Source organism: Mesocricetus auratus, unplaced genomic scaffold (genome assembly GCF_017639785.1).
Source record: "Mesocricetus auratus isolate SY011 unplaced genomic scaffold, BCM_Maur_2.0 Super-Scaffold_100676, whole genome shotgun sequence".
Classification (NCBI taxonomy): domain Eukaryota; kingdom Metazoa; phylum Chordata; class Mammalia; order Rodentia; family Cricetidae; genus Mesocricetus; species Mesocricetus auratus.
In genome coordinates, this window is record NW_024429266.1 from 97741024 (window position 1) to 98844019 (window position 1102996).

Here is a 1102996-nt window from a genome sequence, read left to right on the forward strand (position 1 = left end):
GGATTAAAGGCGTGCGCCACCAACGCCCGGCTCAGCCTGCTTTCTTATAGACCCCAGGACCAGCAACCCAGGGATGGCACCACCCACCATGGCTGGGCCCTCCCCCATCAGTCACTAATTGAGGAAATACTTTATAGTCCAATCTGGTTGAGGCCGTCTCTCAATCGAGTCTCTTCTCAAGTCACTCTAGCCTGTGACAAGTTGATGTTGAAATCCAGCCAGGACACCTAGGAAACCATTTGGGGGAAGGCACTCCGAATCCCATTTAGGGCTTTGTGACTTTCACTTTCTCCTTCCTGTCTGACACTAATTACACATGTGTACTTTGACTCACGCCCAGTATCGGCACAGTGTCTGTCTGGTAGAGGGCCTCTCCTGGGTCTCCACTGAGCACAGCAGTATCTACTGGACACAGGTCACAGGGGAGCCACACAGACATAAGCCAGTGTGCCCAAGTGTTCTAGGGACACCTGCTCATGGACACGTTGGTATAGTTAGCCTCCTAGAATAAAACATCGGAGGGCCAGGCATGCTAACCCCACACCTTTAATCCTAGCAGAGGCAGGCAGAGGCAGGCAGATCTCTCCGAGTATGAGGCTACCCTGGTCTACGGAGTTCCAAGACAGCCTTGGCTATACAGAGAAACCCTGCCTCAAAAACAAAAAATACATTTAGAAAAAGTGTCAGGGCTGAGGAGATGGTTCATCAGTTGAGACCACTGACTGTTCTTCCAGTGGACCTGGGTTCAATTCCCAGCACCCACACGGCAGCTCGCAACTGTCTGGAACTCCAGTTCCAGGGGATCCGACCTCCTCACACAGACATGCGTCCTCACACAGGCAAAACACCAATGTACATAAAACAAGTTAATTTTAAAAAGCAGGATGATCCTGCAATTCAGCAAGATCATCTGCATTTTTAGAAAGCATCAAACCAACACACTATCATGGTCAACTGGTCATGGAGTCACTGTGGAAACTCAGCTCTGACTTTTTATTTTTCTTTCAAGACAGGGTTCCTCTGTGTACCCCCTGGCTGTCCTAGAACTCCCTCTGCAGACCAGGCTGGCCGAGAACTCAGAGATCCACCTTCATCTGCCTCCCAAGTGCTGGGATTAGAGGTGTGCGCCACCACCCAGCTAAGACTTTTTGTTTTGAATCCCTCTCTCATACAAAACATCCTGACTGCAGTTTCAGCTCCCTCCGATCCTCCTCCATCTCCCTTCAGAATCTGACTTTTTAAACATTATATTAATTTCTATTTACATGTCTGCGTGTCTAGGAAGCAAAACCCTTCCTGAGCGCAGGTGGCATCATTTCCTGGGCTGGGATTCTGGACAAAGTGCCAGAACTCTCCCTTTCCATTTCCTGACCACAGATGTGAGCTACCAGCCGCCTCTGGCTCCTGCCACCATGTCCCACCCCGCCATGATGGACTGTAGCCTCTAGGTCTCAGCCTGAATAAGCTCTGCCACTGTCATTAGCTAACTACAAGATGGAGCTTGGCTTTACACCCGGTCCTGAGACCTCCGACCAATTAGAAATAAATACTGTTTTCAGAGCACACAAACATTGGCCATCCTTGTCCAGAACTCTAACACACTCAACTGGGAATCCACAAGGTCCAGTCTGGAGAACCATGGACGTTGTGGGGTGTTACTTACAGATGCTGGGTGAGGGGTGATGACAGGAGAAAGTGACCAGCATGGATAAAGTCTCCCACTGCTGCATAGACGAGGTCTGTGCCCCCCATGCACTGTCTCCCTGCCTCAGAGTACTGGCTGAACCCAGTAAGGGCAGAGTCACACATAGCTGGAGGTGCAGCTGGCGTCTCAGGGGCGTCCAGGGTGCTTCTGGGCCCTCTCCTATGAGGGAACATCAGCAAGCCCCCTCGAGCGCCTCTTGTAAGGTAACGGTTCATCTTACTCTCCCTTCTGGATTTTGTATGTGGGCTGAGGAGAGTCAGGGATACCAAGGGCTTTTGTTCCAGTCTCTGTTGGAGCCGCAGGGGAGCTGGGACAGCCCACAGCTCTCCCGTACTTACCAGTGACACAGACCTACTCTGAGGCAGTCAGTGGAGGTGAAGGCTGCCTCTCCTGCTCAGCATAATTTTGAATTGTATGTGGGGGGAGGCCAACATGTGAGCGCTGTACCTACAGAGGACAGAAAAGGGCATCAAATGCCCTGGAGCTGGAGTTCCTGAGAGCTGTGAGCGCCAGGTGGGTGCTGGGAGGAAGGTTCCCCTCTGCAGGGGAGCATCCGGTGTTCTTAACCACTGAGCCGTCCCACCTCCACCCCAGCCCCAATCTTGTTCCTTTAGGAATTTGCCCTGTCCACGGCCTAGAATTACGCCTGGGGCACTAGATTTGGGGCACAACACATGGAGGGTATTTTTTTTTCTTTCGGTTCCCAATGCATGCATGCTTCCTGCTTCCTAAACGAAACTGCTGAAAAACTACGTGTTAATATTTTTACTACCGGGTTTGCTTGCTTCTGTGTGTGTGAGCGCTGGCCTTCCTGTCTGTCTGTGTAGCCTTTGTGCACCTGCTGCCCGTGGTGGTCACAGGAGGGCGTTAAGTCCTCTGGAACCACAGTAATGGACGGTTGTGAGCCTCCATGTGGGTGCTGGGAATCCAAGCGGGGTCCTCTACAGGAGCAGCGGTCTCTCCAGTGCTATCAGCAGCTTTCTGACAGGGTTTTGTACAATCCAGGCCGGTCTTGAATTCACGATCCCCCTTCTAAATGCTGGAATTAGAGGCCTGAGCCATCACACCTGGTTCCCAATTTTTCTTTTAAAGTGGCTTTGGGGGAGCTGGGGAGATGACCCAGAAGCGAAGAGAGTGAACTGCTCTTGCAGAGGACCGGAGTTAGGTTCCCAGCATCCGTGTCATGTGACTCACACCCATGGCTAACTCCAGCTAGCAGCTGGCGCTGCGCTCCCACGAGTACATGCTCATACAGTACACATAAACAAAAGAAAAATAAGCCCTAAAACAATATGGCCTGAGCCGGGTGGTGGTCCTTTCTCTGAACATTTTATTACGCTGATTTATGTGCATATGTGTATGTAGCAGTCAGAGGACATCTTGTGGGCATCCATTCCATACTTCCATCGTGTGGGTGCTGGGTTGGAGCTCGGGTCCTTGGGGACTCCCTGTAAGCACCTTTACCCACTGAACCTTCCTGCCAGCCTTTTTCATCGCTACGACAACAATTGACTCTGATGATCATTCAAATTTTACAGTTCCGTTGTGGTTTGTCTTTGGGGCTTGTAGGAACAGGTTCTTCAAGTTTTTACAGGCTGTGGAAACAACTTCCCCATAAATTATGGATGATATTGGGTCAGTAAATATAACGACAGGGAAGGGATTCAGGACCCCCACGGCCTCCCTGCTGCTTCACTCATTTGATATTAGCCCAAATTCCTCTCGGTTTATAATATCTGGACTATATATATATTTTTTTTTTTTGAGATGGGGTCACATGTAGCCTAAACTGGCTTCAAACTCACTATGTAGCCAAGGATGACCTTGAACTCCCGATCCTCCTGCTGCGTGCTGAGATGACAGGCTTGCATCACCATGCCTGGCTACAGAGCTCATTCCTTGGGGAGACACAGGTTCAGTTTTGTCTCTTTTGCCCAGGGGTGGCTGGTCATCCATCCAGCTATACTGAGGCCAAGCCAGTTTTGGTGAGGCAGCAAGGCTTTAAGAAAAGCTGTTGAGTCTGAGGAAGGAATGGAGTCCAAGCAGAAAAGGAGGCAGGATCACAAAAAGAACTCTGCCAGAGGGAGGGTTAGGAAGCTAGGAGACAGAGACAAGGAGGAATCATCAGGAACTCCCCTCTGTTAGTTAGTATCCAGACATCTGTGCTGGCCTGCCCTTGGGGTTCTGGCAGGACACTCCCTCAGCTGCAGCCGCTAAGAGCACTTCCTGTGCACATGCTCCCTTTTAAAGGGGCCCTGCCCACTTCCCATCCTTCTCTCTCTTTCTCTCCCTCTCTGTCTGTTCCCCTCTCTTTCTCCCCTTTCTCTCTGTTCCCCTCTCTCCTGTTGCTCCTGTCCCTGGAGGTCAGTCTCCTCCCTTCCCTTTCCCCTTTTTATGATCCCTTTCCCTAATAAAGCCCCTCTGCTTGAACTCAGTTGTATGGCATCTCAACACCCTCCCCAAAGGAGGGTTCCAACAGCACAGAAGCCACCAAGGCACAGAGAAGCTGCAGGACTTAGCAAGCAGCTCATAGCTATGGGGAGGTAAGGAAACTGGAAAGGTATGGGCCAGGAGGCAGAAAGAGAGACAGAGCAGGCAGCTCCAGGGAAAGGGAGCAAGGGGAGGTCACAGAACCTGGATCTCACAGGCAGCTCTTAGGGAGAGGTGAGGAAGTTCCTGTCGGGTGCTGAGAGGAGCCATGAGGGAGCAGACAGGGAGGTGGGTATCATGGTGACAAGAATCTCTATCCAGGGAATCCCCAAGTGGACTGAGAGACTTGTAAGAGGGAAATGTCCCAGATCACAGAGAGGCATCCCTTTCCGCACGATGCAGAGCCCCACAGAGTGAGACGAAGCTGCCTGGCACCCGGGGTGACTTTTGTAGTAAAAGTAGACACAGCAGGGAGCTCTGTTGTGACATTCACCCAGTAGAAGGGGAGAGGCAGGGGGTTAGAGCAGGAAGGGGGGGAACAGAGAGGCACAAATATCTCAGTTTTTGTCCATTGGTGCCTCCCCACCCCCGAAAGGTGTTATAAGGGGTTTGCCTCCTGTGGTGGGGCCCCAAAAGGGGCACAGAAGGGACATGGTGGGTGACCAAAGGGGGCATAGCAGGAAGGGGACACTCGCTGAATAGGGAGACGCGGATGATTGCGTAAGGTGGTGGGGAGAAGCGGCTGAATGGCCAACTCCAGAGTCAAATTTGGTGTGTGGCAGAGGGCAGCAGAAGCAAATGACCCGTGCATACCTCATGTCCCCATCTACAACTTAACACAGGACCATGAGTTCCCGGGCAGCTGGGCAGCTGCCCCAGAAGTTAGATCTGGGGACGAGGAGATGGCTCAGTGGCAAAGAGTAACTGCTCCACAGCAATGAGGCCATGTGTTCGAATCCTCAGCATACGTCTAAAAGGCGTGGCTGCATGCGCCTGTAACCCCAGCATTGCTGGAGACAGGTGATCATGGAGGCATACTGCCACCAGCCCAGCTGCGGGGTCAGTGTCTCAAGGAAACAAGGGCGTGAGTGCTGGCGCAGTCGTCTTCTGGACTCCCTGTGTGTACAGACACACGGTCACGCGCACACATGCACTGCACGAAACAGTCACGCCCACCATTCAAAAGTAGGACCTTCGCCCTGCACACCGTGGAGAACAAGCATTTCTGGGTTTCTCATCTCTGACAAAACGCCTAACAAAAACAAGAGTTCGTTCTGCTCACAGCTGATAAAGGGACACGGAGGTGGTGGACAGAGGGCAGGGACAGGCTCAGGGGACGGGATTGGAGTCAGAGAGAGATCTGACTGAATCAGAAGTCAGGAAGTAGCTAACGAACAGGAAGAGGAAATAGGGTCCGGCTATCAAATACCGAGCCACACCCCCCAGCGGCGCACTTCCTCCAGCGAGGCTCCACCTCTTCAAGCTGTACAGCATCTCCTTCTGCGGACAAAGCGTCAAGCAGCCGTCTGGGAGGGCATTTCACATTCAAAGCGCCACAGGAAGGAATCCCAGGACGTAAAACTAAGAAAACCAGCACCGAGCACTAAGGGGGCAACAAATCAGATGGCTCAGAGGGAAAGGCGCCAAGCCTGAAGACCTGTGCTCCCTTCTCAGAAATCACAAGGTAGAAGGGGACGGCTGAGACCTGCAAGCCGCCCTCTGACCTCCACGTGCACAGCTGTGGACGAACGTGCACGCGCACACACAAATAATACATAGATAAGTTAATAAAAGACAGAAACACCAGGTGTTCCCCCTGAATCCATAAAGCCCGTTGGCTATTCATTTCTCTCCTCCTCAAGGGGAAAACCCACCACATGAAGGATGCAATTGTGCCTCTACAAGTATACTGGCGACTAATGTGTGCCGCGGGAAAAAAACCCTTAAACCACAATAAATGTGTTTCTAAAAGCCGCCTTCAGGCTGGGGAGCTCCATCTGTTACTGCAGAGGACCTGCGTTTGATTCCCAGCACCTGCACCGTGGCTGGCGTTCAGCTGGGGTGGCTTGCATTCAATTGAAAGCCCAGTCCCAGGGGCTCACATCCATCTGAAACTCCAGTGCCAGGGGATCAGACACCTGCTACTGGCCTCTGTAGCCACCAGGAATGCACACAGTGAATAGACATTGTCAGCAAAACACACATATGCATAAAACTACAATACATTTTTAATTTAAAAAGAACTCAGTCAAATGTCTGTATTAGTGTCTGACCACAGCCTGAATTCTTCAAGACCAGGGCTGACCCATGATCCTCAAACTCCTTTCTTTCCCACTTAAGAGTTGCCTGGGAGCTTTAGAGAGGGTGAGAGAATGCTTGATCAGTGCATACAAAGTCCTGCGTCTCATCCTCGGCACTAAGAAAGAAAATAATGAATATAAATGAACCATTTCTGGCCGGGCGTTGGTGGCGCACGCCACTGTGCCTAGTCATGCTCAGAACAGTTGGCCTCTGTTTGCTCATGATGCCAAGGCAGAATCGCTTTGCTCTCATTAAGGAAGACTTGGGAAGCAGGTGTCTGAGGCCATAGCTTTTTCAGTCACATGACCTTAGAGACTTCCTCTCTGTAGTGTTCTGAGTGAAAATGCCCCCACCCTCCACCCCCCAAGCCTCCCACCCCCACCCCCTCACTCCCCACCCCCACCCCCTTCTCAGGCATTGGCACACTTGGTCCTGAGTTGGTGGCACTGTTTGGGAAGGATTAGGAGGCGCAGCCTTGATGGAGGAAGTGTGTCACTGGAGTAGGCACTGAGTGTCAAAGTCATGCACAATTCCAGGTTTCCTGTCGCTGCTTTGAGCCCTCAACTTCCTGCTCATGCCTTCACTCCACCATGGAAGAACCAGAAGGCCAAGTAAACCTTTCTTTATCTACGTTGCCTGGGTCACGGCATTTTATCGCAGTAACTAACACAGCCTCATGGGGAACAGAGATGTGCACGTATGTAGCCATTCAAAATTATTATTTGAAGCCAGGCATTGGTGGCGCAGACCTCTAGTCCTAGCGGAGGTAGGTGGATCTCTGTGAGTTCTAGGACAGTCGGGGTGACGTAGCGAGACCCTGTCTCAAAGAAACAAAACAACAACAAAATATACTCTTTGTGTATCTGCAAGATGCTAGGAATTGGCAGTGCCCAAGACAGACCAGGGCTTTGCATCTGTGGAATGCAGAGGAGACCAGCAGCAGTGAAGACAGGCTGACAGGGAAACGGGAAAGATCCTCCATCCCTAGCAGCCTCCCAAAATCCCTGATGCAGCTATAACCCACAACCACAACCACAGCCAGGCAGAGCCAGGAGGACGCAGCACCCACAACCACAGCCAGGCAGAGCCAGGAGGATGGGGTCAGCCTAACAAGTGAGCTTCAGAGTGAGTGACACCTGACTGCAACTATGCATGGGAAAAGTGAAAGGGACATTGAGCGGTGGGGGAGGGGAGGGGGAGGGGAGGCCTGTGCCCCTTAGGAAGCCAGCGGAACACTATGACAAACAATATTGGGCAATCCAAGTTAGCTGGACGGTTGTTAAAAAAGGACTTTTGAGGAAGTAATATTTTCTCATGAAACCTGAGAATGAGTCCATTGCATCAAGAGCCAAGATACAGGATGGGGGAACCACGATGCAAAGGCCCTGCTACAGGCAGTAGCTGGAGATGTGCTCCAGCCCTGCATGGCTTAATGGTTACAGATGAGGGGGAGGTGTAGGAGAGGAGGAGGGGGAGAAGGGGAGGGAGGAGGGGGAGAAGGGGAGGGAGGAGGGAAGAGGAGAGGGAGAATGGGGAAGAGAAGGAGAGGACAGAGAAGGAGAAATGGGGGCAAGAAGAGGAGACAGAGAAGAAAGAGATGAGGAAGGAGAAGACAGAGGAGGAGGTGGGGGAGGGGATGGGGAGGAAAGACAAACGAAGAGGAGGAGGCTGGTCTGCAGCTGTGCCCTCACCACGGTATCTCTCCATATGGTGGGCTGGCAGCAAAACGGTGACTGACGTTCCCTAGAATGAGCCTAGATCGGCCCCCTCTCCTGTGTGTGCATTCGTGGCTGTGGCGGGGGAGGGTCACAGTCTCATCTCGAAAGTGGCATCACTGGGCCCTAAAGCAGTTCCCCAGCTGTTAGAAATGAGTCACTGAGCCAGCTACATCAAAAGGAGGAAGTTGACCTCACCTGCCAAAAGAAGAAGCACTATCAGTTTCTGGACTTTGTCGAATCGGCAGAGACATTACCTTGAGGTGCCGATAACAACACACACACACACACACAGCTGATCCAGAAGAGATGAACCAGAGGCAGAGTGACAGGCAGGATGCAGAAGATACATGTGTGGCCAGGGAACAGGGTTGGGGATGAGGCCTCAAGATTGACATATGAGAGCCTGGGGAGATGGCTCAGTGGCTAAGAACACTTGCTATGCAAGCAGGAAGCCCCAAGTTCAAATCCCCAGCACCCATACAAAAAACTAAGGAGGCAGTGTGTGTCTGCAGTCCCAGAACTGAAAATGGAGGCAGCTGACTGGTGAGCTTCAGGCTCAGGAGAGACCCAGACTCAGAAGCAACGAGGAGAGGGATCAAGGAAAATATCTGACATGGACCCCAGGTGTCTGCACAAGGCCTGCATGGACACACACACAAGGTTGAGAAGCCTGGGAATTTACTAAAAGACCCTCACACTCAACACTGAATCTGGGATACCCAGGGAGTTAGTTCACCTTCTGGCTGTTGTGAAGAAATTCCTTCTGAATTGAAACATTCCACCCTGGAAGGAGGCTATAAAGACTTGGAAAGTGGTCTCGCAGAGGTGGTACAGGCCTTTAATCCCAGCACTCAGGAGGCAGAGTTTAAGGCTAACCTGGTCTACAGAGTGAGTTCCAGGACAGCCAGAGCTACACAGGGAAACACTTTCTCAAAAAAAAAAAAAAAAAAAAAAAGACTCAAGATATAAACAATAAACAACTCACAAGTCTCAGGGAGTCCCTGAAATTTACAGCATTCATAACCCCACCACCCTGAGTTATATAAGCAGTGAGATGGAGAATCTCGAAAAGTCCTGTAGGGAGTTCCAGGGATGCAGCTCTTGAAAGTCATTGTGCTGATGACATGGGCTTGCTAATGCTGCAGCCATTGAGTCATCTATTGTCCTAAAAGTAACCTAATAGACTGGATCCTTAGATGGGTGAGCAGAGGTTTTCCCAGGAAAAGTTACCCAGGAGCCCCTCAATGTTCCTAGTGACCACTTGCTAGGCACACTCCTAATGCCCCAATTTGTTTGATTTTCATACCCACCTCCCTTCATCCCGCAGGCAACACAATCCCCCAGCATAGGAGGCATAGAGGTCCTGTGCTCATAGTTAGTAGTGCTGTTAACACACAAGGCTGCACCTTCAAAGAAAGGCTTGCATAACCTGCTATCTGCCCAGAAGTCTGGGAACAGACATGGTTAATAGCCCAGCAACCTTCGCCCCTTCTGTGTGGCCAAGACGACATCTGGTCCCCATGCAGAATCTTCTTGTGAGCTTTCCTTAGTCAGTCCACAGAACCCATCTTTATGGAAGGTGTCACATATACTTTAAGTCACGTCTGATCTTTGCTGACTTTGTGCTGTATTCTGCATAGGAGGCTGAGTTAATCATCACCCGCAATGTTTTCACCAAACTGTGCTGTGCTTAAATATGCCTGAAATAAACCACTTGGGGTCAGACTCCCAGAGTTTGAACCAACACCAGCTACTTAGTCTTTTTGAACCAACCTGCCTTTTTGCCCTCTGTGAATTGTTACTGGGCAGGCCTTGGAGGTTGCAGAGATCCCTGCACCCCCAGGGGTGTGGAGACAATTCCTCAAGTAACAGGCATCCCCTTGACCTTGAGAGGGAAAAGAAATGTTTTCCCTTTTAAACTGAATTGTAATTAAAAAAAAAAAATAGAAAGCCCTTCATGCAAGCAAGCCTCTTCAGTGACCCTGAGAAGGAATCAGTTTATTCCTGGTTTGCTGATGTTCCGTTTGTTTTGTTTAGAGTCTTAGAAGAGAGATGTTACTGAGGTAAAAAGCAACCTCGGAGTCCGAGGAGACAGCTTCAACCGTTAACGGGTGGGCTGCTCTTGCAGAGGATCTGAGTTGGGGTTCCAGTGCCTCCTCAACTCCAGTCCTCTTCTGGCTGCACTCCATGGCTAACTCTCAGGACAGCTTGTAGGACTACGTTTCCATGCGGATCCCGGGAATCAAACTCAGGTCATCAAGTGAGGCAGCAAGCTCCTTCTCCCTCTGCGCCCTCTCGCCAGCCTCGAATTGTTTTTCACGTGTAAAGAAGCGGATTCTGTTTTTCCCCTCTGCTGTAGGGGAAGAGACCAGAGGGAGAGTAGGGAAGTCATGGGAACTTTTAAATGTATTGAGGCTTGTTATATGAGGGAGAGAAAGGGCGGAGGGGCCGGGAGAGGCCATCCTCAGAAGGAGCAGGACAGTCACACTCTTTGAACTTCCTTCCTCCCAAACTATAGGGCATCAACTTTAGCTGCTTCTCTTCCCCAGTTTGAAGTTCCAGTCAACCTGGGCAGTGACTAATGTGTAGCAACTTCCCAAACAAGGCTTGAACAGCTCTTCTCCAAAACAGTGCAAAACTGTCACAGAGCCCCTCCCTCAGAAACACTGGCGTAGCCCCTCCCCCAGAAACTGCCGCCTAGCCCCTCCCTCAGCACCCCACTGGATGTGGGGGCAGGAGGCCGCAGTTCAAGGGCACCCTGGGATACACAGGGACTTAGAGGGTCAGCCTGGGCTACACAGGGACTTAGAGGGTCAGCCTGGGCCACTAGAGACCTCCTCTGAGAAGGGAGGGGGTGTTGTAATGTTTTTAAAAAGCAGCTCAAGAAAGGCATACCATGTGACACAGTTCAGGTGGAGGGGTTTTTATCAGGGGAAAGGGAATGTTAAAGAGAGGAAAGGGGATGGGGGAGAGGGGCCTCTGGGGACAGGAGCAGCAGAAAAGGAGAGGCAGAGAGAGAGAAGGGGGAAGGGACAAGCAGGCAGGCAGGCAGGCAGGCAGGCAGGCAGACAGACAGACAGACAGACAGACAGACAGACAGACAGACAGAGAAGGATGGGAGGTGGGCAGAGCCCTTTTAAAATCAAGCATAGTGAATATGATACTCTTAGTGGCTGCAGCTGAGGGCGTGTCCTGTCAGAACCCCAAGGGCCGGCCAGCACAGACGCCTGGATACTAACAGGTGTTCTCATTTGTTTTCTGCTACTGCCATCAACACCATAACAAAAAGCAACCAAAGCAGGAAAGGACATTCTTATTCTACACTCCCAAGTCATAGTCCACCACTTCAGGGCAGGAACCTGAAGTGGGGCCACACAAAAGGGCTGCTAAGTGGCTCACCTCTGACTCTGTGAGGCCAACTGTTGGTTAGGGGTTTCTGTTCGAGACAGGGTTTCTCTGTGTAGCCCAGGTTCTCCTGCCACTCGCTCTGTCGATCAGGCTGACCCTGAACTCACAGAGACCCTCCTGCCTCTGCCTCCCGAGTGCTGGGATTAAAGGCGTGCACCACTATCACCCCACAAAGGATTTTGTTCTATTTTTGAGACAGGGTCTCTCTAGGTAGCCCTGGCCTGGAACTTGCTACGTAGATCAGGCCAGCCTAGAACTCAAAGAGATCTGTCTGCCTCACCTCCTGAGTTCGCTTAGCTTTTTTCATACAGCCAGCCGAGGCCGACCTACCTGGGGGTGGAGCTGCCCACCAGGGTCTGAGCCCTCCCTCCTGCCGCAACCATCAGTGAAGACAATCCCCACGGAATGGCCACCCAGGCAGCTCCTCCCCTAAGGTTCTCTCAAATGACTCTGGCCGTAGCCACCTGGGACAGAAGGGAAGGGGAGCCAGAGCAAGGCGACCAGGCAGCAAAGGAAGCCAGAGAGAAAAACAGAAAGGGGAGAGTCCTGCACACCCACAGCTACTTGGGAACCCGCAGAACTGATGTCACCGATCTCCCGCCTTTGAGCTGGGTGAGAAGCAAGCTCACAGAGGCTGAGCCATTTTCCTCCCGCCACACAGCCCTGGAGGGGCTCAGGGCTGGAGCCCAGAGGTGGGAGGGGTCAGAGGCACCGCATGAGAAACCACCCCACTCATCCTGAGCCTCAGAGCACCCGGGCCAGTCCTCCGTGCTGCTCAGAAAAAACCGTCAACCACAGGGCATTTCTCTGGGCTGTCTACACAGTTGGTCTTCACACACACACACACACACACACACACACACACACACACACACACACACACACACACACGCCACTCGTCAAAGTTCACAGAGTCTGGGAGAAAAAAAAATTGTTCCTGGAGCTGAGGACCCCAAATCCTGAATATCACAGTGTATCATGGAGGAATGCTGTGGTTTTTTTTTATTTGATTTGGTTTTAATGTTTTATTTATTTTTATGCATATGGTGCTTGTATGAGGGCTAATCCTACAGAAGCCAGGAGGCATCAGGATTTTTGGAGTTTTATTTATTTTTACAATCTCACTTGTATACAGTTTTATTTAGAGTTTGGTTTGTTGGGTCTGGGGTCTCATGTAGCCCAGGCTGGCCTCCAACTCACTTGGTAGCCTCAAAGGACCTTAAATTCCTGATGGTCCAGCTTCCACCTCCCAAGTGACAAATGGCAGGTGTGTAACATGTCTGATCCAGTTTGTGTGGGGTTTTGTTGTTGTTGTTTGGTTGGTTGGTTTTATTTTTTAAAAACAGGTTTTACTTAGGGTATGGTGGTGCAAACCTTTAATCCCAGCACTAGAAAGTCAGAGGCCGGTGGATCTCTGTGAGTTCAAGGCCAGCCTGGTCTACAGATCCAGTTCCAGGACAGAAGGAAAGAAGAAAGGAGGAGGCAGGGAGGCAGGGAGAGAGAAGTTCTCAAATGCTATCCTCCTGCAATGATGGACTTCACCCTCAAACTAAATCAAAGCAAGCCCCCCTTTCCACTGATTTTGGGAAGGTGTTTTGGCACCGATTTACTTCAACCAAGCACCTCCAGAGTCCCAGCTTTTGGATTTTTTGTTTGTTTTTGTTTTTTTCGAGACAGGGTTTCTCTTTATAGCTTTGGAGGCTGTCCTGGAACTCGCTCTGTAGACCAGGCTGACCTCGAACTCACAGAGATCCGCCTGCCCTCTGTCTCCCGAGTGTTGGACTTAAAGGCGTTTGCCACCAACGCCTGGCCGCTTTGGAATTTTTTTTAAGGGTATCCTTCAGATGAAGAACTCGGGGCCAAGCTTTCCCCTTCCTCCAGCGGAATCAATTCAGTAAAAGAATGCTAAGGCACAGAAGCTGAGGTGGGGTGGGGCAGAGTTCGAGCCACATTCAGGGTGTAGTGAACTGAAGTCTTGCCTGGACTAATAAGTTAGATGGTGGCGGTAAAATTGGGAAAGGAACGAATAGAAAGACAGCTCCGGGCAGGAGAGGGGGAAAGAAGGGAAGGGAGGAGGGAGGAGGAGGGAGGACAGAGTTGCTGAGGGCCTCAGAGAGAACAGCATGCAGGCAGGGACCATTCCAGAAGCAGAGCAGGTGCGATGGCGCCCGCCCACCCTCCCCGGGGGAACTTAGCAAAAGCCCAGCAGAAATTCTTAGTAAAACCTCTCCCAAAGCCTCCCGAGAATCTTCACCCTCAGCCTGCACTGCCTTCCCTCATACCTTCCAGTTCTTATCACGCTGCAACGCGTGTGCCTGCTCTCTTTTCGCCGCTAAACTGGGACGGAGAGGTATGGCAACCTGCCCGAGGTCACACAGCAAGCAGGGAGGCAGGGTGGGATTTAGACTCAGGTGCCTGGCTCAGGGGTAACAATGACCCCGGTGGCTCTAGCACTGTTATTTCCCCGCCCCCCCAGTTTTCCATATAAGGAGACCAACGCTCCAAGAAGGTTAAAGACTCATCCACAGTCACCAGCAGCTCTAAGACATCAATGCCAGGATTTGAACGCGGATTACTGGGACCCGGGTATGACGATTTTAGCATTCCCTGCATGGTGAATAATCATTCATTCGTGCTTGTGCCGGTTCATTTGGAGCTGAGTCTAGAGCCTAACACTGCATACCAAGTGAGCTCTGTGTCTCCGAGCTGCCCCTTCCGCCTGAAGAAGGACTGGGGATGCGGCTCCGTGGACAGAGCTTGCCTGATGCGCATAAGGTCTTGGGTTCCAGCCGCAGCACCACATAAACCAGGGGTGACGGCAGATGCCCATCATCCCAGCACTGGGGAGGCCGAGGCAGGCAGCTAAGGGGTTTAGGGTCATCCTCAGCTACATAGTGAGTCTGAGGCCAGCCTGGGCTATGTGAGACCCTGCTTCAAAGAAATTTTTTTTGCCGGGCTGTGGTGGCGCACGCCTTTAATCCCAGCACTCGGCAGGCAGAGGCAGGCGGATCTCTGTGAGTTCAAGGCCGGGCTGGACCAATAGCCTCCAAAACAATACAGAGAAACCCTGTCTCATAAAAACCAAACCAAACCAAAACAAAACAAAACAAAAATTTTTTAGGAGAATTAGGAGTGACTCTCCTTAGCAGAACACATGCTTAGTATGCAAAAGCTCCTGGGTGAAATGCCCACACCAACACACACGATATCTTGGGGAGAAGGGGCTTTTTTTTTTTTTTTTTTTTTTTTGGTTTTTCGAGACAGGGTTTCTCTGTGGCTTTGGAGGCTGTCCTGGAACTAGCTCTTGTAGACCAGGCTGGCCTTGAACTCACAGAGATCTGCCTGCCTCTGCCTCCCAAGTGCTAGGATTAAAGGCATGCGCCACCAACGCCCGGCTTGGAGGGGCTGTTTCTAAGACAGAGTCTCATGTAGCCCAGGCTGGCCTCAGACTCACTATGTAGCTGAGGGTAGCCTTGAACTCCTCAAGCTTCTGACTCTGCTTCCTCAGCACAACTTTTTTTTAAATTCTTCTCATACATCACAGCCCCACCAGAGTTTCTAGGAAGCAACCCCGTGGGGTGTGTCTGTCTGACTTTCTAGACTGTGTTAGTTGACACTAAATGAGGGCAGTGCTATTCCTGGGCTGATGTCTGGATGGAGTGAGGGGGCTGGGAGCTAAGCTCTCTGATAGCACAGACAACCAGCTCACATTCCTGTGAATTCAAGGCCAGCCTGGTCTACACAGGGAGTCCTAGCTTAGCCAGGACTACACAGAGAAACCCTGTCTTGGGTTCCTACCACCCCAAAATACATCAAAACTTTCCTTCCTCAAGTCTCTTGCTTCAGGGCTGTATCCCAGTACTGGTGGGGGGGGGGGGAATGAGACACTAGTTTGTCTTCTCTGTCCGTTTCCTGTCATTCTCCAGGTTTTAATTGGCATGTTGCCCTGGGCAGCATAGCCTGGGGGGAATCCCCAGATGTGGGAGACCTGCCTTCACGTCTTAAAGCCTGCCCTCCACCCCAGGGTGTTACGATTCCTATGTGTGTTGGCTGAGAACCATGCCTGGAGAGGGGACTGTCCCCCAGGCCCCATACAACACATCTCACTTTGTCGCATGACCAAGCTGACGCAGCCCACTGCCTGGCGGAGGCCGGCCTCTTAATCCTGGTTTGGCTGCTGTTTGCTTGAAATATTTTCTGTTTTGACTTCCAGTTGTGTGTCTGTGCACACCTGTGAGCGTAGGTGCTGGAGTTGGCCACCTGAGCAGGTGCTCGAACCACACCCAGGTCCTCAGCAAGAGCCACCAATGCTCTACCCACTGAGCTGTCTCTCCAGCCACTCAGTGACAGGGCCAGCTGATACCTGCAGGTTAGGATCCCCACCAAAGGGCCTGGAGGAGGTGCTTCCCCTCCCCCAGCTTCCAGAAGGCCTCGAACACCACGAGCACCGCTAGGGAATTTACTGTCGTTATGCAAATGAGCCCTGGCAGGCTGGGTCTAGCTGGGCCCCAAACATCTGGTCTCAGAGACAGTGGAAACACACCGACCCGTTAGAGAATGTCCAGATCCGGCCGCCCGCTCTCAAGACGCCGATTAAAACAACCAAACTAAGAGTAAAGGGCTGCGCTGGCGGTGGTGGCCCACACCTCTGATTCCAGCACTGTGGGGGCAGAGGCCGGCAGATCTTTGAGTTCAAGGCCAGCCTGGTGCACAGGAAGAGGTCCATAACAGCCAGGGCTACACAGAAAAGGGACAGAGAGAGCCAGGGGACTCCCTCCCCGAGTTCATCTAAGGGCTTCTGAAGTGGGGTAATAGAAAAACAGAGTAAGGGGTGCACATCTAAGCAATCCGTGTCAAGGTGAGGCCAACCATCACCCACCAGCCAGTCTTTGTAGAGCTGTAAGCCCCTTTCCTGGAAAGAGAGGACATATACACCCTACCCCCACGCCCGCCCATCCCCCCTCTACCACACTCCCCTCCCCCAACAGCCACACCCACCCCATTCCTGCTCACTGGTCCACCCAGGCTTTCCTGGGGAAATTCTAATGTTCTGGGGCCTATAAGGATGTAACGTGATCGTTTCTGCTGGCAGTCTCTCAGAGTTCCCACAAACTCCTAGTGGGGCCCCTGAGTCCCAGGTGCCACGGTCCCTCACCTTCCCACCCTTCCCTCTGCGGCCCTCCTCAGTGAGGAGAGGCTCCCTCCTCTGTCGTGAACCCCTGCCTAACTGTCCGTCCCAATGAGAGGGACTGAACCCCCTCAGAAGCCCTGCCATTGCTATTGTTGATACTTCTAATAACTCTTCATCCCCAGGAACCGGCCCCAGGGTCCTCTTGAGGGGAACCCATCCAAAGTCTAACAGGGTTCGTTGTTTTCACAGACTCTTTGGCGCCTAGTTCTGCTGGACCAGTTATCCACCCACACTGCGAGATGCTAGAGCATAGCCAGCTGTTTTGTGACAGCCACACACCTCAAATGCACCCCCCCGTCTGTCTCTCTGTCTCTCTCTCCCTGTCTCTGTCTCTGTCTCTCTCTGTCTCTGTCTCCCTGCCTCTGTCTCTGTCTCCCTGCCTCTGTCTCTGTCTCTGACTCCAGCACCCAGTCCTCTGAGTTTACCTCCTGCTTGTGACTTTCACTATGAATAAAGGCTGGTTTTGCTTGAATTTCACATTCTCCACTCTCTCTTGTCCGTTAATTCTTTTTTCCGCCTTAATTCTTTCTTTCATTTTTTTTTTGTTTTGTTTTTTGTTTTGGTTTTCAAGATAGGATTACTCTGTGTAACAGTCCTGTCTATCCTGGAACTTGCTCTGTAGACCAGGCTGGTCTCGAACTCACAGAGATCCGCCTGCCTCTGCCTCCCGAGTGCAGGGATTAAAGGCGTGCACCACCACCCCCCACTGCTCTCCCCCACCCCACTTCTGTTACTTCTTGGTAGGTAAAAGCAACCTCTCCTGCACCCACTGCTGACCGTGGTACCCAACCCAGCACTGGGAAGGTGGATGCTGGAACACAAAGGGACACTCACCTCACTGACTGAAGCCTCTGCCAGCTAAGGAAGGAGAATTTCAGCCCAGGGCCTTCCAGATAGCATATGCTTTTAAATAAAAATCCCAGCACTAGTTGTAGGACACGGTTGTTTTTCATTAAATACATTAAATAAGTTGCCCCTTAAGCAACTGTTGTCCTACTCGGCAATTGTAACTGCAGCTACCAGCAGAGTTTCAGCCTCACTGGCCGCAGCCAGGAGCTATGCTGTTCCCTCAGGCACAGGCTCTATTGTGACTGCTGAAGGAAACTTTATCTAGATCCCTCTGTGCAACTCATGATTCAAAGGTTGAGGTGAAACTCTGCTGGCTCAGAGAGGCTGAATAGCAAATAGTTAACCTTCTCTCCTGGCCCATCCTTCTGTTCAGCCCCACCCCCATCCCCATCCCCACCCCCACCCCCACCCCCGCCCCTGCCCAAAGAACACTCACTATACTTAGTTCCTCCCGACCACTTCTTGTTAGCTAGTTACTGACTCAACCTCCTGACCCCAGGTTGATTTTATTTAATCAACAAATGTAACTTTGAAGGGACCAGGTCCTCACCCAGCCCCCTGCTTTGGCAGCCGTGACAGACTACAGAAAAGACCCAGCAAGATGTAGGCCCCTGACTCAGTCACATGTGCTGAGCTTCCTGACCTTGCCCAACCTCCTGGTCACTAGGAAGCCAGATGCCTCCATGTGGCAAGGAACCAATCAGAAGTTAGCTGGCGGGCTCTGAATGTGCTTTACAGTAACAGTGATGTGCAGAGCATAGCAACTGCCCTGAGAGGGCCTATAGATCATAGCAATCAGTTGACCAATCAACACAGGACAGGTCACCCAAGCCCGGAAGAGCACCAGTCCTGAGACTGTTGTGGACCCCAGACACTCCCCTTGCTCTGCCCCAATAAAATCCCTGCCCCTCGGTCCCTCTGGATCCTTCTCATTCCAACCACTATGTCAGATTGACGGAGGAACCGAGTTAATACAGTTAATTCATTAAATTATTAAAGACTCTTTGCTTTTGCATGGGATCAGGTCTCTTGGTGATTTGGGGGTTCGGAATTTGGGTATAGCAGCGTGTGTCTGCATCATTAACAAAAGCAGCAGGGAAAAATGTAACACATTTTTACACAGTTAAAATAATATTCCACAAGACAATACCTCCCTATGAGTTGTTGGCCTCCAAGGCCCCAGAGGCCCCCAAAATAAGCCAGTAATCTCAGTTGCCCACCAGAGGTAAATAGCTAAGACTTTATTGCTGAAGACAGCTCACATTTTGGATAAGACATCAATGGTCTTACCCAGCTGTGGACCCTGCGAGGCATGACTGCTGTGGGGATAACCAAGTGTTTTATGACTGAATTTCGGGCCTGCTCCCTGGGAGACAGCACCTACCTGTTATTGTGAATGTATCCAAACCCTAGGATGCTAGGGAAATCACAGACCCTTGAGGAAAACTATAGCCTCAGTTTACAAAAATGTCATGTGTTGTGATATTTTGTTTGTGTTCTGACAACTAAAGCTTGCCTGGAAACCAGAGGGTAGAGCTAGCCACCAGCCAACCGTAGAGGCTGGAAGGTCTGTACAGAGAGGAGACAGGAAGTGACCACATGGGGTGTAGGCAGGAAGTGATAAGGCAGGGCCTAGACAGGGTCTCAGGATTCGAGAGGTAAGAAGTGACTGTGTCTGCTCCTTCGCTTCTCTGATCTTTCAGCATTTACCTCGATATCTGACCCCAGGTTTTTATTGATAAGATTAATTAGCCTCATGTTTCACCTGGCGTCCAACTCTTGGGACACAAATTCATGAAAAAGCCATTTGCCTGTGACTCTGCAGCCACTGGCACAGGCCGGAGCTACAAGCAGCTGGAGTCACTACCCATGCCTGCTAGGTTTTCCTCCACCCCCCAACCCCCCCACCCCCCCCCCCCAGACTCTGAGCAAGCCTGGAATTTTTCTGTTGCAGCCTGTCTCCAGCCTACTCCACAGTTACTTGGGTTATAAATGCTGCCAGAGTCAGCCCCTCACCCCTGGCCGGTCCTACCTGCATGCAGCTCCGCTGCATGTGCTTTTCAGACACTGGGCTCCCTCTCCCGGTGGGCTGTGGGCTTTCCCTGGATCCCCTCCTTAGGCTGCTGCCACACTAGGTAGCAGCAGTCATGACACTCACTACTGTTCTATGCAGCAGCAGTCAGCCTCACCGTCATTGTCAGCAGATTTGGTGAGACAATTGGAAATTCTTAAAGGGGAGAATTAGTTAAAAAGAGAGAGAGAGTTTTTTCCCCCATATTAAAAAAAATGGGAAACACTATTATGATGGAAAGAGTTAGGTCTCTGTATGATTACACAATGGATGGTTTAAAATGGAATAATTAAATGAAGGGATAATCAACCGGGATTGACAAAATGTTAATTATCATTTTGATAATTCTTATTTTATCCCTAAAAATGTTGGTTGATATGAGTGCCAAGATACAAGCCTTAGAAAAACTTATTAAAACAGATCATAGGAATATTCAGACCTGGATAGAGAAATTTAAAGGAAAACCATTGTCAGCATTGCATTGTAAGAGGAAGAGCCCAAGGTTTTCAAACAACCAACCTTAATTCAACCTGTCATTTTACAGGAACTGCCAAATGACAGATATCCCCAAGTCTATGCAAGAACTGACTGACTCTTATGGAAATGTTAGATCTGAGGAGATTTAAAGAAGCAATAGTCTCATATGGTATGCATTCACCTTTCGTGAAGCGGATGTTAAATCCATGATCAACTCATAACAGGATTATCCCACATGACTGGAGAGACTTGATTACAGAAGTATTGGAGCCTGGTCCTCAGTTGCAGTGGAGGACCTGGTGGAAAGATGAGGCTAGGACCATCGAGCAACAAAGTAGAGCTAGCAGTATTGATATCTCCCAAGACCAACTTCTTGGAGAGGGCAATTATGCTGATGTGCAAAAGTCTATATATGATGACCACACATTGGCTCTATGCCATGCAGGAGCTTTGAACGCTTGGGAAAGAATTGAAGATGTCAGAAAGATAATTGAGTCATTTACTAAAGTTATACAGAGCCCAAAAGAAACCTTCACTGATTTCTTACAAAGATTGATTTCAGCAGTAAATAGAATGGTACCAAATTTAGAAGCTAGACAAATAATAATTGGATCTCTGGCTTTCGAAAATGCTAACCCACACTGCAAAAGGGTAATTAGGCCATTAAAGGCAAGATCAGCACCCATAGAGAAATGGATCTGAGATACATTGAATCTTGAATCTCAGGAGCATAACGATGCTTGGATAGGAGAGGTGATTTCCAGGGACTTGAAGAAAAATCAAAATGTCAGCTATTTTAATTGTGGTAAACACAGTCACCTAAAAAGGGGTTGTAGGCAGGGTGTTCCTAGAAACAATGTTTTTTCTAAGAATAATCCAAACAGAATGCCCCTCCCTTCTGGACTATGTAAAAGGTATGGCAAAGGTGAACATTTGACCAATGAATGCAGATCAACAAGGGACAGACAAGGTAACTCTTTGCCCTTAAAAAATCCTTGGGGGACATCTCATAGACCCCCACATCAAATTTGATTCAGTCATTCCCTGTCACTGTGGGGGAAACTTCTCCCCAGAACAATTAAGGGACATGATGCCTACTGTAAAAAACCATACTGCTCTGGATGATAGAACAGCTTTAGAAGATAAAACAAACATTTTAGGAGAAACCATAAAGCAAATATTATAAAGATCAGATTTGAACAACTGTCGTGTATTAGTTGGAAGATATGATAGTTTATCAAACAGCATGACCATTCAACCTAAACTAACTTATATGACTAACAAATCAGATATGACTAAGATCAGATAAACTTGCCAAAGGGAACCTCCCTGAAGTTAGGTTTGGGGCAAGATTTTGTTTTTGTCTTTTCAGGAGAGTGAAGGCATCCAGCTAAGGAATCTGAAGACTACTGGACAAATGAGACATCTGAAGGAAAAGGACAAATCATCCAGAAAAAAAATGTCCCAAGAAAAAAAGCAAATTGGCCAAACAGCATATCACATTTCCAACAAGATATAATTTCATACATCTCCCCAAATGTTTGCTTCTGCTTTTCTCTACAGACATATAATACAAATGGTCTTTTTGTTGTCCCAGTCCAGTTAAAAATTAAAGCTAGCTTTGGAGTTGGAGCATGGCTCTCTCCTTCTCTAGACCCAAGCTTGCTTGTTAAAGAAAAATAAGAAATCTCTATCTCATGTCAGAAGAGCCACCCGATATGGGACAGAAGAAAAACCAAAATTAGGGACTAATCTATTGCTATTAATCTCATAATCCTTTGGTTTTATTTTGACTCTTTAAAGCTTTTCTTTTTTATTATTTATTTACATGTCATGTATGAGTGCTCTGCATGTGTCCCTGTAGGCCAGAAGAAGGCACCAGATCTCATTACAGATGGTTGTGAATCTCCATGTGGTTGCTGGGAATTGAACTCAGGACCTCTGCAAGAGGTCAGAGGTCTTAACCTCTGAGCCATCTCTCCAGACCCTCTTTAAAGCTTTTCTTTTTTCTTTTTTCTTTTTTTTTTTTTTTGGTTTTTCGAGACAGGGTTTCTCTGTGGCTTTGGAGGCTGTCCTGGAACTTGCTTGGTAGTCCAGGCTGGCCCCAAACTCACAGAGATCCACCTGCCTCTGCCTCCCAAGTGCTGGGATTAAAGGTGTGCGCCACCAACGCCCGGCTTAAAGCTTTTCTTAAAGTATAAATATTATCTCAAATTTTATAAGATTAAGATATATACACATATATACATATATATTTTTTAAGCTTTTTGTCATGATATTAATGGTCATATAGAATACTAACTAGGCCGGGCATTGGTGGTACACACCTTTAATCCCAGCACTTGGGAAGCAGAGGCACTCTGTGAGTTCGGGGCCAGCTTAGTCTACAGAGCAAGTTCCAGGACAGCCTCCAAAGCTACAGAGAAACCCTGTCAAAAAAAAAAAAAAACAGAATACTAACTAATTCTAGAAAAGGCTTAATCTAGCTTCCTGCACATGATTTCAGGTTTGAGTCTCTATAAGGTAAGTAGGAATTACAATTTTGTACTCTGGATCTACAAATATTGATCCTTTAACCTCTTCAAGATTGCTGCAAATGACATTTAAAATTCTTACATATTCTGCAGTGAACCATAACCATGCTTAGCAGTGACAAGGAAAAATCTCCAAAAGGAGGATGGGGCCTCTCAATGATGATTTCACCGGGACTATGATAACACCACTAAGCTGAGAACTACCACCTCAAGATCTCAGCTTTGGACTGCAAACTGCTCAGGATAATTTTAAGGTGGTTAGAGCTGAGATGATCCAGCCTCACAGACTGCTCTAGCCAGGACTTGAGATAAGGCCTAGATTTTTCCCATTATGCGGAGACTGGATAACAAATGATATAGCTACCCCTCGCAGGACTTAATAACTATCCCCATTTTTTTCAGTGTCCCCTAAAGAGGCCATCACCCCAGACAGCAGAAAGTAATTTTTAAAAACATGACACCACATTCCCAGAAGGTAGGGTGGATAGTTTTTGGTCATTCAACAGGTTATGGATATTTGTCATTATTTAGAGGGGTTGGTTACAAGTTGTTATGTGTAATGTTCAGGAAAAAGACTGAACACAGAAGATTAGATTAAGGGATCTCATTCTAAAAAGAAAAAGGGGCCGGGCGTTGGTGGTGCACGCCTTTAATCCCAGCACTTGGGAGGCAGAGGCAGGCGGATCTCTGTGAGTTCGAGGCCAGCCTGGTCTACAAGAGCTAGTTCCAGGACAGCCTCCAAAGCCACAGAGAAACCCTGTCTCGAAAAACCAAAAATAAATAAATAAATAAATAAACAAATAAATAAAAAGAAAAAGGGGGAATATAGAAATAGGATATAGGAAGGGTTGATTATTGAATCTACTTTTAAACCAAAAAAGCAACTACTAGATTTAAATATTTTAGATTGGCTTGGATTTTGTATATTGGTACAAATTTAAGGCTATTTTTGTTAGACCATACTATACATACATTTCTAATCTTGTTCAAGGTATTGTACCTATACAGCCCATTTAACAATGTAATGCAAAATTTTAGTCCTTGAAAGTTATTATTACAAACTACCTAAGACAACATAGAAATGCAGGTTAGTAGTTAGTAATCTATTACAATCAAACTTATCATGTTAGGTATGTTTTCAAGGTCAAAAGGATATATTTTAAATAGACAGGTGGTCTTCAAACATTTCAGAGATCTACAGAATATGACATGTAAGATTTTTTAATAACAAAGTTCCTTTTTATGACATTGAGATATGTCTGCTCCTGGAAACATCAATCTACTTCAGAGAAAATGATAGGCATTGAAGAAACTCCACATGGAAGTTACTTTCTTTGTGGCAAAAGTTAGCCACTGGGCAAGAAAGTGCCCTTGCCTCGACTGCTGACAGCACTCTGCCCAAATTGGACAAACAGGACACAAGAAAAAGTGACTGCTAAACTTTGCCAAGACAAGGTAGTACAGTCCTTCAGAATAATCCTGTTTCACAGAAAAGTCTGTCAGACATGCTAGGCCTGTAGGCCAAAGATGGATGCCCCAATATTACAGAGGAACCTTGAGTGACTGTCCCAGCAGCCTGCTGTTTCTATCATTTCTCACATTTTTTTGGAAGTCACCTATTTGTACTTCCTGTTTACTCAGTTAACATTATTTCCTTCTTGGGTCTCTGATGGAGTTGAAGACTAGATAGTTATAGTTATCGTTTTCCTTGTTAATAAGGTCAGAAAAGAAACTCACTAAAGAGGTGTAAAGTGTATAAGGTTAAGAGACATGAAAAAATAGTTTTGGATTGGTAATGCAAGTTAAGATAGAAAGTGAACTAGGTACTACTCTTTGGACTCACCAAGATATGATAGATAATGGAGTATTTTCTCTAAGTTTATCAAATGCAAATGGACTAGACATTGTTAATATAATTACTACCTGTATATATTTTATATAGTTATTGTATTTATTGTACATATGTTAGTTAAAACTTTTGCTTTTTATTTAGACAAAAAAGGGGAAAGTGTTGTGATTTTTTGTTTGTGTTCTGACAAATAAAGCTTGCCTGGAGGTCAGAGGGTAGAGCTAGCCACTAGTTAGCCATAAAGGTCTGGAGGTCTGTACAGAGAGGAGACAGGAAGTGACAACATGGGGCAGAGACAGGAAGTGATAAGGCAGGGCATAGACAGGATCTCAACCCCTTTCAGTTTGAGGATTCAGAGAGGATGAAAGTGACTGTGGCTGCTCTTTGTTTCTCTGACCCTTCAGCATTTACCTCAATATCTGACTCTGGGTTTTTATTGATAAGATTAATTAGGCTCACACATCAGTCATGTACATACTTTCTAGGTGTTTATATTCATCCCCATAGACTGCTGCTGCTCTCCGCCTGTCACAAATGTTTCTTTTCACAGTGGGCAACTGCTGATGCAGAGACTCACAGCTGGTCAAAGAGCTGAGAAAAGGGAATTGTGGGTAGTCAGCCTTAGACTGCATCCTGGTCCAAGGCTCAGGAGACATCGTAGAAGGAGGAAGAGAAAGAATGTAAGAGCTGGAGGATGTGAGGGCCTGTGAGACGCTGTCTCCTGGGCAGACACAACCATTGATTGCACAATGAACATGCAGCAGCTTCAGATACCCCCACACAGGAGCTGCACAGAAACTTAAGACCACGTGGAAAGAAGACATGAGTGGGCAGGGACAAGAGAAGGCACTGACAGGGGGACATGACCTCAGACAGCGCTGTGAATACAAGCATGGGATTAAGGAGAGGCTAAGGGGAGGATGGAGAGAGACCTCAACGCCCAACAACACTGGCTACTCTCACAGAGGACCCAAGTTCAATTCCCAGAACCCACATGGTAGCTCACAACCATCCGTAACTCCAGCTCCAGAGGATTTGATGCCCTCTTCTGACCTCAATTGGGGACTGCACATGCATGCCCATGCGTCTTAAACTTTAATACAATTTTTTTGTTGTTGTTTTTTTGAGGCAGGGTTTCTCTATTGTTTTGGAGCCTGTCCTGGAACTCGCTCGGTAGACCAGGCTGATCTCGAACTCACAGGGATTCACCTGCCTCTGCCTCCCGAGTGCTGGGATTAAAGGCGTGCGCCACCAATGCCCGGCTCATTTTAATACAATTTGAGCTAAAATATAATTTCATCCTTTGCTCCTTTCATCCCCCCATATGTTTCCCTCCCATCTCTCCCTCTCAACTTGACAACTTCTTTTTTCTTTCATTACCATTACATACATGTATCGTAGCTACACGAGTCTAGCTATGAAAGACCCCCTACCCTTTCCACTAGGCCAAGCCGTTGCCTAGTGGAAAAACCCAGATTAGGTGCCTCACTCTCAAACAGAATGTCAAACAAGATGTCTGTGATCACCAGAGCAGTCATGGGACCCGGATACTAATTGCTGAAGCGTACCAAGGTCTTTTATGTGGCAATACCAGGAAACCTAGTCCTTGGCAACTACCCCGGCCCCCAGTTGTGTCTGTGATCACTATAGCAGTCATGGGACCCGGATACTAATTGCTGAAGCGTGCTGGGGACTTTCATGTGGTAATACCAGGACACCTAGTCCTTGGCAACTACCCTGGCCCCCAATTGTGTCTGTGATAACTATAGCAGTCATGGGACCCGGATACTAATTGCTGAAGCGTGCTGGGGTCTTTCATGTAGGAAACCTAGTCCTTGGCAACTACCCCTGCCCCCAAGATGATCTCAGCCCACGCTTAAGTAGCCAATGAAATACCTGTTGCTATGCTGATACTTATGTAACCATTAAAACTCTATAAATATTGTGCTCCCTGCAAGCCCGGTATGCTCTGCGCCCGGGTTGCAGTAGCATCCGCAGGCGCCTGTGTACCCAATAAATCACCTCTTGCATTTGCATCCAGTGGTCTGGCCCCGTCCTTGGGCAGAGGGTTCAGTTTGGTGCCCGGCGCTTTGTTGCCGAGGTCTTTCAGCTACAGCCTGCTCTGTTTGTGCTGTTCGTGTGTATATAACTTCAGAGTTGACCACTGTGTGTTGGGTAACCAGTTAGGGGGCTCACCCCTGAGAGAAGCTAATTCTCCTTCTCTCAGCTGTCATTATTTGCCTGTTTGACTAGGAGTCCCACCCCCTTGAGATTTTCCACCTTCTGTGTTAGCCTGTCCGTTGGTATTGTCATTGTTCGGGTCTTGCTTATGCAGCTGTTTCTAGGAGACAAGTCACAGCAGACTTCCTGATCCTCTGGCTCTTAGTGTCTTCCCGCCTACTCTCCGGCCGGGTCCCCTGAGTCACAGATGCAGGAGCTACGCTGTGGATTATCCCAGGCCTGGCTCCCCACAGTCTGATGTCTGCGTTGTGTCTACTTCCGGTTTTCTGTGATGATCTCCGCATATTGGGAACAGGAGCTTCTTTGATGAGGGGTGGCCACCACATTACATCTGAAGGTTTAGAGCTAGGAACAGCACATGAAGAGGAACATTCGACGTTTGTCTTTCTCTGTCTGGGTTACCTCGCACAACGTGAATCTTTTCTAGTTCCATCCACACAACGTTCATCATGTCATTTTTCTTTGCAGTACTCCATAGTGTGTGTGCCACACACACCGTTGCCCATTTGTCACTCATTCAGCTTGTTCCCCTTGCCTGGCTGTCAACAAACACAGTAGCCACGCACATGGCTGAGCAAGCGTCTACAGAGTAGGATGTCAAGTCCTTGGAGTGCATGCCAAGGGGCGGTGTAGCAGGGTCATGTTGTTGACTTACTTTTAGCTTTTCAGGAATTCTCCTTTTTGACTTCCAGAGCGGCTGCACCGGGTTTCGATCCCACCAGCAAAGGACGAGGGTTCCCTTTCCCGGCATCCTCTCCAGCACTTGCTGTCTGCTGTTCTGTTGTCTTTGCCATTCTGGCTGAGCTAACAAGTCTCCAAGTTGTTTTGATCTGCATTTCCCAAAGTCGTTGCTCATGAAAACTTCTTGAGGTACTTCTTGGCCAGTTTCACTGCTTCTGTGAGAGTGTTCCGTTTATTCTGGGTGTTAATCTTCTGTCGGATGTGGAGCTGGTGAAGACTCTGTGTGCCCTCCTCACCCGGTCCATTGTTTCTTCAGCTGTGCAGAAAGCTAGTTCCTGAGCTCTCTCCCGTCAGTTTTGGCCTTAACGTGGACAAATGGACTCCTGTTCAGGACTCCTCTCCTACACCTGTACCCTGTAGGGTGTCGCCTATGCTTTCTCCGAGGAGTTTCAGTGCTTCAGGTCTCAGGCTTTAATCCACTCGGGGTTAATGTTTTGTGCAAGCTGATGGGCAAGGGTCTAATTTCATTCTCCTGTGTGCAGGTGCAGCTTTCCCAGAACAATTTGTTGAAGATGCTCCTTTGTTCCAGTGTATTTTTTTGGCATCTTTGTCAAATATCAGATGACTGTAGTTACACAAATGCATGCTTTTTTTTTTAAAGCCACACTGGCAGCTCTGTCTTGTCCCCCAGCCAAACCCTCCATTTTGTCTATGCTCTCTAAAAAATGACTCTTACAAGATTTTCTTCCACATGTCTGATTTGTTGACATCAAAAACTCATTCCTCCCTCCCTAAGCAAGGCCTTCCCTCCACTCCTGCAATCTCTCCCTTCCAGAATCATGATGAGTTGGCAGAATCAGCCCTCAAGTAATTCTTTCACGATGTGTGTTCTCAAAAAATGGTTCTTTCCCACATAGCTTCCCCAAGAATCAGGGTGTTGCCATGTTTGCCCTGCGCAAAATTTGACCCAGATCTCCCAATTCCCTAATTTTATCTCAAAACACACAAATGAACTGCATATCTCTCTCCCTCCCTCCCTCCCTCACCCCCCCCCCACACCCACACACACACACACAAAGCTTACCAACCATGTACACGAGTTAACATTTCCCAGAATCCTACACACTGGGACATCTCACTGTTAGAATGGGCTGACATATGCCATCAAGATAAAATATCCTGGGCTGGGCACTGGTGGCGCACGCCTTTAATCCCAACGCTCCGGAGGCAGAGGCAGGTGGATCTCTGTGAGTTCGAGGCCAGCCTGGTCAACAGAGCGAGTTCCAGGACAGCCTCCAAAACAATACAGAGAAACCCTGTCTCAAAAAACCAAAAAATAAAATAAAATAAAATAAAATAAAATACCCTGACATTGGCCGGCTACCACACTGCCTGACCCTTCCTTGTAACCAGCTCCTCTGTGCCTTCCTACTCTCCATAAAAGAAAAAATTTGAAATTTTGCCTGTAATGCTTACAGACTTTTATTTGTGTTTTGTTTGGTTGGTTGATTTTTTTCCTAGAGAAAGAACCCAGAGCTTCCCACATTCTGGGCAAATGTTCCTCACCCTGACCATGTTCTGGCCCCTCCCTGGGGGATTCTAGGCAGGGGTGGTACCTCTAATGAGCAGCCTTCTCCATCGAAGCAGGAGATGCTAACACCTGATGCCACATGCATCATTATACTCAAGAAGCGACAGTAAAGACAGCAGGCCACATAGCATCTAAACCCTTTATAAAAAGTATCTGAGCAGGCAGCTCTCTAGGGACATGCAGCTGATTCACAGTCACCAGGAGAGAATGGGGAAGACGTCAAGAATGTTGTCCTGGCTACTTTTGTGTCAACTTGATACAAGCTACAGTCAATTAAGAGGAGGGAGCTTAAGTTAAGAAAATGCTTCCACAAAATCAGGCTGCAGGCAAACCCGTGGGGCATTTTCTCAATTAGTGACTGTGAGTGTGGCCACCCCAGGGCTACTGGTCCTGGGCTCTGTAAGAAAGCAGCTGAGCGAGCCATGGGGAGCAGGCCAGTGAGCAGCGCCCTCCATGGCCTCTGAATCAGCTCCTCCAAGTTCCTGCCCTGTGTGAGTTCCTGTCCCAGCTCCCTTCAGTGAAAGCGTAAGCCAAATAAACCCTTTCCTCCCCACATTGCTTTGGTCATGCTGTTTCATCACAGCAATAGGAACCCTGACTAAGTCAGATTTGAAATCATTCCAAAAGCCATCATGGTGATGGATGCTCAACCCCATAGGGGGGAAAAAACATACTGACATGATTTTATTTTTGATATGAAGTCACATTTGTAGCCCAGGCTTGTTTTCCCTGAGTTAATGATCCTTCTGTCTCAGCTTCCTGAGTGCTAGGGTCACAGGCCTGTGCCACCATGGCCAGCTTTCTGGAAGGTTCTTACAAGTTGCTGGATTTCGGTATAAATAGCATGTAAATGTAAATTGGACGGAGGGAAGAGAGTGAGAGGGACAGAGAGAGAGAGAGCACCCCAGAGCAGTGGTTCTCAGCCCTCCCCATACTGAGACCCTTTAATACAATTCCTCATGTTGTGGTTACCCTCAACCAGAAAACTATTTTCATTGCTACTTCATAACTGTAATTTTGCTACTGTTATGAATCATAGTGTATATATCTGATATGCAGGATATCTGCCGCTGTGAAAAGGTCATTTGGTTCCTGGGATCACGACCCATGGGTTGAGAACCACTAATTTAGCAGGTAGAAAGCTCCAGCCAGTGTCTTCTGTCTCTTCCAGAGGACTCTACATGTTCAAACGTGATTTGGCAATGTTGAAACTCCCACAAAACACTACGGAACATATTGCACGTCCAGGGGTATTTTGCATTTATCTCCCATTAGAAAAAATTAAAGCTAACCCATACTAGTGCCATGGTGGTGTCCAGCTTTAATCCCAGGACCCAAGAAACTGAGACAGGAGGATCTCTGTGAGTTCGAGGCCAGCCTGGTCTACATATAGGGTTCCAGGCCAGCCAGGGACATACAGTGAGACTGCCACAATAATAAACACACAAATAAATAAGTTAGAGCCCTATCTGTGGCAGGGCAGCTCAGGCCAAGGCATGGGAGCTGTGTGTGTAGACCATGGGGAATACTCAAAGGACTGGAGGTTGGGAGGCTCGGCGGAGCGTGGTTGCTGTCCCAGCACTCAGGAGGCTGAGGCAGGAGGATCATGAATTTGAGGCCAGCCTAGGCTACGTAAGGAGACCATGGTTGGAAGAAAGAGAGTGGGGGAATATACTTTCCTGAGAGAGAGAGAGAATACTTTCCTGAGAGAGAGTTGTGAGTACTTTCCTGAGAGAGAGAGAGAGAGAGAGAGAGAGAGAGAGATAGTGTGTGTATATACTTTTCTGAGAGAGTGTGTGTGTGTGTGCACTTTCCCGAGAGAGAGAGAGAGAGAGAGAGAGAGAGAGAGAGAGATAGTATGTGTGTGTATGTGTGTATACTTTCCTGAGAGAGAGATAGTGTGTATGTATGTGTGTGTGTACTTTTCTGAGAGAGAGAGATAATGTGTATGTGTGTGTATGTGTGTATACTTTCCTGAGAGAGAGATAGTGTGTATGTATGTGTGTGTGTGTACTTTTCTGAGAGAGAGATAGTGTATGTGTGTGTACAGATGGGTGTGCACCTGTGTGAGTGTGTGTGAATGAGTGTGTGTGTGTACTTTCCTGAGAGAGAGTGTGTGTGTGTGTATACTTTCCTGAGAGAGAGAGATAGTGTGTGTGTGTGTAAAGATGGGTGTGCACCTGTGTGTGTGAGTGAGTGTGTGTGTGTGTACAGATGGGTATGAACATGTGTGAGGAGTGAGTGTGTGTGAGTGTGTATGAGTGAGTGTGTGAGTGTGTGTATGCGTATGTACACAGATGGGTATGCATGTGTGTGTCTGTCTGTGGACCCGAGTCAACATCCGGCATCTTTTCTCAATTGATTCTCCACCTTACTTTTTATTTCTCATTTCTTTTTGTGTGTTCAGTGCTGCAAGCTGAACTGAGGGCCCCACACGTGCTAAGCCAGCACTATGTCCCAGCCCACGTCAGCTTTTGAGACAGTCTTTCTGAACCCTGAGGTCACAGAGTCTTCTAGGCTGGCAAGCTAGGTCTCTGTCCCCCAACACAGGGATTGCAGACGCAGGGCGCCACACCCAGCTTTTAAAACTTCCCTGTTTTATTACCTGTATTATTTACTCAGGAGTGGCTGTGGTTACGCATGTGCATCCATGGCACTCGTATGGAATTAAAGGACAACCTCTCAGAGCTGGTTCTCTCCTTTCACCCACGGGGTCCCTGGGATGGAACGGGAGTGGTCTGACTTGGCAGCAAGCTCCTTTGCCCACTAAGCCCTCTCACTGGTCCTTTGACAAACTATGTTTTGTTTTTCTGTTTGTTTGTTTTGTTTTTTGATTTTTTATTTTTGTTTTTGGTCTTCTGAGACAGGCTTTCTCTGTGTAGCCCTGGCTGTCCTGGAACTCTGTAGACCAGACTGGCCTTCAACTCACAGAGATCCAGCTGCCTGTGCCTCCAGAGTGTTGGGATTAAAGGCTTGTGACACCAGCACCCAGTGCCAAACTATGTTCTAATTAAACTATTTCTTCCTTACACTGCCCTTGTCAGATCTGCTGTCACAGCAAGTGGGCAAGTAAATTACACAATGGCCCGGCTTCAGAATGCAGAATGGGGGCTCCAGTCTGTCTCCTCATGGGCAGGAAATTCAGTCATGACTCACAATTAGACCCTGATGTTTGCACGGCTGCAGTCTAGGAACCCAGCCTTAGCCAGCTTCCTCCCTACCAAGGTATGTGAGTCACTAGTGACCCTCCAAGCACTTCACTGAAGTACCTCTGTTTCTGTGGCTCTGTAAGAAACAGTGCAAGAGCATTCACAGTTGCCAAGTGTCCAAGTCTGAGAGAATCCGGGATGGTTTTATTCATTTATTTATACATGGATTTCATACACATACACAATGTATTTATTTCAGACAAGATCTCACTGTGTAGCCCTGACTATCCTAGAACTCGCTCTGTAGACAAGGCTGGCCTCGAACTCACAGAGATCCGCCTGCCTCTGCCTCCCTAGTGTTGGGCTTAAAGGTGTGCACCACCACCACCCAATGTGGAGTCTCCCGTTGAGTAGGACATTGACAGCGCATGCCCAGTCTGGAACCTGATGCCTAGAAGCCTTCTGAGGAACCTGGGGAACCAGCCCACAGTCAGAGGCTGAAGACCCTGGACTCAAAAATACACAGCCAAGTGCAAAAAATACACATTCTCTGGCTTGGGAGATGGCTCGGTTGGGTTGGTAGAGCGCCTGCGGTGCAGCCTGCCGGATCAGAGTTCAGAGTCCCCGCAGACACACAGCCTGAGCTTGTCTCAGTCCTCCTGCGGCAACTAGGGAATCCCAGGGTGCTCTGGGCCAACAAAACAACAAAACAGAGACCCTGACTCAAATAATGTGCAAAGTGAGGGTTAAGACCTGAGGCTCTCCTAACCACCACAGAATGAAGCACACCTGAACACTCACACACACACACACACACACACACACACACACACACACGCACATGCACATGCACGCGCGCACACACACACAGAGGCACTCACATGTTACACATACTCAGACACATGAACTCACACACGTAAGCACTCACATGCCCTCACACACAGACTCACACATGAACTCGCATACTCACACACACCCACATACTCACCGACTCACACACTCAGACGAACGCACCCGCACACGCAAGCACTCACACGCTCACATACATGCATTCACACATGGGGTGCTCACACACTCGCATGCATTCACACGCTCGCACACACTTTCACTCACATGCACTCACACGCAAGTTCAACGGAGCTTGGGCGTGTGCATCTTTGAACTTTCCCTTTCTTCCTCTTTTCCCTCCCTGGGCGTCTTCCCCAATTCAGAAAGCTGAGCACACATTCCAACCTTCTCCAGAACTTCTTGCAAGCAGTTTCCTAAGGGCCCTCTGTCAAAGTAAAGATAACAGTCAAAATCCACCATGGGAACGGCCCGTATTGTGCTCGGAGCAGCCTCGCTGTGACTCTCCTTTGAGGCAGGTGTTGGGAAGCTCCACCCAGCCCGGCTCCTCCCATTCCCGCCCCCTGAGAAAGCCCACCCTCAGCGGCTCCACCCCCGGAGGGCATTTAAAAGCCCCCTTCCTCGTGGTTCTCCCTTGTGGTTTCTCTTCTTCCTCTGGACCACCAGGGAATGCTTTGCTTGGATTAAACGTGGGCTTTATTAATTCGACCTGATCTGATGCATTGCATTGGTGGAGAAACTTAATATCGGGATACAGACTTTCAGCAGGGTCTCTACTGAACCTGGGGCTCTTGTCTTCTCGGCAGCCTCGGAGCTGGCGTTGCTGGTGTTTGTAGGGTACCCAGCTTGTTACATGCGGCTGGATCTGGACTCCGCTGCTTTTAACTACTGCACCATCGTCCCAGCCCCCTGCCTCCATTCAAACTCCTGACAGCTCACTTTACTTCTGAGTGTGTGTGTGTGTGTGTGTATGAATGTGCGTTATGTATGTGAGTCTGTATGTGCGTAAGTGTATGTGAGTGTGCGCACATGGTGCATTATGTGTATGAGTGTGAATATATGTGAATGTGCATGTGAGTGTGCTCATGAGTGTCTATATGTGAATGTGAGTATATGTGAGTCTGTGTGTGCATGTGTGTAAGTGTGTCTATGTGGTGCATCCGTGTGTGTGAGTGTCTGTGTGTATGTGAGTGTGTTTATGTATGTGTACATGAGTGTGTGCATCCATGCGGCTGTGGGTGTGCCCGTGCACCCTCACATGGAAATGGGAGGCATCTTCCTCTTCTGCTTTCTGTCTTGTTGCCGCGCTTGAGGACACACACACACACACACACACACACACACACACACACACACACACACGGTCTCTCCAAGAACCAGGAGCTGCTGAGCCAGCTCTGCTGGCCACAGTGAGCTCTCAGCACCCTGTCTTGGTCTCTTCAGTGCTGGGTTGCAGGACCCACAGTCATACCCAGATTTTTAGATGGGTGCTGGGGATTTGAACTGAGGTCCTTGTGCTTCCCCCCTCAAATTGGTCCCCCAAGTGATGTCAGAGCAAGAAGTTCTCCAGACCACATCTCAGAACAAGACAACAACAACCAGAGCCCTCTTTGACCACAGAGTGGGATTACAGAGTGAAGATGGAGGCTTCTTTCCCGCTTGGTCCCAAGGCCACTTTGCCCCAAATAATCACACAAAGACTTGTATTAATTTATAAACTGTTGGCCGATGGCTAGGGCTTCTTATTGGCCGTCTCTCTCTTAATTACTAACCCATTACTACTAACCTATGTATTTCTGCATGGCTTTCTCTTACCAGTGAATGCCTGGCGCGTCTTATCTTCCCAGTCTCTACATGGTGTCCTCTCTTGGCTTCCCTCTCTCTCTTTGCTCCTTCCTCTCGTAACCCCACCTATTCTTCCCGCCTGGCTACTGGCCAATCAGTGTTTTATTCATCAACCAATTAGAGAAACACATATACACAGGACATCCCCTGTCAACGAAGACCTCTCCGTTCTATTGCAGCTAACGCTTGGATTGGGGGCAGGGGAGAGAGCAACAAGACATGAGGAGCAGAGAGCCTTCTATCACAAATGAGTCTTAGACCTTCATGGTCCCTAAGACGCCCTCCAAAAATGCAGCTCAGAAGAGTAAGTGCCAACTGGGACGGCACAGGGCAGAAGGGGTCTGTTTCACTGTTTTGGTTTTTGAGGCAGGGTCCCATATAGTCCAGGCAGGCCTCAAACTCACTCTTGAGCCAAAGATGACCTTGAGCTCCTGATCCTCTGTCCTCCATCTCCCCAGCGTTGGAATGACAGGCGTGCATCCCCAAACACAGCACTGTCACAGCTTCTAAAGACAGGTGGTAGAGGTGGCAGGCATGGCGCAGGACTGCAGTGTCACTGAATGAAGCTGGACGCTATAAAAAATATCGATGTGAGCCGGGCGTTGGTGGCGCACGCCTTTAATCCCAGCACTCGGGAGGCAGAGGCAGGCGGATCTCTGTGAGTTCGAGACCAGCCTGGACTACCAAGCGAGTTCCAGGACAGCCTCCAAAGCCACAGAGAAACCCTGTCTCGAAAAACCAAAAAAAAAAAAAAAAATCGATGTGGGGCCAGTGACAGGGCTTATCCGGGAAAGGCTCTTGCTGCCAAGGCTGACGACCCGAGTTTGATCCCTGGGAACACGTGGTAGGAGGGGAGCAGCTGGTGAGAGCTGACCTCTGACCTCTGTAGTAGGAGATTTTTCTCCATCTGTCTCAGGTCCCACTGGACCAGTTTTCTCTCCACCCACCGGGCCCACAGCCACTTAGCGAAATAACCACTCTGAGACTTAGTATCAGTTGCAAGTGTTTAGCCAATGGGTTAGGCTCCTTGCTGACTAACTGTCTCTTATTTGTTAACCTGTTTCTATTAATCCATGTATCTCCACACGGCCCTGGGTGACCTGGGATGCCTGGGCCTCTTGACTCCCTAGCTGCTACATGGCGTCTGTCCCTGCTCTGCCTCCTTGTTTGGAAGTCCCTCCTAGCTAAAGTCTACCTGTCCATTGGCCAAAGCAGCTTTATTCATCAACCAATAAGAGAAACACATAGTCACAGAAGGACCTCCCCCACCAGACCTCCACGTGAACACCATGGGAGCGTGTGTTCATGTGAACACACACACAATAAATAAACATGTAACTTAAAATCTGTAAGTGATTCAGGTAGCACTGGGGACGCCGAGGCAGAAGGATGGAGGGTTAGAGACTGACTAGCCTGGCAAGCATGAGCCCCTGTCTCAAACACTCAAACAAAAATATGACTGTGATGGGAAGTGTGGAAGCCAGGAGTAGCAGCAGGTGACTGTTGTTCCAGCAAAGAGGAGGTGGAGGGAAGAGGGTTAGAAGTTCAAACTCACCTTTGGCTCCACAGTCAGTTCAAGACCAGCCTGGAAAACATGAAGCCGGGTTTCAAAATTCAAACCAAAAAACAAACAAACAAACAAACAAAAAACAGAAAACATGAGGAATGTTATGTTACATGAATTTCATCGCAATAAAAATTTTAATAACATAATATACAGGTTCACTGTATCATTCAAAAATGGTGACAGTTGGTGCCATGTGATTCACAGATTTGTATACTTGTACTTTAGCTTCTGACTAAAAATTACTTTTATTAATGTGTATATGTTTATGTGGTGTATGTGCTCTTGTGGGTACAGTACTCATGGGGGCCAGAGGAGGGCACTGGATACCCTGGAGCTGGAGTTACAGGCTGCAGTGAGCCAATGCCTAGGAGCTGAGACTGAAACTTGGGTCCTCAGCCAGAGTAGCCAATGATTTAACCACTGAGTCATCTCTCCAGTCCCAATGTCTTCTTAAAAAGAAAACTACTGGGGCTGGAGAGATGGCTCAGTGGTTAAGAACACTGACTGTTCTTCCAGAGGAGCCGGGTTCAATTCCCAGCAACCACATGGTGGCTCACAACCGCTTTGAATGGAATCTTGTGCCCTCCGCTGGCATGCAGGCAGAAGACTGTATACACCATAAACAAATAAAATATTTAAAAAAAAAGAAAACTACTGTTAGTAGGAGATAGGTTTTGCATTTTTTCTGTTTTTCAAATAAGGTATCTGTGTATCCCTGGATGTCCTCGAACTCACTCTGTAGACCAGGCTGGCCTCAAACAAACAGAGATCCTCCTGCCTCTGCCTCCCGAGTGCTGGGATTAAAAGTGTGTGCCACTATGCCTGGTTTAGGAGACAGATTTTATCAAGTTATTTCATATTCATGTATAAAATTCTCATTCAGTAAGTAAATATTTTAATTAAGAAAAACAAATTTAAGCAACCTTAAAAATCACAGTTTATAAAAACAAAAAGGAAAAACTTCATTGTTTTAATCTTAGAAAATTAAACGTGTACCAATATTGAGCCAAGGATTTCACTTGCCCAGTATTTGGGAGGCTAAGGCAGAAGGATTGCTTCAAGCTTGAGGCCAGCCTGAGCTACAAAAAAAAAAAAAAAAAAGATCTTATGTCAAAAGGCAAAGGCAGGCGGATCTCTGTGAGTTCAAGGCCAGCCTGGTCTACAGAGCGAGTTCTGGGATAGCTAGAGCTGTTACACAATCAAAGTAATCCCAAAACTTCCTATCTTGGGAGAAACGGGCATGTTTAGGGAGACACTTGCGAGAGATGTGACAAATGGCTGTCATCTAGAGCTCCAGCCGCATGCAGTGGTAGCCCCTCCCCTTTTCCTGGTCAAATGATGCTGCGCTGTGCAGACGGGCAAGGGCTCACCGTCCCTTCTCCAGAGGAGGGACACGGGGCTGGTCCCAGGTCTTGCCTGTGAATGAATGCTAAGGCCCTGGGTTTCATCCCCAACACCCCATAAACCAGGCATGACGGTGCACCCCTGTCATCCCAGATGGTGGCAGGAGGATCAGAAGTTACTTCCAGACCAGTCTGCATGAGACTCTGTCTCTAAACATCCCCGGGGGAACGGATCACATGAGACCAAAGCTTGTCAAGGTAAATCTCATAAAGTCTGTTGTTTCAGTTTTATTGTTTTGTTGCATTCTGTTATTATTTGTTTTTGCTGAAACAAGGTTTCACTGTGCAACCCAGGCTGTCTCCAAATTCACATCCATCCTCCTGCCTCAGACTCTTGCGTGTGTGCCTGCATGCATGCACTATTGTCACTGCACACGTGTGGGAGCCAGAGGACAGCTCACTGAGGTCAGTCATCTCTTGTTCCAAGTAGGTCCAATGAATCGAACTCAGATCATCGGACTTGGCTGATAGGGCCCTTACCTGCTGAGCCCTTTCATGCCTCATGCCTCTCTCTCTCTTTCTCTCTCTCTCTCTCTCTCTCTCTCTCTCTCTCTCTCTCTCTCTCTCTCTCTCTCTCTCTGTCTGTCTGTCTCTGTCTCTGTCTCTCTCTCTCACACACACACACACACACGTACACACACACACAGAGCCTTAGCCTTTTGAGTCTTAGGATGACATATGTGTGTCACCACTGGAATGTTCCATTAAATCTCTCTCTCTCCCTTTCCCCCTCCTCTATGTGTGTGTGTGTGTGAGAGAGAGAGAGACATAGAGAGACAGAGACACAGAGAGACAGAGAGACAGAGATCAAGCCCAGCTGTGGTTAATCCAGCTTGATTGTGGAGACAGAGCCTCCCTCACAGAACCTGGAGCTCAGATTCTAACAGGCAAGCCCCAGGGATCCTCTTGTCTCCTATTCCCCAAGGCTGAGATTACCAGCCTGTGCCACCATGCCTGGCTTCCCCGTGTCACCTCTGAGAATGGTCCCCACTCTTGCACAAGCAAGTGCTTCACCTGCTGAGCAATCTTCCCAGGCCATGATTCTGGGGAAGCAATCTCTGCTCGGTGTTCTGCCTCCAGCCACTCTCTGGTGGCCCTACTCTAGCAGTTACGGGGCTGCCTGGGCCTTGAGACTTGGGAAGGGAGCAGCCTGTGGGTTTGTGGGTCAGGAGGCTAGTCTGAGGGTACAATGGCGTCTCAGCACTTCTCTGTTCTTGAATGACAGCATGGCCCAATGTCCCTGTCAACTGTGGCTTAATGGAATTCCGGAAGCCTGAATAAGTCTCAGTCACATGCCTCTGGTTTCTCTACTACAAACTCCTGTCGGCCTGGCTGAGAAGGCTTATTAGAAACCGGCTTGACATCTCTTTATGAAATGGCTGTTTAGGGACCAGTGCTATATATGGCCTTGTATGCAGGAGGCTCTGCCCCAAATAAACCAGCTTGGTGGGGCTCAGGAGATCTAGGAGTTTGGTGTCATCCTCAACAAGGTAGCAAGATAGAGGTCCAATGAGCTATGCAAGACCCTGCCTGAAAATAAATAAAAGAATGATTGTTGACACGTTTTCAGAATATGGTCTTTTGGCTGGGGACAAGACTCATTGGAGAAAGTTTCCTAGCAAGCATGAGGGCCTGGATTCCAGTCCCCCATTGAAACTGTGTGTGTGTGTGTGTGTGTGTGTGTCTGTCTGTCTGTCTGTCTGTATATCTGTCTGTGTGTGTGTCTGTCTGTCTGTGTATCTGTGTGTGTGTGTGTGTGTGATGTCTGTGGGGTGTATGTGTGTATGTAATGTCTGGGGGGTGTATGTGTGTGTAATGTTTGCAGTGTATGTGTGTAATTTCTGGGGTGTGTGTGTATGTGTGTGCAATGTTTGGAGTGTATATGTGTGAGTGTGTGTGTGTGTATTGTGTGTCTGTCTGTCTGTGTATCTGTGTGTGTATGTGTATGTCTGTCTGTCTGTGTATGTAATGTCTGGGGGGGTATATGTGTGTATGTAATGTTTGGAGAGTGTGTGTGTAATTTCTGGGGTGTGTGTGTATGTGTGTATGTTTGGGGTGTGTATATGTGAGTGTGTATGTCTGTGTGTATCTGTGTGTGTATGCGTGTGTATGTGTGTGTATATATATACATAAATATATATATATATATAATGTTTAATATGTCTGTGGTGTGTACATGTAAATGTACAGGTGTGCTCACCTGTGCAGATAAATGCAGAGGTCAGAGGTCCACACGTCTGCCTTTGTCACTCTCTACCTTAGTTTCGTGTTGGTTTTTTGTTTTGTTTTGCTTTTGATACGGGATGTCACTATGCAGCCTTGACTGGCCTGGAACTCTCTGTTGAACAAAAGATCTGCCTGCCTCTGCCTCCCGAGGGCTGGGATTAAGGGCTTGGCAGCCTGCCTGGTTTTCTATTTTGAGACTGGGCCTGAGTGAACCAGGAGCCTGACTTTTGCTAGCCTGGTCCACATCCAGGCCTTCAGGCTGTGCGGTCCTGACCTCTCCTCTGGCAGTAGACCCCATAGTGTTAAGTCCAAAATATGACCCACAGAAAATTGAGCACAAGTCCCAAGGACCCCTATGTCCCAGGAGGCACCTCTTGCTTCCTGTCCCAGTGTCCTTGGGCTCTGCTGGCCTCTTAGGTCACCGGTGGAACATGTAAACAACACAAACACTTCGATGATTCCCACAAAGCTGAAGTCAGAGCCTGTTCAAACTCACGGGTTTGAGTCCAGAGGTAAGGGAGGAACTCATACTTGGGGCCCTTGGCGTTACTGTTGACTGACACCACCAGCAACTGGACTGGTCCTCACTGAAACGACGAGGTCTCTCCACAAAAAAGACCTTTTAGGGTGCCTCTAGACGAGCCAGGTCCTGCGGCACCTGCCAATCATCCCAGCTACCCAGGAGGATAAAGCAGAAGGTGACAAGTTCAAGGCTAGTCTGGGCAACTTCGTAAGACACGATCTCAAAATAAAAATAAATTTAAAAAAACACTGATGACACGGACTAGCAGTACAGCACCCCCACCCAGAGTACCCTGGTGAGGGGTTGGGGGCGTGGTCAGGGTGGAGGCCCACCTGGAATCCCCCAGTGAAGGGGCGTGGTCCAGCGGCCAGCCCTCCAGCACTTATCTATCACGTGGGAGGCCCTGGGTCCAACCCTTACCACCACAAAAGATAAATAAAACCAAGAAGCTGTGTGCAGGATCTCGCAAGTTCCTTTCTTGACACTAGCGTTTGGAGCTGCTGTGATGCAATCAGTCATCCATTCATGCCGGAGAGAACTCTCAGGAAACCACCAGGGGCCTTGTGATTCAAAATCTGGTCGGCATTCTCGTTTCTCCTTGTACCGGACACCCCAGCCCACCACTTCTCGTTTTCTTCTCGAAGCGAATTCCCTGGTGTCCTCACTCATTGCCAGCAAAGGGGATGGAATCAGCCTTGGACACGCTAGGCAAGCACTCTGCCGTTGGGCTTTTGAGACAAGGTCTCCCTATATAGCCCTGGCTGGGCCAGCAAGGGTCTACGGAGAGAGTTCTAGAACGACCAGGGCTACACAAAGAAACACTGTCTTGGGTGGAAAACAAAAAACTCTCTCATTGTCCAATCATTGCCTCTACATCATCACCAGACAATCCATCCATCCGTCCGTCCAACTGTCACTCTTCTAGAGCATTCCTCTTCTAGGAGCCTCTGTCTCTGTCTCTGTTCCTGTTCATCCCTTCCAAGCTGGCCCTGTAGCCCGACCCGCCCTCCAACAAGCTAACCAGACTTCTGTCTGCTTGGCACACGGTCACTCTGTATGTGCACACGCGTGTGAAGGGTCACAGGTGCACATGGAGATGCCACCCCCCCTTCGTTTCTGAAACAGGGTCTCCTACGGTCCTGGAGCTCATTACTTAGGCTTACCTAGCCTGCCAGAGCCCCTCCTGTCTCTGCCTCCCCAGTACTGGTTTACAACTGGTCTTAGGGACCACAACCTGTGCCCCAATAACTCAGGTTCAGTCACTCACTTTAATAAGTGTATTAAAACAACCAAATTAGCCAAACAGTAAGGGTGCCAACCTTTAATCCCAGCACTAGGGAGGCAAAGGCAGGCAGATCTCTGTGAGTTCTGGGTCAGCCTGCTCTAAAAATTGAGGTCCAGGCAGCTCAGGCTACATAGTAAGACCCTGTCTCAAATGGACAACTTAGTAGTGAAAAGAAGAAAAAGAATTCTATGAGGCCACACTGGGAAAAGGGACAAAGACACCTGTTGTGGAATATTCCTTTACACTGTGTGAAGATGTGTCACTGTGGCTGGTTTCCTCAACAGCCTAGTGGCCATTAGCTAGGCAGGATCTGGGGGGCAGAGAGAATGCTGGGAGATGCAGAGGAAGCGTGACATGTAGGAGATGAGGTAACAAGTCACAAGCCACATGGCATCATGTAAATTAACAGAAATGGGTCAAGTTATAAGAGCTAGTTAGAAACAAGCCTAAGCTATCAGCTGAGCTTTCATAATTAATAATAAATCTCCATGTGGTTATTTGGGAGCTGGCTGGCCGGACAGAAAAACACCTACAGACACCCATGGCCTCCCACCTCCTCTAGGTTCATCTTGGGCGGGCCCAATACAGCAGCAAGGTTAAAACAGAAGGCACGAGACACATATGAGGGGTGCTGGAGATGCAGCTCAGAGGCTAGAGCAATTGCAGAAGACTGGGGTTCAGTCCCCAGCACCCACACAGCGGCTCGCGGCCACCAATAACTCCAGTTCTGGGGGACCTGACATTCTCTCCTGGCCTCTATGGACCTCCAGCGCAAACAGGGTACATAGACACACAGAGACGACACTCGTTCACATAAAATGAAATGCATTCTTTTGAAGCATGAGAAACGCTAAGGAAGCAGTCGGCCACCAGGTGGCCCTGCCCATCGTCGGCTCAGGTCCAAGTCTCTCGGGCAAGGCAATCCGACAAGGTGTCAGTCTTTCTCCAGGAGGAGAGCTCCGCCCCTGGAGATTCCTGGGGAGATCCTAACTTTCCTGGGTACCCTTCTCTCAGCACTCTGGTAGCCAGCAGGGAGAGTCCCTGTGTATTTAGAATTACCCATTCGGACAGGCCAGCCACCTGTGTGCACCTCCACACCCAGTGTTCTTTAAGAAATAGACACATTTTAAATTATGTGTGCATGGAGTGGGGAATGTGTAGGTACACGTGTGCGCGATGCCAGCAGAAGCCAGAAGGGGAGGCGGGGTTACCGGCCTTTGTGAGCCGCCCGGAATGGGTGCTGGGAACTGATCTGGGGCCCTCTGTCACAGGTGCCATGAACCTCGGACGGTCTCTCCAGTTCCATACTCAGCATTTTTAAACAGGTTCTGCGGGTCCAAGCTCAGGTCCTCCCGCTTTCAAGGAACACTTTACTGGCTGACCGGCCTCCCTCCCCAGGTCCTCTATTGCTGTTATGAAAAGATTTGGGGCCAACACCCACAAACTAGCATGGCTCTCTACCTGGTCTTTCAGCCCATCCCCCTCCTGCCTCTGGACCTTGGCACGTGGTTGTAGAATCTCTGAAGCCATCTCTCTCTGATCTTGTTGGTACAGTAAGAACCTCCAAGTTTTCATGTCGTGTCAAACACCGTGCTGGGAAAACCTATTATCTCATTTAATATCCCCAAGAGTCCTTGAGATGAACTCGGCTTCCATGCTCATTGTTGTAAACGGTGGGCCCAGAGAAGTCAAGACACTTGCCTAAGCATGCACAGCTTAGCTGGTTCTAGCTGAAGCAGAGTTTGAATCTGTACCGCCTGCATCTTCACGGTAAGCTCCCGGAGAGCCCAGAGCAGGTGAATCTGTGCCGCCTGCATCTTCACGGTAAGCTCCCGGAGAGCCCAGAGCAGGTGAATCTGTACCGCCTGCATCTTCACGGTAAGCTCCCGGAGAGCCCAGAGCAGGTGACAGCCACAGCGGGAGCACTAGTGAGGCTCAGCACAACGACCTGAGTCCGAATCCTCTGTGCCCATGGAAATGGCCAGGTGCAGTGGTGTGGAGTCAGCTCCAGATTCAACAGGAGACCCTGCCTCCGAGTCCCATGGCCAGACATTATGCAGAGAGTGTAAATGGGAGGTCTCCATCAATCCCTTCCCTCAGAACTCAGGGAACCCCACGAAAGAAGAGGGAAAGTAAAAGAGTGTATGAGAGAGAGAGAGAGAGAGAGAGAGAGAGAGAGAGAGAGAGAGAGAGAGAATCTTCCCAGCACTCGGGAAGCAGAGGCAGGTGGATCTCTGAGGTTGGAGCCAGCCTGGTCTACAGAGCGAGTTCCAGGAAAGCCAGAGTTACACAGAGAAACCTTGTCTCAGAAAACCAAGATGGGGGGGGCGGTAGACAGACAGACAGACAAACAACAGACAGACAGACAAGAGGAGATGGAGGACACCAGGAGAACGAGGCCCTCTGAATCAACTATGCAGGCACATAGGAGCGGGCCAGCAGGGGTCTGCACCAGGTCCCTCTGTTAGCTGTTTTTTATGGGATCCTGACTGACAACTCTGACTCTCTTGCCTGCTCTTGGGACTGTTTTCCTCAGTCGGGTTGCTGTGACCAGCTCCAGTATGTAGGCTTTTACTTCGTCTCACTGATTTTGTCCTGTTTGGTTGTTCTCTCTAGGAAGCCTGTTTGTGACTGAGAGAAAAGAAGTGATCGGGAGGGAAGGTGAGGAGGGAGGGAGGAGGACAGGGAGGAGAAACTGCAATGGGGATATATGTATGAGAAAAAAATCTATGCTCAATAAAAAGGAAAGAAGAGATTAAAGGCGTGTGCCACCAACGCCCAGCACTCGGGAGGCAGAGGCAGGCAGATCTCTGTGAGTTCGAGGCCAGGCTGGACCGACAGCCTCCAAAACAGAGAAACCCTGTCTCGTAAAACCAAAAAAAAAAAAAAAAAAAAAAAAAAAAGGAAAGAAGAGAAATCCTGACTCAATCAAATGGAAGGGATTAAGGAAGGTGCCTGACCCTGGCCTCTGATCCACACCCACCAAGAACGCTGGGGGAGACATGGACCCTGTTTGCCTCCTCCCTTCCTGACTTAAGCAAATCTCGGCTTATCTATACATGTATATGTTAATTTTCCCAGTAATTGCTGTGGTGCTGGGCTGGAAGCCAGGGTCTCCAGTGCACCCCACCTCTCTCTCAGAGTGCAACAACGGGCAGCCCCTGTGCTGCGGGGTCAGTGAGCAACTGCTTTGCTGAATAGGGCTTCCCAGACTGTTCCCCGTCACTCTCGTCACTCTCGTCAGCCTCAGAAAACAGATCAAAAGCCAACTTCAGCACTACTGTTTCCTCCGGCTAAATCCCCAACAGGCAATAAACCACACCCAGTGCACAGCCGGAGGTCACATTGTGATGTCTCTAAGCACAGAAGCCAGGTTGGGTGGGGGTGACTAAGGGATTTCCACTACCACCCCCCCCCCATAGGCAAGGTAAGTCACCTGAAGTCACAGCTAGGAAATACTGAAATGGAAATTTTTAAAAAATCTGTTGAGACACAGAGTGGCTGTGGGTTTCGAGTTTGGGTGACTCACACCGAGTGAGGAAATGCTTAACATATCAGTTGAGTTTACAAATATGCTGCCGCCAGCCCGAATTACATCACCCCTAGGCTTCCGTTGGCAGCCTTCAGTGTGACTCCACACCCCCGGGAACCCAGTTTACAGACACAAACACAGAGTTCCCATCCTTGCCTTTACCTGGAGACCCGGGGGAGGGGGGTACTGCAGCTGAAGGATTTGTCAGTCTGCATGGGGGGAGGGGGGTGACTTCCTTAACAAATTCTCCTTCATTGTCCAAATCTGTAATTATATTGCTACAACAGGTTCTGTCTCTATGATGTGATTGCATTGGACTAGCATACAGAGTCCAACACTATCACCTATAAATCATGCACTGTCACACCACAGACTATATATATATATATATATATATATATATATATATATATGCCTTTGCCTCTGCCAAACCTGGATGATTGGGGTTTTTTTTTCCTTTGTTCTTGTTTTTTGCATATTCACAGCCTGATTCCCAGAAATAGACTGCTCTGAGGTAGAGGGCAGGCCCATGGGCACAAGACTCTGGTTCCATCCCCAGCAAATATGGACTTTCAGAACAGCTTGGGCTACATGACACTCTTGGTGCAGGCTGTAAGGATTCAGGCATTATGCGGGCCCGCCCCGTCACCTGGCAGAATGCACTCAGGCCGTGCCCTGGTCAGCCCAGGGTTCCATGGTTGTATAGTCTGCAGGAAGGTGCAAAGGACCCTTTAAAAGACAGACCCCAGCCCACTTAGGCTCTTTCTGCTCTTTTCTGGCGCTTCCCGCTCTCTCTTCCTGCTGTTTCCCTGGGCAGACAGAACTTTTCCCGTCTCCCTCTTCTCCTCTGTCCTCTCTCTGTCTCTCTCTCTTTACCTCTTTTCTCTTTCCTTCCCCCTCCCTCCCCTTTCTAATAAAACTTCTCACTCAAGCTCTGGCTGCCTGGTGTGTTTGTGTCCCACCCCCATCCCCCAACCCCTCACCCCCTCATCCTCCAACCCCCCACCCTCCCACCCTACACCCACCCCTGCCTTGGTCACCTTCATTTGCCATGGAATCCACCCACCATGGTCCCCCACAAAAGGTCCCCTCAAGCTTTATCCTAACACAGGCCAATTCAGCCAATTATTTTATGGACCTGACTCTAGGTGCTCAGCACCCACATAAAAGCCACAGGTATAGTAGCACCCCTAATACCAAGGGAGTGGAAGGCAATGCCCCTGGATGGAGACAGGATTCCTGGGGCTTGGTTGCCAGATTGCCTTGCAGAAACAGTGAGTTCCAGGTTCAGTGAGAGACTCTCTCAAAATCCAAGGCAGAGAGTGACTAAGGGAAACCCTGTGTCAGCCTCCGTGCACACCCGTGTACACCACACATACACAAACAAATTCATGAATGAGCGCCACATGTTGTTTAAGCTAAACAACAAAAAGGATTTTATTTTATTTTACTTTTTTTTTTTGGTTTTTTTTCGAGACAGGGTTTCTCTGTGGCTTTGGAGGCTGTCCTGGAACTCACTTTGTAGACCAGGCTGGCCTCGAACTCACAGAGATCCGCCTGCCTCTGCCTCCCAAGTGCTGGGATTAAAGGGGTGCACCACCAACGCCCGGCCAAAAAGGATTTTTAAAGACTTATTTACAAATACATTTATTTCCCACATATTAACATAAATAAATAGTTTCCTTTGGGAAACTTTGATGGCTGGTTTCTCGATAGCACCTGCCCAGCAGTTTGCTAATGCTGCAGGACGAGTTATATAAAGAGTTATGTGAGCTATGCTCACAATAAATACTGAGTCCAGTCAGGGACAGGGTGTGGGGAGAATACTGGAAGGGGGACCCCGTGCTCAGGCCCCATGAGATATAGCAGCTTGGGGTCCCAGTGCCCAGGGGTCATAAGGAGGGTAGCACGTGCCATTACCCTGTGGCTGACAGTCCCTGTGGGGTGTCAGGTTGCACAAGGAAGAGTGCAAAGCTAGTGATATCAGTCTGAGACAGCTGCCAGTCTCTGTACGCCTCCTGGGCTCCGTCCATGTAGGCACTGAGTTTCACACTGAGGCAGTGGCCAGCCTGCAGGGGGATCAGGTGACTCCAAGAACCTTCCACTAAGTTGGCCTCCATTGACCAGGGGAACAGGTGCACAGTGAGGCCCGAGTTGTCAAGGCCCTCTATCGGGGGAGCCAGCTGCAGAGCGAGAGAGACCCGGCCCTGCACCTTGTGGTCCGTGTTTTTTAGCACAGGACTGAGCTTCAACTGCAAGGTCACGTAGTACAGACCAGCGGTCTTCACTGTCAACTTTTTTTGGGACCTGTTGAACTTCAGACCCTGGTAGGGATTCGAGCTCCCAGCTCCTTCTTGGCTATGCCAGTGCAGGGTCCTATTGGGCTGCAGCGATGCTTCTAGAAAAAGAACAGTGAGTTGCTGAGAGTAGTGTGGCATGGAGACGTGGGGCCAGGAGGGTCGGGGGAGGACAGAAGGAAATTGAAGGAGGGAGGGAAGGAGGCCACCTAGAAGGGATATAATCCAAGAAAGCGGGTGTGGAATAAGAAAGGGAATGGGGTCTAGGATGAAGATGCAGGCGAGCTCCAGGAAGGAGGTGAGCAAGGAGAGCCACTGGGGAAAGGGGCGGGAGTACAGCGTAGGGGAGGGTTGGGAGAGAGTAGAGAAGGTGAGAGGAGAAAATGAGAGAGTGAGAGATCAGCGGAGGACGGCAAGGGATGCGCAAAACTGGGAAGGGAGGACTCCAGGAGGGCGAACGGAGAGTGAAGACCGGGAGCTTAGCGCCTAGAGCTGGGGCTCAAGAGGAAGAATGCTCCCCTGAAGCCCCGGGTTCTTCTGGGTAGGAGGATGGCCAGCCTCCGCTACAAAAGGAAAGCCTCGGCTATGTGCAAGGAGGGAAGGGAGGGAGATCTCCCAGAGCCAGGCTGGGGTGAGAAGTCCCAATTCCCCGAGGACCCAGATGAGGTCACAAGGGTGACAAATGGTGGCCCTTGTTCAATCTCTCTGAAGGGCTCGCGCACTTACCGTTTTTAGCCTGTAGATTAGCGAACACGAGAGACCCCTAGGAAGAAAGAAGAATAAAAGTAAAAGCTCCCCTACATCCTAGAAGGGCAAGCACGCTGGGGTGCCCTTCAACTTTGACTGGAGGAAAGACCGGAGGACCTAGCAGGACTGTGGGGAAATGCCGTGCACCGTCGTCGGCCATCCCGCGGGCCGGATATCTACTTAGGACGTTCATGGGGTTAAGATGCAAAGGAGTCTTCTCTGAGTGCGAGATGGAGAAGGGGCGCTTCAAGCGTGGTAGCGCGCAGCGCGCGGTAGGGTAGGGTGCCGTCAGTGCAGAGGGATACTTTCAGAAGGTACGAAAGGGTCCCCCAGGCATGGGACGTGCCTCACCTTGGGGTAGTCATTTAGAGCAACGGGAGTGACCGTCCGGTTTGAAGTCTCTGTGAGATCCCGCAGGGTCAGGATGCCAGTGAAGAAGGCGATCGGGACACAGACAACCCCAAGCAGCAACACCAAGACGCCTACCCAGTAGAGCAGCCGACAACGGGAACGCGAGTGCCGAGCGGGCAGCCACACTGCCTCGGGGTCCCGAAGATTAACCCTGGGGTACGCAGCATCCTCGGGGTTCTCAGCATCCGCGGGACGCACTGTTTCTGCGAGGAGCGTAGCAACCGCCGGAAGCGCAGTACCTGACGGATGCCCAGCATCCGCGGCGTCCTCCGCATTCGGTGTGCTCTGGTCCATGGCCATGGTCAGGCAGTGCTCGTCTCCCGCCTGTGCCCGCGCTTTAAAGGGGAGCGCTCTTCGGAGGAGGAGCGTGGAGGACAGCCGTGGGGTTCCCGGGCTCCTAGCTCCGCCCTGCGACTCCGGGAACTTTCTCCCCTCCTCCTCTCTAGTCCCTCCCCGGTGTCCAAGCCTGGTGTCTGCTCTCTTCTTCTTCTTCTTCTCTTCCTTCTCCTCCTCCCTTCTTTTCAGGGTGTGTGTGTGGGTGGATGTGTGCGCGCGTTTCCTTTTTATTAACACTGACACATTAAACAGTTGTTCATATGATGGGGACCATGTGATGTCGGGGTCCACTCCCTCCCTGGCCTCTGCTGGATCTACAGTCTTTTTTCCTCCTTCTCTGCTATGAGGTTTGAGTGCCGGCCGGGGGCTACCCTGCCCTTCCTGAAGATCCTTGATTCTCTCGGTCTCTGGCTCTTCAGTTCCGTTTTTCTGTCTCTGACTCTCAAACCTATGTCTCTCTCCCTGTCTTTCTTGGCCCCCTCTCTTCCAACCCATAGCTCTCCATCCCTGGGACGCCCCCAGGGTGCTCCTAAATTTAGGGCTTTTGCAAAGGACTCTAGGGACTCATCAACTCCCCACCACCCCAGAGAGACCGAAGAGCCCTGCTGAGCACCCCCACACAGCCTCTTCTTTCCCAGGACCCCCGGGCCTTTCCTGGACTGTCCCCACCCACCTTCTTGGGGCTTCCTGTCAGGAACCTCCTAGGACCCCAGAAGCAGAAGGCTGGAGAGTCCAGATCTAGAAATTCCCCCTCCACCACGGAGGTTTTCGATTTCCCATTCTTTTATTGCTATTGCCTGAGGTGGAGGCGGAGGGAGGCGGGAACAGCAGAAAAGGCCCCCAAAAGAGGAAATGAGAGGTGATCGGCCTGGGCAAGCCCTGGGGACAAGCTCCTCAAGGCCTTGACCTAGTGAGAAGACAAGCCCGTAATGGTGTAACCACCTAGCCTGGTGACCTGAGTTCCGTGCCCTGGAACCACTCAGTGGAATGAGAGCTGACACCCACAAAACTGTCCTGCAAATGTCCTTTGAACCCTACATACCAGGAGGTGGTGGTGGCACATGCCTTTAATTCCAGCCTGGTCTACAGAGCGGTATTCCAGGACAGCCAGGGCCACACAGAGAAACCCAGTGGGGGGGGGGCCTTTAATCCTAACACTCAGGGGACAGAGGCAGGTGGATCTCTGTGAGTTCCAGGCCAACCTGGTCTACAAATCGAGTTCCAGGACTGGCTCCAACGGTACACAGAGGGAAAACCCTGTCTCAAAAAAAATGTTAAGCCCTGATATGCCCAAATCAACAGGGGCCAGACTGTTTACCTTGGCCCCAACCTGTAAGAAACAACTATGAAATGGGGAGTTTTTGTTTTGACATAGGGTCTGGTGTACCACAGAGCGTCCTCAAACTCACTAGCCAGCCTAGGATGACCGAACTTCTGACCTCCTGAGGGTTGGGATGCAGCATGCACCCTCATACCATTTCCTTGGTGCTGGGGAAGGAATTCAGAGCCACACTGAGGCTCTACCAAGGGAGCCGCAGCCCCAGGTCAGCTGTTTTTCATACTAGGGAGGGAACTCACTGGGTTCCCTGCCCCAGCATGGGAGAAGCTGAAGGCCCAAGAAGCCCTCTCTGGAAGCACCAACCACTCCCTTCTTCCTTCCTTTTGACCCTGCATCAGCTTCACTGGGGAATTACAAAAAAAACTCAACTGATGGGGGGGGGGGTAACAAGATGCAAAAGGCTTTCATGATCAAGAAATTGGAGGCTCCACCCAAGGGATGGACCATGACTGCTGGGTACCCGCTGTGATTCAGCCGTGGAAGCTCTGACCCTCATACACAATCGCCTGACCACCTCCCTCCTCTGCTGCGTAGTGAGGACATTGTCTCAGCCTCATCTATACCTCAGCTGTCATCGCCCTGAATAAAAATGACGGATGGAGACTTTCCCCGTCGCTGACTATAACGTCTCCCAAACCACTGTGTGAAGGCTTCTACCCCACAGATTCTTCAGCCTCGTCACCAAGGAATTGGAATTGCGACCTTAACTAAGCTAAAACTAACTCCCCTGGCTCATCTTTCCTGCAGAGCCAGAAAGTGTCTTTATTCTCCCAGGGAGGCTAGATAATTGATGGAGTTTCTGAACATCACACACACATGCATGCGCACGCGCACACGCGCGCACACACACACACACACACACACACACGGCACCTGCCCCACACCTGTCCTACCATGCAGGATCCAAATACCAAAAGACTGCTCCAGAGAGCCTGGTTTTGAAGAGGAAAGATTTAACATCCCAGCAACTCCTGGTCAGCATCTGCCAAGCTCCCAGGCTGTGGGCCAATCTGTTAACAATTAAAACCACAGCCCACAGCCAAGTATTGCCTAAGCTATTGTCCAGAAGAAGTGGGAAGAGAGCATCTAGACCTCCAATAACGTAGACAACAGAACCCCGCCCTCGAGGCCTACGTTAACCACTCCAACGAGCCCTTTATTTTTGACACAGGCTTGCCCTGTTGCCCTGACGGTCCATCCTCAGCCTCCCAAGTGTGTATGCGGGATGACAAGTGTGTGGTGCCACTCCCAGCTCCATGGGAACTCACCATGGCTGCCTCTGTTTACTGCTTTGCTTACTTAGCACTGCCTCCTACCCCTGCTGATGTGTGGCATCCTCAGCAGCATCTGGACCCACTGTATTCTCAGGTACCCACAGCATACAGCCGAGGAGGGTCTCCGATACTTATGGGAGTAAGGAATGAAAGAAAGGTGGGAAAGAGGAAAGGAAGGAAGGAGCAGGGTAAGTGAATGTGCGGATGGATGGGTGGATGTGTGGATGTGTGGGTGGATGGATGGGTGTGTGGATGTGTGTGTGTGTGGATGTGTGTGTGGGGGGGGTGGATGTGTGGGTGGTTGTGTGGGTGGATGGATGGGTGTGTGGGTGGATGGATGGATGTGTGGGTGGATGGATGGGTGTATGGATGTGTGTGTGTGTGTGTGTGGATGTGTGTGGGGGGTGGGTGGATGTGTGGGTGGATATGTGGGTTGATGGATGGATGTGTGGGTAGATGGATGGATGGATAGATGTGTGGATGTGTGGACGTGTGGGTGGGTGGGTGGGTGGATGGATAGGTGGATGGGTGGATGGGTGGGTGGATGGGTGGGTGGGTGGATGGGTGTGTGGATGTGTGTGCGGATGGATGGGTGGATGTGTGGATGTGTGGGTGGATGGGTGGGTGGGTGGATGTGTGGGTGGATGGATGGATGGGTGTGTGGATGGGTGGATGGGTGTGTGGATGTGTGTGTGTGTGGATGTGTGTGTGGGTGGATGTGTGTGTGGGTGGATGGGTGGATGGATGGATGGATAAAAGGGAAAGAAGAAGGTATATGCAGGAGGCCTGGTGCTGATGCTGCAGGACTATGGGTGACGCAGGCGCAGCAGCAGAGCCTCCTGCAGCAAACAGCATGGACCTTGCGATGCTAGACAGGCTGTAGGGCCTGTCAGCTCGAGCACACTACACTCAGGTCCGCCACGCAATTGCAGGGCCTGAGAGTTCGCAAGACTCCTGTGGACCCATCCCAGCAACACAAGCATGTGGTAGACAACGGGAAATGACTCGGGATGCTAAGTGTGGTGCTGAGCACAATACATGCTTAGCAACGGAGAGCTGTCTGTTGTTTTTCATATTTTATGAATACATATTTGCTATATGTAACAATAGTGAGTCCCACTAGGACATTCTCATTCCTGTATATAACTTTTTTTCACATTCATCCATTACCCGCTCACGTTTTTAATTTGAAGGTTTCTGTTTCAATGTTTTTATAGTATGCATTTTATTTTTAAGTGTGTGAATGTTTGGCCTGCGTGTGTGCACATGCCCATGGAAAGATGGGTCACATCCCTTGGAACTGCAGTTAAAGATGTTTGTGAACCACCATGTGGGTGCAAAGAACAGAACCCAGGTCCCCTAAAAAACAAAAAGCACTGTCTGGGGCCATTTCTCTACCCACACCCCATGATCTCCTCCTGTCCCTCTCTCACTATCTTTGGTCCCCTTCCTCTTCCCAAATAATTTTTAAGACAGGGTCTCATGTAGCCCAGGTTGGCCAACTCACTCACTAACCAAGGATAACTTTGAACTCCTTCCTCCTGCCTCCACCTCCCAAGTGCTGGAAAGACAGACTTGGGTCACCATCAACTTAAGTGAAAATGACTCTCTGCTTCCTACCTAATCGAACATCAACACACGCACCAGGCAGGTCCAGAAATCCACTCTAAAGTATGAAGCAAGTTGCCCGATAGACCCAGGGACTGTTCGGAGCTGTGAGCCTACACAGAGCGCTGGACCTCCCCTCCCGGGAAAGGAGACAAAGTGCATAGCCTCGGGGGAAACCAAGCCTGCAGCCCAGCTGGCAATCCTGAAGCGCTGTGCTTGGGGAATCCGAGGCAGGAAGCTCCGCCCACTGTGCGGATCTGAGAGTTACCCTCTGGCAGTGCAGTCACACCTCCGCTGTCCTCACCTATGGGGGAGGGCAGGCCCTGGGAGGGCAGCCCCCCCCCATCCTACCCACACCACCGCACATCCTGGGAGAGCTCAGAGGAGAAAAGCAGCTAGACCGACGTGCACAACCTCGTCCCCCCAGAGGCCCGTCTCCCAACTCTGCAGTCTGCTGACTAGGCTAGTCCCCCTTGGTATTTTCTAGGGAGAAAAACAAAAGTTTCCTATTGGGAGGTTTTTAATGCAGGATCCCATTTTCTCGCACTGTCACCCAGAGTCACCTTGCACATACTAGGTCCACCCCCTGACCATGCCCCAAGCCACTCACTGGGGGATTCTGGACAGATTCTAAACATATCTCTACCAAACTTTGCAATCTTCATGTCTCAGCCGCTAAGAACCTGGGATAAGTACGCGCTAACATACACAACTTAGCATCAATTTTTTTTTTTGATACAGGGTCTCCTTAAGTTGCTCAGGCTGGCTTCCAAGTCCTAGGTTCATGCCATCCCCCTCCCTCAGCCTCCCAAATGGCCAGGATAACAGGTACCAGCTGCCACCATGGTCAGTGAGAGTCAACTTCTTCCTGTTGGGTTTTACCTTGTTGAGTCCAGGGATTATCTCAGCCCAGGGCAGCCTCAGACAGCTCCATGCTGCTGTACAGCTTGGTGAACACTCGGAAACTACATAGCATAGGTTCAAATTCCAGCCCCACTTCCTAATCACATTCCTTCAGTTCTTGGTGCCTCAGTTTCCCCACTTATGAAGTGAAATTAACACCATGGCTATCTCAAAAAGCAAGATGGCCACAGTGAGGGAACCTTGCCACTGACAACCTAGCGCGTGTGCGTGCTTGTGTGTGTGTGTGTGACTACACATGGAGTGTGAACCATTGAAATCCAGTACACACCTGTGTTTGGAGTGAACTACACACAGCCAGCACTCTGGAGGTGGAGGCAGGAGGATCAGGACTTCAAGGTCATCCTTGGTTACAAGTCCAGTTAAAGGCCAGTCTGGGTGACAGGAGACCCCTCAACCAACCAAAGGGGAAAAAATCTCAGAAGTAGCAAAAAGTGCATAGAATGGAAACGATCTCTCCAGCCTTCAGAAGGGAACTGGTCAAATTAATGCTGGCGAGATGAGTTCAGTGGCCATGTGCTGGCAAAGACAGTGGCACGGATCTCTCAGGGCTGACCAAACAAAAGGCTTCGCAAGACACTGTGTGGGGCCAGAGTTGTTAAAATGTCTAGGTTTACCCAGTCACGAGACACGAACTGTGAATCAACGGTCCCACGCGGAGTTCTATTGGTAGGCAGGGAAGGAAAAGGGGGGTAAGGGATAACCAACCCGTGCAGAGCTGAGAGAGAGACGAGAGTAAAAGAAAGAAAGGTAAGAGAGACAGAAAGATGAGAGAGCGTAAGTGGGCAGGAATCTGTCCCTTAAAAGGGTCCTTTGCACCTGCTGCGCAGACTAGGTCTCATGGAACTCTGGGCTTGCCACAGAACTGCCTGAGTGCATTCTGCCAGGTAACAGGGCACGTCTGCATAATGCCTGAACCTTTCAGCCAGGCGTTGGTGGCGCACACCTTTAATCCCAGCACTCAGAAGCCAGAGGCAGGCAGATCTCTATGAGTTTGAGGCCAGGCTGGTCTTCAAAGCGAGTTCCAGAAAAAAAAAAAAAAAACAAAGACACTGTGTTCCCGGAGGAGTCTGCAATGCCATCTCATACTCCCTGAGCTTGCATTTCCGTGTGTACAAAGTTATATTTGGGTTCCTCCTCCTCCTCTTACCCTCCCCCTTTCTTCCTCCCCTCCTCCTCTTCCTTTTAACAACCTGTGGTCAACTAGGTACCCACTAAGAAAGAAAAAGTGGCCACGGCTGTCTGGAAGAAGGGAAAATTCAGTTGTCAGCAATAGGTTTTTCCCTAAGAAAGATGGGGGTGGGTGCTGGGCAGGCTGGAGACCCCTCAGAGAGACAGGAGCTAGCTCAGTGATGGGAAATCAGCCAAGCGGGGTAGGAAGGGAATCCCAGCCTGGTCACCACCTGGAAGGGACTCTCCAGTGTTGTCAAAGGAAACAGCCATTGGACAGCCACAGTTAGACACAGGAACACAAATGACACCCACGGACAGGACATAGAAGAGACACACCAACCACAAATACCTCACAGCCACACACAAGCACACGGAGATAGTGAAAGAGTATTGTCAAACACTAAGGATAGCATAGATGAGATGCTAAGGCTCATTCCTGTCATCTGAGCACTTGGGAAACTGTGGTAGGATATTGCCCCAAGGTTGAGGCCAGCCTGAGCTACATGGTTTCAGGCTAGCATAGGCTACAAAGACAGACCCTGTCTCACAAGAAGAGACACAGAGACAGACGGGGGAGGGGGATGTCTTGATTGATGGCTCAGTGGCTAAGAGCACACCCACTCCCTACTCTCTCAGAAGACCAGGGTTAAGGCCCCATCACCCACTTGGTGGTTCACTACCTCCTGTAACTCCAGATCCAAGGGGGACTTGACATATCACAAGCACTCACCCTCAGAGACACACACACATACACATAACTACAAATAAATTTGAAAGTGTTTTAAACGCTGGGGATACAGTTCAGCCACATAATCATGAGGACCTGAGTTTGATGTACAGCCCCCCTGTTTTCTTTTCATTTTTCTTTTTCTAGACAGGGTTTCTCTGTATTGTTTTGGAGGCTGTCGGTCCAGCCCGGCCTCAAACTCACAGAGATCCGCCTGCCTCTGCCTCCCGAGTGTTGGGATTAAAAGCGTGGGCCACCACCGCCCGGCTTCATTTTGCTTTTTTTTTTTTTTTTTTTTTTTTTTTTTGGTTTTTCGAGACAGGGTTTCTCTGTGGCTTTGGAAGCTGTCCTGGAACTCGCTTGGTAGTCCAGGCTGGTCTCGAACTCACAGAGATCCGCCTGCCTCTGCCTCCTGAGTGCTGGAATTAAAGGCGTGCGCCACCAAAGCCCGGCTCATTTTGCTTTTTAATAAAGGCAAATACCCGTAACCTCAGCTCTGGGAAGGTGCGCACTGGAGGATTCCTGGAACTCACTGGCAATCCATTCTAGACAAGTAGCTGAAGCCCCAGACCAGTGAGAGATCCTACCTTTTAAAAAAATAAAAACAAACAAAACACCAGTATTCTATTAAGACCGACGAGAACCCCCTCCTAGCTCAGCCTTGGCTCCCAGAGAGGGGCGCGCGCGCCCCCTGGTGGACGGCAGCCTCACCCCAGGGTTGCACTGGGTGCAGGAATGAAGGATGCTTGTTCATGGTCCACTCAGGATCCTTACGGGAGTGGGGAGCCTTGGAATGATGTGACACCAAAACCTGGAAGCCAGGAGGACCCCAGACTGAGAACCGGACCTCGGAGAAGCCTGGATGATCCCAGGATGCGGTCAGTTAGGATATCGTAGGAGGAGAGGCCGGTCCCTGTCGCTCCCTCAGAGCCAGCTTCGCAATTCGAGAGTGGCCAGAGCCCATGGGTGCCACTTTAGAGTGGACTCAGGTTTTCAAGGCCGGACACTTCCCCGCCATTCTCAATGGCCACGCCCACTTCCGCAGCTGTCAAAGTCCCTTGACCCCTAAGGCCCCTCCCACTACCTTTCAGCCTCAATCAACCAGGCTACACCTGTTAGCTCCTCCCACCTGCTCTGTCATTCTCCCTAAACCCCGCCCACCCACCCCCAGTTGTCACTCTCTCTATGCCCCGCTCACTGGCCCGCTGTGTGCTGCCCAGGTTCAGCTCAATTCTCTGGCCCCTCCCACTTCTCTGTCAATCGCTATAGGCTCCGCCCACTTTCCACCATCATCCTCTGTGGCCATGCCTGCCCACTTTCTCAGTCCCTCCCAGGGGCTCTGTCATTCTCCCCAGTCGTCCTAAGGCTCGGTGTTTCGGATTCCCTCTCTCCTAGCCCCACCCCTATTTTCCCCTGTTTAACTACTCCCCCGCCCCCGTCCCGCCCACTTCCCTGCCCATCTCCAAAAGCGGGCTTCTTCCGGCCATTCCCTGCATCCTAGGCCCCATCAGCATCCTAGGCCCCGCCCTCGTCCTTCCCACATCCCCATTATTCTTCCTACTCCACCTGCCCTTCTTCCAGGCCCATCCACAGCCACGTATCCGGTGGAGCTGCGTGGTAACACCCGTCTCTAACGACCTAGGGGAGAAAGGCCTGTTTCCCTGCCGGCCTTTCCTCAGAGAAGTCTCACTCTTAAATGCTCCTGGAATTGAGCGCTGGGAACTGGATTCCGGTCCCCTGCAAGTTCAGCAAGCTCTCGCTGCAGGCCAGCCTGTAAGACATTTTCTTAATTAGTGATTGATGGGGAGGGCCCAGCCATTGTGGGTGGGGCCATCCCTGGGCTGTTACTGAGCAAGCCATGGGGAGCAAGCCAGTAAGCAGCGCCCTCCATGGCCCCTGCATCAGCGCCTGCCTCCAGAATCCTGCCTTGTGTGAGTTCCTGTCCTGACTTCAATGATGGAGCATGATCTGGAGGTGTGAGCCGAACAAACCCCTTCCTCCTAACCTGCTTTGATCATGGTGTTTCATCCCAGCAATAAAAACCCTAACTAGGACACCCAGAAACCCTAATCAGCTCATTGTCTCACCAAACTGGGACTGGGTGTAATTGTTTCTGTTTCTCTTTCTTTTTTGAGTTGTCATTTTTAGCTATTTATTTACTTGTGTTTTGCCTGCTGTATGTCTGTGTATGATTTGTGTGCAGTACCCATGGAGCCCAGGAGAGGGCAACAGATCCCATAAAACTGGTGTTACAGATAGCTGTGAGCCACCATGTGGATTCAGTAAACAGAACCCTGGTCCTCTACAAGGACAAGAGCTCTTAACTGCTAAGCTATCTATCTCTCCAGGCCCTTTGATTGTTCTGAGACAGGGTCTCACTATGTAACCCTGGCTGTCCTGGAACTTGCTTTGTAGATCAGGTTAGTCCCAGACTCACAGGGATCCACCTCTGCCTCCCAGAAGCTGAGACTAAAGGTGTGCATCACCACAGCTGGCTAGGATTGTTTTGTTTTCATTGTTTTTGTTTGGCCTGTTGATGCCCTCTCTATCTGGCTACCTTACTGAAAAGGCCACCAGGCATATGTGGTCCAGGACTAACTAAGAAGCCGGACAGCAGTGACACACGCCTTTGATCAGGAGGCAGAGGCAGGAGGATCTCTGTGAGTTCGAGGCCAGCCTGGTCTACAGGGCGAGTTCCAGGTTAACCAAGGCTACACAGAGAGACCCTGTCTCAGAACAACCACAAAGATGCTCTAGAATGTGAGCCGAAATAAACCTTCTCTCCTTAAATTGCTCTGTCAGGTGTTTTAATACAGTGTCTACTACAGTGGCCATCACCCCCTCCCTCCACACATACGCACAGGGAGCACCCTTCCTGAGGAGCACGAGCTAGACTGGGAAAGTATCTTTGTGTGTGCCCTTATCCCCAAGGCCAGGAAGGGAGTCAGGACTGGATGCTGAGTTCATGCTGCTGGGCTCTGCCAGACTTCAGTGAGTGGCGCACTGAGGAGACCCAAGGGGCTGGGGACATGGCTCAGATGGCAGAGAGCTTATATGAAGCCCAAAGTTCCATCCCCAGCACAGCGCAAACTGAGTGTAGCCCCTCTGTCATCCCAGAACACGGATCAGGAGTTCAAGGCCATCCTGGGATATACTAAAGGAGAGGGGAGGGGAGGGGAGGGAGGAAGGGAGGGAGGGAGGGAGGGAGGGAGGGAGGGAGGGAGGGGAAGGATGGGGAGGGAGCAGACAAGTTGGCTCAAGAGAGGAATGGGTGACCTAGGGAGGCATTTTCTGTGAGCTACCCTAACAGAGCCGGTAACTCCCTGCCCGAACTTATTTGGTGATGTCAGGAGGTGAGAGATCCCACACCCTGCACACATACAACTTTCACAATAATACAAAACAGTTGGACACAGATCCGCAAGCATGTACCAGAACAATCCATAAACACACATGCATAACCTTTCCGGGGCTGTGAGATAGGGCCTCAGTATGTAGCCTTGGCTAGCCTGGAAATCTCTGAGTAGACCAAGCTGGCCTTGAACTCAGAGATCTGCCTGCCTCTGACTCCTACATTCTTGGATTAAAGGCATGCACCACCATGCCCAAGAAACTTTTTCCTTTTTTAAAGGACCAGGTCTGTAGCCCAGACTGGCCTCAAACACGTCATGTAGCTGAGGTTGACCTTGAACCCCTGGCTCTCCTGCTTCTACACCCTGAGTGCTGACTGAGAAGACATTTTGTTTGGCTGAAAAGTCTACTCCTTTCCCATATGACGGGAGGGGCAAGTTGGAAGATGTGACCCACTTTCCATGCCCGCAGCTCTGTGCACTGGCCATCATAAAGATCTGTGAACTCCCGGTCTGCCCTGGTCTATGAAAAGCAACACCGTCATCTTTATTGACATGTCCGGCCCTTCCTTGGCCACAAGCCACTTTAGGCCACATGCCCACTAGAGCTACCTCCTCCCGTGGCGAGAGCAGGGGAAGCTTTAAGTCCAGTCTGCCAGAAAAGACTGTGAAGGCAGACATAGCTCAGCACCGGCTCCCTCCTCATCTCTGGGAATCCCACTCCACATACCCCTGTGCCAGGCCAGACAATACACAGTGTCCTTTCCGGTTCTGGGTCTGTGAAGATTAGCACTCAGTGTCAACTTGACAACACAACCTAAAATCACCTGGGAAGACAGTCTCAGGGCACTATCTATTTTGGGTTGGTCAGGGGGCCTGCCTGTGGGGGGGTTGTCTCAGTTACATTAACTGCTGTGAGAAGACCCAGCCCACAGTGGGCAGCTCCATTCCCTGTGCAAGGTGCTGACCTGTGTAAGATTGGAGAATGAGCAAGCAGGCACTCTTTTCTCTGCTCCTGACTGTGGGTGTCACATGACCAGCTCCTATCTTGATTTCTCCATAACTGTTGAACTATGACCTGGAATCGTGAGCCAAAATAAGCCCCTTTCTCCCATATGTTGTTTTTAGTCAGGGTGTTTTTCTTGCAGCAGCAGACATAAAACCAGAACAGAGTTTGAGGGTGGGCGGTTCTTTCTGGGTGAGAGAGTCATGAAGAGTCATTAACTCCACAGACAGACAAGACAGCAGGGCTCTGAGGTGAGACCAGGGGCATGCAGCAGGGTCCAAGCCCTCCTTAGGAGCTGGAGGGGAGCTGGAGGGGAGCTGGAGGGGAGCTGGAGGGGAGCTGGAGGGGAGCTGGAGGGGAAGGTTCTTAGTCAGAGGACTGAAGAGCAGCCATGGTTTCTGCTGGATCTGGCCTTCCCGATGGCTGAATCAGCTGAGGGTGAAAAGGGTAGGAATCTGAAAGCAAGTCACTTGAACTGGGAAACCAAATTACTCTGTCTAGGGATTGTTACGATTTAGCAAAAAGGGAGTGAGCCTGGCTACCACCTGCCCTGTACAGACCCATGTGCACGCGCGCGCGCACACACACACACACACACACACACACACACACACACACACTCCATAGTGTCACACATGGCTTGGGTTGAACTTAGTATCCCTGCCCCATGCAACAGTCATTTCCAGAACCCTCCATCTCCCATCCCCACAGCTGCAGAGGACTGGAGCCAAGCCAGGGCCACACACTAGACTGGGTGCCACTAGGACTCAGAAAAACAAGACCTAACTATGTCGTAGCCTGAGATCAAGGTGAGGAACTAGCCAAAAGCTCCCAGAGGAGGCCATTGAAAGGGATAAACTACACTCAAAGGCTTCACTTCTAGTAGTTTAGAAATGAAGGGACCAGACCCTCACTCAGCCCCTGCTTTAGCAGCCATGACAGGCTACAGAAAAGACACGTAGGTCTCTGACACAAAGAAACTCCAGATCCCCTGGCCTCCCGGAGTCTAGGGCCAAAACTGAACACAAAGCAACTCCAGATCCCCCCCCACCTAGATACTGGTTCTTGAGAACTGTTTGGCCAAAAAAAAAAAAAACCAACAACAAAAAACTCCAGGGAGACCAAAACCTTCCCTGTAGTTTCCAGGATATAGTTCTGAAAACTATTGGTATGTATGTACAACAGGCCACCTGCAAGTAACAAGACAATTACATAGAAACCACAGAATGTTCCCTCTCAGCCCTGACCAATGAAAATAATTAATACACAGGTATTTCATGCCAAAATATGACTTTAAGAAATGCTCCTAATTGTCCCCAAATGTCAACCAATCAGAAACCAACAAGTATCTATGGATGAAATCCTTTAACTTTTGTCTTTTGTTTGTTTGGTTTTTTGAGACAGGGTTTCTCCTCTGTGGCTTTGGAGGCTGTCCTGGAATTCACTCTGTAGACCAGACTGGCCTCGAACTCAGAGATCCACCTGCCTCTGCCTCCCGAGTGCTGGGATTGAAAGTGTGCACCACCAACGCCCAGCGAATTTTTGTCTTTAAAAACTAGCAGTAGATAGGGAACTTCCCTCTCTCTGGAGGCTGCTGCATCAGCTTGCTAGACAGGGTCCCTAACATGGTTGGATGAACAATCAATAGAACCTTGCTTTTGCAGTTTGGTGGGTCTGTCTTCCTGGTGGTCTCTGTGGATCTTTGTAACTTGGGCACAACAGCCTTGAGTGGGATGTGGGGAGCCGCAGTGATGCAGTTACCCCCTTAGATCCATGCCCCTGATAAAGACAGCACAGACCCAGGGTTGAGTCAACAGCACCCAGCCAGCACACGGGGTGAGGTCAGACATGTGACATGCATCAGCAGAAGCTGGGCAGCAGGTTGTGTGATGACCTTGGACCCCAGGAACATTGTATCCTTGAGAGACAAGCAAGTTGGCCACCTGCTAGCTGTTTTATCTGAAACCAAGCAACAAAGTAGCTGGAGTCGGGCAGTGATAAGAGCCTGGGCTTGGGATCTTCAGGTTCATGACCTTTTCCCAGCACCAACAATGTCTCCACAAGATAGTGAGGCGCCCCGCCCTCCTTGAGCCTCCATTTCCTATCTCCAAGATTGGCATGTGCCAGCACCTCCAACCACCCCATTAAAATCTAAACAGATACCCATAATGCACTTCAAAAAGGATGTGGCTGTTGAATTTAGCCTAAATAGCTCCTTTTGTTTTTTTTTTTATTGTTGTTGTTGTTGGGTTTTTGTTTGGTTTGTTGGTTGGTTGGTTTGGTTTTGGTTTTGGTTTTGAGACAAGGTTTCTCTGTGTAGCCCTGGCTGTCCTGGAACTCTGTCTGTAGAGTAGAACTGGCCTCCAACTCAGAGATCCACCTGTCTCTGCCTCAGAATGCTGGGATTGTTACTTACTTTTGTATGCAATACTGTAGATGGAACTAGGCAGGGCTCTACCCCAGAACCATACCCTAGTCCCTCACTGGAGTATTCGAGGTGTGTCTCCACCCCCAATCATGCCCCAGCCCCTCACTGGGGATTCTAGGCAGGGCTCCACCCTAACCACGCCCCCAGCCCCTCAATGCTGCCCCGCTTCTGAGGATAGGTAATCATAGTCTCCAGAGTTTCTCTGGTTGATGCACACCAGGATCCAGTAGCTAAATCCAAAGGTCACACAGATAAACTGGTTAATCTCACTGGGTGGCAAGACAAAAAGCCGTGAATGTAGGAGAGAGAAATGTAGAAAAGAAGAAGGTATTGATTGACAGGAGTGGGAAGGAGAAAAGAGAGGATGGGGTGAGGGATAAACAGTCAAGGAACGAAGTTAATTTAAAAAATCTGGGGGAAGGGGTGGCTGTGGAGATGGTTTAGTGATTAAAGGCACTAACTGCCAAAGGACCCAGGTTTGATTCCCAGTGCCCACATGGCAGCTCACAACTGTCTATAACTCCAGGCCCAAGGGATCTAGAGTTACATACATGCAATGTACAGACATACATGCAGGCAAAACACCCATACACATAAATAAATGAATAACAAAACAGGAAGACTTGAAGATGGGGGGAATGGGGAGGTGAGGGTGCATGGGGGAATGTAAGAAAGGGAGTAAGGGAGGGAAAGAGAGAGGGAGGGAGGGAGGGAAGAAGCTTCTTCCTTGGTCAGCTGACAGTGTCACAATTGAGTCTGCAGTGAGCAAGAAACAGCATGGCAGAGCCAGAACCAGTGTGCATGAGGCCCTAAATCCCATCCCCAACACCATATAAACCCAGGACATGATGCACACCTGACATTGCAGAACTTGGGAAGTAGAGGCAGAAGGATCAGGGGTTCAAGGTCACCGTTGGCTGCTTATCAAGTGAGAGACCAGACGGGCCTCCATGAAACCTTATCTCAGATGGGTGTGGGGGTGTGGAAATGGCTAGGTGGGTGAAATCACCTGCTTATGAGGACCTGAGTTCAAATCCCTCAAAACCACATCAAAGCCCAGAACCCAGCAAGGAGTATGTGTGACCCCAGAGACCCACAGAGGGTGGGAGTTGAAAGCGGAAGACCCCTAGAGTCTGGCAGTCTGTGGCCAGAAAGAGAAAAGACGCTGTCTGGATCAAGTTGGAAGATAAAGACTAACATGCATGTCTGCTCTCTGGCTTCCAAATGTGCTCAGGCAAACTCATGCACTCCCAAAGATACTTAGATGCCAGGGATGTTGTTGATTACCGGTAATCCCAGCATTCCAGAGGCTGAAGGCAGGAAGTTCATGAGTTCAAGGCCAGCCTGAGCAACACAGTGAGTTCCAGGCTAGCCTGAGCTATATAGGAAGCCCGCTAATTAAATAAATACTTATCAACACGGAAGCAAAGACATGTTGGTGTAGGGGAGCACCCCGCTGTTTGCGGGGTCCAGCTCTGAGACTTAGCCCTCTTGTGTTAGTCTCCAAGTCCTCCTGGGAATGATATCCATCTTTCAAGAGACCCAAAGGAGTTCTAGGGCCTTCCAGGGCTCCTCAGAACAGTTCCCAGCCTGTGCAAATGTGAAAGAAAAACTGTAGAAGATACCAAGAGACATCCCCCAACCCCATGCCCACATCTGACACCCTGAAACCAAATCTCGACTCCAGAGATCCTGGGGCTCAGAACCACCACCCTTCTGTGCCTCTAAAAAGGTTCTGAGTAAGTAGGGAGATCTCGCCTGAACTGGAGAAGAGACAGAAGACAGAGACACTGAGGCAGGGACTAGGGCTGGGGTTGGGGGGTGCTGTCCTAGATGGTGTTTACAAAACCCATGGCACCTCTCCATGCCGTCTCTATGAAACCCGAGTGCAGAGGGACGAGTTACTGATGGCATCTGGAAGCTGGAGTCGGGATAAGCCGGGACCATGAGGTCTCGGAAAAGGTGCTTGCCCTGGGAGAGTCCGACATCTCCAGACCCCTCCTTCCATCCTCCCTCCATCCCTCCATCCCTCCCATCGAGCATCCTAGGCGAGCCCAGGAGGCGGAGCTCGCGGGTGACCCGGCCGTGACGCGAGTACGGCTCCGCTGATATAGAAGCGCCCGGGGACGCAGAGACAGCTCCGCAGCCACCTCATCCGGTCTCCAGAGCCAGAGCCACAGAGGCCCGTCAACACCGGCCCATCTGCGGGTACCAGCAGCGCCACCACCATGCGGGAAATCGTGCACCTGCAAGCCGGGCAATGCGGCAACCAGATCGGGGCCAAGGTGCGCCGGGCTGGAGAGGGCGTGGAGACGGGAGGGTCGCAGAGAGGGGTCTTTGGATCTCCTAAGACTCACCCAAGAATTCTGCATACCAGGGTGGTGGGGGAGGGGAGACAGGGCAGAGCCGGGCCGGGAACAAAGAGGCCGGTGATGGGGGCAGGGCCTGGCCTGTGTCCCTTGGTCACAGCTGTCCTCACAGCTGGGCTACTGTCACCCTCAGCTGCCTGGCACAAAGAGGCACGGCCCCTCCTCCCAGGGCTGCCGACGGGGTGGGCTGGCACCGAGTGGCTCCGATGGGGCCCAGCCTGTCCCTACCCCCTCTTCTCTTGCTTCTTGCTGGCTCATGCTTAGCTGTGGCTCTGGGTTCCCCAGTCACCTCTCAGGAGGACAGTCAGCAATTGGAGAAGTGGCTGGAAGGGTGTTCCAGACACAGCATCTCTCAGCCCTTCCCGAGTGTCATTGTGACCCAGTCTTAGCACTTGGGAGGTAGAGGCAGGAGCCCAAAAAACAGTCTCGCATACACAGTAAGTCGGAGGCCAACCTGGGCTATATGAAACCCTGTGTCGATACATACATACATACATACATACATGCATGCATGCATGCATGCATACATACATACATACATGCATTTGTCCAGGTGTTGTGCTTCACACCTGTCACCCCAGCCACCAGGAGGATGGAGACAGGAGTTCAGTATCACCCTAGGCTATCTAGTGAATTTCAAGCTAGCCTGGTCTATAGGAGACACTGCCTAAAAAATTAAAAATTTAAATTTTTTTTCATTTTTATTTAAGTCAAAAACAAGCTTGCATCACATGTCAATCCCAGCTCCCTCTCCCTCCCCTTCTCCCCCACCCTCCTCACCAGGTCCCACAGTCCCCCACCCAATCTCCACTCTGATCCCCAGGGAGGGTGATGCCCTCCATGGTGGATCTCCAGAGTCTGTCATTTCATCCAGGGCAGGGCCTAGGCCCTCCCACAAGAGTCCAGGCTGAGAGAGCCTCCCTCATTGTGGGATGGACACCCAAAGTCCTTTTGTATGCCAGGGATTGTAGATGGACGTCAGCCACCATGTGGTTGCTGGGAACCGAACTCAAGACCTCTGGAAGAGCAGTCAGTGCTCCCAACCTCTGAGCCACCTCTCCAGCCCCCTGTATGCCAGGGATTAATACTACCCAAGGCCCCATAGATTACCTCGCCGACACCCACATTCAGGGGGTCTGGGTCAGTCCCATGCTGTCTACCCAGTCATCAGTGGGGTCCAAGAGCTCCCCCTTGTTCAGGTCAGCTGTCTCTGTGGGTTAAACCAGTCCAGTCTTAACCCCTTTGCTCATCAGTTCTCTCTAAAAAAAAATTTTAAAACAGCAAATAAAAAAAAAAGCTACTCAACCCTTCCGATCACCCACCCCAACATCAAACAAACAAACAATAGGGCAGGCAACATGGCTCCTCTGATGCTTATGGCCAAGCCCAACGACCCAAGTTTGACGCCAGGACACACAGGCCGGAAGGAAGTGCCTCGGGCAAGTTGTCCTCTGGCCTCCACTCAAGCATTCGGTGATGCACGCCCACATAAAACAAACTGTTCTTAAACAACAATGACAAAAGGACAATCTATTCAACTGTGCCATCACACACCTCCATCTAGTTCTGGGAAGTTATCAGTGATGAACACGGCATCGACCCCACCGGGACCTATCACGGGGATAGTGACCTCCAGTTGGAAAGAATCAATGTCTACTACAATGAGGCCACAGGTAAGGTAATCAGCGGGGTGGACACCTTCTGGTGTGGGGGTGTAGGCTGGCAAAAAGGGACAGGATGTGCCCAGGAGCCTGCTGGGCCTGCTGCTCACCCCAGTCACCCTCCATCTGCCATCCCCACAGGTGGAAATTATGTTCCCAGAGCCGTGCTGGTTGACCTGGAACCTGGCACCATGGACTCCGTCCGCTCCGGCCCTTTTGGCCAGATCTTCAGGCCAGACAACTTTGTGTTCGGTAAGTCCCTCTCCGGTGTGGGCATACAACATGTTTGTTTTCGTTTGTAACTAGCACCAAAGAGCCTACGATGATTGCTGCAGACTCAGAGGGGACGGGGCAGTTGGGGATTTGATTAGGGACACCAGCCTAGCCTAGGCTAGCCTCCAACTCTCCACATAGCTGAGGTTGGCCTTGAACTAACTGAGGCAGCTTAAAATGACCCTGAATTTCTGACTCTCCTGGTGCCACCTTCCCAGTTCTGGGATGCCACGGGGATTTCTGCGGTGCTGGGAGTGGAGCCCAGGGTTCTGTGCATGCCAGAGGAGCGTGGTAGCCCCTGAGCTCCACCCTCTGGAGATGGAGGATGTAGGAAGGAGGTAAGGAGGTTCTGTGTAGACACCACACTGTCCTCTGGAAGGGCTCTGAGCTCATCTTCCGATTAGGAGAGGAGTCAGTCCATGACCACAGGGCTGGTGTTTAGCAATCCATCTACAGTCCATCCTGAGAATGTCAGCTCTACGGGGATGGTAGCAGGTCAAGCAGGGAGCAAGCAGGCAGCTGCTTCTTCCCTACTGTAGCCCCAGCCAGGGACCTGGGGCAAGTGAGTTTCCGCTTTCCGATGGATACAAAGTCTGTGGAAGGTAACAGTGTGCCTGTGTGGGTATGACACACACAAGGGCCTCCGGAAATGGCTGAGGAGAGAAAGATACAAAAAAGTAAGTGAGCCAAAGAGCAAGAAAACAAAGTGTGTGTCCCAGAGACAGACTGAGAGGAGGAGATAAGAAAGGAAGGCAGAGAGAAAAGAGAGGGGGGAGAGAGGGAGTGAGAAAGGGAGACAGAGAGAAAGGAAAAGATTGAGAGGAGGCTTGGGGGAGTTGACTCAGTTGGTAAAGTGCTCCCTGAGCAAGCATAAAGATGTGAGTTCAAATCCCAAGCACCCATTTAAAACTACAAGCACAGGGACTCATGTCTGTATCCCTATCTCCGGGAAGAATAGTGACAGGCGAAACCCTGGAGCTTGCTGGCCAGCCAGTCTAGCCATGAGAGGATCCTGTCTCAATAATAAATAAAGTGGAGAGAGAGGAAGACACCAGACATTGACCCCCATACACGTGTGCATTCACGGGCACGCCCACACGCGCACTCACACATACCCACGCGCCCGCAGGCACACACTCTCACAGAGGTGACAAGGAGCTGGAGGTGAGCTAGGGGCCGTGAGAATACCGGTGGGGAAGGAATTCCAGGCAGCCAGACTGGCTGGTGCACAGGTCCCAGAGCTGATGGAGGAGCAGCCAGGAGGGCCGCGTGACTCGAGCAGAGGGATAAGAGGAGAGATGGAGGAGGCGGGAGGGAACAGGGCAGGGCGAGCGGGGCTTGTGGGGAGGAAGCGGTGCGGGGGAGGGGCGGGGTGTAATGTAGGGATAGCAGGGACGGACTCGGCTCACGGGCGCCCTCTGGCTGCTGCAGGGAGCACAGACGTGAGAAGCCGGAACCAGGTCAAGGCACTGGGAGGAGGCAGAGATTTTCAAACTTACGGAGTATGGTTTTATTTAGCTTTTTGTAGGAGTCTTCTAGCTTCTGGATGAAGGTGTGTCAAAGTTGAAACACTATTAACTATAATAATTATTATAACATAATAATCGGCGCTGGAGAGATGGCTTAACAGTTAACAGCACTTTGCCCTAGCAGGGGATCCCGTGTGACTCCCAGGACCCTGATGGTCCTTCAACTATCTTCATCTCTGGCCTCTAAGGGCACTGCATTCGTGGTGCACAGACAAACACGCGGGCAAAACACTCACACACTTAAAAAAGTATGCATGAGACTGGGCAGTGGTTGTGTACGCCTTTAATCCCGGCACCCAGGAGGCACAGGCAGGCGGATCTCTGTGAATTCAAGGCCAGCCTGGTCTACAGAATGAGTTCAAGGACAGCCAAGGCTACACAGAGAAACCCTGTCTCGAAAAAAAAAGAATAAAATAAACTGGGCATGGTAGCACATACCTTTAATCCCAGCACTCTGGAGGCAGAGACTGGAGGATCTGAGTTTGAAGCCAGCCTGATCTACAGAAGAGTTCCTGAACAGTCAGGGATACATAGTGAGACCCTGTCTCAGAAAAAAATTAAATGAATAAAACAATAAAATAAAATTTGGAAAATAGCTATGTAATTAAATTAGTCACATTTTAATAATGATAATTGTTTGGTAATAAAGAATCAATTACTATTTATGCCTATTACGGTACTAACTGAGTGTTGTTAGCAATAATAGCTGTGCTGTATTATTACACACTGCAGACAGTGACAGTATGCAGGATATCAAGCAGCTGGTGGGAAGATTTTAAATGTTTTTAGGACAAATAAAACAGTGATATGCATTTGGGGAAGTCTTTATCTTTATTCTAATTCAAACACTGAACAGTATAGCCCTGTATCAAAATACAGTGTGGCCCTCTGCCAATGTGTATGATTTTTATGTCTTGGCTGACAAATAGCCCTGGTGTAATGGAGGAGGCACCAGGACGCCTGTGTGACTGGGGCGGAGACCATGAGGGGAATAGACGGAGGCAGAGGCAGGAGGGAATAGGTCTGGCGAGCACCAGCACCACAGAAACTGGATTTCCTGATGTCAGCATTCATCGGAGCTGGAGGCTCGGGAGTTCAGGGTTATCCTTGGCTACACATGGGGTTTGAGACCAGCCTGGGCTATTTAAGACCCTGTGTCGAAATAAACAAATAATTCAAGCCGGGCATGCTGCCTACCCCAGCCACCACAGCACTCAGCAGGCAGACAGCAGAGTTCATGAGCAGCCAGGGCTCCACACTGAGAACCTGTAGGAAAAATAAAATAGCCGGGCGGTGGTGGCGCACGCCTTTAGTCCCAGCACTCGGGAGGCAGAGGCAGGCGGATATCTGAGTTCCAGGCCAGCCTGACCTACAGAGTGAGTTCCGGGACAGCCAAGGCTGCACAAAGAAACTCTGTCTCAAAAAACCAAAAATAAGTAAATAAAATATAACCACCTAAGAAAAACAACTGGGGGAGGGGGCTGGAGAGATGGCTCAGTGACTAACAGCACTGGCTGCTCTTCCAGAGGACTCTAGTATTCCCAGCAACCACACGGTGGCTCACAGCCACCTGCATCTCCAGCTCCAGGCATGGAAACATGTACTCACGTGCACATGCATAAGAATAGAGCTTTGTTTGTTTAAAAAGTTTCACTGTGTAGCCCTGGCTGTCCTGGATCTCGGTATGTAGACCAGGCTGGACTCACAGAGCTCTGCCTGCTCTGCCTCCCCAGTGCTGAGATAAAGGTGCACACCACCACACGCAGCTAAAATAAAATAAATAAGTAAAATAAAACTAACCACCACAGTCCCCAAAAGTAAATTCAGTCATTAAAATAATACTAACGCTAACATTCTCACAACCTTTTCATTATTTATTAGTTACTGAGACAGGGTAGCCCAGGCACGCCTGATCCTCCTGCCGCCACCTCCTGAGTGCTGGAATGACAGGTGAGACCAGCACACCTAGCTTCTGCCCTGGCGAGATGGAACCCAGGGCCTCATTCGTGCAAGGCAGGGCTCTACCCTCCGAGCCTGGTCGGGCACTCTTGTCAATTCCTGGTCTAATGATTCAGGTTGAAGGGTCCCCCCGGCCCCTACTCTTCCCCATGCCTGCGAATCCAAGCCCGTCCCTTCCCCAGGTCAATCCGGAGCCGGCAACAACTGGGCCAAGGGTCACTACACGGAGGGCGCGGAGTTAGTGGACGCGGTCCTGGACGTGGTGCGGAAGGAGGCGGAAAGCTGTGACTGTCTGCAGGGCTTCCAGCTCACACACTCGCTGGGCGGCGGCACCGGCTCCGGCATGGGGACCCTGCTCATCAGCAAGATCCGGGAGGAGTTCCCGGACAGGATCATGAACACCTTCAGCGTGGTGCCGTCGCCCAAGGTGTCCGACACGGTGGTGGAGCCCTACAACGCCACGCTGTCGGTGCACCAGCTGGTGGAGAACACCGACGAGACCTACTGCATCGACAACGAGGCCCTGTACGACATCTGCTTCCGCACGCTCAAGCTCACCACGCCCACCTACGGGGACCTCAACCACCTGGTGTCAGCCACCATGAGCGGGGTGACCACCTGCCTGCGCTTCCCAGGCCAGCTCAACGCGGATCTTCGGAAGCTGGCGGTGAACATGGTGCCCTTCCCTCGCCTGCATTTCTTCATGCCGGGATTCGCGCCCCTGACCAGCCGGGGCAGCCAGCAGTACCGGGCCCTCACCGTGCCCGAGCTCACCCAGCAGATGTTCGACGCCAAGAACATGATGGCCGCGTGCGACCCGAGGCACGGCCGCTACCTGACGGTGGCTGCCGTCTTCCGGGGGCGCATGTCCATGAAGGAGGTGGACGAGCAGATGCTGAGCGTGCAGAGTAAGAACAGCAGCTACTTCGTGGAGTGGATCCCCAACAACGTCAAGACGGCCGTGTGTGACATCCCCCCTCGGGGCCTGAAGATGGCAGCCACCTTCATCGGCAACAGCACCGCCATCCAGGAGCTCTTCAAGCGCATCTCGGAGCAGTTCACCGCCATGTTCCGGCGCAAGGCCTTCCTGCACTGGTACACGGGCGAGGGCATGGACGAGATGGAGTTTACGGAAGCAGAGAGCAACATGAACGACCTGGTGTCCGAGTACCAGCAGTACCAGGATGCCACGGCCGAGGAGGGCGAGTTCGAGGAGGAGGCCGAAGAGGAGGTGGCCTAAGCCTCCTGCTGCCGTCGCTCTGCCCCTGCGGCCCACCAGCGAAGCTTTGACCCCAAGCGGCCCCACCCCCTCGGATCCCGGGAGGGTCTTCCTTGTGCCCCACTAACACTGTCCACGCCTAGAACCCTGTTGCTTAACTTGCTTCACCCCGCTTTCTCTCCAACCCTGCCTGGAAGGGTTCTCCTAATTCCCATGACTCCCGCCCCCCACACCCACACTTCACCTCCGACGGCGCTTCCCCGTACTCTGAACCGTTCCCCACCTCTGACATCCTCAGATACCTCTCTAGATCTTGAGTTACGTTTCCCCATGCCCCGAGCGCCCTCCCTGGTGCTCAGTTGCTACCAGCTTGGCTTTACCAGGGAAGAGCAGGAAGGAGAGGAAAGAGAGGCCTGTGGCCTGGGGTGACAGAGCTCCTCCCCGCTGCCTACCCCACCCTGCTCTCTGATGATCAATAAATGAGTCATTGCTTTGATGTGGTCCTCTGTTCAATTTATTTTCTTCTCTGAGGGCAGCCAGGGAGGGGGGTGGCCCTACAGGGTGGAGGGGAGTCACTGAAAACTGAATGAATAAAAGATATAAAAAAGAGAGGAAAGGCCGGGCGGTGGTGGCGCACGCCTTTAGTCCCAGCACTCCGGAGGCAGAGGCAGGCAGATCTCTGTGAGTTCAAGGCCAGGCTGGACCAACAGCCTCCAAAACAATACAGAGAAACCCTGTCTCGAAAAACCAAAAAAAAAAAAAAAAAATTGGCTTCTCGAGGCTGGGTGCCACACTTGACTTTTCTTTAATCAGTTTTTATATGTGGGTGCGGGGACTCGTGTGGGCGCGGGGACTCGTGTGGGTGCGGGGACTGAGCTTGTGAGAGAGCAGTCCTTGCTCTTAGCTGCTGAGCCACACCTCAGTACCCTAAACTTAACTTCTTGGGGTACAGACAGGGACCCTAAGTTCAATAACACCCGGGCCTGTCTTCAGTCGGTTCTGTGACCTCTCTCAGTGAGGTGTGTGTGTATGTGAGGGATGTGTATGAGGTGTGTGTGTGTGGTGTGTGTGTGAGGGGTGTGTATGGGGATGTAAATGAGATGTGGGTGTGTATATGAGGTGCGTGGGGTGTGTGTGTGAGATGTATATGAGGTGTGTGTGTGTAAGGGATGTATATGAGGGGTGTGTGTGTAAGGGATGTATATGAGGTGTGTGTGTGTAAGGGATGTATATGAGGGGTGTGTGTGTAAGGGATGTATATGAGGGGTGTGTGTGTAAGGGATGTATATGAGGTGTGTGTGTGTAAGGGATGTATATGAGGGGTGTGTGTGTAAGGGATGTATATGAGGGGTGTGTGTGTAAGGGATGTATATGAGGGGTGTGTGTGTGTAAGGGATGTATATGAGGGGTGTGTGTGTGTGAGATGTATATGAGGGGGGTGTGTGTAAGGGATGTATATGAGGGGTGTGTGTGTGTAAGGGATGTATATGAGGGGTGTGTGTGTGTAAGGGATGTATATGAGGTGTGTGTGTGTAAGGGATGTATATGAGGGGTGTGTGTGTGTAAGGGATGTATATGAGGTGTGTGTGTGTAAGGGATGTATATGAGGGGTGTGTGTGTGTGAGATGTATATGAGGTGTGTGTGTGTGTAAGGGATGTATATGAGGGGTGTGTGTGTGTGAGATGTATATGAGGTGTGTGTGTGTGTAAGGGATGTATATGAGGGGTGTGTGTGTAAGGGATGTATATGAGGTGTGTGTGTAATGGATGTATATGAGGGTGCTGTGTGTGTGTGTGTGATGTATACGAGGGGTGTGTGTGTGTATGAGGTGTGTGTATGTGCACATACCCACATACCACCTTACCTGGATTCTGAGCCTCTCTGTGTCTCCATCAGGAACTCCTGCAGGACCCCAACAGTCACCCTTTGTCACCCTCTTTTGCCCTTCAGTGTAGCTGCTCCTGTAAATGAAACAGAAACAACGGGCAGTTACCTGAGTGGTCTTCACAGACATTCAGTACTCAGAGGGCCCAGAAAGAAAGGACCTGGGTGTCACCATGGAGGCCATAAGGTGAAGCTGGGCCTCCCAGCCTGCCCTGCTTCTTACCAACCCTGTCTCCACCTAGGCTAGGAAACCAGGACGCCTGAGTTGCTTACAGCAGTGGGGGCAGGGGCCTCCTTCGTCTGGAGCGTCACCCTGTTATACTTCCTCTCTCAGCCACACAGGAAGCTGAGCAGATCAGGGGCCTTGCCCCAAGCAAGGACAGGCTCCCCAGGCCTGGGAGCCCCGGAGCCCCGGGAAAGGGCCCAGCTGGGCCAGCCCTGCCCTGCGGAGACCATGGGATCCACAGAGAAGTAAGAGCTCACTTCCCTCCATCCTGTGCTGCAAGATTGCCAGGCCTGAGACAGGAAAAAAAAAGCAAAAAGCAAAATACATGGTAGCTGGGGCTTGGGCGAGGGAGGGCCCAGGAGGCACAGGCACCCACCCACAGGAGTGGACCTCCAGGGACCTGCTCAGGCCATGGGTGGTTCCTCTTCAATTTTCCTGGATCCGGATCAGGGATTTTAGGAGTGTGATGCCCCAGTAAGGGCGGTGTGCTTTAGGAAGGGGATTTCCGGGAGGGGATGGGTGTGAGAGGGGATGGTGGGAGACCGGGTGTCAACCTTAGTGGGGGGCTCCTGGGTGCCTTGTGTCCACATGCCGATGAGATGCTGGAGGCGCCCATGTCAGGGTGTAACCGGATGAGAAAGGGTATTGGCCTCTGAAAGCAGAGGCCCCAGAATCTTCTAGATGCCACAGTCAGCAGGGAAGGGGATGCTGTGGGGCTTTCAGCTCAGTGCTGGGGCACCTTGCGCTTCTTTCTCTGCTGTGGAATGTGGACCCCACAAAAACTCTCTCAGAAACACAAGGACAAACCCTAAAGGCGCTCAAAGGCACAGGAAGAAAAGAAACAGGACACCGGGTACTCACCTGAGACACTGCAGCTCTGCCCCACAGGTTTAAGGGACAGACACCAGACAGAATCTCTCTCTCTCACACACACACACACACACACACTCACACATACACACATGCACACTCACTCACCCACACACACACTTTTTAGACCCAGAATCAAAGGCACAGGAGTACCTCACCTGTCCCTACTCTCTGTCTCTCTGTCTCTGTCTGTCTCTCTGTCTGTCTCTCTCTCTCTTATCCTCGGTCTCTCTCCCTCTCCTTTCTCTCACCCTGCTCTCTCTCTCTCTTCTCTGTCTCTATCTCTCTCTTTGGAGACAGGGTCTCAGTATATAGTCCTGATTGACCTGGAACTCACATGTAGACAAGGCAGGCCTTGAACCCCCAGAGATCTACCTGGGATTGAAGGTATGGCCACCATGCTGGTTTCCTTTCTTTTTTCTTCTCTTCTCTGCCTACCCCCATCTTTCAGCAGCATTCACACCCAGCTCCACCCCTCAGGGCGCCCACACCAACACACACATGCAAAACAGAGAACACACACACACACACACACACACACACACACACACACGCACATACCCACTAAAGACCCCTCATGCCCACAGAAGACAGCCCCCTGCTGTGTTTGACTGGTTCTTCGAAGCAGGCTGCCCCCACTCCCTGGAGGAGGGTAAGCTGGGAGGGCTGGGCCTGGAAGGATGGGAGGGAGGGAGGGAGGGAGGGAGGGAGGGAGGGAGGGAGGGAGGGAGGGAGGATGGGGGCTCAGCTGGCCTGCTCTTCCCACAGATCCCCCGATCCTGCGGCAATTCCCTCCAGACTTTCGGGAACAGGTATTCAGGAAGCACCCTTGTCACTCCAGGGCTGGCTTGGGGCAGGTGTGGGGGCTTGAACCCTGAATGGAGGTGCGGCCTACAAAAGCCATGCATTAATGCCTCTTTCCCCTCCAGGAGGCTATGCAGATGGTGCCCAAGTTTTGTTTCCCTTTTGACATACAGAGGTATGGAGGGGACAGAGAGGTGGGGACTCCAAGGCTCTTAGGGACCCCAAGAAGGACCCTGACAACTAAGGAACTGTAGACACAGGGACCCAGAGATCCAAGAACCTAAGGACTCTGGAAACCAGGGGCCCTCTAGGGGAACTCAGTGTCAGAGTGAGTGTGTGTTCATGGGTGAGCACCTCATGTGGAGGTGAGAGGAAGATCTCTTGTCATTTTCCAGAAGCCAACCATCTTCTTTCCTTCCTTCCTCCCTTCCTTCCTTCCTTCTTTCTTTCTATTTTATTTATTTATTTTCATTCTGGGGACTTTTGAGACAGGGTCTCTCCACATAGCCCTGGCTGTTCTGGAACTCACCATGTAGACCAGGCTGCCGGCCTCAGCCTCCGGAATTGAAGGCGTATGCCACCACCACATGGCCACTTCTCTCGTGTGTTATGTAAACCGATCTCACCAGCAACCACCTTGGTTCGGCTTGGTTTTCTGTTTTAGATTTCTTTCCTGTGTACGGGTGCTTTGGCCTGCATGTGTGTGTGCACCACATGTGAGCTGCTGCCTGGAGAGGTCAAAAGAGGGCATCAGATCCCCTGGAGCTGGAATTACAGACATTGGGAGCCGCCATGTGCTCTAACCACTGGGCCGTCTCTCCAGTCCCTATGCACACATTCACCTTGATTTTAGAGACAGGGACTCTCACTGGCTTGGAAGTCTTCAAGGAAGCTTTATAGGCTGGCCATGGGGCCCGAGGGCCTCCATAATTTCACCTCTCTGGCTCTGGATTATAAGAGCTCACCAGTACACCATACTTAATTTTATTCTGTTCTATTTATTGTTACTGCTGGCGAATGGCGGAGCAGGGTGCCTGTGCCACAGGAGTCCGAGGTCAGAGGATAACTCCGTGGAGTTGGTTCTCTCCTTCCACCACGTGGGTCTCTAGAGACCAAATGCTCACTGTCAGGCCTGCATGGAAGGCATCTTCCCTTGATAAGCCACCACCCCCCGCCGGCCTCCAGGTTTTCTTTCTTTTCAGTGGTGGGTACAGGAGCTAGGACCCAGGTCCTCAGTCTTACAGGGCACACAGCTTAGTGATGGAGCTATGAGATCGGCCTCCAGGATTCAGAGTCCCTGACTCAAGGAGACCCACAAAATACTGAGCTCAGACACCAAGTGAACAAAGAAGCCATGAATTTACCAGCCATCCGTGGGGCGTGGGGGGGGCAAGAATGCCCAGTCTCCACCATCGCCCTTCCCCCTCCAGGGAGCCGCCCAGTCCTGCGGTCCAGCATTTCACCTTCGCCCTCACGGACCTGGTGGGCAACCGCAGATTCGGCTTCTGCCGCCTTCGAGCTGGCGCGTGTAGTTGCCTCTGCATCCTCAGGTGGGTGACGCTGTGGACCGGAAACCAAGCAGGGCCAGATGGGAACCAAACACCAGGCCTCATGGTGAACACAGAAACCCGTGACTGGTAAAAGTGTAGGAGCTGCAGAGTGTCCAGCCCCAAACAGGACAATCAATCCCCGCCCTCCACACAAGGCCGAGGGAATGCAGAGACCGGAAGAGCCAAAGGCCGGAAGGACCAGAGGGAAACTGTCATGCTCACAGTGCACAGAGACACAAGACCTGCCTGCCACCAGTCAGCCCAAGTCCCAGCATGGTTGGGGGCAGCCCATGAGGTTGCCATTTGGTAGGGAGCATCTGATCTCTTGGGAGGCTCCATGGCCCTACACCCATGCACTTACAGATAACACTAAGTGGATTCAGTGGAGGGGGGGTTGGTGGGGGATTCCTAGGTTTGAGATGGTCTCACTATGTAGCCCTGGCTGGCCTGGAACTCATTATGTAGAGCAGGCTGGCCTCGATCTCCCAGAGATCTGCCTGCCTCTGCCTCCTGAGAGCTGGCAGGTTCAATAGGTTTAAAAAAAATTTTTGCTTGAAATTGAAAGAGGAAAATAAGGGGAGTGAAGAGGAGGGTATGAGGGTGGATTTGGTCAAGATACATAGTATGCATACTTGAAATTCTCAAACAATACATTTGTAAAATTACCAAGTCTCTTGGGAACACTTTCTAAACCCGACCCCTCCCCGCCTTCTCTCTCCAGCCACCTGCCCTGGTTTGAAGTGTTCTACAAGATCCTCAATATTGTGGGGGACCTCCTAGCCCAGAACCAAGTGAGAGCAGCTTACCCTCAGTCCCCACCCCAGTCCTTCCGTCAATCACCTTACCCTAGCTGAGGCCTTCTCAGGATCCCACAGCCCGAGCCGAGACCCTCAGAGTCCCAAATGGACCCTCCAGGGCAAACCCCTCCTGCATCCCTCAGGTCTCAGAGGCTGAAGAACTCCTACGGAACTTGCAGCAACACCCTCTCCCTGGACGAGGGTTTCCAGGGGAACCAGAGACGGTGAGTAGCTCAGGTCTTTGGTGCTGGCTTGTTGGCCTCCTGGGAGCCTGCAAGCCGGGGACCACCCCACAGTTATGCCTTCCCCCAGGGCAGCAGCTTGGCCTTGTGGAGCGAGTGTGGGATCCTGCCTCCTACCCTAGGGAATAGCAAGCTGGTGAGTGGGGCACCCACACACACACACCCCCCCGGAGGTGAGGCCTCCATCACCAGTGCAGGCCGACTGAATCTTCTCCCGATGTCCCCACCTAGCTTTCTTGTTTTGTGGCCCCGGATTCTGCCGGCCTGCCGTCTATCCCTGAGAACGTGAGTAAGGAGGACGTAGTGTGGAGGACGGAAGGTGAGGTGGGGAATCTTGGCTCTTCCCCCCACGCCCAGCCGCTGTGCCTCTCTGTCCCCCAGAGGAATCTCACGGAGCTGGTGGTCGCTGTGACGGATGAGAACATCGTGGGGCTCTTCGCGGCGCTGTTGGCTGAGAGGAGGGTTTTGCTCACAGCCAGCAAGCTCAGCACGGTGAGGCGAGACCTCCTCCCCTGTGGGACCCTAGGGCTGTGGGGACAATCTGAGGAGAATGCACAGTGGCGCCTCCTCTTTGGTGGCACACGTAACCCGATGACGGGGTCATAGCTCAGTGGATAGAGAGCTCTCGCCTAGCAAGGATGAGGTCCTGGGTTCCATTCCCAGGTCTGGTCGGCATGGCATTAATGCACCTGTAATCCCAGCTCCCAGAGCCTGAGGTGGGAAGATCAGAAGGTCAAGATTGCCTGTAATCCCAGCACTCGGGAGGCAGAGGCAGGCAGATCTCTGTGAGTTCGAGACCAGCCTGGTCTACAAGAGCTAGTTCCAGGACAGCCTCCAAAGCTACACAGAGAAACCCTGTCTCGAAAAACAAAACAAAACAAACAACAACAAAAAAAAAAAACCAGAAGGTCGAGATCACCCTGAAATACCTAGTTTGAGGCTAACCTGATGAGACCCAGATAGATAGATAGATAGATAGATAGATAGATAGATAGATAGATGACAGCTAGACAGACAGACAGATAGAGGGAATTTTTTTTTAATTCTAGGACCAGTGATATGGCTCAGAGAGCAGAGGTGCCTACAGCCAAGTCTTGAGGACCTGAGTTCAATACCCAGGGACACATGGTGGAAAGACCCGACCCGACTCCTACAAATTGTCCTCCGATGTCCACGAGTGTGTGTCTCTCACAAATAAACACAATTTTGTTTTTATGTCCTTGTTCTGATTTATGTTTTCAGTATTTTTAAGGATTTTTTTCAAATGTGTATGTCAGCTTGTGGCAAGGGAAGAGGCGGGAAGAAGATCCCAGGACCTGGCGTTAGAGGCGGTAGCGAGCAACCTCGAGGTGGTGGAGAACGGGCTCCTGGGCAGAGTAGCCGGTGCCTTATCCTGCACTGAGCCGCCTCTCCTGCCCCTTGAGTGTGTTTCTGTGTGTTCAACTTTTTTGTTTTGGTTTTTGCTTTGTTTTATTTGTTTTGTTTTTGTTTTTTTTTCAAGAGAGGGTCTCACTGTGTAGCTGTCCTGGAACTCACTCTGTAGACCAGGCTATCCTAGAACTCACAGAGATCCATCTGCCTCTGCCTCCTGAGCGCTGGGATTAAAGGCATGTGCCACCACTGCCTAGCTGGGTGCCAACTTTATGGTTTTTATGGGTTTTTGTTTATTTGGGTTTTTTGGTTCTTCAGTTGAGACCCAGAGCTTTGTCCAGACTAGGCAACTTCTAATTACAGTGCCATATCTTCAATTCTGGGTTTGTTTCTGTGGACTTGTTTATTTTGTTGTTGGCTTTGTTTTTTTTTGTTTGTTTGTTTGTTTTTTGTTTGTTTGGGTTTTTTTTTTTTTTTTGGTTTTTCGAGACAGGGTTTTTCTGTATTGTTTTGGAGGCTGTCCTGGAACTAGCTCTGTAGGCCAGGCTGGTCTCGAACTCACAGAGATCCACCTGCCTCTGCCTCCCAAGTGCTGGGATTAAAGGTGTGTGCCACCAACGCTTGGCCCTTGTTGTTGGCTTTGTAAAATAATTACATCTTACGGATTTTGCTTGTGAGGGGCCTGTGTCACACATCCTGAGTGTGAAGGTCAGAGAACAATTTGTAGGAGTTGGCTCTTTCTTTCCACCATATGCGGCCCTGGGAATTAAACTAAGTCCTCAGACTCGGACACAGGATCCTTTATTCTCTGAGCCATCATGTCCACCTGTTTTGTTGGGGAGTTTGTTTGTTTGTTTGTTTGTTTTGTTTTTGAGACAGTCCCTCTCCAGTCCACACTGACCTGGAGCTCGCTCCATAGCTGAGCCTGGTCTCAAACTTACAGCAATCCCCCTGTCTCTACCTCCTAAGTGAGTGTCGGGATTACAGAACCACTGCGTGAAACTCAAGGTATTTTTTAATCTGAGCACATGGAGCTGTAACTGGCCAAAATCTTCATAAGGGGGTCCGAGTTCCACCCAACTCCCCAGCAACGGATGGAGGAGACAGGACAGATCGGGGAGGCCTAAGCACCGGCTTCAGTGACCCGGGTCCCTGAAGTGGGGAGTCTAAGACCCGATTCCAACAGCTCCGTCCTTCTCACCCCCAGATGACAGCCTGCGTCCACGCCTCCTGCGCTCTGCTCTACCCCATGCGCTGGGAGCACGTCTTGATCCCCACGCTGCCCCCCCACCTGCTGGACTACTGCTGGTGAGGAAAGATCCGGTGAGGGATGAGGAAGGGTGCGCAGAGGGAGAGCCTGCAGCGTTGCTAACCTTTACTCTTAGCACCTGGGAGACGGAGGCAGGAGGATCTCTGTGTTCCAGGCCACGCTGGTCTACAGTGAGGTCCTATCACAAAAAAAAATTAAAAAAGAAAATAAAGAGTTCCAGGCTAGCCTGGGCCACATAAGGCAAACACAGGTGAAAGGCTTGGGGGTTTAAGGCGCGCACCGCCCTCTCTCGTCCTCTCCACAGCGCGCCCATGCCCTACCTCATCGGAGTCCACGCCAGTCTAGCCGAGGTGAACATTCCAACGTCCAAGGCTGGGGCTGGGGAGGGATTCCCTCGTCTCCCTCCATTCCCTCAGAGCCCCTGCCCTATGTGGGGCTCTGAATGACAGCCTGCGTTTGTCTCCTATAGAGAGTTCGAGAGAAAGCCCTGGAAGATGTTGTGGTGTTGAACGCCGACTCTAACACGCTGGAGACGCCCTTTGACGACGTGCAAGCGCTGCCCCCAGACATAGTCAGTGCCACCGCCTCCTGCCCCTGCTCCTCAAGATGGAGCCCCGCCCCTGCGGGTCTCAGGGTCTCTCCTGTGTTGCCAGGTATCCCTGCTGAGGCTCCGGCTAAGGAAGGTGGCGCTCAGTCCAGGGGAAGGAGTGTCCCGGCTCTTCCTCAAAGCCCAGGCCCTGCTCTTTGGAGGGTACCGTGACGCTCTTGTCTGCATCCCGGTGAGTAAGTGGGGAGGGGAGATGCCAGGGGACAGGCCTCTTGAGGGTCCCTGGAAAAGTCGCAACACTAAGAGGTTTACCATCTCAGGTAGCATAGACTGGCCTCGAACCTTCAACTCCTGAACACCCTGATTTTTTTATTTTTCTTGAGACGGGGTCTCTTGTAGCCCAGGCTGCCCTGGAAGTCCAATATGCAACCCGGCAGCAGTCCTCTTGCCTACACGTTATTTAACGCTGATAGCCACATTACAGATGAGGATGAGGTGTCCCACGAGGCTCCTGCACGGGGCTCAGGCACACAGTAGGCGCCCAGTCAGTGCTCGCTAGGTATGCGATGAGGTTGGAAACGAGATGGTGAGAGACAGAGAACCACAGGGAGCTCTGGAAGGAATCCTTCTTCCAGGGTCAGCCGGTGACCTTCAGTGAGGAAGCTTTCTTGGCTCAGAAGCCGGGGTCCCCGCTGCAGACCTTCCACAAGAGGGCGGTGCACCTGCAGCTGTTCAAGCAGGTGAGCGCTGGACCGGGGAGGGGGCGGCTGGAGCGGGGCCTGGAGGCGGGGCCTAGGGGGAGGGGCAAGGATGGGCAGCTTCTCCCTGAGGGCGGGGCTTAGGGGGAAAGGGCGGACTGCTGATCCATGGGGGACGGGGCCTAGGGGGCCGGTGAGGACAGGCAAGCGGTCCCTGGAGGCGGGGCCTAAGGTGAGGATAAGGATGGGCTGCGGGTCCCCGAAGGCGAGGCCTAGGGAGAGATCCAGGATGGGCTTCTGGTCCCTGAGAGACCCCGGCCTAAGGTGAGGAATAAGGATGGGTGGCGGGAAGAGGCGGGGCCTAGGGGACAGGGCGAGAATGGACTCGGGCACAGATCTTGGCTTCAGGGGTCAAGTTGCATGCCTAGCTTCTGGGTTTCCCGATGCCTGGGACCTTGGAAGGAACCTGGCAGGGCTGGCTGCCTCCTACATCTTCAGGGGACCACAGGCGCTTTCTGGTGCTTGCCCCTGAATCTCTCTCCCTACCCCAAGTTCATCGAAACCCGGCTGGAGAAACTCAATGCTGGGGAAGGCTTCTCAGACCAATTCGAGCAAGAGATCGCTGCCTGCTGCGGGGCCTCCTCAGGTGAGCCCCGGGGCTCCCACCCCATCAGTTCCCCAAGCTTAGGCCTGCCTTAGTAATCACAACCTTCTCCCTTTCTCCAGGCGCCCTTCGATCCTACCAGCTCTGGGTAGATGGTCTAAAGGTAATCAAAGCGATCCCTGCTCCTGCCCACAACTCCATGACCCCATCGCTCCCCACAGGCCCCAGAAAGGGGCTTGGTTAAGCTCCCGGGTGGAGGCAAGGGGGCCGGGGGTGGGGCCTGCCCAGCAGAAGCCAACCTGAGGCGGGAGTGGACTGTGGGGTCCAGACCTGGTGACCCGGGGGCCCGAGTTCCTCTCTCCCCTTTGGTGTTTTCTCTCCCACCCACCCCCCACAGAAAGGTGGCGATGCCCTCCTGCATACAATGAAAGCCAAAACCCGACCAGCTGTCAGGAACATGTACCGATCGGTGAGGCTGGGCTGGCTTATGTTGGCTGGGGTGGCCTCGGGGAAGGGACGGATGGAGTCTCTGTGTTGTATGTGTATGTGTGCACATGTGTGCCTGTGCATGTGGAAGCCAGAGGTTGGCATTCTTATGTACTATCTACTTTGGGGTTTGTTTTTGAGAGAGAGTCTCACTAAGTGGCCCTGACTGGCTTTGAACTTACAGCGATTCACCGCCTCTGCCTCCTGAATACTGGAATTTGGTGTGCCCCACCACACCCAGTAACTTGGGTTTTTTTGGGGGGGTTACATTTATTTATTTGGGGTATTTGCTTGTGCCACGGTGCATGTGTGGAGATCAGAAGTTGGTTGTGTTAGCCCAGCTGGAGTGGCGCACGCCTTTAATCGCAGCACTGAGGTGGCAGAGGCAGGCGGACCTCTGTGGGTTCGAGGCCAGCCTGGTCTACCAAGTGAGTTCCAGGACAGCCACGGCTACACCTGTCATCCAAGCACTAGGGTGGTAGAGATGGGAGGGTTCAAAGGTTACTTAGGGAGTTTAAGACAAGCCAGGGTTACATGAGAAAGACAAAGAAGAAAGCTGGGCATGGCAGTGCATGCCTTTAGCCCTAGGACTTGGGGGGGGCAGAAGCAGGTAGATCTCTGAAAGTTGGAGGCTAGCCTGGTCTACATAGCAAGCTCCAGGGCAGCCAGGACTATATATAGTAAGAATCTGTCTCAAAAACAGGCAGGTGATGGTGGCGCACGTCTTTAATCCCAGCATCTGGGAGACAGAGGCAGGCGGATCTCTGAGTGAGTTCCAGGACAGTCAGGGCTACACAGAGAAACCCTGTCTCAAAATAAATAAATAGAAATGTTCTTATAATAAAATTTAGGAGGGCTGACGAGATGACTCAGAGCTTAAGAGCGCCGACTGCTCTTCCTCTTCCAGAGGGTCCTGAGTTCAATTCCTAGCAACCACAGGGTGGCTCACAACCATCTGTAATGAGATCTGATGCCCTCTTCTGGCATGCAAGCATACATAGAGGCAGGATGTTGTATTCATAATAAATAAATAAATCTTTAAAAAAATTTAGGGCTGGCAAGATGACTCCTGCTATCAAATTTGACAACCTCCATTTGATCCCTAGAATCCATACAACAGGAGAGAGCTGACACCCAAGTTTACTCTGCCCTCCATTCTTGTGCCATGACTCATGTTCCCTCTCTCCCAAATAACATACATGAATAGAAGTAGACACACACGCTGGGCGTTGGTGGCACACGCCTTTAATCCCAGAACTTGGGAGGCAGAGGCAGGAGGATCTCTGTGAGTTCAAGGCCAGCCTGGTCTACAGAGCGAGTTCCAGGACAGCCTCCAAAACAATACAGAGAAACCCTGTCTCGAAAAAAAAAAAAAAAAAGTAGACACACCACACACACACTGACAGTCAAGGTCATTTGACTACCTTTGTTACTTAGCTTCCATCTTTTTTAGTGGGGGCATGTCTGGAGCTCAAAATTTCCCTCAGATCCTTCATTTGATTTTAACCCTGACACACGAGGCCAAACCTTTGGTTTATGACAGGTGACTCCCTCCAGAAATATTGTGCATTAGTCAAAGGCACAGACATAGCTTGGAAGATACAGAGAGGGGTGGGTGGCAGAAAACAGCCATCCCGGGAACCCAGGTGTGTCCCTGTGCCGGGTCTAACAGTGCTGGCTTGTCATCCTAGGCGAAGAGTGGCTTGAAGGGTGTGCAGAGTCTGCTTATGGTTAAGGTAAGATGACCCAGGCTGAGTTCCCCACCCGTGGGCAATTCAGAGGAGTGGGAATGGTTCCCCAGCCCACACGTGCATCCTGCCACAGGACGGAGACTCCGGCCTGCAGAGAGGGGGCTCCCTGAGAACCCCAAGCCTCGCCAGCCGCTCAGATCGCCTGCAACAGCGCCTGCCTATCAGCCAACACTTTGGGCAGGTGAGGATAGCTGCCTCCTACCACCACCCTCACACACACAGAGGGAGCACGCCCCCCTCCCCACCCTACCCCAGACCAGCATGCGTGCAGGCATGTACACAACACACACGTTAACACACATACACAATGGATTCTCCCCAGGCCCCCCACTCATTCCCAGTGTTCGGCAAACTATTTCCCTTTGTTGAGGCCCCAATGTAGCTCAGGCTATCCTCAAACTCACTCCACAGCCAAGTATGACTTTGAACTCCTGGTCCGTCACACTGTCTAAAGGGTGCTGGAGATCAAATCCAGGACCCTGTGCATGACAGGCAAGCCCTCTAAAAATCCGAGTTCCATTGTCTCAGCTCCGGTGGTTTGGGGGATTTGGGTGTTTTTGTTTGCTTTTAGACCAAACTCATCTCAAACTCAGAGATTCACCCCAGCCTTTGTTTTGCTTTTAGAGGAGTTCCACTATGTAGCCAGCCAGGGCTCAAACTTGCAATGATCCTCCTGCCTCAGGCTGCAGAGCGCTAAGAGGACAGACCCGCAGCAACATGCCTAGCTCTGTCTTTCCAATTCAAGCTGGAAGCCCCAGCCCCGATTCCGCAGCTCCTGGGCCTCTCCCCATTCTCCCTACCTTATCTTTTTCAGAACAGGCCCCTCCGCCCTAGCAGGAGACTCAGGCGGGAAGGGGGACCTTCTGAACCCCCTGGGGAGAGGTAAGAATTGAAGCAGCTCAAAGACGGAGGAGCAAGGGTCATGATTGGTGAGGAGGGATGCCGCCATAGCCTGGAGCAGCCCAAGCCCAGGATGTCCATCCTCAATCCAGGAGCCCTGCCTTGAGCCCCGAGGACACCCAGAGTCCCTGGGCAGAGGAAACTCTAGATGGCAGCTTTCTGGGGTCTGGAGAAGAACTGGATCTGTTGAGCGAGATCCTGGACAGTCTGAGCATGGAAACCAAGAGTGGCGGTCGGCTGAGGGCCAGCCAGAGCTTGGACTGCTGTCAGCAGGGGGCGTCCGAGAGCTGCTTCAGCCTGGTAGGACCCCCTCCCCACTGCGCCCTCCCAACCCCAACCTGTCAGTCCCTTCCCCACCTGACCTCAACCACACCCTTGTTCCCCCACCCCACCCCGCTCTGCTCAGCCTGACATCCCAGCGAGGTCACCATGGCAACTAGAAGAGGATGAACAATCCCTGGACTTGCAGCCCTGGTCCCTGCCCGGGAACCTGCCTTCTCTGCAGGACGCCCCATCTTTAGAGGCTGCATGCTACTCCAAGGGCTCTTCTCAGCCGCTCTCAGACATCTCTTCGCCGGCATCTCCAGCCACTTCGGCAGACCCCAGCAGTCAAGGGGACCCCGAGCCCTCTGCTCCCCCCCGAGCTGGACCCTAGGACCCCAGAAAGCCCTCGCTCCAGGCTCCTCACGGTGCCCACTCAGGCCGGCCCCCCCAGACAGCCCCCAACCTCTTGCCCCCACAGAGCTCAACTCTGACACTGTTGGGACATTACAATCCATTCGGTCTCCCTCACGCCCCAATTCTCCAGAGAGCCGCAGAAACCAGCCTTCCCAGGTCCCGCGGAATCAGACGCGGGTCCAGCCCAAGGAGCCGGGAGTAAGCACCTGGTACAGGGCCCCAGCCAGACAGCCTCGCGTTGCTGATCTCAAAAAGTGTTTTGAAAACTAAGAGCAGGGGTGTGAAGGGGACCCCAGCTCTCAATAAAGCTGATTATTTTTTTCCCTTGGTACATTTCTCTGGGGCCTTGTGTCAGCTCAGACACCTACCTACTTCACCCACCACCAGAAGCGACATCTAACCATCTTTAATGTTCATCTGAAGGCCCTTCCCCCACCCGTTTCCGCTCTGCTAGGATCCCCAAAACTCCTACAATTCAAAACAAATTCATCTAAGCTGATGTTCCCACAATCTAAGAAAAAAAACACTTTATTATTATACCTTACTATCAATTTCATATAAATATATAAAAAGTGAGCAGCCCCCATCTTCCCTTGCCCTGAAAGCCAAGGTCTTTGAAGAACTTTCTTCCCTTCTATCCTTAAGCATTGGGCGAGTCTGATCGCCCAGAGAGGGCGCTTCCTTTTCCCAGGGTAGGAAGATGGATGACAGGGAAATGGGGGAGGAGCTAGATGGGCAGGCAGCCCCGCACTGGCTCCTTCGAGTCCTGGGGGGCCCGGGCCTCAGCTGCTGCGTGGGAAAACTGAAAGAAAGGACAGGAGGTTTGTTGGGCCTGTAGTTACGGTAGGAGACACGCAGAGGCAAGGTCTTAGGAGGTATACGGTAAGAAGGCGAGGTCCCCGGCCCTGGCACCCCCAGCTTCATGCAGAGCCAAGCAGAGGCAGCATGCCGCATAGCCCACCAGCCGGGTGCCCCCGAGGTCACCATCCCAAGTCCTCCTCAGCCATCAGAGGCTGGCGCGACTCCGAGGTGGCTGCTGTGGGCCGGGGTATGCCAAGGCAGTCCTGGGTGGCGGTGGTGGCCGCGGCCTATGGCTGACACCCCAGCGTTCAGATGAGCCGCTCCTCCGGGGGCAGCTTGAGGTTGGGGGGTGGTGGAGCTCGGGCACCCACCTGCTCCTCACTGCTGGGCCGGTAGGTGCCCTCTGTCTGGCGCTTTTCTCGAAGTTTCCGAATCAGCAGGAACAGCAGCACTGCTAGGATGATGACCCCCAGGATGGAGAAGACCACACTGATGGCTACAACGGCCTCTGAAGACTGCGGAGAGCAGGAGAGGGACAGGCGTGACCAGCTGCACGCGAGCCCCGCTCTCACCCCGGCTAGGTCACCTGGCAGGGTCCAGTCGGCTTTCCAGGCCATCCCCATACCTAGAAACTCCTCCCCAGGACCTCTCACACGGGGACCTCTGTCCTCGCCCTCTTCACACCTGCCCACTCTGGGCGACATATGAGTGTTTGGGGCTCTGTCCAGATACCATTCTCTCCTCCGCCTTCTTCTTCCTGTCTTTGGTGTTCTCTGTTTGTTTGTTCAGAGTCTCAGGTAGCCCAGGCTGGCCTTGAATTTACTATATAGCTAAGAATAACTGAGTTTCCGGTCTCCTCCTCCACAATGCCAGCACTGGGACAACAGGCTTGTGTCACCACACCCAGCCCTTTTATGGTCTCTGGATATGATCTCATCTATACCCCAGGCTGGCCTTGAATTGTGGCAATCCTCCTGCCTCAGCCTCCTAAGTGTTGGGGTGACAAGTGTGTATCACCAGGTCCACCAGGCAAGAAACGGTATTTATTTTAAAGACAGGAACTCACTGTAGCCATGCCTAGCCTGGAATTCACTATGTAAATCAGGCTGGCCTTGAACTCAGAGCTCCTCCTGCCCCTCCAGAGTGTGTGGGCCACCACACCCAGCAAGACGAAATAGCAATATTCTTGTCCACCCTGGGACTCCTTTTGTTTGTTTGTTTTGAAGACAGAGTTTCTCTGTGTAACAGCTCTGGAATTTGCTCTGTAGACCAGGCTGGCCTTGAACTCAGAAAGATACACCTGCCTCTGCCTCCTCAGCACTGAGATTAAAGGTGTGCACCACCACCACCCAGCACTCTGAGACTCTAAACGGTCCCATTGGTGTGGCTTTGTGGGCAGAGTGCTTGCCTGGCATGGTTAAGATCCTGGGTTTGACCCCCAGCACCCCATAGACCCAGCACGAGGGTGTGCATGTCAACTCAGCAATGAGGTGAAGGCAGGACAAGGAATTCAAGATCGTCCGCCTACAGAGGAAGTTGGAGGCCAGTTTGAGCTAAACGAGACCCCATTTAAAAAGAGAGCGGTGAGGGCAGGGAAATCCAGGGCTGGGACTGGGTGTAAGCTGGTTGCAGCAATGCCCAGAGTGTGTAAGCCTTAATAATAATAATGTCTGTCTATGTTGCCAGTCAGTGTTACAGTCGCTCACACACCTGCTCCTTCTGTTTGCACCCTCCCAACTCACCAGGCCCCCACTGGAACCAGAGTCTGGGGGTAGAGTCACGTTACTTGGGAAAGAGTCCAATGCTGTGGAATAGAAAGAGAAAAACTCCATGCCAGGCTGTTCACTAGGCATAGACAGACAGACAGACACACACACACACACACACACACACACACACACCCCACTCAGTCAGGCCTAGTATAACTCCTTCCAAGTTTCCAGTTGGAATAGAGACTGCAGGTACGGCAGCCAAGCCACCCACTCCACCCTCAGGTGTGGTATTGGTTCCTCTGGCCACCGTCAGTCCAGTGGGGAATAATCTGGCCAAGGTCACCACTGACAGCCAGACCATTAGAATGGAGGGCTTCCAGAACAGTGCCCCACCACCACCACTCTGGCCCAGGGCTCTTAAGGACCTGGGCGGGACTCAACCTTTCCCTGGAGTGTGTGACTCACAAGCCCCCCCCACCCCCAGGCTCCCGAAACTGGAACCCGAGAGACACTGGGAAGGTCTGGCTAGGTCCACACCTACGAGGCCAGCCCTGTCAGCTGGGCTTTCAGGCCTCCCCCAGGTCCCCTGGCTGCTTAAGACTCTCAGCTATGCACACTCAGGTGCCCTGGCTCCCCTCCCCTCCTCCACCTCCCGGCTCTGCCCAACAACCCCCAGCTCCCAAATTCCACAAGACTTAAGGACTCAGGAATCCTGGGCTGCGGGTGCGGGGTCTGCTTGATGGTAGAGCACTTGCCTAGCGTGCAGGAGAACGTGGGTTCGAGCCCCAGCAACGCAAAAAAAAGAAAAGGAAAGTTCGGAGGTGGGCTAGACTAACTTGTAGTTCAGCCCTGACGCTTTTGGAACCGGTCCCCAAACACATTCCAAGCCCATTCCTCAGATCTTTTACCCTCTCTGGGTCGCAAACGCCCGACCCTTCTGAGCTCTACCCGGGAACCCTCCTCTGACCCCAGTGCTGCCGGGGACGGTACCTACTTGTTTGGCTCCAGCCGGCTGGCAGCATCGGTAGACCAAATGCCAAGAGCAGCCGCCGCAGGCCTGGGGTCGCCATGAGCTTGGGCGACGATTGGTGGCGCCAAGGGCAGGACTTCTCCGGGGCTTCAATTTCTACCGCATCTTGGGGCCGAAGACGGCACCTGCGACCCTGCGACCAGGGACCTGGGGACCAGACCAAAGGAAAGGCCGCAGCTTGGGGTTGGGGGTGACCCAGCTGGTCTCAGGCCCCAGCGACAGGCGACCAAGCTTGGAGTGCGCTCCCCGCCCTCGGCGCCAAGGGTCAGAGATTAAAGATTAACTCTCGGGCGGCGTTCCTGGGCCAGGGAAAGGGAAGCAGGAGGTAGGGACAAGGCAGGCTATGCGCCCTGCCTCCCTACCTGGCCAGGCGTCTAAGAGGGACTTCGCGCAGGTTCCCAATCCCAGGTCCCGGGCTGGAACCCCGAGTCGCTGTCCTTCACCCCGTCGCTCCGGATCCCACCCGCCCCGCCCGCTCACGTGACCCGGAAAGTTTAGTCACCCACCTAGGCAGGGAGCGCACTTCCGGCTTGTGCACCTGAGCCTGGCTGAGAGGGGCGGGGCCGAGGGGCGGGGCCGAGCCGCCAGAGCACCTGTAACGGGAACCCCATTGCGACAGGGAGCAACGCGAAAGGCGGAAGCCAGCAGGTGTAAGGACCACACACTGGGGTTCCTCGGTAGCATTGGTGTGCAGACGCGGGGAAGGGGGGTGGCGACACGCCAGAAAGATACACACCTGTAAGGGGCGGGCTCTGTGCGTAACACTGGAAATTTCACATCTGAAGTCAGGCCTGGGGATGCTAACCTGCATCCTAGGTATTCCGGAGGCTGAGGCAGTAGGATCCCAAGTTCAAGGCCAGCCTGAGCAACTCTGTGAGACCCTATTTCAAAATAAAAAGGTAAGAGAGGGCTGGGCCGTGGCTCAGGGCCAGAACACATGCCTGGAACCACCTAACGAAGGTCAGAGGACGTGCCTCCGGGGTGGAGTCCCTACCTAAAAAAGCCACAGTGACGTGACAGGATCGCACCTGACTCAGTCATGAATTCCTCCCTAGCATGCATGAGACCCTGGGTTCCACCACAATCAATCAGTCAACCGACCTGTATGGGACCAGTTCTATAGAAAGATACACATGCGGGCCTGTATGTATATTGTGTGTATAATGTATAAACGCCTGCTTCGAGGCCCGCCTGTGCGGTAAAAAGACACCCGGACAGAGAGCACCTGTGCAGAATTTCGCTCTTGAAGGCCTTACATCCACACAGAAAGACCTCTGCAGAGGGGGCCCCACAAACTGGCTTATTGTGTGTGAGGTCCACCTGTCAGGGAAGTGTCCGAGAAAGTACCTATGTCCCCAAGACACGCGCGAAGAAGCACCTGTGCATGGAAACATCTGGTAGCTGTAGAGGTGAGGTTGTGTGGGTGTGGGGCTCTCAGCTGCTCACCACACACGTATGGGCACAGCCTGGGCGGGGACCCCATAACCCCTGTTGTGTTTTTGGGTAAAAGGTAGTCATGAACCGGATACGATTACATGCCAGCAATTTGGAATCTGCAGCAGGAGAACTGCTGCGCGCTCGAGGCCAAACTAGACCCTGGCTAAAACAACCTCAGCCAGCGGTCATAGGGCTGAAGCTGGCGTCCACTGGCTAGGGTGCTCCTCTCGGGCGGGCGGACAAAGCCCTGCGACAGCCACTGAGAAGGCTCCGTTCCAGATCAGCCTGGTCTACATAGTGACTTCCAGGGCTGCATAGCGAGACCGTGTCTGGAAAACAAAAACAAAAGCAAAAGCAAAAGCCCCTAAGAATAAGTAAAAGAGGCTTGCTCTGGCCCTAAGTGGGAATCCCGGCTGGGAATTTTAGCCTCTCGCTTCCTCCTCTGTAGCGTGGGAAGAACTAGTGCCACCTACCCACCGCACAGGGTTTGGGCAGGAGCGGCGCTGAACAGAGAGTGGCTGGCATGCGCAGCGCACTCAGCGTGAGCATTCATTAAGCGCGGTTTAGCGGGCGCCCTTCCCCCTGACGGTGAGACGAGAAATTGCACCCGAAACTTGTGGGAGGGACTTCAGCAGGTGCAACCACTCTCCCCAGCTGAGGCCCCGCCTCCAGAGCCCGGCCACCTCCTGATCTTTATCCTCAGTGGCGTCGGAGACTCCGGCCCCGGACTCCCTTCCCAGGCAGATCGGCCAAGAGCAGCCTTCTGAGCCTGGATGTGGGCTAGGCCCCTTTAAGATCGCCTGGCAGGCAGCGGGCGGCAGGGTTGGAGGCCGCGGCGGGTCAACCGGGAAGCCCCGCCTACGCGGAGCAGCCGGGCGCAGCGCAGGCGTCTCTGGCCAATAGGGATTTGACTTTGCAGCGGCGCCGCGCGTTGACCTTGCGTTTCTCTTTTTGAGTGTCACCGAGAAAAGGAGGCGCGCGGGCGGGATGAAGTGTTGGGAAGGGAGCTCTCCCCCCCCCCCCACCCCGCCCCCAGTTGATCTTCTGTTTCTGTTATTGATAGGGGAATCTGACAAGAACGGGCGGGCAAAAGAAGCGCTTAAGCTGGTTCCGAGTTCTTGCGTAGACCTGGGAGAAGCAAAGACTTGAATTCCTGATGAGGGTCCGTAGGAGAGGGAGGGCGAAAGGAGCGAGATTACAAAATCCAATCCCTGACAATTCCCTGCCAAAACCATTTAAGGAAAAGGGGTAAACTGAGGCAAGCAGAGTACCGAGACGACTGCTTTTCCTACAGTCCCAGGAATGCGGGCACTGTCAGATATGCAATACCCGAGCCTCCTAGAATCCTTCCCACGCCCCCTGCTCCGCCCCCGGCCCCCTCCCCCCCAGTAATGCGGGTCGGAGGAGGAGACGCAAGTTCTGGCGCGGGCGGGGACGACTAGCATTTATCACTTCCAGCAAGTGCCGTTGCTTGGCCCCGCAGCGCGGAGGCTGCGGTGCGTGTGGTCGCGGGAGCTGGCCCTGCGGGGACCCCGGGGGGGGAGGGGGAGCGGTAAAGCCCCCGCCGAGGCCGTCGCTGCGGGGCCTCCCCTCCCCCCCGGGCGAGCGCCATGCGGGGGGGCTCCGGCGACGCGGAGCGGCGGCAGCGCTGGGGTCGCCTGTTCGAGGAGCTGGACAGCAACAAGGACGGCCGCGTGGACGTGCACGAGTTGCGCCAGGGGCTGGCCAGGCTGGGAGGGGGCGACCCCGACCGTGCACAGCAGGTACCACGGGCAGCGACCACCGCTGCAGGGCCCGCCCGCGCCGTAACCCAGGCCCCTGAATGCGGCGGCTGCAGCAGCCCCACGCTACCTGTTGGCTGGCTGGACCCACCACCTCTGTCTCCTCCCTTCCCCCTGCCTACACGCATCTGGCCTAACGGCGTCGGGAGACAAAACTGCCAAGGCCCCAGGCCTGCAGCGCCTGTGACTGCCAGGATCCAGTGACAGCCCCCACCCCCCCGGGCTGTGGGGTGCCTGCTGCTGGTGGAGAATGGACCGGGAGGCTTCCCCGTCCGCTGCCCGGAGACACACCCTCAACTGCTCTCGGCACGATCCGAGGAGTGACCCGCTCCCACCTTCAGTGAATACAACTTCCCCCACCTTGCTGGGGCACCCACTGAGCGCCCAGCCAGCTACCCCAGTCTCTTATTTACTGTCCCTGCCGGCGCTTTCCCGGACCTGGCTGGTGGCCCCAGGTTGTTCCAGCCAGAGTTTCGGTCCCTCTGCCTCCACTGGGGTCCGACCTATCTAGGAAGGAACTTGAGTGCAGCTCAGTGGTAAAGCGCTTTCCTAGCGTGTGCAAAGGTCCTGGGTTCCAGCCTAGGTATGGGAGGTGGCGGAGAGGCAGGAACTGGCCCTTCCCCCGTGTGTCACAGGTGCCCCTCACACCTAAGCCCCTGGATGTCCTGAAACAGACCTGTTGCATGCATTCTTGTTGACCTTGATTCTAAGGGCTCACTTTTCCAGTGGGAATACAGAGAGGCTCAGCTATTGGCTTTGATCTGTTGGGCCCTGTGTGAACCAGGCCTGTTTCTAACACCCCACCCCCACACCAAGACTGCCAAGGAGACGGGTGTTATAAGAAAAAGCTCTGTGGGCACATCTGGGAGAATCAGAGTTCAAGGTCATTCTCCAGTACAGAGAGAATGAGGCTAGCCTGGGCTATGTGAGGGAGACCCTGTCTGGAAACAAAAGTGTGCCCAAGGTTGCCACCTCACAGTTCTATGACCTTGAACCACTTCTGTGACTTGGGAGCGTCTCAGTCTGCCTGTCCGGAAAACTGGGCAGCAACCAACCGCTTACTGTGGCTTGGGGTATCTTGCTGAAAAGTGGGCTGATTGAGGGGCAGGGGTGATGGCCCCTGTCTCTCTTCCTTGAGGTCCCGGGGCTTTGGGTTCCTGAGGCATGAGGCATATTGTAACACAGGCGCCCACGGGCACACACACACACTGTGGGGTGCAGTCTGCTAAGTTCCTGTGCCCCCCCTTTTCTCTTCCAGGACATCTCCTCTGAGAGGGACCCTGATCCAGATGGTGGCCTCAGCCTGGAGGAATTCACCCGCTACCTGCAGGAGCGAGAGCAGCGCCTCCTGCTCATGTTTCACAGTCTGGACCGGAACCAGGATGGTGAGACGGGCCCCAGACCGGGGGATGGGCAGTTGGGTTAGAACCGGCAGCGCTGGGGAGAAGGGGAGGGCTGCTTCTGACTCATGGGCTATTTCGGGAGTTCTCAGCCCCAACTAGGTGATCTGAGCCCAAACCGGCCCATCCTACCTCCTGTTCCCTGTCTCTGCCCTCAGATGTTTCTTTTTGGACAGTATCCTAGCTCCAGGGACTCTTGGATCCAGGGACAGCCCCTTGACCAAGTGTCACCCAGGATCCTTAAGGTTGGAGAGATGGCTCAGGGGTAAAGTGCTTGCCACAAAGCCTGAGTTCAAGCCTTAGCGCCTGTACGGGGGAGGGGAGCTGAAAAATAAGTAAATAAGCACACGTTGCTTTCATCTCTTCCAGCATAGGGACCTCTGCAATCACCCCTGAACTCATTCACTACTGATAATGGAAGACTCCCAACACTGCCCAGTTCCAACCCTGAGCAGCCCACACAACCTGTGTAAAAGCCTTTCCCCCATGGCTGAGGGGCTGATTCAGTCAATAAAGGGCCTACTGTGCAAACACAGGGACTTTGGTTCGATCCCCAGCACCCGAGTTAAGCTGGGTGGGGTGATGCCCACCTGTGACCCCAGCACTGGTGAGGTAGAGACAGGAGGATCTTGGGGCTCACTGTCAAGTTGGCCTAGCTGAGTCAGTGAACTCCAGATTCAGCGAGAGAGACACCTTGTCTCAAAAGGAATATGAAGAGAGACAGAGGAAGACACGACCATTGACCTCTGACCTACACACACACACACACACACACACACACACACACACACACACACACACAAGGGCTTCTGGACCCCCTGGTCCAGTCTTTGGGGCACCCCTTTCCAGGTCACATCGATGTCTCCGAGATTCAGCAGAGCTTCCGAGCGCTGGGCATCTCCATCTCGCTGGAGCAGGCAGAGAAAATCCTACACAGGTGAGTTACTGGGGTTTCAGGTTCTTGGAGACCCATACCCACCCCCATTTCCGCCCCTCCCCTGCTGGACAGTTCTGTCCTCTGAACCCCAGACCTGGTTGCAGGGCAGAGATGAGAAGTTGGACTTTGGAGTCAAACAGGTCTTAGGCCACTGGACTCAAATCCCTGTCTGGTCCTGAAAAGGGCTGGTAGGTACTACGGCTACCCACACAGGGTTGGCCTGAAGGATTTACACAGGCCAGACAATGCGACTAGATCATACGTGGGACCTGAACCTGTCTAGCGCTTAAGAGGCCAAAGCAGGAGGATTGCCATGAGTTTGAGCCAACTTAGACTTCAGAATGAGACTTCCCTTAAAGATAACTCCCAGCCGGGCGTTGGTGGCGCACGCCTTTAATCCCAGCACTCGGGAGGCAGAGGCAGGCGGATCTCTGTGAGTTCGAGGCCAGGCTGGACCGACAGCCTCCAAAACAGAGAAACCCTGTCTCGTAAAACCAAAAAAAAAAAAAAAAAGATAACTCCCAAAAGTCATGCATGTGAAGCTGGCAAGATGACTCAGTAGGCAAGGGAGCTTGGCCCTCAGGCTTGATAAGAACAGTTGGACCCCCAATACTCACTGGGGGAAGGAGAGAATCAGCCCAGCAAGACACACACACACACCATGTACGCATGCACACACATAATAAATGTGTTTTTAAAAGTTACACAAGGGGCCAGACGGTGGTGGCACATGCCTTTAATCCCAGCACTCAGGAGGCAGAGGCAGGCGGATCTCTGAGTTCGAGACCAAGCCTGGTCTACCGAGCGAGTTCCAGGACAGACTCCAAAACAATATAGAGAAACCCTGTCTCGAAAAACCAAAAATAATAATAATAATAATAAATTTTTAGGTCAGACACAAAAGTATAACCCTACCATCCATCACGAAGGAGACTGAGGCAGGAGGATTGCTATGAGATCCAAGCCAGCCTAGTCTTGTGGAAAAGCCCGACTCAATGAAACAGGCTGGGCAGATGGATGGCTCAGTAGAAACCCCGTCTCAATCCCCCACCCCAAAAAAGCTTTGAAACTCATAGCCAGGCGGTGGTGGCGCACGCCTTTAATCCCAGCACTCGGGAGGCAGAGGCAGGCGGATCTCTGTGAGTTCGAGGCCGGGCTGGACCGACAGCCTCCAAAACAATACAGAGAAACCCTGTCTCGTAAAACCAAAATAAATAAATAAATAAATAAATTCTTTAGCCAGGTGGCACATGGCTGTCATAGCAGCACTCAAAAAGCTAAGGCAGGGGGATTTCCATGAGTTTGAGGCCAGCCTGCTAAGACCCTGTCTAAAAAAAAAAATGTAAGCATGGAGTATTGTCCTAGCCTCAGGTACTCAGGCAGGAGGATTGCTGTAAAGTCCAAGCCAGCCTGGTCTATAGAGTGAGACCCCATTTCAAACAAGTAAACCAATACTGCAGAGAGGCAATGCGCTCAGGCCTCCCCAGATCCATGAAGATTAGCAGCACCCACACTCGGCAGCCCAGACACCGAGCCTGTGCCCACCCCATTTCCAGCATGGACCGCGATGGCACCATGACCATTGACTGGCAGGAATGGCGAGACCACTTTCTGCTGCACTCTCTGGAGAATGTGGAGGATGTCCTGTATTTCTGGAAGCATTCTACGGTAAGTTAGGGGCCACCTACAGAGGTGGAGGCTGGCTCCAGCTTCCCTGGGACTCCTAAGGAGTGGCCCAGGACTCTAGAAGTGTCGTCAGCATCTGGGGGCTCATGACCCTAATCTGGAGCCTGATGACCATAATGGACACCTCTGTTATCTGCTCAGAGCCCTTTGGTCTTGCTCAGACTCCAGGGGCAGTTGGTAGGAATTGGGACTTGGGGGAAGAAAAATACACCCAGTGGTGTTCCCACGCCCGATCCCCACGACTGCCAGTTGCCGATGCTCGTCGCCAGCTCCGAGGCGCACACTGCAGCTGAGGGAAAGACGTAGTGGCAGACACTGTATTAGGAGGTCCAGAGGAGGCCACTGGGGGGGGGGGAGGAATCCTCTTGCACCAAGATGGGGATCACTAAGGATCTGCTGGTGTCGGATGCATCTGAGGGATCTAACAGGATCCTCATCGCATTGGCTTGTCCCTGGGAGATGTAGACAAGCATCTATTCACCCCAGACAGGGTGACCACAGACCAAAGGAAGAATGCAACCAAGGTCTGACTTGGTAGACCCAGGGGTTCTTAGCTTCATTGCAGAGCACAGTAAAGGGTCACACCCAGGACCTGGGTGACTCCCGAACAGCTGCACCACGGCTGAGTCCCATCCCATCGTGGATGGCGACTCTGTGGACACTGCATCATGGAGTCTTTCAATTAGCCTTCTGCTTCCTATATAGTTAGTGTTTCCCAGGATTCCTTGCAGCTGGGGTGGGACAGTGAGTGGACTTCCTGGGAGGTCCTGTGACGGCGCCCTCCATACTAGGGGGTGCAATAGTTCCATTGCCAGAGACCCAGTTATCACCAGATTGTTCTGCTCGGTTCGTTGCCATGGAGATCCAGGGATGTCCACCCCCAAAGATCCACAGTTGGGAAGTCTATGGCTGGACTCTAGGAGGGGGAGCACTCCTCCGGGAGGACTCCTCGGAAAGGACTTCTAGGGGAAATTTTTTGGTAAAGACTCTTGGGGGAGGCATCCTGGGGGGAAGACTCTTGGAGGAGGACTTCTAGGGGGAGGACTCCCAGGGGAAGGAGGGGCTTATGGGAACACTTCTAGGAGAGGCCTCCCCAGGGAGGAGATGACTGTGAGAGCAGATCCTTTGACAGGATCCAGTGGGTCTTTTGGTGGAATCAGTGGATCCTATGGTAGGATCTGGTAGATTCATCAGTAGGATTCAGTAGATTCTTTGGTGGAACTCACTGGATCTTTTGGTAAGAATCAGTAGCTCTTTTGGTGAGATCAGGGGATCCCCTGGTAAATTTCAGGGGCCCTTTTCTTTTTCTTGTCTTGTTTTGTTTTGTTTTGTTTTTCAAGACAGAGTTTCTCTGTGTACCCATGGCTGTCCTGGAATTCACTCTGTAGACCAGGCTGGCCTTGAACTCACAGATATCTGCCTGCCTCTGCCTCCCAAGTGCTGGGGTTAAAGCCGTGTGCCACCACTGCCTGGCTAGTGACCCCTTTCCTGAGAGTCAATGGATTCTTTTTTTTTTTTTTTTTTTTTTTGGTTTTTCGAGACAGGGTTTCTCTGTATTGTCTTGGAAGCTGTCCTGGAACTCGCTTTGTAGACCAGGCTGGCCTCGAATTCACAGAGATCCACCCGTCTCTGCCTCCCAAGTGCTTGAACTCAAGTCTTCAGACTTGGCCACAAATACCTTGATCTAATAAGCCCTTTCATAGGCCCCTGGGTGGACTCCTTTGTGGGGTTCGTTCAGTGGACTGAATTATTATTTGGGGTACTTAATGGATCCTTTAATGCAGTGGTTCCCCACTCGTGGGCCACATCCCTTTGGGATCAATCAACCCTTTCACAGGGTAGCTTAAGGCCTATGTCGCAATTCATAGCAGTAACAGAATTACAGTTAGAAAGTAGCAGCGAAAAGAACTTTATAGTTGGGGGGTCAAAAAGCTTGCAGTGTTAAGAAGGTTGAGAACCACGGCTTTAGTGAAGCTCTGTAGATCTCCCAGAGGAATTCTAGGGTGTCACAGAGGAATCACTGGTGGGATGTTTTAATGGCGCATGGCGGGATCCAAAAGTGGGCTCTCCAAGCAAGGTCCTTTGGTGGACTCGGGGGTGTCCTGGATTTCATAGAGTAGCCTTCCCCACTAAGGACCCAGGTACATCCCCCCACCTTCACTGGGACATGACACCTGCAGCCCCCATCCTCAGGTCCTGGACATTGGCGAATGCCTGACGGTGCCGGATGAGTTCTCCAGGCAGGAGAAACTTACAGGCATGTGGTGGAAGCAGCTGGTGGCTGGCGCAGTGGCAGGGGCTGTGTCGCGGACAGGCACAGCTCCTCTGGACCGCCTCAAGGTCTTCATGCAGGTAAGAGGACCTGAAGGGACTCAGCACATTATCCAGGTGCCAGACCTAGGAGGGCATCGCAAGACCAACTTCTCTCCCCACTCAGGTCCACGCCTCCAAGTCCAACCGGCTCAACATCCTAGGGGGCCTGCGGAACATGGTTCAAGAAGGGGGCGTCTTGTCCCTCTGGCGGGGCAACGGCATCAATGTGCTTAAGATCGCCCCTGAGTCGGCCATCAAGTTCATGGCTTACGAACAGGTAGGTCCAGAAGAGAGTATATTCAGCCCTGGGAAGCAGAAACTAAACACAAGGGCTCAAGGGCTTGGCTTGCGCCGCGCCCCCTACTGGCCAGTTCCGTGCCAGCTGAAGAACAGTGGTACGCATGGACAGCTGAATAATCCCCAAGGTTCCTATGCACCCCACACCACCCCATGTTCTACCCTCAGATCAAGCGGGCCATCCGGGGGCAGCAAGAAACACTGCACGTTCAGGAGCGCTTCGTGGCGGGCTCCCTGGCTGGGGCCACCGCTCAAACCATCATATACCCCATGGAGGTGAGGAGGGACCAAGGAAGACCCTGCGTGGGAGGGCGGGGCCTGCCTTACTGCTTCATCCCCACTCTGCACTGTGTGTGGAGCTAACTGTCACCCTAACTGCCTGACTTGGGGCCAGGAGCCATTTCCTGTCTAGGCTGTCTGGGTATCTCAATTTGAGATACAACTTCTAGGGACTTGGTAGTCATAGTGACCGGCCATTTATGCATAGGCCTGCTAGGTGCGAGGATGGCAGAGATGAGCCACCACACCTGGATTCTGTGGTGCTGGGGGTGGAAACCTGGGCTTTGGGCACACTAAGTGGGCAGTCTACCTACTCAGCCCCAGCTAGGTCTTCAGGACATCTGCTCAGGAGTAGCCACTTCGAGGGGACGCCACTCCTGGGGATGATGATTTTTGGAAGCAGGTTTTCAAGGGCTTGACAGAGTTCTCACCCAGGTACTGAAGACAAGGCTGACTCTGCGCAGAACCGGCCAGTACAAGGGGCTCCTGGACTGTGCAAGGCGGATCCTGGAACGCGAAGGGCCCCGCGCCTTCTACCGTGGCTACCTGCCTAACGTGCTGGGCATCATCCCCTATGCTGGAATTGACCTAGCCGTCTACGAGGTCTGTGGGTAACTACCGGCCGGCCCTCCCTCCCTCCCTCCTCATTCTGGGATCTGGCCTAGGGCACTCCTTGCTAATCTAGTAGACTAAGAAGGGCAATCGTGGACTTGGAACCCTGGAGAGTCCATCCAGGCATCGTATCTACCTTTTTCTATCTCTCAGGGATGTAAAGGCCTTGTTTCCAGTTCCACATGGTGGCCAACACTTGCCGTCCTGCGACTTAGGGGGCTGATGTAGGAGGGTCTGGGGTTCAAAGCTGGCCTGCACCAGATAGTCAGTTTCAAGACAGCCTAGTTATGTGAAAAGACCCTGTCTTATGCCAGACATGATGGTGCACACCTTTAATCCCAGCACTCATGAGGCAGAGGCAGGCAGATCTCTGTGAGTTCGAGGCCAGCCTGGTCTACAGAACATGAGTTCCAGGACAGCCTTCAAAGCCAGAGGAACCCTGTCTCAAAAACCCAAAAAGAAAAAAAAAACCTGTCTTGAAAATCAAAATTTAAGCCAGGCGGTGGTGGCGCTCGCCTGTAATCCCAGCACTCGGGAGGCAGAGGCAGGCGGATCTCTGTGAGTTCAAGACCAGCCTGGTCTACCGAGCGAGTTCCAGGACATGGTCCAAAAACCAATACAGAGAAACCCTGTCTCGAAAAACCAAAAAAAAAAAAAAGAAAGAAAAGAAAAGAAAATCAAAATTTAAACTGAGCCTGGTGGTTTACACCTTTAATCCCAGCACTTGGGAGGCAGAAGAAGGCAGATCTCTGCGAGTTCAAGGCCAGCCTTATTGACAGAGTGAGTTCCAGAACAGCCAGGGCTACACAGAGAAACCTTGTCTTGGAAAAAAAAAAAAAGAGGGGGCTGGAGTGATGGCTCAGTGGTTAAGAGTATCAGCTACTCTTCCAGAGGACCAGGGTTCAATCCCAGCACTCATATGGCAGCTCACAACCGTCTGTAACTCCAAATCATACGTGCAAACAAAACACCAATACACATACAATAGAAATAAATAAATTATTAAAAAGGAAAGAAAAGAAAAAATGAAAAGAAGAATTAAAAGAAACCAATGACAACCAAATAGGAAAACAGGGCTAAAGAGATAGCTCAGCCATTAAGAGTGCTTGCTGAGCTGGGCATTGGCGCACCTTTAATCCCAGCGCTCAAGAGGCAGAGGCAAGTGGATCTCTGTGAGTTCGAGGCCAGCCTGGTCTACAGAGTGAGTTCCAGGACAGCCATGGCAGTCACACAGAGAAACTCTGTCTTGTAAAACTTTAAAAAAGAGTGCTTGCCGCTTTGGTAGAGGACCTGAGTTCAGTTCCCAACACCAACAGGTCTAACAGTGCTCTATAAATCCAGCTGCAGGAAATTCAGGAAATCCTGGCCTCCAGAAGCACTGTACTCTCATGGTGCACACACACTCATATAGGCACACGCACTCGCACATAAAAAATTAAATACTTTCAAAATTTTAAAAAGACCACTTTTAGCCAGGCATGGGGGCTGTTACCTGCCCTCCAACACTCAGAAGGCTGATGCAGGAGGATTACCACAACAACTAGGCATGGTGGTGCACACCTTTAATCCCATGCCTTGGGAGGCAGCAGCAGGAGGATCTCTGTGAGCACGAGGCCAGCCTGGGTCACAAAGTGAGACCCTTTCTCAAAACAAGAATAATAGTAGAACCATTTCCCCCCTAGGGTGCTGCAGATGAAACCTGGGGGTTCACATTTGCCATCTTCGAGTTATGGATGGTTTAGCTTTGTAGAAATTGGGGCCCCAGCTGGGCGGTGGTGGCGCACGCCTTTAATCCCAGCACTCGGGAGGCAGAGGTAGGCGGATCTCTGTGAGTTCGAGGCCGGGCTGGACCGACAGCCTCCAAAACAATACAGAGAAACCTTGTCTCGTAAAAAACAAAAAGAAAGAAATTGGGGCCCCTCCAGCTATTAAGAGCATGAACACGGTATAAAAATAGCCTCAGATGCCCATCATCCCCAAAGTATGTGTGAGTTCTGGCCTGGCCTACAGAACAGCACATTCTCTTCCTTCCTGCCTGCCTCCTTCCTTTATTTTTCAATGATTTGTTATTTTCAAATTGTATTATGTATGGGAGTTTGCCTGCCTGCACACTGCATGTGGTACCCATGGAAGCCAGAAGGGGGCAACAGATCACCTGTAACTAGAGTTACAGATGGTTGTGAGCTGCCACATGTGTGCCGGATATTAAAACTGGATCCAAACCGGGCACTAGTGGCGCACGCCTTTAATCCCAGCACTCAGGAAGCAGAGGCAGGCGGATCTCTGTGAGTCTGAGGCCAGCCGGGTCTACAGAGTGAGTTCCAGGACAGCCTCCAAAGCTACACAGAGAAACCCTTTCTGGAAAAAACAAACGAGCAAACAAACAAAACTGAACCCTCTGCAAGGATAGCAGTGCTCTTCACCACTGAACTATCTCTCCAGCCCCGCCCCTTTTCTTTCCCTTTTTCCTAAAGACAGGCAGGATTTTACATAGCCTTGGTTGGCATCAAATTTTCTAGGTAGCCGAGGATGACCTTGAACTTCTGACCTCCTGACTCTACTCCTGAATGCAAGGATGACAGGTCTACACTACCAGGTCAAGCTAATGTGGTGCTGGGTAGAACCCGGGGCTTTGTGTGTGTTAGGCAATTTTTGTTGTTCTTATTGTTGTTTTTTTGTTTTTCGAGACACGGTTTCTCTGTGGCTTTGGAGGCTGTCTTGGAACTGGCTCTTGTGGACCAGGCTGGGCTCAGACTCACAGAGATCCGCCTGCCTCTGCCTCCCGAGTGCTGGGATTAAAGGTGTGCGCCACCACTGCCTTGCTAGGCAAATTTTCTAGGGACTGAAATGCAGCTCTCTTGGTTTTAAAGATGGGGGCTCACTATGCATCCCATGATGTCCTGAACTCTTGGCAATCCCCCAGCCTCAGCTTCCTGAGTACTAACATTACAGGCATGTACCACAATCCCTGGTAATAGAACATAGTGTGTGTGTGTGTGTGTGTGTGTGTGTGTGTGTGTGTGTGTAGTGTAGTGTGTGAAGGTCAGAAGACAACCTCTGATGTCATTTTTCTGGTACTGCTCACCATATTTTTTGACATGGGATTTCTCACTGGGATCTGGGGATCTTCCAGGAAGCTAGTGGGGTTCATCAGTGAGCCCAGATATCTCTGCCTCCCCCAACAGTATGGTTACAGGCATACACAGCCGTGCCTGGCCCTTGACATGGGTACTAGGGATCAAACTCAGACCGCCAGGCCTTCATGGCGAGAAGCTTGCCATCTGAGCCAGCTCCAGAACAGTTCTTTATTTCATGTTTCCATCTCCGTGTGTGTCCATGTGCCACAACGTGCAGGTCAGAGGGTGCCTGTAGGAGCTGGCCCCCTCTTTTCACCATGTGGGTTCCAGTGATGAAACCTAGTCATCAGCAGATTTGGTTGCAAGCCCCTTTATCCACTGAGCCATCTTTCCAGCCTGTAACGGCTCTTAATAACTCATTGAACACACATTCTCAGCTCCCACACAGTGGTTCTCAACCACCTGTAACTCAGTCCCAGGGCATCAGACATCCTCTTCTAGCCCCCACATGGGAGCCGACACCCTCACCCAGACATGAAGGCAAAACATCAATGCATATAAAAATAAAATGTAAAGAACCAAAAATGAAGCTGGGCAGTGGTGGCACACACCTTTAATCCCAGCACTCAGGAGGTAGAGTCAGGGGATTCTCCGGGGTTCTCCAAACTCAAGTCCAGTCTGGTTTATAGAGTGAGTTCTAGGACAGCCAGGACTACACAGGGAAAACCTGTCTCAAAAAAAAAAAACTGAAATGGGTGGTGGTGGTGCACACCTTTGATCCCAACACACAGAAGACAGACACAGGTGGATCTTTGTGAGTTCTAGGCCAGCCTGGTCTACAGAGAGAGTTCCTGGACAGCCAGGAATGTTACACAGAGAAACCCTGTCTCGAAAGAAAGAAAGAAGGAAGGAAGGAAGGGAGGAAAGAGAACACCAGACAGCCAAAGCTGTCCTAACCCTGGATGCACAGTCCTTCCCACTGTGGACAGTCACTGTGGTGAGGTCCCAGGCGTGCTTGGGGTGTGCACAGTGTAGGTGGCAATTGGGGAGGGTTACAGGGAAACTGGTCACAGAAGCCAGGCTGGGTAGCCCAAGCCTGCCATCCAGGCCTGAGGTGGCCAACAAGACGACAGCTTCAAAGTCAGTATGGACTAGATGAAGCCCCTGTCCCAAATGAAAAAGCTCAAGTAGTGACCATTCGAATCCCCCAGCAATGGTTAAGAGCCCTGCTGCTCTTCCCGAAGATCCCGGTTCAATTCCCAGCATCCACACGGCAGCTCACAACTGTCTGTAACTCCTGTTCCAGGGGATCCGACACCTTCATACAGACATTCGTGCAGGCAAAAATACCAGTGCACATAAAATAAAAATAAATACATCGTCTTTAAAAAGAATGCCCCAGCGAGGGATTGGGGTCGTGGTCAGGGGTGGAACCCTGCCTAGAATGTCCCAGTCTGAGCCTGGCACTGACCCAGTGGGGAAGACAAACCGTATCACCTTGTTCAGTATCAGCAACCATGGTACACACAACTGGAAACAAGGTCTTTGACACCCAGCGCCTTCCCCTCTGCACCCGGAACCCACCCGCTCCTTTCTCTCCCAGACCCTGAAGAATCACTGGCTTCAGCAGTACAGCCACGAATCGGCAAACCCGGGCATTCTTGTGCTCCTGGCCTGCGGCACCATCTCCAGCACCTGTGGCCAGATTGCCAGTTACCCCCTGGCACTGGTCCGGACCCGAATGCAGGCCCAAGGTGAGAGGCCTGGGCAGGGGCTGGGGTAGGAAGGCCTGCCACTGGGGTCCCACCTGCTGTCACCTGAATTCGTGTAGGTAGAGTCTGGGCTGGGCTCCTGTGGGCTTGGGTGGCCTCCGTAAGTCTTTCTTCTTGTCTGGGCTTCGGTTTACCCAGTAGTGATTCTGAAGAGGGACTATTTCACCTGAGAATTCAGTGGCACCAAGTTCAGGGAAGTACTGCAGACAACATTGTGGCATTTCTGGGCCTGACAGAAACCTGAGCTGTTACTCTTCAAAGCTAGGGGAAAAAGGGAGTGGGGCATGCTGGGAATAGAATTAGCCAAAGTCAAGGAGGACCGTGTCATTATCCTTCCTTCCTTCCTTCCTTTCTTCCTTCCTTTCTTGTTATTATGTAATGGGACAGGGTCTAACTGTGTATCCCTGGCTTGCCTGGAACTCACAGAAATCTGCCACTGGCCTCTCTGCCTCTTAAGGGTATGCACCCCTGCGCCCAGCCTTAAGGAGAGACTAGTTAATGTGCTTAATTTTTTTTTTCTGAGACACAGTTTCTCTGTGGCTTTGGAGGCTGCCCAGGAACTAGTTCTTGTAGACCAGGCTGGTCTCGAACTCAGAGAGATCTGCCTGCCTCTGCCTCCCGAGTGCTGGGATTAAAGGCATGCACCACCACTGCCCGGCATGTGTTTCATTTTTATTTCAAGGCGTTTTATTTTGGGGGGGGGGTTTCGAGACAGGGTTTATCTGTATTGCTTTAGAGGCTGTCCTGGAACTTGTTCTGTAGACCAGCCTGGCTTCAAACTCACAGAAATCTGCCTGCCTCTGCCTCCCGAGTGCTGGGATTAAAGGCATGTACCATCAATGCCCGGCAAGGTGTTTTATTTTTTTAAGACTTATTTTTCGCACGCCTTTAATCCCAGCATTCGGGAGGCAGAGGCAGGCGGATCTCTGTGAGTTCGAGGCCGGGCTGGACCGACAGCCTCCAAAACAATTCAGAGAAACCCTGTCTCATAAAACCAAAAAAAAATTATTTTTATTTCCGCGAATGTGTATGGGTGACTGAGACATCCACAAAGACTCATCAAACTCCCTGGAGCTAGGAGGTCACTTGCGTGGGTGCCAGAAACTGAACTCTGGTCCTCTGGAAGAGCAGGAAACTCTTTCCTGCTGAGTCCATTGTGTTTAGTTTAAAGCAGAGGATTGCTGTGTCCCAGGCTGGGCTGGAACTCAGGACAATCCTCCTGCCTCAGATTTCCCACTGTTGTTTTTCTTCTGTATTTTCTCTTATCAGTTTGGTTATTCCTGTTCTGCTTTCCCTGAATCTGTTTTTGTGAATCTTGGTATTTGTGTTCCTTGATTTTTGCTGGAGAAATCGTCCAAGGATGAGACAAATGCTGTCTGCTTGCATGAGCCTCATTCCCTGAGGAGGAGGAGGAAGGTTAATAAATCATTCCCTGAGGAGGAGGAAGGTTAATAAATCATCCCACCATCGAGGGGTGATTTAGGGTTGAGGAGAGGAGAGGTAGGAACTCAACTTAGGCTGGGGTACCACAGACAGCTCCCCCAAACAGCTGGCTTTGGGATGGAGGAGGAGGAGATGAGCAGAAATTAGCCCCAAAGAGAAGGAGAGAATGAACATTAGGGGAAGGGGCTCTTTGTCCTCATCACACGCAGACACACATAGGCACTCCTACACACCTAGCTGTATACATACACACTCCTACACACAGATGTACGTACACACATGCACACATGAAACATCCATTCACCCCCAAATGTGGTCCCTAAGATTAACAGTTCCTAGGCCCTCAAACATCCAGAGTCTTGCGGTAGGTAGGACCCACTGTTCATCTTGCCACCTAGCCCAACCCTGGGGGTGGGGCCAGAGAGGGGGAAACTCTGGTCTTACCTGGCTCCCAACCCCCCCCACAGCCTCCATCGAGGGTGGCCCACAGGTCTCCATGGTGGGTCTGCTTCGACACATCTTATCCCAGGAGGGTGTATGGGGCCTCTACCGGGGCATTGCCCCCAACTTCATGAAGGTCATTCCAGCCGTGAGCATCTCCTACGTGGTCTACGAGAACATGAAGCAGGCTCTGGGGGTCACATCCAGGTGAGGGACTAGGAACCTATCGCCACAAGATTCCTTCGTCTCCACCACGGCATCCCCCAGGCTGATGTCCTCAACCACCGGTGACTAATGGCCTGACCAGTGGATCCTAATCCCCCACCCAAGCCGCTGGATCCCAGTACCAAGTCCCAGGCCCTTGACCTTGTGTCCTGACCATTGAACCCCTGGACCCCACTCACTCTTCAGCCACTGGATCCCAGTACTGGATCCTCAACTTCACAGCCAGACCCCCAGACTCCAACTGCTGCACCTCACACATCAGCAGTCTGACACTTGAAATGCAGAACTGCCGGGCGTTGGTGGCGCACGCCTTTAATCCCAGCACTCGGGAGGCAGAGGCAGGCGGATCTCTGTGAGTTCGAGGCCAGCCTGGTCTACAGAGCGAGTTCCAGGACAGCCTCCAAAACAATACAGAGAAACCCTGTCTCGAAAAAACCAAAAAAAAAAAAAAAAAAAGAAAGAAAGAAAAAAAAAAAAAGAAAAGAAATGCAGAACTAACTATCCACACACCCTGGCCCTGAACCCTTATCCCAAAGCTCCTTGACCCTGCTCATCCACACCCCAGAGCTGGATCCTGCTTTTCCCTGCCCCACCACTGTGTGCTGAGCCTCCCTATGCAGCAAGAGATGGCCCCAGTGCTCCAAGCATGGGGGCACACACCCACGGACCCCATAGCCCAGACCTCAGATCCTGCAGGCACCAAACCCTCCTGCCACACTGGACCTGAGATTCCCAAACCTGCCTCATAGTCCGGCCACTGGATTCTAGAAGCCAAGAACTCTCAGCCACAGGGTCCTGACAGAGTAATGCCAAGATCCTGGGGCTCTGTCCCTGGATCACAGGATCCCAGATCCCTCACCCCAAACAATTCAATTACCTTGACATGGAGTTCCACACCCTTCTGCCTTGACTGCCAGGTCTACATTTTAAATACTCTCCCTCAATCTCATACCACTGGATCCCAGAGTCCCAAGTCCCATCCCACTGGATTCTGGTTCCTGGAACCACAGGTGTGTGAGCTCCAGGGTGGATCCCAGATGCCACCACTGTTAAATTCCAGATTTCTTCAACCCCTTCTATGGATATCATCCGAACTCTCCCAGATACTGCCAAGCTCCAAACTCTTTGCTCCTGTACCCCAAATTCTCATACCACTCCCTAAGTCTGGATCCCAACAGCCCAGTGGCAGCGTCTCAGATCCCACGGGCATCCCAGACACCCTGGAGCTGTTTCCCACTGCATGAAACCACACTATCAGGGATCCTTCTGGAATCTCAGACCCCAGACCAGTGGCTCCCCACCAGACAGCAAGGGGTGGGATGTCCCACACCACCCCCCATCTGAATGCTGGATCACCCCTTAGCTAGGACACACCTCCCCTACCCTATCCGGGGAGAGTCACTCCCCCAAATCACCTCCCTCCCCATCTCCCACTCTGCAATGTCTTCCACGCCCCTGCCCACCTTCCAGGCTGGTAACTTCCTGGTTTGCTCGTTCAGGGGACACAGCCAAGGGGACCTTCTGCATCCCAGCACAGCCAGCCCTGCTCAGGCCTCAGAAAGTCACAATTAAGGACCAAGACACAACACAGCATCCTTCCTGAAACCCAGCATCCAATATGCAAAATTAAACATCCCCAGACTGACTCTGGGTCTATTTTTCTACCAGACAGAACAAAGTTCCCTGGCTCCCCACCACATTCCCATACCCTCCAAACTTCAATGTTGGGTTCTGAGCTTAGGAAAATTGGGGTGCCCCTCTTGACTCCCCAGTCTTTGGGGACCCCACCAAAGGACTGTGAAAAGGGAGCGAGGGTCAGGAGGACCCTACCATGGCTTCCACCTCTCCCTCCAGCCCACGCCAAGTCCCACCTCCCTGCCTGTGTGTGTCATTTCAAGGGAAAAGAGAATAAATTTTCTAAGCTCTTTCGTTGTTGCTTTTTAATTGTTTGATTAATTGTATTTGTTTGAGGGAGGGACATACGAAGTCAGAGGAGAACTTGTGGGAAACTGCCCTCTCCTTCCACCGTGGGTCCTGCGGTCAGACTCAGTGGTCAGGCTTGGGGCAAGCGCCTTTGCAGAGCCCACTGCAGCCTTTGTGAAGTTATAGAGACGGGTGTGTGGCACAGCATTGACAAACTCCCAAGGAGGGGAGATGAGACACTCTCTCTCTCTCCTCTTTTTTTTTTAATAAATCTTTTTTTAAAGCATTTTATTTATTACATATACAGTGTTCTGACTGCATATACACCAGCATGCCAGAAGAGGGCACCAGATCTCATAACAGATGGTTGTGAGCCACCATGTGGTTGCTGGGAATTGAACTTAGGACCTCTGGAAGAACAGTCAGTGCTCTTAACCCCTGAGCCATCTCTCCAGCCCCTATCCCTCCTTCCTCTTTCCCCTACTTTCTTGCTTCCCTTCTATCGCCCCCCCACCTTTTCCTTCATTCCCCGGTCCTCTGACCCCCCACTGTCCCTTCTGCCCCTCCTCCTCTCTCCTCTTCTCCAAGAGATTGGAGCCTCAGTTTCCACTCCATTATATAAACAGCAAGCAGGCTGGAGAGATGACTCACGGTCAGGAGCTCACACGACTCCTGGGGAGGACCTCAGAGGTGCAGTCTCGACACCCACATGGCCACTCACAATCACCAGGATCCGTCGCCCCCTCCTGGCCTCTGAGGACACTGCACCACACTGCATGTGGTGCACACCTTTAGTGTCAGCACTCGGGAGGCAGAGGCAAGCAGATCTGAGTTTGAAGCCAGCCTGGTCTACAAAGCAAGTTCCAGAATAGCCAGGGCTACACAGAGAAACACTGTCTTATAAAAAAAAAAAAAGATTTGTCTGCAAATGTGGGAGCACAGAACTCGTTCACTGGGCTGCACAGCTATGTCCAGCATTCATCTCCAAAGCTCTCCACCTGCCTACACCAAAGCTGTCTCCCTTCCCCACTAACTCCATTCTGCTTTCTGCCTTGGGAGATAGAGGCAAGAGGATCGGGAGTTCAACGTCATCCTCAGCTACTTGGTGAGTCTGAGACAAGCCTGGGCTTCCTGCTGCCCTGTCTTAAAACAAAACAAATGAATAATAAATATTAGGCACCATTGAGAGGACCACACTGGCTCTTCCTGGGCTGCGGGATTAGGGTGTGGGCACCGTGGGTCAACTGCACTACCTACCCATCAGGCCCATGAGCTCACAAGCACTCTTGTGACCTCACCCTCCCTTGTCCCTAAATTCACAAGCCAGGTAATCAGCCACTCTCAGCTGGGAGCCAGATAGACGCCCCAGGGACACTGAGACCAAGACCCTAACCCTTCAGCAGCTATGGGAGTCCATCCCGAGGTAACACAGGAGCCTTGCTCGAGGGTCAGGGCCTTATTTAGAAAAGCTCCACCCCGGTCCCCCCAACCGGTCCCCACACCCACACCTACACCCGCCTGCATCCTGGAGCCCAGGGTGCACACACGTGTATGAGTGTGTGTTTGGACACGTGGGTGAAAAGCACCCTGAAGCACTTCCTTTGTAGCAGGTAAGTGTGGGAAACTGGGTGGCACACGGCTTCACGCTGGACCGGAGGGAAGCAAGGCTGTGCTGCCCATATGGCGAGGAGCTTCTTCTCCCTCCAAGCCGAGAAGAACCCACGCTGAGGTCACAGGTGAGACCATCAGTGGTTCACACCCGTTATCCCAGCACTCAGAGGCTGCAGGCAGGACATCAGAAGTTCAAAGTCATCCTGGGCTGTTTAGTGAGTTAGAGGCCAGTCTGGACCAGATGAGATCCTGTCTCAAAACAAAATAAACAAACAAACAAACAAACAAAAAAACAAACGGTGGGGTGCTGAGGAGGTAGCTCCGGGGATGAAGGGCTTGGAGCTCAGGCAAGCAGAAGGTCCCTAATGCTGGGCAGGCCTGACTGCCACCTGTAACCCCAAAAGCCCAGACCTGGAGATGGAGATGGGGGCAAGTTGCTGGCTAGGCCAGGCAAACTGGTGAGCTCTGGGTTTGCGAGAGACTTACCTCAGCGTAGAACAGTGGTGGAGGAAGACGCTGAACGTCAACCTCTGGCCTGTATACATTCATATAGATGCATCAGTGCACGCAGTCACACACACAGTCATACATGCTTCTACGCACACACTCATGCACAACACATCACACACATACTCTCATGCACACCACTACACGCGCTCACACGCACACACTCACACTCACACAAAGGTGCAAAAACAGACTGCAGCAGTTAAGGGCAGATGAGAACTCAGGCCCAGCACCCACATGGTGGCCCACGACCATCTGTAATTCCAGTTCCAGTGAGACCAGCGTCTGGCCCCTTTGTCACCTTCATTCACGTGCATGCACGCACAAACACACACAAATAAAAAATAAGTAAACCATTAAGAAAGAAAGAAATCAGTCAAGCATGGCGGTACACACCTTTAATCCCAGCGCTCAGGAGGCTGAGGCAGGTGGATCTCTGAATTCGAGGTCAGTCTGGTCTACAGAGTGAGTTTCAGGACAAGTCAAAGTTACACAGAGACCCTGTCACAAAACAAACAAAGCCAACAAATCGCCCTCTCCAAAGACATCAAGGCAGCAAAGGAAAGCAGGGGCCTCCATGGGGAGCAAGCTCCTTCCTTCAGGGCTGAGTGTGGCCAAGCAGTGAATGTTCTTGCAGGTTCTAGACACAGGAGAGCAGCTGGTGGTCCCTGTGGACGTCTTGGAAGAAGAGAACAAGGGTGCCCTGTGGAAGTTTCTGCTCTCAGGAGCCATGGCTGGGGCAGTGTCTCGCACAGGGACAGCCCCTCTGGAAAGAGCCAGGGTACACATGCAGGTCCGTCCACGGAACTGGAGCCCTTTGTGGGGACAGTGTGGGTGGAGAGGGGTGGAGATGGAGCTGGTGGAGCTCAGGATGGACTGGGAGTAGACATAGAGGTCTCAGAGAGAGCAACACAGACCAAGGTAAAAGGTTTGGAGGTCTGCAGGTTGTGGGCGATGTCTTTGAGGTGTTTGAGGGGGACGTGGAGGGGTGGAAGGAACTGAGGATGGACCCCAAGCCTTCACACATGCCAGAGAAGCTCTCGCTGCCCCAGCCCTCCTTTCTTTCTTTTTGAAAACAGATTTATCTTTATGTGTGTGTGAGTTTGAATCCATGTCTGCACCACATGCATGCAGTGCCTGGGGAGGCCAGCAGGGGGCATTGGATCCCCTAGAACTGGAGTTACAGGCGGCTGTGAGCCTCCAAGTGGGTGCTGGGAACCAAACCAGTCTCCTCTGCAAAAGCAGCAGGTGCCCTTGACCCCTGAGCCATCCCTCCAGCCTCCAGCCCAGTGCTCTAACCCTGGACCGTCCCTCCCGGTGCCTTCCTGTCATTTTTTTTTCAGACATCTCAGTAAATAGCCCACTTTGGCACTGAATTTGCTCTGTAGCCCAGAAAGGACTTGAACTACAGTGTTTCTGACCCAGGTCCCAAATAGTTGGGATCACAGACTATAGACCAGGCTCGCCAGACCTGGCCCCAATGGGTTTTTAGATAAATGTAGATCTACCTGGTGACACAGGCCTATGATCCCAGCTGTTCCGGAGGCTGAAGAGGGAGGATCTCCACTTCAAGCCTAGCTCAGACAATTTTAGTAAGAAGACAATGTGTCAAAATATAAAGTAAAAAGAGGGCTAGGCGCCGCCGTTGGTGGCACACGCCTTTAATCCCAGCATTTGGGAGGCAGAGGCAGGTGGAGCTCTGTGAGCTTGAGACCAGCCTGGTCTACAAGAGCTAGTTCCAGGACAGCCTCCAAAGCCACAGAGAAACCTTGTCTCGAAACCCCCCCCAAAAAAGAGGGCTAGGGACACAGCTCATGGATGGAGCCCCTGCCTAGAATCTCCCTAGTGAGGGGTGGGGGCGTGGTTCAGTGGCCGAGTCCCACTTAGAATTCCCTAGAGAGGCCGGCCGGGTGTTGGTGGTGCACGCCTTTAATCCCAGCACTCGGGAGGCAGAGGCAGGCGGATCTCTGTGAGTTCGAGGCCAGCCTGGTCTACAAAGTGAGTTCCAGGACAGAGAAACCCTGTCTCGAAAAACCAAAAAAAAAAAAAAAAAAAAAAGAGAAACCCTGTCTCGAAAAACCAAAAAAAAAAAAAAAAAAAAAAAAAAAAAGAATTCCCCAGCGAGGGGCTGGGACGTGGTCGGAGGTGGGGCTGGGAATACCTGGTGCGGGCTCCGGGCTGCACACCCCTCCTGTTCCCCAGGTGTACTCCTCCAAGAGTAACTTCAGGCACCTGCTGAGTGGCCTGCGGAGCCTGGTCCAGGAGGGAGGCGTCCGCTCGCTCTGGCGGGGCAATGGCATCAACGTGCTCAAGATCGCCCCCGAATATGCCATCAAGTTCTCTGTGTTTGAGCAGGTGAACCTGGGGGGACTTACCACAGATCAAGTCTCCACAGTGCAAGGCAGCCCTCCGCCCTCCAGACACACAGTGCTGGCGGTTTCTCTCTCACACGCCCTCCCCTTGCAGTGTAAGACTTTCCTCTGCGGTGCGCAGGACGACCCTCGCTTCCAGGAACGGCTGATGGCAGGTTCCCTGGCTGTGGCCATCTCCCAGACTTTAATCAACCCCATGGAGGTAAGACCGGAGGACCCGAGTGGCCAGAGCTGGTTCTGGGGCAGCCCACACTACTTTTCTCCCTTTCTCTCTTCTCCTTCCTCGCCCTCCTCGCGTTCTGGCTCCACCCTCTGTGTCTCCGTGTGTATCCCTCTTTTTTTCTTTTTTGTTTTTTTTTGTTTTTTGTTTTTTGTTTTGTTTTACAAGACAGGGTTTCCCTGTATTGTTTTGGAGGCTGTCGGTTCAGCCTGGCCTCGAACTCACAGAGATCCGCCTGCCTCTGCCTCCCGAGTGCTGGGATTAAAGGCGTGCGCCACCAACGCCCGGCCGTGTGTATCTCTCTGTCTCTGACATGTTTGTTCTGGCTTTTGAGACAGGGTTTCTAGAACTCGCCCTGTAGACCAGACTAAAGACGTGCGCCACCACTGCCTGACTTTATTTTGCTTGACACAGATTTTCAAACTGTAGCACAGGACAGTGGTGGTGCACGCCTTTAATCCCAGCACTTGGGAGGAGGATCTCTGTGAGTTGAGGGCCAGCCTGGTCTACAGAATGAGTTCCAGGACAGACAGACCTATAGAGTGAAACTGAGTGCAAAAAAAAAAAAAAAATTGGGAGAGACGTTTTTGAATTTCAGGAATTAATTAAGTTTATGTTTCTGGTTTAAGTGTATGTGTATGTATGTATATGTGCATGCCTGGTGTGTATGTTCATGTGTGTGTGTGTGTGTGTGTGTGTGTGAGAGAGAGAGAGAGAGAGAGAGAGAGAGATCTGAGAGAGAGAGAGAGAGAGAGAGAGAGAGAGAGAGAGAGAGAGAGAAAGGGTCTTGCTATGTAACCCAGGATAGCCTGACGTTTGCAGATCTCCTACTTCAGCTTCCCCGGTGCTGGGATAATGGGTGTGTTAACCACATCTGATTTTAAACTTCTTTGCTTGAGAAAGCTCAGCAGCCTCAGGTATTATGTTACAGTGAGAACAACCAGGCTCCCTCTTTCCACATAGGTGGCCTATCTAATGCTATATACACAGGACTGAACCCTGGAACCCTTGACATTATCCACCTACCAATGCCATGCTGGGGTGATGGGCATGCCTGAAAGTATTTAACCAAATGGACCTCCTCCTCCTCTCCAGGTACTCAAGACTCGACTGACCCTTCGCCTTACTGGCCAATATAAAGGACTTCTGGACTGTGCCATGCAGATCTTAGAACGGGAGGGCACCCAAGCCTTGTACCGAGGCTATCTGCCCAACATGCTGGGCATCATTCCCTATGCTTGCACCGACCTGGCTGTCTATGAGGTGTGTGTCCCCAGAGGGGAGAGCATTAGCTTCACATCAGCCCACAGCTTTCTCCCTGCCCCCTTCTCTCGAGTTTTGTGTTTTAGATATATTTAAATCAGCATTTGGGAGCTAGGAACTGAACTTGAATCTTCAGCAAGTACAACAAATGCTCTTTACTGCTGAGCCATCTTTCTAGTCCATTGTTTGGGTTTTTTCTTGTTGTTCTTTTCTTTTTCTTTTTGTTTTTTGTTTTCCAAGACAGGGTTTCTCTATGTAGCCCTAGCTTTCCTGGAACTAGCTCTGTAGACCAGGCTGGCCTCAAATTCACAGAGATCTGCCTGCCTCTGCCTCCCAAGGACTGAGATTAAAGGCGTGCACCACCAACACTCAGATTTTGGGTGTTTTGAGAGCCCTGGCCACCTGGAACTCACTCTGTAGACTACGCTGGCCTCCACCTCAGAGATCCAAAGACTGTTGTTGGTTTTGTGTGTGGGGGGGGGTTTGTTGGTTTGTTTGTTTGTTGGAAGCTGTCTTGGAACTCACTCTTGTAGACCAGGCTGGTATCAAACTCACAGAGATCCGCCTGCCTCTGCCTCCCGAGTGCTGGGATTAAAGGTGTGCGCCACCACCGCCCAGCTACTGTTGTTTTTTTTAAGACAGGGTCTCACTATGTAGCCACAGCTGACCTGAAAAACAACAATGAGTCTAGCCTCAATTTAAAGAGATTCTCTGCGGGCACTGGTGGCACACGCCTTTAATCCCAGCTCTTGGGCGGCAGAGGCAGAGGCAGGCGGATCTCTGTGAGTTCGAGGCCAGACTGGTCTACAGAGTTCCAGGACAGCCTCCAAAACAATACAGAGAAACCCTGTCTCAAAAACACCCCAAAATAGCCGGGCGTTGGTGGTGCATGCCTTTATTCCCAGCACTTGGGAGGCAGAGGCAGGTGGATCTCTGTGAGTTCGAAGCCAGCCTAGTCTACAGAGCTAAGGCTGGTCTACAGAGCTAGTTCCAGGACAGTCTCCAAAGCTACACAGAGAAACCCTGTCTCGAAAAAAACAAAAAAAAAAAACCACCCCAAAATAATAACAATAATAATTAATTAAAAAAATAAAGAGATTCTCCAGCCTCTGCCTCCCAGTGCTGGGATTAAAGGTGAGCACTATGGTGCCCATCTTGACTCTGAGTTGTTATTAATGGCACTATTACCTCCTTCTGCAGCTACTCCGGTTTTTGTGGCAGAAGTCAGGCTGGGACATGACAGACCCCAGTGGCCTGGTCAACTTGTTATCTGTAACACTGTCCTCCACCAGTGGCCAGATGGCCAGTTACCCGCTGACTTTGGTGCGCACACGGATGCAGGCACAAGGTCAGTCTGGCCCCTTCTCTACCTCCTCCTGGCTTCTGAATTTTCTTATCCTTCCCCTCTAACCCCCAGCCCCTCCATAAACCCATCTGCAACACCTTTGCTGAGTAATGAACCCATCAAAACATATGCTTACTCCCCAATCTAATCCCAGCCCTCAAATTAACAGTCGTCCCCTCACTTGGGAGGCAAGGCAGGAAGAGCAGGAATTCAAGATCATCTTTGGGGCCAGGACTTGGTGGCGCACGCCTCTAATCCCATCACTCGGGAGGCAGAGGCAGGTGGATCTCTGTGAGTCGAGGCCAGCCTGGTCTACAGAGCGAGTTCCAGGACAGCCTCCAAAACAATACAGAGAAACCCTGTCACGAAAAAGAAACAAAAAGATCATCTTTGGTGACATTGAGTTTGAGGCTAATCTCAGCCCTTGAGGGTAGGGCTACAGCTCAACCTGGTACAGTGTGTAGTGTGCCTATGCATGAAGCCAGGGCTCAGTCCCCAGCAACTCATAAACTGGGTGTGGTAATGCTGTAATTCCAGCAAGAGGTAGAATCATGAGGATCGGGAATTCAAAGCTAGCCTCAGGTGCATATGGAATTCTATGCCAGCCTGCACTGCATAAGACCATCTCAAAACACATATATGGCAATAACTCTACATATATGGAATGATCTCTACAAAATCCCCCATAATGACCATAGTGGCATCTCACAAGAGACCCACTGCTGAATCTGTCTTTGTCTATCCCCAGACACCTTGGTGGGCTCTAACCCCACTATGCTGGGAGTCTTCGGCCAGATACTGAGTCAACAGGGCTGGCCTGGGCTATACAGAGGCATGACGCCCACATTACTGAAGGTGGTGCCAGCAGGAGGTATCAGCTATCTGGTGTACGATGTCATGAAGAAAACCCTGGGTGTACAAGTCCTGAGCAGATGACATGCTCTGAACAGGAAGAGAATGGATGTCCCAGTGTCCCTGGGTCTCAGAAAGCCCACCACGGCTTAGGCTTCAGAGCCATTTTGGTTTGCAAAACCCATCCAGGACTAGGGTTGGAAGTGCTGGAATTTCCTCCTGCAGGATACAGTCTGAGTTGAGATTCCAGCTTGGTTTTTGCAGGCTCGTCCAACAGAAGGTGTGGACAAGAATAAAGATAGTTTTGGCTGTCTCTGCCTGAGATTAGCTGGTTCAGGGTGGAGAACATGAGTATGGGGGCGTATCTCAGTGGTGGGGAGCATGCCCAGCAGGGTCCTAAATTTCAGTCCCCACCCTGAGGACCTGGGGAGCAAAGGGCTTAAGTTCCTGTAGGGACCTGAGGTTTTTGGATCCAGGTTTTAGATCCCTGTAAGGATCTTGGGACTCCTAGGTCCCGGGTGGTGACTGGGATTCCTTCTGGGTCCTGGTTGGGAGCTGGGAGTTTGGACTTCTGTGAGGACCTGGGTCCAGGCTGGAAATAGGCTTGCATTACAGTAAGTTTGAGGAGTTGGTTGCCATGAAGAAATGCAGGCTCTAGGTCCTCGGGATGAGACGGAAGACTCCGGAAACCCCCGAGTACTTCACCCAATCTCGGGCCACCCACATCCCCACAAACTCAGGTCCCCAAGGCTTGGAGCAGGCCACGCGCAAAGCCCTCCCAGGGCCTGGCCGCTAGCGCGCTGACCTAGAGGTCAGGCCGTAGTTCCGGCAGCTGGGCACCACCGCCCACGTCCGCTGCCATTCACTTTGCCTCCCGCTAATCCGCTCTCGCCGTTTGGTAGCGGGTTCCACCCAAACGCAGGTGCGCGCCCATCAAAACAGAGCACTATTACTTCCGTTGCCGCTGTTTGTCCAGGGAGGTGTCAATCATCCAACGCTTGCCCCTGTCGCTCAGCCATTGGCTCAGAAGCCGAGGGACATGGACTCTGAGAAAAGCCGTCAAGTCCAAATGCAAGCACATCACCAACCCAAAGGCTTCAGTGGCTGGGCTAAATGGCTGCCAGTCTTGACAAGCCCCGCCTCCCGCGTGTAGTTATTGGCTGGCGTTCACAACTCCCTCGCCGGAGCGCCCGCCCGCTCATCCAGGAGCTCTTTCGCCGAGCCCCGCCCCCAGACCCACGTGACTGGCCAGAGCCGTCACTCTCATTCCAGGAGCCGCCCCGCGAATCTGGGACTCACGCTCCATTGGGCCTCCTGTCTTCTCGCGTGACTTCCCATTGCCCGCCCAGCTCCAGCAGCCCACGGTTTATTGAGTCCCAGGGTCGTCAGTCACTCCGCGCCTCACGCCCCCTGGGTCCTGCGAGACTCTGACTGGCCGCCCGGGCCCACGGCCCACGATTGGTCGGCGCCGAACGGCAGCCGCATTCAACTGGCTGGTCCGCGCCGTCCGTCACGCCGGCGGCGGGAGGAGGCGCCCCTCTTCCCCCCTCGTCGTCTTCCCAGCCGCTGGTTCCCATCGTGCTCTGCGGCCGTGTGGAGCGAGGCCTTGTTCCCGCGTTGAGCCGCCGCCGCCGCCGCCTCCTCAGCTTGAAGCCTCCGCGCCAGGCCCGTCCGCGCCGCTCCATGTCGGACTACAGCACCGGAGGCCCCCCGCCAGGCCCGCCGCCGCCCGCCGGCGGAGGAGCAGGGGCCGCGGGTGCGGGAGGAGGCCCTCCGCCGGGCCCGCCGGGCGCGGGAGACCGAGGCGGCGGAGGCCCTGGCGGCGGCGGCCCGGGTGGAGGAGGCGCGTCCGGCGGCCCCTCGCAGCCCCCGGGCGGCGGCGGCCCGGGGATCCGCAAAGACGCCTTCGCCGACGCCGTGCAGCGGGCCCGCCAGGTGAGGAGGCCGCGAAGGCGCGTGCGCGCGCGGGGAAGGGGGCGGCGGCGCGCGCGGGGTCGCGGGAGGGTCACGTGGGCGGCGGGCTCGGGGCGGGGAGTCCGGGGCTGCCTCGGTAGGAGGGTGACCCTCGGCGTGCTTCGAGTTAGGGGTGCGCTCAAAGGGGGCCCCCGAGGACCAGACTCTGTGCACTGAACAACCCCTCTCATACGGCGGTTTGGAGACTTGGGGGGTCCCCGACACCCACTCCTGAGCTCTCAGAATAGGGAGGTCGCTGCCTTGGGGTTCCCAGAAGCCGTTCCTGAGTGCACTGGAGGATTCCTCTAGGACCCGCAAAGGTTGCGGGCTGGGACAGTGTCCCCAAGAGCCACCCTCGAGTTTGTTGTACTCTGCGTTTCTATTCGGGAAACAAGGGCTTGTATTCTGGGGGACCACTCCAGAATCCAGGAGGGTTTGTGGTTTGAAGAGGTCCTCCTATACGTCAAAGGCCTGTGGTTTGGCGTGGTGAGGGTGTCCCCAAGAGCCCAGTCCTGGGTTTGCAGCCGAGGACCCCTCCTAAGGAGTCATGTTAGGGAACTTGTCTTAGGACTCGTGATGGCTTGGAATCTGAGGCCGGGGAGCCATTCCTTAGTTCAGAAAGGATGAGGTCGGAGATGCTGGGAGACCCCTCTTGGAACCCATGAGAGGTTGTAATCTTAGGGTCCCCAAGAGCCACCTCAGGTTTTGCAAAAGTAGCATCCAAAGATGCTAGGGGACCACTGTTCAGGCACATGAGAGCTCAGAATCTGAGGGGGTTCCCAAGAGTGAGCACGAACTTAGAAGGTGGGGACCCATCTTAGCACATACTTGGACCCTCCCAGAAGTTCAGCACCTACCTTATAGGTAGGTGTTGCTTTACACATGTCTACCCCGTTTCCAATCAGGACAGGTCCCCCAAACCACCCATTTCCATTTCCGTCCCTTCCCTAGGAAGGGACTTGGTGAGGGGTGGGGCAAAGTCCTTCCTCCTGAGTCTGTTGGAGAGCCTGGGCCTTGGAGTGAGGTGGGGAAGGCAGACATGAGAACTTGCTTTTTACTGTCTGAATTAGTTCAGAAGAGTTGTGTCTCTTGTTTTGATGACAGCACATAGACGTGTCGTGTGCTGTTGTGGCCCCGCTCAGCTTTGCTTACAGCCCCAATCTGGTCACCTCTAAAAGTTAAGTGGCCTGGGCTCACAATGGCTGGTGGTGCCCAGGGCTTGTCCCCAGGCCTTTGGGCTAAGGACTGGCTTCTCCCAGGGTGGGAGGAACCGTTGGGTACTGCCTTGTGTTTGCCTTCCTCACTCCAAGGTGGGGTGGCTTCTAGCATGCCCCTTTTCTGGTCATCCCCTAGAGTGCCTCAATTAAGATGCAGCTTACCCTGGGGGTGGGCGCTGTCAGTTGGGGGTGACAATCCCTGTCAAGGATAAGCACACTTTTGGTTTTTACAGTGGAGTGGTCCAGATGAGTTCAGGATTTGGGGTGTGTTTGCTGGTTTGGGGGAGGGATGATGTGAAGATGCTCCCTGTGCACTTGGAACTCTGCAAAGGGGGCATTTGTTCTGGTCATATGGGGATGTCAGGTGCCTTGAAGACAGAAGCTTGGCTGAGATGTCTCAGGATGCTTTTGTAAAGATTGACAGCTGTGAGAGACAGGAGAGTTGGAAGGACCACACTGGAATCCTGTCCCCCTTGAGTTGCTGTTTCGTTTGCAGTTAGAGTAGTTTGTGAGTACATGTGCTGTCAGTAAGGAAGAACATGGAGTCTGCAGTTCTTAGGAAACTTGGGAGACTCCTAAAAACTTCCAGCGTGTCTATACCTAAACTCCTCTCAAAATCAGGTCAGCCACTCCAGGCCAAGACTGGGGTCAGACTTGAGGGTTGCTTGGTGTGGTGACTCGTCTGTACTTCTAACCCTAGATTGCAGCCAAAATCGGAGGTGATGCTGCTACTACCGTGAATAACAACACTCCTGATTTCGGTTTTGGGGGCCAAAAGAGACAGCTGGAAGATGGAGGTAACTCCTGGTGGTAGTGGTGGCTGGCTTTCACCCTGGAGGGCAGCCTGGGACTGAGAGGAGTACTTTGTCCCACTGGGGCTCGAAGACAGGGGAGTTGCCCAGTTTTTTGTTCCATCTGCCACCCTGAGGTATCAGGTAGCTGAGAGAAGGGCAGGTTAATTGTGACCAGGGAAAACTATAAGTTTTCAAGATTGCTCCTTTCCTGTGGGAGGCTGACACAGGACACAATATCGCCAAGGTTGTTCCTAAGCAGGACACTCGTCCCCTGAGTAGGTCCAGTTCTAATCTGGAAGGACCCTGTGATGTTACTAATGTTCACATGTTAAAAGTGAACTTTGGCCGGGTGGTGGTGGTGCACGCCTTTAATCCCAGCACTCGGGAGGCAGAGGCAGGCAGATCTCTGTGAGTTCGAGGCCGGGCTGGTCCGACAGCTTCTAAAACAGTACAGAGAAACCCTGTCTGGTAAAACAAAAAAAAGTGAAGTTCGTTGGGCTGGAGAGATGGCTAAGAGCACTGGCTGCTCTTCCAAAGGTCCTGAGTTCAATTCCCAGCAACCACATGGTGGCTCACAACCATCTATGAGATCTGGTGCCCTCTTCTGTCCTGCAGGCAAACACATAGGCAGAACACTGCATATTTAATAAATAAATCTTTTTAAAAAAGTGAACTTACTCTGGGGTGGTGAGTGACTTGGGAATGTTGCCCCTTTCTGGGCCAACACCTCTAACCCTCTATCTTGGCTGTCATGCGGTATGGTGGTGACTATGCCTGGAACATGCTGCACCAGCTTTGGGGTTGAGGCGGTGCGGGTGGGTGGTGTCGCATCTGACAGTCTCTCTCATCCACAGACCAGCCAGACAGCAAGAAACTGGCTTCCCAGGGAGACTGTAAGTCCAATGGTGTATGCGTGGGGGGGCATTGGGAGCATTGGGTGTCCAGCACCTGTGTGCTGAGTACCTGTGTGCAGTGGCTCAGAAGGGTTAAGGGTCCTCACGCCTAGAGAAATAGAAACAAAAGCCCTAGAGGTGGGCTTTCATGGGGAAGAGGGCACAGTGCCCTCAGGATGAGATCTAGGCACAGAGCCATGTCGTGGGTACCATCCCCCCCCAATATAAACAGGGCATCGTGGGTTGGGGTTGTGGGGCCTAGATAGGTGCTAAACCAGGCTCTGCTTTAAATTTCTCTCCCCAGCAATTGGTTCTCAACTGGGACCCATCCATCCTCCCCCCAGGTAAGCTGTTCCCTGGCCTTCTGCTGTCTCTGGTTTGGGGGCTGGCATGGAGGCACCTGTGGAGCCAGGGGGTGATGGCAGGCTGGGGATGGAGGGAGGTGTTGTGGCCATGGGAGCAATGTGGCTCCTCATTTCCTCACTGCCCTGCCTGTTTCCCCATTCCCCCACCCTCAGGCACTCAAGAAGCACTGGCCAGGATCAGTTAGATGGTCCCAGGGTGGTTAGAGGCTGTGGGTCTCTGCTGCTGTCTGGTTGCCTCAGATGGCCTGGGCTGAATCTGACCAGGTTGTTGGGATAGGCCATCGATTTTCTTTGAACAAGCCTGTAGTTTCTTGAAATACAATAGACATTGACTGGAGAATGAGATGAACTGTGTATGATGAGTCCCCTTTTTACTGATTACTGATGTCTGGACTGTCAGTGCAGTATGAAAATGTCCAAGCTAGGGAACTCAGCCAATAGAGTTGGGCTGGAGAGATGGCTCAGCAGTTAGCAACACTGACTACTCTTCGGACCTGGGTTCAATTCCCAATACCCGTGTGGCAGTTCACAACTGTCCTTAATTCTATTTCCAGGGTATCTGACACCCAATGGCAAAACACCTATCCACATAAAATATAAAAAGAAGAAAGGAAATTGTTTAGGCCTGGCATTGGTGGTGCACACCTTTAATCCTAGCACTTTGGAGACAGGGGCAGGCAGATAGATCTCTGTGAGTTTTAGGACAGCTACACAAAGAAACCTTGTCTCAAAAAACAACAAATAGATCACAGGCAAGGTGACATACAGCTCTCATCCTGGCTCTTGAGAGGTGGAAGCAGGGGATTAGTTCAAAGCTAGCCTGAGCTACATTGGAATACTGTCTTCAAAAACAAGGGATTGAGTGCTTGTTCCTGTCTGAGGAAATGGGACAGCCCGTGCTGCCTGTAGACTGATGTCCTCAGTCTTCACCCTGGCCCTGAAGCCATTGCCCTTGGGTTGTTAGAGCTTGCAGCAGAAGTGCTTCGGCTGCAAAGGCCAGGCCTTCATTCATCTCCAGGAGAGCTGGGGTCTCTTTCAGCTGCAGGCTGATGTTCAGTGTTTCTTCCACAGGACCTCAATGACAGAAGAGTATAGGGTCCCAGACGGCATGGTGGGCTTGAGTGAGTGTGGGTCCCTGTTAGGAGGGTGGGGGCCGCGGGCTGCTGGTGGGGAGCCTTGATCTGGGTACCCTTGCCGGGCGTTCACCATTCTTCTTTCCTCCCAACCCAGTCATTGGCAGAGGTGGTGAGCAAATTAACAAAATCCAACAGGACTCAGGCTGCAAGGTTCAGATCTCACCAGGTATGGCTCTCCACCTGAAGTTGCCTGGGGTTCGTGCAGAGCTGACTCTGCTGGGTGGGTGCTTCCTGCGTATGCACACAGCACTGCCACTAACGATGACAGGTGCCACAGTAACTGGTGTCCGCCCTCCTCTACGCTCGTAGAGGTCAGGGGTCAGCCGCTTCCAGGGTGATCAGAGCCTGTGGTCTGTGCTGCTATCTGGCTCCCTCGATCAGATGGGATCCAGAGATTGAACTCAGGTCATTGGGGTTCGTGATGAGCATCTTTGCTTCCTGAGTCATGTCCCTGCCCCTTGTTTTTCTTCTTTACATGGTGGGGACCTAGGGAATATGGATTTAGGGTTAGAGGCAGAGTGGCCGGGTCAACCTGGCTCTGAGGCTGTAGGGCCTTGCTCAGGATTCTCTGTTCAGACTTGAGCCATGGTCCTGGATGCTGCTAGGGGATCCCTGAACTGTTTGCTGGAGTCTCCTCTTCCCCTCACCATCCTCTTGCCTTGGCCTCATGTTGCTAGGGTGATGGGGGCATGGCGCTCTACATGCCTACCTCCTGAGTTCTTGAAAAGCAGCCTTCCAGGTGTCTGTTGGCAGGGAGAGTTGCAGACTGTTCTGGAAGTGTCCTGTTCCTCACAGCAGCCCTCTGAGCACTGAGCCTCTCTTTTTCTGCAGATAGTGGTGGCCTCCCTGAGCGCAGTGTGTCCTTGACTGGAGCCCCCGAGTCAGTCCAGTAAGTTCCCAGTTGGGTCTCCTACAGGGGTTAGTGACACCCATGTGTGTCTCCCATCTGACCTGTGCCTAGAGTTGTGTGGATGTGTTGACACCCCCTCTCAATCCAGAGCAGCTCCAGGTCCTTGACCCTACCAAATAGCTCACCTGAGTTGGGGGTGCACTGGATTCACACTCTGAGTGGTCACCCTGTTCTCTCCCCCAGAAAGGCGAAGATGATGCTGGATGACATCGTGTCGCGGGGCCGTGGGGGACCCCCAGGACAGTTCCATGATAACGCTAATGGTGGTCAGAATGGCACGGTGCAGGAGATCATGATCCCCGCTGGCAAGGCTGGCCTGGTCATTGGCAAGGGTGGGGAGACCATCAAGCAGCTACAGGTGCGGAGCGGCATAGGCCAGAACACTAGTCCTCAGCAGGCCCCTGCCAGAGCATACTTCTTACAGGCATTTATCACTGCAGGAACGTGCCGGAGTGAAGATGATTTTAATTCAGGATGGCTCCCAGAATACAAATGTGGACAAGCCACTGAGGATCATCGGGGACCCATACAAAGTACAGGTAAGTGCCCAAGCAGCATGGTCTCCAGTAGGCTCCAGTGTCAGCCCTGACCTGAGGTCTCGCCTGACTGCTGTCAGCAGTAGCCTCTCCTTAGCCCTTCAGCCTCTTTCCTGGGGTGAGCAGCTCTCTAAGGGAGGTGGGTGCTGGGCAGTACACTTGGCCTGTGCCCACTGTCCAGTGTGCTGTGTTCACAGCAAGCTTGTGAGATGGTGATGGACATCCTTCGAGAACGTGACCAGGGCGGCTTTGGGGACCGCAATGAGTATGGATCTCGAGTTGGTGGAGGCATCGATGTGAGTGGAGCGCTGCCGAGGGGTGGGCAGTGGGTGCGGGCAGAGCTAAGGGCACGGTGGACATCCTGTGCCTCCTGGTCTCCCAGGTGCCTGTGCCCCGGCACTCGGTTGGTGTGGTCATTGGCCGGAGTGGAGAGATGATCAAGAAGATCCAGAATGACGCTGGTGTGCGCATCCAGTTCAAACAAGGTCAGGGGTGGACACCACCTTGGCCCAGGCAGTGGCATTGCCCCTGCCACTGCCCCCATTGCGCCAAGGGCCTACAGAAAGCTGATGTTCAGTTCCTGTCAGTTGCTATTCAGAAACCATTGTTTCCCCAAGCTTAGCTAATTTTATGGGCCTCCAAGGTGGGAGGACACTCGTGCTGCCTCTGAGAGGTGGGGGCTTGTTCTGGGAAACGGGCTTCCATGCTAGCCCAGCTGCATGGCAGTGTCAGGTCATGGGAACTGGTCTCTAACAGAGGTGTAGTCAAGGAGCTTGGCCTTACTTTAAGTGAGTAACCATTTCTCGGTGTGGATGTCAGATGACGGGACAGGCCCTGAGAAGATTGCTCACATCATGGGGCCTCCGGATCGGTGTGAGCACGCAGCCCGGATCATCAATGACCTCCTCCAGAGCCTTCGGAGTGGACCCCCAGGTCCTCCAGGGGCCCCTGGCATGCCTCCTGGGGGCAGGGGCCGGGGCCGAGGCCAAGGGAACTGGGGCCCTCCTGGAGGGGAGATGACCTTCTCCATTCCTACCCACAAGTGTGGACTGGTCATTGGCCGAGGTGAGTCCCTGAGGCTCTGCCCTTCCCCTGCCTGGCTCTGCACTCGCCGGCCCTTCACTAGCTGTCATCCCACAGGTGGTGAGAACGTGAAGGCCATTAATCAGCAGACGGGCGCCTTTGTGGAGATATCTCGGCAACTGCCGCCCAATGGGGACCCCAACTTCAAGTTGTTTGTCATCCGGGGCTCTCCCCAGCAGATTGACCATGCAAAGCAGCTCATTGAGGAGAAGATTGAGGTGGGTTCCATGGGGTGCTGGTGAAGGTGCTCCCTCCCCTTTGGTCGGCTAACCACAGCTGCCACTTCTCTCCCCAGGGTCCTCTCTGCCCAGTTGGACCAGGCCCTGGAGGACCAGGCCCTGCTGGACCCATGGGGCCTTTCAACCCTGGACCCTTCAACCAGGGGCCTCCAGGAGCACCCCCACAGTGAGTATTCCTTGGCTTATTGGGTTGTGTGTGGGGTTATGGGGCCTGGCACAGGAGGGTCAGGTTTGTTCAGCCTGTGTGATAGGCGCTGTAAGAGACTCTGCTGCCTTTACCCTGCTCTCCATCCTGTGTGTGTCAGCCCCAGCTTTTGGGGTTGGTAGGGGCTTCTGTTTCCACTCTCATTGACCACCTCTCCCCCCTGCAGTGCCGGTGGTCCCCCTCCTCACCAGTACCCGCCTCAGGGCTGGGGCAATACCTACCCCCAGTGGCAACCGCCTGCCCCTCACGACCCAAGTAAGTATCAGCACCTCATAGGGAATTGGAGGGGTGCCGCGCCAACTGCTCTGCCTCCCTCAATTGATACGTCTTCCTATAGACAAAGCTGCCGCAGCAGCTGCAGACCCCAATGCTGCCTGGGCCGCCTACTACTCCCATTACTACCAGCAACCCCCAGGTCCTGTGCCAGGCCCTGCCCCAGCTCCTGCAGCTCCTCCTGCGCAGGGGGAGCCCCCCCAGCCTCCACCCACGGGCCAGTCGGACTACACCAAGGCTTGGGAAGAGTATTACAAGAAAATAGGTAAGTTTGGTGCCAGGGAGCAGTGGGGGGTATCCCACAGAGTCCAGCTGCCCTGACACCCTGTTCCTCAGGCCAGCAGCCCCAGCAGCCTGGAGCACCCCCACAGCAGGACTACACCAAGGCCTGGGAGGAATACTACAAGAAGCAAGGTGAGCTTTTGGGTGCGGTCAGAGGTGGGGCTACAGGTGGGAGTGGGTTCTTCTGCCAACCACTCATGTCCTCTCTGCCCACAGCGCAAGTGGCCACTGGTGGCGGTCCTGGAGCACCCCCTGGCTCCCAGCCTGATTACAGTGCTGCCTGGGCTGAGTATTACAGACAGCAGGCCGCTTACTACGGACAGACCCCAGGCCCTGGTGGCCCGCAGCCACCTCCCACCCAGCAGGGACAGCAGCAGGCAAGTGGGAACTGCCACCCTCCTCCTCCTCCTTTCTCCTTCCAACCCCCGGCCACCGTCCATCCTGCCTTAGTGGGTAGCGCCGGAAACCCTTTCCCCTGCGGGGTGTGCCCTTGATGCAAGCCAGCCTCGGGCGCGTGGCCAGAGTCTCCCGGAGCCCGCAGCCCCACCGCTGGGAAGCGCCCGCTGGGTGCAGAGGCTCACGGAAGAGGCTCCTCCGGCAGCCGCTGTTGGTGCAACGTTGTCGGGTGCTGGGGGCACCAGCCGAAAAGGTGGAACTCTGAACTGCTGGGGTGTCCCGGGTGGGGCAGGAAGAGGGGACTGCGCTGGGCGCCATGCCAGTTGCTGAACCTGCTCGCTCAAAATCTGGCCACTTGGGAAGAAAATGTGTATTTTTCCCCCCTTCTCAGCATCACTATTTGGGTTTTATTCTTTTTTATTGTTTTATTTTTTTAAAACCACCATCTTTATCCCCCATGTCCAAGTAACTGCGTGTTGCAGGCGGCCCTGGCTCTGCTGGGATGGAGGAGCCCACTGAGGGGACTGGGCCCTCCCTGCCTGGCGAGGCCACCTCTTGTGCACTTGCCTCTGTGTCCCGGTCTTGTCTGTGAAGTGGGCATGACGATCGTTGCCACCTTCCAACCTACCTCACAGGGGTGTTGTGGGGACACCATGATCTGAATGTTGTGACGCCGAGCCGCCGCCTCCCTCCTCCGTCCCCCTCCCCACCCTGGCACTTCGCCCCTGTGTGCCCCTTCTGTGCCTCTTGGCTTCTTCTGCTGCAGACCCCTCCTCCTCTTCCTTCTGCTTCTCCTCCACCAAGGAGCAGTCTGACTTCCCTGGAGTCCCCAAGACAGACAGTCACAGCCCCCTGCCTGGCCTGTGCAGGCTTGGGCCCTGGCCTCCTGGCCCGCTGCCTGGAGTCGCAGCCTCTGGCACCCCAGCCGCCCTCCTGCCGTGACCATTCCTGTCTCTCCCTCTCCGCAGGCAATTGAAGCAAATGGATATGAACTTCATCTGTGAAAATGTTTTTTTCCTCCATTTTTGTTCCATTTGGGGGCTTTATTGGTTTCTATATTTGATTGGTTTGGTGAGAGAGCAACGGCCGCCCGGAGTGCAGGGCCCCCCTCATGCTGAGGCGTTCCCTCTCTCGTTCTGTGTCTCACATCTTTTTCCTTCCAAAATCGGGATCCTTCATGTTGAGCCAGCCTTAGAAAATAGCGAGAATTTAACCTCTGCCAAAAAAGTTTAAAAATTAAATCACAAAGAGCAGAACAAAACCTATAAAATGATATATATATAGAAATATATAAATCTCTATCCCCCAGCCTCCGAGCCTACCCCTCTGAGGGAAGCGGTTCACTTTCTCCCTACTGCCCGGGGCCCTATTCTTGTTTTTAATAAACTTTTTAAAGGAAAGAAAGTCACTCTTGCTATCTCTTTTTTTCGTTTTTTTTTAGTTAGAGTTGGAACATTCCTTGGACCAGGTGTGGGTGTCGCAGGCCCCTCCTGCCCTGCCCATCTATCTGTCTCTCCCCCTCTCCCCACTCTCTCCCCCCTGCTCTTTCCTGGCTCCACCCTGTACCCGCCCCAACCCCCAGGACTGGCCTGGTACGTTGTCATCTGTTGAAGATGAGATAAACTGAGAAAAAAAAAATGAGAACAAAAAAAATTGTATGGCAGTTTTTACTTTTTATCGCTCGTTTTTAACTTCACAAATAAATGGTAACAAAACCTCCCCGTGTCTTGCTGGCTGCCATCTGTCTCCCACCCTTCAAGTACACTTCTGAAACATCATCTTTGTAGATGTTGTGAACATAACCCTGGTAATGGTGACTGGAGGTGAGCAGCTTCGTGTTTGGGGGGTTTTGTCTTGGTTTCTAGGGCACGGTTGGCAGGTGCCAGTTTTCCTAACTTCCTTCCCGTGCACACGGCTGTGCTTGTGGAGGAAGCGGATGAGTGGGTAGAGGAGATAGAGTGTAGCCCCTTCCTTTTGGGGAGCCTGCCCAGCCATCTGCACTCTAGCCCCCTGGGACCCAGGGAACTAGGCACTGAGGAGGGTCCCAGGGGCTCATGTTCCCATGGATGTGGCCACACTTGTCACTAAGGCTGCCTTGTGGAAGCATCCCGCTGGGGCACAGGTCTAACTCTGTGTGTGTCTAACATGGAGTGGGAAGTAGAGGTCAACCTGGGTCAGTCAGTCAAGGCCAGGGAGACGGCACTGCTGGTCTCAAAGTCAGGTGCAGTGCCTCCTCTGTACCCCAACCAGATGCAAGGGGAACGTAGGGGCCACAGCATCAGGGTCAAAAGAACCTAATCCTCAAAGCTGTCCACAGACTACCTGCAAACCATGGCACTCTACAAAAATGACCAGGCAGCTACCACCTCTAGGTGAAGTTTCCTTCTGGCTGTACTAGGTGCCACAAGGGTCCTGTTATCACCAGGGTCTCACCTCACAGGCCTGGGTCCTGTGTGCTGTGGGGAATGGGGTAGGCCAGACGTCAGCCCCTCCCTGTCTCACTGCAGACTCTCAATGACGAAGCAGCACTTGGCAAAAATGCTCTCAGGGGCTTCTTCAGCCAAGATCTAGGGGAGAGGAAGCCATGGGGCCAAGGGTGCAGCCCGTGGCAAGAGCTATGAACCCATAACCCCTTGGAGGCAAGCCCCTGGTGTGCAGCCTCGGTGGCAGCAATGGGTGGGAGGGGGCGGGGAATAGACACCCTATGGGTGCAGGGAGCAGGAGAGGGCAATTTCCGGTGCTTGTTTCTCCCAGGCATGAGGACACCACCAAAGTCCCTTATCTAACTCCCTTGTGCTGACACTAACTGCCCCCCAGCAGGTGCTGAGCCAGACAAGTGGGCGCCCCAGGGCTTCATGGCTACACTGGTGGCAGTAGCGGCCTCACTAGCTTTCAGGAGCTGCAAGCACATCAGTTGCTACACCTGTCAGTGCTCTCGAGACTGATGGAGGGGTTATATGAGTTCTAGGCCAGCCTGGGCTACATGAGGCCTCAGCCTGTGCTGCTCTATGGAAATGGAACCCCCTCACTACAAACCGGGGAAAATGGCAGACCCAGGCTGATAAAGTGGGGCTCCCCTTCTGGGTACCCACATTTCGCAGAAGGTTCTTTTGCTGGTAGAAGGTCAGGACAGGCTCACAGAGGGTGTAGTGGGTCTCCAGGCGCTTGTGGATGGCCGGCTCTGAATCGTCTGCTCGGTGCTCCACCTGTCCACGTTGCAACACTCTCCGCACCATGGTCTCCATGGAGCAGTCAAACACCATGACTATGTTGGGGGCCCTGCCCACCTAGGCAGTAACCCAACAGGAAAGGGTGAGGTGAGGAGAGGGTCTCACACAGGTTCCCAAGAGACCAAGAGCCTGGGGAGATACCAGGCTACTGAGAACAAAAGGCTGGGTGGGGTGTGTGTGTGATATAAATTCAATGTTTGTGGATGTAACGAGTCACCTATACAGAAGCTAAAAACTGAACTCCAGTCCTCTGCAGACAGCAATATACACTCTTGGGTTTTTTTTTGTTTTTTGGTTTTGGTTTTGGTTTTTGGTTTTTTCGAGACAGGGTTTCTCTGTGGCTTTGGAGGCTGTCCTGGAACTCACTTTGTAGACCAGGCTGGCCTCGAACTCACAGAGATCCACCTGCCTCTGCCTCCCAAGTGCTGGGATTAAAGGCGTGCGCCACCAACGCCTGACCTGGCTCTCTTTTTTTCTTTGTTTGTTTTTCCCTCTTCTTTTGGACGGGGTCTCATGAAGTCCAGGATGAACCTGAACCCCAATTGTCCTGTTCCACTTCCCCAGTCCAGTGCTGGGGTGACAGGTGTGCACCACCATGCCTGGTTTCTTGCTTTCTGTGAGGACAGAGACACCACCAAAGTCCCTTATCTTCCACACATCCTTAGCTGACACTAATAGAGTTTCACTTCTACACAGGGCCTGGGGACGGAGCCCAGGGCTTCGAATATGGGAAGCCAGTGCTCTGTGTAAAAGGGTGAAGGTCACCTGCTGCCCAGACCATGCCCCCAGCTCCTCACGGGGAGGGGGGTGGATTATAGGCAGGGGTTCCACCCCTTAACTACACCTCCAACCTCTCACTGGGGACTCTAGGCAGGCGCTCCATCCCTGAGCCATATCTCAGCCCCTTGGGGATTTTATGGGTGTTAGAGAACCACCAGGCTTCATTCTTCAAGTCTTTAAGACAAAGGTCTATTCTGTGTGCGTACCATAGCGTGCACCCATAGTTAGAGCGCAGTGAAAGAGTACTTGTAGAGCCGGGCGGTGGTGGCGCACGCCTTTAATCCCAGCACTCAGGAGGCAGAGGAAGGCGGATCTCTGTGAGTTAGAGGCCGGGCTGGACTGATAGCCTCCAAAACAATACAGAGAAACCCTGTCTCGTAAAAAAAAAAAAAAAAAAAAAAAAAAAGAATGAGTACTTGTACTTGGGGAGGACCCAGTTTGATTCCCAGCTTCCACATGATGGCTCACAACTGCTCTAAGTCCAGTTCCAGGGGATCCAATGCAATCTTCATACCTAGACCTCAAAAGCAGACCAGTCAGGCTTATCTGTGGTGGGTATACATGCATGCAAGCAAAACACTCATATATGCATAAATTTAAATATCCTTTTTTTTTTCCGAGACAAGGTTTCTCTGTGGCTTTGGAGGCTGTCCTGGAACTAGCTCTTGTAGACCAGGCTGGTCTCGAACTCACAGAGATCTGCCTGCCTCTGCTTCCCGAGTGCTGGGATTAAAGGCATGCGCCATCAACGCCCGGCTTAAATATCTTTTTAAAAGGAATTAACTATTACCTGTCCAGCCAACAGCTTGCTGTGATGATGCATGCCTGTGTCCTAGTGTTTAGTGGGCCTAGGCAGGAGGATTGCAGGGGCTTCCTGGCTATAGAGAGACACTGTCGCAAGAAACAGCCAAAAACAAATACAAGCCAGCCAGCCAATGCTGCCTCACTGTCATCCTAGTGCTGGGGAGGTGGAGGCAGGAGCATCAACATCAAGGCCATCCTTGCGTACTTAAAGAGTTAGAGGCCAGCCTGGGCTACATGAGACACTGAAGACTGAGGCTGCTCCACCCTGACTCCCAGCCCACAGTTCCCTTTGGGTTACAGTTTCACAGTTTAAAAATCTGTGACTGATATTTAAACAAGGTGGGGGGATTGCTAATTCTGCATCCCAGCTCCCAGCCTCTCATAAAACCACTGGCTTGGTAACGTGGGGCCTGCACATCCCCATGGCAACAGCAGTGGGAATGCTTCCTGAGCCCATTGGCAACACAATGCATGAATAAATTCACCCTCTGGAATCTTCCATCAGCTCGCACCATCAGCATCTACGTGTGCTTGTGAATATGGAGGCCAACAGTACTTCCCAGTGGTGTTCCTCCACCTTAGTTTCTTTTTGGTTTTGTTTTGTTAGGTTAAATCTTTTTTTTTTTTTTAATGTGTGTATGAACCATCCCAGAACTCAGGAGGCAGAGGCAGGCGGATCTCTAAGATAGAGTCCAGTCTGGTGTACAAATCCAGTTTCAGGACAGCCAGGGCTACACAGAGAAACCCTGTGTCGAAAAACAAAACAAATGTATGCGTGTTTTGCCTGGGTGAGTTTATGTGCACCGTATACACACAGAAGCCTGTAGGGCCAGAAGAGGGCGTCAGATCCCCTGAAACGAGTTACAGGTGGTTGTGAACCATGTAGGTGCTGGGAACTGAACTAAAGAGGAGTCAGTGCTCTTAACAGCTGAGTCCTCCTCAGGCCTAAAGTTTTGCTTTTTTGGTATTTTTATTTATATTTCATGTATGAATGCAAGTATACCTGCAGGCCAGAAAAGGGCATCCCATCCTATGACAGATGGCTGGGAGCCACCATGTGGTTGCTGGGAATTGAACTCGATCTCTGGAAGAGCAATCGGTGTTCTTAACCACTGAGCCATCTCTACAGTCCATGTTTTTGTTTGTTTGTTTGTTTGTTTGTTTGTTTGAGACAGCTGAACTCTACATGTAGCTTGGGCTGGCCTGGAAATCATAATCTTCCTACCTTACAGGCTCCCAGTGCTGAGGTCACAGGCCTGTGCCTCTGTGCGGCCTTCTAACCCTTTCTGCACATATGCGGGCTGGGGGAGCGGGGCAGAGGGCTCGCCCAGCTGCTGCCCTGGGTTCCACCCTCTGCACATAAACCAGGTGTGGTAGCACAGGCCTGCCATTCCATACTGACACCCCAAAGGCAGAGGCAGGAAGGTTAGGACTTCAAGGTCAGCCTGTCCTACTTAAGAGTTTGAGACTAGCCTAGGCTATGAGAGCAGAAGGAAGGAAGGAAGGAAGGAAGGAAGGAAGGAAGGAAGGAAGGAAGGAAGGAAGGAAGGAAGGAAGCCAGGCCTGCCTCCCAGCCTCAGGTCCCACCTCATCATCCGCTAGGGCTTTTAAGGGGAGTGGAGCCGGGCGTTGGTGGCGCACACCTTTAATCCCAGCACTCAGGAGGCAGAGGCAGGCGGATCTCTGTGAGTTCGAGATCAGCCTGGACTACCAAGGGAGTTCCAGGACAGCCTCCAAAGCCACAGAGAAACCCTGTCTTGAAAAACCAAAAAAAAAAAAAAAAAAAAAAGAGTGGAGGAGGGTAGCGTAGAACCCCCAAGCAGGCATACACACCCAAGGACACGGGTTGAGGCACTCACAATCCGCTCAAACTCTTTGGCCTGTTCCAACTCTCTGGGGAAGCCATCGATGAGGAAGCCTCGACTCTTTGGACGAGCCAACAGGTTGTCGCAGACCATGTCCAGAATGAGTCCCTGAGAACAAAAGTGCACGGACTCAAGACCCAGTGCTCAGGACCTGTCATCCTGGAGAGGCCAGGGGACCTGTCACCCTGGAGAGGCCAGGTGCTGCAAAGGTCATTCAGTCTGGAGTTCACATGAGGCAGAAACAAAACCTCAATCACTGGCTTCCTCTAGGAGACTGGGTCTCTCTGTGCAGCCCTGGCTGTCTTAGAACTCATAGACCAGGCTGGCCTCGAACTCCCAGAGATATGACTGCTCTGCCTTCCAAATACTGGGATTAAAGGAGTGCAACACCACCTCTTAGAAATTTATTTACTCTTAGGCCGGGCAGTGGCGGCGCACGCCTTTAATCCCAGCACTCGGGAGGCAGAGGCAGGCGGATCTCTGTGAGTTCGAGGCTGGGCTGGACCGACAGCCTCCAAAACAATACAGAGAAACCCTGTCTCGTAAAAACCAAAAAAAAAAAAAAAAAAAAAAAGAAATTTGTTTTTGGCCAGCTAGTGGTGGTGCAGGACAGGCTCAAAAGCTACAGAGAAGCCTTGTCTCAAAAATGATTTTTTTTTAAAAAGTTAATTTTGTTGGGTAGTGGTGGCACATGCCTTTAATCCCAGCACTCTGGAGGGAAGTGGATCTCTGTGAGTTCCAAGCCAGCCTGGTCTACAGACTGAGTTCCAGGACAGCCAGGGCTACACAGAGAAACCCTGTCTTGAGGAAACAAACAAACAAAAGTTTCTTAGAGCTCTTTATTATTTTTCTAGTTCTGGGGTTGTACATGCGCCACACACGGCATGTGGCGGCAGAAGACAACATATGTTGGTTCTCTCCTATCACAAAGGCTGGGCATTCAGAAGGGCTTTCACCCATGGTGCCATCTCTCTGACCCGTGGCATGAACTCTCTGTGTGGTCACAGACACCACCATACTCATCTTCCTGAGTGCTGGGTGCCCAGTGTGTACCCGGTTTCTATGGTGCTGGGATGGCACCCAGGACTTGGTGCATTCTAGGTGAGCGCTCTACCAACGGACCTCCCCCGCAGGCTTCAGCAGGGCTTCTTTTGATAAGAGTTTTATTTGTATGAATGTTTGCCTACATGGATGTCTGTGCACGTATGCAAAGCCCTCAGAGCATAGAAGAGGGCATCAGGTCCCTTGGATGTGAGCCGCCATGTGGGTGCTGGGAACCAAACCCAGGCCCTGGGCCAAAGCAGCAGGTGCGGTTAACGGGCCCACTTCAGTCTTCTCTGGGAAGTGTCTGCTGACACTTCCCAGAGACACCCTGGCTTCCTGGGGACTCTGTGCTGCCTTGCCCCGCCCCCCTTCACTCTCACCGTGGGCACCAGGAGTCCCTGCTGCATGATGTCCCGGATCTTCCGGCCCCGCTGGGTGCTGCTCTGAGCCTCCTCCCGCAGCAGCTGGCCCAGCCCCACGTGGCAGAAGCCGTACTTGGTGGCCATGTTTCTGCACTGTGTCCCTTTCCCGCTGCCGGGGCCGCCCACCACGAAGATGATCAGGGGGGACTTCAGGACATCTGCGGTGTTCAGGGAAGACAGTGGGTACTAGTGCGTGTCTTTAGGGTGCCCTGGTCTCGAATCGAAGGATCCCAGTGCTGGGATTCTCTTGAGTCATTTGCACAGGCCTCCTTGGAGCACTCCAGTAATTCCATCAGCCCATTTCACAGACAATGAAAGGAGAGACCCTCAAGGTCCCCCAGCCGCACCCTGCTCAGCCCAGCATGCGGTGGTCCTGACTATCCTGCCTGCTTACGTCTATAGCTGTATCACTCCTGCCCCGCCTCAGACCCCCATGTCTTCCACAGTCAGCCATGGTTCTTTGTCCCTTTGCACTCGCTTTGGTCCCCCTAGCCAGCCTCAGTAACCCAGGGCGCATGGCCCTTGAGGGTGAAGAAATGAATGTCTCAGAGTCAGTAGTTTACGGTTCAAGGCTTGTGCCTCCCTCGTGCCTCTGCTTAACCAACTCCTGTGCATCCCTCAGGCCCCTTTCTCTGAAACCTTCCTCTGGGGTTGTTAATTGCCGTTTTCGGAGACTGGCCCCACCACGCGTCACCTCCCAAGGGGTGGGGAGAGGGCGCGCGCGCGCAGCTGCGTTCCTGCCGGGTTAGTAGTGTGCGCACCCCCGCAGGGTGGGGGACCTGCTCCCACGCCCCGTCCGTGACCCCTGTAAGCCAGCCACCCCACGACGTTACCCTTCTCCTGGGGCCTCAAATCTCTGCCCACCTGGGGCAGCGTGGACTCGCACAGACCCATCTCGCCCGCATGCCGGGGTACGCGGGGACCCGCTCCCCACCCGTCCCGACCCCTCGGCTCCGCTCTACGTCACAAGGGGCCCATTTTGCAAGATGCCGGGGACCCCGCAGGCCCGGGGACACAGAAAACGGAGTCCCAGGCTCGCCCCGAGAGTTCTCCCGCGGAGCCCGCCGCGGTTGCTGTGGCAACGCGGCCTCCGCGCCCGCTTCTTGAGCACGTTAGCGCATGCGCAAGAGTGCCGAGGACGCTCCGGCCAGAAGACGCCCTTCCCACCCTACCCAGGATGCACCGCGGCGCCGTGACGTCCCGAGGGGCGTGGCCACGCGCCGTGACTAAATCACTGGTGCTGGAGACGGACGGGAACTCGGGCTGGCGGTGGCGTGTCGTTCGGAGGCTGGAGACGACCCAAGCTGGTGCTGGGGCAGCTCCCATCCCGAGGTGGCAGTCCTAGGTCCGGGCCCGGCTGTGACGCACGCTCAGAGAGTCCGGTTTTCTGAGAACTAAGGGCTTGTGGATCCAAAACTCGGGATCGCACTAACGTGACACCCGGGCTAGCTGCCTTTCCCCGGACCGAGGGATACCCCGGAGAGCATCCGAGTCACGCCGACCCGGAACTGCTTGAGCAACGGCCATGGCGGCTCTAGTAAGTATGAATGAGGCGAGGATGGGGACTGGGGGTCGCAGGACAGACCCGCGGCCTCTCCTCGCCTCACACACCCGTGCTTCCTCTGCAGGGCCCCGGCAGCCAGAACGTCACCGAATATGTCGTCCGAGTCCCCAAGTAAGTCACGCACGCCACACTCTCCTCGGCCCTGTGGTCGTTCCCCCGCCAGACTGCTCCCCGTACAAGTCTCAGTGACAGCCACACCTCAGTTCATGTCAGGGTCGGTGACTTTGCCCAGACCTGGTAGCCGCCTTTAATCCCAGCACTCGGGAGGCAGAGGCAGGAGGATCTCTTGAGCTCGAGGCTAGCCTGGTCTACAGAGCGAGTGCCAGGACAGTCAAAGATACACTGAGAAACCCTGTCTCGAAAGAGAAAAAATTCCCCAAACTTAGATAAGTGCCAGGCAGGTGCTCCACCATTAAGCCATACCCAGCCCTGCTTTACTTTGAAGACAAGTCTCACTGTGTAGTGTAGTCCTAGCTGGCCTGACCAGGCTGGCCTTGACCCTACCAAGACCCACACATTCTTACCTGCTTGCTCTCCGCTTTTTCCCGAGACAGGCTCTCTCTGTGTAGCTTTGCAGCCTGTCCTGGAACTCACACTGTAGACCAGGCTGGTGCTGGGATTAAAGGCGCGCGCCACCACCGCCCAGCCGCCCACTTTTCCTTGCTTTTATTGTCTTTGTGTGTGTGAATGTTGTGTCGCATGTATGTGTATGCACTGTGAGCATGTCTGGTGCCTGTGGGCCTGGCTAGCTTCTGATAGGGTTGGAGCAGATGGATCCAGCTTCTTAAACAAACTGGGAAACTCTGGAGCAGTGCTTCTCATCCTGTGGCTGGCAACCACTTAGGTTCAACTGACCCTTTTACAGGAGTCGCCTAAGACCATTGGAAAACACAGATATTTACATTATGATTCATAACAGTAGCAAAATCAGAGTTATGAAGTAGCAATGAAAATAATTGTATAGTTGGGAATCACCCCAACATGAGGGACTGTTTTGAAGGGTGCAGCTTTAGGAAGGTTGAGAACCACTGCTCTGGAGCCTTTTATGAGTTAACTTACAGCCAGGGGTGTAATGGTGGGTTTGTTGAATAAAAAACCAATAGACTGAATTGAATTGTCTCTTGCCCATTCTAGGAACACAACCAAAAAGTACAACATAATGGCTTTTAATGCAGCTGATAAAGTCAACTTTGCTACCTGGAACCAGGTAAGTCTGTAATTCTGGGTGGCTGGGGCAGAGGCCTAACTGGGCTGGTGGTTGAAGTCATCACTTTCCTGAAATGATGGTGGCTATACCTACAACCCCAGCAGATGTGTGCTTCCGACAGTTTGGAGGCTGAGGTAGAAAGACAGAACGTTAGATTGGCCTGGCTACATAAATCCTGTCTCAAAAATTTTTTTTAAAAGCAAGCCTGGGTTGTAGCTGCTTGATAGAGTATCAGCTAGCATTTAGACCACGTAGGACCACCAGCAGCATGTATGCTGGGCTCGGTAGCACATGTCTATCATCCCAGCCCTGGAATGCAGTATAGGTTTTTTTTTGTTTGTTTGTTTTTCGAAACAGGGTTTCTCTGTATTTTGGAGGCTGCCCTGGAACTCACTCTGTAGACCAGGCTGGTCTCAAACTCACAGAGATCCGCCTGCCTCTGCCTCCCAAGTGCTGGGATTAAAGGTGTGCGCCACCAACGCCCAGCCGCAGTATAGGTTCTTAAATTGAAGACCATCCTTGGCTAAGCTAAATAGTGAGTTCAAGTTCAGACTAGTATACATGGACCACGCCTTAAAAAAGCCGGGTGGTGGTGGCGGCGGCGCACGCCTTTAATCCCAGCACTCGGGAGGCAGAGGCAGGCGGATCTCTGAGTTCGAGCCCAGCCTGGTCTACAGAGCGAGTTCCAGGACAGCTTCCAAAACCACAGAGAAACTCTGTCTTGAAAAAACAAAAACAAACAAGAAAATAAATAAGGAAATATTAAAGGCCAAAGTTTAGAACTGTCCAGCATTCTGAGTGCCATGTTAAAATGCTACTGTCTCCATATTGTCTGGGTTGTATCTGAGCTTTCTCCAGGTGGACACTGTCCGCCTTTAGTCTCTGTGGTCTTTCTAAGTTCCCTATTCCCTGGAGTCCTTTCTTTTTTTTTTTTTTTGGTTTTTCGAGACAGGGTTTCTCTGTGGCTTTGGAGGCTGTCGTCTTGGAACTCACTTTGTAGACCAGGCTGGCCTCGAACTCACAGAGATCCGCCTGCCTCTGCCTCCCAAGTGCTGGGATTAAAGGTGGGTGCCACCAACGCCCGGCTGGAGTCTTTTCTTTTCTTGTGTGACGTTTTGTGTATGCACATGCACTGTGCATGTCAAGGCCAGAGGTTGACAACAGGTGTCTTTAGTTACTTTGCACATTATTATTTCGATGACATATGCTGGGGCACAGATGAGTGTGTGACACAGCTTGGAGACCAGAGAACAGCTTTCAGGAGTCAGTTTTCACCTGCCTGGGTCTTGAACTCAAGTCTCAGGCTTGGCAGGCAGCACATCTCACTTCCCACAGCGTTTCTGAGTCAGGACATCTCTCTGATCCTGGGGCTTGCTGACCAGTGAGTTCCAGGGACCCTCCTGTCTGTCCCTCCCTCCCTGCTGGGGTCTCAGATGCATGTGGCCTTGCCCAGCTTTGTTCGTGGGCACTGGGGATCTAAACTCCCGTTCCTCATGCTGGGAGCATATGGAATCCAGCAGAGGAAGACAAGGGTGTTCCTGTGGGGTCTGAGAGGCCATGCCTGCTGCTCCCCCAGGCCCGGCTAGAGCGAGATCTGAGCAACAAGAAGATCTACCAGGAAGAGGAGATGCCAGAGTCCGGAGCAGGCAGTGAATTCAACCGAAAGCTCCGGGAGGAGGCCAGACGAAAGAAGTACGGCATCGTCCTGAAGGAGTTCCGGCCCGAGGACCAGCCCTGGCTACTCCGGGTCAACGGCAAATCGGGCAGGAAGTGAGTGATGCTGATGGTGGGGAGGGGCCTGCCTGCGTCCCTCACACATGCACACTTTGGGGGCATCTTCTCTGAATCTGTCCTAGCATGGGGAGGGTCCCAGTACCCCTTCCCTTACGGACGTGTGGTCTGAAGGAGAACCGGGTGTTGTTGACCAGTAGCCTGAGTATGGCCTTGAGGTGAGGTCCTAACACTTGGGACGACCCCTTGCGAGAGAGTAATCCATGGCAAAGGAGGTAGAGTCTGATGAAGCCAGTGACAAGTGTTCTGTGCACAGTGCCGTGGTGGCAGCCTTGTGGGTCATAGGTTGGGAGCAAGGCTCACGGGGCAGCATGGCCCGGATTCTGAAAGCAGCCTTGAGGATGGTGGCCACAGGTCACATGGTGACTGCGCGATGATTTGAGCTAAGGAGATGGTGGCCTGTGCCCTTCTGTCCTAGGCGTTCCTAGGAGAGCCCAAGTGGGTGCTGAGGAGGGGCGAGGCCCTGTGGGAAGGGTTGTGACCTGACGTAGGCTTTCCACAGGTTCAAGGGCATAAAGAAGGGCGGAGTGACAGAGAACACGGCCTACTACATCTTCACGCAGTGTGCCGATGGTGCCTTTGAGGCCTTCCCTGTGCAGAACTGGTACAATTTCACACCGCTGGCCCGACATCGCACACTCACTGCTGAGGAGGCCGAGGAGGAGTGGGAGAGGTGAGCCACGGGTCACGCTGCACACAGCCCTGCAGCAAGTCCGCCTGGTGCAGGCAGCTGGCTAGCCTGGGAGCCCAGAGAGGGCTGGCACCGCTATGGGCCCAGCCTCCTGACGCCGGCAGCTGCTTCAGTTCTTACCCGGGAGGTAGAGTCACGGTGGGGACTTGCTGGGACAGGGCACTAGGGAGGCCCAGCATAAGTGTCCAGAGAAGGCCGCTGGCCTTCATGTGATGTGTGTGCGTGTTCTGTACCTGCCTGGAAGCCTGGCCCAGTTATCAGAGGGCCAGGACCTCAGAGTCAAAAGCAGCCCCTCCCCCACAGTCTTACTCCAGACATGCATAGATGTGTCCACAACAGCTCCCTGTCCAGGGAGACCCCTGCTCTAAGTGACCCATGTGATGAATTAGTTGTTGGGGATGTGGTATGGGATAGTACTCTGCACACTGGCTACTCTAGCACCCAGAAGGCAGAACAAGAGGATCGGGAGTCGAAGTCCATTCTCTGCTGTACTAAATTTGAGTCCGCCGGGGTTATGAGAGATCTAGTCTCAAAACAACACAAAACTTTAATCCCAGCACTCGGGAGGCAGAGGCAGGAGGATCTCTGTGAGTTCAAGGCCAGTCTGGTCTACAGAGCAAATTCCAAGACATGCAGGACTACATAGAGAGACCCTGTTTCAAAAAACGAAATAAAAACACATAAAGGAATTTTAATTAGCTAACTAATGTGGACAGGTGGATTTACCTGGACCAGACCCTGAGCCTGGAGGAGCTAAGATGTGGGGCTCCCTAGATGCTGGGTTACACATGGACCGGGCATCTCAGGGCTCACCCTGTATGGTTTCAAGATTCCGGGATCTGAAATGGCCCAGGTGGCCTGGTCTGGCCCTTTCTTTTTTGTTATTGCTTGGTTGGCTGGCCGGCAGGACACGGGGCTGCCTAGAGCATGTGTGGGGTTCACTTTAATGACCCTGGGGGTCTTCCTGCCTTAGCCTCCCCACAGAGGTCATCCTGTCATGCCCACTTGAGTGGCCTGGTCACTGCCTTCCACCATCCTTACCCAAGCAGCTCCTTCGCTGTCCCCGTGCGCCCTGCCCTGCCCTGCTCCGCCCCTCCGTGCTTAGTCGCTGTCCCCTTGCGTGCACAGGAGGAACAAGGTCCTGAACCACTTCAGCATCATGCAGCAGCGGAGGCTCAAGGACCAGGACCAGGACGAAGACGAGGAGGGGAAGGAGAAGCGGAGCCGCAAGAAGCCCAGCGAGCTGCGCATCCATGACCTGGAGGACGACCTGGAAATGTCCTCCGATGCCAGTGATGCCAGTGGCGAGGAGGGTGAGCAGGGCAGGGCCACCAGAGAAGCTCAGGATACCTGGTCCCTCTAGAAATGAATGGCAGCTTAACGGAGTTTGAGTTTCCATGGGATGTTCCAAGTGTGCTGTGCTGCAGCATAGGCCTGGGTGACTGGTTGCCTTGCACAGGAGGGATAAGTGCCTAGGCTAGACCTCTGCTTTCTCTACAAATTGGCCTAACCTGGGGTGCAGTCTCCTTGTCAGGGTATAACATATGAAGACATACCGCAAATAGTGCATTGGCTGTGATCCCAGACCCCAGGCCTGAGGATCCAGAGTTCACACGTAGTCCTGCCTGGCTATATGGACTCCACTTTAAACAAAGAGCATGCCTTTTAATCCTAGCACTGGGAGGCAGAGGCAGGTGGATCTGAGTTCAAAGCTAGCCTGGCCTACAGGACAGCCAGGGCTATACAAAGAAACCCCCCAAAAAAGGGGGTTAGTCGGCTGGCTTAGGGGTAGAGAGCCCTTATGAAACCCTACACGGGCTGGAGAGATGGCTCAGAGGTTAAGAGCACTGGCTGCTCTTCCAGAGGTCCTGAGTTCAATTCCCAGCAACCACATGGTGGCTCACAACCATCTGTAATGAGATCTGGTGTCCTCTTCTGGCCTGCAGGGATACATGCAGACAGAACACTGTATACATAATAAATAAATCTTAATAAAATTAAAAAAAAGAAAAGAAACCCTACACAACACCGATACAAGGGTAGGGGCTGGCGGCATGGCTTGGGCCGAGCCCTACTGTCTGTGAGCAGTGCTCTGGGCTCATCAGCCTACCTTCCCTCCTATATCTTCTCTCGCTTCACAGAAGGCAGCAGAGCCTCTAAGACTAAAAAAAAGGCCCCACTGACCAAGGCGGGCAGGAAGAAGAAAAAGAAGAAGGGCTCAGATGATGAGGCCTTTGAGGACAGCGATGACGGGGACTTTGAGGGCCAGGAGGTGGACTACATGTCAGACGGCTCCAGGTGAGGCAGGCAGCCCGAGGCAGGCCTGGGGCAGGCCTGTGGTCATCCGTCTTCATGTTTGTCTTCTCTGCCCCACAGCAGCTCCCCAGATGAATCAGAGGGCAAACCCAAAGTGCCGAAGCAGGAGGCTGGCCCCAAGGGTAGGTGTCAGTTAGGACCAGCTGGGGGGGGTGGGAGTCCACTTGGCAGCCTTCCTGCTCATCCCTGCGTCCCCAGGTGTGGATGAGCACAGTGAGAGCAGTGAAGAGAGCGAGGAGGAGAAGCCCCCTGAGGAAGACAAGGAGGAGGAGGAGGAGAAGAAGGCCCCCACCCCACAGGAGAAGAAGCGCAGGAAAGGTGCGTGGGTGCTCGAGGCTGGGTGATGATGCCGCCGTGGCCTGCTCTCCTGGGCCTGCTCTCCTGGGCTGCTGCTGGTGGGGTGGACTCTGATTATGATGCCCCTCTGGCCCATGCAGACAGCAGCGATGAGTCAGACAGCTCAGAGGAGAGCGACATTGACAGTGAGACCTCCTCTGCACTCTTCATGGCGGTAAGGCAGATCCCCGGGCTGGGCTGGGGTGGAGTGGCAGTCTGAGTCTTCAGACTCACACCCTAGTCTTTGCAGAAGAAGAAGACACCCCCCAAGAGGGAGCGGAAACCATCAGGGGGTAGTTCTAAGGGTACCAGTCGACCAGGGACTCCTAGTACAGAAGCAGCAAGCACCTCTTCTACCCTGCGGGCTGCAGCCAGCAAGCTGGAGCAGGGTGAGCGCCTGGAGAGCCTGGCCAGGGCGGGGGAAATGAGACGCCATCTGCCCCCACCTCACCCCCAACATTACTCTTTCCACCAGGGAAGCGGACAGGTGAGACTCCAGCAGCCAAGCGCCTGCGGATGGACACGGCACCTCAGAGCCTGTCTGGGAAGTCCACACCCAGTGGCGGGTAGGTTCAGACCCAAGGAGGGGCCACAGGCAGGACTCAGCCACAAGGGACTCTGTGACCAGAGCTTCTTCCTCCCACAGTGACGTCCAGGTGACAGAGGACGCTGTACGCCGCTACCTGACTCGTAAGCCCATGACCACAAAGGACCTGCTGAAAAAGTTCCAGACCAAAAAGACGGGGCTGAGCAGCGAGCAGACCGTGAATGTGCTGGCGCAGATCCTCAAGCGCCTCAACCCCGAGCGCAAGATGATTGGGGACAAGATGCACTTCTCCCTCAAAGAGTAGTGCTAATAAAGAGAGTAAACCCAGAGTGTGAGCGAGTTCTCATTGTCACCGCGGCCCTCCTCCTGGGGCCCTGAGGCTCCGTTTTTATAGGACACAGCCTTCCTGCCCACTGAGCTTGTCCCCTGTGCAATCTTCATGAGTTCAGTTTCACTTGTAGAGGCTCTGCCCTGACCAGTCCCCGAGCCCCTTCCTTGTGTCATGTGTCCTATGGGTTTATGGTGGCCTTTGTCTGGGAATGCTCAGCTTCCAGCAGTCCTTCAGGAGTGCAGGCTTGGGATTCACTGCAGCAGCAATGAAATGGTGGGACTCAGACTTCTACTCCAGCACTCTTCAGTGAGCTACACACCCAGTCCTCTTACTGTTGTAGCTAAGGCTGGCCTGGAACTCCTGATCCTCCCACCTCTACTTCTGGAGTGCTGGGATCACTGGCAGGCATGCCTCTTGTCTTTTGAGAAACAGTCTTGCTGTGTAGCCCAGGCTTCCTGGGAACTCAATTTCCCAAATGCTAAGATGACAGTCATGTCCTCTGCACACAGCCCAGGCCACTTAGTTGGCTCAGGTACTTCCCTTCATGGCTACTGGAATCCAACTCTATTCCTGGTGTTGGCACCTGGATGCTGTTTTCCACTTCCAAGTGACATTCCTGGGGTCCCCCTTATCTCCTGACAGGCCCAGTGATATATCTTCTGCAGACTAGCCAAGCGGGCGTTGCTCGGGGAGACTGCTTTACATTCCTGGGTGGTGACATGGTTGCTTGGTCCTTGGCCTCAGCTGCTACCTTGAAAGCTGGGTTCTGAGCAGCCTGGGTACAGGGAGGGCTTCCCCTCACTGGCAGCTGGACACCAGTGGAAACCCACTCCTACTTCTGCCGCCCCTAGCTCGTGGTTGGAATGGCTGCTTTAAAAAAGGGGGTTAATCACCGGGCGGTGGTGGCGCACACCTTTAATCCCAGCACTTGGGAGGTGAAGGCAGGCAGGCCTCTGAGTTTGAGACCAGCCTGATCCTGGTCTACAAGAGCTAGTTCCAGGACAGCCTCCAAAGTTACAGAGAAACCCTGTCTCAACAATAACAACAAAAAAGGGGGGGGGGTTAATCCCTAGGAATGTCCCTGCTCACTGAACCTCCCTGTCCCACTATCTGCTGGCCCTTTGGAAACCTGGGCCTAAAGTGATATCCACCCTTGGGCAGGCAGAGTATGCATAGCCTTGTGGTTAGGGGCAGAGCTTTGTGTTCAGGGGACCTATTTCAAATTTAATTCTGCATGATAACAAGTGACTTGGTTTTTGAAAACCATTGTTTGCCGGGCATTGGTGGCGCACGCCTTTAATCCCAGCACTCGGGAGGCAGAGGCAGGCGGATCTCTGTGAGTTCGAGGCCAGCCTGGTCTACAGAGCGAGTTCCAGGACAGCCTCCAAAACAATACAGAGAAACCCTGTCTCAAAAACCAAAAAAATAAATAAATAAATAAATAAATAAATAAATAAATAAATAAAATCATTGTTTTTGTTTCTTTTCCTTTTGAGATGGTGTCATGTAGTCCAGGCTGGCCTTGAACTAGTGATCCTCCTGCCTCAGCCTCCCCAGTGCTGGCTGACATCACAGGCACACACCATCATGTCATTTTATGCTGTGCTTTGGATGGAACCAGGACTTTGTACATGTTCAGCAAGCATTCTACAAACTCAGCTCTAGCTGTGTGTGTGTGTGTTTCTGTGTGCACCTGTGCGCAAGTGTGTGTTGGACCTGTGTGGCATGTGCATGCCAACACACGCATGTAATGATCAGAGAACAACTCTAGTCACTTCTACCATGTGGATTCTGCAACTCACTCAGGCCACCTGGGGGTGGCAAGGGCTTTACCCTGCCGAGTTCTCACCACTGCTTACTGTTTTGAGATGGTCTCACTCTAGCTTATGCTGGCCACAACCTGCAGCCCTGGCATCCTGAACACCAGGGTGACCAGGAATGAGCAGTGTGCATCAATTTTATTCCTTTGCCTCCCAAGTCCTTGGTCTTCTTATGGGTTCAGAAGCTGGCAGAACATGGTCCTTGGGAATTGATGGGATCCAGCAAACTCCAGCCTCCCTTTGGGTTCTGATGCTCCAAAGCCCAGGTTGGCTATAGCTGTGACTTTTCAAGTTGGCCTTCCAAGAACGGGAGTCCCAGCCCTTGGCTATTGCCTAGACTCCCGTTTCCTGTTTTGATCCTGGCTCAGCCAAGCCCGGAGACAGGGGTAGGATGTCTTAATCCTGGCTGAAGGCGAGATGGACGCATGCCCACTGACTCTTCCATCAAGGGACCCTTCCCAGTCTCTACTGGCCCTCTATACACTCTGGTATAAGACCTACAATAGGCCCCTCTCAGTCTATGAACTTCCCACCAAAAGCAGGTGGGGTGGGGCCAGCTCTGGGCTTGCTTCTGGCTGACAGTAGGACACTCATAAATCAGGGGCATCAGCAATGGGTCTATGGAATGTCTGGGTGGGTGAGCCATCAATTCTTAGGGGTGAGGACGTGGGGACAAGGCGGGTGGAACCCCAGTGGCTTCCCCGGGCCATGATGCTGGCAGTGAATTTAATCCCCAGGACAGGCAGAGGATAAATTGAGGACACCAGGGTCGCTCAGCATCCTGGGACCTCCCTGTCACGATGGCTGCAGGAAGACTAGCACGCATGTTTCTGCTGCTCCTGTCCCTGCACCTGGGCCTCGGCTGGGACCGTGATCCTCACGGGGATCCAGTGGCAGAAAATGAGATGTCATCTGAGGAGATGGCAGACCTCGGAGGGACCCGGAAGCCCCATCAGGGTAAGAATTCCTGGCGGCACCTCATGCCTCCCCAGTTCCTTTTCTTAAAGCCCTCATCTCGCCTCATATTTCTGTTCTACCCTGCACTAGGTAACAACCATGTCCGCCTTCCAAGAGCCCTGGCTGGTCCGTGCCAGCTGTGGAGTCTGACCCTGCCGGTGGCCGAGCTGGGCCTGGGCTACACCTCAGAGGAGAAGGTCATCTTCCGATACTGTGCTGGCAGCTGTCCCCGAGAGGCCCACACCCAGCACAGCCTGGTGCTGGCCCGGCTGCGCGGGCTGGGGCGAGCCCGGGGACGACCCTGCTGCCAGCCCACCAGCTATGCTGATGTGACCTTCCTCGATGATCGTCACCGTTGGCAGCAGCTGCCTCAGCTCTCGGCTGCTGCCTGTGGCTGTGGTGGCTGAAGGCGGCCAGCTCTGTGTCTCAGAATCACAAGCATGAGGCAACCTAACCTGGGCTTTGACGGGTTGGGGTGACCTTTACTAGAACTTGGCACAGGTGAAGATGAGAAGGAAGAGGACCTGGAATTGGGCATCAGTAATCAATGCAATAAATGTTCTAATGGCCTTAGGAGTGTGTGTGATGGGGTACACCCTGGCAGCCACCAGGCTATGTGGGATCTGAAACCTGTCTCTTGAGGGTCCTAGACCTGGCAGATAGTAATTTGAAGATGCCCAGAACATTCTTTTTCCAACTTTATTCACAAGTCCAGAGGATAGGTGTAGAGGTCAGCAGGCTGGAGGTGGCTCTCCCGGCCTTCCTGGCCCCATGCTCTCAGGGAGGGAGCGGCAAATCACTGAGATGCGCCGGCCCCGGGGGACCCGGCGCTCCCCAAAAAACGATTCTTCATCTCGAAGGATCTCGTGGGAGAAGTCATATCGGGCTGAACCCCTGCAAAGAGACAGGCTGAGTGGGGCGGGTGGAGGGAAATCTGGTCCCTTTGGCGTGTTTACTTTTTCTGAGTGGTGGTGGCAGCTTCCTCTGTTGTGAGAGCACAAACAAGTGTTTGAAGCTCTTGGCCTCATCTGGGGGCTTCCCAGCAAGGCATTACCTTAAAATATAGAGGGAGCCCGGCTCCAGCAACAGCTCCAGCCACTGCTCAGGCTCCTGGGTGTGCACCAGCTTCATAACACTTGGGGACAACAAGGAAAGGCCAGCGATGGTAGATCCACAGAACTGGAAGAGGGGTACAGTGTTCGTGTGGGGGGGGATGCCAGGCTCAGATCTGCCCTCCTGCCCACTCTGAGGGACTTCCTTCTGCCCACCTTGACACTGTCAACATGGGGCTTGATGTAGCCCCGAGGTTCCAGGTCTAACACGTGGACCAAGGACAGCAGGGTCTGGTCAGGGCCAAAGGCAGCAGCCTGGACGCGCTGCAGGATGGCCTGGCTTGCATCAGACCAGCGGGATTTCTCCGTCTCCCTGAAGCCATGGATAGCCTACACGGAGAGCTCAGGTCATGACTGGGAACTTCCAGGACAGGGAAATGAGGCACCGAGGGCAGTCCAGGGGCAGGCAGTTTTCCAGTTTTGTTTTGTTTTTTGGTTTTTCGAGACAGGGTTTCTCTGTGGCTTTGGAGGCTGTCCTGGAACTCGCTTGGTAGTCCAGGCTGGTCTCGAACTCACAGAGATCCGCCTGCCTCTGCCTCCCCAGTGCTGGGATTAAAGGCGTGCTCCACCAACGCCCGGCCCAGTTTTCCAGTTTTAACTCACAATCCCGCCTTTAAGTTGGCTCAATGAGGTCTTAAAACCCCGCATGTGGCCTCCAGGTTCTGATTTCCAGTCCCTGGTGCTGGTCACCATAGTATTCAGTGTCTCAGTCTTCGGGCTCAACTCAACCCCTCTCGAGACCCTATTGAGACCCCAACTGCTGGCACACCCTCATTCGAGTCTTTCTACCTTGTCAACGCCCCTCGGCTGCACGTCAAGTGATCGTGACCTTGCCTCCATTCCTTGGTGCCCACCAAGGTCCTCCCTTCTGATTGCAAGCCTACGAGTGAATACTACACTGCTCTAGCCCCTTGAGCTCAACCCTCCGGGTTCACCTTCCCCGGCACTAACTAGGTCCCACCCACAGCTCCCCAGCTGCAGGCCTTTCCCTGTTCTCAGCTCTGGCATCAAGATCAGCTCTCGGGACGTCCCTCCCGAGCCACCCAGCACCCACCGCGTCCCACACCACAGCAGCTGGTCGCCTGCTGCCGCTGGAGCCGGGTGCCCAATCCCACCCGAACCAGACTATCTCAGCTCAAAACACACCGCCTCCAGGCTGGCCGAGCCCCGCCCCGGCCCCGCCCACTCACCGCGTCCCAGTGGTCGTACTCGTACCGCCGGCGCCGCAGCTGGGGCTCCAGTTCGCGTGTCAGCGTGTCCTCCTCCGCCTGGCTCAGAAAGCCCGGCCGCACCACGGCCTCATCGCGCAGGCGACTCAGCACGGCGGGGTCAGAGCCGCGAATGCAGCCGCACTTAGCAAGCGTCCGCACCGCCAGCCGCCCGCCGCCCGCCATCTTCCGGCGACCGCTTAAGGCCAGGCCACGGCCCCGCCCGCCATTGGCCGGAGCCCTGCTCTGAGCCCGCCTTCTACCGCGCGCCATTGGACACGAGCACGCACTCATCCTATTAGCTGTGCCCCAAGCCCGTCTAGTGTTGGTCCCGCCTCTGGGCCCTGATTTGATCTCTCAGGTGCTCAATCTGGGCTAACCCAGGTTCGGGGTCATGTGGGGTAAGATCAAGGTTAGAGGTTCGACCAGTGTGACAGCGCAGGCCCGTTGCCTGCCAACCAGCACAACATGGTGGAGCGAGGGGTTGACAGCTTCAAGGTCAGCCTTGGCTATACCCTTGAGTTTGAGGCCAGCCTGAGCTACAGGAGATACTGTCCCAAAATAAAAGATGTCTAAACAGATAAGACCCATTAATACAAACCACACCTCAAGTGTTCTGAATTAAAAAGCCAAAAAGCTGTCTACTGCCACACTACCCTAATAACAACATCTGGGCCCACGAAGACGGCTCAACAGGTAAACGCACGTGCCACCGAGCCTGGTAGCTTTGGTTTGATCCCTGGGACCCACAAACACAGTGGAAACAGGGAAGCCACTCTTGCAAGTCACCCACTGGCTTCAGGGACACTGGCACCTGCCACCTCTCCCACAAATAAACTGGGCCCATTTCCCTTTTTAGCTACATCTCCATTTTTAGTTAAAAAATATCCACAAGTTTCCCCTACCATTCTTTCTGGCTCCAGCCTGCTTTTGGACCCTACAGCAAAATGCCAGGTCTCCTGGGTCTAACCGTCAACCCAAAGCTGCTGGTGGACCTCCAGCCAGTGACACTGCCTAACCCTCCAGGGTGCCAACACCCTCTTCCATCACCGGGGAAAACCCACATCATCAAAAGGAAATGCATAAAACCATAGTTCTATCTGCTGGCTTTGGGCTAGCATATGGCTTAAAAGTTTGCTAATAGCCAGACATAGTGGAACACACCTTTAATCCCAGCACTCCAGAGGCAGAGGCAGGGGGATCTCTGAGTTTGTGATCAGCCTGATCTACAGAGTGAGTTCCAGGTCAGCCATGGCTACACAGAGAAACCCTGTCTCAAAACAAACAAAACAGAAAGAAGTGGTTTGTCAAGGAGTAGAGTGAGAGGGGCTTGGTAAGGATGTAACCGATGTAACCGCAGGTGCCTCAGACATGGGACAAGGACCACAAAGGTTTAATTTAAAGTCACAGTGTCTCAGGCAGGAGGGCAGCCTCAATCCACATCTTCTCCAGGGATACCTCTGGGCTCAGCAGAGGAAGTGTGGGCAGTCCTGGGTCTCCACACTTCTGGAGATGAGGTCAGACCCTAGGTGCTCGCTGGGGCAGGAGGATCGGCAGACGCTGGGGGAGTCTCCTTCTGTACCAGTTCCGGCTCATCCTCGCCGTCCTGAGGTGGGTGGACCAGGACCTTGTCCAAGATGCCAAATTCCTGGGCCTCCATGGGGCTCATGTAGCGGTCCCTCTCCATGGCTGACTCTGGAGGCCGAGGGAGCAGTACACAGGTAAGAACAGAGACCTGGGATGCTTTCCCCCATTCCTAAATTAGCAGCAGGATGGCTTACGGAGTTGTGAGGATGGGACCCTGACCATGGGATCTGTGCCCTAATTAAGAGAAAACCATTTGACAGGCTGGAGCAGACGGATCTAAAGTTCAAGGTCAGCCAGGGCTACATACCAAGATCAAGTATAAAACAAAACAAAGCCGGGCATTGGTGGTTGCACGCCTTTACCAGCACTCGGGAAGCAGAGGCAGGCGGATCTCTTTGAGTTTGAGACCAGCCTGGTCTACAGAGGGAGTTCCAGGACAGCCTCCAAGGCTACAGAGAAACCCTGTCTTGGAAAAAAAAAAGAAAGAGTTCAATTGTTCAATTGGTAGTCACTGGCCTAGCCTGCACTGCGCCGTGGTTCCAATCCCAGAACCACCTGTCATTCTGGCAAAGCAAAGGTGCAGCCGTTAGGCTCAGGAGCTGAAGGTCAAAGGTCACCTTCCAGGCACCAGGTATTCCTGACCTTCCCAGCATTTTTGCTTCCAGCCCATGATTCATTCCAGCTCCCCGAGTTACACAAGACGCAAGCTCATTCTATTCTTTTCTTTGTTTTGTTTTTTCAACACAGGGTTTCTCTGTATTGTTTTAGAGGCTGTTCTGGAACTCAATCTGTAGACCAGGCTGGCCTAGAACTCACAGAGATCCAAGTGCTGGGATTAAAGGTGTGGGCCACCAATGCCCAGGCGACACAAGCTCATTTTGACACTTCTTCCCTGTGGGGCTTGGAACTCTGTGTCTCAGTTTCCCCAGCAGTAAGAAATACATTTCTTGCCTGCTGGTGGTAGAGGCGGCAGCGGCGGCACACACCTTTAATCCCAGCACCAGGGAGGCAGAAGCAGGTGGACCTCTGTGAATTGCAGGTCAGCCTGGTCTACACAGTAAGTTCCAGGACAGCCAGGGCTGTTTCATAGAGAAACCCTGAATTAAAAAAAAAAAGGCATTTCTTTTTTTCAAGCAGGCTCCCACATAGCCCAGGCTGGCCACAAAGGGATGACTCCTGATTCTTCTGCCTGCACCTGCCAAGTGCTGGGAAGACAGGTGTGCACCACCATGCCACACTGACTTAGTTTTTACCGACTACTCAAATACAGTGAGGTCCCAGGATCCACACGGCAAAGAAAGTCATCTCCTGAATGTTATCCTCTGACCTCTACATGTCCTAGTACACACATGTTCACACACACCAATAAAATACTCCCAGGTGGCCGGGCGTTGGTGGCGCACGCCTTTAATCAGCATTGGAAGGGGCCACAGTCACAGAGCATTTGTAGGTTAGTGATCCCACTGAACACCCAAAGTGTCTAGGTGACCCCACTACAGTAATGTGGCGCTGAGTGTCCAGACGGGGAAGCCTGGTTTAGGACAATGCTGATGCACTCACCAATCACCTGCAGGGTCTGCTTGGTGTGTTTGGCATAGATGTTGTACAGCTGCCTTTTCAGCTTCATGATCTCCTCTGCCTGGATGGCGATGTCTGTGGCTTGGCCCTGAGGAGCAAGCAGTAAATTGAGGAGGAAGATGAAGTCTAGAACTGGAGGAGCTCCCCACCGGATGCTAGGGTGAGAGGTTCATCCCTATGCTCAGCCCTGCAGTTCCCGAGTCCATTTCCTTCCCGTTGAGCTACTTTTATTATACTTTTGTTTTGTGACAGGTTCTCTCTACACAGCTCTGGCTCTCCTGAAACTGGCTCTGTAGACCAGGCTGGCCTCAAACTCAAGCGATCCGCCTGCCTCTGCCTCCCAGGTGCTGGGATTAAAGACGTTTGCCTACCATGCCCGGCACTGATTTTGTTTTTATTGTTTCCTCTGGTGCCGGAGATGGAACCCAGGGTTTGGCCTGTGCTTGGCAAGCACGCTACCCCCGAGGAGCACCTCCCCAGTCATGGAAACACCGATCTCAAAACAGTGGCGGTCAGGAGGCAGAGGCAGGCAGATCTCAGTGAGCTAGAGGCCAGCCTGGTCTACAGAGCAAGATTCAGGAGAGCTAAGGCTACAGGGTGAGACCCTGTCTCCAACAAAGAAAGAACAGCAGCCTAGCCTTCTTCCCGCATCCCTGCAGAACTTGCACTCACCCTGGCTCCTCCAGAGGGCTGGTGGATCATGATCCTGGAGTTAGGCAGTGAGTGGCGCATGCCTGGGCTGCCAGCCGCAAGCAGCAGGGAGCCCATGCTGGCGGCCTGTCCAACACACCACGTGCAGATGGGGTTTAGAATGTACTGCATTGTGTCGTAGATGGCCAGGCCCGCAGTCACCACGCCACCTGCAGGCAGTGGAGTAAGCCAACAGCTGTGGTCACACATGTGCATGGGACAACACACACACACACACACACACACACACACACACACACACACACACACACACACACACACACGCAGACTCACACACGCAGGAGTCAAAATGCTCTGCCAGCCACCTCCTGACTATGAACCCTGGTCAGGCCATATGTCATCACCTGGGCTGTTGATGTACATGTGAATGGGTTTCTTGTTGCTTTCAGACTGTAAGAACAGCAGCTGGGCGATGACCAGGCTGGCGACAGTGTCATCAATCTGTAGGTGGGGAGGGCAGAGTTGTCCCCAGGTTGAAAGTGGGCTGGATGGAGGCTTAAAGAGCCAGGAACCAGGAATTTGAGCATAGGGAGGGGATGGTCAGGGAGCCCCGGACACTGGAAGACAATAAGCTGAGGACAGGACAGTTTAGTGAGTAGCGGACTCTCCTAGCATGCCCCAGGCCCTGGGTTCAAGCACTGCCTAAACCTGGCGTGGCAGTGCATACCAGCCATCCCAGCACTTGGGAGTAGGAGGCAAGAAGATGTGGGTTCAAAGCCAGCCTGGGGGGGTGGGCTGGAGAGACGGCTCAGCGGTTAAGAGCACTAACTGCTCTTCCAGAGGACCGGGGTTCAATTCCCAGCACTCACATGACAGCTCACAACGGTCTGTAACTCCAACATCTGACACCCTCACGCAGACATACATGCAAAACACTAATGCACATAAAATTTAAAAAAGAAAAAAAAAGCCAGCCTGAGCTACGTAAGACCCTGTCTCAAAAAACGCCACCTGACTAGGGGCTCAGTGGGTAGGATGCTGGTTCTGGGTTCCATGCTCACCCAGCACTACATGAACCTGGTGTGGAGGTACACCTTCATCCCAGCCCTAAATGTCATCAGCTGGCTACGCGGGGACTTCAAGGTCAGCCTGAGACCCTGTCTCAGAAGACCACAAACAAAATAGCTGGCAACCCCAGACTACGGTGATGACGCGATGCACCGTTTGGGAAGTTGAGGCAGGTGGACAGCAAGGCTAGCCTGGACTACACAGCAAGAGTTTAGCTCAAAAGAAAAAGAATGCTTAAGGTCAGGGAAGGGGAAAAGGAGGGTGAAGCACATAGTTTGACAAGAGGAGAAATGTCAGCGAGACAGCTGGGTGTCCCCAGAGTGCCCCGGGGTCGCTCACCGGGCCCATGACGCACACGATGCGTTCCCTCAGGAGCCTCGAGTATATGTCATAAGCACGCTCGCCTCGACCCTGGTGGGAAAAGAACCGAGGTGAAAGGTCAGCGACCCGTGCACGCCTCCCGCCCCCCTCAAGCCTCCAGGCCATGTCCCCATCAGGCCCCCGTACAGTCTGTTCCACCACTATGGGGATGAGCGGGAAAGCTCGCGTAGCAGTTCCATGCAGGCTCCTCGGTAGGGGTGAGCCGCTCCCCGCAGTCCATAGCGGGGAGACACCCTCTGCGAAGCGAGACAAGACAGCACCGTATCCGCCCGCAGCCCCTCGGGCCGCCCCCAGCAGCACTCGGGGCCACATGTCGCTGCGTGCCCCGACTTGCCTTCCGGGACTACAACTCCCGGTGTGCTTTGCGGGAGTCGCTCGCTGGCCCACTTCCGGGAATGGCGTGGGCGGGGCCGCAGAAGGCGGGGGGGGAGGTAAGTCTGTGGGCGGAGTCTTCGTCGGAAGTAGGCGTTCCTACACGGGGCCTCGCCGTTCCCCGGTGTCCACGCGGGAATCAGCGCACGGACGGCGCACGGACGGCGGGGTGAGGCGAGGCCCGATGTGAGACACCTACCAGCGACCGTTGCTCCTGCAGCAACCCTCGGGTGCATGTGCTGGCCTGCAGCCCGTCCATCTTCTGGAACTACAATTCCCAGGAGCTTTGCATCCATGACTCCTAGGTTTAGGCTCTCGGAACAAAGGGGCGGAACCTAGACCGGAAGTAGAGCCCAGGGTTCGCTAAGGAATGTATTGAACAAAGCAGCTCAGGGGATTGGGGAGGCTGAGGGAAGGCTCCTGGAGAGCTCGGAGGGCCCCAGAGCAGGAGGCCTGGGTTTTGCCGGAGGCACCGGACGTTCGCTGCACCTGTATTCCTTCTCAGAGGGTGTCCAGCTTTCTAGAAACGTTACTTTACTGTCCCAGTCCAAGTGGGACTTGGGAGGTAGGCGGGCAGTTTCTGCTGTGCTCAGATGTACCGTCCTCCACCTCCTCCACCTCGAGCTGCCGCCATCAGACACAGACTCCAAAACTCCATCCACGGCCACACCTGCTTCTCCGTTGTCCTCCAGCCTAACCTGTACCCACCCAAGATAAATAAGTAAAGGTTAAAATTCTTTAAAAAAAGTTTCCATGGTCATGGTATCTCTTCACAGCAATAGAACCCCAAACTAAGACATGTATAAATATGTGTACACATAGGCATACAGTGCATATGTATATACATACACATCTCTATATGCCTGTGTGTATAACATGTACACACATACACATAAATACACACATGCACACATATTCAGATACATATATAGATACATACATATGCATAACATGCATATGTACCGGTTGGTACATCTCCATTCCCAGTGCCAAGCCTTGCTCCGGAGCCCCTCACTGGGGGATTCTAGGCAGGGCTCCACCCCGACCATGGCCCCAGACCCTCACTGGAGAATTCTCAGTGGGATCTCTACCTCTGAGCCATGCCCCAGCCTCATATTATCTTGTTTAATATCCTCAGCACCAAGAAACAAGATCTACTTCATCTCCAAGTTACTAAGAGGAAACTAAAGCCCCAGGGTGTTAAGCAATTTATTCTAGGTCAAACAGCTGGCAAATAATAGACAGAGGAGAGCTGCTGACTTCCTGAGACCCAGTTTCCTGTAAAATGGCAATCTCTGGTGTGTCCCAGGGTTCCTGAAAGGTCTCCTAGGCAGCCACTGTGTTCCTCAGGAAGATACATTTTTGGTAACTGGGGACCTGCATTTAAATTTGCAGAGGCCATCCAAGGCTATAAATGTTTCTCCCCGGAGCTCTCCAAACAGCACAGCCCTCCTTAATCAGGAGACAAGACCGAAGCCACCAGTCACTTTGGTTGCAGGACATGAAGTCCAGCTGGTACTGAGCTAGGGCCTTCCTCCTACTGGCTCGATTTCATAGTGCCAGAGGTGACATTCAGTCTGTTGGGGAGAAGACATACATGGTCTCATCCAGTTGTGGATGCTCACTACTGCCACTCCGACCAGGGGCAGGACGGTGACACAGGCCACTAGTGGCATGGGAGCTGCAGGGGCAACCAGCAGCCGTCGGGTTGAATTCAAGGCTGCTCTCTAGGAGCGAGCCGCACTCAACAATGTAAACTGACCAGAGCTCACGCTCGGCAGTCGCGGGCCGAGGACAGAGACTTAGCTCTCTTCGCTTGCTGAACTGCCGTCTGGATATTCATGTCTGTCTGCAGACACTCACAAGTCAGAACGCAGAGGAGTGCTCAGCCCCGAGCGGATGTTTGCCACACCACTGTCCCTCAAGGCTTGGGGAATATCCGGAAGAGCGGGCAGAAAGAATGTGAAAGCTGGAGGTTGGGACCACATTCCTGACCTCACAACATCTGTGACTGCCTGGACAAGATCAGGCCAGCGGTATTCCAGTACAGTAGCAACAGTTACTGGACTCGGGCTTGCAGAAGAGGACATGAAGTTGGAGGAGGCTGTGTTGGGTGGAACAGGAATGGAGCTGAGAAAAATACTTTTTCTTCAAATAAAAAGTGGAATTTTTTGTTGTTGTTTTCAAGACAGGGTTTCTCTGTGGCTTTGGAGGCTGTCCTGGAAGTCTAGACCCGGTTGGTCTCAAACTCACAGAGATCCTCCTGCCTCAGCCTCTCGAGTGCTGGGATTAAAGGCATGTGCCACCAACACCCGCAGAGAATCTCTTTAAATTGAGGCTAGACTCATTGTTGTTTGAAATTGTTAAGGAATAATCAATTAAATAAAAAGCAGGCCAGGCAGTCAGGCGTTGGCACACGCATTTAATCCCAGCACTTGGGAGGCAGAAGCAGGCGGATCTCTGTGAGTTCCAGACCAGCCTGGTCTACAGAGTGAGTTCCAGGACAGCTTCCACCACAATACAGAGAAACCCTGTCTCAAAAAACCAAACAAAAAAATCAGCAATAAGAAAACAGATGGTTAAAAAAAGGGGGGGCTGGAGAGATGGCTCAGCCGTTAAAGGCTAGGCTCACAACCAAAAATATATATATATATAAAAAAAAAAAGAAAACAGATGGTTATGAGCCACCTGACATCGGTGCTGAGAACGGAGCCCAGGCCTAATCGAGAACAGCAAGTGCACTGCTTTCAGCCTCTGTGTCACCTCTGCAGTCCCAGAGTGTCACTGTTCAGACCTTACAGCTGTTAGGGATAGTATGTATTGCTTTTGATTGTCTGAGACAAGGTCTCGCTCTGTAGCCCAGGCTGGCCGGAGCTCATGGCGATCCACCTGCCTCAGCCTCAGGACTACTGAGATGGCAGACATGCAGCAGCAAGCCAGGCTCACTGCTCACAGGTCTTACTCCTTTCCACGTGTGAGCTGTTTACTACAAAAAAGCCTCTGTTGGGCCCTTGGATCTTTCTGTGCAGCTGAAGTGTTGAGGGGTGTGGAGGAGTTGGTGCTGTAACCCAGGCAAACCTGGCCCTGCCCCTTGGGAAACTGGCATGTGCGTCACCCCTGTGTGCATGGCAAGCAGTACCCTGGCTCTGTATGCAGGGGCAAAGGTCCCTGTAAGAGGAAATGCCAAGCCGGGCGTTGGTGGTGCACGCCTGTAATCCCAGCACTCGGAGGCAGAGGCAGGCAGATCTCTGTGAGTTCGAGGCCAGCCTGGTCTACAGAGTGAGTTCCAGGACAGGATCCAAAACCATACAGAGAAACCTTGTCTCGAAAAACCAGAAAGAGATAGAGGGTGGGAGGGTGGGAGAAGAGAGAGAATATCTCTGCCCACTCCTCTCTTCACCATATCTCTGAGGAGGCAGACAGTCTCTGTGTCTCCATCTCTGTCTCTCTTCTCTCTCCCTCTCCCTCCCCCACTCCCTTCCGTAATAAAACTTCCTTCCCATGTAAGTTCTGCTGACGGTGTGTTTGTGCCCCCCCCCCTTATTTGGCGATTTTTGTCTGAGACGAGTCTCCTGTAGTCCAGGCTGGCTGGGATTTACTATGTTGCCATGGCAGGCTTCCAATTGCAGGATAAAACCACCCCACCCCAGTCTTGCTTGGTGAGCATGGAGTGTGTTGGGTCACCAGGGGCGTGGCAGATGGAGCCCTGCACACCCGGATGTCCCGCCTCCCGTGCCCCTTGCCCTGAGACTGCATTTGCCTGTTTAGAGTGATGCAGCTGTGGCAAGTGCAGGAGCCGCGAGGCCACAGCAACCCCACATGGCTTATTGGTTGTTGTTTGGTTGATTTGGTTTTTTTTCAAGATAGGATTTCTCTGTATAGACCAGGCTGGCCTGGAACTCACAGAGATCCACCTGCCTCTGCCTCCCGAGTGCTGGGATTACAGGTTTGCCCCCTCTTATTAAAAGTCTCTCTTTGTTTGGCTTTTTTGCCTTTGCAAGCTTGGGTTTTATGTAGCTCAGGCTGGCCTGCCCTTGGCTACATAGCCAAGGATGACCTCAAAGTGCTGGACGGCGGGTGCCCGCCATTGCAGTGTGCCCCATTTCATTGCCTTCTAAGGTGTCAAGTTTGTGAGTGTGTGGAGAAGACGGGAGCAGGAAAGAGGGAGGGCCTGTGCTCATCCTTGGGACCTCGATGAAAAGTCCAAAGGTCAGGAAAGGACATGATGGCTCCTAGGTATGGTGGAGGAGAAAGCTCACGTAGATCTGTGGGAGAGCGTACCTGGAGGCAGACACATGCAGAGTGTACAGGGCCCTGAGCCATGCCAGGAGTGGGGAGGGGGAAGGAGAGGGGAACCGGGTGCAGAAGCCATGCGGCCAAGGGTGGGTAGCCAAAATGTCTGAACCATATATGGGAAAGCCTCCGGGGAAAGGGCTGCCCAGGGGCTGGAGAGTTCGGGGCATAGGGCGGGGTGTGCCAGGCATACCCTGTTACAGGTAGGGACTGAGGGATGCTGGGAGAACCTGAAGGCCAGGTCCTAGAGACCTCGGCCGTCAGTCCCAGGTTTGAGACATTAGCACCATCCATAACATGGAAGGGACAGGACCAATAACTTCGGTTGACTTTGGACTGCCACACATTCACACATAATGAATGAATGACAGGAAAGGAAAGAATAGAGTCAAACCACCTTGGACACAGTGGGGTCCCCTCACTCAGCATGGCTAAGGGCGGCTTTGAATTCCTGGCCCTCCTGCCTCCACCACAGGCTTAGAACAGGTGTGAGCCGCCACACCTGATACCAGCTAGGATTTCTGGCTGATGTTCAAGTTCAAAGGTTCTGGGCGTGTTGGGCTGATTGCAGCCAACTGCCTTTTGCACAGGGAAGGAATGGTTGAGCAGTGTTCCCTCCCTCCTCTCTTCGCTGATGTTCAGGTCTCAAGAGGATACCTGCCTGTCAGCTCAGCACCCAGGAGGATGAGGCAGGGGAATCCCTGCAAATTCCAGGCCAGCCTGGGCTACACAGTAAGAACGCTTTTTAAAAAAGATTTTTAAATTTACTTTTTGCACATTCGTGTCTTGCTTGCATGTATGTCTATGTGAGGATGCCAGGTCCCACGAACTGGAGTTACAGACAGTTATGAGCTGCCACATGGGTGCTGGGAATTGAACCTGGTCCTCTGGAAGAGCAGCCAGTGCTCCTAACTGTTGGGGAAGTCTTATGTCAATAAAGCACTGCTGGCCAATAGGAATCTAGATAGGTGGGACTAGGAGTCCAGGAGGACTCTGGGAAGGAGAAACACAAGAGAGTTGAGAAGTAACACCATGGGGTAGGAAACCCAGAAACGTCTCCGGTAAGAGAAATACATAGATTAACAATTATGGGGTAATTACTTAAGTCAGAGCTAGCCAGTAAGAAACAAGCAAGGCCAACAGCTTCATAACTAATATAGCCTCCTGTGTGTTTATTTGGGACTGATGCGGCACTAGAACCAGGCTGGCGGGAAGGCTTCTCTCAAAGGAAAAAGCTTCTTTTTACACCTAACTGCTAAGCCATCTCTCCCTGCATAAAAACAAACTAAGGGTTGGAGAGATGGCTCAGTGGTTAAGATCACTGGCTGCTCTTGCAGGGGACCTGGAAACTGAACCCACATCCAGCATCTCTGCTGCCTGTAACTCCAGGTGCGGGCATATGTGGGGGTGGAGAAATCAAACACCCCCTTCTGGCCTCTGAGGGCACTGCACTCATGTAAACATACACAGACACACACACATCCTTAATAGTTTTGTTTTGTTTTGTTTTTTGGTTTTTGGAGACAGGGTTTCTCTGTGGCTTTGGATCCTGTCCTGGAACTCGCTCTGTAGACCAGGCTGGCTTCGAACTCACAGAGATCCACCTGCCTCTGCCTCCCGAGTGCTGGGATTAAAGGTCTGCACCATCAACACCCGGCCATCCATAATATTTTTTTCTCTAGTTTATTTATTTTTTTGGAGGGGGGTTTGAGACAGGGTTTCTCTGTGGTTTTGGAGGCTGTCTTAGAACTAGCTCTTGTAGACCAGCCTGGTCTTGAACTCACAGAGACTTGTCTGCCTCTGCCTCCCGAGTGCTGGGGTTACAGGCGTGTGCCTGACCCAGCCATAATATTTCTAAGAATCTTTTTTTTTTTTAGAGAAAATTAAGTTTTTAAAAAGAGGAGGGCTTGTTGGGCCTGCTGGCACATGCCTGTCACCCCAGCACTTGGGATGCAGAGGATGGGGAGTTCAGGGGCATCTGCCCTGAGGGGTCTGTTTTCTGCTCTGGCATGCATGTGAATGCAGGTCATGGTGCCTGTACCCCCTGCACTGGAGAGACACGGACACGAGGAGGATCCTAGGCTCACTAGCCAGCCAGCCAGTCTGCTGCAGGGTTCAGTGACAGCCCCTGCCTCAAAAAAGCAAGGTGGAGGGCTGGAGAGATGGCTCCTGGCTAAGAGCCCGCAAGGTGTCATCCTGAGAACTAAGTTCAGATCCTAGTTACTCATAACACAAGCCAGGGGCATCCGCAGGCGCCACTCTCCCCAGCTCTGAATGGGAAGAGACAGGGCCACTGGGGATTGCTTGCTTGCTGTGTGGGTGACGCACTGGCCCCGGGTTCTAGAAGGGAGGGATGGGAGAAGAATGATGGAAGAAGTTACTGACACTCCCTTCTGACCTGCATACACACAGAGTAATAAATAATATAACTTTTAAAACAAAAGAGGGCAGAGTATATGTCTCATGGCATGAAAGCACTTGTTGGCTGGGCAGTGGTGGCGGATTTCAAGGCCAGCCTGGTCTACAGAGCCAGGACAGGCTCCAAAGCTACCCAGAGAAACCCTGTCTCGAAACACAAACTTAACAACCAAGTGCTGGTTGCTCAAGTCTGACTTCCTGGTCCAAACCCTGAAAGCCATGTAAAGGTGGGAGGGGAGGACTCACCGCAACAGCTGCCCTCTGACCTCCAGCTAAGGCCTGCAGACCCCCACAGGCACATCACAGAAACACACACACACACACACACACACACACACACACACACACACACGTTTAGAGATGAGGAAGACGCCTTTAATCCCAGCACTTGGGAGGCAGAGGCAGGTGGATCTCTGATTCAAAAAGACAGAGGGGGCAGTGACAGGCCCAGAGGGGCAAGAGGCAATGAGCATCGTACATGCATGCATGTGCACACACAAACACACATACATAGGTGGGACTTTGTAACTGGACCCCATAAGCTCATAGGGAGTGGCACTATTAGAAGGGGCCGTCTTGTTGGAGGACGGTGAGCTTTGAGGTTTCCTATGGTCAAGATGGCACCCAGGGTCTCAGTCCACTTCCTGTTACCTTCTGATCAGGATGGAGCCAGCACCACGTCTGCCTGCACGCCACCATGCTCCCTGATGTCATGATAGTGGACTGAACCTCTGAACTGTAAGTGAGCCAACCCAGTTAAGTGTTTTCCTTATAAGAGTTGCCATGGGGCTGGAGAGATGGCTAAGAGGTTAAGAGCACTGACTGCTCTTCCAGAGGTCCTGAGTTCAATTCCCAGCAACCACGTGGTGGCTCACAATCATCTGTAATGAGATCTGGTGCCCTCTTCTGACCTACAGGCATGCATGTAGGAAGAACACTGCATACATAATAAAAAAATAAATCTTCAAGATAAGCAAATAAAGGTTAAAATTCTTAAAAAAAAGAGTTACATGGTCATGGTGTCTCTTCACAGCAACAGAATCCCAAACTAAGACAACGTGTATACATATGTATACACATAGGCATACAGTGCATATGTATATACATACACATCTCTATATGCATGTGTGTATATGCATGTACACACATACACATAAATACACACATGTATTCATAGATACATATATAGATACATACCTATGCATAATATGTGCATATGTACCGGTTAGTTTTGTATCAACTTTACAAGCTAGAGTCATTAAAAAAGCAGGAGCCTCATTTTAGGAAAGGCCCCCAAGAGATCCAACTCAATTAGTGATCAGTGTAGGAGGGCCCAGCCCACTGTGGGTGGAGCCATCCCTGGGCTGCTGGTCCTGGGTTCTATAAGAAAGCAGCTGAGCAAAAAAAAAAAAAAAAAAGGTAAAAAAAGCCGGGCGGTGGTGGCGCACGCCTTTAATCCCAGCACTCGGGAGGCAGAGGCAGGTGGATCTCTGTGAGTTCGAGGCCGGGCTGGACCGATAGCCTCCAAAACAATACAGAGAAACCCTGTCTCGTAAAAACCAAAAAAAAAAAAAAAAAAAAAAAAAAAAGCAGCTGAGCAAGCCATGAGGAACAAACCAGTGAGCAGCTCCTCCATGGCCTCTGCATCAGCTCCTGCCTCCAGGGTCCTGCTGTGTGAGTCCCTGTCCTGACTTCCTCAGTGATGAACATGCATGCATATACATATACATATATACACATATGTATATACATGCATACATACATATATACACTTTTTTGGGATGGAACACAGGGCTTTTGCAGATTCTAGGCACGGACTTGCTACTGAGCTGCATTCCAGCTCTATTTTTGTTTTTATGGATTTATTTATGTATTTTTTGTTTTTTTTTTTTTTGAGACAGGGTTTCTCTGTGGCTTTTAAGGCTGTCCCGGAACTTGCTCTGTAGACTAGGCTGGCCTTGAACTCACAGAGATCTGCCTGTCTCTGCCTCCCGAGTGCTGGGATTAAAGGTGTGCACCACCAACGCCCAGCTGGATTTATTTTTTGAGACAGGGTCTCATTATGTAGCCCAACCTGGAGCTCTCTATGTAGCTCAGGCTGGTTTTAAACTCACAGAGATTCCCCTGCCTCTGCCACCAGAGTCGCATGTGCCACCATGCCAGGCTAAGATTTTACTTTATGTTTTTGTATCTCATTTATTTATTTTCATTTGAATTTATCTTTATTTTACTTGTGTTTTGTTTGTTTTGTTTTGTTTTCCGAGACAGGGTTTCTCTGCATAGCCCTGGATGTCCTGGAACTTGCCTTGTAGACCAGGTTAGTCCACCTGCCTCTGCCTCCGGAGTGCTGGGATTAAAAGCATTCACTATGATTGCCCCGCCACTTAATTTTTTTTTTTCGAGACAGGGTTTCTCTGTAGCTTTGGAGCATGTCCTGGAACTCGCTCAGTAGACCAGGCTGGTCTCAAACTCACAGAGATCCGCCTGCCTCTGCCTCCCGAGTGCTGGGATTAAAGGCGTGCGCCACCAACGCCCGGCTGTTTTTTTTTTTTAATTTATTTTTCAAATGGCATTTCATTATGTGGTCTAGAGAATTCATCTCCTCCTCCCTCAGCATTTTTCTTTTTAACATAGTCATATTTTGTTTTACCTGAGTGGGAAAGACGGAACCAAAGTCCTCAGGGATGTGTGGCAGGCCTTGACCACTGAACCACACCTCCACCCCTAATGAATATTTACTGAGTGCTAAGTACTGTTCCTTCTGCTGAATCGTGCTGTAAATAAAGTGCAGAAATACTGACGGTTTTCTGGGCTGGGGCATGCTTCAGCCATAAAGTATCTGCATAGAGTACCCCGGTGAGGGGTTGGGGCATGGTCAGGGGTGGAGCCCCATCTAGAATCTCCTGGTGAGACACTCATCCCCATCACTAACACCTCAGAGACACACACAGAGAATTCTTATATCCCAGTACTTGGAAGCCTGAGGCAGGGGGATGGTATGTTGGAGTCCTTCCTATGTTACATAGTGAGGTAGGGGGACAAGCAAGGCCAGCCGGGCGGTGGTGGTGCACGCCTTTAATCCCAGCACTCGGGAGGCAGAGGCAGGCGGATCTCTGTGAGTTCGAGGCCAGCCTGGTCTACAGAGAGAGTACCAGGACAGCCTCCAAAACAATACAGAGAAACCCTGTCTGGAAAAACCAAAAAAAAAAAAAAGTAATAAATACAAAAAGGATTACTGCTGTAGGGTATGGAGGCAAAGCCGTGTTTGTGCTCAGAACAACTGGTTATCAACCTCCTTAAACCACAGGAGACCAGATAGGTGAATTCATAGGCCCAAGGTCACACAGTTTAGGAAACCGACAGAGTTCAAATCAGGTGGCTTGGAGTTTCTCCCTCAGTCCTGAGAACCCCACGTGTGGATGCCCCCAGTTTCCCTCACTCCTAGGTGACCTCTGCAGGAAGACAACTCACTCCTCATGGAACATTCCACAGGGCAAGGCCTCCAAGGGGGCAGAGCTGAGCCCCACGGAGATAGCCTCTGCTGGCTGCCTCGGATCCAGGGAGACATGCCCCAGGCGCTCTATGGGGACCAGGTGATTAGGTGTATTGGGTCAAGAGTTGAATCTGAAGCCAGTATGGGAACTCACTTCAGTATTAAGAAGGCTGAGACAGGAGGATTGCTGGTTTCAGGCCAGCCTGAGCTACATACACCATGACTGTCTCAAAGCACCATTTTTTAAAAACAAGGCAACCAGACTTTTGCCACCATTTATCTGTCTGAGAAATGGGAACTGTTAACCCTCTGCAAACTTATTATTTGGGGGGTTTTGTGGATGTGTTTAGTTGGTTCTTTTGTTTTTTGAGACAGGGTTTCTCTGTGTATGCCAGGCTGTCCGGGAACTCACTTTGTACCCCAGGCTGGCCTGGAACTCACAGAGACACCCCTCACATACACACCCCACCCCGGCTCCCAGTTTATTTGCCTTTGATGTCATTAACTTAGACCAGCCTCAGATTTACTATAGCCTTGGACTCTGGATCCTCCTGCCCCCACCTCCTAAATTCTGGGGTGACAGTTATGTGCCATCATCAACTGTGATGCCAGGCGTGGGACCCAGGGCTTCCTGCCTGCCAGGCCAGCCAGCGCCTTTTCAACGGAGTCCAGCCCTGGCCCTTTGGAGGTTGTCCTGGAGCTCACTCTGTAGGCCTGCCTCTGCCTCCCGAGTGCTGGGATTAAAGGCGTGCGCTCCCAACACACCAATTTTTAAAGTGCTATTTTATCTTACATGCATGAACATTAGCCTCGGAGCCAGAAGGGGGAGTCCGGTTCCTAAAACCAGAGTTGTGGATGGCTGTGAGCCACCATGTGGGTGCTGGGAACTGAATCCATGACCTCTGGAGGAGCAGTGGTTTTTTTTTTTTTTTTTTACCTTGTCTTTGGAGACCAGATATCACTATGTAGCCCAGTCCAGCCTTAAACTCTGCATCTCCCTGCCTCTGCCTCTGAGATTTGGGGTGACAAGTGCCTCCACCACAGCTGGCTCTGTGGGTGCTGGGGCGGACCTCAGAGCTTTGTGTGGGTGTTAGAGGAGCACGCTATACGGCTCTAACCAGCCCTGATTGCCACAGTATTAAAGTAGTCACTCTCCTCCTGTCTTGCTCCTCAAGGGCCGGCTTGGGTGGCCTCCTCCCTGCTCACTGTCGCCCAGCCCGAACAGCACCGCCCCCCTCAGCCTCTGCCCAGGGCGGCCTCGGTGCCCTGCCACTGTGCACATCTGCCAGGCTCCTTGGTGCAACAGGGGAGCCGCCCAGCAGGTTTTTCCTCTCGGCTTGCTCAGGGGCCTTGAGCTGTTCTGTCCCCACCTAGCCTGGGCTGGGCATTGCGAGTCTCGCTCACTCAGCTGGCGCGCGTGCACCGGCACCGGAGCAAGGATGCCCAGCATCTTTGCCTACCAGAGCTCCGAGGTGGACTGGTGCGAGAGCAATTTCCAGCACTCGGAGTTGGTGGCTGAGTTCTACAACACGGTGAGGGCCTGCCTGGCCAGGGGCTCTGGGAAGGGTGAGATGCGGCAGGCTTACCGAATGTTGGATTAAGACACAGCTCCTCCACAGGGAGTCTTGTTGGAGCGGTTGGCTGTCTGCGTGTGTGTGGCCACTCAGATCAGCTTGTGTCCATTCATCTGTCTTCATGTAGAACTGTGATCAATGGTAGATTTTCAGACTCACTTCTGAGGAATGGTGCTGTGAGGGTGGGTGCACTGGCAGCCTTTGGGACTCCCAGAGGAGGCTCTTTGAGTTGGTGAGGTTGGACCCAGGCAGGCTTTCTGAGGGAAGTAAGGATGCCTGTCCTCTAGTCTGCAATCCCCCAGCCAAAGATGATTAATGTACCCCACTTTTCCCTTTCATTATCCTATTTGAACAACTCCAAATTTTACCTTCCTGTATCTGATGATGCACTACACCGGGAGTACTCAAGTCTCAGTACTTCATACACAGCGAGGGTGTCAGAGAAACTTGAAAGATGCAGGCAGGTAGAGGAGGCTGCTCCAGCTTGCTGTCACTGCCCGGAACACAGACACTTAGCCCGGTGAAGCATCTCCACATCCTTTTTCTGGAGACAGGTTCTGGAACATGCAGCCCAGGCTAGCTGCCATGCATGCCCTCCGGTGTTTGGACCCAGCGTGGAGCTGGGAGCCAGTACCCACCACACCCAACGCTAGCTTTTACTCAGTGCTTGCTGTGTGCACTTTGGACAGACCTTTCACCTCCTCAGTCTCGTGCGACCCACACAGGCTAATGGGGAGATGGGGAGAGGCCAATGGGAGGCGTCTCCCTGTGCGGCAGGTGCTCCCGGAGACCAAGAGAGGCTGAGAACTAGCCTCATACTTAAAGCTAGGTTTAAACTTCAGCTTGACAGATTCAAGATACACTTGTGTGTGTGTGTGTGTGTGTGTGCATGTGTGTCTGCGTGCATATGTGTGTCTCTGTGCATGTGTGTGTGCATGTGTGTCTGCGTGTCTGTGTGTGTATGTGTGCATATGTGTGTGTGTGTGTGTGTGTGTGTGTGTGTGTGTTTCCTTGCAACAAAAATGCAGGAAGGGTTGGTGAGATGACTGGGGGAAAGACGGTTTCAATCCCTGGGCTGACAAGCTGAAAGGAGAGAATCAACTCCTCAAAGTTGTCCTCAGACTTCTGTCCCACCTAGAATTCCCCAGTGAGGGCCTGGGGGCGTGGTCAAGGTGAAGCCCCACCTAGAATCTCCCAATGAGGGTCTGGGGGTGTGATCAGGGGTGGAGCCCCATCTAGAATCCCCAGTGCCAGACTGGGGGTGTGATCAGGGGTGGAGCCCCACCTAGAATCCCCAGTGCCGGACTGAGGGTGTGATCATGGGTGGAGCCCTACCTAGACTCTCCAGTGAGGGGCTGGGGGTGTGATCAGGGGTGGAGCCCCACCTAGACTCTTCAGTGATGGGCTGGGGGTGTGGTCAGGGGTGGAGCCCCACCTAGACTCCCCAGTGATGGCCCTATTTCTGTGTGGTCAGTCCGTGGTCCTCAGTTTCCATCTAGTTACTGGACCAGTTTGAAACTACCATGTGGCAGAGGCGGGAGAGGATTCGGTTTCTACAGTTACTCTTTCTGGTCCAGAAAACTCTGGTGGTCTCAGTCCGCTATGATGGGTCCTTATGAAAGGTCCCTAGAGTGTACTAAGTCAGGTTTGCTGGGCCTCCGCCTCTCATCCCCAAATGTCTATCGTGCGCCCTCTCAGCTGCCCGGAGTCAGGAGCAGAGCCTATCACACTGAAGGGTCACCACATAGCCCAGGAGAGAGAGACTGCACACCCTCAGCCACCGGGACATTTCTTTTTTTTTTTTTTGGTTTTTCGAGGCAGGGTTTCTCTGTGGCTTTGGAGGCTGTCCTGGAACTCGCTCTTGTAGACCAGGCTGGTCTCGAACTCACAGAGATCTGCCTGCCTCTGCCTCCCGAGTGCTGGGATTAAAGGTGTGCGCCACCAACGCCCGGCCCACCGGGACATTTCTATACGCTGTCCAGGTGCGTCACAGAATGAGCGTGAACCCATTCAGCTTTTGTTCTTGCATTTTGTTTGGGGCTCACTCTGTAGTCCAGGCTATCCTGAAGCTCGAGATCCACCCCACCCCACCCCACCTCCCAGATGCTATTGGAGGCACCTGCAGTCACACCTGATACATTGTTTTTACCCATGCATTGGTTCTCTGTGTGCAAACTCGCCTGTGCGGAGGTGGGAGGACCCGACCCGTACAGACCTAGCTGAGGAGAGTTTCTGGCTGTGTGAACCGGGTCTTTTTCCAGGGTTAATGTCCACTGCACTAGGGCAGAGAGCCTTGAGAGATATGTAAATCAGCCTGGATAAGGTTGTAAACCAAAAAAAAAACTTTATTTACAGAAGCCAGGTGTGGTGGTGGCCCAGGCCTGCCAACCTCAGGAAGGTGAGAGGCAGGAAGAGTTGGGCCACCCTGGCCGGGTGGTGACTTCGAAACTAGCCTGGGCTACAGTATGAGGCTGTCGGAAACACAGGGTGGAAGTTGAAAGAAAGGAAAGAGAACCAATCGTGTGCACACCTGTCTTCCCAGCACCCCAGAGACTGAGGCAGGGGGATTATCCTTAAGGTCATCTACACACCTGTCTTCCCAGCACCCCAGAGACTGAGGCAGGGGGATTATCTCTAAGGTGGTCTGCATACCCATCTTCCCAGCACCCCAGAGACTGGGGCAGGGGGATTATCCCTAAGGTCATCTGCACACCCATCTTCCCAGCACCCCAGAGACTGAGGCAGGGGGATTATCCCTAAGGTCATCTACATACCCATCTTCCCAGCACCCCAGAGACTGAGGCAGGGGGATTATCCCTAAGGTCGTCTCAGCTACATGGCGAGTTGGGGGCCAACCTGGGCTACAGAAGACCCTGTCAAAAAAGGGAGTGATGAATTTGCCCCCAACCCCACCTGTGACAGGGTTTCTCTCTGTACCCCTGGCTGTCCCACCCACAAGTTCTTTTTTTTTTTTTTTGGTTTTTCGAGACAGGGTTTCTCTGTGGCTTTGGAGGCTGTCCTGGAACTCACTTTGTAGACCAGGCTGGCCTCGAACTCACAGAGATCTGCCTGCCTCTGCCTCCCGAGTGCTGGGATTAAAGGCGTGTGCCACCAACACCCGGCTACAAGTTCTTTCTTAGCGGGCTGTCCCCTTCCTGTTGCTTCATGGTGGCAGTTGGCCAGCTCCAGAATAAATAGACTGTGGGAACTGTGGTCCAGCCTTGGTTAGTCAGTGCACCACAGCCATTATTTTTACCTAAGAGATCCCTGCAACAGACAGGATTTATAAACCAAGTCAGCCTGGGACGCACGGATGGATACAGGCTCTGGAAGCGGCGACAGTGCTCATGGCATGTATGCCACTGGTATATTCTGGAGCCACGCTGTGCATTTGAGTGTGCATTCCAGCGTTGGGTTTATCACGACCCGAAGGCCCTCCCTCCTTTGCTATGGAGAGCTTGAAACCTGACCGACACGAGGCCGGTAAGAGACCCTGCCTCAAACAAGAGAGAGAGCCAGCGAGGAATGACACTTGAGGTTGTCCACTTGTCTTAGTTAGGGTTTTCGTTTCTGTGAATGGATACCATGACCACAGCAGCTCTTATAAAGGAAAGCATTTAATTGGGGCTGGCTTATAGCTTCAGAGATCCAGTCCATTGTCATCATGATGGGAGACATGGCGGCAGACAGGGTGCTGGAGAAGGAGCTGAGAGGTCCACATCTTGGTCAGCAGGCAGCAGAAGGACACTGAGGCTCACTAGGCCCAGCTTGAGCACGTGAGACCTCAAAGCCCACCTCCAGAGGACACATTTCCTCCAACAAGGCCACACCTCCTAATAGAGCCACTCCCTAAGCCACTCCATTTAAACCTTCTCTGATCCCCACACATAGACACACAGGCACAAAAATGAACCAAGCGACTGCTTTTGCCTTAGTTTATCACCAGCAGGCTACCCAGGAAAAAGCCTAATATTTTTACAGTGATTTCATGAACCATAGCTTGCAGTTGGAGAAGATGGCTTTGAGGATGAAACATCTGATTTGCCACAGGGTCTGGCTCATAGCCCAAGCTAGCGTCTAACTCAAGATCCTCCTGCCTCAGTTTCCCAATTGCTAGAATAGCAGGTGATGCCACTGTACTGGTCTTCTATTTTTTATTTTCTTTTTTTGTAGGGAGGTTTCCAGACAGGATTTCTCTGTATAGCTCTGGCTGTCCTAGAACTCACTCTGTAGACTGGCCTGGTCTACATAGCCAGTTTCAGGACAGCCAAGGCTCTGTAAAGAGACCCTATCTCAAAGAAATAAAAAATTAAAAAATAAATATTTTAAATTGTGTGTGTGTGCGCGCACGTGCGTGCGTGCGTGTGTGCGTGTGTGTGTGCGCGTGTGTGTGCCTGTGTGTGTGTATGCTTGCATGTGAGCATGGGTGCTCCGTAAGCCAGAAGTGTCTGAACCTCCGGAGCTGGATGTAAGGATGGCCATCGGTTGCCTGACTTCCGTGCTGGCAGCAGAACTCAGGTCCTTCGCAGAGAGCACTGAAATGGTCTGAGACCATGGTGCCTAGGAGGAGGGTGACTTGCAAAGACCGTGAGGCGAGAAAGCATCGCCTGTTGGGAAATGGCTGGTAATGTGGAAGGAGCCAGAACCCAGGCCATGTAAGGATGGAGCCAGGGCCAAATCAGAAGCAACTGCTTTATCGGAGAGCACGGGGCCGGTGGACCCTGCTTGAGTGGTGGTGTCACAGCATGACATCAGCCGTCAGCTGGGGCACCTGGCTAATGTATGGACAGCCAAGGGCCAAGCAGAAAGCAGAGATAAGGGTGGGGAAGAGCTGGCTTCAGTGGGATGCAGGGTGACCTTGGGAGTCATACTACTAGTTTGCACCTGTTTGCACTGGCCTGCTGGCTTTGAGTTCTCTCAGTGCTTAGGGCTCCAGGCTCATAGGGACTCTACTTCTTTACTTACCTGCACGTGTGTGCTTGTGTGCCTGTGTGAGTGTGTGCGATATGTGTTCAGCAGCCTTGAGGAAAAGGTGTTGGCTGCCTGGTGCTGGACTTACGGGAACTTGTGAACTGTCTGATGTGGGAACCGGGTTTGGACCCTACAAGCGTAGCAAGTGCCCCTAATTGAGGCATCGTCTCCCCAGCTCCAAGGGGCAGGGAGGTAGGAGTAGGCCGGAGCTGGGGACCAGGGCAGGGCACATGTGGAAGGGACCATGGGCCGCCATCCACCATACCCTCCCCATGTCCCCCTCTGAGCCAGCTCACTGCGGGCCACCTCTGGCTCTCCCTTGCATGCTCTATTCCAAGGCTGGAGGTCTAGCTCTTTCTGGTCTACTGTCTACAGCCTCTGCATTTCTGTTTATCCACTGGTAGAGCAAGAGCAATTGGATCCAGGTTAGTTCAGACAAATAGACAGGTGTGGAAATGGGTACACCCACACTGGCAGATAAGAGGCCAGGAACACATAATTACTGGTGAAGGGTGTGTGTCCCAACCCATGGAGACAGCCTTCTTTGGGTTCCTTGTGTGTAAGTCAGAAGTCAATGTCAGGTGGGGTTCACCTGGCTATCTATCTATCTATCTATCTATCTATCTGTGTTATAGGTAGGGACTCATTATGTAGTTCTAGCTGTCCTGGAATTAGATATGTTGACCACGCTGGCCTTGAACTCATAGAGAGCTGCCTGGGGACCAAAGGTGTATACCACCATTACTTGATCACCTTGTGCTGGGTCCTCTGGGAGAAAAGCCAGGGCTCTAACTCCTCAGCCTCTCTCCAGCCCCTACCTGACTTTTAAGTTGGTTATTAGAATCTGAACCCAAGCAGGGTGGTGGTGGCACACACCTTTTATCCCAGCTCTCGGGAGGCAGAAGCAGGCAGATCTTTGAGTTTGAGGCCAGCCTGGTCTACAATGAGAGGTCCAGGACAGCTAGGGCTACAAAGGGCTTCAAAACAAAGCAAAACAACAACAAAAAGAAAGAAAATAGAATTTTAGTCCAGTCCTTACACTCACAAAGCAAGGACTTGCTGACTGAGCAGTCTCCCCAGCCTCCCTGTCTCTCTGAGTTGGTGGCTTCTGTCCTGCTGGGCTCCTGGGATGGATGGAGACATCCAAGTTGATGGGACAATAGTCTCTTCATTTCCTTTACCAGCCAAGGGAGGAAGAAGCAGCTGGTGTGTTCTGGGCTCTGGGACACAGAGGGGATCAAAATAGACAGAAAACATTACCCAGGTGGGTCTGGCGTTTTGGAGGGGGAGACAGGCATTGCTGGTGTCAAGAGGTGTCAGAAGTCAGGCAAGGATCCTGGGTGGCAGGGTTGAAGTTTCTCATTCTCTGTCAAGGGATGGATGAATGGATGGATGGATGGGTGGATGGATGGATGGATGGATGAACTTTTGTTTTGAGATAGGTTTTATGTATCTGAGGCTAGCCTCAAACTGTGTAGGCAGGGATGACCTTGAACTTCTGATCCTCTCCCTGTACTACCACACCCAGGTTAAAACCAGTGGCTCCAGCCAGGCAGTGGTGGAGCACGCCATTAGTCCCAGCACTTGGAAGCAGAGGTAGACAGATCTCTGTGAGTTCAAGGCCAGCCTGGTCTACAAAGCAAGTTTTAGGACAGCCAGGGTTACACGGAGGAAACCCTGTCTCCACAAAACAAAAACAAAGTACAGACAGGACTGAACAAGCCTTTATGGTCTGTGGTGTGTCCTAAGCACCGGATAACACCTGCAGCTGGGCAGAGAGGGCTTCAGGGGAGAGGCTTGTAGCTAAGCATGAGGATGCTGCAGGATACTCCTTCTGTACTCTGTGAATACGTATTCCTCTCATCGGCCAATGAGAAAGCTGAATTGGCCCATAGCTAGGCAGAATAAGGCTAGGTGGGAAAGCCAATGGACACAGAGGGAGAAAGAAGGGTGGAGTCTGGAGAGATCCCAGCCAGCCACCCGAGGAGCTAGACGTGCTACAGCAAAATGTAGGCCAATGGAAATGGGTTAATTTAGCTGTAAATGCTAATTAGTAGCAAGTCAAACATTTCATAATTAATATAAGCTTTTGTGTGATTATTTGGGACTGGGAGGCTGGGACAAAAGAAAAGCTCTGCCTCTGATTACATGATGACTTGATTCTTGGGACCCACACGATGGAAGAGACCTCCACAGGCATATGACAACCTCCACAGGCATATGACAACCTCTTGCCCCCAGTAAGTAAATGAATGGGAAAAAAAAGTTGAAGTTGTTCCCACAACACAGGGAGCATGATTGTAATTACCGTTGACATTTATTAATCCCATCTAATACAATATATTTAACTGAAACCCTCATAAAATCCTTTTGAAGTAGCTACTCTCTCCTACCCAGCTTAGGTCTCCCAATTTTACTATGTATCCCAGGCTGACCTGGAACTGGTAATCCTACAGCCTCAGGCTCTGAATCCTAAAACAAGAGACTCTTACCACATTCTAACAAGAGGGAAATAAAGGCTCAGAGAGGGGGCTGGAGAGATGGCTCAGCCGTTAAGAGCACTGGCTGCTCTTCTAAAGGACATGGTTCAGCTCCCAGCACCCACATGGCAGCTCACAACTGTCTGTAACTCCTGTGCCAGGGGATCTAACACCCTCACACAGACGTACGCAAACAAAACATCAATGTACATAAAATACAAATAAGCAAAAAAAAAAAAAAAAGGCCCAGAGAGAATTAGTTACTTTCCCAGGGTCACACACAGACTGTGCAGGAGCCTGGCTCTCAGCCTTTCTTACTTAACCCCTGGGACGTGAGATTGCCTAATCACTGTTTAACCACCATGTGGATGGTAATTCCTACTGGTAAGTCTCGTCCTGCGCTGCCTCCAGGTACTCCGCCCTGAACCGGCAATCCCGGGTAAGTGTGAGCAAGTGATCCCGGGACAGGTGCTGGATGTGGGAACAAGACAAAGGATGTTAAGGTGACTCCTGGAGACAGTCCCTGAGTCAGTAAGCCCAACAGGTTCTCCCCTCCTCTCCCTGCCTCCTCCACAAGCACAGTGATACGTAAGTGCGGTTTGTCACAGCGCGGTGACTGGGTTACAGTACAGGGCATGAGACCTGTGACTCTTGGGGTTCTGGCCTGAGCAACACAATCCTCACTGGGGAATTCTAGGGGGGGACTCCACTCTGATCATGCCCCCAGCCCCTCACTGAAGGATTCTAGGCTGGAGCTCCACCCCTGACCACGCCCCTAACTCTCATTGGGGGATTCTAGACAGGGCTCCAATTCCGAGACATGCCCTGAAGTCCGCTTTCCAACTTCCGTTTTGAGATCCGGGTCTTGTTACATAGCCCAAGCTGCTTTTATTTTTCTGGGGTAGTTTTGTTTCCTATTCTTTCTTTCTTTCTTTTTTTTTATGACAAAGTCATTGCAGCTGAACTTGTTAGCTTGCCAGTTTAACACAAGCTATATTGGTCATCGGTGAAGACGGAACTTCAATTGAACAAATTCCTCCCTCAGATTAGTCTGTGAGCAAGCTGTGGGTTTGTGTCCTGTGGGTGGTGCCTTTCCTTGACTGGTGGTCCAGGGCTCTGTAAGAAAGCAGGCTGAGCAAGCCATGAGGACCAAGCCAGCAAGCAGCGCCCTCCATGGCCTCTGCAACAGCTCCTGCCTCCGGGTTCCTGTCTCGATGTCCTGCCCCCATGTCCCGTCAAGAAGGTCTGGGATGATGAAATAAGCCATCCAGGCTGCTGTTGGTCACAGTGTTCATCACAACGGAGAAAGCAGACTGCCAAGAAACCGGTCTGCAATCCTGGTTGCCTCACAGGGATATGCGAGCTTCTGCCTCTCAGGCTGGGGCTAAACTGTGCTCTGCCACACCCAGTCTTGACTTTTTATTTTAATTGTTACTTAAAAGATTTTTTTTACCCTAGACTGATAGCTGGGAAACCAGCATGGGACTGATCCAGGCCCCCTGAACGTGGGTGTCAGTTAGGAGGCCTGAGTAATCTATGGGGCCTCTGGTAGTGGATCAGTATTTATCCCTAGTATACAATGGACTTTGGGAGCCCGTTCCACATAGAGGAATACTCTCTCAGCCTGGACACACGGGGGAGGGCCTAGGCCCTGCTCTAAATGATGTGACAGACTTTGAAGATCCCCCACGGAAGACCTCACCCTCCCTGGGGAGCAGAAAGGGAATAGGATAGGGGGAGAGTGCTAGGCAGGAGAGTTGGGGGCATGGGAGGAGGGGAGGGAGAGGGAGCTGGGATTGACATGTAAAAAAAGCTTGTTTCTAATTTAAATTAAAAAAAGAAAAAAGTTAAAGCATAGAAAAAACAATTTTTAAATTTAGCCGGGCAGTGGTGGCACACGCCTTTAATCCTAGCACTCGGGAGGCAGAGGCAGGCGGATCTCTGAGTTCGAGGCCGGGCTGGACCGATAGCCTCCAAAACAATACAGAGAAACCCTGTCTCGTAAAAACCAAAAAAAAAAAAAATTAAATATATTTTGATCATAATCTTCCCCTCCGCCTCTTCCAGATCCTCTCCACCTCCCTATTCAGCCAACTTTAAGTTCTTTCTCAAAAAAAACTATTAAAAAACAAACAAGCAAACCACCCAAGGTGGTGGCATACACCTTTGATCCCAGCACTTGGGAGGCAGAGTCAGGCGGATCTCTGAGTTTGAGGCCAGCCTGGTCTACAGAGTGAGTTCCAGGACAGTCTGGAACTTTGTCTTGAAAAAATAAAACAAACAAAAGATAAAACAAAAACTGTCACAAGAACTTGGATAAGACAAAGCAACAGAAGGGAAAGAGCCCAAGAGCAGCCCAAACTCAGAAGCCCGCGCATTCACACACGCAGAAGTCCTGTAAAAACACTAAGGCAGTAGCCGTAGCGCATGCGGAGGACCTGGGCACCACCCAGGTCCTGCGAGTCCATGCTAGCCTTGCTTCCTTGATTCAGAGAGCTTGGCTCTCCTGGTGCCCTCCATCACCCCTGGCTCCCACCCTCTCCGCCTCCCCTTTTGTGAGCTTCCCTGAGCTCTGAAGGGAAAGGATTTGATGGAGACATCCCATTTAGAGCTGTGTGTTCCAAGGCCTCCTCTCTCCTCTCTCTCTGCTCTCTCTCTCTCTCTCTCTCTCTCTCTCTCTCTCTCTCTCTCTCTCTCTCTCTCTCTCTGCTCTCTCTCTCTCTCTCTCTCTCTCTCTCTCTCTCTGCATGATGTCTCAGCCTTGTTGTTGTTGGTTTTGTTTTTTTTTTGTAGCAGCTGTAAACTGTCTATGGCAATGGGTTCCACTCTAACACTTTCATACATGGCACAGCACATTCTGACCACAGCCCCCCTCATCCTCTCTTGTCCCTCCCCCACTCCGATGGGTCCCCTTTCTCTTTCCAACCAGTCCCCTTCATCTTCAGATCATTTTTCTCTTACCTTGTGACCCACTTGCTTAAATGAGCATGGGTGTTTTTTGTTGTTGTTGTTGTTGTTTTGAGACAGGGTTTCTCTGTATTGTTTTGGAGGCTGTCCTGGAACTCACTCTGTAGACCAGGCTGGCCTCAAACTCACAGAGATCTGCCTGCCTCTGCCTCCTGAGTGCTGGGATTAAAGATGTGTGTGCCATCAGCGCCCAGCCTGTATTTTTAAAATTATTCCTATTTATTTATTTGTGTGTGTGTGTGTGTGTGTGTGTATGTACACGCATGCACATGCCAAGGGGTGCATGTAGCCATGGGAGTTGCTTCTCTCCTTCTACCATGTGGGCTCCAGGAATCAAACTCAGGTCATCAGACTTGGTAGCAAGTACCTTTACCTGCTTAGCCATTGCACTGACCCAACGCCTGTATTACACGTCACATATAGATACTGGAGACCATACATACATACATACATACATACATACATACGTGCATTATATATGTGGATGTGTGTGTGCAGCTGTGGACATGTGTGGATGTGGGTCACACACGCCATGGCACATGTGTACACATCAGGGCACAACCCCTGTGTCAATCCTTGCCGTCCTCCCCGTAGAGGTGCCTCTCTTTGTCGTTTGCCACTGAGCCGAGTACGCCGGGCTGGCACGCTTCTGGCAATTCTCCAGTCTCTGATTCTTGCCGCTCCAAAAGAGACCAGGATCCCACCTGCACACTGTCCAGGCTAGGTTTGCATGGGTTCTGGGGGTTTGAACTCGCATCTTCATGCACAAGTACTTCATCCATTAAACTCTCTGGGGCTCCCAAAGCCGTCACCCTTCATCTTGGTTTCTTCTGCCTCAGCCTCTGGAGTAGCTGGGATTACAGGTCATCTCCACAGCTGCCAGGTTCTCTTTTTTAAACATTTATTCTATTTTTCTGTTTTATGTGCATTGGCGTTTTGCCCACATGTGTGTTTGTGTGAGGGGGTGGGTGTTAGATACCCTAGAACTGGAGTTACAGACAGTTGTGAGCTGCCATGTGGGTGCCAGGAATTGAACCTGGGTCCTCTGGGAGAGCAGCAGCCAGTGCTCTGATAAGACAAATAAAAATAAGCGTGCTTGAATATCTTTTTTTTTTTTTTTTTTTTTTTTTGTTTTTCGAGACAGGGTTTCTCTGTGGCTTTGGAGGCTGTCCTGGAACTAGCTCTTGTAGACCAGGCTGGCCTCAAACTCACAGAAATCCACCTGCCTCTGCCTCCCAAGTGCTGGGATAAAAGGCGTGCGCCACCAACGCCCGGCCTGCGTGCTTGAATATCTTGACTGTTTCTGGTGCAGAAGGCAGGGCCCACCTGGTCCCAGCTTTTCTGTAAGTGTCTGTGTGTCTGTCTTTTTTTCTTGCTTTCCTTATGACTCCAGTCAAGTTGCCAGCACTAGGATGTGCAGGACCTGGCACCCACACATATTAATTATGACTCAATTAAAACTCCAGGGGGGCCGGGCAGTGGTGGCGCAGCCTTTAATCCCAGCACTCAGGAGGCAGAGGCAGGCGGATCTCTGTGAGTTCGAGGCCGGGCTGGACCGGCAGCCTCAAAAACAATACAGAGAAACCCCGTCTCATAAAAAACAAACAAAAACAAACAAACAAACAAAAAAAAAAAAACAAAACTCCAGGGGATACAGAGATGGTTCAGGAGGTAAGCATTCTCTTCAAGTGTATGATGTTGCTACAACGATAAACGACACACTTACTGAAAGTAAAACTAAGTATTTATTGTAGAAATTACTCACAAGAGACCAAACAAGTAACCCAGATGAGCCGAGTAGCCCCCCCACTGCGGAACCGGAAGCTGAAAGCCGGAAAAAGGGGCCAAGACTTCCGTTGTTCAGTCTTTTATACCTTCCCCACTCTGTAACACCCCTAGCCATGCCCAAAAGTGGGCCTGGCTAGTGACGTAGTTCACTGCCTACGTCCGTATACGTCTTTAGTCATGCCTAAAGTGGGGTGGTTAGCGATGTGGTAAACCGCTCTTTTATTACCTCATCTGTATGTGCCTCTAGTAAGTCACATGGCTAATGGTGGCACACGGCTTCCTCCTACAGTATGAGCCTGAATTCGAATCCCCAACACCTGTCTAAAAATCTGGGCATAGCTGAGCATGCATGACCCCAGCACCGGAGATAGGAGACTAATGGATCCTGAGATTTTTCAGGCAGGCAGTCTAGCAGACATGGAGAGGCTCAGTGAGAGACCCTGGCTTACCAGAGGAAAGCAGAGAGGCAAGGAGGAAGGTATGGAAGTGGTCTGGAAGTAGATGGTTCTTTATTTTGTAGATTTATTTATTTTGGTTTATGGGTATGAGTGTTTTGCCTGCATGTATGCTATGTGCACTCTGTGCATGCAGTACCAGCAGAGGCCAGCAGAGGGCATCAGATCCCCTCGAACTGGAGTCACAGCTGGTTGCTAGCCGCCATGTGAGTGCTGGGACCAAACCTCTTCAGAAAATGATCTCAATTGATGAGCCGTTTTCCAGCCTCAAGTAGGTGGTTCTAAAACTGAAGGTCCTTTGTGACTCAAAAACACCTCCAAATTGCTAGGTTCAGCCAGGCACAGTGGTGCCACCTGCTGTCCTTTCGAGGTCATCCTGGGCTGTCTCATAGCACTAAGGAAAATAAAACAAAAACACTGCTTGATTCCTTCCTTAGTAGTTTGTATGTGTACGCACACATCCATGTGCACCACAGCATGAAACGTGGAGGCCAGAGGAGTGCTTTCGTGCGTCGATTTTCTTTTTCTACCTGGGCATGGAACTTAGGGACACGGCCTAGGCGGCAAGCACCTTTACCTGCTCAGCCCTCCTGCCAGTCCGTCTCTACCCTTCTGCTCTGCCGTCCCAACTCCCAAGGCAGCACACGTCTGTAACATCTGCACTCAGAAGACTGAGTTGGAAGTCTTGTTTACCCAAAGGCCAGATTGGGCTGTAGAGTGAGACCCCCATCCCACAAAGGAAGGAAGGAAGGAAGGAAGGAAGGAAGGAAGGAAGGAAGGAAGGAAGGAAGAAGAGATGGGAAAAAGGGGGAAGAGGAGGGGAGTGACAAGACGTGGAGAGTGACGACCTGGGAGCTATGGTTATGCTTGCGTCTCGCTGGCCAGAACTAAGTCACATGGCCGTGTGTAGCTGCAAGGGAGCCTGACAAATACTTTGGCTACAATAGAAGAAAGTAGAGACTCAGATGAGTGTGCCTAAGGTGTTGTTAGTCTCTAGGATTTACCTTGTACATGCCGGGGCCACATCATTGTTTAGCGGAGGGGGAAGAAGGGAGGATGGTGGCAGGGAACTTGCGTGGTTAAAACTTGTGCGGTTACTTGTCGTGTTGCTGGGACAAAATGCTTGACAAAAGCAATTTTACTTATTTATTTTTTATTTATTGTTTTTTTTTTTGAGACAGGGTTTTTCTGTGTAACTTTAGAACCCGTCCTGGCACTTGCTCTGCAGACCAGGGTGGCCTGGAACTCACAGAGATCTGCCTGCCTCTGCCACCAGAGTGCTGGGATTAAAGGTGTGCGCCACCACTGCCCAGCTGGCAAAAGCAAGTTAATAAAGAGTTTATTTTGGCTCTCAGTTGGAGGCACTGTAGTAGGGAGTGCTGGCAGGAGCATCAGACAACGATCTGTAGAAGTCCGCTCTCCTTTCACTGTGTGGGTTCTAGGGTTCTAATTCAGGTCCTCAGGCTTAGCAGCAAGCACCTTCACCTGCCAAGCCCTCACGTAGGCCCTCAGGTCCCTTTTATACAATGCTGCAAATTCAGCTTAGAGCCGGTGCAATCCTCCCGTAGTTTTAAATATCCTTTCCACAGCCTTCTCCTAGGATGACATGAGTGCGTAGGTGCTGCTGCATTTTGCTTGTCTCTCTGTTGGAGACAGGGTCTTACACCGGACAGGGTCTTTCACTGTATCCCAGGATGGCTTGGAACTCGTAGCAGTCCTCCTGCCTCAGCCTCCTGATCTGTGAGATTACAGGCATGCAGCACCACAGTGAAAATTTCCGAAATACATGTATATATACTTGCTTGGTTTATAAAACAGGGTCTCACTGTATAGCCCTGGCACATCTGGAACTCACTATATAGAACAGGCTGGCCTCAAACTTGGAGAACTACCTACCTCTGCCTCCTGAGTGCTGGGATTAAAGGCCTGCACCACTATGCCTGTCTTGAATGTTTTTAATGTGCAGTTACTGAACCCACAGATTTAGACTTTCTCCGTGAGGGGAAAATGGAGAAGAGCATTTGTGAAAGATTTAGTGAGTGCTCAGTGCTCCCCTCACTGGGTAAATGAAAGAACAAACGGGATGATGGGTAGAATGAAGGATCTATTGGTGACCCAGGAATGGCCAGGATCAATGGTGGGGGGCAAGGAATTGGCTCAGAGGTAGAGCCCCCGCCTAGAACGCCCAAGTGAGGGGCTGGGGGCATGGTCTTTCCTAGTGGGCTGTCAAAGGTTCAGGGTTCCATTAGTAACAATGATGATTTTGTGTGTGTGTTTGTTGAGACAGAGTCTCACTGTGTAGCCCTGGCAGCCTGGAATTCTCTATGCAGATGAAACTGGCTTGAATTCAGAGAGATCAACCTGCTTCTGTCTCCTGAATACTAGGATTAAAGGCCAGTAATGCTAATGAATAACATTTTTTTTAAATGAAGGGAGGGCTGGACATTGGCAGCACACACCTTTAATCCCAGCACTCTGTTATAGGCAGAGGCAGGTGGATCTCTATGAGTTGGAGGCCAGCCTGGTCTACATAGTGACCTCCAGGACAGCCAGAATCATATAGTGAGACTCTGAGTCAAAAATCAAGAAGATGTTCTGGGAAGTTAACATTTGAGTGATGAACAAATCCCGGGTCGTTCCTGGACAGCCTAATAATAGAGCAGCTACGGGTTAGCCCTAAGTGAGCTCCTGCCCCGTTCCCATCTAACCAGCCGGGTTCTTGCTTCACTCGCAGTTCAGCAATGTGTCCTTCTTCATCTTCGGGCCTCTCATAATGTTTCTCATGCATCCTTACGCCCAGAAGCGCAGCCGGGCCATCTACGGAATCTCAGCCCTCTTCATGGTCATAGGTGCGCGCGGGCGTGGGAAGCTGTGGGGCCCTTCTGGGAATGGCGCCCCCTCTTGACAGCCTCTGCTTGTCTCCGCCTACCCACAGGTCTGTTCTCCATGTATTTCCACATGACGCTCAGCTTCCTGGGCCAGCTGCTAGATGAGATCTCCATCCTGTGGTTGCTGGCCAGTGGCTACAGCGTGTGGTTGCCCCGATGCTACTTCCCCAAGTTCATCCAGGGGAGCAGGTACAGCAGCTGCACCCTCTGTGGACCCCATATGGCCTTCCCCTATCCCTGCTCAACTTGGGACCATCTGAGAGAGCTTCGAGTCCCTTCCTGAGAAGTTTCGCAGATCTTTCATAGCCTACCTGGGCTTCCACAGACCTGTCCTGTTACCACCTGGAAATTGAGGAACTTTTTCCTAATTCTAATCTACCTGGGAGGAGAGGAATTCTAAGAACCTATGCCAAATGTCCTCTGCACCCAAAAAAACCCCTCACGATCCTTACGCTGATGTCTTTTCCCTGTCTTCTGAGCTCTGCAAGCTTCCCGGAAGCCCTCACCTGACCTTTCCAGGCCTCTTGAATCCTCTGACTCCCTTTTCACCCTCCCAGTCCACCTCAGACTCTTTTTAGCTCTTGTCTGGTTCCTCTGGGTTCTCTGTCCTTCCTCAGCGGACCTGGGGAAACCCAGAGACTCTTCCTGAGTCCAGCTGAACTCCCCAGAGTTCCCGGTTTGTCAAATTCATTTTGACTGCCCAAAGTGACCTCGCTGAATCCTCCAGCACCTCTGCGACACCTGCCCATCCTACTCCTCCCTCAGGTACTACTTCAGCTGCCTCGTAATTACGACCACTATGATCAGCACCTTCTTGACGTTTGTGAAGCCCACGGTCAACGCCTACGCTCTTAACAGCATCGCCATACACATTCTCTACATTGTGCACAAAGAATACAAGAAGTGAGTGCTGGCTGGCGGGGGGCGGGGGCATGGTCAGGAGTGGAGCCTTCACCTAGAGAGGGACTGGGGGCGTGGCCAGGGGTGGGGCCACTGCCTAGAATCCCCCAGTGAGGGACTGGGTGTTTAAGTATAAAGCCCCCGCTTAACGTGTAGTTGTATATGGGTTCTATTCCCAGCACCGTAAAAAAGTAATTGTTAATGCTTTTCAGAAAGTGAGTGGTGGTTATAGCTACCTAGGAGAAAGGCAACTGTTCTGCCTTGGAGCCCTGCACAATGTTGTTCTCGGTGTTCTGTGCTCTGAGCGTTCCCTGACTGCAGTCTCCTGCAGGGGGCGCCCATTCCCCATGTGACCCGCTAACAGAAAGGGCTTCAGAGCACTCTGCCTGCAAACGTTGTCTGCATGCTTTATATTAATTTATTCATTTTTATTTTCGTGCATCACGGCGATGTGTGGAGGTCAGAGGTCAACCAGTTCTCTTCTTCCAAGGCGTGGGTCCTGCCCATTGAACTGGGGTTGTCAGGCTAGTGGCAAGCGCCTTTACCTGCTGAGCCATCTTTTTTTAATTTTTAGTTTTGGGGTTTCATGCCCCCCCTGCATCAGAATTGGCTGTGAAGCAGAGAAGGACCTTGAATCCCTGTTCCTCCTCCCCCCTGGCCGTACAAACAGGTGTGCCCCACCATATCCAGCTCACAGACCCCTCCCTCCTTTCCCTTTTCCTTCACCCTTACACACGTTAGTTTAGTTCCGTGTTTTGACACAGGGTCTCACTGTGGAGCCCTGGCTGCCCTGGAACTCTCTATATAGACTAGGCTTGCCTAGAACTCCCAGAACTCCTCCTGTCTCTGCCTGCCCCTATATTAAAGCGGAATTTAACTTTTTTTGATAATTATAGTTCCCTTCACCCTGCCCCAAGTGCTGGTGACTGAACCTAGGGCCTCATGAACACTGAACTAGAGCCATGATAGAGTTTTGTATTTGTAACTCATGCTGGGCCTCAGTGATTCAGGGCTACTCAATAGAGCCAACTGAGAGAGAGAGAGAGAGAGAGAGAGAGAGAGAGAGAGAGAGAGAGAGAGAGAGAGAGGGAGAGATTCTTTACAAAAAGAGAGGGCAGAGTGGTGAAAATTCCCGAGAGCGGGACTGGATCCTTGTGGTAAGTGGGTGGGATTCTCTGAGTATTGGGAGACCTGAGCCAAGGGTACTAGGGATCAGGGCAAGAGGGAGGGACTGCAAAATAGAAAAGAAAGCAGGGGAGTGCAGGATCCTGAGGCAGGAGGATCATGAGTTTCAGCCCAGCCTGGGCTACATGGTAAATTCGAGGGCAGCCCACCTAAACTCAGCTAAACTGACTTGAATTGGATCGAGTAATCCTCAGGGCCAGCACCTCCTTGGCAGAATCTTTGCCTCTAGCTGCTGGGACACCTGGCTTGAGAAGCCATAGGTGGTGAAGGAGAATGTCCTTCTACAGGTCCCTGTTCCGATCCTTCCAGCTCCTGCTGGGACTCCACATTGGCCAAGCCAACTGGAAATCAATGGCCAGTCCCAGCAGAAAGCACTGGCTCACCATACTGGAAACTATAGTCAAACCAAATGGAAACCATTGGTGAACCACAGGCCAAGCCAACAGGGAACCCTCAGTCAACAGCGACCCCCAGGCCAAGCCAACAGGGAACCCTAAGTTAAGTCAACAGTGAACTATATATAGCTCAAGCTGACTGGAATCCACAGGTTTAGTCAACTGTGTCCCAGAGATCAAGCCAACTGCATAAAATGGGTCGAATTGACTGTGTATCATAGGTCAAGCCATCCGGAACTCCAAAGTGAAATTCCTAGCAAGCATAGGTCACATACACTGTAAACTACAGGCCAACCCAATTAGAAAGCCATTGTTCATGCCAAGAAACCATAGAGCACACAAACGAAAACTGTTAGGCAAGCCACCTGGAATCCATTGCCCAAACTGATGCAGAAGGCATTGCTCAAACCAAATGGAAGCCACCAGTCAGAGAGTCAAGTGAATGACTTCACCATGGGGTGAGCAGGCAGAGCCTGTGTGTCTGTTGATAAAGGATGGATCTCTCATTCAACTCCAGAACATGCTTGTCCTGGGGACTAGGATTTGACTCTGATGACCAGGGACCCAGATTCTGGTCTTGTGTTGTCTCAAGGCGAGGCCACCGGAAAGTGTGCTGCACCCCATTCTCTCTCACACACATCTTAGTGAGTTTTAGCTGTTAGCACACAATAGGCACCACTGCTAGCTTCCTGCTGGTGTCGTAGCACAGCTGAGACAGCATGAAGAGTTAAGATTAGCACCACAAGATCCCACAGGACACAGGCCTGCACTGACCCAGGTACCTGGGAGGCTGAACGAAAGGATTAGTTTAGCCTAGGAGTTTGAAGCAAGCATGGAACATACAGGCAGATGTGGTGTGTGTGTGTGTGTGTGTGTGTGTGTGTGTGTGAGAGAGAGAGAGAGAGAGAGAGAGAGAGATACATAGACACAGACAATTAGATGCAGAAGGAGATAGAGACAGAGATGCAAAGAGAGGCAGAGAGAGAAAAAGAGACAGACAGCAAGAATCACTGTAATTTCTCTCTCTCTCTCTCTCTCTCTCTCTCTCTCTCTCTCTCTCTCTCTCTCTCTTTTTGGTTTCTCTGTATTGTTTTGGAGGCTGTCCTGGAACTGGCTCTGTAGACCAGGCTGGCCTCGAACTCACAGAGATCTGCCTGGCTCTGCCTCCCAAGTGCTGGGATTAAAGGCATGGACCACCAACACCCGGCTCTTTCTTTCTTTCTTTCTTTCTTTTTTTTTAAAGAAAGGACTTCACTATGTAGCCCAGGCTGGCCTCCAAAATCTCAGTCATCCTGCCTCAGTCTCCCAGGTTCTGGGATGACAAATGAGTCTTTCTGAACCTGATTTAGGCAATTGTTTTTGTCTGTCTGTTTGCTGTTTGGACTGACTGTTTTAGAGGTTTGGGTACTGATTGGTTGACCCTATTGACTTGGGTCACTCACAATCCCCTTCAAGAACACATTATAGGGCAATAGTGGCACACACCTTTAAACCCAGCACTTGGGAGGCAGAGGTAGGCAGATATCTGTGAGTTCTAGGCCAGCCTGGTCTACAAAGCTACACAGAGAAACCCTATCTCAAAAAACAAACAAACAAAAAGAACACATTATAAGTGACCTAAAGACTTCATCTAGGCCCCAACTCTGAAAGGTTCCATCAGCTTCGTACAGAGTAGAGGTGAAGGCAGATCTTTTAACACACAGGCCATTGGAGGACACCTCAGAGCCAACCTACAGCAATCCAGGTCCCTAGAAAATACCACTTCTGCTCCCTCCCTCTCTCGACTTATGAGATGCATCTCTCTGAAGAAGCATTTCCCATCAGCCTCTTAAGACAATGCCTTAGGACACTGTGTTAGTGCAGATGCACCTATTAACCCTCTCTTCCATCTACCATCCATCCATCCACCTATCCATTTGCATGCCCACCCACTCATCCACATACTCACCCACTCATCCACATACTCACCCACCCATCCACCCATCCACCCACCCACCCATCCACCCACCCACCCATCCACCCACCCACCCACCCACCCACCCATCCATCCATCCACCCATCCAGGCACACACCTATTCATTCATCTATCTGTCCATCTGTCTGTCCATCCATCTGCCCACACACCCCAACCCAGCCATTCTCTTTGTCCCAGGACCAGGAATGGGGACCTCCGGCATCTGATTGAGGTGTCTGTGATCTTATGGGCCACCGCACTAACCAGCTGGATCAGCGACCGAGTACTTTGCAGTTTCTGGCAGCGGATTCACTTCTCCTACCTGCATAGCATTTGGTAAACACCTCTTTTGGATCCTAAGACCCCCAAGTCAGAGATCAGATGCCAGAGCTTGGAGTGGAGGTCTGGGGTGTAGGAGGGGAAGCAGATCCAGATACTGGGACGCAGAGGTGGTGGGCAGAGGGCAGGGCCAGCAGTCTGGAACTATAGGTACCACTCAGCATCCTCAGGGGATGCACGAAGACTGGGCGGGGCCATCTGCCGATTTTTTTTTTTTTTGGGTTTTTCGAGACAGGGTTTCTCTGTGGCTTTTGAGGCTGTCCTGGAACTCACTTTGTAGACCAGGCTGGCCTCAAACTCACAGAGATCCGCCTGCCTCTGCCTCCCAAGTGCTGGGATTAAAGGTGTGTACCACCAACGCCCGGCTTTCTGCCGATTTCTTACCACCCTTCTCTTACTCACAGGCACGTCCTCATAAGCATCACCTTCCCTTACGGTATGGCGACTATGGCCCTGATGGATGCCAACTACGAGATGCCAGGTCAAACCCTCAAAGTTCACTACTGGCCCCGGGATAGCTGGTTCATTGGGCTACCCTATGTGGAGATCCAGGACAATGACAAGAGCTGCTGAGCCCTGCTGGAGTCTCTGCTCTCCAAACAGCCACCCAGTCTGCTGTGCTCTGAGGACAGAGGACCAGGACATCGTCTGGGACACTTGCGGTCACTTCTCCCTTCCCTCTTCCACGCTCCATGCCCCGTTGCCACAAGACGGACTTTCTTGTGGCTCTGAGCACTACTTTGATGACTGAGGGCTGGGGGCTGCCTGGCATGCTGTGTGACTGGCCTGTGCCCTCCTCCTGCCTACGGGACCACAGCTTCTCCACACCAGTGATATGGTGGTGGGTAGATGGGTGGGACGGTGGTTATGTGGCTGATGCGACACCGGCTTGAAGCGTGATGCTTGAAGCGTGATGCTTGCTCTCTGGTATCTTGCACGTCTGGGACTATTCATGAGTGTTGTAGAGTCAAGTTGGGTCAGGACTGTGTTCTGGGAAAGTAAGGAGTATCATAGAGAGCACTGTGGGCCCCACCCTTAGGTGGTAGGTGTAGGTGTAGGGGTAGGGGTAGGTGTAGAGGTAGGGGTAGTGTAGGTGTAGGGGTAGGGGTAGGGGTAGGGGTAGGGGTATGTATAGGTATAGGCATAGGTATAGCCACCTTTGAACCACATATACACTCAGTGCACGGTGACAAACATGACAGTCATGAGGGAGGAAAACAAAGGGCCAACCTGGGTGACATCATGGAACAGGGTGTGTGAGAGGGGAACATGGTGGCCATTCTAGGCACTTAGTGGGAAGGCTACTGTGTTGCCGGACTTTCCTTTCAGCCTGGTCCACAGCCTCATCAGCCCCAAATGAGCATACAAAGACTTATGTTAATTATAAAACTGTTGGCTGATGGCTTCTTGCTGGCTAGCTCTCTCTTAATTATTAACTCATTTCTATTAATCTAAGGATTTCCACGTGGTCTTATCTAAGCAGAGAAGGGTCTGGATCTGTTACTCCTTCTTCTGCTACATGGCATCTCTTCTTTGTTTTTTGTTTTTTTTTGTTTTTTACGAGACAGGGTTTCTCTGTATTGTTTTGGAGGCTATCGGTCCAGCCCGGCCTGGAACTCAGAGATCCGCCTGCCTCTGCCTCCCGAGTGCTGGGATTAAAGGCGTGCGCCACCACCGCCCGGTGGCATCTCTTCTTGTGGTCTCTCTCTGCCTACATTTCCCAGAATTCTCCTCGTCTCCTAATCCTGCCTATCTTCCTGCCTCTATTGGCCAAAACAGTGTTTTATTCGTCAACCAGAAAGATAAACATATATACAAAAGGACATCCTCCCTCACTATGGAGCAAAGGTGTTTCCACAATGGCTCAGGGTATGGAGATAGACACGCCTAAGTCTGATTTTCTGCTCCACAGGATTCAACTTGGATAGTCCTGAGGGTGTGACATTTTCTGGTGCAGATGTTCAAACACTGTAAATAAAATTTCCGTTAATCCCAGGGTTTCTGTTGATTAAAATTAGCTCTTGTGTGTGAAGTCTTTGGTATAACCTTGAAAATATCCATCCACACACCTATCATTCAGCCACCCATCTACCCTTCCAACAACCCACCCACTCACCCCCTCACTCGCCCCCTCACCCACCCACCCCTCCTTCCCTCCATTCCTCCCTCCCTTAATCCACCTGCATAAATTAAAGCTGCAAATGTGGTTGGCGAGATGCCTCAGATGGCTTGCCGTCCAATCCCATGACCTAAATTTGATCCCTGGAATTTGCATGGGGAAAGAAGTAGAGCATTGACTCCTACGAACTGTGTTCTGGCCTTCACACACGCATCTGTGGCACACACAGCACCACTGAAGTGTGCACAGACAAAAAAAAATGAGGTTGCCAAAGATGCAGATAGGGAGCACTGGCTCAGCAACCGAGAGCGCTGGTGCCCTTGCAGAGGACCCAGATGGACTCTCAGACCCGTGCAACAGCTCACGACTGTGTGTAACTCCAGTCCCAGGAGATCCAACCCCTCTCCCGGCCTCTAGGAGCACTGCACAGATATGACACACAGACACCCACCCATTCAGGCGAATGTTTGCATACATAAAATTTAAAGGTCACAAATGAACTCTCCTGATTTTATTTGCAGTTCGCCCTTCCCTATAGGATGCCTTCCTCTCTGTCAGACACCAGACATACAGGGTCTCCTACCCCTGCTGTGGTAGAGGTGACAGATGGTAACTGCCATGGTGCTCACGGGCATTGATGTGGTGTTAAAAACAGAGTGATTGAAAATGCTGCTTAGGGGTCACACGCTGGGGGAGAGGCTTCCCTTGTGGGTGGTAAGGTGGGGATGCCCTCCAGTCCCCTGGCTGCGCAGGACAACCTGGGAAGAGAGGCAGGCTGGCCGTTGCTGCCTGGGGCGGCGTCTGAAGCAGCAAGGCAAGTTTTCACAGCTCCTCTGGAAGGAGGACTTGTGGTATCAGGTGCCTGTGTTCTGGGTTGCAGACAAGGCTGTTCTGTTTATCCCAGGCTGTCCCAGACCTCTCAGACTTCTCCCCTCAGCTGTCTGGATACTGAGGTGGCAGGTGTGCTTAACTACGCCTGGATACTCACAGTGCATGGGATTTCTGCATCTTCGGGTCTTTTTTTTTTTTTTTTTTTTTTTTTTACGAGACAGGGTTTCTCTGTATTGTTTTGGAGGCTGTCGGTCCAGCCTGGCCTCGAGCTCACAGAGATCCACCTGCTTCTGCCTCCCGAGTGCTGGGATTAAAGGTGTGCGCCACCACCGCCCGGCCATCTGCGGGTCTTTTGACATCTGCCACAAATGAGAGTTTGGACATGTTACCCAACCCCTGCCAGACAGCACTTCAGACACAGGAGGACACTTCCCTATTATAGATAATGGTCAGAGAAGGCAAATGCCTTGTCCAAGAACACACAGCCTGGACTTGATGTTAGAGATCTATCCTTCCTGAAGGCTCTTTGGACTGCTTGAGTGGAACAGAACTGGGGTCCCTGCTTCTAGGTCCCCTCTGTTTGTTTTCAAACCCAGGTATTCTCCATGTGTGTCCTCAGGATGAATTCCAGTCTCGAGACATGGAGGCAGTCCTGTGAACCTGTGACTTCCCTCCCTCCCCCTCCCCTCTCCCTCTCTCTTTTAGTTTTTTGTTTTGTTTTGTTTTTTGAGACAGGGTTTCTCTGGAGCCTGTCCTGGCATTCACTCTGTAGACCAGGCTGGCCTCAAACTCGCATAGATCCACCTGCCTCTGCTTCCCAAGTGCTGGGATTAAAGGCGTGCGCCACCACCGCCCCCGGCTCTTTTGGTTTTTTTCAGAACAGGGTTTCCGTGTTTAGTCCGGGCTGGTCTCACATTCACAGAGATCTGCCTGCCTCTGCCTCCCAAGTGCTGGGGTTATCTACTGGTGTGAACTTGTGATTTTATCAGCAAAATTGCCTGAGGGGAAGGAAGACGAGTGTTTGATCCCCCAAAGCTAAGATTCTCACTCAAAGAGCTTCTGAGGCAGGGGGATGAGCAGGACACCTCTGCTGAAGGTTCTAAATATTTCTTCCCTTCTTTGTGTCTCCGCTGTGAAATCAATTGTCGTCCTAGGTCTTGGGAGGTGTCATGATGACATTCCTTTTTGTTTTCTTGTTTGTTCTTTGAGACAGGGTTTCTCTGCATTGCTTTGGACCCTGTCCTGGAACTCACTCTGTATACCAGGCTGGCCTTGAACTCACAGAGTCACCTACTTCTGTCTCCCAAGTGCTGGGATTAAAGGCATGTGCTTGAGGACCTCCACCCTGCTGGTTTCCTTTTTTTTTAATTTTTTGAGAGTCAGGATCATGTAGTCCAGGCTGCCCTAGAACTCACCATGTAGCCCAGGATGGCCTCAGATTTACAGCAATCCTCCTGCCTTCACCTCTAGGGTTTGGATAAAAAGGCACTATTCACTAAACCTAGCTTTTTTGTTTTGTTTTGTTTTTTTGAGACAGGGTTTCTCTGTATTGTTTTGGAGGCTGTCCTGGAACTCGCTCTGTAGACCTTGAACTCACAGAGATCCGCCTGCCTCAGCCTCCGGAGTGCTAGGATTAAAGGCTTGAGCCACCAATGCCCGGCTAATCCTAGTTTTTTAAAAATTAAATATCTTTGTTTTTTCGCATAGCCATTGCAGGGGCACGTTCCCAGCGGGCTTGGCATCGGGGCTAATCTGGGCCAGGTCTTTCATGGTGGGTCACTGGCCTCTACTCTAGCTTGCTCACCTCTCTCTGAGCATCAAAGGGGCCAGGTGGACATTTGTGAGAGTCTGAAAAACCGAGAGGCACAAAAACGTACTTGAGACCAGCGAGTGGGGTTTCAAAAACTCTCTGGAAGACTGGGCCATCTGCAAGGTCAAATAACAAAAATAAATGTAGTTAAGTGTGGGGTCAGGCTGTGGGGTGCAAACCAAGGCCACCAGTAGAGGGCAGTAGCCGCAGGCTCAAAGCAGGAGTCAGCACATCCTGCCGACGGTTAGTGTCCAGGAGTAGACCAGGCGTCCAGTTTCCCCATTTGGAGATCGTGGATCACATGGCAAGAAGACGACAGAGATTTCTGGCAGGATTAGTTACATGTGCTTCAAATCTCCAAACTGCCATGCTCTCTTCCTCCTTATTTTCCTTCCTCTCCTCCCCCCTCTTCCTTTTTTTCTTGCCTTCATCCCTTCTGCTTGAGACAGGGCTTCATTAGCCCAGGCTGGACCTAAACTATGTAGCTAAGGATGGCCTTGAACTCCTGATCTCAGACATCCTCTTGCCTCTGCCTCCTGAGTGCTTGGGTCAAAGTTACGTGCCACCACCCAGCCCAAATCTTAGTTTTAATAGAGGAGGTCTGTTTTCTTGGCCTTGGTATGGTTATGGGCTCCTTTAGTTGCAACACCTGGGAGGCCGAGGCAGGTAGATTTCTATGATTTCAAGGCCAGCCAGTTCTACAGAGTAAGTTCCAGGACAACCAGGGCTACACAGAGAAACCCTGTCTTGAAAAAAGCAAAAACAAACAAACAAACAAAGCGATTTACTTACTTTTTTTGTTTGGTTTTGTTTTTGTGTCTTGGAACTCTGTCTATAGACCAGGCTGCCCTTGAACTCAGAGATCTACCTAGTGCTGAGATCATTATGTACCACCATGCCTGGCTTATTTATCTGGTACACATGTGTACCCCACACTCGAGTGTAAGTGTCTGTGGAAACCAGAGGGGACATCAGATCCCGTGGTGTTTGACTGAGAACAACGGGCTCATCAGTTTGAATACTTGGTCCCCACTCGTTTGGTAAAGATTAGGGGGTGTGGTCTTCTTGGAAGAAGTTTGACACTCAGGATTGAACTTTGAGGGTTCAAAAGACTCATACAATTCAAATTTTGTTCTCTGTTTCCTACCTGTGGATCCAGACATGAGTTTTCATCTGCTCTTGCCTCCATGTCTTAGCTCTGCTATGATGAATTCTGACCCTCTGAAACTGCAAACCCAATTAAACATTTCTTTTAAGTTGTCCTGGTCCTGGTGTTTTATCACAGCAGTAGAAGAGTACCCAATATAGATCCCTTGGAGCTGGAGTTAAATGTGGATGTGAGGTACTTGAAGCAGGGCTGGGAACTAAACCCTGGTCCTTTGTGAGAATAGACATGTTGTTAATGACTGAAACATTTTCCTAGGTCCTGCCTGGTTCTTTATTTTGATCAGTAGATTATGTTATATAGCATTTCTCTACTGTCCATGTACATTCCCATAATGCAATTACGCATGATGCATAGGCCCACAATGGTAAAAATGCAATAGAGGCTTCTCCCAGAGGTCTGCTAGAGAACACAATATTCCTCACTGTGCATGTGCCCCAACCCTGTTCAGGGCAGATCGGCCCTTCTAGTCTTTATTCCTGGACACACTGGGAATGCACTGGAATAGAAACTCTCCCAATTCAATTGTCACCAGAGATGGGAGGCTTCTGCTCTTGTCCAGGGATGCAAAGGTGTGCACCCTGATGCAGATATAGGTTGTCATGTGTATTATTTGGAAAGAGGTATGTTTGCAAAGTGCATTCAGAGATCTGGCCACCAAGTGAACTATTACAAGAAGAGGGTGGACATAACCCTAACCCAGCGGGAATCCCAGGGCGCTAAACTGTCTCCTGTGTTTGCCTGCCATCCAGAGAGTGACTTTAGCACCCAGCAATAACTGCCGCACTACTGAGTTACCCGGGGGCTGGAGGGACAGCTCGGCTGTTAAGAATGTTGGCTCTTGCAGAAGACTCACATTCAGATCCCAGCACCCCCACCGGGTCCTCACAATCACATGAAACTCCATTTCTAGGGGACCCAACACTCTTCTGGCCTCCATGGACACCATGTGCAGAACAATTTGCCAGTACTCACTATAAAATGTAAGTAGGTTCAGAGCCAGGCACGATGGCTGTCTTCTCAGCACCTTTGAAGCAGAGACAAGAGGATAACTATGAATTTGAGGTCAGGGTTGGGTACAGAGTGAGACTCTGAGTCCAAACCCAAAAATAACACAGGTGTGACAGTGCATGCCCTTAATCATAGCCCTTAAGAGGCAGAGGCAGGTGAATCTCTGTGAGTTTAAGGCCAGTCTTGTCTACAGAGTGAGTTCTAGACCAGCCAGGGCTACATGGTGAAACCCTGTCTCAAAACACAACAACAACAACAACAAAATAACTAGATAGGTAAATAAACGAACAACATAGCTACTCATTAGAGCTTTCAGAATGATGATTCCCCCCACGACTTTTCTGTTTCTATGGCTTAGGTTGGGTTTTCTCTGAAGAGCTCATTCACCAAAACTGATTCTGTGCCTTGAAGTAGTGTAAGGACTTAAGACAGGCATCGCTTCAGAAGTTGATGTTTTGTTGCGGTTATTGAGGTTTGGTCTCACTTTGTAGCTCAGGCTAGATCTGAGACTGCCCTGCCTCAGCCTCCCAAGGGCTGATTGCACGAGTGTTTCTGGCTCTGCCCCCATTCCACACCAACTCTGTCTCTCCCCAGCTGCATCTTACCACCAATTTCCTGTCTTTGGACCTGAGGTCCCCACTCCAGGGACCTCCAGGGAGCGGGATCCTGCAGTGTGTACCCACGTCTGGTTCACACCACGGAGCCTAGTGTCGTTGGAGCGGGTGTCGGGGCATCCGACTGTTAGCCTGCAGATAGCACAGTACGCGGTTTCCTTTTACGCCACACTACACACTTACATATTTTGTTTATCCATTCACCATCAACACTGGGGCTACACATGTGGGAGCCAGAGGATAGCTTTGGGGAGTCTGTTTCTCTCCACTTTCATGTGGGTTCCGGAGGGCCAGATCCGGGTCCTTGGCTCATCTCTCCAAGACAGTATGCAGAAGCCATTCCCGCCAGCTCCTGTGGGCACTAGAGCGTGGCTGTCCCTCCTCAGCTGCGTCCCTTTCCCCGAGTCTCTGAAATGTGAGCCTTTGTCGTCTTCAGGGCTAGTTAAGCCACTGGTGGCTTAGCACGCTGACGCCATAAACCAGGGATGGCAGGCAGCCCCCTCACCACCATCTTTGCTCAAATCTTACTGTCTCCACCTCCCAAGTGTTAGGATGAGAGACATGTGCCGCTGCACCTGGTTTATGGGGTGTGAGGGTGGGACCCAGGGCTTTGGCATTCTAGGCTGACAAGTAAGCCCCAGCCCCAGCCTCCAAATAAAAGTGAAAACAGGACTGTGGGTGTAGCTTGAAGGTGGGGGCCCTAGGTTCAGTCCTCAGTATGTCAGTGTTGTTCTTTGCTGAAGCTCCAGGCGATGAAACACAATACACCAAACTCAACAAACCCACACGGAGTTTATTGGGAACGGGAGCAAAGGGAGGGGAGCAGAAATGGAAAGGAGAGAGAAAACAGGCAGGAGGCGCTGCTTATATGGGGAGTGGAATGGTTTAAAACGAGTCTCGGCAGTCGGGGCCGTTGAAACAGGAGTCATGGAGCCCGCCCAGTTCCACATGGCCTCTGAATGCAGAGTTCTTTTTCTTTTTTCTTTTCTTTTCTTTTCTTTCTTTCTTTTTTTTTTTTTTTTTTTTTTGGTTTTACGAGACAGGGTTTCTCTGTATTGTTTCGGAGGCTGTCGGTCCAGCCCGGCCTCGAACTCACAGCGATCCGCCTGCCTCTGGGATTAAAGGCGTGCTCCAACAACGCCCGGCTGAATGCAGAGTTCTTATGCAGTCATCTAACGCGAGCACGATGCAGCCACGCAACCTTGGACAGACTTTGACAGCTGTCAGTGAGGAGTGATCAGCTGTCAAAGATGGATCCCAGGGTGAGGGAAGGTAGCGCCGAGAAGAGTGATCCTGGGGCCGGGAGAGTGCCCGAGGATTAGAGAGATCCCACGACCAGGAAAGCTTCCCCAAGGAAAAGGCCCAGGCCCAGGAGAGGGCTGGTGCAGGGTGACTGGTGGGTACTGAGGGGAACCCACGGGGCAGGGGAAGGAGAAGGAGTTGGGAGCAGGAACAGGGCAAGGTTGCCCAGGACCGGGGAGAGGAAGAAGCCAGGATATCAACAGTGAGGATATTCAAACAGCCACAGTCGCCGGTGCTGGTGGTGCACACCTTTAGTCCCAGCACTCAGGAGGCAGAGACAGGAGGATCTCTGTGAGCTCCAGGTCAGCCCATTACACAGAGCGAGTTCCAGGCCAGTCAAGGCCGCACAATGACACCTTGTCTGGAAAAAAAAACAAAAACAAACCAACCAACCAACCAAACCCAAGCAGCTGTGGTCTACACTAGACCACTGACTCGTTCCTTTCCCGGTGTTGAGACTGCTCATCATTTAGAATGGCACCACTTCAAATGTGCACGGTTACAACCACAGCAAGAAGAACCACCTCGGACAATTCCTCTGTTTTTTTTTTTCTTTTGAAGACGTACATTATTTTAAATCCTGCATGTGTCTGCGTGACAGCCCCTGCACCTGTGTGCAGTGCCCGAGGAGGCCATAAGAGGGCGCTGAAATTATACGCCTCGGCTAGGGGGAACCGGCATCGACGCCGACCGTCGCGATTTTACAGATGCGCAAACCGAGGCTTTGGGAGGGAGAGACGGGCTGGAGCCACCAGCTTTACACGATCCGGATCGGTGAACTAACCGCCCGCTGCGTCACACAGCAGCGACAAACGTCGCCAGCGCTCGCTCCCTCCCTCCCGAAGGCTCGAACCCGAAGCCCTAGTGCCATTTTGGGGGCGCGCTTGGGGCCCCAGCGCGCAGGCGTCACACCGCGGCCTGGCCCGCCCCCTCCACGTGCGGCGCACACCTCGCGCCGTTCGGCCGGGCTCGCCTCGCGCCTCCCTCCCTCCCTCCGCCCGCCCCCTACGGCGCCTGCTTTCCTATTGGCTGACGGCTTCGTCGCTCGGACCGCGGCCCGGCGGGCCCCCACCAGCCCGGAAGTCCCGCCCCCCGCGCGACTCTTCAGCCTTCCGATAGGTTTGGCGGCTTGTCTGTTGACGAGGCCGGGCCCGAGTCGGCGGCTGGGGGCCCGCGGTCGCTGAGCTGCCCGGGCTGGCGGCGGTTTCCGGTTCAGCGCGGCTGGCGGGCGGGCGGGCGGCCCGGAGCGGCGGCGGCGGTGGCGCCGGACAGACAATGAAGGCGGCGGGGCGGCGCTGAGTGGCGGCGGCGGGAGCGACGCGGGCCCGGGGGCGGGGCTGGTGCCAGCCATGGACAATCAGGTGAGAAGCCGCCGCCCGGGACCGGCCTCCCGCTGCCCTGCGCGGCGCTGCGGCCGGCCCCGCGCGCACACGGCCCCGCGCGCGCCCGATGGGCGCGCACGCGGCAGGATGCCCCCCCTCCCGCCACCGCGACCCCGGGGCGCCCCTCCCCCATCGCCGTATCGGGGTACCCCTCCCCCACCGCGACCCCACGCGCCCCTCCCCCACCGCGACCCCAGGTCTGGTGCAGCAACCCCTGGGGTGCATCCCAGCACGCCAGTGACACCCACTCCACCCTGGAGAGCCCTTTTCCAGTGTAGTGCATCTACACCACCCTGGAGTCGCCACGGCATCCTGGGGGATGCAGCCTGTCCCAGAGCCCCCTGAGACACCCCTTAGAACCCCAGCGAACCCCAGGGTTTCAGCACCCCGGGAGCTATCTCGTTTCGGAGGCTCCCGGAGGCACCCATTAGAACCCCGGTGTCCACACAGATTCCTGAGGTGCGTCTTAGGATCGCAGGGCTTTAGCATCCTGGGCATCCCTCCCGGTTCCAGAACCCTTTGGGATTCCCCCCCCCTTGGGAGCTTGAGTGCTACCATAGCACCCTGGGGATTCCCCGCCGGGTCCACAGCTCTCCAGGAAGACGTGGAACCCCACAGCCTCCCACAGCACCGTGGGGATCCTGTCCTGACTCAGAATCCCCTGGGGAATCCTTTGGAATCCCAGTACACGAGTGGAACTCCAGGCTATCCATCGGAATTCCAGGGCCACCCAGCCTATGGTAACCCCAGGGTACTCACAGTCCCTGTGGATCCAAATCTAGGCAGACTCCCCTCAGAACTGCAGTACATCCCACAGCCCCGGCCTGGCCCAGAACCCTTGGAAACAGGTCTCAGAACTTGAGCTGGACTCCCAGCCTCTGTGGCCGCAGCATGGCTCTGAATCTGTAGAGACCCTTAGGTGTCCCCATAGACAGCTTCAGGAACCCCAGGTCCTCCCAAATCCCCGTTCATATCCTCTTACGTGCCACGCACTGCCCCAAATCTGGCCCCCCCCTCTGGAGGGAGTCCTTCCTGGATCTGTAGCTCCGAGTCTCCCCAAACTCCATGAACCCCCAACCAGATACTCATGTACTGGCTGGCCTCATCTGTTTTCAATGTCCCTTGCCCCAGTTACACCCTCTTCCATCCAAGACACTAACTACTTGGCTTCACTTCCCAGCCTCCTGCCTAGCCTGCCTCACTCCTCACCCCTTCCTCACGGGAGCACGAGCCCCTGGCCCCCTGGACTGCCGCCAGGGACTTAACTCTGAGGTGGGCCCTTGAGCTGGGGCCAGTGTCAACCCCTGGGCCCCTGGGCCCAAGGGTGACACCTGCCTTCAGACTCTGCTGTGACCCGGCACCCACAAGCCCTGCAGACCCCTGCTGCTTCTGTTACGTCCCTGTGCACCTGGGACCTGGTTTTATGACTGTCCACTATTCTCAGTGCATCCCTCTCGCTGGTCTGACCCCGACCTCAGCTGGCTTGCCACAACCACAGCCCCCAGAATCATCCTCTCTTCCCCCTGCCCCGCCCCTCTCCTCACCTAGCCACAGGTGGCTCCCCCAGGCTCCCGTTGGTAGCCCCCTCCCCGTTGGTAACCAGTCCTGTTGGTTCTTGGAAACCTGAGCTCCCAGCTCCACCATGTGAGCGCCTCCCCATCCTCAAGTTACCCCAACCCAGGGCCATATCCTTTCCCTCTCCTTCCCAAGCTCAAGTCTGCAGGGGCGCCAGCCTTGGGACTGTGGGGGCCGTGGGGGTGGCCGCTGATGGCTTCCTCTGCTGTTAGCAAGGGCAGGTTGGGACATTGCTGGCTGCTGGCGCCATGGAGGCTGCTTTGTCTGGTTTGGCCATTTGGCCGTGTGGTTTCAGGCACATGGGTCAGGGACCTTCCTGTATGTCCCACTATCCATGGGCTAGGGCCACTGGGGGCAGGTGGCAGGTGGCATTGCTAGTGAACAGGCTGGCTTGCAAGCCTGCTTGCTACCTGGACTCTTCCTTCTTTGAAGCACTCAGAAAGTCCCTGTCCCTTCAGCACCCTCTGTACTCCAGAGGGCAAGGCATGGCCTCGTCCTCAGGGATTGGAGGCCGTTCCCTCTGTGGTGTGCAGCTGTCACTTGGTGACTGGGATGCTCAGTAAATGTGGCAGCCTCAGTCAGGGACAGTGGGGAGAAGGGCCCTCTCCGCCTGAGCTCAGCCATGACGCTGCTTTCAGCCAAGGAGCATGAAAAGTTGAGTCCTTAGGCCACAGACAGCCACCGTGACTGAACACCTGGCCACCCAGGAGGTTACACAGACAGGACCACCAGAAGTGCACTGGTGACCCTGGGTCTGTCTGTGCCCTCTGCCCCTCCTCCCCTGTCAGCTCCAGAGAACCCCAACAACTGCCCTTATTGCAACTGTGAGGCCCCTGTGGAGACCTGGCACTCACAGATGTGATCGGCCTGAGGAACTGTAGGTGCGCACCCGGTAGAGTCCCAGCCTCCCCCACCCCATGTGTGCCTTGTGGGGAAGCGGTGGACTGGACCATGGGTGCTGGCTCGGCACGCCTTTCTTGTCTGGCCGCTGTCCTGGTCTAGTCTTCCCTTGTGATTCTGAGGCTGCTGCAGAGGCCAGCACAGAAGTGTCAGTTTGCTTTTTGCTCTGGGCTTCTTGCTTTCCCTGTGGATAGGAAGGCAGGGAAAACTGTCTCAGGTGTCCCCTCCACACCCCACCACTCTGGTGCTGTTTGTTATATTGGATTTCCATGCTGAGCAGGGGCATGGCCAGGATTTTGGAGGGATGGAATGGAGTTGGTTTGTCCAGGTACAATGCTGAAAGTTGAGAAGGGTCTGAGAGCCCAGTGGGGTTCCCCAGCAAACCACTAGAGAGAGTGTCAGCATCCAGTGGTCCTGACTGCCAAAGGGAGTCCCCTTGCCAGAGTTGCAGGCCTGGCCTCAGAAGGGTGCCCGTGTGGCCGCAGGTGACACACAGGCCCACAGCCTGTCTGTGCTGCACTCCAGGAGCAGAGATTTGGCTTGGGAATGGGCAGCTGAAGCCAGCATGGAGTCTTATTCTGATGTCCTGAGTGTTCTACCTCCCCACAGGAGTTCTGGCAGGGACGTTGTAGGCAAGGTGCTGGAGCTGACACGGAACCCTTGGTCCTCTGCAGCTAGTCTCAGACCTTCTGCTGGCCTGCTTTTATAGGGGCCAGGACCTGGACAGTCGAAGTACCCTGTCCCAGGGCTGTTGTCCACCTTCCTAGGAGACTCATGGTGGCTGTCTTTGTGTTGTGGACTCTCTCATAGTCTTGTCTTCAGTACCTGGCATATGCATGTGGACAGCACACCTGTCCCTTCCCAGTCCCTTCTCGTCCCTGAGTCTTGTGCCCTGTCAGACGGAAGAAGGTAGCTGGGTCCAGAAAAGGGGTGACAGTGATTGGAGGCCGGGGCTGGGGCTGAAGGCTTAGTTTTATTTTTTACTGGTTGTCCTCCAGACTTGCTTTGCCTTTTGAGCAGTGTCTTCGTTTCAGTGGCTGTCTTAGGGCACCTGCTTCCCCAGGAACTCTGTCTGGGACTAGAGGGACAAGGTTCTAGAGAGCTCAGTTGACTTGGTAGGGTCCTGGGTCTGGGACCTAGCACCTTCCCCATCAGTGTGTGTTGGCCTTGCTGCGTGATGGACCCAGTGTTTTTTCTTGCTAAAGGGGAGGACCAGGTTCATGCCACCGCATTGGCTGCAAGAGCCAGATGATAGATGTAATTATGCTATAGGGTGATGTATGAATTCCCAGAGGAAAGGGCATTTGCTAGAAAGAATTTCCACCAGAAAATCAGGTGAAAGCCTATAGGAAAATTAACAGTTAATGACTGCCTCCTGGGCCCAAGCTTGGGCTGGGTGTTTAGGGGTGTGGTAGGAGAAGTGGATGATAGATGGTGGATGGGATGGTTTGATAGGTGCGTAGGTGCAGGGATGGATGCGTGGATGGGTGGATGCGTGGATGCAGGGATGGATGCGTGGATGGGTGGATGGATGGATGTGTGGATGGATGGATGGATGGGTGTGTGGATGGATGGGTGTGTGGATGGGTGGATGGATGGATGGATGGATGGATGGGTGTGTGGATGGATGGATGGATGCGTGGATGGATGTGTGCATGGATGCATGGATGGATGGATGTGTGCATGGATGGATGGATGTGTGCATGGATGGATGGGTGTGTGGATGGATGGATGGATGTGTGGATGGATGGGTGGGTGGATGTGTGGATGGATGGATGGGTGGGTGTGTGGATGGATGGATGGGTGTGTGGATGTGTGGGTGGATGTGTGGATGGATGGATGGATGGGTGGATGGATGGATGGATGTGTGGATGGGTGGGTGGATGGATGGGTGTGTGGATGGGTGGATGTGTGGATGGATGGATGGGTGTGTGGATGGGTGGATGGGTGGGTGGATGGATGGGTGGATGGATGGATGGATGGGTGTGTGGATGGGTGTGTGGATGGATGGATGGATGTGTGGATGGATGGATGGGTGGATGGATGGATGTGTGGATGGATGGATGGGTGGATGGATGGATGTGTGGATGGATGGATGGGTGTGTGGATGGGTGGATGGGTGGGTGGATGGATGGATGGATGGATGGGTGGGTAGATGGATTGATTAGGTGGCAGGGTGGATAAGGGTGGATGTGTAGATTTGGAGTCATACAGAGCTGTGGGATGGGATGTTTTGGCCCTTTGCTGGTCCATACGTAGAGAGAATGGACTCCCTCAAGAAGGGCCTGTGAGATGCCCAATGTGCTCTTTGCCTGGCCTGCTGGATTGGGATTCTGGGTCTGAGTGCCCTCTGCCAGTTGGCCTGGCAGTGTGTGTCCTCCAGTGTGAGCTTAACTGTCCCCAGATGGCACTCTGAGCCTTTGGACCCTGCACCCCTTGGCTTCTGATCTCCAGGAGCAGGATGGGTGACACTTCTAGGCAGGCCCTGGCTGCTGTCCTCTGCACCAGGGCTTGCTGGGGTCAGGCAGCGAGGTCACTGTAGTTCCCAGTTGTGGTTGTGCAGAGGTATCCATGCAACAGTGGTCTAAGTGCTGGGAGGACCTGGTTGTGCATGGCAGCCGTGCTGGAAATGGAGTGCCGCTTGGCATCAGCACCAATCCCGGAGAACCAGCTGGCCGGTTGCTCAAGTGTACCCCTGGCTCTGGAGGGCACAGGGATCCAGGTAGAGGAGAGCAAGGAGAGGCCTGTGAGATAATAGTCCCTGGGTGGCTGGGGCTCAGCCACGGCCTTGAACTGCTGCTACTTCAGGTTCCTTTCTCGTGTTGGTGGCACAGGCCCTGTGCTGTCCCACTACCACTATTTCTAGAAAGTTCTGGCCTCTCAGGGTGTGACTCTTTCTTCGGGGTCCAGCTCAAGAAGGACAAAGATGGTCAGGTATGGGGGACTGGGCACTTTTGGTCCAGTCCAGACTGTGGTGCCCTCAGATGGGTGTGTTGTGGCCTCAGTTGGCGCCGGCCCCTTGGGCATCCGTGTTGCCAGCCAGTGCTTTGGGCGCAGACTGCCACTGCCTTGGAACCTCCTGTTTACTTTGGCTTGTGCCTCGAAGTTTGGGCGGTTGTGTCCTCAGCTCAATGGAGCTTTGGTCATTTGTTCTTTTGCAATGGCCACTGTGCTGCCTGCTGTGACCTGACTGGGAACCTCGTGTCATCAGCACTGTCAGGCGGGCCGCCTAAGGCCCACAGCAGATGGGAATTCCAAAAGAAGTGGCTCAGGTCACCAGTGTTTAGGAGTCCAGAGAGCCTCCAGCCAGCAGTGGCCCCTGGGGTGCTGGTGGTACTGCTCCAGAATCATGTTGGACATTCTCCATCCTGTGCTCAGTCTGTCCACAAAGGCATCCTGGGGGCTGGCCATGTCCCAGGCTGGCCCTCTGCAGGTCACTGACAGGCACCAAACCCAGCTGTGTCTAAGGGTTCATGTGTATCTCCCCTCCCGACTGCCCCTGCAGAGTTGCAGCCCTGCCCCCTTGTCCCAGAGATGGGCCTCTAGACTCAGGTCCAGCTGGTTTCTCCCATCAGCCCCCACTCATCACCATTTGTGCTTGAGCACGTCTTTCAGATTTCCTGCCTTTTCTCCAGACCGTCACCACTAAGTGCTACCACACCGGTGTGCACGTCCGTCTCCCATCTGGCTGCCCCTCTTGCTAATCCTCTGGCAGACCTAGAGCCATGGAGCTTTTCCTAGGAAACCAAAGGATGCTTGTCCTGGCAGAGTTCTTAGTATACAGATACTACAGGAGTTACGTGGTCAGGTGTGGAGAGAGGGGTTGGGGGCTGGGTGAGATCTCTAGGGTCTGGGCTCCTGGTCAGTGACTCCACTGGGGAGAGCTAGTAGGAGCCGGCGGGGGAGCTCCTGGAGGGCGGCTTGTGCCTCTTGCCCAATGTCTTGCTTGTCTGGGCAGAGCCCTTAACAGACCAGCTTGGCCTCTGCTGCGGCCATGCTAAGTGTAAGGTAGGCCCTTTCTGTCAGACCCGAGGGAGACCCCAGCACTCAGGATGCAGAGGGGTGGAGAGGTCAAGGCCAGCCTGGGCTGCGCAGTGAGACCTTGTCTTTAAAAAAGGCTAGGGAAAAGATGGGTGCTGTGGCGCACGCCTTTAATCCCAGCACTCTAGAGGCAGTGGCAGGCAGATCTCTGTGAGTTCGAGACCAGCCTGGTGTACAGAATGGGTAGACCAGGATAGCCAGGACTAACTACACAGAGAAACCCTGTTTCCAAAAACCAAAAATAACAAATTTATAAATAAATAGAAGGCTAGGATAGCTGGTGGTGGCACATGATTATAATCCCAGCACTCAAGAAACAGGAGAAGCTCTGAGTTAGAGGCCAGCCTGGTTTACAGAGTGAGTTCCAGGACAGTTCGGGCTACACAGAGAAGCCCTGTCTCGGGTGTGTGTGGTGGAAGGCTAGTGTGGAGCATGGTGACACATACCTTAAGTCTCAGCTCCCCGAGTTCAAGGGCAGTCTGGTTTACATAGCAAGAGGTAAATGTCTAGGCAGCAGCTGGTGGTGTAGCCCAGTAATACAGTGCTTGCCTGTCATGCATTAAGGCCCTCCGTTCAATATCCAGTACCACAACTCTGCTCCCCCCCAAAAAAGAGTTCTTTTTGTGTTGAAGGGGTGGCTCAGTGAGGTGCTGCTTGCAGACACGAGGACCCGAATTGAATCCATGTGGGAAAGCTGGGAGTGGAGACGAGGGGATCCCTGGGGCTGGAGAAACGCCGCAGTAACTGAGAGCACTTGCTCCTGCTGCAGAGGGTGACTCACAGACACCTGTAACAGCAGTTCTAGGGGATCTGGTTCCCTCTTTTGACCCCCTCCCACTCCCGGCCCCACACGCAGCAGATACACAGACAGACACGTAAATAAAACTAAGACTTCCAAGATGTTGCACTCAGAGCTGCTGTCCTCTAGTGCACACGTCCTCCCGTGCACGCACGCACGCTGCATTGAAAGTACGCAGAAGGCCGAGAAGACCGCTCACTGGCTGCAGACTTGGTGTGCAAGGGAAGCTGGAGCGGAGCTCCTCGGCACCCATGTGAAGGCCGGCCCTGCGGGGACACGGGTCTACTGGCCGCTTCAGCTTTCTGTGGCCGGGGTAGACCATGGCCACAGACAGCTGGGAAAAGAAGGTCACAGCCATCTCAGAAGGAAGTTGGGCCTTGCCCCCTGGCTTCCCTAGTTCTGCTTGGTACATCCCAGGACCACCTGCCCATGGTGGGCTGGGCTCTCTCCTGTCAATCATTAACCAAGAAAAACACCACAGACCAATCTGATGGAAGCCTTTTCTCCATTGACGCTCCCTGTTGAGATGATTGGCTTACTCATGTCAAAAACTAAGGAACATCAGAGCAAGTTAGCGGCCTGGGCTAGCCAGACCAGCATGCTGTGGGTTCAGATGAGAGGCCCTTTGTCCATGTGTAAGGTAGAGAGAGGGTGGGGAAGAACCCAGTGTCAGCATTAAGCCTGCACACCCCCCCCCCACATACAATATGTCTAGAGAGGGTTTTGCAGGTTGCAGACATTCTGGTTCCCTATCTGAGGTGGGCCTGCCCTTGTGCTGGGAAGGCCTGGAGTTTAGAGGCTTTGCATTTACTTTGGGACTGGCTTGAGCCTCCTGGGGTTTCAGGCTACAGTGTACACCTGCTGGAGGGAGGAGGGTAGGAGAATGGGAGCGCTCCCTCAAGGAGCTGCTGTGACTGGCGGGGCTGGCACCCCGGGCCCTTCAGGAGAGGGCTGCCTAGTCCTGCTGTGTGAGATCTCAGGCTCCATATCCAGGTGGACAGCAGGGACCACAGAGACTGTGGGGAGAGGAAAACCACTCTGTGAAGGGAACCATTGGGTCCTCCCAGTGATGCGTCAGCTGGGATGTCCAGGGGACAGCATTGAGTTGAAGGGGCCACAGATGGCTGCCGCCAGTGGGGGGAAGGAGAGAGAGAGAGAGAGAGAGAGAGAGAGAGAGAGAGAGAGAGAGAGAGAGAGAGAGAGAGAGAGAGAATGTGTGATGTGTATTTGCTTCCTGGAAGCATGCAGAGGCACCCATAGCTAGCATTGACAGTGTCCTGGAGACCAGGATGCAGGATAGCATTGTGTGGCTCTGCCTCCATGCTGACCTGGCCCCGCCTCTCTCTCTTCCCCCTCAGTGCACTGTCCAGGTGAAGTTAGAGCTGGGGCACCGTGCCCAGCTACGCAAGAAGCCCACCACTGAGGGCTTCACCCATGACTGGATGGTCTTCGTGCGTGGGCCTGAGCAGTGTGACATCCAGCACTTCGTGGAGAAAGTCATCTTCCGACTACACGACAGCTTCCCCAAACCCAAGCGTGGTGAGTGCCCTTTCCCTGATCCTCCCCACCAGTGCTCCTCCACCCCCAGCCTGACCTTGTGTCTAGTGACTGCCCCGCCCACTCATGGGAACTGGAGTAGCCGAGAGACATCTCAGGCCAGAAGCAATCAGGGCGATGGCTTAAGAATTCTCTGATGAGTCTCACATGGTATACAAACCACTCTTAGGGGCCATCCTATTCCCAACCAACACAAAACGAACTCAGTGGTATGTTGGGAGGGTTTTTTTTTTTTTTTTTTTTTTTTGTCTCACAGTGCTTTGTTTGGGCTTTTTCTTCCCTTCAGATCTTTTGCTTATGTTAGTTGTGGAATTTCTCTGTGTGTGAATGTGTGTGTCTCAGCATCTGTATGTATTTTTGGGGCTTTCTCTTTGCCTTTTTTTTCCTGTTTTGTCCTATTTTGGTTTGTTTGTTCTTGTTTTACTTTGTATTATTGTTGCTTTTAGATGCTTATTTGTATTTTAATGAGAGAGGGGGAAAAGGATATGGATTTGGATGGGTGGAGAAGTGGGGAGGATCTGAGAAGAGTTAGGGGAGGGAAAATGAATCAGAATATAATGGTGTTGCATTGGTGTTGCACGCCTTTAATCCCAGCACTCAGGAGGCAGAGGCAGGCGGATCTTTGTGAGTTCAAGGCCAGCCTGGTCTACAGAGTGAGTTCCAGGACAGCTTCCAAAACAATACAGAGAAACCCTGTCTCAAAAAACAAAACAAAAGAATATCATGTATGAAAGAATCTATTTTCAATAAAAAATCATACTCTTTAGGGTGGAAAAGTTACAGGTACTCCTATCACTGCTGTCCTTGCGTACATGTCTCTTACCGTGTCACCAAGGCTGCAGCATGTGCGTCCCATCACTGTTCCCACATTTCCCGCTTGCCTCAGGAGCAGCTTCCCCAGAGGACAGTGTGGGCTTGTGATCAGAAGTGACTTCCTGAGGAAGGCCCTCGGGGCGGGCTTTGGCAGGTGGTGTAGGTGTAGAGTGGGCTCCTCACTGTGAGTGTGCTCTGCAGTGCGTACCAACTTTCTTTTTGTGCTGTGCGCATGGAGGAGCACGGTTTTACATGTAAGGTGGGTACTTACAGCTGGCTCAGCTTGGAGGATGTTGTCTTCTGGGCAGGGGCTCCACCCCAACCACACCTCCAGCCCCTCACTGGGGGTTCTAAGTGGGAACTGTACCCCTGACTATGCCCCTCAACCCCCTCACTGGGGGATCAGCTACCTATAAATACTATCTTCTTTTCTTTTTTGTTTTTTTTCTAGGCAGGGATTCTCTGTAGTTTTGGAGACTGTCCTGAAACTAGCTCTTGTACACCAGGCTGGTCTCGAACTCACAGAGATCTGCCTGCCTCTGCCTCCCGAGTGCTGGGATTAAAGGCGTGCGCCACCAACCGCCCCGGCTTACAATGTTATTTTCTTTGGTGTATTAGTACTGGACAGAATGCTTTTATGTAGGGAAGCACTTCAGGTGGAGACAGCTGTTTACCTTCTACGTTGCTATGTGGACTGTAGCTCATGGATATTGACAACAGGCCTGCAGTGGGTAGCAGATGGCACGTAGAAAGTTTTGTTTGGGCCAAGCACTTTTAAGGCATCAGTTTTCTTTTTCCTCTGTTTTACTATTTTTTCTTTTTTCCTGACTTTGTGCTTTCCATCCTAATTTTTCCCCTAAGTGCTCAGTTTCTACCAGCCTCCTTCCTTCCTTCTCTTCACTCGCTTGTCTGTCTGTCTATCATCTCTCTCTCTGATCTCCCACCCACGCATCCTCGCATCCACCACTACTCTTCCCTTCCCACCCACCCATCCTTCCAGCCATCTATTCACTCAGCCACCCACACAGCCATCCACCTGTCCACTCCCTTCATCTTCCCCATCTTAGAGCATGGCAGGCGTGGCTGCCTCGCACAGCAGGTACCTGTGGAAGTGACAGGCCTCTGCCTGTCTCCTGATGGTCCTCACAGGTGAGCACAGGCTCAGCAGTGCAGGGTGCCTGTCTGCCAACACTTAAAGTGAGATCAGCTGGCTGCAGTCCGTACTCCAGAGCATCATGCATTGATGAACAGCCTGGACTATGTGGTGAGGCACTGTAGAGCCATCTGGGCTGGTCCTGCTGGCACTGAGTGCTGGGCTCACACAGGCTTGCTCTGTCTGCGTGGTGCTGGTGCCCGTAGAGACCCGAGTCCTCCCCATCAGAGACCCGAGTCCTCCCCAGTGTTTGCTGAGTGCGGATGGCCTTTTCCTCCCTGTCAGCTTTGGGCAGTGGCTGAGGACCTAGGATAGAGACTTGTCTTTCCAGAAGCCTCCACAGCACTTTTGTGGGGGCTGCCCCTCACCCCACCATAGCTCTGGGCTGATGCACCTCCCCCCTTCAGGGTGCTGACTGTGCAGATTGCATTTCAGGGTGGGCTCAACTGGTTGCTCTCTGGACTCCACCTCAGAGTTATGTCTGGAGAGCACTTAGGGTCATTGCAAGGTCAGATAACAGTTCTTTTCATCATTTGTGGTTACCCGAGCCTCCTGAGTGCTGGAGTCACAGTTGCCCCACCCTGCTCCACAGTGACATCTGTGGCCTAGGCTGTTCTTTTCTCTGGGTGTATTTGCTGTCCTCCCCTTCATCCTGTTGAGTTGTGGTGTACTGCAACTACCCCCAGGCCTGCCTTACAAACTGCTCCTCCGTGCCCCTCCCTCTTTGGGTCCCTTCCCTTCTGGGATCTTGGGGGTGTTAATGAGGAGGTGGTTCCTAATCAACCCTGTGCTTTCATGTCCCCAAGCCCTGGCTCACTGGAAAGGCCGTTGCTCCTCAACCATGCTGCTGGTGAGGTTGTTAGTTTCTTCCTTGAGCCTTGCAGGCCTTGAACTAGACATGCAGCTGAAGTCGGCCTCGAACCCTTGACTCTCCTGCCTTGCCTCCTGTGTCTGGAATGCAGTGATGACAGGTGCAGACATGCCTGACACACACTGCCTCACCCAGCGGTGGAGCCCAGGGCTTTGTGCTCCTTGGGTAAAGACTACAAGGGTCATGGCCCAGCCTGTTTGTTGAGACAAGGTGTTACTCTGTTGCCCAGCTTGACTTCAAACTTGTGGCAATCAGCATGAGCCGCCACTGCCTGGCTCAAGATTTTTTAAGTTTTCTTGAGTCAGGGTCTCATAGTCCAGGATAAGCTTACTTCCAGTTTGAGAATGACTTTGGACATGAACTCCTGACCCTCCTCTGCCTTGGGATGCTGGGGTGCCATGCACAGGTGCATGCTGTGATAACTTCTGTGGTGTGTTTGTGTGAATTCAGGCCCTCCTGTGTGCTAGGCAGTTGGTCTACTTGGTGACATTCCTCCTGTCCTGTGACGGACGGAGATGCCATGCGGCTCTCTCCTCACCCTCTCTTATGACACAGACACCATCTGCAGTGCAGCCCAGCATTCTCCTTCACCAGTGAGCTCTCGGGGCCTCCTCTCACCCCAGGGTGTCTTAGCCACGCCCACTTTTCCTGGCAGTCCCACCTGCTTCCTTCCGGTTCCCCTCATGGCACACTGGAGTCTGGCCCCTGCTCCTGTTCTCTGGTCTTCGTGCCCTGGAGCCTGGCATGCACTTACCACAGCTGTCAGTCACCTGGGCTTTGCTGCTCCTGCTCACCTTGTACCCAGGCTGCTTTCATTGAATGTACTTACCCTTAACATTGTATTCTTTAGACATTGTTAATTTCACATTTCATTCTGTGTGCACACGGGCGTGCGCAGGAGTGCAGGTGCCCCATGAAGCCAGAAGAGGTATTGGATCCCTGGAGTAGGAATTAAAGGTAGTTGTGAGGGCTGCTGGGAACTGAACTGGGGTTCCCTGCAAGACTGTTAACTTTCCAGTTCCTAAAAAGTTTAGTTACATTGATTTTATGTGTATTGGGGGAGGGGTACGCCATGGTGCCTGCCTGTGTGGGGGTTGGAAGCCAACTTTTGGGAATGCTTTCTCCCTCTACCATGTAGGTTCCAGGTCGCTGTGGTAGCAGGCTTCTTTACCTTCTGAGCTATCTTGCTACACCAGATTTCAGTTTCCTATTTGCTCTCTGAGTCTCTGGCACTGGGAGTCCCCAGAGAAGCCTGTCTGTCCCTGCTGGACAGTGGAGTAGATGTCAGGTCTTTTTGGAGCCTTAGATACACAGGAGGGCTTCTTCCTTGACATGGGTGGGCTGAGGAGATGACAAACTTGCTGAGATACCCTGTGAGCACCTAGTGACCTGGAGGTCAAAGACCCCGAGAAGCCAGAGCTGTCCTGCTGGGACGTGGGCTTATGTGGGCCTTTGCTGCTAGGTGAGACCTCTAAGGGCGTGCTGAGAGGCGATGGGGTTGGCGTGTGTTAGCATTGGTGGACATTCCTATCTGCCCGCCCCCCTCCTGTGACACAGACCCATCGAGAAGCACTCTGCAGCCTTAAGACTGTCAGTGGTGGCAGTGGAGAGTCTGTGTTCTTCCTAGGAAGATGTGGAGGGACTGGGTGGCATCAGGCAGCAGCATGTGTGGCTGCTTTCTGAAGTGCTGTCTGTGGACAGTCCTGGAGACAGAGCCAAAGCAGCTTGTGGCCTGGAGGGACGGGGCAAGGTGCACCCCAGTGTGTAAGGGGCACAGAGCTGGGCTCTTCAGGGGGCAGGGGTGGGGGTGTGTGTGACTTTTGGCCAGGGCTCAGTGGGACTGGGATCTAGGAACCCCTGCTGGGTCTTTGGGGAGAGTCCAAGAGTGGTGAAGTACTTTGCAGGTGTGTGGAGCTGGGGGGAGGCCCCTGGGGTGGTGGAGAGCCACAGTGGGGCTTCATGGGAGTCAGGTGGAGGAGTCATGTGATGGGTTGATTGGCTGAGCGGAAGCGGCCCAGCAGGACCTGCTGCCAGACAGTGTGGGTGGGTGGGGAGTGGGACTCATCTGTAGTACCCAGTGGGCAGTGGGCCTATCCTGAGCTGTTGGCAGGTTTGGAAGCTGACCAGAGAACAGCCAGGTAGCCTTGACTCCCTGGGGGGCAGAGTGAGGAGCCAGAACTGGGGACTTTTGGAGAAACAGTGGGGTACCTCAAGACTGGATGTTAGCATCCAGGCACACCTTGACCCTGCACCTGGGGGCTCATGTCAAGCAGTACCCTCACTCTGTAAGCAGGCAAAAAGGTCTCTTTAAGAGACAAGCTCCACCCACCCCCGTTATCCCTGCTCTTCATCTGAAGAGGCAGGCAGGTTCTTTGTCCCCCCCCCCCGCCTCCTTCTCCTTCTCCCTTTCCCTTCTCTCTCTCCCTTTCCTTTCCCTAATAAAACTTTCCACATAAGCTAAGCTGGTTTGTCCGTCATCTGCTGTTGGGCTTCCCACCAAGTCCCTCTCACATTGTATTATGACACTGAGGACACCAGGAGAAACAGTCCAGGCACCAGGAGGCCAGGTATCTCCAGCAGGAGACCTGTATGGGGAGTAGAAACCAGACTAGTGGGAACCAGGCATCAGGCCACACTGTCCACCTGCATCAGGAAAAAGCAGGGGTGGTGGGTGCTGCAGTGGCCTGTCTGGCATTGCCCCAGGGACACTGCCGTGAATGGAGAATGAGTGAGCAAGCATGGGCATTGCTTTGTGGCTGTAGTGACTACCTGCAGACCCTGATATCCCTAGGAAGTGCTGGTGCAGGCTAGGGTGGGCAGGGCGGGCGGGGAGTCCTGGGAGAAGCCGTGCACTGCACAGTGTAGCCGTGGCACAGGAGGCACAAGGAAGTCTAGAGCTTGCCTGTCTCATGCCTGCCTTGGCACCAGGCCTGGGGAGCCTCAGGTTGGTCTGGCCCTTGCAGTTGCCTGCCTGGTCCCATGTAAAGCTCTCACCTTCAGTGGCCCCTAGGCCCTGCAGGCCACCTGCTTGCTAAGCTTGTCTCCACAGGCATACAGCATGTACAAGGTCATCGTCGCCTCCCTCTGACCTCTGCTGGCTCCCTCTCCCCTTCTGTCCTCCTTTCTCCTTTCTCTTGCCACCGTGACTTGAGCAGCCTCACACAGGCAGGGCGTTGGAAGGTAGACAGTGGGACAGGGTTTGCAGGCTGTTGTGTTGGAGTATCCTGGGGACGCTCTCCTGAGCCACTTGCCTGACATCCCTGGTGCCAAGGTGCTTGTCACTGGGCGTGCCCTGCCCTCTGCTGACCACGCAGGGACCCTCCCTTGCCTTCTTCCTCCGCCCTGTTACTTCCCACAAGTTCTGGCCTGGAACTCCATTGTCCCTGGGGCCAGGCCTTCTGCAGAGTAGCCTACAGGCCTGCCTGGAGAGCTGTTGTGGGCAGGGGCTGACAGAAGATTTTCACTCTCTCTGCAGTGTGCAAGGAGCCCCCCTACAAAGTGGAAGAGTCTGGCTATGCAGGCTTCATCATGCTCATCGAAGTGTACTTCAAAAACAAGGTGAGAGACTGGGTGGGTGGGGGGTGGGAAGTAACTGCCCAGGGGACCCTGACAGGAAGAAAAGCAGAAACTGGAGGTGAGCCAGCTGCAGTCCCCATTGGCCGAGAGGAGCAAGTGAGTATAGGTTGTTTGACCTAACCGGAGCAAAGAGGGAATGAAGAAAGATCCGGAAATCTCCAATCCGGTGGTCTGGCTGGACTCAGAGAAAGAAAGTGCAGCTGCCTGGCAGCTGGGCAGGGAAGCGGGGTCGTGCTGAACAAGGAGGTGGGGTTCGTGCACACAGCTGGGCAGGGAAGCGGGGTCGTGCTGAACAAGGAGGTGGGGTTCGTGCACACAGCTGGGCAGGGAGAAAGCTGCGGCGCCCACCGTGCACACTGTCAGCATTTGTAGTCGCTGTGTATGGTGCGTCCCCCTCTGAGCCTGAGGCTGTGGAGTTAGAAGGGACCTCAGTCTCCCACGCAGACCCACAGACACTTGACAGGCAAGTGGGGAGGCTGGGGAAGGGTGGCTAGTGTCCCTGAGCGAGTGGAGCACACTCAGAGAGGACTTTTCACAGCCTGCTCCAGAGTTCACTTCTACGAGCTGGGAACCTGCACTATGCAGTTGTTTCTCTCTCTCTCTCTCTCTCTCTCTCTCTCTCTCTCTCTCTCTCTCTCTCTCTCTCTCTCTCTCTCTTTCTCTCTCTCTCTGTCTCTGTATACATGTTTTATAGTTATTTACTCTGTGTGTGTGTGCACTTGAGAGTGAGGCACACACATGCTCACATGTACACACATGTATACACATGCTTGCACACACATGCACACACTTGGAGGCCAAAGGACAACTCGTGGGAATTGGGTTCTCTCCTTTTACCAGGGGGTTTTGGGGCTTGAACTCAGGTCTTCAGGGTTAGCAATAAGCATTTTATCCAGTGAGTCCTCTTACAGGCCCTCTTTCAGTTGTTTTGAAGTCTGTGATGCCTCGTAGGGCCCCTGAATGGTGACACAGTGTTTTCCTGAGGTGTGCATGTGGGTATGTTTACACGTGTGTGCGTGGAGGCCTGAGAGCATCTTCAGAGACTCTGGCTCCCCGCCTGCTTTATGAGAGCGCGGCCTCTCACTAACTTGACTCAGTGAGCTCTAGGCATTGCCTGTATATCTCCCAGTTCTGGGATTACAGATCACACTCAGCAGCAAACTCAGCCTCATGCTTGTGAATAAAAACTTCAACAGTGAAGCCGCCTTCCCAGGTCCTGATGTGCATTCTGGAAGTGTCACATTTTGCTCTGTTGGAAAAGGCCTCTGCTGCTTGGGGTCCTTGTTCCCCTGAGGCTGACTCTTAGGTCTTGTGTGTGCCGAGCCTGCAGGAGATTGAGAGTGGCAACAAGCCACCTCGTTGGCAGGGAGACAGGCTCAGGTGTGCTGCCTCATGGCAGCCAGTGCCGTTTCAGTGGATCGCAGGCATACGGAGTCTCAACCATGGCATCAGGGATGGAGCCAAGACCATGAGCTCCTCCCAAGATCGAGCAGCAGGATTCACACAGCTGTCCTTCCTGCTGTGTTTCAGGCATGGGCCAGGAGACTGTCACCTGCCCTGGGGCAGCTAAACCACTTCTAGGCTGGCAGGCTCCCATATCCTAGTCTCAAGAGCTGTTTGTAGTCCCCTGTGCTCAGAGACCTTGTGTCCCTGACACCTGTGAGCCTCTCCCTGCCTGATTACGCATGTGGGCTAGCCGTTCTGGTTCTAAAGACACAGCTCCTAATCCCAGCTCCCCACAGCCCTCTGAGGTTTGCATTGGAGCCTCTTGTGCTAATGGCCGGGAGGTTGTGCGGTGAGCACATCATGCCATGGGAAGCACCTCTGAGCATAGGCATGGCCTTGGTTACTACAAGGCCACCACCCCAGCTTTGTGGCGATAAATCCCCTCTGCTCCCCTAGGACCCAGAAGCAGATGGCTGTCTGAGGATGGAGTAGTCTGACTCTCTGGTTGCAAGGCTGTAGTCAGATGTGATCCCCCGGCCCCCCGTCCTTACATGCTGTTGGGGTTCCCAGTTCCCAGGGGTGGACAACACGGAGTCCCTGGACTGGGGCGCTCATGCAGTGGCCTGGGTGAAGACGTTTCCCCCTGTTCTGTTCTGCAGTTTGTCTGAGGCACATCCTAGGGTGGGGCTGTCCTCCAGGTCCTTGTGTATTGAGCAGACCCCATGCTGAGGGTGGCAAGGCACTGTTTAAAGGGAAAGTCACACTCCTGGTGTTTCTTAGTTACTGTTTAAAGGGAGAGTCACACTCCTGGTGTTTCTTAGTTACTGTTTAAAGGGAGAGTCACACTCCTGGTGTTTCTTAGTTACTTTGGCCATGGTGGGATGAACCAGGGCCACTGGCGGGGCTGCACCCACCACCTGCTTGGCCTTCAAAAGCAGAGCTGTGCCCTGCCTGCGCGGTCAGACGTGTCAGTAGGATGGGATGGCGGGCTGCGCCAGGAGCTTGGTCTCTGCTGCTCGTGCTCCTCGGGGAGGGGCTGTGGAGCTTCCTGCAGCCCTCAGGTGTGATGAAACACAGGCTGAGCTGGCTGCTCATGTACCCTCTGGGCCCAGAGCCCACGGTGACTGCCGTGTAGCCTGCTTCACCCCACAGCCACATCAGGTGCCCGGGCGTCTCTGCCCAAGGTCCTGAGATGCTGCGCTTCATCTGAGCTGCAAGTCAGGCGCTGTCACGAACCCCTTGTTTTCTCTGGACTGCTGACCATGCTCACAGTCTCATGTCCCCACGTGTCCTGGGGCAGTTCTTGGCTGACTGACTCATGATGGGTTCTCAAGTGAGGCTCTCTTGGCATCTGTAAGCACAGTGGCTTCCTGCCTGCACACGCGCTCCCGGGACAAAGGCTGGCCCAGGGAATCGTGTCTTGCCAGGAGTGAGCCCTGGAGGAAGCAGTCCAGTTGTGGGCACACCAGCCGTGTCTGTGCCAAGCATGGTCTTTCCTCCTTATCACCCAGGCTGCAGATACTGCCGTGCTGAGGGATGGGGCGTGGCCACGGCAGCGCTGAGTCTGCAGTGAGTGACAGCTGTGTGGTCTGCAGGTCGTGTTCCCACGTTGCCTTGTGTGTGTCTCCTGGGGAGGTTTGCTGAGGATTCAATGTCGGAAAAGCTCCAAACATGACCTAGTGCCATCAGGAGCTTCCTGACTGTAGGCCTGCATCGTTCCCTGCCATCTCCAGCCTCGGGGGTGGAGCCAGCAGTCACATGACTGTGGGTGCTACAAGTGCTAGGTGGCATACCCGAGGCGCTCACATCTACCTGCCGCTGTACCCCTAACTGCGTGTGCCGTGTGCAGATGTGCATGGCACTCAGGCGGGGGCACAGGACCCAGTGTTCTTGGAGGCAGCAGGAATCGGAGGCCAGACAGGGCTACAGGGTGCCCCTGCCTCAGCAACAGCAGAAAGAGCACAGGCTCTGGGTGGCATTCCATGTGCAGATTTCAGGACTGCTGCTGTCGCAGTGGACAGGTGACCTCTCAGGGTCTCAGGCTGTGAGCTTGGAAGGTTCTGAGGGGGCAGAGGGCAAGGGCCTCTTGCTTTGTGATGTGTTCTATGGACATATGTCCATGTGTGTCTGGGCCTTTCAAGGACAGCTCTGGCTTAGAGACTGAATGGTCACCCCCAGGGCAAGTCAGGAGCTGCTTCCTTCTGGTTTTTCATGTCAGCCTTTTTGTGCCTGGTCGGTGGGTGACCTTGTGTGTGCCTCTTTAAAGATCCCTGGTTTAATGACCTCAGCTGGTTGTGGGCATCATTGAGGTGGCTGAACTGTCAACCCTGTCGGCCCTGAACCATGATGAACCTAATGGTATTTGTCAGGGTGTAGTTGGCACCTCGGCTGTTTACTTGTTTGGTTGTGCTCTGCTGCAGAGCAATGACAAGCCACACCCAAGGCCATCCTGTCTCCTGCACTCAGCACATTCTCGAGGACCACTTTAAATACCGTGGTCAGAAAGTACATTAGATTAAGTTCAAGAGGCATAAGCAGCAGACAGCATGGTTTGTTGTACGTCAGGCTGTCCCTCGGAAGTTACAGACATGGAGCCCACAGGCGGGATCGCCACTGCAGCTTTTTTTTTTTTTTTTTTTTTTTTTTTTTTTGGTTTTTCGAGACAGGGTTTCTCTGTAGCTTTGGAGGCTGTCCTGGAACTCACTTTGTAGACCAGGCTGGCCTCAAACTCACAGAGATCTGCCTGTCTCTGCCTCCCAAGTGCTGGGATTAAAGGCGTGCGCCACCAACGCCCAGCCGCCACTGCAGCTTTTAACTGCTGCTGGGAATGGAGAGGCTATGATGGCCATGGTTGCATCTCTGCACTGGCAGATGCTGGTGGAAGGCCTGGGAGGAGTGGGAAGGGGAGGGGGGTCTGGGAGGAGGGCCTAGGGGGTGTGGGGAGGAGATGGAGCCTAAGAGGAGGGGGTCCTGGGGGGAGGGGGGCCTAGCTTCACCTTCATGTTCCATGATGGCTGCGCCGTTTTGACTTTTCACTGTTGATGAGATGTCCTGTGTCAGTGTGGCCTCAGCCATGGCCACTGTCTGTGTGAACCGTGGCCATCCCCTTGGACGGATGGGTGGAGTCTCTTGTTGATTCTTGCACTCCCTGTTGGCTCCCAGTGGTCACTGGTCACTGGTGACTTCTCTTCAGGAGCACGCCACACTCTCAGATCTGCTGCTGTGTTGTAGAAGCTCCTTGTGTACCCGGCCATTGCAGCTGCCAGATATGACATGACATGACATGATATGATATGACATGATATGACATGATATGACATGACATGATATGACATGACATGATATGGTGTCTGCCTTCCATCTGTAGCTGTTTTCTTATTTGTGTCCTATGTACAAAGACCTCACTTTTTTTATGAAATTTGATTATCTGGTTTTTCATTCTGTTTGTTTTTTGAAACAGTTTCTTTTCTGAGTTCAAGACCACACTGGCCTTGAACCCAGAGATCCGCCTGCCTCTGCCTTTCGGGTGCTGGGATTAAAGGTGGGTGCCACCAACGCCCGGCATGGTTTTCCTTTTTTGTACATGACTGCATTATCAAGTCTGTGACTCAGTTGCTGTCTGAGGACATAGAGGCTGTTTTAGTTAGGGTTTCTATTGCTGTGACGAAACCCAAAAAAGCAAGTTGGAGAGGAAAGGGCTTATTATTTATTAGGCTTATGACTCAGCATTGCTGTTCATCATCTAAGGAAGTCAGGAACTTAACCCTGGAGGCAGGAGCTCTGATGCAGAGGCCAGGGAGGAGCTGCTCACTGGCTTGCTCTCCATGACTTTCTTGAGCCCAGGCATGGTACCACCCACCATGGGCTGGTCCCTCCCTCATTGATCACTAAATGAGAAAATGCCATACAGTTGGATCTCAAGGAGTCATTTCCTCATCTGAGGCTCCTTCCTCTGATGACTCTAGCTTGTGACAGGTTGACACACAAAACCACCTAGACCCTGGGCTCTATACAAGTTTTTTGTTTTTCAAGACAGGGTTTCTCTGTGTAGCTTTGTAGACCAAACTGGCCTCGAACTCACAGATATCTGCCTACCTCTGCCTCCCTAGTGCTGGAGTTAAAGGTGTGTGCCACCACCGCCAGGCTGTGTTGTTTGCTTTTTGAGATAGGGTATCACTGTGTAGCCCTGACTGGTCTGGAGTCTGTCTCTGGAGCGCTGGGATCAGTGGCTTGTGCCATCATGTCCAGCTTCTTTTTTATGTGTGTACATTTATTATGTTTACTTATTTTGTGTGTATGCTCATCAGGAGACCAGAGCTCAGTGCATGAAAATCTATTCTCATCTTCCACCATGCATGTCCTGGGGATCAAACTTAGCAGTAAGCACCTTTACCTGGTTGACCATCTTGCTGAACCTTTCATTTTAATACAGCCCAGGGTCTCGGCAGGGGAATGATGTCTCCCACAGTGGGCAGGTCTTCTCACTTCAGTTAACCTAATCAAGGTAGTCTGCATGTCAGAGTCTGACCCCCACACAGACAACACCTCATCAAGGTGACAGGTGACATCACAGCCTCACATCTGCAGCTTCAGTGGATTCATTAGTACTGTAGCTTGTGTGCATGTGTAGGGCTTCCCGTGAGTCCCTCACATAATCTGCAGTCAGTCCATTGTTGCTCTGGTGAGTACTTCAGCATTGGTAAAGCGGGCATCCTCACCTTGCTCCTGGATTTAGGGGACGTTTCCATTGTTAATGTTGGGTGGGACATCTGTTATAGATCTGTTGTAAATAGCCACTATGGGTTAAGGAAGACTAGTTCTAAAACTAAAAAACAAACAAAACTTTTCCTCCCCCAGCATAGCTCAGGGTTCGCACACATCACAGGATCTTGTTCAGTGTCTGCGCACAGCACCCAGCAGCTTCTGTGCCACCACTGAGGAGGTGGCAGGGACTGACAGAGCTTCCCATGTCACACCTGCCCCTACCTTCCTGTGCCATTCGCTTTCATGATGAAGAGGCACTAAATTTTGTCAAGGGCCCTTTTTCTGCCACTATGAAGAAAACCATGAGGCCACTCCCTTCCTGTCACCCGCGTGCCACTGAAGGGAGCTTTGTGTGCTCTGCTTTGCACCCTGGGTGTGTGATGACCCTGACTTCACAGCTTGAGTCCTGTGTTCAGGCAGTGTGGGTCAGTAACTTCCTGTGGTGTCCTTGCCTTCTGTACGGGTTGATGCCAGCCACACAGACTGTCTTCAGGAGCGGCCCGACCGCCCCTCTTCTCACCGCTGAGCTCAGCAGGATGGGCTGTTGTCTTTGCATGTTCAGTAGGGTGCACCAGGAAGGCTTTGTGGTCCTAGGGCCATCTGTCTGTGGCAGGATATGTTTATAGTCGCAAGCTGGTTCCTCTGCCTGCCCAGTGCTGAGATACAAGTGTCACCCCTGGTCTGTCATTTCCAGGGAGTTCCTGACAGCTGCCTGGATCTCTTGTGTGTGGTGGACCTTTTGAGAATCTCTTTGTGTGTGTATGGAAAGTTATTTTGTTGGAAAGATATATTTTATGTGTTTGAGTGTTTGCTTGCATGTACCACATGTGTGTCTGGTGCCCAGAGGGGCCAGAAGAGGGCGTTGGATCCCCTGGGCCTGGAGGCTGACAGGTGCTGGGAGGCAAACCTGGACCCTCTGAAGGAGTAGCCAGCTCTCTTCTGGGCTGTCGCTTTGCTACAGGAAGAGGCCTGTTTTCCCCAGATGACTAATCTGTCTATGCCCTTAAGAGTTCCACTTTACTGTGTGCGCTGTGTGTGGTGTGTAGAGGCCAGAGGTCAGCGTAAGTGTCTTCCTCTATCTTGCCCCATACTTGGAAAGATTATTTTACCCTATCTTTTTAAAGTAGGATTTTGTTTTCTTTAAAAAAAAGTCTTTATTTTTACGTGTGTGGGTGTTTGCCTGCATGTATGTCCATGTGTAGGCCTTGTGCCTGCAGAGGCCAGCAGAGGGCATCAGATCCCTAGAACTAGAGTTGCAGATGTTGTGAGCCACCATGTGGGTGCTGGGAATTGAACCCGGTCCTCTGGAAGAACAGTTGGTGCTCATAACCACAGAGCCACCTCTCCAGCTCCTCTGTACCTTGTTTTGTGACCCAGAGTCTCTGGCTCACTGCAGCTGGAACCCGGTAGTGGCTGGGCAGGCTGATGGACTAGAGGGCCCTCCTGCCTGCCTTCTCCATGGCTGGGTTACAGGCGTGTGCTGCTGTGCCTGGCTCACACAGGGGCTAGAGGTCTGCACTCGGGTCTTTGCGCTTGTGACGTGAGCACTTTACCCTCCTCATGCTGGCATTGCATTTGTATGTTCTGTTTTTTCTTTTATGTGCGCGTATGTGTGTACCATGTTTACAGAACCCGCAGGGATCAGACGCTGGTGCTGGGTCATACGAGTGCTCTTAGCTGCCTGCCATGTTGTCTGCCACAGGCATGTCATCAGACAGGCCATTTGTCTGCCACAGGCGTGTCATCAGACAGGCCATTTGGAACTGATTACTTCCCCTGTCATCTTTACCCTCAATGTATTGTTTTCTTTTTATTCCAAGTCAAGGTCTCACTCTGCCCAGGCTAGCCTGGTCTTGGCGTCCTCCCCCTCAGCCTCCTACACACTGTGATGACAGGCACTACCCTGTGCCAGCTCCCGGGTGACTCTTGTCTGTGTCTCTGCTTGCTCAGGGGTGTGTCATATGGTTCAGCCTGGCGTGAGGTTCCCCAGCCTCTCTCCTGTGAGCTGGCAGTCCTCCCCCCAGGTCAGTCCTCCCCCGACGTCAGTCCTCCCCCCCCCGACGTCAGTCCTCCCCCCCGAAGTCAGTCCTCCTCCCTGAGGTCAGTCCTCCCCCCGAGGTCAGTCCTCCCCCCAGGTCAGTCTTCCCCCCCAAGTCAGTCCTCCCCCTGAGGTCAGTCCTCCCCCTCCCCCCGAGGTCGGTCCTCCCCCTGAGGTCAGTCCTCCCCCTGAGGTCAGTCCTCCCCCTGAGGTCGGTCCTCCCCTGAGGTCGGTCCTCCCCCTGAGGTCGGTCCTCCCCCCTGAGGTCAGTCCTCCCCCTGAGGTCGGTCCTCCCCCCTGAGGTCGGTCCTCCCCCTGAGGTCGGTCCTCCCCCTGAGGTCGGTCCTCCCCCTGAGGTCGGTCCTCCCCCTGAGGTCGGTCCTCCCCCCTGAGGTCGGTCCTCCCCCTGAGGTCGGTCCTCCCCCTGATGTCAGTCCTCCCCCCTGAGGTCAGTCCTCCCCCTGAGGTCAGTCCTCCCCCCTGAGGTCAGTCCTCCCCCTGAGGTCGGCCCCACTGCGTCTCGCTGTACTGTTGCTGACCTCTGCTGTCACTGGGAGCTGCTGCTTGTGTGGCTCAGGGTGCAGCCCCATGTTCTGTCTGCACTTCACAGTGTCCCTGCATCTGCCCCAGGGGACCTCAGGGCCTTACACTGGAGGGCACGAGGTTGGGTTCAGAGTTGTGCCCGATGTCCCTGTGAGTGCTCCTCTTGAGGACTGAACTGGGAAAGCCTCTCTCACAGTCACATTGATGTCTGGCTGGTTCTGAGACAGTTGTCCCTTGCTGCTAGCCTCGTGCCGGCCCAGTGAGTCCCCTCTTGGTTTAGGGCTGTGCACCTGGAAGACTGGTTGATCTGATTGTTGGGATGGACAGTGTCGTCCCATCTGTGCTCAGGTCTCCTGGGTCCAGTGAGGACATGTCCACAGGCCTGCAGTGCCCCACCACAGCCCCACCGTGGAGTCACATCCTAAGGCAGTGGCACACTATATAGGGCCCACATATTGGGTCCATAATGGCTCTGATCCCCAGCCCCCCAAACACAGCCGATTGCAGGAACCCTGGCAACCTCTCCTTTGCTCCCGTCTCCAGCTCTGCCTCCTCTGGGTTGTTAGGCAGCAGTGTGAGGAACCTTGGCTCTAGCTCTGCCATAGTGGGTTTGGTGCTGGCTTGGCAGTGGATGTTACCGTAAACACTTGCCACTGGGCTCCAGTTTCTCGGGGTAAGACTGGTGTGAGGTGTGCTCTGGTTCTGCTTTGTTGAGGGCATTTCCAGCATGTAATTCCTCACCTGAACCATGCACAGCCTGTGGCTGTCTCCACTGCCCTGTGTCACCGTGTCCCTCAGTCCTTCCTCCTCTGTCTGTTGGCTTTATTTTGGGTCAGGGCTTTGCTCCCTGGCTTTCTTCAAGTTCTGCGTGGCCAAGGATGACGGAGCTGTCCTCATGAATGTACCTGTGCTCAGGTTTGTTGGATCCTTTTCTCTTCTCTAAAAGATGGACTGATTTTTGTTTCATTGTATGAGTGTTTACGGTGTGTGTGTCTGTGTACCATGTGTGCCTCTGCCTGCACAGACCAGAAGAAGGTGTTTGGTCCCCTGGAGGTGGGGTTTCCAGCAGTTGTGAGTCATGATGTGGGTGCTGCGAGCAAGTGATTTTTTTTTTTTTTTTTTTTTTTTGGTTTTTTCCAGACAGGGTTTCTCTGTATTGTTTTGGAGGCTGTCCTGGAACTCCCTCTGTAGACCAGGCTGGCCTTGAACTCACAGAGATCCACCTGTCTCTGCCTCCCGAGTGCTGGGATTAAAGGCGTGTGCCACCAATGCTCTTAATCCAAGCCATCTGCAGGCCAGGTGGCGTGTCCCTAAGCTGTCTCAGGATGCTCCCACCGTCACAGAACCTTCTGCCTTTTACAGTGTCTGCTGCTGTTATTCCGCTGGCCCACACAGCCAGTGGTTCTCCGCCCTCGGGTCTCTTGTCCTGTCTTCTTCAGGGTGCATGACACCTCTCTCTGTAGTGCAGGTGCATGCTGCGGGCCTTAGAGGGGGAGCTTTGTCACCAGGTCTCTGGAAGGCCTTGTGGACGTGGTCTGTGAGGTGCAGCTGTAGCTACGTATGGCCTGGCTTTCTGACCAGATTGCCACTGGGACTTAACTGTCGTGGTGTTGCAGAAACCTGGACACATAGCAGAGCCTGGTGGCACAGGTGATCCCAGGAGAGGTCAGGATAAGGGCCCAGAGGACACAGAGGGTGCCAAACAGCTCTGAGGAGAGCACGGCAGAACTGTGTGTGTGCAGAGAGCAGTTTGTAGCGTGCAGACATTTGGAATATGAGCAGCCTACCAGCTTCGGGCTCCCTGCAGCGCCGTCTCTCTGCTCACGGAATGCTTGGACATGAGCCCTGGCGACTCACCAGGCGGCTCAGTGTGTGACCTGTAAACAGTCCACTGCGTGTCTGTAGGAGATAAGACTTTGTGACACCTCATCAGAGCGTCTGCAGACCTGCACTGCAGCAGCCTTAGTGTCTCATACACGCGCTTCCTGGTGCCTCATAGATGGCCAGCGTGTCTGGTGTGGGGGCTGAGGGTGGAACCTAGGGCCTCTCATATGCCAAGTACATGCCCTGTTGTTGGGCCACACCCATCCCAGGTGTGTGTGTGTGTGTGTGTCTGACTCTCTGTGTGCTTGTGTTTGTCTGTGTTTTGTGTGTCTGTGTGTGTGTATCTATGTGTCTCTGTCTCTCTGTGTTTGTGTCTGTCTCTTTCTCTGTGTGTCGGTCTGATTGTATATATATGTTTTGCTAGTCTATTTTGCTCAGAGTTTAAATTGGCTATCAGGATAGGCCTTGGCTCTTTGAGTCTTCCCCTCTCTCCCCCTCCCCCCTTGTTCTCTCTCCCTCTCAGCACTCACTGATGTGCTTGTCTCCTAAGAGCATGACCTGAGGATGACCCCTTTGCAGCATCTCTTACAAACTGGGTCCTCAGTCATATTCAGGCCACACTCAAATTTAGCTGACTACCGCTGCGAGTCTGTGAACCCCAAGCTCACAGCACACTGGGGTCCTCACGTTGGCTGCTGTTCTCACACACCCAGGGTGGGGAATGGGTCCAGGTGCTCAGCCAGCCTGCCCTGAAGCCCTCCCTTCCTCCTGAGCTGTGGGCTCCAGGCCCCTTGGCACCAGCACTGGTTTAGCCAGTTGGGTGGCATAGCAGTTGACTAAGGCTACACAGATGCTGGCTGACTGCCCACTGTGGGACTTTGTCTGGCGACTACAGTGCACCCATGAGGGGCCTGTGATGAAGCTGCTTGGAGTTGAGACAACTTGGGGATTAGCTGAAGTGACTGTGGACCTTAAACTTGGGGGGGGGCTGGTTAGCACACTGCTGGCGTCCTGGAGTGTAGGCACATCTCCACCTCTCAGATGCTGCATCCCTGGCGAGGTCCCGTCTTCCTCTGTCCTCCCTCACCTGTCCTGAGTCAGCATGGGGACTAAAGTGGTGGTAGTATATCCCAGACTGTTCTCCCTGTCACTCCATGGGGAACAGGATCAGCTGGTGATAAACTTGAGGACTGAAGCACCTCAAGAAAAACTGTGTGTGGCATGTGTCTGTAATCCCTGTGCTAAGGATGGAGGCCAAGGGATCCCTGGGACTCTAACCAGCCAGCCGATAATTGGTAAGTGCAGATCCAGTGAACCCTACAACTGAGGAAGACGTTAACTCTACCTGCTCTGCCCTGTGTGGAGAGTAAGTGCACACATGTGTGCCCAAGAACTTTGTCTTTCTCCTTAGGGTCCTTGCTTGCCCTTTTGGGCCAGCCCTCTCTGCACAGCCCTCCCAGGCACTCTGTACAGTGGCGGCCAGCGACAGTGGCGTGCAGTTGGTCTGGCCCTCCTGTTAGTGACTAGACTGGTGGTTAGTCCTCTTTCCTCTTCCGTCACCAAGTCTGAGCCCAGCCGAGCCATTCCAGACCCTCCTCCACTTATCCCTCCCCTCCCCGCCCCCTTCATTTCTCGGACCATTTGCTGAGCACCCAAGGTGTCTATTTGGTGCTGTCCAGTTTCTCTCTCAGTTGGGACACTGGGTCCTGAGGCTTGGTGGTCCCAAGGGCACTGTCTGAGCTCACATTTGTGCTGTTGGCCAGCAGGCTGGGCCCAGATCCAGTATTGCACAGTAGCAAGGCCCCCTCTGTCGCCTCTCCTTGGCCTACTTGTTTCCCTGGCTGTGCTCATTTTGTAGGGAATGCAGCGTCAATGTCCAGTTATCTCCACAGCTAAGATAGGCCCTCTGTGAGCATGGTGATGCTTGGGGTGCAGGTAGGGGCGGCAGGTGAGGGAGCCTGTGTGGACGCTGACTTCTTGGAAGGTGGTCAGCCCACTTGTGCACCTGTGCTGGTGTGCTCCCCCTCTTCTGCTTCGTATTGTGGCTGGAACCCGAGGGGCCACAGCCCCCATTCGTCCAGGCCAACTTCTGTCTGTTCCCCAGGCTGCGCAGAAACCCATGTCTAAGTATGGGGTCCCCACCCTCAAGGTTGGCCTCACACTCTATTGCCCTTCCCTCACGGTTCTTAGAGGCCTGTCGAGTGTCAGGTTTGCCATTAAAAGAACAAGGACACCCAGGGGCCACTCTGCTGCCATGTTGGGATGACACATAACTGACTGAGCCCCTGCTGTGAGTCACCCTGGGTCTCGGGAGCTTACACAGCCACCATTGAGTAAACTGTGACCTACACACCCCTGGGAAGCCAGGGCGACTCTGTCCCCTTCCCTCACCTACTGGAGGAGCACTTGGCAGACTCGGGGCATGGCTGTCAGAACAGGGTCACATAGGACTGGGGCCTGTCCTGCTGCCAGCAGGGTTCCTGACCAGTGCCCTGGCTTTCTGTGTAGTGGTTGTTTGTTGTGTTTGTTTGGAAGGATTGCTTTTGTTTTCTTGGGAATTGAGTTTGTTGGTTAGCTGACGTGACTCTCACTGCATTTTAGGAGGTTTAAAGGTCAGGCTGCTGTCAGTCATTGGGCTGGGCCCATCTCCATGGAGTAGGGAGTGGACCCAAAGGTCTCTTATTCTTCAGGGAGGGACTGGTCCTCCATCGAGGATGTTGTATAGGGGATGTATCGTGAGATGGGGATGGGGATGGCAATTCTCTCCTCATCCCAGCACTGAGGAGGTGGAAGCAGGAACATTGGGAGTTCAAGGCCAGCCTGAACTGTACTTGGTTTACACAACATCACCTGGCAGAGGGGACTTGAGTCACCCTGAGAATGGTTCCTTGTGGCTTCCATACCACTGCACACAAAGCCTCCCGAGAACCTATGGTAAAAGCCCACTCCTGCTCTGCTCACAGGATGGCCTGGAATGGGACCCAATGTCTTTACCTGGGGGGACTCCATAAGGAAAGAGCAGGGTGCCTTGCTATGTGAGGTTGAGGAAGGGCAGCCTCTAGTGCTCTGCAAGTTAATGGGGATCCCAGAGCTCTGAACCCTTTCGGAAGTGAAGGGCTCTATTCCATGTGTGAGTGCTCTCTCTGCATGCAGGCCAGAAGAGGGCATCAGATCCTATCACAGATGGTTATGAGCCACCATGTGGATCTCTGGAAGAGCAGCCAGTGCTCTTAACCGTTGAGCCATCTCTCCAGCCCCCCCCCCCCCAGGGCCCTATTGTTCATGACTATCAAGTCCTTTGGATGGCAGAAGACATGGGAGGTATGGACAGGCAGGGGAAGACCCTGTCCTGTCTGTCCAGTGTGCTGGCTTCCTGCTCACTGCTGATGGACTTCCATGCTCTGTTCTAGGAGGAGCCGAGGAAGGTCTGCTTCACCTATGACCTGTTCCTCAACCTGGAGGGCAACCCTCCTGTCAACCATCTGCGCTGCGAGAAGCTCACCTTCAACAACCCTACCACTGAGTTTCGCTGCAAGCTGCTCATGGCTGGCGGGGTGAGTGTGCCTGCCCACCACCTCTGCTCTGCTGGCTGCTGGCGTGCCTGGGCCTGGGTAGTCACAGAGCATGCCCAGGTGCTATCTACCCTACGCCTCTGATGGGCTGGCAAGAGGTGTGAAGATATGGGGTGGGGGAGCAGTGGATGTAGTGTGGGGAGCACTGTAGGGGTAGTTTGTATGGCTGTCCATGGTACATGTGTGTCTGCATATGTGTGCATGCAGGTGTATAAGCATGGTAATGGTTGATGGTATAGGTATGTGATTATGCATGGAGTGTGTTGTCTCGTGTACTATTTGAAGTCTGTGCATGTATGTGACATGTGTGGTTGTAGTGTGGAAGGTATATGCCTGGTGCTCAGAGTATGTTTAATGTAGGGTGTGTGTATTCTTTGCAGGTTATATGTGGTACCTGCTTAGGAGAGCATGGTGTTCTAAGGTGTGTGTGCATCATGTATGGTATATCAGGGGCATAGGGAAAAGGTATATGGGCTGTGTGGTGTCGTTTGAGATGTGTGTGAAGGGATGTGCCTAAATATAAGACAGAGTATGTGGTAATGTCTGAGATGGTGTGTGTATGTGTGTTTGAGTTTGTATGTGTGTGAGAGAGAAGGGGTGATATGGTCTGTGGGGTGTGCGCGCGTGTGTGTGTGTGTGTGTGTGTGTGTGTGCGTGCGCGTGCGTGCTAGAGAGAGATGTGAGGGGTGATGTGGTCTGTGGGGTGTGTGCGTGTGTGTGTGTGTGTGTGTGTGTGTGTGTGTGTGCGTGCGCGCGTGCTAGAGAGAGATGTGAGGGGTGATGTGGTCTGTGGGGGGTGTGTGTGTGTGCGTGCTAGAGAGATGTGAGGGGGTGGTGTGGTACGGGAGGCCTGTGGGCTCTCTGGTGGTATTGGTGGCCAGTCCTCCTCCCTGGGTCCATGGCAGCTAGGGTGTGTTTTTGGAATCAGGCACCCCTTTCTCTTGGTTCTACGTAGCCAGAACTGCCTTCCTCGGAATGGATGTGGTTGTTCCCAGGCAAGGGTTTGAGTGGGTTTGGAGCCCTGCATGCTGCCAACAAAGCTCCCTGACTGGCTGTGGTGTAGGGCAGTGGCAGCCTGGGATGAGCGCACAGACGGGTGATGCGGCTCAGCCCTCGAGTCCTGGAATGGCTGAGGGTGTGGTCATGTGCAGAGGCTGCTCCGCCCCTGCTGCCCTACGCTAGGAGCCTCATATCCACAGCGCGTGTGTGTGTGGGCGTCTTCAGGGCCCCAGGTCAGCTTCTTGGGAGCGTCGGCGTCTCAGGCCTCTCCAAGCCTCTCAGGTGCCGGGGGAGGGATTACCCAAGCTGTGGAGGTTTCCAGGGCGTCACCTGCACACAGCATAGGAGGAACAGGGAGGGAAGCTGTGTCCAGCCGGCCTCGAAGACAGACTGCAGTGAGGTCCCAGAGTGCTTGCTCTCAGGGAGCCAGACAGACAGACAGACTCTGCAGTCTCAGTTGGCCTGGCTATGAGACAGTGGCTCTCAGGTGACTCCCGGGACCAGGTAACTGTGGCCCTGTGTTGTTGACCTTCTGGGTCATAAGTATTTGTGGGGGTAGCGCTTGTTGTCCAGGAGCTGTGGGTATTAGGGTCCCATGTCCCTGTAGTGGCTCCAGGTTCTGTACTTGACTGTCCCTAGGAATGACCAGATGGCTTCTTCACTGCCCTAGCCAGGCAGCCTGCGGTGCCCAGCTTGGTCTCATTTGCTTGTGACCTGGGGTGGTTTGTACCAGGTAACCTGGCCCATGTGGCAGCTGGTCTGTGTGCTGTCCCCACCTGGCCTCGGGCATCTTGGCAGGGAACAGAAACTGCTGGCCCTGGTGGTTAGGCTGGCTGGGCAGTGGAGACGAATACAGTCCATGCAGGGACCGTCGAAGTCCAGCTGCCTGGAGCTGCGTGCTCCTGTAGTAAGCCCCTGCACTGTCCTGAAAGCCACTTACTCCCAGGACCGCTGTTCTGGGGCTCAGGCCTCACAGGTGCTTCTAGGAACTGGTGTTCCTGAGGCCCGCTCAGCTGGGGGACACACAGCCTCTCTGGGAGCCTCCCCTCTGAGGAGCAAGCTCCAGTGTCAAGTCACAGCGGGGCAGGTCAAGTCACTGCCGTCTTCAGTCAGTGTCCTGTGGCTGTGGGACATCAGCAGCCCAGAGGAAAGGTGTGGCTAGTTGCAGAGCCCAGGTGCTCAGAGCTGAGCACCGCCCCTCGGCGAGCCTGACCCCTTTTCTTGAAGCCCTCCTCCTGCCTCTCTCTGCTGCACTCTGCATGGTGTCGTGTCCTCAGTGGCTGGCTTCCATCTTTATGTGAACTTGCAGTTTGGAGGCCAGTCCCAAACTGTTGCCGGTGTCTTGGGAGCTGCTGAAGCAGAGTGGTACTTCCTGGGCCTCAGGCCGGTCCTCATTCCAGCCTGGGGCCCTGAGCTGGCCAGTGCTCTCCGTGGCCCCAGTGCTCTCGGTGGCCCCAGTGCTCTCCGTGGCCCCAGCTCTAGCCATTTCAGCTCTTCTCTTGCCCCCCCTTTACCCTTGGCCCTGGTCTTGGCCTCTGCCTTGCTGCTCGGGCTCTGTGTGGCCAGCTGCGTAACCCTGAAGTGAGGAAGGCTTGTCCCCAGCCGCGCCTGTGCTGATCCCTCAGAAGCACCTGTGCTTCGGCCTCTCCTGCTGTGCCTCCCTCCAGCCTCCTCAGCTCAGCACGGTCTGTGGCCCCAGCTGCATCTCTTGCTTTGCCACAGGCTGTGAATCTTCTTGGCCAGGGCTGCAGTCTGCTGGCCAGGACCCATCCTGGAGGCCTTGAGGCCGTCTTGGTTCCCTGCCGCTCTCCATCACAAGGACAGACCTGTGACTCCTCTGGGCAGCTGGCCTCCAGCTCCCTTCTCCTTCTCCAGGAGGCCAACTCCACGGCCGCCAGCCCATCGCCTGGTGCCTGTGGATAACCTCTGTCTCTTCTTTGTCACTAGGTGATGGTACTGCCCGAAGGAGCAGACACGGTGTCCAGGCCCAGTCCCGACTACCCCATGTTACCCACAATTCCACTCTCTGCCTTCTCTGACCCCAAGAAGAACAAACCGTCCCACGGCTCCAAGGTTAGTGAGGTGGAAGGAAGGCCAGCGTTGCAGAGCGTGGGCCTGACAGTCGCAGGCCATGGCTACCATGTGCTGAGCCCGGCCCTGCACACCTGCCGCCCACATCCCGAGCCTCTGCTCCTGCTCCTTGTCGCTTCGCTAGCTAGTGTGGCAAGGAGAAGTGCTTGTGACCTGACTGCTCATCCTGCGCCCTGCTCCTCTTGAGTCAGGCCTCCTGGCCTCTTTCCTGCCCAGCGGTGATTGGCCTCTGGCCACTGGGCAGGACATCTCCATCAGTCCCTTGGCTACCTTCTTGGTTTCAGCAAGGCCAGGCCAAACCTGTAGTCACTTCCAGGCTGCTGGTCAGCAATGCTGGCATGGGGCCAATTTGGGGGATGCTGGGAGTGGCATGTGTGGGACTGAGCTGAGTCTCAAGGACACATGGTCATCCTGTCACTCAGCCCTCTGGAAGGTTCTCTGTGGGCTTCCCGGAGTAGCCACCCCAGCCACAAGCTGGCCAGTGCTGTCAGCACCACCATGATATCGGAACCCAGAACCCTGGCCCAGGCCCGTCTCTCATGACATGGGGACTTGACCTTCGTGGGACCCTCTCGGGGTGACTGCTGACTCTGTATGTCTGTCTTTATTTCACCTTCTTCTTGCTTCATTTGCCTATAGGGCACTGTCAGTGAGGCTTCCTTGTGAGACTCGGCACCCTTGGGCCCCACAGGAAAGAAACAAGCACCAGGGTAGGCGCCTTCCAGCTCTTTCCACAAGGCTAGCAGGCCTGTGGCATCCTCAAGCTGGTTAGCATCTTAGAGTCCTAGCCAAGCCCTGATGTCACGTTTCACTGACCTTTGGAGGTTGGATGAGAGGCCAGACTTTGCTAGCAACCTGGAGCTTTCCACACACACAGCCTCTGTTCCTTGGGATCCAGGAAGGCTAACGGTGCTCTGTGTAGGGGCCTGCCTGGTGCTAGCCCTGCTGTGGGGCACTGCCTAGGGCCCCACAGATTTCTAGGCAGCACAATTCCTTCTTTTTGGATGACTCTCCCAGAAGCCCCAACCTTAGAGCATGGTCCAGACCTGAGTGGAGCCCCTGTACTACCCTGGCTGAGTAGTTTCTGACGGCCCGTGGTAGGAGCCAGGCCCACCTAGACCTGTCCCCTGGAGGTACAGATTGTGTCACCTAATGGGCACCGGGCCATGAGCCTTGGCAGCCTCTCTGAAGTGCACTTCTTGACTGCTGTGGAGAGAGGGCAGCACTGAGCCCGTGACAGCTCCATCCTCTCTGACTGCTTTCACAGTTTGAGGTTGGGGCTCACTGTGGAGCATTGATTGGCCTCCGGAAAGTGGGCCCTGTCATCTCCTCACAACTGTGTGCACGTTCTCATCAGCCAGTCTTGCCCCGCACTCCTGCAGTCTTGTCCTCTGCAAGAGAAGGTGAGGGCCACACTCATCCCGTTTCTTGCCTCCCTCCTGGCTTGCTGGGGCACAACTCCCCCACCCCCAGTCTCTGTGGTACACTTGTCACCAGGCCTCATGCCAGCTGCAGCGTTCCTTGTCAGGTTTGCAGGGACATGGCAGCAGGGCATAGGTCACAGTCCTGAGGCAGCTTTATTTGTCCCTAGACACCTGAGTGGTCCAAGTGAATTGCAGAGTCCTTGCCAGGTGCTTGTCAACCAGCTTGGTGTCCTCTGTGGTACTTTGAGCTGTGTCTGTGTCCTGGGGTCTGGCCTGCATGGGACGAGCTGTCGCTTGTCGAGCTCTGAGCTATTTGGCTGGCCATTACCACGCCTGCTGAAGAAAAGGGTGGAACTGGTGGAGGCAGGAGTTGAGCACTCCAGAATGGTCTGCCTGACTGGGGTGGAGAGGGGATACGAGAGTACTGCCTGGTGGGCCGCGGCCCTGCTGACAGTCATCATGGGCCCTGGCTTCTTTTCTGAGCCCTTTCTCTGTGAGGTAGGCACTCCTTCCCCCATTCACGGGAACATGGGTGCAGAAAGCTGGGCATCCCTCACTGGTCCCCATGACTAAGCAGGACTGCTCTAGGGTGGCACGTCTGTCTCCCTGGGATGCCCATGCCTGAGCCCTCTGGACCCCTGGGTCTAGCTTGAGAAGAGCCGCCTAGGCCGTCTGCCCTGTGCTGTGCCCGCCCTGGCAGCTTGCAGGTGCTGGCTGTCCAGCTCGGCTCCAGGATGGGTTGCAGGCACCGAAGATATGCACTAGGGCCTCGAGGAGAGAGGCCAACCACATCCTCCAGTCGGTGCAGCCTTGGGTCTTCCAGACTCGGGTAGCTGCAGGCACTGGGGACTGTAGTGGCCCACAAGGTTGTGGGCGTGGCTCTGCTGTGTCTGTTGGCTGCACCCTTTCACTCTGTAATTCTCTTTACACATTTCAGACAGGCACATCAGCCTGTGCCCAGGCCAGGGTGACAAAGTCCAGCAGCCCCAAGGTGCTGCTAACACGGCTCCCTCACCTTCCTGCCCTTGGCCTTGCAGGACGCCAACAAGGAGAGTGGCAAGGCGTCCAAGCCGCACAAGGCGGCCAGGGAGCACCGCGAGCGGCCGCGCAAGGACTCAGAGAGCAGGAGCTGCTCCAAGGAGCCGGAGCGCGAGCCCAAGAGTGCCAAGGAGCCTGTGCGCAAGCTGCCCAAGGAGGAGAAGGCCCCCGCACCCAAGGCTGCCTTCAAGGAACCCAAAATGGCCCTAAAGGAAACGAAGCTGGAAAGCCTGTCCCCCAAGGGGGCACCCCAGCCCCCTTCCCTGCCCAAGGCCTCCAGCAAGCGGCCCGCTGCCACGGACTCACCGAAGCCCAGTGCCAAAAAGCCTAAGAAGAGTGGGTCAAAGGGAGCACGGCGTGCCCCCGGCACTTCCCCCCGCACCTCCTCCTCCTTTCCTGACAAGAAGGTGGCCAGGGACAAGAGCAGCAGCAAAGGTGATAAGGGGAAGGCAGATAGTGAGTCTCGGGAGGCTAAGCGGACCCAGCAGGCTGAAGACTCGAACTCGGAGGATGAGGCCTCCTTCCGGTCAGAGGTGAGCAGGTGTGCTGGTTGCGCCTTGCCAGGCTGCCGTCTCCCCTACAGCAGCTCTCCCTTGCCCGTGCAGTATTAGCTGAGCTCCCTGGGGGCTATGGGCCATGTAGTACTGTGCCTCAGAGCCCCAGTCCTGGGTCACCCACTGAACAGGCTGTGGGTGTGGTGGCTAGGCAGGTGACTTTAACATCAACCCAACAGTTCACCCTCTGAGGTCCTGCTTTCCCAACAGGAGGGCAAGTGATGGCCACAGAGTCATCCAGAGCTCTTTCTCTGGGAACCTCCTGTGTCCCTCGCCTGCTCTGCATAGTAAGGTACAGGTACAGTCTACCCTCTCCCAAGGGACTGCCTGCCTGTGTAAGAGCTGTGGGCTCTGTCCTCTGGAGTTCTGGCACTGGGCGTGCTGAGTAGTAACCTTCCACAGTCCTCAGGGAAGCATCTCAGCTCTGCAGAGCCAGAGCAAGCAGCCTGTCAGGGCTTCCAGGGCTCATCACTGGAGGTGTCCCTGAACTCAGGGACTGGACTATGTCGACCACCTCAGCAGCCAGGGCTCTGCCTCTGCCATATGAAACTGTGGCTCTGGGTGATGAAACACCCTCCTCCAGGTGCCAGGACAGGGCACTTAGGGCAGCTGTGGTCCCAGGCTCACAGGGAGCTCACAGGAGACTCTGGGCACTCGCTGGGGCCTCAGCCAAGTGTAGTCTGCTGGGGGAAGAGATGGCAGCTCCGAGGAGCAAGTGCTGTCGTAAACTCAGTGGCCTGGCCTCTGTGCGCAGTCCTGCTGCCCACACCCATGCCCTCGTGGTTCTGAACCACTTAGTCCTGGTCTGAGGGCCTTATGATGTGGGGGGTATGGCTGCAGTAGGGCTGTGGTGAGCCCACTGGGCTCTTCATGGGCCTCGCCAGCAAGAAGTCTCCAGATTCTGGTAGGCTCTGCTCCTGGGGTCTCTGTGGTAAGAAAGATGCCGGGAGGTCTGTGGACCACCACAGTCCTACTGAGGCCTCGGAGCGGCACCTGTCCCCACCAGCCCCTGACCTGTGCCCAAGTCTAATAGGTAGGACATCCATCAGGGGCCTGCAGGGCGGCTCCCTTATAGTGGGGAAGTTGAGGCTCTACACTAGAGCCTGCTCTGTCCTGGAGCAGTGCCAGGAGGCAGCCATCCTTCTTATCTTGCTGCCCAGGGAAAAGAAATGGGTTGGTTGTGCACACGAGAGGATGCCCTGACTCCAGGCCCGGGCTGAGGGCGGGCGCCCACCTGAGAGCCTCACAGTGGGCAGTCGTGGGTGGCTAGGGCAGGTTCCCTAGGACTCCACTGGCCAATGGAAGGTGGGTGAGGAGAGGCCAGGCTGCAGTGGGCCCTGAGTGGGAGATTCTGCTGTTAGCCTGGAGTGAGCTCTCGGGGTAGAGCTCTGGGGTCTACCCTGACAGGAGTGTCCTGTTCGCACACTCTACCTTTGGCGGAGGGCCCGTAGCCACTTGGTCCCATGTGAGTGACATGCTTAGCAGGGCTTGGGCCCTAAAGATCTGCTGTGCCTGCTGCTTTTTCTGCTTCCCCCCATGGCTAGCCTCCAGCTGGTGTCTGCAATAACTGGTCTGTTCCTACCCATGATCTTGATACCTCTCAAGATGACATCCCCACACCACACACAGCACACCCACACTGTGTACCGCAACCCACACACCTCACCACACACCACACATGACATTGCACGCTACAGACCTCACGCCACAGATCACACCTTACATACAGCACACACCACACACACACACCCCTCCCAGCACTCACCGAAGGACTCACACAGTGGTATCCTGCCTTGTCTTCTTGTCTTGTCCTGGCTGTCACTGCCCCCTGGTGGCCTAGTCCATCCCTGTGCAGCCACAGGAAGACCAGGCAAGGTGTGCCCTGCTCCAAGGTGTTTGTGGCACACAACTCTGCCATCACTCCTGTTCACTTGGTTGGTGGCAGTGAGGCTTGGGTAGTGTCTGGACATTTGGTCACTGTCCCTACGCCCCAGAGAAGATTGTGCTTCCTGCCCTGGCACCTAGGGGCCATGTGACTGCTTCACTGCCCCTCCAGCTTGTAAGGTGACAGTCTCTTCTCTTCCTCTGTGTTGCCCTGGCATGGACTGAAGTCGGCCCAGTCAAGCCCAGCCAACGCTAGCTCCAGCTCCGACTCCAGCTCCGACTCAGACTTTGAGCCATCTCAGAACCACAGCCAAGGTGGGTCCCAAGGGGAGGAGGAGCTGGTAGAAGGGGGTGGAGGTGGGGCAGTAGAGGGGTGTGGAGGCGGGGCAGTAGGCACAGCCTAGGAGGAGCACAGGCCTGGCTGGAAGTGGCATGACGGGGCGGAGCTGCTTGTTTCTTCAGAAGGACTGATTCTGGGCTTGCACTCTTGGGCCAGACCTTCCTTTGAGCTGTCCTCCCTTCCCCCTGGGCGGAACTCTGCCCACGAGGCAGGGGAGGCTCATGCTATCAACCAGGACACCTACCAGAGTTCCTAGTGGTGTGGGGATTGGTAAAGACAAGGAGCTGTGCTCACTGGGAGCCAGGTCACTCCCTGGAACCCACGGGCCCATAGCCAGAGAGGTGTTCCTCCGGAGGGACAGCCACTCTGCATTGAAGGTCCAGCCTGTTCTGGAACATCAGGATGATCTCTGTTCCAGTGAGCCTTCCCAGGGAGGGGCACTTAGGCTAGCTTCTGTATCCTGCCTCCCAGGGTGGCAGCCTCCTTTGGGGGGCAGGAGCTTGGCTGGGGGGATGGGATCCTTGAAGCCCATCTCTTCCAAGGTTCTTACCCCTGCTTACAGAGAGAACCAGCTGAGTCGGCATCATGTGACCAAGGTAATTGAGGGCTTTGTGTCCCTCGGTTGCCTTGGCAACAGGAATATAAACCAAAGATGCCGTCTGTAGGGGACTGGAACTGGGTGCCTCTGGAGAAAAGGGAGGACGGTGGACCCAGGGCATCCTACAGGGTTTCTGAGGCACAGAGTATCCCCACAGAGGGGTGCAGGCTAGGTGGGGACTGTGGTCCCAGGCAGAGCAGGGGGCCAGCTGGGACTCTGAGCTTTGGCTGCTGTCATGGAGAGGTCTTGCAGGCTAGTCGCAGATCAGGAACCTGAGGCCTGTGAGGAAGGCCAGGAAGGTAGGGGACCCTGCTGCAAGCCACAGGAGCCCAAAGATGGTGATGAGTCTGGGGTGGCCCTGGGGGAGTCAGCCGAAGGCTCAGCTCCCCCCTGTTTGCCCCAGGACCCCTGCGCTCCATGGTGGAGGACCTGCAGTCTGAGGAGTCGGATGAGGATGACTCATCATCGGGAGAGGAGACCACCGTCAAGGCCAACCCAGGCCGAGAGTCCAGGTGAGTGGGCAGTGCAGTCCCGCTGGGCCTGGTGGTACAGACGCAGCCCAAGGTGTTAGGCCTTCACTGCTAGGGCCGGGCTGGGGAACTGACGCTGACCAGGCTGTTCTTTTCATCATGGCCTTAGGTGACTTAATGTTGACTGCCAATGGGAGAGCTGGGCACAGCAGAGGTGTGTTGGAGGGTGGGAGGCATCGGTTCCCAGGTGAGCCAGGGTTAGCGCAGCCTTCCCCCGTGATGCTTCTCCTTACCCTGGGCCACTGGAATGGGAGATGTACCTGGAGTCTTTTCCGGGCCTCCAATAGGCTGAACACCAGGTTGTGGCAGCTGGGGATGGCACAGCTAGCTAGGGCTCCAGTAGCTCTGCTTTAGGGTAGTGTAGCCAAGAGTTCACTGTAGAGACGTCCCACAAGGGTTGACACGGGATGGTGATAGTCCCTTCCCGTCATCCAGGGCTGCAGCCTTTTCCTATCCACAGTGAGGCAGTGCCCACCACACAGCACCATACACCTAAGAGCCACAAGATTCAGGCTTAGCTCCCACAGCATCTGGCCTCTGCTCACAGAGACCACTTGACCCTGGGAGAACAGGGGCAAGCAGGTTCGTGACACTCACAGTCGATCCCATCCACAGGGGTCACAGCTATGCGGGTTGTCCTGTGGGGACACCATCATCTTCAGGGTGTTTGTGAAGGGCCCTGGGTGGAAGCAGGGCTAGAATTGTTCGTTGTAGGGAAGGATCACACACAAGGTGCCTGCCGGAAGGCCCCATGTCTTGCCTTGCTCCCTAAGGAGGTCCAGGGTCCAGCATCCTCAGGCGCCACCTATTGAGCAGCACAGGAGGAGGCAGAAGTAAGAGAAGCCTGAGGCTGTGGTTGCCTGGTAACAGCCTGGCCTGGAGTCCTGCCTGTGGCCTCAGAGCAGGAGCCCTGGCAGAACCAGCTGACTGGGAACTAAAGAAGGAAGTTCTGTCCTGGGGAATGGTTCAGTGGATAAAGTCACTTGCTCAGGCCTGAGGACCTGGGTTTGACCCCAGAACCCACATGGTGCAAAAAGAACTTATTCTGGGGCCTGTTGGAGCCAAAGCATGCTATTGAGTATGCCAGGAGATTGCTGTGGCTACCATCAAGGAGCTTCCTGCTTACCCTGTTACTGATAGGACAGAACCAGGAGGGGGTTGGGAAGCGTTGTCCAGTTAGTGAGACCTGCTGGTACCATGTGATTCAGTACTACTGCCCACCGTGGACTAAGGGTGTCTGTCACTTGGGTACTCCAGTTAGACATCATTCTGTGACCTTTACAGCAGGACGGCCACTGACTAGAGTGTTCAAGGTCACATGGGGTCTCCTGCAGCAGCTCGGGATGGGTCAGACAGCCCTGGAGCTCAGCCCTGGGCAGCTCCTCCCAGGGGTGAAGGCGGGGCACCCCATGTCTCCACTGTAGTGTACAGCATGAGTCAACTGGAATCCTTTACCCTGCCTTTTTGTTTTTAGGCTAAGCTTCAGTGACAGCGAAAGCGACAATAGTGCTGACTCCTGCCTGCCTGGCCGTGAGCCCCCGCCCCCCCAGAAGCCACTCCCTCCCAGCAGCAAGGTGAGAGAGTGGGGTCAGGCTCTGAGCTGGGCTCTGGGGCTGTCTTGGGAGTGTTAGGTAGGGCATGCTGGAGCTTACAGGTCTGGGGTCCCCACAGGTGTCTGGCCGGAGGAGCCCCGAGCCCTGCAGCAAACCTGAGAAGATTCTGAAGAAGGCTACCTATGACAAGGTGGAGGTGTTGGGCCCCTGAGGATGTGGGTGGGTTGGGTCTTGAACTGCTGCACCTGAGTTCCCCGAGTTCATTGACGCACTTCTCCCCAGGCTTACACGGACGAGCTGGTGGAGTTGCACCGGAGGCTGATGGCTCTGCGTGAGCGCAATGTACTGCAGCAGGTACTGAGCCCTCCCGCCCGTACTCTTCCCTCCCCTCCCTCCCCTCCCCTCCCTGGCATGGGCACCCGGCTCTGTTCCCTGAGTCCACCAAACCCACCTTACAGATTGTAAACCTGATCGAGGAGACCGGCCACTTCAATGTCACCAACACCACCTTCGACTTTGACCTTTTCTCCTTGGACGAGAGCACCGTTCGCAAGCTGCAGAGCTGCCTGGAGGCCGTGGCCACATGACCCCGGCCGCCACTGTAGAGCCACGGTGGGCATGGGCATGGGAGGGGCTGGGCATGAGGGCTGGCCCACCATGGCTCCCGCTCCCGGTACCACCCCCAGCTCACCATGGTGCCCTGGTGCCCCTCAGTGGTTGGTGTTGAAGGGGCTGTGGGCCACACTTCCACAGGAGGGGGTGACACAGGACACGTGTGGCCTGCAGCCCCTCATCCATTCTGCCAGTTGTCCACTGTGGGTGGGGCTGAGTGGCAGATCCCTGCCTGGGCCTCTCTGGGTGGCCAGGATGACCACAGTCTTCCATGCAGTTCACAGGCCTTCCTCTGCTGGCCTGCCTCCTAGACTCAAGGGTCTGTCAGCATGGCCAGGGCTAGCCTGCCTCTGGCACCCTGCCATACAGCCTTGTGTATTGTGTACTCTGGGTGTGTCCAGCAGCTGGGGAGGCTCATGCCACCCCCTGCCGGAGCACAGAGGATCTCCTCTCTAGATCCCAGGGTGCCACTGCTTCTCGTGGCCCCAGGCCAGTGAACACTACGATGGGCACGAGTCTTGGGTCCACAAGGGCCACCTCTGTAGCCGCGTGCCAGCCAAGCACCCATGGTTCTGAGGCTGGCCATGCCGGCACTCCTGGGCCACCATTCCCCATGGGCCGCCGCCTCTGCTCTCTTGCTGATCAAGTCTTTGAACTTTGAAAACATGAGCTTTTGCCAAATATGATAGGACGGTGTGTGCGAGGCGGGCCCAGCCCCAGACTGCCTCTGTCCCCAGCCACATGGCCTCTGCCTCCACAGTGGGCCTTGAGAGGCTTTGGACCTTTGCCCTATAAACTGCCAAGGGCCAAGCCAGCCCCTTCCCATGCCCAAGCCTGGAGTACACCCCAACCCCAACTCCAGTTGTTGTCAGTGTTTGTGCCCCAACCAAGGTGTTTGAAAGAGGCCCGAGCCCAAGCTGGCTCACAGTTGCCTCTGATGTTGCTTCCTTCCCAGTGTGGGTCCACTCCTGGAGGCCTGGCCTCCCAGCTCCCTCTCCCTGTCAGAAAGACCCCAGCCTCTAAGGCTTCCCTAACCCCCAGGGAAAGGAGAGGCCTCCCCTGCAGCCCCCTCCCCACTCCCTCAGCTGGGAGGAAGCAGGGTTTGGGCTTCACACCTCTTCCCAGACAGGCCGACAATACTCTCCACCAGCGCTCTGCAGCCTCAGCCTTTGGTCGGAAGGCCCTGGCATCGTGGCAGCCATTGGCATCCACATGGAGTGCGCCAGGGCCCCAAACAGCCTCAGCCCAGGGTGCCATTCTTCCTCTTGCAGTCGCCAGGGGCCCAGCCCTCCTGCTGCCCTGGGCCTTGGTGTCCAGCCCTTCCAGATGCTTCCAAGGCCCTCCTGGAAGCACCAACCCATCTCAGTTACCTCCTCTGGCCGGAAGGTCACACCACTGTCCTCCAGAGCCACTCTGGGGCCCATGCTGGCTGTTCGGAAGCCTAAAAAAGCAGCTTGCAGACAGAGCCCTGAGGGCTCTAGGGACTAGTCCATAGGAAGGGGTGGCCCCAGGACTGCCCCCCAGTGTGTCCCTGTGCTGCAGCCTCCTGAACCAGCTCATGACACTGGGTGCAAAAGGTATTGGATACCTGTCCCTCCCCAGGGCTTCACAAGATGTGTCTCCAGGAATAGACACGTCACCGGCCCAGACGAGCCCTGGACAGAGGGACAAAGAGCCGTGTTTGTAATGAGCTGCAGGGCTGTTTGTCCCGCATTTTAAACTTTTTGTTAACTTGTGAAATTTGGAGGAGTTTTATAGAAAATAAAGTGAGATGGGAGCGGTGAGTGTCCCACCTGTGATTCAATCAGGAGAGGAGAGGAGAGAGTACCAGGAGCCTGGGCTGGGGCTCCGAAGAGGAGGGGGTGGGCCAGCAGGGGGAGCGAGTGGGGGTAAAGTGGATGGAGGGCGCCCTTTTCAGGGATTCCCAAGTGCTGGTCTCCCACAGGTCTCTGGTGTCACCCTTACCCGGTCCATTTTCACAGACTTGAGCTCCACCCAGGAGCATGCATGAGTGGCATACAGAAGCCCACATCCTCAGCCCCTGTGCCCACGTGGCAGCCCCCTCTTGAGTCCTGTTAGCAGGTGATAGCTGGGAGCTGGTGCTCAGCGGTGAAAATGAACTCCTCTAGGGCTCCTGGGCCGACACCGCCAGCCCAGCCCACTTTGCTCATCCGGGTACTGCTGCCAGAGATGGTTCCAGAAAGCTGTTGCTGGCCACTCTCAGGTGGCAGGAGGCCTGGAGCAGAACCCTGCAGAGACACACTCAGAAATTTGAGGGCTAGACCTTCAGAAAATCTGCTGTGTGAGCCGTGGGGGCCTGGGTTCCATTCTAGACCCACATAAAGTGGGGCGTGTAACGTGCATGTGTGTCTCTGGTATGTTGGGAGGGGCTAGTGGGGCCAGAGGGCAGTGTTGGGTTCCCTGGGGCTAGAGTTGAAGGCTATTGTGAGCAGTGCAGTGTTAGGAACCCAGCAGCAAGCACTCACATCTGCTCCCCACCCCCATCTGCTGCAAGCAAGGCAGCCCACAGTAGTGTTGGCTAATCTGGGGTCCCCGGTGACGTCATTGTCGAGGGGGCAGTGACATTCTCATGCAAACATGATTACTTCCCAAGGGACCACCCCCTCCCCTGCTCTCACCATACTCTTCCCCTCGTGTGTTCCTGCCAATGTCACCTACCTTATGATACAGCTACAGAACCATGCTGTTGGAACTGTCTTAACCTCCCCTTGACATCTGAGCAGCCTCTAGTGTTTTCTCCCAGCAGTGTGAACCACTGCAGTCTGTCTGGCACGCGGCTTCCCCGCCTGATGCTGGTCTGGACAGCTGGAATTGTCTGTCCACCGTCATCCCCACCTCCAGACACATGCAAGAACTATGCATGCTCAGCCTTTTTTCTCTTGAGAATGGAGACGGCTTCCAACTTAACTCACAAGTCAGACTGGGAGCCAGAAACCTGAGCCGTGCACTTCGTTGGTTATAACTTCCTGGGTAACTGAGAATGTGTGTTCACCCCAGATAGGATACCCATGGTAGACCAAAGGTCAGGTAGCTTGTAGCTTAGAGAGTCAGGCAGATCCCTGGGGTACTTGGACTGTGTCACCATTGAGCCCACCCCAGCATGGGTGTCTATTCCTAAACTGTCCCTGGAGGCCCATGCTTGACTCTCCCCCCCCCGTAATCTCCCCTGCCAGCAATCCTGACAATACATAATGTGTGTGAATGGGCCTCAGGAAACTTGTTTCTTCCAGAACCTCTGAGTGTTGTTTCTTCCTCCATTTTAATGAATCCTATAGGACATCAGGGGATATGTTCCATTTCCTCTGTTGTAAATTCTGTTTACTGGCTGCCCCAGCTGATGGGACATTCCATGTAGTTCCCCATCAGAGCTTGCCCAGCCATGTGTCCCCAGGGCTACTCCAGCACAAGCTGTCTTGAGGCAGAGGCAGGCAGATCTGTGAGTTCAAGATCAGCCTGGTCTGGTCTACAGAGCGAGTTCCAGGGCAGCCTTGGCTACAGAGAAACCCTGTCTTGGAGAAAAAAAAAAAAGAACAACAAAGAGTTCAAGATTGTTACTATAGTTTGAGGTGTTGAGAGCCTGGGTGGGGGTGGGGTCCCAGCTGGTTCTTATGAAAACAGCATGAGATCCCGAGTGTACCCCCAAACTCCATACCCATGGGCTGCTCTCGGGTTCCGGTGTTTGCCTCTATTGCACCCACTGGGAGCGTTTGCACTGTTTCCAAGGAAAACCAGGTCTCAGCGATTCCTTTAGTACAGTGTGCAAGAGGGTTGAGAGGTGGCTCAGTGGTTAAGAGATCTTGCTGCTCTTGCAGAGGACCCTCGTTCAGTTCCCAGCTCCCACATGGCAACCCACATCCCTCTATAGCTCCAACCCCTGCCTAGAATCCCCTAGTGAGGCTGGGGCATGCAGCTGGAGCTCTGCCTAGAATCTCCTGGGGAGGGGCTGCAGGTGTGGCTGAGAACTATCCTAGTGTAAGGGCCTGGGCTCCAGACCAACGATGACAAAAAGCAAGTGTAGTTTTCAATGTGAGAATAAAGTCTGTAGGGGCTGGAGAGATGGCTCAGTGGTTAAGAGCACTGGCTGCTCTTCCAAAGGTCCTGAGCTCAATTCTCAGCAACCACATGGTGGCTCACAACCATCTGTAATGAGATCTGGTGCCCTCTTCTGGCCTGCAGGCATACATGCCGGCAGAATACTGCATACATAAGTAAATCTTATAAAATGAAGTCTGAGGTGGGAGCCATTTCAGTTTGGGAGTCTCGCTTGAGGTGTCAGCATGAAGCCTGGGTCAGGAGTGGCTTCAATTCAGGGTCTTACCCTGGTGTCTGTGGCCTCTGGGCCCTGCTGCGTGCTGTGCAGTGTCCTGGACCTGCTGCACACCAGTCACGACAGCCAGGTGTCACCCAGTGTCCCTTGACAAAATCACCTCTGGGTGAGAGCCACCACTTTAGTGAACACATTTAATTATTCTCTTAACAATTCAGATCCCAACACTAGAGGGCAGGCTATGCCCTCCACCCACACACAGAGCACCCCGCCTCATGGAAATCGTCCCTTCACAGGCAGGATGGAAAAACAGGAACTTCCAGAAGATTGGGGTGCACAGGCCGGCTAGGAGCTTGGACTCGCTTCATAGAATTTCTGGATGTCCTCCTGGTATATCTTGGTCACAATGGTCCTGTTCAACTTGGACATGGGCCCTGCGATGGAAGCAAGGCTGTGGTGAGCCCCTTGCAGAAGCCTGAGCCTCCAGAGAGCTGTGTGCATGGGAGCTGGGGCAGGAGAGAGACAGAACCCACTCCAAGGCACCCCATGAGTTCTCTCCTGCAACGGTTAAACGTAGGCATGGAGATGCCACCCCAGGGACCTTGGAATAGGCCGATCTTCAGCTAAGAGGAGAGTGTTAGGGCTGGGTTCAACGGTCCACATTTTATACAAGCAGGACTTGGATGCGGGTGATGTTTTTGAAGATTTATTTTAAATATAAGGTGTGTGTGTGTGTGTGTCTGTCTGTCTGTCTGTCTGTCTGTGTTTGCAGTGCCCTTAGAGGTCACAAGTAGACGCCAGATCCTCAGAGTTGGAGTTAACAGGAGGTTGTGAGCTGCAGTGTGTGTGTGTGTAGGCACTGGGAACTGAACTTGGGTTTGGGTCTTCTGCAAGAGCAGTTAAGTGCTTTTAACCTCTGCACCTCTGTCTGGCTCCAGATGTGGGACTGTGCTCATCTGTCCCGAGGAGGGTGTCAGATGCCATGCTCCATCACTCTCACACAGGGTCTCTCACTCAACTTTGAACTAAGCTGGTTGGCAGCAAGCCTCAGAAATCCTCCCCGTTTCTGCCCCCACAGCATGGGGTCACAGACCTGCTCCACTACACCCAGATTTTTAGAGGAGTCCCCGTGGCCCTCATGCACAAGCTCCCATAGCCACCAATCATTTCCTGAGCTCCCGATGTGTTTTGGTTTTCTTCCCAAGGTAGGGTCTCACTATGTAGCCCTGGCTATCCTGGAACTCCCTCTAGCCCAGCCTGCCTCTGCCTCCTGAGTGCTGGGATAAAGATGTGCATCACTACTTCTGGTCCCTCCTCCTCCTCCTCCTCCTCCAGACTCATTCATTGGCCTGGTGCTGGCCAAGTAGTCCAGACTGATGGTCCAGGGAGGACCAGGGAGTCTCTGGTCTCAGTCTCCCAAGCATTGGGGGATAGCTCAGTGGTTAGAGCACCTGCTGCTCTTGTGGAGGGCTTGGGTTCAGTTCCCAGCACCCATATGGTAGCTCACAACTACTTTTGACTGCAGTTGCAGGGGGTCTGGTGCCTTTGTCTGGCCTCTGTGGGCACAGGACAAACACGGCAAACATACATTCAGACAGTCATACACATAAAAATAAAATCATTTAAAAGGCAAACAGCATGCTTGCGTCGGTTTGTTTGTAACATGAGTCTGGGGAATCAAACTCAAGTCTTCATGACTGTGCAGCTCATCTTCACAGACTGAGTCGTCTCCTCAGCCCCAGGTTTGATTCTGAGACAGGATCTCTCTCACTTGGTTCCCTGGGCAGCCCTTGAACTCATGAGTCTCCTGCCTGACTCCCAAGTTCTCGGCTGACAAATGTGTCAGCCACACCTGTTTTAAGTGTGTTTTGTTGCAAAAATCAGCCAAGGCCATGTGACTACAAACCCTTCCGGTACTCGGTGGAAGCCTGGGGCTAGGAGGCCCCGAGGGTCCATGGCGCATGCCTGCCACTCACTCACCAAGCTCCCCGCCGCTAACAGAGAAATCGTTGTCTAGAATGACCCACTTAATGATTTTGGCGCCTTCCGAGGGTGCCTCCGCATTCACGTCCTGGATACCCTGGCTGATGAACTCTGTGACCAAGGGGTCACGGTCGTATAGGACGTCTGTCAGCCAGGTGGACTGGCTCCGAATCTTCCGGCAGCAGGCCACAGCCTCGCTGGTCAGGGCACTACGAGCTTCTCCAGTTTCCGGATTGATCTGACACTGTGGAGACAGTGTTCTGTGAGCATCCTTCAGGGGCCACGCCCACGGTACGTGGGTCCTCCAGGCTACAAGTGCCAGATCCCACTAGGGAGGGGCAGAGCATGCTGCTCAAAGGTCATGCAAGCCTGCAGAGCAGGCTGCTGGGAGTTGGTTCTCTCCTTCCACCATGTGGGTCCTGGGATCGAACTCAAGTTGTCAGCCTTGGCAGCAAGCACCCTTACCCACTGAGATAGTTCTCAAGCCCCGCCCATCTTCCCCTCAACCGGGCTGTGGTTGGGATCCTCAATTTGATACCTTGATGACAGTGGCCCTGTGTCCATGCTTTGAGGGACACTGGTCAACAGGGGAAGTTCTAGATCCTTCTACACTCCCAGGCACTCTGTATTCCTCCCCAGAACCAACAACCGGAGGAGTTGGGGTGTAACTCCAGGTGAAGGCTGCGTCAGGGTACATCTTCAGTGTGAGTGGACCAGGATCTAGTCACCATGAGAACCCACCCCTAGGGTGCATCTGGGTTTCCAGAGGCTTAACTGAGATGAGAGGCCCATCCTGAATGTGGGCAGGGGTCCCTGGAGCAAGCAGGGCTGTGAGGTGACTCGGGGTAAAGGCCTTGAGAGGCTGAGGACATGAGTTTCGTCTCTGGAACTGTGTACAGGTGGGAGGCTTCTGTCCCCTCTCCCACAGCCGCTCTGCCCCAAATAAACACACACAGACTTACATAAGTATAAAACATTTGGCCAGCGGCTCATTCTTATTGGCTAGCTTTGTCTTAATTATTAAGTCATTTCTATTAGTCTGTGTATTGCCACGAGGCTGTGGTTTACCCGTAATCTGGCATGTTACTCCTTGGGCAGCATGGTGTCTCTCAATGACCTCCCTCTGCCTTCCCTCCCCAGTCTTCTCCTGGTCTGGAAGCCCCGCCTATGCTTCCTGTCTGGCTACTGGCCAATAAGTGTTTCATTCATCAACCAGTAAGAGAAACATATACAGAATGCTGTCCTTTTTTTTCTTTTTTTAAAGGACTTTCATTTGTATATCAGGAAAGAACGCACTCCACAAAACAGACATCCTCACAGGTGTTGTGGTACATGGACACAGATACCCATAATAAGAAGAAAGTAAAAAAAAAAGCTGGGCGTTGGTGGCGCACCCCTTTAATCCCAGCACTCGGGAGGCAGAGGCAGGCGGATCTCTGTGAGCTTGAGACCAGCCTGGTCTACAGAGGGAGTTCCAGGACAGCCTCCAAAGCCACAGAGAAACCCTGTCTCGAAGAAATAAAAAAGAAAAAGACAAAAGACAAAAGCAAAGTGTTGTGTGTAAGTGTTTGTATGCATGTGTGCGTGGTGCGTGCAGGTCAGAGGTCAGCATCAGGGGGTGTTCCTCTGGCACTGTTTGCCTCTTAAATTTGAGGTATGGTCTCTCACTGGCCCGGAGGTTCGCTGGGATAATACAGTGTGCTCCATCGTGCTCAGCTCCACACACGTGCTCTGGAACCCAAACTCGGGTGTTCGTCGTTGCATAGCAAGCACGTTATCCATGAAACATCTCCCTTGGCCCTTAAATTGCTGCTGGTTAGGGATTCAGTCACAGTGACAAAAGCCACTAAAATGGTGACTAAGTGACTCCCATCTAGCCCATCCTCATCCCATACTGTCAGGGTCTTGCTCCGTGGGAGCCTCCCGGTACCTTCAGTGTAAGAAGGGCGCACAGGTATGGGGCATTCTGGCCCACCACCATCACGTAGCGCACAATGGGGATACGCGTCTTCACTCGCTCCTCGATGGGACTGGGGTTGATTACTTCTCCTGAGCTCAGCGTGATCAGATCTGTGGCAGGAATGAAAAGCATTTGTCTCTGAGAAGGGACATCAAGTGGCTTATCGGCCCGAGTGGGGGCAGTCCCTGGCTTCCCCTCCTGGACAGGGTGGGGCCAGCTGTGCCTGGACGGGGCGGGGCCGGCTGTGCCTTCCCTGTACAGCGTGCAGCCTGCACCTCTGTCCTCACCGCTGGTATTCCCCAAGACATAGAGGAACTTGTCGACGTCCAGGAAGCCCAGGTCATTTGTGTGCAGCCAGCCCTGGCTGTCCACCTTCTTCTTCGTGCCTTCTTTGTCATTGAGGTACCCCATGAAGATGTGGCGGCCCCACAAACACAAGTTCCCGATGTTTTCCTGGTTCTCCTTTTCCACCTTTGTGTGGGAGCTGGGAAGTGCCTTCCCAGAGCTGTGGGCATGGAGGGGACAGCAGGGCTGGCATACTCCCGCACGAGGATGGGTACCCTTGGGGCCTCCCCATCTAGTCCTCTCCTCCCACCCTTCACCAAGTCAGAACATAGCAGAGCAGAAAAACATGAATCACACTGCATTCTCGGGGTCAGACAGGCCAGCGAGGCTGGCCATCTGGGTTTGCGGTTTTAGGATTCAGCCCCAAACTGGGTGTGATGGCACATGCTTGTCATCACGGTGTTTGGGAAGCTAAAGCGATGCATTTGCTGTAAGTTTGAGGTCAACCATAGCCGTGCAGGGAGACCCCATCTCATAAACCAAATGCAACAAAGTGGGGAGGGGGCTGGGGTGCACACCTTTTATCTCAGGACTTTGGAGGCAGAGGCAGGCGGATCTCTGTGAGTTCGAGGCCAGCCCGGTCTACAGAGCGAGTTCCAGGACAGGCAGGGCTAGAGAGAGAAACCCTTCAAAACTGCTATGCCTCGCCTCATGCACAGCCCGAAGCAATATCCACAGAGGCCTGGTTTCCCAGTCTGTCTCCAGGCCGCCCGCTATGTACCGCATCTGCTTGGTACTCAGAGGGGCCTGGATCCCACCTTCCTTCACCCCCACCCCACAGAGAAATGTGATCCCAGGGACCCCTGACCTGCCGCTGTCCCCGGGGAAGACCGACCCACCCCCCGACCCACCTCAGGAGTCGGAAGGCCTGGTGACTGGACAGAGTGTGCAGTCCGCTGCACTCGGTCAAGCCGTACATATCAAAGATGGGGATGTCCAGGCTGAGGAAGAAGTCCATCGTGGTCCTCGGCAGCCCCAAGCCCAGGTTCAGGAACTGCTGGCAATGCTTGAGACCCAGGAACTTCCTGGCAGGGTCGAAGGTCAGCTTTTTGGCCAAGCCAAAGCACAGCGGCTGGTGGATCTGTCTTTAGAAGCGGAGCGATGGCCAAGTGTGACCGTTGCCACGCCCCTGGGTCGCCTTCTGCCGGGTCTCCACCGCCCCGCCCGGCTCCCAGCGCCCCTGCCCCGTCTGCCCCGTCCCCGCCCCCCCCACCCCGGGGTCCCCAGCGCCCGCCGTACCCGAGCAGCCGCCTCCTGTTGGTGTTGAGCCCTAAGCTCATAGCCCAGCGGTCAATCCTCCTGCGGAAGGCGGTGGAGTCCAGCTGTTTGGTCTTCAGGCTGTCCAGCATGCGGTCCCACACCCAGGGGACGCCGCAGAACGTGGTGGGCTGGACCTCGCGGAGCATCTCCGTCAGGAAGCCCTGCATGGGGCGGGATGGGGCGCAGGGGGACCTCCATGCACTCCGAGTACATGAGGCGGGAAACTTCAGCTTGGGTCCGAGGACAACGCGAGTAACAGACAGAGCCACGCCACAGAGGCGCCTGCCCTCCAGTGGGGGAGCAAAGAAGAGAGGGCCAGAAAAGGGCGAGCCGAGACTGGCGGGCAGGGGGAGCGCTCTAGCCGCCCGCCCCCCTACCATCGTCACTTCGCCCCTAGCTCACATCTGCCACAGCTGGCACAGAGTCAGTGAAGGATCCCGGCCCCCTGTCCTTTGCTGACCACATCTGGCCACAGTCGCTCTCACCCCCAGAGCTCACCGTGCCAGGGGCTCGTGCTGGCCCGTTCCACTTCGCTGCCTCTGGCGAGGGGAAGTAGACTGTTCCAGCCACGGAGATGGCCACCCAGACATCCAAGATCTGGGCCCCGGCGAAACAGAGCGGCAGGTAGCTCACGAGGACCTCCTGGCCATTGGGTGGACACTTGTACCCCAGGCTCTGAACAGCGGCCGCTGTGGTCCACGTGATCTGCAAGACACCTCACGAAGTCAGGCCTAGGTTCTTAGTTCCAGCATCCTCCGCACTGGGCCAGTCCCTGCGGGAGCGCCACTCACGTTGTCGTGGCTGAGCATTGTGGCCTTTGGGACCTCGGAGGTACCCTGGTTGTATACCAAAGCACAGCACTGGTTAGGCTTCTGTGAGTCGATGACTTGGTCCAGTTTTTCATCTGAGATGCCGTCTGCGAGGTCCAAGAAGCCTTTCCACTGCAGAAAGGCTGGCCACTGAATGGGCTTTGGAGGAGTCGAGGCTGCCCCAGAGACCCTCCCAGCCCAGCCACCTGAGCTCCACCCGTGCACCGGAATGTTAGTCATGAAAAGGAAAGCCGTTTGATACATGCTCCAGAATGAACTTCGGGAACGCAATGCCAGGCACATAAGGACACACACTAAAGAACTCCCGTGTCACCCAGCACCAGGCTCGGCCTCCGGGTCTGGCTGGTTTTCCATCTCTGACCCCCCTGTCCGGGCATACCGAGTATAGATTTGGCTGTACTTCCTGGATGTCTTCTCTGTATTGTATGATGGCCTTGAGATGCTTCAGGTAGCCCTGGATCTGCAGAACACCGTGGGGTCAGCACCAGCAAATGGGGAGGGGGAGGGGCTCCTGTAGCTCAGGCTGAACTCAAACTCACTATGTAGTGGAAAGTGGCCTTGAAATCCTGACTGGCCTTACTACCACAGACAGTTTCTGTGGTGCCAGGGATGGAACCCAGGGCCTCATCCATGCCAGGCAAGCTCTGTGCCCACTGAGCTCAGCCCTAGTGTTCTTTTCGTTTATTTTGAAATTTTATCTTAGGTGCATTGGCGCATTGGTATGTTGCCTGCATGTATGTCTGTGTGATGGTGTCAGATCCCCTGGAACTGGAGTTGCAGCTGCTCCTGAACCACTGTGTGGGTGCTGAGAACCGAACCTGGCCCTCTGCAAGAGCAGCCAGCAGAATGCCGCAAGTGCTCTAAGTGCTGGGCCTGGCCTTCAGCCCTGCCCCAGGGTTTGTATGAGTGTTGTACACATGTGTGCCACAAGAGGGCACCAGATCTCATTACAGATGGCTGTGAGCTACCATGTGGTTGCTGGGAATTGAACTCAGGACCTCTGGAAGAGCAGCCAGTGCTCTTAATCAGTGAGCCATCTCTCCAGCCCTCCGCCTCCCCCAGTGTTCTTAACATGTGAAAATACAGGATTATTCCATTTTAAACCATTCAATTTTCTATTTCATGGCATGGAGCCTCATGTACACCAGAGGTGCTCCACAGCTGAGACTCACCCTCCCTCATTTTTACCATTCATTTTTGATGCATGTATGCGTGTGTGTGTGCATGAATGTACATGTTCACACATGCATGGAACTGCTGTTCTCCTCTGCTGCTCCCCACCGTTAGAAGTTTTTTAATTTAGTGCTCTTACTGTGTATGTGAAGCAGGCATGTGCGTCCCAGACCCCACAGACCGAAGAAAGTCCCACTAGCCCACTCAAGCTTGTGGCTCTGGTAGCCCTTGCCCTTCCCCCGACCCTCTGCCTTGAAAAAAAAAAAGCCAAACATTAGATTGTATTCCTAAAGCTACACACCAAGGTCTATTCCTTTATTTGGCCACTTCCTCTTCCTGTGGCTGACTGCCAAGGCTCAACTTTCAAAGTATTGAAGTCCAGCAACCAGAAACCCACTGTGGCTCACCTAATAACATGCCCATTTGAAATTAAACATTTCATCCTAACACAGGGCTTCCCATTTGTACCTTTACGAACGGCCATTTCCCTTTAAGGCATGCCTGTCTCCTTGCTTTGTCCTCCAGGACAAATACCCCTGCCCCCTCTCCCTCGTTCCTTCCCTTCCCCTTCTCCCCCGTCCTCTCTCTCCTGTCTTTGTCTCTTATTCCCTGCCGTCTGTCCCTCTGCGCAAACAAATACCCTTTGTGTGAGAACCTGGTCCTGCGGTGTCTGGTGCAGACACCGGCCCTTTCACTGGGAGCACCCCAGGCCCCACACACCCAGAGACTCACCTGGTTAACCTTCTGCAGCTGTCTGTCGTTATCCACCACAAAGATGTCCATCTCTGCGGCCTCGGCAATGACCTGGCAGGCTTTGGGTGAGATACTGCACAGGATGCCCACGGAGATGCCCCTGGAAGCAGAATACAGGAGCTGACGTCCTAGTGAGGGAGGGCTTTGGGGAACTTGGGGGTCTTCACACCCTCTTAGAAGGTGGGACTCAGGGGAACCCCTTTCAAAGCTCCCACAAATGTTCCATGTGAGTATAGGGAGGGCATTGAAAGAAACACGTCTGTCTAGAGGAGGGGGCATCAATGTTGGGCTCCAAGGGATGTGTCTGAGTTTTATGGGGGAGTGATGGAAGGGAAAAATGAGCATGCTAGACTGTTGTTGACAAACCCTGTCAACACTGAACTCTAGCCCATGTGCGCTCCCTGAACTGAAAGAACCCAGCTGGTTTCCACAGAGGCAAGGCCTCAAGAAACTCCAAGGACAGGCTGGGGCCCTTACCCTGCCATGATGGCTCCAATGTTGGCAATCACCCACTCTGTGGAGTTGAAGCCCATGATACCCACACCATGGAAGCGCTCCAGACCCACCTGAGGGAGGAGAGACCTTTGAGATTCGATGTCATCACCCTAACTTCACAGAAATCTTTGTTTGCTTGCTTGTTTTTTCCAGACAGGGTTTCTCTGTGTATCTTTGGAGCCTGATCTGGAACTCTCTCTGTAGACCAGGCTGGCCTTGAACTTTGTAGACCAGTCTGGCCTCAAAGTCACAGAGATCCTCCTGCCTCTGCCTCTGCCTCCCAAGTGCTGGGATTAAAGGCATGTGTCACCATCATCCGGCTCACGGGAACCTTTAGATGAGAATCTCAGTCTCCTTCTCTGGACCATTTGGACCAGCTCCAGGTGCCACATGGTAGTGATGCTAAGCAGAATGTCTCCACCACACTCTTGTTACCCATCCGCCCACCTGCCTGTCATCCAATACATGCTGTCAATCTACCACCCACTCACCCACCCACCCACCCATCCACCCAGCCACCCGCTCATCCACCTGCTCACCCACCCATCCATTCACCCACCCACTCCCCCACCTATCTGTTCATCCACCCCTCCACCCACCCACCCACCTGCCTACCCATCAACCCACCCCACCCACCTGTCCACCCACCCGCCCATCTGTTCATCCACCCACCCGTCCACCCACCCACCCACCTGTCCACCCACCCGCCCATCTGTTCATCCACCCACCCGTCCACCCATCCATCTGTGATGCCTCCCCACCACACCGGGCTGCATCTTTTGCACAGAATGTGCCCCCTGGCCCAGAGCCTTTGCATGCGCTGTGCCTTCGGCTTGGTGTACTCCTCCCTAAACTTCCCGGTAACTCCTCCCCACTTGGCTGAATTTCACTGCTGTGAAGCACTCCTTGGCTACCAGTATAAGTCTCCACCCCCGCCTCCTGCTCTTTCTTCCTCCCTTTCTTCAGCAGGCTTTCTTTTATGCCCTTCCCTAATCTAAAGGATAGACATTTACAACTTTTTTATTGTTTTATGTATGTGGGTGCTTTGCCTACATTTGGGCCTGGGCACCACCGCGTGCACATGCAGAGCCAGAAGCCGAATCGGGTCCCCTGGAGCTGGAGTGACAAGACAGTTGTGAACCACCATGTGGGTGCTAGGATCCGATGCGAGGGCAGCCGGCGCTCTAACAGCTCGCTCTGCCACATCCCCAGCTCCTGTTTCAATATGTTGTATGTAGGAAAGCATACAGTATTCACACCACGCATATGCCCTGTGTGAAAGCGTTCCGGTTTGTGAATATGCACACTCTAGATTTCAATATTTACACGAATGTATTTAACTGTGTGGTATGACGCAGTACACTTGGGATACACTCGAAAAAGCTCTGCATTTGCAGGCACGTGCGAGATTAAAAGACACAAAATACGTATTTACACAGAAACTGTCCTCAAGGTCTAAGCACACACACAAAATGCACGGTTGACATGCAGGATGAATCTCGTGCGTGGGGAAACTGAGGCACAGAGCCGCAAGCGGGTCACGTGGCCAACGGCGGCACAAATGAGCTCCAGGAATCGCCTGGTCCCGCACCGCCCAGGGCGCGGGCAGGGTGCGCGTGCGCGGGCGGGGCAGCGCAGTTGCGCACGCGCGGGCACGCTACCTTGAGGAAGGCCTTGGCGGCCCGCCGGCAGGCCTCGTAGTACTCGATGTAGGTGAGCAGTTGCCAGCTCTTCTTGTACTTGGAGCCTATCGCCAGGTAGTGCGAGTACTTGGTGGCCGCGCTCATGATCATGTCGGGCACTGTGACCGGAGGCTCGTTCTCTGAGTTCTTGCCCAGGCGCAGCTTCACTTCCCCGTCGCGCTCCGAGGTCCAGTAGCAGCTCTCGGCTGCAGGGTCAGGGCTCACTCCGTCGGATGGGTCCCCTGGGAGGACAGCGGTCAGTGTCCCCGGCGCAGGAGGACGTGGGGTCGGAGGCCATCTCCCCCAGGAGGATAGAGGTCAGAGGTCACTGCCCCCGAGAGGACGGGACAAAGGACGGGGGTGATGGCGACAGTCTCCTGACCCACGGGAGGGAGGAAATCGAGTCGTGGTGACCGCAGCCATCGGTCGATGAGGCTTGGGTGCTGGGCCACATGGCCACAGCTACCACCCTTCCCCTGGAACACCTGCTCCTCCACGAGGTCCTCACCGGCACTGGACCGGTGCCCCTCCACTACCTGTCCCAGGAAGTGTGCGGGAGTGCCACCCTCTCCCAGCACCCGGGGTGGGGGTCCCCCACCTGGGGCCTTTGTCTCTGCGACCGGAGGTCTTTGTGTGGTTGTCTTCTTCAAGATTGTGCTGTAAATACCGGTTGTCAGGATGTTTTTTGGTGCCAGGATGGGCTGGGTACGTTCAGGGCCACCTTGTTCCTTGGGGTCAGACATCCCCTTGACAGAGACAATGCACACAGGTGTTCACCCAGGGGTCAGCAGTACCCGGTAGGATGCCTGACCTCTCGGAGCGGAGTGGACAGCGGTGGGGTTGGCTGAGCAGAGAAGAGGACCTACAGAGCAGCTGCGGGTGCTGGCACAGGGAGCTAACCCAAGCGGGTGTCAGGGAGAATGTTCCCGTGTGTGCATGTGAGAATGTTCCTATGTGTGTGGTGTCAGGGAGAATGTTCCCGTGTGTGCATGTGAGAATGTTCCTGTGTGTGTGGTGTCAGGGAGAATGTTCCCGTGTGTGCATGTGAGAATGTTCCTGTGTGTGTGGTGTCAGGGAGAATGTTCCCGTGTGTGCGGTGTCAGGGAGAATGTTCCCGTGTGTGCATGTGAGAATGTTCCTGTGTGTGTGGTGTCAGGGAGAATGTTCCCGTGTGTGCGGTGTCAGGGAGAATGTTCCCGTGTGTGCGGTATCAGGGAGAATGTTCCCGTGTGTGCGGTGTCAGGGAGAATGTTCCCGTGTGTGCGGTGTCAGGGAGAATGTTCCCGTGTGTGCGGTGTCAGGGAGAATGTTCCCGTGTGTGCGGTGTCAGGGAGAATGTTCCCCGTGTGTGCGGTGTCAGGGAGAATGTTCCTGTGTGTGCGGTGTCAGGGAGAATGTTCCCGTGTGTGCATGTGAGAATGTTCCCGTGTGTGCGGTGTCAGGGAGAATGTTCCCTGTGTGTGCGGTGTCAGGGAGAATGTTCCCGTGTGTGTGGTGTCAGGGAGAATGTTCCTGTGTGTGCGGTGTCAGGGAGAATGTTCCTGTGTGTGCGGTGTCAGGGAGAATGTTCCCTGTGTGTGTGGTGTCAGGGAGAATGTTCCCGTGTGTGCGGTGTCAGGGAGAATGTTCCCGTGTGTGCATGTGAGAATGTTCCCGTGTGTGCGGTGTCAGGGAGAATGTTCCCGTGTGTGAGGTGTACAGGCGTGTGGAGCCCAGAGGCTGTCTTCCTCAGCTGCATAGTCCACCGCCCCCCTCCCCACACGAACCTGCTGCCAGTGAGAACCTGGGACCCTTCTTGCAAGTGTGTGCTGCCACACCCAGCCTTTAGGGGGTGGGAACTGAGCTCAGATCCCCTGTGTGTGTGTGTGTGTGTGTGTGTGTGTGTGTGTGTGTGTGTGTGTGTGTGTGAATTAGTTCAAGGGTAACCTGGGCTACAAGAGACCCTGGGGAGGAGAGCAGCAGGGAGGGGAGAGGCATTAAGGAGGCAAGATTATGGTGTTTCAGTACCTTCCGTGCCTAGCTGCCAGGAGCTTCTGGAGAGAGGCTGGGGTGCATCCAGCCCTCAGCACTCCCTCTCCTCCACAGGCTCTCACTGCTTTGTCATTGGGGGGGGGCAGTGGTGATTCCTGTCCAGCTCTGTCACCACCTCCCTCTCTAGTCACAGGGACAAGAGCACCCAGACTGGCTCCAGGCATGCCCTTCTATACTCCAGCCCTTGTGACATCACTGTATTCCGTGAGCCAGGGCCACAATGGCAATGTGACCCAATGCCCCTCTAAAAGAGGGTGGCTCTGGGAGACAGGGACAGGTGCAACAGAGGAGACTTTGCTAATGGCCGCCAGCCAGGGTGCTCCCAGGGTGCTGGTCCCCAAAGAGCTGGAGGTCCGGTAGCCTGAGGGACTCCAGTGTCCCAAGGGCAGATTGGCTTACAGAAGACCCTGTGTCAAAATACTAAAAATAGAATGACCTTGTGATCTGGATTCCCCCTTCTGGGCATTTGCTAGAAACCATTGGAAGAAGGAATTGGAGTTGTCACACATCCATATCCACATTTCAGTGGTTCCTGCCCCGTGCTCAGGATGAGAGAGGGAGGTGTGGGCTCTCCGGTCTGCAAGAGGACTCTAACGGACACCCACCCCAGGAGGAACCACGACGATACAGTGAAATGTGCCAGATGAGGACACATGCCCCAGGGGCCACTTGTAGGCCCTGAGAGCAAGTTGCAGGATGGGCTTGGTGGGGACCTGGGAGGGTATGGGGGTTGGGACAGTGCTGAGCTGGGCAGAGCTTCCGTATGGGGAGAGGGAAGCTTCTGGCACTGGACGGTGGAGAGGTTACACAGTGTGAATGCATGTTTTGTTTGCGTGAGGCAGGACCTCACATAGCCCGAACTACCTTTGAACGCCCTGTTGTCCAAGGATAACCTTCAACTCCTGATCCTCATGACAAGACATATGCCACCACGCCCAATTCATGTGACTCTTGGGATGGAACCCAGGTCTTGTGCATGCTGTGTGCAAGCCCTAACCATTGGCCTACAGTCTCAGACACGATGGTGGGTGTTTTGTTTGTGTGTCTATGTGTGGTGTTTGTGTGTCTGTGTATATGTGTCTGTGTGTCTGTGTGTGTGTCTGTGTGTGGTGTTTGTGTGTGTGTGTGTCCTGTGTGGTGTTTGTGTCTGTGTGTGGTGTTTGTGTGTCTGTGTGTCTGTGTGTGGTGTGTGTGTGTGGTGTTTGTGTGTGTGTCTGTGTGTGTGTGTGTCTGTGTGTGTGTGTGTGGTGTGTGTGTGTGTGTCTGTGTGTGTGTGTCTCTGTGGTGTTTGTATGTGTGTGTGTCTGTCTGTGTGTGTGTGTCTGTCTGTCTCTGTGTCTGTGTGTGTGTGTCTGTCTGTGTGTGTGTGTGTGTGTGTCTGTCTGTGTGTGTGTGTGTGTGTGTGTGTGTGTGTGTGTGTGTGTGTTAGGGCTCCCAGCAGGTACTGGAGTGGGCCTGCCCCATGTCACTCATATTTCTATCCAGTGTGATGCACAATGCCCGGCACTGGAGCTGCATAACAAACAAACCAGAAACAGAAACCTCACAAAAGCATGCAAATGTATGAATGAGTGTTGCAATCTTTTTTTTTTTTTTTTTTTTGGTTTTTACGAGACAGGGTTTCTCTGTATTGTTTTGGAGACTGTCAGTCCAGCCCGGCCTCGAACTCACAGAGATCCGCCTGCCTCTGCCTCCCGAGTGCTGGGATTAAAGGCATGCGCCGCCGCCGCCGCCCGGCAAGTGTTGCAGTCTTAAAAACTCCACGAAGAGAAGTATCACCATACAACAGGACTCACATCGGGGTTTATTGGAAGAGGGGAGAGAAGGGGCAGAGAGGGGGCCAGAGACTGGTCCTCGGGGGCAAGAGGAAGAGAGATGGGGAGAAAGAGAAAGGAATGACGGGAGGTGGGCAGGGCCTTTGAAAGGGAACTTGAAAGTGTACAGGCAAGGCTCTTAGTGGCTGCAGCTGAGGGTGTATCCCGTCAGAACCCCAAAGGCAGGCCAGTGCAGTGCCTGAATACTAACAAGGAGTGGGTGGATGAATGAATGAACGAATGAATGAATGAATGAATGGGTGAATAGATGAGTAAGTACATTGGTAAGCGAATGAATGGCTGAATGATGGGTGAAGGGAGCCCATGTTCCCGCTTCCCTGGAAGCGCTTTCCTCATGAGGCTGGGTGCAGGGGAGGATGGCCAGTGATGTCACAAGGGTGGTCTGAGTAGAAGGTTCCAGAAGCTTGATGGGGCAGAAGCCCTGTGGGACAGGAAAAACCCCATCTACCTCCGTCCCTCCCTCCACCATCCCTGTCACCCTGGCTAGACTGAGGGGGTGACCAGTGCTTCTGGGACGACCCCCCCTGCTGACCAGCTCTGTGCAAGAAGAAATACCTTGGAGACCAGATGTGTCCACTTGTGACACCCGGCCCCCTGGGCCAGAGCCGCACTTTGTGAAGGGTGATGTTTGGTAAGGTTCCCGAGGCCATCTCTGTGTGGAGCCCATGACCCTTTCAAAACTGAGCCCACACTTAGGGACGACAGAGGTTTAGTTTCTCCCCATGGAGAGAAGATGGCCTTGAACTCCTGATCCTCTGGTACTTGCTGCACGGATGTGAGTTCAGGTTCCTAGACCCACGTAAAAGCTGAACCTGGTAGGGCTCTTCTGAACCCCCAGCGCCTGGTGTCAAACGGGGTGGCAGATGCTGTGACAGTGTGCATTTTCACAGTGTCTGAGGGAGCACACAGTCCACTTTGTGTATGTGTGTGGAAGCCAGAGGTCAACTTTGGGTGCAGTCCCTCAGGCCCTGTTGATCCTGAGTTTTGAGAGCATCTCTCACAGAAACAGAAGCTTGCTGAGTGGGTCGGATGGCTGCCGGGGAGCCCCAGCAATGCTCCTGTACCAGCCTCTCCAGAGCTGGGTTACAGGTGCACACGCCACACCGCCACCTGGATGCTGCTGTGTCAAACTCAGGTCCTTGTGCTTGTACAGCACACATTTGCCCACAGAAACATCTCAGGTCTTGCTTTTGAACTATATTTTCTTTTGTTTCTAGACAGGGTTTCTCTATGTAGCCCTGGTATCATGAAACTAACTCTGTAGACCAGGCTGGCCTCGAACTCAGAAGTTTGCCGCCTCTACCTCCTGAGTGCTGGGATTAAAAGTGTGCGTCACCACTGCCCAGCAGTTTTCTATGTTCTTAACCTTGTGGAAAATTAGAATGCTTTGATTATTGTAAATTTTAAAGAGCAGGTCCGACTACATGGCTCAGCTGTCCCCCTGTGGCCACAGCATGCACCTACGCCTAGCTGCAGAGGCTTACATTTGTTTTATTGTTGTGTGTGTGTGCTTTCGTGTGCACGTGTGCCACTGCACACATGAAGAGGTCATAGGACAACTTGGGGCAGTTGATTCTCTCCTATCACGTGGGTCCAAAGGATTGAACTCAGGTCACCAGTCTTGACTTCTTGTTTCCTGATGAGCTGTCTGCATGGCCCAATGATAAAAGGATGGATAGAAGGAACGGGGAGAGGAGGGAGGGGAGATGTCTGTGAAGACCTCACCATTGAACACCCCCTAACTTAGAAGTCAGGCCTGACTCAAGCAATCCCCAGCACAGGTCAGGCAGACATCACCAGGGATGGAGGTCTACCCCTCTGCTGTTCCTGACAAACCTAATCTGTTTCCCTCATTGATTCGTCACCTGTGGCCCTACAGCATTTTGACGGATGCTTCTTGGGATCCAGAGAGGCTGAACCACCAATGGCTCAAGAAAAGAAGGTGGAGGAGCCTGACAGAAGCACGGACATCACCCCAGGTCTGTGGTGGCCAGGGAGCACCAGGGAGTGGGGGGACACTTGCCCCACAGTGCCACCTGGCCATCTTGGCCAAGTGTGCCTGGCCTGCCTGGCTGTTGTGTTCTTCCTGGTGGGCAGTTTGGAGTTCAGTCACTTAGATTACAGGTGACAACTAGGGGTCGTTTGTCCTTTGGGAAACTCACGTACATATTATCTACTTTCTGGTGTTACAATAAGACATCCAGGCAAAAGAGACCTAACGGGGGATTAAGTCAGGTGGGTAACACCACACCCTAGTCATGCTCAGGACCCTCGACCTAGAGAGTTCCTCACTGAGCCTCTTCCAGGCAATTTGAAATAATGGCAGTTAACAAAACTAATCACATAGGTACATTTTTAAAAGTCTTTTTGTTTTTTTGAGACGGGGTTTCTCTGTGGCTTTGGAATCTGTCCTGGAACTCACTCTGTAGACCAGGCTGGCCTTGAACTCACAGAGATCCACCTGCCTGTGCTTCCCTAGTGCTGGGATTTAAAGGTGTGCCACCAAAGCCCAGCCTCATAGGTACTTTTATGTTTTCTTTTGCTTTTTCTTTCATTTTTTTTTGGGAGGGTGGTTTTTTGAGACAGGGTTTCTCTGTGTGTCCCTGGCTGTCCTGGAACTCACTCTGTAGACCAGGCTGACCTCAAACTCACAGAGATCCTCCTGTCTCTGCCTCCCGAGTGCTGGGATTAAAGGCGTGCCACCAATACCCGGCTCACAAATACTTTTTTAAAAAAGATTACATGGGGTGGAAAGATGGTCTGGTGGGTAAGATCACTAACTGCTCTTCCAGAGGGCTTTGGTTCCATTCTCAGAACCATGTGATGGTCCAGGATGGTCTCTAACTACAACAGATTCCCCTGGTCTGAGGCTCTTGCTCACCTCCATGGGCACCAACCACACGCTGGTTCACAGACACAACGTGCAAACAAAACATCCTTGCACATAAAACTTGAAAAAAGATTGTATGTGTGTGTGCATGCATGCATGCATGTTCATGCATTTCCATGTATGATCACACACACCCACACCATGGAGAGTTGGCAGCACCTCTGTGCTAAGATGGTGCTCATGTGGGTGACATCCCAGGAGCCACTCCTGTAGATGACACGGATAAGTGTTAGTGACTTGTGGTCACTATGCAGGGACCTGAGCAGACCTGAAGGTGAACTGAACATCTTTGCTCAGAGGAGAGCGTGTGAGAGTGGCAGCTTGGGTGACCCCTTCTCCAGCAGTCTCGACCTTGTGAAAACATGTCTTGGGGCTTTGGAGATGATTTCTCAAGAATGGGTACCTGAGTTTGACCCCCGAGCCCATGGGAAGGCTAGATGTGGTGGCTCTGGATTTTGGGAAGCAGAGACAGGAGGATCCCTGGGAATCCCTGGCTCCAGCCCAGCCAGTCAGGGAGTTTGGGTTCAATGAGAGACCCTGCCTCAAAACACAAGGTGGAGAGCAACTGAGGAAGACACGGATGTTGACCTCTGGCCTCCATGTGCGCCTGTGTATATACACACATCCATACACACTGGTTCCTACAGATGTATGTACACACACACAAGTATACACACATAAGCACATAAACATAACGTACATTCACATAACATACACACTGGTTCCTACAGATGTATGTACACACACACAAGTAGACACACATAAGCACATAAACATAATGTACATTCACATAAACACACTCATGAGCATCAACAAGCACAGATACAAACTTACACCTGCACAGATACGCATACACATACTGTTGGTTGTGTGTCACCCCGCATTGTGTGACAACAAAGACTTTCCCCAAGGAGACATGACATACACATCCACTCACCCCAGTAGGGAGCCCACAGCAGAACAAAGTATGGACACCACCAAAGTCCCACTTGGTGAACCGTGAGCTTTACTGGAGTCACTGACAGGCACATGGATGAGGGGAGACAACTGTGTCACCAAGGCTCACCCCAGCACGGGTGACAGCTCATGGAGCTGGGAATCTGGAGGCACTGAACAGCCTTCAGGCCACACAACAGGCTGGAGAGCTCCCTTCCAGGTCCCTCAGCTGGTCTGAGCCTCTTCCAGGCAGCTCAGTAACTCTGAAAGCATGCCTCAGCAGTTGTTAGCAATTATATACATCTGTGGAGTGCGTTAGCTAGAGTCTGGGTTGTTGGGATAAACACCATCTAAAAGCAAGTTGGGGAGGAAAGAGTTTGTTTAATCTTGTAGCTCATAGTCTGTCATGAGGGAAAGCAGGGCCGGAGCTGAAACAGAGGCCATGGAGGCTCTGCTTATTGGCTCACCCCGGCTTGCTCAACGTGTTTCCTGCACCACCCAGGAAAGCCTGCCCAGGGTGGTGTCACACCCCATTGGCTGGTCCTCCCTCACCATTTGTCAGTCTAGGAAGTGCACCTCAGGCTTGTCTACACTCTAATCTGATGGGGGCTTTTTCTCAGTCCAGGCTCCTCTCCTAGACAAAAACCAACCAGCACGCAGAGGGAGGAGCTGGTGAACCAGCCAGTTTCAGGGACTTCCTGAAGGTTCTGAATTGTTCTGAGCATTCTTGGCATGGTGGAGTGTTTTGATCTGGGGGGAGGGGAACTTCTACTACAGGACACTTGCAGCCCCCCTCCAGCTTGCAGTTCATGTCCATGGCTGTTGCTGATGCTCTGTGGCTGAGGCCTCCCCTCTGACCTTCTCTGATCCTTGGTGCATTGGTTACTTTCAGTGGTGCGATGACACCCTGACCAAAGGCAACTAAGGAAGAGGCTTTATCTGGGGTGTGGCTCGGAGGACAGAGTCCTTGATGGTGGGAGGGACAGCAGCAAGCAGCAGGCATGACAGCAGGAACCAGAGCTGAAAGCTTGCATCTGGAACCACTGGCAGGAAGCAGAGAGCAAAGTAGAATTAGCATGGGGCTTAAAAAAAGATTTATTTGTTATGTGTGCAGTGATGCATGCCTGCAGGACAGAAAGGACACCAGATCTCAGTACAGATGGCTGTGAGCCACCAAGTGGTTGCTGGGAACTGAACTCAGGACCTCTGGAATAGCAGCCAATGCTTCCAACCTCTGAGCCATCTCTCCAGCCCAGTATGGGGCTTTTTAATCTCAAAGCCCGCCCCCCTGTGACATGCTTCCTGCAGCAAGGCCATGTCTAACCACACACACACACACACACACACACACACACACACACACACACACACACACACACACAACAGCTCTAGAAATAGGGACCAAGTATTCAAATGTAAGTGCCTATGGGGACCATTCTCATTCAAACCACCCAAGAAATCAAACAGGAACTCAAGCAGGGCAGGAACTTTGGAGGCAGCAGCATCTCTCAAGCCACAGAGCAAGAATCTACAGTTCATTCACCCTTGCATCCCTTGTCCATTCAAAGCCAGCACCATGTAAACTGTGCTACCAGCTTGGGATGGGCTCCGGCCCCTTGGACCACAGGGCCTGCATTTTTTTTCCAGTTGCTTCCCAGGAGCATAGATGCCCTCAGGAGTTGGAGGTTAGCTGGGTGGGGTTTGCCCTGAGGGCCCTCCCCTACATTCCAGTGCATGGCCAGCCCCTCTCCCCTGCACTCCAGTTCAGGGCCAGCCCCTCTCCCCTGCATTCCAGTGCAGGGCCAGCTGCTCTCCCCTGCATTGCAGTGCAGGGCCAGCTGCTCTCCCCTGCATTGCAGTGGAGGGCCAGCCTCTCTCCCCTGCACTCCAGTGGAGGGCCAGCCCCTCTCCCCTGCATTCCAGTGCAGGGCCAGTCCTCTCCCCTACATTCCAGTGGAGGGCCAGCCCCTCTCCCCTGCATTCCAATGCAGAGTCAGCCCTCTCCCCTGCATTCCAGTGGAGGGCCAGCCCCTCTCCCCTGCATTCCAATGCAGAGTCAGCCCTCTCCCCTGCATTCCAGTGCAGAGTCAGCCCTCTCCCCTGCATTCCAGTGCAAGGCCAGCCCTCTCCCCTGCATCCCAGTGCAGGGCCAGCCTCTCCTCCAGCACCATCAACTCCCTGTGCTCTTTTTCTCTGCACACTCTATGTTTTGAAATTCTTGCTACCCCGTTGCTCTTCTTCACTGTAGACCTTCATAAGAGCGGCCTCTCTAAGAAGACAGAGCCAACGCTATGCTTAAAGCCCCCTGCAACAAAGAAAGGAGCTCATTACTTTAAAATTGTTTTTCATTTTCTTTTATGTTGTGGGTGTTTTGTTTGCATGCACACCACTTGTTACAGTGTAGGCAGAGGAACCTCCCAGTCTGGGCATTTGCCCTCCCATCTCCAGCTGGTGATGCAGAAGTGAGTCACATGGTCAGGGTTTGAGACAGAAAAGCCCCGTGCTACCCCAGGATGCCCCTGCTTCTTTACACAAAAGGTCCCAACACACGGATCAGTCTTGCTTCAAGACCTCATGCGTGAGATCTAACTGGCCGTGAATCCCTCTTTATTCTTATTTTTAATGTTTTATGTGCATTGGTGTGAGGATGTCAGATCCCCTGGAACTGGAATTACAGACAGTTGTTGGCTGCCACGTGGATGCTGGGAATAGAACCTGGGTCCTCTGGAAGAGCAGCCAGTGCTCTTACTGTTGAGCCATCTCTCCGACCCTGTGAATACCTCTTTAATTAAAAAAAATCATTCCTTAAAACTCCCCCCACACCACAATTAATGTTTCAAGATGATTAGCAGTGGTTCTCAGCCTGTGGTTCACGACCCCTTTGGGATTCAAATGACCCTTTCACAGAGGTCACCTAAGACCATGGGAAAACGCAGATATTTTACATTATGATTCATAACAGTAGCAAAATTACAGTTATGAAGTAGCAAGGAAAATAACTCCATGGTTGGGGGTCACCGCAACATGAGAGTCTGTATTAAAGGGTCTCACTCAGCATTAGGATGGTTGGGAACCACTGGGAACTCATTGTATCTAAACCACAGTGCACAGATGTCCCATGATCCTCTTGTCTGATAGTCTTTGTCAGTTCCTGTGTGTGTGTGCACGCACGCGCGTGCGCGCATCCTAGTGTACCCACAAGCATGTGGAGGTCAAGAGGCAATGCTAGGTGTCTTCCTCAGCCACTCTCCTATGCATGCATGTATGCATGTATGTATGTATGCATGCATGTATGCATGTATGCATGTATGCATGTATGTATGTATGTATGTATGTATCTATCTATGTATCCATCTGTCATCTGTGTCTACATCCATCCATCCGTCTATATCCATCAATTTACCTGTCTGTCTGTCTACATCCACATCTGTTTGTCTGTCTGTTTGTCTGAACCAGTGGTTACAGGCCCACCATGCTGCTCTTGGGATTTTGTTTTGTTTGTGTGCTTGTTTTAACCTGGGCACACAGGACCTGCGTTCATGTCCTCATGCATGCACAGCAGGCTCTCGCTGACCAAGCCTGCTCGTACCGCCTGAGACCTGAGCTGATAAACAGGAGGCAATGTGTCTGGCTCCTTAAAAAAAATTGTATTTATTTGTCTGGTTTTGATGGTAGGGCATACCACTGTGTACATGTGAAGGTCAGAGGGCAACTTGCAGGAGCCAGCGCTCTCCTTGTCCCGCGGGCTTCCAGGGGCTTGGACTCAGGTCCGCTTGGTGACAGCACCTCTAGCCATTGAGCCTCCAACATTTGGATGGAAATCCCGCTGGGGGCTGGAGATGCTGTTCGGTGGTTAAAAGTGCTCGCTGTGCCCTCCTCTGGCCTTAGTAGGCACTGCAGGTGCACACGGCACAGGCATGCATTCAGGCGAAACACACACATCAATAAGTCAATGTAAAAATGTCCTGAAGGCCAGGTAGTAGTATAATTTCAGCACTCAGGAGCCAGAGGTAGGCAGATCTCTGTGAGTTCAAGGCCAGCATGGTCTTCAGAGCGAGTTCCAGGGCAGCCAAGGCTACACAGAGAAACCCTGTCTCAAAAAGAAACCAAAGCAGAAAAAGCGAAAACTGTTTTGAAAACGCGCATGAGGGTTGAGGCTGTGGCTCGGCTATAGAGCTTTGGCCTAGTATATAAGAGCCGGAAGTCCACCTCAGCACCACCCACACCCGCCTGTGACTCTTACAGCTCCTCCCAAGCTGTGGAGCACTCATTGTGATGAAGAGGTGCTCCTGAGGCTCTCCAGACATGGGCCTGGCCACGAGACCCCGATGACAATTCCCGAGCTCTTTCAGGAGTCTGTCGAGCGATTTGGTGCTTACCCAGCTCTGGCCTCGAAGAACGGCAAAAAGTGGGACACGCTGACATTTAGTCAGTACTACGAAGCGTGCCGCAAGGCAGCCAAATCTCTCATCAAGGTGAGCAGCTCCCTGCTTCAGTCATTCAGAAGTGGGGTGGCAGACTCTGGGGCACGAAGTTCTGAGCCAGCCTAGGATACTGAAACCCTGTCTCAGAAGACAAGAAAAAGTTGGGTGGAGACTCAGTGACCAGAGTGGCCTCTTGGCATGTGCAGAGCCCTGGGCTCCATCCTCATTACCACATAAATCAGGCTTGGTGGTGCATACTTGTCACCCTCACTCAGGAAAAGCTGGAGGGCTGGGAGTTCAAGGTGTCATCCGTGACAACAGAGTGAGCCAGGGTCTAGCCTGAGCTACATGAGAAGGCACCATGACCAAGGCAACTTACAAAAGGAAGCATTTAATTGGGGCTGGCTTACAGTCTCAGGGTGAGTCCATGTCGTCATGGTACGGAGCATGCAGAATGCATGGTGATGGGGCAGTAGGTGAGAGCTTACATGCGGGCAAGGTGAGACAGTACATGAGTTGGCCTAGGGTGTAATTTGAACCCTCCAAGTCCACCCCCAGTGACACCCCTCCTCCGACATGACCACACCTCCTAATCCTTCCCAAACAGTTCCACCAACTGGGAACCAGGCATTCAGACATAGGAGCCTGCAGAGGCCGTCCTCATTCACACACCACATTCCACTGCCCGGCTCCATGGGCTTGTGGCCATATCATAATGCAGAAATGCACTCAGTCCAACTTCAGAAGTCCCCATAGCCTATCCCATCTAACACCCAAAAGCACTCTCTTAACTGTAAAATCGAAACAGGGATTGCATACTTCCAGCTTGCAATAGCTCAGAGCATACGTCATCATTCCAAAAGGGTGGCAAGAGGGGGGCACAGTGAGGGACTGCAACAAGAAGGACTGAAATCCAGCGGGGCTCCATGTCCTGTCACTCTGGTGTCACAGAGCTTGGATGGCTCTTTGGGTCTCTGTTCTTTCCAGCTTCGATGACAGCGGCACTCTCTCCCTGGGACTGGGTCCCTGCCTGGTCTGCAGCTCTCCATGGCAGGTGTCCATGGTTCTAGCATCTCCGCCATCTTGGGTTCTCTAATACAATCCAGGCGTCACATCCACAGCCTCCATGCAGAGACTCTCCTGGCCTCAGCGCTTCCGTGACCATGGAGGGAGAGTCCACAGCCACTTTACTCCTGTTCCCTTTGTGACCAGAACCACATGGCTGGTGCTGCCAGGTCCTGCTGCCTCTTGTGGTGGAGCCTGGACCCCGACCTTTGTGTGCACGTGATTTGGCTCATTGCTGCTTTCCTCTGCTGCGTAAGCCTTAATTTCTTGCATGGGCTGCAGGATTAGCTGGGTGGCTTTTCTCTAAGCGTCTGTACCCTTGAGCACAGGACTTGGTTCCAATGTGACATTTCTTTCCTTGTAGGCCTGCTTAGCTCACTGACAGCCATATGACACAGCCCTTATTAGGCCATCTCGAGATCCCATTTGCCCACATTGGCCCAAATCTCTTCACGTAAGCCACAGGCAGAGAGCAGCCGCATTCTTCACCACAGCACCCTGAGAACAGTCTCCGGCCCTGTTGCTAGTATTGTTCTCTTCTGAAACCCCTTGAGCTGGGCCTCCATCGCCTACAGTCTCCCAGCATCACTCTCTTCCAAGATCCTCCTAGGATGGCCCACTCAAAGCATCCAGCCATTGTCTTAATCCAAAATCCCAAAGTCCACAATCCACCAGCAAGTGGCATGGTCTGGTCTGTCACAGTTGTACCCTGCTAATTGTTACCAACCTCTGTCTTAGTCAGTGTTCTGTTGCTGTGAAGAGACATGACCAAGGCAGCTCTTACATAAAAAAGCATTTCACTGAGGGGCTGGCTTACAGTCAGAAGCTTAGTCCACAAGCATGGCGGGGAGCAGACAGGCACCGCGCTGGAGCAGCAGCCGAGAGCCACACCCTGATCCACAGGCAGGGGGAGAAGGAGTGAGGTTGGGCCTGCCGTGGACTTTTGAAACCTCCAAGCCCACCCCAGTGACACACCTCCTCCAACAGGGCCACACCTCCTAATCCTTCCCAAACAGTTCCACTACCTGGGCCCAAGCATTCAGACATACAGGCCTCTGGCGGCTGTTCTCATTCAAACACCACAGTAGATACATGCAATTTTTAAAAGCTTGGGGCGAGACTGGTGGCTCAACAGTCACTCCTCCTGCTCTTCCAGAGGGCGAGTTTGATTCTCAGCAGTGGCTCACAGGGGAGAACTGCAGCTTCAGGGGACGCAACACCTCTGGTTTCTGTGGGCAGCTGTATGCAAATGCACACATTTGCATAGACACATCCTCATAATTAAAACTTAGGAGTTGAAGAAGGGTGGATCCTGGGTATGGTGAGTTCCAGGGAGAAGCACAAGACGGTGTCTGAAAAGATGTAAAGGCATGGGCTGGGGCCACGCTCCCCAGAGGGCCTATGCTCCCTGAGCCTTTTCAGCAAGAACGGCGACCTGAGTTTGAGTCCCCAGAACTGACACCAGAAGCCAGGTGTGGCTTTGTGTTCTTGCATCCCCTAGCCAGTGGGTGAGCAGAGGCTCGTCCCAAAGGCTCACTGGCCTGGTCCAGTGGGACAGGGACAGAGGGAAGCATGACGTCCTGCATACCCCCACACCCAGATGGAGGACATGTGAGCAATGATACCTGAGGATACCCTTTATGTACACAGGCATGCACACCATTCATACGTGTTTCCTATGAATAAGACAACTAGCAGGCCACCCAGAACGTTCTCGTCTAAGTATGTGCTTGGAGGACTCAAGATCAGGGTCTTAAAGGAATATCTGTACATCTGTAGCTAGCCACCGCAGCACACCAGTCAAGGGGCCAGTGCCGTGTGATGTGTCTATACAGTGGGATACTATACAGCCTTGAAAACGGAAGCCTGGTACATGGTTGCTACATGAAGGGCCCCCAGGGACAAGATGCGCGATGACATGAATCTTACAGAGGACACACACTGCGAGATCTCATCCGGAGAGGTTCCTAGAGCCATCAGTCCCACAGTGTCAGGAAGCGGGACATGGAAGGGACAGATTGATGAATGTGGGGAAAATGGAAGGTTCTTGAGGCCGATGGCTGTACAGCCAAGTGGATGTGCTTTCTAGGCCTGGCCCCCAGCGACTTAATCCGGGGATGCACAGAGGGAAGTGAGCGAGCTCGTGGCCCTGGGGTGCAGGCAGCACAGCAGCGCCCCCTCGGTGCTGCCCCTTGCACGATCAGAGTAGAAGTGGGCATGCTCAGGAGCTGATGCAGCTTCCTTCTGGTTTCGTCCCCTCCAGCTGGGCCTGCAGCGCTTCCAAGGAGTCGGCCTCCTGGGCTCCAACTCCCCTGAGTGGGTCATCGGCGCCATTAGTGCCATCTTTGCTGGGTATGTTCCTCCGTTGGGGGCATGATGATGGACCGCTGCCACGGGCCGGGCTGCTCAGGGGTGGGTCCGGGAGTTGCACAAATACCGAGGCCAGCAAAGTTAGATGAGCAGAGGCCACTTAATTCCGTCACCACAGGGCCCAGAACTAGTTAGGGCCACGGGCAGGTCAGGTTCAGACACTGACCCGGAACAGAGTGAGTAGCCTCTTTTTAAAGCAAGAGCCACACGTAGGAGGTCAGGGGTAATATAAGAATTTTACAGTTTGAGGTTGTCTTGGGTACATTCTGGGAATTTACAGTTTGTGATAACAAGGTGTTTGTACAAGCTTAACGGGGTTTGCTTACACAAGTCTGCGGTTATAACACAGCTCTTGACACGTCTGGGGTCTTAATATTTAATTGCTCTTCTCGTAACTGCAGAGGATATGGGACAAGGGTCATGCAGGAGAAGCTGGGTAGGAGGTGGCCAATGTTTTCAAATTATTGTGGACTCCGCACTCAGCACAAACCCAGATTCAGAGTGGGAGGTTAAGAGTAACACCCCTTCCACCTGCGGCCTTGGCCTCATCTTTCTTTTAAAAATAGTTTCTTAACATTTAAGACTTGTGCACTGTCGGGTGTTGGTGGTGCATGCCTTTAATCCCAGCACTTGGGAGGCAGAGGCAGGCGGATCTCTGTGAGTTCCAGGCCGGGCTGGTCCAACAGTCTCCAAAACAATACAGAGAAACCCTGTCTCGTAAAACCAAAAAGAAAAAAGAAAAAAAAAAGGTGTGCACATGTGCATATTTGTGTGTGTGCACATGTGTGTAGACATCCACAGAGCCAGGAGAGGGGGTAAAGGGGTCAGATCCCCTGCACCTGCAGTTACAGGCTACTGTGAACCAAGGGGGTGCTGGAACTGAACTGGGGTCTCCTGCAGGAGTGGCCGTCCCAGCCTGGGCTGAGTTCTCAGATGGAGACCTCTATGGAAACCTGGTAGTTTGGGGGTCCTGTGGCAAAGTGATCCTTCTAAAACCTCACAGCCCTGGCAGGGGAGCTGCCTGGGTGGTCAAAGGCCTCATGGTACCAGTGTGAGGACCTGAGTTCAATTCTGGGAAGCCACGGGAAGCACGAGCCCTGGCTGAGGAGATGGTGGCTCAGCGGACAAAGGCACTTGTCACCAAACCTGCTGGCCTCAGTCCCATGCCTTGGGTCCACGGGGTCCCCTCTGGCTCCTCTCTGACCTCCACGTGCTCACTGTGGGATGAGCCACCACATCCACACAAATGCATGTTACTCTAAAGAATAAATTGTGGTAAGAGCACTGGCTACTGTTGCAGAGGACCCAGGTTCAATTGCCAGCACTCACAATGCAGCTCACAAGCATCTTTAACTCCAGTTCCAGGAGATCTGACTCCCTCTTCTGGTCCCTGTGTGCCCTTTATACATGTGAGATACACAGACATACAGACAAAACACCCACATTAGCAAATAAAACAAGAAAACCTGCTCAGAAAGAACCAACTCTTTCAAAAGCACCCAGTCCACCCATGACTGAGCGTGTCTTGTGTCCCCAGGGGCCTCTGCGTTGGTATTTACGCCACCAACTCGGCGGACGCCTGCCAGTATGTCATCGAGCATGCCAGGCTGAACATCCTGCTGGTGGAGAATGACCAACAGCTGCAGAAGATCCTGTCGGTGAGTGGGACCGGGGTGGGTGCTGGGTGCAGTCTGAGGCATGTCCACGAAGATGTCCAGACGAAACTGCCTTTGGTGGGAGCAGGGTGAGTGTGGGGAGGTTGGTTCCTGTCAATTAAATCCACTTCCCAACCACCTTCTGATAAGTGCACGCCCAGGAGGCAAGCACAGCGAGCATCTGTGACCCTGGCGCTGTTCTTTAGCAGATATATATATATATATATATATACATATATATATATATATATATATATATATATATATACTTTTTTTTGGTTTTTCCAGACAGGGTTTCTCTATCTTTGGAAACTGTCCTGGAACTCGTTCTGTAGACCAGGCCGGCCTCAAACTCACAGAGATCCGCCTGCCTCTGCCTCCCGAGTGCTGGGATTAAAGGTGTGTAAAGGTGTGCGCCATCAATACCCTTCATTTGTATTTTTTTTTTTTTGGTTTTTCAAGACAGGGTTTCTCTGTATTGTCTTGGAGGCTGTCCTGGAACTCGCTTGGTAGACCAGGCTGGCCTCGAACTCACAGTGATCTGCCTGCCTCTGCCTCCCAAGTGCTGGGATTAAAGGCGTGCGCCACCAACGCCCGGCTCACTTGTATTTTTATAGATGTTACAGAAACACCTTCCACTCCTCACATGTACACAAATGCCCAGAACTTGCCTGGGTTTGGCAGGAAGATCTGGAACCCAGGGGGGCAGATGGACGCGTGTTCAGCTTAGGGCTGGCCATCAGGGGCTGGGAGGTGGCTCAGTGGGGACCTGAGCCCAGATCCCTCGTGTCTGTGCCGGGAGCCAGGGCCAGTGACACAGGTCTGTTATCACAGTGCGAGGATGGCAGGGACAGGGCTCTGGCCAAACAGTCAGAGAGAGACTGCCTCAAAAGACAAGCAGAGAGTTATGGAGGAAGATGTCCAACACTGTCCGCCCCCTGACGCTGTCCTCTGTCCTCTACACAAGAAGACAGACACACGTACACAGACACAAAGTTAAAATACAAGAGCTACCCCGACAGTTGGGTCTATGTTGCCAGTCTTGGGTCAGACATTATCTAGAAACGTCTTGAGCAGGGATGACATGTCTGTCCACCTGTGGTCTATTTGTGGGTCACGTGTCCCCAGTGAATTTCTCCTTCGAGTAACTGAAGTCTATGGCCTTGTCAAGGAGAGCAGCCCTCCCTTTGACTCCTGGTTGCCAGACACATGTCTGTTAGTTTTGAGCTGAGTCTCATGTAGCCCAGGCTGGCCTCCAGCCCACTGTGTAGCTGAAGATAATCTTGAACTCCTGATCCTCCTGCCTCCGCCTCCTGAGGCCTGGGGTGACAGGTGCCGTCACACCTGATTGATGTGGTTCGAGTACAGGTCACAGGGCTTTGTGAATGCTCTGCCCATGGAGCACAGCCCCAGCCTTGATTTTAAAACTACTCTCTTGTAAAGAGTTACATTTGGCCGGGCGTTGGTGGCGCACGCCTTTAATCCCAGCACTCGGGAGGCATAGGCAGGCGGATCTCTGTGAGTTCGAGGCCGGGCTGGACTGACAGCCTCCAAAACAATACAGAGAAACCCTGTTCTTGAAAAAAAAACAATTACATTTGTTTGCGTATTGTGTGCGTATTGTGTGCATACGTGTGTGTGGTGGACAGAGGACAGCTCTGTGGGGTCGCCGCTCCTCTCCCACCGTGTGCAGGAGCCTGTATGAGCAGGTCCGCGCAGATCCTGCGCCCCGGTACCCTGAGCCCACTGGGAACTCTTTCAGATTCCACCAGACCAGAGGGAGTCTGTGAAAGCCATCGTGCAGTACAAGACGCCCTTGGAGGACAGCTTCAGGAACCTGTACTCCGTGAGTGCCGGAGGGGGGGGCTTGAGTCTGGCCGAGATAGTAGGTGGGGCTGCAGAGGTAATGTACACAGCAAGCAGGCAGGGACTCTGTGAGGAATTGTGCAAGGTGGGGCCTGACAGGAGTGGACGAGGCCTCTCTAGGGAAGGAAGTGGACAAGCCCACACAAGTGGGTGGGTGGGGCCCCATGAGGAAAGTGGGCGTGGCAGTGTCATGGGTGATCAGTGCAAGTGTTTGCTATTCTTGTTGCGATCCCTCAGCCCAAAACCAGCAGATGAAGTCAGGAACTCATTATTTTATGCCTGTCAGAAAAATCAAAGTAGTTGGAAAAAAAACCCAAATTGAAAACTAAGTTGATTAAAACATGTTATTTAAAACCTTATTTTCGATGGGCAGTGGTGGTGCACACCTTTAATCCCTGTGCTCAGGAGGCAGAGGCAGAGGCAGGCGGATCTCTGTGAGTTCAAGACCAGCCTGGTCTACAGAGCGAGTTCCAGGACAGCCTCCAAAGCCACAGAGAAACCCTGCTCAAAAAAAAAAAAAAAAAAAAAAAAAACCCTTATTTTCAACTTTCAAGGGGAAAATTTTCATATATGTATTTGCATGCTTTTATCTTTTTGAGACAGGGGCCTATATTCTATATCAAACTTACAGCCTTACAGCTTTTTCTCTTTTTTCTTACAAATCTGACTGTATTTGCTTGTATTAGGAGTGTGAGTATGTGGGTAGGGCATGCGAGAGGTCAGAAAGGTGGCCTCTCTCCACCATGTGGGTCCTGGGATTGAACTCAGGTCGTCAGGCTTGGCTGGGCTGGCTCCTCAGCCCTGCTTCCTAATATTGTAACATCTGTGTGCATCGTGGAATGACTACATGAGACAGTTAACACACACGGCTTCAAATATTTACCTTTTAAAATGCCCATCGGGCTGGAGAGATGGCTCAGCGGTTAAGAGCACTGACTGTTCTTCCAGAGGTCCTGAGTTCAATTCCCAGCAACCACATGGTGGCTCACAACCACCTTGAATGAGCTCTAATGCCCGCTGCTGGCATGCAGGCAGAAGACTGTATACATAATAAATAAATAAAATATTTTTTAAAAATTTAAAAAATGCCTATCACCAGACATGGTAACCACACACACCCAGCACCTGGCAGCCAGAGGCAGGAGGATCTCTGTGAGGTCAAGGCAGGCCGACTTGGCATACACTGAGAGTTCCAGGACAAGTGGTGGCGTGCGCCTTTAATCCCGGCTCTCAGAAGGCAGAGGCAGGTGGATCTCTGAGTTTGAAGCCAGCCTGGTCTACAGAGCTGGTTCCAGCATAGCCAGAGTTACACAGAGAAACCCTGTCTCGAAAATACCAACAAAACAAAATGTATCTTTGAAGCAAGATGGGGACACAGGCCTGCCATCCTAACTACTAGGAAGGTTCAGATAGGAGGATTGTGAGTTTAAGTCTAGCAGAAGCAACAACTAAGGCCCTCTATTAAAATAAAGAGGCTGGGGACTTGGCTCAGAAGTAGAAAGGCTTCCTAGACTCACCAGTGAGGGACTGGGGCGTGGCCAAGGGTGGAGCCCCTTCCTGCAACATCCCAGCGAGGGGCTAGGGGCATGGTAAGGGGTGAAATCACTGCCTAGAATTCTCCAGTGAGGGGCTGGGGCTGTGGTCAGGTGGAGCCCTGCCTAGAATTCCCAGTAAGGGGCTTGGGGGTGTAGCTGTCTGTCTTCTTGTCTGGTATGTGATCAGGGATCTTGGATTCAACTTTTAATGATAATTTTTTTTTTTTTTGGTTTTTCGAGACAGGGTTTCTCTGTATTATTTTGGAGGCTGTCCTGAAACTCCCTCGGTAGACCAGGCTTGGTCTCGAACTCACAGAGATCCGCCTACCTCTGCCTCCCGAGTGCTGGGATTAAAGGCGTGCGCCACGAATGCCCGGCTTAATGATGAGTTTTAAGAGGAAAGAAAAAGCGAAAGTAAGCCTCCTTACTTAGAAGTTTACCTGACCACACTCTTCAGGCTTGGCATTCTTGAACTTGGGGCAGAAGACCCTTGGCAGGGTTAGTCCTGGAGCAGTGGGATGCTGAACCTTGCCTCTGGCCTTTGGCCTCTAGGTGACAGCAGCGTCCTCACCATAGGAACAAGTCAGTACTTTATGCCTGTTCCTCTGAACAGCAGTGCCCCTCAGTGCGACTCTTACAGGGATGGTTCTGTTACACAGCAAGGTATCTATGTACTCTGCAGTGAACGAGAGACCCTATAAGGTTGGAATGGAGATAGAGCTGGATATGTAGCCCAGGCTGGCCTAAAACTTGACATCTTCCTGCCTCAGCCTCCTGTGTGCTGGGACTTAAAGTCTTGCCACCATGACAGGGGTTCAAGCCTACAGTTTAAGATTCAGTTTAAAAGTACACTTTTTTAAGGACCAGTGCCTCGGTCTGCTTAGCTGCCCTGGAAAGATCATCTGAACCTAAAGGATGCCATTGCCTTTAGTCCCAGCAGAGACAGGTGGATCTCTAAGTTAGAGGCCAGCCTGGTCCACAGAGTGAGTTCCAGGACAGCCAGGACTACACAGAGAAACCCTGTCTCGAAAAGCAAAACCATACAACAAAGGCAAACCCCAAATGGCATGAGCAAGGGAGGACGTTTGTCGCCGCTTTGACTGCAGCTCAGAAAGGCTTTATGTCGCCAGTCTCCTGGCTTTTGGTCCCCACCACTGCAGGACCCTGTAGTCCCGTCTGTGCTGTCGGCAAATCCCTCCCCCTTCACAAAGTCTGTCCAGTCAGCCCTGGATTGATGAGAAGATACTCTGGCTTCATGCAATCAGGGGTGACTTCTGGTGGGGGAACCTTGACAATGTGAGCTCAGGAACGCCTAGGATGGGAACTCCTCCAGGGGGTCACCTGCTCCTGGGGGTGGGGCCAGTGAGAGGGCTCAGCAGGTGAAGGGCTTGATCCTGGGAACTCACGTGGTGCAGAGGGACTGCCTTCTATAGGTGCACCGAGGCATCTGTTCTCCTAGACAGGCACCCCAATAAGTAATTAAATGTAAAAATCTCTCGTTTAAGCTACTTGAGGGTCAGTCTTGTTATTTACAGCCCATGCTGTCCTTTGGGATAGCATGCATACCAGGAGACTGACAGATGCTTGTCCAAGGCCACAGCACAGCCAACCAGTCAGTGACTTCTTGGAACAGCCCAAATTGAGGGGCTGGCATTCCTGCGCTGCAGATGAGGCCTGTCGCCCTGGGCATTTTTGAGAGCTCTCCCAGCCCTTGACCTTTCCTCCGTGTCAGCTGGGGTTAGCCGGTGTGGCGGGTTCTGAGCCTGAGCCAGCGAGTTCCCCACCTTCCCGTCCGCAGTGGCATGACTTCATGGAGCTGGGTAGCGACATCACCAACGTGCAGCTGGACCGCATCATCTTGAGCCAAAAGGCCAACCAGTGTGCAGTCCTCATCTACACCTCGGGCACCACAGGGAACCCCAAAGGGGTGATGCTGAGCCATGACAATGTAAGCCAGGGCCCCCACCCCACAGCCGGCATGCTCGCCCCGGGCCTTCCCTCATGGGCAACTGGACAGTTGGTAGAACTGGAGGTTTGGATGTAGACATGGGTCCAAAGCCAGGCTGGTGACCTTAGGCAAGAAAACTGATGGTGCCATGCCTCAGTTTCCCTGTCTGTGAAATGGGAGTTGGTGTCACAGTTTCTATCTGGTAGGTGGTTTGTTTTTTTTTTAATTCACGTGTGTATCTCTGGGAGTGTGTCTCTGTTCTGTGTGTCTGAGTATGAGACTGTGGGGGCTGGGGACTGGAACCTGACCTCAGCTGTGGTCTCTCATGAGTGTCCATCTTGGATACTTTGAGGCAGGGTCTGTCAGTGGTCAGGCCGGGCAGGATGGACGTGGCCCCTCCTGCCCGCCTCTCTGAGTACCACCACGTTGGCCTGGGTCTTCATGCAGGCAGACAGGCAGGCACTTCACCCACCAACACATTTCCCTGGCCTGATTGGTTTATTTTATTTTGTTTTTATTTTTTGAGATAGGTTGTCATGTAGCCCAGGCTGGCCTCAAACTTGCTGTCTAGCTGAGGCTGCCCTTGAACTCCTGATCCTTCTGCCTCCATCTCCCGAGTGCGGGGATGATGACATGCTTGTGAGAACGCTTGTGTGTGAGCGTCTGTGGACGCCAGCGCTTGTCACTGGTGTCTTCCTCAATGGCTCTCCGCCCCACACATTGAGTCAGGCCTCCCATAGGGACCTAGGAACAGAGGTTCAGGTCGTTCTGGGGACCTTTGTCTCCATCTTCCACTTGACAGAGACCACAGGTGATGCATGTGCACTGAGCTGCTGGTTTTATGTTAACCTGACAGGCTCAGAGCATCTAAGAGGAGGGAGCGTCTGTAAGACCAAGCAAGCCCGTGGGCCATTATCTTACTCAGTGATCTCTATCCCTGTGGGGCCACCAACCAGCTCCCAAATCACAACACGGAGACTTAATATTAGTTATGAATGGTGGGCCCTAGCTCAGGCCTTTTCTGGCTCGCTCTTTTAAATTAACCTGTGTCCCTTTATCGACCTTTGCCTCAGGGCTTCTTACCTTCTTTCTGTCTTACTCTGCATCTGCTGGATGGGGGCTCCCTCATTGTCTCATGCTCCTTCTCTTCGTTCTTCCTGTTCTCCAGCCTAGATCTCTCCTCCTGTTTGTTCTCTCTGCCTGCCAGCCCCACCTATCCTTTCTCTGCCTGGCTATTGGCCATTCAGCTCTTTATTAGACCAATCAGGTGCCTTAGGCAGGCGAGGCGGAACATGCAACATATCTTTACATAATAAAACACACATCCTTACATTGTTAAATAAATGCAGCATAAACAAAGGTAACCCACCTCTACACAGTTAAAGTCATACTCTGCAGCATAAACAACTGTAACACATCTTTGCCCGGTTCAAATGATATTCCAAAACAGTGATCAATGAGGAGGGACCACCATTGTGAGTAGTGCCATCCCTGAGCTGGTGGTCCTGGGATGAGCTGGCTCAGCGAGCCATGGGGAGCAAGCCAGTCAGCAGCACCTCCACGGCCTCTGCATCAGCTCCTGCCTCCAGGCTCCTGAGCTGTGTGAGCTCCCTCCCTGACTTCCTCCAAAGAAACCCTTTCCTCCCCACATTGCCTTGGTCATGGTCTTCATCCCAGCACTGGTGACCCTGACTAGGACAGCACTCATGTGGTGTCTGGGTTCTGGAGATCTGAACTCCAGTCTCTACTCTGTGTGAAAAGAGCTTAGTATGGCCATCCCCAGGCCCTGCAGGTTGATATTCCAGATTGACCGTCACAAAGCAACACCCCCAGCTTCCTCCTCCTGCTTGCTGGGGTGGTTCTACACACCTGGGGTTCTGTTTGTATGCATTGCACCGTGTCTTCCCAAGTCACTCTCCACCTTCTTTTGGGGACAGGGCCTCTCTCTGAACCTGCTGCTCACCGGTTGCCAGGCTGCCCAGCCACCTTCTGTCCCCACTAGCATGATGACAGTAGTGTGTCGCAGGTGGGAAAGACTGGGCAGCAGTCTGGGAGTGGCCTTAGTGCAGTGCTCTCCATACGTGCATGGGATCCTGAGTTCAATCTGCAGCACCCATTTAAAAATCCCGGCCAGGTGGGAATCCTTTGAAATCCCAGTGAGGTGGGGTGGGGGGACAGGAAGATCCTGTTAACTGACCAGGCAGCCTACTCAAACTGTCCAGCCCCAGATCTGGCAAGAGACCCTGAATCAAAACACAAGGCAAGAGGGGGCTGGAGAGATGGTGCAGTGGTTAGGGGTGGAGTTTGGATCCCAGTACCCACATAGCCATCTGGGCATCAGATGACCCTGTCACTCCAGCTGTGCGTGTGGCAGGCACACCGGAGTTTCCAGCTTGCCGCTGCTTTTCTAGCCTGGCTACAAAGCATGAGCACCCGGTTCAAGAAGAGAGCTTGCCCCAAAGGGGGTGCACACACACTACAGGGAAGTACACATCCTAAGAAAATGTGTGTGTGTGTGTGTGTGTGTGTGTGTGAGAGAGAGAGAGAGAGAGAGAGAGAGAGAGACGGACAGACAGACAGCAGGTGTCTGTGGGTGCCCTCAGAGGTGATCCCCTGGAGCTGGAGCATCTGGGCCACCATGGGGCTGAGAGGGCTGAGAGGGCCCTCCCTCTGCAGAGCAGCGATCCCCTGAGCCACCCTCCAGCCCCAGTAGGTAAAATCTCAAAGAAATGAGGTGGGGGCGTGAGGAAGAAAACTGACCTCTGTCTCAGGCCCCTCACGCACGCACATGTACTCAGGTAGGCGCCACAGCTCCGGTCACTCTTGTTTTCTAGATCACGTGGACCGCAGGGGCCATGAGCCGGGAGCTGGAGCTGAGCCACCACATCTTGGGGCAGCAGAACACGATAGTCAGCTACCTGCCCCTCAGCCACATCTCGGCCCAGATGCTGGACATCTGGGTCCCCATCAAGGTCGGGGGGCTCACTTTCTTCGCCCAACCGGATGCACTCAGGGTAAGGCTGGGCGAGGGCCCCACCAAGCGTCAGTGGCCTTCAGGGGGTGTAGACACCATCCGTCCCCTGGACTGGCCGGAAGTCCAAGACTCTTCCTCCGTCTTCATTTCCTGTCCCGTTCCACAGCATTGAAAACAGTTGAGTAAATTCTCTCAGTTTCATCTTGATGTGCAGACTGCACCCTTCATGAGTTCAGTAGAGACCTGAGTGGCATTGGAAGTGTGTATTGTCTTCATTTATTTATGTATTGGGGCATGCACTGTGGTGGGCACATGCTGATCAGAGGACATTTTAGGATCCGTGGTCCGTCCTCGCTTCCACCTGTGATTCTGGGGACAAACTCAGGTCGTCAGGCTTGGTGGCGAGTGCCTTTACCTACTCAGCCATCTTGTTCATTTCCCCCTTTAAAAAAAACACTGTGTGCACACACAGGCTCGTGTGAGTTCCCATTCTGGCCTGAGACGCACCAGCTGCTCCTGCAGAGGACCAGGGTTCAATTCCCAGCACCCAATGGCAGCTCACACCACCTGTAACTCCAGTTCCAGGGGGTCCAGTGCCTTCCACGGGGCCAGGTGTGTACATGGGGCACATACACACATACAGGCAAAACCCTCACACACACAAAATAAATCTAAAACTTAAGTGAGGCTTAGTGCAGATACTGAGCTGATTTCTTTTTATCCAATTCTAGTGTTTTGGAGTATATAATGTTACTGTTTCTTGATTCACAATCTATTGTTTTCCTGTGTGTTAGAGGAGGATTCGGCGCCTCCACTGTCTCCGCCCTCTTCCCCTTCTCCGTCTTCTCTGGTGACTGCACCAGAGGGCTGACTGCCGGGGCCCGGCCCTGTCCGCCAGGACTTGGTTTTTCTCTGAGTTATCAGTAGCCTTTGTTTTCCAGTCAGGTGACCTTTTTGCCTGTCAGATTTCTTCCTGTCAGTGTTCTGCCGTAAACGGGGCTGCTGATCATTTCGTTTGTCCTAGGGTGGGATAACTGGATGGAAGGGAGGCCAGCAGGGGGCAGCAGAGAGCACTGAGCTGAGAAGGTTGAGGGGTGCAGATGGACTCCTGGGGAGCTCTGAGAGTGCCTCGGGCCACAGACCCTGCACAAGGGCCTGGGGCCTTGGTGTCCACGTGCAAGGTGGACACTGGCCACAAGCTCAGCACTTCTGTGTGCCTGCCAAGCCCAGAGGCTCGGTATTGCGGTTCTATGGGAAAGAAGATGCTGTGGCCCAGGAGGGACCAGGGTCAGACGGGAGCAGTGCCCTGAGCACGCTGCTCCTCAGGCCCTTCTTGGCTTCCAGCTTGGGCCCTGTTTTCTGGGGTCTTTGCTGTCTTTTTTTTTTTTTTTTTTTTTGTCACCATGCCCTTCCTTTATAAAGCTGGAGGTGACCCTTTGGTGGTTTTTTTTTTTTTTAAGAATAGCTATGGATAAGCCGGGCGTTGGTGGCGCACGCCTTTAATCCCAGCACTGGGGAGGCAGAGGCAGGCGGATCTCTGTGAGTTCGAGACCAGCCTGGACTACCAAGCGAGTTCCAGGACAGCCTCCAAAGCCACAGAGAAACCCTGTCTCGAAAAACCATAAAAAAAAAAAAAAAAAGAGTAGCTATGGAAAAGGGATGCCCGTTTCCTTCATGTACAGACTTTGCAAACTTCACCAAACCACATGGGAAGTCCGAGTCCCCATCATTTCTAGCTGCTAGGCGCACTGGGCTAGCGGCTCAAACTGGGCTGTCACGTGGCGAACGTGGGGGTGTCACGAGGACTGGGTTGTCATTTGAGGAGACTGCTTTTCCTGCCTTTCCCAGCTTCTAGAAGGAATGCTGCCTGTATTCCTAGGCTTGTGGCCTCTTCCTCCATCTTCTAAAACATATTATTGTGTATGTGCTTGTGAGTGTTAACTGCATGCATGTATGTACCCCACTGCGTCCTGGGTCCCCTGGAGCTGAAGTCCCAGGCAGTTAAGAGTCTCCATGTGGGTGCTGGGAACCACACCTGTGTGCCCTACAGGAGCATCAAGAGCTCTAACCAGTGAGCCGGCCTCCAACCCCCTCTTCTGTCTCTATAACCAGTAGCTCAGTATCTGCAGTCTCACCCCTAACACAAAGCATATAAATACAAACATCAATGGATATATACACATGTGTGTGAACACAGAAAAATACACAGGAACACAGTTCACACATTCAAACAGACACCGTAAACACAGTCACATACATAGACACATATATATGTAAATACACTGTCTCAGGTAAGATTTCCATATAAAATACTGTGAGTTGAGGGCCCGGTGTTGGTGGCACACATCTTTAATCCCAGCACTCAGGAGGCAATGGCAGGCCAGTCTCTTGTGAGTTCAAGGCCAACCTGTTCTACAGAGCAAGTTCCAGGACAGACTCCAAAGCCACAGACAAACCCTGTCTTGAAAAAAAAAAACAAAAAACAAAACAAAACAGAAACAAACAAAACAATTGTTGGGAGGAAAGGGTTTCTGTGGCTTATACTTCCACATTGTAGTCTATCACTGAAGGAAGTCAGGCCAGGAACTCACACAGGGCAGGGTCCTGGAGGCAGGAGCTGATACAGAGGCCAGGGAGGAGCTGCTCACTGGCCTGCTCCTCATGGCTTGCTCAGTCTGATTTCTTATAGAAGTCAGGACCAGTAGTCCAGGAATGGCCACACTCACAGTGGGCTGGGCCCTCCCCCATTGATCACTTAAGGAAATGCCCCAGAGGCCAATCTGGTGGGGATGTTTTCTAAACTGGGAGTCCTCTTCCCAAAAGACTCTAGTTTGTGTTAAGTTGGCCAAACACTGGCCAAAAATGCAAACAGACATAAGCATAGACATGCAAACATACAAATAAAGACAGAAATGTACACTTACACACACAGTGGCAAACACATAAATGTAAGCATAGAACACTAACTTATGAACACATGAACACCTGCAGTCACACAGCATACATGCAGGCCCCAGTCCCCTGCTGGTGTACCTGTCTGCCTCCCATATGGACCCTGGTCGGAACACTGAGCCACCTGACCACCCAGAAAATCTGGCTTCTCAAGAGTCTTAATTTATTGTTACTTTTTGAATTTGTTTTAGAGTTTAAATTTGCAGTAAGCACTGGCGAAAGAAAGTTATCAGGGTCAGGTTAAAAGGGAAATTCAATGGAAACAGAGAACTGTGTAGATTCCACACACAGACTCAGACACAGAGCCACACGCAGACACAGACACATGAGACACAGACACAGAGATACACACAGACTCAGACACAGTTACATGAGACAGACACAGAGCCACACGCAGACACAGACACATGAAACACACAGAGCCACACGCAGACTCAGACACAGACACATGAGACACAGACACAGCCACAGAGCCACACTGACACCGAGCCTGAAGACCTGAGTCTGATCCTCAGTCCCTACAAGATGGAAGAGAGAAACTATTCCTTCCAGTTGTCCTCTGACCTCACCAAGAATGCCGTAAAGAAAGTGAAAGAAAAAGAAGTCATTCGTGGCCAGGGGTAATCCAGATAACCAGGGCTCTGAGGTTTTCAATATGATGGATGCTTTCTGGTGGGACCTGCTCCCTCCTGTAGGCCCCAGGGGCTTTGCATACCACAAATATTAGAGCTGATGCTGCTGGGACAGCTCAGCTGGTAAGACCCCTTGCTGCACAACCATTAGGACCTGATTCAAATCCCCAGCACTAATGTAAGAAGCCGGGCGTGGCTACCTGCATATGCCCATACCCCAATGTTGTGGGGCGGAGCAGGAGGTCTCTGGGAATTGCTTGGCAACCTAGCTTCAGGTGCTGTCGATGGTCCCCGTTCAAAGTGGCCTCAGGTTTTTATCAAGGGTGGGGTCCCCACTTTGCCTTCCAATGCAAGTCATATATTCATTTTTTAAAGTGTCGTCCTCACTCAGTCTCCAGGGTGTGAAGTGAAGTGGCAAGTCACCATCCGCAGTGACATTTCCTTCATTAGGAACGATGCAGGAACATCGGGACATCGTCTCATGGGCTCACTGGCTGCTTGGATTTCATGTCTTTTCTTTCTTTCTTCAGATGTTTGTGACTTTTTTCTTTTTTATTCATTTTTTAATTGAGCTGTATGTTTTCCCCCACTTCCTTTTTCCCTGTTCCGTATTCCTCTCTCGTACACTCACCCCGGTCACAGTCTCCCGTCTGCACCGATATGTCGAGTTTCACTGGGAGGCCTGCTCCCTTGTGAAGGGACATTGAGGACTATTTGGATGTAATTTCTGTCCAAATCCTTTGCATTTAAGGTTTTCTTGGTAAAGCTAAGCATGCTGATTTTCAAGGGCTCTTTATGTATTCAGGTAATGAAGCCTTACATACACCATGATTTGCAAGGGCTGTCTTCTGTTTTTCCCTTCGTGGTCTCTTGGGGTGTGGAGGAAGTTTGGCTTCGATGAGCCTCAGCTTACTGCTTTCCCCCGTGCTCTGCTCCCACAAAGCCTTCCGGTTTCCTCTGTCCGCTTTTACTGCTGACTCTTGGTTTCCAGTTGATTTTCATGTTGTCTGAGAAGTCAGATTGTAAGCCAAGCGTGGCTGCTTGCTTTCGTACACGAACATCGTTTCCTAGATGCAGGGAATTCCTGAGGAGACACGTGCGGAAAACGAATGACCATAAATGTAAAATGTTGTCTGTGGACCAATCTGTGTGCTCTTGCACACGCACACACATACACACACTTGCACACATGCACACACACATGCACACACGCACACACACACATATAGGCACACACACATATAGGCACACACATACATATACATGCACACGTGCACACATGTGCACGCTCATATACTTGCGCATGTGCAAACATGCTTACATGGAGGTGGGGGCGGATGAGCCTGAATCTGATTGGCCGCTGTGAAGCCAGGGTTGTTCTCTATGCCTGATCCAAAGGCTGCCCTGGGGGAAGGGGGAGGGAATGTGGCTCCTGCAGGTGCTGCAGCGCCTCACCCGATCCGTCCCGCACAGGGCACCTTGGTGTACACCCTTCAGGAGGTGAGGCCTACTGTTTTCTTGGGGGTGCCTCGTGTCTGGGAAAAGATGCAGGAGAACATCAAGGAAAATGTATCCAAGTCCTCCAGTCTGAGGAAGAAGGCCTTCGCATGGGCAAAGATGCTTGGCTTGAAGGTCAACACCAAGCGGATGCTGGGGTAGGCACAGTGTCCCTAGTGTGTGAGGGAGCACGGGGAGGCACAGTGTCCCTAGTGTGTGTGAGGGAGCATGGGGAGGCACAGTGTCCCTAGTGTGTGTGAGGGAGCACGGGGAGGCACAGTGTCCCTAGTGTGTGTGAGGGAGCACGGGGAGGCACAGTGTCCCTAGTGTGTGAGGGAGCACGGGGAGGCACAGTGTCCCTAGTGTGTGTGAGGGAGCACGGGGAGGCACAGTGTCCCTGGTGGCTGTGAGGAGCACCGGAGGCTCTGGCATCTGAAGCCGGGTCTCTTTGACGATGGCGTTCCCAGGAAGCAAGACATCCCCATGAACTACCGCATGGCCAAGGCGCTTGTGTTCACGAAGGTCAGGACCTCCCTGGGGCTGGACAATTGCCACTCCTTCTTCAGTGGGGCTGCGCCCCTCTCCCAGGATGTTGCGGAGTTCTTCCTCAGTCTGGACATCCCCATTGGCGAGATGTACGGGATGAGCGAGAGCTCTGGACCCCACTCAGTCTCCAACAAGAACTGCTACAAGGTTTTGAGGTACCAGTTTGCTGGGCCCCAGGGCCCCCAGGGTCACGGCATGAAGCATGAAGGGGTGGCGACTGCTGGCTAAGGCACATCCTGAGCCTGAGGTCCCATTCTCCAGCCTCCCAGCCCAGGGCCTCTGGGAGGGGCACTTGTTCTAGAACCATCTATCATATTGTGAGACTTTTCCTAGGGAGACCTGAAAGAATGTGTATTTACCCCAGGCAGCGCATCAAAAACGCCAAAGAAACTCTTCCTCTCCAGTGTACGTTGACACGCTTATGGGGGAGATTTATAGACTGTGGGTCAGAGGTCACTGACAGGAGTGTGTGTAGACTCAAAGGGAGCACATGGCCTACAAATGCATGGCAGCCTGGGCCACCCCTCAGAAGAGCCACATCCAAAGGCCCTGCACATTTGACAGGCCGCTCCAAGTGTCTTCCCTGAACTGTTACTGTTCAGAGAACCTGGGGCTGGGCTCTGAGGCGTTATAAGTTTCAGGAACTTCTCGAGACTTGTGAGTTTCCATTACTTCCTGCATTTTAAGAAGCCTCTTTCCGCCGGGCGTTGGTGGCGCACGCCTTTAATCCCAGCACTCAGGAGGCAGAGGCAAGCGGATCTCTGTGAGTTTGAGGCCAGCCTGGTCTACAAAACTACACAGAGAAACCTGGTCTTGAAAAACCAAAAATAAATACATAAATAAAATAAAAGAAGCCTCCTTCCAGACGGCGGTGCTCCAGTCCTGAGGAAGAGACTGCTGCCTGATACACAGTTTCCCTCCCAGTGTCCTGTGACCTCAGGACCCCGTTGTCCTCCAGCTCAGGCCTCTCTGTTGTTCTTCTGTGGCTTCTGCGCAGCTCAGCTCACCAGGTCACAGGGTCGAGCCACAGTGGCCCTAACACCTGCACACCCAGGGGCGCCTCTACTGTGGAGGCTGACCTCTCCCAGAATCCCGCCACCAAAGTGTGTGCCCGGATTTCCGCTTTTGCGTGAGGTTTGTCAGTACACAGCCTGCAGCTGAGGGACCAAATAACAATAGCGATAGAAGCAACGGTGGAGGAGGAGGAGGAGGAGGAGGAGGAGGAGGAGGAGGAGGAGGAGGAGGAACAGCTGGAGGCCGGCGGTGTCCTTGGACTGCAGACACTCCCTCGGGTGCACCTCAGTCCTCCCATGACCACGTCCCGCCATATTACAGGACACTGCCGTGGCCTCATATGTCCACTCCCTGCACTAGGATGGCAGTGAGCATGTGGCCCCGTTAGTGCACACAGAGCGTTTCTACAAGCCAGTGGGTGCAAAATCTGCCCGTTTCCCTTCCGTGCCTCTTCTCGTGAGGCTGAAAGCAGCCCCCCCCCCAACATTCCCTCTCTGATGCCAACGTTCTGGCCGTCACGTGACTGTTGCCCCCACGGCTCTCTGGGGAAAGTGGCTCATTGCCATCCTAGGGTCCTTAGGGGTTTCTTTGCTTCACACAAGCGGATGTAGAAACAACCCCCGGTCCTGTGGGGCTTCCAGATGCTCTGAATGTGGAGACGGATGCCCACTGAGTCTCAGGGGCCTGAGTTCAGCGGGGACAGCCGAGGAACATCAGAGCTCTGGGCGGCTGGCACAGGAGGACCCCGGGGCTCACGCCACCCTGTCTCTGACGGCGCTTTTCCCAATCACGTCCCCCGCAGCTGTGGCAGGATCTTGAATGGATGCCAGAACATGCTATACCAGCAGAACAAGGACGGCGTGGGTGAGGTATGCATGTGGGGCCGGCACGTCTTCATGGGCTACCTGGACATGGAGGATGCTACCCTGGAAGTTCTCGACGACGATGGCTGGCTGCACTCTGGGGACTTGGGCCGTATGGACAGCCAAGATTTCCTTTACATCACCGGCCGAATCAAAGGTGCCAGGCGCATTTAAGGCAAAGACTACCGGGCGTATTAGGGGAACCGGCAGGAATTTGGGGGTGTCCAGGCTGCCAGGGGTACATGCGGTGGTATGGGGGGTGTTAGGATGCCAGGTACTAGGGGCACGAGAGAAAGCAGCATTCCCGGGTCACCAGGATCCTGCCCTGTCCTACTGGGAGCAGGTTGCTCTAGACCTGGCACCTGTGCCTCTGCAGTGAGACCGCCTCTGATAGAGTCAGTCAGGAGAGGCCAGGAAGTGTCAGGGAGGCTCCAGAGAGAGTGTGGGGCAACCCTGTCATCATAGCCCTCGGGAGGCTGAGAGAGAACCCAGCCTGGCTACACGGTGATGGTCAAAACATCCTTACAAAAAACTGCAATGAGCTCTGCCCCCATGATGAACACCACAATCAGAAACTGCTTAAGGAGGGAAGGGTTTCCTCAGTTCACAATTCAGACCATGCTCCATCCTCCATGCTCCATCCTCCATGCTCCATCCTCCATGCTCCATGCTCCATCCTCCCAGGAGTCAGGACAGGAACCCAGAGGCAGGAGCTGGTGCAGAGGCCATGGAGGAGCTGCTCACTGGCTTGAGCCCCAAGGCTTGCTCAGCTGCTTTCTTCTAGAGCCCAGGACCAGCAGCCCAGGGATGGCCACACCCACCATGGGCTGGGCCCTCCCTCATTGATCACTATTTGAGAAAATGCCCACCAATCAGGAAGAGACCTATTCTGGTTCAGGTCCATCTTCCCAGGAGACCCTGGCTTGACAAGTTGACGAAAACAAACAGGACAGATTCTGCCCATGTGGGGTCCTGAGGACTTAGATGTTGGGAGGGAAGCAGGAGTGGAGGGGACTTGCAGCGCCCGAAAGGAAGCTGCAGTAACCTCTGCTCTGGTCCCAGGTGGGTGGGGCCCTGTACCAAGCTGGGCTCTCATTCCAGAGATCCTGATCACTGCTGGTGGTGAAAATGTGTCCCCTACCCCCATCGAGACCCTGGTGAAGGAGAAGATCCCCATCGTCAGCAACGCCGTGTTGGTGGGTGACAAGGCCAGGTTCCTGAGCATGCTGCTGACACTGAAGGTGATCCAGAGCCGCCCCGCCCGGCTGCCGGCCCTGCCTTTCGGTCTGGGGTGGGGTGGGGATGGCTGGGGGGCATGCATGGTGACAAGTTGTCCTGGGGCAGTGTGAGACAGACCAGATGAGTGGAGAGCCCCTGGACAAGCTGAGCTCGGAAGCCATCAACTTCTGCCAGGCGCTGGGCAGCACGGCAACCACGGTGTCAGCCGTGGTGAAGCTTCGGGACCCGCTGATCTACACAGCCATCCAGTGTGGCATAGACATCGTGAATCAGGAAGCGCAATCTGACGCGCAGAGAGTTCGGAAGTGGACTGTCTTAGAGAAAGACTTTTCCATCCAAGGTGGAGAGCTGGGTGAGTAGCCCAGCCTGGACCTCTGGAGGCTGACTCTGGGCCATACCCTTCTCTGTGGACTAGGTCTGTGGGACAAGCAGGGACATGGGACATTGCAGCCTTTACCAACTGCATCAAGCTCCCGACACGCCTCCACGTGCTGCCTCTTCCCTAGGACAGACACATTTGTGCTCTGGAACTAACATCAGACTCCTCACTGGGCTGGAGAGGTTGCTCAATGGTTAGAGCGCTTTCTCCCTCTCCCAACTCAGGACAGAATTCAGATCCCAGCTAAGTTGGGAAGCTCACAGCCATCTGTAACTCCATCTGCAGGCCTCTTCACACAACGCACTCCAATGCATACATACGCCCATGCACACACATGCCCCACAAGTAGACACATCATTAAATCTTGAAGAAAAGAAAACATTATGGGCAGAGCCCTCACTACATGAGTCCGTGTGGAGTTGTCATAATCCCTCTCGCCCACAGCAGGAGCAGACACCAGGCCAGCCTGGGACCCTGTCCCTGGTTGCCCTTGATAAGTGTTGCCCTTCCCTCCACAACGCGACTGCCCTCTCCTCTCTCCACAGGGCCGACGTCAAAACTCCGGAGACGTATCATAACCCAGAAATACAGAACCCAAATCGATTCCATGTACCTGTGACCTCTGTGGCAGGAGCCTCCTCGATGTCCTCGTGGTGAGACTGGAAGGCCTGGCTTTGCCGGGCTGGGTAGTGGTGGGTGACAGCAGTGTGTCTTGTCCTTCTGTCCTTACGATGCAGTCTTTCCAGCCAGGAGCAGCGCTCCTCACGGGTCCCCACCTGATCGCGGTACAATGTGTATGCCGGTGCTGTGGTCAGTGGGCAATCTTGGGCACCAAGTCCTCCAGCCTGGATGCCCCCCCCCTCTGGGCTCTCCTGGCTCCACTCCATCCCCCATCTCAGGGAGCACTGCTGGGCCGAAAGGTCTGAACTCAGGGCCTCGCATCCATGTGGTGCCCACTGAGCCATCTCCTTCGGTCCCTCCTTTCCATGGCTTCTGCTCAGAGGTCTGGGCTGTAGAAATTCTGACTCACCACACCTGCTATCCACTCTCCTCTCCATCCTCGGGAGCACGTGGAGGAGGGGGAGCTGAGCACAGGCATGTCACTCTCAGTCAGCCGTCACCCTGCCTGTGAAACTGGTGTCTCTAGCCTGCCCACCTGTGTGGCCTGAGGAGCAGGCCTCCCAGGAAGGGACACCACAGCTGGCCCCCAGCCCCATGCATGGCAGGGCTGTGTGCATGACTGTATTTTGAGATAGGCTCTCTCACTGGCCTGGAATTTTCCAAGTAGGCTAGGCTAATCAGAGAGCCAATGTGCTGGGATGTAAGTGGGCACCACAGGTAGCTAGATCCTCTGCTTACCCTTCCCTCCCGCCCCTCCCCCTCCTCCCAGCTCCCTCCTTTCTGTACACAGTGGCTGGGATTTGAACTCAGGCCCTCAGGTTTGTTGAGCCAGCATTGTACCCTCCGAGTCACCTCATCTCCTCAGCCCGTTCACCTTTTCTCAGGACTCTGCTCAGATGCAGTAGAACTCACCCCATGCGCTGCATTTCAGTGCCCGAACAGCCCCAGTTTCCAAATGAGCCCGGCACGAGGCGTGGGGCTCAGGCTTCACGGTTGGCCCACAGCTCGCTTCCGTTCTCTCAGTCCGACCACAGCACCTCCAGGCAGCACAGGGTGCAGCTCTAGCTGTGTGGTGGACTTGTGCCCGCCAGAGAACCAGGGCTGCACAGCCCAGCACTGGACACGGGCGGCCTGTCCCCACCCACACGCAGGCCCGAGTCTCCTCACTTTCCAAGTTCAGCCAACAAGTCTAACTGATGTCAGTACTGGTAAAAGTGAGAGAGACACGCGGGAGTCAGGTGCCCTGCTCCTTCTCTGAGACTGAACTAGGCTGCTGGCCCCCACGGCTGGGCACAGGCAGGAGCGGCCACTCCCAGTCCTCCATGTGGGCTCTGGGGGTTCGAACGAACTTAGGTCCTGATGCCTGCGTCGTATTCTTACCCACTGAACCCAACACTAAATTTTAACTGCATGCGTGGTCACGGTGTCCCTGTAACTCGCAGGGACTCCTGGTTGATGTATACTCCCTCCAAGGCATTCACTGTCCTACCAGGAACCTCACAGACTAACCCAGGTCCCTGCTCTCCAACTTCCCACAGGTAGACCTCATCTCAGTGGTTGACTCCTCCGCCCAGGGAGACCCCTCCCAAGCAGAAGAAGCTAGACCACCCGCTGCTGTTGGTCTGGCCTCAGTTTCCACAGCAGGAGGCCCAGGACAGAGACACTGGAACTGACAGACTTTCCGGCCTTGAGAGGAGTGGCAGTGTGGCCAGGCTGCAGCAGAGTCCTCCCCCCTAGGACTTTGCATTAGAAAGAAAATGCTTCAGAGGGGTGAAGAACTGGACCCCAAAACACCTTCCCGGGAGCAACTTGGAAACTTCTCAAACAAGTTGTAGTCAGGCACAGCACAGCCTTGGGGCCTCATTCTTTCCAGGTGCAAATACCACCGCCCCCCCACCCCCCGCCGCAGCCATGATGGTGAGAGCTGGGTGCTGAACACAGCTGTGGGTTCAAATATTCTGATGGCCATGTGCGTGCGCCCATCCCCCTGAGAACTGACATAGTGGTTGCCTTGACTCCTTGTGTGGTGATTGGAGAGAGAGAGAGAGAGAGACAGACAGACAGACAGACAGACAGAGAGAGACAGAGAGGGGAGAGAGAGGAGAGAAAGAGAGTATGTGTGTGTGTGAATGTGTATGGTGTATGTGTGTGTGAGTGTGTGTGTGTCTGTGTGTGTGAGTGTGTGTGTATGGTGTGTGTGAGTATGTGTGTATGGTGTGTGTGTCTGTGTCTGTGTGAGTGTCTGTGTATGTGTGTGTGTGTCTGTGTGAGTGTCTGTGTATGTGTCTGTGTATGGTGTGTGTGTGTGTATTGTGTGTGTGTGTGTGTGTGGTATGTGTCTGTGTATGGTGTCTGTGTGTGTGAGTGTGTATGGTGTGTGTGTGAGTGTGTGTGTATGGTGTGTGTGCGTGTGTGTGTATGGTGTGTGTGAGTGTGTGTGTATGGTGTAGGGTGTATGTGTGTGTCTGTGTCTGTGTGAGTGTATGTGTATGTGTGTGTGTGTCTGTGTGAGTGTCTGTGTATGTGTGTGTGTATGGTGTGTGTGTGTATTGTGTGTGTGTGTGGTATGTGTCTGTGTGAGTGTCTGTGTATGTGAGTGTGTATGGTGTGTGTGTGAGTGTGTGTGTGTCTGTGTTAGTGTGTGTGTGTGAGTTTGTGTGTGTGTGTGTGTAGGCCAGAAGTCAGGTGCCTTGTCCTGGGGCTCTCCACTGCAGTGTCTGAGACAGAGTTCCCATTCCCCATTCAACTAGGCGGCCGGCCACCAAGCCCGAGTATACCCCCACTGGTTGGATCAGAGACCACATCTCCAGGCCTACCTTTTTACAGGGCTGCCAGGGATTTAAACTCAAGGCCCTCAAAGCACCTCGCTCATGGAGTCATGTTCCTGGCCCCTGCAGGTTTGACTCCTGACACTCCCTCCTCAGGGGTGAGTCTGTGGTAACGAGCTTGAGCGCAGCAGCGTACACAAGACAGACAGATGTTCATCCCTCGACCGTCCAAAACTGCAGGGTACCAGAGCCCATGCACTGTGACAGCCCTCCCTTTCTGTGACAAAATGCCCGAGACAAACAGCTTAGAAAGACAGAGGGGGCTGAGAGAATGGCTGTTGGGAAGTGCAGGATACTAGCATGAGCGTCTGAGCTAGACTCTTTGGAGCCTCCTTAGGGACCCTTGCAGCCCAGCGCTGGGGAAGGTAACAGCAGGCCTAATGGAGACTTAGTGACAGACAGCTCTAAAATACAGTGGCCCTAAGAGGTGGCGCACGCCTTTAATCCCAGCACTTGGGACACAGAGACAGGCGGATCTCTGAATTCAAGGCCAGCCTGGCCTACATAGGGAAACCCTGTCTTGAAAAACCAAAAAAAAAAAAAGAAGGGAAGGAAAGGAGAGGAGAGGAAAAGACAGACAGAAGCCTGCTCTAGATTAACCCTGATGCCACCACTGGGCTCGGGCCCTGGACAATGGGCTTTGAAGGGACAGAAGTCTAGCCACAGTGGCTACTGTCTCAGCCACCGTAGTACTGGGGTCACAGAGATCTGCCATAAGTATGGATTCAGTTAGACTTTTATTTTTTCAAGACAGGGTCTCATGTACCTCGGGCTGGCCTCCAGATCTCTATGTAGCAGGGGATGGCCTTGAACTGGCCTTTCTGCCTCTTCTGAGCTCAGAGGAGGCTAGGATGACTTCTGGGGCCAGACTCAGTTCATAGGGTGCTGGGGACCGAGGCAGTTTCATGAATGGATCCACACACCCCAGGTATCTCTGGAACTCGCTCTGTAGACCAGGCTGAACTCGAACTCACAGAGATCCGCCTGCCTCTGCCTCCCGAGTGCTGGGATTAAAGGCGTGGGCCACCACCGCCCGGCCCTGTTTTTCTCTTTTCTTGAGACAGTGTCTTGCTATGTAACCTAGGCTGGCCTTCACCTAGTTACCCTCCCGAGAGAGCCTTCCTAGCACTGGGATGACAGATGTGGACCTCCGCCCTGGCTTGAGTGTCCATTACAAGTTACCTGGTCTCTGGTAATTTTGTTTTCATTTGCTTGAGACATAGTCTCAGGTAGCCCAGGCTGACCTAGAACTTGGTATGTAGCCTCCATGGCTGGGAGGGGCTTTGTCTCTGGTGTGTTCGAAACATACCCACCTGCCGCTGTCACCACAGCCGCCTGTGTCAATGAGTCAAGTCACAGGGAAATGTGGGGACTGATGGAGACAAAGCCACAGCCACCAAGGGAGAGGACATGCCCGGCCTCCCAGGTGCTGGACGTCCATTTGTCCACACAAAGCTCACTCCGGGAGCTCTATCCTCATTGTGTTTTCTTGGCAGGGAGTCACGGGCTCCCCTTTGTGTGTGTGTGGAGGAAGAATGTTCGTGAACCTCTGCTTTGGGGTCTTTTTTTTTTTTTGGTGCTTTGAGACAGGGTTTCTCTGCAGCTTTGAAGGCTGTCCTGGAACTGCTCTTGTAGACCAGGATGGTCTCAAATTTACAGAGATCCGCCTGCCTCTGCCTCCAGAGTGCTGGGATTAAAGGCGTGCACCACCACCATCGCCCGGCTGCTTTGGGGTCTTGTGTCCTGTAAGGTCTGACCCTGCACAGGCAGCGAGGACAAAGCCTGTTCTGGGAAGTTGTGTGGGCATGGGCTTCACCCGAGACATTGTGTGGGCACGGGCTTCACCCGAGACATTGTGTGGGCACGGGCTTCACCCGAGACATTGTGTGGGCACGGGCTTCACCCGAGACATTGTGTGGGCACGGGCTTCACCCGAGACATTGTGTGGGCACGGGCTTCACCCGAGACATTGCTTTCCGGGGTCTCTGGCCTCACCAGCTCTCCCTTTCTAAGTGCGCCTTTAACTTGGTTTCTGGTTTGAATTATTTAGTTACTTATTTGTGGGGTGAGGCTCACCCCACAGTGCATGTGGGGGTCAGATGTCAACTTCAGCTCCCCACAGTGTGGGCCCTGGGGGTCGAAGGCAGTTCATCAGGCTAAGCCATCCCCTAGCCCTCAGGGAGCCTGAGTTGACTCAAACTTGCTATGCAGCTCAGGCTACCTTTGACCTCATCATGTAGCCCAGGTTGGTCTTGAAGACTGTCAGCAGTGCTCCTGCCTAAGCTTGTTCCCACTTTGATGGCACCCTCCGACACCTGAGTTTTTAGCGTTGGAGACATCCGGTTCACCTTAGTCTTGGATTTGCTGTGGTGTGTTCACGTGTATGCAACTGCAGGGCCTGTGGCGGTCAGAAGCAGGTATAGGGTCCCCTCAGCTGGAGTCTCAGACAGCTCTGATTAGCCAGATGTGCATGCTGGTGACGGAACCCTCGCCCTAGGAAGAGCTACCAGCACTGGAACTGCGGCCACCTCCCTGGCCCGGGAGTCAAGCCCACACGCCAGGGAAAACCTGCACCATCCAGGCAGCATCTCGGGACCCACAGATGGCAGATTTGAGCCAGCTAAGAATGGTGCAGCCTGTTAGCGGCACACGCCTTTAATCCCAGCACTTGGGAGGCAGAGGCAGAAGGATCTGTGTGAGTTCAAGGCCAGCCTGGTCTACAGAGTGAGTTCCAGGACAGCCAAGGCTACACAGTGAGATTCTGTCTCAAGAAAACCAACCAAACCAACCAACAAATAAAATTGGTGGGCACCAAGGGATGGTTATTGCAAAGCAAATAAACTTCAGACCAGCCGGGCGGTGGTGGCACACGCCTTTAATCCCAGCACTCGGGAGGCAGAGGCAGGTGGATCTCTGTGAGTTCGAGGCCAGGCTGGACCGACAGCCTCCAAAACAATACAGAGAAACCCTGTCTCGAAAAACCAAAAAAAACAAAAAAACAAAAACAAAAACAAAAAAACTTCAGACCAGACTTCCTCACATTCAAAACGGCAAGAAGCCACCCCTTAGGTGTGGGCATCAATGTAGCCCCTCACCCCGGGCATCTAATGAGGATGAAGTAGAAAGACAGCCGAGTGCAATGATCCTATCATTGTCTGTTGCTTAACAAAACCTCTAAGGCCAAGGAACAAAGTTCATTTAGCTCGCATTTAAGGAGGCCTGAATTCCAAGATCCTGTTGATAAAGTCCCCTCCCCCCAAGAGTCACATGGCAAACGAAGGGACACCATCCCTTTTGGAAGCAGGAAGAGACAACTGGCCTGGGCCAGCCTTGGACTTGGGGATCCTGCCTCAGTCTCCCCAGCGATATTGTGACAAGCATGCCTCATCGCCAGGCTTAGGCCAGACGACACTACCCTTAGCCTGGAGCCCACTGTTTCTGCTATGCTGGATGGCCAGGAGCCGCCAGGATCCACTGCCACCATGCACAGTGCTGGGTCACAGGGCAGTGCTGCCTCTGTGGACTTCATGAGCGCTGGGGACGGGGCTCTAGTGTTTGCTAGCTCAGAGTGTACTGCCCACTAAGTCATCTCCAAACTCCTAAATTCCACCGTTTTCTTTTCTTTTGTTTTTTTGGGTGGGGCAGTGGTCTATGTAGAAAAGGTTGGCCTTGAACTCACAGCGATCTGCTTCCCACAAATCCCGCTTTTAAAGGTCAGCTGTGCCTGGTAGGGGGACAGACCTCAGATCCACACAGCCTCCACAGCAACATGGGCACTTTGAGTAATATTTTGGGGTGTCGGCTCAAGCACACCAAGACTCTGATCCAGGAAAGAACTTTGGGGTGAAACAGCCAACTTGGTACTAGAAGACACTGTAAGGACATTTGTGGATGGATTATTTATGTACTGGGGTGCAGGGAGAGGTTGGAGGACAATGACAATGTGTGTAAGTGGTCTTCCTCCAGCACGAGAGTCCCAGGGATGGAACTCAGTTCTTCAGGCTTGGCAGCAATCACTTTTACCTTCTGAGCCATCTTGTTGGCCCCTAAAAAAATTATTTTTCACTTTTGGTTTTTTGAGACAGGATTTCTCTGCGGCTTTGGAGGCTGTCCTGGAACTAGCTCTTGTAGACCAGGCTGGCCTCGAACTCACAGAGATCCGCCTGCCTGTGCCTCCTGAGTGCTGGGATTAAAGGCGTGAGCCACCACCGCCTGGCTCTTTTTTAAATTTAGATTTTTGAAAAAGGTTTGTTTTTGTTTTCAGGGCATGTGTGTTTGTCCCGTGTGCATATTTGGGTACCAAATGCATGACAGGGAGCCCACAGAAGGCAGAAGAGGGATCCAGTCCCTGGAACTATTTACATACAGCTGTGAGCCACCATCCAGGTGTTGGGAATTGGACTTGTGTCCTCTGGAGGAGGAGTCGATGCTCTTAACTGCTGAGCCCTCCCCAGCCTCCACATTAGGGTTAAAGCTGGGCATGGTGTTGCGATCCTTTAATCCCAGCCCTCTGCAGGCAGAGGACGGCAGATCTCAAGGCCAGCCTGTTCTACAGAGCAGGTTCCAGGACAACCCAGGCTACACAGAGAGACCCTGTCTCAAACCCTCACCAAAGATGTTAAGCATGAGGGTGAAGAGACCCCCCCTCAGCATTTTGGTGCCAGCTGCTCTGGGGAACCTTGGCTCGGAGTCTTCACAGTATGGGGGGGACTGGAAGCTTCCAAGTTCACAGGGGAACCCCCCCCCACCCAGTCACCTGGGGCAGCCACATGAGAACAACCAATGAAAACAGCTGGCGCCTGGCTGCAGGCTGGTAAGGTATCTTTACTTAGCAAGGTCTTGCTGAGACTCTCAGAAACTGTCCAGGCTGGCCAGGGAAAAGGGACCCTGCCCAAGCCCCCACACCAGGACTTCAGCCTGTACCACTGATTAAGCACGTACTCATGGGAGGAGGGCGGTGGGAGGGTTCGGAGGGCAAACATGCTTTTGGCCAAGCTGATGATCTGAGTTGACCCCTGGGACACAGGAGGTCAAAGGTGAAAGTGACACCTACAAGTTGACATCTACATGTGTCGACATGCATGTATCTCACCCTAAAGGAATAAATGAAAAAATAAAAATCTAAGAAACGTACTGTCGCCAGCTAATGAGAGGTCAGGACCCTGAGATGAGAGGATCCCCCCCCTCCTTCCCGCCCTCAAGTGTTCCAGGTCTTTCTATGCTTCCCAGAGTCCCCTTGCTGAGGACTGGGCTTCCGTGCCATAGACCCCTGGGGTCACATCCTTAATCTCCAAAGCCGTGTGGTTGCTGAAGGGCTACAGTCGGGGGAAACACAGGTTCTCCTCCTCTCCTGCACGGCGGTTTGTTTGCAAGAGGGGGGAAACACAGGTGAGTTTGTGGGGGCTGGGAGTCTCAGCAGGGCGGACAGCCACCAACCAGTGCCGTGGCCCTAGGCTGCCAGTTCCTCTGATGTCCCCTGTCCAGGGGACAGGGTCTGTGACACCTCTCAGGGTCTGACTGAAGGATCTCACTTGTGCAAAAATGTTTGGTGGCACAGGCCTGTCATCCCAACGGCAGAGAGTCAGGGAGCTCATCAGCTTGAGCCAGTCTGGCCTTCAGGAGGATCTCGTCTAGCTTGGGCTCCTTAGCAAGACTCTGCCTCAAGGAAAAAGTAAAGCTTAGATGGCTTTGGGTACGTAAGTCCAAGTGAGCCAGCGTTCAGTGCAATTGCCCGCACAGCGAATGAACGAATGGAGCTAAGGTCGGAGGGGCCCCTGAATCTCCCACCTGCCCTTTCTCACAACTTATGTCCCTTAGTTGTCAATGTCACCACACTAAGAGCTGTGAAGGTTCCAAGTTTTGACCTGTTCATAACGTATATAATGTGCATACGTGTGTACGTGTGTGTGTGAGAGAGACAGAGAGAGGAGGGAGAGAGAGAGAGAGAGAGAGGGGAGAGAGAGCGAGAGAGAGAGCGAGAGAGAGACGGAGAGAGAGAGAGACAGGGAGAGAGAGAGACGGAGAGAGAGGGGGGGATGGGGGAGAGAGAGAGAAGAGAGAGAGAGAGGAGATGGGGGAGAGAGAGAGAAGAGAGAGAGACGGAGAGAGAGAGAGAAGAGAGAGAGACGGAGAGAGAGAGAGGAGATGGGGGAGAGAGAGAGAAGAGAGAGAGACGGAGAGAGAGAGGAGATGGGGGAGAGAGAGAGAGAGAGCGAGCGAGAGCGCACACCCATCACCCCACACTAGCGAGGTGGAGGCAGGAGGATCAGGAGTTGGAGGCCAGCTTCTGCTACAAATTGAGTTTGAGTACAGGACCCTGTACACACACAAAAAAACAAACAGGGCGGAGTCCTGAGAGGAGGCTCCAGGTGAGGAGCAACTGCTGCTCTTGCCGAGAGCAGCTCACGGCGACAGTCAGGCACCTCGGCGCCAGGCGAGCCGACGCCCTCTTCGGGCCTCCGTGGGCACTGCACGCGTACGCACCGACAAAAAATCTTTCCAAAGACGAAAGGGTTTTCACTCTGTAGACCCTGAAAGAACGGGAGGAAAGCCGTAGTCCCCGCTCCCCTTAGATGGTCAGCGCCTCCGCTTCTGGCAGAGTCGAGGGAACTTGGAAAACACGCGCTGCCCGACGCGCCCCGCCCGCCGGCCCTCGCGCGCCTCCTCCTAACCAACCCAGATCCTCGCGCCTCCCGCCCGGCCACGCCCTTCCCCACAGCGATTGGCCAGACTTCTACTCAAGGGCCTACGAGCAGCCAATAGGTAGAGCGCCCGCCCTCCCCGAGGCCGTTGGAGGAGGGCATGGGCGGGCCGTTGGGGGGGCGGGGCGTGCAGCCTGGTAACCGTTGCCGGGCGCAACGCCCCGCCCCGCGAGGGCTGCGCGAGGCCGAAGCGGGCGGGCGCTAGGTGCCGGCGGGCGGGCGGCGGGAGCCGGAGGAGGAGCGGCCGGCGCCGCCACCGCCGCCGCCATAGATACTGTAGCCGTGGAGACTGTTACTTGCCAACGCGGAGCGACACGCAGCGGCTGCCGCCGCGGGAGCCGCTACCCGAACTCCCCACCGAACTCCAGGTGAGCTGTGCTGGCCGGGGCAGGGGGCGGTGGCGGGCGGGGACCCCGCTGGGGGGGTCGCGGGGGCGGGCGCTGCGGGACCCAGCGCCCCAACTTTGCAGACGCCAACCTCGCCTACTTCTGATCGCACTTCTGATTTGGGGGCGCCCTGGGCTGAGGGAACCCCGCTCACACTCTTCAAAGTTTGTAAAGTGTAGCGATCTTTTCTCGGGTTTGACGCACTAAATCTAACTTTGAGGGGCAGGGACTCCAGAAGGTCCCCTGTCTCTTATTTTTAGTCAGAAATGCCCGGAGTGGGGAGGCGTCCCCAAAGTAGCTCCTCACTCTCATTACCCCAAAGCCTGGATTGGGGCTCCCCCGAATCTGCTCCTTACAGTCATCACCCAAAACCTGAGTTGGGGGCTGCTACAGAGCCTGCCATCTCACCCAAGTCTGAAAGCCCAGGGACATCGTCTCCCCTTTACGCTTCTGAAATCAGGGTGCTCTGGGACCCCGGTTTCATCCCCGATCTTGACTCCGAGGGTAGCCGTCTGTTTGCTCCGTAAGTTCCGAGCGTCCGGTTTCCTGCTTGACTCAGACACACTGGTTTTGGGGGCACCGCCCCCCGCACCTCTCTCTTGTGCCTCGACCAAAATAGTCAGTGCGCTTGTCCTGGGGAAGGATTCCTGCCCCTCGCACTCTGTTGTCCACCCCAAACTCCCCGGCGCCCCTGATCCTCGGGCCCCCTCCCCGCCGCGTGAAACCCACAGCACTGCGTTTGGGGTGTCCCGGGACCTTTCCCACGCCGCCCCGGGAAGCTCGCGCGCACCGGCAGCTTCCTCTTTTCCGCCGGGATCCGCAATCCAGAAAACTTTCCCGAGGGAAAGCGTGGTGCGGACCGTTTGCAGAAAGCCGGGAGGCCGGGAGAGTGCGTGCGCTCCGGTGCGTGCGGACCCCACCCGTACACACGCACGCACACCCCAAAACACCCGAGTCTCTTCCCGCCCCTCCCCTGGGCCGCGTTCGTCATCGGGATTCGCTAGAGCGCGCTGGTTTCCTCGCTCCCCAACCCCCCGCCCTTGCCGTGCTCCGCTCGCAGCAGCTTTACCCGGAATCTGGTTCCGCCGAGGAAAAAGCTGTGATTGGGTGTTAAATAACTTTATTAGCATGCGCTACTCGTGCTCGCCTCGGCCTCTGACCTTTCCCTGCATGGATGTGTTCCCCATCCCCACGCACCCTTCCCTCCTCCCTCCCCTGGTGACACCTCTGTCCCACCCAGTCCCTCTTCCACTTTTGGCCTCTTTTTCCCTGAAGAGCGTGAGTCCTGTGGGGGTTGCTCTCAGGAGGGGCACCTGGAAGGTGGTCACCACCCCAAGGACAATGGCTCTCTCCCCGGCACCCGCGCTAACTGCCTGTAGGTCCTTGGGCATCAGATGATTATGGCTAAGTGATTCGCTTCTCTGTTTAACTTTTATATGCGTGTGTTTATTGTGTTGCCTGAGAGCACACGCGCGCACAGACACGTGGGGTCCCGGGACCTTGGGTCGGCAGGCCTGGCGGCCGAGCCCGTACCATACGCCTGAGCCACCTCCCGGCTGGCTGTGGGATGGGCTTTAACTTAAAGTGAAGTAAAAATACTTCCAGGGAAATCATGGCATTGATAATAAAACAGCGACACGGAACTTTTTAAATCCCTTTCTGTCCATCTTTTTAACCTCTCTGGCCAGCCTGTGGAGGGCCTGTTTGATAGGAGGTTGCCCCTGCACTTCCTCCCTGCCGGATCAAGGACTGGAATAGACTGGAAAATCCTGCCGGGTGTAGCCACCGCCCCCTCCCACTAGAGAAGAGGCCTGGGAGAGGAAAAGCTCCTACCACCAGGCCGCCATGTCTGACACTTACCGGTTAGCAGCCAAGGAGCGGATTTTGGATACTTTGACTGAGTGGTTTTTCAACCCAATACAATGTTCTACTGCCTGTCCTGTGTGCATCCTGAGGACCCTGAGCCCCAGGGTCACAACTGTGTCACCACACTCAGCCTTTAAAGTAAGCTTACAACTCTTACTGCATGAAGGGTCCATGGTGCCTTAAACTATATTAGTAGTGGTATTTTCTTCTTTTTTGTATTCTCTCTCTCTTTTTTTTTTTTTTTTTTTTTTTTTGGTTTTTTGAGACAGGTTTTCTCTGTGGCTTTGGAGGCTGTCCTAGAACTCACTCTGTAGACCAGGCTGGCCTCGAACTCACAGAGATCCACCTGCCTCTGCCTCCGGAGTGCTGGGATTAAAGGCGTGCGCCACCACTGCCTGGCAGTAGGGGTATTTCTAAATCTTTTTATTATTTTAGTGTGTGTGCATCACCTAACGTATGTACATGTGGAGGTCGGAGGACAAGTTACAGGAGTTGGCCCTTCTCGTGGGTCTTGGGTTTCAAATAAGGGTTATCAGGCTTGGCAGCAAGCCCCCTTCCAGCCCCACTGGTGACATGCATATTCATATGTGCTAATCAACACACTAACACATTCACATAGTAATTAGCCCATCTATAAACTGATGGTTGCCTGGCTCGTTGAATCCTTAGCTAGAAGGAACCGTGTGTGTTGTTTTCTTCCTGGTTTGCCTACTGTTTCTTGAGGCGGCTAGACTTCGCGCGTGTGAGGCAACCCCTTCCCAGTTCTTTACATTTTACTGTAGTTTCTGGAGATGGGCCTCACTGTGTAGACCAGGCTGGCCTAGAGCTCGCTATGTACACAGGTTGGCTTCGGACTCTCAGAGATCTGCCTGCCTCTGCCTCCCGGGTGCTGTGACTGGAGGCGTGCGCCACCACCCCAGCCCGTACCGGAATTCCAGCCCGCCTGTGTCCAGCATTAGTGCGTGCATGGCTGCTCCTTTGTAAGTGTTTCCTCATACCTGAGGTGGCCAAGTCCAGCTCCCCATGCCCCCCAAGTCCGTCCTCCCCAGAGGATGTGTGTGTGAAGTCCTCCAGCTGACCTAGGGGCCATTTGTCTCTGTACTGGAAAATGACAGTGTTTAAGGTTCTGCTGTCTCCTCTGGGCTCTCTGTCCAGTGCCCCATGTACGGTTTGTGCACATCTGACTTGGTTTTACACTGTTGGGGATGGATTCGGGACCTCAAATGTGCCTTCAAATGCTCACCACCAAGTCATGACCCTAGCTATAATAAAAGCCACTAGGATTTCACCCTCACCTCCAATGTTGAGTGTCCTCCCTCTGCCCCCCCATTTCAGGCGTCATGGTGAACCATGAGTTTGCGGGTGGCCAGCCCACTGGGCCGGGCAGCTTTGACGTCTGAGGTCACCAACTCTCAGATGCCAACACCGTGATGTCTGGAAGGGAGCCACTGGGAGGCAAGCTGGCCTGGCCTTCATGCCAGGACTTGAACTCAGCCCCCAGGACCGGGCACCCAGCCCTGTGCAGCTCAGCTCTTTGTCACAGCCACATTCCTGTCGAATGAGGTGTGTGTGGGCCTGGCTGGTTGCTGGTTCTGCCTCCCTGCCCAGTACCTGGCAACCCTGGCTTCTTTTTGGGGCCCTCGTGAATCCTGTGATATCTTGTTTGCCAAGATGGCTGACTGACCTCTAATTCCCTATAGACCCAGCTGCTGCTGGTGATGTGCGTCTCTAGGACTCACTGATTAACTGAGGAATATTATACAGCCGTTTAAAGTGTATACAGCTGGATCTGGCTCACAGTTAAGAGCACTTGCTGCTCTCGTAGAGGACCGGGTGTGGTCTGCAGCCGGGGATCTGGTACACTCTTCCGGACTTCATGGGCACCAGGCATGTAGATGATGTCCTGTACATGCAAACAAAAAGTCCATACACGTGAAATTATAGTTTAAAGCATGGCAGAGTGACAGGCTGGGGCTCAGGTAGAGCAGGTGCCTGGCATACGCAAGCCTTGGGTTCTGTCCCCAGCGCTTGGAGGAACGGAAACTAGGTGTGTAGAGCACTGGGGAGGCAGAGGGAGAAGGGTCAGGGGTTCAAGGTCATCTTTGGTTACATAATGAGCTCAAGGCCAGCCTGGGCTACATGAGACCACTCCCAAGACAGACAGACGTGCTGCGGCCTTGCGTGGTTAGGAGTGAAGACCAGATTTCTAGGTCAGGAAGGGCACGGGTCCTGGGGTGGAGAGCTGTGTGGGACCCACCGGGCACACTCAGGGCAGAGCAAGGCGGCCGGCCGGCTGCTACGTGGTGTCTGGAGGGCGGTGAGGTGGGGGTGGAGCCATGGAGATGGGCAGGCAGGTGTGGGATGGAGGTGTTTGAGCTGTGTCCAGGAAGGGCTGCCTGCATCTTGTCAGACGCTAGTCACCATCCCCACTAGCTGAACGCCCCCTCAGGGTGCAGAAGGTAGTCAGTCTAGAGGGCCAAGGGGACGGGCAAGGTAGCCAGGGCTTCAGCAAACCTCAGACTGGCTGCCAGCAGCTGATGGGGAGAAGGGGCATGGTCATGTTTTCACGAAACTTCCAGAAGGTTTTAGCCTAAGCAGGGCTTGTTAACAACGATTCTTGAGTCAAAGCCTGCTGGTTATTTTTAAATTGGGGTGGGGGGCTGTGGTTTGCCTGGTTGGCCTCGGACTTGCTATATAGCCAAGGATGACCTTAAACTCCTCAACATCATTCTGTCGTCACCTACTGAGTGCTGGGGTGACAGTCATGTGCCACCATACCTGTTTAGACAAAGCTGGGGTGGGACCAGGACTCCTTGGGTGATAAGCGCTTTGCACACTGAGCCTGTGACTCCACAATCTCTCTCGTATGAAGCAGTGACGGATGTGAGCATCTGTGACACAAGAGTGTCCATCCAGCTCGAGCTGTGTCCCTTCCCCTGTGTCTTGAAGGACTGGAGTCCTCTGGGGTCAGAGCTTCTGGTATCTGCACTGGTGGCTGCAGCTGCAGTGGGAGAGGTGACAAGGACTGAGGTGTCTGTCCCAAAGGGCTCTCAAGGCCTGGGTGTCACCACTGCGTCCCCGTCCTTCAGGAAGGACAGTGACCTCCCTGAAATGTATGACTTTAGGGCCAGCAGAGCCTGGCAATTCAGTGACCTCAGGGGTGTGGAGGGGGTGGGGTGGGAGCCAGCAGGGGCCATGTGTGCGCAGGACACGGGACAGCAGGGAAGCAGGGAGCTGGGTGGGGCATAATGGGTTGAGGGTGGGTATTCAAGCCAGAGGTCAGGCCAGGGATGTATGTTCAAGACCGGATGGACACTGAGAGGAAGACAGAGGAGCCAGTGATGCCTACCAGACTCACAGCTGGCCTGTGTCATTCAGACACACCGCCCAGCCACATGGAGAACATCTGTGGCTGTCTCTGTCCCCTTCTGCCCTGATGAAAGCTCTACAGCCTTTGGACACCAACCTCCAGCCCCTGGTACCCAGTCCCGGCTCCCGCCTCTGTGGATCGCAGGGCATTGGGACATCCTGTGTGTGGGCTTCTGTGTCTGGCTCATTTTCAATGAGCAGTTGGGTCTCCATAGTCCCCTGCTGGTGGAATGACTGATGTTGTCACCTCACTGCAGCTGGAGTTAGCTACAACCCCTGCAGCTGAACACACCTGTGAGGGGTTTTTTTGGGGGGAGGGTTGTTGCATCATTTGAGGTCAGAAACCCACCCTAAATCTGGGCCACACCTTCAGGAGGCAGCTCACATGAAGGGACGTGGAAGGATGCTTGTGCTGTAGCTCTCCCGCCCTCTCGATGGCAAGTTTATCTACCCTGATGCTGACAGAACCCGGCATGGGCTGATGCCTGGCAGCTCCAGGGCCTCCCTGGCCTCCACAGAGGGACTGCTGAGATGTCTGGTCTCGGGGACCAAGGACCACTGGGGCGGCACCAGGAGACAGCACAGAATGACTACTTGGAGCCCAGCCTGTGAGCGACTCTAACAAAGTCCATGAGTATGTGTGCTCTGTCCCTTAGAGAAACCTGGAAAGTCGACTAGACCAAGTATCAGAGTTTCCTTCCTTTTCATGGGTGAGCAATATTCCAGTGTGTGCGTGGACCACATTGTGCCTGTTCATCCGTCTGTCCACCCACCCACCCACGCCACTGTTTCCACCCGACACTGAGTCACTTCCCAGACTGAACACCAAGAAGACGGAAAGATCAAAGCGGAGAAATGTCAGTCAGGAGAAGAGGCAGCGACCGGAAAGACCGGCGGCTGGGCTCCCTGGGAGTGGCAGGCATCAGGCTCTGCCTAGCCCTGCTGTCTTGTTCCCTGCAAACTGTTCACCTCTGAGAAACATCGCGCCTCCCAGAATACATTCTGTCTAAGAGGTAGTCTATGGCCTAGGTTCTTGGAAGAAGTTTCTAGAAATGTGTGCTGACTCCGTCTGTGTCACCACCAGTCTTTACCGCCTCTTCGAGGCCACCAGACCATCAAAAACGCCCTGGAACCTCGGGTTCCTAGGCCGGTAAAGGAGAGGTCATGCTCCCCCTTTAACACCCACACACCTTTCTTTCTTTCTTTAAGGTGATCTAACTGCATTGGTGCGAAGGTAAGACATCGCCGGAACTGGAGTTCAGGCAGCCGTGAGCTGCCCTGTGGGAGCTCTTAACTGCTGAGCCGTCTCTCCAGCCCCCTTTCCCACTTTTCTAGAAGACTCCTTCAGGCCGTCCTTTTCTGTCCATTCAGCAAACGGCTGTGTGCCAGTCAGCCACCCTCGGTCCTTAATTGAGTGACTGCCCGTGTTTGAGGGTGTGCCGGCGAGGTGGCCTCGTGTCCGCAGTCCCGGCCTGTGCTCCAGGAGTGCGCGCTGTGCGAGCCCTTTAGAGGCCTGTGTCCGCCCAGCCCCGACACTCAACCACGCTCCTCGCCTCACACAGGCCAAACATGGCGGTCTGGGAAAGCATCTCCTTCCGCTCAGCTTGCGACTTCCGGTCAGGAATCTATCCTTCCGCTTCAAATATGCGCGCGCAAGAGCACCGGAGGAGGGGGGCGGGGCGGGTCAGGGCGCCTTCCACCCTGGGGTGGGGATCGAACCTGCGGTGTGAGGATTGACAGCAGGCGATGGTGGCCAGAGTTGAGTTCTTTTGTGTACCGTCCCCAGGGTCTCAGTGGTTTGTGAGGTCTCAGTGCGCAAGTGCAGAGGGCTGAGCATACAGTGTAGGCTCTTAAGTGCTTGGTTCTGTTTGGCTGATTCTGCCCAGATTCTGCTCTTGGTCCAGTTTGGTAGTTTCCAGAGATTTCATTGTGTTTAAAATTGAATGTGGGACAAATGCAGACCGTCTGAAGACAGCAGTTCCGCCGTCTGTCAGTCCATGCATCCATCCATCCCTAAACCGGAGATTTCCTGTTAATTTCGAGGAAAAGGAAGTTGGGAGGAAACTCCCTAGTGTTGCAATTTTATTTTTTTATTATATCTTTTCCATTTATTTCTTGAGATTATAATACCTTATTACACTTTAAATTTTATTTTGGTGTCTGTGTGCGTGTGTGTGTGTGTGTGCGCGCGTGCGTGCGTATGTGTGTGTGTGTGTGTGTGTGTGTGTGAGTTGGAGGACAGCTGTGGGAGTCCGTCTGTCCTTCCATTGTGCGTGTGTGTGTGTGTGTGTGTGTGTGTGTGAGTTGGAGGACAGCTGTGGGAGTCCGTCTGTCCTTCCATTGTGCGTGTGTGTGTGTGTGTGTGTGTGTGTGTGTGTGTGTGTGTGTGTGTTAGTTGGAGGACAGCTGTGGGAGTCCGTCTGTCCTTCCATTGTGTGGGTCCCAGGGCCGGAACTCATGTTGGCAGGGTTAGCAGCAGTGCCTTTACCCCTGAGCCTCTGGCCGTCTGTGGGAGCTGCAGGGTCATCTTGGAAGCTGGTCCTGGCTCAGGTGGTGTCCTGGGAGGAAGTAGCCACTGACTGAGAGCTGTGTAAAGTTCTTTCATTTTGCTACCAGATCTTGCCCCTGGCTGTGGCCTGCACTCTCCCTCAGCCCCTCAGCTCTTCCTGGAGTGTGAGTCTTGGAATGCTAGGCACACAGATCTCCCCTCCCTCTGCTAGGCACACAGAGCCCCCTCTGCTAGGCACACAGAGCCCCCTCCCTCTGCTAGGCACACAGAGCCCCCTCTCTCTGCTAGGCACACAGAGCCCCCTCCCTCTGCTAGGCACACAGAGCCCCCTCCCTCTGCTAGGCACACAGCCCCCCTCTGCTAGGCACACAGAGCCCCCTCTCTCTGCTAGGCACACAGAGCCCCCCTCTCTCTGCTAGGCACACAGAGCCCCCTCTCTCTCCTAGGCACACAGAGCCCCCCCTCCTCCCTCCCCCCTCTCTGAGTCCCGGCTGAGCAAAATGCCCATTATGAAGGAAAGATATATACTGAATGTTACTATTGAAGCGCTGGAGGGGGTGAATTGCTTGGAAGGCCTGGTCTTGCTGCTGCTGCTCTACAGAGCTGCCTAGCAAATGCTCACCCCTGAGTCATAGGTGTCATATAGCCCAAGGCCGACCTCCACCTCCATGCTGGCTGAGGGTTACCCTGAACTCTCAGCTTCCGCTTCCCAAGTACTAGGTGTGCACCACCCATCCCATGTAATGGGGTGCTGGGGATGGCACCCAGGGTCACATAACATGCTAGCATGCTCTCTATCCATGGCCACAGCCTCTGAAACTACAGACAATTAAGGAGATGGCTTGAGTTTAGTGCAGAAGTTGAGCATCCCCCTAGAATCTCCCAGGGAAGGTCTGAGGGCATGGTCAGGGGTGGAGCCCCCATCCCCTAGTAAAGGTCTGGGGGCGTGGCTCAGCAAGGTGCCCACCTAGCCTGAGAGGCCTGGGTTCTATCTAAACACAGCCAAATAAACAAGCAAGAAACTCCAGCAAGTTCAAGGGTAGCAAACTATTGCTGGTTGTTTGCCGGTGGCTCGTGATAAATACTTTTGCAGCCTGCTGTTGTGTAACCAGGCCCTCTGAGCAGCTGTGCCTCGTGGATCCTGGCGTCTTGCTGGTCTGGCTTCTTAAGGTCCTCCGTGGCCATTGCCGATGTTCTTGGGTCTTGGATGAGATACTGCAGCCGTGTACCTGAGTGTGGCTTTGTGACCTTCTGTCTCTTAAACTGCTAGGTTGCCCAGACTGGCTTTAAACTCCTGTCCATCCTCCTGCCTCAGCTTCTGGAGTGTGTAGTTGGCAGACATAGCCCACTAGGCATGGAAAAAGTGCTCTGTTTCAGTGGCCTGCCCTATGCATATTTCTGCAAATTGGTACGAGTGCCTCATGTTTCGTAGGCAGAGGCAGCCACAGAGCATGGTGTGGACAAGGAGGCTGCAGGGGGCTGGTCAGGGTCCATAAAAGTGGCTCTGCTTCATCTTGGCTTAAGGTCAGATTTCGAAACTATCCTTACTCTTCCATAGTTAAAGTCATAAGACCTAAAGGTCTAAGGTGTGGCTACTGTAGGATGTTTGGTCTTAGGCACGGATGTCTTATAGATAACTGGAGTTTTGGTCTAAGGTGTGGTTACTCTTAACCCTCAAGGCCAGATAATGAGAGATTTAGTCTACTGAATGTTTAGGAAAATTAAGGATGTAAGTCCTTGTTCCTTGTGTCTTCATAAAGAAGTCTCTTGCCGGGCGGGCGGTGGTTGCACACCTTTAATCCCAGCACTCAGGAGGCAGAGGCAGGCGGATCTCTTTGAGTTTGAGGCTGGGCTGCTCTCCAAAGAAAATTCCAGGACAGTCTCCAAACCTACAGAGAAACCATGTCTCAAAAAACAAAAACAAAACAAAAAAAGGACGTCTCTTGAGAATGTTGGGTGTCTAGTTCTCATTGGATTGCGCCCTGACTATTCTGTGTCTGTCTTTTCCTTAGTATCTTTACCTGCTGTTTCTCAATCCACACTCCCCTCTCTGGTACAAACTGGGAAAATCCGACTGGAGCCCCCGAAGACGGGTTCCTACAGATGGCTGCTCAGTGTGGGCACAAGCAGAGAGAGGTTAATGCAGACGAAGCCCCAGACAGGTTCCTTCAGTGCATGGAGCAGATGGTCACCACTGCCGCTGGTGTTTTCTCAGCTGTAGCTAAGAGCGGTGTGTGGAGGCACAACCAGGGAGCTGTGCCAATAAAACTTTATTTGCAGATGCTAAACTGTGAGTTCCCTTTTATTTGAACTTGCCACAAAATATTTTGATTTTTGATGCCTTCAGATGATGCAAAAACAAGCAGCTGGTCACCATGGTTCCGTGTCCAGTGTGGTGGGTCGGAACCTCTCATTCATGGTCTCCCTTAACTTCTGAGCCACATCCCAGGGAAGCTTCACCCACTCTTTTCCCTGTCCTCCCCTGCAGGGTCCCATGTATTCCATGCTGGCTTCAAGGTCCCTCTGTAACTGAGGCTGACCTTGAACTCATGCCTCCCGAGTGCTGGGATGACGGGTGCGGGTCACCGTGGTTGAGTGGTGCTGGGGATGAACAGTAGTTCCTGTGTACTAGACGAGCACTCTGCCTGCTCAGGGCCCCCAGCCCAACGTTCCTGCTTTATGCACAGCCCAGTGGCTTTGGATATAGTCACAATGTTGTGTAACCATTACTGCTATTCCAGGACAATTTGTCACTCACAAAGAAGCCCCATCTCCTGAACAGCACTCTCTGTCCATCACCCCACAAATTCATTTCCTGTCTCTGGGTTTGGGCTTCCATGTTCTGGACATCTGTCACCAAGCCCCACACCCTGTGGCTTTTGGTGTCTGGGTCTTTTTAAGATGATGTTCTTGAGGTCCAGACATGACAGGCATCCGTGGATAAACTAGCACTGCCTTTGTTTTTTTGCATGAAAAGTGGGCGCCTCTGGCCCCTCAGCAGCCCCATTCCTGGGGCTTTGTCCTTGCTGCCTATGTTTCTGCTGTACAGATGTGCCCCGGTGCCCGCTAGCTCCGGGTTTGAGGGGCGTTGTGCACCGCCTGCTTCCCAGAGGGAAGCGGCTGGTTCTGGGGCTTCCACCACCCTCCTGCTCCCTGCGGCACCCTGCCGGTGAGGTGGCTCTGATGTTGTCCTTGCCTGAGGCTGTGCCGCTACCTAAGAAACCAACGCCACAGCTGCCACCTCCATGCCATCGCCGTGCATGCTTTCCCCTTCATGGCCTCCCTGCCCAGGGGACCTGAAGCCTTGCACATACTCCAGAATGTCAGGTACCAGGTCCTGTGATGTCTGATGGGAACTTGCGCCTTCCCACCAGCACACACATAAGGTGCCATCTGCATCCTAAAGACACCAGAAAAGGTTCTAGAGCCCTTGAAGAACCCTCCTGGAGCCATGCCTCAGAGTGTCAGGTCCACCCCCCCCCACGGGTCCCCGTGTGCGTGGCGCAGCCACATTCCTCACTAGGAGCTGCACCCATGCTCCCTGCCAGGCTGGTTCCACGGGCACAAGTCCATGCTTGTTGCCTTGAGTATACCAGGGCTAGAGGAGCGGCCAGGCTTCCTGCCCCTCAGTCCCTGCTGGGGGGAGTGATTTGTCACTCAGCACACCCACCACCAAAGCAGGGGCCCTGCTCCTGTCGGGGCAGCCTGCAGACACTGCCCACAGTGTCCTGCCCGAGTCGAGGGCTCTTCACTGCTCGCTATTCCGGGTAGTTTCTGCTGTAGTTCGCCTTCTCTCTCTTTAGATAAACAATTCGAAACAATTTCAAGGAACACAACTCTAGTGTCAACTTTCCTCTCATTTTAAAATTCGATTGCTATTTTTTGAAAATGCATTCATTCTGAGACACTAATCTCAAATATTTTGTTCTGCCTCCCCCATAAATATTCCAGAAACTTTTAGACTCTTCTAGAAACTTGTAGAATCTTCCAGAAACTACCAGTTTCAATCCCCCACCACTGGCACTCCAGTGGTAAGGTTCATTGCATCTTGGCCCAGAAAGGCTGCAAACCCTGGCCTGTCTTGTTTTGGGTTCCACACTGTGCAATGCCCACCTCCGGTCTCTGCTCCCCATTCAGCCCTCAGGCTGGGCTATTTATGGGCCTTGCCTAAGCAAGTGTTTGGCAGCATAAGTGGCCTTTCTAAAACAGGCCAGCTACCCCTCCCTCCCTCCTGCAGGAGACCTCCCCAGCAAGGCCTCTTGCACTTGTTTGGTCCCCAAGTTCATTGCTGCAAAGGTCAGAAGATTCTGACTCTGAGTTTTCGTGCCAGGTTGCCTCTTGTTCACAGGCAATGCCATGGGTGCCTTCTCCAAGGAAAACACTGCACTGGGTGATTCTCAACACTTAGTCCACAAATGGAAATAAAAATCCATGTAACATAGAGTTAACCTTTAAAATTTTTATTGCCTGTATTTACTTCTCTGTGTGCTTACATGTGTGTGCAGAGGTCAAAGGATAACTTGCAGGAATTCGTTCTTTCCACCATGTGGGTCCCGGGAGTTGAACTCTGACACTCAGGGTTAGCAGCAAGTCCTTCATCCACTGAGCTAGCTCGCTGATCCTTTTCCTGGTTTGCTCTGTGACAGGGTCTTACTATCCTCCTGCCTCTGCTTTCAGATGCCAGAGTGACAGGCATGCATCACCACCAAACTGCTCTCCTCCTCTTTACAGGAAACTACTGTGCACTCAAATTACTTAATTTTCGAGAGACATTTGAAATACAATCAGGCAATTAACACTAAATTGAGAAGCTCACTAATGTTTTGTGTTGTGATGGTTTTACCGTGAGGGTAATTAATTACCCGCATTAAAACACATGGACACCGTTGCTTCCATTTAAGTTTGTGATTAGTTAAGTTCACCTTCATTGAACAAGCACAGCCTCAGTCAGCTGGGCCCTGTTGGGTTCCGTGAGAGGAGCACCGGCCCTGTCATGAAGGCACAGGCCTTCCAAGCAGCCAATGGGAGTTTGAGGCAGGAGGATTGACAGTTAAAGACCACCCTGGACAGTTTGGTTAGATGCTGTCATGATAAAAAAAAAAAAAGTGAAAAGAAGCCTGAGGGAGTGGTCAGGGTGGAGCCCCTGCCTAGATTCCCCAGTGAGGGGCTGGGGGCGTGGTCCAGGGTAGAACCCCCCCACCTAGCATGCTCAAAAGCCCTGCATTTAACCTGCACTAATTCATGTTTCTTAGCCGGGCGGTGGTGGCGCATGCCTTTAATCCCAGCACTCGGGAGGCAGAGGCAGGTGGATCGCTGTGAGTTCGAGGCTGGGCTGGGCTGACAGCCTCGAAAACAATACAGAGAAACCCTGTCTCGTAAACCCCCCCCCCCAAAAAATTCATGTTTCTTTTGTTTGTTGTTTTTCCAGACAGGGTCTCTCTGTGTAGCCTTGGCTGTCCTGGAACTCACTATGTAGACCAGGCTGGCCTGGAACTCAGAGAGATTCTCATGCCCCTGCCTTTTGAGTGCTGGGATTAAAGGCGTGCGCCACCATTCCTGGGGCCCATATGCACTTTTTTTTTCAAAACAGATTTGTTGCAGCCAGCCAGCAAAGTGTCTCAGTGGGTCAGGGTACTTGTCACCAACCCTGACTACCCCGTTCAGCCCCAGGACCCACATGCTGGAGTAGAGAACCAGTGTTGGAAAACTGTTCACGTGTGCACTGAGACACGGGAACACACATGCATGCACGAAGGGAAGTCCAGAAAGAGACTTTCTGAGGTGTAATTTAGACCATGAAGTATGTCCATTTGAAATACACTGCTCATTACACGTGTGCATATTCACAAGGGTATGCCATCCTAACCACTAACCAGAATATTCCATGATTTCCTGGGAAACCCCATGCCTGTGAGCTGCACCTCCACACTCTCCTCTCTGCAGCCCCAGCTCCTGCAGATCGATCCCTGTCTGGAGAGCAGCCCTACTGTGGAGCCCCACACTGTGTGGCGGTCTGGGTCTCACTGAGTGCGATGGCCTCAGTGTTGCTGCAGGTTGCTGTGTGTTAGTGCCTTGCTCTTCACGGCTGAGGGATATTCCAAATGGGCATGGAGCATGCTGGGTGCCCGTCCATCCTACTCCCAGGATTGGCCAGTGTGGCCATTACTCTGGCCAGTGCGTTTCTCAGGTGCATTCCTTACTGCTGGCTCCTCCCACCTGGCTTAGAGTAGCTCCGGAGTGGTAGAGCCATTATGGCTCCTCAGTAAAGGCTGAGTCTGTCCTGGAGTCAATGGGGAGGCAGGGGCAGCACTCATTTGGAGAGAGGAAGTAAATTCTTGTTTTCTATGTGTTCTGTCTCCCTGGCATAGACGGGACCAGAGTCCTTGCAGAGAACCATGCAGTGCAAGCTGTCCTTCAGGAAAGGGGTCCCCTCAGTGCAAGCTGTCCTTCAGGAATGGGGTTCCCTCTAAGGACATGGCCACCCCAGCAGTCCTGCTGCTCAGCCCTCTGCACTGAAAGCGGCTGCTTTGAGCCTGATGCTGGGTGAGAAAATGCTGAACGATTCTGTGTGGATGATTAACTGTACAAATATTCACTGGACAGCCAAGGCCTTCGAGGGCGGGCTGCCGACCCTTTATCACCATGGTTTGTTTTTAAAATGGCAATGTGACGCATGGCTGGGGGGTCGTGGTGCAGTGGATGACTGGGTTCCAGCACTGGGGACTGGAATCAGATTCCAATGATGTCACCAATATGATGCATTCATTGGGCACCTGCTCTATGCTGAGCCCACAGGCAGACTCTGTGCTGTGGTCTTGTGGTCACCGGGCTCCAGCCACCCAAACCAGTGAGGAGGTAGAAGGGACAAGAGTTGAGACACTGGCCCAGGTCACCTAGCAGAAATGCAGATGAGGTGATCTGGGGCATCCTCTGCCCCTCCCCCCCCCCCATTCAGTGTCCTGCGGCCCTGGTTTTCTTCATTCCCTCCCTAAATCTCCCGTCTCCTCTTGTCATTGGCCAGGAGGAGCTCTCTCCTTCTGGGGGAGCGCTCTCCTTCTGGGTCCTCTGCCTCATTCTCCTGGGGACCCCATGGCTACCAAGAAGCAAGCCCTGGGCTCTTCCTTAAGTTCGACCTCTGGCCTGGTTTGTACCCAAGTTCCAGACTATGTGTCCACCTCTCAGGCAGCTGCCCTTGGGTGTCACCGGAACCTGGTCCTGCCTTGTCTGTCATTCCATCTCTCTATCCCTCTAGTGTCTGGCTTATTTCCCCACAACTCCATCTAGGACACGTCAGACCTCAGAGTCCCAGGGATCAGAGTGTGGCCACCTCCAGGGTCCTGTGAGCTCTGCACCAGCCAGTGTTCTCCACCTGGCAAGTGTCCTGAGATACACCTTCTAGTAGCTTCTCACCACACCCACAGAGGGGGAGGGAGGGAGAGCTTCCATGAGGCTCATGTGTGTCCTCTTCTTCCATCTCCTCCTCCATCTCCTCCCCCATCTCCATCTCCGCCTCCCCCATCTCCTTCTGTCTACCATCTGTTTTTGGCACAGGGTGTTTGTCATCTGACCTTCCATGACCTTGGTGTCACAGGTTCAGGGATGGTCTGCTCTATTCCTATCAGGTTTCTTAGAACTTGGGACATCACATGGCAATGTCTCCTGAGTGAGTATGTGACCAGTGACTGAGCTCCAGTCTCCTAGAGTGCAGCGTGCTGTGGGTGGCCTTAGGGGCTCGGGCATGTGGGGACATACAGAAGTCTGACGATGTGAGTGGCAGATGCTGGTGCTCCTCTTCTGGCCCTGGTAAGGGAGATGACAGGCCGCTGGGGGAGTTGCTTTCTCGTGCACCGGGCTGTCCTCAGTCGTCTGTGTGCCCGTGGTGACCACTGTCTTGCCATGTCCACCCCTTCACTGCTGACCTTGACGTGAGCAGCTGACATAATTGCGCCAACAGAGCCAAGCGCCTGCTCCCTGGGCTGTGCTGCTGGTGATGGTACACTGTTGGCTTGGTGTCCATAGCAACCCATGTGTTTTCACAAAACCCACACAGGCCATCAGGAGGTGGCAGGAGGATGGGCAGCCAACAGACAGGTCAAAGTGAGCACAAAGCCAATCACATGTCAGCTGTCGTGTTGTCTGTCGCTCTGTGTGTGGTGCTAAGACCGGAACCCAGGCCCTGCGTACCAGGCAAGTGCCGGCGCCTGCGCGGCACCCCAGCTCTGGGAGGTGTTGTTAGTGGATGCAGTCTGTCTTCACCACCCTGGATGTCCTGCAACTCCCTCTGTAGACCAGGCCGGCCTCAAACTCACAGAGATCCTCCTGCCTCTGCCTCCTTAGAGCTGGGATCAGTTATGCGCTGCCATGCCTGGCTGTGTAAGATCTTAAAATGAAATTTCCATGGTCAGTGAAAGAAAATGAAGTGGACATGGTGCTCACTGGCCATCCCAGCACTTGGGAAGAGGAGGAGGATCATCAGTTCAGGGTCATCCTTGGCTACATAGAGAGTTTGAGGCCAGCCTGTGCTATGTGAGACCCTGTCTTAACACAAAAACAAAGCATCTTCCAATTAGATTTCAAAGAATCGCCATGTCTCTCTGCCTTTCCAGAATGCTCAAAACATTTTATCCGCCTTTCCCAAAATTATCCTGAGCTCCTCTTAGGGAGTTGACTTAATACAGAGCTAGGAATGGCATTGCCAAAAACAGAACAAGACAGACCTGAGCCCAACCTGGAGGCCTGCTTGTCATGGGGGAAGACTGGCGGAGACAGCTGTCCTCAGTCAGGGGCGTGGTCATGAGTGTCCCCGTCCCCGTCCCCCCCCCCCCCACGCTCTTGCTGTAGGCGGATCCGACACAGCCACCACAGCAGCTGTGTTCCCGAGTGCTGGGTCCTGCCCCGTCGACACCGGTCTGCTCTGGTTCTGCCTGACCTTGGCCTCTTAGTCTTCTGTGGTCGTCCCTGGAGGGGTGAGGTGTAGATGTCCGTCCTGGCTGAGCAGTCCTGTCTTGTTCTCTACGCTTTGGCCAGGTGTGCGTTTCTGTGTTGGCCACTGTCTGCTGCACAGAACGTTTCTCTGAGGTCTGAGGAACTGGCCTTAAAGCAAATCAGAGAGCAGTTGGTTGACCCTGTAACGCCTGTGCCGCTGCTGCACCCATGGGTGGGGAAGATTCAGGCATGACGCTGGCCCGCCCCTGTCACTGGCAGAATGCACTCCGGCAGTGCCCTGGTCAGCCCAGGGTTCCGTGGTGGTGTAGTCTGCACGCAGGTGCAAAGGACCCATTAAAAGGCAGACCCCGCCCACTTAGGCTGTCTTTCAGCTCTGCAGCTCTGCTCTTTCCCGCTGTTTCCCGCTGTTCCCTGGAGCAGATGGGACTTTTCCTGTCTCCCTCTTCTCCTCTGTCCTCTCCCTCTTTACCTCTTTTCTCTTTCCTTCTCCCCTGCGTCCCTTTGTAATAAAACTTCTCACTTAGCTCTGTCTGCCTGGCGTGTTTGTCCCTCCGCCTAGCGCCAGGGAATCCAACAAGGTTCCCTGCTCTTTTCGAAACAAGTGGTCTACACCTTACTGCTGGCAGCATTGTCACTGCTGGCAGCCTGGGGAGCTGCTTGCAATGGCAATGCTAGTCACACCCGATCCTCCTGTCTTCACCCCTGCTTCACCCTCAGCAAAAGGCACAGCCCCTGCCCAAGTTGATCTGTGGTGACACTCTGGTCCATTCGGCTCTGCTTAGCAGCCACAGCCCGGCCCCAGGGCCCTTTGCCCCGCTGGACCCTCTGCCAGGAACACCCTTACCCCACTGTCAGGAGGCAGCAGGCCTTTGAGAACTGAGCCCAGCAAGCCCAGCCCAGCCCCCCCTCTGCCACTGCCTGACAGACACTTGATTCGCTTCCCTCAGCGTCTGCGCCCCGCCACACACAGAGAGGCTCTGTGTGGATCACGGGTCACACAGACACCCTGCTGCGTTTAGTGTTTTTGTTACTTTAATTATGTGTGCGTGTACGGGGATGTCACAGTTCTTGTGTGCCGGTCAGAGGACAACTTGCAGGAGTTGGCTCTCTTCTTCCACCGTGCGGGTCAGCTCAGGTCCTCAGACTGGCAGCAAGCCCCTCTACCCGCGGAGACACCTCGTGGCCCCCAGCCCCTGCTTTTGGTTAATGCCTGAGAACAGTGCTCCTGCATTGGTCCTCCTGTGGGTGAGAACAGTGCTCCTGCATTGGTCCTCCTGTGGGTGAGAACAGTGCTCCTGCATTGGTCCTGTGGGTGAGAACAGTGCTCCTGCATTGGTCCTGTGGGTGAGAGCAGTGCTCCTGCATTGGTCCTGTGGGTGAGAACAGTGCTCCTGCATTGGTCCTGTGGGTGAGAGCAGTGCTCCTGCATTGGTCCTCCTGTGGGTGAGAGCAGTCCTCCTGCATTGGTCCTCCTGTGGGTGAGAACAGTGCTCCTGCATTGGTCCTCCTGTGGGTGAGAACAGTGCTCCTGCATTGGTCCTCCTGTGGGTGAGAACAGTGCTCCTGCATTGGTCCTCCTGTGGGTGAGAACAGTGCTCCTGCATTGGTCCTCCTGTGGGTGAGAGCAGTGCTCCTGCATTGGTCCTCCTGTGGGTGAGAACAGTCCTCCTGCATTGGTCCTGTGGGTGAGAACAGTGCTCCTGCATTGGTCCTGTGGGTGAGAACAGTGCTCCTGCATTGGTCCTCCTGTGGGTGACAACAGTCCTCCTGCATTGGTCCTGTGGGTGAGAGCAGTCCTCCTGCATTGGTCCTGTGGGTGAGAGCAGTGCTCCTGCATTGGTCCTCCTGTGGGTGAGAGCAGTGCTCCTGCATTGGTCCTCCTGTGGGTGAGAGCAGTGCTCCTGCATTGGTCCTCCTGTGGGTGAGAGCAGTCCTCCTGCATTGGTCCTGTGGGTGAGAACAGTGCTCCTGCATTGGTCCTGTGGGTGAGAACAGTGCTCCTGCATTGGTCCTCCTGTGGGTGAGAACAGTGCTCCTGCATTGGTCCTGTGGGTGAGAACAGTGCTCCTGCATTGGTCCTCCTGTGGGTGAGACGTTTAGGGGCCTCACCGCTGCACCTCCAAAGCCTCCTTCCCAATACATTGCGGCAGCAGTGACACCATTGCCACCCAGTAACCCCCAGCCAGTGACTGCTCCACACGTCACTGAGCAGCTCAGCTCAGTTCTTTGGAGGAACAACCATTCCTTCACATATATTCAAGGTGGTAGCTTAAAATTACAACATTTCTGCACAGCGACTCTGTCTGCACCAGGAGCCGCAGGGACACTTAATTGACCCATATCTAGATGTGTGTGCTTGAGTTAGTGTTGGCCCAAGAGGCTGGGGTCCCATGCTTGCTGTCTGACTGAAATGGTTTCAGGGGCTGCAGAGTTCCATCTCAAGGGCCTCAGTGGAAGGAGAAACGGGCTCACACAAGTTCTTTGAGCTCCACTCGCAAAGTGGATCGTGCGTGTAAGTAAATGTAATTAAGAGGAAAAAAACAGGAAATGGCTTCAGAGCCTTGGTCCTGTCCCTGCAGACAAGTTCTCTCTCTTAGTGTGTGCATGGGACATGGGTCAGGGCTGTCCCTCATAAGGGCCTTCAAGGTGGTGCCCTCAACCCTCCTGCCCAGTGGGACCTCTGAAGTCACCCAAATCCTCTTAGCAACATTGCCTTTCTCCGGGAGGGTGGACTGTGGATGACAGTCCCCATCCTTGGTGGGGTCTCCTGGGCAGGGCCACCTTGAGCCAGGGGTGCTGAGCTCCTCCCATGCTGTGACTCCCGTGGAATCATTCATGTTAGGCAGCTGCTCAGATCTTACACTTTTCTCAAGTAGCTTAGCCCTTGGTCTTTGCCTAGAGAACAGCTGTGTGTGATTTGCTGTATGAGGCTAAACCCACCCCATCTTTCTTCCCGGCCCAGTGCTAGGAAGGGTAGCAGCCCGTCTGTCCCAGGATTCCTTGGAGCTGCCTTGGTCGGGTTCCTGGGCTTCTGGCCTCAGAACAGATCTGGTGAGCTGTCTGCCTTTCCCAGTTACTATAGAGAAGAAATTATTTGTCTTGCTGTTCAGGCCTCTGAAAATAATAGATTACATATTTGGAAGGGCTTTCTTTTTTATTTATTTATTTTTTTATTTTAGATCTGGTTAACGTGAGATAGAGAAGTTGCCCCGGGGATGACATTGTTTGGTTTGGGAAGTATTCTCTTGGTTGCGGGGCAACGGGCGCTTGGAAACGGGAGTGGACTGCGTCGTCCTTGGCAACAGTTGTTACTCAGCAAACAATGAGGGCTGGGCACGCGGCGCCAGAAGCCTGCCCGGTTCCCATCCAGCGTCTGCATGTGTTTTTTTCTGATTAGATGATGGGGTTTGGGACCCGGCAGGTAGCAGGCATCTGCTGGGGTCTGCACACTCGGGTGGTTGCTCTGCCCCGCTGACTCTGACTTAAGTTTTTGATGGAATTTTAAAGAAAATCTAATTCCCGGTGTTTCTAGAGCCCCTATCAGGGCCACCTTGATGGCTGACAAGGTGGATCCCCCTAAGGACTTCCTGGTGTTGAATCCGAACCTAGAGCCCCGGGTCCCCGTGATGCCATCCCGCCTAACCCCCGGGAGGCCAGGGAGACCCCCCCCCAGGGAATACTGAGATGCTGGGGGCAGCCTCATTGACAGGTGCCCCTCGAAAGCCACTTTCCAGCCCTAGCTGGATCAGGATCAGACCTGTGACCCTCCCACTCTTCGCTGGGGCTGGAGATGGGGACTATTTACCCTGGCCCGTTGCTGAGGTAAACATTCGCCCTCCCTGGAGCAGAGGCTCTGCCGAGCTGGCTGGCGATACAGCTGCCTCCCTCCTCCAACCGCCCTGCCCCCATTGGGGAGGGTTATAAATTGATACTACAGAGCAGGGGTGGTTCTGGGGAATTCACCTGGGTTGCAGGTGCTTACACGGTGTCTGTCCCCAGGGCCTGCCACTAAGTCCTTCCTACAACCCCCCTTTCAAAAGATACCTGTTTGATGGATGAGTGGGGACTGTCCCCAGCCTTTTATGCAAGTGACTCAGCTCATGTGTTGGGACATTTAAAAGCGTTACAAGTTTCTCAACTTTCAGGGTTGCCCTTATCACTGAAGGTGACAGTGTCCTATAAGAAAACCGGAAGCCAGCTGGTTGGATGAAAACGGAAGGGCGAGCCTGCAGTTGCACGTCACACACCATGGTTAAGATCTAGTGGGCTGGGCACGGTGGCACGCGCCAGTCACCCCAGCACTTGGGAGGTGGAGTGGAGACAGAGCATTTGGAGTTGACACCCAGCCTCGCTTACGTCATGGGTTTGGGGCCAGCCTTGGCTTTGTGAGACTCTGTGTTAAACAGGAGCAAAACAAAACATTATTATTACTGTTGATTTTTTATTTATGGTGACTGTATGTGTATGTGTATGTACCTAGACATGCCACAGCTCACCTGGTGGGACAGAGGGCCCCTTTAGAGAGTTGGTTCCCTCCTTCCACCATGAAGGTCCTAGAGATCAAACTCAGATCGTGAGGTTTGGGGGCAAATGCTGAGCCTTCTACTGAGCCTAACTGATTTTTGTTTTTGCATTTCCTGTGAAAATGCTTGCTCCTTCCGAGTCAAGCTCTGCCACGTGGGGTGGACACTGGGCTGCAAAGTGTGTGAGTGTCAGGTGATGGTGTCCTGCGTGACTCCCATGGGCCTTTCTGTCGGAGCACTTCCGGGTGGGAGCCCCTGCGTGGGACCCAGTGGTTGGTCTACTTAAAGGAAGTGTGGAAAAGCAGGGTGCGTCTGGGGTGGAGGGGTCCAGAGAGCCAGCCCCCCATCACTGGAGCAGATGACCAGAGAGGGCCCCAGGGGGCTGGAAGTGCCACTTGGGCCAGTCAAGACCTTGCACTGGGTAGGCGTGACCCTCCCCACCTTCAGTAGTCTCCCGCCCTGGAAGATGCTGTGAGTTAAGAAGACCCATGGGCTCTGGTCACCGCCCACAGGCAGGAGGGACAGTGATGGTGTCTCCTGCTTCACCCTCCCCTTGACTGTCCAGCTGCCCTCTGCCATCAGCCTGCTCAGGGTGCACTGTTCAAGAGTAAGGGACAATGGGACCAGGACAGAAGCATGAGGCGTAGGAGTCAGGTGAGCAGGAGGGGCAGCAGACTGGGTGGTAACGGGCATTTTAGGGCTGGTGACTGCACACTGTGGAGTGGCCCAGCTGGGGTGAGCCAGCGAGCTGAGCTCTGGGGCCCCAGAGTCCACAGGGGCCCCGTCTTCAGGCAAAGACGGTGGGAAAGAAATAGGAAAATTGTGAGGAGTGACCATGCTTGGCCTGTGGCAGTCAGCGAGCATTGCTGTCCCCGGGGATTCATGGAGCTGGTGGGAGCAGAGGGGTGCTTGCACTCAGGCATGGCATTCCACACCTCACAAACCTCTGGCCCAACTACAAGCTGGCGTTCTGAGAAAACCTCTCCTAGGTGCCAAGATGGGGTGTCCAGGCCAGCTGGGCCCCTCTATCCATCCATTCATTGGCTCGCAGTTGGTTCCTTAGCATGGGCTGACTTAGAGAGCTTCCCTTTCGTCTCGTTTGTTTGTCTAAGACAGAAGAAATTCTGTTGTGTGTGTGTGCGTGTCTGCACCCCGTGTGCGTGCCTGTTGCCCATGGAGGTCAGAAGAGAGCACCGGACCCCCTGGGACATGTTACAGATGGCTGTGAGCCACCATGTGGGTGCTGGGAACTGAGCCCAGGTCCTCCGCAAAAGTAGTGGGTGTTTCTGAGCCAGGGTCTGACTCTACAACCCTGGCTGGCCTCAGACTCATTATATAGTCCCAGATGACCTTGCAGGAATCCTCCTGTCTTGGCCTTCCAGGCATTGAGATGACAGGTAGGAGCCACCACATCCCAAATGGCTTTTGTTCTTCCCAGGGTGACCGGGACATCACTATGTAGCCCAGGCTAGCCCCGAATGGAGGTCCTCTGTCTCATATCCTGAGTTGTAGGGTGACAGGTACACCTCCAGAAGGCTGTTTTCTTTGGGGACAGGGTGGTAGCAGGAGCCAGAGCTGGCCCCGCCAGTCCTACTTCATTCCCTCAGTTCTTCATCTGGCCTCTCGGGTGCTCGCAAGGGCAGCAATGGGCTGTCACTTCTGCACAGCAGATTTTGCCCAGTATGGCCCCATCCCGCTCACCATGGCCACTGGCTCTGCCACTCCACCCCCACTGCTGCCTTGGCTCTTGACCTCTGACCCTCCCACAGGGTCCCCCCCCCCCAGGCTTGGGGCAGATTCCTCAGGGTCAGCATTCCATGTCTCTCAGAGGCCATCATCCTTCTCCAGCTGGCACAGGGCTCGCAGCACTGGTAATATGTCTTCTGTTGAGAGGGTTTCTCACTGTGTAGCCCATGCTGGTTTAAGTGGCAGTCCTCCTGCCTCAACCTCCCCAGTGCTGGTATGACAAGCCTGGCACTTAGGACTGCCGTGTCTGGTCCTGGACAGGCCTGTCCTCTGCCATCCCTGGCTGGCTCCGCATCTCCTGAGTTACCGTAGATAAAGGGGCCGGCAGTTGGGAGGGGAAGGGGGCACGGCCATCCCACAGTGATGAAGGTAGGGACACGAGGACAGGGTTGAGTGAGGACAAGAGAGATGCAGGGGCTCCAGCACCAGGGCTTCTGGGAAGCACGGGTTGGGAGAAGAGTCCCCTTTGCGTGGTAGCAGTGCGGGCAGAGGTCTGGCAGGTAGCCAGCCCAGCCATTGGCGCCCTAAGTAATGTGGACAGTGAAAGTCAGGCTTATCCAGCTCAACAGAGAGGTGTCTGCAGGTGGAAATGGCCATGCTCTGGGAATGACCCAGCCATGTGAGGTGGGGAGCTGCGTTTGAGCATGTCTGTGTGACACTCCAACATGGTGGGCTCAGAGCACCCTGACCCAGGGGTGAGTTTACATTCCCCATGTTGACACAAAAACATGGCTCTCCACTCAGATGACGTGAGAGTTTATTCTGAAGCCAAATTTGAGTGACCATGGGCCAGGACCACTCAAGGTCCATGTTCGAGTGCAGAAGCCATTCGAGGACATCTTGTGGTGACAGAACAAAGGGAATCTCAGCTGAGGATGTTCCACATAGACCGATGGAGACCTGAGGGGCGGCCACAGCACAGTTGGGAAGTGCAGCTGAGGGCCGCGGACGCCCTCAATGACTCTAAGCCTTGGGTTGGTGGGACTCAGATTCTGTTGTGTTGATACAGCCAAAAGTTTTGTCCTTGGTGTTGGGTCTGATATAGAGAGGTACTTAGGAGGCTGAGACTAGCCCAAGGTAAGCTGTACTTAGGCCAGTGCCTGCAGTATTCCAACTCCTACAGCACAGCTCCTTCCCAAGGCGCCTTCCTCAGGTCAGAGACATGTATACATCCATGTACACATACATACATATACATGTATTCGGTTTTTTGAGACGGGGTTTCTCTGTAGCCCTGGCTGTCCTGGAACTCACTTTGTAGACCAGGCTGGCTGCAAACTCAAAGAGTTTGCCTGCCTTTGTCACCCAAGTGCTGGGATCAAAGGTGTGCTCCAACCCTGCCTGGCTTGTTTGTTATATTTATTGTGGGGGGGGGCGTGTGCCACAGCATACATGCCAAAGGACAGCTTGCAGCTCTCAGTGGACCCTGAGGGTTGGATGGACTTGGGCTGTCAGGCGTGGTGGCCAGGGCTTTGACCACTGAGCCCTCTCCTAGACTGGAAAAAAAATGGACTCTGAATGTTCACAGGGAGAAATAGTTGCCACTTCCAACTGGAAACCCCCCTGGTGTCCAGGACAAAACTGCTGTGGCTCAGTGGGGAGCCCGGTGTGGACATGGAAATCACACACCTGGCATCGCAGCCCTGGAGGCGTGGAGGCTGGGGGATCAGGAGTTCGAGGCTCCTGGAGACCCAGTCTCCAAAAAAGGAATGGAGTCAGACATCCCCAAAGCTCAACTGAAGGAAAGATCATGGGGTGCCTGAGGCGGTCATTGGGGTACTCCAGCTCTCAGACCCGCCTCCTCTCCCTCAGTGTGGACACCTGTGACTGTCACACAGTGTGAGCCTAGTGTGCCACCACTCAGCCCTGAGTGTCTGCTAGAATCAGTTCGGGGACGTGGGGGACAGAACTTGGGAGAGTAAAAGCCTAGGTTGACTGTGGAGGAGGAGGAGGAGGAGACACACCTCCTCATAAAAAGGGACCAGGAGCAGCCACCAGGCCACCTCCCCAAATGCCAGCATCGCTTCAGCCCAGGCTGAGCAGGGCACCCCCCCCAACAGGCTGCTATTGCCCAGTCTCACGCCTGGGCCACCTGCTCCTGAGACCTCAGGTCACAAGAAACAAGGGGCCTTGACCTCAGGAACACGGCTGTCTGTGTTCAGCATGTCTGTCTGGGAACTGCAGCCTGGGCCCATCCGGCTGGATCTGTCCCTCTTGCACAGAGTGGGCATGCAAGTTGCATTCCTAGTAGGTAGGACCTCAGGTGCCATCCATCCAGATGCCACCAAGACAAATACTAAGACCGTCAACTGAGGTTGACTCCCCCAAAGCAGAACTTAACCACCAGGCTCCATCCCTGTGACTCCAGGTGACAAGATGTGACAGGGCCACAGCTTCCCTGGTCAGTGGACAGAGGGGTGGGGAAAGAAGAGAGAGGGGGACGGAGGGGGGAAAGAGAGAGAGAGAGAGGAGATTGCTTAAGGTCACAGTGAGTCAGGGCAGCCAGGAACCCAGCCCAGAAATGGCTTGCAGCCTCCCGCCCTTCCTCGCCTGCCCACTGGTTGCTAGGCAACCTGAGAGTTTTCCTGTAAACAAAGGGCGCTTCCCCAGCAGATCCACCTGGCTCCAGTCCAGCCCCAGCCAGCTCACTGCAGCCTGTGACTGCCCCTTGCCGTCCTAGAGACAGCAGGGGACTACTGGCTGCTTGGATCTGCAGTCCAGACTCTTCACTCGGGTACTCCGTCAAGTTCAAGTTCAGACGAACGGGATGGATTCAGGACTGGCCTTCGGGCACTTCAGACTTCTTCTCTTAGGCCATTGACAGTGTGGCAGGGCTGGGCCACCAGGGAGCCACGATCTAGGCTCCGAGAGGCATGACCACAGGGTGCTCAGCCCTTCGGCTATGGCTGCTCTCACTGGTGAAGACGGGCAGAGAAAGCCAGGTTCCCACAGGAGGAGAAACGGGAACCTGGCAGAGAAGCTGAGGGCCGTGAGGATGACTCCCGCTCCCGCTGAAGTCCCTCAAACCCAAATGCGTACACACATGTGCACATATGTGTACACACATTGCATGTACCCACACAGCACACCCATGGACATACACTTTTGTTGTTGTTTTGTTTTTTGAGACAGGGTTTCTCGTGTAGCTTTGGAGCCTGTCCTGGAACTCTCTCTGTAGACCAGGCTGGCCTCGAACTCACAGAGATCCGCCTGCCTCTGCCTCCCAAGTGCTGGGACTAAAGGCATGCGCCACCAACGCCTGTTGGACATACACTTTTGTGCACACACGTACACACATGGGAACACACCTTACAGCATAGCTTATCAACTTTGTATGTGTTGCATCCTGGGAGGCCAGCTCCCAAGATTGCACCTAGGCTATGAGGAAGAACGCCTTCTCAGAGCAGAGAGGAACTTAGAAAAATTTTCTATCTTTGGGCTAGACTTTTCTCAGGGCAAATAAAGAAACATATACTTTCTGGTGGTAACTTAAGAAAAAAAGGAGCAAACACATGCTTTCCTGATGGCAACCTCTCTTTCGTGACAATCTCTACACAGTTACATTTTTTACATACAGTTACATGTCTCTCTTTACATCCATACATCTCTCTCCTGCAGTCATGCATCTCTACACAGTTACTTACATCTCTCTCACCAGCTACATCTACTCCCCACACGGCCTCAGGTACACTGTCCACACGGCCTCAGGTACACTGTCCACACGGCCTCAGGTACACTGTCCACACGGCCTCAGGTACACTGTCCACACAGCCTCAGGTAATGCTCTCCACACGGCCTCAGGTACACTGTCCACACAGCCTCAGGTACACTGTCCACACAGCCTCAGGTAACGCTCCCCACACGGCCTCAGGTAATGCTCTCCACACGGCCTCAGGTAATGCTCTCCACACAGCCACAGGTAATGCTCTCCACACAGCCACAGGTAAGGCTCTCCACACGGCCTCAGAATTCTTCCCTCACTTACCCTCTCCTGCATCCCCAGCTCCATACACCTGCATCTCTGTGTCTCTCCACTCACTCAGCTGCATCTCTTTCTCTTGAACTTTTTCATCTCTCACACCTCTCTCTCCCCATCCCACCTCTCCCCTCACAGCAGAAGCCTCTGGAAAAATCCGAACCAGGTCTTCGGGGTGACACAACATTCCTGAGTAAACAGTCAGAGACAGCCACACTGATGACAGTTTGTCTCAGGCTAGGGAGTGGCACTGACTGGTCAGTGAGTAAGATAAGCACATACTCTGAGCCCTCAGGGTTCCCGGACAGAAAGTGACATTGAAATTCAGGGCTTAAACAATCAACAGTTGGCTGAACCTTGAGGTTGGGAGTTCGTGCAGGAAGTCCATTGCTGAGAAAGTTAAGTCTACTAAAGTTGCTTCAAGCCTACCTTGAATCAGCAATAAACACCTGGGAAATTGACCTCCTGCATTTGTCTCTAGGGTCAACCAGAGTAATGAAAAATATCCTAGTACTTCTGTTCATCAGAATTATACAGATTAAGCGGAAGTCATCTTCCTGACCACTTACAGCAGATGGAATATATACGCGAGATAAACACACTCGCAGTGGGGAAAATACCCCTAGCTGGCACACGAGGAAAACTAGACAGAAACAGTCTCTGCAATCAGTGACTCCAGGTGGGGCTCTCCGCCAGAGAGTTGTGCATCCCGCAGGTCAGCCAGGCCATGCTCCCTGCCGTGAACTCCAGGGTCTCCCGCAGGTCTACGGGGCATGCTCCCTGCTGTGAACTCCAGGGTCTCCCGCAGGTCTACGGGGCATGCTCCCTGCCGTGAACTCCAGGGTCTCCCAGCCAGGTCTGCGGAGGCATGCTCCCTGCCGTGAACTCCAGGGTCTCCCGCAGGTCTACGGGGCATGCTCCCTGCCGTGAACTCCAGGGTCTCCCAGCCAGGTCTGCCGAGGCATGCTCCCTGCCGTGAACTCCAGGGTCTCCCAGCCAGGTCTACGGGGCATGCTCCCTGCCGTGAACTCCAGGGTCTCCCAGCAGACTTGCATCCCCATCCTTCCCTCGTTAAGCGACAGCTTCAACATTTTCACTTGAATCAGACACTTCCTGACCTGTTCTGGGAAACCTCATACATCCAGATACCAGATACTGACAACAGCCCCCCACTCTGTTTACCATCCCTCTCCCCACGTGGCGGCGGGCGTTTGTGGGACTCAACCACTGCTGGCCTGGAACCCAGAGCCCCCCCCCTCGTGCTGGAACCAAAGATGTGGCCACCACACCTGGTTCTTTGGTTTTTCGAGACAGTGTTTCTCTTGGCTTTGGAGGCTGTCCTGGAACTCACACTGTAGACCAGGCTGGTCCATTTTTATGCCTTTTTGTTTCTCACTATTCACATCACAGGGTGGGCTCGGTGGGGGAGTGTTCACAGTGTGAAGCCCCTCCCCTGTCCTCGGGGATGCTGTGGCGCACACCTGTCATCCCACGTGGAGGCAGGAGGATTAGGAGTTGGTCAACCTCAGCTACATAGGGATTTGTTCTTTTTCAAGACAGGGTTTCTCTGTGTAGCCCTGGCTGGCCCCAAACTCAGCTTCTCCCGCCTCTGCCTCCCAAGCACTGGTATTAAAGGCGTGCGCCACCATGCCCTGCATACATAGGGTTTTGAGGCTGGCTTAGGCTACACGAGACTGTGGTTCAGAACCAAAGTTCTCAGTCTGCAATTCTCATCCATTTTCTGAGGAAGAACACTGGAGTTTTTGTTCTTGGCCAGGGTAAGATGGCTGCCTGGGTGGGCGGTGCAGGAACAGCCCGCCCCGCCCCACCCTCGCCGGTCTCTCGGTCTCATCCCACTGTCGCTGGGACACCAAGCCTTACTGTACGTAGCTTTTTACTGGTTGTGGGATGCGAGCACAGGACCTCGTGCCTTCAGGACAGTGCTTTGCTGACTGAACTTTTGGCTTAAAATGCTGGGTTTTATTCATCACTCCTTAGTTACTCATTCCTGCGTATGTATACACAAAAGTTTTTTCTTAGAAAGTATTTTTGTTCTGCTTTCGTAGCCCAGGGTCTAATGTAGCCCAGGCTGGCTTCAGACTTCTTACCTTGTCTGCCTCCTGCTCCTACTACACCTCGGTCCGCTGCGCTGTGCGGTTCTGGCGCCATCTAGTGCTAGGTTTGGGGCAGCGCAGGCGGGCGCGGAATCCGGCGGGCTCATCCCTGGCGTCTTGCGGGACACTTAACCCGTTATCTCTTTAAAACCCAACTCGGCGTGGTGTGCACACACATGCAGGCAAACGCCCGCACACGTGAAATGCATGTCTTATTTTAAGATAAAAAGTAAAATAACGACTTTAGGCAGGCAAGGTGGAGGCGCCCTCACCGCAGGACACGGTAGAGGGGGCAGGGAACGCAGACCAAGGCCTGCCTGGGGGAGACTGCCATAGGAGTCCGGCCTCGGTGCGGGAGCCTCGGGAGCAAGAAAAGCTGTAGGGCAGCTCAAGCGGCCCAGCGCGAGAGCCCCCACCGCCCCACCGAGCAGCCCTGACGCCTGGGATCAATCCCGGACTCACACAGTGGAAGGGGAGGACCGGTGCACACACATGCACACGCACAACACATGCACACATACATGCGTGTGCACAACACAAATGAGTGTAAGTTTTTATTAGTTTATACAATTGTGTAGCCGGGAGCCAACCTCCAGTGTTGTTTGAAACAGTGTCTCACTGAACCTGGGATTCCAGGCCTGTTTAGTACATGGGCTCCGGGGATTTAAACTCAGGACCTCACTGTTTGTGCGGCAGATGCTCTATCCATGGAGCTGTCTCCAGGCCTCAGTGGCCAAGGTCCCTCAGCTTCAACTCTGGTTTAGAAGCTAACTGTAGAGGTTGGTCCCCGGGCTCCCCAGAGTGTGCGGTCACCTCACCACGGCTCTCTCCACTCTAGGTCTGAGCATGCAGAACTCCGAGGGCGGAGCAGATTCGCCAGCATCAGTGGCTCTGAGACCTGCAGCCCAGTCGGTGCCAGCCTCCCCACAGGTAACTGTGCCCGCCCCACCATCCCCGCAGCGCCCCCTGGCGTTTGAAAGGTGCCACCAAAGGAACCATGACCTCAGAAGAGGCCATACCCCACTATAAAGTGCATTTTTCCCGCACTCGAAACTTGAGTGCCTTAGAAAAGCAACCCGAGAAACACAGATGTGGACAGAATTCTTAGAATGGTATCTCCCATCCTCTCCACCCTCTTCCTCCTTTACTTTCTCCTCCTCCATCTCCTCCTCATCTCCTCCTCCATCTCCTCCTCCATCTTCTCTTCATCTCCTCCTCCATCTCCTCCCCCATCTCATCCTCCCCCATCTCCTCCCCCATCTCCTCCTCCATCTCCTCCTCCTCCATCTCCTCCCCATCTCCTCCTCCCCCATCTCCTCCTCCATCTCCTCCCCCATCTCCCCCTCCATCTCCTCCTCCATCTCCTCCCCATCTCCTCCTCCATCTCCTCCCCCATCTCCTCCTCCGTCTCCTCCTCCTCCTCCTCCATTTCTTCCTCTATCCACTCCTCTGTCTTCTCCTCCAGCCCTCCCCCATATAGGAATGGAGCCCAAGATTTTGAGTGTTTTTTCAACCCATGGTTCCCTCCCAACTTCCTCACCTCCCCATTTCCCCAGCACTTTCCCTCCCCCTTCCCCCCTCCCCCACCCACCCCCAGGCCTTGGGCTTCTCAGACAGAATTTCACACTGTGACCCAGCCTGGCCTGGAACTTGAGGCCCTGCCTCATCCTCCTAGGACCTGGAACTGTGGGTCTCCACCACCACTGTGGGTACCCACCGCTTTTACGTGTGAAGCCAGGTGGACGTGTGGGGACATCCTGTGTATTGGACCCTCAGGTGCCCTCGGGCTGAGGCTCAGCTTTCTCTCAAAGCCACCCCAGGCCATGGTGGGCCTAGTGTCTCTCCTGGTGCCACTGAACCTCAGGTCCCTGGGTCCTGCCACAGGTGAAAACGCCCACGCTCCGACGGCGTGGCTTCAGTCTTACACAGTTTCTGGTTAAGTGGCCCCTCACTGCCCAGCTCTAGCTGCCCAGTTGAACTCTCCAGCGTTAGCTGTGGGTACAAACTCAGTGACTCTGTTCTGTTGCGTTGTGGAGACAGGATCTCAGTGCGTGGCCCAGGGCTGACCTGGGACTGTGAGCCCTCCTCCTACTCAGCCTCACCCCTTCTGCTATCCCGAGTGCTGGGTTACAGGTATCCCCATCACACCCAACCCTACCCTCAGTATTTGTGGATTTTATGGGGTGTTGAGACAGGGTCTGACGGTGCCTGAGCCCCATTTTCATGATACTGGGAGTGGTAACTAGGGCACCGTTCATGTTAGGCAAGTTATGGGTCTACCACACTGTATGATTGGTTTTTGGTTTGGTTTTTTTTTTTTTAATGAGTTCTCACTCTATAACACAGGCTTGCTTCAAATTCTCAGCTAATTCTCCTGCCTCAGCTTCCTGAGAGTTGGAATTACAGGGGTGTGCCACCATAGTGGGAGGGAGTATGCTGTATGTGGGTACACATACCTGCGTGTAGCCTGTGGCTGCCAGGTGGCGTGTCTGCAGCCCTCTCTCCACACTACTCCCCTAAAGCATGATCTGTCATGGGGCTGGGCTAGTGGCCTGTGAGCCCCAGTGATCTCGTCTCTGTTCCTGTGTGCTGAGGTCACAGAAACTCAAAGCCACACTGGCTTTCTGTGGGGGTACTAGGATTTGAACTCAAGTCCTTGGCTTGTACAGCAAGAATTCTTACCCAGAGCTGTTTTCACAGCAGCCCTTCCTAATTAGCCTTTGGTTTTTAAAGATTCATTTATTCATTATCTCTACAGTGCTCTGCTTGCACACCAGAAGAGGGCATCAGACCCATTACAGATGGCTGTGAGCCACCGTGTGGGTGCTGGGAATTGAACTCAACACCTCTGGAGGAGCAGCCAGTGCTCTCGGTTGCTGAGCCATGCCCCCCGCCTGCCCATCAGGCGTAACTGAAGTGAGCTTGGCACAGCATAAATGGGTCCTGTCAAAGTGGACTGCTTTGATTGTGTTCACAGAATTGAGCATCCATCGTCTCTCGCTGCCTTCCCCCGGTCAGATCTGTGCATCCCTTCCCTGTCTGAATGACTTCCTGTCTCTGGGTTCTCCTGTCCTGGAGTCCCATGTCTGTCCTTAAGGTCTCTCATGTTGTGGGTGTCAGCCCTGCTCACTCCAGCGTGAAGACAGACACCACAGTGTGTCCACACTCAAGTTTGTATAGCTGTAGCTCACAATGGCCCAGCCTGTCTTGACAGGCCTTGCTTGGCTTGCAGTGACGTCCTTGAACACGAGAGGGCAGTGTGTTCTCACTCATTCTCTCAGTAGCACTTAGAAAGCAGAGGATCACAGTTCCCTGCGGCTCCCCCCCCGCCTCCACATTTAGTCTACTTCCTACATTCAAGACAGCTAAGATACCGCTCTGGCCAGTGAAGGACAGGGTCAGGAGAGGTCCCTGTCCTGACCCAGGCCCCTGGGCCTGAACTTCATATTCCCATGTGTGTCTGCATCCCGTGGGTCCCTGTGTGCTATTGCAGTAGGAGTGGACCAGCCAGCCACAGTTGTGAGTGGCTCATCCCAGGGCTCATCCCTAATGCTCATCCCCAGTGCTCATCCCAGTGCTCATCCCAGTGCTCATCCCCAGTGCTCATCCCTAATGCTCATCCCCAGTGCTCATCCCCAGTGCTCATCCCCAGGGCTCATCCCCAGGGCTCATCCCCAGTGCTCATCCCCAGGGCTCATCCCCAGTGCTCATCCCCAGGGCTCATCCCCAGGGCTCATCCCCAGGGCTCATCCCCAGTGCTCATCCCAGTGCTCATCCCCAGTGCTCATCCCCAGTGCTCATCCCCAGTGCTCATCCCCAGTGCTCATCCCAGTGCTCATCCCTAATGCGCATCCCCAGTGCTCATCCCCAGCGCTCATCCCCAGGGCTCATCCCCAGCGCTCATCCCTAATGCTCATCCCCAGTGCTCATCCCCAGTGCTCATCCCCAGGGCTCATCCCCAGGGCTCATCCCCAGAGCTCATCCCCAATGCTCATCCCCAGGGCTCATCCCCAGCGGGTCTGACTGTCCCGCTGTCTGTTGCAGAGGGTGCTGGTCCAAGCCGCAGGTGCGACTCCCAAGGGCGCCCCGATGCAGCCACTCACCCTCCCCAGAGTGCAAGCGGTGCCACCACAGGTAAGGACAGCCCTTGGGCTCTAGCAGTTGTGAGCAGTTTCTGGTCTATCAGCTGTTTCCTGTTGTCACTGGTGTCTACAGTCACCAGAAAGTTCTGGAAGCTCTGTTAAAAGAAAAAATTCACTTAGCACAGACACATGCAACAGGAGAAGGAAAGTGGTTTCTCCTTTGTTCTCAGAGGCACAGTGCCAGCTGCAGCTCTGTAACAACAAATAGCCAGGGGGACAAGTGAGGAAGGCACAGAGTGCCAATAAAACCACAAAAAGGCACAGGGCTTACCAGGCAGTGGTGGCCCATGCCTTAATCCCAGCATGCTGGAAGCAGAGGCAGGCAGATTCTGTGAGTTTGAGGCCAGCCTGGTCTACAGAGCGAGTTCCAGGACAGCCGGGGCTACACAGAGAAACCCTGTCTCAGAAACCAAAATAAAATGAAGTAAAATAATCCCAGGGCTAAGTTGCCTCTGCTCCTGAGGGAGCTGCCTGGCAGCAGGCAAGGAATGGGTGACGGTGGCTGTGACCAGGAAGGGTTGCAGGGTCCCCAGAAAGCCACAGGGCTCTTAGGGGTCGCCGGGACCTGGCCAGTCTGCAGCAGGAGGGCACCAACAGCAGCATGGGCTCAGAAGCAGTGCCACCCCTGTCCCCTGGCGGGTCTCAGGCCTCCCACTGAGCTGTCTGCTGCTGGGCCCAGGCTTCCTCTCCCTCCAACCCTCTCCCTGGAGACACCACACAGAGCTCAGAGCACCCAAGCTGCGGATGGGCCACTGTAGTCTGGGACCCCAGAAAGCCATTACCCGGACCGCTGAGATGGCTTCGTGCAGACTGGCTGGGGAGACGCTGAAGTTTGGGCCACAACATGCTGGACATCCACTATAGGGCATCTGCCGGGGGCTGAGCTGCCAACCGAGATGGGTGGGAGGGGTGTAGTGTCGTAGGTACTGGTGTCCCCCTTTCACCCCTTTCCAGCCCTGGTCCCAACTTCCTTGTCTCCCCAACCCAGCCCTCTGTCATACATGGCAGCCCCAGTGTCCCAGGCCCCACCCACACAGTACAGAAGCTACTTAGCTGCCACCAGAACCGGGCACGGCTGCACTTTGGAGGTGGAGGGTCAGGAATTCAAGGTCATCCTCGACTACATAGTTCAGGGACAGCCTGGGCTACATGAGGCTGCCTCAGAGATAGATAAATGGATAGTTAGGTATGCACTAATCACTGAGCTCCACGTGTGGACTCCAGTTAGTATGCACTAACACTGAGCTCCACGTGTGGACTCCAGTTAGTATGCACTAACACTGAGTTCCATGTGTGGACTCCAGTTAGTATGCACTAATCACTGAGCTCCACGTGTGGACTCCAGTTAGTATGCACTAATCACTGAGCTCCACGTGTGGACTCCAGCGAGGCCCGGTGTGACCTGCACCCCTGTGTCGTTGCAGGTGCAGCACGTGTACCCTGCGCAGGTGCAGTACGTGGAGGGCGGGGACGCGGTCTACGCCAATGGAGCCATGTACGTGCCCCCTCTAGGGCGCTGGTACCCCAGACTCGCGACTCCATTGCTCTCTGTGGGACTCACGTGGAAGCGTTTGAGCGTGTGTCCGTGCCCCCCCCCCACACACACACACGTCATGTTGCTCTTTGCCCTGAGGTCCCGAGTTGAGAACCACAGGCCTTTGTGCTTTTGGCTTGTAGAAAACTCGATGAAGGTATCAAACCCAAGCCACAATCCCCTGGAGAGCGATGGCCTGGGAACTTTCGTTCTAGGCCATTTACAAAGCTTATTTTCCAATTATTAAGAAAGTTCTGGAACTTTCTAGAGTTGTCTTTCTTTTGTGTGTGCATTTGTGTTTAGTGGGGATATACACACATCTGTGGGGGGGGGGTTCTGTGCATGTTCCTGTTGTAGTACACGTGAGTGCAGTGCCCATGGAGACCAGCAAGGGTCAGGTTCCTTGGTGCTGGAGTCACAGGCTGCTGTGGATGGCTGTGAGCCGCCAAGTGGTTGCGGGGCCGAAGCCGGGGTCCTGTGCAGGTGCAGCTCTGTGTCGTCTTCCTTCCTTTGCTCTTTTATTAGCACGTGTTTGTTATAAAATGACGACACTTTGTGTCCCGCAGCCGAGCAGCCTATGCCTACAACCCAGACCCTCAGCTGTACGCCCCCAGCAGTGCCGCATCTTATTTTGAGACTCCAGGAGGCGCTCAAGTGACAGTGGCGGCCTCGTCCCCACCAGCGGTCCCCTCCCACGGCATGGTGGGCATCACCATGGATGTCGCAGGAACCCCCATCGTGTCTGGCGCAGGAGCCTACCTCATCCATGGGGGCATGGACAGCACGAGACACTCGCTGGCCCACACCGCGCGCTCCTCGCCCGCCACGGTACGTGCAGAGGCCCTGGAGCTCCGGCGTCCACCAGGAGGGAGGGGAGTGGGAAGGACCAGGTCAGGGCCCTGCTGAAGCTGAGGCGCTGAGAGACAGACAGCAGGCAGCCTGCTGGTCCCTGTACCCCATTTTCCCGCTAGGGAAAGACAAGAGAGTGTTGGGGGCAGTGCCTCTGCTGGCAGCTCACTGCTGTCCTAGTTATTTCTGCTCAGCCAGGCTGTGTCTTCCTGCTCCTGGGTGTGGAGAAAGCTTTATGTTCCATCAGATACATTTAAACTGAAGGCCTTGGGAGATGGCTTGGTGCTTAAATATGCAAGCATGAGGACCTGAGTTCGAATCCTCACACTGCACATGAGTGCCTGGGAGGCACGCCTTAATTCCTGGGTCCCTGGAGCAAGCCCCCTAGGGATGAGCCGTATCTGTGAGCTCTGCGTTTGATCGAGAGAGCCTGCCTTATTGAGTACAGTGGAAGAGTGACCTAAAATGTTGAACCTTGGCTTCCACATGCTGGCACGCGCGCACACACACACACATACACACACACGTGCATATCACACACGCGCACACACACGTGCATACCACACACGTGCACACACGTGTGCATACCACACACGCACACACACATGTGCATACCACACACATGTGCGTACCGCACACACACGTGTGCATACCACACATGCACACACACATGTGCATACCACACATGCACACACACATGTGCATACCACACACATGTTCAGACATTCATACCAGCCCCACATGTTCTCCCTTCTTATGCCTACAGTGACCCCAGCCCCCAGGTCTGAGGACAGGTGTGACATCAGGCCACTTGCTTCCTGGGAGCTGTGAGGTCCCAGGGCTGTGCTTGCTCATATCTGCATTTCCTGGCCTCTGCCCGAGTCTGGCAGTATGTGTCACAAGACCTCCTTGTCACTCAGAGGATGGGCTGGGGCACTTGCTGTTAGCACTCACAGCCGAGAGCATTTCCATAGATGCCATCAGCTTAGGCAGCCTGTCCCACGTGGGGCTGTTCACACACCACAGACCCCCACACACACCACGGACCCATACACACACCACGGACCCACACACACACCACGGACCCACACACACACCACGGACCCACACACACACCACGGACCCACACACACACCACGGACCCACACACACACCACGGACCCACACACACACCACGGACCCACACACACCAGGAACAGTAGTGTGTCCATAGTGTGCCTTATGGAGCCAGGGACTGCTCTGTGGTTAAAGTGCTTAATGTGCAAACATGAGGACTTGAGTTTGGATCCCCAGAACCCATGTAAATGTCACATGGATGGATGGGCATGGGGCCCACCCTTCATCATAGCCTTGGGAGGTGGAGACCAGATGCCCAGAGCAAGCTGCTATCGAGTCTAGCCGTATCAGCAAGCTCTGGCTTTAACTGAGAGACCTGCCTCAGTGAGCAAGGCAGAAGAATGATGTGTGATTCCCAACGCCAGTGTTAAAGTTCATGCATCCGCCCACACATGCAAATGGGGAGACGCTTACACATGAAGAGAGCAGGGGAAGTCACATGACTGTCCTTGGTGTGTCTTTTTATTTATTTGTTTGTTTGTTTGTTCATTATGTATACAGTGTTCTACTTGTACATCTGCCTGCAGATCAGAAGAGGGAACAGGGCGCCAGATTTCATTACAGATGGTTGTGGTTGCTGGGAATTGAACCCATGACCTATGGAAGAGCATCCAGGGCTTTTAACCTCAGAGCCATCCCTCCAGCCCCTTGGTGGAGATCTTTGTTGTTGAAAATGAATGTTAACATTAATACTAAAGATAGAAAGTTTAGGAGCTGGAGAGACGGTGAGTGGTTAGCGCTCTTGGGGAGGACTGGGTTCAGTTCCCACACCCAGGTCAGATGGTTCACAACCGCCTAACTCCAGCTCCGAGGGACCCAACGCCCTCTTCTGGCCTCTGTGGGAACCACACTCATGTGCCTGTGCACACACCCACACACATACACCGAACCGATATAAAAAAATATATACTTTAAAGGGGTAGAAGATATTTCAGGCTAATCTTTTGTTTCCTTGTTTCTTTTTTATCTTTCAAGGCTTTTGTTATTATTGTGGTTTTTGTTTTTTGTTTGTTTGTTTTGTTTTTTGAGACAGGGTTTCTGTGTAACCTTGAGCCTCTCCTGGCACTCGCTCTGTAAACCAGCTTGACTTTGAACTCACAGAGATCCACCTGCCTCTGCCTCCTGAGTGCTGTTACTATTGTCGTTGTTATTACTATCATTTACAGTCTGAAATGGAGAAAATTTTATCAAGTCTGGGTGTTTTCAGACGTTGTATCTTCAGATTTCAAGTTGGTGTCCATTCCCTGCTCTTAAACCATTGGTGGCTGTCTCTGTGTGACGGGCCCATCCTTGTGGGTCCCTCTGCCCTTTGTAGGACGATCTCTTTAGCTCTTTGAGCACATAAAGTTGACTTAAGTCATAAACCCACTCTGTCGTCCTGGGCCCTTGGGGCAGTGCTGTTGACTTTGTGGACAGACTCATTCTTCCTTATTTGGTGCCTCATCGTTTTCTGTAGAAAAGGTGTCTTCAGCATTACTTTGTGAACGCTCTAGCTGCTCCATCCCTGTGTCCTCCCAGGGTTTCCTGTTATGATAGTTATCATCCATCATCTTCCTGATGGCCTTTCTGGGTCACTGTGAAGTCTGTATTCTTTGTCGTGGTGAACAGTGCAATCTTGTGGCTAGCTGAGAGCCGGCTGGTGTGGACGGACTGGCCCCCAGGTGCCACATCAGACCTGTGGGTTTTTCTTGCTGCTGTCATTGTTGTTTGTTGATGAAGGGTGCAACCAATTGCTGCACGCTCTCCGCTGCTTGCGGAGGTGGGATGATTCTAGTGAGTTCTGCCGTGTATCCACCGCTTCCCTGGGAGGGTGGACGGTCCCGACTTCACCGTTGGTCCTGATGCTGAGTGTATTTTAGATGCTGTGGCGGGGGGGGGCTCACAGATGTGGCATTAGGATTCTATGTTGCAGCTAAATTTTAAAGACCTGCCAGTCTGGGGTCTGAGTGTGGTATGAAATAGAGTGACTCTCAGTGAAGTGTGATAAGGAAGGGGCCCTCCTTGCCCAGATGCTTATTTTTGTGAGGATGGATTTCTTTCCACACAGTCCCTTTAAACTGGGGGAGCAGGCAGGGATGCAGAGCGGAATCCTTGCCACCCTGTAGACCCCGAGATGCCAGATGCACACAGACACAGATGTTTTCTGATAACTAGAAAAGATAGATGTTCTTCACTTTTAAATACTGTCAATTGTGAATTATAACAGGCCAGCCAGTTATTTTTTTAAAGAGTGGAAACATAGAGTTAATTGTTCCACTGTAAATTCTGAATTTTGTTGTTGAAGGGGTTTGGGTTTTGCTTTGGGGGAAACATCTCGCCGTTTACCCCAGGCTAGCCTCACTCACTCTCCCAGGCTGTGTCCACCCCTCCCTTGCTCAGTCCTCTGACTCCCAAGTCCTCATCAGGCAGAGGCGTGCAGTGTGGCAGCACCCATGGCCCAGGGCTCAGTGTCGCCCACTGTTCCAGGGCTGGGGAGAGGGCATAAGAAGCTGGGCATGGGCGGGCCTGCCTGTGACCCCAGTGCTGAGGAGGATCCTAGGAGCTTGCTAGCCAGTCAGTGAGAGACCAGGGTGGAGCGATGGCTCGGTGGCTAAGAGCACTCACTGAATGGCCTTGCAGAGAGCCCAGGCTCAGGTCCCAGAGCCCTCCTAGTGACTCCCAGCCATCTGTTACTCCAGTTGCAAGGGATCTGACGCCCTCTTCTGGCTTCTGCAGGCACTGGGCACATACTCGGTGCACTGAGACAGAGAGGCAGGCAAAACACCCACACACAAAATGCCGAGCCAGTGAGTAACGACACTGACTGAGGGGCTCCTCAGGCGCACAGCTTCATTCTCGGTGCCGGTGCCTTGTGTGCTGTGCTGGGGTGCGATGCCGGCCACCAGACTTTTCTCTCTGCTACCACTTGGGCTCTGGGCTCAGGAGCATGGCACGGGGCCTTGAACCTGCCACGGCTTCACTCGCTGTTCACCCCTGCCGCTGGCTGGCGCTGTTGTGGATGTTAATGCAAGGCTGGGATTGGTGTGAGCTGCCTGCAGTTAACCAATCTGACTTCCTTCTCTCCCCACCCTCCCCCACGCCCTTGGCTCTGTCCTCTGTACACATCTTCGTAGCTTGAAATGGCGATTGAGACTCTCCAAAAAAGTGAAGGCCTCGCCCCCCACAAAGGCGGCCTGCTCAACAGCCATGTAAGTGTGCTGGGCCCCGGCCACCCTGCTCTGTCTGGAGCGCCCACAGATGTTAGAAAAGCCCAGGGGATGGACCGGCAGCCTCCAAAACAATACAGAGAAACCCTGTCTCATAAAACCAAAAAAAAAAAAAAAAAAAAAAAAAAAAGAAGAAGAAGAAGAAAAGCCCAGGGGAGTGACAGCCTTGAAGAGGTTAAAGAGGTTCCCAGGAGAAGCCTCGGCCCGTGAGGGAGAGGCCAAGGCAGGGCCTGCGTGGCGTTAGGCCTGAGGATGGTACCTGTGTCCCAGGCTTGCCCCGGGGTCTAGTTGTCTCTCGATGTGTAGCTGGTGTGATCTTAAGAAGAACCAGTTAAACAAGAACAGTGGCAGAGGTAACTGGTGCGTTGACACCTGTCAACCCAGACAGGAGGATGGTGGGTATTTAGCCAGCCCGTGCTGCATAACAAGACTGTGTCTCAAAACAGAAAGGATGGGCTGGGGTGAGCTCGGGGCCAAGCATGAGGCCCTGGGATCCATTCCCAACATCACAAAACAGGCGATGTGATGGTGGCTCACACCTCACAGCGTCACCAGCGTGCAAGAGGCTGAGGCAGGAGGATCAGGGGTCAGCGTCACCCTCCACAGCACAGCAAATTTAAGGCTATCAGGGGACCCAGGTTCAGTTCTCAGCACCCATGTGGCAGCTCACAGCTGTCTACCTCCGTTTCCAGGGCATCTCACGCCCTCTTCTGGCCTCAGTGGGCACTGCATGCCCATGGTGCACATATTTACATGGAGACAAACACCTGTATGCATGAAATAAGATAAATCACAGAATAGTGATGATAAAAATAAAATGATGAAACAAAAATACAGCTTTTTAAAGGAGGAGGTGGCTTGGGACTGACCAGGTTACCTTGAAGACCCGTAGCTGTGTGATTTAATGTGAGGCTGGTGGCAGACACCCTTGGCTTTGCTTTGTGATGGAGGCCTCTGTGGGAAGTGAGCCCTCAGGTCCAGACTCAGCATGGCCGCTGGACCTGGGGGAGGGGAGGGCTCAGTGTCTGGCTTGGGGAGCTGAGAAGGAATGCTCTGTCCACTCCAGCACCCCTAAGTGCCTCTTGACCAATGTGTGGGCACCTCTGTGTCTTGTTATTTATTTCCTCAGAAGCAGGGCCTTGCTATATAGCCTAGGCTGGCCCAAACTCCACATCCTCCTGTCCCAGTCACCCACATTCTGGGATCACAGGCCTGACTATTAGGGATTTGATTTACTTATTCTTGTTTGTTTATTGAGACAGATTCCATATACCCCAGGCTGGCCTGGGGTTCACTATGTCTGAGGCTGGCTTTGAACTTAACAATCCTTCTGTTGAGGGCTGGGGTGACAGGAGCCCACCACCACTGGGTTGGGCTTTTCAAAACTAAACCCCATCACCTAAACCAGTCTGGCCTTGGCCATTGACATGGCCCCCAAAGGTAGCATTTCCCTAAGGCTTCTAACACCTGCTTTTTGTCCAGCTTGATCCTGTGGCCCCCATCCCCACCCCCGCAAACCCTGCTTGCTGGCCCAGAGTCACAGTGGACTGTTGTGGGAGACGGTGACTCTGGGGAGACGGGCAAATGCTGATGTAGAGAAAAGTCTAGAAGCCTTGAGGGCTTACAAGGTTAGCGCTGCCCCAGGCAGCATGTGGCAAGTGCCCTGTCTCAGGAGGCAATGACAGGGACATTTCCTCCCACCAGGGCCCAAGCCCTCCAGGATGAGCAGCGCCCTCCACTGCTGGACAGTGTTCTCATGGGGACAGAGCCCAAGGGGGGGCCGTTAGCATGTTTGAGGGAAGTGCCGCACACCACTCAGGTCACACCGTGAGGGGAAGCCTCGGATTGGCCACAGGCCCCGGCTGAAGGTGAATGAATGTGACCACCAACAGCAGGGGGGAGGCATCTGTGGGGACAGTTGTCGTGTCTGTAGGACATTGAGAATGTTTGCGGGGACCACACGGGGACTGCGGAGAGCTTGCTGTCTAACCTGTGTCCCCAGATGAACCCCAGACGCTCCCTACACGGTCAGGGTTCACCCTTTGGGGCTTTGGTGACACGGACAGAGCAAGGGAAGTGGAGATGAGGCCTTTTCAGAAGGTGCCCGAGGGAGAGCATGCAGTGTCTTGTCTTGGCCGATGGCAAGGCCAGAGAGGGAGGGGAGAGAGTGGCTGGTGACCTGCCCTGCTCCCTGGGGCTGCCTGTGACCACGATGGCTCTTGGTAGGGCTTTCTGGAGGATAAGGGCATCACAGCTTCAGGCCAACTCTTGATCCTTCCAACTAGAGACAGAGGGACCTATGGCACCGGGTCCCTGGTGGCCTCGGGTGTTATCTGGCCACACAGTGGAGCTGTGTGTCTCCCCTGCTGCTGTCTGGGGACCTCAGCCCGTCATCTCCATGGTTGTTTGAGGGGCAGCTAGAGCAGGGTTAGGGAGGGAAGGACCCCTAGCAGAAGGCACAGATCTATCCATAGCTGTCATTAGAGCAACTTCTGGGAATGGCCACCCATCCAACCACCCATCAAGGGCTGGAGCAGCCTAGCTGCCTGGGGCTCCAGGAAGGCTCCCCCTGAGTCTGTGCCTCTGTGCTCAGCCAACACTGGGACTCCCGCAGGTCCACCCTTTCACCCCAACTGTCTGTAAAGCGCTCCTCAGCCCTTCCTTCCTCATCTCCAGGCCAGATGGGTTGGTTGAAAGATGTGGCATGTTGTTTTGAAGCTGAGGTACAGAGCTGATCAACATGGCTGCGGGAGGTACTCACGGTGGCCAGTGCTCCTCTGCTGTGACAAACACCCGAGGAGGACCCACTTAGAAAGAAAAGACGCTAGCTTAGCCCACAGTTCTAGAAGCTGTCCCACAGCCAGCTGGGACCAGGTCACACAGGAAGCAGTGTCAGAAGTATGTGGCACAAACAGTCACCGTAAGTGCCACCATAGAGAGGAAGAAGCAGCTGCCACCCAAAGTCCTCTTGGCCGCCCTGCCCCTGGACCCTGCATCTCCAGTAACACTATGCTAAACCTTCAACACATGGCCATTGGTGGCTGTTGTAGACCCCACCATTGCGGTGCCATCGTCAGGACCCTGTTGCTGTACTAACGATCATGACCAGAAGCTTGCTGGGGAGGATACGGTTTGCTGCATTGTATGACTCCCAGGTCGCTCTCTGTCATCCAGGGAGTCAGGGCAGGAACCTGGAGGCAGGAGCTGGTGCAGAGGCCATGGAGGGGGCTGCTTACTGACTTGTTCTTCTTATAGAACCCAGGACCAGGGGTGGCACCACCCACCATGGGCCCTCCCTGTCAATCACTAGTTAAGAAAATGCTCCACAGGCCAATCTGGTGGGGACAGCCCCTCGGGTGATAAGTTGAGGTTGGTGTCAAGTTGACAAAAGCCAGCCAGCACAGCGGCCTTGTTAGACCCTGTAGCAGTGGCAGTGGTGGTGATTCTGGCCACCCCAACACTGTAGCTTCAAGAGCCCGGTCAGCATCGTCACCATGGACCCCAACTCCATGTCACCTTCACTCTTTAAAATGTGTATTCTTTGTTTATTGGGGAGGACTCAAGAACACCTCATTGTGCTGGGCGTTGGTGGCGCACGCCTTTAATCCCAGCACTCAGGAGGCAGAGGCAGGCGGATCTCTGTGAGTTCGAGGCCAGCCTGGTCTACAAAGTGAGTTCCAGGACAGCCTCCAAAGCTACAGAGAAACCCTGTCTCGAAAAAAACAAAAAAGAACACCTCATTGTGCATTCAGAGCTCAGGACAATTGGTGGGAGCCAGTTCCTCCTTCCCCATTGAGGGTCCCAGAGATAAGCTGGCCCAGCCATCCCAGTAGCCGCACCCCCACTCATGCTGAGCCCCAGAACTACCTTACCTCCCCACCCAGTGACCCTGAGTCCCCCCACTACCCTGCCCTCCCTCCTGCTCTCCTCCCACACCGCAGAAGCTCTCCAGGCTTCTGGAAAGATCTGGAATCGGGTAACAAAGAAAGGGGCATCTGCCGCCTCCATCCCAGAGCCTCTCTGCAGGCTTCCATGAACAAGTGTCCCTTCCTCTCAACTTTAGACCTGAAGTGTCGTGTTAAGGTCCTGGGGCACCAGCATGAACCACCATAGTCGTGCCCTCCCCTCATAAAGCTGTGAGGAGTTAAGTGGCCCTGATGGATGAGAGCCGAGTCCTGCTGGGTGCTTGGGAAGTAATGGGCCCTGCAGCATTGTACAGCACACGGGCTGGATCACGCTCCCCGGGGAGTGGAATGACCGCACGGCTCAGCACTGGGCTAACTTTGGACCCAGGGTCCTCAGGGCTCTGTGTAGTGGAGACTCATGGAAGGCCCTGAAGTGACTGAGTTCTGTATCAAGATGGGGAGAAGAAAAGGAAACTGAACTCAGCAGGTCAGAAGGGCAGTGACAGCAAACTGTTAGGTGTCTGTGTCCCCACGGGGAAGAGAGCCCCCAAGGCTTAGTCCTCCTGAGTTGGGGGTCAGGGGCACGTGCCTGCTTCCTTGTTTAAATTGTCACCAACTGTTCATTGGGAGAATGAGGACAAGAGACTGTCCTCTGAGGTGATGGGGACATCTGGTACAGACAGCGGGGATGGCTGCTCCTGAGTCGCAGCACAGCTGAGGGTCTGGTTTCCCGGCCAGCACCCGCCGTGGTGGGCTCATGACACAAGGGTTGGGGGTGGTTGCTGGCCTGGGTGAGCAGGGCGGCAGGATGACCAGAGGCCCTAACTCAGTGCTCAGAAATTCACATGCCCTTGATGAGCTAGCAGCGTTGGAGGCCAACTCCTGCTCAACCCCTCGAAGCCCGCCTGATTTGCCCAGAGGTATTCCAGCTGTGGCCTGCCATCTCCAGAGAACCAGCTCTTGATCCCACGGTGCCAGAAAAACGTGCCTGGGCCTTCTGTGCCCTCCAGACACGGTGTGGCTCCTGCCTCTGTCCACTCAGCCAGCTACCCTGCAGGTGTGGCATCTGCATGTCTGTGTGGAGCCTCTGCTGTGTCCCCAGGGCAGCCCTTTGTTTGTTTGTTTGGTTTTGGTTTTTACGAGACAAGGTTTCTTTGTATTGTTTTGAAGGCTGTCGGTCCAGCCCAGCCTCGAACTCACAGAGATCCGCCTGCCTCTGCCTCCCGAGTGCTGGGATTAAAGGTGTGCGCCACCACCACCCCGGCCCCAGAGCAGCCCTTTGACCTGGCTTTCTGATCCCCGGGATGGGGGTGGGCAATGGGAAGCAACATGTGTGTGCGTGGTTGTGACCCCTGGAGGAATTCCCCAGCATAAACACCCTGTTTAGAGAGGATCGGGACCTGCTCCCCCTGCAGTGGGGACCCAGCCATGTAGCCATGCATCTGTCTGTTCCTAACAGCGATTCCCCTGGGAGGGGCTGGTCGGGCAGCAGGTGTCATTCACAAGCCACACGCAGAGGGACTCAGCCTCCTTGCCAGCTTCAGAGCTCACACCAAGCCACGGTGCAGCCACTGGGCCAGGTCACATGACCGACCTCTGGGACAGAATCAAGACAGGAGGGTGGCAACACCCACAGCAGGGGGCAGGTGCAGCCTCCACCGGCACCTCCGACTCTCAGACGCCCCCCCCCCCGGTGTGTCTGGGTTTGACCCAGAGCCCTCTGGCTTTGAGGGTTGGGGCAGCAGACCATCAGTGACCTGTGGCCGAGAGCACAAGACTGTCGTGTCCACTGTTGTGTGTTTGTGCATCAAATCTGTCACTGTACTGTGGGTTAGGAGACTTGGGTGTACCCGAGTATGTGATGCCAGGTGTATGTTTCAGTCTGAAGACATAGCCTGATCTGTCTCCATCATATGGGGCTCATAGCAGAAGTCAGGGAGCAGAGGCCAGCGTGTACATGGATGGAAGCAATGTATGAACGGATGCGTGGATCATGCATTGGTGGGTGGATGGCTGGATCGATGAATGGATGGACGGACAGACAGACAGGCGGAGGTGATTGACATGTGTTCAGGGGGCAGGCGTGAGTACCACACAGGTGGCCCTGTCACTGCCCTTGCCAGCAGAGGGAAGTGAACAGCTGTCTTGGGACTGCAGGCCTTTGACACCCATCTGTCCTCCAGCTCCAGTGGCTTCTGGACAATTACGAGACAGCAGAAGGCGTGAGCCTGCCCCGCAGCTCCCTGTACAACCACTACCTGCGCCACTGCCAGGACCACAAGCTGGAGCCTGTCAATGCTGCCTCCTTCGGCAAACTCATCCGCTCTGTGTTCATGGGCCTGCGCACACGGCGCCTGGGCACCAGGTGAGTGACAATGGCCTGCGGCTCCCCAGAGCCCACAGACCCGCAGGGGAGGCTTCATGGACTTCTAGCTCCCAGAGTGGGGGTGGGGAGACACTCGGAAGAGATGGGTTTTTTGTTTTGTTTTGTTTTGTTTTTGTTGTTTTTTGTTTTTTTGGTTTTTTCGAGACAGGGTTTCTCTGTATTGTTTTGGAGGCTGTCCTGGAACTAGCTTTGTAGACCAGGCTGGCCTCGAACTCACAGAGATCCGCCTGCCTCTGCCTCCCAAGTGCTGGGATTAAAGGCATGCTCCATCATACCAGGCTCACTCCATTCCTCTATCCATTTGAAATCCCCTGAACAGCAAGTGGTTTGTTTTTCTTTTTTTTTTTAGACAAAGTCTCTTGCAGCCCAGGCTCTCCATGTATGCAATGAGGTTGAACTGTTTCCCGCCCTATCTCCCTCTCCTGAACGCTAGGTGGCAGATGTTGTGGGAATGCGATCCAGGGCCTTGGGTACTGGTGAGCTCAGACACAGTTCCTTGAAACCTTCGGTGTCTCTGCCTCGCCCTCCCAGGTGCTGGACAGCCAGCCCGCATGCCCAGCTGCATACTGGACGGTCACTGGCGTTGAGGTCACTGTGCTCTAGCAGAAGTGGCTTCAAGTGATCAGGGACTCAGCTCCCAGGAACTGCAGGTTCTCCTTGGGAGCAGATGCAGGAGGGAGGCATTGGGGGGACAGTGACAGGACGCCGCCTCTGCCATGAAGTCTCCCCCCAGAGGAGTGCAGTTTCCCGACTGGGCTCATCTGTCTGTGTACCATCCCCTGAGCATGGCAGGGTCACCGCGTCCTCCTGGCTGCTTCCCTGAGATATGTCGTTTTCCAAGATGGGGTTTTAGAGCCTTGCATGGTGATGTGCATGTCATCCAGCTCACAGACATGGAGGCAGGCTCCTGGGTCACAGTGCATCCCAGGCCAGCTGCGACAGCTGTGCTGTTTGAGGGAGGCTGGGAGAGAATTGTCAGTCAGAGTCATGATAAGTAGGCGGGTCAGGCCGGACACAGTTGGCCTGGCTTTCTCATCGTGAGCCTTTATTACACTGAAGTGAGCGATGCCTCCCCCGAGGCCGCCGTATATGGAATGTCCCCATGCAGTGCCTACCCTGTGGTGTTCGTTTCCAGGGGCAACTCAAAGTACCATTACTATGGGATCCGCCTGAAGCCGGACTCCCCTCTGAATCGATTGCAGGAAGACACTCAGTACATGGCCATGAGGCAACAGCCCACACACCAGAAACCCAGGTGAGTGACAGCAGCCAGGCTGCCAGGACCTGACAGACAAGACATTCCACGAGTCTTCTGCTCAGACTCCTGTGTGTTTGACAGATACACGGTGATATGTGGTGTTGGAGAGGGAATTTTATTGCCTAAACTATCCCCTGTCCTCTGCCTGTGCCTCCCTACCATCCAGATCTTGGCAATAATAGTTTTTCTTTTGTTTTCATTTATTTTCTTTTTGGGTGTCTATATTTCCATTTTTTTGCCTATAAGACCATGTAATTGGAACCACAGATCCTAATTATTTTTGTTTTGTTTTATTGAGGTGCTAAGGACCTCAAATATAGGCAGGGGTCCACCCTAACCACGCTGTCAGCCCCTCACTGGGGGATTCCAGGGATTCTAGACAGGGGCTCCATTCTGACCACACCCCAGCCCCTCATGGGTTCCTTCCATAGTCAGCAGACAGGGGCATCCCAGGTAGCTCACGCACCTCAGAGGTACCTCCTCCCTCCCCAGGCCCCAACTCAATGCTCTTGGGTGACTATCACAGCCAGCTCTCCCAGCAGAGAGAGGCTAACTGTGTGTGCTTCCCCGATGTGCGCCTACATGGTGTCTCTAGTAGAGAGAGCCCAAAGTAATCAAAAGTCAGAATCTCCACACAGTATTGGAATGTCTAGGATCTGTGTCAAGGGTCACCCGTCTGTAGAGGGAAAGCCCCCACTGAAGTCACATGTTTTAGGTGACTTAAACACAAGTCAACCCTGCCCTCTACTAGAATGCCACTCAGCCAGGAAAATAGAGGACACTCTGAAGTCTGCAACCAAGGACTCCATGTTTGGTCACATGAGCCAGACACAAGACACAGGGCAGGGTCCTCCCACAGCAGAGTCGCAGAGACATGGGGTGGGGCAGTCATCTCTGGAGCTGGATGGTGGGGACGGCTGTGTGAGGGCTTCTGATGCTAGTGTCGCTTCCCATCAGGGGAAAGGATACTCCTGACCACTAAACGACACGCCTGCCCGCACACACTCTGTTCCATGTGCTCCCCAGACAGTGCTGCCGAGCCCTTACAGTGGTACATGTGTCCCCTGACCAGGTACCGGCCAACCCAGAAGTCAGACGGCCTTGGGGACAGCGGCGCTCACGGCAGCTTGCACGGCACGCCTGAACAGGCCATGGCCACTCAGGGCCAGCATCACCAGCAGTACATAGGTGAGCGCGGGCCTGCTCTGTCTGAGAAATTCCTAGACGAACCTTCTTCCTGACACCTCTGGGATTCCAGAATGATCATTGCGTGCCCAGACAACTAGTATATGAGCATATTAGTGACCCTCCCATAGGCCAGGCTGTCCCCCCAAGTGCTGGGGAGACAGGTCTCGGGTACTGCGGTGGGACCCGGGCCTCAGGCATCTCGGCAAGCCCTCTTGTCCAAACCCAACCGCAGCCTGTCTGCTCAGTTGATGTCTCTGAGCTGTTGCTGAGCTTGTCCAGATAAACTCCTGAGGGACTGACCGCCTGGCCACAGTACCACACCTGCCAGGGGGAGAATTGCGGCACCAGCGCCACAAGCCACTCTAAGGTATCAGGAAAAGAGAGACCAGACCTCCATTTGTTTGTCCTAAGAGAATGCATGTGTTGCCTTTATTGCCAGGAGAGTGTGTGTGTGTGTCTTCATTGTAAGTGCTAAGAGGTCTCCCTCTTGTAGGAGGGAGGAGCTTTTTATACAAGTTTACAGCACAGTGGAAAAACCCCAGGTAGAAGAGATCGTTGTTTTCCTCCTGCTGGATGTTGATGTCAGAGGGTCAAGGCCAGGGCAGTAAGCCAGGACTAGAAAACAGAAAGCACTTGGACTGGAAAACAAGTTGCACTTGTAGGCTGACCAGCAACTCACGGAGACCCCATGGGGCTGGGGCCCAACACCTGTGTCCCCTGGAACCTGAGGGTGCAATATGCTTGTGTTGTCTCCTCCCAGATGTGTCCCACGTCTTCCCAGAGTTCCCGGCCCCTGACCTGGGCAGTGCGCTGCTGCAGGAGAGTATCACCCCTCACGATGTGAAGGCCCTGCAGCTGGTGTATCGCAGGCACTGTGAGGTGACGCCCTACTTGGCCAGACCCAACCCCACCTGCAGCTCCCTTGTACGCTGTCAGATCCTGTCCTAAGGGAGCCCAGAGCCCAAGTCCCCCACAGGCCCCCTCCCTGGGCACCACCTCTGCCCATTCTCTCTTCACTAGCCTCTTTTTGGGACCTCGGAAATCTCCACATCTGCCTAGAGCACCAGGCACGTGTCCAGGCCCAGCCCCTGACAGGCCGCTCTGCTCCTAGGCCACCCTAGACGTCGTCATGAACCTCCAGTTTCAGTACATTGAGAAGCTGTGGTTATCCTTTTGGAACTGCAAGGCCACCTCCAGTGATGGCCGTGCCTCGTTGCCTGCCAGGTGATACCCCAACCCCAGGACAGGGCAGACTCAGCCCATATGCTCCCCAGTTTAACCCCAAGTCAGTCTCCTGAGACCTTGCATCCATGTGTCCAAGCTGCCTGAGACATTGTCTCCCCTTCTCACACGCCCTGACCCCACTCCCTCCACAGCACCCCGTTGTGCTGCAGTCCTGGGGACCAGGGCCTTGGGGTCAGGATAGTAGACCTGTCCTACCACGTTGTGCCCTGACATGAATTACCCAGTCACAGGCAGATAGGGGACAGTGCTGCTCCGTGGGGGACCCGAGCCCCGAGCCCCGAGCCAAGCCTGGTTGAGCCGGTTCCCTCTGCTTCGTGTGGTCCCTGCACTGTCACTTTGGACTCACCTGTGCCCCTCCCACTCCACAGTGACGAGGGGCCGGAAGTCACCGTCCTCCCCAAGGACAAGCTCATCTCCCTGTGCAGATGCGAGCCGATCCTGCAGTGGATGCGCAGCTGTGACCACATCCTGTACCAGGCGCTGGTGGAGACCCTTATCCCGGATGTGCTGCGGCCCGTCCCCAGTAAGCTGCCCCACCCCAGAGCCCGGTGGCTCCCCTCACCTTCCAACTCCTCCCCATTCCTGGCCCCAGAGAGCTCTGCCAGGCAGCAGGGCACTAAGCTGGCCTGAGCAGATGCCGGGCTTTCCAGAAGGTTCCCTAGAGGGCAGGCAAGAGAGAGCATCCAAGAGTCACCCATTAGGAAAGCCACTGTGGCTACCTCAGTTTCAAGGGCATGCCAGGCCACCATGGGCACCAGGGATGTTTGCTAGGACAAATAGCCAAGACTTGCCCATTAGAGAGGGCATTACCCATGAGTCCAGATGGCCTAGGACCCACACAGGCCCTTCCAGGTTCCGGGCCCACAACCCCAGAGTAGACAGGAAGCCTGGCTTCACCCTCGAATGCCTTTCCTGCGGGCAGTCTGTGTGTATGTGGGGCTGTTACTGTGAGGCCAGTTGGATCTTCCTAGGTGCACCGGGGACTCTGCCGGAAGTTAGAAACAGCACAGCTGTGGCCTTTCCTGTGTGGCCTCGCCCTGGGGGGGGAGGCAGGCCAGGTTGACGTTCTGCATCTCAGGAAGACAATGATGTTGAGACATATTTTTCTTTTAAAACTGTGAAAATAAATTAAAATCAAAAGAAAAAATAAAAGCCAGGTATTGGTGGCACACACCTTTAATCCCAGCACTCAAGAGGCAGAGGCAGGGGGATCTCTGTGAGTTCAAGACCAGCCTGGTCTACAGAGCGGATTCCAGGACAACTTCCAGAGAAACCCTGTCTCGAAAAACCAAAAAGAAAAAAAGAAAAAAGAAATGAAAATATAAACCACCTGATTATCCAAGCATGGTGGCACATACCTGTTGTCCTATCACTCAGAAGGCAGAGGCAGGAGGATCTCTGCATTCAAGACCAGTCCGGGCTACAGAATGAGTTCCAGGAGAGCCATGTAGAGAGACCCTCTCCCAAAAATACAGAAAGTCCAATTTTCTTCTCAGCAAGTCAGTGTAAAATAAATTTGGATGTTGACAGAATACACTTTGTTTATACATGTGTACATGCATGTGCATGTGTGTGCGTGTGTGTGCGCGCGCGCGTGTGTGTGTGCACGCGTGTGTCTGTGCACACACGTGTGCATCTAACCCTGATGCTGTGGTACTGGTGACATCAGTCTTGATTATAGGGCAACCTAGGCAATGCCTGGTGCTGGGCAAGTGTCCCTGTTCTCCGTGCCAGGAGTTCTCTCACTGTGACAGCCATGTGTGTTCCCAGACTGGAACAGGGAACAAATGCCTGGTCTTTACTCTACCCAGCACCTCCTTCCTGGGTGTCCAGGGCCCCAGTCACCCTCTGGTGCCACTTGTCTCTCCATGGGACTGCTGCCTGTACTGGCATCGTGACCCCATGGGGTGTGTGCAGTCACCCCACTCACCATGAGCCTCTGACTCACCCTCCAGGTTCCCTGACACAGGCCATCAGGAACTTCGCCAAGAGCTTAGAGGGCTGGCTCATCAATGCCATGAGTGGCTTCCCTCAGCAGGTCATCCAGACCAAGGTACCAGCATGGATGGGCCCGGGGAACCCCGCGACCTTTTGGGTGACATGAGGACCCCTGAATCTCCCAGGCCACCTCCCTGTGTGTCTGGGGAATGGGCCTCCCAGGATGCTGTGGGAGGAGCTGGCAAGGAGAGGACCATAATGGCGACGCTCTTGGGCCAACACAGAGCAGATCACCCGCAACTTGCATCTCCTCCCCCAGTGAGTGTAGTCTGGGCCACACATCAGAACCTTCAGTGGGAATCTGGGCCTCAGTGTGAAGCAAAAGTGAGGTCCTGGCAGTCCAGGGTGTGTGAGGGCCGCTAGGCATCTGAGACGGGAGGGACATAATGTGTTTGCACACAAATGTGAGCGCTTGAATCTGGACCCTGGGACCACATAAAAAGCTCCACGGTGCTGCATACCCGTATCACCAGCACTAAGGAGGCAGAGACGGGGTCCCTGGGGATCGCCCAGCCAGCCACTAGCCTAATCAGCAAGCCCAGCTTCAGTGAGACCGCTCAGAAAACATGGTGCGGGGGCTGGCGAGAAGGCTCTGGGTAAAAGCGCTTGCCACCAAGCCTGAGAGACCACATGGTGGAAGGAGAGAGCAACTCCAAGTTGCGCTCGGGTCTCTATGCCTTCGCCATTCCATGTGCATTCACACGCAACAGATAAGGAAAAGTAGGGTGGAGAGTGAGGGCCCCGCCTCTAGCCCCCCACACACACATACGCATGCCACATGCACGCACGCTAGCTCGGTGGGTCTGGACCACACGCACATACGCATGCCACACGCACGCACGCACGCTAGCTCGGTGGGTCTGGGATTCTAGGCTCCCACCTCTCCTTAGCCCTAAAGTTTTTCCAACTCAATCCTCCTGCCTTCGTTCCCTGAGTGCTAGGACATCCCACCGCACTGGGATCTGTGTCTTTACCCTCCACTGAGGCTTCTAGAAGTAGGGATGCCCTGTGACGGCCAGCAGGCGAGCACTGAGACCGTCATACATGCCCCCACCCCCGGTCTGTATGTGCAGGGTCACTTGCCTGACACAGCCATGCAAGGGAGGACGGGTTTATCATGGAGCATGACTGGCATTCTGTCGTGGACAGCACAAGGCTGCTCTGCTCTGTCGGGGGATGGGTTTCCCTACCTCAGTTTCCCAGTCTAGCTAATCGCTCAGGGGCCTCCGTCAAGCCAACAAACAAGGTGGATCTGCACAGATGGTGACACGGGCCCCCTTCAGGGTCCTCCGTCCTGTCCCTGCCTCCCTCTGCCTGCAGGGAGGGGGCTGTGTGCAGGTGCGCGTAAGTGTGCAAGAGTCTATACGGCCACCTGCTCCCATCCCCTGCAGGGGCTGTGTTGACCCTGTGACCTGCGTCCCTCACAGGTGGGCGTTGTGAGCGCCTTCGCACAGACCCTGAGGCGCTACACGTCCCTCAACCACCTGGCCCAGGCGGCGCGGGCTGTGCTGCAGAACACGTCACAGATCAACCAGATGCTGAGTGACCTCAACCGCGTGGACTTCGCCAATGTTCAGGTGACTTGACAATGGCATCTGTTTGCCCTGCTGTGCTCCAGCCTGGGTGCTCCCTGCCCAGGCAAACGCTCCTCCCTCCCTGGCCTGCACACCTGCAGTGGGAAGCCTGAGGCCGCCTCACGGGCCGCGGGCCGCCTCGCTGTGTCTCGGGTCCCTTTCGTAGCCGGTTTAGCGAGCAGCACTCTGGTCTGTTTGCATTCCTAACACTCGCAGCCGCTGCACTGGCTCTGTCTTGCCAGAAAAGTGCAGACATGCATGGCTGAGGACATCCTTTCAGCACACTCAGGTGCGCCCTGAGCAAGGGACCTTTGTGAGGCTCGGTGGCCATGCCCATCGTCACAACATTCAGGACAGAGATGGGAAGGCTGGGCATTTTAGGTCAGCCTGGCCTAGCTCTCGAGCCACTGTGTTAATAAATAAGGTCAGGTGGAGCAGGGGCTCAGTGGGCAGAACCCCACCCAGCACACAGGGCTCCAGCCCAGCCCATCAGCCCTCCTAGGACCAGGAGTCCAGAGTCACCCTCACCTATGCCACAGTGCAAGGCCAGCCTGGGCTACCTAAGACCCTGCCTCAAATAACTGCAGCAGACGATCCCCCAGGCCCTCACACACCACCCTTCGCAGGAGCAGGCCTCGTGGGTGTGCCAGTGTGAGGAGAGCCTGGTCCAGCGTCTGGAGCATGACTTCAAGGTGACCCTGCAGCAGCAGAGCTCGCTGGACCAGTGGGCCAGCTGGCTGGACAACGTGGTCACCCAGGTGCTGAAGCAGCACGCAGGCAGCCCCAGCTTCCCCAAGGCCGCCCGCCAGTTCTTGCTCAAGTGGTCCTTCTACAGGTGAGCTGGGTTACCCCATGTGGGGAGAGCCACCCCTGAAGTCCCCACCCCTGCTGGGCCTCTGAGCCTGGGCCAGATGGGGCTGACTGTCCTGAAGGGAGGGCTGGTGCCTGCAGTGTCAGTGCTGAGGAGGGTCGGAGGTCAGCAAGCGCGATGCTGACAAACCTGTCTCCAAAGGAGGTGGAGCCAGTGGTTAGAGCTTCGGCTGCCCCTGGGCTCACATGGGGGCTCACACCCACAACTCCAGTTCCAAGCAGCGGCCTCCTGGGGCACTGCACCCTCAGGGTGCACTTACAGGCAGGCAAAACATTAAAGGGGGGATCTGTGTGGTGCACACCTTTAATCCCAGAACGCAAGGCAGAGACAGGGTGTCTGAGTTCGAGGCCAGCCTGGTCTAGAGTGAGTTCAGGACTGTGTAGAGCGTAGGGAGCAGAGCACAAAGGCGACATCAAAGCAGGGTGCTGCCTTACCTTACACCCACGCACGCCCCTCTGTCCCCGTGTGTCTGCGCGTGGGGGGACGTCCCCTGCCCCTGAGGCCGTCCAAGCTCAGTTCTCTGTCCCCGCCCTAGCTCCATGGTGATCCGGGACCTGACCCTGCGCAGCGCCGCCAGCTTCGGCTCCTTCCACCTCATCCGGCTGCTCTATGATGAGTACATGTTTTACCTGGTGGAGCACCGTGTGGCCCAGGCCACTGGAGAGACGCCCATTGCTGTCATGGGAGAGGTGAGGCAGGCAGGGAGACCCAGAGGCCCAGATTCACCCAGACGACCTCAGGCTGAGCTCAGGTCTCACAATGGAACGTCTCTCCAGACCCAGCACCCACACGTAGCTCACACCTGTCTGTAACTCCATCTCCTGGGGATCCAGTGCCCTCTTCTGGCCTTTGTAGGTATTACACACACCTAAAAAGGCAATGAAGCCACGTGAAGGTGTGCTTGTGCTCTGTATGGGCTGACAAGCGACAGGACCCCCAAGAGCAGGGGTTCACCCCACACAGCCCTCAGTGTCCCTCTGTCCAGTCGTCTCTAGCCACCCCCAGGCCTGGCAGGAAGAGGCTCTGGCGATGTCACTGGGGTTTGACTGACATCTCAGCCCCTCCTTTTCTTCCAGTTCAATGATCTGGCTTCGCTGTCGCTGACCCTGCTGGACAAAGGTGGGTTGTCCTGGCTCCCGGCTCCTCGCACTGTGTCTATGAGCAGAGTGCTGGGCGCCTCCCGGGCGGGGTGAGGACTCCAGGGGCTGGCATGCACGTGGTGGGAATCCTGACGACTGGGCGTGGGCTCCTGTGACAGCCTGTGAGGACTTAATGAGGTTCCAGAAGAGCTCATTGGCCACCAGTCTGGGCGGCACCCGGGCCAGTGACTGGTGGCCACGGGAGATCCTCGGTTAGAAGGCCAGCCTGTAGGTTCACTCAGGTGACCAGGCAGGACGCGGGGTAGGTTGAAAGTTTCCCAGGCCACTCTGTTCTTACTGTCACCTCTGTCCCCTCCCCCTGCAGAGGACGTTGGGGATGGACACAGCAGTGAGGCAGGTGTGGATGGCCGCGGCCTGGGCGAGCCCCTGGTGAAACGGGAACGGAGTGACCCCAGCCACCCGCTGCAGGGCATCTAGCCCCTTCCCTGGGCGCCTTCCACGGGCTTCCGGAAGGCGTCGCCTGGCCCTCCAGGGACCTGGACTCTCAGCCCGTCACACTAGTGCCTCTTAGATGATGCCATGTTTACTGTGACCCAAGGTGCCCCGCCCCCAGAGGGCCAGAGACTGTGGGAAATGACTGTGGGGTCACTCAAGCTGCCCACACCCCATGAAGGTGCCCCCGACCCTGGGCTGTCCCCCAGGAGATACAGTGACCCATCCGTCCCCAGTCCCAACACCCTTCCCTGCTGCGTGTGTGAGCTGTGAGGCACAGCCCTCAGGACAGCCCAGCCACCCTGTGGCTTCTCGACTCGGTTGCTCTCAACTTAAACTAACCCCAGGCGTGGGAGGGCCGGCTGCGTGCTGCGCGCTGACTCTGCGCTCCGGCCCGTCCACCCGAAGGCCTCTCCAGGTGCAGGCCCGGACCCTGCGTGGATCAGATACTGTGGGCATCTTGCCTCGTCCCAGACAGGGCCACGTCCACAAGGAAGCAGAGCTCGCAACAGCCCACTCGCATCACCTGGTCAAACTGTCCATGGGTGACATCAAGCTGGCCCAGGGGGCTGGGTTGGGTTTACCCAAGCGGCCTCAGTGGTCAGCGCTGTGTCCATGCCTTCTGACAGCACCTCACAACCTGTGTGCACTACAGCGCATGGGCGCCTGCAGGCTCCTAGACACCACCCAAACAAGCCATGCTGTCTGCTCGGGCCTGTGCTGACCCCTTCCCAACCCCAGACCTCAAGATCCCTGGGGACCAGTGGACACCAAGGTTCTAGACATCGCAACACGTGGCCATCGCACATCACTGCTGTCGCCGTGTCGAGAACTATGTCCCAAACACGGGCTCCCCCCACAGCCTAGGAAGCAAGCGCCTCATGAAATACGATAGTTTTTCTCTTTTTGGAAAAAAATGTTCCCCCTGGTAGTTTTGTGCTGTGATTGTTCTTAGAAAGTTCTTGTGAATGTGTCCATCGAAACATGCACAGTGTCTCTGTTCATTCACGCGGCACTGGTCACACGGAGTCTTTAGACGTAGACAAATCCAGACAGAATGACTTTCAATGATGGTTTCTTGGGGACATGGACACTGACCAGGCTCTCCACATCGTGGAAACCAATACACTCTGGGATGTTTGTGTTGTCCTTTGTAGGGTAGGTGGATCACCACCCATGTTCCAGCCCCAGGGGGTCATGTAGGTATCCAAAAAAAAAAAAACCTTACTCTGGGAGAGCCAGCTTCCTGCTGACTCCCCAGAGAGAAGACACTGAGCCCTTTGACCACTGGGTCTCGATTCTGTGTCCCTAGCAAGGCCTGCCCCACGCTGGTAACAGCAGGACACATGCTTGCATGGGGTGACCCTTCCAGAATAAAAATGCTCACATTCTGGACACCTGAAAGGTACCCCAAAGGGCTTTGTCTATACTGGGATGAGGGCAAATGTCGGCCTCTCCTAGGAACTTGGGGTGAGTGTGTATCCTGAAGTAGCTTTGTCCGTGGAGATCTTGTCGGGGGAGTTGGGAATGGGTTCCTGGGGTAGTCCCTGCAGGCTGGGGAAGGATGCCCCTGTTCCTCCCAAGATGTCCCAGAAAGGCAAACACGTGATCCCAGAACTACTGCTCGGAGACCCCAGGCCTCAGCCAGCCCAGTCACTCTAGTCCAGGAAGAGAGCCCCAGGGGACCCCCAATGGGGACAAGAAGGTGACATCTTAGTCCCTTTTCTGGCTTCTGTGACAAAACAACGTAAGCAACCAAAGGACGGAAGGGTTTGTGAGTCAGCGAATACAGCCAGGCGTGGTGGCAGGAGCAGGTGGCGGCGTCTGGTACTCACCTCGGTTTCTCCTGTGTGTGTGTGTGTGTGTGTGTGTGTGTGTGTGTGTGTGTGTGTGTGTGTGTGTGTGTGTTTGCGGGTGTGTGTGCTTGTGAAAGTCCAAGGAGTTTTTGGGAGTCACTGTCTCCTACTCAAGTGGGTCTCAGGACTTGAACTTAGGTCATCAGTCCTGGCAGCAAGCACCTTTACCCATTGAGCTATCTCGCTGGCCCATTTGTCGTAGCCATTGCTCATTTCACACCAGAACTCTCCAGATCCAGACTGTCTGGCAGGTACCGCCACACCCTCTCATCCTTCCTGGGGAACAGGCTCAGACCATCCTCATCTGGGTTCCCTCCCACTGAAGCCACCAAGCCAAAGTCAGAAGCTATAATCACCGAATGATAGCAGCTCTCAGCCTCCGGGGGGGGGGGGGTAGCTAGCCCTGCTCCAGGTCCCCGTGAGGAAATGGAGACTTCTGAGTTACAAATGCTGCTCTGGGAGGTCACACTGAAGTCCATGGCCATCAGGTCCCAGGCAGGGAGGGACACTGGGCAGGACTGGGGGTCCCGTACAGAATGCCTCTGGGAGGCCCAGTGAACACAGTGGTCCATGAACACAGTATTCAATCCCATGCTATTTCCCCTCAGGCTCACTGGAATAAAGATATGATGGCTGGAACACCAACAGCCACCTTGGGCCTCTATATGGAAGTCCCTTGATAAGGACAGGACAGAAGCCTGGGTCTTCCGTGTCTTAATTACCAGTTTGTCACTGTGAGGAGACATGATGACAAAGTCATCTTAAAAAAGCAATAAGCAGAGCACTGGTGGCGCACGCCTTTAATCCCAGCACTCAGGAGGCAGAGGCAGGTGGATCTCTGAGTTCGAGGTCAACCTGGTCTACAGAGTGAGTGTCAGGACAGGCTTCAAAAGCTACAGAGAAAACCTCCTGGAGAAAAAAAAAAAAGCAGTTTCAGAGAGGGAACCCATGAATATCACAGTGGGTGGCAGACAAGCTGTACATAGGGTTAGGGCCTGTGTGGGCGGATTTTGTTTGTTTGAGACAGGGTTTCTCTGTGTAGCCCTGACTCTTCTGGAACTTGTTGTGTAGATGAGGCTGACCTCAAACTCACAGATCCACATGACTCTGCCTCCTGAGTGCTGGCTGGGATTAGAGGTGAGAGCCACCATGGCTGGCTTTGGCATGGGGCTTTTGAACCCTCCAAGCCCATCTCGTCCAACAAGACCACACCTCCTAATCCTTCCCAGACAACTCCACCAGCTAGGACCAAGCATTCAGACATACAGACCTGTGGGGGTCAGCTTCATTCCAACACCACACTTGGTGACAGAGCACTGCTTATACAGAGATAGCCCTGTGGCCTTCAAGCGGAGCTGGGGTGGAATTCAAACTCGGGGGGGCGCTTCCTCAAGTTTCCAATACAGACAAGAGAGGCTGAGACATCTAGCCTGGTGGACAGAGTTAGTGGCTTCTTAGCCTTCCTGTTGGGAGACAGCCAGGGTTAGACTGCAGCCGCTGCTGAAGGACGGTTTGTAATGGCAGGTGAGGTGTGACAGGTGGCACCCAGAGCAGGAAGCTTAGGGCTGGAGGTGGTGGAGGCTACACACTCCCCCACCCCGGAGCAAGCAGCGTCTTCTAAGGTTCTTAAGCAAACAGCACCACCGACCCAGGACCAAGGTTCAAATCTGAGGGCGTGGGGGGCACGTCTCATCAGACACCACAGATGAGTGGGCCCCTGGCGCTGTGCGCCCCGCTCCTCCCCAACACTGCCATCCAAGGCAATGCCTCGAATTGGGGCTGCCGTGGCACTTGCTCCGGGCAGCTGGATCAGGACCTGGCCCAGGCCTGGGCCTCACCGAGGCACTGATCCTGTTTTCTGTTTCTGCTCCTGGAAACCTGTGGCCTCCCCATGCGTACTCCACACTACCAGTCTCCCCCAGCCGTGGCAGCAGGTGGCGCATGTAAGCATGTACCAACTTGCAGGGTTCTGCAACGAAAGCTCCCTGACTCAGTGGCGCTTCCAGGGGGTGGGTCTGATGGTGGCGGGCCTCACCTGCTTCAACTCCATTGTCCCACGAGGTGGAGAGCTCAAAGGACACTGGTCCTTCATGGTTTGGGGAAAACGTTTTTTTAAAAAATTGAAGTCGAGTGTGATGGCACACGCCTTTAGTCCCAGCATTTCTGAGGAAGAGGCAGGCAGATCTGTGTGAGTTCAAGACCAGCCTGGTCTACAGAGTGAGTTCCAAGACAGCCAGGGCTACACCCCCGCCCAGCCTCCTCAGGCACTGCACTCAGATGGTGCACACCCAGGCAAGACACCAGCGCACACGAAATAAAAATCTTTTTGTTGTTTAATAAAGAAAATGGAGGCGGCCGCACCCAGGGAGACATTCTCTCCCTGAAGCTTGTCCCTCCATCCTGGTTCTCCCATCTCTCCGGCTGATGTGGGTCCTGCTCCAGACCCCGCCCTACCACCCTTGAGTGACCGCCCATTCCCAGACCCCGCCCACCTCCCTTGAGTGACCGCCCATTCCCAGACCCCCGCCCACCTCCCTTGAGTGACCGCCCATTCCCAGACCCCCGCCCACCTCCCTTGAGTGACCGCCCATTCCCAGCACTGCTCTCCCATGCTCAGGCGTGTCAGCCCTTGCTCTCTGCAGGAGCAGACAGTCTCAGGGTGGGGATGTCACAGGGACGACAGGTGGGACCTCGGCAGTGCCGTTCAGACTCTCACAGGACAGGCAGGAGCTTGGCACCCTCCTTCAGACCTTCGGGACCTAACTGTCAATCACGGCTCTTCCCGGACACTTCCCGGGGCAAGCTCCCGGATCACTAACCGACCGGGATTGTGCATGACATGAACGCCAGACACGGAGCTTGGAGGACAGTCTTGCTGAAACTGGGACTAGGCTGATGGCCTCCGAGACCCCACATTCCTGCTTCTGTTCCTGCCGTGCTGGAATCATCAGTACATGCAACCAATTTCAGCATTTTAATTTCAAAGATAGGGTCTAGCTATGTAGTCGGTCTGGAACTCCAGCCCAGGCTGGCCTCAGACTCGCAGTCACCTGCCTCTGCCTCCCCAGTGCTGGTCTTAAAGGCTATATAGTAGCAGGTGACCTTGAACTCCTGATCCTCCTGCCTGCACCTAGCTCTGAGGTGACATATGCGGGCTGCCATACGGTTTATGTGGTGCTGGGGGCTGACCCAGGACTTCATGAGTGCCAATCAAAGTCTGCCCACGGCGACCCAGCCCCTCTGTCAGTGGTTCAGTTGGAACTGCTTCCAGAGGCTCTTCCTGGATGTCCCTCAGCCCGATGGGGAGCACCCCCAGGCTGCACGTGTTCCCCACCCAGAATTCACAGCACTTTAGTTCAAGCCCTTCCATTGCACAATCAGAAAACCGCCGCTCAAACCCATAACCCTTGCTTAGCCAGCACGGGAGGGGAGGGGGCCTGGAGATGGTCTCTCTTCCCTGCAACCCCGGAAGGTGGGGAGGGGGGCCGAGCAAGGCAGGGAACCCCAACTCTCATAGGACGGTTACGATGGGCTGCTCACACAGAGACCCTGAGCTCCGTCCACAGGACCCGTCAACCCAGCACTCCACAGGTAGAGGCCAAAAGATCAGGAGTTCTAGGTCGTTCTCCACTACATAGGTTTGAGGCATCAAGAGCCCTGTCCAAGAAAGAAAAGCAAGCTACACATGGTGACACTTGCCTTGAGGGAGACTAATCCCTGTGAGCTCCAAGCCAGCCAGGGCTGCACACCGAGACCCTGTCTCAGCTAACACTTACAGAGGTGGCAAGGCAGAGCCCACAGGTGACGGTGGCCTTGGCCTTGAGCATGAGGCAAGCAGGGGGTGACAGACGGTGAACTGTGCCTGTGGAGTCAGAGGACAACTCTGGAGCTGGCGCTCCTGCCTTCAGGGTCCCGGGCTCCCGTGAGCCTCACTTGCTCCTGCTCTTGACTGTGGGCTCCCCAGGGGACAGACACCCTCCTGGCACCCTCAGCTTTTGGGGGAAAGAGACTTGTTGCCTCCCCACAGGGTGCAGCCCTTCCCCAGAGCCCACACCTGCTCCCACAAACAAGCCTGTGGCTCTTAGTGTCACGCCCTCCCCAGCAACCGTGCTGAGGCTGAGCCCAGCTTCCCAGACACCACCACAGCCCCCAAATAGCAGCGGTGACCTTCCTGCCTGCCTTCCACAAACCGTGGCCTTGTGGGGACTGAGGTACGGAGAGCTGGCGGGGGCTGGGGAGAGCCACCCTCCAGGGCCTGCCCTGCACACTGTCCACTCCTCTGCAGACCCCCAAACATACAAGGAAACCCATTTCAGTGTGGCGTCTGGATGGAAAAGAAAACCTCACTTCTCAGGAGGCCTCCCAACATGGCCAGCCCCGGGAGACTGGTTTTCTTGTTGATAGTCTCATGTAGCTCAGGCTAGCCTTGAAATTCTGATCCTCTTGGTTCCTCTCATCTCCTCAGAATCAGGGTTACAGTCGTGAACCACACACAGTTCATGTAGCACAGGGGATAGAGTCCAGGGCCTTGTGTGTAACAAATGAGCTCCAAGCACTGAACCCCAACACCGTACTCTACTGAGCTGCAGCCCAGCCCCTCTGTCCTCATTTCTTTTAGACGGGACTGTCCTTTGTGACTCTGACTGACCACCACCTCCCCTGCCCCAGCCTCCCGAGTACAGGGTCACAGTTCAGATACATGCCTGACACCTGACACTCAATTCTGAGGTTCCCGGCTCAACTCTGAAGGCGGCTGGCCACTGCCAGGTCCCCCTGGCCTCCCCATGCGGTCTGAGCAGCCTTGCCACGTCACAGGCCCAGGACCCATGTCCACACATAGCAGAGATCAAAGCACTTTAATTGGGGGCAGTTCCCGGGCCCAGCCTGGGTACTGTGGTGGTAGCACCTGCCGGGCCTGCGGTCTGCCTGTGTCTGCCACCTGGTTTCCCTTTCTTGGTGGGTGTGGTGGTCTTCTTCCCTGACTGGTGGGACCGTAGGCCAGGGGCCGCCGAGTCAGTGGCAGGGACCCCCACATGGGGCAGTGGCTCATCGTCCAGGGCCTTGAAGCTGAAAACGTAATCCACACTGGCCACGGCATCCAGGACCTCAGGGACGCCATAGTCGAAGGACAGCAGCTCGTCGGGCAGGTGCAGGGAGCGGATGTCAGCTGTGCTGTCGCCCTCACCACCACCACGGTCCGTCGGGCTGGGCCCAGGACGCCTGTGCAGGGCCACCTCAGGCTCAGCGCCACCAGGGAGACAATCGAAAAGTTTCATGGCATCTTCTAGAAGGACCTTGTCCGGTAAGAAGAAAGCGCGGGCCACCTCGGGAGGCACAGTCTCACCTGAGCCCATTGGGGTAGTGTCCTCCACCTCAGCCGCCTTGGGGTCCACAGGCCCGGGAGGGAACCGCAGACCCAGCCTGGCCACAGCACTGCCCTGCATCTCCCTGGGGGCTTCGATGGGCCTCATGGTCACCTGGGGCCCTGGGAACTGGCTAGCATGGCCCCGGAGAGGGCCATAGGGTCCAGGTGGCAGCGTGTGTGCTGTGGGGACTGGGGCGAGCAAGGGCTTAGTCTCTTTGGGGGCTGGAGGGAGTGCCAGGCCATCTCTGAGCATCTCCATGAAGTTGAGGGACCCTCCATCCCCCACAAAGCCCACTGCCTCGGGCCCAGACTCCTCGGGCGGAAGGTAGTGTGTGAGGAACTGTGGCCCTCCGGGAGCCGGCTGGTAGTGGGGGTAGGGCGGAGGCAGAGGCCCCGGGGCCTTGAGGTAGGGTGGAGCCTCCAGCAGGTAGCCACTGGACAGGGTGGGACCCCCGGCCACTGCCACCTTGTACAGGGACGACTGGCCGAAGTCGGAGGTGGCCCACTCGATCCGGTAGATGCGGGGGTCAAAGAAGCAGCCGCAGGGAGCCATCTGGAAGCCTGAAGGTGGCGGGCACTGAGAAGGGCGTCCATGGGGAACCAAACCAGGGATGGCAGGGACCCATAGGACACGGCCCTCACCTCAGAGGTGTCTGCTGCTGGCTTTGTCAGCAGGCATCTGGGGACTCATGGAGGGTAAGACACTCGGAGACTATTGGGGAGACTCCTATTCTCAGGGGAGCAGTGTCCTGAGTTTGTGAGTGGCTGGGCCTTGTGGAAAGCCTTACCTAGTGGCAGCTGTTGTCACCGAAGCAAGCTTCGGCCTGGTCTCTAGTTGTCACTTCAAACTGTGGCACATGAGTTAGTATGGGGGGATCTGTCTGGGGTACAGAGGCGCCCCAGGGTCTCATCTTGGGTCAGGACGGAGCCTGCTCTGAGCGTGCTCAGGGCGCTGGCCAGTACCTGCTGGAGGCGCCGACAGCACATCCTGGTCCGAGCCCGGATTCTGATAGAGCAGGCTGGCGCTGGCTGTGGATAAAGGCGTCTGGTGGGTGGGGCAGGAGCCCAGGCCCCAAGGCCATCACACACCCTGCCTGCCACCACCATTGTACCTATGGTGGGAAGCGGTTCTGGGCCACCTGGCACCTCAGTGCCCTCCAGGCCCCGTGGGTCGAAGCCTTCCTGGGGTATGGCTGGGGGGTAGAGGGTTTTGGGGTGCTGCATGGGGCAGACAGGCCACCCTAGGGGAGGGGGCCCGGGTGGCAGCGGAGGCACCTCGGGGACAGAGTCCCCTGGGTTGTTTGCCCCGTTGCTAGGTGGAGGGTTCCAGTCCAGGATGGGCCTACCACTCGGATTCCGGGGTGGGGGTGGGCAGGAGGTGACTCCCTTCACTGCCTGGACAGACACACCATGGGCCAGGCTGCCCTGATTCACTGTCACGAGGGTGCTGGCCAGCATGACGGATAACAGGGCAGACGGGGACCATGCACCAGCCAGGGCCGCATCCCGGAGGAAGAGGAAAGGATGCCACCTCATGACACCTAAAAGAAAACTGAACGTAATGGTGGGTGTGTGTCTAGGGTTCCAGGAAATCCCAGGAAACACGAAGCCTTGTCTCAAAAAACCAAGAAAAAGAAGTTGTAGAAGAATAAAATTTATTGTCTCCGTTGGCTACTTGTAGGCATTGGCTTTGTGCTTGGGCAGGAAGGCAAAGCCAGGTGGGACTGGTCCAAGCAGCATCTCACTGTGGGGACAGGGTGACAAGTCAGGCCTGGGCCTCCCAGCATCACCCCGCAGAACAACCCAGGCCAGTGGGTACCTGATGCGGATCCAGTCTGCGGCCTGCTGGCTGGCCATGAGCGTCTCCAGGTGGTCTCGGCCTAGGTAGTAGGGTGGCCTTTCGTTGATCCTCTGTGGGAGTCGCTCAAGCAGGCCCACAGGCACATACCTGAGGTCGGGGAGGACAGAGGAGGCAGTCAGGCAGGGAGAGACCTGAGGCTACAGTCCCCAGCTCTCTCCTCGGCACCTGGCGCTGACCTGCAAAGAAAGGAGAGCCACTCGAGGAGGAAGCGCCGGGTCCGCTCCACGCCCTGCGTGTCAGAGCCCCAGTGTTCCAGGCCGTAGTGTGTGAAGTCCCTCAGGATGTCCAGGCGCTCAGAGGATGAGATGTCCCAGTGTCTCTGTTCCTTGATCTCCGTGAACAGCCAGGGCTTGAGCAAGGCCCCACTGTGGAGGGGACAGTCAGTCAGTGGGGACGGTGCCTCCTGCCAGACACCTGGGCACCAGGCCTTGCCCACCCAGGGGCCCGTCCCAGCCCAGATGCCACTCACCGGGCGATCATGACCCCTGCAACGCCCGTCTGCATGGCACAGTTGGCATCCTCAAACGAAAGGATGTCCCCGTTTCCTGAGGAGACAGCGGGTCTTGAGAGTGGCAGGCCCACGGTGTTGTTTTGGGATCTCCCAGGGACCCGGCATCCTCCCTGTCTTCCCAGCTGAGATGCAGCAGGGCGAGCGGCCCCGGTGGCTCTGGGCACCTACCGAACAGGGGCATGGGGCTGGCCAGCTTGGCGCACTGCTCGATGTAGGGCCAGTCGGCCAGCCTGGTGTAGCGCTGTTCCCGGGAGCGGCCATGGAGCTGAGGGGGGGGGGCAGTGGTGAGGAGGGGGTGGGGGGGCAGGGGGCACAGTAAGGAACAAAGAGACCGAAACCAAGGGACCAGGAAAGGCACAGAGACCCACCGTGACCAGGGCGACACCCCAGTCCCGCAGCTCAGGCAGCAGGCGGTGGGCCAGGCTCACACGCTCCTGCACGCCCGTACGCATCTTCACAGTCAGCGGCACGTCCAGCACCTGCGGTGCAAGGGCAGAGAGGGAGCAAGACCGGAGGCTACAGGGCGGAACCATGTGGGGACGAGGAGGGACATCCCTGACGAGCACAGGTTACCTCATTCACGCCCCTTACAATCTGCTGGAACTTGGCCGAGCGATTCATGAGTGCGCAGCCGCCACCCTATGGGACATGGACAACCGGGTGACCCCCTGAGAAATCACACTCTCCCCATGGGTACCCACATACAACCGAATTGCCTGCCACCCAGCTCAGGGTGCTCCCTGTGAGACGGGGACAGCAGGGCAGGGTCCCAGGCTTGGGCCACACCCTCTCAGGCTCCAGAGCTGAGTCACCTTCTTGTAGACAAGGTCAATGGGGCAGCCCACATTAATGTCCACAAAGTCCACGTCGATGGTGCGGTTCAGGAGCTCAGCGCATTTGGTCATGGTGTCAGGGAAGGCGCCCTCCAGCTGCGCCAGGCAGAGTGTGGTCAGCGACCAGCCCACCGGGGTCATCCCATGGACAAAAGGTCAGGGGGCAAGGCCACGGATCCTGGCATTGCTCCCCAACATGGCAGCCCCTTCCAACCTCCCTCAGGGCAAACACTGACTTGCACCCCAAACATGTCCTCGCAGGGGTGGCGCTTGAGCAAGGCCCACTCAGACATCTGTCCCTGCAGCAGGTTCGTGCACACGGCCATCTCACCACACGTCACATCGGCACCGAAGCGCTTGCAGATGCGGCGAAAGGGCAGGTTCCCGCACTGGCCAGGACAAGGACATGGTCAGGCCTCAGAGGTCGGCAAAGCAGGGACGCCCAGACATCAGCAATGCCCCAGGGAACTACTGAGCCGCCCACCCCCAGCCACCTCCTACCGTGGTGAGCGGAGCAAGGTAGAGTTTCCCACTGATGTCCAGCTGGAGGGAAAGGGGACACCAGGTGAAGTCAGGCGCCCTTCACCCCGTCTAGAGCATGTTCCCCCTCCCACACTTTACGGTGGCTCCTTCTACGGCGCCTCTGTACACACCGCGTCCGCTCCTCTGAGGAGAAAAGTTCATCAGTGCCCAGGCTTCTAGAAGGAGAGTTTCTAGTCAACAGTTAAAGCCCCAGGCTCAATGCCCTCCCTTTTAGGAACCTTCCATGTTGCCCCGTAGCCCCTAGCCCTGATCCTCCAGGCTCTTTCTGGTGAGGCAGGATTGCGGACAATGTTGGAGCCCAGATGCTATGCCTGCAAGGTAAAAGGGCCAGCCAAAGAAACCGACTTTGGCCCTGAAACCAGAGCCAAGTGAAAGAAATCCATCCTGGCCCTGAAACCAGTGGCAAAGAAACACATTTTGGCTCTAGAACCAGAGCCAGTGAAAGAAATATACCCTGTCCCTGAAATTAGAGCCAACAAGTTAAAAAGGACCAGTGAAAAACGCACTTTGACCAGGAAACCAGAACCAAATCTTTCCGAGCAGGAAAACGAACCGATTCCTGAGCATGAGTTCTAGCCAATCTGAGCTCACGGGACTGAAATCTGACCAATCCCCACCCTGGAAATCTTCTCCCTGGAAACACTCCGCCCTAAGAGGCCCTACGTAAACCCTGTGCTGTTCAGTTTGCTGCGGGTCTTCTCAACCTCAGCAATGGCAGTCACCTTCCTGGATTCCTCCCTCCCAATAAACCCCTTGAATAAGGTTTGGGCGACACCTTCCTTCACCAGGGCACAGACAGAGCCGGAGTGGAGTGGAGCAAGGCTGCATGGCTCTCTCCAGGGAAAGCTTCGCTAACAGAGAGGAGCTGCTGCCTACACTCCAGGGACAGAGCAGAGCAAAAAACTCCCCAGGGGAAGCCTCTCCCTGGAGCAGAGCTGTTAACCTGGGGAAGCCTCTCCTGCTGGGGCAGAGCTGCTAACCTGGGGAAGCCTCTCCCTGCTGGAGCAGAGCTGTTAACCTGGGGAAGCCTCTCCCTGGAGCAGAGCTGTTAGCCCCGGGGAAGCCTCTCCTGCTGGGGCAGAGCTGTTAACCTGGGGAAGCCTCTCCCTGGAGCAGAGCTGTTAACCTGGAGCAGAGCTGTTAACCTGGGGAAGCCTCTCCCTGGAGCAGAGCTGTTAACCTGGGGAAGCCTCTCCCTGGAGCAGAGCTGTTAGGCCCGGGGAAGCCTCTCCTGCTGGGGCAGAGCTGTTAACCTGGGGAAGCCTCTCCCTGGGGCAGGGCCGGAAGTTGCTGTGCTTACTGTGACTCCCAGAGCCAGGATCCCCGTCCCCCCAATCCTTACCCGCTTCTTCTCACAGGGCCGCAGCCGAATGATGTCCTCGTCCGTCAAGGGGCCACAGGTGGGAACAGGGCTGCCACTCGGGGTGCTGGCCCCTCCCGCAGTGTCCAGCTGGGCGTGGCAGCTGTTCTGCTCTGGGGTAACCGTGGCTACGGTGGTCTCAGGGACGACGGGCTTGGGGCCCTGGGTCAGGCGTCGCAGGGCCTGCTCAGCTCGCTCAAAGCACACTTGGCGCTTGCGCAGCTGCTGCTGCAGGGCTCTGCTCAGGCCGTTGCGCACGGGAGGGAGGTGCACGCAGCGAGCCACCACGTCGTCCTGCACCAGGTTCTGACCCTCAGGCCCCAGGTGTGCCCCCGCAAAGCGACAGGTCACGCTGTAAGGGCACCGGCCGAAGGTGTCAAAGAGCACGCAGCGGGGGCCCAGGTCTGCCGGTTTTGTCTCCAGGTAGCGTCCCACATCATGCAGGAATCGGCACCGGTCACCAAATGCACACGTGGCTGACTCCTGTGGGGAGCAGGGGACAGGGGCTGGGAGAGGGGGGAGTGGCCAGGGCAGCTTCGAGGGACTACTCTCCAGTCCCCGGGAGTACCAGACACCCCCGAGTGCCAGTGTCTCAGCTCTAAAACTGGGATGGCGTCAGGCTCACATGACGCCAAGAGCACCAGCTGTTCTAGCACACGACTGGGTGTGATTTCCAGCACCCGTGTGGCAGCTCACAACGCCTACAACTCCAGTTTCAGGGCGTCCAACACCCTCTCACAGATACGGAAGATTAGTCTCTTTAGGCACACCTCAAACAGATTTACCAGACTGGCATGGGCCACTGACGGGGAATGGTCGTCTGTATATAAGTTTCTTTTATTGGCTGATGAATAAAACACTGTTTGGCCAATAGCCAATAGGGACAGGAAGATAGGTGGAACTGTGAGGAGGAGAATTCTGGGAAAGGTAGGCAGAGGGAGACGGGGAAGAAACACCGTTGAGGGACCGGGAGGATAGGACGCACCAGGTGTTCTCTGGTAACCCAAAACCACATAGAAATACACGATTTACAGAGCTAGCCAATAAGAAGCCCTAGCCACCAGCCAACAGTTTATAATTCATTAAGTCTCTGTGTGTTTACTTGGGGCAACATGGCGGTGGGACCAGACTGGAAACAAGTTCCATCAACAGGCCACACACAGAGAAGCCATGCCTTAAAGGACACAAACGTGCCAGCGTGGCCTGCAGACAGGGGCAGTGGCAATGGGCAGGCTGAGGGCAGACGAGAAGCCAAGGGCCACGGACATGTCGCGGGCAGCGAGGCAGCTTCAGGCTGAGGAGACAGGCCCATGAAGGCCTCCCAGAGGAGCTCTCACCTGGAGGAGGGACGGGCAGAGCCTCTCCTTGTCGTAGTGCGTCGGCTTCACGTGAGGCCGGCTTTTGTTCTGGCCACGGGCCCTCCTTGGCATCTGTGGTTGCTCGGAGGGCTCAGCTGCCACCTCTGTCTTCCCATTCTCCTGCCCATCTTCCAGGCGGATCCTCTTGGCTTCGGGCTCGGCCGGGTCACTACCATCGGGATCTCCTGCGGGCGATTCCTGTCCTGCATCCTCCCGCTTGTCTGCTTCCAGGTATTGGTGGAACCGCTCCTTGGTGGTGCGGTACCTGTCAGAGAGGGAGAGGCTCCACTGGCATAGGGAAAGGAGAGCGGGAACTAATGTCCTGGCTCACAGCCTTCTACCCACAGGAAGATCGCTGCTTAGAAACAGCTCTCACCCGGCCGCACCCCAGGGACAGGGGGACACCTATTTTGCATTTGAAGGACCCATTCGTGTCCCCGCTCCGTTACAGGTTGTTATGCATAAATGCCAGCAATCAACGTTGGACTACAGAGAAACTACAAGTCCCTGCGTGCTTGATAGGTAGAGCCAAGCCGCCATGCTTCCCGGGAAGCCTTTCCGCCCGCTTACAAGCCTTAATGCAGAGCGAGTCATGAAAACTACAAGCCCTAGCATGCACCGCGGCTGTCGCGTCTGGACCCGCCCCCACGCTGCGCATGCGCACATCCGTGTCCCGCGCGTGTGACAGCCGACAACGTGTTCCTCTCCGCAGAGGCACTGGCGCTACCGGTCTGCCCCGCTTCGGGACGCCGCCACACCTCCCGGCATGCACCGCTCGCGTCGCGCCACGAACGCCGGGAAGGCCCCATCAGCCTCGCCATCCGGCGCCAGCGACTCACTGAGCTTTAATGGGCGCTACGCCCCGTTCGCCCGCGCCGACGCCGGGGTCGCCGCCGCCGCCGCTCTCGGCTGCCGCCTCCGCATCCTCCGCCATCGACGCCCCTCACGCCGGCTCTGTAGTGTGGCACGAAAGTCTTCCGGGTCGCGCGTGTCCGCCAGAGCCTGCCGAACGGAGTGCGCATGCTCAGACCGCACCGATGACGCCAAGGCGCGCGTGCGCACGGCGGGGGCGGGGCCTCGGGGCTGGACGGCCCGCGCAGGAACCGGAAGTGCCCGGCGTTCCGACCGGGTTGGCGTGCCGGTCACCCGTGGGCGGCGGTGGCGCCTGCGGCTCACACAGGCCGACCTCGAACACAGATACTCTTGGGGTTGAGGGCGTGCGCCCAGTGTCCTTCCCTCTCCCGCGCGCCACGCGTGTGTGCCGCTCGGAAGACAGTCTGGGGCCTCGGCTTTCCCGCGTGGCCTGCAAGCGCAGGCGCGTCTCCCCCGGTGCCCTGCTGTCCTCTGCCTCCCCCTGCAGGGCAAGATGGGGATAACACGACACTCATGTAAAGACGGGGCTCCCTTGTAGGGTCCACCTTGGCTCGCGGTGAGGACACGGTGGGGGAAACTGGGGCCGGCAGAGGGCGACCCTGTCCTCTTCTGCGCAGGGCGGCCTGGACAGCTGCGGGGCTTAGCCGCCGCGACGGTGCACGGCCAGAGTCCTGTCCTCACCTCCAAGCCCAAGCTCAAACCTCCCCGACCCTGCACATGTGCACCCTCCCCCCCCCGCAGTTCCCACACCCAGGGTCACTCCGGTGTCGCCGTTGGGGGATCCGGATAACCCCGGAGGGGTGGCAAACCATGCCCCGGCCTGATTTCACCTGACAGACACCAAGAACTGAGGGACACGGAGGGAAACTGAGGCTCCAAGCGGTCCCCGCTGCGGCATCCGTCCACCCTCCGCCCTGCCTGTCTCTTCTATCCCTCTTATTTAGCCTCAACAGTTTTATTTTCGTGGTTTTTGAGATAAGGTCTCAGGTAGCCCAGGCTAGCCTCCACCTCACTGTGGCTGAAAGTGACCTTGAACTCCTGATCCTCCTGCTGCCACCTCTGAACCGTGCTCGGCATTCTCTCTCTCTCTCTCTCTCTCTCTCTCTCTCTCTCTCTCTCTCTCTCTCTCTCTCTCTCTCTCTCGTTTTTGTCTTTTTGTGACAAAGTCTCACTTTCCGTCCCAGGCCAACCCCAAACTCACGGCAATCCCCCTGCCTCCGCTTTTGACTTGCTCCTTTTCTGTCTCTCCAGGTCCGTGCCTGCCTGCGTGTCCCACCCCCCGCCCTTCCCCCCAGGCCTGGCAGGTGCGGCCCCAGGCTGGGAGCCCGCGGCTGGCCTCCCGGATTTGTGTGGCTGCAATTCTTTTATCTGCGTCTGCAGCTGGGTCCTTATCTCAGGGCTGCAGGTCGGGAGCAGGGGGATTAGAGGAGCCAGGGCCAAATCAGTGGCGGAGGGCCCGCACCCCTGCGAGTGTGCGCGTGCGCAGCACGGCCCGCCGGCAGGCCCGCCTCCGGCTCCGCCCCCGCGCGCAAGCCCCGCCCGCCGCGCCGCCCTCTCCCAGCTCCCCGGGCCGGAGCCGCTGTCCAGGTGGCCGGCCTGATGCGTTTCCCACCTTGCTGACCCCGGACCTCGGGGGAACTCGGCCTTGGCCTCCGACCCCGGGCTGTCTATGGCCCCCAGGGGAACAGCCGGGTCCTGTTTTTACCATCTCCGCCTGGATCTGCAGTCCGCTCTTTCCGGCCGCCCACGGGCCGCCAGGGTCCCTCCGTGGCCGGTGACCCCCCACCCCCACCAGAGAGTCAGGTGATGCCGGGGACCCCGCTGCGGCTCCCACACTAGAAGCGACAGTCACCCCAAGTCCCAGAATCCAGCCCTGCAAACCGTGGAGAGTCCAGACCAGCCTGGGCTACAGAGCAAAGCCTTGTTAGAAGTCAGCCCGGGACTGGGCTCAGCAGGTAGAGCCCTCGCTGACCCGGCTGAAGCCCTGGTTCTATCCGGAGCACCTCAAAGACCACCAGGGAACACGCTCGATGGGTCAGGAGTTAAGGTCCAGGCTAGCCTGGGCTACAGTATGGTTCCTTTCAAAAGACGAAACCCCGTCCTGGAAGGGAAGCCCGAGGACACTCCTGTCAAATAGAGGGTATCCAAGGCTCAGCCTGGAACACAGCTAGGAACTATTTCACGGATGGGGAAACTGAGGCTGGGCAATCTCTGTCACCTTGGCACCACACACACAGCAAGACGGTGCCTTTGAGGTTAATGGTTACGTGGAGATGGCCTGGAGGGGTAGAGGCACACTGAGTTCCTGCGGGGCTAGTCCCTGGGGGTCCCCTCCCCCCGGGGTCCAGTCCCCGATCGCCTGGCCCTGGACCAACTCCTAATGCTAAGATGGAAACTTCCCCACCAGCCAAGTTCACGTTTTGGCCAGAGGCCTCCGGCCTCCCAAGCCTTGGCGTGGGTCTCCACCCAAGAACAGAGCGCTTCCCCTTGGGAATGGTGGCCAGCAGGAGAGGTCAGGCTGGCTCCAGAGCAGGAGATGGGACACTCTGCACAGTCCCCAAGCGACAGCGTCTTTGCCGTGTGACCGGAACCTGCTGCATGACCTCTCTGAGCCCCAGGTTTCACAACCACAGTCTGTCACCAAGGCCATGTGGCAGGGCAGGGAAGGCAGATTCAGGAAAGAAGTCCAGGCAAACTCTCGGTGGGGTGGGGGCCAGAGCTCAGGTTCCTGTCCCCTCCACCAGGGCCAGGCACCCTTGCTGAGGTGCATCAATGGGCCTGCATCGTCTGTGAGTCTGAGCCTCAGATTCCCCAGTTAGGCTCTGGTAGGGAAACTGGGGCAGGAGGACTTAACATAAATACTATAAACACCCCAGCCCAGCCCTGAGCTCGGGCTCCCAGACTGGAAGGCCGCGAGCGTCCCCGAAGGAGGTAACACCAACAGTCTCCATGGAGCGTCTGCCTCACCCAACACAATCCCAGTGGGGTCAGCCTCATCTTAGCTGGGGGTGGAGAATTCTGCAAGGAGAGGGTGTGTGTGTGTGCACGTGTGTGTGCATGTGTGTGTGCGCACGCGTGCATGTGTGTGGTGTGTGTATGTGTGTGTGCATGTGTGTCCCAGTTCCCAGCTGAGGTGTGACTCACAGAGTATGACAGGGCATCTGTTTGTCAACCTCTGTCTGGGGGGTGACAGCATGTGGGTTACCCGGGAGGCTGTCGGGATAGATGGCACCTGTGTTTCTGGTGTGACCACGTCCAGCCCTGAGTTAGGCAGACACTTTGCGTCTCCGAGGCTGATGAGATCCCTGTGGGTGTTTGTAATAAACCACGTGTCCCAGAAATGGGGTCAGAGGTGGGTGCAGATCCTGTGTCCCCACCTTCTGCTCTCGGCCCGCCTGCCGGTGTCAGCTCCACCCCTGCGCCCCTACCCCAGAGGAAGAGCCTGGCCTTTCAAGTTGCTGTTGCCAGGGCAACCATTTTATGAGCGTCCACATGGTGGGCACATGTGTGTGCGTCCTGCTCCCCATGTGTCTGTCTGCCCCACCCCCAGTCGCGGCTGGGCCGGGTGAGCAGAGGTGGCTGGTGACAGCTTCATGGTGGCTGGCCCAGCGGGAATGGGCTCTAGTCGGCTGTGTGTGCAAGGGGCCCGGCCTCGCACCCCAGCCCCCATGTGTGTCTCGAGTGTGCCTCAGCAGCCGAGGGTTTTTCTCGAGCATGGTGCATGCTGTGTTAGTGTGTCAGGGTGATGGATATGACAGAGGACATGGACAGGGAGCAACTGTGTTGTTTACGTGGATCGGCTGGTGTGAGTCTGTGTCAACCAGCGCCAGACTGTAGCAGAACTGAGTGTGTGTGGATGAGCCTCAGGGGAGCTCCTCTGTGTGTGGGCCAAGAAGAGACGTGTGTGTGTGTGTCTGTGTGTGTGCGCGTGCGTGCGTGCGTGTGTGTGGGTGTGTGTATGTCTGTGTGTGTGCGTGCGTGCGTGTGTGTGTATGTCTGTGTGTGTGCGTGCGTGCGTGTGTGTGTATGTCTGTGTGTGTGTGCGCGTGCGTGCGTGCGTGTGTGTGTCTGTGTGTGTATGTCTATGTGTGTGCGTGTGTGTGTGTGTGCGTGCGCGCGCGTGCGCAGTCCCGGGAAGGAGTGTGTGTGAAGTCAGTGTGCCTCTGGTGTGTACGGCACCTACGGCTGAGAGTCATGCTGCGTGTGCAGCTCGCATGCTGCTGACTGGGCGTCCAGCTCTGAGTGACAACAGGGATGGGGAGATGCCTAGGCTGGAAGTGCCCCAGCCTGAATGTCCCATCTCCCCCGTGCCACACCCTCACCTTATCTCCCATGCCACACCTTCATGCCATCTCCCCGTGCCACACCCTCAGCCCATCTCCCCGTGCCACACCCTCACCTCTCTCCCCCCTGCCAGTCCCCTGCCCATCTCCCCCATGCCAGGCTCTTGCCCATGTCCCCATTCCAAGCCCTGTCCCCATCTGCCCCTCCTGGCTACATCCTCACCCCACCTCCCTCGTGCCGCGTCCTGACCCTGTGTCCCCCATGCCAGGCTTCACCACACCTCCCCCTTACCAGGCCTTGCCCATCTCCCCCTCCTGTGCCATGCCCTCGCCCCTGGGCAAATAAATCTCTTGGAAACCGGAGGTACAGGGAGAAGTCGCTGCCTCAGGTCTCAGAGTGTACAGCGCACAAGTGACTTTCAGAAACCTGCTGGTCTGACCCACGAAGTCAAACAAACCCACATCAACACCTGCACCCAATGTGCACATGCGCACACACTCCACCAGCGCGGGGTGGGGGTGTGCCCAGGGCAGGCCCTTGGGAAGGGGCAGGACTGGTTTGGGGGTCAGTCCTGAAAAGGCCTCTGGGATGAGTGAACGTTAAATGAGCCCCCACCCGAGACACCCGTGGCAGCCAAGAGTGCTGGAGAGGAGCGGGCGGGCACCGGGTGTCCAGGGCGGGGCCTCAGGGCAGTGGTTTCTCAGCAACTGGACGTGAGGGGGCGTGGCCACATCCTTCCTCGCCCCTGAGTGCTCGCCGCTAGGAGGCGCTTGCGAGTCGCAGGCGGTGGAGCAGGGCGTGGTGGGTTTGGGTGATGGGGTCCCGAATGGGGTGCTTTAGGGGAAGCCGTTAGTGAGAAATGGGGTCCCCCACGGGGCTCTAAGGGACAGGGTGACAGGAAGCGACGATGGGTGTGGTTCACCGCGGACCACGGGATCTTCTACAGACCTATATAATCCAGACCTATATAATCTCTGAGCAGAGACCTGGAAAGGCTTCTTGGGGCGGACAGAGGGTTGGAGAGGGCCTGTGGGGGATCGTGGGTGGGTGCAGAGTGGCTTTTTGGCTGGCCAGGAGGGTCACGGGGTGTCTTGAGACTCTAGGTTTCAACTTAGATGACCACAGAGCACTGGGGACATCAATCTGGGGGAATCTGATGCTCTAGGGGTTCCCCTCCGTGCGTAGTCTAAGGGGGTCCAGGTGGGAAGTTGGGGACATGAGGAATAGGTGCGCAAACTTAGTGCGGACTGGATTCCGGGCGCAGAGTCTCGGATGAAGGAGAGTCCCGGGAGAGTCCACCGATCCTTCCGTGTGGTCGTCCAGGGCCTCCCGCGTTCCTGCCACCTGCTCTCCCGGCGCGCCCCTCAGGCTGTGGGCGGGACGAGGGCGGCTCCCGAGCCCGGGAAACCCTGTGCCACGCCCACGTCCACGCCTCCGGGAAAGCCACGCCCCCTCCAGCCCAGCCGGCCGGAGCCGTACGCGGCGGGAGCAGAGGGAGAGCGCGCGGTGGCTCTGTCCGTGCGCCCCGCGCTCCCCGCGTGGCCCCGCGTCCCGAGCGCGCTTCAGCCTCCCACGCGCGCCGCCCCGGGGTGCACTGAGCCCGGCGAGCCCCGGGAATCCAGAGCGAGAGAGGACAGGGGGGGAAACCCCATGGCCCGGCCCGCGTCCCGCACCCTGTGCGGTGGCCTCCTCCGGCACGGGGTCCCCGGGTCGCCTCGGGTCCCCGCGATCCGGATGGCGCACGCGGTGGCTGGGGCCGGGCCGGGCTCGGGTGGCCGGAGGAGTCACCACTGACCGGGTCATCTGGAGCCCCCGGCAGGTAAGCTGAGTCCCGCAGTGCAGTACGGGGGCAGTCCCCAAGGCCCCCCTCCCGTGTCACCGCAGGGTTCCGTACCCGACGGGGCGCGCTCCCGGCTCCTGAGCCAATCTGCTGGACCCCCGGACCCCCGTGAGCGCTCCGTCAGGCAGGGGGGATGGAGGAGGGACACCGAGGTCGCAGTGAACCTCAGAAGGGGGTTCGGCCGCGTGTAGCCCCGCGGCGCACAGAAGTAAACACCTCAGGGGCGCGTTCCCTGCGCGCCCGGGGACACCGTGTCCTCCCCGGGAAGGGCCGGGCCGCTGGGCTCCTGAGTCGCTGTTCAGCCACAAGAGGGCGTGGGGCTCTTTGGAGGAGGGGGTGTCCCTTAAGGGCAAAGCTCAGATTGGAAACGGGGTGTGTGTTCCCCACTCTCCGAGTTCTTGCTCCAGAATATCCCCCAGATAATTCGGTTTATGGGTGAGAAGTCACCAGGCCCAGGGTTGCTGCAGAGTGGGCAGACTTCAGGTGGGACTGGAGGCAGAGATCGTGAAGCCCAGGCTGGATGCTGAGATGCGAATTTGGGGGACTTGGGGGGTTGCCACCTGCCTGGCCCACTGGGGCTGGGGGGCTGTGCTTGAGTACTGGACCCCTGGGTTTCCGTCCCGCCGCCTCCACTGGGCCTCACATCCCTGCTGTTCTGGGACACCCTTTGTGTGTCAGTGCCCCGGGCTGAGGAAGCCCCATGGGGCGTGACAGGCAGGATGTCAGTGGCGGGTGGGCGGATTCCAGCCTGACCAGCTCCTCTCACCCCAGCCCCTCGCCCCAGGCTGGACACCCCTCCCGCTCTTTCATCCGGGGACTTCTGAGGGTCCCGGGCCCCTAACCCGCTCCAAACCCCTAGGCAACCACAAAGGGCTGGCTGTGGCAGCAGAGTGAAAAACTAACAAATCGGGCACCCCCAGCTGGTCACCCCACAACCAGACACCCCCAGCCAGACACCCCCAGCTGGTCAACTCCAGCCAGACACCCCCAGCTGGTCACCCCCAGCCAGACACCCCCAGCCAGACACCCCCCAGCCAGACACCCCCAGCCAGACACCCCCCAGCCAGACACCCCCAGCTGGTCACCCCCAGCCAGACACCCCCAGCTGGTCACCCCACAACCAGACACCCCCAGCTGGTCACCCCCAGCCAGACACCCCCAGCTGGTCACCCCACAGCCAGACACCCCCAGCTGGTCACCCCACAACCAGACACCCCCAGCCAGACACCCCCCAGCCAGACACCCCCAGCCGGTCACCCCACAGCCAGACACCCCAGCTGGTCACCCCCAGCCAGACACCCCACAGCCAGACACCCCCAGCCAGACACCCCACAGCCAGACACCCCAGCTGGTCACCCCCAGCCGGTCACCCCCAGCCAGACACCCCACAGCCAGACACCCCCAGCCGGTCACCCCCAGCCAGACACCCCACAGCCAGACACCCCCAGCCGGTCACCCCCAGCCAGACACCCCACAGCCAGACACCCCAGCTGGTCACCCCACAGCCAGACACCCCAGCTGGTCACCCCACAGCCAGACACCCCAGCTGGTCACCCCACAGCCAGACACCCCAGCTTGTCACCCCACAGCCAGACACCCCAGCTGGTCACCCCACAGCCAGACACCCCAGCTGGTCACCCCACAGCCAGACACCCCCAGCTGGTCACCCCCCCAGGGACGGGCACCTATCAGTCACCCCCCAGCCAGGTACCCCTCAGACGGGCACACCCCAGCTGGTCAACGCTCCTCAGACGGGTACCCCCAAACCAGGCACCCCCCAGTCAGACAACCCCTCCACCGGGCATGCCCCCCCAGCTCAGCACACACCGTCAGCAGGGCATCCAGTCCTGAAACGCCACAATCCTGTTCTCAAAATTAAATAAAAAACAAACAAACTCAGCCAGGCACCAAAACACAAACGCCAGAGATGCTCGGACGAATGTGTAGCCGTGGGCGCTGTCCCTAGAAGCAGCCCCTGGCGCGGGGGCCTGAGACAGAGACCCTGGCAGCAAGGTGGGAGGCTCTCTGGAGGAGGGGCACTACGTTGGGGCTGGAGGGTGAGTTCTGTGAGTGGGGAAAGCTTGGCTTGTGACCTGGTGACGAGTGGGGAGAGAAGGTTCTGGAAGGTTGGCAGGGAAATCATGGGGAGCAGGTGTGGCATGTAGGGCCTGTCATCACAGCTATTCAGGAGATCAGGGGTTCAAGGTCAGCCTCGGCTACCCAGGGCCCAGCCTGGGCTACACTGACTCAAAACCAGAAGAGGCACAAGGAAAATACTGGGAGAAAGTCAACGGGGGCAGAGCTGTCCCTGGGGACCTCGCAGCTCGTGACCCCCGGTGCCCAGCACCCGCCTCGTGCAAACACACGGAACTTAAGGTAATGAGGATGATTCGAGAGGAAAAAGGCGCTGCAGGCGCCTGGGCTCCGCCTGGGGAAACTGCGGCTCAGAGGACCGACACCTTCACCTGAGACCAGACTTCGGATTTGGGACGGAGGGCGAGGGCAGGCAGTCCCAGGGCCTGCCTCAGTTTCTCTTCCAAGCCAGATGGTCAGGCGTGGGACCGGCTGTCTCCCGGCCGCCCTTGCACCCGGCGCCGGCGGCTCAACCCGCATTAGCTTGATCCGGTTATCCGCGGTCATGCGCACCGCCAGCCCGGGGCGGGCACAGTCCACGTCTCTGCTCCTGCCTGCGCCTGGGGGGCAGGGGTCTCCGCAGCGGAGGTCGCAGGGTCCCCGAGCCCCCTGCCCCGCTTAAGCCTATCTGCGGTGCAACGCGGAGCCGCCAGTGCCCTCCCTGCGTTTCAGAGAGTCTAAGCGGGACGGAATGGCTAAGCTGACACTTGCCACAGCCTGGCCACTGACTGCACAGTCGCCCCCTGACCTACCCCGCGGCCAGGCACGCGGCGGCGTGTGCTCCCGCAGACCCTAGTAAGATGAAATCTGGACGTGTGGTGGGACGCTGGAATTTGGGCTTCGAGGTACGAGCAGGAGTTTGAACAAACCAGGCCCTAGAGGTGCAGCGGCCCTGGAGTCCTGCCCTTCCCCGCTGTCGTGGTGGGGGTGGCGGCCGCGAAGGAGCGGCTGTGCCCCCAACCCACCGAGCCCCAAAGGCCACCCTGGGCCGCGGCCCCCACAGCTCATCGGAACCAGCTGTGCTCCGCAGATGTTGTGGCTTTGCCCCCAGATGTGCGTCCCGCCGGCGGGCGGGCGGGGCCCTCGGAGGGAGGTGAGGACCGGAGCTCCGGGAGGCCTCAGTTTCCCCACAGACGGGGGAAAAGCTGGCTGCCTAAAGCATACGCAGCGAAGCCCCCTCTCCGCGGCCACGCCTGCACAGTTGGAGGCCAGCCTGGGCTACGCTTGACCTGCCGGGGTCACGGCGGAGGGAGGAGGCTGAGCGCCACGGCGCCCCGCGTCATGCGCGCCCCTCCCCCATGCGCGAGCAGGTCGGCCGGACACCACTGCAGATGGGGAGACTGAGGCCCCAGGAAGCACGCGGTGGCCGCGGGGCCCCACCCCGGAGCCTCTGCGTGCCCATGGCCGCCCCAGCACCCCTTTCCGCGCCAGACGAACCAGTCGGGCGACCCCGGACAGAGGGGCCATTGTTCACCGGCTCGGAGCCCCGCCGGGGGTCCCCAGCGGCTCTGCCCGCGGGTGGGGGACCCGGGCTTGGTTTCCAGCTCCTGCAGGCAGCACGCGGTCCTGGAGACCCCGGGCTATCCTTGGCTAGTGGGCGGGCCCGAGCCTTTGCTCCGCAGTACCGGGTGTGTGTGCGTGCGTGTATGTGGTTTGCCGCGAGGATGCAGCCGTGCTCGCTCGCGGGGAGCGGGGCCCGAGGTGGGCAGGAGGATCCGAGTGGAGGGTCAGGGAGCCTCCACCTGTTCTGCGCCTCAGTTTCCCCCGCTTGACACTGACACAGAAGTCTCCCGTGTGTGGGGCGTCGGGCCTGGTACGCACTTGGGGCTCAGTAAACACTGGCTTGGGGTGTGCGGCCTTGCTGGAGTGGGGCCGTGCAAATCGATGCAAACATTCCCAGGCCGAAGCCGGGGCCGCTGGGTAAACTGGGGGGTGTCTACCCGCAAGAAGTGCGGGTATCCTGATGGAGGGGAAGCGGAGGCAGGCAGGCAGCGAGTGGCCAAGGGGAGAGAAGATGCCGAGGCACCCCCCGCTGTCACCACCCTTTCCCAGCCTCGGGGCCTTTGCACCCGCTGTTGCCCCCCGAGAGACACCCACCACCCTGTGTCCCCGCAGGCCGAGGCCCAGGATGAGGCGCTGGAAGGCAGCGGCCCTGGTGTCGCTCCTCTGCAGCTCCTTGCTGTCTGTCTGGATGTGCCAGGAGGGTCTGCTGCTGGGCCGCCGCCTGGGACCCGCGCTCGCCCCTCTGCGACGCCCTACACGCACCCTGGATGCTCGCATCGCCCGCCTGGCCCAGTGTAAGCCCCGCCCAAGGGACCAGGGGGCGGGACGCCGGAAGGGGCGGGGCGCGAGGTGGAGGGGCCGCGCTGACCGCCTGAGCTTTAGATTTATTGACGCGGGGTGTCATGTTGCCCGGGGTGGCCGAGGGTGCCCCAGAAGCGACCCTCCTGCCTCTGCCTCCTGAGCCCCCCTCCTTTCTGCGCACCCTTCAGATGGGGTGGGGCGGGGCCCTGGCCGGCCAATCGTCTGTGCCCCTCCTTCCGCCGCTGGCCACGCCCCCGCCGCAGCCAGGAGTGCGCACGCGCCGGGCGGGGTGTGGGTGGAGCCAGCTCCCACGACCCAATCCTCTGTCTCCCTCTTCCCGCCACAGACCGAGCTCTGCTGCAGGGCGCCCCGGATGCCGTGGAGCTTCGAGAGCTTTCCCCCTGGGCCGCGCGCCCGTCGGGCCCGCGCCGTCGAGCGGGGCCCCGGCGTCGGCGGGCGCGGGCGCGGTCGGGCGCGCGGCCGTGCGGGCTGAGAGAGCTCGAGGTGAGCGTGAGCGAGTTGGGCCTGGGCTACACGTCGGACGAGACGGTGCTGTTCCGCTACTGCGCGGGCGCGTGCGAGGCGGCCGTGCGCATCTACGACCTGGGCCTGCGGCGCCTGCGCCAGCGGAGGCGCGTGCGCAAAGAGCGGGTCCGCGCGCACCCGTGCTGCCGCCCCACGGCCTACGAGGACGAGGTCTCCTTCCTGGACGTGCACAGCCGCTACCACACGCTGCAGGAGCTGTCGGCGCGGGAGTGCGCCTGTGTGTGACGCCCCCGTGCGCGGACCCTCTCGAGGACTGAATCCGCATAAAGTGTGGGAACTGTCGTGGTCGCTGCCCATTCGCTCTGCGCGGAGTGGGGTGTGCGGCGCCCTGGGAGGGGACGGAGGAGGGAAGCCCCGTTGTAGGGGGCGGCCTCGCTCGAGGAGCCCGCTGGGGATGGCGCCCAAGCGCGAGGACCAGGGCCGGGCGGCTCAGCGGGTGGGCACCGGGTTCGGTTCCCGCTCCAGGACCCTGGGCACCACCCCCGTCGTGGGGGGAGCGACTCATGCGCGCTGCACAGACACACGCAGGCAAGGGAGAGCGGCCGGGGTGGGCAGGAAATAAAGAGAGAAGAGAAGGAAGATGCCTGTGGTCAACCACACTAGTCTCCCCAGCCCTGAGAAGCTGAGGTGGGAGGAGGCCAGCCTGGGTCGTCTCTAGGGAGAACCAGAGCCGTATCTCCTTCTGTGAGCTAAAAATAGCTTGCTGCCCACCTCCCGCTAGGGACAGGTCCGGGGCGGCTGCCAGCCGCATCCAGTCCAAGCCTCGGCCTGGCCCAGCTGGATCCCCGAGGACCCTTGGACCTTGGGCTGTGAGTGGAAGGATTGGGGGGTTGGTGCCGCAGGCCGGGGTGCGGGTGCCATAGCCTTGGTTTCACCTTGATCCCTGGCAGGCCTGGAGGTGCCGGGCAGTTCGGGACTGTCTGTGGGTCCCGCGATGGGGAATAGATGGGGAGGGTATTATTGTATGTCAAGAAAGACTTCTCCTGGAGACCACAACACAGGTCCACTCACCCCAAGTAGGGAGTCCACAGCGGATGCCACCAAAGTCCTGCTCGGTGAACCATGAGCTTTACTGGGGTCACTGACAGGCACGTGGGTGAGGGGAGACAGCTGTGTCACCAAGGCCCACCCCAGCACGGGTGACACCACAGAGTTGGGAATCTGGAGGCACTGCACAGCCTGCAGGCCACACAACAGGCTGGAGAGCTCCCTTCCAGGCGCCTCAGTTGACCCGAGCCTCTTCCAGGCAGCTCAGTTTCCTCAGATTTTATTGCTCACTCTGGTGGGGAGGAGCCTAATGAAACCTGTTTGTTTCAGGAACTTCCTGTAGCTGTTTTGTTCACCTTGCTGTTTAAGGAGCCTCCCTGCAGGATGAAATGCTTCAGTTTCAGAGGAAACAGTTACACAACACCCTATTCCTCCGCCCTCTGTCCTTACATCCTTTGCACCCCATCTTCTGCAGTGGTCCCTGAGCCGTGGAATGGGTGACATAATCGTCTACCCATACCCTTGAATCAGGCCACCACAGCACAGTAATAGCCACCTGTTCAGGAACATCACCAGTGGTTACGATTTGAGTCTGATACCAACTGTGGTCTGTGAGCATGATGTCCAGACACTCTGTATTCTGGCCGGCAAGGGGGCCTAGTGAATGCAATCAGTTTCAGGGACTTCCTGCAGCTGTTTTCTTTGTTTTTTGTTTCGTTTTTCGAGACAGGGTTTCTCTGTATTGTTTTGGAGCCTGTCCTGAAACTCGCTTGGGAGACCAGGCTGGTCTTGAACTCACAGAGATCCGCCTGCCTCTGCCTCCTGAGTGCTGGGATTAAAGGCTTGCGCCAACTCTGGCTCCTGCAGCTGCTTTGTTTACCTCCTGTTTGAGGAGCTTTCTGCAGGATCAGAGGAATCGGATACTGAGGACGTTCTGACAGGCAATCACATCTGTGTAGAAACGACACACACGTTGCTTTTCTGTTGGGGTTTAGAACCTTTCCAGCCATAGGTGTTGTCCTGGCGTACAGTAACGGACATGAACTTGCTCTTGGGAGCAGCCCTAGTCTGAAGGCCGTTGGTGTCAGCCATGACAGCCCAGCCACCATCACACATCGGGCACACCCTGCCTGGCATGTCTCAGCATGCACAGTCCATTGCTGAGCAGCAGTGTTAGTGACAGTTCTGCACTAGGAGCCTGAGTGGCCCCTCCAGCTGTGAAAGCCAGCCGGCAGGGTGGGGACTTCCTGGTCAGTCCCAGCTTAATTTCTCCGTGTCTTGTGCCTGTGGTGTCTTCAGCAGCAGGGTCTCATTGTCTAGTCCTGGCATAGAAGCAACAGCAGCAGCCACAGCCTCTATGCTTGTGTGGCCTCTGCCCTTCCTGGGCCAACAGCTCACAGAGAGGGAGCCCTCAGCACTGGGGTCTATAGGTGGATTTTTTTTGTCCCTCCTGTTAGCTCCCAAATAACCAAATGGAGACTTCTTGTTAATTATAAAAAGCTCTGTTGATAGCGTAGGCTTGTTACTAATGAGCTCTTACAACTTAAATTAACCCTTTTTAAAAATCAGTCTATGTTATATCTTGTCTCTGTTACCTTCACTATGTACGGCCCATGCTGTCTCCTCTCCCTCTGGCTGGCAACTCCCCATGTCTCTGCCCTGAAAAAACCCTGCCTAGCTATTGGCTACTCAGCTTTTTGTTAAACCAATCTGAGTGACAAATCTCCACAGTCTACAAAAAGATTATTCCACGCCAGGTCAGTGGTGCAGCACGCCTTGAATCCCAGCACTCAGGAGTCAGAGGTGGGCAGATCTCTGTGAGTTTGAGACCAGCCTGGTCTACAGAGCTAGTTCCAGGACAGCCTCCAAAGCCACAGAGAAACCCTGTCTCAAAAGACCAAAAAAAAAAAAAAAAACACCAGATTTTTCCACAGCAGGGCTCTCCACTCAGTAACTTTCTGCCTTTGGGGAGTGTCCCCTCCCACCCACATAGGGCTCCTTCTGGATTTAAATTATTAGCTATTCTCTTAAAGACCATTTTTGCCTCCAATTAGTGAGTCCTGGCAAAGTTGTGAGGCAGGTGGAAATGCCATTGCACCTGGATGCCTCTCTGATGCTTTTTGAATTCCATGAGACACTCATGTTGTCATTTTGTCATCTATATAACAATCATGCCCAGTGGATGGGCGGGACACCGCAGTATCCCATAATAACCAGTGGGGTCTCTGACATAACTTCGGTGAGGCCTTCAGCGTCCCATCGTCTGTGTCAGCTGTGTCGGGTGATCCCAGAAGCTCCCGGCTCAGGAGATTGTAAAGCGGAACAAAGCGAGGCCTGACGGCACAGGAAAGGGTCCACCCAATTTATCAGTCGCTTCCTGCACAGGTCACAGTTGGGCGTGGGCTAGAACCCTCCATCGTCCTTGAACCTGTGTCCTGGAGCCTCCTTCCTACATATCTCCTTGTCTGATGAACTCAGGAGGGCAGACTGAATCCACTCAGACCTACCAAGGGCCAAGGGGGACCAAGATCCTGCAGGCTCCCAAGGCATCTGCTGGCTCCCTGGGTCACGCTGGCCCCAGGTTGGCACAGTGGACATGTCTTAGTCGTCTTAACCCATGCTGTTCTATCAGGGTAGCTTCTTCGAGCCTTCCAGAGGCTCCTCGGGACACAGTGTGGCTGTCCATCAGTTCATCCTTAGGAACTCCAGCGGACACAGGACAGATCTCTCTCAGCTCTGCCATTTTCCCATGTCCTCTAGGTTGTTCTCTCACTACATGGATGCTCTTTACATGCTGGTCTAAGACACTGAGATCTTTCAAACCCTTTCCTACTTTGTAGAGATCGTGTCGCCCCCAAGCAGCTGAGGTCCCTAAGGGCATCAGCTTTTCTTTAACTCCTCTGTGACACAGTTCCTGTGCAGCTTCTCCTCCTCACCCTGTGTCTCTCCACAGCTTCCAAGGTCTTGGATCTTAGGAAGGGCTTTCAAGCACAGGTCTAACTTGTGACCTTTCCCTTCCGGCTGCGGAGCCCTAAGAAGACACATGCCATGGCCCCATCTCATTCCCTCGTTTCTCTGATTCACTTGCAGATCTGAGGCTAACGTGGAGGATGCTGCTGCGTCTCCCTTGTTGTTGCAATTGCCCCTTTACACGAACAGCTTCCTGCTTGGCACCATCTCGGCCCCAGATGCATCTCTAAGCACTCAGAACTGCAACCTGGCAGTGTCTGCTGCCGCTGTCAAGCCTGACCCCCACGCTAATCTTAGAGACTACAAAATTTGCTCTAACCTTTAGGTGTCTTCAGGGCATGTCTGTATTCCTGTGGAGGACCACACTCATGATGCAGGCATGCCACCTCACACCACACAGAGGGACTGTCGTGACGGGGTCCCCTCTGACACTCTAGATCCTGATGGTTCAGGGTCATTCCACACCTCGCTACCTGCAATAAGAAACACGCAGCTGCCACCACAGCACAAGGCGCCCAGGAAAGAAGAGCCTGCCGGCGTCTCCCCCACAAGGTCTGCCTCCCAAGCTGGTTGGCCTCAGTAGCATGCCCTGCCACCCACAGCCTGGACCATGCACCCGCCTGTCCCCAGGTGACCTTCGGTTTGGGCATGGTCCTCTTCGGGTGCCGATGGTGTGTGACATGGAAGACCTTCCTGGGGACATGTAACACACCCGGCTACTTACCTGAGTAGGGACCCCACAGCACACCACCAAAGTCCTGCGTGGTGAACCATAAGCTTTACTGGAGTCACTGACAGGCACATGGGTGAGGGGAGACAGCTGTGTCACCAAGGCCCACCCCAGCACAGGTGACAGCTCACAGAGTTGGGAACCTGGAGGGCACAGCACAGCCTGGAGTGCTGTGCTGGAGCAACAGGCTGGAGAGCTCCCTTCCAGGCACCTTAACGGACCGAAGCCTCTTCCAGGCAGCTCAATTTCTGGACAGGACCCTCAGCTTTTATTGCTCACTCTGGCTGGGGGAGCCCAGTGAAACGGTTGGTTTCAGGGACTTCCTAAAGCTGTTTTGTTCACCTTCCAGCTTAAGGAGACTATGCAGGATATACTGTCTCTCTGGAGAGCATTGCTGCCCAGCAAAGGGCAAGGACGTTTGACCGCAGCTTGCCATGAGCCTGACATCTGCAGACACCTGGCTTCGCGGCTCACAGGTGTCTTCCCCTGCCCAGCTTTCTCAGTGACCAGGGGGCTGAAGACAGATGTACCTCTGCCCCAGAGTGGGGGCTCCCAAGGGCATTCCCCTCTTCACCCACAACAACTCAGGAAGACCTCCCTGGTGCCCCGTAGGACATACTGCTGCCCCAGCCTCTGGGTGTTCCCTGTGGGTGAGGGATTGGGGCCACATCCCTGCCCCGAGCTCTGTCCAGACCCCCAGTTCCTTGAGACACGAGGAGGAAGGAAATGGATTTCCACTCCCCAGTGGTGACCGAGAGGCCAGAACCCCCACATGCTGTGGAAACCCCTTAGTGAATGCTCCTGGCCTCAGTTTCCCCAATGTGGTCAGATCACAGAACCTCAGAGTTGGCCTGGGAATCCAAAACTGTCCTCTCTGAGGCTCCCTAGCCCAGGCAGGTGTGTGTCCCCAGGCCCACCCAGGCCTGCGGGGACATTGGCCTCCTGTCTTCTGCCTACTTCCAACATGCCAGCCGCAGAGAGGGGTGGAGCCTACCAGGAGATGGAAACGTAAACAGAGCGTCTCCCACAGCCTCAGCTCTGCACCCAGGCTGGGGAGACGCACGGGGCCACCCACGAGGCTGAGGCTCCCGGTCACCCCCACTCAACGCTTTGTTGTCGTTGCCAATGGTCTCCAGGAACCCAGGATCGCCTCCAACTCCATGTAGAGGAGGGACACTTGAAGTCCTCATTGTCCTGCCTCTACCTCCCAGGTAGTGATGACGCCGTCGCTCCCAGCGGAGCACCCAGCGCTCCACAGTCCTGTGTGCTTCCTCCCTGAAGGTGGACACTGGCCTGACCTCTGACCCTCCTCTACTTTCCTGCCCCAAAACCTTGGCCTAGTGTGCCTGGCAGCCTGTCCCCTCGCTCATGCCATCTCTGCCTGGCCTGTCCATCTGCCTGGAATTCACCCCATGGCAAAGCCAGCAGCTGACTGACCACTCTTGCATATACACAGAGAGCATAGGCAGTCATCTGCGGCTGCTCTCCAACATGTGTTTTGGAGCAGAGTCTCTCACTGACCATGCAGCTGCCAACTCAGCCAGACTGACTGGACAGTGAGCCCTGGGGACGCTCTTGTCTCCAGCTCCCAGCACAGGGGTTTCAGCTATGTACGGCTACGCATGGCATTTCATATGGATGCTGTGGATCTGCACTCAGACCCCTTTGTGTGTAACGGTGTTCACAATGTCCTGGGACAAGTCCCAGTCCCCTCTCCTCCAGAGTGACACCCACAGACGTCTCCAGGCATGTCTGAGCATCCTCAGGCACACGGCGCAGTCACCCTGAATGAGATTCATAGAGTAAGGTCTCAGGTCAGCTTTTGCAATGCCCCCATCTGGACATCTGTGATGCTAACCCTCCCCGACCTCCACAGGGATAGCTGTGTGACACGTCCATCTGGGGCAGACCCACCACCCACCAGTGAGAGCGTGGGAGAGACCCTGGGGAGTCAGTGACCAGGACAGAGTGGGCTGGGAGCAGGTATGTCTTAGTTAGGGTCTCCATAGCTATGCTAAAATGCCATGATGGCTAAGTAACTTTAGTTTCATTTCAGCGAACATGTCTCAGTCACACTCCATCATTCAGAGTCAGACAGGGTCCTGGAGGCAGGAGCTGATGCAGAGGCCATGGAGGGCACTGCTGACTGGCTTGCTCCCCATGGCTTGCTCAGCTGCTTTCTTATAGAACCCAGGACCGTCCGGTGGTGGTGGTGCACGCCTTTAATCCCAGCACTCCGGAGGCAGAGGCAGGCGGATCTCTATGAGTTCGAGGCCGGACTGGACCGACAGCCTCCAAAACAATACAGAGAAACCCTGTCTCAAAAAAAAAGAAAAAAAAAGAACCCAGGACCAGCAGCCCCAGAAATGGCACCACTCACAGTGTGCTGAGGCCCTCCCTATCAATCACTAATTAAGAAAATGCCCTGCAGGCCAATCTGGTGGGGCCATTGTCTCAACCCACAGGACTAGTTTGTAGCCAGTTGAAATAAAACTAGCCAGCACAGCCTTTAATCCCAGAATTCGGGAGACAGAGGCAGGAAGATCTCGGTGACTTCGAGGCCAGCCAGGTCTACAGAGCTAGGTCTAGGACAGCCTCCAAAACAATACAGAGAAACCCTGTCTCGAAAAACCAAACCAAACAAACAAAAAACTAGCCAGCACACAGGGGCTGCAGAGGATGGCTTTGTGTGGGGCCCTGTCTGCAGGCCCTTGGCCAGCCACCTCAGTGGAACCAAGAGGCCACACTGTGGACTGTCTGGTACCTCTGGTCCCACTGCAGCTGCCTGCATGCCTTGCAGAAGGCAAGGGCCATGCTGGACAAGCGAGGCCTGAGCGTCTCCCTCCAGCGGAAGTAGCGCTGGTAGCTCTGGCTGTCCTTGTCTAGCTGCTGCAGGTACTGAGCCAGGCGCGCAGGGCTCTCAAAGTCGTCCACGTGGATGAAGGCATCAGGGGGCAAGAAGCGTTCATAGTTCTTCCTGCTGGGCCCCAGGACCACGGGCACAGCCCAGGCGCCCAGAGCATTCTTCCACAGCTTCTCTGTGATGTAATCCGGGTGGAGCGAGTTCTCAAACGCCAGGTAAAACTTGTATCTGGCCAGCGTCTCCATCATGTCCCCCCGGGAAAGCGACATGTGTCCCCGGCCATACACGTCCACATGGAGGTGATTGCGGAGCTTCTGATAGTATAGCACCCGAGCCGACTTGGGGTTCCAGTTGGACACGGCCCAGGCCACCAGGTCAGTCTTGGCAGACATGTTGACCTGGGTTTGCACTGGAGGCTCCGGCCACGGCTCCAGCCAGCCATAGGGGGTGAAGATGTCAGAGTCACTGCGATAGGACATGGTGAGGTTGAAGTAGCCATCCAGGGCCGACAGCCTGCTGCAGTGGCTGGGCGACTCCAGGCTGAACCACACCCAGCGCTGGCTTGGTGGTCTCGGCTCAGCTGGCAGCCTCGACCTGGGGTTGGGGCTGATTTCTCGGTGGTGGAAGATGACCGCGTCTGCTTGGGGGTACAAGCTCCGGCTGACGGTCATCAGGCAGTCGGCCGTGCCTGGGAGCATCGTGGAACAGGGGGACAGAGTCAGCGGGCTGTGGAAGGGCCATGTCCACAGTAAGATGAGGAAGGGCCTGGGGGCAGGGGGAATTGGGGCGGAGGCTGGTCCTGTGGGGCCTTCGGGAGCTGGGGGGCCGGGTTGGTCCTGGGACACTCGGATGTAGGAGAAGAAACACAGGGCAAACAGCAGCTGCAGCAGCAGCCCTGTGAAGCACCGACGCCAGGGACACTGTCCCTTGGCTGCTCGGAGCACATCCATGGCCTGGGGGACCTGGGAAGAGAGAAGGCACCACAGGTCACAGTCATTTCTGTAGAAAATGACCAAATTGCCGGGCGTTGGTGGCGCACGCCTTTAATCCCAGCACTCAGGAGGCAGAGGCAGGTAGATCCACTGTGAGTTCGAGGTCAGCCTGGTCTACAGAGCGAGTTCCAGGACAGCCTCCAAAGCCACAAAGAAACCCTGTCTCGAGAAACCAAAAAAAAAAAAAAAAAAAAAAAAAAAAAAGAAAATGACCAAATTAACACTCCACATGTTTTGTTTTTAGAGACAGGGTTTCTCTGTGGCTTTGGAAGCTGTCCTGGAACTCGCTCGGTAGACCAGCTGGTCTTAAACTTACAGTGATCCGCCTGCCTCTGCCTCCCGAGTGCTGGGATTAAAGGTGTGCGCTACCAACACCTGGGTCAGCCTGGCACTTGATTGGATGTGGGGGGACACAACTATATTCCAAGCAATTCAGAGGCAGAAGCAGGTCCATCTCTGTGAGTTTACAGTCAACCTAGTCCACAGTGGGTTCCAGGCTAGCCTGGGCTATAGAGTAAGACCCTCTCTCTAAAAACAAAATCAAGAAATTCTGATGTTTTCATTGTGTTCTGGAAAACATTTGGAAATAAAAGCAAAAGCAGAATATGAATTTTGACTCTTGTGCAATAGAGGGTTTAGAACCCTGGGTGCTCTGAAACATACAGGGAGACCCATGATGTCACTGCCTCACTCTGGGCACCATGGGCTGGCCACACATTGCTGACATAGGTCACTAATGCTGCAAGTAGGACCCAACACAGACATACATGGGGACAAAACATCAGTGTACACAAAACAAACAAATCTTTAAAACAAGAAGAAATATAATTGCCAAGTCCCAGAGCCAGTCACAGCTGGGGACTGGTGCAGTATTTCTGTGATCTCGGGCACCCAACACATCCAAGATGACGAAGAAACACCCACAGCTTCCGAGACGGCACAGCCCATCCATCACTTGGAAAAGGAGTACATGGATCCCATCCGAGGGCATCCTCAGCTGTAGAGTGGGTTGGAGGCCAGACCCAAACTCAAAGACAACTGGGAAAAAAAAAAAAACACCAAGCACAGAAAAAAGCCCGGCAGTGGTGGCACACGCCTTTAATCCCGGCACTCTGGAGGCAGAGGCAGGCGGATCTCTGTGAGTTTGAGGCCAGAGCTACAAAGAGAAACCCTGTCTTTTTTTTTGTTTGTTTGTTTTTGTTTTTGTTTTTTGAGACAGGGTTTCTCTGTGTATTTGGAGGCTGTCCTGGAACTAGCTCTTGTAGACCAGGCTGGCCTCAAACTCACAGAGATCCACCTGCCTCTGCGTCCCAAGTGCTGGGATTAAAGGCGTGCGCCACCAATGCCTGGCCTGAGAAACCCTGTCTTGAAAAAAAAATCACAGAGTCAGACGTTGGTGGCACACGCCTTTAATCCCAGTACTCTAGAAGCAGAGGCAGACGAATCTTTGTGAGTTCAAGACCAGCCTGGTCTACACCAGCTAGTTCCAGGACAGCTTCCAAAGCCACAGAGAAACCCTACCTCGAAAAACAAAACAAAAAAAAAAAAAAGAAAGAAAGAAAGAAAGAAAAGAAAAAAATCACAGAAAAACAGAAGAGAGCATGGTGCTGTGTCCTTATCAGCAAAAAGTTCCTGGATTTTGGAGCCCAGTGTCAATGTTCCGGCTTTGACTTGACTCATTCTTTCATCTATAAAAGTTGTCTGACTGAATGTAATGGACGGACCATGCCACGTAGCCCAGAATGGCCTTGAACTCCTGTTCCTTCTGCCTTGGGCTCCCAAATACAGGGCACACCAGTATGCACCACCACAACCAGAGCCTGGCGTTGAAAAAATATTTTAAAATTAAAAATTAGGGCTTTCCAAATTGAAAATGATTCTCCATAAAACCAACCTTTGCTGTTTTTGTCTGAGCCCATTTATTTGGATGATAAAGGAAACTATCATCTGGAGAGACTCGTTTCCTAGAGCGTAAAAACGCAGCATGGCTCCTGAGGGCTGTGGGAAAGAAGACCCTGAGGGCAGCGGAAGGCTCAGCCTACAGGTAATCCTTGGTTCCCACGTGGGAGAGCAGAACCAAACACACGTACACATGTACAGTTACACATACACACACTCATACACAATCACACATGCACATACAAACATACAAATACACGAATAGATACATGCACACATAACAAATGTACTAAAAAAAACAAAAGAGTATGCACTAACAGGTTAATAACTTTCACTGTGGGTCACACGTGGGAATATTTCTGTGGGTCTGCTGACTATGGTGCAGTTTGGAGAGCTGAGAACGTTCTGGAGACAAACAGCAGGCTTGGCTGCTAGTCACAACCTCATTGCCATATCCTTCCTAAAGTTTTCCTGTTCTGTTTTGTTTTGTTTTTATATTTGTTTGGTTGGCTTTTTCGAGTCAGGGTTTCTCTGTGGCTTTGGAGGCTGTCCTGGAACTAGTTCTTGTAGAACAGGCTGGTCTCGAACTCATAGAGATCCCCCTGCCTCTGTCTCCTGAGTGCTGGGATTAAAGGCGTGCACCACCAATGCCTGGTTTCCTTTCCTTCTGTCAGGGATGGAACTCAGGGTTTGGAGGAAGTAAGGGCGGGTAGTGGGAGATGAGCCCTGCCCCTTACTGGGGAATTCTAGGCAGGGCTCCACCCCAGACCACACCTCCAATCCCTCTGTAGGTGGGACTCTAACCTAACCACCTCCCTAGCCCATCACTGGGGAATTCTAGGCAGGGCTGCACCCTGACCACACCCCCTAGCCCCTCACTGCTGGGTAATATTATTTTAAGGTGTTACTTTTATGTTGCATTTGTTTAACTCTGTCCAGTTGTGTTACTGATGATCTAATAAACAGCTGAATGGGCAATATCAAGGTTGGAGAGAGGGATAGGTGGGGCCAGTAGAGAAGGTAAATATGAGGAGAAATCTCAGAGAATAAAGATCTGGGAACGAGAGAGAAAGGAGGAAGACTTCAGGGACCAGCCACCCAGCTACACAGTCAGACACAGAGTAAGAGGGAAAGAAAAGGTATATAGGAATAGAGATAGATAAAAGCCCCAGGGCCAAAGAGAGATGGGACAATTTAAGTTAAGAAAAGCTGGCAAGAGCCGGGTGGTGGTGGCGCACGCCTTTAATCCCAGCACTCGGGAGGCAGAGGCTGGTAGATCTCTGTGAGTTCAAGGCCGGACTGGACTGACAGTTTCCAAAACAATACAGAGAAACCCTGTCTCGGAAAACCAAAAAATAAAAGAAAACCTGGCAAGAAACAGGCCAACTAAGGCCGGGCATTCATAACTAAGAATAAGCTTCCAAGTGTTACTTATCTGGGAGCTTGGTGGTGGACCCCTCAAAAAGCCAAAAGAGGAAAGTGTCACACAACACCTCACCGGGGGATTCTAGGCAGGGCCCCACCCTGACCATGAGCCCAGCCCCACACACGGGTTCTACACTGGACTACTCTAAGTTGCACACATGTTGAGCCCTCATACTTGTGGATAAGGACTTTTGTGTACTTTTAAAATCTCTTGTGAGAAGGGCGGTGGTGGCCCACACCTTTAATCCCAGCACTTGGGAGGCTGTGGCAGGGGGATCTCTGAGTTCGAGGTCAGCTTGGTCTACAGAGTGAGTTCCAGGACAGCCAGGGCTACACAGAGAACCTGTGTCTCAAACAAACAAACAAGCCTATCTCATGTATGAGTGTTTGCATTGGTGTGTGCTGTGATCATGGGTACCCACGGATGACAAACGTGTTGGATCTCTGGAGTTACAGGCAGCTGTCAGTGCTGGGTCAAACTCAAGTCCTCTGCAGGAGCATTGTAATTACCTAGCTCCTGACATGTCAGCTTTGTCAGGTCCTCTCTGTAGTGTCGGCTGACCTTGGACTCCTGATTCTCCCCAAGTGCTGGAATGACAGACACACACACACACACACACACACACACACACACACACACACACGTCTTTTCTGTTCCATTGTTTTTTAAGACGCGACGTGGGGGTCTGGAAGGAAATGGAATCTATAGGAAGTGGCACTGTTAGGAGGTGTGGTCCTGGTGGAGGACCTGTGTCACTGTGGGGTGGGCTTTGAGGTCTCCTATGCTCAAGCTGCTCTTAGCGAGGCAGTACACTTCCTGCTGCCTCCAGATGCAGATGTAGAACTCTCAGCTCTGCCTCCAGCACCATGTCTGCCAGAGTGACGCCATGTTTCCCGCCAGCACATGATGATCAAGGGCTGAACCTCTGAACTGCAAGCCAGCCCCAATTAAATGCTTTCCTTTACAAGAGTTGCCATGGTTGCTGGGCGTGGTGGCACACACCTTTAATCCAAGCACTGGGGAAGGCAGAGTCAGGCGGATCTCTGTGAGTTCCAGGCCAGCCTGGTCTACAAGAGCAGTTCCAGGACAGTCTCCAAAGCCACAGAGAAACCCTGTCTCAAGAAAAAAAAAAGTTGCAGTGGTCATGGTGTCTATCACAGCAATAAAATCCTATCTAAGACACATGGTATCCATCAGTAGTCAAGGCTCTACTTCAACTTATGGGAACAGTCTCCCAAGTGTTGTTATGTGGGACATACTCTTTTTTTTTTTTTTTTGGTTTTTCGAGACAGGGTTTCCCTGTGGCTTTGGAGGCTGTCATGGAACTCGCTCGGTAGACCAGGCTGGTCTCGAACTCACAGTGATCCGCCTGCCTCTGCCTCCCAAATGCTGGGATTAAAGGCGTGCGCCACCAACGCCCGGCGGGACATACTCTTATACGCCTTTACTCCCAGCACTTGGGAGGCAGAGTCAGGCAGGGCTCTGTGAGTTCAAGGCCAGCCTGATCTGCAGAGCAAGATTCCAGGTCAGCGAGGTCCACACAGAGAAGCCCTATCTCAGAAAATGGGTGCATGATGCGGGGTGCGTGACGGTCAGGGGTCAACTTTGAGACGTTCCTCTCTGCTCCACCTTCATGTGGGTCCCGGGATCTGACTCGGTCTCCCAGGCAGTCACCACAACTGCCTTTGCCCACTTGGCTTTTCGTTTTTAAGGATTAAAAAAAAAAAAACAGGGCCTCTCTATTTTTGTAGCTTGGCTAACCCGGAACTCGCTGTGTAGACCAGGCTGGACTGAAACTCACAGAGATCTGTTTGCCTCTGTCTGTTTTGGAGGATTGGAAGCAAAAGGGTCATCCTAATCCAAACTGCCCTTGGCAAACTTCCCCCCAATCCTCCTGCCTCAGCTTTTCAAGTGTCAGGGCGAGAGGCATGTGCTCCTGAGCCACTTTATTTCTAGAAAGGGAAAGAGACACCCCCTCCTGGAGAAGACACCCTAAGCCCGAGTAGACGGGAGCTGGAGACGGGAGGGGTAGCAGCAGCCATACTGGGGTCCCGATGCAGGGAGGTCGACGTGAAGATTGGGGGAGGGAGAAGAGCCAACGGGGGCGGGGGTCTAGGCTGACCCACTGCAGCGGGGTGGGGGCAGGGTGCCGTCTGGGGATTCCCTCACCCCTGAATCCTCCGTCTCCCTCGCTCCTTCTGCAGGGCCGAGAGATGCGGGCAGATATTCGAGAACGTCTCCTCGGGCTGGCAGTGTGTCCACGGGCGGGCGTCAGCTCCAGCAGGCGGCACACGCGCGGGGAGTAGGCGCACGCGCGAGCCACCAGGGTGGGTGCCCGTCCCGGGCGTGCCAAACAGCGCCACAGACAGACCCGTCTGCGCCTGCGTGCGTGCGGGCCTCGCCCTCGAGCCCCAGCCGTGATTGGGGAGTGGGCCGATGGCGGGAGAGAGAGGTTCCTAGTGTCCTAGGAGAAAAGGGGAAGCCGATGGGGGAGCAGGGGCTGGGGCGATGGGTCAGTGCGTGCTGCGTCTGCTTTGCGAGCACGAAGACCTGACTTGGATCTTCAGGCCCACGTGAAAAGCTGCCACGGGGCAGGAGGCACTGGGGACCTGAGGACCACAGGATCCGGGCCTGGCGTGGGGGGCGTGGCGCCTCCCAGGAGGAGAGAGTGCCAGGTGCAGCCAGAGCCCCTGTTCTGGAGGCAACCCCACTGGCCTCTGCCCCGGTAGGGTTGACACGTGCGCAGGAGCGGGTCACACAGGCAAGGGACCACATGGGCAGAGGAAAGGCTGAGGCTCGGGGCAGTCACACCTGGGTGGAGTGGCACAGGCTTGTCGCCCGAGCATGCAGGAGGCGTGAATATCAGATGTTCCTGGCCGACTGCGGCAACGTCCTGAGTTCTAGGCGCACCCGAGACTGTTTCAAATCAAACTCCAACAAAAATGTGGAAGGGACCGCTGTGCGGTCCTCACCTCTGCCCACCAGGGCCACTTGTGACAGATACGGGTCGGGTCACGTGGGTGGAGGCCAGAACCGTTATGCTGCTCACATCTGAGTGGATCCCGAACTCCACACCAGACTGGCTCCCTGGGGTCCTGTCTGTCTCCTTCCACAGGCTAAAAATAACTCGCTGCCCACCTATGGGGAGGGGCAGGTCTGGGGCGGATCCCAGCACCATCCAGCCCAAGCTGTCACCTACCAGGCACAGCTGGGTCGCCAAGGACCTGGGTCCGGTAACGCTAAGCTGTGACTGGGGGTGGAAGGATGGGGTGGAATGCACCATGGGCTGGGGTGTGGGTGACGATGCCTTGGTGCACCTTGACGCCTGTAGGTGCCAGGCAGTATTGGGTTCCCAGAGCTGAGGTCTGGGGCCCACGAAGTGTGAGGGTGCTTTGACCCCAGCTTGCCGTGAGCCTGACATCTGCAGACATCCGGCTTCGAGGCTCACAGGTGTCTTCCCCTGCCCAGCTTTCTCAGTGACCAGGGGGCTGAAGACAGATGTACCTCTGCCCCAGTGCCCCAGAGTGGGGGCTCCCAAGGGCATTCCCCTCTTCACCCACAACAACTCAGGAAGACCTCCCTGGTGCCCCGTAGGACATGCTGCTGCCCCAGCCTCTGGGTGTTCCCTGTGGGTGAGGGATTGGGGCCACATCCCTGCCCCGAGCTCTGTCCAGACCCCCAGTTCCTTGAGACACGAGGAGGAAGGAAATGGATTTTCCACTCCCCAGTGGTGACCGAGAGGCCAGAACCCCCACATGCTGTGGAAACCCCTTAGTGAATGCTCCTGGCCTCAGTTTCCCCAATGTGGTCAGATCACAGAGCCTCAGAGTTGGCCTGGGAATCCAAAACTGTCCTCTCTGAGGCTCCCTAGCCCAGGCAGGTGTGTGTCCCCAGGCCCACCCAGGCCTGCGGGGACATTGGCCTCCTGTCTTCTGCCTACTTCCAACATGCCAGCCGCAGAGAGGGGTGGAGCCTACCAGGAGATGGAAACGTAAACAGAGCGTCTCCCACAGCCTCAGCTCTGCACCCAGGCTGGGGAGACGCACGGGGCCACCCACGAGGCTGAGGCTCCCGGTCACCCCCACTCAACGCTTTGTGCTCAAGCATCCCCAGGGGAAGGACGCACTCGTGGTCACCCTGAGTGACACTCACAGAAGAAGGCCTCATCTGGATCACCTCGACACTACCCACGCCTGCAAATACCACAGGGGTTGCTGGGGTCATAGGCACCAGGAGCAACTGAGGCAGACCCGCCACCCACCAGAGGGCAGGGCTCTGGGAAGTCGAGTGTGTCTGCAGCAGGGTCTGTCGATGTGGCTCAGGCTTCCGGGTACTCACATCCCCAGTGGGCAAAGAGGAAGACCCCAGAACCAAGGCTCTGGACGGCTGAGATGCCCATCAAGGGAGTGTCTGTCACACAGGGGCTGCAGAGGATGGCTTTTGGGTGGCGCCCTGTCTGCAGGCCCTTGGCCAGCCACCTCAGTGGAACCAAGAGGCCACACTGTGGACCGTCTGGTACCTCTGGTCCCACTGCAGCTGCCTGCATGCCTTGCAGAAGGCAAGGGCCATGCTGGACAAGCGAGGCCTGAGCGTCTCCCTCCAGCGGAAGTAGCGCTGGTAGCTCTGGCTGTCCTTGTCTAGCTGCTGCAGGTACTGAGCCAGGCGCGCAGGGCTCTCAAAGTCGTCCACGTGGATGAAGGCATCAGGGGGCAAGAAGCGTTCATAGTTCTTCCTGCTGGGCCCCAGGACCACGGGCACAGCCCAGGCGCCCAGAGCATTCTTCCACAGCTTCTCTGTGATGTAATCTGGGTGGAGCGAGTTCTCAAACGCCAGGTAAAACTTGTATCTGGCCAGCGTCTCCATCATGTCCCCCCGGGAAAGCGACATGTGTCCCCGGCCATACACGTCCACGTGGAGGTGATTGCGGAGCTTCTGATAGTATAGCACCCGAGCCGACTTGGGGTTCCAGTTGGACACGGCCCAGGCCACCAGGTCAGTCTTGGCAGACATGTTGACCTGGGTTTGCACTGGAGGCTCCGGCCACGGCTCCAGCCAGCCATAGGGGGTGAAGATGTCAGAGTCACTGCGATAGGACATGGTGAGGTTGAAGTAGCCATCCAGGGCCGACAGCCTGCTGCAGTGGCTGGGCGACTCCAGGCTGAACCACACCCAGCGCTGGCTTGGTGGTCTCGGCTCAGCTGGCAGCCTCGACCTGGGGTTGGGGCTGATTTCTCGGTGGTGGAAGATGACCGCGTCTGCTTGGGGGTACAAGCTCCGGTTGACGGTCATCAGGCAGTCGGCCGTGCCTGGGAGCATCGTGGAACAGGGGGACAGAGTCAGCGGGCTGTGGAAGGGCCATGTCCACAGTAAGATGAGGAAGGGCCTGGGGGCAGGGGGAATTGGGGCGGAGGCTGGTCCTGTGGGGCCTTCGGGAGCTGGGGGGCCGGGTTGGTCCTGGGACACTCGCATGTAGGAGAAGAAACACAGGGCAAACAGCAGCTGCAGCAGCAGCCCTGTGAGGCACGGACGCCAGGGACACTGTCCCTTGGCTGCTTGGGGCACATCCATGGCCTGGGGGACCTGGGAAGAGAGGGGGATCATAGGAACATGAGGTGCCAGCATTATTATTCATGGTCATTTGAAATTTTCAGAAGGGTCTCTTGTAGCGCAGGCCGACCTCTAATAGCTACGCAGCCAAGGACATGGTCAATGCCTGGCCTCTCTGGCTCCTGTCTGAGTACAGGGATGACAGGCGTGTGCCAGCCTGCCCAGCTAAATCCTGATAGAACTGTTATCGTTTCCAATGTGACAGACGACAGAACTCAAAGGATGTCACAGCCAAGAACCAGCGACCCAAGGACCTGACCCCGTGGGCCTCTCCTCCTCCATGCTTGGGTCCCTAGGAAAGGCTGCTCTCTGTTCCCACCTGGACTCCACCTTTTCCCAGTCTCTTCAACTTCAGGGAATACAGAGCTGGACAGAATAGCTCGCAGACGGTTCTAGAGTTTTGATTCTAGGATACTGGCTGGAAGGAGTAAGATGATAAAGTCTGAGGCTGTGTAAGAGGTCCCGCCTTCATCCAGAGATGAAACTTTCAGGGCCTCTGCTTTTTGGAACTGTCCGTCTTACAAAGGGGAAACTGAGGCTCAGAGACAGGCATCCATCTGGTCATGTACACTCAGTCACCGATGACCCAGACCTACCATTCCCCTGCCCCAACTTCCCCCCAGGTACCCGTTGGCCCCCCAATCCACAGACAGCCCAGGTCTGTGGGATGGTGGGGATGCCATCTTTGGGTGCCTTCTGCTAGGGGACTACAGAACCTTCCAGCATGGCTGTTGGCAGCTGCACAGGTCAGTGCCAGCCTCCCCTCCATTGTCCTCTGCCTTGTATTGGAGACAGAGTCCAGGTGGTTCAGTGACAAGAGTTCCTCCTGTGTCCACCCCCCAGCCTTGGGCTTTGAGGCGTGTAAATATACGGCTTTTTAGTGTGAGCATTGGTGATCCGAACTCAGGTCCTTTCCCAGGTGGCAAGTGCTTTACAGACCGAGCCAACTCCCCAGCCCTTTTGGATTTTTGAGACAGAGCCTCATGTAGGCCAGGCTAGCCTTGAACCCATGGTGATCTCCCTATTTCGGCCTCCTTGGGTGCTGTGGTATTCCACCTGCCTGGCTTAAGAGTCCTGTAAATACTGATGCTTGGGCCTGGAGATGGCTCAGCCGTTATGAGCGCCAGCTCCTCCTGCTGACGACCTGGGTTCCATTCCCAGCATCGTCACAGCAGTCAGCTCACAACCACCTGTAACTCCAGCTCCAGGGAACCCAATGCCCCCTGCTGGCCTCTGCAGCCTCTGCACTCACGTGCACACAGGAAAACCAACAAAAACCAGCAGGAGCAAAACAAAGAACGGAAAAGAAACGTGGACTGGACAGATGGCTCAGCAGTTGAGAGCACTGGCTGTTGTCCCTGAGGATATGAGTTCAATTCCCAGCACCCACATGGCAGCTCACGGCTGTCTGTAACTCCAGTTCCAGGGCTTCTAACACCCTCAAGCTGACGTTCATGCAGGTGAAACACCAATACATGTGAGAATTAATTAATAACACAGGTGCTGGGCACTCCTGCCAGTAAGAAATCCCAGATGAAAACGTTGCCCTTTGGATTTCTCTTACTGCTGCCTGTTCTGCCCAGTACAAGGGATTTGACCTTGAACTGTCCTTGCCTTCCCCTGTCCCTTGCCTTAGCCAGTGGCCACACTGAGGGCCAGGAGCACTGAGCGGTGAGCTCACAGGGGCACTCTTTAAAAGACTGACAGACAGGTCACGCTGTGTAGCCCAGGGTGGTCTTCAACGCCTGCTCCTCCTGCCTCAGGTTTCCTGGGACACAGCTCGCCAGTGTGCTCTCGCACACCCAGAGCTTCACTTCCAAATAAAGCCCCCCATTTACATGTAAAATTTTTAATTTTGTTTGTTTGTTTTGCTTTTATGTCTGAGACCAGTTCTCTCTGTGTAGCCCTGGCTGTCCTGGAACTCGTTCTGTAAATCAGGCTGCCCTTGACCTCATAGAGATCCACCTGCCTCTAGGTGTGGAGAGGGGCTCCACCCCTGGCCTCGCCCCCAGCCCCTCACTGGGAGATTCTAGGTGGAACCCCTCCGCTAACCACGCCCCCAGCCCCTCACTGGGACCCTTCTCAGGAGGCTCCATTCCTGAGTCCTTAGTGACCTATAATCTGAATTGCGGGTTTGCCAGCTATAAACCCAGGCAGGTGGGCGGGTGAAGGATGAGTTGGTGTTCCAACCCGGGCCCCCTCCCTCCAGCAAGAGCAAGGTGATTGATTTGAAGACAGGAGGGTGACAGGTTGGACCAACCCTGTTTTTGGGTGTGTCACCACTGTCACTGCTGTTTATTACTTTGGGGAATTGTTTATTACTCCCAGAGTTCGGCTTTCATATCGGTGTCACTGGGCAGCCCTAACTGATAGGGAGCGGTGACTTGCACAAGTGACCTGAAGAGGACACACTGGAGAACAAAGGAGAGTCAGATCCCATCTACACAGAGCCCAAGATACTTTTCCTAGAAGAATGGAAAATCCACTTTCCTGGAATGGAACAGAAGTCAAGCTTCGAGGCCGGGCCAGCATTCCAGAAACTGGGGCAGGAGGGTAGAGCACTTAGGCTAACCCAGGCACCATCTCAGAACAGAGGGCGAGGGGTGAGGACTGTGGGCAGCGCTCGCCCAGCACAGAGAGCCCTGGGTTCTGTCCACAAAACCAGGCCTGGCGGAGTAGAAGCAGGAAGATTGGAGTCGGGTCATCCTTGGCTACATAAGAGGTTGGAGGCCAGTGTAGACTTTGTGAGATTCAGAAAGAAAGACGCTACAGCAACACCAACTGAAGACACAAGCAGACACAGCCACGACTGGGCTGTCCCTTCTCTCGTGTGAGAAAACAAACAGGTGTGGGCCGGTCTGTCTGCGGACTGTATGATTTCCAGCCCTGGTCAGGGTAAGGTTTAAATTCCCCTGACTGTCCCTGGAAAGTCTCTCTCTGCTCCATAAACCCAGACCCACCCTGCCGCTGCTGCCTCGTCTCTGGGCCGGGTAGCTCTCCCAGCCAACCAGACCCTCCCCATCGATCCTGAACCAGTCCGGGCTGCCCCAGGAATAAAAGGTAAAGCAAGCCAAGGGTAGGCTAGCGGAAGGACTAAAGTCAAGGCTAAAAACGTCTCTCCCGAGAGGTGCTCCAGACAGAACTGGGCCAGTGAAACGGTCTCCCCGGTGGTCTTACCTGGATCAGGAAGCAGCCGCAGTCAGAGCTGGTCAGCAGCAGCTGCTCCTTCCCAGGGTGCTGATTAACTCCGAGAAAGGGAAGGAGGAAGTGGATTTCAGTTGTCTCCTTTATTCAGGTGACCCAGCCCATTGTTGGGCCTACCCCAGCCACTGGCAGCAGCCTCCCCATGAACGATGCCCTATATTTAAGGTCCCACCTATGCCTTTGTCTGAAGCTGAATGGCTTAGAGCTGGCCTCTGAGCCGCTGTCTCAGAGGTGCTGGTCCCTAATAAGTGCCAACGGGCCCCTCTGAATGAGAAGAGGGAGGCAGGGGGCCGTGCAAAGGCTCTGAGGCAGCCAAAGCCTGGAGCTCCTTTAGGACAGCTGATGGTGAAGCCGTCACCCTCTAGCACAGGGCATCGGGCAGAGAGATGATCCATGGGCTTGTGGTCACTGCCCCAGGCTGTGGCACAGGAACGTCATGCACTTGTGACTGCAAAGCCATCATGTCCTTCCATGAGTTCTCCTGGCTATCGGGGGAACTTCTTTCCCTCTCCTGGCAGGTTGGTTCTTAAATCAGAGTCCATCTTGGGGATGGACACGGCCGACTGAGGTCTCCATCCTACCAAGTCTCTCTGCTCGATCACCTAGAGTCCTGCCACGCCAGGTTGGTGGATGTCCCAGGGAACTGGTTTCCTGAAGGAGGTGGCTGGATTAGTCTGTGACTGGACTTTACACAGAATGATTTACGGGCATAAATTCCTCATTTGTCCATGTTAATGTCACTGTGCCCTTGGCCTGTGGCCAAGCCCTGGGTGGGTGAGTTTTTTGTAGGCACCTCTTCCAGGAAGCCTCCCCAGGCTAAATCCTCTGTCCTTCCAGCTTTCAGAGTTCCCTGGGTATTTGAAGCTCAGGCTGCTTCTCCTGGCTGAGCTACAGAGGGTAAGACTGAAGGGCCAGGAGATGCAGGATCATATTTCACAGAATAAAACGCATCATTTATTTATTTATTTTTGGTTTTCGAGACAGGGTTTCTCTGCATTGTTTTGGAGGCATTCCACCAGGAATGGTCTCGAACTCACAGAGATCCGCCTGCCTCTGCCCGAGTGCTGGGATTAAAGGCGTGCGCCACCAACGCCCGGCTTATTTTTTCATTTTTTGAGACAGGTTTCTCTGAGTAGCCTTGACTGTCCTGGATTTAACTCTGTAGACCAGGTTGACCTCACTGCCTCCCGAGTGCTGGGATTAAAGGTGTGCGCCACCACGGCCCAGTGTAAATAAAATGAATTCTAAACGTGGGTCTCCAGCAGAGGCTCAGAGGGCCCTGGTCATTTAACATGGGGCTATTGTCTGTATGTGCGCTTGTGTCTTTGAGCCTGATTTTTGGTTACTGAGGCAGCCAGACCTGGGCTCTGTCTACAACCCAGTCTACAACCCAAAGTCTAGCAGCAGGCTCACTGGTTGATGTTTGATTTCTAGATGTCTCCAAAAGTCACAAGGAGGCCGGGCGTTGGTGGCGCACGCCTTTAATCCCAGCACTCGGGAGGCAGAGGCAGGCGGATCTCTGTGAGTTCGAGGCCAGCCTGGTCTACAAAGTGAGTTCCAGGACAGCCTCCAAAGCTACAGAGAAACCCTGTCTGAAAAAACCAAAAAAAAAAAAAAAAAAAAAGTCACAAGGGGAGCTCGGCTATCCCAGCCTTCCTGCTGTAGAGTGGTGTGTGGTGGCCTCCATGTATCCCACCCGCCTCTGGCAGTAACCGGCTCACTCTCATTTGACCCCTGGCCAGATGGATTGTGGGGGTGGCGCTGGGGAGCCTCACATACCAGCTCCCAGGTGTGAGGGCCCCTGGCGGCCCTGGAGCAAGAGCCATGCATCCATCAGCAGGTCACTGTGGGGCGTGGGCTGCCCTGGGGATGGCAGGAATTTTCCACACTCCTAAGCCCAACCTGCGGAGCCTCCTGCAGGCTGGAAGCCCCTGGGTGCAGCCCAGCACCATGATGACGGTCAGACCACCAGGTGGTGGGTGGCACGGTGATGTTCCCAGGGGAAGTACCACAGCCCTAGGCTGAGCCCTGAGCCCTGAGCCCCAGATGTGAACCTACCCAGGCTGAGCCCTGATCCCCAGATGTGATCTGACCCAGGCTGAGCCCTGATTCCCTGGCTGAACCTTGATCCTCAGCTGAGCCTCTGACCCCAGCCTGAATTCTGATCCTCATTTGACTCCTGATCTTGGGCTGAGCCCCAACTCTGAATCTCAGTGGCAGATAAGGGGAGGTGGGGTTCAGAACCCCTGTTCCATCTTGCGTCTTATGAGCCTTCCCAGAGAATTTCATCCATCCATAAGGACTAGGAATGACCCTGCAATCCTGTGTATGTGAGCATGTGCAGGTGCGTGTGCAAGTGTGTGTGTTGTATGACTGGAAATGAACCCACATCCCTGTGTGTGCAAGAGTGTGTGTGTATACATGCCTAAGAATGAACCTGCAGCCCTGTGTGTGTGTGCATGAGTGCACGTGTGTGTGTGTGTGTGTGTGTGTGTCTGCATGCCTAGAAATGAACCTGCAGCCCTGTATGTGTGCATGAGTGCATGTGTGTGTGTGTGTGTTTGTGGGAGTGTGTGGGAGTGCATGTGTGTCTGCATACATGGCTGGAAATGAACCAGCTGTCCTGTGTGTGTGCCTGCGGAGGCCAGAGGTCAGCCTCGGCTGTCCGCCTCATTGTTCTATCTGGTTTTCTGCGGGTTTCACTGGCATGAACTCCGCAGTTCAGATAGGCTGTTTGACCAATGAGCCCCCCCCGTGTCCTCCTCCCCAGCGCTGGATTACAGCCGCACACCACTAAGTGCAGCTGTCTCCGTGGCTTCTGGAGATCAGACTCAGGACCTCAGGCTTGGAGTCGCCCACAGCCCTTTGACGGCAGGAGGCTCCTTGAGGATCTGGTCATGCTCCATACACCTCCCCCTGAGGATCCTGCTCCCCTTCATGCTGCCACCTCAGCAGCCTCTGTGGACCTTTTACTGACAAGCCACCCATTGTGTGGCGTCCTTTTCAGAGATGTTTGTACTGCCTGATCTTCCTGGTCACACCTTGGTCACACAGCTGGGCAAACCACTCAAGGGCTGGAGAGGGGCAGAGGGACCAGCCACTGACGTGTCAGGGCCAGTGGGTGGGGTCAGGGCACCCCTGTCCAGGGCTGGGGGCCAGCGTTCCTCCCGAGAGTGCTGTGGACCCAGAGACTTCTTCTGACCCTCTCTGAGCTGATATGCCATAGCTTAGGAAGGGGCCTCTGGAAGTCCCTACTGCAGGCTCAGGGCCAGTTTGGACCAGCTTCTAGGATGGGGCGGGGCCATCCACATGTTAAGAGAGTCTCGGCTCTCCTCAGGCCTCAGAAGGCCTCCCTCAGCTCCAGCTCACAAGCCCTACTGGGGCTTTTGACCTTGAGGCGCTGGGGGCTGTGATGGTGGAGGGGTCTGCTTACAGGCTGCAGGCCGTTCACCACCCTGTGACTCAGGGGGTGGGGTACAGGGCTCTCAGGCCCATGCCTGTCCCCCGTAGACTCAGGACCTGCTCCTTCCTCACTGCCACGGCCTCCTGAGCCCCTCCCTGCACACCAGCCAGGTGTTCTGTGTGGGTGGCTGGGGAGCCGTGGGTTCACAGGAGCTGGCTCAGGCCCGGGGTCACTGGTGGGCTTGTCAGGCCCCCCACGTTGCCTGCTGTCAGGGGCTCCTTCCGGCTTCCCACCTGGGTTAGTCAGAAACGTACACACTGTGTATTCACTGGGAAGGTGGGGAAACTGAGGTTCAGTGAGCTCTTGAAAATCACCATTACCCACCCAACCTGTTCTCTCTCGGTGGCTGCTTTGTTTTTGGATTTGTTTATTTTAGGGTATCGATGTGTAGTTCTTGGAACTCTGCAGACCAGGCTGGCCTCGAACTCACAGAGATCCGCCTGCCTCTGCCTCCGGAGTGCTGGGATTAAAGGCGTTTGCCACCACTGCCCTGCTCCCTAGGCATTCTTGAGAGTAGCAACCCCCTCAGACCCAGAGTGTTCTAGAACTTTCTAGAAATCCTCATTTACAGTCCTAACCCTAACCCCTACCAGGTGGATCTGTGCTAAAGCCTCCATCTGACCTCAGGCCTCCTGATTTTGGAGCACAAACCTATCTCTGGAAGCTGTGTGGCATTGGGCGTGATGCCAGCGCGTCTCTGAACCTACCTTGCTTGGTCTGCAAACAGAAACAGAACCTGTGCCAGCGCCATCTGTGGGGATGGGGGCATTCGTAATTATCCATCTGTGAACCTGAAAGGTCTTCACATATCTTGCTACAGAACTGTGAGCATAAGCCAGAAAACAGCCTCAGTGTCCCCTCCTGTATTACTTTTAAGAACTTGGCTTGAGGCCGGGCGTTGGTGGCGCACGCCTTTAATCCCAGCACTCGGGAGGCAGAGGCAGGTGGATCTCTGTGAGTTCGAGGCCAGCTTGGTCTTCAGAGCGAGTTCCAGGGCAGCCAGGGCTACACGGTGAGACCCTGTCTAAAAAAATAAATAAAAGAGCTCAGCCTCTCCCTGCATCCCATCCCTCCGGGGCTGGGGGTGGTGGAATGCAGCCAGAGTCCGGGAAATCCAGGTGACAGAAACCTGGCATGGCCTCACCACCCGCCCCCGGCCTGTCCTCACCCCGGGGCCCCTGGCACGTTGGGGTCTGCCTGCGCTGGCACCCCAACCCCTCCAGGTTCACACGGCTTAAGTTTCAGCTCCTGGTGGGTGAAGAGGAGGGCCAGGCATGCTTGATTTCCAATTTCTGGAAATAAATAAATGTCACCAGGCCATCTTTTGTCAAGTAGAGGGAAGAAATTTAAAAAGAAAAGAAAAGAAAAAAAAAAAAGCCCCTTGCCAAGGAGTGTGTGAGAAAAAACAGGACCTTGTAGGTGCAAGGCAACTGGCAGAGAAAATTCCAGAGACTGCAGGGCCAGAACAAAGGGGCCTTTCTCTCTGGCAGGTTTTGGGGAATCGAGGTATGGTGGTATGAAAAGTTAGAAAAAAACAGTCAAGAATGTTGCCAGAAGGAAAGCAGCTAGGCTGTGAGGAAGAGGTTAAAAATACAGTCGTGTTTGGTTTTTCAGGGCTTTTATTTGGGAGACTTGCTTTTTCTAGGACACCTGTCCCACACTTGGGTAAAAGAAAAAAAAAAAGCTAGAATGTCATGTCAACAACCTGGGCAACGGGCCCAGCACCACGGGGAGCATATGGAGATGCCACGCGCTGAAGACGCTCTGGAATTTGTCCCCATCCGCCCTGCCGTCCCATTAGCATTCTCTAGAGAGCCATAATTTCCCCTCCTTGGACTCGCAGAATGTTCCGGAAGCCCTCATTTACAGCTGGAATCCACCTGCCAGCTACTGAGACTCAGCAAGCCCAGCTGCGGTCCTCAGGGCTGTCACCTCCCAAGTCGGCACGGTGACAGGGAGCGGATATGAGGCCAGCCTCCATCCCAGACCCTCCCTGGACCCGCCAAGGACGCTGGTGCACGCCCCAACACACCTCACCTTTCTGCAGGGCCCGAGGCTCACCGGATAGAGCACTCACCCGGCACGCATGGGACTCAGGGTCCATCCCCAGCTACAGGGCAGGCTGGAAGCCAGCCTGAGCTTCGTGAGACCCAACCCACACAGGGAAATGATCCTCCGGCACTCTTCAGTGTGTCTGCCCCTCCTCGGGGCTGCATCATCCTAGCTTGTCCATCTCTGCCGGTGACAACTGGAGTGTCCCCTGACAGAATTGGAAATACACTGAATGAATGGATGGGCAGGCTAAGCTCAGTTCCAAAGCATCCCCTCCGTGACAGACTCCTCCCGCGCACTCGTGGGTCCCGCAGGTCCCCTACGGGGCAGCGTCCGCGTGGGCTGGGACGGATCTGGGGCTTGCAGGGGCCCCAGGTGAGCTCGGCCCCCCGGGGTGACACGGTGGAGACACGGGCTCTGGACAGAGTCCTGGGTGGCAGGCACAGGCAGGCTGGGCCAACAAGAATGAATAAACAGCGTCTTTCCTCGGCGGGCTGGGGGTAGGGGACGCTTTGAACCTCCAGCTTGGCTGGGGATGTTTGCACAAGGCTGGCAGCCAGGGGGTGTCATCAGAACTAAAATTAGCCTGTTTCCCGCTCGGCCCCTCCCCGCCGGCCAGGAGGGAGGCCGGGGCCTGGCGGGGGCCCCTAAGCAGCGCACTGTGTGGCGGGCCAGACACCGGCATAAATCACATCATCCACCAAGCCACCCGGTGTCGGCACAGCTAGTGCTGGCCTGTTATTTCCATTTGACAGACAGGGAAACTGAGGCACAGAGACAGTAATGGGCTCAGAGTCACATGGTGCGCGAAGGGGCAGAGCCCGATTTTGATCCAGGGTCTATAGGCAGCGGCCTAGCCTCTAACGGCTCCCTGAAGGCTGAAGAACCAGGGTAATGTGACCTGGGGAGCACAGGGCCCTCTGCCCTGCTGGGGTGACTTCAGAAGAGGGCGACCAAAGACCCTAGTCTTCGGTGATGTGCGGGTAAGGAACCCCGGGCCCTCAAGTGATCCACCCAGACCACGCCCCAGTCCCTCACTGGGGCATTCTAGGCGGGGCTCCACCCTGACCACGCCCCCAGCCCCTCATGGGGGGTAATTCTAGGATTCTCAGCGGCTTTGGGTTTTTCTAGGCAAATTCCCCAGGTGTGATGGGGCCCCTGCTCTGCCAGGACCCCTAAGTTTCCTCCCGTGGCTCAGCTCCAGGTTGCCTGGGGAAGGACCCGACAGGCTGGCCGTCAGTCACCGAGTATGTCTGCTCCGGTGTGCTCACAATTGCATCCTTAAGTTCCCAGTCAGGCTGGGCCCCCAGGAGCCCCAGTGTCCCCCAGAAGGACGGAGCACGGCTCGGGGCCCTCTTCCTCTCTGGCTCCTCAGCCTCTGACTCCTCCCTTACTCCAACTCGGACAGCTGCAGCTCCTGCCCGGTGTGGTGGCAAATACCCGCCATCCCGAGGCTGAGGCAGGGGGATGGCAAGTTCCGGGCCGGCCTGGGCAGCTGTGGCAAGCGCCTGTCTCAAGGCAGAGCATCAGGCCTCGGGGTGTTTAGTGAGAGCCGCTCAGAGGGGCCTCCTAGGTGTCAGTCAGGTGACCGACGATGGACTTTCCAGGTGCCTCAGAGGCCAGATGCGTGGGCGGGGACAGCAGGGCTCATCACCCCAGTCTGTCAGTCACAGCCTCTCCATATGGCTGGTGGCACATTCTTAATGAGGATGGTGGGGGGCAGGGTGGCGGGAGGACCCTCCTGCAGGTGGTGTCCGGATAATGGGGGTCAGAAGGAAAGAGCACAGGCCAGGAAGGGAGCCCCCAACTATCCTCAGAGGACCCATCAGGGACAGGAAGTGTCCATGCCCCCTCTGCACTCCCGCACCCAGCTTCCTTTAACATTGAGGGGAAGAGACCTGAGACGGCCTTGGCTGTCCCCAGACCACCATAATGGAGACCAGGTCCCGGACCTGTAGTAGCCAAAGGGGCTGCTGCGTCCCTGAGTGAGGCTGCGTCTGGACCTTCACAGCTGTGCTGGGGACTTGACAGAGACTCAGCCCCAGAAGGACCTGAGCACGGGCATCCAGGGCTCTCCCGAGCGGCCGGCCTTTCCCCTTCCATCCTCAGATCCATCTCCCACCTTCTCCTCTTCTGTAAACCCTTACCAAGCTTCAGCACCTGCTAGTCATGGCTGTCTGCGTATGAGGGTGCTGGTTTTCTCTCCATTTACCGTGTGGCCTTAGAAATGTGACTATCTCTGATCCTCGTCTTGTCTCTAAAATGGCATAAATAACTCACGTGCTTCCAAGGGGCTCAACTAATTGTTTGAGAGGGGCCCTGAGCCACCTGCTGTGCTGCTAGGGGAAAGGCCACGGTGATTCCCACAAACCTAACTTCCTCTGACCACAGGCTCCTGCAGTCACACTCCTAGTATTTACCCAAAGGCGGTAAAAACTTGTGTCCACACCAAACCCATGTGCAGGATGTTTGTTGAACTATGCACATAATCTCTGGGATTTGCAAGCAAGCAGGATTTCCTTCAGGCTGGGCACTGGTGGCACACCCCAGCATCGCAGCATCTGGGAGGTGGAGGCAGGGGGATGATTTTTAGGTCACACAGAGAGACCGGATCTCAAAGAGCAAAGAACAATGGCAACAGCCATATCTGCATGTCCTTCCCTGGGGAATGGGACACACTGCGGTATGTCCAGAAAATGGAATATTAAGCAAGTCTACACAAGGGGCCAGCAGGCGTGAAGACTATAAGAGCCCCTAAAATGGACATGGCAGAGTGAAAGGAGCCTCTTTGAAAGGTCCGGGTGGATGTTGGGCTGGGGGACACGGACAGTTTTAGGGTGAGGATATCCCCACCATTCACATGGGCTCACAGGCTCGGTCAGCCTTGATTTCTGACAAGGGTCAACACTAGCCATCAGTGGCAACAGACATGTCCACTCGAGCAAGCTGGGGCCCCGGGTGGACAAAGGAACAGCGACAGTGATCTATGGGAACTGAAACCCCCACTTGCTAATTAATTAGCACATTACAGGTTGTGTACACAGGCAGCTCCCCCAGGCCATGGCGTTAATGAGGGTGAGGAGGGGCACCCGCAGTACACTGTCCTTAGAAAGAGCAGACAGGTCTCCAGTGCTGGGCTGGGCTGGGGACGGGGAGGAGGCCGGAGGAAAGAAAACACAGCAGCCAGGCGCAGAGTGGGGACACGGGGCGGGCCTCCCCCACCAGGAGGTGTGTGTGTGTGCTGAGGTTCATTCTCCACAGCTTAAGAACCTTTGGGGCTTGCTGGAGTCTGTTTTACCTATTGAAAAAAAAAAACCCATAAAGTATATTTTAGAAATATAAAAAGACAAGTGATTTCAGCTTTTGTTTCTTTAATGATTGGGGTCTGCGGGTTTCCAGCCAGGCAGGCCCCAGGGCGGCTGGCCCCCCTCCATGTTGGCGAAATGCTCCCCCCCCCACGCCCACGACCTGGCTCACACCTTCCCTGCTCAGGTTCAGGGTCAGAGCCCATGGCCCTGAGGCTCCAGCTGACCACCCAGGACTTCCTGGAAGCCCGAGGCCTGTGTGGGCCAATGGGGGAGGGGTCTTGCTTCTGAGAGGCCCTGGGAAGGAGTGGGCTGTTCTGTGCCTCAGTTTCCCTGTGGACGATGACTCCCTCTGGTTGGTGGGCCGGTGCTGGTCCCCCAGAGGGGGCTTTGCTAAGATGACATTTTTATGTCTTTCCTTTTTCCGAACAGGGTTTTGTGGCCCAGGCTAGCCTTAAAGTCACCGTGTAGCAGGGGATCCTCCTGACTCCATCTCCAGTGCTAGGACGGCAAGTGAGCACCACTCCTTGCTGAAGGACCCCAGGGTCTTGGCATACTGTGCCCTCGGCCTGAGTGACTCCCTCCTGGAACGCCTTGCCCTGTGAGGACACACCTTGGCCTGCCCAAGCCCTCTGCACAGACCCACTCACCTCATGGACTCAGGTGGGGCCGCCCGCTCTGGCCAGGCCGCTGTTCCTCAGGACCTGGGCTCCCACGTGCCCAGCCCTTAAAAACCACGTGTATCCATTCAGTGTGCTTTGTGCGAGGTCAGGGGACAACCCCCAGTAGCCCGTTCTCAGTCCCAGATGTGTGGGCTTCAGGGATCAAGCCCGGGTGCCAGACTTGGTGACGCCCCGCCCCGTTTTCCAAAGATCTTTATTGTCTTCAATCACACAAGTGGTGTGGTGTGCACGCAGGTCCCCACAGCTGCCTGGTGTGGGTGCTGTGAGCCATGTGCCCAGCCCCAGGTGTCCCGGGGGTGCTCTTACCCTGTGTGTGTCTCTTTGGTCATTTCTCTCACTGCTGGATAAGGAGGGACCCTGGGTCAAGTCCACATAGGACGTGAGCAGCTCAGGTCTGGGTGGCCACCAGCTAACCCGAACCCTCTCACTCAGTCATTCTGTGCAATTATTTGAGCCTTGCTGGTGCTGGGGCAGAACGGGGGGGGGGTGGAGCAGCCAGGAAGAAGCTGGCTCTGCGTGCTCATGAGAGAAGCCTGCGGGGACGAGCAGTGCTGCAGCTGAGAACCAGGAGATATGCAGAAGTTGTCGGCACCAACTAGGAAATAACCACTGGGCGGAGGGCTCACTGTAAGGACTCGGGCATTACGCTGGCCCGCCGTCACCTGGCAGAATGCACTCAGGCAGTGCCCTGGCCAGCCATGGTTTCGCAGTCTGCACACAGGTGCACAGGACCCCTTTAAAAGGCAGAAACCCTCTCACGCTCTCTCCAGTTCTCCGGGGCAGACAGAACTTTTCCTGCCTCTCTTCTCTTCTGTCCTCTCTCTACCCCTTTTCCCCCTCCCCCCTTCCCTTTCTAATAAAAGCTCTCACTCCAGTTTTGTCTGCTTGGCGTGTTTGTGCCCCGCCTCAGTCTCCCTCGCTTGTCATGGAGTCTGCCAAGGGTCACCACACACTTTACCATAACATTTGGTGCGGTGAGACCCCAGGACACAGAGGGCTTGCTGTGTGCAAAGGCCCAGGGGCCGGCATGCTGGAGCGGAGCAGGCACTGCAGGCTACAGGACTTGGGAGGAAGGCAGAGGGAGGGCTGTGGGTAGGAGTCCCCAGACCACACTTCAACCCTCGAGTCCCGAGGACACTTTTGTGGTTTGCCAGAAGACACCTCATTGGGCAACACAGCCACAGTTGCCCCTGTACCCACGTGCCAGGCATATCTAGAAGAGGGTATGTCCCAGCATCCCCAGCACCTGCTCTAGCCTGAGGATGCCCTTTTCTGCCAGGCCGCCGAGGAATCTCTTCTGATGGTCCCCACTACTCCATTCAGGATGGGGGACTCCATGTGGGGTGACGTCAGCCCTTTACTGGCTAGTAAAACTTTATGGCCAATGGGGCCTGGATTTGGGGCTCCCTGGAGCCCGGTGAGCAGCCACCCCATCTTACCCCTTTGTGGGGGTCTGGGCTGCAGGCGGAGGGCCTGGCAGGCTACTCTAGCCCTGGCAGCCAGCCCGGAAAGGGCTGGGTGGGCTGTACGCAGAGCCAGCAGCACCCTGGAAGGCAAGAGGGGAGAAGGCGCTGACTTCGAAAGCCCTCAGAAGACGCAGCAGTGGCCAGTCGGCCTTGCAGTACCGTGCCAGGTCTTGGCAGAACCCCTCCTGTCCCTGGCACCCAGGCAGGATGAAGGGACATGGTGGTCACGGTGGCCAGAAGTTACAGCATTGCATTCCCAAGTGGCCACCCCAGGCCATTCAGACTTCTGTGGGGACACAGCCAGAACCAGGAAGCTGGGGGGACCTGCTGTGACAGAAGAAAGTCATTCTTCCCTTTTGCTGGGGCAGAGCCGAGGCTCCATGCTTGTGTTGAGACACAGCCAGGAGCCCAGAACTCAAAGCCAAAGACCATCTGAACTCCAGCACTCTGGGGCCCAGCTCCTTGTAAGCTGTACCTCTTAGGGTATCCCCATCCTTTCTTGGGGAGCCCCAAGTACAGCTCAAGCAGCCCTGGAGGTGATCCTGAGATGGCAGCTGGGGCTGCAGGGTGGCAGGGGACACATGTCAGTCTGGGCCTCCTGGAGGGTAGGAGATGCAGCTCCCCAGGCAGGACACAGAGCTTGATTTACGGCCGCTGTGGCTGCTGGAGCCTGCTGCTTCCTCCATGGTTGCCAGGAAGCTCAGCCAGCGCTGGGCCAGGCGTCGCCAGCATTCTGGGGCCACCTAAATCACAGTGCTGTCAGGCACTAGGCAGGGACCCTGAAAAGCAGGGACTTGGGCCCCGTGTCACCTGGCTAGGCTGACTGGCTCCATCCTGGGTCTGGGGCTTGCAGCGGCCTGCAGGAAAGGCCAGCCCAACCAGTGCTCTCTGCTCCATTGCCCAGGAACTTGGAGTGACTAGTGTGTGGGCCCGGCCTGTTTTCCAGAAGCTGTGAGCTTTCGGGGCAGGCCTGGGAGCAGATGCCGGCAACCTGAGTGCGGGGGTGGCCAGGTTTCCACTCGCTGGTGGCTGACCATGGGAACGCGAATTGTGTCAACACAGCTCTCAATCCCGGCTCCCTCTGGCCCCAGTGGGCAGCCACCCGACTGCAGGCCCAGGTCAGCGGTCTCAGCACACCCACGATGGACAGGCGGGCAGGCACGTGTGGTCTTCTGGTCTCCTCCCCGGCTGCCTCTTAACTCCGTGTGTCCAGTGCAGACCTGGACCTGTGTCATGTCATGTGCTCACACACACACCTGGAGGCCAGCACGTGTGCACAGGGACACACAGCGTTTATTTGCTGTGGGGGTTCTGCTCACACCTTGGGGGGGGCAAATAAGTCCCAGCCTTCCAGCTTGCCAATCTTGAACAGCATGGCCGCGGTGCCCATGTATACACAGCCCATGGCTGCGGTCCCATAGTTGTGGGCTGTGGGGAAGGGGGTAAGGGCAGCATCAGACATGGTGTGCTCTAGGTGTGACCAGGGAGCCTCCCAAGGGGACGGGCTTCTTCAGGGACCTCTAACAGCCTAGCAGCGGAGCTCTGGAAATGGGGAAGCCAAGGGCAGGCTATCCTGTACCAACTATCCCCGACTCCATCAGATCACGTGGGGAGGGTGGATGAGGTCAGCCCTGGCTCCTGGCAGTGGAGACACTTCCCCGCTACGGCCTTCCCATGACTGGACAGAAGGCGGCATGGTTTCCCACCAGCCAGAACTCCAGGACCCACCGAGTATGAGGCAGCCTGGGGCTGAGTCTGTCCCAGTCAAAGCCGGACTGTGGGTGAAACCTCAAAAGGTCCCGACGGGGAGGGGACACTGCATCACTTCCCGGTGTCCACATCCAAATGACAGAGGGACAGGCAGGGTCGCTCTCTGCAGGACCCAGGCTGCCCCCCACCCTGGAGACAGCCACTGACTAACTGTGATATGCAGGACAGCCAGGGTCACCCCTCACACATCCATCCAGGGGGGCTTTATGTGGAGGGCACAACCTGTGCAAAGGCCCTGGGGCAGGGCGGAACCAGGCACGATGCTGCAGCAGTCAGGGCAGGGCCCGTGGGCCTGCAGCACCCGTGACTGTCACAGGGCTGCCTGGTGCCGAAACGGCAGCAACTGCCTCTATCGAGTATGGGACAAAGAGGGAGGGGTGAAGCAATTAGGCGTCATGCACTGCCCTGGGGGGGTCACTCACCGCGTGCTCCCAGGGTCAGGCCAGCAGCACAGCCTCCGATGAAGTAGTTCAGGGGGTCGTCCGGCTTCTCTCGGACTTGGGCACTGACACAGGTGGCCAGGCCAAACATGGCTCCCACGGCAGCTGTAAGGCGAAGTGGAGTCGGAGGTGGGGAAACCGAGAGCACTGAGCTTGTGCCTGGCTGTCTGTGTAGACATGGCTGGGTACCACCACTCTGCTTCCAAGCCCCCAGCCAGCCCAGGGTCAGTCTCCTGGGACACCCGCTCAGTAGCGGCCTATCACCTATCAAGGACGGCCCGTGTCCCTGTTGCCAGGATGCTCACCTGCAGTGAACGTGTACCGGCCAGCCCTGGCCATTGCTTCCAGGTGGGAATCTGCCGGGTTGAGCACGACGCTGTAAGCTGAGCCTATGGCGCCTGTGAGGGGAGAGAGGGTGAAGGCTGCTGGGAAGCTCTGCCAGATACAGCAGGACTCGAACCCGGGGCCACTGCTGTGAGGCCAGAGCCTAGGGCTGCCTCTTGTTTGTTCCTGCCCTGGCAGGTTGGTGGTTCACTAGACGTGACCCAGGGCCGCGTGCCATCAACCATGCAGCTGCCACGGCTCCTCCGCTCCCATCAAAGGCCGTATTTTCCAAGGGGCTGGGACCTGGGCCTAATCCGGCTTGGCAGCAACCGGCTCAAGAGATGCCAGACCTTCCACGTGCCGGTGGCTCGGCCCAGACGTGTCCCCACACCTGGCTGGCTCCATTCCTCCACACCCACCCTGGTCAGCTTTTCCGCTCCTCCACACCGAGGTTTATGTAACGCAGCTGAGGCCGGGGTGGGTGCTGAGCCGGGAGTCCAGGACTGGGTGGATAGCAGGGCAGCCCCAGCCCACCATCCACAGCTCCCGGGGCAGCTGATGACAGGTTTTCTACTACAGGGAGACGGAGGACAAGGGCTGTGCCACTCTGGGCTGGATGGATTCTGCCGTTACTTCCTTTCATGGAAGGTGAAGCAGCCCCGGAGAGGCAGAGCCACTAGTCTGGCGCAGCTGGCTATGGGACACTGGGCCTTGGCCCTCAAGCATCCTCTAGTCTCAGAGGATTTGTCACACGTGCCCTTCCTGGTGAGCTCTGAGCTGAGCACCGAACGCGTACAGATCTCAAGTCTCAGTCCCCACAGACTGAGGACCTCAGCGGGGCCCCAAAGCTGCAGAGCTGGGTGCTGGGTTGACGGGCAGGCCTGGGCAGAGGGACCCTGGCGACTTCATCGGTCACACCCCGTATGAGCCGGGGGTCACAGGACCCCTGCCAGACAGCCTGCCCTCACCGCCTCTAGCTGCTGCCTTGTGGTGACTCTCCCAGGGCCCGGCACAGGCACAGCCAGGACTTGGGGGCCTCCAGGAGCAGCTGGGCCCACCAGCCACCCACGCCTAAGGGTGCTATGCTGGCAAGGCAGGATCTCGTTCATTCATGACGTCCCCAAGTTATAGACCTCACTGCTGTAGGGGGAAAGGGCCGGCAAAAAAACACACTCTGAACAGAGTCAGAGACACACACTTTGGCCCTGCAACCAGAGCCAAAGAAACTCTGTCCCCAGAACCACAGCCAGTGAAAAGAATATGCCCTGGTCCTAAAGTTAGAGCTAAAAGACTAAAAAGGACGAGTGACAGAAACACACTTTGGTCATGAAACAGAGTCAAATCTGCCCCGCCCCTGAGCAGAAAACAAACCAATCTCTGAGCATGAGACCTCACCAAGGGACTGAAATCTGACCAATCCCCACCCTGGAACTCTCCCTGGAGAAACTCCGCCCCCTAAGAAGCCCTATATAAACCCTGTCTGTGTCTGGGCAGCTTCTGGTTGCGTGGCTGCCACACTGTCTGCTCCCACCCTGGCAGAGGCAGCCACGCTCCTGGGTTCCTCCCTCCCAATGCATCTCTCGAATGAGGTTTGGGTGAGAACTTCCTTCACCCGAATGGAGCAGAGGAGAGCTGGATTTGCTGGGGAGCCCTCCCCTAGCAGAACGGGTCTGAGCGCTGGGGAAGCCTCTCTCTGGAGTTGGGCTGTGAGCTGCTCCACTGTGGCTCCCAAGTGTCAGGAAACTTTTCCCTGTGAGCCACAATGCTTGCAGTTGGGAAGGCAGGTTAACTGCTCTCCTGTTAACCTACAGCACAGGAAACAAGTCCCAAACAAGTTCCCCCACCCCAGGCAGATGAGATGCCTCAGTGGTTCCGCAGCACGGTGCTTCTGGCAAGGGCCCGATTCCGCTCAGCATCGACCTGAGACAGACCCCAGCCTTACCCCAGAGCACACACACTCATCCTCTGGCTGCAACTCCAGTATTTTGTCAGCTTTAAAACCCCCCAAATCTATGGCCAGGAGGTGGTGGCACACGCCTTTGACCCCAGCACTCAGGAGGCAGAGGCAAGGAGGTCTCTAGGAGGCAGAGGTGGGTGGATCTCTGTGAGTTCCAGGCCAACCTGGGTGGTCTACAGAATAAGTTCCGGGTCAGTCTGGACAATGTAGAGAGCCCCCCCATCTCAAACAAAACTAAAATCCCCTAAATCACCTGACCTTATGGCACTTGCCTGTTGGGAGCAATGCCTTAGGGCAGACTAATGAAAGAGAGGCCTGTGGATAGACACACTGTGAACACATGAGGCCTCCAGGGTGCGCAGGGAATGAATGAGTGAGGCCTTGAGGGTGCACTCAGTGAATGAATGAGTGAGGCCTTGAGGGTGCACTCAGTGAATGAATGAGTGAGGCCTTGAGGGTGCACTCAGTGAATGACTGAGTGAGGCCTTGAGGGTGCACTCAGTGAATGGATGAATGAGGCCTGAGGTGCACAGTCACTGAATGAATGAGGCCTTGAGGGTGCACTCAGTGAATGAATGAGTGAGGCCTTGAGGGTGCACTCAGTGAATGAATGAGTGAGGCCTTGAGGGTGCACTCAGTGAATGAATGAATGAGGCCTCCAGGGTGTGCAGGGAATGAATGAGGCCTTGAGGTGCAGTCAGTGAATGAATGCATGAATGAGGCCTTGAGGGTGCTCAATGAGAGTCCCAAATGCCCAAGGTGACCCCAAGGCAGTCCAAGAAGCCGTGTGACACCCCTAGCAAGTGTGTCCCACCAGGAACCCCCAGAATTAAGGGGTGCACGCTTTTAACCTCAGAGCTCGGGGGGTGGATCTCTGAGTCCGAGGCCAGCCTGGGATACTCGGTGGGACCCTGCCTGAAAAACTTCAAAACAGACGCAAATAATCACAACAACGCGTCATCCGGCACTTGGGAGGCGGAGGCAGGAGGATCCTGAGGATCAGGCTCCTGATTCTCGGTACACAGCGCGGCTGCAGGCGGTATGGGCTACCGACCCTGTAACCCTCGAGTGCCCCGATGATCCGGAAAGGCCTTCACGCTTTCTCCGGATTCTGCAGCCCGACAACGGCCCGTGACCCCTTCCAGTCCGCTCTACGCCCCTCAAGGGTCTCAAGCTCCGGCGCCCAGGCCCTGGCCCGCCCCGCGGGACCCCTGACCTCCGCGCGCCCTGACTTGCGCTCCCCGCCCTGCGCCCCGGGGCCCGCGCTCACCGATGAGGCCGCCGAAGGCAGTGGTGATGTAGGTCTTGCGGTGACACTGGGTGCCGTCGGGGACCTCATCGTAGGCTCGGAGAAGCCTCTGGGCCATGGCTGTGCCCGGCGGCACTCGCTCCGGAGACCCACGAAGCAGTGAACTCAAGGGCAGCCGGCAAGGCCAACTCTCGCGAGGCTTCAGCGTGCAACTTTATTGAGCGCCCCGGACATGGACACGGCTTGTGCGCGTGCGCACGGAGCGGGCTGGGCGTGGATGTATTCGTTCACGCAGCAGACACTGGTGTCGCGTGTTTGTCCCCGAGCAGATCTGGGTAGAGACATCCATGACTTCATTCCTGGAAAGGTAAACCGAGGCTCACCGCTGACAACGAAGAAAAACGCGGCGTTCCTAGCGTAGACAATGTTGATGACAGGCCCATCATCCAAAGGATTGACGGATTGCCAGACCAATTGCAGCCCCGCGATTGAAGCGTAAGGCGGGCCAGTGCGCGAAGGTTGACAAAGGGTAGACCAATCGCAGCGCAGCTGTTACAGCGCGAGGCGGGACTCCGCTCAATCGGCCCGCGCAGTGGCTAATCGAGGATCCAGAATGCGTGAGGGGTGGGGCTGCTTGCGCATTCGGCCTCCGAACCGCGTGCGACTGTTACAGCGCGAGGCGGGACTCCGCTCAATCGGCCCGCGCAGTGGCTAATCGAGGATCCAGAATGCGTGAGGGGTGGGGCTGCTTGCGCATTCGGCCTCCGAACCGCGTGCGACTATTTGGGGGCGTGGCAAGCCTGGGGGGCGGTGATTATCGGCAAGAGGACCAATCGCAGGGTGACGATCGTAATTGACGGACATCAAGGGCCATTCTGCGTTGGGACTCGAGCGGAGCCTAAGGGTTGTGGCCGCACTTAGGCCCGCTCCTCTCAGAAACGTGGCCAATAGCAAGAGTCCAAGAGGAAGGCTCGCGGGTACCTTTGGGGGCGTGGCCACCTGACGTTGGCCTTTGCGTGGGGCGGGGCCTCTAGAGGTTTTAAACCAATGTGGCCGCATGTTGAGAGGAGGGCGTCAGTGGGTGGGCTTGTGGGCGGGGCCTCGCGCGCGCTGGGCGGGGCTCGGCGGCTGGGGCGGGGTCTGCGCGGCGGCCGGGGATCATGTCTGCGCCGCCGGCTCTCCAGATCCGGGAGGCGAACGCGCACCTGGCGGCCGTGCACCGGCGCGTGGCGGAGCTGGAGGCCCGGCTGCTGGCGGCAGAGCGCACCGTGCGCGCGCAGGCCGAGCGCCTGGCCCTCCACGACCAGCAGCTGCGCGCCGCTCTGGACGAGCTGGGCCGCGCCAAGGACCGGTGAGGCGCCCGGGGGAGGCCCGGCGGACTTCCTGGAGGAGGAGGAGGGCGGCAAGGGCTGGGAACCGGGAGCAGAAATCTCCAGAGCTCTAGGTGCCCGGCATCGCAGCACTGAGGAGGCTGGGGCCGGAGGATCGGGAGTTCGGGGCCAGCCTCGATTACAGGGGGAGTTAAGAGTGCAGTCTTGGCTACACGAGAGTGTCTCAAACTATTCAAACGGGGTCACCTGGCCCGCAAGCCCAAGTCCCCTGGTACTGCCCGTCCTTTGGGTTTCGAGAGTGTTGTGCCACCTGAGGATCCGAGGGGGTGAGAAGGGGAGAGCGTGTCCCAGGGCCTGCTGGGGAGGAAGCACGTCGGCAGACAGAGGCAGAGCACACGAAGACCGTGATGTCAGAACCCGTACAGAGTAGTCAGAGCTGTGGCAACCATTTTGGACAACAAGGAAGACCTACCAAGGAGACAAAAAGCTGGCATTGTTTTGTTTTGTTTTTGAGAGAAGGCTGGCCTTGAAGGCGCTGTGTAGCTGAGGATAACCTTCAACTCCTGGTCCTCCTGCCTCCACCTCTGGAGTGCTGGGCTGGCAGGGAGAGGGATAGAACCCTGGCTCCAGGCACGCTGTGGGGTTGGGGTACTTTATCAACACTAGGATCTCTGAGTTCCAGGGCAGCCAGGGCTACACAGGGAAACCGTCTCGAAAAACAAACAAAGGAAAGACTAAGAGTTTTATCCCATGGGGTAGAAGGAGCGAACCAATTCAGTCAGTTCTTGCAAACTGTACCCCAGCTTACACGTGTGCACGTGAGCACACACACAATCACGAAGGAGGGGACTTGGGGAGCCTCAGAGGGCTCCAGGGCAGGCAGGTGCGGCCCCTCCACCCCCACTAGTAACTCCCTGCTTTGGCTCCCTCACCAGGGAGATTTCCACCCTGCAAAAGCAGCTCGTGAGCTCCGAGGCCGTCGTCCGCAGCCTGCAGGCGGAAGTGACCCAGAAGGAGCGGGTGATCCAGCAGCTGCAGCCCCGGGCCGACCTGCTGCGGGACCTCACTCGCCAGCGACCACCCCTGGCCGAGCTGCTGGCTGCCCTGGAGGAGGCTGAGCGACTGGGCCCCTTGCTGGCCGGCAACCAGGGACAGCTACTTCCCGATGGGCCAGGTCCACCCCTGGGCAACAGCATAGAGGAGGGCCAGGACCATCTGCAGCCTGCCGTGTTTGGGACCACGGTGTGAGCTGGCCTGGTGTTTTAGACCTCAGAATCTGTGGCCAAGGTCCAGAGCCCTGGATGTCACCAGTGTCCCGAAGGGGACCCTGGACATTACTGACATCCTAGCTAAACATCAAAACAAGTGAAAGGCTAAGGTGTCATCTAAAACGGTTTTCCCCCCAGTGTCTGGGGTATCTGCTACATTCAGTTAATTTTAAATAATTTCAAAAATAAACAAAGGCTGGGCAGTGGCTCCGTGGGCTGGAGCCCCCACCTAGCATGCACAGGCGTGGTGGCAGACGGACACCCGCCATCCCAGCACTAGTGAAGTAATAGGAGTCTGACCCGTCATCTCCCACTTAGCTCAGGCTGGCCTCTCACTTGCTGCCTGGGGCAGGTGACCTTGGGCTCTGCTGGGATGACAGGCACCCACCTCCAGGCCCTATCTTTGGGTTTTCTGTTTTTATTTTTGCTGTGAGGTGGGGTCTCCCTCCATAACCCAGGCTTTCCTGGAACCCACAGTCCTCCCAAGTGCTTCAAATACAGGTGTGAGCCGTGCCCTGCTGTTGGGAGCCCCTCTCCTCTTATGCCTCCTGAGCTGTCACCCCTCACGTGGTAGAGGAACCTCTTTATTTCTCCTTCCGTTGCTTCTGTGTAAGAAGACAAATCATTAACCCCGGGTTGATTTCCTTATCCATCCTCCCTCTGGGGAGAGCAGGCAGGCTGAGACACCTCAGCCTTTGCTCCAGGGTCTCCGCATTGCCTGTGACCTGTGCCTCAGTGCTCTCCCTACAACACTCAGGTCTCTCTCAAATGCCTCCTCCCAGAGGGGCCTCCTGACCAGCCTCCTGTAGTAACTCCTACAACCAGGCTGCTGCCTTCTACTGTATTTTATTGTTTTTTTGAGGCTTAATCTTGTGTAGCCCAGGCTGGCCTCAAACTTTTATGTATCACGGGCTGGCTTAGAACTTCTGATCCTTCTGCCTTCTGTCCACTTAAGTGCCTGCTGCAGCTGGCTAGGCCCCGCACAGCCAGGAGCCTCCCCCACATGATGAACCCTTGCCCTGTTCTGGGGACAGTGGTGTTTTTGTAGCAAGTGTCCCTTTTGATACCCTAAGAGAATCTATTTTTTAACTCCTAGTTTCAATGCTGTCCCCAGCCTACGACGGTGAGGGTATGTTGCCTCACACACCCCTGTAACCAGCCGCTGGTCTGTTGAGTTTCATGGTCCCTGTGCTCAGGGAATTGTCCTTGAGCAGTCACCAAGCAGGAAGGTAGGAGCTGCTCCAACCAGAAGGGCCTCCAGCTGGCCAGGCCCTGGACGGTGCTGACTTCCTGTCTGGGACCCTCAGCAGAGGAGACAGGGGAGAAGGGAGTTGTTTATACAGAGGAGGCAGGCTAGGACCTGTCCTGTCTGCACCAGAATAAACCAGTTATTTCTCAGCCCGGGCTGTCGTTCTTCCTGTTGTGGGGACTGGGTAGGATGCTTCCTTGGACGGCTTTACTGAGGGGACTGGAGTCGGGCGCCCGCCCTGCAGCTCTGTGCACAGGCTGTTCCCAGTGACAGTTGAGGAAGGGTAACTACTCTGTGTACAAGCCCAAACCACTTCCAATTTAGGGGACAAGTGGAATATTGAAACTTACTAGCCCTGTCTTCTAGTTCCCAACTGGGGATTTCTAGACAGGGGTTCCACCCCTGACCACACCCCAGCCCCTCACTGGGAGATTCTAGGTGGGGGTTGTAATGCTGAGATTTAATGCCAGCCTTGCAACTAAGACTCAGAACTGCTTGGGCTGTAGCTCAACAGCAGAGCTTGCTTGCCAGGGTTAAGATCCTGGTTTCTACTCCAGCACTGAAAAGGAACACTCCCAGAAATTCTTAATTATATTTTACATTTCTCTATAGAAAAATGGTGCCTGGGGTGTGACTTAGCAACATTTGCCTGGCATGCCAAGGCTCTGGGTTTCATCCCAAGCACTGAAAACTAAAAACAATGAGCTGTTTTTCTGCTACTCACCAATGTTTGGAGCACAACACGCCATCCATTGGGGTAGCAAATGTCACTTCAGTTTCTCATTAACTGAATCATGACACTGGTTGGCTTGCAAACCCATGGATGCTTTTTCTTTTGACTTTGACAGTCTCACATAGCCTAGAACTTCTGTCCCTCGTTCTGCATGCTAGGATCATAGCCATGTACCAATCAGGCCCCAGTTAACTTTTTAAGGCTAAGTTTCAGTCTGTAGCCCAATTTGGCTTCAGACTTTCAGCTATGTCCCCTCTTCAAGATTCCCAAATAGCTGGGGTGATAAGCCTGTGCCTCTATATCCAGCTAACCCTGGATTGCCTTTGGCTGGGCTACATACCCCATGCAGTCCAGAGTGGGACAGCTGTGTGCCCCAAGTCTCCAGCCAGGCTTGAAGCTGTCGTGGCCCCAGAGGTAGACAATAGGTCTGGGAATCACAGTGCCTGCCTCTCTTGGCTGGCTAATGTGCCTGATACAGAAAGAGTTACAGCTGGGCACCGCCCAGTCCCCAGAGCCATACTGCCTAGCAACAGCTGTGCCAGGCAGGACGCACAGACCTCCCCGGAGCTCCGCCGGCAGGACTGATTCAGGCAGGCTAGGTGAGTGGTTGGGGTATTGTTGGGCTGTGTGGTATCACCAGCTCTGTGCCCAGAGATCAGAAAGTCACTGGAGTTCTGTGCCTCACAGCTGATTGGCACTCATAATGGACACTGTGAATGCCACCGTGGAGAAGCTGAGGGCCCAGTGTCTGTCCCGAGGGGCCTCAGGCATCCAGGGCCTAGCCAGGTGAGCCCTCACCCCCAATACTGGAAACATCTTCTGGTCTGGACATGTAAGCCCATCCATGTAAGCCTATCTTGACTTGTTGATCCTCAGGTTTTTCCGCCGCCTGGACAAGGATGGCAGCCGGTCCCTGGATGCGGGGGAGCTGAGGCAGGGTCTGGGCCAGCTGGGGCTGGAGGTAGGGGAAGCAGAGGCAGAGTCGCTGTGTAAGCGCTGGGACCGCGATGGCAGCGGGACACTGGACCTGGAGGAGTTTCTGCGGGCACTACGGGTGAGGCTAGCCTCAGAAACCAAGGCAGGCTCTGGTGAAGGCTGCCAGTCCCTGCCTGCTCAGTCACTGTCCCCTTCTACAGCCCCCCATGTCCCAGGCCCGGGAAGCTGTCATTGCGGCTGCCTTTGCCAAGCTGGACCAGACTGGGGATGGTGTGGTGACCGTGGATGATCTGCGAGGGGTATACAATGGTCAGGCTCACCCCAAGGTGCGCAGTGGAGAGTGGTCGGAGGACGAGGCCCTCCACCAATTCCTTGACAACTTTGACACATTTGAGAAGGATGGGCAGGTGTGTCCACCTGGTACCTCCTACAGGGGCCGCACCCTGGTCTGGGTACCTTCACAGCCTGCCCCCCCTCACAGTCTGTCCCCCAACAGGTCACACTGGCCGAGTTCCAAGACTACTACAGTGGGCTCAGCGCTTCAGTGGACACAGACGCAGAGTTCGTGGCCATGGTGAGCAGTGCCTGGCGCCTCTGATGTGGCAACCCTCACCTGCCTAACAGCTGCCCTTAGCCTAGCCCTGACCCACCTGCTGTCCTGGGGCCTCAACCAGACACAGGGAGGGGGAGATGTCAGAATGGACCAGGTCTCCTGCAGGGCCACCTGCAGGCCTGGCAATGGCTGGACTGATCACTGACCCCATAGGGGCCTCCATGGCCACACCCAGCCCATCTGGCTGCCAGGTGCATGGGAGGCTGAGGGTTTTAGTTAAAAGTTTTAATGCAGTTCTCAAATACATTTCATATGACAATCTTACATAAATGTTCCAAAACACATGGGCGATGTCTGGAGTCACTTGTCACTGGCTGGCTAAGGCTGGAAGCAGTGCGACCCATCTGCCAGGCAGCCTCTGGTGTCCTTGCTGGCTCCCCGGGTGTGGCCTGGCCAGAGCCACACAGTCCATGGGTGGGGGTGTCAATTGACCGGTCCTTTGCGTCTCGGGTCCTAGATGGTCAGTTACCTAAGGGCTGTGCTGCACTGGGTACCTGCTTAGAGGCCCAGGCGGTGCGGGCGAGCAAAAGCGCAGGATCCCTCCTGGGCCCGTCACCTTCTTCCACAGGTGTTCTCAAGCCCAAACCTAGGGAGTCACTGTGGGGGTTGGACGCCGCCCGCAGGGACATCAAGTCAGCTCAACCCATAAGCAGCTTCATCCAGGCTCTCAGAAGCCAAGCCATCAGAAATGAACGAGAGGCATTAGCCACGTGGACCTGGCAGAGCAGGAAGCCGAGCAGACAGCAGGTTGCTCAACAGAAGGCTGAGCCTGAGTTCAAACTGTCACTGCTCAGGGAGGGAGAGACGGTCACCACAAGGCTGGGTGACCAGGCCAGGTCTGAGAGGCAGCAGAAGCTGTGACAAGTGTCAATGTGCCGTTTCGATCGGAGGAGGGCGGGAAACGTTCTTTCTGCTCATCAATATGATGAGGTCTGAGTCCCAAGCCGCATCCTGGCGCCCCATCTGCTGCAGAGGGGACGCGTGGATCCAGCCTGCGGCCACCCCGGCAATAGACACCACCACGACGCGGCCTGCAGGGAGGGACGGGCAGCGGACAGACGACAAGGCAGCGGCCTGGCTCAGTGGCTCCGCTGCTATGTGCTCCCAGGCGCCTGGCCATCCCCTTCATCACCTGTGCCTGTGGGGGAAGAGCGGATTCCTCAGTCCCAGCGCAACCACCAGGGCGAGCTGGAGCCCCTCCCACAGGTCCCATGCTGCTCACCGGCTCCCGTGACCCCTGAGGGAGTCAGCACTGTGTCCTCATCACTGTCTTCCTCCTCGGTGGCCCGGGTGGCTCCTGGCTCAGGTGCGGGTGCCTTGGCCTCCTGTTCCTGCTCAGCCCGGCTGCGCAGGGCTAGGATGCGGTGATGCAATGCTGCATACAGCTGGCCAGTGTCCTTGGAGCTGGCCTGGGGAGACAGCGTGTAAGGTGGCAGTGTGTGGCGAGCAGCCAGGCTGGGCAGTGCCTACACACGCAGGCCCTGGCCTGCCAATGGGCCACACTGGCCTGGTCAGCTGACTTCTCTGACGAGGGACTACCACCACCCAGGTGCTGGAAGGAAGGGCCCTGGAGAGTTGGGCCAGACAATGAGATCAGAGTGGGTCTATCATCCCTCCATATGTGATGTGTAGCACAGGGGACAGCATGGTGTGCACATGGCTATCAGGAACCGCCCAGGGGATGTTTGTGTCCTTGCCTGGTGACATCAGCACAGTGACCAGAGGTGAGCCAGTGGGCACCCCAGCCTTTCCGAGCTCACCGAAATCAGGAAGACCTTGACGCCCTGGTCCTCGGCGTCCGTGGCTGTGATGCGGATGCTCTTTTCGCTGGCCTTGTCCATCTGCATCTGTGCCCACAGCTTCGTGTTCAGGATGAGCCGCAGGCTGCCCTGGGTCCGCATCACTGAAGCAGGGAGGCCACTTAGCTACTTACTGGCTGCCCCGAGCTGCAGCGCTGTCCAGCAGGGCCGGGGGAGCCACGCCTTTGCAGGGCAGGTAGGGTGTGCTCTCACAGCACCCTCTGGAGATGGAGACCACCCACTCCCACCTGAGGACCAAGTCCAAGCCCATCATCCCTCTGTGAGACAGGTCCCGACTCTCCCCACCCAGTCAGGCCTACAGAGGGCCCCGCCCCCAGGCTAGGAGCTCATCGGAGGTTCCAGGAATAAGAGCCACAAAGGTGGCTCCTGGCTTGCTACCTGCTATGGGTAGAAAAATCACAACTACCCTGTGTGCACAGTGTCACAGACTGTCACCGCTAAGAGAAGTACTGTAGCCATTTCCATCAACTTTTTTTTTTTTTGGAGGCAGGATCTCAGTAGCATAGGCCAGCCTTGAACTCACAGCAGTCCTCCTGCCTCATTTCCCAATTCTGAGCTTAAGCTTACTTTTAAAGGGAATGCTACTAAATGGGAAGGAAGCTTCCGTGTCTCTGGAAGAGGTCAGACACGGGCACGGCAGGCTCACAGTGGACTCCAGGTCAGTCTGGACTACGGAGTGAGACCATGAAACACGAGGAGGAGGGACAGCCCCCTCTGTTCCAAGAGGTCACAACCTAGCCTGGGTCCTCTGCTTTTGTTGAGGGGGGTTGCATGCTAAAGCCCAGGCTGGCCTTACTGTGGCTCAGGCTGGCACCCCTCCTGCCCTCACCTGGCTTCCAAGCTGTACTTATTTCTGCTAAGGATGTTGAAGCAGGAAATGAGCATGGAGAGGCAGCAGGCACGGGCCAGAGGGACCAGTGTGGTGCTCACAGCAGGGATTGGTATCCCTGCTCACAGGCACGCCCCTGCCCCAGCTGTGGAACCTAGACTTCTGGTTTGGTGTGACCCCAGCCCACCTTTGGAGGGTCCATACTTCCCAGTGCTCACCCAGTCGGGACTGTAACGTGCCGTCGTCAGTTGACGCCATGTCATTGAGCCTGAGAAGTCCCCGGCCACGCTCCACCCATGACTGTGAAGTCTTGTCAAACACAAACAGCTTACACTGGATCTGTAACACACAGTCAGTAAGCAGGGCTGGGGTACTTGCCCTCTATACCCCACAAAGCTCAGGCTCCACTTCAAGAGTGCCAGTGACGATGGGGTACCCCACCTGGCTACCAAGTCCACCAGTTGTGGCCAGGACGCTGATGGCCAGTGTCTAGCTTTGCTCCTCACCCAGAGTCATCTATTTATGGGTTCTGGTCTCTGTGGTGCTGGGAATGGAACCCACGTTCCTGCGTGCTGGCCTCTACCCAGAGTCATCTATTTATGGGTTTGGTCTCTGTGGTGCTGGGAATGGAACCCACGTTCCTGCGTGCTGGCCTCTACCATGGAGCCACGCACTCTGCCCAAATGTGTAAACAAGGGGACGCTGGGAATCCAAACACAGAGATGCCACCTTGTTTCCACAGCAAAGGAGTGCCGGGTGCTATGCTGAGCTGCCTGGCTGCAGCGGCATCCTACAGTACCCAGGAAGACAACAGCATGGCGGTCCCTTCCGCTGCCCACCCCAGAAAGGAAGTAAATGTCACAAACACACACCCCATACTGCCTATAAGAGTCCTGAGGCAGAAAGAGGCTAATTATTAGGTCATTGGCACCATGCAGCCCCTTAAGAGTGTTACCCAGCCAGTGACAGAAACAATAGACCCAAGGATACCAAACTCTAGTGGCAAAGCCAGGTACAATACTCCACACGTCGGGGGACACCATAAGAAATGTTCAGACCTGGGAGCCCGGAGACATGAGGAAGATTTGTGGGTGCCAGGGTCAAGCTCACTGGGACAGGGTCTTCCTTAGAGAATGAAAACACTCTGACAATGGTTGTACAACTCATTTTGGTTTCCTTGAGGCAAAAAAGTCCCAGGCTGGCCTCACTCTCAGAGATCTGCCTGTCTCTTCCTCCTGTGCTGCATTAAAGGCATGCGCCACCACACCCAGACCACTGTCGTCGTGGGAGACGGCAGTCCCGCCTCAGCATGCTTGGTCTCACCTGCAGCACGTTGCTTTCTGCCTCTTCCCCCGTTATGACCTCCACCTTCTCTAGCAAACATGTCCACGCTGTAGCCTTGGTGTAGGCGGCGGCTGACTCAGCCAGTGACTCTGCATAGAGGAGATCCAACAAAGAAGCCGAGTCAGCAGGTCGAGGACTCCTGGGGACCTGAGCTGTCCTGCTCAGCAGAACCCAACCACCCACCAACCAGCCCAGGCATTTCGAGCCAACCTCTCACGTCTACTGGGGCCACAGCTGTCCCTGCCTGGTGGCTGGGAGTCTCCCGAGGTATGTGCAGAGCTGTGCCCTACCTTTCTTGGGGGCAGCCTCCTGGGACGATGGCTCAGACCCTGCCTGGGCATGCGTAGTCTCCCTGCCGGCATCTGAACTGGCTTCATTCAGCTTGGGGGGGCTCTGAGGAAACAAGCGTGCCAGGGCGGAGCTGCTGTGGGTGCTGAGGACAGAGTGAGAGGCCCAGCAGGGACGGCCGCTCAGCACTTCCCGGAGGCCTGACTCCTGCGCACCCTGCAGGGGCCCGTCCTCAACAGCCATTCCTAGTCAGGCCCTCGTCTCGGGACCACAGGTGGTAGTTCTGTGACTCCATACTGTGGCAGACCATGCCAGCCAAAGGAGGGATCATCACCCAACCCAAGGAGCGGGTGACTGCCAGGCTCTGCATCCTGGATACAAGCAGGGAGCGTGCACACGCCTGCTATCCTGGCTGCCCTGTGGACAGGGACACAGGCCATCTGTTTCAGTGGTACAGCTTTGGGGACCTCAAGTGTGAAAGCTGAGGTTCATCCCACAGGGATGCCTATGTCAACAGAGTAAAGACAAGAAGGGTGAAGCCAGCCCCTTGGCAGCCTGCAGGCAACCAAAGCCTGTAGCGAGTGTGAGCTGGTCTTTCTCGTCCCTGTACCTGAGAATCCTGTCCCAACCGCACAGGAGACAGCATAACCAGCCACACGCTGTGCACCCCAAGTGGGAACAAGCACTAGATAGCAGTGCCAGGACCACTCACCAAGACGCGCTCACTCATGTTCTGGCCAAACACAAACTTGTTGGAGGTGTCAGCACTGTGGGTCGAGTTGTCTGCACTGGAGAGGAGTGGCACCGTCACCGTCAGGGTATCACCCTGACGTGCACCAGACACACACACACACACACACACACACACACACACACACACGCCTGCCTTCCCCACTCCCCTACAGGCCGACACAAAGGCGGGTGGCCTCTCTCCTGCAAACGGAGGACCCCCCCACCCCTCGCACACCACAGTGCGCTCACCTGGAGCTGATGTACTGCAGGAAGTAGTTGGTTGCGGTGGGTGTTTCGGAGCTGGGATGTGCAGCGCTGTCTACTCCTGCCCCATCAGCACTCTCATTCATTAACTGCAGAGAGGGAAGCGGCGGCTCATGTGGCCCCATCTGAAAAGTGCTTGCCAAGTCCTTACCCAGGTGGTAAGGCTGCCATCAGCATGGCCACACTTGACACAGCAGTGAAGACACAAAGACAAGCGGGATGTGGCAGTGCACCCCTTTAATCTCAATACTGGGAAAGAAAGACAGGGGGATCTTTAGGAGTTCGGGATAGCCTGAGCTACAGTGAGATCTTATTTTAAAGAGAAAAGAGTCTGGTGTGGCTCATCCCAGCACTGCAGGAGGCTAAGGTTCAAGGCTAGTCTGGGCTATACTCAAAATAAACAGGGCAGAAAAACCTACAGAAAGGACCACGAAGCTTGGCAACGGCCCTCAGGCTGGCACCCGGCACAGCCAGTCATATAGTGGGCACACAGCAAGCATGTCAATCACAGCTTGTCTGTGGTCCTGTTAAACACATGATGACAGGGGTGACAGTGCATCACAAGACACCGTGACCCTGGCTAAGGCTGTGCTTGATGGGACTGGAGGGAGTGCAGAGCCCATGGAAGCATTCACCCTTTCAAGATGCCGCTGGCCCACCACAGATGCCTTGAGGTCCTATGGACCCGAGAAGAAGGTGCCCAAAGGTCTCTTGGGCTAAGCCATAGCAACACCAGACTCTTTCCACATCTCTCAGGGACTGGAGTGTCCACCGGACAGCAAGTGACAAGGAGGCGGAAGAGACATGCTGGTGTCTTCTATATGGTGGAAAGCTTTTCATGTGGTGACAAGGTCTTGCTGTGCAGCCCAGGCTGGCCTGGTGACCTCCATCCTCCTGCTTCAGCCTCCCAGGATGCTGGGACACAGGCCCATTCATTCCGAGGGGCATCCTGAGCTCTGTGAGGTGCTGAGCAGTGCCCCAGTCCTCTCCACCCCACGCTGGTGCTCCACTGTTTTGGTGACACCCACAAGCCAGAAATAGTCCTAACTGCCTGGAGGGCTTCGGGGCAGACACATGAAAGGCACAGCTACATGTCTAGAGTGCCCAGACCTATTTCACCGCTCTGCTGGTGAGTCTGTCATGGTCCCCGTGGTGCTGGCTGCTGAGGCTGGGGTGAGGGCTGCCCGAGCCCAGGGCCCAGCTCACACAAGACAGGCTGGGTAGTGCACAACTTCCATCCCAGCACTCAGGAGGCTGAGGCAGGAGGCTCAGGAGTCCAGTGTCACCCATATCCACACAGTGAGTTTGAGATCAGCCTGGGCTACATGAGACCTTGCCTCAAATCAAACCCATGTCAAATCAATCCCACAATCAGCATTTTAGTGTAGCTCTTGGGAAAAAATGACCTGAGGTAGCCTGAAATCCTAGGACTTGAGGATCAGGAGTTCAGTCCGTCCTCTGTTACATAGTAGACTTGAGGATGGGCCACATGACATACGACCTCAAAGTAGACAGGGATTCTTAACAGGATGGGGGCCCTGGGCAGTGGATGTCTGGATAGATGTGTGGCTGTCATGGGTACCCAGGACAGTCTCCTTAGGGAGTGGTTGCTGGAGTCCGCGGGCCCACACCCACCCAGCGAATACCTTCACTCTGTCTCTCAAGTTCTGTCCAAACACAAAGGCCTGTGGTGCCACCTGCTCCTCCTCACAGTGCCCCTCTGAGGCGCCATGTGGGGTTTTCTGAAGTACTTTCTCCTACAGTAAAAGAGAAGGACACAATCACACTTCCAAGTGACGGTGACAGGGCCTCTAGGAGCCTGAAGTCAACCGGGCATGTGCCCTGCTGGCAGTTATGATAAGACACTCCGGGGTGGACAGTGTCAGAGAAAAGCCTGAAGCCTGGCAGCTGGCCAACACCAGCAATCCCCTGCCTCAGTAGAGCTAACAGAGGGAAGGGATGGCTTCCAGGTGGCGGCAAGGTGGATGTCCCAATGGCAACCCTCTTAGAAGCCGACTGGCTTTTGGTCCTAGGCACTCACTCTGCTGTCCAGGTGGAGAAAGGCAGCTTGTGACTGTCACAGCCAGGGCTCAGCAGGCATCTCTAAGAGCCTGCTCTCAGGACTCTGACTCAGGCTGTTAGAGGGGCCAGGGCACACCACCACACCCCGGTGCCAACAGTCAGAATCGTACCAAAGGTCCCATCAGGCAAGCAGACAGACACCGAGGATGCAAACTGTAAATGCCAAGGGCAGAGACAGAGCAGCTATGGAGAAGGACCAGATGAGCACCATGTCGGTCATGAGAGGAAATGGTATGGTGTGGGACAGATGTGAGAGTCCACTGTGGGCAGAGTGGCAGCTGGGGACCTCACGTCCAAGGCCACTCTCACTCCCACCTCAGTTTCCCGTACTGAGGGATTTCTGTTGTTGTTTTTGTTTTGTTTTTTAGTTTTTCAAGACAGGGCTTCTCTGAATTATTTTGGAGCTGTTCTGGAACTCACTCTGTAGACCAGGCTGGCCTCGAACTCAGAGATCCGCTTGCCTCTGCCTCCCAAATGCTGGGATTAAAGGCGTGCGCTACCAAATTATATTTCTTTATCTATATGTGTGTATGAGCAGGTGTGCATGTAAGGAAACCAGAGGGCAACTGCCTGGACTGGTCCCTTCCACCGTTGGGCTCTGGTAGCAAGCAAGTAGTACTTACCCATGTGGCCTACATGAAGGGAGTTTGGGGTGACACCCTGGCTGCACATGGAAGTGAACTTCCAGGAGCCCTGGCATGTCTGTGGCAGCAAGTGACAGTGGGGGAAAGGTGGCTGTCAAGGTTAGCATCTCCAGGGCTTGACACCCTATGAATCTGCTCCCGTTCTCACTGTGCCATGGTGCGGACGCACAGCCCTCCATCCCTGCTGGGCAGCGTCCCCACTGGGAACCAGTCCCCAGGCCTGTTGTGACTCTGCAATGGCTTCTATCCATTTAGGAATCCTAGTCTCAAGGTTCATGGAGTCAACAAGTCCTCCTCTCTGACCTGTGTGTCATCAGGGAGCTCTGTCTCCTGGCCAGTGCCCTGTCAAGAGGCTAAATCCTACTCCCTGGCCACTGAGCTCAGCACCGCTGACCAACTAGTGTCAGTGTCACAAGCCAGGAATGGCTGAGAAGGCAAGGGCTCTGTTCGTTCTTGTCACATGATCAGAGACAGTAAGCATGGTGACCCTGCTCATCCCAGGACATCCAGAACGTGAGGCCTTGGGGTGCCACGGGGACAGATCCAGAATCAAATCAATGTTATGCACTGAGGTGCTAGTGCGAGGAGGTGGACCAGCATGTCCCCATTAAGGGATAAGAGGGGCATACGCTGTGGAGGACAGGGTATACTTGCAGGGACACTGAACAGAGGGTGACCCAAATAGACCCTGGATGGGTAGAGCTGGATGCTGGCACAGCCTGGCTAGAACTGTGCACCTGATTTCCCTCCTGAGTCCCAGCCACGGCCACAAGAGCAGGCTGGGAGCCATTTATGTGCTCACGCAGGGCGCTGGAGTGATGAGCACTCCACACGCAGCCCTAGACTCCCGCTTCCCCGAGCATGCTCCATTCGCCTCTGCCTGACTCCCCATGGACGAGTTAGTTCAAGAGCACAGCAGGCAGCCTAGGAAGCAGAATCTCCATCAACCCCCTCCACCAGCTGCAAGCACACAGCCCTGGCCTTGAAATCCTGGGTGCAGGCCTTTTTTCTCCTAGGTGAGCTTTTCCGGGTTGGCTCCCCGGTGCCAGCATCTGTGCAGCCTGAGGGCTCATTGTTACTGGGGTGGGAGGACAATGATGGATGAACGGGATGACGACACATGTAGGACCTTGTTGTGGAAACAGCCACAAAAGTCAGTCCTGGGCTCTTTCAGGCAGTGGGGTCCATCCTGACAGTGACCGACAGCCCATCAAGTAATGCTGGGTGTTCAGTGCCGGGCTTAGCGCTGGTGTGGTGTGCAGAGGACCTTTAACAGGGGCCTGTGGAAGTGAGTAGTCACGGGAACACCATCCTTGAAAAGGACTGAGCCCCTTGGCTTTCTGTTGTCCACTCCATGACTGCCTAGCTCACCAAGCATTCTCAGTGAAGTGGGCCGTAACCAGCTGGGGGCACGCGCCCCATGCTGTCAACCTGTAACCTTCTGTCTCTGCAAGCGCCCTGCCTGAGTGTTGTTATGGTGTGGAAAGGGGTGGCACAGGTACAACTGCACACAGAGAACACTGAGCAAGCCCAGACCTGCGAGTGCTGGAAACCACTAAAGGTGGACAGGCTCAGAGAACCTGAGAAGACATTACATCAGGGCCTGCTCTTGTAGCCTACACCAGCTGGCCCCATGACCCACCAACCTCGAGAGTGTTTGTCCCATCGGTAGACTCAGAAGGGCTCTTCTGTGTGAGATTCTCTGGTGACGCAGACGTGGCTGGTCCTGTGCAGTCTGCTGGCACACTGACCCCATTGGTACCACTGCTGGGGACTGCAAAAGGGAGAGAGTGGACAGGTGGCAGATGTATCCCCCAACCCTCTCCCCTGGCAGCTGGTCAAGCTGCTGGACTCTGTCTAGGCCTCCTTTGTAAAGAGGCTTCTAAAGTCAACTCATGGTAGGCTATGCAGCGCGGTGAGCGCTTTTAATCCCAACACGTGGGTGGCAGAACAGGCTGATCTCTGTGAGTTCGAAGACAGAGCTGCATAGCAAATTCTATGTCAATCATGGCTACATTTTTTTTAAAAATTGTGCATTCTTAGATTAAAAACAAAAAATACCCAAACCTCACACAGGGGCTGGGTTTCATTCTCTGTACTACACCCCCACCCCTGCACCAAAAACAAGACACAAGTAAGAATTGGCTTCCACTGTGCTCAGAAGCAGGACTCCAGAAAATGATCAGCAAAAGAAAACCTATCACAGACAGCCTCGTGCAGCTGGAGGAAAGCCCGGTTGTGCATGTGGCTGGCGCAGCAGTGAACGCCTACTCCCCCGTGCTTGAGAATTCCAGGCTTCAGAGTGAGTTCAGAAACACATGGGGCTGCTCAGGGAGATACCAAGTCACAAAAGTCCAACTAAACCAAGACAAAACGGCAATCACCCTAACATGTTGGGCCATCCTACTGGCCCACAAATCAAGACAAAATGAAACAAGAATCAAGTATGCGGGGGCTGGAGAGAGATGGCTCAGAGGTTAAGAGTACTGATTGTTCTTCCAGAGGTCCTGAGTTCAATTCCCAGCAACCACATGATGGCTCACAACCATCTATAGTGAGAGTTGGTGCCCTCTACTGGCATGCAAGCAGAACACTACATAAGCAATAACCAAATTAATTAAAAAAAAAAAAAAAAAAGAATCAAGGGGCTGGAGAGATGGCTTAGTGGTTAAGAGTACCATCAGCTCTTCCAGAGGACCTGGGTTCAATTCCCAGCACCCACATGGTAGTTCACAACTGTCTGTAACTACAGTTCCAGAGGATCTGGGACCCTCGCATGCAGGTGAAACACCACTGTACATGAATAAGAATAAATAAATTATTTAACAACAACAACAACAACAAAAAAATCAAGAATCAAGTGTGCTATGGCCTTGTTGATCTGGCTGACTCTGAGCACTGTAGCCAAGCAGACTCTGGGTGATTAATCAGCATGAGCCAAGTTGCGGCTATACTGAGCTTTGAATGACAAGGCCAAAACCCTGGAAACTGCTCTGCAAGGCAGAGCTTAGGAGGTTGAAAAGAGAGGTGGGAGGTACCTCATTCCTCTACCAGGGCTCCCCGGAATGGAGCTGGCCCAAAGAATCCCCTTGCCTCTGTACTTACCTGTCTGTGACAGCACCTTGGGCTGTGGGGCCTGTAGCACAGCTGGGCGGAGAACACCACGCTGCTGTTCCCTGGGCTTCTGGCTGGGCAGACCTGGAACACAGTGAATTCTAGGAACTGTGTCCCTGCTTCTCCAGGGCACATCAACTCCAGTGATCATGCAAGGGAAGCCATGCTCAACACCAACACTTTTTCTATAGTGACAGTCACCTGTCACTGGGATCTGTGATGAGGCCTAGATCATTGCTACCCTCCAAGAGCTGGCCCACTGCAAGGGGGAGATGGCCATGGTTGGTGCAGGGTCACAGGGAGTTCCCGGGTAGGAGACACCCTGTTCCCATAGGTCTGAGGAGCTTTCCAGGGCTGTGTCCATGTCAGTCATAGTCCCTGCAGACAGAGTGGGCCTGCAGCAAGGATCTTGGGACCAGGCAGAGGCCTGGAAATGTTACCCACCTGCACTGGGCGCCTGGCCGTGGATGAGCGTTGGTGGCTTCAGCCGGAAGCCGCTGCTTTTCTCCTCTGCAAGAACAAGACACAGCTGAGCTCGGTCGGGGGGGGGGGGGGGGGGAGCAGAGCCAAACAGTGCACAGTGGGCCTAGGACCCCTGAGAATGGTCCAGGCTGCAATGGGAAAGCAACAGGCTCTGCCCTGCATCAGAGGCATGGGTCGGCAACAAGGCCAGCACAGGGAGCCTGGAGGACAAAGACACTGAGACAGGGTGACACACCCACTAGGCTCTGGGCCCTTCTTTCCTCCCAGGTAAGGGAATGATGGAAGGAGGCATGGGAAAGCACACAGGGCACAGGCATTCTTGGAGGCTCAGCCATTAGGCATGACAAATGCAGACCCCACCATCCCACATCCGTGACCTTCCTGATGGAAACAAACAATAAAACCATTGGGAAAAGGTCAACAGAAGAAAACTCTAAAACATGGGGCTGGAGAGCTGGCCCGTGTAGGCACAAGAACACATATGGTACAGGCAGAGACAGAAGCATCCTGGAGCTCTCTGGCCAGTGGGGTCAGCCCAATCAGTGAGACTCTGACTCAAAAAGAAAGACGGGGAGTGATGAATGATGACAGTGTTGGTGACAGGCACCCCCACGAAACGTGTGCACCACACACACAGACAAGGAACCACATCTAGAAATTTGGGAAAAGGCAAAGTCTTAGACGAACGTAAGGTGGGGTCCATGGATAGGAAATATCCGGAAGTGGTAAGCTCAGAAATATGAAGTAGACTCATAATGCCTACAGCTGAGGGGGTACGATGCTGAGGGGGACTGGAGCTCATGGGGGTAGAGTTTATTTGGGGTTGACAGCTTGACATTGGACACACTGACACCTCTTAAGTATCTTGTCACATGGGCTCTAACAGGAAAGTCCAGGGGCTGCCTTGGGGACCAGCCAGTCAGAGCAGCACTTAAGCCCTGGGAGTAAAGGGCTGAGCCCACGGCCAAACATGACAAAGGGGCCCCTGGAGCGAGCCAGAGAACAGGGCGGGGATGCCTCCAGGGGCTAGTGCTGGGCCACCTTCCAAACCTGAGAGCCCTCTCAGGGTCCTGTTCCGACAGAAGGGGGTACCACAGCCAGTCACAAAGACACCAGCCATTGACCTGCACCAGCATGGGTACCACTATGACCAAATGGACACACACCATTGACACTAGGTGGGCAGCTAAGGCTTAAGAGTTCTGTCCCCAGCCGGATCTTCTCAGGCCCCTGGAAGACACACTTTGCTAACAGTGCTGCTCTGTGACCCCACCCAGGACCTGGGGAACCCAGGTTTCACTCCCCCACACAGCTGGCTGTTGGACATATGCTACCTGAGGGGCAGAGGTGCTGGGGGAGACTGCTCACCCAAGGGAGCTATCCGCTTAATTGGGAATACACTGGGGACTGAGTCAGGCTGGCCTAAGGCTGGCAAAGCTCCCAGAGCAGCTGCTGACATGGCTGGGATGGCATGAAAGTAGAGCCAGGTTTCTTCCTTAGGCTCACCATGTAGCTGAGGATGACCTTGAACTCCTGTCTTCCTGCCTCCATCTCCTAACAGTCAAGATGACAGTTGTGTGTCTCCAGGCCTGGCTGAACCAGACTTCTTAATGTCAGGAAGAAGGGCTTCTAGAACCCTATCAGTGCGGGCTCCACATGCCCAGGAACAGGGCCAAGCATGGTACCATGAGCTGTAACATCCTGGTTCTAAGAGGCCACACCCCAATAAAGAAGCAAAGTAGTTTCCAGGACTGAGATGGGGGAACCAGAAAGAAAGAAAGAGGTCAGGGGCACTCTTCAGAATGCCAATACCCAAGTATCAAACAGATTCCTGACCGCCCAGAAGCCCAGAAGCCATCAGCTCAGACCCACATCTGACAGCAGGGGCAGGGAGGGCAGGCTCTGGGAGCCACTGGTGGGAGAAGAGTGGGGTGAACAAGGAGGAGAGCTTCCTACGCAGGGCAGAGCACACCCATGCTGAGGAAGCACAGGACCCTGACTGAAGGATGCCCAATAACACCAAAGAGAGGATGGAAAGAGACTGTGCCCCAAGAAACCAAGTCACTCTTGTGGATCCTCCAAAGACTGGGGGGTGGAAAGTGGAGGGTGGGGGGCTGAAGACTCTCCGTGGCCTGCAAGACTAAGGTCAAGTTTGAATCTCCAGTACTTATCCTGAACTTGCTTGGCCAGGCAGCCTGGCCAACTGGAAGCTTCTCGTGAAGGCAAAGATGCTGCCTCAAGAGAGCAAGACAGAGAGGAGGAGCCATCGAGAAAGCACCTGGGGCCATGGTCTGGCTCCCACACACATGGACAGGCCACACATGCACAGAATCACCCAGGCCGGCCGACAAGGCTGCAAATCCTGTGTGTCACCTCTACACACCCACAAACTGGCCCAGGTCTTCAGGGCAAGGCAATGTGCAGCTGTGAAGGGTCTGGGATACCTGTTTGCAGGGACACCATGCTCCCTCCAGATGTGGGTTAAAGGCAAGAGGTCATCAGAGCACTAGACCTCCTCCCAGAGCAGAAGCAACATCTGCCACCCTGGGATGGACTACCAGGACAAGAACCAAAGGCAGCAGAGACCAGGACCCCTGCATGGTCTTACTCAGAGAAGCTGGCTTCCAGACTACAAAGGGAGGCCATGGGTGGAAGCAGGGCCATCGAATCCCACGAACCATCCCAATGCCTATGGGCATGCAGTGTTTACACCAGGCAGCTTAGGCCACAGCACTGTGAGCCTGACTATGGAGATCTTTTATAGGGACTCCAGCCTAGGACGTCGCAAGTCTGGCATTACAGTGAAAAGATCACTGTGCCCCTCAGCTGCGGCTAAAGACAGTGCCTGCAGTCAAGCCAGGCACACAGACTACCTGGGGACCCAATGTCCAAAGAGCACAGTTGGGTTCCCAGGGATCAGAGTGAGGGCCCAGCCCCTTCCTGGTCTCACGCAGCCCAAACAGGCCAGAGAATGGTGCTGAGGACGAGAATGATTTGAACACCTGATCGCATGTGCTGGTCTATACATTCCTGGGATCTGAACCTAGGTGAATGCACTACCCACGGAGATCAGCCTGCTTTTGTGTGTATGAATCTCTGATTCAGTTAAGTTCTAGCAAAGAGCTATGTGTTTGGGAGGACCCAGGTCTGTTAGCTGAAGGGGAAGCAATGGTCAGGAACTGAAGATGTACCACATCTTCCAGCTGTGTTTGCACAGGAGATGGACTACATATACATGTGACCCAGGTGACACTCCTCACAGCCTAGATGGAGACACAGACCCTGCCATCAGGCAACACCCTGGAGGGCAGCAGTCACCAGACCTGAGTGGGCCTATGGGTAAGGGAGCAAACCAGGCTTTGCCAGCCTCCAATAGAGCATTCCCAGAGTCTCTACCTGGGCACAGCCTCACTCCTGCACTGGTTGGAGCCAGAGGCTGGCATTCATGTGTATGGTACCCCATGGTCTCACCATGTGCCGTCAGCCGGGAGCACAGAAGTGACTGCCCCCTGGCTCTGCCTTAGTGTGCACATGACACCCGATGTACTCAATGGGTGAGGATACTGTCCCCTCCAGTCCACACCAATGACCATGTCCTTGCAGAGAGTCACATTTACCGTTGGTGTCCCCACAGGGTTCGACAGAGAACCTCCTAATTCCATCTTAGGGTGACTGTCAGCTTCCCTTAGCCCCAGGTGTCAGTCATCCTTGGGGCAGGCTTTCCCTGGCTCGTGAGGGTGTCGCTCACCTGAGTGTGTTAGAGAAGATGTCCGCTCACGCTTGACAGGAGGGCAGTAGTTTCCATCCTCATGGTCAGAATCTAGACACAGGGTGGGTGGAGTTAGGGAATGTTCAGGTTTGGCTCCAGGGCAGCCCAGTGTTCTAGGGAGCTCCTTACCTTCTCCGGCTTCTGGGCTGGAGCTGCCCGCAGACCTCTGCAATGACAGCACAGAAGTGGTGAGAGTCACCAAGTGTCCCAAGCTGTGCTTACAACTCCCTGTGCCCTGCCCTAAAGATGCTCCCCTTCTCGGTCAGGTCCAATGACCCATGGTCCACCTCCAGCACAACCCACCCTGGCCTGCCAAGTGCATTAGCATGGCCCTCAGCACGCCCATGCAAGTTTCATGTAAATGTCTAGGCACAGAAGCACCCTGGCTCCTAGCCCTCTCTCTGGAACATCCTATGGCACACGTGCACTCTTGTTTCGGGGCTGTCAGTTCCAGTACAAGCAAGCTCTGATGTCTGGGCCAAGGTGCTCCGAGGCTGTGCCAGGCTGCTAAGGGCCTTCCCCAGCTCCTGCCCAACACAGTCCCTCTTGGGTCCACACAGTGCTACATCACCCTTTAGACATTGTGGCCAGAAGCAAAGGCCAACGTGAACACACACTTCTGGTGGATTCGGGCCACTTAGGAAAGCGCAAGAATCCATTTTCCTACGGGCCCCCAAGTGCCCCAGGCTCAAGCTGAGCCAAATGGGGGGAGTACTGGCTCCAAGGAGTTGCTGAGGGTTAAATGAGACGACACAAGAGAATGTTCCAAAGACCGATGCAATCAATAAACCCAAAGACGGTGAGCGCCAGCAGAGACCCTCCCGCAGCGGGCCCTGGCCCGTTTTTTTTCCCATAAAGGGCCAGAAAGCCAGCACTTTTGGCTCACAGGCTGCATCTGCTCACTTTTGCTTATAATCCTGTAACAATGTAAACACTGGCTCAGTCCAGGAACTGCGCAGATAGGCAGTGTGCTGGAGTCTGCAGCAGCAAGCCCAGAGAGGGTGGGACATTTACTCAGTGACACACGGCAAATTTCTAACAGACTTGGGCTTTCTCCTCAGTGTGAGCTGACAGCTCAGGCCCGTGTCAGAGAAGCAAGCAAGCCTGCCTCTGCTTTCTACTTCTCGCACTCACAAGACAGGAACAGCAATGACCCCCAGGCAGCACCGGCTCCCCACCCCACCCCCACCCCAAGAGCTCATCACTGAGATTGAGCCAGGCTCTGCCTTCCATGCAATGTCAGATCTCTAGAGGCTGCAGAGGATATCAGGAAAAGCATGAGGGCTCTGCAGTTTTTCAGCACTTGGGGGTCACATAATGGGGTGTGGGAAAAAAAAAAGGAGCAGCCCAAGACCTGACCACATGTCTCCACCACCTGCCCCCAGGTGGGCACCAAGCCCACAGCAAATTTCTATGCTCACACTGCTCCAGTAGGATACAGATGCTGACCTGTGGTGTCACCCCACTGGACCCCAAATCTAGCCCAAACTGGTACCTGGCCACACAACAGACATTTGCTGGGAACCTGCCCAGAGAATTCTGCGCCTCAGAGAACCAGCCAGGGACTACAACCCAGGACATAGTGGTAGCCATACTGTGTGTGAGCCTTGAAGCTTCTGCCCTCTGAGATGCCTTGAGAACATTCTCTTGGTCTTTGCTACCTTGCTGGATCCATGCCCAACCTGCAAGGCTGAGTCACCCTGGGGACTCTGCAGGCACTGGTGAGTGCTGAAGACCCTGCAGACTCGCACCTGGGTCAGCTGTGGACACAGCTCCCACATCCTCACGTGTCGCGGCTGTGGACACTGCTGTCCACACCCTCACGTGTCACGGCTGTGGACACAGCTCCTCACACCCTCACGTGTCATGGTTGCTTTGCTGCTGCTCAGTTCCACCAAGGAAGCAGGCTCTCGTGGATTCATCTGGGATACCACTGGGGACACGTGTGGGGACGGAAGCTTCCATGAGTCCTACTGCTTCAAGGACAAGGGCTCCAGGAGGACACACAGGTTGAGTGAGGCATCTGCCTCAACAACCAGGGAGCCGGGGAAAGGCCAAGCCAGTGTTCCAGCTGATTCCCATACCACCTTGGTTGGACGAAGAAGCTCAGAGTGGTGCTCATGGCAGCTGTGGACCTGTGGACCTGTGGACCTGTGGACCTGTGGACCTGTGGACCCTGTGGACCGGCTCAGCTCTGCCAGCAGGAGGTGGGAGGCAGAGGCAGGAAGACCAAGAATTCAAAGCCAACCTGAGCTGTGTGAGACCACGCTTGAGAAAGACCCCACAGAGCATGAACCTAGCTGGTCTTGGCAAATAGGCGCTGGATGAGAAGCACACACAAGCCACTTGTGGGTGCGATGGGGTGGCCAGCTGACAAGACACATCAAAGAGGCTGTCCTCAGGGCTGGAGAGATGGCTCAGTGGTCAGAGCACTCACTGGTTGTCTACAGGACAGAAGTTCCCAGCCCTCACATGAGGCATCTCACAACCACCTTTAACCCCAGTTCCAGGGGTACGAAACTCAAATGCATCTTGGGTCCACAGATATACACACAATTTTAAGTGTGGGTGCGATATATATGATAGATATAATAGATATATGTGTGTGTCTCACACACACACACACACACACACACACACACACACACACACACACACACACACACACGAGCACAAGAGCACAAAAGCTGTCCCCAAGGACGGCATTCTAAAGGGACAGGTGCACATGGTGCTGCACAACATGGTCTTTCCAGTGTCCTCAGGCCAGGAGGCTGCTCATCACACAAGTTCGTTTTCACCCTCCACACCCGGGAAACACGGCATGGAGTACATAGACAGACTGGAGAAATGAAGGAGTCCTCTGGGTAGCCGAGCAGCTCCCTCAACTGAGACGGAGGGCACAGCAAAATAAAAGCCTGCTCTGCCGTACAGGGACTGGAGAGCTCAGCCTGGTATCCCCGGGATCAGGTTCCACCCAACTGGATTTACAGCCCAATTGACCCAAATTACAGCATGTCTGTGCGATGTGCCAGCCACGAGACTACCGTTGGCAGCCAGCCCAGCTTCCCCACTGAGAACTCTGCACTGGCCTGGTGGCTCAGCGCTGTCACCAAGTGGTGTGGCAGTGCTGCTCCAGGCACTGTGAGGTTGTAAGCGCTGGGTCACCCCCCCCACCCCCCCCTTGTCTGGAGGCCCCTTTCACTGGATGACCGGGGACTATGCTGCTCAAGTTTGCAGCCCATGAAAATCAAGAAGCCAGGCTCTGTGGGCCCAGGTCACCACACAGGACACCAGCTCTGGAGAGCAGCTTCTGTCATAAGGGCTCTGGGATGGACCTGCTCCTCGCTTAGCCTGGAAGCCAGCACTCCTCTGCACAGAGACAGGAGGCAGTTTCCAGGGGACTCTGTCCAAAGTAAAAATGGAGTACCCTATTCATGTGGTTTCTGTGGTCACTTCTCTTCTGCATTACAGAGGATCTTCCCACAGCCCCACATACACCATCAAAACCCTGCTTCTTTCCCCTCACACCCTGAATCCTCAAATGACAGGGCAGGACCACAGCACCACCCTGGTCAAACCTTCTCCTAGAATGACCTAGGCTTCGGGGCTGTGGCTGGCACGAAGAGGGGGATCACTCGGGCCTGCAAGGGATGCAGGCAGAGCCTGGTCCTGCTGTCATCACACACCTGGTGACTTAGCGATGGTGCTGGGCTCTTCTTATCTAACCTGGAGTATGTCTGTGTCTGGAGACCAGCTCATCATTTTGGACTAGGCTGGCCAGCCACCGAACTCTGACCTCTCCCATCTCATTCCTCCCCACAATGCTGGGGTTTCAGGTACAGGTAGCCATGTCTGGCTTTTTATGTGGGTGTTGGAATTTGAACTCAGGTCATCCTAGTCTCACAGCAAATGTTTCTATCCACTGAGCCACCTCCTGCCATTGAGGTGTAAGCTGCCCATCCTTCACCTATGTCTTCCACACGTGCTCAAGGGAGGGGCGAGGCTTTCCCTCCTCTTGCTTCTTTTTTCCCCCTATAAGACAGGGTTTCTCTGTGCAGCTTTGGCTGTCCTGGACCTCACTCTGTAGACCAGCCTGGCCTTGAACTCAGAGATCTGCTTGCTTCTGCCTCCCGAGTGCTGAGAGAGTGCTGGGATTAAAGGCGTGTGCCACCACCGCCCAGCCCTCCTCTTGCTCCCTTGCAGTTCAAGCTCAGAGTCTCCAGAGCCTTGGGTTCCTAAGACCCTGAACTTGAGCACTCGGATTCATGAGAAGAGAGGTGGGAGGAGGCCAAAGGGCCAGGAGTAGCCTGGGAGGGTGACAAGTGCGGACCAGCTTCTCGAAGGGCCCCTCCCATCTCCCAGGAAGCAGGCCCCATTTCTCACTGTGGTACAGATAGAGGGGTCAGTCCCCCTGTCTGGTCAGTGGCATGACTAAATGGGCCAAGTAAATACTTGCTGCCCCTTCCCAGCTGCTTTGGGTGGTCTTGGGGCTAAAGGGACAGGGACTCAGGACCTGGTAGCCCCGAGTAACAGAATGCAGAGTGGGCTGTGGGCACTTACCCCCGACAGTTCTCGCACACAAGGAGGCTGGGCTGCAGGAGTAGGGGGCGGAGGAGAGCTGGCGGAAGCACTAGCAGGGGCAGGAGGGTCTAAGGCATGCTCCCCAGCAGATTCGGGGTGCCCCGCATCAGAGCGGGGCGCCTCCGCCTCCCCCCGAGGCTCCTCTCCCGACTCCGGCAAGTCTTTGTGCTCTGTGGAGGACTGAGGGGCAAAAAAGACAATTTTCCTTCAATGTACACAGAAGGCCACACCAAGGGGAAGGGGAGGGTCCCTGTTCCTACCTCTTCCTTCCCATGCACAGGGTTCTTGGGCAGGTAGGCTCTGAGCCTCTCTTAGAACAAGGAAGGAGACATGATATAGAGATCAAACCCTGAGGGTTCTGCCACTCCAGCTAGACACTAAAATGTTGTCAGTGGACAGGACAAGGGACAGAAGGGCTTCTGGCTTTCCTAGGCTCATCCCACACATCCTGGGTGTGCGCTTATTTGGAAAAGGCCAAGGGATGCAAAAGCTAATGCCGGAAGCCTTTGAGGTAGACCTGGGGACTCTGAGGGCGGCTAGGCCAAGCACCTGTGGCCCTGACTCTTTCTCACAGGTGATGCCCTGCCACAGTGACCCAGGGCTCCAGGGCTCCGAGCCCCACACAACACTGTCCACCGTTGGTTCTCAGCCAATAACTGAAATGGCCGTGGCTGGCCAAAGATGAAGGAAATATTGAGGGTATGACTTGCCCATAGGGCTGTGCTGTGATATGAGTCATGGTCTTGCGGTGATGCCCAGGTCACCTTGAGTCCTGTGCTCCAGGGGCCCTCTTGTCTCAGCCTCCCGGGTGGCTGGGACGGAGGATTGTGTCACCAGACGTGGCATGGGTGCTACTTTGAAACATGACCCCCATCAAAAGAAAATACAAGAAACGCAGAGCCCTGTGGAAAGAAACGGCTCCATCAAACTTCCTTCAAGGCCAGGTATGGTGGCACAAGCCTGTGATCTCAGCACTCAGCAGCAGACTGAGGACGGTGAGATCCAGGCCAGACTTGTCACAGTGAGACCCTGGTCCAGAGGGGCGGGGATCGCTCACAAAGCTCCTACAGAAGACCACTTCATACTCAGAGCTCAGTATCATCAAGAGTCAGCATCAGCTTCCTGTGCAAGGTCTTCCCAGGGGCACAATGGCTACAGGGAGAGTGGGAGCCAGGATCAGTTGACTGGCGTCACAAGGAAGGCACACAGTGGGCGATTGGGGGCCTGGGGCAAAGAAAACGAAGGTTCTGCCTGTCTTCCAGTACTAAGTCATATCACACCAGCCTGCCACCCCCTTCTAATTCTGTATCCCCCAGGGACAGCCACACTAAAGAGCCAAAGGTCCAGGTGCTATGGATACAATGGACATAGGTAGGTGCTGCCTGTCACCTGCCCAGGGAGCACCGGATTGATGGGGCTAACAGCACTAACTACTGCTCAAGGCGCTGTGAAGGACACCACTGACAGCAGCAGCCTATGACTGACAGCAGAGCAAGCACGGAGAGGGAGAAGTGGCTGCCTCATACCTAGCCCACAGACAGCATTCCCAAGACACAGGACAGAGAAGAGCAAGCATGCCGCCAGTATGGCCACGAGGCTTCAGGTGTCAAAGGTCTGGAGTCTACAGGAATAGCACACCCGTCACCCCAGCATTCAGAAACTTGAACCCCAGCTCGGGCTACAGCACAAAACTGTCTCAAAATAAAACAAAATAAAAAACTGGGCTGTGGTTCCATCGTAGAACACTTGCCTCACATGTGGAAGAACCTGGGTTCCACCCTCAGTTCCCACACCACCCTCCCACTCAGGAGACAGGCAAGAAGATCAGTTCAAGAGTTCAAGGCGGGCTGGAGAGATGGCTCAGAGGTTAAGAGCACTGACTGCTCTTCCAGAGGTCCTGAGTTCAATTCCCAGCAACCACATGATGGCTCACAACCATCTACAGTTCAATCTGGTACCCTCTTCTAGCATGTAGGCAGAACACTGTATATGTAATAAATAAATAAATCTTTTAAAAAAAAAAACAAAGAGTTCAAGGCTAGGGCTGGAGAGATGGCTCAGGGGTTAAGAACACTGAAGACTCTCCCAGAGGACCTGGGTTTGATTCCCAGCACCCACATAGCAGCTCACAACTGTCTGTAGTTCCAGTTCTGTGGCAAAATACCAATACACATAAAAAGTAAAAATAAATTTAAAAAATACTTCTTTAAAAAAAAAGTTCAAGGCTAGCCTGGGTTACACAGTGAGTTCAAGAACAGCTTGGGCTATTAAGAGATTCTATAGTAAAAATAATGACCACAGGGCTGACATTGCCTGCTTTTCTAGAAGACCCATGTTTGATTCTCAGCGCCACACGACAACTCACAACTATCTGAATGAAAAGCCAGTTCCAGGGGACTTGACACCCTCTTCTGATCTCCTTGGATAGATGCAGGCAAAATACTCATACAAGTAAAATAAATTACCAAACAAACAAACAAAACCACCCAGCTACCCTGACACTTTTATTGTTGTTGGGGTTTTTTTCCCCTTAAGACAGGGTCTCTCTGTGTAACAGCTCTGACTGTCCTGGAACTCACTTCATAGACCAGGCTGGCCTCAATCTCAAGAGATCCGCCTGCCTCTGCCTCCCGAGTGCTGGGATTAAAGGCATGCACCACCACTGCACTGATGGAGACTCCGTGTTTTTCATGTGTGAGCGTTAACCTGCAAATAGTATGTGCGCCATGAATCCACAGAGGTCAGAGAAGGATGTCTGATCCCTGGAGCTGGAGTTACAGACGGCTGTGAGCCTCCTTGTGGGCACTGGAAACTGAAGCCAAGTTCTCCACAAGAGCAATTAGTGCTCTTTACTGCTGAGCCAGCTCTAACCTCAAGCATGAGATTTCTAATCTCAAAAATGAACAAATAAGCGCACGCCTTTAATCCCTGCACTTGGGAGGCAGAGGCAGGCGGATCTCTGTGAGTTCGAGACCAGCCTCTACAGAGTGAGTTCCAGGACAGCCTCCAAAGCCACAGAGAAAACAAAAAAAACAAAAATGAATAAATAAGCCATGCATGGTAGTACAAACCTTTATCCCAGTACCTGGGAGGTGGAGGCAGAAGCAAGCTGATCTCCATGAGCTCAAAAAAGCAAGTTCTATACCAGCCAGGGTGACATAGTGAGACCCTGTCTCCAAACCAAAGTAATAATTATTAATAAACAACCAAGCTTAGATTGGGGATGTGCTTTGGTGCTAGGATGTTGGACTGGAACACAGCTCCTGATTCTATCACCAAAAACAAATGATAGAAACAAACAACACCTATAAAACAAACAGGAGTGGGCACATTTCCTATCCCAGGCAGCAGCAGGAGGTGGCCACTTGTCACCCTGGGCAACACAGCCAACATGCCACTGCCACTGCACGGCCAGTGATGCAAGTCTCCTGGCAGGCAGCTGAGCCACCTGCTCCCTTTCTAGTCCTGCACCGCCATCCAGTGCAGCCTGCTTTACATAGACTGAGAGCTCTCTCTCTCTCTCTCTAAAACCAGGGTCCTGCTCTGTAGCCCAGGCTAGCCCAAACCTTGCAGTCTTCCTACCTCACACAGGACAACTAGGGGCACCCACTCCCCTCGTTGACAACAGACTTTTTGACTGCCACAGATCAGGAAGTTCATCCCACACATAAAGGCTTTAAGGGGTGTTTGAGACAACTGGACTTTGTCTCCACACTACTTTCCAGGAGTGCTCTGCTCCTGGTGCTATGGAAGGGACCACAGTCTAGGCACCGAGTGCACCAAATCCTTCCTCAGTCAGAGCCCTTGGGGATGCTAGGCAGACATGAGCACTGGGTTCGGATGCTAGTATCAGCCCATTCCCCCAACACAGGGTTTCACTGTGCAGTCCAGGCTGGCCTCTGCCTCCTAATGCTGGGATTAAAGGTGTGTGCTACCATCCGCCCAGCCTTAATATCATCTTTTCTGAGGATCTGAGAACTTCCCAAATAAAACTGAAAATATAACAGCAAAAACGAAGACAGAGCAAGGGGGAGACAGACTCCTGAGAGAAGCCTGGCTGGTCTTGCCTGAGAACAGAAGGACAAAGGTCTCACACACTCTTTGTTGTTGATGGTTGCTGTTTGCTTAAATAGACAAGGTTTTGGCCCAGAAGCTGACAATGCTGACTCTCCTCTCAGAGGACCTGGGTTTGGATCCCAGTAAGGCAGAAGAGACTCATGACAACAGAACTGTAGCTTAGGAGACATTAAATCACAAAAACTGAGCTAAGGGAGCATTGCCCACAGCCCAGAGATAGTGACTAGGCCTGCTGGAGACAAGCAGACCCTGTGCCAGGACACGAGCCTTTGTTCACAGGACTGGTCAGCCATCGGGCCCAACCCCAGGAACACACCTCTACAGGCCATTTAAGGGGCAAAGCAGCCACCGCCAATGCTAAGTCCAGGCCTCCCCAAAGCAGCCAGTTCTCTTCTGGAGAAAAGCATAACTCCAAGGTAGGTAAGATGACCCAAGTAATACAGTATACTCAAGAAATAATTCTGAGCCGGGCGTTGGTGGTGCACGCCTTTAATCCCAGCACTCAGGAGGCAGAGGCAGGCGGATCTCTGTGAGTTCGAGGCCAGCCTGGTCTACAGAGTGAGTTCCAGGACAGCCTCCAAAACAATACAGAGAAACCCTGTCTCGAAAAACCAAAAAAAAAAAAACCAAAAAAAAAAAAAAAAAAAGAACTAATTCTGTGACCATCTTTGCTTTAAGAATCTCCTGTCTACCCCAATGCTCAGACTTGAGTCTCCCTCCTGTCTCTGTGTAAACATGCAAACTGCAGAGTCCCCAAGCCGCCCCAGCCATCAACACTCACTGTGAGTCTGTCCACACAGAAGAAAAGGGGCAGCTGGGGACGGTGGGGACTTCCAACACAGCCAACTGAAGCTGTCTTACACATGGTCACAGGAGGGTTTCAGAAAGTCCAGATACTACCAACACTGGACAGAAAACAACCCACATGGACCTCGGACCCCAGGACACAGCTGTCACCAGGCTGGAGACAGAAGGCCGCAATGGCATTCTGGAAACCATTCTTGTCACCAAAACATACCAGCAGTTTCCCAGGGCCTCCAGATGCTTCAGCAAAAGACAGGAACAGACAGCAAGTCTGGTTCAACACCACCATCGGGCAGTGTCTCCCTGGCAGACACGGAGGTGGAGCAGGCAGCAGCTTCCCTCCCGAGTACAGACCCACACAGCAGCTCTCAGCTGATTACCTAGCACTGTCAAATACTGCCAGCCTCCCAACAGATGCAAATGTAGCAGAGTCACACAGCTGGGAGCCAGGCCACTAGCAGCCTCTGTCTTCTGACATGCCTCTGTCCCTACACACAGCTATGTACAGAAAATTACAAATGGATGGCCTTGAGAAGGACAGTCAAGTGGACAGTGGCATCCTTGGTTATTGCCTCTCCATATGGGGCAAGGCCCAGACACAGTGCTCACTAGACATGCGGTACATGGTCCCTGGTGTGATATGTCCTCAGAGAGGGAGACGCCAGCTCCATAGACAGGAAGCAGAGGCGGGGACAGTAAGGCCAAGATTATTTCAGATGCAGTGACATACCCAAGCTAGGACACTTTTCTGGGATGCTGGAGATAGAGTGGGGGCTATGTGCTCCATGCACCCCAAGATGTGCACAGTACTTGCTACTCTTGAACTCATCAACCTCTGTCCTTCCCACAGTTCCCAGGATAGGGAGACAATTCTAGAACACAGAACTGGGACCTGGGAGGATGCTGGAGACCTGTCACGAGCGCATGCTCCAGTCGTCAGCCTGGTTTTCACTGCCTTCTTAGGAGGCAAAGCAAGTCTGAGGAAGGTGTGTATGCAGAGTGCACAGTGGTCCCTTACCTTCTGTCCTTTGTCCTTCTGAAACACAAAGACGGATGGTGCGACAGCAGGCTTTTCTGCAAAAAGAAACACCAGTGTTTTCCCAATGCTGCATCTGAACAGTCAACATGACTTGTTTCTAGCCAGCTAAACACACATGTATAAATATTCCAGTGTGTGTGCACAGGTACCCAACAACACACGCACGCACGCACGCAACATACACAGAAATAATTTAAAAGCAGCTCATGGAACACCCAGCTGCTCAGAGGCTGTCAGGGGCATCTGCACATGGAGTCCCTCAGTAGCATGGTCCTGTCCCTTTCTGCATGCACATTACTGGGGCAGGGATGCAGGACTGGAGTTCGAGAAGTCGGCAGAGTGCAAGACACCAGGGCATCATATCACTCCTGCCTAAGAGCTAGACACCAACTTGGGAATTTGTTTTTGGGGGGGGGTGCTTACTATGTATATCAGGTTGGCCTCCAAGTCACAGAGATAGATGTTCCTGCCTCTGCCCACCAAGTTCTGGGATTGAAGGTGTGTACTATCATGGCTGACTTACAAGCAGCTGGTCTTTAGGCTCCTGCTCTTTAGACAGTGACTCAAGAAACCCAACCTACCCATAGGTGCTAATTAGAAAGGACTTACTTGCCATGACTTGCTGCCCAGAGGCAGACAGTGGCAGGTTCTGTACCTGATGGGACAGGACATGTGACCGGTGGTGTCCTTGTGGCTATGGTAACTCCCACGAGCACCACCAGTCTCTGAGGCTGCATAAAGTAAGCGTGGGCACTATATGGGACACAGTGCTGGAGAGCCACAGTGCCTGGGGTGGCAAATATATGTGTGTCCATGCTTGGCACATAGGGAGAAGACATGGAGAAGAAAGGAACAAAAGGCGACCATCAGGGAACAGGCTTGAGAAGGGATACGCAGCCAGGCCCATACTCATACATGCTCTTAGAGAAACAGGACTAATGGGGGATGTCTTTCTGTATATGTTCCTCTTATTGGTTGATGAATAGAAAACAACATTTGGCCCATGAGGCAGGAAGATAGGCGGGACTAGGAGAGGAGAATTCTGGGAGAGCCCACCAGAGACAGACAGCCACCAAAGAAGTAACAGGTCCGGGCATTCTCCAGTTAGCCAAGACTAAATGGAAATGAATAGGTTATAAAAATGGGTTAATAGCCGGGCGTTGGTGGCGCACGCCTTTAATCCCAGCACTCAGGAGGCAGAGACAGGCAGATCTTTGTGAGTTCGAGACCAGCCTGGTCTATAAGAGCTAGTTCCAGGACATCCTCCAAAGCCACAGAGAAACCCTGTCTCGAAAAACCAAAAAAAAAAAAAAAAAAAAAGGGTTAATAATTAAGACAGAGCTAGCCAATAAGAAGCCCTAGTCACTGGCCAACAGTTTAATAATATAGCGTCTGTGTGCTTATTTGGGGCTGAGAAGGGCGGCGGGACCTGGTGGGACAAGATACCATCCGCAACACAGGACACCACTGGGCTAGACTCTGGGACCACAGATCCTAAGCAGGCAGACTGCTAACAGGTGACATTCTCGCTACCTCAGTCCCCAGTACTCCTGTGACCATTCATGTCGGGATATCTGCCTTATAGCCCAAGTTGAAGCTCAAATGGCATTCTTTCCAGTCAGGCTCACACTCTGTAGCCACAGCCAGCACAAATGACAGCGGGGGAGGCGGGAGGCTGGGCAGAGGAGCAGCTCACCAGGAGTGTGTGCCAGGTCTCTGGAGCCCTGTCGGCACCTCTGTGATCCAGCTAGGCAGCTAGGCCAAAGCCCGGCCCCAGCTCCGCCTCTGCACCCAGCACCAGTGAGCCAGCACTTGGCCATCTTGGTCCCTTTCAAGCCACCCTCACTCCAGGCTTGCTGAGGACAGCGCCTGGGCCCAGGAGACTGCTCACGAGTGCATGGCTGGGGCTATGAGAAGACACTCTCCTTCTAGGGCTGCCTGGCCACCCGTCACTAGCTAGGACCTTGGAGCAGGGCAGTTATAATGCAGAGGGCTGGCTCTCCAGTCCCTAGGCTATGTGTGTGGCCAGCAGGCCTCAGATGTTGTCAGGCCAATAATGGTACCTGCTGCTGCTGAAGCCAGCCTGCCCCTGCCACCTGCCCCTAGAAACGCGGCCCCACCAGTCCCTCAGTACCAACAAGCATGCGTTCCCTAGGTACATGTGTCAGGTCAGCAAGAAGGCCAGGCCTCTCCAGGAATCTGGTGGACATAAAGACAGCGCCTGGCAGGGCTGAGGCAGGGAGAGCCATCAGATAAGCTACAACTACAAGGAGCTCAGAGGCACGCTCAGCTGGGGACAGCAGCACTTGGAAGCACTCAGGCAGGTGACATCAATGCACATCAGACTCGCCCTGGCATGGTTCTGACTTGGAACCATCCAGACTGTCCTTACCAAGGCCCCAGGTATGACAGACACCTAATCCACCCACTCCCGGCAGGACATGTAGCTCCACGAATACAACACCCACCTAGCATGCACAAAACCACACGTGGTGGCGCACACACCTGCACTCCTAACTAGCTCTTGGGAGGCAGAGGCAGGAGGATCAGAAGTTCACGACCAGCCTGGGCTACAGGATACACGAGACCACCTTAAAAACAAACAGGGCTAGTTCTCAAGATGGCTGAGTGGGTAAGAGGCTTGTTGGCACACATAGGAACTACACACTGAAGGGTGTCCTGAGTACAAATGAAAACAGAAGGTACTGGAGAGCTACTGAGAGGCAGGCGTAGTTCCTGCTCTTGAGGACCGGGGTTTGGTTCCCAGCACCCGTATCAGGTGGCTCATGCCAGAGGACCCACCACCCTCTTCTGGCCTCTAACAACTCTGTAGTCACGTGCACAAATCCACACACATAATTAAAACATCTCTTTAAAAAACAGAAATAAGGGGCTGAAGAGATGGCTCAGCAGTTAAGAGCACTGGAATCTTGAGTTCAATTCCCAGCAACCACATGGTGGTTCACAATCATCTATAATGGGATCTGATGCCCTCCTCTGGTGTGCAGGCATACATGCAGATAGAGCACTAAAAAACACCTCCACAGGAGAGTATAGCAGAGGCTAAGGCAGGAGAAGAGGGTGCAGGCACACCAGGAATCCCAAGGCTGGGGGACAGGAGTGAGCCCTGAACCCTCCACTCCACACACAGCTTCACAGCTGTTACAAGTTCCCAGCAAAACAGCAGCTGGCTTCATGGTATCTCAGACACCACGAGTACACTCACCAAATGACACACTGCCCAGGAGGCTGTAAGGTCACTGGACCCTCCCCTGAGACACAGGCCCTTCCTCTCAGCTTTGCATGCCAATTCTGCCCTAAATGACCATGGGCTTCGGTTTCTGGAAGGGATAGAGGTCACAGGCTGGGGAAGCTGCTTTGGGCTCACACACTTGGCCCTACTCTGGTTTGTAACTGGGACCTTCATCTGTGTGGAAGGGGTAGATGCTATTCCCGTGTCCCCAGGAGAGGAGTTCTCTCAGCACACAGGACAGGCAGCTGCAGGGGGATGATGTCAGTGATCAGAAAGGAGCTGGGGAGGATCCTGATGGCCACAGCACTCACATCTGGCCCTTATCAAACTCCCAAGTCACACCTGTACCCAGTATGGTGAACTTCAAGGCTCCAAGTCACTCCAGGAAGAAGCCTGGCTCTGGGCCGACTTTTTTTGGAGTGGTGATGGGAAGCCGTCCTACCCATATGCCCTGGCCTCAAGTCCTGGCTTCTTGAACCTACTATTCCTCTTCAAAAGGGAGTGAGGGGCCAGCCTGGCTGAGGTAAGGAGCCACATGGTGCTGTCTTGAGTCTTCTTGTGGCCCCTGCCATTCACCCACAGCAGACACGTGCTCTCTGGGATCTCCTAGCCCTAACGCAGAACTTCATCTGCGCTGCTGCAGGCTCTGCACGGCCAGCCTCACCAAGTATCAGCTATGACCCCAAGGTCTCTGCACATGGGCCGCCCCTGTCCTCCTTTGGAGTTGTGGCATCCAGAACAAAGCACCTGTCATCCAACACCCTAGGTGACAACCACCTGAGAGGAGCTTTGGGGCCTGGGTCACCACAGCAGGCAGAGACAGGCAGAAGGGAGGAAGCAGGAGCCCACACTTCCTTTCTGCCTCCAGACGGCCATGGCAGCTGGGCAGTCACTGAAGTGCTCAGCACCTCGTCAGCAAGGCAATAGTGTCGCCACCTTCTTATCCTCACGCACCATCGGCAAACATCCTCCAGCATGCTGGGCCCGCGCCAGCCACTTTAATCCAGGACTCAGCTGTCGTGTGAGCAAATCTGCACTGAGCAGAGGCAGCCCCTCGCAGAACAAGTCTCACTTGTCAGCGCTGGTCACTGCCAGCTCCGCAGTGGGGAGTGAGGATGCCTGTGTCTCAGGCTTCCTAGCCCTGCACCAGGAGGGTGGCACCTGGAAGCATCTTCCTGTGACCTCTCTAGAAGTCCGAACTGTCCTCATGGAGGTACTGGCGGGGCATTGCTTGGGAATGCACTCTCCACGCCATCCGCTTTTTCTATATGACTTTCACCTTGTGCCCATGTGAACACCTTCCCCGCCGCCGTGGGAGCAACACAACACCGGTGGCCAACACACGGAGCACCTGTCACCCGCACTCTTGGCTAACGTCACTGCACTGGTAAGGCTGACTACTGAGTGTCCAGGAGGCACAGCACAGGCCAAGGAGGTCCTGGCCACAGGGATGCCAACGGCAGCAAAGGACCAGCCTCTGGGGTGAGTGACCACCATGCCCGGTGGCTCAGCTCCTCAACGGGAGACCCAGAGAAGGATGCACCACATATGTCACCTCCTCCAACCCGACAGCTTGGGAGGGGCCACTCACACTGAGTCTGGCCAAACCCCAGAGAGCTCACAAAAGGGAAGAAAGAGAAGTGACATGGAGCTCCCCAGCCTAACAACACAGGAAGGCGGCCTGGGTGGCCTCACAGACCTGGTGGGGTCAAAGTGAGAGACGGCTGGTGGGGAAAGGCCCCTGTAGCCCAGCTGCAAGGAAACCCAAGGCCTCTGGAGCACATGGTGGGGTGGGAGTGGGGGTGCATCCCAGGCCACCTCAGTCACTTGGATTCGGGGCTGAGTCTGAACAGGGAAAGGTAAATAAGACCTGTGTTCAAGTGCTTGAGGACACAGTGACCCACTGCAAGTTCCAAGGCAGGGTTAGTTCCTGTCACTGCAATCACACTCAGAACCACATGACAAAACACTGAGGCCATCTGGAAGCACAGGCCATGAGTGCAAAGGCAGCTGCTAGCCTTCAGGTGACCAACAGTGATATGCTTGACACAATGCTCGTTGGCTGGCGATCCCAGAGGCTTGCGGCAGACTTTGAGGGAAGGCAAGATGAGCTAAGAACCTGCAGGTGCCAGGCTAACTAGGGAAGCCAGAACTAAGCAACACAGCAGCTGCATCTGCATGCAAGGAGGGAGGATGTCCTCACAGAAGTCACTTGAGCCATGGACCACAAAGCCACCCTAGAATACAGGAGGCACTGTGGTGCCCCGCCAGGAGGTGGAAGGGCTGCACTTTGTGACACTGGAGGCATCCAACATTGACAGAGATGCCGGCAGCCATGGCATGAAGGGAGGAACCTCACACTTGGCTGGCAGGCAGCTGCCCCCATGGTGTGACTCCATCAACTCCCTGCCACATGGGGCTGCTCATGGCACTTAGAGTGTGGCAGGTGGAGATCACTACCCGAAGCACAGGACCAGAGAGCCATGGACTGCCAGTCCCACCACATACAGTCAACATCATGGCAAGAAAGCAGGTCAAGTCCCTGTCCCAGCAGGCTTGACTAGGGCAGACGGCATCACCCAGCAGAGTCTCCCTAGACTGCTGGCCCTCTACCAGGAGTGATCCTGAACTAAGGGATTAGTCCTTCTGGTGAGAGGATGGGGGGGAGGTGTAGCTGATGTCCTGGGGAGTTGCCACTCATCCTACACTAGCCCCAACCACAGCCCCACCCTGCCCAGTGTAGCAGAGGGGACATGATAATCTACATTTGTGGCCAGCAGGACCCACACAGCCACACTGCACAGGGCCAGTCACTCAGAGCGGCTCCTGTCCCTGCCTAGCGCCCAGATGCAGAAATGAGATGAGACAGGAGCCCGCTGGCTGGGCCCAGGCAAAATACCCTTGGGTACAGACAGGATATAAACCCAGGACCCAAAAACCTAGGCTTTACAGCAACAGCTAAGAGGTGACCAACTTCTCCAGTGCTGGCCCAGGGCCTTTGCTCAGCACTGAATGACACCCCAGCTGATGTGTGTGTACATGTATACACTCTTTAAACTCTTAAAGCAAAGTACTTGGGCCACTGGCACAGGCTGTCTTCCCAGCTACCTGGCAGAAGCTGGGTGAGGTCATTACGAGGTTGTAGCCCTACAGTGGTCCCGGGATCCTGGACATGGTGAGGCCTGTTGGCTGCTGCCCTCTGAGCGCTGGCAAAACAAGGACAGATGGTCCCCTGCAGTCACCACAGACCCTTAGGACGTTCAAGGAGTGCTCAACCAGGCACAACAGGCATGAGGTGTCCACATGTCCTCAGTCTTTCTGGGGAAGGGGCGGCAGTTGTCTGTCCTCCAGCCCAGCAAACCCCAAATGTACAAGCTGGCCCAAATCAGTTCCTCATTTTCAAACCAAGTCAGAAACCTGAAGCCTTCCCTGAAATTACAGAACCTCAGGCCGATTCCTACTCAAAAACACACGCAGAAGCCCCAATGGAAGTGAAGTGAGCAGCCCCTCCACTGGGCGTCACACAAGGTGACAACTTCTGCCTGTGGTGCTCCACTCTGCCTTCCTGGAAAGTTTTAAACTCTCTGGGTGCCCTGGGCACAGAGGAGTGTGTGGGATGCTTTTCTCCACTACACTGAGGGCACCCCAAGGAGAAGCCTGTGCAGAGGAAGACAGATAGAGGAGCCTGCACTACTGTCACCAGTCTTGGGTGGCTGGGAAGTAAGCACCTTGGAGAGCTACCAGCCTCCCAGCACAGGCCCGAGCCTGAACCTTCCCTCCCTCCCCGTGCCCACTCTGAACATCATTCTTTTTTCCCTTTTTGAATTTTGAGATAGGGTCTTGCCAAGTGCCCAGGCTAGCCTTGAAATTACTAAGCATGTAGCCCAGGCTGACCTGAACCTGAGATGTTCCTGCTTCAGCCTCCCAAGTGCCAAGATAACTCAACTGGGCCACTGGGCCCAGCTTCTCCAAGATCACCTGCCTCCACTCACTCCAACTCAACCCCATTGAGCAGAGGTAGTTCAACTGGCTCTTGCCACACTGACACTGTCTTCAGAGGGTAAAGTTTCTGCAGCCCGACTGTCAAACTCCCTCTGCCCTCACTCCTCTGCTAGAGACCAGGACCACCTGTCACCCATCTATGCCAGCATGCAGCCCTGTGCTCTTCCTTTGCTTTGACCTAAAGGTTAAGTGCAGGGCATGAAAGGAGGGGAAGAGGCCAGGCACCAAGCTCAACTCTGATGGTCACAAGTGACGAGGCCACATAACTGTCACGACTAAGGGCAGGACCCCTGGGCTGCAGGGTCATGCAGACCGGCAGGCAGTAATCAAGGGACAGAGGTGAGCCTCCTGGGCTCCTAGCCGCACTTAGCTAGGGTCATCTCAGTGGAGCAGAGACCCACGACTCACTCACTCCCCTCCATCATCATGTGATACTGTGGACAGAAGCCAAGACCACCAAGCCACACCCAATGTTCGTTCTTTCTTTCCTTCTTTCCCCTCCCTCCTCTCTCGTCCCCCACTGCGCCAGGACTGCCCATGTCTGAAATGCTGGTTCAGGGAGGGACAACAGCTGCCAGTGAGTGCTCATCAAGGCCCACAGAGCCATGAGACTGGGGCCATAATCCGCACTCCCATTTTGCTGGTGGGAAAACTGAGGTTGAGGCCTCAGAGCAAAGAAAGAGCACTAGCCTGATTTGCTCTAGGGTACAGTCTGTGCCACGATCCTGACACCTGTAGGCCTTACCTGAGAGATGACTCTGCAGCTACCCCAACTCATAGGGTAGGGCTATGTATGGAGGTATTTTAGGAAGTCATGACCCTGGGGCAGGAGACTGAAGACAGGGTATGCTGCTAACCCTAAAATGTATGGGAAGCTCTGTGCAGCCCAAGGTGGCTCCTGCTCCCCACCATGCACACACAGCTCTGCCAGGAACTCAGCTGGCCAATGAATAGCTAGAAGCCACTGTTGGCTCTGCTGGGTCCCACTCTTCTGTGCTATCTGTGGTGCTGAGAGACTCTCGAAACAGGACGAGGTGTGTAGGAAAACCTTGCTCCATCCTGTCTGTCTCTCTCCCAGGAGAGAAGCCTTCAAGGAGACTTTTCAAAGCCATGAACTACAGAAGTTCCACAGAAGGGCTGAGATCACCATGGCAACAAGAGCCTGCAGGATACAGCACTGGACTGCAACTGAGGGTGCTTCCTTACATGCGAGCAGGGGGCACCTCACCTGAGCTGCACTGGCCAGGGCTCTGCAACCTGGTCTGGCCTTGGCAGCACAGGAATCCAAGGGCCTGGAGACCTGGAGCTGTGGAGCTACCCAAGCACCATACCAGATGGAAACCAAGCATCTATGGACTGAAGAGGACCGGAGGGGGGCGTGTGTGAGTTGACTCTGAATTCGCAGTCAAGTTAGACAGCCGTTATTTCAGAATGCCTGAGAAGGGATGGCCCAGGGCAGAGAAATGAGATGGATGAAAGGGAGTCTGGGAGGGAAGACAAGGGAGCTACAGATGTGGGCCTGGAAGGGCAGGAGCCACAGCCCTAGGGCACTCATGCCTATGGCTTCAAAACACAGAGGCTACAGAGCCAAGGCTAAGGGACTGAGTGCTAGCCCAATATGCACAGTCATGTCAGCCACACACTTGTCCAGAACTGGGAAAGTGGAGGCAGAAGGGTCAGTGTTCAAGGTCATCCTCAGCTACACAGCAAGTTCAAGGCCAGCCTGAACTACATGACACTGTCTCAAAACAACACAACTACTTTACAAAGGTGACAAGGCATCAAACAGTGTGCTGGGAACATGTCCAAGAGACGGGAGTGTTCTGGTTACCAATAGTAGTCAGAAACGATGGATCGGAGGCACAAAAACTTCACCTCTGACAGGACTGGGGGGATAAAACAGCAGATGGGCACAGCCCTTCCTAGGTACAAACTTCAGTGCCAAACACTCCCCCATTTCAATTTTACAACCAAACGGGCAATTTACTGTGGACAGTGTGTGTGGGAGCCACAAGAAAACACAGCCCCAGGGAACAGCAAATCCAAATTGCTCCAAGGCCCATCTCAGCAAGAGCCCTCAGCAATAAACCCCTTCCCTGGCCCCTTTCTCATGGAAGATTCAGCCCTGGGACAGTTTCAGGAACAAGCACTGCTCCAGCAGCAGGGCCACTAGTGATGGAGAGCCAGCCCTAGCCTGCTGACTGACAGCTGTGATGGGAATACAGCAGGGCAGAAGGCACAAGGAAGGTGGCCACCAAGGAAAGCAGGTGGCCAGGGGACTCCTTGGGAGTAAGGTAGCATGAAGAAAGACAGGTGGCCAGGGTGGGCGGGGTACTCCAGAGGCAGGGCACAGGGGGTCAGGGAGGGAGGGAGGGTCTGTGTAGGAGGGTCACTCTAGCTTCTGGTTAAGGCGCAGCAGGAGAGAGAGAGGCAGGACACCCTGCGGAAACAGAGGCAGTGGTTCTGGGCTAAGGGGCATTTCCATCGACAACCACAGAAGACAGGTTGAGAGAACTGGTTTTGGGGAGGGGATTCTGTTGTAAACAGCACATTACAAAGATCTCAGTGGCACTAGCTACATGCAACACTGCACACCTGTCATCCCAGCACCTGGGAGGTGGGGGCAGGAGGACCAGGGCTTCAAAACTAGCTTTAGCTGTAAGGAGAGTTTGAAGACAGCCAACTATAAAGCCCTAACAACTCTTAAAAGTGTGGGTTTAGAACACATCCCCTCCTGCCTCCACCCACAAAGGCTCCTTAAAATGAGGCCAAACAGACATGAACGGGGGCTTAGCCCAGCACACTCTGGTTCATACAGCCCTGACTCTCGACCTGCCTCAGGCAACTCACCTACACCACCTACCTTTCCAGGCTCGCGTGGAGACTGAGAATGGCAGGTGTAAACACTACCTCCATCCTCCCGGCACCATCCCAGCGCCCTCCCCCACCCGTGCCAAGTGTGCTCTGTGAAGAGCATCACTCTCTGAGTCGTCCACAGAAGGAAGGCTCAGGCTACACACAACACGTCACGGGCAGGAAGGAATATTGCACGGTGGAGAACCAGGTGCCCGCCGCTATCAGCCTGCCTGTAGTTGCGCAGGGAGAAAGGACAGGGCTAAAAATAGACCTCTAAAGTTCCAAAACTACACCCCAGGAGCAGCCCCCAAGGGAGACCATCAGAGGGCATCAGGCTGCAGGGCGGCTGACTATGATACTGGGGAAGTGTGGCATCGCCCAGAGTGCTCAGATGGGGCATCAGGGCCCCACCGGGGAGGGTGCACAGAGGAGGGGGAGGCAATGAGGACCTGCAGATCCGGTGGCAAAGCCTTAACTAGGGGATACGAACTGCAGCCCAAAGGACTTGGGGACTGGTGGGAAGAAGGGTGTGAGTTCTGTGGCACATTTGGGTAGCCTTCCCATAGTCACACCACTCAAGCGGGAGAGTATCACGGGGTCAAAAACAAAAATGGGATGTGCAGAAGCAGTTGGGACCTTCAAGATCAGGCGGCCAGGCTTAAATGGGGGGGACATCAGGTGCACCCCAAAGAGCGTGAAAGCCAGTGGCGGGAATAGGGGCGACGGGTTCGGGTTTGAGCAGAGCTCGGAATGCAAGCCACGGGTCGCGGTGGCCGAGGACCTCGTGGGATGGCTGGGAGCTGGGCCTAAGGCCAGCCCGGGGACGGAGGCCCGGGCCTCGGGCGAGGGGGGCGGGGAAGGGAGCGTGGCGCGCTGGGCCGGCGAGCAGGCCCCGAGGTCTCGCCCCACCCGAGGCCGCGGGGCCGCGTCTCCCGCCCGTTGGGCTTCCGGGCCGGCGTGCGATGCGAGAAGGCCTCAGGTGGCGGTCGCTGCGCGGCTCGGGAGCCTCGAGGCCGGGCGGAGACAGAAGCCCGGGCTGCCGTGAGGAACCGGGCCGGGAACCGGACGCCATGGTGGGGGGGCCCGCCGGGAGCCCAGACAGGACGAGGCTGCACTCTCGCAGGCTGAGGCGCTCACCCTTCGGCTCTGAGGCTCCCTCAACCTCCCGCCCCCCGCCCGCTCGCCACCAGCTGGCCTCCGACGGCGCCTCCCCTACCTTCGTTCGCCAGGTCCGCCATTTTACTTCCTTAAGCCCTCCCACAAGGCCCCGCGCCCGGCCCCCGGGCTCGGTCTGCTTTCTGCTGAAGACTTCCTGCGCCTGCGCACTCCACCAGCCGACGCCGGGGCGCGGAGGAGGGCAGCTCGTACCGACTCACGCGTCGACGCGCGCCTGCGCACTAACGGTCCTCCGCCCGCCGCCTCTTCCCGCCCGCGAGGGAGGCGTGGCTAGCGCAGCACGCATGCGCGCAAGCAGCATGCGTTTGTCCCTGGGCCCCAGGACGCCGAGCGCTAGAGTGTCCGCCCGCCGCGCATGTGCACTTGCGCCGCGCCGCTGCTTGCGGGCTCGCTTCGATTCCCGCCGCGTTCCCTGTTGTTTCTCTGGCGTGAGCCGACGTTGACATCCAAGTGACCCCTTTCCACGTGCACGCAAGGGTGACCCTGTACCTCAGGCGTCAGTTTCCATCCGCACGGCGGAGGAAGACGCCAAGTCAGGTCACCCCAGGCTTCAGACGCAGGCTGTGCAAAGAAAGCACACTCAGCCTGCCTGGGTACCCGCCGAGCGAGGTGGGTCTCTTTGAGTTCGAGGCCAGCCTGGTCTGCAGAGTTAGTTCCACGACAGCTAGGGCTGTTATACAGAGGAGAAACCCTGTCTCAAACAAAAAGAAAAGAAAAAGAACAAAAAAATCTGGGCGTCGAGGTTTCGTCTGTAAACGGGTGTGTGTGAGAATACGGGGCGGCTGGCCTCCCGTCCTCCACCTGTAAAATACACTCAAAAATTCAGGGCCAATGCTAGTTTGTTTTTCGTTTTGTTTTTGAAAGTGCGATACGTCAATACTACACATTTCTTTGCCGCGCCACCGCCACTAGCAAGTCCAGGGTATCAGGAAAAGAGAGACCAGACATCCAGCTGTTTGTCCTAAGAGAATGCATGGGCTGCCTTTATTGCCAGGAGAGTGTGTGTGTGTGTGTGTGTGTGTGTCTTCATTGCAAGTGCTAAGAGGTCTCTCCCTTGTAGGAGGGAGGAGCTTTTTATACAAGTTTACAGCACAGTGGAAAAAACCCCAGGTAGAAGAGATCGTTGTTTTCCTCCTGCTGGATGTTGGTGTCAGAGGGTCAAGGCCAGGGCAGTAAGCCAGGACTAGAAAACAGAAAGCACTTGGACTGGAAAACAAGTTGCACTTGTAGGCTGACCAGCAACTCACAGAGACCCCATGGGGCTGGGGCCCAACATTTCTTGGTTTTCTTTCCAAGGGTTTCTTTGGTTTTTGGTTTTTCGAGATAGGGTTTCTCTGTGTAGCCCTGACTGACCCGGAACTCGTTGTGTAGACCAGGTTGGCCTCTACTCAGGATTCTCCTGACTCTGCCTCCTGAGTGCTCATTTAATGGTGTGTGCCACCAGTACCTGGCAATTTTTTGTAGGTTTAAAAAAAAAAAAGGCTGGGCGTTGGTGGCACACGCCTTTAATCCCAGCACTCGGGAGGCAGAGGCAGGCGGATCTCTGTGAGTTCGAGGCCAGCCTGGTCTACAAAGTGAGTTCCAGGACAGCATCCAAAGCTACAGAGAAACCCTGTCTCGAAAAACCAAAAAAAAAAAAAAGATGTATTTGTATGTGTATGAGTAGTATACGGAACGTATGACGGGACTGTGGATGACGGCCGTAAGCCGCTGAGAGCCCAGCGCAGTCCTCTGAAAGAGCGGCAAATGCGCTTCCTACTGAGCCCTGGTTTTTTGTCTTGCTTTCACAGTGCTAAGAATGAAACCCAGGTTTTTTCCAGTCATGCCAGTAAGGATACAGCCTCACAGCGGGGAGATTCTAGGCAACAGGGTGGGCCGCTAGGCCCTCACTGAGGGATTCTAGGAGGGGGCTCCACCCATGGCCACACCTCTAATCCCTCACTGAGAGATTCTAGGAGGGGGCTCCCCCCGGGCCACGCCTCCAATCCCCTCACTGAGAGATTCTAGGAGGGGGCTCCACCCATGGCCACGCCTCTAATCCCTCACTGAGAGATTCTAGGAGGGGGCTCCCCCTGGCCACCCCTCCAATCCCCTCACTGAGAGATTCTAGGAGGGGGCTCCACCCATGGCCACGCCTCCAATCCCCTCACTGAGAGATTCTAGGAGGGGGCTCCACCCATGGCCATCCCTCCAATCCCTTTGCTGAGGGATTCTAGGAGGGGGCCACACCCCTGGCCACACCCCCAGCCCCTCACTGGGGAATTCTAGGCTGACTCCGGCCCTGAGTTACTCTCCTCTCCCAGCTCTGTAAATGACGAGCTCACAATCATGTTGAACAGCGCTGATTCTGAAATCACTTGTACTCGTCTCTCTCCATCTTCATGCCTGGCCCTCATCTCCAAAATGCGGTTGAGATCCCAGGCCCTTCTCACTCCCTGCCTCCAGACGGCCCCCGTTTCTTTGCCCTCCCCCTTCATTTGCTTCTCCAGGCTGGCCAGGCTCTGTCTCAGGCACAGCAGCAGCTCAGGATCTTGGAAATCTGGACTAAGCACACGCGGGGACCCCTGCAGGTATCACACGGAAATGAGCTGTGTGGGAAGGGTTACGACTGAAACCCCAGTGCAGATTGACTGTCAGACTCCGGGAGATAACAACAGTTGGTTTATTCCCAGCAAGAACATGAGATATAAATGTCACACACGCCTTTAATCCCAGCACTCGGGAGGCGGAGGCAGGTGGAGGATCTCTGTGAGTTCCAGGCCAGCCAGGGCTACACAGAGAAATACTGTCTCCAAAACCAAACAAAAATGCCCTGACCAAGCACTCGTAGCTGACCTGGGGATGGCTCCTGCGCCTACCTTGTCACCCCTTGCTCTTCGCAGACATTGGTTTAAAGTCACCTTCTGCTCAGCAAACTTCCTTCTGCCTCAGGACCGTTGTGCTCACCGACCCCTCTCTGTCTGGTTTCTGCTTCAGATCTTCCTCTGGGATGGTGGCTGTCCTGGTCAGTGTCCTGTCACCCCATTACCGTTTCACAGGCTAAGTCCATGGTCATCACGACAGGAACAGACCGACAGGCTTTGTGCTGGAGCAGTAGCTGAGGGAGAGAAGACTCAGAGACTCCTCAGAACGACTTGAGGCTTTCTTGGCTGCAGGGTGGACCCAGAAGTGCTTTCCCTGCTCCCAGGGCTTCTACTGTTCTCCAATTTATACCTTAGCAAGTGGATTTACACAGCCTCAAAACATCCTGTCAAGTGCAAATTCTCATGCAGGAGATTTTTCTGGGTTGCCCCCCAGCCAACTCTCAGGCAAGATTCACCAACAGGACAGCAAGGGAAACAAAAGATGCCCCTTACACAAAGGATGGATTAGGGCTAGGTGACAGCCCTCTGGAGCCAGGCCAGGTGGAGCCCAGCTGGAATGCTCGGGGAAGGGGGGAGGGAGAGAAGGGGGAGGGGGAAGGGGGGAGGGAGAGAAGGGGGAGGAGGGGAGGGGAGAGGGGAGGGAGGAAGGGGAAGGGGAGGAAGAATACTGTGCCCCGAGGGCTTTTGAAACCTAGGAAGGCCACACCTCCCAACACTTCCCAAACAGTGCCACTCCCTGCTGACCAAGCATTCAAATATTTGAGCCTATGGGGACCATTCTTATCCAAACCACTTCAGAGGTCCCAGCAATTCTTGCTTCTTCAGGAGGATCTAGACAAGGTCACAATGTTGGCACCTGGGGCTAACCCTGGGTTTCAGGCTCAGAATGGATTTTACATTTTTCTTTTTTCTTTTTTCTTTTTTGGTTTTTCGAGACAGGGTTTCTCTGTATTGTTTTGGAGGCTGTCGGTCCAGCCTGGCCTTGGACTCACAGAGATCCGCCTGCCTCTGCCTCCGAGTGCTGGGATTAAAGGCGTGCGCCACCACCGCCCGGTGGATTTTACGTTTTAACTGCATGGAAAGTCAAAAGAAGTAATGTTAGGTGAACCCTGTCTGAAACTTAAACGTGAGGGTTACGGTGGCTCTGCCGGCGTCACGCACACATGAGGGCCTAAACTTGAATCCCAGCGCCCATGTCATCCAGCACTCCTACCAGAGGTGACATGGGAGGTGACTCTTGGGCTGCATGGTGACTTCTTGGCCAGCCACGCACACAACACTCTCACTGCCATGTGTAATCGTAAGAAAAGCATTTTGGTGTGTGTGAGTGTGTGTTGCACGTTGCCGAGTAGCAATGGTCAGCCATGAGTGTGCAAGCAGTCCGTAAAAATGCTTGCCTTTCAAACAGGAGGACCTGAGGCCTCACATAAAATCAAGGCCAGCAGCTTTATAGGGACATAGAGACAGGAGGCTCCCGGGCCTCCCTGACCAGACAGGCTAGAAGAGTCAGCGGGCTGCAAGCCACTGAGAGGCCTTGTATCTAAACAAATAGCAATCCTGTGGCCTCCACCCCGGTGCGCACACAACCAGACATACACACGTGCATGAACACACACACAGACACACACATATACATAAATAACTGACTGTTTTGGAGACAGGACCTAATGTAGCTGAGGATGACACAGAACTGTTAACTCTTTAGTGTCCTGCCTCTGCCTGGTGTTAGCATGCCAGGTATACATTGCCACACCAGTTTTTTGTTTGTTTCTTTTTTTTTCCAGACAGGGTTTCTCTGTATTGTTTTGGAGCCTATCCTGGAACTCACTCTGTAGACCAGCCTGGCCTCGAACTCACAGAGATCCGCCTGCCTCTGCCTCCTGAGTGCTGGGATTAAAGGCGTGCGCCACCACCGCCCAGCACCACACCAGTTTTATTTAGATCATAACAAAGTTTGCAAACTCAACCCAGGACACCATTCCGGTGGACACACACTTACCTAAAAACTTGCCCATTGTCTCAGCCCCTCTATGGGCATCTTAGCTTTTCGGGGATGGCATCATTTATGTGTGGCCACTCAGTGGAGGTTGAGCCTGTGGTGACTATGTACATACGATGGCTGTGAGGTTTTTTTTTTTTTTCTTTCTTTCTTTTTTTTTTTTTTTTTTTTTTTTTTTTTGGTTTTTTGAGGCAGAGTTTCTCTGTGGCTTTGGAGGCTGTCCTGGAACTCGCTCTGTAGACCAGGCTGGTCTCGAACTCACAGAGATCCGCCTGCCTCTGCCTCCCGAGTGCTGGGATTGAAGGCGTGTGCCACCAACGCCCGGCTGCTGGCTGTGAGTTTAGTTTAGATGGTGTTTTTATCACTCAAGTCTAGACAGCATCAGTGAAGCACTTCCAGGTCTGGGGAGATGGCCTGGTATATACAGTGCTAGCCTTGCAAGCACAAACTCCTGAGCTTGAATTCCTAGAAACCAGTGAAAAGCAGTCAGGAGTGATGGCGGGCGCCGGTAATCCCACCCATGGGGAGACAGACGCAGGAGGATGGGTGAATATAAACTAATTGATGAGCTTCAGGTTAAGTGGGAGACCCTGCCTCAAAACAAACATGGAATGGAAGGTGTTTGCAAAACAGCATGTTTGCAAGCATGTACACACACAGGCATACACACTCACAGGCACGCGCAGACGCACAATGAGAGTCATGTGAGCCTCTCTCAAGTTTGCTCGTTGCGTATCTACGGTGATGGTCTCTCACTAGAAGTTAGGGTTAATTTTCTCCGCGCACCTGACCCTTCCAGGTGTGGTTGCCACACCCACTGTGTCAGCATCACCCAGAAGAGGGTATGGATCCCTGGCCAAGCCTGCTGAGGTAACACACACTGTCATACCAGTCTGGGAGGTTGAGGCAGAACAATTTCAACTTACAGAGAGAGACCCTGTATCAAAGCAAGGACTCGCAAGATGGCCAGCATGACATGCACGGTGCCCTGGACTGAATGCCCTGCATTGCGGAACAAGATGAGGAGGGGCCGGTGGGAAGGCTCCGCGGGTTAAAGGAGGGGCCGGTGAGGAGGCTCCTCGGGGTTAAAGGAGGGGCCGGTGAGGAGGCTCCGCGGGTTAAAGGAGGGGCCGGTGGGAAGGTGGGAAGGCTCCGCGGGTTAAGGGGCTTGCTTCCAAGCCTGTGGACCTGAATTCCATCTCCGGCATCCAGATGGTGGAAAGATAGAAGTGAATCCTACAAGTTGTCATCTTACCTCGACAGACACATGTGTGTACACACACTCTCTCATATACACAAATAAACGTAAAAGATTTTAAAGCAAGGTAAAAGGGAGGGTAGAAAAACAGGCCTAAATTCACCTTCACATATTGACTAGACATTTAAAAGCAGCTTACTACATAGTTTAGATTTTCAGAGATATTACTACAGACTTGGTGGGGGGCAGGGAGACACTCTCACAGTGTAGTCCAGTCTGGTCCTGAACTCAAAATTCTAGTGCCTTGTCCTCCCAAGTGCTGGGGTCACAGGTACACACCAGTGAGTCCAGCTTCTATAACTTCTGGTATGGAAACTCTCACTCCCCATCTCCCCCCTCCTCCAAAATTTTGATATAGGATCTCATATAGCCTAGGCTGGGTTTGAACTGGCTTTGACCTGAGGATGCCCATAGACTTCAGATCCTCCTGCCTCCACCTCCAGAAAGCTAGCCTGATGTCACCACCACACCCAGTTGTTTTTTTAATATAAATTATTTATTTTCATTCATGTGCATTGTATTTTTGCCTGCATGTATGAGGGTGTTGGATACCTTAGACCTGGATTTACAGACAGTTGTGAGCTGTATTTACAGATGGTTGTGAGCCACCATGTGGTTGCTGGGAATTGAACCCAGGTCCTCTGGAAGAGCAGCCAGTGCTCTTAACCACTGAGCCATCTTCTCAGCCCCCACACCCAGTTTTTGATTTGTATTTTGTTGCTGCTGTTCTGTTCTGTTGTTTTTCTTGAAAGACAGTGTCACTACATAGCTCTGGCTGGCCTCCTATCTCAGCTCCCAACTCCCGGGAACATGGATGTGTGCATTCAACACAGCCGTCTGTCTCCCCCATGTATGTGAGGCACACACTCACATGTGAGCGCGGGTGTGTGTGCATGGAGAGTGTTCGTGCAAAGCAGAGGGTGCTGGAGTCCTCCTCTGTCCCTGCCTAACTCACTGCAGATCGGGTCCCTCACTTATTGGTGGCCAGCAGACCTCAGGCCCAAACAGTGCTAGGCACTCCCGACCATGCCTGGCTTTTACACGGTTGCTGGGGACTCAAACGCGGCTCGAATGCTTTACCAGATGAGTCATTTCCCCAGCTCCCATCAATCGCTCGTCTTTTCCTCTGAGGTGCTGGGTCTTGAACCCAACATCACACAAGGGCCAGGCAGGTGCTGTGTCCTTGGCCCCAGCCTCTCACATCCGGCCTGTCCAAGCAGCCCTGACGGGGTTTCCCCACCTTCTGCCCCGTCTCTGACCCTGTAAACTTCCATCCATATGATGCTTTCCTGGCTGTTGTGTGAGCCTTGCACTTGACATCACAGCTGGCACACACATGACTTAGTCCCAGCACTGGGGAGGCAGAGGCAGGTGGATCTCTATGAGTTTGAGTCCAGCCTGGTCCACAAAGTGAATTCCAGGCCAGCTAGGGGTATATACTGAAACTCTGTTTCAAACAAAAAATAAAGCAATAAGGCCCCAAGGCATAACAAAGACCTTAGTGAAACTACTCAAGGAAACAGGCTATTAAGTTCTAGGTAAAGGGGCTGCAAGACCCGTCAGGGACTAAGAGCACTGGCTGCTCTCACAGAGGACCTGAGTTCCATTCCCAGCACCCACATCAGGCAGCTCATAACTGTCAGTTAACTCCCACTCCTGGGGTTGTAATGCCCCCTTATAGTCTCCACAGGAACTGTGTTTATGTGGGCACACACACACACACACACACACACACGTATGCACGCACTCATATGTAATACAAACAATGCAGATAACTGTTTGAATACTAGCTGGCCTTTGCCTCCTCCACAGGAAGAAGAAGTAGCAGGGCATGGCCAGTGTATGGAGGGTACCACCTCCCTCCAGCCACACAATACCAAGGGTAGGTGAGACCTGAAACCTAACAACGTTGGGTTCTGTCATCCCTGTGGTTCTGTCAGCAAATCTCTGTGCAGCTGAAGCCGTGTCACACCATGTTCAGTGACTACCTGCTGGGTAGAGCCTAGTAGTGGCTTTTTGAGGACACTCAGAGAATCAGGAGCTATGTGATGGGGAAGTCCTGTGTATATGTCAATAAAGCACTGTTGGCCAATAGGGAAGCAAGATAGGTGGGACTAGGAGTCGAGGAGGACTCTGGGGAGGAGAAACACAGGGAGTCAAGATGTAGCCGCCCCGCCATGGGGTAAGAAGTCTGGACCCTTTTCTCCGGTAAGAGAAATACTTAGATTAGCAGTTATGGGGTAAAAACTTAAGTCAGAGATAGCCAGTAAGAAACAAGCAAGGCCAGCCGGGCGTTGGTGGTGCACGCCTTTAATCCCAGCACTCGGGAGGCAGAGGCAGGCGGATCTCTGTGAGTTCATGCCTGGGTCCTCCGGCCATCAACCAGAAATGGCTGCAGAAAGTACATGACTCTGGACCACTCTGCTACCTGCCAAATTCCAGAAACAGGCCTGCGGCTCATCTAGGGCGTAGGCTTAAACAATAGAAGGTGGGATGTGAAAGATACAGTTAGAGTCTGCAGTTAGGTTACCAGGACACAGGATGCCCTACCTACTCCACTGACCTTCTCTCCGCCAGGTTCATCGCAGCTGCAGCACACCCCCATTCCTTCCTCCCTTCCCCTATATAAATCCCTTTGGGATGAATAAAGTTGTCGCCTTGACCAGACTCTTGTCTTGGCGTCCGTCCTTGTGTCCCCTGCCCCCCATCTTTTTCCTAGGTGTCCACCAGACCCACGTTGAGTGTCCTGCGGGTCGGGACAAGTTCAAGGCCAGCCTGGTCTACAGAGCGAGTTCCAGAAAAGGCTTTAAAACTACACAGAGAAACCCTGTCTCGAAAAACCAAAAAACAATAACAATAACAAAAAATGGCTTGAGCATGAGACCTCAAAGCTCGCTTCCATGGTGACACACTTTCTCCAATAAGGCCACACCTCCTAATAGCGCCGCTCACTTTGGGGCCATTCTTCTCCTAACCATCGCGTTGTGTGGTTGACTCTACAGTGGGAGACTGGTGGTCTACTGCAGACTCTCAGTTCCCCTCTGCCAGTATTCCAGGAGAAAATTCTAGGTGTCGGTGGTTTTCAGGGTTGTGAAATATGGGCTGTGGCTCAGCAGGCGAAGCTCTCACACAGAGTGCACAGAACCCAGGGTTCCATCGGCCGCATCCCATAAACCAGGCCTGGCGGTGCATGCCTGTCACCCCAACACCAGGGAGGTGCAGGCAGGAAATCAGGAGTTCAAGGTCATCCTCAGCTACACAGTGAGCCTGAGGCCAACCTGGGCTACATGAGACCATATCTCAAAAAAAGAAAAAAAGAAAGAAGAGGAAGGAAGGGAAAGGAAAAAGAAGAAGAAATGGCCCAAATTCGTTGGCCCTCTTCTCATCCAGAAATGGGGTTCATTTGTCTTGAGTGTCACATGTGTGTGTCAATCAATACAGCTCATCTTCAGGGGCGGTATGTACCGTGCGAAGCTAATTCCTACTGGGGACAGAGACACACCTTTCCTTTGCAGGAAAGTTTTCTTGTTGTTATTATTACCGTCATTATTATGATTATCACTACTAATTAAGTCTTTGAGCCAGGGACACATGTAGTTCAGGCTGGCCTCGTACTCCCCATTTAGCGGAAGATGGCTCCGTTCTCCCAGCGCACAAGTCCTGCCTGGTGATTATTACTGTAACCCACTGGTTGTTTGCGTTTCTCACACAGGGTTTCACTCTCTAGCCCGGGCTGGTACAAACTGGTGATCCTCCTGCCACACCTTCTCCCGCACTGGGTGCGTGGACGGAATCCGCGGGTCCTCTCAATTCCAAATCCAAGCCTGCACAAGTCCTGGGAAGAGGTTTGCACCTGTGGACCACTGGAGGGCAGCAGAGACCTGCGATGTCAGCGCCTGCGCGTGCATGTTCTTAAATGTGTGCGTGCGCGTGCATGTACATGTGCATGCCTGTCAATGCAGCGCATCCGGTGTCTTCCTCACTTTGCCCAAGGGAACCCCTGCATCCCTGCGGCGCAGACCCAGCACATCCGTCCCACAGATCCGCCATTAAGCTGTTTTGGGGACCGAACTGCAGACCTGGAAATCACACAGCCCTTGCCTTTACCTCTTTTCAGGGCCTCCCGCTGACTCCCCAGTGCTGCTCCGTGTGGGTTCTGAAAATGTGAACTCACGTCCTCATGCTTGCACGCAGAGGCCTCGCCCACATAGGAGGTTCAGGATGGACACCCCAACACTCACTTCTCCTGACTTATGGGGACACTGGTTAGTTAGAAGTCAGGCCATGATGGCTTCCTTCTGACTTACTCCCCTCCGCCTCATGACACAGGGAAAGTATGGAAAAGACAAAAAGGAGCCAGAACAACTGAAGATATGGTTGGGGGGACATGGTTCAGAGGTGGAGCCCAGCCTAGAATCCTCCAGGGAGGGGCTAGGGGCGTGGTCAGGTGTTGCAGAATATTTGTTTAACTATGTAAAGATGTGTTGCATTTATTTAATTATGTAAAGATGTGTTTGCTGTGTCATTTTGCCTGCCTAAGGCACCTAATTGACCTAATAAAAAGCTGAATATCCAGTAGCAAGGGAGGAGGCATAGGTGGTACTTCCAGGAAGGGAGTAAGGAGGAGGAGGAATTTAGGCTCAGGGGAAGAAAGAAAAGAGATGCCAGGGAGGTGCCAGGGATCAGACAGACAGACACGGAGGAAGCGGGAGAGTAGGACACACAGAATGAAAGAAAGGTAAAAAGCCCTAAGGCAAGACGTAGATGAAGAGAAACAGGTTAGATTAAGAGATAGTGGGACCGCCGGGTGTTGGTGGCACACGCCTTTAATCCTAGCACTCGGGAGGCAGAGGCAGGCGGATCTCTGTGAGTTTGAGACCAGCGTGGACTACCAAGCGAGTTCCAGGACAGCCTCCAAAGCCACAGAGAAACCCTGCCTCGAAAAGAAAAAGAAAAAAAAAGAGATAGTGGGACAAGCCTAAGCTAAGGCTGAGCATTCAAAGTTAATAAGTCTCTGTATCTTTATTTGGGAACTGGTTGGCAGCTCAAAGAAAAGGGTGGAGCCCCTGCCTAGAATCCCCCAGTGAGGGGCTGGAGACTGGTTGGATGTGGAGCCCCTGCCTAGAATCCCATAGTGAGGAGCTGGGGGCATGGTTAGGGCTAGAGCCCAGCCTAGAATCCCCCAGTGAGGGATTGTGGGTGTGGTCAGGGGTGGAACCATGCCTAGAATCCCCCAGTGAGGGGCTGGAGGCCTGGTGAGGGGTTAGAAGCCTTGCAGCTTAGTTTCGGACTGGTATATGACTGCCTGTCCAACGGATCTCCACAAGGACAGTCTCTTTCGGCAAGGACCAGGGGACTTCGGGACAACGCAGAGTCCAGCTGGGACTGTGTGGCCTGCACGCTCTCTTCTTTCTCTCACTATTGATGATTCTCTTGGCAGTTTCAGTGTTGTTTTGTCAATCATGCATTGGACAGATGTGATTATCCCTGGAAACCCTATGTTTTTCTGGAATATTTTCCCCTCTGGGAGCTGATGCTTCTCAGGTTTCTTGTCTGGGGTTGCCAGCTGTCACTTGAGACCTCAGGAGCTGATTTGATCCAGTACTGACAGCATCGGAGGCAGATCACCCCTCTTTCCATTTCCATAAACACGTTTTGACGGAGATTGTTGTTCTTGAAAATGTGTGCAATGTCAATCAACTTTTAGTTTTGTATAAACAGGACGTGCCTGGCCTGATATTTGCCCAGTCTAGCAAAATGGCAAGTGTTGGGAGAAAAAAAACGTATTTGACATATTTTTTTTTTGCTGGGGGGGTCAACATTGGAGGATGGGAAAAACTTGTTTGTTAGTGTATTTGATCTATAAATAAAGATGGCTGGAGCTATTCAGGGTCAGCCACTTCTGTGAAACCCAACTGGTGGCTGGATGGTTCATTTCTTCATGCCTAGGTCTTCATGCCTGAACCCAGGCTGCAGTGTTACTCAGCACTGACGAGTGGAGGCCCCTTTGTATAGAATCCCCCAATGAGGGTCTGGGGATATGATCTGGGATGGAGCCCCTGCCTAGAATCTCCCAGTGAGGGGCTGAAGAGGCGGCCAGGGGTAGAGCCTCACCGAGAATCCCCCAATGAAGGACTGTAGTCGCGGTCGGGGGTGGAATACCTGGTTGCTATGGACACTAACTGATCACTCTTTATCGTTAACAATTTACTGGGACAAGAGCCAACGTGTAACACACATGGAGGTCAGAGATCCTTCATTGAAGCCCCTGTGTGTTTGGACGCTTCTGAAAGTCTGTCCGTCTGGTCTCTCTGCCCACTCGGGGTTCTCGATGGCTGGTCACTCACCCTCCTGGAGCGCAGCCGCCGTTGCAGTCCGCCCGACACCCAGTCACAGCTGCAGGCCCCCCAGCAGCTCTGGAACAGCCAGGAGCAGGAGTTCTTGAAGCGCTGGCCCCTCTCTGTGTTCAGCTCCTTGGGAATGGCATAGGCCAGCCACGTGCTCAGCAGCGCGGTCATGACAAGCAGCGTGATACTGAGCACCGGTGGGAACATGGCCATGGGTAGGGCCCCGTACACGTACACGCTGAACATGGTGTCCAGGCTGCAGTAGCTGCAGGAGACAGTAGGCACAGGCTGGCCCGGATCCCTACCCCATTCACACAGCCGACTTTCTCTTGCATGTGGGTACGAAGACGTGGTTTCTTGCTTGCTTTGGTTTGAGAGCTGGGGGGCTGGACTAAGGACAATCACATCGGCGTTTGAAAGGAAAACGGGATAGCAGGCCAGCTGAACTTCAGCTGCTGCCAAGAGGAGAATGATGGGAGAGCCTTGCAGTCAGGCACATGGAGGACAAACGGTCTCAGCCGACAGCCCAGAGTGTCAAGGGGAAGCAAGGGAGAAGACTGGGCTGAATCCCTGCCCTTAACCTGGCTGCAGCCTACAGGCTGTTGTTGTGTGAGTTTTGACCCTGATCTCAGGTAGCCCAGGCTAGCCTTGAACTAGTTATATAGCTGAGGATGGTCTTGAACTCTTGGGCCTCCTGTGTCAGTCAGTCCAGCCAGACCCTCACTGCTGGGGTGACAGACATGCCTGGTGTCACCTCTCCTTGAGGTCCCCCAGCCGCAGTGTCCCCTCTACTCACCTGTAGTATGGATCCACCACAGACAGAAGGAAGGTGTAGATCCCATTTCTTTGGCCAAAAATAACCCTATTGTCCGTCCGGCCACCTAAGATCTGATACTCGGCCTCTGGCCACAGCAGAGGGTTGTCCTTGTTGTCCTCGTGGCAGCTGACATAGTTCTGGGGTCAAGGACAGAGGGGTGCCATTCCGGATGACCCTGACCCTCAACCTCTGCCTGTCACACAGCCCACGCCATCACTTCCACTCCTACGTAAACCCCTGGAGGTAGGACCTTGGGCCTCCTAACCTCCTCCCCAGCCTCCTCCTTCCGATCTTCCTGGGACTCCTGCCAAGATATAGCCTAGGCTGGCCTCAAACTTGCTTTGTTTTGGGTCCTCCAGCCTCCCGTTCCGCAGTGATGGGACAGCCCGGAGACACCGGCACAGCGTGGGTGGGATCCCACCTACCTCTCTGTTCCAGATGGACATTTGGTCTACATTGCCCAGATTTGTCTGGAAGGTACTCCAGTTCTGAGGCTGTGACCGGCAGTTAGCAGTGGCAGCCGTCAGGGAGTACGAGTAGGTGACTATCCCGTTGACCTCCGTGATCACATACTCGGCATTCATGATTTCTTCTAGAATCCCATTCTTCCACCTGAGACACAAGATGAGGCAGCAGGGCTCCCTGGGAGGACACTGCCGGCAGTCACCCTGATGGGGGGACACTGCTGGGGGTCACCCTGCCGGGGGGGCACTGCTGGGGTCACCCTGAAGGAAGGTGGGGAACAGAATGGGGGAGAAGCAGAGAGGGAGGGGACCCAGTCACTGTGTACAAGAGCCCTCCCTGAAAGGGAGCCAAGGATCCTTGAGTAGAGAGAAGCTTGCTGTGTTGTGTGTTTGGGTTTTGTTTGTTGTTTCTGTAGCCCAGGCTAGCCTTGAACTCCTATCCCCCCGTGTCTACCTCCACACTGCTGGGATGGCAGATGTGCACCATGGTGCCTGGTTTACCGGTGCTGGAAATGGGATCTGGGACTTCATGAAACCAAGCAAGCACTCTACCGACTGGCCCCAGCAAATACAACGGCCGCAGGCTACCTATCCCGATAGATCTGGATGATGTCCATGGATACCTCCCTGAATCTTAGGGTCTGCTCCCAAGGATGGAAGCAACCCTGACGCCTGAGGGTTGAACCAGCCGGGACAACTGAATGCTGGACCAAGTTTCTCGGTTCCCGATTGAATTTGCCCCAGTAGCTGAGGGTCGGAACAGCCTGGACACACAGACATTGAGCCAACCTTGACAGGCGGGGTTAGACTGTGTGGGGAGCCAGTGGACAGGCCTCGGGGATGTCACTGCTCCCTGACTGACGCAGTGTAAGAGCAGGCGCACAACATCCAAGCTTCAGCCTAGAGAGAACTTCAAGGCTGCAGAGAGTCTGGCGGTCCAGCCTGTGGTCTCAGCGCTTGGGGGAGAGTTTGTGGCCAGCCTAGGCTATACAAGACATGGCCTTAAAGTTAAGTGACAAAAGCAGAATGGAGTTCCAAAGAAATCCCCTAGTGATGGCAGTCCTCAAAGCCTCAGATACCTAGAGGACAAGCAGGATTTACTGACAGCTTCTGGGAACCGCAGAAGTTCTAGATCCAGAAGTTTCTGCCAGGGAGCCATACACACTGCCAAAATCCCCATGTTTAGGGAAAAGTCCGCATAAGTTCAACCTCCACATGACTTTTCCCCTCTTTGTTTTTCTTTTGTCTTTTCCAGACAGGGTTTCTCTGTGTAGCCCTGGCTGTCCTGGAACTCACTCTGTAGACCAGGCTGCCCTTGAACTCATAGAGATCTGCCTGCCTCTGCCCCAAGTGCTGGGATTAAAGGTGAGCACTGCTACCACCCACCTCAAGATAACCTCTTTAAGACAGAGTCTTGCTGTGTAGCTCAGACTAACCTCAAACTCGAAATCCTTCTGCCTGTGACCCTGAGTGCTAGGATCACAGGTGTGTGCAACTGCACCTGTCTCTCAGTGTCAGTGAGTTTCTATGTGGCTCTGCCTTCATTATCATATCTGCCTGACAAACTCCTACTCATCCTTCAAAACCCCACAATCACTCATAGGAAGGCAGACATTGCTCTGGGTGAGGACAGACTCAGGAGAAACAAGGATGAAGGGAAACCATAGACTGCATGGAAGGAATCAGAAGAAAAATGTAATCCAGGCGTAGTGGCATAAGAGATGCCAGCACTTGGAGGGCTGGGGCAGAAATATGGCAAGTTTGAGCCCAGCCTGGGCTACATAGTGGGTTAGAGGCTGGCATAATATGACCAAAAGAAGAAGAGTCAGAGGGCTCACTGTGTACATCTGCAAGTCAAGCTTAGGCCTTTCTCACACCGAGACCTGGGCCCATGCCTCCTTGGCTTTCGGCTCAGTAGCTGGGGCTGACTCGGGACAGATAGAGTGGGATAAGAGGGGGAGACTCTCCTGGGAGGGGGACATGGCCTGGGCAGGGCGCTGGGGCAGCACGGGGCTTACACTTCCACCACAGGCTTCCATGGCTTGTCGTAGTAGACCAGGCGAGGGCAGCCCAGGTCCTTGTACTGGTAATACACCAGCAGGTCATCCCGGGCGCCGGCGTTGTGGTTTATTGGGTAGTACGCTTCCCTTTGAAGAGACAAGGAGGTCAGTGATTAGAAGCCTACACCAACACCCAGGTCATTGTTCTTAAATCACAGGTCCCTGGATCTGACTCGGGTGCTGGCAGCCTCAAACTCTGCTGAGCCCTCGCTGCCAGGACTGACCTGAAAGACGCTTTTCTTCACACTCGTGTGTGACTGCTTTGCCTGCATGTGGTTCTGCACATCGTGTGTGTGTGTGTGTGTGTGTGTGTGTGTATGTTTGTGTGCATCTGTACATGTGTGTGTGTTTGTCTCTGTGTGTGTGTCTGTCTGTGTGTGTGTGTTTGTCTGTGTGTGTGTGTCTGTCTGTCTGTCTGTGTGCCTTTTCAGTCAGTGCATTTTAAGTCAACCTCAAGTGTGTCCTGAGAGGGGACCACAGCCAATCCATCGACAGCCTCACAAAGACCAAACTGAACCTATTCCAGCTTCCTCCTCTCAGACCCATGTGTGGTTAGGAATCCTTGGACAGACGGCTGTGGGAGTCGGGAGGGGACACTGTGGGTAAAGGCACTTGCCACCTAGCTGGTGACCTGAGTTCACTCTCTGGGGCCCACATGCTGAAAGGAGGGGGGAGAACCCACAAGTTATCCTCTGCCTACCACAAGTCACATTAACTGAATGAATAAAACAAATGAAATGTAATGAAAATACTTTTAAAAGGCATTCATTTAGACAGTGTTCTTCTCTCTCTAAACCTACCTCTGTCTTCACCCCCCCCCCTCAGGGGAGGATATTAGTTCTGGACAACAGTGGATACTAAAATCCATAGATGTGTAAGCCCCATATAAACAATGGTGTCAGCAGGGGCTGTTGGTCCACATCTGTCCTTCCAGCTACTCAGGAGGTTGAGGCAGGAGGATTATTGATGCTGTCTCACAAAAAAAAAGGGTAAGAAACCAGGCTGGAGGCGTGCTCAGGGATGGAGCCCTTGACTAGAATCCCTCAGTGAGGGGCTGGGGGCATGGCCAGAGGCAGAGCTCCCGTCTAGAAATTGTTAAGACTAAGTGTGTTTGGCATTGCATCAGAAAACACATTGTGCTGCCTCCCTGAGTGACAGACCACCACCAAACCCAGCAGCACCAATGCTGACCCTGACTTCATGCTTGTTAGTTTTATTAGCCAAATTGATACAAGAGAGGGTCATCTGGGAAGGGGGGTCTCAGTGAGAAAATGCTTCCATAAGAACAAGTTGTAGGCGTGAGTTCAAGGCCAACCTGGCCTACAGAGTGAGTGCCAGGAGAGGCTCCAAAGCTACACAGAGAAACCCTGTCTCAAAAAAACAAAGAAAGAAATAGAGAAGGGAGGAAGGAAAGAAAGGAAGAAAGAAAGGAAGGAAGGAAGAAAGGAAGGAAGAAAGAAAGAAAGAAAGGAAGGAAGAAAGAAAGAAAGGAAGGAAGAAAGAAAGAAAGATCAGGCTGTAGGTAAGCCTAAGCCTGTAGAACATTTTCTTAATTTGTGATTGATGGGGAGGACCCGGCCCATTGTGGGTGGGGTCATCCCTGGGCTGGTGGTCCTGGGCTCTGTAAGAAAGCAGTTGAGCAAGCCATGGGGAGCAGCACCCTCCATGGCCTCTGCATCAGCTCCTGCCTCCAGGACCCTGCCCCGACTTCCTGGATGTTGGACCACTCCATGTAAACTGAAATAAACCCTTTCTTCCCCAACTTGCTCTTAGTCATGGTGTTTCATCATGTAGAAATTCTAACTAAGATAAATTTGGTACCAGGAGTGGGGTATTGCTGTGGCAGACAGAACCATGTTATTTTGTGGAGGACTGTAGGAGTCTGGAACTTTGGGCTGGGAAAGTCATTGAGTGTTGAGAGCTCAGAAAGCTGTTGTGAGAGCTTAAAAGACAGGAGTGTTGAGAGAAGAGCAGACGATGGAGACCTGGCTTGTGGCACTGCAGAGGAAAATTTGAGAGGCCCTCAATGACTGCTAGGACTCTTCCTTTGACATTTTGCATTAGGAATCTGTGATTTGTGGCTGAGCATGGTGGCACATGCTTTTAATGCTGGCACTGGGGAGGCAGAGGCAGGTGGGTCTCTGTGAGTTCCAGGACAGCCAGGGCTACACAGAGAGACCCTGTCTGAAAAAAATCCAAAACAAAGATCCCCTGGTTCTGCTCAGCTGGGGCTACAGAATTGGCTGTGATTAGAAGAGGCCAGTGTCGCTGAGGTGAAATCTTCTGGGAAGTGTTCCCTGAGAGTCAGCACACAGGAGCTGTGTGCCAAGGTGCCTAAGGTTGTACCTCACGCTGGCAGCAGGATTGGTAATGTGTAAGCGTCACCCAGGTAGTACTGGTTTGGAAGGCATCAGGGGGTGAAGGAGAGCAGCTGAGACTTGGCGCTGTGAGAGACCAGGAGGGGCCATTGGTGAAGGCGCAGCCTCAGTTTCATAGGAGACTGTGGTGATATCTTGTTTGTGCTCTAACAAATAAAGCTTGCCTGAAGATCAGAGGGTGGAGCTAGCTGCTAGCTAACCACAGATGTCTGGAGGTCTGTACAGACAGACAGGAAGTGATATGGCTGGACAGGGAGAGGAATATGTGGCAGGAAGGGACAGGAGCTTGGCCTCTTTTGTGACTGAGGATTTCATAGACCTGAGAGCTCCAGTGTCTGCTGTCTGCTCCTCTGATCTTTCAGCTGTCACCCCCTAATATCTGACTCTGGGCTTTTACTATGAAGACCAATTAGAACTCAGGCTACAGGAGGCCTCAGCATGTTGGAGATGCCAGGGTTGTGGGAAACCATTGAGGACAGCAGCAGGGGTGGATGGAGCCAGCCTGGTCTAGAACGGAAGCTCTGTCTGCTGCAGAGTGGAGAGCTGGAGACGTGGACCCGGGAGTGGGGTCTGGAGCTCGGTGTCACGAGTGACTTCCAGGTGTGGGACACGGAGCCACAGGGCTTGATTCCCCTTGATCATCAGCAGTATCCTGTTTTTTCCCTCTTGGAGTAGGAAAATATTTAACTTATGGTTTTCGCTTTATTGGGGTCAATGGTTGAGGGACTTTAGACTTTTAGGGAGACATTGGATATATTTCAAGAAACTGAATCTTTTGAGTGTTTGAATTTCTAAAGATGTGGACTGTGTTTTTAGTTTAATTGTTCTCCATTTATTTGTATTCATTTTGTGTGTATGGGGGTAGTGGGAGGTAAACCCATGTTGCCACGGTGTATGTGAGGAGGCCAGAGGACAACTTGTAGAAGTCAGTTCTCTCCTGTAATCATGTGGGTTCCTGGCGTGGAGCTTGGCCATCAGCTTGGTGGCAAGGCAAGGCCTTCATCCACTGAGTCATCCTCCTGGACCTCAAGTATATTCATGTATGTATGTATGTATGTATGTAATTTTAAATTTAAATTAGAAACAAGGTTGCTTCACAAGTCAGTTCCAGGTCCCTCTCCCTTTCCCTCCCCTCCTCCCGTGCCTTCCCACCAACCCCCCCAATATCCCCTCATTTCCCCAGGGAGGGTGAGGCCCTCCATGGGGGTGTCCATAGTTTGTCATTTCATCCAGGGCAGGGCCTAGACCCTCCCCCAAGAGTTCAGGGTGAGAGTGAATCTCACATTGTTGGATGGGAGTCCAAAGTCCATTTGTATACCCGGGATAAATACTGGGACTGTATTTTTAAATATGATTTTTTGGTTTTTTTGTTTGTTTGCTTGTTTGTTGAAACAGGGTTTCTGTCTAACAGTCCTGGAACTCACTTTATAAACCAGGTTGGCCTTGAACTCACTGAGATCCACCTGCCTCTGCTTCCCAAGTGCTGGAATTAAAGGTGTGCGCCAACACCACCTGGCTTTCAATATGACATTGACATTACCATGAGTCATTGGGAACAAACATGAAATGAAAGGTTATGGGTTAATACTGATGTACATGTGTGTCAAGAGATCAAATGTCCTGTTTTGATTTTTGTTTGTTTGGTTTGGTTTTTCGAGACAGGGTTTCTCTGTAGCTTTGGAGGCTGTCCTGGAACTCGCTCTTGTAGACCAGACTGGCCTCGAACTCACAGAGATCCGCCTGCCTCTGCCTCTAGAGTGCTGGGATTAAAGGCGTGCGCCACCAACGCCCGGCTTCCTTTGCTTTCTTTTTGTCAAGGGGGACCTCAGCTGAGAAAACGATGGTGTATTTTCTGGGTTAATGGTTGATGTGGGAGGCCCAGTTCACCGCCAATGGTGCCGCTCCTGGGCCGTGGGTCTTGAGTTACTTAAGGAAACAAACCATGGGGAGCTAGACTGTAAGCTGCGTTCCTCCACGGCCTCCACATCAGCTCCTCCACTCCCCGGTGGCTTTTGGGCCATGATGTCTTATCATAGCAATGCAAAGTTAATGGGCAGCTTAGGGCCGGGGCTGAGGCCTGGCTGTGACTCCAAGGACCACATCAAGCAAAGGAGAGGCCTTGTGATGGGCTCTAGTGCCTGGCACAGAGTGGCTGTCAAGGGCCATGAGAAATGCAGCAGGACAGCCATCATGTGAGTGACAAGGGAGCTCCACCTGCAAGGCCACGGAGTCCCTTCATCTCTCCCCTCAGAACAGCCTTGGGTGACTCCCACTGCTTGTGTGTGTGTGTGTGTGTGTGTGTGTGTGTGTGTGTGTGTGTGTGTGTGTGTGTTTCTCACGAAAATATTCCATCTACCCGGTACATATATCTTGGAAAGTCAGGAGGGTGACTTTTTGTTTTGCTGCATGATCTTGAAATATAGAATTTATGCTGTGTGCCTTGAATTCTCAAAAAGAGAAAGGAAATTTCTTTTCACCAGGGCATGAGCAGTAAGAGCACCACTGTTTACCCTGAGGCTGGAAGCAGTCGCCTCTGGATTCACCCGCTCTGAGACAGTAGCAAGGTCACAAGGCGACCACTATGCCAGCCTTCCCTCTCTCCTGGGTCCTGAGAAATGCATGCCTGGTATCCTTGTTGCTGCTGGAGAATTGCCAGGTGTGTATGTGTGGGTATATAAACTGGAATCCTTGTGGGATCTGGGAGAATTTTGGAAACATAAAGAGACAGAATGTGAAGAATATGTGTATCCTTTACCGCAGATATCCTTAATAATATTCCTAACTTCCTTAGCGTCCTGCCTGAACCCCAAGAGGACAATGAGGCTGGCACTTGGACGTCCTCAATAGATGGCTTTCCCACTATCTCCTGTGGCTGCACGGTCCCCCTGGGCTAGACACCAGTTTTAGATCATTCCTCCTCACTCCCTGGGGCTCCGTCCCCAGAGTGTGGAGGGCTGGGGGGCGGGCAGCACCCCACTTACTTCTCAATGGTGTAAGTGTAGTTTCCCTGCAACTCCACTGGGTTGAGGATTCCCATGGAACAGGCGGAGATTTTGCTGTAATGGAGAGAAGTGGGCAGACCTGAAGGGGGACCGGACACCAGGAACTGAAGAGGGACCGGACACCAGGAACTGAAGGGGGATCGGACACCAGGAACTGAAGAGGGACCGGACACCAGGAACTGAAGGGGGACCGGACACCAGGAACTGAAGAGGGACCGGACACCAGGAACTGAAGGGGGACCGGACACCAGGAACTGAAGGGGGACCGGACACCAGGAACTGAAGGGGGACCGGACACCAGGAACTGAAGAGGGACCGGACACCAGGAACTGAAGGGGGACCGGACACCAGGAACTGAAGGGGGCGCCCTTCACCCAGCAGGCTAGGAGGGTGGGACCCCAGACCCAGCTGTGGAGGGTGGGGGCCTGCAAAGACCTTAGGGAGGGTTCCAAATCCTGTGTAAATTAAAACCTGTGGCTGCAGAGATGGCTTACACGGGGGAGGGGCTCACAACTTAATGCCAGCTCTGAGGGATCTGATGCTTCTGGATTCTGAAAGAACTTCCACTTTCACGTTCACACACCTACACACACTCACCCACACATACACACAGACACACTCACACCCACACGCACTCACCCACACACTCACCCACACACACTCACCCACTCACACACACTCACCCACACACACTCACCCACTCACACACACAGACACACTCACACTCACACACACTCACCCCCACACACACCCACACACACTCACCCACTCACACACACAAACACACTCACCCACACACACTCACCCACACTCATACACACAGACACACTCACACCCACACACACTCACCCACACACACTCATACACACAGACACACTCACACCCACACACACTCACCCACACACACTCATACACACAGACACACTCACACCCACACACACTCACCCACACACACTCATACACACAGACACACTCACACCCACACACTCTCACCCATACACACTCACACACACACACACACTCACACACACTAAAAACAGTCTTTAACACAAGAAAGACTGAATCATCACGAACGGTCAAGGCATCTCCATACTGACAAACTCAAGTCACATACACTATGGCTTCAGAGCACGGCATTGCTACCTCTGAGTGTGGCTGACCAATCACCTCCTGGCTCGGGATGGGCTGCTTCCAGGAATTTGTGGTTTTTCAGGGTTTTGATTTGTAATAGAACTGTCAATTATATGCAGAATTTTGATTTTTGATATTTAGATTTAACATTTAATAACATGTAATTTAAACTTAGCCGGGCGTTGGTGGCACACGCCTTTAATCCCAGCACTCGGGAGGCAGAGGCAGGCGGATCCCTGTGAGTTGGAGGCCAGCCTGGTCTACAAGAGTGAGTGCCAGGACAGGCTCCAAAGCCACAGAGAAACCCTGTCTCGAAAAACCAAAAAAAAATTTTTAAACTTAATATCTCAGTGTTTGAATGTCTACTTATTTTTTGTGGGCAAGAGTTTTGCCTGCACGTCTGTCTGAGCACCTTGTGTGTGCGGGGCCCACAGAAATGAGATGAGGGCGTCGGGTCCCGGACCTGGAGCTATCGACAGTTGTGAACCACCATGCAAGAGCAGGGTTTCTCTAATGGCTGAGGCTTCTCTCCAGGCCCCAAATTCCCACTACAGAACTGTGAATCGCACACAAAAGTAGATAGATGGTGTCACCTCACTATCGTGATTATGCCCATCCCACCCTGCCTCTCCTGTCCCCGGGGCTGTCACACTCACTTCTGCACAAGAATCTTCTTGGTCTGGTCACAGCCAACTGAGATGAGCGTGGACTGCAAGGAACAGAAGCGGAGAGGCCGTCACAGACTCCCCAAGGGCCACTGTCAGCCCCGCTGCTGTGGGATGCTATCTGGGACACCCCAAGCCTCATCCTCACACAGTGGTTCTCAGGGCCACAGCTCATCTTCCCAAATCTAAGCTCTGTCCCCAGCAAACACCCAGCTCTTCATCCATCCCCTCCCCTCAGAAGCACACAGTCCTACACACTGTAACTGTGTGTAAGAACTGCATTCCCTTTCCTGGCTGACTGATATCCCATATCCAACGGATGGGCCAAATCCTCTCTATCCATTTGTCACTTTTCCCACCGTCGGCCATGGTGAATAACACAGAGGCAGATCATGTCCCCACACATTTCTGCAGGCAAGCATTTCATTTTCAAGTCTCCGGAAGCACCCAGAACAGTGGTTCTCAATCTATGGGCTGCAACCCCTATGGGGGTCAAACAACCCTTTTATAGGGGCCACCTGAGACCACCAGAGAACACAGATTATTTATATTATGAATCATAGCAGTAGCAAAATTACAATTATGAAGTAGCAACAAAAATAATTGTATGGTTGGGGGTCACTGCAACATGAGGAACTTTATTAAAGGGGTGCAGCATCAGGGAGGTTGGGAACCACTGCTCTGAAAGTTCTATTTCCTCAAATCGGCCGGAATAATTATACAGCTGCCCAGTAAGAAACAGCAGCACTTCCCCTGGAGGATTCTGAGGGGTTCCCCAAGGCAACAGTGGCCTGAGCAATCAGGACAACATCAATGTTATTTTCTTTCCAAACCAGAGCCTGTCCAGTGTGGCGGGACTGGCTTCTGTGACTCAGCACGTGAACAGATGTGAGGCAGCAAACATCTGCACATACCAGGGGCTTCAGGTCCACGCACGCAATCGTCTTGTCGGCTATGTCCACGGTTACGGAGGAGATGGCATTGCGCTTGATGCTACAATGCAACAGGGATGAACAGTCTGCGTCGCAGTGGCCACTGGTGTGCCCATCAAAACTTTCACCCTTCCCACCAACTGTCCGTCCATCCGCACACACCAGGACCTGCCCAACCTCTGCCATCCATCCATCCATCTGCACACACCAGGACCTGCCCAACCTCTGCCATCCATCCATCCATCTGCACACACCAGGACCTGCCCAACCTCTGCCATCCATCTGCACACACCAGGACCTGCCCAACCTCTGCCGTCCATCCATCTGCACACACCAGGACCTGCCCAACCTCTGCCATCCATCTGCACACACCAGGACCTGCCCAACCTCTGCCATCCATCCGTCCATCCGCACACACCAGGACCTGTCCAACCTCTGCCATCCATCTGCACACACCAGGACCTGCCCAACCTCTGCCGTCCATCCATCTGCACACACCAGGACCTGTCCAACCTCTGCCGTCCATCCGCACACACCAGGACCTGCCCAACCTCTGCCGTCCATCCGCACACACCAGGACCTGCCCAACCTCTGCCGTCCATCCGCACACACCAGGACCTGCCCAACCTCTGCCGTCCATCCACACACACCAGGACCTGCCCAACCTCTGCCAACCATCCATCTGCATACACCAGGACCTGTCCAACCTCTGCCATCCATCTGCACACACCAGGACCTGCCCAACCTCTGCCATCCATCCGTCCATCCGCACACACCAGGACCTGCCCAACCTCTGCCGTCCATCCGCACACACCAGGACCTGCCCAACCTCTGCCGTCCATCCACACACACCAGGACCTGCCCAACCTCTGCCAACCATCCATCTGCATACACCAGGACCTGTCCAACCTCTGCCATCCATCTGCACACACCAGGACCTGCCCAACCTCTGCCATCCATCCGTCCATCCGCACACACCAGGACCTGTCCAACCTCTGCCATCCATCTGCATACACCAGGACCTGTCCAACCTCTGCCGTCCATCCGCACACACCAGGACCTGCCCAACCTCTGCCAACCATCCATCTGCATACACCAGGACCTGCCCAACCTCTGCCGTCCATCCGTCCATCCGCACACACCAGGACCTGTCCAACCTCTGCCATCCATCTGCATACACCAGGACCTGTCCAACCTCTGCCGTCCATCCCCACACACCAGGACCTGCCCAACCTCTGCCATCCATCCGTCCATCCGCACACACCAGGACCTGTCCAACCTCTGCCATCCATCTGCACACACCAGGACCTACCCAACCTCTGCCATCCATCTGCACACACCAGGACCTGCCCAACCTCTGCCAACCATCCATCTGCATACACCAGGACCTGCCCAACCTCTGCCATCCATCTGCACACACCAGGACCTGCCCAACCTCTGCCATCCATCCGTCCATCCGCACACACCAGGACCTGCCCAACCTCTGCCGTCCATCCGTCCATCCGCACACACCAGGACCTGCCCAACCTCTGCCATCCATCCATCTGCACACACCAGGACCTGCCCAACCTCTGCCGTCCACCCTCTGCCCATCCACCTGCCGGTGTCTGTCATGGCTACTCTTGGTTGGCACAGCCACAATGAGGAAACTTCAACTGAGATTTTGCCCCATCAGGTTGGCGTGTGTGGCATTGACTTGGCTAGGGGCTGATGAGGGAAGCCCCGGCAGACAGTGGTACCACCCCGGCGCAGGGAGGTCCTGGGTTGTATGAGAAAGCATCTAGGCTGGAGCTCAGCCGTCAGGCTTGGTTCACAACCAAAATTATAAGAAAGCAGGCTGAGTGCTCAGCCATGGTGGCGCACGCCTTAAACCCCAGCACTCGGGAGGCAGACAGGTGGATCTCTGTGAGTTCAAAGCCAGCCTGGTCTACTGAGTGAGTTCCACGACAGCCGGGGCTGTTACACAGAGAAGTTGTCTCAGAAAAACAAAATAAAAAAAGAAACCCAAACAGAAGCAAAAAACGAAACAAAACAAAAAGCAGGCTGAGCCACCAGGAGTAGCCAGGAAGCTGCACTCCTCCACGGCCTCTGCATCAGTTCCTTCCTCGACTTCCCTCGGAGATGCTGTGATTGGCCCTTGTAAGCCAAATAAACCCTTTCCTCTCCAAGTTCCCTTTGTCATGGTGCTTACAGCATCAGAAAACAGGCTAGGACACTACACAGACACAGACACGAGGCACACACACCCATCACCCAGGCTGGCTTCAGACTCCCTAACTCCCTATACAATAGCTGAGGCTGACTTCGAACTCTTGACTTTCCTGCTCCCACTTTCCCAGAGCTGAGATCACAGTCACGTGCTGCTGCACTCAGGACCTGAGGTGCTGGGCCTGGAACCCAGAGCTGCATGCTCCCTGGGTGAGACTTTAGACTAATTTTCTCACAGTGCTCTGGAGGTAGCAACTCAGCCCTACTTTCCCCACTGTGGCTCTGGGGATCCCTGTAGATAGCAGTGGGGAGTAGCGTCAAGCCCCAAGACCTCATCTGATACCTGGCGGTGAAGTTGGTGTCTGCAATGCCCCAGTGGTGCTGTTGTTGGAGTTCAATTTCCTGTGGAATGGCAGCAGGGGCAGACAGACACACAGACAGACAGACAGTTACAGCAGGGGTCCTCACAGATGTCACCCCAAATGGGACCGGGCTAGAAAGAGAAGAGTGACTAATGGGCACTGGGGGACCTCGTCCTTGCTGTCCAGCCCCGCTATGTCCCATTTCTATGTCATAGGAAAGCTTTCTGCAAGTTCCCAGAGCTGAGAGGTTCATGGTCCTTGTGACACCAATCCTTACCGTCCCCCACAAGCTCACTAACATTTAATGTCCCAAGGAGTTGCCGAAGTGTGGATTTGGCTGCTAAGGTGACATCGTATAGACTAACCATGTGTTTCTAGGCACCACAGGAAAGTCCTGTCATGAACCCGAGGCTGACAGATGTAAGGAGAACAACGGGACCCCCACCTGGTCCCTGGCTGGAACCCAGCCCTCTACCGAGGTCCTCCCAGACAACTCGGCTCTCATCCATCCTGTGACTGGCGCACCTCAGCCTCTCCTGTGTGACAGGGAATGTGTGGGTGGCAGCTGCCTGTCTTACTCAGGGCAGATGAGTCAGGGCTGTGCAGGAAGGGAGGAGGAAGGCCGATCCCTTCAGAGCACAAAGGAGATGCTGCATGGAGGGCCAGGTACAGCGGCACATTCCCACCACCGCCATGGTGGGATAACGTATTCCATGGCTGCCCTGGCCTACAGAGGGACGCCATGTCTCATTAACACAAAACAAAACAAGCAAACAAACAACAATGTTATTGGGTCTTGGTAAAGGCCTCTAACATGGCCATAGATACATACCAGTTTGTACTTATAGTTGCCATCGAACGTGTTGCCAAACTCAATGATGTGTGCCTCAAACCCGAGGGAATGGGGGTTGCTGACCATCACCTGAGACATAACACACAGACAGCTGTCACCCTGTCCATCCTCAGCACAGCCAAGCTGCTTCTGCACACAGGCCCCTGGGGTGCAGCGTGCCCACCTGGAGTATCTGCCAGCCTTAGAGCCCAAGGCCACTGAGCCAAGAGACACAGCAGGATGGCATGGACAAGAGGGAGAGTGGGGGCTTGTTGGAAAAACCCTGGGTGGGGGAAGATAAAAAGAGAGATGGAGGAGGAGATGGAGGGGAAGATGAAGGGGGAGATGGAGGGGAAGATGGAGGAGATGGGGGAGGAGATGGAGGAGGAGATGGAGGAGGAGGAGATGGAGGAGGAGATGGAGGAGGAGGTGAGGGAGGAGATGGGGGAGGAGATGGAGGAGGAGATGGAGGAGGAGGAGATGGAGGAGGAGATGGAGGAAGAGGAGATGGAGGAAGAGGAGATGGGGGAGATGGAGGAGGAGATGGAGGAGGAGGAGATGGGGTGGAGATGGAGGAGGAGATGGGTAGGAGATGGAGGAGATGGAGGAAGAGGAGATGGAGGAAGAGGAGATGGAGGAGATGGAGGAGGAGGAGATGGGGTGGAGATGGAGGAGGAGATGGGGAGGAGATGGAGGAGATGGAGGAAGAGGAGATGGAGGAAGAGGAGATGGAGGAGATGGAGGAAGAGGAGATGGAGGAAGAGGAGATGGAGGAGATGGAGGAGGAGGAGATGGGGTGGAGATGGAGGAGGAGATGGAGGAGGAGATGGGGGAGGAGATGGAGGAGGAGATGGGGAGGAGATGGAGGAGATGGAGGAAGAGGAGATGGAGGAAGAGGAGATGGAGGAGATGGAGGAGGAGGAGATGGGGTGGAGATGGAGGAGGAGATGGAGGAGGAGATGGAGGAGAAGATGGGGAGGAGATGGAGAAGGAGATAGAGAAGGAGAAGATGGGGAGGAGATGGGGAAGGATAAGATAGGGGAGGATATGCACAATGGGTAAGGAAGGACGAGGGAGAAAAGGAGGAAGAGGAATGGGAAGAATGATGTGGAGGGGGCAAAGAAAGAAGACAGGAAGTTTGGATGAACTTCCGGGGTTGTGGGCTGGCAGCACCGTGGATTATGGAGCCTCTGGGTCAGCCCAGTGTGTCCTTCTGTGGTCCAGGCTGGAGTTTGCAGGCTGGGTCTACACTCACCAGTGGTATGGGAGTCTTGCCTGGCCGAGGTATCATGAGTGCAGACAGGTCCAGCTTGCTGTTCATGTCTATGGTGAACATCTGATTTATCATGCTGCTTTCCAGGAGCTCCACCTGGGGAAAGTGGCGGGGAGCGAGTAGAGACCGTTCCTGTCCTGACTCCAGAAGTAAGGCACAAGTGGGTGAGGCTGCACCTTATCCTCACACTGAGAGAGAGCCACAGCTAGATGGCATCCCTGGAGCACCTGATGTAGACAAGCATTCCCACTGCCCGGCTCCAGGAACTGAGTTCTTCCAGAATGCTTTCTTTCACTTTACCTGTTTCTTGCAATATCAGGAACTGAACCTGTACCCTGGTATTTGCTATGCAGATGCCCCCGCCCCTCACTGGAGGACGGTAGGTGGGGCTCCACCCTGACCACGCCCCCAGCCCCATTCCGTTTTTCTCTTTTAACACGGAAGTCTTGCTGAGTTGCACGGGCGTGAGTGGAATTTGAAATCCTTTTACTGCAACCTCCCAAGGCACTAGAATGACAGTCCTCTGCTTCTACCTCACTCCAGGTTTTTCCTTCAGCCGCCCCCATTCTGAAAGCAGAGGTGGGCGCAGAGAGTGGCTTGCTGGAATGTGACTCTCCTCCACTGTATGAGGCCCTAGGTAGCATCCCGAGTGCCACCAGCTACCCACGCCGGAAATAAATAACCACAAATCATCAGGAATTGACTTAGATCACGGGGGTCACCTACATTGCACTCTTCAATGTCAAAGCTGGGGTTCATGAGAACAGTCTGCACGTTCACAACGCACTTCTGAAAGTCAAACGAGGGGAACTGCGGGTCAGCCACCACCGTGAGGATCTCCAGCATGCCAGTGTCCGTAAATGAGATGCTCGTGTCCTCAGTCTGTAGAGACATCTTCGACAGCTACGGGAAAACCCAGGTCTGAGGCCCAACCCTCACCCTCCTTCTTTTCTTCTTTTCATTTTGTTTCTTTCTACAAGGTCTTCCTCGGTAGCCCCAGCTGGCCTCACCACCACAGCCATCCCTCCCCAGAGCTGGGGGTGGCACAGAGACTCAGCATAGCATGCACAGCCTACTGCTCTAAACGAAAAAACACTATTATATATATATATATATACATATGTATATGTATATATATATATATATTTTTTTTTTTTTTTTTGGTTTTTCGAGACAGGGTTTCTCTGTGGCTTTGGAGGCTGTCCTGGAACTCGCTCAGTAGACCAGGCTGGTCTCGAACTCACAGTGATCCGCCTGCCTCTGCCTCCCGAGTGCTGGGATTAAAGGCGTGCGCCACCAACGCCCAGCTATTATATTTATTTATTGTGGGAGTGCACACATGGCGGAGGTCGGAAGACAACTCGGTGGGAGGCAATTCTCTGCCTCCACCACATAGGGCCCAGGGATCGAACTCAGGTTTTCAGGGTTGGGGGCGGGGCCGCTGTGATTCCCCCACCCCCACCTCAGGCTCTTCGGCCCTCCAATCAGGCCGGGTTGCTATGTGTGTAGGAATATAATTCTGATTGAGATGGAGCCTCAGCCCCAGCAAGCACCCGCTGTCTCGGGAACGACAAGCCAGTGGCTTCTTATGTATATTTCACTGTTTTTCTTTGTTCTGTTTTGTGGCTCTGGGGCTTTGAACCTGGGACCTGATCCTGATTAACTTGCTTGTAAAGATAACTGTGTAGGGTGGGCCTCAGTGGGTAGAGTGCCTGCCTCGCATAGCCCTGGATTCTGTGTGCAGAATCCCCCAAAACTGGGCATGGTGGTGCCTGCCTGCCATTGGAACACTCTGCAAGGACCCGGACTCCACCCGTACCCTTGGCTATAAAAGGAGTTCAAGTTCAGCCTTGGCTACATGAGGCCTTGCCTCAAAATAAAATGACATTTCACTAGCATGATGCTTAGGCAGGGGCCTAAGAAGGAAGGTCCCCATCGAAGCTGTTGCCTGAGGACTCGGACACACCTGGACTAGGGAGGTTCCCAGGTAACCCTGACTCCCATAATACAGATTCCTTTCCTCTGTCAGCAGCGCCAGCTCATACATATCTGGGAAAGAGAAAGCAAAAGCGGAATGAAGTCAGCTTCCCCGGAAAGCAAAAGAGGAATGAGGTCAGCTTCCCAGGAAAGCAAAAGCGGAATGAGGTCAGCTTCCCCGGAAAGGTGCCAAACAAAGGGGCCAGTGGAAGGGCTCAGCAGGTAGAGGTGCTTGCTGCCAAGCCTGAAGACCTAAGTTTGATTCCTGGGACCCCCACAGTGATCCTCTGACCTTCACACACTCACCCAGGCACACAGGCAAACATCCTCACACCCACAGCTGCCAGAAGTAAGCAGAGTAAAAAACAAACAAGAAAAGACAAAAATCGGTCATCCCTCACTGTAAGCCCACCCAGGGGTCGCAAGCCAATCACAGCCGAGCTGAGGAGTAGGCGGGAGCCTGACTCAGTCACAGGTGGGGACAGGAGGCGGAAGTGAAGCTAGCCAGGGCAAGCGGGCCACATACTCGAAGCAATGCTGTGGATGGTGATGCCATTGGTGCAGATATCCGAGGTGAGCCGTTTCCGCCCTTTCCACAGCTGCACGGTGTCTATGATCTGGCCTAGGAGGGGGCAGGGAGACGGTGACGACCCTCGCACGTGCGTGTACCATGCCGCAGGACGGGGCCTCTCTGCACAGCTCACACGCACGCCTCTCCTCTGCATTCACTGGGTTCTTTTTTTTTTTTTTTTTTTTTTTGTTATTACATATACGGCGTTCTGCCTACATGCCAGAAGAGGGCACCAGATTGAATTGTAGATGGTTGTGAGCCACCATGTGGCTGCTGGGAATTGAACTCAGAACCTCTGGAAGCAGTCAGTGCTCTTACCCCTGAGCCATCTCTCCAGGCCCTTCACTGGGTTGTCTTTGGTTTGCTATTCAAAAGCCCAAGGAAAGAAACTCTGCAGACACCTGGGTAAAGGCGACCCTTCCAAGTCTCTTTGGTAACGAAGCTCTGAAAAGTGACCCAGTAAGGAGGGGATGTTCAGGGAGGGAAGTCACAGACTAAATAAAACTGTCTCAAGACTGATAACCAGTCAGCAAGGTGGTGTTGAGCTCTCTCTCTCTCTCTCTCTCTCTCTCTCTCTCTCTCTCTCTCTCTCTCTCTCTCTCTGTGTGTGTGTGTGTGTGTGTGTGTGATGTCAAGGAAACGAAACTAAAACCTGGGATACAGATTGACCTCAAGGCTAGCATGGTCAACTTAGATTCTACATCAAATTAACTGAGAGGTGGTGTGGGAAGGTGGGGGTGGGGTGGGGGTATGGTAGTCATGAGCAGAGGCCCGCCTAGAATCCCCCAGTGAGGGGCTGAGGGTGTGGAGCCCCGCCTAGAATCCCCCAGTGAGGGGCTGAGGGTGTGGAGCCCCGCCTAGAATCCCCCAGTGAGGGGCTGAGGGTGTGGAGCCCCGCCTAGAATCCGCCAGTGAGGGGCTGAGGGCGTGGTCAGCGTGGAGCCCCGCCTAGAATCCCCCAGTTGAGGCCTGCCTTCAGACCTTCAGCACCTACCTCTCCACTTCCTCTCTAAGTCTGGCCCAGCTTGTAACCCTAGCAATAGGAAGGCAGATCAGCAGGATCCCTGGGACTTGCTGATCAATCCCAGGCTGGATGAAATGAATATTTTTTTAAAAAGTGTAAAAGAAAACAATTGAGCCTCTGGCCTCTGTTCTCCATGTGCACACAACCATACACAAAGATCTAGGATCCCAGCACTCAGGAGGCAGAGGCAGGCGGATCTCTGTGACTCTGAGTCCAGCCTGGTCTACAGAGGGAGTGCCAGGCAAGGCTCCAAAGCCACACAGAGAGACCCTGTCTCGAAAAAGAAAGAAAGAAAGATCTAGCATCCCGAGTTGTGGGAACACCAGACCTTGAGCAGAGACCCACTTCCCCTTCTGCCTGGGAGTAGGCAGCTGTAAGACAATGTTTACTAAAAACATGTTTACTAAAAACAATACAATGCCCGGGGGCAATAAGTTCCTGGGAAAGGCCTGCCCGCAGAAACCACCCTGAGCTCGACCTTGTCCAGAGACTAACCACCTCTTCTGCCACGCCCAGATCAGTTTCTGGGGTCAGAGCAGAACCAGCCAGGGTAGAGGAGAGAGCAGAAGCTTCTCTGGTGGGAGCCTTTCTTAGGAAGTTTTCTTGAACCTTTTTGGGGCCTGCTTAAAGTTTTCTTTACACCGTTGAACAAGTCTCTGTGTTGTCAATCCCCGACACCCTCCGCACGTTCTCGGACACAGGCCCCGCAGCAGACGCGACAATTGGAGGTCCTACCGAGATCATGAAAGTGAGGTAAGTGGATGGGGTCGTCCCTTTTGCCAGCTAGGGACAGATGGAGGAAAATAGGAAAAGAAACAATGGGAAATAGTCCCTGGAAGTTTAAATTACAGTATCACGTAAAAAAGTTGCTTGAAGAACAGGGGACTACAACCATGGCAGGCTTTTTAAAATGGATTGAACGAGGGAGCCCATGGTTCATTACTGGGGAAGGCTTAAATGTCCCAGATTGGGAGGATGTTTGCTATGACATTCAGAGAGCCGGGTGTTGGTGGCATACGCCTTTAATCCCAACACTCGGGAGGCAGAGATAGGAAGGAATGAGGCCATCCTGGTCTATAGAGCAAGTTCCAGGACAGCCTCCAAAAGGATAGAGAGAAACCCAGTCTCAAAAAAAAAAAAAAAGAAAAGAAAAGAAAATAAAAAAGAAAAAGAAATAAAAAAGGGTAAAATAAGAAATAAAAAAAATCTCCAGTCTTTCGCCTGATCCACTGAGGTCAGGAAAGTAAAGGGGAACTGAGAGATCTAAAAGGCTAGCCAGTAAGGCTATGTGGATGTGTTAAAAAGGGGTACCAAGCTAGGGGTACCGAATTAAATCTCCAGGCCTTCGCCTGACAAAGGTCAGGAAAGTAAGGGGACCCTGAGAGATTGCCCTCAGATGGGGGGTGGATTAGATTAAATCTCCAGGCCTTCGCCTGACAAAGGTCAGGAAAAAAAGGGGAACCCAGAGATTGCCCTCAATTGGAGGGTGGATTCTGTAAATCTTAAGGCTTTTTGCATGAGGGAATATCCTGGGTTGAAGAATGGATTAAAAATGAGTGAATAGCCGGGCGTTGGCAGCACACGCCTTTAATCCCAGTACTCGGGAGACACAGGCAGGCAGATCTCTTGAGTTCAAGGCCAGCCTGATTTACAGAGCAAGTTCCAAGACAGCCTCCAAATAATACAGAAAAAAAAATTAGTAACAAGCTGGGCGGTGGTGGCACACGCCTTTAATCCCAGCACTTGGGAGGCAGAGGCAGGCGTATCTCTGTGAGTTCGAGGCCAGGCTGGACTGACAGCCTCAAACAATACAGAGAAACCCTGACTTAAAAAAAAAAATGGGTGAAAAAAAAATTTAACAGTAAAGAGGTACTGGTATTAAGTAAAGAAAAAGAAAAAGAGAAAGGTATATGGAATGGAAAATTTTGTTTACATTTAAGTTATATTTTGTGAGTCATCTCTAAAAACTTTTGGCCAAAAGCCTGGCCTCTCCACCTCGCATCTACAGAGTTACAAGGAGTAGGTACAGCTGTACCCCATGACTGTAGCTCAAATGGAGGAATGATAAAGAACATACAGGACTTTTTAACCCTTATAGTTCAAGGATTGGCTGGAGTTGTTCTTTTACATAGATTTCAATTAAGGAAGCTTCATTGCAACAGACTAATCATGACCTAGGGAAAAAGGATGACTGAAAGATACATGTATGTTCTGAATATATGGTGTGGCCACACCGGTATGTATGAAATGTGATTGTGAATGCATGAGTGTGAACTGCTTATATGATTAAAAGGATACTTAAATCCCTTCAAAAATAGTTAAGAAGCTACCTAGATTGCTTTAAATATAGACAAAAGGAACATCCAGCCAGTCTGTTAATGTTTTTACAGAAAAATTTAAGATACAAATGAGGCCTTGTCAGCTAGTGAGAGCTCTACAGGTTAGATTGGGAAAGACTGCTCACAGACTTCAAATAATTTTCAAAAGTTATTTGGACACAGTATAGTTTACAATCTTTGAGTGATTTTCAGAAGTTTTTGGGAAACATTTAATGGATATGTCCTTTTTAATGGACATCTACAAATAATCTAAGTAGTAATCCCAATTTACCTAGATAGTCAACCAAGGAGGGTAGACAAATCCTTCTACTATTATGGTCCAGCTTCAACAGTTCAAAAAAAATTTTTTAGAAAATAAAAAAGGGGGAATAATGTCCCCAGTCCCCATATGACTCATCAAATAATACACTCCTCATTTAAAAATTTTATAATGTGAATGCCAGTGAGCTTCAGACAGATTCTGGCATGATGGAACTTGAGCAACCATTGCTCAGGTCAAATGGAGACATCCATGCACTAAACAGTGGAGAAGACCCTAATTTGGGGTCGAGGGCATGTTTGTGTTTTCTTGTAGGAAAAGAATAAAAGCTTCGGCATGGAGCAGAGAAAAACTGGACCTGAGACCATGGGAGCCTACCTAAGCCAGTTTGAGTGAGATCTCCTAAATCAGTGTTCCTGACCCTTGCTGTCATCGAATCTAGAGCCCAAGAAAGAAAGAAAACAGTCGGTTCGAGATTTCCAGTTTCTCAACAGACCTGCTGCATCAACCTTCCGGACCCATGAGTTTTCATCGTGAAGCCAATAGAGAAAAAAGGACCCATTTAAAACATTTGGACATTCGTATGGACTGTGATGAGGGGCAAAAGCCTCTTTTCAGTAATTGAACAGGACATGGTCACTTGAAATATCAGACTTGATGGTTCCTGTTTCTGGAATCACGACTAGGCCAGTGTATTTTTCTAGAGAGGTGCAACTTGTCCTAATGCGACAAAAAGGAGACTTTGACTCAAGTCGCATAATCAGCTGACGTTAAATCAACAAACTGCATCACCACAGGAACAAATTGGTGCTCTGTGGATAGTGCAACAAGCCTATTGTTCATATTTTTTATAATGCTACATGTGTAACATCAATGATTGTACCTAATGTATCTGTGCAAGTGCACTTTCTAAATGCTTTCTGAGCAGATCTTGGAACAATTGTAACTTTATCAAATTGTAAATCTAAGTCACATGCGGGTTACCCTTGTAACAGAATGTAAATCACGTACATGTTACCCTTGTAACAGATGAAGGCTGGTAGAATGTTATGGCCCAGATCTGGTGATGGGTACGGTGATGGAGAGGCGCTATGTCAATGGGGGTCCTGGAAATGGTGGCAGTGGCGGTAGGTATTCTGGCTTTATGCCGAGCTCAAACGTGCCTTGTTCCAGAGGCAAGAGATCCGTAACCAAGTATTGCTTAGCCTAGCCCATGGCAATCCCGATAGCCATGAAGGTTGGTTACAGATGATTTAAAGTTGGGGTGCTCTGATGACGGGCAACTTGTGGGGAAGACCCCTCCCGCCTAAGACAGGGGTTCAAGGGAAAGACGGGAAAGGGAGGGTGACCCTACTTGACCTAAGCCAGGAGTGCCTCATTTAAAAATAAAAAGGGGTGAATTGTGGGAACACCAGACCTTGAGCAGAGACCCACTTCCCCTTCTGCCTGGGAGTAGTCAGCTGTAAGACAATCTTTACTAAAAACATGTTTACTAAAAACAATACAATGCCTGGGGGCATTAAGTTCCTGGAAAAGGCCTGCCCGCAGAAACCACCCTGACCTCGACCTTGTCCAAAGACTAACCACCTCTTCTGCCATGCCCAGATCAGTTTCTGGGGTCAGAGAGAAGAACCAGCCAGGGGAGAGGAGAGAGCAGAAGCTTCTCTGGTGGGAGCCTTTCTTAGGAAGTTTTCTTGAACCTTTTTGGAGCCTGTTTAAAGTTTTCTTTACACCGTTGAACAAGTCTCTATGTTGTCAATCCCCAACACCCTCCGCACGTTCTGGGACACAGGCCGCGCAGCAGACGCGACACCGAGTCTAAACCCATGCCCGCTGGTGGAGGCCCGGATAAAGTGTCGCTCACCTGCATTGGGGGACACCAACAGGCTTAGCTGACTCCAGAGGATCAGGAATCCCCTGTGGCCTGTCTTGATGATGACGTCAAGAGGTTCCTTGTACTCAAAGGGTATCCCTGCACTGTTGTTCAGGGGGTGCTCCAAGTAATGAAACATACCCTGAGGTAAGAGAGGCAACCAAGTCACTCGGGGAAATCCACTGGGACAGCCCTGCCCATTCAGTCACCCTGAAGTGGTACTAAGACAGCGATTTCTTAAATCAGGGAGAGCACTGGCATGCTCCAGGGACAGTGTTGGGAGAGGCCAAGGACATTGCCCAATCCCTAGTCCTTCCCAGGATGCCCCAGAAAGTGTGTCCTACGGGGTGCATGCCTTTAGTCCCAGCACTTGGGAGGCAGAGGCAGGAGGATTTCTGTGAGCTTGAGACCAGCCTGGTCTACAGAGCGAGTTCCAGGTCAGCCTCCAAAGCCACAGAGAAACCCTGTCTCGAAAAAAAAAAAAGAAAGTTAAATTACTGGTGTGTGTGTGTGTGTGTTTGAGTGAGAGAGAGAGAGAAAGAGAGACAGACAGACAGAGAGGTTGTCCACAGAGGCCAAATGCTCCGGGTCCCCTGGAGCTGCAGTTGAAGGTCACATAGTATAGATGCTGAGAACTGAATTAGGTCTTCTTCAAGGCTGAGCCACCTCTCCAGCCCCTGATGGTTAGTTGGGAGGACGCAAGCCTCAGACACCCCTGGGAGAGAGCACTTGACCTCTGGGTGTGAACTTGGGAGAGCGTTGATCAGGTCAGCCACTGCGGGCAGCACCATTCCCTAGGTAGGTGGGCAGGAAGGAGCCAGCAGCTGCGCCCTCCATGCTCCTGCCCTAACTAAGTCTCTAAGCTGACTGCTCTGCGTGAGGGACTGCTGAGGTCATGCCCCAGGGGTGAGTTATTTTCATTTCCATGTGAACCTTTATGTCTGTGTGAGTGTCTTTCACGCATGTCTGCCTGTCTAAGAGACCAGGTAGACAGAAGACAGTGCAGAGCTACAGATGGCTGTGAGCAGCTCAACATGGCTGCTGGGAACATCAGGCTGGTCTTGAACTCACCTATGTCTGCCTCTGCCTCCAGATGTGTGTGCTGCCATGTTTCCTACCTTGTTCTCTTTTAGACAGAGTCTCTCACTGGCATGGAATTCTTCAAATAGACTAGGCTGATGGTTGAAAGGCCCTGGGGATCCCCCTGCCTCCACATCCCATGCTCTGGCGTGTCCAGTGCAAGCCGTACTGTTAGCATTTGGGCATCTGTACTGACTTGTCCTTGGGGTTCTGACAGGATGCGCCCTCAGCTGCAGCCTCTAAGAGCCCCTTGTGCATAATCACCCTGCTCCCTTTAAAAAGAGCCCTGCCCACCTCCCATCCTTCTCTCGCTTTCTTTCTCTCTCTTTCTCTCCCTCTCTCTGTCTGTCTGTTTCCCTCTCTTTTCTCTCCTGTCTCCAGCTGCCCCTGTCTCTGGAGGCTGGTCTCCCTGCTTCCCTTTCCCCCTTTTATGATCCCTTTCCCTAATTAAAAGAAAAACCCTCTGCTTGAGCCCTGTCACATGGCATCTTTCTCTAGAGAGCTGCTTTTCTTAATTTCTAACAGCCACACTTGGCTTTTTATGTGGGTTCCGGCAGATGCAACTTGGGTCTTCATGCTTACACGTTGAGCATTTTGCTGACTGAGCCCAAGGTTAGAGTTTAAAGACCTCTGCTGACTTGCGATTCTCTATGTGGCACCCGTGTCCCTTTTCTAGAAGACACTGCATGAGGAGGAGCGGGAATCCCTCTGCCCAGCAAGCCTGCACTGACTCTGAGCATGCTTGCTCCATGAAGAGACAGTACCTGGGTTGTAGAAGCCTGGAACTTGGGGTGCTGGGACCCACAAAGCATGAGGAGACTGACTGTGCACCCTGTCCTGGCGTGGGCACCCTCCTGCTCCACGCTTTGCACACAGGAGCTGATTCCCTCTGCAAGGCCTGCAGAGACGCTGTGTGGGACCCGTAGCCCTCCCTGTCAACATGCCCAGGCAGAGCTGACTGCAGAGAGATGATCTGCAAGCCAAAGCACTCCTGACCCATTGGCTTATGACCTCACGGAGCTGCCCCAGTGTTAACTGCATGACCACCCTGTGTGGAGGGAGCCCTAAAGGTAGACCACATACAGTTTTACAGACCCACAGACCAAGGGCTGATCATGGGGTGAGGAAAAGTACTCAGTAGAGACCTAGGGGGCAGAAAATCACCTTCAAATTTCTGATTTTTCTGAGGGTATGGACCAGCAACAAAGCCCTGCAGAGGCCGCGCGTTGGTGGCGCACGCCTTTAATCCCAGCACTCGGGAGGCAGAGGCAGGCGGATCTCTGTGAGTTCGAGGCCAGCCTGGTCTACAGAGCGAGTTCCAGGACAGCCTCCAAAGCCACAGAGAAACCCTGTCTCGAAAAACCAAAAAAAAAAAAAAAAAAAAAGAAAAAGCCCTGCAGAGGTGTAGGTTGGTGGATGAATGGATGGGTGGATGGATGTGTGGATGGATGGGTGGATGGATGGGTGGATGGATGGGTGGATGGATGGATGGGTGGATGGGTGGGTGTGTGGATGGATGGATGTGTGGATGGGTGGATGGATGGATGGATGGGTGTGTGGATGGATGGATGGATGGGTGGATGGATGGATGGGTGTGTGGATGGATGGATGTGTGGATGGGTGGATGGATGGATGGGTGGATGGATGGGTGGATGGATGGATGGATGGATGGATGGGTGGGTGGATGGATGGACGGGTGGATGGATGGATGTGTGGATGGATGGGTGGATGGATGGATGGGTGGGTGGATGGATGGATGGATGGATGGATGGGTGGATGGATGGATGTGTGGATGAATGGGTGGATGGATGGATGGGTGGATGGATGGATGGATGGGTGTGTGGATGGATGGATGGATGGGTGGATGGATGGATGGGTGGACGGGTGGACGGATGGGCACATGGATCCTTAGATGGGTGTATCCATAGTTGGATGTATGGGTGGGTGGTGTGGTGGTTTGAATAAAACTGGCTCCCTGGGGGAAGGAGAGACGGCTCAGCAGTTGAGAGCACCCTCATACAGACACACATGCACAAAAATACCAACACACATAAAATAAAGTAAAAATAATCATTTTTTAAAAATGGCCCACATAGGTCCATGGAACTGTTAGGAGCTGTGGCCTTTCTGGAGGAGGTGTGCCTTGTTGGAGGAACCATGTCACTAGAGGATGGGGTTTGTGGTCTTGGAAGCTCAAGCCTGCCTGGCGGCTCACAATTCACTTCTCCTGACTGCAGATCAAGTTGTAGGACTCGCTCCTGCTTCAGCACCATGTCTGCCTGTGTGACACCATGACCACAATGGACTAAGCCTCTGAAACTATAAGCCAGCCCCAAGTAAATGTTTCCCTTTATAAGAGTTGCCAAGGTCATGGTGTCTCTTCACAGCGACAGAAACCCGGCTAAGATGGGTGGATGGATGATTCTTTGGGTGGGTGGGTGGCTAGCTCGTAGGATGACTTGATGCAGAGGTGTTCCCCGAATGGGCAGATGAACAGAAAGATTCGTGTATCTCAGATACAGAGAGCAGACTAGCTGCCTAGCATGCCATGTCCTCCCATCATTTGGGAAATGGAGACAGACGGATGAGAAATTCAAGGACAATCTTGGCTATGTGAGACCCTATCTCAAACTAAGGAAGTAAACAAACAAAAATCCAAAAGAGCTAACGGTAACAGCAGGAGCTGCAGGTCCCGGGACTGCTCCCAAGCCTCTGTGGTCAGCCTCTGCACACTGTGTGGTACTCACCAGATCTTTTATAACCTCGAGGACCCCCACCTGAGACATGGAGTGGAAGTAGAAAATGCCTCCTAATGTTCCGTTAAATCTGTCCTGTGGAGCAAGCAAGAAATAGTGCAAGTGAATGAATTCCTGTGACAAGAACACACTTGTCATTTGAGACAACGCAGTGTCTAGCATTTAGCCCTGAATATAATCTACATCACTCGTCAAGCTCAGGAAGGCAGATCTCCTGCTGTCGGAATACTACAGCATAGCAGAGGGTCAAGGACAACAGCTGTCTTTGGAGAAGACAGGGGGGGGACACCGATCACACTAGAGACCCAATTCTGTTGTCCATATCTCCCTGCTCCCTCAGCCCCACATTTTCTGGGATATAAATGTACCTTTCTTTTTTTCGAGACAGGGTTTCTCTGTGGCTTTGGAGGCTGTCCTGGAACGTGCTTTGTAGACCAGCCCGGCCTCGAACTCACAGAGATCCGCCTGCCTCTGCCTCCCGAGTGCTGGGATTAAAGGCGTGCACCACCAACGCCTGGCCATAGATGTACTTTTTAAGGATTTATTTATGTGTTTTATGTGTGTGAGTGTGCATGTGTCCCTGTAGGCCAGAAGAGGACATCAGATCCCATTATAGATGGTTGTGGACCACCATGTGGTTGCTGGGAATTGAACTCAGGTCCTCTGGAAGAGCAGCCAGTGCTCTTAACCTCTGAGCCGTCTCTTTAGACTGATACAGATATTTTTTAAAGTATTTACTTTTAGTTTCTAACTATATATGTATGTCTATGTGTGGGTGAGTGCAGATGCCATCGGAGACCAAGGAGAGTCAGATCCCTTGGGGCTGGAGTGACAGCTGGTATTAGCTGCCTAATGAAGGTAATAGGAACTCAGTACTCCAGACCAGTGAGCCGTCTCTCCAGTCCCTCCTCAGTTTTTGACTGGATAGAAAGTATCAAACGGCTGAGGCTGGGGCTCAGTAGCCTTACAAGCTCAAAGCCCTGGGTTCCTGCTCAGCATCCTATAAACCAGGTAGGGGGAGGGCTGGTATGTCACCCCAACACTTTCGAGGAGGAGGATCAATGCTTTGTAGTCTGTGGTGGTATAATTTTATGAAATCATCTCTTTTTTAAAAAGATTTATTTATTATGTATACAGTGTTCTTCCTGCAGAGCAGAAGAAGGCCCCAGATCTCATTAAAGATGGTTGTAAGTCACTATGTGGTTGCCGGGAATTGAACTCAGGTCCTCTGGAATAGCAGCCAGTGCTCTAACCTCTGAGCCATCTCTCCAGTCCCAAAATTATCTCTTGACACCCAAAACTGAACTTTTGCTGGACCTCACAGTCAAACTCATAACACACATGAGGTCCCTTAAGACTTAAGGCTGCTTAGTGACCTATCCTTTAGTCCCAGCACTCAGGGGGTAGGGGTAAGCAGATTTTTGAGTTTGAGGCCAGTCTGGGGTATAGAGCAGGTTCTAGGACAGCCAGGGCTACACAAAGAAAACTTGCCAGGCATTGGTGGTGCACGTCTTTAATCCCAGCACTCAGGAGGCAGAGACAGGCGGATCTTTGTGAGTTCGAGACCAGCCTGGTCTACAGATCAAGTTCCAGGATATGCTCCAAAGCCACAGAGAAACCCGGTCTCGAAAAAAAAGAAAAAAAGAAAACCTGTCTCGCCGGGTGTTGGTGGTGCACGCCTTTAATCCCAGCACTCGGGAGGCAGAGGCAGGCGGATCTCTGTGAGTTCAAGGCCAGCCTGGTCTACAAAGTGAGTTCCAGGACAGCCTCCAAAGCCACAGAGAAACCCTGTCTCGAAACAACAACAACAACAAAAAAAACCAGTCTCAAAACATCAAGATCAGCAACAAAAGATTTAATACTGCTGTCCTACTGTGTGTTCAGCCTGTATGTTCAGCCTCCCTTTAAGAGAACAATGTCAAACCAGCCTTGCTGTGCTCTGGATACCCCATGTAAGGTAGCTGTGTAGTTCATTTATTTATTTATTTATTTATGTAGAGTTCCTGCACTAAAGGGGTGCGCTGCCATGCCCAGCCATAGCTACAGCCTTAAATCATGTACTCTCCCAGGCACCTGACTCAGGGTAATGTGTGGTGATCAAGCAGCGGACAGGTCAGAAGCAACCTTCACAACAAAGAGCCCACATTTGTGAGAAGTAGCCTTTGCATAGTGCTCAACAACGATCATTTGCTAAAGAATCATTTGAGGTCAGAAACTGAGTTCTTGGGCTGGAGAGATGGCTCAGAGGTTAAGAACACTGACTGCTCTTCCAGAGGCCCTGAGTTCAATTCCCAGCAACTACATAATGTCCCACAACCATCTGTAATGAGATTTGGCGCCCTCTTCTGGCCTGCAGGCATATGTGCTGGCAGAACACTATACATAATAAAAAATCTTAGAGAGAGAGAAAGGAAGAAAGGAAGGAAGGAAGGAAGGAAGGAAGGAAGGAAGGAAGGAAGGAAGGAAGGAAGGAAGGAAGGGACTTCGGCCTCACAAACTATGTTAGAGATTTCTGTAAAGACTTTTACCCACTGGGATTGTTGCTGATGGCTTTTAATCCCAGCACTTACTGGGTAGAGGCAGGCAGAGCTGTGTGAGTTTGAGGCAGCCTGGTCCAGTACAGCCAGGACTATTACACAGAGAAACCCTGTCTTGAAAAACAAACAAAAAATGTTTAAAGCTCAATTTCCAACAGCTAGGCAGGAAGAATAACAGGTGGGACAGGCATACAAGAGAATAAATAGGAGGAGAAATCTAGAGAGAGAGGAAGTGAGAAAAGGAGACAGAGAGGAGGACACCAGAGGCCAGCCACACAGTCACACAGCCACACAGTCACACAGTCAGTCACACAGTCACACAGCCACACAGCCACAGTCACACAGTCAGTCACACAGTCACACAGCCACACAGTCACACAGTCAGTCACACAGCCACACAGTCACACAGTCACAAGTCAGTCACAGTCACACAGTCAGTCACACAGTCACACAGCCACACAGTCACACAGTCAGTCACAGTCACACAGTCAGTCACACAGCCACACAGTCACACAGCCACATAGTCACTTTTGGTTTTTGTTGTTTTGTTTTTTGAGATAGGGTCTTTCTGTGTAGCTCTGGCTGTCCTAGCACTCCCTCTGTAGACCAGGCTGGCCTCGAACTCACAGAGATCCGCCTGCCTCTGCCTCCCGAGTGCTGGGATTAAAGGCGTGCGCCACCAACGCCCGGCCAGCCTGGCAGTCTTTAACCAACACGTGTTAACCACCCGTAGCGTCTTCTTCCGTGTCCACATTGCTCTTTAACTATGCCCCCATCCCCGTCCCTTGTGCTCTCCCCCTCCTGCCGATCTCCTTCCTCCCAGGCGGTCCTCTTCTTAGTTCTGGTTTCGGCGACTGTCTCAGTCAGGGTCTCTGGCTGTGATGAACAGCGGCATGACCAGAAGCAGATAAAGGAGGAAAGGGTTCATTTCACCTGACACTTCCCTGGTGCCAGCTATCACCAGATGAGCTCAGGGCAGGGACCGAACAGATGTCCTGGAGGAACACAGCTCACTCAGCCCTCCTGGGGTGGCCCCTCCCACAGCGGGCTGGGACCCCCTCCATCTGTATCACCAATCAATCTTCCGTCAAGAGAATGCCTCACAGCCCGATCTGGGACGGAGGGGAGGCATTTTTTCAATGCTGGCTTCTTCCCAAATGACTCTAGGTTGTATCAAGTTGAGCCGATGAATTCAGGACAGCTTGCTGGAGTCAGGAGCCACCGACCATGGCCACAGCACTGAGGCAAACGTCTGCCCTTCCTTGCCCTCAGCACTAATTACCCACTGGGCCAGAGGAAGGGCGCGGCTCCCAGGGTCACCTCCACCATGCCCTTTCCCCAGCCACTCACCACTCTCTCTCTGGCCAGGTGCTGGAACGAGAATCCTCCATTGTCAGAGAAGTATATTGGGGTCCAAGGCAGTTGGCCACCACGAAAATAGGCGAAAAGACTATTCGATAACTCCTGGAGGAAGAACACTCACAAGATGTCACAAGAACGCTCGGAGGGTAGAGCTCCTGCCAAGCATGCAGGAGGCCCCAGCTCCTACCCCAGAGTTACATTAACCCAGCAGGCTGGCACACACCCACATCCCGGAACCTGGGAGATGCAGGGCCAGGAATTCTAGGTCGTCCTTGGCTATGCCTGAGGATTACTTCCAGGAGCCTATCCTTGGGCATCCAGTCCAAAACAACAGACAACTCTGTGCTTGCATGGAAACCTATCTACAAGGAAGCGTTCACAGGGTGTTCTCATCCCGCACCCTGGGGAGGTGCGGTCTCACCACATAGGTGACCATATGGATACCGCAGCTAGTAGGGGCATGGGACTAAGGCAGAGTGCTTGCTTTTAACAATGAAAAAGTGGAAACCACCAAATTCTCAGGACTCCAAAGGGGTGGGAGACCAATGCACACACACAACAGAGAGTCTCTGTGGGAATTTTGCAGACGAAGTCTCCAAGGCCACATCTCCCATGTTTGCATTCATACACCATGGCATCTGAGTTAGACTGCCCACACCCTCATAGGCTCATCTGACTGAACATTTGGTACCCAGTTGGTGGCGTTGTTTGGGAACGGTCAGGAGGTGTGGCCTTTGTGGAGGAGGCATGTCATGGGTTGGGCTTTGAGGCCACAGCAGGCCCAGGTAGCTCTCGCTCTCTCTCTCTCTCTCTCTCTCTCTCTCTCTCTCTCTCTCTCTCTCTCTCTCTCTCTCTCTCTCTCTCTCTCTCTCTCTGTCTCCAGCAGCTGCTCTAGCATATCTGCCTGCTGCCATGATCCCACCATGGACTCACCCTCGGAAGATGGGAACCCCAATAAACACTTCTGTAAGTACCTTGGCCATGGTGTTTAACTACTGTGCAGTATTCCTTTACACCGTGTGAACATTTGTCACTGTCATTAGGTTTTTTTTTTTTTTTCGTTTTTCTTTTCCAGACAGGGTTTCTCTGTATTGTTTTGGAGGCTGTTCCGGAACTAGCTCTTGTAGACCAGGCTGGCCTCCAACTCACAGAGATCCGCCTGCCTCTGCCTCCCGTGTGCTGGGATTAAAGGTGTGTGCCACCAACGCCCGGCGACATATTCTTGAAACAATGAAGTTACAGAATCAGATGGTCTGGGAGAGCGGCGAGTGTGACTGTCAGAGGGCTAAATGAAGGACAATTCTGTGGAGGTCGACGTTTCTGGATCTCTGGATAGTAGCTCCCCCTTATTAGGTCATAAAATAGGTGTCCCCTGCCCCCCAATGGCAGTGCTGTTGACAATGGCCTAAGAAGATGGCCCAGCCCAAACCAGGGCAGATGTCTACCAGATGAGCACAAACGTAAGGTCAGCATTCCTCAGAACCCCGCGATGCACATTTCTATGTCAGGAAAGCATCGCTTCCCTGCCCCCAATGTCCACCACCATTCCGTAGAGTGTACCTGGCTCCTGATTAACCCAGCCTGCCTGCGTCAGCTCAGACACCCTCACCCAGATGACTCTCACATAAAACCTGCAGGGAAAAAGCCAGCCAAAGAAACACACTCTGAGCAGAGCCAAAGAAACACACTTTGGCCCTGTAACCAGAACCAAAGAAATGTACCCTGACCCTGAAACCAGCGCCAAAGGAACACACTTTGTCCCCGGAATCAGAGCCAGTGAAAGAAATGCGCCCTGGCCCTAAAATTGGAGCCAAAAGGCAAGGACCAGAGAAAGAAATACACTTATAGAAAGAAAGAGAGAGAGAGAGAGAGAGAGAGAGAGAGAGAGAGAGAGAGAGAGAGAGAGAGAGAGAAAGATACTTTGGCCCTGAAACCAGAGCCAAATCTGACCCTAAACCTGTTCAGAAAACAAACCAATCTCTGAGCATGAGACCTCACCAAGGGACTGAAATCTGACCAATCCCCACCCTGGAACTCTCCCTGGAGAAACTCCGCCCCCTAAGAAGCCCTATATAAACCCTGTGTCTGGGCAGCTTCTGGTTGCGTGGCTGCCACGCTGTCTGCTCCCACCCTGGCAGAGGCAGCCACGCTCCTGGGTTCCTCCCTCCCAATGCATCTCTTGAATGAGGTTTGGGTGAGAACTTCCTTCACCTGAATGGAACACTGGGTGTCTGCCTGGCTCCTCCAGCTGCAGCTGGCTAGCACTGGTCTGGGGCCCCTCAGTTTACTCAGTTTATTCTGGGTGGAATAGCCATAGGCAGTCTGTTACATGACTGTGCTGCTCATCAGAAAAGGCCGGGATTTTGAGTCACAGACACAAGGGTTTACGTCCAGACCCAGTGGGATGGGGTACTCAGGAAGACCCCTCCCTAAAACACCCATCTAGTGAGGAATTCACGGGCAAGAAAGGCTGTCAGAGCACCCAAATCCTCAACTCACCATAGATGGAGGTTTCTGTACCACCTACCAGCTCCCAAATAACCACACTGAAGTTTATTATTAATTATAAATGCTTGGCCGATAGCTCAAACACATTACTAAATAACTCTTACAACTTAAATTAACCCACTTCTATTAATCTGTGAATGGCCGTGTGGCTCGTGGTTTACCTGTTGCTCCCTGTGTCTCCTGGCGACTCCCAACTCCACCCTTCTTCGCCCCAGAATCCTTAGTTTGGTTGTCCTGCCTGTGCTCCCTGCCGGGCTACTGGCCAGTCAGTCCTTTTGTTGTTGTTTGGTTTTTCCAGACAGGGTTTCTCTGTGGCTTTGGAGGCTGTCCTGGAAATCGCTCTGTAGACCAGGCTGGCCTCGAACTCACAGAGATCCACCTGCCTCTGCCTCCCGAGGGCTGGGATTAAAGGTGTGCGCCACCAACGCCCAGCTAGTCAGTTCTTTATTAACCAATGAGAGTCACACATAGTCACAGTGTACAGAAGGGTTGATTACCCCACAGCATCTGCTACCACATTGGCAGCCATGTTTGCCTCTTCTCTAGGCCAAGGCCAGACTTTGCAAGGTTCAAAGCACCAACTGCTTCACCTGCCCAGTTCTCACACCGTGACATCGGGGTCAGTTCTCATACGGTGACATGGGGGTCATCTTTTCTCACGTAAACAAGGTTCATCCCACGCTGACCTCCTCCAGCACATCCTGCACCTGAGCCACATTCCCTCCCAGTGCTCCGCCTGTACAAACTGCTCGGCCACTGGCGTCTCTGTTACCAGCTTCACTGTCATGGTTTCTGTGATCCTGACCTCAAGGCTGTGATCAGGCCATGGGGGAGGTCCTTCTGTGTGCTGGGAATGTGTGTTTCTCTTATTGGCTGATGAATAAAGCTGTTTTGGCCAACGGACAGGCAGGATTTAGCCACGTGGGAAATCCAAACAGGAGTAGGTAAAGGTAATAAGTGGAGTCAAAGAGAAGCCACGGAGCTACCGGGAAGGTAGGATGCCTGGACATTATCCAGTAAGCCAAGACTACGTGGAAATACATAAATTAATAGAAATGAGTTAATAATTAAGAGAGAGCTAGCCAATAAGAAGCCTGAGTCATTGGCCAGACAGTTTATAATTAATATAAGCCTCTGTGTGTTTATTTGGGGCTAAACGACCATGGGACTGAGTGAGATAGAAACTTCAGACTACAATCAGGTCTGGTTGCCTGTATGTATTCACTCTTTCTCTCTCTCTCTTTCTCGTGTGTGTGTGTGTGTGTGTGTGTGTGTGTGTGTGTGTGTGTGTGTGTGTGCGCGCGAGCGCCAGAGGCAACCGTGGAGTTGGCTCTCTCCTTCCACTTTTATGTAGGCTCTGGGGAGCCAGCTCAGACACCAGCCTTGAGTGGTACCTTTACTCATTGAGACACTTGACTGGCCTTTGTTCTTATTTTTGGTTTTATTTGTTTGTGTGTTTTTGCTTTTTTTTATTCTTGGTTTTTGTTTTGTTTTTTTTCTTTTTGTCTATTTATTTGTTTGTTTGAGATTCTCACTGTTCACCAAGGTTAGTCTAAAATTCATGACTATCCTCCTACCTAAGCATTCTGAATACTGAAATTCCAGGGTTAGAACACCAAGCCTAGGTTCAATTAACTTTTAAAAAACTGTTTTTGAGGGGCTGGAGAGATGGCTCAAAGGTTAAGAACACTGACTGCTCTTATGTAGGTCCTGAGTTCAATTCCCAGCAACCACACGGTGGCTCACAGCCATCTGTAGTGAGACCTGGTGCTTCCTTTTGGCCTGCAGGCATGCATGCAGGCAGAACTCTGTCTACGTAATAAATAAATAAATCTTTTTTGTTTGTTTGTTTTTTTGTTTTTATGAGACAGGGTTTGTTTTATTGTTTTGGAGGCTATCGGTCCAGCCCGGCCTCGAACTCACAGAGATCCAAAACAAATAAATCTTTTAAAAATTGTTTTTGAGCCAGGTGCTGGTGCACACCTTTAATCCCAGCACACCAGAGGGAGAGGCAGGCAGATCTCTGGGTTAGAGAGAGAGCTCCAGGACAGCCAGGGCACACAGAGAAACCCTGTCTACATAAATAAATAAAAATATGTGTATGACTTTTTAAAAGAGTTATTGGGGAAGAAAGCCTACAGGCCTGGACACTGCCACTCCTCAAAGTTGTTGGGTATTACACAGAAGCCTCGTGCCAGATGTGGGAGCCTCCACATGAGCCGTTGGCCAGAGAGGCCCTGAGGCCCCGAAGCAATGCAGGCTTCTTTCAGATCGAGCTAACATGACCCTGCTGTTGAAGCCTCCCCGCACCGTGGCCACAAGACATAGAATACATAAGTTGGAAGCTTCCTTCCTGCTGGCTGGCTTCCACAGCCAGGAAGTGCTGTGTGGGGTGCAGGGAGGACAAAGAAGGATGAGGATGGGCTACGCCACCTATGAGGGGTAATGTTGGGGCAGGGCTGTTCTGGGGTGAGTGACAGCAGAGGCAGCCCAAGCCTGAGTTCTTAAACTTGCTTGAGACTCTGGAGTCCAGGCCTGGGGGACCCAATGCCATCCTTTAGCTCAACTGACAAAACATCTGTGTACACCAAAGCCAAACGCTGCTCTCAGCCCCAGCCAAGGGAGGCTTGGCGGCGAGCAGGAGACGCAGAGGCTTACAGTGGCGCCAGGTGCTGGGCGTGAAGGGCAGGCTGCTGACACCCCTGCTCCAGGCACAGAGCAGGGCAGAAAGAAGCTAAGAGCAGGAAGAGTGGGTGGACACTGGTAAAGGCTACCTTCCAGAGTGACAGCCACTGCAGTGTGCATCTGGGGCAGGGCTGGTGCCATCCTACCATCCCTGCTGGCCAGCAGCTGGGTCCCCAGAAAGGCAACAATACTCTCCCCCTCTCCCTCTCCCTCTCCCTCTCCCTTTCCCTCTCTCTCCTCCCTAGGTAGCCCTGGATAGCCTGGAACTCACTATGAGCACTAGGCTGGCCTGGAACTCATGGAGACCAGTCTGCCTCCACCTCCCAGACGCACCTGTCCATCAAACAAACGAAAAGCTGGGTGAGACAGTGTAAGGTGAGTGCTCAGGTCACACCTGTCATCTAGCTCCAGGAGGATCAGGAGTTCAGAGTCATAATTAGCCTGAGCTTTATGAGACCCTGCCTCAAAACCAAGAAAACACCCCAAAACCCAATAATAAAGAAAGACACATATTCAATTCTCCTGACTAGTCAATCCCACAGGAGGGTGCCTCATGGGTCAGCCTTCCTCTAAGAGTGGGGAAGTGACACCTCCTAAGGTTAGCCCTTCTTATAGGTTCCTAGGTCATTCCTAAGTATTTGCACTTAGAAGAGAACTTTTTTTAATGAAAGATTCCAACTTACCGTGCAAAACTGGTTATTAAAACAACAACTGTCACCACTAATATGTGAGACGGGACTTGATATACCTGAAGGGAAGATAAGTTAAAATATATACATTACATATACGTGTGTGTGAACTTTTGATTTTTATGTTTGTGTGTGTGTGTGAATTTTTAATTTTATGTTTGTGTGTGCGTGTGTGTGTGAACTTTTAATTTTTATGTTTGTGTGTGTGTGCGCGCGCGTGAGCACACTAGCGTGCGTGTGCCTGGTGAGGTGGCCAGGAGAGGGCACCGTGTCCCTGGAGGTGGAGCCATTGGCAGCTGTGAGTTTTGCTTTCCTTTTTTGAGACGGGCCCACAACTGGCTGTCCATCCCTGGTTGACACCCAACTCCTGAAACTTCCTGCTTCCACACCCCGGATGCTGTGCTGAGGGTCCTGCGCCAACACCCCTGGCTGCAAGTTTTGAGTTCTCCAGAGTTCAGTATTAGGCCGGGCCAGGTATAAGACAGCACGTGCCTGTTAGTCTAGGACTGAGGGCCGAGGCAAGAGGATTGTGAATCTGAGGCCAGCCTGCACTACAGGGTTCTTCTCAAATCAAAACAGGGGCTGGAGCGGTGCCTCAGTGGCTGCTCCCCCAGAGGACCCGGGTTTGCTTCCCAGAACCCAGATGACGGCTCACAGACGTCTGTGACTCCAGTCCTGGGACCCCGAAGTTGGAATTTTCTTTCGGCCACCAGCCAGCTTCCAAATAATGGCACAAAGACCTAGCATTAATTACGAATGCCCAGGCTTAGCTTAGGCTTGTCTCACTGCGTCTTGTAACTTAACTGAGCCTGTTTCTCTTCATGTGTGTCTGGCCTCGGGCTTTTTCCCTTTCTGTCACTGTGTGCCCCACTTGCCTGATGCCCTGGCCCTGGCACCTCCCTGACGTCTCTTCTTTTTCTTCCAGAGCCTAAATTTCTCCTCCTCCTTACTCTCCCTGCCTGGAAGTGCTGCCTGTACCTCCTCACTTGCTATTGACCACTTGGCTTTTTATTAAACCAATCAGGTGCCTTAGGCAGGCAAGGTAAAACAGGAAACACATCTTCACATAGTTAAACAAATGCAACACATCTTTGTGTAATTAAACAAATATTCTGGCCAGGCGGTGGTGGCACACGCCTTTAATCCCAGCCCTCGGGAGGCAGAGGCAGGCGGATCTCTGTGAGTTCGAAGCCAGGCTGGACCGGTAGCCTCCGAAACAATACAGAGAAACCCTGTCTCGTAAAAACCAAAAACAAACAAACAAACAAACAAACAAACAAATATTCTGAAACAGGACCTTACAGCCCCTTCTGGCCAGCATGGGCACTGCACACATGTGATAGATACATAGACAGAGATACAGGCAAACAGTAATACACACATACAATAAAAGAAAAAACCCACCAAACTTGAAATGCAACATGTTTACATAGTTAAACAAATGCAATATATCTCTGCCAGTTAGACAAATATTCCAAAACAGGACCTGATGCCCCCTTCTGGCCGGCATGGGCACTGCACACATGTGATACACAGATATGCAGGCAAACACTAATAAAATACAATAAAAAGGAGGAAAAAACCCAACAAACTTTGAAATGGGGCTGGGGCTCAATGGGCAGAGATCCCATGTAGCATGCACAGGTCCCAGATTCCACCCCAGCACCACATAAAGCAGACATGGTAATGCATGCCTACCACCCCAGCAACACAGAGGAGGGACGGGGGAGCAGTTCAAGGTCATTCTGACTATATAGCTAGGTTGAGACCCGCCTAGGTTACACAAGGCTCTGTCTCCAAAACAAAATAAGACAAGACAAGACAAGGAGCAGCAAAGGAACAGGGACAGCAGATAGGAGGCACAGGGCGGGGTGGGGTAGACCTGCCGCGGGCACAGGGGACCACACACCTGCAGGTTTACTCCAGACGTTCGTAAGGTAATTGTAAGAGTAGATTTTCTCATTCACCACCAACAGTAGCACAGTACCAGAGGCAAAGAAAGCGCTCGTGACTGATGCTACTCCCACCTAGGAATAATGACATACACTGTGACAGAATCCCTGATGGAGGCACAGAGGGTTTCTTCTGGTTCACAGGGAGGGCAGGGTCTGTCTGTCTATCTGTCTGTCTGTCTGTCTGTCTATCTTATGTCTTCCAGGCTGGCCTCAACCTCTCTCTGAGATCTGCCTGCCTCTGCCCCTCAAGCTCTGGGATCAAAGGCACCACTCCCTGCAGTAGACATTTGCTTACCGGGTGTGTGTGTGGCGTGTTTACCTGGGCACATGTGGAAGCCAGTGGATAATGCCTCCACCCTTTCTGTAGCCCTCCACCTTATATTACTAATACTTAATATTTTTATTATTTATTTATTTATTTTTCAAGACAAGGTTTCCTCTGTGTAGTTTTGAAGGCTGTCCTGGAACTCGCTCTGTAGACCAGGCTGGCCTCGAACTCACAGAGGTCCACCTGCCTCTGCCTCCCGAGTGCTGGGATTAAAGGCGTGCGCCACCACCACCCAGCCTCACTTATTATTTTTAAAGGTATAGTCCAGACTTTGAGCTCATAATTCTCCTGCCTTTTCAGCATATCCTACTGATGTGTCTTGGCTCAGCAATTAAGGACACTGACTGCTCTTCCAGAGGATCAGAGTTCTGCTCTCAGCGCCCACGAGGCGGCTCACAAACACCTGTAACTCCAGCTCCAGGGGACCTGAAGCCCCCTTCTGGCCTCCCCAGGCACTGCATAGACAGACATGGAGTTACACACACAAAGTAAAATCCACTCTTAAGAGCTAGAGAGATGGCTCAGAGGTTAAGAGCACTGACTGCTCTTCCAAAAGTCCTGAGTTCAATACCCAGCAACCACACGGTGGCTCACAGCCATCTGTAGTGATATCTGGTGCTCCCTTATGGATTGCAGGTATATATACAGACAGAACACTTATGTAATAAGTCTAAGAAATCTGCTTTTAAAAAGGTTCGTTATTTTTATTTATATGTATCTGGCACCTGCCTTTGGGCACCTCAAAGACCAGAAGAGGTGGGTGCTGGGGATTGGACCCAGAGCTCTAACCACTGAGCTTTCTCTGATCTCACCTTCTGTTTGGCTGACCCTGAACTTCTCTGTTTGGCTGGTAGCCAGTGAGCTCCAGGCCGCTCCCTTCTCTGCCTCTGCACACCGTGCTTCTCTGTGTACTCTGACAGCTCGTGGTCACACCCTCACTTGACTCTGCCGAGCGGTCTCCTTAGCCCCTAATTCACCTGTTTCTTCCACTCTGGGATCTGGGTCTGCAATTATCTGGCCAGATGCTAAGACAGGAAGGCAAAGTTGTCTCTGTCAACCTGTGCGCATCCTTCCTTCTCAGCAGAAAGTCCTCTGAGAGACTGGAGAGAGGCTCAGTGGCTGTGAGCATGGATTGCTCCTGCAGGGGCCAAGGTTCGGTTCCTGGCACCTGCAGAGGCTCACGACCACCTGTTACACCAGTCCCAGGGGATCCGGAGCCCCCCAGTGGTCTCCTTGGGCACCAGGCACATCCATGGTGTGGTAACGGACGTGCAGACAAAACACCACATACATAAAATAAAAACTGAACTCTCAAATGAACATTTTAAGGGAAGGGGAATAGAAAAGGAGAAAGGTAAAGACTACACGGATGAGGAACATAAGAGAAAGAAAGGGAGAGGGGAGGGGAGGGGAGAGGAGGGGAGGGCAGGGCAGGGGAGGGCAGGGGAGAGGAGGGGAGGGCAGGGGAGGGGAGGGCAGGGGAGGGCAGGGGAGAGGAGGGGAGGGGAGGGCAGGGGAAGGGAGGGGAGGGGAGGGAAGAAGAGAGGAGGGGAGGGGAGGGAAGAAGAGAGGAGGGGAGGGGAGGGCAGGGGAGGGGAGGGCAGGGGAAGGGAGGGGAGGGGAGGGCAGGGGAGAGGAGGGGAGGGGAGGGAAGAAGAGAGGAGGGGAGGGGAGGGCAGGGGAGGGGAAGGGAGAGGAGGGAGGGGAGGGCAGGGGAGAGGAGGGGAGGGGAGGGCAGGGGAGAGGAGGGGAGGGGAGGGCAGGGCAGGGGAGGGCAGGGGAAGGGAGGGGAGGGGAGGGCAGGGGAGAGGAGGGGAGGGCAGGGGAAGGGAGGGGAGGGGGTGGAATGAAGTGACGGAATGACATCACTCTCTTGACATCTGTGACTCAACATCTGGGAGAGAATTTCCTAAGAGGACTGGCAGCTGACAGGCCTATGCCCCGAACCCCACAGTCTTCTCTGAGTGTAACTCATTCGGAGTCATAGGTTGGGGAAATATCTACCAGCATTGACTTGGGAATGATGAGTGGCGGGAGGCTACTCTCAAAGTTGTCCTTGGATAAAAAAACCTTCTTCCTGCAACAAAAGGGGGGGGGGTTAGAATCAGGAAGCTTCTTGTGCTGGGTAGGCCTAAGACCATTTCCCTTCCAAGCTACCTGCCAGCCCAGAGTCACCCAGAATGATATACTGTGTCTGCCTCTTTTTTTTTTTTTAATTACATAGTGACAAAATGACCACAAATGAAATAAGTTAGGCGTGGGGTGGCACAGGTCCGCTGTCCTGGAACTTCAGAGTCTGAGTGAGGCCAAAGGATCAAGAGCTCAGGCTGGCCCTCCGCGTTATTCTGACCCCGCCCCTGACAAAGCAGGACAGCTAGAACAACGCAGGACAGGACAGACAACGCATTCAGACAGAACTTTGCCAGCTCACAGGGCCCTGTGTTGCGTGGCCACGTCGCGGCTGCATCATGTGATATGGGACTGCGAAAGGACTCAGTGCGCATGTGCAAGCTTCTCCTTTTAAGCGAGCGCCTCCACGTGTCCTCTCTCTCTCTCTCCCTTCATCTCTCCTCTCTCTTCTCTTTCTCTCCCTTCTCCGCTTCTCTCTCTCTCCCTCCCCACTTTCCTTCTTCCCGTTCCCTTCAACAAACTCCACATGGGTTTGTTGAGTCTCCTGGTTCGTGGTTTCCTGTTCCATCTGTTCTACTTATAACTGAAACAAAAGAACAACAAGCCTGGGCTACATGAGACCCAGTTACAAAAAAGATAGCAAACAGATAAACAAAGACATAGATGCGTTTGTGACCAGTGGCCAGCAGTGGTGGTGCCTCCTGCAATCCACGCCTGCACTCTGGAGCTGAGACCTGTGGGTGCTGCAGGGTTAGACTGACCTGTCCTGAGACACGGAATCAGAGTCTGTCTGTAAAAGCAAGCACACAGAGCCCGGTGTGTGTGGAGCACGCCTTTACTCCCAGCACTCAGGAGGCAGAGGCAGGCGGATCTCTGTGAGTTCGAGGCCAGCCTGGACTACCAAGCGAGTTCCATGACAGCCTCCAAAGCCACAGAGAAACCCTGTCTCGAAAAACCAAAAAAAATTTTTTTAAGCCAAGAAAATCACTTTTTTGTTTTGTTTTGTCAAGCTGTGATGGGTGGAAGCCACGGGCTTGGCACCTGTCTTCTGAGCAGCAATGCTTTGCCTGGGCCCCAGTCTCCCTCTCTGTCCACAGCCAGCCCAGCGAGGGGCTCTAGCTTGGGCCACACTAACAACCTGGGCCAGAGCTGGTTGAGTTTTGAAAAACAACAGGCAGGGGGGAGGAGAGGGGTGGGAGGGAGAGGAAGCGGAGAAGGGGACAGGGAAGCGGCTTACCCCAGGTACAGGACCACGTTACTCTTGCAGAAGTTCCTGATCACATATGTGGTCGTGGAGGCATGGAACAGCTGGTCCTGCAGACAGCACAGACCCGTCAGCCAGGAGGAGGCCCGGGCCTGCCCCTCAGGGCTCCAGAGGAGCAGAGCCCAGGTTCTCGGTCCCAGTCTGGGTCACTGAGGTGGAGAGAAGGGAAAGAAAATACTAGGAACCCTTGCTGTGCAGCCGTGGAGGAACGGGGAGTGTGAGGGAACACTTACCCCTCTAGCTAGCGGCTCAGAAGTAAACACCTTTCCGGTCCTCACCTTGCGCTGACTAGAGGGATCAAAAAACAGCAGCCGTCAGGCTTTAGCTTTTCGTTTATTCTTTTTTTTTTTATTCCATTCTTAAATATTTTCATTGTGTGGCCATTTTGGCTGCATACAGTGCCCGAGGCGCCCAGCAGGGGGCATCAGGTCCCCTGAGCCTCCTTGTGGTTGCTGGGAATGGAACCTGGGGCCTCTGCAGGAGCAACCAGTGTTCTAACTTCTGGGCCACATGGCCTTTCCCAACATGCTGCCTCTGGACATATTGCACAGTGTGTAGTCTGGAGTTCTACAGCACCGAATGTTGGTGGGAGAGGCTCCTGCCACAGCCCTCGAACAGCGTGAGAGCTCGGCAGGGTGCTGTGGCTTGGTCAGCCTGGTACGCCTACCATGGAGGCAGGAGGCAGAGACAGGAGAATTCAGAGACTTCATGGCTCACACTCACACCAAAGACTGGACCAGTGAGATGGCTCACTACATGAAGGGGCTTGCGGCAAAGGCTAACAACCTGAGCTGCGGCAAAGGCTAACAACCTGAGTTTGGCCCTGGTGGAGAGAACTGGCTCCTGCAAGTTGTCTTCTGACTTCACACACACACAGACACACACATGACACATACACACATATACACAAACACAAATGAGACACACACACACACATGAGACATACACATATACACACATGAGACATACACACACATATACACAGAGACACACACACACACACACGGAGACATACACACATGACATACACACACATATACACAGACACACACACACATGAGACACAGACATACACATATACACACATATACACACACAGACATACACAAAAGAGACATACACACATGACATACACACATATACACAGACACACAGACATATACATATACATACACAGACACACACATATACACAGAGAGAGATATATAGACATACACATATACATACACAGATACATCTACACACAGAGACACACAGACATACATACCCACATACATATACATACACACAGACATATACATACAGAGACACACACAAATAATTTAAACGATTAGCCAGGTGTGGTGCACATCTTTAACCCCAGGTCTACAGACTGAGTTCCAGGCCATCTAGGGCTACACAGAGAAACCCTGTGTCAAAAATCAATAAGTAACAAGAAAAAAGGCAGGGGCTGGAGCGACAGCTCAGCAGTTAAGAGCACTGACCGCTCTTCCAGAGGACACGGGTTTGGTTCCCAGCATCCACATGGCATCTCACAACTGTCTGCAGCTCAGGGAACCTGGTGCTCTCCTTGGGCTCTCTGACATTTCCCATCACACCCCATCCCAGGCACGGTGCTGGGAATGGAACCCACGGCCTTAGTGCTCCGGGGGCTCTCTACCTTGGAGGTCCCCAGGTTCTTTCACCGTTTATTCAGAGACACACTGCCCAGGCATAGGTCTCCTAACCCTCCCGCCTCCTCTCCCTCACTGCTGTGATGGCAGGTGTGGGTGGGTCACCGCGCCGCTTGTCCGTGGTGCTGGAGGTGGCCCGGGCTTCACCAGCTGGGCCAGTGCTCTGCCCACCGAGCTCCAGCCCAAGGCTCACCAACAGTTGCTTTTTGCAAGTATTTCTTAAGCTTTCCTGCTTCGTTTTTTTTTTTTCTTTCTGTTTTGCAGCAAATAAGTTCCATATGGGTGGGACAAGTCACCTGCTGGGACACCTACACCTCTTGGGTCCCTGTGGCTCTTGGCTCACGGTACCCTTGAGTGTAATATTTACTGATATGTATGTATGTATGTATGTATGTATGCGTGTGTGTTATCACCTGTCACCTCAGTAGTGGGGAGGCTGAGGCATGATATTTTTTAATTCAGAGACAGGTCTGACTATGTAGCTCAGGCCTTCCAGGACTCTAGTGATGATTCAGGGTTCAGGGCAGAGAACCGAGGTCCCCAGGGGACACTTAGCAACATATAGAGACATTATTACATGGTAGCAATCAGAGACACCGCTAACCGCGGCACCATGCACGGCACACTTCCCAGCATGGATTTAACTAGCCTCAGATGCCGGAAGCTTGGGGGTGGACTGTAGGACACATTTCAGACTGCACAAGGAACTTGGGTTTTATACATGCTCAAAGCCCTGGTTTTACACCGAGCACCAGGTTTTAGTGATGTGCTGGGAAGGGATGTGTCAAGTTTGATTCCTACAATGGGACTTCAGAGCAGGCCTCAAGTCACCCCTAGCTGCATCCCATTCCGGTTAGGCAGTTGTACCTGCACACCGGCTGAGCTCGGCCCACAGCGGCCACTGCTGCCAGCATCAGCAACAGCATCTTGCCTGCCTGGCTGTCAGCAGCTAACACCGCTCCCCAACTGCCAGGGAGCTTGAGGAAGACTCTGAGCATGCGCGTAGAACTTGAGGGTACGCCACTTCACGCCCCACCCCCAAGTCCGCCCCTGCGCACCTGGTATGAAGGCCGCCATCGGGAACCTTTTGGATGTGCACAACAGAGTCCCTCAAAAAGCCCCAACAGATCTACTCGGGGGCAAGGGAGGGTGAGCATTGCAATGTGGAAGCAGAGCATCTTTAACCTGAAAGCGCCCAGGCTCCCAGCTCCGAAAGTGCATTCCGACAGGTGGGCGTGGGACCAGGGCTTTGGGCACGCGTAAATCCCCCAGCAGCTTTGCAGAGTTTGAGCGTGCGCACTGGGCCGCGGGGGACGCTCCCTTGAGACGTCAGTGTTTTCTTAAGGGCCTTGTGCGGATCCGTCCACACAGGCGACACCGAGCACGCACACATGTGCAAAGCCTGCCGGGTGCCTGTTAGAGAGGGAGGCAAAAGCCCTCCACAGGCGCCTCCTCCAGTGTGGAGTGAAGATGGTGGGACGGACACGAGTAAGGCTAAAGTTATAAAGCAGGGGTGCGCCGTGCTTTCCTTCACGCAAGGAAAACTTAAGAAACTAGGAAACGGAACGCAGTTCTGAGGGACCGCTAGAACAGGGAGGGACCACGCCTCCTCCAGGACCCGCACCGGAGCCTTGCGCTCCGACCACGCCCACAACAAGCCCCACGCGCTCTACCGCATTGAGCCCCGCCCCACCCGCTGTCTCGAGACCCGCCCCTTGAGCCCACCTCCCGCCTCATCCCACGCCACCTCTTCAAGCCCCGCCCCTCAAGCCTCCTCCGTGGCCACGCCCCCACCAGCACCTTTCAAAGCCCCGCCCTTTGAGTTGGCCGTCGGCCACGCCCCCTCTTCCGGTTCCTCCAAGGCCCTCTCCGTGGAGCCTTGTTTAGCCGGACGACACGTCACTTCCGTCCCCTCCCAGTCATTTTTCCTCCAGCGTCTACAACAACTCGTCTCCCCTTTCTGTCCACCTCCTCCAAACCCGCCCTCTAGAGTGTCCTTCCTCGAGCCACGCCCCCACCTCCACGTCCCGCCGGCCTTGCAACCGGGAGCGTTCAGCCTCCCCCCCCCGCCCCCTCTGGCCACGCCCACCTTCCCAAGCCCCGTCCCAGTCCCGAAGCACGCGCGCGTCGTCACGTGCGCATCCGTGGGTCGAGCAGAGATGACGTGGTCGCGGTGCGCCGCCAGTATGGCTGTTCCATGGCGGCGAGCGCGGGCTACGTGCGCCTGTGGGCCGCCGCGCGGTGCTGGGTGCTGCGGCGGCCGCTGCTGGCGGTCACCGGAGGCCGCGTCCCGAGCGCGTCGGGGTCGTGGCCGCGCCGAGGCCGGCGGCTGTGCGACGCGTCCGCCCCCGCCCCCTGGGCGCTCGGCGGCCCCCGCGTCCCGGCGGGCGGGGGCCAGTGGCGGGGGCTGTGGGACGCGGGCGGCCGCGGCGGCGGCGGCGGCGGCGAGGAGACCTCCGAGGGCGGCGCGGAGGACGGGGCCGCGGCGGGCGGCGGGGACGGCCCGGTGGTCACGGCCCTGGCGCCCATGACCGTCCCGGATGTGTTTCCGCACCTGCCCCTCATCGCCATCACCCGCAACCCGGTGTTCCCGCGCTTTATCAAGATCGTGGAGGTAACGGGAGCCCCCGGGCCGGGCTCCCCCGCGCGCTCGTGCCCGAGCCCCTTCTGCACCGCCGTCCTGCCCGCCCCCGCCTCGCTGGCTCCTTGGCACCCAGATAGCGGCCCCGGGCCGGCTAGCGGCTCGGCGCAGTGGTTTCCCCTGCCTCTGGTGGAAGTTTTGTGACGCCTTCTGAGCCCTCCTGGTTCAGTCCTGTGCTCGTTAGCGGAGCCTGTGCATCGGGGTCCCGTGTAGCCGGGGCTAGCGACTGTCGAAGTTTCCACTCCCCCTGATTACTTTGTGTCAGGCACATTTGGGGGATACAAAGTTTCAGTCTTGCCGGGCGGTGGTGGCGCACGCCTTTAATCCCAGCACTCGGGAGGCAGAGGCAGGCGGATCTCTGTGAGTTCGAGGCCAGCCTGTTCTACAGAGCGAGTTCCAGGACAGCCTCCAAAGCAATACAGAGAGACCCTGTCTCGAAAAACCAAAAAAAAAAAAAAAAAAAAAGTTTCAGCCTTTGCGGCTTGCGTTCTAGGAGAAGGTCGGAATGACTGAGGCGTGAGTGGCATACCAAAGGAAGAGGAAAAGGACAGGGTTTCAGCGGTGTCCCTGACATCTACCTCATGTCTGCCCCTAAGAAGAATGAAAGTCAGGACAGCCTTTTACCTAACGGAGGAAAATTCCAGTGCAGGAAGCTGATCTCATTTGATCCTTCCAGATTAATGAGCCATGAGGAGTCAGGGAGAGAGAGATCAGGATGATGAAATCAGCGGAAAGCAGAGACATTTAAGTAGGGGATTTCCTAATCGGCTGCCTACCCCCCAACGTTTTATGTTTTATTTTTTTTTTCCTTTTTAAACTTGGAAATCGGAGTGCAGGGAGGCCAGTGGTTATCAGTTAACCTAGCACCAAGGTCACACAGTGAGTCATTGCCTTCCATGTCCATCCCACAACCTCCCTCCATCCTAGCTCTGCCAAGAGAGGCATGACAGCATAGATGTGGGGAAAGTCAGCGGCCACTCCTCTCTCTCCCTTCTGTCCCATGTTTCCAAGGCCTTCATTCATATTGCCTATTTGGTAGAAGGACACACACACTTTCCAGCCAAGCCTGTATGGTGACATGGCACAGTTACCTACCTTCAAGCTGCTACCAAGGGCCTTGGTTTTTCTCATCTGGCAAATGGACATAATAGAAGCTCCTATCTTGGAGTCAGGGAGCTGCTGTGGAAGTCATACATAGGCCTATGTGTAAGGGCCATTTTGTTTTGTTTGAGGCAGACTGATCACAAACTTGCTGTAGAGTTGAAGTTGGCTTTGAGCGCCTGTTCCTGCAGCCTCTCTGCCTCCCCAGCCTCTGTTATTTGATGCTTGGAGGGAGTTCCTGATACCTGTGACACTTGTAAGACTCACAGTGCCTGGAAGGTTCTGACACTACAGAACTGCCCTGGAGGCTTGTTCTGGATTCCCCTTTTACCCTCTAGGCTTCCAGGTGCAGGGCAAAGAGACACTTCTACTGTCTGCCATTCGGGGTGTGGCCTTGAAACACTGACCTGTGGATCTCTGTTGGCATCACCTCATAAATGACCAAAGTTAGGGGGACACATGCTGACCCAGCCATCAGCTTCCAGCAAAGAACGGTCTGTTAGCAAACCTCAGCTTTCATGTCTACAGCTGCCCTTACAGGGATGGCTCTGCTGCTGGCTGGGGCTCTGGGTGCTGTGTTCATCTAGCATGCATGAGGTAATGGCCCCAACATCACACACAGGATGTAGTGTCAGACACCTGTCGCCCTAGTCTTAAGGTGGAAGGGGTTCAAGGCTATCCTTAGCTGCACTATATGAGACACTGTTGCAGTTGTTCTGTTGCTGTGAGGAGACACCATGACCAACTTTTAAAATAAAGTATCTAGTTGGGGGCTTGCTTACACTTTAATACATTAGTTTGGGAACATCATGGTGGGCAATGTGTCGGCAGGCAAGCATGGCACTGGAACAGCAGCTGAGAGCTTGCATCTGATCCATAAGTCCAGGCAGAGACAGCCGGACATGAAAGTCCACCCCCAGTGGCACACCTCCTACAAGGGCACACCTTCCAATCCTTAAACAGTTCTCTGAGCCTGTGGAGCCGTTCTCAAATACCACAGACCCTGTCTCAAACAGCAAAGCCACCTAAATGGGGAGCGGTGCAGACTGTAATCCCAGCACGTGGGAGGGAGGATTAGGATCGTCATGAGTTCAAGCCAACCTGGACTCCAGCATGAGACCCTGTCTCAGACAGACAAGGAAGAGCCCCAAACACAGGTGAAGGGTGTCTGGACCAACCCTCCCCAGCCTTGCTGTATCAGAAATTTAACCGGCGAGCTGGGTGTGGCAGCTTGTCCTGTAAATGCTGCACTTGGGAAGCTAAGGCAAGAGGATCATCTTGAGTTTCAAGTTAGTGTCAACTATGTATTTTATCCTAAACTACAGAGTGACTGGGGAAGCTGCACAGGTGACATTCATCCTCGGAGGGGTGTGTGTATGTACTTCTATTTTAAGTGTACGAGTATTCTGCTCAGTACCCATAGAGTTTAGGAGAGTCAGATCCCCTGAAACATAGGTTAGGGATGATTGTGAGCCACTATGAGGGTTCTGAAAATTGAACTCAGGTCCTCTACAAAAATAAGCGTTCTTAACTACCAAGCCACCTCTCAAGCCCCACTGTTTTGGGTGTGGGTTTCTTTTTTCTTTTGTTTGCTTTGGCTGGTTTGTTTGTTTTTTGAGACAGGGTTTCTCTGTATTGTTTTGGACCCTGTCCTGGAACTCACTCTGTAGACCCGGCTGGCCTCAAACTCACAGAGATCCGCCAGCCTCTGCCTCCTGAGTGCTGGGATTAAAGGCATGTGCCACCAACGCCCGGCGTTTGCTTTGGTTTTTGAAACGGTTTCTCTGCCCTGGAGCTAGCTCTGTAAACCATGCTGACCTCAAACTTAGAGATTCACTTGCCTCAGCCTCCCAAGTGCTGGGATTAAAGGCGAGCGCCACCAATGCCTGGCTGCCTTCAGTTGTAACTGACACCTGCTAAGGGGGTGGGAGGAGCCAGTCACTAAGCAGCTGATCGGGATAACTAGGAAGTGGTGCTCAAGGCTGGAAGGGGCCACCTTAAACTCCAGGCCTGCCTCGGTGTCACTCCGGGTCTGTGACACTAATGAACCTGTGGCTTCTGCAGTAAACATTTTGCCAGCAGCACTGGCTGTAGCCTCCTCCGCCTCATTTGTCATTCTCCTGCAGGTTAAAAATAAGAAGTTGGTTGAGCTGCTGAGGAGGAAAGTCCGCCTGGCACAGCCCTATGTCGGAGTCTTTCTGAAGAGAGACGACAAGTAAGTCCTCTCCATGAGACTGCACACTGCCGTCATTTTAGTCTAGGCCAAAGGCTTGGCTTTAGAGCCCCCCAGTGAGGGCCTGGGCTGTGGCTGAGCAGGGAGCACTTAGCTAGCCTGTGGGAGACCTTTCTCAACACTAAAGTGAACTCAGCCCCCGTGACAGTTGGGGCGTTGGGTTCACCCACCCACAAATCTGCTGTTTCTCACATGAGATCCTTGGCCTCAGAGTGGGCACTAGCTGTAACAGAACAGGAAGGTCCTATATGGGCCCTGCTTTGGAGCTTGACTTAGTGAGGTGCTGCCACCCAGCCAGTGTGCCCTTGTGTTCTCCTGCAGCAATGAGTCCGATGTGGTGGAAAGCCTGGATGAAATCTACCACACAGGAACATTTGCTCAGATCCATGAAATGCAGGACCTTGGAGACAAGCTGCGCATGATTGTTACAGGCCACAGAAGGTACGGGGCCACAGCCACGGTGAGGCGAGGTGTGCCTGTCAGCATGCACAGGATGATTGTGGCTTTTTATGAAGTTATGGGCACGAGCTCTGTCAAGTGGTCTCAAGTGGTCCAAGCTGTTTATACCACCAGTAAGGAGTAAACTCACTGGGTGTTGGTGGCGCACGCCTTTAATTTGTGCACTTGGGGAGGCAGAGGCAGGCGAATCTCTGAGTTTGAGGCCAGCCTGGTCTACAGATCGAGTTCCAGGACAGCTGAGGCTACGCAGAGAAACCCTGTCTCAAACAGACAAACAACAAAAGAAGAAGCCGGGTCTTGAGACTGAGCCCCAGTGTTTGTGATGCTTTCCAGTTTGCTCTGCTCTGTTGTCCTCCCCCATTTTTTTGAAGACCCTGGAGCCACAGGCCCTGAACACATCTCTGTACTGCATCTGTCTGCGGTTGCAGGATTCACATCAGCCGGCAGCTGGACGTGGAGCCCGAGGGGCCAGAGCCAGAGCCAGAGAACAAGCAGAGGTCTAGGAGGAAGCTGAAGCGAGGCAAGATGGAGGCAGAGGGTGAGCCAGGCACCAAGCCCCAGCTGCAGGCGGTGCCTGAGGCCTCCACTGACACCCCTAAAGAGGTGCTCATGGTGGAGGTAGAGAATGTGACCCACGAGGACTTCCAAGTCACAGAGGAAGTGAAGGTAAGCCTTGTGCTGTCCTGTGCGCCTTGACAGCAGTCACCTGGAATGACCTGCACAGACTAAATGGAGCTCTTAGGTGGTCTAAATAAAAAAACCCAGAATCAGATAGAGGAAAATGCTGAGAGATCAGAGAGGAGGAGCAAGCCAAAGCCACCTTTACCTCACCAGCTTCCCAGCAGAAAAGAGCGAGTTCCTGTTTCCTCCCACCTGTATCTCTGCCCAACCATCTCACTTCCTGTCTATCTGTACAGACCTCTATGGTTAGCTAGTGGCAAGCTCCACCCTCTGACCTTCAGACAGACTTTATTGTACAAGCAACATATCACCACAATATACAGGAGTACTGGTTGGCAGTGCTGGACTTTTGTTGTTCACAGAAAAGGCAGGATTTGAACCCATGCCACCCCAGCTCATGACCGCATGCACAGGCTTCCAGCATTCTGTGGAGCACCTACTTGTTACTCCCTCACAGTTCAGGAGTCTGCACAAAGCAGGGAAGAAATACGCTGCGCCATTCTGACCCCAAGCCGAGGCTGTCTTGCCTTCTTCACGGTCCGCATGAGTAGGACAGTTAGCTAAGCTAACCCAAAGCCTGGAATGTGTCCGGTGCTGTTGCTGCTCCAGACGGGAACGTCCACAGGCTGACCTTACTGGTTGTGGTTGATTGGAGATGGGAAAGATGCCTCTGGGCTGAGCTCTGGAAGGATGCTAGAGTCCCTTAATGACATCTGCGTGGGCTGGGGCTGTGTGGTGAGAGGAGGCCTCTGGGCTGACGCTGGGATTGTGGATTTGGTGAGACTGTAGCAGCCTGGGGGAATCGTGCTGCTGAATGGAGCACTTCTCCCCTACCTTAGAGCAATGACCCATGCTGGCAGCATGGTGCCAGCCTTCCTGTTGGCCTTTGCTGTGGAGTGGGCCCAGGCTGACCTCATGACTCTCAGAGAAGGCTCGGGCTGCAGAGACAGCTGTGTAGGGCAGGTGCTCCCTTCCTCTGGTTTCCTCTACAAAGGTTATTCACCTGGGAGTATTGGCCTGCTTGGCTGTGGTGGTGTATGTCTGTGGTCCCAGGACTTGTGAGGCTGAGGCAGGATGGCTAGTGTTGGAGGCCAGCAGAGTAAGCTGGGGGGGGGGGGGCTTGGTTTTACTTTGCAGTTTTCGTTGTTTTTATGTTACTCATAAGGGTGAGGTGGCGTGGATGTCTGCGTGGTGTGCATCTGAAGGTCAGGGTGACTTGGGAGTCCAGGGTTAGCTGGTTCTTCTCTGCATGTGGAGCCCACAGGTTGAACTCGGGCGTCAGGGTTGGCAGCAAACACCTTTATGCTCTCAGCCATCTCATCTCACTGGCCCTGGTTTTAGTCTTTACTCCTGCTGACCTTGTGTCCTGGGGGTGCGCCTGGGGGCTCCCCTTCTCCCTTCTGCCATCTTGTGACTGCCGTGCTCCCTACTTGCCAGGCCCTGACTGCGGAGATTGTGAAGACCATCCGGGATATCATCGCCCTAAACCCTCTGTACAGGTCCGTGTCTGAGGGTGGGCAGGGTGGGGACTGCCCCTCTGCAGCCCACAGGCAAAGCTGGCTATCACTGAAGCCAGGCTGGGTGTAGTCGGGGAGGACTCTAAGGCATGGCCACTCTGTCCCTGCAGAGAGTCAGTGCTGCAGATGATGCAGGCAGGCCAGCGGGTGGTGGACAACCCCATCTACCTGAGTGACATGGGCGCTGCGCTCACGGGGGCTGAGTCCCATGAGCTGCAGGATGTGCTGGAAGAGACCAATGTGAGTGTGCCCCTGCCCTGCCACTGTCCCCGCTGTCTCAGTATCCAGGCAGAGGAACGGTTCCGAGCAGGCTCACCCCAGGGCTGGGACTCCATGTGGTGCTTGTCCCCATGCCAGCAGTGCTGTGGCTGTGGGGCCCCTGGGCCCTGACAACTGCTCTGTCCCCTGTTGTTTGCAGATCCTTAAGCGGCTCTACAAGGCCCTGTCACTCTTGAAGAAGGAGTTTGAGTTGAGCAAGCTTCAGCAACGCCTGGGCCGAGAGGTGATGGGCAGGGGCGCTGAAGGGATGCATCCTAGTGCTAACTTTTTGATGTAGGGGTTCTCTCTGAAACAGGCTGGCTCAGAGCCTTCCACTTGCACAGTCCCCTTGTCTCAGTCTCCAGTGTGCTGGGACATTAGGCATGTGCTGTCTTTTATTTTATTTACTAACAAAGTTTCCCCTCCTGGAGGCTGGGCTACAACTCAGTGAACATAGCATAAGCCATGCAAGATGGAGGCAGGAGGTCAGGACTTCAGGGCCAGCCTTAGTTGTATAGGGAGTTTAAGATTAGCCTGGGCTACAAAACTTTCCTCAAAACCAAAAACAACACAGTTTATTTGTGTGGTTTGGTTAGTGTAGTTGGGTATGTTTGTTTGGCCATTACAGCCGAAGTCCATCCAGACAGCAATCCCACGTCAGGTGCCCTGTGGGAGTCCAGTGCAGGAGCCGTAGGAAGCCATGGGGTCTGTGGAGGGCGGGCCCTGGGCTGCACTGCCTTGCTTGAGCGCTGCCTGCACAGGTGGAGGAGAAGATCAAGCAGACGCACAGGAAGTACCTGCTGCAGGAGCAGCTGAAGATCATCAAGAAGGAGCTGGGGCTGGAGAAGGATGACAAAGACGCCATCGAGGAGAAGTTCCGGGAGCGCCTGAGGGAGCTTGTGGTCCCCAAGCATGTAATGGATGTGGTGGATGAGGAGCTGAGCAAGCTCGCCCTGCTAGACAACCACTCCTCTGAGTTCAAGTGAGTTTCCACACCATGCCCCTGACCACCGTGTGTGGTCTCTCCCAAGACCCTGGGGTCGCCATGTCCCTGTGTAGGCTGCCGGGAATCCAGAAGGCCTCTGGGGCCAGGCCTGAGATAAGTGTCTGTGGGGATGCTGGCTGCCCTGTCTCTGCCTCTGGTGCTGCCTGCAGTGGCCCAGGAAGCAAGCATGTGGTGGGCCAGTGAGTCCGAGCACAGAAGCCCAGCGCTGCTGGTCCATGTCTAGACTATTTTCTGCCAGGTTCTGGGCATTGCCTTCCTCCTGCTTAGAGGACCTTGGTGACATTGGTCCCCAGATGATTCAGGCTATTCCTGTCAATTTCCTTAGTTTAATCCATTCAAGCACCCCATGCTGGCTTCTGTGTCAGCCTAAGCTGAACCCTGGCCTGAGGATGCTGTGTCCCTGAAGTACAGCCTTCCCTCTGTACCACTGAGCAGGCCATGCTGTGCGGCCTAGCCTCCCTCAGTGACAAGCTCTTCCTAAAGGTCTCTGTGCCAGGGCGGCTGCTAAGGTGCCTGCGTCAGGGACTCGCCATGGTAGTCCTTGGCCTGCAGCAAGCCTGACCTTGGCTTCTCTGAGCCATGCTCATCCCTGGTGTCATTCAGTTGTCATGTACCGTTCTTGTGAGTGGACAGGACCTCATGCTTCCCATGTCCCTGTGGGCATCTGCTCACGGGGCTTCGTCTCTGCAGTGTCACCCGCAACTACCTGGACTGGCTGACATCCATCCCGTGGGGCCGGCACAGCGATGAGAACCTTGACTTGACTAGGGCCCAGGCTGTGCTGGAGGAGGACCACTATGGCATGGAGGACGTGAAGAAGCGTGTTCTGGTAAGGCCCACGGCACATACACTACCACTGCCAAGGGCAGACGGCTTCATTTTTGCCCTTACATCCTGCCATTGGAGAAGCAGCCAGCTACCCAACTGGGGCTCAGGTGTCACCAGAAGCCTGGTGTGCAGGGGCGGGGACTGTCGTGATAAAGTGTGCTGTGGTCAGACTGACACCTCTGACTACAGCCTGTCAGCCCAGACCTTTGGGACAAGAAGGGACTCCTCACAACTCTGGGTGAGGGCCCTGGAGGCCTGTGCCCTCAGGAGCACTGAGCCTCCTTTGCTTCTACAGGAGTTCATAGCTGTCAGCCAGCTCCGAGGCTCCACCCAGGGCAAGATCCTCTGCTTCCATGGCCCACCAGGGGTGGGCAAGACCAGCATCGCGCGCTCCATTGCCCGTGCCCTTGGCCGGGAATACTTCCGTTTCAGTGTTGGCGGCATGACAGATGTGGCTGAAATCAAGGGGCACAGGTAGGTAGGCCAGGCGCGGCACCCATCTGACTGGGCAAGGAGGCAGCATGACTCAGGCTCCTGCTCCCTGTGGGAAGATGGAGGTTTGTACTGAGCAGGGTGAACACAGATCCACAGAGGCAGGAGGGTTGTTGGCCTGGACTTCGTTTTTTGTGATGGTCTTGCTATGTAGCCTTAGCTGTCCTGGAACCCTTATGTATACCAGGTTGCTCTTCAATTGAGAGATCTGCCACCATACCTGAACTGCACCTCAATGTGCATCCTGTGTGGGACCCCCTGATGTGCGGGGAGGCAGTTACAGGAGAGCCGGAGCCTGGCAGGCTTTGAGTTAAGCACCGAGACCAAGCTGATGAACTCTGCAGCTCTAAGCCAGCCTGGGCTACATGAGACCCTCCCCTGGCAAAAAGGACCTTGTCATTGTAGCAAAGCCCTCCCTTGTGGCCACCACGGCTCCACCCCTCAGGGTCTTATCCATTCCCTGCCACAGGGGCCTGGCTGCTGCTCCTCCCACTCACCAGCCTCTGCTCACGCCCTACAGTGGCACCCTCGCCATCCTGAGCCGGCTGGGGTCCTTGTTTATCGCCGCCCTGTCTTAAGACGGGAGTGGGCTGAGCATGACTACAGGTTGTGACGATGCTGGCTGGTCACTGGGGTGACCGTGTGAGGCTGCCTCCAAGTGGGCCTCTCTCTCTGCTCAGCATGCCCACCCACACTGAGTGTTGCCTCCCCACAGGCGTACCTACGTGGGGGCCATGCCTGGGAAGATCATCCAGTGTCTGAAAAAGACCAAGACAGAGAACCCGCTGGTGCTGATCGATGAGGTGGGGGAGCCTCGGGATAGGAGGGTCAGGCAGTGGTCTAAGACCCCCACCTAAGCCTAGCATGTGGTATGGGAGTCAGGCATGGTCCCATGGTAGCTGCCTTCCTCACCCAGGTGGACAAGATTGGCCGAGGCTACCAAGGGGACCCATCGTCTGCTCTGCTGGAGCTGTTGGACCCTGAGCAGAACGCTAACTTCCTGGACCACTACCTAGATGTGCCAGTCGACCTGTCCAAGGTGAGCTGGCGGGTACCGTGTCCTGCTGCCGCGGCTTTGTGAGAGGGTGCACCCAGCCTCCAGCACCGTGCCCCCTTGTCACCCAGGTACTGTTCATCTGCACGGCCAATGTCACCGACACCATCCCAGAGCCGCTGAGGGACCGCATGGAGATGATCAATGTGTCGGGTTATGTAGCACAGGAGAAGCTGGCCATCGCGGAGGTGTGTGGAGGGCACAGGGCCAGACCCGGTCCCCACATTAGCCCTAAGCCTGCCGACGGGTGCTGGGCAGAGGTCTCAGGCCACATTTGGGGCCTGTGGCCCTCAGGACAGGGCTGTGATCCCCCCTCCGGAGCTGTCACAGCTTGTGGCACTGGCCGGCCTGCACATCCCTGCTTGAGAGGAAGGGCTGAGGTGGTGTCTGAAGGCTAGGGAGGAACAGCGTGGGACCCCAGGATGCCCCACCGGTATAGTGGGTGGGGGCAGTGGGCACTGCTGACAGATGGATGCTCCCCACAGCGGTACCTGGTGCCACAGGCCCGCGCCCTGTGTGGTCTGGACGAGAGCAAGGCGCAGCTGTCTGCAGCAGTGCTCACTCTGCTCATCAAGCAGTACTGCAGGGAGAGCGGGGTGCGAAACCTGCAGAAGCAGGTGGAGAAGGTAAGGCTGCACCGCGGGCACCCACAGCAAGGCCCCGTCCCGCCCAGGCCCACCCACACCCTCCCGTCTGCAGGTGCTGCGCAAAGCCGCCTACAAGATCGTGAGTGGGGAGTCAGACACTGTGCAGGTGACACCGGAGAACCTACAGGACTTCGTGGGGAAGCCAGTGTTTACTGTGGAGCGCATGTACGATGTCACACCTGCTGGCGTGGTCATGGGCTTGGCCTGGACTGCTATGGGTGAGCACCCACCCCATGCAGCACACCCCCCCCGTGTGCGGGCTGCCAGGAGCAGGAAGAAAGGCCACCTTTGTCTTCCAGGCGGCTCCACGTTGTTCGTGGAGACATCTCTAAGGCGGCCCCTGCTTCGGGGCGGCAGGGACGACAAGGAGGGCAGCCTGGAGGTAACGGGGCAGCTGGGGGATGTGATGAAGGAGAGCGCTCGCATCGCCTACACCTTCGCGCGGGCCTTCCTGATGGAGCAGGACCCCGACAACGACTTCCTGGTCACCTCCCACATCCATTTGCACGTGCCTGAGGTAGGAGCCCACCCGGCTGCCCCTCAAGCCTGTCCCGCCACGCGGGCTCACCGCCGGCCTCTCCCTCTGTTTGCAGGGCGCGACCCCCAAAGACGGCCCCAGTGCGGGCTGCACCATCGTGACAGCGCTGCTGTCCCTGGCTCTGGGGCAGCCCGTGCTGCAGAACCTGGCCATGACGGGGGAGGTCTCCCTCACCGGCAAAGTGCTGCCCGTGGGGGGCATCAAAGAGAAAACCATCGCGGTGAGTGCCTGCTGCCTGTCCTGGCAACGCAGGGTGCCGAGGCCGGGGCTCCTGACCGCCTTGTCCCCACAGGCCAAGAGAGCCGGCGTGACCTGCATCGTCCTGCCGGCCGAGAACAGAAAGGACTTTTCGGACCTGGCGCCCTTCATCACGGAGGGCCTGGAGGTCCACTTCGTGGAGCACTACCGCGACATCTTCCGCATCGCCTTCCCCCCGCACGAGCAGCGCGAGGTGCTGGCGGTGGAGCGGTGACCGGGGCGGGTGGTCCCTGAGTAATCATGGCGTGGCGCAGCCACGAGCAGTGGAGAATCATGAATAATAAACAGTCGATCGCAGCCGCCCGAGTCCCTCCCTGAGTCACCGGCGAACGCGGCACACAGACACACGCACGCACGTCTGCCCGAACAACGTTTATTGGGAAACGGGGATCAGTCCTTCTTGGCCGCCGCCTTCCGCATGGCCGCCAGCACGTTGCTCAGCTCCTCCCGCTTCCTCTTGGCGCGGATGTGCGTGCCCACCTGTGCGGAGTCACGGCGTCACCGGGGCCCGGCCGCCAGCCCGCCCCGCCGCCCCCGCACGCACGCCCGCCCGCCCGCCGAGCTCGCTGCCTACCCGCTTCTTGATGAACTTGAGCGCGCGCTTGTCCTTGGACACCTTGAGCAGCTCCATGGCGCGCCGCTCGTAGGGCGCGAAGCCGCACACCTCCCGGATCATGTCCCGCACGAACTTGGTGTGCTTCGTGAGGCGCTGCGGGGACGCGGGGCCAGCGTTGCCGGGGCCGCCCGGTCCCCGGCCCGGCCCCCTCCGCGCCCCGCTCCCCGCTCCCCGCTCCCTTCCCTCCCCGCGCCCCGCTCCCCTACCCGCCCGCGCCCAGCCACCCGGCCTCTCCGGGTCCCCGCGCTCGCGGCAGCGCCGCACTCACCCCGCGCCGCCGGCTGTGCCTCGGCTGGCTGACGTTCTTCGTCACCTTGTGGCCCTTGTTAAGGCCCACGGCCATGGGGTAGCGCAGGGCCATGGCTGCGGGCGGCGAGGACGAGACAGCGGCTGAGAGCCCGCACACCGGCCCGTCCGCCCGCCCTCCGACGCACCCCGCGGGCCCCGGAGCCCCGATGGCGGCAGATGCCGCCCGGACGAGCTCCACTTACCTGCTCCTCTCCGATGGCGGCCGCGACAGGAAGGACGGCGCCGCGCGGAACCCTGGGATATCTGCCGCTTGTTGGCCGCTGCGGCCAGAGAGGCAGGCGCGCCGCGGACTCCCTCTAGTGGCGGGAGGCTGCGCGGCACCTATGAATATGCACGACCGGTTCAACCAGCTCGTAATGAGCTGGGCGGGTGGGCATGGCTGTGAGCTTGGGTCTTCCCTTAGGTTATGAGTTCCAGGCTGTTGAAGCAAGTTTCTCTGACAGCAAAAACGCTTTTTTTTTTTTTTTTGGTTTTACGAGACAGGGTTTCTCTGTATTGTTTTGGAGGCTATCGGTCCAGCCAGGCCTTGAACTCACAGAGATCTGCCTGCCTCTGCCTCCCGAGTACTGGGATTAAAGGCGTGCACTACCACCGCCCGGCGCAAAAACGCTTTTTAAAGTTCTTGTTATCAGGCTAGAGAGACAGCACCAAGGTTTAAGGCACTGAATTTACTCCAAAGGACCTGGGTCCAATCCTAAGCATCCACAATGGCAGATCTGGGACATCTGATCTCCACTCCCAGGGCATCTGATGCCCTCTTTTTAAAAAAAAATATTTTATTTAACTTTTTACACATGTCATTCTCAGTTCCCTGTCCCTCCCCTCCTCCCTACCCCCATTCCTTCCAACCCCCCCCCCATCCCACTCCATCTCCCTTCTGCTCCCCAGGGAGTGTGAGACCCTCCATGAGGGATCTCCAAAGTCTGTCATTTCATCCGGGGCAGGGCCTGGTTCCTCCCCCATGTGCCCAGGCTGAGAGAGCATCCCTTCATGTGGAATGGGCTCTCAGAGCCCATTTGTATGCCAGGGATAAATACTGATCTACTCTTTGTAGGGAAAAGGGACCAGTCAAAGAAACATACCCTGAGCAGACCCAAAGAAACACACTTTGGCCCTGTAACCAGAACCAAAGAAATACACCCTGACCCTGAAACCAGTGCCAAAGGAACACAGTTTGTCACTGGAATCTGAGTCAGTGAAAGAAATGCACTCTGGCCCTAAAATTGGAGCCAAAAGGTTAAAAAGGACCAGGGAAAGAAACACACTTTGGCCCTGAAACCAGAGCCAAATCTGACCCTAATCCTGCGCAGAAAACTAACCAATCCTCGAGCAGGGCTCTAGCCAATCTGAGCTCAGCACTGAAATCGGGCCAATCCCCACCCTGGAAAAGCCCCCCCCCCAAGAATCCCTATATAAACCCTGTGTATTTTCAGCTTGGCTGGTCCAGTTGCTTCCTTCTAATAACCTCTTCAGATGAGCTTTGGGTGAAGATCTTCCTTTGCAGCAGAGATAGCAGGGCAATAACACTTTTGCCAGGGAAACCTTCCCTTGGCAGAGCTCCACTCTCCGCTCCCTGCTCTCCAGGAGCAGAGCTGAACTGTAGCAACTTCGCTGGAGAAGACTCCTGCTGAGCAAAACTGCTACACTGGGCAAACATCCCCAGCTGGAAGACCCTCTCCTGCCAGAGCAGAGCAGATACACTGGGGAAGCCTTTCCCTGAGGCTGGGCTGTATGCAGCTATGCTTACTACAATCTGTGGTGGTCCTTGGCTCCCGAGCTCCAGGATACCTTTCCCCCTGAGCTGTGTAACACTCAGTATTCTGTGACTCCCAAGTGCCAGAATACCTGACCCACTCCTGTTCCATCCTGATCTGCCCGAAATGCAAACACTCTTCAAAGTCCCATACATTGCCGAGGCCTCTTCTCTGATACCTAGGTTGGGGGTGGGGGCCTGGATTAGTCCCATGTTGGTCTCAGTCTGGGGTCCATGCATTCCCTCTTGTTCACGTCACCTGCCGCTATGGGTTTCCGCCAGCCTGGTCTTGATTCCTATGCTCATCACTCCTCTTTTTTTTTTTTTTTTTTTTGGTTCTTCGAGACAGGGTTTCTCTATTGTTTTGGGGACTGTCCTGGAACTCGCTCTGTAGACCAGGCTGGCCTTGAACTTACAGAGATTCACCTGCCTCTGCCTCCGGAGTGCTGGGATTAAAGGCGTGTGCCACTAACGCCCGGCTAGGATGGTTTCTTCTAATGCCATGTATTTGCCTGCAAATTTCTAGATTCTATTTTTTTTCTGCTGAGTAAATGTACCACATTTTCTCTATCCACTGTTCACTTGAGGGACATCTAGGTTTCTTCCAGGTTCTGGCTATAACAAATAATGCTGCTATGAACGTAGTGGAACAGACGTCCTTGTTGTATGAGTGTACATCTTTTTGGTACATGCCCAAGAGTGGAATTGCTAGATCTTGTGGTAGGCTGATTTCCATTTTGCTGAGGAATCTCCATACCGATCTCCAAAGTGGCTGTACGAGTTGGCACTCCCACCAGCAGTGGAGGAGTGTTCCCCTTTCTCCACATCCTCTCCAGCATAAACTGTCATTGGTGTTTTTGATTTTAGCCATTCTGACGGGAGTGAGATGGTATCTCAGAGTTGTTTTGATTTAGATTTCCCTGATGGCTAAGAATGTTGAGCACTTTCTCAAGTGTCTCTCAGCCATTTTAGAATCTTCTATTGAGAATTGTCTATCTTCAACAAATGGTGCTGGCATACCTGGAGGCTGACATGTAGAAGACTGCAGATAGATCCATGTCTATTGCATGCACAAAACTTAAGTCCAAATGGATCAAAGACTTCAACATAAATCCAGCCACACTGACATAACTCCAGCAGCACAGAGACTGAGATTGACAATTATTAAATGGGACCTCCTGAAACTGAGAAGCTTCTGCAAAGTAAAGGACACAGTCAACAAGACAAAAATACAGCCCACAGAATGGGAAAAGATTTTCACCAACCCCACATGTGACAGAGGGCTGATCTTCAAAATCTACAAAGAACTCAAGCAAGTCTTCAGAACACAAAAGGATCCAATCAAAAAGTGGGGTACAGAACTGATGCCGTCTTTTGGCGTCTGTGGGCAGCACACAGACACGCACGTGATACACAGACATATCTGCCGATGAAACACATAAAATAAAATGAGTAAATCTAACTTTAAAAAATAAATAAGAACAGGTGGTGGTGGCACACGCCTTTAATCCCAGCTCTCGGGAGGCAGAGGCAGGAGGATCTCTGCGAGTTCAATCTGGTTTACAAAGAGAGTTCCAGGATAACCAAGGCTACACAGAAACACTGTCTTGAAAAAAAAAACAGGCAAAAAAATATAGGTGTTTTGTGTGCATGTGTGTCTGTGCTCCACATGGGCGACAGTCCTCTGTTACATAGCCAGTGCTGAGCCAGCCCCCAGAACTGCTGTCATTTCAAACACAAGCAAAACATTTATTTAGGGGTTGGTAAAAGCCTGACCCATCTCAGGTCAGTTGACGGATCTCTGCTAGCTTCGCCCACGAGGGCTCCAGAATCGAACCCAGATCCCCCGGAACTGAGATCTGGGTTTCATGGAAGGAGTTCGGAGTCCCGTGCCAGCCTTGGGTTGTAACAGCATGGGTAAGGAGGGTTGCCAAATGGTTTAGAGTCACTCGTTCCCCCCGCACCCCCTGCTTTTTGTTTTGATGGACGGTCTCTCGGAGCCCAGCCTGACCTCCCTGTTAATGACAGATGTGCACCGCACCCATTTTATAAGGACCAAACGCTCTGGTAGGCGAGGGGTATCCTGGGCCTCCTCTATTGGCTCAAGCTCCAACACTCCACGCTTGCCAGCCTGAGGAATTTGTTTTTTGCGACAGGTATTGTTTTTCTTTTCTTTTTTTTTTTTTTTTTTGGTTTTTCGAGACAAGGTTTCTCTGTGGCTTTGGAGGCTGTCCTGGAACTCACTCTGTAGACCAGGCTGGCCTCGAACTCACAGAGATCCGCCTGCCTCTGCCTCCCGAGTGCTGGGATTAAAGGCGTGTGCCACCACCGCCCGGCAAGCCTGAGGAATTTGAACCACAGAGTCAAACTGATTACAATGCAGGGCCTGGTCCAGCCCTGCTGGTCCCCAGTGGACGGCTGAGTGGTCCCTGGGAGGTGTCACAGGTATGAGTGTCCACAGCTGAGTGGCGAGGCCGTGGGCACGCTCTCTGGTACAATGACTGGGAGGAACTAACCTCCTCCACCTGGAAGCTCTGCTGCGCAGCTGACTGTGCTAACCCTGGGGCATGCAGCGGGCAAAGCTTGTCTGTAGGGCAGGTCTCGGGCTGGAGTAGGAGGGGCCAGCAAGAGGGGCAGAGCTTGGGCGAAGTCAAGGCGGGAAGGCGTGGTCGTCAGCTGAAGCTTGGGTACTCAGAGCGTCTGACCTGGGAACAGCGGGCTTGAGTCGAGCATCGCGGCTCCCAAAGGTGGGGAGAAGCGGACCTAGAACACAGGCGCAGGAGGGCTGGGGAAATGAGCAGCAGCCAGGAGGAGGGGCCAAAGTGGGCAGGGGCCGGGCCGGGCCTAGAGTCCAAGAGGCAAGCTTCAGTTCTGAGGAAGGACAGTAGAAACCTTCAGGGTGCTCATGATGCCCCCCCCCGGTGTCCCCTACTTCTGTGGGTGCACCCTTGCTGTTCCTGACTTCCGTGTGGGATTCTGAGCAAGAATCACACCATAACACAATGCAGGTACGTTCCTGTGGACACTTAGCCAGGGGAGAAACCGGTACAGAGGTGACTTGCCCAAGGTCCTCCAGGGACCAGCCCTCCCTGCTCAGTCTGACCTATCTCCATTCTCTGCTTGGAACGCTTTTCCCTAATATAATTTAATTGTTTGAAATCTTAGGTCCAAAGATGAATTTTTTATTTTTATTTTTGTTTTTTTGAGATAGGTGTCTCTGTGTAGCCCTGGCTGTCCTGGAGCTCACTTTGTAGACCAGGCTGGCCTCAAATTCACAGATATCTGCCTGCCTCTGCCTCCAGAGTACTGGGATTAAAGTCGTGTGCTCCCATTGCCTGGTGACACAGGTCTTTTTTACCTTGGAATTTCTATCTAAGTCTGAAGACAAGAGAGGAAGTTTCCCAAACCCAAAAGGCTGAAATAGCAAAGGGAGAAGTACTGGGTTGTGAAGTTCATGAATCTCCCTCATATGCCCACTTCCCACTCCCAGTGTGAGCCTGTGAAACTCCGGGTTCTGATTAAAGAAAGGTGAGCGGGTGGGTGGATGGATGGGTGCGTGGATGGATGGATGGATGGTGGACGCGTGGATAGGTAGGTGTGTGTATACGTGGATGAAAGGGTATGTGGGTAGACATAGAGATGGACGGTGGCTGGGCCTGTGCCTGCAGCAGCACAGTGAATGCAGGCATGTAGCTAGCATTCGGACCCGCTAAGAAGTCTGTGCCCCATGATCTCTGGGTTCTCGAGTTCCATGCTGGATAAAAGGATAAAGTTTGTCAGTCCCCTGTTCCGGCCTTCGGCAACCACTTATCCCCACCTTGCAGCGGAACAGGGGTCTATATGATCATCGTCTTTGTTACCTCTTTCTTTGCTCCCTACACCTGACCCGGGACCACACACACTGCCAACCCCGTGTCATGTGACCCCGAGCTTCCTGGCATATGGGGATAGGAGTCCCTGGCAAAAACCTTGGCCAGATTCCTACCAGCCAGGCTCTGCCTAGCCCACTAGATGAAAGCCACACCCCGAGACGTGATGAAAGACAAGCCTTCCGGAACAATCCCGCCCTCGCGTTGCCGTAGTAACTGCCTCCTAGGCTCACTAGACCTCAGGGATACTCAATCCTTCGCGCAGGCGCGAGGATCCCATAAGCATCCTTTGAGGGCTCCTTCCATCGACCCTCCAAACTACATTTCCCAAGAGGCTTCGCGGTCTAGACCAGCTCTGGTTTTGGTTTTTTCTCCCGACTACATTTCCCAGAAAGCATTGCGGCAACCACGGTCCTGGATATACTGAGTCTAAACCTATTGTAGTTCCCGGAGTCCTTTGCGGCTCCCGACGACTACATTTCCCAGGAACCTCTGCAACACCGCCCACCGGAAGCGGCGGGCGAATTGCGTGTCCTTGCGCGGGGAGTGAAGCGAGAGATCGACTATGGTGGCTCGAGTATGGTCGCTAATGAGGTGCGTGGAGACTCGGGTTGGGTCCTGAGCCTTCGAGAAAGTTCCGTGCTATAGGCATCTGTGCCTTGCAGCTTGGTGTCCTGCGAATGCTTACTTCCGGCTGTGTGTAGACCTCTCCTCACGGCCAACGTAGGGAACCGGGCTTACTGGCAAAGCTAACTGGATCTCTCCTTCCCTACCTCTCAGCCAGCCTCGTCACCTGCAGCTTAGGTTTTCCCTTCCGCGCCATGGGGATGCGGGGAAAGCTTGCCCTTCACCCCTCTCCGGAGTCTGAGTGACATGGAAGGCTTTGCTCTCGGCAGGGTTTCGAACGACCCACTATCCCTTCCTTTAAGACGCGGTTTACCACTTAGATGACCCTTGCCCCCTGGCTCCCAGGGTGTCACCTGGTGAACTGGTGAGGTCCCCGGAGACGCTGCCCCCCAGCTCCAGTCCCTTCCCGTCTCCCCGCAGGTTCCTTATCAAGGGAAGCGTGGCTGGGGGAGCAGTCTACCTCGTTTATGACCAGGAGCTGCTGGGGCCCAGTGACAAGAGCGAGGCTGCTCTAAGAAAGGCCGAGGAGGTGGTGCCACCAGCGATGTACCAGCTCAGCCAGTATGTGTGCCAGCAGACGGGGTTGGAGATGCCACAGGTACCCTGTCTGGGAGAGAGGAGGGGGCTTGACTGGCCCATTCTGGTCTGGGTGGTAAGGTGTGACCTTTCCCCACCAGCCCCGTGCTCCTCTTTCTCCCCAGCTCCCAGCCCCTCCAAAGATTACCTTCCCGAACTTCCGTGACTCCTGGAACTCAGGTAGGCCCCCCGTGCCTCTGCTTGGGGGATGCCTGGGCATGCCAGCCTATCCCGCCCTGTTTGCCTCGCTGTTCCTCTCCCTTCCTCCCTGCGTGCCTGTGTCACTTGTGGAGCTAAGTAGAAGCACTGGGCATGGTGGTCCATGCCTGTGACCCCAGCATCTGGAGGTCGAGGCAGGAAGAGTTTGAGTTCCAGGGCTACACAGAGGAATGAAAGTCTGTAAAACAGTAGGCAAGCTGTGGCCCCCCTCAACCCTGCCCCAGTTCCCACCCTTGGGCTTCTTCGGGGGCTGGCTGAGAGTGGTTCTGGCAAGATGGGGTCTCATTGGCACCCATGCATTGTCCCTGCAGGCATCATCTCTGTCATGGCAGCTTTGTCCGTGGCCCCCAGCAAGGCCCAAGAATACTCCAAGGAGGGCTGGGAGTATGTAAAACAACACAGCAAGTAGCAGATGCCACCTGCCCCAGCATTATGGGGTGGGCAAGACCAGGGTTCCGCAGACGCGACCGCAGTGGGGACCCCACTCTGAAGGCAGCTTCCAATAAAGAACTTGGGAATAGTCCCCACCCTGTGTTTCGTGGGGGGATGCAGAGCACCTGAGGAACCTGGATCACTTGGGTTTTTGGGGGGCATAGCTCTGTCCATTGGGGATCCCTGTGTTCCAATGTTAATGCTTTAGAGCCCAGAAGGGTTTTCAGTTTCTAATTTAAGAAAACTGTGTCTTAGGGTCTCTTGCTGTGAAAGCAGCTCAGCTTGGTCCTCTCAGGCCATACTCCCATCACTGCCAGGAACCCAGAGGCAGGACTCAAGCAGAAGCCATGTAGGGTCGCTGTGTGTGGGCTTGGGTTTGCTTAGCCTGCTTTCTAATGGCACCCAGGATCATTAGCCCTCACATATCACTCATCAATCAAAAAATGCCCACAGGCCAATCTGATGGCGGCATTTTCTCAGTTTACTGTCCCTCATTGTGCACACGTGTTCATGTGTGTGTCTACACTGCCCATTCCTTGGACTGGACTTGCAGGCAGTCCTGAGTTGCTTGTCATGGATGCTGGGATCACTGCAGCCCTCAGGCAGGATCAAGAAGGTACGGGGATGCAGAGAGCCGGGACTCCAGGCCACCTCCAGGCACAGCTTCTGCCACAAGGAGCTCTGCAGCTTATGTACCCATGCTCAACAGGTCACCCAGCTATTAACACATTCACAGAACAGCCTGGAAATGCAGGGAACAGATGAAGGAAGGGCATGGTGGCTGGCTGGCTCAACCAACTGTCTTGTCCCAGGTCCAGTCCTGGACTGCAGAGGACACCCGGCATTCGGGTTATCACTGTGCCACTCTGCTGAAGTTCCAAAGTTGGAGACATGTGCCTTAAACCCCAAAATCTGGGACTGCCTCTGCTTGTACCCCATTGGATGTGAACGACCTCTAGAGTCAGCTCTGTATCCCCCACCCCCTGCTGCCCCCAGCAGCAGCAGCCAGCCTGGTTTCTGCAGTAAGGGCAGCCCTGCATGTCCACTATGCTCACTAAAGCCTGAGCTCACAACATGGGCCCTAGTGCAGGCCTCAAGCAGCCAAGGCCACAGGTGCTGAGCCACAGCTAGGACAGGCAGCACCATGGACACTGCCTCTGGCTGCTTGTGGAGTCCCACTTCCCTCCTGATGGAAACGAGAGGCCAACCTTGAAGGCTTGAAGTAAAGGGCACATGAACAGAAACACGTTTATTACAAAAAACAGCAACAAAACCCAAAATGAAAACAAATTCACATTGTAACAAGCTACAATATGGCAGATTAAAAAAAAATCCTTTGTACAATGGTGGGAGAAGTCCCGACAGGACACGGGTCACACAGCCGGGCGGCACAGGTGCTCAGTAGCGGCGGGTGAATCGGGCATCACTGGGCCTGCTGCCCCGACTCTGTCCTCCAAAGCCTCCCTGCATCCCTCCACGTGGAATCACATGGCCACGTGAGGCCCCACCGGGGGCGAAACTGCCACGCCTAAGGAGATAAGGAGAAGCCCTAGCCAGCCTTCCCCAAGCCACAGGTCGTCCCATTCACTGCCGCAGCCTGTGACCACTGCCTCCTTGGGAGTGTAGCACTTACCCTGACATGCCACCACGGTTCATCATGTGGCCAGGCCCTGAGTGACCAGACATGCTTCTCTCACCACCTGCGGGACGAGGCACATTTCCAAGTGTGGTCGCACCTGGCCCTATCCTACCCCAGGCCCTATCCCTCCTTAACCAGTGGCCAGGACCCCCACCTGGTCCTCACCTTGCCACCTCTTGTGCTCACGCTCCATCATGCCTCCATCAGCTGCACCCTGCCACGCCCGGTCATCTTCAAGTCGCCTGCTGTGCTCCCCCCAGTCACGCCTGCCCCTTGGAAAGAGACACCTCTGACCTGCACTGCCACACCAGGCCCTTGGCAAATAGCATGGCTGGGGTGGGGGTGGGGCTCACAGTCCCCAGGCCTGGCCATGGGAGGGTGGGACACAAACCTGGGAGGAGGGGGCAGCCCCCGGCCTTCACTCATTCTCTTGTTAGAGCTGTAGCCCCAGCCGTCTCGAGAGTCCCGGCCATGGCGCTCAGGTCCTCCATGGCGCTCAGGGTAATGCTGGACCAGAGAAAAAGGCGAGGTCAGCATTGCCTGATCCCCAGACATGAGGACGCAAAGCTCAGGGACCAGAGTATGTGGCATTGTCATAGTGTCCTTCCTCACAAAGGGTTAGGTTCACAAGGCTCCGAACAAGAGCCACAGCCTATGCACAGCACCCTCGCTCCACAACTGAGTCACCAACAAAAGTGACGGCACACGACACCCACGTGAACCCTTGCCCAAGGCCTCACTCACTCTGTGGCCCAGGAGATACACTAGCCTCGGTTAGCCCCTACCTTAACCGCCTGAGTGGTGGGTGAGATAAGCACGAGCCATTCATTTATCCTTGGCTCAAATACTGCTCTACCAAAACCCTGCATCAAGCCCAAGGCCTGACAGACACCAGGTGAAGCCAAGTGCATTTAGCACCTCCCAAGCCCCCAGCCTCTTGCCCAACCAGTCTCGGAGTTCTGGGCCAGTTCTCTCTGCCTTCCCATCTCTCGAGTCAGACACTGCCCTTCTTTGCAGAGTGACAACTGCATGTACAAATGAACAAGCACCCAGGCTACTGCCGGTCACCTGTTCCGACACAGGCAAGTAGCTGTGTGAAAACGGTGCCCATGATGGCAGCCTGTGGCAAAGCTAAGCCATAGGGCTGAGGAATGAGTTATGCAAGGCTGCGGACAACCCTGGTACCAGCTTGGTGATGGTAAGTCAGACAGCGTCGAGGGTGGCCGCAGCCAAGAGCGGCAGTGGTGCAGACGGACGTGAGAGCGTTAGTGTTCCCCAGAGAGCAGTGCGCATGGGGCTGCGACTGACACTCAGCTGGCTCAGGGTGCACGCGTGGGAGGTGGCCAGTACCATGCTCCAGAGCCAGCCGCGGCAGCAGCATGGTGAGTGGGACACCCCTCCACAGCTGATGCGGTGCCACGCTTACCTGTCCTTCTCTGTCTCCCATCATCGACCTCGAACCTTCTCTCCTAAAAAACGTGATTTCAGTGAGACCAGATGGGGAGGGGTTTGCCTGCAGAGCCCTCCCAACACGGTCATGGGGGCTCACCTGTCCACAGAGTGGTTGGGGTAACGTCCCCGGTCTCTGTGGTCAAAATCGTGGAAGCGGTCCTGGCGGCCAAAGTCTGAGTGGTAGCGGTCATCCAGTGCTGCCCGCTTGGCTTCTGGCCAGTAGGCGTCATCACGCCTGTGAGGGGTATGAGGCAGGGACATGAGGCACATGGAGTCTGCGCGGCTCCAAGTCCCTGGCCAGAGCCCTCCTTGTGGAAGGTGTAATACAGCCTTGGAGCAAACACGCCACCTCTGCCTTAGTGCCACGCTGGGTGCTGAGTGGCCTGGTCTTTGGAAGGCCTCAGCACTGGCAGCGTCACAGGACACTTGCCTGCCTACAGCCTCACACACCAAGGGTCGAAGCAGGCTCCAAATTAGTCGGTGTGAGACCCGCCCCTGCCCCATGCGCCTGGCCCGGTGGCTGGATCCCTGGCTGCTCACCGGCCGTCCACATCATAGGGCCTGCGCACTGCAGGCCGGCGCTCCTGCTCATAGCGCAGCTCCTGCTGGCGCCGCAGCTCCTCGCGCTCACGGTGGATGCGCTCCTGCTCCCGCCTCCGCTCCTGCTCCACGTGCATGCGCTCTCGCTCCAGCCGCTCTCGCTCCATGCGCTCGCGCTCTAGCCGATGGCGGTGGAAAGCCAGGCGCTCCCGGGCGATCTCGAGCCGCTCCCGCTCCTCCCGCTCCCACTGCGCCTGCAGCCGCTGCTCTCGTTCACTGCGCTCCCGCTCCCTGTGAGAGGAGGCCAAGACGGGGCGTGCTGGGGGCGGCAAGCTCAGACGCCACACTTCACAGCGACAAGTGCAGCTGCCACCTTGTGCCCTCCTCTCCACAGGAGGAACCTACCAAGCCCAGCAGAGCAGCCAGAGGCCCTTCCCCATTGTGCCAGGGCCTGGCTGCCCTGGCACTCACTCTGAACACACTCCCTTGAGCAAAGGGCTCTTTAGGAACTGCAACGGTGCACTGCCCAGCTGGCCTTTTAAAGGCCTGCGATCCCTTTTCCCGATCCATCCTGAATATCTCCACTGTCCCTACCCTGCTGGCTACTTCCTGTGGTCTGAGAACGGTGAAGTCCTGTAGGCAGCAATCTCAACAGAGAGCCCTCAACGCACCTGCCCGCCATTCTCACAAACCCTTGGCTGTCCCCTGCCAACCCTGCTCACCTCCGTGACTCTGAGTCTCTGGACTTTCGGGATTCTTTAACCTTGTCAAAGGACACAACAGATCGCTTTTCCCGGCTGGCTGACTTTCGGTCCTGGCTTTTGGAGGCCTGGTTCAGCAAACAGAAAGAGAATTAGCGCAGGAGGGGAGGCACCGGGCACAGGGAGTCACTGACTGGAGGAGGCGCTCACAGGAGGGCTCAAATGGAGCTAACTAAGGCCCCAAATGACATGAAGTCACCCCCCCCCCCCCCGTCTCACCATTTAGCCCAGGATGGACCACGAGGTCCTTCTGCCTCAGCCTCCAGCATGCTGTTCTGAGAGGCGTGACCATGGGTTGGTGAAGTCAGAACTCTTGCTCTACAAGCCTTTCCCATCACAATGACACTCTAACTTCCAAAGACGGTGTCTCTCCGCCTAGCTTGGGAGGTCTGCAGCATGGTGCAACCCTCCTGTCTGAATTCCACCTGCCCTTTCCTTCACGGTCAGGGCCCTCCTCCATATGCACCATCTCCTCAGGCGTGGTTCCTTCCTCCTGCTGAGACCCGCCCACCTCCCCCCTGGGGCCCACCCTTCACCTTCTTACTCTCTAGCTGCTCTCAGAAAGACTGAAGTAAAAGGCCACCTTCTCAAGTCACCTGCACAAATGGGAATGGCCTGAAATCTCGGACAGGTTACCCATAGGCCTTTCTCACTCAGCAGTGAGCCTCAGGGTCCCTGCTTGCTACAAACATGCCAACCCTAGCCTGCCCGCCTTCCAAACCCTCCTGTGGCTCCAGGGGCCCTGGTGCCACGTGATGTGGTCCTCTACTGGATCAGCACAGGTGGGGAGGTCTTGGGGGTGCCAGACCCATTTACTAAGGTGGTCAGGCTCTGAGACTTCAGAACCCACCAAGGTCTGCAGCTGTCCCAACAGTGGGCTTCCGGGAGGCAGGGACGGGAGGCGGCACAGGGCGGCCATCAGAGAGAGCAGCAGCAGGTAGGCTGCTCTAGAAGCCTCGCCATCTCTATGTTCTGAAAGGCGGCAAGCTTCCCTTGAATCCCTGGAGCATCGAGCCTGCTGTCGGTCTGACACTCACTCTCTCTTTGGACCCGGATGTCTTCACACTGATGACAGGCACACCTTTGGATTTATCCATCACCACAGTGCGCTCGGTGCCACGGCTTCCTATAAGCAGAAGGAGAGAAAGGCTGAATGCGGATGGTTACGTTAGGCCTGCCCTGACAGGACACGGGTGCCACCGCTTACCTGACTTGGTAGTCCTCGAGCGCTCTGAAGGCCCAGGCTTCTCATCGTCCAGATCCTTGCTCTTCTCTGTGCTCCCATCATCCCCCTTTTTAGCATCGTCTTTTCTCTCGGCTTTCTCCTCCCTCTTCAGGTTTGCTGACCTAGGAGTGAGTGATCCACAAGGCTCAGAGCAAGCATTCAGGAGGCCACGGCTTTCCAGGGTGTGGCTGACAGAGGAGGCCCATTGCACGCACAAGGTTCCAGGGGGTCTTGGGCACATGCTGGTCTGCAGAAATACCTGTCGCTGGTGCTGGCCTTCTCCTTCTTGCTGTCCCCATCTCTCCTGTCAGGCACTCTCTTACCAGCAGGCTCACTTTTGGCCTGGAGAAGGGACAAAAATTAGTGCCACCTTGCCCTGGCAGCATTGCCAGCGCCACCACAGCACAGGGCCACACACCTTTTCTACTGAGATCATTTTGCCATGCAGCTCAGTCTTGTGCAAATGGCTAATGCATTTTGTTGCCTCTTCAGCTGTGGACATAGTGACAAAACCGTAACAGCGAGCTCCAGGACTCCGGGCATTCGTTACAACCTTGGCACCCACCACCTGGAAAAAAGCAGACCACCTCAGACACAACTGCAGACCCAGCAATCACAGCACAGGGCAGAAATGGTGCAGCTGCCCACTAGAGGGACTGCTGCACTCCAGGTTCTCAAGAGGACTGGGGGCGTGTGGTGCAAGGCTCTGCCTGAGCTCCTCTAACAAGGTTTAAACTGCACACAGGAGTGACAGTCACAGCATAGAACTGAGCCTTGATGTGGTCACACTGTTACAAACAGATGGTGGTAACACATATCAGTGTCATGAGAGATGGCTCAAGTGAGTCCTCTGAAGCCACCTGGTGGTCACAGCCAGCACCGCATTCACAGCTCACGTGGAAACCAACCCTGACAGTAAGCTCCAGTCTGTCCCCAGATTAATTCAGGACACAGATCTGTGCAGTCAGGTCCCGTTGCAGGATATCTGATGTCACTACAAACCCTGGGGTTGTGTTATTTACTGGAAAAACCTATTTCTAGTTGTAATGTGGCTTAACCCTAGCACACACCTTTAATCCAAGAGCTTTCTACTTGAATAGTAAACAGGGTTAAATAAAGTCAACAGGTGAAGCAAGCAATCAGCAAGCATATGATTAAGAAAAAAACCATAGAGAGCAAGGGGACTGTCAGGAGGATGGATAGAGATGCACAGGAAGTGGAGGGGAGGGACATGGAAGGAGACTTTGATTGAGATGGTATGAGACAGGAGGCTTCTAGGACAATGATAGAGGAGGAAGGTCAGCTGAGTGCTTTCTCTGCCTCTGAGCTAGCAGGCTTTCACACAGCATCTGGCTCCAAGTCTTTATTGGTACAATCGAACGATTAAGGTTTTGCTAACAACATTTGGCACTCCGATGTATGGCATGACCACACAGAGAAATCATGCCATTGGTAGACAAACTGAGAAGCCATCAGATTTGGAAGACACTTAGGAAGTCCTTAAGGATAGAGTTAATGTCGTATTAAAAATCTTTTTCCGTGTTAAGGATGAGAAATATGGCGTTAAGACACTGTATAATGCTAATACAAATGGCTTGAAAACAGAAGCAGAAAGTGAAAAGATAAATAACAGGCTAATACAATACTGATTATAATTACTATCAGTCTGGTAATTCATATTTTATCCTTAATAGTCAGTGTTTTTTTGAACCAAATATGAAAAGTGGTTTGATTAGATACAAGCCTTAGAAAGATTTATAAATGAATACAAGGAAAATACTCAGACACAGAGGGATTAGGTAAGAGCCTACTGTGCCACTGCAAGATTGCTTTCACCCTATGTGAAGCAGATGTTAAACTCATGGACAACTCAGAACAGAATTACTCCCCAAGACTGTAAAGATTTGGCCACAAAAGTATTGGAAGCTGATCCTCACAGCTCCAACCTTATCCTTGCTTTGGACAAGGTTGGAGACTCAGAAAAGAGGTCCAAGTCATTTACTAAAATTATACAAGAACCAAAAGAAGTCATCACTCATTTTTTTTCTTTACAAAGACCGACTTTAGCTGTAAATAGAATAGTATCAGATTCCAAGTCAGACAAATACTAATCGAATATTTTGCTTTTGAAAAAGCTAATTCAGAATGCAAAAGGGTAAATTAGGCCTTTTTTTTATAGGCAAGATCAGCATCAATAGACAAATGGATTAGTAGAAATACAACTGATACAGATCTCACGTTTATGATGCTACTCTGATAGAAGTAACTTCTAAAAATTTTAAGAAAAATCAAAACACCAGATGTTTTACTTATGGTAAGCAAGGTTATCTGAAAAGGGATTGTAGGCAAGGTGTTCATAGAGACAATTTTTTCCCCCGAGATAATATAAACAGAAGGCACCATCCTTCTGGAATGTGCAGCTTTGGCAAAGGCCAGCATTGCACTAATGAATACATATCAAACAGGGACAGGCAAGGCAACCCTTTGCCACTTGGAAACGCCTTAGAGGGACTCCCTCAGACCCCAGTATCAAATTTGGTTCAGTCATTCCCATCAGCATTGGAGAAACTCACTCACAGGGCAATTAAAAGACTTAATGCCCGTTGAACTGATTCTGAAAGGAAAATGCACCCTTGGTCAATAAGCAGGAACAGACCCAGCAGAAATTGTGGTACCTATTATTAATGCTGAAATTGCCTCATTATGGTAAGAAAATGAACATTGGTAAAGAGCTTGCAGTAATCTTTTGGGAGAGATTAACAACAGATATCCCAAAAGCAGGAGACTCCAGTTTATAGGAAGAACTAATAGGATGCTCCCTCATATAGTAAAAGGGACACCAATTTCTGGAGCCCCTATATGTCTATACTTATGAAATAAATCAAGAAAGGTGGGTTATAGCTCAAGAAAAGTAAGTAAAATGGCTCAAAGTGCTTATGATTCAGTTAAAAAAATCAGAGCGTATGCTATCCTTATGGTATTATTAGATTTTTCCTGAATCTCTTAATATAGTATAAAGAGTCGTTTTACATATTGCAACAGCTGAACTTATTCCAGATAATTCAAAACTTTGCTATTTATTCAACTACAATAAGAAATCAGAAACAAATTATCCTTTATATATAACATACATCTGAGATCCCATATGAGATCTTGTGCCTCTAGCACTGGTAATTATAAAATTGATCAAGTATTAATAAGGAATATTCCAGAGCCGGGTGGTGGTGGCTCATGCCTTTAATCCCAGCACTTGAGAGGCAGAGGCAGGTGTGAGTTTGAGACCAGCCTGGTCTACAATAGCTAGTTCTAGGACAGCCTCCAAAACCACAGAGAAACCCTGCCTCGAAATACCAAAAAAAAAAAAAAAAAAAAAAAAAAAAGAAATGTTTCATAAGCCTGAGAATTGTATGAGAAACACCATGTTAACAGCAAAAAATTGAACATTTTTTTCTATCACTTGACAAGTCAAGGAAATTACAAGGAAACAACCTACTTGTTCTTTGTATAACCAAAAACTCTCATTACCTGCAGGAAGTAATCTAAAGGGTACTAAAAGAAATGAAATTTGGTACATGGATGTGCTTCACTGTGCAGAGTTTGGGAAATTAAAGTATGTGCACCATACCATAGATACATTTTCAGGATTTCAATGGGCAACTGTTTTGAGTTCTGATAAGGATGATTCCATAATTACACATTTATTATAAGTTATGGCTATTATTGAGATATTTTACAAATTAAGACTGACAATGCTCTAGTGTATGTCTCTAGTAAAATGCAACAGCTTTTTGCATATTACAAGTATTCCACATAATCTGGAGACCACTGGACAAGTGAAACATCTGAAGAAAAAAACAATTGATCATCAAGAGAAAGCATCCCAAGAAAATGAATAAATTGGCCACCTTCAATTGACTGGCCTGAAAGCACAGACTGGAGCCCCAGACTAACACCAGCATCCACAGCGGCTGCCCCTTCCTGCTTGGCACGTCCTCCTTTCTGCCAGGCCACTGGCGCACCCATGGTAGATTACCAAATGTTTGTCTCTGCTGCCCTCTACAGACAGAAGTTTGAAATGGTCTTTATGTGGTCCCAATTCAACCAAAAATTAAGGATGGGTTTGGAGATGGAGTGTGGCTCTCTCCTTCTCTAAACCCATGAATTCTTCATAATGGAAAATCCAAAATTTCTGCCTCATTTCAGAAGAGTCACCTGGTATGGGGACAGAGGAAAAACCAAACCCAAAAGTCTATTCTGTTGTCATAATTTTTTGGTTTTTATTTGACTCCCTAAAACTTTTTTTTTTTTTTGATTTTCGAGGCAGGGTTTCTCCGAGGCTTTTGGAGGCTGTCCTGGAACTAGCTCTTGTAGACCAGGCTGGCCTCGAACTCACAGAGATCCGCCTGCCTCTGCCTCCCGAGTGCTGGGATTAAAGGCGTGCGCCACCAACGCCCGGCCCCTAAAACTTTTAAAGTATAAACATTATCTCAAAACCTGTAAGATTATTACATATATATAAATTTTGTGTTGTGATACTAGTAGTCACACAATATTAATTCTAGAAATAAGCTTCATCTAGCTTCCTGTCTGTGCTTTTGGGTTTGACTTTGAAGCAGGAAACAAGGAACCAAGTTTGTGTACCTCAGATGTACTTAATAGATCAGAGATCTTCTAAACATGGCGTTTAAAATGCTCTAAGTTTCCTACAATAAACTGTGAGCATCCCTAGCAGTAACATTTGAGGTCTCCAGATGATGGGGCCCTGCTACGATGTACCCACCTGGACAGTGGTCACCCTAACCACTGGGAAAAACTGCCCCGTGCCTCTTCTGCAGGCAGGTCCTGCACAAACACTGGACAACTGTGGGTTGCTATTGTGTTCTACCTATCTAGGACTGCTACAAGTTGACAAACACCACCCAAACATCAACTTGGGACTACAAACTGCTCAGGATATTCAAATTGCTACGTTCATATGAGACTGACATGGACATTTACAGAACTTTAAACTAAAAGATACTTAATTCTAGCCGGGCATTGGTGGTGCACGCCTTTAATCCCAGCACTTGGGAGGCAGAGGCAGGCAGATCTCTGCGAATACAGAGCAAGTTCCAGGACAGCCTCCAAAACAATAGAGAGAAACCTTGTCTTGAGAAACCAAACAAAACCCCCCCCCAAAAAAAACTTAATTCTAAAACTGCCAAACACAACCAAGGTGGGCAATGTGAAAAGTTTGCAGAAATAGCTTCATTCTTGTAAATAGTTTTACTGTTTTGTATTTAGACAAAAAGGGGGAAATGCTGCAGGATATTTGATCACACTGAATGCTGAAGCTGCGTTATTAGTGGACAACCCTGTTTCTAGTTGTGATGTGGCTCAACTCTAGCACACACCTTTAATCTAAAAGGTTTCTGCTTGAATATTGTAAACAGGATTAAAGAAAGTCAACCACAGGTGTGCAAGGAAACAGCTGATAGGAACTGAACATAAAAGACCACATGGAATGTAAAAAATAAATTAGTAAGCAAAAAGGAAGAAGAAAGTAGTGAGAGTAAGTAGGAGTCAGGAGGTCAGAAAGAGATGCACAGGAAGTAAAGGGAGGGACATGGAGTCAGAGGGATTTGACAGAGACAGCAGGAGAGGAGGAGTAGGGTCAGCTGGGTGCTTTTGTCTGCCTCTCTGAGATAGCAGGGTTTCACCCCAGCGTTAGCTCACTCTCCCGAGGGGCAATGGCGGCTCACCTTTCCGTATCTGCTGAATAGGTTCTTCAGATCAGTGGCTCTAGTCGTAGACGAAAGACCACTGACCCAGAAATTCCTACCACAGCTGCTGCGACCTGTGCAAAGGGAAGTTCTGGTCAGAATCACAACATTCAGAGAGTTCCAGAGTCTGGCCATCCCCAGCACTTACAGGATGCGAGCCCAGGACCCAATGGCATGGCCAAGCCCAGGACACTGGTGTTAGCCTAGCCAGAGGGCAGAGGCATGTATGTTTAACACTGAAAATGGATCTCAGCACATCCAGTGGCCAGGCAGTTATGAAAGGCTGAATTGACCCAAGCCCAAGATGGTTTCTTCCCATAAAGCAGCTGCTCCAGGGAGACACTGACTTTGCTCACACCTTTTCCAAGCACAGGTCATGCCTCCCCCCTAAATCCTGCATGGTCAAAACTGCTGGCCAGTATATGTCATTTCTCAGCCTTCAAACTTTTTTTGAGACAGGGGCCTTGCTAGGTAGGTAGCTTGGCTGGCCTAGAACTTGCTACCTTCTCCCTGCCTCTGACTCCCAAGTGCTTGCAAGAAGAGCCTGAGCCACCGAAGCCCACTCATCAAGTGACTTTAACCAGGGGCTACAATGCCTGCCAACTCTAGTGGGGTGCATGCAGCATGTGTGGGGGAAACAGGCCATGACATACTTGAGGCCCACCACACTCCAGGAGACTGGTGTCACCTAGAGGACCTACCCTTCTCCTCTCGGGAAAGCCTCTTTGTATCCGAGTCTTCTTCGACAGAACTAGAGACAAGAGACAGTGTCATTCAAGGGGGCTGCAGCAGCAGGAGACAAACCCAAAGTCCTAAGGACCCACCAAAGCTGCATACCTACCCGGCACTTAGCTCTCAAAAAGGACACCCCGACAAACATGTTTTGGAAATCTGACCTAACGTAAGATTGCATACCCACAAGAGCTAATTAAGTTTCTGCTGGGCTAAAAATAATTAAGAAGAATTAAAAAGCAAACAACCGTGGCAGGTTGAAGAAAGGAAAAAAAAAAAGATTATAGAACCAGTGTAAAATAAACAAATGGAACTGCCTGAAGGAGCTAGCGCTGGGCAGCGTGGCTGCCGACTGCAGGCTCTACACAGCTTGTGTGTCACTAGTGACAATGAAAGGAGATAGCATCTGGTCTAGGACTGAGAATCAACAAACCTCATTTTCTGATCAGCGCCCTCACTGGCTGAGGACTCTTTAGGAGCTGCAGGGACGTCATTACAAGCGTCAAAAGCAAACTTCTTCACGTCGTCTTTGCTATCTTGGGGTTCAGGGCTCAGGGGTGCTGTGGGCGCTCTCACCAGCTCCTGGCTGGTGGCCTCCTCGAGCTGGGCAGCTGTGCTACCCTGCTCAACTGGCTCCTCTAGCCCTACAGGTTCACGGTCCATCCCGGGGCCTCCGCCTGCGCCCGTGACTTCGCCCGGCTCCCTTTTCACTACTGCTAACGGGGCGTCTGCCTCGCTCCACTGACACCGAGTGCTCGGAGACTCAGGCTCGCTGTTGCGGACCAAAGCTAAATCTCCCTCTTCCTCTTGCTCCTCTTCCTGCTCTTCCTCTTCTTCCTCTTCCGGGTGGCCGCAGCTCTCAAATAGGTCCTCTTCCTCCGCCAGCTTCCTGTCTGGCCCCACGCTACTCGTGGCCTGGGCAAAGGGCTGCTCCAGCTCCGAACCTTCTTCTTTTACTGGCTCAGATTTACAAGTTTCCCCCAAAATGTCGAGTATTTTCTCATTTTCTACGGATTTAACAGGAATAGAATGGCACAAGGTTTAATCACCAGGGAAATAAAGCAATCACAACTGCGGCTCGGGCGCGGCGGCCCCGCTCACACCGACAGAACTGCTGGCTACACAGAGATTGGAAAACCCGCTATACAGCGCCTGCACCCTACCTGCGCCTTGGCCATGGCGCCCCCAGCCTGTGCTCGCTAAGGGCAGAGGCAAGCATCCCGGAGACTTCACCCCACAACCTTCTGAGTCTTGAGTCTTCATTCTGTGCACTGTGACAATATGTGAACCAACTCTTCTCAATTCAGCTTGCGTCCAAGTGCGTAACTGAGCGCCTGGCCTTCATGCATCACTAATTGCCTGATGCTTTGCCTTCCTTACAGAGCAGTTAACATGCGGAGCGCCGGGTCTTCTGGCGTGTGGAGGTTGGCAGCCCAGAGGGACAGTGTTTGTTTGCGATTCTCTCTCAGAAGTGCACTCCTCTTCGGGGGGATCCGGTTATGTCATATTCATGTGGCATTCCCTATGCTACCTGCACTGCCTATACCAACACCACATGGTGACATGCTGCCGGTATCACAAGATCTGCTGGCGGCACAGAGCTCGGATCACTGGAGCCGCAGGCATTTTCACGCCACCACTTCTATTTAAAGGCAGGAGACCAAAGTCTTCGCCATGTGGGCAGGATGCCACACAGGTTGCTGGCCACATGCACAGATCTTGTGATATGGCTGGGTTTCCAATCTCTATGGTCCTGGTGTGCTCTGGACTGTAAAGCACTAAGAGCAATGCACGCTAGAGTGCGGCCACTGGTTAGCATGAGCCTCCCCACTGTGGACAGAACCCGCTGCTGAGCCCTGCATTGGACAGTACCTGGCTCCAGGGACGCCTCTTCCATTTCCTGCAACAGAAAGCACAAGTAAGACGCTGCCTAGAGGCCCAGCCCCACTCCATCACTGACTTTCATGGGGACCAAGGGAGGCTGGCCACCACCTAGGACTTCAGGGGACAATTTGGACCCAGATGGGTAGCCCTGTCTGCACAAGGCAAGCCCTGCCCTGATGGCTTCAGCCTTACTTAGCCCAGATCCGCTACTGATCCTGTTGCAGGGCACTTAGCAGTCCTCCCTCCTGTCTCCCCATGTGGTCGGGAGCAGCTCCCTTAGGACTGAACTTGAGGTCAGGAGTGTGGCTCTCGCCCATTCCACACGTCTAACTGCCCAGCACAAGCCTGTTGGCACCCTCTTCACCTGCAGGAGCTTCCAGCTGATTTTCTGAAAACTTAGGGTCAAGGGGAAATGGGCAGTGGCAGTTCCCCTTCCATGCAGGGCACTTACCATCTCCCTCAGTGACGACCCAACTTGTCCCAGGAACCCTGTCCTGCCAGCTGTGTGCTCTGCCTTGCCCTGGGGTATATTTCTCAGGCCCCACAGCCACCTTCCCACGCCCTCAGGCCTGGAGGCGGAGCTCAGGTTTCTCTGGATGGCCAGATGGCTCTGCCTGCTACCCCCTAAAGACCACACCCCCAGAAGACAGGTAGATACTCCACTATGAATGCCGGTCTAGAATGTGTGCCCCTGGAATACAGGCATGAGCACAGATGTCACTGGTAGTGTCCTTTAGACAGGCCAGTAGACCATGGCCCCAAGACATGGCCAAGACAAGCTGTGTGTGAGGCAAGGGCTCTTTGAGTGGATTAGTACCCCAAGCTGGCGCCCCGAGAAGGGAGGCTGCCCTTGTGAGCTGGGACAATCACTCCTTCAGCTCTGTTCCCTGGTGTCCCAGCCCTCAGTGGAGACAGTGGGTCCAAGCTGAAGTCCCACATGACTATCCTGCACTGCACACTGAGCTCTAGAAAGAAACAGTGTGGCAGAGCAACACCTGAGGGAATGTTGGGAAGTGTCTCATGTGAACACGTGAGCCAGCCCATGATCAACAAGATGCTAAGGCACACAGATGTGGGTGTTCCTTTCTACTGCACAGGCTCTGAGTGGTGTTATCTCCATGAAACTTGCCCAAAAGTCACCCTTGCCCAAGTGGCCAGAAAAACCATAAACCAATGCTCTCTCCTCACAGCATGTCCTAGGAGGCCCAGGACCCACAGCCCCACCTCACCCCTCAGCGCTCACCTTGTTCTTCATTTTTGCTCCTGTTTTGAGTCAGGGTCTCACTATGTAGCCCTGGCTGGCCTGGAACACACTATACACAGACCAGGCTGGCCTCAAACTCACAGATTTGGTGCCTCTGCCCCCCCCGGTGCTGAGGTAAAAGGTGTGCACATGCACCACCATACCTGGTGGCTGATTCTAATGTTTTGTATTTTCATGGACACCACCAAACATCACCCATCACGGTTTCCTGGGAAACCTGGCCAGTGTCTGTGAGGAGCTGCCCCATAGGCAGCAGGAAAGGGCTGTCTACAAGAGACCCTCACCCCTCCTACCCCCGTCCCTTCCCAGGAGACTCTATCCCAATGTTCTTCTCTAACAGTGAACTTACAGACTGGGTGACCCCAGCCTCAAATACACAAAGCTTGACCCACACAAGTACACATCTTAGTCAAGTGAGGTACTAGGTGGTGGTCACAGCTTCTGAAAACCATGTAGGCCTTCAGACTGCCATGTGGCTACTGTTTAGGAAGTCCTAATACTGCCCTGGTACCCCTGATCCTCATCTCACAGTGTCGACACCAATCCCAATCTCTGGAGGAGAATCAAAAAGAAAAAGGCCTACATCTTTACCAGTGTTGTGTCCTGCCATGTTCCGATGGGCCAGGGGCCTCACCCTCACTCGGTAGCAATGGAGCAACACTGGCTTTAAGCCTCTTCCAGGCAGGGACTCAGGCAAGGCCCGTTCCGCGGCAGCCAGAGTGTAGCATGTGACTCCAGCTCTGCTTTAAGGCCTCCAGCACTCACTGTCTGGGGAGGTGGCCCTAGCTGGGGCTACTCTGAGTGTACAACTGAGACACGTGACAGTTTACCTGCAGGATGGTAAAGTCAGATGACGATGTATCCACATTATTAACAGCTTCCTTGTCGTCTACCTGCGGGAAGCAAGAACACAGCTTATGATGCCATGGGTGAGGGGACAGTGCCCATCCCGACATCTTCTTCTCTGTGGCTTAAGAGTGGTAAGGTGGAAGAAACTACTTGCCAGGACTCTCTAGGTGACCAGAATAGGGGCCCCTGTCTCTTCGTCCAGAAATTGCCTCTAGAACTAGGCTACAGCGTGCAGCCTGCCATCCCCCCACTTGCCTGGGTCTAGGTGTTGTGAAGCCAGGCCTGCTGGCCCTTGGCACAAGGTACCCCTGTAGGAGCACGGAGGAATGTGTGGTAGCTCAACCGCAGAGGTGAAGGACCCCTCCCGCAAAGATGGGGTTCTTTGCCCACACCCAGGATAGTACAGTAGTACACTTAACATTCACTGAAGATCAGGCCTCACTTCTTCCCAAGATGCAACTGTCTCCCAACATGAGAGCTGCATACACCAAAGAGCACCCTAGCTACAAGTACACCCAGCCTGCCTCTGTCCCCACAGCACCGTCCTTGTTGCTATAAATGCTGGTTTTGCTCTGTGATAGTGCAGCGGTAACATTCTCTGCGCTAGGCATGGCTAACACTCTAGGTCAGAGGCTGGCAAATTTGCATGACTATGAGGGGGGCTGCTCCTGGTTTTGACGCTGACCCTGCAGAGCAACAGTGAGGAACAGCGACAGAGTTAGTTTGTCTGCGAACTTCTATCATAGTTGCAGGTGAGTAGCCATGTACCATTTATTCATCAAATCTAGAATTTGGGTGACCAAAGCCCAGAAGAGATTAATGGCCAGCCTGCCTAAGGTCACACAGAGACTGGCACTTGGCACACTTAATGTCATCCCATTTTCTTCACATTACAATTGCTCCCCCAGCCCCTTCCCCTCCAGCCACAGTCAGTGTGCTCCCAAGCCTTTGCAAACTGAGACCCCCACTGGATGGATACTTGGGTTGTGCCTTTTAGGAGCAGATTCTGAGACCTTGTTTGCATCCTAACAGCACAAGATCGAACACTCCACTCAAAGCCAGTGTGTTGCCTACAAAGACAGGCTCAATCAGTTCTCATGGCAGGGGACAGAATGTTCACTGCAGGAGATCTGAGGTCCTGAGAAGGCCAGAGGCCCACTCTCCTCTCTGCAGACAGATAGCAACCATGTACCCATAAAACCCTTCAGCTGACTGCCTCGAGGCCACGAGTTGTCTAGGGACATCCTGACAGCTTTACCAGCGCTCCTTCCTCCAGCACCAGGATGACAGTGTCTGTGCCTGAGGATGTAACATGGCACCCAGAGCCTGGCATACCAGTCTAAGCCATCACAACCTTGCTGTGGTCTCACTTATGTCTTGCGTGGAGAAGCTGTATCAGGGCTGAGCACCTTGAGGGCGGCTCTGAGCAGCTGGTGACTACTCCAGTCAGCTGTACTCACATACCACAGCTCAGGCTCCCCTAAGGGACAGCTGTCCCTGTTACCCTGCTCGGCTACCCAGTGCCCCAACTGGCGCCAGCTGCTTACAGCATGCTCCTGCAGCTGCTCCGGGAGCCCCTTCAAGTCGCCTTCCACTAGCTCGGTGCTATCTGCCAGGCCCTCAGGGAGTGTGGCCTCCTCCTCTTCCTCCACACAGTCTGCCACGCTGCCACTGTCAATGTCAGCCTCATCCAGCACACTGATGTCCATCATGTCCATGTCTTGCAGGTTCTCCAGGCTGGTCTCCACGTCCTCCTGCAACACAGAGGACACTGTTATGGCATGCTGCCACCATGACTCTCCCTCTCCTAACCCATCGAGGAGATGCATACCTGTCCATCCCCAGAATTCTCCTCAAGCCCATTGTCCTCCACGCCCTCTTCTTCTGGTTTCTTCCCTGAAAAGACAGCATGTGGGTATGAGGCCAACGGTCAGTGCCATTCAAGCCGGTGCCTGGGCTTCTGCAGGCCCCCAGCTCTTTAGCTTCATGCACAGGCCTGGCCTCTCACCCTAACTGGGGCTCGCCGCGTCTCAGTGCACTGTGGCCAGGATGCTTGCCATCAACTGATAGAATGGAAATCACCTGGGAGATGGGCCACAGGCGACCAAGGACGTACTCATGGGGCCAGCAAGAGGGCTCAGCAAGGAAAAGGCACATGTTGCCAAGGCTGACCATCAGAGTCCTGGAACTCATACGGTGGAAGGAGACTTGGTTTCAGGCAAGTGCCCTTCTGACCACATATGCACATACACCAATAAGTAAATGAACAAATAAAGAAAAATCGATGTAATAGGGATTGCAAAGTTGATGGTTAAGAGCATCAGCTGCTCCTGTATGGGACCTAGGTTCAATTCACAGGACACAACCATCAGTTGCAACTCAGTTTCAGGGGTTCAGATGCCATCTTGGCTGTTTACACTCTGACCTGGGCTGCCTCTCCAGCCCCGTCCCCCTAGCTTTCAGGAGGCTGAGGCAGAAGAACAGTTAACTGGAAACTTGTCTGGGCTATATACTAAGCCTGCGTTCAAAACCCAAACCAGCACCACTCGGGCAGTATGGCCAACCAGTAACTGCCACCCACAGGTGCAGTGAACTAAAACGAATACCGAGGACAAGCTCTGGGCAAGGCATGTTTTGTTTTGAAAACATAGGTAATTATTATCTTTTAGCTTCCTTCCTTCCTTGAGACAGGCTCTAATTACATAGATCATGCTAAACTGGAACTCACAGGGATCCCCATGCTTTGGCCTTCCAAGGGCTGGGATTAAAGGTGTGCACCACCACCGCCTGGCCCACCTGGCCTTCTTTAAAAAGAGCAATAAAAGTATCTACCTAATTTTATGTGCACAGGTGTTTTGTTGGCAAGAGTATCTGTGCACCACACTGTGTGTGGCGGCTGTGGAGGTGACGAAGCATCAGAAATGACTGTGAGCCATCATGTGGTTACTGGGAATGGAACCTGGGTCCTCTGGAAGAGCAGCCAGCACTTGATGGGGGACATCCTTTCTCTTACTGGTTGATGAATGAAACACTTATTGGCCAGTAGCCAGGCAGGAAGCATAGGTGGGGCTTCCAGACCAGGAGAAGACTGGGGAGGGGAAGGCAGAGGGAGGTCATTCAGAGACACCATGCTGCCCAAGGAGTAACATGCCAGATTACGGGTAAACCACAGCCTCGTGGCAAAACACAGACTAATAGAAATGACTTAATAATTAAGACAAAGCTAGCCAATAAGAAGCCTGAGCCACTGCTTGGGGCAAAGTGGCTGTGGGACCATGTGGGACAGAAACCTCCCCTTCAAGTGCTCTAACCATTAAGTGGTCTCTCCTGTCCCTCTCCAGTGGCTTTAACTGCTGAGCCATCTCTCCAGCAGCTTGAAAAACATATGCTACAATCTGAACTGTCTGTGCAGAGTGCTCTCACTCCCCAGGCAGCAGCTTCCAGTGCGGCCCTCACTGGCAATGCCACCTCCCACTATGAGGTTTGCTCCCGACCCTGTCCTAAGTTGATGAACACCCTTCCTGTGAGCACCGAGGCCTCTAACTGCCCTCACACTTGTGCAGCCGTGCTGTCCCTCACTGCACCAAGGCTGAGGCCACGGCCAACTGTTCTGTTTTGAGACAGGGTCTTATCATAGAGGTCTGGGCTAAAACCAGCTGTGTAGACCAGGCTGACCTTGAACTCAGAACTCCTTCTCCACCATGTGCACAAGCCATTACACTCTGTACTGGCGTCCCTTTACCAGACACATAGGAAGGCACACACAGCCCTACTGTGTTGGCTCCAGCTGGGAAGGACTGTCAAGTTTGCACTTAAGCCCAGGCATCCAGCAAAACATTAGAATAAGCATCCGTGTCTACTAAAGAAGCAGAAAGCAAGTAAAAGAGGAGACTCCTGGGCACGCACACTCTCCAGCAGGGTCATCTTAAGTCATTTCCCGCAAGGAGGCTAAAGCAGAGCTCAGGACACAGTGAGGCCAGCAGCTCCCCGGCACACCCACATGCAAAGCATGTCTGCTTCTGTGCACCCCACTCTCCCCACCAGCTAGGAGTTCAACCTCACAGTGACCAACACATGGTCCCCAGTAGCCTCAACCTACCTGACTGTCAGTCAAGTTCCTGGAACTTGAGTTTCAGAAAGATGACAAGGACAGACAGCACGATGAAGGAGGTGACTGGGGAGGAGTACCCATAGGCTGGAGATAGCAGCCAAGAGCAGAGGCTGGGCTGGGGCTGTCAGATGGGAGCCTGCTGTCTCAGCTCCCCTCTGGTGGTTTTGAACAAACTGTGTCTGCTGCTGGTCTAGTGTTACAGGGGCTTTATTTTCTGGCAGGTGAGGCTCTCTGCATGAACCATACTTAGTTCATTCCCATTACACGCTCAGGTCCTGTGTGGCAGGACAGCGGGCAAGGCTCCCCTAAGTTTCTGCGCCACAGGGCACCCATAGCATTGACATAGTGGCCCAGAGGATCTATACCTTTGCTGGGCCTCTTAGGCATCTTCTTGTTGCCTTCAGCAGTGACTTCGATTTCATCAGGATTCCCGCCTTCATCTTCAATGGCCTGAGGGGACAGCAGGAGAAAAGCCAACTAATAAAACAGCAACTGCCCCCATTGCTCAAGGAAGAGTCAGGAGGCTCACCCAAGCCTGCAGTTTGAGCAGCCTATGCAACACAGGGAGTTCCCAGCTCCATGCCAACCACAAAGGACACCCTGACCCCACAGACAGCCACCCTGCTATACATGAAGTGAGGGTTCTGGCACCATCACCTGGTGGCTTTTCTAAAGGACTGAAGCTCTGCTCCACTTTTCTCAGTTTTTCCTGTGTGGGTGCTCCCCTTCTTCACCCTGGTCCCTCAACAGGGCTCTCCACTGAACAGAGACTAGGCTAGCAGCCAGGAAGCTCCTGGTGTCTGTCACACGTACTTTCTACCAGGGTACTGGGGATTTGAACTTGGGTCCTCAAGCCTGTGCTGTGAGTGCTCTTCCCCAGGTAGCACTCATGGCCCCTAACAACAATGGCCAGTACTGCTGTGAGGCAAGTGTTTAGAGATGTAGGCTGCTACATCTCATGTGTCCCTGAGGGAGGATACTCCATTGGCTTAACCCTAATGGCCCCTTCCAGACTATGAGACTGTCCTCAAGGCACACTGACCTACTGGCTGTGTCAAGGCCTCAGACCTTGCTATCCCATCCTGGGACTTGTAGTGGAAAGACTCATTTCACACCCAAGGATGTCACTTGCTCATCAGTGGCCCAGCACAGCCGGGCACCAAGGATGTCACACATATCAGTGTCAACTGTGTCAACTATAATCACTTGGGACTCTGAGTCCTCTCTCTCCCTGCACAGCCATGTCAACACTGCCTCCAGGGAGTGAAATGAGACACTTTCATGCAGGAGGCCCCTTATCCTGGGGGTGTCTCAAAGTTGCTGTCCCCAGACCTCCTGGGCAGGGCCTCCTGTGGTGCAGAAGGGCACAGAGGTAAGCCAGCAGGGGCACATCCCTGGGACCAGAGACAAGTGCCATCAGCAGCCCTGCCCTCTCTCTGGGGACAGCTGGCTTTCAAACATCCCCAGGGTGAGGAACAAGTTACAGGAAGGTGTCTCATTTCATCCCTTGGGGGTGGTGTGACAGGGCTGCCCCTCCCAGGCCACCTCAGCAAATCCCTCTACCAGCTGCTCCTCTGCCCCTGTTAAAAACAACAGGAGACAGCAACCAGCTGGGTGACAAGAGGCAGGACAGGACCGCAGACCTGACAAACAGGGTGAGTGGAGACAAGCACAGACCGTGGACCACAAGGGCAGTGTCCAGAAGCTCACTCGCCATTAGCCTGGAGCTGCCAAGGCCGCTGTGTGCCTCCCTGGCAGGCTGGCATCACCCTGACCACCCCTCCCGCACCCTGCACATCCTGCAGATGACAGCAGTGAGGCAGCTTCTTGCTTATTATACCAGTGAAGATTCAGTGTCCACAGAGAACGGAAGTTAGTGACTGGGCTCAGTGGGGAGTGCCCACCCTGGTCTCCGCCCACATGCACTATGCATGTCGGTGGGCCAGAGGCCAGGAGGCCAACTCAGCTGTCCTCAGGGCATCATCTACTGTGTCTTACAGACATGGCCAGAACAGCAGGGAGCCTCAAAGGTTCTCCTGTCTCTCTGAGCACTGGCTTCTGACTGGTACCCCACTTGGCCTTTCCTGCGGATGCTGGGGACAGAACTCAGGTCGTCACAACGCTGCCTCCTCCTACTTTCCCTGTCAGCTTCTCTGAGCAGCCTCAGATCCAGGAGGGCGGAATCAATCTCCGGCTTCCGTGTGCAGGGGTGCACGGGCAGGAGACCATGTCCAAAAGCTCAGGGGACACACAACAACTATGTTTCCAAGGTGGGGATGGAGTCCCAATCTACAAGTAACAAAAGGTGGCCCAAGGGGACGGAGTTTGCTTTCGTGCACCAGGTTGCACGCCAAGCCCGTGTCCACATGACCCCTGCCCTACCCTACAGGTGAACCGCTACCTTGTCCCGAAGGGAGGCCTGGGAAGACCGAGACTGCCGAAGTGGGCAGTAGAGGCCCCTCCGCCCGCCTCTGGGACACAATCCCAGGCGTCCTCTGACTGCAGCCTGACCGCATCCGAGTGTGCGCGCTGTCTATGGAGCAGGTGGCTCCGATGGCCCTCTTCTTAGAGAGAAAGCATTTTCTCTGAGACGGGGTCTCTCAAACTTCTGATCCTCCTGCCGGGGCGCACCGCCACTCCCCGCCTCAGGGGGCACTGGGAGTAGAACCCAGGACTCGGTATGGCCAAGACAAGCCCCGTACTTTTCACGAGAACACTAGCTAAGCTGCCCAAGCCTGCCTCTCACCAGCCCCGCGGGCCGAGCTGGCCTGGGCCACCCTCTGCCTAGTCCTGAGCCCTGCGCTGCTCGGGTTAGCTTTGAACTCCTGGCCTGGCCTTTCACTCACGTCTGACTTGCCTCACCACTAACACAACGTTCTTCCCTCCAAGACTTCACCGCCTCGGCCACCCCCGGTTCCCCGAGGGTCCCTGAAGTGTCGTACCCCCGCGGGTCACTGTGTGTCTTCCAGGAAACAAAACCAAAACGCAAACGCCCCCAAACCCGGTCCGCCTCGAGGGCTGCAAGGGGAGCCGGGTTCGAGTCGTGCCGCAAGCCGCCCGTGCTGGGTGACCTTGGCCGAGTCCCCTCCGTCCCCCTTTGGGGGAGCGACGTCCCCGGTGCCCGGCTCCGCGCCCGCGGTGTCACTTCCTCCTGGCCGCCTCGCTGCGGCCTTGGGGCTCGAACGCGTCCCCGGGGCGGAAGCGCGAGGCGCGGAGGCCGCGGGCCGCCCCGGCCCCGGCCCCGGCCCCGGCGGTGGGCGTCGCCATGGCGACCGCAGGGCCCTCGGCGAAGCTCACCTTCTTGAGCCGCTCCATCAGCACGCTCTTGTTGCCGCTCGAGTCGAGGTTGCGCTTCTTCAGCTCCGCCCGCAGGTCGATCACCCGCAGGTCGCTGAGCCGCCGCGTCTCGGTCTCTGACGCCGCGGAGCTCACGGCCGCCGCGCCCGCCGCACCCGCGTCTCCTAAACCCGACAGAGTCTCCGCCATTCCAGGGACCCTGGTTCCGTCGCCCACTTCACACAGAACCGGGTCGGTGGGCTCGCGTGCGTGTGTTTTTTTGGATTTATTATTATTATGTTTTGAATCTCGGCTCTCTTACCACAAAATGGCGCCGCCTGAGAGGGAACCGCTCCAGCCTCCCCTGAGGCGCACCTCGTCACTGCGCAGGCGCGCCGGGCGCGAGACCGACGCGCTCAGACGCCTCTGCACAAGCGCCGGGAGCGCGTCGGCGGACAGGGCGCAGGCGCGACTCTCCCTCCGCCGCCAGCCGAGACGCATGCGTGTTGCAGTTGCTGCGCCTGCGCGTTGAGGTGTGTGTGGGGGGAGACGACGGCCGGTGTCCGAGGCGCCGCAAGCACTGCGATATGCGTGCGCAGCAGCGAAGCAGAGCGAGAATTCCAGATTTGAGACAGCAGCGGCGCGTCAAAGCAGCGCGCATGCGCATGCAGGAAAAAAAAAGAAACCCGCGGACGGGCGGCGCTGACGACCGGCTGCTCATGCGCATTCGCACGAGCGAGCCTTGGAAAGCTCCGACGTACCACTGAAGCCGGTCGTCCACCCGGTGCGCATGCGCATTCAGAAAAAAAGTAGGAGGCGGCGCTGGAGACCGGCTGCGCATGCGCATCGGCGGAGCGGGGCTGGCGAAAGCGGGGACGTGGGACCGCGGGGCTACGTCAGAGCGGTGCGCCTGCGCAGCCGCAAAGGGAGGCGGGAGGAAGCGGGTGCGTTTTCCTCTTAGGCGGCGCCATTTTGTGCCCGAAGCCCTCCGGCTGTGGGCTGTGTGTGTGCATGAGGTTTCTGTGCGGGCGGCGAGGTCGCGGAAGCGAGGATGGCGGAACCTGTGACCGGGTCGGGCGACCCCGGCTCTGGTCCCGTCGCCTCAGAAACCGGAACGCGGCGGCTCAGCGACCTGCGGGTGATCGACCTGCGGGCGGAGCTGAAGAAGCGGAACCTGGATACGGGCGGCAACAAGAGCGTGCTGATGGAGCGGCTCAAGAAGGTGAGCGCGAGTCCGTGTCGGCGCCGGGGACCCGGGCATCCCGGGCCGAGCCTCCGAATCGGTGCGAACTGTCAGCCACCGAGGAGCCGAGGCTGTGTGACCTTGGCCAGTCTCTGCCCCACTCCGGGTCCCGCTTCCCCTCGCCCCGCGGATTGCACGGAGCCAGGGCTTGGAGAGGAAGCGTCACAGTGCGCTTGGGCAGGTCTGCGTGCCCTGGCATCTGTCCGCAGCTCCCTTCCCTGCTGCCACTTCGGGCGTCCTCAGTTCTGGTCCCGCACAGACCGTGCCCACCCTCAGTTCTGGTCCCCTTGCGTTTCCCCGGCCTCCGACCTGGTTGTCGTCTTGGTCAGCGTGAGATGTCACCCGTCCGCCCCTCTCTGACTCGCTGCGCGCACTTGAGCACTCGACACAAACTTGGCTGTGGAGTGGGGTCCTTGAGGGTTAGGGACTTGTGATTGGCTGCCGGTGGAAGGCGCCAGCATGCTTTGAGAGAAAATTCACCAGCTTGCTTCCTTCCCCGGCCCACGTTATGTTTTTCCTCATCAAAAGTCAATGACATTTCTCCCTGCTGCCCCTTCTCCTTTATTTTGGTGATCTCCCTTAGCCCAGGCTGACCCAAACTTGCTGTGTAGCCCAGGCTAGCCCTGAGCTCCTGATCCTCCTGCCCCCACCTCCCAGTGTTGTAGTTACAGGTGTGCACGTCACGGCGGGCTGGTGGTAATAGCCTGTCGCACCCCCTCGGCCGTTTGCCGGCGTCCCTGGGCTTGATGAAAGGGCAGGGGAGCATAAGATGCGCAGTCATTTTGAGAATGGTCACCAACACTGGCTTGGGGGTGACACTTGGATTTTATTTCTTTTCGTCCGTGCTGGGGATTGTCATACCCAGGGCCACGCGCCGTCAGTCTAGTGCGTGACCACACCTGCTGACCCTGATTTGAAGCCCGGGCTTTCAGCCTCCCTGTCTCTGGATTTTTGGCCTTGGGCATGAAAGGGGAGCCCACTGTGCTGGGGGAGGCCTGAAGCCCAGATCATGAACACTTGCTGTCTGCACAAAGGGCTTTGCCTTCCTTAACTTCGAGGTTGCTACTTTGATAGAACAGCTTGTACCAGGCCCTCTTAATAAGTAACTTTGTTTAAAAATCCACTCTCTCTCCCATCAGGCAGTTAAGGAGGAAGGACAAGAGCAGGAGACGGGCATCAGCTGGGCAGCTGCAAGCAAGAAGGCCGTAAAAAGAAGCGCCAAAGGTACCCGCCTGTCTTGCCTCTGGGCCTGGGGATCAGGTGTCGGGGGCTGCTGGTCCCCCAAACACATACACACAGGCTGGCTACTCCCGGTGGACAGGTGGCCAGTGTCAGAGGTGCAGGAGGGAGAGCAGGGCAGGGGCCAACGACGAGAAATGCGTGGTGCAGACACTTCATGAGGCTGGTAGGTGCTGGGACCTGCCCTCTGACTTGCAAAATGTATGCTCTACCACAAGCCCTGGCCCTGGCACTAGCTTGTGCTTTTGAAAGACGCCACAGGTAACTTCTCACCGCCGTCCACAGTCTGTTTATCTGAGGCACACTGAGGTCAGGCTGCAAAGGGTGGTTGCTGAGGAAATACAGAGGAATCCATAGCATTTCTGATGATTTTGTACCGTGTGTGTGTGTGTGTGTGTGTGTGTGTGTGTGTGTGTGTGTGTGTGTGTGTGTGTTTGCCTTGGAGTCTCATTGCCCGCCTTGGTTTTTGTCTGCTTTAAGTTTGTTTTATTTGTGTGTGTTGAGTGCACCACGTGTGTGCAGTGTCCACAGAGGTCAGAGGCAAGTCTCAGATCCCCTAGAACTGGAGCCCGGTGCTTGTGAGTGTGCATGTGCACACTGGGAGCTGCAGCCTGTCCTGTTTTTAACTAGTGAGCTCTCTCTCCAGCCCATCTACTTTGCCTTTGAAATTGGGTTCACCTTAGTGGTTTGGCTGGGCTGCTGACCTGAGTCCTGGGGCTCCTCCTGCCCCACACTCAAGCTACAAGTGCCCTCATACATGATGTTGGGGCCTTAAGCTGGACAGCAGCTTCTAGAAGACAACTTTTCCTCAGCACTCAAGAGGGTGGCCAATTCCATGGAGGCAGGGTTGTTTGAAACTCTGATTAAAAACAACCAAGGGTGCCGGGCACTTGGGAGGCGGAGGCAGGTAGATCTCTGTGAGTTTGAGGCCAGCCTGGTCTACAGAGCTAGTTCTGGAAGAAACCTTATCTCAAAAGTTAAAAAATTAAAAACAAACAGCCCAACCAAGGCTGATGAAGTAGCTCTCTGCTAAACGTGCTGCTGCTAAGTCTGAGGGACTGGTTGATCCTCAGACCCATGTAATGGAAAGAAACATCTGGCCCCCAAAAGTTGACCTCTGACTTCCATGCCCACCCATGCTCACTGGTTGTTAGAACAGAAGCTTTTTTTGAAGCACTAGCCTAGATAGCCTGGAGGCCTAGTGAGACCCTGCATACTTGTGTTACACTTGCCTGACTGGACTCAGGCATACCAGATCTGTGGGTGGCACTGTCAGATAAGCCTAGAGGAGGTGGCAGCCTGCTTCGTTGGGAAGGTGTCTCCTTGGGCAGAACTGTGCTGGCCGCCTCTAGAGGTACTTGGGAGTTGTCTTCAGTGTGATGAAGACAGGAATGAATTTGGCCCAGGAGGCACTAGTGGGTTTTCTGTACATTGCTTTCTGGCAAAGTGAGAGGAAGTTCCAGGAAAGTTCCAGCCTCTGCTTCTCAGGTGGGAGGTGGCTCAAACAAGGCGTTGGGGTGGGCAAGTGTTCACCCAGCATTTGTTCCAGAGGGGCCCCCCCAAAAAATAAGTGTAATCGCTGAATGGCTCTGACCGTTGGAGGCTTACAATTCATGTTGGATTGACTAGTGAATGTGTCCTCATGCCAGTGTTCAGCAACCATCAGTGTGTCCTGTGAAGGTGCTATGTGCCACCACAGAGGCCTGAGTATTCTGAGTCCCTTCCACTTTGCAACTGAACAAAATGTTCTAGGCACCATAGGGGTATTCAGTTCTGAGAATTGAACCAGGGTCCCCAGGCAGTGCCCAGCCACCCGCTGTGGACTTGGCCTGGTTTTGGATTAGTGGTCAAAGAGTTAAGAGTTATTTATATTTATATTATGCACGTATACAGTGTTCTGTTTGCATGCCAGAAGCAGGCACTATGTCTCATTATTATAGATGGTTGTAAGCCACCATGTGGGTACTGGGAGTTGAGCTCTGGTCCTCTGGATAAGCCATCTCTCCAGCCCTGAGTTGAGTGGGTTTTTTTTTTTTTTTTTTTTTTTTGTTTTGTTTTTTTCCGAGACAGGGTTTCTCTGTGGCTTTGGAGGCCATCCTGGAACTCACTCTGTAGGCCAGGCTGGCCTCGAACTCACAGAGATCCACCTGCCTCTGCCTCCCAAGTGCTGGGATTAAAGGCATGCGCCACCAACGCCCGGCGAGTTGAGTGTTCTTAAACGTGAGGTTCTTTTTGTGTCTGTCTGTGTCTGTGGATTGGAGTGCACATACTTGTGGAGGTCTGAGGTCAGCAATGGATTGGCCTCAGTTGTAAATGTTGTTTCCTGGGACAGGTTCTCACTGCTTGGCTGATTGACCATCAACTCCAGGGGTCTCCAGTCTCCACTTCTCCAGTGTTCTTAGATAACATCAGCCTTGACTTGTTTTCTGTTTCCGTATTTTAGTGTGTGTGTGTGTGTGTGTGTGTGTGTGTGTACATACATGCACGTAATATAGTTACACAGTACAGAGATCCAAGGGGACTTTTTAGGAGCCGGTTCTCTCTACTGTGTGTGCTCCAGAAATCAAACTCGATCATCAGTCTTGGTGGCAACTGCTTTACTCACTGAGCCATCCTGCTCCTTTTAGTTTTGTTGTTTTTTCTGAGTGTGGTGGTTCATGTGCAGCATCAATGGACGCTTTATACAGTGGGCTCTGAGGATGGAACTCTTTTGGGCATTCACTCCAGAGACTTGGTAATGACGGGGCTGGTGTGCCATCAGGATTACGTTTTCATCCATACACAAGAAGCAGAAGAGAAGTGGAGTGAGGCTGCCTCTCAGATCCTTCTCATGGTGACAAACTTCCTAAAGTTCTCAGCCTCTGGGTAGCACCCCTTTGCAATGAACAACTCTTTCACAGGGGTCACCAAAGACCATCAGAAAACATGAATAATTACAGTTATGAAGTAGCAACGAAAATAATTTTTTAAAAAGATTTATTTATTATGTATACGGTGTTCTGTCTTCATGTATGTCTGCAGGCCAGAAGAGGGCACCAGATCTCATTACGGATGGTTGTGAGCCACCATGTGGTTGCTGGGAATTGAACTCAGAACCTCTGGAAGAACAGCCAGTGCTCTTAACCTCTGAGCCATCTGTCCAGCCCCGCAACAAAAATAATTTTATGGTTGGAGGTCACCACAACATGAGGAGCTGTATTAAGGGGTCCCAGCATTAGGAAGGTTGAGAACCACTGCCCTGAAGGGTTCCAAATTGTCAGCTGGACACAAAGTTCAAATACCTGAAGCTTGTCATCCAAATAACACCTGGCAAGTGCTTTCATCTGCTGGCTGGGACTGCTGACTCGGCAAACTCTGGCCAGAAGGCTCCCAGCACTTCTGTCTGCACCTCCCTGGCCCTGGGACGACCTTGCAGACATGGCCACATCCAGCCGTTACATGGATGCTGGGGGTTGAATTTGGAGTCCTTGTTAACTTTGAGCAATTTCCCCAAGCACTTGTTCTTTTATTGGATGATGCTTTTGTGACTCTCTCGGGTTTTTAATCTTTTTAGAAGTTAGCTGGTGGTGTTGGCATAGGGAACCAGAAATCAGAGGGACAGAAGGACCCAGGTCTTGAGGACCCGTGTTTCCACTGCACTGGGTTATGAAGCACCCTGGACATTTCAGGAGGCTTCAGGAGTTGCTGGGTCGCGTACACATGTCTACACACAAGTCACCTGCATGCCAAGGATGCTCCCTCCTCCCTGGTTTCAAGCTTCAATTGACCCCTCAGGGGCCTCTCTCCTCTTTGGGGTGCAGTTATGACACCCACAGAGTTCATTTTCTTTCAGAAAATCATTGATGGGACTCAGCTTACCACAGATGTGGTTTTAAAAACAGTTGGTGGGGCTGAGATGGCTCCATCTGCAGGGCTGTTGTCACAGAGTTACTAGAGCAGGCCTGCGTTCAGATTCCCAGCACCCACAGGGAAACCCCAGTGTGTGCATCTGTAACTACAGTGCTGGGAAGTGGACACGGGAAGATCTTTGGGCTTGATGGTTGACCAGCCAGGCACATCAGCAGGCTCCAGGTCAGTAAGCTCCTATACCAGGAAATAACATGGATAACAATTTCAGGAGGCACTTATTATTGACCTCAGATCACCACATACGGCTGTGCTTGCACCACAAAAGACCAGTGCTAAGTTGCAGGCGAGCACTTGTAGGGAGCAGAATGCAAGTAGACCCAGTCAGCAGTCCAGTATGTCTACAGCCGGCATTGCAGGTGTCCTTGTCTAGTGATGGGAGGCAGGGACAGGCACCTCTTTTCCTTTCTTTTGAAGTGTTTAGTCTGGGGCGATTTTGAGATCTCCTAAGGCTATTTATATAAGAGTCTTGAGTGCTGTGCTAGGTTGATTGACGTCTTGGCTTAGAAAGACGCCCACCCAGAGAGGATCTCTGCAATATGAAGAAATGGCTAACACCGTGGAAATTGTGTTGTCCCCTGTCAACTAATTCTGAGGCCGGCTCTGGATTCTAACCCAATTGACACTATTCTATAATTAGGACTCAAGATGGAGGAGGAGGGAAGCGAGGACAACGGCCTGGAAGAAGATTCCAGAGATGGGCAGGTGTGTTGGGCCTGGGGGCGGCACACCTTCCCACACCCCATGGTCTTGGTGACTGACACCATCACTCCCCTCACAGGAGGACGGGGTTGTGACTCTGCAGAGCTCAAAGGACAGGGACAGCATGGACACAGGTGTGCCAGATGGGACGGAGGCTGAGGACCTCAGTGAGCCCTGCCTGGGGGAGGGCAACACCAACGACAGCGTTCTTCATGTCTTCAGTGACAGTAAAGAGTACGTGGCCGCGCAGCTGGGACAGCTTCCAGCTCAACTCCTGGAGCATGCTGTAGGTAACTTGCAGCCACGCGTGTGCCAGCGGCCCTGGGGGCTCAGCATCAGGGCTGCCCAGGTCCTGGTAGAACCAGTCCCAAGTTTAATCCTTCCACAGTCAGGTGCCGGTGGCCAGTGGTCTGGGATAGTGCAGGGAGTGCTGTGTGCTCAAGGGAGAGGGGCATGTGGGTGGCATGGAGGCTACTCAGGTCACGAGGACTCTTAAGTGCTGTGGAAACACACTCAACACATCAGGCTGTTGTCTGTCACCTGATGGTGTTGCTGTCAGCTCTGAAGGCCTGAGCCCTGCACAATTCTGTCGCATGGGCATCTGTCTTGTGCAGGCTGGCTTTACATGGTGTTCCCAGCTGGTTGATTTAATGTGGTGTTGTGATTTCTTTCCTGAGGGATTTACTGAGGCTCAGCTTCACCTGAGATTAGGGTGTGTGAACACCTTGTGGGTCTTTTTTTTTTTTTGGCTTTTTGAGACCGGGTTTCTCTGTATTGTTTTAGTGGCTGTCCTGGAACTAGCTCTGTAGACCAGGCTGGCCTCAAACTCACAGAGATCCGCCTGTCTCTGCCTCCCAAGTCCTGGGATTAAAGGCGTGCGCCACCAAGGCCCGGCTTCACCTAGTGGGTCTTAAGTAAACTGAAGAACCATTCACAAAGTCCAAGTAGGATTGAGATAGCAGAGCTGAAGAGGCATCCGATTTTCATATGGGGTGTGAGTCTCTCAGAAGTGGCTGGGGAAGTTGCTCCTCACTCAGCCAGTACAGGGACGCCTGCCACCTGAGCAGTCACGTTGATGGGTGCTGTGGAGGAGTTTACAGAGGTGGTCACTGCTCTGGCCGCCATGAAGTCATGTTCTGATTCTTTTTTCCAGGTGAATGAGAATGTCTTTAAGACTCTGGAAGCTTCTGTGTCAGACTTCAAAGCAACTTTGGTGAGTGACCTCTCCCTGTGGCTCTGCAGTGTTTGTGTGTACATGTGTGTATGTGCATCTGTGAGCATGTGTCTATATGCATCTCTGCATGTGTGTGTGTGCGTGTGTGTCTGTGTGTGTAGCACATGTGTACTGGCTATTCACTCTGTGGCAGTTGCCTAAGGGACAGTTAGGGCAGCAAATGTACCTTAGTCACAGTTCACAAGGTCGGATGACTGTTGCTGTATCTCTGAGAAGAGGAAGATGCCATGGCACTGTGGAGAGTGTGCTGGAGGAGGCTGTTTGCTTCATGGTGGCCAAGGAACAGGGGCACGCAGAGACAGTGCAGGCTCCTCCATCCCCAGCCAGCACCTTCCTGTTGTCTGTTCACAACCACCAAAGGAAGGAGCTATTGATGGGCCAGAGCCCTGTGACCCTGTTACCTCCAAACCTTACAGTGCAGTACAGATGCTGGCCGGACTTGCTTTGACTGGTGTGGTGTGTGGAGGGATGGTGAGCTGGGGCTGGGATCAGGACCAGAGAGCCAGGTGGCTGGGCTCTGTAAGTGCCTGGAAGGTTCCCAGAGAGACCCAGGCTTGGGGTTAGTGTGGCTGAGTCCAGGGTGAATCTGGTGTGGTGGTGGCCCTGAGGCAAGAAGGGGTACAGCTCCTGGGAGTAAGAGATGCCAATGCTGGTGACTTGGGCCCTGAAACTGCAGGGCGTGGCCACTGTCCTAAATGAATGGGCAGGCTTTCCTAAATCCTGAGCTTAAGGACGGGCTGGGAGGCACTGCCTTGCCATTCTGTGTCTTTGCTACCTGGAGGGTAGGGTGGGGTGGGGTGGGATGGGGTTTGGTCTCAGGCCTGAAGGGGTGCCTCAGCTGGGTATACAGAATGTTCTTCACGGTGCTGCTGTCTGATGGGAAGCATTAGTGGATGAGGCCTTGGTGACAGATCTGTGCATGGGGTCCGTGGCTGTGCTGTCTAGAGTGACATGTGTCTTTCTGTTCTCCAACAGGCTGTTGAAGGAGCCCCCTTGGAACCAGGTACTGCTGAGACAGGCACAACATTGTGGCTTGGCGCTCTGCTGCTCGCGCTTAAGTCCTGTCTGTTCTTGAGCTGTGTTAGGGTCTCGTAAATCACCCCAGTGGTGGACGGTCCCAGTTGCACAGGATCAGAGATTGGAAACCCACTGTATCACAGATCTGTGTGCGTGTTGCAGTAGCCCAAGGGCAGCCTTGGGGGCAGATGTGTCACTTGCATCAAGCCATGCAGGGTGGTTGTAAGTGACCATTGGGTGAGGCTGTCTGTCCACACACGATGCAGATCTTATGATACCATATTAAGTCACAGTCATGGGGTTGAGGCAGGCTGAGGCTGTGTTAGGGCACTTAATAAAAAAAACCACCGATTCCAGAAGACAAGTGGGTCTCTGCCAAGATGTTCATCCTGGGCCCCTCTGGGCTGCCACATTCTCATAGGCGAAGAGCAGCTCTGGTTGCCTTGGACTCTGGTGCTGGCCTCGATCTTTCAAGCAGGGAGCAGCAAGCTCTCAGTAAACAGTGACTGCCATGGCTTCCACACTATGGACATTTGGAAGGAAGTCCGAAGACACATATGTGATTGAAACTGTGAAGAAAGCTGTGGAAACTACACCATGGTTGTGGGGTGGATGGGGGGCATCTCTTGCCCTTAGCGAGCACAGGCTGGGGGCGCCATGGCCAAGGCGCAGGTAGGGTGCAGGCGCTGTATAGCGGGTTTTCCAATCTCTGTGTAGCCAGCAGTTCTGTCGGTGTGAGCGGGGCCGCCGCGCCCGAGCCGCAGTTGTGATTGCTTTATTTCCCTGGTGATTAAACCTTGTGCCATTCTATTCCTGTTAAATCCGTAGAAAATGAGAAAATACTCGACATTTTGGGGGAAACTTGTAAATCTGAGCCAGTAAAAGAAGAAGGTTCGGAGCTGGAGCAGCCCTTTGCCCAGGCCACGAGTAGCGTGGGGCCAGACAGGAAGCTGGCGGAGGAAGAGGACCTATTTGAGAGCTGCGGCCACCCGGAAGAGGAAGAAGAGGAAGAGCAGGAAGAGGAGCAAGAGGAAGAGGGAGATTTAGCTTTGGTCCGCAACAGCGAGCCTGAGTCTCCGAGCACTCGGTGTCAGTGGAGCGAGGCAGACGCCCCGTTAGCAGTAGTGAAAAGGGACCTGGTGAAGGTGACGAACCAAGGTGCCAAGCACAGGTGGAGGTGCAAGGAGGCTCGACTGCGCCGGGCGCCTGCAAAGCTGGCAGGCGGAGGCCCCGGGATGGACCGTGAACCTGTAGGGCTAGAGGAGCCAGTTGAGCAGGGTAGTACAGCTGCCCAGCTCGAGGAGGCCACCAGCCAGGAGCTGGTGAGAGCGCCCACAGCACCCCTGAGCCCTGAACCCCAAGATAGCAAAGACGACGTGAAGAAGTTTGCTTTTGACGCTTGTAATGACGTCCCTGCAGCTCCTAAAGAGTCCTCAGCCAGTGAGGGCGCTGATCAGAAAATGAGGTTTGTTGATTCTCAGTCCTAGACCAGATGCTATCTCCTTTCATTGTCACTAGTGACACACGAGCTGTGTAGAGCCTGCAGTCGGCAGCCACACTGCCCAGCGCTAGCTCCTTCAGGCAGCTCAATGTCTCTGCATATGTTTAACGGGTGATTGGTTTTCCCTTGCTCAATCTGCCATGGTTGAGTTCTTAAATTGATGACCGGTATCACCAGCTAGACTGAATTGCTCTGTAGGGATCTGACACTGTGTGGTGGTCAGATTTTCCAATATAAACTTGCAAAAGGTGTCTGTCGGTTTAACTTAAGACTAATTCCCTGGTAGGTATTCAGTTTTAGCACACTCATTCTTTGAAATTAGTTTGCTTTGGCTTTTCCTTGTTGCAGTAACATTTGTTTTTGTCTCTAGCTCTGTTAAGGAAGAACAGGATATAAAGCCAGTCATTAAAGACGAGAAAGGTAGGCCTCCCTTAGTTGTGCTGCTATGTGGTGACCCGGGGAGGGGGTGGGCTACAGGCTACTACACATTCCAGTTATCCCTGTGCATGGCCCGTCTGTGAACCACTGTCAGCATTCTGGGTGTCTGTATCACAGGGCAGCACACCCAGATGGGAACTCCTCTGCCCTGTGAGTGACAGGGAGGCACTTGCAAGACTCCTTGAGCTGTCTTGCAAAGCCATCTCTCCCACGGGGTGTTACTCTGTTTGTCTCTGGAGTGAAGAGTCTGGTGGCCTTGTGTAAAGTGCCTGCCGTGTGAGTCTGAAGATTCTCTCCATCCCTGTAGCCCTAACCCCAGCACTGTGGAGGCAGAGAGAGAGGCACAGTGAGCTCTGAGCTTCGCTGCCCCACCAATCCAGCATAATCTGACCTGCAGGCTCATTGTGCTGCATCTCACAGTATGGAGGAAAATGAGGAGGACCCTAGGTGTTGACCTCTGACCCCCACATGCAGGCATAGTCACAGTACAGGGAATCTTACAGCTTCTGCCCATGTGGTGGCTGTTCAGCTTGGTGGATGGGTCCTGCCTCAGTGGCGCTGATGCCCTCCTTTCCCCAGGCCATGCCAGCTGTACCTCGGGAAGGAACCTGTGGGTCAGCGGGCTGTCCTCCAGCACACGTGCTGCTGACCTCAAGAGCCTCTTCAGCAAGCACGGGAAGGTAGGGTGCCCTGCATCTGCCCACCAGCGAGATGGGATTGGAAAGCATCTGGCCTCCTAGCTCCTAGTGTGCTTTTCCTCAGACGTTGGTGTCTTGTGCTGAAGATGGGCCTGGGGCTTCTGCGCGCTTGGGAAGTGCTCTGCCACTGACTAGATCCGTCTCTTGGCTTGGACTTGGCCTATAGATCAGGCTTGCCTCAGACTTGCACCACCAGACCCCGCTCCCCTGCCCTGTTTGTACTGAGTTCTCGCAGTTGAGCTGTCTGTCCTTGCACATGTGCAGCAGCTGTGGTAACAGGCCTGTGCTTCAGAGTTGGGGGTGGAGATGAGTAGCTAAGCACGTAACCCGGCTGGCAGGAGGCCCTGGGGTCCAGCACCACATAAACTGGGTATGATCTCAGCATTCCTGAGGTGGGGGCATGAGGATCAAATTGACAGTCGCTCAAAGTCATCCTGGGTACCCTAGTGGATTAGAAGCCAGGTTGGGCTACAGAAGGAAAGGAGCCCCCACTTGTGCTCAGAGTGCCCAGGGTACAGCAGAGAGCCTGTTCACCCTGTCTTAGCTCTTCTTGGGAGCCCCTCTGTGTCCTCCAGCCTGGAACGCCTTGGAAACTTGAGCAGGAGAGTGGGTCCGACTTCTCACTAATGCTGTGCACTCTTCAAAGCTTCCCTTGGGCACATAGGGACAGGAGAAGGGACTACCCTGCATTGGGCGAGTCTGAGCACGGGGACACACAGCAGTCTGGGCAGGGGTGTGGTCCCGCAGAAGCCGTCTTCATTCCTTTGGTGCAGGCCCAGGCAGCTGTTCCACCGCACCAGTTGTCACGCCCACTGCAGGGATGTCGTAAGACAAGCCCCGGAGCCACTGTTGTTAGGCTCCTGCACACAGCAGAGTCTTGAGAGCCAGTGAGCTTGGTGTATCTGCATAAGCCTTAAGGCCAGTGGCACAAGAACAACAGGCTGATGGTTAAGTTAGTGGTCAAGGGTGTGCCAGGTATGCGTCTCGTCATGAGCAGCATCTCAGTTATGAGAACGAAGATGTGTGCCAGGACATGTGTCCAAGGACGCTATGCCCCATCCCAATCTTGTCTGTCTGTGTAGTCCGAGCCTTTTGGTGCAGCTCCCCTCTGGCTGTGTGACTCCCTGGATGGTGTTAAGCAGATCGGTGTGTGTTTCCAAGTGATGTCCTGTGTGTTGGGGTGCAGCCCCAGATTTCATAGAGCTAAGCTTGATCCCAGTTCCTGCTGCTGTCATTTTCACTTTAGCAGTTAAGCTTGACACGAAAAGCATAGCTCAGCAGCCTTCAGCCCAGGCACTTCTGCCCCCAGGCGCTTCCCTGCTGCAGTACGAGTGACTGGTGTCTGAGGAGGGCAGCCATGCTCTTCTGTTACCAGGTGCACCCTGGCTAGCTGGCCTGGATTTTTGTCTTCGTTCTTAACAACTACCCCACTACCTTTTTCTCCTGGCATTTTCAAGAGAATACATTGGGTTTTCTGGGCTCTGCTTTTCTTGTTCCTGTCTTTGGGGACTTGGTATTGTGGCTCCTTGTGGAATTGGCAGATGCTCATTCTGTGGCCCTGGGCTGCTGTCCAGCTCCCAGCTCCCACCTCCCCAGGCCTGGCTGCAGTCCCAGCTTTTGTTGCATTCTGGTAGATTTTCTTGCACTTTGTTCCATGGCCTCTGCTGTGTGGTGCCAATCAGTCTTGTCACCTCCAGAAGTTGGTTCCTATACCTTCCTAACATGCTGGGCCACTTCTTGCCTGAACAGCAGATTCTGGCATCCAGTTTGTCCCATGTCACCTGTGACTGGTCACAGTACAGCCTTGTCCCTGTCGGCTGCTGTGTCAGCTTCTGGCTGTTTATCTGAGCAGTGACTTACCTGCCTCCCACAGGATATTCCCCAACCTAAAAGGGGCCCTGAATGCAGGCCTCCCCCTGCATGGCTCAGGCCACTCCCATCTGGCTCAGAGCCTCTGCAACCCTCAGCTCACCTTTAACCTGCCTCAGTTTCCTTCCCTGCCCATGCCCCGGAAAATCCGGGCATGAAGTGAGAAATCTGAATCATGTGTCCAGGTCTGCAAAGCATTGGCCCTTCCCTGTGGTGCAGTGGCTGTAGGCACCATACCTGTCCATGTGACACTTGACTGGCTCTGTGTACTGTTTGTCACCATGAGAGCTACTGTGTTCTGACCAGTGAAGATTCTCAAAAACCCGCAGAAGCTGACTAGGCAGAGCCGAGTACTGAGGATCGCAGCAATGTTTGTCTAGTGCTTGGCCCTTAGTAAGCCCTGTGTTCTTGTGACAAAGGCTAAGTGTGTCCTTACACCATTATATTCTTTCCCTTTGAGGTCGTCGGGGCCAAGGTGGTCACCAACGCCCGAAGTCCTGGGGCTCGGTGCTATGGATTTGTGACCATGTCCATGTCAGATGAGGCTACCAAATGCATCAGCCACTTGCACAGAACGGAACTGCACGGAAGGATGATCTCCGTGGAGAAGGTGAGGTGCCTGCTGTTGCCACCCACAGCAGTAGCAGGGCTGTGCCCCCCCCAAGTCACCACCGCCCCGTTACATTCTAGGCTAAAAACGAGCCCTCCGGGAAGAAGTCGGCAGACAGGAGAGCTTGTGACCTGAAGGAGAAGGTGCCAGGGCTGGACAGGCCTCACCCTGTGGAGATCAAGACGGAGAAGTACAGTGACGTGGTGGCCCTGTCCCCTGGGGTCCCAGTGCCCTTCCAAACCCTACTCCCCAGCTGGTAGCCACAGGACAATGCAGTCCCTAGTCAGAGCCCAGAGCCAGGTAGCTGAGCAGGCTCCATACCAGCTGAGGCAGTGTAGCTAGTGCAGCCTTAGGGCCAGCCTTTACCTCCTGGCTGTGAGAGCATCAGACCTGGAAGGGCTTCCTGGACTGACTCACCCAGATGTGCACCAGATTCTCTAGCTCACAGCCCCTCCTGCCACAGTGCTGACGTCGAACAGAGTCACACGTCACCATGCCCATGCAGATGTTAAAAATGCCCAGGCATACCGCACATCCCTGCAGTGCCTTAGCACTTAGAGCCAGGGTTTTCGGAGTGCTCTTGCCAAGGGACATGGCTTATATTTTCAGCAGAAATATACAGGCACAGACCTGGTGGCCTGCCAGCTGGTGTTGCTGTCATCATTGAGGGATCTTTGGCAGGAGGGATCAGTGATGGAGAAGGTGGTTGTTAAGTTTAACGTGGGTAGTATTGGGGTATGGGTAGAGCCGGGCTTCAGACCTGCACAGTGGCCCCACAGATCAGTGGGGAGCAGGCTGCCCTCAAGGTGGTCACTGTTCAAGTCCCAGGACAAGGATGGCAGCAATGAACCAGAGTGCTGAGAATGAGGGCGTCGCTGGGACAATGCGTCAGGCCCTGCAGCCTGGCCTTATGTGGACGTTGCAGGCTCTGGGAAGGCACCCAGCAGCGTAGGTGGGATCAGAACTCACTCCAGGAAGCTCCTGGCTGTGACTGTGGGCATGGCAGGTGGCACGCCCATGGCCTGCTGATAGAGCATTCAGAGGCTTGTTATAGTGGTGTCATCCTGGGACATGGTAACAACAGTCTGTTTTCTTTGCCAATTAAAGGATTCAAAGTATTACCAAAAATTGTGGGGAATCCCAGCACAGCTATTATATGATAGCTGGGAAATCAGGGTCCCCTCTCAGGGCTCTGAGTCTCACTAATAAGTGAATTTAAGAACAGACACAAATGCAAGCCTGCAGGTGATAAGTTAGAGTCTAAAGGAAGAACTCGGCAGGAGCACTGGAGACCAGCGGCTGCCAGGAGGGAGAGTAGAGGAGGAGCAGGGCCAGAGTAGGAGGTGTGAGAGAGGTGGAGGCTCTGGCCAGCACCCGAGAGGCAGGGGAGACGCCGCGGCAGTGTGCTTCTGAAATGGGCACAGCCCACCCTACAGCTCCATGGGGACATGGGTAACACTGTGTGCCTGGTGGATGAGTCTAGAAGCTGTGGGGAGCGGGTCGGCCCAGGCAAAGCCCGCTCTCTGAGCTGGCATCATGGGAGCTCTGTCTGCTTGTCAACATAGGGGTCACTTAGTTGATGTGGCTTAAGCTGGCACAGAACTCAGTCCCTCTGCATTAGTCTCCTAAAAGCTGGAGAGATGGGCTTACCCACTGCACTTGGTTCAGATGGCTTTGCTGTGAGAGTGTCTCTAGGGGTGGCTCAGCTGGTAAAGATGCTTGCCACCAAGCCTGGTGCTCCTAGTTTAATTCCAGAATCTGCATGCTGGAGAGAAATGGTTCCTGCAGGTTGTCCTCTGCCCTCCATGCGTGCACTTTGGATATATCCAATCACAGAAACAGTAAATAATGTGGCTGGGAGTGTTGCTCAAACCCTGGCTTACATCACTAGCACCATGGAGAACCAGGTGTTATGGCACATGCCTGTCATCCCAGCATCAAGAGAGAGACGATCGGGAGTTTGAAGCCAACCTGGACCAAATTAGTCTCTGGGTTAGCTGAGGTGCTGGGGCTCCAGCAGCATTCTGACCTTGGTGTTCCCAGCTTTTAGGCCACCAAAGAGGAGCAGGAGTGGTGCAGGCCTCAGATCCTCCCCTTCGCTGGTGGGTGGGGCTAGTGGCTCCTGTCGAGGTCACCTGGAGGCTACAGCTTAGCGTTTCCAACAGAACTGTGATCAAGAAGGAAGAGAAGCTGGAAAGAAAGGAGGAAAAAAGGCCGGAAGACATCAAGAAGGAGAAGGATCAAGATGAGCTCACACCGGGAGCTGCCAGTCGGTCTCGAGTCGCCAAACCCGGTGAGCCCTGACACCAGCGCAAGGGGTGAAAGCATAGCAGGAGATGGAGAGGTCGTGGGCAGGACACAAGCAAGACTTGCCACTCCCTGGGCTCTGCTTTGTGCCGTGTGTGAGCACCAACTGCAGACCAGTGATAGAATAGAAATGTCTACCCTGCAGAGCAGGCCTAGTGGCATGGGCCTGTGTCACCCCACTCAAAACTGGCAAGGAGTTTGTGGATAGCCTAGCAAACGTCTGTGACAAAATTGCAGCATGAGGTGTGCACTGCACTGAGGGTGGGTAGAGGCTAGTGGTAGGTTCTGCCCGCACAGGAAGAAGAAGGAGCCTTGCTCTACGGGGCAGGCCTGAGCCTGGGGCTGGTAGTTACTGGACACAGAGTTATATGTGCAATTCAGTTCCTCCAAGTCCTTGTCTGGTCAAGGGCCCAGAAGATGGCCTAGAGCACAGGCTGCGCGCAGACCACCTTGACAAGCCAGTCTGAAGACACAAGAGTGGGCACTGAGCCCAGGTCCTGCCGGGACCCCTGTCTTTATGTGCCTGTGCTGCATGTGTGCTCACGCCCCTGCCCCTAGTGACCTCAGCAGGTCTCTCCCCTGACAGGGCCCTGTGCTGCTGGTTAGCTCATTCATGTTGCAGCTGACATTCACATGGTTCTTGGGTCTGGAGTCCAGTTCTCAAGGCTAGCACTGTGCCATCTCCCTGGCCCCAATTATGTTTATTCCATGCTATTTGCTGCCATTTTATATTGGTTGATTGCAGTGCCCACAGTCAAGTTGGTCTGGGTCTGTTGAACCCAATGGCTCTCTTCCCTGATGCTGAGAAAAGAGAGCCAAATTATGCCGTGTGGCTCCTCACCAGCATCTTGAGATGTTCCTCTCAACAAAAGCTTAAGTATTTAAAATAAAACTAAAACTGCCAGTCATGTTTTTTTATGAATTTTTTAAAAAATTCTTAAGATTTATTTCATGTATATGATCCTGTGTGCCAGAAGAGGGCCCAGATCCATTATACATGGCTGTGAGCCACCATGTGGTTGCTGGGAATTGAACTCTGGACCTCTGGAAGAGCAGCCAGTGCTCTTAACCTCTGACCCATCTCTAGCTGCTGCCTGTCCTCTTTAATCCATCACTTGGGATGCCAAAGGCAGATGTTTGAGTTCAAGGTCTGCCTGGCCTATGTAGTGAGTTACAAGGATTACACAGAGAAATCCTGCATTGAAAAAAATAAAATGAGCTTGGTGGTGGTGGCGCACCCCTTTTACCCCAGCACTCGGGAGGTAGAGGCAGGCGGATCTTTATGAGTTGGAGTAAGTTCCAGAACAGCCAGGGCTACGCAGAGAAACCCTGTCTTGAAAGACTTAAAGGAAAAAGATTAAGAGGAAGGAAGGAAATTACAGACTCTGCGTTGGCTGGTCCTCTCCAGAGGCACCATTGTCCTAGTGCTTACAGCCTACAGTGCAGAGATGCCCAGCCAGGAAGCGTGCCCACGGCTAGGCGATACCCACCAGGACCACACTCTGCACACACTTGTGGGGTCTGCAAGGCTGGGCTGTACCATGCTTACATGCTCACAGCTGCCTGGGCGTTCATGCAGGAAGCAGAGGCACGGAGCGCACAGTCGTGATGGACAAGTCCAAGGGTGAGCCCGTCATCAGCGTGAAGGCTGCAAGCAGGTCAAAGGACAGAGTAAGCATTGATGGGCGGGGCTGGGCCCTAGCTGTCAGCTCTACCCACCTCTAGGAGACGGGACTGAGGCATGGACAGCCTTGGCAGAGATGGACCCATCTGGCATGGTCTAGTGTAACATTGTATTTGTCTCTGCTGTTGGCCTCGTGCTAAGTGAATCCAAGGGAAGTAGGGCCTTGTCCTTGGCAACACCAGGGGTATGTGGGCTTGCCTGAGACATTTTACCCTGGAAGCCTCCACCCAAAAGAGGCAGGTTGGCACACTGATCTCCACCAGGCACAAGGCTAGAGTACATCTGGTGATGAGTGTAGGCTTTCATGGCATGGCGATGCCTACTGTGTCCACACCTGCAGGATAAGTAAGTCAGCATTTGGCTTCTTAGACTGGAAGTGTCTATAACTCCCAGGGCTGTCTGTCCTGAGCCTTCTAAAATCCAAATATAGTCCTTAAACCAGCAAGTGCCCCCACAGAGACCGTCAAGGGGCTATGATCAGTGTGAACATGCAGGGTTCTCACTAAAAGCATGAGGGTGGGAGCCCCTCATAGCCCATGCAGCTCAGCTTCATGCCAAGGCCCTGTTTCTGTTATTTACACCACGTGTGGAGCAGCCCAGGGATCCCCTGGAACTGGAGTTATTTGTGAGCTGCCAGTCTGGGTCCTCTGAATTTAGAACTTTCTGGTTGTTCCTGATCAGAAATGCCAAGGTCACCCTCAAGGTCTGCAGGCCTTTAGCCAACCCTGCCTTCACAAACACCCTGGCCTTGAAACTAGACTATACAGTTCGGAGGTCTCGGAATGATGGCCAGGCAGTGGTGGCGCATGCCTTTAATCCCAGCACTTAGGAGACAAGCAAGCCAATGTCTGTGAATTCGAAGACAGCCAGAGTTACACAGAAAACCCTGTCTAGAAAAGGCAAACAAAGAGCCTCTGTTGAAGCCTAAGGTGCAGCCTCCCTTCTGACTAGAAGGTCTGGCTTTGCTCTGCTCTGATGTCTGCATTTTGGCAGGGGCTCTGCTACATCTGTATCCGAGGCTGGCCTTGAATTTTCAGTCCTGATGTCACCCCCTGAAGTGCTGATGTCACAGGTGCATGTTCGTACAAGCAGCTCTATAAGGTTTAGAATAGGCTGAATTCAGGCCACTGACACTGCTTTGTGGTGAAAACTGAAGAGCCCAGTGCTCAGGAGCTAGGCGGGATGGCATTTGCCAGGCTGGCTGCCAGTGCTCACAGGGAGACCCCCCCCACTCTGCACACCTCCCAGTTCTGACTGCGTGGCTCTGGTCAGCAGAGCTCTAAAAGTCAAGACCGCAAGTCGGAGGGTCGGGAGAAGAGAGACATCCTGTCATTCGATAAGATCAAGGAACAGAGGGAACGCGAGCGCCAGAGGCAGCGGGAACGAGAGATCCGGGAGACAGAGCGGCGACGGTGAGCAGGGGTGGTGGACACGGGCTTAACCGTCCTTGGCTACTGGCTTGGGTTGGAAATGGCTCCTGACACATCTGAGGGTCTGAGGGCATGCTATGGCAGAGCAGGCCAAGGCCCAGCTGCCAAGACCTCAGTAGCCTGCGTAGGCGGCCACAGGCAGCGCTGAGGCTGCAGCTTGCTGGTGGGCTGATGGCTACCTTCCTGCAGGGAGCGGGAGCAGCGCGAGCGGGAGCAGCGGCTGGACGCCTTCCAGGAACGGCGAGAGAAGGCGCGAGTGCAGAGGGAACGGATACAGCTCCAGTGCCAGCGGCAGCGGCTGGAGCGGGAGCGACTGGAGAGGGAGCGACTGGAGCGGGAGCGCATGCGTGTGGAGCGTGAAAGGCGCAAGGAGCAGCAGCGCATTATGCGTGAGCGTGAGGAGCTGCGGAGGCAGCAAGAGCAGCTGCGGGCTGAGCAGGAGCGTCGGGCACTGCGCAGACCCTATGACCTGGATGCCCGGTGAGTGCCAGGCTGGTGCTGCCTCCCCTGTGGAGAGCCACTTGGCAGTGTTCATCAGTTAGCTCTCTGCTGTGGCCCTCTGCCCAGCGTCCTGTGCTAGTGGGCAGTGCAGAGCCATGGGGAGGACAGTCACCACAGGCGTGCTGAGGAGACAGACGCCTGTAATCAATCCCATTGCTTTCGCACAGTCCCTCCCAGGGGAGAGGCTGACGGGGAGAGCTCTGCATGGGCACTGAGTGTGGTCCAGCACTGTGCTCGTGACTGTGGGACAGTGCCGCTGCCATCTTGAATGAAATAGTTTTGCAAACTGTAAAGCAGGAGAGAGGACAGCTACTGGCCTGAAGGGAAGCGTGCAGCCATGGAGGACAGGTACCGAGACTTCCCACGGCCGGATCACCGCTTCCATGACTTCGACCACCGGGAGCATGGCCACTACCAGGAACATGCCATAAGCAGGTCAGCTGCTCCCCTGGGTCACCAGGTGTGTGACGGGTGAGTCCTAGTGCTCTCTGAAAAACTGACTGCTCCCTGGGCCCTCTGCAGGACAGCTGCAAGTGTCACCAGGGAACACTGGGCACCCTGTGCCCACCCTCAGTGCCCTGACTACCAAGTCCCCTCGTGCCTCCTAGAGGGTCCTAGCTTGGGCCAGGTTGCCTAGCTGGATACTCTAGAGGAGGAAGCAGGTTGAAAGGAGCGAGAGGTCACTGGCCTTGCACTCCTGGGTCTGTAGTCCCCTCTCCCCTGGGGTCTTGTCAGACTCCACGCTGTCTGTACTCCACACTGTCTCACCCCTGCCCATTGTAGACGCGGGCCACTCTCCTGGGTCTGCAGCTTTATGGAGGCTGTTGCTGCCTGTTCTCCCTGGCTCTGACCTCCGGAGAACAGCTTTCCACCTGCCACGGCCATCCATCCCTAGCACACAGGTGCTAGTGTGTGTGAGGGTAGGGAGGAGAGCTCTGCCTCCCCTACTCCTGCACACCAGTGTCCTGTTCCCTTTGCAGGAGAGAGGGGCCCAGACCAGGGATGGAGGAGCGTCATGAGCAGGTGAGTGGGTAGGGCAGCACTCCATTCTGAGGCTTACCCAGTAGAGGTCAGCGGTTCAGTTACCACGTGCTTGGGAAGGTGGTGTCGTTTGCCTGGGGACCTTCAATGCAATGGTAGCCTTGCGGCCCCATGGGGAGTTGGGTCCAGGCTTTGGCCCCTCCAGTTGAGCTGTGTGCTGGTGCTGACAGCCATGTGAATACACCACAGTCCCTCAAGTCTCCAGGGAGGAGGTGGCGTCCTGCAGGATGGGCTTAGGTCAAGGCAGGGCTTGGGAAGTAGCTTGTCCGCTGGGTGTCCCCAGAGCGTGTCCCTTGGACAGGAAGAGACCCCTGGTGGGGCATGCACAGCTGCTGCAGAGCTGCCTCAGGCTCCTCTGCGTCTCGGCCCTGTTGCTCATCTAGGGGACATGGGCTTTAGTGTGGGCAGAGCGGAATATTAAGCCAGGCCCCGTGCATGCGTGCCTGGACCCCAGAAAAGACACCCCGTGTCTCCTGTGCCCTGTTGCAGCACTACCTAGATGAGCACCACAGCCGTGGCGGCTCCCTCGAGTACCATGGTTGGGACTCCCGAGACAGCTGGCGTGGCTACGGTTCTGACAAGAAGGTGAATGAAGGCCAAGGGCTGCCCCCTCCCCCCAGGTAAGTGTCCTTGAGGAGGAGCCTGGGCGTGCTGTGGGCCATGCTGCCTGCATGTGCTGTGCGTGTTTGTGTCAGCATGTTTCCATGTGACCCAAGTGTGGAGCCCCAAACTGGCCAGGACCACTGGCTTCTTGTGGCGCCACTGTGCCTGCCTTGGTGGTGACTGTCCTTTCCCTGGTGGTGCCTGGCGTCTTCATTGCCCACCTCTGGCCACAGGCCCATCTTTGAGTGTGCCTGGAGTTGGGCTCACATCTTTCTGGTGTGATGGGAAGTGAGTAGGGACAGCCATGTGTCGCCCTCTGTTTGGCAAAGGGTCGGCAGAGAATGGGAAGAGCACAACTCACGGCTGGAGGAGCAGCGGCTTCCCGCCTGGCACAGCGCTGTGGACGCAAACGCGACGGGCCATGAGCACATACGCTGGCGAGGTACCAGGGGGCTGCAAGGGGCAGGTGAGCGCCAGGTCGACAGTGCAGGCAGAGTCCACAGAGCCGTCTCTACTGCAGGTGCTGAGCGGGGCCTTGCAGGGCCTGGGCATGTGCACGTGCCAGCAGCCCGAGGTGGCGTGGCTGGGTAAGAAGGCCGCAGTGCCAGCCCCTGTCTCTTCCCTCCTCCCCCCTCCCTCCGTCTGCGTGACTGTACACTGGCTGGGCTGGCATTCTGAGAGAACTGTAAAGGGCCCTGTATTGTGTGAGGAGTCACCTTGTCACCAGCCGTGGCCCTTGCAGACCATCTGCCTTTTGTTCCAGGCAAAGCAGCTTTGCACACGGTGGACATTCCCAGGGCCATGTGGTGCCCGCTGCTGGACTAGAAGGTGGCGGCGTGACCAGCCAGGACCAGGGTGGCAGAGCCCTGCACCCCCACCTTCACCCCCACTTGAGCCGTCGCTACTGAGCCCTGCTCTGGACCAAACCCTGCTGCTGCAGTCTAGGCAGAGGCTGTGCCCAAGCCTGCTTGCACTGCGGCACCGCCGGCAGTTGCAGGTTCTGCCGGGTGTCGACGTGAACTCACTCTTACTAGTGTTTTTAATAAACACGGAACTGTTGTGCCGTTTGTAAGACAAGGTTTCTCTTGTCAGGCATTCCGCCCGCCAGCTCCTGTGGCTGCAGCTGTGTCCCTGCACTTGGCGCATGCTCCAGAGCTGACATGTGCCCCCAGGGTCTGTCGCAGTGAGGGTGGGGTGACAGCCCCGTAGCTGGGCTGTGTTTGGAGGGCAGGGGTGTGATGGGGAAGGGCTGGGGCTTGACTGGGAGATGGCAGTTGCCGTGCCACCGGCCGCCTTTCCTAGTCTAGGTGTGGTGCAGAAACCTGAGCTGGCTTTCCCTAGAGGCCTCGAAAAGCTACAGCCTGATGGTGGCAGACGCTAGTGCCTGGTCAGGCAGTGCCAGCCAGGCTCTGACTGCAGGACCACCTCAACATCCCACCGCACCCTCTGAGCGTGGGCTCAGGTGAGAGCATCTAACCGCCTGTGGCTGTAGCACAGGAGGTAGAGATCCCTGCATACTGAGTGAGGATCCGATCGGATCGATGGGATTGTCCTGAGCGGTTGACCCCACCACAAGCTGGCTGTGAAGTCACTGCTTTCCTGAGCCAGAGTGAGGTATCCAGCCTGCCTTGGGCCGTCTCTGAGGCCCAGATCCCATCTGTGCAGTGCTGGCTGCACCAAGTCTGTCTCTGTATCCCTCAGCCCACCGGAGCCCATCATGTCACCACGCTCAGGCCAGCACTCCCTGCACCTTGGCCTGCCAACATCTGTCCCCAAGGCTGTGTTTGGTCCCCTGGAATGGCAGGGCTGGCCTTGGCAGGTGGGATGTGCACTGGGGGCTGCTGAGCATGTCAGCCATTCAGATCACTCCGAGGCTGGGGCCAGACCTGCTCACTCCAGCCTGGAGGCCCTGTCTCAGCCAGACAGGACATGAGTCAGACCTGGATGGGGACACAGTGCTCACGTGTCGTTAGCCAGACACCGGAGGCACGCTGCGGGGCTGCTGCAGAGCATCCTTGCAGTCCATAGCCACAGAAAGAAAGTGGCACTGTGGCTGCTGCAATGTGGACATAGCTGTGTTGTGCTGACACGGGCGGAATCTTCAGGAGATGTGTGTGGGCATGGCTTCCCAAGCTTGAGAACGAGCTTCCTGCCTCCAAGCCTTGTCCTGAGAAAGGAAGGGGCCTTGAACTCATAACCCCGCACTCCTACAGTGTGTGCCACTGCATCTGTCCTGCTTGCCGGAGGCCTTGTTACACTGCACAAAGGCGTACGGTGCCCCTCATGCAGCAAGTGCTTAATAAATGCTGAGCAGCACATGTGCTGGGCTGACCTGTGCCTGCCTCCTGTAAGCCCTGTTGCCTGCCCCTCAGGCGCAGGGTTAGGATGGGGACATTTCCCTTTGTGTGACACTTGTAAGATATCTGATCACTGGGCGTGGTGGCACACAGGAGCTCAACACCTGCCTGGACTGCATTACCAAGTTCAGGACAAAAGAAAGCACCTGTTTACACTGGTCAGGTCAGTCTTTGTGGCTAGTGTCAGACAGGTGTGTCACAGCCCTCAGGGACACTAGAATCAGTTAACACTGAAGTCACTCAGGCTGGTGATACCACCCCCACCCCACCCCCGCCCCCCAACCCCCCGGGCAGCAAGTTGCATGACCCCGCCCGTTTCCTGTGAGACCAGCCAGGTCCTCTGGCCACACACTAGCCTCACCTGGTTTGGAACACATATTGAGGGACTCGCCTGGAGCTTGCTGCACACACTATGCACAGTTCTTTGGTTTTTTCCGAGACAGGGTTTCTCTGTGGCTTTGGAGGCTGTCCTGGAACTCGCTCTGTAGACCAGGCTGGCCTCGAACTCACAGATATGCACAGTTCTTTATGGAATTGACCTGCACCCCCTTGGTCCTGGTCTCGGCTCCTTCGTGCTTACAGTTTTCCAGGCATCTGTCTGTCACTTCACCCCTGACCACACCCCAGCCCCTCGCTGGGGGCTCCAAGTGGTGCTCCACCCCTGACCTTGGCCCCCGCCTTAAATTACTATTTTATTTTTAGTTGAAACAAAGGTTCTCAGTGTCTCTCAGTGGCACTCTCAGAAATCCTGCCTCAGCCCCCTTAGTGCTGGGGTTAAAGGCCTGTGCCACCTGGCTGAAACTTAAGTTTTTTATACACTGGATTTTGACCATGTTTTTCCATCCCTCCGATCCTCTCCTTGTCTATTGAACTTTCTTTTTTTAATAACACAGGCACAGAGAAAAACCACAGTCAAAATCCAAAATATACAAGTAAATAAGTCAAAAATTCCCAAGCAAAGCAAAATAATACCATTGAGTTAATTTTGTGTTGGCCAACTAACTGCTGGGCATGGGGCCTGCCCTGACATGTCGTTAGTAAACCCAGCACATTCCATTGAAGAAAACTGGGTTTTCCTTCTGTAGGTGTGAGTTGCAGATAGTTTCCTTGGTAGGGTGGGGAGTTCTGATCTTTGCTGTGTGTGTGTTTCAGTCCTGTTGTGTCTGGGAGACGGCCTCCTTGGAGAGTTCCCACCTCCCATGTGCGGCTGAGCACCTCAAGTCTTGCTTCCTGTACCTTGTCCAGCTGTGGGTCTCTTGGTTCTCATCCACTGTGGGAGGAAGCTTCCCTGATGGCTGTGGAGACAGGGACTTCGGGGGCTTGGGGGCGCTGACCTCAGAAGGCTTTAAGTCAGGCCCACGACACCATCGTCTGGGAAGTTGAGGCAGGGTTGTAAATTCTGGGCCACCCCACAGGGACTGAAGAGCCTGGGAGCCAGTGAGATGTCATGCGAGCTTCTTGGGGCACTTGGGTATGACCAAGTTCTCTGGGATGAAAGCAGTAGGGTGACTTTCAGTGTCTCCAGTCCCTGGTTCCTGGAGTCACCAGAGAGGCCCTGAGCTGGGTTCCCTGAGAAGGGGGATCCCAGACCCACATACTCCCCTCTGTTCCCACTTGCTGTCATTGGCTTCCAAATGCTGCTTGTGCACTGTGGGAACACCAGACCTTGAGCAGAGACCCACTTCCCCTTCTGCCTGGGAGTAGGCAGCTGTAAGACAATGTTTACTAAAAACATGTTTACTAAAAACAATACAATGCCCGGGGGCAATAAGTTCCTGGAAAAGGCCTGCCCACAGAAACCACCCTGACCTCGACCTTGTCCAAAGACTAACCACCTCTTCTGCCACACCCAGATCAGTTTCTGGGGTCAGAGCAGAACCAGCCAGGGGAGAGGAGAGAGCAGAAGCTTCTCTGGTGGGAGCCTTTCTTAGGAAGTTTTCTTGAACCTTTTTGGGGCCTGTTTAAAGTTTTCTTTACATCATTGAACAAGTCTCTGTGTTGTCAATCCCCGACACCCTCCGCACGTTCTCAGACACAGGCTGAGAAGCAGACGCGACAGTGCACTGGGAACGTGACACTGCTTGTTGGCTTCCTGGAGGTGACCAGCGGGAACAGTGTTCCCAGAGAGGCAACTGCATATCAGGAACCCCTAGGACAGACACGGCAGGAGGGTTAGAGGGACTGAGCAGGCAGACATGTGCAAGACTGGTGAACAGCCTGAAGGCTCAGCCCTGCAGGGGAGACACTGAAGGGTTGCCAGGATCAGGGGCCCGGGGGTGAGCCTCGGATCTCAGGATCTGCTCACCCAAGTCCAGACCTGGACTCCAAGGGGAAACCCTGCCTCCAAAAAGACAGGTGTGGGCTGGGGTTGTGTGACAGCAAAGCCATCCCCCAGTACCAAACATAAAAGTAGAAGGGAGAGACACACTCTGGCCTGCACCATTTGGGGGGCAGCCCCTGGTTTTCAAGCCTACCGCCTCTGCCCCGAATCGCCACCAGGTGGTGCCCAAGAGCCATACTATATGCCAAGGCATTCCAACTGCCTCAGGCTGGGCTCAATGGTGCTGGTATCACACACACACACACACACACACACACACACACACACACACACACACACACACCGATGCCACCTCAAAGTCCAGCAAGGTTTGGACTGAACCAGCCTCAGAACCCAAGAGTTGCTATCCATTCTTGGCTACATCACAAGTTTGAGGTCAGCCTGGGGTACATGAAGTACCCCCCCCCATAACAATAATAACAAATGAGAGAAGGCATTGGGCATGCTTGGTAAGGAAAAGTACTTCACAACAAAGCTGGACAACCTAAATTCCATCCCATAAGGTGTCCTCTGGTTTCCATGTACAGACACAGAGAGACACTCTTACGGATGCTTACACACACACAAGTAAGTGAATTTTTTATTTTATATGCAGTGATGTTTTGCCTGCATATATGTCTGTGTGAGGATGCCAGATCTGCTGGAACTGGAATTACAGACAGCTGTGAGCCGCCATGTGGGTGCTGGGAATTGAACTCGGGTCCTCTGGAGAACAGCCAATGCCCTTAACCAGCATAGTGGCACACCCATCCCAGGCTGGGGGAGGGGGTTGAGGTAGAAGGATCTGTGAGTTCCAGGCCAGCCAGGGCCACATGGCCACTCTCAAAATTAATATACATGGGGGAAAGACGGAGAATTGTAAGGCAGTGGGAGTCTGTCTTCCCAGCGCTTGGGAGACTGAGGCAGAAAAAGAAGTTTGCGGCTAGCCTGGACTACATAGTGAGTAGTCCTGTTTAAACACCACAACAGAACTGCGTCCTGCATGATGCAGCACATTCAAGTTGCTGGGCGTTGGTGGCGCACGCCTTTAATCCCAGCACTCGGGAGGCAGAGGCAGGCGGATCACTGTGAGTTCGAGGTCAGCCCGGTCTACAGAGCGAGTTCCAGGACAGCCTCCAAAGCCATAAAGAGAAACCCTGTCTCGAAAAAAAAAAAAGTTCAAGAGCATTCTCAGGGTATAGAATGTCAACAAACATCAACAGTACAATAGAAAAAGGGTAAAGCAAATTCAAATGTCGACACAAGCTGGTCAGTTCAGCGATGCTTTGACCTGAGCCTGACTTTTCAGGGATTCTCCAAGCTTGCTGCCATTGCCTGGGTCAGAACACAGAGCCTTGATCCATCCGAAGAGTCAAACCACAGAGCCTTGGGCTACAACCACCTGGCCTGTCTCAGCTCGAGTGGCCTCCACCTGCTTCAGCCCGCAAGGCCCTGGCCCTCGCTGCAACCAGTAGGTACCCACAGCTGTGGGTGATGGGTGGGGACTTGGGGCCCTGGCCCCACAGATGGAGCCAGCCACGCACCGGCTGTCCCCACTAGGACTCAGTTTCCCTGTGTGCTGCAGGTTGAATGTTAATGGCTCAGCATTGTGCCCTGGTCTGACTGTCCACACAGGGACCACACAGCTGTCTGAGCCGGTCCTCAACCCAGAGACCGCAGTGACAAAGCAAAGCGGACCAGGAGGGGCTGGGGGCATGGTCAAGGAGGAGCCCTGATGAACCCCTCAGTGAGGGATTGGGGGTGTGGATGGTCAGGGTGGTCTTTTCCCTAAAAAGTGCCTGGCCTTGGATTCCATTCCAAGTTTTACATAGATGTGCCCTTCTTTTTTTTTCAAGACAGGGCTTCTCTGGGTAGCCCTCTCTGTAGACTGGCCGTAACTCACAGAGATCCGCCTGCCTCTGCCTCCAGAGTGCTGGGATTAAAGGTGTGCGCCACCACCACCAGGCTGAAGATCGAAGATGTGCACTTTTCATAAACATGCTATGTCTTCTATTCATTTTTTAATCTATTGTTGGTTCTTGTTGATTTCTAGAAGCTTTTTATATACTGTGGAAGTCAGGCTTTGTCTATTGACAGTTGAGAGTTTTCATTGGCTTTGTTCCTGTTTTCCTGTGTGAAGTGTTTGTGTGTGGGTGTTTTATATTTTGTGTTGTCAGCCATTAATCTTTTAATTAAAGGCTCCAGGATTTAGTGTCACCCACACAGCTCACCGAGACATATGCTTTTCCTGTGCATTCTCCTTTCTTGCTTTCTTGGGGGGGGGGGGCAAGGATCTCTATGTAGCTCAGGCTGGCCTTGAACTCACAAGGATTCCTCTCCAAGTACTGGGATTAAGGCTGAGCCACCAAAATGCCACTTGTGTAAATTTTTAGAATGTTTTGTTTGTTTTTCTCTGTAGAGTCAAATTTAACACCTTCTAGAATGTTCTCTCAGCAGGGCCATTCCTGGGTGAGTATATGTCAGGAGCCCTATGTCAACATTGTCTTACCAGGCACCAGTGGACAGAGACACTGAGGCTTGGGAGGGAGGGTTGCCTGTGACAAGGCCCAGAGTCTGTGTGTCAAAGGACAAACCGCTCCATCCTGTTGGGGGTGGAGGGAGAGATGTGCTTGTGTAAGCGCCCCAAGATGAGATGCTGCTGGCGCCCTGAGGAGGGCGGTGAGGATCGCGAGGCTGGGCTCCCCCTCTTCCCACCAAGCTCACCTGTGTCAGGTGGTGACTGGGCAAGAAGGAATGGCGGGCGAGCTCTTAGCATCCCCTGAAGCCCTGCCTCCAATAGCCACATGAAGGGCATTCGCCATCCCAAACACAGATGGGGGCTGCCCCTCTGGCTGGAGAATCTGTCCCTGTGGGCGGCAAAGGCCCAAGACTGAGGTTTCTTTGGGGCCCACCAAACCCAAAGCCAGTGCGGTGTAGATTAGGGAGAAAGTTCCGGTAACGGGTAGGTGGGTTACAGCGCCCTCCTACCTGGCTCTCCTCTCTGCAGCCCTAGCTCCTCCACCCCTCCAACAAGGGCCAACTCCCAGCTCCTCCTACACCCCAGGATCGCTCCAGTTCTGCCTGTTCTGGAATCCTTGCACAGCTGCATTATCTGCCCCAGGGCCTTTGAGCATGCCGTGCGGAGGGGGGAAGGGAGTGCCAAGGAGGCCAGGGCTGGGTCAGGCAACGTCACCACCCCCACTCCACACCCCATGCAGCAGGGAGCGCCTGGAAGGGGCGGAGGGGCGGGGGCGGGTGGCCCGGCAGGTCTGGCAGGTGCTGGCCTGCAGTCTCCAGCTGGCGGCCGCCATGGAGGGGCTGCGTCGCGGGCTGTCGCGCTGGAAGCGCTACCACATCAAGGTGCATTTGGCCGACGAGGCGTTGCTGCTGCCACTGACCGTGCGGCCCCGCGACACGCTGAGCGACCTGCGCGCGCAGCTAGTGGGCCAGGGCGTGAGCTCGTGGCGCAGAACCTTTTACTACAACTCCAGGCCGCTACCAGACCACCAGACGGTGCGCGAGGCGCGCCTACAGGACGGCTCCGTCTTGCTGCTGCTCAGCGACCCCAGGTGACTAGGGATGTGAGCCAGGACCGGACTGGGGACCCGGTGAGGACCTGAGCTGGTGGGATAGTGGTGGCTCAGGGACGGAGGGAGGGAGGTCTCTGTGACCAGGCCCTCTTCCTCTCTGCCTTTTAGCTCTGTTGGTCTGTGGTGCTGGCCCCGGCGGTGGCTCTGGGGACTCCCTTTCCTGCTCTCCTCCCTGTGTCCTTGTCTGTCTCTGAATCTACCTGTGTCCTGGTCTCTCTGTCTCTCTGCGCCCCCCACCCATTTTTTCATGTCTCCATCTGTCTGTCTCTATCTCTTTTCAGTGTCTGTCCATTCACCTTCAAAGTGGGCAGGTTGAGCAGCTGGGGTCACTGCATACTCCCAGCCTGGAACCTGTCACAACCTGGCGCGAATTCTGTGCTCCGAGCGTTTCTAGTGGGGCCAGGGTGTCCAGGGAGCCTTCACGTGCACGAAGACACTTTAGCTGGACCCTGGGCTAGCAGAGAGGCCTAGAAGCTGAGCGATGTCGCTTTTGTCCTTACCTGTGTCTTTCTGTCTCATCCTCAGGTAGTAGGGGCTGGAGGACATGGAGCCATGATTTTGGGGATGCAAGGTGCTGGCTGAAGGAGCAGGCTGGGCCAGGGTCGCCACACCTCTCTCTCCCTGGGAGCCCAGCCTTATTCCAGGTAAGTCACTCAGACGAGGTCTCAGACATGGCAGAACCCACGGGTGCGAAAACCGAGGGCCCTAAGACATGGGCACACTGGTCTTACTCCCCCACCTCCTTTTTTTTCTTTTTTTAAAGATTTATTTATAGTGTTCTGCCTGCATGTAGCCCTCCAGGCCAGAAGAGGGCACCAGATCTCAGTACAGATGGTTTCGAGCCACCATGAGGTTGCTGGGAACTGAACTCGGGACCTCTTGAAGAGCAGCCCCTGAGCCTCTGAGCCATCTCTCCAGCGCCGCTCTCCCACCTCCTAATGTTGGCTCAGCAGTGTTGCTCCCAATTTTCTGTGTGACCTTGAGAAATTCCCTCCCCTCTGGCCTCCTTGCTATGATGATGCAAGCCTGACCACGTTTGGGTGGCAGGATGTCTTTATGTGCTCTACCTGCAATTTTTGTAATGGCCACCAGGAGGTGCTAAGGCAGTTTCACCTGCAATTCCTGTGGCTCCAAGCACTGTGACTGTGTACATGAGTGACCACTGCACTCCCTGTCCATGCCCAGATCCAGGCCACTAGGAAGAGGGAAAAAGGGTCATTGGCCTGAGAGCTGTTGGCTCACATCCCTGGGATCACATGTCCCTTGTGGATCCAGGTGCTGGGCTCCCAGGTAGATGCGACTCCCTGGTCCTGCTGACGCCCACTGCTTCCCAGATGCTGCCATCCAGCAAGGAGCCTTGTGGTTTCTCTGTGGCCTTGGGACCCTCCCCGGGAGCCTCCACAGCCTGGATCTTCTGCTGTCTCCTCATCCAGGAGGCCCTCCAGTCAACAGGCACCGTTCCTTCTTTGGTGACCCACAGGGCCCCAGCTGTGAACAGCCCTGGCTCCAGGATCTTCTGGGGCGCTGACTAAGGAGACTGATCTGGGGGGCCTTGGTGAGCTGCAGCTTGCTGTGGACTCTGCCGCACAGCCCCAGTGTTGGGGTGCTGGACTGGGCCCTCGTGGGCCCCTGGTGCTTTGTACTGCATGGTGAGCCCAGAAGGAAATAATGTTTTAATTAAGAGTCGTACAGCCTCAGGGTGCAGAGCTGGGCAGGTGGGGATTGGATCGTGGCCTTGGGGAGCTGGGTTGCTGGGCATGTGCGGTTGTGCCAGGCCCTGGGGGTCTGGGCCCCTCTCTGCCTCCCCAATCTCCATCGCTCAGCTGTAGGGGAAGCTGCCACCCTAGTGAGGATCCTTGGCCTCAGCCCCGTGGATGGCTGGCGCAGGGGGGAGGGCTGCAACTGGGGGGGGTAAGAGAAAGCATTTTGACATTTAACAAACACTATGGAAATTGAATGCAAATTGCATGCAAATCACCACTCATTCCTTAAGCCGACAGCACTGGCGTGTTCAGAAATAATAATGTAGGACCTGTCCCCTGGTGCCGGTCCGTCCTGCGGCCTTCCCTCCCCTGCCCTCCTCCTCCTTCCCTCCCTCCTTCCCTTCCAGCCTTTGGTCCAAGGCCTCCCAGCCTGAAATGGATGTAAACAGCATGATTGGCCGCCTGCATCCAGTTTTTGTAGAACCAAGGCCCACGGAGGCATCCGGTCAGGCCTGAGATCCCAAAGCCACAGTGTGGAAAGCATGTGTCCTCTCTCCAACAGTCATCAGAAGCCACAGTGGATAGAACTCGTGACGCACAGAGAAAAGTGACGGCTGAGGAGGCGCCAGGCCTGAGCTGGCTTACAATTAACTCCGGGAGGTGTGGTCGAGGGTCAGGCTGCTGCGCATGCGCGGCCCACAAGCTCACCCTGTGCCTCCTGAGGTCTCTGAATTCTGGCCACAGGCCCCTCGGCCTTTTTTTTTTTTTTTTTTAAACAAACTCCTATTTATCCTACAAAGGCCTACTTTCAGTGCTCCATTTTTACACAGCCATTCTTGACGCTCCAATAATAGCCTCCAGTTCCCTCTGGGCCGGGCTATGCTCCTGTCCTAGGCCTGAGTCATGAGACCAGGTGGTGTCAGACTCATTCCATCTCTGGGAACTCAGCGCAGGAGCTCCAAGGACATCCAGCTTGGGCTCTTGGTCCAGGGGGCATTTTGAACGTGTATCAATAAAAGACTGAAAACGGAGCAGGTGACTGCAGTGACAGCTTCCTGCCCCGCGTCTTCGCACTGGCCTCCCCCACGACTCCTGGTGACCCAGCCAGCTGCCCACCCGTTTGCCAGGGCTTGGCGGGCCTCAGGCCCCACCCAGCCAGCAAGCCCCGGCAGAGGCGGAGGCAGGAGGTTTCGGTGAGACTTGGCAGCCTCTCCAGCCTCACGGAAGCCTGTGGCATCCAGGGAGGGGCAGACTCCCGCCGTGGAGCCCACCCACGCTACGACCTGTCATTCGGCGTGGGAGGGGGAAGATCCCATGACGCTCCCTCTGGAGCACTTGCTGGAAACCCAGCTGGGCTGCCAGAGACAGTGTGGCCTGTCCACACGTTTCTGTCTGTTTCCATGTCTGAGTATCATAGGCAGTTTGCAAAAACTAGAGTGCTGGGGGCGTGGTCAGGGTGGAGCCCCGCCCAGACCCCCCAGTGAGGGGTGGGGGCGTGGTCAGGGTGGAGACCCTTTTTGGAGGCCACCCCCACCTCTCCTTGAGGTTTGTAGGCGGGACCTAACCTTGAGTGACATCTAGCCTAAGCCTCACTCTTCTGCCTGAGCTAAATCTTGCTGGTCCTCCCACACTGAGCCTCTTCTTGGGGCCACAGGACCTTTGCACACTTTGCTTGGCTCTTTAACCCCAGCCCCGCCCTTCGCATTTTTCTTTTCCTTTGTGTTTATTTTTTACTTGTGTTTCTGTTTTTGAGACAGGTTTGTAACTGTAGCCCAAGCTAGCCTCAAACTGTAACAATTCTGCTTCAGGATCGTGACTGTGGGGATCCCAAGCCTGGCCTTTCATCCTGTAACTTAAAAGCACTCTTTGGGGGAGGTTCCCAAATGATTCATGTTCCCTTAGTTAAAACCTTTTTGTTTTGTTTTGTTTTGTTTTGTTTTTTCCCGAGACAGGTTTCTCTATAGCTTTGGAGGCTGTCCTGGAACTCTCTCTGTAGATCAGGCTGGCCTTGAACTCACAGAGACCTGCCTACCTTTGCTGGGATTAAAGGTGCGTGCCACAGTGTGGCTGTAATTTTTCAACTTTTGTTTCCATGCATTTATTTATGTATCTATTTATTTACTGCAGTGTAATTCATCCAGGATGTGTTTCCCCTGCAGCCTGTGCTTGGCTGCATTCAGGAAGCAGGCAGTAGGGGGTGTGGGGTGCACATCTTGCTCCTGTTCCTGTGTCCCATTCGCTCTGGTTCCATCTGGGTCAGGTTGGCATTCGAAGCACTCTTGCTCTGTGATAAATGGGGAGAATTCAGAATTTGCACTGGCTTGACAGAGCCCAGGCCGCTGTCTCCACTGGGCATTTGTGGAGGCTAGGCTGCCTTAGGGAAATCACTTCTCCTCTCTGAACCTCTGTATCCTCATTGGGGGGGGGGCTCTGGTTAAATGTCAGTCTGAGTTATAAGAATTTAGAGGCAGCCAGGTGTTGGTGACGCATGCCTTTAATCCCAGCACTCGGGAGGCAGAGGCAGGTGGATCTCTGTGAGTTCGAGGCCAGCCTGGCTGGTCTACAGAGTGAGTTCCAGGACAGCTTCCAAAACAATACAGAGGAACCCTGTCTCGAAAAAACAAAACAAAACAAAACAAAAACAAAAAAAATAATAATTAGAGGCAGGGGCATGCTGGTGCACACCTTTAGTCCCAGCACTCGGAAGGCAGAAGCAAGTGGGTCACTGTAAGTTTGAGGTCAACTGGTCTACATATTGAGTTCCGGGTCAGCCTGTGATGTCTGAGACTCTGTTTCAAAGAGAGTCAAACTTGTGTCTCGCATATCTGGTGTGCACAGGGAAGAGCAAAGAAGGATCTGGGGAAAATATCTGGAAGGGAAAACGGTGAACTCAGCGTATGCCAAGGCCCTGGGGCACAATTGTCTAGCCTGCTAGAGGCTCCCACACCCCCACGTAGGACACCGGAAGGTCACAGGTTAATCGCTGGGCTCCCATCTGCCCTGTTACCCCCTGCCCATCACCCATCCCTTCCCTCTGGCTTTTCTTCCCCATCTCTTTCCAGGAAAGCAAGTTCTTGTTCAAGGTGGCATGGAGGGAGGAGAGGTCAGAGGTCGGCCTGCAGGGGTCAGGTCACAAGCCCCAGCTGAGCCGCCACTCTGAGCCATTGCTGTGAGTTCATCTGTGAGTTTGCACTCAGTGGTCAATCGCTTTCTTTAGTTTATGTCATCCTGACAGGAGCAGGGGGCCGTGGTCACCCTATTTTCAAGAACTTGCCCAACTCCAGGATCTAAGTTTCTGAACAGGGTGGCTTTGAACCTGAGATTGTTTAAAAGTTGAGAGTGGGCCAGGGAGGCGTTTGGTCTCAGGCCCACATTCAGCCAGGGATGCCCCATGCTGGAACCACAGCAGCCCTGGGTCCAGAGAGTATGTGGGGCTGGGATCCTAGACACATGAAGTACCCTCTGTGGCCGGGGTACAGACCTTTCTCCCCCACTCCATTTTACAGGCCAGCCACTGAGGCAGAGGGCAAGCTGGGGCCACACCATCTCAACTTCCTTGCTTGCTGAATCACAACCCCATCCCTGACATGGTGCAGATGGGGAAACTGAGGCACCTTGACCTGATTACTGGTTTCTGTCTCTCTCTCTCTCTCTCTCTCTCACACACACACTCACTCACACACACACAGAGGCATCAATAAATACATGAATTAAAAACATAATAAAAAATTAAGAGCCTGATCCCGTTGCCGTGACAGCCAGCCTGTGTAGATAGCCTCTTACCTGTTACATACTCATTTAAATGTTCATATTCTCAAATTTATTTACCTCATAAAGTCTTCAAGGGGGCCAGAAGTCTGTGGGTTGAGCCCCAGGCTCTGCACCCTGAGGGTGCCCTTGGCACAGATTCCCACAGCCATCAGTGTCACCAGAGTCCTCAGCCTTCCAAGGCCTCAGGCCACTCTGAGGACATGCACATAGCCACCTGTCTGAGACACACCAGGGTCTGGCAAGATGGCTCAGAGAGGACTTGCCGCCCAGCCTGATAGCCTCAGTCTGATCCCCGGCTGGCATTGTGGAAGGAGACCCAACTCTTATAGGTCTTCCCCTGGCCTCCACACACATGGTAATGAAATACCTAGAAAATGAGGATGCTCTGGCCCCAGAAACCCTGCCCCCCCCCCCCGTGTCCCCACTATGTCCCCACCCAAAGCTCCTGCGAAGCCTGTCCTCTGCCAGTTGTCTGGGGACAACTACAGTATCCCAGACACTGCACAGACAGACCTCATGTTTAATGCATCCTGAGATAATGACAGCTGTAGGGAGGGGGGTGGTGACCTGGAACCTCTGCTCCTGGCCAGCGTGCTTGGGGGTGGCTGCCAGGTGGAGGCTTGTGTCCTACACTTGCTCTGGGGTTCCCTCCGCCTGAGAGGCATCCTTTCAGGGACATGGGGGGCTGGGGACACTGCTGTGAGCTGAGGGGTACATTTCCCCCCTCCTATATGCACCCCAGTGTGGCCATGTGACCGGTTTGTTGCACATACAGGTGGGTCGGCAGGCCATGGGATGGGGAGAGGACCTTGGGATGGCAGGGGAGTGGGCACTGTGTCAGCAATGGTTACCGCATCAGCTTACCGGAGGCTGCAGGAGACCTGAGGAGCCAGGGACAGGACAGACACCGTGTGACCTCACATGCACATACAATAAATCGTCGGCATGTAGATGATTTACTTAGTGTAGATCACGGGTGTGTCTGTGTGTGAGTGGGTTTGTGCACGGTGGGTGTAGTTGCACATGGCAGCCAGAAGAGGGCATCGGATCCAGGAAGCTGGAGTCACCGGATTGGGGGTGGGGGTGGGGTGAAAGGTTCAGGCATCATATTGGCCTGCCCCTGTCACCCTGCAGAATGCACTCAGGCAGTTCTCTGGTCAGCCCAGAGTTCCATGAGAACCAGTTTGCAAGCAGGTGCAAAGGACCCCTTTAAAGGACAGACCTCGCCATTTACCCTCTCACTCTTCTCTCTCTCTCTCATGCTTCTTCACTCCTCTCTTACCCCCTTCTCTCTCCCCTCCTTGTTTTTCATGTCTGTGTCCCCCCTTTGCTCTCCCGCCGCTATAATAAACTATTTGCTTGTACACTCCACGGCTCGTGCTACATCCGGGCTGTCCGATTCCCATCTCGCAGCCCTTCCTTTTCCTTCTTTCTAATTTTTAAACATTTACAAAATAACAACAGGGGGGAGCCGTGTTCCTAAACGAGCTGTCTGTCAGCTCCATAAAAGTGAAAAGCTATGCAGGGCCTGGTGGTGGCGCACACCTTTAATCCCAGCACTCTGGAGGTAGAGGCAGGAGGATCTCTGTGAGTTTGAAGCCAGTCTGGTCTATCCAGCGAGCTCCAGGACAGCCTGGACTATGTAGACAGACCCTCTCCCAAAATAAGCAATTATAAATAAATTGCAAAGACACTTTTGGCACCGACTGGCACACAGTCCAAGCTTGTCTGAAATCAGTCCTGTCTCTCGGGACTGAGAGATGGGAGAGCCATGTTGGTGGTTCGCCTCTGGCTGGCTAGATTTCAAGCCCAAGGTCCAGCCTGGGGTCGCACATGAGCAGCTGGGAAGTTTGGGGACTCGGCTCTGTGCACACGGGGCAGCTGGAGTGCACACGGGGCAGCTGAGTCTCCGCTTCTCAGACAGAGCCCAAGCCACACCTGGGCTGCGCAGCTTGGGGGGGGGCCGGTGCCGTCCCAGGTTGGGACCCGGGGTTGGAGGCTGCAGACAGGGACGTCGGGACGCACCGGTACCCAGCGTTTCCATGGTAACCTGGCAGGGTCCAGGCCCGAGCGATTAGGCGTCCTGAGGAGCAGTTGCTAAAAATAGCGCGGTCCCCACGGGGCTCCTCAGTCGGGCTTTTGGCTGCCCTCCCCGCCTAGGGGGACAGGACGGCACCGGTCCCCACCTCACTCCTGTGCCGCCTGCAGCTCCCCCTCCTTCCCGTGATGCTCTGCCCATAGCTGACTGGCTCTACATCCTGGCTGTCCCCTTGCCGCACATCTGATTGCGGGTCTCTACTGAGTCCGCGAATCCTGGGCCTGGCTCCTCTGTGTAGGACTTGGCACACAATATTTGGCTTAATAACGTGGAATTAACACTATGTCTGAAAAAATGGATCCGCTAGGAAAAATTGCTTCATTTTATTTTCAGAAAAGGTCTTATGCAGCCCAGGCTGGCCTTAAGCTCACTGTGTAGCGGAAGATGACCCTGAACTCCTAATCCTCCTGCCTCCACGCCCGCCCTAGTGCCAACATTGCTGTTTTTCATCAGTGCTGGGGTCGGAACCGGGGCCTTCTCATGCAGGCCAGCGCTTTAAGCACTGGGCACCATGCCACCAGATCCGGGCAGTCACTGGCCTAGTTTGCAGGTGATGGCTTGGCTGTGTGACCTTAGGCAACTGACTCACCTCTCTGGTCCCTTTCCACCACAGAGAATGTGTACATCAAGGAAGAAAGAATTCTGGGACTCAAAAAATGAACATCAGAAGGGTTCAGAATCCTTGGGTATTTGCAGTGGCTGTTGCTAGGCTCCCATAATGCCAGTTTAACTGACAGACAAGTCCCAGCTCCGGTGTCTGATGACTCCAGACTCCAAAATGAGTCAGGGCCCAGGCTGTCATTCTCAGCTACTAACTGCATCTTCGGGCACGCACTGAGCACCCAGCTTCTGCCTCCCTGACCGTCATCTAGCAAAACCAGAAATCGGAGGGGGCGGTGGTGACGCACACCTTTAATCCCAGCCCTTTCGAGACAGAGGCAGGAGGATTTCTGTGAGTTCGAGGCCAGCCTGGTCTACAGAGCGAATGTCAGGACAGGCTCCAAAGCTACAGAAAAACTCTGTCTCAAAAAACAAAACAAACAACAACAACAAAACAGGAACGGAAAAGGTAGACTGTCTGCATCTTTGGAGGTTAATGCTGTGCACACTGTTTAAATTGTCTGCAAATAACCTCTCGCTGCAAGGGAGGCTGGGAGATGTAGTCTTCAGTGATCCCAAAGGAGAAGGTGGGGACTGGACCCTGGGTGCATCTTTTTTTTTTTTTTTTGGTTTTTTGAGACAGGGTTTCTCTGTATTGTTTTGGAGGTTGTCCTGGAACTAGCTCTGTAGACCAGGCTGGCCTCGAACTCACAGAGATCCGCCTGCCTCTGCCTCCCGAGTGCTGGGATTAAAGGCATGCGCCACCAACGCCCGGCCCCCCTGGGTGCATCTTACCACTGTCTTCTGGGAGTTCAAGGCTCCCTTCTGCCCCCGGCCTTCACACAGTGGTGCCCCTCCCCCCGTGGCGCCCTCTACATTCTTTGGGTCTGTGCTCCAGTCTCTTCCCTCACAGCTGTCTAACCACAATGTGAAGTCTCTGCCTGACCTCCCTCCTCAGCCCCTTCTGCTGCCGCCTGTACGGTGGGTGGAAAATAGGAGAAGAGGGTGGGTGACCGTTCCCTGCAGAATCTCTGCGACTTCTCCCCCTGCCTTCCATTCCCTTCGGCCCTGAGAACTGGCAACACGGAAGCCCTGCTTCTGTCTCTTAAACAGAAAACGCGTCTGTCTTTCACAGCAAAGCACCAGGATGACCCAGGAGGCACCAGCAGCACTCCGGGCCCACGGCAGCTGTCCATCAGATCACCACGCAGTGAGATGAGACCCCCACTTCAAAACACGACCCCGTCTCATCAGAGTCTTCTCCAGATGTGGCCAGGTGTCAGTAAAGCTTGCTGTGGACACTCAGACGAGAGATGTTATTCTGGGACAGGACCCATGTAGCTCAGGCTGGCCTTTAAGTCTGTATGTAGCCCAGGATGCCCTCCTGATTTGATGGAACCCAGGGCCTCATGAGTACAGGCGAGTGCCCCACGCAGGGAGCCGTTTTCGTCTTGTTTTTTCTTTGTGAGACACGGTCTTGCCATGCTAGCTTCAAAATTGACATCCTCCTGCCTCAGTCTCTGGGGTGCTGCGATGACAGGCATGCCCCCCCCCCACTGTGGTGTCAGTCTGTTTCCTCCTCGGGCGTCGGGATTTTCCAGAGAAATGGGGCTGTCCTGAAGGTCACCCTGATGTCCCTTTCCACCCAGACCCGGACGGAGTCCGGACCCCACACCTCCTCCACCTTCCCACGCCACAGCCGCCCCGTGCCAGGGTTCTGTTTAGTTTAATAATCGCCGGAAAGTTTAATTGTTCTTTTATTCATCCGTGACCTTTCTCTCTCATCTGGAGACATATTTATGGCTAATCTACAAACTTCAAGAACCAGATCTATTTGCAAAACCAATTACCTGCGTATGCAAATGAACCTCTTGCGGCCGGTCCCTGGGCCGGCTGGTGGGACCACAGTGGGGAGGGGAACGTGACTTCATAATCCCTGCAGCTGGGGCCTGGGGATCTCTGACTTAAGGAGAATCACAGGGCTCAGCAGGACCCCAACCCAGGCCTCTTGAGAGATGGGCAAGACAGCTGTTCCCGGTCTCATTCATTCATTCATTCATTCACTCATTCTACATTCTATGTGCCAAGCACTGCTGTCCCTCCTGGAAGCCTGGATGGGAAGAGTAGGTGAGAGGGAGAAAGCTCCCGTCCGAACGGAGCAAACAAGACAGAGAGAGTTAGCCAGGATCCTGAAAAACTAGCGGTTGTTGCTGCTGGCGGTAGTGCATGCCTTTAATAGAATCACCATTGAGAAGCTGGGGGTGGTGGTCAGGGGTGGAGCCTCACCTAGAATTCCCCGGGAGTGAGGGGCTGGGGTGTGGTCAGGGGTGGCCTTCTGCCCTGCGGGAATGACCTCAGGTCCTTTGTACTTGGGGTGTCCTTTGCCTGGAATACTCTGTCTCTTCTGGGCTGTCTTCCTCCCAGGGTGGCTCATAAACGTTGGCTGCTGTAGTTGATGGCTTTGTCTGCAGGAGGCCGGAACAAGCTGAAATCTTGGCTAAGTCATGTAGGACGAATGCCCTCATTTCTCGAGTGAGAGCATCCAGAATGTTATAGGGACTTGGGGGCCTGGTCAAGGGGCCCTAGGGACCCGAGCTAGCTATGCAGACCACTGCTTCAGGCATGCACAGGGGCTCTGAGCTGAGGAGTGTGGAGGTAACTCTTGGACCCTGGGCTAGAAGTCACGACTTCCTCGCCACAAGACCCACCATAACCTCTCCACCTAAGCAAGAGGCAGCTGTGGACACCCTTCCCGTGTCTCTTTGTCCTGGAGTTGGGGTCACACTCCAGGGGGCTATGATTCAGTGTTGTTCTCCCTGCCACCCACACCGGCTGGTTCCCCTCCCTCTCTCACTCACTCTCCTGCACTGTTCACAGAGGCATCAAAGTTGAGACCCAGCCACTCCACCCAGCCTGCTCCCTGACCTGGGTTCCCTCCACAGGGGCAGCGACTCTATTCCAGAGTTTAACTAACACCCATCTCCCCTTAGCATGCAGTTCCTGCAGGAACTGTCCCCCAGGACTAACCTAAAATGGCAGCAGGTGCTTTATAGTGGTGACATGGTTCCTGATGGCATGCATCTGCAGGCATGCTCTCAGCCCAAGTGAATCCATTAGCTGAGATCCACACCCGGCCCAGGGGGCAGGGCCCAGGTGATGGACAGGGTCTGCAGAAGACACTGTCTCAATGGAAGTAAGATGGGTGGGTGGATGGGTGGATGGGTGGATGAGTGGATGGATGAATAGATGGGTGAATGAGTGGATGGATGGATGGGTGGGTAGACGAATGTGTGTGTTGGTGTCTAGCTGGAGGGGTCGTTGGTGTGACATTTCCAGGTGTGGAGTTATGAAATGAAGTGAACAGGTTGCCTCTGTGTATGTATAGAAGAATTTGTTGACTATGTGTGTTCCTTGGAGTGTTGCTGATGCTGAGTGATGTTTGTTTATCTGGCCAGGGATGGAGAGGGGAGTTCACAGCCTGTGACTTGAGCTGGGTGGGGAAGCCTGCTCTCCTCATTAAGAGGTGTGTTTGGCGCCATTGTGGGCTGAATGGATGATGAACAGTGTGTCTGTATGGACGCCATTATGTGAGCAGCTGAGGTCTGGGCACTGTGATACCACAGACTCCCCGCTGCTTCCAGGGTTCAGCCCCACTGGAGGGACCCCCACACTTCCTCCGTAGCTGCACAGAACCCAGCACCCCCCTGGCAACGGCCCCTCTCAACTGCTCTGTTCCTGCCTTCGGGCCTCACTTGATTCCATCCCGGCCGCCTGCAGATTCAATTACGAGACTGCGGGGTGTAGGCAATTTGCTTTCCTGTGAGAAGAGGCTCCCCTATCTTTGTGACTTTTAACAACTCCGATTCAGGGGGACAGAAAATAAGAGAGCTGCACAGGAGACAGACACGGAGGGAAGGTCAGAGACAGAGTCAGAGACCCCTCATCCCAAAGACACAGAGCCTCCTGTTACCTCATGATATGCAGGCAAGTCCCCAGAGACAGACAGACAGACAGGCAGGCAGGCAGGCAGGCAGGCAGGCAGACACCCACACACACTCCGTAAGAGAAACATCACAGTCCCACTTTCTGTGAGAAAGACAATGGCAATAGTTGCCCCAGGAGTATGGAGGATGCCCCGGTTAGGTCAGCATGCTGGAATGTTCCTTTGAGGTCTTAAATGCCTTCAAGGTCACTGAGGTTGGAGGGGAAAGGGTATCCAGGCGGAGGGCGGTGCCCAGTGGAGGGCTCCGGCTTGTCACGGAGGCCGGTGGGGCTGAGGGCTATGTGCTCCATGCAGCATCTGTAACCATTTCTCTCCCGCCCCACCCTCAAGGAACTTACCCTGCTTCCTGAGTAGCCTGAGCCGTACCCACCCAGGAGCCAGGCTCAGAGCAACGGCCTCTAATCTCAGGACCCTTAGCAGGGTTTCGCTTCCCAGCGAGGGTGTCGAGGCTCCCCAGTGTCCAGGGTCCCTGCTCTTTCTGCCTCCCCTGTGAGCTTACCCACCTCTCCCCAGCGTGGCCTTGACGTTGACCTTCTCAACCCTGGCTGCATCCCCAGCTTGCTGTGTCCCCGGACATTGTCCCCCCCTTTCGGGTCCCACGTTTCTTTCATGACTTCCTGGGAAAGCTGGAGGTGACAGAACCAGGTCTCCCCAGAGAGGAACGGTCTTTTTCTGTGGTCCCTCCTAAAAAACAAAGGTGGTTGTTCTGGTGGGAGCTCCACCCCAGCCCCTGGCATCCATACACCCAAAGACTCTGGAATGATCTGGTGGAAGCGCCACCTCAATCCCCTTCCCTGTCTCTCTCTCCCCTGCCCCTTCCCAGAAAGCCCACCAAACATGGCTCCTCCCCCAGATATGCTTGAGACCACTCCCACAGGGTATTTAAACTGTGTCCCACAAAACAAACACATGGTTTTTCTGGTCTCCTCTCTGGGAGGGCAGAAAATCATCCGGGAGTATTTTCCCATTCAACATGGGCTTTTTCTATTTCAGTTTGATTTGGATTGCTGCGTTGGTGGAGAGGCTTATCGGGGTGCAGAAACTTTTCAATGGTGACATCTGAAGTGAGCAGACAGTTTACTGGAGAAAGTGCTTTTCAATCAGACTTGAGAATCAGGTTCGCAACCCCCATGCCCGCATAGAAAGCTGGGCATGGTCCTGGCATCTGACTCAGAGACTTTGAACACACCCAGATCCCCCAGCCTGCTTCCCCCATGGCAGCACAGAGCCGTCTCGTCAGGCTCAGGCACATCTCTGGAAAGGGTAGGAGGCATCTGTCCTCACTGCCTCTGTCTCGCCAGTGACCGTGACAAACATAGGGCTCAGGGCAGGAAAAATTACTTTATCTTCAGCCGGCAAAGGCGCTAGGCACAGCCAGTCACCAAGGTTGCGCGCTGTGCAAATGTTGCACCCCACTTCTGGGCACCACAGTCCGCAGAGTCCTACACCCCGAGACTTTTCACTTTCAGTCCCCGATTTTTCATCCCTCCCTCTCTCGCTCTGGGGAGCCCTAGGTAACCCTCCCAAGTATCCACTGCAGGCCACTTAGGGTGCTCACAGCTCAGTTTCTTGTCCTGCGCACGCTGTGTAGACGCCGTGTGATTGTGTCCATGTCCCCGTACAGGAGAGCGAAGCCCAGAGGAGTAAGGGTCTTTTTTTTTTTTTTTCCAAGATAGGGTTTCTTTATGTAGGGTTTTTTGTTTTTGTTTTTTGGAGACAGGGTTTCCCTGTGGCTTTGGAGGCTGTCCTGGAACTCACTTTGTAGACCAGGCTGGCCGTGAACTCAAAGAGATCCGCCTGCCTCTGCCTCCCGAGTGCTGGGATTAAAGGCGTGCGCTTTCACTGTGCGGCTAAAGGTTTTTTTCTAAAGTCACACAGCATCACAGCAATGAAGAGATGGAAATGGGGGAGGGCGTGGCGTTTGAACCCGCGTTTGTCTTTAGAGACTTCCCATACCGCACTGTCTTTGAGAAAAGAGTTGTAACTGTTGGTCTCTGAAAAAAAGGTGGCATCCTCATGGTTTGGAAGTGTCCAACCTGTGTGCTTTTAACCTTTATATGAGTGTGTGAGCATCAGGCTATGGAACCCAGGGTCTTCTGAATGCGGGCAAGACAATACCCCTGACCACGCCCCCGGCCCCTCACTGACCATGCTCTCAGCACCTCGGGGGGGGGGGGGGGGGTGGTTCTAGAGGGGCTCCACCCCTGACCACGCCCCTAGTCCCTCACTGGGTTCCAAAGGGATGGAGGTTTCTGGACCTCATTTGCGTACCCAGTTCCTCTCCGGGTGCAGCCATGGGTTTCCCAGAGCACCCTGGAATGAGTGATCCCTTCAGCTGACTCTTTGGGACCCAGGCATCCCTTGGGTGCTGACCCACCGCCCCCTGCCCCCCCCCCGTCCCTGACTCCCACGCTGACACAGGACGCCACCCATCCTGCCCACTCTGTCCCGTTCCCTACTCTGCCACCACAGCAGCTGGTCCTTCCCACCTCTCAATCCCACGCCCACATCAGTGAGTCTGTGAGCTGATCGCACACCAGCCTTAATCGATGAAGGCTTGTTAGGTCGCAGCTTTCTGGAGCCTTCCGCCACTATGCGGCCCATCCCTGTCTCCTATCCCAGTAGCCATTTCTGGCCGGGGAGTTTCTGGCCCCTGGCCGACTCCTTCCATTATGGAATTGCCTAGGCAGCATTTTAAATAACAAAACGCAATATCATTTAATATTTTCGAACCGTGGAGATCAATACGCTGTCCTTCAGGTGGCCAAGACCCCGCAGTTAATCTCATTTTCTTGCTCTGCCCCGGTCCAGAGAGGGGTGGGCAGGTGTGTCTGGGTGACCTCGAGGGTCCGCACTGCTGTGTAGGGGAGAGGCCAAGGAAGGCAGGGAAAACGAGCCTGCAAACAGGTAGGAGCTGAGGCCCGAGTGGGTCCAGAACCCCACAATGGGCCGGGACACCCCGCAGAGACCAGTTTGATGGAGACCCTCTGTACAGGGGATGTGAAAATCAATTTGGGGACCTGACACTCTGCCCTCCTCCGTCGCGTCGCCTAGTTTGTTTGTTTTTTTTTTTTTTTTGGTTTTTCGAGACAGGGTTTCTATGTGGCTTTGGAGGCTGTCCTGGAACTAGCTCTTGTAGACCAGGCTGGCCTCGAACTCACAGAGATTCGCCTGCCTCTGCCAACAAAGTGCTGGGATTAAAGGCGTGCGCCACCAACGCCCGGCGCGTCGCCTAGTTTTTAATTTTTTCTTTTTTTAGACAGCGTTTCTCTCTGTATCCCTGTTTGTCCTGGAACTCTCTCTGTAGACCAGGCTGGCCTCAAAATCACAGAGATCCGCTGCCTCTGCCGCCGATAGTTTTTTTTTTTTTTTTTTTTTTTTTGGTTTTTCGAGACAGGGTTTCTCTGTGGCTTTGGAGGCTGTCCTGAAACTCGCTTGGTAGACCAGGCTGGCCTCGAATTTACAGAGATCCATCTGTCTCTACCTCCCCAGTGCTGGGATTAGAGGCGTGCGCCGCAATCACTACCACCACTGCCCTGTCTCGAAAAAAAACAAAAAACAAAAAAAGCAACAATAAATTTAAACTTATTCCTCTCATTGTTTGCGGGTCTGGAGCCTGGGACTGGATTAGCTGGGTGAGTCTCTCCTGGAGCCTTACACAAACTTGTCAGGTGTCAAGATATCAGTCTAGCGTCATGTGACCTGGAGGCTGGACTGGGCCTGAAGGTGGAGCCCAACAGGCAGAAGCATGGCTTTATCAGACTGAGGTGCAGTCGCAGGCACCTCCTAGTGGTGAGTGGTGGTATCGCATCATTGGTCAACGGGGCAAATGGGCGTCCCTAGTGGTGAGCGTATTACAGCCTCCCTCTGCGAGGCAACTGGGTATATCCCTAGTAGTGAGAGGAGGCATTGCACCCTCGCTCTCGAGGCGATTGCCAGCTCTCTCTACCTGATGCAGCTTGAATGCTCTTTCAACACGACTTCCAGCTGATTCAGGAGAGTTGATGTGAGGGAGAAGGAAGACGTTGGAGAGCCATATGTATGGTTCTGGTTTGGTATTTCTCGTCCTTTGTGCCGTATTCATTTAGTCCCTCAGGTCAACCCCAATTCAGTGCAGGGAGGGATGACTCCACAGCATTCTCCAATACCACAGAGTCCCCCATCGGAGGTCTGGGGTGCAGCTGATCAGACTGTTGGTGGGGCTGTGTGCTGAGGGTTGGGAAATGCACTCTCCCTTTCTGATCCTTTTCCACAGCTGCAAAGGGGGGAGAGCCACGTGCCAGGAAAATGGGAGGACCAGGTGGAGGACGGGCTTATTTGTGGCTTGAGAAAGGGTCTCATGTAGACGAGGCTGGCCTGGAACTCACCGCGTAGCCAGGGATGACCCGGGTCCCATGTCACATTGAAATGCAGAACTTGGGGCGGGAAGCAGACACTGCGGGCCTCAGAAGTGACAGTGGATTCTGGTTCTCGGTGGCGGCTGGACCACGCCGGATCAGCCCGGACCTGGGATTGCTCCAGTTCTAGAATCGATGTGAGCCTGACCTCGTGTCTCCTCTGAGCCCCGGGGTGACTCCTCTATTGGTGTCCCCATCTCTGGACACCTGGACTTGCTGAGCATGACAGAGGCTGCCAGGGCCCAGAAAGTCCTGACAATCTATAGTGAATTGGAGGCGGCCTTTGTCCTGTGCCGGCCGGCTAGGATCCCCCGATCCTCCTGTGTCCCCCTAGACCTGCTGCTGGGCTGTCATCTCAGCAGGGACGTTTGGGAAGCACAGGCTAGAATGACCTGTGATTGTGGAAGAGGCCTCTGGTCTAATTTCCCAGAATGGGTTTTGAGCAGTTAATGCAGCCCCTGCTGGGCAAGAGACTCTGTGCCTGGTGGTGCCTCAGGCTCCAACCTTCAAGGCCTCCAGCTGCTGGCCGCCAGAACCTGTCACAGCCCCCACAAAGGCTCTGGTCCTGGTCGGGTAGGGGGACATGAGGGAAATCCCTGCCCTCAGGAAAGGCTCAGACTGGGGTGACACTCAAGGTTTACAGGTGGCAGAATGGGGTTGGAGGAAGACCAGCTGTCCCTCAGATGGATATGGAAACTGAGGCTCAGAGGGGCCAGGGGTCACACCCAAGGTCAGTGTTCAGTCTGCAGCCATGGTCCTGTTGGTACGGAGGCTCAGTGGTACAGTCAATCTTTGGGGTTCATTCTGGGAGTCAGAACTGTTTTGGAGTTTGGGGTCACATTCCAAGCTGAGGCTGTGTCTCAGTCTAGAATGGAGTTTAGTTTAGAATAATTTCAAAATGGCAGCAGGGCGGTGTTTGCTGAGTGAGTAGCAGCAAGTCTCCAAGCTTCAAAGATGGCTGGGGTCCTGTTATAAATGGGGCACAGGAGGCCACCAGCTTCATGTAGGAGACTGTTGAAGGGCAGACAGATGATTCTCCATGACAAAGGCCAGGTCCTCCCTGTAGCTCACAGGACTCTACCCTCCCAGCTCAGCCTCTTCCTCCATCTTCCTCCCTTGCTCCCTCTTCTTCAGCCACCCAGGTCTCCTCTACACGGGCGCATCCGCCCGGGGCCTTTGCGTGGGGGTGCCTTTCCTGCATTTCCCACAGGCCAACCCACCACAGTTTGGAACTTTCCATTCCCCTGCCGGCAAAAGCTACCCACGTGCCCCCCCCCCCCCCGTCTCCAAATCGCTTGCGGGCTAAAATCCCCTTGCTTAATTATTTAAGTGCTTGTTGTCTCAGGGTCTAAACTAGTGCCTGCCGCACAGTAGGCAGCTAAGGCATGTCTGTTGCTGTTTGGATAAGGCTTGCCTCTGGAGCACCTTGGATTAATACTGCAAACTAAATTCCACTATTACCGATGGATTAGTTGCCTCCGTTTGTGGGTGTCGAGGCCTCGAGACTTCTACAAGTTAAATGTTCCCAAACAAGACAGCAGCTGAGGCACCCCGGGCCTCCTCCTGTCCCTGCCTCAACTGGAATTTAGTGACTTCGGTTGTGTGGACCCTGGCTCCTCCCCAGCACTGCGACAGGACAAGGGGCTCACCTCTCTCACGCTGCCCAATCCCGCCCCTGAATCTTACAGAAAAGCCACTAAGCATCACGGCAGAGAGACAGGCCGCAACTTCTGAAGGTCACACAGCGATCTGCGGCTAGGTGCCACCCCCCCAGCCCCTACCGGCCCCGACAACCGGTTCCCCCGCCGCTCTTCCCACGCCCCAGCACCGAAAGACCGGGCCTTTCTCCTTGGCACCGGCTCTCCAGCATCTGCCAGTCGGCGACGCGCAAAACAGAATAAACTTGTTTTTCTAAATATCTCAATGCGGCCGGTGCGCCCTCGCGACCCTCTTTGTCCCTATCTCCACTTGGCAGGCGAAATCCCTCTCCCGGCAAAGCGCCTTCTGCAGCCTGGTTTTTCTTTTCCCTTCCCCTCTGTATTTATTTATTCTCTACCTCGCTCCTCCCAGCAGCGCGGGGAGGAAGCGATTAGATGAAGGCTCAATAGAACAAGAAAAGACGAACAAAGACACTGCCTTTGGGTAGAAAGGGATTTTTCCACACCGAGGAATGCAGACAGTGGAAGGTGGAATTCAGGGATTTGAATAGAAGCGCGGTCCATTGGCTCAGGTCACAAAAATGCAGCCAGTGCTCTGCGACCCCCACCCTCTTCTCCCAGACAAGGTTTCCCAGTCCCCAGAGCCTCCCAGACTCCGGGGCTCGGTGGCCTGGGGACTATGGGGACAGCAGGACTGTGCAGTGTGGCCCGAGGTTGTGGGGAGGTCTCTGGGCTTCGGTTTCCTGTAGTTGCAAGATGAGCGGCATGGACCTGGGTCCCCAGGAATGACCAGAGTAATGTTTCAGTTGGGGCTCTAGAGGGTGCTAAGGGGTGACCCTAGGGTTAGCCAGCTCCATGCCAAGACCATGCCAGCTCGAACCTCCAGAAGATTACGATTCCTTGACAGTTAAAGCATGAACATGTTTTGTTTGTTTTTTAAAGATTTATTGTGTATACAGTACTCTGTCTGCATGTATGTATGTATATATGCCAGAAGAGGGCGCCAGATCTCATTACAGATGGTTGTGAGCCACCATGTGGTTTCTGGGAATTGAACTCAGGACCTCTGGAAGAGCAACTAATGCTCTTAAACCTCTGAGCCATCTCTCCAGCCCCATGTCCATGTTTTAAATCTTGACTCACTATTGTAAAGGGCTCCCATTAAACTTCCTCCCTCGGAGACAATTTAAACATTTTAAAATATGGTAGACTTCAGAGAAAGACATGGGGACCGAATAAAGGGGAATCTTGAGGACAATTGCATAATGACTGCACTGAATTTATACTGGAGACAGGATGTAACTGTGGTTCTACAAGATACTTAACTCTTTCATGATTTTGACACTCATTGACACCCACCAACCCACATTTCCACCCACATACCCTATCCAGCCAACCGCCCACACACCCATTCACCAAAGCACCAACCTGAGAATCCACACACTCAACCACCCATCCATCTGTTTGTCCATCCACCCATCTACCCATTCAGCCAACAACCTAGCCATCTACCCATTTGCATATCTACCCATCAACACACCCACCCATCCATCCATCCATCATCCATCTCCACCCACTCATCCACCTACTCCCAATGCATCTGCCTACACACCCACCCACCCATCCATCGGTCCATTCACCAACATACCCACTGACCCATTCATGAATCTCCTCACCATCCATCTCTCCATCTACCCACCCATCCATTCATCCAACTATTCACCCAAACATCTGCCCATTCTCCTACCCATTCATTCAGCCACACATCCATTGATTATCCACCCATTTAACCATTCATCCATCTATCCATACATCCATTTGCCACCTACCCACCCATCCATAAACCCATCGTTCCGAATACCCACCCACTTATCAATCCAATCACTCATTCACCCATTCATCAATAGACCCAGCCACACATCCACCCACCCACCTTCCCATCCATGCATCTAACTAGTTATCCATTTGTCCATCTGTACATCTATCCATATATCCACCCTCCATTCATCCACCCACCCATCCACCCACCTACCTATCCATCCAACTACCCACCCACTTCATCCATCTATATATCTAACTACCCATCCATTTGTCTACCACTCATTCAGGCATTCATCACCCATCCACCTATCCATGCACCCACCAACATGTTCATCCACCCATCCATACATCCATGCATCCATTGATCCAAGCATGCATGAATCTATCCATCCACAACCCCTGTAATCATCCACCCATCCAAGAACTCATCAACAATCCAACCACCTACTGAACATCCACCCATCCATCCATCCCCTCATCCACCAACCTAGCCATCCATCTATGCATCCACTCACCCACACACATCCATCCATCCACCCATCCATTCCCCATCCATCCATCTATCCACCCATTCATCAACCTAGCCATCCATCTATGCATCCACTCACCCACACACACATGCACCCACCCACCCATCCATTCCCCATCCATCCATCTATCGATCCTTCTCCTCATTTATCCAACCACCCACTTGTCCACCCATTTATCCATCCATCCATCTATTCATCCATGCAACCCACCATCCAATCATCCACCCATCAACCCAGCCACCCATCCACCCATCAGTCTATCAATCCATCAATCCATACTTCCAACCATTCATCCCCATCCACCTACTCATCCATTCACCCACCCATCCCTCTGCCCACCCATCTATCCGCCCATCCAATTACCCACCAATCCATCTCACCATCCAACTACCCATACATCCATTTGTCCATCCACCCACCCATCTATTCATCCACCACCTATCCACACATTCACACACCCAGCCACCCTTCCATCGATCCTCACCCACCAAACTATCCATCCAACCATCCACCCTTCCACCCATCCACCTATCCACATACCCATCAACATGTCCACCCACTCATCAAATCATTCACTCATCCTTCTGTAAATGGAGGTTTGTCTCCTGTCTGCTAGTTCCCAAATAAACAGAGGCTTAATAATTATAATTTATCTGGCCAGTGGCTCAGGCATAGCACTAACTCTCACAATTAAATTAACCCATTTAGTCTATATTTTACCACAATGCTTGTGGCTTGTTACCTCACATATCAGTTCTCGGGCAACTACATGGTATCTCCCGACTCTGCCTTCTTTCTCTCCATATCTTTGTTTGGATTTCCTGCCTGGCTCTATTCTGCCTGGCTATTGGCCAAATCAGCTTTATTTATCAATCAATAAAAGCAATACATATTCACATCATACAGAAGGACATCCCACAACATCCTTCCATCCACCCATCCATCCACCCACCCACCCACCCATCCATCCATCCATCATGCACACACCAATCCACCCATATATACATTCAGGTACCCAATCACCCATCCATCTATCCCTCCACTCAACCACCCATATTTCCACATATGCACCCATCCAAACAACCCTCCATCTATCTATCCATATGTCTTAGTTATGGAGACACCATGACCACAGCAACTTTTACAAAGAAGCCTTTTAATTGAGGTGGTAGTTTACATTTTCAAAGGTTCTCTGTCATTATCCTCATGACAGAGAACATGACAGCATGCAGGCAGACATGATGCTGGCACTGAGAGTCCAACATCTTGACTCAGAGGCAACAGGAAGTCAACTAGATGTCAAATTGAGAGAAGCTTGAGCAAAAGAGACCTCAAAGTCTGCTCCCATAGTGACACACATCCATCTATTCACCCATCCAGTCATACAACCATTCATCTACCCATCATTTCACCCATCCATCTCTCCTCCCATTCATATACCCATCCATCCACTCACCCACTCATCCAACCATTCATGGATTCACCCATCCACACACCCATCCACTAAGCCATCCACATAACCATTCAACCTTCTATCCACCCATCTACCCACCCATCCATTCAACCACACATCCATTGATCATCCATCCATCCATCCAGTCATCCCGCCTCTCCTTTATCTAACCATTCACTCATCCACCCTCTTATCCATCCATAAACTCATCTACCCATCCATGCACCCACCCACCCACCCACTTAACCACCCATTCACCCACCTATCAACTGATCCAACTGTCCATTCATCATTCCATCCACCCACCCATCCATCCATCCACCCACCCATCCATCCATCCATCCATCCATCCATCCATCCATCCATCCATCCACATTTCTGTTGAAGAATATTCCTTTACCCTGTGTGAAGATGTATCACTGTGATTTGTTTAATAAAGAGCCGAATGGCCATTAGCTAGGCAGAAAGAGGTTGGGTAGGACTTTTGGGGACAGAGAGGACTTGCAGAGGAAGAAAGGTGGAGTTACCAGCCAGATGCAGAGGAAGCAGGGTGGGCAGTGCAGAGTAAAGGTAGTTGAACCACATAAAAGAACATTGATTTTAAAAATATGGGTTAATTTAAGTTGTAAGAACCAGTTAGGGCCAGGCATTGGTGGTGCACGCCTTTAATTCCAGCACTCAGGAAGCAGAGGCAGTGGGATCTCTATGAGTTCCAGGCCAGCCTGGTCTACAGAGTGAATTCCAGGACAAGCTTCAAAGCAATACAGAGAAACCCTGTCTTGAAAAACCAACCCCCCCCCAAAAGAACTAGTTAGGTACAAACCTAAGCGATAGGCTGAGGTTTCATAATTAACAGTAAGTCTCCACGTCATTATTTGTGACTGGTAGCCCAAAGAAAAATCTGCCTATTCCCATCAATCTACCCAGCCATCCAACCATTCATTCTCTTATATACCCACCTATCCATTGATAATTCATTCATCCATCCACCCATCCTTCCCCTCATTTATCCAGCTATCACTCATCCACCCACTCATCCATCCATGCATCCATCCGCCCATCCATAAACCCACCCACACACTTATCTACCCATCCACCCATCCACCTATCCAACCATCCATTCATTGGCCCATCCAATCATCAAACCATCCATCGACCCATCCATACATCCTTACACCCATCCATCCATACATCTACCCATCCACCTGTCCACTAATCCATCCACCCATTCATCCACCTGTCCATATATCCTTCCATCCACCCCCTCCACCTATCCACCCATTCAGTCACCTACTAATCCATCCACACATCCATCCATCAGTCCACTCATCCATCAATCTATCCAACAATTCACCCATCACCATCCTTCCACCCATCAACCACTGCAATCTGCAGCAGCACAGGGCTCAAAAGGGACCCATGGAGCCAGCATACTGTCTTTTTATCTGAGGGTGTAAGTGGAAAGACACATACTTTCTTGATGTTTCCTTCTGACTTTTTTATTTAGTCTTCTTTTTCCTCCATATCTTTCTTGGTATGTTCCTTCTTTCATTCTTGATGTTTTCCTTCTAACTTTATTTTTCCCTTATACCTTATATATCCCAGTAGACTATTTCTTCAAAACAGGGTTTCTCTATGGCTTTGGAGTCTGTCCTGGAACTGGCTCTTGTAGACCAGATTGGTCTGGAACACAGAGAGATCCACGTGCCTCTGCCTCCAGAGAGCTGGGATTAAATGTGTGTGCCACCACCACCTGGATTTTTTTTTTCACTTCACAGCTATTTAACAAAAACATCTTAGTCTAAGTTCTTTTCTTTTTGGATTTTGGAGACAGGGTTTCTCTGTATTGTTTTGGAGGCTGTCCTGGAACTTGCTGTGTAGACCAGGCTGGCCTCAAACTCACAGAGATCCGCCTGCCTCTGCCTCCCGAGTGCTGGGATTAAAGGCGTGTGCCACCACAGCCCGGCAAATTTAAGTTATTTTCAAAGCTTTGTTTCAGCTATGATGCCTTCTGAAACCTGTGAACACATCTTCCAACATTAAGATTAGAAGAACTTAAGCTATCTGGGCTACTGGAACTCAACTGTTTCTCTTAATCATTAGTGTAAGCCACAGTCTATTACTGCTCCATGATAGAAACTCATGTGTTCTAGCTGTGTGACACTTCTTTGTTTTATTTTTTATTCTCTGCAGCCTCTGCTTTATCAGAGGCAGGGGCAACATGTTATCCTACCTCTAACTATGTCAATTTTACACTAAACTAACATCTATCATAATCTGTTAGTATTTTTATTAAAGACCCTCAATCATCAAACTCCTATTTAAACTAACACTATTACTGTATAAAATTATTGCTTCAGTTAAAAAGTACAGCTGAGGAGGAAATCATCTTCATAATAATTCACAGGTAAAAATGCCCAGTAGAACGGAATATTTCCAAGAGATTATCATATAGCATTAAGGGCAGTGGGATCTCCCAAACCCATTCACACCATGCCAGATACAAGAGAAAAATGGCAGCGGTAATCATACAAAGACAGAGCAGTAGAAAGAAGCATTCTGGGGCCTAGGTTCTCAGACTTTTGCCTATCACCCATCATGGTTTTGTTTCCTGGTGGGCCAATCCCCTGAAGTGAATTGTCATCTGCTGCTCCTCTGACATGGTCACTGGAACCCATCCTTTCATCATCCACCCACCCACCCACCCACTCACCCACTCACCCATCCTCCAAACCACTAACCTGCCAATCCACCCTCCCATCCGCCCATCTACCCATTCATCCACCAACTCACCCTTCCATCCATTCATCAGTCCCTCCATCTTTCCATCCACCCATCCATCCTCCCATCCACCCATTCACCTATTCTCCCATCCATCCACCCACCATCCCACTCACCCATCATGCATCCATCCTGCATGCTTCCATCTATCCACACCCATTCACCCACCCTTTCCATCAATCTACACATCCACTTATTCACCCATCCATTCATCACTCCACCCACCCGTACATTCACATACCCACCCATCTTTCTACCCACCCATCTACCCACTCTCCCACCCATCCACTCACCCCATCCGTCCATCCGTCCATCCATCCATCCATCCTCCCATCCATTCACCCAACCATTTTCCCACCCATATATCCATTCACACATCCATCCATCCATCCACCTCTTCATCCACACATCCATACATCTACCCTCTCATCCACCCACCCATCCATCTATCCATACACCCATTTATACATTCATCCATCTACTCTTCCGCTCACCCACCCATCCACCTACCCACTCACCCATCCACCCACCACCCATCCATCCACCCACCCATCCATCTATCCATCCACCCATTTATACATTCATCCATCTACTCTTCTGCTCACCCACCCATCCACCCTCCCACCCATCCCTTTATCCATCCACCCATCCATACATCCACACACCCAAACACCCATCCAGCCACCCTGCAGTCCATTTACCCGCCTACCTACCTCCCCATTCTCCCATCCATCCACTCACCCACATGTCATCCATCAGCATGCCCCCCTATGTTTGCGCCACATGCTGGCTTTGACCACACGTCTGAGAACACAGCATTCCTGCCCTGCCTTCCCACAGGCTTCATGTCTGGCATGGAAGAAGGCACGGACAGCATAGACAGGTAGACTGATCAGGGTGTGGTCTGAAGGAAGAGGCGGCTGCAGCCTAGAGTCTCTGAGAGCCCTGAATGGTAGTGTGTGGAGTGAGTCAGGGCTGTGGTAGCTTCCCAGAGGCAGGCTGCAGTGAAACTGAGCGTGAGGACCAGCCGCTGTGTGCTACATGGGGCTAGGGGCTGTAGCAAGAGAGAGCAGGAGAAAGGGAGGAGGCTAGCAGGTGGTGACTGGTGAGGGAGCATTGATACATGGGGTATACCTGAATGGGACCTCAAACCAGATGCCATCATCTGGTGTCTTCCTAAGTTGTTAGCTCCCTGTGGGTTATTTATTTATTTATTTATTTAGCGACAAGGTCTAACTTAACCTGGCGGTCACCAAGTTGGCTAAGCTAGATGGCTACTGAACCCCAAGGATGCTCGACTCCCGACCCCAGCACTGGGATCACAAAGTACACCTCACCACAGTTGCCTTTTTAAACGTGGGTGGTGCTGGCGATTCGAACTTTGGGTCTCACACTTGCATGCTAGACTAAGTCCCACTGCTTAGCCGACAGTTCCAGGAGCAGATTTAAGGGTCACCTTGAGGCCATCGAGGGTCTCTCCGGGTGTGACAGTCTGACAGGGCCCCTCCAGGCTGTGGAGATGCGGGGGACAGTAGTGGCAGTCAGCAGCCATGTAGGAGCCATGCAAATGGCTGGTCCAGGGCACAGCATGACAGCCGAGTGACGGGCTTTATTAGTCCACGAGCAGAGTGGGTTTAAAATAGCATCGTGGTGGTAACAAAAGCAATTTGCTCCCGAATTTTTATTCTGAAGGGATGATGTGCTTTTAATCAAGCAGGGCGTCTCAGAATGCTCCTAATTACCCGAGTCAAGGGCTCGGCAGTCATCCTTGTGTTGACGAGGGGTGCGTGAGAAGACTTTTTACCAAACAGGTTCCCTCGGAGCTGGGACCAAGTGGGCTTCTAGGGTAGCCGGAGTTTGGACTGGTGGCAGGGTACTGGGTGTCAGCTCCAGACCTTGGGACAGGGAGGGTCTAGCTGGGACTCAGTAGAGAGATTTTTGGGGGGCCTCTGTCTGCTTTGGAAGCCCCAGTTTTACCTTCTGTAGACATAGTTAGTGTGTGGGGATAAGGAGTGCAGCGTCAGGGTTGCCATGCTGGTGTTCCCATGTCATCCTGACACTCAGGAGACTGGGACCGGAGGCTGCCTGATCCTGGGTCAGCTTGATCTACAGAGCAAGATCCCATCTCCAGTTAGTATAAGCTTAGTTTTGCTGATGTAACAAACTGGCCCGTGTGTCCAATGCTAACAGCACAGGTTCCTTTCTTACCCACATCAGCATGCTCACCGTGGTGCTTTGGTCTACCCCACAGCACCTGACTCCAGGACTATGACATGCAAGTGACACGGGTCATTTCCTGTTTACCACGTCCAGTCCTGAAGCCCCTTGTAATCCAACTGCTCTCAGAAGCCAGGAAAGGCACTCTTAGGGAGTGTACATGTAACAGTCAGCTCCTGCTGGGTAACAAACACCTGCTACATGTCTTTGGCATATACTTGTGAACCTGCGCTTGTTCTCATAGCCTCAGGTCAGCTGGATTTCACTGGAACATGAGTATTGGTGCCTGAGTCTGTCACTGTCTTTGGTTATGCCATGGTGTGGATAGATCCGTGTCAAATAATTGCCATGCAGAAGCTGTCCGTGTTGATGCCCAGGTTGTAACTGGGATTTGTTCCACGACATAGCGACTTGAGGAATGACTGAACCCAGGTGCTCACTTCTCCTGAGTATGCTGTGTTCCAGGCTCCCTGCAGAGGCCCTGGGGGGAGATGGCTGTGGGTTTTGAGTCCCACACAGGGAGCTTGAATTTCCGTCTCTCCTTTTTCAAATATCAGATCGCCCAGACAGCGTGCCACAAAGCTACAGCGACTTCAGGCGCTTGATTGACGTGTAAAATGGGCAAATTATGGCCTTCTTTTCCCACAGCCCTGCTAACACTTCTGTCACACTGTAGCTGGTCCTCAGGAACACACGGGATCCTCCACAGCGTTTCCTCACAGGTCCCCCCTCCACTCTCGGTCGGATCTCCATGTCCCAGGGGCCAGTCAGGGTTCTGTCTGCAGAGTCCTGATTCCCACTCAGCTCTGACCACTAATGCATTTGCTTCCAGTTAGGGAGGCCGAGGGCAGAGAGCTAAGGGCGAAGCCAGAGCAGAGTTTGCTTAATTGATTTGCTCTTAATTGGCGCCTTTCCCAGAGGGTCCTGGCGGGGGAGGGGAAGAACCCTTCCTCCAGCTTTGTTCTGAGATCAGCTGACCCCCATCCTCCGGCCGCCTCCCAGGGGCCGGGGGCGTGGTCAGCGTGGAGCCCCGCCCAGAATCCACCAGTGCGGAGGGGGGTGGGTGGCTGGGGGCGTGGCTCTGCCCGACCTCCATTTCATTCCCAGCTCCCATAGGTGGGAGGAGCTTGGCCTCCTCCTCTCAATCCTGGGCTCAGATTGGACGCGGTGATGTGAGAGAGGAAGCAACCGTGCACGGCCCCTGTTTAAATTTGGCCTCCTAAGCAGCACCACGCTGGCCGAGCTGCTTACGTGGTGCCTGCCTCAGTTTCCCTAAGAGTTTTCACACCTCACTGGGAGTGGGTGGAAAGCAGCGGGGCCAGGCTGGCCTGGGACGCCTGCTCCCCCACTTCAGTCTCCGCAGTGCTGGGCCGAGCAGCGCTGTGCCTGCTTCCCTTGGCTTGTGGTCCCGAGGCTGCCGCTGGGCCTCACCCTGGGCGTTCTCTCCTGGTCACGCCCTAGTTTATTGCTTCTCTGTTAAGCACCAGATTAATGTTCCTTGGCAGCGCCCGCAGGGATGGAACTTGTCACCTTACATCTTTGTTGGGCTTGGTGGCGGCATCTTGCGGGCTCCTCCCTTCGAAATTCTCCCGCCGCTGCCTACATCCCTCGACCTGAGAACGTCTGTGCTGCTGCCCAGGCACGGGAGACTTCTCGGCTGGCCTTTCTTGTGGTGGGGGTGGCTGCGGCCACCCACAGAGTATGGACTGATTGTCTCTACCCTCTCCTGCCCCCCCCTTCCCGTCTTCCTGGGTCCCTTCCCTCCTTCTGACCTGTCTTTCTTCCTAGACTCCCGTCAGGGACCAGGTCCACTTTTTGCCTGTAGACCCCGCGGTGGCGCAGTGCCCCCCCAATTCCTGCATCCCTTCCCCGTGAGTGTGGAGCGGGAGTGGATTTGCTTCTGACAAATAGACCAGGCAGAGGTAATGTCACTTCTGTGACTATGTCACTCCGTCGCTGGCTGACTTCTCAATCTTTTCCTCCGATGACAGTCGCATCCTCCCTCCGCCCTCCCGACTCCGGGTCTGTCTGACGGCCCCACCCTTCTCTCCAGCTGCTTTCCCCCAGGTTTTTATCCTTCTAAAGAGTTCTGCATTTAAAATTTTTCTCTTGTGAAATAATTTTAAACTTACAGGAAATAGCACTTGGTCGCTGCCCCTCCCATCGCAGCAGGGCGGCCAGATGGCCAAACAGCTGTGTCTCCACTTACTAGCAAGTCACCTGGTTTTTTTTGTTGTTGTTGTTGTTAAGACAGGGTCTCCATCTGCAGCCCAGACTGGCCTGGAACCCACAGCAATCCTTCTGCCTCAGCTTTCCCAGTGCTAGCATGCAAGCGATTTCTTGATGGTGCTGGGCCCCAGGACCTTTGCACATGCCGCGTTCACACTCCCTGAGAATCTCGGTGGGGGGGTGGCTCTGAGAACAGTTTATCCTCTGCTGATACTGCCTCAGTTTCCCAACATCTCCACATTCTTCCTATCAGAGGGACCTGCCCTGTTGCCTCCCTGGAACTGTTGCGGCTACTGGTTCCCTGGGCCTCCTGGACCCCAAACAGCTGGTGTCCGATGAGGAGTGTGTGAGAGATTCAGACAGTGTGACTCAGTGTCCTCAGGAGGGATGTGTCAGGTGCCTGGCTCTGCCTAGCATCAGTGCACACAAGTGAGCACACGCTCCCCGCCACGCCACTGTGTGCTTCCTGCGCAAGTTCAGGGACCTGGGTTCGAATTCCTAGAATTCACAGCCAGCACTGAGGTCCCTGGGCCTCGCAGGGCAGCCCAACCAATGATGAAAGCCCTGTCTGGGAAAGCGTGTGGGAGGAGGGCCAGGGACTCCAAGGTTAGCCTCGGCCTGCGCTTGGATGCAGGAGTGTGAGGCAGGAGGATTGCTGTGACTTCAAGGTCAGCCTGGGTTACAGAGTCCTGACAGACAGCAATGCTGCCGAGATTGACAGGTGACAGGGCCGTGGACCCTCTGTGCAGCTGGTGCTCAATCCATAGTGCTCTCCGCTGGTGGAGTGGTGAGGCCGAAGGTACCCAGGAGCCTGTATCAGGCACTGGGGGAGAAGGGACTCTGCCTACTCCCGAGCCACGCGGTATGGGTACCTTCCTTGAGAAGCAGCTGTGGGACCCCAGACTCCTCTCCCCCCCTCTCTCTGCTACGGGGGGCCTGACTATACACACTGGCCGCAAATCCCCAGGCAGTGACCCTGCCTCAGCTCCCTGAGTGCTGGGGTGACGGGTGTTTCCCACTACACCCCCCCTTCTCTCTCTGTCTGTCCACCTCTGGGATGGACCCTATGATGCAGCGATCCAGAGAAAACCTGGCCCAGGGGCGTTTGCCTTTAACCCCAGCCCTTGGGAGGGAGGCAGAGGCAGGAGGATCGCTGTGAGTTCTGGGCCAGCCAGTAGTACTACGAAGTGAGACCCTGTCTCATAAAATCCAAAAAACAACGATAACCAGCCACACAGAACCTGGCCTTCCCTCATCGTAACCAGATTGGTCAGGCTCTCCTCACAGTCCTGTGGGGCTGACAGGGAGCGATGCTGGAAAAGAAGGGAGTAGAGGCAGGGCAAGTCAATCACGGCCGACTCTGGCGCGACGTTAACTGAGCCACACTATCCGGGTCAGGAGTCCACACGTCACGCAGGACAGAGCTCCGATTGGTCAGTGCTGGTCACATGCTTCCATGGAAGACGGCCCCTCCCAGCGCCCCACACCGCTGTACCCAGCATGGAGGACACCACCGGGTCAGGGGAGCAAGGGCCAGAGGGGGCGGCGTCTTTCCAAGGGTGGCATATTAGGTGGGGAACCAGGCATCGGGTTTAAGGGAGGCAGAAGGCAGCACCTTGCAGTTTGTTTTCTTGAAGATTTCCCTGCTAGAATAACAGTCCTCAGAGGGCAGTGGTGGCACTCGCCTTTAATCCCTGTACTAGGGAGGCAGAGGCAGGCGGATCTCTGTGAGTTCGAGACCAGCCTGGTCTGCAAGAGCGAGTTCCAGGACAGCCTCCACAGACACAGAGAAACCCTGTCTCAAAAAACCCAAAAAGAAAAGAAAGCAAAACAAACAAAAACAAAACAAAAGTCCCCTATTGTGTCAGTGTCCACTCTCCATAGCTGCAAAGTGACGCTTGCACTGGAGATGATGGGTCACTAGTGCCAACTTAGAAGAGTGGATCCGGATCTGTCTCTAAGGAGCCTAGAGTGGGGACTCCTTCTTAGTCTCCGTGTAAGTGGGAGGGTGTATCCCCTCACCAAAATAGAAGCTCCTATTTTCCTGGGTTGTTGTTTGCCCTTTGGGGGGGGGAGTTCAGTGTATGGGAGCCAGAACCGAGTCCCTGTGGGCACCACACAAACCCAGGGCTGACATGGGGCCGGGAGGTGAGGGCGACAAGGTTCCTCCTCCCTGGGGTGGCTGAGCACCTGCGCTGTGGACAGCACAGCAGGGAACCCCCAGAATCCCTTGTGGAGCCCTTTCCTGCGCCTGAAGTCCCTGAATTCTACACTTATGCCCGGATGCCAAGCTAGACTCAGTCTCCCCTTTCCATAACTGCTGTCACATGGGGGACATCCCCTGGGCTCCTCTGGGAATGACCTTAGTTGGGGTTTGCTAATGCTCCACCAGCTAGGAGTACGCACTGCATAGCCGAGTGTTCTTGGGCCTGCGTAACAATGACGTCACAGAGGTGGGAAGCTTCTAGAAACCCGAGGTGTCATCCTCAGAGTTGGTCTCCTGGACACCATGCGGGCTGCGCTGTCCCCAGGAGCCACTTCTGCTTGAGGTCCTGAGTCTGGCCACAGCAGGCACCGCTCCCACCCGGCCACGGGGCTCCCCGGGTGGCTCCGGAGATGCCCGAGGGGCTCCTGTGCTGTCCCTCGCGGGACTTGGCGGCGGCGTGTGACAGCTGGAGGTAGGAGCGGCCATGGAGCGGTCGGCGTGGGCCCGAGTAGTCCCGGTGGCCCTGGTGGCCCTCTGGCTGGTCCTGTCCCCGTCGTCCGCGGACGTGCAGGCTAACCTGAGCTCCGTGGACTTCTCGGAGCTCCCGGCGCTGCTTGGGGTCCCCCTGGGCCCCCAGAGCGCACCCGGCTGCCTGCTGGTGGCCAGGCCGGCCGACGTGTGCCTCGCCATCGAGGGCCCCGGGGCCGACAACAGTTCCCTGGACCAGTTCGTGCTTGTCCGGCCGCTGGGCTGCACGTGGGAGCGCGCAGGGAGGCGCTTGCAGAGGGCTGGAGCCACCACGGCCTCGGAGCGCGCTGAGGTCCCAGGGCAGCTGCGTGTGTACGACGACCTGGAGGTGACTGTTCGCTGCGACAGGCCGGCACGCCTGTTGCTGCCCCACGGGGGGCCGTGTCCGGACCCGGAGTGCCACCCCGTCGTGGCTGCGTCCTGGGCGCTCGCCCGAGCCCTGGCCCTGGCCGCGTCCACGCTGTTCGTGCTGAAGCAGCTGTGGCCGTGGGTCCGGGGTTGGGGGAGCCGGGGCACTGCGGTGAAAACGCAGACGTGTCAGAAGGCGCAGGTGCGCACGTTCACGCGCCTCAGCGACCTGTGCGCCATCTGCCTGGACGACTACGAAGAGGGGGAGCTGCTCAAGATCCTGCCGTGCGCGCACGCGTACCACTGCCGCTGCATCGACCCCTGGTTCTCGCGCGCCACGCGGCGCTCGTGCCCGCTGTGCAAGCAGTCGGTGGCCAGCACCCACGACGGCTCCACGGACAGCAGCGTGGGCGGCGACGATCCGCCCCTGCCCGGACACCGTCCGCCCGTCTGGGCCATCCAGGCCGGGCTGCGCTCCCGCAGGCTCGAGCTGCTAGCGCGAACCGTCCCCTGCCGTCGCTGCAGCAGCACCACGTCCCTGGGGGTGGCTGAGAACGTGGAGTCGTCAGAAGCGACCCCCGAGGCCTCCTGACCCAACTGATGCGGGAAGGGGCGGACACTAGGAAGGGAATGCGGGGGTGGGGTAGTGTCCAATAAAGTGTGTTTGGATCCGGGTGGTGCCCGCTTTTCCGCACTGAGCTGAGGAACCGAACCGCCCGGGAAGCGCCCCCAGAATAGCCACGCCCTGTCCCGCCCCGCCCTGCCGCCCAGTAAGGGCTTGCCCCATCATGCCCCGCCCCAGAACACTCCCCAGCCTCCCTCGCCTGGCATAGCCACGCCCTGCCAAGCATTGCCACGCCCCATCTTCGGCATTATCCCTCCCCACTCCATCGTAGTCACCCCCTGGCAAGCATAACCACGACTCCGTTTGCCCTGCCCCGTCATAGCTGTGTCCCCAGGCCCCAGCATAGCCTCTTCTTGTCCTGCCCCGGTGCACAGGGTGGAGGGGGCGGGGAGAGGGGAGACTTTAAACAGGGGCCTCCTGAGACCGAGGCTGGCAGTCTACTCCACTGTTGGGCTTCCTTGAGGCTCAGTTTCCCCATCTGTGAAATGGGCTCAGCAATGGCGCCTGCCTCACAAGTCTGAGGACGGCTGATTTTTCTCAGTATATGCAAAGTCCTGGGTGAGCGGCAAGCATTTGTAGACTAAGTGACCGGCCCTGTTGTCATGAGTGGGACGAGGCCACTGTCCTGGAGGCTGGGGATGAGCAGGTGGTCGCTGCATCCAGCAGGCGCCTGGTACGCACACACGGGGTTCCCTCTTGCGAGCGGGGTCCCCCGTTTTGTCGCAGACTCTGTCACCCACCCGAGTCTGGGCGCTTGTCCAGCCGCCTCCGGCTGCCACCGGCTGCCAAGAGTCCCAGCTGCTGGGGCGCCCATGCCAGCTCCCCACCCCCGCTACGGCGGGGGCCCCTTCCTGCCCGGCCAGGCGGCGCCATCTGCGTTCGCCTGCGGAGAGGCAAAGGGGGAAACTGAGGCTTTGCAGAGCGTGCTGGTAGTGACACGACGCTGGCGGGGACCCGGGCAGCCTTCAGGGCAAAGGCGTCGCTCGTCCCACCCTCGCTTGGGTCCCCGGGGTCCCAGGACACCCTTGTCCAAAAGGGAAACTGAGTCTCCCAGCTGCTGCTGGAGCAGGGGCGCGGAGGCGGAAGGCGGCTGGGTTTGACTCGGTCTCTGGAGAGAGGCGGGAACCCCGATTCACCCTCGGGAACCCCAGGCTGGGGAGCGGGGCTAAGGATGCTGGGAGGTCCCGGGGTCGGGGAACGCGGCATGTGCAAAGATCCTGGGGCCCAGGGGCGGCTCTGGGATGCTTTGGGTGCAGGATCTCCCCGAGGAGGTGGTTAATGCGTGTCGCACCCCTTCCGGGTCGAGTCAGCCCCGGGGAGGCCAAGCCCTCACCCGACCCCGTCTGCGCCCTCCGCCAGGGACCCCTTTCCTCTCGTGCCCCTCCCACCTCCTCCCACCCACTTCCTGCGTCCTGGCTCCTCCCGCGCTCTCCTTCCCTCCTCCCCGCCCCTCCTCCTCCTTTGCCCCCTCCCCAGCCCCCAGCCAGGCCCAGAAGGGGAGGACATCTTCGGAACAGATGGCCGCCTTCCTAGCCCAGCGCTTTGCCAGTTAATTAACGCCGCCTGTAATTAAACTTCCCACAAATTAGCTGTCAGCGTCGCTAAAGGGAACCGTCCTCTCAGATGCCACCTTGACGAGCGGGATCCTGAGTCTTGTCAACAGGATAATTAAAGGGGGCCGGGGGGGCTCGCGGATTTTCCTCCCCTAATATCTCTATCTGCGCCACGGTGCAGATGCGGGCGGGTTTTTCCTCTTGTTTCATGAATTCGCATTTTGCATTGTGTTTCTAGTCTTATTGAGGACCTACTGTGTGTGAGCCCTGTGCTGCGGGCAGGCACTGTCCAAGGTCCGGGTCGTTGCCAAGCTTGACTGGCATCCTGGGGGCACTTGCAAAAGCCCTAGGGGGAGAACCCAGGACTCTGTCTGTCTCTGTCTCTGTCTCTGTCTCTGTCTCTGTCTCTCTCTCTCTCTCTCTCTCTCTATATATATATATATATACTCTATATATATATGTACATGTACATACATATTTCTCTCTTTGGTTCTCTTTGTCTCTCTGTCGGTCTTTCTCTGACTCTGCCTCCCTCTCTCCCTCCCTCTCTCCCTTCCGGCGGCTCTGCTCATTTGCAACGATCCCTTGTAACTGAATCCTTAAACCCTGACTTAGCAGCAGATGCAGCTCTGGGGCAATTTCTTCACAGGAAATAGCTGCTCCCAAAACACCGTGTGCATGGGTCTACCCCACGCAGCACCAGCTCTGCCCATGCATTGGAATATTATGCAGCTGTCAAAAAGGAACAGTGCTTTTCAGAGGCTCAAGGGCCTTAGCAATGTCTAGGGGTGCTGCGCCGAGTTTGGGGTGCTGCACTGGGTCTTTGGTGCTTTACTGGGAGTCCAGTGCTACACTGAGTTCCAGGATGCAAACTCCTCTTGCTTCCGTGTGTGTGTGTGTGTGTGTGTGTGTGTGTAGTTGGCAGAGCACTCTGCCGCTCACAAGACACCATGGAAGGTCATGAGGGCTGAGTCGTCGCTTCTGCGCAGAGACTTCGAGGCCGGCCTGGGCTGTGTGACATCCTGCCTCAAAAAACCGTGGAAGAGCCGGTTTCACTTTTGATCCCAGCATTTGTGAGGCAGAGGCAGGAGCATCTCTGTGAGTTTGAGACCAGACTGGTCTACACAGGGAGACACTGCCTCAAAACAAAAACAAACCTGAAAAGTCCCAAAAAGCAAAGGAATGACTGAACCTGAAGTCCAGGCTAGCCCAGTCAGTGGTCAGCGACTGTCCAGCAGGGCCTGGGGTCCCACCCCACATCACAGACCAAAGTGAGATAAACCTCAGGGTTCTCTGCTTCCTAAAATTGTGTGTCTTAGAGGAGGCCCAGTCTTCCACTCTGCCGACCTTGGCCTCCATGTCCACACACTGGGAAAGGCTGAGGCAGGGGGATTGTCATGAATTCAAGGCTAGCCTGGCCTAAGATGGGAGTGTATGTCTACTCAAAATGAAGTGAAAGAAAATAATAAAAACGAATCTAAAACAAAACATAAAAATAATTGAAAGTCATTAAAAAAAATAAGACGGGCCGGGCAGTGGTGGCGCACGCCTTTAATCCCGGTACTCAGGAGGCAGAGGCAGGGGGATCACAATGAGTTCGAGACCAACCTGGTCTACAGAGCGAGTTCCAGGACAGCCTCCAAAACAATACAGAGAAACCCTGTTTCAGAAAAAAAAAAAAGCAAACAAAAAGAGACGAAGGGCGACAAGATGGCTCAGTGCGCCAAGCCTTAGACCCGGGCTCGATCCCATGACAAGGAGGAAGGAGAGGCCTGACTTGAGCTCGTTGTCCTCTGACCTCCACAAGTGCGCACATGCCCTCAGTCCCAAGCACTAGTAAAAAATTCTCAATAGGATAAAGTGCAAAGTAAACTAATTTTAAAGACCAAATAACTTTTAAAAAAAAGGAAAATAAAATGCACTCTTGGCTGTTAGGGCACCGCATCTCAGGTAAGTGGCCGGCGGACACACCACAGGCGTTCAGTAAACATGCAGGGCGTGGCGGCAGGGGTGGTGAGTTGGCACACAGTAGGCGCTGCTGCGTAAGGGCGCACACTTGTCACGCAGCACACGCGAGGGAGGCAGGAGGATCGGGGCTCCAGGCCAGCCTGGGCTCCACACTGCCCCCGAGGCTAGCCTGGGCTACCGGAGACCTGGTCTCAGAAATTCACAACTTGAATATAAAAAGCACTCCTTTCTGGAGAGTTCCCATAGCCCCTTCTACAAAGCCGCGAGTCCGGCCCGTGGCCTCGCAGGGACCAATCAGGACGCGAATCCGGGCATTACCTCATCGGGAAGCACGGCCATTGGCTGCAGGTCCCTGCTGCGGTTGAATCATCACAGCGCCTGCGCAGACTCCGGGGCCTCTGCGGGCTGCTTTGGGGGCTAAAAGGGAAATATGGGCGCCCCTCCCCCAGCTCAAAAGATCAGCGTGCGAGAGATTCTAAAACCCTGCTCCCTGTCCCTGCCGTCCCAAATTCTGCTTGGAGACACCATGCCCCTAGTCACACCGCACCTCACTTTGGAGACAGGGATGCAGCTGTGCAAAGGCCCGGGCCGGGAGCAAGGCCATGCGTGCAAAGACCCTGGAACTGGGGACATGGCCGGCCGTGCAAAGACAGGACAGAGCCTGGCAGTTATAGGAGCAGGGAGGAGGCCTGTGTGGTTGCAGCAGATGTGGAGGCAGATGTGGAGACAGGAGGTGCGGGGCAGGGCGCAGAGAGCCTCATGGGCTTCAGAGAGGACGGGCCTTCTGTCTGAAGGAGGCTGGAGCCTTGGAGGGCTGTGGGCAGAGGGGGAGAGAGTTGACTCGGTGGTCACAGGAAGTAGATGATAGTGTAGACATTCTGTGCTCTGTGTGCTGGAGGAAGTAGGTCGTGGGCCCCTCCCCGTGGCTCGCTCACTGAGCAGGAGTGGGGCTGCGGCTCCCCGTGCTCCAGGCCGAGTGCATGAGTAAGCCACTGCAGGCGACAGTGGCAGCTCATGTATACACTAGGTGGTGACTCAATGCTGTCCGTGGCTGCGGTGACTACTCCTGAGTCACACAAACCCCTGTGATGTTGCATGCCAGGCTCAGCCGTTACTCATTCTAGGCTCCCAGGTGCAGCCGTGGCTTAGTCTGACCACCAAATGCCACTCTGGAGCGGGGATGTCTTTGGTGTGGTCGCCTGTCTGCCTCGAACCCTCCATGGCTCCCTATTCTCCCCAAAGTCCACTCTCCTCGTGGTGGAGTCCAGACTGTGTGTCCATTCTAGGTTCTGGCTTCCCTCCCGGGGCACCAGCCACTGTCATTTGTCTGCACACTGACTTCCAATTTGTCACCAAGCCCAGCCCTGCAAGCCCCAGCCTCCAGCAAGTCTGTGCAAGGCTCTGCTATCCGGCAGCTGTACCTGACCCCACGGGTCACCCATCTTGGAAGTCGCCACAGTAGCTCCCCAGTGCCTGCCACACCCCTTCCTTTATGAGCATCCTGACTTAGCTTCTGAACTCTGCACCTCAGGGACTCTTGTCCCCAGCAGTCCCTCCTCTCTTCTCAGTGTCCTGTCCCTCTGTCATCCCAACCCTGCCACACGCCGGGTGGAGCTTGCTGATTGGCCAGACTACCAATGAGCCCTGTGTCCTCCTGTCTGCCACCCCCCAGTGCCCTGAAGCCCCAGAGGCCATTGCACCCTCTGCCCTAAACCCCTTCCCAGTTGGGGTACGAAGGTCCCCTCCTCAGGAGTTGATGAAAACTAACCCAGTCCCAGGAGCCCCAGTGTCCCATGTGGCCTGGGAGCAGGGGGTCCCCACTTCTCCTCCCACCTCCATGTGACAGGAGATCGAGGCCACCAGCATGGATGCGCAGCCACGGAGGCCACAGTAGGGACAGATCCCAGCCTGTGGCCTCTTCTTGCTCCCAAGCCTCAGTCTCCCCATGTGTGTAGGAGACATGGGCTGTTAACCTAGGTGACAATCTACTGGGTTCTGTCCTGAGCTTGGGGGCAGTGTGACAAGTGGCAGGGTCTCCCTTCCCACTTATGTTTAAGGACAAGTGAGTACTTCCAAATGTCCCTAAGAGAGGGACACCAGGGTCTGCTCTGCTGTCCTGGAGCTATGAACTTGGCACTGCTGTTTGATGGCTTGGGACTGGAAAATACACACATGGTCCAGGCTTATGAAGAAGAATCAAATTCTTTGTGGTGTCTCTGGTGTTCCCCCGACCTGTCTGCCATAGTACATGTTCAGTGTCTTGGTGCCCCTAACAAACACCATCACCACCACCATCAGCATCACCATCACCACCTTTACCAAATCACCACCATCACCGTCACCACTGTTACCACCATCACCATTGACGACATCACCACCATCACCATCACACACCATCAGCATCACCATTGTCACCACCATCACCATTGACGACATCACCACCATCAGCATCAGCATCACCACCATCACCGTCACCATTGACACTAGCATCACCATCTCACCAACATCATCAATACTATCATCTTCACCTTTGCAGTCTACCCAGCATTCGCTGTACCCCGAGACACTGTTCAGAATGGACGCTGGATGTGGTTGGCCAGTCCAGGCCTTTGTCCTTCAGGGTCTCCTGTGGTCCTTGTTCCCGTTTTACTGATGTGCAAACTGATGCTTAGAGAGGGGACCCAGCTGGCCCGAGGCCACATGGTGAGTGAGTGGCGGGGGGTCATATCAGGTGTAGGAGATCCGGTGCACTGTGAGCCGATGGCAGGCTGGGAGCTGAGCCCACACCCCTGTCCATGTGGCTGGAACTGGGTTTGCAGATGCTCACCGAGCTCACTTGTCACCAGCTCCGCGGAACTCTGATAAATCGAGAGAATTAAAATCCATTTAGAGGGAAATCTCTAAATAGGCCTGTGTTGTGTTTTCTGCTTTTCCCTTTCCCTTCCCTGCTGTCTCCGACTGGTAATGTATTCCAGACGCAGAACGGAGGCTGACTTAATTGAATTTAAAAGCAGGTGTTACGTCTGCCCGGTGTGAAGCAAAGCAGTGGAGGACGCCAAGGACAGCGGACAGCGCGTGGGTTTACTGCGTGTGCCGCTTTGTACCACGGAAGGAGAGTGGAGTACCTCTTGGGAATCCAGGGCCGATACGCGTGAGGACACCCCAAAAGATCAGGGCCCCAGGTGGGCTGGGGAGATCCAGGCATCTGGAAGGTGAACGGATGAACCCAGGCAACTCTCACTTCTGACTTTACTGGAACTTCGTCTCAGACAGCCCAACCGCATTAGCACCAAGGGGCCCAGTTCTCACTGGGGGATTCTAGATGGGGCTCCACCCCTGGCCACGCCCCCAGCCCTCACTGGGGGATTTTACATAGAGCTCCATCCGTGACTCCATCTGCAGTTCTTTGGATTTTGAATTTAAATCTGTTTAATGGGTGGGTGCCTTGTTCACATGTATGTCTGTGCACCATACTCATAGCCGGTGTCCGCAGAGGCCAGAAGAGGGCTTTGGTTCCCTGGAGCTGGAGTAACAGACCATTTCGAGCTGCCTTGTGGGTGCTGAGAATCAAACCCAGGTCCTCTCCAAGAGCAGCCGGTGCTTATAACTGCTGAGCTATCTCTCCTGCCCCTCAAGGTCGTTTTTAGGTGGAGTCTCACTGAGTTGCCTACACTCTCTTTGAATTTATGATCCTCCTGCCTCAGCCTTCCAAGTAGCTGGTATTACCATAGGCTTCCCCCACCGGGCTTTGCTTCTAACTCCGTCATTAAGTGATGAATCCCTGTTGTGTCTCTGTGTCTATTCATTTGCTTCTCTGGAGACCTTTCTGTAAGTTGGGTCATAGTGTCTTAGGTCTATTGCTATGAGGAGACACCGTGACCACGGCAACTCTTGTAAAAGGAAGCATTTAACTGGGGTTTGCTTACAGCTTCAGAGGGTTAGTCCGTGATCTTCATGGCGGGGAGCAGACAGGCATGGCCTGGAGCAGTAGCCAAGAGCCACATCCTGATCCACAGGGAAAGGGAGAAGGAGTGAGGCTGGGCCTGCTGTGGACTTTTGAAACCTCAAAGCCCAGCCCAGTGACACACTTCCTCCAACAGGGCCACACCTCCTAATCCTTCCCAAACAGTTCTATTATCTGAGGACCATGCTTTAAAAACTTATGAGCCAATGAAGGCTGATCACATTCAAACCGCCCAACACAATATGTATGTATGTATGTATGTATGTATGTATACTACATTACACACACACACACACACACACAGGGTTTCCATATGAGGTTTCTGTCGCTGAATGTAACAGCCTCACCTACACTGCACCATGTGTCACATCTTCTTTTTGTGGCTGAATAATATTTCTTTGTATAACGGGCGTGTCATGCTCATGCAGTCATTTGTGCATGGGTTGTTTCCAGCTGTTTACTATTGCGAATGCTGTGGCACATCTGTTACAGCAGCTGTGTTCCATCGCTGCGGGTCAACACCTAAAAGGTGGAACAGTTGGTTCATATAATAACTCTGTGTCAAGAACCAGGGTTTTTCCATGTGGCCCTGGATATCCGGGAGCTCTTTCTGCAGACCAGGCTGGCCTTACACTCAGAGATCTGCTTGCCTCTGCCTCCCAAGTGCTTGGGTCAACGATGTCAATCAGTTCTGCTTCCTGCTCTCCCAGAGGAGCCTGCCTGACTCGGTTCCCAGGACCCACAAGAGGACTGACAACCACTGTAACTCCAGCTCCAGGGGATTTGACGCCCCCTTCTGGTCTCAGCGGGAACCGTACTCATGTTCACACACAAAATTAAAAACATCTCTTGTCATGGGACACCAGTGACTCATGTTCTGAACCCAGCAGACCACACAGCACCGAGGGGACACCTCCCATGCTTCTCAGCAGGCTGTGGTCCCCCTCTCCCTACAACCCAGACTCGTGCCCTTGAGAAAGAGGAAGAGGGCTCCCTCTGCCTCCCGGCTGTTATTCAAACCTGTCCAATCGATGCCTATGTTTTAGAGCCTCAGAGCCTTGGTGATGGATGAGGGTGGGGGTGCGAGGAAGCCAGTGGAATTTTCTCTGTTTCAGCACTCGGCAGACTTTCTTCAAAAAGCTATCTGGCCCCATCTCTAAATGAGAAAGCCATTAAACACACACTCACTCACAGGCTGCAGACAGCATCTCATGTCTAAAAAAAAAAAGAAGAAGAAGGAGGAGGCAAGGCAATTAATACACAGCACAAATGTTGCCTTTTGCAGGAGGAGACCAAGTTCCAGCTGGGAGCAGCAGGGGCAGAAGGGACTCCTCCCCAGCGTGGGCTCCAGAAGCACAGACAGGGCCACAAGCACAGTTCCTTTGCAAAAACCCTCAGATAGGGACAGATGGATAACTTGTGCTCCAGTCTTCCCCTCAAAGGTTGGGCCTCCCTGCCCAGCCTGGCCTTGTCTAGGGGTCTGCAATACAGAGCAGCCTCATGGGGCCATTTGTCCCTTCATTCAACTGTGAGTCCTTACTTGGCACTGGGAAGGAGGCGGAGGAGAGGACAGAGGAGGAGATGAGGGAGGAGATGGAGGAGGAGATGGAGGGGGAGATGGAGGGGGAGATGGAGGGGGAAATGGGGGAGGAGATGGGGGAGGAGATGGAGGGGGAGATGGAGGAGGAGATGGAGGAGCAGATGGAGGGGGAGATGGAGGGGGAGATGGAGGGGGAAATGGGAGAGGAGATGGGGGAGGAGATGGAGGGGGAGATGGAGGGGGAGATGGAGGGGGAAATGGAGGGGGAGATGGAGGGGGAGATGGGGGAGCAGATGGAGGGGGAGATGGAGGGGAGATGGAGGAGGAGATGGAGGAGAAGATGGAGGGGGAGATGGAGGGGGAAATGGGGGAGGAGATGGGGGAGGAGATGGAGGGGGAGATGGAGGGGGAGATGGAGGGGGAGATGGAGGGGAAATGGGGGAGGAGATGGGGGAGGAGATGGAGGGGGAGATGGAGGGGGAGATGGAGGGAGAGATGGAGGGGGAGATGGGGGAGCAGATGGAGGGGGAGATGGAGGGGGAGATGGAGGGGGAGATGGAGGGGAGATGGAGGGGGAGATGGAGGGGGAGATGGGGAGGAGATGGGGGAGGAGATGGGGAGGAGATGGAGGGGGAGATGGAGGGGAGATGGAGGGGGAAATGGGGGAGGAGATGGAGGGGGAGATGGAGGGGAAGATGGAGGGGGAGATGGAGGGGGAAATGGGGAGGAGATGGGGGAGGAGATGGAGGGGGAGATGGAGGGGGAGATGGAGGGGGAAATGGGGGAGGAGATGGGGGAGGAGATGGAGGGGAGATGGAGGGGGAAATGGGGGAGGAGATGGGGGAGGAGATGGAGGGGAGATGGAGGGGAGATGGAAGGGAAATGGGGGAGGAGATGGGGGAGGAGATGGAGGGGAGATGGAGGGGAAATGGAGGAGCAGATGGGGGAGGAGATGGAGGAGGAGATGGAGGGGGAGATGGAGGGGGAAATGGGGGAGGAGATGGGGGAGGAGATGGAGGGGGAGATGGAGGGGGAGATGGAAGGGGAAATGGGGGAGGAGATGGGGGAGGAGATGGAGGGGGAGATGGAGGGGGAAATGGAGGAGCAGATGGGGGAGGAGATGGAGGGGGAGATGGAGGGGGAGATGGAGGGGGAAATGGGGGAGGAGATGGGGGAGGAGATGGAGGGGGAGATGGAGGGGAAATGGAGGAGCAGATGGGGGAGGAGATGGAGGGGGAGATGGAGGGGAGATGGAGGGGGAAATGGGGGAGGAGATGGGGGAGCAGATGGAGGGGGAGATGGAGGAGATGGAGGAGCAGATGGAGGGGAGATGGAGGGGGAGATGGAGGGGGAAATGGGGGAGGAGATGGGGGAGGAGATGGAGGGGGAGATGGAGGGGGAGATGGAGGGGAAATGGAGGGAGAGATGGAGGGGAGATGGGGGAGCAGATGGAGGGGGAGATGGAGGGGGAGATGGAGGAGATGGAGGAGGAGATGGAGGAGAAGATGGAGGGGGAAATGGGGGAGGAGATGGGGGAGGAGATGGGGAGGAGATGGAGGGGAGATGGAGGGGAGATGGAGGGGAGATGGAGGAGATGGAGGAGGAGATGGAGGAGAAGATGGAGGGGAAATGGGGGAGGAGATGGGGGAGGAGATGGGGGAGGAGATGGAGGGGGAGATGGAGGGGGAGATGGAGGGGGAAATGGGGGAGGAGATGGAGGGGGAAATGGGGAGGAGATGGGGGAGGAGATGGAGGGGAGATGGAGGAGGAGATGGGGGAGGAGATGGAGGGGAGATGGAGGGGGAGATGGAGGGGGAGATGGAGGGGAGGTGGGGGAGCAGATGGAGGGGAGATGGAGGGGGAAATGGAGGGGGAGATGGAGGAGGAGATGGAGGGAGATGGAGGGGAGATGGAGGAGGAGATGGGGGAGGAGATGGGGAGGAGATGGAGGGGAGATGGAGGGGAGATGGAGGGGGAAATGGGGGAGGAGATGGAGGGGAGATGGAGGGGGAGATGGAGGGGAGATGGAGGGGAGATGGAGGGGAAATGGGGGAGGAGATGGAGGGGGAGATGGAGGGGGAGATGGAGGGGGAGATGGAGGGGGAAATGGGGGAGGAGATGGGGGAGGAGATGGAGGGGAGATGGAGGGGGAGATGGAGGGGGAAATGGGGGAGGAGATGGGGGAGGAGATGGAGGGGGAGATGGAGGGGAGATGGAGGGGAGATGGAGGGGAAATGGGGGAGGAGATGGGGGAGGAGATGGAGGGGAGATGGAGGGGGAGATGGAGGGGAAATGGGGAGGAGATGGGGGAGGAGATGGAGGGGGAGATGGAGGGGGAAATGGGGGAGGAGATGGGGGAGGAGATGGAGGGGAGATGGAGGGGAGATGGAAGGGGAAATGGGGAGGAGATGGGGGAGGAGATGGAGGGGGAGATGGAGGGGGAAATGGAGGAGCAGATGGGGGAGGAGATGGAGGGGGAGATGGAGGGGAGATGGAGGGGGAAATGGGGGAGGAGATGGGGGAGCAGATGGAGGGGGAGATGGAGGAGGAGATGGGGGAGGAGATGGAGGGGGAGATGGAGGGGAGATGGAGGGAGAGATGGAGGGGAGATGGGGGAGCAGATGGAGGGGGAGATGGAGGGGGAGATGGAGGGGGAGATGGAGGGGGAGATGGAGGGGGAGATGGAGGGGAGATGGGGAGGAGATGGGGGAGGAGATGGGGAGGAGATGGAGGGGGAGATGGAGGGGAGATGGAGGGGGAAATGGGGGAGGAGATGGAGGGGAGATGGAGGGGGAGATGGAGGGGGAGATGGAGGGGAAATGGGGGAGGAGATGGGGGAGGAGATGGAGGGGGAGATGGAGGGGGAGATGGAGGGGGAAATGGGGGAGGAGATGGGGGAGGAGATGGAGGGGGAGATGGAGGGGGAAATGGGGGAGGAGATGGGGGAGGAGATGGAGGGGAGATGGAGGGGGAGATGGAAGGGGAAATGGGGGAGGAGATGGGGGAGGAGATGGAGGGGGAGATGGAGGGGAAATGGAGGAGCAGATGGGGGAGGAGATGGAGGGGGAGATGGAGGGGAAATGGGGGAGGAGATGGGGGAGCAGATGGAGGGGAGATGGAGGAGGAGATGGAGGAGCAGATGGAGGGGAGATGGAGGGGAGATGGAGGGAAATGGGGAGGAGATGGGGAGGAGATGGAGGGAGATGGAGGGAGATGGAGGGGAAATGGAGGGAGAGATGGAGGGGAGATGGGGAGCAGATGGAGGGAGATGGAGGGGAGATGGAGGAGATGGAGGAGGAGATGGAGGAGAAGATGGAGGGGAAATGGGGAGGAGATGGGGGAGGAGATGGGGAGGAGATGGAGGGGAGATGGAGGGAGATGGAGGGAGATGGAGGAGATGGAGGAGGAGATGGAGGAGAAGATGGAGGAAATGGGGAGGAGATGGGGGAGGAGATGGGGGAGGAGATGGAGGGGAGATGGAGGGGGAAATGGGGGAGGAGATGGAGGGGAAATGGGGAGGAGATGGGGGAGGAGATGGAGGGGAGATGGAGGAGGAGATGGAGGGAGATGGAGGGAGATGGAGGAGGAGATGGAGGGGGAAATGGAGGGGGAGATGGAGGAGGAGATGGAGGGGAGATGGAGGGGAGATGGAGGAGGAGATGGAGGGGGAGATGGAGGGGGAGGTGGGGGAGCAGATGGAGGAGGAGATGGAGGGGGAGATGGAGGGGGAGATGGAGGGGGAGGTGGGGGAGCAGATGGAGGGGGAGATGGAACCTTTGCCGCCTGGGGACATCAGTTAACAGACAGACTAGCCCTCATTTTCCTGGAGCTCAACGTTGTCAGCACTGTGCAGTCTGGACGATAAGGTGCCAGGCTGCTTGTCTTTTGCACTGTGGAGGTCGCTCCTTCCTCATGGTTGCTGTCAGTATGGGAGGTCCCCAAAGGGTGACAATTAAGGGTGAAGAGGCATTAGTTGCAGGTCGGTGAGTGGAGATGAGGTGGAAGAATGCAGTCATGAGCTTACAAGGAACGTGGAAAGTAACAAGAAGTTTGTGCTTTCTGTTGAGGGCACAAGGGAGCCTTAGAGAGATGTGGAGGGAGAGAGTCAGAATGCTCTGAAAATGGATTGATCCTTCCGGCTGCTCTGTGGATGCCTGGAGGCTGTCAGGAGGCCTCACAAGAGGCTGTTTCGTGTGAGCAGGATCTGCCCTATGCATATGGTGGCTATGGAACCTGCAGGGGGCTGGGTAGGAGAGACTGGAAGCATCTTTTCTTAGCTACCATGGGGTGAAGACACAGAGGAGCTAGGTGGGACTTGGGCGTCAGCATTGCACTGGGGTCAGGTCCATGGCATCTGGGAGACATCTGGAAGGAGACGTGAGGAGGGCTGGAGGGAGGGTTGCTGCTGAGTGTGTACACACAGGTTAGTGTAAGATGCATGCTACCGACAGAGCCCAGCTTTGAGCTTGAGTATCTCAGGCCCAACTCGAAGGTGAGAGATTATCAGTAAATAAAGGAGGAGGACGGAGAGGAAGACAGTGAGGAAGAGGAGGGCGAGGAGCAGGAGGAAGAGCAAGAAACAGAGGAGGGGGAGGAAGAGACAGAGGGAAGGCAGAGGAGGTCGCACTTCCGTCCTCGGCAGCCCTCAGCGAGGTCGGACCCTGGGGGCTTTTCAAATATCTGCCTGCGGCCTTCCGGGTCACGTGATGCAGACCAGTCAGACCTGCGTGAACCAAACAAGAGTCCCAGAATGATAGCTGCAGTGATTGGCTAGAGTGCTGGGCAGGGAATGGAGTGGGGAGCAGCCCCCCACCCCGCTCCTTCCCCCTCCCCCTCCCCCCGCCCTCCCCGCCCCCTCCAAACTGAAGTCGTCCTGGAAGTCACAGCTGTGTCCTTTCCCCCTCGGCCTCTTGTCCACCCTGCTCAGAGGGCTGCTGGGCACACAGAGGAAAGGGGCGGGGTTGGGAGGTTCCCTGGCAACAGCAATGCTGGGCCTCGTTTCCAGAAGGTGTGGAAGGGAGAGGTGGGGAACCACCTGAACTTTGTCACATAGAAAGACCTCATGATGTCTCTTAAGGGATGGAGAATGGCTGGACAGGCTAAGAAGTTTCAAGACAGGAGCATGGGTGCGGAAGTCACAACCGTGACTCCACAGTAGAGACTAACGCTGAGTGACAGCAGAGATGGATTGTACTAGAAGAATGGTGAGCACAGGCAGGCAAATGGATGGGTGGACAGATGGACGGATGGACAGACGGATGGACGGGTGGAGAGTGGATGGATGGATGGATGGATGGATGGGTGGATGGGTGGATGGGTGGATGGATGGATGGGTGGATGGGTGGATGGATGGATGGATGGATGGATGGATGGATGGATGGATGGAGAGTGGATGGATGGATGGATGGATGGGTGGATGGGTGGATGGGTGGATGGGTGGATGGGTGGATGGATGGATGGATGGAGAGTGGATGGATGGATGGGTGGATGGGTGGATGGGTGGATGGGTGGATGGGTGGATGGATGGATGGGTGGATGGAGAGTGGATGGATGGATGGATGGATGGGTGGATGGGTGGATGGGTGGATGGGTGGATGGGTAGATGGATGGATGGAGAGTGGATGGATGGATGGATGGATGGGTGGATGGGTGGATGGGTGGATGGATGGATGGAGAGTGGATGGATGGATGGATGGGTCGATGGGTGGATGGGTGGATGGGTGGATGGGTGGGTGGATGGATGGGTGGATGGAGAGTGGATGGATGGATGGATGGGTGGATGGGTGGATGGGTGGATGGGTGGATGGGTGGGTGGCTACATGGCATCTCCCTCTGGTGACTTCTCTTCTCTCCCTTCCTCTTTCCAACATTCTCCTAGTCTGGTAACCCAACCTATACTTCCTGCCTGGCTATTGGCCAAAACAGCTTTATTTATCAGCCAATAAGAGAAAAGCATATATTCACAGCATACAGAAGAACCTCCCCCATCAGTAGATGGGTGAATGGATGGATGAGAGGGTGGGTGGGTGGATGGACAGACGGACGGGTGTGTGATATGTGTTAACTGTGTCACTCTTTTTCTCCCTTTTCCTCTTCTTGCTCGTCCTAGATTCTTCCTCCTCCTTTTTCTCTTTACTCGCCAGTCCTCCTATCCCTCTTCTGTCTAGCTATTGACCATTCAGCTGTTTTTTTGGGGGAAGGGGGGCTGGAGACAGGGTTTCTCTGTGGCTTTGGAGGCTGTCCTGGAACTCACTCTGCAGACCAGGCTGGTCTCAAACTCACAGAGATCCGCCTGCCTCTGCTGAGTGCTGCGATTAAAGGCGCGTACCATGGCTGTCCCGCTCAGCTGTTTATTAAACAAATCAGGTGCCTTAGGCAGGTGAGGTGGAACATCTTTACATAGTTAAACAATTATTATGCAACACAAACAAATGCAGCACATGTTTACGTAGTTAAATGTTCCTCAACACTGATGTTTCCATTTTTCTCTCTGTAGGTTTTGACACCATCCTCCATGCTCAGGATATGTGGCTACCTGAGAGCAGTGAACAGATGTTTTTGGTGATACTTCACAAAAATGCCTGTGGCTCTGGCAGCCAATCAGCTCTGTCCCTTGCCTGTTTTTTCATAAGAAGAATATCTTAGTGTTCTAATCAGCCTCCTCATCCCTCACTAACCCTGGACTCTCTTTGGGAATGAGTGAGCCCCAACAGTGTCCTATCCCACCCTTTGAGAGGCTGAGGCTCATCGGTCCCGCAGTTCAGCACTAGGCTGGGCATCACAGGGGAACGCGTGTCAAGAGCAAAAAGGAGCTGTGGCACCCACACCAGAGGCACCCGTGCCTGTGTAGGTCGCCAGCACCCACACCAGAGGCACCCGTGCCTGGTTAGGTCGCCAGCACACACCGTTTGTTTCCTCTGAATTCCTTTCTGCCTCCTCCTGAGAGTTCAGCTTTTCATTCACAGCCACGGCCAGCAACATCCTTCATAACAGGTTCCAGGTTTCAGGAAGAGGAAAACTTTGAAGGGAAATATCCAGGAAGTCCTGGTTGGGCTGTGCGCAGGTGGCGAAAGATGTGTGTGTCCCTTTGTTCCCTTGTTGCCGTGTGACCCATGACCCTCTCAGCTCCCTAGTCTCCTTGTCTGAAAATATTTTCAATTACCCTTGGGTCATCAGTCACTGCTTGTCTGTCTGTCGAGGTCTTACTTGTAGCTCAAGGTGGACAGAGGTCCATCTTATCTTCCAAGTTCGGGGGTGACAGTCAAGTGCCACATCTCTGACAAGGGACCAAGGTTTGAAGTGAGGTTTCCAGGGGCTGAGTATTCATCCTCCCCCAGGCTGAGCCCTGGGGACTCAGTGTGCCCGCGGGATGCCGGTGGTCTAGCCTCGGATCCCTCGACCTTCCTCCACCTTTGACTCCACGCTGTCTGCCCATCCCCCCACTTCCATCAGCCAGGACCTGGTGTGTTTTCCCTCGATGACATTTGGAGTCTTTTAATAGTTGTCACATTAGCATACATTTGCATATGTTATGGTAATCAGGCGATTTATTTTTGATGGAGCACTTTGCCTCTGTGGGGCCTTCAGTCACCTGGGATGTCTCACTGGGTTTTGCCTCAAGAAATGTCTACTTCCCTGAGGTCGCTGAGAAATCGTGTCGCAGCCCAGGACAGCAGCCACAGGTGCCTGACCAGCCAGGACTTTGATGAACACGTGGACCATATCTGAACTTTCATTCATTTGTTCCTTTATTTAGGTTTGCTCCACACTCAGGGAACTATGTAGCCCAGGCTGGCCTCGAACAGCCAATCCTCCTGCCTCTACCTCCCAAGTGCAGGAATGATCATTGTGCACTCTGACAGTAAAAAAAAAAAAAAAAAGAAAAGAAAAGAAAAGAAAAAAGTAGATTAGATTCCAACCAGTGCACTGGCCATGCTGGCACTCAGGGGGCTGAGGCAGGGGAACGGTGAGTTCCAGGAAAGCATGCGCATAGTGAGCGCTGTCTGGTGAAAGTAAGTTCTGGGGACCTGGCTCAGTGGTGAGCGCCTGCCCGGTGTGCCCCAGGGTGTGCTTTAGCAGAGAGAAGACACAGAGACCCCAGGCACGCTGGTCCCCCATTTCTTTACTCTGGAAACCGACCATCTCCTGACACCACGCTCCCAGCAAACCTTCCCTTCTATCCCTGGGGTGTCAAAGAAAGATATGCCCAGTCCTGGGGCGGTGACATTTGTAAAACACAAAGTTTACGCGTTTTTCCATACACAACGGGAAGCACTTTGATTGATCTTGATCAGCATTGGAAGAGGCATTGGCGGTGGGGGCTGTGTGGCTTCGCCCGGACCAGTCAGCACCAGGTGGTTCACGGCCCCAGGCAGGTTAAGCAAATGTGTCACTTTAATAACCCGGAGGCGGCTGGAGCCATTAGTGAGAGGGGAGGATAAATATCACTTGGAGAGGCTCCGGAATCGCCGGTTTTATCACCCAAAATTGTCCCTGTGCTATTTACTTTCAATTTAGGTTTTCGGGGAAAGTGGCTCTGGGTATAGTTATGTATGAAGGAGGGCGACCAGAATTGAAAAATGACCCGATTTCGCCATCTGAGACCCAAACGAGCCTTGTGGTTGTTTTTGAGTCATTGTCTCAGTATCTAGTGGGGACCCGGGCTCTAGGTTCCGAGGCTTGAAGAGCCGCCTGACATGCTGGGCCTCAGCTGGCTTACTGGTGGGGAAACTGAGACTCGGGGGGTGGTCCTTGTGAACAGTGTGTCTCTGCTTCACAGCCTGCTCTCACTCAAGAGCTTTCATGGGCTCCCCTGGTCCATGGGAGAAGCCTACAAAGGTTACAGTTCATACTGAGGCGTGATGGGGGCACACCTGTCATCCGAGCACTCAGGGTTGAGGCAGGAGGATGGTGAGTTCCAGGCCAGCGTTGACTGTGTCGTGAGATCCGAAGTCAAAACTAAAGCAAATACACAAGCTGGAAACAAGAACTGAGAGACGGCCCCATGAGCAAAGGTGCTTGGCAGCAAGCAGGAACCTGAGTTTTGTCTCTGGGGTGAGCCTAATGAACACATACAACACTGGATGGAGATAAGCTAGGGGCACAGGTTCACAAATCGCCCCTCCAACAAGGAGGGTCCTAGAAACCGCTAGGGAAGGTTCAAAACAGGCAGAATGACAGATGGAGATGAAAACTCCATCACAGTGATCAGGATTAGCGGGATGGTCAGTTGTCCATAGGAATGGAGACCATGAGGAGGGATCACTATGCACCTGTCAAAAAGCTCAAAGGAAAAAACAGTGCAAATAGAAATCCTGGCAAGGAGGAAAGAAAGGATTGTTCGGACACTGCTAGGGAGATGATGCTCACAGGGCGGGATATACACAGCCCACAGGGGCCACCACAGTGTGCTGTCACACCACAGCTCGCCCCTCAGCCCCTCACAGGGAGATTCCAGGATAACCACAGGACAGCATCTGGTGCTCTTGGTTTCATGAGAGAGACTCGCCTTGTCTGGCTAGGCTGGCCTCGAACTCGCAATCCTTCTGCCTCTGCTTCCTGGGTGCTGGGCGGTAGATGTGCACACCTGTGCTGGCTGGCTTGCACAGGCCAGGGGAGTTGTTGGGCTTTTTTTTCTGTTAAATTTGCTACTCTATCTCCCAGCCTAGCACCAACTGGGTGCTCACAAGTCTTTGTCAGCTTCTCATTGCTGTGACAAAATGCTGGAGATAACCAGTTTGGAAAGAGGGGATTCTATCTTGGTTCATAGGCTTGGAGGTCTAGCCCGTGGTCAGTCGGTCATATTGGGAGAGTGGAGATGCCATGAATCATTACAGAAGAATGCGATGGAGAGATCTGGTTACTTCATGAGAGCCAGGACATGGGAGGCAAGGGGGGAATGAAAGAGAGAGAGAGAGAGAGAGAGAGAGAGAGAGAGAGAGAGAGAGAGAGAGAGAGAGAGAGAGAGAGAGAGAGAGAGAGAAAGGAAGGGAGGGAGAGAGAGAGAGAGGACATACGGAGAAAGGAGAGAGGAGAAGAGGTGAGACAAGAATGGGTTTCTACAACCCCCTCAAGAGCAGTACCTACTTCCTGTCACTCGCCCCCACCTTACAATATTGCCATGGGCTGGACGCCAAACCTCCAACATTTGTGCCTGTGGGGTGCTTTCAACATCTCTATAGTGCTGCGTCAGGGTCCAGGGCCACAGAGTCCATCCTCACCTTCGATTCCTTATCCCACTACTTGGTCTTCCAGGGTACAGGAGATCACCTCTGTCAGCAGGGATGTGGGAATGGTGGCAGGGGACAGCTACCTCCCCTGCTATTAACAATTCCACACTGGCTAGGGCAAGCTCCCTCAAAGATGTCTGCATCCTGACCTCTCCAACTCACGGCAATGTCACCTCACAGGGTGACAGGAAGGAGGGGTTTTTATACCATTTCTTGAGACAAAAAACCATCCTGTGGTGACTCAGTGACATCAAGGGGAGGCAGAAGGACCAGAGAGAAGCCAGGGCAGAATTATCAGCTGGGACTGGGTTTACCTGGCAATCGCAAGGCGGTGGGTTCCTGCCCTGGAATAAAACATCCCAGAGATCAGCTTTCTTTGGGACTCTAAACCTATTGACATAGGCAGCACCTCAAAGTTGGAAAATACAAGGAACACTACTCCCTTGGAGCTTCAGAAAACATCCCTCCCAACACATTTTAAAGTTCAGCCTCCAGAAGTCTAAGATAAGAAATGTGTTATTCAAAGCCACTATGTTTGTGAGAATTGGCCGTCACAGACACAGGAGATGAAGACAGATCCCACGTGGGGGGAAAATAACGCTGACTTTCAACTGCATCGAATTGGCAAGATTGTATCACGTGGTCACACCCAAGACCAGGGAATCTTGGGAGTGCATTTCATGGCTAGTTAGCCACACCCCAAGTGACTCAACTCCATGAGATGTGGGGGGGGAGGATTATTGGTAGGTGTCAGGACTTCTGTATGCAAGGTCAGCCAGGGCTAAGATCCTTAGGAGGGAAGAAATTGAGCCGGTGATCTTTGAGGGGCCCTGGAAAACCCAGACACATGTAGTTAACCATTTCGGGAAAGGCAAAACACAGTCCAGCGTATAGGGACACAGGGAATGGACCTGTGCCCTTTTTCCCAGGGTGGTGCCCAAACCGTTCATCTGAATTCCTGAGACCGCCCCAACGCGGCCTCTTTCTGTTGTCTCCCCACCCGCTAGCCTTTTCCCACAGCCTCTCACCTCTCTCCTATCACCCTCTCCCCCAAAACTGCTTCTCTCAGCCCCGCCCACCCCTCCACCTGCTCATCCTGGAATTCAGCTGATTCAGACGCTAGCTCTTGGCACCAAATCTTTGCCCACATGATGCTCCCTGCCAAGCACAGCCTCCCACTGGTCACCATCTCTCCAGCTTTCACCATGATAAGCTGTGGAGGTGGGATGTGACTCGAGGACTTGTCACAGACGGAGTTAGGGTGAGGAGAGCACCAGGAGGAGGGGGACCCAAGCGCAAACATCCTGGGGCAGAATGTACTTGTGCGTCAGGAGGACAGCAGGGGAGTTTGTGTGACTGGAGTGGTAGGGAAGTTTTTGTTTATGTTTCACTTGTAGTTTTTGAAACAGCGTCTCGTATATCCCGGGCTGGCTTTTTTTTTTTTTTTTTTTTTTTTTTGGTTTTTTCAAGACAGGGTTTCTCTGCATTGTTTTGGAGGCTGTCCTGGAACTTGCTCGGTAGACCAGGGTGGCCTCGAACTCACAGAGATCCACCTGCCTCTGCCTCCCGAGTGCTGGGACTAAAGGCGTGCGCCACCAATGCCTGGCCGGCTTTGAATTTTCTATGTAGCCAAGGATGGATCTGGAACTCCTGGTCTTCCTGCCTCCACCTCCCAGGTTCTAGGACAGCAGGGATGCAACCAGGCCTGGTGATATTCTGAAGATACCGATGAAACCCAGGCTCTGAGCAGTCTGGGAAAGGAGTCTAGCTGTGAACTACACCCCAGTCCTAGAAGTCAGAGCTTAATTTGAATGCAGCAAGGGCTGTTAGACAGTGAATGAATGGATGAGCACAGATGGCTGTGGTATGTCTTAGTGCAGCCATTGCCCACTGTCTCTGTCTGGTCACCTTCGATAGACTAGGTCTGCCTCCACTCACCCAGTGGCCTGAGCTCCACGGTTCTCCCTCAGACACCTGTCACCTGAGCCCATCGGCAGTCGCCACAGCGGCTGGAGCTGGTGCTGGCTCTGTCATGCCACCACTGACGCCAGGCACAACCAAACTGCTCAACACAGTTACTATAAAATATTAAAATACTCACAAAATAAATTATTCACGCTCCTCATGTTCCTGCTTGCAGGTGTTTAGGGGCTAATGAGGTTTTTATCTTGGCGCTCAATGGAGATGGGCCCTCAGGAATCAGAGTCATGGGGGATGGGCCACACCTCATGCCTCAGGGACACTGAGGCACAGGGGAAGCTGGGCAGGCATCTGGCCCCATGACCTTCTGTGTCTCGCCTAATCTTAGCTCACTGGCTGCAGTCAGGTGTGTGAGTGGAATTTGAGGTTTCCCCTTCCCTGTGGCTGCATCTGGGAGAGCACGGGGCTGTGGCGGTCAGGCAGGGACAGACACGACAAACAGAAAGACTCGGGCAGAGAAGAAGACTCTGAGCTGGAGTGACTCACAAAGGCTAAGAGGCTGGACTGTGTCAACCCCAGCGACTCTTTGGCAGCAGCTGGCAGTTGACTTTGGGCAGGAAAAGCCCCTTTCAAGGCCACCAGCAAGTGGGGGACACACAGGGCTTCTGGGACCCCCAGCTATGCTGCACACACTAGAGCCATGTCCCCAGTGGCTCTGCAGAACACGCCAGGACCAGGCTCCCTTGGCATGTGGCCCCAGACGCTCAGTGTCACGGGCAGCCGCTTGCTGTCACCCTCGTCAGGAGTGCTGCCCCACCTTTACTGAAGTGAGGCTGGCACGGGGTACGTTAAAGAACCCAGTGCCACCAGGCAGGCCCTTCCGGTGGTCACACGACACTGCACTATGAGGCCCCAGGCAGCCGCAGTCTCTAACCTGGGTGCACCAGAGACGGACTTGCTCCCACATAAGGCTGGGTGTCCTTTGGTTGAGGCCACAGACCAAGGGGTTTTGAGCAACTTGGGGTGAACGGCTTTCACCATGGGGAGTTCCTGGCCCTGCTGGTCCTGCTCTTCCTCTCGGGAACTGCTGGAACTCACTCACTCACGTGGATGTCCCTGTCACCCTCAAGTCTCTGACACCCTGTTGGTTCCACTGAGCATCACCCCACTGAGCAGGAGACAAGCCCCGTGGGACCCTGTGTGGTCTGAGTCTGCAGCTTCTGTGTCAGCCCTGCACAGGGGATGGATGAGGAGCTGACCCTCCTTGTAGCCCCATCCCTGGGCTCAGGTGTCACCCTGCCCCAGTGATGGGGACCTCACTCCCACAGACAAGCAGTCCTGTCCAGCTCCCGACTCCTGAGGAAATCCTCCCAGCCACTGAGGGGGCCAGGACGCGGGGCAGGAACCCAATCCCCTCCAGCCCCCTCCATCTTCCCTCCTACCCCTCCAGCCCCCTCCAACCTCCCTTCGGTCCCCTCCAGCCCTCTCCGGTTCCCTCCAGCTCCCCCAACCTCCCTCCAGCCCCCTCCAGCCCCCTCCATCTTCCCTCCTACCCCTCCAGCCCCCTTCATCTCCCTCCAGACCCCCTCCAATGCCCCACCAGCCCCCTTCCAGCTCTGGGGAGAGGTGAGAATGACAGCAGGTGCTGAGGGCCTGTGGTTAGTTGACTGATACGAGGCTCTGCCACTGCAGGAGATGCCCGCAATCTCCCGGCCCCTCCCTTCTGCCCTCCAGGTATTTCCCTAGCACACACTGTGTACACCCCAGGGCACACAGTAGGTGCTGTGCGATGCACTCCAGGCGCTCTCTCCTTCAGGACCCGTCTGTCTTGGGAAGCCTGCCACATACTGAGAGGTCTCCCTCAGGGACAGTGCCCCCCTTCTCCCTCCCTCCCTCCTGGCGTGGGCGGCGAGGGACTTCATCTGGTCCCCACGGCTGTCACTCAGCCCTAGTCAGAAAGGCGACAACACGGTTGCCATGGAAATGAATAAGCACCCCCCCCAGGGAACAGATGTGTGAACCAGGCACAGAGTGACCCAGGCTGGTGAGTCAGGACTGGGGGGGCACTGGCTCCCCCTCCTCCCTGCCCATCTCCAGGGGGGCAAACAGCTTCATGGTGGACAGTGAGTCTGAGAAAGACCAGCTCGCTCTCGAACCAGAAAACCTGGCCTCTCAGTAACTCAGTTTCCTCATCTGGGAATGGGGTATGAGGGCCACACCTGCTATTTCGCACTCTCACTCTGGGGAAGCTGAGCTGGGTCGAGCTGGAAGAGAGTCAGCAACCTCTGTAGGTCCCTGAGCGCTGTCTCAGAATTAGATTTTCTCTGCTCTTGTTCTCACAGTGGAGAAACAGAGAGGGTGAGACTGTCCAAATGTCACACAGCTTTCCATACTGAGCTATTTGTGCAAGCGACAAATGCTGTCTCTGTTGTCGGGAGGACTTCTGTCCCCTCCGGATCCTGGCCTGAGGTCCATTCTACAGTGATTAGCAGGAATAGCACCATGATTGACTCAGGGGTGACCATGTGACCTGAGCTGACCAGAGTAAGTCATGAACAGTCAAAAGATCAGTTTCTGCTTCTCAGCACTGGGGAGTCTCATACAGGAGGATTGCCCCTACCCGAGGTCACCACACATGACGAGGGGCGGTCCTGGACACAGAAACTTCTGGAAACCCTAGCTGAGACTCCTTCCCGGGAAATAACGATAATTATCATTGAGTTTATTTTTAACTATGTCTGTGAGGGAGGCTCCTGTGGAGGCCAAAGGTTCCAGACCCCAGCATTTCCATCTTAGGTGGTTGTGAACAGCCCAAGGCGGGTGTCCGGACTCAAACTCGGGGTTTTTGCAAGAACGTTTCACACTCTTGACCAGGGAGCCCTTGGTCGGTGACTCCCTGATTATGGCGGGATGGGAGCCAGACACCTGCCTGAGTTAGGGGGGCCTTAGCACCAAGTGTGAGTCTGCGGGAGGGGGACGGGAGGGGACGTCCTGATGGGTGTGGTCACAAGAGCTGCTCCATGTCCCCTCCGCGTTCCCAGCCACCCACTCTAATGTGTACTCTGCTGCTGGACGTGTAAGTTCCCCTAGTGTCCCACCAGGTTTTCAGAGCCTCAGCAAGTGCTGTTCCCAGGACTGGGAGGGGAAGGGGGAGGGAGTGACAGCGGCTTGTGACCCTGCTGCTGTGCTGGGGGAATTCTGATGAGCAGGAAGGGACTGGAGTGGCCATTTGCAAGGGTTAGTAGGGTTCGTTTAGTTAGCAGCTCTGTAGCCCAGGCTGCTCTGGAACTCACTGTGTAGACCAGGCTGACCTCGAACTCAGGAGCCTGCCATAACAGCCTGGCTGGAGCATCCATGGGCAGCAGTCGGCTGGTGGCAACATGGCCCCAGCTGGGACCTCGAAGTCTCAGGGAGGGCTGTGGAGGTGCCTCCACCATGAAACGCTGCGGGGTTGCCCCCCCCCCCGCTAACCCCGAAGGGCCCTGTTCGGTCCCCCAAGTCTCTTGCGGGGCTCCCTGACATTGGCACATACCGAGGGTGGGCTTTTATCCCAGGAGCATAACCCACAGCAGGTAGCAAAAGAGCAAAGAGTGACAGGTGTCCCTGGGTCTCAGTTTCCCTATTTAAGTCAAGGTAGAGCATGGTGATTCTGCGGGGGGGGGGGAGGGGAGAGGGGCGCTGCTGGTAGGCTGCAGGGTTGCCATAGTTACGCAGCAGGCTCTCCCCGCCCCTCCCGCCAGCCCCTCACCCTCGGACCAAGCCTTTCCAGGGACCAGCGGCTCCCGGTGTCATGGCAACCGTTTCCCCGGCACCCGCTGTGCTTCCTCATTGGTTAAGCCTGCTGCCAGCAAAGGTCAGCCGCCGGGTCACCGCTAGGGCCCAGGAAGCTCTCTGAGGTCTGGATGAGAATCTTGGTTTTAACTCCTTGGCTCCCAGGAGGCCCCGAGACCGGATAAGGAGGGCTTGTCTAGGAGACCCTCAGCGTGCCCCCTTTTTCCCCAAAATCTCTGATAGATGCTCAGGAAGAGTCGGGGCCTCCAGTCGACCCCTTCTGCTTCTAGAAACTTCACCCGGCACTGGGGTCTGGGGGTAGTAGGGTCAGGGCTAGCCTGGGCTACTCAACCAGCCTCTGTCCCCCCAAAACATGAAGACGGCCGGGGCGTGGCTCAGCCACGATGCCGTGCAAAGGCCCCGCTGCTGCGTCTGATGCCGGGCAGGAGTCATCCACAGCGGCCGTGTGGCCCTGGATGGGGGTCAGCGGGGGAAAACGGGTCTGCCTGGTCGTGGGGTTTCAGGGTGGAGACCTCGTCACTGGGCCTCCCGCCAGCTGCCAGCCGAATGTGGCCCTGATGTTCCGTCCTGGGGACATCTGCCAGACGGTGCAACAGAGGAGGTTGTCACAGACCACAGACTGAAAAGCCCTCAGCAGGGTGGGCGGCAGACCTGGCCCCAGACCCTCTGTCTTTGATTCATTCAGGTATTGAGCACCAACTGTGTACCAGACACAGTGCCAGGGACCAGACAATGAACAAAACAGCAGCAAATGTCCCTGCCGGTGTCCTTGAGGGACAGACAGAAGGGAGCAGGGTGACAGTTGCTGGGGAGGATTTAGCAGTCGTGCAAAAGCTCCAGGGTGGGGAACCCCATCTCCCCAGCCGTATTTGCTCTGCCACTTTCCCGGTGACTTACCAGGGAACACACTGGAGCCTCTCCAGTTTCTTATGCAAAGCAGTCGCAGGGCTCGCCCGACCGAGAGCCCCGCGGTGCACCCTCAGAATCGAATGTGAGTCCTCAGGCTTTGCTCCTGCACCTCTGAGGGTGCATGGGCTGTCTGTCACAATGTGTAGCAGTCAGTGACAGCGTGTGTCACAAAACAACTTTCAGGTCCCATGGTGCAGCCTAGGCTGGCACCCTCCTCACCCTTGCTCGCTCTCCATCCACCAAAGGAATTTCTAGAAACCACCTCAGTTGAATTATTATGTGGTACAACCTTGATGCTAGGGAGATGGGGGCCTGGGTAAAGTGCTTGCAGTGAGAGTGTGAGGTGCTGAGTTCAAATCCCCAGAACCCGTGTACAGTGCCAGGTGCATTGTGGGCATCCAACGCCAACACTGCGGAGGAGACAGGAGGATGGGTGCCTGGGCCTCACTGGCCTGAGAGACCCTGTCTCAACACAGACCCAGGTAGGCGGTCTCTGAGTTCAGGGCTAGCCTGGTCCACATAGTGAGTTCCAGGCCAGTCAAGGCTACACCGTGGGACCCCGTCTCAAGAACACAGAACAAATTATGCACCTAATACCTGTTCTGTCTTACCGAATCCTAGGCACTCTACTGTGCCCGGCTTCCATGGCGCTCCAGCATTAGAGAGACGTTCTAAGACAATGTGACGCCCTGTAACCGGGATCTGTGACCCTGGAGAACACATGCCTGCTGGACAGTGTCCCTGAGTGCGGGCTGCGACTTCAGGCCCCAGGACCTGGGTGATCCCTCGAGAGCAGGGAGACCACAGCTGTCAGGCGACCAAGAACAGTACATAACGGTCCTGATGTGCTGGGTGACAATTAGAACCCTTTCCACTGCGGTCCGGATAATTAGACTTGGGGCCACATACATAAAGATGAACTAACTAATCACTCGGTTCGGATGATTAACGGGCGTCAGGGACTGATAAACTCAAAATGTCAGCAGCTTGGGGTGGGGGCCAGGTGAGGCCTGGTCTCAGTCTATCACACAGGTCATCTCAGGTTCCATGGACAGAGGCTGACAACAAAGGAGATATTTCTAGAACCACCCTCCCCCCCACACCCTATCTGTGGGGGATCTCTGTTTTTTCGTTTTTGTTTTTGTTTTTTTAAGACAGGGTTTCTCTGTGGCTTTGGAGGCTGTCCTGGAACTTGCTCTGTAGACCAGGCTGGCCTCGAACTCACAGAGATCCGCTTGCCTCTGCCTCCCGAGTGCTGGGATTAAAGGTGTGTGCCACCAACGCCCGGCCTGTGGGGGTCTCTGAAAGCAGCCACTGGCTGCAGACAAACAACAGGGCTGTGTGTCGATAAAACTTTATTTATAAAAGTAAACTGGGGGCCAGATTCACCTGAGGGCTTCAGTCTGTAGGGTCCTAGGTGCTGTGAGTGGTGAGTGGGTTCCTGGTGGGGAAGTAATGCCTGTCTGCCCTAATGAGATGTCAAACAGGCAGAAAACATTCCAGATACAGGCGCTGTTTTGAGGGGGAGCTGGGAAGGAAGTCACATGGGGAGGAGAGGGGTACCCAGTGTGAGCCCCACCTCCCTGTATGCAGCAAGTCCCATGTCCTCGTAGCTTTTGTGAGCGGGGAAATTCTCGAAATGGCACCACAGAGAGCCGGCACGCATTGGCCACTCACTGTGTGCAGAAAGTGTAAAACCTCCATGGAGCTGCCGGCCGCCCAATGCCCAGAGCACTGGCTGCTGCCCTCGCAGAGGCCTGGGTTCAGGTCTCTGCACTTCAAGGTGGGTTTCAGGTGACCCCAGGACACTGGAGGACAAGCCCCAAAGCCTTCACTTCCTCGCACCATGCCCGCCCCTTAAAGGTCCCACCACCTCTAAGTAGCGCCGTAACCTGCCTGTAACCACAGACCCTCGAGAACATTCCAGATCTCCACTTCAGCAGCCACTTGACAGGGGCTGCCGCTCCATGCCTCAGTTTTCCTATTTGCCACATGGAGTTGATGGTGTTGCCCACAGGCATTTCTTCTGGGTCTGTGTCATCCAGGCTGACCCAGATCTCCTATGTAGCCCAGGCTCACCCAGTCTCTGCTGTTCCTGCTTCAGCTCTGCTGCCCCCCCCCCCAGGCGTCTGTGGAGCTGGGGAAGAAGCCGGGAGCCTCACGGGACTTCCCAAGCATCCAGCAGGCCTCCCTTGCCCTTGCAGGAGCCCCCTGCGTCCCCATCCCTGCATAGCCCCGCCTTCCTGGGAGCCATTTAACCGATTACAAAGATTCTATTTTTATCTCCAGGAAAATTCAATTATAGACCACGACCTTTACATTTCTTCCCAGGCTCACGTGGGCCGGGCCAGGGTGTGAAAAGCTTACGCTTGCGCACTGAAGGTCATCACTCACTGGGATGGCAGCCAGGAGAGAGGAGACGGAGGGGGAGGGGGCAGAGAGGGTCGAGGGGAGAGGTCGAGGGGGAGGGGGGCTGAGGAGGAGGGGGCCGAGGGGAGGGAGCCGAGGGGGAGGGGGCCGAGAGGGAGGGGGAGGGGAGGGGGGAGGGGAGGGGGATGGTGGCTGATGTGGGGGGCTGAGGTTGGGCAGAGGCCTGTGCAGGATGGGGATGCCAGGACACTGATGCCTTCAAGGGAAAAGTGTCTTCTTTTTTGATTTTTCTCTGATTATTAACATGTTCCGCACACAGGAGTTAACTCTGTAGCCCAGGCTGGCCGTCATTCTTTCTCCATTACCCTGTGCGCTGGTCTGCGGTGGGAGTCATGGCAAGGCCTCCACAGCCAGGGTGCTGGCTGACCTCAGCCCACTGGCCAGGCTATGACTGCGGTGGGCACTGAACACCCCGGCCTGTCTCCCTGACACAGGTCTACCACAGGAACTCCGACGGCGAGTGTCTCAGTGGAGACCTTGGGGAGGCTCTGGCAAGACTGTGAGCACTGGTGAAGGGACCAGGGGAGGGACACAGAGGGCCCAGCCCGCAGGAGCCCTGAGGCAGGCAAGCATCGCCTGTGGTGGAGCAGAGAAAGTGAGGGTCAGAGAGGACGCAGGGTTAGGGAAGAGAGAGTGACTTGGGCTTTAACTCACGGGGAAGGGGAGGCACAGGATGTCGAGGGCAGAGAACGGCCCAACTCAGAATTCCCAGGGACCTCTCTGTTCAGAGAGAAGGGTGTGGGACAGACATGGGTCAGTGGAACCGAGGGTACCAGCCATACATATACGCACACATCCATACACACACTCAGCTATCCATTCCAACATACATCACCCACACATCCATCTATACACCCACCCACCCATCCATCCATCTGTCCATGCTCATACCCACCCATTCATTTATCCACCCATCCATCCACACACCCTCATCCAACTACCCGTCCACCACCCACCCACCCACCCATTCCCCGTCTTCCCATCCAGCTCCTCGCTGGCTCATGGCCTGTCTTCCATCTGCACCTTGGCTGCGTCCCCTCCTCTGTTCTCTGTCACCTGCATCTGTGTCTGCCCCTGCAACTTCAGGGTGGTGTCCTGAACTCTGTTCTCCTCTGTTGCCTTTCATGCTACTGCCCCCCCCCAATCCCAAGGCAATGCCGTTAGTTGCAGAATCTCAGACTTGACCTCCTCTCCAGTCCCAATACCACCATCAGCACCTGTGTGGGACCTCCAGCCATTCCCAGACTGTTTCCCACTCTGGACACTGAGAGTCACCCCAGGGTGTAAGGACATGTTTTGCAGCTGAGTACCCCACCTCTTGTACAGATCCTTCTGTGACATCAGACCGCCTGTCTGTCTGTGCTTTTGTGGCACAGAAGCCATTGGGTCATTGCTCCCAGTGACTGGGAGGGAGAAACCAGGAGCCCACCCGAGCTTTTTGCTTTTGATCTCCAGGAAGGTTTAAAGAGAAAATTCTAGGGGCTGGATAGATGGCTCAGCAGTTAAGAACGCTGGCTACTCTTTCAGAGGACCCGGGTTCAAATCCCAGCACCCACATGGTGGCTCACAGCTGTCTGTAACTCCAGTTCCAGGGTATCTGACACCTCACACCAATACGCATTAAAAAAAAAAAAACTAAGTCCTGCTTTCACAGGTCTCGATCGAGAGCTGGAGGCGGGGCACCAAGGAGCAGCCACTCCTGCCTGGCCTGGGACTTCCAGTGTCTGGCAACCGGTCCCCCCCCCCCAGAGACCGATTAGGAAACAGGAGTTACCTCCCCTGAGTGCACAGCGCCAAGGGGGTGTGTCCATCCCCTCATCCCCCTCCCGCCCAGGACAGCCAGGTGTGGTGGGAGTACCCCTGACCTGAGGGACTCGGTTTCCCCTGGTTTCATCACCTGCTCAGAGGCCGGTCCCTGGAGACAGGGGAGGGAGTAAGGAGAGGAAGGGGTGAGGTCACCAGCTAGGAGACTGCAGGTGCCGACAGGGGCTGGTGCCAGGAGCTGCAGGAACCCGCTCAGCACAGAGAAGGGAGTTTTACAGGTCTTCTGGTCTGGCCTTGAAGAGCGGGCACTGTCCTTCCTCAGGGCTGTCTGCTCTGCTCAGCTGTGTCATCTGCTTTGTAGATGGGGACAGTGCGTGAGGCACAGAGAAGGAGTGGTTTGCAGAATGTCACACAGCAGATCAAAATCGTCAGAGATTTCAGTCACACTTCTCCTCCGTTGTGGATTCAAAGGAGTTTACGGGGTGCCCGCTGTGTAGCACCCTGTGCCGGGGGCACCGTACAGTCACTCCTGAGCGGTCGGCGTGCGTGTGTTTACCTCACCATGCTCTGACGGTTTTCTTACGTAGATCGTGTCACCTGTGTCCCTTCTATACATTTCACTTTTTGGGGGGGAGGGGCAGGGTTTCTCTGTGTAGCTCTGGCTGTCCTGGAACTCACTCTGCAGTCTCAAGGCAACAGCTAGGCAAATCCACTCTGTGCCCAACTGAGTGACTTACTTGCAGTGCCCCCTCTCCCTCACTGGAGTCCCTGCCAAGCGCTAAAATGGGCAGTGTCGTCCCGGCCACCTGCAGACATAAACACCGCAGAGGGACATTGGACCAAGCGCTGGAGGGTGGCCAGGGATGGGCAGGGATGGGCCAGGCCAGGTGTGTGGACAGCTGCCCAGGAGAGGCTCGGGCCAAACCCTCTCAGCCGCCCCGTCTCAACGCTCGCTGTCGCTAAGTGTGGACATGGACCAGGAGGGCAGGACGCAGGTGCGAGATGCGGCTGCTGGGCTCGGAGGTCTCCAGGGCAGAGCTGGCACCAATCTGGGGCTGAAGCTGCAAATGAGTTGACTTGGGTGTCACACAGAAGCTTTGAGCAGCCAAGTGGCAGCCCCAGGCTGGTGAAGCTGCTCTGTCCTCGCTTAGAAGAGAAAACCTGAGGGTCAGAGACAGGAAACACCTCACCCGCAGCCACATGGTCACAGGTCAGCCCAGCAGGTCCCACTTCAGCCCGTTTCCTGTTCAGACAAGAACAGCTAATGCCTCCCTTGGAGGTTGCAGAGTGGTTTCTTTGAGCAGAAGCTGCCCCATGATCTTGGGAGCACACGTGTGTAGCATACAGACCACCACGTCCTAGTCTGCAGCTGTGGCAGACATCACTAATCAACAGCTGAACTCTCCCCAGGAGCCAATGAGTAGATATCACTAGTGGACTGTAACACTTCTTTTCCTCCGAGACTGATGCTCAGCATATTTATTATTATTTTAATGAGATATGGCCTCAGGTAACCCAGGCTGGCCCTGAGTTAGCTATATAGCCAAGAATAGCCCTGAAATCCTGATCATCTATGGCAGGTGAGCACCACCACACCCAGTTCCTGCAGTCCTCAGAATCCTAACACAACTCTGGGGGAAAGGGCGGCTTCCAGAATTCTCTTTGTAAGCTACAAATGAAATCCATCTCCCTTCTAAACAACACAACCAAAAAGCAAGGTGACTCAGGACGTGCCCGTATTTACCGAGCGTGACTCCAACGTGACCCCAAAGATGCAGGCCTTCCAGGCCTGAGTCCAGAGTTGGCCTTGAGCCTTGAACCCACGCCAGCCCTGAGCAATCTCGTGTTGTGACCATGGCTGCGAGGATGAGAAGCTGTGTTTTACACTTGGGCACTCCCCAGCCTCTGCTGTGTTGGAGAAGCCTGTCCCTTTCTGCTTCTGAGAACTGAGGATTCAAAAATAATTTTCCTGTTAGGTTTTCTGCCATCACCTGATTCTCAAGTCTGCACCCAAGGCTGACGAGTTCAACACTGGCTGACTGGGGCAGAAACGGGGAAGGTCTCAGCTATGCCAGTGGGGGAGTGGAGAGCCCCACTGACCGCAGCGATAACGTCAATAAAAATTCAACAACAGCTGAGGGGTGTGCACCTTTAATCCCAGCACTTGGGAGGCAGAGGCAGGCGGATCTCTGTGAGTTCGAGACCAGCCTGGTCTACACAGAGAAACCCTGTTTCAAAAAAAAAAAAAGTAAGAAAGAAAAAAAAAAAGAGAGAAAATTTAACAGCAGAGGCCAGGTGGGTGTCACCCCTCCCTCCCCACAGAGTGTGTGTCACTCCCTTCCTTACCGCGGGGGGAGGGCACCTCCTCTGTCCTCACCGAGAGCCCCTCCCTCATGCCCTCTGGAGAAGACTCAACACCCCCCCCAACCCCAGGACCTTTGTCCTACAAACTGTGCCCCGGCAAGGGGCTGACTAAGATTGCCCCTGGGGTGACCTGGTGATGCACAGGATGAACAACCAGGGGACAACGGAGGAAAGCTGTGTGCCTGGTCCCAGGTTCAGTCAAGACAAGGGCCCGTCCGTCTTACCAGACAAATAAATACTTAACATGTGTGTAAGTCTTCGCAGGGTCCCAGCCCGACAAGACCTATCCACACCAGAAGCGAGGCCCCCATCCTGAGATCGTGAAAGTCCGGCCTGCCCCGTGTTGGGCTCACGCGGGTGGCTTCTCGGGAACCTTTGATGCCAGGATGCAGAGGACTATCAGCTCACATCCTTTGCCCAGGCTTGTCTCAATTCCATCCCGCATACAAAAACGATGGCTTTCCTCTCCTGGCTGTGCTGTGTGACGTCAGGCTTGCGTTCACCCTCTCTGTGGTTGCACAGAGCACCAACCACAGCCAGATCCGTGGGGACAGAGTGCCCGGAACAGAGCGTGGAACAGCCCTGGGGTTGCAAGCTGCTCCTTCAGGGTCAGTCTTCTGCAGCCGCCACCAGGGGGCGCTGGGGAGCAACCCACTGCCCTCCATGGCTCCCACCTTCCTCCAGGTTGTGGTCCAAGTCCTCTCTGCTACCCATCAGGCCGCGCCCACCCTGCCCCACCCCTCCTGCTCCCTCCTCCCTCTGGTCTCGGCTTCACCAGCACGGGGATGTTTGCATGGCTGCATCCTCACCGCGGCCTTTTTCTAACACCACAAGGGCAAATGTGTAGTCTGGACCTGTGTGGCATTCAGGCAGCCGTACCAGAAGGATGGGAAATTTGAGGTTAATCTGGGTTAGTAGTGTGACTCTGCCTCAAAGATCAAACAAAACCCAAGCTTGTCCCAGAGCCCGACAATGTCTTTTTTCTCGTGCAGGGTCGGTAGCTCCCAGAGGTGATGGGGCCTCACTTTCTGGGCATCGCTCCGTCACGGACTGGCCTTCTCCACCCAGTCCCAGGCCTGCTTTGACAGCAGAGACTTTGAATTGTGTTTCGTGGACTGCAGTGTCTGTCCAGGGATGGCATTCAGGACCTTTGCCCAGGCTAGACCCCGAACTATGCCTACAGCCCTACTGGTACCTTTGAGACAAGGTCTCTCTCTATACACCTCATGCTGCCTATAAGTTCACTCTACAGCCAAGGCTGACCTTAAGTCCCGATCCCCCTGTCTCTGCGACCCAGGTGACAGGCTGGTGCCACCAAGGGGCTGGGCACAGAGCTCAGGACACGGCAGGGCGGGATCCCTACTTGGCTAGATACATCCTGTCTGTGGACACTCAGTGCTTCCCTGGAATCTAAAAAAACAAAACAAAAAACCACGCAAGAAATAATTACCAGATTCTGGAAGTCACCAAGAGGAGGGTGGGCGTCTGGGGAAAGCCCCTCCCGCCCCACGAGCGCAGGAGGGAAGGAATGTTCCAGAGAAAATGAACTTTCTATACAACAGTAAGTTCTCACCCCCCCCCCACATCAAGTGCCAGATGAGCAGAAACCAGGAGCCCAGATCCCACTGGGCAGGAACCCTGGGGGGGGCAACTGTCCCCCTCCAGGGAAGACTGGTTCCCTCTGGTCTGCTCAGGTGTAGAGGCTGCTCAGCACCTCCCTCAGGGGCCTGGAGGTCACAGAGTTGTGCAAAGTTGGCACCTGAGCCACGCCCCCATCCCCTCACTGGGGGATTCTAGGCGGGGGCTCCACCCCTGAAGAGATTGGCAGGCTGCCTCTCCTCATCCTTCCTACAGCTCTAAGTCACCAGCTGGGAACCCCACACCCACGGGGCATCAAGGCCAGAGTAAGGGGACTCACAGAAAACAAACCCAGGGGTCCTCGTGAATCCACAGTCGCTGCAGCACAACGCTGGGAACAATCTGTCAGGAATGGGCGGTGGTAAGAGTTGGCTCTGGGCAGCCAAAGGAGCAAAACGCTAGGCCCAGGGCGCAGCATGTGCGAGGGTCCTGGGGCAGGCTGGAGCCCGCATGGGAGGAGCAGGGCAGGGGTGGGTGGCTGCGGCTGCAGCCTGCGCGCTGCCGCTGAGCAGATAACCTGCTGATGTATGGCGACCCGTCCGCGCCCTGTCAGCTGCAGGCCAATTGTCCTGTTTGTCACTTCCCTGTACATCGCATTTAACACGGCCCGGCTGTGCGGGTGGATGAATGGCCGCCGGAAGCTTCCAGACACTCAGAGCCGCGCCGTTTACACGTTCCCCTTCGCTGCTCACCAGGACCCGGGGGCGGAAGCGGTTACTCAGTCGGGACAGACAGGACGCAGCCTGGTTCCCTCCCTGACGGACGGCCAGCCCTGCCAGCCCCCAGCTCCATAGTGTGCGTGCCACCAGCAACGCCGAACCCCTGCAGGCAACACGCCAGGCTGGGCACCTACTGTGTGCAATAAACCATGCCAGGCATCGCCAGGGAGCACAGGAACTTCAAGTACCTACTGTGCACAAGGCTATGCGAAACTCCGGCACCTACGGTGTGCAGCCAGTGCCACAAAGCGCGTGGTGTGTGGACCACGCAGGCCAGTCAGGGTCACCCCAGCCGGGCAAGAGGACAAAGCCGGCTCCGCAAACCTGGCCTCGGTGCCAGCCTGGGAAGCCCTGTTCTTAATTTAGGCGCCTTGTCAATTATTCATGGCGCTCTTCCCCGTTTACGACCCAGTCCCTCCACCCTGACTCCAGGCTCTTGCCCATGTCTCCAACTCTGGCCCTAATGAATGAATTCTGAAAGGGGAAAAACCCAAACCGTGAAATAAAGTCGTTTTGTTGCCCGAGGCAGGGTCTCGGTGTGTAGCCCAGGCTAGACTCACACTCGCGGCAGGCCTCCGTGTGGCAGGCCCGCACACCCATGCCCGCATGACAGCCGCTTGCCTTAAGGTCGCGGTGCTTCTATTTTTAGGCGTGTCTAGTGGCTTCGTGGACAAGCGTGTGTGCACGTGTGTGCAGGTCAGAAGGCAACCGTAGGAATCGGGCTCCTCCTTCCACTGTGGGAGCTCAGGGATGGAACTCGGGTTCTCAGATACCCCCGTTTTGTCTCATGTCGGGGTCCCCCTGCTTTTCCCAAGCTGGCCTCAAATTCATTGTTAGCCCGGGCTGTCCAGAAACTTGACATCCTTCTGCCTCAGCCTCTTAAGCCAGCAAGCCCGGCTTGATGGGACAGATTTTGGAGAAAGGATATTTTGGCCAAAGGAAGCAGAGTGGGGAGGCCGAGGCAGGAGGATCAGGTCGTCCTCAGTCACACAGAGTTCGAAGTTAGCCTGGGCTACACCACACCTTGCATTTTAAAGGGAAGGGAGAGGAGGCAGGCCCGGCCCACGTGTCCTGCTCCCCACGTGCTCCCGCGGCCCTCTAAAGGCTCCCACGGCACGTGATCGAGCCGCGCCTCCTCACTGGGTCCTCCTCGGCGCGCCTGCGCAACTCCGCACGCGGTCAGCCCCGCAGCCGCGGCGGCGGAAGGGTGACGTCACCGGCTGGGGGCGCGCGAGCCGCAGTGGGTTTTCGCCCCGCCCGCCAGGCAGCTCGGGCCGCGCGCGCACGCGGAGCCGCCGGAGCCCGGGCCGACCCGGTGCCGGGAGCAGCATGCGGAGCCCGCAGGTACCGGGGTGCACGGGGCGCTCGGGGGTGCACGGGGGACACGGGGGCGGGGCGGGGCGGGCGGCGCCGGCTTTGTGCTCCTAGGCTTCTCGGCCTTTGTGCTCCAAGGGGTCTGCGATGCAGCCCCGGTCGGGTTCTGCAGGGAGGAGAAGGATGGGGGGACCGGGAGGGATGGGAATGGAGGAAGAACGGGACCGAAAGAGACGGGGACCGGGAGGCTGACGACCGGGAGGGACGAGGACCGGGAGGGATGGCGACGCGCGGGCGGCTTGGCGGGCGCCCAGGGTCGCCGACTGCACCAGCCGGGCGGGGACGCGATTCGCGGTGTCGGCGTCGGGAGCTGCGGACGGGGCCGGCACCTCAGCGCACCTGGGGCCTCAGCCCCACCCTTCCGCGGCCCCGGTGCCCCCTACGCCCCCCACGCCCGGGATTGGGGCTCCGCATTCACCCGGCCTCGCGGTGCGGGGCCCCGTGGGGCTCCCCGGAGAGCCAGCCTGCAGCCCCGAGCCCCCCGCACATCCCGGGAGCCCCTCGGCTGTCTGAGGGCGGTGACGTCACTGGGGGTGGGGCCTGGGGCGCAGGTGGAAAGGGGGTCCGGGCGCGGGGACCCCGGGTTGCCGCGGGCGCTGGGTGGGAGCCAAGTTCCCCTCTCTTTGTGGAGCCTCCTCGCCCCCAATCCCGGGCACCACTACAAACTAGGATCCTTTTGATTGCCACACCCCCAAAATCCTGTTCCGTTACCCCCGTTCCCTGCGCTCGGCTTTGCCTCCAGATGCCCCCCGAAAACCTGCAGCAGCTGTGAGAGCGCCCCCCTTCCCGGTCACTTCCCCATCCCTCCCTCCAGCGAACCCCCTAATAGTCACTTCCCTGGGGTGTCTCCCGACCTGCCTGGGACTCCCTCACCCCCACTTCATGTCTCCAACCCGAGCCAGGAGGGGCCCCTCTCCTCCTTGATGCTCAGCGGGAGACCTCAGAGGTGTCCCCATCCAGGAGGGGCGCTTGGAGACCCAAAGACTCTGCTACAGAGCAAGGGGGGCCCCCGAAGGCGTTAGACTGGGGACACGTCCTCTGCACCCATCTTTATGCATCAGGATCCTGGGTCCTGGCCTCTGTGCCCCCCTCCGGAGAACCGGCCCTCTGCTTTGTCTGGGCTAGCCTGGGATCCTCCTCCCCGGGCTCCTTCCCTCGTTAGAGGCCCGGAGTCGGAGCCGTCTTTTGAATCGACTCCCCTCCCCCTCCCTCTCTCCTTTCTTTGTGTCCCTCCCCCTGTCAATCTCCAGCTGCCTTCTGTCCCCGCTCCTGCCTTCTGCCAGCTGATTTCTTGGCGGTGGCAGGCGGGCAGCTGGGGCTGGGGGCGGCTTCCCGCCCGGCCAACCGCATAGTCCCCAGCTCGGGACAGTGGGGGGACACTCGGGTCCCAGACGATGTCCGCGCCAGGCCGACTCTCCGCCTCCTTGTCCATCATTGCCATCTCCTCCAGGGACCCACAAAGTCCCGTTCTGTCCCCCCTGGGGCCCCGGGGAAGATGAGGGGGACACACCCTCACCATGACATTGCATTTCTTCTTGGGGACGACTCCCCCACCCCCAGTTCCCCGGGGGAGCAGCCAACCGACCGCCACCGAGGCCGCCCCAGCCTCCTCCTAATTGGGCTCAGGGCGGACAAACCGCGGCGGGAGCCCGGGCCGCCTTCGAGCTCCGCGGCCGCTGTCCCGCCGGGAGGTGACATCGGTGTCCCCAGGGCAGGGGGCTGTGGCGGATGCCGGTTCCTGAGGCGCTCGCAGGGGACGGCGATGCCGGCCGGGCGTGGCCCGGCCAGGCTGCGGTCGTCGGGGGAGCCCGTCGGGGGTCCCTGTGGGTTGGGAAGGTCTTTGTGGATGGCAGGCGCAGAAGGGGACCCTGCGACCCATGGCCCCCCCCCGCCCCCCGTGGACACCAGCGGGTGCACCGTGGCCTGTGACTGGAGCAGACTTGACCCGACTCGGGCCTCTGGGTCTCTTGTCTCCACCCCGCCAGGGAGTCGGGGTGTCCTGGTGTCCCTCTCGGTGGTGACTCGGTTTCCCCTGCTGTCTGGACGCTTGGTCTCCGCTGTGTCACTCGGAGTTGCAGACCTGTGGCTTCACTGTCGTCCCACCTGCTGGGTGGCTTGTCCTGGTGGCGTGGTATTGTGTCCTGCCGTGGTGGCCCCGCCGTGGTGGCTCTGTCCTAGGGCCAGGAGGATGCGCTGTGACGGGGTGGACGGACCTGGTGGTCTTGGCTTCGCAGGACGCCCCGTGGCCCCTCGCTCACCTGTTCTCTGTGATTGCGTCTCAGCCGCCGCGTGGGGGAAGGAGGGGGCGGCAGGAGAGTTCAGGTGCAGGCGAGCGCAGGGGGACGGATATTTATAAACCGGCTGGGCTGGGGACACCGGGAGTGCAGGACCAGGAATGCCGCCCCGGACTTGGGGTCTGGTTGGGTCTGTGGTTGTGGCTTCCCTTTGGGATTGTCCCAGGTTCCTGTGGGGAGCCCTCAGGGTCGGGTTCCACGCGGGGGAGGACGTGCACCTAAGGCTGACTTCCCCGCTTGCTGTGCATCCCCGGGCTGGGCTCTAGCCCTCTCTGGTCTAGCGTTCTTGGTGCACCTGGTATCCCAGAATGTGAAAGTCCCAGAAAGCGGAGGCCCCGATGCCCTTCCTCCGTTGTCTGTGGCAGAAGGTGGCTCAGCCCGTGTTGGGGGTGGGGAGGGCAGCCACACCGGACCCACTGAGTCCCCAAAGGCCTGGGCTGCAGGGACACACGCTGAATCTCCTGATGAAATCAGGAGGGGGAGGGCTGCGGGGGAAGGGGGCTGCTGGAGGAGGGAGGACCCGTCTGCTGGGGGGGAGTGGCTGTCGGGGACCTGGAAGGTGCTGGGCCAGGGAACACGTTGACCTTAGGGATTAGGAGCTGGGGTTTGCCAAGGGTGACCAGAGAGGGTGGTTGAGGCTGCACAGCGCGCCAGCGGGGGTTGCCCCATCTTGATCTCCATCGACGTGTGCCCCCCTTTCTTATACAAGAGGGGTGCCGGACAATCAGTCTTGTAAAGGACACGGATGGGGTGTGTCTGAGTGGCCGGCCTGGGCCCCACCCTGCCGGCCTGAGCCTGAGCTTTGGCGCCTGAGGTGGCGTCCGCGTCCCTGCACACAGGCGACCGTGGGGGCCTCGCTTCCTCCTCGCTCCGTTCCGTCTTTTCTTTCTTACTTCTGCGCTGCGCCCCCTTCTCTCCAGTTGGCAGAGCTGAGCTGCGGCAGGGGATTGACGACATTTCAACCCTAGCTGAGAGCGAACCCCTGGTCCCCCCCCACCCGTCCTGCACCGCAGCCTCCTTGCAGCTGAGTCAAACGTTGCCCTCGTTTTGTCCCGTGACCCGCTTTGCCTTTTGGGGACCTCACTGCCCCGCGGTGCTCGTGCTGTGCAGCCCGGCGGGGTTTCTAGGCCTTTCTGTGTCTCCGTTCCCGCGGGCGCCCACGTCTGTCCCAGGCGCCCAGCAGGGAACCGCGACCCCGTGACCTTGCGCGCCGCACCTTGGGCCTCGGTGGGGCTGTCTCCCCGCGGCTGCACTGAATCCAGTTTAAAATCACCAGCACACAGGATGTGAGGTCGCGGCGCTGGCCGGGGAACGGTCTTCAAGTCGGGGTCACACAGCCTCACCTCACCTGCCGCCCTCCGGAGTTAGAGAAAGGACAGAGACCACGGTTCAAATCCCACCTCCCGTGCTTGGCGGCTGTGTGGCCTGGGGCAGCGGCCCGGCCTCTCTGTGCTGTGCTGTATGCAGCGGGCGCTCAGCGGTGTGAGGGCCTTGGGGACCCTGGCGCTGACAGCCCCCCGCCTTACCCCAGCCCCCAGCCCGATGACTCAGCAAACTGGGGCATTTCCCGCTGCTGGCTGTGTAACCAGGCCGCCCCACTTCTGAGGAGGGGTGGGGGTCCCCAGAGCCCTAGGAGGAGGCTCGGGGGTTCAAGGTCATCCTTGGCTCTTCAGAGGACGTGGGGCTAGCCTGTGCTACAGTTAGTGCTCTCTTTTTTTTTTTTTGCCAAGACTGGGGTCCTGAGTTCGAGTCCCTCTCTGCAAGAACAGATTCCCAGTTGCCCTCTGCACGTACCTTGTTACGTGCTTCCAGCACAAAGTGGACACAATAAATAATTTAAAAAGCTGGAAGACGGAATGCTGGGTCGGTTTCCCAAAATTCTGCAGGGTTGAGCAGGGAGGTTGGGCCTGGGGAAACGGCCCAGAGAGGGAGAGGGAGGTCCCAGAGGCCACACAGCACCATGTGGACTCAGCTGGGCCAGGTGCTCTAGAGCAGGCAGGAACCTCCCACCTGTCGTAAAAGGGGAAACTGAGGCAGAAACCTCAGAAAGAGCAGCGCCCGGCACTCAGGAGGCGGAGGCGGCAGGGCCAGGAGTTCAAGGTGACCCTGCGCTGCCTGGGGAGTTTGCGGCCAACCCGGGCAGCACACTGCTCAGCTCCGGTATCTGGCCGTGTCACCCGAGTCCACGTGAAAGCTGCCCACTCTGCTCCAGTCCCGAGCCTCTGGGTTGCAGAAAACCACTCCCCAGCACCCCACACTCTGGGAGCCATGCACTGCCTCAGTTTCCCCAGCTGGCCGTGGCTTGTGCCTGCCGCCTCAGGGAGCCGTGGATGGCTGCGGGCGCCCAGAGCCTGGACACGCGGCAAGGCCACAGAGAGGCCACGGTCACTCGGCCCCTGGGGTGCGCCCTGCGGGCCCCGAACCACCCAGACCCTGAAAGCGCTTGCTCGAGGTCTGAAGCGTCGCGCTTGCTCGCGTCCCCTGCGGGCTGTGTGGTCCCAGGACGGTGGCCGAGGTCTCTGGTCTGCAGCCGGGCCGGCTCCTGTGCAGGTGGCCTCGGGGGTCTGCTGTGTGGCCGCAGGCGCTCATGCTTCCTCTCTGACCCCTGAGCGGAGTCAGAAAAGCCTAGAAAAGCCTAGCGTGGCGCTGCCCTGTGACCCCGTGACCCCGGCGCTGTGGAGGCGGAGCCAGGAGGACCCTGGGGCTCGCTGGCCAATCAGAGAACCCCAGGTTCAGGTGGGGGAGTCACCTGACAGCTAAGGGTCCCAGGTTCAAGTCCTGGGCCCTCCTCGGAGGCCTCAGAGGCCCTGAGACACCAGGCGGCAGGGGGAGACCCGTCCCCGTCCCCGCTCGTCCTCCCCTCCCGCCCCCGCCTCCTCCCGGCGCCGCTGTACCCGGGGGAGGGGCCTCCTTCCCGAACTCAATTAATGAGCCTGTTAAAAACTATTTATTTTCCCTGACATTTGTTTACGGAGGAGAAGGAGATAAATTGGCGGCGTGGCCGGAGGGGCCTGGAGGCTGCGGGTGGCTGGCGCCGGGGCCCTGGCTGGGTGACCCCGCGTCCCCTGCGGCGGGCGGGCGTCCACGCCCCCGGGCTGTGCGGGAACGGGGGCGGCCGGTGCTCGCCCGTGATTACCCCGAGCGGCCTGGGTTCGCGCTCCAGGAGCGGCTCTGGCCGGCGGACTGAGCCCGGCGGGCACTGGCGCCGCCCGCGGCCCCCACCGGTGGCTTGGAGCGCGGCGCCCTCCTGGGTCAGCCTGGCACCCTGGGTCACCCTGGGACCCCTCCCCAGCGCCCAGCCCTGCCTGCCAGCACTCTCGGGGCGACGACGGGAAAAGCAGCTTCCAGTGTCCCCAGGAGCCCTGGAAGCCCCGCTTCCCGGCTCCCACCCCCTCGGCCGGCCCCCTCCTTCCTCTGCGCGCCGCGCTCCAAGGCTCCCACCCGCCCGGGTGAAAGGCCGCGCGAGTCCTCGCCGTGGCCCCGGGCCCTGCGGCCCCCTCTGCCTCCCTCCCAGCGCAGGCTTTACCTGCCCAGGGCTTTGTCTGTCTTCCACCCCGCCCCCCAGCATGCACACAGCAGGACCCTCTCCCCTATCCTCGGTCCTGATCCGTCCATTGCCCTGGCAGTCCCCGGCCGCAGCTCCTCCTCCCGCCCGCTTCTCACCTCGGCCTCCAGAAATAGCCGCGTCCCGAGTTCCGGCGCTGCCCACGGATGTGACGCGCAGTCCTGCGGCTGCAGAAATAGCTGCTGTGGGGACCCCCGCCCCCATGTCTGAGGAAGTCAGGCACCCACGGGACCACGTGTGACCGAGGACGTGGCTACCGACGGGATCCAGCCAGGAAGGACGGGAGGGCCTGTGCTGTGTGACCTCTCTGTGCTGGGGAGTTAGTGGTCGGTGGCTCTAAGGCCAGGGTCCCCTCCTGTCCGCCTGGGGTGCGCACGGGGCCACCAATCGGACGCCCCCTTCCGGCCTCCGCGGGCACTACATGCACGTGCACAGACACAAATAAAAATATTTTATAAAAGCGTCTTCGGGGTTGTGAGTTTAGGCCGTGTAGCTGGCTTAGCGCTGTGTGAACACATCCGCTCAGGGATCCTAATGTCTCCCCAAGTTGGTGACTTCCAGAAACTTCCAGGAATGGCCGAGAAGGTGATGAGAAACTGACAGGCCCTGGGCGAGGCTGACTGTAGAGGTGAGGGTTGAGTAGGAGTTCACCAGCTGCAAGGCGGGTGCACAGTAGGATTGCATCTGGAAGGCTGGGAAACCTGTCAAGTCGCCTCTAGGGGTGGAAAAGGCTGGATTGTTCCGGAGTGATGGGTCTGCTGCCCAGAGAGGCCAGCCGCTTGGCTTGTCTGAGGCCACACAGCAAGGTCGCAAAGCCTGTGTTTGAGCACAGTGCTCGGCGTGGCACCGGTGGGGGAGCTAAGGTTCATGGAGGGAGGTGGGAGCCGGGGAGAGCTCTGGGCCTGGAGTGGTGCCCACAGGGAGGGCGGACTGTGCTCAATCAGGGACGGGCTCAAGTCAGAGACGGGCAAGGCCACTGCGCGGGAGTACTTAGTCCAGCACCCGGGACGGGCAGGCTGAGTGGGGAGACAGCGAGTGCTGACCACTGAGCACGCAGACCCCCCCTCGCTCCCCGCGGCGCCCATCCCACCTCCCGTCTGCAGCGGGCCCGGGACCCTCAGTGGGCGGCCCCCTGCCTCCGCCCGCCCGGGGTTCCTTCTGCCCCCACGCCTCGCTCTGTATTCCCCGCTGACGAGGGAGGGAAATTACACACACGACCATGTAGGAATTAGCTTAGGATCCCGGCCAAGAGCCACTTGCGCTTGGCCGGGCATTGTGGGTAATTCATCGCTCATCACAGGGGCCGGAGCTTGGGCTGGCCGGGGCCTTTTGTTTGAGATTCTGCCGAATGTGTGATCTCGCTCCCAGGGTCCCCCAGCCTCAGTCCACGGACCCCCACCCTGTCCTCTTAACCCCCAGGGCCCATCCTCGGACCTCAGGGTCCCAAACCCCCATCCTCAGCCCTCCAGGACCCTCACCCCTTCTCGGATCCCCAGCCCACCCCCCACCCCCCGTCCTCACAACCGCCAGGGCCCTTCCACCCCGTCCTCACAACCGACAGGGCCCTTCATTCCTGTCCTTGGCCCCCAGGACCCTCACCCCTTCTCGGATCCCCAGCCCACCCCCCACCCCCGTCCTCACAACCGCCAGGGCCCTTCATTCCTGTCCTCGGCCCCCAGGGCCCCCATCCTCCAGGACTCCCCAACCCCCGTCCTCAGCCCCATAGGCCCCTCAACCCCGTCTTCGGACCCCCAGGGCCCCCAACCCCCCAGTGCCCCCACCCCGGCCTCAGCCCCCCAGGCACCACCCCAACGGCTCATGTGGGGTCCTGGGGTCACTGGCTGTCATGACCCTTGGTTTTTCCCCACCTTGGTGGTTTGGGGGGATTTGTCCGTTTTATATAGACTTTTTGTTGTTGTTGTCTTTTTGTTTCTCAGTCAGGGTTTTTCTGTGTAGCCCAGGCTGGCCAGAACTCACAGGTATCCACCTGCCTCAGGCTCCCCCGTGCTGGGATTAGGGGTATAGCCACCATGCCAGGCAATCGTTTTATGTACCTGTAATTTTTTTGACACCACATTTCTTCCCAACCCCTCGTGCCCTGATGTGTGGTCTCACTGGGCTAAGGGCCACCCTACCCACTGTGCCGCCCTCCCCAGCAGCGCCCTGTTTCCCATAGCATGGACTTGGGAGTTCTGGTCATGTGACCCACAAGTCTCTCGGGGCATCTGGCACAGGGAATGAGCTGTTTCTCTGGGAATGGAGTCTGGTTTTAGGGTTTGGCTTTTCCTTCTTGGCCTTACCCTGTAGCCCCGGCTGGCCTCCAACTCCTGGCAATCCTCCTGCCTCAGGCTCCTGAGTGCTGGACTGACAGGCATGCAGCCTACGTTCACCAGACCCTGACCTTCCTCACCCCTTTTCCCTCCCTGATGTTTGAATCAAGGTTGCTGACTCCAGCCAGGATTCACTGAGATGCCTTCCATGCCCCTGCCCCTCCCCCCTGCCCCATACCCTGATGGTGCCCCCCCACCCAGCGTGAGCAACATCCTCGCACCACCGCTGACGGGTGCTGCTGTCCCGCGTCCCGCCCCCATGTCTCCCGTCCCCATGTCTCCCGTCCCCATGTCGTCTCCCGTCCCCATGTCTCCCGTCCCCATGTCGTGTCCCCTGAGGTCCTGTGGCCTTGCCCACACACACACTTATTTCTCTCCATTTATTTGTTTGCTTTTGTTTTTCGAGACAGGGTTTCTCTGTATTGTTTTGGAGACTGTCCTGGAACTCGCTCTGTAGACCAGGCTGGTCTCGAACTCACAGAGATCCTCCTGCCTCAGCCTCCCGAGTGCTGGGATTAAAGGCTGCACCACCAACGCCCTCTCTCACTTCATTTGAAAATAGCTTCTTGCCTTTAATCCCAGCCATGAGGAGGCAGAGGCAGGAGGATCTCTGAGTTAGAGGACAGCCATGCTACATGGTGACACCGTGTACACAGCGAGAAAGAAAACGACCCTCTAGGGTTGAGCAACCATCCACCCCACCCCTGCCGGCCGGCCTCTCCACCCCACCCCTGCCGGCCGGCCTCTCCACTCCACCCCTCAGGCCGGCCTCTCCAGCCTCTCCTGCTTGCCCTGGCTGGTCTACCACCAACCTGGCTGATGGATGCCCTGACTCAGACTGTGGAGAGGGGATGTCAGCAGGACCAGCAGCAAGGGGAGGGTGCCTTCTGCCACCGTGCCTGTAGCCCTCAGCCTGCAGCCTGGTACACAGCGAGCACTGGGGGTGTGGTTGTTGCTGACCCTCAGAACTCCGCCCCTGGGCTTTGCCCTCCCCCTCCTCTCCTGATTGGCCCGTCAGTGCCTCTCTCTCCACGGAGGGCATTCCCTGGGATGTCTGTGACTCCTGCCTTAGTTTCCCCAATCTTCACAGAACTTGATGGTACAATATTCAGTCCTAACCACCAAATAACCAGGGCTCCCCCATGCACCGGTGGGGGAAACTGAGGCCAGAGAGTAGCTGAGGCTATCTCAAGGCTCCAGAGATGCTGGGGTCTCTTTGCCTTTGTGGTTTACGGAGTGAAGCACCCCTTTGGGGATGATGTTCGCGGTGGGAAGCGGTTCCCCTCTCTTCCCAGCCGGCCTGCAGAGGGCTTCCAGTGTCCTATCCCCCCACCCCAGGCGCCTGGGCTGCTGGCTGGCAGCAGTGTGCGGGCCGCAGCCCCAGGGTCCGGGACCTTCCAGCTTCGAGAGCCTGGAGGTCTGTTACCCTGGTGTATGCAGTTGGTGTCTAATGCGAACCTGTTTGAGGCAGAACCACATGACACTGGTCAGAAAAGCCCGTGGGGGATGGGGCTGTCTGGGCGACCCCACTGGTCCTGACTTGTGTGATGTGGGCCAGCTCTGTGTCCTTGGCTCATACGTGTTGGATGAGGATTTTGTGACCCTGTGGGCAGAGTGAGGGTGCTGGGAGGGTGTTGGAACCACAGATGTCCCTGCCTTAGTTTATCTGGATTGCATAGGTAGGTTAGATGTCCACAGCCGTGGAGTTTGAGAATCCCAAACTGGCACAAAAATTAAATCCAGGGATGGGTGATGGAGAGTAAGGGCGTGAGAAGGACCCAGGGCGGAGGACGAGGCTGTGCAAAGGTCCCCAGGTAGGAAGGAGCCTGGCATGGTGGAGGAGCAGAGGGAGGAGGGAGGAGCAGAGAGAGAGGAGAGACAGGGAGGAGCAGAGAGGGAGGAGGGAGGAGTAGAGAGAGGAGAGACAGGGAGGAGCAGGGAGGGAGGAGTAGAGAGAGAGGAGAGAGGCAGGGAGGAGCAGAGAGGGAGGAGGGAGGAGTAGAGAGAGAGGAGAGAGGCAGGGAGGAGCAGAGAGGGAGGAGAGAGGAGTAGAGAGGAGAGGCAGGGAGGAGCAGGGAGGGAGGAGGGTGGCAGGGAGGAGCAGAGAGGGAGGAGGGAGGCAGGGCAGAGCAGGGTCACTGCACCTAACCACACCTGAAAGCCTTTTGGATTTATCCCAGAGGAAAGGAAACCTGCGGTGCTGGAGGGTGGGCTGACCTGGCAGGGAACAATTGCTGGCAAGCAGCAGGGTGTGCCCCGGGCTGTGAGCATAGCCGGGGCAGGTGCCCCAACCCGTCGGCACACGCTTCTGCCCTGGGTCACACATTCTGTGCTGGGCCTGGCAGCTGGGAGGAAACCGCTTCAACCAACCGGTGGGTCGGAAGCCAGGTGTGGGGTTGGATGCTGATGGAGTTGCTCGGGGTCCTGCCTCCTGCCAGGGGTGGCGTTGCCTGCGGACTCCGCTCAGGAGATGTCTCCCACCCGAACTGTGGGACTTGGGAACTCCATATGGAACCTGGCCGTGTGTATCACAGAGTCCTCAGCTACACTCGGGGACACACTGGCACGTGGTCTTGGGAGGGTAAACCCTGCCATCAAAAGTAAGGTGTTACTCGGGGTGGTGAGTGACGTCTGTCATCCTGGCATGGAAAGCTGAGGCAGGAGGATTGCTGTAGGTTCGGAACCAGCCTGGGCTGCATAGTAGATAGAATGGGCATAGGCTTGGAAGGACGTGGTCGGCCTTAGAGCGTTGACACGGTTTGTGCCTCCCGACTTGAGTACTGTTCCTCCTGTGAGGTATTTTGGGTCTGACTTGGTGACTTTACTCAAGTTTAAATTCGAAAGCTACCCAGGGGACAGTGTCCGAGGGACCCGGTATCACCCAGCTTCAGAGCCTCTGGGTGCATTTCCTGGCATCTCATGCCTGTGGTGGGGCTGCTCCTGTCCCCAGAGGCCTCCTCACTCATAGTAGGTGCTCAGTTTGTGTTCCCAGGAAAGGTTGAATGTTCACGGACGGACACACTGTTTCTACCCTGGCCCTTTGGATTCTGGGTAACTTATTTTCCTTCTTTCTGCGGATGTCTGCGGATTTTTTTCCCTGCACGGGACTGTTTCATAATTAGAAGAAAGGCTATTTTGAAAAAACAAAAATTGCTCCCCAACATCCCAGCTGCAGGAGCTGCTGACGAGATCCGTCCCCTGTCTGTTTCCTCAGGGGCGGCTGCATCCTAGTGGCCGTGGAGGATGTAGTGACAGCAATTCCAGATCCCCTGGGGTCTGTGCTCAAGGACACCCTCTGGAGTGCTCACTTTCAAGAGGGCGGGGTGCTGGTGCTGGAGGTCCCCATCCCATAACAACCATCCCCAGAATCCACGTGCCCTGGCTCTACCTGGACGGGCCCTGTGTCCTCCGTCGCGGGCACTTGACTCTTGTCCCTCTTGCCCACAGCCGCTCCACCCCTCATGCTCCCGCCTCCTCCTCCCCTGGCAGGCGCGGTGTTTCTCCAGGGCTGCACAGCTGCTTCCTCTCAGCGTGCGGTGCTGTCCCCTTGGCACCCCCAGTCCACTTGCCCATATGGACCCCATCCCCACACAGCCCCGCATTTATCCACATGGCTGACCCTCCCCCTGCCCCCCGTTTCCTGTCCACCCCTGCTGTTGTGACAGGGCAGGAGTGAGTTGACCCCCCGCAGAGAGCTTCCTGGGTGACCCGCCCTGTGCCCATGTGGGGGATGGGAGAGATGGCAGGTCCCGGCTGCTCCAGCTGAGGACGCCTCCGAGATAAAAGCGGGTCCTGTGTCCAGCCGTTGACATATGGGGCCATCAGCGCTGTGACAGGGCGCTTGGGGTTCCACAGATTGGGTTGCCCAGTGGAGAAGGACACCTGGCCCAGATTTCCCTGACCTCCATGGTGGAGGCTGTGTCCCAGCCCAGCGGGAAAAGGGGCAGGATGTTAGGTCCGTACCCTTGGCAAAAAAAAAAAAAAAAAAAAAAAAAAACCAACAAAAAAAACCTAGACTGGCTGGGAGCAAGCCTCTAGCCCTTGGCTACTGTCCCCTGTGTACTGGACAGCCCAGAGGCTCCTCCCTCTCTGCACCACACAGCCTAAGGGACTTGGGCAGATAGAAATCCTAGCTTGCTGTGCCTTGCCTGGGCCTTTGCATGCCTGGGCCCAGGCAGACGGGCATTTTGTTGAAGTTGGGGACAGGCCAGGAGTTGTCGCCTATAGGTCACCGTGTCCTGTACCAACTGGGCAGCAGGGGACTCCAGCCTTGTGTGTCCTAGATGTATCAGAGGGCCTTTAAGTTCGTGGTGAGCCGTCCTGTTGCGTGTGGGTCGCCTGCTCTTCCGGACAAGGGGGAGGGGTTAGAGCACTGAGCCCCCTACGCGGCCCCCAGGCTTCCGCCAGGTCTGAAGCCTGACAGGCTGCGTTCCGAGAGTGCGAAGCAGCATCTGTTTCCAATCTGGCCCGCGGCTGGGCGGAGGCCTTGGCCACCAGGTCCTCACGTTATAGTTCCTAACACCCCAGGGGAGCCCAGGGTGCGGGGACCAGAAGCCTGGGCTGGCTTGGGGCTCCTAAACTGTCCCCGGCCCTGCCTGCATCTGTTGCTATGGCGACGGCGCCGCTGTGAATCGGGTCTGGGCTGTCAGTTATGGCCATCCCCCCCCTCTGAGGCTCGGGGGGTCACTCCGCCTCATTTCCGGCCGGGGTTCCCCCTCTGCCCCCACTTCCTCACTCCCCCACCCCCTCAGGAGCAGGGGTGTGGCTACAGCCGAGCAAGGCCTCCCGGAACCACGCCTCTAGCCCGGCTTTGTGTTAAAGCCACGCCCGTCGCAAAGCCACGCCCCCATGGAGCCCTACAATCCACGCCCCCAGTTCGCCAGTCTCTCCCAACTCCATTGGAATCTCCGCCCCTGGGAGGCTTTGAATTTTCTCAGTCCCGCCCCAGTCCCTCCCTCCTGCTTTTGCCCTCAGCCTGCCACGGCGAAGCTCCCGCCCCGACTAGCCTTCCTCGGAGGCCCCGCCCCCGGCCTGCCTCCTCGGAAGCCCCGCCCCAGCGCTCCCCCTCCCCCCTGAATCTGCCCTCAGTCTGCCACTGCGAGGCCCCGCCCCTATCCCGACTTTCTCGGAAGCCCCGCCTCCTACCTCCTCTCCTTGGAATCTCTGGGCCCCGCCCCCGCAGGCCAGGCTCCGCCCCCGGCCCGACCGCTGCTCCGCTGCCTGCGCTAAGTCTCCGCGCGACGCTGTGCGGGCGCTGACGGACGCGCGGACGGTCGGACGGTGCGGAGAGCGGCGCAGCAAGGACCTCGCAGCCGCGGTGAGTCGCTCGGGCAGGCCGCGTCCCCGCCCGGCCTTTGTCACCATCCTGGAACCCCCCCACAGAGCCTGGGGACCCTCGCGTCCCTACGCGCCCGACCTCGGGCACGCTCGGGCGCTATCGGGGACACTCGGGCGCGATCGGAGCCTCTCGGGTCCCCTCGGCCCGGCCCGCATCTCTCACTTGACTGTGCTCTGGACCGTTATGCTCCGCGGCCCCCTCCCCCACCTGGGGGCGGAGACCGCGGACCGCGGAGGGATCAGGAGGGGGAGGGGCGCTCGGAGCACAGAAACTTTCCCGCTCGCCGCGCCCGGGGGCTTCCTGCACCCCTGCGCACCTCCAGGGTCCTGGGACTCGAAGGGGCCCGTGCCACGCCCACAGTGCACCCCACGACTTCACGCCTGGGCCCCTCCTGCCCCCAGGTCCCCAGCAGACGTACATCTATCTCTGTCTCCTGTCTGCACAGAGCTCGGCTCTGCAGACTCAGTTTCCCCTCCTAAAGCAGAGGGGTGTGTCCTAGATAAAGCATCCGGCAAGGTTCAGGTATGCGATAGGCGTCCATGCGGGCTGCGACTTCGTTTTAGTTTTTGCAGGGGGAGTGGGGGCGGGGCTGGGAAAGTGTGTTTGGGATTCCGCCTGGGGTGTCCAGGTCGGTAACCTGGAGGGATGCGGGGCTGGGGTTTGATGGGGAACGGGCAAGGGCGTGCAGCTTGCGAGGAACAGCGTGCAGCAGCAGGACGACTCAGGCAGGGAAAGGTGGATGCAGACGAGAGAGCCACAGGATTCTAGAGAAGACTCGGGACCTAGCCAGGGTGGAGTGGAGGGAGGTTGTCCTGGGGCTTGAAGGGTGTGATGTTGGGGCCATATGTGGTAGGGGCCCAGCGCTCTGAATCATGGGTAGAGAGACTGCAGGATGGGCCAAGCCAGCAGCCCGGAGGACATTGGCTCCTCAGCACGGGCTGGTGGCAGCCCGGGAAGGCTGGGTACTCCAGCCCAGCCCTTTGGAGCCTCAGTTTCCTTGACTAGTAGGTGTGATTGGCTGTTCTCCGGGGCAGGGCTTGGCGCTCAGCCGTCTCCCACCCACTCCTGGCCTTCGTGTCCAGTCCTCCGTAGATCTGTAGTCATTAAAGCAGGTTCTGGCCCGAGGGACTTGTTGGCTGCAGAAGTGGTACCCTGTGGGGAGTACTGGCCAAGTGGGTTCCCCTGCGCGTCCCTCTGAGTTGACACCCCGTGGATTGGGGGACGCCCCCACACCCTGGAGTCTCTGAGCGCCTTTCCAGCGCCGCCCATGGATGGAGCATGAGAGTCATGGCACTGTCGGGGCACCAGCTTTGTGTGTTTGTTCTGGTGACCCAGAGCCTGTGTTACCTACCCAGCCTGGGTTATAATCACCCTCTTATGCTGCTGGACCGCGTGGGCACGCAGTCGCCTCCAGGCCCTCGTGACCTGTGGCCTGGTGCCCGCTTGTTCCCCAGAGTGCAGCGTGGGAGTTCCCTTAAGTGGCTGGCCGGTGAGGCCCAGACCAGACTCCTCCCAAGCTCACACCCCGGCTGAGGCAGCCCTGGGGAGCTCTAATGCCTCCCTGAGCCTCGGTTTCCCCTTCTGTACAGCAGGTGCGGCCTGCCTCGGGTTCTTGACTAGTGGCAGGATGGGTGCCCAGGGTGTTCCGTTTCCCCAGCTGATAATGATGTTACATCCAGTTGTGTGTTCAACGTCAGGGTGGCCGGCTCGGGGTGACACAGAGTCCTCCCCCTTGGGACTTTCTGTCTGCATGGAGGTGGTGTGGGAACTTGCCTCAGTTGCTGCTTTCTGCAGGGTGGATGAGGGGTACCCTCCCACCCCTCAGCCTGTGTCCCCTAGACCCCACTTCATCCCCGCGTGGTGCCGAGCTGGGGCCCTGAGAGGCCAGAGTGGTGCCACCTTGGGGACGTCCCCCACACATGCCCCATCTGGGGTATTCACCGTGGACCCTCACCGCAGCCTCCCAGGCTGTGGGCTTGCTTGGTTCCTCAGTTTCCCCCAGAGGCTCTCCTAGGGCTCGTGTGAGCCACCTGGGCTTGACTGCTCCCGTCCTTGCTGTAGACACACGCAGGCGCCTTAGGTGGGGCTGACGCCAGCAGCCCGTCCCAGGCTGGCATGGCTCTCAGTCCCGAGTGTCCAGGGCTGCAGGGTGGTCCAGGGCAAGAGGCGGCTCCGGGACTTTGCCTGTTCCTCTGGCTGCCAGGAAATTGGGTCCACGGGTGTTGTGTGCAGTCTGACTGTGTGTGCCTGTGGGTAGATTGCTGTCACTGGGGGGGAGGGGCATAGCTCTCCAGCGTTGTTTGATGAGAAGGGGCCTGGCGGGGGACACCCAGCAAGCCACATCCGCACCCTTGAAAGGTTTACTCACCCTCACCGTGTGCCTGACAGCTGTGGCCCTACTGTGTGCATCCCTCTGGTCCTGGGGGTGACTCCTTCCCCTCCATGCACCTCTGTATACTAGGCGTGGTGCTCTGACTCTGTTTGGAATCAGACTGGGTACACATGGGGGCGGCACCCTCATCTTGGCATCCCGGCTATGTGAATGTCAGGGTCTGATGTCTTTGTGTGGCCACAGCCTGACTGTGCCCAGGTCCACTTGCCATCCGACTGTGGTCCCTGGGTCTGCCTGCAGCCTGGTCGTGGGCTAGCTCTGTCTACTGTCTGACTGGCCATGAGTATGCCTGTGTGGCTGTGATCTGACGCTGTGTGTATGTAACCCCCTCGTGCCTCCCCCATCCGTGCCCTCGCCCAGGGCTGGGTGGGGCAACCACAACTGAGTATTTTGGGAGACAGCATCGCAGGGTCACCCATCATTATGTGCCTCTCTCCTCCCCGAGGCCACAGCCTGGCCCTCCTGGGGCGTGGCCGTCCACTATCTGGCCCCTCCTGGTCTTTCCACCGGACTCCCTGGGCTTGAGGCAGAGCATGTGCTTCAGGACGCTGGGGCACAGCTGGTCCTGGTTTCAAGGTGTGCCCGAGGGATGTGCACCCAGGAACATGGTGGGTGGTCTGGAGACTGGAGCCCATGTGGAATACTGTGTAAATGCCACGGAGCCATGTCTGTCGTTAGTGGGCTGGCTTTCCTGGGGACCCTGGGAGCTGTGGCCAGTGTTAGCAGGGTAGGGAGTGTTGAGTCAGGTAATGCACTTCAGCTGGGGGCTAGAGACTTAACCCACACTGGCCTCTAGAGCCCAGAAGGTCAAGGTTCACGCTTGGCAAGTTCATTGGGTGGAGGTGCCCACAGATAGGATCCTGGCTTCCACTCCAGCACAGAGAAACTGGGGAGCGGGAGGTGGGAGGGTCAGGATTTTAAGGTCATTGGCTGCATAGCAAGTTGGGGGCCGGCCTGGGCTTCAGGAGATGCTGTCTCTAGGAACTGCTGTGCCCAGCCCAGACAGGCCAGTGGTCCAGCCAGACCCCACATGTGGCTCCCTCTCCCAGCCACCTGCATGGAATCCCGGGTTCCCACGCCCCACTCACTGCCGCTCTGTTGTTTCCACAGACGCTACCCCTCTGGACACCTTGGCTTGAGGCCTCTCTGTGAGGGACGGGGGGCGCTGTCCCCCGCCAGGGCAGAGGCCAGAGGCCACTGCCAAGCATGGCACCCACCTGGAACCCCAGTGTGGTGTCTGTGGTAGGTCCCGTGGGGCTCTTCCTCGTACTGCTGGCCAGAGGATGCGCAGCCGAAGGTGAGAGGCCGGCTGGAGTGGGGTGGGCGGGGTGGGCGGCGTGGGCCCGGCCCTGCGTCCGCTCCAGAGTGGCTGTGCATGTAGCTCCCCCTTCTCGGTGTGGCTCAAACAGAACTTGCATGCTAGAGGAAGAGGCTCGGTGCCGAGGTGTGTGAAAAGGCTGTCACGGCAGAGGTGATGCTGGTGACGGTGATTGACTCCTCAATGTCCACTGCACCAGTGTCAGCTCAGGTCTGACCAGGAGGAGCGGAGACAGACTTTTAGGAGAGAGGGCTTGGGGGGGCAGGGTTTCGTAGGTGTGTAAGAGTCTGCTGACATTCCTGGTGGAGTTGACTGACCATGGAAAAGTCTGGAAATAAAGCATGTTGATGGGTCTGGAGTGGTGGTGCAGGCCTTTAATCCCAGCACCTGGAAGTCAGGCAGAACAGAGTTCGAGGTCAGCCCTGGCTGACTGGTGAGACCCTGCCTAAGAAAACATAAGCAGACCAAGAGATGGGTGGGAGAGATGGCTCAGTGCTCAGAGCACCAACTGCTCTTCTAGAGGGCCTGGGTTCAATTTCCTGCAAGCACCTGGAGACTTACAAATCTGTGAGTCCCATTCCAGGGGATCCAACGCCCCCTTCTGGCATCCAAGGGTGCTGCATGCAACCACACAAATCTTTTAAGGGGAGACTGGAATGCTTCAGACAAAGCCAGAGTCTCATTTTACTTACTGTTACGATGTGTACAGAGCCTTAGTTTGGGCTTGACACTGGGATCCATCATCACGTAGGAGACCCCATACCAAAGGGACTTTGGAGGGTAAGGGCAAGCTGAACCCCTTTCTTCATAGGGAGGACACAGAGCGGGTGATGCCGTTCAGGGACTGCTGAGGAAGGTGCTGGCCCTGGACAGGAGTCAGCCAGGTCTGGTCTCCATGGCTGTGCTGCCCGGAGCTCAGAACATAGCGCTGTCCTGCTGGAAGCAAGCCCCTCCCCTGGAGCTTCGATGGTCACAGGCCCCCTGGCCAGTGCTGCAGTGTTCATGACAATATCAGATTGTCAATTTCTGATACAGAAATGGCTCTGGGTCCAGGGGACCGTCCCAGGCTGCCAGGGTGGGGGTGGGGGACTGGCATGGGGGGTCCAGGCAGATGGCCCTAGATGTCCCAGCCCTCGCCCTGACTTTTACATAGGCTGAAATGGAAAAGCTGAGTCACAGGTCTCTCTGTGAGGTCCGACCTCCTTCGTGGATGTCAGCCTCTTTATGTAGGAGTCGCTGTCCCAGACATGGAGCCCTGTGGGGCCAGGTTAGACCCTAACACTGCCCAGCATGAGCTGGGGGCTGAGAAGGTTGTGAGTCCCTTCCAGGCCTCTGCACAAGTGATTGTGAGAATAATGGTGAGCCCGTCCAGGTAGAGTGCTGAGGAGGAGACTCAGTCCCTTAGATCTGTGGGCCCACCCTCGCAGGCCCAAGGTGCTTTTTCTTTTTGGAAAAGATGGGTGTGTGCATGCCAAGCAGAGATTGCAGGAACCCGAAAGATCCTGTCTACCGCAGCGGGTGGAGCAGGCTCTGCAGGGTTGGCTTGGGGCCTAGAGCTGGACGGACCGATACACATCCCCTCAGAGGGGCTGGGATCCGCGTTCTTACGGGCCACAGAGGAAGAGAGATGCTCTAGGGTCTTGAGCTCATTGGAGGGAGGAGACAGCTCCATGGGGCCGGCTAGATTGGAAGACCTGAGAGGTCTGTCCACCTCTGAGGGGAGCAGTCCAACCCAGCTGGGGTGACTCTCCCCACAGCCTTGGATGAAGACATGTGACCCCAGGTCTTTCCTGTGGGCAGCACCACAGGGACCCCAGGAGTAGTCATCTCAGTGATTGGACCTGTCATGGACCAAGGGGAAATGGAGACCTGGGTTGTCATTTCTGAGTTCTCAGGGGGAACATTGTGGAAACCCCTGAGTACCCCCAAATCTGTAACAGGGGAACACATGCAGCAGCCTGGACAGTGGGGGCTGTGAGTTCGGGGCCTCTTATGGGGGGAGGCTGGTCAGCCTCTGTGGCAGCCACTCCCGTTGATAGCTCAGTGTGACCCATGAACGGAAGTAGCTGGGGGTCTGTGGGGACCCGAGAAGCTAGTGGAGTCCCTTTACTTTCACTCGCTCACTCTGAGTTGAGAGGTTTGAATGCACACACACACACACACGCGCGCGCGCGCGCACACGCGTGCACACAGGCATGCATGCATGCACACCACACGCACACGCACACACATGCACACCACGCACACACATGCGCACACACAGGCACGCACGCACACCACACACACACACACACACGCACACATACGCACACACATGCACACCACACGCACACGCACACACATGCACACCACGCACACGCACACACACATGCGCACACACAGGCACGCACGCACACCACACACACACGCACACACATACGCACACACATGCACACCACACGCACACACGCACGCACGCACACACAGGCACACCACACGCACACCTTTCCCAGTTCCTTCTTGTTGGGTGCTTAGGTTGTGTCCCCAGCTTTGCTTTGGGAACTTCTGGGGAGGAGAGGAGATTGCAGCTCAGCTGTCACTGATACACTGTGTCCAGTCCTGGGGCAACACCGGGCTGCTGCCAAACAGCCAGGCTGGCATCAAAGTTGGGCTCCAGCCTTCCTCAAAGGCAGGGAATGTGCCGTGTCTGCTTGAGGCTCTCTGGATGGGTGGAAGGCCAAGCCCCTCCCCAGGCCTGCGCCTTGGCTCACGCACTCTCCAGGGCTCTGTGTTCAAATACTGACTGTGGTCATCTTTTACATTTCTATTTGGATATTAATTTGCATATTAGTTACTATGTGTGCCTTGGGGTGTGAACTGCAGTCGGAGGGCTTAGCGGCCAGCGCCTGTGCCTGCTGGACCCTCTAGCTGGCCCTCAGTTCTCACCCTTGGCCCCCTCCTAGTGCCTCAGTTTCCCCCACAAATCTCATTAAAGAATGAGGGCGCATTTGGTTCCTTTCAGGGCTGAGTCCGTGTGTAAAAGGTCATCACTGAGACATGTGTAGGGGCTCTGTGTGGACCCCAGTCTCTGGAGGGTGCATGTGGGAGCATGTGGGAGCATGTGGGAGGCTTTGCCTCCTGTCTGTCAGCACTGTTGCTCCCTGGTCCTCAGCCCTCCCCTCTTCTTGCTGAACCCCCAGAGCCACCCAGGTTCATCAAAGAGCCCAAGGACCAGATTGGCGTGTCAGGGGGCGTGGCCTCCTTTGTGTGCCAGGCCACGGGCGATCCCAAGCCACGGGTGACCTGGAACAAGAAGGGCAAGAAAGTGAACTCGCAGCGCTTCGAGGTGAGCCGGGCCAGGGCGGGGCCAGGGCGGGGCCAGGGTGGGGGCACCCTCCCCCAGCACACCCATCCGCAGCAGACAGTGACTGAACCTCAGGGCGCACCTCACTTCCCAACGCCACCGGGTTCCCTGGTCTGCCGCTCAGGCAAGGCCCTGTCTTTTCTGAGCCTAAACTCACACCCCCACCCGGGATGAAAACGCACACAGCTGAACACACACGTGACTCTAGACACATGTGTCCCTGCCTGTAATTACTGTACGGTAGGTGGGTTTCAGGCTCAGCTGCATCAAGGCACTTACTTAGTGGTGTGGTTAGGTGTGCGTCTCTTGGCTCCTCCTTCACTGTGACCGGTCCTGGGTCGTGACCCCATCCACACACATGCAACTCCCTTGGCTCACGGGCGCCATGAGTGTGGGGTGGCTGCCGCCCCCACCCCTGCAGCACAGTCCTGCCCTGGACCTGTCTCGCTGCTCACCTGTCCCATTCCCCGTGTGTCTCCCATTGTGTGTCCCTGTCCTGCTCCCCCCGCCCCCGCCCTCCCCACAGACCATTGACTTTGATGAGAGCTCTGGGGCGGTGCTGAGGATCCAGCCTCTGCGGACGCCCCGGGATGAGAACGTGTACGAATGTGTGGCCCAGAACTCGGTGGGGGAAATCACAGTTCATGCGAAGCTGACCGTCCTCCGAGGTACCACCCCTGCCCCCGTGGTTTGTGTGGTTTAAACGTCTGCAGTTAACGGCTTCAGGCCTAGCCTGATCGAGCTGTTCAGACAGTGCTGTCCGGTCTCTGTCTCTGTGTCTCCTGTGACCCTCTGTCCCAGTAAGCTTGGGTCGAAAGTGCCCTGCCACTCAGGAGCAGATAGCCATGGTTGGTCTCACTTCTGCCTGGCGCCACCAGTAAGTCAGCCCCCACAGAAGAACTTAGCAAAGGGTGGGTCCCCACGGGCAGGACAGTCACCCCAGGCCCTGGCTCAGTGTAAGGAAACTGAGATATTCCTTTAACACTGACACCAAACAACTGAGTTCAGATCCCGAGCCAGCCCTGCTGGAGCTTTATGACCCGGCAGGGTTAATGAACCTGTCGGAACTGGGGTGTCTGCCCCTGAGGGACATTGCATTTGTAGCCTTGAGTATCTGCCCTGGCCATCCCAGGTCCTCAGGGGCTCTCTCCTAAAGTTGGGGCGTGGAACCAGTCACGTTGGTGGGAGCTCTGAGCCACCCCAGGGCACTGTTCAGTCTGGGAACTCTGTCTTTTCTAACAAGGGGCCCCACAGTGTGCTGTGTGTCTGCGGGCAAGGGCGGGGCCAGGCAGAGTCCGCACACTCGAGGGCTCCCCCTCCCCCTTCTCTCTTTGGGATATTTTTTGCCTTGACCTTTCCCAGCACAGACTCGGCAGCCAGCCTCCTGCTGCCCTGTGCCAGCGTTATTGTCACCAGTCCCAGAGCTGGGGCTCACTGCTCCCTCACACACTGATCACCGGGAGTCTGCAAAGATTCTCGCGCCCCCTTGAGCTTCAGACACCCCACCACCTCCCTTTGTTCTTTGACCATGCCTGCTCCCCCCACTGAGGCCCCAGGACACACCCCCTTCTGCCCCTGTGGGCTGCCAGAGCTGATGCCATCGGGCCTGTCTGCCTCCTTCCTCTCCGTCTGATTAGACCCAGGGTGTGTGAACTCTGAGGAGTTGGGCGCAGCGTGGCGTGTGGGAACTCCGGGAATCGGGCCCTCCCCAGCTGCAGCAGCACGCAGAGAAGCAGGACCCTTCGGGCTGTCTGGGGCCTGCTACTTCTTGTCCCTGGCCACCTTCTCAGTGCCCACTGTCCCTTCTGATGTTGTGTCCCAAGCACCTGACTGCCCATCCCCCCACTCACAGAACCCCTAGAGCTCCTGAGGCTCCAGACTTTCCTCTCCAAACACCCTCAGCCACAAGCCAAATGGCTCCCGGTGCAAACACCAGTTTTGGTGTCATGACCGGGGGTCATGCCACAGATGACTGGCCCACCTATGGGAGAGGCTGTGCCTGTCACACTGTTAACATAGCAGCCGGTGCCCCAAGCTCTTGGTCCCTGGGTTATCTGGCTGCTTTATGCAGCCAGTTAGAGACATGTCTGGTGACCCCGTGCCATCTCCTGTGTCCTGGTCTGTGTGCAGGACAGGCCTCTTGAAGTGTTCCATTTCCACCTGGCATCCCCAAGGAACAGCAGATACCCTGGGGCTGGGGTGGTCCATGTTGTCCCCACCCCCTGCTCTCCTGGTGGCCCAGGCTGGTCTCAGGGCCATGTTCCTCTTGCCTCTCTGTCCTGGGCAATGGGGTATCGGACTGGGATTCTGCAGTGACACAGTCGTGTCTCAGCAAACTGGGTTTAACGTTCTGAAGGAGATATTTGGGTTCTGAGTAATTCTGGAAGGATCTAGAACACGTCCATTAGTTCCAGGGGGCGTTTGGATGGAGGCAGGAAAGGACTTGGGCCCAGGAAAGGGTGATAACTGCTCCAGCTGAGATCTAAGAGTCCTGTGTTGGTATCACCACTCTGAAATCTAGTGTCCCAGTCTGTGGCTGTAGAGACCAGCGTGGGGCCCTCCCAGGGGCGGTGTTAGCCCAGGTTAGTAAAGTCATGGGGACTGTAGCAGGCAGCCCTATGTGCTGGGCCATCAGCCAGGTCTCCGGTACTCCCGCTCTGCCCACAGCCGCCATGAGGTCCCAGGGGCATGAGCCATAGAGGGTGGTGGGCTGGGACTGTGGACGCCCAGAGCGTTTCCTGCAATGACCATATTCCTGTCCCATTTTCTGCCTGTCTCCACACCCCCAGAGGACCAGCTGCCCCCCGGCTTTCCCAACATTGACATGGGCCCCCAGCTGAAAGTCGTGGAGCGCACACGCACGGCCACCATGCTCTGTGCTGCCAGCGGGAACCCTGATCCTGAGATCACCTGGTTCAAGGACTTCCTGCCTGTGGACCCTAGTGCCAGCAATGGGCGCATCAAGCAGCTGAGATCAGGTGGGCACAGGCGGCCGGTGGGAGGGCAAAGAGCCCATGCCCTGGACCGGGTGGGGAGTAGGCTGGCGCACTGCGGTGGGGGCCGGCAGTGCCTGAGGACAGAACACGGAGCACGTGGAGCAGAGATCAGGCCTAGCGCCCAAACCACCGGCCCCACAGAGGCCCACCGTGGGAGCGGGGCTCTGGGACTTGATAGTGGGCATTGTGGGTGAAGAACGCTATAGCTGATGGGTAATTGCAAAGCACCGGCCATGCAGGCAGGTAGGCAGGGTGATGAGGACCCTAGCTCTAGTCAGTCAATGTAATGGGGAGCCATAGAAGGTAGTAGAGAGGGGGGAGACAGACAGACAGACAGACACGCATAGTGATAGAGCAGTCAGTGGGCCTCAGGTGTAGGGAGCCTAGGGGAGCTGGGTGTGGTGGTGACCGAGGGTTTGTAGTGCCAGGCGAGATGGAGGGTCACCAGCAGCCAGGGTGATGAGGGCCGCAGAGGCTTCTGGGAGTGTCCTTGGTGCTGAAGGTGTCAGAACCAAGCAGTGTTGACATGCTTCCAGCCAGTCTGGGGAGACCAGGCCAGGACTAGTGAGGATGGGTGGTTCGCAGGTGTCTCAGCGGAGACCCATTTGGCCCACTGATAAGTCTGTGTGTCTGGGGCACTGTGTTCCCTGTCACTTGTCTGTCTGTGTGCATGTGGCTCCCTGAGTGGCGAGTCCTGCCTCCTGTGTGCAGGCAAAGTGCATGGAGTGGGCTCCCTGCCACACGCGTGCCTGCTGGCCCGAGTGTCGCCTGTGTCCCCCTGTCTCTCCTGGTTTTCCTGGCACCCACCCCATGCCACCCTCTTCACATTCTCACTCTGCCTCTCTCGTCCCCCAGCCTCCCCTTGTCCGTAGGGCACCCGTTCCGTGCCCCCACCCCAAAGTTCCCTGAGATGATTGTCCAATGGCAGCCACGCAATCTGCTCACAGCGCAGGGGAGCCCTTGCATTCTGAGGCCCCTCCTGGCCATCGCATGGCCACAGTCCAGGGCTGACAGCTAAACCCTGTGTACCCCCCTCCACCCTGGAGTCCCTGTCCCCTCTGTGCCCGTGAGCAGCCTTTAACCTTCTTCTCTCTTCTCCTTCCTCTGTGTAACGCTCAGAAAGCTTTGGTAAGTCCTCACTTATTTGCCACGCCAACCACTAACGTCCTGCGCCCCTCCGCCCCCACACTAACAGCCACCGTGAAGTAACTGACCCATGAGTGTGGCATGTGTACTAACGCCTCTCCTGCCCCTATGGCGGGCTGCAGACAGACCCCGCCCACAAGGAAAAGAGGAAAATGCCCCCTGGCCCCAGGATGGGGGACCTCACACCTCATGAGCCCCCGCTCTGAGCTTCCTCCAGTGCTCCAGTGGGTAGCGGTGGGATTCAATGCCAAAGACGCTGTGTCAGACTAGAGCCTTCATTCTGAAACTAGCTGCCGGTTAATTCTTGCTAAAGTTACAGTGACTGATACAAGCACTCAGGAAGCCCTGGGCTTTAAGCCCAGCACCATCAAAAAAAAAAAAAAAAAAAAAAAAAGAAAGAAATGAGGTCCTTTTCCCTTATGGGGGTGGCGCCGTGAGGAACCCCTGGAACCCTCTCCTGCCACTGTAATCCAAGCAAAGCTACAGTTCCATTGTGGCCACTCCTGACACCCACCACACAGCTGAGAAGTCCTCATTGGCTCCTACTGACAGGGAGTGGGGCAGCCCGAGGGGGTGTGATGTCTCTATGGGGCATGATGGTTGCACCTTTGACCCCAGCACTTAGGAGTAGGAGGCAGGAGGATTGCAGTGAGTCAGATGCCATCTTGCTCTGCATAGTGAGTTCCCCGCCAGCCAGGCTGCATAGACCCTGTGGGAGGGAGGGGGAGGGGGATCCGGGGTGCATGGCCACAGCTCAGAACGTATGAGACATGGTGTCCAAGCCCCACCCCCTTCTGCCTGAGACTGGCCCTGCCTGCCTCAGTTTAGCGGACCATGCAGCAGGCCTAGGCTCGCAATGCTGTGGCTAGCTTTGGCCCTCACAAACAGCATTAGAGGCTGCATGGGTGCCCCCAGGCTGGAATCTTCTCTTTCCTGGGCGTGGCCAAGCCACAGACAGTTTTTTCCTCTTTTCCTTCGGAGTTGAAGGAGGCATCGGGGTCCCCTCCACCCTTGGCTCTCTTCCCAAATCTCCCTCTCAGTCTTGGTGATGCCCGACCCCACCCCACCAGTGCTCAGCCCTCTGGCGCTAACTCCAGTCCCTCCCTGGTCACTAACAAGAATCCTGGGACCCTTTTGCTACCCACCCCTCCCGTTTGGATTTCAAAGCCACCCCTTGCTGGAACCCCAGAGTAACCCAAGGGAGGAGGCGCAGTCTCCCTGGGACCCCACCCAGACCCAGGGAGGCCGCCTGCAGGAAGTGTCCGTCCCAAAGGCCCCAGCCCCAGCCCGGGGCCTTCATGAGGCTGATTGCGGCTCCACGGCCTGGCAAAGGCACAGGCGTGGCTCCTGGTCCCTGGCCCCCTCTCCTGTGACATTCACCTGTGTCTCTCTGTTTCCCTTACAGAAAGCACCCCCATCCGAGGTAAGAGGTCCGCCCCTCACCAGCCGGCCCTCAGCTCTCACTAGCCCCCTATCCGCCATGCGGCTCCCCTCACATCCCTCTGGTGTTTGTGTCTGTCTGTGGTCCGGGCCGAGTGTGGCTGCAGGGGACCTTGTGGGCATCCAGCTGTGGGGACAGGCAGTGCCTCTCATGCCCGCCTGAACCCCTGCCCCCGCAGAGCCCTTACCTCACGGCCATCTACCGTGAGCTACAAAGGGGCCTTCTAAGATTTAGGGGTATTCATCCGGGGGGATTCAGAGGAAAGAATTCTCCAAAGTGGGTCTGATAGCTCACGTCCCCAGGGCACACAAAAACAGACGCAGTGCTGACGTGCTATGCTACCTCAAACAGGTTTCCTACCCATTCTGGTCTCTGCAGTAGCCTTGAAGTCAGTAGGAAGTATTCTGTGGTGGCCATTCTCCACCACCACTCAAAAGCGGGGACACGAGGGTCTCTGGTCCCTGTCACTACTGGGGCACAGTGTCTGTAAACCCAGAGAAGTGGACAGGAAGTCTGGACCAGCAGTTTGGGAGCATCAGGCTCGTTGGAGCCGGGATGCGGGCTTGTATACTGACATGCTGAGGCAGGGGCTCTTCTGGGTCCTGCTGTAAATTGAGCATGGTGCGGCAGGCCCTGGTAGCAGGTGGCCGCCTCCACCTCACTTTTTAATTTGTAAGTGCTAAGCTGTTTCACCAAGGCTGAGATTTCAAGTGTCCCTGGTTTCGCTGTGAAGGAGATACCTGGTTTTGGCTACTTTGCAATGTCCTTGGGGGAAGTGTGGCCTCCTTCGGGCCCAGTGGGTGTGGACAGCTCCCTCTCCAGAACCTCTGTGTTTGAGGTTTTTTTGTTTGTTTGTTTGTTTTGTTGTTGTTGTTGTTGTTGGATGTTAGGACAAGGTCTCTGGTAGCCCAGGCTGATCTGAGGAGCATGTTATTTTCTGCCTTGGGCATGCGCCAGCCACCAGCCTGACTCAGAGGACTGTGACCTCAAATGTGGGTCGCTCTGGGCCCTAGGATCTGGAAAGAGGAGTTTGGGACCTGAGGCCAAGGTTTGGGGCTTATTAAGGTTCCTATGCTCTGCCCCAGGCTTCAGCCTTGAGATCTGACGCAAGCCACTGTGTGTGTGGCCCCATGTACTTCACCCAGCAATTGTCAGCCTCTACCCTTCATCAGCGGGCAGTACAGATGTGACGGGGGGGGTGCTCGTCAGGCCTGGCCCCACCCCAGTGCTGGCCATCAGGGCCAAGGTCCCATCTCTTGTCCCCACAGGTGCCCTGCAGATTGAGAGCAGCGAGGAGACAGACCAGGGCAAGTACGAGTGCGTGGCCACCAACAGTGCTGGTGTGCGCTACTCTTCACCTGCCAACCTCTACGTGCGAGGTAGGGAACTCCGCCAGGCAGAGGCAGGGACCCACCGTCCCACCCTGTCCCATCCCATCCCTGGGCTCATGGCCTCCCGGCTCCCCTGTCCTGTGCTGACCCGAGCAGGAAGGCCCTAACCCCATCCGTGGGGTCACTGGAATGGCAGTCACTACACTGTGGGCCTCTGGGTCATGCTGGTGGCAGGGTGGGTGGGTGAGGGTTGGGGGGCCGATCTCGGGCCCGCAGGGCTGGGGGAGCCTGAGGGCCACTGCCCCCCACACCCCCCCAGTTGGCTTGTGTGGTGTGTGCCTCCTGTGTCCTGCTGGCTCCGCTTCTATGAACCTGTGGCCTCGTGGCTCCCTGCTTCCCTTCCCCGTCCAGTGTCCTCTAGCGAAGACTGTGGGGACGGGGTTCCAAGCTGTCCTCCCACCCGGCATCCCAGACCCAGTGCTCGCTCTAGAAGGAATATACCCAGGCTGGGGGAGGCCAGGGCCACAGCTCACACCTGTGCCTATGACTTGGTGGCGAGACATGCCGCCAGGCCCTTGGGACCCCATGTGGATCTCACAATCCCAGGCTCGTGCAATTATGGCCTGAAGCCTCAGGTCCTTGATGGCCGCCTCCCGTGCCTCCACCCCCAGGAGGCTTCCTGCAGACCCTTGGTGCACCCTCCTCCACCCCCAGGGGCACAGGGGGTACTCCCCTCTACTTGTATCAGTTGACCTGCTCACCTCCCTCCCCAGCCTCAGTTTCCCTGCAGCGCCCCTGGCCTTCATCCCTTTCCACCCAGGGAGGCCGGAAGGCTGTCCCTCTCCCTGTAGCCCTCGCTTCCCTTGGCCCCCTAGTAAACTCCTTTGGGTCCTGCCTGTGGGTTTTACATCTTGGCTCCAAGCAGGAGGCCGTGTGGAGGGAGGGTGTGAGTGGGTGGCGGGGGGCCAGTCTGTCCTCTGCCGTCACGGCACCCGGGTGAGTTTCGGTCCCCCAGGACTCCAGTGACTGACCGGCCTTCATCTGACTTGTGTGTGTCTTCGTGGACACTTGGGATGGGGGGTTGTGAGTCTGGTAGGGTTCAGGAGAGAGGGGCCTGCAGGGTGGAGCAGGGAGGGGGAGCCCTTAGTGAGGGTGTGCGGAGGGAGGAGGGCCCTGTGTGTCCCGGCCGAGCCCCTCCCTGAGGGCAGGTGAGGGTCGGGAGAGTGACTCAGCCCTGCTGGCTGTGCTCTCGCACTGAGCCAAGACAGGGAGATTTATGTTCTTTTTTCTTTCTTGATTTTATTTTTTTTAATTTTTTTGGTTTAAAGAGAAAAAAGCAAACGATTGCAGCTTTAGCCGTGGGAAGTCCTCTTTTTACTCTCTGTATCTCCCCTATTTTTTCTCTTCTCCCCATGTCATTGTGCGCATCAAACCCCCTTTACATCCCTCAGAGCTTCGAGAAGGTTGGTGTGGTTTTTTTCTTTTTTACTTTCTTTACCCACATTTTTACATTCTGAAAAAAAATAATAACAGCTGACACATGCTCACACACACAAGAAACACATGCAGACACCGTGCAGACACACGCACACATGCACACAGAAAATGAATAGCAAACCAGACGTAAAGTGGAATGAGGTATCGAGCCTAAAGCAAACAACCCAGAAAGACACACAGAACGTAATGTCAGCCGCCGGCGCGGCCGGCACACGCGATGCTTGCATTGTGGTCGCCTCTGCATCCCTTGGTAATGTTGTTGCTAAGTTTTTTGCACTCCTCGTCGTCATGGTAACTTGGGCCTGATGCATGCTGGGAGAATGTGAAATTTTTTTTTCTCTGCATGCCACTCCTGTCAGTTTGGTGGATTCCCGACCTTCTGTTGGAGTGTTTGTCTCCTGTTTGTTTTGTTTTCTTGGTTTACTTTTCTTATTTTTTAAACTTTTTTATAAGTTTCGTTTTGGGGGGATTGATTTTCTCTCCCCACCCTGCTCCCCTTCACCAGACGCCTTCTCCCCCAAAGCGATGTCTTTGGTCCTGTCTTGTTTGTGCTGTTTGGTTTTGGTTTTCTTGGCCTGAGCTGTTGTGGTTGTTACCAAACGCATTGTGAGTTCAAAGCCAGTGTTCCTGTCCCAGCTGTCACCCAGAGGGCGGAAGGGGTCCCACAACTGGGATGCTTTGACGAAAAGTGACCACTCAGGCGCCACAGGACAAGGGGCGCAAGGGGGGGCCCCTGGGTAACTGGTTCCTAGTCTTCCCTCGGGGCCGCTGACAGGAGGGAGTCCCCAAGGGTGTTTCCCATTCTCCTGCCTCAGCATATTTAACGCCCTGCCCTCCCAAGGAAGACACCAGGGGCTGCCAGGGTCCCAGTTCCTGCTCAGTATCAGCCAACCTGCACAAGAGTGGGCGCCACAGCGCCAGCATGGGGAGCGCTTGGCAGGAAGTACAGAGACAGCCTGCGGTGGCTTCATGCGTGTCGCCTGGGCTCATCTAGGTGGTAACTGACAGACTTTTGGAGAATACTTGGCCACCGAGCTTGTCTGCAGCCTGCATGGGCCTCCCAGGCGATGTCACCTGCTGCTCTGTTCTCTCGGGCTCTGGGTGTACTCACAAGTGTGTTGTCCGGCAGTGTGGTCACTTTCTGATCACCCGAAGCATCAGGGCTGTGGAATTCCCAAGAAAACCAGGGGCATTTGGGGTGTGGCCTCTCTCTTTCTCCCCACTCCTCCCTTCCCCTCTGCCTAAACTTTCTTTCTTTCCTCTCTCTTAGCTTTCTCTTGCTCTCTCTCATCCTTCTGAGATCCACACATTCACCGTCTGTCCTATCCACAATAGTGGAACCCCATCAGCACCAGCTCTGCTCACCACCTCTGCTCCCCTGGACAGCTGAGGGCCACCCCCCAGCAGGTCACCCTCCCCCAGCCTCTTCTCTGCCTTCCTGGTTATTAAATCCAAAGCACTGTGGGCAAGCGTCTCTAGACGCCTCAGGAAGGGCTATTGTTGCTCCCACTGTCAGCCCGAGTCTCAGCTAAACAGGTCCTGGTACACTGTACCTGGGGCCCCCCAGGACCACCCGGGGTTGGGGAACAGTGGCACAGGCTGCACCCTGTCAGGTGTTGATATCCACACGTGTGACCTTCTTAGGGTTCCTGGTCCTCATGGGAACCGTGAAGCTCCTCATTGCTCGCTGGCTCTAAGAGCCAATGGCGTCATGTGCCCTGGGTGGAGAGGATCCCAGGTATCCCTGGGAATTGAAAGGTGGGGAGGAGGGGCTCCCGCCTTAGGCGGTTGGGTGCCTCCCATGCCCTCTGTTTAAAAGTGACAGTTTAAGGGACTTCCCTGACTACCGCCTGTGGGGGCTGCTTCAGACAGCACCACAGTACAGAAGTGAATCGCATGCCCGGGACCGTATGGTCTTACTGGTGTTTTCTTGAGCCCTCTCCACTGGGGACAGTGGCTCCTCCGGGATAGTGATGTCATTTTCCTCCTTGTGACTTTCTCTGAGGAAGTCCTGAGGCCCAAGAGACAGAAAAGGGAGCCTCGAGAGAGAAGGCCCCAGGCACAGAAGTACCCACCAGGAGAGCAGGGCTGGCCTATGAGACCTGCAGAGGGACACAGACAGACAGACAGACAGCCCCAGCCACCTTCCCCTAAGAGGCAGGCTCAGCTGCTGCTGACGGAGCCCAGGGGTGCCCAGCCCTTGACCTCTGGGGACTAAGTGGCCAGAGCCCTTTATGTGACTGTTTTTAAGTGCATGTTCTGTACCTCTCCGGGGTCTCCCTGAGGGAAGACAGTGCCAGGAGACAGACAGATGGCGTCATTGTAGGCTGTTCACATTTTCCTCAGTAGTTTAAAGCTGTGGCCTTCAGCAGGTTTGCATTTTAACCAAAAATTATGGCACCTGTTGTCACCCACTGGAACATAGCATTACTGAACCATGATGCACTTAACCCAGTTAATGATTCCTTCCCCACCTGCTGCAGAGGGACAGCCTCCACCTACAAGGGACTCGAAGTGGTGGGCATTTGGACTGCCCAGTGCTGGCCGAGGAGGCCCAGTCCCTGTGCGATTTCAGAGCTTGGCTCGGCCCTAGGCCCTTGCAGGTTGCCCTGTCCTGCTCCTGTAGCTTGGGGAGACAGGTTGGCTGTCAGTGAGACTGCACCCATGTCCTGGAATTTGTCGCCTGACTTCTAGGTCCCTGCATTCCCATGTTCCCAAAATGGAGCTATAGACACGGGGCCTGGAACTCCTCTTACTTCTCATGTCTGCTGACCGAGCTCCCATTCCCGTTGGCTGTGCCCCACACCCTAGGCCCTGGTGTGACCCCAGGGAGGTGATGTCACACCATCCCGTCACTACATCTTGTACTGAGGGAGAGGGGTCTCAGGGTGGGGATTTGCAGGGGCTGCCCCACAGGAACACTGAGCACTGACTGACACGTCGCCTGCTGCCTGCCTCACCCCTGCGTCTGTGTCCCCTGTGGGTGGGGTGGAACGGGACATTAGATTACACCTGGTCCTTGGGAGAAACCGCAGTCTCTCACGGTCACAGTGGCGGATTGGGGCCGGGAAGTCAATTGGCAAGACTGTCAGGGAAGTGAAGGGAGAAGTAGGGTGCCCCCCACATTGAACAGCTGGAGAGCGGTCTGTGGCGGGGTATAGACCCAGCAGCCTGCCGCAGCGCCGCTCAGATGCCCAAGCCAGGGCCCCGGGCCCTCTGGGCCCTCATGTGCAGCTTGGAGGCCACGGGAGCTGGTGGTGGACGGGGAGGCAGGCAGGGAGGGCTCTCAGGGCTCTGAGAACAGAGTGAAGGGTGGGAGATAGGCTGTGGACTTGGATTTCTGTCCCCTTCCTTCCATGACAGGTGTAATCTAAGCTTAACTCACCCCCACCCTGGTGGCTGCACAAGTCCTTGGCACCCCCACCAACTCCCATTCACATACCCATTTTGGAGTCCAGAGAACCAATCACTTTTTTCTCTTCACCCCAAAACGCCCCCACACACCCCCTCCCCACCGCGCTTGCTGGATGTTAACCATGTGCCGCTGTCGGACCCCCTGCCTAGCGCTTCAACCAGATCACTCCACTGTTGAGTTCTCTTCTCCACTCACCCCTCCTGCCCCTGCCCACCCACCCCACCCTCAAACTCCCACTTTTGAGTTTTGGTTTCCGCCTCTCTTCCTGCTTGGGGGGAGGGGCTGTCTCCTGGTTGCTTTGATGGTTTTTCAGTTGGTTTGATTTTTTTTTTTTTTGCCATGTGAATCGGGGTTTGAAGCGACCATCCCCTCCTGACCTGCCACTACCATCCCCCACCCCTGCCACCCAACCCTCCTGACCCCACTCGTCCACGCGGGTTCCCCCTGCTGGGACCCTCCCGGCTACTCGGTGACCAGAAGCGCTGGGGACCAGAGCCAGCTGGAGCGTGCCGAGGACCAAGGCTGGTGTTGCCCCTTATAACCCGCCTGGACCCTCCTTTCAGGTCGGTAATTTGGGGCGGGGTCCCACGGGGCCTGTCCGTCCTGTGGGCGCTGTGCCCGCTTTATTTCCTAATGTGCACCGCAAGCCTGCAGCCATGGGGTGGAGAGCAAAGCGGGTGGGCGACCGCCCAGAACTGGGCAGAACACAGCATCGGCCATCACCCCCGCTGACGGGAGGTGCGCCGAGGGCGGAAGCCGCCTCCTGCCTATAGCACCCTCTGCTGCAGACTCTGGCAAACCAACCCGCCTCCAGAAGGACACAGAAACCAATGGGGTCATGGAGTCCAGTGAGCAGCGTTCCGTGGATGCCCCAGATACCTTCATAGCTGATGGGCATGCCCACGTAATGAATGAATGAAGGGAGCTGCCATTTAACCCATAGTGCCTGGCCGTTTAACTGACAGCCGCTGGCCATTCAGGTGATAGTGACTGGCCACTAGGGACAATGAACATTAAAATGACTTGTGGTCCTATCCAGCACTAATGGCCGCAGTCACAGCCCTGGGTGGAAACTGTATATCCAGTTGCCTGTGGCTTCTGTATTCTGAAAGCTGAAGTCCTTTCCACACAGCAGGGCCCTTGACACAAACTAAGGTCAGGTCCCTTTTGATGACTGAAGTGAGCCTGGGAGCTCTGGGCTCTGCCCCTCGAGGGTTGCACACATTTGCATAGGAGCTGTTCACCTGGAGCCCCTGAGCACGACAGGTGGCTCAGCCAGGGCCAGGGCTCATTGACCGAGTGCTTTCACCCAGTAAAGACACACACGTTAAAGGAACCCGGATAGTAAGAAAGGGACATTCAGCTGTCCTTGCTGCTCCTGTGAGTGGCGGGAAGCGGGCAGGAGTGGCTTTGAGGTTAGCAACTGCTCGATCTTGCTAGCTTCGTCACCTCTCTGACCCTCTGTCTCCTCTGCAAACTGGGCTTGTTAAGTGGGATCAAATGAGGCAAATAATGTTCAGCCAAGATCTCCACTTCTGTCCGGTGTCCAGCTCACAGACAGCTGTAAAGTGGCACATCTGAGCTTGTCATCCCAGCACTCAGGAAGCTGAGGCTGGACCATTGCCATGAGGTGAAGGCCAGCTTAGGCTACAGAACAAGATCCTGTTTCAACAGATAGCTTCGGTTGGTTGATTGATTGACATAGCAGATAGATAGTAGCTACTGGGGATGGCAGACGGCAACACTGGGCATTTGGACAACAATGTTGCAGCCAGCTGCCTGTGCTGCGTGTGGGCCTGACCTCTGCCCCTGCAGGTGGTTTCTGCTGATAGACCTTGGGTGAAGCCCCCTGCCTCTGGGTTCTAGTGAACTGTGCCCCAGGTGAGGTTCAGGGCATCTAGAGAGAGGGGGTTCTGAGTCTGGGTTGGTCTGCCCTGAGGGAGCCTTCTCTGGGGACTGTCCCCCTCTGGTGCCTCACTGCCCAACCAGGACCCTGGGTGCTGGGTGGTGAGGCTGGGTGCTGTGTTCTGCTGGCGGGGAGGGGCCCAGGCATCTCCCTGGGGCAGCCACAGTCCTCCTCTGTTCAGACCCCGATTTTCAACCCCACACCCATTCCATGTTTCTCTTGCTTTGAGTGTTGTTTCCTCTCAGGGTGCTTTGTTTGGTCTTTAGTTATCTGTTTTTGGTGGTTTTTTTAATTTTTTAAAAATTTGTTGCCTCCCCCCCACCCCTTCCTGGTTTTGGTTTGGACGTCAAATGCCCATTTTCTGTCCTGGATTAATTAGCTTCTCCACACTCATTCCCACTCATTCCGTTTCCATGACAACGCAACCACAGCATCTCCCACCCTGAGCCGCTGTGGATGCTGGCAGCAGGTGGCCGGCTGGACCCCGGTGCTGCCACCCCTGCTTCTCACCCTCCACCCAGCCCTGTCGGAACTGCCCCCCTCCCTGGCCCGCCCCCACCTCCAGCCTGCATGCCCCCCCCCCCGTCTTCTCTCCCCTCCCTCCATCCCGTGGCTTCCATGACTCTGGACTTTTTGTGGGGCTACGTTTTCCGAAGGGCTCCCGCCTGCAGACCCTCACTCTCGTCTCAATGGCGCTCCTTTCCCGTCTCAGGAAGCAGCTCGGGTGTCTACCCAAAGGGTCAGATTGGAAGGAATGGCTCAGGCTGGCTTCTCTCCCCCTCAGCAGAGCAGATTAGCCCTCACTGAGGCTGTATCCTAGAGCCGGGTGACAGTGGAGTGGTGACAGCCTTCATGTGCCCTCCTAGGTTGGGACTCAGCCTGTCAGTCTTCACACACCCACAGCCATGCTCTCACCCCTGGGGAGGAAGCTGCTCTTTGAAGCTCGGGCCCCTGAGCGTCCCACTCCCACCTCAGAGCCCACCCAGCTTCCGAAAACGGAGCCCTGGAAATGTCCTGCTGCCTTCCCAGAGGCCCCTGCAGAAGGTGGCATCCATCCCACCCTCTAAGGAACGCAGCGAACATGCCCTGTGACCAACGCTCCAGCTCATCGGCTCCTTACTGTTAAGCATTCTCAATTATGAGTTATTATTAAATATCCTATTTATGGCTCTGCCAGGGCTGATGTGGCAATGTGGCCGGTCCATTGCGTCACATCTGCTAGAGTACCATGCAGAACTGAAGTGGGTTCTTCCCCGTCTCTGCCCCTGCCCCCATCTCTCCTGCGCTCTCTCTCTCTGTCTCTCTCTCTCTGTCTGTCTCTCTCTCTCTGTCTCTCTCTCTGTCTCTCCCTCCCCTCCCGCTCCCCCTCATCTCTGCTGCCCCCACCATCCTGAGATCCACCCCCTTTCATCATCACCTCTCCCTCCCTCCCCTCTCTTTCTCTCTTTCTATCTCTTCTGCATGATGTTTGTGATTTTTGAGAGCTGCATCTATTGATGGAAACTTGTCCAATCCGACAGAAGCTTCAAGCTTTAGGAGGGTTTCTAACACCCCAAAACCACAAAAATTTCATTAGCATTTTTCTCATCTTTCCCTTGGGGGATCGGATCGGGAGGCCATGGAATTCCTGCTCCTCACACCTCCCAGGCTCCTGCCTTCTGTGTTCACGTTCTGTCCTCATTTCCCAGGAGGGTGGCAAGCCGCGTCCCTGCAGCCCCCTGTGTGTCCCCAGAAAATTATAGAACCTCCCCTGGTAGTTGCCCCTTCTGGGAGGCCTCACGGGGCTCCCACTGGAGCCCCATCTCTCCACAAAGATGAGAAACTGCCGATAAATTTTTGTGTGTACCTCCGTGCTGCGGCCAGCAAGTGCTGGTCCGGGAAACCCTGTTGCTATGAGATGACGCTTCCTGTCTCACTCTTGGTAGATCTATATTGTTTGTGAAGTTCCTACCTTTGAAGTTTCCTTTGTGTTGGAATTTGTTTTTATAATTTGTTTGGTTTAATTTTTTGTTGTTCTGTTTTCATTTGGGGGAATGAGTGGCGTGGGGACTGTAATGGCCCTGTTTATATTTAAATGGCTTCCTACCCTTTCCCCCTTTTTCTCTCTCTCCTCCTCATCCTGTCCTCTCCCCACTGCCAAAACCGCCGCCTGCCTCCCCAGTCCGCCGTGTGGCCCCCCGCTTCTCCATCCTTCCCATGAGCCACGAGATCATGCCCGGTGGGAACGTGAATATCACTTGTGTGGCTGTGGGCTCACCCATGCCCTACGTGAAGTGGATGCAGGGGGCCGAGGACCTGACGCCCGAGGATGACATGCCCGTGGGTCGGAATGTTCTAGAACTCACGGATGTCAAGGACTCAGCCAACTATACGTGTGTGGCCATGTCCAGCCTGGGTGTGATTGAGGCTGTGGCTCAGATCACTGTAAAATGTAAGTCAGGTCCACAGTGGGGGCGGGGTGAATGCGACACATCCCTGACCCTGACACCGTGGAGAAGCAGCAGGTGTAGCTGGCTAGAGGGTGTGGGGTGGATGCTGGGGATGACCCAGGACTTTGGAACTGAGGCAGGAGGATCAGGGGACTTGATGCCAGCTTGGGCTACACAGCAAGCACTGAGACCCCAGGATGAAGCTCCCCATTTTCTGTCAGGGTCAGGTCTGGGAAGGGGGCTGGTTTGGTGGGAAGTCTAAAAGTTAAACAGATGATTTAGACACTGGGCTGAGGGGAAGGGACTGAAGACTAGAGTTCTGGCTAGAGTTCTCAGTGAGAATCCAAGGCCAAGGTTGAGGGCCCGTGGCCCTGACCCTCCACTTACTTAGATGACATGAAGTGTTTTGAAGTAGCCTCACGTTTACTTATGTCTCAGTCTTTGATAACACTGAGGCTGCAGGGCAGAGCTGAATTCAAACACCGCACAGCCTCAGTCTCTGCTGGCCCATGTGTAACCACTAGTCCTTGTGGTATGTGAGGTATAACAGCTGGGTATAAAACCCCCGGCTGACAGGAAACCAGGTGGAAGTGACTGGGGGGGTAGGTGTCATGATGTGAGCCACAGCTAGGAGGAAGGCAGGAGCCACATATGCTTAGGGACAGTGTTGCAAATGTGGAGTGGAACTCAGGAAGCCCTATGTGACTGTAAGAGAGAGCCAGTCCAGGGCTACACAGATGGCTCCTAAGGGGAGATACTGCTCCTTTGTAAATATCTTCTGTTTTCACAGACTGGGGGCAGGACAGAACCTTACTGTGTAACCCAGGCTAGTCTCGAATTGGCATCCTCCTGCCTCAGCCTCTCAAGTCCAGAGATAGCAGACGGGTTCCATCACACCTGCTTGCAAATACTGTCCTGGTGGCTCATGCCTGTCATCCCAGCACTCAGGAGGTAGGGCAGGAAGGCCAGTGCAGAGCCGTCCTCAGCTACATAGTGAAGTCAAGGCTAGCCTGGGCTACCTAAGGCCCTGTAATTTTATTTTTTGAAGTCAGTATTTTTAATACTACTGCGTCCACTCCTCTGTGACATGGTAGTGTGAAAGTCAAGCGTCACCAGTGTCATAGTTATGTTCTAATAAAGCTTTATTTTAAAGCTTTGAAAATCTGAATGATGCGATAAGATGGGTGGGCTTGTTAGGCTCATGTATTTGCTGAGGAGCCTCAGGTGGGTGTGTGGTCTTGAGTCATCCTACCTCCCTCCTGCAGCTCTCCCCAAAGCCCCTGGGACTCCCGTGGTGACGGAGAACACCGCCACCAGTATCACCGTCACATGGGACTCGGGCAACCCCGACCCCGTGTCCTACTATGTCATTGAGTATAAGTCCAAAAGCCAGGATGGACCATATCAGATCAAAGAGGACATCACCACCACACGCTACAGCATCGGCGGCCTGAGCCCCAATTCCGAATATGAGATCTGGGTGTCGGCTGTTAACTCCATCGGCCAGGGTCCCCCCAGCGAGTCGGTGGTGACCCGCACAGGCGAGCAGGCACCAGCCAGCGCCCCCAGGAACGTGCAGGCACGCATGCTGAGTGCCACCACCATGATCGTGCAGTGGGAAGAGCCGGTGGAGCCCAACGGCCTGATCCGCGGCTACCGTGTCTACTACACCATGGAGCCCGAGCACCCGGTGGGCAACTGGCAAAAGCACAATGTGGATGACAGCCTGCTGACCACGGTGGGCAGCCTGCTGGAGGACGAGACCTACACCGTACGCGTGCTCGCCTTCACCTCGGTGGGCGATGGGCCGCTCTCAGACCCCATCCAGGTCAAGACGCAGCAGGGAGGTGAGGTCTGGGGCGTGGGTCCCCACAGGCCAATCTGCCATGGGTTTTGTGCTAGAGACAGAAAGGACAGGATCCCAGTGCCCCGCCTCCCGAAGCCTGGCCCATCTGTTTGACTGCCAGAGAGATGCCTCCCTCCCCCACACTCACTGGGGAGCAGACCCCATACGGGCTGCCATTGTGGTGTCCCTCCCTAGACATAAGTGGTACACACTTTGAACCCCAGCACTGGGGCGCGGGGGGGGGGGGGAGGCAGAGGCAGGCGGATCTGTGGGAGTTTGAGGCCGACCTGGTCTACCCAGCAAATGCTGAGCCAAAAGAAAAGAATGGGTGAAAATAAATGCCCAGCCCCAGGCAATTTCTACTTGTCCTTTCCCTGCAGTAATTAGAAAGGGTAGCACACCCTGAGCAGTGTCCCTCCCTGGTGAAGAGAAGGGTGGACAGGTGCTCCCAGGAGAACACAAACAGTGGTTGCTTCTGGAGGCATCCTGAGCCGTGCAGACAGCAGTGTCAGGAAGGTTGGGGTTGGTTCCCTGGTAAGTCAGGCAGCCTGTGGCAGCTGACTCCCCCACCTGTCCTCCCTTGCTTTTTGCCTTCCCCAGTGCCTGGCCAGCCCATGAATCTGCGGGCAGAGGCCAAGTCGGAGACTAGCATTGGGCTCTCCTGGAGCGCACCAAGGCAGGAGAGTGTCATTAAGTATGAGCTGCTCTTCCGGGAGGGTGACCGAGGCCGAGAGGTACCTGGGCTTGGGTGTGTGGGAGGGGACAGCTGGGTTGGGGCAGCCACACAGGCCTCCATGGCCTCTGGTCAGCACTGGTCCTTACTCACCCCCCCCCCCCCCCGCCTCTCCACTGTCCCGTCCATTCTCTGCCCGCCTGTCACCCGTCTCTGTCTCTGTCCCTCTCTGCCTGCCTGCATCATCACTGTCACCCGTCTCTGTCTCTGTCCCTGCATCCCTCCATCTGCTCCTACCCATCCATTCTCAGGTGGGGCGTACCTTCGACCCAACCACTGCCTTTGTGGTGGAAGACCTCAAGCCCAACACGGAGTATGCGTTCCGGCTGGCGGCTCGCTCGCCGCAGGGCCTGGGCGCCTTCACCGCGGTCGTGCGTCAGCGCACGCTGCAGGCCAGTACGTGTCTCTTGGCGCCTTGTCCTTGGGGAGGGGGAGCGCAGTGGCCACTGACCCGGCCTGAGCCCCTGGGCGGGGGTGGGGGGTGCCTCCGCCTGGCCTGCCTCAGCCTTGGCCATGTCTGCCTGCTGTGCCTCAGTTTCCCCAGAGCAGGGTGGGTCTCCCCATGGGGATGAGACCAGCACAGAATGGCCACTCAGCCATTGGTTCCTTCCTACTCTCCCTGGATGTGGGACCAGTCCTGTCCCCAGAATGTCCCCACAGGGCCCCAAAGCTGTCATCCCTGAGGGCCCAGGATGACAGCTGCTATCATGTCCCCTTCAGCTCTTCTCACCTCACAAGGGACATAGCTCTACAAGTCTCAAAAAAGGTTCCCCCGTGGCCCAGGTGCTCGGAGCCACATGAGGTGGGGGGGGCATGTGTGGCCCCTGATACAGGTTCCTGGTCCCTAAAGCAGTTTGCTGTGCCTGCCTGGTCCCCTGTCACAGATGCCACCTGTTACTAGGTTGCTGTCTCTGGGCCACATGGTGGCCTCAGTGTCCCCACCCGCCCGAGTTCCTACCACTCAGCTCAGCACTCATGGCCCCTGGAGCTGCGTCACCCCTGCCTGCTCTGCTCAGCTTGGCTGGCGTGGCCTCTGCCGCGTGGCTTCTTGCACTCCCTCCCCTTCTCAGCCAGTTCTGTGTAGCCACCAGACGTGGTTCCAGAAGCATCTGCAGCGTGGTGCCCTCACTCCCCATGTGTGCACACGGGACTTGGGTCCCTCAAGGGTAATTTTCTCTGAGGGCAAGGGCCACAGAGACGCAGTCCCCCTGCCAGCCTGTGCCCACCCCCCAGCCCATCCCGCACTGAGCCACAGGTGGCTCCGAGGCGGTGATTGTCAGGTGGAGGTCAGTGAGGGTGGCCTGTGGCCTGGGGCCACCGAGCGGCCTGTAGAGGTGGCCCACAGGTGAGTATCAGCCGGCCTCAGTCGCCTCACAAACACAGCCCACCCTGCGTGTCCTGCCTGCCCTGGGCCGTACACACGGCCCAGAGGGACCTCCAAACAGCTCCAGCTGGACACCACACTTGCTTGTCCCCTCCTGAGACATCATGCAGGTTGGGCTGGATTGTGAAGGTCGTGACCTCTGAAGTCACCCAGAAAGCGTCTTCGGCCCAGCCATGTGCGTTCCAGGGCGGCCCAGGACAGGGAGTGGGGGAGCGGGCTCCCCACTTCTCACCCCGAGACCCAGGGCCAGGCGTGTCCCGGGCTCTGGGCTCATTAGGCCCTGTGAAGGGTAGGTGCAGGTCTGCCCGCTAGACACTGCGGGTGTCCACAGACCCCGCCATCCCCCCTGGGAGCTGCAGAGCGGCTCTCCTGGCCATGGGCCACCAAGAGCTCATAGCCCTGTAGCCGGCGCCGTTCCCTCTCGTAAGAAAGTCTGTTAAGTTAGCGCTTGAAGGAGTGAAGGTAGGTAAAGACCAGGCGTCTCTGCGAGGCGTCTGTCTGTCTGTCTGTCTTTCTTTTATGATTTTTTTCCATCATTGCCACCATCACCCTCACTTCTTGTTTTATTATCTTGGTTTGATTTTTATCACGTTCCTACCTCCCGTTTGCAGCGGAAGCTCCCTTCCAGCACATTCCCTAGTGGCCTTGTTTTGTTTCCATCGCCCCTGCCTGACTCCCTCCCACCCCTGGGCACTTTGGATTGGGGTGACTGGTCAAGAAATGGGCCCCGCCCCATCCCATGGCTGCTGTCCAGTGTTCAGGAAGGGCGGCTGGAGATCACTCCCAGGCCCACAGCAGCCGCCATCTTTGAGTATGAAGCTGTGGTTGATTCTAGGTCCTAGAATAAAAGTCAGGGAATGCACACAGCAACGCTGACTAGATGCCAGACTCAGGTACTGCAGGCGAGCCGCCCAGCAAGCCAGGGCAGGTGTCTACCCCTGCACAGACTGAGGTGTGAGGCCCCCAGCTCAAGGCCAGACCACCATAACTGATGCCGGGCCTGAGTCAGAACTGCTGTGTGTGGACTGAGGCGGCTATTTCTGAGACTGTTTCACTGCCTGCAAAATGAGATCTGCCCCTGGGCTTCCAGGAGGCTTCAGAGCTAACACAAAAGTGCATGGGGTAGAGTCTGACGCCTAGAAGGTGTACAACCGGCCCCAGCAGCTAGACCTGTGGCCTTTGACACTGGGTTTTCCTATCTGCGGCCTGAGGCAGGGTTCAGGGGTGATGGCTGAGTGACTGTGGGAACCTCCCCCATGCCCAGCAGACAAGGCCACAGAGAGCCTGTGTCAGGACCCATTTCAAGCCCCAAAAGGGTATTGGGTGCTGGATGCACAGTATGTGCACAACATATATTATCAATAATTTCCACAGGCTAGCCTCCGGCCCATAGTAGGGCTATATATGTTCACCGGGGCCCTTGGTGTACACAGTAGGCATGCCATTGTGAGCAAAGTCCTGATGCCCTGCCCAACACATAGTAGGTGCTCTTTAAGGGTTATTTGAAGTTAAATCCAGATCAGAGCATAACCATAAATGAGAGCCATCAGCCGTTGGAGAAGCTAAATCTGATGCTGGGTGCACAGTGGTCTCTAGCATATAGGGCTCTGCCAGTTCTGCAAGCCTCTTCGTGAGGAAACGCTCAGCCCCACTTGCTGTAAGGAAGTTGGTGTCTGACACACAGTGGGTGCTTATATCTGTACCCTGTTGGTCTGAAAAGGAACTGTGCAGCTCAGGGATGGCTCGGTCAGTGCCTGCCAAGACCGTGGTGGCCTGCAACCATGCTAGTGTCAGCGTGACACATGACACACAGTCGTAGGTGCTTCAGCACGGACTGTCACACCATAGGTGCTTAAGCTAAAGCTCCTAATAGTACCTGACACACGGTAGGCGCCTAATAGATGAGAGCTCTTAATGTTTCACAGGGTGAAATAGCCCAGTGCCTGACACACAGTAGGCATTTAATAGATGGAGACAGTTACGCCAATGTCTGGCATACGGTGGGTGTTTAATATGTGGGAGCTGTTGGTCTGGTACGCACATAGTAGGTATTTAACAAGTGGAGGTTGTTTTGTATTTCTGTAAAGCCCCTGGTGTAATGCCTGGCATATAGTAGGCATTTAATGTGTGGTCACTATTAGCCCAGTCAGCGCCTAGCATACAGTAAGTGTTTAATGTGTGGGTACTACTAGCCCAGTGCCTGGCATATATAGCCTGTTAGCTCAATGCCCTTCACACAGTGGGCGTTTATTATGCAGGGATTGTTTACCTTGTGTCTGGCTCATAGTATGTGTTAATATGTGGGGACTGTTAGCTCAGTTCTCAGCTCACAGTAGGTGATTAATGTGTAAGAGTTCTTGATATTCTGTAGAGTCCATAGTTCAGTGCCCACCACACAGTAGGTGTTTAAAGTTTAGAACCTTTTCAGCAGAGACCGTAGCACAGTACTGGTACACAGTAGGTGATTTAGCTTTTGCAGTCTGACTTTCTGATATAGCCAATAGTGTAATGCCTGACACATAGGTAAGTGTTTACCATGTAAGGCCCTGGCACACAGTGGATGTTCAATATTCAGGGACTTAGCCTAGTGCCTGCCACACAGGAGGTGTCTCATAGGATATGTTCAGCACTTGAATTATTACTTTGTAAAACACCTGGCATGCAAACAGGCACACATTAGGTGCTCAAGACACCCATTTTTGAGTAGGTCCAAGAGGATAGTGGTGTCTGGAGTTGGCTGTTGGGATGTTCTTAGGGCTCAAATGTTCAGTAAATAGATGGACCTTAAGAATATTTAATCGAGGCCGGGCAAACACAGTTAATCCCAGCACTCGGGAGGCAGAGGCAGGTGAATCTCTGTGAATTCGAGGTCATCCTGGTGAGTGCCAGGACAGGCTCCAAAACAATACAGAGAAACCCTGTCTCAAAAAAAAAAAAACAGATTCAACTGTTTTATTTTTAAACCCCCAAATACTTCAGCACCATGCAAGGCATGTAGTAGATATTCAGGGAATAAGTAAATCTGCTATTGTCTAAAAGGCCTTGGTGTGATACCTTGAGCATAGCAGTTAATCTGGTTACTAATCCCCTTGGCAAATACCTAGCACATAGTAGGCCTTCAATAGCACAGGCGTTTGTCTTAGTCTATGAAGTCCTTGACAAACAGCTTGCACATAATATGTAACTGTATGTAAGGCTTCTCCCTGCTTGGCATGGTACCCAGCACACAGTAGGTATGGAAGCTGTAGGTAATTTTGTTCCCATTCTTTGAAGTCCTTGTGGGGTGCCTGGCACATAGTAGGTACTCAGTTACTAGAGTTTCAATTGCAGTCCTTCTCATGGTGCCTACCACACAGCAGATATCTGGCTAAGCACATTCCTTTGTATATTATTGATGGAGTTCCTGGCATGTGCTTGGCCCATAGTAGGCATGCAAGAAATAGGCTTCTGCCATTCTCTGAAGGATATGACAAGTGTCCCTGCAAACAGTAGGTGCTTAGTATGATTCCCCTTGTGGTGCCAAGCACATAGTAGGAGTCTGGAAAATGATTTTCTTATTCTGTGAAGTCTGTGGCAAGTAACTGGCACACAGTAGGTCCTTAGCATGTGAGTCTTCTATTGTGGTTTCCTTTGTCATGTCAGACAAAGTTGCTCAATAATTGCTTCTTTATTCCATGAAGCCTATATTATATTCATGACACACAGTAGGTATCTGATAATACACAGTAGGTCTCGGGCACATAGTGGAGCCCAGTGGCAAGAGCCTTCACCACTACCCTTATTTCACACTGGAGACCTACTGTGCACCTGGCAGTCACCTTCCCAAAGCTAGTGCAGCAGTTCTTGGCCAGCCCTCCCAGCCCCGCCCACCCGCCCATCTCACCTTTGATTGACACCCGCTTCTTTTGGGTTCGATTTCTCTTTGGTTCGTTCTGTTTTGTTATCATCTTTTTATTTTCTCTTTCCCATCTTCTGTCCCTGCCCTCCCCGCCCATCCCACCTCCCCGCCCCCACGCTCTCCCCAATAGAACCGTCAGCCCCCCCCTCAAGACGTTAAGTGCACCAGCTTGCGCTCCACGGCCATATTGGTAAGTTGGCGCCCGCCACCGCCAGAAACTCACAACGGGGCCCTGGTGGGCTACAGCGTCCGCTACCGACCGCTGGGCTCAGAGGACCCGGACCCCAAGGAGGTGAACAACATACCCCCGACCACCACTCAGATCCTTCTGGAAGCTTTGGAGAAATGGACGGAGTACCGTGTCACCGCCGTGGCTTACACAGAGGTGGGACCAGGGCCCGAGAGCTCGCCCGTGGTCGTCCGCACCGACGAAGACGGTAAGCACCAGCCCTGGCCGGACCCAGGGCTGCACCCGCCCACGGGCTGGGGTCAGAGCAGGAGCCAGGAAGCCAGGAGTGAGCCGCGCCTCGGGGGGGCCTCGCCACAGGTGGCCTGAGCCTGGGGCGCCTTCCATCCCAGGTGCACCACTAAGGTGGCCTCCTTCACCCGAGTTTTAGACTCTCGGTGGCCCTGCGTCACCCTGCGTGGAGGGAGGCAGGCGGCGCCTCCAACACACGATGACCTGTTAAAGAGTCCAGGTAGCTTGAAGTGGGAAAGCCATGTGACAGGCTAGTGTGAGCTAGGATCCGAGCATCGTCGAGTGAAATGCTGTCAGTGCCCAGCGTGGGGAGGGAGGGTTTGGATCTGATGACAAGCTTGAAAGAACCGATTCCCAGCCTAGAGTCCCAGCCTAGCAGACCGGGGGTCGATGGGTTTGGACGGACTGCCTAGTGTGTCCCAGCTTGGTAATCACCTGGGATCACAGATTCCATCTTCCAGGTCTCAGTTTCCCCACCTGTAGACCCCAGAGATGTGTATCAGTTCAGAGGAGAACAAGTGCTAAGAAATAGGCTTTGGAGAGGGGACCTCGGTTGGTAGTTGAGCAGCAGGTCCTGGGAACCTAGGGGTTGGAGGGGGCCATTCCCTCCTGGGCCAGCAGCTACCCAGTACCCTGGCCCGGGGCAGGGCCTGGTGCCCTGGTAACAGCCCCGCCGCCCCCCTCCTGCCCGCCAGTGCCCAGCGCGCCCCCGCGGAAGGTGGAGGCGGAGGCGCTCAACGCCACGGCCATCCGAGTGCTGTGGCGCTCGCCCACGCCCGGCCGGCAGCACGGGCAGATCCGCGGCTACCAGGTCCACTATGTGCGCATGGAAGGCGCCGAGGCCCGTGGGCCACCGCGCATCAAGGACATCATGCTGGCAGATGCCCAGGTGGGCAGGCATGGCTGGGGTGGCAGGGGCGCCTGGGCACTGTCTCCTCTCTGCTACCCACTCCACTGCTGGCCCCCCTCTCACGGCCCTCCTCTCTCCCCTGCCACCGCCTCCCGCTCAGTGGGAGATGGACGACACTGCCGAATATGTAAGTAGTCTCCCAGGCCATCCTGTTGCCCTCACTGTGCAGTCTGCACGCCCGTGGTCGCGACGTCTCCTCCCGTGTCCCCCACATGCCCTCTGCTGCTTCTGATGGACCCAGGGTGGGGAAGGACAGCTGCCAGGCTGGTACACCAGAGTGGCCAGAGGCGCCTCCAGAGCAGAATGGAATTGCTGTGTGTCCTCGGGCAAGGCACTGCCTGTCTCTGGGCTGCTTTCAGTCCTGTTGACAGGAGACAAGGTCTAAAGTGGCCACTAGCCTGGCTGGGGCCCTGCAGGGGAGGCGCTCTGTCCTGCCTGCGTTTCTGTCCCCTCCCCCACTCCTGTGCTCCCAGGCATGCTGTGTGCTCATGTGCTTTGCCTGCCTGTCTGCCCGCAGGGTGCACACCACGCATGTGCACAGTTGTTTGCGAGCCGTGTTAGTCACCACTTGAGTTGCCGCGGGCCCGGGGTGGGATGGTGGCCAAGGCTCCCGAGTCCTCAGGAAGAGGGCATGTCCGAGGGCAGCAGGACCCCAAGTGCTTGCACACCCGCTATCTGAGGTGCTGTGTGACAGACGGCGCCGCAGTGTGGCGTCACGCCGCCTCCTGTATAGGGGAGAACCCCAAGCACTGAGTGCTCCACACCGGGGAAGGGTGAGGCTCGCCACAGGGAGGTGTCTCCAGAGGTGCCTGCACCTCCACAGCCAGCCTCTTCTGCCTTCTCGGTGTTGGTTCTAAGTCTGCAGTTTACACCTTAGCTGCTTTCATAACTGGCTTTCAAAATCCCAGATAGTATAACTTACGTTTTTCAAGTTGGTTGTGGGCATCCCTGACGACTCATGACTCGGAGGAAGGCCAAGCCATGCAAAGGCCCTGGCGCAGGATGGGCTGGGGCTGAGGGAGCAGGAGGCGTGGGGAGGCCTCAACTGACTCCACAGAAGAGGGGAGACCTGGAGGATCTTGGGCAGAGGCAGCACTGCTCACGGAACTCTGGTGGCTGCTGCCACGTGGGTGGCGCTGGGGACCTGTGGTGACAGCAGGGCCTGGGGCGTGTGCTGTTGACGGGAGTGTGGACACTGCATGCTGTGCCTACGCATGCTCGCCAGCCTGGCGTCCGTCCGCGTCTTAGGGGAGAGGGCGGGCAGGGCCTGCCCCGTTGCTGACCCGCCTCATCCACACCTACAGGAAATGGTGATCACCAACCTGCAGCCTGAGACCGCTTACTCTATCACAGTAGCCGCGTACACCATGAAAGGCGATGGCGCTCGCAGCAAGCCAAAGGTGGTGGTGACCAAGGGAGCAGGTAGGAGACTACCCTACCCGCTGCAGGGCCCAGAGCAGTTCGCATGACTCTCAAGACTGTCGCTTAAACATACACCAGGATGGGCCCAAGAGAGGAAAGGCAAGGGTTACCCAGAGATCTCCAGGTCCCAGACACCGCTAACCACTATCCGGCTCTGTCTCTCAGCTGGAATGTGGGAGTCGGGCTTCCGGTGCTGAAAGGCTGCTCAAAAGATGCCCTCGCGCCCCACCCTGGAACCCAAGCCTTTGCTTAAAAGAAGTCCTTCCTAAAATGCACTTTTAAAACTAGGCTTTAAGGGCTGGGGGCGTGGTCAAGGTGGGGCCCCGCCTAGAATCCCTCAGTGAGGGTCTGGGGGCGTGGTCAGGGGCGGAGGTGCTGAATGGCAGCAGCGGAGGCTTGGGGCTGACTCTAACCCAGGGACAACTGACCTTCTCTCCGCAGTGCTGGGCCGCCCCACCCTGTCGGTGCAGCAGACCCCCGAGGGCAGCCTGCTGGCGCGCTGGGAGCCCCCCGCGGACGCGGCTGAGGACCCTGTGCTCGGCTACCGCCTGCAGTTTGGGCGTGAAGATGCGGCCCCGGCCACGCTGGAGTTAGCGGCGTGGGAGCGGCGGTTTGCAGCGCCTGCACACAAGGGCGCCACCTACGTGTTCCGGCTGGCGGCACGCGGCCGCGCGGGGCTGGGCGAAGAGGCGGCGGCGGCACTGAGCATCCCCGAAGACGCCCCGCGTGGCTTCCCACAGATCCTGGGCGCTGCGGGCAATGCGTCCGCGGGCTCCGTGCTGCTGCGCTGGCTGCCGCCCGTGCCCGCCGAGCGCAATGGCGCCATCGTCAAGTACACGGTGTCTGTGCGGGAGGCTGGCGCCCCGGGGCCCGCGACCGAGACGGAGCTGGCAGCCGCGGCCGAGCCAGGGGCCGAGACCGCGCTCACGCTGCAGGGGCTGCGGCCGGAGACGGCCTACGAGCTGCGCGTGCGCGCGCACACGCGCCGTGGCCCGGGCCCCTTCTCACCCCCGCTGCGCTACAGGCTCGCGCGGGACCCAGGTAGGCGCCGCCCCGGCCCCGGCCCCGGCCCGTCCCTCCCCGCAGGTAAGTCTCGGCCTCCGCGGACTCAGCCCAGGCGCCCGAGGCTCCAGTCGGCACAGGTGGGATGCGGCTCGGCGGCCACGCCCATGGAGGCCACGCCCCTCCCGCTTCTCTCCGCAGCGGCGCCGTCTCTGCAGCAGCAGGCACTGGGGACAGGGCAGGCAGGGCCGGGCCAGGCAGGAAGGCCGAGGGCACAGCGGACCACAGGGACGACAGGGGCCGCCCCATGCGCCCCTCGGCCCGCGCTCGGCGCTCACTCGGCCTCTCTTCTCTCTCTCCCCGCTTGCCGCCACCCGCAGTCTCCCCGAAGAACTTCAAGGTGAAGATGATCATGAAGACCTCTGTGCTGCTGAGCTGGGAGTTTCCTGACAACTACAACTCACCCACGCCCTATAAGGTACCACAGCCACAGCGGGCCACACAGAGATCCAGGCTCAGGCTGGCATCAGCAGTCAAGGCCAACAGAGGTCGGGATTCGGTGACACTCCATCTAGAATTAGTCAGGAAACACCATTTAGTTTACGATCGATGCTCAGTTTGGGGTCAAGGAAGAGTCTGGGACCCAAATGGGTTTGAGACTGAGGAGGATCAGTGTTGGGCCTCTTCCTGGGATCGAGGCTCAGTCAGCGATGGGGCTCACCCCAGGTTGCTCAGTCTAGACTGATACTCAGTCGGGGGTTCCTACTGCAGCCAGAATGTTGTGTGGGGTTGAGGCCCAGCCAGGATTGGGGCTTAGCATTAGGGACTGCCTGGAACATTCGGGTTGGTTCTCAGGCTGGCTTCAGGGCTTAGTTGAGGTTGAAGGTTGACCAGGGGTCAAGGTTTAGTTGGACCTGAAGTTCAGTCAGGATTGGGGGGATCTCAATGCTCAGCTTGGGACTGGGTGGTAAGGACAGGCATCCTGAGCTTGTCCTGAGCCCAGCTGGGGTGGACGGGCTCCGAGTCGCCCTGGTTGAGCCATCCCCGTCCTCAGATCCAGTACAATGGGCTCACGCTGGATGTGGATGGCCGTACCACCAAAAAGCTGATCACTCACCTCAAGCCGCACACCTTCTATAACTTCGTGCTCACCAACCGCGGCAGCAGCCTGGGTGGCCTGCAGCAGACCGTCACCGCCAGGACCGCCTTCAACATGCTCAGTGGCAAACCTAGTGTTGCCCCCAAGCCTGACAATGACGGCTTCATCGTGGTCTACCTGCCCGACGGCCAGAGCCCTGTGACCGTGCAGTACGCCTCCCCCTTCCCTGGTGACCCTGTTCCCTTAGCAGTCAGGCCACACGCTGTCCCCGTACCTCAGCTTCCTACTTACTGAGATAGAGGTCACATGACCCTTCCTCATTGGACTGTCCCCACGAGGCCTGACGCTTTCCTGGGCAACCTGAGCACCTCTGGGAGGATTTGCTGTGCTTCCGGGCTGGGGGGGACCTAACTAGAAGTCCCCGTGAGGAACTAGAGGGGCTACCTGGGAGCAGGGAAAAAAGAGTGTGAGAGTGTGTGGGCACTGAAGCTGGCCTTTGAGGGACACGGAAGTTCAGGGTTAGAGCACCGTGAAGTTAGCAGAAGACAAGAAGCAGGTGTGGGGTATTGGGTGCTGCGTGGGCTGGGGACAGGTGCCATTGAAGCTCCCTCCCCAGGAACTACTTCATTGTGATGGTGCCCCTGCGCAAGTCTCGAGGCGGTCAGTTCCCAGTGCTCCTAGGTAGCCCCGAGGACATGGATCTGGAGGAGGTGAGGCCAGCGGGCGCCCTTTCTCCCCCTCCCCTCCCCCGGGCTCTCCCCTCCCCCCCAGGCCCTCCCCTCCCCCCCAGGCCCTCCCCCTCCCCCCAGCCCCAGGCCCGTGCACAGCTGCCTGTGATGCCCGATATCCCAGGGGCTCTGAGCTGCTGCGCTGCTGTCTCCACAGCTCATCCAGGACATCTCCCGGCTGCAGAGGCGCAGCCTGCGGCACTCGCGCCAGCTGGAGGTACCCCGGCCCTACATCGCTGCCCGCTTCTCCATCCTGCCAGCTGTCTTCCACCCCGGGAACCAGAAGCAGTATGGCGGCTTTGACAACCGTGGCTTGGAGCCAGGCCACCGCTACGTCCTTTTTGTGCTTGCTGTGTTGCAGAAGAATGAGCCTGTAAGTCCTCCTTGGTGTCTGCCCACATCCCAGTTAGAACTTCCTACCAAACTGGAAATAGGTGTGGAAGTGGAGGCCACAGGACCTGTGGCTTGCCCCCGTCACCCCACTAAGCTTATGGACAAGGGACCTCGTAGTGAGCCTTAAGGCCTCATCCTTTGGCGGGGCTGTGAGGAGGAGTGGGGGAGCACAGCAGAGGCGGCACCCTGCCATTGTGTGCTCCACAGAAGCACAGAAGCCTCGAGAGTGGCAGCAGCAGAGGGAGTTGGGAGGCGTCAGGGCGGGGTCGGGCATCAGCTTGTGGCCAGCTCTGATGGCCGCCGCTCCCCTGCCACTCTCCTCCAGACGTTTGCAGCCAGCCCCTTCTCAGACCCCTTCCAGCTGGACAACCCGGACCCCCAGCCCATCGTGGACGGCGAGGAAGGCCTCATCTGGGTGATTGGGCCCGTGCTGGCTGTGGTGTTCATCGTCTGCATTGTCATTGCCATCCTGTTGTACAAGAAGTGAGCGCTGCAACAGGAGGGGGGCGGGGGCCGCTTAGGTGAGGGACCACCACACCTTCCCCAGAGAAAGCCACGGTGAGCCTCCTAGGAGTGGGGGTCCAGACACGGACAACAAGCTCCACTTGCCAGAGTCTGGGGGTCAGCGGGGTGGAAGTCACCTAGTGATAGATGGGGCGCTGTCTGACCTGACCTGTGTGATCTCATTGGATGTTTTCTTCTCTCCTCTCACCTGCATCCGGCCTGCGGACAGCAAACCCGACAGGTGAGGACTGGTCTGAGGCAGGAGGATGGTGGGTGGAGTTTGGTTCACAGCGAGGGCCTGGGATCAGAGCTCAGTCCTGATTTGGGCACCAGCTAAAATTGGGCTTCACCTGGGAGTGAGGCTCCGTCTGGAATTTGGGCTCAGCTAGGCTGATTTGAGACACAGTCTGGGATCCAGGCTCCGTAAGATCAGGGTTCAGTGTAAATGGCCTCTTCCCTGCCTTGGTTACACGCCCCTGGGTGTGCACACTGCTTGATGGGGGGTCCTGACACGGGGCCACCTGTCTCCCTCATTCTCCAAGTAAGCGCAAGGACTCGGAGCCCCGCACCAAATGCTTGCTGAACAACGCTGACCTTGCCCCCCATCACCCCAAGGACCCTGTGGAAATGCGGCGCATCAATTTCCAGACGCCAGGTGCGTGCTGACCTTGGGGCCAGAGGTGCTAGGGTATGGGGCGCTGCGCCAGGGCCTCCTGCACCCCCTGAACAAGCTGGGCCCTGATCGCCAAGCCAAGCTAGTTCTGTGGCAGCCAAAAAAGTCCAAAGAAACAAAACAGACCAGGCAGGGGGGCAGTGGTTTGCACCATAAGGGTCCTCAGGTGGGGTCAAGGGTCATCCTGGCCATTTTCCACACAGACATTGCTAGGTGTCCACATACCTGCCATGCCCTGAGCTTCCTCTGTGGCTGCTGACTTCGTCAGGCCCCACCATCAGCCCCTCATCTGCGTCTCACCAAGTAGACACCTCAAATTAACTGACTGATGCTGCAGTGCACTCTGGGACTCTGGGTCACCTGCTGTGTGCGCACGTGCTCTCTCTCTCTCTGTCTCTCTCTCTCTGTCTCTCTCTGTCTCTGTCTTTCTCTCTGTCTCTCTCTCTCCTCTCCTCTCTCTGTGTCTCTCTGTCTCTGTCTCTCTGTCTCTGTCTCTCTGTCTCTCTCTCTCTCTCTCTCTCTCTCTCTCATCACTAGCTGCAGTCAGTAGGGTTTTCAGGTGGAGTCTAACTGATGTGTGTCTGCCGTGTTCTCCCAATCACCATGAGTCTCATGCCACCCTGAGGTCCAGTTCATAGCAGACATTCACCCTCTAGTGAGACTCCGCGGCGTTTAACAGATAACTCGCCTTCCCGAAAGCTCCCTTACCCCACGGCATCCACCATCCCCCAGGCCCCTTCTCCATAGGGACCCCCTACCAGGTCGGTGTGCCGGAAGGGTTACATAGCCAGATGAGCCCGAGTCTTTGAGATCTCAGAGTCAAAGCTGAAGGAAGAGCTGTGACCCCATGTCACCATGAACCCCCGCAGGCAGCCGCTGCCATGGTCCCCCCTCCCCGTCTCTGGGCTCGGGCCTCAGCAGCCCGCTTGGGCAGCTAAGGTGACACTTGGGTTGTCCCCATCTCTGCTCCCGCTTCCTCTCATCTTGCTTTCCCTGCCCGCATGTCCACTCTATGCTGGCTGGTAGGGCCACACACAGCCGAATGACATGCAGCCATGAGAGTGTCGAGGGGTCTCGGCGTCTCAGCAGCTGGTGGGTGCCCACCGCCCTATAGTGTCCTGGGATCTGCACACCGTGAGGCCCCCGGCACCTTCAGGACACATGGAAAAGTGGCTAGCTGGGGAAATCCCATCACACATGCGCGTAACACGCACTGCACCCGTTTGAGGGCCTCTCAGCCCCTCTGGTCTTGGGAAGAGCAGCACCAGCTGGTCTGCTGTTCGGTCTGCCACAGGACCGCACAGGCCTCATCCTCCAGTCGGGCAGTGGGGGCACCACCCCAGCCTTGTCCGCCTGTCACCTCCTCTAACCACAGCCCCGCTGACCCTGCCACCCACTCATCTCCTGATAGGCATGCTCAGCCACCCGCCCATCCCCATCGCAGACATGGCTGAGCACATGGAGAGACTCAAGGCCAACGACAGCCTCAAGCTCTCGCAGGAGTATGAGGTGAGTGGGGTCACTGCAGGGCCTGACCCTGAGGCCCCAACCCCACTGATCCAGACCCCGACCCCGCCAAGCCTGAGCCTGCCCTTCCCCCGTAGTCTATCGACCCCGGGCAGCAGTTCACCTGGGAACATTCGAACCTGGAGGCCAACAAGCCAAAGAACCGCTATGCCAACGTCATCGCCTACGACCACTCTCGAGTCATCTTGCAGCCCCTCGAAGGTGTGGGGGGCTGCGCATGCGTGGGGGGCTCTGCCTGGGCACCTGGCCTGTGTCAGCCTCTGCTAGGTTGCCATGGTTTGGGAAGGGTTGCCATAGCGACAGGTGTGTGGCAAACGAGTGACTGGCCGCTGCAGTGGGCCCCGAAGAGAAAGCTGTAGCCCCGGGTGCGGCGGGGCCACAGAAGGCCGTCCCCACGCTGGCCACACACTGTGTATCGGGTGGTCAGAGAGCGAGTTGGGCAGCCTCTTCAAAGCTGTCCCCGGCACCTTGCCCGACTGCAGGCATCATGGGTAGTGATTACATCAATGCCAACTATGTGGATGGCTACCGTCGGCAGAACGCATACATCGCCACACAGGGACCCCTGCCTGAGACCTTTGGGGACTTCTGGCGGATGGTGTGGGAGCAGCGGTCAGCCACTGTGGTCATGATGACGCGGCTGGAGGAAAAATCACGGGTGAGGTACCACAGGCAGGGCCTGGTCCAGCGCCTGCCCCGGGGCTCCCGAGGGACTGACCCTCCTAACTCAGCTCCCTCGTCTTGACACAGATCAAATGTGACCAGTATTGGCCCAACCGAGGTACAGAGACTTACGGCTTCATCCAGGTCACCCTGCTGGACACCATGGAGTTGGCCACTTTCTGCGTCAGGACCTTTTCCTTACACAAGGTGCGGCCTGGGCAGGGGCGGTGTTACGCAGAAACGTGTGTCCCAGGCTGACACCACTCCTACAAGCCCACTTGAGCAGTGGACAGCCCCATTGTGAGCGGAGCAGCCACAGTGGGACGAGGCCAACCCAGACCCCTGGCTTGGCAGTGTGGCACACCCTGGCCACCACGGGCTGTGTCTGCTGTGCCAGCCGTCCTTAGCTGGGTCTGTCGTGTGGTCCCGGCTGCTTCTGAGCTGATCAGGCTCTGCCCACCAGGAGTCCTGTCCTGATGGGGAGGAACACAGTCATCTTCCTATCTGTGCACATCGTGGTGTGTAGCTCAATCTGTTTGGTCCAGCGATTGTGACATGGTGAAATATTTTGTGTGTTTCTTGAGGGGAAGGTGCCTAGGGCCCATGGCACCACCTGCCACACAGTTGAGCGGCCATGTGGCAGGAAGGAGCTCTGTGAGCTCATTCACACATGTAAGCATGCTGACCTGGGCTGCCCACCAGACTTCACTGTGTAATGGGCGTTGGAGGAACATGGGAAGGAATAGGCAGCCATTGTGTCATGAGAGAGGCTGCAGGAGGTTTGGGCATCCCGGGCCTGGTTCAGGATGGAGCCCAGCATTGGAGAAATGTGCAGGGCTGAGCTGCAGGAAGGACATGGGCTTGCTTTGACTCTGACGGAGGGGGAAGCTGGGAGGAGCATGCTTGGGGCAGCCGTGGGCCTGGGAGCAGGCTGGGTGAGTCCTGGAGTGAGCACGGGGCTGGTGCATTTTTAGGTATAGGAGGGGAGCTGAGTGGCCCCAGGTTGTGGTCAGGGTATGTGGGTGCAGTGGTTGACACCCTGTAAAAGTTCCTGAACCAGAGAAGTGTGGACGAAGGTGTTCTGGGGTGCACTCAGCCCACAGTGACAGGGTGCTGTCACTCTGGTCCCCAGAATGGCTCGAGTGAGAAGAGAGAGGTGCGCCATTTCCAGTTCACAGCTTGGCCAGACCACGGGGTACCTGAATACCCCACACCCTTCCTGGCCTTCCTGCGCAGAGTCAAGACCTGCAACCCGCCTGACGCTGGCCCCATCGTGGTCCACTGCAGGTGCGCACAGCGCCACCTTTGTCCCCTTGCCCAGCTTGTCCCCCTCCCGTCTCGTCCCTGTCCCGTGTCCTGACTGTGGCGTCTGTCCCCACAGTGCGGGCGTGGGCCGCACTGGCTGCTTCATAGTCATAGACGCCATGCTGGAGCGCATCAAGACGGAGAAGACAGTGGATGTGTATGGACACGTGACGCTCATGCGGTCTCAGCGCAACTACATGGTGCAGACGGAAGATCAGTACAGCTTCATCCACGAGGCGCTCCTGGAGGCTGTGGGGTGCGGCAACACCGAGGTCCCCGCACGCAGCCTCTACACCTACATCCAGAAGCTGGCCCAGGTGGAGCCTGGCGAGCACGTCACAGGCATGGAGCTGGAGTTCAAGGTGAGCGCATGAAGACTGAGTCTGGCACCCTGCGTTTGAGCCCCAGGACCCACGGGCGGGCGGGCACGAGAACTGGCTCCCACAAGTTGTCCTCTGACTCCACATTTCCCAATCACCAAATTAATTCGGCACATCTCCACCTTTGCCCTGACGGTCTGCCTCTCCTCGCCACAGAGGCTCGCCAGCTCCAAGGCGCACACCTCACGCTTCATCACCGCCAGCCTGCCTTGCAACAAGTTCAAGAACCGCCTGGTGAACATCCTGCCATACGAGAGCTCGCGAGTCTGCCTGCAGCCCATCCGTGGCGTCGAGGGCTCTGACTACATTAATGCCAGCTTCATCGATGGCTACAGGTGACTTGGCCCTGCCTTCAGGGGCCTCCGTCCTCAGTCTGTGCCACCTGGCTTTTATTGCCTGTTGTTTGGTTGGGGAAGGTGCGTTCGTGTGTGAGTGCGTGCATGTCTGTCTGTCTGTCTGTCTGTCTGTGTGTTTCCTCATCATGTTTAATGAACCAGGGCCTGAAACTTGCCAGAAGAGTTTATCCTGGGCTCAGGGTTTGGGGGTGGGGGGAGGGTGGGGTCTGACATCACTGAAGAGTAGCGGAGAGCTCACATCTTATCTGCAGATTAGAGGCAGAGAGAGAACCAGGCCTCAGAGCCCTCAGAGCCTGCCTCAGTAGCATCCCCTGACCCTTCTCTAGTTCGTCTGGGGAACTGAGCCTGTGGGGCTCTTCTCACTCAGATCCACACTGACTGAGCTATGACCCCCAGAGCTGTTCAGTCAACAAGCTCTGCCCACTGAGCCTCCTCCGCAGCATGGCCTTGTCATCGAGACAGTTAGAACCCAGAGTACCCTCAGTGACACTGAGCTGAAGTTAAAGTCGGATCTGGGGCTCAGTAGTTAGAGCACTGGCTGCCCCTGCAGGTGACCCACCATGCTCCGCAAAGCCTATAACTCTAGTTCCTGGGAGACCGTGCCCTCTCTTGGCCCCTGCACGAGTGCGCATAGGCACACATAACTTCTGAGACTGTGCATGCATGTGAGTTCTGGCTGGGGTGAGAAAACTCTGTCTGCTGAGTGTCTGATGGCTTTGGAGAGTGGATGGAGAGTGTGTGTCTCACAGTGTCCCGAGGGGTTTGAATTTCACCTGGAAGCTGAAGGGCTCAGCGGGATAGGTTCGAGGCAACATGGTCCTGACTCTGTGCTCCCCCCCCCCACCCTCAGGCAGCAGAAAGCCTACATTGCGACACAAGGGCCACTGGCAGAGACCACGGAGGACTTTTGGCGAGCTCTGTGGGAAAACAACTCTACAATCGTTGTAATGCTCACCAAGCTCCGAGAGATGGGCCGGGTGAGTGTGCACCAGGCCGGACAGGGAGGTCTCATCCAGGCCATGGCACTGACCCGCCCTCTGCCCCACAGGAGAAATGCCACCAGTACTGGCCAGCTGAACGCTCTGCCCGATACCAGTACTTCGTGGTGGACCCGATGGCAGAGTACAACATGCCGCAGTACATTCTGCGTGAGTTCAAGGTTACAGATGCCCGGGTAAGTGGTGGCACAGGAGAGGCTGGGGCAGCTGGGAGGGTAAAGGACATGATGACTTGGGTTTGAATCTACAGCATCCAGGTTGAAAGTTCAGCCCTGTGATCCCTGAGGCAGGAGGATGGGCAAATGGGGCTTGCTGCCTACTGACCAGCCCTAGGACCATGTCAAGAGAGGGAGTACAGCCCCAACCCATGCCTGGAGAGCGTGGGTGACAGGATGGGGCCTGGAGGAGGTAGTGGCAGCCAGGCTGAGTCTTGAGTAGCTGAGGACAGACACTCAGGTAGAACAGAAGCCACCAAGTACAGGGTGAGGTGGCAGTGGCCGCGCATGTTCAGGAGCGGTCTCCAGCAGGTGGTGGCAGCATCTTGGCACTGCTAGGGAGGTATGGTGGATTTTGGTGATTACCGGCAGCTTTGGGGTTTGTGCTGTGTTCTGCTGTGTGGGCTGCCAGTGGCCACGGTAACATCTTGGATGATGGAGATGTCACTCATGGCAGTGGTCACATTGTCTGTGTGGAAGACAACGTTAGATGGTAGGAGGAGTTTGTGACCAGGCTGTCCCCCTCCCAGGACGGCCAGTCCCGGACGGTTCGGCAGTTCCAGTTCACGGACTGGCCGGAGCAGGGTGCACCCAAGTCAGGCGAAGGCTTCATCGACTTCATCGGCCAAGTGCATAAGACCAAGGAGCAGTTCGGCCAGGATGGGCCCATCTCTGTGCACTGCAGGTGAGCATCGCAGATGGGCGGGGCAGCGGGAGGGCTGGCGGGGGCGCAGGACACCAGACCCACGTGACTGCACATCCTCTCCCTGCAGTGCTGGAGTGGGCAGGACAGGCGTGTTCATCACCCTGAGCATTGTGCTGGAGCGGATGCGCTACGAGGGTGTTGTGGACATTTTCCAGACAGTGAAGGTGCTTCGGACCCAGAGGCCTGCCATGGTGCAGACGGAGGTACGGGCTAAGTGTGAGGTGTCCTTGCATCCCGAGCCTCGGTTTCCCTCCTGCTCTCCTCCCCCCTGCAGGTTTGGGCTTGGTCAGATTTCTGGCTCTGGATCACAGATCTTGAATTCAGTGATATTTGTGTACAGGTGGGGAAACTGAGGCTTTTTATTGGTGGAGAATCCCCAACCAGCTCCTAAGTCATGACACGGAGACTTAATATTAGTTATGAATGCTTGGCCTTATTTTATATTTGCTTCTTGCTAGCTCTTGTAGCTTAACCTGTTTCTCTTCATCTTTGTTTTGCCTCGGGCTTTTTTTTTTTAAAGATTTAATTTATTTTATGTGTGAGTGCTCTATTTGCATGTATGACTTTATGCCAGAGAGGGCATCAGATTCCGCGGCAGATGGTTGTGGTTGCTGGGAACTGACTCCGGGTCTTCTGGAAGAGCAGCCAGTGCTCTTAACTGCTGAGCCATCTCTCCAGCCCTGCCAAGTGTCTGGATGGCTGGTGGCTGCCTGGCTTCTGGACCCAGGAATGTCCCTCTTTCTCCTCTGTTCTCTCCTGAGCCTAAATTCCTCCTCCTTATTCCCTCTGCCGCTAGCTCCGCCTGTCCCTCTCCTGCCCAGCTATTAGTCCTTCATATTAGTCCTTCAGCTTTTGATTAGACCAGTCAGGCCTTGGACAGGAAGGTGAAACAGTAACACATCTTTTTTTTTTTTTTTTTTTTTTTTTTTTTTGGTTTTTCGAGACAGGGTTTCTCTGTAGCTTCGGAGGCTGTCCTGGAACTCACTTTGTAGACCAGGCTGTCCTTGAACTCACAGAGATCCGCCTGCCTCTGCCTCCCAAGTGCTGGGATTAAAGGCGTGCGCCACCAACGCCTGGCCAGTGACACATCTTTACATAGTTAAACAGAGGCAGCAGAAACAAATGTAACACCTTTCACACACAAAAGAGGCCAAGGAAGGACGAGGGGGCTACCCACCTTGGGAACCCCTGGGTCGGTGGAGCGGATGCCTCAGTTTCCCCTCTGCCCTACAGGACGAGTACCAGTTCTGCTTCCAGGCGGCACTGGAATACCTGGGCAGCTTTGATCATTATGCAACATAAGCCATGGGCCCTGCCCGATGCCAGACCCTGCGCCACGTTCCCGGATGTGACCCAGGCCCCGCAGGACATGAGGAGGCCCAGCTTCTCGGGACCACTGCTGCTGGCCACTGCCTTCCGAACTCGGCACATTCCTCATTCCCTTCTGATTCCAAACGAGGTTCCAGGGAGGGGGGGTGGGGTGGAGAGCAAAGAGGGGTGCAGGCGCTGCCCCCACGGCCGAGCTCTACGCCAGTGCTCCCCCATCTGCCTGTTGGCGACATTTTCTTTATTTCTTTTTTTTTTAATAGTGTATATTTTTTTTCTCATTTTTTAAAGAAGAAACAAAATCGTGCCAGTCAAACTTTGAAAAACAAACAAGATCACCATGTGCGCCTCCGTGGGAGGCCTATTTTTTCACAGCTTGTCGTGTGGCGGTTATGTGCGAGTGTGGGACTGAGCCTGTGAGGTGTCCCTTGTCCCTGCGTGAGTGGCACACTCTTAGTTCTTCTTCTCCCTCTTTACTTTGTTTTAATCAATCTTCAGACATATCAGATACAGAGGGTGAAGCTGGGGGGGCACTTGGGCCAGACTGCAGGGACGGCCACCAAGGACACTGGTCGGGCCCTGGCCACCAGGGGCGCCCTTGTCCACTTGTGGCCTCCATGCCCCAAATGGAGGACCTGATCCCCAGGACTGTGGGACACTGGGGCATCGGACCCCCTGGAGCAAGTGTAGAGCAGGTCAGCTCTGTCCGTGCCGTTTTTTGGGCAGAAGCAGCGGGCTCTGCCCCTGTATGTAGATAAACCGACTTTGTATTAAAGGAAGATTCGTCCGACCTCAGCGTGGGCTTATCCTTGATGCTGCCGGGGGAGGGGAGACAGGGAGTGATGACCACCGGACCCAAAGGAGGGTTTGTCCTCCCAGGTGAGGCCCCACAGCAACTTAGGAAACAGCTTAGTGGGCACAGTGCCTGTGAAAGTATGAGGACCTGAGTTCAAATCCTAGCACCCACAGAAAAACCAGATGTGTTGGCAAATGCTGGTCACCCCAGCACTGGGAGGTGGAGACAGGTGTGTTCTGGGGCTGACCAGCCAGCAATGCGGACTGTTGCAGGGCTGGGGAACGGTAGGGAGGACATTGAGAAGGCAGAGTGATGGGACAAATCTGCCATTAGTGACCCGAGCTCTGAAGTGCCAAATTCAGCCTGACCAACAGGCCAGGGGCCTAAGCAACTCCTACCCAATCCTCAAAGCCCTCCAAGAAGGCATCTCTCAGGTTTCTCTTCGAAGGCTGCCTGAGCCTTGAGTGTGTCCCTCTGGACAGATTGAGGTGACAGTGCCTGACCTTGGGGGTGGAAGGGATGGAGACCTTCCCAGAATCCCTCACTGCCTGGGTCCTTTTCATGGCTGTGTAATACTCCCGTCTGGACTGAAATTGGAGCTCTGAGATCCTCATACAGAGGCAGGAAATAAGGGATGTGCACAGACAATACTAGATGTTCATCTTCTGAAGCAAGATGCTCAGCAGTGCTCAGTGACAATGTCCTAACCTTGAGGAGCAGCGACTGCGTATGCACCAAGCAATTCAGACCCTGGGTTGAGCAACTGTGTTTCCTTCACTAACAGCCTTATATCATTCCCTATTGAGACCAGGCTGGCCTTGAACTCACGACCCTCCCACCTCTGCCTCCCTGAGTTCGGAAATTATCTGCGCATGCCACAGTACCTGGCTAAATGCATCTTCAGATGACTGGTTTGCTTGGGATGGCCCTGCTCTGGGCGATTATATAGCAGAGAAAGAGCCAAGGGTCAGGTTACCAGCCCCGTTGTCTGCCCGTTTGTCCCCCCACCCCAAGATTAATCTTTTATTTTTCCTTGTGAGTGTGGCACCTGTGGGTGGCAAGTTCTTTTCTGATTCTCACCGTCGTCCTCTGCCGAGGTCACTTCACAAACCACAGGGAAAAGTAATGGGTGGGGTGCTCCCAGATGCAGCCTGGAGAGGGAACCAGTTCCAATAACGAAGCTTGTTCTCTTGGCCAGAATGTATTAACCTCGGGGGAAAGCCTTGGACTTGTTTGCACTCCAGTCAGGTGGACGAATGGTCCCGCACGGGCTGCCCCCACCCCAGGCCCTCAGACAAAGCTGTGGTGTCTACACCCAACAAAGGCAGCTGCTTCCCCTTCTACCCGTCTGCTCCCTCAGCCTGTGTCCTCCTGGACTCCTCGGCAGACAGGGAGACGGACCACAGCTGGGACAGTCCCCTCACCATGCTTCACACAACCCTCTACAATCCCCCACTGCTCCTCTGACCTTCAAGCCAAACCTCAGGCAGACGTGGGGCCCATGTCACAACCCGGGCTGATCCCTGAGGGTTATCAGCTCAAGGTCAGCCTGACAAAAGCGAGGACCACAGAAATGTCTTGGGAGGATGTAAAGGTGTGTGTGGCATTGGGATAGCATACAGTCATAAAGAAAATGGAGACCCTGACACTGGCCCGTGTTAACCGACCAGGTGCTGGCGAGAGACCCAGACACAAAGGCCTCACTGAGGACTCCATGACAGGAGTCTGGGATCCATAGACAGGAAGCTGGTTCTGGGAAGGCTGGGGCTGGGGTGGCACAGGGTGACAGTTTCTGGTGGTGGTCACTTTTGACATAATAGGAATTTTGAGAATCAGAAAGCCTGTATGGTTCTGTGGATGTTAAAACAAGAAAACAACACTAAGCCAGGCGGTGGTGGTGCACGCCTTTAATCCCAGCACTCCCGAGGCAGAGGCAGGCGGATCTCTGTGAGTTCTAAACCAGCCTGGTCTACAGAGGGATATTGGAAGTCAGGGCTACACAGAGAAACCCTGTCTCAAAAAAAAAAAAAAAAAAAAAAACAAAACACAAAAGAAACCAAACCAAAAGAGGACTCTCAGAAAGGCCCTCTGTACCCGACCTGAGGACCAGCTGACAGGAATGCTCCTTAACAAACTTACCATTTTGTCTTGGGGGAAATGTCACACAATTAGCCCAAGCAGATGATAAACAAAGATAGAGGAATGTTCTGGAAGGAGTATTTGCTTTCAATTAGAGCGAGGCCAGTGATGTGGGAAGCCGAGGGGCGAGTTCAGGGTTGAGCTCCCCCACTGGGGGCGTGGTCAGGGATCCTGAGTCTGGTGTCAGCCTCTCCCACCCTCCCCCCTGCGGGGCTGGGGACCTTGCAGCCATCCTGAGCACCCTTCTCATTCCTTGGCCAACAGCACATGGATGATTAGTTTTTATATAAGAGTTGATTCAAATAATTAGTCCCCACATATCAGCGTCTGCAGTGAGGGAGGAGGCAGATAAATTCCTTACTTAGTCTTTTAGAAACAATTAACGTCATTATTAGCTTTTAATTAGGGTGATTATGTCCTCATCAATACGCGTTATTGCAGTCGTTACCAGACAGCTGTCGAGGCAGACTGTATATCAGATGTCCGTGTCTGTCCCCCGCTGTCCCACGTGGGATTTAGTTACCTCCTGTCCCTTCACCAAATGCCAGTCAGACTCCTCCCCGTGACCCTGCTCACGAGATTCCTGAGCCCACAGGGGCCTCCTCCTGCCTGTCCCGGAGCACGGTGACTGCGTGTCCCTTGGAGTCACAGGTAAAGGCAACTGTGGAAGTTTTTTTTACAAGAGCCCATTTCACTACTGTGGGGGCCACACCTGCCACCCCAGCATGTGATGGCTGAGGTAGGAGGATCAGGAATTCCTGGCCAGCCTGGGCTACGTGGCAAGACTGTATCTCAAAGGAGTTGGGGGGATGGTGCTGGCTGCACCTGGGTCACTGGTGACCAGCAACCTTGGGTCAGTGCTACCCCCTGTCTGGGAGGTCATACGGGTGTGGAAACCCCTCCCGGACAGTCCCTGCTGATTCCAGGTCCTGTCACATCAACCATCACAATGAAAGAAATACAACACCCCAAAATAACCACAAAAGCTTGACATTTTAATCCCAGCACTCGGGAGGCAGAGGCAGGCCAGCCTGGTCTACAGAGCGAGTTCTAGGACAGGTTCTAAAGCTACGCAGAAACCCTGTCTCGAAAAACCAAAATAAATTAATTAATTAAAAAAATCTTGACATTATGGCTATTTTGCCATCACTAGATGAATGGTCAGAAAATTGTGGTTCATGGTAGGCTATCCCTCAGCCAGAAAAAAGAACCAGGCCGGGAACATGCCTGGTTGAGTCCCAGTTGTTCTGAGGGACAAAGGCCATGAATGACCTCTCTGAAGAGCCAGGAAGCACTGATGGTGGCTATGAATGTGGAGTATTCTGGGGGGAAAAATGTACTGTTGATATTTTCTTGTCAGTCAACAGCATGCATTAGTCAAACTTGTGAGTGAGTTTCAGCACCAAAATGTGAGTGTGAGTGTTACAGCTCTGGAGCTACAGAGGCGCCCTGACTTATCTGGAAGCCTGGTGCCCCAATAGGACAGCCCTGGAGGCTGGAGCTGCAACAGGACAGCTCAGCCCTGGAGAGAAGGATGTCCTGACTTGCTGGGAAGCCAGGCTACCTGAAGCTGGATTGCAGTGGAGGATGTCTCCCCACAGGATATAGCAATTGTGCTCCTAGCCGCAGTTACCAGAGTTCTGCTCTGTTCCCCTAAGGGAACATCCTAGCAGAGCTACTTCTTAGCCCAGGATGCTACTTCTTAGCCCAGGATGTTACTTCTTCGGCTACAGTCTGCTAAAGCGAAGCCACTGCAGAAATGTAGCAATCTCCTCGGCTCTGGCAAAACGTTGTTACTTTTCTGCCCCAGCCTTGCTCAAACTCCTTAAGGGAAATCTCAGCAAGTTTCTTCTGATCTTCCGGTTCTTTCTTCGGTTCTGCTCAGCCTTGCTTCGCCTCCCTAAGGGAACGTCCCAGCAAGTTCTTCTATTCTGTGCCAGTGAATGAAGATCTTCACCCAAGACTCTTGAGAAAGATTTATTCAAGAAGGAGGAGTCCAGGAGAGAGGCTGCCTCTGCCAGGGTAGGAAAGGAGAACAAGGCAGAGGGCCTCCTTAGGGGCGGAGTTTTCCCAGGAGAAGTTTTTCGGCTCAGGGATTGGTTAGTTTTCCTGTTCAGGAATTGGTTAGTTTAGTGGGTCAGAGGCAGAGATGGCTCTGATTTCAGGGCAAACTTTCTTTCTCTGGTCCTTTCTAGCCTTTTGGCTCTAATTTTAGGGTCAGGGTGTATTTATTTCACTGGCTCTGATTCTAGAGACAAAGTGTGTTTCCTTGGCACTGGTTTCAAAGTCGGGGCGTTTCTCTTTGGTTCTGGTTAGGGATAAAGTGTTTCTTTCCCTGGCTCAGGTTTCAGATCCTGAGTTTGCTTCTTTCACTGGCTCTGGGTTCAGAGTTCAGGGACTCAGGGATTGGTTGGTTTCATGTTTCAGTTGGTCAGGGGCAGAGGTGGTTCCCGTGTCAGGGTCAAAGTGGGTTTCTTTGACTGGCCCTTTTATCCTGCAAAACTTACCAATACTTGAAGGGTTAGGGATGTGCAGGGTTTGTCTGTGTTGCTTTGGAGCCTGTCCTGGAACTGGCTCTGTAGACCAGGCTGGCCTCGAACTCACAGAGATCCACCTGCCCCTGCCTCCTGAGTGCTGGGACTAAAGGCGTGCACCGCCACCACCCAGCTGCCACTGAAAAAATTTAAAAGGCGATGATATTAAATGTGAGACAAGGGTAATTAGTGATCAAAAAAATGTCAGCAGTTGAACATAAGTGGAAAAGTTCACAACCTTACATTGTAGGAAAAATGACTTCAGGGAATTGGTTACCTAATGGTGGATAACAAATTATTTCCAAGACTAGTGCCTCAGATTCATGTGTAGACATTACCTCAGTTTCTGAGCTTCAGGGCCAGGGGTGTGAGTGGGATTCCTAGCCTCATGATTTCTACATAGGATTCCTCATCTGAGGGAGTCATTCAGAAGTAAAATCCCTACATACAATCCCTCAGTGAGGGGCTGGGAGCATGGTCAGAGGTGGAGTCCCACCTAGAATAACCCAGTGAGAGGCCAGGGCATAGTCAGGGTAAAAGAATGGATAATAGAATTAAACCCCTAATGACAAAGGATCTGTTCCTGGGGCCTAGCTGCCCTACTGCAAATATTGACTGACATAAAAAGCTAACCTTTGCGGGAGGGCCTGGACCCTCCCTGGAATGAAATAACAGACTCTACAGATCCCCCACAGAGGGCCTCATCCTCCCTGGGGAATGGAGTGGGGATTGGGTGGGGGGCTGGGGAGGCTGGTGGGGGGAATGGGCATGGAGGGGAGGGAGAGGGAGCTGGGACTGACATGGGAAGCAAGCTTGTTTCTAATTTAAATATATAATAAATTTTTTTAAAAGCTAACCCTTCTCAGGGAAGCTGGACTGTCAGGCCTGGGTGTGCATTTGTGCTCAGCAGTGCGGTCTCTGGGCGCTGGGTGAAAACCACAGGGCACGTCACGGGGAAAGGGATTACTTATCCACATGGGGGCGCGTTCTACGAGGGAGGAGTCTTCAAGACCTTGCTGATCATGCCCCTAAAATCCCCCACAGTCACAGGCACACACAGCCCTTGCAGCCTTCACTTGCATGCATTTCAGAATGTGGTCCAGGTGCTGTGAGTATGGGTTCTGAACACAGATATCATGGGGTCAAATCCTGGCTCTGCCAATTGCCCTGTGTGTGACCTTAGGCAACACAAGAGCCATCTCTATTCCCACAAGTCCTCTGAACGTGGGATAGACTCCTCAGGCTGGCTTTGAGGGTCTGAGCCACAGGTAAGTGTCATGCCCGATCACTCACCCTTGGACCCTGAGCTGCCTCAGCAGGACCCAGAACGAGCAGACAGGGTTCTATCGCTGTGATGAGACACCATGACCCAGACAAACTGTAACAGACTTTACTGGGCTCATGGTTGCAGGGGTGAAGCCATGACCCTCGTGGAGAGAGTATGGCAGCAGGCAGGCCTCTGGAGCAGCATCTGGGAGCTTACCCATCCACAACAGGGCCAGTGACACACCTCCTCCAGCAAGGCCACACCTCCAAATCTTCCCAAAACAGTTCCACTAACTGGGGACTAGGCTTTTAAAATATATGAGCTAGCTGGGCATTGATGGCACACACCTTTAATCCCAGCACTTGGGAGGCAGAGGCAGGCGGATCTCTATGAGTTCGAGGCCAGCCTGGTCTACAGAGCGAGTTCCAGGACAGCCTCCAAAACAATACAGAGAAACCCTGTCTCGAAAAAAAAAATATATGAGCTGGGGGCTAAAGAGATGGCTCAGTGGTTAAGAGCACTGATTGCTCTTCCAAAGGACCCCAGTTCAATTCCCAGCTTCGACATGGCTGCTAATTACTGTCTGTAACGGCAAGATCTGACACCAGCTCACAGACATACATGCAGGCAAAACACCAATGGAAAAGTGGAAGCAGTCAGGTTTGAGAGGCATGGGTGCAGGGTGTCACAAAGAGCACGCAGAGCTCAGCAATCAAGCTGCAGATGTGGGTGTCACTGAGCCAAGTTCCCAGTGACTGTGCAGACTTGGGGAGCTGAAGACGAGGATGTAATGATATCACTAGACCCAAGATAATGATAAATGGGTGTTTAGTGGGGAACAATTACACAGAAAATACAAAGTTCCCTGATACACTGACTCACCAGAAAAGAGGGAGCAAAGAGAAGCCACGTCTCAAGCTCCTCTTGTTTTGCTTCTGTCCACCTGAAACCACACCCTAAGGGTGTGACCACCATTACAGATCCACAGACCAGACACTACAGGGAGCTGCAGGGAAACCACTGTTCTCACAAAACTCCAGCACAGCTTCAAGAACAAAGGTCTGGGAATCTGAGACTCTGATGACTCAAAGGCAATGCATGTGCCTCAAAGACAGCATCGGGCAGTGCACACGTGCAAACATGCCTTCCACATGTGCAGACATGCCTGTCCACATGTGCAAACATGTCTGTTCACATGTGCAAATATGTCTGTCCACATGTGTAAACATGCCTGTCCACATGTGCAAGCATGCCTGTCCACATGTGCAATCATGTCTGTTCACATATGCAAGCATGTCTGTCTACATATACAAACAAGTCTGTTGCCTTCTAAGTATTTTTCATTCAGGTTCACTAGCATCATGTATGTTGTGTTTAGATTTGTGCTGTGTTACCTCCTTAATATGGACCAAGGGGTCTCTCACACACAAAGAACAGAAAGAATCCACCCCAGAACTTCAGGGACCCCTCCAGCTCCCCAGGTGCATTTCTGGACCTGGGTTAGTGCCAAATTCCACCTGCACATTTCCACAAAAACACATCTGTGATGAAATCTAATGTTTTCTTTTTCACTCAGGTACAGAAAGAGGAGGCATGATATAAAATACATAGACTGAGACACACAGAGTTCTGGGGCAAGGTGTCCTAGTCAGGGTCACTATTGCTGTGAAGGAACAGTGTGACCAAAGCAAGTTGCGGAGGACAGGGTTTATTTGGCTTAACTTCCAGGTAATTGTTCCCCTCTGAGGGGAGCCAAGGCAGACAGGGCAGGAGCCTGGAGCAGGAGCTGGTGCAGAGACTGTTAAGAGAAGCTTTTTCCTTGCTAGCCGCTTTGGTTTATCCCCCGCCAGTCGCCTGGGCTCTGCCGCGCCAGCCTGGTTCTAGAGCCGCATTAGTCCCAAATAAACACACAGGAGGCTATATTAATTATGAAGCTGTTGGCCTTGCTTGTCTCTTACTGGCTAGCTCTGCCTTAAGTAATTACCCCATAATTGTTAATCTAAGTATGTTTCTTACCGGGGAGGTTCCAGGCTTCCTACCCCAATGGCGGTTACATCTCGAACTCCTGTGTTTCTCCTATCCAGAATCCTCCTGGATTCCTAGCCCCACCTATCTAGATTCCTATTGGCCAGACAGTGCTTTATTAGCATAAGACTTCCCCAACATCTCCTCTTTTCTGTTTAAACAAAAAGAAAGGTCTTAACTTTAACACAGTCAAATTGTATATAACAGAACAGTTATCAAGTAAGAATACAGTTACAATATTTTGTCTATCAACATTCAGCAAGATTTAAAGAAAATATCATCCATCCCATCCTTGTGAGTCTAAAGTTCTATATGTAGCTTATCTTTTATCATAACTAAGGAAAACTATAATTATAAGTATCTGTCTTCAACTCCATCAAAGACCACAGAAGGATAATATATAAACACTAGGATTGACAGAGACATCTTACTGCCTGGACAGTCACCCGAAGTTCCTCTGTAACGTTGGGGCATCCATCTTCAGCCCATAGGCCACAATGTGTCTGGAACACTTCTCAGCAAAGCAGGAAATTTCAAACTGTCCATCTGCATTGGCAGTCTGTCAGTCATTTTTCTTTGTCCTGCAGACAGTCTCGTAGACTCTTCATGAAGCAGGAACCCTGTAAGACTGAGTTCAGTAGTCACTTTCCTGTGGGTCCTGCATGTCCAGTTTATACAACAGCAGTCAAACAGTCTAGGCAAGAGCAGTTTCTTGCCCAAATGGCTAATCTTGCCATGTTGAAAGCAAACTCCATGACAAGTTTCTTCGATGCCCATCTTCCTCTCAGATATAATTGGTGCTGCCAGGAGCAGACATTTCTCATTGTCAAAAAAAACCCTAGACCATTTTAAATGCCATGTTCTGAAGGTCTTTCAGAGGTTTGAAGACTGTCTATCTGTCTCAAATATATTTCTGTATATCTAGAAAACCTAACTTACCTAACTATAAATTCTAACTATTATAAGTAACTATCTATTGTCTGTATTTAATTATGCATTACATTTTAAAAGAACAGTATAAGTACAATACTTAGTCAAGAGGAGAAATATACTTATCACAAAATTGACTTTGAATTTGTATCAATAAATGAAAAACAATACCCATGCCCTAATTCCCTTTTTTACCATTAAAAAAGATTGGCTGTGATCATTAGCCAATTATAAACAATCCCATTTAAATGAAAACAAAGATTTATAAACAAGATGGGAATTGGGACGTCGCTCATTCCAAACTGCTTCCTGCTGGAAGGGGGCGCTGTTTATACCATGGGGACAATGACAAAACTCAGAAACCTGTATAAGTCCGTATTTTCGGGGTCTGTAAAGCTGTATCATCTTAGCTGTCTCAGTCGTTGGAACACCTGGTCCACTGCTTCCGGGGGTCTTGGTTCGTGAAACCACAGAAGCCTGGAAGGAATTCTCAGCTTTTCATTTTCTGTAGAAACATAAATAAAATCTCCTTTTCCGAGTAACATATCCTTATACTTAAATTTTGAAGTCAAGGCATTTTCAAAAGATATAAGTTGAATTAATTTAGCAGCATTTATAATCAAGTGTACTTTAGCAGCTGTTCCTTCCTGAGCAATTATAAAACTGAAAAACACAATAGTGTACAGTATCCAGACTCTCTGTGTATTTTCCATCTTTGTGTGGCTTATTTATTTATCTATTATTATTATTACTCTATTTCTTTCACTTTTGTTTCTTTTTCTCTGAGACAGGGTTTCTCTTCGGAATCCTGCCTGCCTCTGCCTCTGGGGCAATTCCTACCGGCGTGCGCCACCACAGCCGGCTTTTGCATTTATTTACCACTTTGCCGTTTCATTTTCTCTCTCAGTCTCATGTATATTTTTAAACACACTGTAAACCTTTAGAGGTTTTGTTCATCCAAGTCTGACTTTACTGTAAATCTTTATGTTTTTCTGGCCACGTGTCTTATCTGTAAAACCGTGGCTGTTTTAAACTGCCGTTTCAAGATGGCGGGCGTAAGCGTGACTCCAGCTTACCGCCTCAGTCCATGCTGACATCCAGCAAAAGCTGCCACTTCCAGCTGTACGTACACCCCTTTCAATCGGTAGCAGAGTCTCTTAAAACAACCTTGCTGTTTTTTTTTTCTTTTTATGCTGAGTCAGGAAGACTCTGGTAAACGAGCCATGTGAATCTTGGCTTGTCGATAGCAAAACAGAGCACACCTGAGAAAAATGCTGCTACCAAAATCTGTGCTTCTCTCTGTTCTTCTGTTTTTAAAATTCCTTTAAAGCTTTTGTTATTTTGCGTGGAAATTCATGATCCCACTCCTGATCACCATTTTGTTAAGAGAAGCTTTTTCCTTGCTAGCCGCTTTGGTTTATCCCCCGCCAGTCGCCTGGGCTCTGCCCAACAGAGGCCATGGAGGGCGCTGCTCACTGGCTTGTTCCCCATGGCTTGCTCAGCTGCTTTCTTATAGAACCCAGAACCAGCAGCCCAGGGATGGCCACACCCACCATGGGCTGGGCCCTCCCACACTGATCACTAATTAAGGAAATGCCTTACAAGTCAGTCCTTTTTTTTTTTTTTTTTCAAGACAGGGTTTCTCTGTGGCTTTGGAGGCTGTCCTGGAACTCACTCTGTAGACCAGGCTGGCCTCGAACTCACAGAGATCCGCCTGCCTCTGCCTCCTGAGTGCTGGGACTAAAGGTGTGCGCCACCAACTCCTGACTTACAGCTCAATCTTATGGAGGCGTTTTCTCAGTCAAGATCTCTTTCAAAAGATCTCTTTCTTTCATATGACTCTAGTGTCAAGTGGACATAACACTAGCCAGCACATTAGTCAGGTCACAATCTCTCCTGTTGTTTAGGTAACTGGAGGCAACACGCTGTACCTTTAGACTGATGGGACCTTCGACCTGACCAGGACCTCTGTGACACCATGACTGCTAACCAACAGAGCACATTAGGGGCATCTAACCTTCCAGTGTATTTGTGTTAGTGGCCACACCCTTTTGGGCGTGGCTTCAGGTGTGGAAGGAACAGGAAAGAGGGAAATGTGCAGCGGGACTCTCTCTCTCTCTCTCTCTCTCTCTCTCTCTCTCTCTCTCTCTCTCTCTCTCTCTCTCTCTCGGATCTCAGGTTGGATCGGAAGGAAGGCAGAGAAAGGCAGCAGTGGTTCTTTATTTTTCTGTGTAAGTTGTTCTCCGATAAAAACACTCGTTTATCATTTATCTTGGGTCCAGTGCTTCAAGCATAGGTCACTATGGGATGCTGACTGACTGGAGGGTAGTGTGCTTAGTGCAGACACTGTACAGACGGAGGACACACGTCCAATGAGGGGTGTGGACCAGTAACTCAGACCTCACTACACACACAAAGGCACGTGTAATCATGAATTTCTGGCTTTTTTTTTTTTTTTGGTTTTTTGAGACAGGGTTTCTCTGTATTGTTTTGGGCAACAAGTGACAACAGCCCACTCAGACTCAGAAGGCAAATGACACAGCTGAGCCTCATGCTGTGGCTTTGGTCCTGTGACCACCTGAGCAACAAAGTGGCCGCCAGACCCAAAGGGTGACAGGTGACCCAGGGATGCACCTCCGTTGGGGCTTGGGCCTCCACGATGTATCATGTCACCCCTGTGCCCGAGCAAACAGATGCAGCTCTGGCACTTCACCCACAGACTTCCTGCCGGGGCCACATGGAAAAGCCACCCACAGAGGTCGCATTGCTTGGCCAGACTCAGGTCACCAGGCAGGGGTTTCAGTGGCAGAGAGTCAACAGCCAGAAAATCTGCCAGCATTTTGCTTAAAATGGATGATTCTAGAAGCATCTGGAACATTTCCCTCACTGATGCCATTGTTACACAGCCATTGTCACGATGGGGCTTAATTTAAGTGACAGACGCTGCAACATTTCTCTAACCCATAAGGTTTTGCAACACCACACTAGTAGCCTGAGGTTGGCCAAGATGGGACAATATACACAACCAACCCACAAGTGACCTCACGAGCCCTTGGCCTCCCCTCCTCAGGACACCAGCCATCATACCCCATTGCATACAGGACAAAGGACGTTAGTGAACGGCAGAAACGGGTGGCACTACCTGACTGTTGAAATGTCCCTAGAAGTCCCCAGCACTTACGCTTCACTCCCCAGAGCTATGTCACGTGAACATGGAGCCCGGGAAGTAATTGTCACTTCCTGTCTTCTGTGCAGAAGGAGCCCAGGGACAGCAGTGTGGACTTCTGCTGAGTCCAAAAGCAAGGTGGGGAGACACCCATTGGTGTCTCAGGCATGCAGGCACACAAAGCAGTTAGAGACCAGCCGGGAGGCTGCAGTGATGTCCCATCCTTCTGCTTCAGAGCCTGCAACCCGAGGGACACTTGTCACTTCAGGCTGGAGGGCATGGTAGCCATAACTTTAATCCCGCACTCAGGAGGCAGAGGCAGGCGGATCTCTGTGAGTTTGAGGCCAGCCTGGTCTACCAGAGCGAGTTCCAGGGCTATGTGGTGAAACCCTGTCTGGAAAAACAAAACAAAAACCCAACAATGACAAAAATTTAACTATATCTATGGGCTATAGGATGGGCTCTCTTCCTCAGAGCACACAAAGGCCAGACTTTTGTCCCCAGCACTGTATGTAAACTGGGTGTGGCATCCCCGGGTGTCCTGCTTCAGTAATGTCTGCACTAGAGACATCAGCAATGTCCAACAATAGAAGACGATGAAAAAACAAAAACCCGACAAGCCAAGCGCACAGACCATCATCGTCTGTACGTTGCAGGAACCAGAGGCCACAGCCTGACGGTGACTACCGATTCAGCTAGGGAGGCATTGCAGACTCCTCCAACAGTCAGCAAGAAGCTGAGGACTAATAACCCAACTGCCAACCCCCCCATTTCCTAGAGTGACAACTCCACCATGGCCATGGCCCAGTCACTCACTGGGGAATTCTAGGCAGGAGGTGCACCCCTGACCATGCTCCTAGCCAAATATGTGGCTTAGCTTTTTTCTCCCAGAACCTATGGATGGGGTTTTCCTGGAGAAAGTGCGTTTGTCTGCAAGGACAAAGCGTCAGAGAGAGAGGCCCAAGCCGCTGGGAGCTCAGAGTGCCAAGCGACCCCTGGGAGAGACAACAGCAGTGGCTTCCAGAAGCTGTCGTAAGAAGTTCTCAGGGAAAGAGTGCCTGTGTCCCAGCCAGCAGCCACTGACATTTCTTAGTAAGAGACACCCTGTTGCTTCAGCAACCACAGAACCTCAGCTTCATATTTACCTAGAGGAGGGATCGCCGGGGCTGTGGCCCCGCCCCCGCCTGGAGGAGGGATCGCCGGGTCTGTGGCCCCGCCCCCATCTGGAGGCGGGATCGCCCGGGCTGCGGCCCCGCCCCCATCTGGAAGAGGGATCGCCCGGGCTGTGGCCCCGCCCCCGCCTGGAGGAGGGATCACCGGGTTGTGGCCCCGCCCCCGCCTGGAGGAGGGATCACCGGGGCTGTGGCCCCGCCCCCATCTGGAGGAGGGATCACCCGGGTTGTGGCCCCGCCCCCGCCTGGAGGAGGGATCGCCCGGGCTGTGGCCCCCAACCACACCAGCTGGAGGGAGAGGGCCCCCTGAAGCACCGGCTTCACATATACGGATTAGACGAAGAGATGGGGGACACCAAGCTAAGAACACACTCAACAACACCAAGAGCGACACAGAAGCACTCGAAACCACAGCAGCGCTGCGGTGACCCTGCTCGACACCCCTTGCGGGAGGGGTGAGAAGACGCAGCGCCAACGACTCCGGCCTGGGAGTCAGAGAGTAGCAGAGTGCGCTGCAGACTCGTTTATTAAGGAAGCCTTTATACCCGCTCCGAGGGCCGTGGCTCAGGGGCTGACTCTGCTGCATTGTCCTTTCCTCATTGGTGTCTCTGGTCAGGTGTCTCTCTGTCGGCAGTGTAGAGGCAGGGTTAGCTCAGGGAGAAGTGCCTGCCGCGCATGCTCATGCTGGCTGGCCTGAGCACCTGCGGCTTGGTAGGCTGACTACAGTTTCTCCTACATATCCACTTTTTTTTTGTTTTCAAATGCAGCTTAGCAGGACAAAGTTCTAGCTTCGACCTGTTATTCCTGCCTCAGGGAGCATCCAGCATGATGGACCACGCCTGTCTTAGGTTGGCCTGCCTCACAGGTCCTTACCCTGACTACTGACTGTCAAGGATGACGTCTCTGGGAAGCATGTGGGGGTAATGCCTGTCAAACTGATGCCTCAGGAGTTTCTGTGAGCCAGCCCAGGAGCCCACCCAAGGGGGGGCCACGTTCTGGGTGTTGAAGTGCCAGAACCTGGAGTGTGGGAATACCCTGTAGGAAACATTTAGAGAGAATGACAATACCCCCAATCAAAGCACAGGAAAAAGGGGGTCACTCCTGAGCTGACCTCACACTTTCAGGCAAGAAAGAGCACACGCATCCATAGGTCAGGCTCCCACATGTTTTCGGGAGAAATCCAGGGGCCAACACCACGGCCTCATCCCCAAAATACTCCAGATTGGCAGTCTTAACCATAAGGTACCTGGTAACTAATATTGATTTTAATACCCTCACCTGAGACTCCTTACAGTGAGGGTAAGTTCCCCATCTCTTAATGGCAGGAGACGTAGACAAAACGAAGTCTAAAACACACAAAGACTGACGGGAACAAACACAGGAGGTGTGCTGGACCTAAGTGTCGATGTTCCTGCCAACTGCACCAGGGTACCAGACAGACACAAAGGAAAAGACAGGAAAGGAGAAGGGGCCCCACGCTAACCTTCTCAGGACCAAGGACATGAAACACTCAAGGGCCAACTCATGTAACAAGTCACCAAAGAGGGGGGCACCAAAACTCTAATCAAACAAGTGAAAGACCTGTATGACAAGAACTTTGAGTCTTTAAGGAAAGAAATTAAAGAAGATACTAGAAAATGGAAAGATCTCCCATGCTCTTGGGCAGGTAGGATCAACATAGTAAAAATGGCAATCTTACCAAAAGTAATCTACAGATTCAATGCAATCCCCATCAAAATCCCAGCACAATTCTTCACAGACCTCAAAAGAACAATACTAAATCTCATATGGAAAAACAAAAAACCCAGGAACGATAAGGGAACATCACCATCCCTGATTTCAAACTCTACTATGGAGCTATAGTAATGAAAACAACTCGGTATTACCATAAAAAAGGCAGGTGGGCCAATGAAATTGAATATTAGCCCACACATCTATGAACACCTGATTTTTGACAAAGACGCTAAAATTATACACTGGAAAAAAGAAAACATCTTCAACAAATGGTGCTGGCATAAAACTGGATGTTGGCATGTTGAAGACTGCAGATAGATCCATGTCTATCGCCAAGCACAAAACTCAAAGTCCAAATGGACCAAAGACCTCAACATAAATCCAGCCACACCGAATTGCATAGAAGAGAAGGTGGGAGGTACCCTGAATGTACTGGCACAGGAGACCACTTCCTGAACATAACACCAGCAGCACAGACACTGAGATCAACAATTAGTAAATGGGACCTCCTGAAACTGAGAAGCTTCTGTAAAGCAAAGGACACACACAGTCAACAAGACAAAACAGCAGCCTACAAGATGGGAAAACATCTTCACCAGTCCCACATCTGACAGAGGGCTGATCTCCAAAATTTACAAAGAAATCAAGAAACTTGACATCAAACTGCCAAATAATCCAATCAAAAATGTGATACAGGTCTAAATAGAGAACTCTTAACAATTTCAAATGGCCAAAAGACACTTAAGGAAATGTTCAACATCCTTAGGGAAATGCAAATCAAAACCACTCTGAGATACCATCTTACACAGATAAGATAAAAAACACCAATGGTAGCCGGAAGTTGGTGGCGCACACCTTTAATCCCAGCACTCAGGAGGCAGAGGCAGGTGGATCTCTGTGGGTTTGGCAACAGCCTAGTCCACAAGAGCTAGTTCCAGTACAGCCTCCAAAGATACAGAGAAACCCTGCATCGAAAAAACAAACAAACAAACAAACAAAAAAACCCACCAATGACAGTTTATGCTGACAGGATGTAGAGAAAGGGGAACACTCCTCCATTGCTGGTGGGAGTACAAACTTGCACAGTCACTGTCAAAATCGGTATGACAATTTCTCAGAAAACTAGGAATCAATCTATCTCAAGACCATGCAATGCCACTTTTGGGCATATACCCAAAGGAGGCACACTCACACCATAAGGACATTTGCTCAACTATGTTCATAGCTACATCATTTGTAATAGTCAGACCTTGGAAACAACCTAGATGTCCCTCAACCGAAGGATGGATACGGAAATAATGGTACATTTACACAATTGAATACTACTCAGCGGTAACAAACAAGGACATCTTTAAACCTGCAAGCAAATGGACAGAACTGGAAAAAAAAAACCATACTGAGTGAGGTAACCCAGATCTAGAAAGACACACACACACACACACACACACACACACATATATATTATGTACTCACTTATAAATGGATACCAGACACAAAGCAAAGTATAACAAGCCTACAATCCACAACCCCAGAGAAGCTAGAACCCTCTTCCAGAAACAGATGGAGGCAGATGCAGACATCCACAACTAACCATTGGGCTGCACTCCTGGAGTACAACTGAAGTGAGGGAGGAGCGATAATATGAACAAAGGAGTCAAGACCGTGATGGGGAAACCCACAGACTCTGCTGACCCGAGCTAGAGAGAGATCACTGAGTCCGCACTGTCAACTGGGGAAAGCTAGGACTCCAGAATACAGGTGACAATGGTGTGGCTTGGGCAGTCTATGAGGTCACTGGCAGTGGGTCAAGACCTAACTCTAATGCACAGACTGACTTAGTGGAGCCCGTTCTCTGCGGAGAGATGCCTTGCTCAGTGTAGACATGGTCCTGCCTCAACAAGGTGATGGGACAGACTTAGTTGACATCCTAGGGGAGGCCTTACCCTCTCTGAGGAGCAGGTGGGAGGGAGGGTTAAAGGAGGGGAGAGTGGGAGGAGAGGAGGGGCGGAGCTGGGACTGGACTGTAACATATAAGTTTAAAAAATGTTTGCTGAGGGTGATGCCTGTCTGGTTTGTCTGAGAGGACTTCAAACCTATGACAAGAGTCCTTATGAGAGACCCTGGGAGACAGAGAAAGCACAGCTGTGAGAATCCCAGGGTCCTGGCTCCGTCCATGCCAACTGGACACAAGCTAGGGTCATCGGAGAAAAAGGAGCCTCGATTGAGAAAAGCCTCCATAAGACTGGCTGTAAGGTATTTTCCTAATCAGTGCAGGAGGCCACAGCCCACTGTGGGTGTGGCCATCCCTGGGCTGCTGGTCCTGGGGTCTATAAGAAAGCAGCTGAGCAAGCCATGGGGAGCAAGCCAGTGAGCAGCTCCTCCATGGTCTCCGCATCAGCTCCTGCCTCCAGGGTCCTGCTGTGGGAGTCCCTGTCCTGACTTCCCAGATGATGAACTGTGATGTGGGAGTTGAATTAACCCTTTCCTCCACAAGTTGCTTTGGTCATGGTATTTGGTCACAGCAATAGAAACCCTGACTAAGTCACAAGATAGAACTGGAGCAATCATTCCAGAAGCCAAGGGATTCAGGGTTCCCATAGGCTGGGCCCATGGAGCCTTGAGTTCGGCATAGCTCTGTGGGCCCTTGACTTGGTCTTCAAGCTTCCAGCCTGCAAGGACTATCATGTATCATTCAAGACCCTACTTTATATCCCCCAGCCCCCGGAAAATGAGTAGAAGCAGCAACAGGGACGTACTTGGTGACCAACATGAACACTCAGGACTCATCCAAGCAGCCATAGCCTGGGTTCTGGTTTTTGAGGGTAAGGCTCGATTGTGCAGGGACAGAATGGACATGAAGTCTCCAATCTGCTCATCTGTTGGCTGTGGGGGACACCTGTCACAGCAGGAACCCTCTGAGGCCAGCATATCACTGCTCAGCTGTGGCCATTTCTCAGTTTTTCCAGGCAGAGGGCAGCAGACCCCATAGGTCACCTCACTTCCTGCACAGGTGGGAGGCCCTGGGACAGTCCTTGTGGCTGCTTTGGTGATGTCCCTGGGGTTTTTGCCTCAGGTCCTCAGAATGCTTCTCCATAGGTGTGGGTAGCCGAATGACCAGTATTTGGAAGGGGTGGTGTCAGGACACAGAGCAGTGTGGGGAAGGAGAAGGGGACATGGCTTTTATGGTTGTCCAGGAAGGTGCGAGCTGTGACCACTGGGTTGGGAGCCAAAGCTGCACTCATCCTTGGAGTACTCAGATGGGACAAGGCTGGGGCCCACCCCGAGCTCTCAGCTGAGTGCAGTTGCAGCAACTGTGCTGAGTGACAGGAACAGAGGGAACAGGGTGGGGGCGGTGGGCTTTGACTCTGAAGGAGGTGGGCACTGACTCGGTGCTCCTGGGCTGCTTCAGGGAGCAATGGCTGCCAGGGCAGTGGAGCAAGAGGCCTAGGTCCAAGCTAGGTTCAGCTTTCCAGGCCAGGCAACCACTCAGCAATCTGAGGTGGGGCCAATGGCTGTCATATGCAAATAAGTATCACGGCGGCCCATGTGCAAATAAAACTTTATTGACAAAAAACAGGTCTAGGGCTAGATTTGGCCCAGGACTGCAGGCCACGGATTGAGCTCAGTAGGATGTGCCAGGCGGGGTCAGAGATGGTTAGATGAACCCTCCTGGCACAGTGCCCCATCCCCACAGGATCCTGGATATCCCTGTCATGGCTGCCTTCCCTTTCCTCGACAGAGCTTTTGCCTGTCCCAAATCCATTTTATGTTTCAAAGAGGAATGGAAAACAAGGGTCATCTGCCCCTAGGCTCCCACCCTCCTCCCTTGGGTCAAACCCAAGTCTCCCCTGAAGCCCACAGCAGGCCCACCCTGTCCCTACCCCTCCCTCCAATAGGCTGGGATCTGCCTGACCCTAGGCTTATCTGTGACCCTCGAGAGTGTGGGAGGAGACGGAGCTGGACTGCTGGGAATCAAGTGGGGAGTCAGAGAGCCCAGACTCCTGTGGACACTGTGGCGAGACGGAGATGCCTTGGGGATGTGTCCACCTCCTGACAGCCCTACATCCAGACCGGACACAATGTGCCCATCATTCTGTCAAGGAGACCTCCACCCTGAGCCTGTCTGGCCCTGGTGGGAACTGGGGACACAGCCATGGCCAGGTGGGAATAGAAGAGGTCAAGGGCTTTAACTGATGCTGAACCACAGCCTGGAGACTGAGGCAAAAATATGGCGTCCTTCATCTGGGTGGAGAGAAAAGTGGGGGGGCGAGGTTTTCTTTTTTGTTTTCTTTTTTGCACAAAGTAAAACCCAGGCCTCCCTGTGAGAAGCATATGCAAGGCCATCTGCAGCCATTTCAAGCCCACAAGGGACACAGCCTGAGACCCCTGTAGCCCAGCTTCTCCCTCTAGGCCCAAGGTCGGGCTCTTTTTATTCTCTTTACAATATAAATAGAATTTCAAAGTATACATGGCAATGGAAGCCACTGAGCACTCAGCAAGCAGAGGCCCAGCCCCTCCAGGTCCCCAGGACCAGGCCTGTCTGTGCAGTCTTTTGTCATTTACAGATGAGCTGTCCACCCTGGGGACTGACTGAAGGGCAGGGTGTCAGTGGCATCAAAAGGGACAGAGCCAACCCAAGGGCAGTGGCCGCTAGTGCAGACCAGGCTACGTAGTCTGTCTCTGTCACTCCACCTGTGCTGCAAGGGAGGCGGCAGCTGCTCCCTCCTGCCCTCAGCCACACAGACTCTGTCAAGGGCGAAGGCTCACGGGCTCCCAGGCCACAGCTGTGGGACTCAACCGCCTCGGGAGCCTGGCTCACCCCTGGGGACAGGGACCATCCCAGGCAGCAGAGGCAGAGTGAGGAGGACTGGGGGTGGGGTGGGGGGCGGGGCAAGAACAGGGCAGGGACGAAAGGGGAGGGACTCAAGCTTCTGCAGGGCCCGCCTCCCCCAGCAGGAAGCAGAAGACACCACTGCGGGTGGCAGAGTGATCACCGTGCACTGGGCTGCCGTCCTCCAGGGTGACACCTGTACAAGTGTCTCTCCACCCGCTCAGCAGACAAGCCACATCTGCAGGCAGCAGGCGAGGACGAAGCTTTTGTCTCCTCAAATCCTGGTTCTGAGGAGAAAGAGTGTGCCTGCTATCAGTTTTTAAAGCCACAAATCTAGAAAACAGGTTGGGGCTGTGCCCCGGTGTCCTCGGCTGGCGTCTGACAGGAGGCTCTGGGATGCCCCGTAGCACCTTTAGGAGAAAAGCACAGCCAGGCCGGGTCCCACGCAATCACTGCAGTCCAGGGACACTGGCCCTCTCCCTGAGTCCGGCCATGTTGGATGCTGCTGGTCCTGTCACCCAGGTAGGTCCCGCAGTGGAGACAGGAGCAGGCAGCATCTAGAAGGGTGCCCCAGCTCGGCCCTGCGCCTGCAGCAGGCTCTCCACGAAGGCCAGGTATTCCGGGCTGTGCCTTGTGTCCTCGGTGGTGCTGGCCGGCATGGTGGCCACCCGAGGGCGCTTGGCCGCCTTCACATCCTCTCCAGAGAAGCCAGGCTCCTGTGGTGTCCCAGTGCTCAGTGACTGTCGGCATCAGAGACACGTTGTGGAATTAGTTTAAGATGTGTTACATTAGTTTATGCTGTGGAACATTTGTCTAAGTATGCAAAGATGTGTTGCTTCTTTTATGCTGCATTTGTTTAATTCTGTAAAGCTGTGTGACTTACCTGTCTAAACAATTGATTGCTCTAATAAATAAAAAGTTGGGAAAAAAGAAAGCTGATAGTCAACAGGTAGGCAGGAGAGAGGGACTGCAGAGAGAAGAAATGGAAGAGTCTAGGCTGGAGAGAGGAGAGGATGCCAGGGCCAGATGCCCAGTCAGCCGCAGAAAGAGGAAAAGAAAGATACAGAGTAAGGAAAGGAAAAAGCCAGAAGTAAAACGTGGTTAAAGGGAAATGGGATGATTTAAGTTAGAAGCTGACTAGAAATACGCCAAGATATGGCTGGGCATTCCTAAGTAAGAGTAAGTCTCCGTGTGTTTATTTGGGAGCTGGGTGGTGGGTCCCTAAAGAGCAGAGTTGAAAAACAAAAACTACAGAAATAAATCAGGCTGTCGCCATGGCAAAGCCCCTCAAGACTGCACCTGTCACTGCACCCTGACTCACACCTAGTTGTCCCTAGATCTGAAACTCTGTAAACAGACTCCTGTCCCCTGGCTGAGCAGACTCCAGAGTGGTAAGCTCTGGATGACCGTAGTCAGTTCTAGGGTGTCACCTGTGGCGAAGGAGGAAGAGGAGACAGCCCGTCTGGGACATGCATCTTCCAAGGCCCAGAGGGAGGTGCCCAGGACACTTACCAGCCGGGACCGCACCCTCTTGGGCAGCTCCTCTTCCAGGGTGAAGATGTCCCCACGCTTCACTGTCAGCTGAGACCCGTCCTCAAACTCTACCTGCAGTGACATGGGGTCTCAGCATGGGGAGGCCACAGGGTACTTGCCCCATCCCCACTGAGGGCCCGGAGGTGGCAGGGACTCAGGTGTCCTGGGGGTCACAGGACCCCATGGAGAGCTGGCCAAGCCTGGGGCTGCTGAGGTTCGGAGCAGGTGGCCCTGGGTACAAGATGGATGAACGGGTAAGATGCACCTGGGCAGCAGAAGCCAGGCCGCCTGTGCAGAGGACAGGGCACAGGCCCTGGGTGGGAGGCTAATGGAGTCCCCGGGTCCTTGGGACCTGCTTCCCTCCACTCAGAGTGGCACTGTGGCTCCCTGCCCCAGAAGTGACGCCCAAGACTGGGATGGGCCAGGCTGTCGGGTGGGCGGCAAACACCGTGTCTGCTCGGCATTTGGCCACCTTCTCTGGGAACAGCAGTGAGGGCCCAAGTGACTAGTGGCCTAGGCCCCAGCCTGGCCTCCTGGCTGGGTGAACACCTGTGGTGGAGGCCAAGGTTGCCGTGGTCCTTCGAGGGGACACTGCGGCAGGGTGAGCCTGGCAGAGGCCTGCCAGCAGCAGCCGGACTACATAGTGTGGCTGACAGTCCCATACACTGGGAGTCAGGTTCCCCAGGGGGGAGGAGAGTTCTGGAAGGTGCCTGCTGCCACCCACCTGTGATACTCCAAGGAGAAGCTGTACCTGCCTGACATTCTGAACAGCTGCAGACCTCAGCCCAGGCTGCCCTGCAGGGCTCACACAGGCTTCTGGAAACATCTTGAGAGGAGTGAGATGGGCGTGTGCACACACCCTCCCCTGGTTGTCGGGCTTCGGGGCTGGGTGACCTGGCTGGCCTCCCACTAGTGACAGTGCCTTGCTTGGTCACACATGTGCTGCGTGTCCCCAAACGGCCTGTCTTCAGGCAAAGGATGGCTGAGCTGGACCGTTCCCTCCCCTCCCCATCTGCCCTGCCGGGAGCACAGCTGCTGCTTGACTCTGTGCTTCGTGCTGTTTTGAGACAAGGTTTTGCTGCGCAGCACAGGCTGGTGGCTCTACCCCAGGCTGCTTGGTGGGCAGCACCCCGGCCTCCACCCGGTGCGGGGGTCCTCAGCGCTGTGGTCTCTGACCGTGGACACGGGGTGGGCTGGCAGGGGCTGACGTCAGCCAGAGGGCCGGCCGCCGTGAGCTGCTCACCTGGTAGATGAGGCTGGTGGCCGAGGAGATGAACCTGGCTCTGTACAGGTTGCCGTCTGTCCACCGCAGCTCCACCAGCTCGCCCTCGGGAGGCGGCCCTAGCCGCAAGCAATCTCTGCTCTGCAGGGAGGGGACAGTGAGGCCCCACCTGGCGTGCCCATCCCACCCTGGCCCTCTCTGCCCTGCCCCTCACCGTGATGCTTTCTGGGTACACGTTGTCGCTGTAGGAGCCATCATCGAAGTTGACCTCGTAGAAGGTCTGGGCGGTGGTGCCTATGACACGGCAGCGATAATACAGCCCGTTGCGATTCTTGGTGATGACAACCTGGCCCAGAGACACAGTCCGCAGGAGCTGACCCTGGGGACGGAGCGATGGCGCGTGAGCGTGGGGTTTTGCTGGGTGGGCGAGGCTGGGTGGGGTCCCGTGGGCTGGGCTCTGGCTGAAGCGCTCACCCCAGCGCCACCTGCTCTGTGCTTGAGGCAGGTGATGGACACCACGTAGGGCCAGTCGTCGGGCTCCATGAGGACGCCGGCGGCGTGTGCGCAGGTCACGTGGAAGGACGTGGAGCAGCGCTCGTAGGAGCACTGGATGCAGGCGCCAGACACCTTCTTCATGCGCTTGCGGCAGTACACGCACTTCTGCACAGAACGGGAGGGTTAGCAGAGGCCACAGAGGAACCTTCCAGAACAGGGACAACAGGACAGGACTGGAGTCGACGGCATCTGAACCCCACCTCTTCTCAGGCCTCCTCCCTGGTGCCAACTGCCCCTCTTCCCTGCAGCACAGGGCTGTGTGTGTGGGGTTTCACACTGTCAGGGTTATGGACGCAGAAGCCGTGTGTCCAGGATCCCAGGGTTCGTGATCAGCGTGTCATTCATCTGAGCCACCCAGCTGCCAGCCCCTGCTTCTGAAGAGGTCTCGAGGCCACCCACTGGGCTTGCTCAGATGGCCTGCACCCTTGGGCTGGCACATGGTCCCAGATCCCTGGATTTGTGATTCTGACACCAGCCACTGGAGAGCCCAGTTCAGGCTCTGGTTGTGAGCCAGCCCCGTCCCTACAGTGCTCCACGGCAGTCCTCCACCCCGTGTGTCCTGGCAGCAGGGGAACTGAACCAGTCTAAACAAATATAGGACGCTGCCCATGTCCCCAACTGAGGGCCTGGCCTCCTGCTTGAGCACACCCAGCTGCTCTCCCCACTAGTGTGGTGCTAAGCGCCTGGAGCAGAGGCTATCCCAAAGTCTGAGCTGAGGCATTTTCATTCCCTCACCCCCTGGCTAGGCCATCTTCCCAATGCAGGAAGCCCCCTGCCCCATGCCTTCGACACAGGGTAAGGAGCCACTGGGTTGCAGCACAGGCCTCAGGTAGCTGTCTGCATCCGGGCCCCACTCAGTCCACATCTGGGAGCAGGGGGAGGAGGGGAGGATTTGCAGTAAGACAGGCCTGGGACACTGATGTCCTGCAGACAGTCTCAGCAGTTCACTCTCCTGCCTGGGAAAGTGGAAGCCCACAGTGGTCAGGAGTCTGTCTAGAGGCACACAGCACATGGACGAGCAAACCCAGACCTCTGACCTCCCTCACAATCCTGCTACAGAGCTGTGTGTGCGTGCGTGTGCGTGCATGTGTGTGTCTGTGTGTGCACCAACAGTCCTCAAAGGAGGTGGATCCGTGTAGGTGCCCTGTGTGGTCAACCAGGGAAACTATCAAGACAGTGGAGAAGGGTTATGCGCAGCGGGTCAGGACAACTGAGCTGTCCCTGCACTCTGACCATGGAGAAGAGAGCTGCATGCTGAAGGAGGCGATGGAGGACACATGGCAGGTCCCTCAGAGAGTTCCAGAACATTGCTGACAACCCAGTGTGCTTATGGCATGCATGCACAGACAAGACTGTACTCTGGCCGGGTGATGGTGGTGCACACTTTTAATCCCAGCACTCGGGAGGCAGAGACGGGCAGATCTCTGTGAGTTCAAGACCTTCCTGGTAATAGAGCAAGTTCTAGGACACGCTCCAAAGCTACAGAGAAACCCTGTCTCAAAAAAACCAAAAAAACAGCCGGGCAGTGGTGGCGCACGCCTTTAATCCCAGCACTTGGGAGGCAGAGGCAGGCGGATCTCTGTGAGTTCGAGGCCAGCCTGGTCTACAAGAGCTAGTTCCAGGACAGCCTCCAAAGCCACAGAGAAACCCTGTCTCTAAAAAAAAAAAACCAAAAGGACTGTATTCTGCATCTGCCTCTGCCAAGATCATGAGAATCGCAGTGCGCCAAGATGCAGGGTCAGGAAGGTGAGTGAGCCTGGCCACTCAGCCACGACAAGGAAGGAAGAAGGCTGAAGAGATGGCCCAGTGGGAAAGCACTTGTCCAACATACAGGACGTCATCTGTATGCGTCATCAGAACCCACGCAAAGCCAGAAGCAGCATGTCTAAACCCCAGGGCTGCTATGGCCTGATGGGAGTCGGAGCTGGGGACCTGTGGAAGCTGACCACTCAGGAAGCTGGGCACACACATGGAAGACTCAAGCAGGATCCAGGGCAAGGACCGACACTCAAGGTGGACCCGTCAACCACACGTGTGCACATACAGGACACACGACTGTGTCTGTGACACAGGGACGAGGTTGAAGCTTGGTGAGTCACCGTGAGGGAGGTTGGGAGTCGCAGCATAGGACAATGCCTCTCTTCTCCACATCGTAGAAAGCAAGCACCACGGAGGGCAGGTCGGGCAGCGGGGAAGGCCTGGAGGGGCGGCTCTCACGCAGGGCGAGCACACTGAGCTCAGGCCCGAACAGTACCTGGAGTGTCTCTAGGGAAGCCTGAGAGCTGGGACACTTGGCCAGGGGCTGCCTGGTGCAACTGGGGACTCACCACTGTGTCCCCTGCACTGCACAGAACCCCCCCCCCCCAAGCCCAGGGTTATGGGTTTGGAGAAACAAAATGTCCTAGGCCAGGCTGGGGCTATCTTCCCAGGGTTCTTGGTCCACCCCAGAAATAAGGCTGGTGGCCGCAGCCTGGGGACCTACCAGCTTCCACCGCTGCTCGGGGATGGCACTGACGTCCACGGGGTTGCGCTCAATCACATTGAGGAACCGTACCTCGGGGACTGCAATGGCGCAGATCACATGAATCCACCTGAGGGGTAAGGGCAGGTCACAAGTGCACTGCTGATGGCTCCAGGCAGTCCCCAGCAGGAGCTAGGTGAGGACTATGGGCATTCAGGACACTGCTCCCCTAATGGTGGACTCCCCATCTCTCTCTCAAACCTCCAGGGCAGCTGAGCAGGGAGACAGGACAGTGACAGGGCACACACCTGTGCTCTGTGGTGGTCTGCAGTGCTCCTCCCCGGAGGTTGCACAAACAGCATTCCTGAGGAACAGATCAACACGGTGAGATAGTTACCTCCACTGCGCACCACCCCCACCCCCGGGATAATGAGTGTCAGGCCCCAGCCTCAGCACAGCTAAGATCAGGACACTCGCCCAGGGAGGCCTAGGCTTTGGGCGCCACCCAGCACCAGGTGAGTTACCGCAGTCCAGGCATGGGCCGCACACCGGGAGCATGTCCAGCCCTCCTTGGCCAGCTCAGGCCGGACACCATAGCAACCTGGAAGACAGGGGAGTGATGGGACCAGACCAAATCTGACACCTGGAACACCTGCAGCCCCTCACACCTGCAGCACCCCACACCTGCAGCCCCTCACACCTGCAGCACCCACACCTGCAGCCCCTCACACCTGCAGCCCCTCACACCTGCAGCCCCCACACCTGCAGCCCCCCACACCTGCAGCCCCCACACCTGCAGCCCCCACACCTGCAGCCCCCACACCTGCAGCCCCTACACCTGCAGCCCCCCACACCTGCAGCTCCCCACACCTGCAGCCCCCACACCTGCAGCTCCCCACACCTGCAGCCCCCACACCTGCAGCTCCCCACACCTGCAGCCCCCACACCTGCAGCTCCCCACACCTGCAGCCCCCACACCTGCAGCCCCTCACACCTGCAGCTCCCCACACCTGCAGCCCCTCACACCTGCAGCCCCTCATACCTGCAGCCCCTCACACCTGCAGCCCCTCACACCTGCAGCCCCTCACACTTGCGGCTCCCCATACCTGCAGCCCCCACACCTGTACACCCTGGATGTTATCCCCCCCCAAACTCAAAATGCATTGTGTCCAGAAAGTACCCTCCTGTCCCCAGAGCCTCTCACACCCAGATGGCTGTGGAACACTCACTGGCATGGACCTGCAGGCAGCAGTGGGCACAGGAAATGAGTGGGCTGGTTCCATCCTCGCCGACGTAGGAGTTGGCTGGCAGCGGCTCTGTGTTCTCCCCACTCGAAGTAAAGCACATCTCAGGGACCAGCGGCCGTGTTCTCTGGCCACTTTTGGAGGGTGGCTGGACAGCAAGGTCCCCCGGAGTGGCCGGGACCTCTCGCTCTGTCTGTACTGACTATAGAGGTACAGCCATCAGCAGGTGACAGAAGACCCCGTATCAGCTCAGGACCAGAGGCCAGGCTGCAGCTCCCTCCCGCCTATCCTGAGTCTGGGGTGTGCAGCTGCCCGGGGACTGAATGGCATGGGGGAGACAGCTGCGGCATCGGGGCGGGGAGGACGAGCAGGCACTCACCTGGCTGTAGGGGTAGAAGAGAACACAGATGGCGCAGTAGGGCTCGTTGAGGGCAGCTGCGGCATTGAACTTCCTCTCAGCCTGGAAGCTGGCGGCCTTGTTCTTCCACTGCAGTGACAGCAGGGACTTCAAGGCCTCGGGGTCACTCACATCGTCCTCTCCTGAGAACGGGAAGGCTTCTGTGAGAGACGGAAGGGCTTGAGTTGGAAGACAAGGCCCAGGGCGGCACGTCCCCCTGGTGCTCTCGTCTGCACGGCCCTGGCTGGTACATGTGGTCTGCATTCCTAGCAGGGGGAGGGGCTGCCTTCCCTCCATGGTCTCCCCAGAGCCTAACCTAAGGCCTGGACACCACACATGCCACCCTCAGACACATCCTTTGTGATGTGTCTGCAAAGCTGGGCACAGCGCTGCCTACCTGCCCGGGAGCCTCAGCCACAAGTCTGCTGAAGGCTGGCCCCGTGTGGCAGCGGAAGTGGGGACTGTCGGCCAGAGCCCACCCCACCGTATCACCTCACTCCTTGGAGCCCTGAGAATGCCCCCCAAGGAGCCTGGACACTGCCTGGTACAGTCTGCCCAGCTTGGGGAAGCCACACACGAGCCTACGGGAACCAGAGACCAGGACTGTCCTGGGTTCTAGCTGTGCCACCTTCCAAGAGACACTTGGGGCATGGAGCTGGGGAACTCCCCAGAGTGCCTTCTAGGGAGCTCAGCTGGGAGGCAAGAACCTGGGAGTCATTCCTGTGGTGAGGTCTTGGGGTGAAGAGTTGCTGATCACATGACAAGGGGGCACTAGGCCCTGGCAAACGGCTGGTTGGGAGTGCGCGTGGCGGAGGCCCGTAGGCAGCAAGGAACTGGGTGGTTAAAAGTATGGGCGTGTGGAGCCGCGTCTGCGATGGGAAGGGGCAGAGAACTCTGGGCTGCGCCTCCCTTCCAGTGGTGGGGGGGCTGCAGGGCGCACACTGGCACCTGTGGGAGGGGCCGGCCTGGGCTCCGTGCGGGGGGGGAAGCAGCAGAGCAGCCGCGGGCCCTGCTTACCTTCGTCGCTCGAAGCCTCCTGTTTGACCACAGACAGCGGGGACCGTGTGGGTGGCCGACCCAAGGGGTGACGCCGGCTTTTTTTGATTTCCACCTTCAGCTTAGAGAAGGAGGATGGTGCCTAAAACACACAGCACTGTGAGTGATGGACAAGGTCACCCACAACACGCACACGTGTGCTCACATCCAGTCACTCACGGCATATACATGTGTGCTCACATGCAGTCACTCACAGCATGTACACGTGTGCTCACATGCAGTCACTCACAGCATGTACACGTGTGCTCACATGCAGTCACTCACAGCATGTACACGTGTGCTCACATGCACCGTCACCCACAACACACGGACTCCAGCTGCCACCCAGCTGTGTGGGCAGAACCTCAGATCATCAATCACCACCTGTGCATCCCCGGCTCGGGCCTGGCCTTCCTCTTGCAGTCCCAGCTCCATGGATGCCAGCTGCGGGTGGGTCGTGCGCTCCCTGTCCCCCTCAGCGGTGTTGGTGCGGGGAAGCACATATAGCATCGGGATGATGGGCCGCGGCCGCACCTCTGCTTCCTCACCTGGTGCCCCAGGAGGCACCACATTGAGGGGTGCTGGTGGGGGACCCCCCTCTGCAGCCACGGGGCCCATGGCTGGCACCGGAGACTTGGGTGGGGGTGGCGGCCTCAGGACCTCCTCTGTTGGTAACAGAGCTGGCAAGGTGGGCGGCAACGGAGGTGACAGGGGGCTGGGGGCCTTCTTCTTGCTCCGGGCCTTGGTTGGCCGTGGTTTGCCTCTGCCATCCTCTGAGAAGAGAAGGCATCATTCAGAACCAAGTGAAACAGATGGGAGCAGGAGACAGAAGCGCTTGAGCAAGTTCAACCTCCAAAAGTGCTCGGTACTGGGCTGCTACACTTAGATTCCTGAGCTGGTGTGGAGCAGCAAGCATTCATCCCAGCACTTGGGGTATGTGGGGGCGGGCACAAGGCAGGGTTCATGATATCCTGTCTCAAAAAAAAAATGAAGGAAGGAAGGAACCTTCTGGAGGAATCAGGTCTAGAAGGGGGAGCCTGGGCTCTCAGGAAGTCACTGTGAAGACACTCAGTTGTCCCAAGCCACAGGCTCCTTCCAGGCTAGCACAGGTGTGGGGAGGAACAGACTTTTACAACACAGAGGGACCAGCAACAGATGGGTCTGGGGACCTCACGTATGGCGGCCTCTGGGGTGAGTGTTGGAGACGGTTCCTGACAGGGACATGAACAAGTGGGTCAACGGCATGCATCTTTGGTGGTACTTTAGTTGGGTGCCACAATGACTGTACAGAATATTACTTAACCAGGAACAGGTGACAGGGCCAGAATGATCAGGGCTTGGTGACTTGTACCATGTTCCCCAGGGAGCCCTACCCGGCACTGTGTGCCCTGGAGCCCCTGGTGCCTCGCATGGGTTAGGAGCCCTGGGCTGAGCGGCTCGTGGATAACAGCTGTACCCAGATGTGGAACTGGGCACCTGCCAGGCTGCTGATGGGCGAGGAAGGGAAGGAAGCATCTGTCCCTCTGCACTGGAGTGAGGCCTCTGGAGCAGGCCACCTGTGTCAGTCACCCCCCCACACCCCAGGGCGAGGTCACGGGACCCACCACTCCTGGACACATCTCGGGCCCCACTCTGGCCAAATGTCAGTCACAGCATGTGGACTTTGATCCCTCAGCCCAGGAGACGTGGCCCAGAGGTCCACATGGGTGCCCATCTTCAGACTTGGAACTTACGGGTAAGTGTCATGGGGGACGCCCATGATGCACAGGGCTCCGGCTGAGGGCCACTTGGGAAGCGGTGGCACCTTTCCAGCAGGCGACATGCCATGCCTGTCTGCCTGTCACTGTCCTTGGTGGCTCCAGTCTCTGTTGGAATGATCCGGCAGAATTCCAGGTAGGAAATGCCTGCTCACTACAGCAGAGGCAGCCTAGACTGTGCCTAGACAGCCACAGCTGACAGGCTGAGCTATGTGGCCATGGCCTGGTGTCTCTTGTGGCCACCCCACTGACTACTGGGCTGCCTCAGAGACCCAGTCACCTCCATCTCCTCTAGCCTCCCTGCAGCCTAGCGGTTCCTCTTTCTGCTCTCTGAGGAACAAGACTTTAGGCCCAGTCAGACATGCTGCCCATCATTCACGTGTTCCACAGTAAAATGTCCCCTGCCACAGGATAGACACTGCTTCCATTTCACGATGGCTTATGGTCAAGGAGAACCCTTACATCAGCAAAAGCATCCAAGGACAGCCACGCCCTGGCCTGGGGCCTGGGGCCATGTTACCTCCACAGCAGGAGGACTCTGAGGCCACCACAGGCTCCTCAGGAAGCAGGATGAGAAGCAAAGAGACTAGGGGAAGCTAGGCGAGTCGAGGGGGGCATACTCGGGAGGGGGGCACCTGACTCCAGATCCACAGGGAACAGAATCGTACTTTAAGGCACGAAGTCCCCAGTAACCAGTTGCATGGCTACAGCTCATACGCCAGTGTGCAAGGTGGGAGCAGGGAGCCGGTGACAGCCACAGGCCAGGGCAGGACCCCAATGAATGTGCAAGCCCCTCAAGATGAGCAGCAGGCAAGCGGGTGGCATTCCGAGGACGATGCAGGCAGAGGCAAGGTGTGCATATGCGGTGACTGCAGGACAGGCCGGGGACAGGCAGGAGTGAGGGGGCGGGCACTCACAGGGGAGAGAGGGGGGTCGGGGACACGGGACCTTGGGTCCAGAGAGTCAGTAGGCACACTGTACTGCAGCTTGTGTGTGTTTGTGGCTGTTGGCATCATTCCAGCCCTCAGCTCCTGCAGATCCACATGTGACCATGACAACCAGACAACCCAGAAGGGCGCAGGCATGTCATAGGGATGTCACAGGCATGTCACAGGCCTCCACACATGCAGCCTCCTGGAATCTCCTGCTTCTGCAATAGCTTGCTACTGTCAGCACTCAGTGCGGGTCAGAGCACAGGGCCTTACGCATGCCAGAAAGCACCCTACCACTCACCCCAACCATGCTCAGGTGTCTAGCTTGGAGCATCTGTGGCCGTCAGTGTCTTCTTGACAACCTTCATTTGCTGTGTAGATATTCTGACTAGTTCTTACTGGCTGGGTGGGAGCTACTGTCCACCAGCGGCCTCACTCATCCGCAGTGCCTAAAGGTCCTGAGTCTCTGGCCACCAGCTCCTGCCCTCAGCTCCATGGGTGACTCTGTCTGTGGTCACACTACACTGCGGCCACCCTCTTTGCCTCGTTTGGCCTTTCTGGGCTGGAAGACCACGTCATGGTCTGCTGTGGACAGGTCTCTGTAACTCTCCCGAGCAGCCGGTGGGAAGCTGAGATGCTGTGTTGATGCCCGCCGGTCCCTGGCCTCTCATCCCTGCTCACGCGCCTCACAGGCCACAGGGAGGTCCCTCCCTACCTCGGGGCAAGGCTGCAACTGAGTAGAAGCCAGCGGTAGGAATGAGACACCCAGTGTGCGGGGCAGGAGGGCTGGGGCACTCAGTGCCAGATTGCAGCTCAAAGTCCCCATGTCACAGGCGCCCGCATAGCCCTGTCACCACTCTGGGCCATGGTGTGTCCAGGCCAGCAGGAGCGGGATAGCAAAGCCGCACATATGCTGAAGACACCCGGCACTGACCTTCCACGCCCTCAGCCTCGTGGCCCTGTGAGGGCGACAGCTCCTCCTCCTCCTCCTCGTCCTCAGGTGTGGCATCCTCCCGGGAACAGCCCCCAGCCTCGTCCAGACCAGCCACTCTGACGGCCGCCTCCCCAGGAGACTTGGAGTCTTCAGGCTTGGACTTCTTAGGCTGGCTCCGCCTCCGGTGCGACCTGGGGGGAGGGCACTGGTCAGACAGGAGGGGAAACGTAGGACACTGAGGCAGCACAGGGAGGAGGGCGGGGAGGAGCAGGGGGGAGGGCGGGGAGGAGCAGGGCTGGGGTGAAGCGAGTGATGGAGGCACGGGATGCACGGGACACTGGATGTGGGAGGTCACTTACGCGGGCCCTGGCCTCCTGCTGGGCTCCCGCCTCCTGTCCTCCTCAGCCTTTCTCCAGGGTCTGCTCTCCTTCACACTAATTTGTCTAGAATGTAAATTTCAGCGTTTTCCTCGGCTCCACGGCTCTCTCTACAACCCTCCACACGGGGCTCTTAGGCCCACGCCCAGCCTGAGCACAGGAACGTGCCACCCTCCTGATGACGGCCGGGGTGGGCCCTGGTGCCACAAACCAGCCTTGCTGAATGAGGGGATGGAGTGAGCATGTGCAACAGGGGCAGAGGCAGGACCCCCCCGCCAGCACCTAAAGCTGCTTAGCCTACCAAGGGGGAACGGCTTCCTGCAGCTCTGTCTCCCTGGGGACCTGTCCAGTATCCCTCACCCATCACAGGCCCTCATTAGCCCAGAGAGCTGGGAATGCTCTCAATTCCTGGCTCTGGGTGGTGGCCTCTGTGGTTCTGACTGTGGCCTGCCCTCCTCTCCCTCACTCCTGTGGCTGAAATATTCTCGACCAGGGCAGGACCCCAATGAATGTGCAAGCCCCACAAGATGACCAGCAGGCAAGCGGGTGGCATTCCGAGGACGATGCAGGCAGAGGCAAGGTGTGCATATGCGGTGACTGCAGGACAGGCCGGGGACAGGCAGGAGTGAGGGGAGCGGGCACTCACAGGGGAGAGAGGGGGGTCGGGGACACGGGACCTTGGGTCCAGGGACGCCCCACCCCTTCTGCTCTGGGTGGGCAGCCCCAGCAATGCGCTGTCTTGGAAACACCGAGTCGGGACAGAAGTGTGGTGGCTCAGACTCTAACGGTTGCCCCCGGGGCCGAGGGCTGGTCCTAGTGGCTCCCAGCTCCAGACAGCGCTCACAGCCTGCCACCAACTCACTGGGCCACGGCTTCCTGAGTGGCCCTATCCAGTCACTGCCCTGACCCCACTGTGAGCTGGTCCTGGAGGTCACCCCAGAGTCTGCCAGGCCCTTGCACAGCTGACTGGGACACCCTGGACCTCACACCACCCTATTTACAACTGAGCACAGCAGTCTGCATGGCTCCCACAGTTCAGGAAATGGGACCTTAGCACACCTGTGCGCCACACCAGAAAATCAGGGACTCAGAAGCTGTGACCATCCAGAGCAGGGAGGGCCATTGTGTGCCAAAGAATAGCCATGCTGTATTAGGAAAACAAGCCGGGACCAAGGCTTGTGCCAACTGTCACACCCCACACTGATGCCTCTCCCAGGGGCAAGGCCTGACCTATATCCTCTCCACCAGCGCCCCCCTCCCCGGCCTGACACACATGGGCGTGGCCATTCTTCTGCAACAGCTTCTCTTCAGGCAGCCTGAGCCGGGCGGGGCCTCTTCTACTGGATGACCAGTTCCTTTTGGCATCTGCAGGTGTCCCAGCCCCACCTAAAGTCTGCAGCTTGCCTCCAGCTCCACAGTGATGACCCTAGCACCTGTCCCTGCTCCAGATGGCGCACGTCACTATGCCTCTGGCAAGGTGAGCCTTCTGTAGTCCTGCAGCTCTCGGGGCTTACACTTGTGCTGGGCTGGTGAGCACCCTGCAGTAGCTTTCTCAGAAAGGAAGTGAGTTGTGGAGCTGTGGGTCTCAAGCTGTCTTTCCTCCCTGTGCCCAGTCAGGATGGGAGTAGTTTGGGGGGGGGGTTAGGAGGACCCTGGGAGGGGATCTTGGGAGGGGACCACAGTCTTTAGCCTGATGCCAGATGCCAGGTTTTCTCTGGAAGCTCTGGGGACAGCCTGCTGAACCCACGTGAGGGAGCCGTGGGTGTGCTCCACATTGTGGTGATCGTCACTCCGCACGGCAGAGCCACTGCTACGTGTCTGCAGGACTGCTCTACCCTGCTCGGCTGGCTTCTAGCACCCTCTGTCTGCTGCTGCGTGGTGCTCTGCATTTCCCTGTAGCATCCTGGGCAGCTGCGCTGGCTTTTCCTGTCCCTGCTCTTCTACCACATGCGGCAGTGGCTTCGGGATCGATGGCCTTGAAGTCCGTATGGGTCCCATCCTGGCCTCTAGCCCTTTTTTGACCTGGCATTACGGATGCTCTGGAGGTGGGTGAGGGGCTTGCTGACGAGGGAGATGCCAGGTGGAGGAGGAGGGGGGAGGCTCCACAGGGACCATTGTTAGGATCAAAGCCGCCAGGCGGGTCCTGCACTGAAGATGCCAGTCCTCTGCTCTGAGGTGAGAGGCATGTCCCAGAGGATAGGCCTGGCTATGGGGCTCAGGAAGAAAAAGCTTTGACTCCTCCCTCCACACCAGGGCTCCTACTGGTCTATGCAAGGCAACAAGGCTCCAGCCTGGAATCCCTAAAGTCCCGGCCCGTCTAGCCTGCTCTGAAAGGCCTCCTGCTGCCCCTCAGGGCCTCAGCCACACAACTGCTCCTACAGTCCTGCCCTCGCCCACACCCGGCAGGTCAGAATCATGTCGACTCTTCAGAAGTCAGGTGTTGGCATGTGAATGACACAGACTCGTCCGAGATGAAAGCAGGTGCCCTGGGACTTGAGACCAGCAAGCCTACAGCCTTCGCTGAGGCATGGCCCCGAGAAGACGGCAGCTGCAGCAGATCCATGGGACCTGTGTCCACAAAGCAGCCAGCTCACCACCTGCCCGCAGGCACTAGCTCCCTCAGTTTGCTCCATTCTTGCCACTAAGGTGGAGTATTTAAGATATCCCCTGGCAAAATGAGGTCAATTCTGGGGTCATGGGTTGGGGGTCACAGGTTGGAGTGTGGCACTATGGAGCACCAACACGTCCCAACCCCCACACATCCAAAGCATGCCAGGTTGGCCGAGGACTGTGGCACTGCTCCCTGGAGTCAGCCCACCTGAGAAGCTGCTGCGGAGACAGGAGACTAGGATTGGGGACAGGGTGGGCACAGGCAGCCTGAGCTTAGGCCTGCGTGGAGGGAGCTCTGTGCAAACATACAGGGGCACAGAAGAGGACACTCATCTAGTGAGGAGGCTAAGCCACCACTGCCGCTCTAGTAGTGGCTCCCAGCAAGGGGCCAGTGGGGCTGTCTGATGTCCAGTGGGGCTGTCTGATGTCCAGTGGGGCTGTCTGATGTCCAGTGGGGCTGTCTGATGTCCAGTGGGGCTGTCTGATGTCCAGTGGGGCTGTCTGATGTCCAGTGGGGCTGTCTGATGTCCAGTGGGGCTGTCTGATGTCCAGTGGGGCTGTCTGATGTCCAGTGGGGCTGTCTGATGGCCAGTGGGGCTGTCTGATGGCCAGTGGGGCTGTCTGATGGCCAGGGCTGTGACTGAGGCTTTGCACAGAGGCCAGGTCAGGACTGTTCTCAGCACCTGACAACAACAGCAGCTTCAGGCTCTGGTGTGTCAGGGAGACAGGTGCTCTGGCCCCACTCTGAACCCTTGACTGCCTCAGTTTCCCCAAGGGGGCCAAGCATGAGGACGACGCACAACACGCTGTGGACCGTGGGAGCACAATAGAGGCCAGGACCTTCAGAAGAAGCAAACAGCTCTGCCCTTGTTTTAGCAGCTTTAGAGGGGACTGTGTCCTTGGCAGTGGGGTTCATCTGCTACTCAGCCACTGCCGCGTTAGCACGGCTTCTAGAAAGGACATGATAGCGCTCGGGGGAGGAAACCTGTGAGAGGATGGCTGGAGGCGTGAGGGGGGAGTTCCATGTCCCATGGGCCACTTCTTCTGGCCTCAGAGTTCCATCCTTGGATGGCTCTGGTGTCACTATGGTTCTGGAATGTGGTATCTGTTTACTGGTCATCTGATCAGCTGACCCATAAGCCCAGACACTGAGAACCAACCATCAGGAAACCATCCCCAAACCGTGCAGGTACACTCAGGGCCCCTCCACAGGCTGTCACCTGACTGCTAGGTGCTGCCAGAATCCTCTGCAGAAGGTTCTAAAACCACAGGCTGCTCTCCGAGAGGAGGACAGAGAGCAGGGAGGGGGTGGGTGAGACTAGTGCACACACTGCAGTGTCGAAGAGGACATAGTGAGGGAAGGCCCCAGGTGACCACCCCAGACACAGTCCCCACGGCCTGGCTGCAGAGCAGAACCCCATGCCCAGGGCTAAACACAGCCAATGCAGGGTGCAGGATCCTGTAGCATGTGGAAGCCATCGGGATCCTAGTGGGGTGTCCACAGGTCAAGGGAGCAGTTTTGTTCATATGTAAAGTCTTGTCAACCGTGGTGGCTCCTGAGTGGCAGCCACAGACTGGCCTGTCAGGTGCAGAGTTCTTGAACCTTCCTGGCCCTCGCAGGCAGTAGGCTGAGTTCTGTGCAGTCCCACGGCTGTGGCCCCAGCTCAGCTCTGAGGGCTGTCGTCGGTCTATCAGAAGCTCAAACCCATGAAGGGCTGCTAGGACTAGGAGGGAGATGGCACCCTGGAGTGGACTGGGCCAGCTGTGCAGTCTTCCATCTCAGACAGCGGGGTCAGGCTCCTCCTCGCCTCAGCTCAGCCACCTGCACTGCCAGTGCTAGAGACCAGCGCTCCAGGATGTAGCAGGCCTGTCCCGGTCCCCAGTCAGAGGTGACCGCGAGTGGCCACACTAGTGTTAAGGAGCAGGCCAGGAGGGTCCAGTCACCCTGAAGAGCATGACATCTGGTGTGGACTTTCAGCCACATGAATGTTTGCAGGGAACCTGCCAGCTCTTGGTACCTCGCTGCAGGGGTACCGAGACTATGTTACCAGGGATCTGGGTGCCCAGACAGCTCCTGGCATAGAAGTGGAAAGGGCACCAGGAGGCTGTCACTCACCTGCGCAAGAGCTTGGCCTTCAGTGAGGCCCGGGAGGCGCTCCAGGAGCTCAGCTCGGGGCTGCTCAGGGCCGTGGGTCGAGTGTGGTCCAGCACAGTGAGGTCGCGGCCCTGCTTCCACTGCTCATAGCGCTCGGGTTGCAGGATGCGCACAAACACGTCCATGGAGATCTTGACCATGTCCTTGCGACATGTGCACTGTAGGGACACATACACAGGCGCTGAGTCTCATGCAAGGCTCCTGGCTCCCACGCGGCAGACAGCTGGTGTGAGGAAGGGAATGCTAGCCCAGCACCTTCCCTGCCCTCACCACAGGCAGGCCAGGCCGAGAGACCCGAGGGGGAAGCCCGTCAGTCTTGCCCAGCAAGACGTGAGGGGAAGAAAGGTGGACACAGGCCATTTCCAGAGGGCCACATGGTCTTACAGGCCAACCACCCAGGGCCAGGCCTTCCAGAAGGGCCTAGAAGATGTAAGGCAGGGCTTGCACAGATCCAGACAGAGATGGGGAGCAGCCTGGGCCTTGTGCTCACTCTGCAGGCTCAACACTTCCGAGCCAGTCTCCACCCTGGCTGGGCCAGCGCAGGGCTCTGACAGGGTAGCTGACACACTCCCGCCTTCTCCTGACGGGACTACAGGCTGTGACACTGAAGACAGGGCTCTTTCTGTCCCCAGTCCACAGCAGCTATGGCCATCTGGGCACCCTGCGGCCGACAGGAACACTGGGCCTGGTACCAGGGCATTGCTCGTGCCCCTCCTGTGTCTGTGGTGGAGGGGAGGGTTGGGATCTGTCTGGGCCCAGCATACTGAGCAAGACAGAGAATTTATGGCTGAACGATTCCCAGCAAACTCAACTTGCTTAATGGGAATGTGCTGGACAGTGGCTGTGCAGGGACTTGGCTGGTCAGTGACGTCCGCAGATGGCGCCCGGGTTGTACATTCCTGGGCCTGGCCTCCCCAAGCCCCCATCAACTTTGGATTAAGGGACCTGTGCCAAGTGGCTCAGCCATCGCTTAGCCATCAGTAATTAGCAAAAGCACCTGAGCACTCCCACGGGTTCCACAGACACCGCCGCAGCCAGCACCAGCTCGATGGCCAGCACCAGCTCGATGGCCAGCACCAGCAGCCAGGACAGAGATGTCAGAACAGGCTGGCCTTGCAGGGACACTGGCCTTCACACACCCCGTGTAGGCTCTGCAGATCTGAGGAGTGTGGGTCAAAAGCAAATGTAAGGAGGCAAGGATCTGGGTCTGGGCGAAGATGCCCGGAAGCCTGGGGGAGTGTGGCAAGGTGGCCTGAGGCCCAGCCACAGGGAGGGCCCACTCTGAGGTCCAAGCAGCTTCCAGGGCTCTGCATGTGGCCCCAGTGGCTTATCGCAGATGGCTGTCCATGGTGGAGACACTCTACTGGTGGACAGAGAGGTCCATCTGTGTAGAGGGTCTGACTTCACCCCTGCAGGCTGGAGCCCACTCACTGAGGTACAGAGCAGTCATCCTAAGCTATAAGGAAGGGAAGGGGTGGGCCACCAACCCCAACCCACTCTAGAGCAAGGTGGGCCTAGGACTCCATCACCTCCTGGGACAGAAGTGACCTTAAGGCTCACTTACCAGGGCATTCCAGGCTTCCCCCCTTGGTGGGCAGCTGCCACCTGGGCACCGTACTGCCACCTGGGATTCTGGGGTAGGCATAGACCTTCTAGTGAGCCCAGCCTGAGACTGGGTGACAGAAAGGGGTTACCTCCTGGGGATAAGCAAGCTCTCTGATGACACCTGACACCAGCTGTGGGGGCCCAGAGTCAGCTCCTGAACCCTGACCCTACACTCCTGTGCCTTGGCAACCAGAGCTCTGACGCCAAGTCCTGGGTGACGCCACACTCCACAGCTGCATTCCAGGAGCCCCTGCTCTGAGAAGTTTGCTAAGAACCTTCTAGAATGTGAGGGACAGGCACCTCACGTCATCTGGAGCAGGCCTTCACTTACACCATCCCCGCACGCCACCCCACCACAGGACAGTCTTGCAAGTGGCTGAAGGACATATTCCAGCAGACACACATCCTCAGGACCCTCCGTGGGCTTCACAGGCGCCTCACACAGAGCCAGGCCTAAGTCCCAGGGCCTTTGTCTCCCGTGGCTCTGGATGCAGCAGCACCAGTGGCAGCCATGGCACTGACTAGAGCCACATCCCAGCTGCTGTGTTCCGCACCCAAGAATGAGAAAGCTTTCTTCTCCGGTGACCTCTCGGAGGAGGGCTGGGCATGGGAAGGCCAGGGACATTCCCAGCCACCGATCTGGACGAGCTGCCTGCTGAGTTTGCCTCAGAATGCGACGATGGGAGGGAAAGCTCCCTCGTGCCCTCTTGAGGTTGCACTGGAGTCCTAAGCAGGGCCCCTGTCACAGACCTGTAGAAACGGCCTAAGCTGAGGGCAGTGAACAGCTGTCACTCATGGCCAACTGGGGAGCTGTGTGTTCCCTCGTCTCCTGCCTACCCTGTCACTGCTTGGTGCCCAAGAGGCTCAGCAGAGCTCATGGGCAAAGAAGAACTGGAATGTGCAGTGTGGACAATGAGCTGGCCCCGGGGACTCAAGGCACAGGGGTGGCCCTGCAGACCCTGAGGAATGCCTTCCTGTGCTTCTCGTGAGACGGACAGCAAGCAAACCTGCAGTCAAGCTGGGACAGCCACCTGACCCAGCCTCCGCGTCTAGACTCTAGGGAGACACGCAGCACCCAGGTCCCCACACACGGCCGGTCTTTGTGTAGCATCCCGCAGCTACCTCCGCACCCTGCTGCAGTGGTGTGGCCTCTGCACAGCCTGTGCGTGATGCTCAGCACCTCTCAAGGCCGTGTGATGGTCCAGAGCTTAGTGTGCCCGCATCCGGCACGGACACCTTCAGCATGTGCTGCATAGGAGCCCCCCCCCCCCGCCCTGCCTGTGTTGACAAGGCACCTTGCTTCCCTGGGTGGCCCTCATTACTGGGTACTCCTCAAAGCATGTGGCCTGCCTGCTCCTGCCCAGTCACTTTCACTTTTCCCATTTGTGTCACTGTCCCACACAGCCCTGGAGGAGACCCCTTGTCCACCCCGCAGGTCCCTGTGGCCAATGACATCATTAGAGACACCAAGAAGACTTGTCTTTGCAGGCACCCAAGTCATGAGAGTGAAACACTGGGGTGTGGCTGGACCAGGGCTCTGCACTTAGGTGAGCCTTGCCCCCCATGCTCCGGGCCCAGGATCGGTCCCGTGAATGGACTACACCTGCACGCCAGGCATCTCCAACAACTGAGGGTGTGAAAGTGTCTGATCTGTAGTGGGCTGCACACACAATCACTCCTGCCCCACTGAGGGCTTCCAAGCCCATGGCTCCCCAGTTCTGTCAGGCATGGAGGTTCTGCCATGCTCCCTGGGGGTTCCCACCGCCTCACTCAAAGCTGGGCTGGGGTAGAGCAGAGAGGCCACCTAAGCTCCCAGGATCCTCTGTTGTCTCTGAGCTCCAGTCAGAGGCCATTTTGTTTTGAGGTACTGGGTTACACTAGAACACAATCATACAACAGTGAGCTGGGGAGGCAGCAGCTGGAGAGGGGATGATCACAACGCGGTGAAATAAAACCACCAACCCAAATAGCAAGTGACTGCAGGGACTCTCCTGCTCTCGCTAGTGTGGCGGGGACAACTCTCAGTCACGGCACAGGAACCAGGGCAGAACACTGAGCCTGCTGCCGGGTGGCTGGCACCTGCCAGGGGTGGGTGTGGTGTCCCTAAAAAGCACCAGTCTTGAGGGCACAGCAAAACTGTCCTCAGCTGATTACCACAGTCACTTGCGGCTGCACACGTTCTGATGTGACGATCCCGACCTTCCTGCCCAGGTCTGCACTGCATCCCTTCCTCAGACAACGCAACCTTAGGGATCCCTGGCCACAGGCATCCTGTCCCTGTCCAACACAGCCTCCACACTCAGAACAAACCCAAACTCCTCAAGCAAGCAACGAGGCCAAGTGGCCCCCACTTCCACTGGGCGCCTGGACTCGTTTGGAGATGGAGGTCCCAGTGTGAACAGGTGAACTCCTGGCCTGGGGGTCCAGCAGCAAAAGGTAGGGGCCCACCAGAGGCAGCAGCAGGGGCACTGCCCACCCCCGCTGACCTGAGGGAGACTGGACGCCTGGCTCAGGCCTGGTTTGTCAGTCCCTAAAGGTAGACTTTGCCAAACCATGACACCACATCAGCTGGCTGTGGTTATATGCACCCTTTCTCAATGCCACCTCGGTTTCCCAGGTCAGAATTACCTTTTAAAAAATAATATAGCCCAGGATGGCCTTGAACTTGGGGCAACCTTCCTGCCTCAGTCTCCTGAGTGTTGAGATGACAGGCTTGCACACCAGTGCCCTGCAGAGGAAGGCGGACACGGTGACTGTGAAGAGATACTTCTGCAGAGCCCTATATTTGAGGGCCAGGCGCTCCAGCCCACTAAGGGTTAAGCACAGAGCTCTGACTGTGGCTTGGCCCATTTCTGCTGTCATTACAAGTGCTGCAACAACATCCAGTCCATCAGGGAGCCGCAGGGACCTGTGCACAGGACGATTAGGCGCCAGCACAGTGCTGCCTGGTGGGACCTGTGCCGAGCAGATACCGGAGTCACGATGCCCCTCCTGTGGCGCCCCACCCCACCGCACCCCCCTCTTGGCACAGGGGCCACTTGTCTAGGTGGCATGAGCACCAGGGGACAGACAGTGAGCGGGGAGTGGTAGCACTGGCCTGTCTACTCTCCCTGCGCTGCTTCGTGCTGGACCCTTCAGCTCTTGCCTTCTGCAAACCTCAGTGTGACCCAGCCAAAAGATGCCGGGGCACCCCAGAGATTCCCAGCATCCCCTGACACGGGCACCAGAGCATTCCCAGCATCCCCTGACACAGGCACCCCAGAGCATTCCCAGCATCCCCTGACACGGGCACCAGAGCATTCCCAGCATCCCCTGACATGGGCACCAGCGCTTTACTCATGGGGAAATTGAGGCACAAGGTGGCAATGTCCAGGATACACAACGTGGGGGTGTCCAGGATCTGCGTCCGTGATCTCGTGATCTACTCTGCTGGGGAGTCACTGCCGGGGTCAAGGGTCTATCAGCAGTCCCCTCTGTGACCAGTGTGTGACACTTGGGATCACTGTGGTCATCAGGGCTGTGGGAGCTTTCTGACATGGGAACAAGGCCAGGCTACTCCACAGAGGATGCCAAGACCATGTGCACTCTGAGGAGCCCACACTAGGCCACCTTTCTAGATTCTTCCTCAGCCAACACAGGCCAGCTGTGTCCCACACAGGGCCTTCTGGGGACGCGCTTAGAGACATGGCCAGGGATGCACGGTATAGAGACTGTGACAGGGAGTGAGGGAAACACATCTCACAAAGCAATCTGCAGTCAGCCCTGTGCACACAGCTCTGCCACGGCACAAATCAGGGGTTAGTGAGGCAGGGTGGCTGCAGCTAATGGTGCAGCATGGGAGACATTGTCACTGCAGCAGGGGAGCACGGCTGTCGGTTCTCACCTGGTCATTAAGCTCAGTGCTCCCTACCCAGTGCCCGCTGCTACCAGCCCACCGCAAGGGCATGGTGACGCGGCTCTAAAACAGCCACCTCCACACACTTGGACCTCCCAACTCTGACGTCTACCCCCTCAGGTGTGCCAAGCATTCCTGGGAGAGCTGGCATCCAGCCACGGGGACCGTGAAGGAGACAGAAGCCACTAAGTGTGTGCCACAGCCAGATCACAGCCTCATCCCATGTCTCACTGCAGCGAAGCCTGGTGTTGCGGTGAGTTCCCGCTGAAGAGCCCGCTCCCCTGAAGTGCGCAGGACATGGCTGAGCTTCCCACACAGTGTGTGGCCTGTGACAAGGACAGGGCTGGTGTAGCAGCCAGAGAGGAGCAAGGAGGAGCAAGGCCGTGCAAGCAGCCTCCCCTCCTTGGAGAACCCTTGACCTCCTCTCCTGACCTAGCTATAGAGAGGCTGCTCCAGTCCTGGCAATGTGCACAGGCAGACTGTGCCCCAGGCCCACATGTCACCAGGCTTGAAGACTCTGAAGGGGAGCACTAACCTGGAGCACCCCCAGAGGCTCACCCCCCCACACACACTTGCACATGTCTACTGAATAATCTGGGAGCCTGTAGGGCATGCTGCACATGGTGCCTGCTGTGCAGCACTGGCAAAGTTGCCTGGCCTCTCTGTTCTTGTCTGTCAGTCCAGGGTCAGCATTCTGTAAGGGTGCTGGCTTCACAGACCCAGAAATGGGTCATCTCTACGGGGAGCACGTGGAAATGGCGCGGACTTGGGGGGCGTTCCCCCACCCCCACCAGGCACCGGCAGTCCTGCCGAAGCTCATTCAAGGCCCTTGCTGTCCATGCAGGAGGCAAAGTGACCCAGCAGGGCTGCTGAACTTTCTGGATTCTCAGCTTTGTTTTCATTTTTGCTTGAGTGAGGGTCATGCTATGTAGCTCAGGCTGTGACCAAACTCACAGCAATTCCCCTGCCTTAGCTTCTTGGGTGCTGGGACTCCATGTGAGCACCAGGCACAGCTCAGAAACTTGCCTGTAAGGACAGATACTGTCAAGGCAGGAGAACAGACCTGGAGGGGTCTACATCCAACACAGGCCTGTGGGGTGTTGATGGGTATACGCCTCTCATGTAGCCTAGGCTGGCCTCAAACTCACTGTGTCACCAAAGACAGCCACTACTTCCTGAGTGCTGGGTGGCAGGTGTGCACCACCACACCTGCTTTCTGTGGTGCTGGGGACAGAGCTCGGGCCTCGTGTGTGCCGCGCAAGCCTCTGCCACGTGCTATGCCATCTGGTTGACTTTTAACCCTCACCTCAAAACCAAACCGACAAAACCTCTGCTGCCAACAGCTGGTGCCACACACAGGAGAGGCCACATCCAACCACCCGCTGTGACCACAGAAGGAAAGCCACAGGAGGACTCAGGTAGACACAGCTACTGCAGCTTCTTAGCTGACCCCATCGCTCCACACAGAGCCAGTTTCTAGAAGTTTAGATGAGGAGCCCCGCCCCGTCCCACACAGAAGCAGGTGAGGCTCATGGCCCATGACCTGCTCTGTAAGTCAGATCACTGGGTCACCTCTCTACATCACTAAAGTGGGGACACACTCAGTGGAGAACTCATTGATGGCTGTGTAGTAGCTCCTGAGCACGTACGTTACTTTTTCTGTCTGTGAGACCGTACTGCACCTGTTCCACAGCCACAGTGGACAAGGCCAAGTGTCACAGGAGGCACGGCTTGTGAGACGGCCTTCTGTAAAGGGCCCTCTGCAGCTGACCCAAGGGCTCTGGGGCCTGTGCCCCAGGTGACCTAGATCCCCCAACACCAGGCCTCTCCCCTGTCCTCCTACAAAGTCTGAGCTCATGTGCACAATCCAGAAAATTCTTCACTTGGGAACATAGCTGTGCTTAGCCTGTGAACAGCCTGCATGCGTCCGCCCACTCCTCACAGGAGTGGCGGGACTCATGGATCTGCCGAGAAGCAACTGGAGCTAAGACTGGAAGGTCTCCTGGGGCACCTAGGGTGTGGCTTCCAGCCACGGAAGCAGCCCATGTTGAGCGAACAACTCTAGAACATTCAGACACCTACAGGACTCTGTCATGCCTAGCCTCGGAACACACCATCATCCCGTCAGGAAGCCCTGTCCGCTCCTCAACCTTGGCAGGCCACTTCCATGTTCCAACCTTTGGGTTCCCCAGTCTGGATGGTCCCCATCATGGAGTCCACTCCATGAGGCTTCTGTGTGATCAAGCATGACATCGTTGAGGACTTCACAAGGCTGCAGGTCAGAGGGTTCCTCCCTACTCCTACATATGGCTTGCAGAGGTGCGCACACTCTGCGCTCCCCTGCCCTGCTATCTGCCTCAGCACCTCTTTCTGACAGCCACACTTCCTGGTGTGCCTCAGCTGGAGGGGAGCAGACACAGAGGTCCTTTCCTAAGCCTAAGCCCCTTGCTGAGGGGCCCTACAATGTTCCCCCCCCCCCAGGGACCTTGGTGGCCCCAGAACGGTCCAGTTCCTGCCAGAGGCTACCTATAGCTCCAGTGAGTGTGAGCACTCCTCCCACTGCCAGAGTCAAAGAGCTGCCGGCACAGCTCCCTGCCTGGTCTCTGGGTTAGGGCCCTCAGAGCCCCTCTTAAGAAGGGAGCCACACAGGCAGAGCTGAAGCCTCACCAGCACAGCCAGCAAGCGCCTTCCTGGGAGACTGGGGGCAGGGGCAGGCTGCAGAAAGGACCAGGCTCAGCACAGTAGGGAGGGGTGAATGGGTGAACAACTCTCCTGTGCCTTGGGGACACACAGGCGGAGCTTCAGGGCCTACCACGCGCCTCTACACCCTCCAGCCATTAAAAATGAAAGTGGTCCCACCCTGCCACTAAGCAGGAGAGAGGGAAGCAGCCTGCCTGCAGCTCCCTACTGTCGCTGTGCACATGGAGGCAGGTGAGGTCCCGGGAGATGGGGATAAGTTAAAAAGGACACAGCCTGTGTTTGCAGGCTGAGGGGTGGGGAGGAGGCTGTGACTGCCATGTGGGAGCAGATGAACTGGAGAAAAACGCTGAGGGAGACAGGAGGAGCAGGCATTTGCCTGTCCAGGTGCCTTGGGACTCAGACCCGGTCCTGTCTTGCATGGCTTCGCGCCCCTCATAGCCTCTATGTTGACATGGGCTGGGGAGCAGCAGTCCTGGCCCCCGGCCCCACCATGTGGCTCAAGAGTCCACCTTCAGCTGGCCATGCGTCCCCCTCACTGGTGCACCCCCATGCAAGGGCGGCCCTGGCAGCCAGGGGCACCTGGGACGGTGCCGTGCTTGCCACCCTGCCCTGTCCCCGGCTGGTCTGTGGTGCCTCGGGCCACTTGTTCCCTAATTTCACGCTACATTGCTTGACAATGTGAGCATGGCACCATTGCGGACAGCACTCCCCAAATGCTGCTTGTCTGTGAACACATGGCTGAGCCTGGGATTACTTTTACTATCTGGGCAGTTCCTGTTATGACTGCGGCCAACACAGCTCTGCAAGCACTGGCCCCGCCAACACAGCTCAATCTACCACAGGTGCAGGGGATCTTGGCCGCCATCCCACCAGCCCTGGCCATGCAAGGTGTCTAATCAATCAAAACCAGACACGGGTCCCAATCCTGGGTCATGCCACCTGCCCCAGACTCAGTGCTTCATGAAGACTGAAGACAAGCTCCAGGAACCCTGGAGCAGACCACCGGATCCATGCCATGTCCTTAGCAAGCATCTGCCCAGAGCTCAGGCCCTGGCTTCAACCCAGCCATGAAAGGAGACAACTGCCCCCCAAAGCAGAGGAAGGGCAGCCTCCAAGCAGGATGGGGAATGCCCAGTGGGCACAGCAGCCAACGGCCTGATTCCCACCCTCAGAGCCCACATAAAGCTGGTTGTACTAGTGCATGCCAGTGAGATGGGAGAGCAGTGGAGCATGCCGGAAGCCATGGCCAGGAGACCCTGCCTCACACAGGACGACGACGACGGACAATGGAATACATGTGCACTCACATGCAAATGAAAAAGTTGTCAACATAGATAAAAAGCTAAATGACAGCCCAGTCCTGGGCATGGGGTCACCCTGGGGTCCCACCAATAGGGAGGATGAAGTAGGATCTGGCCAGACAATGATGTCTCAAAGACCAAAACAAACTAATAAACAACTTGGCTCAACAACCAAGGCCAGCTTGCCAGAGTAGCACTACCCAGAGAGAGGGAGTCCCTGCAGAGCACTAAGAGATGAAAAACCAAGACAGGCGGTGGTGGCGCACGCCTTTAATCCCAGCACTCGGGAGGCAGAGGCAGGCGGATCTCTGAATTAGAAGCCAGCCTGGTCGGTCTACAGAGTGAGTTCCAGGACTATATAGAGAAACCCTGTCTCGAAAAACAGGAAGGGAGGAAGGAAAGAAGGAAGGGAGGGAGGGAGGGAGGGAGGGAGGGGGGGGGAGGGAGGGAGGGGGGAGGGAGGGGGAGGGAGGGAGGGAGGATGGACGGACACTGCCAGCAGCTGGGGCACACCCACATGAGTGTAGGGCTGCTCCACCCGCTTTCTGAACCACGATGACTGTCGCACCTACCTGTGTGGCCACTTTGCCATAGTCGATCCAGCGTAGCGTGGCAAAGTTGGTGGACTCAGCGCAGTTGAAGCCATGGTTGAAGCCCGCATGGTAGCCATAGGGGAATGTGATCATGAACTCCCCGGCTTCCTGTGTGATCTACAGGGGAGAGTAAGAACTTATGGACGATGCTGGCTTGAGGGTGGAGGGTGGCCCACGGCTACTGATGAACTTGTGGGTTCAGCAATGATACAGGGCTCAGGAGCCTGTGGGACCCTGCCAGGCTTAAAGAGTGTGGCTGACGAGATGACTCAGAGCTACAGGCATTTGCTGCCAGGTCTGACAACCTGGGTTCAAGTCCCCAGGCTGCACACTCACACCTGACTTCCATGGGGTAGCCTGAGACATCACACCTGACTTCCATGGGTATCCTCAGACATCACACCTGACTTCCATGGGGTATCCTCAGACATCACACCTGACTTCCATGGGTATCCTCAGACATCACACCTGACTTCCATGGGGTATCCTCAGACATCACACCTGACTTCCATGGGGTATCCTCAGACATCACACCTGACTTCCACGGGGTATCCTCAGACATCAGCATGCACCCCACAGCACTCATACACACAAAATACATAAACCGTTTTGTAAAGAGCGAGCTGGACATGGTGGTTCACAACTTTAAACCGAGAACTCAGAGGCAGTGGGTCTCTGTGAGTTTCAGGCTAGTCTGGTCTACAGAGAGGCACTGTCTCAGACAAGCACCATGGAGCAAAGCTGGTGTGGTGGAGCATGTCAGTCATTGCAGTCGTTGGCGGCTGAGGCAGGAGTCACCAGTTTGAGACCAGGCTAGGCTACATGAAAAGACCTGGTTCTAGCCCTGGCCACCAAAGGACACAGGGCAAACAGCATGCTCACCATTCTGCACCATGGACACCATGGCCGTCATCCCACCCAGCCCAAGGGACATCATCCACTAGAACGTAGCACTGGGCCACTGACTGCTACAGCCTCACCACCCACTATGAGTCCAGGCCGGAGAACACATGCAAGCAGCGTCCTCTCACGCACAGGCGCTCTGCATGACATCACTGATGCATACGGCTGGCTCTCCAGGAGGCAGGTTCTGGGGACAGTACTCATAGCTTGGAGAACACTCTGGAACACATGCCAACCTCAGTCCCTGAGACAGGCGGTGTCCCAGCACAGGAGTGACAGGAGGACACACATTCCTCAGAGGATGAGCAGAGCCTCATCCGTGAAGTTCCAGGAGGAAGAGGGTCCTCACTGTCCACTGCACAGGCAGGAAGGCGTGAAGACCGCAGGTGTGTGGGATTCTGAGCTTGACAAGTGCCAACAAAGGAGAAAGTTCCAGAGCACTGAGGAGGCCCTGCCCCTGGGCTTGGCTCATTCTGCAACCCTGGTCACCCTGTCTCAAACACACAGGATATTCACTGTCTCAGGGCTTCTGAGCCTTCATACTGACTCGGCTGGATGGCACTGCCTGCCACAGTGTCTTACTGTGACAAGGACCGCACTGAGAAGGTGTAAGGTGCCTTCTCTCTGAGCATTCCTAGTCACAAAGGTTACTACTCTAACACCCCTTCCAAACCCTCACCCTAGGTGTGGGTGTGTCCCCCACAGGCCACCAAGTCCCCGCCGTTGGATTCCTCTTGGCAACTCTGGGGAGGAGAGAGTGGAGACTATGGTGGGGGACTTGCAACACCATCCACTTGCCAAAAAAAAAAAAAAAAATCAAAGCTAACATGGCCTGGAGCACAGCCTGCCCTGGAGAATTTGCCAGTATTTTTCTTTTCAAATAATTAATTGCACCAATCAAGGGAAGTCAGCTACATTAAGTTATGTTTTAAAATTCCTGCCCAAGTGACAGCTCTTCATGGCAGAGTGAAGGATGGTGGGGTGTGACAAGTATGTCCCTGGGTCCTGGCAGCCATAGCTCCTCAGGGAATCTTAGCCACTTCATCGTGAGCTCTAAGCGGGCAAGGGGAAGGAGAGTGTAGGGCTTAACAAATGTCCCTTCAGACAGCAGTGGTGACCCTGGCTCTCTGCTGGTCCTCTCCACACTGTCCACCATCACGGCGCGCACACACTGGGAGCTGTCCCATTCGGCCTTCTGGGATAGAGCACACCACGCATGCTGAGGCCAACAGCAAGCATGCAGGCATGGGCTGACACCACAGCCACGACAAAGTGTTGCTCAGGGGCGACAGAACTGGGCTCCTGTCATAGCCACTGTGTCCCAGAGGCTGCTGAGTCCCTGTAGCTGCGCTGTCAACAGAGCCAGGGATAAATTAGGAGGCTTTAGATGCTGGATAATTGTGCGGCAGAGCCACAGCGGCCAAGGCCGGCGCCAGTCAGGGAGAAAGCTAGGGACGCTTCGGCAGGACAGATGAGGAAGTCGATGGCAGATTACAGAAATACACACTCTTAATTATTAACGAGCTGGCTATTGATCAGCTTTCCCTTCTAAAAGTAAATCCCATTACAGACTCACAAGCGCAGTGTGCAGCTGCTCGTCTGAAGGGTGACAGGAATTCTGATGAGGGAACCCGCGCCTCATGTGCGGAGGACACTCATCTCTTGCCTATTGCTCTGTCCTTAGGTCCAATCCCAAGGCAACTACCTTCTGGTGCTGGACAAGGACCTTTACCCACAGCCTTTGAGGCAGGTCAGGCCCCAGACACCCAGCACAGCAGTATGGGAGCATGGCTCTCAGTGTCAGCAGCCTCTGTGAGTCTGCAGGCAAGCCGGCTGCCTTGGGCTGGGCACTATGTGTGTAATCCATGGTGCTGCCCGGTGGGGAAGGACTAGGCAGTCATTCTGTCCACAGGGGTCCCTGTGCATGAAGCACCAGCCTGGAGAACAAAAATTCCCTGCAAGCTGGTTGCAGACACTTCTCACTTCCACAAGTGACAATGCTGCCACCTAACAGTGAGATCTGTGCTTCTCAGAGCCAGAGCCTGGAGCAGCCTCCAGGCTGCACCAGCAGGAAGAGCATGGTGGATGCGGCGGGTGCCTTGACTGAAATGTCAGGAGCAATTTCCAGCATGCTGACACCCTGTGTGAGCATGCAGCAAGGGGGTCTCATCACAGAACTCGCTCCTGGGCTGGCAAACTGGTCTTCAAAGAGACCTTCAAAAGCAGCTGTCCTGAGGGCCCTCTCCCTCCCTGGCCCCCAGGGCACACAGCCATGTACCCTCTGCCAACACACACCCAGTTGGGCGCCTTCCCTACTGGTAGGTGCCCCTGTTGCCTGAAGAAACCTGAGGTCCTAGGTCTGCAAACTTGCCAGCCCACAGTAGGAAGTCCATTGGCTCCTGTCCCCATAGAGGTGTCACAGGGCTGGCTCTCCCATCTCAGACCTCTGTCACAGCCTCTGCAGCAGCACAGTGAGTGGGCTCCGTCTCATGCTCAGGAACATTGAGCAGGACAGCTTCACTCTGTGGCCAGTCACCCTGCTGGCTGTGAACTGCTAACAGCAGATGTGGCCTGGGCAGTAAGGGAACTGCACTCAGGGTTCTATATGGTTTGGAGACAGCAAAGACCTGTCAATCCCACAGTCTCCTGCAGAAGAACTGAAACCAGTTGGTCACCATTCTAGAACCTTCTCTGGGGCCTGTACGTACCCGGCTGAAGGGGATACCATACTTCTTCAGGATGATGGGCGAGATGAGTGTCATCTTGTGCCTCAGGAAAGCATCGCAGCCCTGCGAGCTCCCAGGGAAGAAGCCTGGGGTGGAGGAGAGCAGTGTCAGAATGAGTGTCAGTATGGAGGGCGGGAATTGCTGGCCTCGTCCTAGTGTCGGGCACTGAGCTGGGATCTCAGACATGTCTTAGACCAGTACCAAAGCCCTGGGCTCAGTGGAGTGGATCACTGCACATCACTGCCCAGCCACATGGAAGACAGAAGCAACTGCCACTCATGTGACTGCCCAACAGACACCTTTCCAACAAGCTCTCAGGAGAGCAACCCTGTTCATTAGGTACCTGAGCACACAGACTTGGGAGCCAGCATCCCAGAACCACACGGGTGAGCATGTGAGCTTGCAGCATTTAGCACCTCCTTGGAGGGTACCGGCGGCTCAGTAAAACAAAGGTCACCAAGGGGCAACACAGGTATAGCAGCTGTGTGTGAGTGGCCTCCAGGTCCCAGAACCTCAGTAGTCCACAGGAAAAAGTGAGGCCCAGGACACAATGGACCTCAGGACAAGGACAGCCTATGTTCCCACTGGGATCCTTGCTTCCCCAGGCAGAAGACGGCTGTCTCAAAGCTCAACCACATCCTAGGGTCCCAACAACATGGAACCTGGCCTTGGACTCCTTGGGGTGAAATGCAGAGTTCCCACTGTGGAGGGAAGGTCCCTTCAGAAGCCCAGGGTAGGCTGGAGCTTGGCCACACCCTGTCAGAACCAGCTCTACAGAAGCCAAAATGGGCAACACGGGACAAGTAAGGTGGGGCACGCGAGTCCCTAGACTAGCTGCTCACCACACTGGCCTGTGCATCCTTAGAACACCACTGCACGCTACCACCCCAACACAGGGAGGGTTGCATTAGTGTGCTATGGGCAGAACTGACCTATACCCTGTCTGAGGAACCTTCCAGAAACCCACACAAACATGTGTCCCAGCCTCCAGGCCAGCATGCCCCCGGTCGGTCTCTGTTCAAGAGCACATGCTCATGTGTGTGAGCATGCTCACAGACACATGCACAGGTGCAGGGTGAGTAGGGCCTGGAGGCCCAGGCTGCTGACAGGAGGCTGAGCTGGAAGCGCAGGCTCCAGAGGGGACGAGGGCTGAATCCCCATCTTTCTTTCCTTGGTGCTAAAAGTGCCTTGGTTAAAATTATGGCTGCCGCCGCCAGCCGCACGTCCCCCTTTTAATGCATGGCTTAAGTGGCTCTCATTAGGGCCCTAATAAAGGCTCGCATCTGAAGTGATTAGCGCCCCCACATTAGTGCTCTCCCGTGGGCGCCTCTCTCTCCCGGCAAGCCCATCTATGGCTCAGCTATTCATCTCTGTGCTAACCGTGAGCCCACTCCCCCTGGCTCTGCCGTGGGTGGCAACAGTGGCGCATGCCCAAAGGTCTCAGGGCTGTCGAGACCAGAGCTGTGAGGGAGCTGCATGTGGCCTCCTGCAGACCCTGCTGTGCCATGCACCCTGCCTCCCTGTCCTGTGCCCACCCCCACTCTCCTCTGGGCAGACTGTTCAGTCCTCCTCTGCTTCCAGGCAGCTGCCCCACCCTGCTGGTTCTTTGCTCTTCTTTTGGAGGCAGGGTCTCACTACGTGGTCCAGGCTGGCCTGGAACTCACAGAGATGCACCTGCCTCTGCCTCCTGAGCACTGGGATTAAAAGTGACCACCACCATGCCGTGCAGGCCAGATGTTTGAAGCAGCCACTCTGGAGCCTCAGAACTGAAATTCTGCAGCTGGCTCTCCTCTCCCCCGGCTTCTGAACACACTTTCTGGGAAGGCAAGCTGCCACCTACATGCCCTGCTGGCCCTGGGAATGGGGATGTGGCTACTGGAGTGGACTGAGGACCCTGAGATCCTGGCCATTCGTCACTCTGAGGTTTGCCTCACTGTCTCTAGAGGAGGCAACAGACCCAGAACCACCACAGCCTGGCTCACTGAACCACCTCACATGCAGACAGGAGACACCGTCACTGTCAGCAGGGGCCAGGTAGCAACTGTGAGCTGGTTCCCATGTCCTGAGCTGGCGTGAAGAACATTTGCTCGCTCAGGACAGCCCCGGGACCTGTGGCATCACTTCAGGGTCAGAAGAGACTCTGCAGATGGCTCAAATGAAAGGCCCTGAGTCGGGAGCATCCTAGGTGACCTTAGGCCCAGCACCCTCATGAGCCCTCAGAGGGAGGCAGAGAACATGGGAGATGCTGTACGGTTGGCACTAGACTAGAAAGAAGGGCGGAGAGCCAGGCATGCGGGGCCTCTGGTGTGGTGGGTTGCAGAACTCCCTGGACACCCTGCTGTGCCTATGGTCTTAGGACTCTAAGCTGTGGAGGCGCCATCTAGGCTGTTCACAGCCACCAAGGCTGTGATGCCTGGGTACAGTGGGGCTGGGAGGTAGTGGCCAGTGTTACCTTAGGGGTCACACTCAATTCCACCCTGTGATCGCTGCCGTAGGGGATGTCGAGGGCTCCATCTGCAGCTGTGCGCTTCCAGCAGATGGGTCCACAGGACCCAGGTTAGCCTTCCTGAGGGGCTGTACAACGTGCCCAGTCCCTCCCAGTCCTGACAGCCCTGACTAGCAGAAGATGAGGCCTATGTCAGAGCTGCTCTGGGGATGACAGAGGACAGACAGACCTTTCAGGAGTGAGGACTCACACCTCTCAATGTGTGTGTCCTGAGGTGCCCACATACAGACTTATGCCTGATGAAGGAACGAGTAAGCCGGGCATGATGGCGTGGGCCTGTCACTCACTCCAGCTCTTGGGAGGCTGAGGCAGGATTCTGAGTTCAAGGCTAGCCTGGACTACAAAGTGAGTTCAAGACCAGCCTGGACAACAAAAAGCCAACAAAAAGGTGTGGGATAGTGGCACACACCTTTAATCCCAGCACTCAGGAGGCAGAGGCAGGAGGCAGAGGCAGGAGGATCTCTGTGAGTTCAGCTAGCCTGATCTACAGAGTGAGTGCCAGGACAGCCAGGGCTACACAGAGAAACCCTATCTCGAAAAGCCAAACACCAGAAATCAAAATCAACAAAAACAAAAACAAAAACAAAAAAACAAAGCCAACTAAAGAAAACACCATGGCTGGAAGTGTCTCAGCAACACAGTGCCTGCCCAGCATGCTCCAGGCCCTAGGCCCTGTCCCGAGCATCAGGGCACGGTGAGAAAGGGACAGCTGGGTGTGGCGGCACACACTGTTGTTCCAGCGCATTCTAGGGTTGCAGGAGGATGGAGAGTTCTCCACCAGCCTGGGCTACCAATCTAAGCCCAGTATTAAAACCAGGCATGGCCTGTGGTTGAGCAGGGCTGCCGACAGGGCTTATAGCGCCCCATCTGAGCCGTGTCACTGGTGAGACTGCATGCACTCCCAATGCCCTCTGCACCCAAAGCTTTGTCATCACTCCAGGGTCACTGCAGGCTGGCCGTGTGACCAGGAGGCAGACACAGTGAGATTCACCTGCATGGGCCACCTCCCCTTCTCATCTTTGTCCCTGTCCCACCGGGGCTCAGATACCTACCTATGGCCAGGCGCTCCAGGCGCTTGCCGTGTTCCGGTGGGATGGCGTACCTATGAGAGAAGGGAGGCACATCAGAGCCGAGGACCTCTGGCCAGCGCAGTCCACACCCACAGACAGCAGACAGGCTGTCACCACCAAACCCAAAGGCAGCGAGCCACACTGGAAAACTTCAAGACCAGGAACAGGCATGTCTCAGACATGTGGCTGTCACACCGGGGAAGCTGCTGGAGTGGGGTAGGAAGGCTGGGGCATGGCTTCGCACCCCTCAAGGCTTAAACACAAGAGGACACAGGAGCCAAGGCAGAGGAAGTCCACAGCAGCCGAGAGCTGATGAGTTTCCGCAAAGGTGGTGGGAGGGAGACTCAGCCACAGCCCTTAGCTGCATCTTCAGAGGGAGCAATAAGGAACCCTCAGGTGCCCCTCTGTCTGAGAAAACCCAGACACCCCCAGCTCCAAGGTTACTCCAGAATTCCTATGTCTGGACAAGCTGAGGTGACGTTTCTCCAGGTCTTTTATCATCACACTCAAAGCACCGTGACTCTGGGAGCCGTGGGGGTGGGGAGCAGGCTTCAGGGAAGCCACCCGAGGCCTGGAAGGAACCAATTCCCAGCTCTGGCCGCAATGATGAATGCGGCATCCCCAGTCCACGGTGCCTTCCACTTAATTAGTGCCTGTAATTAGGAGTTGTAAAGATAAGATTAATTGAATCTGGCGGCTGCTGGAAGTTTAATACATTGGAATATGCCTGGTGTTATCGGGAAGTGCAGCCTGCAGGCCGCTGGCCAGGGGTACAAGAGTGGCCTTGGGGAGACAAGCTTGTGGACGGGTGGCAGGGAGCCGCAGGGCTGGGAAATTATGCTCCATTGCAGCCAGATGAGGCCACAAAAACCGTTCCCGGCCGCAGGCCACAGCCAACCAACACCTTGATTCCCAAACTGAGACGGTCCAGCGCTGAGCCTGGGGGAGGCTACAGAAGCCAGGGCGGCCAGGCCCGTCTTGAAGGACAGCTCTGGGTGGCCACAGCCAAGTGTAGAGCCAACCTTCCCATGGATCCGGGGGAGCTCCCAGAGAAGAGCCTCAGTGGGTTCCATACCCACTCCACAGTTGTGCTGTGGACACCACTGAGGCTCAGGCTTGGCTCTGGGCTGGGAACTGGGCACCACCCTGCCAAGGATTAGGAGCCGCCTCAGCACCATGAGTCCATCTTGGAGCTGCAACACAGGCAGGTACCTCCACCACAAGGTCCAACTCCCCACAGCATCAATATCCCATGCCCTAGCAGCTGTGCGCGGACAGCACCCACGCTGGTTCTGGGCAGTGGCCACTGTGTGACTGGTCCAGGCTCTCTTGTCCATCAGCTCTCGTCACTGCCTGCACATTGCCCACCTTGGCATGCCCACCTCATCCCCTCCCTCTCACCCGCACGCGCGCGCACACACACACACACACACACACACACACCATGTGCCTTGCCTTTGCTCCTCTAGGAATGCTCTTGTCCCCACTCATAGCTGAGAAGCCTATACCTACCTAGACCAAGCCAGTCCACCCATCCCAAGTCATCCAAGTCAGTATGGCAGAGAATCTTCCAGCAGGCTGGGTGCTGTGGACACTGTGGGCTACCTTGGGCTGTGACCCGGGTCCAGGAGGACCCTTCGGGAGCTACAGGGAGCCTTTGAGTTGGACACTAAGCAGACCACTCAAGACCCTGGGAGTCTGAGATTTAGCTGGCTCTTCATGGGAGACGCATAGGCCAGAGACCTAAGCCATCAGGCAAGGTGCATCCTTCTGAATGGTCCCCATAGTGCCTGGCACCTGCCTCCATGTTCTAATCCCTTTGCTGTCCATAAAGTACTTCCAGGAGACCTGCAGCAATGACAGCCCTGTCCTGTGTCTCTAGTGTTCTCCATGGACTAGGTTGGGACACTCTACACTGGTCACCAGGAGACAGCAGCTTTGTGCCTGCATATGGGGAAGGGAGACAGACCCAGGTATGGAGCAGAGGGGCAGAGCCTTCTGGGGAGTGCGAGCTGCTCCGGATGCAATCCTGAGAGGGTGTGCTGGTTGTGGCACTCTCCCCAGTTAGTACTCATGACACTATGCAAAAAAAAAAAAAAAAAAAAAAAGCCTGAGGAAGGGCAAGGGTAAGTTTGGCTAGAAGGTTCTAGAAGGAAACAAGAGCTGGAGTCTCCAGGAAGGACAGGATAGCTGACCCAGCTCCTTACCTCTAAGGTAAACCATAAGCTGAACCCACAAACCAGGCCACAAGTGGTGACTGCACCTACTATGGCTGACTCTGCTGAGTGACTGAGCCATTGTGGGGAAAGTCAGTCTGGGGCACAGTGGGGACCAGGAGCCCCAAGTGCCCCAACATGAGATGGGGGGCATGAACTCTGTGCCTGGCTCACTGTGTTGAGTGGTGCTGGGCAGCCCAGGGCCATCTGGGGGACACGAGGCACACAGCCCTGAGGGTACAGGACAGGTATCAAGTGTGTGGGGGAGGGGATCTCAAGGCCTCAGGGCGCCATGGGTCTCCAGCCCCGTGGGTGGAACTGAGCAGCTGAGCCCTGGTGCAACTGGATGAAGAGGCCTCAGCGGACACACCAGTCTCCCTTCCTGCCCTCCTGCCCGCCTCCCGCCCACGGAGGAGGCCACTATTAATAGTGTAATTTCCGCGGTGTTCTGTTTATCCCCCGGAAGGGCTGATGGATGTGAATAATTACCAGACTATAAAAGCCAGCGTATGTGCTGCTCTCTATCGCTCTAAATCATCAAACAAATAAAGCAAGAAACAGCGTTTCTGAATATAATTTTCCCCTCTAATGGCTCAGAATTATTATCAAGAACATTGAAAATAAATAAGCAAAGGCCTCAGCAGTTAGAAACTAAACAGTCAGGAAAGGACAAAGCCTGCGTGCAGCCCTCACAGAGGACAGTGAGCCACCGGTCCTGTGTCCCAACTGCTCTAATGTGCCCCAAGCCTTCTGGCCTGTCTGGTTCCCACAGGCGAGGTGCCTTACCAGGATGCTAGCCCCATCTGAGCCCAAAGCTCCCAGGCCCTGCTAGGGACCACACTGCTCAGGCCCCACTGATGGCTCTGGGCTGTTGACAGGAGACCATTCTGCAGCTGAGCTCAGGGCTGTGATGATAACATTGAGGCTGAGTGCCAGTGGCTGGTGATTCGGGAGCCCTTGCAGCGCTGGCTGCTGAGGATGAGGGCGAGGACTCCGCAAGTGCCTGTGCACAGCCCAGAGGTCAGGCCACATGAAGACCCCTGGCACGTGCATACACATGCTCTCACCATAGCCCAGGATATCACTGTAGATTCAACTGCAGTAGCTCTCCAGGGCCCCAAGAGCCAACCTGTAATGTTCACCCTCAGACACAAAGTCACCTGGGCTGAGAACAACAGGACAGATGCCCTTCTGGGGCCTACATAGCCCAGCAGGATGGCTTTTGCTCCCCATGAGTCTTAAGCCGCCCAGGCCCCAGTGGGAGCACCATGAGACCCAAAGACCAAAGACAGTGGAGACGGATGTAATGATCAAGTCCTCACGTGGTCCCTGCACACGATACCTTAGGAAGGGTGTGGATCACCCCTTAGGAAGGCTGTTTAAAGATCTTGGCTCTGAGGGTGAGGTCAGCCACTACAAACAGAATCTCAAATAATCTGGGTCCATCAGAGAAGCAGGCGCCAGGTGGTAGGCCTCCCTCTGGAGAAGGCTGTGGCTCACTGAGGACAGTGCCATGCCAGCAGGCTGTGACTCAGGAGACGGCAGGGGTTACCAACTGACTTAGGGGTACTGGCAGAGTCTTCTTAGTGGAAGAGAAAAAGGACAAACAAAAAAACAATGTTGTCAACAGGGGCATGTCAAGTGACAGACCAACCCCACAGTGAGGAACTGGACCACGAACTGACCCCCAGGGCTGCCTAGAAAACTGCTCCAGACAAAAAAAACTGTACAAAATGCCAAGCACGCCTTTAATACTAGCGCTCCAGAGGCAAAGGCGGCATATGTCTGTGAGGTCAAGTCCAGCCAGGGTTACATAGTGAGATGTTGGGGGGTGGGGTGGGAAGGGAGGGAGGGAGGGAGGGAGGGAGGGAGGGAGGGAGGGAGGGAGGGAGGGAGGGAGGGAGGGAGGGAGGGAGGGAGCAAGCCACTCTACATAAAAGCCTTCAGCCAGTCAGGACAGGGAGGACTGTGTTCCCAGGTGTCCCTGATACAGTAGAGGTCAACACTGCAGAGGGTGACAATGGGAGCTAGGTGGGTGGCCCGTCACAGCTAGCCCCACACTGGAAGCACTAGCCTGGAACACAGCAGGAACGAGACAGGCGTGCTCACAGAATGACAAGGGACCCGGCCAAGAATTGGCTGGCCTTCAGAACTGAGCCAAGTCGTAGCGCACGTGGAATGCCAACAGCAGAAGGGACTCTGAGAGAACGGTGCTTATAGAGAAGTAAATCAATGCTTCATAGAGTCCAAGGTCACCTGTGCTCTGTGTCCCCAGCAGCAGGTAGACAATGCTCCCTCCAAGATCCTTCAGGCCCATGGCCACACCATGGAGAGAGTGAGAAAGGGTGACCCTAGCCACAGTCAGGGACACCTTAGAGAGCAAACACAGGGGACATCTTGCTATGACCAAAGAGGTCACTACAGCTGAGTCACAAAAGGAGGAACCCCACAGGTCAGAGTAAAACCTGGACAGGCGTCCAAGGAACCCTTGGAGTCAGGCATTTGGGCTCCCAGGGCACACTGGCAAATACACTGTCATCTACCTACTGCCCACCCTACGGAGAGGTTAGAGGGTCTGACACACAGGGGAAGGGCACATGGGGGCTGCAAGCACCCCCATATGAGGGGATGGGCTTCTGTGTACCCAAGTCGACCACTGCTACAAAAAGGGGTTTGGTTTGCCTCCACTAAAAGGGGCCTCCAGCCAGGAACCGCCTGGTCTAGCTGGCACAGAGTGAAGCCTGCCCATTCCCCCAGGGAATCCCATCTCTTATTGCCTGCGTAGGTGGGACAGACACCGACAGAGACTGCAGAGAAGACAGCAGCAGCCAGAACTAGGAAGGCTGCCTTTATCTCTAATGGATCGTTTTCTGGGACAATAGGCAGTAGAATTTGGTGTCACACACCAGCAATGTCAATGGCTTCTAGTAAGGCTATTTTTATTGAAACTCACAGGGGATCAAGAGAGCTGGCTTGGAGAACACAGAGACCTGGATTTGGGGCTAACCCCCCACAGGGAAGCTGGTGGTGTGGAGGGAACAGCGTCTTGGTGGCTGGGGAATAGTGGATATCTGTGGCTGCTACATCTCCATGGGGGACTGGGGAGGAGGTGCGGGCAATGGTCCATTAACATCCACCCATCTCAGTTAAGGTAGATGCTGCATGCTCAGCAGAGGTGTGGGACCCCACCCCAGCCCTACCCCAAGGATTTTTAGTAAATGACCAAGATCAGTTGTGGCCCTATATTGGATGGCACCTACCCTGCACTGCCAAAGGTCTGAGACACGTTCACAGGAGACAGTCCAAGAGACAGGTCCTATTGATGCTGCAGGCACGGGCATTCGGGACTTGTGACTGGACATGCAGAAACTTCCGATTCCCCTATTCCACTGCCCTGGACCATGGCTTAAAACAACCAGAAGCCCACATGCAGTCATGAGCCTAGATTCCACAGTCCATGCATAAACCTGCAGCAGTGGTCTCCCAAGCTACTCACTTGCTCAAACACTGTAAACAGAAGACTAAGAACAGGTCTTCTAGGAACCAGGTGTTGCTGCTCAGGAGGGACAGGGCATGGTGGACAGACAGGAGGCTGCTTCAGGGGACACTCCTGGAACCTGTGAGCCATATACTATGACTGGCATGGTAGGCAGCATGGGCAGCAGGCCTGTGGTCACCCAAGTCTCTCTGGGGATGAGCCCGGTGCAGACCAAACTGGGAGCATTGTTTTTTTTTTTTTAAGATTTTATTTATTTATTATTAACACAACATCCTGCCTCCATGTACATCTACACATCAGAAGAGGGCACCAGATATCTTTATGGATGGTTGTGAGCCACCATGTAGTTGCTGGGAATTGAACTTAGGACCTCTGAAAGAGCAAGCAGTCAGTGCTCTTAACCTCTGAGCCATCTCCCCAGCCCAAGCTGGGAGAATTGTTAGTGGCCCATCAAAAGATTTCTTTCCCATGGCCGCCACTGCACGTCCAGACGCAATGTCTGCTGGAGGGGCCTTGTAACACTCCCCCTATCCCATGGGGCTCCAGCTTCCTGCTCCGGATGTGGCTGGGAAAGGCTAACCTCACACAGGGGTTACTCCTCCCTAGTCCCCCACTCTGACAATCAGGACGGAAGCCACTGAGCAGGGCCATTACCCCATCAGCAGCCAGGGCTCTGGAAGGGACACACTGTACCTATGCCTGACTTTTGAGCAAAGACAAGGCAGGCACTTTAACTCGAGCAGTGGTTGCTGTGGAAACCAGCCACTGTGGGTGTGTTGGGGGGCAGGGCTCTTTCCACTGCTGGCTCCTACTTCAGAGCCACCCTGGGCTTACAGGACAGGCCTGATGGCTAGGGACACACCTAGCCAATTCCAGATAGTCCAGGGGCATGCCTAGCACAGAGTCCCCGTGGTTTCTTGCACCTGAGTCATGTGGCATGTCATGGTGCCAACGCTAAAGATGCTGAAATGATGCAGGGCCATCTGCTGTCACCAGATCCAGCCAGAGAAGCTGGGGACACATTAGTAGTGCCCACAGCCACTGGTGCCAAACAGGACAGGAGCACACTGGAAACATCTGTGACTCCCAGAGCCCCCCACAAACTAGGAACCCTTCCTGGAAGGCACTGCACTGTAGGGACTCCTCATTCCTGTCCCAACCTCATCTTCCAGCAGAGCCCCAGTTTCTCACCTGCACCTTGGGGGTTCCAGAGCCTAACAGAACCAGAGTAGTTGTCACTAGATCTGAAGTGGCCCGACTGCCTCAGGTCAGTGAGTATGTTGACATTTGCCCCAGACAACTTTGCAGGGCCCCAGGGGAGGACAGGTTGGAGCCGTGTTTGGGCTGTGGGCTTGCCAGTATTGGCTGCCCGCCCACCACCAGCCCTAAGCTAATGTCAGGCCAACAGGTGTTGGCCCACTAGTGGGTAAGGTGGCAGAGACAAAAGATCTTCTGAGCTCTCTCAAAAGCAAGAACAGTGTTTTCTGAGTGAGGCTCACAGCCAGGTGATGTCCCTCCGCCTACAGTGGGTATGATAGTGGCAGGTCCTGTGTCTTAGCCTCTGCAGGGGCAGCCCAACAGTCATCAGCAGACCCCAATACAGCCCTGCAAAGGGGAGTTCCCAGCAGGAAGGCGTGCCAAGCACTGCCTCAATGGCAGAGGCAGCTCTCACACACAGTAGAGACAAGACTGGCCTGTCTGCACAAAGTTTGAAAGTGGCCCTTGCCAGGCCACGCAGCCCTAGGACAGATGCACAGAGTGAAAGGACCAGAGGGGGCAGCTCCAGGCATCAAAGCCAAGACAGCAGTGCTGTGCAGGGAGCAGGACAGGACTGCTGCAGAGGGAGTTCACAGCACACGTGGGAGCGTGCACACACACCCAGGCCAAGGGCGGGAAGAGGGGGCTCCATGGCACATCTGGAGGCTGCAAAATATGGAATGATGGCCCAGCAGTTAAGAGCATTGGCTCTTCTTCTAAAGGACCCAGCTCAATACCCAGCACATGATGGCTCACTCCACTTCCAGGAGATCTGACTGACACGCTCACACTGACGTAAATGGAGGCAAACACCCATGCATCCAAAATAAAAAAGTCATTAAAAAAACAAAACCGACCAACTCCTAGGATGAGCTTGGCCTCATGAGGGGATGGCCCTCCAAGGACAGGGCTGCAGAGAGCAAGGATGTTCCCATGCAGCCGGGCGGTAGGGGCGTGCTGTAACCTGCCTAGAGAGCCTGAAGGACCCATACACTCTGCTTCTGAGCCATTGGTGACTCCTCTCCAGGGAAAAGGAGAGGAAGCCGGCCGGCACCCTGACCAAGACAGGAATGCACCTCACTGCAGTGCTGGGCTCAGCTGTCAGCCCGGCACAGGGCCACTCTCTCCTCCTTCTCCTGACTTCTCTGGTAATTAAAACATTTCATTTCATCTCAGAATGCAACATGAGGGACAGTAATGCCCTGTGGGGAAAGGACTATGCGCCCTGAGCACACGATCAACATCAGCAGGGCTGGCCTGAGGTGGCGTTGACCACAGAACACGCTGTGCTCCAATCACCGAGGCCATAGAGCACAAGGGAAGCCAGACAACAGACGGCCCGGGGAGTCGAGGACACTTTACACTGTGAACGGAGTTCAGGAGCCAGGGGAGGAAGAGGAGCAGGGCAGGGAGGAGGAGGACAGAGAGAGGGAGGAAGAGGAGCAGGGCAGGGAGGAGGGGACAGAGAGAGGGAGGAAGAGGAAGGGAGAGGAATCCCCTACCAAAACAGCAGGCCATATGACAACCAAGGGGAACTCACAGGCCATCCCCCAGCTCACCAAGAGCCGAGCTCAATTCACCTCTCCAGATCTACGGCAGGGAGACTCCATAACCCGCTGCAAGATAACAGCCCTGTTTTGGACAAAGAAGACAGACAGCTTTCTGGTCGATGCTGCTGAGACAGAAAGGTCTGGGACGCAGTCAGTGGGGCCCTGAGAGAGCCCCAGCATGTGCATGGTGCCCGCTACTCTAACCCTCTGATCCCAGGGACACAGCTGCAGGGCAGGCCTGCTGCAAGCACCTCTTTGCAAGGCCCGGCTGTGGAAAGGACACACATTGGGACGGCTCATCAAGCTAATGGGCACAGGCTGTGACTCAGAGCCGCACCCTGCCGTGTGCACCAGACTCTCTGAATTGCCCACCATCATCAGAGCACCGCGGTGGCTAATGACACAGGACTCATCTTGCTATACCAAGGGCCCCAATGTCCCAGTTTGCGCTCAGGCGTGTCACCGGCCTCAAGAGTTAATCTTCTGGTTCCCAAAGTGGCTGAGATGTACAGCGCTGTCTCAAGCAGAAGGCCAGAGCAGTGGCACTGGGGGGGGGGGGGCAGTGGCTGTAGCAGAGTGAGTCCAGAGGCCCCATAAGGAGGCTGGAGGAGCACTGGGCCAGGGGTAACACAGCTGTCCCTTAATAGTTCCTGTGTGTCTAGACCAACCAGTCGAGCTGACCAGCACGCCAAGCCCCGAGGGCAGAGCCTTAATGCCAGCTGGAGAGCACCCTTGGCTGGCATTTGGGGTCTCCTGGCTTCTAGTAGTCAGGGTGGGGAGGGGCTCACAGCAACCTGTGGAGCGACTTTTTGCCCCACACACCCGCAGTGTCTGAGACAGGACAGGTCAGGGGACTTGGAGCTGGACACATCCTTGGAACAGAGAGGTCAAGGTCACCACTAGACACGGACTGGGTGGAGAAAGACTCCCTCCCTGCCACAGCCATCTTGGTGCAGCAGCATCACAGTCACAGTGCCTGCTGCTAGGCTCCACACACAGGGTGACACCTGGGACGATGTCGCCCTCAGGAGGCCCCTTCTGCAGACAGCTCTGCCTCTCATAGAACTCCTGGGTCAACCGAGGACAGGCACCATGGCTAGGTGCTCTGGAGAGGACAGAGTGCAGGGCAGGGAGCAGGAAGGAGCCTCCCCGGGTGGCTATGTCCCCATCCATGACAGCCACTCGCTTTAGGTGGAAGCAGAACCTCCCACTTCCCAGTGAGTTAGCCAGACAGACACGGTGGGGCACCTACTCTCCAAAGGGCTGCGGGGCATGGTGGGCAAGTGGAGAGCGTCCACCCCACTGGATGAGGGAGGGGCCACATGACGCAAGCCAGACGAGAAACAAGCATTGCAAGCTGAGCAGTCAGAGGAGTCGGGTGGCCTGGATGACCACTGCAGAGGGTTGTGCCTAGGGTGAGTGAGGCACAGGGACCATCTTTGGTCCCTGAGGATGGGGGCTGCAAGACACTCAGAAGCCAGTATGGCACTGGCTGGCACAGGGCTGTCCACTGGGGCCTTAGGTGGTGATGAAAGTAACCTTCCTTCCTTAGGCTAGGACTCAGGGTCTAACTAACCAGTGGCCATGGATTATGCAAGGAGGCGTCACCAGGAGCCCTGCAAGGACAGGCTCCTCACACGCCATGGAAGGCTCTGTCCTCAGAGGCCACACTGCCGCCGCACATGTGTGACTACTCCTCCAGAGACCCCAATACAGAAACAGCTTCTGTGGAAACCGGAGAGCCCACCCCACCTCCAAGTGCCACCTCCACCTGCTGTAACCGTTTCTGGGGGACTGAGTGGAGTCTGGGGTTCTCCATGCTGCCTGCTATAACCATTTCTGGAAGACCGAGTGGAGTCTGGGGTTCTCCATGCTCCTGCACAGGGCAGCACACACCCCACCTCCAAAGTCCTTTGACTGTGATCACATCAACAAAAGCAGCAACAGACCCAGAGAAGCTTCAAAAAATGCTAGGACCTTCAAATATCTTCATGCACCCAAACCCAGCATGGTGTTGAAGCAAAGCACAGACACAGACCACACTAGACACTCTGCTGGGGGGGGGCGGGGATTGGAGCATTTCATCCTGCGGGAGGCTCTTTAAATAGGAAGGTGAACAAAACAGCTACGGGAAGTCCCTGAAACAAACCAATTTCATTAGGCTCCTCCCTGACAGAGTGAGCAATAAAAGCTAAGGATTCCCTAAGGAAATCAAGCTGCCTGGAAGAGGCTCAGGTTAGCTGAGGCGCCTGGAAGGGAGCTCTCCAGCCTGTTGTGTGGCCTGCAGGCTATGCAGTGCCTCCAGATTCCCAGCTCCATGAGCTGTCACCGTGCTGGGGTGGGCCTTGGTGACACAGCTGTCTCCCTTCACCCACATGCCTGTCAGTGACCCCAGTAAAGCTCATGGTTCACCGAGCAGGACTTTGTGGTGTTCATACTTTAGTCTGCTGTGGGCTCCCTACTGGGATGAGTGGATTTCTGTGTTGCGTGTCCCCAGGAAAAGTCTTTTTTTGTCACACAACAGAGGGAGACAAAGGGGCTCAGCAGGAGAGACCCCCTAATTTTGGGGTTTTGTTTTGTTTTTGAGACAGGGTTGCTCTGTGTAACAGCTCTGGCTGTCCTGGAACTCACTTTGTAGACCAGGCTGGCCTTGAACTCACAGAAATCGCCTGCCTCTGCCTCCCAAGTGCTGGGATTAAAGGCGTGCTTTTAAGCTTCATCCAGGGAGCAGCACCCAAATATCCAAGAGGGAGAATATATTAACCCCAACGGTGCATCCGGAACCCAGTGCTGCTGACCCCTTTGAGATCCCTGCTGGAGCTGAAGACACAGGGTTAGCTGAAGTCCCACCTCTCTGGGGCTCAGAGCCTGGTGGGGAGAAGCCAAGTAAACACACACATGCATGTCCCCAAGGACACATGGGTCCCATCCTGTCATGGCCAACTGTCAACATGACAGATCTAGAGTGTCCTAGAAGAGCCAACCTCATAGACAAAACACTTCCATCAAACTGGCCTGTGCGGCAGTGTTCTACTTATGGTCAGTGTGGGAAGGTCAGCTCACTTGGGGGCGGGGGGCCTGCCCCTGGGCTGGTGCTCGCTGGATCTATAAAAAAGCAGCTGAGCAAGCCATGGGGAGCAAGCCAGTAAATATGGCCTCGGTACCAGCTCCTGCCCCAACTCCAGACCATGGTAGAGTGCCATTGGAATGTATAAGCCACATCAACCCCCCTCCCCAAGCTGGTTTGAGCCATGGTGTCTACCTAGCAGCAATGGGGAGCTAGCTAAGGCCCCTCCCTGCCACGGGAGGGGGTGGCAGGGCAGACGCTCATAATAGGAGACCCCTGTTTATGGGCTACAAGGCCTCCCTCACCAAGACCAAGGCTGCTGGGGCTTTCCTTCCCGCAACAAGTGGCCACTGAGTTCACCGCTAGTCCTGATGGCCCTCCCCAGTCACAGACGTTGCAGGGAGTGGGCTACTGAACCTGCACCCAGTATGCAAGGATGGTGAGTGCCTGCCATCATCCTTCAGGGAGCCCCAGGCCTTACATGTCGCAGGGTCATGTGACCACACGCCGCCTGGCACAACCCTCAGACAGCATGGCTCTCACTGTCTTTGCCAAGGTGCTTCCCAGCACTGGAACATTCCAGCCCCACACAGGCCCACAGTTGCCCACCAGCCCGTCTCTCTAGGACTGGCACCAGCTTCACTGGCCATATGATGGCTGCTGGCGGCTCTCATTCTCGGCTTCGGCCTGGGGTGGAGGGGCCTGCTTGGCGACTTTCTTCCCCCCTCTCTCTTTCTGCTTAGTTGAGCTGTAGCCTCAACATGCAGCCCTGGCTGGCCTGCAGCTCTTGCTCTTTACTCTTATTTTGTGGGGGAGAAAGTGGGGTTATTTCCCCACCCTGAACACAGCAGGCAGCCAGGGAGCCTGGTTATGGCATCTAAGAGTAGCTAGGGTGGGACTCCAGGGAATGGCTGCCCGTCAGAAGGGCGGGAGTGCCACCTAGTGGCCACCAGGAGAAGGACGCGGGCCCTGGCCTCCACAGTCAGCTGGTCCTGGTTCCACTCTCACACGCAAGCATACCCACACTCCTGCTTACGCAGGCCACTGCTGTGCAAATGTGGGGATTTGCAGCAGGAACAGCTGTGGGCTGTCTGCATCCAGAGGTGTCACTAGCCCTGTAGGACAACGCAGCCACGAGGAGCAGGCCACTGGCCCTTGTCACTGCTCATCATTTCTCAGGGGATTCCAGGGGTCCAGGTAGCAGCCCAGCTGCCCTCCACACAGGTGGCAGCAGAGCATCTCGGGAGGAGTCACCCGGCTGGACAGATGTACATAGAGGCGGGGCACACACTGGCGGCTAACGACAGTCTAGGCTGCTCATGAGATAGCATCCAGCCTACCACTGTCACACCAGGCTTCCACAGGCAGGGACCTTGTGGAAAGGGTGGTGTGCACAGCTCAGACACGCCAGCAGGAGCCCACAGTGACCAGTGGACAGGGTCCAGAAGCGTGGGGGACAGACCTCCAGGAGACAAGACTTGCCCATCCCCTGGGCTGGGCTCCCTGACCACGTACAAGAAGGAGCTCCCCAGCACCCACCCCGTCCCCTTCCTGTCAGGCGACCAACTGCCTCAGCACCTTCCCGCGTGACGGTGGAGCCAAGGCGAGCCCTTCCTTTGTCAGAGGGTCTTGTTGCAGCTGAGAGCCACAGCTGGCAGGGCCCGGGAAGCCACCTCCCAGTGCACAGGGACTGTCCTGGATAACCAGTGTCACAGAGCCCTCAGAGGGCAGCAGGATAGTCAGAGACTGAGAGACTCCTCACGGCCAGCTCAGAAGAGGGAGAAAGGGTCCCACTTTCAGACAGCAGAGTGCAGAGCTCTAAGGCCCCGGGGAGGAAGCAGACACAACACTTCAGGCATTTCTCACTTCTGTAACTGTGAGGGGCAGTGCTGGGACCCACGGGGCTTGAGAATGCCAGAAAAGGGACAGTATTTGGGGTTCACTTTCCCATCCAGCCCGAGTTCAGCCCAGCTCGGCCATCAGTCAGGAAGCTAGCCAGGCTGTAGGCTAAGGGTCCACACACACCAACACAGCTGTGTCCTCCAGGGCAGGGGAGCCGCCCAGGGCCAAATATGGACTCCACTGGAGTGGGGAGGACTGTGTGCCTGGGGTCTGAGGGCAGAAACACCCACAAGAGGGCACTGTTGGTGTGACCCTCCACAGGCTGGGCACACAGCCCTGTCCACAGCTGAGCAATACAGGGAGGCCTGTTGCAGGCAAGGTGTTCCTGTCACACTTGGGGCAGCAGGGAGGTGTGGCCACAGGTGTGACTAGGAAGGCTGGAGCCAGTCACCTTACGCTCTAGAGAGACCACAGGAGTCACACAAGTGCCCCAAACATAGAGCACTTGAAGGGAACAATGGGGCTCCCTGCATTCTGAATTTTCAGCTGTTGGTGGGCGAAGGTGCCTCCACAACCAAGTAGAGGCCAGGTGATGGTTAGCTTAACAGATGTTAAGACCACCACAAAGAGAATCTCAGCAAGGATGTCTGAGTCAGAATGGCCTGAGGGGCCCAAGTCCAAGGGACCTGAGTGTTCATGAATGGGGAAAATGGAGCTGAACATGGTGGCCGTGACCCTGAACCATGTGGGGGCCGAGGAAGCAGCTGAGCATGCTCCATCCACATGGGTGTGGCTCCAATTCCCTGAGGGGCTGACTGTGGGCTGCACCGTGAGCCCGAAATAAAGGCCTTCTGCCTAAGCAGCTCACTGCACTGACAGAAATGGCTGCAGGACAGCCAGCTCCTGGGACCAGCCCTCAGTGGGGACCCACGGACAGCCCCAGCCCTCAGTGGGGACCCACGGACAGCCCCAGCCCTCAGTGGGGACCCACGGACAGCCCCAGCCCTCAGTGGGGACCCACGGACAGCCCCAGCCCTCAGTGGGGACCCACGGACAGCCCCAGCCCTCAGTGGGGACCCACGGACAGCCCCAGCCCTCAGTGGGGACCCACGGACAGCCCCAGCCCTCAGTGGGGACTCACGGACAGCCCCAGCCCTCAGTGGGGACCCACGGACAGCCCCAGCCCTCAGTGGGGACTCACGGACAGCCCCAGCCCTCAGTGGGGACCCACGGACAGCCCCAGCTCTCAGCGTTGCCCTCCCCATTCAGCACCACCAGGTGTGGGGGAGGGCCTCCTTCCTGTCCACACTGTGCGACAAGGAGGCTGAGCCCAAGGGGCCATAGGAGCCTGGCCTGGGACAGGCTGTGCCTGGCATTCGGCAGAGACGGAGAGAATACTGCTGGCATGCTGGCACCTCACATAGCGGAAACTAGCCCTGCGATGTGACCAGAAGGTGACACAGCCATCCACCTGGCAGGGACTCAGGCAAGGCCACAGCCCTCAGTTCGCTACCTAGAAGGCAGGTGGGCACTTGTTACCATCAAGGCCGTGGTCCTCCCCGAGGCCTGGAGTATGAACAGGAGGCGCCCACAGTAACCTGCCAGCACACCCTGGCACTCACCAGGACTTGGGCTCGCCAAAGTGCAGGTAGTTGATGCTGTACAGGTCCATGTCCTCCGTGTGCCAGGCGAAGGTGGTCTTCCACATGCCGAAGTACAGGTAGGGCGTGTTCACGCCCTCGATGATGGTGCCGCACTCGCGCTCCACCATGTCCAGGATGGTCCTCAGGTTGCCGATGTTCCACTGGGCCACGTCCTGTGGACAGCGAAGGCGTGGTCAGCAGAGTCCTCCCAGGACATCTGCGCCCACCTATGTAGGAGGTGCGCTGGCATCAGGTCCCCAGGCTCCAGCTGCTCATCCCAAGAGGTCAAGGGGACTAGGGTCATGGGCAGACTAGAGCTGCTCAGGCCTTGAACTCTCCCTAGCACCCCAGCCTTCCTGGAGTAGCATGTTACAGTCTATAAGCCTGCATGTGCCAAGGGAGGACATCAGCTTGGCGGCGACCTCCACACCTCAAGTAACACAGAGAAAGGCAGTCTCCAAGTGGAGTGATGCCTTCACAAGCATGTGAACCCATGCCCAAATGACAGCCCTTCCAGAACCTTCCATCAGACAAGACCAGACAGCTTCACAGGGTGCAGGCAGATATGGATGAAGCCCGGACCTCGACCCATGCTCTCAAATGTTGCTGGAGAAAAGCAGAGCAGGAGCCTCCCATGCCTGCACCTGAGCCCTCTCTGCATCCGAGAGCCACCGGGTGACCATTCTCCTGCCAGGAGGCTGAAGGCCCGAGTCTGCAGAGCATAGGCTGCTGAGGTCATGGCAACAGGTTACGGAGCATACAATGGTCTTGCTGCCCTGCCTGTCACCCAGCATGGTCACCCGCATGGAACATGTCACGGATTACAAGAAAGGGACTCAGGTACAACCTCGTGGGGACAATCATCCCATGGCTGGGCCAAAAGTCCTCTGGTTTGGGCCTCAGTTTCCCCATCTATAACAGATTCTGGACTACTCTACGTAAGTCAGGCACACAGGCCAAAGCCACAAACTTCCAGGGGCCTGTGGCAGATGTGGCCCAGGGACTGTTCTTGGTGGATGAAGCCTGTGTATGGCCAGAGTCCTCCATAAAGGTGGCACACTAGCTGACAGGAGGTGGGGGTGCAGGGGCCATGCCTGCAACACCTTGCTGGGTGGAGTCCAGACTCTGACTTCACATAGCGCTACCCCAGGAGCACAGATGACAAAACAACGAGGTGACAGCACCAGACACCTACTAGAGAACAGGGAGCCCAAAACCAAGAGAAGAGAGCACGGGGCCACCAGCCAGAGACCTTCCTGCTCTGGACGTGCAATGGGTAAAGCACACCGCCCCGCCAAGAGACCCCACACCCCATCAGAGCACAGGCTTCGCCCACCCAGGGTGACGCTGGACAACGTGAACGGGCGCAGGATGCTGGCACTCAGGAGGTGGGACAGGAGAGTCAGGAGTTCAAGCTCATCCTCAGCAAGTTCAAATCCAACCTGGGCTCCATGAGACCCTGGCTCAGGAAGGGAGGAAAAGGCCATTAACAGAAGGATTTGTGAGACAGCTTCCACCCCAGTCATCAGCAGAGAGCCGCATCCACAGGTAAGCACATACACTTGAAAAAAATAAGCCTTCTTTTAAAATAAATTACCCTGGAAAATATTGGATTCAATCCTGCCAGTAATGAAGGAACAACGGAAGGAAGGAAGGAAGGAAGGAAGGAAGGAAGGAAGGAAGGAAGGAAGGGAGGAAGGGAGGAAGGGAGGAAGGGAGGAAGGGAGGAAGGGAGGAAGGGAGGAAGGGAGGAAAGGAGGAAGGAAGGAAGGAAGGAAGGAAGGAAGGAAGGAAGGAAGGAAGGAAGGAAGGAAGGAAGGGAGGCAGAAAGGATGTGGACAAACCCTAAACCCACATAGCTGCAGGACAGAAGCCATGATTTCAGTCCTGAGACGTTGTGGAAAAGGAAGAATGGAGGCAAGCAGTGCCCGGCATCACAGGCTGAGGCAGGGGGACTGCATGGACTCACGTGTGTGAGTGTGCAGTGGCTGCGGCACCCAGACCCCCGCGGCCGGGGGGGGGGGCAGTGAGAGGCACCTGAGGTGGTGCTGGGAATCTAGAAACACGTTCATACAGCAAAAGATCTAAGCACAGACTTCTCCAGAGAGGCACGGAGACAGCAGGAGCCCCTGGGAGACAAAGGACGCACAGTGTGGCAGCACCTCTCTCACACGCAGTGCCAAGAAGCAGGGGTGGGTGCGGGGCAGCCGGAGAACAGCCCAGCCCAGCAGGTCCACCCTGCATGCAGACTTCAGAGAAACGTAGCCCTGACCACAGGGACCTGGACAGCACCCACAGCTGCCTCACCTCCCGGAGCCCAGGCAGGTCACAGCCCACATGTCTATCACCTGATGACAGGGTATGCTGTGTGGGCCCCCACACCCAGAGTGCAGGGACCCCAAGGACATCAAGAATCAGACACGAGAGGCCACAATGTGGGACACTAAAAACAGGACATGTCCAGACAGAAAGCATACTCTTGGGTGTCAGTCTGAGGAGGTGGGGTGGTTGTTCATGAGTAGGTCCATCCTCTGGGATGGTAGACCAGGACTCTACATCACTGTGGGTGCGCTGGGCCCACTGAACTCTGTAGCGCATGGCATGGCGGCTGTACAAAACCAGGCTGCCTTTAGGAACAATCATAGCCACTGAGAGGACTTGGCATAAAGGTGTTGATGACCTGAGGTCACATCTACAACAGAGAGGCCAGACACACATGGCCTGCGTGCACACACACAAGAACAGACACCTACACGCACACCACACGCAACTCAAAACACAAAAAAACAAAAACCCAACAACAACCAACACTGAGGAGACAGCTCAGTGGAGACTGGCCTGAGCACCCACACAGAAAGCTGCATGGGACGTGCACACCCATAATCCCAGCTCTGGACAGACACAGGGGAGTGCCCCCTGGCTTGCTGGCCAGTTAATCTAGCCTAGTGGGTGAGCTCTGGGTTCAGTGAGACCCCTTCCCAGAAAACAAGGCAGGGTGAGGAGCTGGAGAGATAGCTCGGTGCTGAAGAGGCCTGAGACTTCGATCCTAGAACCCACATGGAGGATCACACCGGCTGTACTCCAGTTCCAGGGGACTAAACACACCTGCAGGCAAAACGCTCACACGCAGAATTAAAAAATGACTTAATAACCCAACAATACCGGAGGCAGAGGCAGGTGAATCTCTGTGAGTTTGAGGCCAGCATGGTCTATAGAGTGAGTTCTAGGACAGACAGGCTGTTCTACAGAGAAACCCTGTCTTGAAAAACCAAAAAAAGTAAAATAAAATAAAAACCAACAATAAAAAAGGTAGACTAGGTAACCCAAGCACTCATGGACAGAGGTAGGCATACTTCCTTGAGGTTGAGGTCAGTTTGGTCTACACAGTGAGATCCTGTCCCCCCCCCAAAAGCAAGGTAGACAGGGCCAGGATCTGAGGAAGACATCTGAAATTATCCACAGGTCTCCTGTGTATGCACACAGGTAGGTACACACACAAATTGTCAACCAACAGAACCTTCCAGAAGCATGTAGTAAGGTACCAGCACCAATGTGGCTCTGCCCTGGGTTCCTGAGCGTGACAACGGCCCAGGCAGTGAGGCTGCAGGTGAAGGAGGTAGGAGCCAGGCCCATGGCGGGCACTCACAGACACTTACTTCATCATACAGGGAGCCACTGATGTCCGCCCCGTAGATGGGCGAGACGAAGGTCAGGTTCTTCCAGTACTTTCGTTCCAGGTCGTCAAAGTCCTGATGGCGTGGGGTGCAGTACCTAGGAACGAACAGCACAACGGCTCAGACTGGACTCTGGGCAGTACAGCACCCTCTAGCCACCTCAGACCCAACCCCAGAGCCAAGGCTGCTATGGCAAGGAGGGACACAGAGCTTCAGGAAGCAGGGGCAGCCAGAGCACAGGGCAAGGGGCCGTGTGTCTGCATACGCTATGACTGTAGCTCTCAAGCGGCACAGATACAGGACGCATGGGGACCACCACAGGAGGGCCACTTCTGGCCACACACTGGGATGAGGGCAGCCCTGGGGACAGGGACAGGGACAGGGATGGGGTGAGGGGCCCTCCAGGGAGTAGGGAGTAGGGAGTCTGAGCAGCTGGGAGACACTCGATCCCACGCACTTCTCACTGTTGGCCAGGCGGCGGTACTCGCCCACGGTCATGGCCTTCTTCTGGATGTTATACTGTGTGAAAAGCCCCGACTGGCCCGTCACCACCTGCTGTATGGGTGCTGGGATGACCACATCATCAATGTCGTCATACGTCTGCCGTGGCTTCCACTCCTTGGGCGGGATGATCTGTGGGGCCAAGAAGGGTATGGGTGACACAGCTCCCAAGGCTAGAGAATCCCAGGTCCCCGAAGATCTAAGTGCCCGAGACCCGTGCTGCCATACACAGGCACCACAAAACCATGACAGTAATGTTAGCTGAGGTGGCAGACACGGGGAACTGGGCCACAAGTCAGGGCTGAGCCAGGCATGGTGTGTGGTGTAAACTGAGCCAACCCACTTGAGGGCTGGGTGAGCAGGGGCCCCACTCTGAGCACTCTTATGCGTGAGTCTGCTCCTGGTCAGTGCTGCCATGCACAGGTGCCCCGGCTGCAGGAGGCAGCAGGCAGAGCGGGGCCTCCTCAGTCCTGCTCTGACAGCGGGCACATGGCAGCGCGCGCGGCAAGGGAGTGGCTCAGACAAGGTCAGAAGCGGCGTCTGGGGTCCCAAGAAGACAGGAAGCAGACACTAGAGGAGAGTAACTCCACACAGACCGACATGGCAGCAGTGCTAGGCAGGCAGGGGGCTGCTCTGAGGAAACTGAGGCACAAGGCATCATCAACCCAGCCCAAGCGCTGGGATGGGGACGGCGGAGCCCTCCTCCAGAAGAGATGAAGGGCACACACTCAGAGCACGCCCCACACTTGGGTGAGTCTGTCTCTCACTGCCTGTAGCAAGCACCCTCTCAGCTCCTGGGGCCCACAGATCCTGCGGAGGTGGTAGGGACAGCTGTGCAGGCAGCAGAGCCTCTAGTACACATTTGTACTTGTGCATGCGTGCGTGGAGGCTTCCTGGAGTCAACTGCTCTCAGAGGGCAGGAGGTGTGTGTGCCGTGCTGCACGTGTGCCCAGGGCTCAGAGAGAGTCAGCCTCCCCAGGTTTCTCTCCCATAGGGTAGCGCAGGTTCCCGAGGTCACAGGGAGCCTGAACTACATTAGTGTCATGCTCCACTCAGGCAGGCAAAGCTGAACCAGAGTGGCAAGGCCCCCAGGACACGGTGAAGGCAGGAGGGGCAGACCAGAAACTCCAACCCAGGGAGTGCAGGCAGCCCCACATACGCATGCACGAGCACACGTGTGCGCACGCGCACACACACACACACGCACGCACGCACACACACGCACGCACACACGCACGCACACACACACGCACACACGCCCACGCCCGCACACACACATACACGCACGCACTCACATACACACGCACGCACACACACGCACACACACACGCGCACACACACACACGCACACACACGCACACACACGCACACACGCCCGCACACACACACGCCCGCACACACACACGCCCGCACACACACACATACACGCACGCACTCACATACACACGCACGCGCACACACACGCACACACACACACGCACGCACACACACACGCACGCACACACGCACACACACGCACGCACACACGCACACACACGCACACACACGCACACACACGCACGCACGCACACACACGCGCGCGAGCGCACACACGCGCGCGAGCGCACACGTGCATGCACACACACACACGCACGCACTCACTCAATCAATGCTAGAAATGCCAGTGGGGAAGCTGCACCTGCACAAGGCTGTGGCATGAGGCGACAGATCAAAGATGCCATGGTCTCATTTTCAGGAACTTCAGCAGAAAAAAAGAGGACAGTCTAAGATGGCCGTGCCCCGTGACCTCTGGTGGAAAGGGTGCTGCAGGCAGGAGGAGGGGCCAAAGTAGGCCATGGTCACCCACTCTGTGTCCATGGGGGAAAGAGAGGAGCAGGAACCTGCAGCTGAGCCAGAAGAAAAGCTCGAGAGCCTTGGGATGGAGGGCTCCAGCTGAGGCTGGGGACAGGAGTTTGCTGAGCATCCTCCACAGGAAACCCAAGGCCAACTCCAGGACTGCAAGATGCTGGGAGGCACGTCTGCAGGTGACATACGTGCAGGCATGCAGACACACATGTGCAGGCATGCAGACACACTATGGCTGGGTAGACACTCACTGGGTAAGAACATTTGCTCTGAAAACATGAGAACCTGAGTTCAAATTGCCAGCACCTGTGTAAAGGGCTATGCACCTGTGACCTCAGCACAGGGAGTGGAGACAGATAGGGACAGCTCCCTGACAGCCAGCCTAGCCAGAACGGTGAGCTTCAGTGGGGCTCTGTTTTCTCACAGAGTCAGAAGAGCGAGAGGAAACGTCACCACTCTGCTCTGGCCTGCACACGCACACACCACATGGGTGCACACTGTGTACATGAACATGGGCATGCACCAGCACACCTGTGTCCATACGTGCGGATTCAGAGAGGCAGGGCAGGAAGAAGGCAGTACCCAGTGTCCTTGCCTGCTGGGCCGCGATCAGAGGGAACGGCGTGAGTGCGTCATTAGTGCTTCGTGACCATTAAAAGGATGAGAGCCACCAGGTCAACATGGCAATGCACAGGAATGCCCCACAAAGGGAAGGGTAGACACAGCGTAAGGCCCATCCAGCTCTCTGTGACACCTGCCCCCTTGTGAGCCTTGCATGAGGAAGGCACTAACGGAGAAACTGAACTTCGGGAGGCGACAGTACTTGACAGCTCTAGAGCTGGCTGTGGCTGGCAGACAGCATGCCTGCGTCAGAGGGCACCACTGCCCCGAGGAAGGTTTTGTGCCTTTTTATTTATTTATTTTACTGGCTTATTTATCATGTGTGCACATGTGTGTGCACGCACGTGGAGGACAGGGAACCACTCACAGAAGTTAGCTCTCTTCCTACTGTGTGGATCCCAGGGGTCTAAGCTCAGGCCATCAGGCTTGGTGGCACAGCTACCTATCCAGCCCCATCGTCTGCCATCTGTGGGGTTTCTGGACTGTCTATGGCACTCGAGGTGCTGGATGACCTCCAGAGAATCAGGTATTCTCGACAGCATGGTGGCCATGTGGGGACCCACCAGCAATTGTCCAGGAGTCACACGAGCAAGGCCAGGTGTGAGGGTGCCGGCCTGCCCTCCTAGCATCTGGGAGGTTCAACACTGTCCTAGGTGTTTCAGACAAAACCCTGAGGCTGTCATTGCACATGAAAGGCCCAGGCGAGCGGTTTACCAGCACATGGGAGACCTGGGCGCACTCCAGTGCTGAGGAGAAAGAAATGAAGCGAGAGGCAGAGAGCTGACTCAGTATGCAGAGCCCAGACCCTCATGAGGAGGCTCCCACCACTGTGACTCCACACACACACACACACACGCACGCACGTACACGCACACACACGCACACACGTACACACGTACACACGTACACACACGCACATACACGTGCATACACACACGCACGCACATGTCTGCACACATGTGTGCATACCCACAGACATATTTTGTTTTGTTTGTTTGAGACAGGGTTTCTCTGTGTCTGCTCTGGCTGTCCTGGAACTCACTCTGTAGACCAGGCTGGCCTAGAACTCACAGAGATCTGCCTGCCTCTGCCTCCCAAGTGCTGGGATCAAGGGACTGCACCACCATCACCTGGCTATTTTTAAAAAAGAAAAAAAATGCAGAGTGACGCCATCACCCTTCTGTAGATGTCAAGCATACTCTACTATGCAAGACCTTATGCCTACACCCCCCCACACACTCACACACTCAGTCACACACTCAGTCACACTCACACTCACACTCACTCACACTCAGTCTCACACTCATTCACACTCACATACTCACACTCACTCTCACTCACTCACACTCACACACTCAGCCACACTCACACTCATTCACACTCACTCACATTCATTCACACACTCACACTCACACTCACTCACACTCGCACACACTCACACTCACGCACTCGTTCACACTCGCTCACACACTCATTCATTCACACACTCACTCACATTCACATTCGTTCACACACTCTCACAGTCATTCACACACTCACTCACACACTCACACTCACTCACTCACTCATTCACACTCACACAACTCTCTAGCCCACTTCTTGCTCCGGGTCACTGCCACTTAATCAGGAACTAAAGGTGTCTCCTGGCACCACTGCCCTAGGCACTGGGTGTCCTTCCGTCCTAGCCTAGTGTAACAATAGGCTGTGTCCCGCCCAGGCTGGGTTCTCCCCAGGGCTAGTGACACGAGTGCCCTGATTTGGTCCAGGCACCCTCACAGAACTGGAGTCTCTGTAAATTTAAAAGGGTTGGAGTGGCAGTACGTGGCATCGAGCCACAGAGCAGCCTGGGAGTGGCATGACCCACCTTGGCTAGGCCCGCGCGGTGAGCACCTTGTGACTCGATGTAGGCCACGTATCTGTTGAAGTCCCTGAACTCATCCATGGTGGGGCGGAAGGTCATGATTTTGCAGCTGGGGTTCTGAGCGCTGTGGTCCTCGGACCCCATGGCTGCAGCAATGCAGAGCCTCACCTATGAGAGGACAAGATCGGTCAGTGCAGCCATCGCCACTGTGATACTTCCCCGCACAGGTAACAAAACACCCCTGCTGCAGGAGAGCAACGGCGGGCAGCCGGGGCGTGTCAGCAAACCAGACTCCATCTCTCCCACCAGCTGGCTAACGGCACAGGTACCCTCCCTCCAAAGCAAGTTTTGCTCCTTGTAACCAGAGGCCCCTAGAAGCCAGCTCCACTCTCAGCAGGGGTCTTCTCCCCATGTGGACCTTGTGTTCACCACATCCACCCAAGAGCCCTGTGCACATGGGGTCGTCCTGGCCTGGTGAGAATGCTTCACTTGTGCACAGGGCCAACTGTTCGAAGCCTGGAATCCATCAAGCTACTCAGGGAGGCCTGGGTCAGGAAGGCAAACCCAACCCATCTGAGTACGCTCAAGCCACAGCCAGCGCCGACCCGTCTGTGTCTGCACGGAAGGGACATCACAGATGCTGGAAGCATCTATGCTGTAGGGGGCAGCACAGCTGGTCTCCTTCCTGGCCCTACAAGGGGCAGGAAGGGTTGTCACAGTCCCTTCCCTCCTCCTGGAGCTCCTCCTCCACAGTTCCCACACATTTCCCAGGGTGGCCACCAGGTGGCAGCAAATGCCCAGAAATGGAGTGCAGGGCTTGGTGGGCATAGAAAAGATCTAGGCCAGGGGTTGGTGGCCAGGCACCAAAAGGCCATTACCTTGATGGACTCTGGAGAGGAATGAGGTTGCATCACCTGGGTGCCCTGGGGCTGTACCAGATGGAGCTGGATACCCTGGGGCTGTACTGGACACCTGGGAGTCCTGGGGCTGTACCAGATGGAGCTGGATACCCTGGGGCTGTACTGGACACCTGGGAGTCCTGGGGCTGTACCAGATGGAGCTGGATACCCTGGGGCTGTACTGGACACCTGGGAGTCCTGGGGCTGTACTGGACACCTGGGAGTCCTGGGGCTGTACTGGACACAGCCCTCAGAGCCACAGTGCTGTGTCCTCCAGGGCATCAGGAGCAGGCCCTAGTCACAGACAGGGAGCTATCCTGCTGGAGATCTGACCTACCCCCAGGCCCCCCATCAATTGCTGAGTCCAGGCTCCACCGCCACCCCTCCCCGCATGTAGAGGTGAGAGCTGGGGGAGATGGTACAAAAGGAACATCACATCCCAGGGACCCCGCAGCCAGAAATCAGCAGCCTCGGTGTGAGTTCTGGACAGCAGAGGGGAGGGGCATGGAAGGGCACAGCAACCACCAGCCGAGTCCAGCCCTAGGCTCCATCCACCTTGGCTGCCCAGCAAGCCATTCAGTGGGGGAGCACAGGGTGTCTTCCAGACGAAGGACAGCACAGCTCCTCTTCCATGGCTTACTGCTGAGCCCTGACAACTGGGTGGTCCCAGAGTCTGACTCCCACCCTCATGTGATGAGTGTGCCTGCACCCACCGCCTCCTTCTCTCTCAGTTCTCCTTCCCTGGGACGGCGTCCACCTGGACTGGGGCAGCACACAGCAGTCCTCTCTCCTGTCTGTCTTTTGTGTGGCCAGCAGGCCCAGGTTGTCACCAGGGTCTTGTGGGGGCAACTGTGAGGGCATGGGACCTGAGGGCTGTACTCCATCAAGGGGACACTACAGACTCACATAAGGGCTGGCGGAAGGACACAGAGCCCATGGCCAACAGCACACAGGATAAACGTGGAGGCAGGGCCAGGACCCAGCAGCAGGCAGCGTTGTCCAGACACTTGTGCGGAAATCAAAGGACAACCTGCAGGGGTCAGCTGTCTCCTCCCACCACGTGAGACCCACGGATCGAACTCAGACTGTCAGACCTAGCAGCAGGTGCATTTCCCTGTCAAGGACTTGAGATCTTGATGTCCCTGTTGCTGAGAGTCAGCGGGAGGGCCGGAACCACAGCTCACCCCTCAGGGTGTCCCAAGAGGCACAGAGGAGAACCAGGACTAGGACTAGGTGGACCAGGACTAGAAGTGACAGGATGCCACTCCCAGAAGTCTGAGCTACCCGGGCAGTGTAGTCACAAGGGAGGCAGGGAGCTAAGGGTTCAAATGCCACCAGAAGCTGGACAAACTGGCAAGTGGAGTGCCCCAGGGCAAGCCATCCCCAGATACCTCGCTTACCACCACACAGACCACTGTGGACTAGAGCACGGTCACCATGTGTACAGCCACTAGCCACAGAAGCCAGTGGGGGCATACACAGAGGTGAGGGTCCAAAAGCTCCTGGGACACAAATATGTCCGTGCATATGATGGCCAAGCCCAAGGAGTATTCTAGGTGCCACTTGTCTTGAGAATCTGGCCTAGGCAGAGCTAGTATAACCTAGTAGCTGAGCTAATAGCCTAGTAGCCTAGGCAGAGCTAGTAACCTAGTAACCTAGTAGCCTACAGTCAGGAGCTGTAGCTAGTGGCCTTGGAACCTCAGAGTGTGTGTGTGTGTTAGGGGGTGGGAGAGAAGACTCTCAGCCACAACATGCTGGCCGCCAAAAAGCAAGTACCTGGCTCCACCTAGTGGTAACAGCTCCTTACTGCCCACAGAGAAGGTGTCCTCTTCGCCTCTGCCAGTTACACCAGAGCGCAGAGGGATCCCCTGAAGCCCACCCTACAGGAGGTTGCTCCCATATCCAGGGACAGGTATCAGGACAGAGCTTTCAGGCCAGGCTGGTTGTAGTCAGGGTCTGCGCACAGAGGGCCTCTGCAATGGGTGCTGCCTCGATGGGACACTGTGGCTGTGGCCTGTCACCTGCATCCCAGTACCCCACCTGTCCCACCTTACTCAAGCCCTACAACAGTGCACCCCAGGGCAGGACTAAGGAGATAACGGGCTGCGGGCTGCGTTCCAAGGGCCCTGAGAGTGCAGTAACAGTCCCTGGGCTGAGACCCTTTGTGCACAGCAATGGGCTGAGCCAGTACCTGCGGCCAGGACAGAACAGGCTGGGGGTGCCCTGGGGCGTCCTGGAGAAACAAAGCAGTGCAGGAGAATAGAGTGCTCTTCCTGGGGGCACTGAAGACGAGTCCCCCAGGTGCCCAGGGAGGCGTCTTCCCAACCCCTATTGCTCCCGAAGGCCCCTACTGCTAGAGATCTGGTGACTGGGTGACACCCCAAACTCTCTGGTAAGTCCCAGCTGGCCATGGGCCTGGGCCATCATCATGAGAGCCCCATAACCTAGGCTCAGTCCCCAGCAGGAGGGGTGGCCACGATGCCCCGAGTCTGGTTCAAGAGTGTGACTGGACTCATGTTGGGGAGCCTACAGCTCCAGAAGCCACACAGCAGAAAAGTGGGTTTCCTGATGGCCCACAGAGCTCAGGCAAGGTGAGAACAACTTGCCCCTAGAACTGTCTGCCCCACTGCTCTTGCTCTGTGCCATTTGTATGTGAATCCTGAGCACAAAGACCCACGTGCTGTGACAGGAGGACCTCCCAATCCTGTGCATGCAACCCTGCCCTCCTTTATCTGAGTGAACAGCAGGGGTGGGGTGGGTGGAGTGGGAACAAAATGGGCGGGCACAGAGGAAGAGCCCTGAGGGCCTCACTTGGTCAGCCAGGCCACAGGATGACGAGGCTGCAGAATGGATGGATGAATGGATGGATGGATGGATGGATGGATGGATGGATGGGTGGGTGGGTGGGCTGCGGGATGGATGGATGGATGGGTGGGTGGATGGGTGGGTGGATGCATGGATGGATGGATGGATGGATGGATGGGTGGGTGGGTGGGCTGCGGGATGGATGGATGGATGGGTGGGTGGGTGGGTGGATGGATGGATGGATGGATGGGCTGTGGGATGGATGGATGGATGGGTGTGTGGATGGATGGATGGATGGATGGATGGATGGGCTGTGGGATGGATGAGTGAGTGAGGGGGTGGGGGTGGGTGGATGGATGGATGGATGGATGGGCTGCGGGATGGATGGATGGATGGGCTGTGGGATGGATGGATGGATGGGTGTGTGGATGGATGGATGGATGGATGGATGGATGGGCTGTGGGATGGATGAGTGAGTGAGGGGGTGGGGGGTGGGTGGATGGATGGATGGATGGGTGGGTGGGTGGGTGGATGGATGGGTGGGTGGGCTACGGGATGGATGGATGGATGGATGGATGGATGGATGGGCTGTGGGATGGATGGATGGATGGGTGAGTGAGGGGTGGGGGATGGGTGGGTGGGTGGGTGGGTGGATGGGCTGCGGGATGGGTGGGTGGGTGGGTGGATGGGTGGATGGATGGATGGGTGGGTGGATGTGTGGATGGATGGATGGATGGATGGATGGGCTGTGGGATGGATGGATGGGCTGTGGGATGGATGGATGGATGGGTGAGTGAGGGGGTGGGGGGTGGGTGGGTGGGTGGGTGGAAGGGCTGCGGGATGGGTGGGTGGGTGGGTGGATGGGTGGATGGGTGGGTGGATGTGTGGATGGATGGATGGATGGGTGGGTGGGTGGGTGGGTGGATGGATGGATGGATGGATGGGCTGCAGGATGGATGGATGGGCTGTGGGACGGAGAGGCTGGCACAAGTAGCCTCGGAACTTTGTTACTTAACTCCTGGAATGAGGAGGGTAGGCATGCAGGTGACAGGGACAAGTGGGCAGTGGGCGTGGCGCAGTACCAGGAGGAGACAGGCCAGTTGTCTCCCAAGCACTTCCCAAGGCCAGCTGAGGGGTGGCATAATCCCAAGAACAACACGCAGTGCTGTCAGGTAGCTTCAGGGACCTGCCATGCTTACCGAGGGTATGTGGGACATCTAGGCCAACGTCTTTACTTCCAACAAGCCATATGAACAGATCCCCTGGCTACCTCACAGGAGTAACAGTTCTCTGCTGCAAGGACCCGCCCTGCCATCCTCCTGCCTCAGCACCCCAAATGCAGATGGAGTACAGGTTCCATGCATCCCCTCCTGTGTGACTGGCTGGAAGCCACCAGAGTGAAGGGAATTGCTGGGCAAGCCCCTGGCCATGAAGGCCTGGGCCCTACCACACGCTCATCTGTTAAAGGAGGAAATGAAAGACACAGGAAGAGCACAGGAACAAGGGCCATGACCCATGGCGTCACACCGGGCCACGCCCTACAGCTGCTCAGCTGCAACCATCTGTGAGCAGGCACAGACGGGTGTCTGGGGACTCTCAGGAGGCTGAGGCAGGAGGCGGGACAGGGTTTAAGTGTGAGTGTGACATGAGCTCTGACTGAGCTGTGATCCAGGGCTGTCACAGCCAAGATCACAACTACAGTGCTGCTCCCGTGTCTCTGCAAAGCCCAGGACCACTCTCACGGCAGCTGCAGAGGAGGTGGGCAGCCACTGGGAGTGGCAGGGAGTTCCGAAGGCCTGTCTCAGCCACTGTTCTATCTCTGTGAAAAGTCACCATGACCACGGTGACTCTGATAAAGAAAACATTTAACTCTGGGCTCACAGTTTCTGAGGTTTAGTCCATCCTTATCACAGCGGGGCGCGTGGCAGGCGGCTCGCAGACAAGCTGAGAGCTTTACATCCTGACCCACAGGCAGAGAGACGAGTCTGACACGAGCTTCTGAGACCTCAAAGCCCACCCCAGTGACAAACCTCCACAAGTCCACACCTCCTGGTGCCACCTATTCAAATATATGAACCGATTGGGGGCCGTTCTTATCCACACCACCACAGCCAAAGCCACTGTCACCACAAACCTGAGCCCAAATAGGTCCAAAGAGTGACTTCATGTCCCATACAGCAGCCAACACAGACAAGATACACAATGGTAAAGAGTGGCCCAGCCATACACTGGAATACTAGGCAGCCCTGAACAAGAGTCAGACTCAGACACACACAGCATGAAGGGGCCTGAAGATGAGCTTCAGTGAGAGACTCAAAAACAAAATGCCACACATGCTGGCTAATTTTACATCAACTTGACACAAGCTAGAGTCACTTGAGAGGAAGGAGTCTCAATAAAGAAAATGTCTCCATAAGTTCTAACTGCATGGAGAAAAAAAAAAAAAGATCTATCTGCAGGCAGGCAAGCCTGTAGAGCATTTTCTTGATTAGTGATTAATGGGGGAGGACCCACCCACTGAGGGCCGGGCAGTGATTTGTGGGTGCCTGAGGCTGGGGAAATAGGGCTTCCTTTTGGGGTGATGGGATGTTCTGGAACTCAACGGTGGTGGTAGCTGCAGTACCCTGAATATACGACAAACGACTGAGCCATCCACTCTTGGCAGTGGGCCTGAGTGGAGGCTCCTCACAGAGAGCCGCAGGACCTGCCTGTCCCAAGCACCATTCTTGGGCAAGGCCGCACTGTGGAGTCCTTAGTTTCCTTCTGGGGAGCTCTGAGGACAGCCAGGCTCAGCACGCACTCTTCACTCCCTGAGCTCACCCTGGCTCTGCGCACCTTGCCTGAGGGCAAAGGCTGCCGGGGGGGGCACAGCTGAGCCTGAACACAGCTGAGTGTTTCAGGTTAAGACAGAGCAACTCTCTAGCCAGGTCCCCACCTGTCCATCACTCCTGCCCACCAGTGTCACAGTGCCTGTGTGGACAGTGGCTCTGGCCATTTTGAGCCCTACAGATAGTAATCTCTTGTACAAGGCTCCATTGTTCCAGCTGTAAACTAACCAAGTTTTATTTCCCAGACAGATATGGACCCGAGGACCTCACCCCCGCTGCAGCCTGGCCCTTCTGAGCTGTGGCGTCCCTATGAACAGCAAGAGGAAAGGCCTCACCAGCTCTAGTCTGCAGCGGCCTGCCCAGTTCAGTGGCCCTGCAAAACCACTTTGTTGGAACTCATCCCTGAACTAAGAGGTGGCAATTAACCCAATTCACAGCAGCATCTCCACCGCCAAAATGAAGCCCAACCTGAAACCCCCAATGTTACTGCAATTCAATGACCCCATCCGGGCCTTTCTCAGCCCGGCCCCTTCCTGGGGAGCTCTGGGCCACTACAGATGCTCCTGTATTAGGCCTGTCCAAGTTGGAGTGTGGTGTAGTGGCACTGCCCAAGTTCTGCTCACCGGGTCCTGGATTGTGTCCCTAGCCCCTGCACACAGGGACCTGAGGTACGAGAGGGTGACAGGATTGAAGGGCTTCATTGAGAAGAAAAGCCCATGTTAGGCAGGGACTCTGACGGCCACCCAGAAACATGGCAAGCACCAGACAGCGCGGTTAACATGATTCACACTTCACAAGCAGGCTGGAGTGAGGCCTGTGCTAAGCATGTACGAACATGCACAAGGCCCTGGGTTCACCACAGCTCCAGAAACACATGCACACACGTGTGTGTGAACACATACTACCGCATAAACAGGCTCTTTCATTTATAAGGGATTTTTGAAATGTCTATGATCCATGTGAACAACAGCGACGCCCTGCAAAGGAGAAGACAGTTTTGTGTGCCCATGGGTACAGGTGCCTGCAGATGCCAGGGGTCTCTGAGAACTAGAGCTACAGACAGCTGCAGGCGCCCGACATGGGAGCTGGGAACTGAAGCCCAGTTCTCTGGAAGGGCAGCCACTGCTCTTAGCCACTGAGCCATCGCTCTAGCTCAGTATCCACACAAATTTTGGTGCTGTTTTGGTGTTTTTTGTTTCTTTTCAAGATAGGGGCTTATTATGTAGCCCTGGCTATACCAGAATTCACTATGTAACCCGGGCTAGCCTCAGACTCAGAGATCCACCTACTTCTGCCTCCCAAGTGCTGGGATTAAAAGTGTGTGTCACCACCCCTACCTTACATCCACTGTTTTAAAGGTGTTTTAAGAGTTGCTTCCCACTGCTGGAGACCCAAGCCCATCCCTGATCCCAACTTCTTGCTGTGGGCGGATGAAGGGAACAGGGCCCACATCCCCACAGAACCACAGAAGGTGTCCCAGAGACCAACACGCACAGGAGCTCCAGGTCCTACCTCAGTGCAAGAGGACCCAGAGAGCAGTGCTGAGAGAAGCCTGCGTCACTGCTGTACTTACCTAGGGGTTCCAGGAGATTCCAGGGGCTGAGGTGGACAAATGACCCAGGCTCAAGGAAGCAGTCAGGGTTACTTTCTGTCCGGCACCTCCAGTGGCAGCAGCGTCCTGCAAGATACAGACGAAAGCTGACACTGAACGGCACGGCGCCGTCCCTGCCTGTCTCGCCCGCCCTTCCAGCGCCACCTCTGACAGGGACACTGACCTGGCACAACTGCCCAGCCCTTGTCACTTCTCAACAACATGCAGGCTGTCCCCAGATCTGTGCTGGCCCAACTGTGAGCTAGTGCAGTCAGTCCGGAGCAGTCAAGTGACAGCAAAGAAGCTTCTAGAAGCCAGAAGCCACAAACAGCTACTGATTTTCAAGTTTAGTCAAGTATGATGGCACATGCCTATCACCCCAGCATCGGGAGGAGGAGGAAGGATGGCAGGGATCTGAAACCAGCCTCAGCCACACCAGGTCTGAGGTCAGCCTAGGTTATTTAACACTTGGTCTTAAAAAACAGAAAGTGCCTGGCTCCTTCCAAAGCCCCAGGCCTCCAGAGGGAGGTAATGGGTCCCTGCCAGTCAGCCACCTTCTAGTGGGGGACTCAAATGATCATCAGGGCTTGGTGATAGGAAGTGCCACTACAGTGTGGCACTGAGACCTTGTGATGGAACCCTGTGGTTGAGGTTACCAACCTGTGACCTCTGTGGCCACCACCTGTGCCTCCTGGGACCTTGTGATGGGAGCCTATAGCTGAGGTCACCAACCTGCAACCTCTGCCCCTAACCTGTGCCTCCTATTGCAATGTCCTGGGCTCCAGCTCCCTTCACTACTGCCTATGTGTCCAGTCTGGATGGCCATGGCCCTAAGGGAAGCTCGCCCTAACAGTGTGAAGCTGACACCTTTCCTCCCGGCACCCATGGCCACACCATGCCCTACCCCACTGTCACCATACATCTTCAGGAGACCCTGGGCCAATCCTTCGAGTCCAGCATCAGCAAGGACCCCCTTCTTCTCTGCTGTCTGGAGACTGCCCCACCGCCCCTCAGGCTCCCGTCCTCACCCCTGCACAGTGCAACGTCACCACTTTCCCTACACCCTCACCTCCCACTCTGCTTCTGGGCCTGTTGGGTACCAAGCTCCCAGCACCAATTCACAACCGTCTGAAGGAACAGAGCCACCAACAGAGCGGCTGGAAAGATCGCTCAGTGGGGAGAGTGCTTGCCTTGCTGCGCAGCACATGAACTTGAGCTGGAGTCCCAGCAGCCAGGTAAGGAGCAGCACTTAGTCGTGATGCTGGGGGGCGGGAGAGGGGGCGGGGGCTGTGGAGACAGGAACTCTGGGGCACCAGCACAGCAGATTATGATGAGCACCAGGCTGAGACCCCAGGGAAGGCTCTACCCTCCCCAGCTAGTCTGGGGCTCTCTGAACAAGGTGGGAGGTCATTCAGCCTGAGCAGACAGGACCAGATGGCTCAAGGTGGCAAAGCTACAAGCATTGAACAAATAAGGCTGGGGGGTAACTTGGGGTGCCCTGGGTTCCAGTCCCAGCATGGCTAGTCCTGGTCAAGGGCACTCGAGAGCTACCAGAGTTGATGTACCTGAACAGACCCATGTGGAAGGTCTGTGCTAAGACTAGACCCAGTAACAGGGAGGGAGTGGGTTTTGTTCAAGAAAAGATCCTGCAGTCTATGTGGAAAAGCATGAATTGGACCTTGACCTCACACCATACACAGTTTATTCTAAATGGGTTCAGACCAAATTTTAAAATCAAACATCAAATTGTTTTCCTCTTCTTCTTCTTCTTCTTCTTCTTCTTCTTCTTCTTCTTCTTCTTCTCCTCCTCCTCCTCCTCCTCCTCCTCCTCCTCCTCCTCCTCCTCCTCCTCCTCCTCCTCCTCCTCCTCCTCCTCCTCCTCCTCCTCCTCCTCCTCCTCCTCCTCCTCCTCCTCCTCCTCCTCCTCCTCCTCCTCTTCCTTCTCCTCCTCCTTTTCTTTTTTTTTTTTGTTCGAGACAAGGTATCTCTGTGTAGCCCTGACTGTCCTGGAACTCACTCTGTAGACCAAGCTGTCCTCAAACTCACAGAGATCCACCTGATTCTGCCTCCTAAGTGCTGGGAATAAAGGTGTTGCACCATCACTGCCCGGCTATACATCAAATTTTTAGAATGCAGATATGTATGGCTTTGAAGCAGGTAACTTTCAGACAAGATGTAAGAGAACACACACTGGGCTGGCTCTAAACTCAAAGGCCGCCATGATGAAAGGGAGAGACAGTCTGGGAATATCCAAGAGCCACAGGTCTAAGATCAGCACCCAGAACATAAAGTCTTCACCATTCAACAAGACAAAGGCCAGAGAGCTCACCATTTGCGCTGGCTAGTTTCATGCCAACTTGACGTAAGCTAGAGGCACCAATTGAGGAAAGGCCTCCATGAGACCCAGCTGTAGTGCATTTTCTCAGGTAGTGATCAATGGAGGAGGGTCCAGTCAGGTGGAGAGATGGCTCAGTGGTTAAGAGAACTAGCCATTCTGCAGAGGATCCCTGTCCGATTCCCAACACCCCCACAGTAGTTCACAACCACCTGAAACCTCAGTTCCAGATCTGATGCCCCACACACAGACATACATTCAGGCAAAACACCTATATGTAAGTAATACATAGTGGTAATACAATTATAAAATCAACAAAAATTAAAAAGTAAGCCATTGGTTCCCTAGGGGGGACTCTGGTTTGTTGCTTGGTCTAACTGTGAGGGGCAAACATTGCCTAGCGTCCCCCAGAGAGAAATCTTCCCAGAATGTCTGCATTTGCGACTCCAGCACAGCATGGAGACCCTGACTCTATCCATTAGGGTGCTCACATCTGCTCAGTCCAGGCCAGTCACCGGAGAGACCAAGGGGCCAAACAGAAAGTCACCGCCTCAGCAGGTAGCAGCCAGTCATGACAAGAGTCCAGGAGCCCACAACTCCCTGACTCGAAACTCCTCCCTAGCTAAAGTCCCTAAGATGGCAACCACAGAGAGAGGTTCCCTGAGTGGCTGGAGACAGACTCTGCACCCCACAGTGAGCTTTGGGTGCATCAGGAGAGGCTGTCTGTCCCCGGCATCCTTGGGATAGAGCCCTGGTTGAAGTGGTCACACAGATCCCAGCCAAAGGGCTCAAGGGGGTGATACTGGGAACTCCTCTGCAGATCTCCTTCCCAGCACCCACTCCCCAACAGGACGATCAACACAGATGACCAGGGACAGGCCACACAGGCTTGCCAACGCCCTCCGGTGTAATATGACAAAGAGCCCAGGCACCCAGCACCTGCCCCCAAGTCAGCAGGAGCAGGAGGGGTGGGCACGGCAGGGAGACACAGAGACTGGCCCAGGGCATGGTGGGGACACAGAGACTGGCCCAGGGCATTATGGGGATGTCATCCAGGAGAGACGAGGCAGGGTGGGCCCAGTGTCAGGAAGACAGGAGAAGGCTGCACTCTGCACCTTGCCACAGGGAGTAGGACCCTTGGCCACATCAATCCAACTTGTCATCCCTGGAGACCCAGGGTACAGGCAGAGCCTGGCAGGTGGACAGTGAGGACTCCCGGAGCCCCAAGATCCAGGGCTTAAAGCCAAGGGAGGATAACTGTAAGGCTAGAGCCTCAGACAACAGGATGGACGCAGATGGCCCAACAGCCGGCCACTGGCTTCTCCCAGGGTCAGGCCCTGGCACGGAGTGATGCCCGGGAATCTCTCCACCTTTCCCAGGAGAACTCAAGAATACAGATCAAAGACCCTGTGTCCCCAACAGCACACTCGCCATTTTCTAGAAGAACATGAGCTGTCCGTCCATCCATAGCCCCACCCCCTTGGAATCTGATGTTACTGTTGTGGTCTAACCCATAATAATCACAAGATCACACAGAGGCTTGAGGAGACAGGCAATCAGGCAGATATTGGGGACAGATGTCTTAGCGGAGTAAGTAAAAGACAAGCTGCTGTGAAAATTATTTTTATTACATTTTCATTTTTCTTTCCTTTGGGTTTGTTTTGGTTTTGGTTTTTGGTTTTTGTTTGTTTGTTTGTTTGTTTGTTTTTTCAAGACAGAGTTTCTCTGTGTAACAGTTCTGGCTGTCCTGTAGACCTGACTGGCCTGGAACTCACAGAGATCCGCCTGCCTCTGCCTCCCGACTGCTGGGATTAAAGGTGTGCGCCACCAACACCCGGCTCATTTGTTTATTGGTGCGGTGGAGATCAGAGCACGACCTACAGAAGGTGGTTCCTGCCATCAGAGTAAAGCTTGGCAGCAACCACCTTACCCACTGAGCCCTCTTGCCAGCGCAGAACTGCCTTTTCTCTTTAAGTCAATTGTACTGGGCCCCAGAATTCTGTTACAGCAACAGAAGAGGACGGTGAGAGGACCAGGGTGTAGCTCAGGATGATGTGTGCCTGTCATCCCCGATCTCAAGCGCTGAGGCAGGGGATGCATGAGTTTGAAGCCAGCCTGGGCTCACAACCAGACTCTGCCTCAAAAAATAGCAAAAGTCAAATTTTAAAGGTTTTAAAACTGCCAAGCATAGCACATACCTTTAATCCCAGCACCCAAGAGACAGATGCAGATGGACCTCTGCGAGTTCAAGACCCTGTCTTAGAAAGAAAGAAAGAAAGAAAGAAAGAAAGAAAGGAAGGAAGGAAGGAAGGAAGGAAGGAAGGAAGGAAGGAGGAAAAAGAACAAAAGAAGGAAGGAAAGAAAGAGGGAGGGAAGGATGGAGGAAGAAAGGGAAAGGGAAAACGGAAAGAGAGAAAGGAAGAAAATTAAATGAAACACAGTTGGAGGACTGGAGAGTGGCTGAGTGGCTAAGCACACCGGCTGCTCTCTCAGATGTCTCTCAATCACCTGTAGCTCCAGTTCCAGAGAAACTGTCACTCTCTGGTCTCCATACTCACACACACATAATGTAATTAAATAATAAAATTTTAAAGTTACCAAGTAAATAAACAGTAAAAGTTGGGGGCTGAGACAGTTCAGGAGGTAAAGGCACTTACTGCCAGGCCTGGCATCCTGCACGGTGAAGAAGAGACTCCTGCAAACTGTCCCCTGGGCTCCCACACACACTGAGAAGGGCCACCCTCGTGCACACACAGAGGGTAAAGAAACAAATGCAATTTAAGAACTAAATAAAAGTTGGAGGAAAGGTCGAAACCCTCCTAGAAAATGAATGAATGGCAAAAACCAACTTCTTTGGGGTAGACAGGAAGATGGCCTTACTTTGACAAGGTGGCTGACCTAGCTCAGGAAGCTGACACCAGCCAAGAGGTCCCTGCAGTCCAGACTGCAGGCATGTGAATGAGAGCAGCGCTCCCTACTGGTGAGGTGGGGAATGGCATATGGTTAGGGGAGGAGGCAGGCGGGGGAGGCCTTTGCTGCGGCAGGATGTCTGCCCACACTGGGGACACAACACAGGCTGGGCAGAGGACACTGGCTATCTGCATGGAAGCACGAGAGGCTAGCCTGTGGGCTCCATTCCCAGATGCTGACAGCAGGAGCAGGGAGTTCAGGAGTCTGAGCCTGGTACCAAGGACAGTGCACTGTAGGGCAGTGGGGAAGGAGGTAACACGGGCACCATGCACCTTCCCAACAGACCCAACCCTGAACCCGCCCACTTCCACCTTCCAAAGGCGGCAGCAAGCAGACTGTGAAGGCAGAGGGGTCCCTGCTCAGACAGGAGGAGGACCAAACACACGACTTTATTTCAAGAGAGCAGCATGGAGGGCAGGGGACACAACCACAGAACTTGCACAAAGCCAGAGCTGTGTGCCCAAGACAAACTGGAAGATGTGGTTCCTCTGGGGGGCTCCCAGTGCACAGAGTGGATCCCACTGTCAGCACGGGAAGCTTGTCACGGGAGCTGAGGACGCAGGGACTCTCCAAGAGAGCTGCAGGCCCTGGCGAGGACTCAGCACGGCTGCTGGAAAGAGGGTGGAGAAGGGAGATGGGCGAGGAGGTGGACGGGGGGAGGTGTGGGGTAGATGGGTTGTGGGTAAACAGGAACATGGATGGAAGGCCAGGTACGTGGATGGACAAAATGTCCATTTAGGGACAGGCGGCGGTGGCACACTCCTTTAATCCCAGTATTTGGGAGGCAGAAGCAGGCAGATCTCTGTAAGTTGGAGGTCAGCCTGGTCTACAGAGCGAGTTCCAGGACAGAGAAACCTGTCTCAAAAAAAAAAAGAAAAAAGAAAAAGAAAATGTCCACCCAGATTAGCTGTACATACAGACATGTCCCTCCGTTTGGAATCAGAAACTGTCACAGGCCTGTACTTTCAGTGTACACGGTGGCCTTGCAATGCTGATGATGGTCTAGAAGCAACCACAGCCCTGAGGAAGACAGCACAAGGCTCAGCTCCTAGGAGGACCATCCAGGAATCCACCTCAGGGCAGCAGGTGAGGCTGCACTAGCAGGGACATGGCCGTGGAGGAGCGGAGTCACCAGCGGCCCAGGGAGGAGAAAGTTGCTACACCTCAGAATGGAAGGCAGGTAACAGACGGGCACAGAACCATGGCACGAAATGCCCTTCTCTCTCCACAGCTTTTCTGAGTGGGGACCAACAGCGAGCTCTCACAGTTCAAATGTCTCCCTCAACACCCCTAAGGAACACAGTGCACGTGGAGGTCAGATTCATGTCACCCCAAACAGGATGGGTCCACAGCGGGGCCTCTGCACCCACACTACAAGGACACAGTAGCGTGTCTCCTGCCACATCTGGGGCCTGACCTCATGAAACCCACACAGGTTTAAGGGACTGTTCCTCGTAAGAAAGAATAACAGGACATACGCCACATTGACCCTGGATTCTTTTTCTACTGACAGGCTACCACAGAGTCAAGATGGGGCCTATCAGTGCCATGAATGACAGATCACACAACTTTGTCAGGAGTCCCAGGCAGGAGGAAGGATGCCCTCAATAGTAGAGGTACCAACAACTGCCCACAGTTGCCTGAGGTGGCTTGGGTGAAGGACAAAGTGAAGGGAGACCCTGACATCTGCAGAGTGACCCAATGTGGGGGTCTAAAACCGTGCCTGTACCCCAGAGCTGTGGGGAGACACAAGCAGGTTTTGCTTGCTGGTGGGTAGCCCATCCTGACGGGTAACCTTCCGGTTCATGAAGCCTTATCTCAGAGACGAAAGCAGAGGACAGGCCTGGAAGCACAAATCCGCACACTGACCCCGCCACGAATACACATGAGTGAGCACACACACTCACTGGGACAAATAATCAGTGCAATTAAATAACACCAATCAGGCCAGGGGAACTGGCTTAGGACAAACGTAAGAATGACCAGTTAACTGGGAGGTAGTAGCACACACTTTTATTTCCAGCACTCAAACGACAGAGGCAGGAGAATCTCTGTGAGTTCGAGACCAGTCTGGTCTACAGAATAAGTTCCAGGACAGCCAGGGATGTTACACAGAGAAACCCTATCTTGGAAAAAAAAAAAAAAGAATGACCAGTGCCAGCCATCAGCCCCAGGACCCCCTGCAGTGGACTCCTTCCACAGGCACACTGATATGTACATATACACAAAATAAACACACTAAAAGTTTGTAAAAACAACACAATAAAATGAAAACTAAGTCAATGCTGGAATATGGTCAGCCTTTCAGAAAGCCAGGACTTCTCAGCACCGCCAGTTCAGAGGGGAGCAGAATAGTGAGAGCCACCTGTCTGTCCCTTTCCCCAGTACCCCAGGCAAGAGACTCCCCACAAGCAGACACAGCCTGTTGCACACGCCGCAGGCCTCTGGATACATCCTCGGCTACTGAGTACCAGGCTTGGCCGGCATCTGTCTACTGACCCATGAGCTAGCCTTTCATCGGACACCATACCCAGTGTCTAGGAGACCAAAGATGAAGTTGGATGCCCCTGCCATCATCCTTGGGCTCACTGAGCCCAGTGACTTAAGACAGGTTCCTTCACCTGCTACAGCCTCCTCTGGCTGAAGGACAGCCCTCAAAGCTCAGGGCAGGGTTGCTAGCAAGTTCAGTCAGGGGCATCCGATAGATACACCCATGCACACAGGCATGCGCACACACATACATGGACATGTGCACACACTCACATGGACACACCCATGCACACACACATACATGGACATGTGCACACACTCACATGGACACGCATGGACACACACATGCACGCATACACAGAGGCTGCCAGCCCTGCACCACAGCCATCTAAAGCAGGAACCATCACTGCACGGTCCCAGTCGGTGAAGGAGACACAGGGCAGAACATGGCTTGCCCAAGGCCACCCAGAGGTGGGTGTGGAGGGCACAGGAGACAACAATGGCACGGGTGGAAATGTTGAGAACAGAGGCCCCAGCCCTCAGAGGAGCGAGGAGGAGGCACTGCCCCTCCTGTCACCTGACAGGAGGTCATGGATTGGAGGAGGATGCGTTCTATGATGCACCTTAAACCTTCCCAACAGCTCGGGAAATAAAGGTGAGAGCTGGGGAGAGGACGCCGAGGTGACAGCAAAGTCAGACGTGGTGCAGTCAGAGACATCACTGACTGTCATGACTTGGACCAGGAAATGTTGATGACCCAGGGCCCCCTCCCCTCCCCTACACCGCTCTCAGCCCCCCAACCCTGTCCTGAGGCAGTTCAGGGCACATGCAAAGGCTGCCACACAGCAGAGGTGCCAGGCTCACCAGCACTGCCGAAGGCTGCTCTGCCACACAGGACCATCGCCCTGACACTCCCCAAGGCTGACCACGACAGCTGGGAGCCCTGGGAACATCAGCTCCTTCGCCCTGGCATCACAAGCCCAGGACTTTCACATGTGTGGTCTGCTCCCCTTCGGACTCTCTGCCCACATCACCTGCAGGAACCCAGTTCGGGGACAGAGCCCAGGAGGCCCCCTGGTGCCTGCCCCGCCCCCTACACACACCCTGTGCTAACTCCAGGACTCATCTCAGGAAACAAACTCTGCAGCTCATTTTTTTATTTTTTATTTTTATTTATTTATTTATTTATTTATTTATTTATTTATTTATTTATTTGGTTTTTCGAGACAGGGTTTCTCTGTATTATTTTGGAAGCTATCCTGGAACTCACTGTAGACCAGGCTGGCCTTGAACTCACAGAGATCCACCTGCCTCTGCCTCCCAAGGGCTGGGATTAAGGCATGCACCACCACTGCTCTACTCCGATTTATTTTTATTATTTGTTTCGGGGGAAGGAAAGCACATGGAAGTCAGAGGACAGCTGGCAGGGACTGGGGATTGAGTGCGGGTAGTCAGGGTTTGAAGCAAACCCCTTTACCTGCTGAGGCTGTCACCAGGGCCCTGTAGTTGGCTCTTGTATCACACTTTCTAGGGTATAGGGGAACAAGCCTGGGATCTGGTGTGCTATGGCTGGTACTCACCCCTGATCCACGCCCTCATGCCTCTAGGCAGCTGGTGGCTCAGATCACAAGCACAGCAAATAGGCAGTGTGAGGCCTCCTGCTCCCTCCCACATGCTGGAGGGATGGCTCAGTGAGTGGTCAGAGCACTGGCTGTCCTCGCCAAGGACCCAGGTTCAGTTCCCAGAAACCCCAAGGCAGCTCACAACTGCCTGTAATTCCAGCTCTGGGGGTCTGACGCCCTCTTCTGGCCTCAGCAGGCACCAAACAGATTCACAGGCAAAACACCCACACACATGAAATAAGTAAAAACTTTTTTTTACAAAGCAACATGGAGTAAGATACCTGTGACTACTGGCAGCTCGCACTGAGGCCCAGTTCACCTGCTCTGCTTTTACCTTCTACTGTGGCTCAGAAATGTGAGGGTCTGCAAGAGGGATCGGTAGGTAAAGGCGCTTGCTGCCAAGTCTGACCCCCAGACCTACACATGTGTGCTGTGGCAAACGCCCTGCCCCCCCAATAAATATTGTTTTAAACACACACACACACATTCACGGCAGGCAGCAGTGGCACACACCTTTAATTCTAGCACTCGGGAGGCAGAGGCAGGAGGATCTCTGTGAGTTCTGAGGCCAGCCTGGTCTACAGCTTGAGTTCCAGGACTGGCTCCATAGGTATTAGGAAACCCTGTCTTGAAAAAGAAAACTAAACAAAACAAAAATTATGGGCTGGAGAAATGGCTCAGCGGTTAAGAGCACTGACTGTTCTTCCAGAGGTCCTGAGTTCAATTCCTGGCAACCACATGGTGGCTCACAACCACCTTGAATGAGATCTGGTGCCTTCTGCTGGCATGCAGGCAGAAGACTGTATACACAATAAATAAATAAAATATAAAAAAACAAAAACAAAAATTATATCCAAAACTAATCATTTCCTAAAGCAACACTGCCTGGGGCAGTTCACTCTGAAGGCAACACCCTACATGAGCGAGGGCCAGAGCTTGCTACGTCTACAGTGGGGTCACATTAGTGGAAGGACTTCCAGAGATGCCAGACATGGCCACAACAGGATCACTGTCATGCAGCTGGTAGACCTCCAGGTACTGTGTCTAACCACTGAGCCATCCCATGGGGGAGGAAGCAGAAGCCCTCACACTGTAAGGCTGAGCGCTCCTGAGAGAAACCCACTGCCTATCTCCATGGGGCCCTGGCACTGGGGAGTCCAGAGACCAAGAGAAACCCCTCCTCCTGGTCTGCCTCTCAGGGTCTCCAAGGCCATGACCCCAACATACCTTCCTCCTTCCTCTGTCCATCGTCACCCAGCATAGACAGGTGTGACCCCAAGGGTGCACCTCCAAGAAACTAGGACCATCCCCCAGGTCAGCTGCTCCTGGCCAGATTACCCACAGTGCTAAGATAACCTTCGCACATCAGGCTCTGCCCACTGGCTGCTGCTCATGCCACAGATACACTCAGCCCAACTACACAGGGGGAGCAGGAACAGCATGCCACCCCAGGGGCTGCCGCCACTCCAGGAGACCGATGCCAAGCAGCTGCAACCAATCATCTGGTGGAGAGCCACAGGGACAGGCAGAAGTTGCACACCTGAACCCGAAGGGTTCCCTGTACTAAGTGAGGTCACTGGTGTCTCTGGCTTGGGTTGTGGTGGCTACCGCCTGGAAGCATAGCAGGGGACATCTTCAGGCCCCCAGGGTACCAGTGATCCCTAAGAGGGTGGTTCTGCTCCCTGTCCCTCGCCTCACCTTCCCTGAGATGGTGGCACACTTTAGAGACGGCCTCATGGCTGACCCTCTCTAATCTCCTGGGGAGAACACAGCAGTCTGAGGGAGCGCTGAGACCCACTGGGCTCCCTAGTCCCACCATGCCCAGGGGTCCCTGGCACATCTGCCACCCAGAGAAGAGACTCCATGGACCCACCAGGGGAGGGCGATCCCACGAGGCCCAAAAGCTAGGTATGTGCTCCTGTGCTCTTACACCACAGGAACTGTCACCCAAAGTGAGGAAAGGCTACACCAAACTAGGAAGCTCTGCCCTCGCTGTCATCTATCTGGTGCTGGGACGAACCCGGGACCTCACAAGTGCCAGGAGAGCAGACACTAAGCCTCACCCCCACACTAACCTTGTTTCTTTGTGGCTGTTTTTTGGGGGGGCATGTGTGGTAGAAGCCAGAGGTCAACATGGGTGTCCTCCATCACCCTCAACCTCATTCTCCTGGTCTCTGCAGAAAATGGAGCTCAACACTTGACCTAGGCTGGCTGCCCTGAGGCCCTCCTGTCCCCACCTCCCCATGGGCATGTGCTGGGGCTGCAGGCACACCTGCAATGGCTGGCTCTTACATGAGTGCTCGTATCAGAACTCGGGCCTGCGCCTGCACAACAGCAGCCCCCATCCACTGAGCCCTTTCCCCAGCTGTGGTTTCATGGTGGCTGTGTTTCAAGACAGGGTCCCTCTATGTATCCCAGGCTAGCCTGGGACTCTCCATTCTCCTGCCTCCACCTCCAGAGTGCTGGGATCCACACCCAGTTGGAACCCAATGCTGAGCGCATGCTTAGGCTCGCACTGTCCTTACCCAGCCCAGCCCCGGCCCCAAAGCTTCATTTTTAGTAGACTTTACTTTTCTGGAGTGGCTTTGGGTAGTGATGTCTCATGCTCTCCTATCCCCACTGGAAAGGACACAGAAGGTGGGAAAATGACAGAGTCCCTGACACCTTATCCAGCCAAGAAGAGGTTCCCAGAGCAGACCACACCCAATGTCGGTGAATAGAAAACCAACTCATCTGAGACGTCTTTTTAAAAATCAATTCATTACTTTAAAGTCATTTTTGTGGTGTTGGGGTGGAGCCAGGGTCTCATGCCTTACCGCTGTGACCTGCCTAGCTGGACACTACTTTTAAGGCTTAGTGAGTCACTAGGTCCCTGTCACCCTCTCTGAAGCAGCCAGCCCAGGAACACCCCATGAATTCAGGGACATCATTGTGGAGAAGACCAAGAGTAAAGAAATGAGTCAACCCAATTTGATTAGTGACAAGTTGATCAAAGCAACAGGACAGGGTACAGCAAAAGGAGGGGTGTCAGTGCCGCCTCCACAGACCTAAGGCTGCCAGAGTGGGACCTGCACAGGGTGGGCGTGGGGAGCCAAGGCTGGTAGCAGGCAAATCCCGTCTGTGCAATTACAGGCCTGGACTGGAGGCAGGGCCAGTGGGGGCAGGAGCAAACAGAACCACTAGGCACTGAGGGTGGCCGGGGCCGGGAGCTGGGACAAAGAAGCAGGTGGATGTACAGGGATGTACAGGTGGATGTACAGGGCTGAGGCCAAGCCCCAGGTCTCCTGTGGAGGGACCTGGGTGAGGTCCTGGCAAGGAGATGAGGACCAGCTACACACCAAGTACTCTGAATGCCCACTCCAGGGGTGACCAGCTACACACCAAGTACTCTGAATGCCCACTCCAGGGGTCACCAGCTACACACCAAGTACTCTGAATGCCCACTCCAGGGGTCACCAGCTACACACCAAGTACTCTGAATGCCCACTCCAAGGGTGACCAGCTACAATGGACCAAGGCAGTAGGGACAGTGGAGCAGAACAGAAGGCTTCCAAGCTCCTGGCTCCTTGCCCTTGACCCTCAAGGCCACCTGAGGACAGGAGCATGCTGGGTGTCCACTCTACAGATGGAAAAGGAGTCAAGATGCTGGACAGAGCAGGAAAGACACCTACCTGGCTGCAGGACCTCTGAACTTCAAGGATGGTGGATGGAGCCCAGCTCCCCACCCCAGGGCCTGTGGTGACAGTTCTCTCCAGAGGCTGCCCATCTGCTACAGTCTGCTCCCTGCCCCTGCTCCCAGGAGGCTTTTGAGTCCTGGTGGCTCTGACCTTGGTTCTGGAGGAAGTGACAAGCCCAAGGCCACTAGGCCCTGAACCCTCCACCCACCTCCAGATCTTTAGACAACCATCGGAAGTATCCCGTGGCCAGCGCCTCTGGCCCTCACCACACGTGACCTCATTGTGGGTGCTGGCTCCATCAGCCTCCTCCCAGCACTCCCCATGAGCCCCCGTCCCCAGGAGTGAGGCTTTGCACAACCTGCCAACTGATGGGCCAGGTGACTCCCCACAGGTGTCAGATGGCACACAGACAGATGGCTACCCCAGCGCGGGGGCTCCCAGGACAACAACGGGAAGGGGAGGACAAAACAAGGGGGTCAGAGCCCAGCAGAGGAGGGGGAGCAAAGACCTGAAGTCTAAGCCAGGGCTGGGTAGGCTAGAAGCATGGAGTGCCCCCAGGACAGGGAAGGAGACAGGCTGTGGCTGGGGACAGATACCCACAGAACAGTGACTGCATCTCTGGAGACCCCTCTGTACCGGGATGTCTCCTGAGTGGTCATCACTCTGGGAGGAAAGGATTAGAAAACCACTGTCACTTAGACCTGTACATTCCCAGGTCCGAACGCACACACTCACAGGTGCACCTATATACACACATAAGTACACAGAGCACCTGGCACAAGGACACTTCTACCCCAAACGGTAAAACACCCTATGGCAATCTGGGCAACTCTTGCCTCGGGCTTTATGCCCTCCCAGGGAGAGCATGGAAACTCACCCAGTGTCTTCCAAAGGGACCCTGCAACTTTTGACACAGGGCATCCACGAGGTTTGGGAAAAAAGAAAGGGGAAAATGAAAGCTGTCTGCTGCTTGTGCAGGGTGGGAAAGAAAACGCTGGCCCTGTCTGAGGACACGCCCTCCTGGTGGCTCTGAAGGCAGCAATTACCACAGAATTAAAGAGAGTGATTAGTCCTTTACTGGTGGGGGAGAAAACCTCTGAAGACCCACCTAATGAGCCCATTTTGAGGCAAGAGCTGTTTGGGGACGGTGCAACTCCAGCCCGGGGACTGTCAGAGACACAACTATTGGGACACAGAGACGTCCAGGGGCCCCCATACCTTCTGCAACCAAGATCCTCAGAGCCTAAGAAGGTGCAGGCGGCAGGTTGAGCAAACCCCACTTGCACACAGGGAAAGATAGTCTTTCTTTTCGCTTTTTGAAACATGTTACAGGATCCACCGTCTTGCTAGTTGAAAAAACTAGCAACTCGGGCAAGACACTTCCCCAGGTGTTACTGAATTATTAAAGCGATGCCATCCTTCCCCTCCCCCAGTCAGACAGATGGGACAAGGGGAAGCCCAGGAGCGGCAGTGCCCAAACCGCACCGGTTACACCATCAAATCTGCAAACCGGGACCCTCACACTAGCACCTGGTTCGCAGCAGCCGCCCAGCAGATCCCCCAGAAGCCCCCAGCACACGACGGTAGGAAAGCCATCCCCAGCTGTCCCCGGCTCTGCTGGCTTCCCGAGAAGAAGAAACTGGGGCTGTCTGCCGGGGACGCCCTGGACCGGTGTGCATGCGGGCAACTGCACAATTCATGGCTTTACAGAGAGAAGGGGGCTGGAAGGCAGAGGGACCTGAGGACGGATGCGAGGTGGGAAGGCTGCCATTGCAACAGCAGATACGTGCATTATTTTTCTTTTAAATTAAAAAATGCAGATTACATGGTGATTTAGGGATTCTGGGACAAGAGGGGGTCAAGTTTGGAAGGCATGATGGATGGGGGGGACAGCACCAGTGTCCCCTAAAGGGAACCAAAATAAAAGCTGGGAGGAGCATGGGCTTGGAGTGGGTTTTCTTATTTTTACGGATTTGGGGATGCTGAAGGGATAGCAGGACCGGGCCACCCACGCTGTCATCTTTTGTGCCCTGGAAAGGGGACGCGGCGCCCCGCCCCCGCCCCGCCTTTGTCCGGCCCCATCGTCCCCCCCCCAAAAAAACACACCCTCATTTCCCAGGCACACAATCGCTTTGTCGATCAACAAACAGCAGCTTCGTCCAAGCGGACAAAAGCCCGGCGTACCCCACCGCCCCGCGGAGCCAAGTAGGCCGCAGCCGAAGCCTCGGCCTAGAGTATGCGCGGTAGCCGCGAGGCGCGGCGCGGGGGCAGGCATGGCGGCTGCGCGGCCCCCCCGGAGGGGCCTGGAAGCTGCGGAGCGCCGCTGCCGATCGCACACTCACCTGGCGCGGCGCGCGCGGCCCCGAGTGTGGACAGCGAGCTGAGCGGCGCGTGCTCAGCCGCGTCGCGTCGCCCCCGCCGGGCTTCGCTCGCTCGCTCAGGCCGCTCGGCTCCTGCCTTCGCCCTGTTCGTTCGCTGGTTCGATCGTTCGTTCGCTCGCGGCCGAGCCCTCAGCAAGCGCCTCGGGCGGGGAGGCGAAGCTTCAGAGGGCGGGGCGACAGCTCCTCCTCGACCTCCATTGGACAGCCAGCCCACGCCCGCACGCTTATTGGTGGAGGCTGACAGCTCCGCCCCTCCCCTCATCAACACCACACGGCCCCGCCCTCCACGACCTGGGGAGGGCTCAGGCGCCCGACCTCTTCTCTTCATTGGTCCAACCACGAGGACGCACCGGCACCCACTCACGTGCCCGGTGACCGGCTCAGCTCTCAGTGGGTACGGAACACGCCCGTCAAAGGAGACACAGCCAATCCGACAGAGGTCGGGTCTTATAGCACGGAGCGCAGGCAGAGTGACAAGCGCTTCTCAGGACCCGGCTGAGAGAAGCGTCGATTGGTGGTTGGTACAGCCTCTGGGCGCCGATTGGTTAGGACTGAACGTCAATCACTGTCTTGGTGCTCCGGACTCCGCCCTGTTATCAGGAGGCTGTTGAGTACGTGATATCCTGCACAACATCGGCACCGGGCCGGAGACACCGGGAGACAGTGGTTCGAGACCCGGTGGATCAAGACCCGGAGCGGTGATTTGAGCACAGGTTTGTGCGAGCCCTCAACACCCGCACTAGGATACAGAGTGTCCCCAAAGCGCTGTTCCCTTGAGTTCAGCTGGGGCTGTGCCTCTGAGGAAGTCACCTAACTGGGCCTTTGTTTCCCGCCATGAAATGATAGCGATACCCACGGAGAACTTCGCAATAATGAGAGATTCTTTTCTCTGCTTCTCGATTTTCCTCGGTTCAGCTCTCTCCAGCTTAGTATGTTCCAAATTGAGAGCTGGGCACCCAGATTCCAGCTACAGCTGTGGCTCTATGGAGCATTTATTAAGGTCTAGTATCATCCCCATCAATATGCATTTATAGTTTTAAATGTTTATTATTTTGTGTGTATATGCCCTGTAGAAGTCAGAGGGGGAGCCAGGCGTTGGTGGCGCACGCCTTTAATCCCAGCACTCGGGAGGCAGAGGCAGGTGGATCTTTGTGAGTTCGAGGCCGGGCTGGTCTACAAAGCAAGTTCCAGGACAGCCCCCAAAACCACAGAGAAACCCTGTCTTGAAACACACACACACAAAGAAGTCAGAGGGCCACTTGGGAGTTAACTCTCCTGCTCTCTGGGTACCAAGATCAAACTCTGTCAGGCTTGGTTGCAATCACCTTACCCACTGAGCCAGCTTGCTGCTGGTGCACATTGTTCTTTCTTTTTTTTTTTTGGTTTTTCGAGACAGGATTTCTCTGTGGCTTTGGAGGCTGTCCTGGAACTCGCTTGGTAGTCCAGGCTGGTCTCGAACTCACAGAGATCCGCCTGCCTCTGCCTCCCGAGTGCTGGGATTAAAGGCGTGCGCCACCAACACCCGGCTGTTATTTCTTTTATACCTGAGAAAGCAGGGGTGAAGGTGTGCCTGCTTTATGGGGTGGGGCTAGTCCTTTGATTTTAACATCTAATATCCAGAAAGCGCCCTTTTTAGAACAAGATATTTGCCCCTCCCCCAATCACTAACTCCCAAGGCTATGAATAAATTATTCCAAACTGGATGGCTCTTGAATTTTTTTTACTTGTTCTTCATTGTGCGACCATTGTAAGGGGAACAGCCATTACCATGGCTGTCAGGGTCATCCTGAATTTGTAGAGTTGGAGGCCAGCCTGTCTCTTCAGTTACGCAATGGCAGCATACTCTTTAATCCCAGCACTGACTGGGAGACACAGGCAGGTGGATCTCTGAGTCTACAGAGCAAGATCTAGGACAGCCATGGCTACACAATGGGACCCTGTCTCAAAACCCAACCAACCAAAGACGCTATCTGGAACAGGCGGGTGAGACAGCTCAGTAAGCATGCCATCTAGGCAGACCACTTGTGTCTGTCTGCTCCCAGGCCCCCCACATGGTGAAGAAGGGTTCTCTGTACACATCTGCCTGCATGGGCACACACACACACTCAATGCAAAGGAACAATCATGTATGGCCGTCACCAAGGTACATGGTTTTTTTTAAAGATATATATATACATGCATATATATAGTGTTCTGCTTGCATATATGCCTGCAGGCCAGAAAAGGGCACCAGATCTCATTACAGATGGTTGTGAGCCACGTGGTTGCTGGGAATTGAACTCAGGACCTCTGGAAGAGCAGCCAGTGCTCTTAACCCATGAGCCATCATCTCTCCAGCCCCTGAGATTTTATATATATATATATATATATATATATATATTTTTTTTTTTTTTCGTGACAGGGTTTCTCTGTGGTTTTGGAAGCTGTCCTGGAACTACCTCTTGTAGACCAGGCTGATCTGAAACTCAGAGATCCACCTTCCTCTGCCTCCTTAGTGCTGGAATTAAAGGTGTGCATCACCACTGCTCGGCCCCCAAGATTTTTTTTTTTTTTTTTTTTTTTTTTGGTTTTTCGAGACAGGGTTTCTCTGTATTGTTTTGGAGACTGTCCTGGAACTTGCTTTGTAGACCAGGCTGGCCTCGAACTCAAAGACATCCGCCTGCCTCTGCCTCCCGAGTGCTGGGATTAAAGGCGTCCCCAAGATATTTTTTAAAGCATTTAACTCTATTTTATGTGCATTGGAATGAAGGTGTCAGATTCCCTGGAACTGGAGTTACAATTGTGAGTTGCCATGTGGGTGCGGGATTTGAACCCATGTACTCTGGAAGAGTAGCCAGTGCTCTTAACCACTGAGCCATCTCCCCAGCCCACCACCATATTTTTAAGGGCACATGATCTGTGTGAAGGACCAGTAGATGTTTTTAATTAGGAGTGGCTTTTATTAAATTTGCTCTGCCCTCAGAATTCCTGTCTACACTTGTCTGAGCTGGGGAGGTGGCTCAGCAGTTAACCTGGTGTCCTGCTCTTCCAGAGTTCAAACACCAGCACCTGCTCCAGGGTACCCACCTGTAGTCTCCAGAGGCATCCACGTTCATGATTAAAATTTTCTAAAAATCTTTTAAGTGGTGGCCCATGCCCTCGGTTGTAGCACTGGAGAGGTAGAGGGAGGCACACCTGAGTCCCAGGTCAGCCTTCGAAGTGTCATGCTAAAGATGGAACCATTGTGTTTTGGCTGTTTTTGAGACAAGGTTCCTGTGTAGCCCTGGCTGTCCTAAAACACAGCTCTGTCCATCATGCTAGCCTTGAACTCAACAGATCTGCCTGCACCACCATGCCCAGCACATTTGGGTTTTGAGATAGGGTGTATGTAGTCCAGGCTAGTCTTGAAGTCAAGATCTCCCTGCCATCCAGATACAGGCTAACAGGCATATTGTACCACACCCAGCTATCCCCACCTCCCCACCGTGTTCCTTGAATGTAGCCTAGTTGCTGGTGAGAGGGTTCTGTGTGTATGTAAAGGCAACAACCCAAGTTCCATCTCCAGGTCCCACATGGTGAAAATGGGCTTCCAGAAGTTACTAACACTGTTTTAAAAATTTTTTAAGACTTATGTGTGACAGCCATTGGTGGCACATGCCTTTAATCCTAGCACTTGGGAAGCAAAGACAGGCAGATCTGAGTTCCAGGTCAGTCTAGTCTACAGAGCAAGTTCCAGGACAGCCTCCAAAACAATACAGAGAAACCCTTTATCGAAAAACCAAAAAAAAAAAAAAAAAAACCTTATGTGCATGGCTGTTTTGCTTGCACATTTTGTGCATACCTGCAGAGGCCAGAAGAGGGCATCAAATGCCCTGAACTGTCACAGGCAGTGGTTTCGTCACCATGTGGATACTGGGCCTCAAATGCAAGAGCAGCCAGTGCTCTGAACTCTAACCCCAGATGTGTCTTAAAAGCAGACATTTCCTTGGCTTGAGACCAGCAGCTGACACTCCTGAGACCTACCATGATGTAGGTGGGGGGCATGCCCCCAGCTCACCCACCCACCCACCCCCTCCACAGGAGTCCAGACACTTCTGCAGCCTGCAGTGTCTGTGCCAAATGCAAGCAGACCGCCACCAGAAACCACAGCAGCACACACACCTGCCCATGACCAGGGACTCTAGTCTCACAAATGTACATCTATCTTCAACATCCAGTTTCCTATAAATCTATGTATGGTGCCATCTGTACAATGGTAGAACCTTCCAGAACAGGGGCCAGCAAACTGTTAGTCAAAGCTAGATGATACTGTTCTCTGCTTTCAGGACAATGGAGTTTCTCTCTGACCTACTGGAGGCGCTGACTGCAGCAAGAGCCAACGCGTAGGAGTGAACAGCTGTCTGTATAAAACTATCTGAACAACCAAATCGTGCCCTGAAAATCAGAGTGAGCGCCTCTATGCCCGTTGTCCCTTCAGTCTCAACTCATTTTCATGACAGCAACACAAAGCAATTCAAAAACAAATAAGCAAACAAATATTCAAATATATCTGCAGAAAAAAATTTATTGAGATCTAAAATCTGAACAAAAATACTGAACTTTAGAAAACATCCACACGGACACATGGAATTTCGTTTTTTTCCCCCTAATGTGTTAACATTCTAACAAAACCAAACAAAACCCATGACCCTTAAAACAGTGCTGTCCAGTCTGCCTGTGGTTGGTTACATGTTCAGTTTCCGTGTTCTACTGAGGTATGGCCTGCACACACTTTGGTAAAGTAAGTTACAAAACAAAAAACCAACCAAAAAAACAAAACATGCAGTCACAGTCTCCCTCAGTACAGGCTGTAACTAGGAAAGAAATTCATCGAGGAAACTACTCATCCCATTAAAAATACAATACAGAAACCCTCATATTTCTCAGTTGCTGAGTTAAAAACAAGATGAGAACTGGTCACTACACCTCAAACCTCCACAATACCCAGCCAGCGAGCACCCAGCAGCCAGGCATCGACAAGTCAGCGCTAAAGACAGTGGGAAGGGCAATGAGGCATGCGCGTCAGCTTTGCTTCAACTGGTGCCCTAGCCTGGGCCAGTCAAGTCCCGCTGAGGTAGTGTCAGCTAGGCCCCAGAGGCCCCCTGTGAGGATGGTGAGGTCAGGGCCCCCTCCAGGTCTTCTGCGAAGGCCCAAGGGATGGCTGCTGGAGCCACCCCCAGAATGAAACACTCTGCTGGCTGCTGGGAAAATATGCCTGGGTTTTTCAAAGATTGTTGTAGGCAGCTGGTTTGGGGTGAGGACTCCTGGCAACATGACATTGAGGTCTGGTACAGGGCTGAACAGTTTCTAAATTCATCTTCAAAGAAAAGGGCAGGTTTCCTTTTTTTCCCTTCTCTGGGAGAATTGCAAACTTTGTATTAAAAAAAGAGAAAAGAAAAAAAATGAATAACAGAGGTCCAACTGGTGGCCAGAACACGGGATTCCTGCAGATGCCTGGTTAGCTGGCGAGCAAGGCAGATAGGCCGCCAGGAGCAGACGTGGAGGGACAACACCTCCAAGCTAAGCCTACTACGAACTGGGAGCAGGGCTGAGTGCCCTCCGCCTGGTGTGTGGCATCACCGGCCGCTGCCGTAGCCAGGGAAGAGCTGGTTGAGAATGGTCTGCAAAGGCTGGTTCACCCGGGTTGGGGAGCTGTGGTCTAGGTCGCATCGACAGGCTGGGCAGCTGAACACCTCGGCCCGGAAGGACCTGTCCAGGCAGTCCTGCAGGAGACACGGGCAGGGTGAAGGGGACAGACACTCGGGGCTCCCTCCTGCGCCCACTCAGGACTCTGAGCTCCTTCCTGGTGGTGCTTGCAGTGTCCTGGAGAGGGTGAGTCTATGGGGGCCTGGGGTCTCTATAAAGCACAAGGCTGAGGCAACAGCCATGGCACCCAAGTGGGTTGACACCGGCTTCCCTCCTCACCTTGCAGACATTGTGCTGGCACACGGTGGTAACGGGCCGGAACACCAGCTCCTGGCAGCAGATACACTGGAAAGCCTCCTCCACCTTGCTCAGAAAGACCTGGTACTGCAGAACGGGTGTGAGGGGGCACATCTGCATCATTCTCACTCCAGCAGACAGAACCCCACCCCATTGACCCCGGCAAAGACTAAGGACACCGCAGCATGAGGCAGGTCTCAGGCAGCACAGGGTGACAGCCCTGGGCAGCTGACCCAGCCTCAGAGCCTCAGCTTTCAGCCACAGGTATGAGCAAGCTCTGGACCTACTGTGTGGGAGTCATAGTACTGAAGAGGAGAGGCTTCACCCCACTGGACCCTGAATGAGCCAGAGAAGCAACAGGACAGCAGCCATCCTGCAGGACCCCACTGTGTACGCCCTGCGCTAACAGGTTCTCATCACCACACAATGCCACTCCTGGGACACACTTAAACCAAACACAGCAGGGGCTAAGTGACCGCTGCAGACCCAGGCCACAGTGACATAACATGGCCCTGAGGAGTATTACTCAAGCAGAAAAGGAAAAGGTATTCTGATATCACTGCGTCCAACATAGATGAGCCTCAGTGACCAGAGCCATCACAAAAAGACAAAGCTACCAGGTCCCATTCCCAGAAGGTCCCTGGAGTCATCAGGGCCACAGAGGAAGAGGAAGGAGGGTGGGTGCAGAAGTTAATTAATGTTAGAAGTGGACAGAGCTTTAGTGTGGACACATGGAAAGTTCCAGAGACAGCTGCGTACCAACAGGAATGGACTACTCCAAGCCCACCTGCCCACGGGAGGATGGGGCCCCATGGCTCACCGGCCCACCCTGCAGCGAACTCAGCACATCATCCCACAGCTTGGCGTTGCTCTTGTCCTCCTTGATGAGGGTGGCCTGTTGCACTGGGAGTGTATAGGGCTCCAGTTTGCTCTTCTTGGACACGTGTGTGTTGGTGGCCACGCCTGGGGGGTGAACAGAACAAGGCCTGTGAGGAGTACAGCAATGCAGGGAACAGATCGCGTGTGAGGGATGGACAAGCACCCACCTGTGGTCTTCCGCTTGGATGTGGTTGTCTTGGAGGTCGTTGGCTCCTGCTCCAAGGCCCTGGCTGGGCGCTTTCTACTCTTCTCCTTGCTAGCCAAGGCCTCTAAGTAGCCTTCAGGGTACTGAAGGGAGAGGGGTAGTGGGGAGAGTCAGGGCTCAGTCCATCCTGCAGGGCCACAGGGCCATCACCCAGTGAGCTCCTGGGCGCCTGACGGGATTGCTGGACAAGCACGAGGGTCAGGCGTGGCAGTGAGGGATCTTCCCCACATAGCCCAGGCTGGCTAATAGGAGAGGGGGTCCTGGGCTATGTGGGGAAGATCCCTGCCCCAGACTAAAGCCAGGGCTGTCACCACACTCCTGTCACCCTGCACTAGAGGTCAAGAGAGGGTCAGGAGCTTAAAAGCTCATCCTAGGCTATGGAGCAACTTCAAGGCTGGCCTGGGCTACATGAAGCCAGGTGCGGTGGCACCATCTGTGACCGAGCACCCAGGAGACTAAGGCAGGAGGACTGTTGTTACAGTCCCCCTAGGTGACAGAGAGAGAGCTTCAGAAACCACAGAAAAAACCTAACTTCAGTCCTACCGCTGACCCTGGTTCAGTCCCTCACCCTGTACGTACACACACATACACACTCACACTCACACATACACCTGCACATTCTGCTATACACTCAGTGCAGCCCCCAACACCTGGGGACAGGCGCCGTCATGTTCCACAGGCCAATACCACGCCTTCCATAGTCCCCAGCACAATGGAAGCCTGACTAAAGCCCAGGGCAAGCATCCACCATGTGGCTTCTGAAATGCTCTGGGTGCAGAGATGGCTGCTGGGCACCCACTATCCGTACCTGCCCACCCCCACTGCCTGTTTTCTATGAGTTCTGGTAGCTTCTTTCTGCTGATTCTGGAGGGGTCAGAGGGGCAGTAACATTAGCCACAGGTGTGGCTGCTCAGGTGTGTCACCTGTGAGCCCACACCCACCCATAAACCTCAGCGTGTTTGGATTTACTTTTCAGTGTATGCTGTGCCGCCTGCAAGTGTGTGCACCAGGTGTGTGCAGGGGGGCAGTGACTGCAGTTACACGTTGTGAGCTGCTGCATGGGGCAAGGGTTCAGACTGTGGTACTCCGCAAGAGCAGCCAGTGCTGCCAGCCAAGTCCTCTCCAGCCCCACATTTGAGTCTCGTGTAGGCCAGGCTGGCCTTGAACCCCGGATCCTGCCTGATTTACCTGGTGCTGGGGACAGAATGCAGACTTCGTGCAGAGAATGCTCTCCCCCAGCTGCAGGACTAGCCCTATGTTTGTTCTGGTGAGAGGGACTTGCTATAAAGCCCAGGCTGGTCTCGACCTTCTGAGGACCTGGGCCACTGTTCCTGACTGACAGTTGGTTTGAAGGAAACAGGGACCCTGGGAAGCCAAGCAGAACAGGTGTCCCCACTCTCAGCTCCCACCATGATGGGTAACAAGCCTCGTAGAAGCAAGCCTGCAAGAGGGACATGTGAAGCCCCTGACCCGACCTGCAGGCCACACACCTGCATAGTGAGCCCCAGCTGCCGCATGCGGTCCTTGCCCTCCCGGGTCCAGGGCCCGGGCTCCGTGTCATCCCGTCGAAGGAGGTAGCGCCACACCAGGAAGCCAGATTTCCCCTTCTCCGGCCAGTACTTTACCACCTGCGGAAGGACAGTGTGGCTGGTAGGTGAGCGTGGCACAGGAACCTGGACACAGGCATAGGGACACGGGCAGGCGCTCACGGCTCACCTTGTAGATGCCATCATAGCGGTTGCCCTCCGCGGGAGCATACTTGCTGTGCTTCCCGCCCTTCATGTTGCGGACCACACGCACTGGCTTCCCCTGGCGCCAATCCTTTGCCTCAGCCCCATTCTCACTGATTTTGGAGTTGCAGTTTAGTGCCAGAGCCCTTTGGGGAAACACCATGAGGGAAGTCACAACATGTCTGCCCCAGGCAGTAACACCCTGGCACCCATAGATACATGGGCCTCTTCACAACAGGACCCAGGACAAGACGGCTGGCAGGGGCGACTATCTGATGTAAATGTCCCCAGAAGGACCTGCAGAGGTCTCAGTGGTTAGAGAATTAGCTGCTCTAGCGGAGGACCCCGTTCGACTCCAGCATCTACGTGGTGGTTCACCACCATCAGGGATCCAATGCCCTCTCCTGGCGTCTGTGGACACTGCACCCAAGTAGTGCAAACTTGCAGGCAACAAACACAATCGCACACATGAAATAAAAATGTCCCCAAAAGTCCCCAGGGCAGACTACAGAGAGTGAACTTTTTTTTTTTTTTTTTTTTTTTTGGTTTTCCGAGACAGGGTTTCTCTGTATTGTTTTGGAGGCTGTCCTGGAACTCACTCTGTAGCCCAGGCTGGCCTCGAACTCACAAGAGATCCACCTGCCTCTGCCTCCCGAGTGCTGGGATTAAAGGCGTGTGCCACCAACGCCCGGCCAGAGAGTGAACTTTTAAGTGGTGGGCCTGGCAGCATCGGAGATGCTAGGATTGTGGGACTCCAGTGTCCTTTCCATTCTCATGCCCTGCCACATGCCACACACTTCTACCATGTGCTGCCCCCTAGTGGGAGCCTCGAGACAAAACACACACACACACACACACACACACACACACACACACACACACACACACACACACACACACACACACCAGCAGGGAAACCTTGGCCCTAAACTAATAGCCTCAGGATTTGTTAGTGTAACAAAACCAGGGGTTCATTACTGCAACAGAACCCTTCCTTCCCTATGGGTTCACGGTTTTCAGGACTTGTAAGTAACAAAACCTTTCCCCTCTAAACCAGAGAAGGAAGATCCCATACAATAACTACACACTGAGCTATACAGAGGGCCCTGCCCTGATTGCCACCTCCAGACTTCAATGGAAGTGATACCCTGGCTGGGACTGTGACCAGGACAGAGATCGACCACGAGGCAAATAGAGAACCTGTGCCCCCATCACCGCTGCCACATGAGGCACATGGGACCCGCACCCTCAGCACCATGCCAAGCTTCCACACACCTGTTGGTGTTGGTGAGCTTCTGGTCAGAGGACTGTCCCGCAGTGCGCTTGTTGCCCGAGAGGTCTCGGCCACCGCTCCCCGTGTAAGTGAAGAAATTGCCATTGTCCTACAACGGGGAAGAGGAACTGTGTGAGCCCTCAGCATGGGGGGTTAGCCCTGCCCAACTCAACCAGGACAAGGGTGTGGACACGGAGGAGGCCGAGTCTGGAAGGAGTGAAGCAGAGTGAGGAGGCAGTGGCGGCGCACAGCGGGCCCAGGAGAGCCCCGTCCTTCAGACACCAAGCACAGCTCTTTGAAATGTTGTTCCAACATGGAGGGCCTTGAAGGCACAAAGCAGTGGCATGAGTCAGGCGCAGGGACCCACAGAGGACAGCATGTGCCAGGGAAGGCTGAGACGCTGGCCCAGTTAAATGTCTTGGGGGACAGACTCAGCAGAAGACGGGAATTCTAGAGGTGCATGGTAGAGACGGGGCACCTGACGCGTCCCTATGCTGCTGAACCTGGGGTGCTCCCTTTGCCTGGAAGGGAGGGTAGGGGAACCCCCCTGCACCCAGAATGTTTGCCCCACCCTGTAATTCCCCACGTCCCCATCACACCCTACATAGTGCCCTGACTGAGAAGCCAGCCAGTCTCCTGTCACTCTCACCACACTCAGCTGCAGCACCCTCAAATCTGACTTTTCTTTCCTTATAAAATTGACTTATTTTTGTGCTTATATAGGTAACCCCTCATGACATCTTTCTCTGGCAGAAATGAACCTATGTTGCCATTCGTGCTGTCTGGGGACACTGTTAGGTCCAACAAGAATGACCACAACATGTTGACAGCGTGACCTAGCAGAGCTCTGGCCAGCAAAGAGGGTGGGCCCCACTGTGGAGACTGGGCTGAATGACAGTTCCCATAGGCTGCTCGGAGCCAGGCGTGACTCCTGGCGGATCAGCTGTGGTGGATGGCGTGAAAGCCAGAGTGAGGGGCAGTTAAGGGGTGGGTGGGGAGGACGGGGATGGGGTGACACCGAATGGCGGGGAAGGAGGCGCAGCACTCACCACGTCGTCCTCTGTGGTGGATGGCGTGAAAGCCAGAGTGAGGGGCAGTTAAGGGGTGGGTGGGGAGGACGGGGATGGGGTGACACCGAATGGCGGGGAAGGAGGCGCAGCACTCACCACGTCGTCCTCGTAACCACCAGCTAGCACCAGCGAGTAGGCACCATCATTGCTCCGGCCATGGATGCCCGCCACATGTGGCCGATGCACACCAGACTCACTGACCTATGAGCACCACCAGAAGACCCATTGGACCTCCTGGGAACTGTGACCCTGTCCAGACCCCACATGACAGTCCCTGTCAAAAGCACCCTGGTCCAATGGCCGAGTCCAGCCACCATAAAAGAGCAGGCCATGACTGGGGTAAAGGGTCCCGCTGTAACCTGGGACCCTCTCCCAAGCAGGCATCCCTCTAAACCCCACTCAGCAGCATTTCCTGCCCCAAGCCACTAAGACACAAACTCAACAGAGAAACGTCTGGAACCCCAGGGATCAGCAGATACCTGGACTCTGAAGCGCCACATGGTGCCCACAGGGACTCCAGGGATGGGCCCGAAGTGGTTGGCGGGCACGATGGTACACTCTTTGGTGCGGCCCACACACGCCATGCCCTGCAGTGTAGAAAGGGCTCTGTGAGCACTGGGAGTGGGAACAGAGACAGGAACCAGCAAGAGGGGCGTGTGTCCCTCACCTTGCCCCAGTCGCGCCGGGAGGACGAGGTGGCCGACGCCATCTTTGCCTTCTTCTTGCTTTGCTTCAGCTTCTCGCCTGCTTGCACCACCTCGCTGGAGTCAGTCCGACAGCTGGGACAGTACCTGGGACAAGAAGAATGTCACCTGCATATGGCCTGATGTCCAAGTGCGGGACAGGTGGTGTACTTCCCCCAGAAACCGCACACAAGCCAGAGACCAGGGACACACAGCCCACACGACTGTTTAGAACCAAGGTCACTAGGGCTGAAAATCAGGTCAGAAACTTGGGTTCCCAGGCAGCTGTGGACATGTGTCCATGTGCAGCTGGAGGCGCAGGGTGAACTCCAGACTGGTCCATCCGAATGTTCTACTGGACATGGGTTTCCTCGCCTTCCACTAAATCCTGCCTGAGAAGGCCAGTGAAATGGTCAGTGGGTAGAGGCTTGCCACCAAGCCCCAGAACTGGCATGTAATTCCCCCAGGCCTACATGGTAGAGAAAACTGACTCCCAAGAGTTATTTCCTAATCTCCACTCGTACATACACAAATAAAAATAACACAAAAAGTTATTTCAAGAACCCCACAGAGAGCCATGGTGGCGCAAGCCTTTCCCAGGGAGGCAGAGGCAGGAGGATCTCTGAGTTCCAGGTCAGTCTGGTCTACAGAGAGAGTTTCAGGACAGTCAGGACTATACAGTGAGACTTTGTCTCAAGAAAATCAAAACAAGAATGCATGAATGGCTAGATAGACAGGTGGATAAATAAATAAATCAAGGTAAGTTCAAATGCTGGGTAAGGGAGAGAGCACGGGTCATGTGATGGCACCCTTCTCTGCCAGAACCTCGGGTTTCCCATCTACACAGGGCCAGGCAGCCAAGAGGCCCCTCTGCACACCACTGTCAGTAAAACAAGCTGTGCACTGTGGGGCAGAGCACACAGTGGCAGGCCTCAGGGACACTAGCACAGCTGTCCCTCACTGAGCCTGCAGCCAAGCTGGCAATCAGCAGGTCCCAGCCATCCTCCTGTTACTGTTCCCCCAGCACTGGGCTCACAGGGCCGCGCAACAGCCACGCCCAGCTTTTGACTCGAGGTCTGGGGTTTGAATTCAGGACTGGCCTGTGCAGCAAGGCTAAGAGCAATACCCTGGCCTGTCTTCAGTTTGCTTGTGGGCATGCCAGGTGACCCCAGAGGTCCACCACTCACCACTCAGGCTCAGGAGGGACGCAGGTAAGCTGTGGCTGCAGGCAATACAGGTGGAAGGCCATGTCACACTCGTCACATAACACCTGCTTCTCGGGAGCCTCACGCCCACCGCACACGTGGCAGGCACACTTGCGACATGGCTTGTTCTCGTCGTCCTTGCAGTACTGGCAGGACGGACCGCTCTTCCCTGTTTTCCGGAGGGGAAGAGGGGCTGCAGCAGGCCACCATGCCACCTGGGACTGCCCCCCCAGAACCTAAGGTATGCTCAGGGCCCGACCAGTACTCACGTTGTGAGGGGCCCCCAATCAGGGGGTTCCTTTCATTGGGGAGCTCAATCTTGAAGACTTCATCCACGAACATGATCCGGCAGTTGTCGAGCTGAGAATCATTTCTGTAGAGCATTCCAAACGTTAGAACACTGTGGGCTGAGCCTGTCTTCAGATCTGCTACGGAGCGTTAGGCAGGAGGTTGGCTTTAGCCCAGGTGGGCTTCCCCACTGGTTTCTGCATGTGTGTATTCCGTAACATGGGCACTCCTGTGCTACATACATGTCAGAGCATGTTCAGCTGTTCATTCTCAACTTCTGTCTGCACATGTCACGTGCCAAGCTAGCTGGCTCTGGAGGCCCAGGAATTCCCATGTCCCTACAACAAGCACAGCTAGCAGTACAGACAGGAGCTACTGCATGTGGTTTCTGTATGAGCTTCTGGGGGTTGAACTCAGGTCCTCATATTCACACAGCACTGAGTCAAGAGTCTGCAGAGACCCTGGACAAGGCAGTGAGATCTGGTGCCCCCTAAATGAGGCCAAGGCCCTTGGACCCCTAGAGGTCTCCATGCACACAGGAAGCTACTAAGTCAGGCTGGCAGGCCTAGAACCACTCAGGTCCTCCCAGTGTGAAGACAGTGTGGAAAAACACACAAGACCCTAGAAAACCGAGTCTGCGGGCTGCGGAGCCAGGGGAAGCCAGGGATGGCCCAGTGTAAGGATAAGAAAGGATGTCAGGGTCCCTGTCAGACAGGCCACTCACAAGAGCATGACGTTGCCATAGAGCTCGCGTGCTGTCCTGGTCCGACGCTTCCTACAGATCTCAACATCGTACCAGAAGCCGCGCTTCCTGGGATAGTCCACATTGTAGTTGACCATCACCACCTGGCCGACCTCCAGGTCCTCCCACGGGATCACAGTGCGGGCACGAGCACGGACATCCTTGGCTTTGACAACCTCCACTCCACTCTCTGGGTAGCTGCAAGGAAAGGTCCAACCTTAGACCCCCAAGTCACCATGTGCTGAGCGACCCTGGCCATCTATGCTGGTGGGCCAGTGTAGGGAAAGCTCGCATCATTATTCCCTGCTTCAGGCCAGGTATGTGGGACATGTAGACAGATGTTACCTCCCAAAGTGGCCCAGTCCCCCTCCCGGCAACCAGGGAGACGGCAATTTGGAAGTAAGGCTTTCTGCAGTAAGGTGGGCCTGATGGAGTACAGACAGCACTGTTTCTCTTGAGAGAAGTGACAGACAGAAGAAAGTATGTGGCACACACCACAGTGAGGTGGCCATGTGCCCAGGACCAGACTGCCAAGTCAGGGAGGTGTGGGACAGTTGGTCTCGGGATCAGACTTTGGGAAGAGAAAGTGAATGCTCGTTTCCCCACATTCCTGAGTGGAGGCACGGAGAGCAGAGTACAGCCAGAAGTGACTGCCCCAGAGTGCACCCTCCCACCCACTCTCAAGAGATCTTTCATGTCCTCACAGACTGAACAAAAACTGATCAGGGACAGGCAGCTCGTGGCTGGGCTCCTAGGGTAAGAGGTACCTTTTCCAAGTATCAAATGGAAACAGCACCAAGGATAGGCCTTCTGTGGTTTCTCCACCCTGTCCCCTGGCAGCAATCACTTAGGGAGTGCAGGGCAGGGTGCTCTGGACAGTGTTGGAGACAGGACCAAGCTCACGTGGCACTCACTCATCATATTTGATGTGGTACATGATGTCATCCTCCAGGGTCATGCTGGCACTGGAGCTGCAGGGCTCCTCCTGGGATGGGGCTCTCTTCTGCACCTGGACCACCTGGGCCTCAAACCATGCACCCAAGGTGTTGTCACGCACATCCACGTACTCATTAACCTAAGGAAGCGAGGAGACTCAGGGGACCCAGCAGCAGGGCAGGATCAAGGTCAAGGGGTCAGAGGTTGTGGGGCAGGGATCACAGGGCCACACACGCCAGGTAAGTTTGTCTATACCCAACTACGTCTACAGGTCTCACTCATAGCCCAGGTTAGTCCCGCACGAACAAGCATGCTGCCTCAGCCTCCAGAGTACAGGGGATTGTGGGTATGAGCCACCACGCTCCACCTGGGAGAAACCCTCAGCACTGTGACAGCTGGTGAGACTGGACTACTCAGAATGGAATTCAGGCCAAGGCCACCCTCTGCAGGTACTGGCAAGAGTGGTCCCCAAGGAGTCCCAAAGAGACCTTGTGTGGCTGTCAGCGAGTGAGGGGCAGAGAGGCCCAGGCATTGCCAAGGTTGGCAGGACACAAATCTGGGTTGGGGGGAAATCCAGAAAGCCATGTTCAGCTGCACACAGCCGCAGGGAACCTCACCTTGTACAATCCCAGTTCTGTGTCCTCCCACACGGCCTTGTCATCCCCTTCGCCATGCGTGGAGGACTTGTCTGACTCACTCTGACACACACCATAGCCAGAGTCAGAGTCGGAGAGCTCCGAGTCCCGTTCCTTCGTACTGGGAGGTAGTGCCAGACTCTGGCGCACTAGCAGCTGGATTGTGTCATTGAGACGCACATCATAATCGAAGAGTGTGTGGCCATCCTCCATCTGTGGGGAAATCCAAAACAGATTGTCTTCCACAAAGGCCTGGCATGGGGCAGGGGTAGATGGGGACACATGGATGGTCATGTATTCCCAAGCCTAGGCTCTCTCAGCTGACACGGAGCACTGTCAACACCCACAGAGGGCCATGAACACAGGTAACTCAATGCCTCCATGCTGTGATGTCCAGGGAGTCCCTCTTCCAGGGAAACTTACTGAACTAATACTGAGTAGGGTTTAGGGGTTCATCTCAAACTCCTGGTCCTCCTTCCTCCACTTGCCAAAGGCTGGGAGGCAGGCGGAAAGGCCATTAGCCCAGTTTATGTGCTGCTGGGTGGTGTTGAGGTGGGTTCACTGGCCAGCACACTGCAGGACCCAGGATGCCCCATAGGAGTCATTTGTGGCCCCACGGAAGTCCCTCCATGTCTATCTCACCATGGGCTCTTTCCCCACTGTAGGCCACAGGCACCTCCTGTGACAGCCACATATACTGGTAGGAGATCCCTTAGAGATGGAGTCACTCAGTCCCTAACAGGGATCCTACTGTCATACAAAGAGCTCTTGGGATTGCAGTGAATTGGAGCCCCCAAATCTTAATGGGGAAGGCACGTGAGAAAAAGACCTGCAGGCCCATGTGGCCTAACTATGGTACCTGAGAGCAGGCCTGAGATTTCACAAACTTTGTGTTCCAGAGGGGGACACAATAAGGAATGGGACTGCCTTCTCTTCAGGAATAGGAACGGGAAGAGGACTGGCGGGAACAGACTCCCGGATTATGCAGGAAGAGGATTCCTTGGGAAGACTCCCGGGCGGGAACAGACTCCCTGGCTCTGCGGGAAGAGGACTCCGCGGGAACAGACTCCCGGATTATGCAGGAAGAGGACTCCTCGGGATGAGGACTCCGCGGGAACAGACTCCCCGGCTCTGCGGGAAGAGGACTAGGCGGGAACAGACTCCCGGATTATGCAGGAAGATGACTCCTCGGGAACAGACTCCCGGGCTCCGCGGGAAGAGGACTCGCGGGAACAGACTCCCGGGCTCCTCGGGAACAGACTCCCGGATTATGCAGGAAGAGGACTCTCGGGAACAGACTCCCAGGCTCTGCGGGAAGGACTCTGCTCTGCGGGAACAGACTCCGGGACTGGCAGGAATAGGACTCCCACACTATGCAGGAACCAGCTCCAGGGGAAAGGGACTCTTGGGAAACTGCCTGGCAGAAAGGGACTCTGAAAGAACTTAGTGTCTGCGGGAATGAGACAGCTTGGGGAACAATGTGCTCAGCAGCCCATGACCGCCCTGAACACACGCTTACCTATCTCAAACGTCACCCACCACACAGGGACTCAGACCTGGGGATCCCGAAATGAATAGGGAGCTGGGGAGAAGATACTCGCTGTGCCCAGTGTAGGAAGTCCTTCCGCAGATGGCGAGCACTGCCATCCAGTCATCCACAGTGGAACACACCACTCAGCCATGAGCAGGAGCACAGCGAAGGGAGCAATCACCTGGCACCCATGTACACACAATACACATGCCCAAAGGTTTCAATACAAAGCAAAACATGGTAGTTGCTGGGCCCAGGGGTTGGTGGTCAGCACTGGAATGGCCAGGAGGTGGGGCCAGCAAGGTGGGCAACAAGACCATACAAGCTTCCCCCCGGTCCTGTCATCTAGGAACCCACAAAGCTGCCCCACCATGGTCACAGCTCCTACTCAACACACAGGGCAGCATATGGCTGGGACCTGCTTGGGACAGACTTACCCTGCAACTCCTAACTCACAAGGCTGGTTAGGCAGCTTCTGGCTGCTGCTGCTTCTGGAACTATCCAGAAGGGCCCCGTGAAAGGCAGGTAGAAGCCTGCACTAGCATGTGACTAGGTCTGCGAGTGTCCCCCATCCATATCCCGCTTCCCAAGTGGTAGGGCTAGGAACCTCAACAAGCATGTGAGCCCAGGTTCCAGACAGGACACTTTTTAAGAGCCTAAAGGCCCAGCCTCCACTCAGGGACCTCAATAACTGGGTACAGCACCCAGTCACACACCTCCTGCAATTTCTAAGATTAACCCAGGGTAGGTGCTGAGTGCGCACCAGTGTGCACAAGGCCCTGAACTCCATCCTCAGCACTACATAAACAGGCACTAACACGTGCTGTGAGTCCATCCCAAGAGGAAACAAGTATTCAGGGTTATCCTTGGCTACATGGTGGATTTGACTGCAGCCAGGGCGACATGGGACCCTTCGAAGTAAACAAAGGCTAGCGAGACCACTCATAGCAGGTGAGAGAGCACTTGTCCTGCAAGCCTGATGCCAAGTTCTATCCCTTCTCAATGTTGTCCTCTGACTCCCTCCACACACACATACACACATAGCACCTAAAAATAATCAACAAGTAACATCTTCAGACAAAAGAGTCGCAACCCTGAATAGCTGGAGTAACAGAAGACATGGCCCATCTATTCACTCAAGATGGCTCTGGCGGCTTTTGTCCACTCTATTGGAAGATCTGCTGTGCCTCCTGTGAAGGGGGTAGGGGCCTTGCCTTACTTGGCTTGTCACATGATCCTGGGTGGCACCTTTCAAGTCACCACAGCCTGAGACAGGCCTTGGCCCACTGACCCTGGACTCCACGGGTACAGAAGACTGGCTAAGTACTGGGGTAGACACCAGGCTTTGCGCACACCGGACAAGTGCTGAACTACTGAACTGGTGTCAATCACCCATGACACCAGCTAATTGAAGGGAGAGAAAATAAGTAGCCCGAGGGCTTCCCGGGTGATGCCTAGGACTGTCTTAACAGTGGGGAGCTCTGGCATGGTGACACCTGTATTCCCTGTGGGGACCCTTGGCTGAATTTTGGTGCCTCCATCACCAAGCCAGGACCCGCTGAACCCAAAACACATAACTACATGCGATGACAACCAGTCAGCCCATGTATGTTCCTTGAACAGAGAAGCAAGGGACTTAGCAGCCATTAAAGCCTGCATGTACTAGGTATATTGAGGCTATTTCCATGCGTGGTTTTAAGATAACAAAAACAAGTCTGCCAGAGACACATCTATCTCACTTTGCCCTGGCAAGAACGATGCCCAGAGTCCCCCTACATACCTGCCACCCTGCTCAGAGACAGGGAGGGGCCAGCACACAAACTCCCTGATACCATCCTGCTCCTTTTAGTTTTGAAGTCTCAATGAACCCAGACAGCTGAGCCACAACAAACGAGAAAGCCAGCACACCACAAACCTTCTGGAACCTTCTGTAAGAAGGACCTACTTGCATGTTTCTGCTGCCTGTCCCACCTCCCAATCCCTTGCTCCATCCCCATAGTCTGCTGTGTCCCCATAGCCTGCTGCAGCTGGAGAAGTTGCAAGCTTGCGTCAGAAACCGGAAGTCACCACCTGCTCCCTGACAAAGCCTACAAAGCTACCGCATGGAAGGCAGCTAGGAAAAGGGATCAGACAGCAGTGTGGCTGCAGCTGGGCACCATCTAGGTACCCTCAGGAGGCAGAGGCAGGCAGATCTGAGTTGGAGGCCAGCCTGGGCTATGTGAAACCTTGTCTCTCAATAAAAACAGCAACACTGCTGAGGGAGAACCTGGACAAGCATTTCCACGAGTAGGAGATGGTCCCAGAAGTGAGTGAGCCGGATGACTTGACAGACGGCAAGAGGCACCAGCGGAAAGTCAAGCAGACACTGTTGAATCTCTGCAGTGGGTAAGAGCCACTAAAGTTTGGGTCTTTCCAACCCAATGTAAACTTGACTAGTTACAGTTCCCAGGAGAGACACACTGCTAAACCAACACGCTGGGTATGGGATGGAATGAGCCACCATTGCAGGCAACCAAACATGATGCATGCCCACACGCAGCCCAAGAACACCCCACGTCTGAGGAGGCAGTCACAGTCACACTGCCATCACCTGGGCACAATCAGTTAAAGAAATGAACCATCAGACCCATCGGACCTGACACCAGAGGGCAGCAGTGCCCTGTCCAAACACAAAGGAGGGTACGGGCCATGGAAGCAGGGACTTCAGATCTACTTAGGACCTTCCCCACTGGCTGCAGTGCACCCAGCTCCAAACCGACCTCTGCGGGCACGCACCCACACCAGAGACCCCGACGCCAGCACATGCGACTCTCGGCACCGCAAGACACCAACAAAAGAAACCCAGCCAGGTGCCAACAACAAAGCGTTCACGTGTGGGCAGCTGGGCTGCAAAGACGGCCACTTTAAAGGCCACGGGCTGGAGGGACGAGGTGGAGAGACGCGACTACGGGGGCTGCCCTCCAAAGGGCCACTAGTTGCATTTTCCCCAAAAGCCTAAGCGAACAAAATCTCCAATTAGGGAGAGAGCAGATCCTTGGGGGGTTTGACGTCTCACGGGAGCAAGCTGTGGGCAATCAGGGTGGATTTCAAAAGGAAAACCTGGCCCCCTCTCACTGACACCACGTGAAGACTGTTGGAGAAACTTTCATCTGCAACCCCCTTGAGCCCTCTGTTGGCCACTTCAAACTTCTCCCTCAAGACGAATGATCTAGAAGGGGTAATTAAAAAGGCAGCGAGCTCTGCAGCCTAGAGGCCGGCGGTGGCCGGTGTGGAGGCCTTTGTTCACCTTCCCCAGTAACTGAGGCCACCGGCCAGGGGGGTAAGTGTGTGGGGGCACTCTTCACCGGTGGCTTTGAGAAGCAGGGGGCCCGGTGGGCGGATGGAAAGCTGCGGTACCGGGCCAGCTTACCTGTTTGCCCCTGTAGAAGAGTCTCTGCAGCTGGGGCTCCACATGAAACAGTTCCGCGATCTTTTTCCTCAGCTCCTGCACTTTGGTCAACCTGGACAGAGAGTCCACGGTGTGGGTCTCCTTCCCATCCATGGTTCGGACCTGGATCCACATGGTGCCGGTTATGCTGGAGGGATACAAAGAGAGAGAGAGAATCGGGTCGGTGTGGCCGGCCAGCAGGCGGGGAAGTGGGGGACCCTCACCCCGGTAGCTTCCTTTACATCTGACTGAGCAAGAAGCAGCTCCCAGGATCAACATTCTGGCGTGCTGGCCCCTCTTACACGGCCAGAACGCACCTTGGAGGACCAGGTGGCATAAACTAGGCGCTTAATGCTTTAACAATCAGCGAGTAGGGGCACTTGAGCGTGGACCGCCAAAGTCAAATCAATCCACCACATCTTCAAAGAGGGAGAAGAAAAAAAAAAAGCAATAGCCATGGGGAGAGAAAGGCACTGGTCAGGCTGAGTGGTCGCTGCTGCTCATTCCTTCGTTCACCCATTCATTCATTCCACACAGTCCAAGTCCCAGTAACTGGAACTCGCCAACTCCGAAGCGAACCGGAACTTCTCAAGTCCCAGGAGGAAAAACTCGGTCACAGAAGGCAGGACCCCCCCCACACACACCCCATTCGGGACGCCCCCCGGAGTTCCGGGCCGGTGCCCCCCGAGCGCGTGCGCGGAGCAGGGCCCCCCCGCCGTGGCCATGGCAACCGGCAGTCCCGGCCGACACCCCCGCGCACTCGCTCGTGGCCACAAACTCACCTGGGCCCCACGCACAACTGGCTAACCTGACCTTCCCCCGGGACACCGTCCCTGGCCTCTCGGGATGGCGCTTTAAAGACTCCCGAGGCCCGGAGCCCACGCCCACACCACCCGCCGCCGACGCCAGGGTCGGACCCCCAGAGCCGCGCCGTTTAAGTTCCGCCCTGCCCGGAGAGCCCGCTGCTGATTGGCTGCGCCCGGATTGCACGCCCCGCCCTCCTCTCACGCGATTGGCCGACGTGTACTCGGAGAGGCCAGGGCGCGCGAAACCGGACTCGAGCGCGACAATTGAATTGCGGGGAGCGTCCGCGCGCAGGCGCGGAGCCGCGTGTACACCCCCGCCTGACCCCACGCGTCTCCCTCGGACTTAGTGACACCCGGGAGGGTAGAAAGCCCGGTGTGGCGTGGAGGACGCCCCTCAGGTTGCCCCTCAATTGACGGAGAAGCACGCATGCGCCGTGGCTCTCTGCAATGCCCGGAGACACGCGCGGGAAATTATTGCCAAGTTTTGGGATGTAATCGTGTGCGCGGGGCCAGAGATGGGGGACCCAGGGTGGAAGATACAATTCTGATCCCCCTCACAGGCGGTGCGGGAGCACGCGTGGGCAATAGCTCTCTATAAATCTCATCCCACGCGCGGGAAAGTTTGCAGTCGTCCCCCCCCAAAACCCGGGCCGCCCACGTTGTGCTGCTAGCCAGGAAGAGGGTCCGGGGTGGAAGACCTCGGATCTCCTGAAGCAAGCCCCGCGGCCACGCGTGGGAAGGGTTCTCTGCGGTTCTGTGCAGTGACCGGCCCGCCGGGCCACACTGCGTGCGCCCAGCCACTCACCTCTCTCGCAGCCGGTGGCGATCCGCACTGTCCTCTCGCCTGGAGTGCCCGCTCCTGGTCGGGAGCCCTGCAGCTGGGCGACAGAGCCGGGAGCCGCGTGAGTGGCAGAGGGCCTGAGTGAGCCCGGGAGCGCGCGATCCTCCCAGCTGCTAGGGTTTTTTTTCCCGCGAAAATTCAGGGCGTTTTTATGAAGTAAGCACAGGCTGCTGTGGCAGACTCTGCCACCCTAATGGGAGGAGGGGGGCGGGCTCTTCATTCCTGATTGGCTCGCGCTGTGGCGGGAAGCGAGAAAGAGAGTGGGGGCGTCCCACGACTGGGTATCTTACCCCACCCCGGGCTCCGCCCAACGGGCCGCAGACCTGCCCTGTCTGCTGTGCCCAGTTTACCAAGAAGGCCCAGGTTCCCCAGCGTGCAAACCCCGGGAGGGACCCCCACCCAAGAGACCCCTAACCTCAGTACATGCCCATTCCTCCTCGGCTGGACACACTTTGACCTCTTAAATCTAAACCCGAATCTCTGACCCAGGGGGAACTTGAGGGGTGCCTTCCCTCCAGATACCCTGCGCCCCATGTCCTGAGCACCCCCAGGCGCACTGAGCACATTGAGTAACGTCCATCACCCTAGGGTGCTGCTACTGCCCCCACCCATACTACCCACCAGAAGGGCTCCCCACCCCCAGCGCCTGGTTTTTCCCGCCTTCTGCAAGTTATCCAGGCGGGCAGCGCCTCCCTGCCCCCTCTGCCCCGGCCTGCTCCATTCTGACCATTCTTGGCGGGCACTCGGCTCTGGGCATCTGCAGTAACTGAGGAACACAGAGACCAGAGCTTCGGGACCCAAGCTCATGCGAGACACAGCCTCCCCTCCAGTATCTGGGGTCCCGGGCAAAGCAAATTCTGATTAGGGAAAGAAGCGAGAAGCAAATAAAGTCTAGAGGACAATTCCAGGTACAAAAGACCACAAGCCACGAGGTCGGAAGTGACCAGCGGCCACGTGGGGGCTGGGACGGAGCCACTTCCGGCTGGGGAACGCCAAGGACACGTGAGATGTGGAAAAGGCTTGGGGTGGGGGGCCAGAGAAGGCCCCTGGGCTGGGACAAAGAACAGGTAAGACCTCAGAGGCCATGGGATGGGCTTAATCTTCTGCCTTCTCTACCTTGGTGGTCCTGGTGGTCCTTCGAAGGAAACTTCCAATTTTTGTTTGTTTTTGCTTTTAGGAACAGGGTCTCACATAGCCCAGGCTAGCCTCCAACTTGCTCTGTAGCCGAAGATGACTTAACTCCAGAGTCTCCACTTCCCCTAGTTCTGGCTAACAACTGCACTACCGCATCTGGCCCACTTTGGGGGTTCTTACCAAGTTGTTCCTCCAAAGAGGTTTCAGGTATCTCCCTGTGAGCTTCAACAGTGTCCAGGCCCTCATCCCTAAGATCTGGGGGGCAAGGGCCTTCCACAGTGAGGTATGCTTTACAAGTATGGCAAAGATTTCCCAGATTGCACAGCCTGGTGGTACACACCTGGTACCCCAGCACTTGGAAAATAGGGCAGGAGGACCAAGGAGTTCAAAGTCATCTTCAGTTACACAGCAAATTCCAGGCCAGCCTAGACTACATGAGACCCTGTCTCAAAATAGCAAACAATAAAATAATTAACATTAAAAATTGGGAAAAGCCGGGCGTTGGTGGCACACGCCTTTAATCCCAGCACTCGGGAGGCAGAGGCAGGCGGATCTCTGTGAGTTCGAGACCAGCCTGGACTACCAATCGAGTTCCAGGACAGCCTCCAAAGCCACAGAGAAACCCTGTCTCGAAAAAAAATAAAAATTGGGAACACCAGGCTGGAGAGATGGCTCAGAGGTTAAGAGCACTGACTGCTCTTCCAGAGGTCCTGAGTTCAAGTCCCAGCACCACATGGTGGCTCACAACCATCTATAGTGAGATCTGGTGTGCAGGCAGGAACAATGTATACACATAAATAAATAAACTTTTTAAAAAATTGGGAACACCTTCAATCCCAGCACTTGGGAGACAGAGTTATTAGATCTTTGTGAGTGTGAGGCTAGCCTGGTCTACAGAGTGAGTTCCAGTACAGCCAAGGCTACTCAGAGAAACCCTGTCTCAAAAAACAACAACAACAAAAAAAATCACGGCGTACAAAGTGGCTTCAGCAGGTACACGGGTACAGGTGCTTGCCTCTAAGACCTGAGTCCAATCACCAAACACAAATAATGGAAGAAAACATGACTTCCATGAGTTTCAACCTTCACATGCATGTGCCTACACACAAATGAAAATATATTTAATTTTTCATTTAAATAAAAAACAGGAACAAGACAACACTGCCTGCAAAAACAGTCACACAGGGCAAGTCAAGACAGACCACAGACAACAAACAGGGTCTTCCCATGGAGCCTCAGGACATCTGACTCAGGCTTCAGTGTCCAGAGACTCACTGTACCCCAGGCTGACCCCAAACATGGCAGTCTTCCTGCCTCACAAGTGCTGGAATTAAAGGCATAAACCCCCAAAGCCTTCTGGCTTATGTTATTTCAAACGTCACACAAAGTTGCCTAGGCTAGCCTTGAACTGTGTTGAGCTCCCTGCCGTGGCCTCCTAAGTTGATGTGGAAGGCCTGAAGCTCTAGGCCCAAACTGGAGGGTTTTGGTTTTCTATGATATCCTGGGAAGCAAGAGTCAGGACTGGGGGAGATGATGATGATCCCAGAGATGATTCAGGGGGTCAGGGGTTCAATATCATCCTTGGATACAGAAGGAACTCAAGGTCAGCCTGGGCTAACAGAGAACCTGTTTCCCTTCCCAGAACTCTGAGTGCAGTGATGTCACAGAGGTCACCACAGCTGAGGAGCCCAGGGAGACCTGGGTGGTATTCGGGTGAGGGGAAGGATGTGTCTCCGCCCGCCCAACCTCCCATGACTGTGGTGAAGTCCATCGAGGTAGTGCTGCCCAAAGATGCAGTCTACCTGGCTGGCTCGAATATAGACGGGCAGGTGGTCCTCATCCTCAACAGTACCCTCGTGGACCCTGTTGTGAAGGTAGAGCTTGTCGGTAGGGGTTACGTTGAGTGGAACGAAGAAATCGGAGAGACCCGCGATTATAGCAGAGATGTTATTTGCAATAATAAGGCAGATTACGTACATAAAACAAAGACATTGCCAATAAAAGGTAAGAATGTGACCAGCAGCCCGGGGCAGGAAGATAAACCAATCTGCTAGTCAATCAGCAAGCCCTTAGGAGTATCATGACATAGATTAGGGATAGGCAGAGGGAAGTCGTGTTAAATAATGACCAGTGTGAAGACTGGAAGACAAGAGAACCAATCAGGACAGAATTCCAAGGTGAATTCTTGGGAGGTGCTCTATTCAGCCCCACAAAGGGCTGTGAGAGGCCCTCTGAGACACCATTCTTGTTAGCTTTCACAAACATCCCTCTCTGGTTCTGGGACTCAACAAGACCGAGGAAGGAGTTCTGAATGTCACACGGGGGGGGGGGGGGGGCGCACAGAGAATTCAGGATAAAGATTCTCAACCCTGCCAACCCAGCTCCTGGCAGTCAGGAGCCAAGGAATATCACCCACACAACAAGCCTCACACAAGAGATTTATTGGGAGGGAAAAAGCAGGAGTGTGCTGCCTCTGCTTGGGCAAGCAATGGCGGGAACTGAAAAAGGCAGGACTTTATAGAGAGTTTCTTGGTGAGGGGGACAGAAGTTTCCAGGGTGGGGATTGGTAGGACTTCAAGTCCAGAGCTTGGACTTTCTACTCTGTAGGGCCAGCTATTAGGTCAATTAAAGTGACCTGACATTGGAGGTCCTCTGGGGAGGGGCTTACATCACCACTTCACCCTGATGGTCCTGGGAACTTTGTTTCCTTCCCAGACTGTGTTATTGGTTTGTTGTGGGTGTTCACAGGGTTCCCAAGTTTGGGAGTTGTTTTGTTTTGTTTTGAGACAGGGACTCACTACGTAGCCCTGACTATTCTGGCACTCGCTCTGTAGACCAGGCTGGCCTTGAACTTACAGAGATTCTGCTACCTCTGCCTCCTGAGTGCTGGGATTAAAACTGTGCTCTATTAGGTCTTACCCTCTCGGAGGAGCAGATGGGAGGTGGGGAGGAGTCGGAGGAGCGGGATTGGAATGTAAAAAATAATTTTAAAATTTTCTAAATTAAATGGAAGTAATAGATAAAAAAGTGCTCTGTCATGCCCTGGTTTTGTTTTTTAATATTACTTTGTATATGCTTGAATATTTTGCCTGTGTGTCTGTCTATGCACCATGTGTGTATCTGATGCCCAAGGAGGTCAGAAGAGAGCAACAGATACCAGGAACTGGAGTTACAGCTGGTGTGAGCTGCCCTGTGGGTGCTGGGAACCGAACCTGGGTCCTCTTCGGGAGCGGCCAGTGCTCTAACTACTGAGCCATCGCCAGCACCTCGTTTTGTCTTTAAGAAAGGGATTTAATCTGTACCGCCATGCTAAGTGTCGGGAGTGTTTTCTTCACTGAAAGAGTGAAGTAGCACTGTGGAGGCTGAGGCAGGAGGATTGCTGAAAGTTTGGGGCCAGCCTATAGCACACAGCCCTGGGTTCCATTCCCAGCACCACGTTATCCAGGTGTGGTGGTGCACGCCTATCACCTTGGCACTGGAGAGGAAGGCGGGAAAGGTCAGGAGTGTGGGTGTGACCTCCAGGTCAGTCAAAGCCCATCATTAAAAACACAGCACTATCTGACTCATTCAGCTACTCAGGCGTTTATTCAGCACCTACTGTTTTCCAAATGCATGCTAAGTGTTGAACCTACAACACTGAATACAACAGATAAGGTTTCTGATGTCTCGGAAATTGCTCAGGAAGGTTTGGAGGGCCGGGCATTGGTGGCGCACACCTTTAATCCCAGCACTTGGGAGGCAGAGGCAGGAGGATCTCTGTGAGTTCGAGACCAGCCTGGTCTACAAGAGCTAGTTCCAGAACAGCCTCCAAAGCCACAGAGAAACCCTATCTCGAACCCCCCCCAAAAATAAGAGTTCACAGAAAAGGTGTCAGGGTAGAAGGGTCCATCGTCCTCAGCTGTCAATCAACAAACATGGGAGTGTAGTTCAGTGGTTAGGTCCCAGCCCCAGTGCTCGCTCCAGACAAGGTTCTGAAAGGTTCTCACGCACGGCCTCGGTGTGTTTCACTTACAGATAATTGGTTAAGGGCAGGCAGCCACACCTTTGACTTCCATTTCAACTTACCTCCCAGGCTTCCGTCCACCTTCAACAGCAAGATCGGCCACATCTCCTACTTCGTGCAGGCCCTGTGCATGGGCCGGGAGCATATCCTGGCGAAGAAGAGGCTCTACTTGCTGGTCCAAGGGGTTTCTGACTTCCGCCAGCGGAACCTAATCCAGGTACGCAGGGGATGGAGACGGGAACGGTAGGGCTGCCCACCCAGGCTCCTGGGGTGATTTCACAGCACGTGGCTCGAGGGGGCCAGTGATAGGGCTTAGCAAGTAAGGGTGACTGTTGCCAAGCTTGATGACCTAAGTTTGATTCCCAGGGCCCGTTTGGAGAGAGAGAGAACCAACTCCTGCAAGTTGCTCCTGACCTCCCTGTGCATGCTGAAGCCTGGGCTCTCCCCCTCAACACACACAAACCTTATGTACACACACACGTACATACACAATAATTGGTCAAAATTTTTAATTAAAAAAGGTAACTCAGGCCGGGCGCAGGTGGCGCGCGCGTTTAATCCCAGCACTCGGGAGGCAGAGGCAGGCGGATCTCTGTAAGTTCGAGACCAGCCTGGACTACCAAGCGAGTTCCAGGACAGCCTCCAAAGCCACAGAGAAACCTTGTCTCAAAAAACCAAAAAAAAAAAAAAAAAAAAAAAAAGGTAACTCAGAAGGGCAGGGGCACACACCTTTAATCCCAGCACTCGGGAGGCAGGGGCAGGTAGATCTCTGTGCGATTGAGACCAACCAACAAGAGCAAGTTCCAGGATAGGCTCCAAAGCTACACAAGGAAACCCTGTCTCAAAAAACCAAAATGGAAAAAAAAAAAAGGTAACTCAGAAATTAGGAGCCTAGGAGGCGGGGTGGCTCTCAACTCCGTAATTTTATATCCTGGGATATTTGGCCCTGGGACATCTTGCAGGTGAGTTGACTGTTGGGGGCCATTCCAGGCATATGGTTCATAATGGAGGTCCCCAGTACCCCCAAACCTCCTAAAAGTCAAATGAGGGCATTGGAAGGAAAGGGTCTAAGTGAAAGTAGCTACCTCATGGGGGAAGCTCCTGGCATGTAGGAGCAAAGCCTCTTAAACTCTGGAAGCTTTCTTGTTTCTTTTGAGACAGACAGGGTCTCTGTGTAGCCAGGGCTGTCCTGGAATTAGTTAGACCAGGCTAGCCTGGAGGTCTGCCTGCCTCTGCCTCCCGAGTGCTGGGATTAAAAGCATGTGCCACCAATCCCAGCTTTGTCTCATGACTTTTTTGGGGGAGGGCGGCAGTTTGAGACAGGGTTACTCTTATGTAACAGGCCTGGCTGTCCTGGCACTAGCTCTGTAGACCAGGCTGGCCTCTCCCCACCAAGTGTGCCACCACTGCCTAGCTTGTCCTGTGCTTCTTTAAAAGTCTCATTCTATAGTCCAAGCTGTCCCTTCTGTGGCCCAGGCTGGCCTTGAATCAACCGTCTTCCAATCTGAGCCTCCAAGGACCCTAGGGCTGGAGACTCAAGTCTGAGAGACGGAAGTCCGGGTCCCGCGTCCCCCCCGCAGCCTGCAGGAGCACCAGCCAGCCTCAGCGGGTCTATCCTCTTCCCTTATAGAACCCCCTGTTGGTGGAAGCCGAGAAGAAGGTGTCCTACAGCTGCTGCAGGCAGGGCTGGGTTAGCCTGCAGGTGCAGATGGGTAAGAACACTTTTGTGCCGGGTGAGACGGTAACGTTTACGTCGGAGATCTGCAACAACACTGGCAAATACATCAAGACAGTGGTGTTCGCCCTCTATGCCCACGTGCAGTATGAGGGCTTCACACCCAATGCCGAGCGCCGTCGGCGGGCAGACAGCAGTGAGCTGCTTCGGCAGATGGCCAATGCTCGCATCCCAGCCTTCAACAGCACCACGGTGGTTAGTGCTTTTACCCTGCCGCTGGTGTTGTCTGTGAGTAACGGCTCCCAGGAGAACGAGATTATGCAGACCAGCTATGAGCTTGTGGTCACTATCCACCTCCCCTGGTCTTTGACAACTGTCAAAGCCCGGCTACCTATCGTCATCACCAGCACCAGGGAAGACAAGGCCAACTGCCCCAAGGTGGACGAGTCAGTAAACGAGGATCAACTGGTTTGAATGCCCCAACTTTAAATATTAAAAGCGTATTGTAACTCTATGTGAGTTGCTTGTCTGCTGGGCCCAGGGCTAGCTGGGCATGTACAATGCCTCTATCCTGAATACCACATAATCCTGGTGTGATTGGCACATCCCAGCACTCAGATGGAGGAACAGGAGTTCAAGGCCAGCCTCGGCTGCATAGCAAGTCCAAGCTAGCCTGCACTATGTGAGAGACCCAGTCTGAATGAACAAAGATGTCTCTAAAGTCTTGGCAGAGAAGCCACTGTGGGCCGAGTTCCCATGGGTTAAGCATCTACCTCTAAACAGAGATCTCCAAGGCCTGAGGCAAGGTGATGCATGGCTGTCGTCCCAGAACTGGGGAAGCTGGGAGATTTAAGGTCATTACCGGCTACATATCACATTGCCAGCCAGCCTGGACTATGTGAGACCCTGTGTCAGTGTTCACGCCATAGCTGCCATCGACAACCCAGCTAAGTCTTTCTGGAACTTTCTATCCAGCTCTGCAGCTTTCACAGGGAGACTCCTTCCCCCTCTGCCCTTGAGACTCAGTGTCCCACACAGGCAAGCGTTGGGGACACTCGCTTCCTGTGTGGTGACTGATGACACCCATCATGCCAGCTGGGCCAACGGGAGATGGCAGCTGGGCCACCCTGCTTCCTGTCCCCCATGGAAGGGCCTCTCTTTCTTCCTGGCTTCCAACCCCAAAATAACCCCCCTCCCAGGAACCTAAGCTACTCACACAGCTGCAAGCTTGGGAGACTGTCCATACTGCAAGCCCCAACCAACAGTGCTGTGACCCATCTCCCCACCATCTAGGACTGGTGGGAGGGGCCCGATTCTGCTCCCAATTAGAAGGACTTAAGGGTCCTATGGACCTGAATATCCCCCCCCCCAGGTCCAAGGTGACACCTCCATGTTTGCTTAATCAGTTTCAATGTGGTCACCAGGACAGCGGTCCCCAGTCTCCAACCAGGAACAAGGAGACGGCAAGAACAGCTTGTCCCCACAGGCATGACAACATGACCAGGATGACCTGGTTGCTGGCAGTACTCTGAGTGGCCAGGCAAGCCAGGTCACCCTGTGCCCAGCTGCCTGCCCTTTCTGGGGACTGGGAGGGCTGTGGTCCCCAAGAGATTGGATTACAAGCCCCACAGGGCACAGCACTTGGGTCAGCCAAGGTATTTACAAAGTGAAGTCTGCCTCTTGGCCTGCTTAGTTTTAAGTCACCTCAGGAGCCACCAGGCACCCTGCAGGTTCTGTCTCAGCGCCCAGAGAAACGAGGAACCAAGGACACTTAGTGACTGCCCTCACAGGAGCTGGAGCGACCAGCGTGTGGTGGGCAGAGAAAGGAAACCAGTAGCCCCAGGGGCCTGGGAGAAGCTAGACCAGCCTGGTGGGCCACGGGTCTTAGAGCTGTGCCCCTCCCCCAAGCCTGCCACCACCACTGCCTCTGACGGGACAGCGGGCAGCTGGCGCCATGAGGCCCAGGAGGGCGGGGACAGCCAGGGCCTGCATGTTAAATGTCCCCCAGTTTCCTGTGGTGAGGGCAGGAGAAAACACTGACCACATAGGTCACAGGAGTCGGAAAAATGGACAGCATCTGGCCACCAGGTTGCTGAATAAAAGCAAGGACGTGCGACTGTTAATGTGTCCTCCAGTGAGTGGGGACAGGGTGACATCAGGATGCAGCCACTGCAGACAGAGAGCTAGCTCTCTCTCATCTGGGATCTTCCTGTCTCAAATCTCATGCATCCCAGACTGGCCTCAAACTCAGTTAGCACAGGCTGCCCTTGAACTGACCCTCCTCATCCCCCTGCCTCCAGCTCTCCAGGGTGCTGGGGTGACAGGCATGCATTATACCTGCTGGACTTGTTGCTGGGGGTGGAACCCAAGTTTGGTGTGTAATGAGTAAGCAGTCTGGCCTGGCCCCTAGTTTTCTCTAAAGTTAAAAAAAGCCAGAAGTGGTTGCCTATGCCTCTCATCCAACATTGGGAGACCGAGGCAGGGGGATGGCCTGTCCAAAGTAAAAGTTCCTTGGGGGCCAGCCAGATGGATCGGTGAGGAAGGGAGCTTGCTGCCATTCCTGAAGACCTGGGTTCAATCCCAAGGCACCACGTGGTGGAGGGAAATGACGCCTGCGTGCTCTTGTCTGGCCGCCACACACTAAGTAAACACAATTTTTAAATATTTTGGTTTGTGTTCCATTGCGATCGAGTGCCCTATTTAACATAAACAAAAGAACAACAGTCCCTAAAGTCTTTTTTTTGGGGGGGGGTGTTCGAAACAGGGTTTGTCTGAGCTTTTGGACCCTGTCCTGGAACTCGCTCTGTAGACCAGGCTGGCCTCGAACTCACAGAGATCCGCCTGCCTCTGCCTCCCGAGTGCTGGGATTAAAGGCGTGCGCCACCAACGCCCGGCTCCCCCCCAAAGTCTTAATGCTATCCTGTCAGCCTGTCATCCCACTGGTCTGAGTGCTACCAAGCCAAGAGGGTCCACACTGTGTCCCCAGGGTTGCTCTGCAGGACCTTGGTATGCAGTAGGAGTCTAATAATTGTTGAATGACTATCTACACAGCCAATGAAGCACAGGCCAGGCTAAAGGTTAACGGTGCATGCCTGCTAAGTCACAGAGAGGAGAGGTGCCAGTGGGGGTCCCAAAGGGGATGTGCATCATCTGGGTGGGGGCCACAGAGGGAAGGGGCGCATCGGGGGCAGGGGCCGTCTGCAGCAGTGAGCCCCATCCATCCTCCGCCCCTGGAAAGGCAACATTGTTCAGTGGAAACAGGAAGAAGACCTGAGGGGTTGAGGAGCAGCACATCAAGTCACCCCGAGGCCGTTTGAGGTCCACCCCCTGGCTTACAGACCTCGGGGAGAAAGACTTCAGGAGGGCGGGCAGCTTCAGGGACTGCTTGATCCAGGAGTCCAGGAACCACGACGGGTGGCCGTCTCTGGCCTCAGCACCTCGCCCACCGGAAGGCACGGTGAGCGCCTCAGGCTGGCTGAGAGAAACAAGCATTCATTTAGGGTCCTATCGAGGCCGCGAGTACTCCGGGCTATCGATTCTATCACTTGGTACATCTGAAGGCGTCACTCAGCCATCCCCTGGATCCATGGGCCTCTCTGAGGTCTCTGGAAACATGGGGGATGCAAGGATCCCAATAACCTCTCAGGAAAGGACGTTACACAGGGTTTCCTCTCCCCCTTCCTTAAAGGACCAGAACTATAGATCTTTCGGGGACTCAACAGGCGACTTGGTCAGCCGCTCCTGAGAAAGGTGGGTGTGGGGGCGGGACTAAGTCATGGGGCCCTCTTATTGGTCCTCTGTCCCGCCACTCCCAAGCCCCTCCCCCTACGGGATCCACAGGGCCGCCCCGCCCCTCCCGGGCAGATCCGAACTGGCTTTGGGAGGGGAGGTTTCCCTGCCTCGACAACCTGAGGACTCTGGTGAGAGCTGGGGGCCCAGGATCGATCTTGGGGCTCCCCTGGGGAGGAGGGAGATACGAGGCTGTGCTGGGTCTTTGCTTTGGAGGGTCAGAGGACCCCAAATCTCTGCACGCTAGGAAATCCCACTTTTACAGGAGACTAACTTTTACCAGAGGCTCCCAACTTTTGCAGCACTTGCAACTCTTGCTTGGCCTGGCCACCCTGGGACTTTGGAGGTGGGGACTGAGTTCCTGAGTGCTAAGGAAGGTGGGTTCTGCCGCCCTTGTCTCCAGAGTTAGAGCTGTGCTCAAAAGCGTGTCCCACGCTTCCTGGCCTACGGCTCCACCCTCCTTCCCCGGTACCGAGTCTCCTGTCCTCCCGAGTAAGCCACCCAGCAGCTTCGGTTGTAAATAGTTTTACCAGCCCAACACTGGTCCCAGCCGCTAGAGCAGGAGTAGGGGTGGGGAGTGGAGGGGGAGGGACCCTTGAATAAAGCCAGGCTTGTTCCATGCCGGCCCGGTGCAGCCCTCTCTTGGAATGTCTCACATTCAGTCTTTTGTTTCTGTTTTGGTAATTGGTCTTGGAAACGGGCCTGCTCTGTAAACTAGGATGGCCTGGAACTTGCCATCCCCTGCCTCCATCAGGAATGCTGAGATGACAGCATTGTCTGCAAACCAGGCAGAAAGACTCCCTTGACCACTTCAAAGCCCTGGCTACACGCAGCAGTCTTTGACCCTGGGGGCTTCTCTGGCTTTCTCTGCCGAGAAAGTAATCTTGTGGGCGGGGTGTGAGAGGTGGGGTCAGTTCCTGGCAGCTGGAGACAGCTGTAGGGAGGTCGCAGACCCCATGAACTAAGAAAGTGCTTATCTGCAGCTGCTACCCTCTGCTTGGGGTGGGGGGTTCCAGGGGTGTCTGACTGACTTCAAAGGGGCCAATTAGGCTTTGCTGCCCACCAGGTAAGGTGACAGTAACCGGGCTTAAGTGGCTATCACAAGGCTTGAAGCATGACCCTCATCACCTGACTGCTCTGTTGGGAAACCTTTATCACCAGCCGGAAGCTGCAGCCTTCCCTATCAGCAGTTAGGCTGAGGAATGCCAGACCGGTTTATTGAGCATCGGACAGACACCACCACCTGATCCACCTGAGCTATAGATGATGGCAAGCAAGCTTCCCAAGGAGTTGAGCCCTCTGAGCTCCTCCCCGGGGCCTCTGGAGTTACGATCAGGGGCCAATGAGTTGGCAGGGACAGATACCTGAGTCCGATCTCCAAGACTCACGGTGGAATGAGAAAAATCTACTCCTGCAGGTTGTCTTGTGACCTCTACGCGAGCACACAATGAGCATACACTCACATAGACGTATGATAAATAATAAATAAAATGTAGAAAATAAAAGAGAAAGAGGAGCCGGGCGTTGGTGGCGCACGACTTTAATCCCAGCACTCGGGAGGCAGAGACAGGAGGATCTCTGTGAGTTCGAGGCCAGCCTGATCTACAGAGCGAGTTCCAGGACAGCCTCCAAAACAATACAGAGAAACCCTGTCTCAAAAAACCAAAAAAAAAAAAAAAAGAGAGAGAAAGAGGGCTGGGGGTGTGGCTCAGTGGTCAGCGCTTGCCTAGCATGTGATAAGACCCCTAGGAACCACCCCAAACGTTGTGTGTGTGTGTCACACACACCCCAAAACAGTTCTGGAGTTACTGGGTTCAGACCTGTCACATCAGAATTTCCTGGGGCGAGAGTATCTGGATTAGGGGCAACCTTTAGACTCAGTGTATGAGTCAATGGTGCTCGGTGGAGACAGCGTGACCTGTCCTGATTCTGCTTACAATGAGCTGAGATTCCAGGTTCCTCTGACGTCGTCTCTCATTGGTTCAAAACCCTATTTTTTGAGGCAAGGTCTCACGTAGCCCAGGCTGGCCTAGAATTCATGATGTGCTTGAGGATGACCTTGAAATCCTGACTTTCCTCCCAAGTGCTGGGGTGACAGGCGTGTGCCGCCACTCCTGGTTCCTGTGGTTCTTGGGTATCACTGGGGCATGCTGGCTCCGCCCGCTGACCCCAGCCCTGGTTTTTTTTTTTTTTTTTTTTTTTTTTTTTTTTGGTTTTTCGAGACAGGGTTTCCCTGTGGCTTTGGAGGCTGTCCTGGAACTCGCTCGGTAGACCAGGCTGGTCTCGAACTCACTGGTTTTTTTTTTTTTTTAATTACATATACAGTGTTCTGCCTCCATTCCAGAAGAGGGCACCAGATTGAATTGTAGATGGTTGTGAGCCACCATGTGGTTGCTGGGAATTGAACTCAGGACCCCTAGAAGAGCAGTCAGTGCTTTTAACCTCTGAGCCATCTCTCCAGCCCCAGCCCTGGTTTTTGAATAGGTGATCTTACTTACCTGGCCTAAAATTCAGGGACCTGGTCTCTACCCCCATCTTCTGTCCGAAACTTAGTCTGTCCTTAGTCTGTCCATTTCCCAATCTTCTAACATCTATGTAAAGATAAAATCAGGCTGGAGAGACAGAGACGGCTCAGTGGTTAGGGCACTTATTGTCCCCTCAGGGGATCTAGGTTCGGTTACCAGCAAGCACTCAGGTGCCTCAAACCCCTTAACTCCAGCCCCAGGGAACCTGAGGCCCTCTCCTGTGCTCTGACTACTGCATGCACATAAAACCAAAATATAAATCTTTGTAAGATTTATCATATTTATTTTTGGTTTTTTTGAGACAGGATCTCGCTTTGTACACCAGGCTAGCCTGGGACTCACAGAGATTCACCTGCCTCTGCCCCTGAGTGCTGGGGTTAAAAGGGCCTAGGAACCCTGTCACAACCATCAGGAGTTAGGAGTTCTAAAGTTACAGGTTGGGGGTGTGGTCAGGGTAGAGCACCCCCCTGTGAGGGGCTGGGGAAAGTGGTCCAGTAAAGCTTTGCTGAGTGCTGGGGCACTGGTTGACTCTCTGGCACCAAAGACTCAGGGGTTGGGAAGGAGCCATGGTGAGCTAGGCCCCACCTTGGACCTTCTGAATCGATGACGGGGTTCTGAGAGGGCTGAAGGTTCATAGATCAAATCTGCTTCCTGTGTCCGTGGAGCAGGCTGTCATTTGACTGTGTCTTTTGCCCAAAGTACCTGCTGTGGAGACCATGTCTGACAATGGGACAGATGCCCCTGCTGAAGTCCAGACTGCTGTGGAGGAACCTGTCCCACAGGTGAGGGGCCTGGGTTGCAGGGAGCCCTGCAACTTCTGAGAGTGCTCTGTGGCAGACTGCTGGGGTCTAGGAGGGGCGGCCTGGAGAGAAGACTGGAAGTCGGCCTTCCTTCCTCCCTCCCTCCATCCCTCCTTTCCTTCCTTCCTTCCCTTTTAGTTTGAGACAGGGCCTCACTGTGTAGCCCAGGCTATCGTGGAACTTAGAGATTGCCCCTACCTCTGCCTTCTGAGTGCTGGGGATCAAACACCTAGGTCCGGCCTTTTATCCTTTCTCTGCTTGCAATACAGGGTCTCATGTAGCACAGGCTAGCCTCAAATTCACTATGATTTTGAATTCCTCTTCTGTGCTTCCCTGCCTCCCATCTCTCTGAGACTGTCATTTAGCCCAGGCTGGCCTCCAATTCACTATGCAGCCCAGAATACCATAGTCATAACAGAACCCTTGAGGCTCAGTTGTGCTTAGTGACGTCATGTGACGGGCCTCAGGTTTTTAGGGTTGGGGGATGGAACATAGGGCCTGTTCCCTGGTACACCAGTGCTCTAACAAAAATGGGGTTCCTTTGTCACGGCACTGCCTGGCTCTTCACTGGGTGGCCAGTCTGATCCTCAAACAAGTAAGGCACCGGAAGCACATGATAGAACTTGGGAAGTTGTTCCTACCAGGCGTGATGGAGCCCTGCTGGCCTGCTCCCCCAAAATGAGAGCAGGCCTGTGGGTGCCCTGAGCTCCTAGCCCAGCCTCCTGCCCTCTGCAGCCCAGCGTGGTGGACCGCGTGGCCGGCCTGCCTCTTGTCAGCTCCACGTGTGAGATGGTGAGTGCAGCCTACACCGCCACCAAGGACCGCTACCCCCGGGTGAAGACTGTGTGTGATGCGGCGGAGAAGGGCGTCAAGACCCTCACTGCGGCCGCGGTCAGTGGGGCACAGCCCATCTTGTCCAAGCTGGAGCCCCAGAGTGAGTTGAGGACCCCGGGGTGTGGAGAATGCCTCTCGTGGCCATCGTTGGAGGGAGTCACCCCACTTCTGAACCCCAGCTCTCTGAAACTGGCCCGGGGTGGCTCTCCCCACCTCTGAAGGGCAGTAACAGTGGGCGTGTTTTCTCTGGTGCCCTGCAGTTGCTTCGGCCAGCGAGTACGCACACCGAGGGCTGGACAGATTGCAGGAGAGCCTGCCCATCCTCCAACAGCCAACTGAGAAGGTCAGTGCTAGGTCAAATTGACTCTGTCTTGAGGCCCCGCCTGGACCTGCCATGTCCAAGCTTTCTACACAACACACACATGACAGGCCTCACTGTTCCCACCCGCGTTGGGCAGAAAGGTCTTGAAGGTTGGCCACATCCAGTCAGAATACCATCTGGATCCCACCGAACCCAGAGCAAAGGGCACTCAGTGTCATCTGGTCTGACCCCTCAGGCACCATGCATGGTGGAGATGGGGGTACACACCCTTGGAAACAGTTGTAAGCCTTTGGGAAGGGACCTAAACCCAAGAAGACAGGGGACACATCTACAGCAGTTGCAGCCACTAGAGGCCTGCCCCAGAACCTCTGATGAGCTATTCCTAAGTGAACCAGAAACTCAGCCCTCTAATCTCCAGACCGTCCATTAACCAAATCCAAATGAGTTTTTTCTTTGTGGGGGGGTGTTGTTTTTGTTTGTTTGTTCTTTCGAGACAGGATTTCTCTGTGTATCTTTTGAGCCTGTCCCAGAACCCATTCTGTAGACCAGGCTGGTCTTCACTCTGTACACCAGGCTAGTTTTTAACTCAGAGGTCCGCCTGCCTCTGCCTCCTGAGTGCTGGGATTAAAGGTGTGCACCATCATCGCCCGGCGACAGGGTCTTTCTCAGATAGCCCAAGCTGGCTTGAATGTTCTGTGTAGCCACTGGCCACTCCCCTAGCCCCTCACTGGGAATTCTAGGCAAGGACTTCAGCTAGCCCCCATTCCTATCTGACCTCTGAATCAAGTACTTTCCGAAGGGGACACACTTCGTTCTCATGTTCTTTTTTTTTTAGATTTATTTATTTGTTATGTATACAGTGTTCTGCCTGCATGTATGTCCACAGGCCAGAAGAGGGCACCAGATCTCATTACTGATGGTTGTGAGCCACCATGTGGTTGCTGGGAATTGAACTCAGGACCTCTGGAAGAGCAGTCAGTGCTCTTAACCTCTGAGCCATCTCTCCAGCCCGTTCTCATGTTCTTGTGGGCTGGGCCCCTCCTAACATGCCATGCCCAGGGATAGTGTCAATCCCAGAACAATAGGACAGGTCTCTGCTTCTGCAGAGGCAGAGGCCCCACATCTGGGTGTAGTCGCAGCTGGAGACCTCCCAACAGCCCTCTCTCCATCATTTCCAGCACTTTTTCTCTGGACACAGATCTGCTTAGAGGTGTCCTTCACAGTGCTCCCTCCCATGATTGAAGGGAGCACTTCAGGGTCAGATTCTCCTGATTCGTGGGACAGAGACAGTACTGTGGCTCTGGGCTTTGCTTTGGGAGGGACTGAGCTGTATTTCATGTTCTAGGTGATGGGGAGTTGGTTTTACCTCTTGAGCCACGTGGGACCAGCGTGGGCCCAACATGGAGTTTAAATGTATTACATAAACTGCAGCTACACAGTGAATTTAGAGTTGGGGCAGCCTGGGATACCCTACGTCAAGAATAAATAGGGTCAAAAAATTAAACAATAAAAAATAGGATCAAGTTAGTTCAGTGAGTAAAGGCAATCACACGCAAGCCTGAGGACCTGAGTTCTGTCCCCGGGACCCGCAGGGTCTGAGAGAACGGAGTCCTACATGTTGTCATCTGACCTCCACACACACACAAATGTAAAAAGAATTTAAGATACTTACCTAACTAACTAAGAAGCTAGAGATACGGCTCAGTGGTCAAGAGTGTCTGTTGTTCTTCCAGAGGACCCGAGTTTGGTTCCCATTACCCGTTTCAGATAGTTTACAACTGCCTGTAACTCTAGCTGTCTGGTCCTGCAGGTTCTAGAGATACGGCTCAGTGGTCAAGAGTGTCTGTTGTTCTTCCAGAGGACCCGAGTTTGGTTCCCATTACCCGTTTCAGATAGTTTACAACTGCCTGTAACTCTAGCTGTCTGGTCCTGCAGGTTCTAGAGATACGGCTCAGTGGTCAAGAGTGTCTGTTGTTCTTCCAGAGGACCCGAGTTTGGTTCCCATTACCCGTTTCAGATAGTTTACAACTGCCTGTAACTCTAGCTGTCTGGTCCTGCAGGTTCTAGAGATACGGCTCAGTGGTCAAGAGTGTCTGTTGTTCTTCCAGAGGACCCGAGTTTGGTTCCCATTACCCGTTTCAGATAGTTTACAACTGCCTGTAACTCTAGCTGTCTGGTCCTGCAGGTTCTAGCAGACACTAAGGAACTGGTGTCATCTACAGTATCTGGAGCCAAAGAAATGGTATCCACCTCAGTGACCGGTGCAAAGGACACAGTGGCCACCCGGGTGGCCGGAGCAGTGGATGTGACCCGGGGGGCTGTGCAGAGCAGCCTGGACATGACCAAGTCAGCGGTGACCAGCGGCGTCCAGTCAGTCATGGGCTCCCGGGTGGGACAGATGGTGATCAGCGGAGTGGACTCGATGCTGGTAAAATCAGAGGCCTGGGCGGACAACCGCCTGCCCCTGACGGACGCAGAGCTGGGTGAGTGTCCTTCCCTGGCCCCTCAGGCCTCAATGCCTACGCTTGGTCCTCCCCACCGCTGCCACCCTCCTCTGCCCACAGCCCTCCGGGTCCTCTGGGGGATTCTGTCCGTCCACCACATAGGTTCTAGGAATCAAACTCAGACAGGCTTGACAACAAGCCTTTACTTACTGAGCCATTTCTTGGTTCAAGGATGATCCCCCTGCCTCCGCCTCCCAAGTGCTGGGGAGACAGGCGCACACTACCACCCTGGCTTCCGTAGTGGTCTCAGTTCCTCCTTGGCTGGCCACGAGCCTGCATCTCTATGGGTTTTAATAGCCATGCAAAGCCAGAGCAGCACTCACTCCCAGCCAACAGTGATCCTCTGTGGGGGAGAGCTAGTTGCGTCTCAGCAGATCCCAATACAGCCTGTGAGAAGGTGGGCGCAATGTATGAGCAGGAACCAGAGGCTCTGCGGGGGCTGCTTCTGTCTGAGCAGCCTTGGTTTCAGCAACTGCCCTCCCAGATGCATCCCCGGTGAGGACATGCGCCCTATAGGACCCAGGTGGCTTGTGGGTAACGCCAGGTAGCTTGTTGGAGCTAGCTTTGTAACCCAAGCAAAGGGGCCTGACCTGTCACCCCAGAACTTGGGAGGCTGAGCCAGGAAGATGGAGAAGTTCTAGGCCAGCATAGGCTACGTAGCAAAACCCTGTCTCAAAATACAAGAATTGGCTTCAGTCTGGGGCTGTGGGTTGAACACTCAGCTAGCACACACGGGGCCCTGGGTTCTGTCCCCGGCACAACATAGCCAGGCATGGTGGCACAGCCCAGTCGCCCCAGCGCTCAAGAGGCCAATACAGCCAGGAGTTGGGGGCCAGTCTGAGCCTTTTCCACCCCTCCCGGTTCAGGCCAGTTGAACTGCCTGCCTCCCAGGGACACAAAGCCTGTCCCTTCCCACGTCACGCTACTCTCTGCCCGTGGCTTCCTGCCTTTGCCTTGGCTAAAAGCGCAAGGCTGCTTTCACTTCCCCGGGTGCAGCCCCCAGCTTCCAAGAGAAGTGCTGCAAACCGCCTGGCCTGGACAAAACGTAGCCAAAAAAAAAAAATCCACTCTGTAAGGAGAAATGGGAAGGGGAGATTTGAAAACATAGGATTTTGCCTAGTGTGAGCCCACACACCTTTAATCCCAGCAGGCAGAGGCAGGGTACATCTCATCTATGAGTTTGAGTGAGATGCTGCCTCAAAAAAAAAAAAAAAGCACAAAGGCCTCTGAGTGCGTGTGCCAAGGCCACAGGTCTGCCTCTGTCCGCCCAAGCCGTTCTTCCCCTTGTTTTTTTTTTTTTTTTTTTGAGACCTGGGGCTCACAGATTTGGCTGGGCTGGCTGTCCAGGGGAGCCCTGAGGGCCATCCTCCTGTCTCCTCCTCTGTGGCAGGCTTTCGTGGACCAACAGCCCCCAAACCATAACATGGAGGCTTATTACTAATTAAGAATTCTCGCCTTCATTCAGGCTGGTCCCCCAGCTCTTGTAACTTACATTAACCCGGTCCTCTTCATCTGCGTTTTGCCTTGGGGCTTTTTCCCTCCCTGCACTCTGTGTGTCCCACTCTCCTGCTTCCTCGTGTCTGCTGGCTGTCCCAGCAGTCTCCCTCTTTCTCTCCTGAGCCTGATTCCTCCTCCTGCTTATTCTCTCTGCCTGCCAGCCCTGCCTGTCCCGCTACTGCCTAGCAATTGGCTGTTCAGCTTTGTATTAGACCAGTCAGGTGCCTCAGGCAGGCGAGGTGAAACAGCAGCACATCTTTACATAGCTAAACAATTTTCTGCAACACAAACAAATGCAACACATTTCTACATAGTTAAACGAATATTCTATTCCACAACACTCCTCCCTGGTGCTGGGCCTACACGCTTGTGCTTTTCAAATTTTTGAAAACGCATTTCATTTTAATCACATGAGATATGCCTGTGCCAAGTGTATTTCGAGCGTCCAGAGCACAACTTCCACAGGTTGAACTTTGTTTCTCAGGCTGGGCAGCAAGCATCTCGGCCTGCCCAGCCATCGTGCTGGCCTAGTCCTGGGAATGAACCTATAGACAGCCGCTCTACCACTGATCACACCGTCGGCCCTCGTTTTGCTTTTTATTCCTAGATGGGAGCTCCTGTAGCTCTGGTTGCCAGAGACCTGCAAGCCTCCTGCCTCGGGTTCTCAACCCCCGACACAGGACATGCACCGGGCAGTGTGAGCCTGAGCACTCTCTCCCTCTGTGCCCACAGCCCTGATCGCCACGTCCCCAGAGGGCTTGGACATTGCCTCGCTGCAGCAGCAGAGACAGGAACAGAACTACTTCGTTCGACTGGGCTCTCTGTCAGAACGGCTGCGCAACCACGCCTATGAGCACTCACTGGGCAAGCTGTGCAAAGCCAGGCAGAATGCCCATGAGGGGCTGCAGCAGCTCATGCATGCCCTCAGCCTGGTGAGACTCCGGGGTGTGGCCAGGGCTGGGGCCGCCTCCCTGCAGCTTTGCTCCCTTCATGAGCTGGGATCCCACCTGATAGCAGGTGGGCTAGGCTAGTTTCCCTGGGCTGGCTTCATATACCACGGTGTATGAGTCAGCTCAGGCTGTGTAACAAAGTGCACGGCCAGACAAATTCATTGTACAACCTTGTGAGAGGAGTTGCAGAGTTTGATAGTGAATCCAGTGTGATTATCTAGACTGTTCCAGGGTGTGTGGGGCAGGACACGGGCTTCTTTCTCATCCTAGCTGGTTAGGGGTCCTGGTCGCTGGGTCCCAAGGCCAGCTAAGGCACTATTCCATCTTACTCTGTGTGAAACTGACTGGCAGTGGTTGCTGGTGGGGCAGGGTCCATCCTCAGCATTGCCCAAGGGGAAAAATAAAGGTGTGGGACCCCTTGGCGCATGCCTCTCACCCCAGCAGAGGCCAGTCTGGTCTATGTAGTGAATTCCAGGCTACCTAGAAAAGAAATGTAAATGAAGAGCATCCCTGTTCCTGTTGCCCCCGACTGGCTGGGACAGATGCGTGTGCCCTTTGATACAACCCCACCCCTTTCTCTGGGCTGCAGATGGAATCCGTGAAACAGGGCATGGACCAGAGGCTGGAGGAGGGGCAGGAGAAGCTGCACCAGATGTGGCTCAGCTGGAACCAGAAGAAGCCCCAAGATGCAGAAAAGGACCCAGCTAAACCAGAGGTACCTACTGGGCACTGGGATCCCGTGCCCATCTGCATACCCTGCCCCCTGCACACCATGCCTCCTGTCCCGGGGTGACCACAGAATCCGGGCTTTATAAGATTCCGTTTGTCTTGGCTTTCCCCCCCCCCTTGGTTTCTCAAGACAGGGCCTCACTATGTAGCAGTGGCTGTCCTGGAACTCTCTCTGTAGCCCAGGTTGGCCCGGAACTCACAGAGATCCGCCTTCCTCTGCCTCCCGAGCGCTGAGATTAAAGGCATGCACCACCAATGCCCAACATTTTGGCTTTGGTTTTTAATTTTTGTATTTTTGGTATTACTACGGAGGGTTGTTTTGTTTGGTTTTGAGATCACAACTGTACGGCCACCACATCTCGCCTCTTAATGTCCACTTTGTGATTTGATGTGGAGTTTGTATTTTTTTTCTTTGTTTGGTTTTTCAAGACAGGGTTTCTCTGTGTAGCATTGGAGCCTGTCCTGGAATTGGCTCTGTAGACCAGGCTGGTCTTGAACTCACAGAGATCTGCCTGCCTCTGCCTCCCAAGTACTGGGATTAAAGGCGTGTACCACTGCCCAACTGTTTTTTTAATTTTTGCTGTTTGGCTTCTGTCCCCTCGTTTTGTGTTCAATGAGTCTAGATTCTGGGCATCTTCCAGTGTCTCCCTGGTTATAGGAGCCTGAGGGGAGCCGGATCCCTGTCTCTCACACTGGGCTGTCCCCCTGTTGGCCCTCACCCCACCCCACTCTCTCCTTCCAGCAGGTGGAGGCCCAGGCACTCGGCATGTTCAGGGACATCACCCAGCAGCTGCAAAGCACGTGTGCGGCCATGGGGGCCAGCATCCAGGGCCTGCCTGGCCACGTCAGGGAGCAGGCCCAGCAGGCCCGCAGCCAGGTCGAGGACCTTCAGGCCACTTTCTCTGGCATCCATTCCTTCCAAGACCTCACAGCGGGTGTTCTTGCCCAGGCTCGGGAGCGCATAGGCAGAGCCCGGGAGGCCCTTGACCACACTGTAGAGTATGTGGCTCAGAACACTCCGGTCACCTGGCTGGTTGGTCCCTTTGCTCCTGGAATCACTGAGAAACCCATGGAAGAGGAGAAGAAGTAGGGATGGGCAGGGCTAGCAGCTAACTCCGGTCTGCTTTTCCCAAAAGTCCTGTTGTACACCAAGTCCTCACCTCCCCTGAGTCTGAAGAAGTATTCAGTCTCTTCCTGTCAGTCTTTTAAAGCAGAAAAAAAATGTTCTAGAATGTTCCTGGGAAAAAATTTCTAGAATGTTCTAGAATAATTTTTTGCTTAAAAAAAAATCAGGGTAACATGGCACATGCCTGTCATCCTATGCAAGAATTCAAAGCCAGATGCTGCATAGCAAATTCAGTGATAGCCTAAGCTAGGTAAGACCTTGTCTTGACATACATCAGGCCACGGTGATATTCCATTCCAGTGCCTTTACTATGTCGTGGCCTACAATAGCAAGTGCTTTCCTAACAGACCCAGATACCTGGTCCAAGAAGCCGGCCTCCGTGACAGGGTGGACAGCAGGGACGTGGAAATCATTTCAGATGAGAAAGTGGCTAAAGGCTGAGTGTCCAGTGTTTCTCCAGTTTCCTGGGGTTCGTTATTGCTTTAATAAATTTTGCGTGCATCAGAGACCAGGCTGATGGTGTGTTTGTTCTTTTCCCAGCTGTTGAGCCTCCCTGGCAGAGGAGCAGGAGGGACCTGCTGTCCCCCGTCCCCCCTGCAGTTTCTGTGAGGTGTAGGGGAGGGTCAGCGCAGCACCTGCCAAACATGTCCATGTCTGACCTCCTTGACCTAGAGACAGGAGGACTAGGAGTTCAAGTTCATCCTTGGCTACGCAGTTAGTTTGAAGCTAGCCTGGGCTACATGAGACCCTGGCTCAAAACAGCAAAACTCAAGAGCAGGAGAGATGGTCCCGTGGTAATGTGCTTGGGATGTGACCAAAAAAGATGCCTGATGCCAATCCTCCCTGGGTTTCACAAACTTGTCATGTACGTAAGGAAAACAGGGCTGTCCTAATACCAACTCCAACATCATGGAGAGCTGTGGAGACATCATGTTCAGTGACAGGAGCCTAGAATCCCCCAGTGAGGGTTTTGGGGGTGAGAGTCAATGATGGAGCCCCACCTAGAATTCCCCAGTGAGGGGCTGAGGGAGGGGGTGGGGCCACTCAGTCAGAGGCTGGGGGCGTGGTCGGGGTACAACTACCCCTCTCCTAGAATCTCCCACCCAGGGGTGTTTGCCTCATTTACACATACCACTTCCTAGTCAGTGACCCCTGTAAATTGCTTCTGCTTTTCTGTTTACACAATTCAGTTTCACCAGTTATAAAACTTGCCTGTAATCTAACCATCTGGGAGGCTGAGCCAGGATGATAGCCCAAAGTTACAGGATAGCATCATGTACATACAAAGGTTCTTTTTCTTTCTTTTCTTTGCTTTTTTTTTTTTCCAGACAGGGTTTCTCTGTGTAGCTTTGAAGCCTATCCTGGCACTCGCTCTGTAGACCAGTCTGGCCTTGAACTCAGAGGTCTACCTGCCTCTGCCTCCGGAATGCTGGGATGAAAGGCGTGCGCCACCACTGCCCGGCATATTAATTTATTTTTGAGATGGAGGTCTCACTGTGTAGGCCAGGCTAGCTTGGAGCTCAGGGCCTGCCTCGGCTTCCAGTGTGCTGGACCGAAAGGCATAAGTCACCAGGATTCTGTGAACTTAGCCACATGGTGCTTTGCAAATCCCCACAGAGTGTGTCACTAGTGAGGGCTCTGGGGGTGGGGGTTTCTCTTTCCCCTGCCTTGGCCCCACACAATGAGAGCCCTGCCTTGTTCCACGTGGCACCACGGCGCTGGGCGGAGGGCAGGGGCAGGTCCGGGGCGCCCTGGGGACTTTCCCCTCTGGGGCGGGACACAGCTGACTTCATCTGCTCCTCCCCCACACGGAAGGGGTGGAACTGTTCCCTCCTCTTCTCCCTCCTCCTTCTCCAGCGGCCACCAGGGACCCTGAGATCCACCAGCCCGGGACCCCACGGCCAGGTAGGAGGAAGGCAGAGGGGACAGCAGGTGCAGGGCCAGAAAGGCCCCAGACAGCCTGAGTGGCACGCTGGGCCTCCACCTGCAGCCCGTTCTGCTTCAAGCCTTTTCCCGTGGACACTCAGATCCGAAGCCCATTTCCTGACCCCCCCAGCCCAGTCCTATGATCCTGGGTGCTTGCTCAGCCCTCAGTGCCCCCCCGAATTCCCAGATCTTCCAGCACACAGGTCTCCTCCAGGCACAACAGCGGACCCCCACCCTCCCCACCCCCAATCCCTCTCCTCTCCTGGTCTCTATTTCCTGATCAGAGTGCTTTCTCTACCTCGGTGTCTCCTGTCAAAGCCTCTATCCCCAGACTAACACAGGCACCAGTCTTGCAGGTGTTGGACTGGCCTGGTGAAGCTTCCGTAGCCAGCTGGCCCTGGGTACATGCAGGCTCAGCCCGGGAACCATTCAGGTTCCCTGGAAGCACTCAGTCCCTGAGTCCCAGAGCTGACAGTCACCAGAGACTGGAGGAAAGGTACCCTGTGCCACAAGAGATTGTCAGGTCTGTCAGAGGGAAGCCAGGCAAGAAAGAAAGGAAGTCCCATTCACCCACCCAACCATCCACCCATCCACCCACCCACCCACCCACCCATCCACCCGTCTTGGTTCATGCTAGGAATGGAGTCCAGGGTCTCTTGCATGCTAAATAAGAGCTCCATCCACTGAGTGCCTCCACCCCTCTCTTAAATATTTTATTTTTTATGCCATTTATACTATTTATTTGTATCTGGAGACAAGACCAGGCCGGCCTGGAACTCACTTAGACTGGCCCTGATTTCTTGGTTTCAAGAAATCCTCCCGGCTGGACGAAGGTGCTGCATGTCTTTAATCCCAGCACTAGGGGAGGCAGAGGCAGGTAGATCTTTGTGAGTTCAAGGCCAGCCTGGGCTACAGTGAGTTCCAGGAGAGCCAGGCCTACATAGAGAAACCCTGTCTCCAAAAATGAGAGAGGGAGAGAGAAGAGAGAGAAAAATCCTCCTGCCTTAGCTTTTCAGGTAGCTTGGAGAAGAGAAAACAGACACCCTTAAGAAGTAAAGGCAGGCCGGGCGTTGGTGGCGCACGCCTTTAATCCCAGCACTCGGGAGGCAGAGGCAGGCAGATCTCTGTGAGTTCGAGGCCAGGTTAGACCGACAGCCTCCAAAACAGAGAAACCTGTCTGGTAAAAAAAAAAAAAAAATTAAAAAAAAAAGCTGGGCGTTGGTGGCGCACGCCTTTAATCCCAGCACTCGGGAGGTAGAGGCAGGAGGATCTCTGTGAGTTCGAGGCCAGCCTGGTCTACAGAGCTAGTTCCAGGACAGTCTCCAAAACAATACAGAGAAACCCTGTCTCAAAAAACCAAAAAAACAACAACAACAACAACAAAAAAAAAACAACAAAAGAAGTAAAGGCAGGGCCAGGCAGTGGTGGCGCACACCTTTAATCCCAGCACTCGGGAGGCAGAGGCAGGCAGATCTCTGTGAGTTCGAGGCCAGGCTGGACCAACAGCTTCCAAAACAATACAGAGAAACCCTGTCTTGTAAAACCAAAAAAAAAAAGTAGTAAAGGCAGGAAGATCAGAAGTTCAGGGTTATCCTGGGCTACATAGTACAAGGCCTGTATGACCTATGAGACCCTGTCTCAACAACAACAAAAACCAAGCAAATAAAACGCAATACTGTGCACCTTGCTATATTTTGCCTGTTCTTTGCTTAGCAGTGTCAATAGACATTTCCCTAGCCTCTCTGTGTGTCTCTCTCCCTCTCTGCCCCCACTCTCTTTTCCTGGCACTGGGAGTTGAAGTCAGATAGGCACTCTGTCCAATCAGGCGCATTTCCAGTCCTCAGGAAGCACTTTTTAAGCACTTACTGTGTACCAGGTACCAGCCTGGTCATGTGTTGATTTCTTTCCTCCAGTGAATGCTTATTTTATTTAGTACTGTTGTTGTTTGAGACAGGGTTTCTCTGTGTAGCCCTGGTTGTGCTGGAACTCACTCTGTAGACCAGGCTGGCCTCGAACTCACAGAGATCCACCTGCCTCTGCATCCCGAGTGCTGGGATTAAAAAGGCCCAGCAGTTTGTTCATTTATGCATTTTATTTTAACTTGCTCTGTCTTCCTTCTACTACATGGGTCCGGGACTGGACTTAAATCATCCAGCCTGGCAACACCAAGCGTCCGTACCCACCGAGTCATCTTCTAGCCCTCAGTCAGCATGTATTATGTACCTACTATACGTCAGGCACTCTGGGTCCTAGGAACTAGACAGTTGTACCCGAGCCCAGCTCCTGCCAGGTCCCAGGTGCGTGTCTAGAGTGGGACATGAAGTAAAACTCAGTAGGAGGTCGTGAGAACTTGAGAGAAAACTCAGGCAGGTGGGTATAAGAGCTGCCCTGCTGGAGAGGGCGCCACCCTGCTGGAAAGGGCGCCGCCCTGAGGGCGTGTGCCCCTAGAGGGATATCCATGCAAAGGCCCTGACGTAGGAGAGTGGGTGCATGTAGCTGACAGCATAGCGAGCACAGAGGGAAGAGGGACAAGTCCTGGTCAACTCTTGACGCTGTCTCCCCTGGCTGGTGTCCCCCCACCCCCCACCCTCCCCACAGCACAGGGAGCTTCCACCCACAGCCCTCCAGGGCTCCCACCTCGCTCAAGGTCAAAGCCACCCTGGCCCCGCCTTCCTCTAATCTGGCCTACTGCCCACTCCAGCAAGCCGGGCTGAACTCCGTACCCGGGACCTCTGTACTCACAGTGCTCTCCAAAGGGGCTGTCTGGACTAGCTCGTCTCCTTCAGGGGCGCAGCTCGGGCATGCCCTCCCCAGGGCACCCCCACCCCAGGTTCTGTCTCAGGTTCATTTCCTCCATGGCACTTTTATTTCTCGAAATGATCGTAGGTGACTTTTTTGGTCACATCCTGCCGCTCTGCTTGATGCCCGTGTGTGGTGTGCCCCTTTCCGTGGGCAGCGTCTCCCACAGACACTCCTGCGTGGGGGACGTTCAGCGAACGAAGAGACTGCACAGGTGTCGGGGGAGGAGGGACACGAGGGCAGGGATAGACACCCTAGATGTGGGTGTGTACATCGCTCCTCTCTCTGACTGACAGCTCTGTTTCTTTCTCCCCCCTGTCTACACTTTCACACCTAACTGCCTCCATTTCCCAGCAGCCATAGAGAGGGCGGTGGCCCTGCCTCTTCTGCTCTTTCCAGCCTTTTTGCCATTTTCCTGGTCTGCCATCTGCCGTCCCCGCCCCCACCTGTTATGGTCATTAGGCACCTCCCTCTGCCTACCTAGCTTCCTTGACCTGGGCCCTCTGCCCAGCCCACCTCTGCTGCTTCATGTCCGGTCTTTGAAGGGCTTTTTGGTCTTCTGTGTGCAAAGTCTGTGGGTTAACTGACTGACATGTTGACTGCTGGTCTAGACCAGGGTCCCTCTTGGACATCCCAGACATGTACGTGGCCAGGACATTCTCTGTGAGGCGTTGTGGGCCCTGCAGGCGCTGAGAAGCGTCCCCAGCCTCCACCCACTCCATGCCAGGTCTTCTGGTCACAGCAGTCACACCTGTCCCTCCTGAGAGGTCAGCAGGTGACTCTGGGGTGGGCCAAGGGTGAGCCCCATCCCAGCCTGGCTACCGAGGGAGGACAAGTGTCAGGGGCCCCAGGACTGACAGGCTCCGAGGTCTTCTCAGCTGTGAACGGAGAGCTGGGGTGAGTGACAAGGTGGCCCTCCCAGCTGAGGGCCACTGCGAGTGTCCTGTAAGTCCCTAGGAACTTTATACCAGTCCACACACCCACGCACCCACTCGTCCACTCCCTTACCACACCTGGCTCATGCAGCGCTGGGCGTGAAACATGGAGCTCTGCCAATGCTTGGCCAGTGCTCTTCCCCGTGCCCAGCCCTCCTGCTGATTTAGAGGCATCTCCCTATGGAGCCTTGGAGCTCACAGAGATCCCCCTGCCTCTGCTGTCTTGTTTGGAAAGTCACGGTAAACTACCAATTCCACAGGTCGGCTGCACCGCCCTCGGGGACCTCCTGCAGCAGGGGACACACAGTGCCGGAGGCTGCCGGTCCAGAACATGTCTCCACCCGCCCCAGCCTCTGTGGCTCCAGGCTTCACCCTTCCTCATCCATGGCCAACCCGGGCCCATCACTCCATGGCGCCTTAGACATTCTAAGAGCCGTGGGAAGGGACAGGCTGGTCCGCCTGAAAGACAAGCTGGGGAGTCTGGATCCAGGCAGTCAGGAGTCCAAGCTTCTTCACGCCATGGTGCTCCTGGTTCTGGGCCAGAACACTGAGGCCAGGACCTCTTTGGAGTCCTTGAAGGCGGACCCGGTGGCGCAGCTGGTGGCCCGCCAGTGGACAGGGGTGGACAGCACAGACTGCTCTGAGGAGCGCCCAGATGTGTCCTGGTCCGTGGCTCGCCTGTACCACCTGCTGACCGAGGAGAACCTGTGTCCTGCTTCCGCAAGGGACATGGCTTACCGGGAGGCCCTCCATGACCTCGCCCCCCAGGGTAGCCACTTGCTGGGCCAACTCCAGAAGGAGGCCCAGGATCATTGCAGTTCAGACATCACCGGGGACCACTGTGGCTTCCAGCCACTCCATTCTGACCAGGGTTGCCTGCCGCCTTCTTCAGCATCCCCCTCAGTAACCAGAAGCCAGCCTCTACCCATCGACACCTCAGACTGGAGCCAGGGACATTCCCTCCACTCCACCAGCAGCGTCGCTTCACTGGCTAGCCACCTGGAAATCAGCCAGTCACCCACCCTGCCCTTCCTCTGTCCACACCGTGGAACCCATGGGCCCAGCAAGCTCTGTGAGACACTCCCCGCCTCCCCTGAGCCTCAGCTTGTCCCTGCAGGCTGCCAAGAACCCGAGGAAGGGAGCTGGCCCCTGTCAGTGGAGGCCAGCGTCCCCTTGGGGTCACCACACAGAACTGGGGACCCAGAGGTGTCCCCTGAGGTGGCTTCGGCCATCCTCCCTGACTCTCTGGCTGCTCCAGACACGAGCGTCCACTGCCCGGTTGAATGCACAGAGGTGTCTACAGGCTCCCAGCCTCTCCTGCCAGCCACCACGGAAGGCATCAGAAAGCAGCCGTCTACCACACATCAGATGTCACCTCCGGGCTCTGTAGGAGATGGCAGTCTGCAGACCACCACGTGCAGCCGCTCTGCCCAGCCACGGTCCCCCCAGACCTCCCCTACACGGCCTCCTTCCCCTCAGGCCTCCACGCCCTTCCCCGGCAACTGCCCTGCTCCCCCAGCCTCCATGTCCCCTATTGTGGACCACTTGGAAACATCTGAGCAGAAGTTCTATAACTTTGTGGTCATCCATGCCAGGGCTGATGAGCACGTGGCCCTACGTATCCGGGAGAAGCTAGAGACCCTTGGGGTACCCGATGGGGCCACCTTCTGTGAGGAATTTCAGGTGCCTGGGCGTGGGGAGCTGCATTGTCTCCAAGATGCCATCAACCACTCAGGGTATACTATCCTCCTCCTGACCACCAACTTTGATTGTCGCCTGAGCCTGCACCAAGTCAACCATGCCCTTATGAACAGCCTCACGCAGTCGGGAAGGCAGGACTGTGTGATCCCCCTCCTCCCACTGGAGTGCTCCCAGGCTCAGCTCAGCCCCAACACGACCAGCTTGCTCCACAGCCTTGTGTGGCTGGATGAACACTCCCCTATCTTTGCCAGGAAGGTGGCAAACACCTTCAAGCCACAGAAACTCCAGGCACACCGGATACGCTGGAAGAAAGAGCAGGAGACCAGAGCCCTCAAGGCGCAGAGCGCACAGCTGGAGGCTGATCGGCAAAGGGTGGCTGCCATGTCTGCCGCCTACTCAACCTATGTCCACAGCTACAGCGCCTGGCAGGCACAGATGGACAGCCTGCGGATGGCCTTCGGGAAGGACTTGTCACTGGCGGCCCCTACATCCTTCCCCAATTGGCTGGGATGTCCACAGCCAACACCTTCACATCTATGGCAGGGTAGTACCCCAGTTTCTCCCTATTTCCCGCAGCCTTCAGTCTCTTTCCCGCAGCCTCCGATTTTCCCGCAGCCTCCGTCTTTCCCGCAGCCTGCAGTCTCTTCCCCGCAGCCTCCGTCTTTCCCGCAGCCTCCAGTCTCTTCCCCGCAGCCCCCACACTTCCCACCTGCCTCCTCTGCAGCCACCCAGACTCCAGGACCTCTCATTATTCATCATGCCCAGATGGTTCAGCTGGGGGTCAACAACCACATGTGGGGCCAGACAGGGGCCCAGGCGACTCATGACAAAACTGAGTGTCTAGAGGATTCCTGCCTGGGCCCTCCTAGTGACCAGGGGGGACCCCAGCTTGAGACTCCAGAGTGATCATGTTGGAGCCCACTTGGCTAAAGTGACCGGGCTGAGCCCAACCTAGACTGCTAGAGTGGCCAAGTTGGACTTCACCTGGGTCCCTAAAGTGACAGTGGCAGAGGGAACTTTGCCTGGGCCCACACAGTGGCCATGAATTGGACCCCAGAGGCCAGGAAGACCTCGCCTGTAAACATCCAGGACCCTACTGAATATTGGACAGGACTCTGGGACCCCAACCCACATCCTGTAGGTGGACAGACCGCGATGGAGCCATAGGCTCCTCCAAGGTGCCCCCAGCGGCCATGTGACCTTCATTCACTGTGGCACGTGCTGTCTCTGGGGAGGTTGTGGGGCTGGGGCAATGGAGAGGGCTCGGTCTTTATAATAAAGCTAATGACGGCTGAGTCACGAGCCAGCGTCCCCACCCGCCACCGTCCACAGGAAAGACTCAGCTCCGCCAAGACTGAAATAGAATAGGAGCGCCATCCGACTCCCTCAATGGCAGGAACCGGAATCTGTGGATGCATTCTCATCCTATTGGACACCGCGAATCACGTGGGCTTCTGCTGCAAGGGCCTCTGGGAAACGTAGTTTTTTTTGGGTTGCCATAACAGGAAGCCTTGTAAGGTTAGGAAAGGAGAAAAAAGACACTGGGGAAGTTTCTGGCGGTGTTGCTTTCGTGAATTTATTTATTTATATGTGTGTGTGTGTGCCAGGCACGTGTGGTGATCATACGACAACCTGTTTGAGCGGGTCCTCCTTCTCCACGTGGGTCCCTGGGATAGACATGTCAAGCCCATCCAGGCACATTAAAAGTTTTTTCTTTTTTTTAAACACTTACATTGGCAGATTTAGCTACAGCGGGGTTTTCTTTGGAGTGTGAGTGCATGAGGAGGTTCAGCCAATGCTGTGCAACTTTGCATCTCCGACCCTCTGCCAGCCCCTTGATGTGGGTGCTGGAAACCAAACCCGGATCCTCGGCAAGAGCAGTAAGTGCTCTTTTAATTTTTAAAATATTTTATTTAGGGCCGGGCGGTGGTGGCGCACACCTTTAATCCCAGCACTCGGGAGGCAGAGGCAGGCGGATCTCTGTGAGTTCGAGGCCGGGCTGGACCAACAGCCCCCAAAACAATACAGAGAAACCCTGTCTCAAAAACAAAAAAAAATATTTATTTACTTATGTATTTAAAGTATATACTTGTTTTATGCATGTATGCACACCAGAAGAGGGCCTGCACCAAGAGGGTCCGTGGAACTACAGTTACAACCTGTGGTCTGGGACCCATTTGGAGCCCAATCACCTTTTTTAAAGGGTCACCTGAGATCATCAGAAAACAGAGGTATTTACATTACTATTCATATCAGTAGAGAAATTCCTGAAATGAAGTAGCAATGAAAAACTTTTTTTTTTTTTTTTGGTTTTTCGAGATAGGGTTTCTCTGTGTCCCTGGCTGTCAGAAACTGGCTCTGTAGACCAGGCTGTCCTCAACTCACAGAGATCTGTCTGCTGTCTGCTTCTGCCTCTCAAGTGCTGGGATTAAAGGAGTGCGCCACCACCAGCCAGCCAACGAAAAAAAAAATATATTTTTTTTTGGTTTTTCGAGACAGGGTTTCTCTGTGGCTTTGGAGGCTGTCCTGGAACTCGATTGGTAGTCCAGGCTGGTCTCGAACTCACAGAGATCCGCCTGCCTCTGCCTCCCGAGTGCTGGCATTAAAGGCGTGTGCCACCAACGCCCGGCTACAGCTCCTTTCTTATTTTCTTCATTTATACTGTTTCCCCCACTCTTTTATTTATTGGGTTTCGTTTGAGACAAGTGCTCTCCACATGGTCCTGGATGAGCCAGGTGGTGGTAGGGCACTTGGGAGGCAGAAGCAGGCAGATGTGAGTACAAGGTCAGCCTAGTCTATAAAGCGAGTTCCAGGACAGCCAGGGCTACACAGAGAAATCCTGTCTCGAAAGTCCAAAAGAGACTTTAATGTGCCCAGACATCTCAACCTTCCAAACAAGCCTCTGCGAAATGTGGATTCATTTACAGATGGGGAAAACTGAGGCCCAACGTCAATTATGGCCCTCAGCATGACTCAAGTTAGAATTTAGGGGAGCTTGCCGCGCGTTGGTGGCGCACGCCTTTAATGCCAGCACTCGGGAGGCAGAGGCAGGTGGATCTCTGTGAGTTTGAGACCAGCCTGGTCTACAAGAGCTAGTACCAGGACAGCCTCCAAAGTCACAGAGAAACCCTGTCTCGGAAAACAAACAAACAAACAAACAAACAGAATTCAGGGGAGCTTAATGTACGAAAGCCAGACTTCCAAGGACCGCTGGGCTCATCCCACAAACAGGCAAGTCTGCAGGCTGTTCCAGACCCTGTCTTACACTGCAGGAGGGAGTGAGTCACTCTCGCTTTCTGTTTTAGTCTCTGAGTCAGACCTAGTCAGAGCAGTCCTGTGCCTGGCAGACCTGAAGTGAAACCCAGGCAGCACAGTTCTGAGATTCTGGGGGTGGGGTATGTAAACGAGGTCCTCGGAACCATGGTGTGTGGGGCGAGGGGTGGCTGGGAAGGCGGGGGTGGGGGGGTGGATCTAGGGTGAGGCGTCAAAGGAGGCCTCAGTAAAGCAAGCAGGGGGACCTGGGAAAGCTGGAAGGGACTTGGAATGAGCAGGGAGGTGACAGCCTGTCCTGAGCAGCGAGTAGACAACACAGCCCCTGGGGCAGCACAGAGCCCAGCACGTTAGAGGTGTAGCAGGAAGACTGGGGGAGGGGCGCAGGGAGGCTAGGGCAGACAGCGGCCATCAACTCATTTCCACTGGATTGGGGGTACGAGAGGTGGCTCAGATGGTAGAGGTGTTTGTCGTGCAGCCTCGTGGCCAGAGTCCCCTTGCCGGGACCCACATGGTGGGCGGGGAGACCCGACTCCTGCAAACTGACCACCACAGTTGCACACACCCACATTAAATCAAGGAACGTAATTTAACCACCCTGGCACTTGGGAGGCTGAAGGAAGATCAAGAATTGAATCATCCTTGGCTACTTAACAAGTTTGAGGTCAGCCTGGGCTGTGGGAGACCCCGTCTCAAGTAAAAAACCTCAATGTTTTTAACGCGTTTCCTTTTTAAATGTATTTGTGGTGCCAGGCAAGTGCTCTACCTGAGCCACAGCTCCAACCCTACATGAATTCTTCTGAGTCATTATTTAGTGCCCACTGTGTGCAGACCTGGGCTGGGCACTGGGGCATGGGAAAGCTACTGTATGGACAGCCTCAGGCTGTGATGGGCCAAGAGCTGGTGGGTGGGTGGATTAAAGGAAGTTTCTGCAAGAAGGAAGTCTCAGGAGTTAGAATCATGGCTGGACATTCTCTGATGTCCCTGGTAGCAGCCTCAGCAGGGTGTGTCCCTGGCCAGCTGGGAATTCAGAAGGCTGGCTCTGTTCACAATCCTTTCTGACCTTTATTGGGGGAGGAGAGCAGGGCAGGCTGGGTCTCACTTAGAAGTCCTGGTTGTCCTGTAGACCAGGCTGGCCTTGAACTCAGAGATTCATCTGCTCTGCCTCCTGGGATTCATGCTGGATACTAAGGGATTTTTGTTGTTTGTTTTACAAATGTTTTCTCCCAAGCCCAGAGAGTCATGTCTTGCAACAGAGTCACCAGACATATGTGTCGCTGGGGTTTGACGGGACAGACAATGTGATAGTGTTTTCCCATTTCTTTTGTGTGAGAACCAGTGTGGAAGTCAGAGGACAGTTTACAATGGAAAGACAATTTCTCCTTCCATTGGGTCCTGGGGCTCAAACCCAGGTGGTGAGGCTTGGCGACTTTGGGTGTGTGCCCCACACAGGCAGCAGAGAGGTCTTGGGTTTGTAGATGGCTGGGGTTAGCCAGGGAGCAGCATGTTCTAGAAGTTATCTGGCAACCCCACTTCCTGGGTCTGGAGCACACTGCTGGGCTGAATCCAAGGTTATCATGACCTGGTTCCAACTAGCCTTGTGAGCCCTCTTCAGGGAACCGAAAGGAGGAAGTTGTGCCACCTGGCAAGGCCCTCCTGGCTTCTGCCCACACCGAGTAGAACTTTCTGGAAGGTGATGATAGTCCAAGACAGGCTCAATGGGTTCCTACAGGTTCTGTTCCAGAAAGGACTTCAATGCAGCCCTGGGTGATGCTGTCCCCTCCCTCCCTCCCTCCCCATGCAAGCGGCAGGGGTTTCACTGCTGCAGGTTGCTGGGACCTTGTGCAGGGGGCAGGCCCTCTCATCCTTCTCTTTCACCTGCAGTTTCTCTTCCAGCTACTGTCCTCTAAGCAAGACCTTTGTGACTCTGGCTGGAAAGCTCGCTCCCTAAATTCCTCCATGGCTCCCTCAGGATTTGGCTCAATTCTGAGCTCTCAGGACTAGAGCGACGGACGGCTCTGTGGTTAGAGCATGGGTGCTCTTGCAGAGGACCTGTGTTCAGCTCAAGGCACTGAAGTGGAGACTCACAACTATCTGTAAACTCCAGGGGATCCAACACCCTTTTCTGGCCCCTGTGGACACCAGACTAGCAAAAGACATACATACGAGCTAAACACCCATAAAAGTAAGTTTAAAAAATTACCCAAACCCAGGGCTCTTTTGCTTTGTTTTTTTTTTCGAGACAGGTTTTCTCTGTGTAGCTTTGGAGGCTGTCCTGGAACTCACTCTGTAGACCAGGCTGGCCTCAAACTCACAGAGATCCGCCTGCCTCTGCCTCCCCAGTGCTGGGATTAAAGGCATGCACCGCCACTGCTGCTAACACAACCACCACCACCAGGCTACTGGGGCTTTTCTGGCCACTTGATTTAAAAGCCCTTACTCTAGGGCTGCGGAAATGTTCAGTGGGTAAAGTGCTTGCTGCACAACAGGACTTGAGTTTGACCCTAGACCATGAGTAAGACAACTAGTGTGCACTTATGATCCCAGCACTAGGGAGGCAGAGGCAAGAGGACTCCCAGGTTCCTGGACGGTTCATCTCAGCAAACCTGTGCTGTAGGTCAGTGAGACCAGCTCAAAACCAGCCTCAGCCACTAGAGGGCGCAGACAGCAGACACTTGTGGCCAAGCCTGCCAACCTATATGTAATCCCAGGCACCACATGGTGGAAAGTGACAACCAGGTCTCCAGAGTTGTTCCCTAACCTCCATACAGGACCATAACACACACACACACACACACCCAACATACACATATACAGACACATGTACAACACAGAGACACATACACAACATATATGCACACACAAAGATACACACACACAAAGTATTATTTCTGGCACTGGGGATCCAACCTAAGGCCCTTGCATAAGCTGTACTGCTGACATTCACCATACTCCAAACTCAGTTCAGACCACAGCCATTTAACCCAGGCCAGGAGCTCATGCTGGCCACCTCAGCACTTGAGAGGCCTTACCTCAACAAAATCCCTTCCAGTTAAATCCTAAAACTTACTCCAGACCAGCCTGGGCCGCGTAGTGAGACCCCGATCTTCCTCGTGTTCTCATCACCACACATTAGCTATTGGGGACAGACACATTTCTGTCATCCCCTGCCCACGATATCCCATCCTCTGGTCAGGCTCAGTGACCGTCTGCCTTCCGAGTGCTGCTCAGCTCCACCTTGGTCCATCTTGACTTCAGATTTCATGCTGGTCCCTGCTCCCTTCCTGCTGGCTGGTAGGTCTTGTTCAGTCTTCATCCACTCATCATATGTTGAAATATGAGTTGAGCATCTCCTGATGCTTCTGTGGCTCCTGCTTCTAGCTTTGTGAGCTCCTCACCAGTGAGGAGGATGCTGAGGGTACGGTAGGAACTGGCGAGCAGAGTCCCCCTGGGGATGCAGGTCACAGTGGGGAGACCATGTGGAGTCTGAGCATCCCAGGGCAGCTGGTGTGTCCTCCCCCAGTAGATCAGGAGTTCAAGGTCAGGGCTGGGGAGATGACTCAGTGGTTAAGAGGACTGACTGCTTTTCCAGAGGACCAAGGCTCAACTCCCAGAACCCACATGGCAGCTCCAAACTGTTCATGACTCCAGTTACAGGGGATCTGACACCCTCACACCAATGCACATAAAATAGTTAATAAAGTATTAAGAAAATTTTAAAAGCAGGCACTGGTGGCACATACCTTTCATCCCAGTTCTTGGAAGGCAGAGGTAGGTAGATCTCTGAGTTTGAGGCCACCCTGGTCTACAAAGCAAATTCCAGGATAACCATGATTGGTTACACAAATCCTGTCTTGAGAAACTTAAAAAAGATATATAATAAAATATATAATAACATATAAAAATTCAAGGTCAGCTTCAGCTACATGGCGCGTTACGTGACAGTTATGGCACATGAAGGGATGGGAAGCACTGCAGTAACACTGCCATGTCAGAACTTCCCAACGTGGGGCACCCAAGGCAGCACCCTGGGCTCACAGCCCTGGGACAAAGAAGCAATAGCAGTCATCAAGATGCCTTTCCTGGAGGGGCACAATGTTCCTTCCGAATTTGCAACCTGGGAAACTGAGGCACAGAGAGAATGGCGTCAATGTCCAAGACTTCAAGGTGAGATTCAATGCTGTTTTTCTGCCTTGAGATGGGCACCCAAAGAGGGCAGTCTCCTACCTGGGTCAATTTCCTGCCAGATGCCAGGGTGGGGCTGTTATTTTTAGCCTGTCCTGTGGCCCAGGCCTTTAGCAGCTCTGGAATGTGGCTTGATTCCCAGGGAAGTGAGAAGGGGTTTTCTTCTCCCTGGAGATTTGGCTTACCACTCCCACCCCCCTCATCCCACCAATCTGCCACCACCGAGCCCTCCTCCCCCACTTTCTAAAGACTTTTTATTATGTAGAGTGTTCTGCCTGCATGTTTGCCTGCACACCAGAAAAGGGCACCGGATCCATTACAGATGGCTGTGAGCCACCCTGTGGTTGCTGGGAATTGAACTCAAATCCTCTGGAGGAGCAGTCAGTACTCTTAACCTCTGAGCCACCTCTCCAGCTCAAGCCCTTGTTCTTCTTCAGTTTTTAAAAAGTATTTCTCAGCCGGGTGTTGGTGGCACACACCTTTAATCCCAGCACTCAGAAGGCAGAGGCAGGCGGATCTCTGTGAGTTCGAGGCCAGCCTGGTCTACAGAGCGAGTTCCAGGATAGCCTCCAAAACAATAAAGAGAAACCCTGTCTCAGAAAAAAAAAATGTATTTCTCTTGGTGCTGGGGGGGCAAGGATCCCAGTGCTCCACCCACAGTTACTGCTGACCACACCCCATGCCTGAAAATCAACTTATGGGAGGACCAATGGCTGTGCACCCCTGAGCATACCCTAAAAAACACTGCTGTGTACATGTGAGAACAGTTAGTTTTGCAAAATGAGCACGATGGCACATGCCTGTCATCCCAGCACTAAGAGGAGGCAGAGGATCAGGGTTCAAGACCAGCCTACAAAGGCTAACAGCAAAGGACTGGTGATGGCTCCAGGTGGACCAAAACCTCTGCAGACTGCACTCACATGCATGGCCCCCAAACACACATAACTTAAAGAGCCAGCAGCAGTGGGAAGGAGAGAGCCTGCCTGCAAGGCCGGCCGAGACCCAGGGGCTGATTAGGAAGGCTTCTCAGGTCAGGCTCTATCAAGCTCACTTGGGGTTTGCATTTCTCTCTCTGAGAAAGGGCCTCACTGCAGCCGCGGCTGTCCTGCCTCCCGAGTGCTGGGACTGAAGGCGCGTGGTAGCACCTGGTTCGGCTGACTTCCCGACAGGCTTTGAACAGGCTGAGGGTCGGGAGCCCCTGCACTGGGGAGAGACATCTCCAGCCCCTCTGGCCCACACCTGCTGTGCTCATCACCCGTCATCCTCTTGGGCCCTGTGCAGCTGGCTGAGAGCCTAGTGACATGGTTATGCACTGGCTATGTTTAACCTGGGGCGGGGATGCTCCCTACCTAGAAATAGCAGATACTGGTGTGGCCCACAGGGACAGTGTGTGCTGCTGCCCTGATGCATATCAACAGACGGGAGAACACTCCAGACAGAGGCCAACACTAGTCTGTTGTGACCTCAGCCAGAACGGGGTGGACGTGGTACCAGGAGGGGGCATGTCTCCCACCTGTGACTGACACCCCCATGCTGGGGGTGGGGTTCCCCTCCCGTTCCCAGTCTATCTGCCCACCCACCAATAGTGGTGTGTTTTGAGGGGGTGACTGGAGTCTCACAGATAGCAGGCACTCACCCACTGAGTCATCTCCTCCTGCATTAATCTGTCTTGCTTTGGGGGGGAGTCTGTCTGGTAGCTATGGCTATCTTGGGATAGCCTGACTTTGAACTTAGAGATTCACCTGCTTCCGACATCTGAGTGCTCAAATTAAAGGCATGCACCACCACACCCTGACTTAAGTCTTTCTTTTCTTTAGGTTTTTCCAGACAGGGTTTCTCTGTATGGCTTTGGAGGCTGTCCTGGAACTCGCTCTGTAGACCAGGCTGGCCTCGAACTCACAGAGATCCGCCTGCCTCTGCCTCCCGAGTGCTGGGATTAAAGGCGTGCTCCACCACTGCTTGGCCTCCAGTCTACTTCTTAACCAATCACTGCAGCTGACTCACAGGCTGTTGTGATTGGCTGAGGGGTATAAAAGTGACACAGGCCTGTTCAATTACAGGCACCATAAATTAAGGCTAAGAGGTTTGCAGGAAATGTTTGATCCTACTACTCCCACCAAGGAGAACCCAGACGGAGGGAGCCAATGAGCCTGGACCCTCTCTCAGGGGAATGTTCAGCAGAGCCAGGCCACATGAGACAGATGCTCAGGGTGCTGAGGCAGGGGAATGGATCTGGAGGGCTGGAGTCTGGCCTCCTCTCATCTCCCTGAACTTGCTTAGAACCCTGAAGGTAAACAGCTGCATCAGAAGGCAGCTGCTGTGAAGCAGTCAGTACATCTGAGCATGGGGTGCAACGGGGTTCAGTAAAGGCTACCAGTATCACACCTCAGAGGAGAGGGTTTTCAGAGGGGAGGGGTCTTGAAATATTCTGTTACCCCAGGATATGCCTGGACTCACTTTGTACTCCAGGATGGCCTCCAACTTGTGATCCTCCTGCCTCAGCCTCAGCAGTGCTGAGACGGCAGCTGTGCCGCCATGCCTGCTCGACGAGCACTCTTCTTGCGTCCAACCCTCGACCTACCCACGTCAAGTAACAGCTAGGCAGCTTTCTTCACATACCTCATTTAATCCATAAATACCAGTGCCAAGACTCGAAGGGGTCGTGTGCCCTGAGCCTCGTCAGCAGGGTGGGGCAGTGAGGCTCTGCCCAGTAAGGCCTAAGACTTGTTTTGTACAGAAACAAGCTACCACTGCAATCACACACCGATGTCCTCACGGGACTGCTATGTGGCTTCAATGGCCAAGTGAGGGACTGGCATCTCTAGACTAGACTTTCTCCTTTTGCAGCTGCTTCCCACAGGCTGGGGATACGCACCCCCTGCCTTGGTGTGACCCAGGTTTAATCCCACTTACCATAAGTGACAGGGACAAGAGCTGGTGGGGTCACAGGTTGGTGCTGCTCAGGTAGTTTTTTGTGCTGGGGCTGCAGTCCCCTTACCTTACCTATCTTAGTCAGAAGCCCACTCTGGGCAGTTACTGGGGATACTATGGACTCCTCATGACGACCTGGGGTCAGGTCCTCGGGGAAGGAGAGACAGGGATGAACCTAGTGGCTGGACCACCTGCCTGCCAGTCCTCACAGCTGCAGCCTGAAGTTGGGAACCTGTCAATCCAAGCAGGGTGTGGCTGGAGGCGATGTGTGCCGGGCTGCTGCTGTCACTTGCTCTGATCCCTGGGGACAGTTCTTTCTCTAACCAGCACAGGAGTGAGGAGGCTTCCAGAGCGTCGGTCACAGATCTGCATTCACACACAGCTCATGCTGCTCTCGGCTGTGGCCACCACAGAGTACTGGCAACTTCAAACTAAGTCATTAGTGAGTCCAAAAAACAGGACCAAGGTGAAAAGACAGCAAAAACATCAGAACGTGGGCTCCAAGCTGTTGCCCACTTACTTAGTAAACAACAAACCAACTGCAAACATCTAGGTGGCAAGTGCTAGGGCGGGTGTCCCACCGCAGGAAGGGACCAAAGACTTCGACTCCATCTTGACAGTGGCGGGTGACAGGACTCCAGGGCAAGCTAGTTCTGGGCTGGGTGGCAGGGCAGAGCCCTCCAGACCCAGACAGATGCCACTGGGGAGGTCCCGGTACCCTTTTGCATTGTCATGGAGAGAGACCATCTTCCTACTGTGTGACTCTGAAGGTTTCTAGAACCAACAGCGGGGCCCACTCCGCTGACCCTCATTGCCCACAGGCCAAGAGGACAGGCTTGGAGAAGACTAAGTGCACACCGGTGGCCGTCGGGCTCAGTGCAGCTGGATGAAGGCCTCCAGCTCCTCTGGGATGAAGCCCTTATAAGGGACCTTGTTCCTGTCCAGGGCGCGGGCGGCCAGACACTGCAGAGTCACATAGTTGAAGGGCTGCACGGTGCTCTTGGCCAGCAGCTTCGTGTCCAGCAGCTCATAGGCTGTCTTCTTGAAGGCATTGGTGGCATCCATGTGGGCCCCAGCTTCGATGAGCGCATCCATGATGGCCGGGCAGTTGTTTTGGGCAGCGATGTGCAGTGGGGTGTTGTTGTCGAAGTCCCGGCTGTCGGGGTCGGCCCCGCAGTCCAGCAGCACCTTGACCACGTGCAGCGAGGGGAAGGCGCCCACGCGGTAGCGGCCCACATTGGTGGTCTCCTTGTCCACGGCCATGTGCAATGGGGTGAAGCCGTTCTTGCCGCGTGGGGCGCACTTGAGCAGGCGGTAGACTGTCTGGTGCTTGAGGTGCTCCTGGCTGGGGGTACACTCCACCTTCTCCAGCAGATACAGCAGGTGGAGGATGATGGCGATGGCTTTGGTGAACTGCGCAGAGTCGCCCGGCTCCTTGGGCAGCTGCAGAGCCCGCTCCACTTCCCTTACCCCTTTGCTGAGCACACCCATGAGGTCAGGGAAGCCGAGCTGCATGCCCAGGTTGCCCTTGGCTGAGCAGTCCTGCAGCACGTAGGAGAAGAGCTCTGCAAACGACAGGAAGCTGCTGGCAGTCATGGGGCTCAGGGGCTCCAGGTTGCTCTGCTGCATGTCCAAGGCATACTTCCACAGACGGATACAGCGCTCGAAATTTCCAGAGTCCGCATACACAGCACCCCGGTACCTTATATAGTAGGAAGTGTCGGGGTGCGAGGGGCCCAGGATCCTCTCCCGTATCAGCAGGGCCTGCATCCGCATCTCGTCAGGATCTGTGATGAGGGCCTCCAGCTCTTGGGGCGTGGTCACCTCCCGGGAATAGTCGTAAGCCAGAACCAGCTGTTGGGGCTGGGGCTTGGGGAGGTAGTCCCCACCCTGGTGGCGGAGTTCCATCGCCCTTCTCCAGTGCTTCAGGGCTCCAAGCAGATCCCTCTTCTTATCCACGTAAGTGGCTCCCAGCAGCTCCAAAGCCTCCACAGCCGCCTCCCGGCTCGTGGGACAACAACTCTCACACGGTTCTGCTTCCTCCGGGGTGGAACAGGCACTTGGTGACCCCTGAGGAGCGCCTTCCCCGGACAGCTCCGGCCCTGGGAGCTGCCCGTGGCCAGGCTGCTCCTGGATGAGGTACTCCACAATGTTGGTGTGCCCGGTGACGCTGGCGGCCAGCAGCGGGGTCATACCATAGCCGTCGCGCTCCATGCGCGCGTGACAGCCCAGCAGCAGCTGCAGGATTTCCAGGCTGCCGGACTCGGCACAGTCGTGCAGCGCCGTGTTGCCCTTGGCGCTGCGCCGGTTCACCTGCGCCCCACGCTCCAGCAGGTAGCGCGCGATCTCCCGGTGGCCCTTGTAGCACGAGATCATGAGGCACGTGTGGCCGTGGCGGTTGGCCACCTCCAGGTCGGCCTTGTGCTCGCCCACCAGGTAGCGCACCACATCCAGGTGGCCGTCGAAGCAGGCGGCGCGCAGCGGCGTGGAGTTGGTGCGTGTGGTGCGGTTGACCGAGGCGCCCCGGCGCAGCAGGCTGCGCACCACGGGCAGGTGGCCGGCTGCCGACGCGGCCCAGAGCGGCGGCGCGCCCTCGATGGTCTCGCCATCGAAGTGCACCGAGCCGCCCGCCTCCACGCTGGCGCCGCAGTGGTCCACCAGGAACTCCACCACGTCCAGGTGCCCGCGGCGCGCAGCTATCAGCAGCGGCGTGCCGCCGCCGGCCACCTCGCCCAGCAGCTCGTCCAGCTCCTCCCGCCCGCGGCCGGACAGCAGCTTCTGCAACAGCTGCAGCTTGCCGTCGTGCGCCGCATTGTACACGGCTGTGTGCAGGTCCATGCTGCACGCCACGCCGCCGGGTCTAGCCGGGCCGCCGGTCGCCGGAGACAACCTTCACCTTCTCCCCCGCCGCCATCTCAGCGGCCTCTGGGCGGAACAAAATGGCCTCTGCGACCGGGGAGCGGGCGGACTGTGCGCCGGCACGCCGGGAAATGGAGTCCTGAGAGCCATCGCCCGCCAGACGATCCCCGTATCGGCGCGGAGCGGAGGAAAGACTACATTTCCCGAAAGGCAACGGGGGCCAAAGCGGTGGGCAGTACCGACGGAAGGACGGCAACTTCCGCCAGGCGAGGCCAAGGGTCAGTGCGGTCCCGTTACCGAGCGTAAGGTGGACTGCAGGAATCACGTTCTCGCTCCAGCCCCCAAAGGACAGCTCCAGTGTGTGACCCTGAGGAATTTGATGATGTGCTTCCGGCTACTGTCGCCGGCGAAGATTATACAGAGGGCATCCCCCAGGACCGTCCGCAAGAAGCGTGGCGGTGTCAAGCAGCCTGGAAAATCTAATGGCATATTCCCGTCGCCGTCTTTACGCCCACAGGAGGCGCGGGCGTTTCCGCTGCGTTTCCGGTCACGGAGCGTGGGGGCGGAAGTCCTGCCACGCAAGGCTAGACGGGCACTGGGGAGCGCGACTCTGGGAAAGATAGGTGTTCCCAGAAGGCGACGGGGCCCGGCGCATCGGAGCTGGAGGTAGCCGTGGAAAGACTACAATTCCCATCATGTAAAGGTGTACGCCGCGGATGGTGACGTCCTTATTGTTGCTGCCGCAGAGCGCGCCGGGAAACAGGCCGTCCGTCGAAAAGGGACTACATTTCCCAGAGGGCCTTGGGCCATCCGCGGCGAAATATAAGCGAGTTGGCGGCATTGGGCGCGCCCCGCTGGCCAGCGTCGTGGGACGCACTCCGGTTTTGCATGGTTAGCTCGGGCTCTTCTGACTACATTTCCCAGCGGGCCCCGGACATGTCTCGGAGCCCATCCGGAGCGACGTGAAACCTGGGCGTGGCTCCCGAGCGGGCGCCGGGAAACCTGGGTGTGGAGAAGCCGCTGGCCAGCAGAGGGCGCGCGCCGGGCGTCGGGGGCAGACAAGGGCTCCCCACTCGCTCCGAGCGCTTTTGGGAACGCGTTAAGCAGTCCCGTTTTCTCGTTAGGCAGTGTTTTCTTTCTTTTTTTTTTTTTTGTTTTTTTTTTCGAGACAGGGTTTCTCTGTGGCTTTGGAGGCTGTCCTGGAACTAGCTCTTATAGACCAGGCTGGTCTCGAACTCACAAAGATCCGCCTGCCTCTGCCTCCCGAGTGCTGGGATTAAAGGCGTGTGCCACCAACGCCCGGCAGTGTTTTCTTTTTTAAAGGAGCACGTATGTCAGCCACGAGGGCGCCGTGTCCTCTGAGGCCCCCTGCGGCCCGGTGCGTCCCTGCTGAGCCACCGCGCCTGTCGCTCAGCGTGACGGAGGGTGAGAGCTTACTTCCAAGGGTTGTCCGTCCATGTGACCCTCCAGGGCACCAGCCACCAGGAGACCCAGTGGCAGCCATGCTCTGCCCTTGTGTGCATCCTGAGTCTGTTCCTGTTCTCTCCGTCTCCTCCGCGGCAGACATCTGCAGCCACGCGCGGGCACGCCACCTGCCAGGCGCTCCCCAGTGGGTGGGATTAGCCGTGAGCCAGCTCACCAGGAGACTGTTGGGGCGCTGCCAGGTCTCTCTAACATGTAGAAAGCAGAGAAAATGATAAACGCCAGGGTAGCCAAGCCAAGAACGGGGTGGGTTTGCTCATTCTGTAAATTTTTACTGATAGATATGAGGGAGGAAAGGCGCTTAGAAGCTGGGTGATGGCAGCCAGGACATAGGGAGAGGGACGGAGAGAGAGAGAGGGAGGGGGAGGAGGCCTATGGGAGATTGAAAAAAGTGCAACGGACAAACACTGATTGTTCTCATGGTGCTGGGAGTGGACCCCAGGGCCTCTGCAGGTACTAGGCAAGTGCTTGCCACGAACCGCTTCTCCGACACATTATGTAGTTTTGGGTTTTTTTTTTTTTTTTGGTTTTTTTGGTTTTTTTTTTTTTTTTTTTTTTGGTTTTTCGAGACAGGGTTTCTCTGTATTGTTTTGGAGGCTGTCCTGGAACTCACTCTGTAGACCAGGCTGGCCTCGAACTCACAGAGATCCGCCTGCCTCTGCCTCCCGAGTGCAGGGATTAAGTGTGCGCCACACACCTGGCTATTTGCCATGGAACGATCCTGTGCAGTGTGAATATATGTCACTATGATCGGTGTGATAAGCAAGTGACTGGGTAGAGTCAGAGAGCCACACTGAGACACTGAGAACGAGGGCAGGGAGTCAGGGGTCACCAGCCAGATGGAGAGCAAGTCGACAAAACAAAATGGGATCCAGATGGAATCCGTGAGCCTGAGGCAGCGCACAGATTAATAGAAATGGATTAAATTAGCACGCCTTTAATCCCAGCACTCGGGAGGCAGAGGCAGGCGGATCTCTGTGAGTTCGAGGCCAGCCTGGTCTACAGAGTTCCAGGACAGCCTCCAAAGCTCAAAAAAAAAAAAAAAAAAAAAAAAAGAAACAAAGAAATAAGAGCTAGTTAGCAACAAGCCTGAGTAATCCTAAATCTCTGTGTTGGTTGTTGGGGACAGGTGGTTGGGTCAGGAAAACCCTGCCTACAGCTAACAACTTTAGATTATTAAATCTTTTTAAATTGTGTTTAGCCTGCCATCATCATGGGCACCTGTCATCCCAGCAGGGAAGGGGGAGGGGAATGAGGCAGGGATGTGATGATCAGGCTAGCCTGGGGTACACAGCAAGACTCTGTCTCAAATGAAAAATTGTGTCTGTTCTGGAGAGTGCTTAGGGGTGAAAGTGCTTCCTGCCAAAGCATGGCCTGATTTTGACCCCCAGAACCCACATGGTGGAAGGACACAAAGTCCTGCAGCGTGTTTGCTCCCTGATCCCCACGTGGTTACTATGGCACATACATGTGTGCCGTGCAAGCATGAAAACATTTTCATATAAAACTATATTGAATCTGGACAGGTACATAGCCTCCACTGCTCTCAGTTTTTGCTTTTTGCTTTAAACAGAGTGTTACAATGTAGCCCAGGCTGGTCTTGAACTCACAAAGATCCACTTGCCTCTGCCTCCTGAATGATGAAATTGAGGGCAGAGACACCACACCGGCAGATGTATTCTCTGCCTATGTATTTCGTCCATAGAGGTTATGGCAGGACAGTCATGGACAGTATTTACATCGAGGCCAGTTGTGAATCAGACAGAGGTTGGAAATTATAGGAGGACGAGCAGGCTCTGCACTAGCAGCCGGGAGGAGACAGAGAAACTCAGAAAACGTGATCAGAGTAGCCAGGAGAAAAAGTCAGTGTTGATGCCAGCGTGTTTAGGAACACTAGGACGTGGGCCCACGCCTATTATCTCCAGCACTGGGCTGGAACTGCCAAGAACTAAAATTACAGGTGGGTTGCGCAAGGTCCAGCTCCGGGAACAACAGCACTTGGTGGACATCGAGTTGGGACCTTGGAATGAACCGGGCTCCTCTCAACGTGAGCTAACAGTCCAAAGGTGGCTGCACTTCCCACAGTGGACAGCAGGGGGCAACAGCCTCAATGATCACAGACCCAGGAAAGCCGTGTCAATTCTGTAAACAGGCTTATTTTCCACAGAGCCACGCCCCAGCCCCTCACTGTGGGATTCTAGGTGGAGCTCCAGCCCTGATCACATTCAGAGTCACACGCAGTTTCTCTGCGTTTCCTTCAGCCGTGTTGACCAGGGTCACGTTCCCACTGTGCACAGGGCTAGGAAGCGGCACCCTCTTACAGGTGTGTCTCTCTGGTCTCTGGTAGGCGTCTCTATGGTCCTCAGGTTTAGCTATGGAGAGACTGGCTGCCAGAAGCATTTATTGGAAGGGGTGAAAGCTCGGGAAGCCTCTTCCCTTTTGCTGCTGCCTGCTTGTTGCCATGGAAACCAAAACCACTCGGTTCTGAAGGACCCATTAAGGAGCAGGAAGTAATCAAGGCTCTCTGGGCAGCTCCCACCTCCGCGGGGAGGTGATCTCTGTGGTTGCTGAGCAAGGATTGGGGGGGCCGGGGTGGGGAGGTGGGGAGATGTCATTGGACTTCTGAGTCCTAACTTCTGTCTCCCAAATAAAATTCCAGGATGCGGCAGATTCCAAGCAGAGACCTTCGGGGTACCAGGTGTCAGGGGGGAGTCACCACCTCAAGGCTCTGCTCACATCTGTGTGACACGTGCTTGCTTGGGAAAGTCAGACTTCATGACCGATTCATAATCCCCTCATCCCAGAAGCTGAGGACCCAGCCTGGGCAACATGGAGAGACTGTATGTCAACAAACAACACAGACCGTGATGCCAGGGACACCAGACTGCCATCAAGTATCAAAAACCCTGGTCGGACTGGGCCGAGCTGCATGGATCCCAGCGGCCTCCTTCCGGCTGAGCTCTCCCTGGACCCCATGCGTTACCTCTCTGGGCCTCAGCCTGCTCCCAGGCCTTCAGGTTAGAGACAGCCCAGCAGTTAGAGCACTGGCCTCTGAGGGCACCGAAGTCATGTGCACGAACCCTCCCCAACACCAGTGTAAAGTGAAAATACGTGTTTTCAAAGACAGTGTTCTCAAGCAATGAGGCATTATTCAATCATGAACAGACACTGTGCTCAGTGAGGCAGGATTTCACACAGCGTGGACCGGGGGATCCAGAGGACGGAAGTGGACTTGTGGGTGCTGGAACTGAGGTGGGAATACACTCCTGCTTCTAGGAATGGTATAGGATAACTGCTTGGGGGACTGGGTTTCTTTAGGGTAACGGAAGGTTTTGGGATTTGGATGTAGTGATTGAAAGACCCCTACCCAGGGCCTCCCCTAGGAAAAGAAAAACAAAGCCAAGCCATTGCCTAGTGGAAAAACCCAGACTAGGTGTCTCACCCTCAAAACAGGATGTCTCTGATCACTATAGCAATCATGGGACCCGGATAATAATTGCTGAAGCGTGCTGGTAACTTTCATATGACAATACTAGAAAACCTAGTCCTTGGCAACTACCCTGGCCCCCAATTGTGTCTGATCACTATAGCAATCATGAGACCCGGATACTAATTGCTGAAGCATGCCGGGGTCTTTCATGTAGGAAACCTAGTCCTTGGCAACTACCCATGCCCCCAAGATGATCTCAGCCCATGCTTAAGTAGCCAATGAAATACCTGTTGCTATGCTGATACTTATGTAACCATTAAAACTCCATAAATAGTATACTCCCTACAAGCCCAGGATGCTCTGCACCCGAGTTGCAGTAGCATCCAGAAGCGCCTGTGTACCCAATAAATCGCCTCTTGCATTTGCATCCAGTGGTCTGGCACCGTCCTTGGGCAGAGGATTCGGTTCGGTGCCCGCCGCTTTGATGCCGAGGTCTTACAGTGATGGTCCGAGGACACTGTGAATGTGATATTGGCTGGTAATTGTCATTTAAATTGGCTTAAATTGCCTGACATGGTGGCCTCAAACTCAAAGATCTGCCTGCCTCTGCTTCCCATGTGTTGGGATCAAAGGCGTGTGCCATTATATCTGGCAAATATACGCTTAAAAAGAGTTTGGGGCCAACAAAATTGCTCAGTGGGTGAAAGTGCTTGCTGCAGAGGACCCACACTGGAGAAGGACGGAGCCCATCCCTGCACATTGTCCTCTGACCCTGCGCATGAGGGCACCCACACTGGAGAAGGACGGAGCCCATCCCTGCACATTGTCCTCTGACCCTGCGCATGAGGGCACCCACACTGGAGAAGGACGGAGCCCATCCCTGCACATTGTCCTCTGACCCTGCGCATGAGGGCACCCACACTGGAGAAGGACGGAGCCCATCCCTGCACATTGTCCTCTGACCCTGCGCATGAGGGCACCCACACTGGAGAAGGACGGAGCCCATCCCTGCACATTGTCCTCTGACCCTGCGCATGAGGGCACTCACACTCCCTGGACCCTGAAGGCTGCAGGGGGGTCCCGGTGGGCAGATGCTCTGCTGCGGTAGCTGTGGTACAACTGTCAGGGGCAAACAATCAACTCTGATCAGGTTTGATGCCTGCTTTCCTACAAACCCGGTCAAAAGCCTGGGGAGACCATAGAGTCCTGACAACTGATGTCTTCCTAAATCCACATAAATGGACATAAACAAGGACAACTCCCCCAACTCTCAGAAGCTGCCTCACTCTCCTTAGCCAGCCTATCTCTGCCTTTAGTGACACCAATGACCAATGTAGGATATTTGATCACACTGTGAACCCTAAGTTTGCTTTATTTACTGGAAAAACCTGTTTCTGGTTGTGGTGTGGCTTAACCCTACCAAACACCTTTAATCCAAAAGTTTTCTGCTTGGATATTGTAAATAGGATTAAATGAAATCAACCATAGGTTCAGAGGCAGAGCATGCAAGCAGTTGACAGGAAATGAACAAGAAGAAAAAAAAAACAGAATAAGAGGGAGTCAGGAGGATGGAGAGAAGGACACACAGGAAGAGGGGAGGGACATTCCGTTTGAGGGCTTCTTTGTGACGCTGAAAGAGAAAGGGAGTCTTTCCTGGGATGGAGGAGGAGGAGGAGGAGGGTCAGCTGGGTTCTTTCACTGCTTTTCTGACCTAGCAGACTTTCACCCAGCATCTGGCTCCCGAGGCTTTATTGATAAAAATCAAACAACTGACATTTAGTTAAAAAAGAAGCAGGCATGTGGCAGATCCCATCCCCCACTCCATGTGCCTGGTGAGGTCACAGATGGAGCCCTACCCAGTGAGCTAGAGAAGCAGGGAGAAACTGCAAGGAGTTCTCACTCCAGGCCCTCGGACATGAGGTCTGCACCCCCCCCACTGGAGCAGAGAACAACAAAAAGGAGCTGTGTTGTTCCCAGGTCTGTAGTGAGGTTCTTAGGAGACCCAATGGTTTGAGGGTATCACCATGTAGCCCAGGCTGGCCTTCACCTTTATATCTTCCCAGATCTTTGGGAAACTTACTGCTTTGTAAGAGAATGGAAAAGCCAGATATGGTGGCTCCTGTCTGTAAAGTCAACACGTGGCCGACCAAGGCAGGAGGACTGTCTTGAGTTCCAGGTCTCCCTGCGCTATGGAATGAGATATTGTCTCAAGTGAGAGAGGGGCCAGTGATATGGCTCAGTCAGTAGGGGGAGCTTGCCACCAAGCCTGATGATCTGAGTTCAATCCCCAGGACCCACGTGGCAAACATACAGAATTGAGTCCCACAAGGAGAGGGACTTGCACATGCACACTCAGAAGGTAAATAACGGAAATCAAAAGTTGAACGGTACCTGAGGTCTGACCGCCAGTGTTGACCTCTGACCCCCACATGCATTACACACATGAGCAAATACTCCAGCACACGAGTACATCTCAGAACACACACACACACACACACACACACACACACACACACACACACACGCAGATCCACGCAAGTACATACCAGGAGTCTCCCTCAAACTACACAGGAAGCCATCAAGACATGGTCTGAGGAGAGCTGTTTCCCTCCCTCACACAGCTGCAGGGAAGGAAGGATGGCACAGGGCGGATCCCCGGCCAGCCTGGAACTCACTGTTCACAAACGTGGAGGGTCCTGGGGTTACCATCCTTCACCGATACTACTTTTTCATCTACTACTGCCAGCATGTGTGTCTTTGTTCTAAGTGTGTGCCAGGTGCTGATGGCAGGGGGGGCATCAGAACCCTGGAACTGGCATGTGGGTGCTGTGAGTCAAAGCCGGGTCCTCAGGAAGAGCGGCCGGCCGGTGCTCTTAACTGCTGAGCCGTCTCTGCAGCCCCTTCCCTGGAACTCTCGCTAGCGTTCACGTGCAGAGGGGGAGAGTCTGGTCTTATTTCCCACCAAGTGGATCCTAGGAATCAAACTCAGGTCCCCAGGCTTGGTGTTGGCCCCAAATGTTGTCTGATACCCACTAAGCTATCTTGCTGCTGGGTGTTGGTGGCGCACGCCTTTAAATCCCAGCACTCGGGAGGCAGAGGCAGGCGGATCTCTGTGATCCGCCTGCCTGGTCTACAGAGTGAGTTCCAGGACAGCCTCCAAAACAATACAGAGAAACCCTGTCTTGTTATGGTTTGAAGGAAAATGGCCCCCAAAGGGAGTAGCACTATTAGGAGGTGTGGCCTTGTTGGAGCTGTCATGCTCTCCACCATGATGACAATGGACTGTAAGCCACCACCTCAATTAAATGTGTCCTTATAGGAGTTGCCATGGTCGTGAGGTCCCTTCACAGCAATAGAAACCCTACTGAGAGACAACAGAAAAGCCAGTTGTCATAGAGTTGCTGAGACAAAGAGCAAAAGCAACTTGGGGAAGAGAGAGTTCGCTTGGCACACAGGGAAGAGTCTATCATGGAGGGGGACTTGAGGCAGGAGCTGGTGCAGAGGCCATGGAGGGAGCAGCCTATGGCCCCATTCCTGGGGCTTGCTCAGCCTGTCTTTTTTATCCAGCCTGCCCGGTGACCCCTCCCACGCTGCTCAATATCAAGGAAAGAAGCGTGAGGCACCCTGGTGCAGGTATTTTCTTAGCTGAAGTGCCCTCGTCCCAAGCAGACAAAAGCTAGTCAAGGCAGTGTCCTCTCCCAGAGCCCTGAGGGCTCCACTCTAAAGGGTAAATTTGGGGTGAGTACAAGAAATGTAGGATAAGCTGGGCGATGGTGGCACACGCCTTTAATCCAGCACTCGGGAGGCAGAGGTAGGCAGATCTCTGTGCTCTTGAGACCAGCCTGGTCTACAGAGCTAGTTCCAGGACAGCCAGGGATACATAGAGAAACCCTGTCTTGAAATACCAAAAAATAAAAAAAGAAGAAAAGAAAAAGAAATATGGGACAGGGTTTCTGAAACCCGTGTGTTTCCTGGTCTCTCACTCTTCGTGACGCTCAGCGTATGAGAAAATCGGCTGTGCCACCCAACCCAGACATCCAAGGCCCCACCAGATGCCCATCCATACACACCTCTGGCATTTAGGCATCATTTAATCTTATTCTCAGCTTGTTAATGGGCCCACTGAGGCAGGACTCCCAGGAGAGAGAAGATTCCATTCCTCTGGGGTGAAGGAGGGAGACAGGGCCTGCCCCAGATAATGAGGAATCGATGTCTCCTAATTGATAATGAATGGAGACCAGCTCTCTCCTGGGGCTGTTCTTTCATTGGCCAGCCCCTGAGTATCCAGAAATTTAATTATATTTCCCTAGGAGACACCTGCAATTGCTGTCCCTCAACAGCTGCTGTCTCTTAGAGCACAGACAGGAATCGCAGTGGGCATGTGGTGACCATATGGATTTCATTTGCTGATTGCTGCGTGGCTGTGTTCCTTGATGCCTTGGTGGATTCATCGCAGAGTGATTGAATACCATGTGCCGGGCTGGGCACTGGGGAAACACCGTAGCAGGCTTGGCCTCACAGGCCATCACCCTAGATTATGGGGAAGTAGAAACAGGAAGAGCCTAAATTCAAGGCATGATGTCGTCAAGAAATAAAAGATGCCAGCCACTGGTGGCGCACGCCTTTAATCCCAGCACTCCAGAGGCAGAGTCAGGTGGATCTCTATGAGTTCGAGGCCAGCCTGGTCTACAGAGCAAGTTCCAGGACAGCCAGGACTGTTACACAGATAAACTCTGGGAAAAAGAAGGAAGGAAGGAAGGAAGGAAGAAAGAAAGAAAGGAAGAAAGGAAGAAAGGAAATAAAAGATAAGCAGGCATGGAGGGGCACACCATTAACCCCAGCACTCTGGAGGCAAAGCAGAGGAAGGTGGGCCTCTGAGTTCCAGGGCAGCTTAGTCTATATAGTGAGAGCCTGTCTCAAAAAACAAAACAAAAATCTTACACAATAAGCTGAAAGTGTCGCTCACCAATCAAGTCCCTGCCTAGAATTTACAACTCTCACCTAAAATTCTTCCTGGTCTTTTATCTCCTTGGCTAGATGTGGGTCATTGGTCAAGCCCCACCTAGGAACTCCAGTGAGGGACTGAGAGAGTGTTCAGGGGTAGAGCCCCTGTCTAGAATCTCCCAGTTGAGGTCATGGCCTCACCATAGTGTTTGCAAGGTGCTGGGTTTGCTCCGCAGTGCTGCCCTGAGCTCACAGTGCAACCAAGAAGAAATATGTAAGCACTCTGCCTGAGAATCAAGGCCATAATGAGGCCTCCTCAGGAGCCAGGAGCCTGAGAATGTTTATAATAAAGTCTTGTCCTAGTTTCTCCCAAGGCGCTGAAGCCTGGAGAAGGCAGAGTTGCTTACTCAGGCTATGTGAGGGGTTCATGCTGTCCCAGGGGAGGAAACCGCGTGGACAAAGACCATGGGGCTGCTGTGTGGTTGGGTTCTTCATCACTCCCCACCACAGCGGGGGCTCTCTGGGAAGCAGGAGCCTCAACTGAGAAAATGCCTCCGTCAGGCATTCTCCAGATCAATGACTGATGTGTGAGCCCCAAGACCACCGTGAGTGGTGCCATCCCTGGGCTGCTGGTCCTGGGTTCTGTAAGAAAGCAGGCTGAAGCCGGGTGGTGGTTGCACTGCTTTTAGTCCCAGCACTCGGGAGGCAGAGGCAGGTGAATCTCTGTGAGTTCGATACCAGCCTGGTCTACAGAGCAGGTTCCAGGACAGTCTCCAAAGCCACAGAGAAACCCTGTCTCAGAAAAAAAGGCTGAGTAAGCCATAGAGAGCAAGCTTGTGAGCAGCACCCTCCATGGCCTCTGCATCAGCTCCTGTCTCCAGGTTCCAGCCCTGACTTCCCCGTGGTGGGGTGTGACCATCACTGTAAGATAAACAAGCCCCGGTGTCACAGCACCAGGGATCTGGGGAGAATCCCACGAGGGGGGGTGTTAGTGACTGCATTTGGATGTCACAGGTGAAGGTCCATGGATGTTAAGGGTGCAATGACCCACCAAACACAAGTCCACATTTTTCTAGGATCAGTCATGCAACCAGTGGTTGATGTGGGGGACACAGACGTTTTACTGACAAGGACCCACTGGGTCTGGGCTGGGGCTCTGTGGGTACCATGCCCAGGAGTTTGCTTGAAACTCCAGATCCAGCACCATGCACACTGGACATAGTGTGGACAGCACTCAGGGAGACGGGACAAGAAGGCTCAGTAGTGGAGGCTATCCTTGGCTACATTCAGAGTTAGAGGAAAGCCTGGGCTAAAGGAGGCTCTGTTTGTTTAGAGACAGACCTAGTGAGAGGAAGGGAAGAAAGGAAAAATAACTTGAGGTGCTCTCGAAGCGCCTCCTATGCTAATCTCTCTTTTAAAAGTTTTTCCTGTGTTTATTTATTTGTGTGTGGGAGTGTGTGTCACGGGACATGTGTGGCAGCCAGAGGACACCTTGAAGTTGTTTCTAGCCTTCTACCATGTTGGCTCTGGGAATCTAATTCAGGTTTTCCAATTCTTGCAGTCCCTTTACACTCCGAGACACTTCACTAGGTCTGCACTCGCTATTTGTTTTGCCAAGGAATACATCTGAAACAGCCCAGGGCCCTGAGGTTGTCTCCCATCCTGTCCTGTAAGTGTTTGAGTGACAGGCCAATAGCACATGTGTGACGTCGCTGCACCTCCAGGACCGTCGACTTTGCCAGACACCCTCCCCTGCCCATCCCCGACTCCTCCTTCTCCCCCTCTGCCCCAGCTTCCTGCCCTGACTGTTTTGTGTGTTTCAGAAGGAAGGTGAAGGGAGTCCACGCTATGAGGCCGGCTGTGACTTGTTGTCATTCCACATCAGAACAACAAAATCACAAGTCTTCCACATAGCACTGGCTCACATGCTCAGCCCCTTGTCCTGGTCCTGTGCTGGTCCTGTGTTGAGCGGAACAGATCCCACTGACTTGCTGACCCTGAGCCTCCTTTCCCCCATTCCATCCACTGACCCAAGAGAGATCTGTTCTCTAACCACCCGACCCACACCCTGCCCCATCAGCAATGTAGGATTTATTGATCCAGGTGTGAGAGGCACACACTGGCCACCCCAGCACTCAGGAAGTGGAGGCAGGAGGATGAGGGTTTCAAAATCATCCCTGGCTTCACATGGAGTTCTAAGCCAGCCTGGGCTACAGAAGGCTACGCCCCTCCCTCTCACTCTCCCCCTCCCCCCTCCCCCCCTCCCTCCTCTCTCTCTCTCTCTCTCTCTGTATATACACACATACAGAGAGAGAGAGAGAGAGAGAGACATGAGACAGAGACCCTTTTTAAAATAAAAAGAATGTGAGATATAAAGTTAGATTGCGTCTGGCTTGCCCTTCACCACTTCACTTGGGACATCGGTTCACCCAGTGGAACTTATTATTCCGTTGACAGAATGATTCTCTCCCATACTGAGTTCGAGGACAACCTGGTCTACATAGTGAATTCCAGGACAGCCTGTCTCAAAAAAAACAAAAAACAAAAAAGCCCAACTCTGTAAAGGACAAGTATCTCAAACCGTTAGCGGTCTCAAACCACCCTCTTCACCGGAACAGACCCCAAGGTTGCGGTGACGCTTGGTGCTGTGCTGAGCCCACCTGGTGCTGAAGCCCCGCTCCTTGGTAGCCCGCTGGGAGCTGTCCGCGTTTTGGGTGCTGAAGTCGAGACGCCCTCCTGTCCACCACCCGGCCGGCGCTGTCCGAGGCTCCGGTGCTGAAAAATAATTAGCCATTCCTCGGGGTGGGTGGGCGCAAGGGCAGGCGCTCAGCATCTGCCTTCTGCCCCGATACCTGTTCCTTGTGTCTGTCCTGACTCGCGGGGATCCGTCTTCGGTTTGAATCCCTTCCCATCGCCCCAGGGAGTCCCAAGGGGGGGACCAAAAGCACAAGGATCTCACCTGCTCCTACCTCCCAGGGAGACAGCTCGAGCTCCTTTTGCCTTCCCTGACAGTCCAGTTAGCCTTCTGGAAGATGTGCCAACCTGCATTGTCCCCAGGGCCCCCCTCCCCTCCCCAGCACCTGTTCCTGCTCAGCAGCAGCTGCAGGTGTCCTGGTGGCTGCCCAGGTCCGGATGTTGCACTTTTAAGCTCTGGAGAGGAAGGCGGAGCGCAGGGAACCCTGGGCGGGGCTTGGCCAGTGGACCAATAAGAATCATCCTCGAATGAAGCTCCAAGAATTACCTCATAGGTTGGGGCCTCAGCTTCAGAATAAAAGTCTGGAGTAGTGTGTGTGTGTGTGTGTGTGTGTGTGTGTGTGTGTGTGCGCGCGCGCGTGTGTGCGCACGTGTGTGTGTGTGTGTGTGGTTTTCAGATGGGATGGGGTACACTCACTGTGACCCATGAAGTCTCCATGTGAGGATCACTGAGCATCCTGCAGTGTTTGGGATCTTACGGTGTGTGTCACACAGAGTCCATTTCTACACAGGGAAACAGATTTTTGGGAAAACGAGGCTCATTGATGCTTGTGGCAAAAGCAGGGCTCCATCCCAGAATTTGGCGATTTTTGTTTTATTTTGAGTCAGGGTCCAGGCTGGCTTCAGCTTATGATCCTCCTGCCTAAGACTCGCATCGGGCGTTTTTGGTGATAGGACTGGAACTTAGTGGCTCCAGTGTTGTACCCCTGAGCCCCAGCCCGTCTCTCCCTGTGGCACAACATCTCACTGTGTAGCCTAGGCTGGTTTTGAACCCCTGAACCTCAGCCTCCTCAGAACTGCGAGGCATCTCACCCACTGTCACTTACCTGGCCTCCTTGGTGCCCCACACTGGCAGTCGGGATGACTCACACTGCATCTCCTACCATCTCTCCAAGGCTGCAGAGCTGACAGGCCCAGCCCATTCCACAGACCAGCGTAGCGAGCAGCTGTGGGGGCTGGGATGAAAACCTGGAGAGCCTCCTGCAAGGTCTAAACTCTGACCAGTTGTCCCTGTCCCTGTCCCTTCTAATGATCTCTTGTCTAAACTTACATGGCCCCCTTCATCTTTCTCTCTTCCCAAACCTCTCTTTCTGGATTTGAATCCAGGTATTGCAACCTCCCAAAGAGCTACTAAATCATCACTCTTAAATGCTAAGTCTTATTTGTTTATTTATGCATGCGCACATACACAGTACATTCATGGAAGTCAGCATCTGCTTGTGTGTCCTGGGGTCCACATTATTATTATCATTATTTCTTGTGTATTTTTAATTTTTATTTTATGTACATTGATGTTTTGTTTGCGTATGTCTGTGTGAGGGAGTTAGATCCCCTGGAACTGGAGTTACAGACAGGTGTGAGCTGCCATGTGGGTGCTGGGAATTGAACCTGGGTCCTGTGGAAGAGCAGCCAGTGCGCTTAACTGCTGAGCCAACTCTCCAGTCCAGGGGTCCACATTTTACAATATTATCTTAAGGGGACTGGAGAGACGGCTCAGAGGTTAAGAGCACTGGCTGCTCTTCCAGAGGACCTGAGTTCAACTCCCAGCACCCATGTGGTGGCTCACAGCCATGTATAATGAGATCTGGTGCCTGTTTCTGGCCTGCAAGCACACATGCAGTCAGAACACTGGACATGTAATAAATAAATAAATAAATAAAATGCTATCTTAAACTTTGGAGAATTCCTTCTGGCTTGAGGGAGAGCTGTTTGGTGTGAAGCTGTTTGGTCCACCCCAGCCCACACAAACAGATACAGAAAAGGCGCCCTCGTTCACACGTGTGCACACAGATGCCGCGACGCACTTGAGCACAGCTTGCAGGTCTCTCCTACCATGTGGGCCCCAGGGATGGAACTCGGGTCATCAGGCAGCAAGCATCTTTCCCCGGCAACCCTGTAGTCTGACCTCACTTCTATCGGTATCAAGGCACAGTGATTCTGTGGTGGACGTCGTGCATCAGATGTTTCCAGCTCAAGGGCTTTGAGTACAGACTACTTACTCCCTTGTTTGGACATCATGAAGGAAACATCCATAAATATTCACACATGTGCTTCCATACTGGTGCAAAAGTCACTCCTTTGATTTGTTATTCTTTCTATCTTTTTTTTTTTTTGAGACAGGTTTCTCTGTATAATCCTGGATATCTGGAACTCACTAGCTAGCCTCAAACTTGAAGATCTGCCTGCCCTGCCTCCCTAGTGTGTAAATATTTTTTTTGTTTTGTTTGTTTGTTTTTTGAGACAGGGTTTCTCTGTGGCTTTGGAGGCTATCCTGGAACTCACTTTGTAGACCAGGCTGGCATTGAACTCACAGAGATCCGCCTGCCTCTGCCTCCCGAGTGCTGGGATTAAAGGCTTGTGCCACCAACGCCCGGCTGTGTGTAAATATTTTTAATTCTTTTTTTTTCCAGACAGGGTTTCTCTGTGTAGCCCTAGCTGTCCTGGAACTACCTCTTTAGACCAGGCTGGCCTCTGCCTCCTGAATGCTGGGATTAAAGGCATGTGACACCACTGCCTTTTTAAATTTTTAATTCTTTTTATTAGTGTGTGTGTGTGTGTGTGCGCGTGTGTGTGTCTATACATGAGACTCCACACACAGTGAGTGGGGTCCGGAGGCTGCCATCGGAGTTCTCCTCAGATGCTCTCCACATCATGTTTTGAGACAGGGTCTCTCACTGAAGCTATGACTGATGAGCGGCATGCACAGCCATGCCTGGGTCTGATGGCTGCTAGGGAAGAAACGCAGGCCTTCCCACTTGCACAGCAAGCCCTTCACTCAGGAAGCCCCTTCCCAGACTTATTTTAACTCTTCCATACAGGGCCTTTCCTCCGTAGCCCAGACAAATAGTCTCAGATTTGAAATCCTCCTGCCTCAGCTCCAGCTGGCCTCAGTTCCCTCACAGTCCTGCTCCCTGGTGGATGCAGGCCCTGTTCCTGTGTCCTGTGAAACCGTGCTCAGTACAGGCCTGTGGTTCCACTTCCCCTCCAGTGGACCCCGGGTTTGCAATGCACTTTCATGTCATGGAAAGTCTGGGTGTGGGCAGACACAGGGAATGAATGGTTTTAACAGTCACCCACCCACACCCACACCCACACCCACACCCACACCCACACCCACACCCACACCCACACGATCCTGCGGCTATGATTACTAGCTGGAGCTGGTGTGCTGTCTGAGGCCTGTCATCCGCACACTCAGGAGGCTGAGGCAGGAGGATTTTTGGAAGCTTGAAACCATCCAGCAGTAAAGAGCATTAGAGACATCTCTATAAAAAATAAGAGAGAAAGAAAAAGAAACGAGGTGCGTGGCTGGAGGCAAACGGAGGGTGTGGCTGGGACTCAGTGGGTACTCAACTCTGGTAGGGAACAGGGGCCTCTGGAGTCTAGGTTAGCATTAGCTGCCCATTGAATTTGAGGTCAGCATGAGCAACTAAACCAGAACAGGTTAAAAAAGGTAATTAATTTTCCTTCAAATGCCAAAAGGCAATAAGGTGTATTGAAGAAGAGGAGGAAGAGGAGGAAGAGGAAGAGGGGGAAAAGAAGGAGAGGAAGCGGAAAGGAAGAGGAGGAGATCTGTAGGCATTGTTGCAGGCTGTGATCCTCTGTATGCCCTACCTAGCATGAGAACACCCACGCACCCACAGCCCCTTACTCAGTGTTGCTATGGCGACCTCTGCCCTCCCCAACCCAGGCACGTTTAAAATCAGGTCTGCACAGATGGTGGCCTTAACCGGCCTGTTGTTCCCTCTTGAAGGGACAGTTCCTGCTGGCCCCAGGGGATTAAGGAAAACAGAACTGCTCAGCTCAACATCTGCCTGGGCCCCCCCTGAAACCTGACCCTGCCTAGCAGGGGAAATCAATGAGTGAGCCTGGCTCAATGGTAGGCCCACAACACCCAGGACCACACTCAGGCTGCCCTCCCACCCGAGGACAACAGGGATGCCCTCCTGATGGCCTCAGACCCTACATCTCCAAGTCTCATCCCCCTAAGCCCCAAAGGCTGTAACTCTGTATCCCTGAAGGATGGAGGGGGGCCGGTGGTGACTCTGACACCACTGTTTCCTTGGCTAGGCCCTTGCTGGGGACTGATGTTCCTTTTTCTGCTGTTCAGTGTGGGATAGGAGGTTTGATATTTTTGAGTCAGCGTCTTACAGTGTAGGTCCGGTTGACCTAGAACTCACAGAGATCTGTCTCTACCTCCCGAGCAATGGGAGTAAGAGTATGCTAAGAGATTTTTTTGTGGTTTTTCGAGACAGGGTTTCTCTGTATTGTTTTGGGGCTGTCCTGGAACTCGCTCGGTAGACCAGGCTGGTCTCGAACTCACAGAGATCCGCCTGCCTCTGCCTCCCAAGTGCTGAGATTAAAGGCGTGAGCCACCAACACCCGGCTACTAAGAGATTTTTAGTTCTTCTTTATTTTTACAGTCCTGAGGATGGAAATTAAACCAGTGCACATGCTCAGAAAGTGTTCATTAGTAAGCCATGCCCCCACGCCTCACTGGGTGATTCTGGGTGGGGCTATAGCCTGACCACACCACCAGGCCCTCACAGGAGGATTCTAGATGGGTTTACCCCCTGATCATGCAGTAGTCAGATCATTGACTTGAATACTTAGGGAGTGGTAAGAATTCCTAGGCTAGCACACAGGATGCATGGTGAGTGCTGGGGTGTCCCATATGAGGACATGCGCAGTTGTCTGAAATCTCTATCAGCTCAGCATTGCTCAGCCTCGGCTGTAAGGCGGTTAAGAACAATAAGGCCTTTGATTTGAGGATATCCTGCAAGGTGTTGAGCAGGGAACCTCAACTGAATGCTAGGAATTCGGTTAATTCTGCCAGCCACTTGTGTCCCCAGTCATGACACAGAGTCCCGTGGGGTCAGAGCGCCCCTGAGAGAGGGCCCTTGGCTTCTGGGAAGGATGACGACAGTGCAGCCATCGCTGAAAAGCTAGATGTGCAAAAGCCACGTGACTAAGTGGAGAGGGCACGAAGGGTCACAAGCTTCTATCTAGGTCTCCTTAAGATCAAATGTGCAGCCCGGCGTTGGTGGCGCACGCCTTTTATCCCAGCTCTTGGGAGGCAGAGGCAGGCAGATCTCTGTGAGTTCAGGGCCAGCCTGGTCTACAGAGCGAGTTCCAGGACAGCCTCCAAAACAATACAGAAAAACCCTGTCACGAAAAACAAACAAACAAAAAACAACAACAAAAATCAAACGTGCAAATTCAAGACTCTCTGTCAGTCACCAGGCACCCTGAGGCTGCTCGCAGCTTGTCAAATGCTGCTCTGTGGTTTCAGGTGCCTCCATCACCATCGGTGACATGCCAGGCTCATGTGTCCTGTCCCTGCAGTTGCTGTCAGGCCTGGGCAGGTGAGGGGCCCTGAGGTGTCCCTTAATCCCAGTGTCTTTCTAGTCCCTTCCAATTCCCCAGCCAACACAGGAGCCTGTTTATGTGTCTGTGAAGAGTAGTTAACTGGCATCAGCCCAATAATCATCAGAATCAAGGAGTAAAAGTATATTTAATGTTCTCCTGGTTCATTTATTTTAATTCCATGAACACTTAACAACTACTGTGTACAGTAGCAGCAGTCAGGTGAGGATCAAAAGAATGTGCAATGCCATCATAGCCAGTTTAAGAAGATGCTTCTTCCTAGAAGGAGGGACTGGGGGCGTGGTCAAGGTGGAGCCCTGCCTAGAGTGCCCAGTGCGGGGCTGGGGGCTGGGGTCTGCTGGGATCTGCCTAGTATCTGGGTGGTTCTGGGCTCCATGCCCAAACTTGAGTCAGATAAATAACAGGACAGAATCCAGGTATGGTGGTGCATAGCTCTCATTGCCCTCAGAAGACTAAGACAGGAGGATGCAGAAGATTCAAGGTCAGCCTGGTCCACACAGGGCACCATGTCTTAGCTCTGTGTAGTGAACATCTGAAGAACACACCTTCTATGCTGACGACAGTTCAGGCAAGAGCGAGATTGCAATTCAAACTTGTGATTGGACCCCAGATTCGAGAACAAAAGACTGCCAAGAACAAGATGGGGACAGACAGTGACATTTGATTATGGATCATGTCCTGGGTAAAAGGAGACCAGCATTAAATTTTATGAGTTTGTTCTGTGTTGACTCCACAGGGAGCATCCATAACCTGTTCAGATGTAAACATGTATCTCTGGGCCAGGGAGATGACTCAATATGTAAGTGGGCTTGCCACTAAAGCCCAACTACCTGAGTTCGATCCCTGGGACCCACACCACGGGAGGGAAGAACCACATATGGAGCAGTTCGGGGACCTCCACAGGTGTGTTTTGGCTTGTACTCATCCCTAATATGAATAACAAATAATGCGATTTTAAAAAATGTGTTCAACCAGGGAAGCATTAAAGGGAGGAGCCAAAGGAGTTCTGGGATCATTTTTGCTGCTTTCCATATATCCAGTTTATTTATTGTGTGACTGCACATGCAGAACAGTGCCGCGGTCAGAGGGCAATATGTGAGAATCAGGTCTTTCCTCCCTCTATGTGGATCCTGGGCTCGAACTCTGTTCTTCAGATTTGGCGGCAAGCTGCTTTACCCACTGACCCATCTTGCAAGCCACCATCCTCTTCTGAAAGCAGGTTGTGAGCCTGGAGTGGTCACCGGCAAGAGTGTGCCCACCTGCTCTGAGACTGGCCTGTCCATGCATGCACGTGTTGTCGCCCCTGCATGTCTTGGTCCCTGCTCAAGCCTGACCTTGTGTGGCCGGCCTTGTGTCAGGGTGGGGGTGGAGACTTGGGACGCCTGGGTTGGAGGACAAGCCTGGGAGCAGGGGAGGGTGGCAGCGCTTGCCTGGGTCCCGCTGTCCCTCCTTGTCACCACCCATGGAATCCTAAGACCCCCTCATTGAATCCAAGGCTCTTTCCCAGCACTCAGCAGTGCAGTGAGTCGTCATGGCAACATTGGGATGCCCAGCAACAAGTCCCTGGTACACATCACGTGGTAGATGTGGACCAATCAATATGCTTGCGGGGAAGCAGGTCAACCCGGGCCAAAGCCCTCCTCCCCCTCCCGCGTTTCCCCCCAACTCAAGTCTTAGTGCTAATTACCATAATTATGGTGGGAAAGCAATGTGCTCCCTTCTAGTCTGGGTCTGGGAAAACACCGCCCCGCAAGGCAGGAAAATCTGAAAATAGGAACCCACCCTTACGGCTCCCCAACATTCATCCTGCCATTGAAGCAAACATTGGGCATCTACTGTGTGCACCTTTGAGGGTGGATGCGATTGCGTAGCGCAGGCATTTCCATCTTGGATAAATCTGGCTTGGGGGCTTCTGGGAACACATGTTGAAAAGGAATGTGGTCCAGGGGCCAGTGAGATGGTACCCTGGGTAAAGGTGACTGTTGCCAGGACTGATCACCAGAGTCTGATTTCCGGGAGGCACATGGTGAAGGGTGAGAGCCTGGAAGCTGATGCAGGAGGATGGCAGGCTCCAGACTAGCCTGAGATGCACAGCAAGAGATAGAGCTCTATCACAGGCATCCCTAATAATAATAAAACAACATAGTAGCAGAGGCGTGAGGCCCTGCTTCCTACATACAGGATTGCAAAAAGAAACAAAAGCAAACCAAACCCTTGAGTCGGCAAGAGGGCTGGGTGCTAAAAAGTGCTTGCCACCAAGCCTGCTGACCTGAGTTTGACCTCAGGATCCTGAAAGTTGGGTGCCATGGCACATTGTGACCCCCACCAGAAAGTAAATAAATGTGAAAAAATAAACCCTCATTTGGATGCACAGATGAGCATCGCAGCAACTGACTGCTCAGCACCCACTGCAGTGGACCCTGGGCTGGTGTCAAACCCTGTTTCCTCCACCCCAGTGGACCCGAGGTGTCCTGGCTGCTCAGTGACCCTCTATCTTTTGTTTGTTTGCTTGTTGTTATTTGAGATGGGGTCTCACTATGTAGCCCAGGCTGTCCTGGGACTTGCTCTATAGATCAGGCTGGCCTCAAACTCACAGATCTACCTGCCTCTGCCTCCTGAGTGCTGGGATTAAAGGTGTGTGAGTCATGCCAGGCTCACTGACTCTTTTAAAGAGAATTTCATTGGTTGTATTTTTCTTATTACAGAGGACAAATTCCCTGTAGGTGGTTTTAAAATAAGAAATCATCAAAGAAAATGAAAACCACAGCCACCCAGTGGGCATTGAGTTTCTACTAATAGATACTTTTGCAGCTAAAAAGATTTAATATTCTCCACCAACTTCCCTCAAGGCTTCTAGCTCTCAATCCTTAAAGGAAAAAAAAGTAAATAAAAATAAAAGTCTACACTGGTACGTTATTTTTTGTAATAGAAGGAAAACCTATTTGTGCTCCTTGAAATTTTCTTACAGCTTATGTTTATTGACACCATTGTTAAGTGTGTTACATTGTAAAACATTCTAGATGTTTCACATCAGTCTAAAGCAACTTTGTAGCAGAGATGTGGGGATGGGTGGGGGGAGGTTTGGTGACTTTTGAGAACAGCTTTTTTTTTTTCCTTTTTTGGGGGGTGTTCGAGACAGGTTTTTTCTGTGGCTTTGGAGGCTGTCCTGGAACTAGCTGTCGTAGACCAAGCTGGTCTTGAACTCACAGAGATCTGCCTGCATCTGCCTCCCAGTGCTGGGATTAAAGGCGTGCACCACCACCACCTGGTTGGAACAGCTTTAACTACACTGATGAGCCAGGTGGTAGTGGCGCATGCCTTTTATTCCAGAGGCAGGTGGATTCCTTCTGGCCTCCACTGGCACTGCACACACCACATTACACACCTGTGAACATAAAATAAATTAGAAGGAACTTGAAAAATGTAAGTCCTTCCCTCCTATTTTCAGTTCTAATGATGCCCATCTGAGGTCCAAGGAAACATGACGTGTTTGTAAAGTGATCGACCTCCAATCTAGGGTCCAGACTCTGATGCTGGCTGGGGCCCGTAAGTGTGGAAGCCTCACTCAGGCTTGTGAGGTAAGCTGGTGGCAGGAGGTTGGGCCTGTGCATGCTTCCTTGACAGTCAGGAGCTAGGTGTGCAGATGGGAGGGAGAGGGGCAGGTTAGCTCTCAGGAACCCCTACCCTGCAGGAAGGACCAGCCGGCTTTGGGCACACTTTTCGGTGACCCCCACATCCATTCTGGGCACTGGTGGACCCACCAAGTACATTCTCCAGCTTGAACACATGGTAGTAGTCAGTGCCTGGGGAGGCATCCATAGCAGTGGTGGCTACTGGGTCTTGGTATAGCCTGTATTTACTGCACCTTCTAGAACATTCCATAAGACATATTTCTAGCCCTGTTAAAGTCAATGCTGGAAATTTTTATTTTAAGGCATCAAACTGGGATGCAGGAATGGTGGGGGAGGGAGGAGAGAGAAAGAGTGCCTTGCAAACAGAGACAGCATCTTTTGGTAACCATGGTGACCAGCGTGGTGACAAGGATGTTCTGTGTGGAGTTTTCCAGCCTGGGGACTGAGTGGGTGGTGCGTGTGCATCTGTCTTGCTATGGAAGGAGGCGACCTTGGGGTACTTATATGGGCATGGAACTCCCCTGAAGGCTCATGGGGAGGCTAGGCTTGGTCGTGACACAGAGGGGTGGTTCAGAGTGGAGCTGTGGGGTCAGGAGGCTCCCATATTGTCAATGGTGGTGTCAGTAGGCAGCTCATCCTCTGATGGCTGTGGGAGGTGGAAGCTCAGGACATGTGGCCTAGGCTTGGGGGCTTCCCTTGTCAATCCCTGTCTGTCTGTCTGTCTGTCTGTGATTCTGCTTGCTGTCTTAAAAACAAATCTAATGGAAGCCTTCTGTCTAGTTGACAGTGCTGCACTGAGTTCTATATTCTGGCTCTGAGAATGTTCTAGAATGATGCAAAATGATGCTCTAGGGAAGGTGAGGAGAGGGGTACAAAGGGCTGACTCTGCTGTACAGCTGTGTGACTTCCTGTAAATGAGCCTATCTTGGTGGCACATGCCTTTAATTCCATCACTCAGGAGGTAGAGGCTGGTGAATCTCTGTGAGTTCCAGGCCAGCCTGGTCTACTTAGTAAGTTGCAGGCCATCCAGGGCTGTGCAATGAGAAACTATCTTAAAATAAATTAATTAAATTAAAAATAAAGTTTAAAAAAATCTGATGATGAGGAAAGTGCACACTTGGTTCATGCATCCAGGAAAGCCTGGCACATGGCCATTGTTTTTGTTTTGTGAAAGTTTAAACATTAGACAAAAGGAAAAAGGAAGCCACGAGATAGTAACCGGACCAGCTTGACACAGCACGAGCCATAGAATGTACAAGCCATAGAGTGTACAAGCCATAGAGTGTACAAGCCATAGAGTGTACAAGCCATAGAGTGTACAAGCCATAGAGTGTACAAACCATAGAGTGTACAAGCCATAGAGTGTACAAACCATGGAGTGTACAAACCATAGAGTGTACGAGCCATAGAGTGTACGAGCCATAGAGTGTACAAGCCATAGAGTGTACAAGCCATAGAGTGTACAAGCCATAGAGTGTACAAGCCATAGAGTGTACAAGCCATAGAGTGTACAAGCCATAGAGTGTACAAGCCATAGAGTGTACGAGCCATAGAGTGTACAAACCATGGAGTGTACAAACCATAGAGTGTACAAGCCATAGAGTGTACAAGCCATAGAGTGTACGAGCCATAGTTTATCCCAGTGGCGGGAGAGCGGGGTGGGTGGGGGTGGGGGTGGGGAGGAGCATGAGAGAGAGAATGGTGAGAGAGAGGAGTGAAGAGTGTGTAGAATGAGGGAGTAAATGGGGGGGTCTGTCTTTTAAAAGGGTCCTTTGCACCTGCATGCAGGTTGTACTCATGGAACCCTGGGCTGTCCAGAGAACTGCCTGAGTGCATTCTGCCAGGTGACAGGGGCGGGCCAGTATGATGCCTGAACCTTTCAGACATGTCACCCAGTTACTTCAGTGCAGTCTAAGGGACCAGCAAGATGGCTCAGCAGGAAAAGGTGATTGCCACTAAGGCTGATAACCCGGGTTCAATCCCCTGGACCCACACAGTGGACAGAGGAAATACACTCCCACTTATTAACATCTGACCTCCCCAGGAGCTCATGTACACACACATGCGCGCACGCGCACACACACACACAAGATAAATGTTTTTTAATTAAAAAAAAAGACTTACCAACTGCAGGGTCTGTGTCCCCAGCCCTGCAGGTGGGGGTGGAGGCCTGAGCCAGGCAGCAGGGGTCAGAGGACCCAACTTGACAGGTGCAGAGGTACCAGTAGGCCAGTGACCCTCTGTTGACCCTGACGGGGGCTTCACAGATGGAGGTGGACAATTAATCATGTGCCTGGTGTCAGTGACAGAGCCATTGTGGGGTGAGGGAGATGTGGGGCAGCTAATCCCCCTGGTGTCTGGTTGTCTGAACACCTGCCACTGCCGTGGGGGGGGGGTGAGGATAGGAGATGAACAGAGAGGCAGATATATGGAGGCCAGGAGGTGACGGGGTTGGCGAGTTAGATTGGAGACAGAGACAGAAAGATGAGGGATATGGGGAGGGAGATGAGGATAGAGAGACAGAAAAGCAGATATAGAAACAGAGAGAAGCAGCTGGAGAGGGAGGAAATGGAGAACAGGAATACGGGCAGGAAAGAGAAGAGGGACCCATGTAGCCCAGGCTGGCCTCAGGTCACTGTGTAGCCAAGGATGACTTTTCACGCTGATCCTCCTGTCTCGGTCTCCAGAGTGCTGGAATGACAGGTGTGCACCCCACGCCGTTTCTGTGATGCTGGTGATAGGACCCAAGGCTTTGTGCTAGCTGGGTGAGCGCTGTGCCCACAGGGCACCAGGCTCCATCCCAAACCTTCCTCTTTGTCCATGGGTTCTGCATCATTTATTTTATTTTACATTTTACGTATTTATTGGGTGTGCCCTGGTGCACATGTGGAGGTCAGAGGACAAGTTATGGGAGTCGTTCTCTCTGTCCACCATGTGGGCTCCAGGGGTTGAGCTCGGTCATCAGACTTAGTGGCAAGCCTCTTTACCCACTGGGTCATCTCGCTGGTCCTCAGATGTCTCTTAAATTACTGGAAGCTGATTACCGCAGTCCCCACTCCTTACTGGCTCCTCTTCAGCGTCTCAGAGCTGTCAGGACGACTGTTGCTGTGTCTGTGTCCACAGCAGTCCTCGGAAGAGCCAGTTCCCCCAGTCCTCCCAGTCTCCCCCTGTCCTCCAGTTCCCCCTAACCCCCCCAGTCCCTCCCCTCTCCTTGCCAGGGCAGCCCAGGCCAAGCTCCACTCCTTTTTTTTTTCCTTCAAGACAGGGTTTTTCTGTGTAGCCCTAGCTGTCCTGGAACTCACTATTTAGACCAGGCTGGCCTCGAACAGAGATCGGCCTACCTCTGCTTCCAGAGTGCTGAGATTAAAGGAGGCGTGTGCCACCACCTCCCGACCCCCAGGCTCTCAAGTTGATACTTTGGTTTACTTTTATTACTTGTGTGTGCAACCAACACAGTATCATTCGTCCAGGTCTCTCTGGTCTCGTTCCTGTCTCCAGTGTCCATGCAAACCAGCAGAGCCCTCTACCATGGACCCGCAGCCTCAGCTGTCACCCCCTCTAACCCCCTCCATAGTCACATCATCTGATGAAGACACAGACCCCGGAGATGTTAGGGTTGTTTTGTTTTGTTATTTTTATTTGTTCTATGTGCATTGGCGTTTTGCCTGCATGTATGTTTGCGTGAGGGTGTTGGATCTTGGAGTTACAGACAGTTGTTACCTGCCACGTGGGTCCTGTGGAAGAGCATTCAGTGCTCTTAACTTCTGAGCCATCTCTCCAGCCCCTTTTAGGTTTTTTTTTTTTTCCTAATGATTCAGTTATTCTTATTTTATGTGCATTGGTGTTTTGCTTTAATGTATGTCTGTGTAAGGATGTCAGATCCCCTGGAACTAGAGTCACAGACAGTTGTTTTATTTTATTTTATTTTTTATTTATTTATTTTTGGTTTTTACGAGACAGGGTTTCTCTGTATTGTTTTGGAGGCTGTCAGTCCAGCCCGACCTCAAACTCACAGAGATCTGTCTGCCTCTGCCTCCCGAGTGCTGGGATTAAAGGCATGTGCCACCACTGTCCGGCTAGTCACAGACAGTTGTGAGACGCCATGTGGGTTCTGGGAATTGAACCCAGGTCCTCTGGAAGAACAACTAATGGTCTTAACTACTGAGCTATCTCTCCAGCCCCTTTTAGGGTATTTTTTTCTAATGACACACAGCTCTGAGGAAGCAGAAGGGGAATTCTTGGAGCTCCAACACTGGTGCATGCTAGGGTATGTGTGGCCTCTGCTCTGTGCTTCCTCTCTCCTACCTCAGGAAAAGCACAGTCCCATCCCTGTGTCATCAGCTGCTTTCTTATGGAACCCAGGACCACCAGCCTAGGGATGGCTCCACCTGCCATGGGCTTGGTTCTCCTTGACAATCATCAAGAAATGCTCCACAGAACAACTGATGGGGACATTTTCTCAATTGAAGTTCCTTCTTTCCATATGAGTCTGTGTGTGCCAAGTTGACAAACAAAACAAAACAAAAACCCCTCACCCGAGAGGCAGGTATATGGGAATTAAGGACAAACCAGATTCTGTTTTGGGCTTAAATCAAACACTGAATTTTTTTTTTTTTTTTTTTTTTTTTTGGTTTTTCGAGACAGGGTTTCCCTGTGTAGCTTTGGAGGCTGTCCTGGAACTAGCTCTGTAGACCAGGCTGGCCTCGAACTCACAGAGATCCGCCTGCCTCTGCCTCCCGAGTGCTGGGATTAAAGGCGTGCGCCACCAACGCCCGGCTGAGTTTTGCCAGCTGAGTTTTGCCGGGCATTGGTGGCGCACGCCTTTAATCCCAGCACTCGGGAGGCAGAGGCAGGCGGATCTCTGTGAGTTCGAGGCCAGCCTGGTCTACAAAGTGAGTTCCAGGACAACCTCCAAAACAATATACAGAAACCCTGTCTCGAAAACCCAAAAACAAAACAAAACAAAAGACTGAGTTTCCCACATGCCCACCAGGAACTTTCTGGAAATAATGTCCTTGCTGGTCATGCTGGTGGCAGCTGGTGCCAAGTCTTGTCATACTGTAACCCTTCAGTGCTCTCTGACTAACAGGACCATAAGAACTATAGAAAGGGGGTTGGAGCACTCACAGGCTGTGGTCTGGGTGTTCCAACAATGATCATCTCATACCAGAAGGACTGAGAATCCAGTCATGCTCAGGCCTCCAGCCCAGATGTCTCAGTGGTCCCCATCTGAAGTCCTAAAGGACTGCCCACACTGGAATCCCAAAGAAGGCTTTAACATGAGGAAAGGGATGCCCTTGCCTCAGCAGCAGGAAGGATGAACCTTCCCTTCCACACCAGGAGGTATGGCTGAGTCGGCCCACTTTAAATACCTGATCAAGAAAATCCCTCAGCATTGGTGGCGCACGCTTTTAATCTCAGCACTTGGAAGGCAGAAGCAGGTGGATCTCTGTAAATTCCAGGCCAGGCTGGTCTACAGAGCAAGTTCCAAGTTCTATGACAGCCAAGGTTACACAAAGAAACCCTGTATCAAAAAACAACAAAACAAAACAAAAACAAAAACAAAAAAACAAAAAATTTAAAGGAAATCCCTCCAAGCCATGCATGCTTGGATTTTCGTTGATTTCAGATGCATCAATCTCACAGTCAAGATAACCCATCAGATGTTCCGCACGGGAGATTTGAGCTCCCACCCTCCTCTGGCCACACTGGGCTCTCCTGAGGTGTTCCTTACTCTAGCTCCTTACATCTTTTTCTGGGACTTGATTCTTTTTTTTTTTTCAAACATGTTCTTGCTGTGAAGCAGTGACTGTCCTATGTAGACCAGGCTGGCCTCAAACTCAGAGAGCTTTGCCGGCCTCTGCCTCTGCCTCCCTAGTGCTGGGATAAAGGCAGCCACCATGCCCAACTCCAGCTCTCCCATTCTTTTTCTTTTCTTTTCAAGATGGGATTTCTCTGTGTAGCTTTGGAGGCTGTCCTTGCACTCACTCTGTAGACCAGGCTGACCTCAAACTCACAGAGATCCACCTGCCTCTGCCTTCCAAGTGTTGTGATTAAAGGCGTGTGCCACCACCACCTGGCAGTGGTGCTGGGACTCTGAACTCAGGTCCTCACAATTAGTAGCAATCACTCTACCCATGGAGCAATCTCAGCACCCTTATTTAAAATTTTTATTTTACTTTATTGTTTTGTTTTTAAGATAGGGTTTCTCTTTGTAGTTCTGGCTGTCCTGGAACTCACTCTGTAGATCAGGCTGTCCTCGAACCCAGAGATCCACCTGCCTCTGCCTCCCTGGGACTAAAGACTTGCACCGCCCCCCCCTCCTCAGCAAGCTCATTTTTTTCAGATGTAAAGCACGAGATCTATGCTTGTATCCATTGCTTGAGAACTTTGCATTTTTACTATTGTGTGTGAGTTTGCCATGTCCTAGGTCCCAAGTGCTTTCTCTGGCCCTTTGTGGTCTTCTTGTGCAAGTAAGGAAACTGAGGCTGAGAGAGTCGCTGTGCCCACCAAGGAGCAGCTGGTTGCTGAGAGATGTGGCCAGGCTTTGAGCTCAGATGGGCAAGAGCAGAATTCCTGTATTGATTTTTTTTCTCAAGACTTTACACAGATACCAGGGTCTTGGGGATAAAATAATAGAGGGTCTAGGGTCTAATTTCAGCTTTTTTTGGGGGGGGAGACTGAAGGGGGAATTCCAGTGGTATGCTATACCTGGGGGCTTAAAACTTGGAAAGTTACTCATGTGTGGCAGCTTGGACTTGTCACACTGACACTCAGGAAGCTAAGACTTGAGGGTCATGAGTTTGAATCCTGCTTAGGTTATATATCAAGACCCTGTCTTGAAAAACAAGGAAGGAAGGAAGGAAGGGAAGGAGGGAGGGAGGGAGGGAGGAGAAGAGGAGGAGGAGGAGGAGGAGGAGGAGGAGGAGGAGGAGGAGGAGGAGGAGGAGGAAGAGAAAAAGGAGGCAGGCAGAAGGTTAGAGGCATCTGAAGGCAACCCTGACCACCTGAGTTCGATTCCTGAATCTACTCGAAGGTAGGGAGAGCCGGCTCCTCAGGTTGTCCTCTGACCTCCATATGCACACTGTGATACACGTGCCCCGTGATAAATGAACTAAAATTTTAAATCAACAAAAAAGACCCCTCCATCCCTCCCTCGGCTGAGAGACTCAGGCGCCTGCATGGCTGGAACCTTGGACCTGAGATGCCCCTCAACGCTGAGAGGCTCCTGGGCTTAGGATGCACAGGACCATGGGTTTGGCTCTAGAACATTCCTGCAAAGCTCCTTGGCTGTGGCAGCAGCGAGTTTTCGAAGGAGGAGGCTGAGCTCCTTCACATCCTCGTCGTGGGAAAGGCTTGCTTTGCTCTAGGTTCCAGCCCTGAGCTCCCGGGACTTAGGCCCAGGGGCCGGGTAGACTGAAGAGTAGCATGAGGAGGGCGTTAGGGATAGGGCGGGGCTTCCTTTACTCGGGGCCTAGCCTTCACCCCACCCACTGAGACCAGAGTCAGGGAGGGGCTGATGGATGGTGAGAGCAATGGCGGCTTTCCCGGGTGTCCTACTGAGCGCTCTTCCACAGAGCCCACGTGCTCCCGGGCTCAAGGGGATGCCTCTCTTCCTATTAAACCGCTATTGCCTGTTCCCCTCTCCTTATGAGTCCCTCCCCACCTCTTCCCTGCATCTCCAAGCATCCCCACTCCCCGCTTCCACCCTGCGTTGAATTTGGGAGGTTCTTAATGCAAGTTTGGAGTGCAGCCAGCTTTCCCTGAGCCTGGCCTCTTGGGAGCCCCCTATATAAGGTGCCCCACTCCCCACTTTGGCCTGAGACCAGAGAACTGAAGGATTTCCAGGCTCCAGCGTTGCCAGATGGGGAAATGGCTGTCGTTCATATGGCCAGGGTTATATTTTTACCCTCCTCTGGTCCCAGAGACAGGCACAGACTGCCCCCTCTGTCTTCATGGTTATGCCAAGGTTACCCTCTGATCCTCCTGCCTCCACCTGAGTGCTAGAGCTGACCCCTGACCACTGAGAATCCCTCCCCCCATTCCTTACCATACACTTTCAGTCTCAAGTTCAAGCTGAGACTGGGGCTTGCCCACAGCGCTGACCCAGCATTCACCAGGCCCTAGGCTCTGACCCAGCCCCACATTAACCAGGCATGGTTGTGCACACCTGTCAACCTAGCACTGGGGGGTTGGAGACAGAAGTTCAAGATAAACTTAGGCTAGATGCTGAACTCTGGCCTAACCTGGACTACATGAGACCCTGCCTCAAAATGAAGATGAGATTCCTAAGGTGTGCGTGAAAGGGAAGGGGACTTGGTCCTGGAACAGGAGCAGAGAGGAGCAGACCGCCAGGGAAGAGGCGGGAGAGCCGCTAGGCGGTGAGCCTTGTCCTGCAATGCAATTGTGTAACAAATGGTGTCTCTGGGGAGGCTTCCTGGAAAGGAAAGCTGGTTGCAACATTTTGTTCAAAATGTAACCCTCGGGATATCCAAGCAACTAGTTAGCTGTTCAGGAAGTTAAGTATGGACAATGGAGGGACTCCAACAACAATGGGAGATGCTCACCCACCAAACAATGGCTGCCCTTCCCCAGGAACCCAGTTATGACCACTTCTAGGACCGTGGCTTTATTCACAAAAGCTCTTTAGGGACAGCAAGGAGGGGAGTTCAGTTACCAGCACCCACATGGCTGTGACTCCAGGGGCCCCATGGCCCTTTCTGCCACACTTAAGGGGTTCAGACTCACTCAGGCACACAGGGACAAAAAGTAAACGGGGGGGGGGTGTGTGGGTGGGTGGGGTTAAGTAGAGGCAAGCGGATCTCTGAGAGTTCAAAGCCAGCCTGATGTATACCGAGAGATTCAGGCTGGCCAAGGCTGCATAACGTGAGAGCCTGTCTCAAAAATGGTGAGAAATAAGATAGAAATAGAAGCTTAAAGTTCAATGCTGGGGATGTAGGTCGGGGCAGAGTGCCTGCCCCCAGTGGGAGGTCCTGGGTTCTCCACAGTTCGGAGCGATGGACATAAGCTGGTAGTTGCTTGACACTACAGAATCCTTGGTGGTGCTTCTGATGGCACGTGCCTCTGGCGTTATTTCGGAGCCAAGTCGACTAGTTTTAGGATACCACTTTAAAATAGGGCCTATTTTGACTTCTTTTTGTTTGTGTGGATTTTTAACTACTTTGTGTTCGTGTCGTAGCACCAGGCGTGGAGATGAAGAGTCCTTTCTCTCCAACAACGGTAGCACGGCTTAGGGGCACTCGCCTTCACCAGCTGAACGTCGCCCAATCACAGTGAACCCGCTTCCCCACAGTCGCGGTCTGGCACCGTATTTTTGCCCTCCCTCTCTGTTCTGCATTTTGGGGGTTTTTTCTTTTAAGGTTCTCGCTTCCGAGACCCGACCTCATATAGTCCTAGCTGACCTCCTGCCTCAGCCTCGTGAGCTAGCATCCGCGGCTAGCTCCCTGTCGGGCTGCTGTGTGTAAGCCGATTTCCAGGGGAACGAAAAGGCTGGGTGAGGACGGACGTCCAGCAGACGGGTCGGCCGGTACCGACGAGGGGGGACGGCCAACGGCCGGGAGGGCGGAGCCCGATGGCACCGCCGCCGCCTGGGCTCCCCTTCTCCCTGGGGCTGGAGCACCGGCCGCCGCGGGGAGTCGGCGCAGGGGTGTGCGAGCCGCAGCCTCGCCTCCCGCCCGGCCCGCGCGCCGCGCCCCCGGGGCTCCGGAGCTGGTGGTTCTGCCCTGACGTTAGCCAATCGGAAGCCGCCGCTCCCGCGGCCCGACTTCCGGGTCAAAGGAGGCACAGCCGGCGGGTCCCCGGTGTCCGCCGCCTTCGCTGTCCCCCCGCGCCCTGCACTTCCGGGCCCTCGTCCGGGGCATGGAGCGTCGCGCGTGAGGCGCCGCCGGCCCCGGGGACCCCCCCCGCTGCCCAACTCGTCCTCCGCGCCGCGCCCCGGTGAGCAGCGCCCGGCCCCGGCTCGCCGCCTCCCGCCCCGGCCGGCGCCGTCCGCCCGCCTCGGCGCCGCGCGCGCCCTGTCCTCGTCGTCCCCGCCGCCCCGGTCGCCGCGCTTCGCCCGTTCCGGGCCGCGCCCAGGAGCTGCTGCCGCACCGCTGCGGAGACGCCGCCGCCAGCTTCATCGCAGAGCGCGGCTCAGCCCGGCGTCCGCGCAGCCTCCGCCAGCCTCCGCCAGCCTCGTCTCCGCCAAACCCTTTCTCCCGGCCTCATACCCCCACCCCCACCCCCAGCCCGATCCCCTCAAGCCTCATCCTCCTCTCCCATCTTGATTTCCCAAGCCGGATCGCCGCAAGCCTGATCCCTTCCAAACCTGACCCCCCTTCCAGCTTGATCCCTCCAGCCTGATCCCCAAAACTTGGTCCCCGTAACTTGTTTCCTCAAGGCCTGATACTCCAGGTTGACCCTCCTCTCAATCCTGATACCCCAGAGCTTGATACCCCGAGCATGAACCTCTCCAAATGACCCTACCAGCCTGACTCCTCCAAGCCTGGTCACCCCTGCCCTCCAGCTTGATTCTCCCCAAGCCTGATCCCTCACTCAGACCTTATCCTCTGCCTCGGTTTCCGAATTGTCCCATGCCAAGCTTGATACCCTCCCAGAGTCAAATTATAGCCTATATTTCACCCCTTTCTTCCCCTGATTAGCTTGAACTCCCCCCCCAGTCCTCAGCTTCCGGCTTCAATCCCTGTATCATCAGCCCCACCCTCAGGGTCCAGGCCTTAGGCCCGCCCCATCCCCTCCCCATCCACTCTATAGTCCAGCCTTCCATCCCAGTGGCCCTCTTGCCGCCTTCCACCCAGGTTCCCTTGGGAGCCCCCTGGGCAGTCACCAACCTGCTTTCGAGGAGCTGGGACTGGTGCCCAGAAGGAGAGGACCACAGTCGCCAGTTCCCAGCTGGGTCCTGGGGAGACCGGGCACTGAGAGACACGTCTCTTCCAAGTGCAGCCCAGGGCATGCTGGCAGCCCCGAGGGGCTGGGAGACTCAGTTAGAGTCTAACCAGGTAGATAGGGTTAGACCGCACAGGCGGAGACTGCCGCCCGCATGGAAAGTGAGTGAGAAGCCAAGCACTTAACCAGCATCTCCATCTTCACCGGCCCCTCCATCCTCACTGGCCCCCCAATCCTCACCAACTCCATCCTCGCCAGCCCCTCATCCTCGCCAACCCCCATCTTCACCAGCCCCTCCATTCTCGCCAGCCCTTCCCATCTCCCCACCTTAACGCCACATTTGTTCTGTCAAGGTCCGCGCCCCTCGCCTGCAGCTGCCATGGAAGCTTCTCGGACCCTTTAGAAGGTCAGTTACACTGGGCTGCGGGCACCAGGCAGGCTATGGGACGGGCTGGGGGCGTTCTGGGTCTGCTTGCTCTGGAATGCAGAGGTTGACAGGATGTGGCTTTGTGTGTGGCTCTGGGGTCAGTCACCCAGGGCCATGGCTGCGGCTGCTGCAATGTTGTGTACATCTCAGGCTTCCCCACATTCTCCAGTGGCCCTCAGAGGGCTCCAGGGGGACAGAGGGAGAGTGATGAGTTGGCTGGGTTTGGGAGAGGCGTGGCTTCCCCTCCCCAGCACATCTGACACAGTACCCAAGCACTCAGGCAATAGTCACCCTGATAGTTTGTTTGTTTTTTTTTTAAGTGGCTCATTCATTTGACAGCTGTCATTATGAAGATGTTCTAGGTGTGCACTCCTGTTAGTCCTCACCATAGCCCCAGGTATAGGCATTGCAGTCCCAGTTTATAACTTTGGGAGGCTGAGGCCCAGTGAGGTTGGGGCTTCTCCAGGATCACACAGCACAGATGTGAGTAGGCTGGGTTTTGAACCCTTTTTCCTCTGACATGGGACCCTGCTTTGCAGCCCTGGACGGGGGACACTGGCTGAACCTCCATTCTGTGTTCAAGTGTCATTGAACATCTGGAGGGCTGTCAGAAGAGTGGTGGCAGTTGGGTGTCGGCTGGGACAGTAATTCAGAGGGGAAATGTCCGTCCCCCGAGGACGTTGGCATGGGCTGCTCTCTGTGAGGCATCCTGCGCCCTGCTACATACTGAATAGCACTCAGCCCGCCACCTACCCCCGGCTAAGTGCTCCTGGTCAGGGCAGCCACATGTGTCCCCAGACATCTCCTGGGGTCCCCAGTTGGTAGTCACCCATCTTGAGACCATGATGTCCTCCAAGTAAGTTTTCCTAGGTGGCTGTCGTGCGGGATGAGCAGGTGATAGGAGGGACGGATTGAAGCTTACATTCTGTTCCCACAGTTCCCTGGACTGGAAGCCAGGCCCTGTCTTAGGAAAGAGGGTGCTACAGAGCCCAACCGCTCTGTGCGCTTAGCTCCCCCTACTCAGACGTGGGGACAAACAGGAAACGGTGGGCTTGGGCTCGGTTTGTGCAGGTGGTGGCCTTGGGTGATGAGGTACCCCAGAGGCAGCAGGGTGCTCAGGGCTTCTGAACCCCAGAAACCCACCCCACGAAAGATGTAAGCTGCTGTTGCTTGGGACCCAGTGAGACACTTGGCATAGGGTAGCCCTTCTGGAGGCAGAGGTGAACTCCACTGCCAGGCAGCGGTCAGTGCCAAGCTCAAGCTGCATCTGGATCCGGAGGAAGGAGAAGGTGAGGGAGGCTGGGGTGGATAGGGGTGGGGCCCTGACGGCCAGTCAGTTCAGCAACTCCCTGTTGGTGCCTAAGGTGGCAGTAGGGATGGACCTCAGACTAGGTCACTCTGGGTTGTACATCCTGTCGCTCCAGGGTACTCGGTGACTCGGGGCTCCATTCTTCTGTACCCTTCCTTTCCTCCTCCTCCATCTGATTCTCTCTCTCTCTGCCTTCCTTCTCCTCTTCATCTCTTTCTCCCTCCTCCCTCCTCCCTCTCGCCTCTTGCTAACAGTATCTCCCACCCTAATTCATGCCAGTCACAGGAGTCCCCAGACCTGGACACAAGTCTGCTGGGACAGACCCATCAAGTGTGAGAACCTTGGCTCATGGAGTGGTTAACTGTGGAGTCCCCAAAATGCGCCTTCCTCCCTGGGTGACATGGTACAAGCCGTCTAGCTTTTCTGCTTTCATTTTCTAGTCCCCACCATGGGTGTGACCTCAGAAGTGACCCCAGGTCACAGTACACACCAAGTGTGTGCAGCAGGGACGCGGGTGAATCCTATGCCTCGTGTGGCCCGAGACTCCAGGGGTCTAGCCCAGCACCCACTTTCTGATTAGGTGGCAGGAGAGAGCAGGGAGGGAGGATCTAGACCAGGGCCTCCCAAGATACAAGATCTGGGCACGGTGACCCTTACTCCTGTGGTCCCTGCACCTATGGTCCCTGACTCTCAGTGCTGAATTTAAGTCCAGACTCAACATCTGCCCTGCAAGGCCTTGACTCCTACCGACCCGAGCACCAGCAAGGACCACGTGGGTGGGGCACAGGTCCTGTGTCTCTGGACTCACTTCTGTCACCTACCGTGGGGCATCTGCAAGTCACCCCTTCCACACTGCCACGTCTCCCCCCTCAGCTCCTCAGAACCGCCAGCCTTGGTTTCTTCTGCGCCTCTGCCTTCCCCCTCCCACAGGTCCCTTCTGAGGACCCTTCAGAAAGTCAGGCATGTAAGGGCTGCTGCTTCCTACCCCAGGGAAATAAGCAGCCTTGATCATAGCCCCAAGATTGAGATATTGTCAGCTGGTGGCTTTACTGGCTATGGAGGCGACGTGCTGATGGGCAGGAAGAGAGCGTGGGTGGCTGGGTTAGTTAAGTGGCTTGGCATCGACTTCACCCCCAGCTGTGTAAACTCTTGAGTGGGAGCTGCGGGGCAGGTTGATGCAGGTGGAGGCCTTGCCATCACGTCCTTACTCCCCAGCCCCTCTCTGGGTCCCCATTTTGCATCGGGATAGCACTGTCAGGCAATAGCCCCAGGTCTCAGCCCAGCTGGAGTGCACGCGAAAGGTCCAGAACACATCCAGAGCTCCCGATGTCTCACTTCTTGTCCCACCTCCTGGAGCGAATCTTTGCAACCCGGACCCTCTGCAGTGATCAAGGCGAGGCCCTCTCAGGCCCTCCTCTGTACAGGTGTGACTGGACTCTTAGCAGCCTGAAGGGGCCCCTTCTGGGAATCCACAGGTCACGATTTGTGTTTCCTGCCTGAACAAGGCTTGAACTGGGCTGGCCCACTCTGGAGGCACTTGAGCTGGTCCATGGCATTTCCCTGGCTCAGATTTCTGGCTTGCTGCCGCAGCCTCTGCCCGTCACTGCCCTTGCTCTCCAGCTACCCTGAGGATGAATTGCAGCTCTGGGAATCCCTGGTTTCCTCTGGGATGTTGGACTGAGGGCCTTGGGGACATCTGAGGCCACTGGTCCGCATCCTCAGGGCACCTCATGAGCAACCGCCACATCAGTGCCTCTGGGAGAGGAGAGCCACAGCTCCTTGTGTCTCCCTGCCAGGAGCACTGAGCTAGGTGAGGTGAGCTGCTGCCGGGGACCTGCTCCTCCCTGCCCAGGTAGCTGCCACACTTGCCTTTTAGAGACTTCCCCAGCTGGAGCTGGTCACAGTGTGGCAGAGGAGCCTGGGAGCAGAAGCCCCTGGCTCTGTCCCTAGCCTCAGTTTCACTACCTGTACAATGGGCTCCTGAAAGTCACAGTGAAAAGATGTTGACAGGCCTGACTCATAGTGTTGTCTTTGCCTCCTTCCTGCACTTCTCAAAGCAGCCTGGGGCCTCACTCCTGTCCCCTAGAGGAGCCCTTTCTCTGATCTGATTTTTCCTTTCATTTATTGCTGTCTGTGAGTGTGTGTTTACATGTCCTGAGGAAGTTCTGGAGGCTGTTTTGTGGAGTAATTTCTCTCTTTCCACTTTCAAGTGCTTCTGGGGTGGGGGTCAGGTCACAGATGCTCATTGAGCCGTCTTGCACACCTTCTCCTGGTTTTTGGTTTTGAGACCGTGTCATTCAGTGACCTGGGTGGAACCTGCCATCTTCCTGCCTTGGCCTCCTGGGTACCGGGGTCACAGATGTGAGCCTAGGCTGGCCTGGACTCAGAGGTTTTCCCTGCTCTGCCGGGGGTTAAAGGCGTGGCCAGCCCAGCTACTGTGGTCTGTTGATGAGGCTTTGGAAGACAGCTGTGAAGGTGGGACCCAGCTGTGCACGGCCCCTTCTCCTCCCCCTCCCCCACAGCCCTGACCCTTGGGTGTCAGTTCCCACTTCCTGCCGGTGTCGAGGCCAGGGAGGCCCTGTGGCCCGGGCTCCTGGAGCCTGCAGAGAGACCTCAGCCCCTGCAGCTCCCCCAGCCTCTCTGGCACACCCAGAACTGGGTCACTGTGGCTGGGTGGGTGTTTAGATTTCTTTAAAGCAAATATTTGCCTGGTTGGTCCAGGTCTGCTCAGACAGAGCTGGAGCCCAGTGGCAGTGAGGGGGAGGGAGCTGCTGGCAGGTGGCCAGCTCCAGCATGGACAAGAGGTGGCCTGGAGGATTCTCACCTGGTTGATGTCTGTGTGAAGGCCCCTGCGGGTGTCCCCTGTGCACAGTGACAGGATTGGCTTTTCATCTGGAAGCTTCAAGTATTTGTTCATTGCCAGTGATGCCCACAGGGTTCTGGATACCACAGTTGAGGAGAGATGAGTGGGACGGGTATCCATCGAGTAGCCATAGTGGAAAGTGTTTGGGGACAACAGCCCAGGGGACAGGGAAAGACTATTGCGGCCATCTCAGGATGGTGGGCACAAGAAGGTTCCTAAGGACCTATTCATACTTAGTACTTAGCTGAGACTGATTTAGAAGTTAGTCAACCTGCTGGGTGGTGGTGGCGCATGTCTTCCATCCCAGCACCCAGGACGCAGAGGCAGGTGAATCTTGAAGTTAGAGGCCAGCCTGGGCTACAGAGAGAGTTTCAGGACAGCCGTGACTGTTACACAGAGAAATCCAGACTCAAAAAACAAAACAAAAGAAGAAACTAGTCAGCCTAAGATGAAAAAGTCCAGCAGAGACAGGATGACATGTATCCTGGGACAGACGCAATGGAGTCTCCCTGTTTGAGGATCTGAGTAAGGACTAGTTTCTCTAAGAGTCTGGAAGGCGTAGGAGAGGGTCCTTGAACACCAGAAAAAAACTGGATTTTTGTTGTGTGCTTCTTACAGCCTGGAGTTCCTGTTAGCCTAGCATCTACCGCTGAGCCAGGCTCCCAGCCCCTCACTGGGGGATTCTAGGTAGGGGTTTCACTCCTAAGCCACCAAGGCTTGGAAGACCAGGGAGCATTTCAGTTGAAGGAGTCGTATGGGTCCAGCTGGAGTCCCACTTTAACTCAGCAGAGCGTTGGTTCTCCTGAGAATAGGGTGAACAAGTTGCAATAACCTGGGAGACACTTGGGTGACAGTGTGGCAACCCAGGGTGACTGATTTGGAAGCACCCACGGCGAGGGCAGCTTGTCAGGAAGACAGCCTCTCTCACGCACTGTCTTCCTCCACAGCTTCTCACTGCCGTCGCAGGAACCCCAGAGGATGTCCAGCGGGGTCTCCCCAGCCGAGCAGGTGGCGGCCGGCGACATGGATGACGCAGCAGCACGCTTCTGTGTGCAGAAGCACTCCTGGGACGGGCTGCGTAACATCATCCACGGCAGCCGCAAGTCGTCGGGCCTCATTATCAGCAAGGCCCCCCACGACTTCCAGTTCGTGCAGAAGCAGGACGAGTCTGGCCCCCACTCCCACCGGCTCTACTACCTGGGTAAGCTGCCCCGCCCCCACTGCCCTTTGCTGGCAGGCCTGGGGTGCAACCAGCCTGGGGCAGGCAAAGTTAATCCACCGCCAGGGTCAGCCATGCAGGTGACAGTTCATGGCTGGCCAGGTGGCTCTGAGTCTCAAAACTACTTCCAGCTGGGCCACTTCCCAGGCCTCTGGTGCTGGCTGGGCAGGGCCTTCTGGGTAAACAGGATGGGACTCAGATCCCTGTGGGAAGGTCACATGCTGTTCCAGTAGGAACTCACTGTGTGGCGATGTGTTATGATGGGCTCACCACCCTGCCGCAGGGCCTCGAGGTGCCTGCTCCTGGTCCAGCTGTTGACAGCTGTGTCCCCGCTGGGCCACCAGCACCAGGGTTTCCATAGCTTCCGCAAACAGGCCTGCATCCAGCCCCGGCTCATAGGAAGTGCCTGCGTCTGCCTGCGTATAGACAGGAAGTATCCACAGGGCCCAGACACTGCCTTCCTAGGCCTAAAGGGCCCATAGAGCTAGAAGAAAGAGCCTTCAGGAAACCAGCTGGGGTTGTTTGCTTGTAAACAGCATGCCTCCTGGCTGTTGACTAGAGGTATGGTCCCCTTGCACTGGGGACGCCAACTGGGTCACTTGTGGGTGTCCTAGGCTTTGTGGTGGGGCTCCCCAGTGTCACAGCCTTGGACGTTGCCTCTTGTCATCCTCCAAGCCAGTGTTGTTGCTGCTGGTCATGGTAGCCCTGGTCCCCGAGGCCATGTCTGTGCATGTCCGGGTCTCAGCATTTGAATGCATGAGTGATTGAACATTGTCACCTGCCTGCTGCTGACCATACATGGATGACAGGAGCCAGGATGAACACTGGTGGCCAGCCTCTTCCCATGTCCCACACTTCCCCTTCAGAGTTGTCCCAGGAGGAAGTCACGTGGAGCTTTGTAAACCACCAAACTGTAAATGCAGTGATTGAGGACAGCCTGCTGATGTTGCTATTCTGCTGAGTGACTGTGTGGCAGCTATGAGCCACAGCGGCCACGGCCACGCCCCAGAGACACTGCTGAGTGTCTTCACCACCGCTGGGTCCCCACCTTTCGGTGGTGGCTCCGCCCACTGTTGCATAGTCCCAGCCTGCACCTGCGGAAGGGAAGATGGCAGCCAGACTGCGTTCCTTTCGGATCTCTGGGCAGGGCCTTCTTGTCTCTTGCAGCTTGTGAAGCGTGCACTGTCCATCGGCTTGTGGCCGAATCTTTGTGTCTGTCTCCATGATCACGTGACTTACTTCTCTGTCTGAGATCTCCCTTCACCTTGGTTCTCTGAGGATGCCGGTAGCTGGAGAACATTAGTACAGCCGTAGCCACAGAACCCTGTCTCAATGAAGACAGTGACTTTAGAACTCAGGCCCTGGACACAGCTGTCTCTTTCTCTGGGGAGACATCTCAGCTTCCCAGGACCATGGGAAAGGACAGAACCCTCTGAGGTCTCAGCCACAAAGTGCACCTGGTACCAGGGACCTGGGGATGGCTCAGAGAGTCAGGACATAAAGCCTTCAGCTTCAGGATGAGGCACTTGCAACCCAGAACCTCGTGAGACCGTGACTTTGGCTCCAGTCCACCTCTTTCAGGGGCCATGCTGGCACCTCAGGTGGCCTGTCTTCCTACCAGCAGTGGGAACTGACCCCCCGCTTCTAGGTTCCTGGGAGAAGAAATTGTCTCAGCCTGGGTCTGTGAACCTTCCACCCTGGCTCCTCTAACCTTGGAGAAGGGTTGCAAATTCTCAACCCCCTTCCTCCAGGTCCCTGGAAGGAGTCTGTGCCTTGTTGGCTTGGCCTTGTAGACTGGGGTGGGCAGGGCCTTGAGCATGTAGAGTTTCTGGAGAGGGAATCTCATTGGCTTAGCCAGACTACTCAGTCATCTCTACTTGTCTGGCATGGGTGGGCAGGGCCTCTTGAGGTCTCGAGGTTTCTGGGAGAAAGAATGGGATTGGCCCAGGTGGTGGTTGTTCACATATGGCCTGTATGTGTGTGTCTGGGCTGGGGCGCACTGTCCTTGGGGTTCAGCCAAGAGTGCTGGGGGTCTTCCTGGGACTGGAGGGCCACAAATGAGTGTGTAGAGAAGACAGACTCCCAAACACATGCAGAGGAGACCAGAACTCTGTGGGTGTGGCTGCTTCTCCCCAGTCAACCTGTGGCCTCACTAACTGCTGCTACCTGATAGCACAGGCCTCAGGTCACCTCCTGGCTCCTCCAAGTTCTTATGCCGTGTCTTTGTGCAGGTGTCACCCAGGATTAAGTGGGGACATGGCAGAGTCCCTGGTTGATGCTCCCCTGTTGCCCTAAGAATGTGGCCAAGGATCTCTGTGTCCTCATGGGCCCATGTGGGACATGGAGAGTCAATCATGGGTCCTCAGTGAGGGATGGGCTGAGCCCTGGGGGGACCTACTGGCCCTGGTCGGTAGTCCATTCCATTGCCAGAAGCACCTCTGTCATGGCAGGGAGGCCTCAGGGCCTAGAGACCTGGACTCTTGGCTTCTGTCTTGGGTTCAAGATGTACTGAGCACTCTAGTCTAACTTGGTCCCCACCAGGCTGGCCAAGTCCACACTCCTTGGTGGCTAGAGTCAGTGTGGGTGTGGGTCCAGGGTACCTACCATGCTTGGGGCTGGGTAGGGTGACCAGGGCATGTCTGTGTGTGTGTGTGTGCTCGTGTGCGTGAGTGTGTGTGTGTCTGTCTGTGTGTGTGTCTGTCTGTCTGTATGTGTGTCTGTATGTGTGTGTCTGTCTGTGTGTGTGTCTCTGTGTGTGTGTGTGCTCGTGTGCGTGAGTGTGTGTTTCTGTGTGTGTGTGTGTGTGTATCTGTCTGTGTGTGTGTGTGTCTCTGTGTGTGTGTCTGTATGTGTGTGTGTCTGTCTGTATGTGTGTCTGTGTGTGTGTCTGTCTGTCTGTGTGTGTCTGTCTGTGTGTGTCTGTCTGTGTGTGTGTGTGTGTGTCTGTCTGTGTGTGTCTCTCTGTGTGTGTGTGTGTGTGTGTGTGTCTGTATGTGTGTGTGTCTCTCTGTCTGTGTGTGTCTGTATGTGTGTGTGTGTCTGTCTGTGTGTGTGTCTGTCTGTCTGTGTGTGTGTCTGTCTGTCTGTGTGTGTGTGGGCAGAGCCGTTAAGTTAGGTGAGGCAGCCAAGGCAGAGTGAGGGCATCACCAGTCAGCTCCACCTTCACCATCGATGCTAGGCATTGTGGGCTGTGGTGCCAGCACTGGAGGCCCATCCAGGAACGCACTGGCCCGGGCTCTTGGTGTAATTGCTTGTTAATCAGCTGTGGAGGGTGGTGGCTTTGATGTCCTTGGCACAGACTTGCCTTGGACTTCCTTTTCGGGAGCTCCGAGGACAGCAGGCTACTGCTGGGGAACAGCCACCCCACAGGCTCAGCGTGGGCCTTTCAGTAGGACTGAGGGACAGTCACACCTCGTAATGTCTCACTCCCTACATTTCTTGATGATTTGTGTGTGTGAGAGCCGTATGCTGTGGCGCATGTGGCGAGGTCAGAGGACAGCTTGTGGCACTTTGCCTCTCTGCTTACCTCGTGTGGGGTCAAACGTAGGTCATCAGTCTTGGTGGCAAGTACCCACTAGGCTCTCACTGGCCCTGTGTCATATTCTTAAAGGTGCCACCCAATAGTGCACGCCTTTAATCCCAGCACTCAGGAGAGGCAAATGGATCTCTGAGTTCAAGGCCAGTCTGAGCAACATAGCAGGTTCCAGAACAGCCCAGGCTTCAGTGACCCTGTCTCAGAAAACCAAACAGTCCTGGCAAGCTGTAGCAGTGGAGTAAGGCAGAGGTCATGCGTCCTGCAAGTCACCGATGAGACACCAAATTCTGGGGCTACCAAGCTCCCCGAATGCGCCTGGATTGTTCTGGACTCAGAGGAGCGCCAGGACTGGTCCCCAGCCTTCTTGACCACAGAGGGGAAGTTGAGGCATGCTGGAGCTGGCCAACCCCTGCTGACCACTTAACTGATACTGACCGTGCTGCTACATCCCATGGGATTGCCCTGCACCATGACCTCAGATTCCCCATCTGTGGGAACACACTTGTCCCTTGTCATCCCAGCTCTTGGGAAGTGGAGGCTGGAAGAACAGAAGAATTCAGGGTTATCCTTGGCCACGTAGCAAGTCAGAGACCACAGGACACGCTCACTCAAAGGGGCTGCACGTGTGCAGCTACTGCTGGACTGTGGAGTTAGAGGGTCTGGCTTGTGCCCAGCCCCAGAAATGCTGAGGGGTCTGCTACAAAGAGCTACTGTGAGAGACCGACCCAGCCATGGAGACTGCTGCCACCTGGGAAAATCGAGGGCACTCTCAACACGGGCGGTCTCCTGTCCCAGTTTGCCGCACACTTCCCGTCAGTGACCATTTGTGTCTTTTAGTCAGAGTCCAAATCCAGATGTGCACAGAGGTGATGCCCATAGGGCAGGGCCTGAGGAGGGTGGGGTTGGAGCTGTCCTCCATCCAGGCTGGAGTGGGTGGCGCCGTGGCTGTCGTAGAAGGAAGCACTCCCTGGAAGCCACCTGCTGTGAACATTGTGGGACACCCCACCCTCACCACCGCCCCCCGCACGAGTACATTCCTCCATCCTCTCCCTAGCCTTACTTTCATCTGGAAGTGGTTTAGTCCTTAGGCTTTGCCAGCATCTCTTATACGGAGGAACCTTCTAGAGTAGTGGTTCTCAACTTGTGGGTTGCAACCCACACAGGGGTCACATCAGACATCCTGCATACCAGATATTTACATTATGATTCGTAACAGCAGCAAAATTAGAGTTATGAGGTAGCAATGAGATAATGTTATGGTTGAGGTCACCACAGCATGAGGAGCTGTGTTAAAGGGTTGAAGCGTCAGGAAGGTTGGGAACCTCTGCTCTAGAGCCACACCTGACGGCAGGAGAGCTGAACTCTCCCATCGCCCTCTCTGACCTCCAGCGGATGCTACAGCCACTGGGGACTGAATCTCAGGGAGGGAGAGCCTGAAGAAACCAGGCCTTGGGGGCCGGGGTGACTGCTCAGTGGGTAAAGTGCTGGTTGCATAAGTGTGAGGACCCAAGTTCAAATCCCCAGCATCCGTGTCCAAGCCAATAATGCTGACTGCTTCACCCTGGTGCCGGTGCTTCGTAGGGGAAGACAGGAGGAGATCTGGGGCCCACTGGCCAGCTAGCCGAGTCAGTGGGAGACCATGTCTCAAAAAGACAGAGGCCAGGCTTGGCAGGTGCATTCCTATATGTCCAAGTCAGAGGGAGGGGGAGACACCTGCTGTCCACTCTGGCTTCCCCGTGCACATAGAGGTAGACGTGGGGCAGAAACGGGACCTCAGCCTGATACCCTCTCAGGCGGGGTCTCCACTCTTGACGCTTCTCTGACTCCTCCTCAGGAATGCCGTATGGCAGCCGCGAGAACTCCCTCCTCTACTCTGAGATCCCCAAGAAGGTTCGGAAGGAGGCCCTGCTGCTGCTCTCCTGGAAGCAGATGCTGGACCATTTCCAGGTGAGCCACACATGCCACACCCAGCTTCCGGGAACGGGGTTCTGCCTGGGACACTTATCAGACCATTTCGCCCTCCTATCTGCACCTTCCAATGAGGACTGACTCATGGGCCTGGCTAATGATTAATATCACCGCCCAGAGGTGCCCAGTGAGGGGGACACCCCGGCATGGCTGCACTTAGTGTCTTTTGTGGCCTCAGCATCAACTCAGAGGGAACGGTAACATTGTCACAGTGGCATGTCTGAGCCCTCACTTCCCCCGCACTTCCAGCTTGGGGACCCCTTAGTTCCTGGGTAGCGTGCTCAGCACAGCGCTGGGAGCGGAGCCCAGGTTTCCACACTTGCATCGTCCGTACCCTAGCTCTGAGCTGCTCCGCAACCCAGTTCTGAGGCTCAGGGCATGGATCACTCAACTGAACACAGGAAGCCCTGGGTCCCATCCTGTCACTGTGAAAACTAGGCGTGGTAGTGCACGTCTGTCAGGCTTGTATTCTGCCAAGTAGCGAATTCCAGGCTAGCCCGGGCCGCATCGGTCCAGATAGCTTTGGTTAGAGAAACCTTGGGCGTGTTCTGTAGGTAGAGCTGTGGATTTAGATGGAATGTTCTCATCAGGAAGGGGTGTGAATGAAGTGGGGGTTCCCAGAGGGACACCTAGAGTTAAGAGCATCAGCAGGGGCCGGGGCCGGATGTCACCACAGGTGGTAAGGATGGGGCTATGGGATGTCATGATGGGGAAACTGAGTGAGACCCTATCCCCTGTGTCCCCAGGCCACACCCCACCATGGTGTCTACTCTCGAGAGGAGGAGCTGCTTCGGGAGCGCAAGCGCCTGGGTGTCTTTGGCATCACCTCTTACGACTTCCACAGCGAGAGTGGCCTCTTCCTCTTCCAGGCCAGCAACAGCCTGTTCCACTGCAGGGACGGGGGCAAGAACGGCTTCATGGTGAGGCACAGCCTGCATCCTGGGGCGGGGACATGGTGCCAGCGCCCTGACCCGACCTCCCTGTCCCCAGGTGTCCCCTATGAAGCCACTGGAGATCAAGACCCAGTGCTCCGGGCCACGCATGGACCCCAAGATCTGCCCCGCAGACCCCGCCTTCTTCTCCTTCATCAACAACAGTGACCTATGGGTGGCCAACATTGAGACCGGCGAGGAACGGCGGCTCACCTTCTGTCACCAGGGTGAGGCTTGGGCATGAATGGGGGCAGGGGGTCGACCTGGCCACATCAGGATGTTCTGGAAATGGCTGTTGTAGCTGCCAGCCTAGCTTCTGGAGTCTTCCCCTGCCATTCAGTGATGCACAGTGTGCTGGACACACAGCCCTTACAAGTCAGTTGCGGTGTCCAACCTGTGTGGCATTTGGGTCTGAGTTCTTAACTCACAGTGGTTGTGAGGAGTGTGCCTCCCCCAGACTGTGTCACTCAGAGTGTGTCACTCAGAGTGTGTCCCCCAGACTGTGTCACTCAGAGTGTGTCCCCAGACTGTGTCACTCAGAGTGTGTTCTCCCCCAGGCTCAGCCAATGTCCTAGATGATCCCAAGTCTGCAGGTGTGGCCACCTTCGTCATCCAGGAGGAGTTTGACCGCTTCACTGGCTGCTGGTGGTGCCCCAAGGCCTCTTGGGAAGGTAGGCAGCCCGCTTCTCATGCCCACCCGAGCTCTGGGCCTCACGCCTCCTCTGAACCAGCCCACGTGGTTCCAGGACCAACATTTAGGGACCCATTACATACTCATGGCAGGGAGGGTCTGCACAGGACAGGGAGATGTCAAAGGCCTTGCTCACCTGACCTGCTATTTTATTCCTGTCAACCACATTTCTGGAGACAGGAGAACACTGGGCGACCCATAGATATCAGAGCCACACCCCTAGTCCTTCACTGGGAAATTCTATCCCTGACCACACTCTGAACCCCTCACTGGGGAATTCCAGGCAGGTACTCTACTCCTGACGATGCCCCCAGCCCCTCACTGGGGAATTCTAGGCAGGGCTCCACCCTGACCACACCCCTAGCCCCTCACTGTGGTGGTTTACACTTTCAGGGCATGTGAGTGTGAGTTTAGGTTACATGACAATATCGCTCTGACTGAGTGGCGTAGACAACAGAGATGTATAGCTGCACACTGGCCTCTGTGGTTCTGGGTGCTGTGTGACAAAGCTGGCTTTTCCTGAGGCTCTGACGCACTCCCCATGTCCTCCATTGTCCTGAATTTATGAGTTCTCCTGTCATACTGGCCCTGGGTCCCCCTGTCCTCCCTCATGGGCACAACACAAAGGCAAGGCATGTCTTAGACTAGAGCTTGAGCCCATGGTTTCAGGCCCAGCTTGACTCTGCACCCTAAGCGAGTGTCTCTGCAGCACTTCCTGCTGGCTCCTGTGGTCCCTCTGAGGCTCAGAGCCCCTGTGTGGTGTGGGTGGGCGTCCTGAGTCCCTGCTCCTTGTCCCCAACCAGGCTCTGAAGGCCTCAAGACGCTGCGTATCCTGTATGAAGAAGTGGATGAGTCTGAGGTGGAGGTCATCCATGTGCCCTCCCCTGCCCTGGAGGAGAGGAAGACGGATTCTTACCGCTACCCCAGGACAGGTGGGTACCAGCAGCAAGGCTGTCACGAGGCCTCTGCATCGCAGCCGGCACACGTCTGCCCTCTGCCTGGCTTTGTGAGGTCACAGATTCTCCGAGTGGCCCGAAAGAGTGTGGGAGCATCTCCCAACTGTCTGACGCCATGTCCACACCAGGACAGCCACAGGCAAGCAGACTTGAGCCTTATGGAAGATGCTCAAGTGTAGTTGTGCCTCTGAGACAGGGGGCTTATGAGTTGCGGCCAGCCTGGGCTACGTAGTGAACACCTGTCAGTAGTGTAAGTGGGCTGAGCCTGTTTCCTCGGTGTCTCAAGGTGTTAGAAGCCTTACACCAGCAGCAGCCCTGGCCAGTCTGGTCCAACCTCAGACCTGCTGCTGTGCCTCTGTGGGAGTCACTTGAACTGAGACTCAGCGGGGACAGAACTCCCTGTGGGCACAGAGCCCCAGGCTCCATCCCCAGTACCACAGACTGGCTGTGTGTGTGTGTGGGGGGGGTGGGCACCTGTTACTGTTGCTGGAGGCAGGAGGATCAAGAGGTCAGGGTCAGCCTGAGTTTTGTAGGAGATTCTGGGCCAGCCTTGACTACATGAGCATGAGACCCTATCTACAAAATCAAATGAATATAAGAGACCGCCATAGCACACACAGTAAGCCCTCCCAGGTGCCGTGTGGTGGGACCCAGGCTTCCCATGGGACATCTGTGGGATGATCCACTTTTCCCCGTGCTTGACAGATGTGGAAACTGAGGCTCAGGCAAGGTGGAATCATAGTCAGGTATCCATGTTATCCTGTGTCAGGGCCTGAGCCATCTCAGAGAAATCCAGGATCTGTCCCAAGCACCCTAAGAAAACAGTCCCAGTGACATTCCACCTCTTAGAAGTGTGGGTGACTGTCCCAGCCTGTGGCCACTGCCTCCCAAGGACTGGGTCTGGCTGTGTGTGCTGATGTGTCCTGTCCCTGTCCCCAGCTCCTGGACAGGTAGGGACAGGGCCACATCCCTTTTGTGTTGCATTCCCATTTCAGCTCCCTGGTGACAAAATAACACATTGTGTATCCCGTTAGGAATGGGGTCCAGGCCCTGGGTCACATTATCCCTGCCCTGGAGACTTTGTGTCACACCTGGGAGGGGCCATGCCACCTCCCCACAGGTGTGGTCACACAGTCCTTGGCCAGGGTGACCATTGGTCTTCCCCCCACAGGCAGCAAGAATCCCAAGATTGCCCTGAAGCTGGCAGAGATCCTGACAGACACACAGGGCAAGGTAAGAGAGAGCCGAGCACATTCTGTGGCGTCACCTGCATCCTGTGGTGACCACAGCCCAGAGCGCTGTGGGTCAGATTGCCTGGTGCCAGTCCAGGACACTGCATTGAGGTCATCTCACACCGACAGGGCAGTGTTCCGGGTCCTTCTCTGCCCCCCCCCACTGTTCACTTAGAGGCACAGAGTAGGGGCCTCGCAACCCCAGAGTCTGTGGCAAGCAGCAAGGGCAGTGGCCACCGACAAGAGGCCTGTGGCAGGCGCATCCTCCGTCCACGGTGCCCTGCTTTCCCTATCCAATGAGAGCTGCTGACGGCTCTACTGAAGTGCAGGTCACCAAGGGTGTGTGACGCTGAAAGTTCCTCAGACAGCGCCTGGGCGCAAAGCTGTGTGACCTTGCTGATGGGGACGCCAGGCAGGCAGGGTTTGTAGGTGTGGAGACTGGCCTTGGGATTTACCCTTACGTTGACTGTGTGTGAACGTCAGAGGACAGCTTGTGGGGGTCAGCTCTCTCCCTCCACCGTGTGGTTCTGGCTGTCATCAGGCTTGGTGACATGAACCCTTCTTGCTGAACTATCCTGCTGGCTCCCAGCAAGGTTTTAAAAAAACTTTCTTGCAACATCCAGGGAAAGTATAAGATAGACTTTGTGCCTTTGTTATTTGAACGGCTTTTCTCTGTGCAAATTAGACCCTCACTCACCAAGACTCTTGTACAGTCTTTTCAGAACATTCCACCAGCATTCCCTGGGATGTGGGGCACCACCCACCAGGCTTTGTTTTTTTGTTTTTTTGTTTTTTTAAGTTTTGCTTTCTTTTTAAAATATGTATGAGTGCAGTTCCCACAGAGGCCAGAAGGGGGCGTAAGGTACCTGGGAGCTGTAGTTACAGGCAGACATGAGCCATCCTGTGGGTGCTGGAAACTAAGGACTCAGCCACTGCCTCACCCTTGGCCAGAGCCAGGGCCTCTGCCACATGCAGACTCCTGAGCCAGGTGAGGGCTGCGGACCCCGCCAGGGTTTCACCTGTGACCCTGCCTCCCTTGCTCCCTGTCATCCCCGTGCTCAGCTGGCCCCAGAGACAACCCATCTGGGGGTGACAGGGAGCACAATGTGCTGTGTCTTTCCATCTTCCTGTCCATCTTCTGTAGAAGGAGGTGTCACAAGTCGTGGCTTTGACAGCAGAGGTGCTCTGTCAGCAGCCATACAGGCTAAGGGCCCCAGGGCCCAGGGTGGGCATTCCCTCTAAGGGCTGGACAGGGTCTGTCCCAGCAACTCAGGTGACCACATGTCCCAAGTATCTAGTGGATAACATGCTAAGTATGTGTCTGTCTGGTTGTCTTTTTCCTTGCATCTCTCCCTTGTAGGGTATGGCATGTTGGATTAGAGTCCCACCCAATGTGATGGTGATGTCCACCTCACCTATATCCCTCAGGGGGCTGTGTGTGTGCCTGCCTGCCTTTCTTAAGATTTTTTTTTTTTTGAGATAAAGTCTCTTTTTGTAGTCCTAGCTTTTCTGGAACTCCCTCTGTAGACCAGCCTGGTCTCAAACTCACAGAGATCCCCCCTGCCTTTGTCTCCCAAGTGCTAGGACTAAAGGCATGCACCACCATGCCTGGCTATTGATTTGTTTTTTTGTGTGTGTATGAATGTGTGTGCGTGTGCGTGTGTGTGTGCAGTGCTCATGTTGGCCAGAAGAAGGTGCCAGAGCTCCTGAAACTGGAGCTCTAGCCCATTAGACACCATGTGTGCTGAGTGTCAAACCATCAGGACTCTGGAGATCAGGAAGGTTGTGGTATTGTGCGTGACATGGCCCTGTCTCCCCAGATCGTGTCGAGCTGTGAGAAGGAACTGGTGCAGCCATTCAGCTCCCTCTTCCCCAAGGTGGAGTACATCGCCCGGGCTGGCTGGACACGGGATGGCAGATAGTGAGTGTCCTGGGGATGGGCAGGTACCCAGGGGCCCACCAGAGTAGAGCTTGGTGACCTGCACCCATGCCTTTTCCCTTGGGGTCTCTCCCAGCCTCAGCCAGTAGCTCTACAAAGCTGGGGACTTGGCCATCAGGTCAGTCCCAAGGGTGGGACAATCCCACGTAGCCCACAGTAGAAGCAACACCAGACCTCTGGCAGGACACAGGAATGCCTCCATGTCTCCTGGGGTCCTGTGCTTTTTCCATGGTTGGGACAGAATGCAGAGACAGTCCTGCTTACCATTTCCTCCTCTTCCTTTTCTCTTACTGTGTAGCCCGGGTTCACCTAGAACTTTGTTTGTAGCCCAGGATAAGCCTGACTCAGAATCCCCCTGCCTGTACCTCCCCAGTGCTGGGATGACAGGGGTGTGGCCATGCCTGGCAAAACCATTCAAAATAAAAACTTTGAAAGACCTGTGGCCACAGAGCGGTCTAGTATGTAGAAGGCTCAGGGTCGTGCCCAGCACCAGAATAGAATACGGTCCACTTAGCTAATGTTGGTCATGATGGCACACACCTATACCATTGCAACTCTTGACACTGGAGGCAAAGGGATCAAGAGTCCAAGGCCATCCTCAGCTACACAAGACACTAGCTTTGAAAATAAAAAAGCCACCTATCCAGTTTGAGAATTCTGTCCCAGGCCTAAGTCATGTGAATTTTGTGACTGGAGCCTCACCCAAATCTGCCCAGAAATGCCAGTGTAATGTGTACCAGTTATACCTCCTCCACACCCTGAGTAGCCATGCCCGACTCCAGGGAATGGCCCCGTGTGGCGCTGTCCCCGGCTCTTCCCCACCAGCCACTGAGCCCTGCCGCCGTCTCCTCTCTCCTCCTCCCAGCGCCTGGGCCATGTTCCTGGACCGTCCCCAGCAAAGGCTCCAGCTTGTCCTCCTGCCACCAGCCCTCTTTATCCCGTCCCCTGAGAACGAGGCCCAGCGGCAGGCAGCTGCTAGAGCTGTCCCCAAGAACGTGCAGCCCTTCGTCATTTATGAAGAAGTTACCAATGTCTGGATTAATGTAAGCAGAGGCCCAGGGTGCCCACTGTCCCCACACCATGGTCCCCGGTGGGACGCTGGGCCGGGCTCAGGGCTCTGGTCAGTGGCAGAATATTCTGACCCAATCATCTCTCCCTGCAGGTCCATGACATCTTCCACCCATTCCCGCAAGCTGAGGGCCAGCGGGATTTCTCCTTCCTCCGTGCCAATGAGTGTAAGACTGGCTTTTGCCACCTGTACAAGGTCACCGTGGAACTTAAAACCAGTGACTATGACTGGACAGAGCCCCTCAGCCCCACAGAAGGTGAGTAGAGCACCCGTCACATAGGAGGCAGGGATGGGGAGAAAGAACGGCCGTACCCTGCCCTACCCTGCCCTTGTGCTGTTGGCAGCAGTCAGCTAAGAGTTTGTTGATGGATTAGGTGGGGTTTCGTAGGCACCCGTGCAGGGGCCCTTGAGTTTGGCCCGCGCATCTCTGTCACGGCTGTTTGCCGCCTGCGTTCTGGTTTCTCTTGCCATTTTCCTGGTGTATGGCCATACCTGCTTGTTTCCAGTTTGCCCATTGCCCATATTTGTGCCCCAGCCTCAGTCATCTGTCTCAGAGCTTCAGACCCTCTGTTCCTTGACTGGAGTGACTCCAGGGGCCAAGGCTGCCACTGTCTGAGAAGAGACATGGTGCGACCCCAGACTCACACAGCTGAGGCTGGAGGGGCGGGATCTGTCTGAGCAGTCAAAGTGTGCTCTCCCAAAAGACTGGTGGAGCAGGCGGTAACGCCAGAGTGATTATAGACACCGTCTCTGGCCTTGGGGGATGTAGAGATGGTAAATGTGGCAGAGCACGGAGGAGAATGAGGAACACTGTGTCTCAGGTGACATGCCACTGCAGAGATCTGACAGGGACTAGGAACGCATGTGGTGTATTCTCAGCGAATGCTTGAGGCAGAGAATGCAGCCATGCAAAATCCTGGGACAGGGGATGCAGCCTTGCAGAAAGGCAGTGTGCAGGACAGAGCATGCAGTGTTGGAGAAGCCCGGAGGAGTGCAGGGAGGTGGAGTGGGGGGGGCACCATTGGGCTGCTGAGAGGACAGCATATGGGCTGTGACCCTGAAGGAAGTAGGCAGTGGTTGGTTCTAACATCAGTGTGGAGTAACTGGGTTTCTTTGGGGGTGAGGAGACTGAATAGAATCTGGTCACAGTCGAAGCCAGAGCTGTCCCAGTGGTCTTGACCGGAGATGTGGTCCATGGTGATGCTCTTTCCCAGTGGGACGGGCACATAGTGCCAAGCGTGACTTGGGGTCCAGTCGGGGCCCATCAGGAGAAAGGAGCCCACAGTGTCTTGGAGCCAGTGTCTTGAAGCATCAGGTTTGAATAGACTGTGCTTCTAGAAGAAACTCAAGGCTCTGGGGTGATGGCAGGTGAACCCCAGGAGCTGGGGGCACTTCTGGGCCGCGCTTGAGAGAGTGCCATAGGCCACCAGGGCTGAGGTCACAGCTCGTACAATGGATCTGTGTCTTCTACCTCAGGGCCTGTGCACAGGCCGAGGCCTCGGCTCAGGGCCCAGGTCCAGCCTCCACGGGCTACATTCAGAGAGCAGCTTCTCCACCTCTACCTGCTCCGTGCCAGCAGCTTCCCCAGTTGTGACAGCTACACATGTCCCCAGACGTCACTCAGACCTCCCTGAAAACGACTCCTCTCAAGTGAGCACCACAGTTCAGAGGTGGCACCCACAGTGGGCTGTGGCAGCCATGGGCTCAAAGGACAGAGATGATGGCCCAGCACCTCTGAGGGCCAGGAGCCTCAGGGAGTCCCGGCCTCGAGTCCCAGCTGCTGAGGTACTGAGTGACTCAAAGCTCAGGCTGGGCCGGGCGGTGGTGGTGCACGCCTTTAATCCCAGCACTGGGGAGGCAGAGGCAGGTGGATCTCTGTGAGCTCGAAGCCAGCCAGGTCTACAGAGTGAGTTCCAGGACAACCTCCAAAGCCACAGAGAAACCCTGCCTCGAAAAACAAAAACAAAAAAGCTCAGGTTGGTGTTGACTGGGGCTCTTGTCTGTGTTCCCTGGCATTGACCTCAGTGTCACAGGAATGTCACCGACTCTGATCTGTACCCTGCTGGGGCACCACCACTGCACTAAGGGAGCTTTTGCCTAGAAAATTCCCTCCAGCTCATGGCTGGCTAGCCCAAGACCCAGGTGCCAGAGTGCCCAGCCCCACAGGCTTACTTGGGCCCCAGCACACCCTTCCTGGCGAGATGGGATGTCAGCTGAGTGTGTGAGCAGGCGACACCTGAGGAGACAGAGGGACATTCAGAGGGCTACCCTGGGCTGGGTTGATACAGTGTCCACCTGCTATACAGAAACCATGTATGGTGGAACATGGGGTGGAGGCTGGAGGACTTCAAGGTTATCCTTGGCTACTTAATGAGCTTGAGGCCAGCCTGGGCTATATGAGACCCTGCCTGAATGGGGGAAGTGGCTCAGTGGTCAGAGCGCCGGCTACGCCTGCACAGGACCTGATTTGGTTTCCAGCATCTGATCAGCTCAGAACCGTGTCTCCAGCTCCCCAGGCCTCATGCCCTCCGCCTGCTCCGCACAGTCACGGTTCACGGGGATCTACCTGCACACCTCCAGTAAACGTCAAACATGGAGGACAGGAGGCTGGCATGCCGGGGCAGAGGGTGGCTTTGGAAGGACATACCAGAAGGTGGGGTGTGTCTAGGTAACATGGCTGTGATGACAGCAGATAAGTGGGCCCCTCAAATCTGAGCCTCAGACGGGTGGAGCAGAGGGCCAGGGGTGGTGGCCCTGTGTGTGGGCGGGGATTGTGAGGGCTAGCCTGGGCATTGGTAGATCTCCTGGTAGCCTTAGACTAGGAAGATAAAACAGGACAGCCGCCCCCCAAGCTATCCCAGTCCACGTATGATGTACCATAGCAAAGCCTGGGCTCTGCCTGGTGGGCCTCTGAGCAGCCCCAGACCTGATTCTCAGCAGGTCTTGGGGAAATCGGACTTGGTTCTCTTCATTCATGGTGGTTTTGCTATTGAGAAGGGGGTCTCAGTCTGGCCCAGAACTCAGAGATCTCCTGCCTCTGCCTCTGGAGTGCTGGGATTAAAGGCGTGCGCTGCCATGCCTGGTTGCCTAATGGAAGCCTGGTTCTGGTGGCCCAGCATGATCTAGGAGGTGCATGGCCACTTAACATGTGCCACACCTCACAGCTGCTGGAAGTTAGGAAGGCCCCTTCCTGGCTGTTGTCCGGAAGCACTGGCTGGCCCCAGTTGCCCCTTAGGCCAGGCTGGGCACTGGGTGTGACTGTGCTCCCCTTGGCTGCACAATTGCTGGGTTCCATCCCCTTCCTGCTCCCCTCACTCTCTGCTCTCCTTCCGCCAGATGAGTTTAAGTGCCCGATCAAGGAGGAGATTGCGCTGACCAGCGGCGAGTGGGAGGTCTTGTCAAGGCACGGCTCTAAGGTACCCTCAGGCTCTGTCCCCATCCCACATGGCTCCGCCCCCAAAGGGGCTCCTAGATACTGTTCTCCACACCCACCTTTTACTCTGAAATTAGGGAAACATTGTCAGAGTCCAAGCAGAGTATTGCTCGTGGGCCTGTCATCCAAACACTCAGGAGCCAAGGAGGGGAAAACCTTCATATTTAGACTAGCCTGGGCTACATAGCAAGCCTCGGCCTCAAAATCAAGCAAACGTATCTTTTTATTTTTTAAGAAAAAGTCTCAGGTAGCCCAAGCTGGCCTTGAACTCGCTATGTAGCTGGCAGTGCAGCAAATGGAGTCAGGGCCTTGTGCATGCTGGAGGAGCTCTGGACCCCACAGAGGCCTGTCCCTCATGCTCTGCCCTCAGTCTATCATGCTGCAGGGTTGCTGCTGACCGGGGCACCAAGGGTCCCCGGATTGCAGTCCCTGGGGCCGGGTGACAGGGCAGGAAGTGTAGCCAGGCACAGCCAGTCACAGAAGCCCCCATTGCCTGCAGATCTGGGTCAACGAGCAGACGAAGCTGGTGTACTTCCAAGGTACCAAGGACACACCCCTGGAACATCACCTTTACGTGGTCAGCTACGAGTCGGCCGGTGAGATCGTGCGGCTCACCACGCCTGGCTTCTCCCACAGTTGCTCCATGAGCCAGGTGGGCATGCCACACCCCTGCCCACCCCAGCCTCCCAGGGCCAGGGAGAGAGGAAGAGGGGTCTGCTCCCTCTACTCCAGTCCACAGCCCTTAGTGTGTCCAGACATTCTAGAAATCAGGTCGGTCTCCATCCATTGAGGAGGAGGCCTGGGTCCTTGGCCTGGGACTGGCCCTCATTGGGCTGTTTCCTCATTTGCAAAGGGTGGTGGCGGTGACCTGCGGTTGGGCGGGGTCTCTGCGGAAGGCAGGAGGCTGCTCTCGTGCACTGAGTGCCTCCCCTCCTCCAGCAGAACTTCGACATGTTCGTGAGTCACTACAGCAGCGTGAGCACGCCGCCCTGCGTGCACGTGTACAAGCTGAGCGGCCCTGACGATGACCCACTGCACAAGCAAGCCCGCTTCTGGGCCAGCATGATGGAGGCGGCCAGTGAGTAGCGCGACTCGGGGAACCGGCCCCGCCAGCCAGGGGCCAGGGCAGAGTTGGACCCCGGGGCTCCCAGCGCAGGTGCACTGCCCCAGGCAAGGTTCCCTGTGTCTCTGTCCTGCCTCTCCTGATTCTGGTGTGGCTGCAGGAACAGGTGTCTGGTAGCCACCCTGGCACCCTGGGGCAACCGCTGTGATGGTACCTTGGAAGCCAGGTGTTTGGAAGCTGTAGTTTTGGCAGGGAGCTCAGCGTAGGTCACCAGAGGGGCCTCAGAGAAACAGCTCTGAGAAACCACCTCGGAGTGTGAGGTCCACCACACCCTCTGCACGAGAGTGCTTGTCAGACCACGCTCCGAGGCAGGCCCTGGAAAGGCCTCGCTGGGTTCAAAGGCAGAGCGCTCGTGTGCGTTAAGCCGCGGTTCCATCCCCAGGAGCCAGGTTGGTAGTGCACACTGTCGTCCCAGCCCTCAGAGGCAAGGGGACTGTAAGTCTGGGTCCAACCCAGCCTGGGCTACACAAAGATGGTGTCTCAGGAAAGCAAGGTCCACCATAGAGAGGGAAAACCCAAGGGCAGCCGTGGCCAGGGGTGACTGCGTCACTGTGAGGCCCGCTTAGGGTTCCACCATACTCTCCCCACAGTGACTGGGCTGGTGGAGGAGCCCTGAGGGGGTGGGCAAGTTTCTGGCCATGCCAGGGGGATTGCATTGTCCTCCGTGATGCCTGCCATGCAGCTCTGCCAAGATCCTCCAGAAGCAGAGCTGGCGGGTGAGGTCATAGGTCTGGGCTTGCGGTAGGCGTGGCCCTGCTGGCCACTCTGCTGAGCGCCTTTGTCACGACAGACTGCCCCCCGGACTACGTGCCCCCCGAGATCTTCCACTTCCACACCCGTGCCGACGTGCAGCTATACGGCATGATCTACAAGCCACACACGCTGCAGCCGGGAAGGAAGCACCCCACTGTGCTCTTTGTCTATGGGGGCCCACAGGTGAGTGTACCCTGGCCCAGGCCCTGCCCCCTGCTGCCCCCGCAGCCCTGACCACCCACCTCGCCTGCAGGTGCAGCTGGTGAACAACTCCTTCAAGGGCATCAAGTACCTGCGGCTGAACACTCTGGCATCCCTGGGCTATGCTGTGGTAGTGATTGACGGCCGGGGCTCCTGTCAGCGTGGCCTGCGATTTGAGGGAGCCCTGAAAAACCAGATGGTAAGTCCTGATCCTGCAGCGTGGCCCGTGGGGTGCCCTGCACTCCTCCCAGGCCCGAGCATGCGGCTGGGGAGAGCGCAGGGTGGGTCTGATGGGCGTTGCAGAAGAAGGGAGCTGAGCTGACAAGGTGGTAGGGACACTGGTGTTGAGGGCAGCGACTGTGATATAACAGTGATGGTGACACAGTGGTGATGGTGGTGGGGGAGGTGGTGGGGGTGGGGGTGGTGATGGCGGTGATTGTAATAGGGATGGTGGTGATGATGGGGGTGACGGGGGTGGGGATGGCAGTGATGACCAGGGTGGTGACTGACAGGGGTGATGGTGACGGGGGTGATGATGATGGTGGTGATGGGATGATGGGGATGGGGATGGGGGTGATGGAGGTGGGGGTACCATCCCTGCAGACATAAAGGAGCAGCGTTAGCAGGGTCAGCCTGGGCAGACATTTCCAGAGTACTACTTTGAGTCTAAGGAGAGAAGTTTCTCGCTAGTGACAAGGTGATGGGGTGTGGGATCCTGGTCACCACCCAGTGGAAGTCACAGAGCACTGGGTTTCCTTCTACAGGGCCAGGTGGAGATCGAGGACCAGGTGGAAGGCCTGCAGTATGTGGCGGAGAAGTATGGCTTCATTGACCTCAGCCGGGTTGCTATCCATGGCTGGTCGTACGGTGGCTTCCTCTCGCTCATGGGGCTCATCCACAAGCCACAAGTGTTCAAGGTGGGTCTCACTCCTGTCTAGCTGCTTGCAGCCCAAGTCCCACCTGCCTTTGACTCCTGTCCCCATCCCGGAGCCCCGACCTGGAGCAAGCACCTCGGCAGGGGCCTTGTCACCTGGCTATCTCTCCCCGCAGCCGCCCCACGAGGCCGAGTCCCCTCCTCATTGCCCGCCACCACCGACCCCAGGATGCCATCCGCCAGCAGCTCTATGTGGGAGGCCAAGCCCGGGACCCCCGCCTCGGAGGGGCAGAGGTGGGGCATGCTGTGAGAGCAGCGGGGGGCGCAGGCCCCGGGTCTGGCAGGGCACTGCGGGGCGGCGGCCATGAGGAGGCGGAGGAGGCAGGAAGGTGGGACGGGCCCTCCCTCCACACCCCTGCGTGTCCTGGAGCAGCTCAAGGCCCACGGGGCACATCTGAGGGCCCCGCCAGCCACCACCCTCGTGCATGAGCTGCCTGGCCGTACGCTGAGGCCCGCAATCCCAGCCAGGCCAAGAACAGACCCCAGATCCAACACCTTTCTCCTTCTCTCTCCCCATGCCCGATCCATCCCGTGTCTTCCAGGTAGCCATTGCGGGTGCTCCCGTCACTGTGTGGATGGCCTATGACACGGGGTACACAGAACGGTACATGGATGTCCCTGAAAACAACCAGCAAGGCTATGAGGCCGGCTCTGTGGCCCTGCACGTGGAGAAGCTGCCCAATGAGTAAGACACCCGCTCGCTCGCCATCCGCCACCCAGCATTGTCCCCTGCAGGCTGCCCGCCCTCCCATCCTCCCTGCAGTTACCTCCTGCCAGCTGTCCAGCTGAGCCAGGCATCCCGTGCCTCTTGGGGGTGTCAGACCCTGGCCTGGAGGAGCAGGGTGGTGGGGATGAGCTATGCCCTGAAGTGCTTGCCCACACAATTTGAGTACCCGTGTGAGCTCATGTCCAGCCTTAGACAGAGTCACATGCCAGCGGACAGTGTCCGACAGAAGGGCAGCTGATGGTCACAGTGCAGTGTGGCATGGGCATCTCCACCTCTGAGAATCCCTACCATTGCTTGCACCCCCTGCAAGGCTCGCTGCACTGAGCTGTGGAGGCAGAGCAGGGGCTGCCAGGGCCCCAACATCACTGCTTCTGGTGCTGGGATGGCTTTCTCTGTAGGATGGAATGTTCCAGAACTAGAGATCTAATGGGTATACAACATTATAAAGCAACAAAGACACCACCAAATGCTGCTCTGTCATTCACAGGAAACATTAGTGCATAAAGTTGAAATAAAATATCTGGGCCCTGCCCATGGCAGAGCATGTGCCAGCATGCAGGAGGCCCTGGGCCCCGTAGCAGAGCGTGTGCCAGCATGCAGGAGTCCCTGGGCCCCGTGGCAGAGCGTGTGCCAGCATACAGGAGGCCCTAGTCCCCAGCCCAGCACTACAGAACCCAGGCATGGTAGCATCCCAACCCTCTTTAGGTGGAGGCAGGAGGATCAGGAATTTAGTGTCATCCTTAGGTACATGGGCAGTTCAGGGCCAGCCTCTGCTACATGAGACACTGTCTCTAAAACAAATGAATCTGATATAAGAGAAAACTCACCTTCTTGGTCATTCTGATCACTTGATATTCTGCTAGGCTGCAGGTGGCTGGTGGCCAGCACATAATGCAATGGTTAGTGGTGGTCATAGTGGGAACATGCATCCAGAACATTCCACCACGCCCAAATGCCTGGGCGTGGGCTACTTCAGATACCCTTTCCCGCCACTTTGTCCTGCCTGCTGCACTGGAGACTCTGAGCCAGTGGGAACGTCCTTTGTCCTCCAGACACCTCACCCCCTCTCCTGTCTCCTCCAGGCCTAACCGCCTGCTCATCCTCCATGGCTTCCTGGATGAGAACGTCCACTTTTTTCACACAAACTTCCTCGTGTCCCAGCTGATCCGGGCAGGGAAGCCTTATCAACTCCAGGTGAGTGGTTCTGGGGGGACCTCCCAATCTCCACGCTCCACCCCGGCCCGGTGTGGTCTGAGCTCTCAGGGCCCTGTGTTCAGTCACATCTTTATTGGCCGGCCTGTGCCAACAACCGCCACACCCCAGGTCCTCCGTGATTTTACCAGAGACCCCTGCTTTGACGAATCGGCTTGGCTACAGGCATGGGGGTGCCGCTAAATGATTAGAGACCCCAGAGGACTTCCCTGAGGGAGGGAATATTTAAAGGTGCAGAAGCGAGTGAGGACACAGTCCCAGGGAACCCCCTACCCTGCCATGGGAGTGAGCATGGTGGGTAGGGCCTACTGGGTGGAGCCTTGGCGTGAGGGGTGGAGCTTGCTAAGAGGCGGAGCTTCAGCTGTGAAGTGGGGAGCAGACCTGGGGGGGGGCCCTCTGCCTGGAGGACATCCTGTTGGACTGTGGAGGCCACATAGTACAGGAGAGGGACATTGCTTCCCTCTTCGAAGGAGGTGGGGTGTTGTCAGACTTCTGACTTGGGGGGCGGTGGTATGATTATAGGTCAGGATAGAGGAGGCGAGGCCATGGCTTTCGTTCGTTCCCAGGGTTACACGTGGGTGGCAGCTGTGGGTCTGGAGAAGAGATGTCCCGCCCTGGACCTGGTGATTCAGTAACCCATGTCACCAATGCCTCTGCCCTATGTGGCGATCTGTGTACCCCAGCCCCTGGCTGCAGCAACCCTGCTTCCTCCACAGATCTACCCCAACGAGAGACACAGCATCCGCTGCCCCGAGTCCGGGGAGCACTACGAGGTGACGTTGCTGCACTTCCTGCAGGAGCATCTGTGACCTCCGACCTCTGCCCTGATGCCGTCGCTGCTTTTCTTGCGTTTTTTGTAATCTTTTAGTTTTTGAAGCTTTCGATTTGTTTGCTTGCTGCTGCTTGGGGGCCAGGATAGAGGCGGTGGAGGCCCCCATGCTTCCCTCCATGGGCTGGTTAGGAGGAGGCCGCCACCGGGCCTACAGCCGTCATGGGGGCTGCCACAGCCCCAAACTTGCAGCACCATCCCAGCACAGAAGCATGTGCCGCCCCCGTGTCCCCCCCACCCCCCACTGCAGAGTCGTGTGTGTTTGGGGAGCATTTTTAATAATTATTTAAAAGACAGGAAGCGGTACCGAAATATAAAATTGGAGGTACGGCACTGGGCAGCTGGGGACTCCAACGCCCTCCCGACGCCCAGCCTATGCGGAGCTGCCAAGCCTGTGTCTGAGACGCCCTCTGCGCTACCTGTCCCTGCCTGACTCCTCCTCACACACCGCCCGGGGTGCCGGGATCGGGAGTAGGACCCATCCTGACCTCAGGGTTGTAGCCCTTCCCACCCCTCCCATCAGAGTTCGGGCATAAAGAAGGAAAAAAAGGAAAAAAACAAAAAAACACAAAAAAACAAAAAAAAACAACCCAGAAACCACCTCTACATATTATGGAAAGAAAATATTTTTGTCAATTCTTATTCTTTTATAATTATGTGGTATGTAGACTCATTAAACGATTCCACACGGAAATGGTGCTGTGTGAGGGTCCTTCTCAAGCCAGCTGGCCTGAGGGATTGCACGGCGTGGGGGGCGGGGGCTCTTGCCAGGCTGGGATGGGGGTACAGGGTTGCTGGGGTGCATAGGACGCCCCCTGTGGGCTCTATTCCAGCCCTCAGTAGGTGGAGGCCATAGGGTCAGGAGTTCATCCTTGAATACTTACAACCCTGTCTGAAAAACATTTTAATTGTTGAAATTATTCTTTAAAGGCGTAGTATTTTTAATTGTTTGTGTATGTGTGTGCATGTGTCTGTGTCAGTGGATATTCGCACGTGAGTGTGGATGTCTCCAGAAGCCAGAGGAGCTGGGTGTGAGCCCACGATGAGGTGTGTGGAATAAAATTTGAGTCCTGGGAGAGCAGGTCTGCTCTTAACTGCTGAGCCGTCTCTCCAGCCTTCAAAGTATTGAATTCTTAAAGACGGGTGGTCATGGTGGCTGTCCTAGCACTTGAAGGCACAGGCAGGCAGATCTCCATGGGTTTGAGGCCAGCCTGGTCTACACAGTGAATTCCAGGATAGTCTGGTCTACAGAATTCCAGGGCAGCCAGGACTATACAGAGAGACCCTGTATTGAAACCCCAATAATAACATAAATTTAGCAAAGTTATCAAAGATGAAATGCTTCCCTCTAAGACCTATAGTGGTGAGGTGGTAGTCTCCTGTTGCACAGCTGGCGGCTTCTGCCAGGTTCCCTTGAGCACACATGGCCTGTGTGCCTAGTGAAGCAGCCCCCTCCCCATTCCCTTGGATTTGAAAGGAATGTGGGAAACAGAAATTGCGGCAGCTGAGACTGCTCAGCGGGTTAAGGCATTTGCTGCCAAGCCCAAGTTTCATGGCCAAAATCCACATGATGGATGAGAGAACTGACCCCGCGAGCTGCCCTCTGACCTTCACGCACTGGATAAATAAATGTAAAGGAACAACTAATGGAGAACGAAAAGGAAGGGATGGGAAGGGACCGAGAGAGCAGATGGTGAACACAGAGGAGGACGGAGCAGGCCGCGGTGAGCACCATCAGGACAGTTTGAGCCAGTCCTTGTGACCAGGCTGAGGATCGCTTGGCGCTGGAGGTTAATGTTTTGTTTTGTTTTGTTTTTGGAGGGGGGTTTTGAGACAGGGTTTCTCTGTGTAGCTTTGGAAGCTGTCCTGGAACTCACTCTGTAGACCAGACTGGCCTCGAACTCACAGCCCAGCTGGAGGTTAATTCTTTAAACTACATATTTATTTTCTGTTATGCATGGCTTGTCCCAACTCACATGTAGTCAGGACAACTTGCAGAAGTCAGATCTGTCACCATCTAGTCCCCAGGGCTGGAGTGCCAGGCAGTAAGCCCCTCCCCCTATCTATACTCATCCATCTTGCCAGCCAGTTTAAGTCTAACTTTCAAGTCACAAAGCTGGGAATTGCCTGGCGGTGGTGGTACACGCCTTTAATCCCAGCACTCGGGAGGCGGAGGCAGGCGGATCTCTGTGAGTTCGAGGCCAGCCTGGTCTACAGAGTGAGTTCAAGTTCAGGTTCCAAAGCTACACAGAAAAACCCTGTCTCAAAAAGCAAACAAAAGACAGACAGACAGACAGAAAACTGGGAACACTGCAGCAGCACAGGGCTGACCAGTCATGCTTTAGGCCCCAGAACAGCTAAGCAACACCTGTGACACACCAAGTGAAAATGTCCACGGTCCGTGCTTCGGACACCCTCCTCCTTCAACACTGGACACTGTCAAGCTAGGGTCTGTCTGGCCATTGGGGAGTAGGAACAGGCGAGTGTGTCTGTCAGATAAGACCTGCAGGGTCCCGTAAGCCCACAGCCACTTCAGGCCATAGAGCCTGCAGTTCACCCATAGAGCTGGGCTGTGGCTCAGAGGCTAGGGCCATCACCTAGCATCCCCGGGGTCCCACCACCAGTGAAACCTGTCATCCCAGCTCTGCGGAGGTGGAGGCAGGGAATTAGGAGATAAGTTGGAGGCTGGCCATCTGGTATTTACTACATATCACGATGTGTGTGGTGTTTTGCCGGCTTGCATGTCCGTCTGCGCACCATATGCATGACTGGTACCTGCAGAGGTCAAAAGAGGAAGTCGGGTCCCCTGCAACAGGAGTTAGAGAAGTTGGGAGCCGCCTTGTGTGGGTGCCGGGACTCGAACCTGGTGCTCTCTCTGCAAGAGCAGCCAGTGCTCTATTTAATAGCTGACCCATCTCTCCAGATCCCACAATAAAAATATTTTTAAATAAAATTTAAACTGTAAAGTACGTTACAAGACGAAGAAACTATTAGAGATAATTTAACAAAACACAGTTAAGCCCCATGCTGCCCGAAAGATGGAGACCTGGAGTCCATTTAAATGAGATACACATGTAAAAATACCGGAATACGTTTTTCACCCTTGGGGAACCTGGTCTTGACCCGGAAAAAGGCAAAAGTTAATGGAAACTCTGACCCCCGCAGCACGAATTCTCCCCATTCATCCTCGAGCGCCAATCAGAGGTGCTGTAACGCGTCACGTGCCAAGCCGTGCCCGGCCGCGACGTGGCGGCCAGAGCTGCGACCTGCGCGTCACGGCATCGCGCTTACGTGTTCCGCGCAGGCCGCCCCACGTGTCCCTCGCCGCGCCCCGTCCGCGAGCGCCTGCGCATTGGCCCGGAACCAAGATGGCGGCGCCCAGCGGAGCCTTCTGGGCTGTGCTGCTCCTGGCGGCCGCGGCGCTGACGTTGGCGGCCGCTGTGTCCGAGCCCACCACCGTGCCGTTTGACGTGAGGCCAGGAGGCGTCGTACATTCCTTCTCCCAGGACGTAGGGCCCGGGGTAAGTGCCGAGCCCCAGGGGCATCGGCGACTGAGGCTTTGGGCGGAGCCAGAGTCGGGATCGGGTCGGACCGGCAGGGGCGGGGCTCCCCGAAGACTGTGCGGTCGGAGGGGGCGTAGCTGCCTCGCCTGCCACCTGTCCGTCCGTCACATTCCCGAGAAGGGAATGCTGGCAGGTGAGAGCAGCGGGTCTCAGGAGTCCGCGCTGTGCAGGCCCCGCGGGGGCTGCTCGTGAGTGTGGACCAGGGAGGAAGCACCCCAGACCTTACCCGAGTCCAGCCGCTCTCCTCTCGTGGCCGCCCCAACGTCACTGTGACAGCTGTGTCCCCTGGTGGCCGTTTCCTGAGAGCATTCTTACAGCCCGGTGCTTCGTGGCAGGCCTGTGTTGCAGGCAGGAAGTAGCAACGGTTTGTGCATGCCAGGGCCTCCTGGGTATTGAACCCAAAGCCGATATTCTAAGGGAAGGAGTCAGATGGCCACTGGAGGGCGTCGTGGAGCCTTCCATTTCCTTTTGTATGGTGCTGGGATGGAGCCCAGTGTTCTACCCCAGCTCCAGACCCTCACTTGGGCATTCTTGGTAGGGGCGCCACCTCTGACCACGCCCCCAGGCCCTCACTGGGTGACCCTAGGCGGGAGCTGTACTGCAGATGTACGCCTCTGTGCCGTTGCGTTCAGGACAGCGTCTTGGTGAGTCAGTCACCAGGGCTGGCCTTGATCTTGCGGCTCTCCTGCCTGGGCTTCCTTGATTGCTTTTAAGTCTGAGATAAAAGCATTCTCACAGCTGTCTGCTTGAAGCAAGCTGTATTTAAAAGTGCACTGACTGGTCAGAAGACTGCCTCCCCTCAAGTAGGGGTTTCAGAGAGCAGCCCCTCACTCGCTGGCTTTTGAGGTCCTCTTTTATGGGAACGGCTTGGGGTGGCTAGAAAACAGCTGTTGGGGAAGATCGGTGCAAGAGCACACCGTGTGTAACGGGAGTGGTCCCAAGTGCTCAGGGTTAGCAAGGAAAGGCGTGGGTGTACGTCATGGGCCCACAAGTTTAGCAGAGGCTGAAAAGCATGGTTTCCAGGATACTTCTGACTTAGGAAACATGCTTGTAAGGCATGGAGACTCAGAACAGTGCGTGACAGCGGGGTCCGGTGCTTGAGATGATGGGCATGCAGAGCCACACCCATGCTGGGGTCCTGATCTGGACCCTGGGACAGTGGTCCTTCAGGGTTCTGTTTTCTCCTCCCCAGGGCAAGTTCACGTGCACGTTCACGTACGCTTCCCAAGGAGGGACCAACGAGGTGAGTCACACAGGGTCTCATTTGCCTCCTTCTCTTGTGGACGTGGTCTTGCCATCAACCAGTTAGCACAGAGAACGTGCAGACGGTGCGTTTTCTTTCTTTCTGATTTTTGGAAGATACTTACTTCTTCTTTGGAAGATATTTACTAATTATTATTATTTTGAAGATATTTACTCATTACTTTTATTTATTTATTTGTTGGTTTTCAAGATGGTTTCTCTGTAGCTTTGGAGCCCATAGACCAGGCTGGCCTTGAACTCACAGAGATCCACCTGCCTCTGTCTCCTGAATGCTGGAATTAAAGGTGTGTACCACCACCGCCAGGCTACTTATTATATTTTTAATGTATATGGCTATTTTGCTTGCATGGTATCTTATGTACCGTATATGTGCTTGGTGCCCATGGAAGCCAGAAGACGCAGCCCTGGCCTCAAGGTTCAATGAGTTGGACACCCCGTGTGTGTTGGAAGAGCAGCCTTAGCCTCGGAGCCACCTCTCCAGGGCCTTATTTTGAGATAGGCTCACGCTGCAGCCCAGAATGACCCAGCCTTCCTGTGTTTCCCAGGCTGATTCACACATTAGGCGATCCCCTTGCCTCTATCTCTCAAGTCTGCTTGCATGACAGAATTGAGCCCCCATGCCTGTTGAGATTCTTTACTCCCTGCTGCAAGCATCTAGACAGGGAAGGGAGTGGTTTGTCAACCTGCCAGGCATGGTGCCCCTCACTCAGGCCGTGACTGTTGACGAGAGTGCTTGGTATATGGCAGATGTGTAGTCTGCAGTCCAGGACGACCTTTCTTGTGATGTGTGAAGGAGCAGTCAGGGCGTCCCCGGTGCTGGGATTAAAGGCGTGCGCCACCACCCAGCAGCTTTTGTTTTTGTGCCAGTTATTTTGTGTATGGTGTTTTGCCATATGAATGTCTGTGCACCAGCTGCATATCTGGTACACGTGAAGTGAAGACCAAAAAAGGGCATCAGGCCCCCTGTAACTGGAGTTAAAGATGGCTGTGAGCCACCATGTGGGTCCTGGGACAAGCCTGTGTCCTCTGGAAGAGCAGCCGTGACCTCAGGTGCAAAGTCGTCTCTCAGGCTGTGGGTTGTCGTTGTTTGAGACAGGGTCTCATGGTATATGTCTGGCTGGACTGGAACTTATAACATAGCCCAGGCTGACCTCGAGCTCAAAGAGAGCTGCCTTCTGAGTGTCGGTAATAAAGACATGTACCACTACACTATGCCCATATTTTGTTTTTTGGTTGTTTGGGGTGCGTGCGTGCGTGCGTGCGTGCGTGCGTGCGTGCGTGCGTGCGTGCGTGTGTGTGTGTGTGTGTGTGTGTGTGTGTGTGTTTTGTTTTTTGAGACAGGGTATTTTGTAGCCCAGGCTGGCTTCCTGTGTGGGTAAGGCTAACTGCTGATTGTCCTGAGTGCTGGGGTGACAGACATTGCTCCACTGTGCCCTGTTTCTGGGGTTGGAGCCAGACACTGACCCACAGTCCCCAACCCTTGTCTGGTTTTTAGACAGGATCTCGCTGTTGCCGAGCTGGGAGCCATTCTCAAGCTGTTGTCCCCTACGGGAGAAAATGACATAGACAGTGCCTTGATCCACTGGAGGACAGTGTCTGTGGCTCTAGCCTGGGAGGGTCTTGCAGAGAGGCTGGCCACCTGTCCCTGCTCACCACGCCTGTCCTCTCTCCCCAGCAATGGCAGATGAGTCTGGGGACAAGTGAAGACAGTCAGCACATCACTTGTACCATCTGGAGGTGAGCTGCAGCCACTGAGGATGCTCGGGGCTGGGGGAGGGGGACTGTCCCCTGCAGCCACTGAGGATGCTCAGGGCTGGGGGAGGGGGACTGTCTCCTGCAGCCACTGAGGATGCACGGGGCTGGGGGAGGGGGGCTGTCTCCTGCAGTCACTGAGGATGCTCGGGGCTGGGGGAGGGGGACTGTCCCCTGCAGTCACTGAGGATGCTCGGGGCTGGGGGAGGGGGACTGCTGTCCCCTGCAGCCACTGAGGATGCTCGGGGCTGGGGGAGGGGGACTGTCCCCTGCAGTCACTGAGGATGCTCGGGGCTGGGGGAGGGGGACTGCTGTCCCCTGCAGCCACTGAGGATGTGCACACTGTGTTCCATGGAGGACAAGTGGGAAACACTGGATAGTGGCCCTGTGACCCCGGGAAGTCTGTTGTTAACACCAAAGCACCAAGCAGAGAGGGAGGGGAGGGGAAGACAGCAGAGAGGAGGGCACGGGTCTGGGGAGTTAGGTCACAGGGCAGGAAGTCACCAAAGCACTTTCTGGCAAACTTTAAAACTTGAAATAGAGCCCTGCCTTCTGTGGAGTACAGTTGCCTACTGTTTCTCATGTTCACCAGCTCTGGGGAGGCAGAGGCAAGGGAACCAGGAGCTCAAGGCTAGCTTTGGCCAGCCTGGGCTACCAGACACCCTGTCTCAAAAACCAGTTTTGAAACAAAAAAGAAGGCAAACCCCAAAATGTAGCCCTGTCCCCAGGCTTTACAGTCCTGGCAGTTCCTACCATGGAGTCGCATGTCACTAAGCTCTTTCTGGGGCTTCAATTGGGTACCTCCTGTGCTGACTCTGTCTCCCCACAGGCCCCAGGGGAAGTCCTACCTCTACTTCACACAGTTCAAGGCCGAGGTGCGGGGTGCTGAGATCGAGTACGCCATGGCCTATGTGAGTGCCAGTCTGGGGGACCCCAGGATGGGAGGGGTCTGCAGGGCCCCAGATACTGTTCACTGCAAGGAACTCAGCCACCCTCCTGACCCCCCAGACTCCCACCTGAGTTGGGGACCTCAGCAGGAGGCCCGTGATGGGGGCACCTAGTCCATCCCTCTACATAAACCTGCTTAACCCCGGGAGGCCAGAAGAAGGGGAGATTGGCAGCGGAGGCCAGTGCACCCTGCAGGATGGTGGGAGGAACCAGGCGGCTTTGGTCCACTCCTTTCCCTCAAGTCAGTGGACAACAGGTTCTACCCTCAGCACCAGAGCCGTATAGCAGCCTCCTTAAGTGTGTTGTTGGGAGGCAAGGGGACACTGAGGCTTCTTGTCACCTGTGAGCTGACCCTGCCTGGGATCCACACTGGGATCACTGCATCCACTCTAGCAAGCATGCCTGGCTTTAGGCCACAGTGCTCAGGATACCAAACTGAGGGGACCGGAGGGGACTTCTCTGTCATGGCGTGTGTGTACTGAAGTGCCCTGTTCTCTTGCAGTCCAAAGCTGCGTTTGAGAGAGAGAGTGATGTCCCCCTTAAAAGTGAGGAATTTGAAGTGACCAAGACAGCAGGTAGGTGAAGATGGGAGAGCACGTGGAAGACACGCCAGCACCTGTGAAAGAGCCATTTGCAGAGAGGGGGCAGGGCCTGGTGACCGTGCACTGCAGCTCAGAGAGGTGGCAGGGCCTGGTGACCGTGCACTGCAGCTCAGAGAGGTGGCAGGGCCTGGTGACCGTGCACTGCAGCTCAGAGAGGTGGCAGGGCCTGGTGACCGTGCACTGCAGCTCAGAGAGGTGGCAGGGCCTGGTGACCGTGCACTGCAGCTCAGAGAGGGGGCAGGGCCTGGTGACCATGCACTGCAGCTCAGAGAGGTGGCAGGGCCTGGTGACCGTGCACTGCAGCTCAGAGACCATCTGGAGAATGGGGAGCGGACTAAAGGCAAAGCCACTTGCGGGGCGGGCCCTGTGCTGTAGCTGTTCCTGTCAGGTTAGCTCGCAGCATCCTAGCTATCACCTGTCCTGGTCCCCTTGGTGTTGCTGTGGCAACACATCCCAGGCAGAGCGCAAATCCAGAGGATCAAGGTCCTAGCGTAGCTTTGCGAGACTCTGAGGGCATGGTGAGGGAGGCCCTGGCAGCCCAAGGCCGTGGGTCCCAGTCCTCAGAAGAACCTATTCCAGGCTTTGCTGGGGCTGTGGGGGCTCCTTGACCACGCCCCAGCCCTCTGCCATGTCCCTGGCTGCAGCGACAAGCCAGTGACCATACCTGGCTCTGCAGTTTCGCTTTCATCCACCGTACCTGCCCCTCTGCCAGCACTGTCCCTGTGTCAGCGTCTCGCGTGGCACCGTGTCGGGGCCCAACTCTGCTTTTGTCTTGCAGTGTCTCACAGGCCTGGGGCCTTCAAGTCTGAGCTCTCCAAGCTGGTGATAGTGGCCAAGGCGGCGCGCTCAGAGCTGTGACTCACCGTGTATCATGGGTCGCCCTGTCCTCCTCAGGCGCACTTGCCCCGACTACTTGTCTGGGACACTGGTTCCCGTAGGAGCTGGTGTCGCCCTGTTTACAGCTCACACTGCAGCACTCTGCTGAACTCTGAGTCCTGTCACCCATGTCACCAGGGAAGCACAGGACATGCTGGGTGGGACCGAGGGGCCTCCTGGCTCTCCTGAAATCAGTGTGGTTTTCCCTCTGAGCCACAGATGAGCATCCTCATCCCCGGGACTGTTCACCCCACCCAAGGCACCTCCATTCAAAAGGAGGGGAAGAGACAGAACAAATAAACAGCTGGGACTCTGTGGGGTCAGGACTCAGACTCGAATTCCCGCTGCCTTCCTCGCCTTTCATGGTAGCAACAGCAGACACAGGCAGGTGGCCTTTTCCAAGAGTGACTGTCACACAGGTACCAACATGGTGGACCCCAAGGCGGCCAGTGACTTTACACCCATGGAGGGATGAGTCACTCCTGAGCTGCCGCATTGTCTAGAATCCATACTGTCCCCTGGCACAAGGACCCCAGGGTGAGGCCACTGTCCCCACAGATTCTAGCTTCAGGTGGGCTTTTGAACTCAGGTAGAAGCTAGATGTCAGTAGATTTATTTTATGCTTGCATTTGTGAGTGTCTGCGAGTCTGTCATCTGTGTGCCTGTGGAGCCAGAAGAGGCCATCAGACCCGAGAGCTGGGGTTGAGGTGCTTGTGGGCTGCCCGTAGGAATCAAACCTGGGCCCTCTGCTAGAGCAGTCAGCACTCAGTTGAGCGCCTGCCCAGCCCCATTAAGCAGTCTTTAAACCGAATCCAAAAATAACCTGCAGCCAAAGAAACCCACAGAAGCCCTAAGGTGTCTCAGGCTTTCAGTTTGGGCTTGACCTCTGGACAAACGTGAGAGACTGAGGCTTCCAGACAGTCCTGTGCCTCTCAGACCTGCACAGGGCACTGGTGTCCCCCATTCTTTGGGGGGGTTTGTCCCATAGCAAGGGCAAGGCACCTTCCTGTTGTCCCAAGCTTCAAGGAGGGGACTTTGATAAAGGTGAGGGGATCTCTGTGAGTGGGAGGCTAGCCTGGACTACACAGTGATTTTCAGGACATCTAAGACTACAGAGTGGGACCCACCTGAGGACATGTGCTGTGTGTGCTCTGGGAAGGCCACACATAAGAGTCGTCTTAGGAACCTGACGCTCCAAGGACTCCGATACCAGGTATAGGTGGCACAGTCCTCACCTTACACCCCGTGGTAGGGAAGGACATGGGATGACATGAAGACTTTCTCCTCCTGTGTGTCTTTGAGGGTCCCCAACTGTCACCAAGGACACAAAGTCTATAGAACTGGGTGCTGGGACACAGTGGCCCTTTATCATTAAATCTTAGCTTTCTGGGGGGAAAACTCGTGCCAGGAATGAGCTCAGTTCCTCAAGCACAGGAGGCCAGGGAAGCCTCAGCCACATCCAGACCCTCTCCTCATCTTACTGGAAGCTACAGCCACCGGCGTGTGACTAGCCCAGGGGACACAATGGAGCCTGGGGTGGGGGTGTCTATCCCCATCTTGTCATCTCTCGGCTGGGCAGGGGAGGAACTACCCTGTCAGGGCCTCTGACATTAGCTTAACTCTGAGCTTGAGTTTTTGTCTGGATTCATTAGTCTCTGTGGTTGACTGAGAGCCACAGAACACAGGCGCAGGTCACAGGACGCTTGTGGGACATGGCTGTCTCTCCTCCATGTGGCCCCAGGCATAGAGACACTCTGGTCGGCAGGCTTGGCGGCAAGCTCCTCTTCCCACTGATCCGTGTAACCAGCCCCACAACAGCTTTAAACATTTTTCTATCCCAGACCTGGAAGCATAGGCCTGTGATCTCGAGCATTCGAGGTGCGGAGGCAAGAGGTCCAGGCCACCCTGAGAATCCAGCCCTAAGAAGGAAAAGAGGCTGACTTGATGGCAGGGCCCTGCATAGCACAGGCGATGGACCCGTGAACACAAGAGTCCCTCGTGTGCTCTGGGCCCCCCCCCCCACCCTATGAACACAGCCCACAAAACTCAAGACTTTTCCCATTTGGTCAGCATGAAGGTTTCATCTGGGGACAGCAGCATGCGTGCTGGTGTCCCAGTTTCAAGATCCAGCCCAGCGCCTAAAGGGAGACAAGTTCCCTTGTGGAGCTGGAGTGGCTTCAAGGGGCTGACAGGAGAGGTGACTGTAGCAAAGCAGTGTGGGACTCAGGCTGCGACTCTAGCCAGCCCTTGGGACATTGAGGCAGGAGGATATGAATGCCAGACCGACCTGGGCTACAGGCTAAGATACTGCTTAAAAAAAAAAAAAAACAAAAATCAATCTGTAGCTGTTGGTAGAATCTTACTTGTAAGTGTTGGCCTTTGTCTGAAACACTACTGAAGCCTCTGGCTCCCACCAGGCCCCACAGGCTACAGGTTGTAAACTGTGTCCTGCAGTCCTCCCCAACACCCCAGATAACCTTCCCTCTGCAGCATTGCACAACCGCTGCGCCATCCACCATGTGCAGATGCGGGGTCTTCACTTCCCTACCCCTATAGCTGGCCACGCCCCCACTAGGCAATTCTAGGCGGGGCTCCACCTCTGGCCACGCCCCCAGCCCCTCACTGGGGAATTCTAGAGCACTAATCCACACCTCAGTTGTGCTCGAAGGTAGCTAAAGCTTGCCTACCTTTCCAAGGATGAAAGTCCTGTCTCATAGTGCCCGTAGGGGAAGTCAGCGTTGGGTACAAGCCCTGGCTGCAACACAAAGGGAAACGTTGGGCTTGACTCCCAAATAGCACTTTATAATTTAACAGACATGTGTCTCCAGTAGCTCTGCCCTGTTGAAGCTGGGACAGCCTCTGAGATCCCCAGGCTCCTCCCTCCCAAGGACTCCAGCAGATCTGTAGCTCATCAGTGCATGGTCACGTGGGCGGGCCACGTGGAGGTCAGAGGCCAACTTGCCAAAACTGGTTCTCTACTTCCACTGTGCGGGTTTTGGGAATCAAACTCCATGATCAGGCTTGGCAGCGAGCGCCCCGACATGCTGAGCCACCTCCCCTGCAGTTTTTCTCAGATGCAGTCCCAGATGGTGTCCCCTCCGGATCCCAACGCCCACCTGGCAGGCTGGGACGGCTTCAGTCCTAGTCTGGTGTCAGGGCTTGAACTCCATTTCCTAAAGCAAGTCACCTTGGGAGGCCTGAGAATTAGGAAGGGAACATGGGCATTTGGCAGGGGCCAGAGGGTAGGGAGCACAAGTCTTTTCTCCCAGTTCTCCACGCTCTTGTCTGAAAGAATGACAAGGCCAACAGCGAGCGGTGGAGCACACCCACCACCTCGGCGCTCCGGAGGCAACTGCAGGAGCAGCGGCATTAGTTCAAGGTCAGCCTCAGCTACTTAGAGAGCCTGGGCTGCAAGACAGCGTCTGGGGAGCAGAAGGGGGAGCAGAAGTTGGGACGAGTGGTGGTGTTCTCGGCGGGGGGGGGCGGTCCCCAGACCAGGTCAGATGCCGCCCTCGTCCAGCATCCTCCCAAGGCCTTCGCAGATGCGGCGCAGGTGACCCTGGTAGGGCTCTGCCGGGCCGTACAGCGCGGCCAGGAAGTCGCCGTTGGCAAAGTGGCCGAAGACATGGTTGATGCGGCCATGGGACTTGGCGGTGAGGTGCGTGCCAGCAGCCTGATGCAGCAGGTCCCTGCACTCCAGCAGCCCTGCGGCCAGCACTCGCCGGTCGAAGGTGAAGTCCACCTGGTAGAAGCTGAGGGCTGTCATGGCCAGACTGCGCACCCGGCCCCGGAACCGTTGCAAGTGGACCAGCTCGTCGCCATCCAGCTGACCCGCCCGCAGCAGCACGGCCAGCTTCACCGCCACCTTCACCAGGTTCTTCACCACCCGCTGCGCCTCCTTCCGACTGCGGGTGAACTCCTTGGTGGCTTGGTACAGTTCGTCCAGGATCTGGCTGCTGGTGTCGTCCACAAATACGGCCACCATGGCCTTGGAGGCCATCTTACTGAGAACTTTCTTCTGGGCCTGCAGGGCCAGGCTCTTTGTGCTGAAGGTGTCCATGGGCCCTGCGGGATGACAGGTCAAAGGAATGCATGCAGATGGTAACATCTGGACAGGGCCGGGCACCACCTTTACTCCCGAAGCCAGCTGGCTGTTTGCTGGCTGGGAGCTGAGGCTTTTGATGTCAGAGCAGGCAAGCGGCCCCGTGGAGCAGCCCCAACCCTTCTGTCACAGTACTTAGATCAAGCAGTTCTAGAATTTTCCCCAAGAGACAAGCGCTCATAACCACTGAGAGTTCTCAGGCCCCTTCCCTAATAAACTCCTACAAACCTCCCAGTGCCCAGAGCCTGACCCTCCCATGCAGCCCTCCCTCTGAGCCTCACAGGGCTGCATGGCTGCAACTGCCTCCCCCACCACAGAGGGGAGTCAGGGCCTGACCCTTCTTCTGCTGTGTTCTTGGGGACCTCTGGCCCCTTTAGGAGTGAGCAAACCCGGAAAAGCTGAGGGACACACAGGGGCCGTGTTGAGACCTGACCCTGGTCAGCCATGCACCACCCACCCAGCCCACTCATCCCTGAGTCCTCTACAAAGCCTGCCTCTGTATGAACCCAGACCCCAGGCAGCCACCCCTCCCATCCTGTCCTTGGCCTTAGCGGTCAGGGGCCCATGGATGGCTCTGCAGCTTCCCTGCCTCCTCACCCCCCCACCCCGCTGTCCACCAGCCAGGGCCCAGACACAGCTATTGACACAGTGCTCCTGCCACGTGAACCCATTTCGTCACCTCCGCCAACGCCATTCTGCAAAGAGCACAGCCGTCCTGAGTGGCTCAGGCAGGATTAAATGCTCAGTGGTGGAGTCTGTCCCCTCAAAGTCCACTGTACCCAGGGGCCACGCGGCAAAGAGGACGGTCAGCCCCTGATGACCCCACACCTGGGTGCTCCTGCCTCCTCCCTAGTGACTGGGGACACCATGGACACCAGACATTGCACACCTGTCACCCTGGCCCTTGGAGGTGGAGGCAAGGGGTCAGCCTGAGCTACATGGGGAGCTGGAGGGCAGCCGGAGCTACATGACCCTCTCCAAAAAACAGAGGAAAGCAAGAAGATTCTCTCGCAGACAGGAGCAGAGGGACCTCTGCACCACCCAGGGACTGTTTCCCAATTGACACTGAACAAGGGGCTCTCAGAAGAACAAAGTCTGGCTTCCTTGTTTGGCTTGGTGGTTGTGTGACTCCGGGGGGTGCTGATCCTCTCTGGGCCATACTTACCCATGGACAAAACCAAATTTGGGCTCCGTGGCTCAGGAGTGAAGCTGAGAGTGTGTGGACTTCCGGAAGACTGGGGGGGGCAGGGGGGCACAGCTGCGGCCATCCCGGCTATCCCCACTCCTGAGCAGCCACCTGGGGCAGCCAGCTGCTGGCCTCCACTTCCTGTTCTGAAGCCCATTGTCCTAACAGACCAGGATGGTGGCTGTCCCGGGGGACAGGCCTTCCTGCCTAGGGTCTGTGTGCAGCCACGTGAGGCCTTCAGGCAGGGACTTCCCCAGGAAAGAGGCGCTGTGGCCTTGGTCCCTGCCCACCCTGGGCCACAGCACCCCGCCAAAGTCTAGCGCTAAGCAGCCCACCCTACCCTTCAGAACTCAGTCCAACTCTCACTGGGTCACTCCATTGCCGAATGGGTGTTTATGGAGCACCAGCTGAGTACCCAACGCCAGGGGCACAGAAGTGACCAGAAGAGACCTTGCCCCCGCCTCCCCAGTGCTCCCGTTCTGCATCTTCTGATTATGACGTAATTTGGGGACCATCTTGGGCCTGGAGTTGAATTCACATCACCCACTGCACCCCTTAATTCGTTTTTATGTATTTTTACATTTTTTCCAGGCAGGGTTTCACATCTCCCAGCCTGGCCTGAGACTCCTAATCCTCCTGCCGTAGCCCCTTCACAGTGAAATGATAGGCACGTGCCCACTGTGTCTGGCTGGAGCCCCAAATCCACCCTAAAGAGGCCTTGTGAGCCGGGGGAGGAGGAAAACACACGAACCAAACCAGTAAACACTAAAAACAAACAGCAAAGAGTGGGCCTCGGCGTGGGAGAAGGCCAGAGCAAGGTCCACAGACAGGCAGCTTGTCCGGGAGCTTTGAACCCCAGGACAGGTCAGAGGGGGGGGGACAGTAGTGGGAGGTGACTTTGCAAAGGCCCTGGGGCAGGGCCACACCGCCTGGGCCATCCAGGCCATGAACATAGCTCCTCACCCTGCAGGGACAATAGTCCCCAATCCAAAATCAGGGCCCCACATCCTCTCCTGGGCCCTGGTGGGTTTTTTAGGTTTTTGTTTTCTTTGAGAACAGGTCTCACTACACATAGCCCAAGCTAACCTTAAACTCACAGAGGTCCACCTGCCCCCTCCTCCCTAGTGCTGGGATTAAAGGCGTGCACCACACACACACACACACACACACGCACACACACACACACCGTCCTCCTTAGACTTCTCATGGGATGCCAAACCCTACTTGAGTTTGCACTCTGAACCCCATCAGTTCCTGCAGCTCCCAGCACCCCATAACAGCTCTGGGTCATCCCTCTGCCTCAGGCTGCCTGCCAGATTCCATCGGACCTCCCCCTGCAGTGGGGACAGTTGCAGCCACTGGGCCGGCTCTGGAATCAGAGATCAATCTTGGCCCCTGCTACAAGGTCAAGCCACAGGGCCTTGCTGCCGTGGTGGATTGCAGGAGGCCTTGGGGAGTAAAGGTCCGAACTCAGGAGCACCTCCCTGGCCCACTTCCTGCTTTTTCTTTTCTCCCCGCTACAAAGCTGTGAACTCCCAATCCACCCGCCTCCACCTCCTGAGTGCCAGGAGGTGCTGCCACACCTCCTGTATGCAGTGCTGGGGGTGGCAGCTCGGGTCTGCAGGTGCAGGAGGCAAGAGGGGAGAGGCTGGGAGGGTGGGAGCGGGGTCTCTCTTGGTCTTGGTAGGGTCTGCAGGGAACACCCCACCAAGCCTACAGCTGGTGATCAGTAAATGTGTATGCAGTGACTAACCGATTCCTGAATGCGAAACGGGGTGTAAAGAATTCTGGAGAGAAAAGTGTGGAGAGAAACATGGGCCCCAGCGATTGGAGGTTCAAACCCAGGTGACACACGTGTTGTCCTCATCATTGCCCTTCATCCAGTCCCCCCTCCCCTCGGCCCACCCACACAAGTCAGTCCAGGAAGCTCGAGGGCTGTCACAGAGCACCAACATCGCTTCCCAGGTACCTTGGAAGCCTCGGGGCCTTGGGACATCGCTACACCCGTTAGATACAACTGAGTGGGTAAAATGCTTGCTGTGAGCATACAGACCTGAGTTCAAGTCCCAGCCACCCACAGAAAAGCCTGGGAGAAGTCAAGAGGTGGTGGTGCACGCCTCTAATCCCAGCACTCGGGAGGCAGAAGCAGGTGGGTCTCTGTGAGTTCAAACCCAGCCTGGTCTACAGAGTGAGTTCCGGGGCAGTCAGGGCTACACAGTGACATCCCATGCCCAAAATAAAAGGTCTTCATTGCTTTCTGGTCTTTGTAGACGCCAGGAGATGCGCCCCTCCCTGCTCATGCCCCACCCTTCTCATGCCCCACCCCTTTCTCATGCCCCTCCCTGCTCATGCCCCACCCCTTTCTCATGCCCCTCCCTACTCATGTCCCACCCCTTTCTCATGCCCCTCCCCTTTCTCATGCCCCTCCCTGCCATGCCCCACCCCTTTATCATGCCCCACCCCTTTATCATGCCCCACCCCTTTCTCATGCCCCTCCCTGCTCATGCCCCACCCCTTTCTCATGCCCCTCTCCTTTCTCATGCCCCTCCCTGCTCATGTCCCATCCCTTTCTCATGCCCCACCCCTTTCTCATGCCCCGCCCTTTTCTCATGCCCCTCCCTGCTCATGCCCCTCCCCTTTCTCATGCCCCGCCCCTTTCTCATGCCCCCCACTTGCCCTACTTGCTCGCTCACGACCCCCCACTTGCTCACAGCGCCGACCTGATTTTGTGAATGAAGTCTTACTGTTACCCCACACGCACTCATTGGTGTGCCCAGAGGTGAGTGCAGTGGACAGGCCCTTGTGTCTTGGCGCAGCTGACACGATCTCTAATCGGTCGGCAGTCCCCAGGCCCCATCCCCATGGTCGCCACAGTCGGCCAGAAGCCCAGGCTTCTGCAGAGGTCTGAGGATCCGGTCCTCGAGGCCATCGTGGCCACAAGAGATGTGTGACGCTCGGAAGCCCCCGAGCTGTTCCCAGCAGACTCAGGAGAGAGAGGACAAACTCGGGCGCAGGCCACAGCCAGGCCACGGGTGTCTATATTGGTGGCCACTGCGTGGTGCTGGGGACTGATGGCCCGGCTTCCTCCTCTGCTGTGCATGTGGAGGCCGGGATTGACACCTGTGTCTTCCTCCTCCTCCCTACACCCAGCCCTGACACTGAGCCCCAGGGACACTCCTGTCCCGACCTCTAGCATGAGACGACAGTGGTGTGGGCTTCCGGAGAGTCAGACTTGGACAGCAAGCATTTTACCTTCCGGTTCATCCTCAGCCCTGACACATGCTTTCTGGTTTTGGTATTTCTCCCCACCCCTTTTTGTTTTGTTTTGTTTCGAGACAGGGTCTGTGGACCCCAGGCTGGCCTCAAACTACAGAGATCCGCCTGCCTCTGTCTCCTGAGTGCTGGGATTAAAGGCGTGCGCCCCACCTGACCTAACCTCTGCGTCTTAATAGTAGCTTCACTGAAACAGCATTCACATCCGAGAAAGCGCCCTTCTTATGCTTTTATTTTGTTTTGTGTTTTGAGACCAAGTCTTTTGTAGCCCAGGCTGTTTTTTTTTTTAAGATTTATTTAATTATTATGTATGCAGTGTTTTCCCTGCATGTGTGCCTGCGCACCAGAAGAAGGCACCATATCTCATTATAGATGGCTGTGAGCCACCATGTGGTTGCTGGGAATTGAACTCAGGACCATCTAGAAGAACAGCCAGTGAGTGCTCTTAACCTCTGAGCCATCTCTCCAGCCCCGTAGCCCAGGCTGTTATCCTCACTAAATAAAGCTGACCTGGAACTCCTGATCCTCCTGCCTCTGCCTCCTCAGCTTGGCTGACAGATCTGACAATTTTCTTATTTATGATACGATTTACATTCTGTCAGCATGCCCATAGGTAAAGGCGCTTGCCACCAAGTCTGACAACCTGAGTTCAATCCCTGAGACCCACACTATGGGAGCGAGAATGAACTCCCACAAGTTATTATATAACCTCCAGCCCACGTGCCCTGGCTTACACACAGTAAATAAATGTAATAAATAATGAATACAACATGATTTACTTAGCTAGAAAGCACTCACTCTTTGACTTTTAATCTGAGTTTAACAACGAGATGGCGAAATTCCCAAAACCCAGCAGCAGCTCTCGTGAGGCTGACACTGACGCCCACCCTTGGGCAGCCCCTGGCCTCATGAATTTTTTATGTCCCACACGCAGCGCATCCATAATTGATGTCGCCAAGCCCATCATCCTCGCTCTCCACCCTGGCTGACTGTCCCAAGGGTGGCTGGGCCAAAAGTCATCCAGGGCCTCAAAAGTCTCTTTCCCAGCACGGTGTCACCTACTGGGGACCCTGCCTGCAAACAGCACCCTTAGCGTCAGGACAGGGGCTCTCTGCCCGTCGCCATTGGCTTTCAGGGAAATCAGGGAGGAAGGAGGCTCCCAAGCGGAGAAGACACTGGGGGTCCTCAAACAGGGTCTCCACAATGACGGCACCAAGTATGGGTAGGGAGGCTGGGGGGTATGCCCAAAAATTAATAAATTAATATATTTTAAGAGACTGTCATGGGGGGCATCCATGATTCAGCTTCCACATATGGCTTCTTCAGGGACAGAGTTTGAGTTTGAAATAGGGTCTCACTCGATAGCCAGGCTAGCTTCTGGTTACCATGATCCTCCTGCCTCAGCCTCCCAGGAACGTCCTACCACACCCAGCACCCACTCAAGCCTTTAACAAGGTGAATATGGAGGTCACAGTGTGCGCATTCAGCCCCAGAGTGTACCAGCCCCCTCCGTTTCTCAATGCTCCAAAGCGTCCATCCCGATTCCTCTCACCCTCGCCAAGATCCCCAAAACGCCGGGAGCCCCGAGGGCGCAGAGTCAGCCCCCCTCAACCCTCCATGGCTGCCACCTCCCTCACTGCTGGAGTCGAAGTCCTCAGTGTCCTACCTCTCTTCTCTGTCTGCTCCAGCCACAGGCCTCCTCCATGCTCCTTCCGTACAGGCCCCAGGGCCTTTGCACAGCTGAACCCCCACTTACAGTACTCTTTCCCAGGGTTGCTGTGAGACTGACCCCTCCTCTCCATCCCTGCCTCATCTGATGGTTGAAGTCATAACTCAGGACAGAGTCCAGCTCTGCCGACTGTGAGGCAGGAGGAGGTGGACACCAAACTTGACGTCCCCTTCAGTGTCAGGAACTGTTTGTCAAATGACTAAGTAACCCCTCATGGTTATGACAAAAGGAGAAACTGAGGCAGGGGCCTGGGAGCTGACGGATATCCACAGAGTAACAGTAAGTCAGAACTGTGATATGAATCCAGCCCCTAACTAAGAGTTCATCTCACGGCAGCCTCTGCCCACCACACCCTTGGGCTCACTCCAAAATTGGAGGGGCCTACTGATCCAGCCTGGGAATCTTCCAGAAGCTGTGCACCCCATCAGCCCTTTGATGGTGCCTTTGGTCAGGACTGTGGAAGCCCCCAGTATGCAGAGGGCCCTCTAGAGGGTCCTTGATGGCCTCAGCAGGGTTCCAGATGGGGAAACAGAGGTTTGGGAACTCAAAGTGACTGCATGGTGGCAGGCGCCATGCTGGGGTTCTGGGGGGAGTGGGCTTGCCGGATCCCCAGATCAACCTTCTCCCTCCGTAAGGCTCCAGTGGTCCTGGGTGGCACCTGACTCAGCAGCTGACTCGTCCCCCTGCGGCCATGACTACTGGGCCTCAGGGATGTTGAGTCCCCTCACACTGAATCATTAAACACACTTTTGTGGGCTGGGTCCTAGCTTGCCCAGAGCTCAGAGGCTAAACTGAGGGACAAGTGTCTCCTGTCCCTGTCCCCCATCCTAGGACTCCCCAGCCCTGGCCCAGCCCAGATGTTTAGTGCCATTGCTCTTTGTTCGGTCACATTATAGTCCCCATGGCCCCGCCCTGCCCCGTCCCTGCCAGCCACCCACGTCCTAGGTGCGGCCCAGATCATGAACTTGTTATGTTTTAAAGTTGGCGCCTGTGTTGCTCAGCCGTGGTTGTAGAAGGCCTGTGCAAAGGTCCTGCGGCTGGACATCCCATGTGGGTCAGGGGCAGCCACTCTGAAGTCCCAGGACAGAAAAGCAGGAAGTTTGGCACACAAAGCCCACATTCCTGTTTCTCTTTCTCTCTTGGTTGGTTGTTGCTTGACTCTCACTAGAGAGTCGTGACTGGCTTGGAACTCACTATGCAGACCTGGCCTTAAACTCGCAGACATCTGTCTGCCTCTGCTTCAAGCACTGGGATCAAAGCCATGCACCCCACTCCTGGTGAACACTCCCCCCACCCCTCACCCTGGCTACACCCCAGTCTCCTCTTTGTTTTAGACATAGCTGCCCACCCCGGGTCCACCTCTGGTGTTTTGTCTGAACTTTTAATCCTCCCAGAAGCCTGTAGCCCCAGGGAGTCCGGAAACAGCCTTCTCAAGTCATAGACAGGGAAACTGAGGCTTATAATTAAGTTACTTGTTCAAGGGAGTCAGGTTTGTGTGAGCTGTGTCCTGACCCCAAGGCAGGCTTCCAGAGGCTTCACAGCCCGGAGCGGGGAAGTGACCCAGGAGCCTGTGTCCAGCTCGGCCTTCACTCTGTCCCTCTTCAGACTGGCCGCTCACAAAGGTGAGAAACCACATTCTGTCTCCACCTCCTGGACAAACCACAGGCTTCTTTCTGGGCCTCAGTTTACCCTCCAGGCTACCGCTGAAAGAGCCAGGAGGCCACAGACCTAGCTAGGTCAGGTCACCTGCCAATTATGTGACTGGAACTGTCCTGGATCCCTGCTGGTAAAAACTGAGTCCAAGCCCTCAGGGCGATGGGAAGCTCCTAGTCTGGATGACAGGGCTCAGGCGGGGTCCCTGTATCAGCCAGAGCCACAGTGGGGTCTAGCCCGCCACTGCAGGGAATACCCAAATCATTTTGCAGTCAGGTTGCACGCCTGAAAAGGGCCGGGTCCGTCAAGTCCCCCTTGAGGGCGTATGCCTGGACCATTATTGTAGCACACAGCAGCCTGCTCACACAGCCAGGCACAGGCATAGAGAGCAACTGAGGTCGGGATGCACACAGGGCGGTGTGGGAATGGGAGGGGACGGGAAGGACTCAGGATGGACGGGTGCGGGACCCCGGTCGCTCACCTGCTCCTCAGGATCCGGCTGGCCGTCACTTTTGTGCAGGGACCTCTGTGCTGCGTGCAGCCAAAGGCTCTGGCCGATGGATCTGAGCGGGCGGCTGGGCAGGAGGCCACGCCCCCTTGTGTAACCACGCCCCTACACAGAACAGGCCCCGCCTCTGCAGGCGCTCACTGGCTCAGCAAATAGTAGCGCACGGGCGGTGTACGAAGGGGCCAATGGAAGCAGGCCTCTGCCGCGGAGGGCGTGGCGGGGGCGGATAGAGGCGTGGTCCGTGAACGGGGGATTCCTCCGGAATAGCTAGCGCCGGACGCCGGACGCCGAGGCGAGGGCGGCGCAGGGGTTCCGTGGCGGGAACTGTGGGGCGGGGAGAGGAAGAAGGAGACTCGGGCAGAGAAGGATGGGGTGCGTGTGCACCCCGGAAGAGACTGGAGAGGACAAAGCAAAGACACGCGTCCCCGCGAGGCACCAAGAGGCACATGGACCCCTCCGGGCCGGTCTCAGTTTACCCACTGAATAGTTAGGGTGCCACCTGGAACCCCCGTGACAAGTGCACCCCGACATTTGGCATGGTACGATCTTTGGGTTTCATGAGTCCTGTGAAGAACCCCTTCGGTGGATGTCGCTGGGGTGAGGGGGACACCAGGATGGACTCGCTCTTTGGGGCGGGGCTCGGCCAGCTGCCTGCTAGGAGGACGCAGCTGTGAGTCCTGGGAACTCAACCTGGAAGTGGCTCCCACATCCCCACCACCTCCCGCCCACCCCTGGCACCCCCACCACCTCCCGCCCACCCCTGACCCCCCCACCCCGGTCTGCACTTCCTGTGCCTAGATGGCCCAGTCACAGCACTGAGGAGGCCTCAGCGCTATCGCCCTCTCCAGGAAGCTCCGCAGATGTTTGCTGACTGCGTCCTGACCTTCCCTGGCACGGGCTTTAAGACACAACAATAAATCCAGCCTTTACATTATGAGAGATAGAAACTGAGGCCCAGAGAGGGCAAGCGGCTTGCCCGGAGCAGCACAGAACCAAGTGCTCCCCCACCCATTTCAGATTGTTCTATCCGATGCATGGGGCCAGAAACTTGTGTTCAGTAGCCCTCCAGCTCCGCAGGGCGCCGGACATCCTCCCTGGCCTGCACTCACTCTCTGCTGGGAGCTCAGCCCCACAGCCCCACATGGCTCAGTATCCCCAGTAGAGACCAGTGCTCTAGATTTTCATACCCCAGACGTCCAAGTACGAGCCAGGGTAGCGTGTGTGTGTGTGTGTGTGTGTGTGTGTGTGTGTGTGTGTGTGTGTGTGTGTGACTGAAGCAGTTTTTTGACACCTGGTTGCCAGAAAGCCTTGATTTTGCAAGTTTTGGAAACCCAAAGACAGCATGGGTGTGACAAAGTAGAGCTCAAACCCAGTTGTGTTGGCTGGGGGTGTGGCTCAGGTGGAGATAATGAGGGGCTGGGGCGTGGTCAGAGGAGAAGCCCCGGCCTCGAAGCCCCTGCCTAGAATTCCCTAATGAAGGGCGGAGGGTATTGGTTCAGGGGTGGAGTGTCTGCCTAGTTGGCAGGAAACCCCAGGTCCATACCCAACTTAGTAATAAACAACTTATAAATTGTCCGTCAAAATGAGGACACCACTGGGGGGCGTGTGAAATGGCGATAACCTTCGAAAAGCAGTTTGAAATTTCGAGAGCTAACGGAAGATCATCATGGCCCCTAGGCATCCCCCACCTAGGTACACTAGGTAGAAAACACAGATTCTGATATGTGTGTGGCAGTTTTAATTGAATTACTCACAGGCGCCAAAGGATAGAAGCAATCTTAGTGTCTGTCATTGTATAAAGTGCCCCACTGTGTAAAGGAGTATTAGCCAGGAAGAAGGACGTCATTCAGACACCTGCTCAACCATGCATGGAAGTCCAGCACACGATATTCAGAGACATGAGCCAGATACAGGACACTCCCTGCAGGGTCCCACTCCCAGGAGTCCCTTGCCTCATCAGAGGCACAGAGCCAGGAAATGCGGTGGTGGGCACCTGGGGCTGGGGTGAGTTAGTGTTGATTGGGGACGAAGCTTCAGAGCGCAGAGATGAAAGCTTGGGGACTCGGAAGGGATCGGGGCTCAGTTTGGAATGGGGAGCATAGGGGTTAAACGAGTAGTTCAGAAGGGAGTTCCTCCAGAGCTGGGGGCTGCACGCCAGGAAATCTCCGAAGCTTCTTCGGAGGTCTCTCCTGCTGGGTCCTGGTCCTGGATCAGGGCTGCGGAGATTCCAGTCGCCCGGCAGGAGGCGCGCTCTGCACAGGTCCCGGAGCTTCGGGTACCAGGGTGGGCGGGATCTGCACGGGGAGGAGGGGTCGCGGGGCCACGTCACTCCAGACTCCGCGCCACCAGCCCCCAGCACCGCCCTGCACCTCTCGGGGCTGTGTGACCCCGACCGAACGACCCCTTTCTCTGGGCCTCTCCTGGGGCCTGAGCAATGAGACAGAGCAGGAACAAGGTTCGGACAGCATGTGAGGCCAGGAAGGGCTCGGTCGGCAGGGACCCCAGGTGTCCCCTGTAGGCGGAGGAGTAAACTCCGGCTACACGCTCCTCGTTGGGATGCTGCATCGGGGTGTAGTCTCTGGTTCTCAGAGCTCCCTCACTCCGTCAGCCTGTCTGGTTCTGCCAGTGCCACCCACACACCAGGATCCATCTGTCCCCAGGCTGTGGGGACGACCCTACAAGGGAGGGGTAGGAGAGCAGAAGGGGAGCCTTACTGGAGTCCCCCACTGTGGTTCTGCCCAGCGGGTTCCCGGAACACTGCACAGGGCTCCTGTTGCCCGCCCCCAGGGTCTCGGGTGAGGCTGTCTGTCCCGGTAGCCGCACCACTAGCCAACACGAGCCACCATCGCAGTCGCCAGTCCGCAGGCTGTGTGTGGGAGGAGACGGCGGTAAAATGACAGGTGTGAGCCAGAGGTGGGGGTGTGCGTGCCTGGGGGTGCTGTCCAGGCTGCTGGCTCTGAGGGTGCTGACTCCCCACCACCTTGTACTGGGCAAGATCAAGGGCCCGCGATTCCCGAGACTTTGCAAACAGGGTGGGGGTGGGCTCAGTGAATGCAGCGTGGGCGTAGGCCCTGGGTTCCATCCCCAGCGCCTGCCATCAGGTTCCGGGAAGGTGGAGGCAGAAGAATCAGGAGTTCAAAGTCCCCAGTATATAGTGGAGGGGTAGCTAGCCTGGGCTACATGAGATCCTATCTCAGAAGATAAAGTAAAGGTCTAGGCAAACGCAGGTCGTCTCTGTGTTTCAGGGTCTCTGTCGCCCAGGCTGGCCTCACACTGGCTGTGTACTGTGGGTGACCTTCAACTCCGGCTGCAGCTCTCCAGTGCTGAGATGGGAGTCACCAGACCACCTTACACCCACTCACCCTGGGTATCCTCGTATGACTTCAAACTCATCATCCCCCTGCCTCAGCTTCTGGAATCAGCCTGCGGAGGGCACAGCTGGTCTGACCACTCTTCTGTGTCCCCGTTGCTTTGGTACACAGTAGGCACTCTCTAAATGCTCCCTAATCAGTCAAAGGGGTTTCTGTCTGGAATGAGCCCATAGAGCAGGCGGGAATGAGTTCAAATTCAGGGCCTCAGGGTCCACCACATTCCTGTCTCCACAGAGATGCCTGCATCCCCCATCCTTTCCTAGCCTGGGTCCAAGGGTCCCTGTTGCTGTGTCCTCAGAGGTCCTGGGGTATCCGTGGCTTCCCGTGGGATCCTGAGGGCCTGGCGACCCAGGAGGGCTGCATGTGAGGACCCCACCCTAGGGAAGCCTGGGCCCTGTGCTGGCTCCTGGGCCTCGGAAGGCACAAAGAAAGGAACCCGTGTGCACACTGTCCTCGGGAGTGACATCACCAGGGCTGACCTCATCTTCCCACCTCAGTGAGGTGTGTAAGCAGCAGGACAACCTGATAAAGGGGTCACCCAACGGCCCCACGCTGCTCAGAATCTGGGGCAATAAACATCAGCTAATGCTTGGCCCTGTGACTGCGTGGCCTAGGGAGAGCCTTGCTGTGGTGGTGTCCCTCCAGCAGGAAGGAGATGAGTCCAGAGATGGTATTCACCTCCCCTGAGATGCACAGCATCCGGTAGAGACCACCCAGGGCTGGGTCTGCACTGCACACTACGGCTTCCCAGTGCACCCGTGGCGAGCTCACCTCCTCCTCTTCACTCAAACTAAGTCCTCCCAACACAGCACAACATAGCCCAGGCTGGGTGGCGGAGGCAGGGGAGATGCTGCTGTGAGCTCAGGGCCATCCTGGTCTACATAGCGAGTTCCAGGACAGCCAGAGCAATATAGAGCCTGTCTCGAAACAAAACAAATAAACAAAACCCAAGTCCTCCCTGCAGCCCACCAGCCCCTGCCTGCCTCCCTCTCCTGCTCCACCTCTGCCTCCTCCGTCACTTGGACCTCCTCCCTGCTCCCCAGCACCAGGCTCTGTCCTGCTCCTGCACTGCCCTGTGGGCTGTGCCCTCTGCTCCAGGGCCTTCACACACACGTTGTTCCCTGCGCCTGCAACCCTGGTCCCCCAAGATGGTCATAAACATTGTTCGTTGTCTGGCGTTGGAGAAGGAGCACAGAGCTACTGCCCAGGCTGTGGAGGGTGTGTGTGGGGGAGTTGTCTTCTCTACCATTCTCCCCGGGAGAAAAGCCTTGCCTCACCTACTGAGTTTAGATCGGGCAGCATTCTTCCTTCTCCGGGCCTCAGTTTCCCACTCTGCAAAGCAGGAAACATTTCTCAAATGCTGTCACCGTTTCAAATGTCAAGTCAATGAATGCTTTAGCGGTTAGGGCTGAGTTTCTTCGCCCACCAGAGGCCCTGGGTGCCATCCCCAGCTCCAGACAAACCAGGCATAGAAGGGCACATCTGTCACCCCAGTGCTCAGGAGGCAGAGGCAAGAGGGTCAGATGTTTAAGGACACCCAGGGCTACATAGTGAGTCCCAGGCCAGCCTTGGCTAGGAAAGGCCATGTGTGGAACAACAAAGGATTAATTAAGTACAGCTTCAAGGGTAGGTGTCCCTGACAGCCAGTGGAACAGTGCCGAGGGAGGGTGCAACTTCCAAGGACTCTGCTCAAATGACCACACCCCTCACGGGGGATTCTAGGCAGGGCTTCACCTCTGACCACGCCCCCAGCCCCTTGGGCAGTTCTTTATCCACGTGGAATCAGGGAGGTCTTTCTGTAGCAGCATTTGAGTTTCTGAGAAAGATATCTTGGTAGTCCGGTGCTGGTCTTGAACTCACAGTTCTCCTGGCTCAGCTTCTTGGGTTTTCTGTTTGCAGACCGGTCCCTCTGCACCCCATCTGGAGGAGAGTCCTGGGGTTCTGAAGGATTTGCCTCCGCCCATGTGTTCACCAGGCATGGGAGCAAAGACGCCCTCAGGAGGTGACAGTTCAGTACATAGGTGTTCCTGATCCCAGCGACCAGACCCCGGAAGTCCTCTGAGCCTCGCCCCATGGGCGAGTGCAGGCAGCAAGGACAGTGTTAGCAACTTTAGCAGCTCTCACACGGGACCATGTAGTCAATGGCTCCGGCCACTCACGCCCCACCTCTCCCCACCCTAGCTTTGCTGTGACAGGGGACAGGCTTTGGGGGCTGCTAGAGTCTACATGTGGACGATGTGCCCCAGGTCCTACCACCTCTGAGCCCTAATACCACCCAGAAGAAAGAGACACCTGGGTACCCCACCCCCACTTTCACCAAGGGTGCAGCTATGAGCCTCAGCACCTCTCTGCTCTCTGGTTTTTAAATATAACTCTGTGCACATGGGGTCAGTACCAGGGGAAGAGAAGTTATAAAAAACGATTCTAAGCCAGGTGTTGGTGGTGCACGCCTTTAATCCCAGCACTCGGGAGGCAGAGGCAGGCAGATCTCTATGAGTTCAAAGCCAGGCTGATCTACAGAGTTAGTTCCAGGATAGGCTCAGGCTCCAAAGCAATACAGAGAAACCCTGTCTGGAAAAACCAAACCAAAACAATATAATTCTGTTCTGTGTTGCCAACAATGGGGAAAGAAGCTGGGAGAGACGGGGGACACTGTGGTGTCACAGAGCACAGGTTCAGGGCTCCGAAGGCTCTCCTGCCGTCCCCAGCAGTCCCTGTGTTACTTTCCCCTCAGCCCAGGGCCACCCCCTCAACTCTGTCTCCCTCTCCTGCCTCCTGACAGCTGTCAGCCTTCATCCTGGGTTGGAGTCCCTCCCAGCCTTTGCCCTCCGTCCTGTCTTAAATCCGGCTTTGAGGGAAGAGTTGCTAGAGTTAGACGAAATGTGTCACCCCAAACTCAGAACATACGCTCCTTCTTCTTCAGCCTCTCTGCACCCCATTCTTAATTGCAGGGGCTTTGGCAAAGTCCCCAGGAAGTGAGGACTCTTGGATCCTTTAGTGTTTGTCTGCTTCCTGTCCAAAAGTCACCACTTTCAAGGATGTTTGACTCTCCATGGAGCAAGGAGTTGAGGCTATAGACAGCCCAGCTGCCCTTGAACGGGGAATGCATGAAGGACTGTGCCCTGAGCCCCCAGTGGAATATTATGCTGCCGTTACAAAGGAAGGGGGGATATTGGTAAGACTGCTTATTGGTAAAGGTGTAACATAAAAATTATTATAATTCCTGTCCACTTGTCACTGCTCTTCTGTCAATGGAGGGATCCCCTGAAGCCCAACAGCTGTATGTCTGACCCTCAATGCCCTCACCTGCCAGACAAGCCACTCCAGTGGGTCTGCAAGATGTCTCTCTCTAACGGATCCCCTGTCCCTCAAAGCACCCGAGGTCCAGGCAGTCACCACTTTCCCTCACTTAGTTGACTCATCCTATGTCAGTCTGCACCTAGATTCCCACTGCTCCCTCAGAGTGACCCACATCCCGTTACCCGATAGAGCTCTGAAGGGTGACTAAAATGCGTCTGCTCTTCTGCTCTGCAGTCTGTCTGGTGACATCTCTTGCCAGCTTCCCTGCCCCCTCTCAAGCCACTCCAGCCTCTGCCTAGCGCGCAGCAGAAGGTCCTAGGACAAGATGGGGCCTGTGTGTGGGAGAAGCAGGCGGGCCAACCTGTGGCTGGGGCAAGGAGAGGAGGGCGGGAAAGGGCAGAGTCTGGTCCCCACAGGGGAGGAGTTTGCCTCTGACCTTTTCGTTTTGTTTTTGTTTGTTTGTTTTGGGGTTTTTGAAACAGTGTTTCTCTGTGTAGCCCTGGCTGTGCTTGAACTTACTCTGTAGACCAGGCTGGCCTGGAACTCGCAGAGATCTGCCTGCCTCTGCCTCCCAAGTGCTGGGATTAAACGTGTGCACCACTGCCCAGTGCCTTTGATATTTTAATGGAGCTAGTCTTTAACCTTAAGGTCTTTGGCCAGACCCAGTCTCCTTGCTCTGGCCCTCAGATCAGGGGGAGGGGGAGTAGGGGTGCGGTACATTGTGGCTTCTCACTTCCCAACCCCAAGGCAGGGACCTGTGTCTCTCTGAGCTCATCCACCCCAACTTTGGTTCCTGTAAGCCTGACTGCATGAATCCCGTTGGTGACCAGGCCCCCACATGGAACCCTAGTGTTGGTCCAGTGAAGCCATTACTCACATCTGCTGTCCTGTGGCCTCCCCAGGGCTCCCCTGGCTACCTCAGGTGGCCCCTTACTTCCCTGCCAACTAGTGGACTTGGGAGACATATGTCTTAGGTATGACCACTGAAAAACTGCCTCACAAGTTCAGGTCTGAGACTCCCAAGGACCTAGACACTGGAGGAGTGCTGTTTCGGGATACAGGGACCCTATAGCCAAGAGACACAGTGTGTCCTGGGTTTTAACATCTGAATGCAGCCTGAGTGTCTCAGCTCAGGCCTGTGTGGAGGCCTCACCCCCATGTCCAGGATCCAGCTTAGACCAGGTAGGTGATGAAAATGCCAGTTTTCCAAAGATCTTATGGTGCAGCCTAGAATCTGCTCCTGGGACCCAAGGAAAGGACTATACTTATCACAGGAAGATCTCAAGGGGCAGGTGGTGAGGGTGGAGGAGACTCAGGTCAGGAGCACCCTAAAAGGGAAGGTGGAGGCAGCCTGGGACCGTCACACTGTCCCTCTCCGTCTGCCTGTCCTGTATCTCTTGGCCTGTGGCCCCCTCCTCCTTCTTCAGAGCCTCCAGGAGGCTTTTCCCAATATCTGTACTTCTTACCCTCCTGGAACCTGCTGAGGATCCCGGTGATACCCAGCAGCATTTATCTTTGTGAAAGATGAATGCCTACCTCTCTTGCATCTGCAATCCTGAGTGTCATTTGCATGGAAAGGGAATGGCCACAGATTTATGTGATTCTGAGGTCAAACCCAGGGCCTCCTGAATGAGTGACCACCAACTGAGTCGTGTGTCTGGTCCCTTCTCCAGGGGGCTCACCCCTACACTTCTCCTCATCCCATTGCTGCCCAGATATCCCAGCCTCGGCATTCACAGAGGGGATTAGAATGCTTCTGTCCCCTCCATCCACCCCTGGAGGCCTGGAGGGACACGGCTGCACAAGGCCGGTGGGAGGCTGCTGTGCTGCATGCAGTTGGCGCTCAATACAAGCACATGAGACCTACAGAGGGCCGGCAGCACTGGACCGGTCTTGCAGGCAGAAACGCTGAGCCCCAGGCGCTTCCCTCAACTCTCCCCAGCAGCTTTTTCCTCAGACATTAGGACCAGCACTAATTGATTGTCTAATCCCCAGGGGACTCTGCGCCCGAGGTCAGGAGCTGGCCTCTGGCCAGCAGAGTGTGGGGGGGGAGCAGGCTGCAGGAGTGGAAGCCTGGCTCAGAGATGGTTGCCAGGCAGCCTTACCACCCCATTCACCACAGGGACTGGGGTCTCCATAGACACCCCCTGGCAAGTCAGGACCACCTGCTTGGCTGACCACACACACACACACACACACACACACACACACACACACACACACACAGAGGCCCATACTCAGCAGAGCCCACAGATCCGTGTGGACAGGCCAAGACTCAGTGTGCCTAGACTCAGGCACTCAAATGCCACCAGGTATAGAATGACTGTTAGCCTCAATTTCCCCATCTATAAAATTCCTGGGATGATAAGACAGGCAATGAACAGCCTTTCTGTTGTCAACAGATCACAATCACATATATGAGGGGGATCCAATGTGACCACAATGTTTAACCTTTGAGCTGTACCTTAGCCCCTCACTGGGGATTCTAGGCATGAGTTCCACCCCTGACCACGCCCCAGCATCCCACTGGGGGATTCTATGCAGGAGGAGTTCAACCTTTGACCATGCCCCAGCTCTCTAACTTTTCCTGATTCTGTAGCTCTGAACTTGGAGTTGACCAGACACAGCCAGCACAGCCAATCTGGGGAGCTCTGAAGTTTGTGAGAGTCGCTGCCTTCCAAAATAAGATAGAATAATTAATAAAAATAATCACTTTTTATACAAGGTCTTACTATGTAAACCAGGCAGGCAAGAAGCACACTGAGATCCACCTGCCCCTGCATCCTGAGTGCTGGAACTTAAATTCTTTTTTTAGAAAAGAGGAAGGGCTGGAGAGACGGCTCAATGACTAAAAGCAGTCACTGCTCCTGTAAAGGACATGAGTTCAGTACCTGCACTCACAACAGACGGTCCATGGTACCTATAGCCAGCTCCAGGGGGTCGGAAGCCTCAGTGTGCACCTGTACACATGTGTGCTCACATGCATGGAAGCAAGCACACATACATGCAAGCACAGGCACACACAAACTAAAAATAACAAAAATACATCTAAAAATGAAAGTGCTCATGTGCTGAGAAGCATACCCAGTAAGGATGTCTGGACGCCGCCTACACGTGTACACACAGGCACGAACACTCAGAGCCAGATCAGCTCCTCCTGCTACAGACCTGGGCTGAGCAGACCTTGGGCTGCGAGCTCTCTGCCGCCTGCTTTCCCATCAGAGATGCCAGGTTCTGCAGCTGCCTGAGCTTTGCCCCAAACCCTCAGGAGCTGATAATAACCATCATTAGGATAATGATCTTAATTATTATCTAATAAAAGTATATTTAGAAGCCTGAATCTCAGGAGTGCACACAGTATTCAGGGTCCTTCTTGTTTCTTTCAAGTTCGAGTATCAGTTCCAAATCATCTGCAGTGAGCACCCCCAGACTCGACTTTAATTTGTAACAGCTGAATTAGAAGAACTACACTTCTGACCTAAATGGCTCTCTGTTGACATGGTGAACACCATGACCAAAAGCAACTTGATCAGGAAAAGGTTTTTTTAACCTTACAACTCTCTGGCCACATGCCATCACTGAAGGAAGTCAGGACAGGAACTCACACAGGACAGGAACCTGGAGGCAGGAGCTGATGGAGGGTGCTGCTTACTGGCTTGTTCCTCATGGCTTGTTTAGTATGCTTTCTTAGAGAACCCAGGACCAGCAGTCCAGGGATGGCACCACCCACAACCCTCCCTGTCAATCATCAATCAAGAAATTGCCACACAAGCCAATCTGATGGAGGCATTTACTCCATTGATACTCCTCCTTCCCAGATGACTTTGGCTTCTGTCAAGTTGACCAGACAAACAAACAAACTACCTAGTGTGGATTCCCCATCTCCTGTTTCTAGAACCCACTTGAATGAGGTTAATATCCTGATGCCCCAGGGAATGTCCCTAACCACAGTCACCTGGGTCCACCATGGAGTCACTTGGGGTAGCTCTGATGCAGTAACCACACACCATGGCATTGTCCACCACAAGCCAGTGCACACAAGTCTCCACTATGTTCCAGAATCCCTGACTAACAGACTTCAGCCAAAGGAAGAGAGTCTTCTCCTGTGAACTCAGTCAAGCCCTGAACCAGGGTGGTACCAGGAAGACATATTTAGAATGAGCACTGACCGGAAGAGAAGTTACTGGGGGATGTGGGGGACTCCATCTGGAAGGAACCAAAACCATGAAGACAGTATGTGGGGCCTGTACCAGCCTCAGGGAATCTTCTGAGACCCTGCATCAGGCTAAATGCTCCCTAAACTGACTAGAAACCAATACACTGCAATGTCTTCCATAAGAACACATAAAGATATCCACCACCACCTGTTAACCCACCTATCCACCTAACCACACATCTGCCCGGTCATCCACCTATTCACCCATCCATCAGTCTATTTGTCCATCTACCCATCCATCCACCCACCCATCATTCCATCCATCCATCCATCCATCCATCCATCCAACCACTCACCTATCCATCCACCTACCCACATATTCACCCATCCATCCACCCACCCATCATTCCATCCATCCACCCATCCATCCATCCATCCACCCATCCACCCATCCATCCATCCACCCATCCATCCATCCATCCATCCACCCACCCATCATTCCATCCATCCATCCATCCATCCATCCACCCATCCATCCATCCATCCACCCATCCATCCATCCACCCCCTTCCATCCTTCTGTCTATCCATCCACAACTCTTACCCCCATGTCTTTTCCCTCAGATGCAGATGACCCCATGCCCATCTTTTCCTTCCTGATTACTGTATGTCCTTGACCCTGCCCGTCCCGAGTCTCTCAATTCCTGGCCTCACTGTAGGAGCTGAGCTCAGATCAGCCTCCTGTTAGTTGTTTGCTGTTTCCAAGGCAGAAAGAGTCCAACCTGCAGTGTGACCCCTGCTCTTATTCCTGGTGTGAGTTGGGAGAAGTGACAGACTCTTTTGAGGTCAGTTGTGTGGATTAATTGGTTATTGGTGTTGTGCTCTGAAAGTGATGGGTTCTGTGGTGACCCACACAGTGAGAACACAAGAGATGGGACAGGAAGGGGCCCACTGTGTCGCTCTCAGGAAGGAGGTCAAGCGGATGTCATGATGGGACTGTCCTTACTGAGCCTTGAGGCATGGGGCTCCCAGAGCACTGAGTGCCCAGTGAGCAAGCCCCCCTGGCAAGAGGGGAGAAACAAATGGCTCTGGGAATGCTGCCCTACCTGGTGGTGAGCGACTGGGGAAATCGCTCCCCCGTCACCACAATAGCCCCTCCAAACAGCAACCATTCTGGCATGCATTTTAATGATGGGGAAACTGAGGCAGAGAATCCATGGAGCCTGGCCAGCTGTGCAGCCGAGATACCAGAGTCACCACCCTAGTGTCTTCTATATCTTTATGACTTTCTCAGACAGAGTCTCATGTAGTCCAGGGTGGCCTCAACGCACTCTGCAGCTAGGGATGGCTTTGAACTCCCGATCCTCCTGCCGTTTCCTCTGGAGTGCTGGGATAACAGGCCTGCATCACCCTGCCTGTCTGTGGAGCTGGGGGGTGGAAGGCAGGGCTGTGTGGATGCTGAGTGTGAGCGCTGTCCTCAGAGCCCTACCCCATCCACCCTGACTCTCTTGACTGAACCTCCTGTGGGAGCTGTGGCTCCTGTTATACCAGAGGTAACTGAGGCCCAGGAACTGTTGGATAATCCTGTGAGAAATTGGCAGAGCTCAGTGTCCAGCTGGAGTCCCCAAAATGTGATTTCTTACTCCTTCGATACACATGGCTTCCAATTCAATACTCCTACCCTTGTCCCCTGAAAGCTGGAATGACGGATGTGTGCCACCATTCCTAGGCCTTGGTTTTCAGACCCATGAAATGGGTTGAGTGGCAGCCGCACTAAGACAAGGCAGGCCTGGAGGACAGGAAGCTGGCAGAGCTGGGGATTCAATGAGGGCAGCTGGACATGGGAGAGAATTCCCATGGCCTCATCGCCAACCTATCCACAACCTGGGGGCACTCAGACCTCTGCTCTGGCACCCCTGCATGAGATACCCCTACCAGGCTGTCACCCCGTCGTCACCTCCAGCTTTCTGTCCCCTCCCCGGGAACAGCGCAGCCTCTGTGTCCCGGCTCGCCGCGAGCCAGCGTTGCCCAGAGACCGCGAGCAGCAGGCAGCCCCCACCCCGAGTGACAGCCCCCACCCCGCCCAGACGTCGGGACCCCGGGTTGGGGACAATGTGTTAGGTCCGGAAGGAGGGGGGACTGGCGACACTAGGGGGCCTCTGGGGGCCTGGGAAAGGTCCGGGGCCTGGAGAGCGAGGGAGGAGGGGCGGGAGGAGCCCGGCCGCCCCACCCCCCGCGCGCGGGGACAGGTGTGGCGGGTCCCCGGTGATCGGAAGTGGCACGGGACACGCACTATAAATACGGCCACAGCTGACCCGCGCGGTGGGGAGGGGCGCGGGCTGGGGAGACCCCGGGACCTGGGACGTGGTTTCGGAGCCAGGTGATGAGGTCCACTACGACCGCCGAGCGGGTGCCCTCTTCAACGGTGTCTCAGGCGCCCCACCCCCGCCACATAGCCCCCCACCGCAGCCCCTCCTCGGAAGCCCTCCCCTCCCCTAGCCACGTCTCCGAGAAGTCCCTCTGTGCCCCTTCATGACCACGCCCCCTTTAACGGGCCCGCCCCTCAGGCTCCGCCTCTCGCGGAGGCCCCTCCCTCCTCACCCTTCTGCAGGTGGCTGTTTTGTGAAGTGGACAGTCAAATTTTGGGGCTCCCCTATGCCATCGCTTCTGCGGCGGGGTGCATGGCCCAGTCAGTCTCCGCAAAGACCCCTTGACCTCATGCTTAGGATCCGGGTAGCCTCCACGCTGCTTTCAGTCACTTGGGAGGTCTGTGCCTGGTGCCGGGGACGGAGGATACAGGACCCGGGAGTACCATGGTGGAGTCCCTAGTGCTGATGGGGCGGTGGGGGCCGGGGTGAGGGCTCCTCAGCCAGCCTGCTGAGTCCCCAGGCAGGGAGCGTGTTGCTCCCGATGACACGGGAGGTGTCCTCTGCTGTCCACACACAGGCGTACGTACACTCTCACCCATGAGACATTGGGGAAGGTGGGCTCTGCTGGGCACCAGGCATACATTAGGTGCTTCATAAATGCTCCCAATGTTGACACCAGAACTGGCATTCCGGGGTGACTAGGGACAAGGAGTCTGGAGGCAGGTGTTTGAGGGAGCGTATGGCCTGGTTTTCTGCTCGACGTTTCGCCTGCCATGGCCCCTCCTTGGGGCCACTCAGGCCAGCAGCTGTCCCTCCTCATGCACAGTGGCCTGTCAAGCCCAAGAGTCTGTTCCGGAACACCTGGTGCTGTACTTCCAGGGATTTGGGAGTTACAAGTCCACGGAAGTTCAGCTGCCACAGGGGCTTAACCCTGGAGCCTGGCGCCAGCCGGGTCCTCAGAGGCCTGACTGCAGGCACTTGACCCCAAGGAGAGCCTGCTTCACGCTGCCCACATGCTCGCTGGACCTGGCTTGAGCGCCTGGTCTTGGCCTGCCTAGTCGTGTGACCCTGTGGACTTGACTTCTCTGGCCACCCAGTGTCATGCTAGTTAACGAGTGCTGTCGGTGACTGACAGGGATGGGGTAAGGGGCTCCCTGACTCCCCTGGGAACTCCTTTTTGATGCTGAGTCTTTCAGAACTGCTACAGTGAATGAGACCTAGGGCCAGTACCATCCCCCCACCTCCTGGGTGCTGGGAACCCAAGGCCTGAATCACCAAATTCCCCTGCTACCGCCAAGCGAGGCCAAGGCACTCAGTTCCTTTTCATAGCAAAATCGTAGCCACAGGAAATTAGGGCCCAGAAAGGTTGAGCAGTTGACCCAAAATCGCACAGCCCTTCAGAGGCTGTGCAGGGACCTCCTGGGATTAACCAAAAGCTTCCTGGTGATGACAGCGTCTTTTCTGTGATGTCAAAGGCTAGCGTCGTAGCCTTAAGATCTAGGCTAACCTGGGAATCTAAGTGGGGGCAGGGGCGCTGTGGGCAGAGAGCTCTCTTCATGTACAAGGGCCTGGGCTTCCTCTCACACCGTGATTCAGATCACCCCAGCACTGGGGAAGGAGAGGCCAGCTTTGGCTGCGTAGGGAGGCAGAGTGCAGCCCCAGCTAATCCTGGCAAGAAGACTCAGCAGGCAAGGGAGCCCGACCTGAGTTCAGTCCACTGGACCCATGTGGGCCATCTCCTGATGCTCACGCGTGGTGGCACACACAGAAACATCACTAAAATAGTGTGTCAGCGGGGCGGTGGTGGGGCGCACCTTTAGTCCCAGCACTCTGGAGGCAGAGGTAGGCGGATCTCTGTAAGTTCAAGTCCAGCCTGGTCTACACAGCAAATTCCAGGACAGCCTCCAAAGTTGCACAGAGATACACTTACTCGAAAAACTGAAAATCAAGGCCAGCCTGGTCTACACTGTGAATTCCAGGACATCCACAGAAACCCTGTCTCAAAAAGCAAAAAAATAGTGTGTTGAAGTCATACTGCAAAGGGGGAAACCGAGGCTGGCCCCGTGCCCTCCCCTGGGTGCACCTGGCCACCCTCCCTGTCTTGTTTCCTCCTCCCCTCTGAGCAGCAGCTTCCAGAACCTTCCTCCTTCCCGCAGCTGCCGAGAACCAGGTCAGCCTGGAACAGAACGGTGGGGACATCAAACGGAATCTATAAATACAGCACTGAGAGCCGCCTCCCCCCTCCAGGCTCCTGGGCTCTCAGCTCTGCACCCCTGCCCCAGTGATCCCTGTTGCAAAACAGGGAACCGACAGTGCCTCAGTTTCCCCTAAGAGTGCACCTCCCCCCTCTGCTTTTCCCTACTCCTGCTGGGCACCTATGAGGAGAGAAAAATCTTCAGGCTTCTGGAATCTTCTCTCAGGAACGTCTATGTTAACCTTTGCACAACCGTGTCCCCGGTCCCAGTGGTCCCCTGACCCCAGGCCTTTGCTTGGGTAGTGCCTTCTGCCTGGAGTGATCTTCTCCCTGGGGTTTCTCTGGACATTTATTCTAAATGTCACCCCCTCAGAGATGTGCCTATTGCCATAGAGGCTGCTGTCCTTCTTGGCCTCCGCAAGGAGTAATTCTTACTGGTCTGTCTCTTACGTCCTGAGTATGTCTCCCTATCGTGGGCCTCAGTTTCCCCACCTGCAAGCTCGGGTTGGTGTGCCGGCTCCTCCCCCTCCTGTGGGACCTGCTTGCCTAGGCCTGTGGACACTCATAATAAATAAATCTGCTAAATGATGAAGGTTTATACAAATGAGCCACTTGTGTTTGAGGGCACCCCCTCTGTGTCTGGGGGACCCAGGCTGCCCAGGCCTCAGTCTGCAGCAGGTTGAGGGCCTTGGGGACCTGCGTGGCTATGGGGGTGGCTGTGGGGGTGCTGAGGAACCCTGGCTTCTCCGCCTTATCCCTACAGGCGCAGGATCTGCCACAATGGGGTGGCTTTCCAGCCTCCGGCAGTGGAGGGACAGTGCACCATCACGACCCCACCCCCCACTCCTTCCCAGTGTGCTGAAACCCTCTAGACCTGGACCAGGACAGTCTAGGGCGGTGAGGAGACTGCAGTGTGGGGTCAGGCCTTTCTTGAGGTTCTGGGTCCTGACCCACCTTGGGGTTCTGGCTGGCGAGGACTGGGGGGGAGGTTGAGACAGCAGCCTGTGTGGAGATGCTGAGTGACCCCTTCCCCTGTCCCTCCCTCACCCCCTCCTTCCCTCTGCTCCAGCGACACAGGCATGAGATGAGGCACAGGCTCCTCATCTCATGTCCCACGGCCTTTGCACAGCTGCATCCTGTCTCGGCCGCCTTCCGTTCTTCTTGGACTCTGCTTATTTGTCTGTCTCCTCAGTGTGACCTTCTGGGAGCACTCAGGTGATGTCCCCTGGTCCCTTCTCTTTCTCTTCTTCCCTTAGTGTTGGTCCCTGCTCTGCTACAGCCCGGGACAGACTGCTCTTCTGTGTGTCTCCTTGGGATGTCGGGACTCTGAGGCTGGAGATCTTCACTGTGTCCTCTGCTGTTTCCTGAAGGTGTTCACTAAGCGTACATGGAGTAGATGGCGCCCGAGCTCTGCAGGACAGCATGTGCCCAGCACACAGTAGGTGCACATTCAAGTTAGCTGGATAACTGGCGTTTATTGAGTTGTGGGAGCCTGAGCACAGAGCCACCAGCAGCCAACACATGCTGATGTCAGTGTGACCCACGTGGGCCTAGAGGCAGGTGCCATCCGGTGAGGTCATCGGCACCTGCACCCTGTTCAAAGTGCCCCCATCGTACTGATCTTCCCCAGTTACTAACTCCTCTGTGCCCAGCTCGTCCACACCCTGCGTGGCAGTCTCCACCGCCATCTCCAGAACTTCCCATTGTTCCCACATCTCTCCTTCTCCAGCCTGTGGCCACCCCCTCCTGCTGTCTCCATGGCTCTGAGGACCCCGGGGACCTCCGGGGAGCGAGACCCTTACAGGCCATCCATGTCAGGGCCATGCCAGCATCCCATCCTTTTTCCTGGCTGTGTACTATTTCTGCGGTTGGGCTCCTCACCCAGGAAGTTGAGCACCTACTGTGTGCTGGGCATCTTCAGCAATGACCTGTTGTCACTCAGCCTCCTGGAGGCAGAGACTGGGATTGGATTGCAGTCTCAGTGAGCTGCAGACTCCACCATGCTTGCTTCTAACGACTGCGCCTCCGCCCCTGTGTGTGCAAAGGTCCTGAGGCAGGGTGCAGCCACTAGGATAAGGGGTGATTGTCCTCCCCAGAGCGAGGATGGGTCTGCAGAGTTTAAGGGTGGCTTTATCAGGACATTCTTCTTCTCTCTCGGTGGTGGGGACCAGATGGACTCTGGCCTCATTTGCATATGCAAATGATGGCCTGGAGGGTGATGACTTTGTGGACTTTGCTGGTTAGCGTGTAAATGCAGTGATCACTTTGACTTCTGGGGAGTTCTGCTGAGGTGCCAGGGGTGGGGGGAGCGAGGGGGATGGGAGCATGGTTGGCGAGGTGGGGAGTCTTAGGGTTCTGGCCGGGCAGCACTCATTGGAGGTTGCAGGGTGATTCCGGCCTCACACACTCAGACCAACCAGGGCCTCTGTCCTGGGTTCCAATCCTGCCCAGCTACAAGTGTGCAAAGTGCCCAGGGTTGTGCCACAAACACAGTAGAGGCTCCTAAGTGTATTCACCCCAGTGTGCAATTCGGCCAAGCCGTGGTGCCACAGCAGGTGCTTGAGAGGTGCTGTCCAAACCCACAAAGTAGCGGGCTGCAGTGCGGACTGCAGGCACCCAGTCAGCACTCCTGTGGTTATCGGGGTGAGCAAAGCCCCTGGGCTGTGCTTGCTCCATAAAGTGCTTCTCAGAGTCATTCAGATGTGCAAGGCAGCACACAGTAGGTGCTCAATAAGTGCTCCTGAAATCATTGTCTGGATTACCCTCCTCGTTTTTGGCAAGAAGGTCGGTCCCCTTTGTTGCCTTGCTTTAAAGGTGGGGAAAGTCAGTGACTTGAGGCTCACCCCAGGGCCAACTGAGCCTCAGTTTCCCCCTCAATGCAAGGAGGCAGGTCCTGACAGCATTCCTAACTCACCTGCTGTTTACCAGGATGTGCTACAGACCTTGGGGATGCAGCCCTTGGGTATACCTTGGGTACATGGGGGGGGGGTGCAGCTCACGTGACAGATACACAGTTCCAAAAGCTACTCTTAACAACTAGGTTCGAATCCGCACCCCACGGTCCCAGGCCTCAAGGGGCAACAATGGCTGCTCTAGGGGATCCTGGAGCTGAATACAGCAGGCACCTAGTACAGGCCCTGTCCTCCTCAGGTCTCTATACACTCCAGGGGATCGTCTTGTTATTTGTTGGTTGTGTTTTGTGCCTTTCCCGGGGTTGCTGGTGGCCTCGCGTTCCCGCCCCCCAACACTGAAAGAAACCCCAGGAGGAGCTTGGGGGTCTAAGGGAGGGTCCCCAAGAGGACCCCCCACCCCGGGGGTCAAAGGATAGGGGCAAAGAAGGGTCAGCGCCAGCCGCAGCCCTCCCCCACCCGGGCCGCGTGAGCTCCGGGACCAGCTGGGCGGACTGAGCGGCCGCATCTGTTGCCGGAGCAGCTGCAGCCCCGGGGGGGCCGAGGGGACTGGGGGACGCGCACACTCGCGTCTGCGCCTCTCAGCTGCCACCTCCGGCTGGGGGGACACCCCAATCCGCCTGACCCGAGCCCCTCCTCCGGGGCCGTCGCCCCCCACGTGCCTCTTGGGGGAGGGGGCGGCAGGGAGGGCCTGACGTCACGAGAGGCCTCAGCCAATCGCAGCTGCCCTTTGAGCAGCCCCGGGGGGATTCCCTGGTCACAGCCAGGACCCGGAGTGACACCGAGTGTCATGGAGCAACAATGACCCTCCCACCACCCCAAGCTTGAGCTCCAAGTGTGCCTGACATAGAGGGGGAAACTGAGGCAGGGGACTGTCGGGGTAGAGACCCAGGTGGCCCATTGCATTTGGTTGCCCAGCTCCAGATGGGCCCAGAGAGGGTCAGGGAGCTGCCTGGGGTCACACAGCAAGCAGGGGAGGCGAGAGGTGCGCGGGGGCGCGCCGAGGTCGGAGCGAGTGGATCCTCGTCGTCCCTGGGCCCAGCCTCGCGATTCAGGGTCTCCGAGGCCTTCTGTCCCTCTCGGGGTCTCCCCGGACCCCCTCGCACCCCGGGGCCGCAACCAAGCAGGGTGGAAGGAAGGTGTCGGAGGCTTTGGGCGTCCCCAAAATCCGCAGTGGAATCTCTGAGCCCGGAGCAGGGCGGGAGCGCAGTTCTCCCGAGGCTGGGGAAACTGAGGCCCAGCGGGGCGGGACCTGCCCCACAGTTGAGGGAAGGGGTGCTGCTGCTGGCTCTGGAGGCCTCAGGCAAGGTCACCCCTCACTTACTCCCCGTGGCCATCAGGTCAGCGCCGAGACCGGCCGGAGCCGGAGGTCAAGCCGCCCTCCCCGTCCTGTCTGTGAAAGAGGCGTCATTCATGACCATGGGTCTTTGTTCAGACAGGTCTCCCTGGGGACAGGCTTTCCCTGCACCCCACCGTGCCCTGACAGCTCCCCCGGGACCCCCTCCCCGCCGGGCGGCCCCCGGGCCCCTGGGTCTTTGCAGCCATTGGTCACCTTGGTGTGCCTCCGGGACCAAAGGCGCAGTTGACGTTCAGGGTTTGTCTGACGAACGGATTGCAGGCCGAGGAGCAGGCCCGGGCTGTCCCCTGCCACGCAGGCCCCAGTCCCTTCTCAGAAGCTGTGTCTTGGATGATTTGCTGGGGATAGCAAAGCGGGTGCATAGGCCACGGTAAGGTCTCAGCCCCGTGGCCAGAAGGCAGCCTGCTCAAGTCCTCAGGGTGGCCAGACGGCCATGTAACCTCCGGCCAGAGTTCAAATCCTGACACCCCGGGTTGCTCACAGTCCCTCGGGTTCGGAGTCCTCAGCCGGGTGGGTGCCCGGCACCCAACCTCGGTGTGAGGGGGGTTTACTAACAGCGAAAGCATTTGTGGAGTGCTTGCTGTATACGGGGATGTCAGGAGATAAAGCAGCATGGCTCTTGGCTCCATGGGAGACATTTTGCATTCAGGGTCACACGTGGGATGGGGAGGGCTTTCGATGGAGGGAAACGGGCATGGAAAGAGATGTCTTGCTGTCCGGATGTCCCTTAGGCAGTGAGTGTTGCAGGCGTGCGGGTGCTGAGTTCCGGGCTAACCTGGACTCCATAGGAGCGCCTGCCTTAGTCCGTCAGTCAATATAAATAAATAAACAGACCCTGGTGGTTTGACTCAATGATGTCCTGAGCCACAGGAGCCGTGGGACCTAACCCCACGTCCGTGAGGTTCCTGTGGTGGTGGGGACAGGGGGGAGGGTCAATGAATTGGAAACCCACTAAACGTATACTGTTATACAAAGCGTCTGTGGAGTGCCTACTATATACTGGAGATGCCCCGCTCAGTGCTGGACCCCGTGGCCGTCGGCGTAACTCCCGTGGTGAGAGGTGCGAGGCATAGAGGGAAACCGAGGCCAGGGATGGAGGAGGCGCCCCCTCCCGTCCGCTCCGTTCCGCGTCGATCCGCGCCGGGTTTTGCGGGGCTCCGGGCTCAGGCGCTGGGGGCGGAGGTGGCGGAGCCGCGAGTCGCAGCGGCGGCGGCGGAGATGCGGCCCCGGCCCGGACACCGCGCTGCGCCCCCGCGGGAGCCGCCCGCGCGTGGGAGCCCAGGCTGAGGCGCTGCGGGGCCGGGGCCGAGCCGTGCAGGTGCTTGGCCTGCGCTGGGAGGTGAGTGCGGGGACGGACGCGGGGACGCACCTTGGACAGATGCAGCAGGGACAGATGCGGGGACGGACGCGGGGACAGATGCGGGGACGGACGCGGGGACAGATGCGGGGACAGATGCGCTGGGGACGCACGCACCGGGCGCGCATAGGCCGCGGGCGCCTCGTGCAGCGACACTGGCCCGGGTCCCCGCGTGCGGTCGCCGCTCCAGCGCCCTGGGCGGGGCTAACGGGCTGCGCAGCGGGCGGGGATTGCAGCCAAGGCCCGGGCTGGTCGCGCCGGGGCAGCGGTGGTGGCTTTGAATTGTTGGGGCGACGGCCTGCGGGTGGGGATGGGGGAGGGGGCGGGACGCGCAGCCGCGATCTCCCGTGGGTCTCCACGCGGACCCGTGCACCGGCTGCGCCCCGAGCTTTCGGGTCCCCGTCGGTCCTCGCCGGACGCGCAGCTGGAGGGGGGGACACAGGCCGCGGCCAACGCCCCCGCTGCAGCGCGGCTCGGAGGGGGGCGACCAAGGCCCCCCAAAGCCCGACAATGGGACAAAGGAGAGTCTCTGGCAGCCGCGCGGGGTGGGTGCCACGGTGGCCCCCCCTGGCCGACCGCGGCGCTGATTGGTCCCTGGGGCGGGGGTCACGTGCCCCATCTTGCTCTCCATCGCCGACTTTGGGGCGCCTCCCCAGAGCCTCTGCCAGGCCGAACCCCCCACCTCAGCCTCAGATGGCGAATTGTAGGCCTGTGACAGCCCTGAGGTCGGAGGCACTCGCGGATCCCAGTTCCTCTCCGCTAGGGGGTCTGTCACCCCCGCCTGAGGTCTGTTCTGTGTCACCTCCGCCTGAGGTCTCTGTGTGACCCCCCCCAGGTTTGTGTCACTGAGGTTCCCAGGTCTCGGTCACTCTGCCTGAGGTCTGTGTGTGTTCCCCCACCTGAGGTCTGTGTCACCCCCCCAGGTCTCTGTCACCTGCCTGAGCTCTGTGTCGTCTCCCCCATCCCCAGGTCTCTGTCACCTGCCTGAGGTCTGTGTCACCCCCAGGTTCTTCTTTTAGCCGCCGGACACCCACACCCCAAGCTGAGTGGAACTGAGTTAGGAACCCCGATATTGCAGCTCAGCAAGCTCTGGGCTGAGGTGGCCCTGGGGACAGAATGGCCAGAGGGGCTGGCCAGGCCGCTTCTGCCTGTAACTCTTTCTCTACCCCAGGACTCCGGGTTTTCTGGCGGATTTTCAGAGTGCGGGATTGCTTTCAGGTTGTTGAGAGGTTAGAGGTGGGGAGGTCTGGGTTCGAGGCCTGCTGCCTGGGGTGGGGGTCCACTGCTCCCTGGTGGGGAGTCTCAAGCTGAGCAGATGGCAGCCAAGAGGAAGTGGGGAAACTGAGGCATATTGAGCACTAGCTGGGACTGCCTAGTGTTGTGGGACCCTGGATTCCACAGCAAGGGAGGGACCCCGCTCTTTGCATCAACTGGAAACCGGAGCTCTCGCCGTGCCCCTGTCCCTTCCTAAGTGGCCCTGGATGTCTCTGGCCCTGGCGGGAAGTCGGTTTGAACTTTTAGTCTCTTTGAGCGTCCTGGGGCAGGAGGTCAGTCTCTGTGTCCTCCTCACGATTGGCTCTGCCGGTTTTTTCCCTGCTGCGTGTCCTGGGGCCTCAGGCCCTGCAGGGCTTCCAGCCCTCCAGCGTTTGTCTGTGTGACTGTCTGTCTGTCTGTGACAGAGGGCAGGCAGGCGGCTGCCCTTGGAAGAGGTGACGTCAGCCTGCGGACAGGTGAGCCGGACAGAAAGGTGACCGGCGCCTCCAGGGAAGGCGGCTGTCCTGAGCTGACCCTGGGTGTGGCCCTGGAGGGGAGCACGGAGCTGGGGAGTTGGAGGACTTCCCAGGGCGTCTGAACTTTCTGAAGTGGGAGCTTCGTTCCCGAGGCCACGCAGAGCCGGAGGGTTGTTAAGAAACGGAGATGTGGCGAGATCTTAGGGCCGCTGGGAGCAGAGGCGCTGACCCGCGTCCCTCTCTAAGGACCATGGTGGGTGGGTGACTCTTAACTCAGGTGAGATGCAGGCCAGGCCGTCTGAAGACTACAATTCCCAGGATGCACTTAGCTCAGCCCCCAAGGAACTTCCTGGATGCTTTAAAAAGCCCTAAGGGGGATTATGAGCTTCTAGAGGGACTTTGAGTGATCCGGGGAAGTCATTCATTCAGTCAGCAAGCATTCCCAGTGGCCCCTGCGTGCTGAGGTCTGCGTCTTGCCCACACAGCTTGTCTGTTTGTTCCTCAGAACTCTTCCAGACCGTGGGAGAGGAAACTGAGGCAGACCCCGGCCTCACTCTGCCGTGTACAGGTGGAGCTGGAGTGGAGGGGACTGAAACGGGAAAGTTGGATTCTGTGGCTCAGGGGCACGTGCAGAAGCAGTCTTGCAGCTGGCGCAGGGGTGGAGGGACAGGAGGTGGGCACATATTTTCTGACAGTGGAGATCCCTCCCCAGGATGTTGCCCTCAGCCCTGCAGCAGCACTTGGATCAAACCTGCCCCTCAGCCTGTTTCTTCATGTGTAAAACAAAGCCAGTGGCCAGGGCCAATACTGCAAAGGCCCCAAGCAGGGGACAAGCCGTGCAAAGGTCCCAGGGAGGGAAAAGCCATGCAAAGACCCCAGGCAGGAGAAAAGCCACACAAAGGCCTCAGGCAGGGCCCTGGCTGTGCAAAGGCCTCAGGTGCAGGATGCACCCTGGGGTGATGGAGGAGTCCCTGTGGCTGGGGCAGAAGGAGAAAGGAGCAGGGGAGACGGTGCAGGGAGCATGGGCCCTGGGGATCCCAGAAGCCTGTAGGTGGGTCCTTGTGGCTGTAGCTGTGGCCTCTTCCTGGCTGCGCAAGCTCGGGCTCCTCCTGCCCATTGTGAGCTTTAGTCATCTCTCCAGTAGGAAGTCCAGGCACTGAGGGACTGAGGTAGACGTCCTCTGACACACCCGCAGCTCTGAACACAGTAGGAGCTCCAGATGTGACCTGGAAACCGTAGGTGCTCCATCAGGTGATCTGGGAACACAGTAGGTGCTCCATCAGGTGATCTGGGAACACAGTAGGTGTTCCATCAGGTGATCTGGGAACACAGTAGGTGCTCCATCAGGTGATCTGGGAACACAGTAGGTGCTCCATCAGGTGATCTGGGAACACTGTAGATGTTCCAAGTGTGAGCTGGAAATAGTAGGTGTGCCAAATGTGAGCTCTGAACACAGTAGGCGCTCCACCTTGTGAGCTGGCAACAAGGTAGATTCTCTATCATTTGAGCTGGGAACATAGTAGGTGTTCCATCATGTGAACACAGTAGGTGCTTCTTAAGTGTTTGTGTGCCCTTCAGAGGGTCTGGCTCCTGGGTTCTGGGAAGACACGAAGCCAGAATTGGGGTGCCGCTGTCCTGAGGTCACCCACACAATGACCCCAGCTTTGACTCCCACCATGGGCGGTCACATGGGGTATACTCTGACCCCAAAGGCTCCCCCGGGGGCCCATGTCCACCTGTCTCCCTCACTTCCTGTCCCCAGCAGTCCCTGCAAGGCCTGGCACCTGTCACCATCATATCTCAGGTGTCCGCCGGGGACTCGCTCACACTCTCTTCTCTACCCCACCGTCCACTGGGATGTGCTGTGTGACCTAGGCCACGTGGCGCAACCTCTCTGAGCTCTGGGGTTCCCATGTGTCCAGGGCTGCTGTGGGCGTGATGTGGGATCATACCTGTGAGTGCCTAGGCCTGCGCGTGTATGATACAGGTCACAGCAGTACCCGCGAGCACGCCTTTGCCGCGGTGCTCTCCTCAAGACATTCATCCCCTGGGTCTGTATGGAGTCACTGCTGTTTGCTGGCCTCGTGTTATCGGGGACGCAGCAGTGGCAGCCGGGCCAGACTCGGCTTCTCAGAGGGAGGACACAGCAAGCCCAGATGTCCTCACAGCTAAGCCACTCATACACTTCAGTAACTCGCTGGGGATGCGTGCAGGGCCATCACACTTGTTGCTTGTCTTGTGAGTGGGGAAACTGAGGCCCTGGTACTGAGGAGTCAGGAGGGGCGTTGCCCTGTGGGAAGCAAGGCTGACCCCTGCCCTGCCTTTGCCAAGTGGGTCTCCAGGCAGCTGGAGGAGCTGTAAGGGGGAGCCAGTAACCGGACCAGGCCAGCTCTGGCTGCTGCCGTCACCCGATCCCCCTGGGGATGCCAGTGCCACGGGGTGGGGGCGGGAGGAGGGGACGGGGGATTGTCCTGTCCATCCAGAGTCTGTCTCTCTCCATGGAGTCCACAGAGGCTCAGGGAGGGGGAAGCCAGGGTCGCAGCTAGGTGAGGGGCAGAGCTGGGGAGCCCTGCTATGACTTGTTTGGTGGCCATGGGGAGTCGGGGGGCAGGAAGGTGGGGGAACCCTTCCACAGCACCCCAGCCCCCTTGAAATCAAGACAGACGGAAAGTAGAACTTGCTTATGGAGGTGCAGGGTGGGGGAGTGAGGGGTGTGGGGTGGGTGGTTTGGGGAGTGGGGTAGGGGTGGGGTAGGGGATGGGGTTAAGGATGGAGAGGTGGGTTTGGGGGACGGGGTAAAGCTGGGAGTTTTAGGGTGAGGTGGGGGCAGGGCAGTGGGTGGGGTGAGGGTTGAGGCTGGGGTGAGGAGTTTGGGGTGACCGTCGGCCCTGCCACTCAGGGTCACACCAAGGCCGCTGGGCAGCCATGGACCAGTGTACAGCGACTACCAACTGGGGGGCGTTCAATTGTGACATCTGGGACATTTACAGTTATCTTGGGAGGTAGAGCCCAGCCCCTGGTGGGGCCTGTCTTCCCCCCCCATGCTGGGCCTCAGTTTCCCCACACAGCAGCGAGGCTGGGCTGTGTATGAGCGTGGGAGCCACGTGGGGGAGGTACGAAGGCAGGTGCTGTGGGGCAGGAAGGGGTGACCACTCAAACTGGGACCCGCTCAATATCGGGGTAGCCATGGGTGTGTGGCAGGGGGCTGGGAGACACTGTAGGCAGGGTACAACTCTAGGTGGTAATCGTGGTAAACAACTATTGGTCTCCAAAAGTATGCTTGACTGTAGGAGAGCCCTGTGTCTGCCTGTGCAAAGTCCCTGGCACGGGCAGAGCATAGTTAGAGGCGCAGCAGAGAGAGGGAGGGGTAGACAGAGAGGGAGGAGGAAGGGAGGCTGAGGGCTGAGGGAGGAGGTGGGAGCCTGGAGGAGACAGGCCCAGTGTTCCTCATTCCTGCATTCCTGTGTGCTGGAGAACTTTCTTTTTTCTTTTTCCTTTTTTGTGGCTTTTCGAGACAGGGTTTCTCTGTATTGTTTTGGAGGCTGTCCTGGAACTCGCTCTGTAGACCAGGCTGATCTCGAACTCAACAGAGATCCGCCTGCCTCTGCCTCCCGAGTGCAAGGCATGCGCCACCAATGCCCGGCGTCAGAGAACTTTCTGATGAGTGGAAAATGTGTTACAAGTTTGGGTGACCATGAGCTGAGGGGGGCGGGGAGGGGTCATGATGGGGCGTCCTGGATGGTGTGGATGGGCTCTAGGTTTCAAGGAGGCGGCAGCATGTCAGAGAAGGGTTGGAGCCCTGGATTCAATAGCGCCGCTGAAGACCCAGATCCAAGGCTCAGGGGTCGATCTCAGGGAGGTTGTGGCTAGCCTGGTCTGCATAGTAAGAACCAGTCTCAAAAAAATTATGTTTAGTATTCCGTCGTATTTTGCAGGGCAGGGGCTCTTGGTGAACCCAGAGCTACAGAATCAGATCTAGAATCTCCTAGTGAGAAGTTGGGGGCGTGGCTAGGGTGGGGCCCCAGCCTAGAATCTCCCAGTGAGAAGCTGGGGCAGTAGAAGGGTCGGGCAACTGCAGTGCTGAGGTCAGCCTACTGGAATCGTGGGGTGGGTACAGGGGCAGAGCAGGGAGGAGCCGCGTAGGAAACTCTTGAGGAAGTAGGCTGGTGTCCCAGGACACGCGTCCTCTGAGTCACAAATCCTGGAAGCCAGGGTCGGGCAGAGGAAGCCGCGCAAGGTCTTCCTGTTTTTTGGCCCTGAACGTTAGAGCCCTGTGTTCTGGAGCTGATGGTCCCTCCTTCGCTCCCCCCTCCTGGGGCTCGAGATCCCCAATACACAAGGTCAGGGGAGGGCTGGGGGATGCCTTTGCTGCCTGCATGGGGAAACTGAGGCCCAGGGATTGACGAAGCTGCCGATTTTGGACTGCGCCCCTTTCTGGTAGGGAGGTGCTGCCCTGCCCTGGTTTTGGAGGGCTGGGGTCTCACGCTTAAACTCAAAAACCTCAGAATCCCTCAGTTATAGAAGAGAGCAGGAGGAAACAGCCCAAGGGGACAGGAAGTCAAGCCCACCAGGGCACCAGGCCTTGGTGAGTGGGGTGTTCCTTGACCCCACCACTTACGTTGTGGTTTGTAAAGCGCCACGGGCTTTTAATTATCTTATGTTTTGCTCAGCCTTTGCATTTAAAATCATGTCCCTCTTCGTTTGTTTTAATTTTTTGGCTATTTGGTTTTATCGTGGGGTCTTGCTGTGTAGCCTAGTCTGACTTAGAATTAATGATGCTCCTGCCTCAGTCTCTCCAGGCCTGAGATGACAGGCCTGCGCCACGATGCCAGGCTCTAAGGCTTTTTGCGTTTTAATTTGAATGATTTTTTTTAAATGCTTCTTGAGATTGGATTTTTAAGCTCATGTTTCAAGATAATATCCATTATTGTAATTCTCGTGATTAATTTTTAATTACCTAATGCATTTTCGTTTGCATCTATTTCCTGAGATTTTTATTCACATGTGGTGGTAAAGTCGCTTGTTAATTAAACAACGTCTGAGCGTCGTTATTATTACCAATGTTATTACTACTTTTATTCTGGGAGGAAGGGGGCTGGTGCACCCCCTTCCGGCCGATGGCAGAACTGCAGGCCGTGCAACTCAATGGCACTCCTGCCTTGCAGGTGTCACCTGTGGTCACCTGGTCCTCGCCATGCGGACCCCGCGAGCGCCCCCTCCCCGCCTGGCCCTGCTGCTGCTCCTGCTGCTGCTCCTGGGGGTCGCTCACGGCCTCTTCCCGGAAGAACCACCTCCACTCAGTGTGGCTCCCAGGGACTGTGAGTCTGGGAAGTCGATGGCTGGGAGGCATCAGGGTCCAGGTGTTCGGGATCTTGTTTCCAAGTGCACCCTTCTTCCACACCCGCCCCTAGACCTTAGCCACTACCCCGTGTTCGTGGGCAGCGGGCCTGGTCGTCTGACCCCTGCAGAGGGTGCTGGGGACCTCAACATCCAGAGGGTGCTACGCGTTAACAGGACGCTGTTCATCGGGGACAGGTATGCAAGTGTTGGGGAGTCCATTTGAGGGGTGCCTGGTAGGCCCGTTACTTGGCTGGAATGTGTGAGTCGTGGTGGTAAGTTTCAAGGGTGTCGAATGCTGGGTGGTTTTGTTTGTTTGTTTGAGACAGGGTTTCTCTATATAGCTCTGGCTGTCCTAGAACTCACTCTGTAGACCAGGCTGGAGTCCATCTCAGAGATCCGCCTGCCTCTGCCTCCCGAGTGCTGGGATTAAAGGCTGCGCCATAGTCGGCTTACGTTTGACTTGGTGGCCTGGGTTTGTGTGACGTGTGAGATGGCGTGTATGCAGAGGTGACGTGGAGTTGCTCTCTTCCCCCTCCATGTGGGGCCTGGGAACTTTGCAGCCTCTGCCTTACCCTCTGAGCTGTCTCCCTGGAGCAAATGCTAGTGTTTGGGGTGCTGGGTGCCGTTTTAAGGGTGCTTAAGCCTGAGATTGTGGTTATTTTCTTTTCTTTTGTTGTTGTGGTTGTTTTGTTTGTTTGTTTTGGTTTTTTTGTTTTTGTTTTTCGAGACAGGGTTTCTCTGTATTGTTTTGGAGGCTGTTCTGGAAGTAGCTCTTGTAGACCAGGCTGACCTCGAACTCACAGAGATCCGCCTGCCTCTGCCTCCCGAGTGCTGGGATTAAAGGTGTGTACCACCAAAGCCCGGCTGTTGTAGTTGTTTTTTTTTTTTAAAGATTTATTTATTTATTATGAATACAACATCTTGCCTCCATGTATGTCTGCACGCCAGAAGCACCAGATCTCATTAAGGATGGTTGTGAGCCACCATGTGGTTGCTGGGAATTGAACTCAGGACCTCTGGAAGAGCAGACAGTGCTCTTAACCTCTGAGCCATCTCTCCAGCCCTGTAGTTGTTTTGTAAGAGAAGTCTTCTGTGCAGTCCTGGCTATCCTGGAACTCATGCTGTAGATCAGGCTAGCCTTGAACTCACAGAGATCCTCTTGCCTGAGTTTTAAGAGTGTGGGATGCTGCGTGATTACAGTCTAGAGTTGACTTGAGTGTGTAGTTTGAGGACAATGTCTGGGCACAATTTCCGGGGTGATAGAGGGGAACTCTAAAGAAGGTTTGAGGCTTGGACCTGTAGAAGGAGAGTGACAGGCGCCTCCTGGTGGCCAGGCGCCTCCTGGTGGCAGCTTCTCAAGGCCAGGTGGGCACTGAGGCCTGAGTGTGTCCAAGCTGTCAGGGTTAGCGGCATACCCGGGCGGCAACATGCAGGGAGTGAGAAAGGGGTGGCGGGGTCCCCAACCTAATGGACCATGCTTTTCCTGTAGAGACAACCTATATCAGGTAGAGCTGGAGCCGTCCACATCCACGGAGCTGCGGTACCAGAGGGTAAGGAAGCCTAGCGGTACTGGGGCTCTGCGAGGAGAGATGGGTGCCCGACAGACTCGACCAAGAGGAGGGATCCGAGGGGTGCTGGGGACCACGCTCACCTCACCCCACTTTCTTTCTGTCGGCAGAAGCTGACCTGGCGCTCCAACCCCAGTGACATTGATGTGTGTCGAATGAAGGGCAAGCAAGAGGTTAGAGGGATCTGCCCTGTCCACGCCTGGACCGCCCCACCCGCCCTGTCCACGCCTAGACCGCCCCACCCGCCCTGTCCACGCCTGGACCGCCCCGCCCGCCCCACCCGCCGGCCGTATCCCTGGCCAGGCTCAGGGTGATTCTTCCCATCTCAGAGAGGGAGCCCCACCTTATTATGGTTACACTGAAAGCGGGGTGTCCCCGTCGCCATACTCAACCCACCCAGGACATGCCCAACCTCCTTCATCCCACTCAAGTGGCCCCAAACCTAGGCTTAGCTCCCAGCCCAAGCCACGGGCGCAGGAACCAGGCAGCACCTCCACGACTCCTGCCTTCCTCTCCACTCCAGGGCGAGTGTCGGAACTTCGTCAAGGTGCTCCTGCTTCGTGACGAGTCCACACTCTTCGTGTGCGGCTCCAACGCGTTCAATCCCATCTGCGCCAATTACAGTGTGAGTCTCGGCCCTCCTCAGCCAGGAACGGCCTGCTTCACCCTCCATCGGCCAGGGCTTCCTCCCAGCCACACATAACCCATGCTAGGTCTGCCTGCTTTGCCCCTTTTCTTGCAAGACTGACCACAATAGACTCGGGCCCATTCACAGGCCAGGAAGCCAAGGCCCAGAGAGGCTAATTGTCTGGCCAGAGTCACACAGCAGAGCAGGGTGAAGCGAGGGTCTTGCCTGGAGTGGAGGAGAGGGGAAGCCCGGAGCTGCCAGGCACGATGAAATTCATTGCTCAGACTCTGTCCTTCTGTCTTCCATGCAGATGGACACGCTGCAGCCTCTTGGGGACAACATCAGTGGCATGGCTCGCTGCCCCTATGACCCCAAACACGCCAATGTCGCCCTCTTCTCAGGTGAGAAATCCCTGTCATTGACCTGCCCAGCCCCATGAAAGGTGTTTTCCACCCTTGGTCACTTGGAGGCAGCTGGGAAATGGACTCTAACGGGACACAGTCAGGGTCAGGGTGCATCAAGGCTCAGCTGGGTTTAGACTCATTCAGCATGGGACTCAGCCTGGGATCGTGGGCTGAGCCTGGTGACAGACCACACTAGGCTGAGGTTCCAATTTTTTACTCAGTCCCTTCTGGGCCTTTTATTATCGCTGCTGTTTTTCGAGACAGGGTCTCACTGCATAGCCCCGACTGACCTGGAACTCCCTCTGTAGACCAGGCTGGCCTCACACTCACAGATTCGCCTGCCTCTGGCTCCCGAGTGCTGGGGCTCAGGGGTGTGCCACCACGCCTGGCTTCTTTAGGCCTTCTGAGTCTAACCCCCATCTGCTTCTCTCATCCCCTGCTCCCCCGTATCCAGATGGGATGCTCTTCACAGCCACCGTGACCGATTTCCTAGCCATCGATGCGGTCATCTACCGCAGCCTCGGGGACCGGCCCACCCTGCGCACAGTAAAACACGACTCCAAGTGGTTTAAAGGTGAGACCCGTAAGAGCGGAGCGTCGGCCTCGTGGAGGTGGCATTTACATGACATCCCCCAACAAACCAAAAGTCCCAGAGGAGATCAGGAACAGAGAGACTGGGACCTCATTTTTGGAATCTGTTGATCTTTTCCAAGATGAGACTAGAGGGAAGATTTTGATGTAAAATGGAACATGCTGGAAGTGGGTGGCTGAGGACCCTCAAGTGGAAGGACTTGACGGGAAACCTGGAGCCTAGCTCTCCACCAAACAGGGAGGAAGATGTCACAAAACAGCAGAGATTGACTTGAGGAGGGTGGACACAGTGATGTTTTTTGAGTTGTGACCCACTCACCCAAGCCGAACGTAATCATGTTGGCTAAGTGTCCACTCCAAGTCCCCTCTTCCTAACGGAAGGCACATCAGTGTGCTCTGATGACCCTCTCACCCAGACCAGAGAGTGCTTGATGACGACTAAGCCTGGATCCCAACCTTTTCTCCGCAGAGCCCTACTTCGTGCACGCAGTCGAGTGGGGTAGCCATGTCTACTTCTTCTTCCGGGAAATCGCCATGGAGTTCAACTACCTGGAGAAGGTGACAAAACTTCCTCTAGGGTTCCTGGGCAGGGGACACTGAGTGGGAAGGTGGACGGGCATTTTAACCCATGGAATCCACCTGCATCAGAGGGCCCAGCCTTTGCATGGTGCCCTCCAGCAGGGCCCAGGTCTCTGAGGCTGGAAGACATTAAAAAGTAACTGTGAGCCGGGCGTTGGTGGCGCACGCCTTTAATCCCAGCACTCGGGAGGCAGAGGCAAGCGGATCTCTGTGAGTTCGAGACCAACCTGGTCTACAGAGCTAGTTCCAGGACAGCCTCCAAAGCCACAGAGAAACCCTGTCTCAAAAAACCAAAAAAAAAAAAAAAAAGTAACTGTGGAGTTTGGAATTTTTGTAGAGAGGAGTGTTGGAGGCAATGGTGTCGTGTGACCCTACAGTTCCTGCTGCCATCTGCCCCTCAACACCGTCTCACTGACATGACCACAAACCAAACTATTCTTCAGCCCTTCACAGAAGCATTAACCTGAGTCTGCTACAATCCACCCACCCTATCCATCCATCCATCCATCCATCCATCCATCCATCCATCCATCAATCCATCCATTCACCCACCCTATCCATCCATCCACCCACTCACACACCCATCCACCCACCCACCCACCCATCCATCCTCCATCCATTTATCTCTTGAATTGTCACCTAGGTTTCCACATCCCCGGTGTCTGGTGTCCCGCGTGCTATATCAGGTCCCCTCTGGTCCTTTGTAACAGGCTTCCTCTGCCGTGCATGGCTTGCAGCAGCCATTTCCACATCATGCTAACTCAGATTATTCCTGATGCCTGTCCAGGTGGTGGTGTCCCGAGTGGCCCGTGTGTGCAAGAATGACGTGGGTGGCTCCCCACGGGTGCTGGAGAAGCAGTGGACTTCCTTCCTGAAGGCCCGGCTCAACTGCTCCGTGCCTGGGGACTCGCACTTCTACTTCAACGTACTGCAGGCTGTGACAGGTGTGGTGAACCTGGGTGGCCGGCCAGTGATCCTCGCTGTCTTCTCAACTCCCAGCAACAGGTCAGCCAGCGCCAGTGGGTGCCCACTGGGGGTGTTTGGTGAGCAGAGTCTCAGGGTTCACACACATTCACTCAGCAAACATTCTCTAAGCCCTGTGTTGGGTGGCATTGGTCCCAGGAGAGCTCTGTGCCAAGCCCCAGCCAAGGAACAAAAGAGACGCCCAGAGTCCTGTCGTCTTACGGGACATGGCAGGAAGGGTTTCTGAAGAAGGGGGGCGCTGGGGCACGGAAGAGGGGACGGGATATACGAAGGTTCAGAGGCTGTGTGCTGCCTGGAGGAAGGAGGCTCGTGTCCCACGTGTGGGATCAAGGACTGCTAAGTTACGGAGGGTCACACATGGAGCCAGGCCTAGGCTTGGGTCTGAGAGCACAGGGGAGTCATAGGCAAACACAGGCTTGTGTTGCTCACATGGGGGAGCAGCAGACGACCGGGCAGCACGGGGGACGGCGCCCTCTCCGTCTGGCTCAGCAGCGGTTTTTGCCTCCCTCAGCATCCCTGGCTCAGCTGTCTGCGCCTTCGACATGAACCAAGTGGCTGCTGTGTTTGAAGGCCGCTTCCGAGAACAGAAGTCCCCCGAGTCCATCTGGACACCAGTGCCTGAAGACCAGGTGCCACGGCCCAGGTGACAGTGACATCCATCTTCATAGGGCGCCCAAGGAGTGTCCTGCTCCTGTGGTGGCCAGCTTGGGGGAGGTCAGCTCAGCTCACCACCGTGCTGGATGAGGAGATAGATGATGGAGGAAACAGGGAATCCTGTGGTAGAAGCAACACAAGACCATCGGAAATGACCAGGCCTTAGCTAATGCCAGCAACCTTCATTTGTTGAGGGATAAGCCAGGCAGAGGGCAAGAGTGTCTGCCAAGGCCCTAGGGCAGAGGGCAGGAACTGTGTGAAGCCCCAGGGCAAACAGGATCAGACCGAGCAAAGGTTCTGGAGCTCCAGTGAGTTTAGTGGGTTAGAGTCGCAGCGGAAACCCTCACAGTGCAGAGCCGTTCGACCGAGGCACAGACACCCCACATTCTCACTGACTCCCCTTCTCCCGTCTCCCCCAGGCCCGGGTGCTGTGCGGCACCAGGCACGCAGTACAACGCATCCAGTGCCCTGCCAGATGAGATCCTCAACTTCGTGAAGACCCACCCTCTGATGGACGAGGCCGTCCCTTCCCTGGGCCACGCACCCTGGATCGTGAGGACTCTGATGCGGTCAGTGCTGGGGAGGGCGTGGTGAGAGGAGGGCTGGGTCTCCGTCACGGACCCTCATTTACCGAGGGTCATGCTGGCCGCGGGCAGTTCATGCAAAGGCCCTGGGGTAGACAGCAGGCGCACAGCCTATTCAAAGGGCTCCAGGCAGGACACAGCATGGCTTCTTGGTGTCATGTACTTGTGTAACTAACTCCTGTACCCCTCGATTTAGGGGATGTGTGATAGATACCGGGGGTGGGAGGCTGCAGGGCTTCAGGGCAAAACTGACCTCCAACGCCATCTTGTGTTCCAGGCACCAGCTGACCCGGGTGGCTGTGGATGTGGGTGCCGGCCCATGGGGCAATCAGACAATAGTCTTCCTTGGCTCCGAGGTGGGCACCGTCCTCAAGTTCCTTGTGAGGCCCAATGCCAGTGTCTCAGGGACTGCCGGGCCCAGCGTCTTCCTGGAGGAGTTCGAGACCTACCGGCCTGACAGGTCTGGGGGTAACCGGGGAGGTGGGAGTGGGTGGCTAAATGACAGGCTGGGCACGCCAGCCTCGCTCACCACCCTGTGTGCCTAGGTGTGGACAGTCTGGCGGTGGCGGAGAGTGGGGGCAGCGACTGCTGAGTCTGGAGCTGGACACAGCCTCGGGTGGTCTGCTGGCGGCCTTCCCCCGCTGCGTGGTCCGTGTGCCTGTGGCCCGCTGCCAGCTGTACTCGGGGTGCATGAAGTGAGTGACCCCGCAGGCTGGCACAGACAGGGCAGAGGGCGGGGGGCGGGGGACGGAGGGTGGGAGGGCCGGGTTTAACTGAAAAGCTTTGGCTCAGGGACGGGGAGGTGAGTTGGGCAGAGGACACAGCTGTCTGTGCACGGGCCCTGGGGCAGGACGCAGCCTGCATTGGAGGAGCAGCGGGCGGGGAGGCTGAGTCGCCGGACTCTGTGGGCTCTGACTCCCACCCAGCCTTGTAGCCATGCTTCAGACCTGAGCCTCTGCTTTCCTGTGTGAAAAAGGGAGAGGACGGAGCCCGGGCCTCCAAGACGACCACAGCTGCGGTGACCGGAAGCCGCATGGCCCAGGTCCCCTGAGTGGCTGTTACATGCTCTATCCTAGGAACTGTATTGGCAGCCAGGACCCGTACTGCGGGTGGGCCCCTGACGGTTCCTGCATCTTCCTCAGACCAGGAACCAGGTACAGGGAGAGGGGGACACGCTGGGGGCGCGTCCGAGAGCCCGTGCCCCCTCCCTCTGCCGTACTGAGTGCAAAGGGCTCTCTGATAAGTCTACTTCTGTTCCCTTCCCCCAACCTCAGTGCCGCGTTTGAGCAAGATGTGTCCGGGGCTAGCACCTCAGGCTTAGGGGACTGCACAGGTAAGCTGGGAAAGGGACGCCCCTGTGTGTTGTGACACAAGCCAGGGGATTCTTGTGACACTCAGTCCTGGAGTGGGTGGAGGGTGGGCATATCACAGACTCCCCGAGGTGAGGGAGGTGGGAGCCAGTGGAAAGCTGTGGGCAGACAGCGACTCAGTGCTCACAGGCGCCCTCTGGTGGTTGCTGCAGGGAGGGGTAAAAATGATATCGGCCTGATTGGGAGATGACAGGAAAAAAAAACACACACACACAAGGGCATAGCTCAGACCTACAGCTCATAAGCTGGGGTTGAGGTCTGGTCGGCGCTCTGGTCTAGAATTCCCCTGTGATGGGCTGGGGGCGTGGCCAGTGGTGGAGTCCCCGCCTAGGATCCCCCAGTGAGGGACTGGGGCGTCGTCAGAGTGGATCCCCGCTGAGAACGGGCGTGGCTCGGTGCCTAGAAAACGCAGAAGGCGGGACTGCACTGCCCCTTTCTGTCCCCAGGACTCTTGCGCGCCAGCCTCTCCGATGAGCGCGCAGGGCTGGTGTCCGTGAACCTACTGGTGACGTCCTCGGTGGCGGCGTTCGTGGTGGGCGCCGTGGTGTCTGGCTTCAGCGTGGGCTGGTTCGTGGGTCTCCGCGAACGGCGGGAGCTGGCCCGACGCAAGGACAAGGAGGCCATCCTGGCGCACGGCGGCGGCGAGGCAGTGCTGAGCGTGAGCCGGCTGGGCGAGCGCAGGGGAACGGGGCCCGGAGGCCGTGGAGGAGCCGGCGGCGGCCCCGGGGTTCCCCCGGAGGCCCTGCTCGCCCCGCTCATGCAGAACGGCTGGACGAAGGCGGCGCTGCTGCACGGTGGCCCTCACGACCTGGACTCGGGGCTGCTGCCCACCCCTGAGCAGACGCCGCTGCCCCAGAAGCGCCTGCCCACCCCGCACCCCCACGCCCACGCCCTGGGGCCGCGAGCCTGGGACCACAGCCACGCGCTGCTGTCGGCCTCCGCCTCCACCTCGCTGCTGCTGCTGGCGCCCGCCCGTGCCTCCGAGCAGCCCCCTGTGCCGGCGGAGCCGGGCCCCGATGGTCGCCTCTGTGCCCCCAGACCCGGCCGGGCCTCGCATCCCGGCGACTTCCCGCTCACACCCCACGCCAGCCCGGACCGCCGGCGGGTGGTGTCCGCACCCACGGGCCCCTTGGACCCATCGGCGGGCGACGGCCTGCCCGGGCCGTGGAGCCCACCCGCGACCAGCAGCCTGCGGAGGCCGGGTCCCCACGGGCCACCCGCGGCAGCCCTGCGGCGCACGCACACTTTCAACAGCGGCGAGGCCCGGCCCGGGGGCCACCGTCCCCGCCGCCACCCACCCGCGGACTCTGCGCACCTGCTGCCCTGCGGGGCGGGCGAGCGGACTGCACCTCCGGTGCCCTAGGCCGGGTGGACGCCTCCACGGTGCCAACCACAGCGACCGGGGGCGCGAGCTCAGGTCACCCGGCCTCGCCGGCTCCGAGTGGGGCGCGTCCGCCCCCACCCACGCTCGTGGGGGGGTCCCCTCGCCACAGGGAAGCACAAGAGCCCCCTCCGTCTCGGAGGATTCAGGACACGAAGCCCCGGGGTGGGCGGGAGCAGGCCGACCTTTGACCTTCTGCGCATATACTGATTTTTTGTTTATTTTGAGTTTTTTTTTCTCTAAGAAATTGCACAGCCCCGTTCTTGGGGTGGCAGCCGGGGTGGGGGTGAGGACGTGGGGTGAGGGGAGGCAGAGCTGCAGACATGAGCCTTCCCGCCTCAACTCATCCTCCGCAGAAGGGACCCCCTCCCGGGTCCCGGGCCCCTGCGTGTGTGGGTGTGTATCTGTGTGCATGGCCTGTTCGTGTGCAAGGGTCCGGGACAGAAGTGTGTGTGTGCGTGCGTGTGAGACAGGGCCACTGTGGGTGTGCGAGTGTGTGACGTAGAATGTGGGTGGTGGTGCCCTCAGAGACCCTGGTGTTGGCTGAGCCAATGTGGGGACTTCTGGAGAGAAGCCCGGGGGAGGGGCCTCCGAGGTGCCGGTGTGGAGTTCAAATCCTGCTTCTGCAGAGGGGACCAGGCTGGGAGATGGGGGAACCTGCTTCTTAAGGGCTTGCGGGGGTCTTGGGGGATAGAGGTGGGCAGACCCCCCTGTAAATACAGCCCTGGGGTGGTCAGAGAGGCCCATGCCACCCGTCCCCCCCTTGTGATGTCCCCTCTTTGACCGCCAGCTGACCGTGCATGCCACGTGGCCAGCTGAGTCCAGGACTCTCCCCAGCCCTATCCCCGTCAATAAAACTCTGTTTACATCCACCGGCCCCCTCGACTCTGGGTCTGCTGTTTCCTGGGGTGACTGGGAACACTTGGGCAGCAGTCGTGCTCAAGGCCGGAGAGGTCAGGGAGAGGTGCGAGGACCAAGCTCTAATGATACCTAGGAACTCGCTAGGTGCTGGAGAGATGGCTTAGTGGGTAAAACACTAGGACCTGAGTCTGAATCCCTTAGCAGAAAAGCGTGGGATCTGAGTCTGAATCCCTTAGCACTCAAAAGCTTGGCGTGGTGGTGTGCACCTGTAATTCTATCAATGGGGAGGCTGAGCCAGGAAGATCTTGGGAGCTGTCAGCCTCATCCAATCGGTAAGAAGCTCTGCCTCAGCGAACAAGGTAAGACCGGGCAACATCAGCTTATGGCTTGTGTAAGTGTGTGTGGGACACAGCCAAAGTTGTTCTCAGAGGCAAATTCATAGCCTCAAAGTGCATCTCACTATTGTTTCTGTTGTTTCATAGTCGTAGCCAGCTGAGCAGCCCCAGGTTCGTACCTGAGAGGGGGAGCATGGACTAAAGGAAGACTAGCTAAAGGAATTAAACAAGGATGGCGAATCAGCCAACACTGAAATGCAACGAGTTTATTTTTCACCACTCATATACCAAAAAGGGGACCGTGGTGTTATGCCCAGATTGCAGAACCCCCAAAAATCCACCACCAAGGAAGTGACACACAGAATGTAAAAACAAAGGTTTCTTTATTACGAGTTGCAACTCTGACCCTGCCCTTTTGGGAACAAGCAGAGTGCCACTTTTTGGCTGGGGGGGGGAGGGAGTTCAAAAGACTGGATGTCTTGAGATTACAAAGTTTTATGGTTACATAGGAATGAAACAATAACTGTATGTTTAGGCAGGATGCAGTTAAGCAGGAAGCTGAAGAGGAAATAAGTTTGTTAATTGCCTCCTAGGCAGGGGCTTTTACAACTGTGAGTTGACAACTATCTGATCTTTAGAAATGTTGACAGAGCTGGGATGTGTTATCTGTTCCCAGGCCTCTATACCCAGTTCTTTGTTTAGCCTGTCAGGCTGCCTTTTTGGGAACTCAGAGAGGCTTAAGAGTTTTTCTATTTGGGCTTTGGAGTCCAAGTTTTAGACTTTTATTCATTTTTCCCATTTTATCCTTTTCAATGGTATCATGTATACAGAACAAACAGACTTTTCTTCCTCTTTTCTCCAAGGGTTCAGCAACCACACCTTAGATTCAACTTCAGGCTACCTGACTTTGAGGGTCAGGAGTAACCACACCTCAGGCCAGGTCTGCGGTTATTCAGAATGAGACAGCCAAGGCCAAGATCTAACATCCTACCATAGCCACGCCTTGGACCTTTAGGTCTTACGACTTGCTGAGGACAGTTTTGAACTCTGCCCTAGAGCCAAGATGGAGTGTAGCCGTGTTTTTGGGCTCCGACAAATTCCCCTTTCTTAATATAACTAAATAGTACCTGCGCTTCTGCTACAGGACAGATGACTGTATCTGTCTTAGGTGGTCTTATCCCACCTTCCAGCCTTACCCGTCGTGGGAACACACATTCCGTCATGCGTCACCTGTCTTGGGTCTCCTGGAGGCCAAAAGATCTTACCCGCCTTTGACCACCAGCCTCTGTAATAAAAGGTTAGGGGACAGTGCATAGCTTGATGCCAAGCACCTCTGAGCCAACTTTCCATGGGAGTTCACAAGCAAGCTTGACCATGCTAAGCAATGCATATGCTTTTGTGGCTACAACATCTCCTATTCAAGGAATGAAGGATGATCGAAATGAAATGGCCTTAAAATTGGTCTGGGATGTCTGGAGTAGCTTTCGCTGTATCAAAATCTAAATCTGCCTTCTTAATTACAGTGTATCTAACGACTCAGAAGCATCATGTCAGGTTCCTAACAGAAATGAGCTCTGACTTTTTTGCAAACATTAATAATTCCAGTATGATTATTAACAATAGACACATAATTGGCTGGATCACAATTCTAATAATTTTTAAATCAATCAAAGGACAATAGAATGTTCTCATAGTGGGTGAAGTATGAAGAACCCCACAATTCTGAACCTTTTCTTTTTGCCTCTCTTAAAGTCCAATGCACTGCTGCTTGTGATTTCCAAAGATAAGTTTGAGATAGTACAGTCCTTGAGTCCTGAAAACTAACTGCAAATCTTTCGTCCATCCCCTCTTCATGTATTGAGGACTTTTGCACACATCATTTCTACAGTAGTGTCCACCTGTCCTTATGAGTCCTTTTCCCCAAGGGGAAGACTGGCAAAGATGAGTTCTGCGTCCCAAGACGCAGTGGGGATAAACTGATGGACACTCAGTCCTTGGCCGGATCCAGGGAGAAAAGTCACAGGTCTGGGAAGCTGAAGCAGCAGGCTTGTTGAGGAACTGGAAATCTTCGGTGACAGTCTTTCCTTCTCGGGCTGAAGAAGGATGACATCAGAGGGTCAGGACACAGCTTCAGCAGATCTCACTGGAATTCCTTTGGGGGGTCCCGCAGTCACAGGAATGGCCTTCCTCTGCTCCACACACCTCACCAGGCGCTCTGGCAGCCATCGAGCTCTGTTTTCTTCTTCCTTCGAGAATCATGCCCTGGACCCCATATTAAAACAGGGTCGGGTCCTTTCTGTAGTCCAGTGCAGGGATCTTTCCATTTGGCTTGAGCGAAAGTCACTCGAGTTCCATCTTGCCAGAATCTGTCCATGGCAGATTGCTCACGGGCATCCACATTCAGAAAATTTAAAACGGAGAGGGCATGGCTTAGTGCATTATGTGGAGACTGGGGCACAACTTTCCTTATTTCCTGAATTCATGTTTTCAAAGCTCATGGGCACGTCAATGCCATGCTCCATCTGAGTCAGCGTCTGTCTAGCAGCTTCCATGAGCTGTCTAGAGGGTCACAACTGCCCTTAAGAGTCTCACTGAGGGGGTCAGGATCTCCTGTAGACAATTTTAAATAGGTCATAATTCCCACTAGTTTTTGAGAGTATTTAACGTTTGTAAGTCATCTTTTCTAGTCCAAGATGTAAAGCTTTCATTAGCTGACATGGCCTCCTATGCATTCTCACAGACACCTTTCTAGGCGGGGCCTACAGAACCACAGTTCCCTGAGGCCTCTTCTCAATAACTTCTCTCAAATCTTGTATTAACCTCCAGTCTCTAGATTTCTAACCACAAAAATAGAATTTCTGTATCCTTTCCTCTGCTAAAGGCTATCGAACTGTCCATACAGGATCCTTGGGCTCTCAGGTCATGCTGGCCTTAGCCATTTCCAGCCGGTCGGCTCTGGGGACCGACTGTGGGAGGCACAGTTCAACAACCTTTCCTGTTAGACACTGTGACCTGGTGCCCTTTCTGACTGTCTACAAAGCAATTCAAGTAGTTCCTTTGTTAGGATCCATGCATTCGCATGCACACTGCACACACACGTGTGTCCACACCATACAGAACATACATACATCTTGTAGTCCTCCTTTGCCCTAGGTCATGATTAGTTTGTTGGAATAAAACATCCTCAACTGAAAACTCTTGAAATACAGCAGTTATAGTTAACCATTGAATTAAGAGCTTTCAAAATCTGAACAAATTTGAATAAATTCTTCTATATTGCCTCTCGGTAATGTCTTAAAACAGTTTCTGGCAGGTGCAGTAATTAGCATTTTCCGTACACTTGGCTGGGTGGTGGCTGTGGTGGCAGTTCCCAAGGCTGCGGGCTTCCTGGCTTGGCCTTGCCTCATCTCGCCTTTGCCCTCTGGGCCCGGCTGGCCTGCCGCAGGTCATCTGTGGCTGCAGCTGCTTGAAAAGTCAAAGGCCACCTTTGTAGCAACTCTGAGTTCTTGGCACCCTCAGGTCCTGCTGACCTAGCGCGTATGAGACAGCTGTGGCGGTGACTTCTGCGAGGGGGAAGGATACTTACAAAACTTACAAATTCTAAAAGTTTCTGTGCTTGCTTCTGCTTTACTCCAGTTCTCCTGGCTATTAAAATATACCCAATCATCTGGCTAACATTTCTCTGTTTCACATCTACAGTCACATGCATTTTTACTTCCGATGCTCACTCACTGCATTTTACTTCTTTCATCGAGAGCTCTCTGCACACTTGTACACCAGCGGCGCCTACTCCTCTGCGTGTCCATCACTTCTGTCCCCGTGCTCAGTTCCATGTTGTGGCGCCGTTTATGGGAAGCTGTGTTTGCGGGGCTGCAGCCAGAGCCTGCGGAGTAGCCTGAGGTTTGTACCTGAGAGGGGGAGCATGGACTAGAGAAAGGCGAGCTAAAGACGGCACAGGAAAAGTCAAAGACACAGGAGTAAAATCAGGAGGGCAAATCAGTCAATACGGAAATGCCCTGAGTTTACTTTTCACCACTTTTATATGCCTTAACCAAAAAAGGAGAACATGGTATCATGTATACGGAACAAACAGACTTTTCTTCCTCTTTCCTCCAAGGGTTCAGCAACCACACCTTATATTCAACTTCACGCTACCTGGCCTAGAGGATCAGGAGTAACCACACCTCAGACCAGGTCTGCGGTTATTTAGAATGAGACAGCCAAGGCCAAGATCGAACATCCTACCATAGCCACGCCTTGGACCTTTAGGTCTTAGGCCTTACCGAGGACAGTTTTGAACTCTTTGCCCTTGAGCCAAGATGGAGTACAGCCGTCTTATGGGCACCAACACGCTATAGAGCACAGGTTGGCGTCAACGTGGAAGAGAGTGTGCCCCCTGCCTTCAGACCCCAACCTCCGAGATCACACTGTGATGACACCAGGTCACACTGCGTCCTCACAACACACACCAGCACATACTGCACTTCCGATAAATGTAGTCATCAGAGCATCTCTCTCTCTCTCTCTCTCTCTCTCTCTCTCTCTCTCTCTCTCTCTCTCTCTCTCTCTCTCTCTCCTGAAACATGGTTCCTCTGTAACAGTCCTACCTGGCTGTTCTGGAACTCCCTCTGTAGACCAGGCTGTCCTCGAACTCACAGAGACCTGCCTGCCTCTGCAGACCGAGTGCCTGGATTAAAGGTGTATGAAGACTGAGTTCAACTGTGTATGTGGGGAAACTGAGTCCTGGAGAACCTTAGCTTTGGTTCATTGCGCAGTAGCCAACGTGCAGAGCCAGGCGCTGCTCTTTGCCCAGGACCTTCGAGCAGGAAAGCTACATGAGCATGGAAAGAAAACGATGTGTCAGGTACTCGGGGCCAGAGAGTTTTCCAGAGCTCTTCCTGCTGTTTTCTCAAAGAGCAGCTGGGTCCCTGGTCTCATTCAACCTCAGTCCCCAAATCCGGGCGTGGGAGGAGGGGACCAGTCCCAGACCAGAAAGTTAGAGGAAGCAGCGGCCTCTGCCAGGAAGGGTGGAGCAATGCTGACCTGTCCCCAGCCCCCCCTCCCCCGCATTGATTTGGGGTGGGGACTATATAAAGTCACCTGCCTGGGGCCACTGGCTCAGATGCAGAGGAAACAAAAACAGAAGAACGGTGATGACCTCTTGGCAGCCAGGGAGGTAGGTCTCCCCTGGCCTGTGCTGGGTAACCCTGGAGCTAGCCCAGGCAGAGCCATGGGGGCATTGGTCTGAGCCACCGGGGTTGCCAGGGACAGATACGGGCCTGTAAGCTGTTACTGTAAGCTGTACCCAGCGATGACCACACAACCCAAACCCGAGCTGGACAGAGAAAGTAGGAGTCCAGTGTGGAAGCTTCTGCCCTCCTGACAACAGTCAGAGAAGGGTTAATGAAAGCCAGGCATTGTGGCTGGGGCTTTGTAGTATAAACAGGAGTCCACTGACTCTCCCTTCCAAACACATAATGAGGGAGATAGGAATAGACCCAGGATACAAACGAGATTAGAAGTAACGAGCTAATTGGGCTAGTTAATTAATAACTGATTACCTGTTAGGGCTGGCAGGGGGAGTATATAGGGTTCCGATTCAGGAACTTAAGTTTCATAGAGGTGAGGTTTGCTGTGGGACAGGACCTGCTTCTGGAAGCCCAGGGGAGGCACTAGGTGAGGATGAAAATAATGTTACTGATTTGCAAGATGAATAGGAGTTGGCTGGCTCTGCCAATCACCTACCCAGCTAAGAGGACAAAAATAGACTCAGGAAACCATGAGGTTCATATCTTCCCAGTCCAGGTTGGTGGCCACGGGGAGGAGGGGATATATTTTCACCATGGTTCCCTGACGGCAGCCCCCAGGACCTCAACCCCTGCCTCTCCAGAATCCTGTTCCTCCTGGCCCTGTTGCTGACTTCAGCTCATGGCATTTCGTCCAACCTGGAGGAATGCCTGGTACTGCAGTCGCCTGAGGGCAGCACCGTCTCCTGCCACCGTGTCACCAAGTTCCCGAGTCCCCTCCCGGCTGACACTGTCCATCTGTCCGTGGAGTTCTCCAACTTGACGGAGCTGCCCGCCAGAGCCCTGGAAAGGTGTCAGCGCCTGAGGGAGCTGCACCTCTCCAGCAACCGTCTGCAGGAGCTGTCCTCGGGGCTGCTGACGCCCGTAAGCGGGCTGCGCGTCCTGGACCTGACCCACAACGAGCTCCGCGGCCTGCCCCTGGGACTCTTCCGCGCCTCGGCCGCCCTGCACACCTTGGTCCTGCGGGCCAATCAGCTGCAGAACGTGAGTGCGTTGTGGCTGTGGGGCCTGCGTTCCCTGGAACACCTTGACCTGGCGGAGAACGAGCTGCGCGTGCTGCCCGACGGGTTAGTCCTTAGCCTGATCTCCCTGAGCACGCTGGACCTCGGGTACAACCTGCTGGAGACGCTGCCCACCAGCCTCCTAATGGGTCCCAGGCGGCTGCAGCGCCTGCACTTGGAAGGGAACCGCCTGCGGAGGCTGGGGTTTGGTATGCTTGCACTGCAGCCGTTTCTGCGCGTCTTGTTCCTGAACGACAACCGGCTGACTGAGGTGGTGCCCAGCGCCTTCCAGAGCCTCCGGGAGCTGGACATGTTGGATCTGTCCAACAACTCTCTATCCAGCACACCCCCCGGCCTGTGGGCGTCGCTGGGGAGGCCGGCCCGAGACATGCAGGACGGCTTCGATTTGTCGCACAACCCCTGGGTCTGCAACGAGGATTTGCAGGACCTGTACCGCTGGCTGCGCGCCAACAAACATAAAATGTTCTCGAAGAACGACACGCGCTGTGAGGGGCCCGAGGCCCTGAGGGGACGGCGGCTGCTGGATGTGGCAGAGCTGGAGTCCCTGTAGGATGGCAACGGGGTGTGGGGCTCACCATTCCCTCGGCCAGGATTGCGGTTCCCTGACCCCTCCAAGCTCCTCGCTTCCCACACTCTCCCTCGGTCAAACCCCAGGCCACCCTGACAGGGGTCATCAAAGCAGTTACTAAAACAGCCCCTGGGCTGGAGAGATGGTTCAGAGGTTAAGAGCACTGGCTGCTCTTCCAGAGGTCCTGAGTTCAATTCGCAACAATCACATGGTAGCTCACAGCCATCTGTAATGGGATCTGGTGCCCTCTTCTGGCCTGCAGACACACATGCAGACAGAATATTGTATACATAATAAGTAAATAAATCTTTAAAGAAAAAAAAACATGACTCCTAGGCTGACTGAGCACCCCAGCATTTGTGCGGTTCCCTGTTGTTTTAATTTATTAGGTGCACATGTGTACCAGCGAGCCCGTGGCGGTCGGAGGGCAACCTGCAGGAGATGGCTCCCTCCAGCCTCAGGTCTTCAGGCTTTCATGGCGAGAACGTTACTGACTGAGCCTGCTTTCCAGACCCCTCACTGTGTAGCCCAGGCTTCCTGGAACTTGCTCTGTAGACCAGGCTGGCCTTGATCCGACTGCCTCTGCTTTCCAAGTGCTGGGATTAAAGGCGGGTGCCACCAACACCAGTTATATTTTCTTTAGATAAGGTCTCATGTAGACTAGGCTGGCCTTAAACTTGCTATGTTGCCTAAGATGATTTGAACTCATGATTCTCCTGCTTCTGCCTCCTGGCATGCAGGGGGGGGTGGTAGGTGGGGAGGTGACAGGCATGTAACACTGCAAGACTGGGTTTCTCAGCCCAGTCCTGCAGAGGGAGCTGAGGAGAATGGGTTAAGCCTGGGGTCTTGGTTTGCTGATCTGTAAAATGGGGTCTGAGTTGACAAGATCTACTGCTTTCAGGATTAAACAGCAGAGCGTCCCGGGGTTCGAGTCACAGCACCCACATAATGGCCCAGTCACCTGTCACTCCAGTCACAGGAGGCTGACACCCACTCTGACCTCCTCAGGCATCCGTGGTGCACAGACAGACAGACTGACATACAGACCAAACACCATACACATAAATATAATAATAATAATAATGATAATAATGATGATGATAATAATAATAGAAGCAGGCCGGGTGGGCCTCAGGGGACAGAGTTCCGTAGCACTACAGCCCTGAATCCCTGCCCAGCACTGCCTAACCAGGGTGGTGGGCACATCTGTCGCCTTAGCCACTGGGTGGTGAGTTCAAGGTCATCCTTGGCTATGTAATTAGTTCCAGGCTACCCTGGGCTACAGAGTGAGAGTCTGACTCAGAACAAAACAAGAAAGTCCTTGGCTAGCCGGGCGGTGGTGGCGCACGCCTTTAATCCCAGCACTCGGGAGGCAGAGGTAGGCGGTCTCTGTGAGTTCGAGACCAGCCTGGTCTACCGAGCGAGTTCCAGGACATGAAAACAATACAGAGAAACCCTGTCTCGAAAAACCAAAAAAAAAAAAAAAAAAAAAAAAAAAAAAAAGAAAGTCCTTGGCTCTAGTCTGCCCTGGTGGCCAGACAGGGACACCAGCGTCCCTAGGTCGATATGGCAACGGGGGCGGAGGGAGGAGAGCCCCGGACACACCCCGGCGCCTCATTGGCCCGGGCGCGGAGGTCCCGCCCAGATTTGTTATAAGGGTGGAGGGCTGGCTCGGGTAGCGGCGCCAGGGACACCCGCGGGGTCTGCTCTATACCCAGGTAAGGGCGCATGAGGCCCTAACCCGGAACACCCGGACCTTCCCGGTGGGGCCGGAGGGAGCGGGCTGGGCACGCATGCGCGGAGCCACAGGCGCAGCAGGTGGTGGGACCCTTAGCCCAGTGGGCCCAGGCCCAGGACCCAGTTGGGCGGGGCCCAGGCGCAGAGGACAGTGGGAGGGCCACGGTGGGGACGCACAGGGCAGGTGTGAGTCCTGAAGTCAGCGTCCCTGTCCCCCTGGACAGCTGAGGGTGACCTCGGAGCTCCACGTGCAACCTGTGTGTCAATTTCCCTGCCTGTCAAAGGGACTGGATTGGGCTGCTGCTCCCTCCACCCCGGCAAGTGGGCCTGCTGTGCGGGTTTGTCCAGACGGAAATGGACCAGAGGGGTGAAGATGCCAGTCCGGCGCCACACCGCAGGTAATGATGGAATCTGAGCTCATCCTCATCTCCTCGCCTCCCCACAAAGCCACTGGTTTTTAGCATATACCTACTGTGTGCAAGACCCTGTGCATGACTTGTCTATGCCTCCCAGGACACCCCACAGGGCTAGCTCTCAGGGGTCCCCTTTCTCCGTGTCCTGACCCTCAGGATGTCCAATGAGACAGCTCAAGGCCCTGGATTCAGCCTGGGGGAGCCAGAGCAGCAGGTGAGGGGCTGGGAGAGTGACCACAGTGGGGGGCGTCTCTGAGGGGGGTTCGTGGCCAGTCCCCACACACCCCTTGGGGGAGGCTCTGGACACCAAGGTCCAGCTCCCTTTTCGTAGCTCCATGTGACCGGTGTCACCAAACGCAGGGTACATGCTACCCACAGTCACAGCTGTGGGGACATTGAGGCCCCAGCAGCCAGGTCTCTGCCCTGGGGGGTCATCGCCCAGCTGGTCCCGAGTGCAGCAGCCTCACCAGGAGCATCGGGAGGCGGCCTGCAGGCTGCTGCTATCTGTCCCGGTGGGGCTGAGCCCTGATGTCACTGGTTCCTGCAGGACGTGGTGAAGCGTGTGGTGGCCTTGCCCCTCATCAGGGCCACGTGCACGGCCGTGTCCAGTGCTTACAACTCGGCCAAGGACAAGCACCCGCTGCTGGGTTCGGCCTGTCGCCTGGCCGAGCACTGTGTGTGCAGCGTGACCACCTGCGCCCTGGCCTGCGCTCAGCCGCTGCTGGAGCACCTGCAGCCCCAGTGTGAGTCCCCGAGTCCCTGCCGTGCTCTCTCTTTACCGTCCTCAGGACCAAGTGTCCCCTCCTGGGCTCTCTGTGTACGCCCCACCCCCTTTTCCTTTTTTCTGACTGAGGGTTTTGCTCTGTCGCCCAAATTGGCCCAGAGTGCTCCGCAGTCCTCCTGCTCAGCCTCACGGGTGCTGGGTGAGGGACATGCACACCACACCCGCCCGCCGGTTTCTGCAGCACTGGAAGCAAATCCATGTGCAGTGAGCCCAGACCCCTGCTTGGACCCCTCTTGGTTCCTAAGTGTCCCCTCTGTTCTTTCCCACCTTCTGGCACCTTCTTTGTCTCTGATGGCTGGGTCGCTGGTTCAGAGTTCCCACCTGGCCAGGGGACTAAAGCCCCATGACTGGAGAGGGTCCCCAACTCCTCTGAGGGACCCAGCAGGGGACGGGGAGAAAGACTCAGGTTCTGTCGCCTGCCTGCCACACCCCCTGGCCAGGGGGCGCACTCCTGGATGTGTGGCCTCCATCCTTGCCAGGCACTCCCTTCTGCCATAGCCCCTCAGTCCTCCATGGCTCCCTGTCTCTCTTCAGTGGCCACAGTGAACAACCTTGCCTGCAAGGGACTTGACAAACTAGGGGAGAGGCTACCGTTCCTGCAGCAGCCGTCGGACATGGTACTAGAGATGACCAGGCCTCGGTGCCCCCGCTCCTCCAGGGGGAAGAGTGGGAAGGGAGAGATCTTGGGGGGAGCAGATGTGTAAGACGGCGGCGGTCGGTCGGTTGGGGAGGGCTTCAGGGCCGCCTATTTAATGAAGGGAAACTGAGGCACAGAACTAGGAAGAGGCCCGGAGGTCTTGGGGATCTCTGCTTGCAGGACTAGGGTGGGAGTAAAAGGGGCCACAGCACCCAGAGTGACACCCTTCCCACAGGTGGTGAACTCAGCCAAGGATGCAGTGACCAACAGTGTCACAGGCATGGTGGATCTGGCGCAGCGGGGCCGGCGCTGGAGTGGGGAGCTGAAGCGCTCCATAAGCCAGGCCGTGGACATGGTGCTGGGCAAGTCTGAGGAGCTGGTGGACCACTTCCTGCCCATGACTGAGGATGAGCTAGGTACTGATCAGAGAGGTCTGGGACTTGCCTGAGGTTGCACAGCACAGGGAAACCTGGGACTCAAACACAGGTTGGATCTCTCCCTCTGCTTTGTGCCCAGAAAGTCGGACACCCAGGTCCCAAAGATGCACTGGGCTTTTGCATGTGATGGCCCTGGAAATTACTTATCTGGCTTGCCAATGTGTGGGTTCATTTCATGTCATTTTGTTGCCGTTGTTTTGAGACAGGGTCTCGCTCTATAGTCGAGGCTTGCTCTGAACTCATGGCCATCCAAGGGCTGGAATGACAGGTGTGCACCACTGGACCTGGCCATAATGGTAGTCAGGCCTGGGTTCCAGGCTTGGGTCTGCCTCCAGCATTCTGGGATGCTTCTGTTTAAAAGTGTGTGTGTGTATGCACATGTGTGCGCGCACGAGTGTGTGCGTGCATGCATGCGTCACAGTAGTCACTGAAGGTCAGAGAACACCTCCAGGAGTCAGTTCTCTCCTTCCAATATCACTGAGCTGCCCCACGGGCCTACCTCAGTTCCCTCAAATGTACAGCGTAAGCCCCAGGGCTGGGACTACAAAGCCTGGGTCCCCTCCCCAGTATCCCATGAACCACTGTGGTGGCATTCGTCTGTCACCCCAGCACTCGAGGTCAGCCTCAGCTATGTGGTGAACTGGAAGCTAGCCTGGGCTACACATCTCAAAACAAGGAACAAAAGTACACTCCGTAGAGTTTGGGGATGGTTACAGGGGCAATGACGATACAGGGTTGCTGTACAGCTGGGGACCTGGGCGCTCCGGACGGTGAGTGAGCAGAGGCATAAGCCCACCCCGACCCCTGGTGTCCCTGTCCCCAGCCGCCCTGGCGGCAGAGGCCGAGGGCCCAGAAGTTGGCTCTGTGGAGGAGCAGAGGCGGCAACAGGGCTACTTTGTGCGTCTGGGATCCCTGTCGGCGCGCCTCCGCCATCTGGCCTATGAACACTCTTTGGGGAAATTAAGGCAGAGCAAACACCGCACCCAGGACACCCTGACCCAGCTGCAGGAGACCCTGGAGCTGGTGAGTTGCTGGATCGGCAGGTGGCATGGCTCTCGCTGGGTGGGGGTCCCACTGGGGGCTACGGGAGGGGCTCCCAGGACTCAGGGAGAGACCCCCTCAGGACACGTCACCCTAGGTGGCAGACCACACCTCAGCCTTCATCCCAAACTGTCTCCATCTGCATTTTCTGCCCCCACTCCCTTCTGTACCCCCAATAGCTAACAGTGGCCTCTGGCTTCAAAGCCATCCTCCTCCTCCTCTCTCTTCTTCCTCCTCCTGTTCCTGTTCTCTCTCTCTCTCTCTCTCTCTCTCTCTCTCTCTCTCTCTCTCTCTCTCTCTCTCTCTCTCTCTCTCTCTCTACACACACACACACACACACACACACACACACACACACACACACACACACACACGGTTCAGCCCTCACCTCGCCCAGATAGTCCTCCCCACAGGTTCTACCTCTGCCCTCCCACCCTGCCTCCCACAGGTTCTACCCTGCCCCAGGGCCTTTGCCTGGCCTCCTGGGCGTGAGATCCAAGAGCATGCTTTTGTATCCAACGTGGGAGCAGGGTTAGAGTCTCCGTCCTTTTCCGGGCTGAGCCGTATTCCAGAGCACACACTGTTTCCCCTGCCTTTGCAGTGTGTCCTGTGCCCGTGTACTCCTTAATTTCCTGTGGTCCAGGTTCTCCTCACTCCCAGTGCTGGGGTGGAGTGGGGACTTCACACATTCTGGGAAGATGCTCAGCACTGAGCCACGTCCCAATTCTCCCCACATGGGGCTATGGAGCATCTACTGGGCAGTCCATGCCCTGCCTACAGCTCATGGGACAATTTGTACAGTCATGTTGCTAAATGCTTATTGAGAAAGTCCACTGTGTGTCCAGCCACAGCTACGTGCCTTCCCAGCCCTGTGGGGCCACAGGATCTTGCATTATCTGTTGCTTCGTTTTCAAACGCTGGCTTTGTGATGTTGCTGGGCGTGGTGGCTCAGGTCTTGTCATCCCGGCACTCAGGAAGCCATGAAGCTGTCCCCACCACCCATCTCCCCACAGTGAGGCTCTGCCCCGGGCCAATACTAACTCCATTTCCCAGAGCCCCTTCCCACTCTCCCACTTCCTGTCTCTGTGGGTATGAGGCTGGGGCATCCTGGGAGTTATCTGTGCTGTGTGCCCTGCCTTGTCACCCACCGAGCCTCATCTCAAGGGCCACCCACAGTGGGACACAGCCATCAGTTTCTCCCCCTGTCCTGGCTGAATGCTGACACACTACAATATACATCCACTCACCGTCTTCAGGCAGGAGAGGGAGGGAGGCTCTATGCTGGGCAGGGATCCCTGTGGACAGGGCGGTGACAGCAAGCAACAAAAGGGGCAGACGGGAGAAGGGACCGGCTGGCCAACAGAATGCAAGGTTGGCTGCATTCAGGCGGTGCTCATTAAGGGCTGCTGGAGACTGGCTGCAGGCTAGGGTGGGCCCCCTCACCCCAGGCCTCCACCCTGACTCCGGGTGTCCCTGTCCCGCAGATCCACCGTATGCAGACTGGGACAAGTCCCACCCCCACTCCCTATCCCCCAAAGGTGCAGGAGCTGTGGGGAGACTGGAGTCCATGGCCGGAAAATGGGCGCAGACACAGCCAGGTGAGGGGCCATGGGGAAGGCAGGATCCACCCTGGGCGTGAGACAGGGACTCTGGCTCTAGTGCTCTCAGTCACCAAGTTAGATGTCCATGAAGGAAACTGAGGCAGAGCATATACTCTTTTGTATGCAATGAGGTAAAGTATGGCAGAGCTGACCCCCCATTGTTGTCCATAATGGAAACTGAGGCAAGCTAAGGTGCTCACATTAGATTTCACGGGGAAACTAAAGCAGGCCAAAGCTTCCATTAAATCAGTGGTTCTCAGCCTTCCTAATGCAGTGACCGTTTAATACATGTGGTGACTCCCCACCAAAAACTTATTTCATTGCTGCTTCATAGCTGTAATTTTGCTACTGCAATGAATTGTGATGTAAGTATCTGATACCGGACCCCTGTGAAAGGGCTCACAGGTTGAGAACCCTGCATTAGATGCATGGGGAAACTGAGGCTGGGCTCTTGTAGGTGGAGCTGGAGACGCTGGCCCTGTCTCGTAGCCTGACTCTGGAGCTTCAGAGCGCAGTGGACGCGCTGGCGGGCTGCGTGCGGGGCCTGCCACCTGGTGCCCGGGCCAAGGTGGCGGAGGTTCAGCGAAGCGTTGATGCCCTGCAGGCCGCCTTCGCCGACGCCCGATGCTTGCGGGATGTGGCGCCTGCCGCTCTGGCCGAGGGCCGGGGCCGCGTGGCCCGGGCGCACGCCTGCGTGGACGAGCTGCTGGACTCAGTCCTGCGGGCCATGCCCCTGCCCTGGCTCGTGGGGCCCTTTGCGCCCATCCTGGTGGAGCGGCCCGAGCCCCTGGCCGACCTGGCCGCCTGCGTGGACGAGGTGGTGGGTGACCCGGACCCGCGCTGGGCACACATGGACTGGCCGGCCCAGCAGAGGGCCTGGGAGGTAGAGCACGCAGACCCGCCGGCCCCGGCCGAGCCTCAGAGCGACCCGCCCAAGCACAGGCTGATGCCGGAGCTGGACTTCTAACCACCGAGGCCCCTGCTGCCCCCTGGTGGTCACATGGCCGCGCTCACGGCAGGCCGCTCTCTCCCGTGATCCTGACCCCACCTTCAAAATTGGCACACAGCTGTCATGCCAGCGCTTGAGAGGCTGAGGCAGGAGGATTGAGATTTGAGGGCAGCTTGAGCTGCCTTAGCAAGACTGTCAAAAAAAATAAATAAAAAGGTAGCTCTGGGCTCTGAGGAAGACTTGGTGTCCAGTGGCATTTCCCTGGGGGGGTTCAGATGTCAAATATCAAATCAACTATTTTTGGCTTGTGTCCCTCCAAGATGTCCAGTCAGCCACGCTGGGCAAGAGACCCACTTTCTTTGTTGTTCGTGGTCCAGAACAAATGTTTGGTGTGGTCTGAGGTGGGTATTGGAGCTAGGCTGCTGGGAGTTTTCAGGGTGTGACTTTAGGGGCATGGGGATGGAGTTTCCAGCCAGTGTTCAGGGCCAACACATTTCCTACTGAGCCACGTAGAGGAGCTTGGGCTAAGTGTTGCCGCCCTCAGTACACCTAAGCTGAAGCCACTCGCACTATACCGTGTGAGTTCTCAGAACCTCTCTCTCGGTAGCAGGCGGCACTGGGATAGGACTGCAGGACGCAGAAACAGGTCAAAGGCCGGGAGGGGTCCCCCAGGGCCTCCCTGGCTTCTCTCCGCACCCTTGACCACCCCTCTGGCTCCTCGTGTGGGCAGTGTATTGGGAAACCACGGTCCAGCATAGTGAGGTCAGGGTAGCCCCTGGCTTCCCTGGAAGCCAGTCCCGATGGCATTTCTGGGCTTCACTTCCAGAAACCTCAAGCTAGCTCCCTAGTGATCTCAGAACAGCGTCCTCATGTCTGTCCACCTGCCAGTGCCCTCTTGTCCAGAAGGCACAGCCCTCCCCATGCCCAATGATGGCTCTTCCAGGGAGCCTCGTGGGTTGTGGGGGGCGGGCACTAGCTGGCAGCCATCTGCAATGCTCCCGCCCCATGTGCCCCCCATGCCCTCTGGAGCAATGGGTGGGGGCACCCACTTCTGTTCTAGAGCTGTCAGCCAACACAACCAAGGCTCCAAGGAAAAAGCCCAGGGGTGCCAGGCCCCCACCCGCCCCTACCCGGAAGCCCTTCCTCTCGCTCAGAGCCAGAGTTAATTGCCTCATTGCTGAGGTTGGGACTCTGGGGTTCCTGGGGTAAAAGTCTGGGACAGGGTCCAGGGTGAGAGTGGCGATCACTCTGCCCAGTCCTCAGGCCCAGGACACTCCTTCCACACACACTGGTGAGGCTGGGCCCACCATGGCTGCACCTCACCCTCGGGGCACCTCTCACTCTACAATTCAGCCAGGTCCCTTGAGTAAAGGGACGTGTGACTGTCCTCCTTGGGACAGTCTTCTCTTGGAGACCCTGTCTCTGTCCCGGTAATGCTGACTACTGATCACGTATGACCTCATTTTAAAGTCACACGCACCTTTAGTTGTCCCCATTTAGACAGATGTTTCCTAAGTGTCTGATGTGTGTCAGGCGCTGTCCTGGGCGCAGGATATAAACAGGCTGACCGGTGAGGCTGTGTGGGAAATCTGGAGGAAGGTGCGGTAGACAGGGCCCGTTTTAAGCCAGGGAGCCAGGAGCAGAGCCTGAGGAGGAAGCCGGCTGATGAGTTTGGACGGGAAACAGGGACCTGAAGGTGGCGCCTCATCAGGTGTCCCATCTCAGAAAAGTAGAGGCAGAGAGCAGGCGGTCCCTCGGGGAGCCCAGCTGGCCCTGAGTCACTGGGCCTGGGGCAGGCACTGTGGGTAGAGGAGGCTTGGACCGAGGTGGGGAGCAGGGGAAAGGTGCTGGGCCGAGTCCACACTGGCCCAGGCGGGCAGGCACGTGACCGCCCCGGCCCCCCCCCCCCCAGCTCTCTGGCTGCCTGCCTGGGCCGGCCAAGCCTGCACCCTCCCAGACCCTATAAGGCCTGGGAACCAGGAGCTGAGGCGCTGCCAGCAGCTGCCCTGCTCTGAGGGATCTTGCAAGGTCCAGGTGAGTCCAACTGCGTCACCCAGCGACTGACACCTCAAGGTGGGTGAAGGGGGTGCCTGTGGGGCCCAGGGTGGGGACAGACAGGCCGGCCCCCACCGTGTGGCACCTTTTGCCTCTTTTAGCCCCTCAGGACACCATCATGTCAGCTTCGGGAGATGGGACCAGGAGTCCCTCCAAATCCAAAGGCAAGGTAAGAACGGAGAGAGGGCTGCCCCATATGGACTCCGGGAAGGTGACCCAGAGTCCACTCATGCTGCCCCCACCCACGCAGACCCTGAGCAGTTTCTTCGGGTCCCTGCCTGGCTTCAGCTCTGCCCGGAACCTAGTGTCCCACACTCACAGTTCCACAAAGAACACAGGACCGGCAACAGACCCCACAGGGACTCCTGCTCCCCCACCCCTGGGTGAGTGGCGCGAGGCACATGGTGGGCAACTGAGCAGCCATGCAGACTGCCCAGGAGGGGTGGGGAAACTGAGGCACAGACACTGGGCAGCATAGCCCAGGGAAGCGGATATTTAAACTGCCACAGCCCCTGCGCTCTTTGATCCCAACCGGCCTTCGAGTTGTACTTGTTTGAGTGTGTCAAGCATAAAGACTCAGAGGGGGCCAGTAGCTGCCCTGGGGTCACACAGCATCCCTGGACTCAGCGGCGTGCCTGCAGCAGGCCACCAGCTGCCTTGAAGGCCACACACTTGTGACAGGCTGCTGGGGCCATGGCACAGGCAGGGGGGTACCCCTTGCCCACTGCAGACTCCAGGGGGCCCAAGGGTGCAGGGTAGGTGTCCAGCACCTAGAGTCCAGCACAAAAAGTCCTCCCAGAGCCTGTGTCACAGGGGCCGGAGCCACCCTTGGCAGGGACAGGGAGGGCTCCTGCCTGTGGATGTCACCTCCTGCTGTCCCTGGACTGGCTGCTGGGACATTCCTTTCCTTTGGGGCAAAGCCTGGAATTGTGCTAGAGCAACAGGTTCCAGCCGGAGGCCTGCTGCTCATTCCCCGCCTGCCTTGCTGTCTCTGCAGGGGCCACCAACCTGCATCAGACGCCTGGGGGTGTGGCGGGGCTGTTCCATCCTTCAGAACAGGTGAGTCAGGTTGGGGACCTTGGTCAGGAAGGTCTGGGAGGTTCTAGTTCCTTCCATGGGGTGGAGAGTCAAAGGACAAAGAGAAGGTGGGGCCCCTAGTACATTTTCCATCCTGAACCTCAGTTTCTACATCTGGGAAACGGGCACAAGCTCTCAACAGTCCTAGTCCTACCTAAAAGCTAGCCCTCTCCTGCTCCCAAAGAGACAGGGCCTGTGTACCACAACACCACATGGCAGGTGCAGAGAAACCAAGGTAGAAAACTTCACTCCCACTTCAATAACTCTGACTTAAGCAACCCCTAGGAGAGCAATGGTGTGAATACATCCAGTAGATGCCAATCAAAACACATCCCTGGCAGCCAAGGCCTCATGACAGTCCCTCTGTTGGCAACAATTAAGCACCCACCGAATTCCTTTCATCCATTATCCTGACCTTTAAGGATTTTTAAAAAAATCAGAAACAGGTTCTCACGCAGCCCAGGCTGCCAGTACCTCATTCTGTAGTTGAGGCTGACCTTGAACACCGGACCCTTGTGCTTCAGCCTCCCAAATGCTGGGTTGACACACCATTTGTCCTTTATATCACACAAGTGCAGGGAAGACTCAGCACTGGACAACCTGGACCCCACTGTGGGACTAAGCTGAGCCCGGCCTCCACCCTCCTCTCCCGGGACTGCTAGTGTCTCCAGGCATGCCCGGAGTCCCTCGTGCTGCTCAGGAGGAGCACATCTCCATCATCCCAGCAGGTCCTCCTCAGCTACATAGTGAATTACGGGGCGGCCTCTGACCCGCGGGGTCTTGGCGATGGTGTGAGGCATGCCCAAGTCGGCAGACACTGTATTTGAGTCATCGGTCAGACAGCCCCTGACTTGTGACGGCCCTGCTCAGTGCTGGGTCACATGCCCAGCTGCAAGGTCTCTTTTAGCAGTTCCTCAGACACTACCTTAGAGCGGGATGACACCATGGGGTTTGGCGACTTAGGTGCACTGAGGGTGTGGAGAGCATAGTCACCCTAGAGAAACGTTCCTGAGTTGCTAACCTCTGTCCTTCCTTGCTAGACAACAGCTGGGTGCAAGGACATGGGAAGCTTCAGTGTGACCAGTGGTGAAGATGCCTTCTCCTCTGGGGTGGCTGGCATCATAGACACTGCAAAAGGAATGGTCCAGGGTAGCCTGGGAGCCACGCAGTCGGTCCTTATGGGCACTAACGAGGCAGTGTCTGGAGGCATCATGGGAGCAGTAGGTATGGCCAAAGGGGTTGCCCAGGGAGGCCTGGACACCACCAAGTCAGTGGTCATGGGCACCAAGGACACGGTGACCACAGGACTCACAGGAGCCATGAATGTGGCCAAGGGGACAGTGCAGACAGGCCTGGACACCACCAAGTCTGTGGTCATGGGCACCAAGGACACGGTGACCACAGGACTCACGGGAGCCATGAATGTGGCCAAAGGGGTTGCCCAGGGAGGCCTGGACACCACCAAGTCTGTGGTCATGGGCACCAAGGACACGGTGACCACAGGACTCACGGGAGCTGCAAACCTGGCCAAGGGGACAGTGCAGACAGGCCTGGACACCACCAAGTCAGTGGTCATGGGCACCAAGGACACGGTGACCACAGGACTCACGGGAGCTGCAAACCTGGCCAAGGGGACAGTGCAGACAGGCCTGGACACCACCAAGTCAGTGGTCATGGGCACCAAGGACACGGTGACCACAGGACTCACGGGAGCTGCAAACCTGGCCAAGGGGACAGTGCAGACAGGCCTGGACACCACCAAGTCAGTGGTCATGGGCACCAAGGACACGGTGACCACAGGACTCACGGGAGCTGCAAACCTGGCCAAGGGGACAGTGCAGACAGGCCTGGACACCACCAAGTCAGTGGTCATGGGCACCAAGGACACGGTGACCACAGGACTCACGGGAGCCATGAATGTGGCCAAGGGGACAGTGCAGACAGGCCTGGACACCACCAAGTCAGTGGTCATGGGCACAAAGGACACGGTGGCCACAGGACTCACGGGAGCCATGAATGTCGCCAAGGGGACAGTGCAAACAGGCCTGGATACCACCAAGTCTGTGGTCATGGGCACCAAGGACACAGTGACCACAGGACTCACAGGAGCCATGAATGTGGCCAAAGGGGTTGCCCAGGGAGGCCTGGACACCACCAAGTCTGTGGTCATGGGCACCAAGGACACAGTGACCACAGGACTCACGGGAGCCATGAATGTGGCCAAAGGGGTTGCCCAGGGAGGCCTGGACACCACCAAGTCAGTGGTCATGGGCACCAAGGACACGGTGACCACAGGACTCACGGGAGCTGCAAACCTGGCCAAGGGGACAGTGCAGACAGGCCTGGACACCACCAAGTCTGTGGTCATGGGCACCAAGGACACGGTGACCACAGGACTCACAGGAGCCATGAATGTGGCCAAGGGGACAGTGCAGACAGGCCTGGACACCACCAAGTCAGTGGTCATGGGCACCAAGGACACGGTGACCACAGGACTCACGGGAGCCATGAATGTGGCCAAGGGGACAGTGCAGACAGGCCTGGACACCACCAAGTCAGTGGTCATGGGCACAAAGGACACGGTGGCCACAGGACTCACGGGAGCCATGAATGTCGCCAAGGGGACAGTGCAGACAGGCCTGGACACCACCAAGTCTGTGGTCATGGGCACCAAGGACACGGTGACCACAGGACTCACAGGAGCCATGAATGTGGCCAAAGGGGTTGCCCAGGGAGGCCTGGACACCACCAAGTCTGTGGTCATGGGCACCAAGGACACGGTGACCACAGGACTCACAGGAGCCATGAATGTGGCCAAGGGGACAGTGCAGACAGGCCTGGACACCACCAAGTCTGTGGTCATGGGCACCAAGGACACAGTGACCACAGGACTCACAGGAGCCATGAATGTGGCCAAAGGGGTTGCCCAGGGAGGCCTGGACACCACCAAGTCAGTGGTCATGGGCACAAAGGACACGGTGGCCACAGGACTCACGGGAGCCATGAATGTCGCCAAGGGGACAGTGCAGACAGGCCTGGACACCACCAAGTCTGTGGTCATGGGCACCAAGGACACGGTGACCACAGGACTCACAGGAGCCATGAATGTGGCCAAAGGGGTTGCCCAGGGAGGCCTGGACACCACCAAGTCTGTGGTCATGGGCACCAAGGACACGGTGACCACAGGACTCACGGGAGCCATGAATGTCGCCAAGGGGACAGTGCAAACAGGCCTGGACACCACCAAGTCTGTGGTCATGGGCACCAAGGACACAGTGACCACAGGACTCACAGGAGCCATGAATGTGGCCAAAGGGGTTGCCCAGGGAGGCCTGGACACCACCAAGTCTGTGGTCATGGGCACCAAGGACACAGTGACCACAGGACTCACGGGAGCCATGAATGTGGCCAAAGGGGTTGCCCAGGGAGGCCTGGACACCACCAAGTCTGTGGTCATGGGTACCAAGGACACAGTGACCACAGGACTCACGGGAGCCATGAATGTGGCCAAAGGGGTTGCCCAGGGAGGCCTGGACACCACCAAGTCAGTGGTCATGGGCACCAAGGACACGGTGACCACAGGACTCACGGGAGCTGCAAACCTGGCCAAGGGGACAGTGCAGACAGGCCTGGACACCACCAAGTCTGTGGTCATGGGCACCAAGGACACGGTGACCACGGGACTCACGGGAGCCATGAATGTGGCCAAGGGGACAGTGCAGACAGGCCTGGACACCACCAAGTCAGTGGTCATGGGCACCAAGGACACGGTGACCACAGGACTCACGGGAGCTGCAAACCTGGCCAAGGGGACAGTGCAGACAGGCCTGGACACCACCAAGTCTGTGGTCATGGGCACCAAGGACACGGTGACCACAGGACTCACGGGAGCCATGAATGTGGCCAAGGGGACAGTGCAGACAGGCCTGGACACCACCAAGTCAGTGGTCATGGGCACCAAGGACACGGTGACCACAGGACTCACGGGAGCTGCAAACCTGGCCAAGGGGACAGTGCAGACAGGCCTGGACACCACCAAGTCAGTGGTCATGGGCACCAAGGACACGGTGACCACAGGACTCACGGGAGCCATGAATGTGGCCAAGGGGACAGTGCAGACAGGCCTGGACACCAGCAAGAGTGTGCTGACAGGCACCAAGGACACTGTTTGTGCTGGAGTCACAGGAGCCATGAATGTGGCCAAAGCGGCTGCTCAGGGGGGGCTGGATACTTCTAAAGCAGTCCTCACAGGCACAAAGACTACAATATTGGCTGGCCTCTCAGGCACCATGAATATGGCCAGGGGAACAATGCAGACTGGCCTGGATACCAGCCAGAGTGTGCTCGCAGGTACGAAGGATACTGTCTGTGCTGGGATCACTGGGGCCATGAACATGGCTAAAGATGTCATTCAGAAGGGCCCAGACACCACCAGGGACACGGGGTCTGCCATGCTGTCTCAGGGAGATAAAGTGGCCATCAATACCACCTCCACTGGTTTCCATACAGTCCCAAGTTCACTCTCTGGCTCTCACACCACCATGTGTTATGAGCCTGGCGGTTGCAGTGCCACCAGTCAAGGGGTAGAACATGCTACCCTGACCTTTGCAGAACCCTCATGCTCTGAGATCAGCAGCCTTGCAAACACATGTGGCTTGGGGCTTGTCACGGAACCCATAGCTACCACCAAAGGCCTTGTGTCTGGTGTGGCTTCATTTGCCCACACAGCTACCAGGTCTGAGGAGTGTGCTCAGCTGGCGGCCACAAGCTTTGCTGCCCTTCATGATGAGTTGGAGGGGCTAGGGGACATCTTCCAGCCCATGACAACTGAGGAACAAGGTGAGTGCCCATCTCCCCACGCAGGTCCCCAGCCCTAGGGTGGGTGCCTCAAGGGACCCTCAGACTGAGTCTCACTGCCTTCCTTCCAGCCCGGCTGGCAGCCTCAGAGTCAGGGCCCCGTGTGCTTTCTGCCGACCGGGGAAGCTACTTTGTCCGCCTAGGTGACCTGGTACCCAGCTTCCGCCAGCGGGCTTTTGAACATGCCCTGAGCCACATACAGCACAACCAGTTCCAAGCCAGGGCTGTGCTGGCCCAGCTTCAGGAGGCCTTCCAGGTAGGTGGTAAGAGCATCTCTGGCTCCTACTCTGGGTACCTCCAACTGTTCACCGGCCAAGTGCCTAATGGGCTAATACACCTGCATGCAGAGGGAGCTGGGGATGGTTGTACTAGCCTCACCTAGTGAGCTGGGTATGAGCCTAGCATCTGTGAACCCAAGGGACAGGGTGGTGAAGGCGATGGCACTAGCAGAGGTTTTCACCCAATGTCCTGTCTCCAGGATTCTGTGGGGCATTGTGGACACAGGGGCCTAGGATTCTGGGGGCAGGGTGGCATCCCTCCCTGCACACACCCTCCCTGGTCATGAAGCCCCTGTCTCCTAAGTGGACACCCAGGGAACATGGTAGGGACAGAGCAGGCATGGTGGGGTATAGGGCAGCAGATCTCTGGGGAGTGAGAGTGGGCAGGGGACAGAAAGGAACGTGTGTGGACATGCAGCGGGCCACAGTGGGGTGGGAGACGAGTGGACAGAGGGATTACCACCTGGCCTTCCAGATGCCCTCATGGGGAATTTGGGTTTTGGCTGCACCTTGTATGGGGCAGGTTTAGACTCAAGATCTAGGGACAGCACTGAGTGTTCCCACCTACACTAGAGCCACCACCTGTCCTATGGCTCTCTTTCCAGACAGACACGGTCGTGGAGACTCCAGGTGAGCATCTGTGTTGGGACCCAAACGTGAGCTCCACGGTGGAGGCTGCTGGTACCCATGAGGTGCGTGTGGCATGGGCCTTCCCCAGCGCCCCTCGCACCCCTCCCGCCCTGCTTACCTTCCTCCTCCTCTGCAGGTGCGTGTTCTCGTGGCTCAGGACAGACTGTGCATACTAGCCCGCCAGCTCCATGCAGCTTATAGCAGCCTGGCAGCCTGCCTGCAGGGCCTGCCAGAGGTGCAGCAGCAGGCGGGGCTGGCGCGGCACAGCCTCTGCAAGCTGTATGGCCTCGTGTCCGCAAATGGTGTCGAGCTGCAGGCAGAGCAGCTGGCCCAGAGCAGCGCCAGTGTGGTCCAGGCATGGCAGGGTCTGGAGGTGCTGCTGGACAGGCTGCAGCAGAGCCCCCCACTTGGCTGGTTGGTGGGACCCTTCACTTTGATGCCTGGTGGCCAGCCATAGGCATCTGAGGGCTGCACTTCCCCCAAAGATCTGAATTAAGCAGGAGCAGAGGGTCCCCGGAGAGTGAATTGGAAACCAGACATGGCTGCCACTATTTCCAAGAAATTACAGCCCCTCTTCCAAACTGAACGAAGCCTGTTCAGAGTGGCCACACAGGTCTCGAGGACAGAGCAAAGCAGAAGTGCAGTCAAAGCTAGGAGGTCCTTCAGCTGTCCCCACTGGCACACCTTCCACACTTGGGGCTTTGACCTACTTTCAGAGTGCTACCTGCACTCTGTGCAGCACATCCAGAGCTCTTAGCTAACATGCTAGGCAACTTGTTCCCTGGCACTAGAATGTACTAGAATGCATAGTCACCCTAAGGTAATCTCTCACAGCCTCTTCTAATACTTAGAGAGTGTGTGGATGTGGGGGGGGGCACTTATATCCCAGGATGCTATGGGCCTGACTCATACACCAAAGACAGGGCTGACCTGACAGGCCCAGCACTGCTCTGAGCAACTGCATGTGTGCAGAGCCTGCACACGAACATGGCCTACAAAGGCACATGGCCTTCCTAGGGTTGAAGGCTGTGCTGATTGCAGACACAAGCAGGTAACAGTCCCTCTTCCTCACCCTCTGCGCCCAAGACGAAAGCATAGATGATGGACACAAAGCACTCCCCTGTGGCCAGGCCATCCAAGGCCACAGTCCAGCCCTCCCTGAACCCCAACAATGCTAGCAACCCCCAACCTTCCAGCTTCCTTTTATGTACACTCTTGGGAAATAACAATGTCCTTTAGGTCCAAGGTTGGGCCAGCTGTGGCCTAGAAATGCCATGATGGAGATGGCAAGGAGCCTTCCTGAGCCCTTCCCTCTGCCATGTCAGCAGCAGGCTCCAACAGTAGACTAAGAAGAGCCCAGGCATGCACGGAGGCAGGCACACCGAGAGGCACACCCGACCTGAGCCCACAGGGGACACAGGAGAGTGGGGCCTGCACTGCTCACAGTTACACGTAGAGCAGGCTGGGAGGTGGACTAACACTCCGCTGCAAGTGCTGAGCTGCCCCAGAGACGCTGTGCTGGCCCACCTGGGGTACCGGCATAGCAGGGGATGGGCAGCGCTTGAGTCAGAGCAGTCTCCTGTTAGCCTGTCCTTAGCGTCAGAACAGGCCACTCACTGCAGGAAGAGCTCTGCTGGCCTGTAAGTATGAACCCTGCCCTGCACCAGGCCTGGCTCCCCATTCTGCTCATGGTGCCTGGTACCTCAGGCATAGTGCCCTGGCCCTAGCCCAGCTGCATTTCACATCAGGACACCAAGCCAATAAAAGCTGTTTCTTTTTCATTACAAAACCCTTTATAGCCATTTCATGTCAATCGAAATCACAGAACTAGGCAGAAAGGCCCAGGCTACCAATACAAACAGTGCAGCGCTTCCCTGGGAGGCTGGGGACGGACATGGCACCATGGCCATGGTGGCTGCAGCTCAGCTGTCTTCGTCATCATCGGCAGACTCGGAGGCCAGCCGTACCCTCTCATGCTCCTGATGCTCACTCCCAGGCCTGGCAGGGTCAGAGCTGTCCCGAGGGCTGCTGGGGGCATAGCGAAGGTGGGTCAGGATGCAGTTACCTGGTGCTGCCAGAGGCCCACCGGGTGGGTGGCCAGCAAAGAAGCGTCATGCCCTCACTGGTAGCTCCTGTGCCTGGTGTGGCCTTCCTGACCTTCCCCAGGCCAACTGTAGCTCAGTCCAGTGGCTGGTGCTCATGGTGGCCACCAGGGCCACCTGGGGACAGTCAGCAGAAGCCACTCCCAGAGAACCAGCTGTTGGCAGCCTGGATGGCCTGATGTGGGCCATAGTGTGCTGACTGGCCCTAGCATGTGGTCGGGGTGGGTCACAGCGTGCAGGGAATGCCCCAGGGACACTCACTCGTGCAGCTCTTCCGAGGAGCACCCCCGTGGGCCATCGTCCAAGTCCTGCCCATCTTCCTGCGCTCTGTCTTCTGTGCTCTCCCCCTTCTGGGATGCGGCCTCCCCGTTCACGGGTGCTGAGAGATCTAGGGTGACAGGGTCATCCGAGCACAATGCTTACCTCTCCTTAGAACCTTCCTCGCCCAGCTGTGGTTAGGCTTACAAGCAGTGCACATGTAAGTGTTGTGTCCCACAGAGCACCGCCAACACCCAACTGCTGGCACCCAGTGGCGGGGGACACCCTATGTCAGCTGTCCTAGAATGCGGTTGGCTCTAGTAAGCTTGCTGGGGTGAACCTGGTGCAGTCCCCATCTGTCCCTCACCGGTGCTGGGCTCATCCTCCAGCAGCTCTCTGGGAGCCTGCTCCCCAGGCTGCTCCTCCGCCTTCTCGACACCAACCCGATCCTTCTCAGCTCCAGCCTTGTTCACCTTCTGGAGAGCCTCAACTTTTGGCCCCAGGACCCGAGACTTGAGTCGGGTGTAGACCTCTGCTGCCTTCGCCATCACATCCTTGTTGGCCTTGTACCGGCGAATCTGGCCAGCAGGAGGCCAAGCTTAGCAGGGCTAACGGTTGTGCCTCCAAGTCCTCCCGTTGGACACCAGCACCATCTTCAGGTGCTGTGCCCTAGTGCCCCAGGTCATACCTTCTTCAGTGTGGCTACCACGTCTGTGTTCTTCTGAAGGATTTGAGAGGTCACCTGCAGAGTCCCCAGCTCTTCCAGTGCAGTCAGACACCTCCTCACGTCCTGCAGGGCAGGAAGAGTGGGGAGGCAACTCTAGCTGTCTCCTAGGATGCTGCCGGCTGTCACCGGGGGAGATCGTAGGGAATGGGAGTGGGGGTGGAGTCTCCTGGTCCACTATGAAACCACTCCCCCAGCTGGGAGACCCTGCCTCAGTTTCCCAAGACTTCCAAGGAGCCTGAAAAGTGGTGGCTAGCAAAAGCACCCAACTCAGGGCAGCACGGGGTTGTGACCCTATGGCTGCACAGCAGGCGTCTTACGGGGTTGTCCACCTTCAGTGCAAACTTGATCTCGCTGTGCAGCTTCTGCAGTCTCTCCTCTACAGAAGGTTCTGGGCAGGAGAGATGCTGGTTTCAGCAGGGTGCTCTGGCCCGGGCTACAAGGTGGTCCAGCCCCTCCCACCACCATAGAGCCACCCCCACCACCATAGAGCCATGGAACACTGCACCATGTCAGTGCTCACCTTTCTTCTTCTCCCCTTTCCTGTCCAGCGAGAGGCCCTCTGACCGCTTTCGCGTCCGCTCTACCTTCATAGGCCTATGGAGAGGCTCCCATCAGACAAGCCAACCTGGGAGGCCCAAGGCGAGGACAGACAGCCAGGCCAGGTGCCTGGGGCCCTCCTCTGCTTTTGTGCACCAGGCTGACTATGAGGAGCCCAGTAAGCACACCACCCCTGTGCTGCGTGGCCACTGTGCCTCATTGCTGGTCCCCACGGGCAGCTGTGGTCAGCAACAGCTGGGACACTTAGCGGAGATGAGCTGCCCTCTCCACTTGCAGGCTCATAATTAAAGCCACCACACTGTTCCCTGGGTGCTGTGGACATTGGCTATGTGGGTCCTGGGCCCTGCAAGGTGCTGGGCAATGCTGCTGGCCTCCACCTACAACAGATCAGCAGCAGCTCCTAGTCTGACTGTCACACACGGCCCCAGGCAAGACTGTGGCCCTAAGAGCTGGAGCCCTCAGATGATGTGGCACCAAGGCTGAACTCAACAGTCAAGCAGAGGGGAGAGGGACTAGGTCCACAACTCACGACAGGCGCTAACCTGGCTCGTGGCTTCTCGTCTGGCCGCCCTCGCTTCTCCTTCTGCCCAGACTTCCTTGCAGACTCTGAGCCTGGCAGTTGAGACTTCTTAGCCAACTTCTTCCCCTACAGCAGCAGAGGACAGGGTTGCTGCTTCAGGAGCAGCCGGTCTCACCTCCACCCAGCACATGTGGGCTATGGCTTCCCTGGTCTTCCAGAGAGGTATGGAGTCCAGGATCCACGTAACAGGCAAGCTATACATTCCGACTAGCTGTCCCTAGCTTCTATGGTTGGGGCCGTATCTCCAAAACCCAGGATGAACCCCACGACCCATTAGGTGCTCAATAAAGAAGTGGGGCCCAGGGCCAGTGTCTGGGGCCTCAGGTGAAAAGGGGGTACCATGCACCTCTCTCCCAAGCTCCCCCTCCGGCTCTGAGTCAGAGGAGGACGGTGTGGCCCGGGCGCGGGCCTTGCGGCTGCGCTTCTTCACAGGCTCGTTGTCTTCCAGCTCTTCCCCGCTACTGCCCCCACGCTCTGCCCGCTCCTTGCGGCGCTCCTTCTCCTCCCTCTCCTGCTCTCGAAGTCGCCGGAGCTCCTCCTCCTGCTCCCGTCGCCTCCTTGCCTCCAGCTCCCGCCTCCGCTCTTCATCCCGCCTTTTCCACTCACTGATGCGGTCCACCTCACCGCTGTCACTGTCACTGGGATGGAGAGTTCATCAGCAGGGACTCCAGCACACCCTGCGGGCCCCCACATTCCCGGCCGACACCCACCTGTCACTGCTGGAGGTGGAAGGTGGCCTTTCTGGCTTTGGTCTCCGCCCTCGGGGCCTGGGAGGTGGCTTCTCAGCTGTGGAAAAGGAGGGGTGACCTTCTCTCCATGGCCTCCCAGGGCTGCATCGAGGCTGGCTCAGGCCTTACCTGGCTTTCTGCCTCGAGGGGTTTTTTTGACAGACACATCTGAGTCAGAGGAGGAGGATGAAGAGGACGAGGAGGATGGGGACGGCCGTGCTGCAGCTACAGGCTCCTCCTTGGCCCCATCTGAGTCAGCTTTAGAGTCTGAATCCGAGGCTGAAGGCACCTTCTGGGGACAGGCAGAGCCAGTGGGGGTGTTGCACAGGGTGAGGATGAGGGGCACAGGCAGCTGCAGTCCCCAAGGGACACCCTGGATGGCTCCTGGGGATGGGATCAGGGCCAAGCCCCGGGGGTTTCCAGGGCAGGTGTGCACTGAAAACCTGCACAGGGGCAGGCCTCCTTCCCTCCTACTGCCCAGTTCTCCCCAGCCCTCACACCCAGGACAACACGCACATGTCACAGACCCACAAACACACCTGCACATGCGTAAGCAACCTTATGAGCCCAAGTCCTTGTACCCCACACGTACACAGCACATATGACTTTTGATGCCACAACATTCCAGCACACAGGACCTAATTTTCCAATCTGGATAGTGGGGTCCCCTGGGAGGAGCAGCAGTGACCTATAGGACTCAGGGGCATCACTGCACACCTGGGTACCCAGACACCCCTGCCATAGAAGGCCCTCAGGACCTGGTACAGCACCCTCACCTTCTTCTTTCGCCCTCCTGGAGGACCCCGCCTTGGTGCCCGGGCCACTGTTTTCTTCTCCGGGGTGAAGTCCTGAGTGGGGACACAGAAGTGTCAGGGGTGCTAGCTGCCATGCCAGGGTGTCCTGGGGGCTGCTGTCCACTCACCTGGTCGCTGGTCTTTTCTGACTCAGATGGGCTCTCAGAATCCTCTTCCGAGGGGGACACACTGGCCTGATCCAGGTCACTGGAAGCTTTCCGAGCTCGTTTAGAGACTGACATCTGGAAGCCAGGGCCAGGCAGGGTCAGCAGCTGGACAGTCCTGGTTCTAGATAGGATCCTCCTATGTGCCATGGAGCGCCTAAATTCTGGGATGGTGATGTGAGCCATACACAGAGACACACACATCGCAGGCCCACTCCTAGAAGCTCCCTATCCCTTCAGTTATCAGAGCCAGAGAGAGGAAGTGTGTGTGTGTGTGTGTGTGTGTGTGTGTGGCCAGGCATGTGCTAGGGGATTGGGGATGGCAGTGTTTGATGGGGCAGTAACTTTCTGGAGACAGATGGTGAGTACTGTACCTCAGAATGTCTTATTTTATGTCATAAGTTCTGTTTCAAAAGGACAATCAATCTGTCTCTGTCTCTGTCTCTCTCTCTCTCTCACACACACACACACACACACACACACACACACACACACACACACACACACACACACACGGTGCAGGAGAGAGCAGGCCCTCAGCAGGACTGACAGGCGCACAGCAGGAACTGGGGAGGAGGCATTGCAGCGTACCGTGGCCAAGAGGTGTACTCTGACATTACCAACAGGAGTGACAGCTCAGCAGAAGAGACCCATCCCCTGCACCCATGTAAAAAAGCCCTCTGTGACTGGAGCAGCAGCTCATGGCTACAGCACCAGCTACTCTGATGCCCCAGTTTGGTCCCCAGCACCCACACATGAGGCTCACAACCATCTGTAATTCAGCGAGAGGGGATTTGACACCTCTGGTTTCCATAGGCACCTGCATGCACATGCACCCTCCCACAAGGCACAAATCACAGCCATGATGAAATTAGACTTTGAAAAGGGGTTGGGGCTTGAGTGATGGCTCAGCACTTAAGATCACTGGCTGCTCTCCAGAGGATCCAGGCTTGGTTCCCAGCATGCACAAGGCTGCTCACAACTATCAGTAACTACAAAGCCAGAAGTGGTGGTGCCAACCTCTAATTCCATCACTCAGAGCAGAGGCAGACGGATCTCTGAGTTCCAGGATAGCCAGGGCTACATAGTGAGACCTATGTCTCTCTGTCCCAGGAAAGCCAACAACAATTCTCTGGCTTGGGCATCATACACAAATGAAGTGTGCAGATATATGTGCAGGCAAAACACTCATATGCAGAAAAGAAAAGAAAAACAAAAAGCAAACCCACATATGTAATCCAGAACTGGGGAGGCAGAAACAAGGTCCCCAGGCTTGTTGGCCACCTAGTGGATCTGGTGAGCTCCTAAGTGCAGGGAGAGATCGTCTCAAAACACAAGACTGAGAGAAATTGAGGAAGACGCCTGATGTTAACCTCTGACCTCTACACACACATATCACACACTCACACATAATTTTCCCCTGCCCCTACCAGGGGATCAATTTCAATATATCTGAATTCTGAACTCCATCTCAGTTCTTGTCAAAAGTGAGTACCGAAGCAGGGGGATTACAAGCTTCAGGCCCAACTAGGCTATTATATAGGGAGACCCTGTCTCAAAACAAAATGACAAAAACAATGTCTACTGAGGGGGCAGGAGAAGGCAAAGGGTCACAAGGGAACAGGCCCAGAGTGGCTGCCCACCTCACACTACCTTCAGGACTGATGTCTTCCGCTTCAGGCCACTGTGGTCGCTGCTCTTATCAGAGTCAGAATCACTCTCCATCCTGTCACTGGTTGCTGTGGTAGTCACAGCTGTCACAGTCATGACCCCCCGGGTCTCTTCATCCTTGTCCCCATCGCTGCCACCACCCAGGTCGGCTTCAGGAGCCTCACTGTCAGAGGAGCTCACTGGCTGTGGTTGGCGTGAAAGACATGTATCACTCAGGGGTCAGGTAGACTTCCTAGTCCCGCCCACCCCCACCCCCGTTACTGGGTAGACAGCATCTACTACTGGGAATCCAGGCTTAGGGTATGGCTACAACTGAGGCAGGAAGGTCAGGTGGAGACGTCTACAGTAGGCATGGCAATCAGGTGGTAGGATGCAGGGTAAGTACTTTTAGCTCTGTGCCTCAGTTTCCATTTGAGCAAGGGGAGATCACAGCTCTGACCCCATGAGGCGAGGCTGTCGAAGGTGACACAGAGCTGTCATGTGAAGTCAGGATAGTGTGTAAACCACAGCAAGGTCATGAAAACTGAGTTTTGTTTGTTTTCTGTGTGTCCCACTGGGGATGGAGCACAGGCCTTCATGCATGCTAGGCACTGTCCCATGAGCTACAGGCCTGGCACTCTTTCTCCCTCTTTTAGATATGGTATTGTGAAGCCCAGGCTGTCTTGGGACACACACTCTGTCTACCCTGGGCGGGCCTTGATGTTAAGATGGGATAACAGGCTTGCCTAACAGGCCTGGCTTGGTTCTCTTTCAAGCCACCCTAGTACTGTGAGAAGAAAGCCAGCCTCCAGGGCACTGCTGAACTTTTTACCCTCACAATGCCTGCTTGGGCAGCAGGCCAGCCATACCACAGGCTCTGTATACAACAGTGATTACAGTTTGGTCTCCTGTCCCACCTAGGAGCTAAGGACCTAAGGATAGGTGAACCACACAAGGCTCCGAAACAGTGACTAGGAAGACAGAAAGCACTGTGTAGCTGTAAGGACGGAGAAGTAAAGGATTTGCACTAGGTGCTCAGGAAGGCTGGTCAAGAGGGTGGGGCAGAGGTGAGGGCACTTGTTCATTTTTCAAGGACCGTGTCTGGAAGAAACTCAAACTTGAAGCAAGTGAGAAAGATGTGGTACAGCCAGAGGCAGTGAACATGGCCAGCATGGCCACTGGTGTGCAGCACAGGTCTAAAGTCCCAGCTACTCTGTACTTCTAGGCCGGCCTGGACTACAGGGACGACGGTCATGCAGTGTGGGCCTCTGACTACAGTGGGTGAATCTGGGTGGAAAAGCAAAATGCCATGGGCAGAGTAAGTGCTACAGCGCTGTGGAGTGGAGGTTACTGCCGTCACACTGGTGAAAGCCCCAACAGCTGCAATACACCAACACTGTTAAATAGGAAGTGTGGAGGGCACAGTTTACCTGATGCTTTAGGGGTGGCTAAATAGTGTCTGAATGGGACTATAGGCCTGGACCTCATGCACAGCTCTAAACATTCTTTTCTTTTTGAGACAGGGTCTCACTATATAGTCCTGGCTGCCTTGGAATTCACTGATTCACTATCTACACCAGGCTGGCCTTGAACTCACAGAGATCCACCTGCCTTTGCTTCCAGAGTGCTGGTCATTCTTATACACCCAAGAATCTAGTGTTTAGGGTCAGGGAGACACTCAGCTGGTAAAGGCATTGCTGGTAAGCCTGAAGATCTGAGTTTGAGCTTCAGGATGCATATGGTGGAAAAAGAGAACCAATTCCACAAGCTGTCACCTGACCTCCACAAGTGCTGTCATGCAGCAGCCCCCATATTATTCTATTGCTGCAGGGGAAAAAAAACCTGGAGAAGAAAGGGCTTATTTTCTCTTACAGCTTGTGTGGTTCATCATCCAGGGCAGAAAGTCAAGCAGGAGCCTGGAGGCAGCAGTTAAAGCAGACGCCGTGGAGGTGCTGCTCACTGGCTTGCTCCCCATGGCTTGCTCAGCTGCTTTCTTTTTGGGAGGGAGGTGGGTTTTTGAGATTTGATTGTATTTTTGAGCAAGTGCACGCTAGGCTGCGTCTCTGGCCCTTTGCCCCAGGATGGAGCCTGCACTGGAGCTTAGGGCTCGTTTGTTTGTTTAACAGTTCCTGAATTTTACACGTGTTGATGACATTGGAAGATGGGAACACCGGGATTTCTAAGCAATCGTCTGCATGGGTGCCCTTGTGGTGTCCAGGGAAACCTGCCCGTTCTCCCAGCTTGAATATAGGGTGTCTTTGTGTCCCCAGGATCCCCCATCCATTCAGTCTTCCCTGGCATGCATGTAGCCTGGCCTCCCCTCTTAGCTGTCCTGTCCAGAGTCCCTACCCACCTCCACAGGTCTCAGAGGAGCCACTACTTGGGGAAAGAAGACACCTCATCACCACCACCCTCGCACCGCTCTTTCCCAGCTTGGAGAGAAGCCCAGCCTGCTTTCTTTTTCTTTTTAAATAATTTATTTATTCTTATTTTATATATATTGGTGTTTTGCCTACATGTATGTCTGTGTGAGAGTGTCAGATCTTAGAGTTATAGACAGTTGTTAACTGCAATGTGGGTGCTGGGAATTGAACCAGGGTCCTCTGAAATAGCAGTCACTGCTCTTAGCCACTGAGCCATCTCTCCAGCCCCCAGCCTGCTTTCTTATAGAACCCAGGACCACCAGCCCAGGGATGGCACTGGCCACAGTGGTTGGGGTCTCCTACATAAATCATCAATCAAGAAAGTATCATAAGGACATGCCCACCCACAGGACAATCTGGTGGGGGCATTTTCACAGTTGAGGTTAAGTTCCTCTTCCTAAGTGACTCTAGCTTCTGTTGACATAAAACAACCCAGCATAACTGACCTCTTGTTAACTTGACACACAAATGCATCACTATTGAACTTTTCTTTTTCCGTGTTTCCCTAATATGTTAACATTAACATCACAATAGAAAACATAAATAACTTTATAAATACTACAGTCTTTAAAAGTACAAACACACAGTCGGGCGTTGGTGGCGCACGCCTTTAATCCCAGCACTCGGGAGGCAGAGGCAGGCGGATCTCTGTGAGTTCGAGGCCAGCCTGGTCTACAAAGTGAGTTTCAGGACAGGCTCCAAAACAATACAGAGAAACCCTGTCTTGAAAAACCAAAAAAAAAAAAAAAAAAAAAAAAAGTACAAACACACTTGGGTGGTGATGGCACACACCTTTAGTCCCAGCACTTGGGAGGCAGAGGCAGCTGGATCTCTGTGAGTTTGAGGCCAACCTGGTCTACAGAGCAAGTTCTAGGACGACATCCAGAGCTACAGAGAAAGACTGCCTTGAAAAACCAAAAACAAACAAACAACAAACAAAACAAAACAGCAAAAAAAAAAAAAAAGAACCTGGTTTAAAAAAAGATACTGTCTTAGCATGACTGCAATGGGCATGCAGAGGCTGAGAGAAAAAACTATGGGGCAGATCCCAGAAGCCCCAATGGGCAGACATGGATGAGAACAGAAATGAGTTGCAGCTAGAGACAGGCAACCAGAATGGGAGATGAAGTAGTCCAAGTCTCCCAGGTGCTTTCACCTGAGTCCAAGCTTGGAAATGACACCACAGCCCGGAAATAAGGGCCAGACTCATCGCCTAGCACATGGGAGGCAAAGCAAGATCAACAGTCTGAAGCCACCTTCAGCCACAGGGAGTTTGAGGCTAGCCTAGGCTGTGTGAAACCCTGTCTCAAAAGCAATGGAAGGAAGGAGGGAAAAGGGCTTGCCGCAGCTCTCCAGCCATCGTCATGAAGTCCTGCATTTCCCCAACCCAGAGCAGAGCCTGCGTACTCAGCACAGACCCTAGTCCAGGCTGATGACTCCACCAAATGAAAACCAGGTGCTGGCCCAGTCCAGCTGTTCCATGCAGAGAACGTTTATCTTCACGGGACCAAAGAGCTTCACATGTGGCCAAAGAGATGTCACATAGCCCTGCCTGAACCACTTTGAACTGTGTGATGCTTCAGAAGGGTGAACCCTAAACCACACATATGGAGGGAAGACTGAGGACCTGGGTAGACTGTGAGGCATACCTTTCCATGGTGGGCACAGGATTCCACTCTATCCTCCCTTCCTCTCATCCCAAGAAATGTCAAAATGGGTCCCCCTTTCCCAAGAAGATAATGCCAAGCAGCTCTCATGGAAGGACAAGGAAATATCATACCATGGAGAGCCACTGTTGTTCATGGATGACAAGGAGTGTGGGGTGTCCTGATCTTGCAGAACAAGGGCACAGAGAGGCTGTGTATCAACTGCACAACTCAGCAGGTCAGCATGAGACCTTCAGGTCAGACCCACTGTGTGTGGCCTTGAAACATGTGCAATGGGCAGGTGCCATGGATGGGGAAGAAAAGTGTCTACTGTGCAAGCGTGAGGACTGGTGTTCAGACCCCAGAGCCCAAGTGAAAGCTGGATGTGTGCAGCTGTAATCAAGGCATGCCTACCATGATGAGACAGGAAAGTCCCTGGAGTGACAGGCAGCCTGGCCTACACACAACAAGAGACCCTGCTTCAAGCAGGGTGAGAGGGAACTGATAGAATGTCTTCTCACCTCCACACTTGCACAATGGCATGCACATGCCACAAGACCTTGTCTCCTACACAGCAAGATAGCAACAGCATTGCTCCTCAAGGCTCAGCATCATGGCACAAAACTGTCTCCCTAGTACTCGAGATTGGCAGGAGAATCAGGAGTTCCAGGTCAACCTGGGCTACCTACCATAGTAAGACCTTGTTTCAAAATTTCAAAACTAAAAATAGTGTTCAGTGTCTGTCTGGATGAATTAAGAAGTGACACTCAGCGGTGCATCTTGGAGGGTGGTGTGATAGCTAGTTTTTGTTTTGTTCTTTCAAGACAGGTTTTCTCGAAGGGGGGGGATGGTGGCGCACGCCTTCAATCCTAGCACTCGGGAGGCAGAGGCAGGTGGATCTCTGTAAGTTCGAGACCACCCTGGTCTACAAGAGCTAGTTCTAGGACAGCCTCCAAGGACAGAGAAACCCTGTCTTGAAAAACAACAAAACAAACAAACAAACAAAAGACAACTTTCTCTGTGGACCTTTGTAGACCAGCTGGCCTTGAACTTACAGATCTGCCTGCCTCTGCCTCCCAAGTGCTGGGATTAAAGGCGTGCATCACCACCCAGCTTGGTTTTTCCTTTTAAATAATTTTATTTAAATTTATTTTATGTGCATTGGTATAAAGGTGTCATATCCTCTGAAACTGAAACTGGAGTTACAGACAATTGTGAACTGCCATGTGGTGCTGGGAACTAAACCCAGGTCCTCTAGAAGAGCAGTCAGTGCTCTTAACCACTGTGCCATCTCTCCAGCCCTGGTTTGGTTTTTTGAGACAGATTTCTCTGTGTAACAGCTCTAGCTGTTCTGCAACTCTCTGTAGATCAGGGTGGCCTCGAAGACACAGAGATCCAGGTTCCTTCTCTGTTTGAGTTCCTCACCTGACTTCTTTCAAGAGGAATAGTGATATGTAAGTGTAAGCCAAATAAACCCGTTCCTCTCCAAGTTACTTTTGGTCATGGTGCCTCATCATAGCAAAAGAAACCCTAACTAAGATAGTGGCTATGCCCAGTGTTCACTGACCTCACACTGTCCCTAGCCCTGGGGGTCAGGCAGGACATAGAGGCAGACAGCATGTAGGTGTGGTACAGAGACGCAGGGCTTGAGTGCCTCTGGAATAGGACTCTACACCAAGTGTTCACTTTTTAGCAACTTATGGACACAGGTGCCAGTAGGTAGAGAAGGAATGCGCTTAACATCAGGTGCCCAAGGCGGATCTCTTGTGAGTTTGAGACCAGCCTAGTCTACAAGAGCTAGTTCCAGGACAGCCTCCAATGCCACAGAGAAACCCTGTCTCGAAAAACAAAAACAAACCAAAAAACATCAGGTGCCCATGTTCTACACCCAGCCCACTGTGTTGCTAACTAGCTTGAGAGCTCTGGACAGAAGCCAGGTCTGGGGCTTCTTTCTTTCTTTCTTTCTTTCTTTCTTTCTTTCTTTCTTTCTTTCTTTCTTTCTTTCTTCCTTCCTTCCCTCCCTCCCTCCCTCCCTCCCTCCCTCCCTCCCTCCCTCCCTCCTTTCTTTCTTTCTTTCTGGTTTTCCGAGACAGGGTTTCTCTGTATTGCTTTGGAACCTGTCCTGGCACTCACTCTGTAGACCAGGCTGACTTCGAGCTCACAGAGATCCACTGCCTCTGTCTCCTAAGTGCTGGGATTAAAGGCGTGTGCCACCAACGCCCGGCCTCATGCCTGGGGCTTCTGTTCCTCATCCCAACATCAGGAGAGGCTAAGCTGAGGTTCCTGACTGAGTCCAGCCTGGGCTGCAGGGTTAAGAAACAAAAATATTACAGGGCTGGAGATACGGCTCAGAAGGTAAAGGCACTAGCCACCAAGTCTGATGCCTGAAGTTTGATCCTCAGGACCCACATGGTAGAAATAGAGAATCAACTATCCCAAGTTGTCCTCTGATCTCAACATACGTATGTGTGCTTACATAAATCATAACGAAATATAACTGAACTTGGCTGCTGCTACTTAGGAGCTGGTTGCCTTGCTTTCTGAAGCAAGGCTGCACTGGCCTGGAGCTTACTGAGGTGGTGAGGCTGGCTGGTGGGAGCTCAAAGGATTCCATGCTTCTGCCTCCTCAGTTCGGAGACCAAGTATGCCCCACACCTAGCTGGGACTCAGGTCCTCATGACTTCACAACAACCATTTTACCAAATGAACCATCTCTCCGGCTCGGTGGGACCCCTTTAAGGTCACTGGCTCATAGCTATGGATGGCAATGGGTCCCATACCTGTAATCTTGTACTTGCAAGACTGAGGCAGGATAGACACAAACTCAAGCTCAAGCCAGGCCAGGGTGCTGCTTGGGCCCTTATGATGTACAAAGTCCACCCTACCAGAGAGCTAGTCTGCCCCACCTGAAAAATTGTACTGGGACCAGTGAAAGGGCTCAGTAGGTAAAGGTGCTCACTGCCAAGCCTATCGACCTGAGTCTGATCCCCAGAACCCATGTGTGGGAGGAGAACATAAACTACCAAGGTTATTTTCTGACTTCAGAAGTGCAACGAGGCACACATGCATGTAACCAAAAAAGTCAAAGGAAAAAAGCGCTATGGCTGAGTATGGTTTAAGTCTCAGAGCCCAGCTGGACCCCTCTCGGTGCCCAAGCAAAACTCTCTGGGTGTCTAGTTATATAATGAAGAACCCCACTGAGGACCACAGTAGGACTGAAAGGCACTGTGTTCCTAAGTGCACTGCTACTGTCTGGCATCCTGGCCAGAAGAGGGGAGAGACCAAGATTAATGCTGGGGGTAGGATGGTACATATAACTGTCATTTCAGCACTTGAGAGGTGGAGACAGGAGGATCAGGAGTTCAAAGTCATTCTCGTTAGTGAGTTTGAAGTCAGTCTGGGCCACATGGTAAGACCTTGTCTCAAAAACAACAGCAGCAACAACAAAAAAACCTCAAGATGGTTTGAAAGAGAAGGCTCTGTGTCCACGTGAGAAGCTACAGCTGTGAGGGTCTGTGATTGACACAGGTGTCTCCCAGGAGCTCACCAAGCAGTTAGCCCAGCTGAGACTGCAAGCCTCAAGTTCGGAGAGCCTCTGTCTCAGAACAACAGAGCAGACAGTCACAGAGGATGATACCCCACATTCTGCCCTGGCATATATCACATACAAACAATTCCCCACAAAGCTGGAGGCTGGTCTGTCAGCATGGACCAAGTGCCAGGATCTCTGCTGAACGTGCAAAGCTTGAAACAACACTTAAGAGAGATGGTTGTGAGCACTGCTGCTCTCCCAGAGGACCTGGATTCAATTCCCAGCAGGCAGGCACATGGCAGCTCACAACTGTGACTCCAATTCTGATACCAATGCACATGAAATAAAAGTTAAAAGAAAATAAAGAGAAAAGAAAGCTTTGTGTGAGAAAAGCAGGAAGGCACTCAGCAGCAGGGCTATTTGGGAAAGAAAACAACACAAAGTAACTAGGAGGCGAGGAGCGGAATGGCTCCCTACAGAACAGTGCTCCTTCTGAATGTCAAGTCTGGATTCCTGTCTGACTATAAAACTAAGCTAAAATTTAAGGAAGAGACAGCTCAGTTTCCCATAAAATCATGCTTCTGTCTGAAGGTCTGTACACACATTATCGTGTCAAAAGTATCAACAACGCCTGGAAGGGCCATTCCAAGGGTAAGCCAGGAGTCCTTCCTTTCTTTCCTTTTTGTTTAACTCAGGGAATTACTGTGTAGCACAGACTGACCCTATACGCACTCTGTAACCCAAATGAGTCTTAAGCTTGTGATTTCCCTGCCTCAGCATCTCTGAATGCTGGGATGACAGGCCTGTAGGTACCTACATTCACACTCATGTCCCCCTTGAGGGCACACCTGGATCATGGAACCATAGGGTAGCCAGGGGCTCTCAGAACTTCCAGCCACTCTGTTTTCAGGGGCATGTGGTGAACTGGCTGGTTCTAGCTCTTGATGCTCAAGTCTCATTTCCTCGAGGACCAGCATCTGTCTGCATGGTGCCCTCAAGTCATGGGTGTCCAATAAATACTATGTACAGTGATGATCCACTAGCAGGCAACAGGCTCAGGGTGTGTAACCAGAGCACGCTCAAACCAGTGCCAGGAGAGATCATGACACGTTCAACCTCAAGATCCCCTGCCCAGGCAGTCTAGGAGAGACACATAAAGAGTCATTCCACTCTCCCCACACGACAGAAGTAAAATGTCCACAGCCCATTGACAAAGTCAACTGGGCCAGAAGTTTCCAGAAGATACCTGCAGCATGAACCCCACAATTTTGACTACACACTCCTTGAGGCACTCCAGGCTGGGTCTAACTTAGTGCCTGATCCTGGTCTTGGCAGGTGTCAACACAACCATGTCTGCTACTCCCTGGGGAGAGTCCCTCCAGGATAAGCCAGTTAGGGAAGGAGGGGCACCCCATCACCTCCAGATCTCAAGGTCCAATCACAACAGACTATGAGAAGACTAGAGTTTCTACCAGCAAAGGCAAGGCCGGGACTGACCCTGTCAACACCTGCTTTGCTCACTATCAGCAAACCCAGGTGACCCTTCCTCACTAACAGCAAGTTTTGGCTTGGACGATCTCTCCCTTTGGCCACCTCCCAAGTGGACAACCAGCCCTCCAGAGCAGAGGCTGAGGCTTGGTCAGCACAGCACCTACTATACAAGCAAAAGCATCGGATTTCAGGTTCCCAGCATCCCCAGAGATGTCAGGCAGCCCATTTGTATGCCCAGGTACACAGGACACAATCAGGGGATCCCTGGAACGTATTCAGCAAACTGAATGAGCTAGGGGCTTATGAGAAACTGTAGCTCAATATGTAAGGTGGAAACTGATCAAGGAAGACACTGATGTCAACCTCCGGCCTCAGGATATGCACACGTGTGCACATGTACACACCACACACGTGCAAAGAATATCAACACCACCCTAAAGCAGCAGTCACAGTAGAGTGAAGAAGCCTAGGCAGCCCAACACCTCTACTCTCATCTCTCTCCAGAACACCCATCTGGGGACCCCCTCCAGCCTTCCACAGTGGATTTCTATCAGTTTCAACTTTAGAAATTATATTTGCTTAGTTTGCCGTGAGGAGGCCAGAAGGTAAGACACAGAGCTACCACCCCTCCCCACTATGTGGGTATTCTGCAGTTAGTCGCCACTGAGTCCTTACTTCAACTTTTCTGAAGTCCTTCTCTCCCCAGCTAGACTTCCCAGAAGATGCTGTCTCTCTGACACTTGGCATTATTTCTCCTCACTGATTAGGAGGTCTCACACTGATAAACTACCGATTACCCTACCCAATCCACAGAAGAGTCTGTGGACAGAGGAGTGCCAGCCAAAGGAAGCCTTTTACACCTTAGAGAAGCATCTACCAGGCCTGTAATGCCCTGTTCTGAATCCCAGGCCCCTCCTCAGATGGTGGTCTCCAGCATGGTGAGTCTGCACCCTGGTCCCCATGCAGGGAGCACTGAGTAATACCTAGACACACCTGTAGGAATGACTTGGGGAGCTCCTGGAGTGGAGTAAGCAGAGACCTAGGACTCTGGGCCACACCCTGTAGGGCCCAACACACCCACCCCAAAGAAAGACCCACGGTGCAGAAGGGTATGAAAAAGCAGCCTGGAAGCTTCTGAGGAAGCCACACCCCCAGGAGCCCCTAGGCACTCACCGGAGGCGCACTGTAACTGGCATGGGGGTTGTTCTGGATCTCCCAGAGCCCCTCATTGAAGCCTTTCCTCTTGTTGGGCTTCCCGTACTTGTCCTTGCACTTATCATACGGGAACAGGTCCTTGGGTCCCAGGAAGGCCCTGGAGGAAGGAACCACAGGTCAGTTCCAGGTGAGCAGGGCACCCTGGGGAAAAAAACAGTCTATGGGGTGGACACTTACGTTTCGTGTGTTCCGAAGAAGAAGATGGGGTATTTGTTGGGTGGGGGCTTCACGGCACCGTCGGCGATGTCATCGATCTATAGTGAGAGGCAGGCAATTAGGGGGCTCCAGGTGAGGGCCGGGAAACCTCCGGTTACTTGGGGGAAAAGCACAAAACACCTTCCAAATACAAGTCTGGAGGTCTGAACTAGGCTAGCTAAATTAGCTCCTTAGTTTGACACTATAGAAAAATTTTTGAGACAGTCTCACTATGTAGCTCTGCTGTCCTGGAAATGTGAAAACCAAGCTGCCCTCGGACTTAAGTCTCTGCCTCCCAAGCAGTGGGTATTGGGATTAAAGCTGTGCACAGCCTGGTAGCCTGTCTGCCACACACAGTGATTCACTTTCCATCAAGAAAGCTGGGCTCCCACACAGGTACTTAACCCGAGCCAGGCCCAGTATGGGCTCCTGAGCCCCCCAAGGGGTGGGCCCGGGTTCAGCTTCTCCTCACTCCTAGGACTCCCCAGGACTGACCCTCCTACAAAAAGCTCAGGTCTGCTCTCGCCTCAGAGGTGGAACTGGCAGCTCCAAAGATGCAGAGGATGGGGAGTGGGCTGCAGGAGCAAGGCCCAGAGCATCCCGGAAGTCCCACCCTCTTCGTGCAAGCCTATGGGCTCCAGCAGCTGTCAGTCACCTTCCCACAGGAGGCTAGCAGCCCCTTCCCTTCCAATCAGGTACTTGGAAATGTTCTCTCTGTGCTGGAGAAAGCTGGGAAGGGGGAGGGCACAAGAGCTTCGCAGAGAGCAGACCTACACCAGACAGGGCAGTGGCCACTGCAAAGTTTTGCCCCTCAGTCTCCCCGCTCGCAGTGGGATTCCCAGGGCTGGCTGATGCTTTACCCGCCCACCTCTGCAACTTCTGGGGGACTGCTGGGTCCTTCCTGGCCTGCATCCAGCACCATCCTTCACTTTTGTGGTCCCTGGCGGCTGGATGCAGGATACTGTATGCACAAGCATCCTCAAGCCAGCTTGGCCGAGCTGCCTCTCCCACTGGTCCCACACCTCAGAGAGCCAACAGCCCTCTGGTTCTGACCTAGGAGCCACCCCCTGAGCTGCTTCCAGTTCAGGTTGCGCTTGGGCATCCCCATGGCAACCCCCTGCTGTCTGGCCTTCCACCCCACCCTCACACAGTCCCCCATGCAGACACAGCCAAACCTGTCCTTTGCACTAAGACCTGGAGGCAACAAAACTCTGTCTCTGTGCAATGACTTGTGCACTAGGGCCTGGAACACCAGCCACCACCCGCACAACTCGAAATTCCCTCAGCCTGACACACGGATGCCAACTACAGCCTCAGAGTGGTCCCCATCAGTCCTGGGGGCAACAGAAGCCTTTGGGTCCCCGCGTATGTGGCCTTTCTTGCCAGGGCCAGAACTCCAATCACCTGTGCACCTCGAGCACAAAGCATCTACGCTCCCCCAATACGAAGCCCTAAAGTCCCTGTGCCCAGCCTGACGCATCCTGTTGCCGGGTGAGCCACCCTAAGTCCCTTTAAGGGCCTGACTTCTTCCAACCTCGGCTCCCATTTCCCTCTCCACGACCTAAATGGAGATGGGGTCCCCTCCTCTGGGGCTGCATCCTGCTCCCCTAGCCATCACCTATCTTGACCCTTCCACTCCAATCCCAAAGCGCCCATGCACCCATCCCTGGGGCCTCACTGCACCCCTCAGGCTCCACGACCCTGGGATCCCCTAATCGCACGCCTAGACTCTAGTATATTCGTCTCTCAGCTCCTGGCTCCCAGACCCAGTGACAGGTTCCTGAGGTCAAGGATAGCGGCCACAGCCGTTCCCTGCAGGACTGTGCATCTCTGAGGCTCAGGACCTCACCACGCAGGTCACCCAGACCAAACACTGCCGTACCCCAGCCCTGAGGGACCATGGGTCTCAGGGCCGGGATCCGGCGCCGCTGAACACAAGTCCCTCAGAGTAGGGACCGCCCGAAGACCCTGCAGACCCCAGGCACTGTGAACCTGAGGAAGGCAATCCTCAGCTCCCAGAGAGCCACGGTGCAGCCACCTCAGCCCGCAGCCCCAACCTCTCCTCAGCCTCCCCTCGGCCTCCATTCCAGCCTCCCCGCGAGCGCCCGCGGCCCCTCCGCTCCGGGCGGCCAACTCCGCCGGGCCCGTCCACGCGCGGCCTCACCCGGGCCGGCCAGTGCGGATAGCCCTTCATCTTGGCGAACACCAAGTCCCCGGGCTTGAAGGCGTGCGGCATGCTGTCGGCGGAGGCCCAGGCCGCGAAAAGCAGCAACGGCGGCAGTGGGAGGCGAAGCCGGAGGCGGGAGTCGGACGCCTGAGGGGCGGAGGCGTCCGCACGGGCCGCCGGCCGGCGCCTACTTATTGGGTTCGGCGCTCCCGGAAGTCCCACCCTCCCTTCGCCATGGGCCGTCGTCACCGTCGCTCATGACCACAGGGACGCGCGGGGACCAATAAAGGGAGGGGTTGGAGCAGAGTTAGTTAACGGGATTGGATAACGGAGCAGGAGCTCAGGGCGTGGCCTAGGGGCCAGTGGGCGGGGTGGAGGCTGTGGGACGTAAGAGACCTGAGGCCCTAGGAGCTACAGGGCGGAGCCTAGAAAGGAATGATGGGGCGGGGCTTAGAGTGGGACGCGTTCAGGATCTGGGGCGGGGTAAAGGGGATTAGATGGGTTAGGCCGAGAGACGGGGCGGGGCTTCGATAGGAGCGGGGGCGGGGCCTAAGAGCGGTATGTGGTGTTGGCCCCTGGGTCACTGGCGTGTTGGAGGTGAAAGGAAGACGGAAACCAGTAACAAGAAGGGATGGGGCGGGGCCTAGGGAGGGCGGGACATACACAACAGTACTGAACAGGTCATTGGTGAAATATACCCAATCAGTGTGCACGACGGATTATTGACAGCCTTCCAGAATGAAGCTCATTGGCCACAGCTCGACCAATGGCTGACAAGAGGACAGGTTCAACGGTGCCGGAAAACTCCCGCCGACAGTAGGTAGGGGAAGGGGCGGGGCTCGAGAGAGGAGGGGGCTGAAAAGGGGGCGGGGCAGAGGCTGTTTATTTTAAAATTGTTTTGTTGTTGTTTATAATACGTAACGTATTTCTATTTGGTACTTATTACATTTTTATAGTTGGAAATTTTATAACTTGTTTATTTTTATTCTTACTTTATTGCTTAGAGACTGAATCTCATTCAGCAGCTCTGACTGGCCTGAAACTCTATGTAGATCAGTCTGGCCTCGAACTCACAGAGATCTTCCTGCCTCTGTCTCCTGAGTCATGGGATCAAATGTGTACGCCATCACGTCCAACCTTATTTTTATTTCTTAAATTAAAAAGAAATCTGTGTGTAATATGCGTGAGCTCCTGAGCGCATGCCATAGCACATGTATAGAAGTAGAGCCAACCGCCGGGCGTTGGTGGCACATGCCTTTAATCCCAGCACTCGGGAGGCAGAGGCAGGCGGATCTCTGTGAGTTTGATACCAGCCTGGTCTACAAGAGCACGTTCCAGGACAGCCTCAAAGCCACAGAGAAACCCTGTTCAAAAAACCAGAAAAAGAGCCGGGCGTTGGTGGTGCACGCCTTTAATCCCAGCACTCAGGAGGCAGAGGCAGGCGGATCTCTGTGAGTTCGAGGCCAGCCTGGTCTACGGAGCGAATTCCAGGACAGCCTCCAAAACAATACAGAGAAACCCTGTCTCGAAAAACCAAAAAAAAAAAAAAAAAAAAAAAAAAAAAAGTGGAGCCAGCCTTCTTCCTTCACCTGAGGCTCATGGGACAAGTAATTTATTATGTTTTATTTATTTTTATGCTTTACCTTTTTATAAATTGAAAAAATTCATTTTATGTGTATAGATGTTTTGCTTGAATGTATGCACACACGTGCAATGGTGCTTGAAGAGGTCAGAAGAGGGAGTTGGGTCCCCTGGAATTGGAATCATAGACAGTTGTGAGCTGTCATGTGGATGCTGGGAATTGAACTCAGGTCCTCTTAAGCACTGTGCCATCTCGCCAGTCCTTATTTTTTTGTTGTTGTTGTTTTTCGAGACAGGGTTTCTCTGTATTGTTTTGGAGGCTGTCGGTCCAGCCCGGCCTCGAACTCACAGAGTACTGCCTCCTGAGTACTGGGATTAAAGGCGTGCGCCACCACCGCCCGGCTCCAGTCCTTATTTTTATTCAACATTATTTATTTATTTATTTATTGAGATTTGTTATGTATACTGTGTTCTGCCTGCATGTATGCCTGCAAGCCAGAAGAGGGCACCAAATCTCATATATGGATGGTTGTGAGCAACCATGTGGTTGCTGGGAATTGAACTCAGGATTGTGAAGATCTTCCATTGTTCTTAACCTCTGAGCTATATCTCCAGTCCCCCCACCAGACCTCAATTGCTTTTTATTTTTATGACAGGATCTTATTTAGCCCAGGCTAGCTTCTGAATAACTATGTAGCTAAGGCTAACCTTGCAGTGCTGGCTGGGGATGGAACCCAAGGTGTCCTGCACATTAGGCGAGTGCTCCACTGAGTGCTCATTTCTTTTATTTACAAAGTGGTAATTGAACATCCACTGTTTGTCCTGACACAAACTACACAATACCATAAATGAGCAAAACCAGTTTCTCCAGCTATAAAAGAGGGTCCACAATGGAGCACGTCACCTGGGGTCAGTGAGGGTTAGTGACTCCCCTATCCTAAGCTGCATCTGATCCTGGAGATTTCTGGAACTTCTGAGACAGAATCCTAACTCACACCATAAAATAATGTTTCTGTTTTTGTATTTAGGATCCATGTACAATCTCAAAAGAGAACAGCCTAACAGAGGTGGGCTGTCTATGCTGCAGGGATCTCTCAGGACCTAAAAAGGTCACATAACTCTGGTTCACTTATGCCTATCATCCCAGTACTCAGGAGCCTAAGCAGGATTGTTCAGATTGTGGGAGGCAAAGACCAGAGGATATCTGGGGCTTGTTGCCAGCCTAGTTCAGTGAGAGACCCTGTCTCCCATTGTTGGGGAAGTCCTGTGTATATGTCAATAAATTACTGCTGGCCAATAGGAATCTAGATAGGTGGGGCTAGGAGTCCAGGAGGATTCTGGGAAGGAGAAACACAGGAGAGTCGAGATGTAACGCCATTGGGTAGGAAGCCCGGAAACCTCTCCGGTAAGAGACATACTTAGATTAACAATTATGGGGTAATTACTTAAAGCAGAGCTAGCCAGTAAGAAACAAGCAAGGCCAACAGCTTCATAATTAATATAGCCTCCAGTGTGTTTATTTGGGACTGAAGCGGCTCTGGAACCAGGCTGGCGGAACGGCTCCTTCTCAAGGAAAAAGCTTCTCTTAACATCCCATGAATAAGCTGGGGGATGAGGCTGCCTGTGTCCTCCTCTGGTCTCTGCACAGAAAACAAACATGCACATTCTCATGCACTACAAGTGTGCATACACTGCACACACACACACATTTTTGTTCTGTTGAGGTGACACAGCCATCATCTCAATGCTCGGGAGGTGGAAGCATGAGGGTCAGAATTTCAAGGCCAAGCCGGGCATTGGTGGCGCACGCCTTTAATCCCAGCACTCGGGAGGCAGAGGCAGGCGGATCTCTGTGAGTTCGAGGCCAGCCTGGTCTACAGAGTGAGTTCCAGGACAGCCTCCAAAGCCACAGAGAAACCTTGTCTCGAAAAACCAAAAAAAAAAAAAAAAAAGAATTTCAAGGCCAGCCTTTCCTGGTCCTTACGTGAGGTCCTCTCTAAAACACATATATTGAGGGCCTTGTTGGTGCACACCCACGATCCCAGCACTCGTGAGGTGGAAACTGGCTGATCTCTGTGAGTTCAGGGCCAGCTTGGTCTTGTGAAAAGCTGCCCCCCCCAAAAAAAAGCATATATCTACAATTTTTTAAAATGGTTCTTCAACATAGGGTTTCTCTGTGTAACAGCCCTGGCTGTCCTGGAACTCAGTGAGATCCACCTGCCTCAGCCTCTCAAGTGCTGGGATTAAGGCGTGTGCCACCACTGTCCAGCTGTTTTTATCCCACAGAGGCTGAAGCATCTTGTCCTGAAGCATTTGCCAAGTACTCCCAGCTGCCTTTTTCAGGGTGCTCCACTCCTGTCTCCTGTGCTGGAACCAGAGTCCTCCACAGTTCTTATCAAGTAAATGACTTCCCTGCTTTCTTCTAGTCACCGGTCCCTTGAGGTCATCAGGGAACATCCCCTTAGCTTTGTACATGTTGGGGTCCAATGGTCGGCAGAAACAGTGAGATTACTAACAGAGCCTGGATAGCCCCAAAGCAGCTGCATCCCCAGACAGTTTCACAGCAGCACAGATGAAGGCTTGCCCATTGCTGCTTCAGGTACATGGTCCATTGACTGCAAACTCTAGTTGCTCCAGAGACCACCAGGCCATGCACAATTAGCTCAGAATCACAAGCCCAGGGCCGGGAGGTGCAGGAGGGAGCGGCTGGAATCTCAAGTGAGCACCCAGTGGTCCACTCCACTCTTTCTTTTCTTTTTTTTCCTTGTGGTTTTTCCAGACAGGGTTTCTCTGTATTGTTTTGGAGGCTGTCCTGGAACTAGCTCTTGTTGACCAGGCTGGCCTCGAACTCACAGAGATCCGACTGCCTCTGCCTCCCAAGTGCTGGGATTAAAGGCGTGCGCCACCAACGCCCGGCTACTCTTTCTTTTTCATGAGTGCTCATCACCAGTAAAGTATCTGATCTTGGGGGTCTGTTGCATACAGTCACACTGGTCCTGATGCAGATTTACATGAACAGTGGTGTTCTACAATGCCTGGGCCCAGAGCATCCATCTTTTTGTTGAGTGTGCACACCTCACGAGATGAAGTGTTGCAGGAGATTAAATTCAGGCTTCACACATGCTGGTCAAGCGCTGGACCAACTAAGGTAAGTTCCCTGCAGAGTAGTCAAGGTCAGCTTTGACCTTGCCTGCACCAGTCCCTCTGTTGTCTCCTTTCTCTGCGTCTTGTCCCTCCCAAAAGGGATTCCATGCTCCCATCATGCATGCGGGTTGGCTTTGAACTCTTGACATCAAGCCTGGCTTCCGCAGTGCTGGGAACACTTAGAAGCTGAGCAGCGGAAGCGATGGTCTCTAGCTTCGCCTGACTGCACTAGATGGTCCTGAGGGAGGCGGGCCCGTTGCTCTGGCAACGGCGTCCGCAGACAGGAAGACAGCGACTGGCGGGCGAGGTGCGTGCGAGGTGATTGTCACGTGCGCGGGGTGGGACTTCCGGATCCGCGATATTTTCTTTCCGGTGTTTGGACGCCTGCTCCTCTCCACCCGGGCCCTGCGCCCCCGCCCCGCGGCCCTCGCCGCTGGGCCGCTGCAGCCATGAAGAAGTTCTTCCAGGAGATCAAGGCTGACATCAAGTTCAAGAGTGCGGGGCCCGGCCAGAAGCTCACGGACTCCGCAGGGTGCGTGACGCCGGCTGGGCGGCGGGGACGGCGAAGATAAAGGAGTGGGGAGGGCCGGCCGGGTGCCTGGGACCCCTCCAAGGGATGCAGAGTGGGAGCCGATGGAAGGGCGTGGCATGCAGATGGGCGTGGTTAAGAGTGTCGGTGGTGGGCGTGGCTGGAGTGGAGGGCGTGGCGTGGTGTGCTGAGTGTGGGCGGGGCCTATGGGCAAGGCGGGGTCGTCCAGGCCTGGAGACACCTGGCTGGCTGGTGGGAAGGGGTGGGGCGATGCCAGGAACGGGGTTTAAGAACCCCTGGTGGTGGGGCCATGCCAGGGGCGGGGTTGAAGAACCCTTGGGGGCAGGGCCTAGGCGAGACTGAAGTTGAGGGCTGGAGACTGAAAGATTGACAACTTGGCAGGTGGTGTGCGGTGTGAGGAGGTTGAGGGAGGGCAGGTCTTGGGTGTGATACTCTTGGACGGGTTGAGGAGGGAGAGGTTATGGGAGGGTCTTGGAGGAGTGTGGAGGCCAGGGAGCCTCACACTGTTGATGCGTGGGTGGAGGTGGGATGTCTTTGGGGGTCCTGGCAGCTGGGTACTCGCAGGAGTATTGGAGGTTGTGCGTGCTGAAGAGGGGGCCGAGGCATGGGTGCATGGCTATGAGATGCTGGAGCTGCCCAGAGGGAGTGGGGTGGAGACTGGAGACAGCTACAGGCTACCAGAGAGAAGTTTGTAGGACTGTGCAGGGAAGTAGGGAATGTGGGCCCCGTGACAACCAGGGGCTGGGGTTCAGTAGGAGAAGGAGAGGCCTGCAGGCCAAGGCTGGAAGGAAGGCGGACAAACCAGTGGGGCAGCTTCCATGATGGGGGTTGTCAGGATCCTCAGGCCAGGACCTGATAGGGGAGAGGATGTGTCTGGAGGTCAAGGGTCTGTGATCTGTGCACCTCTGTGCAAGATGGGAGCGCCAGTACCCTATTTGGGTCCTCCAGAGAGAAGACCCCCAAAGAAAAGTCGTCACAGCAGGCTGTCCAGCAGCCCCGCCAGGGCCCCACCGATGAGGCACAGATGGCTGCGGCTGCTGCCTTGGCTCGACTGGAACAGAAGCAGCCCCGAGCCCGGGGTCCCACATCTCAGGACTCCATCCGGAACCAGGGTGAGTTCCGTGCTGGGCTGCTCCTGGGGTGACATGGATTCAATGAGAAATGGTCCACAGAGGGCAGCAGTGGGTCCCACTGACACAGGTGACACCAGCGGTCCTTGGATGGGGACTTGGAGGAGACCGGGGACCAGGTGTTTACTCCTTGGCGCATTGGCAGGGAGAGCTACTAGAGCTCACTCAGGCCAGTGTCGCCCCTCCCCCTCCCCACCGTAGAGGGTCATGGGTGTGGCTGAGCCTCTAGGTTCAGGCTGGGGTCCTCACCCTATCCCCATTTCACCCTCCCACTCCCAGTGAGAAAGGAACTTCAGGCCGAAGCCACCTCCAGCAACAGCCCAGGGGCTCCCGGGACCAACTTGGTACAGTATCTGCTGGGGACTGTGCAGTGCTCTGGGGCAGTGTGGAGGCAGCTGCTTCCCAGGGAGGGCAAAAGCCTCTTGGCTGAGGCTGACATGAGCAGCACCTGTGACAGTGGGGAAACAGACTCTTGGGGGGAGGGGCGACAGCGGTGGGCCTGTATGTCCGGCTGCAAGAGCCTCCTGTCCTGTCTTCTTCAGGTACCTGAACCCAAAGAGGACATCTCTCCCCACCTGGCAGTGCCTGGTGTGTACTTCATCTGCCCACTCACAGGTGTCACCCTGAGGAGGGACCAACGGGATGCCCACATCAAGGAGGCCATCCTGTCGGTGAGTGTCCTGTGCGCCAGCATCAGGCCTGAACCATTGGACACATGGTTCCACAGATGCCCATCAAACCTAGTGTCTTAGTAGCTACTCTGCCGCTGTGAAGAGACACAATAACCAGGGAAAGGTTTTTTTTGTTTTTTGTTTTTTGTTTTTTTTTTTGGTTTTTCGAGACAGGGTTTCTCTGTATTGTTTGGAGCCTGTCCTGGAACTCTGTAGACCAGGCTGAACTTGAACTCACATAGATCAGCCTGTCTCTGCCTCCCAAGTGCTCAAGTGCTGGGATTAGAAGCGTGTGCCACCAACGCCCAGCCCCAAGGCAACTCTTTTTTTTTTTTTTTTTTTTTTTTTTTGGTTTTTCGAGACAGGGTTTCTCTGTGGCTTTGGAGGCTGTCCTGGAACTCTCTCTGTAGACCAGGCTGGCCTCGAGCTCACAGAGATCCGCCTGCCTCTGCCTCCCGAGTGCTGGGATTAAAGGCGTGCGCCACCAACGCCTGGCCTTTTTTTGGTTTTTTGAGACAGGGTTTCTCTGTATTGTTTTGGAGCCTGTCCTAGAACTAGCTCTGTAGACCAGGCTGGCCTCGAACTCACAGAGATCCACCTGCCTATGCCTCCCAAGTGCTGGGATTTAAAGGTGTGCGCCACCAACGCCCAGCCCCAAGGCAACTCTTAAAAAGGTAAGCATTTATAATTGGTCTGGCTTACAGTTAGCAGAGAGCATGGCGGCAGGCAGGCATCGTGCTCGAGAAGTAGCTGAGCGTTACAGATCATGACAGTCTGAAGAGACAAATCAAGAAATAGGGCCTGCCATGTTTTTTTCCCCCAGACAGGGTTTTCTCTGTAGCCTTGGCTGTCCTGGAACTCAATTTGTATACCAGGCTGGACTCTAATTTAGAGATCTTCTGCCTCCTGAGTGCTGCACCACCACCACTGCAAGGGCTTTTGAAACCTCAAAACCTACTCCTAGTGACACACTTCCTCCAACAGGACCACACCTCCTAATCCTTCTAATTCTTTCAAATAGTGCCACTTCCTGGTGATTAAGTTTTCAAATATATGAGCCTGTGGGGGCCATTTTTATTCAAACTACTGCACCTGGGGAGTTCTCTGATGGCCCAAGAGTCTACCCTTTGTTTTTGCCTCATCTACAAATGAGGCATAGAACACTCAAAAAATAGAGGAAGTACATTCCTATTGTCCTTAGATTCAGGAGGCTAAGGCAGAAGGATTGTGAATTTTGGGCTGGCCTCTGTAGCTCATTCGTGCGTGCACGCTCGAGCACACACACACCCACCCACCCCCGGGAATAAGGGGACATGTACACACCTGCAACCAGCTTTGACAGTACCTGGTGGCTTCAGGTGTGCATTTCAGTCCTGAACTGTAGTGCCAGGAGTCTAGCAAAAGCCTTGCTGGGGTAAATCCAGGTTGGGAAGACTGGCCTTCCCCAGCAGCTAGAGGCCTCATCCCCTGGTGTGTGACTTCATCTTCCTGGGAGCTGTCTGGCTCTCCCCATTTGTGGGTCTTCTGACCTAGCTCATGATAAGCCACTGCCCTTCCCACAGCCCACCAGTATATTTCTGGGTTCCAGCATCATACCAGCAACTCAGATTTGCTGGTGTTAATGGCAAGCTTGTGTCCCTCTGCTACTCGATACCCACTGTAACCACCATGGTTCCAGCTTCTCAGAGCATCTGGGAGTTACATGATCGGCAGCTATGGGAACCCTCGCCAGGTCCTATGGTTCACAAGGCACAGCTGTATGACCACAAGAGCCCCAGACATCTGAAGGGATGTGTGGTCTCCTTTTCCTGATTGGCTTTTTCCTCATGGTAGAAGAGGCATAAATGGCCTCCACTGAAGGCATGCTCCTTGCCCTCGGTCACTCATGACTAGCCTTGGCTTATACCACAGTGGCCTGTGATTGTTGCCCCTCTGCCCATTTCCCTGCAGTCTTATGGGGTCCTCAGCTTGCCCTCCCCTCCTCCAGCACTTCTCTACAGATCCCGTGGCTGCCTCCATCATGAAGATACATACGTTCAACAGAGACCGAGACCGTGTGAGGCTGGGCGTGGACACCATTGCCAAGTGAGCTCAAGGGGTCTGAGCATTGGGGACTGTCCCCCCTGTGCTGTGGGTGTGATGCTCACTCTGGCTGGGTGAGGCCCAGAGGGAGAAGAATGAAGTCAGGTGATTACCTGTGTGCGTCTCTGCCACACACAGATACCTGGATAACATCCATTTACACCCAGAGGAGGAAAAGTACCAGAAAATCAAACTGCAGAATAAGGTGTTCCAGGTACGCTGCAGCCACAGGCTGTTCTGGGGTCACTTGGCATGGGGTGGGCATCTTGCAATGTTGCCTGGCTTTTGTCTGATCATTTCTTTGTTGAGACCAGATGTCAGTATGTAGTTCAACGTAACCTAGTACTGGGGGAAATGCTCTTGCCTTACCTTTCAAAGCTGTAGGATGCAGACACACAGTACACTACCCATCCTTCTCATACAAGTATTTAATTTACATGGAGCCATAGCATGGGTGTAGAGGAAAAAGAATTGGCTCTCTCCTCCTCCTCCACGGGTCCTGGTATCATACTTAACCTAGCCACCTCACCAGCCCTGACTGAATTTTTTGAGTATAGCATCTTAACTTTGAAAACCACATACATGTTGGGTCTGTGATCGAAATTCACTAGGGTTGGGGACCTGGATCCCTCAAGTGGCCGCTCTTCAATTTGAATACCTTAGAAGTCACCCTGTGACATTTGTTCTACAAATACAGACATGAGGCTTGTGGGCGCAGCCACCCCAGCCTGTGCCTACAGCAGCGCCTTAACTCCAGCCACAAAGCCATGATGGCTGATGTCATCCCTAGATGGCATCAAGAAAGGCTCTTCATCAGCTGTGGGTCTTCAGCTGGGTGCCAGCGGGGGCTGCTTGGTATCAATTCCAGTGGTGCAAGGGGTCCTGGCCCCATGGCCTGGGTGACGTGTGTGTTGTCCCCAGGAGCGCATCAACTGCTTGGAGGGCACCCACGAGTTCTTCGAAGCCATTGGTTTCAAGAAGGTGACACTACCAGTGCCAGATCAAGGTGAGGGCAGCCAAGCAGGAGGGAGGGTGCAGGGGTGATGTACAGACGTGGGGACAGCTGTGACACCTCTGCAGATGGTTCTGAGGAGTTCTATGTGCTGGGTGAGGCCACACGAGCACAGCCGCAGAGCCTGGAGCAGTACAAGCAGCAATTGCTGAGTGCAGAGCCCGTGCGAGCCATGCTGGACCGGCAGCGCCGTGTCTTCCGTCCCTCGGCCCTGGCCTCGCACTTTGAGCTCCCCGCTGACTTCTTCAGCCTCACAGCAGAGGAGGTGAAACGTGAGCAAAGGCTCAGGTAGGCCCATGTGAGGAGGGGACAAGGGGGCAGTTCTTAGGGTGGCAGCCTGACCGTGCTTGACCCCACGGCAGAACTGAGGCCGTGGAGCGGCTGAGCTCACTGAGGACCAAGGCCATGCGCGAAAAGGAGGAGCAGCGGGAACTTCGCAAGTACACTTATGCCCTACTGCGCGTGCGCCTGCCTGACGGCTGCCTGCTGCAGGGTGCGTGGCCTCTAGTCCAGGGTGGGTGGTGGGGATGGCTGCACCATCTAGCTCATGCTCTCTGCCCCACAGGGACCTTCTATGCCCGGGAGCGGCTGTCTGTGCTCTTCCAGTTTGTGCGCGGGGCATTGCAGAATGACTGGCTGCCCTTTGAGCTGAGGGCCTCGGGTGGACAGAGGCTGGTGGAGGACGAGGCCCTGGCCCTGAACGAGTGTGGGCTGGTGAGCTGGGGGCTGTCACCTTTGGTGGGTTGACTGTCTCAATGCCTTGGTTTCACTCAAGGGCTGACCCCAGGGATCTGTATGGAGAAGGTGGTATGGGTTAGGTCACCCGTCTGAGGGCGGTCTGGCTTAACAACAGCCATCACAGGGTTGGGGATGGTGTCACAACCCAGGTGACAGTCTGCCTGCCCTGCAGGTGCCCTCTGCCCTGCTGACCTTCTCCTGGGATGCTTCGGTGTTGGAGGACATGAGGGCTGCAGGAGCTGAGCCAGCCACATCTGTCTTGAGGCCGGAGCTGCTTGCAGCCATCGAGCAGCTCTCCTGAATAAAGCAGGCTTGGCCCAGCATGTGCTGTCATGCTGTCCCCCAAACCCATTCCTTACCCTGAGCCCCCAGCAATAGAAGGGACACTAATAGCAGTAGAGTTGGGAACAGGGTCCTGTCTCAGGATTTGAGTCCTCTGGGCTGCAGGACAGGCCTGCCCCTTCCTGAGGCGTGTGGAGCCCCTGGGAGCCCAGCACAGGTGGCAGAGTGGGTCTGTAGCATGGGCACAGGCCTCACAAACTGGATGGAAGCAGCCTGCCCCATACCTGTGCTGGAGACAACAGAAAGCAGGTGCCTGGCAGCACAGAGCTGTATTTCCTAAGTTATGAACCCAAATAAACAAGCTATTTAAACCCAGCCTCCTGGTGTTCCATCAGAGCACACGAGGCAGCACCACGACAGTGGAAATCCTACAGCCAATGGGCCCAGGCTACGCAGCCTCGAGGCATTGCTGGAAAAGGGCATCACAGCGTACGTGCTGGGGTGGGCGGGGCAGGCCAGGCATGGCACCTCGCTTGGGGAACATGACACCAAGGGCCCCTTTTTGAGGGACACATCATCCATCTTACTGGGGACATCCTAACTAAGCTCTGGCTGGGCCCAGGACCTTTGCAGGGGACAAGTGGAAGGCCACACCCGTGTGACATAAGTCATGACAAGACAGGCTCGGGTAGAGTGTGTTTATACGTGTTCATGTTTGTTCAGGGCCCGCCTCACCGTCCCTGCACAATTCATTAGCAGGTGTTTGACCACAGCAGGCACCTGTTGATCAGCTGGGATAATGCTTAACTAAGAAGGGGAGATCAGCACACAGGCCTGGCTGGGGCTTTACAGTTGAGAGTAACTGCTCAGGCCTCCTGTAGGCTCCACACCATGGGGTGTGGACAAAGTGCTCTTTACATGGGAGTCAGCAGGAGGCTCAAGTCTGGTGGCTGCACAGCGCCACATGGCAGGCTGTTGCTAGCGCCCATCTCCATCTCCCTCAGCAGCTCTACGAGGCTGAGGGGAGGCATGGCTGCCACTGCCCAGGCCATGCCATACACCAGCCTTGCGCTCCAGGCACCTGCATTCCAGGTCACTTTTCCCCAGGTCTTTCAACTTGACATCTGTCACTTGCAAGGTGTGGGTTCAGGCATGGGAGCCTCTGTCACACTCATAATCATACAGTCCGTGTCGTCGTCCTCGTCCTCTTCTGTGTCTGCCTGGAAGCCATCCATGTCCCCAGAGCCAACCTGCACAAAATACAGCCTGTGAGCATCTTGACCCATCCACTCCCCAACACACTGTCCTGGACAGTGACAGTGTCCACACCAGGGCCTACCACTACAAGCCCTCTAACATGAGCCACATATCCTCCTAAAAGCTGCCAACAGCAGCACCCCAGAACAACCCGAGTGGCTTGGCTTCTCAACTTTGGTTTCAAAGAACCAATGGAACATCTACTTTCTTGGCATTTTCTTTCTCCTGGTGGCTAAGACTTGGAGGCTCCTGCAGCTGTGAGCATCCCTGGCCAGTTCATAGGCTTCTGAGGACAGGACAGATGAAGCCAGGGTGACCCCCACACGGGGAGGAAACAGCCCACTGGCCTTTGACGGGGAAGGCAGCTGCTTCTATACAAGTCTGAATGCCTGTTGTGCACATGCCTACCTACAACCATGCATGGTGGTGTGGAGACCAAGGCAGGAGGATCAAGAGTTGAAAGCAGCCTGGGATGCTCAGTGATTAAGAGCCCTGGCTACTCTAGCAGGGGACCTGAATTGGTTTCCAGCACTCACACGGCTGTTCACAAATGCTTTTAACCCCAGCTGCAGATGATCTGATGCCCTGAGAGACTCCATGGATACTGTGCTTACATGCACACACACACCCACAAAAACATGATAAATTCTTAAAGCAGAGAAAACTGAGTGTTAAAGACTGTGGCACCGTTAGCCCAGTAAAAGGTTGAACTACTCTGTACTCTAAATGAATACAGAACATTCAAGAATGCATGGCGGCCAGACCCAGCAGCCACTCCTCACAAGCAGATCTAGCGAGTCTGACGGAACACTGGGCTACTAAAATGTGAGCACCATGCTGGGCCTGTGCCTTCTGGAGGCAGCACTTCCAGCCACAAAATGCAAACGCCCACCAATGTCCTTTGTGGGGACATGGAGTTCTGGGCTAAGGACGACAGCAAAGTGTGCCTTTGAGCCTTGCTCCCTGCTCCTGTGGGGTACAGTCAAGATCATGAAGAGGACGACAAGAAGAGTGTCCATCCACGGTGGTAGCCAGTGCCAGTCAATACTTGGAGCCCACGCCCTAACCACACCCTCTAATATCACAGAAGAGCACCAGAGATGTCAACACGTGGTGAGCAAGCTAGACTTCTAGTGACAGAAAGGACATTTTAAAGAAAAAAAAAAAAACAAACCCTGACACTGCTTCAGTGGGCAGGGCTGCACAAGCCTCTGATGCTGTGTCACACGCTTGTGCCCATGGGCTCAGTAGACGGTACGTCAGCTGTCCATGTGCACAAAGTGCCGTTGGGAGTTAGGAGCTATTGAGCAAGAATGAACTAAGCAGTACAGTAGCAGGCTAAGGGTCACTAGCTATGTGGCCCTGATTATGGCATTCAGGGCTATGGACGGAGACGCATGGCTGCTAGTGTGGGTGGGCAGTGGGACACAGGCTCTTGGGGAAGGAAACAACTCCAGGTAACGTGACGGGGGTCATAACAGCTGGGTCACTAAGAACCAGCAACTCAGCCAACTGTGGCGCCTCGGGTGACATCAGCGTGAGGAGTAAGATGCAGCAGTAGAGGCAGCTGCTGTCCACTCGAGGCTACTGCGACTTCAAAGCTGTTGGAGAAGGGCAGCAAGATGGCCCAGTGGGTAAAGGTGACTGTTGTACAACCTGGCAACCCAAGTTCCACCCAAAAACCTACACGAAGGTGGTAGGGAACCAGTGCCACAAAGCTCTCCGCTAGACACAGGTGAGCAAGGCCCATGCCCTCTGAGGCTCACCTGTCCATCGTACCGTCTTTTCTTCATGAACTGCGTAATGCACATGGTGGCTGCTGGCTTCCGCTTGATTGGCATGGGTGTGCCCTGGCCAGGCCCCTCGGTGGAAGCATTGCCATTGTCTTCCCTGGGTGTTGAGGGCACGGCGGTGACGTAGGTCCACTGGCAGGGCACAGGCAGGCACTCCTGGCCAAAGCTCCTGAGCACCTGTGGGTGCACATACCAGCACATACGGAAGTCGGGCCGCTTCTCATAGGCCGAGTTCTCAGAGATGAGGCGCTTCAGCCTGGCCTTGGACGGCACGGCCACAGTACCTTCCGGGTTAGCTGTCTGTGGGTGTGAAGCAGGCCTCGTGGGGCTCAGCAGGCCGCGGCGGCACTGCTCTTGGAATTCGCGGATGATCACCTTGCTCCCGTTCACATTGCCATGCAGCAGTGGAAGCAGCTGGGCCAGGACTGCGGGAGGAGACAGGGTTAGAGATGAAGCCGTGAGAGGCTCCAACCGAGGCACACTTCAAGGAAAGCCACTGAGGGCTAGCCGTGTGCCCTCAGACTCCTCCTGAGTGGTCACTCCTCTCTGAATCACATGTGTCCCAGGTTTAGGACACAGGATAGCACAGTCCAGGTCAATTCTGGCTTAATATTCTGCTGTGTGACCTACTTTATTAATCACCAAGGAGCCAGGCCTGGGCTGCAATCAAAGCACTCAAGAGGCAGAGGCAAGAAGATCTCTGAGTTCAAGACTATACAATCTGGGTCACAATGCAAGACACTGACTCAAAATTAAAGTTAAAACAGTCATGGACAGCAACATGGGTGTGGCTCCACGTCGAGCACTTGGCAGGCGCATGTGAGCCCTGTGTTTGTACCCAGTGCCAAAATTGAAAAGGGCAAGCTGCTACACAGAGAGCAGAAGGCCTACTTGCTGTGCATGCAGACAGCTGTTTGCAAACAGGTTCTGCAGACTTGAGACCTCAACAAGGACACCGTGAATAGCGCTGTGCCCAGACAGACTGGCACTCTACTTACTATGCTGGTCCCTTTTCTCCCAGCTGGAGGCTCTGGGCTCTGGCTCTTCAGAGGGTGCTGCATCCAGCAGGCATGCGGTGAACTGCTGCAGCAGCTTCAAGTCGGAGCTTGCGCAGTTGGCTGCCTCGGCTGCCCATACACACCCCACTTGCACAGGCTGCAGTACACGGAAGCGCTTGCCCTTGGCTAGGAGCTCATCCCACTCCTTGGCCTTCAGCTTCTGGCGCACTTTGTGGTTCTCGGGGTCCGCACACTCCTGGCAGGACAGAGAGCAGACCCTTGTTCAGTGCCCACGCTCTCTGGCAACTCAGCACCGACACAGAGCTACGGAGAGCCAGTGCCAGGCCCTGTGAGGAGGTAGCAGCGAAGGGCAAGCCAGAGGGGTCAGTTCACACCCTGAGCTGTGTGATGAGCCAGGGTGCTCTGGTGGCTGTGCCTGTCCAGCCTCCTGGTTTCCATGACCTAGTTAACAGGTGATCAAATTGCCAACCCCAGAGCAAACACTGCCCAACAGGGCCTGGGCTGCCCAATGACAACACAGCCAGAGAGGAGAAGGCACAGCCAGCCTGCCCCCAGCTACCCTGTTCAGACTTTCTAAAATTGCAACAAGGAGCTCAGGGCTTAAGGACACCACTCAAAGTCTCCATGGCCTCTTATGGGAGAGCATGCAGGGGGGAGGGGGCGGGGGCAGCGCACGGGGACCTTCTGGAGCTGTGGGGCAGCCTGTGCTTTCTTCAGGGGGTTTGTTAGAACTCTAGGTGAAGGTGGATTTGTAGGCCAGGCTGCATGCCAATCACTCTGCAGCAGACAAAGCCCTACACCTGCTCACCGGAGCCCAAGTCACAGCAGCTGATCACCCCAATACCCCACAACAAGCCCAAGCAGGAGCCCTCACCTCAGTCACGCCTTCATCCTCAGACAGGTACCCATGGGGCACAAAGAAACCATCGTCCTCGTCTTCATCTTCCCCTATATCATCATCCTCATCCTCGAAGAAAAAGAGAAGAACTCACACACATACAAAACAGGTGTCAGAGTTCAAGGCCAGCCTGGTCTCTCATGAACACAAGTACCCATGCAGGTGCTGAGGGCTTGCAGAGCCTGCCTACAGTCCAGCACTGGCCTCACATGTGCCCAGCTCATCCCTAGCACCACAGTGCATCTGGGCACAACTGCATTGGTGTCACAGGACCCCATTAGGGCACAGGAGGCTGGGAGCCTGAAGAGTGAATACATGTAGGCAGAGGAAGAAAGGACTGGTAGGACGCAGTGTGGCTCCAATAGTTTGTCCACATGATGGGGGAAGCAGAGGCAGGAAGCACTCACTAGTCCAAGCAGGACCAGAACCTCAGATCCCCTGGTCTGCCCCACATTAGACAACTGCACAGTGGTTCCTGCAGCTGGTAGAGAGGCTACTTGTCCCTGCTGGGGTTACTCACCCCCTCACTGTGGGACAAGGACTCCCCAGGTTCCTCCTCTTCCCACTCTTCGTCACTGTCCACCTCATAGTCAAGAAGGCTCTGCAGGGAGAATGTGCGTGAGTATCACGCATAAAGGAGCACAGGAAAGTGCCCCACCCTATACAGCTCCCGGCTCACCTTGTCCTGGGCCCAGGGGTCACGGGGGCGGATGACTACAGACTTCTTGTTCCATGTCCCCCAGTATGCTGGCCGGTGGTTCTCTGAGAACTGCAGGAGCTTCATGCGGCCAAACCTCCTCCTTTCAGGCACACCATCCACCTTGCTCTCCACAATGACCACGTCCCTGGGTGGTCAGACCGTGCTTAGAACTGTGCACATGGCTGGCTGCCATGTGACCTGCCTATCCGGGAACTGTTCAGGACACCCAGGAAGATGGTAACTCTAGGGGGTCACCTTCCAGGTCCTCCTGTGGCAGGTCTCACCTGTCCATGTTGGTGCTGCGGCTGCAGACAAGTGTGGGTCCCGACCTCAGTGGCCGCCGTCCTTTCAGGTCGCTGAGGAAGGAGTTGGCCCCACTCTGCTGCTGCAGAAGCTGGTCCAGCCGATCACACAGGTCCTGGTCCAAGGTAGCCCGGCACCGTGGAGCCAGCACCATGTGTTCTTTGATTTCAAAGGGGGCAAACTTACCACAGGAGCCGGCCAGGGTCTGCAATACAACAACCCAATGCAATGCTGGCAGGTGAGAACACCGTGGCCAGTCCAGGTGCTCGGGTCAGACGACGCTGCGCTGCCCAGGTGCATGCAGTAGGTACTATCACTCGGTGGCCACAGGGAGATGCTTGGGTGCTGAAGACATCAGGGTCTTCCTTCTTTGCAGTGATGGGGACGGATCTCAAACAAGGCCAATTGAGAGCTACCTGTACCCTACTGGCCTGTCACCCCACCTGTGGAGACACAGCCTTTTTTTCTTCTCTTTTTGGTTTTTCGAGACAAGGTTTCTCTCTGTATTGTTTTGGAGGCTGTCCTGGAACTAGCTCTTGTAGACCAGGCTGGCCTTGAACTCACAGAGATACGTCTGGCTCTGCCTCCCGAGTGCTGGGATTAAAGGCGTGTGCCACCACTGCCCGGCTGGGAGACACAGCCTTTCTGTAGCCTGGTTGGTGTCAAACTCACAACTCCTCACCTCAGCCTATTGAGATGACAAGCATGGGCTGACATGCCTGGCCTCCATATTCTGTATTTTTATTTAAGGGCTGGAGAGATGGTTCAGCAGTTAAGACCACTGGCTGTTCTTCCAGAGGACCCAGGTTCAAATCCCAGTACCAACATGGCAGATCACACCTGTCTGAAACCTCCAGTTCCAGGGGCATGTTCTCTGTGGGTACTGCATGCATGTGGTGCTGGCAAAACTTCCAAATACATAAAAGTCCACACAAAGTCTCCATTCATTTTGTTATGTGAGCTTATACATGCCATGCAAGGTGTTTCCCCAATTCTACCTTCCAGATCTTAATCATGGTGAGGGCCTTTTGGTCCCCAACTTTTGTCAAAGTCACTGAGTTCTAGAAAGCCATTTTTGTTTGTTTTATTTATTTGGATTTCATTTATGAGTGCTCTGCAAAGCAGAGGAGGGTATCAGATCCTATTATAGATGGTTGGGAGTCACAATGTGGTTACTGAGAATTAAACTTAGCCATCTCTCTAGCCCCAGAAAACCAGTTTTAATGTGTGAAACTGGGTGACTAGGATAACCAGGATGAATGGATGAGACCAGAGACAAGCAGCAGCTTGGGCTTCAGGGAGGGCACACAGCGGAGTTCAGAGTCACCTCCTTCTTCTGAAAAAGGTGGCAATAGGGACTGTGACCCAGTGGACAGATGGGCAGACTCATCAAGAGTCTCACAATGCCAGCAGTGATGGCACTTGCCTTCAATCCCAGCACTCAGGAGAAAGGAGGCAGGTGGATCTCTGTGAGTTTGAGGCCAGCCTGGTCTACAGAGTGAGTTCCAGGACAGCCAGGGCTGTCACATGGGGAAAGCCTGTCTAAGTCCCTCCCACACAGAGAGAGTCTCACAGTGAAAACCCAAGAGTCCCCAGCAGGGTCCTCATCCAGCTGTGTGGCAGGAGGTTGGACTGGTCTTCCCCCATTCAGGAGAAAGAACCTGAGAGTGGGCAATGAGGGGAGCTGGCTGGGTGAAAGGTTGGCATCAGGCCACCCACCTCTCTGGCACCCTGAGCCTCTGTATCTAGGGCCTCGATGCCAGCCACAGGTTAGTCCCAACCAGTTTAGGCAATTAATAGGTGACAGGCTCCGAGAGATGGTCTCAAAAAGCGGTGAATGCAGACAAACTCATACAATTAGAAATAAAATCAAAATTTGAAAATATGGTGGAGAACAACAGAAGACACCAGCATCTGGCTTGCTAATGAGCGCACAGTCGGCTGCACCAGAGCTGAGGAGGTGCTCACCTTGGGGGCCTGCGGAGTCTTTGGCTTCTGGAAGAACCTGGTGATCTCTGCCTTCTCTGCCTTAATGCGCTGTGGTGGGGAGGGAACGGGACAGCACAGTTACCCCAGGGCACTCTGGGAAGGCAATACTGTGCTTGCAAGTTCTCAGAACCCTAACCCGTGAGGCATCCGCCCAGCGAGGAGCCCGTGCTGACAGCAGCCGAGGGAGGCCAAGGTGGGTATGAGTAGTAGGTGCACAGTCCCCATGGGGCCCACTGTCCCACACTGAAACACAGAAAGCACCCCAAAGTGTAGTGCCCAAGAGGGGCAGGGTGGGCAGCTAGGCTACCTTCTCTTCTTCCCGTAATCGTTTTTCTTCCTCTTTCTTCCTCTTCTCCTCCAGTTTAGCCCTGGGAAATAGGAGACATGAGCTGTGAGCCCGGAAGCCATTTCTCTCCCCATACCCCCCTCCTGCTGTGCTGTGACAAGGCTGTGGACCTGGGACTAATAAAACAAAGAGCACAACATCACAAAATTCTTTTCTTTGCTTCTGAGACAGTCTTCCTAAGTAACCCCAGGTTGGCAACAGCAATCCCCCTGCCTCAGCCTGAATGCTGACATTACAGGTACCCCAAATATCCATATAAAATTATTATTTTGAGGGGCTAGACAAATGGCTCAGAGGTTAAGAGCATTGACCTCTTTCAGAGGTTTAATTCCCAGGAACCACATGGTGGCTCACGACCATCCATAATGAACTCTGGTGCCCCCTTCTGGCGTGCATGTGTTCATGCAGGCAGAACACTGAACACATAATAAATCAATCAATCCATCTTTTAAAGAAATTATTATTTTGATGGGGTCTCATTATATAGACAAAGTTGACCTGCAACTCACAGAATCCCCCAGCACAAGTGCAGATTAAAGGCAGCACCACATCCACTCATCAATACGAAGTTCTCGATGCATTTGGGGATCAGTGGATAGTGACAGCTTGTCATGTATGAGGCCTTGGGTTCTAGTCCCAACATGTCAAAAGCCAGATGTAGTGGTGCCTGCCGATCACCCCAGCACTATGTGGAGTCAGGAGAATCAAAACTCCAAGATCATCCGCAGCAGCATGGCTCACTTACTCAAAAATCACTCGTCATTTATTAAGTCTCAACCACCTACTTGCAAGGTACAAAGAGAGGTGCATGTCTTTAAACCTAGTGCTCAGGAGGCAGAGGCAGGCCTGGTCTACAGAGTGAGTTCCAGGACAGCCAGGGCTAAACAGAGAAACCCTGCCTCAAAAACAAAACAGTGTTATCTTGACAGAACTGCCTCACAGCTCAAGAGCTGCTGTGAACTGTTTTCAGTGTCAAAACCTCACAGATCATCCACTGAGGCAACAGCCCAGTTAGGAAATTGAAGAAGAAGTCCTGATGGGACCAGAGCATCTAAAACCAAAACCCCCAGTAGCCCAGGGGCCACCACCAGATAAAAGCCTGCAGCCCTACAAAAAGAACACAGGCCAGAAGCCAACTGCCCTCCCCAGGCAGGCTGCGGTGAGCCAGGAGGATGGAGCAGATGGAGCGGGGAGCACTGCCTGCGGGGGGGGGGGGGGGGAGGGAGGGGGAAGGGGGCACCCTTCCTTGGGCCGCACTCACTCCAGAGCCTCCTGCCGCTCCTTGCGTCGCTCTTCCTTGAGCCGCTGCTTCTCCGCCTTCTCCTTCTCATCCTTCTCCCGCTTCTCCCTCCGCTCCTTCTCCTTCAGCTCCTTCTTCTCCTCCTTCCTTCTCCGAGCCTCCTCCTTGGCTCTCCGTGTCTCTTCCCTCAGCTTCTCCTTCTCCTCCCTCTGCTGTTCTTTGTCCTGTGAAGACGTGGCAAAGGTGCACCCCGGTGACCCATGGTAAGAAGTGCCACACACAGAGCCCAGTGTGCGGCTAGCTCAGCACCAAAGGCACAAGCGCCAGGGCCGTGGTCCTGCCAGCCCAGCTCATTCCCTACACACACTCGCGCATGACTTCATTTCTTTTGAAATGGGAGACTGAACTGAGGGCAAGGACAGGAGCCTGGTGGGTGAGTGTTAAAGCCCTGGGTTGTACCCCAACGCCCAGCAGAGATCCTTTTGGGACTGAGCGCTACCCCAGTAGGTCTCTCCAAACTGGAGTGTGAGCCCTCAGTGTCCAGCTTGAAAAAGGACCTCAAGCCTTCCTGTCCTGAAGCCTGTGGATGTGGGGCAGTTGCTGTAGCAGGCCTGCGTTGGGTGGTTCCTTGGTACTGGGGACTCCAGCATGTTTTGAAACCATGGCTGAGCCACAGCTCTCAAGCGCTACTTTCTGGCCAGAAGGTGCAGGCCCAACTGCACTGTCAGTTCCGGGTTGTTACTAAGGAAGCAGAAGCCCTGGAGACTCAGTCTGGCTGCTGCACCTTCGTGTGCGTTGCTCACACGGACTGAATTGTACCTGGCAGTGCAAGCATGCCATTTGTCACTGGGAGAATGGGGCCAGCCTGGGCTAAGCAGACAGGTATGACAGACAGGCCTGGGGTGCACCTCAGAGGACCAGTATGTTCAGCACGCAAACAGCATGCCTTTCCAATACCAACCACCTTAAGGAGCACCCAATGACACAACACTCCTTCCTAACTGCAAAGGGCTGTGTAGTCCAGTGAGCACAGCAGGGCCTAAACTTTTCCACATTAGAGTGTCCCTTTCCCCACAGGCCACATGATGACCACGAGACCAAAAAGCCACAAGCAGCTGTCACCCCTGCATTGTCTGGGGCCTCTTCCATGTGACTACCTCACACCCTTCCAAGGAGAGTGAGACCACGACTAAGGTGTTTTGTTTAGTTCTGTATTTTGTCTTGAGACAGGGTTTCTCTATGTAGCTCTGGCTGTCCTGGAACTCACTTTGTAGACTAGGCTGGCTTTGAACTCATGGAGATCTGCCTGATTCTGCTTCCTTGAGTGCTGAGAATAAAGGTGTTTGCCACTACCCCGGGCTTTTCTTACCTTTCTGAGTCACTATATAACCCCTTAACCCTGGCTGGACTTGTACTCAATGCCCCTTGGAAGGCAATTTGCCCACTGCCTGCATGTGCTAGCAGAGACCCAGGCGGGGCCTGCTCAACTCATGACACTCAGCCATCACCATTGTTAGCAGTGGCAGCTCAGGCAGCAGAGCCCAGAAGCACAAGGCTCAGAGAGCTGGGAGGACCTTACTCTGTGTAGTTTGCTCCTGCCCTTCGCCGTGGAGCCTCTGACGAGTTTCTGGTTAACCTGAAAAGAAAGACATAAGAGCTTAGGGACTCCAACCACATTCCCAAGGGGTGCCATCCTACCCCACGGGAAGGGCAGTGGGGCCTGGAACCTACAGGGGACATCCTGGATTTGGTCTACAAGCCCCAGGAGAGCCAAGTGATTGAGCAGTTGACTTTAGCTTGAAGCACAAAGACCTGATTAAGTCCCAACACAGAAAGAACCAGGTGTAACGAGGGACAGTTTTAATCCTAGCACCAGGGACTAGAGCTCCTTATTTAGTTGGCCAAGCCCACATGGTGGACACAATCACAATAAGAAGCTCAGTGTGGTGGCCATGTCTTTAGTTCTAACACTGGGGAGGCAGAGGCAGGCAGTGAGTCTGGTATATATGGCAAGACCGAGGTCAGCCAGGGAGACAAAGTGAGACTCTACCCTATCCCCCAAAATGGTGGACAATGCCTGCAGACCAATAATAAAGGTCTTCTGGCCTCCACTCACACAGGAACCAATCCACAAAGGTTGTCAAGGATGATATGGTTTATAGGTAGAATCACCCAGTGAGGAGCTGGGGGTGTGGTCAGGGGGTGGAGCCCTCTGCCTAGGAACCACCAGTAAGAGGCTGAGGATGTGGTAGGAGTGGAGGCCTACCTAGAATCCTCCAACAAAGGGCTGGGGGCGTGGCTCAGGGGTGGAATGCCCCCTCTGTATTGAGACAAAGCAGAAACAAAACAAAACAAAACATTGTTGCAAAAAAAACCTTTTTCAGCAACAGTATCAAAGGTTATTACAAACACGGTCAGAATACAAAGGCCTTACTCAGCGAGCAGAGAGAAATCAGCAGTGGACAGGGATGAGCTGGAAGCCAGCTCCTCCAAGGTCCAAATGAAACCCTTCCTGGTACAAATGAGCCTGAGGTCTTTGTGGTGCTGGAGTTGAACCCTGGACCTAGACCTGCCAGGCACGCCATCACTATGAGTCCCTCGTCTGACAGATGCTTTTTAGAGTGTGGCAGGCCACCTTGTCTGGGCCCATGACCTGTGTAGTCTTTGCTCTTCTGTGGGATTAGGATGACTTATTGAGAGATTAAGTACAAACTAGGAGGCTGGGTGCCTGGCTCAATGGCACAGTGCTGACCTTGTACATGTAAGGGTCTGTGTTCTACACACGGAAGCAGGGTGGAAATCGCTCTGCAGGTTCCTTTCAGACTTGAAGAGAGGCTCAATGGTGGACAGAACTCAGTCTCAGCTGAGAAGATCAAGGCAGAGGCCGTGGAACACAGCACTAGCTGCAGGGACACTTTGTTGGCAGATCATAGACGGTCACGGACTGATTTCAGTCTCTGCTGTGAGTGTGTGGTAACCACACAACCACACTGTCAGACAGTCTCAACAAGGGCTTTTCAGATGAGGTAAGCCAGGGCTACAGAGAGACCTCTCAAGAGACAGGCAAGGCTGGTTTGTTAGTTCTACCCACTTACAGCACCCACGGTGATGGGAGGGCTTTCTATGGCCGGACACCCCTCTTTCTAAGTCAGGGAAGGGAGGGCAGGGGAATGACTACTGGGGGGTGGGCAATTGCAGGAAACATTACCAGCAAGGGTCTGACTACAGATATCAGCTTTCGAACAACTCTAAGACACCCCAGCAAGTGTGGTGCCTGGGATAGACAGGGGACACCAGAGACACCTGTCAAGACAAGGTATAGAACATGCAGGAGCTGCAGCCTCCACAGAGGCCTCTTTGCGGGAAGCCCAGGACACCAAACAACCAAGACACAAAGTTCTGTGAGAAGTGTGGCACCTCTCACATGCAGAGACAGACAAAGTGGGGAGACACATACAGTATACTGAGGGACACTGGGACTATAAAGATGCTCACTATGGATTTTTTAAAAACAGGCCCATTGGTGCTTTTACATATATCTCTGTGTGAGAGTGTCAGATTCCCTAAAGCTAGAGTTATAGACAGTTGTGAACTGCCATGTGGGTGCTGGGAATTGAACCTAGGTCCTCTGGAAGAACAGCTAGTGCTTTTAACCGCTGAGCCACCTCTCCAGCCTGGATTGTTTTTAGACAGGGTCTCATGTAGCCCAGGCTGTCCTTGAACTCAGATGTTCCTGCTGGCAGATAAGCATTGTCAGAACAGTTTCTGTGGTGCTGGGAATGGGCAGGCCTCCACAGAGGCCTCTCCTGGGTAAGCCTAGAAGCATTTGTATGAGGTACTTCCCATGCTGGATTCAAAAGATCCTCTGCCTCAGCAGCTCAGCACCAGAGCAACCCCACCTGCCTGCCCACATAGTTCAGCAGCATCTACACAGCATACATACATCATACACAGCACTTCCTGCCCTGGGCAGAATGATGAGAAAAGCTGTTTGGACATGTTCACAACAGATGCAAGTTTTCTAGTGGAATTTTCCCTGCCCGTGGTATTTTGAGCCAAGGTTTCCCTATGTTGCCCAGGCCTGGTCTTGAACTTTCAACCCTCTGCCTCAGTCTCCCAAGGGCAGGGAGAAAAAGCACACACCTGGCTTTGGTGAATGCAAGCAATGTAAGCACAGGGAACTTGCAGGGGTGCAGGACTGAAAACATTCTGGCAGCCAGCACTCACATGGCACAGAGGCAAAGACCAGGCACACGGCTGCACCAGCACTAACCTGAATGGAATGACACCCTGTGTTGCCAGACACCAGCTGAATGACAGGTTTCACAGCATATAAACCTGACCTCTGGTAGTGGACAAACTATGCTAAGAACCTTCCCTGATCCAAAAGACGCCAGATAGTCTAATCATGCCCTGCCAGGGTAAGTAGAAATCCCAGGACCTGGAAGGCAGGAAGATCTCTGAGTTCAAGGAAGGCTGGGGTTATACAAAGAGACCCTGTCTCAAAACACCATAAACAACAAAACAGGGCAAAGGAGATAGCTCAGCAGGTCAAAGTGCTTGTGAGCAAGCCTAACATCAGAGTTTGATCAAGTTGACTGACTCCCCAGTGCTGCTGACCTCCAAATGTTGCATGTGCGCAAAAAAGCGCACACACACTTAAAAATAAAATTAATAAGTGTTATATGATCCAATCAAAAAGTGGGCTACAGAACTAAATAGAGAATTCTCAGTAGAGGAGTCTAAAATGGCTGAGAGGCACTTGAGAAAGTACTCAACATCCCTAGCCATCCAGGAAATGCCACTTTGGAAATCAATATGAAGATTCCTCAGGAAAATGGGAATCAGCTTACCACAAGACCCAGCAATCCCACTCTTAGGCATATACCCAAAAGATGACCATTCATACGAGGACACCTGTTCCACTATGTTCATAGCAGCATTATTTGTAATAGCCAGGACCTGGAAGCAACCTAGATACCCCTCAACTGAAGAGTGGATAGAGAAAATGTGGTACATTTACACAATGAAGTACTATTCAGCAGAAAAAAAAATAGAATCTTGAAATTTGCAGGCAAATGGATGACACTAAAAGAGAAACATGGTTTGTACTCATTTATGGATTTTAGACATGAATCAGGGGGAGTGCCAGTCTACATGATGAGCAAAGGAGTTAAGACCGGGCTGGTTTAATCTACAGAAACAGTTGACCTAAATAAGGGGGAGCTCTTGGATCCCCAGATTGATGACTGGGTAGACAGCATGGGACTGACCCAGACCCCCTGAATGTGGGTGTCAGTGAGGAGGCCTAGGTAATCTATGGGGCCTTGGGTAGTATTAATCCCTGGTGTACAAATAGACTTTGAGTGCCCATCCCATCCCACAATGAGGAATGCTCTCTCAGCCTGGACTCTTGTGGGAGGGCTTAGGTCCAGCCCTGGATGAAATGACAGACTCTGGAGATCCACCATGGAGGGCATCACCCTCCCTGGGGATCGAAGTGTAGATTGGATGGGGGACTAGGGGACCTGGTGGGAGGGTGGGGGAGAAGGGGAGGGAGAGGGAGCTGGGATTGACATGTGAAACAAGCTTGTTTCTAACTTAAGCTTGAAAAAAAAAGTGTTATATGAGCCAGGCGTTGGTGGCGCACGCCTTTAATTCCAGCACTCAGGAGGTAGAGGCAGGTGAATCTCTGTGAGTTCGAGACCAGCCTAGTCTACAAGAGCTAGTTCCAGGACAGGCTCCAAAGCTACACAGAGAAATCCTGCCTCAACCCTGCCCCCCCCAAAAAAGATTAGCGGCTTCTTGAGAAGGGTGGTAGAGGCCACAGCAGGTGGCTAAGGTGGCCCCACTCACCTGGGGACTCTAACATTTGCCATTCAGCCCTGCTGTGATCTAGCTGCACCCTGGGTTAGGATGCCAGAAGGAAATAGAATCACCTTAGCTGTTCATTAACTACTGAATGATCCAGAAAATGCAAGTCATTGACACAATGGAATATTATTCAGTAGCTTAAAAAATGAAATTATGATGCCGGGCATTGGTGGCATCACAATTTCCCAGCCAGGGGAGGCAGGTTAATCTCTGATTTCCAGGCCAGCCTGGGAAAACCAAAAGAGAAAGAAAAATGAAATTATGGAATTTGCAGGACCCAGACCCAGAAAGACAAATGCCATCACAGTGTCCCATCTGTGAATGCCATCCCTGAATCCGTAGTGGGATGGGTCTACATGGAGCATTCACAGAAGGCAGGAAAGCAGTAAGGCCATGAGAGGAGCATCTGCAAGGAGGAGATAAGGACCAAGAGCAGGGTCAAATGGGGTGGGGTAAATAACACTGGAGGCCTTTTATAGCTTTCTACAGAGACTCACTACTACTCAAGCATCCTAGTTCATAAATACACAGGATTTAAATGGAGCTGCCCTAATTGGCTACAGTAATAAACTCCCTTTAGGCTCCTCTTTTAACAATGTGTCTTCACATGTGTCTGTGACCATGTACATGCCTGGGGTCCTCTGAAGGGGTAAGTAAGTAGTCTCCAGGACTGAATCATCTCTTTGGCATGCTGTATTCTTATCTTTACACCCACAGACAGGTCAGCTCTCACTCTAGAGGCTTCTTTCTTGAGATACTGTCAGACAGCCCCACAACCTCTATACAAGAAAGACTGATGTACTGTCCTACATGGGACTGTTATGTCACCTCCTTTCATCAAGGCTCAGGGATCTTAGGGAACAGACACCTGCAGTGAAACACTATCAAACATAGGAACACACAGCAGCTGTGACTAAATGCACAAGACCCACACAGATCAAGCCCCCACAAAATCTTAGCACAGATGGAGAGCAGTCAGCTGATGAGCTACTGAGGAAAGGTGGCTTCTGGGAGAAGGGAGGGTCAGCCTTCTAAGATTGTGGTCCAAGAGGCTACTCAAGCCCAGTAGATGGCCCCCACTGTGCATGTGCAGGAGCACCAAGTGGACCCAGTAGATTTGAAAACAAGAGTAGGCAAGTCTTTGACACCTGGAACTCCACATGCCTAGACCCAGACCCCTAGACACCAAGTTTGTCTGTGTGCGAGCCTTCTTTCCTGGGTTAGCATAGCCACCTCTCCTCAAAGATGCTGATTCTTAAAACACAGCTGGACACAACGCGGACAGACTGTGGGGAGCCCAGCCCGGGATAATCCACAGCATAGCTCCTGCATCTGTGACTCAGGGGACATGGCAGGAGAGTAGGTGGGAAGACACTAAGAGCCAGAGGATCAGGAAGTCTGCTGTGACTTGTCTCCTAGAAACAGCTGCATAAGCAAGACCCGAACAATAAGAATACCAATGGACAGGCTAACACAGCACCAGAGAGTCCCACCTCTAGACAAACAGCTACAAACAAATACTGACAGCTGAGAGAAGGAGAATTAAAAATCAGCCTCTCCAGGGGATGAGTCCCCTTACTGTTGTCCAATACAGAGTGATCAGACCTGTGAGCATCCACACAAACAACAAGAACTCCAGGGTATGTATTTATACATGTCTTTATGTACACACACACACACACACACACACACACCAATAAAGAGGCCGGGCGTTGGTAGCGCACGCCTTTAATCCCAGCACTCGGGAGGCAGAGGAAGGCGGATCTCTGTGAGTTCGAGATGAGCCTGGTCTACAGAGCTAGTTCCAGGATAGCCTCCAAAACAATACAGAGAAACCCTGTCTCAAAAAACCAAAGAAAAAAAAAAAAGAAAGTCCTTGGCTCTAGTCTGCCCTGGTGGCCAGACAGGGACACCAGCGTCCCTAGGTCGATATGGCAACGGGGGCGGAGGGAGGAGAGCCCCAGAATCTGGATGGATTGGGAAGGAGGATGTATTTGATCCAAACATGTCATAAGTATATACAGACTTCACAAACACAAAACAGATAGATACTAGCACCTGGGAAGCACAGGCAGGTGGATCTTTGCAAGTTCGGCGTCAGCCTGATCTACATAGCAAGTTCTAGGACAGCCAGGGTTACATAGAGACCTTGCCTCAAAAGCTGTGGCCCCACCTTAACTGGAGAAGCATCCACTGGCTGCTGTAGCCCCACCTGCACCTCAAGGAGCCACCATCTGAGCCCTGGGCCCACTCCCACCAGGGGGAGCGTTCACTGGAGGCTCTGCTCTACTTGTGCCTGAGTGAGCAGTCAACAGGGCTACAGCCCCAACTATACCAATTGGAGAAAGAGACCTCCTGAAGCAGAAGCCCCACCTATACTGATAGAGGAAGAGATGTGTAGACAACAAGGTAAGAGCACACTCCACAATGTAAAGAGCAATACAGCACCACTAAGACGAGTGATGCTACAACAGCAAGACCTGAACGCCCAACACAGACGAAGCAGAAGAAAACTACCTAAAAAATAAATGTATGAGGATGATTGAGGCCCTTAAGGAGGAAAAGAAAAATTCCCTTCAAGAAATGGAGGAAAAGACAAACAAAAAATTGGAGGAAACCAACAAATCCCTTAGAGAAAGCCAATAAAAAGCAACCACACAAGTGAAGGAAACCATTCAAGACTTGAAATCTGAAATAGAGGCAATAAATAAAGAAAACACAAATCGTGGGAATTCTGGAAATAGAAAATCTTGGTAAATGATCAGGAACCACAAATGTAAGCATAAACAATAGAATACAAGAGACGGAAGAGAGAATTTCAGGCGTTGAAGATACGATAGAGGCAGTAGATTTATCAGTGAAAGAAAAATTTAAATCCAAGAAATCCTTAACACAAAACATACAGGAGATCTGGGACACCATGAAAAGACCAAACCTAAGAATAATAGGGATAGAAAAAGGAGAATAAGTTCAACTCAAAGGCACAGAAAATATATTCAACAAAATCACAGAAGAAAACTTACCCAACCTAAAGATGGACACGCCTATGAAAGTACAAGAGGCTCACAGAACACCAAATAGACTGGACCACACACCCAAAAAAAGTCTCCTCTGGGCTGGAGAGACGGCTCAGAGGTTAAGAGTACTGGCTGCTCTTCCCGAGGTCCCGAGTTCAAATCCCAGCAACCACATGGTGACTCACAACCATCTGTAATGAGATCTGGTGTCCTCTTCTGGCCTGCAGGCAGACAGAACACTGTATACATAATGAATTAATAAATAAATCTTTAAAAAAAGTCCCCTCATCACATGATAATCAAAACAATAAACATACAAAATAAAGAAAGACTATTAAGAGAGGCAAAGGAGACAGGTCAGATAACATATAAAGGCAGACCTAATTAGAATTACACCTGACTTCTCAACGGAAGCAATGAGAGCCAGAAGGTCCTGGTCAGATGTTATGCACACACTGAGGGACCACAGATGCTAGCCCACACTACTTTACCCAGCAAAGTTTTCAATAACCATAGATGAGAAAACAAGATATTCTATGATAAAACCAAATTTAAACAATACCTATCCACAAACCCAGCCCTACAGAAAGCACTAGAAGGAAAATGCCAACCCAAGGAAGTCAGCTACATCCACAAGAATGGAGGAAATAAATGAGCTTACAGCAGCAAATCCCAAAGAAGGGAATTGAACATACAATGCCATCACCACCAACAAAAACAAAAATAACAGTAACTAGCAATCACTGGTGATTAATATCTATAATATGAATGGTCTTAACTCACCTATAAAAAGACACAGGTTAATGGACTGGATAGGAAAACAGAATCCATCCTTCTGCTGAATACAACAAACACACCTCAACTTCACAGACAGACATTACCTCAGAGTAAAGGGTTGGGAAAAAAATTTTCCAATCAAATGGACCTAAGAAACAAGCTGGTGTAGCTATACTAATATCTAACAAAATAGACTTCACACTAAAACCAAAAAAGATAAACAAGGGCACTTCATATCCATCACAGGAAAAATCCATCAAGAGGAAATCTCAATTCTGAACATAAGGGCTCCTGCATTTGTAAAAGAAACATTACTAAAGCTTAAATCACAAATCAAGCCCCATACACTAATAGTGGGAGACTTCAACACCCAACTGTCACCACTGGACAGGTCTGTCAGTCAAAAATTTAACAGAGAAATAAGGGAATAAACAGATATTATGACTCAAATGGACTTAACAGACATCTACAAAAACATTTCACTCAAACACAAAAGAAATTCATGGAGCCTTCTCAAAAACAGATCACATACTCGGTACCAAAGAAAACCTCAACAGATACCAAAAAAAATTAAAATAAAATAAAGAAAGACTTCCTAAAATTTAATGAAAATGACCACACAACATACCAAACTCATGGGACACAATGAAAGCAGTGCTGAGAGGCAAGTTCATAGCACTAGATGCCTACCTAAAGAAGCTGGGAGAATCCCACACTGGCGAATTAACAGAGCAACTGAAAGTGCTAGAACAAAAAGACGCAAACTCACCCAGGAGGAGTAGACACCAGGAGGGCTGAAATCAATAAAGCAGAAACAAAGATAACAGAGAATCAATGAGACAAAGAGTTGGTTCTTTGAGAAATTCAACAAGATAGACAAACCCTTATTGAAACTAATCAAAAGATGAGAGAATATCCGAGAATTTCCAAATTAACAAAATCAGAAATGAAAGGGGAACAAAACAACAGACACTGAGGAAATCCAGAGAATTCAGGTCATACTTCAAAACCTGTACTCCACAAAATTGGAAAACTTTAAGGAGATAGAGATTTTCTAGGTAAGTACCACACACTAAAATTAAATCAAGAACAGATAAACAATTTAAATACACCTATAGTCCCTAAGGAAAGAGAAACAGCTATCCATAGTCTCCCAACAGCCAGTGGTGGTGCACAGCACTGGGCAGGCAGGGCTCTGTGAGTTCTAGGATAGCCAGGGCTACAAAGAGTGCTCCAGGACAATCTCCAAACCAACAGATAAACCCTGTCTCGAAAAACAAAACAACAAAAACAACAACAACAACAACAAAAAGTCTCCCAACCAAAAAAGGCCCAGATGGTGTCAGCACAGAATTCTACCAGATGTCCAAAGAAGAGCTAATACCAATATTCCCAAAATTATTCCACACAATAGAAGTAGAAGGATCTTTGCCAAACTCTTTTGTTTGTTTGTTTGTTTGTTTTTTTGAGGCAGGGTTTCTCTGTAGTTTTGGACCCTGTCCTGGAACTAGCTCTTGTAGACCAGGCTGGCCTCGAACTCACAGAGATCCACCTGCCTCTGCCTCCCGAGTGCTGGGATTAAAGGCGTGCGCCACCACTGCCCAGTGCCAAACTCTTTTTGAGGCTACAGTTATCCTGATACCCAAACCACACAAGCACACAACTAAGAGAATCACAGGCCAGTTTCCCTCATGAACATAGGTGCAAAGATACTCAATAAAATACTGGCAAACCAAATCTAAGAACACATCAGAAAAATCATCCATCATGACCAAGAAGGATTCATCCCAGAGATGCAGGGATGGTTCAACATATGAAAATCCACCATTGTAATCCACCATATAAACAAACTGAAAGAACACATGATCATCTCACTAGATGCTGAAAAATCCTTTGTCAAAACCCAACACCAATTCATGATAAAGGTCTTGGAGAGATCAGGGATACAAGGAACATACCTAAAAATAATAAAGGCAATCTACAGTAACCCTACAGCCAACATGAAATTAAATGGAGAGAAACATAAAACAAACATCAAAAAGTTCCAGGACAGCAGAGCTACACTGATGTAATCATAATGTTTGGGAGGCTGAGCAGAAAGATCTTGCATTCAGGGTCAGCCTGGCCCATACAGGAAGACTTAAAACCAAAAAAAGCCGGACGTTGGTGACGTACGCCTTTAATCCCAGTACTCGGGAGGCCGAAGCAAGAGGATCTCTGTGAGTCGAGGCCAGCCTGGTCTACAGAGTGAGTTCCAGCACAACCGCCAAAGCAATACAGAGAAACCCTGTCTCGAAAAACCAAAAACCAACCAACCAAACAAACAAAAAAACACCAAGAAAAGACAGCAGGCGTTGTGGCTCAGCAGTAAAGTGCCTGCTGAGCATGTGTGAGCCCCTGGGTTTCTGTGCATGGGGCAGGAGGTCTGGCTGAGTTACTCTTCCAGGCCTTGTTGATACCTCCTCAGTGGAGAGGGATGTGAGCTCTCTGCCAGGTCTGATGCTCTGCCTGAGCTGCATCTGGGAAGGCACCCCTGGACAGACGGACCACTAGGTCTTTAAACTCTATCCTGAGGGGTTGGGGTGTGCCCAAGTGGAGAGCACCAGCCTGTTGAGTCAAGTCCCATCCCCAGCACCAGAAGGAATAATAAAGAAGGTGGCAGGCATTGGAAAGCTCAGCTCTGAAGACAAAGACAGAAGTGAGCCTGGCCACAGCATGCTTCAGCACCCCTTGTCCCAAAATGCTTGGGAGCATTTGTTGTCAAGTTTGGAACGTTTATAATGTCACATGCAGGTTTCGACCTCTGGAGGAGGGACCCCAAATCCAAATAATTTTTATTCTGTGATCTTCCTCTCCCAAATAATTAATTTTTATTCTGTGAACCGCCCCCTCCCTCTCTTTTTTGGTTTTTCCAGACAGGGTCTTACCGTGCAGGCCAAGAACTTACTATGTAGATCAGCTGGCTTTGAACTCAGAGATCTACCTGCCTCTGCCTCCCAAATGCTGGGGTGAAAGGCGTGCACCACCACAGCTGGTCATACAATGGTTTTATGATTAGCTTGAGACAGGGTCTCTTGTACTCATATAGCCTAGGCTGGTCTCAAATTCACTACTATGTAGATGAGACAGACCCTGACCTCCAGATCTTCCTGTCTCTATCTCCCCAGCACTGAGATAACAGGTTTCTGAGGTACCTAGGATGGAGCCTTAGGCTCCAGGCATGCAGGGCTCTATCCAGTGTGAGGTCCTGTCAGTACCCTGGGACTATGGGGGGGGTACTCACTTTGCAGATGGGTGTGGAGGGGGGACTGTTCCCACTGAGCTGTGCTGGGGGAGCAGAGGGTCCCCCAGGAGAGTTGGTTGGAGAAGAAGAGCTGGTGGAGGAGAGGCTCAGTGTGGAGTCATCTTCAGGGCAGGACTCCTGCACTTCACTATCTGAAGTGACACTCTGGTCCAGGGACATGGTGGGAAGAGAAGTGTCAAGAGGGTTAGTGGCCAGGATGTCCTCAAGCACCACCATGGGCACTTTTTCTATAAACAGGAGATCTCCTGCCTTGCTCCAGCCTGATGGCTCTTTTATGGGGAATGTCCTGGAACCTGCAGCCAGCTTAGGACAGCTCTGTAATGAGTCAGTCTGACAGTCACCCGTCCTCTCTGGGCCTCCTGGGCTCCCAGGCTCCTCCTTCATGTGACAAGGAGTGTCTGAAGAAGTCTCTGGGAGACACTGCTCCCCTGTGGAGGGCCCCTGCTGTTTGACAGCCCCTTCCACTGGGGCATCAGGACTTGGTTCACTGGAGGCCTCTGGGCTATGTGGAATGTCACTGGAGTTTTCGGTCAGGTCGATGATGACCACACTCGGCACTGGCTTTATCGTGGCCCTCAAGAAGCTATCAATGGGGCCCCGGCCACTGACCAGCTTCGGACTCAAGCCTACATGAGAACCTGTGTGACAGCGGTTTTCCAAAGTATCCAAAGACAATTGTAGATCCGGGACTTTATCTTCCACAGACACTTTTGGTAACGTGTCCTTGGCTTTCTCCTTGGGGTCAAGGTTCAGGCGTTTGAAGGGCAGGCGGGCTGAAACAAAGAGAAGCAATATTTTCAGTGACAACAGAGGGAGACCATCAGCCCGTACTCAAAACCTGAGTGCCTGAACATTAATGGTCTTCTGGGGGGGTTTGCGGTGAAAATTTCAAGTCTAAAAACAAAGCTGGAGAGAACCCTGACTGCTCTTACAGACGACCTGAGATGAATTCCCAGCACCCATGTGGTGGCTCACAACCACCTGGTCCAGGGGACCTGACACCTCCTTCTGACCTCCCCAGGACACTAGACATGCACATAATGCACCAACATATATATTGGCAAAACACCCATACCCAGAAAATTTAAGAGGGGGGGCGCTGCTGGAGGCTGGGGGGGGTCAAACTCAAGCAGTGATGCTTGGCAGCAGGCATCGTTACCTGACGTCAGGGCTCACTCCCCACTCCAGGTGTCTAAATGTCAAGTACCATTGTTTAATTCTACATAAGTCAAAAACCAAACCAACCTTTTCCCTACATTTGGTCAGTTCATGAAACACGGCTGCCCTGAGGTTTCAGGCTCTGCTGATTCCTCTCACCCGGAACACATCTCACCCAGGCCAGCCTAGCCGTAGAGTCCAGAGGGAGGAGGGAACTGCTAGGGGCCAACCAGATAGACAGTTGGGCTTTTCAATGGGAGCCTTGATTCTTGACACAAATCCATTGCCACTGGGGCCAAGTGCAAGGGCATGGCTTGTAGGGGAATAAGAGACAGTCATGCGCTGCCCAGCAGCACTCGCCACATAGGTAGATGTCCTGCTCCAGAACTCAGGCAGTGTCTCGTTGCCTCAACTTGGGGGCAGCTATTGGCACCTACTGGGAAAGAGGCCAGGGTGTCACAGATACAGCATGTAGAACATGCTTCCCCAGAACAGAGACCACCAAAGGGTCAGTGAGATGGTTCAATGAACCAAGGCACTTCCTGCCAAGCCTGGTGCAAAAAGACCACACGGGAAGGAGGAGAAAAGACCTGCACAAGCAGCCAGTCTTCTGGCCGCTACACACACACCTCTGAACGCACACCCAGCACATGTGTACACATGCACACATGAATCACTACTTGATTTATTCGTATGCAAATCAAACAGTGAGTTGGAAACGCTGCCCTGGGGTGCAGCTCTGCCTCCTAGTCGCTATGCAGGGCACACAACACCAATCCCAGAGCCTTGAAGGGGGTCTTCTGCAGGGGCACGCTCCTGTGATCTCAGCTGAGGCAGGGAGATGTGGAAGTCCAGTCTGTAGCCAGTGGGTAAACTGGGCTAAAGAGTGAGAGCCCATCTCAAAAACCAAAACCCAGTGAGCTTGAGAGGTGGCTCACAGCTGCCTATAAATCCCGTTCCAGGGAACCTGACTTCCCATGGCCTCTGCAAGCAATGGTGCACACAACCACCCACAGACACACATCTAATTAAAGGAAATGGCTCAGTAGTAAGGAGCACTTGCGGCTCTTACAGAGGACACCGGTTCAGTTCTCAGCACACGCTTGGTGGCTCACAGCCATTCTAAGAAGGATCTTCCATCTGCAGTGGGCACTGCACACGGATGGCACATTAAAATAGAGGCAGCCAGGAGGTAGTGGAGCACTCCTTTAGTCCCAGCACTTGGGAGGCAGAGGCAGAAGGATCTCTATGAGTTCAAAAGTCAACCTGGTCTACAGAGCTAGTTCCAGGACAGCCAGGGCTAGTACACAGAGAAACCCTCTCTCAAAAAAAAACATTAAATTAAATAAAGAGGCAAGCATTCAGAGACACAAAATTTAAAAAAAATTAATTAAAACTGAAAGCTAGATGTGGTAGCATGCACCTTTAATCCTAGCACACAGGATACAGAGGGAGGTGGCTCTCTGAGTTCTAGACCAGCCTGGGCTACACAGTGAGACCCTGTCTCAAATAAATAAACATGCAATGAACTTTCTCTTAAAATACGCACACATTAGTAATCACTCGAAAAATAAAAACAAGCAAATGAAAACAACACAACTGTCCTCAGTTCATGTACATACAGTATCTGTGGAACATAATTCAATTCTAAACTCACAGTGAGCCCCATGCATACATAGGTTCTTCATATATACATATATCCCGAAGAAAAGTCTGGGGTGGGCTCAGCTGGGCAGTGCAGGTATTGGCCATCATGTGTGAGGCCCTGGGCTGGGTTCCAGCACTAAACCAAACAGATAAGATGTAAGAAACACCTGACACCTCCAACACTTAGTGACCAACTAAACTGGAGGGAGCAACTGCTATCCTCTCCTCAGCCCCTTAACAGGCCACTGAGGACCCTACAGAAGCCAACGTAGAAGTTAGGAACCAGGTTTAGGGCTTTCCCAGCCCAGAGTTACCTTGTATCAACCTCTTCACTGGGAACCCGGGTCTGTCTTTGCAGTCCGTAGCTGTGGGTAAAAGAAGAGCAGAAGTTACTTAAGGTGATAGTCACTAGCCAGCTAAAGCCCACAGAGGCACACACAAGCAGGCCCCACTGAGCCTCCCGTGGCCCTGCCTGTTCCATTTGAGCTGTTTCTTCCCTTGAGACAGGATCTCACTATGTAGCATAGGCTGAGCCTCCTGACTCTGCCTCCCAAGTACTGGGATCCCAAGCACAAAGTACCACTGCCTACTTTTATAGAGTTAAAAAAAATTTGTTTTTTGTTTTTATTTTATACAGGGTCTTGGTATGTAGCTGTGGATGGCCTGGAACTCATAGGCCTGCCTGCCCCTGCCTCTCAAATGCTGGTAATGAAGGCTGCAACACCACACCCAGCTGTCATTTATCTTTCTTATTTATGCGTATGCATGTGTGTCTGTGTGTATGGGTATTTACAGAGGCCAGAGGTGTCAGGTACACTAGGTCTGGAGTTATATAGGCAGTTGTGAGGTACTGGATGTGGGTGCTGGGACCCAATCTAAACTCTGGTCCTCTATAACTGCTGGGCATCTCTCCTCCCCCACAGATTTTACATTTGCCACATGTGTGTCAGAGCCCATTCTACATGTGGGTCGTAGTGACAGTACCCAATGGCCAGGCTTGGCAGCAAGCACTCTGACTCTTGAGCCATATCGTCAGCCCATAGAGACAGTTTTCATGGCTGGGGGTGTTGCTCATCTCTAGCTGGTACACAGGTACTCCCCTTAAACAGCCTGCATTGAATAGGCCAGCCCCACAACGAAGAATTATTTGGCTCCAAATGTCAACACCGAGCAATTCTACACTGGACTCAATACCCTGCTTTGAGCTTCTCTGTGGGCCTTGCTCAGAAACTGCTGTGTTATGTCCCCTCCTGGATGCCAGCACAGCGACCTGACCCATGCTGTGCCCAGACTTCCCTCCTCTGTGCTTGAACATACTGGAAACTGAAGAATGTGTGAGCAAAAAGCAAGGGCATGGGCGAACACACAGAAAGAGCCCGTCACGGGGTGATGCTCACCATCCCAGGACTGAGGAGGTAGAGGTAGGAAGATTGCCTCAACTTCAAAGCCACTCTGGGCTGCACAGAGTTCTAGTCATGGTTAAACTGCACAAAGTTCTCTCAAAAAACATGTGAGAGCTGGTGAGACGGGTCAGTGGGTGGGGCGCTTTCCAAGCCTGACGAGCTGAGCTCAATCCCCAGGACCCATACAGGGGAAGAAGAGTAGACTCGAATATGTCCTTTGACCTACACACACACACACACACACACACACACACACACACACACACACACACACACAGAGTGAATGTGGGGCTAGACAGGGGGAGCAGCAAATAAAAGCACTTGCTGCTCTGGTTCCATCATCAGATCCAACAGCTTACAACTACAAGTCCAGCTCCAGGGCACCCGATGCCCTCTCTGATCTCTATGGGCACTTATCTCACATGGATAGAAACATACAAAGATGCGTAATATCAAACAAATCTTTAAGTAAACCAACTTAAAAACTATTTTTTAAGCAAAGGCATCATAGTCTTTCTTTTTCTTGAGACAGGGTTTCTCTGTGGCTTTGGAGGCTGTCCTAGAACTGCTCTTGTAGACCAGGCTGGTCTGGAACTCACAGAGATCCGCCTGCCTCGGCCTCCCAAGTGCTGGGATTAAAGGCGTGCACCACCACCACCGCCTGGCGGCATCATAGTCTTAAACAGATGAACATATAAGCAGATGAAATGAACACACTCTGCGGCAGAAGCTGCAGTTATGTCAAGGCACAATAAGAACCTGGGTTGGGCTCAGTGGGTAGCACACTGGCCTAACATGCAGGAAGCTCTGGGTTCCATCCACAGCCCTGCAGAAACCAGGCAAGGTGACACTTGGAGGTAGAGGCCAGCCTGGGCTACACAGGACCCTGTTTCAAAAATAACTACAGAAGTTCTAGGCCAGCCTGGTCTACAGAGCGAGTTCCAGGACAGCCTCCAAAGCCACAGAGAAACCCTGTCTCAAAAAACCAAAAAAAAAAAAAAAAAAAAAAAACCTGCAGAAAATAAAAAAACCAATGAGAGACTATTTCCCATTAAAATAAAAACCTCAGGAAGTATGTAAGCACATCAAAATCCATGCATGTAGGACCATAAATATAACTGTTTTTTTTTGTTTGTTTGAGACAGTGGCTCTCTATGTAGCCCTGTCCCAGAACTTGATATGTAGACCAGTCTGGCTTACATACTCACAGAGATCCTCCAGCCTTCATCTCCCAAAGACATGCACCACCATGTTTAAACAGATGGCTCAGGAGTAGAAACTCACACCTGCTAGGCAATGTTTTAAGCGGACCAAAAACTCCTTCAGTAATTTGGGGAGCATTCCCATACATTTTGCTAATGCTATGTGGAATTCAGACTCCACTCTGGACAACCCGAGCTGTTCAGAGTGGAGACAGCCTGTTCATCCCTGCTTAGACTCAGACCCCTACCCAGAACACCCATGTCCCTTTTTTCCTACTTGAATGGAAGAAAGGTAACATTGCCCTGTTTTCTATTGCCAAAATATGGTTCTTTTTTTCTGAAAGACATCCTTTCTTTAAAAAAATTTTATTACATTTTAATTAATTTCTTGTCGGGGAGACTTGTGGGAATTCTCTCCTTCTACCTGTGATAGAATTCAGGTGGTGAGAGGTCAGATCAACCTGGAACTCATCATCCTCCTGCCTCATCTTCTAGGATGCTGGAACCGCAGGTACAAATTACCACACCCAACTTGTCTTTATTACCAATAGTGTTGGTTTTGAAAGTTCTGCCTTTGGTTAAACAAAAACAACGCTCCATAATAGTCCAGGCTGTCTTATGAATATTAGTTACGTCATCATAAAATCTTAAGCCAGTCAGGACAACAGATCCAGCCTTGCTGCGATACTGGGCTGTGTGTGTGTTTGGGGGTGGGGGAGTGGCATGTCTTTGGTGGTCAGAACCATAGCAGAGGGCCGGAATTATCCCAGAAGTGGATGGACATGCAGGACACTGCTCTCCATCCCTGAAACTGCCTATCCAATCACGTCCAAGCTTTCAGACTGGTATAATCTACCCAGAAGGGACCATCCCAAGTGCCCCACGCAGTGCTCAATCGGTGAAATCTTAGTCCATCAGGATGCCCCCCCTCCGGTCTCTGAGTCATTCAATCCACACAGGGGGGGAGTCCGTGCCAACTGTTGGGAGTACAATTCAGAGTCAAGCAGGGGGACTAGGCACCCCACATTTAGGGAAGCCTGCCTCATGCTACAAAGACTCCTAACACGTACCCCGCAGGGCCATACCACACTCACAAAAGAGAGCTTCCTGGTCATGCTTGCCAGGCAAAGGTCTCCACCATCCTGGGCTTGCCCTGCCCGGGACGGCAGCGGGGTACTCTGGTGTCCAGAGCTCAAGTGACCACAGGCCTCAGTTTCCCCACCCACTGCAAAGGTCTGACTCACTCGAGAATTCACAAATGCATTTAATAACCTGCACAACTGACGCTACCCCCCTTCCTGGCCTGTTTCCCCACCTACTCCAAGAGGACACAGATGCATTCAGGATCCAATCAAAGACGACCTGCGGCCTGCTTCCCCATCTGCTGCTACCAGGTCCTAGTTATGCAACGCTGACCCTTCCCCCTCCCTGGTGCCTCAGTTTCCCCTCTGGGAGCCCTCGCGTCTCCGCATCTCAGCCCCCAACCACAGGGCGCGGACCGGGTCCTTCAGGCCGCAGATTCACCCACCTGCGGCTCGCGGCGCCGCGGCATCCGGCTCCTCTAGCATCGCGGCGGCGGCGGCGGCGGCGGCGGCAGCGGCGGCTCAGACTTCACTCAGGCGACCCCGCTGCGCTCTCCGCCTCCCGCCGGTGCCGCTACTGCTGCCGCCGCGGCCGCCGCGCTCGTATTTGGCGGGAACCGCGGCAACCACCGCGGCCCGTGCGCCGATTGGACAGGGGCGCGTCACGTGACAGTCCGGCCTCAGGAAAAGAGGGGCGCTCGGCGCGTCCTCGCGAGAACTGCGGCTTGTATGCCCAAAAATCCCGCGGGAGGTGGACAGAGGAGGGCTCCTTTCCGGCGGTTCTTGAGTGGCTGCGGAGCGACGCGTTTCTACTGGTCCAAAGAAATGTCAACCCAAGAATCCCCCCTTTTATTGGCTAACACTCGTGGAAGGAGGCGGGACGGTTACGTCACGATCCGCGCCAGTGACAACTTGAAATTACTGATTAGAGGAGGAATCTGAAGTGAGTTTATCCTAATTAGTAATTGGTTCAAAGTAGCTACGGCAATTAAAATTGGGGGTTTCTTCCTTTTCCTGTCAATTCATAATTACTTCCCGTTTTAACTATAAGCTACTTTAAAAAAGTTATGAGTACTTTTCTGAAATGATGAACCGCTTTTTAAAATTACGACTTGCTTTATTTTTAAGTTAAATAGAATTTTCTGTTGTAAAATTATAAATTACTTTAAAATCGTTAGCTGGGCGTTGGTGGCGCACACCTTTAATCCCAGCACTCGGGAGGCAATGGCAGGTGGCTCTATGCGAGTTCGAGACCAGCCTGGTCTTTAGAGCGAGTTCCAGGACAGAGAAACCCTGTCTCGAAAAACTTTTTAAAAATCGTTACTTTGAAGATATATTAACTGAGAAAAATTATCCATTGGCTTTGGTGTTGGGAGCTTTTGATCCTAGTAGTTGGGAGGCAGGCGGACCTCTGTAAGTTTGAAGACAGCCAGCGATACAATGTATCAAAAATTATTAAATGCCCTCTTTTGTTCTTTCTTTGCTTTTTTCGAGACAGGATCTCACAAGGCAGCCTCGCTGGCCTGGTACCCACCAACCAGTTTCTAGAAGCTTTCATCTGTTAGGGGGAGGAAGAAACCTTCCCCCTTCACCTGCGAACAGCGCAGTGCCCACAACAGTTCTTTTCTTGAAGTTGTGGCTCGTAAGTGGGCTCCTAATAGGTGAACTGTCCGAGCTGCCTTTTGGCCATGATCTCAGTGGCGGTAAGGATAGCTGTAGTGTCAAGGGCCCCAGCCAACCTTTGATGTGCTGCAGAAGTATAATCAGGTTGTTTTCTGCAGATCTTGTGGAGACAATCCTGCAGCTGTACACCTGTCGACCCTGCACTGGTAGGCTGAAGTGGAAGATAGCCTGGGCTCCCTGAGACTCCATCTCAGAACACACCTGAAACAGAGAGCGTCCTTGTGTCGTGTGTGGTTGCTGGCATGCTAGGAATCTGCCTGCAGTCTCTGTCTCTGTCTCTGTCTCTGTCTCTCTCTCTCTCTCTCTCACACACACACACACACCTGTCTTTGAAACCACACATGGTGTCAGGGGCCTGTCATTGCAGCACCAGGGAGGCCAAGCAAGAGGGTCAGGAGTTCACGACCAGCTGTGCTCAGAGGCCCAAAACCATTCGTAGTCCATCATGCATAAAGGCTCCTTTAGTCATGAGCCATAAGGATGACATACATATGTTCTTTTCACCTACTGCATTGCATCCTGTTGAGTCATTTGCAACCTTCCAGAAATCCGTGGCTTCATGGAATCACTTGTCAGCAATTTCAACACCAGATTTTTAAAATTCTTTCCCCTCAACATTTTCCTGTTCCTGCTTTAGGATCTATTTACTCATCACCCCCGTTTCATCAGTCTCCAAGTCATGCTCGAATGGTGTGTAACTGGTTATGTAGCCCAGGCTGGCCCCGAACTCAGAGATCCACCTGCCCTGCTCAAGCGCTGGGACTAAAGGCGTCGCTGCCACACCTGGCAGGGTCTACGTCCTGTGTGAAATCGTTAGCACGGTTGATAGAGGGGCTAGGGTGCATGTGTGGGTCTGCGGAGGTTCTGTCCAGGCGGTGACATTCCAACCACAGTACACCCTTCCTTGTTTCAAAACGGTCGCTTTTGACCCAGCATTTTTGTTTTCTTTGGGGTTTTGTTTTTGTTGCCAGAGCATTTAATCACAGCTATTGGAAGAGAAATGAAGGCACCTAAACTGGAGACACTCTAGGTTGAGTTTTTGTGTTATTTTATTCTTTTTATCTTTAAAAGATGATTTTATAATCGTTTTTTTAAGTTACGGGTGTGATCCTGCAGACTTGGGCGCAGTTGACCGAGGAGGCCACGAGAGGGCGGATCTGTAGCTGGAGTTAACAGGCAGCTGTGAGCCGCCTGGTGCGGGGAGGACAGCCAGACTTTCCTTAGTCCTGCTTTCATTTTATTCTCTGTTTTATTGATTGTGGGTTCCAGCGGCCCCGCATAGCCGAGAACTGTCAGGAATCTTTCCTTAGAGGCCCAGGGAGATGTCTATGGGTAAAGCTCTTACGGCCAAGCTTGGATACACGAGTTCGATCCCGGCGGCTTACATGGTGGAAAGTCGTCCTCGGAGCGCCACGCGCGCTCCATGGCACGCATGCAGCTCCCGCTTCCCCACGCACTCACAAGTTAAGTGATTGACGCTGACTTTGACTTTACACCCACCTCCTCGGCTGTAGGGGGCGCTGCAGCCCCTCTGGTCTCTCCAGGCGCCCCCTCATCTCGTTGGTGTGGGCGGGCATTTGCCGACCTCCCCGCGGCGATGCGCGCTCCCGCCTCCAGGGGGTGCCTGCGCAGAGAGGCCGAGCGCGCGCGCGCGCGCGCGCGCTGCGGATGCCGTTGGGAGGGGGTGAGGCGATGTGGGGGCGGCACCGGAAATGTGTGGTTGCCATGTAATGTCCCGGCCGCGCGTGCGCGCTAGCTGGCCGAGCTGTCTCCCGGGCGGGCGGGCGCGTAGAGCTGGCGAGCTGCTTTGGCGGAGGCGGCGCCGAGTCGCGCGCGGAAGAAGGAGGTCGGTTCGGCGGCGCCAGAGGAAAGCTGAGTCCGGGCGGGAGGCCCGACGGCGGGAGGCGGCATGTCGGTTGCGGGGCTAAAGAAGCAGTTCTACAAGGCGAGCCAGGTGAGGCGCGGCCGGGCCATCCGGGCTTGGGCCTGGCTCGGGGGACTCGAAGGAGCCCGCTCAGGGAAAGGGAAACCGGGTCCCCGGGCTGCACAGGGGCTCGGGGTGTGCGTGTCTAAGCGGCCCTGGAGGGCTCCGCCGCGAGGGGCTTGCCACCAATCCTCACGACCTGAGTTCGGTCCCGGGGACCCAGGCTGTGTGTATCCGTGACTCCTACCACATAGCCCCAGGCCACAGAAAATGTGTGTCTGGGTTCTCCCCCAAAAAAGCTTGATACATTTACGAAGTTCACACAGGGCTTAGAAAAATCAGTGGCCCATCCCCCTTCTGCGTTTCTAAAATGGATTGCAAAAACAAACAACCCCCCCCCCAAAAAAAACACTCGCCAGCGGGTACACATCTTTAGTCCCAGCATTCTGGACGCAGAGTTTGGGGCCAGCCAGGGTCATATAAGGAGACCCTGTCTCAAAAACGAAATAGAAAAAAATAATCTCTTGGTAGATACCGTGCCAAGTTGAAAAGAGACGGTGAAAAGTAGTTTTCCAGGCTTCTCCAGTTACAAAATGTCACAGGCTTTGTGTCCCCATTTCCAAAGCCAATGTGTGTTTCTTTGAAAGATACATTGATATGGCTGTGCTGGACTGTGGGTTCCTGGGTACTTGGTGGTTTGGGTGCAGTGTTTCTTGGAACTCTGCGTGTGAGTGTTCTCCAGGGTGGGCATCCTGGGCTCTGTTGCATCATTGCACATTGAGAACCCCACCCCATGGCAGGAGCTCCATTCATCTTGAAAACAGATGTCTTCCAACATCCTATAATGTAACATTCCCTCTAGAATTTTTTTGTTTGCTTTTTCAGACAAGGTTTTGCTTCGTAGTCCAGGCTGGCCCAGAATTTCCTCCTGCCTCTGCCTCCTGGGTGCTGGGATGACAGGGTGCCACAGTTCAAACTTGCCCTCATGTATTGGAGGCCTTATATTGCCTTGAACTCCTTGGCACTGTGAGCCTGTTCCCTCGGCCTTTGAGTGCTGGAACTGGCTCATATGTCCTAGCTTCCTCTTGAACGAGCTCTTGTGTTCTCTCTGTCCCAGTCTGAGGCTAGAGTGGCCTCATATTCATTATCCCCCTGTCTCTGCATCCTGGTGCTGGGTTACAAGCAGTTGCCACCAAGCCTCACTTGTGAGATTGAATTTGTAAGATAAATTCCCCAGAAGTGGTTTGCCAAGTTCACAACTGTGAGTTTTCCCTTCTCTGTTTTGAGTTTCTTTTCTTCTGTCTTACCCCTTCAGGCTTCCCTCCCTCCCTCTTTCTGTCTCTCTGTCTCTCTCTCTGTCTCTCTGTCTCTCTCTCTCTCTCTCTCCCCCTTCCCTCTCCCTCTCCCCCCTTTGTGTGTGCTGGGCATGGAACCCAGGACCTTGCCCACAGTAGCAAATGTTCCTTAAGCTATGTCCCCAGCTTGAAAATGCATTTTGTGCTGGGCGTTGGTGGCTAATCCCAGCACTCGGGAAGCAGAGGCAGGTGGATCTCTGGGAGTTCGAGGCCAGCCTGGTCTACAGAGCGAGTTCCAGGACAGCCTCCAAAACAATACAGAGAAACCCTGTCTGAAAAATGGGGAAAAAAAAAAAAAAGAAATGCGTTTTGTGGGACTCTGCTGGAGATCTGGCAGGCCTGTAACCCCATAGTGGGGGGTTACCCAGGTGACTGAGGCCAAGTGAGTTCCAGAAACTTAGTGAGATGTGCTGCCACTATAGAGGTCACCAGGGTCAGGGCTGGTGTGGCTGTCTTCAGTCTGTGCATCCCTTCCAGCGCTGCTCTCAGCTCCGAGGCCTGTCCTCATCAAGGATGTTGGAGCAGCTACATTCCCCTTCTAGAACTCCTGATCCGTTCTGGTGCAGAGAACAGAAAGGGCTCAGGCTTGTTGGCTTAGTCTGTGGCCTCACTATCTGATAGGCTGTGGCAGAGTTTTAGCTGTAAGTTCAAGGCAAGCCTGGGCTACAGAGTAGGAACCTGTCTACATCTCAACAACCGCAGGTGATCTGGGTGTGCACCTCAGTTGGTAGGGTGCCTGCCTACCACGCAGGAAGCCCTGGGTTTGTTGCAAATTGAGTTCCAGGGATATGTAGTGAAACATCACTCAGAGGCCTACAAGCTGTGGATCTGTGCAGTGAGCCCTGTGAAGATAGAGTTTGTTGCCCAATTTCTGCTCCAAGAAGCCCCAGATGTGCTAATCCTGTGGTTGTGCAGTGCAGGCTGAGAATCCTGGGTGTGGACCTGGCTCGAGTAGATTCCACAGAGAGATGAGCAATAGTGTGAGGAATTGCTTGGGCTGTGCCTGCAAGAAGGACTCTCCCCATGGTCCAGAGAGGCCCAGCCAGAGGGAGCAGGCATCTGTGCTCGCTCTCACTCCAGGGTGCTTGCCTAAGAATAAAGACATCTGGGCTCTATCTGTGGACCTGGGAGGGAGGCTAGCGTGGGGGGATTAAAGAAGAAAGTGCAGGAATATTGAGTGTTGCAGTGCACGCCCCCAGATGAAGTTGAGTGGGTTGCACCCATGCAGGAAGTACTGTAGGCAAGCTCTGGGGTGTGTTGCCAGCCTGGGCCTGAGACTATCCTCCTAGTTGAATCCGTGTGGTCTCTGGAGGCCCCTCCCACACTGATTCCCAGCAGGCACTTCGGGAAGGACCCAGAGGGGCAGCCACCAGACTTGGAGGGCCACCATCCAACCTGCCTATAACCCTGAAGTCCAGCTCAACTCAGGATCAGTTTACCCTTTTGACATTTCAGGGTCCTGTCCCAAAGAATGACTGCTGTGCCCAGGAGTCTGAGGCAGCTCTAAAGAGCCACACACAGATGGCTCTCAGCCCAACCTCCTGCAGGATTCTTCCCAGTTCCCCAATGTCCCCCCCTTGAAGCTAGATCCCACTTCTGTGTTTCTTGTCTCTAAGTAACACCTCCCTGGTTGTCTCCTGAGTCCCCAGAAACTTCTTTCTTATCAGAAAGAGAAGTCACAAGCCAGGTGTGATAGGGCATGCCTGTAACCCCTGGGGGTTCTAGGCCAGCCTGGGCTACATAGTAAGAGCCCCAAGGAGAGAAGCTCGGGCTCAGTGGATAGAACATTCTCCCTAGGTTCCATCCCCGACTCCACATAACCCCCATGTAGGAGCCCACACCTGTCATCTGGAGGTGGGGGCAGGAGGATCAGCTACATAGTATGTTTGAGACCAGCTTGGGCTATGTGAGACCCTGTCTCAGAGAAGATAAAAGAATCCTCAGCCCAGCCGGGCGTTGGTGGTGCATGCCTTTAATCCCAGCACTTGGGAGGCAGAGGCAAAGCCATAGAGAAACCCTGTCTCGAAAAAAAAAAAAAAAAAAAAAGAATCCTCAGCCCACATTGTTGAGAATCAGAATGAATGGTTGTGGAAAGAGGTTCAGGGGTGCTGAGGCAAGGCATGGATAGAGCTGGAAGCCAGGATGGGCAACTAGATTGTGGCTCTGGTTCCACTGGTGTGAGCTTCACAGGTCCCCAGTTCATCACCCAGCCAAGCCTGCAGGTAACTGTAAATGTGTTAAATGAGCTTGGGTGTTGAGGGAAGTTGGGAGTTTCACTTCCTACAGGTGGGGAACTGGAGGGATGGTGGCTCTGCTCTTAGCTGCTTAGCTGTGGTCCCCACTGTCTCCTCACCCTGGTGTGTGTGTGTGTGTGTGTGTGTGTGTGTGTGTGTGTGTGTGTGTGTAGGACTGAGGGGTCTGAAGAAGTCAGGGTATACAGATGAAGTGGCCTGTGGCTCAGAAGTTTGTTTGGTGTCTTCACTGTTAGCCTAAGCTGACTGGTTTCCTGGTCATTCTATGGTGGCCTGGAGATGGAATGTAACTAAGGATGCTGTTCCTGGAATGGAATGCAGACCTCACCCCCCCCATAACCCCCCCCTTTTTTTTTGCCTGAGAGAAAGGGAGAGTTTGAAAAGATTGGTTGGTCTGACCTTGGAAGAAAATTGCCAACTGTGTGGCTATGGAGTACCAGGCAAGTGCTTGGTGAGCCCCGCCCCCTACACACACACGGTGGGGGGGGGGAGAAGAAGAAGAAGAAGAAGAAGAAGAAGCTGTCAACTTCCCCGTAAGACCTGAGAGCTAGAAGGGGTGGGTTTGGGGATGTAAGTGTTGCCTGTCTGTCCTGTCTGTTCCCTCCCTCCCCCTCTCAGGCACATACTCTGCTGGAGTGCAGCCCAAGGCCTCCTGCAGATGGGCACTCAGTGACAGCCCAGCCCTCACTTTGACTTCCTCCACATGAGGCCACGTTGACTCTGTGAGCTGAAAGTCCACCTGAGTCAGAGCTCTGGGCTCCCAATGCAGCATCCCAGCTAATCTTTTGCGATGGTGTGCTAGGCCACCCCCTCCATACTTAGCCTGGGCAGCTCCAGCTCTGCACATCACAGCAGGCCACTGTGACAGGAAGGTGGGGACTGTCACATCTTGTTTATAAGCCCCATCACCATCATCCCGTTAGGGACATGGTGTCTGAGTGTCCCATGTCCCATCTCACTTGTTAGTACCCATTCCCTTCTCCCTGTTCTTCAGCCTGGGCCCTTCCAGAGAGGCCCCCTGCTACGTGTGAATGTATACAGTGCATTACATGTATGTGTGTGTGCATATATGTCCCTTCCCCTCCTCCAAGCACAGCCTTTGGTCTGGGACACAGTGCACCCTGTCTGCCCCTCCACAACTCATTTCTCTGATAGGATTTGAGAGGCCACAACAGGCAGCTGTGGGGGAGTGAAACCAGGCCCAGGTTTGGCTCTGCTTGGCACCCCAGGCTCCAACCCAGGACTTTTTATTTATTTGTTTATTTATTGTGGGGGAGGATCAACCTCAGGTGCTATCCCTCATGTACAGTCCACCACTGGGACCTGGGACTCACCTGGCTGGCTAAGAGTCCCCATGCCCAGCAGCAGTGCAATTGCCAGTCTCTGCCACACCCAGGCTTTCATATGGGAGCTGAGAATGGATGTGGCAGGCACTGTATCAACTGAGCCATCTCACTCCCTATTTACTGACTTTTAGTCTCCTGAATTTTTGTTTGTTTGTGGGATGGGGGTCTCATTCTATCACCTCGGCTAACAACAAACCCAAACCCTGTGCTAGGATGGTGGGTGTGTGACTGTATAATGCCTGGGTCTCCACTGTCTTGTCCTCTCTTGACTCTCCCTGGAAAGCTAGAGAGAAGACTTCATTTTCTGGCAGCTGCTCCGCTCAGCCTCTCCCTGCCGGGGCTACCCCTGCTGCCTGGGTGGGCGCCCCTCTGTTCCCTCTTCCTGCCCTTTGCAGGTCCACAGGATGCCTCATCTTCCTTTTCCGCTCAGCTCCTAGAAAACCTGCTGATTTGAGCCCCTGCGGGTCACGGGACACTTCCC

The 1102996-nt window shown here is 54.7% G+C and overlaps 52 protein-coding genes and 5 long non-coding RNA genes across 121 annotated transcripts in view; 32 read left to right on the plus strand and 25 right to left on the minus strand.

Moving 5' to 3' along the window:
- Positions 1–47053: 47053 nt before the first annotated feature.
- On the minus strand, positions 47054–49255 carry Tnfsf9 (TNF superfamily member 9). Of its 2 annotated transcripts, none has more exons than XM_021233675.2 (3): positions 48953–49255; positions 48446–48482; positions 47054–47820 (listed from the first exon to the last, which is right to left on the minus strand). In XM_021233675.2, the coding sequence occupies exons 1-3, from the start codon at positions 49175–49177 to the stop codon at positions 47339–47341; spliced, it is 744 nt and encodes a 247-aa protein (XP_021089334.1). In that variant the 5' UTR covers positions 49178–49255; the 3' UTR covers positions 47054–47338. The 2 variants fall into 2 exon arrangements, with proteins under 2 accessions (XP_021089334.1, XP_021089335.1); XM_021233676.2 differs by having other exon boundaries at positions 48818–49252.
- A 15879-nt stretch (positions 49256–65134) lies between these two features.
- Tubb4a (tubulin beta 4A class IVa) lies at positions 65135–72545 on the plus strand. The gene is made up of 4 exons (XM_005081347.4): positions 65135–65324; positions 66973–67081; positions 67211–67321; positions 71013–72545. The coding sequence occupies exons 1-4, from the start codon at positions 65268–65270 to the stop codon at positions 72068–72070; spliced, it is 1335 nt and encodes a 444-aa protein (XP_005081404.1). The 5' UTR covers positions 65135–65267; the 3' UTR covers positions 72071–72545.
- A 1721-nt stretch (positions 72546–74266) lies between these two features.
- Positions 74267–87049, plus strand: Dennd1c (DENN domain containing 1C). Its single transcript, XM_013121420.3, is given in 25 exon segments — positions 74267–74405; positions 75618–75682; positions 75799–75842; positions 75960–76009; positions 77265–77384; positions 78106–78175; positions 78325–78405; positions 78494–78559; positions 78655–78708; positions 78805–78915; positions 81002–81102; positions 81369–81414; positions 81534–81635; positions 81718–81843; positions 82247–82351; positions 82862–82955; positions 83036–83076; positions 83311–83382; positions 85091–85135; positions 85224–85331; positions 85965–86032; positions 86143–86350; positions 86457–86693; positions 86695–86751; positions 86753–87049. Coding segments are annotated over 25 exon segments (2334 nt in total). The 5' UTR covers positions 74267–74388; the 3' UTR covers positions 86999–87049.
- A 191-nt stretch (positions 87050–87240) lies between these two features.
- Crb3 (crumbs cell polarity complex component 3) lies at positions 87241–90734 on the minus strand. The gene is made up of 5 exons (XM_021233677.2): positions 90634–90734; positions 90236–90418; positions 89272–89333; positions 87901–88044; positions 87241–87530 (listed from the first exon to the last, which is right to left on the minus strand). The coding sequence occupies exons 2-5, from the start codon at positions 90309–90311 to the stop codon at positions 87456–87458; spliced, it is 357 nt and encodes a 118-aa protein (XP_021089336.1). The 5' UTR covers positions 90312–90418; positions 90634–90734; the 3' UTR covers positions 87241–87455.
- Positions 90735–93145: 2411 nt separating this feature from the next.
- Slc25a23 (solute carrier family 25 member 23) lies at positions 93146–109899 on the plus strand. The gene is made up of 11 exons (XM_040737250.1): positions 93146–93471; positions 94748–94874; positions 95739–95826; positions 97383–97494; positions 99706–99864; positions 99950–100102; positions 100291–100398; positions 100837–101004; positions 105694–105844; positions 107773–107953; positions 109471–109899. Exons 1-11 carry the CDS (start codon positions 93319–93321, stop codon positions 109541–109543), a joined length of 1473 nt encoding a protein of 490 aa, XP_040593184.1. The 5' UTR covers positions 93146–93318; the 3' UTR covers positions 109544–109899.
- A 1333-nt stretch (positions 109900–111232) lies between these two features.
- Slc25a41 (solute carrier family 25 member 41) lies at positions 111233–118381 on the plus strand. Of its 4 annotated transcripts, XM_040739298.1 has the most exons (7): positions 111233–111317; positions 112650–112805; positions 114215–114367; positions 114479–114586; positions 115700–115867; positions 117068–117215; positions 117961–118381. In XM_040739298.1, exons 1-7 carry the CDS (start codon positions 111300–111302, stop codon positions 118146–118148), a joined length of 939 nt encoding a protein of 312 aa, XP_040595232.1. In that variant the 5' UTR covers positions 111233–111299; the 3' UTR covers positions 118149–118381. The 4 variants fall into 4 exon arrangements, with proteins under 4 accessions (XP_040595232.1, XP_040595231.1, XP_040595234.1 ...); XM_040739297.1 differs by having other exon boundaries at positions 114215–114586; XM_040739299.1 differs by lacking the exon at positions 111233–111317 and adding an exon at positions 111326–111504 and having other exon boundaries at positions 114215–114586.
- Positions 118382–119591: 1210 nt separating this feature from the next.
- On the plus strand, positions 119592–130065 carry LOC101844758 (KH-type splicing regulatory protein). Its single transcript, XM_040739294.1, has 18 exons — positions 119592–119999; positions 121935–122031; positions 122883–122921; positions 123226–123265; positions 124358–124407; positions 124517–124588; positions 125254–125311; positions 125516–125690; positions 125773–125871; positions 126066–126164; positions 126251–126353; positions 126688–126933; positions 127009–127169; positions 127247–127356; positions 127562–127650; positions 127733–127933; positions 128005–128082; positions 128167–130065. Exons 1-18 carry the CDS (start codon positions 119748–119750, stop codon positions 128442–128444), a joined length of 2247 nt encoding a protein of 748 aa, XP_040595228.1. The 5' UTR covers positions 119592–119747; the 3' UTR covers positions 128445–130065.
- Positions 128746–137578, minus strand: LOC101822414 (adenylate kinase isoenzyme 1). Of its 4 annotated transcripts, XM_040739302.1 has the most exons (7): positions 137325–137576; positions 136450–136649; positions 135020–135133; positions 131439–131633; positions 130780–130913; positions 129936–129969; positions 128746–129562 (listed from the first exon to the last, which is right to left on the minus strand). In XM_040739302.1, exons 1-5 carry the CDS (start codon positions 137383–137385, stop codon positions 130845–130847), a joined length of 639 nt encoding a protein of 212 aa, XP_040595236.1. In that variant the 5' UTR covers positions 137386–137576; the 3' UTR covers positions 128746–129562; positions 129936–129969; positions 130780–130844. The 4 variants fall into 4 exon arrangements, with proteins under 4 accessions (XP_040595236.1, XP_040595237.1, XP_040595238.1 ...); XM_040739303.1 differs by lacking the exon at positions 129936–129969 and having other exon boundaries at positions 130785–130913; positions 137325–137578; XM_040739304.1 differs by lacking the exon at positions 129936–129969 and having other exon boundaries at positions 137325–137578.
- Positions 137579–137704: 126 nt separating this feature from the next.
- On the plus strand, positions 137705–145272 carry Gtf2f1 (general transcription factor IIF subunit 1). 2 transcript variants are annotated; one of them, XM_040739295.1, is made up of 13 exons: positions 137705–138028; positions 138120–138166; positions 139190–139262; positions 140839–141032; positions 141556–141726; positions 142873–143057; positions 143886–144042; positions 144121–144182; positions 144259–144378; positions 144498–144571; positions 144647–144785; positions 144872–144962; positions 145043–145272. In XM_040739295.1, exons 1-13 carry the CDS (start codon positions 138017–138019, stop codon positions 145245–145247), a joined length of 1530 nt encoding a protein of 509 aa, XP_040595229.1. In that variant the 5' UTR covers positions 137705–138016; the 3' UTR covers positions 145248–145272. The 2 variants fall into 2 exon arrangements, with proteins under 2 accessions (XP_040595229.1, XP_040595230.1); XM_040739296.1 differs by having other exon boundaries at positions 144124–144182.
- A 2622-nt stretch (positions 145273–147894) lies between these two features.
- On the plus strand, positions 147895–148692 carry Pspn (persephin). The gene is made up of 2 exons (XM_005081349.4): positions 147895–148051; positions 148142–148692. Exons 1-2 carry the CDS (start codon positions 147895–147897, stop codon positions 148456–148458), a joined length of 474 nt encoding a protein of 157 aa, XP_005081406.1. The 3' UTR covers positions 148459–148692.
- A 44-nt stretch (positions 148693–148736) lies between these two features.
- On the minus strand, positions 148737–150599 carry Alkbh7 (alkB homolog 7). Its single transcript, XM_005081350.3, has 4 exons — positions 150354–150599; positions 149320–149493; positions 149106–149230; positions 148737–148945 (listed from the first exon to the last, which is right to left on the minus strand). The coding sequence occupies exons 1-4, from the start codon at positions 150555–150557 to the stop codon at positions 148783–148785; spliced, it is 666 nt and encodes a 221-aa protein (XP_005081407.3). The 5' UTR covers positions 150558–150599; the 3' UTR covers positions 148737–148782.
- A 1149-nt stretch (positions 150600–151748) lies between these two features.
- Positions 151749–155993, minus strand: LOC101826471 (caseinolytic mitochondrial matrix peptidase proteolytic subunit). The gene is made up of 6 exons (XM_005081352.4): positions 155763–155993; positions 155595–155666; positions 154592–154688; positions 154209–154396; positions 153519–153624; positions 151749–152066 (listed from the first exon to the last, which is right to left on the minus strand). The coding sequence occupies exons 1-6, from the start codon at positions 155946–155948 to the stop codon at positions 151897–151899; spliced, it is 819 nt and encodes a 272-aa protein (XP_005081409.1). The 5' UTR covers positions 155949–155993; the 3' UTR covers positions 151749–151896.
- Positions 155994–167515: 11522 nt separating this feature from the next.
- Positions 167516–189198, plus strand: Acer1 (alkaline ceramidase 1). Of its 3 annotated transcripts, XM_040738094.1 has the most exons (7): positions 167516–167744; positions 183182–183296; positions 183383–183524; positions 184101–184238; positions 184810–184905; positions 187968–188105; positions 188513–189198. In XM_040738094.1, the coding sequence occupies exons 1-7, from the start codon at positions 167652–167654 to the stop codon at positions 188679–188681; spliced, it is 891 nt and encodes a 296-aa protein (XP_040594028.1). In that variant the 5' UTR covers positions 167516–167651; the 3' UTR covers positions 188682–189198. The 3 variants fall into 3 exon arrangements, with proteins under 3 accessions (XP_040594028.1, XP_005081410.1, XP_040594027.1); XM_005081353.4 differs by lacking the exon at positions 184810–184905 and having other exon boundaries at positions 167523–167744; XM_040738093.1 differs by lacking the exon at positions 183182–183296 and having other exon boundaries at positions 167623–167744.
- An 8981-nt stretch (positions 189199–198179) lies between these two features.
- Mllt1 (MLLT1 super elongation complex subunit) lies at positions 198180–241219 on the plus strand. 2 transcript variants are annotated; one of them, XM_040739201.1, is made up of 12 exons: positions 198180–198321; positions 207016–207196; positions 213527–213609; positions 227653–227796; positions 230761–230886; positions 233366–233899; positions 236032–236119; positions 237146–237254; positions 238747–238846; positions 238944–239015; positions 239108–239179; positions 239284–241219. In XM_040739201.1, exons 1-12 carry the CDS (start codon positions 198310–198312, stop codon positions 239410–239412), a joined length of 1650 nt encoding a protein of 549 aa, XP_040595135.1. In that variant the 5' UTR covers positions 198180–198309; the 3' UTR covers positions 239413–241219. The 2 variants fall into 2 exon arrangements, with proteins under 2 accessions (XP_040595135.1, XP_040595136.1); XM_040739202.1 differs by lacking the exon at positions 230761–230886.
- A 2686-nt stretch (positions 241220–243905) lies between these two features.
- Positions 243906–256395, minus strand: LOC101823220 (long-chain-fatty-acid--CoA ligase ACSBG2). 5 transcript variants are annotated; one of them, XM_040739192.1, is made up of 15 exons: positions 256214–256395; positions 254805–254952; positions 254186–254448; positions 253578–253640; positions 252507–252595; positions 252009–252129; positions 250483–250563; positions 250065–250214; positions 249772–249978; positions 249253–249434; positions 248865–249098; positions 247944–248173; positions 247639–247778; positions 245753–245952; positions 243906–244159 (listed from the first exon to the last, which is right to left on the minus strand). In XM_040739192.1, exons 2-15 carry the CDS (start codon positions 254947–254949, stop codon positions 244090–244092), a joined length of 2175 nt encoding a protein of 724 aa, XP_040595126.1. In that variant the 5' UTR covers positions 254950–254952; positions 256214–256395; the 3' UTR covers positions 243906–244089. The 5 variants fall into 5 exon arrangements, with proteins under 5 accessions (XP_040595126.1, XP_040595124.1, XP_040595123.1 ...); XM_040739190.1 differs by having other exon boundaries at positions 245706–245952; positions 247956–248173; positions 256214–256394; XM_040739189.1 differs by having other exon boundaries at positions 245706–245952; positions 256214–256394.
- LOC101826989 (long-chain-fatty-acid--CoA ligase ACSBG2) lies at positions 254137–291322 on the plus strand. Of its 8 annotated transcripts, none has more exons than XM_040739198.1 (16): positions 254137–254237; positions 259952–260051; positions 266144–266373; positions 267535–267639; positions 269651–269739; positions 271295–271415; positions 273175–273258; positions 276612–276761; positions 279596–279775; positions 284793–284974; positions 285284–285517; positions 287179–287396; positions 288341–288480; positions 288584–288830; positions 289403–289510; positions 291017–291322. In XM_040739198.1, exons 2-15 carry the CDS (start codon positions 259997–259999, stop codon positions 289474–289476), a joined length of 2109 nt encoding a protein of 702 aa, XP_040595132.1. In that variant the 5' UTR covers positions 254137–254237; positions 259952–259996; the 3' UTR covers positions 289477–289510; positions 291017–291322. The 8 variants fall into 8 exon arrangements, with proteins under 8 accessions (XP_040595132.1, XP_040595130.1, XP_040595133.1 ...); XM_040739196.1 differs by lacking the exon at positions 254137–254237 and adding an exon at positions 254339–254523 and having other exon boundaries at positions 288653–288830; XM_040739195.1 differs by lacking the exon at positions 254137–254237 and adding an exon at positions 254393–254523 and having other exon boundaries at positions 291021–291322.
- A 7870-nt stretch (positions 291323–299192) lies between these two features.
- Rfx2 (regulatory factor X2) lies at positions 299193–356293 on the plus strand. Of its 2 annotated transcripts, XM_013121417.3 has the most exons (18): positions 299193–299375; positions 329281–329372; positions 332487–332576; positions 334009–334079; positions 334685–334946; positions 339197–339271; positions 345378–345559; positions 346716–346835; positions 347911–348026; positions 348787–348905; positions 349138–349250; positions 349640–349794; positions 351227–351324; positions 352697–352846; positions 353470–353678; positions 354250–354403; positions 354791–354833; positions 355179–356293. In XM_013121417.3, exons 2-18 carry the CDS (start codon positions 329289–329291, stop codon positions 355289–355291), a joined length of 2154 nt encoding a protein of 717 aa, XP_012976871.1. In that variant the 5' UTR covers positions 299193–299375; positions 329281–329288; the 3' UTR covers positions 355292–356293. The 2 variants fall into 2 exon arrangements, with proteins under 2 accessions (XP_012976871.1, XP_012976873.1); XM_013121419.3 differs by lacking the exon at positions 339197–339271.
- A 5710-nt stretch (positions 356294–362003) lies between these two features.
- Prr22 (proline rich 22) lies at positions 362004–364145 on the minus strand. Its single transcript, XM_040738223.1, has 3 exons — positions 363640–364145; positions 363491–363556; positions 362004–363088 (listed from the first exon to the last, which is right to left on the minus strand). Exons 1-3 carry the CDS (start codon positions 364061–364063, stop codon positions 362019–362021), a joined length of 1560 nt encoding a protein of 519 aa, XP_040594157.1. The 5' UTR covers positions 364064–364145; the 3' UTR covers positions 362004–362018.
- A 20-nt stretch (positions 364146–364165) lies between these two features.
- Dus3l (dihydrouridine synthase 3 like) lies at positions 364166–370555 on the minus strand. Of its 2 annotated transcripts, none has more exons than XM_005081358.4 (13): positions 369833–370555; positions 368973–369258; positions 367618–368118; positions 366234–366275; positions 365969–366121; positions 365712–365828; positions 365473–365538; positions 365268–365378; positions 365068–365164; positions 364858–364933; positions 364565–364753; positions 364347–364475; positions 364166–364271 (listed from the first exon to the last, which is right to left on the minus strand). In XM_005081358.4, exons 1-13 carry the CDS (start codon positions 369925–369927, stop codon positions 364199–364201), a joined length of 1935 nt encoding a protein of 644 aa, XP_005081415.1. In that variant the 5' UTR covers positions 369928–370555; the 3' UTR covers positions 364166–364198. The 2 variants fall into 2 exon arrangements, with proteins under 2 accessions (XP_005081415.1, XP_040594156.1); XM_040738222.1 differs by lacking the exon at positions 369833–370555 and adding an exon at positions 369370–369575.
- A 5065-nt stretch (positions 370556–375620) lies between these two features.
- On the plus strand, positions 375621–381552 carry Nrtn (neurturin). The gene is made up of 3 exons (XM_005081360.4): positions 375621–375969; positions 380239–380420; positions 380774–381552. The coding sequence occupies exons 2-3, from the start codon at positions 380252–380254 to the stop codon at positions 381196–381198; spliced, it is 594 nt and encodes a 197-aa protein (XP_005081417.1). The 5' UTR covers positions 375621–375969; positions 380239–380251; the 3' UTR covers positions 381199–381552.
- Positions 381553–382025: 473 nt separating this feature from the next.
- Positions 382026–387867, minus strand: LOC121137046. Its single transcript, XR_005874252.1, has 2 exons — positions 385250–387867; positions 382026–382337 (listed from the first exon to the last, which is right to left on the minus strand). It is a non-coding gene; the product is annotated as an uncharacterized LOC121137046 (long non-coding RNA).
- Positions 387868–388010: 143 nt separating this feature from the next.
- LOC121136970 (3-galactosyl-N-acetylglucosaminide 4-alpha-L-fucosyltransferase FUT3-like) lies at positions 388011–395127 on the minus strand. Its single transcript, XM_040738608.1, has 2 exons — positions 395010–395127; positions 388011–389485 (listed from the first exon to the last, which is right to left on the minus strand). The coding sequence occupies exon 2, from the start codon at positions 389471–389473 to the stop codon at positions 388385–388387; it is 1089 nt and encodes a 362-aa protein (XP_040594542.1). The 5' UTR covers positions 389474–389485; positions 395010–395127; the 3' UTR covers positions 388011–388384.
- LOC121136969 (3-galactosyl-N-acetylglucosaminide 4-alpha-L-fucosyltransferase FUT3-like) lies at positions 394770–402285 on the minus strand. The gene is made up of 2 exons (XM_040738607.1): positions 401625–402285; positions 394770–398420 (listed from the first exon to the last, which is right to left on the minus strand). The coding sequence occupies exon 2, from the start codon at positions 398406–398408 to the stop codon at positions 397320–397322; it is 1089 nt and encodes a 362-aa protein (XP_040594541.1). The 5' UTR covers positions 398409–398420; positions 401625–402285; the 3' UTR covers positions 394770–397319.
- Positions 402286–413893: 11608 nt separating this feature from the next.
- Ndufa11 (NADH:ubiquinone oxidoreductase subunit A11) lies at positions 413894–418578 on the minus strand. Its single transcript, XM_005081361.4, has 4 exons — positions 418382–418578; positions 415136–415228; positions 414813–414935; positions 413894–414048 (listed from the first exon to the last, which is right to left on the minus strand). The coding sequence occupies exons 1-4, from the start codon at positions 418476–418478 to the stop codon at positions 413936–413938; spliced, it is 426 nt and encodes a 141-aa protein (XP_005081418.1). The 5' UTR covers positions 418479–418578; the 3' UTR covers positions 413894–413935.
- Positions 418579–419496: 918 nt separating this feature from the next.
- Vmac (vimentin type intermediate filament associated coiled-coil protein) lies at positions 419497–422357 on the plus strand. The gene is made up of 2 exons (XM_005081362.4): positions 419497–419711; positions 420627–422357. Exons 1-2 carry the CDS (start codon positions 419521–419523, stop codon positions 420937–420939), a joined length of 504 nt encoding a protein of 167 aa, XP_005081419.1. The 5' UTR covers positions 419497–419520; the 3' UTR covers positions 420940–422357.
- Positions 422358–422498: 141 nt separating this feature from the next.
- Caps (calcyphosine) lies at positions 422499–424774 on the plus strand. Of its 2 annotated transcripts, XM_013121497.3 has the most exons (5): positions 422499–423540; positions 423629–423727; positions 423818–423995; positions 424078–424284; positions 424374–424774. In XM_013121497.3, the coding sequence occupies exons 2-5, from the start codon at positions 423645–423647 to the stop codon at positions 424473–424475; spliced, it is 570 nt and encodes a 189-aa protein (XP_012976951.1). In that variant the 5' UTR covers positions 422499–423540; positions 423629–423644; the 3' UTR covers positions 424476–424774. The 2 variants fall into 2 exon arrangements, with proteins under 2 accessions (XP_012976951.1, XP_040594755.1); XM_040738821.1 differs by having other exon boundaries at positions 422856–423727.
- Positions 424701–461814, minus strand: Ranbp3 (RAN binding protein 3). Of its 2 annotated transcripts, XM_013121496.3 has the most exons (17): positions 461688–461814; positions 450340–450395; positions 444420–444620; positions 439989–440025; positions 439839–439910; positions 436052–436117; positions 435599–435691; positions 434140–434267; positions 431414–431524; positions 429753–429856; positions 429484–429559; positions 428774–428876; positions 428463–428572; positions 427358–427478; positions 426251–426393; positions 425713–425899; positions 424701–425628 (listed from the first exon to the last, which is right to left on the minus strand). In XM_013121496.3, the coding sequence occupies exons 1-17, from the start codon at positions 461707–461709 to the stop codon at positions 425585–425587; spliced, it is 1674 nt and encodes a 557-aa protein (XP_012976950.1). In that variant the 5' UTR covers positions 461710–461814; the 3' UTR covers positions 424701–425584. The 2 variants fall into 2 exon arrangements, with proteins under 2 accessions (XP_012976950.1, XP_005081422.1); XM_005081365.3 differs by lacking the exon at positions 444420–444620 and having other exon boundaries at positions 461688–461813.
- Positions 461815–473960: 12146 nt separating this feature from the next.
- Catsperd (cation channel sperm associated auxiliary subunit delta) lies at positions 473961–520451 on the minus strand. Of its 3 annotated transcripts, none has more exons than XM_040737702.1 (22): positions 520308–520451; positions 517810–517864; positions 517550–517626; positions 516187–516259; positions 513809–513926; positions 511894–511958; positions 506006–506119; positions 502110–502193; positions 498274–498424; positions 492743–492838; positions 492206–492288; positions 490966–491142; positions 490222–490335; positions 488967–489056; positions 488116–488174; positions 485547–485625; positions 484624–484676; positions 482816–482890; positions 477415–477543; positions 475358–475544; positions 474912–475069; positions 473961–474380 (listed from the first exon to the last, which is right to left on the minus strand). In XM_040737702.1, the coding sequence occupies exons 4-22, from the start codon at positions 516190–516192 to the stop codon at positions 474014–474016; spliced, it is 2205 nt and encodes a 734-aa protein (XP_040593636.1). In that variant the 5' UTR covers positions 516193–516259; positions 517550–517626; positions 517810–517864; positions 520308–520451; the 3' UTR covers positions 473961–474013. The 3 variants fall into 3 exon arrangements, with proteins under 3 accessions (XP_040593636.1, XP_040593634.1, XP_040593635.1); XM_040737700.1 differs by lacking the exon at positions 520308–520451 and adding an exon at positions 520117–520224; XM_040737701.1 differs by lacking the exons at positions 492743–492838; positions 520308–520451 and adding an exon at positions 520117–520224.
- Positions 520452–521408: 957 nt separating this feature from the next.
- Lonp1 (lon peptidase 1, mitochondrial) lies at positions 521409–533259 on the plus strand. Its single transcript, XM_040737699.1, has 18 exons — positions 521409–521863; positions 525118–525206; positions 525546–525665; positions 526112–526349; positions 527802–527863; positions 527992–528121; positions 528300–528383; positions 528901–529121; positions 529836–529974; positions 530269–530447; positions 531181–531268; positions 531382–531504; positions 531591–531707; positions 532005–532145; positions 532219–532384; positions 532466–532683; positions 532760–532924; positions 532997–533259. Exons 1-18 carry the CDS (start codon positions 521447–521449, stop codon positions 533174–533176), a joined length of 2877 nt encoding a protein of 958 aa, XP_040593633.1. The 5' UTR covers positions 521409–521446; the 3' UTR covers positions 533177–533259.
- A 62-nt stretch (positions 533260–533321) lies between these two features.
- On the minus strand, positions 533322–534177 carry Rpl36 (ribosomal protein L36). Its single transcript, XM_005081366.4, has 4 exons — positions 534070–534177; positions 533847–533941; positions 533537–533671; positions 533322–533442 (listed from the first exon to the last, which is right to left on the minus strand). The coding sequence occupies exons 2-4, from the start codon at positions 533937–533939 to the stop codon at positions 533353–533355; spliced, it is 318 nt and encodes a 105-aa protein (XP_005081423.1). The 5' UTR covers positions 533940–533941; positions 534070–534177; the 3' UTR covers positions 533322–533352.
- Positions 534178–539755: 5578 nt separating this feature from the next.
- On the plus strand, positions 539756–541454 carry Micos13 (mitochondrial contact site and cristae organizing system subunit 13). Of its 2 annotated transcripts, none has more exons than XM_013126776.3 (4): positions 539756–540103; positions 540557–540734; positions 540814–540892; positions 541243–541454. In XM_013126776.3, exons 1-4 carry the CDS (start codon positions 540075–540077, stop codon positions 541338–541340), a joined length of 384 nt encoding a protein of 127 aa, XP_012982230.1. In that variant the 5' UTR covers positions 539756–540074; the 3' UTR covers positions 541341–541454. The 2 variants fall into 2 exon arrangements, with proteins under 2 accessions (XP_012982230.1, XP_005088178.1); XM_005088121.4 differs by having other exon boundaries at positions 539759–540103; positions 540838–540892.
- Positions 541455–542586: 1132 nt separating this feature from the next.
- Safb (scaffold attachment factor B) lies at positions 542587–565211 on the minus strand. Of its 2 annotated transcripts, none has more exons than XM_040739229.1 (21): positions 564880–565211; positions 561948–562032; positions 559303–559367; positions 559019–559225; positions 557453–557515; positions 555347–555374; positions 553908–554481; positions 553444–553493; positions 552722–552816; positions 547399–547548; positions 547240–547322; positions 546963–547102; positions 546793–546881; positions 545717–545823; positions 544995–545285; positions 544552–544689; positions 544429–544471; positions 543394–543509; positions 543168–543268; positions 542997–543063; positions 542587–542891 (listed from the first exon to the last, which is right to left on the minus strand). In XM_040739229.1, the coding sequence occupies exons 1-21, from the start codon at positions 565066–565068 to the stop codon at positions 542762–542764; spliced, it is 2811 nt and encodes a 936-aa protein (XP_040595163.1). In that variant the 5' UTR covers positions 565069–565211; the 3' UTR covers positions 542587–542761. The 2 variants fall into 2 exon arrangements, with proteins under 2 accessions (XP_040595163.1, XP_040595162.1); XM_040739228.1 differs by having other exon boundaries at positions 543168–543274.
- A 555-nt stretch (positions 565212–565766) lies between these two features.
- Positions 565767–587948, plus strand: Safb2 (scaffold attachment factor B2). 9 transcript variants are annotated; one of them, XM_040739223.1, is made up of 21 exons: positions 565767–566080; positions 567241–567325; positions 571887–571951; positions 572028–572234; positions 573102–573161; positions 574158–574185; positions 575028–575664; positions 576071–576120; positions 576718–576818; positions 579166–579315; positions 579396–579505; positions 581481–581608; positions 583202–583293; positions 584582–584718; positions 584926–585216; positions 585532–585708; positions 586218–586260; positions 586768–586898; positions 587211–587323; positions 587402–587468; positions 587645–587948. In XM_040739223.1, the coding sequence occupies exons 1-21, from the start codon at positions 565910–565912 to the stop codon at positions 587787–587789; spliced, it is 2988 nt and encodes a 995-aa protein (XP_040595157.1). In that variant the 5' UTR covers positions 565767–565909; the 3' UTR covers positions 587790–587948. The 9 variants fall into 9 exon arrangements, with proteins under 9 accessions (XP_040595157.1, XP_040595158.1, XP_040595159.1 ...); XM_040739224.1 differs by having other exon boundaries at positions 585532–585672; XM_040739225.1 differs by having other exon boundaries at positions 585535–585672.
- A 6956-nt stretch (positions 587949–594904) lies between these two features.
- On the plus strand, positions 594905–598932 carry LOC121137219. Of its 2 annotated transcripts, none has more exons than XR_005874452.1 (3): positions 594905–595166; positions 595674–595792; positions 596424–598932. It is a non-coding gene; the product is annotated as an uncharacterized LOC121137219 (long non-coding RNA). The 2 variants fall into 2 exon arrangements; XR_005874453.1 differs by having other exon boundaries at positions 594905–595127.
- Positions 598933–626881: 27949 nt separating this feature from the next.
- Znrf4 (zinc and ring finger 4) lies at positions 626882–628165 on the plus strand. Its single transcript, XM_005081427.3, has one exon. The coding sequence runs from the start codon at positions 627100–627102 to the stop codon at positions 628081–628083; it is 984 nt and encodes a 327-aa protein (XP_005081484.1). The 5' UTR covers positions 626882–627099; the 3' UTR covers positions 628084–628165.
- Positions 628166–636087: 7922 nt separating this feature from the next.
- On the minus strand, positions 636088–653119 carry LOC121136505 (basic proline-rich protein-like). The gene is given in 10 exon segments (XM_040737049.1): positions 636088–636123; positions 637142–637422; positions 637455–637577; positions 637580–637696; positions 638076–638342; positions 638466–638552; positions 638774–638865; positions 639966–640092; positions 640786–640924; positions 653039–653119. Coding segments are annotated over 10 exon segments (1350 nt in total).
- Positions 653120–664104: 10985 nt separating this feature from the next.
- On the plus strand, positions 664105–724357 carry Ptprs (protein tyrosine phosphatase receptor type S). 5 transcript variants are annotated; one of them, XM_040739216.1, is made up of 36 exons: positions 677659–677786; positions 681310–681496; positions 684697–684842; positions 685387–685528; positions 687650–687838; positions 691712–691822; positions 693226–693237; positions 700754–701023; positions 702287–702868; positions 703468–703601; positions 703852–703996; positions 706526–706533; positions 709022–709319; positions 710056–710249; positions 710371–710397; positions 711575–711692; positions 712134–712733; positions 713075–713172; positions 713749–714002; positions 714410–714503; positions 714679–714894; positions 715240–715397; positions 715648–715659; positions 715961–716073; positions 717503–717600; positions 717696–717819; positions 718101–718276; positions 718369–718488; positions 719414–719568; positions 719663–719948; positions 720123–720301; positions 721173–721299; positions 721371–721496; positions 722066–722220; positions 722309–722444; positions 723475–724357. In XM_040739216.1, exons 2-36 carry the CDS (start codon positions 681406–681408, stop codon positions 723541–723543), a joined length of 5763 nt encoding a protein of 1920 aa, XP_040595150.1. In that variant the 5' UTR covers positions 677659–677786; positions 681310–681405; the 3' UTR covers positions 723544–724357. The 5 variants fall into 5 exon arrangements, with proteins under 5 accessions (XP_040595147.1, XP_040595150.1, XP_040595146.1 ...); XM_040739213.1 differs by lacking the exons at positions 677659–677786; positions 706526–706533; positions 709022–709319; ... (2 more) ...; positions 711575–711692; positions 712134–712733 and adding an exon at positions 664105–664250; XM_040739212.1 differs by lacking the exons at positions 706526–706533; positions 709022–709319; positions 710056–710249; ... (1 more) ...; positions 711575–711692; positions 712134–712733.
- On the minus strand, positions 709319–711579 carry LOC121137221. The gene is made up of 3 exons (XR_005874455.1): positions 711193–711579; positions 710433–710631; positions 709319–709837 (listed from the first exon to the last, which is right to left on the minus strand). It is a non-coding gene; the product is annotated as an uncharacterized LOC121137221 (long non-coding RNA).
- An 18515-nt stretch (positions 724358–742872) lies between the features above and the next one.
- Positions 742873–825946, minus strand: Kdm4b (lysine demethylase 4B). Of its 2 annotated transcripts, XM_040739217.1 has the most exons (24): positions 825808–825946; positions 810354–810458; positions 802252–802416; positions 797878–798053; positions 797403–797517; positions 793726–793919; positions 778655–778704; positions 775079–775182; positions 771447–771584; positions 761335–761531; positions 756591–756674; positions 756232–756422; positions 752993–753381; positions 752591–752711; positions 751556–751734; positions 751162–751378; positions 750457–750533; positions 750241–750296; positions 749954–750062; positions 747391–747576; positions 747131–747295; positions 746938–747057; positions 745674–745766; positions 742873–744901 (listed from the first exon to the last, which is right to left on the minus strand). In XM_040739217.1, the coding sequence occupies exons 3-24, from the start codon at positions 802390–802392 to the stop codon at positions 744719–744721; spliced, it is 3285 nt and encodes a 1094-aa protein (XP_040595151.1). In that variant the 5' UTR covers positions 802393–802416; positions 810354–810458; positions 825808–825946; the 3' UTR covers positions 742873–744718. The 2 variants fall into 2 exon arrangements, with proteins under 2 accessions (XP_040595151.1, XP_040595152.1); XM_040739218.1 differs by lacking the exon at positions 756591–756674.
- Positions 825947–826034: 88 nt separating this feature from the next.
- On the plus strand, positions 826035–831258 carry LOC121137220. Its single transcript, XR_005874454.1, has 2 exons — positions 826035–826559; positions 830151–831258. It is a non-coding gene; the product is annotated as an uncharacterized LOC121137220 (long non-coding RNA).
- Positions 830372–848199, minus strand: Uhrf1 (ubiquitin like with PHD and ring finger domains 1). 3 transcript variants are annotated; one of them, XM_021233704.2, is made up of 17 exons: positions 848023–848199; positions 846394–846559; positions 841436–841666; positions 840797–840957; positions 839865–840080; positions 839122–839225; positions 838835–839021; positions 837632–837755; positions 837444–837551; positions 837061–837165; positions 835897–836003; positions 834608–834767; positions 834382–834519; positions 832854–832974; positions 832628–832770; positions 831790–831894; positions 830372–831587 (listed from the first exon to the last, which is right to left on the minus strand). In XM_021233704.2, the coding sequence occupies exons 2-17, from the start codon at positions 846544–846546 to the stop codon at positions 831441–831443; spliced, it is 2310 nt and encodes a 769-aa protein (XP_021089363.1). In that variant the 5' UTR covers positions 846547–846559; positions 848023–848199; the 3' UTR covers positions 830372–831440. The 3 variants fall into 3 exon arrangements, with proteins under 3 accessions (XP_021089363.1, XP_021089361.1, XP_021089362.1); XM_021233702.2 differs by having other exon boundaries at positions 838835–839045; XM_021233703.2 differs by lacking the exon at positions 848023–848199 and adding an exon at positions 847194–847350 and having other exon boundaries at positions 838835–839045.
- A 2665-nt stretch (positions 848200–850864) lies between these two features.
- Positions 850865–855384, plus strand: Arrdc5 (arrestin domain containing 5). The gene is made up of 3 exons (XM_005081370.4): positions 850865–851196; positions 853207–853412; positions 854826–855384. The coding sequence occupies exons 1-3, from the start codon at positions 850944–850946 to the stop codon at positions 855342–855344; spliced, it is 978 nt and encodes a 325-aa protein (XP_005081427.1). The 5' UTR covers positions 850865–850943; the 3' UTR covers positions 855345–855384.
- A 3322-nt stretch (positions 855385–858706) lies between these two features.
- Plin3 (perilipin 3) lies at positions 858707–870452 on the plus strand. Of its 2 annotated transcripts, XM_013121465.3 has the most exons (9): positions 858741–858790; positions 858962–859036; positions 861884–861966; positions 862720–862918; positions 863079–863161; positions 865326–865623; positions 867874–868073; positions 868681–868806; positions 869563–870452. In XM_013121465.3, exons 3-9 carry the CDS (start codon positions 861901–861903, stop codon positions 869908–869910), a joined length of 1320 nt encoding a protein of 439 aa, XP_012976919.1. In that variant the 5' UTR covers positions 858741–858790; positions 858962–859036; positions 861884–861900; the 3' UTR covers positions 869911–870452. The 2 variants fall into 2 exon arrangements, with proteins under 2 accessions (XP_005081487.1, XP_012976919.1); XM_005081430.4 differs by lacking the exon at positions 858962–859036 and having other exon boundaries at positions 858707–858790.
- Positions 870453–871740: 1288 nt separating this feature from the next.
- Ticam1 (toll like receptor adaptor molecule 1) lies at positions 871741–879038 on the plus strand. The gene is made up of 2 exons (XM_040739232.1): positions 871741–871851; positions 875867–879038. The coding sequence occupies exon 2, from the start codon at positions 875991–875993 to the stop codon at positions 878211–878213; it is 2223 nt and encodes a 740-aa protein (XP_040595166.1). The 5' UTR covers positions 871741–871851; positions 875867–875990; the 3' UTR covers positions 878214–879038.
- Positions 879039–887368: 8330 nt separating this feature from the next.
- On the minus strand, positions 887369–891665 carry Fem1a (fem-1 homolog A). Its single transcript, XM_005081371.4, has one exon. The coding sequence runs from the start codon at positions 890529–890531 to the stop codon at positions 888567–888569; it is 1965 nt and encodes a 654-aa protein (XP_005081428.1). The 5' UTR covers positions 890532–891665; the 3' UTR covers positions 887369–888566.
- A 5140-nt stretch (positions 891666–896805) lies between these two features.
- Positions 896806–903527, minus strand: LOC106022059. 2 transcript variants are annotated; one of them, XR_001197131.3, is made up of 4 exons: positions 903368–903527; positions 903069–903183; positions 897545–897651; positions 896806–897210 (listed from the first exon to the last, which is right to left on the minus strand). It is a non-coding gene; the product is annotated as an uncharacterized LOC106022059 (long non-coding RNA). The 2 variants fall into 2 exon arrangements; XR_005874451.1 differs by having other exon boundaries at positions 896806–897651.
- An 18685-nt stretch (positions 903528–922212) lies between these two features.
- Dpp9 (dipeptidyl peptidase 9) lies at positions 922213–951352 on the plus strand. 4 transcript variants are annotated; one of them, XM_040739230.1, is made up of 21 exons: positions 922213–922358; positions 923660–923712; positions 928853–929106; positions 934494–934606; positions 935374–935547; positions 935618–935786; positions 936117–936230; positions 937054–937182; positions 938378–938439; positions 940259–940359; positions 941243–941420; positions 941540–941702; positions 944783–944862; positions 945379–945531; positions 945819–945957; positions 946793–946938; positions 947009–947155; positions 947721–947873; positions 948433–948575; positions 949700–949811; positions 950546–951352. In XM_040739230.1, the coding sequence occupies exons 3-21, from the start codon at positions 928884–928886 to the stop codon at positions 950636–950638; spliced, it is 2592 nt and encodes an 863-aa protein (XP_040595164.1). In that variant the 5' UTR covers positions 922213–922358; positions 923660–923712; positions 928853–928883; the 3' UTR covers positions 950639–951352. The 4 variants fall into 4 exon arrangements, 3 of the variants coding, with proteins under 3 accessions (XP_040595164.1, XP_012976913.1, XP_005081431.2); XR_002385155.2 differs by lacking the exons at positions 922213–922358; positions 950546–951352 and adding exons at positions 922491–923467; positions 948007–948124; XM_013121459.3 differs by lacking the exon at positions 922213–922358 and adding an exon at positions 922497–923467.
- Positions 951353–953991: 2639 nt separating this feature from the next.
- Positions 953992–959994, plus strand: Mydgf (myeloid derived growth factor). The gene is made up of 6 exons (XM_040739239.1): positions 953992–954179; positions 955414–955464; positions 957160–957221; positions 958066–958147; positions 958687–958759; positions 959565–959994. Exons 1-6 carry the CDS (start codon positions 954027–954029, stop codon positions 959642–959644), a joined length of 501 nt encoding a protein of 166 aa, XP_040595173.1. The 5' UTR covers positions 953992–954026; the 3' UTR covers positions 959645–959994.
- Positions 959995–962443: 2449 nt separating this feature from the next.
- Tnfaip8l1 (TNF alpha induced protein 8 like 1) lies at positions 962444–972196 on the minus strand. Its single transcript, XM_005081376.3, has 2 exons — positions 972087–972196; positions 962444–963727 (listed from the first exon to the last, which is right to left on the minus strand). The coding sequence occupies exon 2, from the start codon at positions 963720–963722 to the stop codon at positions 963162–963164; it is 561 nt and encodes a 186-aa protein (XP_005081433.1). The 5' UTR covers positions 963723–963727; positions 972087–972196; the 3' UTR covers positions 962444–963161.
- A 20767-nt stretch (positions 972197–992963) lies between these two features.
- On the plus strand, positions 992964–1009815 carry Sema6b (semaphorin 6B). 2 transcript variants are annotated; one of them, XM_005081377.4, is made up of 17 exons: positions 992964–993107; positions 1000021–1000173; positions 1000267–1000390; positions 1001685–1001745; positions 1001874–1001936; positions 1002287–1002388; positions 1002702–1002792; positions 1003250–1003369; positions 1003856–1003944; positions 1004753–1004970; positions 1005461–1005592; positions 1006023–1006172; positions 1006465–1006647; positions 1006733–1006882; positions 1007264–1007341; positions 1007462–1007520; positions 1008004–1009815. In XM_005081377.4, exons 2-17 carry the CDS (start codon positions 1000050–1000052, stop codon positions 1008918–1008920), a joined length of 2661 nt encoding a protein of 886 aa, XP_005081434.2. In that variant the 5' UTR covers positions 992964–993107; positions 1000021–1000049; the 3' UTR covers positions 1008921–1009815. The 2 variants fall into 2 exon arrangements, with proteins under 2 accessions (XP_005081434.2, XP_021089360.2); XM_021233701.2 differs by lacking the exon at positions 992964–993107 and adding an exon at positions 998994–999292.
- Positions 1009816–1015224: 5409 nt separating this feature from the next.
- Positions 1015225–1017280, plus strand: Lrg1 (leucine rich alpha-2-glycoprotein 1). Of its 3 annotated transcripts, none has more exons than XM_005081431.4 (2): positions 1015225–1015310; positions 1015995–1017280. In XM_005081431.4, the coding sequence occupies exons 1-2, from the start codon at positions 1015288–1015290 to the stop codon at positions 1017010–1017012; spliced, it is 1041 nt and encodes a 346-aa protein (XP_005081488.1). In that variant the 5' UTR covers positions 1015225–1015287; the 3' UTR covers positions 1017013–1017280. The 3 variants fall into 3 exon arrangements, with proteins under 3 accessions (XP_005081488.1, XP_012976920.1, XP_012976921.1); XM_013121466.3 differs by having other exon boundaries at positions 1015269–1015310; positions 1015935–1017280; XM_013121467.3 differs by having other exon boundaries at positions 1015269–1015310; positions 1016025–1017280.
- Positions 1017281–1018666: 1386 nt separating this feature from the next.
- On the plus strand, positions 1018667–1024866 carry Plin5 (perilipin 5). Of its 3 annotated transcripts, none has more exons than XM_005081432.4 (9): positions 1018667–1018748; positions 1019052–1019165; positions 1019337–1019394; positions 1019728–1019923; positions 1020499–1020581; positions 1020837–1021017; positions 1021862–1022061; positions 1023564–1023677; positions 1024138–1024866. In XM_005081432.4, exons 2-9 carry the CDS (start codon positions 1019122–1019124, stop codon positions 1024645–1024647), a joined length of 1386 nt encoding a protein of 461 aa, XP_005081489.1. In that variant the 5' UTR covers positions 1018667–1018748; positions 1019052–1019121; the 3' UTR covers positions 1024648–1024866. The 3 variants fall into 3 exon arrangements, with proteins under 3 accessions (XP_005081489.1, XP_012976917.1, XP_012976918.1); XM_013121463.3 differs by having other exon boundaries at positions 1018684–1018748; positions 1018992–1019165; XM_013121464.3 differs by lacking the exon at positions 1018667–1018748 and having other exon boundaries at positions 1018827–1019165; positions 1019281–1019394.
- A 1682-nt stretch (positions 1024867–1026548) lies between these two features.
- On the plus strand, positions 1026549–1035315 carry Plin4 (perilipin 4). Of its 6 annotated transcripts, none has more exons than XM_040739209.1 (9): positions 1026549–1026702; positions 1026786–1026853; positions 1026935–1027067; positions 1027682–1027743; positions 1028802–1031244; positions 1031641–1032600; positions 1032690–1032874; positions 1033502–1033588; positions 1033663–1035315. In XM_040739209.1, exons 2-9 carry the CDS (start codon positions 1026803–1026805, stop codon positions 1033981–1033983), a joined length of 4242 nt encoding a protein of 1413 aa, XP_040595143.1. In that variant the 5' UTR covers positions 1026549–1026702; positions 1026786–1026802; the 3' UTR covers positions 1033984–1035315. The 6 variants fall into 6 exon arrangements, with proteins under 6 accessions (XP_040595143.1, XP_040595144.1, XP_040595145.1 ...); XM_040739210.1 differs by having other exon boundaries at positions 1028802–1030101; positions 1030498–1032600; XM_040739211.1 differs by having other exon boundaries at positions 1028802–1030101; positions 1030696–1032600.
- On the minus strand, positions 1035297–1053965 carry Hdgfl2 (HDGF like 2). Of its 3 annotated transcripts, none has more exons than XM_040739234.1 (16): positions 1053754–1053965; positions 1051572–1051648; positions 1051353–1051491; positions 1041091–1041291; positions 1039402–1039515; positions 1039256–1039327; positions 1038609–1038771; positions 1038462–1038537; positions 1038098–1038389; positions 1037714–1037817; positions 1037134–1037207; positions 1036943–1037001; positions 1036575–1036676; positions 1036254–1036464; positions 1035890–1036016; positions 1035297–1035554 (listed from the first exon to the last, which is right to left on the minus strand). In XM_040739234.1, exons 1-16 carry the CDS (start codon positions 1053823–1053825, stop codon positions 1035449–1035451), a joined length of 1989 nt encoding a protein of 662 aa, XP_040595168.1. In that variant the 5' UTR covers positions 1053826–1053965; the 3' UTR covers positions 1035297–1035448. The 3 variants fall into 3 exon arrangements, with proteins under 3 accessions (XP_040595168.1, XP_012976916.1, XP_005081435.1); XM_013121462.3 differs by having other exon boundaries at positions 1035297–1035551; positions 1036931–1037001; positions 1053754–1053963; XM_005081378.4 differs by having other exon boundaries at positions 1036931–1037001; positions 1053754–1053963.
- A 4855-nt stretch (positions 1053966–1058820) lies between these two features.
- On the plus strand, positions 1058821–1065321 carry Ubxn6 (UBX domain protein 6). 2 transcript variants are annotated; one of them, XM_005081383.4, is made up of 11 exons: positions 1058821–1059013; positions 1059980–1060143; positions 1060441–1060505; positions 1060704–1060832; positions 1062820–1062917; positions 1063053–1063128; positions 1063836–1063920; positions 1063995–1064214; positions 1064289–1064419; positions 1064492–1064640; positions 1064837–1065321. In XM_005081383.4, the coding sequence occupies exons 1-11, from the start codon at positions 1058931–1058933 to the stop codon at positions 1064963–1064965; spliced, it is 1329 nt and encodes a 442-aa protein (XP_005081440.1). In that variant the 5' UTR covers positions 1058821–1058930; the 3' UTR covers positions 1064966–1065321. The 2 variants fall into 2 exon arrangements, with proteins under 2 accessions (XP_005081440.1, XP_040595171.1); XM_040739237.1 differs by lacking the exon at positions 1058821–1059013 and adding an exon at positions 1059285–1059412.
- A 309-nt stretch (positions 1065322–1065630) lies between these two features.
- Positions 1065631–1094630, minus strand: Chaf1a (chromatin assembly factor 1 subunit A). Its single transcript, XM_005081433.4, has 14 exons — positions 1094402–1094630; positions 1090583–1090633; positions 1087443–1088236; positions 1076071–1076127; positions 1074513–1074715; positions 1073213–1073273; positions 1072885–1072953; positions 1070898–1071121; positions 1070593–1070758; positions 1070434–1070514; positions 1069890–1069982; positions 1068995–1069250; positions 1067970–1068421; positions 1065631–1066196 (listed from the first exon to the last, which is right to left on the minus strand). Exons 1-14 carry the CDS (start codon positions 1094439–1094441, stop codon positions 1066074–1066076), a joined length of 2670 nt encoding a protein of 889 aa, XP_005081490.1. The 5' UTR covers positions 1094442–1094630; the 3' UTR covers positions 1065631–1066073.
- Positions 1094631–1097381: 2751 nt separating this feature from the next.
- Positions 1097382–1102996, plus strand: part of Sh3gl1 (SH3 domain containing GRB2 like 1, endophilin A2) — a 20646-nt gene continuing 15031 nt past the window's right edge. Inside the window, exon 1 of the mRNA XM_005081384.4 lies at positions 1097382–1097592. Within this exon, the coding sequence (XP_005081441.1) occupies positions 1097548–1097592 (45 nt within the window). The 5' untranslated portion in view covers positions 1097382–1097547. The remainder of the gene's footprint in view (positions 1097593–1102996) is intronic.

Coding starts and splice junctions, on each gene's coding strand:
- Tnfsf9 (XM_021233676.2), bottom strand. CDS start 49,177: ATGGCCATGGACCAGAGCACACCGAATGCGGAGGACGCCGCGGATGCT. Junction 48,483..48,817: donor CTCTAAATGACTACCCCAAG/GTGAGGCACGTC, acceptor CTTTCTTCCTAG/GGGTCTCTCGTGTTCGCTAA. Junction 47,821..48,445: donor TAATCTACAGGCTAAAAACG/GTAAGTGCGCGA, acceptor TTCTTTTTCTAG/AAGCATCGCTGCAGCCCAAT.
- Tubb4a (XM_005081347.4), top strand. CDS start 65,268: ATGCGGGAAATCGTGCACCTGCAAGCCGGGCAATGCGGCAACCAGATC. Junction 65,325..66,972: donor GCAACCAGATCGGGGCCAAG/GTGCGCCGGGCT, acceptor ACCTCCATCTAG/TTCTGGGAAGTTATCAGTGA. Junction 67,322..71,012: donor GCCAGACAACTTTGTGTTCG/GTAAGTCCCTCT, acceptor TCCCTTCCCCAG/GTCAATCCGGAGCCGGCAAC.
- Crb3 (XM_021233677.2), bottom strand. CDS start 90,311: ATGGCGACCCCAGGCCTGCGGCGGCTGCTCTTGGCATTTGGTCTACCG. Junction 88,045..89,271: donor CTGGTTCCAGTGGGGGCCTG/GTGAGTTGGGAG, acceptor TGCTCTCCGCAG/TCTTCAGAGGCCGTTGTAGC. Junction 87,531..87,900: donor GGCCCAGCAGTGAGGAGCAG/GTGGGTGCCCGA, acceptor CCTTTCTTTCAG/TTTTCCCACGCAGCAGCTGA.
- Slc25a23 (XM_040737250.1), top strand. CDS start 93,319: ATGCGGGGGGGCTCCGGCGACGCGGAGCGGCGGCAGCGCTGGGGTCGC. Junction 94,875..95,738: donor TCTGGACCGGAACCAGGATG/GTGAGACGGGCC, acceptor ACCCCTTTCCAG/GTCACATCGATGTCTCCGAG. Junction 100,103..100,290: donor AGTTCATGGCTTACGAACAG/GTAGGTCCAGAA, acceptor TTCTACCCTCAG/ATCAAGCGGGCCATCCGGGG.
- Slc25a41 (XM_040739297.1), top strand. Junction 114,587..115,699: donor CTTTAATCAACCCCATGGAG/GTAAGACCGGAG, acceptor CCTCCTCTCCAG/GTACTCAAGACTCGACTGAC. Junction 115,868..117,067: donor CCGACCTGGCTGTCTATGAG/GTGTGTGTCCCC, acceptor CTCCTTCTGCAG/CTACTCCGGTTTTTGTGGCA.
- LOC101844758 (XM_040739294.1), top strand. CDS start 119,748: ATGTCGGACTACAGCACCGGAGGCCCCCCGCCAGGCCCGCCGCCGCCC. Junction 120,000..121,934: donor CCGTGCAGCGGGCCCGCCAG/GTGAGGAGGCCG, acceptor TTCTAACCCTAG/ATTGCAGCCAAAATCGGAGG. Junction 126,354..126,687: donor GCGCATCCAGTTCAAACAAG/GTCAGGGGTGGA, acceptor TGTGGATGTCAG/ATGACGGGACAGGCCCTGAG.
- LOC101822414 (XM_040739303.1), bottom strand. CDS start 137,385: ATGGGTCTGTGCGAGTCCACGCTGCCCCAGGTGGGCAGAGATTTGAGG. Junction 131,634..135,019: donor CCAAAGAGTTTGAGCGGATT/GTGAGTGCCTCA, acceptor GTTACTGCCTAG/GTGGGCAGGGCCCCCAACAT. Junction 130,914..131,438: donor AAAAGAACCTTCTGCGAAAT/GTGGGTACCCAG, acceptor CCTCTCCCCTAG/ATCTTGGCTGAAGAAGCCCC.
- Gtf2f1 (XM_040739295.1), top strand. Junction 144,379..144,497: donor GGAGAAGAAGCGCAGGAAAG/GTGCGTGGGTGC, acceptor TGGCCCATGCAG/ACAGCAGCGATGAGTCAGAC. Junction 144,572..144,646: donor CCTCTGCACTCTTCATGGCG/GTAAGGCAGATC, acceptor TAGTCTTTGCAG/AAGAAGAAGACACCCCCCAA.
- Pspn (XM_005081349.4), top strand. CDS start 147,895: ATGGCTGCAGGAAGACTAGCACGCATGTTTCTGCTGCTCCTGTCCCTG. Junction 148,052..148,141: donor GACCCGGAAGCCCCATCAGG/GTAAGAATTCCT, acceptor ACCCTGCACTAG/GTAACAACCATGTCCGCCTT.
- Alkbh7 (XM_005081350.3), bottom strand. CDS start 150,557: ATGGCGGGCGGCGGGCGGCTGGCGGTGCGGACGCTTGCTAAGTGCGGC. Junction 149,494..150,353: donor AGTACGACCACTGGGACGCG/GTGAGTGGGCGG, acceptor CTCTCCGTGTAG/GCTATCCATGGCTTCAGGGA. Junction 148,946..149,105: donor GGCTCCCTCTATATTTTAAG/GTAATGCCTTGC, acceptor GTCTCTTTGCAG/GGGTTCAGCCCGATATGACT.
- LOC101826471 (XM_005081352.4), bottom strand. CDS start 155,948: ATGTGGCCCCGAGTGCTGCTGGGGGCGGCCCGAGGGGCTGCGGGCGGA. Junction 155,667..155,762: donor CCATAGTGGTGGAACAGACT/GTACGGGGGCCT, acceptor TTTTCCCACCAG/GGTCGAGGCGAGCGTGCTTA. Junction 153,625..154,208: donor AGCCCTCTGGAGGAGCCAGG/GTGAGTGCAAGT, acceptor CTTGCTCCTCAG/GGCCAAGCCACAGACATCGC.
- Acer1 (XM_040738094.1), top strand. CDS start 167,652: ATGCCCAGCATCTTTGCCTACCAGAGCTCCGAGGTGGACTGGTGCGAG. Junction 167,745..183,181: donor TGGCTGAGTTCTACAACACG/GTGAGGGCCTGC, acceptor CTTCACTCGCAG/TTCAGCAATGTGTCCTTCTT. Junction 184,239..184,809: donor GTGCACAAAGAATACAAGAA/GTGAGTGCTGGC, acceptor TTTAATTTTTAG/TTTTGGGGTTTCATGCCCCC.
- Mllt1 (XM_040739201.1), top strand. Junction 207,197..213,526: donor CTTCCCCAAACCCAAGCGTG/GTGAGTGCCCTT, acceptor CTCTCTCTGCAG/TGTGCAAGGAGCCCCCCTAC. Junction 236,120..237,145: donor ATCTCAGAACCACAGCCAAG/GTGGGTCCCAAG, acceptor TGTTTGCCCCAG/GACCCCTGCGCTCCATGGTG.
- LOC101826989 (XM_040739195.1), top strand. CDS start 254,440: ATGGGTCCCCTGGGAGGACAGCGGTCAGTGTCCCCGGCGCAGGAGGAC. Junction 271,416..273,174: donor AGCTGCAGAAGATCCTGTCG/GTGAGTGGGACC, acceptor GAACTCTTTCAG/ATTCCACCAGACCAGAGGGA. Junction 276,762..279,595: donor TGATGCTGAGCCATGACAAT/GTAAGCCAGGGC, acceptor CTTGTTTTCTAG/ATCACGTGGACCGCAGGGGC.
- LOC101823220 (XM_040739189.1), bottom strand. CDS start 254,949: ATGTCTGACCCCAAGGAACAAGGTGGCCCTGAACGTACCCAGCCCATC. Junction 249,099..249,252: donor AACAGGAGGCGGCTGCTCGG/GTACGGCGGGCG, acceptor CCGCTTCTAAAG/ACAGATCCACCAGCCGCTGT. Junction 245,953..247,638: donor GCGCCCTTCTTACACTGAAG/GTACCGGGAGGC, acceptor CTGTCTCCACAG/TGTCAGATCAATCCGGAAAC.
- Rfx2 (XM_013121417.3), top strand. CDS start 329,289: ATGCAGAACTCCGAGGGCGGAGCAGATTCGCCAGCATCAGTGGCTCTG. Junction 339,272..345,377: donor GCGGCCTGCTCAACAGCCAT/GTAAGTGTGCTG, acceptor TCTGTCCTCCAG/CTCCAGTGGCTTCTGGACAA. Junction 353,679..354,249: donor CTCAAGTGGTCCTTCTACAG/GTGAGCTGGGTT, acceptor TCCCCGCCCTAG/CTCCATGGTGATCCGGGACC.
- Prr22 (XM_040738223.1), bottom strand. CDS start 364,063: ATGAGGTGGCATCCTTTCCTCTTCCTCCGGGATGCGGCCCTGGCTGGT. Junction 363,557..363,639: donor AGAACCGCTTCCCACCATAG/GTACAATGGTGG, acceptor CTTTATCCACAG/CCAGCGCCAGCCTGCTCTAT. Junction 363,089..363,490: donor GCTGTCGGCGCCTCCAGCAG/GTACTGGCCAGC, acceptor CGCCACCTTCAG/GCTTCCAGATGGCTCCCTGC.
- Dus3l (XM_005081358.4), bottom strand. CDS start 369,927: ATGGCGGAGGATGCGGAGGCGGCAGCCGAGAGCGGCGGCGGCGGCGAC. Junction 365,829..365,968: donor AGGACATGTTTGGGGTGCAA/GTCAGTGTTTGC, acceptor TGCCTGGCGCAG/CTGGAGGGCGCCTTCCCTGA. Junction 365,539..365,711: donor TTGACCTTGTCTACAAGAAG/GTGACTCAGCTC, acceptor CATGTCCCATAG/GGTGGCGGCTGCGCACTCAT.
- Nrtn (XM_005081360.4), top strand. CDS start 380,252: ATGAGGCGCTGGAAGGCAGCGGCCCTGGTGTCGCTCCTCTGCAGCTCC. Junction 380,421..380,773: donor CATCGCCCGCCTGGCCCAGT/GTAAGCCCCGCC, acceptor TTCCCGCCACAG/ACCGAGCTCTGCTGCAGGGC.
- LOC121136970 (XM_040738608.1), bottom strand. CDS start 389,473: ATGGATGTGCTCCGAGCAGCCAAGGGACAGTGTCCCTGGCGTCGGTGC.
- LOC121136969 (XM_040738607.1), bottom strand. CDS start 398,408: ATGGATGTGCCCCAAGCAGCCAAGGGACAGTGTCCCTGGCGTCCGTGC.
- Ndufa11 (XM_005081361.4), bottom strand. CDS start 418,478: ATGGCCCAGAGGCTTCTCCGAGCCTACGATGAGGTCCCCGACGGCACC. Junction 414,936..415,135: donor CCGGTACACGTTCACTGCAG/GTGAGCATCCTG, acceptor TTCGCCTTACAG/CTGCCGTGGGAGCCATGTTT. Junction 414,049..414,812: donor CCTGACCCTGGGAGCACGCG/GTGAGTGACCCC, acceptor CCTTCCCCACAG/CCCACAACTATGGGACCGCA.
- Vmac (XM_005081362.4), top strand. CDS start 419,521: ATGTCTGCGCCGCCGGCTCTCCAGATCCGGGAGGCGAACGCGCACCTG. Junction 419,712..420,626: donor CTGGGCCGCGCCAAGGACCG/GTGAGGCGCCCG, acceptor CTCCCTCACCAG/GGAGATTTCCACCCTGCAAA.
- Caps (XM_013121497.3), top strand. CDS start 423,645: ATGGACACTGTGAATGCCACCGTGGAGAAGCTGAGGGCCCAGTGTCTG. Junction 423,728..423,817: donor GGCATCCAGGGCCTAGCCAG/GTGAGCCCTCAC, acceptor GTTGATCCTCAG/GTTTTTCCGCCGCCTGGACA. Junction 423,996..424,077: donor AGTTTCTGCGGGCACTACGG/GTGAGGCTAGCC, acceptor CCCCTTCTACAG/CCCCCCATGTCCCAGGCCCG.
- Ranbp3 (XM_013121496.3), bottom strand. CDS start 461,709: ATGGCGGACCTGGCGAACGAAG. Junction 428,573..428,773: donor GGAGGCTGCCCCCAAGAAAG/GTAGGGCACAGC, acceptor TCCTCTATGCAG/AGTCACTGGCTGAGTCAGCC. Junction 427,479..428,462: donor CAGAAAGCAACGTGCTGCAG/GTGAGACCAAGC, acceptor TGTGTGTTACAG/ATCCAGTGTAAGCTGTTTGT.
- Catsperd (XM_040737700.1), bottom strand. CDS start 520,175: ATGCTGTTGCTGATGCTGGCAGCAGTGGCCGCTGTGGGCCGAGCTCAG. Junction 502,194..506,005: donor ACCTGGCCAGAGAGAGAGTG/GTGAGTGGCTGG, acceptor CTTGCTCCACAG/GACAGATTTAACGGAACATT. Junction 490,336..490,965: donor TTGACATTGAAGAGTGCAAT/GTAGGTGACCCC, acceptor CACTTTCCCCAG/GTGGAGCTCCTGGAAAGCAG.
- Lonp1 (XM_040737699.1), top strand. CDS start 521,447: ATGGCGGCGAGCGCGGGCTACGTGCGCCTGTGGGCCGCCGCGCGGTGC. Junction 528,384..528,900: donor AGCAACGCCTGGGCCGAGAG/GTGATGGGCAGG, acceptor CTGCCTGCACAG/GTGGAGGAGAAGATCAAGCA. Junction 529,975..530,268: donor ACGTGAAGAAGCGTGTTCTG/GTAAGGCCCACG, acceptor TTGCTTCTACAG/GAGTTCATAGCTGTCAGCCA.
- Rpl36 (XM_005081366.4), bottom strand. CDS start 533,939: ATGGCCCTGCGCTACCCCATGGCCGTGGGCCTTAACAAGGGCCACAAG. Junction 533,672..533,846: donor GGCACAGCCGGCGGCGCGGG/GTGAGTGCGGCG, acceptor GCGTCCCCGCAG/CGCCTCACGAAGCACACCAA. Junction 533,443..533,536: donor TCAAGTTCATCAAGAAGCGG/GTAGGCAGCGAG, acceptor GACTCCGCACAG/GTGGGCACGCACATCCGCGC.
- Micos13 (XM_013126776.3), top strand. CDS start 540,075: ATGGTGGCTCGAGTATGGTCGCTAATGAG. Junction 540,104..540,556: donor CGAGTATGGTCGCTAATGAG/GTGCGTGGAGAC, acceptor GTCTCCCCGCAG/GTTCCTTATCAAGGGAAGCG. Junction 540,893..541,242: donor CCGTGACTCCTGGAACTCAG/GTAGGCCCCCCG, acceptor TTGTCCCTGCAG/GCATCATCTCTGTCATGGCA.
- Safb (XM_040739228.1), bottom strand. CDS start 565,068: ATGGCGGAGACTCTGTCGGGTTTAGGAGACGCGGGTGCGGCGGGCGCG. Junction 555,375..557,452: donor CTGACTTTACCATCCTGCAG/GTAAACTGTCAC, acceptor TTTCTGTTGCAG/GAAATGGAAGAGGCGTCCCT. Junction 543,275..543,393: donor GGGCTGCCCCCTCCTCCCAG/GTTTGTGTCCCA, acceptor TCTCTTTCCAAG/GGGCAGGCGTGACTGGGGGG.
- Safb2 (XM_040739219.1), top strand. CDS start 565,910: ATGGCGGAACCTGTGACCGGGTCGGGCGACCCCGGCTCTGGTCCCGTC. Junction 566,081..567,240: donor TGATGGAGCGGCTCAAGAAG/GTGAGCGCGAGT, acceptor CTCTCCCATCAG/GCAGTTAAGGAGGAAGGACA. Junction 572,235..573,101: donor CTCAACTCCTGGAGCATGCT/GTAGGTAACTTG, acceptor TCTTTTTTCCAG/GTGAATGAGAATGTCTTTAA.
- Znrf4 (XM_005081427.3), top strand. CDS start 627,100: ATGGAGCGGTCGGCGTGGGCCCGAGTAGTCCCGGTGGCCCTGGTGGCC.
- Ptprs (XM_040739216.1), top strand. CDS start 681,406: ATGGCACCCACCTGGAACCCCAGTGTGGTGTCTGTGGTAGGTCCCGTG. Junction 714,895..715,239: donor TGTTGCAGAAGAATGAGCCT/GTAAGTCCTCCT, acceptor ACTCTCCTCCAG/ACGTTTGCAGCCAGCCCCTT. Junction 721,497..722,065: donor TCAAGGTTACAGATGCCCGG/GTAAGTGGTGGC, acceptor TCCCCCTCCCAG/GACGGCCAGTCCCGGACGGT.
- Kdm4b (XM_040739217.1), bottom strand. CDS start 802,392: ATGGGGTCCGAGGACCACAGCGCTCAGAACCCCAGCTGCAAAATCATG. Junction 753,382..756,231: donor CGAGGCTGAGGGCGTGGAAG/GTCAGTGCCGGG, acceptor TTCTCTTCTCAG/AGGATGGCAGAGGCAAACCA. Junction 750,063..750,240: donor CAGACCACCACAGAGCACAG/GTGTGTGCCCTG, acceptor CTTACCCCTCAG/GTGGATTCATGTGATCTGCG.
- Uhrf1 (XM_021233702.2), bottom strand. CDS start 846,546: ATGTGGATCCAGGTCCGAACCATGGATGGGAAGGAGACCCACACCGTG. Junction 836,004..837,060: donor GTGGTTACGAGGACGACGTG/GTGAGTGCTGCG, acceptor TCCCCGTTGTAG/GACAATGGCAATTTCTTCAC. Junction 834,520..834,607: donor GCTATGATGGCATCTACAAG/GTGAGCCGTGAG, acceptor GTCCTTCCGCAG/GTGGTAAAGTACTGGCCGGA.
- Arrdc5 (XM_005081370.4), top strand. CDS start 850,944: ATGACTGTGGTGAAGTCCATCGAGGTAGTGCTGCCCAAAGATGCAGTC. Junction 851,197..853,206: donor AAAGACATTGCCAATAAAAG/GTAAGAATGTGA, acceptor TTTCACTTACAG/ATAATTGGTTAAGGGCAGGC. Junction 853,413..854,825: donor GCCAGCGGAACCTAATCCAG/GTACGCAGGGGA, acceptor CTTCCCTTATAG/AACCCCCTGTTGGTGGAAGC.
- Plin3 (XM_005081430.4), top strand. CDS start 861,901: ATGTCTGACAATGGGACAGATGCCCCTGCTGAAGTCCAGACTGCTGTG. Junction 868,074..868,680: donor TCATGCATGCCCTCAGCCTG/GTGAGACTCCGG, acceptor TCTGGGCTGCAG/ATGGAATCCGTGAAACAGGG. Junction 868,807..869,562: donor AGGACCCAGCTAAACCAGAG/GTACCTACTGGG, acceptor CTCTCCTTCCAG/CAGGTGGAGGCCCAGGCACT.
- Ticam1 (XM_040739232.1), top strand. CDS start 875,991: ATGGCCAACCCGGGCCCATCACTCCATGGCGCCTTAGACATTCTAAGA.
- Fem1a (XM_005081371.4), bottom strand. CDS start 890,531: ATGGACCTGCACACAGCCGTGTACAATGCGGCGCACGACGGCAAGCTG.
- Dpp9 (XM_013121459.3), top strand. CDS start 923,372: ATGCTGGCAGCCCCGAGGGGCTGGGAGACTCAGTTAGAGTCTAACCAG. Junction 934,607..935,373: donor AGATGCTGGACCATTTCCAG/GTGAGCCACACA, acceptor CTGTGTCCCCAG/GCCACACCCCACCATGGTGT. Junction 938,440..940,258: donor TGACAGACACACAGGGCAAG/GTAAGAGAGAGC, acceptor CTGTCTCCCCAG/ATCGTGTCGAGCTGTGAGAA.
- Mydgf (XM_040739239.1), top strand. CDS start 954,027: ATGGCGGCGCCCAGCGGAGCCTTCTGGGCTGTGCTGCTCCTGGCGGCC. Junction 958,148..958,686: donor TCGAGTACGCCATGGCCTAT/GTGAGTGCCAGT, acceptor GTTCTCTTGCAG/TCCAAAGCTGCGTTTGAGAG. Junction 958,760..959,564: donor TGAAGTGACCAAGACAGCAG/GTAGGTGAAGAT, acceptor TTTGTCTTGCAG/TGTCTCACAGGCCTGGGGCC.
- Tnfaip8l1 (XM_005081376.3), bottom strand. CDS start 963,722: ATGGACACCTTCAGCACAAAGAGCCTGGCCCTGCAGGCCCAGAAGAAA.
- Sema6b (XM_005081377.4), top strand. CDS start 1,000,050: ATGCGGACCCCGCGAGCGCCCCCTCCCCGCCTGGCCCTGCTGCTGCTC. Junction 1,003,370..1,003,855: donor CGACTCCAAGTGGTTTAAAG/GTGAGACCCGTA, acceptor TTTTCTCCGCAG/AGCCCTACTTCGTGCACGCA. Junction 1,003,945..1,004,752: donor AGTTCAACTACCTGGAGAAG/GTGACAAAACTT, acceptor ATGCCTGTCCAG/GTGGTGGTGTCCCGAGTGGC.
- Lrg1 (XM_013121466.3), top strand. CDS start 1,015,288: ATGACCTCTTGGCAGCCAGGGAG. Junction 1,015,311..1,015,934: donor ACCTCTTGGCAGCCAGGGAG/GTAGGTCTCCCC, acceptor ATATCTTCCCAG/TCCAGGTTGGTGGCCACGGG.
- Plin5 (XM_005081432.4), top strand. CDS start 1,019,122: ATGGACCAGAGGGGTGAAGATGCCAGTCCGGCGCCACACCGCAG. Junction 1,021,018..1,021,861: donor CATGACTGAGGATGAGCTAG/GTACTGATCAGA, acceptor CCCTGTCCCCAG/CCGCCCTGGCGGCAGAGGCC. Junction 1,022,062..1,023,563: donor TGCAGGAGACCCTGGAGCTG/GTGAGTTGCTGG, acceptor CCTGTCCCGCAG/ATCCACCGTATGCAGACTGG.
- Plin4 (XM_040739206.1), top strand. CDS start 1,026,803: ATGTCAGCTTCGGGAGATGGGACCAGGAGTCCCTCCAAATCCAAAGGC. Junction 1,027,744..1,028,801: donor TGTTCCATCCTTCAGAACAG/GTGAGTCAGGTT, acceptor CTTCCTTGCTAG/ACAACAGCTGGGTGCAAGGA. Junction 1,032,875..1,033,501: donor AGCTTCAGGAGGCCTTCCAG/GTAGGTGGTAAG, acceptor CTCTCTTTCCAG/ACAGACACGGTCGTGGAGAC.
- Hdgfl2 (XM_005081378.4), bottom strand. CDS start 1,053,825: ATGCCGCACGCCTTCAAGCCCGGGGACTTGGTGTTCGCCAAGATGAAG. Junction 1,051,649..1,053,753: donor ATCCGCACTGGCCGGCCCGG/GTGAGGCCGCGC, acceptor CTCTCACTATAG/ATCGATGACATCGCCGACGG. Junction 1,037,208..1,037,713: donor GACGAGAAGCCACGAGCCAG/GTTAGCGCCTGT, acceptor GCCTCTCCATAG/GCCTATGAAGGTAGAGCGGA.
- Ubxn6 (XM_005081383.4), top strand. CDS start 1,058,931: ATGAAGAAGTTCTTCCAGGAGATCAAGGCTGACATCAAGTTCAAGAGT. Junction 1,060,833..1,062,819: donor TCAAGGAGGCCATCCTGTCG/GTGAGTGTCCTG, acceptor CCCCTCCTCCAG/CACTTCTCTACAGATCCCGT. Junction 1,064,215..1,064,288: donor AAACGTGAGCAAAGGCTCAG/GTAGGCCCATGT, acceptor ACCCCACGGCAG/AACTGAGGCCGTGGAGCGGC.
- Chaf1a (XM_005081433.4), bottom strand. CDS start 1,094,441: ATGCTAGAGGAGCCGGATGCCGCGGCGCCGCGAGCCGCAG. Junction 1,090,634..1,094,401: donor CGCGGCGCCGCGAGCCGCAG/GTGGGTGAATCT, acceptor TTTTACCCACAG/CTACGGACTGCAAAGACAGA. Junction 1,073,274..1,074,512: donor GAGCGGCAGGAGGCTCTGGA/GTGAGTGCGGCC, acceptor CCTATTTCCCAG/GGCTAAACTGGAGGAGAAGA.